This window comes from Rhinolophus hipposideros (genome assembly GCF_964194185.1).
Source record: "Rhinolophus hipposideros genome assembly, chromosome: 11".
NCBI classification, from domain to species: Eukaryota; Metazoa; Chordata; class Mammalia; order Chiroptera; family Rhinolophidae; genus Rhinolophus; species Rhinolophus hipposideros.
In genome coordinates, this window is record NC_138057.1 from 19849065 (window position 1) to 21002497 (window position 1153433).

General features: G+C 38.3%; 8 protein-coding genes and 2 pseudogenes across 18 annotated transcripts; 6 read left to right on the forward strand and 4 right to left on the reverse strand.

Moving 5' to 3' along the window:
* The first annotated feature begins 5399 nt into the window (after positions 1-5399).
* Positions 5400-9772, forward strand: RPS6 (ribosomal protein S6). 2 transcript variants are annotated; one of them, XM_081066060.1, is made up of 6 exons: positions 5400-5489; positions 6041-6172; positions 6661-6871; positions 7060-7206; positions 9254-9411; positions 9513-9649. In XM_081066060.1, exons 1-6 carry the CDS (start codon positions 5484-5486, stop codon positions 9606-9608), a joined length of 750 nt encoding a protein of 249 aa, XP_080922186.1. In that variant the 5' UTR covers positions 5400-5483; the 3' UTR covers positions 9609-9649. The 2 variants fall into 2 exon arrangements, with proteins under 2 accessions (XP_080922186.1, XP_080922187.1); XM_081066061.1 differs by having other exon boundaries at positions 5464-5591; positions 9513-9772.
* Positions 9773-9925: 153 nt separating this feature from the next.
* DENND4C (DENN domain containing 4C) lies at positions 9926-102928 on the reverse strand. Of its 4 annotated transcripts, none has more exons than XM_081066057.1 (33): positions 102778-102928; positions 78576-78897; positions 74133-74385; positions 73174-73243; positions 71310-71479; positions 67676-67914; positions 66044-66110; positions 64923-64981; positions 63911-64055; positions 59280-59455; positions 55291-55391; positions 54744-54962; positions 53740-53885; positions 52545-52580; positions 52327-52457; positions 50101-50233; positions 47546-47752; positions 43823-43951; positions 43515-43659; positions 43098-43244; positions 38621-38743; positions 37616-37762; positions 33817-34973; positions 31618-31795; positions 30230-30333; positions 29762-29937; positions 26536-26718; positions 25173-25368; positions 23067-23312; positions 21876-21993; positions 14714-14864; positions 12987-13051; positions 9926-12767 (listed from the first exon to the last, which is right to left on the reverse strand). In XM_081066057.1, exons 2-33 carry the CDS (start codon positions 78878-78880, stop codon positions 12631-12633), a joined length of 5859 nt encoding a protein of 1952 aa, XP_080922183.1. In that variant the 5' UTR covers positions 78881-78897; positions 102778-102928; the 3' UTR covers positions 9926-12630. The 4 variants fall into 4 exon arrangements, with proteins under 4 accessions (XP_080922183.1, XP_080922184.1, XP_080922182.1 ...); XM_081066058.1 differs by having other exon boundaries at positions 78576-78831; positions 102778-102788; XM_081066056.1 differs by lacking the exon at positions 43098-43244 and having other exon boundaries at positions 102778-102915.
* LOC308504688 (cleavage and polyadenylation specificity factor subunit 5-like) lies at positions 61122-63126 on the forward strand (annotated as a pseudogene). Its single transcript has 2 exons — positions 61122-61177; positions 62485-63126. The product of its transcript is annotated as a cleavage and polyadenylation specificity factor subunit 5-like (transcript).
* A 44146-nt stretch (positions 102929-147074) lies between the features above and the next one.
* PLIN2 (perilipin 2) lies at positions 147075-179582 on the forward strand. 4 transcript variants are annotated; one of them, XM_081067815.1, is made up of 9 exons: positions 147075-147540; positions 163860-163914; positions 163998-164193; positions 166055-166137; positions 166955-167240; positions 167876-168057; positions 168880-169014; positions 169719-170009; positions 179190-179582. In XM_081067815.1, exons 2-9 carry the CDS (start codon positions 163885-163887, stop codon positions 179367-179369), a joined length of 1383 nt encoding a protein of 460 aa, XP_080923941.1. In that variant the 5' UTR covers positions 147075-147540; positions 163860-163884; the 3' UTR covers positions 179370-179582. The 4 variants fall into 4 exon arrangements, 3 of the variants coding, with proteins under 3 accessions (XP_080923941.1, XP_080923939.1, XP_080923940.1); XM_081067813.1 differs by lacking the exon at positions 147075-147540 and adding an exon at positions 162553-162824; XR_013994565.1 differs by lacking the exons at positions 147075-147540; positions 179190-179582 and adding exons at positions 162576-162824; positions 174561-174942 and having other exon boundaries at positions 169719-171861.
* A 3693-nt stretch (positions 179583-183275) lies between these two features.
* Positions 183276-222632, forward strand: HAUS6 (HAUS augmin like complex subunit 6). The gene is made up of 17 exons (XM_081066588.1): positions 183276-183689; positions 186727-186822; positions 188590-188668; positions 189457-189589; positions 193646-193793; positions 195321-195386; positions 195693-195741; positions 198085-198255; positions 200123-200316; positions 200960-201086; positions 201562-201664; positions 209545-209626; positions 213188-213254; positions 213558-213743; positions 215773-215908; positions 217005-218057; positions 219453-222632. Exons 1-17 carry the CDS (start codon positions 183562-183564, stop codon positions 219500-219502), a joined length of 2868 nt encoding a protein of 955 aa, XP_080922714.1. The 5' UTR covers positions 183276-183561; the 3' UTR covers positions 219503-222632.
* Positions 222633-223129: 497 nt separating this feature from the next.
* RRAGA (Ras related GTP binding A) lies at positions 223130-226325 on the reverse strand. Its single transcript, XM_081066589.1, has one exon. The coding sequence runs from the start codon at positions 225908-225910 to the stop codon at positions 224969-224971; it is 942 nt and encodes a 313-aa protein (XP_080922715.1). The 5' UTR covers positions 225911-226325; the 3' UTR covers positions 223130-224968.
* A 15183-nt stretch (positions 226326-241508) lies between these two features.
* On the forward strand, positions 241509-340092 carry SAXO1 (stabilizer of axonemal microtubules 1; the record flags this gene model as incomplete). The annotated part of the gene is made up of 4 exons (XM_081065938.1): positions 241509-241555; positions 320772-320951; positions 329856-330058; positions 339089-340092. 4 exons carry the CDS (start codon positions 241509-241511, stop codon positions 340090-340092), a joined length of 1434 nt encoding a protein of 477 aa, XP_080922064.1.
* Positions 290951-294695, reverse strand: LOC308504689 (vigilin-like; annotated as a pseudogene). Its single transcript has one exon. The product of its transcript is annotated as a vigilin-like (transcript).
* Positions 340093-351317: 11225 nt separating the features above from the next.
* Positions 351318-737025, reverse strand: ADAMTSL1 (ADAMTS like 1). Of its 2 annotated transcripts, XM_081066819.1 has the most exons (29): positions 736891-737025; positions 704417-704544; positions 683316-683361; positions 634840-635076; positions 596746-596872; positions 583156-583230; positions 580196-580353; positions 570170-570281; positions 566246-566384; positions 553617-553667; positions 548936-549140; positions 547502-547649; positions 544390-544474; positions 522512-522801; positions 515047-515176; positions 476637-476847; positions 459845-460024; positions 453723-453876; positions 451732-452857; positions 432915-433042; positions 417721-417849; positions 409719-409898; positions 405764-405898; positions 373500-373712; positions 371720-371900; positions 369290-369497; positions 356794-356903; positions 355493-355713; positions 351318-353936 (listed from the first exon to the last, which is right to left on the reverse strand). In XM_081066819.1, exons 1-29 carry the CDS (start codon positions 736951-736953, stop codon positions 353830-353832), a joined length of 5277 nt encoding a protein of 1758 aa, XP_080922945.1. In that variant the 5' UTR covers positions 736954-737025; the 3' UTR covers positions 351318-353829. The 2 variants fall into 2 exon arrangements, with proteins under 2 accessions (XP_080922945.1, XP_080922946.1); XM_081066820.1 differs by lacking the exon at positions 553617-553667.
* Positions 737026-1072395: 335370 nt separating this feature from the next.
* On the forward strand, positions 1072396-1074294 carry LOC308505008 (polyadenylate-binding protein 1-like; the record flags this gene model as incomplete). Its single annotated transcript, XM_081066679.1, has 1 exon — positions 1072396-1074294. One exon carries the CDS (start codon positions 1072396-1072398, stop codon positions 1074292-1074294), a length of 1899 nt encoding a protein of 632 aa, XP_080922805.1.
* Between the last annotated feature and the right edge of the window lie 79139 nt (positions 1074295-1153433).

Sequence of the window (1153433 nt, forward strand, 5' to 3'; positions counted from 1 at the left end):
GGTATCATAAGAGATCTAGAGATGATTTCAAGAACAGGCAGACCTCAGAGATACTGTGGTTTCAGTTCCACAATCAAGTGAACTTTGTCGTAAAGTGAGTCACAAGGATATTTGGGATTTACCAGTGCACATAAAAGTTATGTTTACACTATACCATAGTCTAATTGAGTGTGCAATAATGTTACATCTAAAAAAAGAATAATAATGTGTGTACCTTAATTTAAAAATATTGCTGAAAAATGCCAACCATCATCTGAGCCTTCAGCGAGTCATAATCTTTTTTGCTGGTGGTGGCTCTTGCCTCAATGTTGGTGGCTGCTGACTGCTCAGGGAGGTGGTTGCAGATGGTTGGGGTGGTTGTGGCAATTTCTTAAAATAAGACAATGAAATTTGCTGCATTGATTGACTCCTCTTTCACCTGTGATTTCTCTGTAGCATGTGATGCTGCTGTTGATAGCATTTTACCCACAGTAGAACTTCCAAAATTGGAGTTGATCCTCTCAAATCCTGCTTCTGCTTTATCAACTAAGTTTATGTAATGTCCTAAATCCTTTGTTGTCAGTTCAGCCTTCTTCACAGCATCTTCACCAGTAGATTCCATCTCAAGAAACCACTTTCTTTCCTCACCTAAAAGAAGCAAGTCCTCATCTTTTAAAATTTTATCATGAGATTGCAGCAGTTCAGCCACATCTTCAGGCCCCACTTCTAATTCTAGTTCTCTTGCTATTTCCACCACATCTGCAGTTACTTCCTCCACTGAAGTCTTGAACCGCTCAAAGTCATCCATGAGGGTTGGAATCAGCTTCTTCTAAACTCTTGTTAATATTGATATTTTGACTTCTTCCCATGGTTCACAAATGTTCTTTTTTTAAAAAAATAAAAAGATTTTATTGGGGAAAAGGAAGAGGACTTTATTGGGGAACAGTGTGTACTTCCAGGACTTTTTTCCAAGTCAAGTTGTTGTCCCTTCAATCTTAGTTGTGGAGGGTGCAGCTCAGCTCCAGGTCCAGTTGCCATTGCTAGTTGCAGGGGGCGGAGCCCACCATCCCTTGTGGGAGTCGAGGAATCGAACTGGCAACCTTGTGGTCGAGAGGATGCGCTCCAACCAACTGAACCATTTGGAAGCTCAATGGCAGCTCAGCTCAGGGTGTCCTGTTCAATCCAAATGTTCTTAATCGCATCTAAAATGGTGAACCCTTTCCAAAAGGTTTTCAATTTACTTGCCCAGATAACATCAGAGGAATCACTATCTATGGCAGCTACATCCTTATGAAATGTATTTATTAAATAATAAGACTTCAATGTTGATATTATTCCTTGATGTATGAGCTGCAGAATGGATGAGTTAGCAGGCATGAAAATGACATTTTTCTCACGATACATCTCCATCGGAGTTCTTGGATGACCAGGTGCATTGTCAATGAGCAGTAATATTTTGAAATGAATCTTTTTTTGAGCAGTAGGTCTCAGCAGTTGGCCTAAAATACTCAGTAAAACATGTTGTACACAGGTGTGCTGTCATTCAGGCTTTATTGTTCCATTTCTAAAATACAGGCAGAGCAGATTAAGCATAATTCTTAAGGGCCCTAGGACTTTTGGAATGGTAAATAAACATTGGCTTCCACTTAAAGTCACCAGCTGCATTAGGCTCTAACAAGACAGTGATCCTGGGGTGGCCAGATGGCTCAGGTGGTTATAGAGTGCTAGCTCTCAACAAGGTTGCTGGTTTGACTCCCACATGGGGTGGTGGGCTGCGCCCCCTGCAACTAAAGATTGAAAACGGCAACTGGACTTGGAGCTGAGCTGCGCCCTCCACAACTAGGTTGAAGGACAACGACTTGACTTGGAGCTGATGGATCCTGGAAAAACACATTGTTCCCCAATATTCTGCAATTAAGAAAAAAAAGATGGCATTAATCAAATGAATGTTAGCATCATTCATTGTATATATATTTAAAAAAAAAAAAAAAGACAGTGATCCTGCCCTGTGAAACCTTCGAAGCAAGGCATTAACTTTTCCTCTCTAGCTATGAGAGGTCTTGATGGCATCTTCTTCCACTATGAGGTTGTTTCATCTACATTGAGAACCTGCTGCTTCGTGTAGCCATCTTCATTAATTATCATAGCTAGCTCTTCTAGAGAACTTGCTGCAGCTTCTCCATCAGCATTTGCTGCTTCACTTTGCACCTTTACGTTATGGGATGGCTTTTTTCCTTAAACCTCATGAATCAACCTCTGCTAACTTCAAACTTTTCTTCTGCAGTTTCCTCCCTTCTCTCAGCCTTCATAGAATTGAGGAGAGTTAGGGCGTTGCTCTGGATTAGGTTTTGGCTTAAGGGAATGTTGTGGCTGGTCTGAAATGTTCATCAACACATGAATGAATAAACAAAATGTGGTATTTAGATACAATGGAATATTATTCAGCCTTAAAAGGGAAGGAAATCCTGTCACATGCTACAACATGGATGAACCTTGACATTATGCTAGTGAAATCAGCCAATCACAAAAAGACCACTACTGTATGATTCCATTTATATGCAGTGTCTAAAGTAGTCAAATTTATAGAAACAGAAAGCAGAATGGTGGTTATCAGGGACCAGGAGAGGGGGGAAAAGGGAGCTGTTTTTAATGGATATAGAGTTCTAGTTTTGCAAGCTGAAAAAGTTCTGGAGATCTGTTTCACAACAATGTGAATATGATTAACACTACTGAATTGTATACTTAAAATTGGTTAAGATGGTAAATGTTATGTGTTTTCACCATAATAAAAAAATGCATTAAATAAAAGGAAGCTAAGCAGTAGTCCTGGACTTTATTCTTTACCTCATGTCAACTCACTACCACTACTTCAATAAAAATAAATAGAGCTAAAAAATAAAAATAAAAAAACAACAACAAAGGCCTAGAATAGACATTTCTCCAAAAAAGATACACAAATGGCCAACAAGCATATAAAAAGATGTTCAACAGACAATAATTTAGTGGTTACCAGAGGGTAAGGGGGTGGGGGGTGGGTGATGAGGGTAAAGGGGATCAAATATATGGTGATGGAAGGAGAACTGACTCTGGGTGGTGAACACACAATGGGATTTATAGACGATGTAATACAGAATTGTACACCTGAAATCTATGTAAATTTACTAACAATTGTCACCCCAATAAAATTAAGTTTTAAAAAAAAAGTGTAAAAAAAAAAAACAAAACAAAAAAGATGTTCAACATCATTAATCATTAGGGAAATGCAAATCAAAAGCACAATGAGGTACTATTTCACACTCACTAGGATGGCTATAATTTAAAAAGAAAAAAATAACAAAATAAGTGTTGGCCAGGATGTAGAGAAATTGGAGTCCTCATACGTTGCTGGTGGGAATGTAATATGGGTCAGCTGCTGTAAAAATAATTTGGCAGTTCCTCCAGGAGTTAAACACATAATTACCATATGACTCAACAATTCCACCCTTAGGTATATACCCCAAAGAACTGAAAACAGTGGTATTCAAACATACCAGCACTATTCACAATAGTCAGAAGTTGGAAACAACCTATAAGTCCATCAGTGGATGAATGGATAAAAACATTCTGGCCTACACATAGTGGAATATTATTCAATCACAAAAAAGAATGAACTGATACAACATGGATGAACTTCAAAAACATTAGAAGCCAGACATAAAGGTCATATATTGAATAATTCCACACACGAAATACATAAAATAAGTAAATCCATAGAGACAGAACACAGATTGTGCTTGCCAATGGCTGATGAATGAAGGGAATAGGGAGCTTAATGGGTACAGGGTTTCCCTTGGGGATGGTGAAAATGTTCTAGAACAACTAGAGGTAGTGATTGCACAATATTGTGAATGTACTAAATACCACTGAATTGTCCACTTTAAATGATTAACTTTGTTATGTCAATTTCACCTCAACAACAAAAAACTATATACACAGGCTTTAAGTGCCTCATGTCACCAACATTCTATATTTTAACATCAGATGATCAAACAGGATTTAGTAGAATCTATCAACTTTGAATGTGAAGCGGGCCTAAACTCAAAAATTTGTGATACTAAAGTGGAAAATGGAGTGTAATGAAGTTAAAATTGTATTTGTTTACTTGAATGCACTTTTTCTCTTGACAAACAACGTGTAGTAGGTAATACATTTTGTTTCCTTCCAAGTACTGATCGAGAGTGTGGGCTTCAGTGTTCCATCACCTGGGTTCTCATTCTTGTTCTTCCAGAAATGTTCTGGAGGACTATCACACGCACTCTTCTCTTTCCCACATTTTTCTGTACTATTAAGAGCTGCATCATTGCTGATTCAAGATTTACTATAATACATAAACTTACTCTCCCTCTGCTGGCTGTTTCCGTACTGCCACACGCTAATAAACTAATACATACCAGAGCTGGGACTATGATCATTTTTAAATATTTACTGAGCACTTACTTATTATGTGCCACGTACTTTGCTGCATCCTGAGGACCATAGTAAAGTTAAAACGTGAGCCCTGGCTTAATTTTTCATCTAGCAGAGGGGACAGACCATGGACAACCCATTTTTGTACCATGGTTACGTACTATAAAAGTGTTATCCTAGAGAATGAGGATACTAGTTGAGGCAGTGTAGTCAGGAAAGGCTTCTCCCTGGAGGGACGTCTAATCTGAAAGACCTTCACGGCATTAACCCATGGCAATAGGTAAATTTGGGACTGTGGAAAACTTGTCAGCCGAGGATAAGGGGTTTGAGAAGTATTTAACTGCAGTGAAAAATAAATGGTGCATTTCCAGCAAGGGAGTGATATAATTTTGTGTTTTAAAAAGATGGCAGGGGCAGGACAGAAAGCAGAGACTATTTCGAAGGCACCGATGGTGGCCTGGACTTGGGGTAATTGTGGTTATAGGCTAGCGTGACAGGGTGGCTAAGGATGTCGTTTTGTGACAGAACGATGACTACAGCGCGGGTGCAGGACAAAGGGACGGGTATTTAATGGAAAAACATTTCAGGTTTTCAGGGTGTCTTGTCGTGAACAGCCGGCACCAGAGCCGGCATAACACGCTCCCGAACTGGAAATCTTCCCATGGAGTCTGAAGTACAGGAGCCCAGGAGAGCTAAACTCCGGGCCCGCCGTCCTTCTTTGGTAGTAACATCAGATAAAGAGTGTCCAGACCGAGTTGAACTAGCCCAGGGAAACGCGGGAAACATCAGGCAAGGGACAGTCTAACCTTCAGAACTAAATCTGGCCGCCACGATAAATCTCCGACACGGGCGCGGCCGTGGCTCGCCTAGTTCCCAGTACACCTCACGACTGCTGCTTAGCCCCACCCCCGGAAGTGCCGCCTGCCCGTGGTCACTTCCGCTATCCCAGTGTGTTTTTTTTTCTATCTCGCGAGAACTGGAAGTGCCTATGTGATCTGGTCTAAGCGGAAGTCGGGCCTCTTTTTCGTGGCGCCTCGGAGGCCGTCGGCTGCTTCAGGATGAAGGTTGGCAGTTGTGGTGGTGGTTGTTCTATGCTTGGGGAATGGGAATCGAGCCCCGGAACACGGTGTTGCCGTAGTCGTAGCTTTCCAAAGCGCTGGCTCTAGGTAGAGAAGGGTCTGAGGTGGGAGAAAGCTCGCCCTTACGGGGCCAGAGCTCCTGGAGAGAGCGGATGTCGAGCGATTGCCGCTAGAGCTGCGCCCGGCGAGAGCGCCATGGTGGCGTCCTCGGGCCCAGCAGGGACGGATACGGCCCCGCGGCCCAGTTGGCCGTCCCTGGGTCGGGTTCCTTGCTCCTGAGTGTGAACGGCTGTGGAGCGCCATTCGCTCCCGCAGTCATTGCACAGGGCTTGAATGAAAAACGTGTCTTATTTTTAGAGCGGTGTTTGTACGTTACTACGCACACGTGCTTTAGTGAATAAAACCGGTATCTCACGTTTTCTGCTGATGGTGTGGGAGTGAAACGAGAGGCTGCTTGCAGTGGAATACCTTGGTGGGTGGTGGTTCTGCAGTTCTCATAAAACTCTTTCCCCCCCCCCCCCCCGTTTAATTCTTAGCTGAACATCTCTTTCCCAGCCACTGGCTGCCAGAAACTCATTGAAGTGGACGATGAACGCAAACTTCGTACGTTTTATGAGAAGCGTATGGCCACAGAAGTTGCTGCTGATGCTCTGGGTGAAGAATGGAAGGTAAAAGTTTATTACCAACCGTATTGCATTGTTGCCGATAGTATTGAAGACAAGGGGTAAACGCTGTTGGTAATCGTATGTATAATGGGTCCCGTACGGCCGGTCTTGGGTGAGCGTCTTCCGAATGACATCAGGGTGTGTAGATCCAATGGGAAAATAAATTGCACGCGGGTGTGCTGCGAGCTGATCTCCAAAGGGTATCTTTAAAAAGGCCCAGAAGGGGTGTTTCTGATTTGTTGCTTGTTGATACGTGGGTTTCTTAACACAGTCTTTCTCCCTCTGGATCTGTTACCTCTGGAAAAACCGGTTGGAAGTATGGCTTGATTGAAAAGAATTTGCTAATTGAACTTGTCAAATATTGGAAACTGAGACACAATTGAGAGACTGGAGAAAAGTTTAAGTTGTTTCATATTGGCCTTAATCTGTTTCCTCACATTGAGGGTGTGTTTCATGGAGGCCGTAATTCCTTATTTTATAATGTCCTGCAGGGTTATGTGGTTCGAATCAGTGGTGGGAACGACAAACAAGGTTTCCCCATGAAGCAGGGTGTCTTGACCCATGGCCGTGTCCGCCTGCTCCTGAGTAAGGGGCATTCCTGTTATAGACCAAGGAGGACTGGAGAAAGAAAGCGCAAGTCGGTTCGGGGTTGCATTGTGGATGCCAATCTGAGTGTTCTCAACTTGGTCATTGTAAAAAAAGGTGAGGCTTGTGTTCGGGACTGCAGTTTTTTTGACATTGATTTAAAGTTGATTGTCCCAAGTGCTTTTTAACTTGCAGTGCCCACAATTTGATCAGTGGAGTTTTTGTTTTAATCAATGTATAAACAGTAACTTAGGGTTCTTTGTTAGGGAATTGAATTAGAATTTCTTTGTTCACTTGTCTTTCAGGGGAGAAAGATATTCCTGGTCTCACTGATACTACTGTGCCTCGTCGCCTGGGGCCCAAGAGAGCTAGCAGAATTCGCAAACTTTTCAATCTCTCTAAAGAGGATGATGTCCGCCAGTATGTTGTGAGAAAGCCCCTAAACAAAGAAGGTAGGAGAAATTATGCAGATTAGGGCAAATTTCAGTAATTTGTCGGCAGTGTTTTGTGTGCATCTTCGCTATTTTCCTGGAGTTTATAGGATATTGGAGAGGGTCAAGATATGCTATTGGTATACATTAAGTTCATTGCTTTTGGATTAAGAGTTGAAAGAATGATAGAAAATTCTATGACTATAATTGAATGTGCTCTCACCCCCACACAAGGGAGCTTTTTTCATATCAGAGGCTCTATTTTTTGTTGTTGTTTACAAAAGAAATTTCATGTGGGATATGGATAGCAAAGTAAGAATTAGAAGAATTAATTGTGAGAATTAGAATATTGAATATTAGAATATTGGGGAACAGGCATTTGGGATTTTGGAGTTTTATATTTTAAAAAAGGCATGTTAATTAAGCAACATAAACCATCACCAGTGAGGTCTGTGGCAGTGCTGCTCTAACAGTATTTCTGTAGTGAAATGAATGAATGTTTTCATTAAATGGAATAAGTGGTCTGCAGTCCAGGTTGGGTTTTCCTGAGAAATCTGGGGGCGGAAATTGGTTGGGTTTTGATTTTCAGGACTGGGGACTTAAACCTATACCTGGCATATACCGTATTTCCTCAAAAATAAGACCTAACCGAAAAACAAGTCCTAGCATGATTTTTCAGGATGACATCCCCCGAACACACGCCCTAATGCGTCTTTTAGAGCAAAAATTAATAAGACCCGGTCTTATTTTCGGGAAAACACGGTAATAGGTGCTCATCGGTTACTCATTTCAAATATTTGGACACCACCTATGTGCCCAGTACTAAAGTGTTGAAGATACAATGCAGACAAATTATAAACTTAAAAACATTTTTAAAAATTATTGGCAGCTATATCGGAGTTTCCCATAGTCATGCTTTTGATAATACCATCAGTGTAGTAAATGTGCTAGTTGTTAGGTGTTTCAAAGATGGTTCTTTTATATTTATGTTTCGGGATCGTTTATCTTACTTGAAACATAAATTGAATAATGAATAGTTAGAATATTTACCTGAGGTATTACTCCCACAAGGTGCCACAAATGATTAAATCTGAAGAGGACTGAAGATCTATAATCCATAGAATATTGAATTATAAATCAGGCTAAATGAAGATATTCTATGAAGAACACGTCACATTTCTAATGTTAATGGTTTAGTTCCCCAGGGCAGGAAAAGAGATTCAAGCTAAATGGGACTTGAAAGCAAGGTGAGATAGTGAAGACAATCTAATAGTACAATCTAATAGTGGAAGGAAAAGCAAAGTGACTAGAAAAATCTTGGGAGTGTGACTTCCTTAAATAACCTAAATTTACGTGATGTTGGCATCCAAAGTATTGGTATGGCTTAACTTAGGAGGATTAAATGTGCTAATTAAGGAAAATACTGACACTTAGTAAAGTTAGCCTGGTTACTTTTTAGAAGGGCTTCTCAGTTTTCCTTTTGTTTTTTTTAATAGTTATTTGTAATTTTTTTTAAATAAACTTTATTGGGGAACTGTATTTCTCCAGGGCCCATCAGTTCCAAGTCGTTGTCCTTCAATCTAGTTGTGGAGAGCGCAGCTCATCTCCACGTCCAGTCACCATTTTCAATCTTTAGTTGCAGGGGGCGCAGCCCACCATCCCATGTGGGGATGGAACCGACAACTTGAGAGCCTGCATTCTAACCACCTGAGCCATCCAGCCACCCTGGAGCTCAGCGGCAACTTGTCTTCAATCTAGTTGTGGAGGGCGCAGCTCACTGGCCATGTGGGAATCGAACCGGCAGCCCTGTTGTTCAGAGCTCACGCTCTAACCAACTGAGCCATCCGGCCACCCCAGTTTTCCTTTTATTCTGACAAAATTTAGCCCATCTTGGATTTTTGTTGACTGGTATTTTAAGTTACAGAATAGTTCAAATTTGATTTAAAAGGCCTCATACAAGTTAAGTTTTTATAGATACTAAGTGAAATTTGCATCTGTTTCTAAAATGTAGCTGTGGGTTCTGATGAACAAGGGTCATGAGAAGTGATTAAGTCATTTAAATTTTTAGGTAAGAAACCTAGAACCAAAGCACCCAAGATTCAGCGTCTTGTTACTCCACGAGTCCTGCAACACAAACGTCGGCGTATTGCTCTGAAGAAACAGCGTACTAAGAAAAATAAGGAAGAGGCTGCAGAATATGCTAAACTTTTGGCCAAGAGAATGAAGGTCAGTCTAAGATGATTGGAGTGGAGGTGGGGAGTCAAACCCAGTTTTCAGTTTGCATTTTTAATGTAGACGGGCTTTGACTGCTATTTTGTTTTGTTTAGGAGGCCAAAGAAAAACGCCAGGAACAGATTGCCAAGAGACGCAGGCTGTCTTCTCTGAGAGCTTCTACCTCTAAGTCTGAGTCCAGTCAAAAATGAGATTTTCTAAAGAGTAACAAATAAACAACATCAGACATCGTATCTCCTTTATTGTGAACTTACTTTCATTGATGATAAAACTTACAAAATGAACAGAAAGAAACAAGTCTCAGGAAAGGGGGGGAGTATTGTGTACAGCAATCTAATGATGGATAAAAGTCTATAAGGAATATTTAGAAGTGATAGTCTCCTCAATTCAGACTGGGACCATCCTATGGCAGTGGAATCTGAAAGAGATGGCCAGGACACGGTTTCTCTTAGAATCTTCAGCAAGGCATGGAACAATTGCAGATAAAAAAATGACTAGGGCTATTATTAATCTTTTGTACACTTTTTATTTTGAGGAATACAGTTTTTATTAAAGATCTATACACAGTACATGAAAAGTGTCCTTATGAAGATGGACATTTGTCATACGTAAAAAAGATAACTTGGTTAAAAGCTGTTAATGGATACCATTTTGAAACAGTTCTCAAAGTTTTAAAAACCAGTGCAAATTTACTGCATTAACCAACAGAAGGCTTTTCAACTCGTGCATTCATTGTTATGCTTTTACTCTATTTCACATTCTGAACAGGACCGGATCTATTTAAGAAACACATCAATGAAGGATACACAAAGAGAAAGTAGTATAATTTTTCTAACATGCCATTTCTAGTTTCTCTGATAACTAGTTAGAACTAACCTTTGTAGCCTTGAACTGTCTTAAAAAGAAGGCACATTAGGCTTTAACAGTGAAGAAAAGAGGCTCCTTATTTGCTCAAATATTTTAACCACAGGTGAGTAAAATCTTCAAATTCTAGCATGTAGAGAGACAAGATGCCATGTAATACCAGGCCCTGGACCATACTGTGAGAACCAAGATTCTTAGTCAACAACACTACGAAGATCCCTATTGCTCTTAATACATGGTTATTAGTTACATAACATGAAGTCTCAATTGGCAATTGACAATGTAGATCAAAGTTGAACTTAAAACGCAAAAAGGGCAAATGAAGCATTTTTAAAGATATCCAAAAAAAAAGGGCTGACATATAGTCATGAGGGATAAATTAAGGCCAAAAGGCAACTAGTGTATATAATACTGCATTTCCCTGAAAATAAGACCTAGCCGGACCATCAGCTCTAAGGCATATTTTGGAGCTAAAGTATAAGACCCAGTCTTATATTCTAATTTTGCTCCAAAAGACGCCTTAGAGCTGATGGTCCAGCTAGGTCTTATTTGGGGGGAAACACAGCCCAGAATTCTGTATTGGCCAATATATGGTTGATTCTAATAGACAAAACAAACTACCCTGCTCTCTGCGTGCAGTCCCTAAAGTGGACGTAAGACTGGACTAGACCATTCTAACTCAAGAATTCTAGCAGATTTAAAGAGAACTTTTTAAAAAGGGATGTTAACGATACAGGATGCTATAAACACAAAATGTGTAAGGAGATAGGTTGGGGGGGTTTTTTTGGTTTTAATGGGACATGCTTTGGTAAGATCACAAAGGTTCGCATTAATTGTGTACATTTCAGGAGCTTTTAAAATGTAACAGGCAAGACAGCAAACTTAAGGATTTTTCTTTTCATTCAATATCAATTTTTTTATATGCATGGATAATTACAAACTGTTGGGAGAATAAGTTATTAATCATTAAAACTAGTACCAAGTCTTATCTTGAAAAAATATATACTCTGAAACAGTGCAAAAGATCTATTTTTAAGGTAATGAGAATTGTACATAATTTCTGACAATTTCTTCTACTAAGCACTTGAATAATAATAAAATGAAACGAGTTCTGCAAAGGTCAAATTAACCCTGAAATGTAGGAAGACTGGTACAGTAACTGTATAAAAGATTACACCAGGTGTGCTGTTACCTGCAAACTTTTTATATGAACTGATTTATTCATGTGTAATTGCTATAAACGCACAATCACTGGCTTTTCAAGCCGTGCAGAGTTAAGGCAATCTTACTGTTCTTAGGGATGTTTTTAACAAAAGGCATGATAAATGTCAGGCATGTGAGGTCATGATTTTCTTAAACCTACTAGCAACAAGCTTTAAAAGTTTTAAGACTTAATTGATTCATCCTAAAAAACAGTATTTACAAATGCACAAATGAGCATATAAATCTATTATACAAGAATAAAACTACAGTGCAAGTTTATCCCACAGGTTTTAAAAGTGACCAATAGCAACCATTTACTACTGTGCCTGAACAATTTCAGGTCCAAAGACAATATATACAAGCATTTTAAGCATGTTCCAATTTTGTGGTGTTTGAAGCTGATTTAAATTTAAACTGTCTGACTGGCTCATTCCAATTTTAAAGCTGTTGCATATTAACATGGTATTGGGAAGATGGAAGGAAGTAACTGGACAGTAAAGATACAATCCATTAAGAAAGATAACACAATTGGAAGGGTGAAGAAATATATTAAAATTAAAGTCAGAAGCAAGGCAGTTGTCATCAGACTTTCAGGTAATTTTGAGATTAATGACTACAGATGAGTTTTAGTAGTAGTCATTTAATAAACCCCTTTCAGAAAATTGCAACACGCAATCTAAAAATTTTAATAAATATATGGCTGTATATATACATGCCTACACAGCCACACATATATACACACATACACAAAGAGTTGCTCTTATAAAATTGAGATATTTCATTTGTTACGGGGTTGGGCAAGTTTACATTAATTTGCCATTCCCCAAACCCTATATCTTCGAATATAAACAAAACGCCAAGAATGAATATGATTTCTCATCAAACTACTACAAATAACAGAAATCCAAACAGTTTCAGCAGAGGCAGATAGTTTCAGAAGTTGTAAATTTTCAACAATAAACCCTGGGGCATTTTAATGTCATTTTTACTTTGTAAGATGATTCAGTATGAATTACATTTCATTATATATTATCCCAAGAGTTACTTCATTTCAGTTTTCATCAAGCCTTGGTATTTGGAACAAACCTTGAATGTTCCCAGACTGAATCTATTCCCCCAGCTTTCGGTCCGAAATCTAGTGAATCTTTAAATGAGAGGTGCTCCAAAACACTTCCTGCACCACTCCACACTCACACTTGGTGGGACATCAATTTTCTGCAATTTTTCAAGGATTTCTGAAGACAGACTATTGTATGCAGCTCCATATTCATTATCAAAAGCCTCTGAAAGACATTTTAAAAAATGCAGTTGGAATTTAAGAAAACAAAAGCAATGTATTTAAAAATGGTAGTCAAGTCATATTTATATACATGTTTAAACTGCATATTCAAAAGTAGAAATCTTTCTAAAGGCAAGTATATTTACCCATACCAGTTACAATTTTCTAAATTACTTCAGAAAATAAAACTAAACCTCTAATAACCCCTAATTAACCAACTTACCAATATCAATATTCTCTCTTCCAAGAGATACTAATGATAAGAAGAGGATTTCTCTGTATAAACTCCTATAAAACAAAACAAACATTTTAAAGTTAATGGGCAAACAGCAAAAAACTACATGAAGTTTTTAAAAATGGGAAAAAAAACAAGATTTTAAGTTCTGTGGTCTAGTTAGCAGTTAATGTACTTCTGTCAAATGTCCTGGTTTTGATACTGTACTACAGTTACATTATGTCTCCTTTGGGGAAAGCTGGGGGAAGGGTAAACTGAACTCTGAATTAGTTTTGCAACTTCTGCGAGTACTTCAAATTAAAAAGTTAATGGGCATAAAGTTTCACAACACCAAAGACAATTTAAAATGGCTTATTTTAACTTTATTAGTTTTTAAAAATTTAACAACTCCTAATTTCTCCTTAAAATTTACAAAAGCAGTCTTCTCTCATCTTTTGCTACTTGACAAAGTAATAGATTAATTTCTAAATTAGGAATTTAAAATCTTGGACATAATGTGAAAGATAGTGTGGTCTGTTTACTATATAATCCAACAGTAAAGGAGAAATTTTATTGGCCTTTATTGTGACATAAAAATGTCACAAATGAAACCTTAAAAATGAGCTTCATGGCTCAGTTGTTGACAATGAGGACAACATAAGAAATGAACTGGATTTTGAGTATTTAACACAGAACAAAAATTAGAGGGGCCGGCCCAGTGGCTCAGGCAGTTGGAGCTCCATGCTCCTAACTCCCAAGGCTGCCGGTTTGATTCCCACATGGGCCAGTGGGCTCCCAACCACAAGGTTGCCAGTTCAATTCCTTGAGTCCCGCAAGGGATGGTGGGCTGCACCTACTGCAACTAACAGTAACTGAACCTGGAGCTGAACGGCACCCTCAACAACTACGACTGAAAGGACAACAATTTGACTTGGAAAAAATCCTGGAAGTACACAATTCCCCAATAAAGTCCTGTTCCCCTTCCCCCCAAAAAAAAAAAAAAAAAATCTTAAAAAAAAAATTAGAGAACAATGCTGATTCTGATCACACTCCATGTACTGTAGCTTTTCTTTAGAAGCTGTAACAGGTCATTTCTAATATCCTTCCCTGCCTTTACACTACAGATCGTTGAAAACTAGCGTCTGTTTAGACTGATGGAGGTCATCTCCATCTCAACTGTTGCAATTTCAAGACAACCCATCCATTTTCATGATCAGTTTTTGCACTAAGCTTTTCTGAAGCTCTCACTGCAAAATTCAATTATGCTGACACTGATGAGTGCTGATGCAAGCATGTTAGCAGACAACAGTAAGAAGATCAGGATCGCTCCATATACTTTCTTTGTTTCCATCACTTTCCTAAATTGGTTTTACTCCTAAACCGATTTTTTTTCACATCCACAAGTAAAGATGTGTGGGTATGACAGCCTGAACAAACAGTACATATGTATAACACCTATGTTAACAAATTCATAGAGGATTTCCAGTGAATAGCAGTAACGTTCCTGAAACATTCAGTACACTTTAGACATAAATGAATTACCTCCTAACATTTAATCTATCATCTCCAGACAGATACTTTGTTAGTGTGCAAGTATGAATGTGTACATTTTGGTAGCACTTTCTACAACAATCAGATGTTCCACAGTATGTGTTTCTTTTACAACTAGAGGTATTTAAAAAGCATTTTTTAAAAAAATACGACATTATTTTGATTGGCAAGTACAGGATTATTACCTTTGTCTTTTCTTGTCTGGCTTCATCTGCTGTAAAAGCAGGTTGATGGGTTTAAGAACATCATTATGTTGAATACTCTGCCTGATGGTTTCTACTAAAGTGCTTGTTGCTTCTTGTTCCTCTGACAGGAGAGACAATTTCTTTTCAGAATCTAATAATAAGAACACAATAAAGAATATGTTTAAGGAAAGTGTTTTTCCAGAGCTGTAGCATTTTCTAGTTTTCTATTCAACACTTGTCTCCCCCTCTCTAGTAAAATTATGTGGCAATGTGACCAGCTAAAAAATATTTTTCCTGCTTTAAGATAGGAGAGAACTGTCTCTTTCCCCTTCCCCTGAACACAGGGCTTCCTACTGGAGGCTGATATGTAATAGCTTGTACTCCAGCAGCCCTCTTGTGACGATGAAGCAACGTTTACTGATGGAAAAGCACACACAACAGAAGGAGCCTAATGACAGAGAAGTTGCCTGGAGTGTCTACTTCATAACTTCGTATATGAGAGAATAATCTTTATGCGTTTACGCTTCTGTTGTTTTCTAGTAAATATAGTAGAGTATAATCCTTGACAAAAACGCTTATTCTAGAATTATTAAGAACATTTATACAGATTTCACAGATTATAAAAGTACTTCAGTGGTATACCAGTATTGAATCATACCAACGTTAAAAATACACAAAATCAACAATGTGGGCTTGGCCCAGAAAAAGGCAAAAGTTTAATGCAGCAGCCATACAATTATGTTTACAACCACATTAGTTGAGATGGATTATGTATCCAATAACCTAGTCAGCCTCCTTCTAATTGCCTCTCATAAAGCAAGCTGCTGTATTTGTCATACAACACAGCCCCTTAATAAAGGCAACTAGTAATACTTCATTTGTGTTCAACTAAAGAAACAGCAAAATTCTCTGTTATAATACAAGAGGAAATACTAGCTACTATAGGTTTTAATCCCTGCTCTTTTACCTTCTAAATGATTACATTGGAATAGATTTGATTTTCATGCTATGTTGCGATTTTAGACCTAACCCAAATATACGACTTCACTGCTTCTCCTTTAATTCAATTTTAAAAAATAACCCCTTTATTGAGATAATTCCCAAACCATTCAATTCACCCATTTAAACTGTACAATTCAGTGGTTTTAGTATATTCTCTGAGTTGAGCAACCATTACCACAATCAACTTTAGAACATTTTTATCACCACCAAAAGAAACCTACTTATTACATTAGCAGTCACTCCTCAATCTTCCCAACCCCTCAGCCCTACAGAACCTCTAATCTACTTTCCGTCTCCATAGATGTGCCTATTCTGGATATTTTGTATAAATAAAATCACATTTTCTGTGCTCTTTTGTGACTGACTTCTTCTATAATGTTTTAAAATTCATACATGTAGCATGTACCAGTATTCATTAATTTTTATTGCCAAATAATATTCCATTGTATAGGTATACCACACTTTATCCATTCATCAGTTGATGGACATTTATGTTGTTTCCATTGTTTGGTTATTAAGAAAAATGCTGCAAAGAACTGTTTTTTTGCTTGGGCATATACCTAAAAAAAGGTATGTTTTTGCTTGGGCATATACCTAAAAGAACAAGTGTTGTGTCATATGGTAATTTTATTTTGAGAAACTGTGAAACCACTTTCCAGAGCAGCTGCACTATTTTTTATTTCAATCAGCAATGTATGAGGGTTCCAATTTCTTTGTAATCTCACCACTTGTTAGTATCTGTCCTTTTGATTACAGCCTATCTAATGAGTGTGAATAGCATCTCTTTGTGGTTTTGATTTGGACGTTCTTGATATCTAGTGATACTGAGCATCTTTTCATTTGCTTTTTTGGCCCCGAGTCCATCTTTGCAGAACTGTCTATTCTGATCCTGCTATGCTCTGAATGTTTGTCTCTCCCCAAAATTCTTATGTTGAAAACCTAATGCCCAATGTATTAGGAGGTGAGGCCTTTGGGAGGTAATAAGGTCAAAAGGGCAGAGTCGTCACGAATGGTTAGTGCCCTTAAAAAAAAAAAAAAAAGGCATCAAAGAGACCCTTTCTGCCATATGAGGATATGAAGAGAAGTCTGCAATCCTGAAGAGGGTCCTCAACTGATCATGCGAGCACCCTCATCTTGGACTTGCAGCTTCCAGAACCGTGAGAAATAGACTTGTTTTTTATGAGCTACCCAGTCTAGTATTTTGTTATTGCAGCCTGAAAAGACTAAGACAGATCCTTTGCCCATTTTTTAAGTGGTTCATCTTTTATTACTGAGTTGAAAGAGTTCTTTATATATTCTCAGTACAAATTCATTTTAAGATCTATTATTTGCAAATGTCTTCCCTATTTTATTCTGTAGGTTGACATTTCACTTTTTTGATGGTTTATATTTTAGCACAGTTTTTTATTTTGATGTCCAATTTATCTATTTTTTTGTTGTTGTTCTTGTGCTTTGGTGGTGGTGTGTCTGAGATCTTGTCCTACACAAGGTCATGAAGATTTACTCCTGTTTTCTTCGAAGAGTGCTACAGTTTTACTTCTTACATTTGGGTCTATGATCCCTTTTGAGTTCGTTTTTATGCCTAATTTGAGAAAGCAATGCCATTTTTTTTCTTTACTTTTCTCGCATGTTGCTCCAGTTGTCCCCAGCACCATTTGTCGAAAAGATTATGGTTTACCCACTGAATGATCTAGGTTTACCCACTGAATGATCTAGGATTGATTATGGTTTACCCGCTGAACAACTATACATATAAGGTATATTTCTGGAAACCCAACTCTATCCTGCTGACCTCTATGTCCATCCCTATGCAGTATCCCACTTTCTTAATTAGTGTAGCTTTGTGCTGAGTTTTCAAATTAAGCAGTATAAGTCCTACAATTTTGTTCTTCTTTTTCAAGATTGTTTTGGCTATTCTGGGACCCTTAATATCCATATGATTTTTAGGAAGGCTTTTCAATTTCTGTTAAAAAAAAAAAAAAAAAGCCAGCTGGAATTTTGATAGGAATTTTGCTGAATCTGTCTATCATTTTGGGAGTATTGCAGTCTTAACAATATTAACTCTTCCAATCCATAAACATGGGGTTTCTTTAGGTCTTGTTTAATTTCTTTCAACAATGATTTTAGTTTTCAGAGTATAAATTTTGTACTTCTTTTATCAAATTGATTTCTATGAATTTTATTCTTTTTAATGCGATTATAAATGGAATTATTTTCCTAATTTCATTTTTGGATTATTTACTTAATGTATACAGAAATACAGTTCATTTCTGCATATTGATCTTATATCCTGCAACTTTACTGAACTTATTAGTTCCATCTTTTGTGTTTGTGGGTATTCCTTAGGATTTTCTATGTTAAGATCACATAACTGTACATAGTTTGACTTCTTCCTTTCCAATTTGGATGCCTTTTATTTTCTTGCCTAATTGCTCTAGCAGGAACTTCCAGTACAATGTAAACAGAAATAATGAAGAGAGATATACTTGTCTTGTTCCTGTACTTGGGGGGGCAAGTATTCAGTCTTTCACCATTAAGTATGATGTCAAATGTGGGTTTTTATAGATATTCAGAATCAAGTTGAGGAAGTTCCTATTTCTAGCTTGAGTGTTTTAACAAAAGGTGATGAAGTTCATCAAATGCTTTAGTCATGCCCATTGAGAAGATCATGTGGATTCTGCCCTTTGTTATATTGATATGGTGTATTACACTAATTGATTTTCAAATGTTAAACCAACATGGCATGCCTGGGATAAGCTGCACTTGGTCATGGTTGCACCTTCCTTTTTCTATATTGTTGGATTTGGTTTGCTACTATTTTGTTAAGGATTTTTATATCCATATTCATAAATGATAAAGATTTTTAGTTTTCTTTTCTTACGCATGTCTTCGGTTTTTGTATTGAGGCCTTCTCACCAAAAGCACCACTGTTTCCAAGAGTGTTCTCAGGCTTAAACTTCTCCACTCTCTGTTCCAAATAAAGTCATTTCCTTCTGAAAGAATTTCAGAGCTCTCGGTTCTTGTGACCTGCCTTTCCTCCTGGGCAAAATCTCCGAGCCACTGCTCTGAAGCTTCCTTGGAGTGACACTCCTGCTTTGTGAACAGGGTGTTGGGTGGGAGCAGCAGCCTGTCTTTACAGCTTGCCTCGCTTGGGACACAGTGAGAACTGGGACCCCCAGCATTCCTAGCTTGCCGAAACTGGGGTAGAATGGCTGCCCAATAAACGGGGACTGGGTGGAGGAAATGAGCCACTGCTACCCTGGAATTCTGCCTCTGTGATAACAGAGCTGAGAGGATGAGAATGGCTGGAAGCCTGTCTTTCCCAGGGAGACACGGAAGCCCTTGACTGGGAGCTGGGGGAGCAGCAAGTTGTAGCTTAAGTGCCACAGAAACTCACTGCTTTTACCGAAATCTAGTATAGTTTCTTGAATAAATGTTTCTTCGTAAGGCTATATAGCCTTAGACTTTTATTTTTTCCCTTCAATAATTTTCACCAATATGGTTGTTTTGCTGGGAAGTGGATTGCGGAGTTCCTCACACTGCCATTCTAGAAGTCATCATTCATTTAATTCTTATAAGTCTTTTAATCTTATTTATATGCCAATTCTTCTTGAGAGCTCTAAAGTTTATCCCAACAAAAATTGTCAACATTTTGAAACACATCTATTTCAAGATGTGTGGACAGAGCTGATTTCATCTGAAAAAGCTGACTCCATTCTAAAACTAATCTGCCGGAACCCCTGTCCCCTATCTTTGTTCCCCCCAGATGGACTCTGCCACGTGTACAGGGGCTTTGGGTTAATCACAAACTATCATTAATCCTTCCTCTACCATTTAGCCCTATTCCGGAGCAAGGCGCCCTCAGCGTTATCTATCTTTTAACTCCCATGGCACCAGAGCCCTGGTATCTGGGCCCTTTGCTCCCTTTGATCACCCTTACCTTCCTTTCAGAGTATATACTGTTGTTTCCCCGAAAATAAGACCTAATCGGAAAACAAATCCTAACATGATTCTTCAGGAGGACAGTCCCTGAACATAAGCCCTAATGCATCTTTTGGAGCAAAAATTAATATAAGACCTGGTCTTATTTTTGGGGAATCACGACAGGTCCATGTCTTAGGAGGATATAAAATTGGTGGTCTGGGGGCGAACAGTGGAGGGATCCCTATTCTGTCCTGCTGCCACCCGGGACTGCTATCTGTAAGCAAATTCCCTATTAAACGAAGAAGCTGGACCTGTCTGCATTGTTTTTTTGTCCTCTCAGCTCCTTCAGCATTTGGGGGCAGCTTTGCATACATGGCCCTTTCATGAAACACAAGAGATGCAGGAAAAGAACTAAAGAAATGGCATCTCTAATTCAATTCTTTTTTAGCATAAATTTCAGTTACTCTGCTCCTGCCTAAAAACCATTCAAATATCAAAAAAACTGGAACAACAACAAAAACACAAGAACAACTTAATATATTTTACCATAATTTTTGTGACTGGCATATTTCAAGGGAAAAGACTGGATTATTTTCTTCCAGTTTTAAGTTGAAAAAAATTGCAAAATAGTGATAGATTGTTGAAAAGTACAAAACAATAAAAAGAATATATAGAGTGAATTTTTCCCTTTCTTTTCTGAATAGCCACAGTTAACAGCTTGGAATATATGGTTTCAGACCTTTTTCTATGTATATGTTAAAAACACATATGTATTTTTGGTTTTGTTTTTCTACTAAAAAGGGGGAAAAGATCATATATTGTTCTGGAACCTGCATTTTTCCACTCAATATAATAATAGGTTGCCAACATTTCAATGTAGATTTATCACAATTCTCCTATTAGCTATTTACTTAAAGTTTTCATCATTATAAACAATCTCTGTACAGCCAGCTTTGTATACTGTATTTCCATAGAAGAGAGTTGTCTTACTGTAATTTCTAAGTTAAAGGGCATCTACAGATTGAATTGGGATGTTTGTTACACTGTTCTCCAGAAGTATATCATTTCACATTTCTAACAGTACATCGAAGTATTCTTTTCCTCCATATCCTCAACAACTGGATATTATTAATCATTAAAATTTTTTGCCATCCTGATGTACCTAAGTTTATATTTTCTTTTAAGTTATATTTTATTAAATAATAATGAGATTGAGCCTTTTTTTCATGTTTGTGTAATGGATTGAATTATGTCCCCCCCCCCAAATTCATATGCTGAAGCTCTAACCCTCAATGTGACTATATTTGGATGGGGTCTGTAGAGAGGTAATTAAGGTTAAATGAAGTCACAGGGTGGGGCCCTAATCCAAGAAGACCGGTATCCTTATAAGAAAAGGACACGGGAGATGCAGGCACACACAGGGGAAAGGCCATCTACAAGCTAAGGAGAGATGCCTCAGGAAAAACCACACCTGCCAATACCTTGATCTTAGACTTCCAGTCTCCAGACTGTGAGAACTAAACTTCTGTTTTTTAAAGCCACACAGTCTGCGGTATTGTTATGCTAGCTCTAGTAACTCATACCGTTTGTGTAAGCCATTCAGTGTTTCCTCCAAGAACTGCCTATTGATATCATTTGCTTAATTATCTACTCAGTTGTTTGTGGTTTCTTATTGACTCAAGGGCTTCTGAACTGGATGATAACCCTTTAAACCCCTTGTAAAAATATTTTCTAAATATAAAAGACAAAAATGAAGCCAGAATCTTTAAGACTAGTATCCATATCATTGAAATTGTGATCCTATACCAACACATCCAAATTATTCTTTCACTGTATAGAATTGACTCTCCAACTACCTAACAAAATTGGTATTTGAAAGAAAAATCACACAAAAAATAGTCTTCAATATTCTTCACTATTATGTCAGGTCTTCACATGGAGACCTGACATAGTTAAATGGGTCAATATAATAGCAAATCAATTTCAACAAAAATGGAAACAAATCTTGAAAAGACACTAAAAATCCATTTAAAAAATTTAAATAATGCGAAAGATTTTGTTTCTCTCTTCTCCTTGATTCTATTCCTCAGCCCCCAGTAGTCCATTCTTCCTTATTGCTAAATAGTATTCTGTATGGACAGCTTGTACCACAATTTGCTTATTCATTTACCTGTGGATAAATATTTGGGTTGTTTTCAGTTTAAGTCTTTTATGTCTTTAATTCTATTTTACTTACTAAAATTCCTCCATGAGACATACAGAGGTTCTCCTGGTTCCTGATGAAAGTTGATATTATCCCATAGCAGCTGAATATACACAAGTTTGCTATCCTGGGACAGAGATGATAGAGGAAGCTAAGAGAGATCAATAAAAAGTATTAGTATCTCAGCAACAATAATTCCCAGCAGACCTAGCAAAGCTTCATTATATAAAACAGATTTTTTTTCAAAACTTTAGACCTAAAATTCTGAGCAAAAATTTGAGTTTTTATTTAGATCTGATGATAAATGTTATTATTTTCTGAAGTGCAGGTTTTTCATTCTAAATTTTAAGAATTGGAATGACAGCTTGGTAACTAGCACAGTGGCTGCATGAAAGATTAACTACCATCAAAACAAATTTTAAGAGAAAGTGAAATAATTTCCACTATCTTGTTGTACTGACTACTACTTAAACAAGTAAAACTAGAGTTTGTAATACTTAAAGATTGTGTTGTATGTTTGGGGTGTGGAGTGTCTCTCAATAATAAATATCATAAAATAAAGGAATTCTAGGAGCTCACCATCTCCAGTGGGATCAGGGGCTCCAATGCAAGCAAAGAAGAACTTTAGCATCAGACACAGCCAGACTGGGATCTTGTCTATCACTTATTAGGTATATGATCTTGCAAAAATTACTTAACTTCTCTAACTTATAACTGTATCATCTGAAAAATATGGATGAGTCCTTTAAAATAAGGTCATTATGAGAATTTCAGCTGGAAATATGACAGCGCAGAATAAAAGCTACCTTTTCGAGCCACTCTTGCAACTACAAATGACAATATAACTAAGTTCTCGCCAAATGGATGCATATGGAAATATTATGTGCAACTATAAACTGTCCATAAATAAAGACATGCTCTTCTCCATCCATTTTTCTCCCTACTGCTAGCTGGAATGTGGATGTGATAAGTTAGAAGCAAGAGTCAGTCATCCTGGACCAAGCACAGAACTTGGAAATGGAGGTCATATACAGCTGAGCTAGCTAAAAGACAGAAGCATCTCAGGTCCCTAACATGACCATCCGTGGACCACCTACCCAAACTTTTAAGTGAGAGAAATAACCTATGTCTTAAGCCACTATTATTGTACTCTTTCTATTATTTGACGTTAAGCCTCACCTTAACAACATCAATGTAATATAAATATAGAAGTGGGTACCCTACCTGTATACCTCCGTTACAATGTTCAGATGTGAGGATAAGTCCTGGCAAATTACTGGGAAGATCCAAACGTCTGAAATACCATACGAGGTTCCAGAAAATGATTGGATGTTGATTGATGAAAGAGGACGTGTGAATCACCTGGTCACCTTCATTTTCTAGCAAAGATTCAAGTTCTTTGCGAAGCACTAGAGGACTCAAATAAGGCACTGAAACAGGCGGAGGATTGGGTCTTTTCCCTAAAGGATCCTTAAAAAAATAATACAAAATGACATGAATATTACATTTAACTCTGTATGTTTAAGAGTACTTCTCAATGATATTATGCTTCTCTAGCTATCCTTTCAAAATCAGTTATTTCAGGGCCATTACTTCATGCATAACACCCTAATGAAAACTCCCAAAAGAAAAATAATACTCAATCATAAATACCCTTAAATTAAATAATTATAAGAGAAAATTAATAATCCATATAACAGACCTATTTTAAACATGACTGAGTTTCTTTATCATGTTGGTAAGAGCAGCGACCTATGTATGATTTATTTTTTCCTTGTCAATTTTTCTAATAAGAAATGTTTACATTTCAGATATTTATCATGATTATACCAAAAAGATATGTGACTTTACTCTCCTCCTACAACTCAAAACAGATGGGGCAATTTTTCGACACCTTTTAAAATTACATCTAACTCATGTTTACATTTGATTGCAACAAAAAAATAAAGAGCAGTTTTCAAACAAAATAATGAAAATTTTAAAAACCCACCTAAGCTTTTTAAGTTGTGCATAATATTATCAGAATAAAATGTTTATGACCAACTCATTAATGAATACCCCTAGTGCCCAGACTTAGGCATCCAAATACCACTTCTCTCTAAAAGGGTTTCTTAGAGAAATGGCTGATCCTAGGTCTGGAGAAGGAAATAATGTAACATGAGCATGAAACATCTTGTCATATAAGAAAGCAAGAAAACTTTTTTAAATTACAAAAAGGCTACAAGAGTTTGTCAAAAAGACTAAGACACCAACTTGTAAAGCGTTCTAGCTGACCAGAGATGGGATAATGGAAGCATCAATAAGGATAACAACAGCAATAGATGTAAACATAAACGTTTACATAAAAATCAACACGTTTATAATGATACCCTATTTCCCCAAATTAATGGATCACCTTGGAGAATGCTAGGAACCCAACTTGTATTTTGAAAATTGGTAAATAAAAGGGAAAGAAATTAAACACTATCTTGCCTTTGCAACATAAATTGCATCTTTGGAAAACCAATAAGACCTGAGGGAAGTTTCTCTTTATATGTATACCACATAATAAAGAAGATAAGAGAATTACACTACCATCACTTTATAAGCTCCAAATGAATAACCTGATCTAGACATCGAAACATTAATAGCTACTAATATCACAGATAGTTCACATCTCCTACTGGAGGAATATACGCCACTGATGAAGTTGTCTTACAAAAATAGACAAATGAACAAAACAAAAAAACCTGAATCTGATCAAGCTTCTAGATATAATTGCCAATATATAGTGTTGTAATCAACAAATTGCAAGGGGAAAAAAGAGAGTCTATACATTAAAAAACACTAAAAAACAGATCAACCAATTGCAATGCATAGACCTCATTTGATCCTGATTCCTCAATCTACAAAATACATACTTGACATTTTTGAGACAATTAGAAATTTGGACAAAGACTAAATAATTGGACATGATTATTTATTTGGTCTGATAATGGCATTGTATTTTTAAAAGAGTCCTTATCTTTTGGAAATGCACACTGAAATATTTACAAATGAAATCTATGAAATTTCCTTCAAAATAATCTGGAAAGAAGTGAGTGAATGAGGGTATACATGAAAAAAGAATGGCCATAAACTGAAAATTACTGAATCTAAATGATGGGTGAAAGGGACTCATTTATGTACTCTTCTGTTTATTCTTTTACGTATTTGAAATTCTAAAAAGTTCTGTTTATGAAAAATTCTTATCACTTTTCATGTCATTGAAATAAATCTACAGAAGAATTATGTGCTGTTCTAATAAATACTTACATGAATATACAATATTATTATAATGTTGTTACATACCACAACTTCCTGCAGACTGTTTGGAAGACTAACTGTTGAAATGCCAGGGCACGGTCGCTGGGAAAAGTCAATATTTTGCAAGGGACCTCCAACACTGTGACTTCGAGTCAAAGATACATTCCGCTTTGCTACACTATTAGGCACAGGTGAGATTTTCATACTTTGGACATCTCCACTGGCTTTCTTTATTTCATCACTTTAAAAAAATAAAGAAGAAATGTTGCGTTTGTTCTATAAAACAATAAATCTGTAAAGCTACTTTCTACAATGAATTTTGAGTCTCTTGACTATATCTGAGAGGAGTCAACACTGCCTTATAAGAATAAAATTTTCTTCATGCAGTGTTGTAAAACTGATCAGAAAAATAGGTTAGAGTGGATGACTCTGAAGGGTGGAAAAGGACATATGGTAGACAACAGGTTTTATTTTTAAAAGATGTATTGTCTTCAGTTGCTTGACTCAAACATTATTTTATCTTTATTAAACAAAATCACCTAAAAGTAACGATACTGCATGTAAACAAATAATGTAGATTCATTTCTACCAGGCCATGATCCACCTAAGGATAAAGACGAAATCATTCTTTTTTATTTTTAGTGTTTAGCATAATGCTGAGTATTCAATAGGCTTTCTTCCCCCCCGCCCCACTCCGGTTGAAGCCGTAGTTTTTCAGTCTAGTTGTGTAGGACACAGCTCCCTGGCCCATGCTGGTGTTATGAGCCTTGCGCTCCCCACTCCCAAGCTGAGGCAGTTGGTCACCACTTGTCGGTAGGCCGCTCACAGCAGCTCACGGCGGCTCTCACCAGCTGCCAGCCACTCAGGCTGGCTACCAGCCACTCGTGGCAGCACATGGTAGCCCGCGCCAGCCCACGCCAACCTCCGGCTGCTCACGGCAGCCCAGCTCCAGGGAGAGCTATTGTTTACAATCTTAGCTGTGGAGGGCGCAGCTCACTGGCCCATGTGGGAATCGAATCAGCGACCTCGGCATTAGGAGCACTGAGCTCCACCAGGTTGGCCCTCAATAGGCTTTCAATAAATGTTTGAGTAAATAAATATTTAAGAGTAAAGAATATACCTCACAGTAAACAGAATATGTCTTTGTAAACTGGCAATGACTACACTAAAGGGGAAAATAGTTTTTACTGGTTGAGAAGTTAATTTTGTAACACACTATAAAACATTAAACATAGTTTCCAAAATAATCATCAGATTTGTTAGGTATTTAAACAATATAGTAAGAAGTTAAGATTAAATTTTTTAAATGCTAGAACTTATGCATACATGAGTCAAGTTACCTTTAAAGATAGAATTTTTTACAAGGATATCCAATTTATTATGAGGAGTTCTCTATACCCTACGATACCTTGATTCAACTGCAGAGCTTGTTTCTTCGTTTATAGTCTGGTTATGTTTGGGGAAATCCATAAAGTTGATCAAGTCAGGTTCTGCTGAACTGGATACAGGTTTGTGCTCCAAAGGTTCATTTGCCAATGGAATGCTGCCACTTTGTAAACTGTCACCAGAGGTAGTTGGTTTCAGGAAAAAGCTAAATATGGAGCAATCCAAAACAAAAATCTTTAAAAATCCTAGAGTCCTCTAAACTTCGTATTTAGAAACACTTTATATTAAATCAGTCATTAATGAATTATTTAATCCATAGAAATACTGCCTATTTCAATCTCTCTCTCTCTCTCTCTCTCACATACACATACACACTCCTGCTTTCATTCTCTCTTTTGCTCTTATCCTAACCTGTTCAAATGAAAAGATCTAAAAGAGGTCATTATAGTTCAATATAAGATCCCTTCAACTTTTGAGAACCATTAAAGAAAGCTATGAAGGATGATGAAAAGCAGAATGTTTCATTAATTTTCTCAGTTAAAAAAGAGCAGCAACAGCAGCATTTTAACATGTGTTAATATCTCTTTTCCTCCCTTATAAAATCTCCATTTTGTCTCTAGTCATTTCCTCTCCCGTCTATTCATTCAAGTACTTTACTTTCATCTTATCTCTCTCCTTCTACTTCTGGATGGGACGGTGTGAGTGTTGGGCCTTGCAAGGGACCTTAAGAAAACTTTCTGAGGTAATAATAATGTTCTATATGTTGATAAGGGTTTGAATTTGCACAAATGTATGCATTCACTCTCAATGGTACATTTGAGATTTGTATATTTTATTGTATACCAACTTTAACCTCAAAAGAAAAACAAGCTAAACAAATACTGAACTCTAATTAATGATATGCATGTTGAAGTCTTTGGGGGAGAAGTATATTAATGTTGACATCTTATTTTAAATGAATAGAAATATTAGATAAATTGGTGGATGGAATGAGGGATAAATAGATAATAAAGCAAGTAGAGTAAAATGTTAATAATAGAATGTAGGATGGATATTTGGGTGTCACTGTAAAAAAGAAACCTTCAAACTTGATTATAAGTTTGAAATTTTCCACAATGACATATTCGGGAGGAAAATCAACAATGCTCTTTTATACCCAATTTAAAAATGTAAAATAAGATACCACAGTAGCTTAAGAAACACAATTAACTCAACAAAAAAGTATAAGACGTATGGAAAATAATTTAAAGGGACATAAAAAAGGTTTTTGTAAAAAACGGAGATATATACCATGCTCACAGGTAAGAGAATAATATTGAAAACGTCCATTTTCCCCAAATCTATAAGTCCAATGCAATCCAATGAAACTTGAGCTGAATTTTCTTTTAGGAACTCAATTTTATAAATTTTATACATTTTAAAATAAGTAACTATTAGCAAAAAAAATTCCATGAGGGGGGAATTTACAGACACAACACAAAGACAGAGTAATAAAAATATGATACTGACATAAAGAATAAGAGAACACAGAGTGAGTGAGGTGTACATGGGAACTTGAGGTGTACATTACAGACCTAAGTTATCAGAAGTAAAATATAAAGACCTAAGTAAAATATAAAGCTAACAAGAATGTTCAGGAGAACATTTTCATGTCCTACAGATGGGAAGCAACTTTTAAAACAAGACTCCCTGGGTGGTGAACACACAATGGGATTTATAGACGATGTAATACAGAATTGTACACCTGAAATCTATGTAAATTTACTAACAATTGTCACCCCAATAAACTTAATTTAAAAAAAAAAAAAAACAAGACTCCAAAAACACAAATCAAGGTTTAAAATTAATGGATGAGGACATCAAAATTAATGATTTCTCTTCAAGGAATTAAAAATATTGAAGGCAGAGATCAACAAGAAAAAGAAAGCTTAATATAAAAATGGAAAAGGGATATAAATAGGCAATTCACAGAAAATGCTGGAATAATTAACAAGTCTATGTATTCAGAGAAATTCAAACAAAAATGAGATACTACTTTATAGTCATTACAATGCAAAAATCAGAAAAGTTGATAATACGAAATGCTGGCAAGGATGTACAGAAATGAGAATTCTTGGACACTACTAGAGGGAATGTAGCTATCTGGGAAGCAATCTCTTAGTGTTTATTGAAATCATGTATGAAAACGATACAGTGGTATCACTCCTAAGACTATTATTCTGAGAAAAACTACTTCCCAAGTCCAGAAAGAGACATATTTTACAGTGTATTATATTCCTGCAGTGATGCTTATAATAACAGAGAACTGGAAGCAACTGAAGTATCCAACACTAGGATAATGGATAAGTAAAATGAGGTATTAACTTCCTGTAGGATAAAAGAAATAACTAGACTTACATGTAGCAACTCAGATAGATTTTAAACTGAGTACTAAAAAACACAGAGAATCCTACAAAACAACATATTTTATAAGAATATATATTGAAGGATATACCACAGACAGCACAATGTCTTTGTTGGATAAAGGAATGAGAGTGGAAATGGGCAGGCAAAGGAATGTAGTAAAGGAGGGCCCTTGCACAAACCTCTGATGACACTATGTCAGGAACTAGAGTATGATTTCACTAGACTCCACATCTGAAGCTAAAAGAAAAACTACAGAGGAAACACCTATACAACGGGATATTTTTTAAAAAGCAGCTAAAGGTAGACAATAATATTTCATAAAACAGAAGGTTAAGTATAATTACCTAGGTTAGCGTACAGTTACCAAACTTGGAATTACTTAATGACTGATTACAGATCAGCTAGTCTCCTTCCCATTACTTAGAATTCAGTCATTTCACTGTACAGAGCACTAGTATAAGGGGGCAACAAGTTAAGAAGAGTTCAAGCCCCACTCTCCTTTTTTTGCTTTTAGAAGACATAATTAAGGTCACTGAGGCAGAAAGTTTAAAACAATGACTAACATTAGAGTTCTGAATTATCTATAAAGCTTAGCCCCAAGCTTTAATCATAATCATATGGGAAATAAAACAGAAAGGTAATCTACTATATATCATATGGGAAATAAAACGGAAAGGTAGTCTCCTACATTACTAGTATTTTCTCCTCAAATACTGGAAGTGAAGGACTGAAAGGAAAAGGGCACCATACTGTGCATACCATGAATATTTCACTTCTTCCCCAGGAGTGATGCCTTTGGCTGGGGGGCACTTACCTCTTAAGGGATCTTTTAAAATACTCACCTTGCAGACCCTCTCAAGTCTTTAAATTCTATATTGAGAAGAGGCAAGAAGTTGCTTTTACAGAATGGACAGGTTGTATTCAAATTTGAATCATCTGCTGTCCATCCAGCCATAATTTCTTCATCATAAACTAAAGCTTCACAAGCTCTGCACTGTGAACAACTTGACATCAAAACCTAAGAGTAGAAAAGTGCAGACACTGAAAACATCCACAGTAACAACCTTAGCAGACCATTCTCTCGAGACAGAGAATTTCATTTTGCTGATCACATTTAGAATTAACAATTCACTTACTTTATAGGAAAAGCTACCAGTTTATTGCCTTGCTTACATAATACATCAAGCAAATTCAACAAAATGACTTATTTTATTATTCTGTGCACCAGGTATCAGGATTCTGTTAAATTTCATTCTAAAATAAAAATGTATTTACAGCCACTTTATCATGGGCAGAAACGGAATTTTTACCTCCATTGCACAATTCTGATAGATGCTAGACATGCTGGTATTTTGAGAAGAACCATGGTCTGATTTTTCAAAGTCCTGCCCTTTTATGCCTCTTGGAAGTTCACCTAGAGAGAAGTAACCATCATAACACATTATATAAGAAAATGTCCTTATTCTTTGGAAATGCATACTACAGTATTTAAGGGGGAATATGAAGTCTGCAATTTATTTTCAAATTGTTCAGTATAAAAAATGTAAACACACACACACACACACACACACACACACAGAGTGCCAAAAAAAATGCATATACATTTTAAGAAAGGAAAAAACTGTATTAAATACTAAAATTGTAGCATTCGATATATACTGATAACAAAAGATAAATACAAGTCACTAATGACTTCTGCAGTTACAAGAGGTGCTCAAATTGGTTACCATCAGCGTCCAGACACTTCTGATTATGGCGAAGTACTGCTTGAGCAATGCTGACCAAAGTGTCCACTTGTATTGTTGTGCATGCCATTTCAATTTCTTCACACAGTACCACGCGTCTCAAATTTATCACAAATGCGTGCAATTGTTAGGCATGTTGGAGGTAGTTGCATACTCACGCCTTCATCGTCGTACTTCCATAACATTCTTGACTTTCAAAAACCACCTCAAAATGGTCTTGCACTCCTCAAATGACAACCATGCTTCCGCCATTTTCTTTGACTGTCCTGCCTGTCGCACGGTGGCGCTAGCATTCATTTGATTAACGCCATCTTTTGAGCGAACATCATACTACCTACCTACACATTGGCTACCGTAATTCAATTCAACTTCAAAAATACATAGATAACATCTCTTAGCATGTGTATAATTTTTTTGGCTGTGCGTGCGTGCGTGCGTGCGTGCGTGTGTGTGTGTGTGTGTACACCCCATTCAACTTCTCAGGACATCTGAAAATTTTCCTAATAGAAATTTGGATAAAATAAATAGAATTATAATTAAAACAAAAAAGCTAAGAAATTTCACTGATGCAGCCCACCGACTCTCAAACTCTGGTATGCATCTGATTCACCCAGAATGCTGGTTAAAAATACACATTTCTAAGGCCTACAGATTCAGTCCCCAAAATTTTAGCCTATGGCTTGGACATTTGAATACATTTTAAAGCAAATTCCCCAGGTGATTCTGATACACACTAAAGCTTCAGAATTAATGATATAACTCACAAATATACGTAACTAAAATTATATCAGTGAGTGACTTCAGTACTTGTAGATCATATGAAAGAATAGTGATAGCGTCGTGTGGTTATATTAAAAAAAGGATCGTCTCAACAAATGAGGCTTACTGTGTGTGAGGTGGGAGGAGGGAAAGGTATAGGCACATGAACTAAAAGGGAGGAGGAAAACCCATACCTGTTGAGTGATGCTGTTTTCCTACATCTCCACTGCTGCTGCTACTGCCAAGGCTTGTGTTGCTCTGAGTAAGTTCACTGGGGACCAGCCCTGAGATGCTTGTGTTAGGTGATGTATTCTCCCCCAAAATGTGGTCTTCGAGGCCAGCTGGGAAGCTGTAATCTCTGTTATTTTCCTCCTTTAATTGAAAAGAATAAAATCACACACATAAATAATACCTTATCCACTGAGAATACATTTACCTCACCCTTTTCAGAAATAAACTCCCCTATAATGCTTAAATAAATGATCATCCCCATATTTTTCAAAACTACAAACTCTTCTATTATTTGGAATTTTTATTCTAAACTTTAAAACATTCAAGCAATGACCTATAATACATAAAGACTGTGTTGTGCCATCGTGTATGTTTGGATATGGGGTGTTTCTCAATATTCAATATCATAAAATGAAGGAACTCTAGGAGCTCACTGTCTCTAGGGGGATCAGGACGGCAGCAGAAGCCGAGAAGGAGCTCTGGCGTCAGAAACAGCCAGACCGTGCATGACCTTGGCTCCCTATCACGTATTAGGTGTGTGACCTTGCAAAAATTACTTTTCTCTAACTTTTAATTATACCATCTGAAAAATATGGACAATATGTGCCCTTTAAAATAAAGTTGTTGTGAGAATTTCAGCTGGCAATTTCAAATATAAAATGGCTCATTCTGGGTTTTTGTTTTGCTTTTTTTAACATAATGCCAGGGTAAGGTACTTTTGAAGCCAGCTTATTTTGTCTTTCCTTAACTGACCTTGTACGCTCTTTAAATACAAATGCAATTTGTCTTATAATACTCAATATTCAACATTGTACTTTTAATTCAATTAAGTTTGCATATAGAATAAGATTTTCTTTCAAATGGTGTACAAGTCTTATTTGTCCAACTTAATTTCCTGTCTCTACTTCCTATTTAGAACTTTAACAATCTGAAATTGATTATATTATCTTGAAAATGCATGGTGTTTTAAAGCCTCCATGCTTTTCCTATTATTCTCTGATATACATTTTGCCACCTTACCACTTTGACTAACCAAAAACTTTAAATGTATCCATCAAAAGCCAACTTAGATATCGCTTACTTTGCTCTTTTTGGATGGTCCCCACAGGAACCTCTTCTACTGTGTTTCCCCGAAAATTAGACCTCGCAGGACAATCAGCTCTAATACGTCTTTTGGAGCAAAAATTAACATAAATTTTACTATAAGAGCGGGTCTTATGTAAATATAATATATAATATATAATACAATACAACACCAGGTCTTATATTAATTTTTGCTCCAAAAAATGCGTTGGAGCTGATTGTCTGGCTAGGTCTTATTTTCAGGGAAACACGGTAAGATATTGCTCCCTTCTTTGCTACTACAGTGGTTAAGAGCATAGACTCCAGGACCAATCTCCTAGACCTCAAATTCTAGTTCTGCCACTCACTGGTTGTGTGAACTGGGGAAGTTAATTAACTTCTCTGAATCTCACAGACCTCATCTATAAAATGGGGATAATAGTAATTCCAACCCATGGAGTTGCTATAAACATTAAATATATGTTACATACCTATATATTCATGTATCAAAATAAATATATAGCTTATGATAGTATCTAAAACAGTGCTATAATAGCAAACATTTATAGATATCTCTTTTCTACTATAGTACTAAAATTCTTTGAACACAATAGTGAAATTTTAATTAAAGTTTTCTATAAAACAAATAAGCAAAATTTCCCCACTTTTAGTTTCATAAGATCTAATGATTATCTTTACAATGATTTTTTAAAGAATTACCAGTTTTTTGTTATACAGTATGAAATCTATGGATTAAGTTGTAGAGTGACTTCCCTTATATAAAGGAGATAACCCAGGTAAAGGTTATTTAAAAACTGCAGAGCTATACAAATATAACATGGCATCATTATTAAATTCAAACATTAATCATTAGGGCAGACTGATCTATGAATTATAAAGTAGTTCTGATTTTTTTCCTTCAATATTCATTTCCTTACATGTGCAACTATGTTCAAGTCATTTCAAGAAAGAAACAGGATATGCATAAAGTTTTAAAATTTAAAAACCAAAGTTACTAGGAATCTCTAAATAATTTGTATATAGAAAAATATTACAAACATTCCCGTACCAGACAGACTCCACACATAAACCATTCTTACCTTATCATCTGAGGAGGTGTAGTTAGATGACGCTACAGCTACCCACATCTTACTGGCTACTGTCGCTGCTTGTTTCATACCAGATTTTAGGACATCTATCTTGGGCCCTGAGAGTATATTATCCAGCTTTAGCCCTGACAAAGAATTTACCACAGAACCCAATGAGCCATGGGGTGAAGAACGCACCAGAGCTGATAAAGAAGTTGAACGGTCTTTATAACTGCGAGAGGGAGTGAAACGTGCAGCAAAAGTTTTAGATCTAGACACTGCAGGGGAACTCTGTTCACTTTCAGGATTTTCCTGCACTGGTGGACCATGATCTAAAGGTAGGCTTGATCTCCTCTCTAAAGGGTGAATAAATGCAGTGGTAGTGCCAGACTCTCTGTTTCCCTCTCCATGCAATTCCATACTAGAAGACTTGCTACCCAGGGGACTCTTTAGGTTCATATAGCTTTCGATTTCATCAGCCAGATTACGTGCAATCACTGGAGAAAACAATTTATCTTCAGAATCAGAAGTTTTTTCTCCTATACATTCAGTGGCTAAAAGAGACAAAGGATCAAGTCCAGTTTCAACATCTTTCCTTTCAACAGCTTTAGCAACACCATATAAACTACTTCTTTTATTTATCAGATCTTTGGGTCCTGCTTTCAAGTCTCTGGGCTGACTACTGTTACTATCATTTTGCAGACCGTCGTGGGTATCCTCTGTCATAGTAGTTTCAGGTACACTGTCATCAGCCACAGGTTCTAGGAGCTCCTGGCTTTCCTCAAGCATCTCTAACACGGAAGATCTGTGCTCAGAATCCCAAGTGCTTTCGGACACACGAGTCCTAGTATCAGCTAAATGACAGCTAATACTCTCAAAGCTGTGGGTTCTTGGAATATGGAGTGGAGAAGTCTTAGGATATGTCAATGCTGCTGTGAGAATCTTGGCATCTGCGCCCATCATGATGGCCACTTCACTTGAATTCAGATCCAAACTGCTCTTCTTAAGCAACATTCCTGCTCGACTTTCAGAACTAAAACTACAGCTCCTCTCCGGAAAATGCTTTTGTCTTTTTTCTCCTCTATCACCATTCTTGAGATTAGTAACTTCGCCAAAGACGGCATCTTCAACTGGATCTGGAGTAGAAAACAGCACATTTGATGTACTACCTAAAAGGGAAAGTACAATATTAAAAATGAATCTCTGTCTTCTGATGTAACTTTTATTAGAAAGTTTATTTTCTGATTTTTTGAAAGTGACAAATACTCAAACATTCAGAAAGTTCAGAAAGTAAAAGGAAGGTACACAGAAAAAAGTACAAAAAAAACCTTCATTCAACCCTGCCTCCCAGCTATAACAGTTTAATGTATAATCTGCCTTTTATCTTCTATGCATATATATATATACACACACTTAAAATAAGATCATGCAATATATGCTATATGTACCTGTACTATTCACATTTATCAATATAGATTGATATCTTACATTTAAAAGTTTTACATTCATTTTAAGAAATCCATTCTGCATTAAATAACATCTAAAAATAAACAACCTCTTCTATCTTAGCTTTCGTATATCTAACTCAACAAATACTTGCCAGGAACCTACTCTGCACAAAACAAATTCATAATCATGGAGGAATTATGTATTTGCTATAGTCTAAGCCTTACTGTTCCAAAGTGAAATATCTGCCCCAAAGGAAAGAATCTAGAATAGAGTGCTTAGAATTGGGAAACTCCAAGAGGGCTGATAAAGTATGAGTAGCTAAAAAATTTTCAGATATATTCCTTCCTTCAAAAAACATCTGAATGCCTACTAGCATCCACTAAGTGAGGCACTAGCCCTGTTTCTCCAAAAATAAGACCTAGCCGGACAATCAGCTCTAATGCGTCGTTTGGAGCAAAAATTAATATAAGACCTGATTATATTATATATTATATTATTTATATTATATATATTATATATTATATTACATTACATTACATTACACTACACCCAGTCTTATAATAAAATAAGACTGGTCTTTTATATTAATTTTTGCTCCAAAAATTAGCATTAGAGATGATTATCCGGCTAGGTCTTATTTTGGGGGAAACACGGTAGGAATACAATCGCAAAGAAAACAGCATGATCCCAGGCCTCACAGGTCAGTCTTGTTTGATCAAGTAGAATAAAATTATGCCAGTGGCTGTATGAACCCCAAAGCCTACCCCCTCTCCACCCTCCAACTTTGGGGCAAGCAAGCAGTCTGTTACTCTTTGCTACCATGCACTTTTCTCACTCCAAAACCAAAGGCTATTTCCTATTGGAATCACTGTCCAAACTTAAGTCTATCCATTTATATCTAAGATTTTCATTTCTTTTTTTTTAAAAGCATAACAACCGGGGGGATTTGGGGGAAGGTCTTTGATAAGGTCTTTTTTTAATCTTCCAAACTGATTTCAAGCTTCTTTTTAATTTTCCAAATTGGTACCAACCAATAATCATAATCATACCAATTAAACAGAACTAATAATAAGCATTTAGAGATGTTTTTAAAGCTTTTAGGGGAATTATATTAGCCTATTTTACAACTCCAAAATTTACACCTGCTTTGAAAACTTTTACCAATATTTTAGAAACAGATCTTTGTAAATTTACTGGTTCTCATAGCATTTCTAGGAATTTAGTGGCAAATTTTGTTCAATTTTAAAATACGTTTGACTACTTGATATATTGGCAAAAGCCCCATTACCACCTCCTTCTGTCTTAATAAAGTCTTCCTAGCTCAAGATGTAATATGGAAATAAAATGAGTCAAAAGAGAAGGAAACACACCAGTCTCCAGACCACGTCCAATTCAATATTCTGAGATGATTCTAAACGTTTGATGAAGAAAACTCTGCCTTCCTTTTTCTTAACCTGCTATCAACAAGTTGGGAAAATGGTATCCAGGATATATCTCAATTATTTTTTTCAAAAACCTTTACCTCCTCCTGAGCACTACCCCTCCAGCACAAAAAATACAGTGGACTTGGTATCACAGTACAATAAAAAAATAAAAATAAAAAAAGACTAGGAATAGGAAGTATTTCTACATTGATTTAAAAAGCTGGGCAAATTCATTTCTATAAAGTCTTATAACAGATACAGACAAGAGAGTCCACTGTAGAGAAGTGAATTGCAGCTACTAAGGGAGGGCGCAGGACACAAGCTAATTCCATTGTCCTTGAAAATCCCACACTTAGATATGCACCTTAAGGGTACTTGGGAGACTACAACATAACTGAGAGTAGTAAACTCAAATTCAAGGCAGTCACACTCACTACAAATACTCAATCACAAATAAGAAGCAACTGGGGTGCTTACTGGGGCAAAATTAAAGAGCCACTGGTATCCTGTATACAGAGTAAGTGACGTCATTCTTCCACTTCCCTTCAATGACAGGAGTTATCCCATCACACATCAGCCCTCTGGAATTTGGTCACATCACTGCTTCTCTGTCCCTGATGAGGACAGGAAGCCCTACACTCATCTCTCATTATCTACCATGAGAAAGTGGGACCCAACTGAGAAAAGGCACTCACGAGAAAAGGTATTCCAAACATCAACTAAACACTCTAAATAGCCTTCCTTTTAAAAACTAAATATCTTTAAATAACAACTATTTTAACTTCTCCTTTAGACCATTTATAGGATTTAAACTTACTTCTGGCTCTTTAGCATGTTCATTACAATTAAGGCAACAATTTAATTTCCTTAAAGACATATGTATGTATATCTGCAGAAGTGTATTTTAAATAATTAATAACCACTACGTAAAGACTCACCAGTGCTGTTTTTCCTGCCGAGGACATCAAATACACCAGATGGAACTTTCACAATACTGCTGCCCCACGCAGGAGGCTCCGTAGGACTCTGTGGCTCTCCACTAGGTTGTGAATGTTTTGCCACAACAGCAGAGACATCATACACCTCTGAGAAAAAAACATTTGGATGTTATCATTCCTACTTTTGCCAATATTGAACAGGAACCATATACTGATTTTAATATATTTTATGTAGCTTTTTCCCCCAAGAGGGCGTGAATATCTGACTACTTTATTCATAAATGTTGCCGGTATTGACTGAAATAAAAGTTTTCTGTTAGCATTCAATAATCCTAACTTGAGCATGCCTGAGGGAATTAAAGCTTTGGCCTTCAGTTATACTCCTCATCACTTGTCAACAGGACAGAGCTTGCTTCTGCGTAACTCCAGGGCACAAAATAAATGATATCATTGAAGAAAGTATACTTTTGTGTAAAAAGATAGGAAGAACATCCTATTACCATAAAGTCAAGATATTCCTCCATATTTCCATAAAATGATTATGACAAATCATTTCTACCTCAGTGAGTCCCACAAAAAAAAACAAAAAACAAAAAAAACAGGAAACCACAAAGACTACGTTTAACTCACCAATGAAAACTATCCAGATATTTGAAGGACATGCAATGAAAGCATTTTAAAATAAAAGGGACACTAGAATACAAATATGATGACTCAAAGTTTAGTCTTGTTCTGTCACAAAGTACTGGTAGCTATATACCTTTGGCAAATGATTACTTTAATGGGTCACAGTTTGCTACAAAGTTGAAAACTGACCTACAGGGTCTCTAAAGGTCTCAAATTTTAAAATTCAGAGACTACCAAAGTCTACTATACATAACAATATATAGTATTTTATAAGCTCAGACCTTACATTTCCAGAAATTATCACCAAAATTATCAAATAACACTTCTAATTAATACAGGTATATTTCTAAGTAAAACTAGAAAACATCAGTACTTAACCTTCTGTCTGCACTTTCGTTTTAGTTATCAGTTCTCTTGCTACTGGTTCTTCAGGCACATGAATTTCTGCATCATCCTTGATAAGTTCATCCTTAGACCCATAGCCTTGGTCAGACTGACCACCTACAAAAAACAATGCAGGCTTACACTGAAATGCTTTCATATACTTATAGTCCAGCTATAAAATGTCAAAAGAAAATTCTACTGATCTACACAATTAAATTTAGAGAAAAGGAAGACAAGAAAGCTTACAAAGCGCACAAAACATTTTAAAACGATAAGCAAAGAAGAGGAGAAACGAACATCAAAGACTGAAAAAAACCATTACACGTTTGAAAGCACTGAACCTTAATTTCTTCATCTGTAACTTAAGATTTCGACAAGATGTCTTGAAAAGTTTCTTTTGGAGTGTGTTTATAGAATGCTACTTTTTGTTTAAGAACAGGAAATAAAACAAACATATTTCCACTTTTGCAAAAAGAAATGTAGGAATAATAAACTAGAAAACAATAAAACTAGTTACCTACAAGATGTGGAGAGAAAATAGGATGGAAAGGATGGAGAGGAAAATCTCTAAATATGGCTTGTTATATTGCTTTTATTTTTGGAAATGTATTAACTTCCACATACCGTGTTTCCCCAAATATAAGACCTAGCAGGACAATCAGCTCTCATGCGTCTTTTGGAGCAAAAATTAACATAAGACCCAGTCTTATTTTACTATAAGACTACTTTACTATAAGACTGGGTCTTTAATATAACATAACATAACATAAAATAATATAATACTGGGTCTTATATTAATTTTTGCTCCAAAAGACGCATTAGAGCTGATTGTCCGGCTAGGTCTTATTTTCGGGGAAACACGGTAATAAAAAAAATTAAATCAATAGAACAGGGGTTTGAGGGAGGGGAATAACTAGAATGCAAATAGAAACAAATGAAACCAACTATATTTCATATGACTAACATAACCATGTTAAGATTGGGAAGGACTACGCCAAGTAACTTTGAAACACATTATTTTGAGTATATACCCTAAGTTGGATGGGGGGTCGGGGGAAAAATATTCAAATCCTAAACTTCTTAGGTTTGTTTCTCACAGGGGAATGAGTGTAGCAATTCTGAAATTATTTTATGTGTACTGGAGGACTGAGCAAATGAGTACATGTAAGGATGTTCTGGGGAGGCAAGACTCTTACTAGAGAAGAGAGATTTTTTAAAAATGGAATGAAGGAAGGCAAAGAAAAACCTGTGGGGTTGATTTGGAATTAGAAGTATTTCTACAATATATATACATATTTTGTAGCTCTGCTGAAAAAATCTAGAAGCAGTAACACCTTGGTAACAGTAAGCACACCTAGAGCCCAGATTTTGGTTTCTAAAAATCTATTGCTCATTAAAAGGAACCTAGAATCCTTAAAGAAATGGTTGATTCCAGAGCTCAGGCAGGGAAGGTATGAGAATAAATCCAGAACATTTTATTGCACAAGAAAAGAAAGGAAGTGCTAAAGAACATGATGAAGGCACGCCTAATGGACATAGAATAGAATCCCATCTTATAATGTGGAGGGAGGATAGACCTGGCAAAACCCCCACTTTACAACCATCATAGTAAAGATTGGGTCAGGCAAGAATCATCAATGGATGCTAAATTTAAAAGCGAAAGTATGATGAGAAAGAGGAGTACTGTATAGTCTCATACTGTCTCTTCAGAGACAGCTCATTATCTGCAAGGGGGAGAATAGTACCTAAGAAAAACCAAACACTGAGACACGTGATCAAAATTAACAGGGCCAATTAGGGGCTGACAGACACTGTGTGCCTCTGCGATGTGATAATCGGAAAGATACAATATGACTTTTGTAGTAGAGTCATGGACGCATAACCTAATCTGATCACATGGAAGACAAGCTCAAACTGAGGAGAATTCCACAGAATAACTGCACTGAGTTCTTCAAGACGGTCAAGGTCATGAAAGACAAAGAAAAAAAAAGGTGAGGAACGGTGCCAGGTTAAAGGAGACTAAAGAGAGGGAGTTCAGGTACCACAAAGGACATTACAATATTTGACAAAATTGGAATGTAGACTACAGTTTATCAATGTTTTCCTGAATTTGGTAACGATACTGTGGTTATCTAAGGGAAAATAGCACTGAAGTATTAAGAGGTAACAGGGCAAGATGTATGCAACCTGCTCTCACACGATTTAGGAAAAGAAAAATAATGTGCATATGTGTATAGAAAGAAAATGATAAAGCCAATGTGGCAAACTAAAAGTGAGTGAATCTAGATAAAAGTTATACAAGAGTTCTCTGTACTATTCTTGCAACAGTTCTATAAATATGAAAGTGTTTCAAAATGAAGTATTTTAAAAGTCTACCTTGGCTTTAAACTATCATTTACTAGAGAATCCTTTTATAAAGGATGTCAATGAAAAACACATATAACAAAAAATATAGTGTCTTATACTTTCTACTACCACTTGTTACACTGCCACTCAAACTTTGGATTTGCCATATAACAAAAGAACTAAACTTCTTTAAATACTGCTATTTAGAATGACTAACTTCAGTCACATTTTTATTGGCCCCCTCAGAAAGACAGGTAAAGCACTGTGGTGCCATGAAAAGGACACTGGACTGGAAACTGAGTAAATTGATTAAACCCAGATATGCTCCCCAACAAGCTAAGTGACTCAGTATCAGGTATCAAGTGGAAAGATTCTACAAGATAGTCCTTAATGAAAAGAGTAACTTAAGCATCTGGGCTGCAAGTCTTCCAAAGTATCAAATGACATCACCAGAGATACATAATCACTGTAAATTCAGTACTGGGGCTTCAGCCATTTGAAATGCAGCTGAAAAGAAATATATAGAAAAGGGATCTGAAGTTTCTTCCCCAACTATTGGAGTCTTTATGCCAATTACTCGGGATTATGAGGAGATCATTTTTTTCTCTTAAAGGAGACAAGTTTTAAAACCTAGAGGGACAAGGAGAGTATTTATCTATTATTATTTTTATTCCTGGTGAAATGGTTGCATACCACAAAATTATTTTCTTGGTTTTTCATATATGAAATCCATTTCTTTTAAAAATATTAGGATAAAATACAGGAGGAAATAAAATAAGGTGGCTTTAAAATGAAAGTTTCATAAAAATTCCTACTTGATAAAAGAAAGTTAATATACAAACAGGACTGTAACTTAGCCTTATGTTGACTTTCAATAATTTAGACATGCTTCTGTAATTATGGGGGTGGTTTTTAGCATAAGAATTCAGTAGACCAGTTTTAGCAAGCATAAACCACCTCAACAGCTAGCACGCTGAAATCTTCAATGCCTATAAAACTATTTGACACAATACTACAAACCAATCTCAAAACAAGAATTATAGCAAATCACACCGTACTTTCAAATAAGATAACAAATACGCTTGCAAATCGATCATCAAATGTTAGTTGGATATTTTTAGTAGTACATAATATATGATAACACTTATTTGAAGGAGACAAAGTGAAGAAAACTAAAATTGTTTTCTGCTGGTAACGATACTTAAAATACAACAAGATGTCTCTCCCCCACCCTTGCACGTCAGCACAATTTAACCTAAGAAATGGGAAATTACCTGAAGCAGTTAACATTCAAAGGTAGAATTAATGCACACGTGTATCCATGGCTTCACGTCACACAAGTCTGTCTGCACCCCCACACCATGACAGCCAAGGACAAATGCAGCACCAAGAAACAGCACAGACCAAAAGCAGAGCAAACAAAGGCAAAGAAAGGAAACTTCAGTCATTGAGACAAGTTCATCAGATGGAGTACAGGAATGAGACTCAGAATTCTTTTTAAAGAAAAGCTTGAGATATTAACAACAACAAAAAAGAAAAAGAACACAAGAAGAAGGATGTGCAACACACATATATCTGCTCAATGTGCTCCTTTAATCACGTTTATTCCTACCTTCAGGGGACAGAGGTTACGCTGATAGTTTGCATATTAAGTAGCTTCAGTAGTTTCTCAGATTTTAAAAAGTGTCATTTAAAGTAATGACTATACAAAAAGAATATTTTTTTCAGTGTGTGGCTTATTTTCCTCCCTCTTCAATAGCCATAATCTCAAATCTTTAATAAATATTTCCCACTTAATGAAAAGATTTGCAAGTTATCACTAATATTCAAGTTCCTCAGCTCACGATTCCTAACAATTACATGATATACTTTCACAAACTAATGATGAACAAATGCAAAGAAGCTCCATGCTAGAGCCTTTTGTACAGCACTCCAAAGGTAATTTATACGACAGGAAATAAAGAGAAGTGAGCCACAACCAGAGGTATACTTTCTTCCCTTATTATATCTAGTTTTTGAAGTACTCATATTGCACAAACTCGAGAAAGGAGGGTAAAAGTGTTTTAAAAAAGGAAAGACTTAACATGAGAGGAAGTGATGGGTCAGTAAAACGCAGACTTAATACCTGTGCTAGAGTGATTATCAATGGAATCGAGCCTGATTAAATCTCTGACGAAGACTGTGTGCTCCCCACTATTAGCATCATTAGAACTATCCACGCTACCGTGGCTCACCGTGTCCCCATCACTTCCACCTGTGGCATTCTGAGGAGCTAAAGACAAGGACACAGCAGGTCAGTAACTCATGCACTGGTAACCTCTGAAACTAAACATGAAGGACCCAAAGTTCATTTAAAATTGCAGAACACTTTCTAAATTAGTGGGGGAAACCATTCTGGGACTAAGGTAACCTCTGTCTTTAGTTGTATATAAAAATATCGACCAGAATTTCATTTAAGTTCTCTACTTCATATAATTAAAATTCATATACCTCTAAAGCTTATGGTTTAGCAAGAAAGTATCTTTCCAATCACATGTATTACCTGATATTGAGGAGACCTGTGACTTTTGCACAGTCTTTCTAAGCGGCTGCCTAAATTGTGCCAAGCCATGTACCACATTCCGTACCTTCGTCCACAAGAAGATACCACTGCGGTTACTGCGAGGCCACGGGCTCTCCAAAACTACCTACAGGTAAAAATCATGATTATTAACAATAGTTGATTTTTAAAAATATACATACATATATAATACATGTATAAAACGTATACCCCAAAACCTCTAAAAGAAAGTATAAAAAATTATCAATCTTAATAAGCGGCATGTATTGCCCAACGTCAATCCTACTTACCTTATTGTAATAACCATAAGTAATAGCATTTGGCTTTATGTTAGCAGTTTTCATTTCAAACAAGACTCTCACTGCTAAAACAGGATGACCCCAAAGTCCACAAAGTTGCATTACTACGCGATAGCACACCTAACAAAAAATAATATCAAAGCATTAGCAGTTAGCATATTAGTCCATCTGTGACTTGTAGAGGTTTTTTAATGACTTTACCCAATTCTTCAAAGTTATTAAGCACTACTTTCTCCTTTGTTCTGGTTTGAGTCTCAGTAAATTATTTTTAAAACCTACTCATTAATGGAAGTACCAGCATTATTAACTATTTCATGTAAGACTTATGTGCATGTGTGCCATTTGTTTCAGTAACTAAGTTTACACAGAGAATGACTATTATTCTCCATAATTTGAGAAGAAATTCATTTTTAAAATCAAGTATGATTAAAAATTGCTTTCCCCCAAATCATTCTTTATATTCTACGTCAAAGGAATTAAAGACAGCATTCTCCAGGATGCCTACATAACAAACAGAATTCTGTAAACCCATGTTAAAATTTTGAGTATGAGAAGAAAGTTAAAAACACTGTAATATAATTAGCAAAGGCTTTTCTGAGGATAGTATTTACCAAGGGGGGCTAGATTTAATCATAAGAGGACAAGTCAATTGGGTACTCCTAAAAGTTAGAATCTCACATATTTAGAAGATGATAGAAGAAACCATGAAAAATAAAATAAGAATCTCAAGGATCCCTGGCAAAGAGGTGAGCCAGTTTATAGAAATAGTGACAGGGCAGCCAGACTTATTTATAATAAACAAATAGCTTAATTTGAGAATAAAGAAATATACATATCGAAGATACTCTTCTTAGGACTTGTAAAATGTGCTGTTTACGACAGAGTTGGTTAACAACTCTGCGTGTCATAAAGCCAAGCTGCTCTTTCTATTGAAGGGAAAATTAGAAAGATGTGAGAAAGGGTATTTTACCCAAGAGAACAAAAGAAATAAAATATAAAAATAAATTTGAAGAGGCAGAGGTTCATAAAGATGAGTACCATGAAGACAGAATGCAGAGAGTAATTTAGGAGCAGAAGGAGGTCAGAAACTGTTAGAAGAACTCCATAAGCGATTAGGTTAAAAATGTTCTACAAAACTACATGAATGAGGAACAACTGAAGGAACCAGGTAAGAAGGGATGAAGAATGTCACAAGAGGGTTCTTCAAATATCTGAAGAGCTGTCACAGAGAGAGGGAGTAAACAGTTTGTACAACTCCAAAAAGCCACAGGGAGGCAGAACTGATCTCTACATAAAACACACACTTTATAACAATTAGAGCCAATTCAAATATAGGCAAGATCCCATGTTACAAACTTCCTACAGAGCATCTCAGCTTTAGGTTGAAGTTGTATTAAAATATCTTAAAGTTCTATTCAACTATAAGGAAATCACTTTCTTTGTCAAATTGGGATTAATCTGATTTTTCTCCAAAATGATTCTCGACAATGAACTTATTCTCAAGTCTGCAAAGTGTTCCCCCAACCTTCCAGGTTTACCTGTCTATGTAAGAACCAGGCACCAAACTAAAGAAATAGTAATCATGCCAGGTATATCATTTTCCAATTGCAGTATTTTGTTGCCTATAACATGGTGTCTTTCGGGCATCTGTGGTAGATAAAAGATGGCCACCAACTCTGTGCTGCCCCTCCCACTAAGAGGCCTATGTCCCTGTCCTCGACTCGAAGGGCAAGGACTTAAGAGACTGCATGATCAACAGAATTCGGCTGGTGACACTGTACCAGTTTCCAGGCTTAGGATTTAAGAAACTGCCAGTTTCCACTTCCTCTCTCTTGAAACAAATGCTCTTGGAACACTAAGCTATCATGGAAAAAGCCCAACCACCACATGGAGAGGTCCTGAAACTAAATGGAGGGAGAGCAGCCCACCTGAGCCTAGCCTTCTGGTCAATTTTGCCAAGGTACCTGGCTGGCATTTGAGTTAAACTAACTGTCTTGGACTCTCCAGACCAGACCAGCTAGCAACTGATTATAACCAAGGGATTTCAGTTAATTCAAGAAGCAGAAAAATTGCCTAGAATCCTTCCCGAATTCTCAACAAATAAAGATTTAATAAAATGGATGTTTTAAGCCGCTAAGTTCTGGGGTGGTTTGTTACTCAACAATATATAACAGTATCTGTTAGACTGAGAGATGTAGGAATAAGCATGACACAAATATTTCATTAAAAATTCAGTGAATAATATTAAAAGCCCAAGTATTAAATGCAAAATGCATTATGCATTTTAATTTTAATTCAACCTAGGTGGCATAACGTTATGTCTGGGCTTTCTAAAAGTTTTATTTTAAAAATCTAGGTTATTACAACTTTTACAAAGTTAAAACACATCTTAAAATATATCTTAGATATTAAAACTAACTCTATCAGAATAATTTTTTAAAACACTAAAATGTATGAGATACAAAACACTGTTTCTGATCGAGTATTTTTAATTTCCAAATAGTTTTATACACATCAGACGAGAGAAAATATAATCAAATATGAGAATGGATATTTTAGTAATTGTTTTATAACTTTATTTTTTTTAATTTAAAAGCTTTTATAACATACAGACAATACCTAGAGAAAAATGAGTTTCAGTGTGCCCACATCATTACCAAATCTTAATACCACAGACGCTGTATTAGTTTCAGATCCTTTCTATTTTAAAGAAAAAAATTATAGCTGTTGCTGAACGCTACAGTGTGCTCTCTTCAATCCCATCCCTCTTCTATCCTTGTGCTTTCTCCCTCCCCCGAGATATCCATTACTCCGAATTTTTATTTCAACTTCATTTTAAATTCTAATCTGGTTCTAAATATCACGTATAATTATTTTAACACCAAAAATAATTTTAAAGGAAAAAATAGCCAAGAGAAAGGCTAAGTAAGTGACTCAGTTTCTTCAACCAATAACTGGACCTACCTCGTAGGATGGGTATACGGTGGCTTAAGAGAGATGATGTATGTAAAACATGCAGCGTCATTCACTGAGTGCTTACTATGAGCGAGGTACTATTTTAGGCACATTATGTGCATCACCTGATTTAATAAACCTCAAATTAACCTTATGAGGAAGGTACTATTATTATCTACATCAGTGGGACACTTTTGTCCTCCAGATGTCACTTGGCAATGTCTGCAGACATTTTTGATTGCCATGGCGGGGGAGGGATGTTACTGGCATATAGTGGGTAGAGGCCAGGAATGCTATTAAACATCCTACAATGCGCAGGACAATAAATAATTACGTGGGCCAAATGTCAATAGTGCCAAGGTTGAGAAACTCGGATCTATATTTCAGATACATAATCTGAAACACAGACTGGTTTTATAACTCACCCTCGGACATAAGTCCTAAGTGGAGAGCCACTTACTAAAAGCCTATTTCCTATTAGCTTCCTAACAAAGCTATATTAAGTCAATATTATTTTCTATTTATCAAGGGTAAACAATCTAGTCTAAGTAAGGAAGTCTCTGCTTCATTCCAAAGCAGTAATTTTAAATAAATATATTTGAAAATAAACGGTAAGTACTCACTCTATGAAAGAGTAAATGTTTTACCGTTGCTACTTAATAAAATTATTTGACACTTTAAAGCAACTGAGATGTAAACTTTCTTAAGAATACAAAAATGAAACTTATCTTAGTAACAATCTCAATTTGTTATACTTGCCTCATCTAGTGGATCCACATCTGTTTTCCTCATCTTAATGAGTACATCATACGCCTGCTGAAGTGCTCTGACTTTAGGATGCGAAACTCTAACATAGGCTGGGAGACAAATAAACCATAAACTGTAACAGTGACTGAAGAGACACCGGGCCCACTGTGGTGGATTTGTGTAACATCTCTTCGCCAGCTTATGAGCTGTTTTTATCTCCTACAAAGAGAATACATAAAACATTATGGTCTTTACTAAAATTCATTAGGATGGGGGCGGGGGGTGAGAAGGAAATAGGAGAAAAGAATTTAACATAAAATTTCATTCTAAAATCAAGCGTTTCATAGTTTTACTTTTGTGAGTGGCTTCCTACTTAGAGCCACAAGGATCCTTCAACATTCAACTATAGAAGCACTTTATACTGTACTGTTACTATTTATTGGCAGGCATGCGTCTCCTAACAGACTAGAAAATCCTTAAAAGCAGAGATCATTCATATTTTAAATATAACAGTTAGTTAATTAGGCACCTTTCACAGAGAAGGCAGTCATATGCTTGATGGATGAAAGGGATTTAACCATTTATAGCCTATGAGTTCCTCAACATCATTCTTGAAAAGTGAGTCTTCTCACTCCTCCCTGCTAAGAAGTTTAAGATGCCCTAGACCATTTCTTGCCAAGATTTATACTTTAGCCTCCCCCTCACCACAGTCCGTGTTAATTCCTTCATTGACCGATTACTTGAAAAGAACTATTCTCCTCAAGGCAACAGTCTTGAGAAAGATCACAGACCTTCCTAGCTAATAGTTTCATAGTCATGTTTTCGACGTCTGATTCTCATTTTGATTTAGGTGGAAAACAGACTAAGTATCAAAATCACCTGCTGAGCTTTATCAAACTATACATACTCCCAGAAACTATAGAACCTTCCAGATATGGCAGACTGTTATTGTACGTATGCCTTGCACTAAAGATCCTTCTGCTAAGACGTGTTCTAAATAAAAATTATCTGGTATATTAATTTTTCTCATGATCTCTATTTCCATGAGACTTGAAGATATATCTGAACACACAGTCACTTGTTTTCTAAGATTTGAAGGTCCTTTCCTTTTCCAGCTAGCCTGGAAAAAAAATTCTGGTGAAAATGAAATTTAAAGACTGGCAAATTTCCATTTTAAAAACTTGCCTTTATTAAGCTGGTATGGGTAAAAAAAATAATTTTCCCTTCAGACAGCACTGAGAGAAATGTGCACTGTACGAAATTAAGAACACTTCAGGTTACCTCAAGGATTTGTATAGGAATTGGTAAAAACTGAGCTAAGGATTTTATTTGTGAAATTTTCCATGTTTTGTAGACCCCCAAAATGTCACTATCTGTATAAAGGACGTTTAATTTTAACTCACATCTAACTATATAGCTGAACTCTACACCAGACTTATGCCTACACCAGATATGGTATTAAAACAAGATGTCTAGGTTGCCCTCAGTTAACTCACTTCAACTCCTTTCAGAATGTAGTCTTTGTTATAAAATACATTTATATTAATCACAAGAAAAATGCAAATCAAAATCACAATGAGATACTACTTCACACCCACTAGGTATAATCAAATAATGACTATAATCAAAAAGATAGATAATAAGAATCGACAAGGATGTGGTGAGACTGGAATGCTCATACACTTAATGCTCATAATCATACATTTAAATGCCAGTGGGAATTTAAAATGGTATAGCCACTTTGGAAAAGCCTGACAATTTCTCAAAAGGTTAAACACAGAGTTACCATATGACTCAGCAATTCTACTTCTAGGCATATATCCAAGAGAAATGAAAACATACATACACACAAACATTTGTACACAAATGTTCATAACAGCACTATGTATAATAGCCAAAATGTAGGAAACACCCCACATGTTCATGAATGGAAAAAAAAAATGTGGTACAGTATATCCACACAATGGACTATTATTCACCAGTAAAAATAAAGTACTGATAATACATGCTGCAACATAGATGAACCTTAAAAACATTATTATAAGTGAAAGAAGCCAGTTACAAAAGGCCACATGTTATACAATTTCATTTAGATGAAATGCCTGGAATAGACAAAACTACAGAGACAGAAAATAGATTAGCGGGTGCCTAAGGCTGTGGGGGATGGAAGAACACGGAGTTGTTAACTCCCTATGGGGTGAGGGCTTTCTTTTTGGGGTGACAAAAATGTTCTATAATTGATTGAGGTGGCAGTTGCACAGCCCTGATAATATACTAAAAGCCACTGAGTATACTTTACATTGGTGAATTGTATGACATGTGAATATCTCAATATTAAGTTGTTACTTAAAAAGTGTATTTGGTTCCCAAGGAATTTCTTAAAGCGTAAACATAAAGCATTCAAAAACTTCAGTAGAGTTTCAAGAAATATAAATTAGTTCATTAACAACCATAGTAGGTCTTCAAATGGTTGCCCTGGGTGATAACTCTAAACTATGAGCTGCATATCACATACACATATTTTATTACATTTTAAATTAACATGTATTAAATAAAGAATATCTGACCTGTTTAGTTCTCTTAGCCATGAGAGCTGGACTGTTTGTAATGCTATTCCCAGTAGGGTGTCTACTAAAACAAAGTTTCAACTCCTGTGGTCTGTCAAAAAGCTTAAGGTCCAGTCTTGGAAAGTATTTGTAACTAAAATAAAAAGCAAAAATAGAACTGCTGATTTACAATACATTAACTCTTTATATTATTCTAAAATTTAGGTGAATATTTCTAAATCTCAAATAGTATCCCATTTTATTCCCCAAAATTCTAATACAGAAAATTTTTTTTTCAAATATAAAATGCAGTTATAAAATACACAGACTATCTAAATAGAAACTTCGGCTCCTCCCACCCTATTTGTTATTTTCAACCAATCTCTGCAAAACACAAAACTTTGATCTGACTTGACACAGGAATTGATAGCCCTTACAACAAAACCCATGTGTTCAATGATAATGTATATTGAAAAATATTTACTACACTTCATAATTTTTTTTTGTTCATAAAAGTATCTTGCACTGGTATCTAAAAAGAAAAAAAATCCATAACATTTTTAGTTTAGGGATATACCATAACTTAACCAATTCTTTACTATTGGACATTTTTAGGTTATTTCTGAATTTTTGCAATTAAATATCTTTGTACATGTATCTTTGTGAATACTTTTGCTTACTTTCTTAGGATATGCCCAATAACAGGGTTTGATATGTTCAATGTTTATCAAGAGAATCAAAATTATTATAATCACTACCAAATTATTTCCAGAAAGGCTATATACTTGCATACACATTAATATATACTCTAACTAGTAGCACAGCCTACCGTCAATATGATAGATTAAAAATGCTTCTAGTCATCATTTTGGTTTGAATTTCTTTGAATACTAGAAAAGCTTAATATATTTTCATATTATTGACAACTGGGATTTCTTCTCGGAAACTGCTTATTTCCTTTGGCCAATTTTATTCTGTGAGATACGACCTTTCCCTATTTGATTTACCTTGTTCAATACCTGGGTTCCAATGTACAGTGAGTAAACCAAAGTAAAAAAGAATTCCATAATTAATATGCAATCAAAATAGTATTTAGTTAAGCCACTCAATCCCTATGGCATATACTTTTTATTCTTATGCAGTCCTTCTGAGATTATATATTAATTCCCTATTTTTGGAAGACAGTTATTTTATACTTCCTTTGCCCCAGATATTCTTTTAGGAACATAGCCGAAGAAAATAACTGTGTATATACACAAAGATACAGATAGCAAAGAACTACAAACAAATCCAAAGGACACTAGTTAAACAAATCACAATAAATGCATGCAATGTGGTCATTCAAAATGATACGGCACAAAAATATTTAATGGCATGGGAAACTGTTCAGACCAGGCAACACAGGTTACAAAGAATATGTACAAGACGAACTCCTATCTGTTTTAAGAATAGTAAATGCAAATTTATGCACAAAAAGACAGGAAAGATATATATACAATTATTAACAGACATTAAGTATTGATGCTAGCTTTTCTTTTGTTTGATTTTCTAAGTTTATTAAACTCTGTAATAAACAGCTTATTAAAAAATTCCGTGACTCATCTAGCTCTATCAACTTGGTATCTTCTGTTGAATCAAAATCAACCTAAATACAATTATTTTCTCCAATTAATTTGTATATAAGACCTACCTCTCAAATTTAAAAACTTAAGTTTAAGAAAAAAACACCTTATGTTTTCCACGCCTCTGTTGTTGTTATAATTATGATATTATAATAAATAATCAAATACAGCTTAATTTCACAAAAGATTCCCATACAAATCCTATTCTTTACATTTGTTTTAATAAAAAATGATTCCTGGCCCTTTACTTTTAAGTTCACTCTGGCATCTTACTAATGAATAAGAATTTCAGTCTTTTGACAACAAAACCCCCAAAGAGAGCAGGAAATTCACAAAAGTACATTTTTTTCTTCTTCAGAAATGAACTTTCTAAAGATTAAAATGTGGTTAAATGTTTAAGTGAATAGTGATCAACATCTGACTTATCTTCAACAAGGCTGTCCAATTCTTACCTTCCATTACCCAGTGACATTTCCATAAAATACTCATCTCCATGAGTTCACTCATTAAGTTTTGAAAATGACCTTCACAAATAATTAATATATGTATCCACTAATAATCACAAAAGATCAAAATAAATTATTCAAGCTGTGCCCAAATAGCTCTTTAAAAAAATTCCTGCTACCTGTACTTTGGTGACAGGTCCTTCCCATCATCAGGAGGTGGCTCTGGTGGCGTTATGAACACAGTGTGCTCACTTTTCTGTGAGTCATCTAGCTCTATCAATTTGGTATCTTCTGTTGAATCAAAATCACCCTGAAAATAATTATTTTCTCTAATTAATTTGTATATAAGCAAGACCTAATTCTGAAATTTAAAAACTTAAGTTTCAGAAAAAAATACCTTATCTGTTTTCTCCGTGCCTTTATCAGGAAACAACTAGAAAGGAAGCATTCATGGTGAAAATGTCTACTGTGAATTTAATACAGATTATCTTAAATTCTTATTTTAAAAACTATTCTTTTAATATTGGGTGGATACAAAACACTTCACAATATATTTTTGGGACCCTGTACTATGTTAGGCTAAAGTATAATATTTCTGTTATAATAATATTTTACTATTAAATAATAACTATTAAAATAGAAAACAATTTATTTTGATTCATTTTTTTTTTTCATAAATCCTTCTTCACAAGCAGAAGATGGCAAATCACTGGGGAATCTGGCTTCTCAAATCAAAAATTTCATTATTATTAAACCCCTGCATTAGTGATTGATATTATCTAAGCATCCTCTGACTGCAATGATATTGGACCATCAATTTTACAAGTAAAAATGTTAAGTAATTGTAATCACATCCCTGAAGTTGTAGATCACACTGACAGAATGGGAGGAAATTAATCAAGTCTTCTAAAGCATATGAATCATTAGGAGCCCGTAAGAACTACAATGCCATAATAGTGTACCTTTTCTGGATATAATCTCAAATTTTGTATAATATATGGTTTGCATTAACAAAGATCCCAAGATCCACTTAGCAAAACTAAGAACTCTAGTAAAACTAAGAAATAACATGTAAGTCATCAATCAACTGTCAAGAATCAACTTAAACTTCCTCAGGATGGGTGAGTAAAGCTTTAAAATTTAACATATTTCCAAATATCCTCCACTAGGACAAAAGTATCTGGAAAGACATTGAAACAAAAGAACATAGGACTCCATTATGCATAAAACAAGTTTTTCAATGAAGTACTAAATCCTATCTTATTCATATAAATAAAAAAAATATAATATTTAGGAGGTTCAATGAAATGTTCTTAGTACTTAGTAGTTAGAAAAACAAAGTGAAGTTCAAAGAGAAAAATTAGTTATGTATGTTAGAAACTAGTTACAAGGAAAATGACTTTTATATTAAGCCCAGAATCAGAGACACAGACACACACACACACACACACACACACACACACACACACACACACACCCATACTGTCTCCCTCAGATCATGGGCTAATAATGATGATTATACAGGTAGTTTGTAAAAAAAAAAAAAACTGTTAAAGTTTTTCCTTAACATTAATATATAGGACAAATTTTACCTTTTCTATGCAGTCATCAAAAAATGCCAATCCAGTATCTTTATCACTTACAAAACTACATTCTTCAATGAAACGAATAAAAATCTGTGTTTTGCATAAAAGGCTGTAGAATTTTGTATAGGCACGATCTCGACTTTTTAAAAATCCTGAAGAAAACAAAATTGCAATTAAATTCAAATTTTAAAGTGGAACTAAATGTTACATTAAATGTTATCTTAAACTTGTACATATCTATATTATATTCTCTTTATACACTCATATATAAATGTTTATAGAAGCATGTAATAACCATAGCTCCTTCTGCCTGATTCAACCATAGAAAAAGATTAATTTATACCATTAACCTTTTCACTGAAATCTGAATCTCCTATAAGAAACCTCTAGCTCTACAGCTCTAAGTAGAAATTTCTAATACTCTGCACCTTCTTAAGTGAGAAGGGTCTATGTTCTTCCTCTGCAATGCCTCCACACAATTACTTCTGTATCATCTCGTAAAAATTTCTGCTCACTGAAGGTTAAAGTATCTGGCTATTCTACCTTTCCCCTACTAACTGTAGTCAGCTACTGACTTCAGGGACACTTCTCCTTCATTCACTGAAGACCAGGCATCTAATTCAAAGTCTTCTCTCCAACTCCTACTTCTCTCCAACTCTTCTCCTGTTGAAGAATGATGATGGTATTCTCATCCAAAAATTATGTAAAACTGAGGAAATACCTAAAAGCAAATCACATTCTACTATAACTGAATATGTAGTATTTTAAATATAAGCAACATCTTTGATTTTTCATAATTAAAGACCTCCAATTTCAGATTTCTCAGGAAAAAAATGGGTTAGAAAAATTAAAAGATTCTATTCATAGAACTAGATTACAAATGCATAGAAGTTCATTATATTTTCAGATAAATTTCTAAGAATTTATATAGTGAATATTTCTTGGTACCAATACCAAATAGAAAATATTTCATTTCTATAAAAAGTAATTATATTTTCAATGCCACTTACCCTGTCGGTCAAATAATGAATCAGCAGCTGTGGCTTTATTTGATGGAGCCTCTGTGATTGGCTTGAGATATGCCCTGTATCCTCTTAAAATAGATGCCATAAAGCGCAAAAATGCCTCTTGAATTTCCATCTCAAGTTGTGTCATCTTTTTTTGCCAGGAGAAATCTGCTTCAATTGGAGTCATCTCAATTGCTGAACCTTCTTGAGTTTTTCGGTGAACTGACAAATGAAACAAGAGAAAATGGAATTAACATATAATATTATGTATATAAAATGATTGAACAATTCAGGAAATTTTCAAAATAAGCTTGTAACTTCCTGAAGTTCCTTTTTCCATGAATGTAAAGGGATCTTTGGCAGGGGCCAGCAGAGATGCTCAAGCAGAAAGGCACAGACAACATGCTCAAAAAACCCTATTAAATTCTTGTTATTGGAATTTTATTTTGTAATGAGACTCCTTTTAAGCAGAGAAAAATTATGTTTAAATTTAAGAAGAATTTTCTCATATGCTTCTTTCATTAAATATATTCCTTTTCCTCACATTTACCTGAAGATAGCTGCGGATACAATTTCTTCAAGGTGCTAAGTAGATTTTTGCACGGCTTTTTGGGAAGCTGCTTCCAGTTCATGTTCTTCTTTTCATCGGATCTATTAAACAAAAACGTAACTAATAAAATCTCTCATAATCTGTTTTTACTTAAACAAAATTCTCATGACAAACTAAAAAAGAAAATGGAAAGGGTATTTTCACTAAAATTACAACAACTGATATAGACAGTCTGAATAAGTGGTTTTTCAAGTTCTCTTTTGATTTCAAGCTGAATAACAAAAATCTTCGTAATTCCCTAAAATAATATATACTGAAAAAATGTGTAGAGTGTTTTCCCCTGGAACAGGCTATATATTTTTAATTTGGTCATCTCACACTAACCCTCCAACAAACATTTTCAATGTTGGAGTTATGAATACAACACTGAAGCCTTGCTTCAAAAGTTATATTTTAGAATTACAGTATTTTAACTGTCAAACTTAATTGACGTGAAACTTCAATCTACCTGTTAGGAGCCAATCTCAACAAATATCGAGTCAGTGACATACAGAGCATGTTCTGACCACAATTCAACTAAGTTAGCATTTATGGGGGAACATAGCCAAAGAGTGAATACAAGAAATTTAAAAAATACACAAGGATTGTACATAATGTGATTGCTTATAGCCAAAAAATTGAAGAGAATCTACAAATTAAAAGAATTCAACTTAACTGCTGGGCAGCAGACCACTACATAAAAATCAGTAACACTACTATACCCCAGCAACTAACAGGCAGAAATTTTAATTTAAAATACCATTTACAATAGTGATAAAAACCCTAAGGTACCCAGGAATAAGCAAATCTAACAAAAGATGTGCATGGGCTTTACAAGAAAACTGCAACATTTATTGAAAATTTTTAAAAAGACCTATGAAGTAAAATACCACATCCACAGATAGGGAAACTTTATGTGAAAAAGATGTCACTTGTCCCCAAATTAATCTATAAATTCAATAGAATTCTAACCAAAATCACAACATAATTTTTTGCAGAACAAGCTAATATAGTAAAATACATATCAAAGGAGCAAAGGACAAAATAAATCAAAACAATTTTAAAAAAAAGGGTTGTAAAGGGACTTGTCATTTCACATCACAACTTTCTTTAACCATGTTATTAAGATATAATTCATGTAGTACACAATTTACCCATCTGACGTGTACAATATGATGAATTTTAGTATATTCAGAGTTGTGTAACCACCACCACCATTTTAGAGTATTTTCATCGCCTCAAAAAGAAACCCTGCCTCCCCTTAGTCATTAACTCCCAATTCCCCCATGCCAACCAACCACTAACCTATTTTCTGTCTACAGATTTGCCTTGGATATTTCAGATAAATTGGATCACATAAAGTTTCTTAGCATATTTTCAAGGTTCATCCATGTTGTAGACAACATAATTTTAGAGTCATTAAGATAGTATTACACTGGCAAGAAGCTCAAACAAAGCAAAGGAACAGAATAATAAGCGCGGATATCCACACAAATACAGAAATTGGTACGTAACGGTGTTGACAATGAAGACCAGTAGGTAAGAAATGAACTGAGTATTCAATAAACAGTGCCGTGACAACTGCTTATCCCTGTGAAAAAAATAAAATGGTATCTCTGTGTCATGTCATATACTAGTATCAAGTTTAGTTGACTTAAAGACCTACATGAGAAAAGCAAAACCTTACAACTTTAAGAATACCCAAGAGTATTTCATGACCTCAAGGAAGAGAATTCCATATACAAGATCCAAAAACAGCAGTCTATACAGAGTAATTGATAAATTTGATCAATTAAAATAAGCTTAAGCTTCTGTTCATCAAAAGACACGATAAATAGAATGAAAAGATAAGTCAGTGTGGGAGAAGCTATTTGTAATTTATATAACAGACCAATAATTGATTGCAGATTACATAGAGAACAGATACAAAGAAAAAGACAAACAACTCAACAGGAAAATTTACCCCCAAAAAAGGGAAAATTCAATTCACAAGAGAAGAAAACTAAAGGGCAAAATGAAGTTAAATGTCCCCCTTGCAACTAATTAGAGAAATGTGAAGTAAAGCCACAGTAAGATCCCATTACCATCAAATCGGCAAAAATTTCTGACTATAACAAGTATTGGCAAAGATATGAAACACAGAGAACTCTCATTTGCTGCTGAAGAGAGGTAAACCTGGAAGAGTAATGTGGCATCAGCGAAGCCTACCGAGAAACACTGGTACTTTAAGGTACCTGCTTCAGAGGAATTCTTGCCCACGTGCTCAAAGAAATATGCACAGTAATGATCACACCAGCCTTGTTCATAATTGCAAAATTCAAGGTACAATCTAAATATCCATCAACACTGATAAACACTGAAACTGAAGTAGAACTACATGTAGCAACACGGAAGAAATCACAAAGAATGCCAAGAAAAAAAGCAAGCCACAGAAAACTACACAAACATACACAAACAAAACTACACAAACTTTTTAAAGTATACAAAGTATCATTTAGAGTAATACATATTTCTAAAAACAACTGGAAATAATAAACACCAAATTCAAGATAGTGGTTAACCAAGAGCAACATATGTTTTAGAAGACTATCCAGAGGTTTCAGATTTATTGATAATATTCTATTTTTTAATCTGGTAGTTATTTACATTATTCTCTATAAGTCTTGGGTATCTACAACACTTCATAATTCTTTAAGTACAAATGAGCAAAGAATTCAGTTATTTTAGAAAACAATATTTTGATCAATAGAAATTTTATAGAAGTCATTTAAAACTGGGCAAAATTAAGAATCTCCATAATATTATTTTATTTACTACTGTAAATAATTTTTATTTATTTTATTTATTATTTACTGTAAATAAATTTTATTTACAGTAGTAAATAAAATAACGCAAACATCTAAGTTACAACTTCTTAAATAATCATTTCCAAAAGCATCACAACGTATACAACCCTGACCTAACAATTTCTCAGGGATAGCAGCTGAAAAACAACAAAATGCGTGCTGTAAGCAATATTTAGTGCATGCCAAGTGGTTCATTATTTACAGGCTGTAAATAAATTTAAATATACACAGTAAAGAGCTACCACAATTATACAGTTTCAAAATACAATGGTAGATCCTTTTCAAAATTATTTTTTAAGTTACAGCAAATATTTTCTTCCTTCCTTAAGTTATTCCTTTGGCTCCCAATCATTTCTATTGCTGTAACCACTGAAGTCTCACCCCAAGTTCTATTCATTTACTGCCAATCACAAATAGTAAAGAATAAAAGTACTCCAGGACCTGGAAGTTGACACAAACACTAGGAAATTTTCAATATGTATTACCTTTTCCCATTTTAGAAGGTGTGGGAAGTGTGGCAGGGTTTGTTCTTAAGCATCCATCAGAAATGCTTCTTTTATTAACACGGTACTCTCTGGACCCTTGGTTACACCCCTGCTGTACACATTTATAACCTCCAGTAAAACAAACTAAGACTAATTTTTAGTATCAATTTCTCAGCAATAAAATAGATCCTTATACAATTCAAATCTTGACAACTAAGGAAATGATGTAATATTACCCTATATTGTGACCAAAATAGGTAAACCCAGTTTTTAAAAGCTTACATATGGATTTTGAATTAAACCTAAAAAGTATATCATCTCTTAAACTCTGAAAGCAGTGTTTAACCTTCTTTTTCAATCCATATTCTTTTATGATAAACATAAATATCCCCTACCTGCCTTTAACGTTAGTATCCAAAGATAAAGTATTATAATGTACATGTTCTTTTTCAAACCACACAGCTTTCCAGAATTCTGAAACTTTGCTCTGGTTGAAATTCACTGATGAAGATATAGTAACAACTTTTAAAAATAGCGTATTTCTAGATGCTTTCAAAGGCCTGTAACTACATATGAGGAAAAATGTAAATGGGAAATGAAACAAAAAGAACCAACTTACACATATAACATGTTTGTGTCCAAGTCAATGCAAACCACATCCTGTGGTGGGTCATGAAGGTCAAAATACCTTGAGTCGACTCCAACTATGAATGGTACAGGTGCACTCAGCACCGCCGCCACTGAGAGAGGACACAGGGGAATATATGGGCACTGCCACTGAAATGGAAAGATCATCTGGGGAAAAAGTTAAAAATTAGCCAAATTTTAAATTTGCAATAAAATTATGTAATTAACTAGTATCACTGAAAGGGAACGTAAGAAGCAGTTAAGTCTACTTTCTTTTACCTTAAACGTCATTCCAAAAACTGAATGACTATAAAACATTACTAAGCAATACTATGAACCAATATAATTAAAATCTTTAAGCATGACAATGATTACAAGCACAGTAAAAAAACGCTAACAGCTCTTTGCATGTCAATTATTCTAATGTCTATACAAAACCCACATTCTGTTTTATGGAAAAAGTCAAAGACAGAGAATGGCCTTAAAAATTATAAAACAAGCTCAACATGTTCTTTAACTTTTATGCATTTCATCCATCTATTAATTCTCAAAATAACCTTTGATTAAAATCCAAGGAATCAAAAAAGCACCAAGGAATCAAAAAAATTTAAAATGCTTCTCTGGGGAATAGTAGTCATCAAATGAAAATTTCAACTGAAAAATTTCCTAACTACTTAAATAAACATAAAATGATCCAACTTCAGTGAAGCTTGGCATCTTAAAAATACTAGTCAAGGGTGTCTGGATGGCTCAGCCGGTTAGAGCGCAAGCGCAGAACAACAGGGTTGCTGGTTCGATTCCCACATGGGCCAGTGAGCTGCGCCCTCCACAACTAGATTGAAGACAATGAGCTGCCACTGAGCTGCCTGAGGGGCGGCAGGATGGCTCAGTTGGTTAGAGTGCGAGCTCTCAACAACAAGGTTGCCGGTTCAATCCCCACATGGGATGGTGGGCTGCACGCCCCCTGCAACTAAGACTGAAAACACCCACTGGACTTGAAGCTGAGCTGCGCCCTCCACAACTGGATTGAATGACAACGACTGATGGGTCCAGGAAAAATACTCTGTTCCCCATATTCCCCAATAAAAATAAATAATTAAAAAATAAAAATAAAACTACTAGTCGATGTAAAACATACCTGAAGAATCTACCAGCTTTCCTTCACAAAGCTCTACCTTAACTGTATCCCATATGCTTTTCTTTTTTAAAAAAAAGAACAAGGTTTGTTAACTAAAAATCCAGATTAAAATTTTAATAAACAGTTAATATTCAAATTTTCATCCCTGATAAATTTTTCCTCTCCTATAAAAAAACCTTTCAAGGTCTAGTTCAATTCTTATCCATCATCACTCACCCCAAAGAAATGCCTATAATATTACTACCACTGTCAGTTATTCCAGAGAGTTATTCAGAACTGGGATTTTATCTTCATTTATTTACTCATCAAATATGTGAACACTTACTAGGTGCCAAGCACTGCTCTAGATGATGGAGCATAACAGTGAATAAAACAAAGATTCCTGCCCTCACAGAGTTTGTAGTCTAGCGTAAGAGTCAGAAAGCTTTTTCTGTAGAAGATAGGAAATGTTGTAGGATTTGTGAGCCATATTGTTTCTTAACTCTGTCTTCATGTGTGAAAGCAGTCACAGGTAATATGTAAATAAATGGCCTATGTTCCAGTAAAACTTTACAAAAACAGGTGGCAGGCCGGATTCAACTTGCAGGCCATAGTTTGACAACACCTGGTCTAGCAGGAAGAGACAGAAAATAAACAGAAAACATAATAAATGAAATATATCATGTCAGAATCTGCTAAGGGCTACAGAAAAATGAAATGTTAAAGCCAGGTAAAGAGGATCGGAGTTCAGAAGAGGAGAAAGGAAAAGCAAGGTTGTATTATTAAACAGGCCAAACAGGGTAGGCCTCATTAAGAGACAACTGAACTAAAACCTGAAGAAAGTGAGGGATTTTGCTAAAGTGGGTATCTAGAAGAGCGCTTCAAAGAGAACAGCTGGAGCAAAGGCCTTCAGACACGGCGGCCTAACGTTTCAGGGGTAGCAAGGAGTCCAGTGTGGCCAGAGCAGAGTAAGGAAGCGGGAGAGTAGCAGAAAATGAGATCAGAGAGGACAGAGCCACTTGCACAGGACCTTGCCAGGACTTCAGATTTCCTTCTGGGAAAACGGATTATCTCCCATTCAATGAAAGGTGTGTTACACCTGCAACTATGTAAGAAATTTTAGAACAAAACTATCTGACGGCAAAATAGGACCCCCTTGTCTTCACATTTGACTTTTGCAGTGCAATCATAAATAGGGTCGTTTTTACAAAAATACTCATTGGTTTCATCAATTTTTGCTACACGGCTCCACTAACTCTGTGATGTTCTTTGATACTCAAATTATTCTCCTTTTAAAGAATTTATCTTGTCACCATTCTTTTCACTTTTCTCTTCCTTAAATTGCCTAACTGCCAAATCCTCATTTATCAGAATTTTGTACGCAATTCAGGCAGCTCTCCAACCTCAGTTACATAAATTCCATGTAATCTTGCATTTTTTATAAAATTTCCAATTTCATGTTGCAACTTTTTCCACGTGTTCTTGCACTATATATTGCTGAAATCAATCAAGAGACTGGGCCACAAAGGTTCTGACAAAGGGGCATGGACAAACACTAATGTTTATAGGAAGGAATATTTGAGTGGGAACTTGCTAAAACTGCTCAGTTCATTAACAAATATTTTCATGTTATAACAACTTATGCTTTCATATGCAACTGTGAAATTAACATATAATGAGGCCTGGGAAATTGATATATAATGAGGTTCTTTGCCTCCCATAAACCATCTCGTATGTTATTGTTTTCAGTCTTAGAAGCATTTTTCTGACCAGATTTAAGATCCTGGAGACATATCCCATTTGTGATTTAACAAATATTTATTCAGTGCTTACTCCATGCTATGTAAACACTTGTACATTATCCTATTTCACAATCACTTAGAATTTTCTATACATTACTGAATCACAATGATTAAAAGTTAAAACTGGACTCTCTCATGTTAGTGGCAGACGGCAGCTGCTGAGTGGGACGCAGATAACCACTGCAAGCACTGGGAAAGTCTCCCTGCCCCCCAGTTTCAGCTCTCGCAGCCAGTATCTGAGCTCTTCAGCACGACCATGGTGCTGCCCAATTGCTTAGACCAGCTGGGGGCGGAAGGGGTGAGGAGGTGGTCAACCAGTATGGCAACAAGTACATCCAGCAGACCAAGCCCCTCAACTTGGAGCGCACAATCAACTTGTACCCTCTTACCAATTGTACATTTTGAACAAAAGAGCCTCTCTCTGAGGACAGCTCTTTTGCAGCCAGATTTCAGTGCATGAAGGAACTTGATAAAACTGGAATGAGGAGGACCGCAGAAGATCTGATTGTACATGGGCACTGGCTACCCCATGTGCTACTATTACAGCTGGGAACAACTTCCTTCAAATTACCTGGTGGTGAACTTAACCCAGGAAAAGAGGAAGTTGAAGAACTAAATCGCTTAATGACAGATACTGGAGTCCTGCAAGACTGGGTCACTGATGACTGCACGGGGAACTGGTGGAGACCAAATTTTCAACCTCAGTAACCTCCTCAGTATCCCTATATTCCTGCACATTTTACAAACCCCAAGGAACATAAGAAGTTGTTTTCGGTCCAACTTCAAGAGAAAGCCTTGTTTGCAGCCCCTAAAAATTACAAGCTTGTAGCTGCACCACTGTTTGCATCATATGATAGATATGAACCATCATTTCTAGTCTCCCTGAGCTTTTGAGCAGGTTCAAATTTATATACAACTGAATTCCTGCCCAGTGGAGAAGTAAAATAAGCCATCTCTGTGAGCAGAGCTCTACAGCGTAGAATAAACATGGTAGGAAAGTTTGGATGCTTTTGTAGTTCGTAAGTGCAAGGATTGGATATGTACCTTCTTGTGTGGAGGAGATGTGCCTCCCACAATCCTTGTTACAACATCAGTACATTACCCGTCTGACGTGGGAAAACAAATAAAGAACAGAAAAGAGAAGTTTTTTTGGTTTTATCTCTTTCCCAGTCCCTAAATTGCTACCTACTTTCTATTGTTTGAACAGTAGTCAATAGGAAGAACTAGATAGTGGTGTAAATACATGTGATAATGTTTAATTTGCTTTTGTTTCGACTCATACACTTTCATACAACATTTAAGTGAACTTCAATTTGGTTTTTTTTTTAATGTCACATTAAACTGGTAAAATTCTAAAAAAAACCAAAAAATTAAAATTGGGAGAAAGTAACTGTGTAATTTATTTCCATTAATTGTAGGGCAGCTGAATTTAGCCAGAACCTCTCATTTAATACAATAAGTTTCATTCACAAGTTTTATTATTCTGTAATCATACAGATTCTCTAAAGACCTCTAAAACATGAAAAACGAAATACTAAAAATTGAAATTTTCTCCCAAGTAGAGCAAGTTTCTCTTTGCCACCCAATTGTTTTTATGTTAAACTTTTACTGATAATTTCAAAGTGGCTTTCGTTGAAGGAAATTTCCCTTTAGAGTAAAAATTCTGTCAGCAATTCTGTACAAAAAGGAAAATTCTATACTTACAGCTACAACAGCTTCAGCTACTCCCGTCAGCACAGCTGGCCTAAGAGAATGCAGCAGAATCTTATTCTCAAGTAAAACAAAGAGCAGCAGTGTTGCACAGTTCTCGGGACCAAGATTCATTAACAAGGTGCTAAAGTTGGCTCCACTAGGGAGAGAGAGAGAAAAGAGATGATTATGGATTATGATTATTTTGCAAAAACATGTTAAGATTTGTGTATTATTTCCTAGATATTAATAGACTGAGAATCCAGTGTTAATTTCAAGTCCTGATTTAATTATCATTGAAAAGCAGCAAATCTAACGAGACAGTCTTAACAGAATGATTTAAACTCATCCTTTGGTAACAAAGGGGTATTCATCAGGAAAGGTTTTCCTGAGATCAATGATATGAGCTGAGCTCAAAAGAACGGAGGTAAGAGTTGGGGGAGAGGGGGGTGGTACAATATATACAAAGGCTTGTCAGGTTCAAGAAATTGAAATAAGCCTGTTATGACTAAAGCATAGTAAGGGAGAAGGTGAAAAAAGTAAGAGACTATGCTGGAAGAGAAATGACACAATTGTATCTGCATTCTTCTGGATTCTCAAAAGGACACACTGGCTGCAGTGTGAATACAGAACTGAAGGCAGACAAAAGCCAAAGAATATCAATTAAGAGGTACGTAAGTAGTCCAGGTGAGAGATCATGCTAGCCTGGACTGGTGATGCAGATAAAAAGAAGCTAATAGATTCATGACATTTTAGGAGGTTAAAATCAGCTCACCTTGAACATTTAATAATGAATTGGTATGGAGAGGGGAAATGAGAGGAAAAGGAAGGTAGGTATTCCCTACAACTCTTAAATATTCCATTTTTTAAATGGCCCCACAATCCAACCCGCTATAAAGTTAGAAATATTAAGGCTATCCTTACATAGTTTGTGAAAATAGCACTTTCTTATCTTAACCCTTAAAATGTTTTAAAGCATTCTGTTCCCAGTAAATAAGTATATCATTTTAGAAAAATAATGATTTACCTTAATGGTAAAGGTGTGGAAACTGGCTGTGATAATATTAACGCATCATGGACTGATAGCTTAAAAAAACAAAAAAAAAGATAAATTAACCAAACCAATTCTAAAACCTAAGTATTTAGATCAAGGGTAAAATGGAAAATACTTTAATGTGCAGACTAACATGACAGTTTTGGAAACATGTACTAAGATATAAAACAACAGCTATATTTACTCGGAGGTACTGTACTCTTTTTAATTAAACTGTTAATTCAACTGAATTTTAATTCAGTTAATTGGTTAAAATACAGTTATTTAAAAATTACGGGATAATTACTTTTTAAAAGCCTCAAATTTATTTACTCTACACACTGGTAAGCACTTGGAAGTTCCTTGATATATGTTAACAGTTGCTGAACAGAAGTACATTCAAGTACATTCAAGATTAACAATATTTGACTTAATGCTACCACATCACATAATATAACGTTGATAACATCTTAGAAAAACATTTCCACCTGCTTGCTTCTCAGTGCTACTCAAAGTGCCAGTCTGCAAACTGTTATTGGTCCAGGAAGAGATAATATATAAATGGAGAGCAAGCCCTTTAGAAACTTTTATGGCAATCTGACACTGTTCGCACATCCAAGTACGCGATCAGTGAACTCTTGGGGTCTACAGATCTCACATGGCAGGGTGTGTACGTCACAGCTGTATACTTATATAGGTCTGCCACTGATTGGAAATAAAAAGAAACTAGTCCTTTAACATAGTCTGAAAAGCACTATTATTATTTCCCTTTCGCCCTCCAACCATAATGCATTTCATATTTAATATTTATTAGTCTCTCCAAAATTAAAAACATGCCCAAACATAATTCTAAGTTTCAAGTTATTAAAATTAGCTACATAAAGGCCATGCATGGACCAATGTTGATAATGTCATGAGCCAGACATTATTCCAATCCTGTACACACCAAATTCAAAAAAACCCAGTACAAAAGGATGTTCAATAAAGATATAAAATGCAAGAAATTCAAGGATTTTATGAATGCGTATTGCTCCACCTCAAACCTAAAAAGCACAGAATCCACTCTATAATAATGAATATATGCAGGGTTCCCCTCAAATACACTTTTTGATTACCTGTACAAGAATTCTTGGTCTTTGTGGTGAAGGAAAAGGGATGTTTTGCATAAAATGGGAAATGTGCCTGGAAAAATTTTGAAATAAAGATTATTACTTTTCTAAAATTCTTCAACAATTTTAACAAATCTAAAATATCATTCCAAATTTGATGAAGCCACTTACCTAAAACTTAAGCTAAATAAATGTACTCAGTGTAAATAAATGTACTCATCCTACCAAACTTCTGAAATGCACAATGTATTTGGCTGATTAAAAGTCCATATTAATATATCCTGTTATCACCAGAAAAATAACAGTAACAAAAATAGGGTTTTCATGAAAGAAGCTAATTTTTATTGCCACAGTTATCAGTACCAATATGGGGACAAACTGTGATATAATAAATTACAACTAATACAGAATTTAAGCCTAATAATTAAAAATTAATCAAATATGAATTTAGTTAATATGATTCTTTTACTGTAACTTAGGGCAAACATTTAGCCTCTTCATTTCTCTACCTATAAATTTCTTAAGTTTATCCAAAGTTTTGACCTCTTAGGAGCCACTAAAATGCAATACTACTTCAACTGAGAAAAACAAATCGATCACATACACTGATTTTATTTTCAGGAACTATTCACAGAAACTTAATTTTTCAAAAAGTTGATAACATGTCACTAACATTAAATTTTACTTCAAACAATTTTAAGTTAGTCCGACAGCTGAAAGTTAAATCTAGAATTATAAACTATTAAGAATAAAACACAAAAGTAGAAACTACATTTCTATACCAAGCTGTGATAAGTTTAAGTTGGTTTTGAATAGCATTATTTTAAAACCTGCAGATAATTACCTCCAACTTATCCACTAAACAAGTATGTTTTGCTGGTACTCTTTCTACTGTAATGTGAGATTTTTCAAATTGTAAGAAAAACCTATGTTTATGCATGCTATAATACATTTCCACAAAACTCTTGACACCTCTTCGTTTTTTAGCAGGGTATATAAATTATCTCTTCTAATAAACAAAAGTCATTGTGCCACTAGAAGCCAGAAAAATGTGGTTTTAAAAAAGACAGAGGTTCCACATATACTTTTCTTGCTCACGATTTCCATGACGAAGGGAATTATAAATCAAAGGAAAAACATGAAGGAAAAAAAAAAACATGCAGAATTCTGTCAATGCTAAAACCAAAACTTCACTTTTAACATCAATTAACTCACCCTTATTAATTTTTAGATCAGTTTAGAGATGTTTTATAGTTAGAACTTGGAATGGACACTTGAATGGGGTGGGTGGGTGGCGGGGTGGGTGTGGGTGTGGGTGTGGGTGGGTGTGGGGGGGGGTGGGTGTCAACACCTATTTTTCTCTTGGTTATTAGAGAATGACCAAAAGAACAAACACAATACAACACATATGTATGAGTTCCTTCCTCAGCTGAATTCTCAAAAGATTATTTGATCGTCCTCACCACCACTCCTCAATTTTAAATTCACAGTCAATTACTCAAATGAAGAAGGGAGAAAGTAAAAACTAGAGTGACTATGACTCTTCTTTTAACTTTTCTGCTTCAAGTCAGGTAAACAATGAAATGTATATATATGCCCAGTTTTTCCACCAGACATCTCTTTACTCATTATACATACTTTTCAATGGGAAGAGGATGTGGTCCAGACACAGAAAGTTTGTAGATAAACATGAGAAATTTTCTAAAAGCTTCAAAAAAAGGCCAGTGTGAGAGTAAACAAATGCATTTGTTTGAATTGATGGATTTGGAGACCATTTTTCTCTCCACAGGTGTCAACAGACCCAGCTGCATAAGCTGTTTCTCTGTTAGAAGTTCCCAAGAATAAGGCTCATAAAACTGGATGGCAGCTCCATATACCTACAGAGCAACAGAATTCCATTATAAGATTTGAGGGTTTTTTAAATTATCTTTTTCTCTTATTTCACAGAAATATTTGCTTACAGTGCATGACAGATAAATAGAAAGTAAAATCTCAACACTGCTCATGGGAATATAAAACGGTGCGGCTGCTGTGGAAAACAGTCAAACAAAATTCACCTCCAAAAATGAACAAAGAATTACCGTATGGTACAGCAATTCCACTCCTAGGTATACAGGTATCCCCCGCTTTCTGAAAGTTCTTATTATGCCACATCGCTTTTACGAAAGACCTACATTAGCACCTGTTTACACTAACAGAAATAAATCCAAAGGGGATTTTCACTTTTATGAAGAAAGGTGAAAAGCGAAAACAGAGCTCAGCATTTGCTTTGCAGCCAGCGTCATAGATGCTGCGGGCACCCAGCAGCCAGAGCAGCACCACCACGCCCCTTCCCCAGCACCTCCACATCAAGGTGCCATACTGTGAAAGTGTCTGTGGGCATCTGTGCTTTATCTGAATTTAGTTTGTGCTTCTATTAGCAAGATGTATCCTAAGGTATCAGAAAAGCCTAACAGAGCTTGTAAGGGTGTTATGCTTAACATAAAACTGGACATAATTAAGCATTTGATTGTGAACTAAATAAAGGCTTCCTAAGTATGAACTTGCCTGGTCCACCATTTGTACTATTTACATGCAGAGAGAAAGAATCTTGAAAGCTGCCCAAGTTACTATTGGTTCTGCTAGTAGTAAAGTGGTCTCCCTTAGTTGGAATGCACAATGGATAAAATGGAAAGTCTATTGCTTGAGTGGATTGATGGGTGTACAAAATGGGGTGTGTATTTAGCATATCACTCCTGCTTTTAGTATATGTTAGTGTTATTTTAGACTTTGTGTGTTATTTGGTATGGTTTGGTAGCTTATTTTGGGGATGTGGGCATGCTAAAAAAAATTTCTACATAAATTCACAATAATTGTTTCTTCGCTTTACACTATTTTGGCTTGCAAAAAAAATCCAGAGGAATGTTCTGTTTTCGGAGAGTGGGAGAAACCTGTATACCCAAAATAATTCAAAACAGCAACTCGAACAGATATTTGTACACCAGTGTTCATAGAGTCATTATTCACAACAGCCAAAGGTGGAAACAACCCAAATGTCCATCAACAGATGACTGTATAAACAAACTGTGGTATACAGTTATATATGTGACAGAATGTTATCCACCCTTAGAAAGGAATGAAATTCTGATAGATACTGCAACATGGATGAACCTTGAAAACATTATGCGAAGTGAAATAAGCCAGACACAAAAGGACAAATATTATATTATTCTACTTACAGGAGCTACGTAGAACAGGCATATTCATAGACAGAAAGCACGACAGAGGTTAGCAGGGACTTGGGGAGGGGTAAGGGAAGCTTCTGTTTAGGGTGATGAAAAAGTTTTCAAAATGGATGGTAATACTTTTATAAATCTTACAACTACTTAGTAATTGTATATAACCCTTGTATTTGTAGCTACAACACTCCCAGATACAATTATTTCAAAGTGATCTCAGAGATTTTTAACCAGCCACATGACAAAAGCATCTCAGTGAGGCTTTATTGTTCTCTACTGGTCAAACTTGATAACTCAAGTGTTTGAAGATCTTAAAATTTTCATTTATACTTATTGCTTTCAATGAGAGAATATATAAATGATTCTATAAAGAATTAGCTTAGTTGTAAGCAATCCAGTTGACATAATTGGACTTCATTCAGTGTGTATTTTACTATGTTCCAGATGCTGTCCTGGATCTTAACCTTTATTATTTTTAACACAATGGTTGTGAACTTGTAGCCTATAGATTGAGGCCACGGATGTATTTTGTTTGATCCCCAAGAGTCGGCTTTAGTTACGATTTTCAGTAAAATTGCCTATTTTATCAAATTACCTCAGAAAATTTTCAATTTTAAATTTCTACTGTATCTATTTACTTTTAAGATACTCAGGTTTTATTTACTTTTTATTTCCTAATATTATTTATTTTAGGTATCTCTTTTATTTTAAATTATCATTCTATGTCATTATTACTGCTGCATATACGTTTTCAATTTTTGGCTATTACAAATAAGGCATATACATGTTTTCAAAGAACATATACTCATATACACTCATATCTCTTGGGATATGCTCAGAAGTATAACTGCTGGGCCACAGGGTTGTTTCTTTTCCTTCCTGATAATGCAGAAGTTCTATATTTATTTTGGATACAAGTCCCATCTTGAATACATATATCACATTATTTTCAATCGGCCTATGGCCTGTTTCTTCACCTTCTTAATGGTATCTTTTGAATGAATATACTCATATGTTCTTAACTACAATAAGGGCACATTATTCATCTTTTTTTTATGGCTAGTGCTTTCTCCATGCTGCTTAAACTACCTTTGCTAACTCCCTCCATTTTAATATATTATTTGACTTCTGACCCTCATTGTTGTTGAGAAATTAGCCAATCAAATAGTTGTTCCTTTGAAAGTAAATGTCTTTTCTTTCTGTTTTTTGTCTTTGGTGTTCCACTGTAAAAGAGGTGGTTCTGTATGTTTATTTTTTTCTGCTGAAGTGTTCAGAGTGTATCTTTAATCTGAAGACTCAATTTTTCATCAATCCTGGAAAACTCAACCAACCTTACCTCTTTAAGCTACCTCTCCCTTTCTAGTCTCTCCTTCTGTAATTCATTAAGTATCTATTGGTCCTTCTGATTCTATCCTGTACGTATTTAAACTCCTTTTATGTTCTATGTTTTTCTGTGCTACATTTGAAATGACCTATCTTCCACTTCATTAATTCTCCCTTCATGTATATCTTATCTGCTGTTTAAATCACTCATTGAATTTTAATTTTAAGGACTATATTTTTAATTTCTAAACATATGATTCTTTTTCCAATCTGTCTCTTCATTTTTCAAAATATCCTGTTCTTTCTTGATGTTTTGATCCCCTCTATTAGGTCTTGAATCATTTCAATTATATATTCAATTTACAATATCCTTCAAATTGTTATTCTTTTATTTCAGTATCTTGAGGGTCTAATCTACTTGGTATTGTGTCTTGTTGATTCTTTCCATGGTAACTTTATCTTCTAACTTTTACTATAATCTCATCTTGAGGCCTGGGTTTTGGGGGTGTCTCTCCAGAAAGACTTTATATTTGTTTCTGTAGAAGCTCCAGGGGTATCAGAATCCTGATACCAATTTTTATGCTGACTTTTCACCTTGGGCATTATAGTACACATTTAAACCAAAATGTATTGTATCCAAATAATCCTAACATTCAAATAGAATTTATATTAATCATTTTATGGGATTAAAACATGGACAAAGTAGGTTAAATAAAAGGGAAAAAATATACCTTTTCAGCAGAAGAACCTGTCAGGACAAAAGTTGAAAAAACTGGAAGTGGGTATTTGGTTTGGGGATCCCAACATTCAATAGTAGCTCCCATAGGAAGGCAGAAGATAGGTACAGATTCTGAGAGTGGAAACGACTCATAGTCATCTTCTGGGTATCTAAAAATTAAACCTTTGGAGAAGACAAAATTTTTAATAGTTACTTTTCCATAAATTATATGTGATACATTATTAGGATATTTTAATAGCAAATTTCATGGAAATATTTATGTGAAATTTCAAAATCGATTTTTCTCTTGCCATATCAGAAATTAAAATAAATTAACAAATTTACTCTAGTTTTTTTACCTATGAACTTTTAGTTCATTGTAACATTAAAATGTATTAAATATACTAGTTAAAACTCTATTCAACAGAATAACCAACTTAATGTATTTACTTCTACATGCTGCCAATATCTTATAGAGAATGGTAAGAAACATACAGGAAAATTTACCAACTATTTCAGTTAGTCTTCTGTAAAAAACTCAGGGAAGGGACAAGTGTTATGAAATAATGCCAAGGAAACAGAAATTATCACAGCCCCCAAAACTCATCTTGAGAGAGAAGCAGTGTAAAAGGCATGCAACATGAAAAGTAAATGAGACAGAAACCCTTTGTGACTGAGTCCAGAGTGTGTGAGACAAAGGAAGTATGAGCAGGAGGCACTCTGAGAAGCATAACAAAGCTACATGGCATTTGTTCATTAGTCTCTGATGGCTCTAATACGCAGACAACACCTAAGATAAACACTTGAAAATCAGTAGATTTTTGAGTCCAAATTCAGTCTCCAAAACTCTGTATTCTAAAATAAGTGTCTTATATCAAGTACCTCATACTTTCACAAAGCTTGTTTCTATAAGGTTTAAGTGACACTTTCCACCAAAAAAAAAATTTAGGAAATAACATATAGTCAACCCATTACAGCAATGTTAACAGTGTCACATTTAAAAATGATAATGAATTTATAATTGTTAGTTGCTACCTTTACTTTTATATTATAATTAAATGGTGTGATTCATTAGAATGTCTTTATAAGGACAATCAAGATTTTTCAGATATAAATTTTCCTAACTTCCCTGAAGTAAAACTTTAGTCAAAAAATTGTGCATGATCAAAAAATATTTGACACTACTTGTTTTCACAAAGAAGTATTCCAGTATTTCTCTTCTATGTACAACTGGAGCATACCTGTATTTTCAGTTTTTATCCCACCATACCAGTGGGATGAAGAGGTCACACTTAAATCTTTACAGCCCTTGACACTTTACTGTGCAGTAAGAATGTGGCGATAGATTTCTCAAACACGTCATGGCAGAAAAGTTTCTCAGGCCCTCCTCTCCTCCATATAGCTGATTCTTTGCAACAAGGGAGAAAGGAAGCAAGTCCACCTTTCATGGCAAGTAACATGTGGTTTCAAATCAGACACACAGAGATAAGAGAAGGAAATATAAGAAGTAAAGATGCAGTTTGACACCTTTCTGATTGCCAAAATATAAAAGGTCAGAGAGTAAGCAGTTTTCCACTGAACTGTTAAATTAGTGTACACTAAAAGCTTGAATGTTTATTCCACAAATGCTTGCTTGGGATGAGAGTTTCTATTTAATTAACACTTTTTGGGGGGAGGGGTAATAGTAATTTATCCTGTAGTATGTAGTGAATTTAAGGAAACTTATGCCTTTACGTGCTAAAATTATAGATAATTCAATTTATGAATAACTCAATTCCACAGACTACAAAAGGGAACATACACTGCCTCTTCTAACCAAATGTTAATGTGCAACAATAACTACAGTAATAGTGACAATTTTCTTTTAATTTACTTACCAGCTTTATATGCTATTGAATTAGAAGCAGGCACAGACTTCTTATAACATAGAAACACACTGGAACCCCACTGTAAAATATAAATTAGGTTTAAAAAAGACAAAAGAGTGAAAAAAAATTCCTTTTGTTGAATGTTTTCTAAAGGTTCTGATTATTCAGGGAAGTCTATTTAAAACATGTTTATCAAACAGACTACATAGTATAAAACAGAGCAAAACATGAAGTTGAGAACACTAAAAGAGTTAAAAAAACATTGCCACAAATATCAAACTGGCATGAAGGCAGTTTCAAAAAGCATAGAATTCTACAATCATCCACGACTGCCTACATTTGAAAAAGACAGCATGACGTGGAATGGACAATGGAGCCCACACTAGGAAAGACTGGGGTCATTGGGGTCCTATAAAGTCGTTCGTTACCTGCAGAGGCAAACTAATAGTCCTGGGAGCATTAAACATGTCTGCCTACACCAATTTAAGCTGATGTAAATATATTTTTGATGTAAACATATTTTTTCAAAATAAATCTGATCCAATAATAAACTTTAGTCTCATAAACTATAAATCAAATGTGTATGTTCAATTTTTGTCTTATTAGAGTCCTTTTAAAAACGTATGTAAAACTACAATATTTAAAATAAATACAAGGGGAGTCTCCACCTGGTCTCCCTGCAATTGTCCTTGTTACACTAAGCTTTTGGGTGACTCTTTGGGTTTCAAAAGCTTAGTGTAACATAAGCAATACTGGCATGTAGAAAAAAATAATTCTCTACTTTTAAGTATTTATTTCCTGGATGAAATTATTCTAAAACATCAGATGGCTAAAGAGTTTTTAAATTATTATAAATCATAAAAGTTAGAAAGCTAAAAATAAAAACAACCATGAAAATATAAACAATAGTAAACAGGAATCCAAAAATTATCCTTTTTATAAATATGAAATGAAAACTTTATTCTTACCATCCCACAATTTAAGTTTTTGTCAACTTTGCAGAAAGTGTGAGGAGGGGTTTCTCCTTTACTGGTTACAATAACACAGATATCAGTTACAGCCAAAGAATTCTGGGGTCGAACTGGAAGAGCCCTTCGATAAGTGATAAAAATTCTTTGTGAAGTAGTTGAACTATTGTTGACATTGGCACAGCGACCATAGGGTGTGGCTTGGATCACTTCACAACCTGGAATAAGCCTTTCTTTCCCTTCATATAAAACTCTGCATGGCAGGGAGAAGATAGAAAAATAAATACATAAACACATTTCAGGTTAATGCTGGTTTTCTTCTTGAAAACAAAAAGAAAACTTTTATAATCTCTACCATGTTGCCTTGAAAATACAACTGGGTCTTATATTAATCTTTGCTCCAAAAGACGCATTAGGGCTTATGTTCAGGGGATGTCATCCTGAAAAGCATGCTAGGGCTTATTTTCCGGTTAGGTCTTATTTTCGAGGAAACATGGTATTTATTGTTTCCCAAATCTTAATTGCAAACCAAAACTAAAATTACTACTTTGGGATTATAAATCTCTTAATTACTATTTTTTAACAGCCAGAAAATTTTAAGAAGTGTAAATAGGATCAAAGAACTTGATTTTTGGTTGCTTATTACAAGAAACATATGAAACAAGCAAAGAGCAACACCACAAACATCCTCAGGTCAATTCCCAGAAGTTTTAACAAGTATTCACACATTTGTACAAAATTTTCCTTCATAATTCCTGTCAAAATTTTACCATTAAAAACCCCTTTTTAAATAAGCTAATAAATAAAAAGACATCTCATGGTCATGGCTAGGCAGACTTTAATATGGTAAGTGTCAATATTCTCCAAACAGATCTACAGAGTCAACAGGATTCCTTTTGAAATCCTAACTGCTTTGTTCTTTTTTCTTTTTTTGGTAGAAATTGGCAACATGTCCTTAAAGTTCATATGGAAATGCAAAGGAACTAGTACAGCCAAAGCAATCTGGAAAAAAGAAAAGAACCAATTTGAAAGACTCACATGCCCCCATTTCAAAACTTATCTTCTATTACCTTTTCTGTATGTTTGAAAAATTTCAAAAACAGAAGTGCTGGAGAAAAAAACTCTCATTTGAAAGTCAATGAATCTGATAAATGGAGGAAGATAAGAACTGTGGATAGTAATAGTCTGTGATTCTTTATCTTAATAAATATATCTGACATATAAGATATTATCTTGTTTAAATTATACTTTATATTATATAGAGTATCCAATATTCTGAGGGAATATCAGATCTTACATATTTAACTTAACACCTTTACCAGGAAAAAAATACTATTATTTGTGTGAATATCTCATCTCAGTTAATAAACCAGTCGAAAAGGTCAAAAGATTAACAATGGCATTTCATATTTAGTGAAAGGAGATGGGCGCCTCTTTACAGCGGCTAATAGATTTTTCCAAACATCACCAGTGTGCTTGAAGGGGTAAAGGTGGGGAGGACAGGTAAAAACATTTAAGTCATCAGATATTAACAATTATTTGATCTGGAGAGAAATATTTACCATCGTGATTAGCTTAAAGACAACCACAGATAAGTAAACTAACAGAAATAAGATGCGTTAGGGAACAGCAAGATGTGTATGAAAGAGCCACTTGCAACTTGAAAGCATCCTAAGTATAATGATCTAAGTCATCATTTTACTTTTAAGTCGTGCCCCAGAATCCCAAGCAACAACAATTATGATTATATATGGTCAGGGGGTTTGGGGAGGGGCTATGAAAAGATGGCCTTCAAAGGACAGCTAAGGGAACACTGAGGACTAGAACGTAAGTCCCTAGCTGGTTTCCCTTCAACTGACATGGATATTATCAAAATTTTATCCTACAGCCAACCTTCTGTGGACATTTCTTCTTAAGAAAACCATAGAGAAAATTAAAAACCTGAGAACAAATCCATTACATGTTATGAATCACTCCACTGCAACCAATAATTTGTGTTCACCTCCTTTCTCCTCAAAGGAAAAGCCCCTCATATTAAAGGCTAATCCAATCACACATTACCCTTTAATCTGTTTCATAATTTTATTGTATCGAATATCTCCTCTTATTCCTATCTCAGCTCTTCCTTCTCCACTGGTTTCTCTCCTTCAATATAAAGATGTTCCAAGTTATTCCCTGGGAGAAAGGTTTAAAAACAGCCCTTCACTCTGCCTCCTCTCTCCCCTCAGGTATCCTAAAAACCATTGCTTCTGGGGAGTTTGTTAAAGTACAGATTCTGATTCAGTAAGTCTAGGGCAGTGCCTGAGATTGTGAACTTCTAACATGCTCCCAGGCCCTATGGACAATATTGGCTCGGTCCATGGACCACACTTTGAATAGCAAGGCCCATAACTTCCTTCTCTTTTCCTTAAAGTCAAGCTTTCAAAAAGAAGCCTCTATTGACTCCAATTGCCAATCATTTCTCAACCCTTTCTAACCTGGCTCCTGTGCCCAATGATCCTATAAAGTTGCACGACCGCCATTCTAACTGCATTGACTTGAAGGAAAATCATAGAGGCCAAACAGGGTGGACGATACTAAAAGACTTAAATGGATGCTACATAAGGGTCCATGGATACTACCTAAAGGTCAACGAAGATAAGGACAAATCATCCTTTGGCTGTGGAAATCTGAACATAATGAGGACCTTGGGACAATTTCACCAAAGCTCTACTGTAACAGTGGAGGTGATGAGCATAACAAGTGGTGCTCGAATGCAGCAGCTCACTACCTTTCATAATGTCTGAACAACTATTAACTGAATAACCAGCAGCTAACTGCTTAAAAAAACAAACAACTTCATGGGTCAATCAGGGAAATGTGGATATATGATGATAGTAAAGAATTAATTATTTCTCAAGCTGTGGTATTATGGTTACATTAAAAGAGATTCAACATAAAAATCAATGAATATAATATAGCACATTAATAGAATGAAGGAAGAAGCCACATGATTATCTCAACAAAAAGGCATTCGACAAATCCAACACATTTTCATGATAAAAATCTCTCATAAAACCAGGAAAAGTAGGAACCTTCCTTAAACATGGCATTTTGAAAAACCCACAGCTAAATCATACTCAATGGTGAAAGACTGAAAGCTTTCCACGTTGAGATCAGGAATAAGACAAGGACACCTGCTTTCATCACTGCTATTCAACATTTACTATAAGTTCCAGTCAGAGCAGTAAGACCGCTGGGGGGGGGGGGTCAGAAGAGGGGTAAATAAAGCAAACTACAAAGAAAGGAGTACAACTATATTTGCATAGGACATGACCCTATATATTTTTTAAATCCCTAAAAATCTACATGAAAACTATCAGAGCTAATAAATTCAGCAAAATTGCAGGATACAAGATTAACACATAAAGTTAAAATTCAGCTGTGTTTCTATACACCAGCAATGAACAATCCAAAAAAAAAAAAATTAAGAAAACAATCCCATTTATAATAGAATCCAAAGCAGTGAAAAACTTAAGAATAATATTAATTAAGGAGGTGAAAGATTTGTACACTAAAAGCCACAAAACATTGCTAAAAGAAATTAAAGAACACCTAAATAAATGGAAAGACATCACATTCTCATAGGTAGGAAAACTTAATATTGTAAAGATGGCAATATTCCCCAAATAGATCTACAGATTAAATGCAATCCCCATGAAAATTCCAACAGCATGTTTTGCATAAAGGAACAAGCTGATCCCAAATACTTCCTAAGATGCTCTCAAGTAGCTATATGGTTTTACTAACTGATGGTAATGGTAATAAACAGAACAGCTTAATATATGATACGTGTATATGGTAAAGTATTACAGATATTCTAAAAGCACATCATCTTCACAGAAGAATCAATGTAGACATTTTGGGAAAAAAGGCTTTTACAAAGAAGAATATTCTTCATTGGCTGTAGTCTAGATACTAAATACCTCATAACAACTACACTCCTTCTAAAGTGTAAATACCTTCCCTCCTGGCACTAAAAACCACACAGCACAACTATTTTTTTTCCAACAGGAATGCTCCTTTGTTAAAATAAATTCAAGGCTTCACAAAAATCTCATCACATAACCCAAGGAGCTCCTTAAAATCTACTGTCTTTTATTGTAGCTTCTTGTTCTTTTATGTTTAATTAATAAGCTTATCTGACAAATACAACAGAAATGGAATCACATTTCAGGCTCTAATGCCTTCATTTCAATATTCTTTTGAAAGGAACTGAGCCAATGATTCAAGTACAATGCAAAGAAATTCAGTAAGGGTAGATAGAGATAGTAGTATCTTCTAATACTTGAATCTGAAGTAACAAATAATAACAGAACTATCAAGGATTTCAAATTTCTATTCCCATGTACCTTAAGTAAGTTTTATTCCCTTCACTATAGCAAAAAAAATAAGTCATCGTACCCAATGTCAGTAAGGGGTGGTTTATCTCTCCCTCTCTTATAACAGAGGAAAAGTTCTGGGCTTTTCAGACTTCCATAGTTCAAGTTTGCTTGGAGAGCTGATGGAGTGGCTTCAACACAGGTGTAACCTTCAGGTACTGTTTCCCCAGCTGATTTGTTAATAACTGCAATGTCTGTAATTGGAGCTTTAGGTCCAGTTGACTTAGTATCTAAACGATTTATTTCTTGATCCAATAGAGTAGATGTATCAGTGAGACCTGCCACGACAAAGTAGTCGGTCACTCTTGGCCCTTTGTCTTCTATCATGGCTGCTGTTATATTTCCTAGAAGAGGAAAAACAAAGAAGACATCACTTAAATAAAATACTTCATCCTGACTCACTAAAGTTAAAATACTCCTGAGTTAACAGTGATCAACTAGCACACTTCCCAGTTGGGTTTATAATCAAATTGTTGTCATTCTGTAGAAGAAGGCTGTTTTAGTATCACCTTGTCGGCATTTACCTCCTACAAAGTACAAATCTGCAGCATCAACTCATTTGTAAGGCAACTATGATCCTTTTGTGTGCCTACGGCTCTATTAAAAATAATCAAACTGTCAGAGGTGGGCTATGGTGCTTTCCTTTGAGAAAAATGTACTTAATGAACAATATGTAGACCATTTAAAAGATCATTCTAAGTTACAGAATTCCTAGTGCTAAGCATCACATTTAAACAAATGAAGTGAGCATACTGTGAATTAGTCAAAGTCTAAAGCAAAAAAATGAAGTAAATAGCAACCAATAAACTCATGAACTCAGTATCTGAAAAAATAAAATAAAGCTTCTGAGGTTTTAAATATTTCCATGGATTTTATGTGCTTTTTAAAAACAACTGTATGAGGTATAATTTACATACACTAAAATACACATTTAAAGTGTACAATTTGGTTAAGTTTTCAAAAATGTACACACCCGTGAAATCATTACCACAACCACAGTGTTGATGGATAGTAAACATATCCATCAACACCCAAGTATTTTCTTGTACCCCTTCATTATCCCTCCTCCCCCACCGCCCCCCAGAGAATGTGTGATCTGCTTTCTGTCACTATAGGTTGGTTTCTAGAATTGATATACATGGAATCATATAGTATGTATTCTTTTTAGTCTGGCTTCTTTCATTCATCATAATTATTTTGAGATTCAGCCAGTTGTTTATATCAATAGTTCATTCCTCTTTATTGCTAAGTAGTAGCAACTCTTAAATATGCCACTATATATATACATATATATATATATATGTATATATATATATATATATTCACTTGTATAATAGACATTTGGGTTATTTCCAGTTTGGGGCTATTAAAGCTGTCATGAACACCCATGTACAAGACTTCTAGGCATATGCTTTCATTTAAGTTTCTAAGATGGAATGGCTGGATCACCTGGTAGGTATTTATGTAGTTCTAAAAGACTGCCAAATAGTTTTACACAGTGAGTGTACCATTTTCCATTCCTACCATCAGTATATGAATTTCAGTTGTTCCACATCTTCTCCGACACTCCAAAAGGCCAGTCTTTCTAATTCAGACATTCTAACATGTCTATAGTGATACTTAACTATAGTTTTAAATTGCGTCTTTCTAACAACTAGAGATGTGAACCATCTTTTCATGTGCTTATTTTCCATCCATATATTTTCTTCAGTGAAGTTTCTGTTCAAACTTTTTGCCCATTTTTTAATTGGGTTGTTTGTTTACTAATTATTCTAGAGATAAGTCATTTATCAGGCATATGCTTTGCAAATATTTTCTCCCAATCTGTGGCTTATCTTTTTCTCTTAATAGTGCCTTTTGAAAAGTTTTATTTTTGATGAGGTCCAATCTGTCAATCTGTTCTTTTATACTGTGTTTCCCTGAAAATAAGACCTAGCCGGACAATCAGCTCTAATGCGTCTTTTGGAGCAAAAATTAATGTAAGACCCGGTCTTATTTTACTGTAAGATTGGATATAATATAATATAATGTAATATAATACGGGGTCTTACTAATTTTTGCTCCAAAAGACGCATTAGAGCTGATTGTCCGGCTAGGTCTTATTTTCGGGGAAAACAGGGTAGATTATGCCTGTGGTATCATATTTAAGAAATCACTGTCTAATCCAAGGTCATAAAGGTTTTCTCCTGAAAGTTTTATAATTTTGAGTTTTAAATTTAGATCTATGATCCATTTTAATTTTTGTAGATGGTGTGAAGTATGACTCGAGTCATTTTTTTACATATAGATATCTAACTTTTCTAGCACCATCTGTTGAAAATACCATTTATTTCTCTACTATATTGCCTTTGTACCTTTGTTCAAAAATTAATTTCCAATATGTGTGTTGTTTACTTCTGGATTCTCTATTCTGTTCCATTGATTTGTCTATGTATCAGTACCATATGGTTTTGATTAACGCAACTTTTCAGTAAATCTTGAAATTAGGTAGTCTTCAACTGTTCTTTTTTCAAAATTGTTTTGAAAATGTCTTTTGCATTTCAATATGCATTTTAGAATTGGCTTGTCAATTTCTACCCCAAAAAAATGCTTAGTGGATTTTGGGATTGTGTTGAATTTAAGGAGGTCAATTTAAGCAGGATTAACAATACTGAGTCTTCTAACCCATGAACAAGGTTTAAGTCTGCCTTTATTCAGATTCTTGAGACTGGGCATCTTTATTTTGTTCCTAATCTTTGGGGAAAGCACTCATTCTTTTACTACAAAATGTGATGTTACTTGTAGGTTTTCCGTACATGCTCTTTTTCAAGTTAAGGAAGTTCCTTTCTATTCCTGAGATTTTTATCAGGAATAAATGTTGGATTTTATCATATACTTTTTCTGTGTGTGTGTGTGGGTGGGGGATATATGTTTGTGTATATTTCCACGACTTTATTGGGGAACAGTGTCTTTTTCCCAGGACCGATCAGCTCTAAGTCAAGTTGTTGTCCTTTCAATATTAGTTGTGGAGGGCGCAGCTCAGCTCCAAGTCCAGTTGCCCTTGGTTCAATCTTTTTTTTTTAATTAAATTTATTGGGGTGACAATTGTTAGTAAATTTACATAGATTTCAGGTGTACAATTCTGTATTACATCATAAATCCCATTCATTGTGTGTTCACCACCCAGAGTCAATTCTCCTTCCATCACCATATATTTGATCCCCTTTACCCTCAATCTTAACTGCAGGGGGCGCAGCCCACCATCCCTTGTGAGCAGGAAACTGACAACCTCGTGGTTGAGGGGACGCACTCCAACCAACTGAGCCATCAGGGAGCTCAGCAGCAGCTCAGCTGCAACTCGTTGTCCTCATTCTAGCTGCGGAGGTCGCAGCTCGCTGGCCCATGTGGGAATTGAACCAGCAGCCCTGTTGCCCAGAGATCACGCTCTAACCAACTGAGCTACCCGTCCTAACCAAATGAGCTACCGTCCGCCCCATCATATACTTTTTCTATATCTACTGAGATCGTATGGTTTTTCTTTATCTACTTTTTTTCCTATCTACTTTTTAATATGGTGAATTACACTGATTAATTATCAAATTATTAACCAACCCTGCACTCCTGAGATAAATCCCACTTGATCATGATATATTATCCTTTTTATATATGCTGTATTCTATTTGCTAAAATTTTGTTTGAAATTGTATATGTTAATGAGAGATATTGGTCTGTGGTTTGCTTTTCTTATCTTTATCTGGTTTGGGTAGCAAGGTAATGCTAGTCTCACACAATAAGTTGGGAAGAATTTCCTCCTCTTCAATTTTCTGGAAGAATCTGTATGGAATTGGTATTATTTCTTCCTTAACTGTTTGATAGAATTTACCTGTGAAATCATCTGGGTTTTGAGGGGTTTTCTTGTGGGTAAGGTTTTTAACCATAAATTCAATTCCTTTAAAACATATAGGACTACTCTAAAATTACTCGATTTCTTCTTGAGTAAATTTTTGTACTTTGCGTCTGTCTCGAGTGCATTCAGACTACTATACCAGAATACCATAAATTGAATGGCTTATAAATAATAGAAACTCATTTCTCACAGTTCTGGACGCTGAGAAGTCCAAGATCAAGGCTCTGGCAGATTCAGTGTATAGTGAGGGCTGGCTTCTTAGTTCACAGAATTCTGTCTTTTTGCTGTAACTTCACATGGCTGTAGAGAGTGAGGGATCTCTCTGGCTCTCTTTTATTATAGAAAGGCACTAATCCCATTCATGAGGATTTCACCCTCATGACCAAAGCACCATCCAAAGTCCCACCTCCAAATACCATCACATGTGGAATTAGGTTTCAAGACAAGAATATGGGGGGGACACACTCAGTCTACAGCAGCGTCTTTCAAAGAATTGGTCCATTTATCATCTAAGTCGTCAAATTTACTGTCATAAAGTTGTTCATAGTATTTCCTTATTATCCTTTTAATATCAGTAGAATATATGATGTCATCCCTCTCGTTCCAGCTATCATTAATTGGTGTCTTCTCTCTCATTTTCATAATCACTAATTGGTGTCTTCTCTCTCATTTTCATATTCAGTCTGGCTAGAAATTTATCAATTTTACTGGTCTTCTCTAAGAACCAGCTTTTGGTTTCACTGATTTTTCTCTATTGCATTTCTATTTTATATTTCATTTATTTCTACTTGATATTTATTATTTCCTTTCCTCTGTTTATGTAAAATTTAATTTGCTCTTCTTTTTCTAGTTTCTTAAGGTAAAAGCTGAGGTCACTGATTTGAGATCTTTCTTCTTTTCTAATGTAGGTAGTTAGTGCTATGAATCCCTTCCCAAACAATGTTTTAGTGACATCTCACAAATTCGGGAATGTAGTGTTTTCTATTTATTCAGTTCAAAATACTTTTGAATTCCCCTTTCTTAAAATATTTTCTTTGAGTCACGGGCTCTTTAAAAGTATGTTTCAGGCTCCAAATTTTGTACTTGGGAATTTTCCAAGAATCTTTGGCTGCTGGCTTCTAACTTAATTACACTGTGATCATAGAATATAATGTATATGACTTGAATTCTTTTACATTTATCAAAGACTAGTTTTACAGCTAAGAATATGGTCTATTTCGATAAATATACTACATGCACTTCAGCAGAATGTGTGTTCTGTTGTTGGAAAGAGGGCTCCACAAACGCTAATCAGGTCAAGTAGGTTAATAGTGTCGGTCAGGTCTACTATATCTTTGCCGATTTTCTGTCCTCTTGTTCTACCAATTATTAAGAGAGTGGTATTGAAATATCTGGCTATAACTGTAGATTTGTCTATTTCTCCCTTCAGTTCTATCAGTTTTTGCTTCATGTGTTTTGACGCTCTGCTATTAAGGGCATAGACATTTAAAATTATTTTGTCTTGGCCGGCCCGGTGGCTCAGGCGGTTAGAGCTCCATGCTCCTAATTCCGAAGACTGCCAGTGCGATTCCCACATGGGCCAGTGGGCTCTCAACCACAAGGCTGTCAGTTCAATTCCTCGAGTCCCACAAGGGATGGTGGGCTCTGCCCCCTGCAACTAAAATTGAACATGGCACCGGCTTCAACTCTTGCAAGGGACGGTGGGCTCCGCCCCCTGTAACTAGAAACGACTAGAAACGGCAACTGGACCTGGAGCTGAGCTGCGCCCTCCACAACTAAGACTGAAAGGACAACAACTTGACTTGGAAAAAAGTCCTGGAAGTACACACTGTTCCTCAATAAAGTCCTGTTCCCCTTCTCCAATTAAATCTTTAAAATAAATAAATAAATAAATAAATAAATAAATAACACAAAACTATTTTGTCCTTTCGATTAACTGCCCCCTTTATCATGAAATGACCTTGTTTATCCCTGGTAAAAATTAGTCTGTATTGACAAGAGCTTTTGAAAAAAATTAAAATATTTGTAAAAGCTTAGTTTCATAACTAATTTTTTCTTTTCAACTATAGCTAATATAATCTTTCAGAATCAACTTCATTTCACTTTACTCTTTAAATGGCTTACATTTAAATGGCTTACTCTTTAAATGGCTTACATTTTAATAAATAAATGTTGGCATCAACAAAATGTTATAAACTTCAACTTACAAGGTTAAATGTAGTTTACACAATTCTTCTCACTATAACAAAAGGACTTTTTTAAATCTTCAAAACTATCTGTGTGTTCCTTGGTGTTCCAACCCATGCAGAATGAATGATGAACTTTGTTTAAATCACAAAGAAAGTACAGTTTTATCAAAATTATTGTTATATTTAAGCAATTTAAAATAGGTCTTTGGTGATTCCATTTAGAAAGCATTATCAACATCAGTTATGCTGGCTAGGTCATGAAAACTACGAAGCTGAAAAAGTAAGTCATTTCAGATAAAATCAGTTCTTTTTTCAGAACACAAAGCAATGTAATTCTCTACTGTTGCACCTGCCACAGAAAGTTTTGTAAAGAAGGAGGGTTATAAAGAAGGGTTGCAAACACAAATGCCTAAAGGGATCAGGCAGGATACAAGAGTCGTGGGAACTAGAGAATGCAGGCACCCACTACTAGTCAGATCTATCCAACTGTTGCCAAAGGACTTATTTAGCAAAACCAGAACTTCCTTTTTGCCTTTTTCAAAGAAACCAGAAATCAGGATTTTACTGTAAATCTCCAAGTTTTAAAATATCAGCAAATAATTCAAAATTCTTAAACACTAGCAAGAGCAAACAAAATACCTAAGCATGGTATATTCACTGTTATATACCATGTTAAAAGTCTAGAAAAGAAAAATTACTAAATTCCATTAAAAAAACACTGACCTGGTTAAATACCTAACTTCACCATTAAAGATATGTGAGCCAATATACCTAACGGTGTATCAAGTTGGTAATATAACTATATATAACAATATAGAAGGAAATGAAAAAAGAACTAATCTAAGTAACTTTTGAACAATTTAACATGAAGAACTGAAAAAGAAATCTTAAGCTTTACATAGAAGGCTTGCATTTTACAGTCGTATGGTTGTAGCAATTCTGAAATTATTCTGTATATTTTACAACTGTGAATGAACAATTGTTGGAAATCAAATTTCTTGCTGTGATAAAACGGAGATATAAATTTGGGATGGGAGAAGGCAAATAAGAATCTATGTATTAGAATGGAGTCAGAGGTATCAATATGAACTCGTAATTTTAAAATACATATATACTAAATGCAATGCACTACCCTGAATTGGATCACAGAACAGAAAAAGCTCATGGTATATTTATCAAAACAGACCATTTATGTGAAATGTCCAAAATAAATGTATAGAAAAAGTAGATTGGTGGTTGCCTAAGGTTAGCAGGTTGGAGGAAGTGGAGTGACTACTAACACAGTGACAAAATGTGCTAAAATTGATCATGGTGATGCTTGAGCAATCTGTGACTACATTAAAAACCAATGAGTTGTATACTTTAAATGAATTAATTGCGTAGTATGTGAATTATATCCCCTTTCTGCTAAAAATAAAATCTAGAAGCAGAGTCACCCCACCAGCAACAAACATAAGCAGCCCCTAAATTTTTGTTTCTTAAAAATATTCCCTACCAAAAGATATGAGAAAACAAACAGCAACAACCAAAACATAAAAAGATACTAGAGCTCTTTGGAGAAATGGCCAATTCCAAGGCTGGGCAAGAAAAGTACAACATACACCTAGAACATCTTAATACAAGGGAGAAAAAAATTTAAAAAGAAAAAACAAAAACAAAAAAACATTGCTCAAAGACTAATGGGGGCCCTATCAAAAAGACGCATGAACTAATTTGAAGAGTTTCCCATTGGCCAAACTGTGAACAACTTCAGCATCAAAATGAATGACAGTAATGGCATATATAACACATTGATTTTTTTTAAGCCTTGAGTCCATACTGAAATTATAAATGAATGAAGGGGAAGGAGGAAAGAAATGCTCTTCACAATACAATCCCAACTAGTAAGCGTAGAAGGAATGATAGAAAACCATTTTACAGTCACACTATTCAGATTCAAGCAAGAATTGATCAATGGTTGCTAAAACCACTCAGTAGAAGGCTGTTGGAAATGGGGTAATTACATAATCTCAGAGCCTTTCCCCAAAGATACTAATAATTACAAAGAAATAAAGAACCACCAGAGAAATCTGATGGCCACCACTTTAACCAAGTAATCAAAGTTGATATCACTAATAATTGGTGAAACTGATACTACGTGCCTTCTGATGTGATTGATACACTAAGAAGGATATACCATATTAGTTATGTAGTATTCCTGACCCCCCCCCAAAAAAAATGCATAGCCTTAATCTAATCACGAGGGATTAGGCAGTCAGGCTGAAACTAAGTACAAAATTCTTTAAAAAAAAAAAAAAAAAAAAGTGAATATGATGAAAGATAAACAAACATCCAAGGTGCTATTATTCCAGATGTAAAGAGACTAAAATCTGAGTATCAAAAAAGGGACAACATGGGGTGGCAGGTTATCTCAGTTGGTTACAGCGCGGTGCTAACATCATCAAGGTTGGCGGTTCATTCCCCACATGGGCCACTGTGAGCTGCGCCCTCCTTAAAAGTGACAGCATAAAGATAACAGACAAATCTCCAAACATTGGAAATTGAATACATGTCTAAATAATGAGTGGTTCAAGAAGTTTAAGGAAATTACGAAGCATTTTAAACTGAACAAAAAGGAAAATACAACATATCAAAATTTGTGGGGCACAGTTAAAGCAGTACTTTCAGGGAAATACATAGTATTAAGCATTTATTAGGGAAAAAAAGCAAGGTCTCAAATTAATAACCTAACCTTCGATCTTAAGCTAAAAAAAGAACAGCAAAATAAACCCAAAGGAAGAAAATAATAAAGATAGAAGAAATAAAGCAAAGAAAGAAAGAAAACTGTCCTTCACAGACATGACTGTCTACATAAAAATTCCAAATGATCTACCAAATAAATGACAACTAATATAATCAGTGATCTTAGAATGGACCAGGGAATAAAACAAAAAACTGCTGTAAGGTATAGCATTTAAAAAATTTTAATATAGACTGACTGTATGTTAGATAAAGCTAATTTTCCTAATGTGATCATCATATTGTATAAGAGAACGTCCTTGTTCTTCAGAAATAACGTGCTGAACCGATTTTCAAACGGTTTAATCAAAAAATAATATGCTTAGACAGAAAGGGAGAGAACTAATGTGTCAAAATGTTCACTGGCAAATCTAAGTGAATGATATAATAGGAGCTCATTACAATATTCTTACAGCTTTTCCGAAAACTTGATTTTTTTCAAAATAAAAAGTTTCTTTAAAAAGAGGTTCCTGTCCTTTGAAATTTCAACAAAAGTATAGGGGGAAATGGAGGATAGTGGGAAAGATAAGAAAATGTAGAGTGGAATAATACTGGTTTCAACTCAAGAAGTAGGCAGGAAAGCATAATTGCTAATCTGAATATTCCCAGTTAGGGTAAAATAACACCTCACGAGTTTCTGAACTCAGCTATCTGGCAACCTCACCAATTCATATACAGCCAAGAACTATCTGTGAAGAGCTGCAACAGGTATCACAATGCTACAGATACATCCATACTTTATGGATTTCAGTCTCTCATAGTTTATTTAGAATTACAAGAAATTCTAGGGGTAGCTGGGTGGCTCAGTTGGTTAGAGCGTGAGCTCTGAACAACAGGGTTGCCGGTTCGATTCCCATATGGCCAGTGAGCTGCGCCCTCCACAACTAGATTGAAGGACATTAACTTGGAGCTGATGGGCGCCCTGGAGAAATACACTGTTCCCCAATATTCTCCAATAAAAAATTAAAATAAAATAAAAAGAAATTCTATTAAGTTTGAGTACAAAACACATAATAGAAGTAGTAATAAATTAAAAGGAAGAGGGGTAAACACAATCAAATAAAAAATTAAGCTGTCTAGGAATGAGGGAAATATTTTATAAAACAGAAGGTGACCTAAGGGCATAGTTAACTAGATGCCTGATTGTAAGAGTAAAGAATACCACGCACCTCAAATATACCTAATGGGTATCACTGCTTTACAAATGCTCTACAAAATGTGATTTATAATAATGTCGATCTACTTTCATATACTAAAAAAAAATCCTACAGAACCCTATAAAATCTAACCTCTATTTTGTTCCATTAGCCAATTTCCAAGCTGGTACCACCCACAGTTAATTATAATAGTTCTCCATGGTTTTTGATCTGGTAGATAAACTCCCTCTTCACCCTTTTTTAAGACTTTCCAAAAAAAAAAAAAGACTTTCCAAGCTTATTCATCCAACCTCATCAAGTATCAGAGGGGGAAAAAAGTTGAGATCTTTGGAACTGCTCTAAAACACAGATTTAAGGAGGATGGGCATCTTTATATTAAGTTCTGCAGTCAGTAGCATGGTATGGCTCTCCATTCTATTCAGAATGGTCTTTAAAGAAAAAAGCCGTTAAGTAAAGTTTCATCGTCATTTCCTTCACCCAAGTCTTGTGCATTGTTTGTCTGTATTATTCATAAGAATTTTACAGTTTTCTGGCTAATGGGAAGGAGCTCTTATGTATGTTAAACAATCACTGCTGGTATATCAATAACATATGACTGTGCCTCATTGTTCTAAATGCTGGAAATTAAAGCAATGAAAACACCAAATGCCCTATCTTTATGGAGCTTATATTATAGTTGGGAAGTAATCAGTAAATAAGTATAGACTTGTAAATAAATATTTCAGAAAGCATATGTGCTATGAAGAAAAATAAATCAATGTTGAGGGAAAGTGATAATAGGCCTTATTTTCATAGTGCAATCAGGGAAGACTGTGTTGAAGAAGGAAGTAAGATCTAAGGAGAGGTCTAAGTGATAAAGGATTAATCATATGGTGATGGAGAACATTCCACGTGGGAAGAAAACACAAAATAAAAGCCATACGGCAAGCAAATAACTTGATCTTTGAGGAACAGCAAGCAGGCCATGTCCCTGGAGCTGAGGGGAGTCTGTATGGGCAGATGAGGTCAGTGAAGGAAGAACTCACACAGACCTTTTAGGCAAAGATAGGGTCTGGGTGTTAGGCTAAGTGTGATAGGAAGCTACTAGGTACTAGTGGTCTCTAGATGAGAGTGATGTGCTGTTATTTATGTCTTTGAAAAAACACACACCAGCTGCTAGACGAGAGGGAGAAAAGAGCAGAAGCAGGGAGGGCAGTGAAAAGGCAATGGCAATAGTCCAGGAAAAGAGATAATAATGGCTTATATTAGGGCAAACGAGTGGAGCAACAAGGAATGGCAAGATTTGGGATGTAGTTTAAAAGCAAAATTGCTGCTGATGGATTGGAGGTATGAGGGGGAAAAGAGAAAGGAAGACTGATGTGCAGGCTGTGGCCTGACCAAGTGTGCTGTCACAGACTGAGGCGGTAAGGTGCGAGGAAAGGGTAGATTTGAGGCAATCAACTAAAACTTCTGTTTGGGGCAAGTTAAGCTTTACATACCTACGGAAACATTCAAGGGGAGCAGTCAGTCCAATTCAATATACTGTGCAGTTTGATAAATATATAAAGACTGAAGTCAACAGCAATCTATTGACACTTGTAACTATGGGATTAGATAAGATACTCTAAAAAGTGACAAATACTATAAAGAAAAGGTGTAAGTTCTAAGCCTAAGGCATTCCAACCTTTAGACGTAAGGGAAGAGAAGCTAGAAAACTGAAAAGTATCTGTCATAAATTAGAAAAAAACTCAGGATCATACAGCATCCTGAAAACCAATGAGGTTTTTCAAAACATAAGGACTGACCAATCAACTGTATCAAATGTTGATGAAAAGTAGAGAGCACTGACAAGCGTGATGTTAGCTGGGTGGGTGGAGAACCACCACCCTAGAGGGAGGTGGAGAGAAAATGCAAAGGAAGAAAGTGAGCACGAGCTACACGGAAAACCGAAGTGTGCTGAATTAGGAGTACTAGGTTACCCATGAAATAGTGTAATACTGTTTAAACGTGTACTGTGATTAGGCGAACATGCATATTATAAATCCTAAAGCAACTACTTACAAAAAAATATGTACAGCTAATAAACCAATATGGAGATAAATGGAATACTAAAATATACTTAATCCAGAAAGGAACGAAGAACAGTTAGGAGATATTAAAAACAAATAGCAAGATAACAGATTCAAACCCAACTATATCATAATTTCACTAAATTTAAGTGGCTTACTATGACAAATGAAAACATTATGTCCATATAAAAACTTATATACAAGTATTTATAGCAGCATCACTCAAAATAGTCAACATGTAGAAAAAAACCCAAATGACCATCAAGTAATAAATCAATAAACAAAATGTGTATTTCCATGCCATGGAAATTACTCGGCCACAAAAAGAAGTATTACCAATACAAGCCATAACATGGATGAACATTATGCTAAGTGGAAGGAACCAGACACAAAGATCACATATTATATGATTCCATTTATAGGAAATATCCAGAATAGGCAAATCCATAGAGAAAGCAAGCAAACTAGTGAGTGGCAGGGGCTGAGAAGGGGACTGGAGAGTGGCTGCTTAAAGGGAAAGGGGTTTCCATCCTTTAGTGGTGATAAAACATTCTGGAACTAGACTGCGGCGACAGGTATATAATATTATCAATGTAGTAAATGCCACTGAATTGTACACTTTTAAGTTGTTAAAATGGTGAATTTCGTTATATAAATTTTGCCACAATATTTTTTAAAAGGAATGAAGTACTAATACATACAACAACCTAAATGAACCTCAAAAAAACTATCCTAAATGTGTTGTAAAGATTTTGCAGTGCATCCGATGGACACGTGTCCCATTTGGGAGACCACCTCAGGGATGATGTAGATGCCTGATCACTGCACTGTACACCTGAAGCTGAAGCTGAACAATAATGAATGTCAGTATTATTCTAAATGAAAGAAGCCAGTCACAAAAGAGTACGTGTTGCATGATTTCATTTATATGAAATGTCCAAAACAGACAAATCTATAGAGACAAAAAACAGAGTAGTCGGTGCCTAGAGCTGGGGTAGGGAGAGGGAGTGGGATAGAGACCACTAATGGACACGAGGTTTCTTTCTTGGGTGATGAAAATGCTCTACATTAGGTTACACTGATGGTTATAAAACTCTGTAAATATACTAAGAACCAAGGACTTACAGCCTTTAAATGGGTGAATTTTATGGTGTACGACTTTTATCTCCGTAAGGCAAGACCAGGAAGCAAGCGTCCACAACTCCCGCACAGCTCCAACACTGGGGGGCAACACTGGAGGGCCCAAAGGCTGTGGGCCCTCATCAGTGCCCATGACCATAAGCCTTTGGAGCTCTTTTAATCACTAACAACTGGAGCTAGCGTTGTGAAATGGACAGTCTTAATGAAGCCCAGAACGTTCTGGGGCGCCAGATAACCCTCCCTTTATACAAAAGATAAAAATTCCTTATATAAAAAAAATAAAAAAATGGGGTGGGAGGTGGGTGATGAGGGTAAGGGGGATCAAATATATGGTGATGGAAGGAGAACTGACTCTGGGTGGTGAACACACAATGGGATTTATAGATGATGTAATACAGAATTGTGCACCTGAAATCTATGTAAATTTACTAACAATTGTCACCCCAATAAATGTAATTTAAAAAAAAAGTAAAAAAATGACTTTTGACAAAAGAGCAAAGGCAGTTCCATGGAGAGAAGGCAGTCTTTCAACAAATAGTAGTGGAAAAATTGGATGCCCATATGCAAAAAAAAGGAAAAAAAAATTGTAGTTTGAGACCTTATACCTTCTATAAAAAGTATTTCAAAATGGAACACAGACCTGTAAATATAAAACACAATACTATAAAACTTCTAGAAGAAAATATAGGAGAAGGGCTTGGCAATGAGTTTTTAGATGCAACACCAAAAGCAAAATCCATAAAAGGAAAAACTGGTAAGGTAGACTTTGTTAAAAACTTCTGTTCTCCAAAAGACGTTAAGACAAGCCACAAAAGACAAGCCACAAAGTTTGAGAGGGTATTTGCAAAACACGTATCTGATAAAGAACTGGTATCCAAAATATACAAAAAACTCTTTTAACTCAATAGTAAAGAAACAACTCAATTAAGAAATTGGCAAAATATCTGAACATATACCTCACCAAAGAAGATATATAAAAATACATATGTGAAAAAATACTCAACACCATTAGTCATGCAAACTGAAATAATGAAATACCAATATTAAAATAGCTAAAAAAATTTTAAAAACTGACAATGAAGAATGCAGAACAGGAGCTTTTCATTGCTAATGGGAATGCAAAAGGGAAGAGCCACTTTGGAAGACAGTTTCTTTCAGGTTTCTTTCAAAGCTAAACATAAGCTTACTATACGACCCAGAAATCAATTTCCTAGGTGTTTACCCAATTGGTTTTAAAACTTAAGTCCATGCAAACCCTGCACACAATGTTTATAGGAGCTTGATTCATAGTCACCAACAATTGGAAGCAACAGGAGAGTGGATAAACAGACAATGGATGAGTCAGTGATAAAAAGAAATGAGCTATCCAGCCACAACAAAATGTGGAGGAACATTAAATGCATATTGCAAAGTGAAAGATGCCAGTCTGAAAAGGCTACATACTGTATGATTCCATTTATAGGACACTCTAGAAAAGGCAAAACTACAGAATCAGTACAAAAGACATCAGTGGTACACTTTGTGCCTCACCACAAAGCCCTGGAATGTGGTGAGGCACAAAAGGATCAGAGTTGAAGTACAGGGGATTTTTTTACAGAGATAAAACTGTAATGGGGGAACATGACATTATGCTTTGTCAAAATTCATAGAACTTTACAGCTTTAGTGCATGCAAAATTTTTTACAAACACGGAGGAGTTCTGGGGATCTCCTGAAGGAATGTGGAGCAGATCAAGAGAACACAACTGTACAACTATTACAATGTATGAAACAACCTCACTGAGGGGGGTAGGAGAGAAAAGATGTTGACCAAAGTAACATTAGAAATGAATGGAATTTGTAAAACTAAAGTCAAAAGGACCTGTACGTAGGCATTCTAGTTGATAAAATTGTTTCCCACAGGGGTATGAGTTAACAATTCTGACACTGCTATACATGTATACTAATATTGAACAATTACAGGGGCAGCCGGTTAGCTTAGTTGGTTAGAGCGTGACGCTCGTAAAACCAGGATTGTCGGTTCGATCCCCACATGGGCCAGTGTGAGTTGCGCCCTCCACAACTAGATTGAAACAACTGCTTGACTTGGAGCTGATGGGTCCTGGAAAAACACACTTAAAGTAAATTAAAAGTTTTTTTAAAAAATTGAACCATTACATAAATGGATGATGGATAGTAGGAACCAGATTTCTCACTGTCAGAGTAGAAGTTTACAGATAAGCAAGGGAGAAGGCTAGGATGATCTATATAGTAATGGATTGAGATTGGACTGAGTGTGAACTCATATTTTAGCTTAATATAAACACAGATGTTACACAGAGAAAAATTTACAGACATATGTACATAACAGGTTAACATACACAAGTATATTTCTTTGTTCAGTCGGCTGAGAAGGCCCAGAGGCAATGACACCATTTCTAATGCCATTCTCTGATAAACGGAACCAAGGCTTCTTGGAGAAATAGGTGAGTATAGGACTGGGCCAGGAAATATACAAAATGAGTGTGGAACACTTTTTGAGAGCCAGAGAGTAAGTGCTCAAAAAATAAGCAAATGCAGGGATGGTCGGGTAGCTCAGTTGGTTAGAGCGTGGTGCTAATAACACCAAGGTTGCCTGTTAGATCCCCACATGGGCCACTGTGAGCTGTGCCCTTCTTAAAAAAAAAAAATTAAAAAAATTAAAATTAAAATTTTAAAAAGCGAACAAACCCACATTAATGGGTGTCTGTCAAAGAAACACAGGACCAACTGAAAGAGCTCCCAATAGCCACGGCTGGAATAATTTGAGTAAATAAAGTAGTACTGTATTATAGCTCAAAGTATGAAATAAACATCCATAAGTCCATACTGATATAAATTAATGATATGAATGAATTAATTAATTAATTAACTAAATGGAAAGAGACAAATCCATGCAAAATAATTCCAAATAACTTAGGTAACTATTCTGCCCTCAAGGAGTCCTCAAAGTCTGACTATAACTCCCTACTCTAAGTGTGGGATGAGCTTAGTGACTTCCTTCCAAAGAGTACAGAAGGAATAGAAAGGAGGCAGGGCGGGGGAGGGGAGAATAACTTTACAGTGGAGAACTATGACAAACACTACCTCAGCTAGGTAATCAAGATCTCGCCAGCAAAGTCATAAATCATGATAGTATGTACATTGGTATGAAGTGATGAAAATGGCACTTTACCTCTGTGATCTTCTTCCCAAAAATCCATAACCTAATCCTAAGAAAAACATCAGAAAAACTCCAACAGAAAAATTCCAACAGAGGGAGAGACATCCTATAAAGTGCCTGATCAGTACTCCTCAAAACTGTCAGTCATCACAAGTAAGGAAAGTCTGAGAAACTGTCACACCCAATTAGTAGCCTAAGGAAACAGGACAACCAAATGTAATACAGTAGCTGGGTGGGATCCTGGAACAGAGGAAAGTTACCGGGTGAAAACCAAGGAAATCTGAATAAACTGTAGACTTTAGTTAATAATAATGTCTCAATATTGTTTCATTAATTACTATGGTAACAAATGTACCATATTAAAGTAAGATGTCAATAGATGTTATTAATAAAGTGGGTCTGGGGTATGGGGAACTCTCTCTAACTCCTCTTATTTTTTCTGTATATCTGAGACTGCTCTAAAACTATAGAGTCTATTTTCAAAAAGGTACAAGGATGGAAAAAGATATAACGTGAATTTTAATCCTAAGAGAGCTGGGCTGGACATATTAATAATAGGCAAAGGAAGACTTCAGAGCAGAGATAGAGAAATGTTTCATAACAACAATAAAAGAGTTATTAATTTACCAAGGCATAACAATCCTAAACATGTATATGTCTAATAAGAAAGCATGAATTTATACGAAGCAAAGCCAGACAACATTAGAAGGGGAAATAAATATGTCACTTACCTAGTCTGTTACTTAAGGCGAATAAATATAAACTGATTAAAAAAGGGGGGGGAATAAACAGATACACAGTTAAAGAGAGTTTAACACTCCTCATTCAATAATTCATAGAACAAGTATACAGAAAATCAGAATACATAAAATTGGAAGAACACTATCAACTAACTTGACATACCAATATTTATAAAACACTTACCCAATAATGGCAAAATAGAAACTCTTTTGAAGTGCACACAGAAAATTCACCAAGACATACCATATGCTGGCCCATAAAACACGCCTGGATACATTTAAAAGGATATAAATCAAACAGAACATGTTCTCTGACCACAAAGGAATTAAATTTGGAATCAGTAATAGAAAGATAGTTTATAAGATTCTCCAAGTATTTAAAAATTAAACAACATTCTTCTAAATAATCCATGGATCAAAGAACAAATCACAAGAGAAATTAGAAAATATTTTAAACACAATGAAAATAACAGAAATCAACTTGTGGGATGCAGCTAAAACAGGGTTTACAAGAAAATGTATAGCTTTAAGTACTTATACCAGAAAAGAGGAAAGTTTTTAATCTACGATCTAAGTGTTCACCTTAAAATGTCAGAAAAAGAAAGCATATCAAACAAACCACAAGTACAGGAAAAAAATAAAAAGAGCAGAAATAAACGAAACTGAAAATGGATAAACAATAGCAATAAAAACCAATACCTCTAAATCAAGAAAAAAGCGTGATAAGAATTACCAATATGAGAAATGAAAGAAGGTATACCACTGCAGATCCTTTAGCCATTAAAAAAATTACAAGGGAATATCAGAAATACTTTCTTGCCAATAAATTCAACAACTCAGATGAAATCTAAGGATTGTCAGCAACCCCCTAAGAACCAAGGAAGGATTCTTTCCTACAGCCTTCAAAGGGAGCATGTCACTGCCGACACCTTGATTTCACACTTCTAGTTTCCAGAACTGTGACAGAAAAAATTTCTGTTGCTTTAAACCACATGGTTTATGGTAATCTGTTACAGCAAGCTTAGGGAAACTACTACAAATTGTGACTAACATTTTGGACATAGTGCAACACAAAAAAAATGTATTAAGTTTAATGTCACTTGCTACTTCTTAGTATGGGGTCACTAAAAATTTTTAAATTATGTATGTGACTCACATTATATTTCTAGCAAATAGCACTAATCTAGTTATTGTGTTTCCCCGAAAATAAGACCTCGCCAGACAATCAGCTCTCATGAGTCTTTTGGTATTATTATATTATATTACATTATATATTATACCCAGCCTTATATTATAATAAAATAAGACTGGGTCTTATATCAATTTTTGCTCCAAAAGACACATTAGAGCTGATTGTCCGGCTAAGTCTTATTTTCAGGGAAACATGGTAGTAGCAATGAGGCAAAAGAAAAGGAAAAGGTACACTGATTTGAAACGCAGAAGCAAAACTGACTTTCTCTGTAGACATTATGATTGTGTATGAAGAAAATCCTAGAGAAATCTACATAAAAGCTAGTCAAAGTAAAAAGTGAATTTATAAGGTAACAGAATACCAAGTCAATATACAAAAGAACCAACTGTATTTTTATATACTATTAACAAACAATTGGAAAAAGAAAATTTATAACATAGTATCGTTGACAAAAGACAGTATCAAAAAACATGAAATACTTAGGGATAAATTAAACAAAATACATACAAGACCTATAAAAACTGCAGAAAAAACTAAAAAGACCCAAATAAATGGAGAGATATGTCATGATAAAGTATCAGAAGACTGAATATTAGTGAGAAGTCAATTCTCCCAATAGGCTTTTTGTAGAAACTGACAAGCTTATTCTACAATTTATATGAAAATGTTACAGATCTAAAATAAGCAAAACAACTTTGAAAAAAATAAAAAACACAATGTTGGAGGACAAACACTTCCTAAATCCAAAATTTGCCATAAAGAAATGTAATAAAGACAAAATAATATTGGTACTGTAAGGATAGACATACAGACTAATGGAACAGAAAAAGAGATCAGAAATAGACCCACATTTAGAAAAAATAAAGAGGAGTCAGGTTGCATGTAACTTCCAAACTAGTAAAGAGGGGGAGAGTGAGGGGGGACAGAGGGAAAGAGGAAGGGAGGAAGTTCTACAGAATAAAATAAAAAGACGCTATGATAGTAATTGATATCCTAACTAGACAGGAAAAGACCTCTCAGAAAAGGTAACATGCAAATGGAATAGTATATGTAGGGCTCTAACAGAAAGAGCCTAAAAGTAGGCTGGTAACAGGTGCACAATGGGCAAGCAGAAGATAAAGCTAGAGACAAAGGCTTTCAAGCCAGAGGAAAATGTTTGTATCAATATTATATATTATAATAGTTCTCAATTCTATCCATTTTTTGCCATCCCTCCTACTGCTGTTCTCAATTCTCACCTAGATGCCTTCAAACTTTTCTAGTTGATGACTCTGCAGGCCCCCTCAAGCTGCTCTCCCAACCCATGCTTCACAGTAAAGCCATAGATATTTAACAGGTTAATGGCATTAAAAGGCTCCCTGTTCCTCACAATGCATGGTATTAATTTCTTATTTGACTCTTCAGACCTTTCACAACATAGCCCCTACTTATTTCTCCAGCTTTCCTCCCCCCTCCCCAACTTCCCTCCAAAACTCCGTGTCCAAACACTAAATTATTTGCGTTTTAATAAAATCCACCACATTCTTTCATCATTTTGTGTCTTTTCACATCGTTCTTTGAGTTTTAAATCAAGTGTCTCCTGTGTAAACCATCTCGAACCACACAAAACAGGTACAGTATTTCCCTCTGCTCTTCTAGCACCATTTGCTCTAGTTTACATTTGTCATGTTGTAGTTATGATGTTTTTTTATAAGACTTTATCCTACTAGACTTTACTATTCAGACAGTTTGTTAGTTATCTTTTTATCCCTAGCTGATAGCATTGCTTACTTAAGAGATGCTTTTTAAAACCATAATTAAAAAGATACTCATGGGCTGGCCCAGTGGCTCAGGCAGTTAGAGCTCCATGCTCCTAACTCTGAAGGCTGCGCGTTCGATTACCACATGGGCCAGTGGGCTCTCAACCACAAGGTTGCCAGTTCAATTCCTCCAGTCCTGCAAGGGATAGTGGGCAGCGACCCCTGCAACTAAGATTGAACATGGCAGCTGGGTACCTTGAGCTGAGCTGCCTCTGAGCTCCGGAATGGCTCAATTGGATAGAGAGCGTCCTCTCAACCACAAGGTTGCCGGTTCGACTCCCGCAAGGGATGGTGGGCTCCGCCCCCTGCAACTAGCAACCTCAACGGGACCTGGAGCTGAGCTGCGCCCTCCACAACTAAGACTGAAAGGACAACAGCTTGACTTGGAAAAGTCCTGGAAGTACAAACTGTTCCCCAATAAAGTCCTGTTCCCCTTCCCCAATAAAATCTTAAAAAAAAAAAGATACTCATTTATGCTTTTAAGTAGTTAAGCATCCTTTAATTAAGCTATAAATGAATTGCACATACACAATAAAAAAAAGCGAGATTCAAAGAATCCTTCAAAATATTTCAGAGTTTTTAAAATCTTATACAATGACTTCTCTGTAGATCAAAAGATTATAAATCTAGATTTGTAAATATAAGGTTTGGCTGAAACAAGGTATGCTTAGAAACACTATGCCCTACAATATTACTATAAGAATTAGAAATTCTTATAAGAATATTACTTTTATATTGTAAAAGTAAAATTAATAAATTGAAACTTGTAGCAATTCAGTAACAGGGAGAACTATGAATTTACGTTTTGATTCCTATTCAATGAATTCAAGTCACATATGCACATCTATAATTTTTCACCTTGTTCTAATTCAGTTCTCAATTAAATACTATATTATAGGAGCCCTCATGATGCATTGCAAAGAAAGGAGTTCAAAGAATGTTTACTTTTTCAAAAATTTAAGAAGTGATTTAATTTGGACTATCATATTAGCAAAGTGATTTCATTATAGCATGACTTTGAGAGTAAGAGTTCAATTACTAACATGTCACCATAGGAAAATGGTTAAATAAACAGCAGCAGTAAAACTTTGAAGTGAAACTACTGCAGTGTTTCCCCAAAAGTAAGACCTAGCCGGACAATCAGCTCTAATGAGTCTTTTGGAGCAAAAATTAATATAAGACCTGGTCTTATATTATAGTAAGATATTATAGTAAAATAAGACTTGGGCTTATATAAGCCCGGGTCTTATATTAATTTTTGCTCCAAAAGATGCATTAGAGTTGATTGTCCGGCTAGGTCTTATTTTCGGGGAAACACGGTACAGAACCGTGAAACAACAGTAACATGCAGCACTAGGGAAAACATGTTATGTTTAAAAAGATAATTATGTGACCTTTAACCACAGAATTATAAACAAGTATAGAAAGGATTCATATTTTATACCAAATATATTATGCAAATTATTAATAGAATTAAAGTACAGAAAAATGTAAATGTGAGAATTGTTTTCCTTTCTCATTTCCTTTAATCATGTTATATTCTTTTCCCGTAAGGTTTCCAAATACCACAATAACTCTATTACACTTAGTTATATTAAGTACAACGGACAGACATTAAGTAGAAAAAAAAATTTAAGTTTATAAAGTACCTAACTTCTTCCCACAAAAATAATTTTAAATTTCAAATAATAATGCCAAAAACCTACTGTTTTACACAATCTGTACTATTTACAACTCTTTCCCCAAGTTTTAACTCTTATAAAGGAATCTCCAATTCCAACGAGGCATCCCACAAGTCTGTCAAACTGACAATCTGAAAGAGGTACAAACTATGGCACCAGCATAGAGAAAATAGAATTTCAATCCATGTATTATGAAAGCTTATTTGCCCTTACTAAGTTTCAATAAGCATATTTATTACACTGGACACTCAAATTAGAACAGAAATTCCATTTTGCTAATGAGAAAGACCAAATGAGACAACCTGCCTCTGACTCAGCAGCTTTCTTTTTTACGTTACATCCTGCACTTAAGTTGCAAGGATAAGACTGAACCCTAGCTTTCAAACTGAGCAGCAGAGCCAATGCAAAATCAGTATTTGTCTTGGCAAGAAACTCCAATGAAAATACAAAATGTTTTGGTCTTCACCGGTAGATCATATAAAGAGCAAAGGTGCCTGGTTGGATTATTATTTATCAGGTCAAATCCCTTGTGTATTGCTACAAATTTGCTTTTATTGCAGATACTTAACATGTTTCTTTACAGAGAGCACCTCGACCAAATAATCTTCCAAGACTGGAACCAAGAATTGTTACAGCCTACACGACACTGCAGGTCCTTGTAATTTAAAACATTTGCATTTTAAGAACAGTCTCCACACCCCGACTCTACTGCCAATTTCTTCAGCTAAAAGCTCAAGTTTATGCTACAAAATATTATAAATATTATTTACCCTCAACAACGGAATGCACTAATTTACAAATTTTTCAATAGTAAAATACTCCAATACACAACTTCAACATTTCTAACATCATAGATTTGCTATTATCCAAATTAACAGGTCCAAACAGTAATACACTGAGGTACTACGTCAAAGTCAAATGAAATATTATCAGTTCACTAAAATCAGTAATAAGAAAGATCGGATCCCGAATCCCAAGCAACTGCTTTGCAAAATGGCCACAGGAGATACCAATGAGGGGAACGTGTGAATTCAGTTTGTGATTACTAGAAAGATGAGTCACGCAAGCCTGTATGAGGCTTCCTGATGAATACAAATTTAAGTTCATCTCTGATTTCCCAGTCTCACACCAACAAGGCAGTTTACCAAGCTTTTAATGTTACTACAAAGAACAGGGCAGAAAATAAAGTATAAATGTTTTTTTCATGGTCATGTTGATCAAGAAAAGGTATCCTTTAATGCTCAGAGATCCTTTTGCAACTAATTTTGACCTTATCACGTGTACACAGAAAATCATACAATACTCTGCATTTCAAATAGCTGCTTAATGAACATGATCACCTCGAATCAAATATTTGAAAACTTAACTCCTTAGCACTAATATTCTCTCCCCTATCTTACTCTACCCTTCACCTTCTAAACAGGGAAAAGGAAAGGGAAGACCTACTCCTACTGTAAATTGGGGACTAGGCAGAACGCCTTAACACGGGTTTGCATACAATTAAACTGGCAATTTCAATTAAGCAGTTAATTTCCGGGACTACAATGCACGACAATCTCTCTGAGGCAAAAACACAGACAGCTGAGGGTTCATCGCTGGACATGACACTTTCATTCACCTTTGCACAAGCAACTGCGGTTAACTGCCCAAAATTTTTCCGTGTGAAACAAATGAGGGAGAGGGGGTTACAATTTGAAAACTGGGTCATTCCTTGTTTGTTATGATGAGGTACGGTCTTCGGGAGGGTAAAGCAGAAAAAGGGAGAAAAAAAAATATGACAGTATTCTCGATGCAGAAAAGTTACAGCTCTTTACAGAAGTCAGCACTAGGGGCTCATTAGTTTTGCGTTTAGTCACTCGGAGTTGAATGGAACTGCCTTCCTAAAAGTTATCCGCAATGACGAAGCCCTGAGGACCGGCCACTGTAGAGCAGAGGAAATTCACCTGCGACACCTGCACGGGTCCCCAGTCCTCCCCCACTCCGTCCCGCGTCCCTTCTGCAGAAGCCCTAGCTCCCGCCAGTCTGGCCCGAGTTCCCCCTCCCCGGGGACTCCCGATCGCCGCCCCCTCTCTACCCTGCCCCCACCCAGGCGGCCGTGGCCCCGGCGGTCCCCACGCGGACTCCTCGCGCTTCCACGCAAGTGGTCCTCGGGAGCACGGGCGGCGGCACCGGGAGGCCCTTTCTGGCGCAGCCTCTCCCCATCACAACCCGCAGGCTCCAGGGACTCCCCGCCCCCGGAAACCGCGGGGAAACTAGGCCGGGAATGCCGGCCCGGCCACTCTCCGCCTCCTCGGCGACCCCCCGCAGGCCGGCCATCCGCACTCCGCACCTTCGATTTGCTACCTGCCTAGCGCCCTCCCCGCCCCGCAGCGCGGGCCCGGCGGCAGCGCGGCGCAGGGTTCCTCCGCGAAAGGCCCTGGGCCGCAGACTCACCTGCCGCCCGCTTCAGCGCCACCCGAACACAGCCCCTTCCCGGGGCATGAAAGCGCCGGCTGCGCGGCCTGGGCGCCCTCCGCAGGGCCGGGCGGGGGACTTGCTCCCGCGGCCGCCGCCGCCGCCGCCGCCACGACCCGATCTGCGCCTGCGCCGCCTCCCGGGCCGGGTCTCGAGGGGCGCCGCGTGCAGCGAGGGGTAACGTCCGCTAGTGCTAATTCGTGCGGGCGCCTCGGCTGACCCTAGGCCGGCCGTGGGGGCAGCGGGGCGCCTAGGAGCTGCCCACCGCACTGCCACCCCGACAGCTGACGGCCATGTTTCTGTTCCCTTTTCTTTTTTTTTTCTCCCCCTCCTTCCGCCCCTTTCCACAGAACAGCACTTTCCTACCCTCCTCCCTCTCCTTTTCCTACTGCGGGGGCGGTGGAACAGGGTGTGGGGGAGGGGTGGGGAAAGGGAGGGCGTGGGGGCGGGGCAGCGCTCGAGCCCCGCCCCCGGGGAGGGTCGAGGCGGCGTGGCCGCTGCTCCCCTCCCCACCCGCCACGACCCGGGCGGCGCGGGGTACCAGCTCAGCCCCCCTGCGAGCCCCTCGCTCCGCGTCTGAGCGGTGGGTCCAGGGCAGAGACAGCTGGGGAGAAAGGGCCCAGGCCGCCGTTCTGCACCCCTTCCTGCGGGGCCCAGACGCACCGGGTGCTGTGGGTTTATTACCTTGGCCTCAGGCAGGTGGCGGCCGCTCCTCGGGTTTTTAAAGTCGGGAAAAGTGAGGCCGAATCGCTCAAAGTCACTGAGCAGAGTGCCGACAGGGATGCACGTCTCTGGACGAGAAGTTTCCTGCGTAGGAGGGGAGCTGGAATTCCCACGCATGACTGTGGGCCTCCGCGGCCTAAGCGAGACCAGCCGACTGGCCCTTGGCGGAGTCCCTTCCCTGCTGCTGCGCTCCATGAGAGTCCTTGGCCGCGCTCGGCGTCTCTACCTCCGCTGAGATTTCGGAACGGGAACTCCGAATGTGGAAACCGCTTGCTTCAATAATCAGTGCTCTCCTGCCTCTTAAGTAAGCGTAGCCTCCTTATCTTCACGGATGCAACCATAGTCGTTTCGCCTTAATGCAAACTGTGCGAGATGTTTTTACAACGGTTTGAAGTTACAGTAAGAGAAAGAATTAACAACTAGTGATTCGGCAAGAAGCAAATGGTTTCAAACAAACTAGGAGAACTTCTATCTCCTGGCAAAAATAAAACTGGCAAGTGACTTCGCAGATTCCATGGCAAGTCAAAATTAGAACTGGTGAGATTTGTGCATTTCTAATGAGTATGCACATATAGAGTGACTATTTTCCTGACAATTATTAGTCTCTCATTCAGTCTGTATTTTTGCCAAAAAGGATGAGATTAGACCTCATTCACGAGGGCCCTGATGCCAGTTTACTTCTGAAGTTTATTGCATATATGGTAATTTGAATTTTGCAGTCAACAACAGAAACTGGTTTCCTAACCACATTAGCAGTCAAAATCGATTCAGTAGAAATGCACAGCAATATAAATAAGGCTTATTTAGTATTACTTTGGAGTCAGTTTGAGCCCATTGGAAACCAATCTGTGCCACTGACAGAAGTTTAATACTAGAAATTAAGGTTCTGGACTTCTTGTCCTTCCCTTCTCAAGGGCAAATTAATTAGTTTAAAAACATTTAATACGGACAATATCTCTTAATGGATACTTTTCATTAACATTCATTGATTGAGTTTTTTCCTCCTTTCCCGTTTTTTTTTTTTTTTGCACCCACAGAAATGAAAATGACATTGACAGATTTTTCTCAATTCAAAATGTAGGATTTAAATTTTTTTTTTAGTTATTTCACTATTTTAATTGTTCTATAGATTTAACATAGATTTCCATTGCCGTTTTCTCCCAAAATTTCATACAATGGACTTGTATGTTTGGGGCCTAATTTTTTATCCAAGACAGCTTAGGTCTGAAAAAGTCAGCAGCCTTTTCAACTCCACTCTTACGTGCCCAGGACTGAAATAAGTTCATTTTAATTTTTAACATATAAATATTTGACTATGTAAAAAGTGGGAGGGGATCTGGAGAGCCCAGTAACAACATAAGTGTCATAATCACTGCTATAGTATCAGTTTTAGTTGAGCCTATATAGATACAAAGATCACTCAGCCCATTGAAGAGGGAGATACAGACATCCAACTGGACGTGGTCACTCTGCAGATTTCTGTGTATCAGCAGTGAAAAAGAGTTGGATGGAAATTTTCTTAAGATGTTTTTGACAGTCATCTTCAGTGCTGCAGCATGCCACATTATTCTCATGTATTCTCTTCAAGAAATTCTAAATTTGGGGGCAACCGGATGTCTCAGTTGGTTAGAGCACAAGCTCTCAACAAGGTTGCCAGTTCAATTCCCACATGGGATGGTGGGCTACACCCCGTGCAACTAAAGATGGAAAACAGCGACTGGACTTGGAGCTGAGCTGCGCCCTCCACAACTAGATTGAAGGACAACGACTTGAAGCTGATGGGCCCTGGAGAAACACACTGTCCCCCTATGTTCCCCAATAAAATTTATTTTTTTAAAAATCTAAATTTTGCTCTTCACAGGAATATTCAAAGATCTTTATACCTCTATCCTGCTTTTTATCTGTTTTATTCAGCTCTGTTTAACAGAAGTATTACAAATATAGCAGTTTAATCCTATTGTAATTTATTATTTTTGTAATTTCTTAATGTCAGAATTCCAAACTAGATTGTAAGCCGTGTGAGAGCAGGGTTCACATATGTCACATACGTGTATTCACATCACATGTCATGTTCTCTTCTGGATCCCCAGTACCTAGCAGAATAACCAATATATAATACGCTCCCCAAAAATACTTGATAAATGATTGAAATAAATCAGCTTGTTTCCTTCACTTTCTTCTACTCTGTCCTTAGTCAAGTTACTTAATTCTCATCTGTAAACCGGGTGGAATGATATTTATAAGAATCAAGATCATTTATTTATAAGTTATAAGTATCAAACAGACTAGTTCAGTAATCAGTACTTAGCACGTGATGGGCAGCCTCTCATTGTAATCTACAATGATCCCTGCCTTCTGGTTTATGCCCTTCCATGGTGTGGGGAGGCCTTATTAACTGGCTTCTAACACACAGAATACATCAGAAGTGATCAGATTTCTCTAACAAGACAAGGTTGTAAAAAAGACTGGCTTCAGTCTTGGATTATCTCTGTTGTCCTCATGGATTGTTCACTCTGGGGGAAACCAGCTACCATGTCATCCAGCAACCATGTGAGTGAGTTCAGAATTGGATGCTAGCCAAGTTTAGCCTTACTATAACTAGCCACAGCCAACACCTCAGTTACAGTCTCCTGACAGACTCTGAGCCAGAATCAACCAGCTAAGTTGCTCCTGGATTCTTTATTCACAGAAACTACCGTTACGAGATGATGTTTCTTGTTGCCAGCTGCAAAATTTGGGAGTCATTTGTTACATGGCAATAGATAAGTAATATAGCACTGTAATGCCAGGAAGATAGCAAGTGCTCATTAATGGAAGCTCTTTCTTGACTGAACGTAAGTGGGTTTAGCATATGATACTTAGCGTCCTGTAATGCTGTGTTTCATGATAGCGTTTACAATTGCAGTGAGAGAAGGTATTCAGGAAAAGCAGAAAGACTGACTTTACCTGATCTATTATTTATAGACTATCTTTGCTCCAAGAGAATTCTTTTTTTTTTTTCTTAAGAAGGGTGACAGCTCACAGTGGCCCATGCGGGGATTGAACCGGCAACCTTGCTGTCATCAGCACCACTCTAACCAGCTGAACTAACCAACCACCACCACCACCCGCCCCAAGAGAATTCTTTAAAATTTATTTCATGTGATATCTAGGAGTTGCTTCAAAATAATGCAGTGGGAATTGAAGGGTGAGTAAGTAAGGGTTTTAGTAAAAGAAAATTGGGCATATGTTGAAGTAGAGTGATTGATTGATACTTGAGGGTTCATTATGTTCACTACTTTTTATGCCTTTCTGAAATTTTCCATAAGTTGTTTTAAGTATTTCATAGAGTCACAAGTTTTGAGCTGAGGGGAATCTTTAGAGATCATCTATTCTAATTATTTTATTTGCTAGATGGGGAATTTAAGGCCCAGTGAATTTTATTGACTCACCTGGAGTCTCCCAGTCTCAGTTTTGATGATTTCATAGTTCAGTATTCAGGAGAAACTACTAAATTCATAGCTGTTTATTTTTCCAAACAGAATAACTTGCTCCAGATTGCCTAGAATAGCTTCCACAGCTTGAAAATCCGATGTACACTATCCAATGTATAATCTGCATGTTGTAGACTCGCAAGTTATTTGGTTCCAGCCCCTCACTCATCAATTTTTGAAAACACAGGATTTGAAGTCCTGGTGCTTCACACATGTGGGTGCTCCTAGTTATTCTTTTAGAAAGAATTTTAAGTAAGAATGACATCAACAAACACTAGATCTGCTTTATTCATGTGATGTCTAAAGAACGTAGAGTGTCCTACTCTCCACAGGGAGCAGTAGCACATTCTTCTCTTTGTGCTCCACTCTGGCTGGGGATTCTGTCTCAGCGTTATCAGAATGGGTTCATCTAGAGTCTTGTGGAGTTACTCAGCACATTCTTGATAACAGCTTTGTTTTCTAAGTCTACAGGCCAAAAATGACTGGACTAGGAATAGAAAGGGCTGACACAAAGCTCTTGATCTTGAGTCAGAAGAGAGCAAGTGATCCTGAGAACAATGTTCTAACAGATCATAAGGAAGAGTAGAGATTAGCAGAAGGAGAAAAACTGAGAAAGAAATAATGAGAGGTTGAAGAGAAAAGAGAGGTTGAACAGAAAGATAGTCTATATGAATATATGATACTCAAGGCTTGCTCTGGCTTTTATGGCTCCCGACAGTATTTTAAGTGGAGGGCATAGTCTTCCACCCTCAGTTTTTCCCCACTATTGGGGATCAGCATCTTTGCTACTAGCTTCAACACCACTTTAGCACCTAACCACTCCAAATGTGGCCATTCTCCATAACTGGCACTTGTTCATATCTGTCCATCTAGACATGGTCCTGGTTTCCCAACTCTCAAAAATGTTGCTATGACTAGAGCTCAACTCTTACCTGCTTCCTCCAAATTCCTTTTTATGGGCCTCAGTTCTGGTATTCCTCACATGATAGGAAATCGTCCTGACCACAGATCAAGAAATACATGCATTCTCTATCCCAAAGATTAATTTTTAAAAACATTATAAAATACAATAAAAACAAGAAAACGTAAACATACACAAAAATAGTAGTATAATGAACTCTTTTGTATCCATCACCCAATTTCAACTCATAGTGTTGTTTCCTATAACCCCATACCCACTCTCCACTTCTCCCCAAGTATTTTGAAGCAAATACTTGACATTTCATTTCCTCTCTAAATATTTCAGCATGTATCTCTCAAAGATAAGGACTTTTTGAAAAAATAACCACTAGGCCATTCTCACCATTTAAAAATTATTTTAATATTTTATTAATTTTTCAAACACAACCTGGAAATCTTGATATTACATCATCTCTCTCCCCTTCCCAGTCCTCAGGTCCAAGGGATCTATTCCCTTGGATACAACTCCTGCCTGGAGGGTTTGAGATTACCATACACCTCTTTGATTGGTGAACTAGACTGTTGCTATCCCAGTGCTAACTTCCTCCATGCTTCAGAGAATATAAGGTATGAATTCTATCTTTTGAAGCTCCCCCCCGCACCCAAAGACGGCTCCATACTCAGGTCAAAGATGCCGTAATACATAAGAATCAGAGACTACCTAAAAATCTCAAAAGTAATATTCAATTTCCAGATTATATTCAATCTGAGTTCAATAGGCTAAGTATTGTTTTACATATCCTGACAAAAACAGAATTGGGATATGATGCTGATACCCCCTTTGAATACTTATTCAAAATTTCCCCTAGTGTTATGGTTCTTTTCACATCGAAAAGGAGAAATGAATGGAAGTGAATACTAGAAAGTGTCTCTAAAAAGAATCAATAAAAAACAAGATTTCAATCCCTTTTTGTTGTTCTAGGTTCAACCTCTTTATCTGTGGTAATGTCATTCATCTCAATAGTGTTAATGCTGTCCATGTGTTGTTCACTCCCAAATTTACCTCTCTAGCCCCAAATTTCCCTGGGCTATAGATTCAACCATCAAATTACCTCCAATGTCTAAATGGCATCTCACACTTTACATGTTCAAAACACAACACTTAATTCCCTATCTGCATTACACCTTCCCCAAAAAACTATTCCTTTTTAAGCGACTTCATTTCATTACATGGTACCACCAGTCTCCTCTCACCAAATGATGTCCTCCCCACCCCCAGATCCACAGGTGCGTCACCTGAACTGGGGCTTAGGGAAGACATCACTTGGCAAGACAGAGGAGAAGTGGAGCAGGGGCAGGATTGGGCGAACTGTCCAGCATGTTCAAGGGCCAGCGCCAGGAACCACATAAGGGCGAATGCCTACAGACAACTGATTACCATTCAGTGGTGCCCAACATGCAGCCATGTGAAGTCAAGTGAAACAGTCCCCTTAGCTGTGTATCTGGTCCTTGAAGGTGTAGTCTTCCTATTGAAAGCAACCTGTACATCGCTGTGGCTCTTGATTAAAAGAATGTAAGCCTGTGTCCTGAGACTTGAACACCTAACCATGTTGTCCACTGCCCCTTTTTAGTTTTCCAGCTTATAGGCCAGGGTGACCTTGACACCCAGAGGGGCAGTGGTGGTTCGGATTAGAAAGCTATAGCCCTATCACGTGGGCAGACTGGGCAGAGGTGAAACAACTGCCTTATGGAGAAAATGTGTGTTAGATAAGCTTGTTCAGGCATGAGTTATACTGCTATTGGCCACATGTTCAATGTTAATGAATCAATGATATATATTAAATAAGGTATCTAAATAGAAACACATAAAACAAGGTAATGTGGGGATTAGTTAACACAGATGTGAACAGAAGCTCTCAGGAAACTAACCATTTATTTCTAGTAGGTGCAATAGTTTAATGTTTGCTAATTCAGTGTTCCCTCTCTACCCTATTTTTAAAAACACTCACATTATATTATCTTGCCCTGTTTTAAATTTTCCCCATACTCTGGTCACTGACATTCATTGTCTATTTATTTGTGTTTACTATCTATGTCCCATACCAGCATGGAAGCTCCATAAGGGCAGAACCTCTACTTTATTCACTACTGTATCTCTGCTACCTAAAATGGTAGGAATACTCTGTAAATATTTATTGGTGAATCAATCAAATAAACCGGCAGCCTTCGGAGTTAGGAGCATAGAGCTCTAACCACCTGCGCCACCCGGCCGGCCCCCTTAAGCAGCACTTTTAAGAGTCTGTTCTTTCCATCAATTTTCAGCTTCCGTGTTTCTGGTCATTGTTCCATCCCTGGAATTATTAAATCCTAGCACTGGTAAACCCCAGCTGGCCCCACCTCTCCAGTTTGAGGATTATCTATTCTGGATTATCTATTCTTTTCTATTAATCTCTGTGTCTGTTTTTATGCCAATACAATACTGTTTTAATTACTATAGCTTTGTAGTGTAGTTTTAAATAAGGGACTGTAAAGGTTTCAGCTTTGTTTTTCTTTCTCAAGATTGCTTTGGATCTTCAGTGTCTTTGTGCTTCCATATAAATTTTAGGATTGTTTGTTCTATTTCTGTGAAGAATGTTATTGGAATATGGGAATATAAATATTAGAATATTTATATTAAGATCAATTTAGAGCACTTTTTAGAGAACATAGCATTACATTGCTTCTACATGAATAAAAATTTAATAAATAATGATAATTATAATAGCTGTCAGTAGGTTTGATAAATGCTTTGTGTATATTTACTCAGTTAAGCCTTATAAGAACTCCATGAGATAGGTACTTTTATTTCCTCTATTTTATAGATAAGAAATCTGGAATTCAGAGAGATTTAAATAACTTGCTCAAGTCGACACAGACCTTGAGCCTAAATTTGATCCCAGGTCTATATAATTCTGGAGCCCTGGTTCATTATCAGTATTGCTGTCCTAAGGAAGAACATTTTCATATGAAGTGGTTAAACACTGGCAGAAGAAGTTGCTAAGAGAGGATTAGGAGAGAAAGCAGAGATTTGTGTGAAAGCAGAGATTTTTGAGCAGATGACTTCCAGTGACCCCAATCTACCCTAAAGTTAGTACACATAGATCTGCCACTCCTTACTTGAATTAAAAATATTATTAGTTGTAATTTATATAACAAATAAATATTCATTAATCCTGACAAGTGTGTTTTTACACGTGAGAAAATTCTCAATATATTCTTCTGATCATAGATCATTTATTATAAACCTATCCAAATAGTACATGCAAACTGCTATCCAAAAAAAAAAAAAAAAACTAAAACTCAATCATGTTGTAACATAGCTTTTTGCCTTTACAGCATTATCCAAGAGTATCATACTTAACGCACCTTAGATAACACTAATTCTAATTTATTTTATTTGGATTTATGTATCTCTCAGTGTTTTGGTGTTTAAAGGTACTTATATTTTTTTTTCTTGTAGGTCATCATTAGATAGCAGTTTGTTAATTCCAGGTTACTTAATACAAATAAAAATTATAACATTTCATGATATATTCTATAATTTAAAATGTTCGTGAAGTTGGTTTCAGTTAGGAAAAAAAGTGTTTTCCCCCATGTAAGTTTCAAGTAATATGATGAATAAATTTCATTTAATAGTAGCTAAAGATTCAAAATTATAATATGTTGGCCAATATTAACTGATGTTCCCTCCACTTGGACCTTTAAGTGAGGATATATTTTTAGACATTGGCACACTATATAAAAGGAAATTGTCAATAAACATATCTGCTTTATTGATGTTGGTAGATCACATTAGTGTAATTCAGCCATAGAAACAACACTGTTATAAAAAATACTATAGTAAAGTAAAGCAGTTCTATCATGAAACTAGGCCGTAATTCTGTCATTTCTATTGACTTCCAATACAGGTAAGTCACAATGAGAGATTTTCTCCACATACAAAAGAATTCTCACTAAAGTACTGCATGAAAGAAGAGCTGTGTCCCAAGTATAAGGGTCCAACATGTGAGTATTCCATAGCAAAGTAACTTGAGACAGGAATTGAAGGACCAGTGCTACAGAAAACCCATCTCTTGCCAGGAAGTAATTCATGCTTAAATCATCATAAAGCATTAACCCTGAACAGTTTTCAGCCCAGGATTGAACAGATTGCCTAAGTTGGCATAATTGAACTACAAGGCCTGGGACAGAAGGTTTGGGAGAAGACATGCCGTAGTGGCTGCTGGAAGCCATCTTATTTTAATGTGGGAAGTCAGTCTCTTAAGACAAAGCCAGCTTACATGGGGGAAGAACAGAGAAAATCACGGGGAAACACAGCCAGTGTGATCAATCTGAACTGAAAGCCCTACCCACCTCTGGACATTCATTTGTGTGAGTCAGTAAAATTCCTTATTTTTCAAACCGTTTGAGATAAGTTTCTGATACTTGCAGCTAAAAGCCTCTTAAACGAATTGTTCACATATTAGGGATCTTTATGACTTTTCCATTACATGCATTGTAAATATTTTCCCTTCAGAGCATAGATTGTCTTTGGTTTACCTATCAGACATTAAAATCTATTTAAAGTTATAAAGCTTAAAACAAGTGTGGTGTCAGTGTTCAACTAGGAAAACAGATCAGTGCAGAGTATTTAACTCAGAGACATATTAAAGACACACACACACACACACACACACACACACACACACACAAAGACAAAGTTAGGGAAAGATGGATTTTATTCCCCCTTCTTCGACCTCCCGTCTCCCACTCCGGTTCAAGCCGTTGTTTCTCAGTCTAGTTGTGTAGGACACAGCACCCTGGCCCATGCTGGTGTTATGAGCCTTGCGCTATCTGAGGCAGTTGGTCACCAGTCGGCCGCCCATGGCAGCTCTCAGTGGTGAGAGCTCACACAGTAGCCCACAGCTGCCTTTGGCAGCCCACGCTGACCTCTGGCTCCTTACTACTGCCCAGTTCCAGGGAGAGTTCACAATCTTAGCTGTAGATGGCACAGCTCACTGGCCCATGTGGGAATCAAACCGGCGAGGTCGCCCGGTACTGCAACCACCTGAGCCACCGGACTGGCCCAGGCCCCGAAAGATGGATTTTGTCAGTGTTGTTTTGGGACTCATACCACAGCAAAATCAACTATAATTGATTAAATGTGTAAATGTCAAAAAGTAAAGCCATAGGGCCGGCCTGGTGGCTCAGGCAGTTGGAGCTCCATGCTCCTAACTCCGAAGGATGCCGGTTGGATTCCCACATGGGCCAGTGGGCTCTCAACCACAAGGTTGCCGGTTCAACTCCCACAAGGGATGGTGGGCTGCACCCCCTGCAACTAGCAATGGCAACTGGACCTGGAGCTGAGCTGCGCCCTCCGCGACTAAGACTGAAAGGACAACTTGACTTGGAAAAAAAGTCCTGGAAGTACACACTGTTCCCCAATAAAATCCTGTTCCCCACCCCAATAAAATCTTAAAAGAAAAAAAAGTAAAGCCATAAAATGCTAAAATTAAAAAAAGAAATTATGTACTGTTGGCACAAGAAAACTCTATGTTTGATGCCAAAGGTAAAAACCATACAGGAAAAGATATGGCTATACAAAAATTAAAATGTGATCCATTTTCCTTAACATTTTTCAATTGTGAAAGCAATACATATTCATTGTGAATTCTTTGTACATTGATGTAAAAACATCAAACAATACAGAGTTATATAAAAAAACAGTGTCCCCTTTTTCCAAATCCTTCACTTCATAGGTAACTACTTTTAATTGTTTGTATTATGTATTTCCAGACCTTTCCAATACATTTATATACATTTAGTGTGTGTACCTAAATATATAACCTTTTCAAAACAAGAATCATTCTAAGTGATATTTTGCACCTAGTCTTTTTCCTCCAACAGTACATCATGAATACTTTTCCTTGTCAGCACATACAGATCTACTTTTACTCTTTCTAACATCAGCCTTGCATTCTATCACATGAATGAATGATACTCGTATGTATTTAATCAATCACTTATAAATGGATATTTTAGATTTTTCCAGTTTGGGAGACTTTCTTACAGAGTAATTTATAATAAGTGTATGAAGGTTTGCTACTATATATATATATATATATATATATATATATATATATAGCCATATATATATATATATATATATTGCCCTTTCAAATCAATAAAAATACAAATACCACATTTACATAAGAAATTACATAAAATATGACATTTACATGGGAAAATGGACAATAACATAAAGGATAATTTAGATGAAACACAAATGGCAAAAAAATATGCAAATATATAGCCAATAAATATTTGCATTTACTAATAATAGAGAAAAAAAACAAAATAATAAGAGACTGACTTTTATCCTGCAGGTCAGCAAAGAGGGAGTAAAAATGAAAAAATAAAGTTTTGGTGTTGAGGAAAAGTCACTTTTATAAACTAAGCTGGGAGTGTTAATTCGTATGTACTTTCAGCAGGGCAGTTTGACAGGTTGATTAAATGCCTTGAAACGATGCATAGCTTTTTATCTAGAAGTTCAGTTGTAGAAATTTTAACTAAAATATAACTAAGGCTATATCTTAGTTAAGTTTTAATTAAGGTCATTATAGGATTGTTTAAATTCTATAGTTTTAAAATAGCAAATATTCAATATCTGAATTGCAGCACATCTATGAGTTCGACTGCTATGTACCATGTTAAGAATAGTGTTGTTGAAAAATATATTTTCTATGGAAAAGTGTCAGCTAAAAAATGATATGCACAAATGATTGTTTTTTAAATTAGTCCACGTATGTATGTGTAAAAAAACACTTTCACTAAGATTGGTGAAGTCATGGAGGATTTATTTTCTTCAGTTTGCTTAGAGTATTTCCTATGAACACATATTACAATTATCTAATAAAACCTTTTATAAAATGTTTAAATGCAGAGTATGCATTAGTATAAGTTAAAAATGAGGCTGTCTATTTAAGTAGAAGTAGACTGTGAAGGAAACAAAAGTAAACGGAACAGTTGGATTGCTGTTGTAAGGGAGGCTTCTCTCTTTTTTAGGAGAATAGCAAATGACTCCCTGTGGATTGGAGTTTTACTCTATAAATATGAGGATGTGTCTTTGTGACTATCACCTCTTTATTCTTAAGCCAAGTGGATGGAGAACAAAGTAGTTAGAAGAAACTGATAAGGACCTTTAACTGATCTGGGGAGCAAAGGGGAACTAAGAAAACTAAACCTCAAATAACTCTTGAAGTAAGTTTTTGTAGCAAGAGCAAAGTCTGGACTTGATGAAGATGGAGAAAAACCTCACTGAGCTCTTGTACCAGGGGAATTTTGAGACTAGGTTGGCCTGAGGTGTGGAGACCATCTTGGCAGTATACCTCTTATAAGACTTACATTCAGGGTCAATTAGAAGACTTCCTACTAAGTCTTGGCATAAAACCAAAATGTGATATACGAGTATTTTGAAATATGGTAAAAGTGTTAAATTTAGCCAATGTGTATGTTTTCAATAAAATCTTGCCTGATAGATTTTGCATTTAAACTTTATTTTTTTGAAGTGTATTTTTCCAGGACCCATCAGCTCCGAGTGAGGTAGTTGTTTCAATCTAGTTGTGGAGGGCATAGCTCACAGTGGCCCATGTGGGGACTGAACCGGCAACCCTGTTATTAAGAGCACCATGCTCTAACCAACTGAGCTATCCAGGAACCCCAATTTTGCATTTAATTTAAATATAGTATTTAGCAATAGCCCTATGTGTGTTCTCATATTAGAGAGCAGAGGAATGTGAAAATGTGTTAATCTACCTCTTGGTTAACCATTCCTTGGACAATTTGATCTTACTCAAGGTAACACCAAACATAATTTACACCTATGAAACCCAAAGGAAAAAACAATGACCAGAATGCTGAATTTGAAACCCAAAGCTATAGTGGGAACATCAAACCCAGCAAAACTATTAAGCATATGGTTAATGGGTAAGTGGCTTTTGCAAGATTGGGCTATTATTTTTAGATTTTTGGCAATAGCTTGTTATAGCATACAAAGGGTTATTCTGATAAATCTGCAAGTGATGACCTCTTTCGAGTGGGTCGCACAGTCTTTCCTACCTACAGACTTCACAACTGAAAATTAATTCTTAGGACCTCTCTCAATATAACAGTTTAAACAAATGTAATGTGTATTTGCTTAGCATTGTTTACTAAATACCTACACTGGCTGATTTAATCCATAACATACGGTACAGTCAGGTATCAAGGTTGGCTGCCAGATATGAACCTTTGGCCTCATGAGGGATGAATTGACTTCATCTCCTTCAAAGCTTTCCAGATCTACTCATGTAGGTGACTGTTTACATTTTTAGCTCTCTTTGGAAAAATATACAGAAGCTTACTATTTGACACCAGTCTTCCTGTACTTTCTTTGTATTCTGAATCTTACTATTGGCCTTTTCTGCCTTGACACTGATTTGTGAACTTAGCTTTGGATTCTGATTTTAGTTTATTTGATTTTTCATATTTTGGATCCTATCTTTGATGTGTTTTTTTAATTTTTTGTTTCATCCTGAGCTTATATCTCGATTCAAATTCCTGAACTTGACAACCCCCCCAAGCTCCACCCACACACCTCTTAAATAGATATTTCCTAAGTCCTGGCAACTAAAACCATGGGGAAAGTATTAGCTCAGCTAGAAAAGCATCTTTCTTAGTCTCTAGATATGATCTCTAGATGTAATCTCTTCTGAGGTAAAGGGTCCTCACATAAAAGCCAAAATGTGTTCATCCAAAAAACATTGTGCAAGAGTTATCTGTTTGTACAGGCTTTTCCCCTAAGAAGACAAGAAGAACCTGCTAGACCAGTTGCCATCGCTCAGTTAGAAAAGACATTCATGTGATAATGCACTTCAAACCTGTCTTTCATTGAATGCTCATCTCCTCATTTACTGCCCAGAGACAGACTCACTTGCCTCAACAGCTTTGTCTGGTTTACGGATAGTTTATTGGGAGGAACTAAGGTTTCCTTGTACCTTAGCTCTGTTCTGGTGTTTCGCTGTTAAAACTCTTCTGATTCTGTCACCACCCATCAGTCATTCAGGTAAATTTATATCTGTGAACATGTGAATGCGTGAGGCATCAGGCATATGCTTACTTAGCATGAATATAGCTGAATACTCTCGTCTTATTGTGGGTGTATGAATTTGATACCAATATGTTTGAATTATAATGTTAGATTATGAACACCCATATCGTGGGCCTAGAGTTGATTGGGTTACTTAATAACATTATAATAGCATCATAATGCTATCTTTTTAGAAATGCAAATGCTTTGCTTTGTACAATGTAAGAGAATCTTAATCCCAAAGAAATTTCTCATCAGCCTTCCATAATGCCTGAAATTCCACTATTAGGTATATTCATGTCTCTGTGTCTTGAAAGGAACCCAAGACACACCTATTCAAATGTATTAGTATGCGAGTGTGAGTGTGTCTGTGTGTGTGTGTGTGTGTCTGTGCACACAAGTGTGCCTGTGTATTTCAAAATGTTAATTATCTGGACATATGTAATGATTATTGCTTATTTTTATTTTCTTCATATGTTTCCCTATTTTCTGAAATTTCTACAATGAATACATATAATTTTATTATCAGAAAAAAATGCTATAAAAATTTTTATATGACCAAGGATGGTAAAAACTAAAACTGTTCTTAGCAGGTATTGAATGGTGTATTTTTCAGACCTTTTACATTAAGGCCAAGTAACTAGAAGACAGAATCCTTCATAAATAGATGTAAGATAAGATCCCAAAAAGAAGTAAATCCTGATATTGATAATGTTCTTCTTTAACAGAACACATATTCTTTTTTTCTTTTCTTTTTTTTTTTTTTGGTTACTTAGAACATTGGCTTCCAATTTAATTTAACTGAAATTTGCTGCTGAGTTTGCATGTTGAGTTTGTCCTTTTTTTTTTTTTTTTGAAACCTTTTATTTTTATTTAAGTGTGTTTGTCCAGGGCCCATTAGCTCCAAATCAAATAGTTGTTTCAGTCTAGTTGTGGAGGGCGCAGCTCACAGTGGTCCAGGCAGGGAATTAAACCAGAAACCTTGTTATTAAGAGCACCACGCTCTAACCGGCCGCCCCAAACACATATTCTTTTGTATGTATTTAATATGACACTAAAATATTTTTAAAGTAAAAAAATAAAATCCTGAAAAGGCCAAAGGTAAACTTCTTATTTTTCCCAATATTGCCCAGGCTTTCCATGGCCTGATTCCTACAGAGGGACTTCTTTATAGACAATACTACTATGTAAGTAGAATTCCTAAAAATATTTCAGAGGCTAGAATGTGTAAGAAGACCCATATCAGGTTAAGATTCACCCCATTTTATGGTATAGTTTAAACCACTGAAATTCAGCTTAAATTAATGAAGTTATGATGGTAAGCATCATATAATAATATCAACTCACTTCAACTTCATGATCCTTTTCAATGTCAGGCAAACTCATCCTTGATTTCATGGGAATCCAGGGATTAAAGGGATAGGTTCCTCCAAAGGTAGCTGATTGTCTATTCCATTTTCAGGTATATTCATGGAGAATTGACTTGTCTTTCTTTCACTTATTCATCCATTCGTTTACTCAAACATTTCATAAGCAGTGTGTTAGGCATGTACTAAATTTGTGTTAGGAATATTGTAGTGAACAAACCAGACATGGGTCCTGCCCTCATGGAGCTTATAGTCTGGTGTGTTCCTGGTGTGAACGAAAAAAGGGGTTCTATGGAAAGTAACCTCACAGGGTGATCTGCTCATAAGTTCCTAACTGAGCAGGTCATGGTGACTAATCATGCCCCAAGTATGTAATTTCTTTAGTAAAAGGCTTATCTTTGCTTTAAGCAAGCCCTGTCCATTGCGTCTAAATTAACCCACCTTTGAAATGCCTCTTTTTAGATCCCTCCTTCTAAAGATCCCCGCCTTGCTTTCTTATACCTTCATGTCATCTTCCTTACGTTCCCTCCTTAATCTCAAATGCATGAAAGAAACTGCAAAACTGTTATTCTCAAGAGCATTTTTTTTCAGTCTCTTGAGACCTTATTTCCAGGCATATCCTTTGTTTGACTCAAATTTTTATAAAAATTCTCTACAGCTTTGGATATTCTTAAATCAACAGGGCCATAACCACCATTACCAACTGTATCTTTTTTTTTTCCCTTAGAGATATAACTCAGATACTATAAAATTTACCCTGCAAAATACCAATTGTATCTTAATTAATTTATTCAACTATTTATTTGTTAACTTAAAAAAAAAAAAGGCCACAAGTGAGAGGCAACAAGCATTTGAGATCCAAAAGAATAACTATTCCGAAGTACTTATTCAGGCAGAAACCCAAATAGGGTTCTAATTAGGAGGTAAAAGCAAGGGGTGTTTATGAGAAAGCCCTCCAGCTCCACACCCTGGCCCCCAGGCCTCTATCTGGACCTCTCAGGCCCACTGATCATAAGCCCCTAGTTGACAAACAAAGTACAAAGCAAAGACAGGATAAGGTGGTTTCTACATTCCAGGCAGCTTCTCCAGGCCTAAGGCAAACATGAGCTGGTAGATACAAGGTACAAAGCAAGACAAGATGGATTTTCAGATGAGAAGTTTCCTTTTTCTGGCCTAAATATGGTCTAACAAAGGTGTACAGCATTATGGTTTGATTTACATATATTGTGAAATGATTACTGCAGTTAGTCAGCATCCATCATGTTATATAGATATAATAAAAAGAGAAAGAAGAAAAGAAAAAAAATGATTTTTTCCCTTGTCAAATGAGAACTCTTAGGATTTATTAATATTGTATAATCTTTACCTATTACATACCAAGATTATTTCAAATTAATCTATGCTTATACTGACTTTTCCCAGGCTTGAAGGATGATTTTAATTATTTTTAACATAAAGTTGTTTTTAACTTCTGGCCTTTTCTTTATTAAGATTGATGGAACTCAGACACAATTGCTTGAGTGCTCAGGAGTTTTCCCTATCACTAGGTATAGCCGGCATAGTTGTTATCTTTGTGAAGCTAGTATTCTAGCTCCATCCCAGTTTTAATGCACAATCACCAAAGAGCTTGTTAAAATGCAGATTGTAATTCAGTAGGTGTGGGTTGGATCTGAGATTCTGCATTTCTAATAAACTCACTGGTGCTGTCCATATAGCTGATCCATGGACCTCACTTTGAGTACCACGCTTCTAAGAGCAGGTTCTGCTCTCTCCCTTAGGTGATTTTTGTGTGAGAGCTGCTACGGCTCCCTATACTGGCAGCACTTTAGCCAACACAATCTCTGCTGCACGTGCCCGCACACGCGCGCGCGCACACACACACACACACACACACACACACACACACACCGCTCTTCAACTGGTTTCTTGTTCTTGGACTTCCAGTGTTAGGACTCACAGTTCTAGAACCCACAGCTGTCTGACCTGTGGCAGTTCCTGGTCTCAGTAGAGACCCTTTGTTCTGTTTCTCTTTGAGGTACTATTATCTGGGAGGGGCCACCTGTACTACCTCCTCTCTCACTTCCTGGGATACCAGATTCTTTGTTTGTATTTATGGCCCATTAACTACCTTTATCTAAGAGATAAGAAAGATCAATAGAAACGGGCTGCCCTTTGCTCAGACTATTTCATTGACTTTGATGTAAGTCTTTCCCCTACTCTATTTTCATCCCAAATTTGCTGTTTATTTTATAGATTTGGGAAGGGTGGTTTTATAGTTGCAGGCTTTTTTTTGATCTCTGTTTGAATTCCTCAAGCTCTGGGGTGAGTGGTAAACATTTCAGAGGCCAATTGCAACTAGGCTTTGTGTTAGCTATTTTAGGGCCACATAATGATAGACTTTGAGAATAAGAAGGGACTTTCAATAGTTTTTAGTTCAACTCCTTCATCTGACAGATACGAAACAAGCCCATGGAGTTTCTGTACTTTGCCAAAGACTGGGACGCTGAGTACCCACACCTTTAAACTGTGTTCCAGGGACCACTAAGGAGCTGCTTAGATCTGGGTGCCCTGTGTTGTTTTTGTTCTGAAGTCGAGGCAAACGCTTCCTTCCCCCATACATCAACCAAAGGAGCTGTGTTTGTAATACTTACGTCTATTTAACATGCTGGACTTCAACTTAGATCTTATTTGAAACATTAGTTTTCTATCTACAAAAAGTTTTGAACCATTTTGTTTCAACATGTTGCTTACAAATTAATCTTAATTTCACACTTGCAGTTTAAGAGAGTCATATTTTTCTATTCTTATTTTATACCAAAAGCAATGTGTGACATAGAGCGTTGTCATGATGGAGGATGATTTATGGCACACTTTAAAACACACCTTCTCTCAACCGTAGCTTACACCCAACTGACTGCACGGAACAAGTTGAAACTTCACACACTGTTACTACGGTTTGACATGCCACTTTCCATATTTCTGGCGTGGCTGGTTAGCTCAGTAGGTTATGTTACGAGAGAGTGGGCCCTTCTCGGCGTGATGTCCGGGTTCTTGGTATCTTGAGCAAAGAATTGAATGAGACACGGAAATAAAGTGGTGGAAGAGTAGTTTATTAGAAGAGATAGTACACTCCAAAGAAATAGGAGCAGGGAGTGGGTTAAGAGAGGGAGGAAAAGAGCAGCCGGATGGCTCAGTTGGTTAGAGCGCGAGTTCTCAACAAAAAGATTGCTGGTTCAATTCCCGCATGGGATGGTGGGCTGCGCCCCCTGCAACTAAAGACTGAAAACAGCAACTGGACTTGCTTGAAGCTGAGCTGCACCGTCTATAACTAGATTGAAGGACAACTACTTGGAGTTGATGGGCCGTGGAGAAACACTCTGTTCCCCAATTTTCACCAATAAAATTTAAAAAAAAGAAATAGGAGCGGACCTGAGCAGTAGAGAATGGCCCAAGGACTCATTATTAAAAGAAAAAGTATACTCCAAAGGGTTTGGAATGGGCCCCTGAGCAAAAGCAAGGCTCAGAAGGCTCAAAGGCCCAAGGGGCTCAAGGTGGCATTATTAGGAGAAAAAGAACACTCCAAAGGGTTTGGAGTGGGCCCCGAGCAAAGGAAGAGGCTCAAAAGGTGCTGACTGGTGAGGACTTGGAGTTTTTATCCCTTTTTTTCTCTAGAATGGGCTGTTTGTTTCTGGGAGTGGGACCACTTGATTGACACCTGTGATTGACAAGGGGCTATTACCTCATCTCTTTAGACTGTGCATGTTTCTTCCCAGAATTCAGTCTGTTATAATGATATTAATGAACTTCTGTGCATATGTATGATATCATAATGATAGTATTAATGAGGCCCAGGTGAAATAAAGGTCGTGGCCTTTACTGCGCAGGTGTGAGTGGCCGCTTTAATCTAGTTGGGTATTTTGTACCCATTTATTTCCTCATAGGGGTAGATAATTATAGAGAAAAGGGGAAGTTTGGGGCGGAGAAGGAAGGTCTTTTGGGCGGTGGCATTCTGTGGACTGTTCATGAATGCAGAGACCCGATGCCTATCTCAAACTGCCTGCCTTGTTTTCCCCTTGAGAGATGTGATCTCTGTAAAATCTCTATGGGAAGTTGAGGGACAGGAGGTCTTTTCTTCTGTATCTGCTTCTTGCTGGGCAGGGGTGTAGAGCTGTCCCTACCTATTGGGGATTCACAGAACTCTTGCCCTATCTGATCTTAGATGAGTGGAAGGGATCTGGAGATCCGCCTGGAAGACCGAGATCTGCTTGAAAGGCCGTGTTGGCTTCTTTGGTTGGAACTGATAATCTCGCTGGGGTATGATCTGTATTCCCAAGGCCCCTAGATGAGGAAACATAGATTTTGGTTAAACAGAGTTCAAAGTGTTGACCCAAGAAACAGGACCCAAAGCCATCAACGCAAGGTGGCTGTGTGATAGAAATTCTGTTTAGCTTCCTGGAGCCTGTGGTCTTTTCCCCTGGTTAATCTGGTCTTTCAGGTAGCGGTGTTCACCCAGGAGCTGGGCCTGGAATGGCCTCGAACAGGAGGCAAGCCACTTCCTATGATTCAGGCTAGGAACAATTTTCTATTTATGATTAAAAAGCTGATTTGAAAGCTGATTAAGATCAGGAACTAGGGAGCTAAGAAACTGGGGGAAAGGAATCTTAAGGAAAGGGAAACTTAAAATCCCTATAGGAAAGAAAAAAGTTTGTCAGTGGGGTGTGCTTCTCACTTGGCCGGTATTAGTTAGAGCATGGTGTTAATAACACCAAGGTTGCCGGTTTGATCTCTGCTATGGCCACTGTGAGCTGCGACCATATTGAAGATTTCTGCCTTTCTGTTGGATGGCAATTGGCAGCAGCATTCACCGTATTTTTTTTTTATCACAGCGGAAATGTTCCGTGTCACCCATTGCTGCTGGTATGGCAGTTTTTGTTAAATAAAAACATTACAGTGTGTCCTCACCTATCTTATTCACCGGATCTGGCATCATGCGACTTCTGACTCTTCCCCAAAGTCTAAATGACCATGAAAGGTAAATGTTTTGAATTGATTCCAGACTTTGAAGCAGCATGAGGGCGCAACTAAAGACACGAAAGAGGACTTCCAGAACTGCTTCAGAAAGTGGCAAGAATGAAGGGATAAGTGTGTTTGAAGCAAGGGAGAGTATTTTGAGGCAGATTAATGGCAATGTGTCTTTTACTGTAATAAATATTTTTTTATTTAAACATTCGCCCTATGTTTTGATCACATCTCCAGCTGGCAAAACATCATTTCTGGGTGTATCTGCGAGGGTGTTTTGGAAGAAATTAGCTTTTGATTTAGTAGACTGAGAAAAGAAGATCCGCCCTCACAAATGTAGGTGGGTATCATCCAATCCGTTGAGGGCTGGAATAGGACATAAGGAGGAGGAAATATTGAATTCCTTTTCTCTTCTTTTTTTTTTTTTAAGATTTTATTGGGGAAGGGGAACAGGAGTTTATTGGGGAACAGTGTGACTATACTTCCGGGACTTTTTCCAAGTCAAGTTTTGTCCTTTCAGTCTTAGTTGTGGAGGGTGCCATTCAGCTTCAAGTTGTTGTCCTTTCCGTCTTAGTTGTGGAGGGCACAGCTCAGCTCCAGGTCCAGTTGCCGTTTTCTAGTTGCAGGGGGCGCAGCCTACCATCCCTTGCGGGACTCGAGGAATTGAACTGGCAGCCTTGTGGTTGAGAGCCCACTGGCCCATGTGGGAATCGAACCAGCAGCCTTCGGAGTTAGGAGCACGGAGCTACAACCGCCTGAGCCACCGGGCCGACCCAGAATTCCTTTTCTCTTGATCTGGGACATCGAGACTAGGAGTTATACTATCAGCCTCCCTGATTCTCAGGTCTTCACACTTGGACTGAATTATACCAGTGGCTTTTCTGGTTCTCTAACTTGCTAGTGGCAGATTGTGGGATTTCTCAGTGTGAGCAAATTCCTATAATAAACTTTTGCTTATGTATATCCAAATATATATCCTATTGCTTCTGTTTCTCTGGAGAATCCTGATTAATATGCCATATAATTTGCCAATATAAAGGATACAATTCACAGTTTTTAATGTATTCACATAGTGATAATCGTACAACAATTGTACAACAATTATCACTATCTAATTCCAGAATATTTTCATCACATCAGAAAGAAACACTGTATCCTTTAGCAGTCACTCCCCATTTCCCTGTCCCCCAACTCCTGGCAACTATTAATCTACTTCCTGGATTGTCTATTACATATGTTTAATATAAAATGAATTTATACAACATATAGCCTTTTGTGTCTGGCTTTTTTCACATAGCATGTTTACAAGCTTCATCCATGATGTAGCACATATCAGTGCTTCATTCCCTTTTATGGTTGAATAACATTCTATTGTGTGGATATGCAACCTTCCATTTATTTCAGTGGATATTTGAGTTGTTTCCACTTTTTGGCTATTGTGAATTATACTGCTATGAAAAATGGCATGCAAGTGTTTGAGTACCAGTTTTCAATTCTTTTGGATATATACCAAAAGGAGTAGAATTGCTAGGTCATATGATAATTCTCTGTTTAACTTTTGAAGGAACCACCAAATTGTTTTCCATAGTGGCTGCACTAATTTACATTCCCAGTAGCAATGTATAAGAGTTCCAATTTTTCCATATTCTTGCCATATATTTAGGATAGATAAAGAATGCCCTTATTAGGTATTTGATTTGCAAATATTTTCTCCCATTCTGTGTTTTGTCTTTTCACTTTCTCTGAAAGCAAAAAAGTTATACATTTTGGTGATGTCCAAAATGTCAATTTCTTCTTTCGTTGCTTGTGCTTTTGATGTCATATCTAAAAAATCATAGTCTAATCCAATGTCCTGAAAATTTACACCTATATTTTCTTCTAAGAGTTTTATAGTTTTAGCTCTTCCATTTAGGTCTATAGTTCATTTTGAGTTAATTATTGTATATAGTGCGAGGCACGGGTCCAACTTTGTTCTTTTGTATGTGGCATCAATTTGTTCCAATTGTTGAACCAATTGTTGAATTGTTGAAAAGCACCAATTGTCGAAAAGACTTCTTTCTCCACTGAATTGTCTGGCATCCTTATTGAAAATCAATTTCCCATAAAGATGAAAGTTTGTTGTTGGACTGTCAGTTTTATTTCATTGATCTATCTTTGTACCCTTATGCTAGTATCACACTGTCTTGATTATGATAGCTTTGTATTAATTTTCACACTCTGGATGTGTGAGTCACCCAACTTTGTTCTTTCTCCAAGTTGTTTTGGCTATTCCATATCCCTCACATTTTCACAGTATTTTTAGGATCAGCCTACTCATTCCTGCGAGGAAGACAGCTGGGATTTTGATAGGGGTTCTGTTGAATGTGTGGATCAGTTTGGGGAGTACTATTATCTTTACAGTATTTCATCTTTCAATCCATAAACATAGGATATCTTCATAAATAGTGTGGTTCTCTGATCCTTTTGATGTGTACCTCTGTTCTCAATACCCATTTTGTTTTGAACACCTGTTTGTCTTCAGAAAGGAGGTGATATGCTGACTCTTGAAGCATTACTGAGCTGCTGGTAAAGCTTCAACCAGTCAGCGAAACTAGAGCCATTGAAGTCATCTTGGAAGGTAGACTCTTTCATGGGCCTGTTTTCTAATTGGTTGCCCAGCCTTGTCCGTCACACTTCAGGAATAGCTCTCCATCTATCTCTCCTGCCTCCTTAGGTAATCATCCTCTTGCACCTGGTCTATAACATTTGCCTGTTTAGTGTCTATCTTTCCTCTGCAGCTATGTATCTCCAAAATTAACTTTATCTAACACATTATATCTTTATTTGAAAAATCTTTAATTGCCCCCTGTGATTACAAGATGAAATCCAAACTCTTGGGTGTAAAGGCCCTTCACTGCCTTACTTAGCATACCTTCCCAGCATCAGCTCCTCTCTCCTGGTACTGCACAGTCTAAATTTGCACTTCTACTGCCTTCTTCCCCTTTCCTTGCACCATAATCTCTGATGTCCTTCAGGATCCAGCTTGGATGTCCTCCTCTATGATATTGTCCCTGATGTTTGTACACTGAATGACTCAATAACTTCTTCCTCTGTAACTACAACAGCACCTGGGAATGTCCAATGTGGTCCCTGATAGATACAGAAAGAAAAAATTAGAAATTTTTATTTTTTTTTCTTGCCCTTTTGAGAGAGAGAGAGAGAGAGAGAGAGAATGTGTGTGTGTGTGTGTGTATGTGTGTGTGTTTAATAAATGGGTAGAAAGAATGAATGGAATAGGGTGACTTTGCCTGGGACCAATTGGATTCCCAGTGAACAGAACTTTCTGTGCTAAACCAAGAAACTCTCAGGCAAACCAGGAGGAGTTGGTTACTTGAGGAGTAAGTAAATGAATGCATTTTCTAAAAGAGACCAAAGTTGAAACATAAGGAGAGGTGAGGTCTCTAGGCCAGCCCACTCAAACTTGGCAAACTCATGACTCATGTTAAAACGTTTTTACACCTTGGAGTTGTTTTTGTTTTTGTTTTTTATTTAAATGAAACCTTACTAGAGCACAGTACATATAAAACAGACAAACTGGACCCTGGTTGATGTGCAGGAGGGGGCTCTTCCAGCTTTTGGCTTTCTCTTCCATTCCCTCTATCCCTTTAGAGGTCCCTAAAGCATCTCTAAAACATCCTAGGGCATTACCTCTCAAAGCCACTGATGTAGTCAGTCATACCCTCAGGGTCCCTTGAAGTCCCTGAAATCTGATCAGTTGGCTCCTCTTTATCTTATACTCTACAGCCTGGAGCCTCTGTCTGGCCTAGGTGGTAGAAACAGGGTAGAGCAGGGAGATGGCTCCAGGGCAACAGAGGGGCAGAGGGGGAGGTTTCTAGCACAAGAAAAGGAGGGGGAGCCAGATGTTACAGGTGACCCTAGACACAGAAATGGGCATTCATGGAAAGGAAGCAGTGTCAGCTCAGGGGCCAGAGGCATGAAACAAAAGGGGCCACTTGTGCTGTCATCTGCAAGTCAGGAATTGATTACTGTAGAAACATCTGATCTTTCCTGACTGTTTTAAGTGAAAAGTCTCTTCTGTATATTAAGATCCTTGTATATGTGAATCTTTGTCACAGTAATTCCTCTTCTAATAATTTCCACTAAGGGCACAATCAGAAATGTGTGCAAAGATATATACAAGAAAGAAAGACACATACACGGCTGTTTATTGCTGTTTTAAAATATTAAACTTTTCCAAAAGGAAGTGATACCTGAGTTGAACCTCCGAGGGTGAATAAGAATCAACCAGGCTTATTGGGTGGGCAATAGAAATAGGAGAATGTGTTCCAGTTGGGGACCAGCATGTACCCAGGTACAGCGATGTGACAGAGTCTGGTAATTTGGGAAATTATAAGAAATTGGGAATAACTGGAGCAAAGGATATACACATACTGTGAGTGGGGGAGGGGATATGGCTGGAAGAGGGGAAAAGGTCAAAGGCAGAACAAAATTTAATTGCTATTTTAAAAAATCACAGTAATTTTATTCTTTGAGTGAAAAACATGTTCTTTAGGCTGGCATGTATACACAGAGAGAAGAGAAATCTATCCCTGTGTGCAGGAAATTCAAACCAAGGGAACTATCCTTGAGTTTAAAATGTTATTTGAAACAATAACATAAGGAAGATTCATGAGTCATGCTACTTTGATGTCAGATGTAATCATCTCTATGTATTATGCATTGGTGAAAGTTCAAGAACTGGTTATCTTTATGAAAATACTGCTCTCTTTGCAAGGTCATCACAACAGTTCCAGAATTATTTGGATAATAAGTTGTGTTTCCCTTACAAAAAGTTATGTTTTTAGCCAAGTTGACTGTAAAACAAAATGTTACATATTGTTAATGGAATATTGGGGAACAATGTGTTTTTCCAGGGCCCATCAGCTCCAAGTCGTTGTCCTTCAATCTAGTTGTGGAAGGCGCAGCTCAGCTCCAAGTCCAGGGGCCATTTTCAATCTTTTTAGTTGAGGGAGAGGGCCCAGCCCACCATCCCATGTGGGAATTGTACCAGCAGCCTTGTTGTTGAGAACTCGCGCTCTAACCAACTGAGGTATCAGGCCTCTCAGCAGCAGCTTGTTGTCTTCACTCTAGTTGATTATAGGATTTTAGAGCTGCACACTAGTGTGCCTTTCAGAAATGATCTTCTCCAACTCCTCACAGATGAAGCAACTGAAGCCTAGAAAGACAACATGGTGACTATGTTACCTTGGGCAATGTACTTCTTTTCTCTTTGCCTTACTTTTCTTATCTATTAAATTAATCTTAGCAGTAGCTATACCTCAGAGGGTTATTGTAAAGACTAAATGAAGGCCGGCCCGGTGGCTCAGTCGGTTGGAGCTCCGGGCTCCTAACTCTGAAGGCTGCCAGTTTGATTCCCACATGGGCCAGTGGGCTGTCAACCACAAAGTTGCCAGTTCAACTCCTCTGACTCCTTTGAGGGATGGTGGGCTCTGCCCCTTGAACTAAGATTACGACACCTTGAGCTGAGCTGCCACTGAGCTCCCAGATGGCTTAGTTGGTTGAAGCGCGTCCTCTCAACCACAAGGTTGCTGGTTCGACTCCCCCAAGGGATGGTGGGCTGCGCCCCCTGCAACTAACAATGTCAACTGGATCTGGAGCTGACTCCACAACTGTGATTGAAAGGACAACAACTTGACTTGGAAAAAATCCTGGAAATACACACTGTTCCCCAATAAAGTCCTGTTCCCATTCCCCCATAAAATCTTAAAAAAAAAAAAAAAGACTAAATGAGATAATGAACTGAAGGATTTAGAGCAGTGCTTAGCCCAAATAGATCATTCAATAAATGTTTGTTGTTATGACTATGGATATAACAATGAATGAGGGATCCTGAATTTGCTATTAATTTGCAAAGAACGCAGAAAGTTCCTCAGTTTTACCAATCTGCGAAATGAGGTTGGACTAAGTGGTTTAAATTATTCTGTGGAACCCTAGGGCTCGCCTGAAGGACTGCAGGAAGGGATAAGAGACCAAAAGGCAGGCATCAAACACCCACCCTCCTTCAAGCAAAGCTGTTTAGCTTTTATTTTACTTCTAATATTTTTGTTTGAATAAAAGAGATCTGCTAAAAAACAAACAAACAAGCAAACAAACAAAAGATGTAAAGAGATAATCTTTAAGGTTCTTTCAGCTCCATATTCGATGGTTTTGCAGTGATCACACTGTGTCCCACTGTTATTCTGGTTTCAAAATAAAGACGGAGGTTTAAAAGTTTTAAGGATAAAATCAACTTATGACTATAGGCACAGAGCCAGGACAGAACCCTAGGTCTCCTGACAATAAGGAAGGCACATGATAATCTCTTGAGGTTAATTGAAAGGAGATCCTCAAATATATAATTAATGCCCACGAATGGTAATGGACGTTCTCCTGTCTTGCTTATGGGGAAACAAATTCTGCATTTTCCCTTCTTAGTTTCATCTTGAATTGTTCAAGGGGTGCATAATTCTATGATTACCGCATGTATTACCCAATCCTTTTCTGGTAACTGAAAATTCAAATTTGCTGAATTATAGTTTATTGAGAAAGAGGACTTTAAAGAGAAATGTCACCAAAACTTCTACCCAGATTTATTTATTTTTAATTTACTGGGGTGACAATTGTTAGTGAAATTACATAGATTTCAGATGTACAATTCTGTATTACATCATCTATAAATCCCACTGTGTGTTCACCACCCAGAGTCAGTTCTCCTTCCATCACCATATATTTGATTCCCCTTACCCTCATCTCCCATCCCCCCCAGATTTATTTTTTTTTAATTTATGGAGTAAGTTATTGCTTACTATTGAAACATCCAGCTGACAATTTGTATACTTCAGATGCAATTCTCTGATGCAGTTCTACTTTTCAGTGAACCTACCCCAATTTCAAAGCTCTAATCAAAAAAAGAGGATGTAGGTATGTCATAATAATAAATGAGTAAAATTTTCGGCACACAACTAGCTTATGGTATATTTTTCTATTGGGTTAAGTTATTACACTAGTATTGTTTCTCCTGTGCTTCAGACTTTCCCAAGATAAAAAATGTTTAGATTTACAAGTACTATATCAGATTCCAGTATATAAATTCCATGCTGTTCTTCTATCTTGCTTTTTCAAGTGCCTCTGAACTAATGTTTCCATTGTATGAAATAGTTTATGAACATTGACTTTCATCAGACAAGAAATGTAACCCTAAAAGGTATGCACCTTTCTACTATGTAATTTTAATTCTCACATAGAACACACCTAGTTCAAACTCTGTTACAAAGCGTTGCACTCAACATAACAGATGTGAATATAAATGAAGTAACATGCTTCTGCATTTTCATGAAGATTTTATTAAAGCCTAAATTTCATACTAATCATTCTTACATATACACTTTTTTTCAATACAGCAGAAAGTATGGTATATACAATGAAAGGAAATCTTTTGCCTACTCTGACCCCTGTCTCTCAGTTCCCCTACCCGGACATGACTACTAATCCCAGTTTCTTATCTATCCTTTCAGAGATATATAATGCATTTTTCTGATATAAGAAAGCAAAACTTAAATGCACATTTTTTTATTTGATCCTCACAAAAGTTCTGTAAGGTAGGCAGAACAGGTTTTCTCCCTGATCACAGAAGCGAAAATGAAGGCTCAGAGACGTGAATTGTCACAACTTTGCTCTACAACTAATAAGTTGTAGTCAATTAGGTCTTCATTAAGCACCTCTTGCATCCAGGCTTTGGACTGAGGCGTAGAGACAGGACTCCAAGTCCAAATGCATTTTACCTTGATTCTATTTCTATTATGTGAAGTGATTCTTGAATGCTTCAGTTTAAACAACTGAACGTTTTCAAATTTGGGGAAGCTTTCTTACCATGTAAATAGGTTTAGTAGAGAAATCTTAGGTCACAGAGAATAATATACCCAACATCATTCCGCAACAACTGAGATCAGTATGAAGAGAAAAGGTCAGCTTTTCTAACTATTGTATTTGCCTGTGTAGGCATCTAGGTTTTTATTTTAAAGATGTCTTAGGAAACCCCAGCTGTTACAAGGAAATGTTACAATGTTTATCCTGCTAGTGCACTCCACCCTTAAATGATCTTAGTGACTAATAGGACTGGCACCAGTTCTCACTTACCAGATGTACAAGGTTGCACTTACCAGTTTATTTTTGTGCTTTCTGCTTACTTGCAGTCATAGACAAAACTAGACTAAAGAACTTCTTAAAACAAATGAGACTAGGCAATGATGGACCTGCTCTTTCATTTTTAAATTGGCCTGGCTCAGGGGCTTCACCTAAAAGTCACACGGTCAGTTGGTCTGTCTTCTGTTCCCTGACAGTTAGAGGCCCTCCCCTGTCACCCACAGGGACACAGAAGGCAGCTGCAGATAACAGGAAGGCCTGAGATTCATGTGACAAGCCATCAGCCTTCAGCAGGACAAACACAGCAGGTATGGGGTGCTTCTCTGCCCCCTACCTGTATGTGGCATTTCAGAGATTTTGTTTTTCCTCCTCACACTGCTCTGAATTTTCTCTTTGACCTAGTTTTATCTGTGGAAAAATGCCGTCCGGAAAAGCCTGCTGAGATTTTGTCTGGGCCTGCCTCACTGAAGAAGGCCAACAGTCTGTTTGCACACCAAGAATAATGAAAAAAGAAAACAACAACAACGTTTCTGTACTTCAAAGATTACTGAATAGACACTTTCCAACATGAATTAATGCCTTCCAGCGGGGATAATGTTCACTAGTTGGGAAAATGAAGCTGTCAATATTCAGTAGCCAATCTCTAGATTTCAAAAGAGACCACACATCCCCAAGGTTTCTTGTAGTTTTTCTGCATCAGGTTTAAGTCTCTGTTTCCCAATGTGTGGCCTGAGGACTACCATGATTAGAATCAAAATTAAGGAATCATTATCTCTAGGGAAGAACTCAGTTTAATCGGTCATTTTCACAAGCACTACAACTCATTTTTATACACAAAATTAACTCAGCTAAATCCCAGTGCACAAGCCTTCACTGGAGACTCGTGAACCAAAGGAGACGTCCTGGAGAAGAGAAGCGTTCAAATTTCCTCTTGTCCTCATTTCTCTTTTTCCCCTTGATCCTCTCCCCCACCAAAAAACAAAAAAAGAAAGAAAAGAAGTCATTTCTGATAACTGTTGTATGGTCACTGTAGAAGGAAATAAAAGACAGAGTAGAAAAAGAGAGAGCAATGTTTTCTCTTGATTGTGCTGGTGTGGGAATGGATCCTTGGCCGGGGCTGGAAAAGTGAGAGGTCAGACTCCCAAGATGGCCGCATGGGAAAAGCAGCAGAAAGACCAGGCAGGTGGCCGATGCAGAATCACTAGTGTTTGGTCAATGTTGTGCCCACTTTGGGCATGAAAAAGCGCTCCTATGCCAATTCTTAAGTTCTTTGTAATCTTGGCTTTCTCTAAAAAAGCCACTTAACCCCGTCAAAAAAAAAATAATAATCACGAACGTCTTAAAAATAGGCATTTCTAAAAGGACCAATTTTTAGAAAACAGTGGATCAGAATGCTTAAAATCATTCACAAAACTTGTTAAAAATGCAAAACTCCACCCCAATTTAGTAGGTATGAGGTGGGGTCTGGGTACCTGAATTTATTAAAATACCTAAAGTGAGTCAATGCAGATTGATCTGGGGGCACATTAGATTATCACCTGTTTAATGTACTAGAGCCTGGAACAAATGGTAAGACTGGAAGAAGATACTTGCATTGTCTACAACTAACAGGAGATTTAATATCTAGAAGAGCAGTTTTCAAAGTGTAGTTTCTGGACTCATTGGGTCTCCAAGAATTTTCAGTAGGGCTGCAAGATCAAAAATATTTTTACAATAATACGAAAATTTTATTTGCCTTTTCCTTGTGTTGACTTTTGCGTTTCTGGGGGCTAAAGAAATAATATTTATCCTCCCGCGTTCTAAGTTCTTTTAGGTAGGCTAATAATCAAATTAACAGACACAGGTTAACAGGAGAAAGTTAAAACTTTTAATACATGCACATGGGGAATTCATATAAGCATGAAAATTCCAAAGACAATGAGGCAACCCTGGGTATATAGGACATTTTGGACGAAGGAGAAAAAGGGTTGGAGGGTGGGATAAGGTAGTATTAGATTTCAGAAATGAGAATGGGCGATTTACAGGTTCCTGAAGAGCTGAACACATCTGGCAGGCAAATTCTTGCTAGGCACCTCAGAAACAATGGGACATGGGGGTATCCAGTTAACAGACTCCTGCCTGAAGCCCTCTTATTTACCACACTTAATTCAAATTAGGTTTAGGCACGATCCTAAGATTGCCTTCCTGGAGCAGGTTTTTCTGTCTGAATCTCTTGGGCAACAAAGAGGGGTGGGTCAAAGTTTCTTTCTAAGTCTTTTGTTTCTTAATAAACAGATTAAAATCAGTATCCCAAAAAGGGAGCTTCAGGGTAGCAAAACTTTGGCTTCTTTCACACTCAATGTCCAAAATCAGTGCTGCGTAAAATTGATGGCCTGGGTAACTTAGGGTTAGGGATTTACTTACTGAAATAGAAAACATAGGAAGAATAGCCTACGGGGAAGAGAAGACTTTGATTTTGGATGTGTTAATTTTGAGGTGTCTAAGGGACACCCAGAGTGAGTTGGTACAGAGGTGTTGATGGATCTGGAGCTCAGCATAGAATTCTGAACTAGACATATATGCAAACGATCTTACCTAGGCAAGATGGGTAGTAATTGTGCTTCTTCCTTACATACGCCCTAATTCTCCTGCCAAGGTTAAATACCCCTGACATTCTCTTTTTGCCCAAGGATACCCTTACCCATCTGTGTAACCTTAGGCAAGTAAAAATAAAAATGTCTTTCTCTTTCTCAATTTTCTCATCTATGAAATAAGGATAAAGGACCTTTATTATAGGATTTCTGTGAAGACAAAAGGACTTAATGTGTATTAAGTGCTAAGAATAGTTCACAGTACAGAGCAAGCACTCGATAAATATTAGCTATGTTTTATACTTATGGCACCTGTACTTTGTAGAGCTTATCACAGTTGTTAGCATGTAATTACCAGGTTATAAGCTCCATGAGAGTTTGGGTCTGGATCCCTGCAGTACTCCCAGCACTAGTACATAGTAGAGGCTCAATAAATACTCAATGAATCAATAAACATATTTCCCAGGCTTGTAGTTGTGCTGTTGTAAATGCCTTTAAGCTGCCCTTGATTTAACTCCGATCGACATGTTGAAGAAGTGAGTTCACTGTGACTTGTTCTTTGCTTTGTACAGTGTTGTGTCCCTCAGAATCAGTCCCTCTGGTGGTGCACATACACGAGGGGTCAATAAGGGCTGAGGGGGTGGTTGACTGGATGATGTAGATTCATTCCCATCTGCTGCCCCAACTTTGCCTGTTGTCAGATACAAGACAAAGTGAAAAATTAGGGAAGCAACTCTTAGGTTACAGAGGTCAAATCTTTCACTTGGATTTTTGGAAATACAGTCTGGTATCCATAGGAGCTTGTCTGTTTTGTCCACTACTGGTCTGAAAAATCAACTACCAAGAGCCTTATGGTCAGTAACCAACTACTTCATTATCTCAGACAGCATTAAGTTCTACACATGCCCCATGTTGTGAATTAATAGGTGTTAGGGTAATCAAGTGTTTGTCTTTTTCATCTTGTGCTTTGCAAACAGATTGGTAAATATTCGCTTTTCTTCTCTTTGTTGTACCAAAATCATAACTATATCAGAGTACAAATGATTCACTTGCTACGTAGCTTTGGGTAAGTCATTTCTCTCTGGAAATAAATTTCCTCATTGATAATATAAATTTCTTCGATTCTGGTCTAAGTTCTCTTGCAATTCTAAAATCTTTTTTCACCCCTGTATCATTCCATGCACGAGACCAAACAAATTAAATTTTGTTCAGTTTTCCCCTCTAGTCATGCGGTGGGGGAAGATTCTGTTTTTTTCATAAATCTGCAGGTAAACATTTTTTATTGTGTTTGGCATTACAAGGGACTTTTCTTTGAAAATAAAATACTGAAAGTGTAGACTTTTTTTCACTTGGCCATTAGATGTCGCTCAACATCCAGAAAGTGTAAGAAACCAGACAAGAGCTCTAAAATTTGTCTTTGATCCTCCAGCGCCCTCCATCTCCACTGTCTGAAGCTGTGGTTTGCTTAGTCATGTATTCGTATTTGTGCGTCATTGTCCTGCCCTCTGGAGTAGTCCCAAATCCCCGCAGCCACCCAGAAAACGAGTTCTCCAAATGTCTTAATTTTGCCATCTTGATCAACATATAGTTGAGCATTGGGCTTAGTACATTTGGCAGGGTCCCCACTCATCCTTTGAGGCTTAGCTCAAATGCCACCTCCTCCTTGGAGCCTTTTCTGACCCTCCTTCCTAACCCAGAGCACTGCAGAAAAATCTTTGTTACAAGAATTTTGTATAGTGTTTATTTACACCAAAGCAGCTGGATATTAATAAAGTTATTGAATTACGTGTTCTTTGTTTAATTTTTCTCCTGATTTATAGTTAATAAATATACAGATTACCAAAAAAATGTATACACATTTTAAGAAAGGAAAAACTGTATTAAAGTTGTAATAATATATACCGATAACAAAAAATGAATACAAGGCATGTGTATACATGTTTTTGGCACCCCTGTTACAGGAGAGTGGGCCCTTGGTGCAATGTCCAGTTTCTTGGTGTCTCAAGCAAAGAATTGAATGACATACCGAGATAAAGTAGTGAAAAAGCAGTTTATTAGAAGAAAAAGTACACTTGAAAGAGGTAAAAGCGGCCCAAGGAGAAGCCAAGTTTTACCACCCTGAAGCTGCCTTTTGGGATATTGATTTTAACATGGTTATTAAGAAACAAAAGACTCAGAAAGAACTTTGAGCCTCTCCCTTCCTGCCTAAGAGATTCAGATGGAAAGGCCTGCTCCAGGAAGGGAATTTGAGGATGTTGCCTTAGCCTAATTTGAATTAAGTATGGTAAATAGGAGGGCTTCAGGCAGGGGCCTGTGAGCTAGATACCCCCTGTCCCACGTTCCTGAGTTGCCCAGCAAGAATTTGCCTGCCAGGTGTGTTCAGCTCTTCTTCAACTACCTGTAAATCTTCCATTCTCACATCTGAAGTCTAATACCCCATCTCACCCCCTTTTCTCCTCTGTCCAAAACGTCATACTCTATATACCCAATTGTTGCCCTGCTGTCTTTGGAATTTTCATGCATATATGAATTTTTCATGTGCATGTATTAAAAGTTTTAACTTTCTCCTGTTAATCTGTCTCTGTCTATTAGCCTAGCTAAAAGAATTTCTAAGATAGGAGAAAAAGCATCAATGATTTCAGCCCCCACACCACCAACAATGTATGAGTTTTTGTGCTTATATCTTCACCATTTAAAAAATGTTAGCAATTCTGGTGGGTGAGAGCAGGTATCTTTTTTGGTTTTAGATTACATTTTTGCCATCACTAATGATATTGAACATCTTTTCCTGTGCTGCTGGCCACTCACTTATCTTCTTTGGTGAAATGTCTATTCGAATCTTTTGCCTATTTTTTTAAAAAATTAGCTGTTTTTCTTTTTATTATTGAGTTGTAGGAATTCCTTACGTATCCTGGATACCATACCTTTGTCTGATATAGGCTTTGTTAATATTTTTTCCCAGTGTCTAGCTTACCTCTTCATTTTCTTAATGTTGACATTTGATGGTCAGAAGTTTTTAATTTTGATGAAGTCTACTTTATTAATTTTTCTTTTGTGGTCTTTACTTTCTGTGTCCTGAGAAACCTTTGCTTAATCCCAAGTCATCCAGATATTCTCATATGTTTTCCTCTAAAAGCTTTATGGTGTTAACGTTTACATTTAGGTTTGTGATCCATCTCAAAATAATTTTTGTGTATGTTGTGAGCTAACGGTTAAGATTCATTTTTTTCCATGTGAATTTAGTTTTTCGGCATAATTTATTGAAATGACTTTTATTTAATCATTGGAATGCTTTGTTGCCCTTTTTGAAAATCAAAAGGCCATATAAGGATGGGTGGTTTGCATTTTTTAATTATCTTTTTGTTATTGATTTTTCATTTTATGTGATCTGAGGATCTGGTTTATAGAATATTGGACTTTTTTATTTTTGGACACTTTCTTTTTGGCTTAGTACATTGTCAGTTTTATTAGATGATCCTCATGTGCATAAAAAATATGTTTTTTTCTCTGTTAGTTGCAGAGCTCTATGTCAATTATTTGAGGAAGTGATTTGTGTTGTACAAATTTCGTACTCTTAAAAACTGTTTTTTGAGTGAGATCTCATTTTTTGAGATATATATTAGAATCTCCTAACTTGGCATGCTTGTGGGATGATGGCATAGAGGCCAGTGTGTGGTTCAAAGGCAGTACAGAGGAGGGGAGTAGGAGTTCACATCAAAGAAGCAGTAGGGCCAGATCATGTCTGAAAGGCTTTGGATTTTACTGTGAGTGATTGAGTCATCTTTGAAAGGTTATGAGCAGAGGATTACACCGATGCTGTGTCAAGAACAAAATAGGTGGGTTAACAGTGGGGGTTCCATAAAAGACTAGTTAAGAGATTATTGTATACATAGAAGTCCAGACAAGAGTAGATGATGTTTGGACCAGGTGGTATAGGAGGAACAAGTGAGAAGGGTCTGGATTCTGGAAATATATTGAAGATATAAGGCAACAGATTTTGTTACTAGTTTAAATGTGAAGTGTGAGAGAAAAGGATTCAAGTATGACTCCAAGATGTTTGGCTTGATCTATTAGAAGAACGGAGTTACTGAGCACGAAGTGGGGGGTGTGTATATGTATCTGTGAGCTCCTCACCGGCCTAGCCAGTGTCGTCTGTTTGTCTCCTCTCCATAGTGCCTTTATGATCAGAATCCCAACAAACGTAATAATGTTACTATCTAATATGTATTTAGTATTTACATGTCAGGCATGGTACAACCAATATAAATGTAAAACTTATTCCTTTAATGTACATTTATAACCATTTAATCCTTCCATAAACCTAAGTGATAGGTTCTGTTGTTATCCCGATTTATACATAAGGACACTGAGCCCCATAGAAGTTAAGTAACTGGTTCAAGTTTGCAGTTAGTAAAAAGGAAAGCTGGGATTCTTTTTATTCTTTTTTTAAGTTTTCTCCAGATGTACCTCCTTAATTTTTCTTTTAAAATGGTTGGTTTAATTTTTGATCAGGTGACAGAATCATGTAGTTTAAAGCTGAAAAAACATGAAGTTTTACTTTCAACCGTTTATTCCTGAATCATCTGTTGACGAAGAAACATCCAGCCTAAGAGAAAGCATATAAGAGTTTATTTGAGCCAAACTGACGACAATTGCCCGGAAGCAAACTCTCAATGGAATGAGAAAATGCTCCGCAAAATGGCGGTTTGCAGCTTGTTTTATACGTAGAATCAAAGGAGGAGGGTTACATGAAATCCATTGATGGTAGATTAAGGGGGTGGGAGAAAGAAAAACAGGGAAATCTCAGAGATTGAATGAAAGTAAATTGGAAAGAGAGGTACTTATTTTACATAGGTGAGTGCAGGATAGTTAATAGTTCACTTTTTACAGCACGTAGAGGTAATCAGAGGACAAGAATAATAATGAGGGATTCTGCAGTTTCCTGCTGTGGTCTGGAGAAAGGGGATACTGACAGTCTAAGGGCATGCTAGCCTAGATGCAAAAAGACAATAGACAGGCTCACCTAAGGTAAAGATTGACCTTTGTCAAAGAAGCTACAGACTAAAGATGTGACTTCCTGCCATGGCCCACCTTAGTTAGGAATTTTTTGTTTACGTCCACCCATGTGGTTATTTTCGGTCTCCTGAGCTTGTCAGGTTTAACCTGTGGTGCGGCCCCTTTTCTGTTCAAACATCAGTCTTAGTTCCCTGAATAGTGTTGCGGATATTTTACTGTCTAAACAAGCAGATATAAAATAGAACATATTTTTCCCTTTTTGATTTTTTCAAAGTCTAACATACTTTATACACTGCCCTGTATTTTGTTTTTTCACTTGGATAACTTTTCCTCATCGTTATGGCATAATTTCTTTAATTAGTTCCCTACTGGTGGACACTTAGTATATTTCCAGTCATTTGTTACCAGCAGTGCTGCGGTGAATTACCCTGTACATATGCTATTTTGCAAAAGCGGAAGTTGGTGTTATAATCAGATCTGTCTGACTTAGCTTCCCGGCCACACTGCCTCCCCATATGTTGTTGATTGACTTTATAGGATGATTCTTCTTAACTCTTCTCAATTGTGAGAATACTTGTGCTTTACCCCCTGCGACGCTCAGCTCCCAGCCCCACCTCACACCTGAGCACCTTAAGACCATAAACACTCAATCTCCCCAGGGGATCCTGTTAAGCCATATTTAGGCCAGGAGCAGAAACCTTATCTTAAAAGCCATCTTGCCTTGATTCTCTTTCTTTGCCTCCTAGGGGCCTGTGATCAGAAGACCTTGGCAGTCCTAACAGTGACCTGGGGCCAGGGTGTGGAGCGGGAGGGCTTGGTCACCCCGGAAACTCTTGGTCAACGAAAACCCCCTGAAGCATTGAAGGGGGAACATCCTCCTTTACCCCCTCCTGTAAAACTCCATATCCCTCTTTGCTCTGGGAGATTGTGGTCTTCTCCCTCTGATCTAGCCTGACCTCCTGCAGCTCAAACATGCCAAATAAATTCTAATAGATCAATTTTGGTCTCCCCACGACTCTTTCCTTTGGCCAGTGCCTAACATCAACTCTGGACTCTCATCCACAGGCACATGACCCTGATGATAGAGTCTAGAAAAGGGGAATAATAAAATCAGAGCACTTGAGAAAGGTTTTCTTTGCTTAGCTGGTTTAAGGCAAATGTAGTTTGGGAAGTAACCCAGAGGGTAAAAGTGTCTAGGGCAAGTGGAAAACCTCTTCTAAAGTGACACGATGATCTGACTCCTGCAAAGACTGAGTGCACCCCGGTATCTTAAGCAATGTATCACGGCATCATCCATGACACTTAACACTCATCAGTTTTATCTTGCACAACTTTTCAAGCTAACTTTGCCCTAGATTTGAGTCATTTCCTGTTAAATTTTACATCCACTTTGTGGTGCTAAAAGGTTTACTGGTCTTATGATAAGATAAATGAGTAACTTCGAAATTCTATCTAGCTCTGAACTTTGGTCTAGTTTGTGTTGAATGACATAGACTCCCTCTGTGAACTTTCACCTGGATTCCCTGAAATTATTAATAGTACTTCAAATGGGTCTAATCCTTTTTAAATGTATTGATATTTGAGATATGTAAATAATATGTAAACATTATTAGCACATTTGATGTTAAAACCAATCTTCCATAAAAAATAGCACTTGCTTGTCTTTTCTATTCTCTGATAATAGTAATAATTAATACTTATCGAACCCCTACTATGAGCCCTTATTGAACCCTTACATTGTTGTAATAGTCACAAGTGGTGAGTTCTATTATTATTATTATTATTATTATTATTATTACTATTATTACCCCATTTTATAAGTGAGGAAACCGAAGCACGGAGAGGTTAAGTAATTTGCCCAAGATAATACTAGATAGCTACTAGGATAGGGAAACTGGGATTTGGATCCCCTGCAGTCTTGTTTTGGAGCCTATACTGTTAACCACTGTGCCAGGAACTTGTTGGCCCTCTATTTTACTACTACTACCATTTCCTACCTGCCCTTCTTGTCTTTTCATCCTACCTATAACAAGCTCTGCCCTCTACTGTCTTAGCCAAACACTGGCAAAGCTGAGTTGGGAAACCAGCTGTCAGAACACAGTAACCCAATTACAGAATGTCATGATTCTCTGACTGGGAAATGTTAATATGAGTATTACCAGTGACTCTGTAACAGTTGAGAATGTGACAATGAGTGCCATAGGCCTTGTGTAGAGGCCAAAATGCTGGTGGGGAAAGTCAATCCACATCCTGGAATAGGTTTGTGATCTAGGGAGGGTACAAGGATCACTCATGATCCTCACTGCGAGGTAGGGGTAGACCACCTTTAGAACATTTGTTTTCCCACTCCTGGCTTCCTTGAGATTTCAGGCTTCTTCAGGGGTTCCATGGGAGCCAGACAAAACTAATCTTTCATCTTTTCAAAATAACTGTCCTTCCTGAGTATTTCTTGAATCCGCCATCTATCTCTCTCTGATCCATCCTCCACACTGCTGCCAGAGACCACATAATCCCAGGGTAAACTCTCCAACATCACTTTCAGAATAAAGTTTAAATCCCTAAATTTATCACGCCCAGCCTTAATGATCTGGTCTCTGCCTCTTTGTCTGCCACTCCCTCATGTATGCCCTTCATTTCACTCCCTTCCACAACTGCAGTGGTTCCCCTTTGTTCTAGCTCAGCCCCATATCATACTTTTCAAGAACACCTCACAGCTACCTTGCTATCACCATCTCCTCCCATCTTTCAATGTACCATACCCTCTGTCCCAGTCTCCCTAGACAAGCTTTCCCCAAGTATATCATGCATTTCGTTGATATGGTTCCCTTGTCTATTCTTTACTTGTTCTTGAAAACCTTGCTCCAAAGCCACCTCCTTTATGAGCGCATCCTTGCAATAGGGTTCTAATTCCCCCCCACATCCATTTGAATGAGCTGCTCCTTCAGCTTTGTCCTCAGGGCATATTCTCTGTTTAGATCATATTGCATCTTCACTATAGCAACTTTAGTTGTTTACAACCTTTTCTCGTTGAGATGGGTGACCCATATTGTATCTACAAGTATGAGTATTTCATTTCTGTATCCCTTTGCAGGTTCTGCTAAAGTACCTGCCACATAGTGTTCACTAAAAATGCCCTGAATAGTGGGGCAGCCAGTTAGCTCAGTTGGTTAGATCATGATGCTTGTAACACCAGGGTTTGCCCGTTCTATACTGAAATGGGCCACTATGAGCTGCATCCCCCACAATTAGATTGAAACAACTACTTGACTTGGAGCTGATGGGTCCTGGAAAAGCACACTTAAAATAAATAAAAGTAAAAAAAAAAAATGCCCCGAATAGTCTACTTTTTACGAATAAAAGAAATGCCACGTAATGTTTGTTAAATAATTTGTTTATAGGGTAAGTCAAAGCAACAGGTGATATAATTCTCTTCATTTTAATAAATGAAGTTACATATTTCAGATATGGCTGAAAGAATCTAGAATAGCACCATCCAATATGGTAACCATAGCTACCTATGGCTATTTAAATTTATATTAATTTTAAAGCTTATTTAAAATTCCATTCCTTAGTCACATTACCCACCTTTCAAGTGCTCTGTACCACATGTGGCTAGGGGCTAGTGGCTAGTGGATGGGTAGCACAGATATAGAACATTTCTATCACTGCAGAAAATTCTATTGGACAGCATTGATCTAGAAAGATTATTGGCACAGATGGTTGAAGTTAAAATAAAGCTTATATTACCATTAAGAAACCATTCTTGTGAGCACATGAGGATAACACTGATAACACTATCATATAGGAGAATATCTGTGAATGCTTTCCATTTGGAATATTCAGCACTTGGTCAGGAACTCAAGCTTACAGTAGTGAAAGAAGGAAAAAAAAGTCATTGCTAAAACATGTTAGAAAATTGCTTTGAGGAAAAGCCCCGCAATCACAATGTTGTATCTTAAAAGTAACTAATGATTGTCCAAAGCATATCTCTATAGGCCTTTTGCAAGACACAGTAAAAATTAGGCATATATAAAGCCTGGGATTGTAAAAAAGTGTTCATTCATTTGTGAGCTTGTATTGTAATTTTCCTGACATATATGTCAACTTAAAAAGTAAGATATGCCTTCGGGGTGGTGGTGGATGGGGGGAGGGGGGTTCACGGTGTGAGGGATGTAAAAATAAAATAAAATAAAACTATAAAATAAAAAAAAGAAAAAAAAAAGTAAGGTATGCCTTTAAATGAGAGAAAGAATTTACCATATGTTTCCAAACATTTGATAAACACATCATTATGCACATTTCTTCTTAGAGTTTACATTTTAAGAATAAATATTAATGGCCTCAAAAACACTGCTTTGAAGAAGGTAAAGAGAAGTGTCTATAAGGACATTATATACAGTGAAAAACAAAAGGATATATATCCTGTATTATTTGTCCTGGATTCCTAAGATGAAAACTTTTCAAGGCATTTGGAGGAGAGAAAACTTTTCAAGGCAAATATTTCGGAATGTTTAGTCAAAAATATTTCAGTCAAAAATGTTCAATCAAAAACAATATTTAATCAATAACGTTTAATCAAAAATCAAAAAAAAAAAACTATAGAAAGTCTTTCAGTGTGTCATCATTTACTGGTACCAGTGAGACTTTTGGTACTTTTCCCAGTGATATCTCCTGACTCTTTCAGCCTACTCTCTAAATCTAGGTATTCCTCATTGTTTTCTCAGATCCTTCTCTCTTTTCTTTTTAAACTATCTCCCTTGAACCCTAGCCATATCACACAACTCCTAACTCCAATTACCCCTCCAAGGTAATGAGTCCCAAATCAACTTTCTCCACCCTGAGCTCCCTGTGTGCACAGGGACGATGTGTATAGGCCAGTACAGCTGGTCCCCCCATGTAAGGGGACCATCTTTGAATAGTCAGCCTCTAGATGAGGGGTTGGCTAACCTTTCTGTAAGGGCAGACAGTAAATATTGTTGATTATGTGGGCCATTCAGTCTTTGTTCCAATTACTCAACTCTGTCATTGTAGCACGAGAGCAGCCACAGATAATACATCATCGGATGGGCATGGCTGTGTTCCAGTAGGATTTTATTTGCAAAAAGAGGTAGCAGGTAGCATTTATAGTTTGCCAATCCCTGTTGGTCACTGATTTTTGAGCCAGAAGCCCCTTCAGAATCCATTTGGAGAGAAAGAAGGGAATGAGAGGAAGGGAAGAACTGAATATTTTCCTTCCACTCTCTCCAATCAGAGCAATTTAACTTTAATCCATATTGTTTACATAGCTGAGTAACATTTCATTTGCACAAATGGCCCAGACATTTGAAAACCTTTCATCTACCTGTTCTCTAGGGTTCATTCTAGGTATGAATCTGTCACCTTCCTCAATCTAGTCACTTTCTGCTTTGATCCATCTTCTCTGCCAAGGTAGTAACGTAATTGTCCACTTCTGACCATGTCACTTCTCAAACGTCAGTGATTCCCACATGCCATTTTCCAATCTACCTCCTTAATCTCCCCCTACTGGCATCTAACATACCTTATGGGTCAGCCACACAGAACTCTATGTATGTATGACAGTCCCCAGAGATGCTTTTACTACTGTCTTTCTTCATGTTCTCCCCTTGCCCAGGATGCCCTCTCCCTCCAACTCCACCCTTCCACTTGGCTATATCTTCAAATGCTACTTGCTCTGTAGAATCAACTATGATTTCAACACCCAAAAGTAGTTTCCTCTCTGTTCCTGTGTATCTTTTTTCCATGGGGCTCTTATGTGTCCGGGTCCCAGCTTACCTGCTGGATTAATGTTCCTTATGGGCAGGAAACACATTTTATAGATCCTTCTACCCAGCTTGGGCATAGCTAAGTACCATATCGATAGTAGCTCTCTGAGCTCTTCATTTGGATGGAAACAGAGCATGCATCCTCATCCTACCTGCCCAAATACATCTTTAACTGCCTGCCATCTTTCCACTTCTTCTCTCACTGTCTGCAGAAGGCCAAAGTTAGAATGCACAGAGGTTCCTCACTGTTCTTAGAAGAGTACCTGGTTGATGCTTAGGAGCTGAGAGAATAAGATCCAGGTAAACAAGCAGTGAAATGGACATGGGAAAGGAATTGAGAGGGAGCGACAAGTCTAGAAGCCTTGGGTGACAGGCAATCAGAAGGCCTCTGGCCCAGGTGGACAAGGTCTAGGCTGGGGCATTTGCCAGGGTTTTGAGAGACAGTGTCATGCAGGTCTTAGAAAAAGACACACCTATGCTTAACATTTATAGTTTTTTGACTTTGGTAGATTTCTAACCCTCTGAACCTCATCTGTACGTTAAGATATATCTTTTGAAATGCTCTGCGGGTTAGAAATGTCGCTGATACAGAGGAGGGGCTCAACAAGTGGTATAATAGGTTGTGAAGATGGGGAGGGAAGAGGCAAAGGAGATCTAAAAACTAAAGAGAGGAAAAGGTAGTCCTTAAGAGAAATGTCATTAATTGCTTTTTTTTTCCACCTGGGATTTATCCAGCAAATCTCATTGGCATCCTTTTTTTTACCATGGCTGAAGTGAGAGTGTAGTGATCTGGCGTGTGCATAGGAGTCACCTGGGGATCTGTCAAAATGCAGATTCTTGTTCAGTGGGTCTGGGTGGACCTGACATTGGACATTTATGACGTCATGCTGCTGGTCTGTGAGGGTCATGCTGATGCTGCTGGTCCATGAATCACGCTGTGAGTTGCAAGGTGGTTGTCCATGTAAGCTACTGAGGTAAAGAAAGATGGATGGGCCTGCTGGGCCGTCTGGTCTGCTTCTCTCACAAGTCTAAAAACACCCGAGCTTTTGAGAAGGATGAGGTCAACTAAGGGAGGTTAAAGTCTGTCGGGGAGAGCAGTAGCACGTGGGGTGTTAGGGCCAAAGGGCAGGGAATTTGCAAGTGAAAAAGAGCACTTGAGTTCTTTGGGCCTTATCTGCAGACCATATTTGGACACAAGAAACTGGATTTAAATTCTTCTCAGGGAACTTTAATCTCTTTGGACCTTGCTTGAAATGCTGCAATAGAAAAAGAGTAATGAAAGGAAGATAGCATGTGAGGCTTTTGCAATAAACCATAAATACTTTTATCCCCTTGCAAAGTAGTGTAATGGGTTGGAAAAAGCACCATCACAGTGTCTGTCAACTGAGTGAATTTCGTTAAAACTACGTAGACCATCTGACACAGTTTCCCCAGTAACAAAATGGGAGGAATCACTAAAGCAAATATAGCAAATTATTAATTGTAGAATTTAAGTGGTGATTGTATGAGTATTCACGGAACAATTCTTTCAACTTTCCTATATGTTTGAAAATCTTCATAATGTTGAAAAATTATGCTTCCTATCGCTCAGGGTTTCCATAAGGTAGAAATGAGAAAAATTAGAACACAGTCGATGTATCTAAATAACATTAGGTTAGTCTGAACAGCAAAGTATAAATACATATAAAATATCTCTGAAAGGATACTTAAGAAAGTAATAACACTGGTTCCCTCCAGGGAGGGGGAACTTTGTGGCTAGAGGACATAAACGGTAGGGAGACTTTCACTGAGTTCCCTCTTGTAAGTTTTGAATATCAGATGAAAAGTATGTAATACCTATTCAAAAATAAATATTAAAAATAAACAAACCAAACATAGAGCTCTCAGAGTCTAACCATCTGCCTCTTTTCCAAGTAGTATGATAAGTGTTAAGTTCCTGAACTGGCTGTGCATGGCCCTGGGTGAGCTGAGTCAATGTCCAGCTTCATGAAGTGGAGTATCGTGGGGCTGGACTGACCTATCAGCAGCCAGCTGGCTCTGTCTCCCTGAGGACGTTTTCAGTATGAGCCAAGGGACTGCATTTTCCATTCCTGCTTTCCAGACAGGGCTGGGCTCAGGAAAGAACTCAGTTGGGAAGCCTAGAAGAATGAGGAATTCAGAGGTAGACTGGAGGTCTGGTCCATGGCTGCAGGCTTGCCTTAAAGGAGGAGGCAGGCAGAGACAGGGAGTGAAGAACTGCGCCTCGTAACTGTGGCATAGTCCTGTGTAAATAATAGTTTACATATACCTTACTTTACAATTTACAAAGTGTTCCTAAACATTGCCTCCTGTGAGCCAAACAACTGCCCTAGGAGGTAAATGGGATTGGGTTTTGTCCTATTTGACTGAAGAGGAAACTAAATGTGATGGGCATGAGATATGCCTTTCAGATGTTTTTCCAAATACACGAAGCAATTGACTGAGGGCCACTGCTGCTTTCTGAAGTCCATCGATATGTTCTAGCTAAGACCATGCTACCCACGGGTTGCTCTCGGCTGGTGGTGGAGTGCAGCCAGGAATATTAAGGTAGGCTAATTCTTTGGAGATGTGGGATGCCTCTGATATCTTGAGTGCTTCCCAACAGCCTTGCTGAACTTGCCTCAGCATATACTGCAGTTGAACATGCTTCCGCCCAGTCTTCCTTCTTTTCTTCTCTTCTTCACGCCCAGTCACATCACGGTCTGATGGCTCTCCCAGCCTCTCCTGGCTCCCTCCGATTTCCTCTTAGAGGCATTTCCTGCAAGTTCAATGCTGTTTTGGCATAAAACATAGGTCTGAGTGATTCCAGGCTGTGCTTCTAATCAATGCACTATGTTGTCTTTCTTTTCATGAACTTCGTTTCAATTTGAGTCACCAGATGGGCACATCCTTTTCCCCATCAGCTTGCTATCATTTTCAGTACTTTATTATTAAAGATATTTATGTGTATGTGATTGTGTCTGGCATTCATAGGCATATAAATGAAAGTTATTTTATCTTGTCAAAAATGTAATTGTGCTTTATTAAATTACATACATTTATAAGATTGAGTTCACAAAGCTCGCCATTTAATTTATACGCAGGCTTTGAGGTTTCTTTTGTTGTTATTGTTCTTTGTTTAATAATTTGTCCTCTACATTCTCCAGCTTTACTTTCCCCATTGTCCTTATTAATGCTCTGGGGTTTATAATTATGCTGGCCAACCTGTTACTGGAGAACGTGTTCTTGGTATCGTCACAGGAAAGAATTCAAGGATGTACTAAGTAAGTCACGCGAACAAAACCAAGCCAGCAGTGGATTTATTAAAGGAAAGGAAAAGAGTACACTCCCAAAATAGCAGGAATGGGCAGGCCAGGAGGAGGGCAACTGCACCGACGAACAAAGAGGCTTAGGATTTTATTAGAATGAGGGCACGAAATGTTTAAGTTTTAGGGGTGGTGTTATAGGCGGTCCCAGGTGGGTCCTTGCTGACCGCTCCTTCCCCTGGGGAAGAGAGATTTTTGTCCTTATTTGGCCCTTGTCAAAACTGTCATGGCTACACAGGGGTGGAGGTTTTTTTGGGCTGCCATGCTAATGATATTATAATTCATCCTAATTAGCTGTAGCTGTACCTTTTAAGAATAATCTCATCTCTTTTCCTTTGTTTCTCGCACTTCCTCCTTCCCTTCCTCCTTCCTGTCTCCCTGCGGCCCTATTCTTTTTGTCTAGGGTAACAAACCTAGAGATTCTAGGAATTTACGTAGGCCAGAAGAACTAACATTTGCAGGTAACCCTTATAGTCTGGCAAATCAAATCTGGCAATATCAAAAACCCACAAATGCTAGTCTAAGGAGGATGCTGTTTAAATCTGTTGAATTAGGAGAATGGGGACATTGTAAGCTGTGGACAAGTTACCATTGAACATAGGGTGGGGAGGAGTCAAAGGGATCAGCAGGCTCTTCTAGGTTCTTCCTGGAATTGTCTTGCAGCAACATGGCTGACTGTTAGCATCAGTTTCCAGGACTCCATCAGGAGTTCATTCTGAATAAACAGAATTATTTTGTCAGAACAATTAAGTATTCATTCCTAAAGTATGCTTGCTTGGCTGGGAAAGAAAGCAGAAACCTCTCAGAGACCAGTATTCTAGGAGTGGTTGACCCTAAAACGATGCACGGAGAAGAGCTACAGAGTGAGAACAGTGAAGAGGGTTTTGAAGCAATTCGAATAAGCTGTGGAAGCAACCCTCATGGGCAGCAGGCTGAATATTATAATGCTTACCTCCTGCTCATCTGTCCCTGTGGAAATAGGAAGTGTGGCTGGACATTGGGAGGAGAGTGTCAAATCCAGAAAGTACAAAGGAAAGTGGACTTGGTGAAGAAATGAAGAAAATCTTTAAGGAACTGTGTATGTAAGCAGACTGGTGATTTGCAGGAATCAGTATCCAAGCATGTTTGAATCAGTATCTAGCATAGACTATCATATCATCTGTGAACATAGACAGTTTTATTCCTTCCTTCCCAATCTGTATGCTTTTTCTTTTCTTGTCTTGTCTTGTCTTATTGCATTAGCTAAAACTTTCAGTACAATGTTGAAAAGGAATGGTGAAAAGGGACATCCTTACCTTACACCTGATCTTAGTGGGAAAGCTTCAAGTTTCCCACATTATGATGCTTTTTGTTTTAAATTTTCTCTGTATGCTTTATGCTTACAGAAATAGAAATACAGGCTCGTTAAATATTTTCAAATGTTTTAAGAAACATATAATATGTCTACCCCAAATCCCCATTGCCAATTATTTGGTATGTCTCTCAAGATGGTATACTTTGTGAGTTTAAAGCAGACTGTGTTTTAACACGCAATATCTCTAACTCCCTAAGAATTGCACCACGAAGAGGTTCCTTGAGTATGTGTACCAAGTTGTGTGTATATTTGTGTATGTGAGAGAGAGAGGCAGATTGAGAGAGAGAGAGAGAAAGAGAGAGAGAGAGAGAGAGAGAGAGAGAGAGAGAGAGAGAGAGAGAGAGAGAGAGAGAATGTGATGTAAATATGATGAAATTGCCCCTAATCCTTTTCTGGGAAATGCTCTTCAGTTTTTGATTCTTATCTTTCATAAGAAATTGTGTTATGAATTAGGTAGTCAGATCATTTCTTTAACATGAATATGTTAAAATTTGGTTGAATCCCAGGATGCCCTAATCAAAATTATCCAAAAAGTAGTAAATAAATAAATAAAAATGAAGAACTGGTTATGAGCCATGAACTACATACTCACTCATCTGTTGGAGAGCTGTTGAGAGAACCTAGTGACCTACGTGTTATTTCTGCCCAAGGATCTCTGAAGTTCTTAGGAACACACGAAGGGAAAGAGGCATGTCTTAGATGGCCAGCAAGGATACCCTGGAATGGTGGCTTGAGAATGCCATTGTGAATGAATGTTTGGGAACCTGTAATTTAAACTTGGACCTCCTCATGGAAGTGAAACTGTGTGCCTTTGGGAATGTACCACCTACCACACAGTTTCCGAGATTGTAGCTGGAGATGTGTGTTGCTCTGAGAAAGCAGGTGCAGTGGCTCAGCAGGTGATTAGGAATGGGTCCTGTGATAGTACAGCCACCTCTGCTCAGTGGTGTTCCCACACCCACGCCCACACCCACACTTTTACAGAACATTTGAGAGATAATGTCTCGGTTCATGAATCAGACTTGCCATTTTGAGATTCCCTAACTGGCCATCTCCAAGCAGCTGTGGGAGGTATTGACTCAGGTACATGTGTAAAAGTGCACAGTTGGATTTTCTAGAACAGGTGAGTTGCACCCATTTACTGGTTGTCTGTAATCAAGCTGCTGGGTAGAAGTTAGTAATCATTGGTGACAACTCTGACTGGTTGTTTAGTTTTTTGAGCATTAAGTATGTATAATCTAATAAAAATCTTCATTAAAAAATCTTTTTATTCTGTCATAAGTAACGTACGTTCATTTTAGAGAACAGAGATAAATAATAAGAAAAATGAGCTGTAATCCTTCTACCAAATGATAGCTAGAATTAACATATTGGTATACTTCCTTTTAAAATCCCTCTACTTTAATAAGCTTTCAATAAATAGATATTTTATAGTTCCACGAGAGTTTTCCTTTTATTTCAACTTAGGGATAGCTGTGGTGTTTGTTTCTTTCTCTCTTTTTTTTTTTCTTTGCAGAAATACTTTTTTACTTGTATTTTTCAAAAACATTTGACCATGAATTATTTTTATTCAATCCTAACTGCAACCTTGGCAGTTTTAGCAATCTAGATCCTTATCTTCTGGATAAAGACACTGAGAACTATAAGATTTCTTTGTGAAAGTATGAAAATGCATTCTATTAACTACAGATTGAGAAGCAGACAAATTAGTTTGCTTTGGTTGTTTAAATATACATTTTGTCAAGTGGCATTCTTTTTTACTTACAGTTTGGGAAGAAGGTTATGTTTAAAAAAGAGCTTTATACTGAGGCACATGGCAAAGTCCGTGGACCTTGATTAGTGCTGCTTTAGTTTGATCCTGTGTCGCATCCAGCGCAACATGGGCAGTGAGGGTGCGAGAAGGGGCGGCTTTGGGTTAAGTTTTTAAGAAAGAAAGAAACAGAGACTTAATGCAGTTAAATCTCAGAAGGCCAAGGGTCTCACAGTTCTGAAAGACTGGAGCCCAGATTTGAGCTGACTGGAGGTTTTTATTGATAAGTATACAAAACAAGGGAGTAGTAGTGTTTTTCTGGCACGGTTTGTGGGACTCGTTTATCACGTTATAAAAAAACCCAAACCAATTATGTTGATCTTCAAACAGCCGAAGCAGAAAGTCCTTGAGGTGAGGTATGCAACTCCTTTAAGGGACATATATTACATGTCGAAATTGTTTCACAGAGCTGAGCAGAGAGCTTAATCTTATCACTCTAAAGACTTTTCTCCCAATTAGGCCAGAGTCAGCAGCGGCTTTTCCCAGGCAGGCGGAAGGGGAGACAAGGCCCTTTCCCAGATCTTTCTAAGGCAGCTCATTGGGGGTCTCCACGGGTTCCGTCTGGCTTGAGTTGTGTCCTCCCCTCCTCCTCCATGGGGAATCTTACTCGTCATTGGCTTCAAACTCTCTTTTAGAGACTAGATAGAGAGACATGAGGTGTAAAACATTGAGATAAGCAAAGTCCTAAAAGGGCACAGTCTCACAGACTTTTCTTTCCTCAAGGAAAGACACGGGGGTGAGGGGGACAGTCTGCTAGGCTGCTGTGTCACAACAATCCTTAAGTGGGCTATAACATTTCTATCCCCTAAATTTCAAACCAAGTTGTTTCTGTATTCCCTCTTTGAGTATTTCTAAGTCTTTCGTCTTCAGAGATATATTCCAATAAAGACTCAGGTTGCTTAGCCTGGAGTCATGTGGGTGACTGGGTAAACAGCCAACCTGGACACATAATTGCAGAATATTTAATGTTCATGATATATTGAGTGAAAAAAGTAAGCTACGGAATAGTATTGATAAAATAAATTCACTTTTATAAAAATGTAAGATTAGATACACTTTCTTAGAAAAAATAAAAAATATGGGAATGCTATAATCCAAAGTACCAACAATATACAGTTTTGGGTGATGATTACCAGTATTATTTCTTTCATGTTTATTTTTTCTTCAATATGCATATGTTACATTTTTCATATATTATTTTTATAATCAAACAAAATGTTATTTTATAGTAAGGTAATAGTCTTTATTGATCAAAAAACAAAATGATACTTCAGTAAAGAAAATCCCATTTATTTCCAACCTCCTCTCCCTTCCAATATCTCTCATTTTCAAAACATTGAGCAAACTAAGTGCTCTATGTGGTTTCCTCTCAACTCTAAGAGGTTGAGAGGTTTGAGAAGCAAAAATAATGTAAGAGGAGTAGAGTGGGAGGAGGAATAAAAAACTAGAATATACTATATGTATGACATTCAGTTTAATGCAGTTCTATATTACGTAGCTACATATGGATTTAGTTATTTGTCTGCATTTCCAACATTATATCTTGTGACCTGTAAGGCCAGCCTGAAGCTCCTTAATGTAAGGTTAAGGGGAGTGTTTTTGAGTAGTATTCCAACACCTTCCTATTAGTAGTATCTAATCAGAATCTAAGTGATCAATGTAAATGGGGGAACAGTAGGTAGCTGATTTGTATTTCAGTTTCAACAAAATGGTCTTTCCTTTCTTCTTCTAGATAGCAGAAGACAAACATGAAAATTCCTGGAGTTTGGAAAGTGATATTGCCACCTTAGATGCCATTCTCACAAGCTTAATTCTGTGTCACATACCTAGTTTTTATTTTTTCATGTCAGTGCCCTAACATTCGAACAACATCAAAGACAGGGTGATTAGTTGTGTTTTTTTTTACACAAATATGTTAAAATGATAACAGGATTACTTAATAGCAGTATGGTCCTCTTAAATTTTAGAACATAAACTCTGAATTCTTGATGAATTTCATAACATTTGTATTAGTGTGGCTCTGAATATCTGCTGAACTTTGGATCATGATATCGCCCTCTGTCTGTACTTAGTGAAGCTTTTTGAATTTTTCTTTAATGAAATATTAAATCAAATGTGGAACTTCTATTAATTGGCTTAGATAAAAGCAATGACTCACAGTGGGAAGAATTGATCCTGACCTTGAGGGTTCTATTGTGCAGCTCAGAGATGGGATAAATCTGGAAATGGCACTGGCTCTGATCGGTAAAGTCATGTTTCCCCAACTTCCACAGTTGCTTGTTGAGTCATTAAAGACTGCTAATATTGCCTTTGTCAGAAGGCAGCCTAAGAAGAGAATCTTTGCCAAATCCAATTCCAGAGCTGGAATGTGGATGTTGACAGTGAATATAGTAATTAATTCACTCCTGAAACATTTGGTTTAGTCATCTTCCTAAAATTAACATACTTAAAAACCAAAACTAAATCACTCCTCTCCCACCCCTACTTCCCACCGTGCTCTTGACTTATAGGAGGACTCAGAGAAAAAGAAGGATTAAGTGTGTTCACAAAATGAAGCCAGGCCAAAAGGACAGCTTCCAAAGGTCGCTGCCCATAGCTCCTGCCTCCAACAAAACTGCTGAAGCAGCCACCTGAGAAGGCACTTGGCTGAGGACCTGGGCCCCTGGACACTTGCATGCACACACGAGCATGTAGTGACCTACGTACTGGATTAAATAATCAGTAGGGTCTCTTTTTGCTCTAAAATTCTAGCGTTCTCATTTGGGCTTTTTGGTGCCCAATTAAAACGACCTGACTAGGATTCTTTTTTTTCTTTCCCTTTCTTTCACCTCCGTCCCCCGCTCTGGTTCAAGCTGTTGTTTCTCGGTCTAGTTAGTTGTGTAGGACACAAGTCCCTGGCCCATGCTGGTATTATGAGCCTTGCGCTCCTACCGGCTGAGGCAGTTGGTTGCCAGTTCTCGGTGGGCTGCTCACAGCAGCTCATGATGGCTGCGGGCCGTTCATTCTGGCCACTAACCACTCATGGCAGCACTGGGTAGCCCACAGCAGTATACAGCAGCTTAGGCCAACGTCCGGCTGCTTATGGCAGCCCAGCTCTAGGGAGAGCTGTTGTTCACAATATTAGCTGTGGAGGGCGCAGCTCACTGGCCCACGTTGGAATCGAACCAGCCACCTCAACCTCGGTGTTAGGAGCATGGCGCTCCAACCACCTGAGCCACCGGGCCAGTCCTAGGATTCTTAATTCTTGAGAAAGAGAGCAGAAAAGAAATAAACATGTTATCCACAGGCCTTTGGGAACTGATCAAGCGTTGGGACTGACACATATGTAGCATATGGAAGACCAGGGGTGTGCATGTTTGTCTGTTTGGGCAGTCTTGTTTAACTTCACGTAGCCTTCTTTTTCATCTACCAAGTACAATCCCTTTCTAGTACCCTAAGGAAATGCCCCTCCCCTTAGTTTTTTTCTATTTCTTTCTTACTGTTTTATTCCCCCTTACCCTTTATTTGAACATTCATTTAACAAACACTTACTGGGGACATTTAGACATTTCTCCCTCAGAGAAAGCATGATACAGCTAAAAGAAATTTGTCTTCAAAGGTTGTATGGAGTGCTGGTGTCTCAGTTGATTAGAGCGCGAGCTCTGAACAACTGGCCTGGTTCAATTCCCACATGGGCCAGTGAGCTGTGCCCTCCACAACTAGATTGAAGACAACAAGCTGCTGCTGAGTTTCCAGAGGGGTGGCCAGGATGGCTGAGTTGGTTAGAGTGTGAGCTCTCAACAATAAGGTTGCCGCAAGGGATGGTGGGCAGCACCCCCTGCAACTAAAGATGGAAAATGGTGGGGCCGGCCCGGTGGCTCAGGTGGTTAGAGCTCTGTGCTCCTAACTCCGAAGGCTGCCAGTTCGATTCCCACATGGGCCAGTGGGCTCTCAACCACAAGGCTGCCAGTTCAATTCCTCGACTCTCGCAAGGGACGGTGGGCTGTGCCCCCTGCAACTAGCAACAGCAACCGGACCTGGAGCTGAGCTGCGCCCTCCACAACTAAGACTGAAAGGACAACAACTTGAAGCTGAACGGCACCCTCCACAACTAAGATTGAAAGGACAACAACTTGATTTGGAAAAAAGTCCTGGAAGTACACATTGTTCCCCAATAAAGTCCTGTTCCCCTTCCCCAATAAAATCTTTAAACAACAACAACAACAACAACAAAGAAAATGGCGACTAGACTTGGAGCTAAGCTGCGCTCTCCACAACTAGATTGAAGTACACTGACTTGGAGCTGATGGGCCTTGGAGAAACACACTGTTCCCCAATATTCCTCAATAAAAATTTATTTAAAAAAACAAGGTTATAGACCCAACTCTATCATTACAAGCTCGGAAGCCTTGGACAAGAGATTTTTGAGTCAGACACAGAATAGGAATTGCATGTCTTTCCTAGTTTGAATATTTGTAAATTGTTTAAAACATTTTTTACATTAACTTCTAAATGTCCCTAGGAGAGGGGATTTAATAAACTAGTCTTTAGCGTGTTGGTTTGAATTCATTTATAAGTCGGGCTTGACTTTTCAGTTGACAGCACATGCTTGTTAGGATTGGAGTATGTTGGGAGGATATTGCAGCAGAGAGACTCAAAGTAGGCAAAGAATATTAATGCACCTAGGGAAAGGAGGGTTCTCTAAGGAGGAGAAAAGGGGCTGAAAGAGTAGGTGAGGGTCCCTCAGGTAGTATTTTTGCGCGCTTTGATTTTCCCATGGTCAGGCCCTGATTGTCAGTGACCTGGACACACAGTGGACTATGGCCTCCAGGCAGAGCTGCTTAGGTTACCCAGGACAAAGGCCATTCATCTTGCAAAACAAACTACCCTGCTCTAGCAACCCCCAAATCTTCTGTTCTTGGGGTTCTTAGGCCTTGAGGTTGGGAATTGGCCAGTAAGCTTGAGTTAGAATGTAAATTAATAAGTATAGGTTATAAAGAGCAATTCTTTAAAAAAAAAAAAAATCTTTTTTTTTTTTTTTTTTTAATTGGGGAACAGTGTTTTTCCAGAGCCCATCAAGTCGTTGTCCTTCAATCTAGTTGTGGAGGGCACAGCTCAGCTCCAAGTCCAGTTGCAGCCACCATCCCATGCGGGAATTGAACCGGCAACCTTGTTAAGAGCTCATGCTCTAACCTATTGAGCCATCTGGCCGCCCCTAAAGAGCAATTCTTTATGAAACCGATTTCTTGTTGAGTTGTATTTTCTTATACACCGTGGATAGGCCATGGAGTCAGACATCTCAGATTCTGGTTTCAGCTCTGCCAGCTGTGGTGCCTTGGGCGAATCACTCAGCCGCTTTTTCCCTCAGAAGAGTCTGGTGAATGCAGTGTTTGTTAAAATGTAGTTCTTGGTTTACCTGCATCAGTATGTCCTCGGCTACTTTTTAAACATTTCTGGACTGTTTCCTAAACCAAGTGAATTAGAATCTCTGGAGATGAGGCCCCAGAATCTGTTTTTAACAAGTGCCCCAGGCCATTGTCACGTACACAGAGACCCACTGGATGGGGCCATCAATAGGATTCCTTCCTGCTCTAAAATTCTATTAACTCTGATGATCTGAATTTAGTTAGCTTTATTTTTCCACAAAAAAAGCAAAATTAAAAGGAGAAAGAGATGACATTTGCTAATCTACTATTTGCATGGTGTTATGTTTGAGGCCTTATATACAATATCTTATTCTTCTGCACAATAATCCTTTGAGGTAGGTATTATCATTATTACCATGGTATGCATAGATTCAAAGTTGGGACTCTGTCCAAACTTCTAGTTATAGGATGAATAAGTTCTGGGGGTGTAATCTAACTATAGTTAACAAGACTATATTTTATATTTGAAAGTTGTTAAAAGAGTAGATTTAAAAAGTTCTCATCACAAATATACACAAAAATTGTAACTATGTAAGGTGATAGATGCCATTAACTAACCTCATTGTGGTAATCCTTTTTCAATATATACATATACTATGTAAAATCACTATGTTGTACACCTTGAACTTACACAATGTTATACAAGTATGTCTATTGTATCTCAATAATGCTGGAAACAAAAAAGCTAGGACTCTGATTTCAAAGTCAATGTTTTTCCCCATAGTATTATATTACAGTAAGAAAGTACAAAATACCTTGTAGTAATTGATAAGCTCTAGTGCAGCATCTTGTCTGTACACATAGATTACTATTTTAGGAACTGTTTCTTCATCCTTGTTGAATGACTGAGTTCCTCCTATTGTGAACATTAATTCCCTGACATGATGATGGCAACATAGAAACAGTAAGCTTCATATTAATTTTTCTTGGACTTCTTTTTCTTATTTAAAATTTATTCTTACTGTATTCTATGAATTTTAAGGCAATGTAAGTCCTTTGTGTGTGGTGGAGAATAAATTAGATATAAATAACTAACAAAAAGTAAGCGATATTATGAATTCATTTAATAATTGCATTCACTTAAAGAGAACGAAAGTACATGAAATCGTGACAGCCCAAGATAATTTCAGTTTATAAAATTTCAAACCTATAACTAGCTCCAAGATGAATGGGAAAACACATTAGATGAGAAATAGATCTGAAATTTTGTGTGATATATCTTTTGATTGCTTCTACTTCAGTTACCTACTTCAGATAGAAGATAGAGAAGGGAAGGGGTGATGGTAGGCTAAAAGATATGAAGTTCAGTTGGACAGAAGAAGGTTGGTCTGCTTGGAAACTGAGTCAAGATGAAGTCCATGTGAAAGAGGAATTGCCTTTTCCTCTCCTAGGTATTTGGAAGGGAATAAAGGAAGAATGGCAGAGGGTCAAATTTGGGGGTGATTTGGAAGGAAGATCAATTGAGTCATCCAAGAGATTCTTCCTGCTGGTGACAAGTTTGCATTGAGTTTGACCTGGTGAAAACAGAAATCATCTGGCCTCATGACTCATTACTTTGTGATCCATTATCTCTGTCTTTGGTTCATGAGAAAGTAGCTTTATCTAATTTCAAGCTCAGGTAAAAAGAAGAAATGAACATAGTAATATTTCCCCTGTGTTTGGACGGGACTGTCTTAAGACCAGGAAGTAGGAAAAGGCACCTGTCTGGTTTGAGATAATGTTTATCGGAAGGGCATTGTAAGCTATAAACAATGTCAAGTATTATTGTTTTTTGGATTAAGATAATACAGCTGGAAGGAACCCTAGATAACATAACTCCTTCATCTTACAGGCTCTAGGCCTACGGAAGTCAAGTGTATTTATTACCTAAGAGCACACGCCAAGTAATGATGTAGGGCACAGACTCTAGAGTCAGACGCGCCTGGTTGGAGGCCCAGTTCTGCCACTTACTGGTTTGTGGCCTTAAGGCTTTGAAAGACCTCATGGAAGTGAAGATTTGAGTCATACAGAGTGTGAGGAAAATTTGCCAGACGGTGGAGGGGTTCAGAACAGGCCTCGCCAAAATGTGTCACTTTGGCATGTGAACTATTTTGAGCAAATGTCATAGACTCACAAGAAACTTTTACCTCTCCCTTAAAGAATTTAAATTAGGGGCCTTGCCCATAAGAAGAATGTCACCAGAAATAACTTTTTATGACCTATTTGTAGGGCAGGCAAACTTCTAATTTCTAAACACCTGCTCTTCTTATCATTCTGCAATGATACTTTGAAGCCCCCGAAGCACCGTACCTCATCCTTATCTCAGAATGCCATGTATACCTCATTTTAACTTTCTGTCCCTGAACCTTTCATGTACGTGTGCTCTCTGACTCGCTCATGTGTGTAGGATTCCCATACATATACATGTAATTAAATGTGGTTATTTTCTCTTGCTAATCTGTCTCATGTCTATTTGATTATTAGACCAACTGAAAGAACCTTGAGGGTAGAGGAAAGTTTCTTCCTTCCCTACAATGGGCATACAGACAGGGAGAATGAAGGTATGTCCAAAGAGTGAGAGAGATGAGGAGAGAGAGCTGTATGAAGTGGATGCGGGTGAATATAGCTGGAGCACACACATAGTGTTTATGGATAAGGGAAGTAAAGATGGGGGTGTGTTGGGGGGAAGGAGGAATTTACTCTGCCTCTGGGAGAGGAAATGTCTGCCAGATTTTTTCTTGCTATTTCACTATTACTTTATATTAATAATATACCCAAAGAAAGTTGAATTGCTACAAATTCTAGGCAATGTGTCTTTATTTATTTTATTAATTATTTATTTGGGGGTCATCGAATAAGCGTTTGTTATCAGAGCACTGGTGGTCTGAGAAGGCAGTGGGTTAACACCTCCAAAAACTGCCTTCCGGAAATGTGTCTTTATCCACAGGGTCTCCCGTACTTGGTAGTTCTGGAAGGAAGACTAGGAAGGGCCTGGGGTATTTCTTGGTCCCTTAGCACCCATTTTACTTCCCCTGTGAGCTGAGCTCTCGTTAGTCCAATGCCCAGCAAGGCTCTCTTGGGCAAAAAGGCTCTGGGTATGTCCAGAAAACAACAATAGCTACTGGTACCATTTCTATGTACCTGGCATTATTCTAACGGTTGAGTGTATTGATTCATTTAATCTTCACAAAAATCTTATGAAGTAAGCACCACGATTTTTTCTTTGCTCAACTTTTCAAAAGCTTTCTTTTATAGAAGTATAGCATACATATAACAAACTATATGTCAGTGTACAGTTTAATGAATTTTCACAAAAAGAGCCACACACGTAAGTAGCACCCAGGGAAAATTACCAGCAAACAAACAGCTGCTTGGGGCCCTATCAAGTCACTCTTCCTCCCCACCCCCCAAAGCAACTACCACTTTTACTTCTGACAGTAGAGTTTAGTTTGTTCTATATAGTATTATTTGTATGCAGCTTCTTTCAGTTACATTACATTGCATATAGTTACTTAAAGGTCTGTTCATTCTTTCTCATTGCTGTATAATATAATATCCTCAACTTTTATTTTGAAATATTTTAAGCCCCCCTCCCCCAAATTGAAGAAGTTTTACAATAAACACCCATATACCCTTTACCTAGAACATGAAGGAATATTATTTCCATTTGATAGATGAGGAAACTAAGGCAGAGAGAAATTAGGTAACTAGCCCAGGTCATGCCCCTGGGATCTAGTCTTGCCTAGCGTGCGGCTTAATCAGTCATAACACTGTGGGGAAATCCCATAATTTCTCTGAGGCTGTTTCTTCATTATTAAAATGGGAGTAACAATCCCCATTCCATTGTTTCCAAGCTTTTGTGAGGTTAAAATCTGAGGAATACGTGAAAGTGCTTTGTGAAGAGTAAAACGTGGCGGTGCTCAAAAAGGGGTATTGTTTAAAATGCAGGTTCCTGGGCCTCACCCTCTGTAGATCCTGATTTATAAAGTCTGGGGGTAGGAAGCAGGATGTTTAACAAGCATGCTGGGTGAATCTGATGCACTAGTTCCCATACCAAACTATGAAAAAACGCTTCTGTAAAACAATGGTTCCCTAGAGACTATCAGAATCACCTGGAGGACTTGGGTATTACTTTTGCCACCAGCTCCACTTTCTCAGACACACCAAGATGAGAAAGAATTGCAAGTGCTGAATTTGGTGCGCTTTATTCTCTGTGAGCTGGGAGAATTCGCCCCCAACATTAGTGCCTAGAGCCCTCTCTTTCAAAGAGGTAAGTAATAGAAAAACAAAAGGAAGCTTGCTCATTCCTAAAAAGGACAAGTGACTCACAGATTTAAAACAAGAAGGGAAAAGATGGGGACATTTGTGAGTGAAAGGGCAAGAGTTTTCTGTTGTAAACTAAGAGGTCAGATTAAAGAGAAGTAAAAAAAAACTACGATCATTACTCAAAATTCCGTACATTCCTGTGTCAGTGATGAATTAAGGAACGACAGGCACACCAAACTTCTCCTTAGAGCACCAACAAAGCCAGAGCACCAAAAAGTAAACAAGAAAGTAATACTTTGATTGCTTAAAGCATTGAATACTGGGGGAGAAAACCAGAACTTTGTATGGACTTCCTAACATTTATTTTATGGTTTAGAATTTTGAGTTACGTGGGGAGCGGGTAGAAATGCCATAATTGTTTTTCCTTACGGAGGGCCGATAGATGTATTCAGTCGTGTATTTGAAACTCATTTTTAACGGGTCAGTTTGGAACTTTAAATATGATAAACAGTACATATGTCCATGCAACATTAGTTAAGTATTTGAGGTGAAGGTTTTTGAGGGCTTTCCACAATTCAAACTCCGTAGCTTGGCAAACAAAGACGGTCTCCCAGCGCCAGCGCCATCTCCCCTAGTTCTGCTTTTTGGAGGCGAAGGAGCTGGCAGCTGCTCCAGGCACTGGTTCCCCTTCCTACCTCCCCAGTGTCCAGTCTAGTTTACCTTCCCGGGAGAGAGAGATCCGGGAGGCCGAGGCGGGTGGCTAAGCCACCTGGAGATTCCCCGCCACTCCCTCGGGGAGAAGTCTACAGAACACCTACCTCGCCCGGGGCGTTTGCACAACATGTTTGCTCAAATAATGAGGTTGAAGTTCCGGAAAATGTTACACAAGAAAAACTGGGACTCAGATGTTGATGATTTAAGTTTATTTTTAAAAATAAAATGCGTAGCCCACAACTTAAAAAAAGAAAAAAGGCCACTTTGCAAAATAAGCATAGGCAGCTGTCAGCCGGGTGTGATTTGGGTTGGTTTTTCGGAGAAAAAAATTAAGGGGACCAACTAAAGGTATTCAAAGCCCTTTCGGTAAATTCTGATTCAACTTTAAATTAGAAATATGTATGAGGCATTGACTTTAAAGTCAAAAGAGCAGTGAAGCAAATCTCTATAGGTCCGTCGGTTAGAATTTTACGAAACTTTAAAAGTTACTTGTTTGCTAAAAATAAATCTGGAATCTGTTTCCATTTTTAAAAACAGTTCTATTTTGAGAACTGATGGTAATCAGGTTAGTGTTAATTGGTCCGCGCCACTCCTCCACTTTTCTTTTGCAAAAGCCCTACAGCTAACCCGGGCGCCAGCCGCACTTTTGCCACGGCCCTTCTAGGACCCCGAAATCAGAGCACCCCCACCCCTTCATCCAGAAAAAGGGCCCCCACTCCTGGGGGCGGGGCCCCGGCGCGGGGGGAGGCGGTGCGCGGGGAGGCGGCGCGGGGAATGGGCCGGGAAGCTGCCGAGCGCGAGACTCGAGCCTGGCCGCTGGGCGTTTCGGGTCCCGAGCTGCCGGTCACATGTTGCGGAGGGGCGGGGGGCGGGGGGCGGAGCAGGGCGGGATATATAGCCGCGGAGTCCGAGTGCCGTACTCTTGAAACGCCCTTGGTGTTGCCGGAGCTGGCCTAGCGCATCTCCCCGGATTCTCGCCTCTTTGGTGCTGTCGGTCGGTGGGTGCGCTCCCCCTCTGTTACCAGCGAGCTGGCCCGGGTATCCCGAGGGGGTCTAGGCTGGAAGGCGGGGGTTTTAGCCCGTGGGGCCTCTCCGCCCCTGGGCCCTGTCTGGGAAGGGGCGGTTCCCTGGGCCTGCGCTTTCGACCCTGGCTTTTGTTCCTTGAGTCTTGAACGCTAGCTGCTCTAGTACCTTTGTAGCTTTTTGGCTTGGTTGCCGGGTAACATTTTCCATTTGTCCCGAAAGGACATTATTTAAAAAGAAATGCGTTAGAACATAGTCTTAAAGCAGAATTTTACGGGGTACGCAGTGACAGTGGGGCAGTCGATGCTGGCGCTTGACTTCCGCCCTCAGTGCGGTTCTTATTTCTTGTAGAATTGGGACCCTTGGTGGCCAGAGGGTGAACTGATTGGGCCGGAGGGAGTGGATAGCGGGATGTGCTGGTTCTTGTATCTTCCCAGCTCTGCTGTTTAGCATTAGGCAGTTTTGCCTGTATGTGGGTCTTTGGAGACACTAAATTTACATTTAAAAATGTTCTGAAATGTTTCTCAATTCCTCGGAACACCTCCTTCCTCCGTGCTTAGTCACCACAAAACTGGTTTCACTCTTGACAAGGAAGGAATCAATTCCCCCTAAAGTACTCCAAGTTGATAGTCCTGACTGTCCAAGATGTCTTCTGCTTGAAATCTCTGTGCAGTTTTAACATGGATTTTAACTTGTTTAGCATTTTTGTGAACAGATATTCCCCTTCAAAAGGCATTCCTAGTTTCCTGGTGGAGAAACAAGACAAATATATCAACAACTTTGCTTTTCCCTACAAAGTCTCTTTTCTATTGGAAATGTACACAGGAGCTCTGAAATCTTGCCTCTGAAGGTGTTTGCTTAGGGGGAGAGTGCTCAGAGCTTGAAGGTGGGAAGCAGTGCAGAAGAAGACTCCTCACCTTGATTTTTTTCTCTAGAAATTTGCTTGGGTTGGGAAATAAATCTGGGGAGCGTCTTATCCCAAAGTCCTGAAATAAATTTCTCTTCCGCAGATTTCTTCTTTCTCCAGGAAGAAAAATGGCACCTGTTGCAGTTGATTCACAACCGGTATGAATTTTAAATTGTGATTTCTTGATTCCTTTCCCTCCCCATGTGTTGAGACATTAACCCTCCCCCTTGCTTGGTTGCAGAGCGTGGTGACTAGGGTGGCCAACTTACCCTTGGTGAGCTCCACATATGATCTGGTCTCTTCGGCTTACTTCAGTACAAAGGACCAGTTTCCCTACTTGAAGTCTGTGTGTGAGATGGCGGAGAAGGGCGTGAAGACCATCACCTCGGTGGCTGTGATGAGCGCTCTGCCCATCATCCAGAAGCTAGAGCCACAAAGTGAGTTCTGATTTCCCCCTTGAGGTTTAGTCCAAGGGACTGGTCAGGAGTGAGCCTGAAGCTGCTTTGAAGATCATGAATGCCAATGGAATGCCCTGAACACACAGCGGCAACTTCAGGGAATCCTTAGCTTTTCCTATGGCACATACTGCCTTTGTCTAGAAACTGCCAGGTGACCTTCATTGTTACAGGAGGTCTGCTTCATAGCAATGGCGGATGTTCATGATACTTTAAAAAAATTCCCCAAAGATGCTTTTATGTTGGCATCTGAGATCACAAGAATAAGACAGTGGGTAAACTGAAATAACTGACTTCCTTGGGCGCAGGCAGTGGACATCAGACTGCTTTTCTTACAAAAAAAAAAAAATTGAGCTATAATTAACACAAAATACAATTCACCCACTTAACATGTACTATTCAGTGGTATTTTAGTGTATTCAGAGAGTCATGCAGGCATCACCAAAAATCAATTTTTAGAACATTTTTATCACCCCAGAACGGAACGTCCTACCAGTTTCTGTTGGGATGATGAAAAAGTTCTGAAAATGATAGTGGTGATAGTCGTACAACATTGTGAATGAACTTAATGTCATTGAATTGTACACTTAAAAATAATAAAAATGGTGACGCTTATGTATATTTCACAATTTTTAAAAAACTAGAAAGAAACCTTATGCCCATTAGTAGTCATTCCCCTTTTCCTTACCCTGTCCCCCCCAACTGCTAATCTACTTCTTGTCTTTATAGGTTTGCCTATCTTAGACATTTAATATAAACTGAATCATAGAATATGTGTTGTGACTAGCTTCTTTAACGTAGCATGTTTTCAAGGTTCAGCCATGTTGTAGCCTCATATCAATACTCTGTTCCTTTTTATTGTGGAATAATACTACATTGTGTGGATAGATCATATTTTATTCATTCATCAGGTGATGGACATTTGGATGCTTTTACTTCCCCTGCCGATATGAATAATGAATGTTACTGTGAATACTTGTGTACAAGTTTTTGTGTGGATATACTCAGTTATTTTGGGTATATAGCTAGGAGTGGAATTGCTGGGTCATGTAATAACTTTTAAGCTTTTAACTGCCAGACTTTTCAAAAGTGGCTTATCATTTTACATTTCCACGAGCAGTATATGACGTTTCTTCACATTATGAACATTTTTGAATAACAAAATCCTCCCAATGGTTAAATCCTCCCAATAATAAGTTTAAATCCTCCCAATGGTTAAATCATGAGCTTTTTGGAGGATAAACCTGTAGAGTTTTCCAGCTCTGCTACTTCCCAAGTGAATTTGGGACTACTGATTGGCTTGATCATCCTTAGGAGGAAGCTTGGACGAAAATGTAGGCCATGTTAGGGAGACCCAGGGTTCTGTTAGCATACTGTTTCCTGGTGATAATGCAAAATAGAGCAGTGAAACAAATCTCTATAGGTCTCTATAGGCAATCTCTATTGCCACTTACTGAATTAAGTGTAGGTAGGGGTTAAACTAGCATGGAAGTGCTAATTTGGAGGTTTTTTCAGATGCCTTATTCCCTGAAGGAGGGTTCAGGTGAAGCTTGGCTTCTCTTGGCATCAACTTTAGGGGCTCGTTGATGAGGAAGAATCTTCCCAGCCAGCTTCCTACCTGGCTTATCTCTTCTTTTGCCTGCTGCTCCCCCCACCTTATTTCCATATCAGTAGAAAAAAGTTGCCTGCATCCTGCCAACCCTCTTCCTGTCTGAGCTAGTGACTAGGCAATACATTCTGAGGATCAACATTCTTGCTGTTTTTTATAACACTAAATGTATCATAATAGGTATTCAATCTATGTCTACACCGTTAACATTTTCCTCATTTGTAATTCTTTTAGTTGCCGTTGCCAATACCTATGCCTGCAAGGGGCTAGACAGGATCGAGGAGAAACTGCCTATTCTGAATCAGCCAACAAACCAGGTGAGCTTGGGACAAGAGTGCTGAGGCTTTCCGTCTCGCATATTTTCTTGTCCTATCTGTTTAGTACAGGTGGTGCATGCCATAAACAGGAAATACTTAATTGTTCCTTCAATCTGGATGTATTTTTGAAAGAGTAATGGCTACTCCTTCTTGAGTTGTTGTCAGGTTATGTCTAAGAGCAGAGATGAGCTACCCACCTTTGGACTAGAGTACTTTTAGTCTGATCTCTGTCCATTTGTGGCTTTGCTTCCGCAGAAGAAATTGCTCTCTCAAATGACTGATTCCCATGTGGTACTGGATAAATGCAGAGGTGGTATATAGAACCTTTGCTCACGTGGTATCTGAGAGCACATCCAGTAGGATGGAGAATAGGCATTTCTGCCTATGTGTTGGCCTTCTGGGGCTATGTTTGGAGCCAGGTGTGTATGGTACCTCTGTTTATGCTCGTAGGCATTCATGAGCTGCTTTCGGTATAAGCATGTCAACATGGAAAATGCCATTCTTCTCTGGAGTACTCCTTGTACCTTTCTATAGGTTCATCTCGTTTTAAAAAAATGAAACCTTGACAAATCCTATATCTGTTTATCTCATCTGCTCCTCCAACAACCCTCGAGTGGTGGCAGGTACAGCAAATATACCTAATAAGGAAATTGAGGCTCAACAACTCTTAGTAACTCTCTCCCAGACCTAAAGTTAGGCAGGGAAAGGGCCCGATTTCTTCTTTAACTCTTCAACTATGCTGTCTTAGTTAAGGCCTTAAGTAGGTATTTGTGCAGGGGTTACTCACCAGACAAGTGATCTGCTTTTCTATTTGTAGGTTGTCGCCAATGCCAGAGGTGCTGTGACTGGGGCGAAGGATGCTGTGACGACGACTGTGACCGGGGCCAAGGATTCTGTGGCCAGCACGATCACGGGGGTGATGGACAAGACCAAAGGAGCGGTGACTGGCAGTGTGGAGAAGACCAGGTCCGTGGTCAATGGTAGCATTAACACAGTTTTGGGGAGTCGGATGGTGCAGCTGATGAGCAATGGAGTAGAAAATGCGCTCACCACATCAGAGCTGCTGGTAGACCAGTATCTCCCTCTCACTGACGAAGAACTGGGTAAGTGGATTTTTATCTTGAAGTAATGTTTTACACCTTAAGGCAATCTTTCAAAACAGCCTCACTGAGAGATATACTTTATGTACCCCAAAACTCACCTTTTTCATCCTAAATGTACAGTTACGCAACCATCACCTCAATCCAGTTTTAGAGCATTACTCACCCCAAAAGATCCTTCATGCCTATATGCCGTCTCCATTATCTCCGAAAGATTAGACAACCACTAGTATTTTGTGTCTATACATTTTCTTTCTTAAAGCAACCTTAAGTTTCACACTGAATTGTACATAGTAAGTTTTGAAATTTTAGGAGAAATTAGCCTGGAGAAATGTTTCCTACAAATGGATTGTCTTTAATGGGCTGCTCTTATAGAATCATTAAATATTTAGTGGCTACTCTATGCGGGGTGCTGTGTTGCCCAAGAAGCTCACTTTAGTGAGAAGAGATGTATAGACAAACATGTCAGATGCAGTGGTATGTGTTGGGTCGTCAAGCTTAGCAGCACACATGAGCTGTCTCGGGAAAGTGACTGTCTAATTACTAGGTTGGTGGGTGGAATTGACAAAATGAAGATCCAGGTTAGATTTCAGGCCTTGTCACTTATATCTGTGATCCCTTACGGTTTTTGTCTTCAGAAAAAGAAGCAAAAAAAGTCGAAGGATTTGATACTGTTCAGAAGCCAAGTTATTATATCAGGCTGGGATCTCTGTCTACCAAGCTCCGCTCACGTGCCTACCAGCAGGCTCTCAGCAGGGTGCAAGAAGCTAAGCAAAAAAGCCAAGAGACCATTTCTCAGCTCCATTCTACTGTTAAACTGGTGAGGAAAAATTCGTTTATCTAGAGGGATAAGAGTAAATGTAATCATGAAATCCAAGAATTTTACCTTAAGAGCAACCCACTAGAAAACTGGGTGAAAGGTATACAGCCAGCTCACAGAGAAGGAAATACCCGAAATATATGAAGTGATGTTAATCTTACTCTGAGGGGTCAAATTACAGATGCCTCTCTTGTCCTGTCACATTGGTGAAGTGTGATGCTCTGGCAATGGTGTAGAGAAAGAGGTTACTTGTGGGCCTCTGGAGGATTCAAGGGATGGTTCTAGGAAAGTTATAAAAACACCTGAGCCTTGAGCAGCTTTACTTTTAGAAATTTATCCTACAGACATATATAGAGTTGCAAAAGACTGTGAACAATGCACGTTAACCTAATAAGGAACTAATTAAATTGGTAACCTCACAAAAAACTATTGTGTAGCCATTAAAGATTGCCAAGATATAGAACAGTATGTATTGTACTGCCATTCAAAGCCAGTTTATTCTGGGAAGGGGAAGTAAGTGGCTGGCAACAGAAAAGAGGAAGTTTGAATTCCTTTCTCTTTTGTAATTTTTTTTCTTTCTATTTGACACGTATACATTAAATTTCAGTTGCCTTAACTGTGCTAAACTGGAGGTAAATTTAGAGCAGTGTTTTAAGAGTTAGCGGCAATGAAGAACTACAACTACTTGATAATAAATAACAATGATAACAGGGATTGCTCTCTTTAAACTCTCAGTTACATGATTTACATCATAGATCTGAAAATAGGCTAACGTGAATGCCTCGCTAACTTATTCGTTTGTTTTACTTCAATGTGTTATAGATTGAATTTGCCAGGGACAATGTGCATAGTGCCAACCAGAAAATTCAGGGTGCTCAGGATAAGCTATACGTCTCCTGGGTGGAGTGGAAGAGAAGTATCGGCTATGACGACACTGATGAATCTCACTGTGCGGAGGTAAGACACCGGGGGCGGAGTCACCCACTACATGTGGGTGAAGAAGTGTCACCAGACTTTGCAGTTTTGCCGTTACTCCTCTTCTCTAGCAAAAGTTTGAATAATACTGTGAACAGAGGTTGCTTCTTATGTGACAGAAAAGCAAAAAACTGCAGTAACTTTATCTCTGGAGCTGCATATTACTGCTAACAGGATACAGCTAAATGAGAAACCTGGGCCTTGCCCTCATAGTGCGTACAGACTAACGGGATATAGGCATTTTTACCGTCAAAGTGTTTTTTGACAGCATAAAAACAGGGGCTCTGACACTATGTAGGGCAGGTACCTAACTTGGTCTGGGAGTGAGGATGGGTGAGTCAGATGACTTCCTAGAAGAGGTGAGTGCTAAGCTGTGACCAAATGGGAGCATAAACTAGGTGAACACACAGTAAGGGGACTGATGTTCCGGACCGAAGAAATAGCATGTTCTAGACATAGAAAGTGGTTCATTGGGTTCCAAAAGCTATTAACAGTATGCATACCTATGAACTGTGAGTAATACTGCTGCACTCAGGGTGGTTATGAAGATTTTTAAAAAGTTGAAGAAACCACATAGGTGATGGACACATAACCCGTGTGCTGTAATTGAACTCCGTGTGCTGTAATTGAACTAATTACTACACAGTATTGTTGGATCCACTGCTAATTTTAAACTTTATTTTTAGCACATCGAGTCACGTACTCTTGCTATTGCCCGCAACCTGACTCAGCAGCTCCAGACCACGTGCTCTACCCTCCTGTCCAATGTTCAAGGGTTACCGCAGAACATCCAAGATCAGGCCAGTCACTTGAGTGTGATGGCTGGAGACATCTATTCAGTGTTCCGCAATGCCTCCTCCTTTAAAGAAGTGTCAGACAGCTTCCTCACTTCCAGCAAGGGTCAGCTGCAGAAAATGAAGGCGTCTTTAGATGATGTGATGGATTATCTTGTTAACAACACACCCCTCAACTGGCTGGTAGGTCCCTTTTATCCTCCGCTGATTGAGCCTCAGAATACTCAGGACCAAGGTGCAGAGAAGGACACTACCAACCAGGAGGCCCCGCAACCTGAGCACAAACGTTAAACCTGTCTCTGTCACCAGTGCATGGTGCAGCCAGCCAGCTAACACCTGTTAATGTTGAAATTAACCTGCTTGACAACTCTGAATTGGAGAAGCAGCTCGCTAGAAAAGATGTCCTTCATTATAGTAATTTCCAACTGGATTAAGAGCTTTAAAGTTTTTGGCATTAGCAGATGAGTGAATTCTGTTGTTTACCTGGCTGGTAAGAAAATGATAGACTGGTCGGAGCCTAGCCAGAATTGAAAAAAGTTCTAGTGCATTTATGGTCTCATTCTCTTGCCTCTGTTGCTGTCTGTCTGTATTGAATAAAAACACCTTCGTGTGAGCTATGTTATGAACTGGTGTCGGCTCCGATTGGGTCTGAGCAGGCATCCTCACAGGTTTGTCTCACAATGCATGCTTGTACAACTTTAGTTTTTTTATTTTTCATAAAGGAATGCTGCCTATGAATTCAATAAAATTCACTTCAGAATAGATCAGTTCTATGCTGTGTGTTCCGTGTGCTTTGTGTGTTGCTTTCATAGAGCTGCTTGGCTTGTATGACGGGTTATTAATACACATTCATGAATTCCAATTGGCCTGTTAAGAAATTTTGCAGGGAAATTTGGAACATTGGAAAATTAAACAAGTTAAAAGTTAATGTGCATATAAGAGTTTTACTGGGTGACAGTTGTTGCCTTCATTTGCCCATTTACCCGACCTGAGAGGGGACCTCCTCATGGTTGAAAACGAATCAAAGCTGAAAGGAAGCAAAAGAGTGACTATTTGCATCAGTCTCAGGTAAAGGCAGTAGGCATTTCTTGCCCATTTAAACTGAACCCTGGAATGAGATTGCTCAGTGTCCGGTCTCAGGTGGACTTAACTTACTGTGTTGTCACTTTGTGAGAAAGTCATTAATACTTTCACCATTCACCACTAATACTTTGGTGAGATATCTTTAGAAGACCGTGTGAGAATAATTAGAAGTAAAAAGACTGGATCCCCTGTAAAAAAGATTCTTCTTACCTCCTGCCTAGGTTGGTCAGATTAATAGTCTCCTCAGTGTTGGTCAGTTACTTAGGAAATATCATGATCTCCTTATAACAAAGCTGCAGGATGTCAAACTTTCAAAAACAAATCTTAGAATTTATGAAGTAGAACTACATGCTTCTGTCTATCCCTACTAAAAGGTTAGCAAGGTTGCCCTTCAGAAACAAAGTCTAAATCTAATTTGTCTCTACACTGGTTCACTTCTTTCCATGAAAACAAGGAAGCAGTACATAACTTTATATGTACCTTTGATATGAATGAGTTTATCAAAACAGTTATAGAACTAAATATTTTCCCCTTGAGGTAACTCCAGGAATCAGTAAACAGGTGAGTTGAATTGGAGGGTAGGGACTCACTGAGATGCTTGAAGTTAAGGAGCTTCTGATTTCTGGGAAGATGGACTGTCACAATTTATAGGCTTCCGGAATGGAGACTTGCCTGCCTGCCCCCACTGACGCATTTTCTAGAGCCACAGCCTTTAAATAATTTTTTTATTTCTCGGTCCAAACTGGACAAGGTCCTGCCCCTCTGCCTCAAAACTCCAAGGCTGGTATTTTGTGGTTTATTCTAATTGATTGAAAAATTCATGTAGTATAGCTGTACACATGCTTTCTTACCCTGAACATAAACTTGCGTTTCCCCTTCATACCGTGTTTCCCCGAAAATAAGACCTAGCTGGATCATCAGTGTTACGTTATATATTATACCCAGTCTTACAGTAAAATAAGACCGGGTCTTATATTAATTTTTGCTCCAAAACATGAATTAGAGCTGATGGTCCGGCTAGGTCTATTTTCACGGAAACATGGTAGGAGTTCCCCTTCATACTGCCAACTGAATTGCTTGTGAAAAGGAGACATGTTTCAAAGCTTTTCTTTATGAGCAAGACAATGTAAAGGAGACCTCTCTCAGCGTCTAGAATACCACCACTACCCCTTGCTTTTTGCCATGAGCTATGCACACTGGTGATGGTTTTGTCTTTGTGTCTCTAGTTTGACTGCCTAAGTGCATTTCGGTCTATTGTCAATATGTCTTAAAATTCATGGTGTTCTTGCATCTTAAATTTTGTGTAAACTGGCTGTTTTAGTTTAACAGACTTTTTCCCACGGAGGACAATTCTTTTGAGGAATAAAAGCTAAGCCTAGAATGGTATCGAACTATGGCAGGCTGTTAAACATTTGGCTGTATGAAGCCTGGCAGGTGTTCCTGAGTGTTCAAGGATGTTTTTTCCTTTGCGTGTAATAAAATGGACTTTCTGGTTCTGAGGGAAAAAAATCAAAGGAACATGGTATACTAGCCATTAATCGCTTAGCCTTAGTTTTCTCATCTGTCACATAAAATTAGTGATGCCTCAACAGATGGATGTGAAATGTCTGAGGATGGGCAATCTTTCTATTTTGCACTCGAAGAATGGGGATACCATCTGTGGGACAGTGATATGTAGTATGTTTAACTTGCCAGTTCAGGTGTGAGTAATACCAAGCCGTGAAAATATATCCACTTTGATAAGACATTATAGGTATTGAAGAACGAATAAAAGGGGACAAAAATGTTTTGCTTGAGATATCTCTTAGAATATCATTTAGCTCATGGAGGTGTCTAATGAGGTAAGGAAGAAAAAGGAGCAGGATAGATATTTGTGCTTATATCTATCAGGTATGAGGAGATGGAAAGGAGGGCCTCTTGCCAGCCTGACCTCCCTGGGCTTATGAACTGGGGACAGGGACAGCTGGGCCTCAGTCCTGATCCAGCTCAAGTAAACCAGCACTGAGGCCTGCATGGGTGATGGTGTTTGTGAGATGTCCTTGCTCTGAAAACGAAAGTATTTATTGCTTATGTCTCAAAGAGCAATACTTTCATGCTATAGATATCGACCTTCCTTCATGCTACAGATATCCTGTAATGGTATCACAGTAACCATTTGGTAAGCAAAAGATAACTGAATAATTCTACTGTTGAGTATCTAAGTTTCCAGTCTAACCTGTAGTGATTTAACTTCATCTTAATGATGAAGTAATAGCATCAACTGGAGAAGCAATAGCATCAAACTGGTCAGAGAGGAGAAGTCTCTTTAAGCTTAAGGTAAGCTTAGGTCAGAGACATGTTTTATTGTGTCTTTCCTATTCCCCTTACTTACCTTTGGAGATTCTGATGCCACTCCCCCATGTTTTAGAAGTTGGATTCCTGGAAGAAATTGTGTCAACTGACCGTCACTGGGATAGGCCCAGGTCATTTTTCTTTCCCCCTTTCTTCCGCCTCCCCACCACCTACTCTCCACTTCAAGCCGTTGTTCCTCAGTCTAGTTGTGCAGGACCCAGCTCCCTGGCCCATGCAGGTATTATGAGTCTTGCGCAGTTGATCCCTAGTTGTTGGTCGGCCGCTCACGGCAGCTCTCGCCAGCTGCCGGCTGCTCACGATGGCTGCCGGCCACTCACTGGCCACCAGCCGCCTGGGACAGCCCGGGGCAGCCTGCCACAGCACTCAGCAGCCCACAGCAGCTCACGCCAACCACCGTCTGCTTATCGCAGCCCAACTCCAGGGAGAGCAGTTGTTCACAATCTTAGCTATAGAGGGCGCAGCTCACTGGCCTATGTGGGAATCTAACCAGTGATCTGGGCATTTGAAGCACTGCGCCCCAACCACCTGAGCCACGGTGGGGGAGGGAGGAGGGCGGGGGCAGGTCATATTTTTAGGGTTGGTGAGGAGTGAAGCCTTCTTGATCACCATCCAGCTGGCGCTGAGCTGGGAGGCAGCGGAGTGGTGAAAGGCAGGCTGCCTTTTGAGTTTGACGGAGATAGCTGATTAATACAATAATCTTTAATTGTTAAGATCGTCAGTAAGATGACTAAGTGAAATGACAGGAAGGCAAATGTTTGGAGGAGGTGGGACAGAGTTGCCTGGGATTCTTCCTCCATGCTTAATTTGCTTAAATGGCCTGCAGATTAGAGAGAAATAGGATATAATGTAATGAGAGGCTTTAAATCTCATAGGAGATCCTTATCTTGATGTAGAATGGATCTTCTTGGTTCTTTAGCTTGGTACTAGTTTTATGAAAGTGCTACTTGAGAGAGCCATGTAAAAGATATTGGAGCCATATCGTAATACATACATTTTGGGATAACTGAAAAAATATAGTTGATTAGAGACAATGTGGATACGTAGGTAGCTACATTATACCGTGTTTCCGGGAAAGTAAGACCTAGACCTAATCAGCTCTAATGCGTCTTTTGGAGCAAAAATCAATATAAGACCCGGTATTTATTATATTATATTATATTATGTTATATTATATTATATTATATTATATTATATTATATTATACTATACTATATTATATTATATTATATTATATTATATTATATTATATTATATTATATTATATTATATTATATTATTATATTATACCCGGTCTTATAGTAAAATAAGACCGGGTCTTATACTGATTTTTGCTCCAAAAGATGGATGAGAGCTGATTTTCTAGCTAGGTCTTATTTTCGGGGAAACACGGTATATGTGTAGCTGCATTAACAATGGTTCAATTCAATATTTGAGTCTCTAATAATATAAGGCATGAACTCAGCCCTTCTCAGAAGGTAAACAGCAGAAACTGTCCTTAAGAGCCTCTTATAGTCTTAGAAGAAGTGTGCTGATGAATATTCAAGTATTGTCCCAGTGGAGGGCCCTATTTGTCCCTCATTTTTAATAACCTCAGGCTGCTCATTTTTTCTTTTTTACTTTTAATATGTGCAGCGTATTGTATACCAGTTATACATCAATATAGTTATAAAAGAATTACCCTAAGAAAAGAAACAAAAATAAAAGGAAAGAAATACCAGTTATAATCAGTAAAGCATTATAGTGCAGTCTTGGGATGATGTCTGTTCATTACAGGCTGCTCATTTTTAAATTTCCTACCTTTATTACAAGATTCACCTGCAAAATATGACATTTCAGCATAAGTAAGGGTAGGAATGGCAGGGCACAATTTGGATTTTAAGTTTTATTGACCAAAGCAAAACTGAATATTTAGATGATAGATATCTCTTGTGAGGGGAAAGAAGGTCTAATGTCTTCTAGAACCTAAGAAAGTAGTAGAGAGTATTATTGACATTTTACAAAAGTAATGAATAGATTAAATGGTGCTTTTGTGTAAATATCAGTGATGAAGAAATGGTTACCATTTAAAATGTTTTCATTTCTCTTGGGCATATACCTAAGAGTGGAATTTGCTAGTGGCTCATAGGTTTACTCTATGTTCAATTGTTTGAGGAACTGCCAGACTGTTTTCTGAAGTGGCTACACCATTTACATTCCCACTAGCAGGGTGTTAGGGTTCTGATTTCTACATTATCTTCCCCTCCCCAACACTTGTTATCTGACTTTTTGATTCTAGCCAACTACTTAAATTGTAAATTAATAAGACTAGATGGTGCATAGTGTAAATCAAGCACTTTTACTTTTTCATTGTTTATTCAGGTTTGAGCAAAGGAAAACTCAGCTAAGGAGGTAGTTAATATATCAGATTGACTCCCTTATATAAAGTGGCCCGAGTGAGCTCTCAGAATGAATAAAACCACATCACCTGTCAGGGAGCCTTCACCTGCCCTCTCTGTCTTTGTTAAGGATTATTAACTGGGGATACTGATAAAATGAAGATTCGTGGGTTCCACCCCCAGAGAATCTGGTTAGTAGGTCTAGAGGTAGTACTAGGCATCTGCACTTTTTAAAAGCACTCTCCCACCCTCCCATCCCTCACCCTTCAAAAGCATTGTCCCTAGTGATTCTACTGCAAGGGATCCACTGACCACAGTTTGAGAAGCAAAGGGAACAGGAATCAAATTTTTTTAACCTGAAACAAAAATAGGTTAGGGTTATCCATAGTCCACTCTCTTCGAACAAGACCCTCGGTGTGAACTCCATAAAATGTCTTATTTTAAGGGGACCTACTCCTGATGTATCTACTGAAATGAATAAAATACACAAAAGTTAGCACTGAGTAGTTGAATGATGTGTGATGGATACCAAGAATCACTTTAATTTTGTTGTGGTCAGTGCTACTCTGCTCCCTAGGTTGCGAGTTCTAAACACTTCCATTGACTTCTTAGCCAAGGACAAAGCATCAGGGTAAAAGAGGGTGTTCCTACTGTGGGGCAGGGGATGTATCCTCCCTCACGCTGTACCAAATTGTTCAGTAAAACGTAGAGAGTACAGCAGAACCAAGTTGCTACTGACCCTCTAACTTTCAAGCACATCGTAAAGCTGCATATGCAACCTATATGGATGGTGAGAGATTTCTGCTAAAATCAAACCCTCAATGGGGTTAATCTTATATATTTGGTCTTAGAGCTACTCATTACCCCTTGCATGATCCTTTTATAGTCAAATATACATTGGAATCCTTTTTATACAAACAAACTAAATTTTTAGTTTTTTTTTTCACTTCATTATTTCTTCAATACTTACTCTCTATTTCAAAACAAATCATTGTGCTGATTCTGTGTCATGTTTATCAGCCCTGCATGCACACTCACCTTTTCTAACAAGTTAAATTCCCACAGATGGTGTTTTTTATTTCTGCCATAGCCTCACCTATTCAGGGCTCCAGGTCACCACTAGCCTACCTTTATGCAAATTAGAAAATGGTACCTTATCCTCAACATGTGTAGTGCCACCTTCTGGAAAGTTGTCATAATAAATATGTGAATTAATGAAGTCTATGATAGGACGGATGCCCCCTGTGGTTGTATGGTGAACAACCTGCAAAAGGTACAGGGAATCTTATTAGGTTGGTGCAAAGGTAATTGCGGTGTTTGCAATTATTTTTAACCTTTTAATCCGCAATTACTTTTGCACCAAACCGATAGCATGGTTGCTTAGTTTTCTTGAAAAGAATGTATTGCTGGTTTCCTGTCCTTTTTAGGGAGGGACTTTGATTATCATTAGTTTCATATTAAGCAACTGATTCTGAGTTTGGCCCTTACTGGTGGGCATTCTCAGCAAGAGATTTCTATATTCCTTCAGTACTTGTTCATGTCAGTGAAAAAGGGATTTATTTTATATATCTGTTAAATAATATCTCTTCTGCCACATTTCTAAAAAAACTCGCGAAGATAGGCACAACGACTACATTTTAAGTTACACTCACCTTGAGAACTTGATAGATTGTGGCTACCTCCTAGCTGCCCCACCCTCCCCTATTTCCTTCACAGCCCCCAAGTAGGCTTTGAATTTAATGGAAATTAGACACTGAATCATTCTGAACATATGGAAGATGAATTATTCATGTGGCTCTCGTAAATAATCTCATGGACTACAGGTGCTGTTTTTGGTGGTGGTGATGGAAACTTTTTTTCTAACACTCTGAGTGTGGGGTCTCCATCGTTTGCAACGAACTCTATTTCAGGCCAATGGTTACCTGGCCTGTAGGTGACTTTGAAGATGTTTGTGTGTGTGTTGTGGTATTTAAGAACTAATGAGAATAAAAGCTACTATTTGAGTACCTTTTCCAAGCTAGGCTTACACAACCTTTATTCTTCACCTGCAACTCAATCAGTTAGGTAATTTGCTTACATGAGAGGTGAGGAAAAAGGATGAAAAGAGATAAGTGGCAGGGCGGGGATTTAATCCAGTGTCTTACTGATGTCAAGGTGTGTGTATTTTTTCTGTTCTAGCATTCTAGGCCTTTGATAGATGGAAACTGTAGCTTGCTTTCTTGTTTTGGGCCCAGGAAATCCCTTCGTTCATATCTTCTTGTTTTAGCTTCCTGTTCTATTTTACATTTATTAAAAATAGTGATATTAGATGTTAAAATATATATTTACTAGAAATAGTTCAGAAGAGAGAGCTAAGCAAGGTGTGCTTTTAACCTAAAAGGGATAAAATTACAATCGTTGGCTTACCTGGCTGATGCTCTGAATCTATTTGTATAAATATTGCTGGCTTTTGTGGCTGTTAGGTCGGATGTCATTTTTGCAAAGTGAACATTCATGAATACTTAGAATGCAGTTTGATCTCCCCAAACTGAAAGCCTTAGGAACAAATGGTGGAAGTTTGCCTCAAACCAAGTTGTCCTCTGAGCACCTGGTTTTTAGGGAAAAGTGCAATAAGGACTACAAACAGCCAGATAAAGGGTCCCGGTGACGAAAGCAAGATTCTCTCTTCTTCTCTATTTTCTTTTTTTCAATATTTAAAAAATTGTGGTGAAATATACATAGCATCAAGTTTACCATTTTAGCCATTCTTAAGTATGCAATTTAGTGGTATTAAGTACATTTGCAGTGTTGTACAGCCATCACCACTATCCATTTCCAGAACTTATCAGTCATCCCAAACAATAAACTCCACACGATATTAAACAATAACTACTCATTGCCCCTCCCCCTCTGTTCCCCGCCCCGCCCTGTTTTTGATGGATTTTTTTAGTTAGTTGTTTTGCCTGTTAAGTAATCAGCTAATTTCCCCCTCTGCTATCAAGACTGCAGCCTTTTGTAATTTATTCTACCCTACTAATTTTCTGCTTCTAATCTGATTTTGGCTAGGAAACATTACTTAGCTTATCAAAATTGTATGTAAAGTAAGAGTTAATTGACATTCTTATCCCTAAAAGCCTTCCCTAGGCTTTTAGAAGAGCTAGGACTTTGTGATGGCTATTTCAACTATTAAAAGACCTTTTGCTTTCTCAGTTCCAGACATTTCCCAGCCTATATTATTGGAAGTCAGTCTTATGGAAAAGTAGAGTATTATTGTTTTTAAGAGAATAATAGATTAATAGAGAGATGAATAACTGGAAATGCTTTGTATCTAGCATTTTATAAAAGCTCGTTTAATAAGTCCACCATTAGTTTCCTTGTAAAGAGAAGCTCTGTTAGTGCTTTTATAATATGAGTGAATTTGGGGAATAAGATTGTTAACACCTTGTCAAAAACCACAACTATGGACAAAGTAAGGTTCGCCGACATGCAGTAATTCATGTTTCCATGAGACCACCTGAACTGACAGCTTACTTTATTATTATTTGTTTTAATATCCAAGATTTTTCTTTTACAGGTATTTGATTTCACTGCCATAGACTTGACATCTGAGACCGATGAAATTCCAGATATTATAGCTTTGGAAGAAGAGTATGGATCAGGTCATTCACATGCTAATAACCCTGAGCCTTCTCAGGGCAAAATGTTGAACAAGAAAATACTCCCTTGGCTGAATACACAATTTGTGCTACAATAAACTTCGTATTTGCTCATGTGTTAATTCCTATGGCTTTCAGGATTAATCTATTGGGGGTTAGTCTATTTTTTGGTTACTCATCTTAATTGAAATGAAATTTTGATCTAAACATTTGTAAGAGGTCATAGTTCTGTGTCAATACATCATTTTATATAATTCTTCAAAGTTTAATCACTGAAATGCCTATAATAAAAGTTGGTCTATATAATCTTGAATGAGTGTGTGTGTGTTTTAATACTGATATATTGAACATTTGTGTGTGTGTGTGTGTGTGTGTGTGTTTGTTTTTTGTGTTTTTTTTTTGTTTGTTTTTGGCCTCTTAGGATTCATTTTTGCTTCTTCTGGTAACAGCACCTTTGTATCTTTGGGGAGGGAGTGGTCTCAGTGGGTCTGTTGGTCAAAGTTTTTTGCTTTCCCCTAGCCTAGGGCTGGGCATATTACTGAAAACAGGTTGATGGGAGGAAGCATATCATGATGGGTAAAGGCTTAGACTCTGGTTTCTAATCTTGGCTCTGCCACCTACTAGCTATTTGACCTTAAACAAATTACTTAATTTCTTTGTCCCTCAATTCACTTATCTGTAAAATGAGGATAATAGTAGGTTTGTCGTGAAGAATCAATTAATTCACATTTGTGAAAAGCTTAGAGCAATGCCGGACACAGAGCAGCATTACTTAAGTATTAGTTTAACCCAGTAGCAATAAGCATCCCTAGTGTCCAGATCGTAGTTTTGAAATACCTTTACCCACTAGAAGAAATCAAGGCTTCTTGAAGAAATGGCTAAGTCCAGGTCTAAGACAGGATATGTAAAATATGAGTCTTAAACTTCTTGTTATTCCAGATAGTAAGGAAACCAATTTGAAAAGGTTCCCATTAACCAAAGACGGGCAATTTCAACTTCAATAAGGATAATAATTTCAATAGATTGAACCCCATCAAATGTAAACCCCATCAATATCCAAATATATCATTACATGTGCAAACAACATAATTGGTCACCTTCAGGGGGTGATAGCAAACCAGTTCATTATCTTGAAAACTGGTAAACAAAGGGAAAGAATCGAGAATTTATTCTTTCTTATATCTTTACCAGTAAACAAACTGTAAATGAAGAAAACTTCTCTCATAAAAGTACTCCCACTAATCAATGAAAATTAAATGATACCTTGGTCAGTTTGAATTTCTATAACAAATTACCTTAGATTGAGTGGTTTAAACCACAAAAATTTATTTCTCACAGCTCTGGAGGCTAGAAATTTGAGATCAGGGTGCCATCATGGTTGGTTTTAGATAAAGTCCCCTTCCAGGTTGCAGAAAGTCAACTTCTCTCTTTGTATCCTCACAAGATGAAAAGAGCAGAGATAAAGTGAGCTCTCTTGTGACTCTTATGGCACTAATCCCATTTATGAGGGTTCCACGCTTATGACCTCATTTAATCCTAATTACCTCCCACAAGTCCCATCTTTTAATACCATCACATTAAAGAGTAGGGTTTTAACATACGAATTTGGGGGATGGGCACAAACAATCAGACCACAAGTGATAAATTACAATTTCAACATTTTGCAATTCCCAGTGAATTAAATGGATCTAGGTATTTAGAATTAATGTCTGTCAATGGCATAAACAGAGATGTTATATTCTGCCTGATGAAGAGCACACACCAACACCAACCATCACAACTGAGTCTGATCAATCCTCTGGATCCAGGTGCCAACTTGAAAAATTTGGAGGACAGACAGTGGAATATGTTGAACTGTACCATGAAGATGCAATCAGTGAAACCCAGACTATGGGAAACTATTCTGGTTATATAGCTCCATTTCTTCAATGGGTAAATTGTAAGGAAAAAAAAAAAGGAGGAGGCATTGAGGAAAACTTGCATAGTAAGTTATATTATTAAAAACAAACAAACAAACAAACAAACACAACCCAGGAAAGACCAAAAAAAATCCAAGACAAATATAAAAAGGGCAAGACTAAATTACAGTGTGCAGGGGAGCACACTTGGGTGGTTAAACTACAAGACAATGTAAGGAAGCAAAATACTATAAAACTGACAATGAGGGTTGCTTTTTGGCAAAGGAGGGATGGCTGGAGTTTTATTTTGTAGACATAAGAAATGTCCAAACCTGTAGAAAATTTTTATGAGTTTATTTGAGCCAAACTGATGACATTGCTTGGAAGCAAGATCTCAAATCCTCGGGAGAATGACAATTTTGCAGTTTCTTTTATACATCTGGAATTTAAGAGAGAATGCAAGGGAGATTATTACATGGAGGTGGGAGAAAACAAGGGACTAAAAATCTCTATAATTGAATTATAGGATAGTTAAGATTATGTGCTCTCATAAGCATGATTATGCTTCAAAGGAGTCTGAAAAAGAGGCACTGCAAGTGTATTAACCTAGATGCACAAAAACAATGGCCAGGGCTTACTTAGGGCAAAAATTTACTTAATGAATTTACTTAATGAAAAATAACCTTTACAAAAATTTACTTAATGAAAGATAACCTTTCATTAGGGAAGTTACAGGCCTGAGGTGTGATCACCCACCATGACCTGCCCAGTTAGGATTTTCTGATCAGATTACCCTGTGAGGTTACTTTCGGTTAGGTTTGTGCCCATGTTCATCCACAATTTCTTGTTCTGGGTGGTAGTTACAAGAGCAATCACCTGTAATAATACAGTAAGCTATTTAAAAGAAGCAATTGTATTGCCTGGGATATAAATCTTGAGTGGAGTGCCACATGGGCCTTATTCTCTGGCCTTTCTATTCTTTATTAATGCTACTCAATATCCATCTAATAAAACTCCTCAGAGTCAGTTTTGCTGCTTGCAACCAAGGAATGTTAATTGATACAAGTGGCCTCGACAAGTTCTGTTAGCAGTGAGGTGGGTATAGATAACTTTTTTTTTTTTGAGAAGTTTTGATGTAATGAGAAATGAAGTGGTAGCTAGAAAGGCATTGGGAATGCCTTCCATCATTAAAAAAAAAAATCAAAAGATTTTTTTTAAATGATGGAAGATATTACATACAGCATGTTTGTATACTCGTACTGATGGGAAGAATTGATGATGTGGGACAAAGTAGATGACAAATGCTGGAGCAAACTCCTTGAATAGGAGAAAAGGAATATTATCCATCGAATAAGTGAAAGGACTGGTCTTATGTAGACACACTTTTATTCACCCAGATTAACAAAAGGGAAGGAAGAATACATGGAAAAAGACATAGGCAGGTTGATAAATTGTTGATGAAAATTATTTTCTGGAAGCACCTATTAACTAAGAATACAGGACGTCATTAAGAGTGAGGAAGGGAAAAGAGGTATTTGAAGTTTAAGGGAGGGAAGAAGATATGTATAATTGTGTGGAGAGTGAGATTTGGAAAGAATAGTAGGAGAAGGTAGGTCTACGAGCCACTTGAGCTATCATGAATTTTGAGGGCTGCAGGGGGAAGCGTAGGTTTAGGGGCAAGCCAGATTTCTTAGAGCAAGGAGATGAAAGGAACATTCAGCATTTGAGGATACAGAAGATTTTAGTAATAACAGACCTGAGACTCAGAAATTAGGTGACCAAATATGGGTCACACAGGTAGTGAGAATAATTTAGGATAGAACCCAGGGCTTTTTCTACTACACTGAACCACAGTCCACCATCTGCGGTTTTTATCGGACGAATAAGTCTATATGCGCAAGAAGAACCGCAAAGACTCGAGATCACAAAAGCGCCAAGCTGGAGGATGCCTTAAAATACCGCTTGTGATTGCACAAGCGTGAGATAGTTCGCTGGTCACGCAGTGCGCTGTGGGTCTTGTAGTTTCCAGGCTTCGGCGTGGCGGGAAGAGACGGAGAGAAGGGCGCATTGCATGGCGGGAGATATAGTCGTCCCTGGAAGTCGCTCCTCCTCCGGAAGCCAGGCGGCGCGCGCAAACCGCTTTGCCGGAAGCGCGGGAGTCTTGGTTTGTCGTGGATTTAGGTAGCTGTCCTGTGTTACCGTTAGAGGCTCCATTTCGCTGAGACTTTTACGGCCATTTGCGGTGAAATGGCTCCGGGCTAGACAGGAGCAGGCAGTGGCCATGCAGGAGCCGCCGCGACCTCTGGTTGCCCCCGGGGAAAGAGCCTGAGGACCCTCTGCATCGTTTGGGCCTGTGCGTTTTGCCTCTGCGGTGACACTGCCTACCGCGAAGATGAGCTTGGCCTGGGTCACGTCTTTCGAGAAGGCGCATCTCTGGATGTATCTGCAGGCGCTGGGCTTCGAGCCAGGCCCGGCGACCATCGCCTGCGGAAAGATTGTGTCGCACACGCACCTCGGCGTGTAAGGAGGCCGGGGCCGGCGGGGCGGGGGAGGCTGAGCCTGGACGCGCCGGGGTGACCCGCCCGTTCGCGGGCCTCGCGGTCACTGCGTGCCAGGCACTGGCTGCAGCGCCTCTGCTCCCCGTGGCTGCCAGCCTGGTGGCACAGACTGTCAAGTATAGAACCGCGCAGGGAGCGTGTGTAGCGGAGTAGAGTCTCGGTGGGGGCAGAACCGAAGGGCCAGCTTAGTCCTGCTTTGGTGGTAAAGCTGCGTGGTCTGTGAAACCGGGGGACGCGTGGCGAATTGGTAGGGGAAGGAGGTGTAAGCAGACGCCTCTAGGGCTCAAGGGAGCCTTTCTGGGTGGTTGCTCTTTAGTTGACATTTTTTACGTTTTGAGTTCGCCGGCTGAGGCGTGCCACAGTTAGCAAACACACACACACAAAAAACAAGAGAAGGGTATTAAGATGAAAAATGAAAGCCGCTTCCCTGCTTTGTCACTAATGACATACGGGTATGCTCATAAATGTAAATATTTTGTGTATATTTCTGTGTCTTAACTTACTAACGTTAGCCAATAGCTAATTTTCCCATTACAGGCCAAGGGAAATATGGGATACATAGGCTATCTCCTATTCTCTATCTTCTTGGGTTAATTGTTCTAGTGGCAATGTTCTTCTATATGTGCTTATGCTTTTATTTCATGATGTGTGAATCGTAAGTGTTTCCGTACTGTGAAATTTCACAATGAAGGTAGCTATTATTTATAAACTAATTAGCTCACCTACACTTCCCTACCCTCCTCTCCCTTGTCCCTCTTGACTTTTTTTTTAACTGTGTGATGACTGTTTTACTGTCAAGGTTTAGAGCTGTAATTAAGTTTTGTTTGGCAACTACTTGTTTAGAAGTTACTACTATTTACATCTAGAAATGCTTTGTCTAGAATTCTAACAATTGACAATCTGTGGATAGCATTTATCAGGCTATGATTATGTATTAATAAATATTCCACTTATCGCGCATGAGGTAATGCCCCATAGCGGTCTCATTTTCTCTGTACTGGCAGAGAAACTTAAAACTGCTTCAGACCTCCACGAACAACGGGTCCCATTACCACTGCATCCTTTTCTACTGTGTTTTAGCAATGGTACCTTGCTCTGGTTCATCCAATTGCAATCTGCTTTCTGCCTTTGGAAATTAGTTAAAATCTGTCAAGTTCTGGTTCAGTAACAGCAGTTGTTTTTTTCCCCCCAACAGTGTCATTGATATTTTTACCCCCTATGGTCTTTAGAATCATAAGTTATTGGGAGGAATCTACCATTTTGAAACAAATGTCTTTAAAATGCTTTAAGCATACATGTGGCATCAAGTTTATTTAAAAAAACATTTTTTATTCATTTATATTCATATATGGTAAAATTCATTCTTTTTGGTATGCAGTTTTATGAGTTTTTCGTTTCTGTGAGCATATAGTTGTGTAACCACTTTTCTTATAAAGTTAAACATACACTTAACATTTGATCCAATTTCATTCCTAGGTATTTGCCCCAAAGATTTGCTTTTTGGAAAAATCATTCTGATTGCCTTACAGAGAATGGATTAGAGGGGGAATCAGGGCTTTGCAGTTACAGTAGACTAAACTAATGTGACAGTGGGAATGGAAAGAAAAAGGTAGTTCATTCAGTTTGCTTATTCAACAAATAATTAGTTGAGTACAGTATTGGAACTGAGTATACAGTGGTGAACAGAATAGACATAAACTTTTACCTTATAGAATTTTAGTCTAGTGGGTGAACAGGTATCTTCAACAAATATCTTACTGAAAATTAAAATAAGTGTCAAAGAGGAGTGAAAAAAATAACAAGTTTGTGAGAGATTAAGGAGGTAAGAGCTAATTTCTGTTTATTGAGGAATAGAAACATTCCAAGAACAAATAGTTGCTTGATAAGCATGGGAACTTTATTTTTTGAAAATATTTTTGTGGGTTTAATAAATTTATTTGTAATTATACTTGACATATAGTATTACATAGTTTCAGGTGTATACTAGTGATTCAAAATTTATATACCTTACAAAGTGATCAACACAATAATTCCAGTACCCGTCTGTCACTATACATAGTTATAGCATGGAACTTGAATGTTAATTTTTTTTTCATCTCAAGATGAAAAAATGTGTTTTTCATCTTGTGTTTTATGTGTTCACAGAAGGAATACTCACATCTACTTGTCATGTATGCCAGTGCCTCACAGCCTCCCCTTTTTTTTTCGAAAGGACAGGGTTTTTTTCTTTTTTTTTTAAAGATTTTATTGGGGAAGGGGAAGAGGACTTTATTGGGGAACAGTGTGTACTTCCATGACTTTTCCAAGTCAAGTTGTTGTCCTTTCAATCTTTGTTGTGGAGGGTGCTGTTCAGCTTCAAGTTGTTGTCCTTTCAGTCTTAGTTGTGGAGGGCGCAGCTCAGCTCCAGGTCCAGTTGTTGTTACTAGTTGCAGGGGGCACAGCCCACCATCCCTTACAGGAGTCGAACCGGTTGTGGTTGAGAGGACGCGCTCCAACCAACTGAGCCATCTGGGAGCTCAGCTCAAGGTGCCATGTTCAATCTTAGTTGCAGGGGGCGGAGCCCACCATCCCTTACGGGACTTGAGGAATTGAACTGGCAACCTTGTGGTTGAGAGACCACTGGCCCATGTGGGAATCAAACCAGCAGCCTTTGGAGTTAGGAGCATGGAGCCTGAGCCACCAAGCTGGCCCCTGGCCATGGTTTTCTCTCTACCTAATTAGCTTTTCCTTTTTGTAGAATATTCTCATTATAATAAAGCAAATTCAACCAGTTTTCTTTTGTTTGGTTTGTATTTTTCAGAATCAGAAAATGAAAGCTTGTGTTTTTCTTAGTTGGTTATAAAAAGGTACATGAATGAGAAAAATTAATTTGCCTTCACCTCTTGAAGAGAATGAAAAATATTGATTTGTCAAATTCTTATACAGCTTTTGATAATACTTACTTTTATTAACCATTTTTCCTTTTATTTTCCTGCTTCTATTTCTGTTTAAACCATTAGGAACATGTTTGACAAGCTGAACCGTGATGCCTTTCACATAGTTTCTTATTTTTTGTTTCAAATGCTGGACCAATCTCTCACCAAAGAAGTTTTCAAGTGAGTAAAAGTTATTTAATTTTCTTTTTGTTAGTAGTTATTCTCAAATTTGAAAACGGACTATGCCTTGATATAAGCCAGAATTTCAACTTTGGCTTTTGAGTATTATTTTGAATGGGTGCCACAAAAATTAGGCTTGAGTCTTATACATTTAGTGCTTAACCTTTATAAATCTGAGTGACCTTTTCTTTGGTACTTATTTTAGAATCACATATCTTAATATCATCGTATGTTTCTTAGGGAAGTTAGAGTTTGTTTTATAAAGTTAGTTCTTAACATTCTTCATAGTCTTAATTATTGGGCAAAACAGTGAGCTGGTACCAATTTATATGTACATTCAATTTTGCCTTACTTTTTTTTTGTTAGTTATACCCTGCCTTACTCCTTTTTTTATAGACAGTATTATTTGTTTTGTCTATTTTTACTTTCTAGGTCTCTGTAAATCCTTATTATTTTTGTTATTGAGATACGTATCTGTATCTATATCTATCTATCTATATATATATAAATATATAATAGTGTCAGGTGCTGTAGGCAAAAATCATTTTTATTAAGTTTGGCTTATTGTTATATACTGTTGAAATTAAATAATTTACGAAGGAGATAAAAATGAATACCCACTAGTCTTTGTTCCAAGTTATATTACATGTGATTTGGGTTTCTTCTGTCAGAAAAAGTGTTCAAATTTGTTTTAATAAATTTGTATTGTGCCATTATCTTCTTAATATAGGAGAGTAACAAGTCCATTGTTTAGGGTATTGTGCTTTTTTTGATAATTTATTCTTAATATTTTGCCTTCAGTTAAAGTTATAGTGACCAGGAGAACAGGTATATTTGAAACATTTATTTTGGAAATCCCTATCATTATGGTATAGGGATTCCTCTGTCCAAATAAAAATAGATTTTCTGTTTTTTCCCCCCTTGGTTATAAACAAAATACAGCTTGTTTTAAACAATTCAGAAAATACAGAAAAATGTAAATCAAGAAGTAGAAATCATTTCTAAACCCACCAACCAGAGAATAACACTGTTGACATTCTATCCTTTTAATCTTTTTTTCTATGTATACTTAGTTTTTCCTATGAACATAGAATTATGTTACGCTGTAAAAATATAAAAAACATGGGACCCTAAACAAATAACTATGCATCAGAATAAAAATGAAGACAAAAATGATTATCAGGGGAAAGCAATAAGTCAATTTTGAAGTCTATTATTTTTAACCAAAGCTGAGGCAAAGCTTTTCTTAGTTTGTTTATCCACAAAACAAAATTTTATAGTTTGTTTATCCACAAAACAATAGCACCCACTGACTATGGTACAGGTCATCTCTAGGAGTCAAAAACTCTCATGCCATTTCTTCTCGTGTGCTCTTCATGTATAACTATTTATGTTTCTCTTTTTTTTCTTCCAGGCTTAACATACTAATTTATTTATACCATCTTTATGTATTAGTCCATTGAATCCATTAAGAGTATTCTCATCTTTAACTGATTTTTAGTAGTTTTAATAGTGATTGATTCCTTCATTTATTATATGTATTCATTGATTATTTGCACTAAACTGGACTCAACCCTATAGATATTTATAAAGAAAAAGACCCAATTTCTCACAGGTTTGTGCCTCCCTTTAGTGGAAATCTACAAATGTTAGCCTTGATTCATTTAGCATTATTGTTTTTAATATAGGAGAGAATTTGATATTTCTAAATTTGTTGAATTTGCTTTTTTTGTTGATAATTCTAATGCTTTTATTTTTGTTTTTAAGACTTTGTTGGCCTCCATTTGACCAAAAAACTGATGCTGAATTCCGGAAACATTGCTGTGAATGGTTAAAAAAGATTTCTGTAAGTATTTTCTTTTTGGAAGATGCAAACTTGAAGAAGTTAAAAATGTGGGCAGCCGGGTGGCTCAGGAGGTTGGAGCACTGTGCTCCCAACACCCAGGTCACCAGTTCGAGTCCCACATAGGCCAGTGAGCTGTGTCCTCCACAACTAGACTGAGAAACAGCGGCCTGACTTGGAGTTGGTGGTGGGGGAAGAAGGAGGGGTTAAGGGGAAAGGGGGTAAAAAATATATATATATATTAAAAAATTAAAAATGACAACTTTTTTCCTGGCTTTATTGAGGTATGAAGTTAATATAAATTAATAGTATAATTTTTAGAGGTGAAATATTTTTAATGCTTTTATGCTAACAGTATAAGCTAGGAAATATTAATTAGCGTAATACTTTTTGATGGTTTTTTTGTTGGGATTCTATATATTTCTAGGAAACCAGCTTTGCTGGATATATACATTGGAAATAAGTTTTTGAGTTCCTTGGAGTTTATATCATAGTTTTTATTTAAAGTAAAATAGATTTATTTAAAATAGATTTATTTAAAGCAAAATAGACCATAGATTATTTTAGTCTGTGTTTCACATAGTATCAATAATTGTGTCTTTATATTGTAATTATTTTTTATAATTGTAATTATTTTGTCCACCAAGAGTTTAGAAAGATTCAAAAATTCAGTTTCTTGTTCAGATGGAATAATTCTGATCAATCCTGTCATACTTCAAAAACAATATGATGTAAATATAAAAGTTATTGTTGATAAGGTCTTCAAATTTTCTTGTTTCCTTTTTCTATAGGCTGAATGTGGAAGTAGCTTTCCTCAGGTTGTTGGTTCACTATTTCTTTCTCCTGGTGGTCCTAAGTTTATTCATCTGATGTATCATTTTGCAAGATTTGTTGCAATAAAATATATAAAAGCTCATTCTAAAGGTAAGTTAAGCTTATAATAGGAATTTTTTTTGTTTGATTCTTAAATTGGTATTATACTTTGCAGTTTATAAATTATCAAGAAATTGTATTAAAGCAATGTAAGATAAAAACATTAATTTACCTCAACAGGCAAATGGTTAATATTCTACTGGAACTGTATTTTGAAATCCTCTCATAATAACCATAAACTATTGAGATTATTTTATTATGTTCTAATATAGGGGTTGGGAAACATTTTCTATATAAGACCAGATAGTAAAAATTTTAAACTTTGTGGACCACACAGGTCTGTCACACATACCTCTGTGTGTGTGTGCGCGTGTGTGTTTAATAAATCCCTTTAAAAATGTAGAAAGCATTCCTAGCTTGCTGACCTCAGAAAATCAGCCAACAGGCCATCTTAGCATGCAGGTTATAGTTTGCCTCTAATACACGTATTAAATGTGTTCAATTTGTTTGAGATTTACTTTGGCTACCAGTAATGTGTGGGAATTTTGTTGTTAAAAGTTGGTATTTTAAAGGGATTTGATATATTTGCTAATTCACAGAAACAAAATACATTTTGGATATTTAAGCTAAGACTTAAAAGAATGCTATTTATAGCATATTAAATATGCTGTTCCATTTAATTGGTTTATGCTCACAACATGGACAGGAAAATACAGAAAAGTTGATGCATAAACCCCACCATCTTCCAATTTCTAGAGACAACCATTGCTGACATTTGGTTTATTTTCTTTCAGTTTTTGTGTGTGTGTGCGGGCGCGCGCGCACACGCGTGCAAATATTGCATCCATACGTTTTAATTATTTTGAATAGGTAATCTTTCTCATGATTCAAAAATCTAAACATGAGAAGTCTATCTTCTACCTCTATTCTCTGACTACTTAGTTTCCCTTAGCAGCAACCAATGTAATTGGTAATACAACCAAGTGCATATATATTCTTTTTTTTAAAAAAAACACTAAATGGTGTTTTTTTAAAAAAATAAACACCATACATCTGGTTTTGAATCTTGTGGTTTTCATGTAACACTATATATTGAAGATCATTGCATATCGATTCTAGAGCTTCTGTATTCTCGTTTTTTCTCTCTTTAGAACTGCAAATTTGAATGGATTTGCTATAATGTATTTAATTAGTTTTTTGCTGCCAAACATTTGGCTTTTTCACTTAATCTTTTGCTATAAAAACAATGCTACATATATCACTTTATGTACGAGGTCTGACAATTAAGTTTGCGAACTCATCCTAGAAAAAGTGCTACATACCTCACTGCTGAATATCACTACAATTACATTCGAAGTCCTCCCCTTGGGAAGCTATGCACGACGCCAGCGCCTAGTCCACCCTTCAAAGCAATTTTGGAACTCTTTCTGGAATGGCCATCAGAGCTGTTGTCATATTACCCTTGATGTCCTGAATATCATCAAAGTGTCTTCCTTTCAATATTTCCTTTATCTTCAGGTAAAAAAAGAAGTCACTGGGGGCCAGATCAGGTGAGTAGGGAGGGTGTTCCAATACAGTTACTTTTTTAGTGGCTAAAAACTCCCTCACAGACAGTGCCGTGTGAGCTGGTGCATTGTTGTGGTGCAAGAGCCATGAATTGCTGGCGAAAAGTTCAGGTCGTCTAACTTTTTCAAGCAGCCTTTTCAGCACCTCCAAATAGTCAACTTGGTTAACTGTTTGTCTAGTTGGTACAAATTCATAATGAATTATCCCTCTGGTATCAAAAAAGATTAACAACATCGTTGCAACAAGTTGGCGAACTTAATTGTCAGACCTCATATGTTTATTTGTGTGTGTGTGTGTATGATTCCTGAAAGATGGTTTCTTGGTCAAAGAAGAGTGCATTTGTAATTTGCTATTATTATCAGATTATTTTCTATAGAGATTGGACAGTTTATACTCCTATCACCAATGTATGAAGAGTGTCTGTTTTCCTAGAGGCTCACCAACATTGTGTGTGATTAGACATTTTTATCTTTTCAGTCTGATAGTTAAAGTGGAATCTCAGGGTAGTTTTAGTTTGTATTTCTCTTATTATGGTATTTAGTTAGATTGAAAATTGTTCATGTATTTCAGAGCAATTTATATTCTTTTTGTTCTCTGTTTATATCCTTTGTCCATTTATTCTCTTAAATTACTGGTATTTTCATTTGTAGGAGCTTTTATTTGATATCCCTTCTTTGTGATCTGACATGTAAACCGTTTTTTCTAGTTTTATCTTCTATGCATGATTTTTAAAAACATACACGTGATCTTGCTATAAGCATTTGCGTATCTTAAAGTAAATCTTACATAAGCATTTTACCAGTTTTTGTATTAATATATGATCTGTTCCGATTACATGTAACCCAAACTGTTTTATATGAAAGCTTTGTGTTTGGATTTAGAGAATTTGTTGTGCATAAGGCTTCAAGTGTGGATTGTCCTTTTTTTAAAGAAATGTTTATTAAATTTATTGAGGTGACTTGTTAATGTGATTAGGTAAGTTTCAAGTGTATAATTCTATCATATATCGCCTGTATATTGTGCTGTGTGCTCACCCCCCAAAGTCAAGTCTCTATCTCCATATATTTGACCCCTTTAACCTCTTTTACCTCCCCTTACCCTATCCCTTCTGGTAATCACTATACTGTTGTCTGTGTTAATGAGTTTTTTTGTTTGTTGCTTTTGTCTTATATCCCACATATGAGTGAAATCACATTGTTCTTGTTTTTTTCCATCTGACTTATTTTGTTTAGCATGATATTCTCAAGATCCATTCATGTTGTCACAAATGGTACTATTTCATCTTTTCTTATGGTTGAGTAATATTCCATTGTGTATATGTACCACATCTTCTTTATCTAATCATCCATCGAATGGGGCTATCCTATTTTGGATTTGAAGCAATTCCAGTGAACATGTTCAGTCTCTAGATGACTTCTACATTCAGTGAACTCATCCATGTTAAATATTTAGAAATGGTGGTGATATCTTTGGAGGTAATGCTAGGACCTGGATTAGTAATGTTAAGTGCAGTGTGGGGACCCTGTTTTCCAGAATGTTCGTCTTTATTGTGCTGAGCCATCTTAAAGTAGGATTTATTATATTTATTATAAGTAAAAACCTGGACTCTGAAATGTTTGGATGGATTGTTCTCAGTAACATAGCATTGAACATTGGTAACGTAGCCAAGAATTGCTTGAGAAATGGAGACTGGTTGTATTTCGTTGTCCTGTCCTGTCCTGCTTTTTTTTTTTTTAAAGTCTTTTATTAAAATATAGCTGACATACAATATTATGTTATTTTCAGGTGTATACCGTAATTCAACATTTATATACCTAAAGAAGGGATCACTGTAAGTTCAGCAACCATCTGACACTATACAATGCTATTAAGTTGGTGCAAAAGTAATTGTGGTTTCTGCAATTTTTAACCTTTTAAACTGCAGTTACTTTTGCACCAACTTAATATCACAATATTACTGACTATATTCCCCATGCTGTGTATTACATCCCCATGATTTACTTGCTTTGTGCCTGGAAATTTGATCCTCTTATTCTGCTTGTCCTGTTCAGTTCTTACTACTGCGAAGAAATGTAAACTGATGGCAGCAATAGAGGGGATGTGATGTCCTCTCATCTCTTTTAATTGCTTTTCTTCCTTTGTTGTTAAAAGATCTTGTTAAGAAGTTGCTAATATATGATAATATATTTGTTTATGGATATATGAAGCTGTGATAAGTATTATTTTGCAGAGATGGACTCTAATAGAAATTTTAATTATGTGAAACAACTTGAGATAGCCTTTTTTAGTTTCCTACTTTAAAAATAGTTCATCCTTGCTTTTGTTGAAATTAGTTGTATCTTTAAAAAAAAAGAAAGAAATTATTAATAGTTGTATCTTTTTGTGTATGTGGCATGCCAGCTTTTAAGGAGTTGTGAGCTGTATGAGGTTGTTAATCTCTTTAAAAATTAATTGTTTATAAATATATAATAAAATCCATTTTTGATATTTATTAGCTCATAAGTCTTAAGTTTTCTATGATCTTATTTGTGTTCCATATAGATTCATCCATACATTTTACAGAGACATTTAATACAAAGCCACAAGATTTGCACAAATGCATTGCCAGATGCCATGTAGCACGTAACAGATTTTTACGTATTTTACAAAGAGAAGATTTTGTCTCCCGAAAATATCAGGAAAATGCACAGTAAGTAATATTTTGATAGTTAGAAAATGAAAATTCCTTTCTTTTTGAAAAATGTCATCAATATGCCTTCAATGGCAATAATTCATGCCTACTTCAAAACTCCTTTGCTGTTATCTTTCCATTTTAAAGCCAGATAACTTCTGAATAAAATATTTTAAACTTTAGGTATATTGTAAATGAAAATTTAGAAAAAAGGAAAAGATCAGTTCAAAAATTTAATTTTTAGGAGTTTTTTCTTTTTATAACATGGAAATATATTTTAAGGTTGTATAGTGTTCATTCTGTTTTGTATCCCTTTTTCCTCATAATATTTCATTCTGTAAATTTTCCATGTTGCCATTGATAGTCTATTGAATATCTATTAAGCAGATATTCCTTGAAGTAGGTAGGTATTCCATAGTTTCTTTAATTGTTTCATACTGTTTAATATTTAGGTTCATCTATTCAGCAATTTTTTTTTTTTTTTTGAGTGACTTCTATGTGCTAGATACTGTTTAGGCACTGGTCCTATGCATTAAACAAGACAGACAAGGTTCTTACTCTCAAGAAATAAATTGTGTATGACTTTTTACAATTACTAACAACTACAGTAAGATAACCCTTAAAGTGCTGTGTTATCTATTACAAAAGCCACAGAATCCTTTGAAATTGCCTTAAAACTGCACTGTTGCTTAACAGTCATAGATAACATTTAAATTTACCCTCTATGCATGTGAGACAAGGATAAGAGAGCTTAGTAGTCTTACTAACCTCCAACATTTTTACTCAATGTCAGAGAGTATATGAGCCAAGAAGTCCTGTCCATCTCGATAGCAGCCTTTGATTGAGATCACTCTCTAACTCCAAAAGGGAGTGCAGAGTCCTTCAGCTGGCTGCTGGCTGTATTTGGAAGAGCAGTCCTCAGAGGCCTTCAGCAAAGATAGGAAAGGGGGAAATATTAAAATGGCTCTACCATTTAATTATAATGGAATTACAGAAGGTCCCTGACTTAACGATGGTTGGTCTTCAGATTTTTCAACTGTATGATTGTGTGAAAGCCATATACGTTCACTAGAATTTGTACTTCAAATTTTGAATTTCGATCGTTTTCTGGGCTAGCAACATGCGCTAAGATACTCTCTCGTGATGCTGGGCAGCGGCAGTGAGCTGCAGCTCCCAGTCAGGCGCACGGTCATGAGGGTAAACAGCCGATAACACTGCAGTGTACTGTGGTGCCAGCATTAGGGATACTGTGTTTGTGCATCCAGCATATTTACAAAATGCCCATCTGTGTCTCCTGCTTTGTTGAGAAGAAGAGGGGAAGACAATGACTTTTAAGATGAAACTCAATTGCCCAAGTTAGGCTAACGTAAGTGTTCTGAGCATGTTTAAGGTGGGCTAGGCTAATCTGTGATGTTTGGTAGGGTAGATGTATTAAATGTATTTTCAACTTACGGTATTTTCAACGTGGAGTAGGTTTATCAGGATGTAACCCCTTGTAAGTCGAGGAGCTTCTGTATAGTTGTCATTTTGTGTATTTTCTTGCAGATTGTCAGTTAAAGAAGTACGAATTTTGAGATCAGAATATATAGGACATCAAAACCAAATAAAAAAGTAAGTAACTTCTAGAGCCGAAGGTTGCCTTACATATTAGTTTAGCTTCTGCATTTTACAGGTAAGGAAACTGAGAGTCCCAGCAACATTATAAATAATATATCAATAGTTAGATGATAAATATAGAATATAATTCTGATTCCTAGTCCAGTTCTTCTAATAAATTATTGCTTTGAGAATTTTATTTTTGTTTTTAATTAGAGTGGTTGTTAGGGGGTGGGTTTGCAGATCAATTAACTCTTTGGATGGTAAATGACCATGTGATTTTAAAAAAATGATTAATGAGATTATTTAATTTTTAACTAGAATGGAACCTTATGATGACCAAAGTAATATACAAGAGAAAATTGAAAAGGTGAGACAACTTTGGAAGGGGGAAATGTCATCTTACTTTTGTAATATGCAATGTTTGCTCTTTGCTTACTTAATTGGACAGTCATTTCTTTTTGTAGCACTTTTTATTTTTTTAAAGATTTTATTGGGGAAAGGGAACAGGACTTTATTGGGGAACAGTGTGTACTTCCAGGACTTTTTCTCTAAGTCAAGTTGTCCTTTCAATCTTATTTGTAGAGGGTGCCATTTAGCTTCAAGTTGTTGTCCTTTCAGTCTTAGTGGTGGAGGGCGCAGCTCAGCTCCAGGTCCCGTTGCCTTTGCTAGTTGAGGGGGCTCAGCCCACCATCCCTTGTGGGAGTCGAACCGGCAACCTTGTGGTTGAGAGGATGCGCTCCAACCAACAGCCATCTGGGAGCTCAGCGGCAGCTCAGCTCAAGGTGCCGTGTTCAATCTTAGTTGCAGGGGGCGCTGCCCACCATCCCTTGCGGGACTCCAGGAATTGAACTGGCAACCTTGTGGTTGAGAGCCCACTGGCCCATGTGGGAATCTTACCGGCAGCCTTCGGAGTTAGGAGCATGGAGCTCTAACCGCCTGAGCCACCGGGCCGGCCCCAGCACTTTTTATTTTTTAACTCATTATAAATGATAAAGGTATCAACAGGGTATCTCTAAAATGTTTGACTATGTTGGAAAAACTAGCTTATAATACGTGAGTAAATATATACAAAAGCAGTTTTAAATATGATTAATTTAAAGTCTTTCATGCCAACAAGAAAAGTTCAGCTTGATTGTAACTTAATAGTATTTATTTATGTAAATAAAATACATTAACTGAAGGGAGATGGTAAGTATGGAAGAAAAATGAGAAGTTACTTGAGGCTAGCTTGGTAGAGAGGAATATGGCTGACATAAATGATCTGAGGCTTTCAGAGGTTGGCTTTCATGTGGGATAGGAGTGTTTTCTTAGGCCTTTGTGTTTAGATGACACCTCAGGCTCCTTGTTCTGATTCTGTGATCACCAAGCTGCTTTGGGTATTAATATGGCTTCCCAGGCACTTTGCCACTGGAAAAGGGGAGTGCTGTCCTCAGGAAATAATTGTTCATTCATTCAGCGAATTTCTTGATCGCCTGCCATGTGCCAGGCATTTGTCTATGTGTTAGAGCCACAGCAATGAAGAAAAATGGCAAAGCCACTTTCTTTTCACAGTTTCCAGATTAGTGAATATGAATATTCCGATTAATGAATGCAGTATCTTTGATTGTAAATTTAATCGGTTGGTATGAAACCTATTAAAGTTTTCACAGCAATCTCTCCTGAGTTTGGTTAATGTTGTTCAGTTTCAACTTTGAGCTATTGCCAAGGTAAAATTTCTAGACTTTAAAATTCTGAGAACGAGATCCTGGATCTTTATAAGTTCACCCAAAAATGCTATCCTGTGAGACCTCTAGACTATCTGCCAATGAATCTTCCTTTGGGGACAACTTTACCTTCCACCATGGGAAGACAGACACCAACGTGGGTATTATCATATTTCCCCACCTCCCTCCCTCTTTTGTAAATTCTGTTGAGGCATAACATTCAAAAAAGCGCAAAAATCATAAGTCTATACTTAGAGACAAAATTTCACAAAGTGACATCCATGTAACCAGCATCCAGTTTAGGGAACAACGTTACTAGCATCTCTGAAGCCTCGATCCCCTTTCATTCACAGCCATTTCCCCCAGATAAACACTGTCCTCACTTACTACACTAAAGATTAGTTTTGCCTGCTCTTGAACTATTTATATAAATTGGAATATCTAGAATATATTCTTTTGTGTTTGACTCCTTTCATGCTGTTTTATCCATGCTATTGTGTTGTATAGTTGTGTGTTCCTTCTCATTGCTGTATGGCGTTCTTTTCTATGAATATAGTACAATATACTTTTTACTCTAGGCAGACCTTTGGGTTAACAGTTTTTGGTGCTTTTAAAAGAAGCATGGTTTTTCACATTTTAACTTTTTAAAACTTGAATGAGTTAAAATTCGTGTGTAGTGTTATTATTTCTCCCTGAAAAATCTTTATTAGATTGCTGGCGTGTCAGAATACCGGAAATACTAATTGCATCTTGCTGTAGTATAAGGTTTCTTAGATTTGTTTCGAAAATCATACTGGGCTAGATTCTCCTGAAAAATTCTTTAGTTACAAAGGCCCCTTAGAAGTACTATCAGTGCTTTTAGACTATTAAAATGCAGTTAGTTAATTTCTCATCAGAAACCAGGAATACTTCATTTATTCTTGGGAGTGAGCATATATTTGTTTTACATTTCTTTATGTACAGATTATGTATAGACTTTAATATTTTGTTTGTCTCTGTTTTTAAAGGTTCGGTCTTTGTGGGCTTCAGTGAATGAAACACTCACGTTTTTGGAAAATGAGAGAGAAGTTGTTAGTTCAGTCCTTAGTCTTGTTAACGAATATACTTTAGATGGAACTAATGTTACTATCAATGTTCCAGGGCTCTTACTCGACAAAATTGAGAAACAAATGTGTCAGGTAAGCATTTGATATTAAGGAAGCTTTTGAGAAAACTCCTTTCACATAATTTTATATAGTTTTTCTTACAATGTTTTTCTACTGTTTCCAGAATTTATTTTTGTGAGTATATCTAGTAAAACTTCCATAAAGAGAGGTACTGTTAAGGGTGTATATATTTATATCCATCAACTTTTATTAATTGTCTGTACCTCATATGGTATTACATACTGTGTTTCCCCGAAAATGAGACCTAACCCAAAAATAAGCCCTAGCATGATTTTTCAGGATGACATCCCCTGAACATAAACCTTAATGCGTCTTTTGGAGCAAATCTTAATATAAGACCCGGTCTTATTTTCGGGGAAACACGGTATATAGTTTAAAGAGTAGGTACTTAGTTCTTTATAAATTCTCAAGTAGAGCAATAATGACCTCCTGATTGCTAAACGTCTTTGTAAAAAGACTATCCTTTCTGGCTTCTCTTTCATCTTGATGCTATTATGTATTTTAAAGTCTTTTCTTCCTTTAGTTTTTGTAACCTCAGTGTGTCTGTCTGCTCTTCTGTGGTTTTTCAGACTGCCGTTGTCAGTTTTTCCACTGGTTCCTTTTTCTTTGTCTGATTTTTAAATGAAAATATTCCCATCTGCCCTTTAATGCTTGCCTTTGCTTTCCCACATTACAAATTCATTTGTATTTTCTTATCCAATTCCATGGCTTCATTAGCCTCCTATATAATAATGTTCTCAAATTGGTGTTTCCGGTCTCTCTTTTTCTACATAAACTATATCAAATTATTTTCATTTGCTTGTGGGACATTTCCATCTGAATAGCCCAGCTTTTTTTTTTCTTAGTAAACTTACCATTTATTAAGCACCTACTATAGTGTTTCCCCGAAAATAAGACCTAGCCGGACAATCATCTCTAATGCATCTTTTGGAGCAAAAGTTAATACAAGACTCGGTCTTATTTTACTGTAAGACTGGGTATAATGTAATATAGTACAATATAATACCGGGTCTTATATAATGTAATATAATATATAATACTGGGTCTTATATAATTAATATAATATAGTAAATATAATACATAATTAATATAATTAGCATAATATAATACCGGGTCTTATATTAATTTTTGCTCCAAAAGACGCATTAGAGCTGATTGTCCGGCTAGGTCTTATTTTTGGGGAAACACGGTAGTGTATGCCAGGTATTGATTATAGTATAGGAGATACAAAGATAAAATATTATGACCCTGAAGAGCTTTCATTTCAATAGGTGATATGACAGGCACTTCAGATTCAGAGTACATAAAAGTTGGGATCTGCAAACTCAGATTCCTGTAGGGACTAGAGAGTAATGTATATAAGTGAAGTGTAATTGTGTGTAACAATAGGGATCAAGTAGAAACTGTTGGGGTCTTTGGAGAAATAGTAATTTTTATGTGAAATTTACGATTGTAAAAATGTTGGCAACTAATTCAAATGATTTTAAAACACTGGAACTGTACAGGCCATATAAACGTGTCTAAGTTTAGATTCAGCCTTTAGGGACAACAATTTGTAATTTTTGTTAAAACGTGAATTCATAATGTTTCTCCAAGCCTGCTCTTTCTCCTCATCTTTATTTTGTTTTCTATTTATTTACATTTTTTTTACTCTAGTTTTCAAGTTTTTGCATACTATAAAAATGTAGCGTGGCATGTTAATTCTTTCACAATAGTTTTCTTTGGACCAAAATTATTTACGTAGTTTTGGGGTAGACATTTGACTTTTTTCACTCTTTAAGGTAACTTTTCAATAATAGTAAAAAAAACAGATATATTTATGCAATAGTTTATTATGTGAAGAACCTATAGTTGACTTTTTTTTTTCCTGAATCCTTAGTTGCACATAGGAAATGTTTATGAGGCTGGAAAATTGAACTTCTTAACAGTTATTCAGTTATTAAATGAAGTCTTGAAAGTAATGAAATATGAATATTGTCAGGCTGACCAAGCAACACTGACAATAGACCTTCGCTTCCTTGAAAAAGAGACCAAATTTCAGAGAGAAAGATTATCGGATCTGAAGCATATGAGGTATCTTAGGAAGATTCTGTTATTTTATTGGGGGAGGAGTTAGGATGGTTTTGATAATTTCTCAACACAATTCTTGTATAGTTAACAACTCTTCAGCTTTGGCAAACAAGTGTGAAAATTTTAATAGTACTCAAAAACCTTATGTCATTAAGTCCTAGAAAGATGCATAAAGTAGAAAGGAAAATTAAGGTAGTTTTCTTTTTGTTTGGAATGTATTATTCGCCCTTAGTGTAATTCTTAATGAAATAACTTTAACTTTTCTGTAGCTTTTGTTTTGTGGGGTATACTACTAAAACTAGAGTCAGAAAAGTTGTTTATTTGAGCAGAATGACGAGGAGGTATGGGTTGCCTTTAGGAATGCACAGCGAGTGGGAGGAGAATTTCTGCTTGAGTTTAAAACCAGGAAAAAAATGTTTAAAAGATAAATGGAATAATAGATGTGTGATTACTTTTTCTGGTCTTAGAAGATAAAAAGGTATTTTAAGTGCTGAATGTTCATTGTGAGAGTTTATTCTATTTATATGTACTGTATTGGTTGAACTTTCAGTTATATTTCTTTTTCTACAAACTATTCTTAAATTGTATTCAATATTTAAAAAATATATTCATGTTTTGAATAATGTTATATTTTATGCTATTATAGGCGTAAATTAAAAGAAGATCTTACAACTATAAGACATTCTATTATTGCAAAACAAGAAGAATGGCATAAAAAGTGGCAAGAATTTCTTGGTCTGTCTCCTTTCAGTCTAATTAAAGATTGGACTCCAGTAAGTCATGTTGACTCGCCTTTCGGAGAGTAGTTTAATGTAGGCGATCTCTTGATTTATCATGTTTCAGATGACCTAGAAATGCTAGGTCATGTGTGTATGTGTTTGTCATCCTTTCATCTGAGCCGAAATTTCAAATGTTTCTTTTCTGTAATTCTTCCATACATATTAGAATATTCATCAAGCTACTGTTGTGACTTGTAGTTATTATTAGATATAGAGAATTGTATTAAAAAGAAAATGAGTTATTCCTCTTGATGTTCAATACTAATTACATTTGAGGCACAGTTGGAGGCCAAAGTAGTTCCCATGTTCCTAATATGGTACTCTGTTTTAAAAATAATTATAGGGTGATTTATATGCATAGTGATTCTTTGTTAGGGGGGAACATTACCCATTCAGAGATTAAGTTAGTATTGTAATTTTGGTAGTGAGTAAAATGTGTATATTTCAAAACTATGAATTCTGTTTTAAGGCTGTGGATCTTTTGCCACCTATGTCTCCCCTTTCATTTGATCCTGCCTCAGAAGAAGCATATGCAAGAAGCATTCTTTTGCAGTACCCTGCTTCACTTCCAGGTTGGTTATGTTTTTCTCTTTTAAACTTCCCTCTCATCAATATTTCTCACTATGATAACTGTTTCTTTATATTCTTTCTTGTTTTTCTTCCCCCAGTTATTTTTTTATTTATTTAATTGTTTTTATTTTATTTTATTTTTTTATACTTCTTTTTTTTATTTTATATATCTGAGCATTTATTTATTTATTTATTTATTTTTTGAGAGCCCACTGGCCCATGTGGGAATCGAACCGGCAGCCTTTGGAGTTAGGAGCACGGAGCTCTAACCGCCTGTGCCACCGGGCCGGCCCTGTTTTTATTTTTTTAAAATTAAAGTTTATTGGGGTAACAATTGTTAGTAAAGTTACATAGATTTCAGGTGTACAATTCTATATTACATCATCCATAAATCCCATTGTGTGTTCACCACCCAGAGTCAGTTCTCCTTCGATCACCATATGTTTGATCCCCTTTACCTTCATCTACCAACCCCCTCCCCCCTTATCCTCTGGTAACCACCAAACTATTGTCTGTGTCTATGAGTTTTTGTTTGGGATTTTTCTTGTTTCTTGAGATAGGCCTGTAATGATATAAATTTCCCTCTTAAAACTGCTTTCGCTGCATCCCCAAAATTTTGGTAGGATTTATTTTCATTGTCATTTGTTTCTATGTATCTTTTGACCTCTCCTCTAATTTCTTCTTTGTCCCAGTCGTTCTTTAGTCTCCATATATTTATGTTTTTTCTAGCTATCTTTTTGCAGTTGATATGCAGTTTCAAAGCCTTGTGATCAGAGAATATGCTTGGTATGATTTCAATCTTCTTAAATTTGCTGAGGCTGATTTTATGTCCCAATTTATGGTCTATCCTTGAGAATGTTCCATGTACACTCGAAAAGAATGTATAGTCTGATGTTTTAAGATGAAGTGCTCTATATATGTCAATTATGTCCATTTCTTCTAATGTGTCATTTAGGGCTGCTATTTCGTTATTTATTTTCTGTTTGGATGATCTATTCATAGTTGTCAATGACGTATTCAAGTCCCCTAGTATAATTGAGTTTTGGTTAATTTCTCCCTTTAGTTCTCTTAGTAGTTGCTTGGTATATTTTGGTGCTCCCTGCTTGGGGGCATAGATATGGATGACTGTTATGTCTTTTTGTTGTATAGTCCCCTTTACCATTATGAAATGTCCATCTTTTTTGTCTCTTGTTATCTTTTTCTTTATCTTTTTCTGAAGTCTGTTTCATCTGATATCATTATGGCTACACCTGATTTTCTCTTGGTACCATTTGCTTGGCATGTCAATTTCTACCCTTTCACTTTGAGTCTATGCTTGTCCTTGTAGCTGAGATGTGTCTCTTGGAGACAGCATATGGTTGGCTTTAGTTTTTTGATCCAATCTGTTACTCTGTGCCTTTTTATTGGTGAGTTCAGTCCATTTACAGTTAGGGTGATTATTGATATGTGAGAATTTCCTGTCATTCTATATTGAGTTTTCTGGTAAGGCTGTGTCTCCATTGTTTCTTTGCCTTTTTGTTGTTGTCTATTATTTCTGGGTGGTGGTGTTCTGTGATGTTTCCCTCTGTTTCTTCTTTTATTACAGTATATATTTCAGTTCTGGATTTTTTTTGAGTGGTTACCCTTAAGTTTATGTAAAAGAAAGTTTGATATTTAGAGTATTCCATTTTCTTCAGCACGCTTACTTTCTCCATTCCCATATTCCGGTTCAAGCCTTTACTCTCCCCCTTTTTATGTTGCCACAAATTGTCCCTGTTGATGGTGGTCGAATAGCCTCCTTTAGTATTTCTTGTAGTGCAGGTCATGTATTAGAAAATTCCCTCAGCTTCTGTATGTCTGGAAAGGTCTTTATTCCTCCTTCATATCTAAAGGATATCTTTGCTGGATATATTATTCTTGGCTCATAATTTCTCTCTTTCAATAGTTTGAATATTTGGTTTCACTCCCTCCTGGCTAGTAGAGTTTCTGCTGAAAAATCTGATGATAATCTAATGGGCTTTCCTTTGTAGGTTACCATCTTCTTTTCCCTGGCTGCTTGGAGGATTCTTTCTTTGTCGTTGATTTTAGACAGCTTCAATACAATGTGCCTTGTAGAAGGCCTGTTGGGATTGAGGTAATTAGGTGTTCTATTTGCTTCTTGGATTCGAGGATCCAGTTCTGTCCACAAGTTGGGGAAGTTCTCATCAACAATTTGAATATATTCTCTGTTCCCCTCTCTCTTTCTTCTCCTTCTGGTATGCCCATTATTCTTACATTACTCTTTCTGATAGAGTCAGAAAGTTCTTGTAGAATTCTTTCATTTCTTTTAAGTGTCAAGTCTCTTTCTTCTTCCATCTGTGTCATTTCCAGGTTTCTATCTTCGATGTCACTGATTCTTTCCTCCATCTGGTCAACTCCACTACCTAAGCTGCTTATTTCATTCTTAATTTCTTCTGTTGAGTTCTTAATCTCCAGAAATTCCATTTGGTTCTTTTTTAAAATTTCAGTCTCTTTCGTGAAATGCTCATGTTGTTCTTTGATTGCGTTCTGAGTTCATTAAATTGCGTTTGTGTGTTTTCTTGCATCTCATTGAGTTTTTTCAGAACTGCAATCTTGCATTCTCTGTCATTTAAGTCACATATTTCCATATCTTTAAGTTCCTTTTCTGGAGACTTTTCACTTTCTTTCTGAGCTGTCTTGTTGCCATGGTTATTCATGGCAATTACTGATTTATTATTTCTCTTCCTAGACATCTACAGGAGTGGCTTCTGCAACAGGTTGATAGGAAGAGGTCTTTCTTTTGTTTTCCAGTACTTGTTGGTAGAATGTTTTATTTTCTGTCCGACTGCAGCCTTTTTTTTCCTCTCTCACACAGTAGTGCTGTGTTTTCTGTGCACTATTCTAGCTTCTCACACAATGGGGGGATTCCCTGGGAGACGGGCCTCTCCTCTGTTAACAGTTCGCCTGGGTCATAGGGCGCCACCTCCCTGTGGGATGCGGAGAGCTTTTGAAGTTCCAAAGCTCTTCCTGCACCAGATTCAGAGCCCATATGTTTCAGCAGTTCTGTTTACTCCTGCAGGGATCCTCACAGATAAGTGAGGCCAGGGGCAGGGTGAGTTGTGAGAGGTGGCCCAGAGCAATGGCGGCGACCACCACCACAGCCGGTCCTGCTTCCACAGCTCCCTCTCCTTCACCGGAACTAGTTGGGCTGTGAATCTGTGTCTGCAGTCCACAGTTCTCAGAGCAGCAAATATTCTGTTCTTTTGATCTGACACTGCTACTTTATCGCTTCTAGCACCGGGCAGGTGGGGGCGGGGCGAGCTCTGGGAGGGTAGGGAGGGGGCGGCTAGTCTCAGTGCCTAAGGCTTCTGTTCTCTGCTCGGCAGTGAGGGCTTAAACCACTGTTTTCAGCCTTCTTCCCTCAGTCTTTGCTCCGAGGTCTCTGCCGTGAGCGTTGGGTTCAGCCGTGCTATATGCTGCCCCCTCAGCCCTGTGCGCCATAAGTGGAGCCCTAGCAGTCTGAGTCCTTCCCTCTCCCGCAGCTGCGGTAGTTCCGGGATGCAGCGAGCTTGGAGCACTGAGCCAGATCCTCATCCTGCGCCTGCGCAGCTCCGTACCCGCACTTCTCCCTTCCCTCCTCCCCCGCTTGCACAATTCGCCCACCTCTAGGTAAATTCAGTAGTGGGCCTGTTCATCTTGCCTGTCTGCTGTGCAGGGAGTTATTTGTGGAGTTATTGTTGTTCGATTAGTTGTAAATTCCAGGGGAGCTTTTCGGAGGCTCACCTCACACCGCCATTTTGATCAAGATACTTCCAGTTATTTTTTTAATGTGGTGAAATGCACATTGTTTCACTCATTGCAAAGTATACAACTCATTGGCATTTAGTAAGTTCATAAAGTTGAGCAACCATCACCACTGTCTAGTTCCAGAGTATTTTCATTACCTCAGAAGGAAACCCTGTACCCATTCCGTACCCGTTAAAAGTCACTCCCCATTTCCACATCCCTCAGTCTATGACAGCCAGTAATGTATCACGTCACTATGGATTTGATTATTCTGGATGTCTCGTGTAAATGGAGTCATATACTATGATGAGGCTTTTTTTGTCTGGCTTCTTTCACATATACAGTTTTTCACTTTTGAATATTTTCAAAGTTCAAGTTGTAACATGTATCAGTACTTCATTACTTTTTATGAATGTGTTCTAGTGTATGGTTAAACCGTATTTTGTTTATGAATTCATCCTTGGATGGTCATTTGGGTTGTTTCCACTATTACGAGTAATAATGCTATAAACATTCGTTTACAAGTTTTTGTGTAGAAGCCCACAATTTTTTTAACATGATAGAAGAGTAGTTTTTACCTGAATACTTACTACCTGTTTCAGCAATTAACACTGCCATATTTCTTTTTATTGTTTATGTTTGTATTTTTTCTAAAACAAGTAAATTCTAGGCATTATAATATTCACTCTAAGTGTTTCAGCATGCATTCCCATAAAAATGACATTTTCCTATATAATTACTATACTATCATACCATAATATCACACCTAAAAAAATGAACAATTCTGTCTTATTAAGTAAGCTTCCTCAACTATCATTCCAGTATCACACCTAAGAATTAATTTCTCTATAATATCTAATATTTCATATTCAGTTTGCCCCATTGCCCCATACTATGTACAAGAAATTGTTACTAGGTTCGGTAAATGTAAGATGTCATGGCAGGACTTAGGAAGAAAAGAGTGAAAACTACCAGGAGAAGTGATCAGTTTGGGAGTCAGATGTATGTGGGAAGCACACTCTTTGGGAAAGACCATAGACCAGAGAGCAAGGCTCAGAATAGGTGCTAGCAGAAGGGTAGAGCATTTTGACTACATGGTTTGATGAAAGAAAAAGACCTTCAGTAGAACATTACTTACTATGTAGAATTACTTTGATAGCTCTTGGCATATATGGTTTTCATTGTGTTTTCACTTCAGTTTGGAAAGGGCCTTTGCACTCTTGTCAGATTTAGTTTAGGCCCTGTGAAACCATGAAATTGTCCTCATGTCCATTCAGAGATCTCTGCCTTGAAGATGGGGCAAATTTGTGTCTGCTTAAGAAGTCCAGTTGGAAGTCTACTTTTTGTAGGTGTTTGATAAGTTCTCTGGAGGTGACCTTTCTTCTGACTGCATAATTTGTACTCTTGGGATTCCTTTCATTTCCCAAGGGTAGAGCCTTGGTCTGAGCTGGGGAGCAGCAACATTATTTTACATTTTTTTGTTGTAAAACAACTTTTTCCCTTCCTACGTCTTACATGTTATGACTTACTTAAAGTAATTTTCTCTTAAATTGTTTTTTTTAAAGTTATATTTCAGAATATGAAAAATACAGGGAATAATATAAATACTTGCTTACTGAACATTTTTTTGACAAATCTTTGCAACATTTGCGTTAGAATTTTTTTTTTTTTAAGTACAGATGTCGTTAACTGTTGGATATCTGCCTTTTCTTGATCCCATTCTTCCTGCATTTGCTGAGGTAACCACTATCCTGATGAATCTTCTGCCTATTCTGATGTGTGTTTATAATAATTTTACTTTATATATATGGATCTAACAATACATAGTATTGTTCTGTTACTCTAAAGTTGATGAATAAAATGTCTTTTATCCCCCAAAATGTCCGTTGTAAATGTTTATTTTTGATTCAGAATCCAAGGAGGGTTCATTCATACCATTGGGTTGTTTTATCCTTTTATTAACTTTTAATCTAGAATAATGCCCCTACCCCCTCTTTTTTAATGACATTGATAGAAATTGTTTTTAACAATCATTGTGTGTTTAGATTTACCAATGCATTTACTGATTTTTTTTTTGGGTCAATATTACTTTTCTTTTTCCTTTTGAGAAGTATGTTTTGAAGTATATCCTTCACTTCTTTTAGTGATGGAGCCTGAAGAGTAGTCTTTAATTTTTTAGGGAAAATGTCTTTATTTTCACTTAATCCTAAGTGGTAATTTGAGTGGATATAGGTTTCTAGATGACACTTATTTTTCCTTAGGACTTTGATATAATCTCATTGCTTTCTACCTTCTATTGTTTCTGAAACATTTACTATTGGTCCATCTAATTGTCATTCATTTGTAGGTATGATTGCTTGCTTTTAAAATGTTTATTTATTTTTGTGTTATGCAGATTCATTGAGGTGTGTCTTAATGTAGATTTGTTTTTATTTAGCCTTTTTGGGATTTGTATGTACTTATTAAATGTGAAGGCTCATATCTTTCTTCGGTTCTGGAAACTTAGTCACTAATATCTCGTTTTTAGGTTGGTGCAAAAGTAATTGCGCTTTTCGCAATTTTTAACCTTTTAAATCGCAATTTCTTTTGCACCAACCTAATAATATTGCCCCTTTCTCATTCTTTTGACCCTTTCATTCTGTAACTCCTATTGGTGGGACTTCTAATTACTTTCTTACATACCAGAACAAATGTGCATCAACTCTGCCTGCCTGCCACCATCAGACAGTGTTTATAGTCGCACATAATCATTTTAGTTTATGGTTGTCTACTAAGTTTGTGGTCTAGTTGTATTTGTGCTCATTTTTGGAACGTTTTATAAATCTCAGTAATTCCATCATAGTAGCTGCAAAAGCACAAGGTATTGAAAATACTTAAAAGGTGCCATATTATTATGATGGTTTGAAAGGAAATCTTTATATATACATTGCTTTATATATACATTGCATTCTTATATAGTAACACTTTGGACACATGTTTAGTCTTTCATAAGCTAAGATGTTGAACGATGAGGAGCCCCTGGTATATCAAATACTCTGTAATCTAGCCATGCTTTCCCTAGATATACCCTCTGCTCCTGCATAGCAAACTTGTACCTCATTTTCTCAGTACTTTCTTTTTTATTTTTTTTTAAAGATAGTCCTTATGTTTTTTAATTTTTTTTTTTATTGAGGAGTATTGAGGAACAGTGTGCTTCTCCAGGGCCCATCAGCTCCAAGTCGTTGTCCTTCAGTCTAGTTGTGGAGGGCGCAGCTCAGTTCCAAGTCCAGTCGCCGTTTTCAATCTTTATTGCAGGGGGTGCAGCCCACCATCCCATGTGGGAATTGAACCAGCAACCTTGTTAAGAGCTCACACTCTGACCAGCTGAGCCATCTGGTCTCCCCTCTGGAAGCTCAGCGGCAGCTTGCTGTCTTCAGTCTAGTTGTGGAGGGCGCAGTTCACTGGACCATGTGCGAATCGAACCAGCAGCCCTCTTGTTCAGATCTCATCTCTAACCAACTGAGCCATCAGGCTGCCCTCTCAGTACTTTCTTGACTCCTTCACGTTTCCTAATCTGGGCCAGATGCCTTTCTGCCTCTTTGCATTCTGTGCATACTTCTATCCTAATACAGTATACATAATTCTCTTCTCATCAGTAGTCTTTTCTACACTAACTCCTTGAAGGCAGGTCTCCATCTTTTTTTTCCTCCCGTTATTGGTACAATAGAGACACAATTCTTCAATATGTTGAAGAATAAGTACATAGGTTGACTAATGTCATAGATGCTGGGCTGAAATATGCTAAGAACTAGAACTTCTTGGCTTTGCTGGTTTATATGGTAAGTTCATGCTCTATATACTTAAACATGAAGCGTGGCTATATGATGTGGAGAAATGTGGGCTGTCCCTTTTGGACACTTAATATGAGCTATCAATCTTTTTAGAAAAGCCTGTTGATATTCTCTATCACTGCCCTGTGTGTCACTTTACACTTGACAATTGAATCATTGTCTTTTCCTATTAGCATTCATATTCTGATTTTTCTGTTCTTTTTAGAAGTTGTAAAATTTGAAGAGTTCCCCAAATATTAGAATGTAAAAACATTATTAAAAAGTAATTAATTTTCCTATTCTTTTAGATACATCTAAGCAAAATAACCAGGAAAACTATTTCAGAGGAGCCAGTGATATACTAGGAACTGCATATGATCCAGCTAACAGGTAAGACAAATTGGATTTTCTTATTGATTTTCCCCCCTATATTACAGTTCTATCTTCAGCCAGTTTCCAAGCTTCTCTACTATGGGATAGTCTATAGTTTTCTTCTTTTAACCAGACAGTATTTTTTCACTGTGACTCTACACTTTCTGGAAAAATACAACATTTCTGATGCATGGGCATATTTTTTTTTCTTTTCTATATCCAAATGATGGGATTCGTAGGGATCATTTCATTTTTGAAGAAGAAAACATACATGGAAATTATCTAATGCAAGTTTGGGAATTTTTGTGCTTTTGTGTTTGTGAACTTTTTTGAAACCACTTAATAGCTAATGACTAAATCCAAGAGATTAGGGACCTTTGAGATCATCTGTTCTGGTAGTCTTCAGTCTATATTCTGTGGCGCCCTCTGGTTCTGTGAATGAAGTGGACTTGTGTATTTTCTCCCCTTATCAGAATTGTTCTTAAAGCATGCTAGTAGGGAATAGTTGGTGCTTCCCAATCGTAATTATGTTTTTGGTCTGTCTTCCCATGAGAGAGCAAAGTAAAGTCTTTCACTGGACTAAAGATTGATGGAGTTAGATTAGTGTGTAAATCAGATTATATTTATGAGCTCCACTGAACGTCAAGATTCTTTCTTAAAGTAGAATTTTGTACTAAGATGTACGCGTTCTATCAGAATTCTACAGGAGCCAGGCACAGCCCCTACGAATTTAATTCAAATGAATTCTCTTACTATGGGAAAAAGAAATTTTATTAAATATATTTTGATTTTCACATTTGTCCTCTTTCAGGCTCCTAGATCTTAAAGTTATCTTTTGACAATTTCCTTTATAGGTTGGGAAAGGCAGGTAGGGGAAAGCTTTTGGTGATGAGGGATAAATGCTTAATGGGATATGAAAGATTATTACTGCTTGATAGCAGAAGACAGGTAAAGAGTTGAGTTATTGGGATATGGAAATAAACTTGGTACTCCGAATTCTTTACTGTCAAAGGTATTTCATAATAAAATATTTCATTAGTAATGTGTAATGTGGGTAAACTATACTTAAAGAAATAATACCCTTTTTTTGCATCTACTTCAGCTATTATACTAAATATTTTATTTGTATTGGCATTCTGTCATTATTCAATGTAGTTAACTGGGAAATTCATATGTGAGTATGAACAATACAACTATTCAATTAAAAAAACATGGAAAGAATGCAGTTTTTAGAGTAAGTGCGTTATTAGCTCTTTCACATTCAATTCTCTTTCACAGGTACTAAATTATAAGTACTCGTCTCCATAAATCTCATGGCTGGTTTTGGTCGAGTGAGCTGTTGGAAGCTTTATCATACTTAAACCAGAATTCAGTGATTGATGATGCCTTTGCTGTATTCTGTGCATATTACCTATTTTGCAATGGTTTCTGGAAAGGAGGGTTCCATGATATTTCTAATGATGGTGATACAGTTCTTTTTAGACTTTTAACCTCTATAGTTTCTCCTTTACTGCATTTCAACGATAGGGCAGTCTGATCTTGCATGCCTGCCAATGAAACATCCTTAGTTTTATAAATTTAATTCCAATATTATATCTTTCTCTTTTTATAATTATGTTTGTTATTTCTGTTATTAGTTTGGTGCAAAAGTAATTGCGGTTTAAAACGTTAAAAATAACTGCAAAAACCGGTTACTTTTGCACCAAACTAATAATTGTAGGTATGTTGTAACAACAGCAGCAAATAAAATGAAAAATTGTTAGCTAAAATTTCTAACAAATCAGTTGTCAGGTTATTTCTTCAAGTTCTTTTTTAGGCATTCTTTACAATCATAAATTTAGTTCTAGTCAAAGCATGGATATAGTCTAGTGTTATAAAATACAAAATTTTCTAAACATTGACGTAGTATAAATGCAGTTTTTTTACTCTGTGTATTTACTTCATATATGACTAATTATCACTTATAATGGCTTTTTAACATTATATTTATTTTTACACTTGGATTTTCCTCAAAGTTTTTACTACTATAAAAAGCATGTCACTTTTCTTAGGATAAATTCCTACAATGGGATCAACATCCTTTCTTTTGATCTGTTGCATTACTGGGGTTTCATGGGCCTCAGTTTTGGCATGGCAAGTAGGTGGAGAGTAAAGACTGAGCCAGGGCTACTTTCAAGTTGTCTTGGATTGAGATGTTAGCAGTGCTAATTGCATGTTGGCAATTCAGCAATGAGAGAGCAGATTGCCATTTTTCTCTATTATGAGGCTCTGCAGGAATGAATCAAATAGAAAAATTTGGTGGAATCTGTAGAACCTCATCCTCAAGTGACATTTAGTCATTGATGATCAAGCTGTCAATCAGTTACAGACACGTATTGCACCACCCAGTACCAGGCACTGTTAGCTCCTCGGAATAGCCTTTAGAAAGGCATGGTCTTTGTCTTCCAGGAGCTCGCCATCTCGTGATGGCAACTTAGTGGCTTTGGTTCATAGATTGCTGGCCCTGCTTTAGAGGCCTTCTGATCCTTTTAATGTTAAGTTTTTGGAAAAATTAAGATAAAATTGCAGTAGGTAATGAATGTTTTCCCTTTGATATCTAGGTTATATCTTGTTGAGGTGAAGCTGCAGCTTGAGCAATTTCAGTGATTTTTGAAATGGTAGGAAGGTAAATGATAATACCAAGACAGGCATAATGATAATACCAAGACAGGCAAGTTTTAAAAAGCATATTTGCTGTTTTATGTAATATCTGCAGGGCTGTTACTTTTGCACTTCTGACTGTGAACAGAAAGCAAAGCACTGACCTGATTGATGGTGAAAATGGTCTTTGGTAATCCTGCCTTTCATGTTACCTAGAATAGGAAAGCTTTTGGCCAGGAGCAGACCCAATCCATGATTGAATTTGAAAGCTCTTTCACGATGAAGATAAATGGTTAAAGTTATCCTTGTTTTGAAGTCTTTAGAAATTTTATAACTTATTTTGTAATTATAATGAAAGGACGCATAAGGTTTTAATGCTTGTTTAAAGGGGCTAGAGAATCTAAGCGATTAAGGAATACTGTGTAGAATGCAGCAAACTGAAATTGAATAACCTTATGACGTTATTGTAAGTGTAATGTATTTGCTATAGAGCAAAATATAGCATAAGAGATACTGATTTTGGACATGAAATATCAAAAGGATCTTAAAAGAAAGTCTTTGCTACAATGAACTGTGATCTGAAGCTTGAGTACATTGTAATAATGTGATTCTAATTAATTGAATTTGTTTTTACCCTGTACTCAAGTTTTAAGTGTTCATTAAGTCATTTAATACCTTGTAAAAAATGCTTTCCACTTAAAGAATATAGCAGGTAAGACAAATACTCATAATTTGGGAGGCTGATACACAAATTGGGCTGAAGTACTGCTCTAATTGTCACCATACCTCCCTAGAATAACCTGCCTTTTGATGACCGGGACGAATTGAGTGAAATCGTAACGGACAGATACGGGGCAGACAATTTCTTCAGAATATTCAGATACATCAAGTGAATGGGGTTCTTTCCTACTCGTAACTTGGGTTCTTTTTTCCTTTTAGCCCTGCTTCTTTCTCATTGCAGCCAGTGTCATCATCAGATGGAGACAGTGTTACACTATTTGAAAAGGTATGTTTTAAAACAATTTTCAATTCTGACGATACTAACTTATGATAAAATATTACTTTTATTGATTTCCGAATTAAATTTCTATTTTCACATTTCCCATATTTGCACATTATGTACCATTTCTAGTTACACATTCCCTATTGCTTCTAAATGGGAATATTGGAATTATTTAATTGTGCTAGTGAATATATAATTTCACAATAATGTTAATAAACTTTTATAGGTTGATGATAACTCAAGAACCTCTCATGAAGATCAAGCATGATTATTAAGATTTTAACATTATATGTCTATCTTTTTCAGGATGCGAAGATAAGAACACCTAGAGAAAAAAATGAAACAATTTCTAAGAAAACATCAGAATTTGAAGTGGAAGACTTTCCATCATTAAATATTGTAAAGAATACAGAGAGTAGTACATTTGCAGCGCCTCTGCCAGTTAAAAAAAGTGATCCATTCCAAAAAGAGCAAGATCACCTGGCAGAAGAGGTTAGGAAAAGACTAACAAGTATACTGAAATACGTATTATTTTCTCTATAGTGTTGTGATTATAAGTGAAGTACAGTTAATTATTGATTTACTGGGGGTAATTTGAGAAAGGAGATCACAGATAATAAAATCATTATTAAAGAAAAATTGGTTCTCTCCAAAAGTAGAAATAGATTTTAAATAAACTTATTTAGTTAATAACAATTATATCAATGGTTTAGAACTCATGTCCCATCCTATAAATATCCATAAATATAAAAATAATACATGTATGATATTTTTGGAATTAACCATTATATCAGTTGTTGGATAAGTACACCCAATGATTATACTCTGTTAAAATACTCCGTGAATGTTGTCTGTTGCTTAGCTGTTTCCTCTTTTTTTTTGAATATTAGAACAAAGACTGCAGTATCATATTATCACTGAGTGAAGGTTTTTGTCCTTCTGCTTTCTAAATATTTCGGAAGTGATTAAGTGCATCGTTGTTCGTGATCTTGGTTTTCCTAACCATCCTTGTTCCTTAATGCTATTTACTTTTTATTGGCAAATGACCACATAATACTGCTCTTGCTTAGTAGTGTTATCAAACTCAGTTTACACAAATTAAATGCTCAAGGCACTCTCTAATGTTATTTTTATTACAGTTTCCCACAACTTCCCTTAGCATTGTTTGAATTTGGATAGGTAGCCAGAGAATAAATCAGCTACTGTATGTTCCTGAGAGACTGAAAGAAAAATTTGGTTTAGTGCATATTGATTCAGGTATTGGAGTTCCCTCCTTTAACTCGATTCTGAACAAGGTGAATGAATATTGTCCAAATAAGAGAGCTGGATATTAGTCATTTTTCTTGTTTGTAACACAAGGAAGTTGGTTCACTTTCGTGGTCTCTAAATATTTTAAAATCTCTAACGTTAATAGAGATTTTAATAATAATAACGTTCTATTCTCTTTATTTCTCTTTATTTACTCTACACCAAAGAAAAAACGGTCAGTCTTTTTTTCTTTCTTGGTATGAAAAGAAAGGAACATTTTCTTGGTTAAAAGAGTTTATAGTAGCAGTGGAATGGAATGGGATCGACAAGGAGAGTCTTAAAATCTCATAAAGCTCTGAAAATAAAGTGAAATTAATCTTCTTTAATCGTGTTATGACCAGGAATATTTAGTGTTTGAATTCTAAGAAGACCTCTGTTTTCATGGGGGAGATTAAGTGAGGGTCAATTTGATTATGGTTGCACGAAGTTATATTTTAGGGATTTCGGGGGGCTAGATTTTAATTTGCATGTTTTTTCTGGTTTTATTCAGTTAATATAGAGTGTTATTTTCATTTTATACACTTTGTTTTCTGTATTTTAGAATGTATCTACACCTGGTTCACTAATTTGTATCTGATAATGAGGTTTTTTCAGGATGTTCGTAATATAAAATAAGCCCTAGTGTGTCTTTTGGAGCAAAAATTAACATAAGACCCAGTCTTATTTTCAGGGAAATACGGTAGGGCTTATTTTATATTACGAGTATCCTGAAAAATCATGCTAGGGCTTATTTTCCGGTTAGGTCTTATTTTTGGGGAAAATAAGGTATATTGTCAGAATTCATCCTATTTATTAATAGGAATGTTACTATGCAAATGGACTATAATTGAGAATGTTTGTTTTAAAACTAGTCGTTTTAGCAAATAGAGAGTTCTGCAGCTCAAAGATGTTGCTGACAGTAGTTTAGGTCACTATGTAGTTAGAACTTCCTCTAAATCTTCCCTAGTATCACGATTCTTACCTTTTCTCTCCTTTATAATGGGGACATCTTTTAAGATAAGGGAGAAACAGTTTTGTGTTTGATTTCACTTTATAGGACGGTACCTAGACGGTCTGTAGGGAATGTCTAGGAGCTGCATTCTTGGGTTTATTTTTGTGCCATCTGTTATGGGAACGGCTGATGACTGTGAAGTGCTTTTTGTTATTGTCAGGGCTTTTGTTGCATTCTACCAATGGGCTTAATTTTTGCTTTACTTTTTCTTTTCTGTTTTAGGTTGCAAGGACAGTTTTATCTGATTCACCACAGCCCTCTGTGGGAGAAGAAGTAAAATTAGAGGAACTAATTGACTCTCTAGTTTCGAATCCATTCTTAACAAGGAGCCAAATTCCCCGAACTCCAGAAAACTTGAGTAAGTTAATAATGCTTTCTATCACTTGTTTCCTTGCTTAGGCATTACTATTAGAACCATGGTCTGACAAAGCTCACTTTAAAACTCTTTTATATCATGAAGTTTAGTGGCAATGGCTCTTTGTTTGTTTGATATAAGGGACTTTTATTAACATATTAAATGCGGGCACTTACTTACATGGAAGTCCTCTTTAGCAGTATTATTTTGCCCTGATACTGTGCACTTTTGTTTCTGTTGTTTTACTAAGCTTTTTCTTGGAAAATTTTTTAGTTGATCACTTTTAAAAAACCCTTTACCTCCACATGTGATCTGTGATCAACATTTATAGAGTATAGAGGCTGTGTTCTCCCAGTATTCTCCTGTATTCTCCCCAGTCAGCAACCAGCAGCAACAGCCCCAAACTGGGCTGAGATCCATTCTGCCTCTCCTAAGCTAGTCAGAATGCCCAGTGCTTTTTCCTTATAACGTATAATTTGTGTAGGCATAGTTCTGATATTGTCCTTATGCCAGCACACCATCCTGGTGTAGTTACTAAATACAATTTCCATTTTGCTGCTAGAAATGACATATTTTCAGTTAGATTGATTCGATTCCCATTGAACTTAGCCACAGCCTGATAGTGGTCAGTAAACTCCAAGCCACCTGGCCTACCCTGTGTGTTTTTATAAATAAAGTTATAATGAACACAGCCTTGCTCATTTGCCAGCATATTTATGGTGGCTTTCATGCTAACAGTGGCAGAGCTGAGTAGTTGCGACAGGCAGGATGAGCTGCAAAGCCTAAAATATTACTATCTGGCCCTTTACAGAAAAAGTAAGCTGAACCCTGGTGTAAAAGTATCTTTTTAAAAATGGAATTTGTATATGCTGTGTGGAAGTATATATACATTTCAAAACAGCTTTTGTTATTTGTGATCAGCTGGAGATAGAGTTCTTTGATGTTGTTGGGCTTTGGTGGGTTGTGGAGCCTTGCCATCCAGCCAGCCTATCTCTGGAACATATAGTCAGTCAGGAGCTTTATCTTGAGCACTAGAAAGGAAATGCTGTCATTGGGAATATTAGTAAATTGTGTTTTCTGTCCCTTTCATTTAATTTAGTAAGTGATATTAGGAGCTCCTGGAGAAAAGCTGTTGAAATAGAAGATAACAGAAGTACAGAAGCAATTCAGATGGATACTGAACATAGAGAAGTGTTGCCAGAATCTTTACCTGCGTTGCATAATCAAAAAGAATTTAGCATGGCCAGTTTTTTCTCAACAACCTCTGAATCTGATTGTAGCCATTCTCATTTGCCTGAAGAGAAAGTTGTTTCAGATTGCCTCAAGTGTGTGCCTCAGAAACATGTGGTGACCAGTCACATAGGTGAATCAACAACACAAAATCGGTTAGATTTGTTAAATAAGAAAATAATCTGCAAGCAAGATTCGGAGTGTACAGCTTTACATAACAAGCTTTTAGAAACTAGCCAAATAGAGACATTCTCCCCTGCTGTAAGCAATAGGAGAGATGTGATAGGTAGCAGTGAAGGTGAAGGTGACTGTATTAAAATACCGGACTACTTGCAAACTTCTTACAAAGAACCTTCCATGCATAAAAGTATGTTATGGAACTCTTTTCATATAGCAAGTGGAATTAATTCCAGCAGTTTTAAGGATATTGATTTTGGCATATTACATGAAACTCTTCCAGAAGAAGTTGGTCACTTAAGTCTTAATAGCTCCAGTAGTACAGAGTCCAATTTTAAACTGGAACCAAATACTCCTATGCACACTGGCATTTTTACAGAAGATGTGGGAGAAAGACAGACTACTCCAAAATCAGACCTCAGGTTACAGGCTATTTGCAGTAGATATGAGGCTCTAAAAAAATCTCTGTCCAAGAAAAGGGAAGAAACTTACCTCTCTAATTCTGAAACACCTGAAGGACACAAACCAGAATTGAGTCCTACTCTACAAAACATGCAAACAGATGACATGTTTAACTTTTTGGACACTCATGATTTGCACGTTGACTGTACAAAACCATCTTTACGCATGTCCCTTGGCGAAAGAAAACGGTCTCTTTCACCACTAATTAAGTTTTCTCCAGTAGAACAAAAATTGAGGACCCCAATACCATGTAGTCTTGGAGAACTTCTACCTAATTTAAAAGGTAAGATTAAATAGGCCTGTGCATGTTGACCTGCTGAAGTTTTCTCTCAACTTCTCGTAAAAATAGTACGCAGTGAATGCTACATGATCTCTATTAATATGACAACATAGGCTACTTGTTTTTTCAACTAGGGTGAGAATAGTGAATCCATCACTTTGACGGGTACTTTTCAGAATCTCTAGTGTGTATGTAGTTTACAGTTGGTATGGGACAGGGTTGGAAAACAAAACCAAAAACTCGAAACCTATTGCTTTTGTAATACAAACTGCTGAAAATTAAATTTTGTCAGATTCTTCTTGGCTAGTGGAATGTGGTTCTAAAAACATTGAGAATCACTATGTTAAATACCATTTTTGTAATAAGGTAATATCTGTGATGTGCTTTGAAAAATTTGGTGGGAGGTGGGGTGACAAGTTAGGTCAGTGTATGTTTCCTAGGGTTGCCATAATAAAGTACCACAAACTGGGTGGCTTAAAACAACAAATTTATTGTCTCTGGAGACAATAAGTTCTGGAGGCTAGAATCCAACATCAGGATTTTGGCAGAACCATATTTTCTCTGACTCCACCAGAGGAAGATCCTTCTTGCCTCTTCTAACTTCTGGTAGCCCCAGGTGTTCTTTGGCTTATGGCAGCATAACTGTTCTGCCTTCGTCTTCACATGGTGTTCTCCCCTTGAGTATCTGTGCACCTTTTTATTTTATATAAGGACCCAGTCTTGTAGATTAAGTGCCCACTGTACTGCAGAATGACCTCACCTTTACTGATTATATCTGCAGTGACCCAATTTCCAGTAAGGCCACATCCTGAGATCCTGGGGTTAAAACTTCAACATGTCTTTTTCTGGGGACACAGTTCAACCCATTAACAGTTAATATTAACTAACTTGAATTATAGACACTAGATGATACATCATTAGGTTAAATGATAATTCTCTTCACTTTTGTATGTTTGAAAATTGTCATTGTAAAGAGTTAAACTGTTCTTAAAGCATGTTAGAACAGATACAGATTTGGTGATATTCATTATATGTCACTGATTTGCCCATGATAATTAAACAGTGGTATATTGAAAAGTATTCAAGGGGGTAGCTGGTTAGCTTAGTTGGTTAGAGCGTGGTGCTGATAACACTAAGGTTGTTGGTTGGATCCCCACATGCGCCATTGTGAGCTGTGTGTCCTCCTTAAAAAAAAAAAAAAGGTATTCTAAGAGGGACGTATTGATATTCTCTGGAGAATACCTCAGTAAGAATAATGGTAATTTTATCACAAGTATTTGTATGTGAACTTTCTACTTAAAGAAGACTGAAGTTTGTATTACTTGGAATCTGTCCTATTTGTTGTTTTTTTGGTAATGTTTGCTTATCCTTTTCTCCTTTTAAAAATCAATTTTGCAGAAGACGAAATCTTGAATAAGAGCCTTGATGCAAAAGAATCTCTGACTTGAAAAGATGGAGCAGTAGCCGAGTTAATTTGACTATGATGCACTTCATTTGAAGCAAGCTGATTTAAACACTGATTTGTAATTTAAATACACATTGGAAGTGTAACTTTTTCAAGGTCTGAAAAGTCTTAAACAATGCCTTTTAGCTTCCTCTAATGTTTTTAGTTACGAGCATGTTTGGATTTTCTGTTTGTATGGATATGGTGTTAAAAAGTGTAGTATTTGGAAAGCAACATGAGTTAATGTGTAGCCGTTTTGATTTCTTGAATAATCTTGTAAGCATTAAAGGGCAAAGTAGTAGTTTAATTTATTATGTTTTAATTTTAGTTAATTAACAAAGGGATGAGTAGTTTTTGATGTACTTTTATGAAGTGGTTAACATAATAGCCATTGAATACACTGATCTTTCATTTTAGGGAAATATACAACTTTTATTGTTTCTTAATGGAACATTCTGGTACTAACCAAAAAAAGTGAGAAAACTAGTGCCTTGAGATGTGTAGTCAAAATGACAAAGTTTGGGAAAGCTCTAAACAGGCTGAATGATTCAAGTAGGTTGCTCCTGAAAAGTGATATTTGATGGAATAAAGTGCATGTGATAGTAAGTGAAGACGGGAAGAAAGGATTTAGGAAAAGGAAAAAAGATGACTAGACACTTTTAAGGAACACTATCGAAGTATAAAATCCATTCAGTGGGTTGTATAGCAGAATTATATTTAGTCTAATTTAGACTTTGAGAACTTAATTTAACCCTAGTTTTATATTTTAACAAAAAATGTAAATTAATAAATTTATGTCTGTGTTTATTGCTGTTTTCTTGGGGGGGACACTGTTTTAGAGGAAAGGAGCTAATTTTGATTATATTACTTTCCTCAGAAACCATCAGCTTCCCACTGCCTATAGAATAGTCTCAAAATAACTTGAGAAAACTGAATTTTGGGTTAAGTGACTTGTTCAGTGTTACACAGCTAAGTCAGTGGTGCAACTAGAGTTTGATCCTATTTTCCTTCCTTAATAAACCACAGGACCCCCTAGAACAGGGGTGTCTAAACTGCGGCCCACGGGCCAACTGTGGCCCGCAATCCATTGTTAATTGGCCTGCAGCAAATTCCAAAAATATATTTAGTTTAAATAAACCAGGTGAGGCAATACTTACTTCACCTCGAGTGAGTGGCCCAGCTGTTTGTGTATTTTACCGCATATGGCCCTTGGTAAAAAAGTTGAAAAAAGTTTGGACACCCCTGCCCTAGAAGTAACTAAAAGGCCAGGACAACAGCTATGGCTGCAGGAGTGGGCCTCCTCTTCATTTTCTAGACGCTGTGGGAGTCAGATGTGAGGCCTCTTGCACAGTATTCTGTCTCACTCAGTCAGGGCCGCTGGCCAAGAAACGGGCTTGTCTCTAGTATCCAAAGGAGTACATGCCATGGCCCTCTGTGAACCAGGAGAAATGAGCCTACACTGGAAGGGCGATAGCACCTACAGTACCCCTCTGTCTAGTCCCAACTCTTAACCATCAAAACCTTGTTCATTTGCCAAGAAACTGGCAAGGAGAAAAGGGGCAAGTTTTGTAAGTGGATAGACTTCATAGTTCATCTTTCTTCATTCATTTTGGGCTGACGTTTTCTTAAGTTGTTTGTTCAGTCCCAGTTTGAAGGCCAGTCTTTTTGTGAGAAAACACATCAGAAAAAACACATACTTACAATAGAAAAGAAAGGGGAAGAGCTTTTCCTAAGGTGCTATATTCCTTTATTAACAAAAAAAGGGACTCTGCAGGTTAACTGGGAAACTATTCTCTAGTCTGCCTTAAGAAAACTCAGTATCTATGAATCCAAAATTAACATTTTTAGGGAGGAAGTAGGGCCATCATTAGCATCTACAAAGTGTCAGGGCCATTCCTAGCCACTTTATATAGTTTCATTTAAGTCTTAAGTGTAAGATAGTGATTATTATACCTATTTAACAGATGATACTGAATGAAGCTGGGAAACCTAAATGACTTGTCTAAGTTGGACTCAAGGAATCATCTGGGATACATCTTAATATAGATGTCATAGGTCTAACATGGGGATTAGGGATCTGCATTTTAAATATGCTTCCCTGGTAATTATGAGACAATAAAGAGCTTAAGAACCACTGCTAGGGGATATTCACATTTAGCCCTAGGTACGGTACCTTAAAGAAGCTGGTACACTAGTGCTGATAAACTATAGAGATCATTATCTGATAAGGAAGCTCAAGTTCACCAATAAGTATGGGAGGCCATTAATTACTGAGAAACCAAATATCAAAATCTCTGGTCACTGGATTTACAAAAAATCACATTCTTCTTAAGTGAGTTACGCTGTGATAGGCTGAAAGTTTTAGGCAGTTTCATGTCCTTGTCCTTTGCTTGCTAGTAGTCTAAACAAAAATATCTCACTTTCTCCTCAACCATTTTATGACCTGTCTTTAGTCTTCCCTATCCAATATTGCCTGCATACCTGCCTTATGGCTTTAAGGGTCTGTCACTTCTTTTAAATATTTTAAAAATTCCATTCCATTGCCAATTCCAGAACAGTTCAAATATAAAGGCATATAAGGCCCCCTACATAGATTTCCTCTATTCCCCCGTCCACGACCATTTCCCATTTTTTATTGAAATGCGTTGGTGAGCATGGTCTTTAGAAACCTTAATTCACAATTTTGAAGCTGGAATACTTTACGTTGGTCTCCCAGCTTATCACAATTATACCTGTCCCTTAAGGCTAAGGCTCAGAACAAATCTCACTTCGACCTTTAAGTCTTAATTTACCCTTTCGATGTCCGTGGGCCTGTCCCTTCTTGGAAATCCATGGTTTATCTTTTATTCAGTTAGTATTTTTCACTTACTGCTTTTATCGTATTCATGGTTGTAAATGCTCTCGTTACACCAGTTACACACATATGTAGATGTGTCGGGTGTGTGTCCGCACATATTCCGCACATAAATATTGAAGTATTGGAATTGTTTTCTTTGCCTCTAATATGATGGAATTAAAGTAATGGTAGAGGCTTACTTTAATACTGTAAATGTACTTTTTCTCATTACATTCATAGATTATACAGAATGTACCTTGTTTTATTCACTATTTGTAAAATAAAGTTGTGTAAACGGCTTCTGTCAATTAGAAACTTCAGATAATGCCAAAATGTCCTAGTTATTTTCAATGTTTAAAGAGGACAAGCATGTAATGTTAACATGAAAAATGTTATCAAGTGGAATAAATAATATTTGAGGTTAACGAAAAACATATGCAGGTAATTTAACTGAAAACAAAAATGCAAGTATATTGAAACCATTCTTTACCATGATCTCCTTAACCATGATCTCTGAAGTCAAACTTTATCTAAAGAAGAAACGAATTTTTGAGACCTTATAAAAGGAAACCCTATTTTTTCTGAGTATACTAAAATTAAAGGAAATATGTTTAAGGACATTTTCTTCAATGTAAGGAAAGTATTTGCTCAAGTAAAATTCTCTTCCCATTAGTTGCAGATACATAGTTGCTCTTTCCCCTCCTGCGCTGTGAATGTCTGGTCTACATCCTCAATTTAAAATACCTGAGTCCTCTGTGGGACTATTTGTAATATGTCCCACCTACTCTAGTCTTGAATAAACATTCAATATACCACCGGCCTCTGGAATTTCCTATATAGCAAAAAGAACCATGTCTTGCAAATCATAAAATGATCACAGAAAGTTATATCAGTAACTTGATCAACAGAAATTTGTGCGCTTCAGTGATTCAGGTGAGTGTTTTGTTACTGCCATTTTAATTACTAGATTCATTAAATTATTTTAAAAAGTACATTGATACTTCAGAGTTTTTTAATCTGGAGTTTTTCTACTAAGTGCCAAAGGCCCTAATTAGACGAGTTTAGTAACTTACATCTGGTTAGCTTGTTCTTCATGGATGTCACCCACAACTGCTATTTTAAAGGGTTTAAAAATATTAACTAGAAAGCCTTGGAAATGCTAAAGTTCTATCATATTTAATGTCTGTTTACAGAGCTGATGTCTCATTTGTAAAAAGAGATAAGAGGAGTTGATCAGGTTACTTGGCTCTAAAACAGATTGCATTTAAAAAAATCTTTTAAGGCAGCTGGAAAGGAACATTTTAGGTCTTTTCTGATTTTACTATACCACTGTTCCAATCCAAATTAGGAATCTTAGAATCCTTCTCCCAAAGTAGGTAGTCCAAGAATCTGGTTCAATATTATCCAATTTCTAGATGAATACAGACAGGAAAGTGACCTTGTGCAAAGTGAGTGAAACACTGAGAGAAGTCATTTAACTTCCTGGGCTTCAGTTTATCTCCATCTGTAATATGGGAATTATATCAAGTAATGTACATCTAAAAAAGCTAGGATTTTATGGTTTTCTGTCAGTGAAGTAGTGGGGTGGGGTGGGGGAGACGACACCTGTAATATTGCCTAGGTTCAGCTGCATGATCTTAATGTGGTCGTACCAGTTTTCTCATCTATTAAAAGTAATTTACCTCATAAATTATGAAGATTAAATAAGAAAACGCACATCAAGTATTTAAGAATACCTGGCATTTAAGAAGGGCTCAAATATTTAGCTAGGCTCCATGTCCAGTAATTTTGGAGTAGGGGGAAACAATGGCTCAACAGGTAGTAGTGATAGCTGATAACACTACTATGTGCCACTTACAAATGTTTCCATGTTTTAATGAAATCCTTTTACTAATCCTATTTTGTAGTGCTATTCTTATCCATGTTTTACAAATGAGTAAACTAAGTACCTTTCCCAGTTCACAGGGCTAGTAAGTGAAGAGACTGGAATACTAACTCAGCTCTGAGCTCAGGTGGTGTAGCTTCAAAACCGATACTCTTAACCACTCTGCCACAGCTGCTATGAAACACTGCTAAGACGTTGGGGCCTAAGATCACAAAATCAAAATTACCAGTTAAGCAATACTTGTGCGCAGTCAGGATCTTTAGATTTACATATTAACCACCTTCAAATTATTTCAAATAAGACCATTATTTTAAATTGCTAACAGTAAATGTTTATTCACGATTGAAGCCAAGAAGACTTTATAAATGCATTTTAATACCTTGCTGATAAAATAGTAACATTCCATCTTTGCAATCTTGTAAGGAATACAGGAAGATATTAAAGGCTTTGATGTGTATATCTATTATAACCAGGTAATCAGAACACACACACACACACCACCTACTTTAGTGTTACACCATACCAACTTTTCAGAAAGGCCATCTTGAAGCTCTACTGGATAGCTGAGTAAATAGCGTCCAAGGTTTAAAGGCTGGGGAATAGGGAAGAAAGAGATGGAAGTAATAAGCAGCACACATTTCAAAGCCCACTTTTAAGCACACGACATTATGTATGAATACTAAAAAAAAAACAAAACAAAAAAACGAAAAAAGGCCAATTCAGCCTTTCCAGAAAGCATTTGGCAATATTCAACGCATAAGGAGGCTGTGCTTGGGACCATCCACTCTCTCCAGCTTCTCAAAGTGTTTCCTGGCATTGCGAATGTTGATCAGAGTAGCTGCAGACGGGATCGACGGATCGGACATTACAACCATCACGTACGTGTTTGACGTGAAGATGTCGATGAAAGCAGCGAAGTTAGAATTCCTAACTTCCATGCTCTGGAAAGAAGCGGCCAATTTACTGCAGCTCAGCTTGAACTGCTTAATGATGTTGCTGATCTTCTCAAATCGGTGGACGTCACGCTGCTCTTTGCACTGGTAATGAGAAATGACCAAGAAGGTAGCTCTCTCGAACAGCAGAACTTCATCAGCCTCAATAATCTGGGCAAAATTCCTTAGGTTCATCTCCAGCTGCTGAACGTTGGGAATCAGCTGATAGACAATACTGGACCAGGCTTTGTAGAGCGTTTCATCCCAGATCGATGTTCGGAAACAAGCGCACTCCAGGGGGCGAGACAGACGCCTCAGATCTTCCTCTCGCTCTTTAAAAATCAGGTCACGCTGATCCTCCTGAACCAGATCCATTTTGTGCACCAGGCAGAAGATTTTGGCATCAGGAGAGTTCTGGAGGATGGCCTCCAGACACGACTGGTAATAATGCATGTCCTTTTCCAGTTCGCGGCTCTCCACGTCAAACACATAAATCAACACCTCCACATTACGGAAGATGTTGTCTCGCTGGCTAGTGAAGTAGTTTTCCATGAAGGTGTCCTGACCGCCACAGTCCCACAGGTTCAGCACCAGGTTGCCCAGAAACCGGACGTGGGAGTGCTCCACATCAATGGTGGCACCCAGGCGCCGAGTGTCACGAGCGATATAATTTGCAAAGATAATCGACCTCATGCTGGTCTTTCCCGACCCGCTCTTCCCCATCAACAGCACCTTTTTCTTCATGGCTGTATTTGGCATCACCCGCCGGAGCCGCTGCGGACTGGGCCTCAGGGCGCGGCCTAACTGCAGCGCGGAGGGAGGGCGGGCCCGGGCGAGGCGGGGGCTCCGCAGGCTGGGCCGCGCAGCTGTGCAGTCTGGGAAGCCGAAAGTGCGAGCTCGGGGCTTGAAGGCCGCGGCTGGGTGACCTCGTCCTCAGAGGGGAGCGCCCCGGGGTAGACGACTGCAACAGCTCCGGAGCACCGTTCGCCTTCCGGAGAACAAGTCGCTGCGCTCTCGCTGCCACCCACTTCCGGCGGCGATCTCGCGAGAACTTCCGCGCTCGGCCGTCGCTGCCTAACGAGCTTTAATAAACAGCTCTCTTAATGAAACTGAGCAGGGGCCTCCCGAACGAGAAAATGGAAGGGGAATCCAGGATTCTGTTGCTCTGTTCTCCTATTTCAACGGGGTTTACAGTTGCAAGGTGTACGAATGTCGTGTGGTCGGTTGGGAGAGTGCTGCCATCTCGCGGCCAACTCCTGCAACACAGCACAACTGGCTTTAAGGGCGGGGAGCGCTTGGGTGGTTTTCGGCCAAGGCAGGAGACAGGTGAAGGGGGGGAAGGCCAACTTCTCAGCGAAATTAGGCCTCACCAGATTCCCTAGTTTACTGAGTATGAGGGCAGAGCAAATGAAAACTGTACAGATGAGGAAAGTGAGATTTTGAGAACTTGAGTGACAGCTCAGTGCTACAGAGCTAGATGGTAAATCCCTACTGGGTGATATATCCTGACCCCCAGTTACTGTTTTTTCCGCTTGGACCCAAGTTCCTTTCTCACACCTGCTTTACCGGTAATCTCAGACATTAGAATTTATAGTCAGCATTCCAAAGCTTGAGGAAACAACATGGAACCCGTGTATTAGCTCAGTCCTCACAATGACCCTATGAATCAATAACGTAACCCGATTTTCAAGTGAATTCATTGAAACTTAGAGGGGTTAAGTAACTTTGCTCCGTTACACATCTCTTAAATGATGAAATGCAATTTTATGTTAAAAATATAAATAGAAAAGGGGATCAAATATATGGTGATGGAAGGAGAACTGATTCTGGGTGGTGAACACACAATGGGATTTATAGATGATGTAATACAGAATTGTACACCTGAAATCTAAGTAATTTTACTAACAAATGTCACCCCGATAAATTTAAAAAATATAATTAGTATATCTTTAAAGTGTATAAAATGATTTGATAATACAGGGTGACATAATTACTATAGTCAAGCTAATTAACATATCTCACACAGTTACCTTTCTGTGTAGTGAGAACACCTGAAATCCACTCTTAGACAATTTCCAGTGTTCAATACAGAATTAATTATAGTCATCATGCTGTAGTTTAGATCTCTAGACGTCTCCATCCAATGTAACTGCAACTTTTACCCTTTGACCAGTATCTCCCCATTTCCCCCACCTCCCTGCTCCTGGTTAACCACCATTCTACTTACTCTCTGCTACTATGTACTCGATGTTTTTAGATTTTATGCATAAGTGAGATCATGCAAGCTTTTTGTCTTCTGTCTGGCTTATTTCACTGAGCCTATTTCACAAATAATATTCCATTTGTATAAAAATCATTTTTAATGTAAAAAATTATGATTTTCTGTTTAAAACTTAACACGCCTTCAGTTTTATAAGCTACCAAGAAGGTTCTCTAACACCATATTCTACAAGTAGATATCGACATACATTTTAGCTAAAATATATCCGTAGCAGAATTTTTGCTGTCCCATAGATAAGCTGAACATTTTTTTATTTTTAGCATTTGATTTATTTAAATTATGATAGTATATATACTTGATTATAGCGATAGCTTTTTTTCAGCTTTATTGAAATATAATTGACATATAACATTGTGTTAATTTTAGGTGTACAATAAAATGATTTGATATATTGCCAAATGATTACCACAATAAGTATGACAACCATCACCTCACGTAGTTACAAATTTTTTCTTATGAGTACTTTTAAGATTTAATCTTAGCAAATTTTAAATATACAATATTGTTAACTATAGTCACCACACTGTATATTACATCCTTAGGATTGATTTATCTTTTAAGTGGAAGTTTGTGCCTTTTGACAATCTTCACCCATTTTGCCCACTCTCCAACCTCTGCCTCTGGTAATCACCAATCTATTTTCTCTACCTATGAGTTTTTTTTCTAGATTCAATACTCATATGTAAGTGAGATCATACAGTATTTGTTTGTCTCTGTTTGACTTATTGCACTTAGCATAATGCCTTTAAGTTTCAACCATATTGTCGCAAATGGTAGGATTTCCTTTTTTATGGCTGAAAAATTATCAAGTTTTCTTTATCGACTCATCCATCGATGGGCACAGGTTGTTACTATGTCTTGGCAATTGTAAATAATCCTGCAGTGAATATGGGTTGCAGATATCTTTTTAAGATAATGATTTCATTTCCTTTGGATATATATCCAGAAGTGGAATTGCTGGGTAATATGGTAATCCTATTTTTAGTTTTTTAAGGAAATGCTATACTGTTTTCCACAGCGGCTGCACCAATTTATACTCCCACGAACAGTGCACAAGGATTGCCTTTTCTCCACATCCTCACCAACACTTGTTATCTCTTACCTTTTTGATGATAAGCATTCCAACAGGTGATATCTCATTGTAGTTTTGATTTGCTTTTCCCTGATAATTAGTGATGAGCATTTTTTCTGCGTACCTGTAGGCCATTTGTATGACTTCAAGGGAAAAACGTCTATTCAGTTTCTTTGACCATTTTCTATTCAGATTTTTTTTCTGTTGAGTTGTATGAGTTTTTAAATAAATTGTGGATTAACCCCCTTATCATATAAATAATTTGTAAATACTTGCTCCCATTCGTAGGTTGCCTTTTCATTTTGGTGATGGTTTACTTTTCTGTGGATGCTTTTTAGGTTAATGTAGTCCCACTTGTTTATTTTTGATTTTGTTGCTTCTACTTTTGGTGTCATAACCAAAAAAAGCATGTCCAAGACCAATGTCAAGGAGCTTTTCCCCAATGCTTTCTTCTAGGAGTTTTATGGTTTTAGGTCTTATGTTCAAGTCTTTAATTTGCTTGAATTGACTTTTTGTATAGTATAATGCAGAGATTCAATTTCATTCTTTTCATGTGGCTGTCCAGTTTTCCTAACATCATTTTTTGAAGAGACTATCCTTTTTCCATTGGGTAATCTTGACCCTTGTAGAAAATTAGTTGATTGTATACACCTGGGTTTATTTATGGACTCTCTGTTCTGTTCCATATGCCAGTACTATACTATAGCTTTGCAATATAATTTGAAATTAGGAAGTGTGATGCCTTCAACTCTGTTCTTAAGATTGCTTTGCCTATTCAGGACCTTCTGTGGTCCCATATGAATTTTAGAGTTATTCTTTCCATTTCTGTGGAAAAACACCATTGGCATTATGATCAGGATTGTATTGAATTGATAGATGGTTTGGGGTAATATAAACATTTAAACAATATTAATTCTTCCAGTTTATGAACACAGGATATAATTTCACTTATTTGTGCTTTCTTCAATTTCTTTCATCATTGATTTATAGCTTTCGGTGTACAGATCTTTCACCTCCTTGTTTAAATTTATTTCTAAGTATTCTTTTTAATGTTATTGTAAGTGGGATTTTCTTGATTTTCTTTTCCTATAGATTGTTATTGGTGTAAAGAAGCACAACTGATTTTTGTATATTGATTTTGAATCCTGAAACATCACTGAATTTGTTTATTCCAACAGTTTTTTTTTGGGGGGGGGTTGGGGTTTTATATGTGTAGGATCATGTAATCTACACATAGTGATAATTTAACTTTTTCCTTTCTAATTTGGATAACTTTTATTATTTTTTCTGATTACTCTTGCTAGTACTTCCAGTACTACTGTATTTCCCTCAAAATAAGACCTGACCAGAAAATAAGCCCTAGCGTGATTTTTCAGGATGCTCGTACTATAAGCCCTACTCTAAAAATAAGCCCCAGTTAAGATTGTCAGCCAGATAAATACATTTAGTATGTCCATTGCAACACATGACGTATTGAATTATAAAATAATATTAATATATAATTAAATATAAATAAACATTATTGACATTAATATTTAAAATAAATGATAATATAAATTACAATTAAGTATTTGTTAAATACCCAAGCGGGCACCTTTGATGAGAGGTAAACGCCTATGTAAACAGATGAACTCGAGACTTATTGCCAAATGACCAATTGGTGTACAGACACAATGCACGAATAATGTGTGTGCACTTGATAACAAACGGACATGGTTGTGTCTAATATGAATCTTCATAATTCAATACGTCATGTGTTATAATGGATGTACTTAATGCACTCATGTGAAATAAAGAAACGTTTTCTGAATTTTGGTACATGAAATTTTTCATCATTCAGGTGGACCATCATTCTTAACTGTCATCATTTTTATTGCCACTCCTGTCTCGTAAGTCTTCAATTAACACTTGATTTAATGGTAGATTTAAAGGGAATAATATTTTGACCCCCAGACAAGATGAGTGCAAAAAGAAAGAGCTATTCTGTCCAATATAAGAAAGGAATCGTGGAGGACTCCCGGGGCAAGAATCTACGTCTTTCTGCAAAGAGAAGAAGTTGAATCTTCAAATGGTCTGAAAATGGCAAGCAGAGTACGATAACCTCAGTCAACAGGTGTAAGAAGCACAAATGTGTTTCAAGTCGGCAACCATTATTTCCTGAGCTGGAAGACATCATCTGTGAATGGATTGCTGACAGGAGAGCAAAGGCTCTGGTTATGTGCAGGGCTGATACTCAAGCATTTGCCCATGCAATGGCACCACAGCTAGAAATAACCCCAGAAGAATTCAAAGCATCACAACACTGGCTGAATGGCTTCCTTCAGTGATATGAACTGTCTCTAAGAAGATCAGCAACACTGTTCAAGCTGGAAGATACTGAAGTTATTAAACGTGCACTTGCATTCAAGTCCTTTGTCTATGGCATCGACTTTTCTAAATACCAACTCTCCAACACGATTGCTATGGATGAAACTGCAGTGTTTATGGGCCAAGGATCTCAACAACAATTGATCAGAGGGGTGCCTTGTCAATCTACATTCCCTCCACTGGTTACGAAAGTGCATGTGTTACCTGTATTTTGGCAATTCATCTGGATGGAAAGAAAGCCCCACCTGTAATCATCACTAAGGGCAAGAAAGATAAGGTTGAACGTGTTTCAGGCATTTATATTCTTGAAACCAAAAAAGCCTGGTGCACTCAAGCAGTTATAAGGAAGGGGGTCGATTTAATGCTGCCATTTGTTTTGTTTTGTTTTGTGGCCAAAGAGGTCTGCAGTCTGGGATTCAGCTAGCACTCACCGTGCTAAAGACATGAAGAACTTCTTTGTAGAGAGAATAGATCAAATAATGATTCCCGCAGGAATGACTGCCTATCTCCAGACTCTTGATATTGCAATAAACAAGCCCTTCAAGGATCATTTGCACATGGAAATCAATGACTACATTGAAAATAGAATGGAGAGAAATCAGCGTGGAAACTTTGTGAAGCCTAGCCTGCAAGAGGTCGTGACTTGGGTGAAGAATTCATGGGATAAAATCACTGACAGCTGTGCTGCCAATGCACTGTGAGCAGGCTACATGGACAAAAAGTACTCATTTAAGGAGAGCTCTGTTGTTGGACATGAGAGATTGGGGACAATGGTTCTACAGGAAATTTGAGCTGGAATTTGGGGTTTGGAGAGTTATGATGATGTTCCAGAAGAAGATGACATGACTGTATTTGAATAAATGTAGATTTTTGTACATGAATAAATGAATAAATGTAGATTGTTGTACATGAAAAAAATAAGAAATCCCATGAAAATAAGCCCTAATGCTTCTTTTGGAGCAAAATTTAATATAAGACCCGGTCTTATTTTCAGGGAAATACGGTATGTTGAATAGAAGTGGCAAGAGTGGGCATCCTTGCCTTCTACTGGAACTTAGAGAAAAAACTTTCAGTTTTTCCCCATGTTAGTTAGCTATGGCTTTTCATAAATGGCCTTTATTGTATTGAGGAAATTTCCTCTTATACGTATTTTAAAAGCTTTATCATGAATGGATGTTGAATTTTGTCAAATGCTTTTTCTGTATCTATTGAGATGATCCTGTAGTTTTTACCTTTCATTCAATTAATGCATATCACATTGATCGATTTGCGTATGTTTAAACAACCTTGCATCCCAGGGATAAATTACAGTTGATCAAGGTGTATAATCCTTTTGATATGTTGTTGAATTTGGTTTACTAGAATTTATTGAGGGCTTTTGCATTTATGTTCATCAGAGATACTGGCCTGTCGTTTTCTTTCTTCTTCTTTCTCCTCCTCCTTCTCTTTCTCTTTCTTCTTTTGTGGTATCTTTATCTGGCTTTATTATCAAGGTGATGCTGGCCTCATAAAATCAGGTTGAAAGTATTATCTTTACTTCTATTTTTTGTGAAGATTTTAAGAAGGATTGGTATTAATTCTTTGAATCTTTGGTTAAATTCAGCTGTGAAACCACGTGGTCCTGGGTTTTCCTTTGTTGGGAGTTTTTTGATTACTACTTCAACCTCCTTGTTAAGTATAGGTCTTTACAGGCTTTCTATTTCTTCTCAATTCAGTCTTGGTAGGTTGTATTTTCCTAGGAGTTTACCCATTTCTTCTAGGTTACCCAATTTATATGTGTATAATTGTTAATAATGGTCCCTTATGATACTTTTTATTTCTGAGACATTCATTTTAATGTTTCCTCTTTCATTTTTGATTTTATTTGTCTTCTCTTTTTTTTTCTTAGTTCAACTAAAGGTTTGTTGATTTTATTTTTTCCAAAAACCAACTCTTAGTTTTGTTGATTTTTTTCTCTCTTCTCTATTTTATTTATTTCTACTGTGATCTTTATTATTTCCTTATTTCTGTTAACTTTGGGTTTAATTTATTGTTTTTTCTATTTCCTTGAGGTGTAAAGTTAGGTTGTTCGAGATCTTTATCACTGAAAACTTCTCTTATTACTGCTTTTGCTGTATCCCATAAGTTTTGGTAAGCTGTGTTTTTGTTTGCCTCAAGGTATTTTTAAATTACATTTTGATTTCCTCTTTGACCTGGTGATGATTCAAGAGTGTGCTATTTGGTTTCCACATACTTGTGAATTTTCATGTTTTCTTGCTGTTATTGATTTCTAGCATCATTCAATTGTAATTGGAAAGATATTTGGTATGCTTTTATCTTCTTAAATTTATTTAGACTTGTTTTGTGGCCTAACATATGATCTCACCTGGAGAATGTTCTGTGTGTATGTGAGAAGAATGTGTATAAATTCTGTTGGGTGATAAATTCTGAACATGTCTTTTGTATGATTGGGAGATAAATTCTGTATATGCTGTTGGGTGATAAATTCTGTATATATCCTTTTGGTCTATAGAGTTGTTCAAGTCCACTGTTTATAGATTTTCTTTTTCACTTTAGAAACTTCCCCTAGTTGTCTAGTGATCGTTGGCTCTCTGCTCCCATTTGAAGTTATTTAAACCCTATGGCTAGCACTGGCAGGCTCTGAAGTTCACTGAAGGGTGATTTGGCTGGATCATTTTTTAAGGAAACTTCTGTTGTCTGCATCTTTAGACTTGTTCTGTTTGGTTGGTTTTATTCTCCTAAGATTCTTCTACTGGGCTGGGCTGAATATAACCCTGATGAACAGCATTCTGTTCATTCTGGGAGAAGAAAGTTAGGGTCCTAATATTCAGTTTATAGGCAGACTTCACTTCATCGTCCTGTTTTCAACATGGTAGCCAGTCCTCAATGTCCTTGGTGTCCCCCAGTTCAGAGATACTCAATTTTACTCTTTCCAGGGAATAAAAACTGCAAGGCAGGTGGGAGCAGAGCCATTGTCTAGTTATATGGAATTGGGGGAGGAGAGTTGTGGGTCTCATTGCTTCTTAAACAGATCTTCAGACAATCCTGTTTTTAGTTCCATCTTTATTCCCACTGATACTGCCAATTCTTGAATATTTTGAAGGTTCTGTGGTAAAAATAATGCTTCTTTCTGGCTTTCCCTACTGCTGGCTAAGAATTCAGCTTTCTTGCATCAACTAAGTCAGTTACCATTCTTCCTTGTGCTTTTGCAAATTTGATGTTATTATAGCATATCCTGTCTTTACCCTTACACTGTCATCCCATTACTCTCAGTTTAGTGGATATTTGGAGAGAGAAAAATAAATCCATGTGTTCAATCTGCTACTTTATTTGGAAATGAGAGGAATCTTGACTTAAATTACTCAAAACTGAATAATATTTTGATAACGATATTGAGAGGGACGTTTTGCTAGGTTATTTCTTCTTAAAAAAAAGGCTTTATTGAGCTATAATTTACATACTATAAAATTCATCCATTGTATATAAATATGCAATTCCGTCACAGCTCAGTTTTAGAATATTTCTGCCACTCCCAAAAGTTCCCTTGCCTTTGTTTGCCATCAGTCTCTGCTCCCACCCTGAGACCCAGGAAGCCACTGTCTGCTTTCTGTCTCTATAGATTTGTCTTTAGAAATTTCATGTAAGTGGAATCATACAAGATATAATTTTTTTTGTATTTTACTTCTTTCTCTTAGCATAAGGTTTTTTGAGGTTCATCCATATTGTAACATGTATTAGTCCTCCATTTATTTTTATTTCCTTGCTGAATAGTGTTCCATTGTATGACTATACACTATTATATTTTGTTTGTTCATTCACCAGTTGATGGAAATTGAGATTGTTTCCACTTTTTATGCTATTATAAATTATGCTACCATGAATGTTCATATTAAAAATTTTTCTGTGGACCTATGTTTTCATATCTCTTGGGTAAATACCTAGGAGTTAAATTATTGGGTCATCCGGTAAGTATATGTTTACATTTTTAAGAAACTGACAAATTGTTTTCTAAAGCAGCTATTCCATTTTACATTCCTACTAGCAATGTATGAGAGTTCCACTTTTTTTCACAACCTTGGCAACAATGTTGGATTATAGCCATTCTAATAGATATGAAGTGGACTCTCATTATGGTTCTAATTTGCATAGCGATTATTGATGTCATGCATTGTGTTGGGGATCCTGAAGAACACACCTATGCGCAATGATTTGTGAGCAGGACTCAGAAGATTCAGCAGGTAGTTATACTCTTGGCTATGATTTATTACTGTGAAAAGACTCAGAGCAAAAGCAGCAAAGGGAAAAGGCAAATGGGGTGAAGTCTGGAGGAAACCAGGCACAGGCTTCCAAAAGTCCTTTCCCAGTGGTGTCACACAGCATGTGCTTCGTTCTTCCAGCAGTAACTTGTGACAACACATGTGAAATGTTGTCTACAAGGAAATCTCATTAGGGATTCATGGCTCAGGGTTTTTTTGGGAGCCGGTCGTATAGGCACCATCTACTTAGCTAACATGTTACCAAAATTCCGCGTTTCCAGAAAGCAAGTAGATGTTCAGTATAAACCACATTGATTCAACAGTTTAGGTACAGTGAACCATTATTATTAGGGAAAGGTGGGAATGCTCCCACAACCCAAGTTCTCAGCCAAGGGCAATCTTTGCAAGCAAGACTTTCCAAGATAGCAGTTTCAGGCTTGTTACATTAACTCCTTTCTGCACAAACGTCTTTTCATGTGCTTACTAGGCATTCGTATATTTTCTTTGGTGAAATCTCTTAACATCTCTTGCTCTTTAATTAGATTGGGTTATGAGTTGTAAGAGTTGTTTATTCTGGATACAAGTTCTTTATCAGATAAATGATTTGCAAGTACTGTGTTTCCCCGAAAATAAAACTTAGCCGGACCATCAGCTCTACTGAGTCTTTGGGAGCAAAACTTATATAAGACCCAGTATTACATTACATTACATTACATTACATTACATTACATTACATTATATTATACTATATTATATTATATGAGACCCGGTCTTATATGATATTAATATAAGACTGGGTCTTATATTAATTTTTGCTCCAAAAGATGTAGTAGAGCTGATGGTCTGGCTAGGTCTTATTTTTGGGGAAACACAGTATTTCTCCCAGTCTGTACTTATCTTTCCATTCTCTTAATAGTGTCTTTTGAATAATAAATTATTAAATTTTATGAAGTCTGATATGTCTTATTTTTACAGATCATGATTTTGGTGTATATCTAAGATATCTGTCTAGCCGATAGTTATTTGCTTTCTTCTATATGTTTTGTAGTTTTAGGTTTTACATTTAACGCTCTGATGCATTTTTGTTAATTTTTGTATGAGGCGACATGAAGGGATAAGTGTTCTTTTTCCCCTGCGTATAGATGTCCAATCATCTCAGCATCATTTGTTGAAAAGACCTTCCTTTCCTTATTGTATTGCCTTGTCACCTTTTTTGGAAATCAATTGACCATAGATGTAAGAGTTTAATTATGGACTCTCCATTCTGTTCCTTGATTTACATGTCTATGCTTAGCCAATATCACACTGTCTTGATAACTTTAGCTATAATTTTGATAAGTTTTGAAATTGGGTGGTTTGAGTTCTCTCTGTTGTTCTTTTTCAGAACTACCTGGTTATTCTAGGTCCTTTGCCTTGAATCCATAAATCAATTTGCGGGAGAATTGCCTTCTTAACAATATTGCATATTTTGATCTATGTACATGATATATATCTGCATTCATTTAGATCTTAATTTCTCTCACCAGTGCTTTGTAGCTTTCACTATAAAAGTCTCTCAGTTACAGGGTTAAATTTATTCCTACATGTTTTATTCATGTTGATGCTGTTGTGAATCAAATTGTTTTATTAACTTTTGGATTGCTTGTTGCTACTATATGGAAATTCAATTGATGTTTTGTAATTGATCTTGTCTCCTGCAGCCTTGCTTCTTTATTATTTCTAGTAGTTTTTTTTTTTTTTTAAATAGAGTTCTTAGGGTCTTCTACATAAAGGATCAAGTCATCTGCAAATACAGTTTTATTTCTTTCCTTTCCAATCTGGATTTTTTTAAAAAAGATTTTATTGGGGAAGGAGAACAGGACTTTATTGGGGAACAGTGTGTACTTCCAGGACTTTTTTCCAAGTCAAGTTGTTGTCCTTTCAATCTTAGTTGTGGAGGGTGCTGTTCAGCTTCAAGTTGTTGTCCTTTCAGTCTTAGTTGTGGAGGGCGCAGCTCAGCTCCAGGTCCAGTTGCGGTAGCTAGTTGCAGGGGGCTCAGCCCACCATCCCTTGCGGGAGTCCAACAGGCAATCTTGTGGTTGAGAGGATGCATTCCAACCAACTGAGCCATCTGGGAGCTCAGTGGCAGCTCAGCTCAAGGTGCCGTGTTCAATCTTAGTTGAAGGAGTCGCTGCCCATCATCCCTTGTGGGACTCGATGAATTGAACTGGCAACCATGGTTGAGAGCCCACTGGCCCATGTGGGAATCGAACCGGCAGGCTTCGGAGTTAGGAGCATGGAGCTCTAACTTCCTGAGCCACCTGGCCGACCCATGGATTTTTTCTTTTTTTTTTTTTTAATTCCACTGGTGATAACCTCCAGTAGGGTGTTGAACAGAAGTGATGGAGTTTGGATATAAGTGTCCAGTTTCTCACATAAAGGGGAAAGGATTCAGTCTTACCACTAAGCATGACATGTAGCTTTTCTGTAAATGCCCTTTATCAGATTGAGAATTCCATTCTTTTCCTGATTTGTTGAGGATTTTTATCAAGAACAAGTACTGGATTTTTGTCAAATGCTTTTTCTGAATCCATTGAGAAGATGAAGTAGTTTTTGTCTTTTATTCTATTGATATGGTGTACTACATTAATTTTCCAATGATAAAACAGCCTTTTATTCCTAGGATAAACTCCTCTTAGTTATGGTATATAATCCTTTTTGTATGTTGCTGGTTTCAGTTAATATTTTTAAAGGATTTTTACATTCATATTTATGAGAGATATTGGTCTGTAGATTTTGTGTAACAGTTTTGTCTGGTTTTGAAATTCATTCTGGGGAGGTGTTCCTTTCTCCTCTATTTTCTAAAAGAGCACGGGTAGGATTCGTATTACTTATTCCTTAAATATTTGATATAATTCACTGTGTCCCCCTATTTTTCCTTCTTGATACTTATAATAGCTTATAGGGATACACTTGGGCAATATTTTAGTCATCTGCTTCTCCCTTTAGATTAAGTTCCATGAGGGCACTGTCCCTTGTCTCCATCATTCAGCAGAATGCCTGACTCATTTTAGGGAACCAGTAGGTGTTTGTGGAAGAAATAAATGGTTGAATGGTACAGGTCCAATTTGTGTGTTATGATGTGCTAGTCTTCTATTGGTACCAGTGAAGTTTAGCAATCTAAATGGTTAAGGATACAGAAAAGACAATGTTTTACTAAAGTGCTTTGTGCTCAGATGAGTAACTATAGATTTTTAATAATGTTCTACAAAGAGTAGATTTTCAGATGGTATATAGCAATGAGTTTGGGATAGGGTGGGTTAGAAGGCCACAGAATAAAAATTGTATAGCTTCACAGAGTGTCAATTTTGTGAAAAGACTTTGGGGAAAATATTAAATAAGGATGGCCATATTGAGAAGTAAATGTAAAAATCGTAAGATAAAATACCATTTGTAGTGGTCTCTAAGATCTCCAGCTTACCCATTTTTTCCTTTTCTTTGTCCTTTTCCTGTGTGGAAAGGTTTGAAAAGAAAGATGTAGGTCAGTCTGAATCCCACTCTAGTATTTATTAACTATGTCATCTTGAGTGAGTTTATCTCCTAGTTTCAGTGTTCTGATTTGTAATATGGATATGTTAGATTTATGTGAGTTTTAAGGGAGAGATGAGAGAGCATATGAGAAAGTACGTGGAAGTTTCTGATGCATAGAAGGTGACAATAAATTCTCCATAAGCAAGGACATTTTGGAACAGGGTTCGAGAGGTATTTATATGATTTAGAGTTGGCTGGAACTAACAAAACATGGGCAGTGAATGTCACAAGGTTGTGTGTGTGGGGGGAGGTTGTTCTGCCTAGCACCAGCTCTACAGAAACACCCGCATTGAGGTAATTTTATCCACACTATCTTCATCTTTCAAGCTCTCCACCCTCTGTTGAAGGCAGGGATGGGAAAAGTTGGGAGTGCCATGGAATGCTGACAAGTCTTGCTATCCACATGTACCAAGGCAGTTTGATTGGGGGTATGTGTGTGGTCCTCATCAAAGCCTGGGGCATGAGTGGGTCATCCTTCTTCTGGAAGATTCCTGGAGAATCTTTAGGCAGCTGATAAGAGAAGGCTGGTGTCCAGCACTATAGTTTCTCTGCAAAGGGCGTGTGATGCTTCCTGTCAACTGCAAGGGATGGCATACAGGCTTTGCCTTGCCTTCCAATAGCTCCCACCTCTCCATCTTATCTGCCTCTCCCCACCCCCCACCAGTTTCTATCCTCCCTTTAGCACCCTGACCTCATACCAGGAAGGCAAGGAGCAGCTTCACCCACCTCCCCACTATTGTTAAGAACAATCATAAGTTTTGCAAGTGACAGTAAATTCTGGAATTAACAGATCCACCTTTTTGACTTTCTAGAGCTGGGCTTGGCAAACTTTCTCTGTAAAAGTCATGTAGTAAATATTTTATTTTTTGTGGGCCAAAAGCAAGATCAGGAATATTTCCACAAATTCTGGACAAAATTCACAACTTTATAAACACCAAAATTTGAATTTTGTATGTTTCATATAATATTCTTTTAATTTTTTTAACCATTAAAAAATGTAAAAAACAGTCTTAGCTTGCTGGCAATACAAAAACAGCTGGCCAGTTGAATTTATCCTGCAGACAATAGTTTGCTGATCTGTTCTGAAGCCTAACGTGGAAGAACTCCCGTTCTCCACCACCCACAAAATAAAAACAACACCCAAAAACAAAAACCAAAAACTCTGCATAGTAAGTTTCTTGCAGTCCAAGAATCCTCTGACTGACTCCGTGGCATGCAGGGTGGGTGTGGGGACAGAGTCTCAGAGAGTAGTTTCCAGGCTCTCGGCCTCACATGGAAAGGTGCTGGCTCAGGTAGTAAATGGCCATCAACTGTGATTGGATGGCTATCAGCTGTGGCTAGTTGGCTGTCAGCTGTAACCAGTGAGCCATTGGCCACTAATATAACTGCCGTGGCCACGCTAGAAGCAAATGGGGGGCTAGCTAGAAGATGGTGGCTGAGCTAGCAAGCGGCGGAGTGTGGATTGCGGATTCTATGGCTCCTGCTTCCTGTATCTCCAACCCAGCTGCCAGCGAGACTATAGTGGTATGACTCCCCTATCTATGGCTCCGTGGGTGTTCCTTTTTGGCCTCACCGTGTCCTACATTCTTACAAAAGACCCTGCCTGACACGATCCGCAGCCTGCCGACCTCTTCTCTGCCAACAAATCCCACTTGCCAACTGCAATCTGCTGCTTGCTAACTCAGCCACGGCAGTTATCAGTGGCTAATGGCTAACCAGTCACAGCTGATGGCCAACTAGTCACAGCTGATGACCATCTACTACCTGAGCCAGCACCTTTCCACGTGAGTCCAAGACAGGAGCCACACTGTCTGTAGTGGTTGTCAGGGTCAGGTAACCTGAAGAAATATTATACTAATGGAAAGCTGGTTGGAGAATACCAAGGAATCTCTAAAGCTGTGCTTCTCAAAGTGTGGTCTCCGGTGCAGCAGCAGCATTTGGGAACTTGTTAGTCCTGCAAATTCTCCACCCACCCCAGGCCTATTGAATCAGAAACTCCGGGAGTGGGGCACCCCTTCTTGTTATTAGTAAGCCGACTGAAATTTAACCAGTGTCCCACAGCATCATGACTAGCACCTGGAGAAGTGATTGAGCACCCACCTGTTCTACACAGTCCATGGGTGGGGCAAAAGGTATCGATTTTCTCAAGAAGGATCTGGAAATGGTATTTAAGGCCAGCTTTCGGAAAGTCAAGGGATGCCTTTCTGTAAGAAGAGTCGCCATGGATCCTAGGGATGGAAAATGCCACTCAATATGGTGACAGTGGAGTTTTCAGCCTTTTTGCACCAGTGATCACGGCATATGCTGACTTGCTCACCCACGAGCTTTCCAAAATCTGCATGTCCTTCACCTTTCTTCAGGTTTCTTCAAGGTTCAGTGGAGAACCTTTGTCCTGGGCCTGCCAGGTGAGGCGCCGGGGGCTTCCTGACCTCACAAGCGGCCCTGTGACATCATTGCCACCTAGAGGCACGCCTCCTGGCCCCAGCGATGTCACAGAGCTCCCGCTGGTCCGCGGGCGGAGCTGCTTCCAGGGCCACAAAAGCTCCTCCAAGTGTGCAGTTGGGCCTGCAGAGGCCGGGGCGCCACGTGCAGCGGGAGGTCACTGGGCTGGCTCGCTGTCCACGCTCCGTGCTGTTCTTCCGCCAGGCCAACTCAAGGAACGGAACAGACGACCGGACTTTGGGAAAGGGCCACTGAAGTTTTCTCTGGAGTAAAGATACAGAACACTTGCTAAGGCCCTTGAGACTTGGTGCTCCCCCAGCGCGGCGGGCGACGGCCGGGAATGCTCCGCGTGGACATCCAGGCCTCCACATGGCCCCAGTGAAGAGCAAGTGCATCTGCGACCTGTGCTCCTGCGGGTAAGGTGGTCACGCCTAGGCGCCTGGATTTTCAGACTTGGGAAAGCTAGGCTGAGACCTAACCCTGTGCTGCTGCTTCAGGCAGCATCACGGTCGATTTGTCCCCTTGTCACCCTGTTTTAGGCTGCAGTGGTGTCAACCAGCATTCAGTGTGCCCCCAGGTTAATCAGTCCCAGTGAAGGTGGTTGTCCCGTTCTTCCTTCAGTTCCTAGTTGCACGGAGGTTGTAAATGGGCCCAGTCCCCTCCCGGCAGCCCAGAAAGGGTCAGGCAAGGATTGAAAATCCCTGGTCAGATTGAGGATGCCTCTTACTGCTTTTGTTGGACTTCTTTTGGAAGAAGATGGTGTCGTGCAGGGAGTCACGCAGGGTCTCTGGTCCTGCTCCCCACATAAGAACGCAGGACATGGTGGGACCAAAAAGGAACACCCATGGAGCCAAAAGGTAGGGGAGTCATCTCACTATAGTCTCTCTGGCCGCTGGGTTGGAGACACAGGAAACAGGAGCTACACTGTCTGCAACCTGCTGTCCACTTCTCTGCAACCTGTAACCCGCATTCCGCCGTGCTAACTGCAATCCGCTCTTGCGAGCTCAGCCACCATCTTCTTGCTGGCCCCCATTTGCTGCTAGCGTAGCCACAGCAGTTATATTAGTGGCCGGTGACTCACTGGTTACAGCTGACGGCCAACTAGCCACAACTGATGGCCATCTAATCACATCTACCTGAGTCAGCACCTTTCTATGTGAGGCCGGGATCCTGGAAACTGCTTTCTGGGGCTCTGTCCCCATACTCCACCCCTACAGGGTCTTGCTTCACAATCTACGTGACAAGCGTCTTCCACGAGGGTCCCTGTGCTAGGAGCCTGGAGGTGAATGCAATATCCAGGACACAGCCAGGCTCTCTGGGCACAGCCAGGGTTTCTCAGGGCACCACCAGTACTTCTGGGCACAGCCAGACTTCCTGGACATAGCCAGGACCTCTCAGGGCACTGCCACTCTCTCTGGGCACAGCCAGACTTCCTGGATTCAACCAGGGCTCTGAGGGCACTGCCACTCTCTCTGGGCACAGCCAGACTTCCTGGACATAGCCAAGACCTCCTAGGGCACTGCCACCCTCTCTGGGCACAGCCAGGCTTCCTGGACATAGCCAGGACCTCTCAGGGCACTGCCACTCTCTCTGGACACAGCCAGACTTCCTGGGCACAGCCAGGGTTTCGCAGGTACCACTAGTCTTTCTGGGCACAGCCAGTCTTTCTCACATATTCTCCACAGTGGCTGGTCAAGACACAAAAGCAAACATCTGCCAGTTCCACTACATGGTGGTACGTTCCCAAGCAAACAGTCAAGCGGTCCATTAAATTAGGGATGGAAGGCAATTCCCCATAGTCCATAGTCATTCGCCAGAGCTGTCCTGGGGGTGAGGAATGACCTTGACCTCATCCTCATCTCCCAAGGAGGACTCAGCAAGCCTTTCCTCCTAGGACTACAAGTCCTGCATCTGGGCTGCCTCAGCAAGTACTTCCCAGCCCACAGGACCCCAATGACCTTCGCTTTCTCTGGCCTCTGCTGGTTGGGGAACCGTCCACGTCTTCCCACCCCTCCATGGGGGTCCAGCTCTCCGGCAGCTGCTCCTCCTGGTCTTCCTCAGACTCACGCACAAACTGCTCCACCGCCCTTCGGAGAGCCTTGGCTGGCACCATACCCTGCTCGCTGTGACACGTGTTGTGCGGGGCAGCCTGCGGGGTCTCAGCTCCCGATCCCCACATAAGAACGCAGGACATGGTGAGGCCAAAAAGGAACACGCACGGAGCCATCGGTAGGGGAGTCATACCACTATATTCTCGCTGGCAGCACTATAGTCTCTCTGGAAGCTGGCTCCACACTGTCCGCAACCCGCCATCCTAACTGCAATCTGCTCTTGCTAGCTCAGCCACCATCTTCTTGCTGGTCCCCATTTTTTCCCGCTAGCATAGCCTCAGCAGTTATATTAGTGGCCAATGGCTCACTGGTTACAGCTGACGGCCAACTAGCCACAGCTGATGGCCATCCAATCACAGTTGATGGCCATCTACTACCTGAGCCAGCACCCCTCCATGTGAGGCCGAGATGCTGGAAACTGCTCTCTGGGGCTCTGTCCCCACACTTACCCTTGCTCCCTTTCTCTAAAATGCCCATGTCCCCTCCTCCTGCTGCATGACCTTTTCAGGTCCTGTTTCAGTAGCAAGTCCCCCATCAACACAGCTCTGTAGTTCCCCATCAGAGGGGCGCCCACTCCCTGTGTTCTTGGATTTATTTATGAGTCTGCATACCTTACCACTCCTATTTGATGTTATACTCCTGGGAAGCAGAGCCTATATTTTCTATTTCAAGTGTGTATGCTGTATAATGCTAACACATTATTCTCCGTATAGCAGTCAAAACATCTTTTTGCATCAATCAGTATTTTTGTTTGTTTGTAAAGGTGATATGCTGGGATTAGAGAGGCAAGATCTATAGCTGTGGTGTCCAGTAGGGTAGCCACTAATCCTAGGTGGCAATTTAATCTAAATTAATTAAAATTACATGAAATTAAAATGCTAATTCCCCGGCCACACTCAAATGCTCAAAGTGTGTAGTGGCCACTCTACCGGACGGTGCAGATAGGGAACATTTCCATCATTGCAGGAAGTCCCATTGGACGACAAGGATTTAGAGTCTCATTATTTGGGACTCTTCCTCCTCCTCACCCCCAGTCAAATCTGCTCAGAGGTGTGTTGGGAGTGAGTGAGAGGAAATTTATTGGTGTTCTCTAAGCTCTAGAAGTCAATGATTTTGGGCTTTTTCCAGCCTGAGGTTATGGGAAAATGATGAGAAATCTGGAGGAAAAGCATGTGTGAAGAAGAACTCTACCTGTCAGAGGAGAGAGCCCTGCATTGGGAAAGAGGGAGATTGGGGTTTCTGAGTGAGTCACGGGATCTTTGGGCTTCAGTTCCTCCAATGGCTTCAATCAGGAAACTGGAAGCTCTTGGGGCTGCCAGGGAGGGAGGGAAGCCCACATCACTCCTTCCTCTCTCCCACTGCATCTTCCTCCTAAGGTTCTCTTTGAGCAAAGAGTTCTTTAATGTCATTTCAACTTTAATTTTGAAGAATTTGCTGCTGTTAGTGGGGAGGCTTGGGATGGATGCACGGAGAGCTGGGTGGGAAGGCTTCCTTCTGTAGGAGCAGCTGTCAGAGGTTCAGGGAATGGGCGGCGCTCTAGGAGCAAGTTTTTACTTTTGGCCACAAGATGGCAGCCTTTCCCAACCAACTCTCTTAAGCCAGTCCCACCTAAAGGGAAAACAAAACCTTGGCGTTCTGGATTTTCCTTTAGTTTAATTTTTTATAGAGTTACCTTATTAAATTTTCTAAAATGAGCAATTAGAGTTTAGGGCCCAGCAGAGCTCAGGAAGTGGTATACCTTGAGGAGATCACAGATTACAAAGTGAAGGTGTTTCAATATCTAAATCTAAAGATTCCAACCACTCATAAAACTTTTTAATGAGCTTTGCTGGTTTTAAAAGCCAGACATATTTTACTGTATCAGGCTCAAGGCTCTCCCTCCACGACACTCCACTTGACAATCAAAATCTGGCAATTGAAATTATTATCATAAAATGCTCTAATATTCTCTTTTTAATACAATCAATGCCAATAAGCAAAAATATGCATGAGTTGTAGAAATACAGTAAAATGAGCAGTTTTTTTTAAAAAATCAAACTACCATTTAATTATCTTGACAGCTACATTGGGAGGGGTTTGAGTGGAGTGACCCTACTTTTGTATATGAGAGCACAGTATTTCCAATCATGTTTGAATATCCCAGCACTTTCTGTTATTGAAAAGTGCCACCTTTCACAATTTTCAGTATTATACCACTTTACATTTCTGTAGTGTCTTGAAAAATTTAAAAGCACGTTCTCATATATTATTATCTTACTGGGGGGTCCCTCAACGTGGGGAAGCATTGCTTAGTTTGGAAATCTGATTCCTTGATCTTAGCTTCCGTTTTGCCCTGGGGATGTTTTCTGTTTACTGAGCTGTTCCTGTACCAAATTACTAAATTTGAAATGGGTAGGGGGGTTGCTAGAGAGTTGCCGATAAAATAAAAATGTTAATCAGCTTTATAAAGCTGAAAGGAATCTGAGTGGTCTTTAGTTCTTTTAATTTTACAGATAAGGAAATTCGAGTATTGAGATTCATTTTAATATACAGGAACACATTATGTTGAGGCACAATTTAGAATAGTCAGATTTTATTCATCTCCTACTGTGTATCTATCAGACACAGATGTTACAATTCATAGTCTGTGGTCTATTTTCAAGTCACGCTGGGCCATTTTAAACTACTGTACAATAGGAACGTTCCTGTCCACTCAATAAATATTATCTCATGTGTAAAGAAATAGGTGTAATTCTAAAAGCCTTTTAGTAAGGTAATATAAATTGCAAATCTCTCTTCTGAGATTAAAATGTAGTTACACTTCTTTTTCTGAAATTCTTGTAAAAAAAATTATAGTTAATCAAAGGATTGATATAGCTTACTTTTATATCTGATTATTTTATGGCTTGCAGTGCACTATTTTAAAGACTGTGCAATCTTGCAGGAAATTCCAGGACTGGGTAATGTATCATGAAATATTTATGTAGCATTGGTAGTATGTGCAGCATTTCATAAAAAAAGGTAGTCCCATAGAGGACTTGCAAATTGCTGAAAAGGATGTGGATTTGGCCCCTTCACAGAGCTTGGGGAGGAAGGTGATCTCAGGGGCAGCCGTGTATCTGCAACTTAAATCAGTTATGTTAACCAGGGAGGAACTTGTTATTTTAATTTTGGAAAATATTTTCTTCACATAGATGGAAATTTCCTTAACCTTAGATTTTATTTTCTTAGAGTCTCTGTTACAAATTAAGAGAAAGGAAAAAAATCGAGGAATTGGTTTGATATTACATGTTTCAAGAAGAATTCTTGTTTTTCATTTAAATAAAATTGACTTCATAAATTCTGATTAAGAAAAAAAAAAACACACCCAAGTTTTAATAGATGCTTGCTGGTGACTTTTTGTCTTTAGCAGACTCCAGATAGAGAAGCCAAGGGAGAGGGAAACCTTTTTCATTTTAAAATTGAATTATATTTATTGTAGAATTTATGCACTTGTCATGTTGTTACATTCTATGTTCTTTAAAAATTATGGCATATTTGTGATGTCAGAATTAATGTTTACTTGTTCATATATACCTTTCATCTTATAAAATGAGAATAAGTCAGTGTGTATAATTAAATTTCAGATATTATGAAATTACAGAGTACAACTTATAGCAGTAGTAATTCAAATTACAGCAGTTAAAATAATCTACTCAATCTTATAGCCTACACATTGATTAGTTTAGAGTACCCCTGCTCTAATTCCATACTGTTGTGGGGAGGTTTAAACATCAGTCCCTCTATTGATATTAAAATATTTTAGACTGACCTTCAAGTGATTTGTAGTTTATTTGGGCAGATGACATATCTCATGGCGGAAAAGTACCTATGCTTCAGATGAATGAGACTGATAAAATAAGTGATGTCGGATTTCAGGTGAGATCACTTTGGCAGGGGGTCGCAGAGAAAGCTATAGAAAGGGGAAATGATGTGCTTGGTTGGGGTGATTTGGAAAGCGAGTGCTAGAGTCAGACTGCCCGCTTTCAAATACTGGCTCTGCCCTTTTTTAACTGTGTGAGTTTGTGAAAATCATTTACTCTTTCTGAGAAATAGAGATAATAACGATACCTTATTGTTAGGATAGGCGTGAGGATTACGTGGGGGAAGAGCACAGACTTGGCTCCTAGAAGTGAGCACTGAAGGGAGAGATTATGTTGGGGGCAGGGTTGTCAATACCAGCTTCAGGGGCCCAGTGGTCTTAGAGACACGGAGACATCACAGCTCGAGTGCTCCAGCGGGAAGAGGGAGATCGGGCCAGAGGCTCCAGGGAGGCAAATTGTACAGGGCTCCTTCAATGCCTCAGAATGTGAACTCTGAATCTGAGCAGGAGAATCACATAGATAAAACAGTCTTCTCCCCCAAAAAACTATATACTCAAAAGAGCAGCATTTCTTTTTCTTTTTTTTTTCTGTTAAAATAAATACACACTATCTGAAGTAGGCCAACTTTAAGTCTGTTATTCAATTAGAACTTCTGTATAGATTTGTAGTTCGCTTCATATTTTCTTAAAGGTCTCGCATTTCCATTCTATTCTTGTCATTTTTCTTGCTTTCTTACTTTAATCAACAAATGATTCATCATGAGAGGCTGCCGAGTATAGGAATCGGCACAGCCAGACCACCTGGGTTCAAATCCCAGCCTTTCCACTCATCATTTGTGATGCTGAACCGCATTATAGCAGAGAACTTCTGTGTGCCTCAGTGTCCTTAACTGTAAAATGGAGATAATAGTACAGCACCTCACAGAGTTGTCGTGAGGATGGAGTCAATAGTAAGTAAGCAAATAGAACAATGGCTGGCATGTATGGTAAGGCATAGATAAATGGTAGGAAGATACCAGTCTGTTCTTGGCAGCGACGTCCTTGGAGGAGTGGACGAGACCTCTGCTTTCAGGCAGAGCTTGCACTCCAGGGAAGTGTTAGTTTATTATAAAGTGTTAGTTTAGTTTATTAACTGGCAGAGAATGAAAATGCTCTCCAGATAATTAAAACAGGGTGATTTGCTTAAGTACTTGGGGGACTTGATTCCATTTGGAGGATAGGAATGGTCTGTAAAGATTTCATCTGCTCTTCACACATCTGGGAGGCCCTCTGCCCTCTCAGAGATGTCTACACTTGAGTCCAGCCATGATTATACCTCCCAAGTTCAGACTGACATTAACAAACATTCCGGCTAAGTTTCTGTTCAGTTTAGAGCTTTCCAAGTCTTAAAAACAATGATTAAAGCATTCCTTATTGCCTAGCATACTCTACCGTTCTGCTTGGTCGTCTTCTTCAGTGGCTCATTCAAAGTAACTCGGAAGCATCCATGATGGTTTCTCCAAAAGGAGAGGACAGTGTTCCTGATGGCTGTCAAATATCTCCATATATTTTGGATATCCACAGCATGCCAAAGCCCCTCATTCTAATGTTAACAAACTGAGTTTGTAATGTAAGGAATACGTTAAATTTCTGCCTGTGCTGGTCAGTTACTTAATTTTAGAAACATTATCCTTTATGTGATGATTATTTTTAAAAGTCAAAACATTTCCCCTGAACTATCCATTTTCTCTTTCAAGTACGATGTATTTCAACTCTGTTCTTCAAATAAAGAAAGTCTGTATGATATCTGTGAACAAGAGCTCAAAATGAAAAGCAAAGAGTTAATTGAATCCGTTGTTCTATCCTGCTTCAAGGGGGAATGTCAGGGAAAAAACATGGGACTGTGAGTTAGGACGTTTGAATTCTAGTTTTGGTTCTGATTAATTATGAAGCTTTGAGAAAACTTGTTCAGGTTCTTTAACATCTCTGAACTTTTTACAAATTAGTAATTGTGACTTGTCTTTTTGATAATTCTGACAGGTGTCATGTGGTATCTCATCGTGGGTTTGAATTGTGTTTTCCTGATGATTAGTGACATTGAACTTTTTTTTTTTTTTTTAAAGATTTTATTAGGGAAGGGGAACAGGACTTAATTGGGGAACAGTGTGTACTTCCAGGCCTTTTTTCCAAGTCAGGTTGTTGTCCTTTCAGTCTTAGTTGTGGAGGGTGCAGCTCAGCTCCAGGTCCAGTTGCCATTTTCTAGTTGCAGGGGGCACAGCCCACCATCCCTTGTGGGAGTCGAACCGGCAACCTTGTAGTTGAGAGGATGCATTCCAACCAACCGAGCTATCTGGGAGCTCAGTGGCAGCTCAGCTCAAGGTGCCCGTGTTCAATCTTAGTTGAAGGGGGTGGAGCCCACCATCCCTTGCGGGACTCGAGGAATTGAACTGGCAACCTTGTGGTTGAGAGCCCACTGGCCCATGTGGAATCAAACCAACAGCCTTCAGAGTTAGGAGTATGGAGCTCTAACCGCCTGAGCCACCACGCCAGCCCGAACGTTTTTTCATATACCTGTGTCTGTTCAAGTCCTTGGACCATTTTTAAATCAGATTATTAATTCTTTTGGCTGTTGAGTTATAGGAGTTCCTTATATATTTTGGAGATAAACACCTTATCAGATATATGGTTTGCAAATATTTTATCACATTCTGTAGGTTGCCTTTATATACTGTTGGTGGGAATGTAAAATGGTACAGTCACTATGGAAAACAGTATGATCGTTTCTCAAAAACTTAAAAATAGAACTGCCTTATGATTGAGAAATTCCACTTCAGTGTATTTATCCAAAAGAATTGATGTCAGAATCGCAAAGCAATATTAGCATTCTCGTATTCATTGCAGCACTATTCACAATAGCCAAGACGGATAAATGGATAAAGAAAATATGGTATATACATATGATGGAATATGTTCAGTTTTAAAAAAGAAGGAAATTCTGCAAAATGCAACATCATGGATGAACCTTAAGGATATTATGCAAAATAAAATAAGCCAGTCACAGAAAGACAAATACTACATGATTCTACTTACCTGAATTATCTAACAGTCAGATTCATAGAATCAACAAATGGAATGGTGGTTGCCGGGGTCTGAGTGGAGGGGGAAATGGGGAATTACTAATCAACAAAGTTTCAGTTGTACAAGATGAATAAGTTCTAGAGATCTGCTGTACAATATTGCACCTATAGTCAACACTATTTTATTGTACACAGAAAATTGTACGAGGGCAGAGCTCATGTTAAGTGTTCTTATAACAATACAATTAAAATAAAGAAATTAATCATCAGACAATGAGGTGGTCCCTGTCCTATATGATGGTGTTTTCCTAGGCCCGGAGAATTTCCATCTTAGGGTTCTGAAGGTGTTTCCAGAGTTGTTCTTGAACCTCTGCTGGTGACTTTAGAGAATTGAGGGAAAAGTGGAGATGTGTCACAGAGCTGAAAATGGATTCATGTTTTTTCTGACTTTTCCACAAATTACTGAAGGCTAGTTAGAATGAATGAATGTCTTTCTCAGGCTTCATGGACTCTTTGGGGTCTGTCTGATTCAGTTTCCTTTCAGCACTCTGACTTCCACTGCACATTGGCCATGTGTGGCTGCCCCAGTGCTAGCTTTACACCACTTCTCATTTCAGGTCACCAAAGAGACTAAGTAGAGTTCAGTGCACTATTTCCAAATTTCCAGGAGAAGAGGGCTGATGGGGCCAGCCTATGACGTAGTTACTCTGGCATCCAGGGTTCTTTCCCAGGGTCCAGTCGCTGAGCTCTGGGGCCGTGGGGTTGCACAATACAAACTGGAAACCTTGAGGAGGGGCCTGTTTTATGTAATAGAGGTATGGGTAAGAAAAAATGATTATAAGAGGAAATGATTGACTTCTTGACTCTTTCAAAATATCCTTGTAGATAAAGTTGGTGAAAGACGGATTGGATGATAGTATAATTAAGTAGGTTCCCAGCTCATCGCACAAGGAGGCCCAGAAAGTGTGTCGATTGATGGCTTTTTGCCTACTTGGAATAATATCACTAGCACATGCTACAGGACTCCATCATTAGCCTTGTCTTGGTCAGCATTTTTATCAAAACTTGGATGAAAACATAGACATCACCCTTATCACATGTACTGAAAACACAAAATGGGAAGAATATAACAAATGTGATAGATGATAGAATCAAGATTCAAAGTTATCTTTGACAGGCTGGAATGTTGGGCCCAAAACCAAGTTGAAACTTAACAAGAGTAGTAAACATGAAGTTCTACATTTGGGATGAAAAATTAATTACATACATTCATAACGGGAGAGGTTTGTCTTGGCCATAGTTTGTGAAAAGTTCTTTGGGTTTTACTTAACCACAGTTTAATATGATCTGATGGTATGATATGGTTCCTAAGAAGCATTAACTTCATTTTAGGCTGAATGGAAGGAGGGTGTCCAGATCAGCAGATATAATTATTTCATTGGATTTGGCTTGGTCAGATGACAACTGAAGAATGTTTTTTCATTTGGACACTTCACTTTGAAAGGATACCAGCAAGTGACCAGGAGAGCCAGGTTATGGGGAACGCATTCTGGAAATGAACAAACTTGAACTTGATAAGATCAGGGATGGATAGATGGTCAACTACTATTGGAAAGGCTATATTCTGCAGTGGACGGCCTGCACTTGTTCTGGGTTATTCACAGGGTAGAACTAAAACCAACGAAGGTCACTTTGTGAAAACTGATTTGGGGTCAAACAATAAAGAAGAATTTGGTAGCAGTTAGAAGCACAGAGGCTTGAAGAAGACTGCCTCTGGTCCTTGAGTGGGGCGTGTACCTGGCAGGATGCTGTGGGAAGGATTCCTGCATTGGACAGGAGGTTTGACAAAATGATCTCAAGGGTCCCTTTCAACACTGAAAATCCAGATTTTTGGAAAGGGAGAAGAGCATTTATTTTAATATGATGATTGAACTTAAAGACTACTACAGAGCAAACAACTATGGGTGCATGTGATAGGAAGAATAAGCTGAGATCCATATGTGCCTGAACAGCCAAGGAAGTTAAAAGTGTTCTTAAGGCATTTATATTTAACATGAAAAGCACATGTGCAGGCTATAGCCTCCTGCCTGTGTCCACCGCTCCTACTGACCTGCTTTTCCGAGAGTCCTTTGATAACCTTCAGGTAGTGTACGAAAAAGCATCTGTTACTTCCAGAACTTTCCCTGATTATGTCTACATGTAGCAGTTCGTAACTGTTTAGCAGGCTTTTGTGAGCTAGCCTGGGACTTTTGCCACCATGTGAAGCAATGCTTTTGTGAGGAATATATTTCACGCTTCCAACAATCCGTGTGTGGACTTTTGAAACCTGTTCCGTTGCAAAGCTGGCATGTTTCTCTCTTTCCTTCTGATGTCCCACTTCACACCATCTCGGAGCCTTTTCTCAACTGGGCTCTGGACTTGGAAGCCCTCCTTGCTCCTTGGGCCAATGAGGATGCCATCCAGGATGGCATTCCTGAAATCCTGATGCGTCCGTGAATCAAGCCTTTTCATTTCTCCCCCCACTGCTCCATCTAGAAGTGGATTTTATTAAGGTGCTTTCTTCCCCAAAAGGATTTTAAAGAATCTTAAATAATTTCACAAAGCACAGCACAATAAGCAAGAAAAACATGGTGAGATAGTTCCGTGTCTTCTATCCCCATAGTGCACTTTGTGTCTGAGCTGAGTTGTCACCGTGTGTGGACTTAGGGTTTCTGTGTGGTCACCCTTAGCTTCTCAAGCTTCTAATTCCTGCATAAGAAGATGTCGGAACTAGGGGTGGAGATATATATCTATACCTATATATAGATACATACAGAGGGTGCCAAAAAATGTATACACATTTTAAGAAAGGAAAAATCCATATTAATAGATACTGACAACAAAAGATGAGCACAGTCACGTTTGACTTCTGCAATGACAAGAGTTGCTCAAAGTGGTTACCATCAGCGTCCAGACACTTCTGATTACGGTGAACTACTGCTTGAGCAACTTGACCAAAGTGTTAACATCTCTTAAAATGTGTATACATTTTTTTGGGCACTTCTGGTAAATGCAGATATATCTATCTATATCTATATCTATATCTATATCTCTAAATATACACGCAAATATAGACCTATATATTTAAATTTTTTTTCAGTCACAGTTGACATTCAATTTTATTTTACATTAGTTTCAGGTGAACAGGACACAGCCCTAACCCTGCCACTGTCCCTGCCTGTGGAATAAATTCTTCACTCTTACACCACTTAAAAATTTTCTTTTTGCATTACTTGTTCTACATTAAAATTTCCAGATGGGAGCTTCTGATTGGCCAGGCCTTGGTCATATGCTGAGGCCTCACTATAGAATTGGGGATTGGGAAGGGAGGGTACTGCCTCTCACAAAATGAATATGGTTGGAAATTACTCAAACAAGAGAAGGGCTTCAGATGTTTGGCAGCTAAAAAAAAAATGCTAAAAATGCATGCTTAGATTTCTATGTTAATTTATGAAAAGTCTGGACTTAGGTTAGAGCAGGGTTTTTCAACTGTGGCACACGCTGTCGTTCTTGTTGTGGGGGCCTATCCTGTGCATGATAGGATGTTTAGCGGCAGTCCTAGCCTCTGACCACTAGATGCTGGTGGTACCCACCCAGGTGTGACAATAAAAAAATGTTTCCAGATACTGCCAACTGTCCCCTGGAGGACAAAATTGCCTCTGGTTGAGAATCACTGGCCTTTCTCAAATCATAGATTATGATCTGATAGCCTTGCAACAATGGCTTTATCACAGGAATGAATCTTACACTATTGTCTTTGGAGAGAAACGAAGCTTTCTGCACAAGGTGCCCTTCCTCTTCCTGGGAGGGTCTGAAATGCCAGTGTTTTCAGACTTAAGTGTACTGACCAATCGGCTGGAGAGCTGTTTGAAATATGCAAATTCCTGGGCTCTTCCTCCGTATAGTGATTCTGTGGGTCTGAGGTCCAGGAATCTGCAAGTTTTAACAATTAACCCTGGTGATTCGATGCAGGTGGGCTATGGACCACACTTGAAGAAACACGTGGCTACTTCGTTGAGTATTGACCTCAAAAACAAAAGGCATACATTTCTTCCAGGAGAAGAGACATGGTTTTAAGGCTTTCAAATGTTTCCAGTTGATTAAAAAGAAGCAAAGATGCGGTCTGTTCTTAGGAGTTTTTTGGCCAGGGTTGTTTGGAACCAGTCTTGACATATGATGCTGGCTCTCATCACCCTCCATCACCATCAGTGAGAAGTGTCTTCTGTTTTGAGCTCTGACTTGCCTCTCAATTCTCCTTGGAAAGGACCTTTCACTGTACCCCTCCCCACCCCCAATATTAGTCAAACCTCGCAGGAAGGTTTTAATGTTTTCCAGGTCTCACTGGTCTGCTTTGTGGTCTTGTTCACTGACTCCATAACCCTGACAGAAGCAGAGAACATCTCTCAATCACTGGCTTTACTTCCCCAGTGGAGCCTCCATGCTGGGAGGTCCCACATTCTAGTCATGCGTGGGGCGGAGGAGACATCTGGCCATACCTGCTACAAAGCTGGGGTACTCCTGAGCCCCCTTCTATGCTCCTCTATCAGAAAGCCTTAAATCTGAGCAAGGAGAGTCCATTCAGTGACAAAGTATCTTGTAGTTTTCTGCCATGTTTGGGGGGGCTTCCTTGAGCTACTTGGTTCTGCTTTTCATCCTGCTCTAGCTGGGACTAGTCACAATGCTCTATCCGACAGCAATTTTTCTAAAGCTCAGATCCTGTGGCTTTGATACAAAGCCTTTGGTAGTAGTCCATTGATCAAAAGACAAATTTCACACTTATTCAAGCCCCCATCTTACCTTTCCAGCTAGCATGCACTCTGTATTCCAGTCTCCCCAAACTATGCCGATACCGTGTATCTAACTATTCTCTGTATGCAAACAATGTTAACACCCCGCATTCCAGGCTCACCAGACTATTCTATAGACTAATATGCAACACCCAGCTTACAATTTGGGTGCCTGCCAAATATTTTTCTGAAAAATGGAATTGGTTGCTCACATTATGCAAAATCTGATTCTAAAAAAGTATGGGCTTCCGGTTTCTTTTGAAAAACCAAACGATATGACAGAACTGTGCCCATTCCCAAATGGTGACTGTCAGTTCTTGCCCTGAGATGCTTCTTCTCTCCGCAGTGTCCCTGGATGAAGATAAGGGGAAATACCATGAATCTTTACCTTTCTATTTCCCACAAGAGGGCATTGTAATCTCTCAGAAAGTAAAAGAGCCTGGAATGGCAAAAGCTCCCAGCTTGATTTTGCTACCGAGGTGCAAACGTTTCTTAGGGCCCACCTGTTTTGCGTGCTGAAGGGTGTGCAGCATGCTGTGTGCTTTTATTATTCACACGTTCACAAACTCCTTTCATTTGGCCTGGTTCCCCTCCAGGATCTTAATTCAATTCATCTGAAAGCCAGTTTGAGAGAAATGCACACAAGCAACAGGGGCCTCTGGAGCCACCTGCAGCCTAGGTGGAGGTTGTGGATCTTTGACAGAGGCCTGATGAGGCAGGGCTGTTTCCAGGGAATTGCCTGAACGGCGGAAACAACCTCACAGCCTAGCATTCTTTGGTGGTGCTTCTTGTTGGCACAGAATCTTGTATTTTGTCAGCACCCTGAGAGCAGAGCAGTCGCCCTTGGCGTGCCTTAACACTATCCAGGCCAGTGGAGATTGCTGTGTTAATCAAAATGCCTGTTTGTTAATTTAGAATGAGAAGTATCTATGGAGGGGACCTAGAAACGTATTTTTTGCTGGCTACAGTGTACTTTCCTAAAGAAAATTAACAGTCGAAACCAAAATATAATCATCAGTTTGCTTGTCTGGGTTCTGAGCAAGGGGAATGCGACGAGTTGCACTTGTGGAGGTGCTGTTGGCATGTTCTGATGCCCACTCTGCAGTAAGGGGCTGGGTGGGTGGAGCACCTCTGCCAGGCCTGGGGGTGGGGCAACAATACTGTGGTGTCTTGCTGTATTTGCCTCTCTCACTGTCTGTGCGCCCCTTCTCCCCATGGTCCATGCCAGATTTACAAGTCAATAGATGATAACACCACAAATCAGGTTACATTCACATGTAGCGTTTTTCTGCTTTAGGTCCTGTTTACATTTTGTCTATTACAGATGATTTAATCCTTTAGGCCTAAGGATTTGGGAGGGTTAGGGGTGAGGTTCCTTAGCACCTCTAAATGAGCCTGAAGAGATCTCAAAGGTCTAAGAAAATAAACTGTCCCGTATCCCTCATATGGTGACTAAGTATAGGTGAGTGAAAATAAAGTTTCCAAATCTTTCTCTATTGGTTTACGTCTCTTTGCTTGCCTTTGGTTAAAACAACGAAGCAACCCATCTTTGCCTCAATTTTTCTCTTTTTCATTTTTAAGAAATCGATCCTTAACATTGGTATGATTTGAAATGGTTTAATAAGAACGTGCAAATGTGGAAAAGGAGAAGAGGAAGAGAACGAGCATAAAAGACATAATTGGGTCTTGGGTTTTTAGAAAACTGGCTTTGGTTGTTAAAAAATCTTGTAAATTATTTTTTTCTGTATCAGTTTGGGTTGAATAACCTATCCATAGTCCATTAGCTAAAGCTAATAATGAATTAAATATCTATACATATAAGCCTGTGAATCCTATTTAAAAATTTTTTCATTTATGTATTTCTTTAAGGGCTCACACTGGCCCATGCGGGCATCGAACTGGCAACCTCGGTGTTATTAGCATCATGCTCTAACCAACTGAGCTAAGCGGCCACCCTGTGTGAATCCTGTTTTTGACTTTAACTTCCACTAATTTGTCTACAGTTAGAGAGGATGTTGACTGAGTCTTGGGTCTTTTAATCTAAGACTTAGCTGTGAGTGCATAAGAAAACATGTGTGCTTTTTAGGGAGAATTTTGGATAATTTTTATTCATGTATTCTGGTTGAGGGGAAATCACCTCGTGCTTCAGGGAGCATCTTCTTTTAGTCATGTTTTACTGTTAAAATCACCCATGGCCCTGGGGTTCCCAATGTGAAGTGAGAAGTGAGATGGGACTGTGTGGTGACACTGCCTATCCCTGCCTCTCCCTTCACAGAGTGGCCATGGGCTCAAAGCCCTCATTGGGTAGTTTTATTGGATTTTGAGAAATAAGATAGTTAAAAAATGAGTTATTTGGTACTGAAGTCCAGTCAGCTTGTATTTGAATGCCTTTTTAATGATCTGAATTTTGCTTATGTTTCATGGTACTATTAGGATAAGTAGAAGATTGAACTCCTACTTTTAAGGAGTTTTAAAAATCTATGCAATGGGTGCGTGTACATAAAACAATTAGTTATCAATACAGAATACCATAGTGTGGTGAATAGGTAGAAGACATTCTGGAGTTAGACCAACCTGCATTTTTTTTTTTAAAAAACCTTTCTGAGCTTTATTTCCTTAATATGTGAAAGGAGGATATTGTAAAGGTTATATTAAATAATGTATGTAATCAGCCTTGAGCCTGGCATGTGGTTAAATAGTCAATATTTGGTACATTATCATAGTAATTGGGTCTGATAAAAGGTTCCCTGTATAGCTTTATTGAGAAAGGAAGGTTCCATGTTTACTGCTCATATAAATCACGTTGAAGGAAAATTTTCTAAAATATTATATACCTTTTTGATTTCTTTAATAAACATTTTTCTGAAAGCAGAAATATGGACCCACTGATCCTGTCTTCTTAAAAGTCAGTGTGTCTGCATGTAATTTTTTTTTTTTTTTGTAGCCCTATTCTTTATGAGCTGCTTCTGTTCCGGAAAGTCAGAGCAGAACAATATATGTAAAGAAATAAAGAGCATGAAGTGTAGGACTAATAAGTAAGGGCTCTGGGAGAACTTCAGCGTTTTGGGTGCTTAGAATCCTTTTGCTCCCACCTTCTTGGACATGTTCTAAAAGACGGAGGTTTCCAGCAGTATGGAACCTGGTTACATGGGGTGTTTAGTAGGACCAGAGGTGTAAAGCCCCTGGATCATCTTTATTTCCCATCAGAAGTGAGCTTGATGGAAAGACTAATTCATAAGCAGATAGGAAATGTGGGTTCCGGCCCTAATAATGAGGCCATGATCATGTGCCAGGGCTGCCTCTCCACAGAACGCGGCCCTTGCTGCCTGAGGAGGTCTTCCGTTACTGAAGCACTTTAGACCCTCCTGGGAAGAGTAAGGTGCAAAATGAGTGAAAATGAACTTACTACGTCTCAACTTCATATACTTTCTTTTTTTAAGTTAAAAATGTTTATTTGTTAAAAAAAAATCTCTAATGGATTTGTGCCTCTTTAGAGAGTGAATATTCTCTTTTGAGGTGATGGAAATTGCATTGAGTATAGGAAAATCTGACTGGCTTTGGTAATGAAAGAGTGTGAGAAAGTCGGGATTTCTCACAGCTGTTTTAGTAGGCAGAGTGCTTCCACTTGGGGAATAACACCACAAGAAATCTCAATTTTCCCTGATGTTTGTTCCATTTCATTCTGTGTATTCCTCTCCTCACAGATTTAAAAACCAAATTACTTCTATTACTTCACAGTTTCCACCTGGGGTCTCAGGAGTTTGCACAGAGCCAAAAAAGCATCTGCAGTCCCTTTCCCCTTTTGTCACATCTTATAACTGGGGGCTTCTTTTTGAGCTGTTTATGTCATCATCACTATATCTCGGGGTATTCCTAGTGGAGTTTTTAGTTTCAACTGAAGTTGTAATCTCAGAAGTGGCGGCACTCCCCATGCTTATAAACCAACATCATCCTGGAGAGTTTTCTGCTGTGACGGTTTGGGGTGACTTAATTTTGAAACTCTCTTTTTACCTTTCTCATTTCTTCTGGGATTTACTTTCTTTATTTTTTTAAATTTGGCAGATTTTTGTTCTTTCACATGTAAAGATTATTATTCCTCCCCCGCCCCGATACAGAAAATAGCTGATCTTGTCAGCATCAGTCTTTTATTCTCTGAAAATGAAGAAGGAAAATTACAGGCAATAAAGAGATTCAATTCTGTCTGCCGATGCTGGATGGACTAATTACAATGCAGTATCATTGTTTATTTGAAGACAAAATACGGATTTTTGTTTGGAAATTACAGTTTGCTGCAATATGAATTCGGCCATTTTGACTAAATTGATCCATCAATTAATTGGATGATGAATTGCTTTCAATTTGGGAATTAATAAATTTTGGGTGCTGTGATCAGCATTTGTCTCGCTGAGTTGCTAAGTTGCATGTATGCTGAAAAATGCTCCCAGAAAACTGGCCTATCCTTGAAAAAAGTTTCTGTAGTGGATAGGGCACCCTTTCTGCTCCCTTCAGATTTTGTCCTGTTTTTTTTTTTTTTTTTTTTTTTAATGGAACTTTTTTTTTTTTTTTTTAATTTATTTTTTGTTTTTTTTGTTGAGAGCCCATTGGCCCATGTGGGAATCGAACCCGCAGCCTTTGGAGTTAGGAGCACGGAGCTCTAACCACCTGCGCCACCGGGCCGGCCCCTGTCCTGTTTTTTATCCTGTGACACTGCAGGCAGGCTGAGTGAGGTTGGAGTGACTACCTTGGCAGGAGGTTAAAGGTCAACTTGGCGGCCTCTGAGAGGTCAATTGTGAGATCCAGGAAAATGTCTCCCAGCTCCTTGTTTTGGTCCTTGCCTCTATTCCACTTCCTGGCTCTCTCCTTTCCCATCTCTCAAGCGTTCAGTGTCCTGTGTCTGGCCAAAGACCCCCATTAAAATCTCAGTTCTGTCTGCTCCTTGTGTCCCAGGCTTCTCAATTACCCTTCTTTCTTGACTTCAAAACTCCCTTACGCTATTTGCAAATTGTATTTTAATTGTTTGATGATGGATTTTGTTGTATTCCCAAATACTAGGACAGTGGCACATAGTAGGCTCTCAATAAACATTTTTTTTCCAAATTGTTTTATGGAATACATTTGATGTGCAATGAATTTGTCATGTCAAGCATTTGGATGCGTAAGTGAACAATTATTTTAGTCTATTGCTGGAAAACAATCTGACTAAATATATTAAAATACAAATGACTTCCTCAAATCTTTCATCAATATTATTTCAAAGTGTTATAGGGAATTTAGGCTTGAATTTGCAGCATTTGTACCACTAATTTATTGTTTATTGCGGCAAGAAATTTTTTTGAAGGTAACAGAAGTTCATGGTTGAAAATTTCAAATAGTCCTCCAGTTCCCTTTACCAAAGACAACTTCTGTTTTGGCTTTCTTATCTATCTTTTCTGAGAGATTCTATAAACAAACAAGAAAGTGTTTATATATTACAGCCCACTTAAATGATATCAGACATAATATGCCCATTTTCTTACCCACTGTTAATGTAAGGTCCTGACCAAATGAACTATCTGTCTCTTCCCCCTCACCTATCCCGAAGTAGGACTTATATTTGTCTTAAAAAAAACCCAAAACTCATTCAGAATTGTGTTTAAGATTATCTTTTATTTCTTTATACCACTGTAGTATTTAGGGTAAGGTTTGACTGCATATATCAGAAAACTTAAAATGACAGTGGCTTACACAAGATAAACGTTTAGTTTTTTCACCTGAGAGAAGTCCCGGGCTGATAGGGCAGCTCCCAGTGTCAGGGACCCAGGCTCTGTCTTGCTGATGTGCCCTTTCTGGTGCTTTGCCTCATGCTCCAAGATGGCAGTTTAACGTCCAGTCATTACATCCGCATTCCAGGCAGCAGGAAGGAGTGGTCTCTCCTATCCCCCACATCATGTACATCCTTTATGGAGACCTCACAGAAATATCTTGTAAGACTTTCTGGCGGGCCCAGCTATAAACTGAGGATTCTATTACCACAGAAGAAGGGAAATATAGATGTTCTATTGGGTTAGGTAGCTAGCATTTTCTCCCATAATTACTCAACTCTTCAAATATGGTAACCTCCTCTCCCCCCCACCATTTGATTTGTTTGAAAGTAAAGGTCAGTTCAATCTGAGAATGGCCATGTTATTGAACAGTTTTAAAAAAATAACTGAATGTAGTATTAGCTCAATGGAAAATCTATTGTGGTTTGACATTGCAGTTTGGCCTTTTCTGAGTTGGTCATTTAGACCAGGGATTGGCAGGGTTTTTCTGTAAAGCACCAAATAGTAAATATTTCAGGCTTTGCAGGCCATGTACTCTGTCTGGTACCTGAGTAGCTCTGCTTTGTAGTGCAAAAGCAGATGCAGACAATATGTAAAAGAATGAACATGGCTGTGTTCCAATAAAACTTTATTATCACACTGAAATTTAAATTACGTATACTTTTCATGTGTCACGAAATATTACTCATCTTAATTTTTTCAACTATTTTAAAATGTAAAAATCATTCTTAGCTTACAAGCTATACAAAAACAGGTGGGAAGGTAAATTTGGATCAAGGGCCATAGTTTGCTGACTCCTAATTTAGATGGTGATTGTAGAAATGATAAGCTCTAAGAAAAGAAAGTAATGTTTTGCTGTTCTATTGAAGTTGGTCAACTAGGGTGAGACTCTGGAAAGGGACAGAGGGAAGGAGAACCTAAAAGTGTTTAGAACTAAGTTTTAAGGACACCTTCTAAAATTCTTAAAAATGTGTTAAGAAAATGTCTAGTTTTTTAAGAGGCATTATTTTTTAATATGATAAAAATATAACATAAAATTGATCATTTTAACCAATTTTTCAGTGTACAGTTCAGTGACATTAAGTGCATTCATGATATGTGCAACCATTACCATTATCCATTTCCAGAACTTATTTATTCATTTATTTTTAAATTAAAGTTTATTGGGGTGACAATTGTTAGTAAAGCTACATAGATTTCAGGTGTACAATTCTGTATTACATCATCTATAAATCCCATTGCGAGTTCACCACCCAGAGTCAGTTCTCCTTCCATCACCATATATTTGATCCCCCTTACCCTCATCTTCTATCCCTCACCCCCCTTACCCTCTGGTAACCACTAAACTATTGTCTGAGTCTATGAGTTTTTGTTCCTTTGTCTTGTTCTTTTGTTGTTTTCAGTTTTATATACCACATATCAATGAAATCATGTGGTTCTCTACTTTTTCTGTCTGACTTATTTCGCTTAGCGTTATAATTCAAGATCCATCCATGTTGTCACAAATGTTCCTATTTCATCTTTTCTTACTGCCGAATAGTATTCCATTGTGTATATATACCACAACTTCTTTACCCATTCATCTATCGAAGGACATTTTGGTTCTTTCCATGTCTTGGCCATTGTAAATAAAGATGCAATGAACATTGGAGCACACATATCTTTATGGATATAAATGTTTTCAGATTTTTTGAGTAGATACCCAGGGGAGGGATTGCTGGGTCATACAGTAATTCTATTCATAATTTTTTGAGAAATCTCCACACTGCCTTCCATAGCGGCTGCACCAGTCTGCATTCCCACCAACAATGTATGAGGGTTCCTTTTTCTCCACAGCCTCTCCAACACTTGTTACTATTTGTCTTGTTGATGATAGCCATTCTAACTTGGGTGAGATGATCTCTCATTGTGGTTTTTATTTGCATTTCTCTGATGATTAGTGATGTTGAGCCCTTTTTCATATGTCTATTTGCCATTTGTATGTCCTCTTTGGAGAAATGTCTCTTCAGGTCCTCTGCCCATTTTTCAATTGGATTGTTTGTTTTTTGGCATTGAGTTGTATGAGTTCCTTGTATATTTTGGATATTAGCCCCTTATCAGAGGCGCTGTTTGCAAAAATCTTCTTTCATTAAGTTGGTTGCCTCTTTATTTTGTCGATGTTTTCTTTTGCTGTGCAGAAGCTTTAAGTTTGATATAGTCCCATTCATTTATTTTTACTTTTACTTCCCTTGCCTTTGGAGTCAAATACATAAAATACTCTTTGAACCCAAGGTCCATAAATTTAGAACCTATGTTTTCTTCTATGCAGTTTATTGTTTCAAGTCTTATGTGTAGGTCTTTGATCCATTTTGAATTACTTTTGATACATGGTGACAGATAGCAGTCCAGTTTCATTCTTTTGCACATGGCTTTCCAATTCTCCCAGCACCATTTACTGAAGAGACTGTCTTTTCTCTATGTTTTTGGGTTCTTTGTCAAAAATTATCTGTCCATATTTATGTGGGTTTATTTCTGGGTTCTCAATTTTATTCCATTGGTGTGTGTGTCTGTTTTTCTGCCAATAGCATGCTGTTTTGGTTATTGTTTCCCTGTAGTACAAGCTAAAGTCAGGGAGTGTGATACCTCCAGTATTGTTCTTTTTTCTTAGGATTGCTTTAGATATTCGGGGTCTTTTGTGGTACTATACAAATCAGATGATTTTTTTGTTCTATTTCTTTAAAAAATGCCATTGGGATTTGCATGGGGATTGCATTAAATCTGTACATTGCTTTGGGTAATATGGCCATTTTAACTATGTTGATTCTTCCAATCCATGAGCACAGAATGTGTTTCCATTTCTTTGCGTCTTCTTCAATTTCTTTAAAAAATGTCTTATATTTTTCAGCATATAGGTCTTTCACATCCTTGGTTAAGTTTGTTTTTTTGAAGTCGTGAAACATGAAGATTCTTAATTATATCAATTAATTTCATTTGCAGATATATGCCAGTTTGACTCAAATTGTGGGGCTTAGAATTCTCAGCAAAACATTATAGACTTTTTTTTGCAAAAACAAACCTTAAAATAGTGGCATTTCCACTTCCCAGATATGTCGCTTTGTTACTGTAATCTAAGATCATATTATGTTTTTTCTGTAGCCACATTCTGTCTTAATTTGTATTGGGTTTGTTATTGTTCTTTTCGACCACTATCGCTTGCAAAGCCCTGTCTCTTTTTGTGCTTGTGTTGTTGGATATGTGAACTCCTTGGTTAAGTTTATTCCGAAGTATTTTATTCTTTTTGTTGCAATTGCAACAGAATTTTTTTGTTTTTAAATTTCTTTTTCTGAGATTTCATTGTTAGTATATAGGAATGCAATGGACTTTTGTACGTTGATTTTGTAGCCATCAAATTTACTGTATTCGTTGATTGTTTCTAATAGCTTTTTGGTGGAGTCTTTAGGGTTTTCTATATATAACATCATGTCATCTGCAAAGAGTAACAATTTAACTTTTTCATTCCTAATTTGGATGCTTTCTATTTCTTTCTTTTGCCTGATTGCTCTGGCGAGGACTTCCAACACTATGTTGAAAAGCAGAGGTGATAGGGGACAGCCTTGTCGTGTTCCTGAACGAAGAGCAAAGGGCTTCAGTTTTTCACCATTAATTATGATAGTAGCTGAGGGTTTGTCCTATATGGCCTGTATTATGTTAAGGTATGTTCCTTCTGTAACTATTTTATTAAGTGTTTTAATGATAAATGGATGTTGTATCTTGTCAAATGCTTTTTCTGCATCAATTGATATAATCACATGATTTTTGTCCTTTATTTTGTTTATGTGATGTATCACATTGATGGATTTGTGGATGTTGAACCATCCTTGTGCCTGGGGATGAACCCCACTTGGTCGTGATGAATAATCTTTTTAATGCATTGTTGTATTCGATTTGCTAGAATTTTGTTTAGGATTTTTGCATCTGTATTCATCAGAGATATTGGTCTGTAGTTTTTTTGTGTTATCCTTACCAGGTTTTGGTATCAGGGTAATGATGGCTTCATTAAATGAGTTAGGGAGTATTGTCTTTTCTTCCATGTTTTGAAGAGTTTGAGCAGGATTGGTATTAGATCCTCTTTGAAGGTTTCGTGGAATTCACTAGTGAAGCCATCTGGTCCCGGACTTTTGCTTTTGGGAAGGTTTTGAATGATTGATTCAATTTCCTTACTGGTGATCAGTCTATTTAGATTTTCCAATTCTTCATGATTCAGCCTAGGAAGGCTATATGTTTCTAAGAACTTGTCCATTTCTTCTAGGTTGTTGAATTTGGTGGCATATAGTCCTTCATAGTGTTCTTGGATGAGCCTTTGTATTTCTGTGGTGTCCGTGATAACTTCACCTCTTTTATTTCTTATTTTGTTTATTAGTGTTTTTTTCTCTTTTTATTTTAGTGAGTCTAGCCAAGGGTTTGTCAATTTTGTTAATCCTTTCAAAGAACCAGCTCTTTGTCACATTAATTTTTTCTATTGTCTTTTTGTTCTCTATTTCATTTAGTTCTGCTCTGATTTTTATTATTTCCTTTCTTTTGCTGACCTTGGGTTTTGCTTGTTCTTCTTTTTCTTGTTCTTTAAGGTGTAACATGAGGTTATTTATTTGGGATTTTTCTTGTTTCTTGAGATAGGTCTGTAACGATATAAATTTCCCTCTTAAAACTGCTTTCACTGCATCCCCAAAATTTGGTAGGATGTATTTTCATTCTCATTTGTTTCTATGTATCTTTTGATCTTTCCTCTTATTTCTTCTTTGACTCGGTTGCTCATTAAAAGTATGTTGTTTAATCTCCATGTGTTAGCGTTTTTTCCTGCTTTGTTTTTGCAGTTGATATCCCATTTCAAAGCCTTGTGATCAGAGAATATGCTTGGTATGATTTCAATCTTCTTAAATTTGCTGAAGCTAGTTTTATGTCCCAATATATGGTCTACCCTGAGAATGTTCCATGTACACTCGAAAAGAATGTATAGTCTGATGTTTTAGGATGAAGTGCTCTATATATGTCAATTATGTCCATTAAATCTAATGTATCATTTAGGGCTGCTGTTTCTTTATTTATTTTCTGTTTGGATGATCTATCCATAACTGTCAGGATGTACTTAGGTCCCCTAGTATAATTGTGTTTTGGTCAATTTCTCCCTTTAGTTCTCTTAGTAGTTGCTTGGTATATTTCGGTGCTCCCTGATTGGGGGCATAAATATTGATGACTGTTATGTCTTCTTGTTGTGTAGTCTCCTTTATCATTGTGAAATGTCCATCTTTGTCTCCTGTTACCTTTTTTTATCCTGAAGTGTGTTTCATCTGATATCAGTATGACTACACCTGATTTTCTCTGGATACCATTTGCTTGGAGTGTCAATTTCCACCCTTTGACTTTGAGTCTATGTTTGTCCTTGTAGCTGAAATGTGTCTCTTGGAGGCAGCATATGGTTGGGTTTAGTTTTTTGATCCAATCTGTTACTCTGTGCCTTTTTATTGGTAAGTTCAATCCATTTACATTTAGGGTGATTATTGATATGTGAGGATTTCCTATCATTCTGTCTTTGGTTTTCTGGTAAGCCTGTGTCTCCATTGTATCTTTGCCGTTTTGTTGTTGTCTATTATTTCTGTGTGGTGATATTCTGTAATTTTTTCCTCTGTTTCTTCTTTTATTATGTTATATATTTCAGTTCTGAATTTTTTTTGAGTGGTTACCATTAAGTTTATGAAAAAGAAAGTTTCATATTGAGAGTATCCCTTTTTCTTCAGCATGGTTACTTTCTCCATTCCCATATTCTGGTTCAGGCCTTTACTCTCCCCCCTTTTATGTTTCGGTTATTACAAATTATCCCTATTTATGCTGGTTGAATAGCCTCCTTCAGTATTTCTTGTAGTGCAGGTCATATGGTAGAAAATTCCCTCAGCTTCTGTAAGTCTGTAAAGGTCTTTATTTCTCCTTCATGTCTAAAGGATATCTTTGCTGGATATATTATTCTTGGCTCATAATTTCTCTCGTTCAATAGTTTGAATATTTGGTTCCATTTCTTCTGGTTTGTAGAGTTTCTGCTGAAAAATCTGATGATAATCTGATGGGCTTTCCTTTGTAGGTTACCGTCTTCTTTTTCCTGGATGCCTTGAGAATTCTTTCTTTGTCATTCATTTTAGACAGCTTCAATACAATGTGCCTTGGAGAAGGCCTGTAGGAATTGAGGTAATTAGGTGTTCTATTTGCTTCTTTGATTGGAGGATCCAGTTCTTTCCACAAGTTTGGGACATTCTCATCAACTATTTGTTTGAATATACTCTTTCTTCTGTTCCCTTCTCTCTTCTCCTTGTGGTATGCCTATTATTCTTATATTGCTCTTTCTGATGGAGTCAGAAACTTCTTGTAGAGTTCTTTCATTTCTTTTAAGTTTCAAGTCTCTTTCTTCTTCCATCTGTGTCATTTCCAGATTTCTATCTTCAAAGTCACTGATTCTTTCCTCCATCTGGTCAACTCTACTACCTAAACTGGCTATTTCATTCTTCATTTCTTTTATTGAATTCTTAATCTCCAGAAATTCTATTTGGTTCTTTTTTAAAATTTCAATATCTTCGGTAAAATGTTCATTTTGTTCTTTGATTGTGTTTCTGAGTTCATTAAACTGCCTGTCTGTGTTTTCATGCATCTCATTGAAATTTTTAAGAACTGCAATCTTGAATTCTCTGTCATTTAAGTCACATGTAGTTTCATATCTTTAAGTTCATTTTCTGGAGACTTTGCATTTTCTTTCTGAGCTGCCTTGCTATCTTGGTTATTCATGGCAGTTAATGATTTATTATTTCTCTTGTTAGACATCTGCAGGAGTCGGTTCTGTAACAGGTTGATAGAAAGAGGTCTTTCTTTTGTTTTCCAGTAGGTGTTGGTAGAATGTATTATTTTCTCTCTGACTGCAGGCTTTTGTTCTCTCTTACACTACAGTGTTATGTTTTCTGTGCACTATTCCAGCTTCTCACACAATGGGGGGATTCCCTGGAAGGCGGACTTCTCCTCTGTGAACAGTTAGCCTGGGTCATAGGGCACTGCCTCTGTGGGGGATTATGGACAGCTTCTGAAGTTCCAAAGCTCTTCCTGCACCAGGTTCAGAGCCCATGTATTTCAGCAGTTCTGTTTACTCCTGCAGGGATTCGCCCAGATAGGTGGGGTCAGGGGTGGAGTGTGTTGTGAGAGGTGGCCCTGAGCAATGGCAGGGACCACCACCACATCCAGTGCTGCTTCCATGGCTCCCTCCCCTGCCAGAACTAGTTGGGCTGCAAGTCCATGTCTGCGGACCACAGTTCTCAGAACTGCAAATATTCTGTTCTTTCAATCTGACCCTTCTGCTGTTCCTCTTCTAGCATTGGGCAGATGGGCGCTGGGCAGATGGGTGTGGGGCAGATGGGCGCAGGATGAGCTCTGGGAGGGTAGGGAGGGGGCGGCTAGTCTCAGTGCCTAAGGCTTCCATTCTCTGCTCAGCAGTGAGGTCTTAAACCACCATTTTCAGCCTTCTTTCCTCAGTCTTTGCTCTGAGATCTCTGCCGTGAACGTTGGGTTCAGCTGTTTTATATGTTGTCCCCTCAGCCCTGTGGGCCATAAGTGGAGCCCTAGCAGTCCGAGTTCTTCCCTCTCCTGCAGCTGTGGTAGCTCCGGGATGCAATGAGCTCGGACCACTGAGCTAGGTCTGCGTCCTGCCTCCTCGTGGCCCCATCTCTGCACTTTTCCCTTTCCTCCTCCCCCTCTGGCGCAATTTGCCCACCTTTAGATGATTTCAGTAGTGCGCCTCTTAGTCTTGCCTGTCTGCTGCACAGGGAGTCCTTTGTGGAGTTATAGTTGTTCAATTTATTGTAAATTCCAGGGGAGTTTTCAAGAGGCTGAACTCACACCACCATTTTTATGATGTCCTCCATTTCTAGAACTTTTTCATCATCCCAAACAGAAACTCTGTAACCATTAAACACTAATTCCCCATTATGCCGTCTCCACCAGCCCCTGGTAACTTCTATTACGTTTTTAATCTCTATGAATTTGCTTATTCTAAGTACTATATAAGTGAAATCATACAATATTTGTCTTTTTTATCTGTGTTATTTCACTTAGCATATCTTCAGGGTTCATCCATGTTGTCACATGCATCAGAATTTCATTCCTTTTTAAAGCTGAATAATACTCTACTGTATGTATAAAACCACATTTTGTTTATCCATTCATCTGTTGATAGACATTGTATTGTTTCTACCTTTGGGCTATAGTGAATAATGCTGCTATGGACATTGGTGTGCAAGTATCTCTTTGAGTCTGTGCTTTCAATTTTTTTGTGAGCATATGATAAGTCTATATTTAACTTTTAAAGGAACATCCGTACTATTTTTCACAGAGGCTGCACTGTTTTATAGTCCCACTAGCAATGCACAAAGATGCCAATTTCTCTATATCCTCACCAGCACTTGTTACTAAAACAATTTTTTTTGTAGTAACCATTCTAATGGTTGTGAAGCGTTCCCTCATTGTGGTTTAGGTTTGCATTTCCCTAATTACAAGTGATGTTGAGCACCTTTTCATGTGCTTATTGGCTGTTTGTATATCTCCTTTGTAGAATATCTATTCGAGTCCTTTGCCCATTTTTAAATTGCAGGGTTTCTGTTGTTTTTAAGTTGTAGGAATTCTTTATACATTTTGAATATTAGTCCCTCTCAGATATTTGATTTGCAAATATTTCCTCCCAGTCTGTGGGTTGTCTCTTCATTCTCTTGATAGTATATATAGTTTGATATACATATACTTTGCACAAGTTTCAATTTTGATGAAGTCTAGTTTATGTAGTTTTCTTTTGTTGCTTGTGTTATTGTAACCAAGAAATCATTGCCAAATCCAGTGTTACAAAGCTTTCCCCCTATGTTTTCTTCTAAGAGTTTTATAATTTTTGTTCTTACATTTAGGTCTTATTTCATTTTTAGTTATTTTTTATGTATGGTATAAGGTAAAGTTCCAACTTCACTCTTTTGAACGTGGATATCCAGTTTTCCAAGCACAATTTGTTGAAAAGACTATGCCAATGGTCTTGATACTCCTTTGAAAATCATTTGACCAGTATGATGGTTTCTTTCTGAGCTTTCTATTCTAGTCCACTGGTCAAATGTGTGTTCTTATGCCAGTACCACACTGCTTTGATTACTGTAGTTTTGTAGTACGTTTTGAATCCAGGAAATGTTTCCAATTTTGTTCTTCTTTTTCAAGATTATTTTGACTAGGGTCCCTTAAGATTCCATATGAATTTCAGGATGGATTTTTCTATTTCTGCAAAAAATACTAAGCATTTTTAATAGGGATTCATTTTGAATCTGCAGATTGCTTTGGCTACTATTGCCATCTTAACAATATTTAGTTTTCCAGCCCATGAACATGAGATGTCTTTCCATTTACTTGTGTCTACTTTAGTTTCTTTCAGAATTTTTATTTAGCTTTTAGTGAACATGAGATGTCTTTCCATTTACTTGTGTCTACTTTAGTTTCTTTCAGAATTTTTTTTTAGCTTTTAGTGTACAAGTCTTTTGCTACCTTTGTTAAATTTATTCCTAAGTATTTTATTCTTTTTGATACTGTTGTAAATGAGATTGTTTTCTTAACTTTCTTTTGGATTATTCATTGTTAGTGTACAGAAATACAACTGATTTTTGTGTGTTGATTTTTGTACCCTGCAACTGTGCTAAGTTTATTAACTCTAACAGTGAAAAAAAATTTTTTTTGGGTTTTCACATATGAGATTGTCATCTGCAAACAGAAATGATTTTACCTCTTCTTTTCCAATTTGGATAACTTTTTTTTTCTTCCTTGACCAATTTCTCTGGCTAGGACTTTCAATACTACATTGAAAAGAAGTGGTGAAAGTAAACATCCTTGTCTTTTCCCTGCTCTTAGGGGGAAAGCTTTCAGTCTTTTATCATTCAGTATGATGTTTACTGTTAGTTTTTCACATATAGCCTTTATCATGTTGTGAAATTTCCTTTTATTCCTAGTTTGAGTGTTTTGTTTTTTTTTAAATCAAGAAAGGATGTTGAATTTTGTCAAATGCTTCTTCTGTAGAGATGCACATTAAAGTATACAAGGGTGATTTCGGAGGTTTACTTTAAAATACTTCAGGAAAGGAAAAAAGATTTGATGAAGCAAGTGTGGCAAAATCTGGATAATTGGAGAATGGATGATGTTTTGGAGATTTATTACACTATAATCTCACTTTTGAGTATGTTTGGAAATTTCCACTATAAACATTTAAAGGAAAAACTTTCATTAAAATACTCCTTATTCAAACATTATTGTTTGAATGCGCTTATTATTAAAATATCTTTCTGATTTTAAAGTCACTTTAAAAAATTTCTTTCACTATTTCCACTCAGTTTTAAGAAATATAGTGATCTTTTGCAACATCTCACTTTTTGCTTTTGCTTTTTCCCAAGATCGAAAAAGAATCTGTTTATGTTCTTTCTGTTTGAGAATCTCATTCTTGCCTAAAGTGCTCTTCTCTCCTCTAGAAGTTGATAGATTTTTGTGAATTCTTGGGTGTTTAGTATGAATGTGCAATCATTTCTAAACCTGACTTACTTGAGGGAGCTTTGAAAACGTGTAGAACTGTAGACAGATTCATCAGGCCAGGGGTAGGAATTGGTTCCCAGAAGTGATTAGGATGAAGCCAGATTTGGGAATCTCTAAATATGCAAAGATTCAGAGAGGGCTCAGCAGTAACATCCCTTTGTGCTCCCTCCTCCCACCTGGAGAACATCTAGCTTTAGCAGAAGAGAGCAGGATTTGGAACCAGAAGTTCCCGTCTGATCCGAAGACCTAGGTGACTTGGTTGAATAGGTAACTTCACCCTCAGAAAACTGGGAGACTGAACTAACTACAAAACTTTGACAATTAAGTTCGCGAACTTGTTGCAATGATGTTGCTAACCTTTTTTCATTTCAGAGGGTTTATTCATTTTGGATTTGTACCAACTGGACAGTTAACCAAGTTGACTATTTGGAAGTGCTGAAAAGACTGCATGAAAAAGTTAGATGACCTGAACTTTTCGTCAACAATTCATGGCTCTTGCATCACATTGATGTACCAGCTCACATGGCACTGTCTGTGAGGGAGTTTTTAGCCAGTAAACAAATAACTGTATTGGAACACCCTCCCTACTCACCTGATCTGGCCCCTAAAGACTTCTTTCTTTACCCGGAGATAAAGGAAATACTGAAAGGAAGACATTTTAATGACATTTAGGACATCAAGGGTAATACGCTGACAGCCCTGATGGCCATTCCAGAAAAAGAGTTCCAAAATTGCTTTGAAGGGTGGACTAGGTGCTGGCATCGTGCATAGTTTCCCAAGGGGAGCTCTTCGAAGGCAACTATAGTGATATTCAGCAATGAGGTATGTAGCACTTTTTCTAGGATGAGCTCGTGAATTCAATGGTCAGACCTTGCATACCACTGGTGAGCTCCCTGAATTAGTCAATCATTACATGATGAGACTTTGGCTGATGCCAGCTTCAACCTGGGAGAGAGATATTGATCACTAAAAGTGAGGGGATTAATGTGGAGTAATCCTGTATACTGAAGGAGAAGGTATTTGTTTATCTGTATTAGTTTGATTAATTTTTTTAGATAACTGCTCAAGGGAAATAACAGTAAATTCCAAAGAATTTTTTTCTTTTTTTTTTTTGGGGGGGGGAGTCAGAGTAGGAGAGAAGCTTGCTTTGTTAGTTTATTTTTATGCTTTTTATTTAAATCAGTGTATGTAGTAGAAACGTGGCAGTCTATAGTTACTTTCTACATTTCAAAAAGGAAAACTCAATCTCTTCTTGGATGGCCTAGTGGAACCACAACCTTGACGTATTTAATAAAATTAAGCATTATACAATGAGCTTTTCTTTTGAGGCCTTTAGGAATGTTCGATATGCCTTGTTAGCTTACTCCAGCCAAATGGGAGGTCAGAAGATGCTGGCAGCCTGTTGGATCCTGAGGCCCCAGGCACTGTGAGATTAGCCCCAGATCATATTCAGGGGTGAGTGTACAACTGCTAGCAGATTCCAGTCTTCTAAAAATCCAGGGGTCTGAGAGACTTCGGTTCAGCCTTTCCTTTTACAAATGACAGAACTGAGGGTCCAAAAGGGATGGCTTAGCCAGAGCCAGAGCCCTCTCATATGTAGCCCAGGCTCTGTTAGGGTGGCAGCACCTTCAAAACAGAACATTCTTCCTTGCCGGAAGCCACATCTTTCAGTGGTGACACCTAAAGGCAGTCCCCGTGGTCTTTTGCTTGTTTTGGAGAGATGCAGCGTGACTGCTTTTGTTGTTACAGCACTGGGTGGTCTGCCAGTGAGCACGTATAAATAACAACTAATAAATAATTTTACAGCAGAAGTCCTAAATCTTTCCAGATAGCTCACTGGTGCGTGGCTGTCAAACACCAGACAGATCCTAAGAAAACAGTAACTTTAACCCATCCGTCTTTTATGTACATGGCACATTGTTGTCATAAAATTTTCCTAAGGTTTTAATGGCTTAAGGGAAAAAATGTGCATGTAAAAAACGCGTACACAAACCCACCCATGTGTGCATAGCTACCCTAGCAAGCCACGTGATCACTTCTATTTTTAGAAATCACCTATTTTATACCTTTCTGACTTTTTCTTCTGCGTTGGCTATTGTCATGCAGGGGACCCTGCTCGCTGCACCATTTGTCATGTGGGGTGTCCGGCAGGGTCTCAGCTCCCGCTCCCCACATAAGAACGCAGGATGTGGCTAGGCCAAAAAGGAACACCCACGGAGCCATAAGTAGGGGAGTCATATCACTATATTCTCACTGGCGGCATGCGCCTCTCTGCAATCTGCTCTTGCTAGCCCCTATGTTCTTTTTTGCTAGCGTAGCCACGGCAGTTATATTAGTGGCCAATGGCTTACAGGTTACAGCAGCCGGCCAACTAGCCACAGCTGATGGCCATCCGATCACAGTTGATGGCCATTTACTACCTGAGCCAGCACCTTTCTATGTGAGGCCGAGAGCCTGGAAACTGCTTTTTGGGGCTCTGTCCCCACAGCTATAGTAAACTCTTTTATTTTCTACTGCAGTGAATTTGAGCAAATTTCATATTTTTGGAATAAAATCCCCTGATTTTGCATGCCCGACTGTCAGAAATGATAAGATGAATCGGTTTTACTCATTTTGTAGTTTTCTACCTCTTAAGGGCCCAAGTCCTGTCCTATCTAAGACCTTTGGGTTTTCAGCTGAGTTGGGGTTAGGATTCTGGCCTTGTCCCTGTCATGCGGGAGTCCCTCCTCGCTGCGCCATTTGTCGTGCAAGGCGGCCTGCGGGTCTCTAGCACCGCTCCCTACATAAGAACGCAGGATATGGTGAGGCCTAAAAGGAACGCCCACGGAGCCACAGATAGGGGAGTCATACCACTATGTTCTCGCTGGAGGCTGGAGCCACACGACCTGCAACCTGTTGTCCGCTTCTCTGCCTGCCAACTGACCCGACTCTCTAACCAGCGCAGCTGCAGAAGTTATATCAGGGGCTAACTGGCTCACTGGTTACAGCTGACGGTCAATTAGCCACAGCTGACGGCCATCTACTACCCGAGCCAGCATCCCTCCACGTGAGGCCGAGAGCCTGGAAACTGCTCTCTGGGACTCTGTCCCCACAGTCCCTTTCCCTGAAATGTCCCAAACTTCAGCTTCTTCACCTGCAAATCGGCCATAATACTGGTTGCACAGGGTTACTGTAAGGATTGAGAGCGGTAGCTTCCATGCGAACCCCCAGCATAGCCCTCAGTAGGTATTGGTTCTTTTTGCCTTTTATCTTTATGTCTTGTTCCCCCTTCTGTTGAAATTGTGTCCATAGCAAAGCCTATTCTCTCCTGAAGCCATCCTGACTTGGAATAAAAGTCACACACTCTATTTTCCTAGTGCACTTACATTGCACCTCTGCCATGCAGTCTTTGATATCAAGTCTTTCATTATGATGATTACAGGGGACCTCTCTGTGCACCCCCTCACGGCCCCCATCCTGGATGAGATACTGCACAGAAGGCTGAGGACAGAGGCCGCAGCTGACTGTGTACTGCGTTTCCTTTGGAACATTCGTGCACGCTGCACACACAGCAGGTGTGATCACAGACAAACCCCAACAGATGTTTGGGGTGGTTTTTACAAGAAATCAGTAGAGTAATACATACTCACGAGGTGGTTGCCGTTTCTCTCATCCTCGCTGCTTCCAGCTGCCCAGCTCTCTCTCCAGGCTCTTTCACTTGGACAGCATCTGCTCTGTCACCTGAGCATCTTGGCCTCCCTGAGGAGGTCAGGTTTATCGAGTACTAGTTAATTGGAGCCAGCCTGACCAAAAAGCTGCGTGTTATGGATGGAATTGTGTCTCCCAAAAGATGCTGAAGCCCTCACTTCCATACTGCAGAATGTGGCCTTATTTGGAAATAGGGTTTTTAAACAGGTAATCATGGTCCCATGAGGTGATTAGGGTGGGCCCTAATACAATGTGACTGTTGTCCTTATTAAAAGAGGCAATTTGGACACAGAGGCAGATACGTACAGAGGGAAGATGATGTGTAGGCCCAGAGAGAACCAAATCTGCAAGCCAAGAGATGCCCAAGGCTGCTAGGCACTAGGACAGAGGCATGGAACAGAGTCTCCCTCAAGCCCTCAGAAGGACCTATTCTGCCAACCCCTTGATTTGGGACTTCTGGCCTCCAGAACTGCGAGACAATACATTTCTGTTGTTTAAGCCACCCAGTTGGTGGTACTATGTTATGGCAGCCCTAGGAAACTAATGCATTGTGTGATGCAGGCAAGTTTAATTACTCTTTTCAGCCTTATTTCCATATCTATAGAATGGGATGATGCTATAAATCGTATCTATTACGTAGGGTTCTTCTGAAGATTAAATAGTGATGACATTTTGGGAAGTTCTTTATTAATAGGGTCTCTTTAACTCTGGGCCTCCCTCAGTCCTGGATCACTTTTATTTTTTATTTATATTTATATATTTTTATTTAAAAATATTTTTTTTATTGTGTAACTGTGTTTTTTCCAGGACCCATCAGCTCCAAGTCAAGTCTTTGTCCTTCAATCTAGTTGTGGAGGGTGTAGCTCAGCTCCAAATCCAGTTGCCATTTTCAATCTAGTTGCAGGGGTGCAGCCCACCATCCCATGTGAGAATCGAACCGGCAACCCTGTTGTTAAGAGCTCCCGCTTTAACCAACTGAGCTAACTGACTGCCCAGCCCTGGATCACTTTCAAACTTAGCAGCCCCTTGGTGCATTTCTCCAGAAGCTGTTCAGCCAGGTTCTAGTAGCCATGAGATCTAGAAGCCTTATTGTAAAAGCAAATCCTATTTTCCCATAGGAATCTAGTTTAACTGAAGTTCTCATTTCCTGACCAGTGCTCAGCAAAACATAATTTGTAAAACCATCCATCCTACCAGGTTAGAATGTGTTCACAGGCTGAGGCCTCCCCCCTCTCAGGTAACCGTTTTAATAGGAACCTTTGTTATATATACCCTTTAAGTACCCATTGATTTCCTTACTTTTAGAAGCTTGCCATCATAGGCGACAGGAAGTTGTAGGGCCTAGTTTATTTGGTAAATGTTAGAAGAAAAATGAAAATCTATGAATGTAAATCCATGCATCTTGCTTGGGTGTAGGAGATCGGTGGCATCTAGAATCAGATTCTGGGCTTCACTTTGAAACTTGTAGTTGTGTGGCCTTGGGCCAGTTACTTAGTCTTTCTGAGCATCTGCTTCCTCCTCTGCAAAACTAAGGTGATGATACCCGCCCAGGTGGCTGTTTTAAGGTTTAAGTAAGATAACTTCGGTGAAGAGACACCTTTTCCGTGTACATACTCAAAAAAATTCCTTTCCTCCCATTGCTTCCATTTCTCAACTGTTACAGTCCATGGCTCAAATGTTGGCCAGTCAAGCATGATGAGGAGGTTCCTTTGGGGTAGGTAAGAGCTTATTGTGCCCTTCAAGTTGTCCTCTGTAGAAAGCTGCCCACCAGCTGCTTGCTGTGAACCTTTGAGTGACATAGTTCAGATTCAAAGCTTCATTTCAGCATGGTCCGAAGTGAATCTGATATTCTACTTGTAGTTCTTTTGGTAATTTTATAACTTCTGAGTTGTTTATTTAAAAAAAGTCTGAAAGTACTAAACAATTGAAGAATGAGATATCATGAGATGGGTGTGTTTGCGTGTGTGTGCACGTGCGCACACATGCATGATGGCTAAAAATGTAAATTTTCCTATAGCTAGTGTTCTTTAATTATGAATTGGTCATCTCTGTAAATTAAATGTATATTTTTGAAGTTCTCTAAGATAAATCTGCATTAATAACTATGGCTATTTGAGCACTTAGGGTTCAGATAACATCAATAACCTAAAAATCTTAAGCTCTTTATAAACATCAATGCAGACTGTGTTAATATCCATATAAAACAGGATTTCAGTTTGAGCTTAATTGAATTAGTCATTTGGTATTGGATGAGGAGTCTGCTCCAGTTTCACTTAAAAAGCATTGGAGAAGGGAAAGAAAGAGGCATAGAATGTGATGTTTTGGCATCATTTTATTTGTTTTATTAACTTTCTAGTCTCAAAGCCGTTCTCAGATGATTCCATTAAAAGGAGGTGGGATATTTGCCATTTTCCATGAAAGTAATGATAGATGATGGGAGAGATTATTCATGCCTTATTATAATCAATATAACTTCATTCTATAACTGCTTTTTGTGTACTTTAAGTCAAACGATCTTATTTCCTTTTAAAAATAAAAAAACTTCTAAGTTCCATAGAGGCAAGTTCAAAACAGAGAAAATTTCCCAAGGTTTTTATATTTTCCCCTGATTAATAATTATTTTCACAAACTAGGTTCAGGTGGGATTCTGGTTTGAGTAGCTATGTGATCTGCAAAGCAGTGTAAAGTGAGTCATCATAAAGTGAACTATATTTCCCTGTAGGAGTCTCGTTTTAATTTTATTCCTGAAAAAGTGCTCAGCAGCATATAAATCATAAATATGCCCATTAATATGTTATGAAAGTAAAGATGCAGCAATATTTATCATGTAATAAATAATAGCATTATACTCCTAGTTACATACAATGGGCATGCATGTAGTCTACACATTGATTATCCAGAGGCCCCAGTGCTTTATAAAATATACATTCAGCACAACAAAATGTACAGCTCTGCCATCATTTAATATATATGAAAGAATTAATAAACGATACAGTGCTAGGCAGATAAAAGCTAACATTTTATTAGTCTTGTTCGTATAGTGTAACATGTATATATGCAATAAAACATTCCTAAATGTCTAGTTAGAAACGTTTTTGCTTGCCTTAGAATTTAGAAGGACATTTGGGCATTTGGGTGACTCATGAGCTCAGATATGTGGAAATGTTTGAATGGATGCATTTTCGGGGGTGAATATTTCTTAATGATTATATGCTTTGTTTCAAAATGTTTTTACTTGCATTTTGGAATGTAATCCTCATAATCACCTTTAAAAGAAGATACTATTATGCCCATTTTGAAGAAGAGAACACTGATGCTCATAGAAGATAAATGGCGCCTTCAAAGTCACTTTGTCACTAGGAAGTTGCAGAACCCTAACTAAAGCCTGTTTTTTTCTGACTCCTCATTCTGTGCTCTTTGAAATGCATCATAAGGACCAGACATTTCCCCCTGTAGTAAGCAGATGCTATCCAAATTATTTCAGAAATCTTAGAGCAGTGTTTCAAGTTGGGTCACTCTCAAAGGGAACCATTACGGTGTCCGACTGAGGCCTCACAGAAAAGTCCAGCTGTGAGGGTTTAAGAGATGAGACTCTTGAGTCCTTGCTCTTTCTTCACTCCTCCCACCCCTTGCTCTTCCTTTCCTCTTCTCACCACCACCAATAGCATTACTGACTACAGGTGGTCAAGGTAGTCTGGGCAAGTGGGCTACCTGAGGAGGACACATGGAAAAGGGGATTTTGCCTTAGTGTATTAGGTAATACTAGTCAGTGTTGCAGTAACAAATAAACCCTCAAGTCTCATTAGTTACAACAAAGATTTATCAATCATACAAAGTCAAAGGCGCTTCTTTGTGCAGTGACCAAGGACAGGACTGCTGCCATCCTGCAACTCCATCATGTTGGAGTACCTGTTTTCCAGGTATGAGCAAGAAGGAGAGAAAACATGTGTCTGCCTCTGTGTTAAGGGGCAATTGAATGTACTGCTGAATCTTTCTGAAATTCCTGTGCTGAGATTATTCACTTCTGCAGCAATAGAATCATAACAGTGTCTTCAGTAACATCCTGGTTAATCACCTTGCCTGACCATCTTTGACAATCATCTTGGTGCCTTTTTGTTTGTTTATTAAACACATATGGAGTGTTTGTGTGCAAGGCATTGGGTTGGAAAGTTGATTCAAAGCAGCATTTATTCCGAAGAATCACTTGAGTTGTGTTTCACCCAGTAGTCATAACTTTTGCATCAGCACCACTTTGCGCACATTTTGAACAGGCAACCCTGCCATGCATTTTACTTCCATCTGTCAGAAAATTGTCATGCTGAATTTATTAGAACAATATCCTTCACTACTGTCTCCTGAAAACATTTCAAAATAAATATACAAATCAGCAATGTCTCTGAAGTAAACAGTGCCCCTTTTAGATGTGTCACCCTTTCTCTCTTGCACAGTACACAGCTTGCTCAACTGTATGTGGCAGCCTTGTTCTCTTTGCTTCCTACTATTGATTCTTTCTGAAATTCTTCAGCTATTCCCAGGTAAAAATCTTTCCAATCCTTATAAACATGGTGGAGTATTCTTTTTTGGAAAAGATGATTTCAGTTCTGTTAAGCCACAGGAAAAAAGTGTCATTTCTTTTCATAGGTCAAATTTCTATCCCATTTCCTGAGGTAGATACCATCCATCTTTGTCTGATTTGTTCTTTTCCCCTTTATTAAAATGCTTTTTATTTTTATTACAATTATTGTGGTGATATTGGTTAGTTAAATTATATAGGTTTCAAGTGTACAATTCTGTAATACATCATCTATATATTGCATTGTGTTCACCACCCAGAGTCAGTTCTTCCTTCACCATATATTTGATCCCCTTTACCTTTTTCTACTACTGCCTCCCCTTACCTTTGGTAACCATTAAAGTGTTATTTGCGCCTGTGAGTTTTTGTTTCTTTGTGGTGTTTGTTGCTTTCAGTTTTATACCCCACATATGAGTGAAGACATATGGTTCTCAACTTTTTCTGTCTGACTTATTTAATCTCAAGATCCATCCATGTTGTTGCAAATGGCAGTATTTCATCCTTTGTTATCGATGAGCAATATTTCATTGTATGTATGTACCACATCTTCTTGATCTAATCATCTATCTAAGGACACTGGTTGTTTCCCTGTCTTTGCCACCATAAATAATGCTGCAATGAACACAGGGGTACATGTATCTTCCTCCCCCTTCTTCTGCCTCCCGCCCCCCCACTCCAGTTTAAGCCATTGTTTCTCAGTCTACTTATGTAGGACACAGCTCCCTGGCCCATGCTGGTATTATGGGCCTTGCGCTCACCCCGCCCTGGCTGAGGCAGTCAGTCGCCAGTTGTCTGTCGGCCGCTCACAGCAGCTCACAGTGGCTCTTGCCAGCTGCCGGCCACTCATGCTGGATGCCGGCCACTCACACTGGCCACCGGCTGCTCATGGCAGCACACGGTAGCCCATGGCAGCACACGGTAGTTCACTGCAGCACACAATAGCCCACGGCAACTCACGGCAGCTTATGCCAACCTCGGGCTGCTCACAGCAGCCAACTCCAGGGAGAGCTGTTGTTCACAATCTTAGTTGTAGAGGGTGCAGCTCACTGGCACATGTGGGAATCGCACCAGCGACCTTGGCGTTAGGAGCAGGGTGCTCCAACCACCTGAGCCACTGGGCTGGCCCCCTTTTTTTTAATTTAAAAAAATTACTGTAATTTATTCTTGAGTTTATTGGGGGGATGGGGGAGTCATTCGCACCTAAAGTGATACTGAGTCTATGAACTTTTAAACAGATAAGTTTTAGAACAGAGATGAGTATTCTACGGAGGTAGTCACCAGAAGTATGGCCAACTTTCTATAAATATGTGAGAGAGATTTGTAAGGTCAAAAGTACAAAAAATGGCAACACTATGGCTCTTATTCTACCTATCTGTGAATTATGTTCTAAGTGGCCTCTTTTTCATTATATACACTTCTCTATTAGCGTGTTTTGTTTCTGTCCACGTGTTTCTTTTCTTATTTTCTGACATTTTCTCAACTCATTCACCTTTCTTTCCTTTAATTTGCCCCTAAGATAAAAATATCCCACATTTTGGACATACAAGTATTCTGGATAAAGAATGCATGGAAAAATGCAAATATTCTGGATAAGGATGAAAATTCTCTCTCTCTAATTAGCCAGTGACACACAGGAAAAAGTTCTCTACTTTTCATCAGGTAATAAAGAACCACTTACAGGACTAGGACGAGTCTGAGAAGAGCCATTTACTGTCCCACTCCTCAGAGACATGCATTACATAGAACACTGTCCCTTACCATAGTCCAGTAGGAGACGGGTTTTGGAGGAACCATGAGGGGCCTTGGTGTCCACTGGCTGGAACTGGTCACTACGTGCTGGTCCAGGAGGTTCCACCTTCCTCTTGAACATTTCTTGTCCATGTCCAGGGACTGGAACCTGGAGCATGGCTTCATGAGTGACACATATCTTTACGGATAAATGTTTTCAGGTTTTTTTTTAGTAGATATCCAGGAGAGGGATTGCTGGGTCATACGGTAATTCTATCCTTAATTTTTTGAGGAAGCTCCATACTATTTTTCATAGTGGCTGTACCAATTTATATTTCCACCAGCAGCGTCTGAGGGTTCCTTTTTCTCCACAGCCTCTCCAACACTTGTTATTACTTGTCTTGTTGATGATAGCCATTCTGACTGGGGTGAGGTGGTAGCTCACTGCAGTTTTGATTGGCATTTTCCTACTAGCTAGTGAAATTGAGCATTTTTCGATATGTCTGTTGGCCATTTGTATGTCTTCTTGGGAGAAGAGTCTGTTCAGACCCTCTGCCCATTTTTTAATTGGATTGTGTTTGAGTTGTACGAGTTATTTCTATATTTTGGATATTAGCCCCTTATCAGAAGTGTTGTTTGCAAATATCTTCCCCCATTCGGTGGGCTGCCTTTTCATTTTGTCGATGGTTTCTTTTGCTGTGCAGAAGCTTTTCAGTTTGATATTGTGTCATTCATTTAGTTTTGTTGTTACTTCCCTGGTCTTTTAGATCACATTCGTAAAATCCTCCCTGAACGCAAGGTCCATAAGTTTAGTACCTATGCTTTCTTTTATGCAATTTATTGTTTCAGGTCTTCTGTTTAGGTCTTTGATCCATTGTGAGTTAATTTTTATATATGGTGACAGATGTCAGTCTAATTTCATTCTTTTGCACATGGCTTCCCAATTTTCCCAGCACCATTTATTGAAGAGGCTTTCCTTTCTCCATTGTATGTTTTTGAATTCTTTGTCAAAAATTATCTGCCCACATATAGGAGGGTTTATTTCTGAGTTCTCAGTTCTATTCCATTGGTCTGTGTCTGCTTTTTCTTTCATTTTTTTCTTTTTTTTTTTTTTTTTTTTTTTTTTTAGTTATAACCAGATCTTAAGTTTCTAGGTGTTTGAAGATCACATTTTTTTAAAAAAATTATTGAGGTGACAATTGTTAGTGAAATTACATAGATTTCAGGTGTACAATTCTGTGATACATCATCTATAAATCCCATTGTGTGTTCACCACCCAGAGTCAGTTCTCCTTCCATCACCATATATTTGATCCCCCTTACCTTCATCTCCCACCCCCACCCCCCCTTACCCTCTGGTAACCATTAAATTATTGTCTGTGTCTATGAGTTTTTGTTTCTCATTTGTTTGTCTTGTTCTTTAGTTGTTTTTGGTTTATATACCACATATCAGTGAAATCATATGGTTCTCTGCTTTTTCTGTCTGACTTATTTCGCTTAGCATTATACTCTCAAGATCCATCCATGTTGTCACAAATGTTTCTATATCATCTTTTCTTATCGCCTGATAGTATTCAATGGTGTATATATACCACAACTTCTTTATCCAGTCATCTATCGAAGGACATTTTGGTTGTTTCTATGTCTTACCACCGTAAACAAAGCTGCAATGAACATTGGAGCACACATGTTTTTATGTATAAATGATTTCAAATTCTTTGGGTAGATACCCAGAAGAAGGATTGCTGGGTCATATGGTAATTCTATTTGTAATTTTTTGAGGAACCTCCACACTGCTTTCCATAGCGGCTGCACCAGTCTGCATTCCTTTTTCTCCACAGCCTCTCCAACACTTGTTGCTAGTTGTCTTGTTGATGATAGCCATTCTGACTGGGGTGAGGTGATATCTCATTGTGGTTTTTATTTGCATTTCTCTGATGATTAGTGATGTTGAGCATTTTTTCATATGTCTATTTGCCATTTGTAAGTCCTCTTTGGAGAAATGTCTCTTCAGGTCCTCTGCCCATTTTTCAATTGGGTTGTTTGTATTTTTGTTGTTGAGTTTCATGAGTTCCTTGTATATTTTGGATATTAGACCCTTATCAGAGGAACTGTTTGCAAAAATCTTCTCCCATTCAGTTGGTTGCGTCTTTATTTTGTCGATGGTTTCTTTTGCTGTGCAGAAGCTTTTAAGTTTCATATAGTCCCATTCATTTATTTTAGCTTTCACATCCATTGTCTTTGAAATCAAATTCATAAAATGCTCTTTGAACCCAAGGCCCATAAGTTTAGTACCTATGTTTCCTTCTATGCTGTTTATTGTGTCAGTTCTTATGCTTAAGTCTTTGATCTATTTTGAATTAATTTTGGTGACAGACAGCAGTCTAGTTTCATTCTTCTGCATGTGGCTATCCAATTCTGCCAGCACCATTTATTGAAGAGGCTGTCGTTCCTCTATTGTATGTTTTTAGCTTGTTTGTCAAAAATTATCTGTCCATATTTATGTGGTTTTATTTCTGGGTTCTCAATTCTATTCCATTGGTCTATGTGTTTTTTTTTCTGCCAATGCCATGCTGTTTTGATTATTGTCGCTTTGTAGTATAAATTGAAGTCAGGGAGTGTGATACTTCCAACTTTGTTCTTTTTTTCTTAAGATTGCTTCGGCTACAGCGTCTTTTGTGATTCCATACAGATTTGATGACATTTTGTTCTATTTCTTTAAAAAATGTCATTGGGATTTTGATGGGTATTACATTAAATCTGTATATTGTTTTGGATAATATGGCCATTTTAACTACATTGATTCTTCTAATCCATGATCATGGAATGTTTTTTCATTTCTTTGTGTCTTCTTCAATTTCTTTTAAAAATGTCTTATAATTTTCAATGCATGGGTCCTTCACATCCTTGGTTAAGTTTATTCCTAGGTATTTTATTTTTTTTTGTTGCACTTGCAAAAGGAATTTTTTTTTCATTTCTTTTTATGAGATTTCATTGTTAGTATATAGGAATGCAATGGATTTTTGTACATTGGTTTTGTACCCTGCAATTTTACTATATTTGTTTATTGTTTCTAATAGTTTTTTTGGTGGAGTCTTCAGAGTTTTCTATATAAAGAATCATGTCATATGCAAAAAGTGACAATTTAACTTTTTCAGTTCCACTTTGGATGCTTTTTATTTTTTTCTCTTGCCTGATTGCTCTGGCTAGACTTCCGATACTATGTTGAATGGCAGTGGTGACAGGGGGCATCACGTATTGTTCCTGATTTTAGAGGAAAAGTTTTCAGTTTTTTTGTCATTAAGTATGCTATTAGTTGAGGGTTTGTCATATATGGCCTTTATTATGTGGAGACGCTTTCCTTCTATACCCATTTTATTAAGTGTTTTAATCATAAATGGATGTTGTATCTTGTTAAATGCTTTTTCTTGTTAAATGCTTTTTCTGCATCTATTGTTATGATCATATGATCATTTGTTTTATTTATGTGGTGTATCACATTGATCAATTTACATTTGTTGAATCATACTTGAGCCCCTGGAATGAACCCCACTTGGTCATGATGAATAATCCTTTTAATGCATTGTTGCATTCAATTTGCTAGTATTTTGTTTAGGATTTTTATATCTGTATTCATCAGAGGTATTGGTCTGTAGTTTTCTATTTTTTGTGTTATTCTTACTAGGTTTTGGTATCATGGTAATGTTGGCCACATAAAATGAGTCAGGAAGTATTGCCTCTTCTTCAATTTTTTTTGGAAGAGTTTGAGGAGGACATGTATTAAATCATTTTTGAATGTTTGGTAGAATTCACTAGTGAAGCCATCTGGTCCTGGACTTTTGCTGTCTAAGGGAGGTTTTGGATGATTGTTTCAATTTCCTTACTGTTGATCATCTATTTAGATTTTCCACTTCTTCGTGGTTCAGTATAGGAAGTTTATATATTTCTAAGAACTTATCCATTTCTTCTATGTAATTGAATTTGGTGGCATGTAGTCCTTCATAGTATTCTTGTATGATCCATTGTATTTCTGTGGTGTCCGTGATAACTTCTCCTCTTTCATTTCTGATTTTGTTTACTTGTGCCTTTTCTTTTTTTTCCTTACTGAGTCTAGCCAGGGGTTTGTCAATTTTATTAATCTTTTCAAAGAAACAGCTCTTTGTTGCATTAATTTTTCCTATTGTCTTTTTGTTTTCTGTTTCATTTAATTCTCTAATTTTTATAATTTCCTTCATTCTGCTGACTTTGGGTTTCATTTGTTCTTTTTCTAGTTCTTTAAGATGTAATGTTAGGTTGATTATTTGGGATTTTTGTAGTTTCTTGAGATAGACCTGTAATGATATAAATTTCCTTCTTAATACTGCTTTGACAGTATCCCAATAATTTTGATATTATGTATTTTCATTCTCACTTGTTTCTATGTATTTTTCAATCTCTCTTTTTATTTCTTCTTTGACCTAGTCATTTGTTTGTAGCACGTTGTTTAATCTCCGTGTATTTGTGGTTTTTCTTGCTTTCTTTTTGCAAATAATCTCCAATTTCAAAGCATTAAGATCAATTTCAAAGCTTGGTGTGACTTCAATTTTCTTAAATTTGCGTGGGCTAGTTTTGTGTTCCAACATATGGTCTGTTCTTGAGATTGTTCCATGTGCACTAGAAAAGACTGTGTAGTCTGGTGTTCTAGGATGAAAGGCCCTGTAAAAGTCAATTATGTCCATTTGGTCTAATGTGTCATTTAAGGCTGATATTTCCTTATTGATTTCCTGTTTGCATGATCTATTCATAGCTGTCAATGGTATATTTAGGTCCCCATTATAATTGTGTTTTTGTTTCTCCCTTTAGTTCTGTTAGTACTTGCTGTATATATTTTGGTCCTCTCTGATTGGGAGCATATATATTGATAAGTGTTATGTTTTCTTGTTGTATTGTGTCCTTTATCATTATGAAATGTCCATCTTTGTATCTTGTTACCTATTTTATCCTGAAGACTGTTTCATCAGATATAAGTATCGCTACACCTGCTTTTCTCTGCATGCCGTTTGCTTGGAGTATCATTTTCCACCCTTTAACTTTGAGTCTGTATTTGTCCTTGCAGCTGAGATATATTTCTTGAAGGCAGCATATAGTTGGGTTTTGATTTTTGCTCTACTCTGCGACTTTTCACCTTTTTATTGGTGAGTTCAGTCCATTTACATTTAGGGTGATTATTGATATATGAGGATTTCCTGTAGCCATTTTATCTTTTGTTTTCTGGTAGCTCAGTGTCTCCATTGTTTCTTTGCCTTTGTGTTTTCTGTTATTTTAGTATGGTGTTATTCTATGATTTTTCCCTTTGTTTCCTCGTTTTTCTTTATGTTATGTATCTCAGTTCTGAGTTTCTTTTTTTTGGGTACTTACCATTAAGTTTTTGTAAAAGAAAATTTCATATATGCAGTAGTATTTTTCTTCACCATGCATCTTATCTCCATTACTCTTTGCAAATTCAGACCTTTACCTCCTCCCATTTTTATGTTTTTGTTGTCACAAATGATCCCTATTTAAGCTGTGAGTTCCTTTCTGAGTTGCAGTAGCAAATTGTCTTCTTCTCTTTTTCTTTTTTTGTTTTTATCTCTTTTACCCTTTATGTTGTGTTTAAGTTTATAGTGCACTATTCTATGTAGGCGTTGTCATTTCCTGCTTCTGTCTGTCTGTTAATAACCTTACTCAGTTTTGTATAATTTTACCTTTTTGTTTCAGGTAGAACAGCCTCCTTCAGTATTTCCTGTAGTGTGGCCTTGTGGTGGAAAATTCCCTCAGCTTCTGTATATTTGGAAAGGTCTTTATTCCTCCTTTATATCTAAAGGATAACTTTGCTGGATATATTATTTTTTGGCTTGTAATTTTTATCTTTCAGTGGTTGAATATTTGATTCCACTCCCTCCTGGCTTGTAGAGTTTCTGCTGAACAGCCTAATGATAATCTATTGGGCTTTCCTTTGTAGATTTCTGCCTTCTTTTCTCTGGCTGCCTTGAGAATTCTTTCTTTGTCATTAATTTTTGACAGTGTCAATATAATGTGCCTTGGAGAAGGCCTGTTAGGATTGACATAATTAGGTGTTCTGTTTGCTTCTTGGATTCGAAGATCCAGTTTTTTTCATAGGTTTGGGAAGTTCTCATTGACTATTTGTTTAAATAGACTCTCTGTGCCTTTCTCCCTCTCTTCTCCTTTTGATATATCCATTATTCTTATATTGCTCTTTCTTATGGAGTCAGATAGTTCTTGTACAGTTCTTTCATTTATGTTAACTCTCATGTTTCTTTTCCAGCTGTGTCATTTCCAGATTTCTATCTTTGACATCACTATGTCTTTCCTCCATTTGGTCAGCTTTATTTCCTAAGTTTGCTATTTCATTCTTTATCTCTTTTATTGAGTTTTTTAGCTCCAGAATTTCTATTTTTTTTTCTAATTTCAATCTCTTTGGTAAAGTATTCATTTTGTTCATTGATTTTATTTCTGAGTTCATTAAACTGCCTATCTGAATTTTCTTGTATCTTGTTTAGTTTTTGCAGAAGTGCAATCTTGAATTCTCTGTCATTTAAGTCACATACTTCCATATATATAAGTTTATTTTCTGGAGATTTTAAATTTTATTTCTGAGCTGTCTTATTACCTTGGTTATTCGTGGTAATTGATGAATTATTTCTCTTCCTTGGCATTTGCCTGAGTGAATTCTGCAGCAGGTTGATATGAAGAGGTCTTTCTTTTGTTTCTCAGTAGGTAGCTCTGGAGTGTTTTATTGTCTCTTGCTCTGTTCTGGCTTCTCCTGGTGGGAGATTTCCTGGGGAGGTGGGCACATCCTTTGTGACCAGATTACCGCGGTCTCAGGGCACCATCCCTGTGGGAGGATGTGGTGTGTTCTGATCCTCTGAAATCTCAGTGCTGCCCCTGCAGCCAGACACAGAGCTGTGCACCTCAGTATTTCTGGGTGCCCCTACTGGGATCATCCACAAAGGTGGGGAGTGGGGTGGGGTGGGCTGCAGGAGGCTGCTGGTGTGTTTGTGTCTTTGATTTCCTCTGAGTAATGGTGACTACCAGACCATAGTTCCCTCGCCCATATATCTCTTCCTGTGTTACTGGAATTAGCCTCAGTATGTGTCTGACATTCAGGAATGGTCTCTCTAGTTCTCAGGGTTGTGGATATTCTGCTCTTTAATCTGACACCACCATAGTTTTTTATGGGACCTGCTGCTAACCCTGGGAGAGTGTAGGGTACATGAACTCTGGGAGGTTGGGGGTAGAGGGCTAGCCTCGATGGCTTTGTTTTCTGCCTGGCAGTGAGGGCTATTAGACCACAGTTATAGCACCTCTGTATTCAGTTCTTTGCCCCGAGGCCTTTGCCCATCGATTTCTTGGTTCAGGCATATTATATGCTGATCACTCAGGCAGGATTACTGGAGCCACAGAGAGTGCACTTGAAGTCTCAGTCCTCTCCTCTTCCCTCTCCTGGGACCACAGTGATCTCTGGGCTGTGTCCAACAGCCCCCTTCTCTGCACTTTTCCCTTCCCTCCTCCCCTGTTTGCCCCAATTCGCCTACCTTCAGAGGGCTTGATTCACAGATCTCTCAGACGTGTTGTGTAGGGAATCCTTTGTTGAATTACAGCTGTTCAACTTGTTGGAACTTCAAGGGGAGGGGTCAAGAAGGACCCCTAATACCACCATGTTTCTGACCTCCTCTAGTCCGATTTGTTTTAAAATTACATCTACCTCCATCCATTGTTGGGGCCTCTGTTCTCTGACCATTTGTTACATTTTGAAAATATGGAGTCACCCCAGTACAATAGTTCCTTTATTCAAAAACTTCTTACTCAAATAGGACCTTAATGGAATATCCTCAGAGTGATAAATTCCTGCCCAGAGGCTAAAAATTATTGCCATTATTAGGAAAATAGATTTTCTGTTTGCCAGCATTTGAAATAGACCAATCCAACAGTCAATGCTATTATTCATTAAATGAACAAATGAATGGACACATTGTGAAGGACAGTTAGTCTTAACTGTAAACCAATTGCTTTCTTTTTTTTAAAAAAAACTGATTTTATGACTGCATGTTATCACAGAAGGACCCAAAGCCCATTACTGTTTCTTTGAGTTAAGGACCCTTGCTAAAAATGAAGGAGCAATCATGTGTGAAGAAACGATAGTATGTTTAAAAAAATTCCAGGACTGGTCTAATTGCACTTTGATTACTCTCTCTAGGGAGTAATTCTTATTCCTTGGTAGGAAACCACGAGCAAGTCTGACCATTTGGTTTTGTGAAAATAAACTTAGTTTAATTTATTGACACGTTATACATACCTGCCAAATATTCTCATGCTTTTTCCCTGACATGTGTCTTGCCTGATGGAGTCACTGTAATACAGCCTATGTGTTTTTAAAGAAATTATGTTTTGCTAAGGAATGTATCAAAATTGTTAAGCCACGTTGCACCTTGTTCTCATTAGTCTTTGGAATGCAGCTGCCGGAACAGAAAGGGCAGGGGAGACAGAGACAGAAAGTGGTGGATACTCTCACCTCTTCTCCTTATAGGAGGCCTCTGGGCCCCATTTTGAGCTGCAGGGTCTCAGTCCTTCAGGCAGCTGTGCCAGGAGGTACAGTCAGGGAGCCTCATAACCCAAGCCCATTGCTGCTCTGTTTAGCTGACAAAATGAATCTCACTTCTCTGTGAAATCCAGCTACAATCGCCCTACTGTATGTAATTAAATTTCCAACATCCGGGTTTCCACTAGAAATGCTAAAGGGAGGCCTGCCTGGGCCCATTAACAGCAGAGAACACCGAAGAGTGTGCAGATGTTCCAAGTTTTGACAATTCTACTTGCTAACATCTCTTGTCAGTCCTTGCTCTCCACTCCTGATACCCATACCTGCTTCAGGATCCCTCATATCTTGCTTACTCTGGTACCATAGCTTCAACAGACCTCTTTGCTGTCTCCAATCCACCCTTCACCTTGAGGCCAGAGCGATCTTTTAAAGATGCTTGGCCTTTTCTTCCCTCCCTTTTGGAATTCATCTGACGTTCTCCATCACCTACAGCATAAAATGACAACTTCTTTGTTGTTGAAAGTCCTACAAGTCCACTTCTCACTTGTCATTTTACATTCTAGGAATATAGGACTATTTGTAATTTCAGAAATATACCTCTGTAACTTTGCTCTCTCTCTTGTTTTTATTTTGGCTTTTATAAAGTTAAGAAATGTCTTTACTGATGTCATGACATAGGAGATCGACACAGCCACAGCTGTGGAGCTCTCAGAGGGGAGGTGGGAGCCTTATTGACATAATTGGGTGGACCAGGAAGCTTATTGTGAAATGTCCAATTACCTCAGTTAGTATTTATAGCAGTGGGGAGCCCTCTCAGAGCAGTGTCAGGTCCTGAGCACGTGCCCAGTTCTGGCCAAGCCTGGGAACTGGCCGCACACAGTGCCGAGCACCCCAACTTCACTGTGATACCTTGTGGAGGGGGGAGCATCAAAAATTTACAGAGGGCCCAGCTGCTGGGTCAGATTGAGAGAAACCATGTGTGGTGGGGTTTAGGTCAGTAGGCTAGAGAGGTTTCTGCTTTTTGATCATCATTTGGGGACCCAACATAGAGTCTTGGGGGGGGGTCCCCTGAGCTTCAAATCTGGGAAATTCCTCAGAGCTGCTCATATCAGGAGCCTTCTTGCTGCTGTTGGCAGCCCAGGAAGCGTACCACACCACAAAGCCCTTGCACGGTGCCTTGGGCTCCTCGTGGGCTGGTGGCTTCATGTACAACTGCCACATGTCACTGTCCACCATGTCGATCAGCTATTCCTCCTTCAGGTTTAGGGTGTGGGTAATGGCTTCTTCCACTTTCTCTGGGAGCCTTGTCAGTGACTCAGTTGGGGTTTAAAGACTTGCTCTGCAGGAAGCAAATGTCTACCTTGAATTCATCCATGATTCTGTGAATGGCTTTGCCACGGGCACCAGTGATGCGGGCGTGAACGTGGCAGTGTAGTGGGACATCCTTAGAAACTAGCTGTTCTAGTTCACCCACAGTTTTCAATGTGGCGTCCTGGGCAGCTTCTGTGTTCTTTTCGTACCCTGGGGCTGGTTCCCATCATCCTCATCAAGAAACTGGATGTTCACGTCATGCTCCAAGAGGATTTGGGTAATCACTGCCCCCTTTCTCCCAATAATTTTGGGATGGTATTTAGGGTCTACAATGATGCTCAGCTTAAAACTCTTTAAAGCCCACCTGCTCCACCTGCAGCTCCCTCACATGTTCCAGCAGTCTGGCCTTGGCCCAGTCCAGATATGTAGTAAGGCCTGTAATGGCGATGATGTTGGACTGCAGCTCAGGGGCCAGGACATGTATGTTCACTTCCAACTTGTCCATTATCCTATGGATCCTGCTCCCATTTGCCTGATGATGTACCATGAAGGTCAAAGGGCACGTCCACCTTAATGGGGACAAGGACAGCACCGCAAGGGCTTCGTTGGCGATCTCACACTTTTCCTTCCTGCCAGAGGTGATGATGATGTCATACCTCCTTGGAGAGCCAGGGTCATCGTCTCTCCCCTCCCTGGCATTATTGCCATTCTCCTGGACGGCTTGCTGTACACTTGGAACTGGTTTCTCCTCATTGTGTGGGAATTTAGTTTGCACATTATAGCCCTGAGTAATCTCATGGATGCTGGAAACTTTGGGGCCCGTGACAGATCGATGGACTTTCTGAGATATGGTCCATATGAGGTTTCCAGGTCCTCGATGATCTCCTGAATAAGCTTCTTGGCCACCTCTACACAGTCCTTGGCACCCTTGAGGGTGATTTTGTCACTCTGTGTGCTGGACCACGGGAAGCTAACCATCACCCCACCATACTCTTTAGCAATCTCCTGTAAGACTTGACCTCTTTGGATAACAAAATGAAGGTTGTGCTTAAGGTCTGCCAGTATGCAGTCTTCAACCACATTATCCAGGTTCTGGATGAGGACCTCCAGCTTGCTCTGGGCCTCCCTGAACAGCCTCCTCTTTCCCTGTGATGGTGATCAGGTCCTGATCTGTATCCTTAGCCATTGGGAATAGGATGCGGACTCCAGTGGTGTCACACACATTGCAGATTTTGCCAGTGGTACTCTGGCAAACTTGTGGTACTCTGGTTTGGTGTGGATGTCAGTGGTGAAACTCTTGGTTTGCTTCTCCTCTGCCAGGTGCAGGAGCTGTTTCTTGGCTTCTCCACATCTGAGGAAGGCCCCTGATGTCAACTGTGTTGCTCCCTGAACCTTCCACAGGGAAGTGACTGTGGACACCACTACAATCCTCCATGATGGGGGATCAGGTGACCTTTTGCGCCAATGAAGGAGTTGTGCAGCTTGGCAGAGATCGAGACCTCCACCTCAGCTATGTTGGCCAGGTATTTCTGGGTAGACAGGATATGACTCTGGGTGGCCTTGCAGTTGGCCCGCTTGCCTGTGATGACAATGGTCTCTGAATTGCTGTTCTCTGCTGGAAGGTCAATCTTGGTGTTGCTTTCTTCACGGATCTTTTACCAATGATGTTCTTGTGAAACTGTTTGAAGATGGGAACAGAGATTGAATAACTATTTTCCACCAAATCTGCCATCATATTTTGCAAGCATTTTGTGCATTTTCCCACCTCATTCTTGGGCTCTCTGAGTTGGACAATATCTTTTTTTGTGTGCTGGGTCTAGGAAGTTGATGATAACTTCTGGGAACTTGTTGCGAATCTCACGAATGTGCTTGCCCTTCTGCCTGATGATTGTGCAGTGGAACCTCTGCTCCACAATGAGGTCCCTGGTGTGCTTGTGTTCCACATGAGAGGAAAGCTCCAGCAGCTCCCCCTTGGCCTGCTGCACACCCTGCATGCCCTCCTCGATGCAGATCAGGTTGCTTTTCTCGCTGTCAGGAGTGATGTGCAGACACCTTGTCTTGGTCTTTGATTCTGTTGATGTTGGCTCCGCTCTTCCCAGTGAGATGCCTGAGGAACTTGTGGTCAGTGTTGACCTCCACGTAGTCCATCCAGTGACTCATCTTTTCACCATGGCTTCGGTCCGTTCCTGGGCCATATTTACGTCCTCTGTGGGGCCTTCCAGGCTGATTTTGTCCTCACCCTCTTTGAACTCGATGTGAACCTTTGGCATCTGCTGAGTGATTTTGGCCAGGTTCTGCCCTTTCTTGCCAACGATGAAATGGTGAAGCCAGGAAGGAGCGGAATCAGAGGAGACTGTGAAGCTGATGGTCTTGGCCTAGACTTCAGTCAGCAACTGCCCTAGCTTTTCAGGCTCACCTTGAAGTATCAATCAGGGAGATGCTGTCTGAGGGTGGGAAATCCACAGAAATACCAGTTCTTTCCAGGATCTCTTCCAAGGAATTGCCCTTGGGTCCGATGACATATTTGTGCTGGGATTTCTTCACCTCCACTGCGATGGTTGTGGTCTTTTTTTTCTTCTTTTCATAAATCTTCTTGACTCGAGTCACGGCCTGCACGAATGGTTCTTTCTCTCCTGTGAAGACGATTTCCCTCCGGTTGATGTTGGGTGGGGGGATGTTGATATGTGTGCCTGTCTCCTGCATGATCTCACTGACCAGTCGATTATAAGGCCCACCAATGAACGGGGGGGAAAGCCTTTTCCACTTCCAGCCTCTCCCCAGCAGTCCTGTGCGGCAAAGATGAACATGACCTCTCTGCACCCTCTCAGGCGCTCGTGATCCTGAGGTGGTTGCTCACGCCATCTGGTCATGGGATCTAGGTTTGGGTTGCAGGTCTTAGCTCCAAGTCTTGCAGTTTCTCTCCATTTGTGCCAATAACAAAGCAATGGTGCTCTTTGGGAATGGCAGCAGTTGCTGAGGCCAGCGTCTATAGTCTAGCAACACCACCATTCTGGACTTTCATGACAGCATTCAGCTTCCCAGAGACCATGAGGGAGAGGCCCTGGTCTATGGCAAGAGACAGCTCCAGGTGAGTGCAGTCCTCTGCATGATCTCCAGGCAGATTGTTACTTGTTTACCTTCTCCAAACTGGTTCCTGTCCTTATATTTTTTCTCCTCCAGGGATACATGGAACACCTGAGTGATGACAGAAGACTTGATGGGTCGGATCTTGTTACTCCAGGCACTGGCATGTTCCTGGGCAATTTCCAAACAAGCTACTTTCTCAGGGAGTTGGGGGGAAAGCATTTCTCAGGGAGCAGGTTGAAGAGTTACTCTCTTCCTCTGAATTTAAAGTGGCAACTTTGATTTGTTGTGGAGCCAGTCCACTTCGGTGTTCAGCAAAGCTCTCTTGGGTCAAAACTGCCAAGGTGCTCATGGTAGATCCAGCATCTACACACAGTCCTGAGTGAGCCACAGCAAAATGGTCAGTAGCCGGAAAGCCCATCCTGAGGCCACCTCTGTCAGCCTACCTGCAGTGGCTTGCCGCCCGCCAGGGGGATAAGCTGGCCTTTCTGAGGTTCCCTGCATTCTGCTCCGATGCACTTGTTTTTCTTTCTTCCCTGGATGTCTTTCCTGCTAATGGTCCATCTATTACTGTAGGCAGAAAGAACAGGGCTGTGGGGCGAGAGCAGGGAAGAAAGGAAGGAGGATGTGAGGGGAGACAAAGGAAAGAGGAGATTAGATCATTCTTAAGAAAAGGTGCAGCTACAGCTAATTGTAATGGATTATAATACTATTAGCATTGCAGGGAAAGATTCTCTCTCCCCACTCCCCCCCCACAACCCGCCAAGGGTCTCCATGACAGTTCCAACAAGGGCCAAGTAAGGACAAGGGAATCCTTCCTCCCATCAGGAAGGAGTGGTCAGCAAGGACCCACCATGGGAACGCCTGTGATGCCTCCCCTAACACTTGAATATTTTGTGCCCTCATTCTAATAAAATCCTGTCTCTTCGTTCTTCAGTGCAGTTGCTTTTCTTCTGGGCCTGCCCATTCTCATGCCATTTTGAGAGTGTACTGTTTCTTTTCCTTTAATAAATACATTGCTTGCTTGGCTTTGTTTGCATGACTTATTCAGTATTTCCTTGAATTTTTTCCTGTGACGATACCAAGAACCCAGTCTCCCATAACACATCTGGCAGCTCTCCTTAGTGTACATGCCACCTCTTCTTTGAAGCCCTCCCTGACTTCCTCTGCTGATTTAGTTGCTCAATGAGTTTCCACTGAGCTTTATGTAAATACAGCCATCAGAGCAGTTACTTAATGGCATTAATACTTGTTGGTCTTGACTGGACTTTGAGCTCTTTGAGGTTGAGGACTATAGCCTTTAATTTGTATCTCCATAAAGTATCACAGACTTGGTATATAGAAGTTCAAGGAATGAATTAAGGAAAGGTTACCAAGGTACTGCTTAGTGAATCTTCAAAAGCCGTTCTTTTCGACATCTCAAAATCCAGCAAGTTCAGGTAGGGGAATGGAATAGCTTTGGTGAAAAAGTTCATCTGTCTCAGTGAAATTCAGCCAAATTGCCTTGCTCACCTTCGTGCGATTGCTTTCTCTCCTGTGTTGATGTTATATGCCCAAAGTCACCTGAAGGACACCTGTGCTCCGGGTCCCGCTCCCGACCCCCACTGCCATGGCGACTCCAAGGAAAGTCAACCAACGCCGAAGGACTGTCGTGTAGGAGCTCTCACCCCAGTGTACTTTGTAGAGGTTTTCCTAGGAGACAGGTTGCCTGCTCTCCTTTATCAGAGCTCCTGCCAGGGCCCCAGATTTGGGGCTTCTTTGCGTGCTCTCTTTGGGGAGGGGCATTTTTATTACTCAGTAAAAATTGCTGTGGAATTCCAAAACATATGACATCTCAGTCCATCAAGCTCAATTTTGTAGTGAGATGTTTCCTTGTTTTGATGTCTCACATTACATGGTTCACATTTTCTCCACATTTAGGGACAACTGTATCTTCGGGGCTTGGGCATCTTCATGCTGTGGCCTGTGGCTCGTCTGGGCTGAGCTGGGTGGAGAGGGCTCTTGTGTCCTTACCCTGCAGGCTATCCTTGTGAGTGATGTTCTTTGGTTCTCAGAATGCAGTGAGGAAACGAGGTGACACATGAGAGGGGGCTGTCATGGGTGCTGGCCTCCCTGGTATGTCCTGAGAGGCCCGTGGGGCAGGGAGTCTGTCCTGTCATGGGGTTTCCTTCTCCCGTGGGGACAATCTCTAGCTCACTCAGCCTTCAGCAGCCGAATGCCTCTGCACATCAAGAGTGTGGCAAAATGTAGAGGAAAAAGGTTTCCGAGTTGGGCAGAGCTGAGTCAGAATCCTCATTTTGGCGTTTACTGTAGGACCTTGGCCAAGTTGCTGAGTCCCTTTTTTTGTTGTTAATAATTATAAAGCAAGTCCCATGCTCCTTGTGGATTACATGTGATAGCATTTTGGTAGAGCTCCTGATACATACGAGGGGCTCATGAGTTAGTACTCCGGTTTGTGAATATCTGACAAAACATTTGAGAAATACATGGACGCACAGAAAGGGAGACCGAATCTTTGTTTTTGCCCGCCAGTCTAGTGAAATGGCTGAAATTACTAGTATCATGCTGACTCAGACAGGGTTCCAGATGGCGTGAGAAGCTGTGGTCTGGCCCCTTCTCCTGCTCAGGGGGCCCTACTGGAAGGGGTGGAGGGGGCAAGAAGCCTGAGTTCCAGTCCTGGCTCTGCCACCAACCACCTGTATGACCTTAGAAGAATCACTTGCCCTCTATTTGCCTCAATTTCCAGACTTGTTTGGAAATTGGTGTGGACCAGCCTTGCTTACTCCAAATAATGTGGATGTGAAAGTGTTGTTATGAAAATACTATGGAGTATTTCATGATTAAGAACAGGAGTGAGTGGAGGTTGTCATTTCCTTTTTTCCCCTCCTTTCCATTAGCAAGCTGTTTAATTAACACCACTGCAAAGAAAAAACCTAGAAGCATAGAAGAGAAGCATTTCTGTTAAAGTGATTTCTTGTAGATGTCATCATATCCATTTCCAGAGGTTCGTAGGAAAGTCTTTGAAGTTGGTTTAACACTTTACACCTGCTCTGCTGTCAGGTGTTGGGCTAGTGGTTGGTCCGATTTGAATTTCACAAGCCCTTAGCTCTTAGATAATGCCCTACAGGATAATCACATTTTAAAGCTTAAAATCTCTTGACTCTGTTAAAAATGCAAATGTTAAAAGACTGGAAAGTAATATACCAAAATGTTAACTGATGGGTACGTAGTAGAGTTCTGAGTGAGTTATTCTTTTTTTCTTTATACCTTTCCGTACTTTCCAACCTTTCAATAGTGGGTTTTGTTTTTGGAATTAAAAAAAAAAATGCAGAGGGTGCCAAAAAATGTATACACATTTTAAGAAAGAAAAAAACTGTATTACAATTATGCTCATGGTAACCACTTTGAGCACCTCTTGTAATTGCAGAAGTCAATTGTGACTTGTATTCATCTTTTGTTATTGGTATATGAGTATAGTGAGTATTACAATTTTAATACAGTTTTTTTCCTTTCTTAAAATGTGTATACTTTTTTTTGGTACCCTCTGTATGTGAACCTTCTCCCACAAATCAAACGTAGTGCTATTATTTAATATTACAAAAAACTATAGATTTTAAAAGTTTGTTACACTAGTCCACCTCAGGTTGCTTGCAAGTATCTGGAAAATTCCCAAAAGGCAAGCTTGGTGCAGCCAGGGTGGGAGACTTTCCTTGAGGCGCTGTACAAGTCACCCTCCTCTCCCTCCCTCAGCTGCTCAGGGGGGGCTGGGGACAAGACTCCCCCTCTGTCAAGGCCTTCCTTACGAGCTTGGTGTTTAGTGAGCTCACATACCAGTTTCGGTGGGTCTGGAGGATTAATGAGCTGCTAAAACTTGACTTCTTCATCTCCTGAAGCTTCCTTTCAAACTATAGATTCCAAATACAACCTACCACAGCCATGTATCCCTTCCCACTATACTTGTGATTTGTGTGCTTTAAACACACACTCCCAAGCAGTACCTTAGTTCCTACTGTGGATTCTGAGAGCTTTAGCCAAAATGTGCCAGAAAACAACTTTATGAATGAGCTTAGCAACCTCGCAGCATAAAAATGACTCTAGCATAACCCAATTTTCAGGCTTCCCAGTAAATGATTAAACTTTGTAATTATTCTAATTTGTTAATCCTAATATGTAAACACGTGAGTTAATCAGGAAGTTCAAAAAACTGAAATCCTGTCTTTTCTCAAGCAAACTGCCAATCTAACCGCCCCATTTTGGGCAGTGTTGGTCTGGTGGGGAATTTCCTTTTTTTCAGTCCTCTGAGTTCTCTATCACTGAATCCCGGTGCAGTGTCTCTTAACTCGTCACGTTCCTTCTTCCACACCCTAGTTTAGGCCTTCATCTCACAACCAGATAACTGTAATTGGTCTCCCTACTTTCAGACTCTTTTCCCTTTAGTCCATACCCTACTGCCAGATTAGTCTTCTGAAAATATTGTGGATCGGGTCACTCTTCCAATCCAGAACCTTAGTTGAACTCTTGCTCATTGTCCTCACAAAAGCAAGCCAATAAGTCAGCTTCCCAGTGCAGTCCCCAGCTTCATGCCTATCCCAGTCCAAGCGATCTAGCCAAAGGAGCTCTAGAACATCCCATCAAGCTCCTGTGCCTTTTCCTCCCTGAGCCTTTGCTCAGATCCTTCACTTCCGGCATGCCCTTTCAGCTTTGTCCACTCATCCCTGACTTGCAAAGCCTGCCCAGTCTCAGCTCTGACGAGATCTCCTCATGAAGCCTGAATTTATCATGTACCTTCCTCTTCTCCCCCTACATGAAAACAAGTGTGTACTATTTCCTTTCTCGAAGGTCCATTAGCCTTCTATGAAATTCTTCCTCTGTTATTTTAGTAGTATACTAAACAATTTGTATATTAATCTGCTCAATTCATTGGAACATCCATTGGGTAGGGGCTAAGACTGTCGTAGTCTTTTGGGGTCTGTCCATGGTCTAGCCGAATGCCTTGATACCCATTATTTGTTGAATATAATTGAATAGTAGGATTCAAAATGACTTTTAATAAAACATCTAGAATAGTTTTAAGACATATAGTAATTTTTTCTTACCTTTATTTGTGAAGAGTGAAAAGCAAAAATTCTATGCTAGCCCATTTTAGTGTAGTGCTATGAAATGATATTATTTTGCAGCTACTTAAGAGGCTAAGGCCTGGAAGTCTTTCCTGTTTTACAACTCAAGGAGACTTTCTTTAAAAAGAGGGTAATTTTGGCTCCATGGAAAAAAGGAAGCAGGGAGAAATGGGGAAGTGTAAGACTTTTGGTGTCACCCCAACATGGGGTCAGAGCTCAGCTTTTGAGCAAATTATTTAACCTCTGTGATAGAATCTCAGGTTCTCCATCCACAAAATGTTGATGGGATTTGTCTAAGCTATTGTGTGGATTGCAGGATGATGGGTGGAAGCAGCTAGAACAGTACCTGGCACACAGTAGGCATGCCCAAAGTGCAATAATGGGTTATTATTTTCATAGCCATTGCAGACGGTTCAATTAGAAAGTGGGGCATCTGCAAGTGCAGCTGCAGACTGAAAACCCACTTCATATGACCCACATATTGCAAAAGCTCACCTTGCACAATGGCTTTTATTAAAATGTGAGATTGTTTATAAAGCAGAGGATTACTTGACAGCTGACCCTGAAAATGGAGCTGGAGCTCAAGCAGGAAGGGCCAGGTGTGCTGGGCATCTCCTCCTCAGCAGGCGAGCTCTTTGGGCCAGAAGAAGCAGATGTTTAGTTTTCTGGGATGATGGGGCAGGGTGGGGTCCCGTTTGCTCTTTCACAGTGTGAGGCTGTGAAGTGCAACAGCGTGAAAGACTGGGCCCTGGAACTGTGCTGATGGAGCTCTCACATGTGTATAGCTTAAAACAGAGCCTTAAAAAAGTCATCACTCTCACGGCATCTCCATGGGCTGAGGGAGGGATGGAATGAGCAAGAAAGAACCAGAGAAGAGAACTGGGTCAATTGGACACTGGTTCAAATACCTGTCACGTATATGCACTGCTTCTGGGTGCGGAGGACAGTGATGGATGTGATAATGCAGAATACAAAGATGATAAGATATGGCCCCACCAGAGTCTGTCTGTGTGTGTTGCTTTTTTTGAGTCCTGGACTCTTCCAAAATATGGTAAAAGTTTTGGACTTTTTCCAAGGAAAATGTGTACATACACACATTATTTTACATACAAGTTCCAGGGCCTCATGGATCTCCTAAAGTTCATTTAAGGATCCTACGTTAAGAACCCTTTATGTAGTAATTACAATCTAGTGGAAAATATTAACACACACGTTGGATTTAGAAACATCTGGTTCAAGTGTGTGTTCCCAGGCCTTACCAGCTATGTACCTCCCTGAATGAATGAATGATCTTGGATAACTTAACCTTTCCAAGCCTCAGATACCTGATGGAGATGAGGATAATAGCAGCAGCACGTCACAGGGTTGTCATGAAGACAAAAGAAGCGAATAAGCAGAAAAGCTATTAGCGCTATGCCTGGCATGTGGTAAATGATCAATAAATGGTAACACATAATTATTATTAGTAAGCCTGCCATGAGGGAGCCATGGAAGTCTAGCAGGAGATTAATTCCTATTAGCATATGGGAAGAAAGTATGAACCACAGTTTTCAGTTGAGGTCTTGTATCTAAAAGAACTGTGAAAAGCAATGTGGTAGGTTTTTCCATTCCTATAGACAACAAATTTATGGTAAGTGTCTCATGCCGGTTTGTAAAAGAAGGCAACCCCAACAGCATTCCATAGGGGGTTTTAGTGGTTATATATTCCAAGAAGATGACCTCATTGGAGGGAATACATTTCTGTCAATGACTAGCAGAGTCATAATTCATCAGCAGTAATGAACAGAAAGGAGGATAAGATAACGGTTATGCGCTATCGAGGGAGTACCACGCGCCAGGCATTGTGCTAAGAGTTTCACATTTCTGTGGGTTTGCCGTGTCCTTTCTGGTGAAGCTTGATGGCTTAGAAGAGCTGAAGTCCAAAAGATAAAGGACCGCCACTGGATGTACTTGGAGGTCGGCAGGCTGTGTGTGTGTGCGCGTGTCCGCACACAGGCTAGCAAAAATAGAGCCTCTTATCAGCTTTCACTCATTTGACTGCTTTCTGAGCCATACATTTTACCATTTTGGAATGTGCCTGTTGAAAAATGAACGTTTATCATGCAGCGTGTCAGGTTACAACCACAAGATTCAGAAAAGGGTTTCTGAGCTTGGGGGGAGAGTTACAATTAACCTCGTAAAGAGCGCAGATGAAAGTCTTTCCCATCGTTACAATCAAAGACACTTTAGGCCACTCTTCCCCCAGAGGAATAGTTGCTTTTTATGGCATGTTTTAAAGTTTTATTTCAAAAACAGTCAGCGTCTTAAAGCGCACTGTTGTATTCTCCCCAGGCTTTCACTTACAATGTGTTTTCAGTTTTCTCAATCGTATTACCACGTTTCTGGATCCGATGTGAGTTGCTGCCCTCACCAGATCTGCACACGGAAGGATGTAGCCTGAATTTCTTGCAGTCATAGCAAGAAGTCTCTCCCAGACCTCTCTGCTATTTTCTTCTGAGAGGAGAGTTCGAAGTCAGCTATGATGTTAAAAGAGATTATCTTTTCAGTCCTCTGACTTTTTTCAGTCAAGGAAACTGAGGCCGAAATGAAATCCAGTTCTCTACAGTACTTTTTCTACTGCACCCAACACTCAACTGCTCCTCAAAATCAAGAAACCAGTTTCTTGCCCCATATTCTGCATTGGAATGCTTCCTAATTGTGTCACGTCTGTGTGTCCACATGGGTGTATCGATGTGTGCGTTTTAACTTATGTACTTAAATATCATATGTCTTTTTCAAGAAACTGTGACTAATTGCCTTTTAATAATATTTCCACCGAGCACCTAAACGTTGGAGGAAATGACTAATAGCCTGATGGTATCTAGGGTGTTACAGTAACTGCTGTGGTCAGTTTGCAACCGTGTTTGCATGGAATTTCGAGGTCAGTGAATGTATTCACGTCTCTCTCTGTCTGCTTGCTTACTCCCACTCCAGTCCTTTCTCCTGGGTCTCACTGTCCCCTGAGCACAACTTTCAGCTTGTCCTGGGCGCTGGATTTTATTGTTTGAAGAGCACTTTAAGTGCTTTCTCCAGCATAATAGGCCTTCTGACAAGGACTGAACCAAAGCTTGAAGTTGCCCCCATTTCTGACTTTGTTTGGATGTGCACCTCTTATTTATACAACAGGACTATTGGCCTTCTTGCTACCGAACTCAAGTGGTTCACCATTTGGGGTGTTCTATTCAAGAACAAGACAACTCGTTAGGCAGTTTCATTTATTTGCAGCAAGTAAAGGAGACAGGATTGGCATTCAAAGCTCTTACTTAGCCATTGCTTATATACACTATATAATGGTTAATTACCTGTTGATTTCTTCTTTGTAGTTGGCTACACTTGCCTGGTTGGATCCCTAGTCCCTCTTCTAGCTCATCCTGTTTACAGCTGCATCTGCGTACTGTGTTACATTTTAATATTTATCAAGAATAGCATTTAGTAAGAACCACCTTGACCTTTGACCTACCTACCATTCTCACTGGTCACTATGTCTGCAGTCTGTTCCTTGACCAGTTCTCACTACTGTCCTGCTTGAGCTTTGTAATGCACGGAGCCAATCTTACCAGTCACCTGTTCAAAACCCTATAAGCCTCCCATCCCCTGGAGCAGGGGCCACAAATGGTTCTATTTCAGGTGCCAATTCCAAGCGCTGGTCATGGCTGTCTGAAGTGTGGGTTGTCTGAAGCGTAATAAGTGCAGTGGTTTTTAATATCTGACATATGTGGGGAGAGGCAGTGGTAGCAGGCGTGCCACGTCATCCCTAGCCAAAAGCACAAGGTGTAAACTAGGCATGGCCCACACGACCTTTCCGGATCTGGTTTCTGCCTACCTGTCCAGAATCAGTTACCACTCCCCAGGCTGCATCCTCCCTCCAAGCACTGCCTCCCTCAGTATCCCCGTTGTCACGTGACTCTGCATCTGCCTAACTTCTGCCTGAAATCCCTTGCCTCTTGTTTCCCATTGCTCCCTCATCCTTCAGCGTGATTCAAGTATCACTGCCTTTGGAAGCTCCTTACCTTTTCCCCCTTAGCCAGACCTCACAAAATCACTTTCTTCTTTCTCTAGTTTTGCATTGCATTCTGTATATACCTAGCATTATTAACATATTATATTATAATCATTTCACCATATGTGTGCTCTCCTACTAGACTACTTGGTCGAAAAGTCAGTATTGATTGATGTCCTTCCACATCCTACACACACTGAGAAGCACTGCCCATCCAGGAAGTAGGTCGAGTGGGCTCAATGAGTAGAAAGAGGGTGGGGTTTTGAAGCTGACTTTGTGCTCGTTTACTAATAGACAGGATATGTCATTTCTCTGAGTCTCAGGCTATTCATATTGTAAATTGGGAATCATAATAGTTATGCCAGGTCATTGGCTGGTTTAGAAATAGTATTTCTAAAATGTTAGCATATACAGTAAGTCTTCAGTAAATGGTTATTATTGGTTATCTAGTTTAGACCAATTCTGTGACGTGCAAGCAGGAATTACTTTTTTTTTAATGCTGCAACTGAGCCTCCAAATATTTTCTTAGGGTCATAGATGAAATAAATTACTGAGTTAGAATTTAAACTCAGGTCTGTGTGTCTTCAGGGTCAGTGTCCTCTTTCTTATACACATTTTCTTTTCTTTTTTCTTTCTAAACAATGGTCTCAAACCTACCAAAAAATTGTAAAAACAGTGCAAAGAATTCTGTGTTCCCTTCACCTCACCCAGATTTCCCAATTGTTAATATTTTACCTCAATTTTTGGTCACCTTTTCTCTCTTTCTATACATGCGCGTGGAAACATACACATCTTTTTCTTACATGATGACTCTGCCCAAAACAAGGATCTCTCCTTCTGCATTATCATTGTACAACCCACCCAATCACAGGAGGTCAGCATGGATACAACAGTACTCACTGTACAATACACCTACCCACTCAGATTTCTCCAAGTGTTCCAACAGTGTCTGTGGTCCAGGATCCTATCTAGGAACCTGTATCGCATTTAGTTACCACATCTCATTCCTATCCTCTAATCTGCAGCCATTCCTCAGTCCTTTCCCCCATGTCTCATGGCCTTGACAAACCTTTCATTATATAGGATGACCTTCCACCTGGGTCTGTCCAGTGTGTCCTTATGATCTGCTCAGGTTATGTGCTGTTGGGAGGGAACCACAGACATGATGCTGAGCTCTTCCTGCTGCATCACATTGAGACGTACGTGATGATGACCCATCGTATCACGGTGATGTGAACCTTGGTCATCTGGTCAAGTTGGAATCTGCCAGGTGTCTCCATTCTAAAGTCAGCATTTTCCTTTATATTTGATTATTGTGGGGAGATATTCTTGTATGATACTAATATCCTGCTCCTCATCAAAACATCACCCATCAGCTGTAGTATCCATGATTGATTCCCACCTTGCATCCACTATCACCACAAGTTGTCAAACAGTGATGATCTATTTCTACCACTTCTTCTACATTTATTACTTGGCTTTCTACTGTAAGAAAGAAAATTCCCTTCTCTCATTTACATATGTATTTATTTTATTTCACTGTGGACTCATGGTTCTATTTTATTCAGTGGTTTTTAACCTGTTACTATCATGTTAATTCTCAAACTCTTCCCAATTTGAACTTCTTCTCTGCCTCTTATGTCCTTTTGGCATATGCCCATCATTTACTAAGCATTTCCTTGTTTTCTGACACAGATGTTCCACGCTCATCTTGTATTGAAACTTCCATGCCTCAACTCTGAAACTTCTTCAAATAGCTCTGGTTTCTTTTAGTGAGGGATGATATTTAGGAACCAAGATCTGCTTGCTCACTGTACTCATTGCTCCTGTATACACACACATGCATATATAGAAATACACATAGATACACGTGCATACACAGAAAGACAGAGAAAATTATTATTTCTATATCTGAATGTATACTGGAAGGCCCTCAGTTCATACCATTGCTCCCAATTCCAATCCAACAACTCCGAGGTCTTTCTAGCCTTCTTTTCATGTTCAGAGATCCCTTCTCAAAGTGAGAAAACTGGCTCCTTTTATTTTCAATGTATTTACTTATTTGTTCGAAAATAAAAGTAACCAATCTTCCTGATGATTTTTGCTGCCTCTTTGGTGTGCCACTTCCATACCTCCCACCCCTTCCTACCTGCTGTCTTGACTGTCACACTGCCACCAATATCCTCAAAAGGCATAAGGGTCTCCTCTGCCTCCCCACATTGTTGAATTCTGAGCCACCATTGTCAAGAAGTGAAGATAGGAAGTAATGGATATGTGCTTTTAGGCAAGACATAGGTGCTTTTTCTTTCTAATCCTAACAGATGACACTGTACATGGCAATAGGAGCTTTGTGAATGCAGTATGAATGAATGAATAAATAGGCAAATGAACGAGTAAACAAACTTGTATTATTATTGTGTATTGTTTAATTTGTTAATGATATGTTGGGATTGTCTGAGGGTGAGAATGGAATAGATATAATCAAAGCACCAGGAAGATTTCTATTTCTTTTCACTGTTGTAAGTAGTAGCTTGAAGGCTACAGAGGAAATGGACCAGTTTGGGAATACCTGCTAAAACAGCCAGTGGAATTGAATGAAACTCTGCTCTGGAGTCAGTTGACAGATGAGGCAGCCTGCTTGTCTTGGTGTCCAGAATAGCACCAGGCACGTTAGGGCCCTTTAATCAGGAGGTGTAAAGATGAGTACAAATACAAGGCACAGTCTGGGTTTCATTTTGTTTGAGGTTCGTGCGTGTGTGCACACACTAATAACATAAGGCAACACTCCAGAATAGTTAGTTCCTGTGTGTTTTCTGAAATTCCATTTGGCTTGAAGAGTTCCATGACATGTTGTCTGACTCTACTGGGATGTGCAACTTTATGGCAACTGTGTTGAATGCTAGTCTAAAGGTGCTACCATGTTTCCCTGAAAATAATACCGGGTCTTATACCATATTTCCCCCAAAATAAGACCAGGTCTTATATTAATTTTTGCTCCAAAAGACGCATTAGAGCATATTTTCAGGGGATGTCTTATTTTTTCATGTACAACAATCTACATTTATTCAAATACAGTCATGTCATCTTCTTCTGGAACATCGTCATAACGTACTAAATGCATCCGTCTGGCTGACGATCTTAACTGGGGCTTATTTTCAGGATAGGTCTTATTTTTGGGGAAACACGGTAGAGCTGTAGAATCAATGATTCCTTTCTATTAGTGTATAGCTGTAAATAAGTATGCAGAATGTTAGTTTTGTGGATTCTTAAAACGCATTACTATCCCATTAGTTTTCACTAACCCTTACCATGGTAACTACCTGTACTACAGTGACAAAACCTTATAAACATGCCTTATTTTGTTAGAATCACTTTGAGAACAGATTCTTTTGGGTGGCCACTCATACTCCTCCCCAAACCTCATCTCTCTTGCCTGTTGCCCACTGTCGTGGCCGAAAAAGCCAGACCCTTGACTTCCTGGCCTCCCTGGCAGCTGGGGGTGGCTTTATGACCTGATTCAAGTCAGTGAGAGGGCTTATGGGAAGTGGTTGTCACTTTTCCTCTGTCCGGGTGCCGACGGTAGGATTCCTAGTGCCTGGGGCTGCTGACACAATGTTCTGTCAGTGAACTTTGCCTCCGTGAGTGTTCTCTGGGTGGGAAATGGTCTTTGCCATAGGTCCTGAAGGACTAGAAGCTTAGTATAGGGCACCAAGAGGAGAAAGAGGTTGGGAAAGAGCAAAAGTGAGAGTATGCGGAAAGAGATGGAATTTGGTAGAAGCTAGGGAGGCTATCCTTGGTACCTCAGGCTTCTCAGAGGTTCAGAGACCGAGACCTCAGGTCCACTCCCTCATGAATGCCCCCTGTGAGTCTTTTGCAGCTGAGCTGGTTCTCTGAGCATCTTTTACAGCACCAGGCTCTCTACTGTCTGACTGAGGACCTTAGCTTGTGAGCCTTTTGTATGCCTTCGGTTATTGTGAAGATTATGGGAGATAAGGCAGATAAAGAGTTAACTCTGCCTGCTATCTAGTCAGTGCTCAATAACTGTTAGCTTTTCAGACTGTTTTCTTGGAGAGTGAACAGATCTATTGGTGTACAACTTTATACCTTTGTGAACAAAAGGCAAAGACCCCACAGAGAACAGTTTTCAGCCAGTCTAATAAAAATGTATGGTATTTGTGTCGTCAGTGGTATGAGAAAGAGAAAGAAGAGGGTAACTTTGTAAAGATTATAGAGAGCCAAGAATTTTATTTTTGTGAATCTCTTTTTTGTAAAGAAGGTTTCTCTTCTACCAGAAATCAAGAATGGAGTTAACACCCATCGTGTGTGTATATCTGCCTGTTCTCTCCTAACACCTCCTCATTCCCTAGAACTTTGCCGGCATCTGGGAGGTCCAGTAAGAAATGCTCTTTAAATCCTCTGCATTCTTCCAGAAGCCCAAGGGGTTTAACAAGTTCTGATTTTAGCTCAAACATATAAACTAAAGAAAAGAAAAGAAAAGAAAAGAAAAGTGCACTTTCTGTAACTTGGTTTTTTTATGCCAGGAATCTTTGTGTGTTTATTAAGAAACAAAACCTTTTGTTATTGGTTATTAGGCAATCAATAAAAATCAGAATATTTGTTTGGTGATAAGAGAATACATTGCCTCTAACATTTCATAATGTCATATTTTATTTAATGAGTGGGTTTCAGACTATCAGTGTGAAGTTACTATTAGTAAACTTTAATTTGTAGGGTTAAGACTATATTGAAAAAGTACAGTTGGGAAGAGGTAACTTAAAAATTTTCCCTTTAAACATATGATGGGAAAAATCATTAGTGAAATCAGATACCACTTTGTTATATTGCATTATGAACACACAGCCCAGTGAAGTAATTTTGTTCTAACTACTTAGTTGTGGTAATAATTAAACTTGAAATTCAGCCTCCTGATTTTTGGGGAAGGGGAGAACAGGGTGTCCCGTCACACTGACATCGGTCCCTAAGAATCAAATGCTTGTTTAAAATATTTATGGCACACGAAGGAATGCATTTAGTGCAATAGGCTGTTTTTCTAAAATCATTCCACTCATTGTTTAAATTGTTTTTCTTTTACTTTAATGACATTATAGGAGGTTTGGCTCAAATTTTGAAGAACTCATTGGAGGCAGAGAAAAAAATGTAGATTAGCACTGGAAAATCTTTTGTGATGGAGGAGGTAGCAGTTGAAGTTCTGAAGGTTTCAAGAACTGAAGCAAGCAGCGAAGGGGGAAGGGGAACAGTACTCAGTTTATGACGGTGAAGTTGGTAGCTTGTGAGCGAGCGCTGGAGACAATTCTCACTGTGTGAATTAGGTACTGATACTAGATTCCAAGCTTTCTGTCTGCACACTTGTGCTGCCACTTGCTGCTATAAGGACAAAAGTGCTCCTTTCTGTGGCCAGTCAAGGGGGGAAACGCTACTGGGTAGGAGGGCTGGGGCACCTCACACTGGAGCAGGGCAGAGCTGATAGGAGCCATCTCTTCTCCATTATGCACAGAATGGAGACAGGTCCGTGGTTAGAGGAGGAAAGACCCCCAGAAATTTTGACAGAAAGAGAACTTAGCATCTTGACATGGAGGCTAAGATACCTCAGCACCAACTTTTGGGGCTCAAGGCAATGGGACGTCTATGTAAACACTGTGAAGTGCCTGGTAATACACCAGACATTTGACAGCTTCCAGGCATTTCAGTAACTCCATATAGGACAGAAGGAGCATACCCCAGAGACACTGGGCCCCGTTTCTGAAGATGCAGCGCAGCTGTACCTGGAGTCCTTTTTGCTCGTTAGACCTTTGGCCCCACGCGAGGTTTCCTCAGTTCACTTGCTGCAACTCAAAGCAGAAATCTAGGGCTGAGGTGATGTACATGTAGGTAGGTGTGCACAGGGAGTACACCTCAGCCGTTGGCCAGTGTTTTATTTATAGAGTCACCCAGAACTTCCAGTTCTTTCCCCACACTTGAAGCGAAGAGAGGAAGAGTCTTTTATGAACTACTGCTTAAGGTAATATGACCTCAGAGATGACAGCTCAGGGTAATCCTAGCCAGTCCCTGATAATTCCCAAGAAAGAGGCTTTGAAAACACAGCCCTTCATTGTTATTTACGCAAAATGAGGAACATGGAGGGAGAAATTATGAAACAAATTAATACATGTTGAGTGGTTGATGTCAGCTGGCTGGTGGAAATTAATGTGGCATATAGCATAATTGCTGTCTTCCTACCTTAATTAATTATCTGAGATATTTAACATGTTGAATCATCAAGCCAGACATCTGGGGTTTTATGGGTTGTGGCATTTATCCACCTGTTTTCTCTCCTTGCTTTCCAAGTAAGGTCCATGCTCATTGGGTCCCATTTACTCTTTTTTTTTCTTTTCTTTTTTTTCCATTTACTCTTAAATGTAGTAAGTCAGAGGCCACACAACCCCAACTCCAAGCTCTGTGATTATGGGAAGAGAAGTGTCTCATATTATGAGTGATCAACTTGAATTTTCCTCTGAAAGGAATTTGATAGGATGATGAAAAGAGCATCTTGAGAAGTCGGCAAATCTGGCCCTCATCCTGGTTTTACCCACTGATGGTTCTGTGGGATTGAGCAAGCCTTGAATCCCCTGGCCTTGCTTCTTCGTCTGGAATATTGGTGGGAGGTTAATAATCTCTGCCCTCGTTAGCTGTTTGGGTTGCAGGAAGAATAAGATGAGACCATATGGGCAAGCTCTGTAAACTGTATGTGTTTTACAAATTGTTCACCTAGCCATCAAAAATATTTTAGTAAGCATGTGGGTGTACCAGGCATTGTGCTTACCTGGTTTTCTAGTAGTGAACAAGATACCCCTCCCACTCCTCCCAAGTAGGGCAACACATAAAAAGGCATTAAAAAAAAAAACATATTGTGGGATGAATGTTGTGATAAGAGTAATCACAGAGTGCTATGCAAGCAGCTCAATCTCGGGTAGGGATGAAGTGGTGGGTCAAAGACAGTTATTATTTGAAGATAAGATAAGAGGCTTTTTGCAATGCTTGGAAGAGAGCCTTGGGATGATTTGTTTAGCACAGCTGTTGGGTTTCATCCGAAATTCACAGGGTACTTACTAGATTTCTTGAGAAGAGAGCGAAACTCCAGTAAAGTATGCGAGCTTGCTGCTTTTTGGCTGGAGGACACTAAAAGGCCATGTGGGAACAAGCCTAGTGCAGATGACACAAATTTCAGTGTGTGAGAAGGGAAGCTTCCTCTGGGGATTGGCTCTGCACTTATCATTAGCTTAAATCAAAATCCTGTTTCATCCCAGGTGGTTGGATTAAAGCCGCATTAGCCCTGAGGGAACTCTTGCTTAAGCAGATACATGGTTGTTTTATGTCGGCCCTACCTCTTAGGGATTTGGTTTAATATTTCTCTAATTAAAAGAATTTAAATCTGCAAAATGAAAATAGAGTGACAGACCCCCATGTATACATCTCCCAGCATCAATAATTATCAAGATTTTGCCACATTTGGTTTCACCCATTAATTCCAGATGTCTTATCATTGTACCCTTACATACTTCATTATGCTTCTCTAACAGTATGGACATTTTCTTACCTAACCACAATGGTATGATCACGTCTTAAAACAGGATTTTTAGATACTTTTTCTTGCTCCTTTTCTCCCTAACATTTTATTATGTAAAATTTCAAGGATACAACAAAGTTGAAAGAATTTTAAAGTGAATGGCCATATATCTACTGCCTAGATCTTATCATTAACCATGACGTATCTCTTCATCTATTCATCCCATTATCCATCCATCCAGAACCTTATTCCTGTCCCATCCTCTGTCACTTCCTTCAAGTTTCAACTAAAAAATCCCTCCTGCCAGGAGGTCTTCCTGTACCCGCAGATAAGGTTATGTTCTCTCTGCTCTCCTCCTCTCCTCCCATTCACACACCACATGCTTGTAGCCCCCTTCACAGTCTGACTTCCTGGAAAGTGGTTCTTGGGTACCATTGCCTCATGCATGTGACATAATGGGTACTCAGTACAGGATTGCTGAAAGCATGCAAGAACAGGGGCAAGAATCACACATGGGTAAGTTTTGTCCATGGTGGCCTGACTCAGCAGCACATTGACAAACTGTTTAAAAAGAAAACCCAGCAGCTAGACTCATATTTGTTTACCCTTGCTGTGTGGTGCTTCCTATGTAAACAAAGCCTCAAAATTGGTTCTAAAAAACAAATCCTTGAATCGAATCTCAAGTCATCCACATACATAATTTGAGCTAGATCGCAAACCTGAATGTGAAAGCTAGAATTATAAAGCTTTTAGAGGAAAACAGGAGAATTATCTTTATAACTCAGGGGAAGGCAAACATGTCTTAGGTCACGGAAATAACCATAAAAGAAAGAACTGGTAAATTAAACATCATCAAAGCCAAAAGCTTTAAGAAAATAAATATACAACCTAAACGTTTGGGAACAATATTGGCAAGGCAGATATCTAGCAAAGGACTGGTATCCAGGATATAGAAAGATCATCTGTAATTCAAAAAGAAAAAGAAAGAAAAAGCAGGCAAAAGATTTGAAGAGACAAATCGCAAAAAGCTATACAAATGGACAATAAGCATATACAAAAGTGCTTAACAAAATGAGTCATCAGGGAAATGCAAGTTTAAACCACAATGAGGCAACACTACACACACACCAGAATAGCTACAAATAAAAAGACTGACAAAACCTAGTGTTGGCAAAATGGAAGGACTGGAATTTCATTCCTTGCTGGTAGGAATGTAAAATGGCCCAAACCAACTTGGCAAAATATATGGCAGTTTCTATACACTGGGCTACCTCCTTGCCCAACAATTCTATTCCTAGGAATTTATCCACAAGAAATAAAAAGCACACATTCACAAAAAAGAGTTGGAAAAGAATATGCATTGAAGCTCATTCATATATCCTAGGCATCCATCAATGGAACAATAGATAAACTGATATATATAATTCAGTGGAATACTACTTGGCAATGAAAAGGGGCTATTTGCAGCCACACATCGGCATGGATGAATCTCAAGAACATTCCGCTGAGAGAAAGAAGAATCAATCAGAAGAGTGCATACTTTATGATTCCATTTATAGGAAATTCTAGAACAGAAGGAACTAATCTTTAGTGTGTGTGTGTCGGGGGAAGATCAGTGGTTACCTCTGGGAGAGAGAGAAGGGGTTGATTGGGAAGGGGTATGTAGGAACTTTCTGGGGTGCTGGTATGGTTCTATATCATGACAGAGACTTAGGTTACATGGGCACATGCATTTGTCAAAACTCAGCAAACATACCTCGAGATTTGTGCATTTCATTGTAAATTTACCTCAAAAGAAGAAAAAGAAACCCAATATTAAACTTGTTAATGATATAAATGCTAAGCTATACAGGAGAGATGTTTACTGATCTCTGTGATTTGCTTTGAAGTACATACAAAAGATGGATTGGTGGATGGATAGACGGATGGATGGATAATGGGATGAATAGAAGGAGAGATGTTTCAGTGTTAATGATAGGATGGGAGTTAGAATAGCCCAGAATGGTATCTGCCTCCCCCCCACAGGATTGGTTCTCTAAAAGTTGGAACATGCCTTTGTGACTAGCATATTTCTTTCTGGGTGTCGCTTCAAGACTCAGTGGGGCCATTGCCAAAATGCCTGCCCTATATCTCCTTGACTAGTTGCAGCTTCTTGAATAAGTTTCTTCAGTTAATCTAAGTATTATTTCACAGAAGAAACTCTTTTGACTACCAAGGAGGAAAGGCCTGGGAGAGTTCATGAGGTGCTCTCTGAAAGCCCTGAACATATTTCTTGCTGTTCTCTTCAGGCCCTCAGTTTCTCTAAGCCCCATTGGTTCTTGCTGACTCCCCTCCTGCCCACTCAGCCTGACAGCTGCCTGTCTCAAGAGAGGTCCTCTCCTTGGTGCCTGCAGGTCTCTCAGTCGCTCATTCTACAGAACCAGAGAATCTTTTCTCAGAGATTCTGTGCATTGCTGGAAAGTTCCGACATTGGAGCAGCTGGGCCTGGTTGGGTCTCTCTCCGCAGCATCATTTCTGCTGGAAGAAAGTCTGCACTGTTATTGCCCCTTCAACACACTCACTAGAGCGCTCTGTGCATACTTTGAACCTCTCTTTCAGCTGCCATTCCCCACACATCTGCTTACTCTTTCTAGATGTCCTTATGCCCTGGGTTGAGGTCATCAGACTGGTGCTGCTCATATTCCCATCTTTCCTCTCCAATTGTCTCTTTAACCCTATCCACTTTCCCTCCTTAATCATATGGCCTTTGTAGTCCAGGCTCTGGCTCCATCAATTATTTTTGCTCATCAGAGAATCCCAATCTATTAATCTGTTCTACAGACAAAAAAGATCTGATTTCACTTCTTTTACCTACAATCCCATGATGATAATCAAAAAGGTAACAATTCTTGTAATTACTTCCTGGGTAATTTCTTGAGTTCCTGTTTGGCTTTTCTTGTTGCTTTTGCCACCAGAGTTTGTTTTATTTATTTATTTATTTATTTATTTATTTATTTATTTATTTATTAGTTTCAGGTGTACAAGACAAGGTAATACTTAGACGTTCATCATTTATATCCCTCACACTGTGAACCCCCCTCCCCCCCATCCACTATCCCTCCGACCTCACACTGAACCATCACATTATATATATAAAATTATAGTTGGCATTCATTAATGTTTAGCTTCTGGTGTACAATGCCATGATCAGGTATCCACAGTATCCCTGAGGTGGTCTCCCAAATAGGACGCATGTCCATCGGATACCCAACAAAATCTTTACAACATTATTGAATACCTTCCCCAAATTAATTTTCAAAAAAACCCTGATTGCCACCAGAGTTTTAAATGTGGTAGTCTCTCTCTCTCTTCCTCCACTTCTTCAGCCACATCTATTTCTTGGTTCCAGCCAGGCCATGACTAATGCTGCTTTCTGGTCACCCAATGAGACATCTTTTTCTCAGCCCTCATGCCTTTTGGTTTTTCTGTGCCATTTGACTATTGAATAATTAAAACGGTTCTCTATTTGACTTTTCTGTCACTGAATTTTCTTCTTTTTGTCAGTTTCCACTACCCCGAACCTTCGTCTTGCTCCCTAATTATGGTGTTCTTCAAGGTTTTCATCTTCTTTTTATTCCTTTCTCTGCTCAGCAACTTCATTCATATTTTTATGTCTCTGTGTTATTCTAGATGTTATCCAAATGTGTGATTCCTACAAGTCACCATTTTCAACAGTCTGTGGACATTTCCACCAGAATTCCCTCCTCCCTTTCCTTCCTTTTGTTGATTAACTCATTCATATATTTATCACTCACGTCCACTTCTCTAACACAGCACCCTTGACAGACATGGTTAATCAATCAAGATGATCTTTTTCAGTAAATTTGCCTGTGACCTATGAATCTTTTCAATGTGCTCACGTGCAGTGATGCTAGCTGGTACATCAGTTTCATCTATTTGTCATATTTTTACCAGATGGTCTTTAAGGTTTCTTTCTCTTCTCACCTATTTAAGCATTTGGCTTTGCTTTCTGTTACCCAGGCTCTGGTCCCTTGAAGGATTAGTTGCCACCAAAGGGTTCTAGTTTATAATTCCTGCACAGTTCCTTAACACCATGGACAGAATATAAGCTGGAGTTACTCAGATTTCTCACACTGTTTTGATTTTTTTTAAAGATCTGTATAGAAGAGATAAGTAGGAGGTATGAGCTGTCATGTCTCAAGATTGGCATGAAATATACCTAAGTATGTTCAAAAAAGTTTTCATGTGGCAGTGCATGAAAGCATTCTCACTTGTTCCTTTGCCTCTGGGTATTTATAAATATGCAAGAACAAATTTTAGTGAATATTTAAAAATGTTATCAGCTACCGCGGGTAGAAACACATGCACTTTGAGAAAAGCACTGGCTGTACCCACACCCAGAGGCTAACTGAATTGGCTTTGTGAGCTGTTCAAGGAGAAGGCCGTTCCAGAGACAAGCGTCGTCACCTGAGTAGACCCTGCCTCTAGGATCTCAGAGTTTTGTTATTCCAGACAGGCTGGAAGCTTTCTAAACTGGCGTGGAATGATGACATTTAATGACTTAAGGTTTGGTGTTGCTTGGCACCTTCCCCTCTCCTAGACCAAGAGTGTGTTTTCTGCTCTAAGTGTTTTCCTTCCTAGCACAGCAGCTGTGACAGGTCACAGGTTCCCCACTACTGGGAAAAGGGAAAAACAGGGTGTAATTTTTTTTGAGTCTGAACTTTGAGTTTTAAACTGGATTGCAAGTGGAAGTGAGCTATGTGGGAGGTGACATGGGACCTGGAGTGAATGCTGCTGCTGACCAGCTGTGTGACCTTGGACAGTAACTCACATCTCTTGGTCTCCGTGTCCACATCTGAATGATGAAGCTGTAGGGCTCTCTGATCTCTGGGGTCCTTCTAGATCCAGCATTCCATTATTCTTTGTTTCCCTAGTTGTTGCTGTTGTTACTTGATCTAATGATATTCTCTTGTTTAGACAGCTCCACCAAGTTCTGTGGAAAGATCAGAGTTGTAAAGAGTATTTGGCATTGTATGTATTTGTTGGTTTGTGTTAGAATAATTTCCGGGTCTGTGGGAGAAGGAAGAGTGTCCTCCTACCTTTGACGACCGAGTGTAGCTAAGGGGACAGGGAAGGGGCAGGTCTGAGAACTGACAATTAATTGAGTGCCCTTAGGTTTATCAGAACAGCCAGGAGCAGAGGGGTACAGTACAGGCTGGTGTCCCCTGTGGCACCCCATTAAGCCACTCAGTATATGACCATGATTAAGAGCACAGTCTTTGGAATCAGGCAGACTTGGAGTTCTAGTCCTGGATTCATCACCCTCTGGCTCTGTGACCTTGAGCCAGATAACCTCTCCTAAGCCTCAGTTTTCGTGTTTGTAAATGGAATAACAATGGTGCTGCCTTCATAGCATTGCTGTGAGGATTAGATTGGGTAATGGATAAAAATCTTAGTCCGTATGGTATATAGTAATTTCTCAATAAACGTAGCCCATTAAGCTACAGAGTGCTTTCTTTGCACTGGGCTAGGCCTTGTACCTCTAGTAGCTGATTTAACCCACGGAAGCATACTAAAGTCGTAGAAGTCGTTACCCACGTATTACAGAGGAGGAAATTGAAGTTCAGAAGAGTTGAGTAACTAATTTTTTCAACATTAGGAAGCCATCAGTGGCAGAGCTCGGATTGGAAATCAAATCTTCTTGCTTCCATAGCTCCTATCTGCCACGCAGTCTGCCTCCTGGAGTGAAGGAGAGCTCTCTTCAGTGTTCCCGTCAGGCTAGGCTCAGGACGGGATTCCTAAGGACCGTGCTAGAGGCAAGACAAGTCATGGATTTCCAAAGATGCTGTTCTCCTTACAAACTTTAAAATTCTATGATTCTACCTCGGAATCAACTTTTGTTTTACTTTTTCTGGATTCCATTGTAAGTTCTTTACTACTTCCTTACCATATATCAGAAAAAGTCAGCATTATTTCCCTTAACTTCTGGCCCTTAAATAAATCCTGGAGTGGAAAGAGAGTTCTGACAGATGAAAGCACCTTCTCCCTCCCCTTTCTCTTCACTGCCCATTGGCCCCACATAGGATTGTTTGGGTGTGCTCTTGATCGAGGTGGCCAAGACACCCCCTAAAATGATACAAGTATCTGAGATCTCGAAGAGGTCTCATTTCTTTGGCTCATGACTCTCAAGACTACTTTTAAATACCCCAAGCATGGGGATTCCATAAACTTTCTTCAGACACGATCTAGATCCATAAAAACTGAGAATCTGTTTTTTCCCTTTTCACTCTAGTAATGTTAGAACAATTCGTTTTCTTTGTAAATATCTTTCTTTCAGTAGCTAATCCTTTTATACACTATCCAACTGACCATCCATCTATTAAACAAGTATACCAGGCACTGGGCTAGCTTCCAGAACACAGAGATGTCAGACTTGGTCTTTATCTTTGAGGAGCTCATGGGTAAAGACCCACAAGGAGAATCTTCGAGATTCTCCATGAGAGGGATATTCAGGGTGTTTGGGTACAGGTAAGGAAATGAGGTTACCGCATGAGCAAACTCAGACAATGAAACATTTACTTTCAAATCAGAACTTTGGTATTTCAGAGTGAGACAGGATTCTAGTTAATTAGCAACAAGTCAAATAAAGAAAACCTGCTCTATAAATATATATTAGATATAAATATATATTAGATATAATAGAACATCAATCTCTGGATACAAGTTTGTTGTATACTAAAATCCCCTTTTATGATACCAATCACAGTGCAGTGCAGTATTTTGCCATTAAATTTGTCTTTTTTTTTTTTTAAATAAGACTTTGTAGTATGTTACAGTTTTAAGAAGGAACAATATGGAAAGGGGGTTAGCTAAAAAGCAAAGTCTTACTGGTTTAAAAAAACAAGGACACTGGAAGAGAGCAAATATTGCTATGTCTGTGGACTCCGTTTTATTGCAAGTGACCGAATCTAAGTTATCCTTGATAAAAATATTTACTTCTCTCTCAAAGAATGTGGGTGAATAAAATATATCTGTGGTATATATTTTTGGTACCAACACTTCTTGGCTTTTGATTTGAGTTTTGTAGGAATACTAAAATAATAGGGTAGTAATTGGCTCAGATTGAAATCTCAGATAATTGGACTGATCATGAGCCCGGAAGTGGTAATAATGGCTAATGTTTTTAAACTGTAGGAGATGGTTATTTTGTTTACCATGTAAAACAACAATTTATCTTGAGTGGACAGAAGATTAAAGCACTCAAGTCATATACCTATGATTGGGACATACTTTATTAAATATATATAAAATATAAACACATATTCATCTTTATATATTAAATGCCAACAACGTGTATTTTGAAAAAGGAAAACTAAACTTTCACTGAGTGTATTTAATACTGTGAAATTCAGATATTCATAGTACAAGGACAGAATATTTGTGGAAGATTTCCTTGTATGTAATTAGGGAAACTTAAAATATTCACCATGAATCAATAGCCCCCCCCTTTTTTGAAAGATTTTACTGGGCAAGGGGAACAGGACTTTATTGGGGAACAGTGTGTACTTTCAGGACTTTTTTCCAAGTCAAGTTGTTGTCCGTTTCAATCTTAGTTGTGGAGGGTGCTGTTCAGCTTCAAGTTGTTGTCCTTTCAGTCTTAGTTGTGGAGGGTGCAGCTCAGTTCCAGGTCCAGCTGCCATTGCTAGTTACAGGGGTCGCAGCCCACCATCCCTTGCTGGACTCGAGGATCGAACTGGCAACCTTGTTGTGGTTGAGAGGATGCGCTCCAACCAACTGAACCATCAGGGAGCTCAGTGGCTGCTCAGCTTAAGGTGCCTTGTTCAATCTTAGTTGCAGGGGGCGCTGCCCACCATCCCTTGCGGGACTCGAGGAATTGAACTGGCAATCTTGTGGTTGAGAGCCCACTGGCCCATGTGGGAATCGAATTGGCAGCATTCGGAGTTAGGAGCACGGAGCTCCAACCGCCTGAGCCACCAGGCCGACCCCCTCAATAGCCCTTTTATAATAACTAAAAGAAAAGTAAATGTGACAAGTTTATATCATCTTGAGACTTTTGCAAGGCACAAATCTACAAACGAGAAAAAAATAAATTGAGGTATCTGGAAAAGTACTTGCTTATATGCAGTTCTATTCATATGAACAATACAGGTGTCGATCATTTCCTCTGGGGGTTGGAGAGTTGAAGAGACTACAGTGATAACAGTGGTTGTAGCAACATTTACGTAGAGAGCTGAATTGATTACGTAGAGAGCTGAATTGATTACGTAGAGAGCTGAATTGATTACGTAGAGAGCTGAATTGAACTTACTAACAGGAGCAACACACTAATTGTTGCCTGGAAAATAGCTTTAGATTAGAGCAGTGATGAGTTCTCTGTATGTCTGTTAATCTCCTTTCTTTCTCTCCTCCCCTATGTGCTGCCCCAGAGTGCTGTGTATTTTAGTTTCTGTAATTCAAATCAGTTCAGCATAAAAAAAAAACTTACAATAATCCTGTGCCATTCCTTGATATAATTAAGTTGTAAATCATTAATGAAGTTTTATCAGTATACTGGTGTCTGATGACTAGAATTGCCTCAACTTGTTTGTGAGGATTTTGTATATGGGCACACAAATAATTGATACACTTCTTAGTTTTGGGAGCTCAAATGGCTGCCCTTTGTCTAGCAGTAGGTAGAATAATAAGGTTCATTTATTACTGTGCATATCAAATGGAAAAACTCACTATAAATTATAACTGCAAATTATTGTTTATCACCTACTGTATAGTGAGGCATAGAGTTTATTTAACCACTCATTTATATGCTCAGTTATTTGTTCAATAAATGTGTACCGAATGCCTACTGTATGCCAGGGAAGATATAAAGTGCTAGGGATATAGCAATGAACAAGATAGAGAAGGTCCTGAGCTTGACAGATGGGACAGGCAATAAACAAACATACAAATTACAGATAACAGTGAGTGATGAGAAAGGCATACATGGTGATGAGAGAACTATGAGAGGGAAGGGGTGATGGGGTGTACTTTAGGTATGAAATGATCAGTGGAAGTCTTTCTAAGGAGGTAACAATTGAGGTAAGACTTGAAAGAATAAAGGAGCCAGACTTTCAATGTGAAAATGGTTTCATGTAGTCAGTGGCATTTAGTATACTCAGAACTGAGGTGGTTCTGCTTTGTGATGCCACTTGTGTGCAAGGATGATATTCTGACCCAGGAGCCAATGAGGGAAGACAGTATCCTGGCCCTAGAGCATGGCCTTGGAACACCCTGTCATGTATTAAGCCCTTATTTTCTGGGTGATTAGGAGGCTTGGGGAGGCCTCAGGGAGAGGGTCTGGGGCAGCTGGGTTGTCACTCAGAGGGCTTGGTGGCCACAACCATTTACCTGTTATGAGGGAAGTATTTCAACAAGCAGCATGGCAAGTGTAACGGCTGAACATCAGCTATGCTTGTGTGTAATTCTATGATCCAAGGGATTTTGGCAATTAACCAATAGCAGTTCTAGCTCATTTATACAATTATGGCCACTTCACATAGTTTGGTAGAGAAAAGAAAGAATAAAATTCCCGTTTTCAATGCCCACAGTCATGATTTTATAGTGTGGGTCACATTTTGAGGAAGTAACCTTATCAAACTGGTTGTCTTCTTCACATGAAGGTAACCAACCCAAGCTCATGTGTTTTTATAGGCGGCATCACTGTCCACATCTTCCTACGAAGATTTATGATAAAACAGAGAAACCATGTCTTCTCTCCGAATACACCGAGAACTACCCTGTCTATCACTCTTACCTGCCCAGAGAGTCCTTCAAGCCCAAGCTGGAGTACCAGAAAGGGTCCATCCCAATGGAAGGCCTGACCACATCAAGGTGAGGACAATAGTATGAATATATGAACGTATAATACTAATGGAATAATGTGCCGTACTAATGTACAATGTTAACCTAATAATGTGCAATATCAACATATGCTATTAATGCCTTAATGTTAATTTGCTATATCTCTGAAAGAAAATCTTGCATTTATCAACCTGTTTGGTTTTTCACAATCTCTTTTCAATGAGAAAGGATTTTTGTGTGGTGGGTGAGGAGTGGGAGAGGGGGGAAGGGCTAAACTGATCTACACAAAAAGAGTTGGCGGTTAAGTAATAAAGGGATGAAAAGAGGGGGCTGCTGTTGAAAAAGGAGTTTGGGCTTTGGCACCTAAACTCCAGATCAGCTGGAGTGGTGGTAGTGATGTTGGCCGTGGTGAAAGAGAACTTGATAATAGAGAAAGAGTTAGTTTTTTTGAAATTATGCTATAGAGTTTGAATTGGGATCTCCTTCAGGAATGGGAACAAAGACTATTTCCTTTTAAATTACTCTTGCCTTATAAACTCTGATTCTTTAGATCCAAATCCGGCTTAGTATATTTGGTTTGCAGAGGTATCTGTATTAAGGGGGTAGGAGGAAATGGTCAATTTTAGGATTGTTCTGTATGTTGCAAGACTCCAACAGAATCTGCCATTGACAGCTCAGTGATCAGCAGGTGGTGGCCTGTGACTGGTGACCCCTTGCAGTAGAAACATCTTTGAGGGCAGTTGGGCAGCGTTTCAGATTATAGAGCTTAGTTCCCAGATGAGACCTGACACATCTTTGCCTCTGACATTCCTCATCCCTACAGGGCAGGATTGCTGTGAGGTGGAGATGAAATTGTTCCAGCACAGTACCTGCACATTACAGGTTCTCAAGACCTGGTCAGTTTTCTTGCTGTTGTTCCCTCTGTGCCTCATAATTTTGTGCTTTTCTAATAATGGTCCCAGGTGACCCAGGCTAAGCAGAACATCTCTAATATTCATTCTGCCCCCAAGTTACCCCCTGATAACCTGGAAATATCCTGTGTTGAGATGGTGGGTCGGAGGCCTGAAGTGTTCCTGTTAAAAGCTGCTATCTCCTAGATCCAATGGAAGAAATCCCTGTCTGGGCTATGGGGCAGAAAAGACACAAGAGGCGAGAAATGAAGTCAAGAGATTCCTGAGCTTGGTGGGAGCCATTGGATGGGGCAACTTGAAAATGGGAGAGAGTCGAGGGCCTTGTCTGATGCTTGACTTGAATCAGGTCACTTTTTTTTTCTAAAGATTTTATTGGGGAAGGGGTATAGGACTTTATTGGGGAACAGTGTGTATTTCCAGGACTTTTTCCAAGTCAAGCTGTTGTCCTTTCAATATTAGTTGTGGAGGGTGCAGCTCAGCTTCTGGCCCAGTTGCCGTTGCTAGTTGCAGGGGGCACACCCACCATCCCTTGTGGGAGTCGAACCGGCAACCTTGTGGTTGAGAGGACGCGCTCCAACCAACTGAGCCATCCGGGAGCTCAGTGACAGCTGAGCTCAAGGTGCCGTGTTCAATCTTAGTTGCTGGGGGCAGAGCCCACCATCCCTTGCGGGACTCGAGGAATTGAACTGGCAACCTTGTGGTTGAGAGCCCAATGGCCCATGTGGGAATTGAACTGGCAGCCTTCGGCATTAGGAGCACGGAGCTGGCCCTCAGGTCACTTTTATGCTAAGCAGTTCTCTTAAATTATTTGGTTTAAGCACAAGCTTTCTGGGTCCTGACTCATGAAAAAATTGTAATTTACGCACTTTTTTCCAACCTATGATTCATTGAATAACATGAACCTTAAAGATTGGGCTTCGTTTTACCAAGAAAAAAACATTCTTAGTTTCTAAGAGACCAAAGAACACAACAAGAGTTGTGGACCCTTCCAGAGCATTGTTTTTCCTTTTAAGAAACCCTGGTCAACACTCATGAAAAGTCCTCAGCCTATGCCTAAGAGACATGTAATTGGTACAGAGGGATAAGAGCTGTGTTGAGAAATGGCTTGCAATATCACATGCAGTCTCTAGATGCTGGTCTTCTCATCTCTTTATACCCAATTTACAGGAAGTGAAGAATGCCTTGTGAATATAAAGTAAGGTACAGTTTCAAATGTTATACTAGGGATCTATTTCCTGTCCTGGAAATATAGAAAAGCGTGTTTGAGGGTTGGGTGTTGGGGAATGCTTTTTGTTTGTTGCTCACATGCTTAGGAGAATGAGGATAAGCCCTATCTCTGGGGCAGAAGCCCTGCTCCATCACCTGGCTCTGAGCCCCCAAGAAGGAGCCCCACATGTGCCCCTCCCCACCTCTGCCTTCCAATGGTGCTTTGCAAATCAAAAACTTCCCCTCTGACCTGTCCTAAATTATTCTTGCCTCATGTCACTTACAATAATAAACATATCATCCAGAAGGTCTCTCTGTCCCTGCCGGAGCCAGAGTAACAGTATCAGTCATGTCAAGATGTGGCCAAAGTGGAGGAATGCAGAAGTGGAAAGAATTTCCAAAACAAGTTGTTAATGACCATAGGGGCTTTAAAAAGAAAAAGTGGTGGGATCAAGGTTACCCATAGGAAGGAAAAAGAGCAGAGATACTTCTCCCCTCTCTTTTATTTCCTTCCCCACAAAGAGAACTAAGGGGGGAAATAATCAGAGATCATCTTTTCTCTCTTCTGCACCTCAGTTTCATCATTTTTCAGCTGTATGACTGCCACGCTGTGCACTAGTGTTTATAGACCAAGGACAACACTGTGTCCCTATCAGGAGGAGGTTTTTTTTTTTTTTCTTTTTTTTTTCCCGGAGTTCCACTGAGCTTTTATTGAAATAAATGAACAGAAGTCAAGATTTTACCAACCATCTTTCCTGAACCTCATAAATTCCACAGAGTCTGGTCCATATATATGTACAAAATTATTACCTATCAGGAAATGTAGAGAAGCTGTCATCTGAGTATGCCAACCAGAGGCTTCTGGGGGAAGAGATGGGTCAGCCCTGTATCTACATACCCTGGTGTCTGCATGGATTGTCACTCCTCTTCCCATAAAACTCTTATTTCCAGAATGTTCCACCCACTTCCCTATCTGAAGGTTGACCTGGCTTGGTTTCTGAGATTGGACGTGGCGCTGCCACCTGCTGCATGATAAAGTCATGTGGCCCAGGGCTTGGCTGCATTTGGTGATTAAGCCCAGACACAAAAAACACCTGGTTTCTGGAAAGGTTATCATCCCAGCACGAGGCATGATTACAGCTGCACACAACTCTTACTGACTGTAAATCTTGGGGATTTACAGCAGGTGCCATGAGGGGAATGCTCGTGATTCCCAGCCCTTCTTAGTATGATGCTGTTTTTTTGCAGCCCTTGGTAATTCTTCTGCATAGGATCTGCCTTTTGTTCAGATAGACCCAAGATGAACTTATGAATAAGAAGTTTGTACTTCAAGCCTCATTTCCCCTTAGGCACATTACCCTGTGAAACTCTTGGGTCCTATTTTGTCACATGATTTCTGTTAGCAAAGCCAGCTGCCAAAAGATGGGCAAAGAGGTGAGTCCAAGACTGTGTAAGACTTATTCTAAATGGAGTGGGACTTGGGGGGAAGATGTCCAGGGGGGAAGATGTCTGGGGGGAAGATGGAATCAGGTTCAGATTTGATGGGTTTGGCTGAAGGGCAGAGGGCATGGAGTTGGCAGCATAGATTGCTTCACTTACTGACAAGATTTTTGGGTAAACTGAGAGTAAGAGAGGGAAGAATTAAAAGAGAAAGAGAGAAAGAGCATTTGGTAGCCTCTCCAAAAGCTAGGAAAGAAGCCAAGGAAGTTGGTAGTAGGCGTGAGGCTTTTCCTATCCATTGAATTGTATACACTTTCTGTTCAAATACATACTTGGCTTCTATACTCAGAGCTATATCCCAGGGGTACACTTACTCCCCTCTGTGTCCTGGGCCTGAGAATTAATGAAGACATGCAGAAATAGGTGTCAGCACTGGACTTGCCTGAGCAATTTCAGAGCCTTTGATGTTATGTGTCTTTGATTAAATTTAAGGCCAATTTGGCTATTATTTCTTCAAGTATTTACTTTTCCTGTCTCCATTCATTTTTCTCCCCTGGTCTTTTTTCTTTCTGTTCTTTGGATTGGATAGTTTCTATTCATCTATCTTCAAGTTTACTGAGTCTTTCCTCCATCTCCATTCTGATATTAAGGCCATCCAGTGAATGTTTTATTTCAGAGACTGTATTTTTCAGTTTTAGAACATATATTGGGTTCTTTTTAATTTAGTTTTTATTTCTCTTCTGTGGTTTTCTTTAAATTCATCATGACCTTATTTTGCTTTTTGTAATTGAGCATAGTTAAAATAGCTGCTTTAATTCTAACATCTGGGTCTACTTGGGATTGGTCTTTATGATTATCCTTTTTTTTGTTTCTTGAATGTGTCACATGTGTCTGTATCCCAAATAATTTTGGATTGATTCTGTACATTGTTAATGTTATATTGTGGAAACTGGATTTTTCTACATTCCTCTGAAGAGTGTTTTTTTTTTTTTTTTTTTTTTTTCCTTTTAAGCAGATAGGAGGTAACTCGTTTGGACTGAAAATGCAAACTCTGTGTCTTGGGTGGCAGCTTAAATCTCAGTTCAGTTCTTTACCTTTAGCATGGTTACCTGATATCCACCTCATGCATGTGACATCAGCCTGAGACTTGGGGCCAGTTGATATATAGAACTTGAGGCTTCCTGTCTCTGGTTCTCTCCTTTTCAGGATTCCTTCTTAACTTTCTGATACCTGTGGTTGCCTCAAAACTTGGTCCTCTGGTTCTTCAGTTAAGAAAGATGCAAGGTGTTCTATTCACATTTTAGCTGCCTTACCTAGCACAGACTGGAACCTGCCTTCAGACTGGAAGCTTTGAAACAAAATGGAGACTTAACAGAAAGCTACGCAGTGCCATTCCCTTCTTCTACCTGTTGGCTCTCATCCAGAATCTGCTTATCTTGGTTGCTCTTTAGTGCTCACAGGTAGTTGTTTTTATATTTTGTCCAGAGTTTATATGAAGTGGTGACAGATGTTAGCCTCAGCTTTAGTGGGGGTTGAGGAGATGAGAGAGTAGAGCAGGAGAGAGGTACTCTGTAACCTGAATCATGGAGGCAGGTTCTTAAAATCCTGTCTGTCACAGTGAAGATGGGGAGGGCTCAATCTGTCCTTATCAGGATCGGGGACATGAATCAAGACTTTTGAATCAGCGTAGGGATCTTTCCCAGTGTGCTGGGATGGGCACCCCAACCTGCCTGCGATAACATAATGGTTTCCTAAGAGGGTGTCCTTTAACCTGGGGAAATTTTTAGAATTATGTGTGGAAGTAATGAAATGAAGTAAATTGACAAAGAGCCAAATTCCATAGAGGAGACTGAGAGAGAGGACAAATCATAAGGAGCATCTCAGAAGTCAAGAGAGAGAGTATTTAAAAAATGAGTGAGAGGATGGATATTATTAAGATGGTACAGACGAAGCAGTGATTGGATTCAGAAAAAAGGTGGTACTTTGCAGGCCTCGGCTGGAGCAAGGATGGAGTAGAATCAGATTTGATGGGTGGAGCATGAGTGAGAGGTGAGGAAGGCAAGTCTGTACCTGTAGACAACCCTTTCTAGAAGAGAGAAGGGGAGGAGAGAGGAATGGAGGGGAGTGGACCCCAGTAAGTGTTGGGTCATACATATTTTTTTCCTTTAAAGTTGTGAAATATTGGAGCAGGTTTAAATACTGACAGAAAGAAGCCAGTAGGAGGAAAAGGTTAAACTACAGACCAGGAGATGGTCCATAGATGAGGTTCTCGAGAAAGAGGGAAGGGATTTAGGGTAGGAGTGAAGAGATAGGTTTTGGGCAACAGGAGGAACTTTTTAAAAAATGTATTCCATTTAATATGATTGATTAATTGGGCACATTAACAAATTCTGAGGTTTTCACAGATAAACATTAATAACAGGTTTTCAAAAAAGGATCTCATGGCCCCTTTATTGCTGTGAAAATCTTCATTTCCTACTTCTAGGCTTCCAAAGCTAGTTCGCTGTTATGTTATTTCTTCTTTCCTTTTGTCAGACTTTTGTCAAACACCTTTCTTTAACTTTGCGTAATGATTGGAAGTCAAGTTGTTACGACTTTCCCAGCAGGGCCACTTTAACCTTTACTTAACTCGGAGTTTAACTCTTGGCCTACCATACTATATAACTTTTATGGCTATGTGCCTAAAAAAAATTTCACATCTTTGACCAATTTTTTTTCTTGGTTCATAGTCACAATGGGCACAGGGACTAGGAAATGTAACACAGGAAGAGAGGGGAGTGTTTTTGAAATAAAAGCTACTAAATTTGAGCAATTTCTGGGAAGGGTAAAATAGCTTTTCTTTTACTTGAACTTAAAGGCCGTAAGATTATGTGAGATTGGGGACATGCAGTTACGTTGTGGTTAATGATAGGTTTCCGTGAATGTTCTCTACATAAAAACATAATGAGAAAACACATAAATTCTGATTAAATTCAACCTTAAGCCACAGTACATATCTTTTTGGGGGGGGGAGGTATACATGAGTTAAATTTCTCTTCAGAAATAGATCATTCCCCCCCACCCCCGATTGTTTTCCTTAGTTATGGCTGATTAGTATATTCAATGACAGATGTACTTTTACAAAGGAACTTCGATTTTTGTACTGGGGAAGGAGATTCGCTTCACAATTTCTTTTCTTAAACATGGTAGGCAAGAATTTTGCTGCATCAGCTTTTGTCTTTGAGTAACCAACTTCGGGATAGTCCATGAACTGGTGAGTTTGGTTGTGGGCATTTGTCTGCTCTTTTCCTGTAGAAACAGCAGTACATGCGGCATTAAGCACACATTAGTTGTCAGAGAGCTTGGCAGCCCTTGAAGGAAGGTTCTCACCGTGTCTCTGAAGGGAAGTTGGTTCCCTCAGTAGGAGAAGAGGACGTTATGGCCTGTGTGCAGGGTCCCAGAGCATGGCAGGCCCATGACTGGAAAGCATTCCTGGCTGCTCTGGGATTGAGAGGGTAGGGTAGGAGGTGGGGGGTGGGCAGCTTGGGCATTCAGCTTTTTTCCTTATCTCTTGCCCTTTTTGGGAGTGATGAGAGCTCATCTTCCCTTGGGAGCACTCCCCTGAGAGCACAAACTTTCCAACAAAAGTTGATCTGTTTCAGACAGGGTTTTCTGGAAATTTGCATTCCTCTCTGTTGCCTAGGTCCTCCATTCCTCATTTCATGTTTCAATTGATTTAGTATTAAGCAGACACTGGCATGCGGTCTGCTAAGAAGGGTGGAAGTGTAGAAGTGACCCTTGGGTTGTTGTTTAGCCCACTTCCATCATAAGCTCCGATTTATACATGGTTGGCTTCCAGAGGCCTCAGGTCACTCAGCTTTCTCTTGCTGTTTGCCAACATGGGACCCTTGGGAAGGCAGTCCAGGCTGAAGACCCTGTAACTGCTGCCGAGATATATTTTTAAAAAAATACCCAGAAGGTGTTCCTGGGAGTTCAACTGAAGCATCTCCTATTTCCTCCTTAGAGCCCTAGAGAGACTAATTCTCCTGCTTCCTAACTCCTTCCTCCCATCCTATCAAGCATTTTCAGGCCCTGGTTTGCGCTTATTGACAACCATGTGTATAATTCATGCAAGACAGGTTACAGTGGAGCGTGTTACCTTTGCTAGTCAAGCATGGCTCAGTAATGCTGCTCCAGATTTCGGCCGGGAAGTAGGTTTTATTGGTGTTTGGGCCTGATGTTTTCCTGTCCGGAAATCTCCCCCTTCCCTTGGCGAGGCTGTTTTGGCAAGCACCATCAGGGAAAAGCTGCCTTCCCCTTGTCCAGTTTAATAAATGGGTTCAAGGCAAAAACAGGCTGTTGTGAAAAGCAGAAGCCCTTGGGGAGAAATGTTTGCTTAAGAGAGTTTGCATTGAGAAATGGTAAGTTGAGACTGCCCTGGTGGGCACTGCAAGCCCTGGTGTGCCAGTGTGGTTCTGGGTGGTGGTGCAGTTAGTTTCTTGGCCTTTCTGTAATTGTTGGATGCTTTGGGAAGAAAGTGGTTCCTGTGCAGTGAAGACCACCATGCTTTTGCTTTTTCTATCCCGTTGTTTTCATATTCCCTGAAATAACGGGGGCACTGATGCTGGATAGCAAAGAAATGAAAGTCTCAGTCTCTATTTATTGCAGTGTTCTGCCCTTCTGGGTTATCCATAAGTAGAGCAAGGAGATAAATATTATCAGGAGACACTATTGGGAGCATATAGAAGAAGGTGGCGGTACCTGAAAAATAGAAGTTAGCTCCACAGTGAATGGGTTGGAGGGAAGGATGGCAGAGAATAGAGACCTTCTCAGCGGTCCACGGTGGTTGGAGTGGAAGGTGGGCCAGGGGGAGAGGTGGTAGAGGTGGTTAGGGAATGAGGCAGGGGCACGTCCAGGAAAACTTATAAACCATGCTAGAAAATTGGGCTTTATCAGGAAGAGTTTTAAGCTGGGGAGTGAAATGATCCATTTTTCAGTTTAGAGGGATTTTTTTCTGGCTATAATAAGGGGATTGAAGTAGAAATGGCAGGAATGAAGCAGGAAGCCCAGGTGGTAAGTTGTCACGTAATCCAAGTGAGACATGGTCAGGGTCTGAACCAAGAGAGAAAGACAGCCTGATGAGGCGCAGGGGATCTCATTTGATGAGGGATTGTCTAGAGCTGAGGGGGTGGATCCAGGATGGCATCAGGCGCCTGGCTTGGGTGCGAAGGGAATGGTGGTATCTTTCTCAAACGCGGGAAACAGAGGAGGAAGAGCAGTTAGGCGGATAGAGTAGAAGATGACTTCATAGCAAACATTTATAGAATTGGGTTGAAAAGAAACCATGGGCCTTATCTGAGCCAAGGGCCCCAATGGGATGTGCTTATTTTCTTTACAGGAGAGATTTTAGGCTTCACAAAGTGTTACCAGTGAAGAGCTACCAACCCAACCAATTCGTCCCAAATGAAGAGAATATGGACCTGCTTACGACGTATAAACAAGATTACAACCCCTATTTTGTCTGTCGAGTGGACCCCATCAAACCACGGGACAGTAAACGTCCATGTGGTGACAAGATGGAGTGTCTGCCTACTTATAAAGGTGGGAGAGTGCTTGAGGGGCAGATCGAGGGAAGGGTAGGCTGAGCCTGTACGTAGGCCAGGAGATGTGTCGTACAATGCACTCTTAGCGCAGGGGTTGGGCAAACTACTTCCCATGAGCCAAATCGGGCCTGCAGCCTTTTTCTGTACACCTGGAGAACTAAAAATGGTTTGTAAATTTTGAATGATTGAAAAAAAAATCAAAAGACTATTTTAGGACATGAGAAAATTATATAAAATTCGAGGTTCACTTTTCATAAGTATGTTTTGTTGGAACAGAGACACACATTGACGCCTTATGTGGCTACTTTTGTAGTACAGTAGCAAAGTTGAGTAGTTGTGACAGAGACGGTATGGCTTGCAAATATCTTAATATCTTCCCTTTTGTAGAATATTTGCCAATGTCTGCCTTAGCTTGCTGTTGAAATCCTACATTAGGGAATCATTCCAATTGAGTGAGTGATTCATTCATCCATTAAAAAAAATTATGGAAACAACATACAGAAAGAAAAATGTTCAGATGATAATTATACAAACCAATGAATTTTGACTAAGCACATGCATGTAAACAACACCCAGATCAAGAAATATACTCCCATCCAGTCACGTTCCCCACCCAGGATAGAAACACTATGCTGACTTAATCCCATCATTTAGTTTTGCTAGTTTTGAACTTTATATAAATGGGAATGATTCATTCTTTATTGAATATTTACTACATCCCAGGCATGGCATTAGGAACTGAAGGAAGTGCAGTGACCTGCTGTGACTTGATAGTCTAGACGGAGAGACAGAACACGGAGTCATATGTGTGGGGCAGGCATGTAGCAGTCACTCTATAGGGCACAGGCCGCACACTGAGACCATGGGAATGGTGGCCAGGTTTATCAGGAACTCTTCTGGGGAGGTTTGGGAGATGTAGGAATCTTTCTGAACACTTCTAGGAGCTCTAAATCTGTCATTCTGGAAGATTCTGCATGTGGCTGAGCTTCTCTGCTTCTAGGGGCTGGGACTCAGGGCCAGACTGACGTGGGCCTCTTCAGCAATGTGGTCTCTGTTCTTTTGCCTTCTTATCATTAGTGTTGTCCTCTTCCACTTCTGTAGTCACCTTCTGCCAAGGTACGCTCTGGACATTGATGCATCCTGAAATGATTTCCCCTTTGTGCGCCCCAGCATCCAGTCCTTCTGCTGGCTTTTTTCTCCATTCCCTGGCTCATTGGGACCTCCAGTCCCCTGATGCCTCACTTTCTCTGTCACCATCGGCCCCTCCCGTGTCTGTCCCCCACGTGGCCTATTATAGGTTATATCATTGCAGCCTGTCTTTTTACTCTCTCTCTCTTCTGTTCTTTTGTTGCTTCTTCCTAGCAAAGCCCTAATCCTGCCTTCTCCATGCCTACACCTGGGCATATACCTGAGCATGTTTCTGGTCTTGTCAGCTCTCATCCATTTTCCACAGAAAGGAACCAGGAGGCCTTTAAAAATGGCAATCTGATTTGACCTCTTCTCTGCTTAGAACTCCTTAAAAATTATTATGGTTCTTAGGATAAAATCCCAAACCTTTACCAACTCCTCTGCTGCCTTGCAGATTCTATTGCCTCCTCCCAGGGCCCCTCTGCTCTTCCACAGGACCTTCTTTCAGTTCCTTTCCTTCATTTCTTTTCTGCCTCTGGGCATGATGTACATGCTATTCCCTCTTTATAGAGTCTTCCTCCCTTGCCCTGTGTAGCACTCGTCCTTCAGCGAGCAGCAGAAATATCACCCCCTTTGAGACCTTTCCCAACCTTCCCCCATGCCTGACTAGACATATCCTGTTATGCTCTGTGAGTGCTTTGTACTCCCATTTTGTAATTCATTGGGTAATTTTCTTTTGTTTTGCTTAACATTTATCTCCTTGGTCAGACTGTAAGCTCCTAGAAGGCAGGGATCTCTCTTTCTCTTTGCCAGATATCCCCAACAAGGCAGGCACTGTAGTAGATGCTTTATAAAGGAGTCAGTACAATCAAGTGGCACTCTTGCTTCCAAAAGGCTCATCTTCTCTTTTCATCCAGTGTTTAGAGGGAGGCAAGAAATGGGACAGCATGGACACTGAGCAGGCAGGAAGCAGGCACAAGCTGGAGTGAGAGCTTCCCTCTGATGGAGGAGGAGGTAGGCACTTCCAGCTACAAACTCTCCTTTCCTCCACACACTCCCTATGGACCTCCTGGATTTATGAATCCTGCCATCGTTAGAGGCTCTTCAAAGCAACTCCATGCTTAGCTCAGTTCCGTTCTCTACCTCACCCTAGGTGCAAGGAGAGGTCTGGGAGTGAGACCTACTCTTTGCTTACCTTAGTGGTTGGCAAGGATGTAGTAGCCCAATGTCATTATTTAAAGAAAAGTCCTCCCTGTTCCTCTCTGCAAAATACTCCTCAAAATAAACACACAGAAAAAACCAATCTAATATTTATGCTTTAGTCTCTCCCACCTCCAGCTCTCCCATAATCCTCCTTTCCTCGAAACAGGTACATCTAAAATTGCCCTCTGTAAACCAGAGAATAATATTCCACTGCTAAAATGGAATCGTGGCTGACTTTTCTCTATTGATAAAGTTAAAATTGAGAAAACCCTATTTTCTTCTGCATTTTTCTTAAAATTCTGGCACTTGTTCACTGCTTACATATTTATTCAGAATTAATGAACAAATACAAGTCAGGTATCAATAGGACTGCTCAGAACCAGGCATGCTTAGATGGAGGGAGGGGGTCTGTTCTGGCTGGCTACATGCGCACTTGGGGTTGATTTCATAGTACTCTGAAATTCAGATTTAAAATCAAACAAATCAGTGTGTAACCAAAGGAAACATATTTGTAGTTAGATTTGACCCTAGGTGCCAGTCTGCAACCTATGTGTTTTAATAGTTTTTTTTTTTGAATAAGGCATACTTACAATATTCTATTAATTTAAATGGTTTATTTGTTCCATTACAAATATATCCCTGTGACATATAATGGCTTCTAAAGCTGGGCCTTGAATGTCCAACACATGCATTCCTAGCATTTCGCACAGGGGATGAAATGACAAAAGTGTGTTTAATGAGGAAATATATAGATGAATGGTTCTGGACCCTTGTTTACAAGGGCTCTAGGTGACACAATTTGGCATTAGATTTACACAAATCCCCTACCCAGCCTATTGTTCTGGGTACTGGCCAAGAGCCAGAGTGAAGCTTGGGGAAGACCCAGGACCTTTATTCTGCCCTTAGGTCAGTCCTGCAGAACCTCGGGCATGGATGAGGGGCCACACCTTTGCCTTATCTCTGGGAGTATCATCTTTCAATCACTTATTTGTTTCTTGTGGAAATTTTTGCTGCTTTAGTAAGTCTTTTCCACAACTACCTTTACGGGTTTTTTGGCCATACGTTGATTTTCTTTCCAAAGGAAAAGAAAAACAACAACAAAGACGAAGCTCATTAAATATGTGTATTTCAAAGGGTGCCATCTATGTTATGTCTACGTGCTATACTTACTATGGTTCTACAGGAAAAATATGCAAACTTTTCTCTTTCTACTCTTATGGCCAGCACCTCTACTAGCGTCCAGGAAACCACCAGTAAAATATGCTCCAGCAGCATTTGGTTGTAATTTTGACATTTTCAAAACACTGTGCAATTGGAAAGATTGAGAGTGTAATTACTTGATGCTCAGCTTTAGGTTTAGCTAAGTTTTTTAAAAAGACATGTTATTGAATGGAATCCCTTTTAAAGAGGTTCTTGCCAATTACCCATATGACACCCTGGCCTTGACGGGCTTTACTGATGGCTTTTCATGCTTACGAATAGTTTGTCATGCGGAATTCTGAGGTTTTCAGGGTCTTGTGGAGGTTTTTTTTGTAATATATTCTGGGTGGAGGAAGTTAGAAGTTTGGATAATAATGTGGTTTCAACTGTATTGTTGGGTATCAGAAATCACATGAGGCAACTTTCAGCTTAGGAACCTGTTTTCATAACACTTCATCCATCACAGAAGAGGGCCAGAAAAGCCCTGTCCTACCCACCCCCACGAACCTTGAGGCAGTGTGTAGGCATCTACAGGTAGATACCCCCATTTCAGTGAGGCCTGCAGTCTGACGGGGAAACATGTGGTTTATATTCAGCAAGATGGTTCCCTCTCAGGCCCCCTAATGCTTTCAAGATGCTGATAGAGCCATTAATGGCTCTTGGAGAAAGATTAGATTTTCAATTAAAATGAAGCCAATTTAAAATAAATAATTGGTAGTATTAACCTAAAATAAACTTGAGTGTGCCTGGGGGTGGGGATGTCAAGACTTCCAGAATGGTGGCGTGAGGAGCTTGGCAAATCCTCTGCCTGAAAAGCAACAATAAAACTGGACAAAACAGTAGAAATCAACCATTTCAGGGCTCAGGAAATGAAAGGCATACAACAAATTGAGAAGCTTTTATTTAAGACAAACTACTAAACCATGGTTATGAATAGTGGGAGTTTGTGGTGTTTTATCCTAGGGTTTCCATCACCCCTCACACCCCCACCCCCAGTTCCATCTGGGCAGGTTAGGTTGTGAAAACCAGCAGCTCTGCTGCCAGAGGGGGCTGAGTTGATTCAGAGTGGAGTGCCTACCTAGGGGGTTCAATAAAACCAACAACAAACTCAATAGTAAACAATTAGGGAAGACAACTTTTGCAGCTAGCATGAGGTTTCAGGACTAGTTGGGGCAAGCAGCAGACCAGTCAGAAATTTAACAAGGAGATCCAGAAAATAAGAAAGACATAGTAGGTCTTGATAACTCATACATATTTCTGGTGGTCTGGAAGTCTGTGGATATGGGCAAAGGCAGTGCACAGGCTGAAGGGAGATCAGAGACAGGGCCTAGTTATCTATTCATCTTCCTTGGCTGAATATCATGCCTAGTGCAGGTACAGAGGAGACATGAGAAAGCCCAGCAGAAAATAAAAGCTGGACAGACTTGTAAAGTGCCCGATCTTTGACTATTACCCAACACACACACACACACACACACACACACACACACACACACACACACACATCCATTAGTAAAGGGTAAAAGCCTTACTGGTTTAAAGTGTCCCCTGATAGGAGCTACAAAGTGATCTGTGGTTTGGCATAACTTCTGATCAATCATTGACTGATTACTAAACTATGCTGATACAGGGTGACTCTTAGGAATCTAGGCTTAATAATAAAAACCATTAAAAAAACAAGCTGACCTGAAATATCAGTGGCCACGCACTGCAGGGGAGATAAGATTCTATAGAATTAGTGCCGGCCTGTCACTAAAAAAACAGCAATAACAGCTCCCTGTGTGTCTCTTTCCTTCATCTCATCTGCTGTTGATTCCCTCTAGTTTATTCTTTATTTCAGTCATTGTATTCTTCATTTTTGTTTCTTTTTTATTGTTTCTATCTCTTTCTTGAATTTCTCACTAAGTTTATTTATTTTTCCCTTAGGTTGATTGAACATCCTTGTAATCAATATGTCAAACTCTGTATCTGCTACTGTGTTTCCCTGAAAATAAGACCTCGCCATATAATCAGCTCTAATGTGTCTTTTGGAGCAAAAATTAATATAAGACCTGGTCTTATTTTACTATAATATAAGACCGGGTATAACATAATATAACATAATATAATATAATACAATATGATATAATATAAAATATAATACTGGGTCTTATATTAATTTTTGCTCTAAAAGATGCATTAGAGTTGGTTGTCCGGCTAGGTCTTATTTTCGGGGAAACATGGTAGATTGCTTGTCTCCATTTCATTTAGTTCTGTTTATGGAGTTTTGTCATGTTCTTTCATTTGGGACATGTTTGTTTCCTCATTTTGGCTGCCTCCCTATGTTTGTTTCTATGTATTAGGTAGGTCTGCTACATCTCTTGGTCTTGGCAGAGTGACCTCATGTAGTAGGTGTCCTGCGAGGCCCAGTGTGCATTCTCCCTATTCACCTGAGCTAGGTGCTCCAGGGGTGTCCCTTGTGTGGGTTGTGTGTGCCCTCCTATTGTATTTGAGCCTTGATTGCTGTTGGCACATCAATGAGTGGGATTGACCCTCAGGCTGACGGGATATGAGGGATGCTTGAGACTACAGTGGACAAGCTGTTGTGCAGGGGCTGATTCCAGGGAGTGGGAGTTGATTTAGTGGGGCTGTGGTACTAGACTAGTCTGTCCTTTGGGTGTGTCATTTGTGGAGCAGGTTGGGTGGTCCTGTGGTGTGGCCTGAAGTCAGCCACTGGGTGTGTTGGTCCTGGAGCCTCTTAAGAGGGGCTCTGGTGCAGGCCAAGTTCAGCTGCCATGTGTGCCTAGCTTGGTGTCCCCTGATAGGAGCTACAAAGTGATCTGTGGTTTGGTGCTTCTCGTGCTGGGCTTGGAGGCTCTTGTGAGAGGTTATGTTGTGAACTGAGGCCAGCTGCCACTAGTGCTGGGCTTGGGACCCTTTGGTGTGCACCACAATGTGAGCTGAGACCAGCTGACACTTGTGCCAGACTTTTGGATGCTTAGTCGAAGTTATGTTCCAAGCCAACACTGGCTGCAGCTTATGCCAGACTTGGGGCTACCTGATGGAAGTTACAATGCAAATCGAGACCGGTTGCCACTTATGCTGGGCTTGGGACTGCTTGGCAAAAGTTACAGGGCACACTGAGGTAATCTGCTTGTTTGGGGTTTGTGGGCCTTTGAGAGATTTTAGAAAAGTGTGAAGCATGAACCAAGGCAGGCCACTTACGTGGAAAGCTTCTGGAAGAAGTTTAGACAGGCACATGAGTGGGGTGGGGTCTTGGAATCGTCGGGGTGGAGTGAACGGTATTAGCTTGGTTGATGGAGAGCTCAGATTTGGCACCATCCTGCCCCTGCTGGCTGGGTGAGATGAGTGCTCAACAAAGGAATAATGGCACCTTCAAGCACTTCTGTCCCTGGAAAGAGCTGTCCTGACCCCTGCCTCCCCAGCTCTTGCCCTGAAGTTAGGCAATTCAGTTCTTCCCCGAAAGTCCCTGGCACTTTTCGTGCTGCTGCCCCTGAGCTGGAGCCAAGAGTGTATAAGTTTGTGATCCAGTGATTCTGTGCTCAGGTCCTTCAACAGGAATACCTGGGACTCCAGCAGCCCTATGTCTCACTCCAATGCAATCACTGCTGCTTTTTCACAGCTGTATGTTATGGGGACTTCTCTCCCTGGCATTGGAGCCTCAGGTTGGGTAGCCTGTGTGGGGTTGGGAGCCCTTTCTCTTAAGGAGGGAGCTTCACAGCAGAGATACAACTCCTGTTTCTTAATCACCACATGTGGGTGTGGGACCAGCCCATTCCGCATCTCCACCCCTCCTACCAGTCTCCTTATGGCTTCTTTATATCCTGAGTTATAGGACTTTTGTTCAGCTAGTCTTCAGGTGGATCTCAATGAAGATTCTATAATTTATTTATAATTTTGATTGGTTGTGGGAGGTGGTGAGCACAGTGTTTACTGCACCATCTTGACCAGAAGTCCCATATTGGCTACTTTAGATCTGGTTATTGATAGGCTCAATGGAGGCAATGTAGGACTTGGATTTGAATCAACTATTATGGAAAGAATGGCAGCAGTGTGGAGGTGTTTGAATGGCATTGGTTTCTGTCCCACTTTTCTCACCTGGATTTCCAGTCTCAAAGCTGCCTTGTGTGTTGAAGTTACGTTAAAAGCCCCTGTAGTGCCGTCTGAGGACAACACTTGCTCCTCAAGATGCATGGGGACCATCTCTAGGGAAGAATTCCTTTGGTGCAGACCTTCTGCTATCTTGGCTATTCCAGTCCCACAGCAGAGGTTCCTCTTAGACATACATCTGCTAGATACAGCTGCCAATCCTTTCATTGTTTAAACATTTTGAAATTCTTCTTCTCTTCCTGAAAATCTTCCCTTCCTGAAAATCTTCCCTGATTATTTGTTAGTAGTTTTTTTCTTTTACTTTAACCTTCACTCTATTTAGAAATACAGTGTTCCTAACAGTGATGCAGACTGTCAGAAGAGCATAGTTTTGGAGTCAACTATGTGGTTTAAATTCCAACTTTTAACTCCCAAGCAATGTGACTTTTGGGCAAGTATGTTAGTCTCTCTGAGTTTTGGATTTGGAAATCTGTAAAATGGAGACAGTCATACCTGTTGCAAAGGGTTATTGTGAAGATGAAACAAAATTAGGTATGGAAAGCCCTGAGCTCAATTGACTAGGACATCGTCAGCATTCCTTAACTGTCAGAACCAGATAGTGGAGTGGGTCACAGCATGGATTCTGGATCTGGATTTGCATCCATGCTTTCTATGTCTAGCCATGTGACCTTGAGCAATTTCCTTAATTTTTCTGTGTCTCTGTTTCTGCATCTGTAAAATGGGCATATCGATGGTACCTACCTCATTAAGGCTGTCTGAAGATTTAAAAGGTTAACATAGAAAGTACTTCCTATCACATAATAACTCTATAAAAGAGGCTGCTGCTATTCTCTCACCAGCCAATACAATGCCCTTATTCCCTTGGAGCAACATATTTGATTTATGTGGATTAGATATATGGGTTTTAGGGACACAGTAGTTACACCATGGACACTAGGGAAGCCTGGTTTATCTGGCTGGCAGTCCACTAGGGATGGGTTGTGAATCCCATCTCACCGCACCACATGCATCTTCCCAGTCACTCGGTATTGATTCAGAGAGGGTTCCTTCCCCGTAGAGGAATGGGACTGTTCTGGATTAGGGCAAGCCAGTGGTTGGAATCGATTTCTTGGATCTTCCATGGCTGCAGATCCTCTAAAATCTCTTTGGGCAGCATTGTAGGGTGTGATGAGACTCCTATAAATTTGTCTCCATCGTAACTTTCAAATACCATAAAGTTGAAATATCAAGCCCTTGGTTGAAGTGGTGGCAGGGGATCCACTCTATTCTTCCTTTGTCTCAGGAACATCTTGCTGGAGATTGGCTTATGGTTTTGAAGGCCGCTTGGAATGCATGCAGTTTGAGTGAATTGATTTATGAGTAATTACCACTTCTGCTTTATTTTCAGCTGATTATTTACCCTGGAACCAACCAAAACGAGAGCTACTTCGTCCGGAACACCACTACCGGCCAGTATCAACCAGGTTTGATAGTAGAACCACACACCAGGATGATTACTCCATAAAGGGCCTAGTGAACACCATGACTTGTAAGCCTCCGGCCCTGCCCAAGCTCTGTAACATCCCCCTGGAGGACCTGACCAACTACAAGCTGAGCTACGTGGCCCACCCTCTGGAGAAGCGCTTTGTGCATAAGATGGAGAAGTTCAGACCCTGTGAAATCCCCTTTGACAGCCTCACCACCCACAAACAGTCCTACCGGGGTCTGATGGGAGAACCAGCCAAGAGCTTGAAACCTCCAGCTAGGCCCCGTGGGCTGGACACGCCTTTCTCTAACACCACTGAGTTTCGAGATAAGTACCAAGCTTGGCCAACACCCCAGATGTTCTCCAAAGCTCCTGTCCCCTATGTCCCTCCTGAAGAAAAGATGGACTTTCTGACAACAGTGCAGGCCGATTACACATACCCTAAGGGTGCCCCAGCTCAGTCCTGCCGACCTGTGCTCTGTGTCAAGAAGGGCGGTCACTTTGAAAGCTCCACCACCACAAAGGAGGACTACAAGCAGTGGGCCAGCATGCGCACTGAGCCAGTCAAGCCCATTCCCCAGCTGAACCTTCCCACCGAGCCCTTGGACTGTCTGACCACTACGCGGGCCCACTATGTGCCCCACCCACCCATCAGTACGAAAAGCTGTAAGCCCCCCTGGTCTGTGCCCCGTGGAAATATCCCGGTGGAGAGCCAGACCACGTATGCTCTCAGCTTTACTCCCAAGGAAATGGCTAAGTGCCTGGCTTCATACCCTGAGCCCCCTGGCTACATCTTTGAAGAAACAGATGCTTCGGGGCACAGACTATATAAGCCCATTTCCCAGACAGACTCTCAGCAAAACAGCCCTCCCTCTGTAGGTGATTCAGAAAACCCCAACCAGCAGCAATTGGCAGTGTCAGCCTAATTAAAAAAAACAAAACAATTATTTAGAAATTGCACATACTTTTAAAAGCAGATGATTGAAAGTTATTCATTGGACAAAAAAGAATTCCCCAAAATGAAAAGAAAAAAAATCTCCATCATTTCCAGGACACTTCAATAAAATGAGAATCACTTGACTCAAGGAAAATGACATTCAGTCACTGGCTAATTACTCCCCTTACCCTCCCTCTGCTGTCTTCCCCTTTTGGGTCCCTTACCCATTGTGCTCATGGAATCAAAACCGGTCTCTATGAGGTTGTCTCTGAAACAGATGCATTTCATTGATTTAATTATTCTCTGAATTGACATTATAATTAGCCCTTGCCTAGTATGAAGGGCCAAAGAATAAACTTTATTTTGGGGGGATTTGAATCTGTAGGTCTGTGTGTTACCCCCACACACTGTCTATGCAGAGAGCAGGCTGTATTTCTAGGGACCTTTGGGGAGACTTCAGATTAAAGCCCCCATTTCTTGTGCCCAATCTTGAGTCTTGTTTTGGGTTCTTTCTGCCTAGGGCAGCCTTATAAGTCATCTCTCTACCTCTTCACATCATGACATACCAGCAAGAACAGTGCTGTCTGTTGGGGCATAGGTCTTTCTAATTACAGGAGATAGCAGTCCCACGGGGGCATGGACCTGCCAGACCTCTCTTACCCCTAAACCACTGCAGGCTGTGATTCCAGAGAGGAGGGGGAAAAAGAGACCCTGGCAACCAGGCATTCAGCAGCTGGCCCCCGGGCTGTGCGTTCTTTTAAATACTCAGTGTCTGGAAAAAATGGCGCCATGCTGGACTGGTTCCTGGGAAGGCTGGACTTCCTTGTCCTAAAATGATAATTGTGACCAGATCTGTGACAAAGAGGGACTTAATGGTGAACTGGACCCTACCCTGGAGAAAGGGCTGGAGATTTCTCTTCTGGGTCTAAGGTTTCACTGAGTTTGATTCTAAGTAAGTTGGAGATTATTGTGAATTGGGAAGAATCAAGGAAGGACTTTGTGTGAGGGAACCCACGCTGGGGTCTGATGGGCTCATGGTCTGGGTGAGCCTCTCACAGAGGGATACAGATGGATACCTGGGGTACCCACCTCGCTTGACCCCACAGAATGTAAAATATACTCCATGATTTCAGAGAACTTGGGAACATGATGGAGGGAAGAGAAAATTTCAGCTCAAGTCTGGAGACTCGGGCTTTGGCTCAATGCCTGGCTCATGGGTGAGAAGCCTGCATCTCTTATCTAGGGCTCAGTCTTTCCACAGTTGTCACCTAGCTGGCCCAGACCGGGTTCCCACCCCTTGTAGCCTCACCATGAGGTTAGTTTGTGTCACTGGGTTGGGATCTATATTATGTTATCCTCTTTTTGGTTATTTGGGGTCTGGATACTTGCCTTTATGGGATAGAGAGGCTCGGAGAGATTATGCACCTTGCTCAAGGCCACAGAACTTGGAGCACCAAGGTCAAGATCGAAACCTAGGTTTCTAATTCAAGATCCAGTGCTCTTCCCACAAACCAGGCACCTCCCGCCTGCTGTGTCTCAGATCCCATGGCTCCATAAGCCAATCAAACCCCATTCTCTTTGAACTCCGTTTTGGAGTTCATTAAGCTGAAGGAGGTCATTTAAGGAGGGTAGCTTTATCATTTTATTTCATCATTTTTTTACAAATCAAAGAAATACTGGCATTTGATTTGAAAAGCCAAATAGTACTAAAATGCTTATAAAAATTCATCCAATCTCTTAAGCCCCAGCCCCATGGCCTCTCTCATTATCACTTCCCCAGAGAACAATGTAAAATTACTTGATCTGTTTCTGCTAATATGTTCCTTCACATTCTGAAATAATGTGCATATACTACTGTCCCTTAACGCACAGATTTTAGACATTGTCCATTTTGGTTAATTAGAAATTTTAGTTCTCTTACACCCCCCTTCCTTTTCCCTTCTTCTCAGAATAGTTAAGCTTGGTTATATCAAGACTAATAAGCTTTTCTAATGTTTCTGATGAGTAGGAAGAGAAGAAGCTGAAGAAAGATGGAGGACCTGCCTGGTTAAGGAGTGCTGAGCTCTCTTGGGGTGAGGAATATCCTCTGAGTCCTTCCTTTGTGACATTTAGGGTCACCTCTATGGTGATCCCAGGCTATATAAGCTACCCAGTGCATCCCTGCCCTGCCTACTTCTGGATTTAACAAGCCAGCTCTCTCTACAATACCTGTTCTTTTTTAGTGTCAAAAAATATTATTCTGAAAGTGGCTAACACAAGGGAAAAAATTAAGAAAACGCAGAAACTATAAAGAAGGATACATGTAGCTATTATGGGGACTAGTGGAACACAGTGGTTAAGGGCATACAAGGAGAGTATCCAGCAGACCTGGGCTTCCATCTTGGCTCTTGCTGCCCAGTAGCAAGGAGACCTTGGTCAAATTCTATGGCAATACTGGCTGCTTGGTTTTGTTGTTTGGATTGAATGGTAGAATATATGTCAATCACTTAGCCCTGGCTCATGGTTAACTCTCATTAAATGTAGGTGAGGAGGATGGTGATGATGGTGATGATGATGAAGATGGTTGCTGAGTTCTGCCTGGTTGAGTCTACTTGTGATTTTATTGGTCAGTATTGACAAGTGTGCAGGTAAGGATGACTGCGCGTGTTTTGTACTTTACAAAGTAAAATATTTACCTTTTTTCATAGACTTAACTTACTTTTTAGTTGTTCTGAGTCGGGGTTGCTAACTGCGCTCCCTGGAATTGTCATTTTAGGAAGCAACATGGGTCATGAGGAGGGAAAGAAAAGCTGAGGTGAGCAGATGGGGCTCTGGTTCCCCTCCCCTGCTCTGTCATAGCAGCAGCTTATTAATCAGTTCTGTGCATTGGGCTTCCATACAGGTGTTTGTTGGGAAACGTTCTAATTTATTAAAACGCAAGCACATGCTGCTCTAACACCTGATAAGATTCTGTTCAACAAACCTTGATGATGGAAGGCTTCAGACACATTGTCTTCTTTTGAAAATAGGCACACATAATTTATATCATGTTTTTCACTTGGAGAACTAAGTGGGAACTTAATCATCTACCACAGTCCAGGGTTCTCAAGGCTTTAGACATGTTATAACAGAAAATTGTTAAGAGACCAAAGATAGAACACAAAAGTTTTATGTCCAAGCAGGGGATGAGGTTCTGGAGAAGAAAACAGGTAAGGCTTTTAAAGCCTGCAAGTGGCAGACTACCCTATCAGAGGAAAGCAGAGTCTCCAAGTGAGGCTGATGGGCCGGAGATGGTGGGTTTAGTTGGTGTGGAACCTTGGGTTGGTTGGACACGTCTGCTGGCTTGGAATATGGTGCCCAGGGGTATCTTTTGAGATGAGGTCCCACTGACAATGATGGTGTCTCCTTGCCTATGCCATTCACAGGGCAGCCGCCGTGTCTGCAGAGTAGATGGCCAGGGCAGGTCTGATCCCCTGGTTCACCTTACAGTGGGACCATTGGCATGGGTGAAGACGCTGGCACATCACTCTCATTTTTTGGTGATCAGGACCTCCTCTCTGTTTTGCCTCCCAATAAATACAGCACCAAGAACAGCCTAAAGGACTCTCCCATCTGCTGTTTGTTGTATTTTCACAAGGTTCACCGTCATTAAGAATGAGCCCCTCTTTATTGTTTTGGCTCCAAGATCTTCTCCCAGGCAATGGCTGGAAGGTGGGAAGGTGAGGCGCACTGTAAGTGATTCTTTTAGCAATCAGCAGTTTTAGCACCATTTGTCACTGCTTTCAATGGTACTTGGCATTTCAAATCCTGAACCCCTGCCGAGTTCTGCCTTGCAGACCTGTTCCCTTTCAGCTCCAGCATTCTTACTGCATTTCTATTCTAGGCTGTGGCTTCCCCTTCTACACTTGTCAGTCATCATTCCACTATCTTCCTCTTGTCTTCAAATTTCTTGAAAACCCTTATCCATGGATAACCTTCATCCTATCTTTTACACCATGGCATTTTATAATTTGGTTAGTGCTTTGTTGTTGCTTAATTGTGTGTGAGGAGGTAGGAAGGAGACAAGCACTAGTAGGCAGCCTGTCACTTGACCTGGAATAGATAGAGCCAGTTGTAGGTGAGGAAGCACTACTGGGATTTCATTAGGGTCTTCTCAATTGGAATGTATACCTGGAGGGTGACTTTTCCCTCTGATTTGAAAGAAAGGCAAACCTGGGCAGTGGAGAATAAGTATAGGCCAACCAGTGTATTCAGGTGAAGGGAGTCCTGGATCTTTGACCATTAATCTCTGAGCCCAGGCCATTCCCCAAGGCTGTGCAGACAGCATCGGACAATGCCCTCCCATCTCCACCCTCAGCCCCACCCATCTGCCTTCCTACCCTTCTCAGACATCACCAGCGATTTCATGGAGGAGGGCCTAGGGGTTCAGAGTCCTCCACTGCGCAGGGTCCACAGCCCAGTTCTGACATCAGAACAGCCATCCTGGCCAGGGCCAGGGCCTGTGCTGGGGGTGGCTGGCTCGCAAGCACTCCCTGCTTGGTCTTATGGTGTTCCTTTCATATGATGCCCTCCAAATACCTTTTCATTGTAGGCTCATTGCTTTAAACATGTTTGCAATAATATACAGAGTTAGAATAACTGTCCTCCCCACCCCACTCTATGCTTCTGCTTCTAAAGCAGGAGTAAGCGAACTGCTCAAGGCAATTGGATTGGGATAACAAAACCTTTCCAAAGTGATGTACTTTTTTGAGATATGGTGCTTTAGGACCTGAAGATGAATTGAGGGAACCATTTCCTCAAAAAGTGCTTTTCAGCTGTTCAGTCATCAAGAGGAAGTAGGCGGGGCAGGAAGGGGGTATGCAGAGGTCCTAATTGCAGATTAAATGGCCCCCTGGCTTCTTGGGCCTGCCCTGCCATCACCCAGGCCCACATCTGGTCAGCAGGCCTCTAAGTGGGAAGACAGAGGCCCTTCTGAGCATAAATACTGGGGGTGGGGAGCAGGCAGGGGTGTTTTCTTTGGCAGGGCATGCTCCGAATTTCCACATGTCTGGTTCAGCAGGTACTTGGCTCCTCCTAACTTTGGGGGTGCAACGGGAATCTGGGAGCCTGTAGACTTTCCAGAACGTAGCTCTAGATTCTGGAAAAGGCATCAGGGCCATGCCAGGATGGGCTCCTCTTTAAGTCATCCTTCTGGGCCACAGGTACCTTGGTCCCTGAGTCTGGGTCTTTGGATGCCAGCGTGAGAAGAAGTCCTGATGGCTTTCCTTGTCAAGCCTTTAAGTGTGGCAACAAATGCAGTTTGATGCTAACCAAAAGGATTCAGGAATGTTTCACTCCTGTGAGTGGATCTATTACTGATTTTCTTGGGCTTTTATTGTCCCCACCAGCCAGCCTTTCAGCCTACCTGTACTCTGCCTACCTACTCAGGGCCAAGGCTGTTCTTTCAATGACAAGGGGGAAGCTTGGTTACTTCCGCATTGTCCCAAATCCCCATTTCATGTCATAGGATCATAAAATAGGGGAGCCTAAAAATACCCTTTAAACAAGCAAGCAGCTACTTGAGAGTTACAGGCAGACAAAATGCCTGAAAAATGACGGCAATTTGACATCCATGCCAGTGAATGACTTACAAACTAAGAAATTGAATCTTTTGGACTTCAAACTCTCCTGGGCTTAACAACAACAACAACAACAACAACAAAAAAACACACACAAAAACTTTTCATTTTAAAGTTTTAAGCAGAGCTCAGTGCTTACTATTAACTTGGAGTGGCTCTTTTCTTGGCTAAGCATTATAAAACCTCCCATATTCGAAGGTCAGTTATTTGGAAACTTCAGCTGTCCAAAACCAAGGCAAGAACCTGGAAGTAAGCAGCCTGTCAGTTGCCAAAATCATTGACATGCATTTCATATATGGAAACCCAGGTACTTGACTCGTTTCACACCCCCTACCCTGGAGCGCGCTCTCAGCGTATTGGCCACTCTGCTCCACCTTTTTTTTTTTTTTAAACACACAGTTCTGATGAATTCTATTATCTGGTTTACTAGCCTACAGAAGAGGAGGAGGGGTTGCTGCTAGAGGCAGACACATTTAGAACAGAAAGGAGTGACAGCTGATAGGTCAGCAGTGGGACTAGAGGCCCCCAAATTAAAAAAAAATGCAGAACTCAAAAGTATGGCAGCTCAGGAATTATGACCCCAGTATAACAATAAAAACGGGAGAATATACACACATGCACACTTGCTTGCTCATGTACACACATACATTTTTTATTAAGACTGGAAAAATATACCATGGTTTGTGATTATGACCTCAATTTCGTAAAAAGCATAACAAATTATACACATACTTTTGAAGTATGGACAAATGCACCCACAGTTTGGGATAAATGAATTCCCACTTGTCTCATGTATCCAGAATAATAAGGGAATGGGAATTTGAAATATTTTAATATGAAGTTAACCTACGGTCATATATATTCACCCTTCCCAAGGTGTTTTCTTGGAATACCAGCCCTGTGATATGGTCTTCAAAAAAGTGAATTGGACACGCAAGTTTGGGGAAAGCTGCAAGTTGTATCCTCCTGTTGGAGATTCATGATGCCTGTTGATATTTTGAAGGCTCTGTGAAACTCTGTGGTGAAGAAAACTTGTTTACCCTCGTGTAATCCAGTATGTGACTCAGCATTCTTATAATTACAATTACTCAGGCAAAACAGGGAATTTGTTGGTGTGGGCAACTGAACAGTCTAGAGGCTTATCTGTGGGCTTTAGGCACAGCTGAATCCAGGGACTGAATGCTGTAATAGGGGCTTGCTCTTCATCTTTATTTGGCTTCATTCTTTTCTGCATTGCTTTCTTAGGCAGGCCCTTTTCGTGTAGTAGTTTCCAGCAATTCTGAGCTCACAACATCCTTTTAGCTAAAAGCCTTTTCCTTTCCAGTGGTTCTAGTAAAAATTCCCTGAACTGAGACTCTTCTGCCTGGCTGGAGTCTCATGCTGATCCCTCTACTGATCCCCATGGCCAGGCAGATAGAAAGTACGCATCGTCCGGGCCGGAATCAGGGTCCACCCCTGGCTCGAGCTGTGTGTATGTGTGGGGTCAATCCCATACGAACTACATGAACTGTGGGAGGGCTGGCGGGTGGGGTGGGTCCCCAAAGGAAAACTGAGGTGTAGTTTCCAGGGAAGGGAGGGATAAATGCTGAGCAGGCAGAAAAAACAGTTTCCAACTCTGACAACAGAGCCCTTTTATTGTGTAAAACCTACTGGAACACACATGAGGAAATACTGCCAAGCAATCATCATACATTTTTTCCCCCAAAATAAGTTTAGAATACAATAAAATACACATGCATGCAAACATGTGGTTGAACCTTGCTTTGATTTAGAAACCTCAATGGATCCTGCAGCGCCTCAGAGTCAACTCTGCTGAAACATCCTGGTCACTGACGGTTGAAATTGGTGGGCCTCTTGGTAAGTGGGGGGTTATGGCACAGCCAGAGCACAAGGCACAGGAGCCTGGGAACGTTCATTGACTGGACAGGGGACACAGGCGTGTATCTCCTATGTAGTGGAGTGTTCTCTCGAGTTCTAACAGCACCAGCACATGCCATCTCACTTAATCTACACACAACCCTCTCCGTTGTTTTATCTTCCAGTCCACGTGGGGAATCGAGGCTCACAGAGGTTAAGCCACTTGGCAAATTCTTTACAGGCTTGATCTCGGGGCGTTGCCTTGAGTATCTTCACTCCAATTGGGAGGGCCTGTGCAGGCGAAGAAATTCAGCTCAGGAGTGAATGATCCATGGACGTGGCACCCACCTGCTCTGTGCCCTGGCACTGTGACATGCTGAGCTCCAGCTATGGGACAGCTACCTAGGTGACTAAACAACTTTATCATCCTTCAATTGACAGAGCTAAGTCATCTCCTGGCCCTTTCAATGTTACTTAAAAACGATGGTGGGGGTTGGGGGAGAAGAAAACTAAGCCCATGATACACTTCATTACCATACTCCTTGCCTTGAGTGTTAAATATTTCCCAGAGTTGCTCACGTGGTAACTAAGCTGTTCACAGCTTGTCTACTATCCTTCATGGGATTTGTAATGAGGTCAACCCCATCACAAAGACTTGGCAGTGGGCTGTTTGTCATCTTGGAGAAAGAGGCAGGTTTCCCAGGCAGGTTTTCTGGTCTAAATGATGACTGTGCAATCTCTCAGGTCCTCCTAAACATTCTTCTTAAACAAACAGTATTTATGTTCGTCAGGAGAACTATTCCCCACTGTCTGCTTTCTCTTCCCTTACCTAAAACTGCACATTGAATTTCTGTTTACACACATATATAAACCATGTATTTAGGAGCAGCCTGGGAAATCCTTGGTTGAAGATGGATTTTGCCTTTGGAAAACACAGAGGTGAGTGACATCTGTATATTGTGTTATCAGAAGCGTGACACGTGGTTGATTCGGACCAGGTGCTTCACAGAATCCATCTGAGTGAAGTTGTAAACCTCTAGTTGACAGGCAAGGTGACAGCCCAGTTCTTGTTAGCAGAGGCTTGATTACCAATGCCTGCCTTCCAGTTTAGCGGAGGCAAAAAACAGTGGAAGACCTTGGGGTGCTATGAATATGAAGCTGAGGTTTGGCCAAAGATAACACTCTCTGATCAACTCATACACATTTGACCGGTGAAAGCAACTCTAAGTGGATGGGATGGGTGGGTGGGGGGCAGACAATCATTTTAGCTTAATCTTAGGGGATTGACAGAATTCACTGGGTATTCAGTTCTTTACTGTTTACTTCAGGGCTGGCATCATTACCGATATTTTCCTAGCTGGCAGTATGTGACATGAGTGATAACCTTCCCTGATTTAACTCACATTCAATGAATTCTGAGTCTGAATGCTGAAGTCTTTAAATCATAGCTGGTTCATTGAACAAAATGAGTGATACAGGGAGACAAAACCAAGGGCATGTGACCATATCTTTTTCCTTAATTTATCCTTCCTTGGGTTAATTCACCAAACAGGTCAGTTTTCATTAGATTATTTCCCAAGAGCTTCATCCTTCTCTGTACCCCACCATTCCCTTAGCCTTTGGGGATAAATTTGCCTATTTTGGGAAGCCCCACTGATTAGAGATCTAACTTGTCTCCTTTTAGCTGAGAATCATTAATAAAGTTGGATTATTTCCTTTGCATTTATTTGCAGGATGAGGTGAAGGGATAATAGTAAGCTGTTAATGAGAAAATCTACCATTTGGTAAGTGAGATATCCTTAATTTTAGCTTTTACTTTTATATTTGCTCACGAATGAGTATTTTTTCCATCTCTCTCTCTCTCTTTTTAGTTTTTTAGTAAATCAAAGGAAATAGCAGCCATGTGTACGTTTAGGTATTTTTGAATTGTGATGAGGCTGTACATTGGGATTATAAAATAACATGTCTTGGGAGGGATTTTTGGAAGTTTGTCAGTATTTTGTTGAGTCTTTGACTGGGCTACATGGACTGACCTGTTTTCTTCCAAGACGCAGAGCTTGGTTTATTACCGCCTCCCTTGCTTACACTATTGTGTAGTATTGAACTTTTAAGGAATGACTGATGTCATCCATCAAAAGTCATTGGGGAGAGTCTTTCAAAGCTGACAATGGGAGGTAATGTGACATTTCTGCCAGCTCTTGCCTTCATCTCCCCATCTCTTCAAGGTAGCTTGGATGATTATAATAGCAATTAACATTCATCGAGTGCTTCAGCAATATGCCAGGCACCCTTATACTTCCTCAGCATGTATTAACCAGTAGTTTTCTCACAACAACTCTATCCTGTGAGGTATCCTCTTTGTAAAGGTGTGAAAGCTGAGGCATAAATGACCTTTGGTGATTGTTGACCATTCTGGTCTCAGTTGACTCCATATTTCTTGGGCTCATCTTGTCAAAGTCCTGGAAACTTCTGAGGCCAATCAGGGGACTCCAGTGGGGGGAGTTACAACCCCAGGACTGGCCTGTGGTTAAGGTTCCCAACTTTCACATTGTGGTTGGTGGCATCTTGGTAGGAATCTCTTTACTCCCTGCTGAGCTCTGTGATTTTGGCTGGACCTATTTTCATACAATTTACTTGAGCCCTTCCCACCATTTAGTCTTTCTGGTTTTTCTTTGGCATCGCTGACTCATTCCCTGTCCACTGGGGTCTCTGTAGGACATTGGTTGCTGATATGTGAGTATTTATAGTTCTAGCATTGGCTTTTTCTTTAAAGCAAAATCTAAAATTCCTAAGAAAATAATTGGAATTACTGGAAAACAGGCTGATGGCTTTCAGGCTGGGGTCCTCTGGAGCGTCGCTCACAAGGGTTCATGTATGGCCATTGTCTGGGCCTGGGGACATGTTGCCCTTTCACCAGAGCCTGGTTATGAAGAACTCTACAGTGTGCTTTCGTTTTTTTGGAACTTCCCATAGTAGCTTTATTTATATTAAAATGCTTTAAAAATAGGGAGCGCTGAGCCCTAGAATGCCATAAGAATTGATTTTAAGAGACGAGAAAATGACAACTCCAGTAAAATACCCCAGTCATTTTCTCCCAACCTCCAAGCAGTAGGGAAGAATGGTGCACACCACCAAGGTGGCCACTCATGGTCAGCTCTCACACAGAGGAGCTGGAGACAGCACAGTGGGTAAGAGCAAGGCTCTGGCCAAAAATCCAGAGTACTCGAGTTTGAATCTATTCCACCAGCTGAATGACCTTGGGCTTCTTTGGGCCTCTGCATACCCATATGTAAATGGAGACAATCATAGGGTTGGTGTGAGGATTAAATGCAGTAGTGATCTATAAATGTTAGTCCCTATTGATAAAAGAGTACATCCAGAACTTCAGCACACAGCTACTTCACACTGTACACTGTGCACGCAGGAAGCCTGCATCTACCCCGAGATGCCCATGCTTGCTTTTCTGCCTGAAGGTACTGTGGCTCCCATCTGCCCACTTCCCAGGGCTGTAAACGAGATGACTGTCAAGGGTAGCATAAAGACTGAATATGTGCACATCTCCAAACGTAGCTCCTCTGGGTCCATTTACAAAGCTGGCCCTTCCAGGCAGGAGCCTCCAGCTCCCCATGCAAAGCTGAAAACTGCAATTGTTCCTCTTGAGCCAAACATACACAAGTGGCTGGGAACCACCCTCACCCTGTGCACAAAACAAGATGGGAGGGCTGAGCTTAAGAGAGACTCAGACAACACGATTTAAATAAATAAGCTGTATTATCTGTACAAAAAATATAAATAGTCTTGTGTTTTAGAGGAGGAAGTGCCTCCTTCCACATTATTCAGCAACCCTGATAATCTTGGGGTGCTGTGGTGTCACAATTCACAGAACAAACAGTAAATGAACATTCATGTCATGCAAGGAGCACACGGCTTCCCACCCCAAACCGAGGTCCTCCAAGCCTGCTGTGAAACCCACTTTTAACAGCTCCAACCTGACACGTGGCAGAGCTGGAGAACACTGCTATGTAGGAAATGTGAATATTGGACACTGGTTTTCAATAGATATTGAACTAGTAATAACCAGCCACATTAGTAGTAGTATGGAATTTGTCTTCTTCATTCCATGCGTAACTATTGTGTCACAAATGAATCACCTCTTATTGCCCCATTACCCCATGTTAACTTTTACAATATATTCTGTACACAGTGAATGGATCCAGAGTTAAACACCAGGTTCTATTAAAAATAGGAACAATACAATAATCACCAATGAGTTTACAGGCACACAACTGCAGGAAGTTACTAAAAAGTCCCCCAAATATTTTGTTTTCTGGATGACAATGTACAATTATTAATATTGCACTTTTTTATACAAGAAATCCTAATAAATATTCACAAAAAGATATACAGACATAGAAAACATTCTATTTTATTTTAAATAAACATTACATTGATTTTAAGTAACATGATTTTTTTAGAGCCCACATTTATGGTGAGGAAGAAAGAGACCCACCTAATTGTCCATAGCTCACCTAGGGAGGACACAGCTTAAAGTTGTCTTCCCCTCAATTTTTACTTCCAGGCTGGCTGGAAAATGCAGCCCTGATGTCAGTGGTGGCCCTGGAGTGAGTGGCACTTCACAAGCATGTATGTGAGGGGGTGGTTTATCTGAGGGGTGAGTGACTCTGGCCACCCTGCCAGGATTATGAAACTGTGGCCACGCGAGGGGAGGTGGCCAAAATCACTTGTCCAAAGCTACTTGATGAATAAGCAATTTGCCAAATAGTCCCAAATTTTCAGTTTTGCCACTTGACTTTGCTGAAGCTGTCTTACTCTAGCTGATGGACATTGCTGGTGCGTGTGTGCTGCTTTACCTGTCGAATTATCCAAAACTGGTATGTGTTGATTTCTAGTAGTTCCCTGTACGTGGGGGATGGGTTGAAAAGCCTTTGAGGACTGTCTTGGGAGCTTTAATTATCCTTTGGCTTTACCACTGTGCCCCACCACGCCCCCCCCCCCAATCTGCTATATAAATAGGAGTGCAACTTTCCCTGTGGTTTCTGGGAGGGGCCCGCACAAGCCCGCTGTCCCACACCATGCCCCAGCCAGCTCTGAAATGAAATGGTTGCTATGACCCAATGGATTCTCTCTGGCAGATTGATGAATGGATTTGTTTTTGACAAATTGACTCTAGTCCCTGTCCCTTAAGTGGGGCAGAAAAGGCTATAGAGGCAGAAAACCCAGCCTATTCACGCTCAAAATGCCCCTGTCCCACATGGGCAGTGAGTTCTAGGCTGGGGGACTCTAGATTTAGATGATGAGATGCCCGGGTGGTTTTGCTACAGGTGTACAGGCAGAAAGTTCACTGAGACCCCGTGAAGGCATGTCTCTTACCAGAGCCCCTGCCCTCTGTGAGGGCAGCAGAGCTCTGAGCGTCCCCTCCCCTGAGCCTAGAGTCCCCACCACAGGCACAGGGTTCAGAGCCCTTCTGTGAGCCTCCTGCCTGCTCATTCCTCCCCTGTCTTCACATCCCCCAAAAAGGAGCACGCACAGGCTCCTTTTTGCTTCTGTTTCCTTCCCTCGCTACGTCGTTTTTCACATCGTATGCTTGAGGCCCTACTTACATTGCCCCTCCTTTACCCTACGTGTCCATGATTTGAGTCTCGTCGCTCTGTGTCTCCCACCAGAAGCACTGAGTGCTAGGCTGCGTTCTGCCTCAGCATGGTGGTCCCCACCCATCCTGCTGGCCCTTTCCGAGGCTCAGGGGCAAAGGAGGAGGCAGGGATAGCACGCTCCTGCGTTAACAGTGTGCTGCCAGGAAAGACAGTCCGTTGTCCAAAGTCTGGACCAATGCTTTACAAACTGTCTGGGAACCTGCCCTCCCGCCTGCTGGGAGCTCTGGCTCCCTGCTGTCCCCAGGGGCTGTGCCTGCCTCTTTCTAGGTCTCCTCGGGACCCAGATTTGTGGGGAGGGGGCTCTGCAAGGGAGCTCCTGCTGTCTGGCCTGGTCTGCTCTGCAACCTCCTTTAGACTTCCGTCCTTGTCCTTGCCCAACATTCTGTCCTGCATCTAACTGAAAGAGAAGACATGCTGAGGTCCTCATGTTTGGGGGGAGTGGAAGGGGGTTGGCTGGAGGGTGTGTGTGTGTGTGTGTGTGTGTGTGGGGTTGGGGTAGGAAGGGGAAATAAATAAACCAAAGAAAGCTTAAGTTCTGTCCAAGGCGGTTGCGTGAGTCCTTTGTGCGGCCAGGGTAGAGTTCTTCCCTGTGCCCTGTCTTCACGCTTTGCCACAAGTTCCACAGCAGCGAGACTTGAACTGGCTGAGTTGGCAGAGTTTCAGCTGTTTCACCTTCTCGCAGTACCTGGTGGTATCTCTGCACTCCACTGGGAAAGGAGGAACAGGGTTGGGGAGGGGGACAGAAAGGAAATGTGAAACACAGGCTAATGGCTGTGGCCTACTGGGTGCTTCCTGGGGTCCGTCTTGGGCACTGGCCTCCTGTGCTGGAGGGGCCACTGCTGTCCACCACCTCTGGGTGGGCCTTGCTCTGGTGGAGCTCAGCTACTTGCCCCCCAGGCTACCAACAGGCTGCAGCTGCGGGCCGAATGCTGGGGCCCAGCCTTGGTCCTGCTCGGCTGCCTTTCTGATAGTGCCTTTCCTTCCTGAGGGTGCTTGTCATCTCTCTCTCCTCAGGACCGTCTCACCTCCTAGCAAGCTTGCCTTTCCCGTGGTATTTTAGTCAGTGACTGTTCCCCTTGACACGGTTCCCCAAAGGACTACATTCTGCTCCACTTCGAGGTAGCATGATGTGAGGCGCTGGTTGATGGCCTCGTCCTCCGGAACATGAACCTTCCTTTCCCTGGGAAGCTTTGTTTCCTTGTATTCCCCACCTAAGCCCCTCTACTCCTTCCCCCTACCAGGCCTTACCAGAGGACCATGGCGTTCTAGTTCAGTGCTCGCTCCAACTACATGCTTCTCCAGTATTGCGGCTGACTTGGGTTGTGGACATCTGTGATTGACAGTGAGTCTGAACTACTTTCACTCAACATTGGTACTGCGTGTGGGGAGCTGCTGCCTCAAAGATGGGTCAGCACCACACAGGAGGACAAAGATCATTCCCCTGCAGGGTTGAGAAAGCAATGGGGGACAATTTGCCTCTAGGGCATCTGCCTCAGTAGTGGGAATCTGACGCTTAGTGAGGCCCTCTCTGTTGGGGAGAACAGCACTGCAACATTTTCAGATTTCCTGTTCTTTGCCTCATGCTTTGTCTTCTTTCCTGTGGGGAAATGCCTCGATTTGTTTTGGGTCCAGAGGAAGGAAAAATAGATTCGCACCCAACTGGGATACAAAAGCTGGTGTTGATCTGAGGGGGCTCAGACCTGAGGGAGGATGGAGAGAACGAATGTAGAGCCCAAGGGCAGGTGCTCCTGCCCAGTCTGGTCGGTGCCTGTGGGGCTGGGGGTGGGGAGGGTGGCAGTCAGCAGGTCCTTTTCTCTGGAAGTAGAGCCATGACGGGTGCAAGGCCAACTGAGTGGATGGCACTCTGTGTGCTGCTTAAGTGTGAGCAGTGTTTTCTTTGCAGTAGCCTGGCCCCCAGGAGCCACTGTTTAGTTGTCCCCTGTGGGCACCAGCCCAATGACTGCAGGTGAGCTGGAGGCTGATTTCATCCAGCACTTGGCCAACAGCACCTGGCTCTCTCAGGGCTAGGATGGAGCCCTGAGGGCACACCCCGCCATCTTTTGTGGCCCAAATATGTATACACACATCCTTGCACACATCTTTGCTGGCCTGCCTGCACCCAGGAGCCCCTCTGAAAATACCTAGCTCCAGCCCCAGCTCACAGTCCTTGGGAAACCTGATCTGATGCCCTGTGCTCTGATGGCCCTCTGCACCCGGTGCCCTGTGGGGAACTTGCAGAAGGCCCTTTGGGGTTGGAACATACTGTTTTCACATGGGGTGATGTTGCAGCGCTGCCAGTTGGCGGGCCGGGGCCCCCAGGAGCACAGGTGCTCAGGCACTGCCTTGCTGGTGCGGGCATGCACGCACTCCACACGCCGGGATTGGAAGCCATAGTTGCCGCAAGTCGCTGTGCACAGGGTCCACAGGCTGACCCTCCAGTGTACGCTGCAGGCTTCTGACCAGCAGTTCTGGGTGCTCACAGGCCTGCAGGAGGAGCGTGGCAGGGTTAGGTGAGCGTCTGCCTTTGTGGGGACCGGATCGGGGGGCTGGTGTGAAAACAATGCTGCAAACCCAAGAATGCTGGGCAACTCAAGAACTTCCAGTGCTACCGGGTTTTCCCGAAAATAAAACCTAGCTGGAGAGTCAGCTCTATGCATCTTTTGGAGCAAAAATTAATATAAGACCCAGTCTTATAGTAAAATAAGACTGGGAATATACTTAATCTAATCTAATCTAATCTAATCTAATCTAATCTAATCTAATCTAATCTATAATATAATATAATAAATATAATATAATATATAATACTGGGTCTTACATTAATTTTTGCTCCAAAAGACGCATTAGAGCTGATTGTTCGGCTAGATCTTATTTTCAGGGAAACAGGGTACCAGACCTGGGTTCTGATCTCTGCTCTGTTACTGAATGACTATAAGATTTCAGAAGGCCACTTCCTCTCCCTGGGCCTCTGTCTACTCATTTTTTCAATGTCTGCATCACTGGGACTGGAGAATAAGCTCTACTTAGGGTGGGGCCGGGCAGAGGCAGAGCCTGGAGCCAGTCTCAGGGGCTGGGGCCTCGGCTGGGTGGTGAGCCCTCACCCAGGGGGACATCTACAAGAAGGTATGGCAGGAAATGGGGGCTGGCTAGGAATGATAGAGACCCAGGATAAGGGCCCTCATCTCAGTATAACTTCTAGAGGGGTGAGGGGCTGGTAGAACCCTTGAGATCTGGTGGCTCTGGTGGCCACTTTGTAGGCCTTACCTCCTGCCTGCCCTTGGGCTAGTCTCTTATGGTATCAGCTTCCCTCAGAGGAACAACACCTTATGTACTCTTCATCTTCAAGACAGGAAAGCCCAGCCTGGCCCATTTGGCAAGCACAAGGCCACCATTGAGCCTTCTACCTCTGAGGAGGCCAGTGGCCTGGGGATAATGGAGGTGAAAGGGTAGGGCATGTGACCCCTGGGACTGTAGGAGATTGGCTGAGAAAGCATTCACTCATTGCCATCTTTCTGTGCTATTGACACAGGAGCTGGTGAAAGGAGGTCCATGGTTTTCTCTTACCTTGGTAGGGCACTGCACTGCTCTGAAGGTAAGGTGATACCATCCCTTGTCTGGCAGAAGACTTGTCTGTGTTGTACAGCTAGGCGAGGCCCAATGCAAGGCCCATTGCACTGGGAAGCAGAGAAAGGTGACACGTGTGAACAAAACTAGACTTAGGTATGTATAGTTAGTCTCTGCTTACATTCTCTTGGTATGTGCTCATAGAGATTGTTAAGCTTTTCCTACAGTTGGCAGAGCCAGACTCTATCACAGTAAATACCCTTGATAACAACAATGTCTGTAACATACAAAGGCAGCAGGCCCTTTGCCGACATCTGCCATTTGGGTAAGAAGACAGATATCCCTAGAAGTCACTTTATAGCCAAAGTCCTTAACTTGGGGGTCTTTTGACTCCCTAGGGGTCCACAGAAAGCCGTTAACCCTTAAAATTATAAGCAGACATCTTATGTTTTTTGACCTATTTCTAGCAAGAGGCTCTAGCTTTTATCAGATGCTCAAAGGATCTCGAAGATTAAGAACCACTGAAAGAGAAGGATTTAATGTAAAAGTAGTCATCCTAGGTCAGGCAAGTATGCCCAACGCCAGTTACTGCTCCTCCTGCTATAGCTGAGTATAACCCAAGTCTTGTCAGTCTCTTCTGTCTGTCTGACCAAGTGATGCTGGAAGGTGTGAACTCAGAAGACAAAGAGATGGGCTCTGAAGGGTCCAGTGTGATACTATTGTTTACAAAGACACGGGAGGGTTAGGGAAAATGTAAAAATGCCCCTTGACACCAACAAGTGGGAGATTTTTTAATGCGATGAAACACACATACATAATTTGTTAAAATTTACCATTTTAACGATTTTTATGTGTATAATTCGGTGGCATTAAATACATTCATATTGTGGTACACCATCACCAATGTTCATTTCTAGAATTTGTCATCATCCCTAATTAATTTCTGTACCCATTACATAATAACTTCCCATTACCCCTTTCTTCCAGTCCCTGGTAACCACTATTTTTTGTTTCTATGACTTTGACTACTTTAGGTACTGTCTTTCCCTGAAAATAAGACCTAGCCAGACAATCAGCTCTAATGTATCTTTTGGAGCAAAAATTAATATAAGACACACTATTATATATGATATGATATGATATTATGTTATACCTGGTCTTACATCATAGTAAAATAAGATCAGGTCTTATATTAATTTTTGCTCCAAAAGATGCTTTAGAGCTGATTGTCTGGCTAAGTACCTTATGTAAAAGGAATCATACAGTATTGTCCTTTGGTGTCTGGCTTCTTTCACTTCAATTTATGTTTTCAAGGTTCATCCATGCTTCAGTATATATAGAATTTCTTCCTTTCTCTCTCTCTCTTTTTTTTAAAGGCTGGATAATACATCATTGTAAGTATATACTACACTTTGTTTATCCATCCACCAATGGACATGTGGGTTGTTTCCATTTTTTGGCTATTGCGAATAATGCCGCCATGAACATTAGTGTACAGATATCTGTTCAAGTTTCTGCTTTCAATTCCTTTGAGTATATACCCAGAAGTGGAATTGCTGGCTCGTAAGGTAATTCTGTGTTTAACTTTTTTGAGGAACCGCCATACTGTTTTCCACAGCAGTTGTACCATTTTATATTCCCACCAAGACTGCAAGGGTTCTAATTTCTCCAAATCTTTGCCAACACTTATTTTCTGTTTTTTGATAATAATCATACTAATGGATAAGTGGTATCTCATTGTGGTTTTGATTTGCATTTCCTTCATTACTAGTGATGTTGAACATCTTTTCATTTGTATATTGGCCATTTGTACATCTTTGGAGAAATGTCTTTTCAAGGCTTTGTGTTTTATTCTTAAGTTGTAGTTCTCCTCTGTGTATTCAGGACATTAATCCTTTATCAGATTCATCATTTACAAATACAGTTGAACCTGGAACAACACAAGTTTGAACTGTGCGGGTCCATTTATACATGGATTTTTTTCAGTATATACCTGTACTGTTTTTGGTCTGTGGTTGAGCGTCTATGGATGTGAAGGGCCACTGTACGCATCATTCTATACCATTTTATACAGGAGACTCGAGCTTCTGTGGATTTTGGTATCTGTAGGGAGTCCTGGAACCAATACCATGTGAATACTGAGGGACAACTTAAGTTTTTGGGAGTCAAAAGTTATACACACATTTTCGACTGCATGGGGGCGGGTGCTCTTAACCCTGGTGTTATTCAAGAGTCAACTGTGTTTTCTCCCATTCTCTATGTTGCCTTTTTTACTCTGTTGATAGAGTCCTTCAATGGAAGGAAACGTAATTTTGATGATGTCCAGTTTATCTATGTTTTCTTTGTTGCCTGTGCTTTTAGTGTCATATCCAAGAATTCATTGCTAAATCCAATATTATGAAGTTTACCCCCTTTGTTTTCTGCTAAGAGTTTTATACTTTTACGTTTCAGTTTTTGATCCATTTTGTGTTAATTTTTATATATGGTATAAGGTAAGGTCCCAACCTCATTCTCTTGCATGTAGATACACAGTTTTCCCAGCACCATTTGTTGAAAAGACTGTCTTTTCCCCATTGAATGATCTTGGCACATTTTATTTGACCATATATGCATGAGTTTATTTCTGGGCTCTCTGTTCTATTCCACTCCATTCCATTGGTCTATATGTATTTCTATATGCCAGCATTATACTGTTTTGATTACTATAGCTTTGTAGTAAGTTTTGAAGTCAGGAAGTATGAGACTAGCAACTTTGTTCTGCTTTTTCAGGATTGTTTTGGCCATTTGGGATTCCTTAAGATTCCATATGAATTATAGGATGGATTTTTCTATTTCTGCAAAAAAGCTGTTGGAATTTTGATAGGAATTGAATCTGTACATCACTTTGAGCAGTACTGACATCTTAACATTGTTTTCCATCCGTGGACATAAGATGTCTTTTTATTTATTTGTGTCTTCTTTAATTTCTTCTATCAGTGTTTTGTAGTTTTCAGTGTACAAGTCTTTTGCCTCCTTGGTTAAATTTATTCCTAAGTATTATTTTTGGTGCTATTATAAATTGAGTTGTTTACATTTTCTTTTCAGATTGTTCACCATTTGTGTACAGACAGAAATGCAATTGATTCTCCCCCCCCTCCCCACACACACACAAGCCAGGCTCTTTAGTAATAGAAATCCTCTATAACTACTTTTTTAAATTACAAAATCAAACACGCTCGTTTTAAACAAATGCAAAACATTACGGAAGCGCATGATTTACGAACTGAGAGGCCGGTAATCCACTCCCAGAGGAGTTGAATTTGGTAATTCTCTGGTGTCTGCTTCCAGATTTCTCTCCATGCCACCAGAGATCCCATCTGGCATGGCAGGCCTTCCCCAAGGGGCCAGGATAGGAACATCAGGCCGGAAGGAACAGGGCTGGGCCCTCCGCAGCACCGCTGTGCCCCACGCTGCCTTCCCGGGGGTGGCCGAGCTGGCTTGCACCAGGCCGGGCTGGGCTGGCTGGGGCCTAGGTAAGCCGCTACAACATGAGACTGATGGAAGGGATCCCGTGCAGGTTTCAGACAGGTTTCCATTACCTAATGCAATTGATTTTTTATGCACTGATTTTATATCCTGTAGTTTTGTTGAATTTATCAGCTCTAAGATTTTTTTTGTTGTTGTTGTTACTAGGATTTTTAGGGCTTTTATATATGAAATCATGTAATCTGTGAACAGAGATAATTTTACTTCTTCCTGTCCAATTTGGTTGGCTTGACTTTTCTTTTTCTTGCTCAACGCTCTTACAATACTATGTTTAATGGAAGGAGTAGTGGACATTGCATCCTTGTCTTGTTCCTCATCTTAGGGGAGAAGTTTTCCGTCTTCACCATTGAATATGTTGTTAGCTGTGGATTTTCATATATGGTCTTTATTATTTTGAGGTGATTTCTTTCTTTTCTTAGTTTGTTGAGTTTTTTTTTTTTTTTAAATCATGGAAGGGTGTTGAATTTTGCCAAATGATATTTCTACATCACTTGAGATGACCATGTACTTATTTCCCCCTTCACTCTGCCAATGTAGTATGTTACAGTGATTGATTTTCATATGTTGAACCATCTGTACATTCCAAGAATAAATCCTACTTGTTTGTGGTGTACAATCCTTTAATATGCTGCTAAATTTGGTTTGCTAGTATTTGTTGAAGATTTCTGCATCAGTGTTTAGAAGGGAATATTAGTCTTTAGTTTTCATTTCTTGTAGTTTCTTTGTCTGGCATTGGTATCAGGGTAATGCTGGCCTCATAGAATGAATGAGCAATTATTAGGGTTCCCTTCCTTTCAATTTTTAGGAAGAGTTAGAGAAGGATTGGCATAAATTCTTCTTTACATGTTGGGTAGAATTAATCAGTGAGGCTATCTGATCTAGGGCTTTTCTTTGAATCAGTAATCAAAGACTGCTTAACAATCTCCTTATTAGTTATAGGTATATTCATATTTTTTAGTATTTCATGATTTGGTCTTGGTGCATTGTGTGATTCTAGGAATTTGTCCATTACATCTAGGTTATCCAATTTGTTGGTATATAATTGTTCATATACTCTCATAATCCTTTTTTTATTTCTGTAAAATCAATAATGTTACTACTTTCATTTTGGATTTTAAAAATTTGAGTCTTTGTTCTCTCTCTCCTCTCTCTCTCTCTCTCTCTCTCTCTCTCTCTCTCTCTCTCTCTCTCTCTCTCTCTGTCAGTGTAGCTAAAGGTTTATTTTAGATCTTTTGGAAGAGCCAATGTTTTGTTTCATTAATTTTTCTCTACTGCTTCTCTTCTTTTTATTTTACTTATCTCCACACTATTTCTTTCTGCTAGCTTTGAGTTTAGTTTGTTCTTTCTTTTTAATTACTTAAGGGATAAAGTTAGGTTGTTGATTTTGATCTTTCTTTTTTTAATGTAGGTGTTTACAACTGTACATTTTCTTCATAGCATGGCTTTCTCTGCATCCCATGTTTTCACTTGCCCTAAGGTATCTTCTAATTTCCCTTTTAATTTTTTGACGACGTTTCATACTGGTTTTCATAGTGGCTGCACCAATTTGCAATCTCACCAACAGTGCACAGGGGTTTCTTTTCCTCCACATCCTTGCCAACACTTGCTGTTTGTTGATTATTGATGATGGCCATTCTGACAGGTATGAGGTGATCACATGGTGATTTTGATTTGCATTTTCCTAATGATTATTGATATTGAGCATTTTTTTTCACATGTCTGTTGGCCATTTGTATATTTCCTTTGGAGAAATGTCTGTTCAGGTCCTCTGCTTATTTTTAAATTGGATTTTTTTTGGTCTGCTGATGGCTTTCAGATAGTGTTTAGTATGGTTCTCTTTTAGTCCCAGATATGTACATCTAACTGCTTACTGAACGTGTCTATTTGGATATTTCACAAACATCTCATACTAAACATGTCCCAAACAATTTTTTGTTATCCCAATTAATCCTCTTTTTTTCTGTATTCCTACATAGTTGTTCAGTCTATGAACCCAAGAACCAGCTTAGCTCCTTCTTTGTTATCCCTGATATTCGAGGGATAACTGAAGCCATGTGAATCACACTTTCATAGTATCTCTTCTCCATTGCCCAGTGCTTTTGTTCTGAGCAGCAAATTTCTCACCTAGATGAGACTTCTTATTCTCCATCTTGTACCTTCTAAATTCAATTACTGTACTGCTGACAGAATAATATTTTAAAGTGTAACTCTGGTTATGATATTCCTGTTTAATATCTTTCTAGGTGCCCCCCTCCCCCATTTTGCCTCCAACGAAATGGCATTCATAATAAAATCCAAACTCCTTGTACAGCATATAAGACTTGTCATGATCTGGCACCTGTTTTACGGCCACATTTCTATTTCTACCTCTCAATGAATTCTCTTGCAAATATTCTGGGGCTGCTTTTGCCTTCATTCCTTCTCCCCACCCAAGACAGGTGCCTCGTAAATGTATGTTAGATTAAAAGAAGGCTGAATTATTATATAAAACCAGGTTGTTAGAGCCGAGAAAGTGGTCTTAGACTAAAATCAGCATGGTTTTCATAGACTTCAAATAGGTAGGCAGATAAAGGAACATACTGTATTTCCCCGAAAATAAGACCGGGTCTTATATTGATTTTTTGCTCCATTAGGGCTTATTTTCTGGGGATGTCTTATTTTTTCATGTACAAAAATCTACATTTATTCACATACAGTCATGTCATCTTCTGGAACATCGTCATAACGTACTAAATGCGTCTGTCTGGCGGACGATCTTAACTGGGGCTTATTTTCAGGGTAGGGCTTATTTTCAGGGAAACACGGTATATTTGTCTGACACTATTCCAAAAGGATTTTCTTGTCAGAAACTATTACCATTTTCATTCCCATAGGAGTGGAAGGTAGAGGATTAGGAGACATATATAGTTTGAAGCACATCCCAATGATACCACCAACAGAAACATATCAACAGGCTTGTGAGATCAAGCAGTTCCCTGTAATGCCTCAAGCCTTGCTACTATTTGAAATATGATCCTTGGACTAGTAGCACTGGCATCACCTGAAAGCGCCTGGAAATTCAGGATGGATGAATGCAACAAAGAGACAGAAAATGTAATAAAGTACCAAAAAGAAGTTACAGGATTGAAGAATACAATAACACAACTGAAAAATACACTAGTTGGGTTCAACAACAGATTAAATGCAGTAGAAGGAAGGATGCAAAAAGTGAAGATAGCTGAAGGAACTCATGAGACAACGTCATGCGGTCCAACAGTTGCATTATAGGAGGTCCCAGAAATAGGAGAGAGAGAAAGGGGCTGAAAACTTTCCTATCCTGGGGAAGGAAATAGACATCTAGGAAGCCCGGGAATTCTAAAGAAGGTGAAATCCAGGAGAACCGTTACCAAGGCACATTTTAATTAAAATGTCAAAAGTTAAAGACATGGAGAGAATCTTAAAAGCAGTAAGAATAAAACAATTTGTTACGTACAAGGCAAACACCATAAAATGATCAGATTTATCAGAAGAAACTTTGCAGGCCAGAAAGGAGGGGTACAATATATTCAAAGTGTTGAAAGGAGAAACTTTTTCTAAGAATGCCCAACAAAGTTATCATTCAAGATTGAAGGAGTTTTTCCACAAGCAAAAGCTGAAAAAGTTCATCACTAAACCAGCCTTACAAGAAATGGTAAAGGGACTTTTTTAAGGTGAAAAGAAAGGGTGCTAATAAGTAATAAATAATATATGAAAGTATAAATCTCAGTGGTAATTGTAAGTATATAGAAAAGGTAGTGGATTAATCAGTCATAAATATAGTATGAAGGTGTAAAAAGACAAAAGTAGTAACTAAAACAACAATTAGTTAAGGGACACATAAGATAAAAAGATGTAAAAAATGTGTGTGTGTGGGAAGAGTAAAAATGTTGATTTCATTCTAAAGCACTAACTTGTTATGTTATATGTCTAAGCCTCATGGTTACCACAAATCAAACACCTATAATAGGTACAAAAATATATATAAAGAGAAAGGGATCTAAATGAAAATACAACATACTAAAACTTATGGGGGGTAGCAAAGGCAGATTTCATAGCAATAATTGCCTACATTAGGAAACAAGAAAAATCTAAAATAAATGAACTAACTTTACAACTCGGTGAACTAGAAAAAAACAAACGAAGCCCCAAATTAGCAGGAAGAAGGAAATAACAAAGATCAGAGCAGAAATATATGAAATGGAGACTAAAAAGGCAATAGGAAAGATCTATAAAACTAAGAGCTGGTTCTTTGAAAAGAAAAACAAAGATGACAAACCTTTAGCTAGACTATGAAGAAAAAAAAGAGTGCTCAAATAAATAAAATCAGAAATGAAAGAGATGTTACAATTGATACCAAAGAAATATAAAGGATCATAAGAGATTACTATGAACAATTATATGCCAACAAATTGGACAACCTAGAAGATACAAATTCCTAGAAACATACAGCCTACCAAGACTGAATTATGAATAGAAAATCTGAAAAGACTGATTACTAGTAAGGAAATTGAATCAATAATTCAAAACTTCTCAACAAACAAAAGTACAGGACCAGATGGCTTCACTGGTGAGTTCTACCAGCTTTTAAAAGAATTAATACCGATCCTTTTCAAACACTTCCAAACTCATTTTATGAGTTCAGCATTACCCTGATAGCAAAACCAGATAAGGACACAGATAAGAGAAAATTATAGGTCAATATCCCTGATGAACATAGATGCAAAACTCCTCAATAAAATATTAGGAAACTAAGTTCAACAATACAGTAAAAGGATCATACATTATAATCAAGTGGGAATTATTCCAGGGATGCAAGGATGGTTTTTAAACATTCACATAACTATCAATGAGATATATAGCACATTAACTAAGTGAAGGATAAAAATCATATAATCATCTCAATTGAAAAAGTGACGAAATTCAACATCCATTCATGATAGAAATTCTCAACAAAGTAGGTGTAGAGGAAACATCATAAAGGCCATAAATGACAAGCCCATAGCTAACATCATACTCAATAGTGAAAAACTGAAAGCTTTTCCTCTTAGACAAGGATGTCCCCTCTCACCACTGTTATTCAACATACAGAGGGTACCCAAAAAATGTATACATTTTAAGTATGTATACATTCTTAAAAAAAACTGTATTAAAATTGTAATACTCAATATATACTGATAACGAAAGATGAATACAAGTCATGTGTATACATGTTTTTGGCACCCTGGTATTATTGGAAGTCCTAGCTATACCAACGAGGCTGGAATGAGAAATAAAAGACATTCAAATTCGAGAGGTAGAAGTAAAACTGTCACTCTTTGTAGATAATTTTATATATAGAGAACCCTAAAGACTCCACCAAAAAACGTTAGAGTAAATGAATTCAGTAAAGTTGCAGGATACAAAATCAATATATAAAAATATGTTGTATTTCTATATACTAATAACAAACTATCAGCAAGAGAAATTGAAATAACCCGAGTTACAACTGCATCAAAAAGAAAAAAAAATACCTGGGAATAAATTTAATGAAGAAAATGAAAGACCTGTACACTGAAATCTGTAAGACATGAATGAAAACACAAATAAATGGAAAGATATTCCACGTTCATAGATTTGAGGAATATATTGTTAAAATAAAATGTCCATACTATACAAAGCAATCTACAGATTCAATGCAAATCCCTATCAAAATTCCAATAGCATTTTTCAAGGAAATAGTACAAACAATCCTAAAATTTGTAAGGAACTTTAAAAGACCCTAAATAGCCAGAGAAAGAACAAAAAAGCTGGAGGTATCACACTCCCTGATTTCAAACTGTATTACAAAGCTACAGTAACCCACACATTATGGTAGTGGCATAAAAACATACACATAGATCAATGGAACAGAAGAGAGAGCCCAGAAATAAACCCATGCATATATGGTTAATTAATTTACAACAGAGAAGCCAAGAACATACAACGGGGAAATGACAGTCTCTTCAATAAATGGTTCTAGGACAACTGGACGGCTACATGCAAAAGAATGGAACTGGCTGGACGACTAACTTAACACCATATGACCAAGCTTAACTCAAAATGGATAAAAATCTTTAATGTAAGACCTGAAACCATAAAACTCCCAGAAGAAAATATAGGCAGTAAGCAACTTAACACTAGTTTTGGAAATGATTTTTTTGATTCTGACACCAAAAGCAAGGGCAACAGAAGCAAAAATAAACAAGTAGGACTATATAAAACTGAAGAACTTCTACATACCACAAGACACCATATAAAAAACTCCCAAAAGGCAACCTATTAAATAGCAGAAAACAATTGCAAATTGTATATCTGATAAGGGATTAATATACAAAAAATATAAAGAACTCATATAACTCAATAGCAAAAACCCAAACAATCCAATTTAAAAAGGGGCAGTTCTGAATAGAAATTTTTCCAAAGAAGTCTTACATGGCCAACAAGTATACATTGCTAGACCTCATCATCACTAATCATCAGGGAAATGCAAATCAAATCCACAAGGAGACATCACCAATACTGTTAGAATGGATATTATCAAAAAGACAAAAGTGTTGGTGAGGATGTGGAGGAAAGAGAACCCTTGTGCACTCTTGTTGGGAATGTAAATTGGTGCAGCCACTATGGAGAACAGTGTGGAGGTTCCTAAAAAACTAGAACTACTTTATGATCCAGCAATTCGACTTCTGGGTATTTATCTGCAAACACTAACTCAAAAAGATCTATGCATCCCCATGTTCGCTGCAGCATTATTCACAATAGCCAAGGTATGTAAACAAGTGAAGTTTCCATCAGTTGATTAATGGATAATGAAAATGGGACACACACATACACACACACACACACACACACACACACACACAGGAATACTACTCAGCCAAAAAGAAGGAATGACATCTTGCCATTTGTGACAACAGGTATGGACCTTCAGGGAATTATGCTAAGTGAAATAAATCAGACAGAGAAGAACAACTATTGCATGATCTCACATGTGGAATCTAAGAAAAAATAAATAAACCCTGAAAAACAAAATAGGTACAGTGTCCAGAATTGGTGGTTGCCAGAGGCAGGGTGATAGGGGGTGGGAAAAGTCAGTGAAGGGGGTCAGAAGCACAAACTTTTAATTATAAAATAAATTAGTCATGGAGATAGATGTACAGCATGGTCAATATAGTTAATAATACTGTATTGAATATTCCAAAGTTGCTAAGAGTAGATCTTAGAAGTTCTCGTTAGAAGAAAAAAAGTTTTTTGTAACTATGGTGACAGATGTTAACTAGAGTTATTATGGTGATCATTTCACAATGTATACAAATATTGAATCATTATGTTGTACACCTGAAACTAATATGTTACATGTCAATTATACCTCAATAAAAAAAAAATCTCAGCATTCAAAGCTCTACTCCAGACCTGCCATATCAGAATTAGCGTTTTTAACAAGATCCACAGGTGATTCACATTAAAGCTTGAGACATACTTGCCTAGAGGGTTTTAAAAGAAATGAGAAGGGGGTGAGAGTGTTTGACAGGAAAGACCTATTTTTCTCTTTAGGTAAAATAATTACTGAGAATGATCAATGTGCACTGTATGTCCCCTTGAGTGACCTCCATGATACAATGCAGAAACATCTCCCATGTGTAGCCAGATCTGTTCCCAATTGTAATTTCACAAATTGCCAATAAGTTGAGGGCCTAAAAGCAGAGCTGCCTTGGGCTGAATGAGAGCTATCAGAAGTGGGTTTTTCCAGGTAAGAGAAAGATGATATCCCCCAGGCGTGGAGGCAAGAGGGAGCTCATACCGCTTTCATTATGAAGCACATACATTAGGTCACTGGAAATAAGTGGGGGTTGGTGGAGGTGCCAAAAAGAAGCCTCCAGCCAAATGTGTTGATTGGCTAATATTGAGTATTATCCCCTAACTCACCTGGGACAGAAATGGCTTATGCGTTACAAGTGAATTCCTCCCCACCTATGTTTATATTTTAAACATAGAAATGTTTATTTTTTAAACATATTTTTTACGTTTATTTTTTAAACATATTATATATATATTTTTTATTTTAAAATAAAAATAAAATATATTTGTATTGTATATTTTTATTTGTTTATTTGTTTTATGTTTATTTTTTAAACATTTTTTAAACATTTCTATGTTTATTTTTTAAATATAGAAAAAATAAACAAAAAATGAAGAGAAAGGGATCCAATCAAAACAAAAGAGATCAAGAGCAGAGGAATAGAGAACAAAAGCAACCAAAAATCAATTTACAAAATGGCGAAAACATATACCTATCAACAATCACTTTAAATATAAATGGACTAAAAACTCCAATCAAAAAACAGAGGATAGCAGAATGGGTTAAAAATATGACATATCTGTATGCTGCCTACAAGAGACTCTCTCTAGATTGAAAGACACAGACTGAAAGTGAAGGGATGGAAAAAGACATTCCATGCAAATAGAAATGAAAGGAAAGCTGGGTAGTAATACTCACATTAGATAAAATACACTTTAAAACAAAGAATATAAAAAGAGACAGAGCCACATTACATAGTTTTAAAGAGGATGTAACAATTACAAATACCTATGCACCCAACATAGGAACACCTAGAATTGTAAAGCAAATATTAATGGGCATAAAGGCAGAAATTAACAGTAATTCAATAATAATTGGTGACTTTAATACTCCACTTACTTCAGTGGACATATCATCCAGACAGAAAATTATGAATATAATGGCCTTAAATGCCACATTATACCAGTTTGACTTAATAGATATTTATAGAGCATTTCATCCAAAAACTGCAGATGACACATTTTCCTCAAGTGCACATGGGACATTTTCCAGGCTAGGTCACATACCAGGCACTTTACTTCCTGTTGTGTCAGGGTCAGCACCTTTAGATTTACCTTTCAAATAAAACCCTCTCACCTGGCCCCAGCTGGAGAAGGCCCACTCCACACAGAGCTGTTGGTTACAAGCCTGGGTGTCCACTGGCCGTTTGGCGAGTTGTGTGCACATGTCATTGGATACAGGAGTGGAGATCCCAGAGGCTTTCAACTTCTGGCAGGTCACCCGGCGGGTCTGGATGCCTCCCCCACAGCTCCGGGTACAGGCGGACCAGGAGGTCACCATCCACCTGTGAAGAGGAAGAGAAGTCAGGGCAGCTGTAAGGGGTCCTAACGGCACCCTAGTAGGTGGCAGAGGGGAGACAACAACCTAGGAAAGTCAGATCCAAGCTTGTGTCACCTCCTGACCCAGGAGGCAATGTGGGTCTCACTTAAGCCAACACTTTGTCTGCTAGCACTCACTGTATTTTCTACCTCACCTTAACTCATGTGTCTTTACATTTTGTTTAATCTCTCAGGAACATGCAAAGTTCCTTCCAGCTTTCTGGAGCAACTTTCCACCTCCATGAGTCACAGTCCATAGGTCTTATACCTCTTAAAGGGTTGAAAGTAGTCATTCTCAGAAGGTTAGGTTCTAACTACAATTCGGATCTTTGGAGGTGAGACTGACCAGTGACCGATGGCTTTTCTCCAAAACCTAAGCTGTCAGCTGGGAAACACTGAAATCGTTGGTCCATAGAAAAACATGTAGGGGTTCTCTCTGGATGTTTGTATCCTGGGATAATTCAAAGAGGAGGGGAAGGAGGGATATTTTGGGGGAAAAACAGTGAGAAAAGACTTAGTGCTTCCCAGCCATTTCACTCAATCTAGAAAAAAAAATTCTTTGGATTTATTGCCTGAGAAAAAATTTATTAACTGAAATGGTCCTATCTGGGTCAAAGCAAGACTTCCCACAGCGATTCAAAAAGACGACCAGGGCGACACTTTTTTTGTGTGTGCAAAGAAGGCTGCTCAAGTGCCCAGGAAGCCTGGTGGGGAAACCTGTGGCTACTTCCTAGTCTGGAGGTGCCACATCTAGCTCTTAGGAGAGGCAAGTTGCAGGGACAGGGAACAAATTCGCCCTGCATCTGAACCTGTGACTTATTTAGTTTGATGGAACTTCCTTGCTCCACTTGCCCTGGAGAGAGAGGACTGTGTGCAGAATTCCAACCCCCAGGAGCAGGGCCACTGAGGTGGCAGGCACGAGGTGTTTCAAAGCTCCTGGGGCACTGAAACCCACGCAGACACAGCCAGTATTGCATTTGCAGAAGGAAATGAGGCTGATTGACTCTGACCATCACCACAGCCAATCAAAAAGTCCTTGGCATGTCCAAGACCTCTTCTTCATTTCACACAGCTTGGTAAGGGCAGTCTTCCAGTCGCTTATATCCCTGGTGAATGTCAGGCCTGCATTTCAATCAACTTTTATTTCCAAATATACATTTCAGCAATTTTTCAGGAGCTGGGGTGGAGCGGTTGAGAGTAGGGAGGTATGGGCTATGTTACAGTTCAGGAAGGGTATAAAAGGACATTAATCATTCCCGTGGAAACCTTCCTGTCAGCAAGTCAAACTGCTGATATTAATGAGTATGTTTCATATTTCATTGAGTCTCTCCTGGTTTCAGCTGCTCCTTATGACTCAGCTGGCAAAACACAAAGCGGTTGCCTAAGTAGTTGTACGAAAGTCCTACAGATAGGTAGTGAAGGGGCATTTCAGGGCCCAGCCAAGTCCCCCACGACTCCGGGCGCCATGCTGGTGCCAAGTCTAAGCCCACCCGTTATCCCCTTAGCCACGGTCTAAAGCCTGCCATGGGCGTGCTCAGTGGGCACAGCTTCTCAAAGCTGGAGGAAGATGCGAGAGGCAGAGACCGTGAGTGTCCTTCTGGGCTCTGTAAGGGACCCAAATGCAGAGAACGTATATCCAACCTGGAGGCAACTCTAAGAAATGGAGACTTATTTCAGCTTTAGCAGGATGCCACCATTTGTGGAAAAGAGAGAAGGCAAGATTTCTTTCAGAAAACTGGAGTACTGACTAGCACAGATTTTTCAAGTTAGGAGAAAGGACAGGGGTTGGGGTAGAGGCCAGTGACGTCCATCCCCTCAAGCGCTTGAAATGCAAACACTTTTCTTTTACAGAGAGCCAGTTTCTTGCTGCAGGATGGGATACTCCTGCTCCCAGAACGGAGCCTTTCAGGTGCATGGATTGCCCAAGCAGCCCTTTGCTCGCTGAGACTTGAGGGAACAGACAGGGATGAGGGAGGAGGCTCACTCAGAGGAATATTTTCTGCACGGCGGGGTGGCGTCACAAGCCTGTGCACACAGGAAAGAACAGCGCCTTGGAGGGCAGGACCCCTCACCTGCCCTTGGCATTGCTTCCTGTGTAGTGCTAGACAAGGGCTGGCTACCGACTTGGCTCCAAGTCAGGGCCCATGCTGGGGGCTGGGAGGCCAGAGCCAGCCTTGGCTACACTCACCGAGAAGGGCAGTCTCTCCGGTTGCAGGCGACAGGCTGCACAGCAGGGCGAACCTTCCCTGCACAGTGAGCGGGGTTGACCTCTGTGCTGTTCAGGAGACACCTCAGGCGCGGCTGCTGAACCCCCCTGTTACCACAGGAGGCCGAGCAGGTTGCCAGTCTGTCCACAGACCACCAGTAATCTGTCGCAGAAGGAGGAGCAGAGGTGAAAAGCACACAGCATGACTTTCTATGCTCTGTCTTCCTTCTGAGCTGGCAGTGGGGGAGGGGGTGTTGTGGATGAGCTCGGCCCCTCAGAGGGCTCTATCCCCAGCCTGTCTGGGCAAGTCATGTGGTCTCCGAGGCCTCAGTTGGCTCACCCATAAAATGAGCACAGTAGCCCTTACTCATCAAGTTACTGGGAGGCTTGGAGATAATGAAGGTAAAGGGCCGAGCCCAGTGCCTGGCACAGAGCACTTCATCAGCGGCTGCAGCACTCAGTATTTAAACATACTTCTTAAAGTGCTCTTTTTTTTTTTTTCCCTACTGGCTCACCAGAAAGTAACTTTCTTTTTCAACAAAGAGATGTAAAAATATCGCAGATACTTAACAATCAGATTTAAAACTGCAGGTTCAAGTGAGACTTTGTAGACGTGACAAAATTACCCCAGCCTATCCAGAGCGTACTCATTTACAGGGGACACTGATGTCAATAAGAAAAGTGATTTCTTTGCATTTTTCAGTTGGCGGTCTGGGACTCACGGGTAGGAAAGCTGTTGAAAATAACTGTGGGTTGGTAAACTGCGAGTGCTTCTTTGCAAAATTGTGTATTACAAATCTTGCATAGGCACTGGCTTCTGGTTTTCAGCAGAGAATGGCTGGCGGGCAAGAAAATGGAACACTTATTCTTTGCCTGGAAAAAGGCAGGGGAGGATGTTTAAGGGAAAAGCCCATGTGCTAGAAAGTCTCCCTTATTATGTGCTATATTGGCCCCAAAGACTGTCCCTTCCCACAGAATCCTCCATTTAGAATCCAAACAGTAGAATTTTGCTTTCTCTAAAAGTGTCACACATAGGCCACAGGTAGACCAGCCTATGGAAAACTCAAAAGCCTCACTTAGTTTCTATACCAAGGCCAGTTTTGGCTCATCACCCACTGTTTTGGGTTTATTCACAACTTACTTGGTGCCTCAAATGCGAGGCCCTTGCCAAGAGCTTTCTGACCTGCTCATGTTCCTGGAATGGAAATGCACCAGCCACATAGGCTCCTCAGCCTGTTCTTTGACAGGGACCACAGGAAAGGTGCATGGAAAGCACTCAGCACGTGACTACAGCTGAAACCTCTTCAGGACAACCAGCAGGTACCAGCACTAGCCCTAACTCTCCAGGGCAGGAAGCAATAACCAAGCAGTTCAGATCAAGAGGTATTTTGGAACCAAACCAACAGAGAAAATGTGCATTTTCTTAATAGACTACTTTACATGTAAGAGAGAGAGATCTTTACTGGTTAACTTAGCATAAAGGAAACACATCTGACGTTGCTATATGGTGATGTTTCCTTAGTCCCTGAGCAGAAGGATCCATTTATGGAAACAGCATTGACTTTTCCAGGTTCTGTGGGGTAGGGCCTGGCGGCTTTTCTGAAGGACCTCATTATATGGAAACATGGTTCAGCTTCAGTTTCCATGCTCTAAGAACCACTGGAGATCAGAAATCACTTTGTCCGCTAGAGAATTAGATTCCCAGGTAGCTTCTCTTGTTTAAGAAATAAGCCCATCATCCAAAGCCCACAGGGTTTCTTACCTTGGATCACAAGAGAGGTCTTCTGCACGAGTGTTCCTGCCTCATTCTGAGCAAGGCAGCTGAATTCCCCTTGAGACTTGTCAGTAAGATTTGCAACCTGGAGAATCTGTCCAGCGGCCAAGATGTGATATGTCAATCCTGTGACACTGGCAACTGACTGACCATCATGGAACCAGGTGATATTGGGGGTAGGGTGACCTTTGATGGGGCAGCCTAAAAGGAGAGGAGAGGAGAGGAGAGGAGAGAAGAGGAGAGGAGGGAAGAGAGGTAAGCCATTAGTATACCAAAAATAACACATTTCTGATGAGTTGTTTTAGGGTCGCCATGACTCTAGAGGCCATATGTACAATATGGCCTTCCCCATGGCATTTTTCTTATATTTGCATTCCGAAGCAAACAGGTGATGTTTTTATTCTCTGGGAATCTGGGAGAGTGACTGTTATTCATCCAATTACCATACTTTGCCATGTATCATGTGCACTTCTTTCACTCAAATTTGTGAGGGAAAAATAAGGATGCGCATTATACATGCATAACACTAATTCTGTATCTATATCAGTGTTTTTAGTTCTTTTAGTTATGAGTTAAAAGTGTAACTCTAGAGGGAGAAGGTGAGGGGATTAGAAAGCACAACTGGTAACAAGAAGATTGCCACGGGGATATGAAAGACAGTTTGGGGAATGTAATCAATAATGTTGTAAGGATTTTGTAGGATATCTGATGGACACTTGTCTCATTAGGGAGACCACCTCAGGGATGATGTAGATGCCTGATCACTGCACTGCACACCTGAAGCTGAAGCTGAATAATAATGAATGTCAACTATAATTTAATACATCTATCTATCTATCTATCTATCTATCTATCTATCTATCTATCTATCTGGTCACAGGAGGTGGAGTATAGCATAAGAAATAGAGTCAGTGGAATTGTAACAGCTATATATGATATCAGAGGGGTAGTACGGGGGGAGGGGGTTATCACTTTGTGAGAGGTATATATAACTATTACATTGTTTTGTACATTTGAAACTAATTTAAAAAAGTATAACTCTAGAAATTAATAACAATATCCTTATGCAAAATAATACCCTGGAATACGATAATCGGTTTTGTTGAACTTACGATGAACTTGCAATGAAAGCAATTTTGGCCAACGATTCAACGAAATGAAATGAAGACTTGAAAACCCAACTTGCTGTGATACCCGGTGGGCTAACCAGCCAATCGCAACCTCTTGAGGTGTCAGTAAACAAGCCCTTTAAGGCCCTAATGAAGAAAGAGTGGACGTTGTGCATGCAGTCAGCTGGTAATGATTTAACACCTACAGAATCTAACACCTATCAGAATCAAGGTGTTCTGTTAGTGTTAACACCTAACAGAATTTAACACCTATCAGAATCAAGAAAGCATCCATCACCCAGGTTTGTGATTGGATCCTAAGATTGTGGTCCAGTGTCAAGAAGGAAGTGGTTGTGAAATCGTTTAAAAATATGAGGCATCAGCAATGCAGTGGATGGAACTGAGGATGATGAAATTTAACAGGATGAGGAAAGTGACTCTGTAGAAGACACCAGTAATGTAGAAATTGAAGAAGACGATACTCCTGATCGTTGACAGTGACCAAGAGTTCTGGGCCTTCTATGATAAATAAATATTGTAAGTTTGTTACCGGTACATAAAATTTCTTGTACCTTTTATCTGTTCTTGTGTTTTGTAATCATTTGTTACATAAAATTTTCTTGTACCATAATGTGTTAAAAAATAAATGTTAAAATTCCTTTATAATACAAAAAACAAGTACCTAAATATAAACAAGTAAACATTTGAATTAAAAAATTAAAATGAAAAGATTTTTCCCCCTGAAAGTTTGGGCCAAAAATGTGGGTGCACATTATACACAGGAGCACATTATACATGGCAAAATACGGTAAGTAAAAATTGTAGGACACAAAGTGCTGATTTTCCCCTATGTCCCTGTACTAACTTAAAAAAAAATGAAGCAATTAATATTCATTCATTAAACATTTTTTTCAAGTTAATTAGTTCCTATACCCATTTTATGTTGAAAGAAATCACTTCTTCAAATGCAATGAGTTGGAAAAAAAATATATACTATATAGTAATAGTTAACAATCAAACTTTAATTGGTAAAGGTCTAATATATGCCTTCATTTTACTCTTTATATGATTTTCATGCCAAAATTTTTCAACAGAGACTAGGAAAACAATTTTAAACACTGATCTCATTTCTCTATAAGTCAAGAACCTTGGCAAGAACCTTCTGACAACTCTCCAAGCTTACATTGGACATGTACAATATTACTTATTTATATGGCCACTGAACATAATTCAATACATTAAAATTCCAAAATATTAAACTGAGGTATCATGTCTACTAAAGGCTTTGTAGCATAGAATTAGTAAAATAAACTGATTGGGAGAGAAAACTCATTTCCAATAAATTCAGAGTACTTGCTGAATTTGCTGTTGTGTCCCCAGCAACTTAGTTTCCACAGAAAATTTATTTAGAAGTTTGAAACACACAATAAATCATTAAACTTTAAATATACTGGAGGCTTTCCCTCAGTTCAGTTAAAAACAATCCATTTGGTGACTACTGTTCTGGGGACAGTTAAGATAATTAAGACTATCTTTCCTCTTGAAAGGAAATCCCAGGTGGTATAGGATAAAAAAAAGAAAGCACACTAATAAAACTATAATGTAAAGCATAAAATGAGGAGAGTTGTGGGACACATAGATGGCCACCTGCATGGATGTAGGTGCCTATGGATGTGTATAGAGAATGGATTTTCCAATGTTGGCTTGTTTTCTGTTCTGGGGCAGCACTGTTAGAATTGGCATAGGATGCAGAGTTAACGCAGGAAAGGCCCTTAGAGATCATCTAGCACACCGTCAAAGGAGGAAACTGAGGCTTGGAGATGTTAAGAGACCTTCCCAAAATTGAGGAGCAGGCCTTCTGATTCCTTGCCTACTGTTCTTACCTCCATACCTACTGCTTGTTCAGCTGGGCACCAGCAGTTTACCTAGGCACCTTGTTACCTACTTCCTTTGTCTGCTCACTTCCTTTTCATTCCCTCCTCTTCCCCCCCCCCATTTTCACTGTATAACTGTGTAGGTGGAAGGGGTTAGAACAGACTACTTTGAAGAAAGTCCCTGGAAAAATAATGCTAAAATTTGCCTAGGAAGCTCAGTGTGGAGTATAGTGTTATAAGATCCAATTCATCACTCTTCTTTGTATTGATTCACTTTGCCACGTAACCCTGCAGTGCCCTCCCATGATGGGTAGGGTATACTGCCCCACCTCCTTCCTGACTTTGGCTTTGGCCATGTGACTACTTTGGCCAATAAAATGAGTCAGATGTTACATTGACAATGAACAATCTGAAAAGGAACTTAAGAAAACAATCCGCTTACAATAACATCAAAAAGAATAAAATACTTAAGATTAAATTTAACTAAGGAGGGAAAGACTTGTATACAGCAAACTACCAAACATTGCTAAAAGAAATAAAAATATGAGTAAATGGGAAGATATCTCATGTTCATGGATTGTTAAGATGTCAATACTCCTCAAGGTAAACTACAGATTCAACGCAATGTCTATTAAAATCCCAAAGACATTCTTTTGCAGAAATAGAAAACCGTCCTTAAAATTCATATGGAATCTTAAGATACCCCCAAATAGCCAAAACAATCTTGAAAAAAAGAACATAGTTGGAGCTCTCATACTTCCTGACTTTAAAACTTATTATAAAGCCACAGTAATTGAAAGAATATGCTACTGGCATAAAGACTGACATATAGACCAATTGTATAGAGACCCCAGAAATAAACTCTTGCATATATGGTCAAATGACTTTCAATAAGGGTGATAAGAGCATTTAATGGGGAAAAGACAGTGTTTTCAACAAACGGTGCTGGGTCAACTGGATATCCACATGTAAAATGAAATATTGGATCCTTACTTTAGACCATATATAAAAAAATAACTTAAAATGGGTCAAAAGCCTAAGTATTAAAAATATAAAAATATTAGAAGAAAACATAGGAAAAAGCTTCACAATATTGGATTTGGCAATGATTTCTTGGATATGATGCTAAAAGCACAGAAAACAAAGGAAAAATTTGATAAACTGGAGATCATCAAAATGGAGCTTTTGTGCAAAGGATACTATCAACAGATTGAAAAGGCAATCCACAGAATCAGAAAAAATATTTGCAAATCCTACATCTTATAAGGGATTAATATCCAGAATACATAAACAACTACAACTCAACAACAATCACAACCAAATTTAAAAATGGGCAAAGACTTGACTAGTCATTTCTCCCAAGATGTACAAATGGCCAAAAAGCACACGAAAAGGTGCTCAGTATCACTAGTTGTTATAGAAATGTAAATTATAACCACAATGAGATATCACTTATCACCCATTAGGATGGTTATTATAAAAACAAAAACAAACAACAGAAAATAAGTGTTGGTAAAGATGTAGAGAAAACAGAATGCTTGTGCACTGTTGCTGGAAATATAAAATGATGCAGTCACCGTGGAAAACAATATGACAGGTCCTCAAAAAGTTAAACATAGCATTACTACTATAAGATCCAGTTCTGGTATATACCCAAAAGAATTGAAAGCAGGGACTTGAACAGGTATTTGGACACCAATGTTCATAGCAGCATTATTCACGATAGCCAAAAGACTGAAAGAACCCAAATGTCCATCAATGGGTGGGTAAACAAAATGTGGTATAAATGTATTATGGAATATTTTTCAGCCTTAAAAAGGAATGAAATACTGATGAGTGTGACAACATGGATGAACCTTGAAAATATTAAATGAAAGGAGCCAGACACAAAAGGACAAATAATATATGATTCCACTTATACGAGGTACCTAATGTAGTCAAATTCATAGACACAGAAAGTAGAATATTTTTTCTGATTCTACCAGGGGCTGGGGAAAGGTAGCAATGGGGAATTATTATTTAATGGGTACAGAGTTTCAATTTGGATGATGAAAATGTTTTGGAAAAGTAGAGCGTGATGGTTACACAACAATTATGAATTAACGGTACGGTTAAAATAGTAAATTTTATGTTACGTGTATTGTATCATAATAAAAGAAATGAAGCAGATGTGCTGGTGGACCAGCCCCCGACGTGGACCTCAGGAGGCCTTGTGAGTTTTTGCTTGTGCTCTCATGCTTTTGCCATCGCCAGCAGCAGAACATGCTTGGACTGGCCTGATGATCCCAAGAGGAGGGTGAGAGAAATGGGGAGAACAGCCAAGTCGCCCCAGCCAAACCCAGCTTAGATCTGCTGAACTAAATAAGATCAGTATGAATAAGTGATTGTTATTTTAGGCCACTGAGTCTCGCACGGATGAAAAAAGGAGTTCTATGGAAAGGAACCTCACAGGGTGATCGGATCATAAATTCCTAACTGGGAAGGTCATGATGGGTAGTCTTTGCCTTAAGCAAGCCCTGTCCATGGTTTCTGTGCATCTGGGTTAACACACCATTGAAATAAGCCATAATCGCCCTCAGGAGAGCACATAATCTTGTTAACTATCCTGTAATCCGATCCCCATCTTGCTTTCTCTTACCTCCATTGTCAGCTTCCTTACTTCTCCTCCTTAATTTGAAATGCATGAAAGAACCTGTAAAATGATTCTCTGGAGCGTTTGAGATCTTGCTTCCTGGCATATGTCATCAGTTTGGTTTAAATAAACTTTTATAAAAATTCTCTATAGGTTTGGAAGTTTCTTATGTCAACACTTGTTTTTCAAATGCATTTTTTTCCCCCAATAGCTAACTGATACATTTAGGGAGAAGGGCCTTCTAGGTCTCCTCTTTGGCCCATGAATCCAAGGCCTGGAGTAGTGCAGAGTTTTCACCTGAGGGCTCACCTAGCTGTCACCTGACCTGTATCTTCCTATTCAGGTATTCAGGAAGAGCAGGCTCCCTTACAGATAAATAGGTATTTATCTATAAGCCATGAGCTCCATTATGGGGTATCACCGCACTTCTGTTACAAAATGGGAGTGGGAATGGCCTTGGGAGAGGTGTATAGAAATCATTCCATTGGGGAGTTCTTGGGATGGGCAGTAGTCACCTGCTGTAGTTCCAAATCAGTCTGGGGTTAGATGCTGGTTTCAGTTTGTAATAAAAGGCAAGAAAATTGTACATATTTAGTCAAATAGCATACTTTAAAAAGTGAAGCTTGAGGGCCGGCCCGGTGGCTCAGGTGGTTGGAGCTCTGTGCTCCTAATTTCGAAGGCTGCTGGTTCGATTCCCACATGGGCCAGTGGGCTCTCAACTACAAGGTTGCCATGTTTGATTCCCAGCAAGGGATGGTAGGCCGCGCCCCCTGCAACTAATGATTGAACACGGCACCTTGAGCTGAGCTGCCCCTGAGCTCCCGGATGGCTCAGTTGGTTGGAGCGTGTCCTCTCAACCACAAGGTTGCCAGTTCGATTTACCGCAAGGGATGGTGGGCTGCGCCCCCTGCAACTAGCAACGGCAACTGGACCTGGAGCTGAGCTGCGCCCTCCACAACTAAGATGGAAAGGACAACAACTTGAAGCTGAACGGCACCCTCCACAACTAAGATTGAAAGGACAACAACTTGGAAAAAATCCTGGAAAAATATACACTGTTCCCCAATAAAGTCCTGTTCCCTTTCCCCAATAAAAAATCTTTAAAAAAAAGTGAAGCTTGAGTCAACTGTAATTGAAAAATAAAAATAAAAAAATTATTTAAAAAACAGTGAAGCTTGAAACAAGAATAGCTTTTCAAACTGACTGAAACAGCAAATGCATGTCTCACAAACACATCTGCTTTGGAAAAAGAAAGGTGCCATATGCTGTTGAAATGCTGGCTCCATGAATCATTCTTTTTGGTCGGTATGTGCAGACCTCTGGTGAGGCTGACTACATCGACTCCGTTGATAAATAAGAACCTTACTATTCCCAAGGAAACAGGAGATATTTGGCCAGGGAGTCTCTTGTCTTTACCCCTAGTCTTTATTTTCCCAAATCTATTAGAATTCATTTATGAGAAAATATTTAGGCAGAGAAAGGAGTGGTAGCAGCCTCAGGCTGTCTTCTGTGGCTGATAAAGTTACTTATCTGGGAGCCAGAAATCTTAGCTAAATAAGAGGTTCATTTGCATAACAATTGCATTCAAAACCCTTTCTCCTTTTTGGAATCAGAGCCCATAGTGAGCAGCCAGGACACCTCACTTGGGCCACCTGGATCTTGGGTGTTGGACCTGTTCCCAGGCCTTCAGCCTAGTGGGGATGAGAATGAGGTAGGGTTCCTTCCAAGCACAGACAGGAGGAGAGATGCCATGCATGTGGAGTTCTTGAAACTCATCTTGAGAAAGCCCCGTGAGGAGCAAGAACAGGTGTCATTGAGAGGCTGCCTTCATAAGATTGCCTCTCACTCTGAAATCTATCAAGGTGAAAATCTGTTTTAAAAAAGTTTTAAAAAGCAATTTAGTTACTTTCACATGCAGCTACACCGATGCATGACTCTCAAAGAGAACTCGAGAGTTTGATACAGTTCTCTAGCTTCAGTTTTCTAATCTATAAATGAGAGCTTTTGACTTAGTCAATGATTTTCGAGTTGATGTTCCCTGAAGTCGTAGGGTTCTGAAGAAATACGTGGGGAGAGGACCATGAGAAGGAATCTGCATAGGTGGGGCCTTGGGATCTCTAGCCACACATTCATCACAGCAGAATTATACAGAGGGTGCCAAAAAAAAATGTATACACATTTTAAGAAAGGAAAAAAAAACTGTATTAAAATTGTAATACTCAATATATACTGATAACAAAAGATGAATACAAATCATGCGTATACATCTTTTTGGCACCCTAAGTATATTGGGCTTCTGCATAAGAAGATTCCACCACTAGTAACCAGTAAATTAGACGATCTTTAAGGTGCTTTTAGATTCCAAGATTTCTCAATATCACTTCAGACTAATCCTCAACTCTCTTCTTCCTTCCCCCCATGTAACCAAGGGCAAAGTAGATCTATTCATTCTGTACCGCTTAGACCAATGTGTAGTGAAATTGAACTATGCTCATGAAAGGCTCATGGAAGAGAAATTACATATGAAGGTTATCTAGGGTTAAGGTAAGCAGAGACCAGGGACACAGAGTAGGGAAAGGAGGGCAGTCTAGAAATAGTGTGAGCAAAGGTGGAAAGATAAGAAAACTGGTGGTGTGGCTGGAAGAAGACTAGTTGGCTGGAACGTGGGGAACAGAGATGAGGCTGGCATGGTGGGTGGGAATTGCAATGGGAAGGGTCTTGAAGGCCAGAATCTGGTCTTTTGGAAGTCCCTGATGAGGGGGAGTGATATTCTAGATTGGCTTTAGATGGATCATTAAAGCGATTGTCTGCAAGATGCACTGACTTGAGAGAAAAGAGAGTCTAGGATTTCAGTTCAAATGTGGCAAGAAATGAGGTAGTTCTGACGAGATGTGACAGTTTGACAGGATGTGAGGTCTCTGGTAGAGGCAAAGAGGAGAAGCTAAAGATACTGGAACAGTAGAGAGACTGTTAATGGAAATAGGTAAGTCAGGAAGAGAAGCTATTCTTTATCTCTACCCTTGAAGATGGATACGTTTAATTTTAAGCATATTGACTTTAAAGGTTGTTATGGAATATCGGGATGGAGAAATCCATCGAGATGATAAAGATAAAAATAGAATTCTGAGATAAGAGCTGAAGACAAATTTTGTGAGCCAGTCTCACGCGTTTGTGTGGAAGAAATCTTCAATGAGGAGCGATCAGGTCTCAGGGCAAAACAATGGGAGAACTCTAGTATTTGGTGATTGAAGAAGGAAGAGGAAGTATTAAAGGAGTCTTGAGAAGAAGTGGCCCAAGAGATGGGAGGAAAATTGAGACTATGTAATATCATGGAAATCCAGAAAGGAAGTCGATTAAGAAACAAGTTGTTAGCAAATAAGTTATTAATAAGAATTTGTGAAATAAATGAGTGGTTTCATTAGTTTATGAAAATAACTGACCAAACAACCCCCACCCCCTCTCAGATAACATAAATGGTAAAATTCATTCTGACTCTTGTTTGAATGATCTGTAATTCCAAGTTAGTAGAATGGAAATGACAGTGTTCTGTATAATAAAAACATCTCCTTCAGTGCTGTGTATATGGAGCTAACCATCCTGGCCTAGGTAGACAACGGGAATACTCCAGGATGTCAGAGCAACAGGAGTTTAAAACATTTTTGCCTGGGTCCCTAGATGGCAGTAGGTTGCCAGACCATACCTGGATCACTTTCCTCTGGATTGCTACATGACTCAGCGATACATTCCGGCCTTGTCGACTGTTATTTTGGGTGTTTATTAGAGGTTGCTAAATGTGTATCTTAACTATGACAATCCTAAATATTCTTTCCTTACTGAGGCAGTGTCTGTCTGCTGAATAGGTCATTGTATTTGCCTTCGTATCTGGACAGTGACCACAGAGAACATACTCCTCGTAAGTGTGACTACTCATCTTGGCTCAAAAACGCTCTAGGAAAGTCTACTTTCAACAGTAAAAGGAAAGACAAGACCACAATAAACTCATTATAATTAAATAAATGAACAAAATTGCCAGTCATCTCCCTTTTCTGTTACTGAGAGGTCTTTCAATGCTTTTAACTGAATACCTAGCTTCTTCTTCTTCTTAAAAACTTACTTTGTACTCAGAATTGGTGCCCTCCTCAGCCTGGAGTGCTGGCCCCTGTGCTTTTGTGTACATGTTTATGTGCACGTCTCGAGGTCTGCCAACAGCAATAGTCAAAAGTAGGAATCTAACACGAATTCCCACTGTGTATGTTCTCAGTGACTAATTATCCACATTTCACTGCTAAATGAAAAAACCTGGCTTGTAACAGGGGTTCCTTTCTTTCATGGACATTTCTCGTTTGTTAAAGTAAAAGAAGTATCAAGCATTTGTCGAAGGTGAGCAATCTCTGTGTGTGCCATGTTCAAGCGCACCAAAAACCGTGAGCTAACGTATTCCATACCCCAAGAGGGGCCAAATAATGAACCATTCCCCTGCTTCCTCGGCTTCACTGAGAAAGTTAACTGAAGTTACGATGTTTCTTGCAGGGGCTCGCATCCCCTTTTCTGTTTCCCTCCCAGCCACACGAATGTTGACCATTTCTATCCTCCCAATGTCACCGTCCACCCCAGGAAACGGTCAATCAATAGGGAATGGCACTGCATTCTCTCTCCTCAGACCTCAGTTACTACAGGTCCTGAGCTGGTTAGGTGGCTGGGGAGCAAGCAGTGCTCGGGAAGGCGGCCTAGTTAACGAGAGTTCTGGCAGCAGAAAGCCTCTCTCTATCAACCCTTCTTAACCAGTGAAAGAAAAATATTGCCTTTAGGCCTCCATTCCGAGGTCCACTGTGGCTCTAAACTGAGCCAAAGCCAGGTGTGATTCACATATGTGTGAGGGTTTTTCTCCTAGTTTCACCTACTTAAAATTTTTTTTTTTTCAAAAACCCACATTAACCGGAGAGTGATAAAAGTTCAGAATGGGGGAGATGTGTACCATAAGAAAAATAAATCATATATGAAACGGTGTCCTCTGGGAATCAGTTTAGCTATAACCTGCCACTAGTTGACACTCCTGATTAAGTCAAATTGACCTCACTGACTTTCTTCACTTTTGTCTCCTATTTCACATTGGTTTCTGTAACTAAAATAGCGTCACTGAGGGAAACAGCCTGAGTTCAACAGGTGAGGGAAATTCGGGGGTTGGAAAGTGAGAGGCCTGGTGCCCCGGCTTCGACTTCTTGCTCCCTCTGAGGAAGAGGCTGCTGGCTCGCCTTAGAAGTGGTGGGAGAGGGCCGCTTTTGAGGCACCTGTCTAGAAAGAAGCTCTGAACTCATCCTGGTCATTACCCAGTGGATGTTTTTGTTCATTTAAGGGGCTGAAAATTAGCAGGCTTTCTGGACTGCTAGGAGACAGGCAAGCAGCTTGATTTGTGGTGGTCGCCTTTGTAGGACAGATGAAGCCAACTCAGGCATTCATTAGTTGCTGGTCACTGGAATGAACCATCCATCCGGAGTTCATTTTCATGAGTTCTTACTCTTAATGAGCAGAAGGCAAGAGTTCAGAGTGCATATTCTCTCTCCTTCCCTGCCTTTCCTTTCCAGCCAAATAGGTCAGAAAAAGGCAGGTGAGCTTGATAAACTGATGGTACAAAGCAAACAGTGTAAATAGACTGAAAGAGGTTCCCAATAAAGGATGGTGTGAAAATGGGGAGAGACACAATCTAAAAGAGAGGGAGAAATAAAGTAGTGCTCTGGGGTTTTTCTCTTGTTTCACTGCTATCTAAAGCTGTGGCAGATTAGGACATGCTGTGTAAAAATATTAAAGACGTGGCATTATTACTTCATGAGCTGGCTCCAGGCCTGTCAGCATTTCCATTATAATTCTGTACTTTTCATGGAGTTAAAACGTACTATAAAAATGATGTGTGCTGGGATGAAACTTGGCACTTGGTATAGTCAGTCTGGGAGTCCTTTCCTTAATTTAATTTTACAAAACTGGAAAACACTCAGCCATTTAAAATTTATGGAGGGATCTCCATTCTGCGCGTGGTATATGGCGCGTATGGGCCTCACGCTAAGACCATGGGGTGACCAGATCAGGGAAAGTGCCTCAGTGCCATCTCTGGCTCCCTCTCCTTTCAGGTTTGTCACCCCCTTGGGTGACAGAGATGGTCTCTGAAGCAGCAATGAGTGAGAACTGGCACCAAGTAGCCGACTGAGATGTGATTAATTCATATCGGAAAAATCTTAGTTCCTTTTCCCCATTTGTCAGCTGGACCCAAGAAGACTGTGGGGAGAAGACAAGCAACTTTAATTTTCACTCCGAGTTCTGGGACCTCCCAATAAGCTGGTCAAATAACCAGGCCAAGACTATTCCCATGTACATATGCCCAAAGAAAACTAACTTTAAAACATTCCTGGAAAAAAGGAACTATAACAAGCCCATTTTCCATTCCCCAAATGTCTTTCTACCCCTAGGGCAAGCTTTGGGTTTCCATTGGCAGGGGGTACGTTAATGTCTCCATGCTCCTGGGCATCTGGTAGAAGAACTTGATATATTTCTCAGCATGAAAAGTAGCTCCACACAGATTTATGACATGATTAAGGCCTTGCCTCCTCCCAAATGAATTGGTTATTGCTCTTATCTATAACCTTAGGACCTGGTTATTCTATTACAGGTAAGATGGTAAGATGCCACTCGTGATGTCCATGCTGTGGCCAAACTTGGCTGTGAAAACATGACTGCACTAAGTTAGAGTTTGGCAATGCTGACCGACATGCTTCTCCAGGCTTGACTGGGCCACCTGGGGTGGTGGGAGAGGGGCTCTAGAAAATTGGTCCAATTTCTGTCAATTCACAGTAGTGTTGATTGGGATGTAAGCTATCTCAAGTGGATAAAACAGAGAGTTCCCATGTGTCCCTCTTTGCCAGCAGGCTCTTGGCATAAAATACACCTTTAAAAACACATCAGCATTTTTTTTAAGTTTCAGATTTCTGGGTTTATAAGTGCCTGGTTGACTCTACCCTCAGGCTGCTGGCAGGTGCTACCTGGCCTGCAGGAGTAAAGACTGGGATGACCCCAGAGGATGCTTGGCTGCTGGCAGCCTGGAGCTGAGGAAGGAGTCTCAATCCACCGATGAGATGGCCTTTTAATGAACCCCAGAATGTGGATCATACTTGGGCCACACCATATTTTTGAGGTCCCAAGTCAGAACTTCGCTCTGTGTGTATGTTTATCCATGACACCCACCGAGTCTAGATTCTGGAAGGAATGAGACTGATGTTTTGCATTTGGTCTGAAGTGGGATATTTTAGGACTTTCAAGGGGTTCTCTGTAATAATCAAGGTGCTACTGCTGTGAGAAGGAAATGACAGTTTTAGAGTAAAAGCTGTGGACTCTATGAATATTCTCTTCCCTTGAGTAATGTAGCCGTTCTCACCCCCTCACTCCAGCCAATGGAGAGGCAAGCTAGAAAATATCCAGATTCGGTTGGAGAAAAAAAACAAAAGCCAGCAGCAGCTCCGAGCCAACATGCCTTCATGAACTCAGTCTAGGTTTGGCTCTGTTGATGGGCCAAAGTCTTTGCAAAAGAAATAAAAACCCCCATAGGAAAAAAAATAAAAAGAAAAAAGAGCCTTTGCTCCCAGCCCCGTACACACCCCACTGCAGTTCTCTTCTGCTGAACTGAAGCCACAGAACAACAGTGGATATGAAGAATGGCTAATATTCATAGCAGGTATCCTGAGGGGCCTCACTGGGGCAACGCCACAGAGTTCAGCGGCAAGTCACAGGAAGGAGCAACTGCTGACGAGGAATTCCAGAGCGAGCGGTCGGGTGGAGCTGGTGGTGGGGGAGCATGAAGACCTTCCCTGAATTTATTACTCCCAGATAAGTCTCCCGGGTCTTGAGGTTCCAGAAACTTCTCAACAAAGTAAAGAAAATAATAAACAATGTGAGTGAAGTGAATAAGAGGGCGGGGTGAGCCGGGCGAGCTGAAGTAGGGAGGGGAGCCTTGTAGAGGGAGAAAGAAGAGAGGAAAGGTGTCGGTGGTGAGTGGTAAGGATGCTGCCGGCTAACGTCTGCTGGGGTCATAATATGTGCTGGCAGGGGATGGTCTGGCCGTTGGCAGCTAAGCCTGAAGAGTGTGACGGGCCCACAAATACAGGTGTTTTATGAAGAGGACGACAGACACCGACAGCCCTGCTGGAAAGGACACTGCCAATGTGACACGTATCTGAAGAAGGAGCATAGTATCCAAGTGCTCGCTCTTTGTCTTGCAACATACATATCTAGTCCTGATTTGTTTGGATCCTAATCCTCTTTGACTTTGGTTCTTAGATCTGCCTTGGTCCTTATATGTTCCAGAGACTTCCTTGGAGCATTTCATGGGCTCCCTGAAGACTTAAGGAAGAGGTAGTAGGTTCAGATCCCTGGGGCCAGTTCTGACCTCTGAAAGAAGTACCTGGACCGAAAGGCCCTAAAACCAACGCTGTCTCCTTAGGAAACCTGGGATTCTGGGCCATCTAGGCCCCAATGAGGCATAGCATGTAGTGGTCTGCTGGGAACAGACAACTTCTTGATCAAATTCATTCATTTTGGGCTTCCCCATTCTCCATAGCACTCACAGTCGGTGAAGGGAGGATGTCTAGAAGGGACAATGCATTTTGAAACGGGTGCTGACCTAATCTCTGACAACTGATGGGAATGAGAATTTATGTTCCCACTAAGCTTCTTAAAAGGCATTCTAAGGGCAGCAGAGATATGAAAGCCTAAAGGTCCCGGCTTGGGCAGAGCAAGGGCACTCAGTATGAGGGAGGGAGCGGTTATGCCAATCTTCAGTAACCTCATCAGGCACCTATACTCCACTTTAAAATGTGCAATTAGAATTCCATAGAGTTTTGCTCCCAGATCGCTAAAGACTAAAGCTGAGAAATCACAGAAAACAGAGAAGGAAGGACAACTGTTTCCTATAGTACTGAGATTTCCGCCCCCTAAAATTCATTTTTGGATTATGATCTGGTGTGGGGGGGGGCATGCTTACAATGAGGTACTCAATGTATTGCTATCTGACTGCTCTGTCAAAATAATTTCCTGAAAACTAAGCGGTAGAAGGATTTTTGTAATTGTTGTCAAGAAAGCTTAAAGCAGGAGTTGGTGAACTTTTTTGTAAAGGGCCACATAGCAAATATTTTAGCCTTTGTAGGTCATATGGTCTCTGTCACAACTCTGCCACTTAAAGTTGAAAGCAGCCACAGACAATACATAAATGAAATGGGTATGGCCAGGCTCAAGTAAAACCTTCTTTGCAAACAGGTGGTTGTCTAGACTGGGCCCACGGGCCAAACTCTGGTCGAGGGTGTGAGATCATTCAAGTTTCTATACACTGAGAACAAACAGTGGAGTAAAACTACAAATGCTTGTGCAAACTTATTTTTACTTTTAAAGACAACTGACATGTTCACGAGAAGAAAAATTTAATATATTCTTTGCTAATAGGCTCACCTTGTTTTAAAAAATACCAATGCATGTTCATTATAGACTAGAAATTCAGAAAAATATAAAAATGAAACAATCCTAACTATTATGAATGTTGTTCCTTTCAGTCACACATATGCACATATATTGTTGAATAGATTGATAAATCTTGGATGTCTCCTCACCAATAAATATAGGTCTACATCATCCTTTATTCTTTTTTCTTTTCTTTTTTTTTAATTTATTGGAGTGACAATTGTTAGTGAAATTACATAGATTTCAGGTGTACAATTCTGTATCACATCATCTATAAATCCCATTGTGTGTTCCCCACCCAGAGTCAGTTCTCCTTCCATCACCATATATCATCCTTTTAAAATGCTGCTTTAGATTTGTATGTGACTGTAACAGAACTTTTGTCAATTCTCTATAGATAATGACACTGTTTCCAATGTTTCACTGATATAAACTATGTAAATGCTTTCTTAGTATATACATCTCTGTATCCAAATATCTCCTTAGGTTATGTCACTGAAGTAGCTTTGCTGGGTCAGTGAGTATCATTTAGAAATATTGGTACACACTGCCAAATTGCCCTTCAGAAATGTTATACTAATGGGGCAATAATGCATGATAGTACGTATTAACCAATCTTTGGATCATGTGGTTGGTAGACAGAATAATGGCCCCCCATGACAATCCCATCCGAATCTCTGAAATCTACAACTATGTTACCTTACAGGGTAAAAGAGACTCTGCAGATGTGATTAAGAAAGGCTGTCTGGATGGTGGATTATCCAGGTAGGACTAATGAAATCACAAAGGTCTTTATAGCAGGGAGGCTAGAGGGTCAAGGTCAGAGTCAGAGAGAGATATGAAGGTGCTAGCTATCAGCCTTGAACATGGAAGAAGGGCCTAATAATCTAGGTGGCTTCTAGATTCTGGAAATGGCAAGGAAATGGGTTTCCCCCTAGAGATTCTAGAAGTTCAGCTGACCTTGACGTTAGTCCATAAAACTCATTTTTGACCTTCACAATTGTAAGAGAATACATTTGCGTTGTTTTAACCCACTACATTTGTGGTATTTTTTTTTATAGTACCAATAGAAAAGTACTACAGATATCATAAATGTCCTTAATCTTTCCTAACTCACATATATCAAATATTATCTCATTTTTATTTGCTTTTCTTTGGTTACTAGTAAGATGAAATCTGGTTTTTAATCTTTGATGTATAGCAAGTAGTTAATGTTGCTGCGTCATGGATCTTTTTGAAGGTTGTGGGTTCTTTCACCAGAGAAAAACCCATTTACACATGTACTAGGGGGCTTATAGAGTCCCCGAAAGCTCATGGACTCCAGGTTAAGAACTCCTGAGTAGAGAACAAGAGCAGAAAAGGTATCAGTGATAGCATTCTCTTATTCCAAGTCAGAAACATAAAACATGATAACGCTCCCTGGCCACCTAAAGTTTGATGTCTTGAACCTGGTCGATAGGGCGGTCATCTGGGGCCTGGCTAGCAGATCCTTCTTCCTGCAAAAGAAGAGTACAAAGGCTGGGCACTGCCCAGTGCCCACTCCTCTTGTTCTCTACTTGTTTTGCCCTCTAGCTTTTAAGTCTGAAAGCAATTTGGTTTCTGTTTAGAAATTCTCACACCACCAATTCTTCTCCTTTCCCCCTTCCTTTCTTAAACAATTTAGTCCAAAAGCCATTAAGTGAGGCTGAAGGAGGCAGTGTTCTTAGGGAGAAGGGGGTGTTGTGGTAAACCAAAGTGGGGCACTGAGCCTGAGCAGGGTGAAGAGGGTATCCACCTGAGGGTCGTGGTGACAGCCTGGCGAGGGTATCAGAACCTGAGTGGGATGAGACCTGCATCCATGAGGCTGGTAGGAGCGGAAGTGATAGAAGGTTGGTTATATGGAGAGGGCTTTATTAACTAGCTAACTAACTAACTAACTAACTATTATATCAAGGATAATGGGAGCCAGAGAATCACAAATATCAAACATATGAAAAATAGAATAAATCCTGTGGTGTTCAATAAGAATTGGAGATACAAGGCAGGACTGATGGGTCACAATATATACATTTAGAAATAGAGCAAGTGTGTTTATATGTTTGTGTATGCACATACCTATACACAGATATTCTCTACTTTCATGCACTGAGAGAGCCTGAGAATAGTGACACTCCAATACCAAGGAACAGACCTGACATTGAGATCTTGGTTTCTAAATACTATTCTCTGAGACTGGAGCAGGGAAAGTTCAAGATGAGCCAGGGATATGTTGTTGTGTCAGAAAATAATGAAATTCTCAAAGAATGATATGGACATGTCGATGGGAACAGGAGTCATTGTAAAGGGGTGCTCACTGGATGAATCTGGGAAATGTTTTTTACATAAAGATAAAAAAGGATAGCAATAGATTGTAGCCCACTGAGTAAGACAGGAATCCATGAGTCCATTAAGATAAAGTAAATAAATGATTTGAAAGTTCAATGAGGAACAAGGTACTTACCATAGTCTCAAAGCACCTCTTTACAAAATACATATCACAAGGAAAAAAGAATATCTTTACGATGGAAAAGCCCGGCATATACTACCGGGATTAACATCAATCATGGCACAATGGAAATCAGGATCGTGTGATTGGGTGCAAAGAGAAGAGACCACGTTACTTGTGTGAAATTTCTGCCAAAGATGCACTAACTTGAATCTAATCATGAGGATATCTGAGACAAATCCAAATGGAGGGACATATTTTAAAATAACAGGCCCATACTCTTTTTTTTTTTTTTTTTTTAGACAAGGTAATACTTAGACGTTCATCATTTATATCCCTCACACTGTGAAGCCCCCTCCCCCCATCCACTATCCCTCCGACCTCACACTGAGCCATCACATTATATATATAAAATTATAGTTGGCATTCATTAATGTTTAGCTTCTGGTGTACAATGCCATGATCCAGGCCCATACTCTTCAAAATTGTTAAGGTCATTCGTGAAAGTCCAGGGAAGCCTGGAGAACCATTCCAGATTGAAGAAGATTTAAGAGACATGACAACTAAATGCAATGTGTGATCTGAGACTGAATTCTTTCCCTACTAAGGACATTGTGGGAATAACTGGCAAAACTTGAAGGAAATCTACATTGGGTGATAGGGTATCATGTTGTCAGTTCGGTCTCAAATGGATCAGGTGGGAAAAGTTCTTTGTATAATACTTACAAATTTTTATAATTATTTCAAAATAAAAGTATGATAAAGAAAAAAGAAATTCTTAAACCAAATCAAGAAAGAAAACAACATGTGAAAGGAGAGCGACAAATCTGCTCTATCTATGAAGACCTCAGGATTTGGAGGATTGGGGAATTGAGAAATATGAGCAACCAAAGCAGCAAAATTGCTGATGGTTCAGAAAATGGGGTTGTTAAACAGAATTTCATTTCACACACATATAATCAGATTTTAAGTAGTTTTAAAGATCTGAGAAGAAATCATCAGCATTCGAATAAAACAAAGCTATGTGACTAAGTTACTAAGTTGTCCTTAGTATTTAATGGCTAGAGAAGACATTTTCAGAGAAGCTGGGTGGAGAAAGGAGGAAAGAACCTTCCCAAGTCATGGAACGGGATGAGTTTTTTGGTTTATATAATATGAAAAGCTTATATGTAAGCTCTGTAGGAATTGTTTAATAAAAGCTTTGTTTGTTTTACTTTATTTTACCTGCAATTTAACTTTTCAAAATATTTTTTCTATCTGCAACTTCCAGCATTTTAGAAAGGATTACAGTGTGCTTTGTAGAAAAATCTTGAGTACAACCTCAAGGCCCTCTCTGTTTCTCATATATGCATTTCTAAACCATGAAGAGTCAGTCTCTGAGCCATGGTTTTGAGTAAGGATCAGAGATGCCGCAAAAGTTCATTAAGGTGAGAACAGTGGGATTACAAGGAGAAGAATTAAGAGGATGTGCAATATTTATTGTGCACATAGGAACACTGGTCAATTTCTTCTGGGTCTAAATTCTTTTTCTGGGCTCGGGAAGCTGGCAGGACAACAGACACACAGGCTTGTGCTGGCTTATCTCTCTTGATACCACTTCAAAGAGTCACACATTAGACACAATGGTCCCTGCTATGTTCCAGAAAGAGCCTTGGATGAATTTTTGGTCTTATCTCCTTGGTAACAAAGGTACAGGGAGCTCATTATTTCTGAGCAGGCAGCCGCCAACAGAGAAATGGAGAATTTCATAATCATAATGGGCTTTCACATTAAAAAAAGAAATTCTTGACAGAATGGTGTTTTTGGAATGAAACTTGTCTTTCTACATACCTTTCAGAGATAAAGTATTAAAGGTGAAGGATAAAAGAGTTTGAACTCAAACAGATACAGACATATTACTAGGTTATATTTCTAGAATAACAGTACAATTGTCATCATCATCTTCACTTTTTTATTTGGTCTAACCTAACTCTAGCCCAATCCACTTTCTAAGATTTTTTTTTGATAGGCTGTAGTGGATAGGGAACAGCAGATGGACAACAAAATCCTTTTTAAGCTGTGTCGGTTTTCAGAGACAGTACAAATCCTTTTCTATTTTCAGCAATGTTACCTGCGATCCTACTAGCATGGGGTGTCCTGGCAAAATGTCTCTCCCAGGATGTTCATAAAAACATTTAAACCAAAGCAAAACCAACTATACCAGTGAGTTGCTTACTGGGATTTTAAGGGGCCTGAAATGTGATTCGGGCGCATTCCCCTGCTCTCCATTCTGCCAGCAAAGGGGAGGTGTTTCCCCGAGCTGTTAGCCTCTCGTTTCCATGGATTGTAAGCTGGGTGATGGTCAAGATATCATGGGGTTCTTGGCACATAGTGGAGGTGCAAGAAATATTTGTGGAATTGAACTCGACTTCCAGTCCAGATTTTATTCATTTATTCTTGCATAGTTAATACATATACTTGACTCAAAATCCAAAGGTAACAAAAGGAATGCTGTGAAATTCTTCTTCATACCCCTTTCCCCCACTACCTGGTTCTCCTCACTGACAACTGGCATTCTCACTTTCTTGTCTATCTGCACGGTACTTTTTTGATATAAAAAAGGAAATTCAAGCGGATGCCCCCCGCCCCAACCATACTTGCCCTTTTTTTTCCCCCTTTCAAGAGCAAAGTACAATTAAATGGTTTGCTTTTCTTTCTTTTAACTCTGGGGGCCTTCAGGTCTAAGGAAGCCCCAAAGTTCTAATGTCAACGCCAATACTCCTGGGGAACAAGGAGAGGAAGTTAAGGTGTGTGTGTGTGTGTGTGTGTGTGTGTGTGTGTGTGTGTATGTGTGTACACACGCGCATGGTGGGAATGACTTAAAAAAAAAAACAAAACTTTTATCTGGAAGACAAAAAGGTATCATAAAGCAGAAGCTGGCTAGTAATTCTCCTGTTTCACAGAGGACAGAAGAAACTGAAGCTAATTATGGTAAGAGGTTAAATAAACTCGATTTTCATTCACCATATCTGCCAAACTCAACTTCTCCAAAACAAAGCAAAGTATGCCACATGAAAAGGTGGAAGATTGCAAACCCCCACAAATGGTCATAGGTAACTGACCGGAGACGAGACTCTGCCTTAGTTTTGACTCCGTTACACTCTTCTGTTTGCACAGAAAACCGAGGCCAGCTATCGAGACTCCATAGGCCAAGTGCTGGATGGAGATTAGGACCTGGTCTCCTGCTTCACATTCCTCCCTGTTTCCCAAGCAGGGGCTTTCTAATTCACACTTGTGTTCCTTTCTTGGCCTGTCTAATCCCATGTATCCTTCTCAGTGCTGCTGTGGTCCCATTTCCCCATGAAGCCTATGCAGATACCCTGAGTTTTCTGCATTTTATGAGCAACACTCTCCAGGACAATCAGCATCCTCCTGCAAGGTTCCTTAAAAAAACAATGCAATTTATATTCCAGTGTGTAGCAAAGAGGAACAAGTAAGAAAACTGCTCTTGGCTAGAAAGGGGGGACTTTACAAGTGGCCCAGAAATTCCCTTGAGACTTTGCCTTCTCCTTGGGGGTCCTAGAAACCCTACTCTTGCTATCATCGTTGCTTCTAACTCCAGGAATATGGCAACAGTTAAGTTCTGTAGAGTGCTTTAGAGTTTTCAAAATATGTTTACATATTTATTCTCATTTAATTCTAAAATCAGTCCTCAGAGACAGGTGAGCAACCCATTTTACTCATGAGAAAAGAAGACTCATAAAGGATATGGGACGTGACCATACTTCAGTTCCTTTCCAAGTTCATGCTTTTTTCATCCTTTCACGTGTAGTTCAAAAGTGGGCAAAAGCCTTTTCCTTTTTATTGCTTAATTTACCTGAGACAGCCTGGAATTGTCAAAGGGAACATGACTAAAAAGCATGTTAAATTAACCAGCAAATACGTAACAGGAATAGAAACAGCCTAAAATTGGTAAATAAATGAAAAAGTAGGTTGAGGGACGTCTCAATCTAGCTTCTTCCCTGCCTCCAGGACCTGGACCCCAAGGACATTCTTTTGTCCTCCAGATTTCCTGAGATATAATCGATATAGAACATTGTATAAGTTTAAGGTGTGCACGTGTGTTGACTTGATACACTTATATATTGCAAAATGATCACCACCTCACATTACCGTTTCTTTTTTGTGGGGAGAACATTTAAGATCTACACACTTAGAAACTTTCAAGTATGTAATACAGCATCCCAAGGGCATTCTTAAGTTTGGCCGCTTTCTCCACTTCAAGATGGGGAGGGCTGGGGCAACGGTACGTACTGTTAAGATGATAACGAGTAGCATTAACTGAGCACTTACTATGTGCCAGGGCACCATGCTAAGCACTTACACATATTACCTCATTTACTCCGTTCACATCCTCTGAAGGTATGTGCAGTTATTACCTCCATTTTACAGTCACAGGCACAGAGAACTTCCAGAACTTGCCCAAGGTCATGCAGCTGTTAGCATAGGGTACAAAGCCAGGCATTCTGGCTCCAGAGCCTACAGTTCCAACCACTGTGCTATGCAAGCTCTAATGTATTCGGGAAGGGCCCTCACAGACAGCATGAAACAGATGGATAGATGGGAATCCAATTTTCAGGAGAGGACTCAAACCCTAGTGTTTTATTATAAATTCACAGAGCAGCCATTCAGTGCTCTCTTTTTATTCTCCCTCCACATCTATTTATACTTCTTTCCCACCATTACTTCTCTGTTGATGTTTTCTCTCTAACTAGATAAGAAGTTCCTTGATGTCAGAGGGCACACCTCTTCTCTGCTCCTACTCAGAACTTGGCCTAGAATGAACCCTTCAATAAGGCACCCATCTCCTGAATGATTTTTCTGTCTGTAATTTACACTCACTCTGGCAACAAGTTCTGATCCTAGACGGCAGGACTTACGGCAGATCAGAGTGAAGAAAAGAATGGATTTCTTGGTTTGTGGATTCAACAGGGAAGTAAGGAATAGATGCAAGATGTTAACACATATCAGCATTCATTTTGTACCAAACACAAAACTGGGCAAGTTGCATATGAGATCTTACTCAACTCTGAGTATAATTAATTCTGTGAGATGAGCATTATTACTATGGTCTGAGTGTTAGTGTCTCCCCCAAATTCATATGTTGAAATCCTGATGCCCGATGTGATGGTATTAGGACATGGGCGTTTGGGAGGTGGTTAGGTCATAAAGGTGGAACCCTCACAAACAGGTCATTGCTCCTATCAAAGAGACCCCACAGAGATCCCTAGCCGTTTCCATCTTGTAAGAAGACAGCAAGAAGGCACTGGCCACTAATGAGTAAGACGGCTTCCACCAGAATGCAGCCCTGCTGGCTCCATGATCCTGCACTTCCACCCTCCGTAACTTTCAGAAGTAAGTTTCTGTTGTTTATAAGCTCCTCTCTCTGGGGCATTTGTTACAGCAGCCTGAAGAGACTGAAACAGTTCTTTTCTAACGAGAAAGCAGATACTGAAGATTTAGATACAGGTCTTCTGACTGAGGTACCCTGGCCCTGTCTACAAGTAAGCAGGGAACTGAGGCAGGAGGCCTGAGGTCATGATCCTGTCTTTCCTTCTCCCACCTGCCTCTGGGCCCTGGGACTGCTGGAAATCTGCCTCTAGCGCCACCCACACACAAGGAAGCGCAGAACCAGACCGGATATTTTCAAGAGCTGGTGCAGAGTTGAGGAAGGATTTATTAGGGAAAGTGTACAGTTCCTCCTTTTCCCACTGATGGACTTTCAATACCTGTCTATTTCAGGGACATCCAACTAATTCACGTCATTCCTGTTAGACATGGTGGGGAGAACAGATGGGCCTGGGAATTGTGTCCTGGTGCCAGGAAAGGGCAGGGACAAGTGTGAGTGAGTTTCTCAAGGTCCCCCTTTCCTATTTAGAGGCTTAAAATAAACCCGTGCCTGGATGCTTGCTGTGGCTTGGAACAGTGGCTAGGCAGGGAGATTTACTGCCTTGCTTTCTGTGTCCAACTATTTCAAGTGTCACTTATGCTCTGGTGTCTTTGTAAATTTATGGATGTTCACTCCAGTCCAAAGAACCACTGTACTCCTTACTGTGGCTTCCTCGTAAATGCCCTCTAAATGCTGACTTAGTTTTACACGACATGTATTATAGAGCTTCCTGCAATCCCTATGGGGTCTCTGTTCTCTACTTTGGATTCTATTTAAAAAAAAAAAAAAGACAAAGGTGCATAAACATGTGCCACAGACAACCACAAAATGCTGACCTCTCTTCTTAAGAGCAAAGCACATTCTCTTTGTGGGCAAAGCTATAGGAAATCAAAAGCATTTTCCTTGTGACATAAAACCTCAGGCATCCAATATAAAGGAGGAAACAGATGTCAACTCATGTCTCTTTATAAAGGGTCAGGATAAAGTCCTCTTCTTTTCCTCTCCTCATTAAGCATGCTACCCTCTCCTACACTATTTTTTTTGCCTTTCCTCTGCATCACTTTCTTTGCCTGCCTGCAGTTTCTGATGGGCTGGGCCCCCATTGTAGATTAATTTCTACCCCACCTTTGACCATTAGAATTTGCTGTTTTAACAGGTATCTTTAGAGAGGAAGTAGTGATGATCTTAGTCTTCCGAACTCTCATATGAAAAGTGGCTTCCCAACAGAGGTGGCCTCGCGTGCTCAGTGACTGTTGCTGTGTGAATTTCCTCACAACTGGGTTCAGGAAGTGTCTAATCCATTCTGCACCAGGAGAGTCCGGAAGTGTACAGGGTGCGGTGAGGGTGGAAGTTTGTGGGACAGATGATAAAGCTACAACTATAATAGAAATAAGAGATGGACATGACTCAAGAAGCCTTTCCAGCCAAGGCCCAACTACCTAGTCCTGTTTTAAATCACCTGAGAATATTTATGCAGCCTCTTTTCCCTCAGGACCTGGAATCTAGCTGGGAGACATGATATATCCCTAATAATACATGGTGTGGTAGGTTAAGTGGTACTTTAGTGGTCTAGAGCGGGGCTTGACAGACCACAGCCAAAGTGTTTCTGTCAATAAAGCTTTTGGACCAGAGCCACGCCTATTTGTTTATTGTCTACGGCCGCTTTACAACTGCAGAGTCGAGTAGTTGCAACAGAAATCTTGCATTCAATGCCTAAAGAATTTCCTACCTGGCCTTTTACAGAAAAAGTGTGCCCCAGCTCTTGTTTAGAGTGTGTGGGTATCTCAGGCGTTCAGCAGGGAGAGATCACTTCAGGCAGGAACACTGCAAGAAGGCTTCATAGAAGGGCTTGAACTATGTCTTGAAGACTTTCAGGGTTTGTTCAGAGAGGATGGGGTGGGAGAGGGTATTCCAGGCAAGGAAGGGTTAAGGCCATGGCAATTACTAGGAGAAAGTTTGACTGGGAGGGAGGGATTATTTGAACAGGAATAGATGGAAGGAAGGAGGTACAGGCTAGGTCTGAATAGCAACGAGCCTTGAATGACAAGCTGAAGTCCTCTAAATGATAAAATGCACCTTTACCCATTATAGCCTCTTCTTGGGTAGTAGGGTATGGAGAGGTGACTTTGAAAATCCATTCAAGCGCTAAGAATCAATTTTTAAAAGCACCGATGCCTAACTCCACCCCCAGGACCTCATTTCTATTGCCCAGTGCCTTCATTCTGGCCAGCAAATTTCTCACCAAGATGAGGCTTCTTCTTCTCCAGTCTTGTATCTTCCAAATTCAATTACTATACTACTGACAGAATAATCTTTTAAACATGTAACTCTGATCATGATAATCCTGTTTAAAAATATTTCTAGGTGCCCCACCCCCTACTTCAAGAGCACCTAATCCTCAACAAAGTGGCATTCATAATAAAATCCAAAAGCCTTGTACAGCATATAAGATTCGTTATGATCTGGTAGCTGTTTTACGAGTACATTTCTACTTTTACCTCTCACCGAATTCTCTTGCAAACATTGTGGGGCTGCTTTGCCTTCATTCTTTTTTCCCACCCAAGACAGGTGCCTCATAAATGTATGTTGGATTGGTCTCAGGTGGAATATTGGGTTCTTTGTTTTGTTTTGGAAAAACCTTCCCAGGTGACTCTATTGTGCAGTTGGGAACCTCTTCCTAGACGAAGGAAATTGCCAGGAACGTGCTTTGCTGAAACCCAGCTCAGGGCCAGGTATCGTGTATCCCCGAAAATAAGACCTAGCTGGACCATAAGCTCTAGTGCGTCTTTTGGAACAAAAATTAATATAAGACCTGCTCTTATATAAGACTGGTATTTAATATATTAGATTGTATTGTATTGTATTATATTATATTAATTACATTATATTATACCTGGTCTTATATTAATTTTTGCTCCAAAAGACGCATTAGAGCTGATGGTCTGGCTAGGTCTTATTTTCAGGGAAACACGGTAGAGGCAGCAGATGCCCAACACACGTGAGGCAAATGAAGTCAGCAATATTGACTTGTCGCAGAGCCAGCCTGATAAGCCTGGTTTACTAGAGTCAGCTACAACACATTCAGTTGGCCACCTGGTTTCCAATAAAAGAAATCACTTCTGCCTGCCCTTACCTAATCCTGGAAAAGGCCATGATGCTCAGTGCAATATTGACTCTGTTTATAAAGTGGGGCATTTATAGATGTCTCTCTGTTACTGTAACACGACCATTTACAAGGCCTGACACAATTTGCCCTCGGCCTTGTTCCCTCTCTGATCTCTCCCACATACAACCCTGATTACTTCTCTCCTGCCACACTCCACTGGCCTCTTTGTTGTTCCCTGAACACACAAGGCATGTCCCTACCTCAAGGACTCCACCCTGGCTCTTCCTCTACCCCAGACATGTGCAAGTCTAAGGAGTTCACATTCAAGTCTTTGCTTAAGTATTACCTTCTCAGTGAGTCCTCTCCTGACCATCTCCGTAATTTAAAACTGCACCCTCTTTCCCATACAGAGACTATCCATCCTCTTATCGTGCTTTATTTTTTCTCCATAGTATGTATCACCTTCTAATATACTATGTCATTTACTTCATTATGCTTGCTTTTCTATTTCTCCTACTACAATGTAAGCTGTGTGAGAGAAGGGATTTTATCTCCTTTGTTCTCTGCTGCATCCCCAGGCCTTCAGTGGTGCCCAGAACGCAGGCCGGACTCCAAAAATATGTGTCTATTGCATCAGTGCTTTTACTCATCCTTCAAGACTGAGCTCGAACAGTTTCTCTGTAAAACCTCCCTGATTTGCCCTTTGACAAAGAAAGGAGTCCTCCCTCCGCTGTTCCCTTTTGCTTCTTCTGCAACTCTTTAGAGCTTTCTCATGCATTACTGATTCTTCTGTCCTTCCTACTACTTCCTACCTCCTCCAAGGCTGGGAGAGGGCACAGGACGTAGCATCTAGTGAAGGCTGAACAGGTGTACATTAAGAAAATGAGCCAGAATTTAGCAACAGAAGCTTTGGACTATTCTCCTTACAAATACACTTTCTAGAGCTGCACACCTAGGGAGGTAGTTCTCCATTTTATTCTAACATCTTGACTTGAGTGGTCTGGAATGGGTCATTATCACATAGGAGGTACACAAGTTTCAATGAGGAGAAACGCCTAAAAAAATCGGATGCTTTTGAGCCCCTATTGGTTGTATGGAGTATCTTTCCCTTTCCAAATTAATTTATTTCCCCAGTCTTTGTCAATGTACTTCCTGCATATCCCCAAAACCATTCACTTCTTTTCATAGCCTCTGGCTTTCTCGTCTAAGCCACAGTTATCTCTTATCTGAAATACTGCAACCACTTCCTAAATGGTATACTCTATCTAGTCTTTTCCCCGAGAATTCATCCTTTACACAGCAGCCACAGCAAGCTTTTAAGAACACAAATTAGATGATGTATATTTCCTGCTTTTAAACCATTCAAAGCCTTTCCACTGCACTTAGCACAAAGTGCAAAAATCTTCCCACGGCTTATCCAGTGCTGGCAGTTGGTTCCCCCTTCCCTTTTCAGCCTCATCTTAGTTATTACTCCCCTTAGTTATTACCCCTGCCTGAAATGCTCTGGAATCCCTCTGCCTGGAATGCCCTCTCTTTATTTGGATAAATTCTACCCACTCTCCCAATATCAGTTCAAATATCCTCTCCTCAGAGAAGTCTTGCCTAAAGTTCAAACTAAGGGTGCTATCCTGTCACTTGACCCCAATGCACCTAGTTCTTCCTCTTTTTATCACTGTCCTCTTATTTGAATTACTATCCCCGCCATACGCAAAGTGCCCCTACTAGAATGCAAACTGTACAAGGGCAGGTACATTAATCTGTTCTGTTCATTACCATATCCTCAGTATTTAGAACAGTGTTTAGTGGCTAGTAAATGCTCAATAATTTTTTTTCTTGAATAAATGAATGAATGAATGAATGAGGGGCTAGATTTATCTATCTTATTTACTTATTTACAGTGCTTGGCACATAACAGGCACTCAACAAATATTTACTGAATGCATAAATTGATCTGTTTTTGATATTGCATCTTAGATCCTTTACCAACGCTTTCAACTTTGAACATTAAAATTTATTCTATTTTCTGACATACCCTCCTAGCTTGAGGGGTTTATCTGTGAACAATGACTGTAAGCTCCACTTGAGATTCCAGACCTGCGTCCTCTGTACTCCAGCTACAGCTCCCTCATTAGCATGGTATGATTTTTAGGAGCAGCTCAGTCACAACTTCAGCATTGGAGAAAAAAAAAAATTTTCACCTTTTAGCATGAGATTGTGGGTCAACAAAAGCATCGTTGCTCTTAGCACAGATATCTAGAAATGCACCTCATGCCAGTCAGGCTCTGTAATTCTCAGCACTTCCAATGAGTGAAGAAAATGTGCAAGTTGCCTGTCTCAGGTGGCCAGAAGGAAAATGCCACCACCAGACTATCCTTACCGCCTGGCTTCTCCAGGGCTGGCAGGGTTCTGAGAAGTGAAGCTGTGATACGTGCAGAGCTCTGGGGAGCATGTTGATGCCACTGAGAGGCTGCTGTGTGTGTTGGCTGTGACCCTTGAGCCCCAGGCTGGGGAGAGAGGCCAGGCATAATGACTTCTTTCATGGAAAATCTTTACTCTGCAAACTCAGGTTTGAAGGCCTAAATCTCTCTCTCCTTTCAGTATATCACAAGACATGAGAAAGTGCTGTGCAGTTTGGCTCTCTGCCCAGCTCTCTATTTGGCTAGTGTGACATGAGTTTCTGGTAGACATGTCATGAAGAGTCCCTCTGACTGGGGACATCAGAGCTTGCTCACTCACAAAGGAGAATTTGTGACTAAACATAGGAGATGCCAAACCTTACTTATATATTCTCCATTCTAACAGGTTCTGGACCTAAATGAGATATGCTGAAAGAAGGTACTGAACTGCTTCTCTTAAGCCACCAAATATAATTACATATTTGGGTACTAGAGGCACCTGAGGTCATCTGATTTTGACAAAAATCCATGGCTTTTATAATACAGATTTTCTCTTTTTCCTAATTTCATGAGGAAGATCTCTACTCCTATAAGTTATATGTGTTTGTTTCTTTCAGGCTCTTTTACTTCATGGAGAATGTCTACCCAATGACAGGATCAAGGACAGAGTGACACAGTGGAAAGAGTGTGGTCCTCCTTGGAAACAGGAGATGTGTGATCACCACTATAGACCTTGGTAGCCTTTCTACATAACGAGATGGACAGATGAGATCAGTGGTCAGCAAACAGTTTCTGTAAAGGGCCAAAACTCCAGAAAAAGAACTAAATGAAATGAAGACGAGCAATCTACCAGACCAAAAATACATACAAGAAATAAAAAGAAATGAATCCCAACACTGTATTACAGAAAGTCATTAACATACAAGAGAAGAGAGCAAAAAAGTAAGAAAGGAATAGAAAAGAACTACACAACACAAAATAATTAATAAAATGGCAACAACAACATACCTTGAATAATTACTTTAAATGTGAATGGACTAAATGCTCCAATTAAAAGACAGAGAGTGGTTGAATGAAAAAACAACAACAACAACAACAACAACAAACTTGTAATATGCCTCCTACAAGAGATACACTTCATATCGAAAGACACATAGACTGAACGTAAAGGGATGGAAAAAGAGATTTCATGCAAATGGAAACAAAAACGAAAATCTAGGGTAGCAATACTTATATCAGACAAAATAGAATTTAAAACAAGTGTAACAAGTGCTAAGTTATGGCATTGCATAATGACAAAGGGATCATTCCAACACGAGGACTTAACTCTTGTAAACATCTATGCACCCAACATATGAGCATCTAAATATATAAAGCAAATATTGATGGACATAAATGGAGAGATCGACAGTTATACAGTTATAGCAGGGGACTTTAATACCCCCATTGACATCAATGGATAGATCTTCCAGAAAGAAAATGCCACATTAGATTACATGGACTTATTGATATTGTTAGGGCATTTTACCCAAAAGCATCACACTATACATTTTCCAGAAGTATGCATAGAACATTTTCCAGGATAGATCACATGTTAGGCCACAAAACAAGTCTCAATAAATTTAAAAAGATTGAAATCATATCAAGTATCTCCTCAGATCACAATGGTATGAAACTAGAACTCAATTACAAGAAAACTGAAAACCATACAAATACATGGAGGCTAAATAATATGCTACCAAACAATGAATGGATTAGAAATGAAATCAAGGAATAAATCACAAGATACCTTGAGACAAATGAAAATGAAAACACAGCCATCCAAATAGTTTGGCTATGGGACACAGCCAAACCAGTTCTAAGAGGGAACTTCATAGCAATAAAGGTCTACCTCTAAAAACAAGAAAAATCTCAGATAAACAATGTAACTTTATACCTAAATGAAGCAGAAACAGAAAAACAATGTCCAAAGTGAATTAAAGAAAGAAAATAATAAGGATCAGGGCAGAAATAAATGAAAGAGAGTCTAAAAACCAAAACCAAACAAAACGAAAACCAAAGAAAAAAAATCAGTGAAACCCAGAACTGGCTTTTTTGAAAGATATTAGGTTGATGCAAAAGTAATTGCAGTTTAAAAGATTAAAAAAAATTGCAAAAACCACAATTACTTTTGCACCAACCTAATAAATGAAATCTATAAACCTTTAGCCAGACTCATCAAGAAAAAAAGAGGGCCCAAAGAAATAAAATCAGAAATGAAAAAGAAGCGACAACCCACACTCCAGAAATACAAAGGATCATAAGAAAATGCTATGAATAATTGTATCCAACAAATTGGAAAACCTGGAAGAAATGGATAAAGTCCTAGAAACATAGAATCTTCTAACACTGACTCAGAAAGGAACAGAGCATCTGAACAGACTGAATAACACTAATGAAATCGTATTAGTAATAAAAACTCCCAAAAACAAAAGTCCTGGACTAGATGGCTTCACAGGTGAATTTTCCAAATATTTAAAGAAGAACTAATACCTATCTTTCTCAAATTATTCCCAAAAACTGAAGTGTCGGGAAGGCACCCAAACTAATTTTACAGGGCCAGCATTACCTTGATACCAAAATCAGACAAAGACACTACAAAAAAAGAAAATTATAGGCCAGGATCCCTGATTAACATACATGCAAAAATCCTCAACAAAATATTAGCAAATTGAATTCAGCAATACATTATAAAATTATACACCATGATCAAGTGGGATTTATTTCTGGGATTCAAGGTTGCTTCAATATTTGCAAATCAATTAACATGATGCAACACATAAAGAAAATGAGGTATTAAAATCACATGATCATATCATTAGATGCAGAAAAAGCCTTTGACAAAATTCAACATCCGTTTATAATAAAAACTCAGCAAAATGGGGACAGATATATCATTACCAATGTTTGGGACCGCAAAGCGTTAGCATGAAGATTTTCCCCATTTTGATTTTTAGGCCTTTAAAGGCATGAGAATTCTTCTCCTTCATCTTGACCATTTCCAGAGGTCACGTTGGGAATGAAGAGGTTCCTCTGGCATCTCCATGATTCTAGTGTGAGGGACCCAAGACTTGGGTGCCCTGGCACAACTCTCTACTACCAGAGGGCACCAGCCATCTGGGCATTAACTTGGTGAAAGTTCTCAATGACAGATGCCAGGGAAGTTTTACCTGTTGAAGTTATTTACACTTTTGCTTTGAAGAGTCTCTCTGGGTTGGGTTGAGGCCCTGTCTACAGAAGGCTGGCTTAAATAAAATTCTCTGGCTTTTGGCGTCTGCTGATAATTCAGCTTTCTCCTTGAACGCTGATTATAGCCCTAGTTGATTTGGAAGGAGGTCATGGGGGAATACTGGGGTATGGTTGGCAAGAAGAGAGGAGACACAGAAGGTGTTCTTTATAGCTCTGTTCTTTATTCATCGTTCAGTGAGCCAGTCTGATTGAGAGGATCAGGACTGTGAATGAGCCGAGGAGGATTCAGGAAGGAGCACCGTTGGAATCTAGACAAGCTAGAGTCCAGACTAAGAATTGCACTCACCTCATATGGAAAGTCAGCCAAGTTTCCACTGGTGAGTCTGGATTCTGTAGGCAATTTAGTGATTTCCTGTTGGCCACCCCCCCACTGCTGCCTCCTTCCCACCTGCAAGCAGTCACCCATCCATAAATCTTGTCCAGCCCTGGATTTATGCCCAATGTTCCAGAGGGTTGGACTCACCAAGGAGAGCGGAATTCCCAGGATCCAAGACCAGCTGTGTTCCCAGGGGAGACGTCAGCACTGAAGGAAAGTTCGGTCCAGTGGCTGAAAGCAAGGCTCTGATGGCTTCCAACTGCGTGGGAACTTGGGGAGGATCTGTGAGAAGGCAGATGGTGAATCAGGCAGGTTAAAGCATAAAGGCTGTATTCAGGGCAGAAGGAGAGGTGAGCATGCATGGAACTGTGTCTGTGTCTAAGGCAGGCATTCCTCTCGCTGCCTTTTTAACATCATTTTTCCTTTAGAGAAGGTGTGCCTATCAAGGTGAGTCTGAATGTCACACTTCACATTTGGCACCTGAAACAGTAAGGTCAGTGATGTGAATCAGGCATGTTGATTTCAGGAGCTCCTTACTAACGGCACTTTATACCACAGTGCCATTGGGCCCCTGTAAATGTGTAGGTAAATTACACCATATTATAAAGACACTTTAAAAAAAAAAAGCCAACACTTCTTCAGCATTTACTAAATGCCAAGTTTTGTGCTAAATAGTTTGCATTTCTCTTTTCATTTATAACATCCTTCAGAGGGAGGCGCTCTGTTAGTTTCCACAGAAGGGGATAGTCCATAGAATTCTTATTCTTATTAAAGGAGCCTGTGAGTGGCTTTTTCTGAGGAAAAAGTTCCATTTATGAAATTGATAAGTTAATTTGCTTTGTGGTCTGAGTTGTTTTATGCCCAATAGGCCATAAATAAGATAAGCAAGACAGGAATGATGTGCTATTTAAAATCTGACAAAGAGTCAGGACTCTTTATCTGGGTCACAGTTACTCAGAGCCAAAGTGACAAAAAATGGGAAATATAGTGGCTTGCTTATTATTTTCACTGGGCAAATAAAGAACAAGCGCCTAGTAAACCGATTGGTGGGATGACCCCAGATTCTCCTGGAAAAGCAGCAGAATCCTGTTCTCCCTCTTCCTTTATCTCCCGATGTACTGTAATTCACATTCCCAAGGCCAACTTCCACACTTTTCTCTATACCAGTCCTTTTTGAAGTGGAAAGAGAAACAGGAATGTTGTTCTTATAATTGATGGTCATTTCAACAATGTTCAGTTAAAGCCTACTATGTGCCTGTTACCTTGTTAGGTACTCGTTAGGTATGGCAAATAAGTCATGGCGATGCCAGTCTATTTCAGAAACATGTCTTTGTCTATTCTGCCTTGGACTGCAAAAGACCATTGTGTACAGACAACAATGATGACCTTGACATTCACATACATATATATATATATATATATATATATATATATATATATATATATATAATAGTTAAAAATTATAAAGGCATTAGATATATTACATATAACATAAGATATTCTTTTTATGGTATAGAGTAAGAACACCATGTTTGGGTTCAGGAACCCTCAGATGGAGCTGTGGCTCTGTCATTCACTACCTTGCGTAAGTCTCTTAATCCCCCTGGGCCTTAATTTCCTCATTTCTAAAATGGAAACTTATCATTTCCAAGATCTCTTTCTACTCTGAAACATCAGTTTTGGGAATTGATGATGGCAGTTTTCCTCAAATCTAGACTCTCTTCCTCCCATCTTTTTAAATATAACCTTAAGAACACTGAAAGTGAATAATGAATATTGAAGGAAATTGAATTCACTCAATATTGCAATTGAATATTCTTTTAAGAATATTAAACCTCAGGAAGCCTTTGCTTATTTATTAAAAGCTAAAAGGGTTACATTATGTTCCATCTCCAAAACCATCAGATCTCCTTGGGCTAAATATTGGCACCTTCTCGTGTCCTCACAGCTTCTACTATATTTTTTTTCTTTTTTGGTGCAAGTCCATTTGATCTTCCTAGAGAAACTGTAAATTCTGCAATATTTATATTTTTATAAATTTAAATATTTATCTTATATTTATCTTAAAGCTTTACATGGAACTTAGAGGCAACACTTAATGAATATTCATCCAGTGGCTATATGAATAATGAATACAAATCTGTCTCATTACACTTCAAGTCTCCATGCTACAAGTTAAGTCACAGAACTTGGCATAAAACCTCAGTTTTATGCATGAAATCCTTGGTTTAAAAATTAAGGCACATTTTTGGCTGATTAAAAAAAGGAGACAATACTTCTGTGTTCATAAATTACCTATAAAACTAACAAACTTTGATTAATAAACCAAGACTTCTGATCAAGAAAAGTCCTAAACTAGAATCTAAACAGTGATTCCCCCGCATCATCAAATTTGATTAAAATGGGAAGATGTTATGCTCTTCAAACCCCATGTTCACAGTCATACCGTATTAGACTTGGAATGCTACAAGAACTGGCTCCCAGAACATACACACTTCATTGGCAAAGCTACAGTAGCAGCTACATATCCTAGGCTTTCATCTCTGTTAGCAGAGGCAACAAGGAAGGGTTATTAGGGAGGAGAAAGCGACAGCAAGCACCATAACTCAGCATGGGGCAACAGTCTCTGGGTCTTGGGCTCCAGACTAGCTTCTCAGCCAGATGAAACCCAACACAAAACAAATGACACCCTTCACTGCACTGATTTTCTGTGACTTCCTAAGATGACTGGAGGTTTATGCAGCCACTGGTGAGATGAAAACCCATCTGCGTCTCTCTGAAAGCTGAGTGGGCAGGGGCTCGAGACCTTATACTTTGATATATCATCAATTTGGGGTGGGAAAATACAAGTACGAAGTTTAATTATTTTTCCCTGAGGAAGTTGATGATGTGTAATTAGACATATTTCTCACATTCTTCCTTTTTTTTAAATCTAAAATGATAGCTTTCTCTTGGTGAGAAAGCTATCATTATGCTCCAATAATTGCTTAAATGCTCCAATAATTGCTTTTTTCTTTTTTAAAGTAAGACAAAAATAGGCCTTCTTACTCCACTCCACCAACTCCTAGACTCTGTGGGGAAGAGAAGCAGAGGGTCCCTTGTTCAGGGGACAAAATAGCTTTTGAAATGGTGGAGTCCAGCACTGGGCAATAGCGAGTGTTGGATGGTGTTTTTAAACACCTATTATTTTTAAACACCTATTTTATTCCAGGAACTGTGTTAGACTCTTCAATCAGGGGTTCTTATGCTTAGGCATGCTAATGTCTGCATGTTTGTGCCCCCCCAAATTCATATGTTGAAATTGTACCATGCTACTCCCCCCTAGAGTAATGATAGTAGAGAGGTGATTAAATCATGAGAGGATAGTGTCCTTATAAAAGAGACCCCATAGATCCAGAGTGCTTGCTTGACCCTTCTGCCACATGAGGACACAGCAAGATGCCAGCAGTCTGCAATCTGGAAGAGGCACCAGAACCCTACCAATGTGGCTCCCTGATCCTGGACTTTCAGCTTCCTGGCACCCTGTGAGCAATGAATTTCTGTTGTTTGTAAGTTACCCAGTTTGTAGTATTTTGTTACAGCAGCTCAAATAGACTAAGACAGTAGGGTACATGTGCAGACTTTATGTGACTCGACTATGAACTTCCTGAAATTATATGAAAAAATTTGTGTGTGTGAAGTTTTCTGGAAGGGGTAATCTACAGTTTTCATTTGATTCTCAAAGAAGTTGTTGACACAAGAGTTAAGAATAACTGTTTTACTTCTGTTACCTCTGTTTGACTCCCTCCCCTTACACCCCTCCACCAATGGGGGCAATTCTTGTTTTGTAGGTCTCTATACAGGGACCAGCATCTAAATGTAGCAAGGTTAAGTACTTTGCCCAAGGTCACACAGTGAGTAAGCCGTAGAGCCAGGGTTCAAACTGATGTCTACCTAGCCTCAAAGTCTGTATTCTCTCTATTGAAAGGCCCTGAGGTGGGGAGATGGGAAGGAATATTGATTTTACTTTTATGTTCTTAATTGGATCAGGGCAAAGAGGAGGTAGGTGCAGGGTGAGTTAGACAGTCACCCCCAATGGGGGTGCCAGCCTCGAGGTGTTTACCTAGGATCTGAAGCTGGGTGTTCTCAGTCAGCTCTCCACGCACATTGGCTGCCCTGCAGGAGTACAGGCCCTGATCAGAGAAGGACACGTTTGTGAGCAGCAAGGAGCCCTCATGCAGATGGTGAGAGGAGCCCAGTTTGCTTTTATTCCTGAACCAAGTGACTTCAGCTTCAGGCACACCTAGGAAGAAAAAAAAGATAAACTCATCAGCCAAACACATTCAGGTGATTCTCAAGGCATTTATAGCCTCTTGGCGAGCTCTCCCAGGGGCTGCTTGGCAGGAAGCATCTGCCTGGGCGTCTTCTACCATCCTTTGGCCAAACTAAATAATACCTCAGACCTCTCAATTGTCTGGAGATCTTTTGCCTTTTCAAACTTACGGTGATGAGGCAGGAAGAGGGAGGCCAGTTGAAAGAAGAGGAAGCCGGCAGCTGGTAATGGGTACTCCCAAGGTGGAAGGTGAGTATGAAGATTCTTTGGAGAAATCATTATAAAAACAGAAAAACCAAATCTATATACATCAGTGAATTTGAGTGACTGACAACTACATGAAACAAACAAAATGCTGAATAAGAAACATCAAACACAGAAGAGTACGTACCGTATGATTTCTGTAATTGAAAAGAAAAACTGGTAACATCAATCTATGCTATTAGTTAGGATGGTGGTTCCTCTGGGGTGGGGGGGGGGACAAACAGGGTGGGCTTGTGACTGAGGGGGGACAAGGAGCTTGGCTGCTGGTGATGCTCTGTTTCTTGACCTGGGGGGGGGGGCTGGTTTGTGGCTAGTTGGCCGTCAGCTGCACCTTTATGATAAATGCACTTTTCTGTATAGGTATTACACTTCAACAAAACGTCAAAAGCCACAAAATGTTAATTTACTCATGAACCAGACAAAGGAAAGCTGCTAGATCCTTACCAAAGTTGACACTGCATGTTGAAAACATGACGGTATTTTTTGAAGTCTGTGTAGTTTTTAGGACAAGAGAAGATGGAATTATGGTATTAGTATCACCACAGAAAAAGAAAGACGAGAAGAAAGTACTCTACTCTCTCCTCAATCCAAGTTTACTCTGTGAGAAACAGCTGGGGAGAATGTGTGCATATGAATTGGGAGGAAGTACCTGATTTTGGAAGTCAAGCTCTATCTTCTAGGGGTATTATAGACTGAATGCTTATGCTCCCACAAATTGATATGTGGAAGCCCACTGTAACGCTATTTGGAGGTGGGGCCTTGGAAGGTATTTTAGGTTTAGATGAGGTCATGATTCGGGGAGAGTGGTCCTCATGATGGGATTAGTGCCCTTATAAGAAGACCAGAGAGCTAGTATTTTCTGCCAGGTGAGGACACAGCAATAAGATAGCTGTCTGCAAGTCAGGAAGAGAGCTTCTCACCAGGAACTGAATGGACCAGCACTTTGATTGTGGAATTCCCAGCCTCTAGAACTGTGAGAAGTAAACTTCTGTTGTTTAAGCCACCTAGGCTATGCTATTTGTAATAGCAGCCCAAATAGACTAAGACAAGGGGACAGCCTTAATTCCTTAGGCAAGTTTCTTTGTGGTTGACATGCTGGTAAGCAGGCCCTAGTTTAGCACAAGCCATCTGAGATGGTCTGCATAGGAGGCTTCCTAGGAGGCTGAGCTCTGACTGAGCTGGGAAAGTCTGTGGCAGTAATTCACAGGTCTTTAGGGAACAGAAAGTACCATCCCTTGCACCACCCAGCCTGCTGACCCAGATCACAGAGTGTATTCATAGAACTCTCAGACATTTATTCAGGACATGTTTAGCATGTCAAATCCTGGTAAAAAGGGCCAAACCAGGAATAGTCAAAGTGCCACAACTTTTTTCCTGTTGTGGGGACAGAACCCCAGAAAGCAGTTTCCAGGCTCTCGGCCTCACATAGAAAGGTGCTGGCTCAGGTAGTAAATGGCCATCAACTGTGATCAGATGGCCATCAGCTGTGGCTAGTTGGCCGTCAGCTGTAACCAGTGAGCCATTGGCCACTAATATAACTGCTGTGGCTATGCTAGCAGAGGAATGGGGGCTAGCAAAAAGATGATGGCTGAGCTAGCAAGAGCGGATTGCAGAGAGGCGGATGCCGCCGGTGAGAATATAGTGATATGACTTCCCTACTTATGGCTCCGTGGGTGTTCCTTTTTGGCCTCACCAGGTCTTGCGTTCTTATGTGGGGAGCGGGAGCAGAGACCCCACAGGAGACCCCGCATGACAAATGGCGCAGTGAGCAGGGTCCCCCGCACTACACTGTGCTTTCCCTGAGTTGGGACTGGATTTTGCCCTAGGGCAAGGGCAGTGTTGTCCGTAATGGTCAGCCTACTGTTTAGGATGCAGACACACCTTCAAGGAGTTACTTGTATACCTGTTACTTGTCCTTGAATCTGATGAACAAAATTTGCCCACAGTCTACTCTATGACACCCAGCTAAACTGCCCTCATTACAGCCCCCGTGAGCTTGCTGTCACCTAGCTCCCAGTGAGAGGAAGTGGGGTGGGGTGGGAAGGTAGTCTCACTCTCCCTCGCTAACAATGAGCTGCCTTATGTGAATTAACTGGTGTCCTGGCTGCTCTGTTGCCTCAAGTGTGGTTTTCCAGGCTTGGAGTGGTGTCCTAAGCTGGATGGCCAAAGTGTTTGGCCCATCTGTAGGCCCTTTCTCCTTCTTATGCGTAACACAGGTGTGATTCTCTGGTCTTTTCTTTCATTCATATTACCCATAATTCAAGGCGACTTACTAGGGACCAAGCTGAAAGGAGTTAGGGCTGTTGAAAGAGGGTGGAAACTTGAATACTGCATCCCTGATACATCTGGGAGAGGCACACATCTTTATATTTGAAGCTCAAGTGCATGGGAGGGGCCGGGCTGGCATTGTCTCTAAATATACCTGGAGAAAAGATGCAGGTGAGAGGCTGAAAAGCTGATTTTTCATTGCAGCACCACTAGGGAGAGCAAGAGTATCATCATGCCCGAACATGCCCATGTGGACTTTGGACCCTGAGTTCAGTTTTTATGTTACAAAAAAAAAAAAAGCACATCATTCACGATATAGCCTCTGAAGAATAAGTTGAAGAAAGTATCCTCAGTCATTTCTCTCCTGAAAGCTCAAGAATGAAATGAAGTTCTACAAACCATTTTCTGTAGGTATTTCCCTTGCAACAAATTGCTCACAGGTAGCCAGCATTTCTGGCACCTTCCTTGGAGGAGGGCTGTGGGCAGCAAGCACACAACCCCTAATAGAAACTAAGGCTGCTCTAGAGCAGGAGGCAGAGAAAGAGAACTGGACTAAATGGGTGATGAAGTAAATGGGGGAGCGAACATTCTCCATGATTGTGCCATCGTGGAGATGGGCTGTGGTGTGTGTTTCCAGAACCAACACTCCTGGGGCTCTGTGTGCAACACATACAGTTCCTGCAGCAAGATGCTTTACTGCTCACCAATGTGACCCTTTCCAGTCAGGACCTGTGCTCCTGAAGGGCTGCCAGAGGCAGAGAGGGGCAGGAAGAGAGAGAAAATGAGAGGGGAGATGATGAGAAAGAGGAGGGAGAGGGAGAGAACCCTAGGATGGAACGAGACCTGGGAGCCATTTCTCACTTGCCCAGGAAATGGTGTAAGCCTCTTTCATTTCCTTCATCACTCTTTGCCTCATGCCCTCATGAAATTCGGTCTGTTTAACAGGACAAGACATGGTGTTTACTGAAAGGTCTGAATTCCTCAGGTAAGGGCAGGGTGTCATGGGAGAAATGGAAATGTTCATGAAAGTAAAGGGTAGAAGGAAGTAACCTTCAGTCTCTGTAAAATGAGAACTATAGAAATGACAGCAGTGACAAGACAAGAGAACTCACGTAGGAATCGTCCTAATATATTTTTTAGCAAACCTCTCTCAGGCTTACTCGAGCATGTACCTGCATCATGATGTTACCAATGGAGGTGTCATGGTTGGTGCCACATTTTGGGGGCTTTTTGCCTGAAACTGCAGGTCTTAGGCAGAGAATGACAACAAAAAGATGCTTTGAAGTGATAGCCAGTCCTTCCGTGACTGGCTCTGACATATTACAAACAATAGTTGGAATAAGGGAAGAGGAAAAATAAATGAGACATTATATAAAGCTCTTTTTTTCTCTTTCTGTCCGGAGGTAACAATGGTGCTTTAGAAAACTCCACCAGCCCTCGCATGTGCCAGAGTCCCTTGAAAAGGTTCCAGACACACATACTTAATACTGACGTTCAGAACACCTAAACATTAAGAGAGCACTGAGGTCAGGAGCTATGCAAAAATGAAATTTCCTGAACACATTAGCGGGAAAGAAAACATTTACTGAACATTTCTTATAAGCCAAATATTTTATAAACATCATCACATTTTTCACAATGCTCCTATGAGCCACTATTATTAATTCCATTTTATAGATGAGCAAAGTGGGACTTAAAGAGATTAAGAAATCCGCCCAAAGTCACATTCATTTGGATCCCTGAGTGATTACATGTCCCCGACTATTTCCCTGTCCCTGACTATTCACCCCACAGCCAATCAGTGACCTACAAATGGCAGGGTGGGCAGCCAAACTCACACATTTGATGCCACAGATCCCCAGCTTAACAGGTATAGTAAGCCCTCACTTAATATTGTCAGTGGGTTCTGTGACTTTAATTGAAGTGAGGTATAACGCAACCAACTTTACCATAGGCTAATTGATATAAACAAGAGTTAAGTTCTTACGACATCAAATCAACGTTATAACAAAATGATGTTGAACAAAACGAAACCATTCCAGGACGTGCTGTCTACAATCCTGCCTGCCATTATACTAGACTGACTCCTTAGAGAAGATCTGAATTGCTGCACTATTATTTCTGGTGTCAAACCCTGAAATACTTTCTACTTTTGGAATGAACCTTTTTGATGTAATTCTAACACCGAAGTCATTGTTAGAATGGGGGGTTCTCAAATCTGTGTGTGCTGGCTTTGTTGAGAAGCTTGGTCAGGTTGTGGGAGATTTTTTTTCCTAGCATGTTGTGATGTGGCAGCACGTTCTACAGAAAGAAATGTATGAAAAATGACAGAAAATACACTCTATCACAGAACAAAGTCCACAGCTATGTTGTTGACAAGTTACTTGGTTAGGCTCTACACTCTGGACTCCCTGGTATGATTTGTGTCTAAAAAAGGGAAGGGAAAGAACCTACCTTTACTTTTCCCCCTTTGTGGTGTATCTTATCAGCAATACAATGCTCTCCTTGTTGCTTGAAAGAATCAATAAAGGAGTCTGGCCAAAATGGGTTGTAACTTGATATGATTATAAGGATTTGTGCCTTTAATCTCCACTGAACTGCTAGGTAGGGTGATGTTATAATATTCTTTTTTTAAACCCAGACAGGATATTCTTGTTAACCAGAATACTTGTTATATTTGGAAGGCTGCTTGTACCGCGGCAGCTTGTCAACATCTCCAGGTGGGGTGTCCACTGAAAGGTGCACCTTGACGTGGTAAGTTTGATGGCTTGGTGCAAGAATATGAAAGGATACAGTAACTTAAATGTCAGCCTTGGCAATTCTTCTCAAGTACAATGAAAGTCTGTAAAGGAGATCTTCAGCCTTCCACATTTCTCCCTGACTGTAGATACTGATAGATGTTCACAGAACCTATTTTCTTCTACCCAGCGAGGCTACCCTGCCCAACATCCCGTGTAGTTGTGAGTTGCCATGTGACTAAGAGGGAATGTGAAAAGTAGTAATAGGTGCTACTTCCAGGTGTGGCTCTTAAAAACCTTCCCAACCATCCTCTACACTTTGTTTCCTTCCTCTCTGCTTGATAAGATAGAGATAACCGCCAGGGAGACCTGGGAAGACATGTGTTCAAGGTAACAGAGGCACCAGCACTCTATGACCATGAATGACTGTGTGGGAAACGTCTTCTCCAGCTGACCAAGAACACTCCTTGGACTTTTAGGTAAGCAATAATACACTTCCATTGTGTTTGACTCATTATACACTTGGAGGTCTGTTTGTTACCAGAGTCTAGCTTACCCTGACCTACTGCCCATCACTGACTCTTTGACTATTTATTTCTGCATCACTAGTCCTGATAATTTTATCTCCTAAGTAAGTCCTTCAAAAGCTTCCCTTGCTCTTTGGATAAAATCTCAAATTGTACCATAATTTTTGAGAGTGTGTAATATTGAGTCCCTGCTTACTCTCCCCTATTCCCCACGTTTCCTTCTCTGCTCTCTCTACTGCAGCCACACCTGCCATATTTCACTCCTTCAGATGCAGCATGCTTTTTCTACCACCTCAGGCCCTTTGCACATCCTATTTCCACTATCTGAAACACTCCCTCCTCCCCCAACCTTTTATCTCCTACTCAGTTTTCTGAACTCTTCTCAAATAGAGAACATGTATGAGGGTGGTACACTGGATTGGATCACTTTTCAATAAGACGCCTCATCATACTCATTGCTTAATGCTTTTTATGCTTAAGGGTGGGGAAGAATTTTTGAGGTTGCATTTTACAAGTTGAAAGCATATGTGTGCAAAAGGTATTTAATGAAAAACTGCTAACAAGTCAAACATATCAGGACGAGTTACTCTATGTAATATTCTTAAAATAGATGATTATATATCCATTAAAATTATGTCATAAGAGAGCTATAAGAGCCACTTGTAGCAGCAAAGTAAAAGTAGTTCCTTCTGCCACTTAGCATTTTAGCTGGCAGGATTTTGACTGGAGACTCAGATCAAGGATGCTTTCTTTGTCCAGTAAATTTACAGACCAACTGTGTATTCAAAACTAGGCTCTTTCCCACCTACTTCGAATACATGCCGTTATTTAAAAAAAGGCATAATGACAGAGACACAACTTTATTTTAGTTAACCATGATTAAAGAAATGGTTCTATGAATAAAAATAAAAACAAGGAATGTCATGTGTAGGGCCAGGCAAAAACTGGACATGACAACCTAGGATCTCACTGTAAGGTTACCAAGAGTCAGTCTGTGGATGAAGTTGGGGAGACAGGGCCCTACAAGGCAAGAAGAGTTGGCCAAAGCTGGTTTTACCAGCTCCCATGGTAAACACTTCCCCACCTGAATTCTGGGTCTCTCAGTCTTCTTCAAGTGCCCAGTTCCTTGTTTTGCTGCCTTTTGCTCCCCATTCTTTTAGTCCTACTGATCCCACCTCTCCAGAGGAGACCCCTTCTCTTCCCTGTGACTTTCTGGTCCCTATAGGTCTCTGAGCTTGCAAGGCCAACCCGAGAGCACTGCCTATGTCACTACTAACAGCACTGCTATTTTCTTTAATGACTCCTACCCTCTTCGGATATGAGTAAGCTCCAGGTTCCTGATGGCCTTACCTCTGCCACTCCTTACCTGTCCATGACCACTGCCCTGCGTTCAGGTCCCCACTATCCCTCCTCTAAATCACTATGATGGCTTCTTAGGTGGCCTCTCTGTTCCAATGTTTCCTTCCTTGAATCCATTTTATGCATGGTGGGCAGTTTTCTCTTCTGCAAGTATGGCTCCTTAATGTCCCTCTCTCTCTGCCTTTGTCTGAACTCCCTGGCCAAACATTCAAGGTCTCTCACGGCACAATTACAACCCACCTTACTAAGTTTTAAGCCCCTCTACGCCATTTCTGCACTCAGCTCCAGCCAGAGACCAAAGCACACACTATTTGTTCCCTCACAATCCTGAGGCTTTCCTACTCCCTTGAATTTTTCTCACATTGTTGTCCACCTGGAACACCCTTTGCTTCCTTCTTTGCACGTTCACATTCTATCAGTCTGCAAGGCTGAGATAAAAACCACCTGGTCTGTCCCAGTCAGAATTAATCTTTCCCTCCTCTAAACTTGTGTAGCACTTTGCACTGTCAGAATGACTGAGGTTCCTCCCTGAATCCCTGAGAGCAGAACTTGTATTATACCTTTGGACATCCCAACCTAGCACAAGGACCCATTGCTATTTGAACAAATGAATTAACACATGAATTACTTTCTCACCTGCAACTTGGCAGTTAATTGTCACATTCACTCCCCGCACTGTCTTGATGGTGCTTCCTACGTCGGCTGTGACTGCAGGCTCCTTGGTGTTGATCACGGTTATTCGTGATGTTTTCACTAATGGCTTTCCTGAAGATGAGAAGAAATGGGAAATTAGACTAGACAGTGGCTCTAGACTTGAAGCATTCCCTTGAAACAAGGATGATGACCAATGAACAACTGTTATACACACGCTTTTTCCACCAATCATGGTTTCCTTAGAGAAAAAATTGTAACTGCACAAGTTCTTCATTACTGCTGGGCAGAGGTGGGACTTCTGGCCACCTACATGGTCTTCATGGACACCACCGTGGGAGGGGCCTTATGATCGCTGGGTGCTGGATGAAAGTCCTGCCTTACCAGGAAGCTTTCTCTATCAACCCCCAGAGGGGTGGGTAAAAGGGGCACTGCAGGGTGAGGGTGAACTCCAAGCTCCCCGTTTGGTCTCCACATCATGCCTAGGTGGGGATGAAATCTGTCTCCTTTGACGTGGCATACATGGTCGCTGTTGGGAACTTTATTTCAGTCTGACAAGGTGAAGTCTAGTCTCACCACTCAGCCTTCGCTGGGGTGGGTGACAGTGAACCACAGTGATTTCTGTGGTGTTTGAAGTAGAGAGGTATTTTCCAAAAGTCTTTTGTCTTGCTAGGCTGCTTCTTTCCTGGTCGTCTGGCTAGAGAAAGCAGACTTCAGGTGAGGCATTTTTTTCCCCCCTGTTCTCACTGCATTTTCTGGTGGCTGCTTTCTTTAGCTCCAAGTTTAGGATTTAGGGGGCCAAAAGAAAACCCAAGGAAATCACAGTTGTGTTGTGCCTCAATTCCTAAGGTCCCTAGCCAGTCCGTTTACTCCTTTCCACTTTTCCGCCCTCTTGTGTTTGTTTTATATATAATGTCCATGTGTTTTAATTGTATTTAGTAGGAGGAATAGGGAAAAGTATATCTATGCCATCTTCCTGGAAGTGGAAATTTTGTGTACATTACATTTTAAAAGGCCTTTATCAGCTGGGGATAAAAATCCAGCACTTTGTGTACCCGACCACAAAATACAATGAAAAATGTGCTCGCTTCGGCAGCACATATACAAAATACAATGAAAAATTCATTTATTGTGTACCTTGGGGAAATAAGGGTTCACATGAAATCATTTTTATATATGTTAAGCTTAATTTTTTGTAAGTCAAATGGATTTAATTTTGTTTCAATCCTTTTATAGGTAGGATATTTTACAATGATATTTATTCGTCCGCGCCTTCATTAGCTGTGAAGAAAACCATACTTCGATACTGTCTTACATCTGCTTTTTCATACTTTTTGTTTTCTCCCTCATCTATGCTTTAGTCCAGCTTGCACTGACACACAGCCTCATATTACAAGCTGTCCCTCTTTCTTCTTCTCTCCACTTTCAATTGCCTCCTAGGCATAGATTATTAAACTCATTAGAGCTATGTTTAAGGGCAGAAATTGAGTAAGGTTTTGAGGCGGTCCCCTTTAATATATGCATAGACTCTCCATATCTATTCTGACTGTCTAGAGTCTTTTTCCTTAGCTCACCTATATTCCGTATACTTGAGATTATATATGACCTTATGTGAAGATGAATGATTTTGTACTATGATGGGTTCTGAGACAACTACAGGGTGATAATAGGAAATGCAGCTGTAATGACATTGAATTAATACCGGCATATTTACCTTACCTCCCTACCCATAAGAGGCTCCCCAGCTCTAACTCCAATCATACCCTAAATTTCACCAGCCTCTCTGCTGCTGCCTCTTCTCTGGCTGGACCACTGCAGAGCCTAACTGGCCTCTTTGCTTCCACTCTTCCTTCACTACAGTCTCTTCTCATGATGGCCAGAGTGATCTTTCTATAACATGAGTCAGATCATATAACTCCTCTGCTTAAATTATCCAGTGCCTTTTCAGTGCAATTAGCACATGATTTCAAGCTCATTTTCAGGACCAACCATTCCTATAGGCTCAGGTCCAGCTGTCTAACTCTCTTACCTCCCTGAGACCACATGCCCATCAGTCACTGTGCTTTCGACACACTGGCCTTCCCTTCCCTCCTCCACAGTATCAGCACGTTTGTCCCAGCTGTTCCTTTCCCTAATATCCTCCCCCTACAGACATCGGCACAGCTATCTTCTTTGGGCCGTTCATGGCTCCATGCAAATATCACCTCCCAGTGGAGCCTTTCCCAACCACCCCATCTAAAACATGCACCCCTTCACTCCCCTGCCAATCATTATGTATCTCATCACCAATTTTATTTTCTTCATAAGCACTGGAACTATCAGAATTTACCTTATTTGTGTTCTCTGCCTCCCGCCCTTCACCATCTTGTTCTCTTCTTTATTCGTACCGCCTCATCCTGGCACATAGTAGGTCCTCAATAAGTATCCACTTAATGAATATATACGAAGGTTGGACAATTAAGTTCACTAACTTTCCACCATGCACTTACACAGTGGAAAGTTCGTGAACTTAATTGTCCGACTTTTGTATGTGCGTATGGTATGCTACGGTGTGCTACGTGCATTATCTGAATTTGTTTTTGTTGTTATAATAACTGAGAGGCAGGTAAAGGACAAGGAACTTTTATACAGACAAGGGACTTAGGCTGAAAGGCCTCATGGTTTGTCCAAGGCCAGAGAGCCAGCAAATAGTAGAGCTGAACTAGACTCCAGAACTTTGACCTAAAGTCCAGTGCTTGTAACTGGGGATCCCAAATCCATGTCTGTGGACTGGCTGCCTCAGAACCCCCAGGGCACTTGTTAAAAACATAATCTGTCCTGTTATAATACAATAGTTGCCTCACTGTGTAATAAAAACAACTGTGCCAATGGGGAAAAGCAGGTTAGGGACCAGAGAGTTTCAGACTCACAATTACCAAGTTATTTTTCCTATAGGAATTTTAATAATAAAGGTGGTTTTTATAGCTGCAAGTGTATAGCTATAAAATTCAAATGTCACTGAATTAAATCCAGCCCTTAATTAATTATATTGAGCTTTTGCTGAAAAGTAATGGCCTTTTGTCCTGTCACTAGAGGTGCTAATGTTAGAACAGGCTATGTATATGTGCTTATTACCTTCGTGATCCATTGTTAAGACAAAGCACCAAGTTATCCAAGTATTTATAATTAATAGAAATTTATAATGAAAACAATGTTTGGTAATCAATTGACTCTCTTACATTTATTAGAAAAAGCTTGTATATATTATTGAGTCCCACTCTAGACCTATTAAACCCGAATCTCAGGTGGTGTGATGGAAGCTGTAATCTCTATTTTTAACAAGTTCCTAGGTGATTCTGATATGCAGCCAGGTTTGATAATCAATGAATTACATTGTTTCAGTTTTTCTTGAAATGGTTTCTCTGATTCTTGTGAGAGCTGAGATTTCCTTTGAGAGACTACTGGTTCTCTATTAGAAAGTTTCAAGGTGGAACAATTATTTCAATGGCCAACTAACAACAACAACAAAACAAGGCCTTTGTCCTGTCCCTACAGATACTAAGGTTAGCACAGGCTACGTATACATTCTTATTACCTTTGTGATCCATTGTTAAGACAAAGCACTTGGCTGATCACCTACTAAGTGAATACTGCTATGTGAAGCCATGCCTATGCTTGTGATCGATTACAATCACATTAACTAGTATTACTTTAATTATGGAAGTTCACTAAGAAGAAAAAAGTAGAGATGCAAGAGGTAGTGAAATGATAAGTTATGCATTTGAGCTAGGAGAATGCTAAAGAAAGGTCATGGCACACCCCACCAAAAAGGCTTTCACAACAGGCAAAACAGAAAAAGTGCCTAGAGTGCGAAGTCACGATCACAGAGCCTCTGTACTGAGTTGTGCCTCAGCCATCAGGACTATAGACATATTGCAAACAGCCATTTCATTGCAGCAAATCAGCCTGTGCCAGCAGATTAATTTAGTGTTAATTTATGGAAATTGACAGGGTTTATATATTACTCTTCTATTTTATCTCTAAATTTGCGTCACAGTTGTATGAGAGCTAGACACAGGAGGAGACTATGCCTAGTTTTACAGCTGCAAAAATTTAACAAAAGCAAGGAAATGGAAACAAAGGCAATCTTTTCAATTTATCAGGCCCAATAGGAGGAATGAAGCCCCACTGAGAGTCAGACAGAAACAGAAACATTGAAAGCATCATTCTTGTTCAGTTCCTTCAGACCTCATTCAACCCTACCCCTTAGCTTTTAGATTATGGTTCCTATTAGAAATAATGGAGCGGGGGAAATAGAGCCTCACAAGTACTGTGTTTCCCCGAAAATAAGACCTCACTGGAAAATAAGCCCTAGCATGATTTTTCAGTATGACGTCCCCTGAACATAAGTCCTCATGTGTCTTTTGGGGCAAAAATTCATATAAGACCCAGGCTTATTTTCAGAGAATCACGGTAAGCAAGGGCAGCCCTTGTACAAAGGGTGAATCTGAGGTGTAGCGTATCCATATCCAATGGTGCCATCTCATGGTGCCTTTAACAGTAGAGGTACTCAGTCAAGCAGGCACGGTCCTGATACTGAAGGATGAAGTCATGGGGAGTCAGGCAGGGACAGATGCAGCCCCAGGAGCAAAGGCTCGGAAATACGTTCCTGTGCACAGTCTGGGCTCTGGCTCACGCCTCTTTCCCTCATGTATGACTCTGGGTAAAACCAAAGCCCAATGGGAAAAAAATCTGAACATATGTGCTTGAAAAATAACTTTGGCCCAGTATAAAGGTAATCGAGAGAGGAGCCAGAGGAGATGGAAGGTTTGTTTTTTCGCGTGCAGCCAAGAACGGAGAGCACTGTAAGCAACTTTTTCTTAGGGCCAAAGTCCAGACCTCTGCTAATAGAAACTTTGTTTTCAACAGCATGATGCCTTCCATTTTAGAAGTCATGGCAGAGACGGACTTGCTGTCAATCCAAGTCTTTTCTTCTTCTTCCTGGGCACCCAGCTAGGTCATTTCCCAGCCCCTTCGCTTAGGTTGTTGGCAAGGTACTGCATTCTAGCAGATGGAATGTGAGCAGAAGTGAAGTGTGACACTTCTTGACCAAAACCACAAAAACTCCGTTGTGCAATAATCTGTTTTAGACTTTATGTGAACAAGACATAATCTATCATGTTTTAGCCATCATCTATTAATGATTTTGTTTGCTATGGTCGTTATCAAAGGCGAATGAATCCAGGTTTAATGAATATTTGTTCACTCACTGAATGAAAGGATCAAATGGGTCTTCTTTCAGTTCTTCTAGGGAGTCACATCATTTGAAAGTGGGTCTTTACTACCTTTAGCCATCAAAAATCAGTGGTACTTCAAAGACTTGAGATTCTCCCCATTCAGCCAGAGACAATCTACGCTAGCAAGTGTGCATGTGTATTCATTCCCCAGGAGAACGAGAAGACCTGTTGGTAATTAGTGGGATACTGGGCAACGACAGAAACAAGGACCGCCGCAAGCAGGTTTGGAGATGACTGAGAGCTCCAGGAAGGATGCATAAATGGCAAATAGGTTTGAGATTGGGACACCTAAACTAGCGACTGGCAGAGTCTTCCTGGAGTACTGCTCTGACACAGAGCCTGGGATACAGCCATGAGGACTGAGCAGCATAGACAGCAGCATAAATGATAAACTAGTGATGCTTGCAGTGGGCATGGGCACTGCAGCCCACATGCCAGGTGCCTGGAGCTCATCACTTAATAGCTGAATGACCTTGGGCAAGTTATCGAATCTCTTTGTGCCTTAGTTTTCTTCTTCTATGGTTGTTGAGAGGAGTAAGTACATTAACGCATGCAAAATTGTTAGAACAGTGCCTTAGCAGAGAGTGAGGTTTGAATAAATGTTGGCTATCAGAATGCTAATATTAGGGAGAGAACATGCAGTAGGAGGAACTAGCAGTATTAGGAAGCTAAGAAAACACACAGAAAAGGAAACTTTAAAGAACGGAAAGAGGAAAGGGAAACAATTTGTTAGTGACAAGGAACTCAACATCTTCTATTCTGAAGAACCATGAGGGTTAGAATAATTTAAACACAAGAGATAATTAGAAGAAATAATTTAAATACAATGGATTCTCCTGAAATTGGAATCAGTCCCTGGTCAGACATAGAGAGCTTCAAAGTCACACTGAGGCTGACAGCATTGGAGACTCTAACAACTATCTACGACCAGAGAAGTTATGAAACAATGTATGCAAGGCGGACCTGCTGGCGACTCCCATGAGACTGTTCAAAAAAAGAGTTGTCTTACCCATGGCAGATCCAAATCTCAATCCAAGACAAAGGTGAACAAAATAGTGATGCTCATTAATTAAAATATTTGAGTATACAGAAATGAGGTGTTAGAAATCTCACATTCTGCAGTATCTAAAACTAAGCAAACTGTATTAACTCAGATTGAATCAATGGATAATGCCCTGTAATCAGTGAGAATATTATCAAAGCAATGCCTTGAGAAACACTAGCCTCTACCTACAACGCAATTAGCCTAGGTCCCTTACAAGGGACCCTCGAGTTACATCTGCAAAAATTCCCTGAAATGAGAATTCCCTGTTGGAAGAATTTAAGACCTTATGAGTTAAGCAAAGTTTAAGGGACCACAATCAGAGTGAACATATGAAACCCTTATAAATAACATCTTATACATCTGAAATCACTAATGATGGATACTGACTATTAATATTCAGTTACCATTTCTTGCTCGCCAGAAACTTTTCAGGATCTGGCTACCTGGCAATTTCAACAAGAGTGGCTTTGTTACAGATAATAGTCATATTAAAATGCATGATTTTTTTTTTTTAGTCTGGTTCTCCTTCCAAATGCCTTTTGCATTTTGTAGCTCAGAAATTTTTAACTCCATCCTGTCCTGCTGTCTCTCTTGCACCTCCTGCTTCCTGAGTCAGCATTTGGTCTTTCAGCCCCCTCTGTTTACTCTGCACTCTTTCTCCCTATCAGTCTTCTGAGAACTTTTTCTCTCATCTGTTATTTTTCCAAGACATCATTGCAAAAGCTGTACTTCTTTGCCACGTAGTCTTCTATTCTCCCAAAGATAAAGGAAGTAAATCTGCAAATGTTAGAGTTTCAGGTAAGGAGAGATTATAGCTGGCAGTGGTGGGTGTGGACTCCACACTGTACTTTTATTTGTGTGTAAGAGATCCGTAGAACTCTTAGGTCTAAAGGAGACCCAAATGTGCCTCTGTTTACATTAAGGACACAGGTTTATACTAGTTCTAAATCTGTTTCTAAATTTTGCAATGAGGCAAACGCTTTCGCTAGAATCTTACTTATTCTATTCTTACAATAAACTTCCTTTTTTAGTCATAGTAAAAACAAATGTTTCTCTCCCATCCAAATCATTACATGGTTTTAGTTAGTGTAATCTAATAAAATAGACTGTTATTACATTTCAGGTAATACTCTGACTATATCTCGGCAATGAGGTATACAATATGAGCTGAGAATATGAACATATAGAATATGGAAGATTTAACCAGAGTACTGGTAGCTTCCAGTTTATGTTCAGAGCACAGACATGTTTAGATTGAAATAGAATTTTTAAAAATTTGAATTAGTTGGGCTCAGTTAAAAAGGGATCGATTAAAAAAAGTGTGAGTGTGTGTGTGTGTTTTGGTTGGGCATACTTGGAAAAACTGGAAGGTCTATTAACACTAGATTTGCATTTGTCTTTGGCAATAGTCAGATGAAAATAAGCTGTCTTTTAGACAGGGTATGGTAGGCAGAATAATGGCCCTCATAAATGTCTGAACCCTAATCCCTGGAGCCCGTGACTATGGTAGATTACATGGCCAAAGGGAACAAATGTTGCACATGAAATTATGTAGCTAATGAGCTGACTTTAAAATAAGGAGATTTCCTAGATTATCTAGGAGGGCCCGGTCTAATCACATAAACTCTTAAAATCAGAAGACAGAGACAGAAGAATTTGTCAGAGAGACAATGTGAGAAGGACTCGACCCACCATTGCTGGCTTTGAAGACGGAGGAAGATGGCTAAGAGCTAAGGAATGCAGCGGCTTCTAGAAGCTGGGAATAATGCTCAGTTTATTGCCAGCAAGAAAACAAGGAACAGGGTCCTGGTCATAAGGAACCAAATTCTGCCAACAACCCAAATGAGCTGGAAAAGCATTCTCTCCTAGAGCTTTCAGAAAGGAATGCAGCTCTTTGATATCTTGATTTTATCCTGGTAAGACTGTGCTGGACTTCTGACCTACAGAAATGTAAGATAATATATTGGTGTGCTGTTAAGACTCTGAAATTTTGGTGATTTGTTATGGCAGCAATAAAAAATGGGTCCACGGCCCTATGCACTGTCTACCTCACCAAAGTTATCACGCCAACAAAGGTGATAGATACACGACTAATAAGTACATGGAAAGACTTCTGACACTATGAGTCATTGGGGAAGCAAATTAAAATCACAGTGAATTATCACTTCACATCCTTGAGAGTGGCCAGAATAAAAGAAAATAGATAAGTGTTGACAACAAATATAGAGAAACTGGAACACTCATACAAGTGCTGGTAGAAACATAAACTTGAGCAGCCACTTTGGAACATAACTGGCAGTTTTTTAAAAAGTTAAACATACCAGTGCCACGTGACTCAGCAATTCTACTTTTAGGTGCATATACCCGAGAGAAATGAAAACATATGTCCACACAAAAACTTGCACATGAATGTCCATTGCAGCATTATTCCTAAGAGCCAACAAAGGGAAACAACCTACATGCCCATCAACTGATGGAGGATAGAATGTGGTATATTCACACAATGGACTATTATTCCACTACAAAAAGGAATGCAGCCTCCATTCTACAACACAGATGAACCTTGAAAACATTACGCTCAGTGAAAGAAATCAGTAACAAAGGACTATGAATTGTATGATGAATAGGCAGATCTACAGAGACATAGTAAATTAGTGGTTGCTGAGGGCTGGAGGAAGTTGGGGGGCTGGGGAGTGATGGTAAAGGGGTGTGCAGTTTATTTCTGGGATAATGAAAATACTCTAAAATTGAATATAGTGATGCATGCATAACTCTGAATGTATGAAAAGCCATTGAATTGTATACTTTTAATGTCTGAATTGTCATAGTACGAGTATGTGAATTATACCTCAATGAAGTTTTTTTGAGGGGCGGCCAGTTAGCTCAGTTGGTTAGAGCACGGTGCTCTTAACAACAAAGTTGCCAGTTCAATCTCCACACAGGCCACTGTGAGCTGCACCCTCCACAACCAAATTGAAACAACTGCTTGAGTTGGAGCTGATGGGTCCTGGAAAACCACACTTAAAGCACACAAAAAAGTTTTATTGAAAAAAATCCCACTGCCTTAGATTGTGTGATAGTTACACGACTTAAAAAATTTGCTTAAAAAAAATCACTGAATGGCACACCTACGAGTGGATTTTATGGTATATAAATGACACCTTGATAAGGCAGAAAAAAATAGTTTTAACCTGATTTAACCTTTTCTTGATGAGTCAGTGTCAACATTGTGATTATTTATCTTGCATAAAAATTGAGAAGCAATTGGAATTTCTTTGCTCTTGTGATTCTGTTAAGTGGGTGTGCCTTCAATATACATATTGCAGTGCACTTAGTACCTAAGGAAGTGGGTAGCCTGCCCTTTCCTGAACGATCCCAGGCCACATGACTGCCCTCTTCTCCACTCATCTTCTAAAGATAATTTTGGCCAATGCCAGTGTGTCAGGTTGCTCAGGTTCTCTTCTAATCATTCAACTGAAGTTGATGATTCCTCAAGAGACTAAGGCAGCAAGTGGGGCTGTCACAACTTCTTCTGTACGTTCCACTGCAGAGTCCTGGACAAGGGACCCCATACCCAGTATGGCTGTGTGACACTTGCAGCCTCTCCTAGAAGCAACCAACCAAGGATACGATGTGCCCCACTACCTGTCTCACCACCCATTCCTTCCTCATTCCATTGGATTGATGTGTGGGAATTGCTTTTTCAGGATTCGAGATGAGCTAGCTTGGACCATTTGTATTTCCTTGTTTGTTTACTCTAGTTTCCTGGGGAGCAGAGTAAATTGGATTCTCCTGCTATAACTTTATCTATTTTATCTAAGTTCTACAAAAGCTAGGGGTCTTCAGTGGGCAAGCTGCACAGGGCACGTATTGAGGAAAAACCTAAGGACCTTGGCAACTCGGTATTCTATCAGACAAGGAAGTCCCCTAATGGCAGCTTGAAGTCCATGGCCATCAATTATCCTGTGGTTAAGCATACCATCAGGAACACAGCCAAACTTGTGTGCCTTTCCGTCTGTCCTAGTGAACCGGAGAAAACCTTTCTCTATCAGTCTCTTCCACTGGTGACAAGGCCCTCTCTGAGTCAAACTCTCTATGAAGAAGTCTTCCTCTGGTTAACAGACTGCTAGATGAAAAATCCAGAAATGCCAATTTGAAATGACTTACATTATGAAAAGTTTACAAAACTGCCTGTCTTTTATTGCAGCTACTAAATCATGATGGGGAAGGGAAAGAAAAAAAAATTTCAAAAGCAACTGCCTTTTATTTTTATTCTCCCAGAGAGGTTTCTGTGATCTCTTTATTAGACACAATATGTGTCAGCTATTCAACTCATAAAAACGCAGAAAAACATGCCAGGGAAGGAGAAATATTTTCTGTTTCTCCTTTGCTGTCGAAACTTTGAATGAGCTCATCTGTGTTCTCTCCTTTCAATGAAAGATCTGCTCATCCCTCATCTTCTTCTCATTTTCCACTGGTGATGTCAGGCAGGCCTTACAGTAACCCTTTTGTGATCTTATAAAGTCAGTGACAACCAAAAACATTTCCCTTCTGGCTATGACCTCATCAGTGGCCCACACCTGGGCAGGCCTCATCTGCATTGGTAAGTATTGCTCAACTCCACGGATCCAGACTGAAGCAATTTATCAGGGAAGTACCGCTTTCCTTCAAAATGCTGCCTACACCATTCCGATTCAGAAGATTTCTGAGCAACCTGGCTGAGTGCTGAATATGACTCGTCAATGGCTCTTCAAGCTTTATGCCTATCTTTGTATACACCTGAAATGCTCCTTTACCTAGCCCTGTTTTTACCTGGACAAAAAGTAATCAGCACTTCCGAATGTTAGGTAGGTGACATTTTGGTGATATTCTTAGAGTCCCCTCCCCCCACTCCTCTACTGTGTGCTACTCTCTGTCTACACTCTCGGCAGCGAAACTGGCGTCCAATTAAGTCAGTTTAGGAAAGGAAGGCATTTTGTGCCACTGGGTCTACATGGCTGTGGGTTTCCTGAGCCAGGGAGGTGGAGAGGGAAACACTGGCTATCTCCATGCTGAGAGACGCTTGCAGATTACTCTCAAATCTCTGAGACTTAGAAAATAAAATCAACACAGAATGGATGAGTTTGGGGAGAAGCAAAAGACACAGAGACAATATTTTACAGGCCCAAAGAGGGCAGAGCAAGGAAGGTTTTTGGCTGTATTGATACGTCTAAAACTAAACAGTGTTTACCTGTTTAAATGCAAATTGGGGAGAATAGTGAGCTTATAATGCACCTGAGAGGCAGAAGAGGCAACTCACTGAATTTAGAGCCCAGGGTGACTCAGCGGGAGAGGTCTAGCTGTGGGTCAGGGAGAGTTCATCAGGCCTCCCTTCCTGAGGCCCATGGGAAATATTCCTTATCACCAGCCACCTCCCTTGCTCTGAATCTGGGCACTCCTTCAGCCTCCCCAGTTGACATTTAGACACAGAGGGTTTGTGAGCATTCTGGGCTCTGAAAAAGAATCTTCCCTACTGTAAAACTAACTTGGCTTTTGTTTTGTGCATTATCCTCACAATAATAATGATAGCTAATAAATATTAAGTGCTTGCTATATGCCAGGCACAATTATAAGCATTTTATTATGAATGCATTTAATCTCCACAAGAACTCTCTGGGTCTAACACTGTTTTAATCACCATTTTACAAATAAAGAAGCTGAGTCAGAGAGTGTAAATAAGTTGCTTAGGGTTAGATAGCTAGGAAATGAGTGACAGAGCCAGGATTCAAATCGAGACCATGAGGCTCCAAAGCCTGCAGGCTTAACTGCCATGCTATACCTGCCTTTGTGTATTATTATGAACAAATTTCCTTGCATCTGGTCAGCTCAGGTGCATTGGCAAGACCAAAGCCCATACACATTCCTTACAAAATCATGGGGATACTTGAGCATTCTGAGCCTCAAATTTTTTCCCCTTTTGGCCTACATTCATACTGAACTGAAGATAAAAATAGAAAACAAACAAACAAACAAAAAAAACAAAACAAAAAAACCAAAAAACCCAAAACTCTGCAGTGTCTTTAAAAGCACAGAAGCACTGAGATTTGCCATGAGGATCTGATTGCAAGTGAGCTGACTCAGCTCTTAAGTCTGTACTTGAAGAATTTCAGTGTGAAGACTTTGAGTGAAAAATACATGGAAGCAAGGTTGGGCTAATGTTTTACACATTTTAGAATTGCTTTCAGGATGTGTTTCATTTTAGAAGAGCTAGAGAAAAAACAGAAAACATTTATTGAGTGTGAACTATGTGCCTGGCATTGGGCTAAGTGATTTTTCACACATGCAAACTTATTTAACCTCACAACAGTCCTGTAAAATATTATTAATTTCATTTTTACGGATGAGAACAAAGACTCAATGAGGTTTTACATTTTGTTCAAGATCACACGGCTAATAAGTAGTATAATTGGTAATCAAACTTAGAAATGCATGATACCCATTTCCCCCCGTATTTAGGTTATATTTAGGTTGTATTTTATACAGAGCTAACAGGACCTTGATGTAGACATCTGAAGGAAACTAACTATCTCTCGATTTCAACTAATCATAGGTACATCTATTGCCTTCACTAGTCTGGAAACATTATGGAGCACAAAACTCAGGTCTTGTTTCTGCTGGATGTCGCCAATATTTGGCAGAGGGTGTGCTTACAACAGTAACTACTGAGCCTTAATTCTGCGAGTGTAGACAATGACACAGGGGTAGGTGACAATCCCAGGTAAAGACACAAATACAATCTTAAGGCAACATGTCCATTTTGGTCCTTAACTTTCAGAGGGATTGTTTGCCAGAATTTCCAGCAGACCGGAAAAAACCCCATCGCTGAAGCACAGGACGCAGCTCCCGGAGCCCTGTGTGGCGTTTGTGATCTACCTACTCAGGCAGCCCCTTTCCTCCCTTCCCCGGTGCCTCTCTGGCTGCTCTCTCTCTCTTCCCTGGCTTTGAACCTTTTGGCAGCTTCCAATAGCTCCTCTTCAAAGAGCCGAAGACAAGTCTGATGTTTCAATTGCCTTGCTTAATTCCACACAGGTTTCCATTAATCATATTAAATTCAGGTGAACAAAGGGTATTTAGTTTGTGACAGAGCTGAAACGTATCTGGATAAATATAAACAAGAGAGTTAATCCTGTAAGAGCCACTATTTGCCCTCAATTGGAAGGATGTCAGCAGTGCCCTTGCTAAAGGAGGTTGGAGGGTGGAAGCAGAAGAGATTTAACAAGACTGGTGCTGAGCATCTGGACTCTGTATTAAAAAAGGGGAATAAAGCTTGTGACTGGAATACATTAGGAGAAAAGCAAATGTTCTATTCACACACACAAAAATAGGCATTAATAATATGTCTTTAATCCACCCCAGGGCTCCTTAACTTGCCTTATTCACTGTTGACTTTCATCTTCTCTGTAAAGCCTCCTGCTAAAGGTCCCTTCTCAGATCAGCTTTAGGTCATGGGGGCAAAAATACTGTTGCTAAACAGATATGCAAGGGAGTAGCATGTGTGACTGGAAAACAATGTGACAACATAATCCCGGCATGGACCGATGAGGTCAGTGTGGGGTGATGTTGGCTTTTCTAGCATCTACTGAATCATCTGATGGGAGCAGCAATTGAAAAGAATAAATACAAACACATGCAACATACCGCCACAAAGACTGCATGGCCCAGATCTGAGAAAAAGGATCCTGTTTTGGTAGAATCAGTGGGGAAGTGGAAGGAACAATGAGCCGGGAGTTAGGAGACCTCAGTTCCCTTCTTCTTCCCACCACTCGCTGAGTGGCTGTGTGACCTCAGGTGGCCTGGCCTCTGAGAAATTGGAGCACTGGTCCAGCTAGTACATATCTAAGGTCTTCTTTAGTTTCAAAGGCAAGGATCTGTCTTATGTAAGAGAGGTTTTATAAAAGTGAACTTCAATTTAATATATATATATAGTCATGGGATATGGAATATAGCAGAGGGAATAGAGTCAATGGAATTGTAATAGATAAATATGATGTCAGAGGGGCAATAGATTGGGGGAAGAGGGTTATCACTTTATGAGGGATGAAATGTCTAACTAGTGCATTGTTTTGTACACCTGCAACTAATTTAAAAAAATTAGGAGAATTCCTGAGAACCTCTAGAATAAAAGAAAAAAGACAAAGTGGGGAAAAAAAAAGAACTTCTACAAGACCACAACCTAGGGGAACACTATAATCCAAATCTCAATTTTCTTAAGGAAACACATTCTACATGTGTAGACACATTCTACATTCTACACATTCTACATGTGTAGAATGTTTTGTCTAAGGTCCATGATGAAGACGATGTATTGTCAGGTGCATTAGAGCAAGAGATTGAAATAAAATGGAATCAGAGAGAAGAACAATTCTGGCTTTCAACCATGACCACAGAATTTCAATTCCCCGTGGGTCTTATACCCTTCTTTGCAATGGGTGTAACAAAGAGCAATGACAGGATCCCAAAAGAACATTCCATAATCCTAGGTCACAATTATGTTTCCCAACATGCCTCTTATTTGTACATATCTCCTTTTCTCATGTTGTGCTTTGTCCAAAATAGTTCCCCCATCTCTGCTTATCAAACTTCTACTCATCCCAACTCTACGACCTCCCAGATGGAATGAAATGCCCTTGCAAACTCTTTGGTTATTTGATTCTACTTCATACTACACGTGATCACCTTCATTTAATTTTGTTTGTAAGCTTCCTGAAGGCAGGGTCCGGATCTCATTTATCTATGTATCCCTGGACCTGCCTGGCACATTGTAGGCACCCACCCAATAATGGTTTCCGAATGGAACTGAACAGGGATTTTCATGTTACCTGCTAATGTGACAGCAATGGAGACAGAGTCATATCCCAAAGCATTTGTGGCATTGCAAGTGTAGAAACCCACATCAGCTTCCACTGGTGCCAGGATCTGTAAGGAATCATCTGGTTGTAGAAGAATCCTGAAACAACAGAAAAGAAATGCAGACCCGGTCAGATCAGTTGAGTCCTTTTTGGTAATCAATATTGGTAAAGCAGGAAGGAATCTAAGAGATATTTAGAATCCTGTTTTAACAACAGGAACAAAGCAGCCATAGTGACACTCAGGAACCCAGGCTCTCTTACATACGGTGATTGGTGTGATTCAGGTAGCAATCCCAACTAAGGAGGTTTTTGACTGTTGATGCTGCTTGTTGATTACTTGATCCAAATGCTACCAGTTGGAGTGGACAGCGTGTGTGCAGTGAACACATATAATACACACAACAGGCGTGAGAGAGGCTAGAATGAATGGTGCCGATCGATCTGGAGGAGACTTGGTAAGGAAAATGCAAAGTTTTAAAGGAGGAATGGGACTTGGTTGGGTGTGGAAAAGCAGGCAGGGCTTCCAGATGTGAAGAAAGGCATCTGTGAAGGCTTAGAAGAGGGAGAGAGGAAGCTAGAAATCAGATATCAGTGAGAGGACCTTGTGTAAATTGGAAGGCAATTGGAGGTGTCCTCACATCTCAATTCCAGGTAGTCATACACACACCCACAGCCTTCATTCATTTGCAAACATTCTCAGGCACAAAACTCAGATCTTATTGTTTTAGTTTCTACAATACTTGGCAGAGGGCCCTCTGTACAGAAGGTGCCCAGTAGAATGAAGGTAAAGGCTGCCTTTCAGTGTCATGGTAGAGACAATTCCAGAATAATCACTATCTAGTTCAGACACTTAGCTTTACTTACTAAGAATGACAAGAATCAAACTGTGAGTGCCTATACTATGAGCTTCAAAACCCACTCCCACCTCAGTCTATTATTTGTTCTTCTCTCGATTTAGGCCATTTCTAAGAACTACCTGCTACGTCATGGCAGTCAGGCAGATTAATGATTAAGGACGACTTGAAGCTGATGTCTTGGTGACTGGGTGAAGGCAATGATAACTGGAATGTGTTTGTGGAGGTAGGAATCCAGAAAAGCAGTGGGAAACTCAGAGGTCCCGTGCCTGGCCCTGGTAGGGCCTTGGGTTGATAAATCATTCAGCAGCACAGAAATGGGTTAGAATTGGGGTTTGGACTCTTAAAGTCAGTCACTTCCATCTTCATGATTATTTCCAACTCCCTAGTTTCAAAAGGCTCAAAGATCTGGTCACCTAATATCGTATTAACATCCATCTGTAGAAGGCAAGCAGGAGCAGGGGTTGTTTTTCAGGAAAGGGGGAAAATATCGTAAAAACGTCAGGAGAACTCATAAGACTTGGTGGTGAAATTAAGACTAGGAGTCAGCTCTCCTGCCCAGCAACACATTCTCCCCACTCTACAATTCTTTTCTTTCTTCACCATTTCTCCCGACTCTATGGTATTTGCAGTTCAGCACCGCCTCTAGTCAGCTCTTAATTATTCTGAGGTGGGTGACCAGTCTGGCAATGAATCAGGTCTCCTCAACGCTGCTTTTGGCCTGGGGCCTATTGCATTGCTTATTCTTACCTCCTGTCAGAGGAAAGGCAGGAAAGAGAAAAAGCAAGGCTTGCATCAATCAATCTTCAATCTACTTACGTATGGGCAGTTGTGGTAAAAATGGGGAGGGAAACAGAAAACCTTAGCTAAAGGGAAGTTTCTGGATGGTTTGTGTTAGATTCAGTGCCATTCCAGACTATCACTGCTATTACTGGGGACAGTTAGCTTTTGTGGCATTGAATTAGAGCTACAACTTTGTGAGGGATGACAGAGTCTGTAGAGATTGTGACAGAAACTCGTGCACTCATTCAGTCACTCGTCCAATAGATAGTAGGTGTTTTTTTCTCAAAGTCAAACAATTACGTTAGTTTGTTAGTTTATTTCAAAGAAGCTAATAAGAGAAAGATGACTACACAATTCACTTATCTTCGGTAAGCTATACAATATTTAAGTAATAATGTAACTGTTTTCTAAAGAAATCTTAACAAAGCATTATTGCTAGATCTCTTTAGGTGTTCAGGCTGTTTCAGATTTTAAAGATTAAAAATTGACTTTATGACTTAAAGCTTTATGATGTCCCAGGAACATCTATGTCTCCATAACAATTTCCAAACAGGAATAAGGGAAGCAGGCTTCATCAAATTTCAACAGAACTGACTATTCAGGATGATTGAACTTAGATCATCACTCACTTTTACCACATTCACAAGGCAGGGATTAAAATTTGCCAAATTCCCAAGTTCATTGAGACAGTTGCTTCCCTAAAACTGGTACTATCTCTGCTATCTCTGTCTTCTCTACAGAGAGGGTTCATGAATTGAACATTCAGAGCAGGAAGCTAGAAGACAGGTCTTCTGAAATTTATTTTGGTCCTGCTATGATTTAAGTAACCACCATTGGCAAATCCCTTTACCTTCCTGCATTTTAGGTTATCTACTTCTAAAACCCAGTTGAAGTATGTTTTCCTACTCAGCAGAGAGAACTGTTGAAATGAGGTTGATAAGTACTTCCAGGCCATCATTTGGTATTTCTGATGACCCTTCCATTGCTAATGTGGGACACTCTGACTGGAGAATTAAATGTGAAGGAGAGGGGATGAGAAGATTGCGAGGAAAGAAGAGGGGTGCATGATATTGGCCAATTTCCCCCCAATTTATTAGATTGCCATATTCAGATCACCCCCCGCCCCCCCCGAACTACTGTATTTGTCTGATTTCACACACAGTAGGTATACCCTGCTCCCGCACTGGGACTGTTTTTTTCAGGTTGGGGGTAGCTTTTGTAGCTACATGAGTTCCTCCAGGCACTGGTGTTAATGACCGAGCCATAACACTCTCTGCTTATCTGAAGCCTGGAAAAGAATTCTCACAGAGTTGGTGAAGATAAGAGAGGAGATCCATCACACCAGGCATGAAGCCATTAGGGTTTGAACTAGGATGGGAATAGTGGAAATGGAAAGGAATCTGGATCTTGAGATTCACGTATTCTTTTATTCACATACTCTTTTATTCCGTAAACTGTCAGTACAAAGATAAAAAAGCTAAAGTATTTGTCTGGATAAAAAAACAGTTTAAAATATTGTTTTAAGAAAAAAAATCTACATGGGGCAAAATCTAAATTTGTCATTTATTGCATACACTTATAAATTATTTATATTCATAAAACTGAACTCGTTGGCTTAAGGGTCCATAGTTATTTGGTGGCAGAGTCAGGATTTGAAATAGGGCTTCTTGGTCTAGCACTTTTACCCCAATCTATCATGTTTTTAACATGCCCATAAAATTGGTAAGATGGGGCTTGGAGGCTGCCACTAGGGGGAGCAATAATTCTGGAGAGGGTTCCCATGCAGGGTTCTCTAGGAAACATGACAAGGCAAAGGGAAGGGCTTGTCGTGGAGACTGAGGTTGGCTTTAGTCTCTCTATTCAGCCTAGCATCTAGAGAGAGAGAGAGTCTTGGGGAAAAAATATTTCCTTTGTATTTCAGGCATCTCCTCTATTAATTTAACTTAATTTGTTAGTAGCTGATTTCTGTCAGCTTGTATTTAGGTTTCGAGTTTGACAGGACTGTTTTAGAATGCACAGGCACAGAAACATAGTGCTGCTTTCCAAGCAAAACCAGAAAGATTTCTCTGGGGTTATTTCGGAATTTAAGGAATCAGAGGATGAGGGGATATGGAATGGGGCATAATTAAAACCTACATAGCAAATGGTACTGTGGTCATATTAAGTGTATTAATACTCGCTGCTTTCTTCCCATACCCATACCGCACTTCCCTTTTGGTTTACTGAGCTAAAACTTAATGCTTTATTTGTTTGGTCATACTTTTAGCCTGAAAATGAAGCAATAGTTTTGCTTTTCTGGTGGCGTTTACTTGTAAGTTTCTAAGCATGTCTTTCCAAGCATTTTACACATTAAGTAAGGAGCAGTTGAGAGTACAGGTAACTGTTTAGTTACATAAGTAAAGCCCTTATGACTCATGTGAGCAGGATATGGAAAAAGTACTTGTGGGCCATTTCTATGAAGTATAAGTGCCATGAGGAGACATCATCTCCTCTGCATCTGCAATGTACAGTGAGAAAATACTCTTATTTGAAAAGAAGGCAGCTCTGGGTGTCTAAAGGAAAGTTTCTAGCAATTCTGCGAGTTGGGCTCAACTGTGAACGCCACTGAATTCTTGGCTCAACTCTGAACACTAACGTCTTGTTCACGCCTACCTCTCAAGACCTCCACGACCAACCATGGTAAGCTGCGGTGCGGGGAAAGCCTTCCCGACTTCATTCAAGAGACATGCAATCGTGTGGTGGTCTTGGGTAAGACTTTCAAGTCTGTGAGCCTCTAAGTCCCTTCTCAAAATTGAGGATAATACTGACCTCAGAGAGTTCTTATGAGGATCAAATAAAGGAATATATAGACCCATTCTTATTGTTTTCTAAATAAATGGGTGTCAGCTTAAACATTGGATGCAACATATACATACACACACACATATATTTTAATGGTACAAGTGGTGGTAACCTATGTTACCATCTTGGAATTCCTCCTTGAAATTTCCAGTTGTCAGAGGAAATTTTTGAGTTCTGTATACAGAAATAACCATCTGCTACGTGGGGCATGATGTTGTACCATCTCAGGCCTCTCACCCTAACAAGTAAGCATTCTTAAACCCATTTTAGGCCTCAACACAGGACTGAAAGCTGGAAATCATAGGTACATCCTTTCTCTTTAGAACAGTATCTTCCTCATCTGTTCAACACAAACCACATCCCAACACAAATTTATCTCTCTACTCAAGATGGCCTCTTTGACTCTCCTTGTCATTAGCCTGGGGCTGAATTCCGGCTTTCTCCTCCTGTTGGTCCTTCCAAATTCTCCCCGTCCCTTAAGAATGAGTTCAAGTTCTACTCCTTTGTTATCACAGTCCACAGAAATCTCTCTTTTCTGATAGCGCAGAGTTGTTCTGAGCTGTACTTACAAAGCCCTTTCCATTCTACAATGTCTCACTTCTTCAGTTAGAGTGTAAAGTAAATACTTCAAGGACTGGAACTCTTACTTTTTTCATAGTTCTGTCTTCAGTATTTAGCAAAATGCTGGCTGGTACGCTGAATAAATACTTAACGAACACTTGTTTAGTTACCTTCAGAGCAATGGAACTAAAAAGAACTATAGTGACAATATAGCACAGACTCCAGAGCCATAGTGACTGGATTCCAGTGCCAGTTGTACACTTCATAGATGTGTAACCGTGGGTAAGTAATTTACGTAAATTCTTAGCGACACAGTTTCCTCATCTACAGAATGCAGAGAATTACAGCATCTACCCAGGGTTGTTGCGAATGTTCTACATGAGTTCAGGTATTTAAAGAACATAGAAAAGTGCCTGACGTGTGGTAAAACATCATGGAAGTGCAGGCTATTATTTTGTTGTTGATGTTACCACCCCCACCGTCACTCACTCTCCATGTCTGAGCCTATGTATTCTGAATGTTGTGAGAAACTGTTTTGACATAGGCAACTAACTGAGAAATGTAGGGGTTTCAAGGAAAAACAGCCTCAATCAGAGCTATGAGGAGGGAGCAAGGGAGCTGTGTGGGAAAGCAGAGAGTGAGCCACGGTGCATTCACCTTGCTGGTAGCACTGGGAATGGAAAAGAGCTGCAGAGGCCGGCATGCTGGGTTGGCAAACGCCTCAATTCTATTCTTAACTCAGGAATCTCTGAAGAAAGACAACTACTTAATTCTATCACTGCTTTAACACTATTAACCAAATACTGAAATCTTAGAACACACACACGCGCGCGCGCGCGCACGCCAAGATCCTGCAATGGCAAAACTATACATAAATAAGAGGGAAAAAAAGGGAGTTGGAAAAAGTGGGCTAACTAAGAGCAAATAAGCAAAGTTAAGGGGGGCTGTGCAAAGAACGTCCGCTCCAAACTCCTAGGAGGAGCTGTTGAGGACTTTTCCTTACCAAGAAATGCAGGTTTTTCTTTTTTTTTCTCCCCCCCCCCCCCCTTTAGGGATTCTTTAGGAGAATCAAATCTACCACAAAGGGAGAATGCAATATTTGTTAGACAAGGGAATGAGCTTTATATAATTTTATTCTTACGATCATGTTACTAGATTGCCATTGTTCTCCCACTTTAGAGAGGAAGCAAAAGCTCAGAGAAGTGACTTGCTCAGCACATGGTGGTATCAGGAATGGGGAATGATCTTTGACTTTTTAAAAACCGACTATATCCAGGTATCCACTGGGGTATAATAGGAAGGCATGTGGTTTGGCTTCATTTTTGGTGGGGGGTAATTTGTGCTAAGGTTTGTAGTTAGGGAAATGGACGGTCACTAACAAGAATATTCTGGATTTTAAATAGCTTGAAGCTGAAAGGAAAAAAAAAAGTGCAGTGAGAAGAACTCTATCAGCAAGAATTTTTACTGAAATCAAAAATTATAATAGCCCAGAGACTTGTAAGGTAGAGTTTTGTTTTGTGCAGATATTTTGGGGAAACAATTTGAGGTTCATGAAGAGTTTCATATCACTATTTGGCCAGGGCAACTTTTTAAATCTTTTGCTGTTTTTAATGTAATTGCCAACTAAAAGTTATTTAATGCCGGAAGCTTCATGATTGCTCCAAGTGGAAGTATAGAAAATATTTTTGGAATGGGAAAGGCCACCTGACCACACATTCTTAACTCTGTCCTAATACTTTTTGCCAAACCCTTCAGCTTTCTTCTCTTCAGAAATTGATGAAGTCTTGAATTTGCTAATATTGGTAGTTTTATCTGCTTATTGGGTAGTTCATTTCCAACGACAAATGTCTGCATAATATGATTCTGATGGGATTTCCTATTTACCCAGAGTGGGGATCATCAAACTCCAGTCACTGTCACCTGTGTTTGTAAATAAAGTTTTATTGGAACACCACCACATCAGTTTCAGTATTTTCTATGCCTGCTTGCATGCTTTAGTGGCAGAACTGAGTGGTTGAGACAGAGACAGGACGGCCTGGAAAGCCTAAAATGCTTCCTTTCTGGCCCTTTACACAAAAAAATTTGCTGATCCTGACCTAGAACATGGAGGAATTTTTACTTTTGGTTTGTTTCTGTGCTTTCTTCATTTATGACAAAAACGTTCATTACTTTTTGAAACTCTGCCATTTGCTAGGACCAGTTTTCTAGGAAGAATAAGTTAACTGCTAGGGGGATCTTTTGAGACCTAGCCTCTCAGAGACTACACTAGTGAGGCCTGACGCTAAGTCGCACCTGTGTGGTCCGATTGTCACTGATTGTCACATGTCCTCTTGTTGCTTGATTAATGCTGCTTATTTCTGTGCCCTTTGCATTTACTATACCCCAATACTTTTTTTTTCTTTTTTGCTGAGGCTTATGTATCTAATGGGATGGTGCCTTTTTTTTCTGACTTGTTACTCTTACACTTTTCAGCTGGGAAAAACATGTGTCATCTCCATTTCCTTTAGTTCTATAAAGGAAACAAGCCACACCAAATTGAAACCGGTTTCTTCTTCCTTCCCTATCTGCCCTGCCTCCAGTATTTACATTATCTGCAAACTTGGAAACTGTATTTCATATGCTTATGACTTTTACATATAGCATTATTCACAGTCGTGGTGCTGAAATTGACCCTGGAGGCATTTCCCATCTGATCATCTCTTCCAGTCTGAGAAGTTTCCATCTGTGGATACTCTGTGTTGCCCAAGTCTTCCAACTCCGTAATTCATCTCCTATTCAACTACTCCGTAATTCATCTCCTATTCAACACCATTTTGGAACATTGTCCAAAGCTTTCTGGAAAGTATAAGCATTTAGAATAGACATATTTCTTTCCTACCAGATCAGAAACAATAGCAAAAAATTGATTATAAGCATCCTCTCCGATTGCCTGAGTTTAGGCTGATAATTCTCCATCACACTGTGTTTTCCTAGATAACTTCAATCTTAACTCTTTGAACAACTGCCGAGGTGTTCCTCAAAATAAGAATAAAGCTCCTTATTTTGTGATGTCCTGGAAGATGGTGTGATGGGCCCTATATCTACATGACAACAAGATAGAATAACAATGAATGTCAACTATAATTTAATATATAGATACATATATATATATAGTCATGAGAAGTGGAGTACGCATAAGGAATAGAGGCAGTGGAAATGTAACAGCTGTATGCTATGTCAAAGGGGTAGTAAATTGGGGCAGGGGGGTTATCATTTTGTGAGGGGTATAAATCATAAACGTCTAACTATTACAGTGTTTTATACCCATGAAACTAATAAAAAAATTTAAAAAAAGATAGATACTGACAAATAAGTACCCATTGTGACCCTGGAATTTTACAGATATTTCTGTTCTTCCAACCCTTGCTCTTCTGCAGGGTGGGTATGATCATTTGAACTGGAATTTGAGCCTACGTTGCTCTGAGTCTAGTCTTACAGTCCTTCCACCATTGTTGGCTGTCCTCTGTGCTAACTGATGCACCATTAGGTGGCTCCTCCTGACCTAATGTTCAGAAATGATCAGCACGAATCAGGCAGACTCAGAATAGAAAGAAAACAGGAACAGGTTCAGGGATCACAAAGCAGAAACTCCTTGGCATTAGCCCTTTCCCTAGGATTCCATGTAGATGGAATATCACCTGTGAGCTGCTTCTCCTCCTCTAAGAAGGAATCAGTGTTTTCTTCAAAGTACCTCGTTGTTATTACCTGAAATGTAATAACAGTCTATTTTATTAGATTACACTAACTAAAACCATGTAATGATTTGGATGGGAGAGAAACATTTGTTTTTACTCTTACTAAAAAAGGAAGTTTATTGTAACAATAGAATAAGTAACGTGATTATTCTTCACGTTCACTGGCATTCATGTTGGAAAAACCCCATAGCCTTTAGGAACGTCCTGTTTAAATGCTGTAAGACCAGCTGAACTATAGGCAGAACGTGACTACGGGTTCATTCTTGGGTCAATAGTGCTGAACAGCAAAGCAGGGACTTCCCTGCCAGTGTGGTCCTATCAGCAGTATTTAGATGTTTTTGGGAGGAAAGGAGCAATCTTCATCCAGCTTTCCTCCCCAACTTGGCAATTCACCTTCCAGTGCCAGTTTTGGGGAATCTGGCTTTTCTTTTCTGTAATGAAGTCCACAGTGTCCTCATAGGTATTGGCTCTGATGTTGGATTCAGCTGTAGGAATACCGAATATGTATTTGCCTGCATTATGTGAGCGTCTTGGTATTAGATGTGGGGACAAATTATTTCCGAGATTCTTTGGCTAGGGTTGCACCCTGTCCAAATGCAAATTGGAGTTAGCTTTTGCCCGAATCTTAACCCAAAATGTAGTGAAGAGTAGGAGAGCCCAGTAAGGGTTCAGAGTTTATACAGCATAACTGAAAAGCAAGGAACAGTTTGTTTCATCTTGCTTGTGGTCTAGGGCTCTAAGCACACACATACACACACACACACAAACAGACCATCCACACTGTAAACATACACAACAAGAGACACAAACACAGATGGAACAATCATAATGTTTACTGAGTGCCTATTATGTGCCTAGCACAGTGCATATTTACAGCTGGGCATGTAAATGCAAAGGTACAACCACCCGTAGAAGAAAAGGCTCTCCCTAAAACAGATGTGCCAAAATAAAAACAAAAGCCTCATAGATTGGAAGCCAGCTGGCCAGAAGGCTGAATGTTAATTTATGCTGGTCTAGCTGACCTCAGTGGCTTCTTTTGAAAACAATGGCAAGTCGATATATTCAATTGAGGTTAAAATCAATGAAAAGAAATAGTCCGTGGGGCCAGACTGCCTTGGGTTCAAGTCCCAGCTCCCCTACCTACTAAGCGTGAACTGTAGAGTCAGTGAATCTAGCATGTCTGTGCTTCAATTTCAACATTTGTAAAGTTGGAATAGCAACCTCAAAGCGTTGTTGTAAAAATAAATGAACACCTGTAAAACACAGAGAATAGTGCCTAGCTCAAAGCAAGTGCTCTTTAAATGTTAGCAATGATTCTGATGAGTTCTCCATTGGCCTGAATGTGATGGGAGATAGAATGCTGTAAGGTATTTACTCTCTGCACTTATTCATTCTAAAGCAGTGCTTTTCAAATTGTACAGTTGTAAACTATAGATTCTTAAACTTCTCGAGCGGAGAACACGTGGGCAAGACAGAAATGTTTAGCTGGGAGTGGGGGCCACTCTGGAATTCTGCCATAATTGCACATTAAATACCAGAAATCCAGATTATGTGAAAGCATGCAAACTACAGTCTTCAGCAATTAGGAAACCTCCCTCCTAATCCATCATTTCTCTATTCATTCATTAATCAGTTTATCATGTGTTGAGTGTCTACTATGTTCTTGGGATTGTGGAAAAAATAAGACATTCTTCAACATCTGCCCTTGCGGAAGGTTAACGGAATCCAGAAGGTAATGTGGAAAAACAACTGGCCATTTTTAACACACAGTGCTAGGGCTGAGATAGAGTATTCTGCATAGGATACTATGTGGGTTGTGGAGGGGCCTTGGCTGGGCGGGTAGACTTCCTGTAAGGAAGGGTAGGTTAGGCAGACAAAGTGGGTCAGAAGGCCCCAGGCAAATTCATAAACAGCAAGTAACTGGGTTCTACTGACCGGCAGAGCTCAGTAGGGTGAGGTAGGGGGTATGGCAAGAGATGAAGTGAGACAGACAGGTAGCTGTCAGATGATAAAAGGTGTTCTATATCATGCCACGGCATTTGGAACGTATCGTCAAGTGATGTCAAGCCATTAAAAGAAGCGTGAGTGCAGTATGGACAGATTTGCTAGAAAGATGCTTTGGCAGTGGCATGTTGAACGATCTAGAGTAGGAGTTAGTAAACTTTTTCTATAATGAGACAGATAGTACTTATTTTAGGCTTTGAGGGCCACCTACCATGGTCTCTGCTGCATCCTATGTTTTGTGTGTTTTAAAAATCCCTCTAAAAATGTAAGAGCCATTCTTTTAATAACCCTTTAAATAACCTGGGTTCACATCCCAGCTCTACCACTTATTAAGTGTGAGACCTTGAACAAGTTAACCTAACAGCTCTGGGCTCAATTTCAATGGCTCTTTTAATGACTCTTTAAAAGTCAATCTTAATAACACTTTAAAAAATGCAAAAGCCACTGACTGTAATTTGCCAACTCCTGGTCTAGAGAAGGCAAACAGAGTTAGGAGGCTGTTGCAATCATCTGGAACTGACAAAGTTAACCCAAAGTAGAGGCAGTAAGAACAGAGAACAGTGGAGGGATCAAAGAGCCACAGAAAAGATAGAAGAGTCGAGCAATGTTTTGGCTCAGAGAGCTGGATGGATGGGGCTTTACTGAGATAGGCACTGAGTTGCCTATTTGATATATATTTAGATCTATTGAATTGACCTATTTGTGGAGCTTCTGGGTTGGTATGTTCAGGATATAGTTGTACATATGAGTCAGAAAAGAGATTTGGTCTGGTGCTTGGTATATGAGAATCACTGACACACAGGGGAACGTTGGGGCTGTAGGAATCATGAGTGTATGTAGAGGGAGACTCCTAAGAAGGGAGTTGGGCAGAGTTGGGCAGGGGAAGAGAAATCCACACAGATGACTGAGAAGAAATAATCAGAGAAGTGGGAAGCAAACTAACTGTGCATACTTTCTAAAGTAGCAATAAATCGTTTTTAGGAAGAAGTGCTTAGCCTGTATAGAATGCTGCTGATAGGCCAGATTCGATAAGGAATATTTTGAGAGACAACTTTCTTTTTTTGAACGAACAAGAGATAATCTTTTGGGAGTGAGGTGCTTCTCCCAAGAGAAATGTATATTACATGTAGCCTTAGAATACAAGGTGGGCAAAGAGATGCCAACTGTATAATAAACTGAATGGAAATATTAAGGACTTAAAAAAATTCATAATTAACAACCTTGGTGGGGGTTACCTAAGATAGCCTTCTACATGTGAAATATTTTCAGGGTATTAGTTGGCTACTTTAGGGCTATAAATGTTTCAAGCCACTCAGGTACAATTAATGCACCGGGCCCAGGAAGTGAGGCTAGAAAACGTCCCTTCTGGTGGACTTTTCAGGGTAGCAATGTGGTAAAACCAGTCAGTTTCAGATCCACGAGAGCTACAAGGGTTCAGCAACGGAAGCAAAGAGAAAAGGAGGCAGTGCTCTCTTCTTTTCTAAATCACAGTTTTCTAAAAGAACTTTCTAACTTACCCCCGCTGGCTGTGCTGGAGTGTCCAGTTCTACTTCTTTGTTCTTAGGTGGAACCAGGTGGCCACACTTAGTTATTTTACCTCTAGCCGGCCCAGAACTTTCCCAGAAAACTGGCAGATTTGGAGTCTGGTAACTTCCACCCTGTCTACTCCCTTCACACACACAGCACTCTTCATTTTCACAATCTGGTCTCTCTCGAATCCAAGGCCCAGTATGAAGTACATCTAACTCATATGTAAGTACCGGGGAGGAGGGAGTCTGGGAGGGAGGCCAGGGGGACAGAGAACACTGTGCTTGGAATTCCTAAGTGTCATTTTAGCTCAAAGGTCTAGCTACTTCCCCCACGACTAAGAGCAAGGGCATAATTCTACTCCGAGGTTGGCCTTCCTTCCTTTTGCTCTCTCAGTGCCTCCGGGAACCTCACAGAATCACCTGTCGAGCTTGCTATAAATGATTTCTAGGATTGGGTAGGACACAGGAGTCAGCATTTCTAACAAGTTCTTGGTAATATGATTCACACTGAATTTGAGAACCCTTCCTCTATCCACTTTTAAAAGTTTAGTTTCGAAGTTCAAAGAGAAGTATTTTGTCCACTGGAGTTTAATACAAACCTGGGGCCTAAGTTATTTTATCCTACACGAGCACTTGAGTGTGTCTTAATTTCTGGAGAGCAGTGATCTTGCTGACATACGGGCTCACTGTCTGGTGCTAATCACTGTATCTGATGCCTAGCAGGTATTGGTGGAGTTGAAGGGATGACTGCAAAGGACCCCTTAGTAGCCTCCCCCACAACCCCAGCTTCCACTCATGCTCCTCTACACTCTTCCCAAAACAGCCAGTGTGAATCTATAAAAACAGCAATGAAATCATTTCACTTTCCTCCCTAATATCTTCCCAAATCTCCCTGCTCGTAGACTAAACCCTAAACTCCTTCTCTTGGTCTCTGGTTACCCGCATGGCCTCAGACCATAACACCTCTACCTTCTGCCTACCACACTTCTGCCAAATGACTTCTCTTGGATTCCTGGAACACACCAAACTCACTTTCACTCTGGGGTTTTGCACTGCTTTCCCCTCGTGGAAGAGTGCTCTTCCTCCTGAAGTCGTGTTGCTGGGCAGTGGACATTGTTCAGATCTTGGCTTGAGGTAGCTCGTCAGGGTACCCGTCTAACGCGGTCACCACATTATTCCCTATCACACCTGTTTTGATTTTCTGTCCAATACTCATCATCTCATATTTTTCTTGCTTACTTTTCCGTGTTTACTGTCTTGATCCACTCATTCATGAACTCATTTACTATTTATTTAGTTCCTGCTTGGTGCCTGGCACTATTTTCTGCACTGGGGATACAGCAATAAAGAAAGTCTTTACCCTTATGGACAGACCATCAACGAATACACATATATCAGATGATGATAAAACTTTGGGAATAAAATAGCAGAGTTAAGGGGATAGAGAGGATGAGGAACGCTCTTTTAGATACAGTGATCAGGGAAGGCCTTTCCAATGTGTGCCATTCGCATAGAAATCTAAATGTACGTAAACTGCAAGAGAACACAGCCTTCTATTTCATTCACCATATCTCCAGGGAGTAGGTGTGTATCTGGCATAGAATAGGTGGATTAATAAATACGTATGGAAGGCATAAATATGCATAGTCCTGTCTTAGCACTTAAACCCTGCATTTACTTCTCTGGCTTCCAAACTAGACTTTTCATTGACAAGGAATGAGTCATTTTCTCTTCCATCCCTAGTATCTAACATAGGGTCTGGCTGAGAGAAAGCATGGGAATGTTTGTGAAATAAAGGAAGAAATAAGGATTACGAGGAACCAGTCTTTCATAATACACTGAGGGACATCCTATAAACCTGCACTGCTTGAGAAGTTCATACGTGCTTTTGAGAATCATGTGAATTCATTTCAACTAATAAATTAGATAGATAACAAGATGTAGTATTAGGTTGGTGCCAAGGTATTTGCGGTTTAAAAGGTTAAAAATAATTGCAAAACTGCAATTACTTTTGCACCAACCTGATAGTAACTAAATTCAGAAAACTAGTTTCTCTCAAATCAAACATTGGCATGTTTAAAAGCCAAAGAAGTAACAGATTTCCTTCAGTCCCTTTCTTGCTACCTTGACCTATCTTGCTGGCTCAGGCTGTTTAAAGTATACTTGAATACACTGTGAAGTACTACAAATCAATAGCCAGCTGAATCTTGCAGGCTTTTTCAGAAAGATAGATTTGGGTACTAAGCAAAAACAGACTAAGTGAACTATAACACTGGGCATTTCAGCACTTCTCTGTTTGAAAATAAATGAGCATTTCTGAACCAGACACAGTAATGATGACAAGCGATGAAACCCAACACAGAAGAGGTCACCGACAGCCCAGAGCCACGCAGTCCCAATGGCAGCTCTGTGCATATATATTCAGTTTCTTTTCTCACAAAATACTTGGAAAACTGTACAGAAACTAAACTCCAGCCACATTTCTTACTGGCCATCTAAGAAAAATGGAAAAATTATGATGTCAAAGATCAGAAGTGGAAATCTCTTCTTTTTCCCTACTGTATCCCATTAACTTGCATTAAAAGGCCCCCTCAAGACTAGATCTAGAAAAAATTTTGACAATGGCAAAAACTGTAAATTTGCCCATGACCCTCATGCACTTTCGCTCTTAATGCTACTCCCCACTCCCACTGCCACCAATGTCCTGGAGACCGAAGACCCAGAATTTGCCCTCTGCTGTCCTAGGCCTAGCACTTTGAGTATCTTTAGCACCTGGATGCCATATGTCTTTTCCCAACAAGATTCTGCTGAAACTTTTGATCTGAAAGCCAGTAGGGTTAGACTCTCAATGCCCATTAAGGTGAAAATTAAAAGGCTAAAGTAGTATTTCTAAGTGGTATTTCAAGAATTATTGGTATCCCTGAGATTACTAGGCCAAAAAATTGTTCATTGATCAAAGAAGTACTTGGACAAAACTGCATACTATATTGTCTACTTAGAAAGTCCCAACACACATTGGAATGCTTAATGGAGTTAAAAAAATGGAAAAATCAAAATAATTTCCAATTGGGGGATAGTTAAATGCATTCAAGAACAGTAATCAGATGTTAAAAAAAGGTGATATAGATTTCTACATACTATTCCAAAATGTCTCCAAGACATGTTGTTGAATAAAAACCAAGTCAAATTTCTCAACATGAGTAATATCCCATTTAAAAAAAAAAAACAAATCTTGTGTGTGTATGTGTGTTTTACATATAATATAATAAAATATATAAAAATTCCAAAAGGATGTATACCAAATTATTAAGAGTGACAGCATGTTGGGAATAGGTTTGGGGGGGCTGAGGGAGACATGCATTTTTACTTTATAGATTTTGGTATTATTTGAATTGTTTTATAGCCTCTTTATTACATTTATAATAAAAAACAAGCACTATATTAAAAATACAGAAGTAAAATCTAACAGTAAATACATCTGTTTAGCTTTAAGAGAGAGCACATCCCAAACTTATATGATCAATGAACCCGTTGTGTGGAACACTCAGAAACAACTTGTGCAACACATTTTGAAGTTACTGCACTCAAGGCTCTCCTCACTCCCTGCCAGCTATGGGTTTTCACCTTCTGTGACCTTCTATAAAAGAATGAAGGAGGTAGAAGGAATCTCAGAGATGACCTGGGACAACCCCATCTCTTTTCAAACAACTAAAGGTCATGAAAAGAGAAGGACAAGATTAGCCTGAAGCCCTCAGTATTCATCTAGCTCCTTATATATCTTTCCTTTTCTGTAGTCACCAGGTACCTAGATGGGCCGTGACCCTTGGATTTCACGAAAAAGTCATTAAATTAAAAAAAAATCATTAACAATATCTCTAGCCCTCAAGACAATTGTCAGGACCTGTGAGTAAGCCCTGGCCTCAATAGTCTCCCTGCAGTTCCATGACCCCCGCCCCCTTCCCAACAGCCTGTCTTGTTCTACAGCTTTTTAGGAGGAAGTTGGTGCTATTCAAATGAAGGGATCCTGGAAAAAGCTGGTAGAAAACAGAGAGTCTTAAGGCAACTTGGGATCCCTTGTGAAGTGTAGATACATAGAAGCATGAACTTATTCATTCTCTGGAACAGCACGACCTTGAGTTGGGCAGAACTGGGTTTGAATCTGCCCTCTTGATTCTGCCCTCTTGAGTCCACCTTTTATTTAGCTATCTAACATTGTCAAGTTCCTTAATTCCTGTGAGCAACGTTTTCTCATTTCTGAAACACGGAGAAGAGTGTATATGTCACACCTGTGGTGGACATTAACAAAGATGATGGCTGTTCAAGTTGCTAGCATGGGGCACAGTGTATGTAGTTAATCAAGAAAGGTGGATTTCCAACTTTTCTCTCACACAGCTAACTGCTTACTTCCTCCAGTCCTAATGGTACCAACCCTGGGCAACAGGCGCAGAGGTTACAAACAAAATGGTACCTATGCTTGAAAAACTGACGGGCTGGTCGAGGAGATGACATGATTTGGGCATGATAGGTGTGCCAGGTGCACTGACAGAGGTGAGTTCCAGGGTACCACTCACCTGAGCATCAGGGCACCACTCTCAATCAGCACCCATCAACTTGGGGGCCTGATACTGGAGCTGCCTCTCAGTGACCCAGTGGCCTCAAAGGGATTTACTGCAACTTGGGCTTGACTCGCAAATTTGTTATAAAGATTTCTGGAAAGAACTGCAGGGATCATAGCAGTTAAGCGGCTCAAAGAAAGGAGCAAACAGGTGGAGAGGTTATGACACAGACTCCCAAGACATGCTGCCTGTGTTCCAACCCTGTCTCCAGTGCTTCAGTGTGGGTCCAACATCTGTGCCTCAGATGTCTTATCAATGATGTGGTAACATGCATGGTACTTACCCATAGGGTTTTATTTTTTTTTCTTGAATATTAAACAAGATAATGCCTTTGAAGCATTGAGCGCAGTGTCAGGTATACAGTAAAAGCACAGGGAAAAATACTTTGCACTATTATTAAAGTTATTTGGTCTGTAAGCCCTAAGGCTGAGAGGCAATACTACTGACAATTCAAAGGCACAAAAGGGGTGTGTGGGATGGACGTCACCTTTGCTCACCAAGTCACAGAAGAGTAAACATAACTGCTCTTTGGGATCATGTGAACTTGATATTGAATCCTTGGTCTGGCTCTTACTAAAGCGATCTTGGGTGAGCTGCTGAACCTTGATTTTCTATGTAAAACTGGAGGACAATGTCAATCTTGTGGATTGATTGTTCGAATCACAAATGCAGTTACATAGAAATAAACCTGGCATACTGCCCGGCACAATAAATCCTGGCTTCTTTCTTTCCTTACCCAAAGCTAGTAAATCAGACAAGAGGATTAGCTAAACAATAGTGTTTAGAAATATATTTAATGAAAAAAGCATTCTACATGGATTCAGAGGTGATAAAAAGTAAAAATGAGGACTCTGGACTGGAGGACCTTAAAGTTGCCTCTCGCGTTCATAGTTTATGATTCTCCAAGTGACTACCTATCTTATTTTTGTCACACATTTTGGCTCTGTCACTTAATAAATATGATCTTTAGGAAGTTACTTGACATTGTTTTCTCTTCCATAAAATGTGGATAAAAATTATACCCACTTCTCAGGGCTATTGTTAAAATTCGGTGAGATAAAGCACATAAAAGGTTTACACTTGCCTGGCAGACAGTTACTACTCAATTAATGCCAGCCACTGCTGTTGTCAGGGACGCTATCAAGATTGAGAGAGACAATGTATGTAGAAAGCATGGCACACGTTTTCAAAAAATAGTTATTATTATTATTTCTACTACCACTACTGACTTTACATTATGAATGGCTATGGCCCAGGGAAACCAGTAAGTAATACACACTGTCATTCCAGTAATTATACATCAAAAGAGAGACCCCAAGAGATATTAGGATAATTAATCACAGGTCCAACCAGGAATAAAAGCTTTCTGGAACAAACAGCCTCGTCCAGCCCAGACAGAGGACCCGCTCACCCATGGGGAGCAGCACATACTGGCTGCACCCTCTCTCTGGCTCTGGAGACCACACACATGGAGATAGTGTCCGGGTATATAATGGTTCATCTCACAAAGCGGTAATGTAATAATGCCTTGGCCTGGAACGATAGCTTTTGGCCAAAAGTTCAAAGCTATCCAGTGAGTGTCTCATTAATCTTTGGGGTCCTGTGGGGATCGAGGTGGGTAGGCATTGTTGCTATTACCTTAAAAAGATGAGAGCATGTAGTTTAGAGAAATGAAATACCTTGTCTTGGCTCCAGCAGTCCATCCGTGCTGACACAGGGCTTGAAAGGCAGAGTGCATCCCCTGAGGCCCAGGGCTCTAAGCCCAGCCCTTGGAAACACTTTGAAGGAAGAGTGAATAGGGTGCTTTCGACAAGGTATGGCCCGTGTCTCCCTCCCTTTCTAGACCATGTAACTGCTAGGCTCACCTGTCACTGAACTGAACCTCTTCTCCGTTCCTGGCCCAGCTGATGGTAGGTCTGGGGTTGCCTACGGCCTCACAGTGCAGAAGCACACTCAGTGTTCCGCTGGCCAGGGCCACAGTCTGCCCGAGGTGGGTGACCACTTCGGAGGCGGAGAGCTGCTGGGCCGCTGAGATCTTCCGCAAGATGGTGGGCTTGCGGTGTGGCCGGCGGGAGCCGCTCGCAGCCTCCCCCGACGGGGACGTCCGCAGCGAGCTGCTGAAGCCAGATACGTGTTTATGAGGCGGGATGGCCACGGGGGGGATCCTCCGCTCAGAGGGCTTGAGGAGCATGTCCTGGTGCTCGAGGTGGCTGCGGAAGATGTCCTGGGCCAGCTGGGCCACCAGGTGCTTGCTGTAGACGTCACGAAGCTCCTCGGGCTGCTGGGAGAGGTTCCGGAGAATGTCGTCCAGCCGCTGCTGCTCGGTCACAATGGTGAAGGGCAGGTGCAGCAGGGCCTGCTCGGCATTCTGCTCCTCCTCTGAGGATGTGTTCCTTTCCGTGGAGTCTTGGACCTCCCACGAGGCCAGGAGCTCTCCGGGCCAGCCCCCCTGCTCCAGCAGCCGAGAGACAAGGTCATCATAACGGCTCCCGGGGTCCGCAACGAGGCCGCGCTTCTCCGCCTCGCTGCCGTTGGAGAAGATGCCGTTCTGGTGTTTGTGGGGCTGCAGGGCCTCCTTGGGGTGGGCCTTCCTCACGGGGAGCGCCTCTTCCTCGCTCCTCAGGCCCAAGGGCCGGGCCACCAGCTTCCGATTGCCTCCGATGAGCTTAATCACAAACTGCTCTCGGGCTGGGCCTGCAGAGCAGGTGTAGATGCCGGCATCAGAGAGCTTCAGCCGGTGGATCTTTAAGTAGCCAAAAGGGGCCACGGTGACGTGAGCGGAGCTGATAAGGTGCTGGCCGTCTTTCTCCCAGGTGATGAGGGGCTTGCGGAAGCGCCGTGTGGGGCATCGCAGCACCACTGCGGTCTTGGGGAGCAGGTAGGCGAACCCCCCTATGACGAAGTGCAGCTTCCTCTGCCTGCGGGTCTGGATGTAGATTTTTCTTGCTGCCGCAATGTGTGGGCTGTGCTTTGTGGACGGCCGTCCCGGCCCTGGAATGAAAGGGAAGGCGGACGAAGACAAAAATAAGAGTGAGCCGCAGTGACAAGAGAGAGGGAAAAAGAGAGGGAGAAGCGAAGAGAAAGAAAGAGAGCCAAAAGAGAGAAGAGGGAAAGAAAGTGCCTCAGGGTTTATTTTGGCTAGGGCCTTTACTGACCTCCTTATGTTTTATTGGAGGAACTGGTTACCAGCTGTGGACCGTCAAGCTGCCACCACAATCGAAAACGAGAGAACTAATCAGGTGCAGAAGGGCAACCTGCTCTCATCCTGCTGGGTCTTTCTGTCCCTAGAAACTGAGATGCAGGGCTCTAGATGGAGGGGGATTCCAGGGGAAAGGCAGTCCCTCTCATCAAAAGGACTTAAAAAAAGAAATTAGCATCATTAAAAGAGGCAGAGGACATAGGGAAGGAGAATGTCTCCCTCTCAATGTTTTTATCCTTTGGGTCCTGCAGAGCATGAGGGCCCTCACGTACGCCGGGGAGGACGTAACCTAGAAGTGTTACAGTTCTAGAGATTAATATTAAAGAGCACAAATCTGTTTAGAGTAGTTTAAAACCCCAGACTGGCTAACGTTAGACTTCATTAGTAATATGCTGCCTCCAGCTTCCAGATCTCTATATGCCAACAAGTGAACTTTGCTCTGCTTCCTGCAAACTGTTTTTCCAGGGGAGAAGAGAATTCCACCTGGCCACATGTAATTAAGGTTCCTTTTCCATCTCCAGCTGAGCTCACCAGCCTGCTGCCCTCCAGGGCCCAATAATCTCTCACTGGTCTGGGTTTAGAGAAGGTTGCCGTGTGGCTGCTTCTGCTTTCATGTGGGGTTCCATCTCCCCATCTCCACAGCTCTGACATACTCACTTGCACAGGTTGCCAGCATACAGGGCCTGATGGATGAAGAGAACGGCAGGGGAGGGCATAAGGAGGAATTGACAATAGCTGAGACCCCGGTTTTCAGCACCTTCCGGCAAATGGCACTTCGAGTCTGGGTGCCCTCCCCACAGCTTGTGGAACACTGGTGGGGAAAGAAAAGCCAAATGCATGTAAACACAGGGAACTATGGGCTAATGGGTTTTTGTATGAATTCTCAACCTCATCACATATGAGAAAAACTGCTTGGAAAAGCAATAGCCACTGAGAGAGAGAGCATATTAATTATGTGACAATGTCATGTCTATATTGTAGCCACATTCTACTCTAAGACTTGCCACTCTAAGGTTTCCTGTAGTCTTTATACTCGTTTTTACTTATATGGCCTGGATTTTAGCGTTACGGAGTTAGAGAGTCCTGTGTTCAAATGCTAGCTCAATATTTCACTACTTGGCAAGTTACCTAAATACTTTGAGGCTGTTTCTACTTATGTTTATTTTGTAAGATCAGGAATTAAATGAGATAATATATTTTAAACGTCACAGACAGAAGTAACACTCAATTAATGTTAATTCCTTTCCCCTTCATTCACAAATAAAATATTTTAATGTCAAGCGTCAGATAATTGTTACATACCTACTTTGTCTGAGGTGGGGTGCTACGTATTAGAAAAAAAAGGATGTACAAGATGGTTCCTAACCTTAAGGAGCTATCATCAAATGAAGGGGAAAAGTCTTAATTCATTATTAAAATGAAATAGTATATTAAGGATATAGAAATCAAAACCACAATGAGATACCTCTTCATTTCCACTAGAATGGCCATAATAAAAAAGACAGACAATAATAAGTGTTGGTGAGGATGTGGAAAACTTGGAACCTCCATACAGTGCTGGTTGGAATGTAAAATAGTACAGCCCTCTTGGAAAACAGTTTATAGTTTCTTAAAACGTTAAATATAAATTTACCATATGACTCAGCAATTTCACTCCTAGGTATTTATCCGAGAGAAATGAAGACATACATCCACACAAAGCCTTGTATGCAAGTGTTCATAGGAGCATTATAATAATAGACAAAAGGGAGAAACAACTTAAATGTCTATCACTGGAAAATGGATAAACAAAATGTGGTGTATCTATACAATGGAATATTATTCTGTCATAAGAAGGAATGTAGTTCTGATATATGCTACAACAAGGATAAACCTTGAAAACTATGCTAAGTTGAATTTTATAGTATTTAAATTATATCTCAATGAAGCTGTTTAAAGAGTTAAATAGTAATAAAATAATTCAGTAAAAATATAAAAGATAAGTGAAGTATTATGAAATTAATGCTAGCAATTGTTGAATACTTATGGTACACTAGGGATTTCCTGACCTAGGTCCTGAAGATGGGTGGAGTCTGGATGGGCATAGAGAACCAGGGATAAACATGGGAAGCAGGAAAATATCCAGAACAAAGGTAGAAAAGTTCAGTGCAGAAGTCCAAGGCAGGCTTGGGGCAGAGCTAAACCTCTTCGACCGAACAGAGGGAACACGTCGAGAGTGTCAGGAGTTCAAGAGGTAGTTTGGGACCAGACTTTTGGAGACTTTTAATTTTTAGACAGGACGTTTGGAATTGGTCCATAAAGCAATGAGGAGCCATTGAAGGGAGGAGTGAAATGATGAAAGAGGTGTTTTGAGAAGGTTAATCTGGCAACAGTGTCCGGGAGGGATGGGAGTGGGAGATGGATGGCAGGCAGGGATATCAGTTAAGGAGGCTGCCACAGTAGTCCAGGCTTGAGATGATAAAACCTGAAATAGGGTCGTGGCAATGTGCCACGTTAACTTGAAATATGACAGTAAAAACCAAAAAATATTATCTTATATTTTCAGATTTTATGTGCTAGCCCACTGAAATAAACTATTCGATACAAAGTTCTATGATATACACCATCCTGAAAGACATTCAAGAGGCAAAAAATGGGAATGAGAGTCAAACCAATGGTTTCGTTCCCTGATCATGGATTCCAGATTCCACTCATCCCTTATTTTATTGTAAATGACGCACCAAATCCAGGGATCAGGTAGAGTAGAGGTGAAGAGCCTGGAAATTTCAAACGAACGGTCATTTTAGTGCTGCCAAGTATAAAAATAGACTGGATGTCAGATCGATTTATGATTTTGGTTAAGTCTCGTTCTTTCTCTAGGCTCAATTTCCACATCTCTAAAATAGGGAAACTAAGCTAGAGCAGAGCTATTTACACTGTGTTCTATAACTATGTTGAGGAAATGATTCAAGGGGTTTCTTGGGTGAACTTGAGATCCAACTATTGGAAATCTGGGACCCCTACCTGCACTTCAACCGAAACAGCTCTAATTTGATGTTTTTTAGCTTTTTGGCTTTATAGTAACCTTTCAATTCAAAAACGGGTTCTGTGGCTTTAATTTTTAAAAGAACAACTGAGCTATAGGATCTTCTAAGTTCCTTGTAGCTGTAAAATTTACTACTCTGATGTTAATTTCTCTTATATATATTTTTTTGGGGGAACAACTTCCCTAAAACTATGATTTAAAAATATTTAACAGCTAACTCTTTCAGGAGATGGAAGCGTTTCTTAAAGAAAAGAGGTAAGGCCTTTTGAGAGGTCTTATTCTCAGAATAGAATTCAAGAGTAATTTTATTTGAAGGGTCTAAAAGTTTGGCTGAATTCTGCCTCTGAGGGATTCTGTGCAGTAACCATAGGAGTGAGCCAGATAGTGGAGGATAAAACACCATAGATCATCCAGGTCTTCTTTTCTCCAAGGGGACTTGTGGGGGGTGTGGAATGCACATCTCATCTTAGGCACAGGGCCAAGGGAAGGGCTGCTGGGATGACAGGGCCAGCTGGAGCCTGTGTGACCACCCCCTGGAGCACGTTAGTATGGCACCATTGTGAGTTTCATCCCAGTGAATTGGTGATTACCTGTCATCATTCCCAGCCCCTCCCCAATGTTTGGACTCTCCATTCATCAACCCAGATAACTCAGAACCTAATAACATTCATTGGATAAAGGCTAATGATTCCTAGTTCCTAAAATGTAACGTTCTCCTCCTAGAAGACTGATAAAGGCTGGGCGGTCAATGTCACGACCCTGGGTCCAGCCAGTCCAAGTCAGTCCTTTTTTTATGTCTTATCTTTCTCCTGACAATGAACAGGGATGGAAGATAATCATAACAATAAATAGGAATAACTTTCACTATGCAGAAAGCACTTTACATGCATCATTTAATTTAAGTCTCCCAATAACCATAAAGGCGGACAGCATGATTATGTCCAATATTCAGATAAGCGTACTGAGGCCAAGAAAGGTTAAATAACTAGCCTAAGATTATTAGAGGCTTCATACATTGCTGGTGGGAACGTAAAATAGTACAACCAGTAAGTGGCAGAGTCAGCATAAGAACCTTAAGTTTGTCTGTCTTTCAGTCGGAACTTTTTTTTTAAAATTAAATTTGATGGGGTGACCATGGTTAGTAAAGTTTCGTAGGTTTCAAGTGTACGATTCTGTAATACATCACCTATATATCACATTGTGTGCTCACCACCCAGAGTCATTTCTCCTTCTATCACCATATAGTTGACCCCCTTTTACTATCTCCCTTCCCCCTTACCCTCTGGTAACCACTAAACTGTTGTCTGTGTCTATGAGTATTTGTTTCTTTATTTGTTTGTCTTGTTCTTTTGTTACTTACAGTTTTATATCCCCTATGAGTGAAGTCATATGGCTCTTGACTTTTTCTGTCTGACTTTTTTTCGCTTAGCATAAAAATCTCAAGATCCATCTGCATCATAAATGGCAGTCTGAACTCTCAACCACACATGACACTGTTCTAAAGATCTGCTTTATTTAATGGGACCCATGAGACCTCAATTTAGCAGTCTCCTTTCCTTCATGCCTAATCTCGAGGGTCCCTCCTTCAAATCTGCAGGCCGAAAAGAACTTTTTCTGAATTCTCTGTGTCCCATATGCTCAGAGACTACAAAGTCCAAGAACATGGGAGTATGATTATAATCATACAATCAGCATCCTCTTCATGGCAGACTATCACCGATGGACTTAGGAGAACAATGCCTTTAACAATATACCCTGGGACAAGGTCTTCATCTAGAGCCACTTACTTGGCAGGTACACCAGTGCTCTCTCCTGCACTGCTATTTTTGTTATGATTTTCCCATAGATAATACCCAAATCAACATTCCATGGAAAAACCGTCATTACCATGTTCATGCATGCACACACATACACACACGCACGCACACACACACAGACACACACACACACTTGAACACACACATGTTCCTTCTATACTTTTATCCTTTATCCTGTGGAAATAAAATTATTTATAAAACATGACATTTTGCTTTCATGAGACATTTGGGGTGAGAGATACCACCAGAAGGCAATTTTACAGACAAATCATAAAACCTATGCTAATGTAGGTTAACTCTCAACTGCAAAGCCCTTTAGCAGGCACCATCTGATGGAACTCTATATGGGCTGATAAAATACGGGGCCAGAATTCTAAGAACCTATGATGATAGAGCTGGCATCTTAATTTTAAGAGGTAGCTTTCCCCTCTGTGGAACCAAGTATCTCTGTGATGTATTTCAACCAGCAGCAGCTCCATCCTGTGAATTGTATATTATATACAAAGAAGGCAAAGGGATCAGCAAAGCCAATTCAAATGATGTTTACATGCAAGAAAGGGGGGGAGACTTGAGTCTGTTTTTACGCTTCACTTCAGGCCTAGTGATTCTGTTTTTGGCTAAATTGGCTTGTGAGGCAATAATATGGGGTGGGGAGGAGCTTCTCTGTGGAAGACACACAGACCTGTTATAGACAAGTCAAAGAAGTGTAGGAGCTGAAAACTAATAAGTTGAAGCTGTGTGTTTCTGAATTAATTTATGCTAGTATTAGCATAGGAATTTCATAGACAAATTGGCTAGCTGGGGGTGTATCACTAACTTCTGAGGTAAGTCAGGAATGGTGCAATCATGCTGATGCAATCATCTCCCTGAATGCAAAGCAACAGGGGAAATCAAGTTCTCTTGCTGGGAAGTTGTTGAAGTTTTGGAGCCAGGGAATTGACAATAAGAGGCAAGATTTCCTTGGCCTTCTTTTCCTAATAAGTCATGTTCCTTATCGTCCGGTAACTTGGAAAAGAAGAACTAGAGAGGTTTGGCCCTTCCTGAATGGAGACTAGAAACATCTGGGAGTAAGAGGTGCAGGCAGGTCAGGAAGGCACGTGTGGAGATAGAGAAGAACCCGGTGTTCTGAAAAGAATCCTGGGCGCAAACAGCACGAGCGAGGCTTGGTTTCATTCCTGTTTAAAATTTCATGCTTCTGACTAATGAGTATGGAAGGGCTGGCTGCCTGGTGTGCGGGGCGGCCTGCAGGGTCTCAGCTCCCACTCCCCACATAAGAACGCAGGACACGGTGAGGCCAAACAGGAACAGCCACGGAGCCATAGATAGGGGAGTCACCACTATATTCTTGCTGGCGGCTGGGTTGGAGACACTGGATGCAGGAGCCACACTGTCCACAACCCGCCATCCTAACTGCAATCCGTGCTTGCCAGCCACCATCTTCTTGCTAGCCCCCATTTTTTGCTACTGTAGCCACAGCCGTTATATTAGTGAGCCACACTGTCCACAACCCGCCATCCTAACTGCAATCCGTGCTTGCCAGCCACCATCTTCTTGCTAGCCCCCATTTTTTGCTACTGTAGCCACAGCCGTTATATTAGTGGCCAATGGCTTACGGGTTACAGCTGACGGCCAACTAGCCACAGCTGATGGCCATCCGATCACAGTTGATGACCATTTACTACCCGAGCCAGCACCTTTCTATGTGAGGCCGAGAGCCTGGAAACTGCTTTTTGGGGCTTTGTCCCCACACTGCCTAACTCACGTCCCTGCACCCTAGTTAAAAGTTAATCACTATGATATAAATGGTGACAAAAATACTGCTCACTAATTTTAGGACTATTTTGTTCTGTTCTCACCTTCTGCATGTATACATTTGGGGTGCTTTCTTTCCTCCTTATTTATAGTTCCTTCATTGTCCTTCAGAGGATCATACGTACCTCTGTCCAGTCAGAGAGAAGCCACTCGCTGGGACAGTCGTCTTTCTTGCAGGGTTGCTGGGAGGCCAGTTTGGAGGCTGAACAGAAGGTCTCAGGAAGCTCCAGAAAGCTGCCATCGGCCATGCGCTGCTTGCAAAGAACTTCACGTTTCTGGACGCCCCCTCCACAAGTCCTGGAACACTGTGGGAGGAAGAGAAAGGCGATCCAACACAAGAAAGGGGTGTATTTGAGTGTCAAATTTTACCATCGCCTTGGCTGAGTAAAAATAGAGTGAAAAAAGAAAAAAAGAAAAAGAAAAAGAAGAAAAACCAGGAACAGCCCAAAGGATTTTGCCTCCTCTCCTTGAAATGAATTTTGGAACAAGATCTACACCCTCTACTCTTAATCTCAAGTACTTAAATAGCGCATCCAGGAATTTCAAGAGCTTTTAAATCTTAGAACGTTGTTTCTCAACTATGATTTGCAGCCACCCAAGACAACCAGTCTAAAAGGTTAGTATAATAGAGTGTTAAACATATTTACGATCCAGTGAAAATAATCTGTGCTGCTTCCTGAATGAACAAGAGAGCTCCTGCCATCAGTGTAAATCTAGAGGAATTAATCCGTAGAGAAGGCAGCCCTTTTTAAGTGTAAACATCCACTCTATTGCTTTGCAGGGGTGGGAGTGGGTGGGGGCTAGGGGAGGTGAGTGTTAAATTTGAGGCCTGGTTTTCTGAATAAATCCCTGGAACACTTTTCTTGTAGGATTTGTGATTTCTTAGGGCAGTGGGAGCAAGAGCCACTGAAATTTGGGATATAAGAAAAATAGCCTTATTTCAGTGGTTTTCAGCAGGATCCCAAACACACTGACTTCATGTAACTTAATAGTTATAGTCCAGCTGCCTGAGGGCGGGAGGCCCCCTGCAGCACAGGGTTGGCTGTTATTCCAAGTATCTGTCCCCTCCCTGGCAATAGCAGAGGCGCCCCTAAGTGTTAGCTGGGCACATGACTTTTCAGCATACAGATGAGATTTATCAGCCTCCCTTGAAGGTAGACACTGCCAGGTAACTAAGGCTGGCTGATGGGATACAAGTGGAAGGGTTGTGTGTAATTTTAGGGAAATGCCCACAGAGAGTGTGACATTTCCCTCTTCCCTTTCTCTTCTTTGCGGGCTGGAATGTGAACATGATGTCTACAATTTAAGCTTCCTTCTTAAACTGTGATAAGCAAAAAGATGGAAGCAACTTGTGTTCCTGATTGTGAAGCCACCATACCAGCCCTGGATGGACTGTGTTTATGTGAGAGATAAATACTTTGCTCTCTTATTTAAGCCTCTGTGACTGGTGTTTTCTGTTATGTTCAGGCAGATCTAACCTTAGCTAATGTATAAATCTAAGACTGTGCTGCAGATACATTTTGTAAAAATGCTAAGGAGCACTCTGCTTTCTTCAAGAATAACCCCCTTTTTTTAACCTGCTGCCCTTGGGCTGTCTGGAAAATTAGGCCTGGGCGTAAAGCCCCAGAGTTTGCGTTGAAGGAGCTGCTCCTGCTGCAGCAGTGGCTTCTTAGAACTCAGTCTGTGCTCAGTGTACTGTAGTCAGAACTGCAAGGAAGATGTGTGCCCACAGCTGAGGATAGGATGGTGATACAATATCCTTGAGCACAGGCAAAATGCTATTATGGAGCAGCTGTCACCCTCTTCCTCAGTGATCCCAAATATGGATGCATTTTTAAATCAGGCTTTTAAAAAAAGTACTGAGTTCTTCAATTTAAGCAGAAGTATAATATTAAATCAGAAACTCTCGGAGATGGGTCCCTGGCATCAGCTTTTTAAATTAAAAAAAAAAATTAATTCTCCCAGGTATTCTGGGAGACTGTGAGACTAGGGCTGAGAACTACCTCTCAAATGAACGCCCCTCTACCATTTCCAATGGGAATAAGATAAACACAGAGAGGACGTCCTGGGACCCAGAGAGGTCTCTGTCAGAACCAGGGGTTGTTTGGACCCCATCTGAGCAAATCTGCCCTTCGTTTGAGTTGTGAATGGCTGGAGGTCACAGAGCTACTTGATTAACAAAGTTAGGAAAGCTATCAACTTAGTTAGGCCTTTGAATCATAGAGCCCTTGAACACACCATCCAAGCCAGTGGTGAACAACCTTCATTTGCATTTTAAATTAAAAAAATTTGAAATGAAAGTAACCTTATTGAGTCCGATAGGAAAAAAAGTATTTTCTTATGGCTGGATTCAACTACCTACTCACGGAATAAAAGAAGGCTAAAGATAAAGGTGACACTACCCTATGAGGTAGTTCTTGTCCCCACTTTACAGATGAAGAAGCTGAGGCTAGAGAGGTGAAGTGACTCAACTAAGGCCACACAGGGGTGAGAATGGGTTTATTTCCATTCTGTGCAATATTCCCTGTGCTCCTACTGAGTATATTTTCTGGGCTGGCGTGGTAGACGCAGCTGGAGAATGAGCCCAAGCTCAGCTTTTCCTTCTTGTGGTTGTAGGAATGGCTCTCCACTTTCGATGGAGGGTACCATGACTGCTGCTTCATGCTGTGGGTCCCAGGCCTTGTAAGCCCCAAGCCTGCTAAGAGCCTGGTCTCCCCACATCCTCACTAGAGAGGCAGTGCTTTGAAATTCATTCATTAGCCTCCACTCTGTGACTCTCTGACCAGCATGAGCCAGCTCATGACCCAGGCTGGGGACCAACATTCTAAAATGGCTCATTTGCACTGTGGAGGTCCTGGAAACGTGTTCTCCCTACACCCTTTGACTTCTGAGCTATAACACTGACATTTGGCATTTGAACATAGCTTCAAGGCTGTGCCACAAGCTGGGTGGGTGGGTGGACTATATTTTGTGCTTGGCAGCCAATTGTTACTCATCACAGATTCAAACAGCTTCTTCCAAGGGTTTGCCTAGCATGCCATTTAGCCTTAAGGAAAAAAAATTATGGCCTCAAAGCTAATGTTTCAAGCTATGTATGGCCCAGGCCTTTGGCTTCTCTGGCTCATTTTCGTGAGATCCTGGCCTTTTGATTTATCAGAGAAGCAAACTTTTATTTTAGTTCTTGTTTAGCAGCAGTTCAATAAACTCTTGAAAGATTTTACTTCTTGAATGCATTCTGTACTCACATTGCATAGCACAGTGCCTTCTGTGAATGTAAATCCTCACTAAATATTTGTGGAATTGAACTGAAGTTGGTGGTTGGGGGAATTTTAAATTAGTGGCTAAGAATTCCATTTATTTAGAATAACCCTTCTTGTTACTAGGAATGACTATGATTTTAAATTTGGTTTTATAGGCTTTTGTATGATTTCTTAGGTTCAGCATTCTCCTATTTCTGTCAAATTCTAACATCAAACCAACCAGTTATTCTATCATCAGGTTTGCTATAACTTTTATTGTCCTTCTTCAGAACTCATTTATAACTAGATGACTAACTGTGTGCATTACTGATTCCAAATGATTTGCCAAACTCAAGGGACTGTATTGTCCACGAGTCTTTCCATTCCACAAATTATTAAAGTTCTTTCATGAATGGAATGTAATTTTGTTCGAATCATAATTGTCAGAAAAAAACAAGTTTATGCCGATAAATCAAAAATATAAATCTTAAGCTCTGACCTCTCCCCTTTCCTTACTCAACATGTCCACTTAAATGCAAACAGGTACCTTGACCTTAGCATCTCTAAAATCGAACTTATGTTTCTGCCCCTGCAATATTACCTCAAATCTAGTCTCTTCTCAATCTTCCTCACTCATTTAATGGTGCCACACCCAAGGCAAAAACTTAGGAAAAGTTCTCGAGTTTTCTTTTTTATTCACATCTCTCCCCTGAGAATCAATGAGCAAGTACTTTCAGTTGTGCCTGTAAAATAAGGAAACTTTACCTTCACAATAAATAATATATTGGGATACCATCAGCTCATGCTTAGACTACTACGAAGTTTCCTAATCAGTCTCTCAGTTTCCAGTTTTCTCCGTTAGTTTCTAGCAGGATATAGAGAGTGCATTCAATTTGAAGAGAGCACCTCTCTCTTTCTGATGGCCTTCAGAAAACTCCATTAGTTGAATACAACTAGAAGCCAGAGGAAAAAGTCTGTCAAGGTCAGCCTCCTGGACACAGGTGGAGAAGGTAGAAAGTAGCTTTAGAGGAGGAATGGAAGATATTCAGCCTACTGTCTTACTAAGAGCGATGTTTTTCAAAGCATAAATCAGATCACATAACTCTCATGCTTAAAACCCTCCAATGGCTTCCCCTTGTGATTAGAATAGAATCCAAACTCCTGTAACCCTGCCCAGCAAGGCCCACTATGTTCTGCTCCCTGGTCTGATGGAACTTCAAGATTGTCTAACTCAAATCCCTTCCAACTTCATTCATTCATTCATTCAACACAAAGTTATTAAATACCATTCATGGACCAAGCATAGTTCTAGGTTCTAGCAATGAAAAAGGAGCTTCACACTCCTCTATAATTTTATCTCATACAACTCTCCCTTTCCCTGTGTAGTCCAGTCACACTGTTTTGCTTTTTTGCTATTGTTGTTCCTCCAATGTCAGCTTGGGTCTCCCACAGGGCATTCACACCTGTTCTCTCTATTTGGACCCTTCTTCTCTTACATCTTCATGTGGCTGAGAATTTCTAATCATTCAGGTTCAATTCCATTCTCACTTGCTTGGAGAGACCATTCCTAACCTCCCAACGAGAATAGCCAAAACAGCCTTTATCCTATTAACTTAATTTTATTTTTAAATAGCTCTTTTAAGTAGCTCTCCTCCCTTTCAGAAATTATCCTCTATTAGCTCTATGAAGGAAGCAATTTTGTTTCTCTTATTGCTCATACTAATGTTTGAGAACTGCATTCAAAACATTTCCCCAGGATGATATCGTTACATCTTTAATAAGAAATCTTGGGATTGGATGATTTCATCTTTAGTTTTTTTTTCCTTCCACATCCTCTCTGATTTATTTTCCCTTTAAAGTTAATGATTTGTTTGTTTCCCAGTAAAGAAGTGGTCAGGATATGAGCTAAACCATAGAATGACATTTTATACCAGCTGCTGGAGGTATGTGATGTTTGGGTATGACCTATAAATATGTACACTGCAGCGAAAATGCAGTGTATTTTTCTATGAGAGAAGTGATGGCTGGTTCATAAAATCATTATCCCCTCAACCTCAAAATGACTTCAGACCACTTTTCTTCTAATCCTTTGATTATGACTCAGTCAAATTCCCCATGGGTCTTATTGAGTTTGTCAAGCGTAAGGAACCTGCTCTTGAAGTTTCTGTTACCTGTGACTGACATGTTAGACACTTCACTAGTGATGTTGGATTTGTAGGAGTACAGATCTCTTCAGGGCTTGATGGCTGAAATTTTATTTTTCTAAATACCTTATGAGGCACATGGGCTTCTATTCGATTTGAATAAATGCTACAAAAATAAACAAGTAGTTGAATAAAAACAGCTCTTAAATTCAAGCTGTCAGTTAGAGCTTCTTAGCAAATATGGCAATAAGGAGAGGTGCAGGTTAATTTACTCTTTCAAATGGAGGAAGTAGATGACGAAAATAATTGGTCTTATTTCAAGGGTAGAGATGTAATAAAACTGTGCTGTAGAGTGTGGCCACTCACTCAAAATAACATAGCTGGGTTATCGAATCGCAGATAGGACCTGATTCAGGGGACAGACCTTCAGATGATAGCCCCCAACACTGTACAGAGTTTGTGACAATATGATGACAACAGAGCTGACAGAAAAGTAAAAAAGAAAACAAACAAAACAACCTCAGCTTATTGTGAAGTTTGATGTACAGTAGTCTCCCTTTTATCCATGGTTTTGCTTTTTGCAGTTTCAGTTACTCATGGTCAACTGTGGTCCAAAAATATGAGATGGAAATTTCCAGAAATAAACAATTCATAAGTTTGAAATTGCACACTGCTCTGAGTAGCATGATGAAATCTCACGCTGTCCCACTCCGGATGTGAATCATCTCTTTGTCCAGTGAAGCCAGGCTGCGTGGAGTCCCTGCCCGTTAGTCATTTAGTAGCCAGCTCAGTTATCAGATTGGCTGTTGTGGCATCACAGTGCTTGTGTTCAAGTCACCCTTATTTTAGTTAGTAATGGTCCCTAAATGCAAGAGTAGTGATGCTGGCAATTTGGAAATGCCAAAGAGAAGCTGTAAAGTGCCTCCTTTAAGTGAAAAGGTGAGTACAGTACAATGAGATATTTTGAGAGAGACTACATTCATATAACTTTTATTACAGTATATTGTTATAACTGTTCTATTTTATTATTAGTTATTGTTGTTACACCCTTACTGTGCCTATTTTATAAATTAGACTTTATCATAGGCATGCATGTATAGGAAAAAACATAGAATATATAGGGTTTCGTACTATCTGTGGTTTCAGGCATTCACTGGGGGATGGGGGTCTTACAATGTATCCCCCTCAGACAAAGGGGGACTACTGTACACATAAAGCTCCTAGGAAATTCTCAATGCCCAGAAGGTGAGGTCCAGACCCCTGAGAACATCCTTCAGGGCCCTCATACTCTAACCTCCATTGAGCTTTGCTCCCATACTCCTTCCCGACATGTCATGGGCCAGTACTTTAGCTACAATGGACAGTTTGCCCATCCTGGGCACACACATGCCTTCTCTGCTCAGACCTTTGATCATGTTTTTCACTCTGTGAGCAATACCCTTTGCCTCCTTGTCCATGGAGAAACTTCCAACACATCCTCAAAGGCTACTCCTTCACTAAAGCCTCCTTGAATGTCTCCACCTCATGGTAAATGCGTCACTTCCCACCCATCTTGACTTGGAAGGGTACTGCATCTCTCCTGTAAGGACTAGTCATTTGTGTCCTGCTATTTCCCTGCACCTCCCTGCATGCACGCAGGATTATGCATCTTTTGAAGAAACGCAATGTAGTCATCTTTCTATTCTCCAGTGCCTTTTGTAGCATCTGCCAAAGAACATGCACTTCATAAAGTTTGCTGAATTGATGATTGGATGAATAAAAGAGCCCCAAATCCAGATGTTCCAAAGATGTAAAACAAACATCCAGCTGATGGGCTGAACATCCACCTTTTATCGGGCTGTTTCATCGTTAGCCAGAAGCTGTTTCTAAGCAAGTCAGCAGTGGGTTTCAGCCAGCGGCAGCCTGTGCTCTGCTGGGAGCCCTGACCCTCCAGGTATAAGAACGACCAGGTAACTGAGTTAATATGGCCAGGGTTTCTTAAGAGCTTGTCTCATCTTTGCTCCAAAAGTTTCCCTGGTGCGTTTACATTGATGAAAAGGTGTTTTTAGATTTTTCTTTTTAATTATACAAGATGAAATTTCAAATTAATAAAGGTTCCAAAGCCTGTGATGACTTTGTGAACATGCTGAGATTGCCTGGTGAAGTTGACATTTGTGAAGTGAGAGAGGTAGACTGCAAAGAAGAAAAAAATTTAAAAGGAGCGGCAAGAGAAATTAAATAAAACTAAACGAAAAATGTTTGCCTTTGTAAACCATTTAAAATAATATTGTGGCATGAAGAGGCAGATCTCTGGTATTATTTTATTTTAAAGTATATGCCATACACAGAATAAATAACAAAAAAACAGTATTTATATTAGTTATCCTAGCTGCCATACATGTTTCGTTATACAAGGTCATGGGTTCATTAGTTTTGTAAGAAAAGTAAAAAATATACAATAAGGGGGACACTTAAAAGTTATGATTCTATACAAAAATACAATGGCTCAAGGGACTTAGATTTTTGAAGATTTTCCCATAATAACCACGTTAAAAATTCTGCCCATATTGACACTTTTGGCTTCATCTTGGTAATTTACTGGGAGCTGAGTTCATTTCCTTGATACCTCAAGTCGTATTATTGGGCCCAACATAAAGTGATGTTCATATTCTATTTCTTTCCAGTTTTTACACAATGTGCTCTGTTTATAGCTTCTAACTCATTCATTTATTCATTCATTCATTCATTCATTCATTCATTCATTCATTCATTCATTCACTAAATACTTATTGGGCACTTGCTGAGTTCCAGGCACTGTATTAAGTGCTGGGGATTTAAGATGATAAGTAAATGGTTACTATGCCTCAGGTATTTGCAGTCCAGTCAGGGAGAAAAAATTACTATAAAATGTGATTAGTTTTACAAAAGAGGCAATACACAAGAAAGCCCAACTAAGTCTTTATGGAAAAGTTGGGGAAGGCTCTATAGAGGAGGTGACATGAGGGGTTGGCCAGGGAGATAAGAGTGCTGGCAGAGTCAAATTTCATGTTCACAGGCCCAGGGTATGAAGGACGTGGCGTGCTTAAATAGCTGAGGAGTCCTGAGAAGGTGAAGCAAGGTTTTGTGGGGAAGGGTAGTTGGGAAATGAGATAGAAAAGTCAGGTAAAGGGCCACCAGTGGAGGGTCGTGGACATAATCTCAAGACCATTGGAGTGTCATTGAAGGTTTTAAAGCGGGGGATAATAGGACCCAATTTGTAGAAAATGACTTAAGCAGGAAGGGCCAATGGGTTCCAAAGATGTCTGCCCCGTGAGATGTTAAGATGTGCCATGGAGAAAAGATTTCCTGGTTAAACAAGTCTAAATGCCACTGTATACATACTTCATACCTATTTGGCAGTTCTCAGCACACATTAATATTTTAAAGGCTCAACAAGGGGCCTGTAGTAAAGAACCACTGTACCAGGTTGGGAAACACTGGATGAGAGTTAAATAAGACAATATAGGGAGACCAAGTAAAAGATTTGGTTAGTTGTGAGGCCTGGAACCAGCACAGTAGGAGAAGGATTAGGAAAGAAGAAAACAGTTGTGTTGGAAAGATACGGAAGGTAGGATCAAGAGGATTTGGGTGTTGACGGAATGTGAAGAACAGACAAGCTAAGATGGTTCTAGTCTCCAGCTACAGACAGGCTAGATTGTGGTGTCACCCAAACCACAAGTTCCACGAAAGAGGACTGGGTCTGCTGGGGAAGGTGGCAGGTAGAAGGTGTTATTGAGCTTGGTGTTAGACCTTTAGAATTTGAGGTAACTGCAATATACAAGATTGAGAAATTCAAAACACAGTTGGAGGCTGTGCTTGGTATATAGCAGAAGTCGAAATTGAGCCAAATTAATTAGGACCCCACACAAAGAAAATGAAGACTGAATCTCACTTACTAAACAAAACCATAAGAAAGAGGACAGAATTTCTAACCCCACCATTTTGTGGATTAGAATTACCTTGTAATATCACCTAAGCTTTTTTAAAACTAAAAGTACGAGGGGTGTACAGTGTATCTTCTGGGTTTAATATTCCTGTTACTAGGTGAAGCATGGGGTTGCACACCCATTAAAATTGAAAGCAATTATCACACAGAGTTGTATGCTAATAAAAACAAAAACACTATACATGTGAAATTTGACTCCTGATCTGTTTTGCTTACATTTGTTGTTGCTTCTAAAGGTAGGATGAGGTGGCCATTTCCTTATGAAATATACTACTGAAAAGGAGATAAACATCCTAATAGATTGTTTCCTCTCCAGATACATTTTAAATAAACATGGTCTCTAACTTACAAGGATTTGTATTTTAGTTACAGTAATATAACAAAACTGATGACAAAATTGACTCTTTCTGCCAGAATTCAGTCCTGTAATACAGACCAAAGTTATTCTTTACTTCTCTGTGTGATTAAATGTAGAAAATAACAAATTTAAGTCTCAAGCATTTAGTTGTCATTAAAATTCCCTCTTTTTAAAATATTATGAGCAGGGACTCTTTTCTCACACACCTTTTTATGCAGCTAAACTATAGGCATTTTGAATTGTAACCCTGATTAAAAAAAGGGAAATGGCCACATAATCACAGTTTTAAGGAAGGGGGAAAAGAGAGGCGATGGGGCATGTTTCAGTCTCTGCACAGATGTTTTCAGTATGTGTGTACATGTTGGGTGGACCCCATCTTGAACATAAGACATATGTAACAAAGAGAAATATAAATTATGCTTCAGAGTGGACTATCTAATTCATTTCAGTTTAACTCTTCTGGCACCTTTCTCTTTTGTTCTCATATCTTATATATATTTTTAAGAATAACAATAAATACAGAAAGAAGATGGATGCATTTAAAGCTCACAGATAATGGTGAGAGAGTGGTAGTAGAAGGCAGATTTTGAATCTCAAGGACCTTGTGCTAGTAGAGAGTAATGCTTAGTCAGCCACAACACAGCAGATTGTAGTAGCTCGAATAGTGACCCCAAAGACATCTCTGTCCTAATCCTTAAAACTTGTGAATATGTTACATGGTGAAAGGGACTTTGCCAATGTGATTAAGTTAAGCATCTTGAGATGGGAGATTACCTAGGTTTCCCAGGTGGGCTTGATGGAGTCACAGTGGTTTTTATAAGAGGGAGGAAAGAAGCTTAGAGTCAGAGAGAGAGGATATACAAAGGGTCGGACAATTAAGTTCACGAACTTTCCACTGTGTAAGCGCATGGTAGGACAGAATCAGAGATTGGATGAAGCACTTTGAAGGAGCCAGGAGCCAAGGAAACAAGCAGTCTCCAGGAGCTGGAAGACGCAAGGCAACAGAGTCTCCCCTAGCATCTCCAGAAGGAATGAATGCAGGCCTACTAACACCATGACGTTAGCCAAGTGAAATGGATTTCAGATTTCTGATCTCCAGAGCTAGAAGATAGTAAATCTGTGTTGTTTAAGCTACTACATGTGTGGTAATTTGTTACAGCAACAATAGGAAACTAATACACAGATTAACTGCCCTGGTTATATAAAAGCAACCAATACTGAGTTTTATGTAAACTGCTGATTTTGGAGGCTGGTATCAGATTTCCTCACAATTTAATGCTTTAAAGCAAATGGTACAGAGATCTTGGGAAAGCTGCACTGCATAATGGAAAAGAGAATGGGTACTGAAGCATACAGGCCTCCCTCCCTCCTGCCCCCTTTTCTTTTATCAGCTTTGTGACCCAGGGCAAGCACAACCTCTCTGTTTCCTCACAGAGCTGCTGTGGGGATTAAAAGAGAAAATGAGTGGTAGAATGAGTTCTAACACATAAAGTTTGAATTCCTGTTAACCTCACAGTGCCTCAGGTTCCTCATGTGTAAAATGGGGATAATAGTAGTATCTATCACACTAAGCACAATGAGAATTAAATGAATCAAATATGTAAAGTGCCTAGAACTGTCGTGACACACAGTAAGTGCTGCTATTATTAAAGAGAAGAAGCTCCTGAAAGGTACCAAGTGCTCCATAAATGAACCGGCGGACTTGTCATGCACCTTTTCAGCACCATCCTCTATGCTTTATACTGGGTGTTATGGGGTCTCATTGAGACTTGGTCTCTGCTGTCACTGATCTGATGGTCTAACTCAGAAGTCTAACATAGCAAAGCACCTGTCCAGCTAAGGTGGTATATGACTGTTAAATGAGCAGCATTGACCATGAACACCAAATGACTTTAGTGTGGGAGGATGGTAGAGGAGTGATGATGGAAGAGGTGGGACTCCTGTTTGACTCTGACAGGTAGAGGGAAGGGGAACTGTGTGTGGGCAGGGAGAAGCATGGGCAGACAGCAGTGTACCAGCAGGGATGGGAGAACCTTGGCTGGAGATGGGCGGGGGCAGATTGCAGGGGGAGGAAGGCCTCAGGAAGCCATAGGGCTTTATTATGACAATGGAGAGTCACTGAAAAGAATCCTAGAAGAATTCTGTCATGATCAAGGTATCTTAGCTGGACTTATGGCATATCTATCAAGTGGTTCTCAATTATGGTGCTGTAACACACCACTGTGATATGGTCCCTTGTGAGGGGTATATAATATGTAATATACAGCCAGAATCCAACTTGTCGATGATGACATGTGTATGTTTAATAAGTTAGAGAAGACTCAGGAGGCTAATGCACTAAATATATAAGTGTTTCAAAAGCCAACTAAACAAAACCCAACAAGATATTAAAGCTAAACTGATAAAGATAAATATTACATGAATCTTTCAACAAGACCGGAGATAAAACCAAGGGACACAGTACTGAGTGAGAGGTAGAACTGAAATAAAAAAAGCCCCCTAAAAACCAAAGCTAGAATTAGATTTCTGCTTCATATCTTTCTAATTGTTTCTAAAATAAAATTTTAACATAAATACTTAGATTCCATGCTAGTCCCCTCCAGACCTGTAGAATGTATAAATATTGGCCGTTTGCCATTTGTCAGGCAAATGCTCTATAAAGGACAAAGAAGGTTGTATTCTTTGTAGGCAAATGATGATTAACCTAAATTAGCCCCCCATCCCCCAAAGGAAAGTATACTGCATGAGGTCAGCGTAGTTCAAACAGCAAGGAGGGAGTTTCTCCCTTCAAATGGGCCAAAGTCTGTGTTCATCCTGTTATCTGTCTTTAAATGAAGCATTTGATCGACAATCTCCTTTTCTTTCATATGCAAAGACTGTAAGCTGGGTGTTGAAGGATTAGAGACCTCAGCCCTATCCTCTGCTAGATCCACGTAGCTAAATGGAAAAGATCCTGTGAGTGCACAGCAACTTTCCTTGTAACAACAGGATTGCCAAGAACCATTGCCAAGACAAATAAATGCTCTATAGCTGGTGTCGTAACTAAGTAGTTCCCTACGACAACAGTCAATTAGCATGCAGACACTTAAGTTACTCTTGGCTTACTCCATATAGCATAAATAATAACTTCTTTTCTTTTAATAGGTGGTCAGTAATAGCTCATTTTGCCCAAACAACCAAGAAGCTAAGATTCTAGGAAATGATGTAAGAAAAATAGTCTATTGTTTCCTCTAGGTTCAGAGAGATTCCTAGAAGTCACCTAGAATTCTTAAAACATACCCTATGCACCAAATGTTCAACAGCGGTTTGTCTTCACTGGTGGCTTTCACTTTCTGTGTTCTTTATTTCTTGTTATGTTTTAATATTTTTCTCAGTTATTATGAATTGAGTATGAAATAGTCAATATATTTTTAAAGGTCCCAGTATAGTCAGTGGCTCATGGGATGAACTTCAAAGAGCTGTTTACTGTTAGTTTCCTGATCTGAAAACTTGGAGATATTGCAGATTCAGTTCCAGACCACCACAACAAATCAAGGTGTAATTTTTTTTTTTTGCTGGTGGAGGGTCTTCACTTTGTAAAAAACACAACATCTATGCAGCACAATAAAACAAGGTATACCTGTATCTAACTTATCCCAAAGGCTTCTCCCTAACGGCAGGAAATAGTAAAAGTTTTCAAAATAAATTCACTTAACAGGCCCAAGGTAGATAGACAATGGAAGAATAATTAACTCTTTGGAAATCCACTGTTTTAAATAGGGAGACTGGGCATGAGGGTGGTAGTGTTGGCATAGACCAAAAAAAAAAAAAATCACGTATATGGATGAGTTCTAAAAATTGAAAAAAACATCATAGGTCACTGCCACTAATCAGCAGCATGTGTGCCTATTGAAAAGAGGCTGGTGTTTCACTTCACAACTAGGTCAACATTATGACCTATAATGCTATACCAAACATATCAATAAGATATAAAGTCAGAATTTCAGGGCTTGTAGGGCAATACTCTTGACCTATTTACTCATTTTGTCATTCAGTTAATGTTCTATCCAGAACTTATTATGTGCTTAATGGTAACACAGCTAATAATATAGGGATGTAATACTTTCCAGTAGAGGTTGATTTGGGCTGAGTCCTGGTCTTGTCTTAGGGTTGGCATGGGATAGTGGTGTAGTTTAAAGTCATGGATTCACTCTAGTTAAAGGTAAAAGTATAAATGCATTAGAAATCAGGAGATCTGGGTTTTGCTCACTCATTACTATTTGGTTCTCTGAGCCCTTTACTAAATCACAGCCCCAAGATGAGCTGGGAGCAGGCAGGGGGTCTGCCAGCTGATTGTGAAAAACCATGAAGGATGTTTGGAAATGGCAGCTTTTTCTCTCAGCACTGAAGTAAGGAAGGGGACGATCATATAATCAATTTATCATTCTAATTGGGAAACTTTTGAGAGTGAAAAACTATATCAGTAAAACTGGGATGTATGTCCCCTTCACCTTTCAGGCTTACTTTCTGTGACTTTTGAGGTCACTTTAAGCTGCATCTTATATCTTAATGGGAAGGAAATTGCAAAATAAGATCCTATTCAAATAATCTAAAATTCTGTGTTAAAAGGCATCCAAAAAGCTTATTTAACTAAAGTATGATAAATATAATTTTAGATAGGATAGTTTGATAAAACAGTTGTTTGTATTATTATAATGTAGGTTTTAGAGTGGGGTCAGCAAAGTTTTCCTGTAAAAGGGCAGAGTAAACATTTTAGGTTTTGTAGGGCATATAATCTCTCACAACCATGTAGTCCTGCCCTTGTAGGGTAAAAGCAGCCATAGATAATATATATAAAAGAATGGGTGTTGCTGTGTTCAATAAAACTTTGTTTACAATAATTGGCTGTGAGCTGGATTTGGCTTTGGGCTGCAGCTGCCAATCCCTGCTTTAAAACAATAGTTTCCAGACCTTTGGAACTCATAGGACCAGATAAATGAAAAAAAAAAAAAGTCTGGAATTGACTTAAGATTTCTAACTATTTTTTTTTTTTGCTAAGTAATTATGTATTTTAAAAAAGAAAGAAAAATGATTTCCTAGTACCTTCATCTCTTAGAATTTTAAGTAGCAAAAAACTAGAAAGGGCATAAATTCAGAACAAATTTAGCTGTATGAAAAAATCCATCATGTTGTCTTTATTTAAAAATTTTTTCTTTAAAAAACCGAGAGTGGTTAGATGGGTGTGTGTGGGGGGGTTGGGGATAAGGGGAAAGGTGAAGGGATTTGGAGGCAGCTGGTGACCACAAGATGGCCTCGGGGTTTTTTTTTTTGTTTGTTTGTTTGTTTTTGTTTTTTTTTTGTTTGTTTGTTTTTGAAAATTAATTTGGGGAAGGTATTCTATAATGTTGTGGAGATTTTGTTGGGTATCCGATGGGCATGCGTCCTGTTTGGGAGACCACCTCAGGGATGCTGTGGATACCTGATCATGGCATTGGACACCAGAGGCTGGACATTAATGAATGCCAACTATAATTATATATATATAATGTGATGGTTCGGTGTGGGGTCGGAGGGATGGTGGATGGGGGGAGGGGGGTTCACAGTGTGAGGGATATGGATGATGAACGTCTAAGTATTACCTTGTTTTGTACACCTGAAACTAATAAATAAATAAATTTATGAAAAAAAAATTTTTTTTTCTTTAGTTTGGTGAAAACTTTGTTGTGAAATATGTTCAGGTTAATCAATAAAACAAAAAGGGATCCTACTGTATGGGAAAAGATATTTGCCAATGATATATCTGATAAGGGATTAATATCACAAATCTATAAAAAACTTACTCAACTCAACTCCAAAAAAACAAACAACCCAATTAAAAAATGGGCAGAGGACTTGGGGAGACATTTCTCTAAAAAGGACATACAGAAGGCAAGAAGACATATGAAGAAATGCTCAACCTCACTAACCATCAGAGAAATGCAAATAAAAACCACAATGAGATACCACCTCACTCCAGTCAAAATGGCTATTATCAATAAATCAACAAACAACAAATGCTGGCGCGGATGTGGAGAAAAGGGAACGCTAGTGCATTGTTGGTGGGACTGCAGATTAGTGCAGCCACTATGGAAAACAGTATGGAGGTATCTCAGGAATCTGAAAATGGAACTACCCTATGATCCAGTAATTCCACTCCTAGGCATCTACCCGGAGAAATCCAAAACTCCAATTCAAAAATCTGTATGCACTCCTATGTTTATTGCAGCACTTTACACAATAGCCAAGATATGGAAACAACCGAAATGCCCATCGGTAGATGACTGGATTAAGAAGCTGTGGTACATTTATACAATGGAGTATTACGCAGCCATAAAGAAGAAAGAAATCTTATCATTTGCAGCAACATGGATGGATCTAGAGAACATTATGTTAAGTGAAATAAGTCAGAAAGAGAAAGACAAGTACCATATGATCTCACTTATATATGGAATCTAAAGAAAAGACTATGCGAATGAACTAATCAGAGACAGTTTTGGGGACGCGGAGAAAAAACCGAGAGTGGTTAGATGGGTGTGTGGGAGGGGGTTGGGGATAAGGGGAAAGGTGAAGGGATTTGGAGGCAGCTGGTGACCACAAGATGGCCTCGGGGGTTTTTTTTTTTTTTTTTTTGAAAATTAATTTGGGGAAGGTATTCTATAATGTTGTGGAGATTTTGTTGGGTATCCGATGGGCATGCGTCCTGTTTGGGAGACCACCTCAGGGATGCTGTGGATACCTGATCATGGCATTGGACACCAGAGGCTGGACATTAATGAATGCCAACTATAATTTTATATATATAATGTGATGGTTCGGTGTGGGGTCGGAGGGATGGTGGATGGGGGGAGGGGGGTTCACAGTGTGAGGGATATGGATGATGAACGTCTAAGTATTACCTTGTTTTGTACACCTGAAACTAATAAATAAATAAATTTATGAAAAAAAAATATGTTCAGGTTACAAGACAGTTCATTTGAGTTGCTTTTGGAGGTTACTCTGTGTGGCACAGCAGAAAGAACACGGCACATAATTAAAAGATCTGGATGTAAATAGGGTGGGGGAGTACTAAGAAAGAAGGGCCGAGTTGACCTTCAACATTCCTTTCGAAGGACAACACTACTCAGAGACAGCATCTCCTGTGTTGAATCATTGATGCGAACACGCACTCCGATATTGAGAAACCCCAGAACTCACCGGCTGCCATTGCGCAGGGTACCAGGCTGGGGGGCAGTTGAAGCGGTTACAAGCTTGCACAGTGCTGGGCTTAGGCTGGCGACACAACTCATCAGCCAGGATTACTGTCTCATTCATCTCTCTGGACAGGAGGTGGGAGCAGAAGACATCTCTGGTTTGCAGGCCAACCCCACAGGTGAGACTGCATGGACTCCACTTGCCAATTTCCCACCTGGGAAGAAATCAGAGAGGAAGAGGACACCCTGAGCACCTGTGTAGAGAACATCTCCCATGATGCCAAGTGTTGCTAATAGAATAAAAATGCCTAACTGGGAATGTGGGAAGTTCTAGTACAAGATCGCTTAGGAATTCTATCCCAAGCCTAGAACCCATCCTTTTCCATACTCTAGAATTCATTTAGAATATAGCAAAGAAGGTAATAAAATGGAACATCTAATTTTGACTCACAAAATCATCAAGAATGGTCACAATCATGTTTATTTTGATGGAACATAAAAACTTCATCAAAATAAGGGGGTATATTAGATAAGACATAGGTTGACTATATAAAGGCTTTGGGCACCATGTAGTGAACAGTGGGTCTAAAAGAAGCCTTTCTGCTAATCTCTGTAGTCCCCATTCTTAGCAAGACTGAACAATTTGTGCTCGTTTTTCTTTGGCTTCAAAATGAAAGGTCGTTGGCTCCAACTTCCTTTAAACTTCCATCATAGTATAGAAACGTCTCTGTCTCATGTATAAATATCATCACTACCTGGGACTGGAGAATGTAACAAAAGTGAAGGTTGCTAACTAGAGCCGTCCTCCTGAGGGGAAATAAGTGGAGAGAACTGCTCGTTATCTGGAAGTGGAAGTCAAATATACACAGATGAGTTGAGTACATAAATTTGCCATTCCAAGTGGCCAAGTCTTGAGAAGTACATTTATAGTGAGCTAAGGGCCTATAAAAACAATCCCACTGCATTTCCCTGTTGATACAGCCTCCAAAGTGGGAATGATAAGGAAAAAGCTCAGTTGCTTGGGCTCTGAGTCAGAAGCATTCTTTAATGATCACTTTTTAGAAAGTTCTGTTTACAATGTGAGGCACAAAGAGTCTCCAAATACGAGTTCGCCAAGAAAAGCATCACAAGTAGGTCTTCGGTAGCTAGCTGCCCCCCACCTTCAAACTTCTATAATCAGTCCTGAAAATTGGTTTGAAATCTTTGGCCTTAGTGTTTTTTTGTCAGACTGTAAAACTGAGTGTATACTTTCAATCTCTTCCTGCTGCTCTGATATGTAACTACCTTCCCACGCCCTATTTCCCCTACCTCCTTTCGTCTACCCTATGCTGAAGCCATATCTATCGTGAACTACTTTGTATTTTTAATTCATCCCGTCCTGCCCCCCACTCCAGTTTTCTAGCTCTGTCTTTACTCGAGCCGTTATTCCTAATCTGGAATACTTTTGTTCCTTTCCTTGCCCTTTAAAATTTATTCCACTTCTATATATCCAAATTTGATCCATATTTAAAGGATTGTATCCATACCTGCTCCAGACACTATCATTTTCTCAATTGTATTATAGTATTGTACCTGTCAAGGCAGAATATACTCCTCTTGAAGGCAAGGTCTGTGTCTGAGTTCATTTTGTGTCTGTCTCAGGGTTCATCATAGCACCTTCTACATAGTTAATGTATATAGTTAATAATTTCCCAATAAATTAGCAAATGGAAGGGGTCTACCATCATAGTGGGCACTTTATACATATCATGTCATTTAATAACCTTCAGAACAGCATGAGATAGGCTCTACTGATATTCTTCACTTTACAGTCGAGGGAATATTAGAATCCAAAGGGCTGACTTGTCCAAATACTCATAATTAATAAGTAGTGAATCCAGGATGCAAATTTGGTGTGTGTGGTTCCAAAGCTTTTGTATTTTCTCTTGTACCACGCTGTCTCCAGGAAATACCTTGAAAATTGTCCTACAAACATTCACAGAATTGTAAATGAATAGAAGAGGAGAGGCTGGGATGAATATATTTCTTTTAGATCCTTGTGTGAATTTCCAAAAACTTATTTTCAATCCCTAGTTCAGGTCAATCCCAAGCTTTAAAATATTGTGGGGTTACTGGTTTTAAAATACATCCACATACTCTTTGCCTTTCCTCTCTTCTAAAGATGGAGTCTTGAGGATGGGCTGAATTTAGTGGCTCCCTTGTAATGAATAGACTGAGGCAGGAGTGATGCTGTGTCATAAAAGGCTAAATCATAACAAAAACTATAGTTTCCACTTGGCTCTTTCTCTTTGACTGCTCACTCTGGGCGAAGCCAGCCATCATGTCATGAGGACACTCAAACAGTCTTAAGGAAAGTCCACTTGCAAAGGAGCTGAGGCAGCTCACCAGCAGTCAGCACAACTTTCCAGTCATGTGACCTTGAAAGCAGATCTACCGGACCTAGTCTGGCCTTCAGGTGACTGCAAGTTCATCAGAGACCTTGATCCAGAACTGCCTTTCCACGTGGCTCCCAAATTCCTCACTCATGAAACCATGAGAGGTACTAAATGTTTATTTTTGTTGTGAGCTACTACGTTTTGAAATTTGGCATGCAACAATAGACAACTAATATAAGCATATACACCCCCCCCCCACCAAATGTGCATAGGTTCATCAAGAGACATATAAAAGAATATTCAAAGCAGCACTATTCAATATAGCTCAGATGGGGAACAACCCAAATGTCCATCAACAGTTGAATGAATAAAAAATTATGATATGTTCATAAAATACTATAAAACAATGAGTAATGTACAACAAGCAACCTGAATGACTCTTACAAACAAAAATTGAGTAGAGAAAGCCATAAATTCAAAAATTCACACTGTGATCAAATTCATATAAAGCTCAAAACCCAAAACTAACCTAGCGTTAGAAGGGCGGCACATCTCCTTGATGGATAAGACCAGAAGAGCAGTACGTGCTGAGGAGCTCCTGGGGTGTTATTTTGATCTGGGTTCTGGATCTACTTTGTGAAAAGTGACCAAGACATAGATGTAGGATTTGTGCACTTTTGTTTACTATGTTTCAAAAAAAAGATTCTTTGCCCTGACTTTTAACTTGAAATAATAAATACTGTGGATGTGAAACCAAATTCGACAACCATACCCAATGCTGATGACTACTCTATATATATCTCCTAAAGAAGCTGCCTACACAGCGAATGCTGTCCCAAGGTTAAAACTCGTGGTAGCAGAGGCTCTACACCTCCACTCCCTCCACCCCTGCCCCCACCTCTGGAAGAAATTCAGTCGCTGGGACCTTGAAGCAGAGGCATTTTGCTGGCCATAACGCCCCTTCAATGCTACTCAGAGAAATTCATAGAACAGACTTTTCTGCCTATCCATGATAAAAGTACATTAGGTTCTCAAGGGAGGAGGTCAGCAGAAGCTATCTGTCCATTAAGCACTTTGCTGATTCTGAGTGGAAAGTATTTGAATTCATTTAGGCAAAAAAAAAAAAAAAAGGAAAGCAAAGATGGTCCCCCTACTTCTCCCCTGCATAGAGGCTGCAATTATGAGCCTCAGGTCTCCTTGCAAACTATACCGTTGGCTCTTTCTGAGGTAGTGATTGCGGGCCAGGGGGAGCCAGCCTGGGTGGGCAAGATTGGCCCTGGCTGGCAGCCTGAGGGACACAGGCCTTCCCTGCGATTCTGGGCCTGGCTTCCACATACGCCCAGTGCTGAGGAGGACAGGCACTCTGGTCTAGGCTGCAGGGTGAGGGCATTAGTGCTTCTTCCCCTACCCTACCTGGCTGACTTTTACTCATCTTCTCATCTTCACTGAAAATATTACTTCCTCAGGGAGGAATCCCTCATGTGGGTAAAATTTTCCTCTACTTTATGGCTCCATTGAATACTTCCCACTTTTGGAAATTCTCAACACACTTGTTTTTGTTTGTTTTGTTTTATTGTAGTAAGAACATTCAACATGAGATCTGCTCTCTTAACAACATTTTAAGTGTGCAATACAGCATTGTTGACTATAAGTACTAATTATGTACAGATCTCTGGAGCTTATGTACCTCTCACGACTGAAACTTTATGCCCTAAAGTTAGTAATTCCCCACTTACCTCTCCCCTGAGCCCCTGGCAACCCTCACTCCATTCTTTGATTCTATGAATTTGACTACTTTAGATACCTCATCTAAGTGGAATCATGCAGTAATGGTTCTTCTGTGTCTGGCTTATTTCACTTAGCTTAATGTCCTTAGGTTTATCTATGTCACACATTGCAGAATTTACTTCTTGTTGAAGGCTGAGTCATATTCCATTGTATGTATTATATATACCACATTTTCTTTATCCATTCTTTTGTCAAGGGGCATTTAGGTTGTTTCCATATCTTGGCTATTGTGAATGCTACAGTGTACATGGGAGTGTTCACATTTCTTCAAGTTCCTGACTTCGGTTTTTTTTGAATAAATAACCCAAAGTGGGATTGCTGGATCTTATGGTAGCTCTATTTTTCATTTTTTTTTTTGAGGAACCACCATATTGTTTTCCATAGTGGCTGCACCATTTTGCATTCCCACCAACAAAGTACAAGTGCTCCAATTTTTCTACATTCTCTCCAATACATGTGGTCTTTTGTTTTTTATTTTTATTTTTATAATAGCCACTTTGACAAGTCCGAAATGATATCTCATTGTGGTTATGATTTGTATTTCCCTGATGATTAATGATGTTATTTTTCATATGCCTGTTGGCCTTTTGTATGTTTTCCTTGAATAAATGTCTATTCAAATGTTTAGCCCATTTAAAAATTTCTTTTTCTAATTAAAGTTTATTGGGGTGACAATGGTTAATAAAGTTACATAGGTTTCAGGTGTACAATTCTATAACACATATTCTATATATTACATTGTGTGTTCATCACCCAGAGTTGTTCTTTTTCCATCACGATATATTTGATCCCTTTTATCCTCATCTCTCACCCCCCTCCCACCTTGCCCTCTGGTAACCACTAAACTAGTGTCTGTGTCTATGAGTTTTTGTTTCTTCATTTGTTTGTCTTGCTCCTTTGTATACCACATATCAGTGATATCATATAGTTCTCGACTTTTTCTGACTTATTTCGTTTAACATAATAATCTCAAGATCCATCCACATTGTTGCAAATTAGCCCATTTTTTTTTAAAGATTTTATTGGGGAAGGGGAACAGGACTTTATTGGGGAACAGTGTGCACTTCCAGGACTTTTTTTTTTCCAAGTCAAGTTGTTGTCCTTTCAATCTTAGTTGTGGAGGGTGCTGTTCAGCTTCAAGTTGTTGTCCTTTCAGTCTTAGTTGTGGAGGGCACAGCTCAGCTCCAGGTCCAGTTGCTGTTGCTAGTTGCAGGGGGCACAGCCCACCATCCCTTGCAAGACTCGAGGAGTTGAACCGGCAACCTTTTGGTTGAGAGGATGCACTCCAACCAACTGAGCCATCCAGGAGGCAGCTCAGCTCAAGGTGCCGTATTCAATCTTAGTTGCAGGGGGCAGAGCCCACCATCCCTTGCGAGACTCTAGGAGTTGAACTGGCAACCTTGTGGTTGAGAGCCCACTGGCCCATGTGGGAATCGAACCGGCAGCCTTCGGAGTTAGGAGCATGGAGCTCTAACTGCCTGAGCCACCAGGCCAGCCCTAGCCCATTTTTAATTGGGTTGGTTGTTAGCTATTTTTTTTGCTATTGAGTTGTAAGAGATCCTTATATATTTTGGAGATTAACTCCTTATCAGATATATGGTTTGCTTTTTCATTCTGTTGATTGTTTCCTTTGCTGTGCTCAACATACTTGTAACCTATTACCTTTATGAGAGCATAAGGCTATGGCCATTTTGGTTGACCAGTTGTTATAGGTTGCTATGTACCCCCCAAAAAGATATGTCAGAGTCCTAATCCCTAGCACTTCAGAATGTGACATTTGGAAGTAGGGTCATTGCAGATGTAATCACTTAAGATTAGGTCATACTAGAGTAGGGTGGATCCTTAATCCAATATGACTGTTGCTGTCATAAAATGGGAGGGACATACCAGAGAGGCGATGCCATGTAATGACAGAGACAGAGACTGCAGTGATGCCTGTATAAGCCAAGAGATGTTAAGAATTGCTAGCGAACACCAGAAGCTGGGAGAGGCAAAGAAGTATTCTCCCTCATAGAGGAAGCATGGCCCTACTGACACTTTGATTTTGAGCTTGATTTTTGCCTCCAGAACAGTGAGGGAATAAACTTCTATGGTTTTAAACCACTCGATTGTGTCACTTTGTTACAGTAGCCCTAGGAAACCAACACACAACTATAATCTCCCTGCTAAGCCTGGTGCCTAGAACACAGCAGATACTCAGTAAGGACGAGGTGACAAACTGAGTGGAACCCCAGTGAACTGTGTGTAAACCTTTGGATTAGTCACTGCTGGTCAACCATCTCAGGTGTGTCCACTAAACAACTGCCACCACAAATTTCCAAGTCCCAAAAGCTCTGAACAGCACAAAGTTTTCTTCAATGTGGTGCAAACTATTTGGTGACAACACTAGACCTGAATTGATATGATGCCTTAATAGGTCAGCCCAATTTCAGTAACCTAATGTAAACATTTACACATTTAACTGTAGCAATATGAGCCTGTTGGATGATGGCATTTCACTTCATAACTTACTAAGGGTGTTATACAATTTATGGCTTGGTAATCCTAACATAGTCCTAAAACATAGAAAAATTCTGAATTCCAAATTACATCTGTTCCAATGGTTTTGGCTAAAAGGTCATGGGTCTTGTATGAGGAGGATGGTAAATGTGATCACTATGGTTTCTTTTGGCTTCTACGCTTCAGGTGTTTAGCTTCATGGTTAGACCCTTGGCCAAAATGTTAGGGAGACTCTGGATCCCTCAGAATTCTCTTTCCATACTGCTTTCTTTCCTTTCAGTCCTCTTCTCCATTCCTGTCCCTTTGTCAAAACCTGCTTGTAGGGAAGGCTTTGTGAACGGAAAGGACAGAGCTGATACCCTGTAGCTTTAGGCCGGACCCTGACGGGGTCCTAAGTGATTGACCCCTGACCACAAGCAGGCAGGAGACAAAGGGTTATCTCCCATCCCCCACGGCTGGAATTAGTCTTCCTGCCCTCTGCCCAGCTTCAGGTATACTTGGGCTGGCTTGTCTTTATAACTGAATTTTAGATTTTAGCCTTAGCTTCCCAGTTCCCTGATGGTGCTGGGGTTCTGTTCAAAGTCTAGGCTGCTGGACTGTGATCCTGTCACTCTGCCTGGGTCTGGCCAGTCCATGACCTTGGGCTGGGCAGAGACCCTTAGCCATGCACCATAAGCCATGATGTAACAGCAATCTAGCTGGCATGACACATTATCTCCAATAACAACGAGACAGGTACTATGCTAGTTGCTTTAAGCCATTGTCTTCTATAATCCTCTCCACAGCCCTGTGACATAGGTATTATTATCATCTGCATTTTAAGAACAGGCAGCTGAGGCCTGGAGCAATTAAATGATTAATTAGTCACGGCCTAGAATGCCTCTTGCCAGGTCTCACACAGAGGTCAGTGACACCTGCATTACTTTCAAGTCTACCAAGACCTGGACACATGGGCCCTGAGAACGGGTTGCTCTCTATCCCTGTGGACTTGTAAGCCGCAGCTCTCCACCATTTCAGCTCCTTTTGCTGAGGTTCCAGCAAAACTCAGGACTAAGCTCACTCAAGATATGGGATATAGAGATTCATCACTCTACAAAGAAGGTGCTGTAAGTTCCCTCATTTTACAGGGTGACATAACCGAGGCTCTGAGAGGTCAAGTAACTTATACAAATCACACAGCTAGGAAAGAAGACAATCAGAATTCAAATTCAGACAGCCTGGCTCCTGCATGCCTAATTATTATATTAATATTATTCTGCTTCTTAGTGTCAGGAATGCAGCCGTACAATGTAGATCTGAGATGGAAATTCTAGGTGCTTATAATTTCAGAAAATGACAAAAGACAAAACGACAGATCTATTCCTGAATAATAAAAACAAACACACTGATGCCACCCAGGGTTACCAATACACTTGGCATTGTTATTTGAAAAACGCAGAAGTGGTGCCTAGCAGCCAAAAGGGCAAAGGCAGAGTGTGGTCCCCCCAAGGACAGGTTTGTTTTTTAATTATTTTTTATTTTTAAAATGCAGTTTATATTCAATATTATTTTATATTACTTTCAGGTGTACAGCATAGTGGTTAGACATTATATAATTTACGAAGTGAAGCCCTGGTAAGTCTGGTACCCACCTGGCACTATACATAGTTATTATAATATTATTGACTATATTCCCTATGCTTTACTTTATATCCTCATGACTATTTTGTAACTACCAATTTTTACTTCTTAATTGCTTCACCTTTTTCACCCTGCTCCCCCCAGCCTCCACCCATCTGGCAACTGTCAGTTTGTTACCTGCATCTATGAGTCTGTTTCTGTTTTCTTTGTTCGTTTATTTTGTTCTTTAGATTCCACATATAAGTGAAATCATAAGGCATCTGTCTTTGACTTATCTCTTTTAGCATGATACACTCTAGGGCCATCCATGTTGTCACAAATGGTAAGATTTCATTCTGTTTTATGACAGTAATATTTCAATATATATGTGTACCACCTCTTTATCCAGGTGTCCATTGATGGGCACTTAGGCTGCTTCCATATCTTGGCTGTTGTAAATAATGCTGCAATGAGCATAGGAGTGCACATATCTTTTCAAATTAGTGTTGTGGATTTCTTCACATAAATATCCAGAGGTGGAATTGCTGGGTCATATGGTATTTCCATTTTTAATGTTTTGGGGACCCTCCATACTGTTTTCTACAGTGTCTGCACCAATTTGCAAATCCACTAACAGGGCACCAGGGTTCCCTTTTCAGCACCTGTTGTTTGTTGATTTATTGATGAAAGCCATTCTGACAGGTGTGAGGTGATATTTCATTGTGGTTTTAATTTGCATTCCTCTGATGATTAGTGATGTGGAGCATCTTTTCGTATGTCTATTGGCCATCTGTATGTCCTTTTTGGAGAAATGTTTATTCAGATCCTCTGCCCATTTTTTAATTGGATTGTTTGTTTTTTTGGTGTTGAGTTTTATGAGTTCTTTATGAATTTGGATATTTACCCCAGGGTGGATGTATCATTGGTGAATATCTTCTCCAAATGAGTAGGTTGTCTTATTGTTTTGTTGACGGTTTCCTTTTTAGTTTGATGTAGTCCCATTTATTTATTTTTTGTTGTTGTTTCCCTTGCCCAAGGAGATAGATCAGAAATAATATTACTAAGAGCAATGTCAGAGAGTTTACTGCCTATGTTTTCTTCTAGAAGTTCTATGGTTTTGGGTTTTAATCCATTTTGTGTTCATTCTTGTACATGGTATAGGAAAGTGGTCTAGTTTCATGTTTATCTGTCCAGTTTCCCCAACACCATTTATTGAATAGACTGTCTGTACCCCACTGTATATTCTTGCCTCCTTTGTCATAGATTAAACGGCCATATAGGCATGAGTTTATTTCTGGGCTTTCTATTCTGTTCCAGTGATCTATGTGTCTGTTTTTATGCCATTAACATGCTGTTTCGATTACAATAGCCCTGTAGCATAGTTTGATACCAGGTAGTGTGATGCCTCAAATTTTGTTCTTCTTTCTCAAGATTGCTGTGGCTATTCAAGGTCTTTTGTGCTGCCATATAAATTTTAGATTTGTTCTCATTCTGTGAAAAATGCCATTGGAATTTTGATAGTGACTGCACTGAATCTATAGATTGCTTTATGTAGTATGGACATTTTAACTATGTTAATTTTTTCTATCTATGAGAATGCTATGTGCTTCCATTTACTTGTATCTTCTTCAATTTCTTTCTTCAATGTCTTATACTTTTCTGAGTATAGGTTTTTTACCTCCTCAGTTACATTTATTCCTAGGTATTTTATTTTATTCCTTTGATGCATTTGTAAATGGGATTGTCTCCTTAGTTTCTCTTTCTGATAGTTAGTTATTAGTTATAAAAATGCTACTAATTTTTGAATATTAATTTTGTATTCTGCTACTTTAATTCATTTATCAGTTCTATAGTCTTGTTTTTGGTGGAATCTTAAGAGTTCTCTATATATAGTACACCTCATCTGCAAATAATGGCAGTTTTACTTCTTCCTTTACAATTTGGATTCCTTTGATTTCTTTTTTCTTTCTTGTCTGATATAAGTATTGTTTTTCCAGCTTTTAAAATTTCAATTTTCATGCAATATCTTTTTCTATCCCTTTACTTTCATTCTATGTGTGTCTTTCGATCTGAAGTGCATCTCTTGTAGACAGCATATGTATGGGTCTCTTTTTTTTTTAAATTTTATTTTTAAATTAAATTTATTGGGGTGACAATAGTTAGTAAAATTATATAGGTTTCAAATGTACAATTCTATAATACATCATCTATATATCACATTGGGTGCACACCACCCAGTCAGTTCTCCTTCTATCACCATATATTTGATCTCATTTACCCTCTTCTACCATCCCCCATTCACCCTTACTCTCTGGGGTCTTGTTTTCTTATGCATTCAGTTACCCAATATCTTTTGATTGGAACACTTAATCCCCTTGCATTTAAAGTGATTATTGATATATATGTAGTTGTCATTTTATTATTCATATTTATATTCTTTTCCCCCCTTCTTCTTAAAAATGTCCCTTTAACATTTCTTGTAATACTGGTTTCACGATGATGAATTCCTTTAGCTTTTTCTTGTCTGGGAAGCTTTTTGTCTGTCCTTCCATTCTAAATGATAGCTTTGCTGGGTAGAGTCATCTTGGTTTTAGGTCCTTGCTTTTCATCACTTTGAATATTTTGTGCCAATCCCTTCTGGCCTGCAAAGTTTCTGTTGAGAAATCAGCTGACAGTCTCACTTGTCAGTAACTAACTGCCTTTCACTTGGGTCATTTAAAATTCTCTCTGTTTTTATCTAACCTGTGGCATTTTAACTATGATGTGTCCTGGTGTGGGACTCTTTGGGTTCATCTTGTTTGGGACTCTCTGTGCTTCCTGGACTTGTATTTCTATTTCTTTCACCAGGTTAGGGACACTTTCAGTCATTATTTCTTCAAATAAGTTCTCAATTCCTCACTCTCTCTCTTCTCCTGATATCCCTGTGATGTGCATGTTGGTATGCTTGATGTTGTCCCAAAGGCTCCTTAAACTACCCTCATTTTATTTTTTTTCTGTTCCGGTTGGGTGTTTTCTGTTACCCTGTCTTCCAAATTGCTGATGCGATCCTCCGCTTCACCTAATCTGCTGTGATTCCCTCTAATGTAGTCTTCATTTCAGTTATTGTAGTCTTCATTTCTGACTGGTTCTTTTTTAAATGGTTTCCACGTCCTTTTTAATGTTTACCACCTCTTTGTTGAAGTTGTCACTGAGTTCCCCTATTCTTCCCCTAAGTTCCTTAGCATCGTTATAACCAGTGTTTTGAACTTTGGAGGAAGTAGATTGTTTGCCTCCATTTTGTTAACTCTTTCTCTGGTTTTCTCCTGTTCTTTCATTTGAGATGCATTTCTTTTTCTAGTCATGTTGGCTGCCTCTCTGTGTTTGCTTCTGTGTACTGGGTAGATCTGATACATCTCTCCGTCCTGGCAGGGTGGCCTTATCTTGTAGGTGACCTATGGGGCCCAGTGGCACAGTCTCCCTGGTCACCTGAGCTGGGTGCTCCAGGTGTGTCCTGTGTGTAGGTTGTATGTGCCCTTCTGTTGTAGTTGAGCCTTGATTGCTGTTGACACCTCAGTGGGTTGGGTTGACCCTGAGGCTGACTGACTGTGGGAGGTTGTCCATGACCACATTGTATAAGCTGCTGTATGGAAGCTGATCCCCTGGAGCAGGATTGGCCCCAGAGGGCTCTTGTGCATGCCAAGACCACACTTGGGTGTGCCACTTGTGGAGCTAACTGGGTGGTACTCTGTTGTGGTCTAAGTCGGCCAATGGGTGTATTGGTTCTGGGGTCTCTTCGGAGGTGCTCCAGTGCAGGCCAAGGTCAGCTGCTGCCTATGACTGCCCTTTGGGCTATCTGGTAGGAGGTACAAAGTGATCTGCAGTTGGTTACTGGCTGTGCTAGGCCTGGAGGCCTTGCGGGAGAGGCCACACTGCAAACTGAGGCCAGTTGCCACCAGTACTGGGCCTGGGGCTGCTGAGCAAATGGCACAGGGCATCCCAAGGCCTGTCACTGCCTGCTGGCTAAGTGTAAACCTAAACTGCTGAAAGAGCATTAAGTAGTGTGCAAGGTAGGTGGGGCCAGGCCTCAGGGAGCTGTTAAGGTGGAGAGAGTGGTGTTCACCAGGCTAATGCAGATTCAGATTTGGCAGTGTTAAGGAAGAGCTCAATATAGTGGCAATGGCGGCTGTGCCTCCAGCTCTTGCCCTGAAGGCACACAACTCAGTTTCTACCTGTATGTCTCTGGCACTCCCCAAGGTGCTGTCCCTCAGCTGGAGACCAGGGTGAGTGCCTGAGAGCCAGTGAGTCTATGCCCAGGCCCCTTAAAAGGATACTTGGGTTTCTAGCAGCCTTTTTTTCCACTCGGATGGAATCCCTGCCGATTTTAACAGCCAGATTTTGTGGGGTCTCCTCTTCCTGGCACTGGTGCTCTGGTCTGGGGAGCCCAGTGTGGGGCTGGGATACCTCACTCCTCAGTGGGGACCTCTGCAGCAGAGATATTTCCCTCAATTCTTAACCATCACACATGGGTTTGGGGCCAGCCTGTTTTGCATCTCTACCCCTCCTACCAGTCTCAGTGTGACTTCTTCTTTATATCCTTAGTTATAGTACTTCAGTTCAGCTAGTCTTCAGATGGTTCTCGGGTTGATTTTTCTATAATTTAGTTACAATTTTGATGTAGTCATGGGAGGAGGTGAACACAGAGTTTACCTATTTTGCCATCTTGACCAGAACTCCTATATTCTTCAATAATACCCAGGATGTGAAAGACAAAAGACTGTCCCAGATTGATGGAGTCTAAAAACAAATGACAACCAAATGCAACACAAACCTGGATTGATTTTGACCTATAAAGGACACTGATGGAACAACTGGCAAAATCTCAATAGTCTGTGGATGAGATGTTGATACTGAATTAATATCATTTCTTGCTTGTGATGGTTATACTGTAGTTATTTACAACAGCATCCTTGTACTTAGGTAACAAACACTGAAGTGTTAAGATGCAATGGGATATCACTTATTCCCAAATGGTCTCAAAATGTTCACAACTATGGAATTGAGGGGACGGAAATAAAGTTCTGTGTACTACTTTTGCAACTTTTTAAAATCTAAAATGATTTCAAAGTAAAGGTTATTAAAAAACATCCATTAGTTCCCGGTTACCCACTAGCCAAGGTTCAAATTCTTGGCTGGCCTATAATTGTGCTTCAACAAAGACATTTGACTGTATCTTTCTGGTTTAATCTCAGGTCACCCCTACACTCAGCTTTGCTGAGTATCTAGCAGAAGAGAACCTGCTTCTCTGGCTGGCAAACTCTCTGCCTCTCGGTTTGGATCCTAAAGATTCCCGTCCTCTCTGAATTTTTTTCTGCGATCCCTACCACTGGGCAAAGCCAGATCTTTCTCCCTGAAGCAGGCAACTCTCTCCTCCTTCCTAATGATATTCTTTACTTCCCTCAAGCTCATGTTCACTGTAGTTATTTGTCTACTTGTCTATCTCTCACACTAGACTCTCTACTCCACAAGACAAGCAATGGCTTGGAACTATTCATCTTCATATCTCCAGCACCTACTCCAGTGCCTGGTACATCACAGATGCTTCTGGTGGCATTGTGACACAATGTGGAAGACCTTGAGCTTTGCAATTGGATTATACATGAATGAACTGTGCCACTTTCCAATTGCATAACCTGGGGCAAGTCACTTAACAATTTATTCACATTTAAAATGGAAATAATAGCAATCCCTACTTCAAAGGACTATTATGAGCTTTAAGTGAGAACATCTAGGTAAAGGGCTTAAGCACCACGCCTGGCACAGATTAAGGGATCTGTAAACATTAGCTAATATGAACTGTAATTACAGGGTGCTCAGTAAATATTTGTTAAATACATAGATGATTACTGTGAGGATAGACATTAAATGAATAGAGTGAAAATTCTTCCTGGACTGAGTCAGACAAAGTAGTCATAGGTTATGGAGATTAGAGGAAAGAACATTTATGACATGCCAACTTATCATTAAAGCATTCATGCCAAGCTGTGTGACAGATACAGAAGAAGTGGGAAACATGCTCACCACATTCAACATGCTTTCAGCAAAGATGGGGAGAACTGACAAACACCCAGGATTCATAGTAAACCATGTCAGGCAGTAGTGATGAGCTAATTGCTAAACGATTTGGCTAACCCACAAGTATTGCAGAATTTCAGAAGATAGGCAGTGTGGTACTCATAACCACTTGCATTTATGTGACGGACTAAAGTTCACGGAGACTCTTCATCTGCGTAATCCTTCTAACTCTGAAGTAAGCAAAGCAGGCATCCGTGGCTCCATTTTATAGATAAACTGAGTCTCAGAGAAACAAGCACTTCCCTAAAGTTGGGATGGGAACTCAGGTTACCTCTTCTATCCTAGTCACTAAGGATAGAGGTATGAATCTGGAAGGGTCACAGAGAAGATAGACAAGACTGGAAAAGCAGTTACACTCAGCCTGAACAGGTGGATTTGCTATCCCTGATAAACAACTTCTTTATTTTAGAAAACTCTTTAGAGGGGCCTAGAAAAAAATTAAAGGAGATGTTAGACAATAGAGAGTAAAAATATGTTTGAAGGCCCCAAATTAATCAAAACCATACATGATAAGTAGCACCATGAAAATCAGGGCTCTCTATAAAAGGGCAGCTTGCTTGGCTCAGGAAACAGGACATAGAGCCGTGCTTATCTTGGAAGTCACCCTGCTTGGCATGAAGTTTTGGTCCCTAAAAATCATCGTAGTCAGGATTACAACACACTTGAGATGGCAAAACACTCATTTCCACTGGAGAAAAATGTGGTCAAAGTAACTATTTCAGTGTGCCTCACCTTCCAAATCATGTCTTTAAAAAAAGAATTGAGGTTGCCAACACTGCAAATGATTCTTGTGAAGTCTTCTTTGCTATTAAAAAAAAAATGAATAGCTTTTGGGGAAGAAATGGATATACATTTACCATCTCATTACAAACATGCCATTTGCTTTAAAAGTACTTCCTTCACAGAGCATGTCAAACAGTAGAATGGCACCGAAATTAGGCTCAGTTGTACAGAATAGCTTCAGCCTTCCCTCCCTTATCCCCCTCCCTAATTCTCTATTGACAGTCCACTGTCATACAGAAATACCCAAGTGCTTGTTTATGTACAGGCAGCTTGATTTACTTAAAACTTCTAAATTCTGGCTCCTATTCTCTGGTCACACCATCAACTAGGTGACATTAAAATGTACATTAAAATGATGCAGAATTCCTGTTGGCTGTTATAATTCAGACATGAGCATCTTGTTAGGGTAGATGATATGCAAAATCACTTTTGCCCTTAGGAGTTTGAGATTTTAGTTGGCTTGCCTAGAATTCTAAGGTGGAAATTCCTCATCAAAAATAGCTGTAGAGTTCTTCTCCTTGAGGTCAAGATCACAGAAGGAATTACTTCAACCATAAACATGTGTCATCTGTTGTTTTTTTTCCCCTCCCTCTCATACCATCTTTCGGCTTTTATTCCAGTGTTTCTCTATTGTATGATAATTGATTAGCATTCTTACACCAAAGGTTTTCCACTAAATGAACTCCTTCCCTTTTCTAGAATTACTTTCCTGAAATAGAGTGAGCTTCTGCCAGGCTCAACCACTTGTTGGCTTCCCAGCACACTATTTCCCTATGAATCTGTTTCCAATTTTTTTCCTTCTTGGAATGCTCTCCACGTTTCTACCTCAGGTCTGATTCAAACCTTTTTTTTTCTGGGAAGTTTCCCTCATATCCCAACCCACATCAACTGTACCCTCTTTGTAATCCTATTGCATTTAGTGTGATTTGGATCTTGTTTCTAGTCTACAACACTGACCACGCAGCTGTTCTAAGCCAAAGTTAGAGAACTTTATTTGACACAATTCTATTTGCTTAAATGTTTTTCTCTAGTTATCCCAAGTATAATACAAAACATCTATTAAATTATGTTATTAAAGTCCCTATCCATTTGCTGATTTGCAGGTGGAATTCCTTACAAAAACCTTGTAAGCCTAAGAATTTCTCCCTGTTATGGCTTGATAATGTCCTCCCCAAAAGATATGTTAGAGCCCTAATTCCCAGTACCTCAGAATGTGACTTTATTCGGAAATAGGGTCTGTATGGAGGTCACCAAGTTAAAATGAGGTCATTAGGGTGGGTCCTAATCCAATATGACTGGCATTCTTATAAAAAGGGGAAATTTGGACACAGACAGGAAAATGACCCCGTGAAGACAGAGGACTGAGAGATGCATCTATGAGCCAGGGAACATCAAAGGTTGCTGACAAACACCCTGAAACAAGGAAGAGGCAAGGAAGGATCCTTCCCTGCCTGTTTCCGAGGCAGCATGGCCCTGCCCACACCCTAATTCCAGACTACCAGCCTCCGTGTCAGGGAGAGAATAAACTTCTGCTGTTCTAAGACACCCAGTTTATGATACTTTGTTATAGTAGCCCTAGCCAACTAATACACTTTCTTGAGTTAGTTCTTTTGAGCAGTTTTTAATCCATTTATTCATGTGTACACAGAAACCTTTCTGGACATTTAGATTCCTGGGTTTTTTCTGCAAGAGAAATGCCTGGGAAGGTCCGTTTTTATGTCAGAATCCACAGATTCTGTTATCTCCTACAAGCCTGTGCCTCCTCTTTCCTTTCATCATCATTGCTTTTGCAGGTCTGTACACTTAATTTTCTCTTTCACCCATGCATTTGGCCCTTCATATGTACATATGTATGTGTGCCTACAGCCATGCATTAATCTGTTGAAAACCTCCTGCCCTGTTTCCCCGAAAATAAGATCTAGGCGGACCATCAGCTCTAATGCGACTTTTGGAGCAAAAATTAATATAAGACCTGGTCTTATTTTACTGTAATATAAGACTGGGCATCCCATCCCATTCCCTCCCATCCCCTCCCACCCCCTCCCACCCCCTCCCATCCCCTCCCATCCCCTCCCACCCCCTCCCACCCCACCCCACCCCACCCCATCCCATCCCATCCCAAATACTGAGTCTTATATCAATTTTTGCTCCAAAAGATGCATTAGAGCTGATTGTCTGGCTAGGTCTTATTTTCGGGGAAACAGGGTATGCACCAAGTATTATGTTGAATGATGGGGACACAGAGATTTAAAAAAATAATTTTGATCTGAAGGATTTTCTGAGATAACTACACTGACACTGTTATAAGTGCCATTCATTCATTCATTCATTCATTCATTCATTCATTCATTCATTCATCTAGTGTTTATTGAGCACATTTTGTGGCCAGGCTCTACATGAACAGAGTAGTAAATGGGACAGACATAGACCATATCCCCATGGGGCTCACAGTTTAGTCTATAGATAAGTATGAGGTGTTAGGGAAGCATAAAAGCATACATTGGGAGTAAAGAGGGAAGGGCTAGACGCATGGGAAGGCTTCCTGGAATTGGTGATGTCAGGATGAGTCTTGAAGGGTGGCCAGCCAAAGCAAGACAGGAAGGTATTTCAGGCAGAATGAGGTGTAAGAAAGCATGAGACATTTGGGAACTCTAATTTATCTATTTCCATGCTTGAGCCTGGAAAGACTAAGTAGAAAGCCTAGTAAGTCCTTGGAAAATTCTGGTTCTCACTCCTCTCTGTCTTCTTTTTATTAAAGTTATGGGGGTGACATTGGTTAATAAAATTATATATGTTTCTAGTGTACAATTCCACAATACATTATCTGTACATTGCATTGTGTGCTCACCACTCAAAGTCAAGTCTCCTTCCATCACCACATATTTGACCCCGTTACCTTTTTCTACCTCCCCTCATCCACCTTTACCTCTGGTGACTACCAAACTGTTATCTGTGTCTATGAGTTTTTATTTGTCTTGTTTGTTCATTTGTTGCTTTTAGTTTTATATCCCACGTGAGTGAAATTGTATGGTTCTCAACTTTTTCTGTCTGATTATTTCACTTAGCGTGATAGTCTCAAGAAATGTTGTTGCAAATGGCAGTATTTCACCTTTTCTGATGGCAGAATAGTATTCCATTGTGTATATATACCACATCTTGATCCAATCATCTCTTGAAAGACACTTCGGTTGTCTCCATGTCTTGGCCGCTGTGGCTAATGCTGTAATAAACATAGAGGCACATATATCTTTACAGATAAATGTTTTCAAGTTTTTGGGATAGACATCCACAAAAGAGATTGCTAGGTTATATGGTAACTCTATTTTTAATTTATTTGAGGAAATTCTATACTGTTTTTCATAGTGGCTCCACCAGTTTACATTCCCACCAGCAGGGTGTGAGGGTTCCTTCTTCTCCACGGTCTCTCCAACACTTGTTATTACTTGTCTTGTTGATAATAGCCATTCTAACAGGTGTCAGATGGTATCTCATTCTGGTTTTGATTTGCATTTCCCTAAGCTAGTGATGTTTAGCATCTTTTCATATATCTGTTGGTCATTTGCATGTTTTCTTGGGAGAAGTGTCTGTTCAGGACCTCTGTCCGTTTTCTTAGTTGGAGTGTTTGTTCTGTTGTTGAGTTGTATGAGTTCTCTATGTATTTTTGATATTAATTCCTTATTGGGAGTGTTGTTTGCAAATATCTTTTCCCATTTGGTTGGTTGCCTTTTTTGCTTTGTTGATGGTTTCCTTTGCTGTATAGAAGCTTTTTAGTTTGATATAGTCTTATTCTTTTATTTTTGCTTTTACTGCCCTTGCCTTTGACTCAAAAGGGATCAAAGATCTAACTAAATATAAGACCAGTAACAATAAAATACATAGAAGAAAATATAGGTACCAAACTTATGGACTTAGAGAGGATTTTATGAGTATGACCTCTCTATTTCCTTTAATGTAATTGTGGGTAGGTAAGGGATCCTGGGAAACAGAGACACTGTGGGCAGCCAAAGCCCTAATGATAAAGGTGGACTTAAGCTCACTGCAGTTCAAACTCTTAGTCCCCAGGACACAGTTGGATGGCACACCTCGCATCAGTTCAGCATGTTCCCATCCTGTCCATCCCTTTGTATGTCAGGCTTTGGTGAGCATTCCAATAAGCCCATGGCAAAGGGTGATGCATGGCTTCACACAGGTCCTCCACCATGTTTAATCGGACCCCAAATTCAATTCAAACCTGGGTTGGCTGAGGAAAGCAAAAGATAGAGCTGTTTCTCCTGGAGAGATCGCCCTGTTTCAGTCTCCAGAGTTTGATATGTAGAGTCAGGAGAGGAAGCAGCTAGCTATTGATGCAGGGTGTGATTAATTCCATCAGTGCCAGGACGGACACACATATGGACATGGACACACACACACACAGCTGCAGGCAGTGCCTGCTCTTCATAGATCAGGAATGTTTCTATTCACACAGATGTTCCATCGCCAGGATGTGGAGAGCTGCAGCCCATGCCTCTCTAGTCCCGAACAGTGTTTACTTGAGGAGCAAGAGTGAGGCCCTCCATTAATGTTCTCACATTTGACCCCAGAAAAATGACCTAAAATTATTTTTCAAGTTAGGTTCAAAGATCTTTTCATGTAGATGTATGTTTTACTCTTTGATGTTTTGTTATCTCAGGATGAGTTAAGGGATTATTACCAGGCTAAAGTCTGAATAAATTTAAACCTTCATATTAGCATTTATATTGGCTTACTAAATCTCTCATTTGTTTTTGATTATCCATGATGCTCATTTATTGTGAGCACTTTTAACCCTGGAACACTATTTTTAAACACACTTGGATCTGAATCTCACTGATGAATTGCCCTAAATCCTTGAGTTATGTTCAGCAAGGAGGACACACGAGCATGACATCAAAGAATCAGACTGACCCAGAACTTCGGATTCCAACAGACCAGGATTGGGAACTACTTCCACCTGTGTTTTAACCTTGCGAAAGTTACCCACTTTGAATGTCAACATCTTTATCTGTAAAATGGGACAATAACTATAATAGCTTTTAATAGTTGTTGGATGCTTGTTATGTACTAGGTACTGTTGTGAACTTCACATGTACTGACTCATTTAATCCTCATGGCAATCTAAGATAGAGTTACTATTATTCTGCCATTTTACATATGGGTTAATGGGAATAACGTGCCCAAGGTCACACAGTGAGCCAGTAAGAGATCCAGGATTTAATCCTAAGTGGTTTGCTTCCAGAGTTCTTAATTGTGTTCTTACCTGCCAGCCTCTCACTTGCACAGGTGCTGGGAGCAAAATACCACATGGTAACTGACATCATTGTTACTGTTGTTATTATTGTTACCATATGATTTCTCATACGCAATAGAGGCCAATAGAAAGAATGGGTCTTTGGGGTTCCTTTTGTTTTGTCCTATTTGTGGTTTCCTGGAATTACTGCTATTTATTATACCCAAATTAGAGGAACTATTTTGCTGTTCAATTTTACTTGCTTTATCTCACACTTACGATGATAAGCAGTTTAGCTTCATTCAGCTCAACATTTCCCAGGCCACAGAGAACTTTCTAGCTGCTCTATCATCCTCAGAGCATATTATCCATTTTTCCAGTTAGGAAAATAGAAACAGTGGGACTACCTAGTAAATGAATTCTGAATAAGAACATTGGAATCCATGTGACTTCCAGAAAACTGCGGAGAAGGTTTCTACCCCATGCTACATAGAGGTCAGCTGGATTCCTAATTCTTGACTATCATTCATTCACAATAAATTATTAGAAAAATTCTCATGCTCTATGAATGCAGCTATTTTTTTTTCTTTCCCTTTCACGTCCCACTTGACTTCTTCTTATCCTCCACTCACAAAGAGTAAGGAATGCTTTTCTGACTGATATGCACAGCTTTGGAAAGGGTAAAATATTTCTACCTGAGGTAACTTGTATCTTTCTAGTTGTACATAAAATACTGAACTCATTTCTACATTGTTAATGAGATGTATAGGAAGAATAAAAACTTCTTTCAGCAGTTTGGTAAGAAAATTCTTTCTTATCCTAGCTAAAAGTATATTAAGTCCACTTTTGACCATCTACGCCCCCATTCTGTCACCTGATTCCAGCTCTTAGTGCATCTTTTGCACTAGAAAACTCTTATACAGAGCCTATTCTTCAATAACCAGGCACTTATGAAAGTGCCTGACATATACTACCTCATTAATCTTCACAGAGTCCACATGAGGTAGGTATTATTTCATCCTTATCTCACAGATAAGGAACTAAAGACAAAGAGGAGTTAAGTAATTTGCTCAAGGACATACAGTCCATAAGTGGAAGAGCCAGGATTAGAATTTAGGAAGTCTGGCTCTAGAGCCTACATTTTGATTCACTACACAAGTTTCTGGAGCTCACCTGTTTATGAGAAACACTGAACTCAAAGTTGGGAAACTACTTTTTATTTTTTTTAATTAAATTTATTGGGGTGACAATTGTTAGTAAATTTACATAGATTTCAGGTGTACAATTCTGTATTACATTGTCTATAAATCCCATTGTGTGTTCACCACCCAGAGTCAGTTCTCCTTCCATCACCATATATTTGATCCCCTTTACCCTCATCACCCACCTCCCACCCCCTTACCCTCTGGTAACCACTACATTATTGTCTGTGTCTATGAGTTGGGAAACTACTTTTTAGGCATTTAGTTTGAGCTCTACGAGCCATGGCTACTTGGGCAAGTCACTCAATACTTTTGGCCTCTTTCATCACAGAGAAAATGAGGGACTTAGACAAAATTACATCCTGGGATTCTACAACCCCTGTCACTGAGGGAGACTCATATGTCAAATTTTTAGATTCTAGACAAGTCTGTCAGCCAAACTCCTTACCACTCTCGGCCTTTTTAGAATATAAAGAATGAAGCCCTATAGTCTGTTGCTGATATAACTAATAGTGCTGACAGAGCTGATGGGGAAGTGATGAGGATTCAATGTCCAGGTTCTTCATGTGACTATGATCCCTCAATCACCAGAAGTAAAAGAATCTAGCTTCCAGTAACTGGTTGGCAAAATTGTTGCCCACAGCAAACATGGATTTCCAAGGCTACTTGAGGACTGTGGACTCATGGTGAAATCTCTTGATCCATCAGCATTATCTGCAAATGGGCACAGGCACGGGGATTTGGAGTGAAAACCCACCCTATGCTTCAAATACTTTATTTTATTATTTTAATTTTTCAGTTATAGTTGACATACAATATTATATTAGCTTCAGGTGTATAATATAGTGATTAGACATTTATATAACTTATGAAGTGATCACCCTGATAAATCTAGTACTAATCTGACACTATACATAGTTATTACAGTATTGTTGACTATGTTCCTTATGCTATATTTTACATCCCCATGACTATTTTGGAACTACCAATTTGTACTTCTTAATCTCTTCTACCTTTTTCACCCACCCCTTAACCCCCCTTCCACCTGGAAACCATCAAAATGTTCTCTGTATCTATGAATTTGTTTCCATTTTGTTTGTTCATTTATTTTGTTCTTTAGATTCAACATATAAGTGAAGTCACATGACATTTGTCTTTCTCTGTCTGACTTACTCCACCTGGCACAATGTTTTGCAGATGTCAAGATATCAATCTTTTTTATGTCTGAGTAATGTTCCATTGTATATATGTACCACCTCTTTATGCATTCATCCATCGATGGATACCATGTTTTCTCCACATCTTGGCTATTGTAAATAATGCTGCAATGAACATATAGATGCACATCTGCCTTCAAGGTGGTATTTTGGGTTCCCACAGATAAATACCCAGAAGTGGGATTATTGGGTTCTTCTTTGTCTATTGTTATAGCCTTTGTTTTAAAGTCTCTTTTGTCTGGAATAAGTATTGCTATCCCAGCTTTTAAATTTTCATTTGCATTTTCATGAAATACCTTTTTCTATCTCTTTACTTTCAGTCTGTGTGTGTCTTTCTTTCTGAAGTGAGTCTCTTGTAGGCAGCATATGTAAGGGTCTTGTTTTCATATCCGTTCAGCAACTCTATCTTTTGACTGGAACATTTAATTACATTTAAAGTAATTGTTGATATGTAGTTATTGCCATTTTATTATTCATATTTTTGATCTTCTTCTTCTCCTTCACCTTCTCCTTCTTCAAGAACTCCCTCCAACATTTCTTGCAATACTGGATTCGTGGTGATGAACTCCTTTAGCCTTTTCTTGTCTGAGAAGCTCTTTATCTGTCCTTCAATTCTAAATGATAGCTTTGCTGGGTAGAGTAATCTTAGTTTTAGGTCTTTGCTTTTCATCACTTTGAATATTTTGTGCCAATCCCTTCTGGCCTGCAAAGGTTCTGTTGAGGGATCAGCTGACAGTCTTATGGGAGCTCCCTTGTAGGTAACTAACTGCCTTTTTCTTGCAGCATTTAAAATTCTCTCTGTTTTTATTTAACTGGTGGCATTTTAACTATGATGTGTCTTGGTATGGGCCTCTTTGGGTTCAGCTTGTTTAGGACTCTCTGTACTTCCTGGACTTGTATCTATTTCTTTCACCAGGTTAGGGAAGTTTTTGGTCGTTATTTCTTCAAATAGGTTTTCAATTAATTGCTTTCTCTTTTCTCTTTCTGGGATCCCAAAAGATGTGAATGTTGGTATGCTTGATGTTGTCTCAGAGGCCCCTTCAACTATCCTCATTGTCTTTTTTCTTTTGTTCGATTCCTTTGTTTTTGTGCTGTTCTGTTTTTTTTTCTGCTACCTTATCTTCTAAATTGCTGATTCAATCCTCCACTTCATCTAATCTCCTGTTGATTTTATTTAATGTATTCTTTATTTAGGTATTGTAGTCTTCATTTCTGACTGGTTCTTTTTTATGTTTTCTATCTCCATTTTTATGTTTACCATCTCTTTGTTGTAGTTCTCACTGAGATCACTGAGCATCCTTATAGGTAGTGTTTTGAACTCTGTGTCTGGTAGATTGCTTATCTCCATTTTGTTTAGTTCTTTTTCTGGAGCTTTGTTGTGTTCTTTCATTTGGAACATGTTTGTTTGTCTCCCCATTTTGGCTGCTTCCTTATGTTTTTTTCTATGTATTAGGTAGGGCTGGTATATCTTCCAGTCTTCATAGTAGGTGTCCTGTGGGGTCCAGTAGAACATCTCCATGGTCACCTGAGCTGGGTGTTCCAGGTCTGTCCCTCATGTAGGTTGTGTGTGCCCTCCCACTGTAGTTGAGACTTGCACATCAGTGAGAGGCACTGACCTTAGGGCTAATTGGGCTGGCCAGTGACTACAGTGGAAGAGCTGTTGTGCAGAGGCTGACCTTATGGAGCAGGATTCACTTTAGCAGGGCTCTGGTGCCTGCCCAGTCTTCCCTTGGGAGACTTGTCCGTGGAGGCAGCTAGGTAGTGCTGTGGCTTGATCTGAAGCTGGCCACTGGGTGTGCTGGCTCTGGGGCCTCCTAGGAGGGTCCCTGTCACGGGGAAGTTCAGCCACAGACTGTGCCCTGCCCAGGGCAACATGTCATGAGCCACAACACAATCTGCAGGTGGCAGTCACCTGTGCTGGGCTTGGAGGTGACTCGAGAGGCCAAGCTGTGAACTGAGGCCAGCTGCCACTAGTGCTGGGCTTAGGGCTATTCATCAAGAGGTATGGGACATGCAGAAGCCAGATGCTGCTTATTTGGGGTATATGAACCTTTGACAGATTTTAGGGAAGTTCACAACATGTGCCAATACGGCTGTTTGTATGGAAAAGCCACTGGAAGAGGCTTGGGTGGATCTACAAGTTTGAGGGGGTGAGGTTTCAAGGAATACCAGGACTGGGTGAATGGTGTTAGCAAGGGTGATAAAGACTCAGATTTGGTGGCTGCCTGTGTCTGCCTGACAGGAGGGGAGAGCATTCAACAAAGAAATAATGGATTTGGCCTTCCTTCTTTCTGGGAGAAAGCTGCCCCTCCAGTACTTGCTCTGAAGTCAAGACAACTCAGTTCTTCCCTGTATGTCCCTGGTGCCTTTGGAACTACTGTCCCAGTGCTGGAGCTCAGAGCAAATGAGTCTGTCAGCAAGTAAATCTGTGCATAGACCCTTTAAGTGGAGCACCTGGGACCCCAGCTGGTTTTCACGGCCAGAAGTTGTGGGGACTTCTCTTCCCAGCACTGGAACCCCTGGGCTGGGGAGCCTGGTGTGGGTCTGGGACCCCTTGCTCCTCCGGAGTACCTCCACAGCCAAGATATCCCCCCAATTTTTAAGCCCCACATGTGGGTGTGGGATCAGCCTATTCTGTGTCTCTGCCCTTCCTACCAGTCTCTATGTGGCTTCTTCTGTATGTCTTTAGTTGTAGGACTTCGGTTCAGCTAGACTTCCGGTAATTCTCAATGATGGTTGTTCTGTAGTTTAGTTGTAATTTTGATATGGTCATGAGAGGAGGCAAGCACAGCACTTACCAATTCTGCCATCTTAACCAGAAATTTGTGTGCCTATTTTAAAATAGATATCTTGAAATCTGTAGGCAGCTGCGCCTCCTCTTCCCCACGTGGTGCAGGGCTCACTGGACAAATCCAGAGACAGTCCAGAAAGTTTGTGCCCCAGTCCTGAACATGCAGATCTTGAGCTGCCACCTGTGCTGTTCTACTCAAGAAGGGGAGCTGGCTCTTCTCTCAAGACATCACAGATCTTGGCCTGGGTTCAACTCAATAGCAGGGCCGGAGAACAAAGTAGGAGGCTGAAGAAGGTCTGAGACCAACTTTTTTTTTTTTTTTTTTTTTTTTTTTATTGGGGAATATTGGGGAATAGTGTGTTTTTCCAGGACCCAACAGCTCCAGGCCAAGTCATTGTTTTTAATCTAGTTATGGAGGGCGCAGCTCATCGGCCCATGTGAGAACTGAACTGGCAACCCTGTTATTCAGGGCTCACACTTTAACCAACTGAGTCAACCGGCTGCCCCAGAGAGCAAGTTTTTGATGGATCATCAGCGGGTGGCTCATGAGCGTGGGTCACAGGCTCACCCTCATTCTTTACTACCCCCCACATCCTTGGGGAGTGCTGGGCTGAGCTACGGTGTAAAAAGCTTTTAATTGGATTTTCAGGTAGAGAGAGTTCTTTGTGAACAAATGGGTATATCTGATGTTTTGGAAACCCATCTGTTTCAGACAATAATCTGTCCATGGAGGAGGGCTTGTGTGTCCTAAATCTGATAAGTAAACACAATTAAATTATGGAACTAGCATCAGTGTTGGGGTAGGCTTACCTTTAGAGTTTACCTATGTTCAGAGAGACAATGGAAAGGGAATTTACACATTTGAGGATGAAAAGATGCAGCAAGATATCATAACCAAGTATCTAAGATTTTAACACACTACCATTCTATGTGTCAAGAGAAAGGAATGCAATTGATGGGACCACTTTCTAGACACAGATAGAGACACAGCTGTAGCAAGACCATGTGTGATGAAAAGTAGTCTACTTCTTGCCAACTTTGTTCTGCAGAACTACCCTCCTGTAGGATTTAGGTATGCAAGGGTGAGCTGGAAAACAGCATTTTTCTTTTCTAGATCAAGGGAGGGTCAATCCAGCTCACATGTGGTTTCACTTCATTCCACCATGGGTCAGTTATATCGTCAACCTCCATTAAATGAAAGATAAAGTGCATGACAGTACCCATTTTCACAGAAGGTGTTTCTAGGTGTGCCTGGAATGTGCCTTCAGAAAGCCTGTGGAAATGCCTAGCAGGTAACATAGAATAAAGAGGAGAGAAATGGAAGCTTTCCTGGTCCCCAAACTGTCATCTTCTCCCCACCCAGTTGCAAACAAACAGCCTACCATTAGTGCCAAAAAAAAAAAAAGTCACAAAATCAAGCTTGACAGTGGGGTGCACCTTGTGAGGAAGATCTGGCTCCACTATCAGCCTCTCCCACATCATAATTCTGGCACCATTTTCCTCACAAAAAAGAGCATTGATAAATGGTATCTGTCTAGTCATGGTGGATTTTACATCAATAAATACCTTGCTTATAACAGCTTCCTTCTGTGTTTTTCCATAGCTTGATGAAGCTTAAAATTGTACACGCTCTGGGTGCTGCAATCTTTGCTTTTGTTGGCTTTCTAGTAGGGGGAAGGAGCTGAGGTAGACAAAAGTATGGTAGATAGGTGGGGGTGGGATGGGCTGTAGACTATACACACACACACACACACACACACACACACACACATATGTATGTATAATTATATTATAGCATAAATATATGTGAATTCAAGGAAATTTCTCCAGTAAATGCATCAGTGAAGCATAGGCTTCATTTTCTATCATTAATAACTTTAATTCAATTTCTCAAAGACCATCCTGGACATAGTCAGCAATGATCTACAGAGTCCTCCCACATACACTTTGACTCTAAGAAAAGAGAAACCCAGGTTTGGCATGTGGGGTTTTACCAAAGGCCAGAGTATAAATTTTCTTTTCGTTTACTCCTTAAACTTCAAAAAACTTGAGTGTCAGCTCCCAAGCTGAGATTTCTCTGTAATGTTGCTGTCTCTGTGTGTGAAGCAAATCTTCCAATGACATCTGCACAAAAAGCAAGTAGTTGGAAGACTGATTAGATAGCGGGATCCTGAAAACTAACCCTCTGAAATATCTCATGTGGCAAGAGATGAAGCAGTGCCTTAAAAGAAGAAATGAAGAAAGAGTAATAATTCAATATCTTGTTTTTACAAAACACCAAGTTTCACAGAACTCAGAAAACTTTATAAAACTGTCTGATCCAAGAACTCTTGACCCTGAGTTTACAGCTGAGGGCAATGGCAGGATATTGGGAATGTATGAGCCACATGGCCCTTGTTTTCCGTAGTTCTCCACCATTGCCTGAAGATGCAACACAAACACACTGTGTTATATTCTTGGTCCCTTTCTTGAGCCATCAGAACTGTCTGAGGGCAGCATGGTACCCTGGAGAGGACATAGAAGTTACAGAGAAATGATCAGACTTCAAGTTCCAGTGTTACCCATAGGGATGGAGATTGACTACAGCTGACAGTAAATTAAGCTGACCCATTTTAAATAGTTGGCATGATTGGTATGCATTACATGGTTGTGGGATGTAAATATGTTAGCTCCCTGGTAATTAATGGAGAGCAACCAAACATACTCTTGTAACACAGGGAAATAAAGCATTTTCAGGCTCATCTGGAAGTCTGAAAGGGGATAAAAGGTAGGACACAAAGCTGCCCCACGGGCCTTTGAAAAATCTGGATTGGGACGTTGGGGGGGATATCTAAATCGTGTATCAATAACATGTTTGATTAGAATTTTAGGAAAAAATGCTTTGACATCTATAAGAATAAGAGACTCAGCTCAGTGGTCACCTTTTCTGGGTTACCTTCCCTCATCTGGATTAGGTGACTCATCTTAATGTTCCCAGAAGACAGTCATTCATGTCTCTACTATGGCCATTTGAATTTGCATTGTGATAATCTGTGTACAGACTTGTTTGTTTCTTCAGAGCCTACAACACAGCAATAATTTAATAAATGTTTGCTGAACTGAGCTGGGTTTTCCATTAACCAGTAGAATTCCTCCCTCCCCCTGCCCCGCCAGAGGCTAGAGCTTATAGAAGGAGGTAATCAGGGGCCAGATATTCTTGGTTTAGAATGGGCAGCCCCTTTCCTTTGTAAAAGAGCTTGTCTCTCCTTCCTTCAGGAAAACAAAAGGTGAGAGCCCCAGTTCCCTTAGTGTACACATATCAACCACAACTTCTTACAGAACAGAACACACACAAAAAACCCACAGTTAATACCTGTTACTATTTACTGTGTGCTTAATCTGTACTAGGTACTACACTAAGCACTTAACATACATATCCTCACAACAATTATATAAGAGTTAAAGATGAAGAAATTAAAGCTCTGAAAAGTCAAACCATCTGCCCAAGGCCAATGAGCAAGTAAGTTGTATGAAGTGGATTTTATTCCAGGTTTGTATGACTTCCAAGCCCACGCTTTTAAGGCTGGAATGAAGGACTGGGGATCAGTTACTTATACCTTAGTGTGAATCAGCTTGGGTAGTTTTATTTTCCTAATTCTTAGTTGAGTTGAATTGAATGAATGGGGGTGGGTGGAAGAAACAGGGTTGAAAGAGTGTGGTTCTTCACAACTGGTACAGAAGGGTCATCTGTGAATTTGGGTAGTAGGAGGGCAAGGTGATTAGGATTAAATCTCTGGGGGAGAGAGGAAAGAGGTACTGGAAACGAGTTAGAGAAAAGAGTGGCTCAGTAAAAGAGTTAGGGATCCAGGGTTGCACTGGGGAAACTGGGGAAAGGAATATATATATATATATACTTTATATATATATATATACACACACACACACACATATATATACATATATAAAACATATGTATATGTATTTATATATAAAAAACTTATATGTATATATATAAATATATGTATATATACATATATAAATATATATGAAAAATAGTGTTGTTAATTTATAACATGAACAGGCCATAGGCTAAGCATAAACTGAGCCAGTTTATGCAAAGACACAAAGCTCCAAGACAGCCACCAATGTCTTTCTGATTCATAAGCCCAGGCTGCATTTTTTGGGTGACTCAGTATTTCTGTATAAAAATGTTTTCTTAGGAAATAAGTGCTTTGCCCAATGACTCAGTACTGGGTTTTCAGACATTCAGTTTGGCTCTTGTCCCGAAGTCGCCCCATTCCCATGTGTTGCCAAGATCTGTACTAGGAACAATATGGTGTCTGATTAAAAAAAACTCACAGTAAGATGATAATAAGCTGCCTTTCCCAGAGGCATGCACCCATGAAAGCAGACCATGGCTTCACTATTCAACACCACTGCTAATATTGGAATAAGTGTCAAGTTCCACGCACCTTGGGTAGAGAGTCCTGCTTGGCTGTTTGAATCACATGAACAGCTACCTCTGGCCAATCAGAGCCAGGAAACAGCAGGAAGGCACAGAGAATGCAACATGTACAGCTGTTCTAGCACACAGCCTGTGTACCTGTGTCTGTCTAGGCCTTAAGGATAGTCATTCCACAAGTGGAATTAGAAGCCCCATGATAAAGTAATGAGCATCTGGCGGGTTTGGGAGATGTGTTAATCCAATGACAATCATTCTAGGCTTTATTGTGCCACTAACACAAATACCAAAATTCCTTGCAGCCTTGGTAAAGATAATTAGACAAAATGATAAAGGAAAAAAAAAGGAAGGGTAAAGGAATTCACCCTAGGTAAGGCAGTAATTGGCTGGGTTCTGTTTAGTAACAAATCTTTCCGTCACTGAGTCAGATAACCTAAGAACTGCCTGACCGTGACGGGCTGGCGCCATGATAGGGATAATATTTTCAGAAGGATGAACTGTTTCTGAACTGTATCTCCTAGGCTAGTGGGCACAAATTAGAACATTTCCTTTTTCATTCCCCCATTTTTATGTTGCTTTAACATCTTTTTTTCTCGATCTCTTTCTCAAGTATTTTCCTACTTCTTTGTTTTCCAAGGAACATAGTAACAGCAGATTTCTAAACTAAAGGCACAGAAAAGCTCTTCATCTCAAATTGCTCACGAGGCCTTTTTTTTCTCTCAAAATTTCCAAAGAAGTCATTGGGTACACTTAGGCAGCAATACTTTTCATTTCAAAGCTTTGGTCAAATTATTGCTTGCCCTTAGCTCGAAACACTGAATTATAGGGAAAGGCAAAAAAAAAAAAAAAAAAAGTGGAAAAGATTTACTTTGGGAGTCTCCACTCCAGTTCTGTTGATTGATTTGTAAGTTGGAAGATTTCTGAACTGCAAAACTCCAATGTTTCCTCACCATGTCCACAGCAGAAAGCTATCTGGTGGTGATATTTCCATCCCCATGGTGGTTATGAGCAATGGCATTGATGACTGGTACAAGTATGTCAGCTCTCGGAGCAGTGAAGAATGCAGGAGGTTGTTTAGTTTAATAACTATCTTTAGAAGGGCAGCACTTAAAGTATCCAAGATAAAAACAACAAAAAATAATGTAATGGCTTCTCCAGGACCATTCCCAAAACCCTGCTCCAGGAAACAAAGTAGGTTTGTTCATTACCGAATCCCCAGCACAGTGACCAGTACGAAGTAGGCATTCAATAAGTATTTGTTCAATGGAGGTTGAACAAACAAAAAATTCTAGTTTTCTTAAAGGGCAATATAAAATTCTAAAACGAGAGATGCACACTATTTTGTACCTTTTTACACATGGACAAATGCCATTATAAAGATATTACAAATGCGTTCATCATTTCAGTGTTTCACCATCCCTGTTGCCTGAATGCTCTTGCCTAATTTTTTCTTATGAAAATGTAAGTCTTGTTCCCTGTAGACTTCTCATGGCTCCTTAATTTATAGTTAAAGCCAGTTCCTGTTTTGTGACTAATAGAGGTGCTTTGTCTTCAGGACTTAAATTTGACTCAGGGTATTTTTCTAATAGAATTCACCTTTTCTTTCTTTCTTATAAAGCTTCAACTCTGTGGATAATTATCATTCCCTTCAAAGAATCACAGAATATTAGAGCTGAAAAGGCCTCAGGGATCATCCAGCTGCACCTCTCATTACTTATTTTACGATATCCTACTTGGGGCTCTATCCTCCTTCCAGGTGGACAGGGTGAGTCCACGTCATACTGGGTTGATTGTGGAAGCTTATAAAATGCTAACATACCTAGGACAACAGGTCATTAATAATTCCAATGAAAGTATAATGGCACACATCACACAGAGTATACTATTTGGGACTCTATGTGAGAAAAAAGTGTGGATGCCTATAAGTTAGCCACCATTCCCAATTTAGGTCTGTTGGATGAGCAGGCAGAGGCATTATTCTCCAAGCAAATCTGACATTTCCATTCCACTGCTTAACTCCCTTCAATGGCTCTCCATTAACTAAAGGATATAAAGTCCCCAAAACTTAACTTATTAGCACATTGGACTATCCTGGACCTGTCCCCTGCCCACCCTCTAATACTAGCTTCCATTTCTTGTCCTTTCCTTTGTGTTCATGCTTTTCCTTTTGCCTGCAACATCTCTCTTCTTTACCTGGGAACTCCTACTTATGCCTACTTAACTCCTACTTCATTCAGTACAGGCATTGCCTTCTCCAGGAAGCATTCCCTCAGCCTCACACTCCCACAGAGCCCAGTGCTTGCTCATTCACAGAAGTTACTGTTTTGAAACCTTCCTCCATTAACTGATAACTCCTTTAGATCAGCGTTTTGTCTCCTAGTCATCTCTGAGGACCAAATACAAGCAGACTGTGTACATGAAGATGCCCAGTGCATCTTTATTTTTTACTGAATTGAGATGTAAAACACTTTCTTCCATAGTTTTTGTGTGTATAAGGTTAACTTTAGTCAATGGTCCATATGAGGACTTCCCCAGAGTCCAGGCAGGATTACGTGGTCTAAAGGGCTGTCCAATTACATAGATGTCAAAAAACCAGGAAAGCTTCCCTCTCAGGACTTAATTGAATGGATTTTCCTGAAGCTGATATTTCTATCTTTTTAGAACAAGTCATTTGTGCTTTCAGGTGACATAATGGGAAAGTAAATCCAGTCCTTTGATTTTTCACCCTAGATTCATGCAACAACTAAATATATGCATGAAAAGCGATTTCTAATACCATCAAAGCACATTTCACAGAGTTTTGAGGTTGATATAACAGGTGGTGTGTAACCAGGGAAAGGGCTCTTTTTAGAAGAAACAAAGATTTAAGCCCTGAGGCAAGCATACACGTGACTCTTACCCTTGTTTATGTCAAAATGCTGCTGGGGACATTTGTGATCACTGGGCCAATACATTCCTGGATAGAGAAATAACAGAGGCTGCCACTGGGCCAAATAGGTCCAATAGTTACAAAACAGGTCTTGCTAGGTTCCTCTGTTGTAACTTGTCCATCAGTGGAAAGACAGAGGCAGTATCAAGGAGAATTACAATAGTAATAGCATTAGTTCTCCAAAGGCACCTGAGTATGGCCTCCAAGTCTGGACTCAATTTCTGTGGACGCCAGTAAGCTTTGGTGTGCTTTTGCTTTAAGCACTTAAAAGTTAGTATGGGCAGAGCCAAAAGGCAGCATATGGAAACTTTGTGAACACAGCAGAAGATAAACCAATATTTAGAGAGCTCGTTCAAACAGTAACCCTTAAAATAAGTTATCAAAGGGGAAGATGCCTGCAAAGCTTTGAAAACCCCAACAAATAAATTAAAACATGCTTGTGTAAAAAGGCAACACCTTTGCTCTAGCCATTTTAGGCTAATATAAAAGAAAATTAGAAATTGGAAGTCATTTGCTTCTAGTAGGCATGGGTTTTGTTAGTGTACAATAAAATTGGCATTCTGAAGTTTGTTTTTAAAGAGGAGACCTTCTGACATTTAAGACGGTTTTCTTAACTCTCTCATCTCAAATAGGGATTCTCAACCTTCTTTTACAGTTCTTGCTGGTTCTAGGAACCACCCTAGGTCTGAGAAAAGAGATTGGGGTTGGGGTGGGGGGCAGAAACCAAGTACTGTTCCTGGAATTATGGGCTTTTCCCCCCTTCACTGTTTATCTATTCTGCACCACTCAGCTGTTCTCTCTTGCACAGAAATAAAAGTTTAGTTTAAAAAGTATGTTAGAACAAAGCTGCAGAAATTGCCTGGAATTTCCTTCATTTTCAGCCATCTGGCTTTCATTGCTGACTTCTTTCCCTTCCTCCACGTACGTTTACCAAATCTTTTCAACACACACTGGCCAAGCTATCAAATGTTTATAATTAATAACAGTCATACTCCTTTTTTTTTTCTTTTAAGGTAGTGCTTTCTGGCTTTCTTTGGGCTACTCATGTCATTGTATAAACCAGGGAGAGATAGTTGGTAAAGCTTAATTATCAAGACTTAGTTGACTAAGCGAGAAAATCTAATTGAATTTTAATTAAGTCCTGAATACAAAAATTATGTACAAAATAAAGTATTTCTCACTAAGAAATGAAATGGAAGGGGAAGAAAATGAACTTTTCTGAGGGTCTATTATGATCCTATTTTAGAGATGAAGAATCTGATTATCCAAAAAGGTGTATGACCTCTTGAAAGGCAGACATAGCCAAACATGACAGAGCAGACTTTGGACATAGGTGTAAACCTATCTACTGGGTTTTATTTTGGTGGCCTCAGGGATGGGAAAGATCGTTAGTGCACACAATTAAGTGGAAAATTAAGTTGCAGAACAGTATGTAAATATGATTCCATTTACAAGGGGAAGAAAACGTACATATTTGTATATGTTCATATATTTATATAAATTCATAGAAAAAGGTCTGGAAAGGTACGTACCAAGTTAATGGTGGTTACCATTAATGGAGGTTATCTTTGGGGAGAAGAAGGGAGTGAAGCTGTAGAGCCTGGTGGTGAAAGGGGAGCATATGCCTTTCTCTTGATTACTTCTGCTATGTGTGACTTTTAAAGAATGTATTCATGTATTACTTGTATAATTACTATAATGCTCAGAAAGCTGACCTCTTTACTCATGACTGATCTTAGCTCCTTCTTGGAGCTATTTCTTCCATAAGCTGGTCTAACCCACCAGTGAAGGTGAGCAGGGTGGTGACACTTCCAGATACAAATTACTTAGATGGTGGTAAAAGTGCCTACAATGATTTTTCTTCCTTGTAATATTAACTTCTTCGCTATCAACTATGATGCAAAATTCTGTCAGCTCACAAGCAAAAATAACCCTAATTTCTTCTGGCCAATTTTAGGCAAGGTTGTTAAGGGATTAACAACTGTCCTCGATATTACTACCTTCCACATCTTGCGACAAGCAAACTTCTTCCTGGATAATGCTAACACTTCATTCAACAATTCTGTCCACTCTCCCCTCTATGAAAGCTTGCCCTCCTATTCGTATTTTGAGAATCCTTTGCCATATGTGGCTGCTAACATAAAGGGTTACTTATCCTAGGGCTATTTATATTTTAAATTGGTATGTAAAGCCTTAAATTTAAGGAAGGGATTCTAATAACAGTATTTTCAGCACCATCTGGCAGATGGGGCAGAAGGGATAAGGGATAAGAGCAGAGACAGCACTGGGCTCTTCCCAGCTATCATTAACAATAGGGTCTAAATATTACGACTTACAAATTTGGCCGTAGTCCTTTATACTCATTCAATACACACTTAATAAGTCCTTGTTATGTGTCAGACGTTATGCTAGGCATTCACTGCATAGAGAGGAGGACTAAGTCATAAAGCTGAGAGCAAGGACTTTAAAATAGAGTTCTCTTGAACTAACTACCATTTTTTAAAGCGCCCTAAAAAAATGCAGGCAGTTTGTGCTCATGCACATACACACACAAATTGGAATAATCAGAGAATACCTCTAGCTTGTGAACACTCTCTTGCTGCTGTGAACAGGTAGGTGTGAGAATGTATCTGTCTAGACCCGATGAAAGTTGGACATGTGCTTCTGATACCAGCTCTGCCATCCACACAGAGGAAGTCAGAAGAAGCATAATCCTAGAAGTATAATCCTAGAAAGACCTCCCAGACAGGACATGCCCTCTAGGGCCTCTGGTATACTTCACGTGTTCTGACAACTGACCACACACAAGCAGAAAAGTGGCTTCTCACTGTTATTCAGTAGGACTACGGCCATCTGCTTGGGAATGCTACTGAACCAATGGCCTCCTTTCCAACCCAGAGCCCAGTGACCAAGACTTGAAACAGCACTTCTGTATTTCCCACAGAAAATGTTATGGTTTGTTTGAACACATGGACATCGGCACAGATCGAGAACCCAAAAGAAAGTGTATGGCAACTTGCAGCCCAGCAGAGGACACTCTAAAATGTGCAGGGAACACTGACCCAGGCACAGGAAGAATTTCTGTGAATTGAAGATTTAAATTACTCCCAAGTGAACAGGTGGTGCTTAGGAAAATAACACCACACTGTGATTTCCCTACCAAACGCATTTTCTCTTCTATACACATTGTACACCAACTTTTCCAGAGAGAGATGATTTTTCCCCCTTTGATGTCATAGTGAAATATGCCACAGGAGTACACCTCCATACATTTCTCACTTTTAAGATGAAAATTTGCTTTGGCTCTTTGACGAGATGAAGAGAGCAAGTCATATCAGGCCAGTGCACTTGGGCCCCATTTGTTGTATTCATTAGCATCAATCTATAGATACTCGACTATGCATGACTGGATTAAGACATCCCTGGCTCGGCCCAGTAACTGAGGCCTTACCTGCCAGTCTGACAATTGTCTGGTGGAAAATCAAAGCACTGAGGTTTTTATGGAGCAAATGCAATAAAGTTAAGTGTAATCAGAGTCCTTGTCCGGGAGTCAATAAAAAACGTTGCAGAGTAAAGGAAGCTCATCTAATTTAACCACAATCAGTACATTGAGGATGGGAAAGAACACTTTGTGTCCCATTCCCTCTGCTGCCCCAGGGAGGGATAGGTTTAGAGGCCGCGAGTTGCAGAAAATTTTCTACTAGTCCTGGGTACTGACTCCTCAGCATTGCCTCCGTTTGTCATAGCATTTGGATGTCATTAGAACACTGGAATATGGTTACAGAGACACTTATGCTTGTTTTTAAAGTGGTGGTAAATAACCAGACAGAAATGACATCAATTATCAACACAAAGCAGCAGCAGTAGCAGTCTAATGCTTCTACCTACAGACTAATGAAGAGTCAGGGGTATTTGAGCAGGATGTGGTGACCTCAGATCATCTCATACAGTCAGTTCATTTTGCAGATACAGAAACAGAAAGACGCCTTGCCCGATGCCACACAGCTAGTAGGTGACAGAGCTAGGATGGGAAGTGAGGCCTCAGGACCTCTTAGTCAAAACCTTTGTAGACTGCCTATGCCAAAACCACTCTGCTTCTTCCTACATGGGAACAACACAGTCAAACAGAGGGGTTTGGACCCCTTGCCCATGCAGGTAGGTCTTAGGTTCACCCAACTGGAGAACAGTGAGGTTAGGTGTGGGATTGGGTCAGACAGAAACAGAAAAGAGGTTTCTCAGGATACCATGCACTGGATCTAGCTTCTCTGGGTCCAGCCCTTAACTCTGTTTTACTGGCTGCTGTTCTCATGGGTGGGGTGCTGCTCCAAGAAGTAGCTGACTGGTTTTCTAGTTCCTTTGGAGAAGATGGCACTAGTGCCCTCCTCACTTCTGCATTTGAGAGGGGAAGCCAGGCCCATCATTCAGATCAATATATGGCACAACTCCGGTGACCAGCACAAGTGTCACTTGTGCCCTGATCTGATCTGAGGAGGCCACGTCATCTGTACCCTCTAAGTCTCAAAGAAACACATCTAGTTGGCTGAGAAATAAGACAAGCACTATCAGCTTGACCAGCAAATTATTGCTAATTCCTGACAGCAACACATTGCTTCTTACAGGATACTTTGCAGAAACAGAAGCAATATCATTCAGAAACAGCACTCCCCTTCACATCTAGGATATGACCTTATCTGGTAACATTCTTCATTCCGTCAACAGACTTGACAGTCTGACTTTGGTTCTTTAAACTTCTCCCTTTGAAACCAGAATCATAGATGGGATGGTTTAGCTTCTACAGAGATTTGCTCCAAAGAAGTATCAGAAGGCAAGTCTCTCAAGACACCATAAAATTATGTGGACTGAAGCAGTGATTGGATTGATTAAGACTCAAGGTTGGGTAATAATGAGACCCAGGCAGGGCTAGACAATAAAATGCTCTAATTGATTTTATGCATATGTAATGACACACATACACCCCAGAGCGTGCTTATAATGACTGTGCAGGCTGTGTGCATACAGATTTCACAGTGGAACAGTTATACCACCCAGGTGCTCCAAGAGCCAATCCATTGCTAGAGCGTGGGGGCTTGGGACACAGTCTAAAAGGTAGCAGTGACCACGAAGTCTGTGGTCAGTTCATCTTCCCTCCAGGAGAAAGCAGCAGTGTGGCCCGTGCACATACCGGCCATACCATGGGACTCGCTTCAGTGCACGGAGCCTTCTGGACCCTGAGCATGACCATTGGGCTGGAATTCCAAAGCCCTGGTTTCAATTAAATTTAAGTGGCTTTGACTCAAAGTTTGAAGTGATGCTAATTGGTTTTCAAAACACTGGGTAACAATAAGCGTTCTGGTCCTGCCCACGGACATACGCGCCCAGCTCTGAGCACGCTCCTGGGTAGCAGGGCGGGCAACACGCCCCTGATGCCCTTTACCTTGCTGGGCACAGATCCAAACTGCAGGCTTTCAGGAGCTTTGGGGGCCGGCGGCTGGTCACGCACAGGTTCTCGTCAGCAGGCTCCCGCGTCTGTTTGTTCAGGCAGCTCACCACAGCCTCCTGGACACCTGTGTACAAATCACACTGTCAGGCCAGAGTGGGCGTGTGTGGGGTGATGAAGTGTAGACAACACAGCCAGTGGGAGGCCTCTGTGATTGGTAGGACTCGTGCTGCAGGTCAGAGACAGCAGTTTCAAGCCCAGGACTGCCCATCTTGTCAAGCGTCGCTCAACCTGGGAGAAAGCACACAGGAGCTTGTGCCTCTGTAAGCACGCCCCTTGAAGAGCCCAATTCCCTTGAGAGGAAAGGCTGCTACCAGTACTGTTGAAATGCTTTAAAAAATGCCACCAAGCTATATAAGTGCCAATGCTGAAACGTGAGAATTTAATGCAAATTTAATGCAGAAGGAAAGCAGAGTGACTAAAAAAAAAAAAAAAAAATAGCCCCAAGACCTTCGCATGTTACATTTTAATCAAAAGGAGACTGTTGTATTTGGAAGGGAGGGCAAGAGCCATGTTTTAATATCCAACAGTCTGTAATCTGCTGTTCTTCTGAGGCCTTGCCTCCAGCACTCCAGTTTTGTTGGTTTCCTTTTGATTCTGGTTCATTGTTTTAGTGACCTAGGGCAGCTTTGGAAGTTGGAACAAAGAAAGAGAACAAGACGCATAATGACAACTTCCATGGAAGACAGTCTTCTTACATCCCTGGAAAACAATGTTCCCGCTGACACCTGCATACCCCTGACTCAGCGCTAGTAAAATAGGAGTTTGAGCAATGACAGACCCAAGGTTACTTGTCGGGTCTTCCAAGGTGGTAGGTGGGACTCCTCATGGAGACTTTTATGGAGCATGGAAACATTTAACTGGGTAAGGTAATGGCGAGACTTTTCATTCTGGTGTTCACAGTGATACTAATAGTCAAAATCCATAGGTTGCACATTATTATCTAGGTATCAAGGCTAAGGGCTTGATATGTTTTCATCGAACCCTCTCAACAATTCCATGAGGTAAGCACTATTTTTATCCCCAATTTACAGATAAGGAAACTGAGGCTTAGAAGAGTGAAAAGACTTGCTGAGGTCATAGAGTTGATAAATGGTGAAGCTGTGCCTTAACACTGGAGCTTTAAAGACTGAAAGCATTAACATTTAAAAATACTGAGGCTGGAGATCTTCAGGAATAACCTAGACATTTGTCTGGAATAATTTCAGCAGGTGAGGCAGGCCATTCTTGATAACATGCTTTCAGTCATCCATAGCTATGCAAATGAAGATCCATACCTCTAAAGATATCTATCTGTAGTTCAGTATTTGTATGTACTTACAGCAGAGAATGTGACAATACATACAATTAGTTTTATATATAAATACACATACATTTTGCTTTTGTTTTCTGCATTGCTTTGTTAATGAGTACCTAACATAGTACAGCTGACCCACCAATTATTAGCCTCACTGCTTCCCTCCTCCTATCTACCCTATGTTTCTCTAAGAAGTTATCACCCCAATCAAGAGGGTAATGCTTCCTAAAGTGATGTTACACTGGCTAAAGTGAGATCCATCACTCAGCAAGACCATCATTTAAAAAGTGACATTTTAAAGCCAGAATCTGAATCACCATTCTTTCTTCCTTGGAAGTTTGATAAATCAAACATAAAAAAAAAATCAAAAAAAAATCAGTCACAGTATTTACCCTGTGGCCATGAATATAGTTTTCTGTTTTTCTAAGTTTTTTTATGAGCCTCAAAATTTAATTTAAATATATCATGGCCAGTTCAGAATGGAGCATTTGAGATTTATATGAGACATTCAAGCTACTCTCTCATGTTCTGTAATGCTGACTACAGGATGTTTCTGTTGGTTGCAGCTGGGATGAGCCATTTGAAATTCATGGTATGATGATATGGCAAAAGATTTCACAAGAAATAGTTGACATCATCACTGATTTTTCCCACTGGAACAGTCTGGCATTGTTAAGGTAATGACAAGGTTCTAACTATTCCATACGGAATGTAGAGCTGTGGTTATATTAAGAAATTAGGTTTTCAATTCATTTTCCTCCCTGGTGATAGTCAGGAAATGCTAAATGTTTCTCTGAAATAAAATATATTTTGGCTTTGTTCATCCATAAATACCTTATCACTTGCCTTACGTGGAAGTGCTTCAGGTGAGTGAGGGGGGTGTATGACTGATGTGACCTATTTCCACTCTGTGAACTTCTTGTTGACAGATCTTAGGTCCTTCTAAGATGGCAAATTATGGGTGTAACGAGGGCTAAGTTTTCTAAAAGGACATCAGTCATCTCCTCTTTTGGATATGTGGAACACAAATTTAAATTAAACCAATAATCATAGCTCAAGATAAAAATCACCTTGGGGTGGTTAAGTGCTGAGATTAAGTAGCATTCTAGAGTTATTAAATTCTAATCTAGAGTATTATAAAACAAAGTACTAGGCTGACTGCAACACTATGTTAAATGTCTATTGCCATAGGGGTCGGTTGCCTCAGCATTCTTAGGTGGGACCTGGGACTGTGGGGAAAACAAAGGATAGAGAGAGCTCTGTCATAATTAAGGAGTATCTGGGACCAGCCCTGTGGTCAACATACAATAAATTTTTGTGACCTGATGAATGAAATGCCTAAAGGGCAGGGCATTCTAAGCAAAGTGTGCAGTTTAGGCTAAGGGGAGGTAGGAATGGAATGTCTGCAGGAAGGAACATGGAGTGAGGGAGCCGCCCTGCAATGGGGAGTGTGGGATGGTGGAGGAGGGGGGAAATATAAGGACTTTACCTACAAGCTCACAGTATACTGGGCCCAGGGGAGTCAGTCCAGGATGTGAGAAGTTAGCTCATCCAATTTGTGCTCTTTCCAAACAGGCTAATATATGCACTTTGAAGGACATTTTAAATCAACACAGAACATATGTTTAAGTACAGTGCTTTATGATTTTGAGTTTTTTTTTTCCTAACAGAAGCTAAAGGGGAGAAAAATAAGGAAAAGGGAGCAACAGGCACAACACTTCACCTTCCATTCTTACTGAAGTAAATTTCAAGTTTTCCCTCAGCTAGAGTTTAATGCTGATTTTCACCGTCTAGCAGTTCAACATAATAAAGCTGTTCAGGTTCAAATCTGCTCTCCTTGACCACACCTATTAGGGCACATATGGGAAATTAAAATATTTTAACAAAGAGATGATAATGGGACACAGGACACAGATACGAAAAGGTTAGGTTCACTTTTAATCTTCTAGAATATGGAATTTTCATTGTTTCTATCTCCCAGAATAGCATAATTGTTACATTATATTGATGACAGCTTGGGAAAACGAGCCACCAACTACAGCCTAAATTACTAACTAGTTCCTTCTGGTTGCTACCTCTGCTAAGTGAAAGGTTACTTTTGTGTCTATCCAATTTCATCTCTTGAGATTGCAAAAACAAAATTAGCCAACTGGCCTTACAATCAAAAATTGATTTATAAAATCTATCTGTTAATCTTGCATGTTTTTGGTTAGCTTCAGCAAAAATGATTAGCTATATATATATATAGCCTTGTGGGTTATATTTTGGTGAAAGATCAAAGTTAATAATACAATAAAATGTTACTGCCAAACACTGACTTCAAAATATACATGTCCCAAATAACAAAATAATTTTTTTAGTGCATATGGGCATCATATGGACCATATAACCCAAACATATTTTCACCACTTTGGAATTTTCAGCTCTAACATTTTAGGTGTAAACATATTACCTTGGAACAGGGACATAGGTAAGTATGCACAGTTGTTAACAGTTAAGACCTAAGACATCTCAGTGACTTTACCCTGTCTTGGATATACAATTTATGTTACATAAAGATGCTCAGTTCCTGGAGGCAGAAATCAATTGTATATCAAATATCCAAATCTTATTTCCAAATCAGTGTCTTCTGAAAACATTTTAAATTAAAAACATTCCATCTACTCTCTACACTTTGAGTTTTATGCCCCTGGTATATCAGCAGAATGGTTAGAATCTTAAAGATAAAGGTATCTGCTTACTTATATATTCCATTACTGTATCTATTTTTCCCCGTCTGTTCATAAAGTTCCAGGCTTGACTTGTAACTGAGAACCATAACTGAGAGACCATCAATATTTTTTTTTCAAAGCATATTCATTTTAGACTAGAGGTAATGATCATTCAATTCAGGTGATCACAGAAATTGGGGGCAAACCCACATCATCTGAACTTTTGAGTCATTCATTATATTGGAAAGAAGCAACTGTAGCCACCAGCTGTGTCCTTTCCACCTGACCTCACACCTCCAGCCTGGGCTCAGAGATCAGCAAAGTTTTTATTTATTTATTTATTTATTTATTATTTTTTTAACACTTCTCCCTTGTTAAGCATGGAAGAAAAGATGTCCTCAGTGTGAGTGAGGACACCATAAGAACGCAGATTAGCTGGGTTCCAGGAAACGCTTCCAGAATCAGATGGAAAAATTTAGGTTTTAGAATAACAGGGCTCTACATTAAAACACTTAAGAATTCCATGGTTTGAAACTGGAAGACTTAGAAACAAACAAGAACTTCAAGGTCAAAACTATTAAACACTTACTAAAAGACCTGATGGAGAAAATTTATTCTTTGCTAGTACATGTTCCACGATTCATTCCTTTTCAACTCCATGGGAACAATTTGGGTACATTTACTTTTACATTCTCAATAATAACAAAAGATACCTTTTAAAAAGAGTTTCCAAAATGTCATGGTTTAGAAAACAGTTTTGAGAAATTATTTATACACACACACACACACACACACACACACACACACACACATACACATACACGGTACCAAAAACAAAAAGTATATATATTTTAAGAAAGGAAAAAACTACTAAAATTGTAATACTCAAAATATACCGATAACAAAAGGTGAATACAAGTCACATTTGACTTCTGCAATTACAAGAGGTGCTCAAAGTGGTTACCATCAGCGTCCAGACACTTCTGATTACGGCAAACTGCTGCTTGAACAACGTTGACCAGTGTCCACTTGTATACATTTTTTTGGTACCCTCGTGTGTGTGTGTGTGTGTGTGTGTGTGTGTGTATGTGTGTGTGTGTGTGTGTATGTATATTTATACAAGTAAGAAACTTTGCTGGGAAATCAGCCAGTGTTTCCTCACCTACCAACATTTCTCTTGGTAAATCATCAACAAAATAAAAAGACGTCCTAGAAGATATTTGCCAATGATACATCTGATAAGGGGTTAATATCCAAAATTTATTTAAAAACTCATATAACTCAACACTAAAATTAAAAAACCCAAACAATTCAAGTAAAAAATGGGCAGAGGACCTGAATAGATATTTCTCCAAAGAGGACATACAGATGGAAAATGGACTTAGGAAAAGAACTCAACATCACTAATCATCAGAAAAATTCAAATAAAAACCACAATGAGATATCACCGCACACCTGTCAGAATGGCTATTGTCAATAAATCAACAAACAACAAGTGCTGGTGAGGATGTGGAGAAAAGGGATCCTTAGTGCACTGTTGGTGGGGTTGCAGATTGGTGCAGCCACTATGGAAAACAGTATGGAGGGTCCTCACAAAATTAAAAATAGAACTGCCTTATGACCCAGCAATTCCACTCATAGGTATTTATTCAAAGACATCCAAAACACTAATTTGAAAAAAAGCATATGCACCTCTATGTTTACTGCAGTGCTATTCACAGTGGCCAAGACATGGAAACAACTGATATGCCTACCAATAGATGATTAGATAAAGAAGCTGTGATACCTTTCTACAATGGAATATTACTCTGCCATGAAAAAGTTTTTACCATTTGCAACATGGATGGACCTAGAGAATGTTATGCTAAGTGAAAAGTCAGACTGAGAAAGACAAATACCATGTGATCTCACTTATATATGGAATCTAAAGAACAGAAGAAATGAACAAAGAAAACAGAAACAAACTCATAGATACAGAGAACAAACTGATGGTTGCTAGATGGGAGGGAGTTCAAGGTATGGGTGGGAAAGGTGAAGGGATTAGGAAGTACAAATTGGTAGTTACAAAACAGTCAGGTGGATGTGAAATACAGTATGGGGAATATAGTCAATAATGTAAAAACTATATATGGTGTCAGATGGGTACTAGACTTATTGGGGGGATCACTTCATAAATTAAATAAATGCCTAACCACTGTGCTGTATATGTGAAACTAATATACAATAATATTGAATGTCAACTATAATTTATATATATAGTCATGGGATGTAAAGCACAGCATAGGGAATATAGTCAATGGTATTGTAATAGGTATGTATGATGTCAGAGGGGTAGGAGACTTGTCTGGGTTATCACCTTGTGAGGTGTATAAATGTCTAATCATTATGTTGTTTTGTACACCTGAAACTAATACAAAATCTCTCTTGGGAGCAGACATGGGAGACAGTGGCAAAACAAATCCAATATAGTTCCTATAGTTGTAAGAAAGATTGTAATCTTGAAGAATTAATTCTTGATTTAAATGCTTTCCTCTCCCACTATAATCCCATTCATATTTCACCTGAAATAAAGAATCACTAAATCTGTTGTGATCACCATAAAATATACCTAAGAGACCCAGGTCAATATTCATGGAAACATTTAACATTAGTTAGTAAAATTCACAATGAGAAAGCTTCAGAAATTCTCTAAGTGCTTCAAGAAGTGTGGTATGATGGAAAGACTCTAGACAGAGAAATAAATAAATGGCAGGCTTAGTCCCAGCCGTCGCTTACTAGCTGTGTGATCCCGAACAAGTCTCTCAGCTTCTTTGCATCTTAGTTTCTTCATCTACAAAATGGCAGTGGGGTAAGACTTTAATCTTTAAACTCCTTTCCAGTTCCAGGTAACCATAGTGTCAATTGCCCTTTACACACCCTTTCCCTTTGTAAACAGATATTATTTTGGGAAATCAGCTGAGTAAATCAAAGGGACTATAAACTATTCCTGGGAACAGCTGAATATTTTGTTCTTTGGGTTTTGGTCCATGCCACATGCACTAAGGCAAGGGCATAGTAAATGAAACTGAAAGCTGAGAGTATTGCCAGGTCAGTGTCAACTGTGTTTCTCAGTTAGATATACTAGGATATATTGCAAAACATCAGAATGACAACAGAAAGTAAAAGCATTAGTTGTGTTTGGCCACTCACAGCCTGAGAGCCACTCAAGCCCAAAGAGAAACACATCTGTGTTTCACTTGTATGCTTTACATTTAGAAAGGCTTCCTCCCCTCCTCCCTCTACTTATCATTCTTGGAATAGAGGCAGTCACGTGACACAGTTGCATGCAGGGAGAGAGGACACAGAAAAAGGAGAGAAAGATGGCGGGGATCTGAGCCAGAACCCCCCTTCTTACCTCCTCCACATGACTCTGAGCATTTGGTGAAGCCCTCATACTCCCAGTCATACAGCTCGTCAAAATCCTGCAGGCCATCTGTTTCTTCTGGGTTAAACTCAGGAACTTCCCCATTGCATGGTCCCGCGTAACAGGCACGTTGGGATGCTGGCTTGGGCCCTTCACATTCGTCAACAGGCAGGTCAGCCACGGACTGAGAGAAAGACAGGAGCACCTGGCACTTGACTCTTCTCACCTGGGTTCCCACACCACAGGTAACCGTGCAGGCCGACCAGGCCTCTGGGATGAACCTGCAGTCAGCAAGCAAACAAGAGGACAGAATGAGAAGCCCCAGGCAGGAGACCCTGGGCACCATAAGGGACCGCATCCCATCTGCCAACAAGGCCCAGTGCCGTCCCAGGATATGCTCAGGGCTCCTCCACCCTGTCCTGTGACGGGTGCTTCAGTGTAGTTCATGAGCTCATTTGCCACTGTTTCCGGATTGGTTTTTTGAGAGTGTCATCTGAACTCCCAGCTGTAAGACATTCCAGCCACAGACCACCTGCTTTCTCACTGCCTTATACCCACAGTGGCAGCTCTTCAGAGCAGGGAATTCGTGGTTTCTTCTCTCTCTCTCTAAATACCAGCACTTGTGCCTGCTGCAAGATGCTGGCTATTCTTATAGCAGACTAATACTGATACTAAAAACTATAACAAAATAAGCCCTTGGAGATATTTAAGGAAGTATTTTTCTTAGTTTGGATCAGATTCCGTAACTTTCTTTGCTTTTCTGCACAATGTGCTTCCCAAGATTTATTTATATGTAGAGCTTTTTTTCTTTTTTCTTTTTTGTAAGTTTCCAAGAATGGAGCAAAGTCTTGTTCCTCACACATTCTTTGAATTAGTCTGGACTACACTTCTTTTTATATCATAGAGAAAAGCGGCGCTACAAATTTAAGTCCACAGGCATGTCACAGTAAAGAAGAGGTTATGCATTCATACAAGTTTGCTCAACAGCCTCCACCCCGCCTCCCCACCGGAGAAGAGACTCTACTGAGAACTTGGTTTTTCCTCTGAGTTTCTCTAGAATGTAGGACAATATCCAAATTCCAAAAAAAAAAAAGGCTTTTTTCCTCCCACTAATCAACAATGGCCACAACTACAATGACCTTGAGAGGGGCCTAAGGGAAAAGCCCAGAGGGAACCATTAACATTTTCAAAAAGTTAGTATAATAATCTGGAGAAAGAACTTTGGAATACAATTTTTTTATTTTTCCATGATCCTATGGCTTTCTCACAGAGAGTTGTGCTGAGGAGGCATGCAAACCTGGCTCCTTAACCTTGACTTTGGCAGAAAAGGAAAGAACTGATAAGAAGATTATAGCGTTAAATCCTAGCAAGTGCAAATGGTTCATATCTAGTTTAGGGAAGCTGAAATTCTAACAGGAAACCAATCCAAGGTTTCAAACTGGAAGGAACACACAAAGATGTTTCCTGGTTCTGAACCTGAATCTGCGTGTGGAACAGGGGGGATCTGGCGCCCCCTCAGACGATGTCTGAGGCATGGTGGCAGTCCCTTTAAGAAGGGTCTGACATTTGTTACCTCTGAAGAACCATCCCCTAGGAAAGAATGGACATCACATATAACCTTGTCAGGAAGATGGATGACGGGGAAGGGCCACCCAGAACTACTCCCAAGAAATTCTCATCACAATGTTACCTCCCTCTGTTGTTTTTCAATTCTTGACTTCATCTTCTGGCACCTAAAGCACCTGGGGGAAAACTGTATCTTGAAAGATTAAAAAGTCTCTTTTTCTTCAAATAATGCTACCTGCAAGGACTTTTTAGAAATATGAAACCAAAATCTGCAATCAAAATAATCTTAACCCTCTTCTTACATATTCATATATATATCTGCCTAGCTCCTGGAACAAGAATCATGACAAATACACAAGTACTGAATTTTACAACCCAGGTGTAGACATAAAGGAAAATACATACTAAACTATTTTGTACAAAAAAAAAAAAAAAAAACACACACACAAAGAAAACCAAAGCAAATAAGTCTGCCAACTTTGACCATAATGTGATGAATAATGCTTCCTGAATAATGTGGTGCTGAATTTTGTTTTCAAATACAAAAGATGACAAGATCTCAGAAAAGAACTGTGCCTTATTAGCTTTCCTTTTGCAGTAAGGATTATTGTTCGGTCACCTACCATAGCCCTCTTTAGTGACCATTGCAAGAGAAAGGATCAGCTATCTTTTTCTGTTAAGAGCTAATAGAAAGTATTTTAGATTTTGTGGGCCAAGATTGTGGGTCTTTGTTGTTCCAACTACTGAGTTCTGCTGATGTAGTGTGAAAGCAACCATAGACAATATGTAAATAGATGGTTTGGCTGTGTTCCAATAAAACTTTATTTATAAAAACTGGAGGGAGGGATGGGAAGGGTGCCTGTGGGCTGTATGTTGTTTACCAATTCCAGCTATAGAATGTTTAGTGGAGAGGCTAAACACACTAAGGTTTATAAATAAACCGCAAACTTATTTTAGGTCTTAATTTCCACCTTTTCCCACATATATAAGCTGATAAGAACGACAAGTAGCTAAACTGATTTATCTTCCACAGTGAGTCCCAGATGAAATCTAGAATATGAACAATGCACAAACGAAACAGTCAGCTCTCATTGCCTGTAATGTGAATCACTTTGCATTTGGTTTCTTTCCATTACCAAGAACATACACCAAAAGCCCACAAAATAGATAGGGTATGCTCTTGAAGCCCCACTCAGTGCAATGGTGAAAGGTGTTTATTTTAAAGTAGCATCTAAATGAAAAAAAAAAAAGAAGTATGTATATACATTTGTGTGTCTGTTTGACTTTCTGAATATTTAGGATTAATAGCAAAAACAATAACCATCTACTGTATGTCTCCCAAGTGATAGTCTTATCAAATATCAAATAGTCTTACTGGTTTATCTCTCAACTGGCTATCCTTAGGTCTTCACTAAGTTCACACCGATGAAAAACAATTTAGCTTTTTAAATGGTGCTGTCTTTTACCAGTCATCTTAATTTCTCCAGTGCATATGTTTTATGATATGATATATTCTCTTTCATCGAAGGCAGGAGATTACATTTCAAGAGAAATATAATAGTGCAAATGGACAAATGAATAATAACTTTTTCATATGAAACGTCTCCGCACATCCTTAGATCTCCCAACTCTGTATTTACTATCTTGAGCTATCTGGCCGCAAGTGGGAGGAAACAAGGTCAGTGAGAGGGCAAGTGAGCTAGGAGGTTTAAATGTAATGTTTAGATGACTCAATTTGAACAGCACTTGCTAAGTTAGAATCTTTAGAATGGAGTCAATAGGTATTTTAAAAAATCATTTTAATGTAGAAATGTACAAGGAAAAAGATCTTACTGAGGTTTAATTTGGGTAATTAAAAATTTTTTTTTGTTAGCCAAACAATTATGGTATGAATGAAAAATGGCTGGACTACTGAGTTCTTAAGATAGGCTTAAACTTTATAAAGAGCTGATTTAGTTTCTGCATTTAGTCTTCCCATCCCCAGGAAATTAAAAAAACAACCTAGCAAAAAAAATGATTTATGCTTCTGTCTATTTTTTGATTTGCAGCTTAATTGTTCATTTTATTAACAAAAGTTTATCCTCTAATTAGTTATTACCATAGTCCCTTTTATGAAATAGAAAACAGTGATAATCAAATTTAGTTGTAAAATCCCAAAGTAGTTTAGTTTATTAATGGCTGTCATGGAAAAAGAAGGATGGACTGAAATAATAAAAACAATCACTTTATTAATATAATGCCAAATAGAAACAATTCTTTCTTGGTTAATTAGTCTCATGTCACTACAAATCTTACCTAGAGTTAGGCTCTGATTTTATGCACATATGATCTTTAAGATATTTAACTTTTGCCTTTCTCTTCTTACTTTCCTTTCTCCTCCTTTCTCACATACATATTTGTTTAAGAAAATCACTGGGAACATTCAAAATAAGAGTAGTTTTATAGGTGTGTTTTTTTTGATGCTGTTATTAGCCTTGCCTCATTTGCTAGTTTCAAAATGCAAATCAAAACCTGCAGGAAATCACATTAGAAATATTAAATTTTGGGTTAATTTTCAATCTTATTACACTTGAGTTATAAGTTGATAAGAGTTGTGGATTTCTTTTCCCTCTTTCTTTTGGTGTATGCTTGTGTATGAGAGTAGTGGCATGATTATTAGGGTGAGGAGAGAGGATGGAATAAACTGAATAGTGTAGGAAAAATATAAAAGACTACTATTAGAAACAATAAACAAATACAGTAAAGTTGCAGGATACAAAATCAATATACAAAAATCCATTGGCTTCCTCAATACTAACAATGAAATATCAGAAAGTAAAATAAAAAAAAACCCCATTTACAATTGCCACAAAAAGGGTTAAATATCTAGGACTAAACTTAACAAATAAAATAAAGGGCCAATGCTCTGAAAACTACAAGATACTGTTATAAGAAATTGAAGAAAACCCAAAGACATACTGTGTTTATGGAATGGAAGAATTAATTTGGAAGAATGGAAGAATTATGGAATGGAAGAATTAATTTGTCAAAATGTGCATATCATCTAATGCAATCTACAGATTTAATGCAATCCCTATCAAAATCCCAATGGCGTTTTTCATAGAAATAGGACAGAAACTCCTCAATTTGTATAGAGCAACAAAAGACTCTGAACAGCCAAAACCATCCTGAGAAAAGAACAAAGATGGAGTTATAACACTGCCTGACTTCAAACTATACTACAAAGCCACAAAAATCAAAACAGTATGGTATTGCAGAAAAAATAGACACATGGGCCAATGGAGCAGAATTGAGAGCCCAGAACTAAATCCACACATATATGAGCAACTAATTTTTGACAAAGGATCCTAAAACATACAATGGATAAAGTGTCTTTAATAAAAGGTGTTGAGAAAAATGGAAAGACACGTGAAAAAGACTAAGACTAAACTGCTATTTGACACCATACACAAAAAACAACTCAAAATGGATTAAAGACTTGAATATAAAACCTAAAACAATAAAATACATAGAAGAAAACATAGGCACTAAACTTATGGACCTTAACCTCAAAGGAGTTTTTGTGAACTCAACAGCAAAGGCAAAAAAATTAAAGAAAACAAAATGAATGGGACTACATCAAACTAAAAAGCTTCTGCACAGCAAAAGAAACCATCAATAAAACAAAACGGCAACCAACCAAATGGGAGACGGTATTTGCAAACTATACCTCTGTTAAGGGGCTAATACCCAAAATATACTATAAAGAACTCATACAACTCAACAATAAAAATCCAAACAATTTAATTAAGAAATGGGCAAAGGACCTGAATAGACACTCTTCCAAGGAAGACCTATAGGTGGCCAACAGACATAGATGTTCAACATCACCAGTTATAAGGGAAATGCAAATCAAAACCACAATGAGATATTACATCACACCTGTTAGAATGGCTATTATCAATAAGACAAGCAATAACAAATGTTGGAGAGGCTGTGGAGAAAAAGGAACCCTCATACCCTCATATACTGCTGGTAGGAATGTAAATTGGTGGAGCCACTATGGAAAACAGTATGGAGGTTCTTTAAAAAATTGAGAATAGAGCAACCATATGATCCAGCAATCCCTCTTCTGGGTATCTACGGGAAAAATTTGAAAATACTTACATGTAAATATGAATATTTGTTCTTTGAAAGGAGTAAACACTAATTTAATGTGATCTATTTATGAAAATTTATACAGTGCTTTTTATGTGCCAGGTGCTATTTTAAGTGCTTTATAAATAAAAGTTGTTAAATCCTAACAACCTGATAAGAACTAGTATTATCTCCATTTACTACACAGATGAGGAAAGTGAAGTATAAGTCAGTCACACAGCTAGTAAGGTTTCATGCTCTTACCCACTACACATTGCTCCCTCTCCTGCTTGACTTTTTTACCTTGATATTTCAAAGGTACCTCCAACTTAAAATGTCCAAAATTGAACTCCTGATTTCCCTCCTCAGTATCCTACTCCACCACAGCACATGATTCTGCTGGTCACCCAATTGCTCAGGTAAAACAATTAGGAGTTATTCTTGACCCTTCATTTTCCCTGACTGCTCACTTCCGAATGATTACCAAATTCTCTCAATTCTCCCTTAAAAATATATCTGAAATTCATTTACTTCTCTCCAACTCCACTACCACCACATTGATATAACAACAACAGCTACTGTTTAGTGATGTGTTTTAAGCACTTTCTATATTTTAATTAACTCATTATAACACTGTTAGGAGATGGGTACTGTCAAAAACATTGTGAAATGTGCAAGAGATTATTGATTGTCCTTTACAATGGAAAGCTGGCATTGCTTAGCAAGCTTTCAGGCATTGTCTAATTCTACAGAAGTGAGTCTTTGTCTTGGGCTAGTCTATTTTGCAACTACATAGAGATAGAAGTTTCCTTATAAAGGGCTGGTAATGATACAAATGTTTTCTGTCAAGAGTGATGGGCTCTTTTTCTGTTCATTGTGAATGCAAATTATTTTGTCTGGTACAAAATATGAAACTTCTCTAAATCCAATTCTCCTCTGAACAAGTTTTTAACATCTTACTGGTTCCCTCAATAATTTAAGAGTTAAATAAAATGTTTGACATGCGCTCATTTCATATTTATATGAGTCATGATTTTGGTTTTCGAAAATTATATTGTAACAGTGCTATTTTCATCCCAATTTCTAGATAAAATTGAGACACAGAGATTTCCAAGGTCATACTGCTAAATAAATGGAAGAGTCAAGATTTAAACTGTGATGACTCCAGAATCCACTCTCTACCCCACCTCACCACCCTGGCTCTCAGACTGCCGTGTACATCACAGTCTCCTGAAATACCACAACAGCCACTGGTCTGTTTTCTTTCTCTGTTAGCCCTTGCCAATCCGTTCTTCATGCTGCAGTCAGAGGATCTTAGAATGTAAAACTTTTCATTATTTCCACTATACCCAGAAAAAGAGCCAAACTCCTTACCAAGCTTACATTATGCTATTTTCCATCGCCATCTTCCAATATTCTCCCCGCCAGTCACTAGCCTTCACCCACTGTAGTTTTCCTTCATTTCTTTAAATGTGTGTCATTCTTTCTTGACTCAAGATTTTGGCATGTGTGGGTCACTCTGTTCCCTTCTCTCAGCTTGGAATAACTCTCACTCATCCTTTAGGTCTCAGCTGACATATCTCTTCTCAAAGAAGAATTCCCTGACCCCAAGACCTATGGGGCTACTCTTAGACTCTCTTGGAGTACCTCTTCATTTTCTCATAACTGTTGTCAGTGTTTGAGAATCAAGTGTGACTCTTTATGTAATAACTGTCTTCCTCACTAGACAAAACATCTATGAAAGCAGAACTTCACATAATAGATGCTTTTCCCCAAATGGATGAATTTAAGCGTAAGAGTTTTGAGTGACTTGGTATTGGGCTTCTTCTTGGGCTCAAAGATTGAAAGCAAGTTAGATAAAGAGGGAATAGCTTTGAAACTCAAAGAAATTAAACCATGCTTCTCAGTTCCAGACATTGGCATGAGGAAACAAAAACTTGTTCCTGTTGTAGGAATTTCTTTTGGTCTTTTAAAAAGTTATTGTGCTCAAATTTAGTAGTTGTAGTGAGTGGTTTCATTCATTTTATACTGCTGATAGTTGTACTCAGTCAGGATGTGCTGGCCACATTTCATCTTGATGGGGTGTTGGGTTACCACATAGCTTGAGGCAAGTTTAAATTCTGCGTCTATCACACTTCAATTTAATATTAATAAAAATGATATTTTACAGAAGTAAAGGATTTTTGAACAATTTTGAGCCAGAGGCTGCCTTCAGTAATTTATACATAACTCTGGTCTAACATTGCTTTATCACTCCAGCTACTCAACAGTGAAGGCTCTGGGGCATTTGGAATTGTTTCTAGGTTAGAGAAACCCAAGGAGAGCTCCTATTTTCCTATTTACTCTTTAAAACTCAGTGTGCACAGAGTATTGGGAAAAAGAGAAGACAGATCATTAACAGCATGCATTAGATACAAATGGTGCCAAATTAGTCTCTTTACAAATGAAAAATGAGAATATGACACTTGTTTCAGACTGTCTTTCTCTCCCATTGCTTTTCTGACCTATGTGAACAAAACATGATTTAAAAGTTTGGTTTTCCTTGAGGATAGTCTAATTATTTAAAAAGCCATGTCCCAGGGACAAAAATGCCAGTATATCTTACAATACTATTAGTGCATTTGTAGTTTTCAGCTTAATACTAGAATGTAGTTTCTAACACTTCTACTTTGATAAAAATCTAAAAATTGTAAACTCAGAACACTTTTCATGAACCACTTCTTCACAGGGGCTGAAATTAGTTTATCTTGCAATTTTATAAAGGTTTCTTTCCTTTAATTCAATGAGTTTGGCAAAGCTTTCCAATGAAAAGTTCAGTTCATTAAAAATGACCTTAATGGACGTAACATATATTGGTGGTGACAGGGTCCATACTTTATTTTGGCACACTAAGATCCCATTAATTTGTCTTTGTCACTCTCTAGGGCTCAGCTCAGCAATAGTTCAGATTTAGTTTTCTGAAAGTAGCTACAGAATGAGCAATAAATGGAGACAGTAGGAGGGGCTGACAAATTTAGAACTTCTTGGTTTGCATTAAAGGCTTTTCTAATCACTACATAAAAATAGCTCTGTCTGCTCTCTTGAATGTGTGATTGATTTTTCTGTCTCAGTACATGCTGGGAGCAATCTGTGGGGATCAACTGCATTTAACTTAGAGTTGAGAGGATGCTTTTCCACGCAAGAATTTTCTAAACTTTCCTTATTAATGTTTGCAGTTCACTATCGATCCCTTTTTATTCAAATAAAGGCAACTAACCTTTGTCCCTTACAATAAACTATGGGCTAAATTCAAAGTGTGATGCTTAAAAATGAGTCTTCAAAGAGCCTCAGAAGTACACAAGAGAGGCAGGGAGGTGGTGTTCCCTGGGGAACCACTAGCTAAATTTTGGGTTGAACTGCACTTCTCTTTCACATTCCATTAGATACAACATGTATGAGGCAGATGGAACATCTGCTTCAATTTTGCCATTTATAAATGGTGATTATTAGACATTTTTACTCCTTTAAAGATTCTCTAAAAAGCCGAATGATGCTGAAAAGGGCTCCATCATAACCAAGGTTAATACACATACAGAGAGCGTCCTACATATCGGATACTTTACATACAGAGGGTGCCAAAAATGTATACACGTTTTAAGAAAGAAAAACTGTATTAAAATTGTAATACTCAATATATACCGATAGCAAAAGACGAATACAAGTCATGTTTGACTTCTGCAATTCCAAGAGGTGCTCAGAGTGGTTCCCATCAGCGTCCAGACACTTCTAATTATGGTGAACTATTGCTTGAGCAAAGCTGACCACAGTGTCCATGTATATATATTTTTTGGCACCCGTGGTGTATTAACTTAATTCTCACAATAACCCTATCATGTAGGTACTATTATTATGATCATTTCACAAATGAGGAAATTGCAGCAGCCGATAGGGTTAAGGACGTGGCCAGGGTCCCCTGTTGTTAGTGGGGGGGATCCAAAATTAACTAACACCCAGGCAGGCTGTCACTAGAGCCCACACTTTTCAACACTGGGCTCACTGCTGCTCTTCATGGAAGTAGGATCGATAATTAAAGTGCTTTTCACTTTGATTGCAGGAGGGCTGTATCCTTTGTATCCTGTATACTGTGTATCCTGTATACACAGACTCACTCCTCATCAATTTACATAGTTGGCAGGATGATAACTCTGAAAAAGTAGTACAGATTTTAGAAAGTTATCTGTGATCAACATAGAGATAGGAATCACTGAGGTACTGACACAAAATATCTGATCATTTGCTATGTAAACAAAGATCCAATAATCTTTCCTGAAGTGCTAGTTTTGGAGTCAAAGTCAGATTCAAATGAATTCTATCATAATCTGCTGAACATCAATTCACATCAACACCTCCCCCAACCCTGTCCGTGTATGTTGCATTCTTCTCTCATTTGTTTCTCATATTTGTAAATTACCATGTTCTAGCTTAACTATTGTGATATTTTCGCTCAGAGGGATATGTGGTAATGAAGCGAATCTGGGAATTCAATAAATAATTCTCCTACATTCCTTTTTAAATTAATAACACTATCACTCTAGGTATACCCAAACATGAAATGTCATTTCTTAAAAACCACTAACTCACTGTTCAACCTGTGGATAATTGGCCAATACTCAGCACTTTAATCACAATCCTATCATCCTTTGATAAGAATGCTTTCAAGGTTTCTTGAGGGCAAAGCTTATTGGGTTGATTTGTTTACAGTATCTGCACCTGGAAGAGAACATGGCACAGAGCAAGTGACTTATGAGCAGATTAGCTTCTTACATTCGGAGGTGGGAACAATTAGCAGGTCCAGTGACTCTTTAGGGTCATCTAAAATACATAATCAGCCAGAATACTTCTAGGAAGTGTTCTCCTGTTGCAGAGGGTATACTGGATGAGAATGATTTGGATGGAAAGGGAGGAGGGCCTGGAAGGAAGGAACTGGAAGTGAGACAGGTCCTGACTGTTGGGGGATAAAAGCTGATTCCGTCCAGCCAGTGTGAGGCTTTAGCTCTGTCACGTGCCAGTTTTCAAGATTAAATGCTTTTGTATCCTGTAATTCTAATGCTCAGCCCTGTTCTGTGAACATCTTTTATGTTGCTTTAATGATCTGCAAAAAGTATATAAATGTCTCGGTTTTAGGTGAGCTCTTGATTCTTAAGAAATACATACCACACACACACACACACACACACACACACACACACACACTTCCTTTTATTTTCTGTGGCCTAAGATGCACAAAGAATATAATCCAGGCACCTTGTACTGACGATATAAACAGCAACACTATCTAGATCCATTTACTGATGTTGGATTCCCTAAATATTCTTCGGGGGAAAATATAAAAACACATGTCACATAATTAACATTTCTAGCCATTTAAAACAAATATGTGAATTCACATTCTTAACCACTGAGTTCATCCATCCACATTCTCAGACAACTTACTGGATATAAATATGGGCTAATGTAAACATACGCTTAAACATTATATATCTATATACTATTTTCAACGAGGTAAACAAGGCACTTAATGACCGTAGGATCACCATGGTGAGTCTTACTGGCTTTTCTTGCTGTACCTAATTCCTTGAGAGTTCTGTTCACACAGATACATGACAGGAATTTCCCTTCGCTTCTTATTGAATCAGCCCCATCCCTAAGCTGATGCCATCTGGTATCCAGATATGACTGCTGCCTTCTGCCTGCTTGCTTTCCTTCTTCTTTTTAAATGACTCACAACAAGGTTATTTATGGCAATATGCTTAAGGTCTGAATATTGTGTTGAAGCACAAAAATGTTTTCCTAACCCTGTAGTAATGCTGTTAACTAAAAATTGAATAAGAGAACTCAAGATTTCCTAAGTGTAAGATCAAGGCCCAGAGGACCATCCAATCCTACCTTTGAGAGGATCTCCACCTGGTGTGTGCCAGGTTTGATGGAGGGATGGCTAATTCAAATGGATGTGTTGGTCATGCAGTGCCCAAAGGAATCTCCTATTGCTTGTTCTGAGCCATCCAAGCAGAACTCCTGGCAACTAAAATAAATATGGGAGGAACCTCGCTACCCCAGGTGCCCAATTAGTCCTCCCTTCCTCTCCGTGGAATGACTTCATCTGAGCAGAAAGTCTAGAAAGAAGAAGTCAGGGCATCTGAAGCATCCATACCAAAGCTTTTCCTTACTCCTGCCTCCCTTAACAGGTGACATCTTCTATCTAGGGCATTGGATGACCTGAAGGAGTTAAGGAAATGAACAATTTCCTTCCCATTCCAAGCTAGACCAGGCTTTTTAAGAAGGTAAGTTTATTAACTTCCTGTACAGCAATAGCAGATGAGCTGTCTTTACATGTCGTAGAAGCCACCATAATATCACTTCTGCTCAAGAAATTAAGCTGTCAAAGTGGTCATAATGTGTACTCGGCTTGAGGTGGTCGTGATGTTTAAGCTCACTTCTCAACAAAGACTAAAAGTAAGATATAAAAGTAGGAGATGGGAAATCAAATTAGTAATTTCTTTAGCTTCTATCTGATTAATGAATATAATTTTTCTACCACATTGTAGTTCGGATCTCTCACCCATAAAAGTAAAATCTTGAGGGTTTACGAAAATACCTAGAAAGTGACTCCTGTGTATTTGTCAGTGGAAGCAATGAGCTGGCCTCAATCTAGAATTTAGATTCATCAGCTGGAGGCAAATTAAAAAAGATATAGTTCGAGTAACAGCAAAAAAACCTTCCATCAGTCTTTTTCCCATCTGCTGAGGATAAAAACCAACCAATTTCTAAAAATTTTTTTGAATGAAGCTACAGCTTTATAAGATGAATCTCAACATACTAAGAACATTACCATAATGTGACCCCATCTCAATACTTATTTCAGCTCTTTTATGAGACTGGTATCTGTATTTGTATCTCCTGTATGGCATTTAGTTCAGTGAAACAACACCAGTACATGCTTCTGTCCTATGAAGTTTTAGTTATTTATTGGCCGTTCAGTTTTTAGTTTTTAATCATATTTTTCTTCTAAACATATCTTACTGTGGTTGCTTTCCATATTTTTGGCCAGAGTGTTAACCAATTATTGTTTTTTTCTTTTGGAGGTTATCAAAAACATCTAATATTCCATAAAAGTCTCTCCAGATGATAAAGACTTTAAGCTACTGATTTTCTTATATTATTTAATGAGACAGGCTGGTGATAATATTTTCATTTCACATAAGGGGAAATAAATGATATTTGCTGTTTTACTATAGAACTCTCCATGTTAGATGGAGCCAAAGAGAGAGATAATAGTTCTGGGCCACTGTTCCTGCTTCTCTGTAGTTCAGAAGTGACAGCCACAGCTTCTAAACATTACCATTTAATTTAAGCAATGTGAGTTTCATTGGTAGGGGGAAGGAAAGACTTGCTGACAGTATATCATTTTTTCATTATACTATGGAGAGTAATTATAGGTTGCTACATACATTTAGAAACCAGTCTATGTGGTTTGTTTAAAAAAAGAAAGAATTAAGACCATGTAAAACTATGATTTTTAAATTCAAAATCAATAAAAAAAAATAATGTGACATGTAGGACCTTTCCCAGGGTTCAGTGCACTAAACATGTAAAGGGTATTACAATGTGGAAACCATATACCTTTCATTACATTATTCTACAGCTGTCATTTATTTCATTTTGGTATAAAAGTAATTGTTCTGAGCATAATAGTATACATTTCCTTTACCCGGCACCAGCACTCCAATTACAATCTACTTCAGATTAATCATGCCAAGATGGCACTTCCATTACACCAAGAGTAAAATTTAATAATCTAATATATGGCTGTAGTTTCAGTGGCTAAAACTATGTGTTTAACTACGTTAGGAATTTTATTGTGGTGAAAGTTAAAACATAATGCACCTTAATCAGACCTTTAGTGGAAAACCTCCATTACGAAATATGGTTGACCATGTTCTATGAATGCTTCTGCAGAGGCATTAAACTCCACTTACAGCTTTCATTTGGGAGGTATCTAATAATGAGAAAGATGTTTAATTATTGATGTAAGATGTTTTGATTTAATATCAACTTTGTAATACTATTTAACCTCGGTCATAACGCAATAGTACTTACAAGGTTATGCTTTAGACCAAATGACAAAATAGTGTACAGCAGAGCAGTGTTTATTTAGGTAAAATAACACATATCTGGATTTAAACCTATTGAACCTAAGAATATATATAAAGTAACTAGTTCCAATTACATGGCATCTTTCTGTGCCTTAAATAGGACCTTAGTGGATTAAAGAATTAATACCCCTCTAAAATGATCTGCTTACTCCCTCTTCAGCAGTGAGAAGGTCTATCAAATCAGGTACTGGCAGGAGAGAAACAAAAAGTTTTAAGCCTTCACATATTCACATAAACATTGCACTGTACTTTTTAACTACTACTTTCCTTCAAAGCTGTGAAATGGTTAGTTGTTTTTATCTTAAAGGCTTTTCTCGTGTTAAGTAGAAAAAAGTGCTGTCTTAAATTTGTAGGACAGAAATAATTTGTGTTTTGCTTATTGTCCTTTGAAGTAAGAAATGTGTTACCTAATGTATGAACCGTTTTTCTGTGATGCCAAGTGACTGAACACCATTTCTTTACAAATGAGTTTTGGTAATTATACCAATCTGTATTTTGGATTTCTTTTTCCATCTCTTGCTGGTTAGGGTGTGATTCAGGAACACGATTTGTGTTCTGGCCAACAGATTTAGATTCAAACAGGATATATCTGAGAAAATTCTAAATTGCTTTTGAATATATAGATTACAATGTTAGTTTATATCTGTAGTAAAATTTAAAGTCTGGGTTGAATTTGGAAACCATTGCATATTCTACATGCTACACTGTGAGCTCCTGGAAGAGGGGTAACATATCTTATACACCGATGTGTAGCACAGAGCCTAGTACTTAAATAAATTAGAAAATCATCAAGCTGAGGAATTGTTTAGGTCATAAGTGAAATTCATCAATAAAATGCTAACCCCTTATTTTAAAAATGTGATGCAGCCCAGATGGCTATGAGTGGTTTCTAGTAGAATCAATATACAGTTATTGACCCATCAGTCAATTAATCTATATTTGTCTGTCCCCGATTTCTTCCTCTTATGAAGCATCTGAAAAGTCTATGCCTAGTAGTCTTACACAATTCATGGTCTTGATAAAACTGAGCAGGTATGGGACCATGATCAAGTGAAGGAAAGACTTGGCATTTATCCGATACCAATCCCAGCAGGACAGGGAAAAAAAAAGCTAATAAACTTTAGCCTTAGGTACATTTTATTAACCCTTTAATTTTTTTTTAGTTAATTTGTTTATTTTTTATTAGTTTCAGGTGCACAAGACAAAGTAATACTTAGACGTTTATCATTTATATCCCTCACACTGTGTGAACCCCTCTCCCCCATCCACTATCCCTCTGACATCGCACACAGCCATTACATTTCCACTGTCTCTATTCCTAATGCTGGACTCCGCTTCTTGTAAGTATATGCATACATATATATACATATATACGTACATATATATATATATATATATATATATATATATATAATTATAGTTGGCATTCATTATTGTTCAGCTTTAGCTTCAGGTGTACAGTGCAGTGATCAGGCATCTACATCATCCTGAGGTGGTCTCCCAAATGGGACAAGTGTCTATCAGATACCCTACAAAATCTTTATAACATTATTGATTACATTCCCCAAATTAATTTTCAAAACCCTGAGGCCAACTTGTGATTACTGACTGTTTTCTAATCCCCTCACCTTCCCTCTTATCCCCACCTCCCCCTCCCATCTAGCAACCCTCAGTTTTTCCTCTATGTCTCCAAAACTGTTTCTGATTAGTTCATTCACTGATTCTTTTCTTTAGGTTCAACATATAAGTCTGATATATGGTATTTGTCTTTCTCTGTCTGACTTATTTCACTTAACATAATGTTCTCTAGGTCCATCCATGTTGTTGCAAATGGTAAGATTTCTTTCTTCTTTATGGCTGTGTAATACTCCATTGTATAAATGTACCACAGTTTCTTAATCCAGTCACCTACCGATGGGCATTTCAGTTGTTTCCAGGTCTTGGCTATTGTGTATAGTGCTGCAATAAACATAGGATTGCATAAAGGTTTTTGAATTAGAGTTTTGGAAATCTCCGGATAGATACCTAGGAGTGGAATTGCTGGATGATGAGGTAGTTCCGTTTTCAGATTTTTGAGATACCTCCATACTGTTTTCCATAGTGGCTGCACCAATCTGCAATCCCACCAACAGTGCATAAGCGTCCCCTTTTCTCCACATCCGCGCCAGCACTTGTTGTTTGTTGATTTATTGATGATAGCCATTTTGACTGGGGTGAGGTGGTATCTCATTGTGGTTTTTATTTGCATTTCTCTGATGGTTAGTGAGGTTGAGCATTTCTTCACATGTCTGTTTGCCACCTGTATGTCCTTTTTAGAAAAGTGTCTCTTCATGTCCTCTGCCCATTTTTTAATTGGGTTGTTTGTTTTTTTGGAGTTGAGGAGTTGAGTGAGTTTTTTATAAATTTGTGATATTAACCCCTTATCAGATATATCATTGGCAAATACCTTTTCCCATTCAGTAGGATTCCTTTTTGTTTTATTGATGGTTTCCTTTGCCGTGAAAAAGCTTTTTAGTTTGATGTAATCCCACGTGTTTATTTTTTCTCTTACTTCCCTCGCTTGAGGGGATATATCAGTAAAATCTTGCTCCGGGTAATGTCTGTGAAGTTTCTTTCTATATTTTCTTCTAGGAATTTTATGGTCTCAGGTCTTACATTTAAGTCTTTAAGCCATTTTGAATTTATTTTTGTATATGGTGTAAGGAGGTCGTCCAGCTTCATTGTTTTGCATGTGTCTGTCCAGGTTTCCCAGCACCATTTATTGAATAGACTGTCTTTACCCCATTGTACATTCTTGCTTCCATTGTCGTAGATTAAATGGCCATATAGGCATGGATTTATTTCTGGACTCTGTATTCTGTTCTATTGATCTATGTGTCTGTTTTTATGCCAGTACCATGCTGTTTTGATTACTGTAGCCTTGTAGTATAATTTGATGTCAGTTATTGTTATACCTCCCACTTTGTTCTTATTTCTCAAGATTGCTGAGGCTATCCGGGATCTTTTATGTCCCATATAAATTTTAGGATTATATGTTCTATTTCTGTAAAAAACGTTGTTGATAGTTTGATAGGAATTGCATTGAATATGTATATTGCCTTAGGCAGTATGGACATTTTAATTATATTAATTCTTCCTATCCATGAACATGGTATGTGTTTCCCTCTATTTGTATCTTCTTTCATTTCTTTCTTCAGTGTCTTATAATTTTCTGAGTACAGATCTTTTACTTCTTTGGTTAAATTTATTCCCAGGTATTTTATAGTCTTTGGAGCAATTGTAAATGGGATTGTTTTTTTAAATTTCTCCTTCTGATGTTTTATTATTGCTATATACAAATGCAACTGATTTCTGAATATTAATTTTGTATCCTGCTACTTTACTAAATTCAACTATCAGCTCTAATAGTTTCTTGGTGGAGTCTTTAGGGTTCTCTCTATATAGTATCATATCATCTGAATATAATGACAATTTTACTTTCTCCTTACTGATTTGGATGCCTTTTATTTCTTTTTCTTGTCTGATTGCTGTGGCTAGAACTTCCAGCACTATATTGAATAGAAGTGGAGAAAGAGGGCAACCTTGCCTTGTTCCTGATCTTAAGGGGAATGGTCTTAGCTTTTCCCCATTGAGTATGATGTTAGTTGTGGGTTTATCATATATGGCCTTTATTATGTTGAGACATGATCCCTCTATTCCCACTTTCTTAAGGGTTTTTATCATAAATGGCTGCTGGATTTTATCAAATGCTTTTTCTGCATCTATTGATATGATCATGTGATTTTTACTTTTCATTTTGTTAATGTGGTGTATCGCATTAATTGATTTGTGGATGTTGAACCACCCTTGCATACCAGGGATGAATCCCAATTGATCATGGTGTATGATGTTTTTAATGTAGTGCTGAATTCTGTTTGCTAATATTTTATTGAGGATTTTTGCGTCTATGTTCATTAGAGATATTGGCCTGTAGTTTTCTTTTTTTGTGGTGTCTTTGTCTGATTTTGGGATCAGGGTGATAGTGGCTTCGTAAAAAGTGTTTGGGAGTCTTCCCTCCTTCTGGATTTTTTGGAAGAGCTTGAGGAGAATAGGTGATAATTCTTTTTTGAACGTTTTGTAAAACTCACCTGTAAAGCCATCTAGTCCATGGCTTTTGTTTGTTGGGAGATTGTTGATTACTGATTCAATTTCCCTGATGGTAATCAGTCTATTCAGGTTTTCTGTTTCTTCTTGAGTTAGCCTTGGAAGGCTGTACACCTTTAGAAAATTGTCCATTTCTTCCAGATTGTCAAATTTGTTGGCGTATATATTCTTCATAGTAATTTCTTAATTTTTTTTTGTATTTCTGCAGTGTCTGTTGTCACTCCTCCTCTTTCATTTCTGATTTTATTAATTTGGGTCCTCTCTCTTTTTTTTAAATGAGTCTGGCTAAAGGTTTGTCAATTTCGCTTATCTTTTCTAAGAACCGTCTCTTGGATTCATTGATCTTTTGTATTGTTTTTCTGGTTTCTATTTCATTTATTTCCACTTTGATCTTTATTATCTCCTTCCTTGTGCTCTCTTTGGGCTTATTTTGCCGTTCTTTTTCCAGGTCCCTTAAGTGTGAAGATAAACTGTTGATTAATGATGTTTCTTGTTTCTTTAGGTAGGCCTGCAATGCCTACGTCCCTCTTAGGACTGCTTTTGCGGCATCCCATAGATTTTGGGTCATCGTTTTCATTTTCGTTTGTCTCGAAATATCTTTTGATTTCTTCCTTGATCTCCTGGTTGACCCATTCATTATTTAGTAACATGCTATTGTTACTAAATAATGAACATTTATGAATTAGTGTGTCTTCCAGTTATTTTCCTGTAGTTCATTTCTAATTTCATAGCACTGTGGTCAGAGAAGACAATTGGTTGATTACAATTTTCTTAAATTTATCAAGACTTGTTTTGTGGCCTAACGTATGGTCTATCTTGGAAAATGTTCCATGTGCGCTTGAGAAGAATGTGTATTCTGCAGCTTTGGGGTGAAATGCTCTGAAAATATAGATTAAATCCAAGTGGTCCAATGTGTCATTTAAGGCTGTTGTTTCCATATTGATTTTCTGTCTGGAAGACCTGTCCCTTGTTGTCAGAGGTGTGTTGAAGTCTCTACTATGATAGTGTTACTGTTGATCTCTGTTGTTATGTCAGTCAATATTTGTTTTATATATTTAGGTGCTCCTATGTTGGGTGTATAGATGTTTACTAGGGTTATGTCCTCTTGTTGGATCGATCTCTTTATTATATAGTGCCCATCTTTGTCTTTTAATATCTTCTTCATTTTAAAGTCTATTTTGTCAGATATAAGTATTGCAACTCCAGCTTTTTTCTCATTTCCATTTGCATGAAATATCTTACTCCAACCCTTCACTTTCAGCCTGTGTGTGTCTTTTGATCTGAGGTGTGTCTCTTGTATACAGCATATACTTGCTTTCTTATCCACTCACCCACCCTATGTCTCTTGATTGGAGCATTTAATCCATTTACATTTAAAGTGATTATTGATAGGTACATAGTTATTGCCATTTTTAAATTTGTAGTTAGATTGTTTTTATCTTCTATTTACAGAAGTCCTTTTAGTATTTCTTGCAATGCTGGCTTGGTGGTAATAAATTCCTTTAGCTTATTCTTTTCTGGGAAGCTCTTTATCTCTCCGTCAACTTTAAATGATAGCCTTGCTGGATAAAGCAATCTAGGTTGTAGGCCTTTGTTTTCCATCACTTTGAGTATCTCCTGCCACTCCCTCCTGGCCTTCAATGTTTCTGTAGAAAAGTCATTTGATAGTCTTATGGGAGTTTCCTTGTATGTAACCCTCTGTCTTTCTCTTACTGCTTTTAGGATTCTCTCTTTATCTTTAACCTTTGTCATTTTAACTATAATGTGTCTTGGTGTAGACCTGTTTGGGTTTATCCTGGTTGGAACTCTCTGCCCTTCTTGGACTTGTATGTTGGTTTCCTTCATCAGGTTAGGGAAGTTTTCAGACATTATTACTTCAAATATGTTCTTAATCCCTTGCTTCCTCTCTTCACCTTCTGGTATTCCTATGTTGTGCATGTTGTGCTTGATGTTATCCCAGAGGTCTCTTAAACCATCTTCATTGGTTTTTATTCTTTTTTCTTTCTGTTGTTCTGTTTGGGTGATCTCTGCTAACTTGTCTTCTAAGTTGCTGATTCGATTCTCTGCTTCATCTAACCTACTGGTAATTCCTTCAAGTGAGTTCTTTATTTCGGTAATTGTGTTCTTTAGTTCTAACTGGTTGTTCGTTATGATTCTACATCCTTCTTTATGTCTTCTCTAAGCTCCTTAAACATTCTTATCATCAGTGTTCTGAACTCTGTCTCTGATAGGTTGGTTACCTCTGTTTCATTTGGTTCCATTTCTGGAGGTTGCTTCTGTTCTTTTATTTGGGACATGTTTCTTTGTTTCCCCATTCTGGCTGACTCGCTGTGTTTGCTTCGATGTATTAGGTAGATCCCCTAGAGTTCTTAGTTCTAGCTGGGTTATCTTATGTAGCATGTGTTCTTTATATTTGACTTGCACTACTTCCTTCTTCTCCTTTGCGTGTGCTCCAAAGGTGACTCTTGTGTTGTGTATATTGTCCTTCTAGTACCGTATTTGCCGGCGTATAAGACGATTTTTTGGCTCCGAAAAATATGCCTCCAAGTGGGGGGGTCGTCTTATACGCCAGGTACACTTCAGATAGACTGCCCATAGTGCTTGCCCCGTGCCATAGTGGCCTCCCGATGCCCGCCCACTTCATTCCACATACCGTTCAGGCATCAGCAGCGCTGCTGGGTGTATGCTCGGCTGTTATGCGATTTTGCTGTTATGCGATTTTACCACACTCGCAAAATCGCACACAGCCGAGCATACACCCAGTATGATAGCGCAAAATCGTGAATCGCGATACCATACTGGGTGTATGGTCGGCTGTGTGCGATTTTGCGAGTGTGGTAAATTCGGATTACCGTATATTTCTTTACATATGCATTGAAGATTCGCGATTTTGCGCTATCATGGTGCCTGGTAGAATGTTGAAGAGCTCGCACTTGCGCACTAGTGAGGTCCCAGGGAGATGCTGATGCAAGGGTGGACCAGACTGCTATAGTGACAGGGCGGGCAAACAGGGAGCAGGGACCAATCAAATCAGGCTTTGTATACAGCCAACAGCCAACCACAATACTGCACCATTGTACAGTACAGCATAGAAAATGTCCACCAGTCAAACCCCTATCATCCCTATCATGGCACCAGCCAAAAGAAAGAAGTATGATGCAAATTTTAAACTGAAAGTTATTTGGTGTGTGGAAGGTGTGCGGAAGAGGGGGTAGTCTTATACGGCGAGTATATAACAAACTCAGTATTTTGAGTGGAAATGTTAGGGGGTCGTCTTATACGCCCAGTCGTCTTATACGCCGGCAAATACGGTAATCCTTGCACGAGTCTCTTAGCTGTTCTGCATGATGAGCAGAGAGTCCTTTGATGGGATCAGAGAGTCCTGATCCGTTTGTGATAAGATCCGGAGGAGAACTCAAAAAGTACGCCCAATTCCTATGACATCAGTCCTAACCCTTTAATTTTTGATGAGTAGCTACATTACAAAGCTGGGAGATAAAGAGTTTGAAAAGCTGCCCAGATATCCACATCAAATCTATGTTACATCATTGGATGCAGCTTGGGCCTTCTCCCCTTTGACCTCTTGGAAAAGAGGAGGTCAGATTTTGGAGAAAAGAGTAGGCACTACACCTTCATTTTCTTATTTCAAAATTGAAAAGTATTTACAGAGCAATCATGTTTGGAGAAGCACTTTGAAACAGATAAACCTCCAATTTGACAGCTCCAAATCCTCATTTCACCCTTTGTAAAAGGATTACCCTTAGTTCAGAGGAGAGCCACAACCAGTGGGACACTGCTTTCTTTAAACCAATCAGCCTCAAAAGCAAAACAACTTGTGCTTTCAAAACTTACGAAGGCTCTTCAGACACAGCAGCTCCTTCTTCTAGTTCTTGAGCTTGTTTATGCCATGGCAGCTTGGCCTCTACTGGAAGTTTCTCTGAGAATTAAAAGAGAAGAGGTTAGAACCAATTTGGGATTTCAAGGAAATTCCTCTTTTCCTCCTTACCAGTTCTTGATTTTGTACTACCTACTAACTAGGTTAATAACTGCAAATGATATGTTTTTAGGTAAATTTCTGCCTCTGATAATAGTTACCAAGTATGATAAAAAAAATTATGGTGAACATTTAAATAAAAAAAATTTATTACAGGTAAAGACACATTGCCATTAATCCCCCTCAAAATAATCCCGTTTGCTTGGATCACACTTATCCCATCATTCTTGCCACTTTCTGAAGCAGTGCTGGAAGTCCTCTTTCGTGAGTGTCTTTACTTTATCCTCCATTGTGACAATGTTCCATGTCACACATCGCTTCTCGTATGGCAATTCCTTCAAATAAAAACCTTACGGTGTGTCCTCACCACCTTATTCACCAGATTTGGCATTTTGTGACTTCTGGCTCTTCCCCCAAATCAAAATGATCATGAAAGGTAATCGTTTTGAATCGATTCAGGACATGGAGCCAGCCACAACAGTGCAACTAAAGACACTCATGAAATAGGACTTCCAGAACTGCTTCAGAAAGTGGCAAGAACAACGGGATAAGTGTGTTCAAAGCAAGGGGGAGTATTTTGAGGCAGATTAATGGCAATGTGTCTTTTACTATAATAATTTTTAAAATTTAAACATTCACTGTATTTTTTTATCACACCTCACATATCAAGGAAAAAAGATCAGATTTTAAAATGTTTAGTAATACTGGTCTCTGTGTATACTCTTCCCCTTTATTATGTTGAAGAGCAAAGAAAAGTCTTTTTATTTTGAAAGTTGTGACTCTAGGAGTGCTAGCTCAATATGTATATAAAGAGTCATCAAAGTATCTTTTCACTATTACCTGTTGAAAAGATAGAGCAATATTTACCTCTAAAAATAACCACAAAGTACAACAAATCATATTGTGATACTTCCATAAATTCTAACTTGTTTTTCTTTTGCCTTTTGGCTAAGTGTGATCTATACCATATTGTCAAAAACAAACAAAACTGCTGATATTTTTTATATTCACAAAGCACTGCTTTAGATATCTGATTCATTGAATATCACCCCCAAGGCTCACTGACAATTAGAATACCAGCAACTTAAGTCCACAACCCTTAATTTGGCTTGTTTCACCTATTTATATAGCTTTAGCCAAACAATTCAGATCAAACTTCCTAACTACTTCCTGGAAAACAAAATGTGGAGGAGAAAAAAAAGAGGAACGTTATAACTGCTCCTACAGAAGTAACTGCCAAGATTCCCATTCTGACATATTTTATTAATATCATTTATAGGCATACTTGCTTTATAGTATAAGCCAGTGAAGCTCTATCACCATTTTATAACATATAATTGCAAAGATGAAAGAAATATGTCTATATATGCATACACCATAGAATTATATGGCATTTTAATGATGTTTAAGTAGAGCCAGACTCACTACTTAGTTGTGAAAATCTAGGTTTTATTTTTAGTTAACCACAAACTGCTTTTCTTTTTCTGAAGTGGCCTGGTAAAGAGAGAGTTAATGAATAATTGACTATTTTAAGATAGCGGTCTTGTCCTCTAGATGCAACAATTATTTGTAGTCAGAAAAGAAAGTGAGTGAGAGATATAACACTACCAAAGCCAAAAGGATTTGCTAACATTTTAGACACAGCGGTACGGTACCTACTGAGGCATCATTTCACAGCTAAAACTTCTCCCAACTAAATGACTCAGTCAGTGATGCCACATCTGACAGCGTGAGCTATCTCTGACTTTCAATAATGAAGGATTCAGCTTGGCTCTACTAGTAGGCTTGTAATACTTCATTGTCTATTTGAAATGAGTCCTGTCATATGCACCAGTGACCACTTCCTCCCAAATTTGAGGATGGTAATGGTAGTCAAGAGTTGAAGATAACATTTGTGGAAAACTTACTCTATGCCTGGCAGTGGGTTTATCATCCTAGTAGCATTATGTCTCATTTAATCTTTGCATGATCTCTGAGGTAGTCACTATTATTATTCCAATTTTACAAATGAGAAGACTGTAGCTTAGAGAGAGAGGTGTACTGATTAAAATTAATCAGCATTTCTGGTATGTTTTTGTTTTGTTGTTTCCTTTTACATCAGTAATTTAGATTTCACATGCCATTCACTCCCACCAAGGGAAAACTATAGTATAATAAAGTGTTACATTGTGGCTGATTTTCAGAGAAATGTAATGGTTTAAAGAAATAAATTAAGAAACAAATGAGAATCATATTTAATATTAAAAATAGGAGGAAGCTTGTAATAAGAAGTTCTTTACTTCTGAATGGTTTGTGACTGGCTATTTCACTGACATAGATTATAACAATATTAGCAGGGTAGTCAGATTAGTATTCATACTAATCTGAGACACAGTGTAATTAAAATAAATCTTCCTCACTAAGTAGAACTTTTCTAAAGCTTACTTTTAATAAATTATTTGCAATATTTATTAAATTTTGATATATTCCAATTTTTCATTTTGTATTATGCTTCGGGAATCCGGTCTCATAATACTGTTTCAATTTTCGATGCAAAAAGCAACAGCTTTCTGTTTCATCAATTTGAAGTATGAGGCTTCCCAAAGTATTTCAGGCTTAGCAATATAGACACTCTTAGATTCACTGCATTGTGTTTTAGCAGAAAGAAGTGTAGCTAGTAAGTCACACGTATATTTCTACAATATGTCTATAATCTCCTTAAGCAGATATTTTTCAGCAGCAGTCTTCAAATAACTTTATGACCCAGGAGATCACTGTATAAATATGCAGTGCTTAATAACAATTTGCAAGCAAAACTATCTGAAAGATTAACAAAAAAAAGAGGTAAGTCCACTTAAGAGAGTCTAAGTCACCAAGAACAGTTACTAACAACACTTGGGATACTTAAAAACATTCTAAGGAATTTAAAGAGCACCCGAGTACACGTAACAATGAAAAGACTGATAACGCAGCACCTGCCATGTTCGTTACCTTTGGGCTTATAGCAGGGGGTGGGTATGACGCATTCCTCTTTGACGTGGGGCTTGGTTTTGGGGCTACAGCCTCCTGTGTGCATCCCGCGATGGTCGATGCAGAGAACCACACGATACCGGAGGCCCTGGCCACATGTCACCGTGCACTAGAAGGAGAAGGCAAGAGAGAGAAGACTCACAGGCAAAGCCTCGTTTACTCGTCTGCATTTCCCACCTGAGGCTTTTTAAAGGGCTGCTTTTTACATAAGGACTCCTGGTGGATTTATACCACTTCTTACCCATCCTGGGGTCTTTGTTCTGTTTCGCTACATAGGGTGCAGCTGGCTGAAAGTTAAATCATTTTCAATTTCTTAGTTTTGGATTAGTCAGTCAGCATTCCTTAAGCACCCACTGTGTGCAAAGTTCCAAACCAAGCAGTTGAAAAGGAGCAAAGGAACTGCAGAGCGTGCCCAGTTTTGATTACCAACACTGCATTTTAATTTTATGTAGTCACTTTGCTACTGATTGTTAGGTCCAACATATGGGAAATGCTAGCTCCCACATGGATGTGAAAAATTTTTCTAATGGTCATCATAGCTAATTTATATTGCAGCATGGCTGATCCAATTGATTACACTGACATGCAAAGAAGTGTTTAAAGGACTGATTCAATGGCCAGATGTAGACAGCACCTCAGTGGTTCTATATGCCCAGGGTCAAGTCTAGAAAAAGAGAAACGTCCCAGCGCTGATCTGCTGCCACAAAGCCACACAGCTGAAATGAAAAGTCTGCTGCCATCTCTGTGGCTGAGGGCACAGTCGTTTACCTCCTTGTCTTTCCATCTCCTTTGCCATTTCAAATCTTTTTGCATTAGCAGACAGGAAACTGCAAATCAAAATCTTTTTATGTGTAAGCTGCTGCAGCAGCTTTCCTAACATCCAGAATGTATTAGTTTTAGTTATTCTATTTCATCCCCATCTGATTATTTTGTGATTTTCATTTCATCTTTTCTCCAATAATAAACATAGCTTTAATTTTAATCCACTCAGACCCTTTTTGGATAGAGACAAAGGATAAGGAAAAAAAAAAAAAGAAACCAAACTTTTGTTCTACTGAGCTCTATCGCCAGAGCAGCTTTCACAGATTAGGTATCAGTCATTCGGCCTCAATGACTCTTGATAGACATGTGCTTCCCCGTGCCCTTGAGGGAACAACGTGGGGAACGAGAGAGACTTCCTGAAATAACTTGAAGAAAGATTATGTATCTATATTTACTCATTTACATTTGGCTTTGCTGGAATCGGGGCATGCCTACTCCAGGACCTAAACTGGTAGGCTTCTAGACGCCTCAAGAGGAAAAGTGGGGAGCTGCGTCGGGGAGCCGGGGGTCATGATGATGAGAGGGAAGAGTGGACTTATTCTCCTAACGAACAAAGAAAGAAGGCACAGTTACCGGAGACCACTCCTGTGCCAGCCATTTAGGGCAGTCAAAAATGTTGCAGGGCTGCACGATGGGCATCTTAGGGGTGTACATGCATTTCCACTCTTCCACTGAGGTGACATGCCCCTGGATGTCCTCCTCCACACAGGAAACTGCCCGGCTCTGGAGGCCCCCCCCACACGAGGAGGAGCACGCTGTCCACGGGGTGGCCTCCCACCTACAGAAGCAAGGGGAGTCATCAGGGCGGACATGCACATTGCCAAACCTCCTTAGTGACCTCTGTGACAAACCCATTCCCAGTGCCTATTGGGGCCATCCGGTTCTGACAGGCTATGGTCCAGAGAACCCAAAGGCATCTACTGCCTGAAATCTGACGAGTAAGAGAGGAGTTGATGTTGGCAAAAGTGCTCTGTAAACCTTGAAGCTCTACGCAAATGTTAAGAAATTACTGTTTTGAGAGTTGTTCAAAAGGATATCTGTGCTGTCTGTAACGTACTCAAAGGAGGGCTGTTCAGTCCGTCTTCCTATAGTTTTAATATATATTCTTTGTGTGTGTGTGTGTGTGTGTGTGTGTGTATTATTTTATGTTTTATAAATGTATACTGTGCATATATATTATGTACTTTTTTATTAAACCATTAAATATTTATGTCAAGACTGAAATTGGTTAATGAGTTAACACTAATAGTTAGCACCTGGGCTGGTCCTTTTTATTTCCAATGCAATGCTTTATTACTTAGCTCCTGAATACTTTTACATGAGAAGCTCATGAAAGATCAAGGTAAACCAAACACTCTTTCTCCCCTTACTTTCACAGTCATCAGTTTTGACTACATGGAATCAGCACAATTCTGATGTTCAAACCATGCCATCATTAAACTAAGGAGGACACGTGTTAATATAGGCATTGCCTACTTGCTCGCTAATTGTTGAGGGACACTGTCAGTTAGTGTTCCCCTAATAAGAAATGCCTGGAATTGTGAAGAAATTTGGTTTTGGTTGGAGAGCTAATGGCACTGGAATTTAGAAATACAGTTAAGTAAGGGGAAAATAACAATATTATCAATAATATTTAAGAAAATTCCATTGATTTTTCATATCTCTACACAGCTCTGAAGCATTTGGGACCAGATGCAGAGAGGTAGCTATGTCTGATTCTTTTCTCTCCTCCTGTATATTCAGCGAATGTTGAAGTTTTAAAAATAGAAGCATTGGGACTGAGCTGGTCTTTCTTGCATGCATTCTACTTGTTGATGAGGATTGCTAAGAAACTTTAAAATTTCTCTTAGAATTATGAGAGATAACATTTTCATGAGAGAAACACAATGTGTCACCACGTTGATCCACTCGAATAGTTACATTTAAAAATATTGCACAGGCCTACAGTGGAGACATTAATTATCCTATAAGTAGGATTTCATGTACATTGTGATCTGACTTCTCTTGTGCATGAGACTAGATAACGTGTGTTTCGCAGTTACAGAGAATTTTCTTCCACATTTTCTTTGACTGCTCAAGTCTAGGCAACAACTGTCATCTCCACTGCCAACAGCCTAAAGTTGTTGCCAAATACAATATTTTCCTATGCATATTTCCCCAGGAGACACATAAGAAAATGTTATTATGGGGAAACTGAGGTTCTCTGTTTAGCCCTTAGGAAACTTTCTGGTCCCTTTCAAGAGAACGAAGCAGCTCTATAGAGAGAGTTTCTCATCCAGAAAGGTAAGACCAATTCTCATTTGTCTCCACATAAATCTCTGGAGAGTTTCCCTCTGGCGGTGGAAAACAGGTCTAATTCAGACTGCAACTGGGCTGAACGTGTAAGTGCATACTCACCTTTGGATGTGATCTGAGAGTACAATGGCAATATGTTTTTGAATGTACATTTAATCTCTTAGAACATTAAAATGCCATAAAAAGAGCACGTTTTCTAATTGGTACTCCAACATCTCTAAACTTGACACTTCGTAAGACAGTGTGATTAATTTCTGTCACCTCAACACTTGGCCCTGACCTATAGTGTAATTTCATAAACAGTAATAAGTATCCTTTTCAATGTCAGTGATCACAGAAGAACAAATAATGCTAGTATTATTTAAGAATTTATAGTATGGTTATTGCATGCAACTATAGTTCTATATGTGAAAAATTATTATGTGAATTCTTACATAATAATAGGGTTATGAGGAATTTCAAAGCAAAACATGTCTGGTGCTTTAAAAAAAGTATAACAAAAAGTGAGAGAGGATATCAGTTAGGATATCTTAAAACAGGGACCAGGTAAGTGCTGAGAAAAAAAACATATCCAAGAATCTTGCCCTGAAAGAATAAGAAATGCGTTCACATATCATATATTTTAACTCCTTTGGCTTTTAATTTTTTTAAACACGTAGTGTGTTAAGTTTAAGAAATTCTCAAAATTAAGAATGATGTGAAAAAGTTGCATGTGTTAATTATGAATTGAAGATAATTCCTCAGACTGCATTCTTATGTTAAGTGTTATAGTCAAAACTGAAAGCAAGAAAGAACAATCTAAAAATTCATTAATTGTGTTTTGTATCTACACTGTGGTCTTAGGCTCATTTAAATAATTTCAGTAAGTAAGGCCTTCTACTTTGATCAGCAAGAAGCTGCCATGTGAGAATGATTTTTCAGCCTCAAATCTTCTTATGGAATGAAAACGTATTTGTAGAAATAGCTTCCATTTACAAAGATTTTATTAATAAAACATAATATTTAACTTTAGAATTAGTTCGGAAACAGAAGTGCATGGGGTAAGAAATATAGTCTATTTGCTGATTGTCCTTTCCCCTTGTGATGCCTGGACAGGCCCATGGGTACACAGGACAGGTGCAAACAAACACCAAGGAGGCTCATTTCAATCTATTATTGAGAATACTGGCTTCAGGCATTTGGGGGAAATCCGAATACAGAAGAAATCAAGTTTAACCTAAGACAGGCATTAATCATACCAGAGAAATATAAACAAGAGAGATCATAGATATGCAAGAAATTTAGGAGTGCCATTACAGGAAAAACATAAACGATGTTTCTCACCCTGACATTCAATTTTGCCTTTATCTTGAAATACACGGCCTTCACACAAAGAGACACATGTGTCTTACGGATACTTATTTTATGGGTACAGAAATTGAAATCAAATGAAGTCTTGGTTCAGTTAATCTTTTCACATTTTCATTCCATTATTTTTTCAAGAAGAAGAGTGTATAAGTTTGGATCTGGATCAAACCAGCCAAACGAGACATGAGAAGCATTCTAAAGTTATTTATCATCTTTATCAATATAGTCATAGGAAAGTGGGAGAGAGCTGACTACTGAGGTAACCCCTCAGTGGAAGAGCTTAAAAAAACCCCAAACAACGATATCTAGTATAAAATGAAGGCTCTTCTGTACGTGCTACCATTAGAATGGAGAAAAGTGAGTTTGCTGCCTGTCATGGGAATTGTTTAAGTAGAGGCTGGATGACAAGTTGCACTGGTGTATATGTATTATGTAAATATCTAAGTATGTGTATGTATGCGTGAGAATACATATGCATTAAATACACATATATGCATATTTGTGTCAATACGTGTCTATAGATGTGTGGTGCATGGGTGTGATTTTGGGGAAGGAACAGGAAAATGAAGCATTGTTGGGGAGCTAGGCTAGATGACCTCAAAAGCCTCTATTTGGATTCAATTCATCAACAATTTTGGAGATTTTCAATCAAACTTTGCTTTATTTTACAGTTCAGAATAAAATTATTTCTGGGCTTGTTTAGTTTGAGATTGAGAAAACTACTGTGGATTATTTGCAATTACTGTGTTTGCGATCTGATTTAAACCCTGGATTCTAAATAGCAGCTGACTCCCTGAAGTCCAAATAAGCCAAGAGAATAGAGCAAAGGTCTCTCTTGGCACAGTGGTTATTTCAAATCCAGTTCTAATTTCTGCTACCTGGGGAGTTGTTTCCAAAGTGGCTGACAATACACTCAGTAGCTGGCATACTTTTCAGCTTCTCCAGTTTTCTTATAAATATATTAATAAAGACAACAAGTTCTTTTAAAAGTTTCTTGATTACTTCTATTATTTTTTCCAGTTTTTAAAAAATACTATATTATAAACAGCACCACAGTGCATGGAATTTAAAATGTTTTTTTGGGGAAAAAAAGTCCCCACAAATGTTCTGAACAATAAGGCTATAAAAAAACTGCCTTTTTGTACTTATAATTTCTTTGGAACAAAAGAGGAGAATATTTAAAGCCCCTGTTCAGAGTAATACCACATCTGGAATTCCACATTTGTGGTATTGCGATAATACTTCAGGCAGTGTTTGTTTAACAGTTAGCAACAGTGCTTTAATGACTAGGGTCCAATTGCAGAGGAAACATAGAAAGGACAAAGGGAGTGAAAGAAAGACATAACATAAACCCATACACTGTAGCTAATCAGAGTGAATTACTGTGTCCACTGCAGTGGAACATGATCCTATCTTAAAATGGTTTTTGAATGACAAGCTTCCAGTCTGAGCAGGCCAGGATTATTCCAAAGCAGAGCTCAGGACAGATGGCAAAATACGCTATCTACCATCTTATTTTTGCAGAAAAAACACAAAATCTCTATACACATATGAGAGAAGCAGAAGACTGATTGACTAATTCTAGCATCATCAGGATGATTGATTTACGTACCGAGGAAGGGGATGGTAGAGGTCATAAGGCATGATCTGCTTGTATCCGTCACTGTTAGGAACAATAATGCCAACCCTCTGAGTAGAAGGTACACACAATAAAATAAACACTAAATGATTACATTATACACATTTTTTTTAGACAAATGCAAAACAACATTCATAAATTGTCTCTGAAAAACAACACGAAAACAGTTCAATATCTTTATGGTAGCATATGCTCTAAGATGGGGCAAGTTCTTTGAAAGGGCACCGTTTACTGTAATGAGTTCTCTGATCCAAGCAGGAAATACCATTGGAAAGGGTGGTGGCACGAAAACTTGGCACCTCATTCTTAACTATGACACAATAAGCTTGTAAATGTTCTTTAATCTCCCAAATTATACAACCTATGAGGCCATTATTATCATCATTATTAATGTGATTTCCAGATGCTCACTAAGCCATTATATTTACTGTCTCACTTCTGATGAAAGAGAGAGCTATATATAAGGGTACGTACCTGGGAACTGACAATACTATATAATGTGATATATAACTTAGCAAATAGGTTTCTTCTCTTGGCAGATCTAAGGATGTTAGTAATATCTGGAAAGCAGCCACTTGGTTACTTTATAAAGGGAAGGGGAACTAGTGAATATAACAGGCAACTATCAACAAAAGCAAGATCCCTACCAAAATAAGGGTGGGGAAGTTAAAATGAGATAATAAATATGAAAGATCTTTTCTGTGGTCTATAGAACGTGATATAATGTTAACTGCTGTTATGGTGGTAGTTGTGATTGTCACGACTGTTGTTGGTGTATCTAGTGCCCTGGGAAACCTGTGAGATTTAGAGATAGTGAGTAAAGAAGACATAAGAAATGACATGATAGGCTGTATAGCTAATAGGTTCACAAGAAATGATCTTATAGGCTGTGTGGAAGACCCCAGAAGCCTTTAGGACTCCAATAACTTACACTAATCTACCTCACTTATTTCAGCTAAAGCCTCCAATTGGCAAGACTTTCTTATTCCTGAGTCCCCTGACTTGTGGAAGATTCTGACTCATGCGTCTTAGATGGAAACAGAGACTCCATCAAGACTGGGAGACAGAGCTCAATACCCAGACATCAGCCTGGGGCAGGGCATTGCAGGGCATGGGAAGAAGGCACTTATTTTGCAAATGACAAATGACAATAAGTGCCTCTTTTGAACCCTGAAAGAACTCATGTATTTTACATGTATCCCAGGATGGTTGGCTATATATTTATATACACATATTTATTATAAATGTTTATATTTATATTAAATAAATTAAGACTTTCATTTTGATCCCATCTTCTGATATAGGATAATGTAATATATGTGTGTGTGTGTGTGTGTGTGTATGTATACATATATATATATATATATATATATATATATATATATATATATATTTTTTTTTTTTTTTAATGGCTTACAAACCTAAGCTTTTGGGTAGAAATAGGGTGAATTGGTCATACTATGGATCACAAAGATAAAAAATAGCAGTAAATGGAGGTCATGGGGAAATGGAGATCGTAAGGAGGAAACAGGGAGTAATAAAGAGTGTAGTTCCTAAAGAAATTACTGAAAGGGAAGGGGATACATAACAGAATTAAATTTGAAAGAAAATGGGAGACAAAGCTATGAAGATAAATTTCTATTTCCAAGAGAGACAACCCTTGGAGTACTAATTTACTTATTTATTTTACATGACCAAATTTTCTGTTTATTTGTATGACTAAAGTTTTTGTACTCAGTTGTATGACAAAACTTTTATGATGTATGTATATGTGTTACCCTTGAGTAAAAATGTTCATGAAACTGAATGCTGTCTTTTGAGAAAGCTCAAAATTTCACGGCTCTAACACACACAAGAATGGAATGAATATTAACATTAAACTTTTCTCCCCAGTTTTCCAAGTTATAGAAACTGCCTATTGTTTTCTGTCCTCTTTTGGCAGACAAAACATCAGATGGGAAAGGCTATTTCTGTCCTCTGTTAGAAGCATGTGAACTCTTCCTAATAATTCTTATATCCAGCAATTAAGGGAATTTTCTTTCTAAGAGAACTATATTTTAATGAATTCCAACCTTCCAAAGTTATTCTAATAACTCGGGACATAATCTAATAGTAGTTAATTAAGGAATAAGTCAAAATGACTCTGCAGTTATATTTTAGTTATACCTGCCTCAATTTCTAAATGCAGAAATGCATGTCATTACCTTCTTTCCAGAAAAAATTTATGGCTGTAATTTGTCAGCCTCAATATTAGAATCAACCGTTACAGATCTTTGCCAACTGATTTATCAGCTGATGATATTTAAAATGGAGGCAGTAATATTGAAGGAGACAGACTAGAAAAGAAAAAAAGGAGTAAAAGGGGGACGTGTGGAACTCAAGATGTTGGGCTTTGCTTTCAACTGATTTAGAAATTACGTTTTTGTTTGCACAAGGAGCTTTAAACTTCGATTCAGCAAAACTATAGCTATATTTGTCTTTCTATGGCATGGGTCATAGTGAAGACTCATAAAATGACTCTATGGCACCTGTGAAAACAGAAAGATATCAAAACAATGGTGCTCTGTCCAGTCCTGTTCATGCATATTCGTGTGCTGGCTCTGCTCTCTCTTGGGGTTCATGCCATGGCCCCGCCTTTCACCACGCTGTCACCGAGGGCCAGGCAATGTGGCCGAAACTAAACTTTCTATTGCTCGCCTTTAGGACACTGGTCTTTTATCTTAGGCAAAGTGTACGTATTGAAGAATCAAGAAAAAGGATGTCATTTTGGGACTTGAAAAAGTTCTTCCCATGTTACGTCTTGATTTGTATGTGTATGCGTGTGTGCGCATGTATTCTTACATGCATTTATATGTGTGCAGAGTGGTGAAGGAGGTGAAAATGATTTAAAAAAAATAACCACAAAGAGAAGACATTAAGAAACAGTTGTTTGGGGATAAAACTGCTCATTCTTTATTGTCTTAACTATTCTGACCCCTCATGTACTTGTTACATTGGGGAGTGAACTGATTCCCTCTTAAATGCCCAACATCAGGCCTCGTGGTGGGAAGCAGAGAAGATGAGAATGAGGAAACGGTCATTCTGGACTCATGTGGTGTAAGTGGAAGAAAGATATTGCACCTGATCCTCTCAAAGCTTACACCTGGCTGAACTATCCACTGTGTTCTGATGGGCTCATGTAATGAAATACTATGCAGTATATAAACATGAAGCCTTTGAACCATTTTTAATGACATGGACAATGTTTAAATGTAATGTCAACTGAAAACAATTCAATATAAGATAGAATGTACCATGTGATCCATGATACTGAGAAAATTCATGTATCATGTCATCTATACAACCATTTTCATAAAGCCTATACATACGTGTATGTATGAGTATATACACATATGTACACACAAATATATTAGAAAAACAAAATAGTTGTTTGTGCCTGGTGTTTGAATTATGGGTGTTTTTGCTTTCTATTTGTTTGTTTGTTTGTTTGTTTGTTTCTGTTTTCCAAGTGTTCTATAATGAACAGTCACAGGAACTAGAACATCCGAGTAAAACAAAATTCATGTCTGAGAAAGTATAAGACAGAAACATTTGGAAATATAAAGTATAAATGAGGCATTGCCTCAAATTCCATGTGTTGTTTAAGGATTATTGAGTCTTTGTCCTGAAATCATCTCAGAACTTACTTTAGAACAATATTCCCGACTTTAAAAATCAAGCCATATTCAGGCTCACAGTTGTAGAATTCAGTTGTAGAATTTATACATTGTGATAAATCTCTCTCTCTGAGAAAAATCCAAATATAACGAACTCTGTGGGCACCTAACTTGTGGGGTTCTGGGTTCTTTGTATAATGGAAATGAACCATAAATTGTCCCTTTCAGGGTTTTAACTGTTCTTTCCAGTGAATCTCTCAGGACCTCTTGCCTCTTCTCCTGGGCTGCAGAGCCTCATTTCTGACTTGCTGACAGTTGGATGTGCTCTAAGGTTTTCAAGTTCAGAGCGCCCAGAAGATTCATTATCTTCCCCTGTAAAGTGCTTCTTCTCTCCGACATAAGTTTGGGCCCTTCTGCAGCAGTCTGCTGATGACTCTCTGCCTGCAGGCATTGCCTCCTCTAGTCCAGCCTGCTCACTGCTGTCATAGCAACCAATATCTTACTTCCAAACTCAAAAGTCTTAAGTGGCTCCACAAAGCCAATAAAATTTCTTTCTTTTTTTAAAAATTAAATTTATTGGGGTGACAATGGTTAGTAAGCTTACATAGGTTTCAAGTGTACAATTCTATAATATATCATCTATATATCATATTGTGCGCTCACCACCAGAGTCTGTTCTCCTTCCATCATCATATATTTGACCCCCTTTGAGGGGGGATGGTAGAAGAGGGCCAATGAAATTTCTTAGTCAAGTGCTACCTATTCTAAAGCCTGTCCTTATTTTCCTTTTCAACATCCAGCCACACATTCTCTCTTTCTCTTCCAAACACCCATAGCACTAACTCCTGTCATCACTTTTAACTATGTACTAACTTCTAACTATGTATGAGTTTTCTTTAAGCACCATGGAACCGAATCTATATTAGTTCTTTACTGTATCTCCTAACAATCTCTGCACAGAGGCAATTAGGAAGCACTCATGCAATAAAATCATGCCACTGATTTGCAGACACAAAAGCAAACAGTACCACTATGTTCCAGAATTAAAGCAAACAAACAAACACAAGGTTGAAGCAACTCCCAAATTGCCACTCACTGCGCACATTTTTAGTCCCACTCCTTGCTTTCTGCTAGCTCTGCCTTCTGTGTGAGGGAGGGTAGTTTGGCAGTTTAGGAAGCCTGCTATGGGAGGCAGAGAAGACTGGGGGATCTGAGGCAGACGAAGGCCAGCTTAATGGCGACTGTGCTTCTAGCTTGTTTGGCTTACTCTGTATCTCCTCTATTGGATATCTCCCAGAAATAGCCACGACAGCTTTTTAAAATTGTCTCTTCCCTTTCTGTCTCATGTGTCTTTTACATACCAGGCTGTTTGTAATTGTACAACGCCACTCCCCCAGGGAAGTCTTGGGGCCCTGACTCTAGGTGATTCTTTGCCTTCGCCAAGGTACCAAGCACAGAACTTGGCATAGGATAGGTACTCAATAAAGAAATGGAATGGAATCGTGGGTGGTGGAAGGAGTTCTGGCACAAAAGAGAGTAATTCATCTCCTTGAGACAACACCAGGGTGATGAAACCAATCTCTTTTTAAGGAACAGTATAGAATGGGGCAGGAGAGAAGTCATAAAAAGTGGGAAGAGACACAAGTATTTGTTTTTCCATGAGTGACAGAGCACAAAGGATCATGGCATGACAAGGAAAAGGACCCCTCAAGGAGTTGGTATATGGAAGGTCAGTTCTTTTTGCAAGAGCTATGTGACCCTGAGTGAATCACTTCTGGACTTCTGATTTGGTCATCAGAGAAATCCAAGTATTGGATGACATCAGGAGTTTTAATGTGAAGTAAGAATGGGTGCCTGGAAACCCATCTCATGGGACTCTGTCTTAACCTGTACCCTTCCTAGTGGCTGTTGAAAACAGAACTTGGAGCTTTGTGGACTACAAACTGAAAACCATTGAAGTAGATGATCATCTAAAAAAAAGAAAATCTCTCCTACTCTAACATTTGGTGACATGAAACAGTACGTTTTCCTGTTATTCAAAGAGCCAAGTTGGGTTTCAGCAAATGAGAACATATTTTGTAAATAAGTCACAATTTTTCAAAACCACCGTATCTACTAGGCAACATTCATTTATTTATCTTTTAGAACCAGACCAAAAGAACCCTGCTTCCTTGTCTAGGATTTGAAAACATTTTTAAGGCATATATTCATGTTCCGTTATAAAACTAGAGAGTTTTTGACCCAAACTTTAAAATTTCCTCATATCTATATTTCTGTGGTTAAACATTGTTGATATTAATGAATGCCATTTCTGAACTGCTTTTAAATAAGTGGGACTAATGCTTCCTTGGGCTTTGTTTATCTCTTCCTGTACTATCCCAAGTGATATGGTCATTGTTTGGTTTGAGTAAACACCAGTATTTTCATGTATACAAAAGGGGTTTGCTTAACCTGGGTGTGAGGTACATTCAAAGACTCAGAGAACCAACTTGGCATTGATACGGTTGGCAGTTCTGTGGTGGTCATGGGGGTCTATGTTGGGTTTAAGCCAGATCTCAGAGGCTGCTGAAGGCATCGTGAAAACAGGGTGCCTGTGGAATATGATGGCACAAATGCTACACCAGAGATCAGGTTACCTGAGTTCACGTAGCATAGGAAATACTCTGGAAATGGAAGCACTGAGATCCATGACCCAGCTTTGCCTTGCTCACCTTAACTTGGGGCAGGTCACTTACCCTCTTTGGGATTTAGATTTTTTTTATCCATAAATACAGATGATAATCTTTGTCCTGCTAACCTCCTAGGGATTATAAAACTGAACTGAGATAATGGATGTGAAACTGCTGTATCGGCTTCAAATGGAAGTAACACTGGGCAAGCCATTTTACAGGTTTGGTACTAATTTAAGAATAACAGCTGACTTTCGTTAATTGCTTGGCACCTTGCTAAAACTTTACAGGCCTTATCACATTTATTCCTCACAGCTACTCTTTGACTCATTCTACAGATGGCAAAAATCAGGCCTAGAGAAGTAAAAAGGCTACTTAACTAGTAACGTCAAACTGATAGATTGGGGTTAAAAATGAGGATGATGATAATACCTGTTCTATTAACTGACAAGTTCATTAAAGAATTGCATAAATAATTATATTTAATTCTTTTAAATGTAATATAACAAGTGATCATTATTTTTAGTGATAAGCTGGCTTGGCGGAAGAACTGAATTGCTCCGATAACTGAGTTACAGCTGATTGTCTGGTGACGTGTGGTATATCTACAGACTTGGGAAGGGACCCCTCAAGGTGATTTTAGGGTGATTTTTATGCACCCTAAAAATCACCAGAACTCTGTGGGAACCTCAGTACATGCACAGTCTCTCTCTCTCATGTACTCGTATGTGCAGTTCCCACACATATGCATGTATGTGTGGATTACATTTGATTATTTTCTCTAAATATTATTTTCTCTAAAAATGGAAGCACCAGAACTCTGCTTTATTTATCCCATTATCAATAATGCACAAACATGAGATTTTTATGGTGGTCTTTCTTATTGCTTACTCATTAGCTGTTCCAAGCAGCATATTTAAATGAGGTTGATCAAAAGGAAGGACATTGTTACTTTTCTAAATTACTTACCTATTGTAATAAAACAAAAAGACCTCCGTGATTAGGAAAACAGTGTATTATACTTTAATTGAAAACCATTTTTTAGTTCTTACACTGAGTTCTCTTTCTTTGGAGATGAACATGGCATAAATCCCACGTGAATTAATGGTAATGTCGCACAGCTGGTTCAGTGGGGATTATTAGACAACTGCACCCTGGGATTTCAGGAGATGCTAACTATATTAATTTCTTATGGTCATCCTATTTTTAAAAATCTGATAAATGTGACTTACGTTATGAAGATATTCCCTAGGAGTTTGTGTCTCTTGTTGTAAACAAGGAATAGAGAACTACCTTTTTAGACCTGTATAGATAATTCTAGAGTTTTTTCTTTTCCCTTCCTGGAGAAGGAAGCTGATTTCTAGAGTTTAGGAGTTTCTCTGAGGTAACATTCACATTATCGTAACCATGATCTTAGTCATAATAGCTGCAGCAACTAACATTTATTGAGTGCTTGTCATGTGTCAGGCACCCTGCTAAGTTCTTTGAATGTATTACGCCATTTATTCCTCATGACAACTCTGAGATAAGTACTGTTATTATCCTCGCCTCACAGGATGAAAAACACGGAGGCTTCCTATGAAGAAGTCATTTTCCAAAGGCTACTCAACTAGTGAGTGGCAGAGCCAGGATCCCAGGCCACGCTGCTTTCCTCCAAAACTCCCTTCCTAACTACCAGGCTGTGTGTCCATTAGACTAGCGGGTCACCAAGTTAACGTGACCAGGTTTTTACATGCCCACTACACATCCTGCCTCTCACAATGCAGATTATTTCTTTAAAGTTGCCTTAGAATTCACTTCTGAGATTTTGTTCCCAATGTCATGCACGGTCAGGATGACCTATGCAACTTGCTGTCAAGTTAAAAGGAGCTAGACAATAAACGTCCACTAGAACTGCCCCAAGCACTGCTGCTTGGGGCATACAGGTTTGGGCATTTGCTTAGGACTGCTGCTCCGAATCCCTCCAGTGCAGGGGCAATCTGGATGTGGGCTCAGCTAGAAACAGATCTGTTTGCTAATGATTGTGACTGTGATAGTGTGATGAGTGAGAGCTTTAGTCACTTGTCCAACTCTTGCCAATTTAAGCCCCGTTCAGTACTGCCTTGGAGGGAAAACTAGAGGCCTGTGCCAAAAATATCTGAAAAGGTGGTTCTCTGATCTTCTCACGATGTCTTCCACAATTACCCCCAGACAGCCTTAACAGTCTTACCAGTCTTATAGGCTGAGATATGTAAGGCCAAATGTGGCCTATTTTACAGCCACTCTGAAAATATAACATGTTTATTAGCTGAACTAAAACTATGCCTTTTTAGTTGTTGATGAACCATAGGCCTAATTTTGTGCCTTGCTGGCCACATGATGGCCTTTAGCCTTCACCCAAAAGGCAAAGATGACATAAAACATTGCACAAATTGGCATGCACTGCATTAAAAAAAAAATTCCCCTGGTATAAGACAGATCTATGACTGTAGCATGGCAAGCACATTACATTTGATTAGATTCTAAATGTCTTAGCTACATGGGAAAGTATTAAATTAATACTTTATTAATATTAAAGTATTAAATTAAATTATAGTATTAAATTAATGAAGCAGAAAACAAGTCAAACATGTAGGAGGGGCATGGCTCTGGATTTCTGGTCGTGCCCAAGCTGGGATTACCACCAGAATATAAAATATACTGTGTATAGAGCACATGACGGTATTTGTGATGTCATCGTTCCAAGTCACCAGTGAGAAACATTCCTAATTTTAGCTAAAAGCCAATAAATTTTTATCTCCCCTTTCTCTGACCTCTCATTATAGGCATTAAGTTTTGGCTTCCTTTTTGAGACCACTTTTGGATAGGAAACAAAAAGCATTTTATCACTTCATAAAAATGACTGCATAAATGACACCAGAAGAGAGTAACAAAGCTCTCCTGGGATGGAACTTCTGGCCGCCAGGTAGGGTCAATTGTTTGTCTTATAGTGTAAGGGCCTCAAATTCCTGTCTCAGCTAAATGTGAAGATACTACATGTCATGGACATTCCAGCTCGCTTTCGAATAGTAGAAACCAAGAACGCTAAGCCCCTGAATTCCACGTGTCTATTATATACAGCATGATTTCATCTGTGTTACGAGGTATAGACAAAATGAAAGAAAAAAAGCACAAAAATTAACAGTAATCTTTGGGCACTGGAAATTAAGTGATGTTGTTCATTAGTTCAACTATGTAACATTTACTTATCTTAAGGCTAATTAATGAGGTTATTTTGGCAAATAGAAAAATCGGATATGAAGGATTGTGGCTAATGGCTGTCACATCCAGTTTGTTTTTGTTTGAGCTGTGTAGTAATGAAAAATTCTCATTACCATAGAGAAGTCATTGCTAATGGTAACAGTTCTGACAGCTCACCTGGCAATCTTAGGATACTTATTTTATCCTTTAAACTGACATAATCGAAGAACAGCACGATGAAGGCAAGACGTATTTACTTTGGTAGTATAACGTTTTTACAAGTAGGACAATAATTTTATAGCTCAGCTTAGCTCAAATAAATTCCAATTAGTTTAACATGTTTGAATATACTTTTTGTGAGTTATTGTTTAAAGACTCTTCAAAATATACGAAATGAAATTGAATGAAGCAACTCTGTGGGTCAAGAGGTTCTAGGCACAGTTTGAAAACCACTCATTAAATGCAACACATACGCATCTCACCCCCATTTCACAGGTGAGAAAACTGAGGCCCAAAAGGGTAAAATATAATAATAAATCTAGGATTATAGACTTAATTATTTGCTGCTCTTTTTGCTGTCCATGACCTTTCAGTCTTGATAGGGAATAAACTGAGCTATTTGAATGGGATTTTGCTTTCAACTAATATACAATAGGCCATAAATGCTAGTCTAAGACACATAAAGTAAATAAATATCTCATTGGCTACATCAAATGAGTTTCTCTTGAAATTCAAAAATATGTTACTTTGTACTCAGAATGTCTGTGTTTTCCCTTTTGGGGATTTCTAATTTTGGATACAAAGGCATTAGTTTGGTATCACTGTGTCACTCTCGATGTTACTACTACACAGTTAAATCTGTAGTTAGAAAACAGTTCCTCGAGGGTTTGATCCTGCTATGTCTGATGAGAGGGCAGACCTGTTTTATACAGTCTATCTCCTTTTCTCAGATCATCACTTCTGATTCTCTCCTGGAATTCAGAAAGGTTGCTTTGATCCCAGGTATGCAAATGAGTTCAATGACTTTCACAGCAATCCGGAAATATCTTAACCTTAGAGTAGCATATCTGTATTTCCTAAAGCAGATTCCTCTTAAACCTTTCTTAGTGCTAAATCTTAATTTTTACAGCTTTGTTTAATTCTCTGCAATAAAAAAGCAGCTTCCTGACATCTGCCTCTTATTTTTTCTTTCTCCTTTTCTTTCTTTTTTAAAATAGCCACCTGTCCCAACATTTATACATGTGCTATATTAGATGTTTAAAAAAAAATAGGATGCAGGAAAAGCATAAATTTCACAGACAAATTTCTTTCTATGTAGAATGGCCTTTTGCTTTTTGATAATAAGAAATAGACTACAAATATTATTCCAACAGAGAATATAGGCAAAAATCAGAAAAAAAAAAATCAAAAAATCAAAAAAGCCAGAAAAAAAACTGAGTAATGTTTTTCTGATTATAAACCTTTCTTAAGATGGTTAATGTAATGCTTTTATTTCACAACTTTTTTCCATGGCCATCTCGGAAGTGTGTGCAACGTTTTCAAAGTCTCTCTATGGCTGACCTGTCTGAATTGGGATAACTATCCTTTTCATAACTTATCATTTTCATGTCTTTCTGGTATAGATATGGATAAAGATGTATAATAAGTAGGATAATTTAAAAATAGGGTTGAATTACATTAGTCATAATTATCTTGGCCAGAAATACTTCATACCCTTAATATTTCCAAAATAAAGACATCCAAGCAAAATTCTGCAACTCATTCAGTTTTTTTTTTTTTTACCATATCCAATTTTTAATACATAATTTGCTGGTGTAATATGAAGCTAAATTAAACTTCGTCTAAATTACATAATTGTAAAATATCTATTCTTTCTGTTTCTTGCATAAAAACCTGTCATTCTGAGTTCACTTTTATGAGCTAGGTATATGAAATAGGCCATGTCACATCACATGTAGAATTTAGAATTCATGAATATGAGGCAAAAAGAGTATGAGTAAACTTTAAAAAGTTAACAGCAGAAAGCAAAAACTAAAATTGCATTGCTTACAATTCAAAGACAGAATGATTTTCATCTACATTGCTCACGTAGCATTTTAACTATCCAAAGTTTTATCATATGTATTTAGTAAACTATACTTTTAAAAAATAACATTGAGGTATTTCTCAGAAATTGAAGGACTTTGGGAAAGAATTCTTTGTCTTTTGGTCTTTGTGATTAGTTTTGTAGGAGAAAAGGTTTCTTATAATCTCCCTCATATGTTGGGGATGAGTAAGCTGAGGCAATAAAGAGATTCAACAGGAAGTGTTGTATCTACAAAGGCAAATGTTATACCCATGAAAAGGTTCTTGACCTGCACTTCTCTGACTACTCCTCATCTGAGAAATTTCCTTTGCTAGTCTGATTCTTGACCCTGCAAATAATTGAGGGCCAATATGGCTTCCAAAAAGCAAACAGTGGTATATGAAAGTGTCAAGTATCTCTTTAAAGCTCCTAATAAAAAAGACCTTTAAAATATCTGACTATTGGAAATAAGTCTTGCTTTCTCTTTAACAAGGGCTGAGTTTGTTCACATGTAGTGTTGCTCTAAGGCTGCTTGTGATTCTAGTTAATCAGTGTGAACCACCACAAGCCAAAATGGGCCAGCTGTGACCCTCAAATATGGTGTGTGGTGATCATATCACCGATCAGGTAACAGAGTTACAACGGAGAGAATCCGGAGAACATTGTACCGTCACATTTGTTCAGGTCCATTGGTCTGGACCTTGTTAAGGAGAGAAACAAGTAACCACAATGAAAAAAAAAAAAACTATCAGACTGAGAAAATGACTGAGAGTACTTCACCTGTAGCTTTACAAATGGAAAATCTATTGACCGTGGGATGGCATCATACAGTAGCAAGAACAAGGGGCATGGGTACTAACAACACATGATTAGGAATGGACACTGGACAGCAACATTTATTTTTTTATTTTTAATGTAAAGCATTTTCATTTAAGAGGCTTATTTGGAACTTGAGTTATATTTATAATAAATGAACGAGTAAATTTGACTGACCTGGCTGGACATGGATCCAAGTTGCACTCCTGAAGTTTGGGCTTGGGTTTGATGTTCTCGGGGTAGTAGTGGCAGTACTGATCAGCAACCACACGATTGCTCCTCAGATCGTAACACTCGGCAGATGTCAGCTGGTAACCTGCAGTAGCAAACCAGACAGGCGAGTTGAACCACACATATCAAGGTAACACGTTTCTTTCTGCTTTTTGGCCATCTCACATTAAGGACATTCTTCCCCAATGCACCAGTCATTTCCAGGACAAAAGACAGATACACGGAAGGCTCATTAATTTTTGCCTGCCTCAAATACTGCGTTTTCCCACTCAAATTGTAATAATTACATCCTACCATAGGGCTTGAACTACATAAGGGCATAGCTAGATTATAAGACTCTGTTGCAAGAACTATTCTTATTAATTTGTTCTGTATAATCTAGAAGCCTAACACAGATTCTGTATCCAAAAGAGATCACTGGTTTTTATTTACCAGCTATCTCATATAAGGATTCAAAATTGGCTCCCGTATACCTGGGGCACTAGGGAGGAAAAACTCCCAAACAAATAAACCCCAACACTGCTCCTCTTGGTCAATGGGTGGACAATGGAATATAGCACAGAATCAGGTTCTGCCAGCTCCCTGACACTGTTTTTCCCTAAATACAATCTGAATGGGTTAAACTGAGTAAATGGATGATTAAGACCCTAACAGTAGCCCACATGAATCCCAAGTTTTCCCAAAGAACTAAAACAATACTTCCTACTGTGTAATTTTTGCTTTACCCCAAATCCTCTGTCATTTCTCTTTAAGTTTCTAGGCAATATTTTTTAGTTTCCATGCACAAATTTCCACTCTTTAGAGGATCCTCTTAAAAAAAAATAGTGTTGCTGAGTAATACTTAGTTCTATTTACAATGTGTTTTACCTTGTTTTTACCTGCCTTTTTATTGTCCTGTGGATTTCTGGTGGGATGCTGATGAGGACTTAGATTCTTGGGGTGGAAAATAAATGTACATAGATTATTTTTTAAAAATTAAGGTTTTTGTATCATTCTAACCTAACTAACTCCAAAATATATTCCCTTTGGCAGGTGGTTGAATTCTGTTTTTGCTAAATACCTGCTAGAAAGTCAGATTTAGAGTGCTTAAGAGTCTTGCAAAAGATTTTAGGAAATCAGACAGAGGTTTATAAACCAGATTCTCGGCTTGAGGCTGTTTTCTCAGACCACCCACAAAAATTAATTGTTCATTAAAGACCTAAGAAAAGAACTTTTTAAACAGTTTTACTGTAAAGATGAAAAGCGTGAAAAGTTATAGGTAAGAACACATGTTCCATTTAACTTTTTGTCTTATAAGAAAATAGAAAAGCAAAATGATATTTTATGCAAGTAAATATATCTTTATTTTTCAATTACATTATACTCAAAAGCCAACAAGTTTATGACAAACTAATCATTTCATAATTTTCCATAAACAATTTCTACTGAAGGAATTTATCATGTAGTAAAATATGGGCACAAGCACTAAGTAAATTATAAATCTGAGATTATTATTTTTAAAAATCATAATTTGTCAGCTTGAAGTGTTGCTTTGAATCTATTCTAGGGTATGAGAAATGAAAGTTTAGAACAAAAATTAAGTAAATGACCAAAATGGTCAGATAATCGTGTTTTCAGATAAAGTTTCACAACAAATTTGGAGTAGCAATTCTTCACACTTAGCAAAATGGCCAAACAGTTGAATCTAGAACCAGAAACATAAAAGGGAATTTGGAAATCATTTTTTAAGTAATTTTTAAACTATGGTCCATGAAATAGGAGGGAGGCTGGTTTCTATATCTCTCACTTCTGAGCAGTACTTCACTCTGAGCAGTACATATTCCTTTTATCTGGGCTTCCAAGAAAGATTTCCTTTGAAGAAGGCATTTGATAGCTCCAAACATTTGAAAACCACTGATAGTTTTACTTCTTTACTTAGATGTGAAGAAAATATGTCCAAAGGGGAGGGATATATATGAATCTAACATTAATTGTCTTATATAGGAAGCCATCGTCAAGGTTACAGAAATTATACTCTGTTGCAGCTCAATGTGAAACTGGCATATTGGGCATGTTATTGAATTGTTACTTCTCACAAAACCTGGTGTTCATCTAAAAAGCAAAGAAGAAAAAATTATTTCCTCTGATTTCTTTCTTTGAAACCATTTCCTGGGCTAGTCGTTAATATGTGAATCAAAAAAACATATTCCCATGAAACACCAACAGAATTGGCAGTTTATTTTTAAACAAAGTGATTTTCTATTCAGCACAGATAGAGCGACTGGAAACACTGTTTTATTGAAATTCTTAAAATGTTGAGTTAATAGTTATTTAATAATTAAGTAAAAGCACTTGATGTAGTTTTGACTAGCTGCTTTTAAGCTAAAATCTAGTATTGCTCCACAGAATCTCATTTTAAGTGGTTTGTTTACATTATGTAGACACAGATGACACAGCTGAAGACGAATTATATCATATGTTCTTAACTGTTTTACAAAAATTAATGGATAATCATTTTTCTTCATTTTGAGGTAACATCCTTCTTTTCTCTTGTCAAAATAATCTAGTGCAGGGGTGTCCAAACTTTTTTCAACATTTTTCACCAAGGGCCATATGCGGTAAAATATACAAACAGCTTGGCCACTCACTCGAGGTGAAGTACGTATTGCCTCACCTGGTTTATTTAAGTAAACTAAATATATTTTTGGAATTTGCTGCGGGCCAATTAAAAATAGATTGCGGGCCGCAGTTGTCCTGTGGGCCGCAGTTTGGACACCCCTGGTCTAGTGATACCTGTGTGGACGAGGTTCTTAAAGCCAGCTAATGAACAGACTTCCAGGAAGCTGGAGTACAATTTGCTTGATGTGCTCATTTAAAAACGAACATACAGACAACTTTATATCCATTAAATTACCAAAACTTAAAAAAAAGAGATAATCCACAAATACTGGCTCAGTTGGAAATGAAATTGAAATATTCCTAGACTGCTTATTAGCCTCTGGAAAGAATTTTGGTAATATATGCCAATAGCCACAAAAATTCTGAAACACTCTTGAGAAATTATTTCAAGGAAATAATTTCAAAGGAAAAAAAATACTTAGGTATGAAGTTATTCATTACATTATCATAGAGTTTAAACGAAGTAAATGATCTATAAGACTATGGCTAAATAAACTATGAAGTAATTCGAAGGAATGACTATGCAACCTTTAAGATTATGAAGAGCGGAAAATGTGGGGGAAACCTTTTCCAGTAACACAAAATGCTGTCCATGTTACAGAGGTGATGGAGTAGAAATAGAAATTCATTTGGTGACTTTTCAAGAGAGATGGGTTTTAATGAATAAATCAAGTAAGTGGTATTCCTTTTACTGCACGGATGGTGGGGTAGAACTGAAAAATAACTGAGTCCAAGTTTTGTGTGCAGTGATATCTTTTTCCTGGTAAGACACTTCCTTTAATCAAATTAATCTCTCATTCTTTTTGGACACATCTTGCTAGGTAGTAGGCCTCACAAATACTCTTCACTTGATTCCTGAATAAATAAGTTCACTTCAACCAGATGGGTGGTTTATGTTCAAACGAACAGAATCGCCTCAAGACCAAGCTGTTGCCAAGCTATGATATTTCTTGTCCTGGCCTTCCATGGAATGAAGAAAAGGAGTCAAGACTGCTTCCTCTAGTGGGACTCTACAGACAGAAATGTTTATGAAGCATCTAGACTGAGTTATACGCCTTACAAGAGGGCTTCAGGATTTGGCCCCAGTCAGAAGAAAGGATCTGATCCATGACAGAACTCAATTTCTTCCATGCTGAAGTGACTCTACTCTTAGAATAGCCACGTCTTCCCTCATAAAAGACAACAGTTCCTAGGCTAAATGAACACCGTTACCTCCTCCACAGGTTGCTGAGCAAGGAAAGAAATCCGTCTCCCTCCATCGGTGGATGATAGGCTGATAGAAGATGAACTGGACTGTACTGTTAGCGGGCCCCAAGTTGCGGATCTGCGGGAGACAACAGCAAAGTAGAGGAACTAGTGTGACAGGGAGGGGCTTTCTGTGTCCCTTGCAACTTTGGACAAGGATGTGTGATTGTACTGACGGTCTTAGGTTGTGTGAAGGACTACTTTGGGAGAGAAGTGGCAATAGCCCTATCACCCATCTTACCATTTAACCAGCGAATGGTTCTTGTGTATTCCATCACTATCATCATCCCCTTCCCAGTTCTGTTGCCTGAGAACAAGGGAGAGCGATGCCTCAACCCGTGATTCCAGTTGGATCTTATCCCAAGCCACTTAGTCCCTTACCTTCTTTTATTTCCAACCTCTCATAATTTTCCAGGTAAAATTATATAGATTTTTAAATGTAGGGTCAGAAATGGAGAACTTCTTTTAAGAAAATTATAAATGCCGTATGCTGCAAAAAAATGAAAGATACTGTCTTTGGTTAAGAAAAATAAAAGAGTTAAAGAATTAAGTAGCTCTTCCCACTCAGAGACATATATGGAGTTTCCTGACAACTTGGTGATTTATATATATTAATGTGCAAAGTTACCAATTGGAAGCTTGTGAAAATGCAAATTCCTGGGCTCAAGCCCAGAGATCCAGGCAATTCAAATGTAGATATCCAAAAACAAAATTTTGAAAAACACCAACTTACAATATGAAAGCAAATACTTCAACTAAAAAATGTGTTTATGGAAATTACAACTCCTTTGTTTTTTTTTTTTAAAGAGGGAATGTGAGACAGTAATTTTTTAAATTGTTCTTAAAAGCACCAGTTTGAGAATACATACTCAAACTGAAAGAGAAGGAAAAAGTGCCCACCGGGAACAATGTCTTGATTTCATGAAGACAGAATGACATGCGATACAACATTTAGACAGTTGGGCAAGGCCAAAGCTTGGACAATTTATTATACTAAAGGAAGTTCCATGGACATCTGAGAGAACCACCTTTTACTCCAACTCCATTACACGAAGGAGAGAAGTGTCAATCAGCTGAATCACGTGGCTGAAGTCTTTGTTAATGTTTTCAAGCCTTGTCACCATCCCCACTGCCCTTTTTCCAGGATAAATTGATAAATTTGGCCTTCAGATTTTTAAAAAGATAGCCTTATTTTTCTGTTACTGAATTTGACAACTGGATTAAACACCTAAGATGCAGAGGATAACACTGAAGAAACAGGGAATAGGTCCTAACTCCTAGATTAATGTTTGGAGTTTGGATGAGAATATGGGACTCCTCCTCAGAAAATCTGGAAGAGCTGGAAAGGAGAAAGAAGGAAGAAAAGCTACAGAATGTCTCATATTATGCTGGAATTCTGACCCAGAGTGCATCCAGGTCTTTTCTAACTAGAATAAACAGTGATACAATTCCCTACTTTAAAGCAAAAAACAGCTGAAGCAATACAGTGTCTTTCACAAAAGGGGTATGGCCTACAGATTAATATTTTTCAGTCCTATGTGTCAGATACGGGATATCTAATTGCTTGCTTAGGGATGTAGTATTAATCACATTCTTTGGAAAGTTTTTCTTTTTTTTTTTTTAAATTTTAGCTCACAAAAGCTTATGGCTCTCTTGGGATGTGTAGTTAACATGCTGGAAAGCTATTAGAAGAAGGCTCTCATTTGAACACAAGCTCTATGAAAAAAAAAAAAAAAACGCCAGAAACTTTGTTTAGATCCAGAAAGATAAATTGTTTTGTGGGGGTTACTTTTGGGATGTAGACATTAAACTAAGTCCTAGGAAAATGGAAGGGGTTAAATAAAAATGAGGAGCTATAACATCAAAATACCTGGACAAGACTTGTTCTAGAATAATGTGCAGTATCTGGGCTTATCTTTTGGTCTGGTTAAAGAGGCAAAAGATGGAGCAAGTCCTGTTTTCAGCTACCTGGACGTTACCAATAAAAGCACCTCATGCCCGAAGAGGGAGGAATGAAGGACAAGGAGATTTGGTGTGAAGAGGGAGGGTTAGTAAATCCCATGTTGGAGGAAAGAAAACAAGCAGAAAGAATATTGTTCTTAATGAGTTCAATGGAAATGATGTAGAATGATCATAAATGCTGAGACTGTATATCTAGATTTGAAAGGAGGTTGGAAATGAACTGGGACATAGTTATTTCCAATAGATAAAACCAATGGTGATGCACAAATCTCTGACCACATCATCTTGTCTGGTTCCTTCTCACTGATAGCATTCCTGCTTCTCCCTTCTCTATTGTCACCTTCTTCCTTGCATAACAACAGAATCAACTATCACAGCCATCTGCACTTATTACATTCCTACTTTGTCCAGGGTGCATTTTATTTATATAAAATCTAATCCTAAATCTACTCTGTATCATCTTCCACATTTGCAGTACGAGAGAAATGAGCTTCAGAGAGGTTGAGTGCCTTACAAGGCCACACAGATGTAAGAGTTGGGATTTGAATATAGGTGTGCCTGGCTCTAAAGCCGCCATTATTTTCATGGTACCAAGAAATCTTGGTTAATTTGTGAAGATACAGTCATTTATCTTTAATGATATCCTTTACCTCGCTCTCAGCATCTTCGTAACTTTTCGTTTTGAGATAGAAAAAAAGCTTAAAATGAAAAAAAAAAAAAGGCTAACCTGATGTCTAACTTTGATGGCCTAATTGTTGTTTATACAGATGAGCCACTGTGTTCCTTTCCTCTGGTTTTATTAATTCTGCGCTGCTGGGACCACTCTTACCATTAGCTCTGGAACTTCACAAACCCTAAATCCTTACACATCAAGTCCCATTTCTCAAGAGTATGTTGAAAGCTTTAGTTTGACGCATTAGAATTTTGTTTTAGGGAGCTAAATACATCTGGAATATGTAATTTTGACCTTAAGTTGATAAGGAAAAAGAATGCTCTGAACCCAGCTTGTCTTCCTATAATTACAATGGTTCAGTGTTTCTAAGTCAATATAATAACTCTCACTGGTCACCTTCCACAGCCACTGATCACACTGTCATAAGAGAGCTGCAGGGCAGTATAAATGTGTCTGTGTGCAATGGTTGAGCTTTAAGTCCCCGTAAAATCAAAGGAGTCCAGGGGAATGTTTAAACACATGAAGGACATCAGGTACACAAAGTGTCTTCCAGATGAAGCACTATGCTTCTGCATTGGGTAAAGGTAATTTGTGAGCCTTGGGGTGTGCCCCAACTAAGTTCCTTTCTCTCCCTGATGATATAGAAAAACTCCCCCTTCCCCAGAGAGGCCAGCAGGGGGGCTGGCAATCAGGGGTCCCCCCACCCACCTTGGTTGCAGATGAGTCACTGTACTGACCTGAGGAGAGGACAACAAAAGGGAGCTGTGGGGTGCCCCGCTCCTGTGAGCCTCTAAGCTGGACCCACAATGGCTATGGAAAGGCAGCCAGGGATGCCACGACTTGGGAGTGCTTGAAAATAGTAGAAATAAGTCAATATGCCTGCTATGGAGGGGATAAAATAGAAAACAGGTGGGTCTATTCACTAAATGTCTCTATAGTGATTCAATGTCTACTATATTCAATTTGGGGCTGTTCTGGTGGTTGATGGTGACAGCGAATACTCAAGAAACTGTGAAAAAACCCCTTTAAAATGCTCTTTTGGGGCTTTCAAAATGCGCAACAAGAATAAGATCTCTTTTCTAGCACTTAAGTGTTCACAAATACTTAATAGTGATATAATTGTTATGTTACTGCCTTTAGTCTCCATATTCTATAAACTCCATGAAGGCAGGTACCATTTATCTTGCTCACCACTCTTTCTTCAGAGTCATCTATAACGTTTAGCACATGTAGGTGTCCAAACAATTGCTGGATAAATGAATGTATGAATGAACAAACAAATGAGTTATATAATGATCATGGCCCTTTCAAGTATTTTGGAATCACAAACTATTATTTGTGACAAATTCTTAGAATAATGATCCTCTTTTTATATATGTATCTGCCAGTTTTATTGAAGATGGATCACTTCTTATTGATAAAATTGATAATGTTGATGAAATGTTGCTAAAATTCATGAAAAGAAGCAGACTGTTACAACACAACCCTTGTCCAACAGTACTTCCCATCCTCCTTTGATAGTATATTGGTATAGTAGAGTGGAAAGGGCTTGTAAAAATGATCGTTACTATTGGAATGAACCATAAATTCAATCATTCCATGGTTTGCAATACCTGACAATTTTAACAGTGGGCAATGCTAAGATTAGGGATTATTCAGTAAAAATAATGATAAAAAATTGTTAGCACCCAGCTTTACTTTTACACTTCTTATAGAATTTTCTAGTCCTCCAAGAATTCCAGACCTCAATCTTGAGAGATACAGCAGTTCAGCCCATAGGCCCCTGACTCAGTGTTTCATAAGAGATGTTGGTTATGGATATACTGCCCATAGCCCTTGAGTAGGACAGGAGATTACAGATGCCTCTTGGGAAACAATGGGTATAAGGTTGGCCAAGGAACAAAGAGGTGGAAGAGATGTGTCAGGAAGCAAATGCTGAGAGGCTGAGCAGACCTGAACCTACTGGAAGGACGATCTCAGTGTCAGATGGAGAAGGAGGGCAGAAAACAAATGACCAGAGTAGAACCAGAAGGGCTAGAATTGGAAAAGGGCCTGCCACTCTCACAGTTGGTTCTCTGATTCTGAATCTTAAACCTAGCTGTGCAATTGGTAAAACTATGTGGGGATAGGGGTGCAGAAGGAGTCACCTCAAGATGTTCCTTTGTGGTATGCGGATTATTCTGAGCTAACAGCAACTGTGAGAGACACTGCAGCCTCAAGGGAAACTCCTGTGCAGTTCCCACAACTACCTAAAAACATTTAAATTAGGGGTCATGTCCATAATAAGAGATTATCAGGGATAACTTTTTTGACCTATCTATATGGCAGGGCAAACTACTAGTTATTGAACATCTGTTTTTCCTATCACCCTGCAGTGACCCTCCTCCCCTCTGAAGACCCAGGGCACGTTATCTCATCTGTAGCCTAGATTGCCATGTATACTTCATTTTCACTTCCTGTCTCTGAACCTGTCATGTATGTGGGGTTCCCATATGTATGTATATAATTAAGTCTGGTTATTTTGTCTTGTTAATCTAATCTGTCTCATGTAGATTTAATTATTAGACAAGTCCAAAGAACCTAGGATGGTAGAGGAAAGTTTCTTCCACCCCTACATGGGAAACGCAACAGGAAATTCAGTATATTGTAATGAGCTCAGTTTTAAACTCTTGGAATCTATCAGCATAAAGGAGTACGTTTGCTGGGGAATCACTACCTGTGAAAGTTAGCTAGGAAAAATAATCACTATTCATCACATGCTTCTTTTATTTCCTAGAGCTTATTTAAACTTTTCTTCTCAAGAATGTTTGACTTCCAACAATGATTTTCCCTTTGTATGAGCACAGTCTGATTGGTATAGAGTGACCATCTAGAAATAGGCTGGGTGGCAGGCAGAACTAACCTGGGCTTAAATATTTGCCACAGCTCAGCCTTCAGTGGAGAAAAGAATTGATTATTTCAATACTACCCAAGTCTCACAAAGGCTTTCTTAATCACATTAGCCTGTAGCAAGTATCTATAGCTTTTACTATCTGTCTATTTTACTTTAGTATGTAATTATATGCATCACTATTTCAAAATTTCCTATCCAGTGTTTTATCTCTCCAAAGGCCTTAAAAGCTAAGAGAGGGCAGATACCATATTTATATGAATTATGTACAGGGTTATGCTCAAGGCTGTCCAGAAAGAAATATGAAGGCATCATCACTGCCCAATACACAAGTGGAAACCACTGCATTTCTATTCCCTAGAGTACTTAAATGAGATACTTAGGCATCAATTGGAATGATGCCAATCTTCCAACTATAAAAATGTAATGCATTTGGTAAATTATCCTCTGTAGGAAATAACTGATCTTTAGTTATCAGTGCATGAATTCAGAGACAGTGTTCTTAGCTCTAAGTATGCTTTTTGTTTACTATTCTCCTGGGTGTTTCTGCTCTTTTGGTGGTTTGGGTACTCGTCAGTGACTTTTCTATCTAATATGGCTTCTTAAAATTTAAAAACAGGCACAAACTGAACATGTATCAATATACCTGCGTTACCTCCCAAGTAGAGCTAAGTTGGAAGTTCTAATAAGGAATGGACTATGGCTGAGAAAGACCCTCTTCTATCTGGGAAAGTCATTATCTTTCATCAGGTCTGCAGCTTCCGAAAAGATACACATGGCATGGTAGGATGAAGCCAGCTAGTGATTCAGCCAACTGCCAACTGTCCCTAACAGCGTGATGACAGATGTCATAGTCGGTCTGTTCTCACATCCATTTAATATCTACACCTGCCAAATTGTTCCTTGGTATACCACTTGAAAATTGACAGGCCTCGGACCATCTTCATAGAAGCAACTTCTGCCATTGTGTAGAAGAGCACTGGGATAAGTTGGACCAGAGTGAAAGCATTTCAAAGAGATGGAAAAGAAGTAATTTGGTCCTATCACTTTTATATATACTATTTCATTCAATTCCTCACAAAGTGTCTATAGGGGGGTATTTTATTACTATTTTTTCAAAGGAGTAAACAAGCTCAAAGAGGTGGAACAACGTACTGAGGTTCACACACCTAGTACGTAGGAGAAAATACCAAACTCTAGAGAACTTATCCTTTCTACCACTCTCCACTAGTATTGCCAAAAATGTTTGCACAGCCAATGCAGGAAGTTTAAGTTTTTGGAAGACATGCTCCTCTAGGAAGTAAGATAAAAATTTAGTCTGGTTTTAATCTTTAAAGGAAATTCCAAAACATAATTTTGGAACCAATGGCAATATATAACAATTTTCTCACTGCAAAAAAAAATTTCCTTTCATGCAAAAAAAAGACTTTTTCTTTTAAATAAACAAAAAAATATTTTGACAGTAAAATGCCATGAAGATGTTGACAAATAACCATTTCCATTTAAATCCTGTGTATCTCATTCAAATAGGAAGTCATTGCTTGAATTAATATATGACGCCAAAGAGACTACACTTTGAACACTAAAAACTGAATTACAAACTATGTGTATAATTTCTAAGCTCCTAAATCATGAAAGATGATAAAAAAAAAATCAAATGGTAATCTTTCATTTTCAGTTATTTCCTGGGGAAAACAGGGGAAAAAATGTTACTTCATTATGAATCAAAAAGGTAATTTTCTTCTTTTTTTTCTGTATCTTCTTAAATTATCTGACTCATTTTGAAGTTTGAATAAACTGATTTTTAAAATTCTATAATCTATTTTAGAATAACTTCACACTATTTCAGTCCTGATATTTTCTAGTGAAACCTTAATTTCCTCTCATTTGCAACCTGAAACTAAGTCACCAAATAGGATATGTGAGTATAATGCAAAACTCACTAAAATGATAGTAGCTTAGTTTCTTCAGAATGAAAATATTTACAGATGGTAGACTCCTAGGAAAGTATCAAAAACTTCTTTAAAGTCCATTTTTTCTTAAATATATGTACTTAACATGTAGAAGAAAAAAATACTCTTAGAAACAACACAGAATACTGAAAAGAGTTCTGAGCCAGAATTAAAGAGATGTGATTTTTGGTCCTGATTTGTCATCAGGGTGAGCTTGGGCACATTATTCAACTTCCCTAAGGCTGTTTCCTTGCAGGTGAAATGAAGATGTCTGCATCTGTGCCACTTCAGCAATTGCCATGTGGCTAAAGTCCTTTATTCACCCAGCACTTGCTAGGGTTCATTGGGTTTTCTTATGGAGATAGAAGACAAGTAGGATTCTGTCCTTGCCCCAAGGAACATACAGTAGGAAGATGTAATGTAAATAGGAATTTTGGGTTATTTGAGAAAATCCTGAATGCTTCCGGAAAGAGAAAATCCTGAAGAACGATAAGTTAGTGAAGTGAATGGAAGAAGAAAAGATAAGAGCATTGCAGATAGAGGGCACGGCATTATGCAAAGGTAATCATTTATGAGAGTACAAGATGTTGGGGGACCTGTGAGCCATTCAATTGGTTGAAATGGGAGGAGAAAAGTCAATGGTGAGGTGGGAAGGGTAGAGGGAATCCAGATTATTGAGAGTAATACATGCTGTGCTATGGATTTGCATTCTCATACCAAAGCAATGAGTGGAGGTGAGAGACAATGCAGGATTCTGAAGACAGGAGTTAGGGTTCTAGAAAACTCACTCTGACGGCAACATGGGCAATAGAAACTAGTTCAGAGTCTATGATATTAGTTCAGGTGAGAAATACAAAGGTCTAAAACTATGATAGTGGCAGAAAAGATGGAAAAGAAAGAATAGTCCTGAAAGATGATACAGAGGTAGAACTGACAAAGTTTAATGTCTAACTACGGGAATATAGCAGAAGAGGAAATTGGTGTGAATCAGTTTTTCTGATTCGTTTGGGTAAACAGTGTGTTATTCTACAAGATAAGAAAGAAGATAAAGTAGGTGTCTGGGGATAGAGAAGCCCAGTTTTGGACATGTTGAGCTCATTGTGTCTGTGGGACATCCAAGTAGTAATGTGTAGAAAGGAGCTGGATATATGAAATGTATTCAACGATGTCGTGAAGTATTTAAACGTGAATAATATTACTTGAATCCAATTCTATATTTTCAGTATCTGTATTAATGCTTGCAAAGCCATTAGGGAAATTAGCATAAATGGTTTATTCAACAGTACAAAAAGGGCTTCAAAATATAAAGATCTCTCAATTTTTTACTATACAGGCATACCTCGTTTTATTGCGCTCCACTTTATGATACTTCACTGATATTGTGTTTTTTACAAATTGAAGGCAATACCCTCTACTAGCAAAAGGATTATGACTTGCTTCATTGTCAAACTAATTTTATTGCGGTGGTCCAGAATTGACATTGCAATATCTCTGAGGTATGCCTGTATTTGATTGTTTGACTGAAATTACTTAACTACCTTCAGCATCATTCTATTGAGAGCTCTCTCTGATGGTTTATAGCTTCTTGCTCATGTTCATGTGGCTGGCAGGTGGACTGGATTAAAAAGAGCTACCATGTAGATGGAGACAAAGAACAGTACCCTGGAACCCTTCTTCCATCCAACCTCACTGCCTATCACATTTTCCTATATGCATTCTTACTTCCAGCTGCCATGGGGTCATCAAACCTTAGCTTAAATCAAATGTCCTCTGGCTCCAGGTCCCATGATGAAAAATTTATGGAGTCCTGGACACATTACAAGTTTTACAGCTTTACAGCTGAAATCCTTCAGGTCCTTCTGACCTACTGAAGGAAAAAAATATGTTTTATTTTATTGTGATTCCCAAATGCTCTTCTAGTGTGTACATTTTTCCTACAGAATGTGTATGCTGCGTCCAGCAATGTGTTTTATATTACCTTGAAGAGTAGGGAAGCTCTGATAGAAGGAAACAACTTAGTCTTGTTGCCAGTACAAGAGAAAACAGAACTTGCAATTGGAAGGAAGCATGACCAAGTCTATGGATCATTAGTTTGTCTTTCTCTCTGACTGAGGACACCTTATACGAGTCAATGACTGCATCCTAACCTGTTTTAAAAACAGTTTCTAGCCCCACTAATGATATATTGGCTTTGTGAGTGGAATCTTTTTATTAAATTACACACACACACACACACACACACACACACACACACAAACACATACACTCAGGATTTTCCTAGACCTCAAAAATATCATATTCTTGTAAAGTCCAGGACATAGTTCAACATCCTTGAATTAAACATCTCCTGGATCATAGGCTTTCCAAATCTATGTTAAAACCTAAAGCCTCTCTCTCTCTCTCTCTCTCTCTCTCTCTCTCTCTCTCTCTCTCACTCTCTCTCTTTCTCTCTCCAAGAGATTATAAATACCATCAATTGGAGGTGGCTTGAAAACAAGGTACCAAAATGGGCTTACCTTGACAATGAAATCTGCTGTGAGTGGTCCAGTCATTCTCAGTATCTCTTTGTCTGGAAATTTCTGGAAGTTCACACTAGAATTGTCCACAAGAAAGGTGCCTGTAGAGTTGAGGCTGTTTTCACCTTTAGCTCCCTGGAGGGTTTTGCTTTCCAAATCTACATAATCAAACACAGGAAGAGGAAAGAAAGACATTCCCAGGGTTACAGCAGACCACCTGCAAGTACATTCCATGGAACAGAGTCTAGAACTATGTAAGGGTTAAGTATCATTCTTTATAGAGCTGACACAATTAAAATTATGATATACACAAAATATATAGGGACTTTGGATCACATAACAATTTATGCTGCAAATGAAATTATTTTAAAACCCATTATCCAAACATTCAAGACGCCCAGTCAAAAAATCTTTGGCTTCCTGGATCACCTTATTTGGGCATTCCACTTTACCATAATCCCATACCTTTGACTAAACCATCTTCCATACATATCTTATGGATTTCAGCCTTTCTGGCTCTCAGTCTAGACTACCCCACACTTTTCTTTTTGCCGTATGAGATCCAGGGTGCCTCTCTGCATTCCCTCAGTATCTGTGTCACTTGATTTATACTTTCTGGTTACTTACCATGTGTGCACTATTGCTTAAAACAAAGTATCATGACTGAAGGACAGGGAACTAACTGCCCTTTTTAGTTTTCTTTCTTTTAAAAATTCCTTTTGGGACGTCATTCAGTATTGTATACCTAAATGATGTTTCATAAGAGCTTCAGACAGAAAGAAGAACATCTTGATGCCTGGAATATTTGACCAATGACAAAGCCTACAAAGCATCTTTTGTCGTAGGAAATCAGAGCATGCTGGGGACAATGGGAATTATGATACATATTTCAGAGCACGTTGAATTCTCAATGACTGCCCGCTGCATGAAGGAAGGTAGATAGGCGAAATCTAATACTGGTTTCCAAAACTTGCACAAGAACCCTTGATTTTGGCAAGAGTTTTTTAGAAGAAAGATGTGGTGGCTAGGTGAAGCTCTGGGTCACCTACCCTACATTCAATCAGAATGATTGCCCTCTTACGTGTTTTACAGATTGAGGTCCTGGGGTTAAGAAGAATTTTAAGGTCTCTGGTGGTACTAAAGTGCCTAAAGTATTTGTACTAAATTATTCTAGACGTTGTCTAACACGTTCTCTACTACAAGGAATGCCAGCAGGTGGGGAATGTTAGTGTCCAATTAAATGCCCGTGACCCTCAGATAAAGCTCGCGTAGCCTTTCTTTGGGAGTAACTCAGGCTTCCCTCCCCCGCCCTGGAGTGGCATCGTTTATTCACACATTCAATTTGAATTATATTCCAAATACAAAAAACAAAACAAAAACTTCCTTAGTTATGCATATGTTATCAGCAGTATGTCTGTTAGGAGCAAAAAAGCAGATTCCAGTTTGCTTTTCATCATCTGTGAATATCATTTGCAGCTTTACCTATCAAATCTGGGAGGATAATACATTTATAAAAATGAATTTTCCTCTTCTAGATATTCTTATATCTACAGTCCTTTGGTTTTTTTCTTCTGCAGTGAGGAGTCAGTCCCCAACTTGGTGATGGTCTTGGTCTGGATGTTTCATTTTAGGGTGTCACTGCTCAGAAAAATACTGTTTTTGAGTGGGGTTGTTACACCAGCAGTTACCCTGTCCATTTCTCAAGGGGAAAAACAAATCATTTGAATGGTAATAGTATACACACATATTTCATTCTTTGACATGTGAACACTATAGTTTTGGGGGTGGTTCAGGGCTGGAAAAGAACTTGGATCACATAAGGTGTCTTATCATCATCTCTTGGCTTTGCCTGAACTGTACCTTATTTATTCTTTTAGTGAATGTATTTACTGAAATGTATTGATTTTTAAGAAAGATTACAGTAGGCTATCTGAACTTTCACAGGCTCCAATTTGTCTTCCTCTTGTTTGTTTTTCTGGTATGATTTCAGTCACAATCCAATTGCCAAACGATAGTGCTTGCTACCTAAATGGGTTTCTTAGGCCTGTGTGCAGGAGGGGAGAAAGAGCAGAAGATGATAGATGGCTTTGTAGGAACCCAGGAACAATTACAGTGGAGGAGATCAGAAATGCAAGGGATCAACTGGAGTGAAATCTTTCAGGGAAATTGAATTTTGCAGAAAATACTAGCATATCTTCTCCTACACCCTCCCTGGTTCATAGCCCATAATTTCCTGCTTGTAATTTACAGGTCTACATATAAGCAGTACTAAATGGTATTTAAAAAACAGATATGGATGTGTGCTGCTGGCTTGTCATGACTGAAGATCATTCTTGTACACACTGTGGTGGGATGTGCTATCATTGTCTTTGTGTTCCGATCACCCTTTAGTAATCCTGAATTTCAATAGCTATCTTGAAGATACTCAGACCTTATATTGTCTCTAATACATGAAATGCTTAATCATACCACAATGGTTTTACTTAAATAGCACAAGGTTAATTAACATTGTTTGGTGTTTCTATGTTCCTCTTGATGAAGTAATGAAACATGAGTAGGACGAATAAAAGAAAGAAGAAAGAAAAGGAAGGGAATGGTGGAAGGAAGAAGAAAAAAAGAAGAGGCGAGGCAGGAAAATGACGGAGATTAATTGGAAAGGAAAAACAGAAAGAATGGGAAATAATGTGTACAAAAGGATAAAACATGTGCTTAACTCATGACCAACCTATGGAGAGCATCTATTTTGTATTTTCCAAGAAGACTGTGGTTAGAGATAATTACCACAGAGGTTTTTGCTATCTCATCAAGCAACCGAAAGATAAACAGAAGCACTCAAAATATCGTATTATTATAGAGTGGAAGGATTTGTACTTCTGCATTTTAATCTCTTCTGGGAACAAAAAATAATAATAATGACTAAAATTCCCAATACCCAAAGGAAAACAACTAAGTTTACTTACACAAGTGATCAGGCCCTTTTAAGACAAGGCGAATATGTCTGCTTCCATAGGGAATAGCAACCACAGTGTCATCCACTAGAGAGAAACAAAGCAAAGTCTTAAAAAGCACATAATTTGATACAAAATTATTGATTGTCTCCTATAAAGACACTGACTTACATACCCCCGACCCCAAATGACAACCCTTTTTTAAATATTTGATGTGAACACCAATATTTGGGAATCGAAATTTCTACTTTCCTCAAAATAAAATATGCGAAAAAAGCTGATGACTAGCTAACTCTTAAGGGATCTGGCCTTTTAAAAAAATATATGAATTTTGATATAAGGAAAAGTAGATTTGCAAGTTCTCATTTCTGATTTTAAATCCTGGTCTTATATTGCCAAACATCTCTAGATTAGAGCAATTGTGTTAAATTACAAAAAGAAAATAAATTCTAAGGTTCAAAGGATCACTTTATTATATCAAAATCTGGATTTTTCTCTAGCAAACTACCTTGGATAAGCAGGACAGATAAGAATAAGGGAAATGTATATTTGTTTAAGTTCTTTAAGTCCCGTTAGGGCATAAATCATGGCTTCCAGTTAGTTCTTCACTATCCTTTACACTATCTGCATCTCATACTACATATATTGGGAGTTCCATAAGTGGTTATTCACATTTGCCCCACACATCCTCTCTGTTTTGGAAAAAAAAAAATTGGCTGAATCACAGATCATTAAACAATGGATTACTTTTTATTATACTTGAAAATTGAGCCTAAACTCATTGGACGCAATCCCAAAACCTACATTGAAAAAAAAAAAATGAAGGTCTGTTACATGCACCCCAAAGACATCATAGGCATTCTTACTAGGAACTCCATTTGTGACAATACCTTATATTTATATGGCATTGAAGAGTTTCACTTTCATTTAAATTATACTATTTATTCCTTCACCCAAAACATGTAAAAGGGCAAGGAGGAGGCCACCCCCCGCCCCCACACTTTATGAAAAGAAACGAAGCCTCTGAGAAGTATAAGGAGTAGCCCCAGGTTAAAGAACAGGAGGGCCTTCCAGAAGACAAGGAAAAGCAGGTATTTTAAACTCATCAGCATATTCTGAAGCTCTGTGGGGTTCTGTTTCACATATTATACATTATCATCCTATCACGGGGAGAATTTAGTTTAAATAAAAGAATCTCGAAAGGTAGCCAATTTCTCTGAATTTCAACATTATATCATCTTGCCTTGGGGAGAATTTAATTTCAATAAACGAATCTCAGAAGTTTCTTAACTTCTCTGATCCTTAGCTTCTCTGTAAAACAGAGGAAACAACACTTACCTCATAACATGGTTGTGAAGAGATATAGGTGTGGAAAGAGATATAGATATATATAGAGATATATAGTCTGGAACACAGTATTTTGTAATGTTATCCCCTCTGCCCCCCGCCCATTTCAAATTTCCTTGAAAACAGGAACTAAAAGACATTACTTTTATGATGTTTTTTAACGCCTCAGGGCCCCTAGCACATAGCCAGCTGAATGAGAAAGAAGAATCATATGCTCTCAATTTCTTCCCTAAAGAGGTTACATTTATTAACTTCTCTGCAATATTGAATATTCTACTCACACTACAACCTTCTAGTTGCTTTCAATGTCCTACATTGTTAAAGAAAGGCTGCATTTCAGATAGCTAAGAGTTTGTGGCATCTAAGAACAAAACATGTAAAAGGAATACAGAAAAGGAACAAAGAATGCTCAGACTGGGCCCACAGAGCTTGAAACGCCTTGCATAAAGACATGGATGTTTAAGTTTACAAAAGAAACTCAAAGCAGTTAAAACAATGGGATTTCTAGAAATAGAAAGTCTTTGTTTATCCACAGGTCAAGTAAAGTGCAAGTAAAAGGGAAGCTTTCTGTTTGGCCCTGCAATGCTCAGCGGCGGTCTTCTGACCCACACACTGCTCAGGCAGACTCCCTCTTGTTCTGCTGAGAAGTGACTCACATTCCACTTGCTGGGGCATCAACCTAGCTTTTGGCTGACGCAGTAACCTTTGTGTGCTCCCTGAGGAAGATGGGGAGGAACCTCCGAGTTGTTGGGGGAAAAGGGCAGGATGGAGAGGGTAGACCAGGCAATGCCTCCTGATGCCCCTGTACACTTGCCTAGTTAAAAAGAAATATGGAGCCATTCGGGCTGGTGCAAACTTGCACCATCAGCAGCACACAGCACCCGACGTAGGAGAGTCATGGCCTATTCTTCTGTGGTTCCGTAAAGGGCTAACAGACAACTGGCAGATCATCAGGCAACCAGCAAATTCATTACTTTATTCCACAAATAGTTTTGAGTGTCTCCTAGCGTCAGGTTCCATACTAGGCACCAGAGATCCAGTAAACACACAAGACAAACAAAGCACCAGCCCCACAAGATGGTCCCTGAAAAAGGGACCTAAGGTAAAATGTGTGGGGAAATACCATATATTGTACTCTGTTCATGGAAATTACAAAAGCACATTAATTAGATTCTTAAGGAGCCCCGAACCAAAGAAATCCAGTTCACTCTATTTGTGTCTCCAATGTGTTTACTTAGGGAAACTTTTTCATAAGTATCATCCGTTAACACCCCTTGATAAATCTCAGACTATACTTTAATATATGGTGCTTTTAATTTGAAAAACAAAAAAAAAAAAAGAAAAACATTAATTTCATTTTCTCATGTTGATAAAAAAACAGTCATTGAGATATACATGTATTAATGATTGTTTCATTTGACGATAAATTCTCAATGATTAGGGATGGGTTGGGGGATTCTTCTATTTGGCATCTACTATAGTATTATGCACAGAGAGATGTTAAAAACATCTGAGAATGTGTGAACAGTCTGGTTTCATCAACTGCCCTTCAGTGATTAATTCAATTGGGATAGCTAGAGAAGTGAGTGTCTATATCCTCTCTCAGGGTTCTGCAATTCCTCCAGGTGCCCTTTCCCAAGAAGGCACAGTACTGTATGATCAAGTGCATTGGCCCTGATCTATTCTGGTTTTGTTGACAGAACCATGATGCCAATCTTCAAGACATATTTCCAGGTTATTAGTCAACAATTCTGAAAGTCCTGCTTCAGAGATCAGGTAATCTCTTTCTTCACTAAATGGACAAAGTTTCCATGGGAATCATAAATTCTGCCATTTCACATATATGGGTTGCAAATCCCCCTTTTCAAGAAAATTGTTCTCAAGGGTTATACCTAAAAGATTTTCTCAAAAAAAATATCAATCTACATACACGCGCGCGCGCCTGCACACTCACACACACACACACACACACACACACACACACACCAGGATGCCAGAAAAATGTATACAAGTGGATACTTTGGTCAACGTTGCGCAAGCAGTAGTTTGCCGTTATCAGAAGTGTCTGGATGATGATGGTAACCACTTTGAGCACCTCTTGTAATTGCAGAAGTCAAATGTGACTTGTATTCATTTTGTTATCGGTATATATTGAGTATTAAAGTTTTAATAGTTTTTTCCTTTCTTAAAATGTGTATACATTTTCATTGGCAACGTGTGTGTGTGTATTCCACATCTTCCTGTAGAACATTTTAGATTCATTTTTAATCTTAACAAGATTTTTCTGTGTGATTCATTGCTGTATCAGAGAAAGGTGATAAGTTTTTAAAACACAGGATTTCCTATTCTGATATCTGAGTTTATCTTATTTTTAGACCTGTTAATAAGTTCATATTTTTAAAGACTCTTTGCTGTAAGCGTTTGAGGCTGATACTTTATCTTATCATTATTATTTTTTTAATGAAAGAGCCGTTGCTAACACACATGGCTATATATAAAAATAGTCTGCCAATGTTGAGGAGCTTTGATAGTATATTTGTAATCTTCATGACTACTTTATCACTTTCAAAGTACATTCAATAAAATAAAGTGAAACTCAGCATTTGAGGCCTTCCACAACTCCCTTCACCTCCCCCCAACCCACCCCGCCACACACACCTACCAGTTTATTAGTAATTGCACCATGGAGGACATACACTAGACAGGCCAAACAAGATGCTTCCCACCTCACCCCAGTTAGGGAATTTCATCTATGCAGTTGCTTAGAACAAAAACTTTGGAGCCATCCTTGACTTCATCCTTAAGTCAAATCAGTTAGGAAGTCCTATTGTCATGAGAGTCAAAAAGCCATCCTTATTGAGATTACCATATTTCACATTTTAACCTATATGAAATCAGAATGCATCTCACAATCACTGTGTCTTATGTTTTCTCTCACCGAGGCAGTAATCTTGCCATAGTTATCTTTGCCCGTACAGGTGCTAACATCCAAAGAACCAGTATCAAACTTGCAAAATGGGTGTCAGCAGCTTGGAAGAAAATTCCAAGATAATAGTGGAATGCACTCATTTAACCTCTGGGAATCAAATGGTTATGAGGGCTGTAGGGAGATGAAGAATCAGAAGTGCTAAAGAACATCCTCAAAATAGGAGTCAAAAGCTGACTAGTACTACGTAATTGCAAACCTGAATTAAGAGCCCAGCATCAAGACTTCTGCTTTCTGCCAAGATGGAGTAATAGGGTCTGGGCTTAATCTCCTGTTTGAAACAACCAAAGGTCAGAAAAAAATATACGAAACCATGACTTTCAAAACACAGTATACCAGGCAAAGAAAGGCAGCAATCCTTGAGAGTCAGAAAAAAAGTAGGTAAGCTTTATCATCGCCTCAGCTCACTGCCTTGCAAGACTTTCCAGGCCGTGGCTCAGGAAGTGGGAACTCAGAGGCCCCTGGATTCCCTGAGTTGAGAAGACAAAGCTAAGAACCCAAGAAGATCAAGGTGGCTAGAGTTTGAAGGACAAATTATCAGAGTAATTTACACAGAGAGATAACTCTGGAGATTTAAAAGTGTTCTCTTTAGATATCCAGTAGCATATTCATGCTAATCAATCAGCACATGCATGTGAAGCAACTACTGGAGCCCAGGAAAAGAACTACATAAAAGAATGATATGAACAGGTATCTGACACACATAAAAGGCTGGAATAGTATCTTATCCTATCAGCCTTGCTGGAAAACTTCATATATTGGGATACTGACCATTCAGAAGAGTCTTGCCTCAGTGCAGGGCACAATTAGCACTAGCCCAAACATGGCTTTGGTCCCGGCTAACAAATTTTAAGACCCAGAAAAATCAAACTGATTTTAAGTAACTTAACTGCTTCCAGAACAAAACTCAAGAACATTTATAGGAATACAAAAATATCTAGTATCCAGCAAGATAAAATTTTCAATGTCTGGAGTAAGGTCAAAAATTATCAGGTATGCAAATAAAAAAGAAACAAACAAAATACAACCCATATTGAAGAGAAAAATAAAAACACAGATGAAACATTAAAATAGTAACTATAACTGTATTACATACATTAAATTTTTAAGTACAAAATAAAAAATCTCCATGCCCAGAGAATTTCACTGTTGAGTGCTAACAAGGGTTTAAAGAAGAAGTAACATCAAATCTCTTCCAATAAACAGAAATAACATCAAATCTATATGATCTCTTCCAATAAACAGAAGGGGAGGACTCACTTCCCAACTCATTATATGTGGCTAATATTACACTGATTTCAAAACCAAAGACAGAATAAAAAAAAGGACCCTACAGACAACTGTCTCACATGAACGTATATGTAAAAATACCTCAAACATAAAATGCAAATCAAGTTCAGTAATCTATAGAAAGCATAACACACCATGACCAAGTGGAGTTTACTCCAGGAATGTAAGGCTGGTTCTTTATTTGAAAATCAATTAACGTTATCCATCACAAAAGTCTAAGAAAGACCACAAGATCATCTCAATTGAGGCAGAAGAAGCATCTGGCAAAATCAACATCCATTTATGATAATAACTCTCAGCATATTAAAAACAGATGAGAACTTCTTCAAGGTAATAAAGAGCATCTCCAAAAACCCTACAGCTAACATCATACTCTATCATGAGAAACTGAATGCTTTACCCCTTAAGAATGGGAATAATGTAAGGGTATCCATTTTTACCACTTCTGTTCAACATCGTATTGACATCCTTGCCAGTGTAGTAACACCATGAAAATAATAAGTGGTTTATAAATTGAAAAGGAAGAAGTAATACCATCCTGATTTATAAGCAACATGATCATTTGTGTAGAAAATTTTAAAACTCACAGAACTAATAAGTGAGTTTGGCAAGTTTGCAAACTATGTGGCCAAGAATAAACCAGCAATACACAAAAACTGAAATTAAAAATAGAATGCCATTTGAAAGAGGTATAAATCTAACTAAATCATACAGGGCATGTGTGCTTAAAACTAATAAAGACTAATGAAAGAAATCAAAGAAGACCTAAATAAATTGAGAGACATGAAGTATTCATAGGTTGAATAATATATTAAAGATATCAATTCCCTCCAAATCATCTGTAGAATTAACGTAATTTTAATAAAAAATTCCAGCAAGATTTTTTTTTGTATATATGGAAAAGCAGACTGTAAAATTTATGTGGAAAGGCAAAGGAATTAGAATATCCCAAATACATTTGAAAAGAAGGATAAAGTTGAAGGAATCAGACTACCTGGTTTTAAGACTTACTTTAAATCCGTAACAACCAAGACAATGTGCTATGATGAAGGGATCAGAATAGAGTCTAGCAATAGATCCACACACAACTGGCCAATGAATTTCTGACATTTTTAAAGCTACTCAAGGAAGGAAAGGTTATCTTTTCAACAAATGGGGCTAGAAAAATTGGACATCCTTATAAAAATTCAACCTAGACATAAACCTTATATCTTATACAAAAATTAACCAAAAATAGGTCATAGATCTAAAGGTGAAATGTAAAACTATAAGAGTTTTAGAAGAAAACATAGAAGAAAAATTTGTGACCTGAGTTCTTAGACATGACATTAAATGCATAATCCATGAAAGCAAAAAAGGATAAACTATTCTTCATCAAAATTAAAAGCTCTGTGAAAGATAACATTAAGGAATTTTGAAAAAACAATTTTAAAAGCTACCTACTGAGAGAAAATATTTTCAAATCACATATCTGACAAAGGACTTGTACCCAGAATATATAAAGAACTCTCAAAACTCAACAGCAGGAAACCAAACAACCTATTTTAAAAATGGACAAAAGACTTGAACGAACGCTATACTAAAGAGGAACTAAGCACATGTGTAATGGGCAGAATAATTCCCACCCCTTCCTCTTGCCAAAGATGTTCCCTGAACCTACCAATATGTTATAGGAAAGGGGGAATTAAGGTTGCTGATGAAATTAAGATTGATAAATAGCTGATCTTAAAATAAAGATGTTATCCTAGATTATCTGGGCAGACCCAATATAATCACAAGCATTTGTTATATTGGAAGAGGGAGACAGAAGAGTCATAGAGAGACCTGAAGATGCTATGCTGCTTGGCTTTGAAATTGCCAAGGAAAGAAGATAGCCTCCAGAAGCTGGGAAATCAAAGTAAAAGAAAATAGATTCTCCTTTAGAGCTTCCAGAAAGCACACAGCCTGCTAACACCTTGATTTTAGCCCAGCAAGACCCATTTTAGACATCTGATCCCCCAGAACTATAAGTGTGTTGCTTTAAGCCACTAAGTTTGTGGTAATTTGTTACAGCAGCAATTGGAAAGGAATACAACATGAAAAGATGTTCAACATCATTAGCCATTAGAAAAAATGCAAATTAAAGCATGATGAGACACTATTACACACCAATTAGAATGGCTAAACTAAAAAAATACTGACAATATCAAGCTATGGCAAGAGTGCCGAGCAAGTGAAACTCTCCTACATTACTGGTGGAAATGTAAAATGTGAAATAGTAACACTCAAAAAAATAGTCTGGTAGTTACCTAAATGTCAAACATACACCTACCCTATGATCCAGCCCTTCTAATCCCAGGAATTTACTCAAGAGAAATGCAAACATCTAAGAGAAATGTCCATCTAAGCCAAGGACATGAATGTTCATAGCAGCTTTATTTGCAAGAGCCTCTAAGTGGAAACAACTCAAACATTCATCAACAGGTGAATAAACAAACTGTGGTATGTCCATACAATGGAATCATTACACAGCGATAAAATAATATGAACCACTGATACATGCTACAACATTAATGAATCTCAAAAAATTATGTTGAGTGAAAAAAGCCAGACGGAAAGGACTATACACTATATATTTCTATTTACATGAAATTCTAGAAACCGCAAACTAATCTATAGTGACAGAAATAAGATCATTGTTTGCCAGAAGACAGGGGCATCAGGGAGCAGAAGGAAAAGATTACAAGGGGCACAAGAAAATTTTTCAGATGATGGATATGTTTATGATCTTGATCATGGTGATTGTTTCACAGGTGTGTGTATATGAGAAAACTCAGTAAACTGTACATTTTAAATATCCAGTTTACTGTATATCATTTATACCTCAATAAAACTATTAAAAAAGAGCCCAATACCAGTGGATTTTATTTGTTTTGTGAATTCTTTTTAAAATGCTGTAACACCAGTACCCTGCTTATGTGTGGCAATTGACTGAGTTCAAAATGATTTAAAAGAATTGAAGTTTGAGAAAAAGTTTAATTTTATTTATCAAAGTATTAATTTATTTCAGTTTTATTTTCCTTTTCTGGATGCATAAGAGTGATATAATATAAAAATATATCGAAGTCTAACATAGATCTTTTAATAACTATCAAATAAAAGCCCTAAGTGCCAGAAGGCATTGTGTTACTGTTTCTTCATTTCAATGGTATCTTTTTTTCTCTCTCTTAGTGGCACATAAAATAATGATACCTCTTTCAAACAATGATTTCTTAGATTCAAAGAAATGCATTATATCCAGAATTGGATCACTTCTCATCCCCTACACTACTACCATGGTCAAAACCACGATCACCCCTGGCCTGGCTTACTGTAATAGCCTCCTGACTGCTTTTCCTACTCTTACAGTTGGACCCCTTATAATCAATCTATTCTCAGCATTGTAGACAGAATGATCCTTTAAAAAAGTAAATCTCATCAAGTCATCCCCCTGCTCAAAATCCTCCTGTGACTTATCATCTCATTGAAGTCAAAGGCCAAGCTCTTGTGAAATCCTGCAACATTCGTGCTATTCTTCACCTCACACCAGCTTCTTTGCTCTTCAAGAAATATGTTAAGAATGAACCTCAGGGCCTTTGCACTCGCTGTTCTCTTTGTCTGGATTTCTCTTCCCCCTGACTTTTTCATGGTGCTCTACCTGCCCCTCCCTCAGATCTTTGCTCAAACACCATATCAGTGAATCCTTCCTTAGTACCCTACTTAACATTGCAAATCACCTCCAGCACCCTTGGCTAGCAGCCCATCTTCTATCTCCAATTTTCCTTCTCTGCCTTACTATCTATCCCATGACTTCTATCACCATATGACATATATACATTTTTAGTTACTTGTTTTGTCCCTTTATCCCTCTACCTTTCACATTAGTGTGTAAGCCCCATGAGAAAAATGGATTTGTGTCTGTTTTGCTGTTTCCTGTGTTTCTAGCACCTAAAACAATTGCTCAGCACATAGCAAATACCCAAGAAATAGTTGTTGTTGAATGAATGAGTGAATTGCTGCTGAATGAATGAATGAATGAGTAGCTTGTGAATATAACCTGAAATCAGGGACAAGGTAGAAATTTCTTTAAAGTTCTGTGCTTTCTTTATATATTATTCACTTTATAATATCTAGACATGTGTTTTATGATAAACATCTTTTACCTCAAAATCTTTGAGCCAGAATGATAGTCCAGGAATATGTTTACCCAATAGTTATTATAAATCAGCATAAGCCATAGTCTGAGAAGCAAAGCCAGGCATTAGGAACTTCATTTTATCTTGATATAAATTAGTTTTTCAAGCTCTTGTCACTCAAGACAGGTAGAGAGAGATCTTTAGGATACCCAGGTGACTTCAAAACATGCAGATACATACAAGAGATCTGCAAAGCTGGAAACATCAAACTGATAGCAAATAAGTTCTCTTCAGGTCTAAGCATATTCTGAGTATAATTGGAAAATACCTAATATGGTACAAAGCAATCAATTTTGGGGGAAAATGAGTCTTTCCTTCCAAGAATCAAAAGTAAGTGAGTGTTCACTACATTTGATTTTTTTTTTATTGGTCTGAGGATGTAGAAACAAAGCGACCAGGAAAAATATGGAAACACTGAATGCTACCAGCAGACAATTTTTTCTTTTAGAAAGAGGAAAGAGTGCCTTGATCTAGTTCTTTTTCTGTTGTCTATATTTGTAGGAGGCAAAAACAATGTCTTTTAATACAAAGAGGGTTTCTTTATGTGCCAGCAAATAGCAGCCATTTGATCAGTTCCTCCTACTTCTCCTTTTCCTTCTGGCACTTTCTGCCATGGTCTTTCTCCACTCTCCTGTTTTTTCTTTTGTTCCCCCAAGGCTTGATAACATAAGGAAAAAAAACACACACACACAAAACTTGGATATAAGTTCAGAAGAAAATGAGTTCAATGTGGGGAATCCGAGTGCTAGGAGTTCAGAAGAGCATGTGGCTGGCTTACAGTCCTTTTGGCAGAGCACGGGGAGAGACCTGGCAGAGCTGCTCCAGGCCTTCACGGGTGGAGAGCGACTCACCTGGACAGTACGCTGGGCCCCACAGAGTAGCCGAATCTTCCCTGCCTGTGGGACACCCCACAGCCTGTAAATTTGGGTGGAAGGTTTTTCGGGGGTAGAGAAAACATAAAGGAGGTAGTTTGCTCAGCATCGGCTATAGATTGTGGTGAGGTACGTGCATATGCTGGGCTTTATTTATATAAATCATTTTGTCATGAAGCATCATCAGCACTAAGGTAAACGAATCAATTGTATTGTGTTATTATGGAAAAGCATTAGGCTGTGTGTTATATAATTTACCCACTGTAGGTCTTGAGCACTGAGGTATCTATTCGCAGACCTGGAGATGACTAATGGCTCGCGATGTGCTTCAGTTTGTTCCTTCAGAGCTTTCCACCTTTGCTCCAATGATTCAGGCCCAAAGGTCTCTGATCACCCCCACACAGGAGAGTAAGAGGAATACCTATCATAGCAGTATGTTCAGGCTCCTCTGTGAAGAGGGGAAGGTGGGGGACATGAGCGGGAATAAAGGAAGGATTCCCGCCATGAAAAGCATGCACTCAGAAGGTGCTATACAGCAGGTACAGCACACATGCCTGCCATCTCTTTTTTTGGTGCCTAACAGAAATTTCTAGATTCTTAGATAAATGAGCAGTAAATCAGCTTTTTGACACCAATAAGTAAAAAGATCTTAACTCTCCTACCGTGGTATTCCTTAAAGAGTTCTATAAAAATAACTTTTAAAAGGTAACTTTTTCCCAAATATCTCACTATGATTTCAGAAATTTACAAAAGAATTACCATATTTTGCGTGTATAATGCACACGTTTTTGCCCAAATTTGTGAGGGAAAAATAAGGCTGAGCATTATACATGGGTAGGACTAATTCCGTATCTATATCAATATTTTTAATTCTCTTATTTATGCTTATGAGTTAAAAGTGTAACTCTAGAAATCAATAATGATATCTGTATGCAAAATAATACCCTGGAATATGATAATCGGTTTTGTTGAACTTACAATGAACTTGCAACAACGAAGAGTTCTTGGCCTTCTATGATGCGTAAATGTGGTAAACGTGTTACCCGTACATAAAATTTCTTGTACCTTGTGTCTGTTCTTGTGTTTTTAAATTATTTGTTACATAAAATTACTTGTATCATAATATGTTAAAAAATAAATGCTAAAATTCCTTTATAATGCAGAAAACAAGTGACTAAATGTAAACAAACAAAAACTTGAATTAAAAAATCAAAAGGAAGAGTTTTTCCCCCTGGCAGTTTGGGCTAAAAATGTGGGTGCGCATTATACACAGAAGCGCATTATACACAGCAAAATATGGTGTGCTCTATCCTTCGATCCTTCTCCGGTTTCCATCCTCGAAATTCTTTAACTTTCATCTTACAGAAAATCCTACCAACACATGACCAAAGAAAAAAACATCTTCCCTGAATGTACTGTATCAATGTCTAACTCACTTCATTATTCATTCTCTCTGCTGGAGGTTTTGTTTTTGTTTTTGCTTTTCTTGTTGTTTTGTTTTTTCACTGCCTGCAGGGGTGTTAGAATGTGGAGGGTTCCTAAGCTGGCACCTCCAGTGTTTCATGTGTTTCAAAGTCCCTAGCCTTTTTTCCTGCCATTTCTTCTTCCCCAGAGCCTAGTCCTTTGGGCAAGCTGCCTTCCCCTGACCCCTTGGAATAGTTCTCCAGTGCATGCTGCCTTTCTTCTTGATCTACACAGCCATTTAAAGCCACAAACCCCTCATATGTCAATTGTTTTCCTCCATCTAGTCAACAAGAAAAGAGAACAAAACCACATTCAGTAAAAATATTCATTCTTATTTCCCAAGGGGAGACATGTACAAAGAGATACTCAATCAAAAATCTACTGAAGGATTCTGGATAGTGGCAAAGTGGAAACAATGTGCCAAGCAAGGTCAAATTATTCTAAAAATGCATGTCCTTGAGTACAAGAGCTGTCTGATTTCTGTATCTACTGCAGCACCTAAAACCGGGATTGTCACAGAGGACAGTGTATTGTAAAATGAACGAGATTGGTGTGTGACTCCATTGTTGGGTTAGGCACTATGAAACCATATACCATCACCCAAGCAGGACCCGGCTGGGCAGGTATCTGAGGTGCATTGCCTTGAGCCATCTGACTGCTTTACAAATGTCCCACCATGGAACAGAACAGCCTGGTGAGACAGTCCAGGGGAACGAGTAAGTGCTTAGGCTCTGGAATCAGACTCTGGGCTTAAATCTTGGCTCTGCTACTTTAATAGTTGTGTGACTCCGTGCAAATCACATAACCTGTCTGAGCCTCAGTTATCTTATTCATAACATGGAGATAAATAGTACCTTGCTATGAGGTTGTTACAATGACTAAATGAGATGATCAGGTAAAGTCTCCAGCACACACATGTACAGTAAGCATACACTTATTGTGTTGGCATAGAGAGATTAGCACACAAAAGTCAATAATCACTGCCAATGTTATTCTGAAAAAATCCTGTGATTAGCAGTGATCAAAGGTCATTTTGTAAATGAAGGTCATGTGATTTCACTGTGGGAATGAATTTGTCCTGATCCACCCACTCTCCCTGTTGCATTCCACCAAGTATATCTGACTGTGTATCAAGTAGGGGCTGGAATACAGTCCGTCCTCATGCTGGGAAACAAGCTCATGCTTGCACACAGAGTATATCTAGATGAATGTCTAGCTTACTCCTAATGTGTCTCAAAAGGAAAAGTTTCCTCCTTGGGGTTGTAGTGGGTGATCTGATTTGCCCCACCTACACCAATCCACAGTGCAGAGACTTGAATCTTTCCACAGTTTTTTCTGATTTGTCTTCATGTTGGTGGAGGTGTTATTCCCTAGTTGCTAATAACAAGCCCAAAGGCCCAACAATTGCCCCCTCTCTGTAGTGTCTTACGTTTGGTTGCAGAGAGCTGGGATTTATACTGCCCTCGGACCAGCCGGCAGGTAGACCCATCTCCATTGCAAACTCCACAGTTGTCTTCCTTGACGGTGCTTCCCAGCTGGTGATCACAGCCAACAATCTAACAAGAAAGAGAGATGTGTAATTCAACCAGGTGCCCCCTGAAGGACAGACGAGTTGTGAGGCCCATCACCACCAAATGACCCTCCCATTGTCCTTAAGGAGGGGCAAAACAGGCTTCCCATGAAGTGGACAGAATTCAGCTGGAATTGGAATCAGACTAAGGAAAAAAAACACAACACGGGTAAGGATCTTTTCATAGTTCAAATATACAAACAGAAAGAAATGTGGGGGTGGGGGAGAAGAGAAAAGAGAGGAGGGAGGAGAGAGAGAAAGAGAAGGAGGAGGAGGGAGTTAGCCAGGGTGAGAAGGTGAGGGAGAGAGGAAAATCTTGCACTATTGATGTTATACAACGTTAATTCAAAAATAATTCCCACTGTCAATAATTATGATTCACCAAAATCACACACACACAAACGCAAACATGAAGTAACAGGAACAAGTTTAAGACTAATCTCCATGTTCCGGGTGCTCCTCAGCATGTGGTAGGAGTTTTGTATCTTGGGTTCATTGCTGTAGTCCAAACCACTAGCACAGTGCTTGGCAAATTGTGGGATTTCCATAAATACTTGCTGAATGATAATGAGAATACTTCTTTTCCTAGCTAGCACTTCGACTAAAAGAACAGAAACAGAATCACAAAGTCAGCCAACTGAAACAAAGTTAGCGCATGTGCGTGTGGTGGAACAGAAGGGTTGACACGGCGGGCAGCAGTGGCCCTGTCCTGTACCAGGCACAATACACATGTCTCATTCACTCTCACAATAATCATGGAAGATAGCCTCGTTTTATAGGTGAGGTCATGAATCTCGCCAAGGTCACTTAGTTCACAATTAGCCAAGTTTTAAAATCAACAAAATATTTATGCTCAGTCCTAGTCAGGCTTAACAAAATCACACACATTTATCAAGTATATGGGCAAACTCATTTGTAGTTTCACTCTTTCCTGTTCAATGTTCAAGCTAAAAAAGATTCAATCCAAACCATACTCTTGTACCTCTATAGTTCTCGTTAGATCTAATATCAAAAGACATTTCACTCCCAAACTATTTCAACTACTGTCTTGGACAAAATAAAAAGAGAACTGTAGTGACATTTCAAGAGTCTTATCTCCACAAAGTTTCCATAATTCGTCCTGTGTTTCAAAAATCTGGTGGTTAGGGTGACCTTTCTTTGAGGTTCGATTTTCCTTTCAGTACCTTTATTGAATAATTGCAAACACCTGTTTAGGCAAAGGTTGAAAAAATATAATTATTTAGTATTGTGTTTTTAAATATAATATATTTTTAAATGTGTTAATATGTATCTTTTTCAAGAAAAGCATACAGAAAATAGATAGCAAAGCACCAACTTCTTCAAAAGTTACTCAGTTTTTGAACTATAAAGATGTCAAGAAAACCTAGTGCCCGGCTCTTAAGTGGGGAGCAAAGGTGGGCTGGCTTCACCCCCAGGAGTTTACTGGGGTCTTCACCATTGCTTCACAGCAATAGCGATGCCCCTCAGTATGTTCAGAGGCTGCAGTGAGGCCACGTCAGAATTCACCCGACCTTCGTCCCTGCAGAACCAAGCACAGGCTGGCTTCAGACTTCTTCGATGTCTATGACTGCAGTAAAATTGTTTTCAACATGGACCCATACACGAGCTGAGCAATTCTTTGTTCACTCTTATATTCTGAGCACAGTGTGAAATGGGAGTACACAAATAATTTGTTTACAGAAAAATCATTTAATCATTCAGCCAACAGTGATCAATCATCTGCGGTAAGTCAGGCACTGTGTGAGGAGCAAAATTCAGTGGTGAGTTTAAGCACAGAGGGGCCCACCCTCATGGGACAGGGTGTCGTGGTGAAGGCACATATGACTCAAATCCTCACACACAATAAATGCAGAATGCTAGTCATGATACAAGATATAAAACATAGATACATGGTATTCTGAGAGCATAAAATATGGAGAAGCTGACCTGGTTAGAAAGGCCAGAGAAGATGTCCCTAAGGAAAAATAAGGAGTCGGAGGTCTCTAGACACAAGGGAGGTGTCACTGTGAGGTTTACTATGTTATCATGCCTAGATACTGGCTTTTTTTTTAAATTAAAGTTTATTGGGGTGACAGTGGTTAGTAAAGTTACAGAGGTTTCAAATGCACAATTCTGCAACACACCACCTACATACCACACCGTTCTCCTTCCATCACCATATATTTGATCCTGTTTATCCTCATCTACTGCCCCCCTCCCCTCTTATCCTCTGGTAACCACTAAATAATTGTCTGTGTCTATGAGTTTTTGTTTCTTCATCTGTCTTGTTCCTTTGTTGTTTTCAGTTTTATATCCCACAAACGAGTGAAGTCATATGGTTCTCAACTTTTTCTGTCTGACTTATTTCACTTAGCATAATAATCTCAAGATCCATCCATGTTGTCACAAATGGCACTATTTCATTTTTTCTTACGGTAGAATAGTATTCCGTTAGGTATATATACCACATCTTCTTTATCCAATCATCTATTGAAGGACACAGGTTGTTTCCATGTCTTGGCCACCGCAAATAAAGCTGCAATGAACCTTGAAGCACATATATCTTTACAGATAAATATTTTCTTTTTTTTTTTGTGCTCCAGTGTTCAAAATCTGAAAAAATATCTCCCAGATACTAGCTTATTAGAAAGTAAGCAAAAATCAACGTGGCAACCCACACCCAAACCAAAATCAGTAGATTAAATTACCTGATTGCTTTTGTAGAGCTGAATCCTTTGAACAAACATGGCAATCTTAATTTAGACAGTGTTCAAAGAATCACTGACTCTACTGTTGTTTGGGTTTGGAAAGAGATGACCTTTATTTTATAAGACACTCAGCTCTGTGGAAGGGCGAGATGGGCAGTGGGCATGGGAATTTACACTCTCAGGTGTCTCAAAGCTAACTAGGTATATTTCTGAAAGAAATTTCAGGTTTCTCAAAAGATTTAAGTTTCTCTGGAAAAATTTTAATGCGCCATGATGTCTCTAAAGGAGCCAAAAAGAAGATAATCATGAAAATCTCTTTAATCCTAAAAATTTCTTATGGTTCTAAAGCCATTTTAAAAAAAGAACACTCCAGCTTCACAGATCCAAAGTAACAGTCATGTTAGGAATAGCTAAATGGAAGGTGACATACTTTAAGACTAACTTGGCCAGACCACTGAGAGCTCTCAGTGTAGGTTTATGGACCCCAGGATATGAACCAAGTCAATTCTAACTTGGCTTTGTTTAATTTCAGAATTGAAAAGACAAACATCGCCCTGACACAATTGCTTTCCCCCCTACTCTGTATCAATTCCTTTTTAAGATGCCAAAATATTCTAACTCAATTATTTTTAAAATGTGGAATACTTCATCATCAGATAAAATGTTCTTATTTTGGTCCAAGTAGAAAATTATTTGCAGTTACATCAGGAAAATCATTGTTGACATATCTCAATCTGTTGATTTTTAAATAACTGTTAGGTTAATTAAAAATTAGTTAAACTATTACTTTAAGGGCAATCATTAATAACAGAGGAAAAAAGAGGAATACAGAAATGGGCTTACTTGGGAGATATAATGTCAGACCCCTCTGTGTCTTTGCACGTGCTATTATTTCTGCCTAAAACTTTCTTTCCCAAGTCTTTATTTGGCAAACTCCTATTCATCCTTCAAATCCCAATTGTCTCCTCCTCAAAAAGTCTTTTCCACATTCCAGAGTTAACTTATTTGTTGCTTCATGTTTCCTCAGCCTTTTGTTCATAATTACATGTGGCAGAGATTACCAGTTGTCACGCGATATCCATCTTCCCTATTTTTCTCAGTAACAGAGCATCAATTTTATTTCGGGTGGCGATACAGCCAGATAAAAGAATAGATTCTCATTGGCTATGTGACGACGTTGTAATTACTGAAATAAAAGTAGAAGTGTATGGGACTCCTGGGAAGGCTACTTAAGCAATCTCACTTAGTTGAGGAAGTCCCCTTCTGCTTTCTGCCTTTACCCCTTCCTGTTGGCTCCAGTTGCTATCTTGAAGAATCAGACAATCCTGAGACTGGAAACCTTGCAATAAAGATGGCAGAGCAGAAAGAGAAAAAGCCTGGAACCCTCCTTGAACTGATTACATCTTGACTTCTTTTTCATGAGAGAGTAAATCCTTTATGTACTTAAGCTTCTATTATTTGGGGGTTTCTTTTATATATACTCAATTAAAATAGTTTTACAATTTATATTGAGTTTAATCTATTAACACGTCTGTCTCCATACCTGATCATGCACTGAGACCCCATTTATTAATCTTCGTAATTCTGCTCGGTAGCACAGTGTCTGACATCTGAGATATACAATGGATGTTGGTGGATTAGTGAAACACATAACACCAAACATAATGATTTGCTAATAATTTCAATGTAGGTTACATATAGGCAACCTTAGACTGCCAACATTGACGATGTCTACAAAAATGTGCATATGTGTGTATGTTTATATGTGTGTGTGTGTTTGTATCTGTGTAAACAGAGAAATAGACATACCATGAATGACAACTAGAGGCCAAACCTAAACCTCTGACCTGATGCGTGAACAGAATTACTGTAAAAGGCCGTACTTTTTAAGAGACTATTTCCTAAGTGCATCTATGCTCATTATTAGCGAAATGTCAAGGACGGCAGCGCTCAGGTCACTGAGTTCCCAGACCCACCCATTCTGGACAAAACATTAAAGTGAGGTAATGACCACTCATAACTTTGGCAACTGCATGAAATTTTTCATAAGGGATAAAAAATTAACTGATATTTTGCCCTAATGGAGCTTATTAGTATTCTGCTACTAGGTGTCAGCTTGGCTACACCTCTCTCCCCACCCCATCCAAAATGACTGTACAGTATTGAATTTTCTTTTTTTACAAAAATTTTGTCTCAGGTGACATAAAAACTGAGATGCTCTAAAATGTTTTAGGTGTTTAAACACCACTAGTGGGTTATCAACTTTTGCTTGTCTACCTTACATGATTGCTTTTTGCCTACATAGATATACATACACATGCATACAGACCAGCAGTCCTGCGTCTTTTGAGTAGAACACACACACGGAAAACCGATGATTTTCCTTCATTCTCCTTAAGGATTTACTAAATGTAGGGGAAAAAACACTCGCTAAACGAAAAAGGAGAACTGTAACATCCAATCCAAGTTGGCTCATGGGCTTTTAGCATGTCGTGCAGATTTTAGGCATCAGGCCTACAGTATGTGCTGATAGGGGTTTCTTCCTTTACAGAGCTGATAGCAAGTGAACAGGCAGAACACAAGACTGAAACTCTCTAGACACTGAAATATGTATAATAAAATGTCTTCACTAGGAGCCACAGGAGAAAGATCACCACGTGGATAATGTGGAGAATGTAAATAAACACAACCCATAAGCAGATACCATGCTCCAGACTGACATGCTTAGATGGGCTCACACTGGCCACATTTCAAATGGTTTCCCATAAGAACCTCAATTTCTAGCATTAAATACTGAGCCAGTGATGTCAAGCTTTTCTTGGTCCAACACCATGAGGTAAGAAACTTTTAAATCCCTTTATTTTCAGCACTGGGAAAGACAAATATGGAAAACTAAACTCTGCAAATCTGATTGCAGCTGCTTTTATTTACAATTATTTAATTCAGATAGAACTTTATGGGGAAGAGTGTGTTTTTACATACATTATAAATCATTTGCTATTTACGCTAATAGGGAAGATAGTATATTTCCAACCTTATCTTCAAAAGTTTAGATATTGATTTGTTTATGCTTTACCTTATTAAAAAAAGATGTATAGCTTATAGATATGACACAACATAATAAAATCTTGAAAAAAAAAACTGGGACAAAGAGAAAAATGACGGTAAGAAAGATAAGGCCAGAAATGAGAGAACTATACAGAATGCACACTGTGAAGTCCTATACATTTGCTGAGTGGCGGTCACCTAGATGTGAGCTTCCTAGAAAATAGGAAAACACGAGGCGTTACAAGGGTCACGGCCCAACTGGATCTTTTAGAAAATGTATAGGGTAGTTCATTCCTTGTAGTAGATACTCAATAAATATTTACATAACGAATGAATGACAAACTGGCTCAGGAGAACCATAATTACTCAAAGTACTGAAATCCTAGACATAGTTCTGCTATGAGTTTTCTGAAAGACAATGCCATGTAACAATGTGCCAATAACATCTCAGCAAATAAACACAAGGAGTTTCAAAGAATTGGTTCTTCAACAACCTTTGATGAACTCTAATAGTTAGGGAACATACGACAAAAGCAAATTTAGGAAGTCAAAACTAATCATCCAGGCACAGAATATTGTGATGGTCTGAGTTAAGCTAAGCATAGACTTTACAGCACTTAGAGCTGGGCTGGCAAAAACATGGCACATGTGCAGCTGTTTTCCAGGCTGGGATCCACAGCAGACATTGCTAATCAAGTGCAGCACTCTTTGCCACTGCAACTTTATGGTGCAGAGGATCTGGTACCAGATCCTCTATGACACTGTGCTCTAGAAGTCAAATTCAATGGAGTATGGCCGTCATGTGAGGAGACTGAACCAATTTACCATTCCAGAGACAGAGAAGCAAATTGGCTATTTTTCAGGCAATTCTCCACAAATACTTCTCTTAAGATTACCACACTCTTATGATTTCAATAATTTCAAGTACAGCTTATAAAACTGAGGTTTAGAGAAGATGAAGAACTTGTGCAAGGTCACATAGCTGGTAAATAACAAAGCCCAATTCCAACTTGAGATTCCTGACTAAGTTATAGTTGGATGCCTATAAACCATGAACACATACGCTACACAGCATTTATTATGACAGTGGTGAACAGTGATAACAAGGTTGAATATTTGTATTAAGATTACCCCCCTTAGAGACAGACCTATGCACAAGGATGAACAGATGGTTTCATCTGTATATGTGACTTGGAAGCACATAAAGGAAGTAATAGGGAAGGTACCACTCCCCAGCTAAACCTTTGCTCTGCATCTCCTTGACTACCCCCCTGCCCCGCCCTCACATACATATGCATATACATACCTCACACTTCTCATGGTTTGCTATGGGGGCCCCAATTTCCTCCTTTACACACTTGTTTCTTTTCAATTATGGTTTTCAATATGAGAAAATAGAATCCCTGGTCTTTCACAAAGGTGCTAATAGTGGTCCATGAGCTATGTTTAGTATTTCTAAAAGCCTAATGGAAATATATTTAACTGCAATAAAACCACATAAAGTTACCAAAACACCAACCATCTCATTATACAAGTAAGCTGAATCCTGATCTTTATTGCATTTATTCTTAATTGTACTCAGGTCTTTAAGTCATAAAATGGGAAACAAATTATTACTTAATACAGTCAATGTTTTGAGTAAATGGAAACTTCCAATACACAAGGCCCGTAGGAAAAACATAATAAAGGACCCCTTTGTGTTAAAAAGTTGGGAACCACTGGTGTAGTCCTTTGTTTGTTGTTCCAATACCTTTGGGAGGACTAACATATGAAGTTGTTGATTATACTTAAATTAAACCAAATCAACTGAGCATGAGGCATTGTGCTGGCTATTACAGTGCTGCAGGGAATACATATAAGTAGTAGGCATGGTCCCAATCGAGGGTGAATGGGTTTAATCAGATAATTTCCTCAAAATAGGTGAGAACAGAAAAGGAGTAAAATCATTAAGACTAAAGGTCAAAGGGGCATGGAGGAGGGGAAAGCCATCTGGAGAAGGGAAAGTATAATATGTGTGTTTTCCAAACACTTGCTGAATTTAGGTACAATATGTATCTTCTCAGTTAATTCTTATAATATCCCTGAAAATTAGCTAAAATTATGTCTATTTTACAAAAATAAAACCGAGACTCAGAAAGGTTCAATGACTTGTCCAAGATCACAATACTAGGAATTCGTGTTGATGGATTTGGAATCCAGCCTATGTCATAGATGAGTGATCCCTCAGTTCTATGGTATATTATGTTCCTCTTGGGGGATAAAGGTCAGTAAAGAGACAAGGAAAAGGAGGATGAACATGCTTCTGTCAGCCACACCTTGTTGCCAAAAGCAAAACCAGCTTTAAGTACTAAGACTGAGCATCAGGAAAAGAGTGGGATCTTCAAAGACCTAAACATAAGACCTGAAACAGTAAATTGCATAGAAGAAAGCACAGGTACTGAACTTGTGGATTTTGGGTTCAGAGAGAATTTTGTGAATGTGACTTCAAAGGCAAGGGAAGTAAAAGCTGAAATAAAAGAATGGGACTATATCAAACTAAAAAGCATCTGCACAGCAAAAGAAACCATCCACAAAACAAAGAGGCAACCAATTGAATGGGAGAAGATTTTTGCAAATACTATCTCCGACAAAGAGCTAATATACAAAAAATATAAAGAACCTGTACAACTCAACAACAACAACAAAAACAATCTAAACAACAACAAAAACAATCTAATTAAAAAGTGGGCCGAGGACCTGAACAGACACTTCTCCCAAGAAAACATACAAACGGCCAACAGATATATGAAAAAATGCTCAACTTCACAAGCTGTTAGGGAAATCAAAACCACAGTGAGATATCACCTCACCCCAGTCAGAATGGCTTTCATCAACAACACAAATAATAACAAGTGTTGGAGAGGCTGTGAAGAAAAAGGAACCCTCATACACTGCTGGTGGGGATGTAAATTGAAACAACCGCTACGGAAAACAGTATGAAGATTCTTCAAAAAATTAAGAATAGAATTACTATGTAACCCAGGAATCCCTCTCCTGGGTATCTACCACCAAAATCTGAAAACATTTATCCGTAAAGATATATGTACCCCTATGCTCATTGCGGCATTATTCACAGTGGCCAAGACATGGAAACAACCAAAATGCCCTTTGATATTAATAGACAATTGGACGTTCATCATTTATGAACGTCTAAGTATTACCTTGTTTTGTACACCTGAAACTAATAAATAAATGAATTAAAAAAAAAAAAAAAGAAAAAAAAAATAGACAATTGGATAAAGATGTGGTGTATATATACAATGGAATATTACTAGCCATAAGAAAAAATGAAACGCTGCCATTTGCAACAACATGGATGGATCTTGATTATCATGCTGAGCGAAATAAGTCAGACAGAAAAAGTCGAGAACTACATGACTTCACTCAAATGAAGTATATAAAACTGAAAGCAACAAATGAACAAGACAAACAAACAAAACCTCATAGATACAGACAACAGTTTAATGGTTACCAGAGGATAAGGGGGTAGGGTGGTAGAAGAAGGAAAACTGGTTCACATATATGGTGATGGAAGGAGAACTGGCTCTGGGTGGTGAACAGACAGTGTAATATATAGATGATGCATCATAGAAATGAACACTTGAAACCTGTATAATTTTACTAACCAATGTCACTCCAATAAATTTAATAAAAATGAAAAAAAAACCATAAAAAGTGGGATCTTTGCAAGTATAGCAAGTATATCCTCACGGGTAGGCTTTTTTTTTTTTTTTTTTTTTTTTTTTTAAGCAAGCAAATACATTAAACAAAATTAGTTACTTTTGTTCATTAGCTACAGAAACATGTCATGGAAATGCTGGTAAATACCCACAGGTTATTAGGCTAAGTGATGAGGTGTAGCTCACTTACACTCTCGTACCCACCTATGTGGAAAAACAAATTATGTGAAAGTATTACCTCTTTTTCCTCCAGGCAAAGATTTTCCAAAGGGACCCTCCCTATATATGGCATTTCTCTCCTCTGGGTCTACCCATCACTGGTAGGACTGCTTAGTTTTCTCCTGGATTCACCAGAGTCCTTATAATGGCCCACAAGTTCCTATATCATCTAACTGAATTACCTCTCCATCCGAACTCATCTCCCTCTGGTTCACTCTCCTTGTTGTCTTCAAACACACTAAGCCCTTTCTCATCTTAGAACAGCACATTTGTTACCTCTGACTGGAGCATTCTTCCCTGGACACCTCTATATCAGCTGTTTCCTTTAAATCTTCTGGAAACTTTCACCTCTTCAATAAGGCCTTCTTTGACCAGACTATTTAAAGCTGATTTCCTCCCTAGACCCAAGTTCTCTTAACCTGACCTATATTTTCCTTTTATTCTATGGCCCTTATTTTGTAATACAACGTAATTTGCTAGTTTATTAAGTTTATTGTTCTTGTTTTTAATCTCCCACTAGACCATGACACCACAAGGTATCTAATAATATAACAATTAATAAAAGAATGAATGAAATAAACATTGTAGATCCCATTGATCCACAATTTCACTTGCCAGCAGTTGACTACGGTCCGAAAATACTAAACGGAAAATTCCAGAAATGAACAATTCTGAAGTTTTAAATTGCTCACGCTTCTGAGTAGCGTGATGAAATTTCCTGCCATCCCTGGTGAGAGGTGAATCATCCCTTTGTCCAGCGTCTCCATGTTACAAGATGCTTCCTGCCCATTAGTCACTGAGGAGCCATCTCAGTTATCAGCTCAACTGCCATGGTATCACAATGCTTGTGTTCAGGTAACCCTTGTTTTATTTAATGGCTGCAGAGCGTCATGCTGGCAATTTCAATGTGCCAAAGAGAAGCCATGAAGTGCTTCCTTTAACCGGAAAGGTGAAAGTTCTGAATTTAATAATAAGAATGAAAAATCGTATGCTATGGTTGCTAAGCTCTACAGTAAGAATACACCTTTTAATCATGAAATTGTGAAGGCAAAAGAAATTTGTGCTGGTTTTGGTGTTGCACCTCAAACTGCAAAAGCTGTGGCCATAGTGCATAATAAGTGCCCAGTGAAGGTGGAAAAAAAGGCGTTACATGTGTGGGTGGAAGACACGAACAGAAAACGTGTGGCGACTGACAGCAGTGTACTTGTGCCAGCAAGCACTGAGCCTATCTGAAGACTTCAGCAAGGGACCCCCTGAAATGAGTGACCACATTCACATATTTCTTCTTACACTGTATTGTTATAATTGTTCTATTTTATTACTAGTTATTGTTGTTAATATCTTATGGTGCCTAATTTATAAATGAAACTTTATCATAGGTATGTATGTCTGTATAGGAAAAAATATAGTATATACAGGGTTCGGTCCTATCTGAGGTTTCAGGCATCCAATGGGGATCTTAGATTGTATGCCTTGTGGACAAGGGGGCTACTGTATATGCAAGGCTTCAAGGGACAGCGATATATTATGGTTTCAAAGAACTTTCCTCCTTGTCTCCGCCTAGAACATAACAGCTTATATCACTAAAATCCCTGCCACTAGTTCCAAAGACCAAAAAAGAGCTCTCTGTCAAAAAGATCTCTGTGGATACATCAGTTTTTAGTACTGTAATCTGAGAGTTTAATTTCTGCTTGTCACTTTGCCTGCTATGTTTCTAGTCCTTCATCGGTTACTCCAGAATTGCCTTGGGGTATAAATGCTTATTATTTCCAAGTGAGTCTCTCTCTGACCTCTTTTCCACTAGGCACAGTGCTTTGGGCATCACATGGTAGCTCTGACACCAACTCTGGACCTGGAAACTCATTTTGGACTTGATCTCCTTAGCGCCTGATTCTTGGCTCTTCCAAAGGGACTGTAGCTTGGACAGCCCCCTGGCCTGACTCTTCCTATTACTCTATGTGAACTCTAGCCCTTTGGCTGGTCTCTGGCTGGACCAGAGCCGCAGTCCTTCTCTATCTTCAGCCTGCCTACTCCCACCCCCATCAAAGTGTAGGAACTTCATCGACCTCTGTGGTTAGTCTAAAGGAGGACCTGGTTTCATAGGAATTAAATTTGGCCAGTTGCTTTTTATAAGGGTCACATTTTATCTTCTTTGTTGTTTGAGCTAGAGATATTTTCCGAGGCTCTTCATTAGCTTGCTTACCCTGCAGTTCTAGAGATACTGGGGGATTGTCACTGGTTCTACGGTGTTTATATTTTAAAGTAAATGGAAGACAAGGAAGATGGCAGTGTTAGGGGTATAAGAGGGCGGATAGAAACAGCGGTGAATTTATTCAGTTGTAAACCTTTTAAAGAGTTTTTCCTGTGCTGCCTTTCTTAAGATCAAGAACCTGATTTATCTAATGGCTGGATAAACATCATGAAAGGCAAAAAGGGAATGGCTAAGTCTCATTTCCAACATTTACTAGATTTCTCAGGTACTACCAGTCTGATTTATTGTGCTCCTTTCTTATTTATTTTAGGGTCTGTTTTTAGTTAAATGAGTTTGTCTGGTAGTCTTCAGCAGAAATTCTAAGAATTAACCTGGTATAGACATGTGCACACACAGACACCCAAATCCATTCTCGGCACATGGGTCAGAGGACTTTTCTTTAACAAGCTGCCTTCTCCCTCCTCTGCTTCCAAAATTGGGGTGTCTGGAGAATGTGAAACAAAATTATACAAAGGCCTGACCTCTGGCCTTGCTTCTGTCTCTCAGACCCAAGAGGGAAAGTGTTGAATTTGGCCTCACTTCACATGGCATTAACTGTAATTCTTTGTGAATTGTGGTGACATCATGGTATACTTTGACATCACTGCTCAGACTCCCTTCTGCTGCTGGGCATACAGTACATCATTTTTGTTCAAATACAACAGTCCTTTGTTGAGAAGAAAGGATAGCAGCTGGTCTTCTGCCCTGGTACAAATGTGGATCGTACTGGAATGTGTCTGTTCAGTAAGTCACCACAAAGTAGGCATTCTGCTATGATGGCCAGAACTCGTGCACACAGCTCTGGAAAATTTTTGTGAAAATTTATATCTAAGGAGTTCAAAATCCAGATATGGGCCACAAGTCAGCAAATTCCTGCATACCATAAAGCTCTCATTTACATGTCTGAATATGTTATCTGAAGTTAATATTCAAAAGCAGTAGTATGCTGGCTGCATGTGGGTGTCAAAGTTAGAGGTAAAGAAAAAGGAAAGGTAAAGAGGGACGTATCTGTCTCTCAAAACAGTTTTCCTCCCATTATAATTGTTCAAGCATCTCAAATCCCCAAGACAGGAGGGCTTCTGCCATTCCTTGGCTCTCAAGTCAATTCCTGGGTACTTCTCAAAACGTATTGCTTTATACTAATGAAGCTTTTGAATGGTGCCATTAGTATTCTGGTTCAAAGTCAGTCAAAGACGTCTTCAGTTGATGCATTTCTTTTCTTTTCTTTCCTTTGGTTCTCTACTGCCATTTCTGTCTCAGAGTAAAGCCTGAGAAAATTGATCAAAGCAGAGTTTATGCAAAAATATCATCTGTAAAATAACTCCAAACTTCTGTTCCATCTGGCTGTAATGCCTGCACAAGGCAGAAAATTTTCAGATCAGCTTGAGAAACTGAAGGTTTAGTTTAAGAATAATCTAAGATTATTCCCAGAGGAGTAAGTCATATCATATAATATTTGAGACAGTAAGCTTCTTTTATTGAAAAAACACTTTTTTTTTTTTTTTTTACTTTGTCACAGAACAAATGGAGACACGATATGATTCTGGGTTGTACCATGAGCCTTATAATTGTTAAAAGTATTTTTTCTCTCTCTGGACATATTCCACTTAGACCAACCAGACCATAGTGTCCCATCTCAGCCTTTAACCACACATTCACTTCCCGGGCCACTGCTTAACCTGGAACATTATTACTTACACCCGGAATCCACCTGTTGTACAGCCCGAGGCCATGAAAGAGGCAGCATGACATCGTGGGCGGGACAAACGACTCAACCCGGATGTAATGATTTATCTGATCACTTGTGTGAATACATCACACACCCTCAGTCTGAGATTCAGTTCTCCCATGAGTTTTAAGAGGCTAATCAGATCTACTTTATGTACTTGTTGAAAGGATTTGATGTGATAGCTTATATAAAAAGATCTAGAATAGGGCCTAGCACATAACAACTTGGATCATATATCCAGAAATTTCTGGGACAATTCTATTTGCAAACCTTCTACTTCATAGTCCCCATAATTGTCGGACCACAGGTGCTGGTTACTTTGGGGGATACGTGGTCATTGCATAAATAGGAGGTATTTGCTCCCCTACGTGAAAATGAATCTGAGGCTGTAAAGGAGTACTTAGTGATCTGAGCACCTGCAGACTTACTGTCTCACAATCCTGGGTACAGGGTCAAGTTTGCAAAGGCTCAGATCTACTGCAGCTCCTCTGGATTTGACAACAGCAAATATGAAGTAAGATCCCAACCTCAGTCCTGTAGAAGAAACAGGCTCTCCTTTGGAGGGCAGGGCGGATGGAGCTTCATTGGAGATCTGTTTTTAACTTCCCTCTACCCTGACAGAGTAGCCAATGAAACAGAAGCAGCCCGGTTCACTCTGGGAAAAGACAGCTGGGAGTTTTTAAGGATTCTGTTAGAAATGAAAAAAACGTCTCTGAAATGGCTGGGGAGCAGCGAATCATCTCCTCTGCAGCCAATTTAAATGAGAGAAGAATGCTTAGGATTCTTAAAATATCCTTCCTTAACTCTCCATCTCTAGACCACTAATCCGGAGTTAATTCAGGGCCATTTTCAAATATGTATAATGAGTAACAATCACTACATGTATTTGTTTACATGAAGTAAAGATTTCTCAAAGTCACTCTTTTCACACCTGAAGTCTGAGGAAAGATACGTTTTCAGGGGGCTGGAGCAAGAGCTTGGGGTCCTGTTTTCTCCATGGGAGCCTTCACTCATAGGGCTGTGTTGATATAACAGCTGAATTTAATGAAAGAAAGGGAGTAATCAAATCCATCTTGGTTAGAAGGAATATTCAAAATCTATTTCTCTTAATGGGGGAAGAAACCTTGGATCTGAACGTGCAAGCCAAAAACAATTCAGTTTTTCTTCCTTTTTTTTTTTTTTTTTTAAGTAGGAAAAGTAGCCTTCCTGAATCTGGCAATTTGAATTGCTGATTCATCAGAATTAGCAATAAACCAATCAAACAGCAGTCACAAAGTCCTAAGAGAAAAGTGGACTGGATAATTTTTAGTGGGCCAAAAATTCCCTAAGCCAGATGAAAGGTTAGCTGCTGGATGTGATTGCATTGGGCTAGAAGAAGGCTGATGGTGATCAATTTGGCCACCCTTTCAGTCTCTAGGCTTGGATAGGACAATCAGTTGCATTTTGCTGAGTCACTGCGATATTGACAGTGGCAAAATGAACTGCTGCTTCTTTTATTTTAGACAACAACAAATTCACTCAAAGGCCCTGAGACAAAAATAAATAACTGCATACATTTTTCTCATTCAGAAAGATTAAGAAAATTCCATTAGCCACCCACTTACATATATAAAAATGAATCCTTATTCTTTTCTATTGTATTCCTAGTTTAAAACCAGCTGAAACTACAAATTTCAAATTTGACAGAATTCAACAGTCAGCATATGTCTAATTTGAGAATAAAAATAAACATTTAAATTTAGAACTATTTTAAAATTCGTTTTTATAATAGTTATAATTGTTTTTTAGTCAGTTTTCTCTAACTACCTAAAAAAAGTTAACACAAAAGCTTATATGTGTGTTATCTTCTAACCTTTCTAAAGTTTCCCCAGATTACCTGCTTTAGCACCCTTAACTTAATGCTTCCTGGTAGACCACAGGCAAAGACAAGAAGAAATTTCTATGATTCATGCAACAATCCTAATTTGGCCATATTAAACCAAGTAACATTTCTTCCACATATATTATATATAAGACATGTAATTTGAGATAACAGGTTTATGTTTTTAAAATAATGTGTTCTTATCAATACAGATTTAGAATCTACAAGAAATCTAAACAAAAAAGTTGCAAAATTCGGCAAGACTGAGTCTATCAAACACCACATTTGCTAGCAAAACAGGATTTAACCATTTATTTTAAGGTTTTTAAATGTTGTCATTTCAAATGGATTCTTCATATGGTTTTGACCTAGTCTTCATGCCACATTAAAATTCTACTATTTAAAGTTGAACTATTTCCTGTAGGTGCAGCTGTGTTACAAGGAATAATTTAGTAGGACACATATCAAAGAGAAGATGAAAACATTTGTTATTATCAACATGAGAATTTCTATGAACATGGTGGGTGCTCCCAGAACACCTAGGCATTCATGAGTTCTCAAATGTTTTCCAACCACAATTTTTAAATTCTTTGTAATAAATGTGTCAAGAACAAGGACACAGATTTCCCTACAAGTGGTTGCTTGTCTCAGAGAGGTAGCTTGTCTTCCCAACTGAGGTCCATGAAGCCTCCTGCCCTGTGGCTAGTGAATGGCAGTTGTAACTGAGTTGGCAGGAGGTTGAAAATAAATACTGTCAGCCACAATTCTTCTGAAGGGTGGGAAATTATAGAGGAAACTACAGACTGTGACAACGGACAATTCTCACTTATCAAATCTGATGTCAAGAAGAGGAAACAAGAAACAGTGAAGAAGAAAAGCATTGCGATTCTTATGAGGCAGCTACTTTGGGCCAGGTGTTTTGCAGAGTTCATGAAGCCTGTATACAAACTCTGGGACAGCCCACATGACAAAACCAAAGCAACTTCCCATGTCACCTACCTAGAAACGCAGAATTGAACTTGTAACCTCTTTCTGATAAATCACTCCTATTACACTGGGTTGCCTAATGTACCCGAGAACGTTTACATGAACAGTGTCAGTGTCTGAAAGAGTAGAAGCACCACATCCACGCAGCAGCCACTCACATGAGAGCACACTGTGTTAAGAAATCGTTTTTGCGGGAATGTTTGCCATCTGCTTCCAAACCAAGTCCAACACGCGTCACTAGTGTTCACTAAGCGTGCTTTTTAGTACCCAACTAAGAGCACTCTGGAAAGGAAGATGCTTGCAAAGGGCAGCTCCTTGGGAGACAAGAACTTTCAGAAAAGATTCCGAGGCTTTTTCCAATAGTAAGACAATAAGTCCCTGGAAATTTATCTTCAATGCTTGCCTGTAGCTTGGCTTCAGCCCTAAGTCAGTTATTACCTTAAGCGGAGGGGAAAACATCTCCAGTAGCAGTTGGCAATACTAAGGAGAAGGGAGGAGTGCAGAGCGAGAGAATGGAAACAAACTGAACTCAGCCCAAGCACTGCTCACATCTGGGCAGCCTAACCCCGCAGAGACCTTACAAAACCTGCCAAGGGCCAGTGATCGTGACCTCCTTGTGAACTTTTGATTCGTACCATGCAGTGTCAGAAAGGAGAAGAAAACCCAGAATGACACATTGTCAATTCCACAGCACGCTAACTGGAACACACGGTTCTCACAAACAGTATCTGCCTCTGCGCCCCCTCCCAGCCTGGGTCGAGGGCCAGGATGTGTGACAAGAAGAGTTTGGTCAAATATGAAAGCACCTTTGCACTCAGCTCTGACCCTCTCTGTCAAAAACAAAATAAAAACATTTGGAAAGCATGTGAAAAGTGTATTTTCATGTTAGCTTTTATTTGGGAACCTCACATAATTCGTCAAAGCAGGAAACTGTCAGCTTTAGCTCCGAAAATGTTCAAGAGGACAGTAGCAGGGGTGACGCAAATACAACATGAGGACCCTAGGCAGAGCTATGTGAAACTTGCATTCCGTATATCCCGGGGGTGCCAAAAAAATGTATGCAAGTGGACACTTTGGTCAGTGTTGCTCAAGCAGTAAGTAGTTCGTCATAATCAGAAGTGTCTGGATGCTGATGGTAACCACTTTGAGCACCTCTTGTAATTGCAGAAGTCAAATGTGACTTGCATTCATCTTTTGTTATTGGTATATATTGAGTATTACAATTTTAATAGTTTTCCTTTCTTTAAATGTGTATACATTTTTTGGCACCCTCTGTATACTCCTGAAAGTACAATTCTGTCTCCAGCCTGAACCAAAAGCTGTCCACCCCATTCCTGCTCAAATTTCCTAAAGTGAGGGCAGAAGCCACTGCTGAGTACAATCAGGCATTGCTTTGTAGTGTGCATACTGTGAAGCTTACCTTCCTGGACCAAGTGCTTATCTGACATTTGCACAAGTGATAACTTCTTTTGTAACGGGATTAGAACTTTGTTTAAGACATAACTGCCTTCTCAACTACGTGGTTAGCCCTTGGTTCTAAGCAGACATGAAGGAAAAAAGGCTCTATTTTGTAAGTAGTCATTTAAATTGCAGATGTGCATTCAGCCTGCTAAACGTGTACTTGCCATCCATAAATCAACACCCGAATACATAGCAGGCTTTCACTCTCAGAAACATCTCGTTGGTATGCAAAGCAACGCAGCTATACATTTATTTCTTTTCTGTAGACAGCATCTCACTATTTTCATGGTTATTCTCTGAGCTTGGGAGCAGCAGAGGGAGACAAGGTAGGGAAGAATACAGACTAGAGGAATTCAAGCACAAATGTTTGTAAACTGCCTAGAGAGGCTGGAGATGGTTCAGCATCATGATCTCCATCGCAATGAGCAAGTCCTTTACTTAGCACCCTTTATATGAATGGTATTGTACTAGCTGTTAAAGAGCAAAAGACTGAACAAGGCACAGCTGTGCTTTAGAGGGCTTTATAACCTAGAAGTATGGGCGTAAGAGTAGGAAGCAGCGCTGGGGGGAACAAAAACGGGTGCAGCTTCTGTGGAAAGCTGTGTGGAGATGCCTCATAAAATTAAACAAAGAATTACCATATGATCCCATAATTCCAGTTCTGGGTATATACCTAAAAAAATTGAATGCAAGAACTTGAACAGATATCTGTAGGCCCATGTTCATAGCAGCAGTATTCACAGTAGGCAACCCAAGTGTCCATCAGCAGATGAATGGATACACAAAATGTGGTACTTGTTGTTAAATTAAACAAGGATATCATTAGACTGCTGTGGCTCTAATGCCATAGCCTCCTATCTAAGTAAGCCAAAATATGAGCCTGTAAATGCCTCAACGTTACAAAATAAAAAATACCAAGGGCAGCCAACTAGGCTTTAAGCTATTGCCAATCACATAATTTCCTTTCTTCACTTCTCTACTTTCTCTAAATAAGTCTTTCCCCTGGTTTCTGTCGGTAGAGTCCTCCTAACTTCTGCCGCGATGCTGCTTGATTCTAAACTCTTAAAATTTATAAAATGGCACACTTTATCTTTTAGCAGTTCATACAATGGGTATTATTCAAACTATAAAAAGAAAAGAAATGCTGACACATGATACAACAGGCTCAAACCTTAAAGATATTATGCTAAGTGAAATAAATGAGCCACAAAAGGACAACTATTGCATGATTCCAATTTTGTAAGGTACTTAGAATAGTCAAGTTCATAGAGACAGAAAGCAGAAAGACAGTTACCGGGGGCTGAGAGAAGGGGAGAATGGGGAGCTATGGTTTAATGGGTATGGAGCTTCCATTTGGGAAGATGAAAAAGTTCTAGACGTGTATAGATGATGGTGATGCTTACACATCAATGTGTATGTACTTAATGCCCGTGACCTGTGTCCCTAAAAGTGATTAACATGCTAAACTCTATGTTATGCATGGTTTACCACAATTAAAAAAAAAGGAGGTAGAAAAGCAACAGTCACAAAAATTAACACATAAATGGAACTGAGTCAAGAAATGCTCAGCAAACATAAGCTCTGATGTTTGTTGTTATGGAGGAGCTTTGTAGTGACACCATTACTCTAACATCAGCTAGTCCTATGGCCACCTTCTATTGGACAAGGACAAAGTCCCCTGTGTTTGTACTTCCTGTCCTTCCATTGAGCAAGCATTCCCTGGATCCAACCATACTCCACTGTGCAGTGCAGTGCAGTGCAGTGCAGTGCAGTATGAAATAGTATAACAGTTGTGGAACCAGATAGGTCTGAATTTGAATGCAGGCTCTGTTGCTTATTAGCGACATAACCTTGTTCATGCTATCACATCTCTGGATGCCGTGGTTTCTTCTTCTGTAAAACAGTATGAATCATACCTCCAAAAGTGGTTGTGAGAATTCACTGTGAGAATGTAAAGTTCTTAGAGTTTACTAATGGGACCCGCTACTACTCCTACTACTATTACATAATTATAACAACAGGGACAGCTGTGGAAGTTGCAGAAATGAAAAAGAAAGTGGATGCCGATGTACTGTGTTTCCCCAAAAATAAGACCTAGCCGGACCATCAGCTCGAATGTGTCTTTTGGAGCAAAAATTAATATAAGACTGGGTATAATATAAGACCGGATCTTATATTAATTTTTGCTCCAAAAGACACATTAGAGCTCATTGTCCGGCTAGGTCTTATTTTCGGGGAAGCATGGTATTATATGTTTTTACAAATTGTTCTCTGCTGTTGTTTGAAACTCAAAAATGGAACTCTTATTTTACATAAAAAATTATTTTCATTCTTCAAATAACTCCACTGCCCTCTGAGAAGTTGCCCATTGATCTAAGATAAGGGAGAACACTGGGATTATTCAGAGAGAAGGTGTCAGAATTCAGAGAATTCAGCATCACAAACACAGTGGTTGTGCCCTTAGTTGACCTTCTAGTCCTGCCACTTCTCAATGTCTGAACTACTGGGGGTGCAAAAAAATGTATACAAGATGACACTTTGGTCAGTGTTGCTCAATCAGTAATTCGCCATAATCAGGTGTCTGAACACTGATCGTAACCAATTTGAGAACCTCTTGTAATTGCAGAAGTCAAATATGACTTGTATTCATCTTTTGTTATTGGCGTATATTGAGTATTACAATTTTAATAGTTTTCCTTTCTTAAAATGGCACCCTCTGTATTTATCTCCATGTGCCATACACCCCTCTACGAGGAAGAAAAGTCTTGACAAATGAGACATGATAACAGATTATCTAGAGGAACATACTCCTTGATCAATATGGACAACTGAGAATTACCTGTCTCTATTTACTTGGATGGGAGAATAAAAGGGTCTTATATACTAGATTTGGGGTACAGATGGGGCTGGTTTTTCATCAGCGTAGGGAGGGTTGATGGAAGAGGTGAGATGTGAGCTGTGAATTAAAGAATGGCAGCAGTACTTTGGAACAATAAAGGCAGGTTGCCAAGCCCCCCCCCCCCTTCAAATCGGAAGCAGACCAGAAGGCTGGCTTGGGGCTTGAATCCAGGTGGGTCCAGATTTCAGTGCTGGTACTGTGCTAGACACATTCCTCCAGCCTGCAAACCAGAAACTTCTTTCTTACAGCTCCACAAAAATTTTGCTGCAATCCATTAAGACACTGTTTGAACCCCAGTGAACTTTTGGCTGAAGAAGAGAGGAGGCTCATGTTTGCAGCAGAAGGTTCATCTTGTCCTAGTACAAAAAGACTTTAGTATGAACCAAGACTGAGGTTTTTCATGGCTAGTCTATCAGTATTAACTTCTGAGTATATCCAGGCCATCAGATTCACCCACCAAAGGATGAAAGATACAACTCACACTGTCCAGGGAACAGAAGAAGGACTCAAGATGGAACTATTCTCTCATAGGCAGTAGGAAGTAACGAAATCCTATCCAACTTAAGTTGAATGAGTACATTCTACTTGTAATCAGAAGATTCTTAGCATAGAGCACATGCATTTTGCCAGGAGGAGCATTTATTTTCCTACCCCAAAACTAAACGCACAGAAAGAAATTTTGTTAAGATGTCCTCCTAGCATTTTAAAAAGGAGATGGCAAAAACCAAAGAAGTTAGTTTAAGGTTTTAAGAAATCTGAAAGAAAAGAAACAGAAGTGAAGGAGATAATGCCAAAGTAAATCTACAATATTCTGGATTTAAAGAGCAGTAGGCTTTATTGATAGTACAAGGTTGGAGTCAAGGGAAACAAAGATAACATAAATAAGATATGTAATTTCAAGTATAAGAAATTTTATTTTTTTCCTTTGTAAATAACCATCTGCACAGATTAAGATTTTATATTTTCATATCTTAAGATTTTTTAAAAAATGTGAGTAGTTATTCTTTACCTGATATTCACCCAAATGTTCTTTGAGAAGAGTTTAATGTGGCTTCCAATTGACTTAGAAAAAAATTTTCACAAGAGTTCCTTTTACCCAGAAAAATAGTTATATGTACCAGTACCTAGAGCCGGTTCTTAGCAGATCAGAGTCTAGGAAGCCCCACCAATGATACCAAGTTTCTCCTTTCTCTTCTTCCTGATAGAAGCTGGAAAACCAGCAGGCAACAGGGCCCCCAATCCTTGGCATCCAGTTGCAGATTTTTATAGGCCCAAAATTCTGGGAGGGTTTTTTAGGAGGGAGGTATGATTCTGAGAGGCAGTATGATAAAATGAAAATAGAGTCAGACAAGTCTGAGTTCAATTCCTAACTCAGCCACTCACAAGCTATACAAACTTGGGCAAGCAAAGTCACTTTTTGGGTTGTCATTGGGGTTCCTGTGAGGTTTAAAAGGTACTATGCCATGCTTGGCACAATGTCTGGCACGGTTAGCGCTCAATATACGAGGTGAATATTTTATTCTTTTTATCATTCTCATGAGGATACCTTGAACTCTTTCTCCTTCCCCAGAGAAATACCTAGCCATTGGAGAAGGGTCAGAAATGCAAATAGCTACAGAGACCAGGCTGTGTAGGAAGGATGCTGGCTTGAAAGTATTCACACCATCTTAAGGCTACAGCAACTGTTCACCTCTATTAAATGGTGGCTGTACTGGAGTGCAGAACAAACGTTGCACATCTGATTTTTTTAAAGAATATGTTGTAAATCTGAATTTTTGCTGAAAATTTTATTTTTAAGTACCGGCAACTCATTCAAATTTTTCAAAACCACACTATGTGTACTGAACAAAAATTGTCAGTGGGATGCTATTGGGCGGGCGGATTGCTAGTTTGCAACCTCTGCTTTAGAGCCATGAAAATCATCTGGACAGACACCTAAAAAAACCCCAAAATCTATACTCTGAATTATAGAAACTTGGAGACTACTTGGGAAAATAGGAGGCTAGACCTACGTAGCCTTGATGAAACTATTCTACAAACAGATTGCCAAAGAGAGCATGTTTTGAATGAGCATAAAAAATATTTCTCTGGATTAAAAAAAAAAAAAAAAAAGCCCATGCATGAAGAGACTCACTGCTCCTCTGACCTAGCCCTTCTAAGGGCTCACCCCTTCAGCATGCACCACATATGCCTGACCTAGGACACACCTGGGGAAGAAAAAGACAGGTGCCAGAAGAGCTGTGCCTGCATCACCACTGAGTGGGTCTTTGCCTTAATTAGTCAAATTATATCCTCTATACAAGCAAAGTAAATCCTGACTAGGGCTACCCCTAGTCAAGAAAAACCAAGAAACTTTCATCACTAGCTAGATCACATAAAACCCAAGAGTGGGAATAGCTGCACAGATATCATACCATGTTGTTTGATAAAAGACTGTTGTGTGGATGGATGAATCAGAAATTAACATATCTTTCTGCCAACCAAGCAAGACTAAGGTTTCTGTCTGTGGAGCTGAGACTCACCCAATGGGAAGAATTCCTCCCCCACCAGGAGAAAGAAGCAGACAGAGAACAGGGCAGTAGTCAAGCAGAGTTGAGAATTTGAAAAAATAAAACACTGGCTATGTTCTTTTATTTTAATGTGACTTTGGTCACTTTTTCCCAAGCGTCCCTAGGGCCCTCCCCCTTTCCCTGAAATAGCTGTTGTTTCTTTAAATCACCTGCCTCTACTGGCAAAGAAACTAAACTGGTACCCAGGTGCAATCATAAACCTAGGTACACATGGGACTAGCCAGCCACCAGCTCTTGGCCACTGTGTGATCGCTACAGCTTGCAGGTGCAGTAGGATTGCTCTTGGCATTTCTGCAGGTATGAAAGTGGTACACATTCAGTTTTTTAGAATGTTTATTATTGGCAAGGTTTTCTGCTTGTATTTTCTTTTATAGTACAACTGTTTTTAAGTGAATGGAATGTCCTGTGATAACTTAGCCTCAAGGGAGTGAAATTTAGCTCAGGGATTGAAATGCACTTAGTAATGGTGAAAGAGACTAACAAAATGAATATGTAATCCAAATCAAAAGAAACCACTTTAAACTCTTCTTAAAGGTTCTTAAAAACATACCTACAAAAAGCATTTGCATTGAATAAGATTAAAGAGCACTGGACTGGGCTTTGAAGAACTGGGCTTGAGTCTTCCTGGCTCTGCTTCTTGCTAATGAGAGACTTTGGGTACCTGCTCCAATGCTCAGTGTCTTCAGAAATAGAATGAGGAGAGGAGACTCAGCTGGTGATCCCCCAGGTCCCTTTCAGAGCCATTATTTTGTGATTAGCTTTGAAAAGAGGTTCAAAATATCTCCTGAGGCCTCTGAATTTGTCTGGGCCTCCCTGTTCTTTTCTTGTCTTTCTCTCTAGATTTCTCAGATTCTGAAGTGTCCTTTTGGATCCCAAGGAGTCAGCCCGCACCTAAAACACCTTGTTCCTTCTTGATTTGAGCTCCTCCAGGCAGTCTAACCAAAAGGCAATAGAAAGGAAGGTCGGGTTTATTATACGAATTTTAGGTGGTTGGGTAGATTTTTCTGATGCTGGCAAGCTGCCCTTCCTAGGATTGTTCCAGGAGAGTCACTGGCCACCAAGAGTGTGCTAAAACTTGGGTAAAATTATGTGCATGGCTCAAAATCTGGAAAGTACTTGATGCTTTGAATTGTTTTTATTTTGTTTTTATTAGGGATTTTGACAATTAAAGTAGCTATAACACTTAAAAGAAATTATCCCTTTACCTAACTTGACATTTTCTTGGAAATACGCCAATGGGCCAATGTATAATTACCGACCAATTACTTTTCATATTTTGACTTGATTATTAACATTTTAAAACAATTACAGGAAGTGTCTTAAGACACTTAATATCAAAAAGGCTTCCTCAATTCTACTTTGCTATTTTAATTTGACAACTTTAAAAAAAAAATCTAAGGCAAAGTTTCAAGTCTTTTAAATTTCTGATACATATAAACCTTGCATTTCAAGTGTTTAGGAAGATTAAGATTTTATGGCCCCAAACTTGATAACCACATTTATTATGGAGCAAGTTGAACTAATTAAAAATGTGTCTGAAGATCATCTAGTTTAATCATGGAATAACCTGTAGGAACAAACCATCTCCAGATCCACTTTCTAATATACAGTTTGGAAAGAAACGACATCATGCTGGAATCCTGATTAAAATTTATAGCCTTTGGAAACCTTGCATTTTGTGAGTTTAATCCCAGGAAGGATCTAATGCCTTCAGCAGTGAGAGTTCATCCAGAGAATCTGGTTGATATACTGAGCAAACCAACAGTTATCTTGATAGAAAGTTCTGGGTAGATCTGGGCCATCTCCTAAGCCATGCATGATAAATAACGAGTGGATGGCAAGAGATCCCAACTTATAAATTATTTCTAGCCTCGTATCACAAAACAACAACAACAACAAATTAAACTAATATAAATGGACTTTGTTTCACAGTTTGAAGCAAATGAGAACAAGGTCCCAATAAGTTAAAAGATAACAAAGACATTTAGGACGAGTAATTTATCTGATTTAGAGAAAGCTTGATCATTAAGAGACAAAAATCGTCAACAGAGATTTATTGATTCGTTGATCCATCCATTCAACAGTCTTATATACAACTCAATGTAAAGAAACTAAAGATGAGTAAGATATGGTCTCTGCCAGTAAGGAGGTCTCAATCTAATGGGCTAGATGGTCATGAAATTAATATAAGACAAAGGAAACAGAGAAAAACAGATGCAAGAGATGGGAATGGATATCAGTTCCCCTGGGAGTTTTCATGGAAGGACTGTCAGTTCTGGGGAAGGGAATGACCTGAGAACTAGCTAGTAAAGCCTTCCAACCTCCCAGAACCGAAACACAGTGCATCTCCTATATGCTCCCACACCGTCCTGTACTTAGAGTTGCATTCCCAGTATTTAGCATAATACCTAGCATTAGTAGATGCTCAATAAGTATTTGTTGGATGAATGAATCTACCGTACTTAATTTCGCTAAACTTCATTGTCCACTTCTATGAAAGTGGTAACAGTATAACCTCACATGGATTCCTGTGAGGATTAAAGGACGTAACACATGCAAAATGCTTACATAGCACAGTGCCTGATACATAAGCGCTCCATAAAGAGCAGCTATTATCAGCAAAAGTAATTTCGATTTTTGCAATTATTTTTAACCTTCTAAACCTCAATTACTTTTGCACCAACTTAGTATTAATATTAGGCATTGTTACCTCTTTCTTTACAGATGAGAAAAATGAGGGCCTAAAAATCTAATAAGTTAGTCCATGATCACACAGATAATAAGCTTAGAAGTCAGACTTCAAACCTGTCTCGACTTGAGTCCAAAACTCAAGCTCTTCCTCCATCTCATGCGGCTGTTGATTATGGGTATTCCTGTTTGACCCTCATTGCCCTAAAACTGTAAACATCTTGAAGACAGGGATCATACTATTTCCTTCTTTATCCCCATAAAGACTAGTAGGACCACATGGCAGCCCTGTTTTAAAAACCGATTGAACTTATCTGGGCCTCACATATCTCAAATGTAAAATGGAAAGATTCAACTGCACAATTTCAAATTCCCTTCTCAGTTTCAAAACTGTCTTCTGTGAAATCACTCAATGAATGAAGGGAAGAGTTAATACATCATGTAGCTAAATGAATAATAGTGCTTTGTGGAGAATCCACTATACTAGGGAAAAGACCTCTCAAATCCAAATGCATTTCCCTTAAAAAAAAAAAAAAGGAGAGGTGTTCAACTTCAAGTCTGAATGGATACCACTATCCACTCAGTACATATTCATCAAAGATCTGTTACGTGCTAGTTTCTAAATCAATTTCAATACATACAAATACTTAGGGTCAGAAATAACTTCTTGGAATAATAATGAAAGGGACACTCACCTCAATTAATGGGAAAGTCATATAAATTCTGTCAGAGAGTGAGGTCAGCTCACTCTCAGAGCTCACAGTCTTTAGGTTTAGTCCACAGATTTTGTACTTCATTTTAAAATCATCTTTCTTGAGATAGAACTCGTATACTATAAAATTTACCCATTTAAAATATACAATTCAATGGCTTTAGTATGTTTATAGAATTGTCCACCCATCACCAAAATCTGTTCAGAATATTTTCATCACCTCCAAAAGAAACTTCATACTCAATTAGCAGTGACTCCCTGATTCCACGCCAATCCTCAGCCCTAAGCTACCACTAATTTACTTTTTGTCTTTGTAGAACTGCCTATTCTGGACATTTTATATAAACGACATAATAGAACACGTGGCCTTCTGTGACGAGCTTCTCTCCCTTAGCATATCATTTTGAAGGTTCATTCATGTTATAGCATGTATCAGTACTTCATCCCTGTTCAATGTGGAATAATATTTCATGGTATGGATAGACCACATTTCACTTATCCATTCCTCAGTTGATGGACATTTGGGTTGTTTCTTTTTTTTTTTGCTATTATGAATACTGCTGCTATAAACATCTGAATACAAGTGTTTTGTTTGTTTGTTTTTGTGGACATATGCTCTCATTTCTCTTGGTTATACACCTAGGAGTGGAATTTCTGGTTCATATGGTGATTCTATGTTTAACATTTTGAGAAACTGCCATGCTGTTTTCCAAAGTAGCTGCATCATTTTGTACACTTCAAGAGAAGACACACACACACACATACAAAATGGCTATTTGGTGAGAATATTGCTGCAATTCTCATGGAATCCTCTCATAGGTAACAAGTTGATTCTCCAAAGATAGAAAGAGTAAATGAGGGAAAAACAGGGCATATTTTTTCTTTAGTGATGATTGCTACAGAAAACTGAAGGTATGGGCTCCTGGTGGGGAGAGCTTAAGTCCTGTTCACTGCCATGTACCCCAGGGGATAGCTTAGTGACCCATAATAAGCATTCAGTATTTGTTGAGTGAATGAAGAGCTCCTAAAGTCACTTGCAGTAAAGGATAAACTTTGCCCAAAGAGAGGTCTGGCCTTTGCTCTTGGTTCCTGGGAAGTAATCTCTAAGCTCTTGTGTCTTTGTCTGGGGACCTTGGGCCATGCCAGATAGTCTACTAACAGTATGATTTATGGTGTGGGCTTTGAAGCACATGATAGCAATTCAATCTCTGGAGGGGATGGAGATTAGGTCAGCCATGCAGGTGGTGAACCACGTCTATGTGACCAGGCATCAATAAAAACTCTAGATTCCAAGATGTAGTGAGTTTCCCTGCTTGGCAATACTCTATGAATACAGTCACACACTGTTGCTGGGTGAAGTAAGTGCAGTCCACACCACTCTACTGCGAGAGGACAACGGGAAGATCTGCACTTGCACTCTCCTGGAGCCCACTCTATGCACCTGCTTTTGTTCTTTTGCTGTAATAAACTGTAACTGTGAGTATAATAATGACTTCTGTGAGTCCTTCTAGGGAATTATCAAACCTGAGGGTAATCTTGGAGATCCTGAACGTGAAGTTGGTATCAGAAGTGAGGGTGGTTTTGGGGAATCTCAAACTAGTCTTAAAGGTGGTTAGGTAAAATTTAGCACAGTCAGTATTTCTACAAACAAATGGCTGAAAGAATCATTTCTTACACAAAGCATTATAGGGTAAATCAAAAACTTGTCTGATCTTGGTAGAACTTTCATTTACTAAAACACAGAATTCCTAAGCGATAGAGTTTCCTTTCTGAGCTATGCATAGTCATACTTCTATTAACAAAGAGGCGTGCTTACTGATATTCTTCTTCATTATTAATGTATCTTTGCCAGAGGAAAGCGTGACATATAATAGAAATAATAGGATTTGAATTGTAGTTGTGCCGTTTTCTAGGTGTAGGACCTTCTATGAGCCTCTATCTCTTCATTTATAAAGTGGATAATAAAGTTATCCCAAAGAATTGACACAAGAAGCCAATTGGCACATGGTGATATGCATAATGTACTCTACAAACTATACAGCATTAAAAATGATAAAATTTGAAAAACTTTCTAAATTAGATCCACTCTACTTTACTGAGCCTCTTTGGGAAAATAAAATCAATGATTTTCTCTTTCCCAGCCCATGCTTAATTTCAAAGAAAAAAATTAAAAGGATATACCTTTCAAATAAGTTTTTCTATAAAGGTTATAGAAAGAAAGGTCTCCCATCTCACAAACTGAATTATCAAGATGAAAAAATAATTCCAATACAGCAGAGAAACCCTTTCCATGAGTAGAGATGATACATGAATAAAAAAAGGACCTGACTAGGGTGGCAAGAAAGAAATATTATGTGATGAATAAATCCCTATGGAATGTCACTTTGTAGGTCTCTTAGCTATTCAGAGAGGATCCCTGAAGGAAGTTCAAAATACTATACACTAATTTGACTAAAACATTTAAGCTAATTTGTTATGTAACTGGTACATGGTCATAGAAAAGGTTAACCTGACAAATTTGAATCATATATAAATAGGCCTGTGACTATGCAAACTTAATGAAAACATACCGTTCAATTAAGAAGACAGAGTTAAGAGGCAGGAAGAAGGATACAAATTCACTGAGTGAATATGGTAGGTAGTGTACTGTATATACAAGTACATTATCTTCTCATCCCTTACCACTGCCCCAAATCAATGCCTGACCCTTTTCCTGTTTCTATATCCCAATGCATGGCAACATCATACTTTGCTTAAACTAGAAACTGGGACATCATCTGCAACTCTCAATTTTTCTCTCCTATGACATTTAATCAATCACTAAGTCCATGGATATTATCTCCTGATTTATTTTCCAATCTCTCCTTTTCATCCCACTATCAATTTTTGCCCCTTTCCAATCCATTGCCACTCACTGAAGATGGAGTACTCTTTCTAAAATATGTATCTTACCTTATCTTTCTTCTGCTTGAATTATTTCAATAATTTCAAAATGCGTACACATTTAAAGAAAGGAAAACTGTATTAAAATTGTAATACTCAATATATACCGATAATAAACAATGAATACAAGTCACATTTGACTTCAGCAATTACAAAGGTGCTCAAAGTGGTTACCATCAGCATCCAGACACTTCTGATTATGGCGAACTACTGTTTGAGCAACGTTGACCAAAGTGTCCACATGTATACATTTTTTTTTGGCACCCCTGGTGTATATATATAATATATACAGAGGGTGCCAAAAAATGCATACACATTTTAAGAAAGGAAAAAACTGTATTAAAATTGTAAAACTCAATATATACTGATAGCAAAAGATGTAAACAAGTCTTGTGTATACATTTTTGTACACACACACACACACACACACATATCAATTAAACAAGAACATATGCTATTGTGGGCTGAATTGTGTCCCTCAAAATGATGTTGAAGTTCTAACCCACAACACCCATGAATGTGATCTTACTTGGAAATACAGATATTTGCAGATTTAAATAAGTTTAGATGAGGTCATACTCAATTAGAATGGGTTCTAATCCAATATCACTAGTGTTCTTATAAGAAGAGACACTGGGAAGAAAATATGTGAAGATGGAGGAAGAGATTGATGGCCACTAACTAGCGGCAAAGAGAGATTCTACACAGAATCTCAGAGGAAGTATGGCTCTGATGACACATTGATTTTGGGCATCTAGTCTAGAACTGTGAGAGAATAAATTTCTGTTGTTTTAAGCCATTCAGTAAAGAAACCCACCACGTAAAGTAATTTGGGATTTCTTTACCCTGAAGCAAAAGAGTGCAATTGAAATGATTCAACCAGTTAAGAAATGAAGTCAAATCTGTAGTTTAGAAAGAGCATCCTGTTGATGGTGAGGAGAATATAGTATAGTGACTAGATTATACTTTCTTGTATAGGGTGAGGAAATGTAGTGTAGTGAAGACAGTATGCTTTCCTAGATATTGTCATATCTCCCCCCAGAATGTAAGTTTTGGGAGGGCAGGGACTGTGTTGTATTTTTTATGTCCATGCATATATTTCCAGTATCTAGTACACTGTGAATTCCTAAATAAATATTTTTTAAATGAATGAGTAAATGAATGAATGAAGGAACTATTTTTAACAATAACCCCAACAAAAGTATAATTCCTGAGGGAAGAGATCTTACTCAACTTTGTATCCTCAGTACCCAACATAGAGCAGGTTAAGAGAACAAATAAACAATGTTCAGAAACAAATTAGTTTGTCAAAATTCAACTGTGAAGTAGCTCATTGCATCTCTATTGTATCATTCAAAGGGGAGAAAAAGAAAGACTGTGCGTTAAATCTTTTAAGCAATGCCATGCTTCCATGTGGAATTAGATTACAAAACACAGAAGGAAAAACGGCCAACTCCTGGTTTCTGACATCACCACCTTTAGAATAACTGGTAGACATTTGATACTAGTGACTTAGGTCACAGACAGAGATGGAGAAATAATCATTCCATTCAATTCATTTCAAACTACTCACCACAGGAATTATTAAAAATGGAAAGACCGTCTTTGTTAGAAGTGTGTTTCATTTTAATGTTGCCACAGTATCGACATCAAAACTCCATGATCCAATTTATTGCTTATTTCTTTATTGTATTATTCATTTAAAAACAATATTATATAAGACATTACTTGAAAGGAATTCTTGTTTTTTTCTTTTTGGAATACCTTATTTTCTGAAATAGCAATAAGCAATATTATAAATATGTAGATTTATTGTAAAAGAGCTGGTTTATACTTGCACTTGGTCTTTTTCATCAACATACATTAGGTATCAACTGGTGAATTTCATTAATTATAAAAATAAAACACACTTTTCTGTATTTGACTTCAAAGTAACCTCAAAATTACTTTTAACAGCAGTACATGGTTTACCTGTAAATTTATGCTTTTCTCTCTCTCTCTTTATATATATATAACAGAAACCAGCTTTGTGCTTTACAACAAATATAAATGGGGTAATTTGGATAATGAAAATAAATGAATAACAGCAGTACTAATAGAGCTGATCCTATTTGTGATGGCTCATTAACTCTGTACAGGATGCAGTTCACTACCCCAGATCAGAGGTTGATAATGATACAATGCGGAGTTATTAGCATAGGAAGGTTGCAATAGGAAATTAACAGAAGGTCTGTTCATTCATTGGGAAGTCATTATCCCCTTTTATATGTATAACCACATTAGAACATGCACTCAAAAGAGCCATAAAAATGAAAAGTCAAAGACAAGAAGTAATTTGGGTGTTACTAACAGCATTACCACAAGTTTGTATTTGTCAAGGTCATAGCAAGCACTTCGATGCATTTGATTGCTTAATCCTTACAGCAAACCTATCAGGTAGTTACAAATACTAACCTCATTTGGGACGGAAGAAACGGAGTCTAAGGAACTTGCTCAAAGTCACACACCAATAAGTGGTGGAGCTTAGATTCCAACTAGGTAGGATGACTCCAGAGCCTTTGTTCCTAACTATTCTTAACTATGACAAATTGCCTCCGTAGTCCTGTCTTATCTCCAAGCTCAACTAGTCTAGAATAATAATGAGCAAATAAAAATCCCAGTGTTTTAGTCTGAGATGCAAGGTGGGGAGCGATACCAACAAAATGACTCACTGGGGGCTATAGGAGGGAGGAAAAGGAGAGAGTGTGGTTTGGAAAGATATATTAAGTAAACCTATTGCTGTCCTATATAAATGATAGACTTAAAGTTGGACAAAATTTGGGTCCATGGGAGATGCTGAAGAAATAACATAGGGGCAATTAGGTAAGAAAAAGAAAGAAAAGGTATCCAGGTTGAAAAAGAAGTAAAACTGTCACTATTTGTAGATGATATGTTTTAAACAGAAAACTCTAAAGACTCCACCAAAAAACTGTTAGAACTAATAAATGAATTCAGTAAAGTTGCAGAGCACAAAATCAATATAGAAAAATCTGTTACATTTCCATACGCTAATAAACTGTCAGAAAGAGAAATTAAGAAAACAATTCCATTATAATTGCATCAAAAGAAAATACCCAGAAATAAATTTATCCAAGGAGGTTAAAGACCTGTACACTGAAAATTATAAGACCTGGATGAAAGTATTTGAAGACACAAATAAATGGAAAGATATTCTGAGCTCATGGATTGGAAGACTTAATATTGTTAAAATGTCCATACTTTTAACAATATCAACGTGATATATAGATGATGTATTACAGAATTGTACTCCTGAAACCTATGTAACTTTACTAACAACTGTCACCCCAATAAACTTTAATTAAAAGAAAGAATGTTTATACTACCCAAAGTGATCTACAGATTCAACGCAATCCCTATAAAAATGGCATATTTCGCAGAAATAGAAGAATCAATCCTAAAATTTGTATGGAACCAAAAAGGAACCTAAATAGCCAAAGCCATCTTGAAAAACAACAAAGCTGGAGGCACTATACTCCGATTTCAAACTATATTACAAAGGTATAGTAATCAACAAAGTATGGTACTGGCATAAAAAGACAGACACAGTGGAACAGGATAAATAACCCAGAAATAAATCCATGCAAATATAGTCAATTAATTTACAACAAAGGAGATAAGAATATACAATGAGGAGAGAATAGTCTCTTCAATAAATGAGTTAGGTAAAATTGGACAGCCACATGCAAGAGAATGAAGCTGGACCTATACCTGACACCATACACTAAAATCAACTCAAAATGGATTAAACAGTTGAATGTAAAACCGGAAACCATAAAACTCCTAGAAGAAAACACAGGGAAAAACTCCTTGACATTGGTCAATACCAATGACCAATTTGACACCAAAAGCAAAGGCAACAAAAGCAAAAATAAACAAGAAGTCTACATCAAACTATAATAAAACTCTAGGCAACCTACAGAAGTGGAGAAAATATTTGCACATCATATCAACCCGATAAAGGGTTAATATCCAAAAATATATCAAAAACTCATATCACTCAATATCAAAAAACCACAAATAATCTAATTAAAAATGGGCAGAACATCTGCATAGACATTTTCTCAAAGAAGACATACAGATGTTCAACATGCACATGAAAAGTTGTTCAACATCACTAATCATCAGGGAAATGCAAATCAAAAACTTCAGTGAGATATCATCTTATACTGTTAGAAGGGCTATCATCAAAAAGACAAGAAATAAAAAGTGTTGAAAGGATGTGGAGAAAAGGGAACAATTGTATACTGTGTAGAATGTAAATTGGTGCAGCCACTATGGAAAACAGTATGAAGTTTCCTCAAAAAAATTTTTTTTATAATACTATCATACGATCCAGCAATCCTAATTCTGGGTATTTATCCAAAGGAAACAAAAACATTAACTCAAATGGTATATGTACCCCCATGTTCATTGCAGCATTATTTACAACAGCCAAGACATGTAAACAACATAAGAGCCTATGAATAAATGAATGGATTTAATAAATGTGACACACACACACACACACACACACACACATACACACACAAACACACAATGGAATATTATTCAGCCAAAAGAAGAGAAGGAAATCTGCCATTTGCAACAACATGGGTGGTCCTCGAGGGCATTATCCTAAGTGAAATAAGTCAGACAGACAGAACAATAGGGTTGATCTCACATGTGGAAAAAAAAAAAGGCAAACAAACAAAAAAGACAAACTCGTAGGTACAGAGAACAGATTGGTGGTTGCCAGAGGTGGAGGGGGGTGGGCAAAATGGGTGAAGGTGGTCAAAAGGTACAAACGTCCAGTTATAAAATTAAAAAGTGCTGGGGATGTAATGTACAGCATGGACTATAGTTAACGATACAGTATCGTGTATTTAAAAGTTGCTAAGAGAGCAGATCGTAAAAGTTCTCATCACAAGAAAAAAATTTTTGTAACTATGTGTGGTGATGAATGCTAACTAGATTTATTGTGGTGACTATTTCACGATATATACATATATCAAATCATCATGTTGTACATCTGAAAATAATATAACGTTATATGTCAATTATATCTCAATAAAAATAAAACAAAATGGAAGTTATTTTACTGTCTCGTATGATTCTCTAATATTACTGAATAAGGATAAGATATCTATTATAAATAGCAGTGATTCTAGAATATTCCTGAAACACATTCACAACAAATACAGATTAACACATTCATGATCTTGGGATAGTCCTCAGGTTTCAATTTCTTCCTTTGTGAAATTGCAGTATCTGTTAATTGCTAAAGTAGCTCCTGGCTCTAAAAGTCTAAGATTCCATAGTTTGGGTTAAGAGTTAAAGGTCCAATTTTGAGAAAATGATTCTTAGTAGCATATTAAAGAGTTATTATTAAAATAATCGGGTGCATATAAATGACAAATCTCTATAGTTCTGCTGTCATTTTCTATCAAGGTCAGATGACATCCAAAGCTAAATATTTTCTTCTTTACAGTTTATCATTTCACTCTGCCCTTCTGAAAATGTATGTACTGCATTTATAGTCCATCTTTATTCTACTATCTTCATGCTATTTTTCGTTCCTTCCATCATTTTATAAAATTCAAGTAGTTTTGGGAGCAAGGATTAAAAATTATATCCATTACAAATTCATATTACGTTGTAGTTCTCAATCCCCTGAGCATGATTAATTTTATTTATTGCTTTCTACCCTCTGCCCTAGTTATAATCAAAATGAAAACTCCTTCCTGGTTTTAGATTTAGTTTCCTTTCTGTTTCTGCTGTCACTGCCCTGGCCCAGGCTCATGCTTGGCTTCACCTTGGCAGCTCTGAGCGCCTCCTTTTCAGCTGGTCTGATTAGCTCCAGGGCCTTCCACTTCAAGCATCCTGTACATGCAGCTATATTAATTTTTCTACAGCAGAGCTATGATTATGTCTTTTCTCTACTAAAGCTCTTTCTGGGTCACTCACTGTTTACCTCAGTTGTGTCTGCCATTCAAGCATCTATGATTTTCTCCTGAACTACTTCTCTCTCTTCTTACTGTATACTTGGGGGTGGGGGGTGGGAGAGGGTACCCTGCTCTCCAGCCAAATTACCTCTTAATGTCTAAATGCAATCTGAGTTTTTCCATCTCCTTTACCTTGCTATTGCCTCTAACAAGACAAATAAATGAAGAAAATAATACCAATTATAATTCCTATGTATAAATCACAATTCTTTTCATATACTCTATAGTGTACATTTGGCACTAAAATTAACAAGTCATGTTCATAAGAACGTTAGGGTCACTTAAGGAGGCATACTTCTACTTGTAACCGAAAGCCCAGCATTATTATTTCATATTTACTATACATAAAATTTATTCTTTCTCTGCTGAGATAGGATTCCCTTTCAATTGCCAAGGTACATGAGGCCAACTGGCAGGATTAGTCTAGGAAAAAAACACACCATGTTGAACTCCCAAGCAACAGAAACAAATGAAACCTAATTTGCTGATCTGTCTTGTTTATTTTGGTTCATTCATCAGTGTAATACAGTAAAAACAACTTTAAAGTAGATTATCAAGAGACCTGAAATGCAGTCCCATTTCTGCCATGACCAGAAATATAACTTTCAGGAAATCACACAACTTTTCTGGTCTTCATTGTTTTTGGCTTTTTTTTTTTTTTCATTTACAAAATAGAAATCTGTCATGCTTTACTCAAACAGTATACATACATAAGGAATTATTATATTATTTGCCATTCCCTACAACACAACCTCTTTTCTATATCTATTTGCTTTTCAATTCTCTATTCCCCCCAAATTTTATAGACTCCATAATTCCATTTCAATGCTACTGAGAGTCCTAGAGAAGAAAGCAAACATCATATATCACAAACAATGTTCAAATACTTGTATATTGCTTTTTATGATATTGATTAGATCATCTCTTAGGCCTTACCTTTAAAATAGTAAGATTCTCTATTCAAATTTCTATCTGAAATTCACATATCTCTTGTACATAAAGAAAACTTCAGGTATATAAATATTCTCTCCATCCTCCTATCTGAGAAGTGTTTGGACAGGCCAAAATTGCCCTGTCTCCCGATTCTAGACCTCATGATGGTTTAGCATTTCTCTCTCCCTCTCCTGGAAATAAAACTTTGCAGGACATCGCACATCTCTTGTAGTAATTCTCACTACAGTTATTCCTTTTATGCCGAAATGTAGATTTAGATTTTAAATAAACATGTGAATTAGAAACAACAAATTACTGAAGCATATTTTATGTTAATTTTTATACTGCCAGTTATGATATTAGAGATTCTGAAGAGAGAAAAATTCCCACCATTGTCTTCTTGGGAGGGAGAGGCAAAGATTCTCAAAATGTCCACTTCGTGAAATATAAATGTACACGGTCACGTATAGCACTTAGGAAAATATAGCAACTGCTTGCTTCCAAACTAGGCTGGTCATCCTAATCTGAAGACTGGAATTCAAAATCAAGATGGCAAACATACTAACTCCCTTCATCTTACTAACGCCCTCCACAAAGCAGACATTGATACATTGATACCAGACATCAAACCTGTTTGCTATCCCTGCTTCAAAGATTTACCTGCCTGAAATCCGACCTAGTGGACACTGCCATCCGTTTCTCTACAGTTTGTCTGAATTTTTAACAAAATTACAGTTACCATAAAGAAACAAGTTCTCCTACAGTTTACGTGGAGATTGTAGAGCCAACCTCACCTGAGTGATTCTGAAGCTCTAAGCAAATGAAAAGTGACGCCTCCAAATGCAAACACACACACACACACAAATGCATTTCAGGGAGAACCAAGACAGAGGCAATTTCAGAGTCTAGTCCAAAGGTGATATCCACTTTTCAAGAATTTTTATTCTTCCACCGTCAAGTGAGAGTCAAGGAAAGACATAAAAATTCCAGCCTACTTTCCCTTAATACAAAATACAACGCTTGTAGTTTTCACTGAAATGAAACCTCCATTTTCAAATGTATCATTATAAACTCTAGAAAAAGTGACCCCGAAGGATTCAGACAGCAGGACTGTATTAAAACTACTTACACAAAGACACTAAAAGCTTGTGGCAAAACAAAAATGACAAGAAGCCAGCACTTACTTGGCATAAACCACTGATGCACATATCCAAAGATTCAGTGTAGCAACGAGTCCCATCTAAGACCTTGGGGGATAGTTCAACAACCAGGGCTGTTCCTTTGGCCTGGCACTTGAGCGAACATGGGTTGTCGGGGTCATTCGACACGGGAAGCCATTCATAGAACTGGCCGTGGTACTTGACATCATTATGGGCGGAGCATTGCTGAGCTCGGAAATCACCTACTTCTGGTGGGCAGTCCTGGAGGAGACAGGGGGGAGAGACACACACAGGTTAAGAGGGCAGCCCCAAGCAGTCAACAGGAACAGGTTTGTGGTCTGTCAGATCTTTGAAAACAAAGCAGACATTCGGGTCATTTCAGATGGATTCCCCCCCCTATCGTCTGGGAGGTCATATGCTTGTTTGATTCTGAAAATGTAGAGATTTCAGAAAGTAATCACTGTGAAATATATTTTCTGACAGAAGTTAAATGGGAAAGAAGCCAACATGAAATAGATCTGATTAATATTAGCTGAGAAAGTAGCTGCTTTGAAATAAATTTTCTGAAAGATGTTGATTGGATGGTCCATGGATTCCACATTGTAACATTATTTTGATTTCCTAATAATTTAAGTAGAAGTTACTAAAGTCAGAGGGCTAGCTGAAAGCATCTCTTTCTGTTGGTATCAAGAGCTATGACAATATTTTAGCACACAGCAGCAAAGTTATGGTAATTTCATTCAAAATTTTTTGTGGGGTTGTTTGTGATTTTTTTTTTTTTCTGAAACTCAGGCTGCCCAGTATCTAGAATTAAACATGGGAAATACAAATGAGAAAACATTATTTAGACATGAAATTCTTTAGCTTAAGGCAGCACGGCAGAGTGGAAAGGTTTGAACTTTCTCCTCAGATGGGAGTGTGGCTGCGCAATGGTGGGTCTCTCTCTCAGCCAAGGTTTCTTTATGGTTAGAACAGAGACAAGAATAACACTCAGCTCTCAAGGTCGTTCACTGTGAGAAGTTCAAGAGTGTACGCTGTCCAAATCCAGGCACGAGGGAGACAGTACATAGGAGCAAACAGAGTGATTATCTAATGAAGCCACCGAAGAGAAAGAGTTGGAGAAAGGAGAGTCTCTGAATTTGAATTTTAAATAATATTGGCAGAGACCAGTGGAAAACAAGAATGTTTGAAATGTATATTTGATAAAGGGCATTTTAAAATGTAAAACTGTAACTAACAATGGCTATTATCTAATGAACGATAAACCAGTGAAATCACGTAAGATTTAACTTTAAAAAGGTAAATATCACCTATTCCTCGTACAGGATTTTTGATAGGTCTAGTCTGTGCTACATGTGTTCAGATTAGGATATACTGTACAGACTACCCATCCGTGGAAAGGCTTTTATTATAATTTTCACCTCAAATAAGGAATTGCCATGTGGTCTTTAGCAGTTCCTGGTTACTACATTATCATATTTTTAAAGTTCTCTTATATGAGTCTTCACTCTCTGAAAACCTCTTTATATCTAAATAAGCATTCCGAGAATAGCATTGCTCTATTTATGAAATGGAATTCCTGACTCTTTTCTCAAATTCTAGTGGCACTATGAAGAAGCACCGAAGGCTCTAATATTTGGGGAAGCATATATTTTCTTGGCGAGATGGGGTACAAAAATTAAATACTTAAGACAAACAGAAATAGCTCAAAATATAAACTCTCAAGGAATTTTATTGTTAGTATTCCATATGTTCTCAGAGTTAATAAAACAGTACTGAAGGAGAAGAATTAATTTATTTCACACAGGTATACGTACAGGTACCCAATAAGACTTAAGTGATTTTGAATATTGTCTGAGGAAAGTAAATTAAAATTCATTACTTATTAATTTCTTTAATGATAGACTACAGTTTAAAACTTTTAAGAAAGATAAATAAATGTGCGTTTTACTTTGTTTGTTGATATTGACTTGTTTGTTGTGAGAAATAAAACAAAACCACAACCTGCAGAACGATGCTATGAATCACAAAACAGGTAAATTACATGATAGTCAACACAAACTATCTAAACTTAGATGTTTGATACCAGCTCTTTTCAGAACATGTGTTCCAAGGTAAGAGTACAAGCTGATTTAATATTAACTCTTCATGGACGTATGTTCCAAAGACAAGACTGCTAATTTACTAGATAACAAATCCTACCAGTCTCTGCCTAGTCCTCACTTACTAGGTTCTGTCCTAAAATAACCCTCTGATTTACCACAGCCCCCAAACTCTACCCATCCTTTCCAGAAATTCCTCCACCTGAGACACTACAGAGACTGTCAAGGTGCTGCTTCCCCTTGTTTACCAAGTTTAACAAAACCAGTTTATACAATCAACAAGTTTCCTTGGTGGCCATTGCATGGGAGTGCCCACTGTTGAACTGAGAGTTTAATCAATAATGTTTAAATAAAGTGTTTTCAGTTGCATATTACCTGTCATCCCAAGAGCCATTTGATTAGTCAATAGTACAGAAGAAATATTGAAGTAGATTCAGTAAAGCAGAACATCGAGGAAATTGTTTAGAATGGTTTCAACTTCCTTTCAAAATTACCTTTACCTTCTTTATCTATATATAAAAACGAACCAGCGACAGGGAATTTCAGAATCAGGCTGAATCACCTCTGTATTAAAGTAAGAAGGGTAATGTGTAATTAAGAGACCTCTTAGGAAGAACCAGAGATAATTTTCCACATTTATCCAATTCCAAGAGAGTGTCAATTAGATTTTTAACTTGATGTCACAGCGTCCTCGTGCTGACATAAAACTCCTACTGTCTCTTAGGAGTCCCTTCTGTTCAACAAAATGTGTTGAATCTTCCCATCTTTACTAAGATAAATAAGGCGCAAAGGTAAAATTAGTAAAAAGTGACGTTAAAATATTAGGACTTATGGGTTTTCCTTGCTGTGACAAAAGCAGTAAACTTATTTAGATACTTCATAGAGAATCAACAAGCAGGCAGGCGTTCCTGTTCAAAATTCACCTGTATATAATGGCTGCAAGAACACCTGTTACAGGTTTGCTGAACTTTCACAACTGGAGAAATATCTCTGAAAATAATAATTTTTGTGAATACCTTCACTCACTTTTGTCACTGCTGTCTTTCCTTCTACCCGTGTTATTGTAGGGGTGGGAAACTATATTTTGCTAAATTGAGAATGAGCTTAAAACCTGGAGTTCAGAGTTGGAAACTGAACTTGAATCTTTTTAATGTTTGAGTTTATTTGTACTTGGCAAAATGCAACTTCCTGCTTTAAGAAAAAGGACTTAAGACAACTTATAAAACAGGTTCAGAAAGCTTCTTGGACATCAAATAGCTCTTACAAAATAACATTTTGATGATTTAAGTGTAAATGAATTAGAAACATATGAATCAAATTTCCCTTGAAATACACATGTTTAAAAATGAAGGAAGGAGGGATTTGGCAAAAGTTTCTTTTGTTGAACCCAAAACATCTCAAGCATAGGTCAAGACACTCAATGAACTCCTGGTGCATCTGGGATCACCCAGCTGCAGGAGTGAAAACTCAAGCAAAGTCATCATAGACTCTTGTTCCACACGTATCATCATAACTATGACAGAATAACCCTTATTTGTACAGAGATTTATCACGTACAAAGTTTTTAATTATAATTTGGTCCACGAAATCATTATACTTCCTGATCTTCCTAAGAGTCAGATTTAGAAACTGATGTCCTCACTGCTTTGAAAAATATTTAACATCTTCTCCTGGGCATCATCTTTGAAATATCAGCTTCTGAAGAGATGCTTTTTGATACTATGTCATCAATTCTGACTATGAGAGTGGTTTTCCTCAGGATATATGCTGAATGTAGAGTGTACTAAATACATGCAATGTGAGATTTCTACTCTCATAAAACCTTAGTGGTAGGACTCCTGAGTTTTCAATTGGGATATTTAAAACAAAGAAGAAAACAAATTATTATTTATATACTTATGCACTGAAGTTGGCTCATAGGTGGTAATGAAGAAGACAAAAATCACAGAAAAATCTAGTGGCATTTGAACCAAGAACCTGGCAAAAAACATGATATGGGAAGAATGCACTGGACTAATGAACCCTAACTTCCAGCCTCTCAGATATCTGCAGGAACACCATCCAACAGGAGTAAAGCAAAAGAGAGCAAAATAATGTATTTCTTGGTGTTCTTTTTCCAACTAACTCTAATACGTCTGTGGATTGACAATTCTGTGTCAGACTACTGAGCTAGGACTGTCTCACTCTGAAAAGACGTATTTTATTTAAAATAGTCAGATGGGCCTATGAATTACTGTAGTTAGCCATTTAACATAATGTGATTTTTCTCTCCAATTTTTAAGCACTCAATCTTAACCGTGTCAGTTTTCTTTTTTAAAAACACAAAAACTAAAATCTGACCTTTTATATTCTCCCATTATAATTCATAAAGTCCGTGGAGTCCTGCCATATATGAATCCAATTCAAAACATTTTCTGGTTAATCAACTAGCCAGTGGGAAAGATAAGATGGATCCCAGATGTCCCCCGATGATGATAGGTGGATCAGATTACATTTTGGGACAAAAGAGGGTCAGGCTTCCCAGAGTTTACTCGCTGGGTGAATTGTCAAAGATTGTATCTCAGCAGTAAGGTGGCAGCATCTGAAAGGCCTTTAAAATGGTCTTGAAAAAATATACAGAATATAAATTCAGGGTCAGGAGAAACATTACTTTTTCTTTATTATTTCTCTTTCTAAAGAAGACATTCCCCTTCCTAAGGGACATCCCTCTGCTTTACCTTTATCCTTAAATATTCAGTGGTTGTCTTTTTCTGCTAATTTTGCTGTTTTACTAAAAGTTTTATGAGTGCCTTGATATAAATGCCTTATTCTGATTCTATGGCTTTATTTAAAGAGTCACTATTAGTATCTGATAGTATCAAGAAAACACTAGGAATGATAGGTGACCACACATACTCTAGTAACTGAAGAGCTATCCTTCTCACGGCATTTCCCTGTCTTGGACTGTTCTTCTAAATTCTGTTCCTCCCCTCTATCCACCCTAACCACTCACCTTCCATAAAAGCGACTGTGCAAGAACACAAAATTAGAATTGTTTGGTAAAGCATCTATTCTATCCTCCAGCAAGTTTGGATTGCTATTTTAGGATGTAAACATATATAGAAATGTATAAGCTACTTGGTCACCTTAGAAAATCTTATTAGTTTTAAGTATTACCCTCAAAATATTAGGAACCTTCAATGTACTGGTGGTAAAGCAGGAAAAATTACCATAAAAGTTCCTCTACAATAAATAGATGGAGGCTCTGGAAAATATACCCCCTAACGCTCTCAAATCACTTAGCACGTTTAAATAGATGGTGGGCTGCCTCTTTTATATATTTTGGTATTTATTACTTGGGTTTCTGCTTCTTTTATTCAAAGTTAAAATGAAACCACTAAACAATAAATATTCACTGGTGTAATCCAATCTAATACTATATTTTGTTCTCAGAAAAATAATCAATGTTTCAGTTTCCATTTCCAACTCAGACCCTCTCTCCTGAAGTCGACTCAGACTATACACAACTGTTTCTTCACCATCCAATTGTCTAAGACGTCACACACTCATCATGTCGAAACCTGAACCCCTGACCTTCCCGCCTCAATCTGTTTCCTCTGCAGCCTCTACCATCCCAGTCAATGCCAACTCCACCCATTTCAGGCCCCAGATCTTAAAGCAATGGTCCTCACACTTAAGTGTGCATCAGAATCACCTGGAGTGCTTGTTACAAAACACAAGGTTGCTGGGGCCCCACCCTCTAGAGTTTTTGATTCAGTAAATCTAGGGTGAGGTCCAAGAATTTGCCTTTTTTAACAAGTTCCCCGATGATGCTGATATTGCTGGTTTGGTGACCACTCTGGGAGCCACTGCCTTAGAAAATGATGCTTGCCTCTCACATCCAATCCATCAGGAAAGGTTGACTCTGCATACAGAAGTATGCAGAATCTGACCATAGTCCAGTCACGTCCTGCCTGCATTATTACAGTAGCTTCCTCAATGACCTTCCTTCTCCCATCCTCGCGCTCCTAGAGACTTCTGTCAACAAAGCAGCCAGCACGATCTTACTAGAGCATAAAGCAGATCATGCCACCTCTCTGTCACAACTCTGCAATGGCTCCCCACTTCACTCAGATTAAAAGTCCAAATCCTCATCTCAGATAGAAGTAAAGATCTGGCCCCGCCCCCTCCTGTTGTCTTCCTTACTCGCTTGGCTTCTGCCACACTGGATTCCAGGCTACCTCTTGAACACTCCAGGAGCACACTTATCTGAGGACACATGCACCATCTCTCCCTTCTGCTGGGAATTTTCTTTGCCCAGATTCCAGGTGGCTAATTACTTCACCTCCATCAAGTCTTTGCTCAAATATCACCTTTTACGAGACCTACCTTGACTTCTCTATGTAAATCTGCAACACCCGTTCCCACTACTGATTCTTTCTTATCCTGTCCATTTTTCTTGTTTTTACCACATTTAATCATCTTCAAGTACATCATAAAATTTGCTTGTTATGCTTATTTTTTATTGTCTATCTCTTTCCACTAATGCATAAGCTCCACGAGGACAGGGATCATTGACTCCTTGGCTTTTGATTATATACAAGTACTCAAATGTTTGTTTTTTAAAAATGAGTGATGAACACAGTGAATAAATGACATAGAAGTCATGGTTTTCACTGTAGAAACCCCAATCCTGTTTTCTAGAATCTTGCAGAAATCTAAATCTTGACGGCTTTCCAATCGAGAAATCTTAGAAAATCTTGAAATAGCCATTTTTTTCCTTTTAAAATATATAGATTTACAAAAATACTTTGCATTTCAGACATTAGGAAAATTGAGTGGGAATTCTTGCCCATTTTCTGAATAGGCAGATTGATATTTCCTCCTCCATGTAAACATATTTAATAGGGTAATATTAAGAAACATAAAATGTGCTGAAATAATTTATTATTCAATAAATAGCTAGACTTATGTAACTTTTATATAATACTCAGTGCATGCATGCACTATAAAGCACTCATGTTAAGGTATCAAGCTTTATCCCCCAAATTTTGGCCACCTTCTTATACTAACATCAACATTATCATTGAAAGCATTTATTTGTGCAAGACTGCTAGCTGCTATGTCAAATGAAATTAAACAGAGATAGTCCCTGCCCTGTCTAGACAGTCTGGATGTAGACAATTCTATTATATTTCAAGAACATAATATTTAAATCTCTAACACATCACTGTGAGTGCAAAGAACAGAAAATGGGGTTGATTTTGGAGGGCGGAAGGTAAGGCATTCTTGGCTCATTCATCCTCCTTTTTGAAAATGCCAACAGACTTCCTTGGAACACTACAGTTTCATGTATACATACAAGATATATTCAAGAGTCCTTGTTTTTGTTTTCTTTTCCCTGGTATAAAAGATTTATGGATTTTCTTTATTTTCCTTTTGAACTGTCAATACTTTGGGAAAATAACTTATTTAAGGGAAATAAATAAGTGCCCATGAAAACAAATCATTAACCATTTTAACACCTTACCATGGATCTGGTTCCTGCTCAACCAAATAACATCTTTACGGATTGATCCTGTGAAATAACATGGAATTCTGCAGTTTATTCAAGCACTGGGTGCACCTTGCTCTCTGTACCTAAGTGAGCACTGCTTACAGGGATGTTAAACAGCTCTAAACCAGTCCATGTGCTTATTCAGGTCCAGATATAAGAGATTCAAAATGTATGATAAATCATTAACCTCACCCTCTTAACTCGATAAGCTCGTTATCTGAAAACAAATGCTTTGCCGGGCTAATTTTTAATGTCTCCAGGCATCTGAGAGCTGATCTAAGTAAAAACACTTAATTTTAAAAGTTGATTTTTTTTTTTTTCCTATGGGTAGCTTTTATTTCAGTGCTTTTAGTTTTTCTCTTTTGAACAGCGCAGACTTTTGGAATCCAATTCCCCAGAGGTATTTGCAGGACTGGTTGTAGTTTGTCATGTTAGACTCTTAAATTCTCTCAATTTTGAAGATATTCATTCTTTGAGGTCTTTTATTATTTTTAGTCTGATTCTTTGAATTAGTTCCAGTTTAGCAATATCTTTTCTTAAATCAGCATTTCTGACTTTTCACTGTTTTTTAATTCTACTCTAAAATAAATATTCTTTCCTCACCCCGAAATTAGCATATTTGAAGCAGTAATCTGTAGTCCTTTTTGGAGCACAGCGTACAATTTCATTTTACAAGCACACAATTATACAGTTCTTTGTTTTCATACTGCATTTACCAAAATATTTGTGGTGGAGAATCAGGTTAGAGGAAGACTGGTATAAGGGAAACATTTTAGCATGTAAATACTTACACTGTTACTACTTCTTAGGTCTGTTGCATAACAAGTTCATTATGTTTCTATTTATAAGTGGGAAAGGGTAATGAAGCTTGCTATATTACAAAAGAGAAAATTTGGAGACTGAAGTTGTCTCCTGGAACATGTGGTCCTTATGCCAATCAACAAAAAGAAAAACACCAAAAACCGGAAAAAGACACTGTCGAGAGCAATTCAAAGATAAATATCATGTCACGTAATTCAGAGAAGACCCCAGCATTCTCTCTTCACTTTCTCTCCCTGCCAGTCTATAAACAACTACCTAATATCGTCTGCAGGCTTCACTTCTTTCTGGCTATCCCTCAATCCTGACAGCTGCCTGTGATCCTGGCACTGTATCTAATTAATGCTCCTTTTTGGAGGCATATAACACAGTCCCATGAATGAATTGAAATGCATCTCGGTACTCTTTTGGTCAGATCTTTGTAGCACACAATTTAAGATTCACTTGAGTCAGGTCCTACAAGACAGAGTCAGGCTTCTATTTGAATTATTATCCAGACAGTTCACTGTAGAATGAAACTAGGACTGAAGGTACTCTCTCCTGGGAGAGGGACCCAGGTCTGTGAATAAAGGAGAAAAACATGTATCTATTCTCCAGTCAATGGAATGGAATAGTCTCCTCTCAGCCAGATTCCTTTCTGGATGGGAGACTGTAATCCTGACCACTAACGCAAGTCATCCTGGCAAGAGACATGATGCTCTTTTGGGCCACATTTTCCAAAGAGAGAAAACAAGAAACAAGATGTTCCCAGACTGTCCATGGTACCAGTGAAGATTAGCTGGGTCTTTCCTTATAAACTTGGAATGAGGGGAAAGAGGTAGGGTTACTGTAGATAAAATGATTGAGAGATTAATGACCCTCTCTCTTCCCTGCCTAGTCTCTTTCCAACTTCTGGAGCAGAATTCCTATTCTGACACCCAGGTTCTTGGTGAATGCTACATAAACTGATCCTGTAAAAGAAGTATCCTCTGAAACCTTCATCATGGGAATGGTGCCACACCAAACATTAGAACTCATGCTCAATAAATTAGAGGATACTTATGGTAACACCAGGAGAACAGTTGAAAGCCAGATTATTTTAGAAAAATCTGATAGCCATGGAAGCAGAACAAAGCAGCAAGGAAAACAGAGAAGCAGTGAAGGGAGTTTCTTCTCTAGTGGGGTCAGGCAGTAGACCTGGATGGAAGGGAAACCTGTTACAGGCATGTTGCAGGGAAGAGTAAGAGACTCCCTTCCACAACCAGTATCCTTTCACTCGGGACACTCCGGTAGAGCAGGACCTCAAAATTATTTGCTCTTTTCCCAATTCCCTTTCTAAATTTCCCTGTTTCCCCTTTCTCCCTTCCTAGGGGCCTGGAACCTACATGATGTCCCTAGTCATACCTCTGCTTTCTCTTCCCATATTCTTAACCTCCTCTTTCCCCTGCGTAAGACTACAAATCCATCACTGTTCTTTTAATGCTTCTCTTACCAACTTTCAATTTACAGCCATAAATTGGACTGCTGGGTACTACTTTCCAAATACAGTGAAAGGAGCCAACTCCTAAAAATCAAACAAAAGAATTCTCTAGGGCCTCAATATTCATCCTGACCTAAAGGTGGCTGGCATTGTCATGTGATGGCTCTGTGGACTAATGGGATATGAGTTAATATAAGTATAATGTTCAGATCAGTACTGGCACATAGTAAACACTCAATAAATGTAAGGTATTACTATTATTACAAATACTACAGAGGGGTTAGTTGTTACATGAGTTACACAGCTCTTGGGGGGCTTCAGAGGAACCTGAGACTGTACTTTTTTCATCTAGTTTTGTCTCCCCCATGGCCTTGCTGCCTTTAGAACTACGTTAGTTAGTTGTTTGAACATAATTTTAATTAAAGTGACTTATATGAATGTCTTAACATATGAGTTTAATCAAACAGTATCATGCGCCAAATTTACTGGGTTATAAGTTCAATGGATGACAACACTCAACTTTGTTCATATGTGCTCATACTTCTTAGTTTGTTGATCTTGGACCATGGGCATGTTTTAAGAAACCAAAAGAGAATTAGAGAAATATATTTTTCTGACCCTAAAACCCAGTGTTTCCAGGTCATCCTTTGAAACTTAAAGCATGGCCTCTGAGCACTAGCTTCACCCTGAAGAGAACTTTGCTCCAAAGTTGATTTTCCTTTCTGCTTCCTATAAAACTTCCATTTCCTCCAGTGGGCTGCACTAGGTAAGAGGAAAGAGGAAAGCAAATGGATCCAACTTATCTAGAACAAGATCTGAATGACTAACAATGCTTTCTATCTAATCACTCCCAACAGCTGTTAATTCCATGTGTTCAAAACATGGAGACACTTGCCAAACACTAGGCTACAGTGAAAAGACAGATACACTCCCTGCCTTCATGATGCTTACGAGTTAAAGGAGGGAGATAGGTGGTGAGGCCATAAATCAAGTTTTTATTTTACACGGATTACAAGAAGAGAGGCAAACAATTCAAAATTGGAGGATAATTTTGGGACAGAGGCGACCTCCCTTGTATTTTGCCTCCTTTTAAGGCTGAATCTGGACAAAGAGGTGTAGGAAAGCGGCTGCCAAAATCTTTTCTCCCCCTCAGTGTCATCAGCGTCACTTAGAACCATCTAAGACTGTTTTCTCTGTTCTCTATAGTGTAGCCATGCAACAAATATCTCAGCAGTTTTCTACAGGGAGCTGACCTAGCTTTGTCTATTCTATAGGCTCAGTTCTCCCTACTTCTCCCAACACACCACATTTTACATCAGAATATTTTCCATTTCCTTAATGCTTTGCTCCTCTGCTATCACTTCCTGGTCTCATTCTCAGACAACGCCCTATCCGCAGCCGATGGAGGCAGCTTTCTCCAAGATGCTGTCGTGCCCTGTACGTACCTTCATCTTTGGACTCACCATGCTGTATTGTATTGTTGGTTTTTCTGTTTCCTCAAAAATATGGAAAACATGAAAGACTGTGTCATTTAAGGGCCTGGTACGAGCCTGGCACAAAATCGATGCTAAAAAAATATCTGTCCAGGATTAAATTAAGGGACTCCCATATGCAAGAATATGTAGGACTGGATACTTTGAAAAAGCTTCCCACTACAGAATACCTAAAAATACTACATTGAAGTAAAAATAAAATTAAAAAAAAAACTAAAAAACTGTTACATGTACAGCTGAGCTGGCAAGAAAGTTTCTTCACAGACAAAAACAATGAGAAAGCATGAATCCAGAAAGGAAATTGATGGATATTGTAAGGGGATCTGCTGGTTTCTCGTGGTGTAGAGCTTTCCATTTTAACAGCTTATAAGACCGGGGAACAAGGGATAAAGTCTACGAAACGCAAGTTGTGGAAGAGGATTAAGCTGCCCTCAAAATGCTTAGACTCTACGGCAAAACCCTCAGAGAAAAAGGAAATCAGGAAGATGAAAAAACAAACAAAAAAACCCACTTAACTCCTAGAAAAGGCCAACAAATGAAGGCAGTAAAATGAGCGGTGGTTTCTGGGTATGGAGAAGGGTGGGATGACTAGGTGGAGCACAGAGGGTTTTTAGAGCAGTGGAACTATCATATTCTGGATGATACCATGATGATGGATACATGTCATTATACATTTGTTCAAATCCCCAAAATAGACAACACCAACAGTGAAGCCTAATGTAAACTTTAGGCGATAATGATGTGTCGATGTAGGCTCACTGATTATAATAAATGTCCCACTCTAGTGGGGGATGTCAGGTGGAGGGGAGCCTGGGCATCTGGGCACAAGGGTATATGAGAGTCTCTACTTTCTACTTAATTTTGCTGTGAGTCTAAAGCTGCTATAAAAAATAAATTTAATTTAAAAAATGAAATGGGATGATATCAACAAAATAAAACATACTCTGCTTCTTAGAGAGAAACACTACGGGATGAACCTGTTTCCCATTGGCTCTGGGTAAAGGATGGGAACAGATATTTCCTTCAGAATTCTTAACAGAGCTCATGAAAGTTTGGGACAATTCACACAATGTGGACAGTGGAAAATCTCATTTAAAATGGTCGTGATTAGGACTGATCACCACCCCGTCCCAACATCATCCCCCTCAAAAACAAATGTAAATTCTCCCAGAAAGTACATATATTAACCCAGGCTACAGTGAACTCTTTCTTAAATGCCAACAACCATAAAAGTACATAGAAATATCACAAAGGATATGAAGACATAAGATAGCATAAAAAAAGAGACATCAGAAACAAGAAAATCAGACCTACATAAAATTCATATAGTGAAATTATCAGACACAAAATACAAACTGAGAAAATTAATATGTTTAAGGAAATTTTTCAAAAGAATGTTGGAAGTGTAATAAAAGAACAAAGATAACCAGGTGTATTTTAAAAAGAACTAAACAGAACTGAGGTAAATGAAAAATATAAACATCTTTAGAAACTCAGGAGGTGAAAAAGAAAGAGTATTAGAAATAGTGGAGAGACAACTTATTAAATGGGAGGAGTTCAAGAAATTATATAAAACATAGCACAGAGAGAGAAAGATATAGAAAATACAAACGACAGAATAAGAAATATGAATTATAGAGTACAATAAATTTCCAAAAATAATTAAAAACACAAAAACCCAGAGTTAGAAAATCAAATAAAAATCAAACACGATAAATAAATGATCTGTTCCTACAGAGATCATAACTAATTACAGAACGCCAATGATAAAGAGAAAATCATAAAGAGAAAGACAAAGAACAATTAGAATGGCTGCTGACTTCTCAAAAGCAACAATAGAAATTAAAAGTCAGTGGACAATTATCTCCAAAGTGTTGAGAGAAGGTAAATGTCTCCCTAAAAGTTAGCTTTTTCACAGTAAAACTAAGTTTTAAGAGAACTACATACAAATATTTTATAAAAGAAAATAAACAACTTAGAGTACTTATTTCCATTGAATCATCACTGAAAGAACTTTTAAAAGATATTCCAGACAGAGGACCAAACAAACAAACAAACAAACAAGTACCTTGAAGATCTATGATTTAAGAAAGAATATGGATCAAAGAAAATGGAATATTTTCAGGTATATCTAAATAAAAAATGATGATATAGAGTATCTAATCTGCAGGATTAATAAATATGAGCTGACCATATAAAGCACTGACTATATAAAATATCTAATTTGTGGGTTTAATAAAAATTGAGGTAAAACACTTGACAACAAAAGCATATGTCTGAAGGAGGGTAATCAGAATTAAAATGTTCTAAGAGGCTTGAATTGTTTGATAGGCAAGGATAGATACCACTTTAACTTTAGTTTTTAACTATACGTATTAAAATTGAAAGTAATCACTAAAATAATAGAAGTAGATGTATAACTTAAAAACCAGTAGAGGGAAAAGTGAAATAAGAAAAAAAGAGTCTCCATATTTCAAAGAAAGGAAGAAAGACCAAAAAAAAAAAAAAAAAAAAACACTGGGACAGCAGGACGAATAGAGATTACAAAATAAGATGTTAGAAATAAATCTAGTTTATCATTAATCACAGTGAATGCAAACAGGTTGAAGAAAGCAGATTATCAGACTGTAATTACAAAACATATTTGTATTAGGTACTCATATACTTAAAGATAGAAAAAGGTGAAAACAAAAGAACAGAAAAAGATATATGAGAAAAATGTAACCAAATGAAGGTGGATTTGCTAAATTAATAGCAGAGAAAACAGATTTTAAAACAAAAGCTACTGATAAAGATGGTCACTATATTATGAAAAAGGTTAAATTCTTCAGGAAGGCAAAACTATTTTAAAATGCATGGCTATCCAATAAGACAGGTTCAAATAGTTCAAACAAACCATAGGTAATACTGGCAAATTAACCAATAAAGTATGATATTTTTCAATCCTTTTCTCAAACAGGTTAAAAAAATCATTGAAGAAGTAGGAGATTTGAAAAACACATTTTAAATGCGTGATACACTTGTCGGGCTCTCTTGAAGAACATATTAGGATATTAGGTGTAAGTAAGTGTAAGGATATTAGGTGTAAGATACTAGGTGTAAGCAAGTGTAAACAAACTTCAAAGAAACAGAATAAAAAGATCATTTTTAAGAAATCACTATGCAATTGTTAGAGATTAATAAAGATCATTTAAAAACTGTCATATATATCAATGTTAATAAACAGATGTAAATAATTTATGACTTGAAGAAATCATAATGGGAATTTTAGAATACCTAGAAATGATGATAACAAAAATCTCTTTATTACACTGTGGGAGGCAAACAAAGCTGTACTTTGTTGAACATTTACATGTGTAAACACAAATGGCTGCAACTTACTGCGCTAAGAATCAAATTTGAAGGATTAGAAAAATAATACAATAAAATCCAAAGAAAGTAGATGAAAGAAAATAATACAAAGATCAATGAAACAGAAAATACAGAAAACAGACTCGACAAACTAAAAGGTTGGTTATTTGAAAATAAACTGCCTACAAACTTTACTGAATGATAATATTAAGAAAAAAAAAATCCCAAATAAACACTATTGGTAATGCAAAAGGAGAGACAACTGAAGATTATAGCCAGAGTTGAAAAGATAGTAACAGAAAAGTATGACCAGCTTTAAGCTAATAAAGTTGAAAACAGTCTTAGAAAAAGAAAAAAAAAATTAGTCAAGAGAAGATAAAAAATTATTCAAGAAACATAAGTAACAACAATTAAATATTGAATTTACTATGTACCAGGCACTGTACTACATAGTTTACATATATCAACTAATTTAATCCCCACAAAAATCCTATGTTGTTCCATTTTACAGATGAAAAAACTGAGGCACAGTGAGGTTAAATGATTTTCACACACCTAGTAAGTCAAAGTTGAGGTTGAACTTAGATAGTTTGGACAAGATTCTCTTGTCCAGTATTTTATAAGTTGTATATATAGCCCTTAAAGAAATCCAATCAGCAATTAAAAAATCTATCCATGAGACATCATCAAAATGGCGGCGTGAGGTGAGCCTCTGTAAATCTCCCCTGGAATTTACAACTAATCGGACAACAATAACCACAAAGGACTCCCTGCACAGCAGACAGGCAAGACGAAGAGGCCCACTACTGAATTCACCTCCAGGTGGGAGAATCACACGAGCGGGGGAGGAGGGAAGGGAGAAGTGCGGAGACTTAGCCACGCAGGCGCAGGACGCAGACCTAGCTCAGTGCTCCGAGCTCACTGCATCCCGGAACTACCACAGCTGCGGGAGAGGGAAGGACTCGGACTGCTAGGGCTCCGCTTATGGCCCACGGGGCTGAGGGGGCAGCATACAAAACGGCTGAACCCAACGCTAACGGCAGAGACCTCGGAGCAAAGACTGAGGGACGGACGAAGGATGAAAACAGTGGTTTAAGCCCTCATTGCCGAGCAGAGAACAGAAGTCTTAGGCACTGAGACTAGCCACCCCCTCCCTACCCTCCCAGAGCTCGCCCCACCCCCAACTGCCCGGTGCTAGAAGCGATAAAGTATCAGTATCAGATCAAAAGAACAGAATATTTGCTGTTCCGAGAACTGTGGACAGCAGACACAGATTCGCAGCCCAACTAGTTCCGGCAAAGGGGAGGGAGCTGTGGAAGCGGGACCTGCTGTGGTGGTGGTCGCCGCCATTGCTCTGGGCGACCTCTCACAACTCAACCCGCCCCTGGCCCCACCTATCTGGGCGGATCCCTGCAGGAGTAAATAGAACTGCTGAAACATATAGGCTCTGAATCGGATGCAGAAAGAGCTTTGGAACTTCAAAAGCTCTCCGCACCCCCACAGGGACGTGGCACCCTATGACCCAGGTGAACTATTAACAGAGGAGAAGCCCATCTCCCAGGGAATCCCCCCATTGTGTGAGAGGCTGGAATAGTGCAGAGAAAACATAGCACTGCCGTGTGAGAGAGAAAAAAAAGGCTGCAGTCGGAGAGAAAAATAAAACATTCTACCAACAAGTATTGGAAAACAAAAGAAAGACCTCTTCCTATCAACCTGTTGCAGAAGCCACTCCTGTAGATGTCTAGGAAGATAAATAATATATCAGTAATTGCCATGAATAACCAAGGCAACAAGACAGCTCAGAAAGAAAGTGAAAAGTCTCCAGAAAAGGAACTTAAAGATATGGAAACATGTGACATAAATGACAGAGAATTCAAGATTGCAGTTCTGATAAAACTGAACGAGATGCAAGAAAACACAGAAAGGCAATTTAAGGAACTCAGAAACACAATCAAAGAACAACATGAGCATTTTACGAAAGAGATTGAAATTTTAAAAAAGAACCAAATGGAATTTCTGGAGATTAAGAACTCAATAGAAGAAATTAAGAATGAAATAACCAGCTTAGGTAGTGGAGTTGACCAGATGGAGGAAAGAATCAGTGACATCGAAGATAGAAACCTGGAAATTACAGAGATGGAAGAAGAAAGAGACTTGAGACTTAAAGGAAATGAAAGAACTCTACAAGAACTTTCTGACTCCGTCAGAAAGAGCTATATAAGAATAGTGGGCATACCAGAAGTAGAAGAAAGAGAGAAGGGAACAGAGGATGTATTCAAACAAATTGTTAATGAGAACTTCCCAAATTTGTGGACAGAACTGGATCCTCGAATCCAAGAAGCAAATAGACCACCTAATTACCTCAATCCCAACAGGCCTTCTCCAAGGCACATTGTATTGAAGCTGTCTAAAATTAACACCAAAGAAAGAATCCTCAAGGCAGCCAGGGAAAAGAAGACGGTAACCTACAAAAGAGAGCCCATTAGATTATCATCAGAGTTTTCAGCAGAAACTCTACAAGCCACGAGGAAGTGGAACCAAATATTCAAACTATTGAAAGAGAGAAATTATGAGCCAAGAATAATATATCCAGCAAAGATATCCTTTAGATATGAAGGAGGAATAAAGACCTTTCCAGACGTACAGAAACTGAGGGAATTTTCTAATACACGACCTGCACTACAAGAAACACTAAAGGAGGCTATTAGACTACCATCAACAGGGACAATTTGTGGCAACTGAAACATAAAAACGGGGAGAGTAAAGGCCTGAACCGGAATATGGGAATGGAGAAAGTAAGAGTGCTGAAGAAAATGGAATGCTCTAAATATCAAACTTTCTTTTACATAATCTTAAGGGTAACCACTTAAAAAAAAATCCAGAACTGAAATATATACTGTAATAAAAGAAGAAACAGAAGGAAACATCATAGAATACCACCACACAGAAATAATAAACAACAAAAAGGCAAAGAAACAATGGAGACACAGTCTTACCACAAAACCAAAGACAGAATGATAGGAAATCCTCACATATCAATAATCACCCTAAATGTAAATGGACTGAACTCACCAATAAAAAGTCACAGAGTAGCAGATTGGATCAAAAAACTAAACCCAACCATGTGCTGTCTCCAAGAGACACATCTCAGCTACAAGGACAAGCATAGACTCAAAGTGAAAGGGTGGAAATTGACACTCCAAGCAAATGGTACCAAGAGAAAATCAGGTGTAGCCATAATGATATCAGATGAAACGGACTTCAGGGTGAAAACGATAACAAGAGACAAAGATGGACATTTCATAATGGTAAAGGGGACTATACAACAAGAAGACATAACAGTCATCAATATTTATGCCCCCAATCAGCGAGCACCAAAATATACCAAGCAACTACTAACAGAACTAAAGGGAGAAATTGACCAAAACACAATTATACTAGGGGATCTAGATACATCATTGACAGCTATGGATGATCATCCAAACAGAAAATAAATAATGAAATAGCAGCCCTAAATGACACATTAGATAAAATGAACATCATTGACATATATAGAGCACTTCATCCTAAAACATCTGACTATATATTCTTTTTGAGTGTACATGGAACATTCTCAAGGATAGACCATATCTTGGGACATAAAAGCAGCCTCAGCAAATTTAAGAAGATTGAAATCATACCAAGCATATTCTCTGATCACAAGGCTTTGAAATTGGATATCAACTGCGAAAAGAAAGCAGGAAAAAACACAAATACATGGAGATTAAACAACATACTTTTAAAGAATGACTGGGTCAAAGAAGAAATTAGAGGAGAGATCAAAAGATACATAGAAACAAATAACAATGAAAATACATCCTACCAAAATTTTTGGGATGCAGCAAAAGCAGTTTTAAGAGGGAAATTTATATTATTACAGGCCTATCTCAAGAAACAAGAAAAATCCCAAATAAATAACCTCATGTTACACCTTAAAGAACTAGAAAAAGAAGAACAAGTGAAACCCAAAGTCAGCAGAAGAAAATCAGAGCAGAGCTCAATGAAATAGAGAACAAAAAGACAACAGAAAAAATTAATGTGACAAAGAGCTGGTTCTTTGAAAAAATTAATAAAATCGACAAACCCTTGGCTAGACTCACTAAGATAAAAAGAGAGAAGACACTAATTAACAAAATCAGAAATGAAAAAGGGGAAGTTATCACGGACACCACAGAAATACAAAGGATTATCCAAAAATACTATGAAGGACTATATGCCACCAAATTCAATAACCTAGAAGAAATGGACAAGTTTTTAGAAACATATAGCCTTCCAAGGCTGAACCATGAAGAAATGGAAAATTTAAACAGACCGATCACTAGTAAAGAAATTGAATCAGTCATCCAAAACCTTCCCAAAAGCAAAAGTCCGCGACCAGATGGCTTCACTAGTGAATTCTACCAAACCTTCAAACAGGATTTAATAGCAATCCTGCTCAAACTCTTCCAAAAAATTGAAGAAGTGTCAGTACTCCCTAACTCATTTTATGAGGCCAACATTACCCTGATACCAAAACCTGGTAAGGACAACACAAAAAAAGAATACTACAGACCTATATCTCTGATGAATACTGATGCAAAAATCCTAAACAAAATTTTAGCAAATCGAATACAACAATGCATTAAAAAGATTATTCATCATGACCAAGTGGGGTTCATCCCCGGGGCACAAGGATGGTTCAACAGCCGCAAATCCATCAATGTAATACATCACATAAACAAAATAAAGGACAAAAATCATATAATTATATCAATTGATGCAGAAAAAGCATTTGATAGATACAACATCCATTTATGATTACAACACTTACTAAAATAGGTAGAGAAGGAAAATACCTTAACATAATAAAGGCCATCTATGACAAGCCCTCAGCTAATCTCATAATTAATGGTGAAAAACTGAAGCCCTTTGCTCTACGTTCAGGAACACGACAGGGCTGTCCCCTATCACTTCTGCTTTTCCACATAGTGTTGGAAGTCCTTGCCAGAGCCATCAGGCAAGAGAAAGAAATAAAAGGCATCCAAATTGGGAATGAAGAAGTTAAAATATCACTCTTTGCAGATGACATGATGCTATATATAGAAAACCCTAAAGACTCCACCAAAGAGCTGTTAGAAACAATCAACGAATACAGTAAAGTTGCTGGCTACAAAATCAATGTACAAAATTCCATTGCATTCCTATATACCAACAATGAAATCTCAGAAAAAGAAATACAAAAAACAATTCCCTTTGCAATTGCAGCAAAAGGAATAAAATACCTAGGAATAAACTTAACCAAGGATGTGAAGGATTTATATGCTGAAAACTATAAGACATTTTTGAAAGAAATTGAAGAAGACACAAAGAAATGGAAAGACATTCCGTGCTCATGGATTGAAAGAATCAACATAGTTAAAATGGCCATATTACCCAAAGCAATATACAGATTTAATGCAATCCCCATCAAAATCCCAATGGCATTTTTTAAGGAAATAGAACAAAAAATCATCAGATTTGTTTGGAACCACAAAAGACCCCGAATAGCCAAAGCAATCTTAACAAAAAAGAACAATGCTGGAGTTATCACACTGCCTGACTTTAGCTTGTACTACAGGGCTACAATAATCAAAACAGCATGGTACTGGCAGAAAAATAGACACATAGACCAAAGGAATAGAATTGAGAACCCAGAAATAAAACCACATAAATACGGACAATTTTTGACAAAGAAGCTAAAAACATACAATGGAGGAAAGACAGCCTCTTCAATAAATGGTGCTGGGAGAATTGGATAGCCACGTGCTAAAGAATGAAACTGGACTGTTATCTGTCACCATGTACCAAAATTAATTCAAAATGGATCAAAGACTTAAGCATAAGACCTGACACAATAAACTGCATAGAATAAAACATAGGTACTAAACTTATGGACCTTGGGATCAAAGAGTATTTAATGAATTTTACTCCAAAGGCAATGGAAGTAAAAGCTAAAATAAACAAATGGGACTATATGAAACGTAAAAGTTTCTGCACAGCAAAAGAAACCATCGACAAAATAAAGAGGCAACCGACTGAATGGGTGATTTTTGCAAACAGTGCCTCCAATAAGGGTCTAATATCCAAAATATACAAGGAACTCATGAAACTCAACAACAGAAAAACAAACAACCCAAATGAAAAATGGGCAGAGGACCTGAAGAGACATTTCTCCAAAAAGTACTTACAAATGGCAAATAGACATATGAAAAAATGCTCAACATCGCTAATCATCAGAGAAATGCAAATAAAAACCACAATGAGATACCACCTCACCCCAGTCAGAATGGCTATCATCAACAAGACAAATAGTAACAAGTGTTGGAGAGGCTGTGGAGAAAAAGGAACCCTCGTACACTGTTGGTGGGAATGCAGACTGGTGCAGCCGCTATGGAAGGCAGTGTGGAGGTTCCTCAAAAAATTACAAATAGAATTACCATATGACCCAGCAATCCCTCTCCTGGGTATCTACCCAAAGAATTTGAAATCATTTATGCATAAAGACACGTGCGCTCCAATGTTCATTGCAGCTTTGTTTACGGTGGCCAAGACATGGAAACAACCAAAATGTCCTTCGATAGATGAATGGATAAAGAAGTTGTGGTATATATACACAATGGAATACTATTCGGCGTTAAGGAAAGATGATATAGGAACGTTTGTGACAACATGGATGGATCTTGAGAGTATAATGCTAAGCGAAATAAGTCAGACAGAAAAAGCAGAAAACCCTATGATTTCACTGATATGTGGTATATAAACCAAAAACAACAAAAGAACAAGACAAACAAATGAGAAACAAAAACTCATAGACACAGACAATAGTTTAGTGGTTACCAGAGGGTAAGGGGGGTGGGGGGTAGGAGATGAGGGTAAGGGGGATCAAATATATGGTGATGGAAGGAGAACTGACTCTGGGTGGTGAACACACAATGGGATTTATAGATGATGTAATACAGAATTGTACACCTGAAATTATGTAATTTCATTAACAATTGTCACCCCAATAAATTTAAAAAAAATCTATCCATAAAGAAAAAAAACACCTTTCTCATGATTTTACAAGCAAAGTCCACTAAACAACCCCAGTCTAAAATAAACTCTTCCAAATACTAGAAAAAGAGAAAACACTTTCCAATTTCTTCTATCAAAACCAGATAAGCTATGCATGATGTCAGAGGGGTAGTAGATTGGGGGAGGGGATGGTTATCACTTTGTGAGGGGTGTAAATGTCTAACCATTACGTTGCTTTGTACACCTGAAACTAATAAAGAAAAAAAAACAGATAAGGATTGGATAAGAAAGGAAATTACTCATCAATATAGATGCAAAAGTTCTAAACAAAATATTAGCAAACCAAAACCAGATGTATGCAAAAAATATAATATGCATGATCAAACTGGGTATATTCTAGGAGTGCACCTACAAGATTAGACAAAAATTAAAAAGTCATGTAAGATCAAGGACTGGGAAGGATATGGAACAAAGAGAACAGGTATAATTCTGGTGGAAATGTGAATCAAAACAATCACTGTAGAAAACTTTGGCATTATCTTGTAAAGTCTAAATATACACCACCTTGTTTTGTATTTTCTGTTTGCCATCCTATTTCTTTGATCCTTTTTTCTCTAACGTAATAAATCGATAAGATTCTCTTTACTTTCCAGTATTTTTGATGCTAGTTTGAAAACGATAGATTGTATTCTTATTCTTTTAATGGATACTTAAAATTATTTTTAATACATCTCAATTTCAAGTTTCTAAAAATCTATATTTATTGTGTGTTGCTATCCTCTTCCCAGCTATAACAAGGGTCTTAATACATACAAAACACTGAAATGCTGTTAATACACATACATTAAATACAAACAAAGTTAATGGTCAACCGTTGGTTTACTGACTCTATTGGTTTTCTATAGCTGCCTTAACAAATTACCATAAACTTGGGTGCTTAAAACACAAACTGATTATCTCACAATTCTGATTATCGCAGGTACAATGTGGTTACAGTAGGTCCTTTGCTTCATTTCTTTCAGAAGGCCAAAATCACGGAGTTGGAAGGCCTAGGTTTCTTTCTGGTGTTGGGAGATGAACCTACTTCCAAGTTCATTTGGGTGGTTGGTCAAATTCAGTTCTTTGGGGTTTTAGGACAGGTGTCCCTCTTTCCTCTCTGGCTGTCACCTGTAGGCCACCATGCTCCTAGAGGCCCCTCTGGTCCTCACCCCTGGCCCCTTCCATTTCAAAGCCAGGTACAGTGTGTGAAAGTCTTCCTGTGCTCAGTAATAGTGCGTGAAAGTCTTCCTGTGTTCAGAGTCTAACTTCATGTGCGACATCTTTTCGGCCTCCAGCTGCAGAAAGTTCTCTGCTTTTAAGGCATTAATAGATTAGGTTAGACCCACCTCCGTAACCAAGGCTATTCTTTCTGTCTTAAGGTCTATAACCTAATAGTTTTGTGATTATCTCCACCTGGCTCGCACAGCTCCCAGTTCAGAATTACATTACTATACTGGAATTTGGGATTTTAACTGCAAGTATTGCAGAGCTGAAGTGTAGTTTGGTGGTTTCAGTTCATAATGCACTATCTATGTCCACCAGCCTCTCTAGACTCACTGTTTCACATGACGTTCTTATCCCAGGCAAAGGTCATCATTAGAACAACAACAACAACAACAAAACTTCAACTTCTCTCCTCAGAGACAGCCCTACCCAAGCTCCTGACATGGAGTTCTCTACCTGGCTTAGCTGTCCCTTCTCCTATAAAAATAAGTTCAGCCCTGATTACCCTACAGGAGTTGAGCTGCTGCTAATCTTTGCTTATTTCCAGTCATGGAGCCCAAAAGCCTGCGCTATCAGCATTGCTCACCATCGTACATTTATGCTCCATTTTATTGTTCATGGGCAATTTAATTTCACTTTTGAACTTGGCTATGGTATTGGTTTTTATCATTTCATATTTTATCTCATGTTGCTGACTGTTTGGAAACAGAGGGAATCACAGACTGATTAGAAGTCGTCTTACCTCTTTGTTATACTTTTCTTTCCAACTTATCTTACTCTACATTGGATTAGAAATATCTGTATTTTTTTTTCTTTCTTGTCTTCCTGCCTCCAATTTCAAAACATTTGAGAGTAGAAACTGTCTTATACAAATCTTCTCATTTTCATTTGCCCTGAGCACAATGCCTTGCACATGGTCAATAACTATCTGTTGAATTAAATTAAACAGTAAGAGGGAAGCACGTGTCAGCTATTATAAGAAACAACCTCCTGGCAATCAGCATTGGACAAAAAATAATCTTCCCTAGAAATAATAATCAGACAGCAACTAGAAGCTCTCTTAGGAGGGCTAAGACAAAAGCAAGGGTCTTCAAACTCTTTTTTTGTTGTTGCAGAAGTGTTTTCCTTCCAAATTTCATCCACTCTTATGTGGATGTTAAGCAATAAAGCAGGTAAAAAGCAGAGCTATTCTGGATGAAATAGGGTTGGTGTGCTAGAAACCTGGCTGCTTAGCCTTCATCACCCAGCAGCAACGTCAAGGTTATTACACAGAAAGTTGCTGGAAAACTGTCCCTCAAATGATAGTCCTACAAGGATTGAGGGGCCTAAATTACTTTTAATATCTATAACAATTTTTAAAAGTTTTTTTATTAGTTTTAGGTGTACAAAACAACATAATGATTAGATATTTATAACCCTTCCCCAATCTACTACCCCTCTGGTATATAGCTGTTACTATACCATTGACTATATTTCCTATGCTATCCTTTACATCCCATGACCATACATACAGGGGGTGCTAAAAAAATGTATACAAGTGGACATTTTGGTCAAAGTTGCTCAAGCAGTAGTTCGCCGTAATCAGAAGGTCTGGATGCTAATGGTAACCACTTTGAGCACCTCTTGTAATTGCAGAAGTCAAATGTGACTTGTATTCATCTTTTGTTATCAGTATATATTGAGTACTAGAATTTTAATACAGGTTTCCTTTCTTAAAATGTGTATACTTTTTTTGGCACCATATATTATTACTATTATTATTATATATAATGTATACTATATATAATATATATATAATAAATACAAAAGGCCGGACAATTAAGTTCGTGAACTTTCCATTGTGTAAATGCATGATGACAAGTTCATGAACTTAATTGTCCTACCCTTGTGTGTATGTGTGTGTGTGCATAAAATTATAGTTGGCAATTCAAAGTAAATAATTACCAATAGCATTTTAAAGGAAGAAAAAGAATTTTAAAAGTTATAAATTATACTTTATGAAATGTAGTGATATATCTTTAAAAAACTGCTGTTCAGCAAAGGAAGGAGTTTTGTAATGGATATATTGCTTGGGAAAAGTATGATAGTACATTATGTAATACTGGCGTTGAATGAGTTTTGAAGCGTATTTGCTCAATCAAGATTCAAAGAAAAAGAAGCCTAAATAATGCCTCTACCCTTCTTTTTTGTGATGACCACATTTCACTCAAAATTCTACACTGAATTTGAAACTCATTAAACTAAATGTACTCTAAGAGACATGAACAGCATCTTCTGCTCATGGTAAAATTATAAAGAAAAATATAGCCAAACCTCAAAGATAACCTCTTTAAATTATACAATTTCCTCTTAAAAGGAAGAGAATGCTTAAAATGCAAAGGAAAACACATAAAGGACAAGATTCCTAGAAGTACAATATAGTACAGAAGTGAGTTAACTAATTAAATAATGGCCAGAGCTCACAGGAAGCAGTGCAAAGGTCTGGGAGTGTCCGCTCTTAGGAGGAAACATAAGAATTTATGTGGCTTGATTGAGTTTCACACATCTTGGAGTTCATTGGAAGATTTGATGTTGCGTATCATTTCTAGTCTCATGGAAATGAGGCTGAGCATGGACAAATATTTGCACGTTAACAATCTAGGAATGGTAGCTTGTTTGGTTTTCATTCTAAGAGGCACCCTGCCAAGGGAAGAAGAACTGCAGTAGTAATGTTTTTCGAAGTCACTGTCAGATCCCTGTTTCAAGCTTCTATCTGGGTCAACAGGGTCCTGCATACATCTTATGCATTTCAGACATAGGACTTGGGAAAGTAGCTTTTGAGAATGATTGACTCCATAAATTTATATCCTGGTAATAGGTGGAGAAGCTCAAAGGGGAGGGAATTTGGGATGTTTTCAGCAAGGATTCTTGGATTTGCCTTTCCTGCAGCATTTAATTAGCACAATTAAAATTCTTAGCAGTTCATGCACTTTTAGCCTTGAAGAATTATAATTGCTACAGTAAACTTATTTGAATATCTGTCTTCTTTAAAAACAAGCATATGTTGTAAATATGCTTGAGCCTTAAACTTCTTATATCTCAGTTTTGTTATTTGTTAAATGAGTTAGTTTAAATCATCTATAAATCCTATTGCATTATGGAGAAATGAGTATGGTATTACATAAGCCTAGAAGCTCCACTCCTTAGCTCTGCAATCTAGATAAAGTATTTCATCTCTTTAAGTGTAGAAATTTCTTATCTGTAAAATCAGGGTAATACTCAATTTTGAAAGTGATTGTAAGAATGAATTAGGGGCTGAAAAGTCAAAAGCCTGGCACATGGTAGATACCCAAAATATACAAGTTCGTTTCTAATTCTAATATTCTATAAGTCTATGACTGTCCCAGGATTCCTTTGAAGTGTATGATCAGTGTTCTGGTCATTTTCACTAAGGAGGAGTGTGGTACATATATGAGGTCTGACAATTAAGTTCGTGAACTTGTTTTCAACTGTGTTGCTAACCTTTTTGGATATCAGAGGGGATTATTCATTATGAATTTGTACCAACCAGACAAACAATTAACCAAGTTTACTTTTTCGAATGGCTGAAAAGACTGCATGAAAAAGTTAGACAACCTGAACTTTTCGCCAACAATTCATGGCTCTTGCATCACGACAATGCACCAGCTCACACGGCACTGTCTGTGAGGGAGTTTTTAGCCAGTAAACTCATAACTGTATTGGAACACCCTCCCTACTCACCTGATCTGGCCCCCAATGACTTCTTTCTTCACCCGTAGATAAAGGAAATATTGAAAGGAAGACATTTTGATGACATTCAGGACATCAAGGGTAACACGACAACAGCTCTGATGGCCATTCCAGAAAACGAGTTCAAAAATTGTTTTTCAGGGTGGACTAGGCTCTGGCATCGGTGCATAGCTTCCCAAGGGGAGTACTTCGAAGGTGACCATAGTGATATTCAGCAATGAGGTAGGTAGCACATTTTCTAGGATGAGTTCACGAACTTAATTGTCTGACCTCATAGGTCAAAGCTGTTTGCCAGGTCATGGAGTTAGCTGGGAGATGGAGCATATCTCAGCTTTTCTCAATCTGATAAGTTCCAAACACTCTAGAAAACAATAGACTCATCCTTAATCCTTTCATCTGTTGAACTGATGAAGGATTTTTTTCCTTTAAAAATCTATCAAGCCAGTACTGTGTTATTAATAACAAGACACACACCTGCTAAAGGTCTTGCTGGACGTTTTCTTAAAAGCTTCAATATAGCAATTATCATGACAATATTGAAGGAAACAAATTCTGGTTTGACCAAATAAGCGTTTCTGTTCATACTCACAGTCTTAGGAAAGCAGTTGTGTTACATTAACTATCAGCCCACAAGAAAAGAACATAGCGGTTATGTGACACAATGTGATTTCTTATCAGGCAGCATCACATGTGTGAAATAGAACATGATTCTTCAGTTCTGGAAGGCCAGCTCAAAGGCCATTTACAAGTATTGCCAACATTCTCTTTGTCTCCATAGGATGATGCTAGCTTAGAAAAAACGATGATCAACTTAAGGGGAAAAACTCCCTTATGGCCTTTTAAATATACCAGAAGGATGCCAATGAGCAGAAATCAGTCATATCGACTTCTTTTCTTTTATATCTTCCCCAACAATTTGGAGTTCTTAATATTACCTTGTGTTACACATAAGGGTGAAATGTCCTCAGCTGGGGAATTTAGCTCTTCTGGAAGACTATCACTTTGCCAAAGTAAGGTGGAAGAAAGAACTAAAATGTATTAAATGTTTCCCTTGTGTTTCCATTATGGCACTGATTCTTGTTAAGGAATACTGTCAAGTGAGTGTTATTCTTTTTTTTTTCCTCCCCATTCTTCGGCCTCCCCCATTCCCCACTCCGGTTCAAGCGGTTGTTTCTCAGTCTAGTTGTGTAGGACAGAGCTCCCTGGCCCATGCTGGTATGATGAGACTTGCGCTCCCCCTGGCTGAGGCAGTAGGTCGCCACTTGTCGGTAGGCCGCTGACAACAGCTCACGGCAGTTCTTGCCGGCCGGCTGGTGGCTGCTCACGATGGCTGCAGGCCCCTTGCATTGGCCACCAGCTGCAAGTGGCAGCACTCGGGCAGCTTATGCCAACCTCCGGCTGCTCACAGCCACCCAGCTCCAGGGAGAGCTGTTGTTCACAATCTTAGCTGTAGAGGGCCCAGCTCACTGGCTCATGTGGGAATCGAACTGGTAACCTCAGCGTTAGGGGCATTGCGTTCCAACCACCTGAGCCACTGGAACGGCTATTATGCTTAATTCCTCTTCGTGATTGAGAAACTGAGCCTATGAGAAGTGAGAGAGCTTGCCCAACCACAACGTGACTAAGAAGCAGAACTCCCAAGCCTGTGTTCTCTCCACGGAGTCATGTTCATATCATACCACTCCCAGAGAGAAAAGTTGAGGCAGAGGGTAAGAAATTGAGAACACATTAAGGAGAAAGGAAAAGTAGAAAGACTTAGGAGGGGTCCAATAAAGACATGTCAGAAAAAGCATTAAAACAGAAAAGAAATGTGTGCAACAGTCTGAAGAAGGCCTAGGGGAGAAAAAAAGCAGAAGGGCCCAAACCACTGGGGAGAAAAACCCCCCAAAACTTGGCTAGCTGCCTGGCAGCAAGCACTGCACAGAGGTCTATATTCACCAGATCCAGCGAGTGAAGGAATCTGTGAATCATTAAAAAAATGTTTATTTCTTTATGCCACAAATGATAAAACAGTTAGTCATAAAATATGAGGGTTTTTTTCCCAGAGTAATTGCTGCAAATATTTTCAACTATTATTCTGCATACTCAGTGTTTAACTGTTGAAAGAGAAATAGTGTATTTCGAACCAAAATTAACCTCCAGTGAGCCACGTGGTATGCTGTGTACTTGCATTTAGAGATTAATTCATTTGCAAGCCAAAGTTTAGTTAGCTTAGTGCTCTCATAGGTGGCGAGAAACTCTGTCCTCAGAGAAACAAAAGTTATTGATCATTTCTTCCTAAAAATTATGTCCCTTTGTTATATAATTTCAGCACAGATAGAACTGTGGCCCACGTCAAGGAAATTGGGATGTTTTTGAAAAGCTGTTCTGTAAAGAACATCCTTTTGTTTCAGCAACAGCAATTCTCAAAACTGAAAGGGAAAAACACACTCATACAAACCACAAAGCCCTATAAGTAGTTAAGTCGCCGTTCTACATTTGTTCTAGCTTTGTGGTAAGTTAGACTCATTATGGGGGATATTGATTGGTCCCCTGGGATGTATTTCTGAGAATATACAGCAGTTCTGACCAAGTATTTGTCTGGCCAAAGTACAGTCAAGCTTTATAGCTTCCAGAGACCTAACTGTTTAGCCTAAGGACTGGGCATTGTATAGAAAGTCGGCTTTTCTATAGTTCATCCAAAGGAAGGGGCATTATAAGCCTGCAGTTGTACCAGAAAAGAGATCTAATGTTCTTTTCCCAGAATACCTATACCCTGTTATTTGGCAAAATAATCAGAAGTTCCCCAAGATGCCACCCATTAAGGCTGACCTTCAAATATTTAAAGTGATCTCATTTTCACTTTTTAAAAATAGTGTATTCTCCTGGGAAGAGTACTTTGCCACAGAAAGGGGAAAGGTGAAAGGGGATGAGGGAGGGTACAACCGGCATTACTGAGTCAGGCACCAGACTGAGCACTTTTTATATATTTTTTCAGGCAAACCTCAGAATAAAACCTAAGAGGTGGTATTTTTTTTCAATTTAAAAAATAAACATTATTCAATGACTTTTGAAATATTTTATCCCAACCTCATTTTTGGGGGGTAATTTTTTATGTATAACAGTAACAGAATACATGTTCACTGCAAAAAATCTAAAACATTACAAAAGTATAGATATAGAAAAAGAAAATCCCTCTTAAATTACTCAAAATCTCTCTCTCTGCATAGTATACATATATAATCACTGTGACCAGTTTGATGAGGGTCCTTCAAGATTTGATATGCCACCCAGCCAGTCATACTTCAGTGTGGGGATTTTTTAAAAACTAAGGTCATATTAAATATATTACTCCACAACCTGTTTTCTTTTTCACACTTAATACGTCTTGGAAGAACTTTACAGGTTAGACCTATAGATCTCCCTTATTCTTTATAAAATTTTCAATTATTTTTATTTTTTTATTAGTTTTAGGTGTATAAAACAACAGTGAGTAGACATTTACACACCACACAAAGCAACAACCCCTCAAGTCTACTACCCATCTGACACTGTATATAACTATTACAATACCACTGACCATATTCCCTATGTTGTACTTTACATCTCATGACTATATATTTTTAAAAAATATAGTTAACATTCAATATTATTTTATATTAGTTTCAGGTATACAGCACAGTGGTTAGGCATTTATATAATTTATGAAGTGACCCACCCGATAGGTCTAGTACCCATCTGACACTATACATAGTTTTTACAATATAATTGACTGTAGTCCCCATACTATATTTCAGATTCCTGTGACTATTTGGTGACTACCAATCTGTACTTTTTAATCCCTTCATCTTTCTCTCCCATCCCCCAACCGCCCTCCCATCTAGCAACCATGAGATTCTTCTCTGTATCTATGAGTCTTTTTCTGTTTTGTTTACTCATTTATTCCATTCTTCAGATTCTCCACATGAGTGAGATATATGGTATTTCTCTTTCTCTGTCTGACTTATTTCACTTAGCGTAATATCCTCTAGGTCTATCCATGTTGTTGCAAATGGAAAGATTTCATTCTTTTTTTATGGCCAAGTAATACTCCATTGTATAAATATACCACAATTTCTTTATCCAGTTGTCTAGTGATGGGCATTTTAGTTGTTCATATATATTCATTTATATATATATATTTTAGGGTGGGCAGAGCCAGCTGAGATTTTATTTTGGAGAAAACACTTGACTTGGCTTTTAGTTGGGGGCATGGGTAAGAGGTGGTCCCCAGGCAGTAGACTCCTCCCCCAAGGGTGGACTGAGGAATGGGGCATCTCCTGTGCCCAATGCTCCCTTGCTCAGCTCCTTTCCCACAGGGTCAGAGGCCAGAAGGGACCCCGGTAGCCTAACTTTTTACTTGGGCAGGACATCAGATGATTCAAACACCAGCTTGCCATCTCAATTGTCAATCTTCTTTACAACCATGGTCTTGGAGAGCTGGTGCTGATGTGGTTGAAGGAGCCAGAGCCCCCGCCAGAGCTAAAGCTGGACTGGAAGTTTAGGCCATAGCTGAAGCCAGGGCTTGCGACGTTCCCATAGGCCAGGCTCACCCACCTGAGTAGCTGCTGGTGGTCTTGGTACAGATACTCATGTTTTGCATTCCAGACTCCAGCCAGCTCTCCTTGCCCTCCAGCAGCTTCCTGTAGGTAGCAATCTCCACATAGAGGGCGAGCTTGATGGTCATGAGCTCCTGGTACTCGTGCTGCTGACGGGCCCCATCCTGCTTGGCAGTTCTCAGAGCAACCTCCAACTCAGCAACCTTGGCCTGCGCATCCTTGAGGGCCAGCTCCCCACGCTGCTCAGCATCAGTGATGGCGGCCTCCAAGGAAGCCCTCTGGCTGTTGAGAGCCTGGACATCAGCCTGGAGTCGGCTGTTCTGGTTCATCTCAGAAATCTCCGTCTTCATCCAATGCAGGGCATTCCCATGCTTCCCAGTCAATATCTGCAGCTCTTCGTACTTGATCTGGCACATGGTCAGAGAAGATTCTTGATATGATATCCATTTTCTTAAGTTTATTGAGACTTGTCTTGTGGCCTAACATGGGGTTTATCTTGGAAAATGTGCCATGTGCACTTGAAAAGAATGTATATTCTGCTGCTTTGGGGTGAAATGCTCTAAAAATATCAATTAAATCTATCTGTTCCAGTGTGTCCTTTAAGGCTGCTGTTTCCTTGTTGATTTTCTGTCTGGAAGACGTGTCCATTGGTGTCAGTGGGGTGTTAAAGTCCCCTACTATGATTGTGTTACTGTTGATCTCTGCCTGTATTTTGGTCAATATTTATTTTATATATTTAGGTGCTCCTAGTGGGGTCTATTGATGTTTACTAGGGTTATGTCCTCTTGTTAGATTGATCCATTTACCGTTATATAATATCCTTCTTTGTCTCTCAGTCTTCGTTTTAAAATCTATTTTGTCCAAAATAAGTATTGCTACCCCAGTTTTGTTCTTGTTCCCATTTGCATGAAATATCTTTTTCCACACCTTTACTTTCAGTCTACGTGCCTGTCTCCATCTGAGGTGGGTCTCTTGTAGATAGCATATGCATGGGTCTTGTTTTCTTATCCATTCATCTACCCTATGTCTTTTGATGGGAGCATTTAATCCATTTATATTTAAAGTGATTATTGATAGGTACATAGTTATTACAATTTTATTATTTGTATTTTGATATTTTGGTGTGTGTTTGTTTTCCCCTGTCTTTTTCTTTAGAAAGTTCTCTTAACATTTATTATAATAATGGTTTGGTTGTAATGAGTTTTAGCTTTTTCTTGTCTATGAAGCTCTTTATCGCTCCTTCAATTTTAATTGATAGCCTTGTTGGATATAGTAGTCTTGGTTATATGTCCTTGCTTTCCATTACTTTGAATATTGCCTGCTACTCTCTTCTGGGCTAAAAAACCTCTATTGAGAAGTAGTCTTATAGGAGCTCCCTTGTAAGTAGTTAGTTGACTTTCTTTTGCTACTTGTATGATTCTCTTTGTCTTTAATTTTTGCCACTTTAATTTTAATGTGTCTTGGTGTGGGTCTGTTTAGGTTCATTTTTGGGGGGACTCTGTGTACTTCCTGAGTCTATTAGTCTACTTCCTTTGTCAGGTTAGGGAAGTTTTCAGTCATTATTTCTTCAAATAGGTTCAAGTCTTTGCTCTCTCTCTTCTCCTGTTTGTACTCTTATGATGCAAATGTTGTTATGCTTGATGTTATCCCAAAGGTCCCTTAAACTATCTTTGTTTTATTTAAGTTTTTTTTCTTGGTGTTCTGATCATGTGTTTTCTGCTACCGTGTCTTCTAAATTGCTGATTCTATCCTCTGCTCCATCTAATCTGCTGTTGATTCCTTCTAGTATATTCTTCATTTCAGTTATTGTATTCATTATTATTTATGACTGGTTCTTCTTTATGGTTTCTAAGTCCTTCTTTATGCTTACTACCTCTTTGTGGAAGTTCTCACTAAGTTCCTTAAGCATTCTTATAACCAGTGTTTTAAATTCTATCTGGTTGCCTCTATTTAGTTAGTTCTTTATCTGGAGGTTTCTCCTGTTCTTTTATTTGGGACATGTTTCTTTGTTTCTTCATTCTGAATTGGCTTTCATGTATTAGGTAGATCGCCTATGTCTGTTAGTCTTTGCCAGGTGGCTTTAAGTAGGATGTGTCTTGTATGGGTCAGTGGTGCAGTCTCCCTGATCACCTGTTTTCAGGAGTGTCCCGTGTATGTGTTGTGCTTATTCTCCTGTTGTAGTTGAACCTTGATTGTTTTTGGCATGTCAGTATGTGGGACTGACTCCCAGGCTGTGAGAACTGGCTATGCCCACAGTGTATGAGCTGTTGTGTGGGGGCTGACATCTCAGAGAGGGATTCACCACAGTGGGCTCTAGTGCCTGTTGAGACTACCCTTTGACTATGCTGCTTGTGCAGCTAACCGGATAGTGCTCTAGTATGCTATGAAGCCAGCCTCTGGTTGTGTTGTTTCTGGTATCACGTGGGAGGGGCTTTAATGCAGGCCAATTTCAGCCTTTCCTATGGCCAGACTGGGACTACTTGATAGGATCTACAAAGCTATATGTGATTGGCTGCTGCCTGTGCTGGACCTAGAGGCATGTGTGAGTGGCCTTGCTGTGAACTGAGTCCCACTGCCATAAATATTGGGCCTGGGGCAGTTTTGCAAAAAAAGGCCTAGGGCCCCCATAGGCCTGTTGCCACCTGCCGTCTGCCCATAATACTCAGCTGTTGAAAGAGCCTCCTTAGATGTGTGGGCCTAGCTGGTTAACCTGGTGTTAAGAGTATCCCCAGCAATACACTAGGCATGACTGGTAGTTTATACAAAGTTAATGCAGATTCAGTTCTTGTGCCAGTGCCGGGCATATGACCACTTTGCAAAACGCCCTGAGAACACCACAGCCAGCTACCACTCACCTCAGGCCTGCATATCCCTGAGAGGTGCCCAGGAAAGGCTGCAGCACAAATTGTGAAAAACTGTTTACCACCGAATGTTCCTCAGGCTGCTGCAGGCTATCCACTGCTGTAAAAGACTTCCACAGCTTGTGGGGTGGGGCTGGCCACCCAGGAGCCAAGACTGACCCCGGCTATGCAGCACTAGATGGATGGGGCAGGGATCCAGGGCATCACCACGGTGGTACACATGTGTGGATTTTACCAGACCAATGCAGACTCAGATTTGGCCCTTTGGGGAAGGGTTCAACATAGAAAACATGGCACCCATCTGTAGGCTACATCTGAGGTAGGCTCCACCCAGGGACCATGGAAGCTGTCTCTTCAGCCCTTGTCCCGAAGGCACACAGCTGCGTCTTTCCCTGTATGTGTCTGGCATCTCTCAAGTTGCTGCCCTTCCACTGGAGCCCAGGAGAGTGCAATCGAATGAGCCTCTGTGTGGGCACTTTAAGAGGATGTTGGGATTTCCAGCTGCCTTCCATCTCACCCCGATGAGCAGACAGAGTCCTCACTGATTTTCACTGCCAGATATTGTGAGGACTTCTCAGAACAGGATCCCCGGGCCTGCGAACTGATGTGGGGCTGGGATCCCTCTGTTTCCAGGGGGATGCTTTACACTGAGGTGTCCCTCTAAGTTTTCAACCACTACCTATGGGTTTGGGGTCAGCCCATTTTGAGTGTCAGCCCCTTCTACCAGTCTCTACTTGGTCTCTTCTTTATATCCTTAGTTATAGCCATTCGGTTCAGCTAGTGTTCAGATGATTCTTGAGGTTGACTATTCTATGATTTAGTTGTAATTCTGATGTGATACTGGGAGGCAGCAGGCATAACATTTACCTACACCTGGACCTTGTCTCCCTTATTCTTTTTTAATGATTGCATAATGTTCCACAGTATGGACATACCTTGATTTATTTAACCAGCCCCCCTCCATTTGTTTTCAAATTTTAAATTATGATAAACATTGAATTAACAAACATTCCTTGTACATGTATAAGATGGATATTTTTATAGGTAAGAAAGCTGAGATTGGAAGAGGCTAATGAATTGTGTTTAAAAGCACTTATTTACTAAGTAGCAGCCCAGGACACAGACTAGCCTATGTTCTTTCTGCTATACAATGTTGCTTTTAGTCTTCAGTGTCCAGAATTGAAAATGAAGAGAGTGTCCTTTAAATCACCCTTCACACATGCTAACTGGACTTCTCACACATACGTTTTGATGACCTCTCCGAGGCTGCCAACATGAAAATGCATGTGGAAACTAAAGGATAGGAGAGCCTGGGCCCAATTTTGTTACATGAACAAATATATATCAATATGCAAATGAAATCCTAGTGAAGTTACTTGGAATAGACACGTCCTACCAGACTTTAAAATGAGAGCACTCTCTTTTTCAGTGAAAATTAAGGTATAAGGAAAATTCATGTTTTTTTTTTCAGCTAGATGGGTAAATAGGAGGGAAGCATGGATGGATCTGGCAGGAAGCATATTTCTTTGGTCCACTGATGGAGAGCTGAGACAGCCTTGGGGAGAACCACCCAGAATGCCCAGGTTGCCCTCAGAAAATTCCCTGTAGTAGATGGAGGTTTCTGAACAATTGTTAAGAAGAAACCAACATCTTTCCCTCAGGATTTCTTTCCCACTCAAGAGACTTCGTACTTGAAGCTAAGTAATCCCTCTACTGCCATTTATACATTCAGTCTGAGATTGACTAGCTGTGAGTCTGGGAGAAGAGAAATACACAGAAGGGGGTGGTTAGAGCTGCCCCGCTTTCTGTCAGCCTTCTGTTCTTCTAAATAATGCGCATCACCCTTTGTGAGAAGCTAAGAATTCCCCTTACAAAATAACATTTGGGGTTAAATACACACTCGTCAACACAAATAAATACCTCTTTTCCCATGATGTGCCGTATACCATACTTCATAAAGTGACCCATTAGGGCCCCAAATAGCCATGCTACTTCTTGCCTCACCCTTCACACATGCTAATTGGACCCAACATCACAGGGAATTTCCTGACTACTCCATACAGAGCAGTCTCATCCATGTCACCCTCTATCTTATTACCCTACTTTATTTCTTTCATAATCTTTCACTACCTGAAATTGTCATACTTTTCTTTATTTGCTTTCTACCACTAGAATATAAGCTTTATGAGAACAGTGCCTTCTCTTTTTTTGTCACAATTTTACCCCAGTGCTTAGAAAAAGTGCCTGGTACATACCCTGTTTCCCCGAAAATGAGACCTAGCTGGACCATCAACTCTAATGTGTCTTTTGGAACAAAAACTAATATAAGACCTGGTATTATATTATATTATTATTATTATTATTATTATTATTATTATTATGAAGACCCGGTTTTATATTATAGTAAGATAAGATCAGGTCTCATATTATTATGTGCTCCAAAAGACACATTAGAGCTGATGGTTCGGAAAGGTCTTATTTTGGAGGAAACACGGTAGAAGGTCACAGTAGAAATTATTGAATGAATTCCATTTTTTTCATAACACTCTCTCTCATTGTAGCCTAGAAAAAAATTCCATCATCTTGAAAGGCTTAGATCAAGTATTACCTTATTTAGGATGTCACTCATTCATTCATCATATGTGTTGAATGTTTACCATGTGATAGAGGTTACCAAACTTTATCTGTTCACAACCCCTTTAATGTCCTGGCAATTTTTCTTATGGCACCTCCAGGTCTAACAGTTCCATCTATCACATAGTTAGGTCCAAATAACATAATAGGTATTTGTTCTCTAACAACTTAGCAGCAATTTGAAAAAAAAACAAAAAAAACACCAACAAACTGTGTGTGTGTATACATATATAACTTGAAAAAAAAATAACATTTTTATAAAGAATTCATAAATAGCATTTACTTACTAATAGTATGTGTGAACCTGTTGGGCACTGCACAACTTCTTAAAGTCTGAAATCAGATTGGACAATGCCACCCTCACTTGCTGTCTTATATTCTCACAACGTTTGCTTTTTATCGAAGTAAACCCAACTTTATAAAGATATCATGGAAAGAAATACAGCATGATCTAGGAGTTTGCAAAGTGTCCAATAGATGCAAGTATTTTTATGTTTCCCATGAATATTTAAAATATCCCGCAGAAGCCCTGTGAGTTTGCTGTGTTTCTTGGTACACAGTTTTAGAAGCACAGTATTAGAAACTTCGTGTTAGGCACCGGGTGTACAGTGGTGAGAAAAATCAGACATGGTCCATCTGTGACCTCTTAGTACTTTGTGCTTACCTTCATACTGGTAGTGTTTTACAACTTTTTAATTAATTATGTGTTGTGTATCTGTATTTTATACTACACTTTGATTTCCCTGAGGATGAGTACCCTCTCTTTTCATTCATAGCAGAAGCTCCTAACATCCCTAAAGTGGAGCAAGAATGGAATGCTCAATAAACTTTGGTTAAATACTGAAAGATTAAATGAGAGGATGAGTAAGTGAACAAATGAATGGCTCTGACAAGTAGCACAATGTCTTATTTTCAGCTACCAGAATAAAGACTTGATTATATGAAAGTTCACCTCCTTCCTATCTTAGATGTACCTGTTGGCTGGAAAAATGGCCCCCCATGTTGGCCCACTGACTGCCTCCTGCAGTTGCTATTATTTACTACAGCATCTGTCTAGACTCCAAGGGTATTTTACTGGCCAGAATGTTGTTCCAGTAGTTTGTGTGTTTTTTCCAAATTTTGACCAAGGAAGGTCTGTAATAGAATGTTCATTCACTCCATGTGCTACTCTTTGACTTTTGACATAAAGCATAAATGTGCTCTGATTTTATGCTGTACAAAGGTCCTAAAAGAAAAATGGATAAATGGATCAAATGGGAATTTACCTTGTATCAACCATTAACGACCATGTGAAAGACTCTAGGAATGCCATGCACCTTTACAACCTCAATGACGAGAATTACTGGTTAAGATGGATGGTCGAGGTCTGTAGCAAGGACAGGAACTTTGCTTCTACTGTCCACATTGGCTCCCTCACTCTGACTCTATAGCTGGTTGTAAATCTTTTCACTAAGTATTACCAGTCACTAAACTATCATAGATATTTTCATTGGTCTGCATTCAGATCCAAATCCAGGACAGCCTAGACGTAATACTTTTGAAGAATTAAAGAATTTTTGAGCTGGAAGGGACCTTTGAGATCATTCAGTTCAACACTGTCATTGTTTGGGTGCAGAAACTGAGGTCCTCAAAATTATGAACTTGCCCTGGATCATTCTGTTCTCTCTGGCCATATAGCTGCTGCATTTGTCTCTTGTTGGAATGCTGCACATAAGACATTCCATAGTAATAATGCTGGAAACCATAAAAGTAGATTGTATCAAATTGAGAATGAAGCAAGGTGGTTTAAAAAAAGATATTCTACTTCTAAAACATACCTCAAATTTTCCTATCAGTGCCACTCTAATCCAAGAAACCATTAGTGCTCACCTGAACTACTGCAATAGCTTCCAAACTATCATTCCTGCTTCCACTCCCTTCTTTGCCATCTATCCCCAGAGTGACCTTGCAATCAAACCTATCTTTTGTAATAAGTCTAACACTCTTCTCCTCTCCTTAAAGTTCTCCAGTAGTTTTCTTTTATACTTAAAATGTAACACTCTATAATGTCCTGCGTGATCTAACTCCTGTCTACATTAAGGTACTTTTTTTCTTATCTTCCAATACTCTTCCCTTGTAACTATCCTCAAGATGTACTGGACTTCATTTTTCTTTGAATACACCAAATTCCTTCACAGTTCAGAGCCTTTGCACTAGCTGTTCCTTCTATCTGGATTCTCTGCCTCTGATATTTACAGAGCTAGTTCCTTCCAGTCATTCAAATATCATTCTGCAAGTGGACTTCCCTGACCATTCAATCTTTGAAGTGGCCACCAATCACATAACTCTCTGCAGAGCACTGATCATTACCTGATATTTTTTTTCTTTTAAATAATTTGTTTACATGATTTTGTAATCTGGTTTCCTCCATTAGAATGAAAGCTTCAGGAGAACTGGGCCTTAGTCTTCTTCACTGATGTTCCCCAGAACCAAGAACAAGTCAGGTGCTTACTTTTTTTGGAGTTAATGGGTGATATTTTGTTTTAATGCGCTAAAAACATTTTTAGTTGTATCAACCATGCCTGAGAAGACAGAAATCCCTTGTTCACTCACCTCCCTAGGAGTTCTAGAAGAGATATGAAAATGTGGCTTCCCAACTGTAATCTTATGTTTTTGTTTTTGTTTTTTTTTAAGATTTGCAGTGGCGCAATAAAATCTTAATAAAGAATTGGACAGCACCATCCACTCTCACAAGCACCTTAGCTTATTATGTTGCCAATTGTGGTCACTGTCTCATAAATCTCAAATCTTATGAAGATTAAGGATAGTGACAAAAAAAAAACACACAAAAAAACCAATTTATGAGTAACAGCAATAGTCTAAATACTTTGGAAGTCAATTGAAAATGCCTACTTAAAATCAAGGGGTTCATATTTCTGGTCAAGATGGCAAAGCAGGTAAGTGCTATGCTTGCCTCCACTCAGGACCACATCAAATTTACAAATAAACTAAACAACAACCATCATTGAGTATCCCTTGAAGTCTAGCTGAACAGAAGTCCTACAACTAAGGATATACAGAAGAAGCCACCCCGAGATTGGTAAAAGGGCCAGAAATATAGAATGGACTGGTCCCACACCTCATGTGGTGGTTAAAAATTGGCAAGGATATCTCAATAGCAGAGGTCCCCGTAGGAGTAAAGAGTCCCAGCCCCATGCTGGGCTCCCCAACCCAGGATTCCAGTGCTGGGAAGAGAAGTCCCCATAACTCCTGGCTGTGAAAACCAGTGGAGAGTGTGGCTGAGTGAGAAGAGGGCAGCCGGAGTTCCAGGCATTACTCTTAAAGGACCTGTTCACAGAATTCCTCCCTTATGGAGCTCCAGAACTGAGGCAGCAGCTCATAAGTTGTCAGGGACATAACAGGAAGAACTGAATTGTCTGGCTGTAGGGCAAAGGCTGGAAGGGCAGCTTTCTTCCAGAGAGAATTGCTGGAAGAATCCATTATTTCTTTGTTGAGCTTTCAACCCTCCCCACACGCAGATGCAGTCGGTGACCATATCTGAGTCTCCATCTGCATGGCGAACACTGTTCACCCCACCCTGGTGATTCCTTGAAACCTGCCCCATCAAACTTGTGGACCCATTCAAGCCACTTCTAGTGGCTTTTCCATACAAACAGCCCATCTTGGCTCATGATGCAGACTTTCCTAAAATCTCTTAAAGGTTCACAAAACCCAAACAGGAAGCATCTGGCCTCGATGTGCCCTGTACCACTTGCTAAGCAGCCCTGAGCTCAGCCCTAGTGTCAGCCAGCCTCTGTTTGCAGCTTGGCCTCTCAAGGCATCTCCAAGCCTAGTGTTGGATGGCTGCCATCTGAGAATTGCTCATGCTAAGTGACCCCAGGCAAAGCACAATCTGAAGCTGAACTTGGCCTATGGTGGGTCCCCTCTCAGGAGGCCCTGGGCCAGCACAACAGATGGAAAGTTTCAGACTGAGCCAGAACACCATTCAGGATGAAATACCGAGGATGAAACACCCAAAGGGCAGACTAGGTAGGCACCAGAACCTGCTAAAGAGAATACTGCTCCATAGGGTCAGCCCCTACACAATAGCTCCTCCACTGTACTTACTGCCAGTTCTCACAACTAACTGAGGGTCAATCCGTCCCATTGACATGAAAACAGCAACTAAGACTCTACTATCACAGGCCGCACACACAACACACAGAAGAAAAATACATGGAGCAGCCAGCTCAGGTGACCATGGAGAATGAACCAATGGGCCCCACAGGACACCTACTACATATGGCCACTATAGCAAAACCAGGAGACCTAGCAGCCCTACCTGACACATAGAAACAAACACAAGAAGGCAGCCAAAATGGGGAGACAAAGCAACATGTCCCAAATAAATGAACAGAACAAAGGTCCAGAAAAAGAATTAAACAAAATGGAGACAAGCAATCTACGAGACAGAAAGTTCCAAACCTTCTACTAAGGATGCTCAATGATCTCAGGGAGAACTTTGATAAAGAGATAGGAAGCATGAATATGGAGATGGAAACCATAAAAAATAACCAGTCAGAAATGAAAAATACAACTGAAATAAAAAATACATTGGTCAAAAACCAACAGCAGATTGGACAAAGCAGAGGATCAAATCAGTGATTCAGAAGACAAGGTAGCACAAAACACCCAATCAGAATAGTGCAAAGAAAAAAGAATCCAAAAAACTGAGGATAATTTAAGGGGCCTCTGGGACAACATCAAGCATACCAACATTCGCATCATTGGTGTACTAGAAGGAGAAGAGAGAGAGCAAGGAATTGAAAACCTACTTGAAGAAATAATAACTGAAAACTTCCCTAACCTGGCCAAGGAAATACACATACAAGTCTCAGAAGCACAGAGAGTTGAACCCAAAGAGGCCCACACCAAGACACATCATAATTAAAATGCCAAAGATTAAAGATAAAGAGAGAAACTTGAAAGCAGATAAAGAAAAGCAGTTCGTTTCCTACAAGGGAGCTCCCATATGACTGCCAGCTAATTTCTCAACAGAAACTTTGCAGGCCATAGACAACAGTTTAGTGGTTACCAGAGGGTAAGGGGTGGGGGGTGGCAGATGAGGGTAAATGGCATCAAATATATGGTGATGGAAGGAGAACTGACTCTGGGTGGTGAACACACAATGTGATATATAGATGATGTATTACAGAATTGTACACCTGAAATGTACGTAACTTTACTAACCATTGTCACCCCAATACACTTTAATTAAAAAAACAAAAACAAAAACAAAAATACAACTTTTCAGGCCAGAAGGGATTGGCATGAAATATTCAAAGTAATGGAAAAAAGGACCTACAACCAAGATTACTCTACCCAGCAAAGCTTTCATTTAGAATTGAAGGACAGATAAAGAGCTTCCCAATACCAAACCAGTATTACAAGAAATGTTAGAGTGACTTCTTAAAGGAGTAGAAGAAAAGATATCAAACACATGAATAATAAAATGGCAGTAACTACATATCTATCAACAATTACTTTAAATGTAAATGGAGTAAATGCTCCAATCAAAAAACATAGGGTAGCTGAATGTATAAGAAAACAAAGCCCTTATATACGCTGCTAACAAGAGGCTTGTCCCCACTATGCTTTCTCACACTGGTTGCCCATAGGTTGGCTCATTTTATGTAGTCCTTTTGAGTTGTTCTTATTCATTGGAGTCAGGCTGCCATTGGCTCTTTATTTCTTGGTTCTGGGGCTGTTTTCTCCATGTGCATTACTTGTTCATTCAAAGTGAAGGTATTATTAGGAAGATATGATTTTTCAGGTAGTAGAGTAGCTAAGGTTAAAAATAAAGCCAGAAATAGGAGATCTGATTTTAATTTGAGTGAAAACAAAGTTTGGAAGAAAATATTTAGAATACTAATTTCATTGATTATCTACTTGAGGATTTCTGATGTTCTTTAAAATCTGTTTTTACATGGAATAGGGCAGGGCAGTCGCTTCTTTATTGCAGTAGAGGGCAATGGGGCTTTTTTATTTCAAGTCTTTTACTTTTGAGTTTTAAAAGTAGTTTTAATTAACAAAGTAACAAGAATTTTAAAAATTGAAATGAAAAATTTATGATGAAAAATAGCAATCCGTGCCTCCTCCTTCCCCAATCCTGTCTCATTTCCCAGAGGTAAGGTTCAAGTCTTCTAGCTGTTTTTCATATTTATCTCCATATTTCTAAAATAACATCCTTATACTGCTATTTTTTATTTTTCATTTTAGATTTTGTCTATTCCTACTATAAACTATTATATATCTCCTTTTATATCTCTCTATATCTTTCCAACACAGTTATGTGACAAAATTTAATTAAATCAAATTGTAGTGTTTGTGTTAGTGTATGGCTGCGTACATGTTGTTCATAGCCATGGCACAAATTATGCTATAATTAAATTTCAGGTTGAAAGAAACACAGACTAAAAGTAAAGGGATAGGAAAAGATATTTCATGAAAATAGAAATTAAAAAAAAAAAAAGGCTGGGGTAGCAATACTTATTCTGGACAAAATAGACTTTAAAACATAGGCTATGACAAGAGATAAAGAAGGACCCAGTAATCCCCCTTCTGGGTATTTATCTGAAGAATCCTCAAACATTACTTGAAGGGATATGTGCTTCCATATGTTCATTGAAGCATTTGTTTACAATAGCCAAGATACAGAGGCAACTTGGGTGTCCAACAATGGATGAATGGATAAAGAAAAGGTGATATATATACATATATATATATATATATATATATATATATATATATATGTATATATATATGTATATATATCTGTGTGTATATATATATACACACACACACACATATATATATATATGTATACACACACACACACACACACACACACACACAATGGCATATTATTTAGCCATAAAAAGGAATGGAATCTTGTCATCTGCAACAACATGGATTGACCTAGAGGGTACTACGTTGAGTGGAGTAACTCAACCAAAAAAAGACAAATGCCATATGATTTCACTTACATGTGGAATCTAAAGACAAAATAAACAAAGAAACAAAACAGAAACATACTCATATATACAGAGAATATTTTGATGGTTGCCAGATCGGAGGGGGGTTAGGGGGTGGGTGAAAAAGGGGAAGGGATTAAGAAGTACAAATTAGTAGTTACAAAATAGTCATGGGATATAAAGTATTGCATAGGGAATATAGTCCATATTACTGTAATAACTATGTATTGTGTCACATGGGTACTGGATTTATTGGGGTGATCACTTCATAAGTTATATAAATGTCTAATCACTCTGTGTACCTTTGAAACTAATATAATATTGTACATCAACTGTAATTGAATAAAAAAATGAAATAAATCAAGGGGTACAGATTAGAGATTCAATTTGAATATACATGAAGGTGTAACCTAAGGAGAACTTTTTGATGGGCCCCAGGGAAGATCTCTGAGACCTAAATGACTCACTTAATTGGTTTGCTAGTTCACACCTACTGTTTCTCCCCAAAGTATCCTTAGTCTTTCCTTCCCGAAAGAGAGCGAGCCTTGCAATTTTCCTAGGAAAAAAGCAGGGACTGTGAAATGGGAAAAGTTGGATGAACTATGTCCTTAAGATTATAAACAGTTTACTTGGACCACATAGAAACAGTATAAGAAGGTATCCTGCCATAAGAACTATGCAAACATTGTGGGAACGTTAACTTTCTCATATTAATATACTGTCTGTAGAGTAATTAACAATAAAACTTGAAAAGTACATGAACTAATTTCAGGGGAAGCCAGAAAATTTGGGAAACTGAGGAGACATATTCTCCTTGGCCTTGGGGAACAAGAACCCAAAGAAATATTGCAACAATGTAGTAGCTCTATGAAGAATAAAACAAGTGAGAATCTCTGTAACAGAAGCGGTTCAGAAGAGCCCTAGGAAGCTGTCCAGGGATTAAGGAGTGACCCCTGAAATTTAGCTAACAAGAAACCCTCCAATTATTCCGAAAGAAGTATCTAAAAAGAGAATATTTAACTGAACTTCTTAGTTTGAAAAAGTGGAATGTGATTATAAAAAGATCCTTTCTTACAAGATTTTTAATTTGTTTTTTTGGCAAGGTTGCTTCTGTCATGGCCAAAAGCCATAAAGAAGAAAAAAAAAGCTTCAAATTATTTGAAGACTCTTGGTTCTCATAAAATAGTCAGTGTCAGTTTGATTCTAGAAGCTATAAAGAGTTGGCTCAAGTAATGCTACAGGTTTTAAGTCACATTAGGTCAGAGTCATAGTCTGCATATATCCATGGAAATACTTATAATGATAGCAAGGAAATTGTGGGCTGTTTCTGAAGGGCTTTAAGGAAAGTGTAGGTAAACATCTGCTCAAGATGCTTTAGGCATTCATCTACTTAGATGAGTTTGGACCCTTTCCACTATTCTAAAAGGGAAAGAAAAGGAGTAGAAGGTAAGGAGATTCTTTAATAACATTATGGTGTTTCTTTTTTTAAACTGATGTATGAGATATCACTACAATAAAAGGGATAATAAAGAAAATCAATGAGCTAACGTACAATTCCATGAAAATTTTTTTCATAACATTTCTAAAACACATTAAGTCAATACCATTTAAAAAACAAAACAAAACAAAACAAGAACTTTATAGCTCTTTGATTCTTTTAATCAGTCCATAGTTCAGTGAGGATGTGTGTGTGTGTGTGTGTGTGTGTGTGTGTGTGGTGGACAGGCAATGATACCGTGTTACCTGGCACCTACTGTCCTAAATGGAAAGAGAGAAATGAACTAGGCAAAATTTTCTATTGAAAAATTACTATTATTCCCAATAATCATGAATTCTAGCTCTTTATACTCTCCCTGGTCAGGCATTTAAAAATATACACTTTTCATTCATGTTAGTCTCTCATCTCATCTGTATTCTGATCGTGGGTCACTTCCAGTATCCATTTTCACATCCTATGTCCGTATTCTTTATTACTGCTTCAGTGCAGGACAGAGTCCTAACACCCTGTTGACCATGCTCTCTGTCAGATCAGGCTTTAACCTCGCTGAGCTCTCTTTACTGCCCAACGATTCTTCTATTTTGCTTTGCTGGCTTCCACTCAATTTCCTCAGTGGCTATTCTAGGCCTTATGCTCACTTTCCCAAGGCTGAATCACCTCCATCACTTTCAGCAGAAGACTTTGAAACCTCTGCAGAGAAGCTTGAGACAGTTCTTCATAAGCAGTCTTCACTTTTCTCTTGTTTAGAAATCTTTCTATACCCTCATCTTTTGTTTCTTAATTTGTATCTGTTTTCTAAGAATGAAGTACATGTCCTTCTTCTTTTTCAAGATTCCTGTTCTTATTGTTACCTACTATCTCCTTTGGGACTTGTGGCATCAAGTATATCTACTCTCACCTCCACATATGGTCACTCTGTAGATTAACTCATCTCTCAACTGTCTCTCATTGTAAACAAAGAACCCACCCACCCTTCCATGACTCCACAAATAATAAGATATCTCATTTCTGTTAACACCTTATAGAAATAGCTTATCCCCATCGACTCCATTTCCTCATGAATATATTTCTTTCCTCCCTGTGATCTTAATTTCATTCCTAATGCACTATAGAAACTATTCCCCCATTGGCCTTTTTTCATACTTTAACCTCTTGGCAACATTTATCCTACTGAATGTCTTCAGGAATTCTCTTTTATTTCTCCTTCTACTTGTCTCATGGTGTCTCGGAGGGCTTATCCGGCACTATGTTCTCTTTTTCTCTGAAAATAGATATTCACCAAAGTTCTGAGGATCCCTTCTCTCATCATGTTATACAATCTACTGAACAAACTGCTACAAGATTTGAACAAGTCTTCAAATTCTATATTGCTTACTTTGTGTTTCTAGGGCTTGAGCTCCGATCTCTTTCCTTAGATCAAACCCTCATTGCCTAGTTGAATATACCACCTACAAGATCAGCCTGCATGTCCAACTCAGTGGTGTCCCTAAATCAAATTTATTATTTTCTTCTCCCAAACCTCCTCCCAACTTTCTTATTTTTGATAACGACACTTGCCATTCTTCCAAGCAGCCTGGGTACTCATTTAGCATTTGGCAAATATCCACTATACGTTAACTTACTATATGTAAGTCAAGTGCTTAGCCTTGGGGATACAGGAGTGGACAAGCTGTATGAGGCACCTCTCTTCATGGAATTTACATTCTAGAGTGGTGGGAAAACAGGAAACAAACAAGTAATTAAATAAGATAAATTTGGGTTGAGGTAAGTGCTATAAGAAAAGTTACATGTGATTGATAGACTATTTGTGAGGGATGGGTTTAGGCAGTGGGACAATTAAGTTAGATAAAATGGTCAAGGAATCCTTCCTGAGGAGGTGGCATTTGAGCTGAGACTGGAATAAGGAAAATGCCCATCACGCATTATACTGAAGAAAGAGCTTCTCTAACAGAAGAATCAGCAAGGGCATGAGCTCTAAATATGCACACACCTGTTTTCTTTATTCTCAGTTCAACTCATCACTCGGATTTTAATTGCTTTAGTCTTGCTTAGTGACCTTTTCATCTCTCTTTTATCTAGTTCCTCCTGGTTAAACAAACTCCTATTACTGCTTGCTCCCCATTTATTTCCTGTTCCAGTGCATCCCTCATATCACGACTGAAGTGAAACTATAATGTCATACTCTCACTCAAAAACCTCTAGTGACCCCTCATCATGCACTGAACAAATATAAATTTGGAAGCGTAACATTCAAATCTGCTCATGGTGTAACCTCAAAATATTTTTCAATTCTTCTATTCCATATTGATAAGCACAATCCTACCAAAATTAGTGATCCGAACACACCTTACACGTTTCTGCCTCCAAAGTTGCCCATTATGTCTCCTCCACTTGGAATGGCTGTCACCCCCTCCCCCCCAGTTTGGGCCACTCACAGCCCTCCCAACCCTCTGAGCCCGACCTCAAATCACCTTTTCCTTGAAGACCCTTCAGATTTCTCCGTGTTTAATCCACAAAGAACTCCCTCCTTTTCTTACAGCATTTGCCATATTTTGACCGAGAATGTGACTATATGCACATCTGTCTTTTCTCTTTACATTTCTTACTATATCACAGATGTCTTACGACAGTGACCACATGTTGTTTATCCTTGTACTACTGTAGTGCCTCACACATAGTTGGCAATGAATCATATATGTCGAATGCAGGAATGAATCTGAGTTTGATTAACTAACACTTATTTCCTAATACCCCAAGTGATTTCCCTTTTGTCATTTCTTTTACTGGTTCTTAAGAGACTTAAATATAAAAAGTCAGAAAGTAGAGAGGAAATACACACAGTTCTTGTTTTGAAATAGTCAAGTGAGTTTCAATCTGGCCAAATTTGTATAAGTTTATATTGAAGAATATTAAAAATGCTTATTTTTCAAAGCTGTCTAATCTGTATAGTGAGTCAAATCACTCTTAGTGAAATGAGAATTGATTGATTTCTGCTCAGGATACACAAAACTGCTTAGCATTATTCATTGCTTTAAAAAATACATAATCACAATCGCAGAACCTCAGTACTTACCACATTACTGCATGTTCTGTATCGAATATTTCTTCCCTCACAGCTCCTAGATGACAAAAAGAAAAAACAAAACAAAACACACCTCATTATTACCTACGTTAGCTCAATATTTGAACTATTTTCTTAGAAAAAGAATTCTCTCTTAATACTCATATAAGAGTCTTTCTTTTCTTCTGTGTATGTTCTTTAGAGGAGTTACTATCAAATACTAAATTGTGCAGATCTGAAGAAGTTGTACATGTAAACTGATTTCTCCATGAGGGTTGAAACTTTTTGCTTCAAAAGTTGTCAAAATAAGTACTTGCAGTTAGTTCTTATTTAATCAAATAAATATTAATGCCACATTTTCTGAAAAATATTAATATTAAATAAATTCTGTCTTCTTACTTATTTCTGGTATAAAACTGAAGAGATATTTCACTGAAAAAACTTAAAGCTTGACTATGAGAAAAACTGGACTTAATATTCAACATGTCTTATAAAATTGCACATCTAAGGATATAAAAAATAATCATTCTTAAAGAATTATTTTTATTTTTAAAATACATGCCCATTGTAGAGGCTTTACGAAAGGTTACCTGAAAGAAAAAAAATATCCCTCTTAGTTTCCTCACCTAAGATAATCACTGTTATTTTGATTTATTGATTTCTTTCTAGTGTGGAGGAAATCAAATCACTTATACAATTTTGTGGCTTATTTTTTTCCACTTATTTTTTTGGAGTTATTTTCCCACACTATTAAAAAACTTTAAAGACATCATTTTGAGAGCTACATAATAGTCCATCAAATGATATGATCATTCTTCCATTTGTACAATCATTCTTCCATTACTTATCATTTAAATAATCTCCAATTTCAGGTTTGATAGAGTGCAATGAATAATATCTGTGCATGTGCTTCATCCAAATTTCTGACTATGTCTTCAGGACAGATAAATTTCTAGAGAGAGAATTACTGGACTAAAGGGAATGGACTTTTATAAGCTCTTGATAAAATTCCCAAATTGCATTCATTCCATAAAGGTTGTACCATTACATACTCCCACCAGCAATACATGGGAGTTTCCATTTTACTAAACTCTTGTGAAAAAAACAATCAATTTTTGATTAAACATTCAGTGATGATACTTAAAATAAGAACAGCAGTACTATGCTCTTTCAAAATAAGTCACACTGTTTTATAAAGTAAAAATACAAGAAATCCTGAGAGAATGATTATACTAATAATGAATAGTTATGGAATTCCAGGTACATTTCTAAGTTTATTATATGCATTTATTTATCTTCTCAAGAACCCTGGGACACAGGGTACTATCATTATATCCATTTTACAAATGAGAAAAATGAAGCTTAGGTAAGTTAAGAAACTTCCCCACATCACACAACTATTAAGTAATGGAGCTGAGATTTGAAACCAGGCCATCTGGCTTTGGAGCTCTCACTCATAACCAGGATGCTTTACTGCCTCCCAATTCACTTGTTTGTTCCACTAACATCCACTGAGCTCCTATTATGTCCTGGGTAATGCATTTCCTTCTGGGAATACAAAGAAGAATGAATATGACATGGTTTTCACTAGTAAGAAAATCACTCATACAATCATAATTCAGAATAAGAAATGCTAGATAGCATTTCTGTAAGGTATTGAGAATGTTATCAAAAAGAATATGCATTAACAATAAAATGTAGCAAAGGGAAGAAAGGACTAGTCAGGCATTAGATTCATAGAAAAGAGGAGAATGATAGATACATGGCTGCCATTGCCCAGCCCAGCAATGTCCCAGGCCAACAAACTTCAAGTCCTCCAGGTTCCATGGGCAAGACTGTTGCTGTCACGAGGCAGATGCCTCATGATGACCTGACTGATGCCAGTGAATATTCTACCCATCCCAGCAATACCTGTTGTTACGATGCCATGTTGACCAGACAACTTGCCAAGACTGATCTGTTTTTTTTTTTTTATGACTGCTAAGAGACAGAATGTGCTGGTCAGGCTGACATGGGTATTCTGGTCCATGTGACAGACAGTCTATTTTTAGTTGTGAGTTAATAAACTGGCATTCTTGTTTGAAAACGTTAATCTCATGGGCCAAGTCATTGTGAGTCTACCTCCAAGACAAAGATCTGTTTCTGGTGTGATTGCTGAAAAATATCAGGTTTCTGAGTCTAGAAAGATGAGAGCTAAGGCTCCAGTAGATGGCACATTTACAAGGTAATAAATTATACAACCCAGAGGTCTTTGGTAGCATGCCATTTAGACATCAGTGTTGGCAGAATGTGGTATGTTTTTTGATTTTGAAATTCCAAGTGCATGTGTGACATAGTGTAATGGTTAAGAGCACCCACTTTGAAACCAGAATCCTCTTTCTGGAATCCTGTCTTTATTCCTCAGTTTTTATATGTCAGTTTTTTTATCTGTAAAATGGGCTACTATTACTTATCTTCTGGGATTATGATGGGGATTAACTGAGTTAATATTTATGAAGCATGTCCAACAGTGCCTAAAACATAGCATTGTATAGACCTTTGATAAATTAAGTGCATAATAGGTGCAAAAATATAATAGATATTGAACGGGGGTTCAGAATATGACGAGAAGAAACTGTAGGCAGAGACACAGAGGTACAAAAAATATGGTACATGTGCAAATGTTCAATCAGTTTTGTGTTGGTTGGAATTTTGAGTTTACGTGGGAAATTGCAGGAGATGAGATAAATAAATACCCTCTAAATTTGAACTTGGGGCAATAGCCAAAGGGAACCCCAATGAAGGTTTTAAAACAAGAATACAATGATGACTTCTTGCTTTTAAAAAAGTGAACTACGGTGTAAATCATTAAGATCTGAAACACCTGTTTTTCATCTCCTTTACTTTTCCTAACCATATCTCCCTGAAACGAATAATGAAAACAAATACGAATTAGGAGTTTGAAGTTCTGGGTCATAGACTTTGCTCTTCTCCTTGCATATGCCTGTTGTCCTCTCAGGGTTTTAGCTTTTTCATCTGTCTGGTACATATTGGAATGGCAGTGCATAAAATTATGATCAACTGAGGTAATTTACAAAAGCTCTGTCCACGTGCCAAGGGATTATTACAGAGATATTGTTTACTAAAAATAAATAAAAGCCCCAAAACCAAAAAGGCAGAAAAATACCTGCATTAATAATTTAAAGGAGCCTTTCCCCAGATATTTTAAATTATAAATACCTACACATGTCTTAAAAGCATCTTCGATAATAGGAGATATAAGCATATAATGTAAAAGATTGATTTAAATGCTTCTTATTAAGCAAAAATGAAACAAAACCAAAAAAAAAAAGAAATGAGGAAAGAGAAACACTGCAGTTTCCAAAGAATATCCTATAATAGTCTGATATAAAAATAAAAATATATTCCAAATTAAATTTATACAGAAAGTTCTTTATTTCAGAATTTTAATATTAATTTGCAAATACCTTAATTCTGCCCCTGAATTATTTGCTATATTGTATTACTTACTTAGTGAGAACTTAATTTAGTTTAATTGACTGAAATACGGTATGCTTGAATTTGGAAAGATTCTCATTATTGAAAGACATCAAATTGTGGAGAAAAATAGTAATACTAGCCTCTCCTCTGTATTGTGTATCCGCTGTAGGTATCGGGCCCAGTGTTAGGTATTTGTGTACATCACTGCTAATCTTCCAGCAACTCTGGAAAGTTCTTATTCCCACTTAACACACGAGAAAACAGGCTGAGAAAGATTAGGAGGCTTAATGCCATATACACAGAAAAGGGAGAACTAGGGATTGCAACACAGGTTTGTCTAACTCCAAAGCATATAAAACAATAATAAAAACAAGGGAACAAGAGATGCCTAAAATGTGTAAAATACTAACACTAGATTAAATCTGGGAAGCTGAGCAGGGAGTCGGCCTGGGGGTTAACTATGCTGTATTAGTACTACATCAATGTATCAGCTGCTTCTCAATACCGGTAAATCCACTTCTAGTAAGTGAAGGATACCTAGACACACTGTACATTTGGAACACCTCCAAGGGAACCAGGCTCGTCAGTCAAACATAATGTGAAAGAAAGAACTTCAGGGCAGAGAAGCTTGTATTTTTTAAAAGTTCAAATTGATTAAACCTGAATATAAATTTTAGTTAAGTAATGGGGAGACTCTTTTACCGCAAGAATTTTAATTCTTGCCAAGTGTGAATTTCTTCATCCAAGGTATTTATTTGGGTACAAAAGTGTCATTGGAGAATTAAGCACTAAAATGTATTTTCTTTTTCTTCATTTTTAGAAAAATAGTTCATTAATATAAAACAGCTGAATGGTTTCCTTCACATTTAAACAAAATAAAAATTGCCTCTGGGAATGGGAAAAAACATTAGAAATTTCAGTCCTAAATGGTTTCTGAGGAAAGTTCTAGACCAGCGATAACAGAGTTTAAGCGAATGGATCCTCTCAATGCAAATTCTAAAATAAAATTATAGGACTGTGTCTAGAGAGTTAAGTACTGTACCAATTAAAGACACAGAAACTGGTTCATGAATGAAGGAATAAAATATAAATAAAAATGTATTCCAGATTAAATTTGCACAGAAAGTTCTTTATTTATTTCAGAACTTTACTCCTAGCCAGTTACTTATTAATTTTGACTAATTTCTTCTCTCAAAAACGGAAATCACCTCCATTATAAGTTATTATTTGAATTATTCAGACTTTAATTCACCTATAATGAGATTAGTATAGGCTTGAGGCATTTTTTGCTGGTCTCTCATTAACACATATGTGTAATAAGCCATCCAAACTCTTGCAATACTTAAAATCCTGATGTTACCTTAGTTTCAATTATCATAATTTAACAACCTGAGAAAAGTGAACTTCCCTGGAAAATTAAAAGCTTTCTTTTCAGGCTTCAGCAATTTCTTGGCTTTGCCCTTCTCTGCTTATACAAGTTAACTCCTTAAAAGAGGAAAACATATTTGATTTATCTTTCATCAGGAATAAAAAAAGTCTGGTAAACTACATCAATTTTTTACCTTAAAATTCTTCTCATCTCCTGTCTAAGCAAACATCCTTTTGGTAACATAACTAGACACATCTTTGGTGTCAGTGAACAGTTTCAAGAAAATCTCATTAATGTATATTTAAACTCTAGAGGTCTTAAGGAAAACTGCTCTAGTATTAGGCTCATGAAGATTTGCCTTTGATTTCCAAGAGGTAAAGAGTGTAGCTAAGTAAGCACAGGTTTCTGTATTTTTCTGAATACCTCCCACCTTTCAAATATGGACTCATGGGCAAATAATTTTAAAATAGGACAGTCTATCTGCTTATATAGCTCTCTTTTGTCAGTCATCCAAAATGAAACTATGAACTCTTTATAAGAGAACAGACATAAAGCCATGTCAGCAATTTAAGCCCGAAAGACTGTGAGTCCTTTAGAATGCGGGTCCAAATGGCCATGGATAAGAAAGACAAGTACAGCCATAGCCAGAATTTCATGTAGTGTTGAAGCACTCTTTTCCTCCCTCACTTCAAGTAAGCAATTCAATACTCACTGGAGCTATCTAGCAGGAGGATGTAAAAACTCTTCTATATTTCTGGAGCTTTTCACAAAGACCTCAAGAGGAATAACAAATTCTGAGAACACCTGAGAGAACCAAGTGCAAATGCATTGTTGGGCTGCTTTTCATTTTCCACAGACTCATTATTGTGAGGGGTTCTTTCAGGAAACAACACTTGATACCAATCAACTTTGCCATCAAAAAGGAAGTTATATGAACCTCCGGACCTTGTGTGTAAAGCTATCCTCAGATGCTCACTGTCCTCGTCCATGGGTCAAACTGGATGCTGAAAACCTAGGGGCGAGAATTGGAGTCCATGCATAACAGATGGTTAGTGGTGGTCTTGCCTTGCATATGGGGGAGAAAGAAGAGTTAGATGACATGACACCCCTGTGGGTTTTATAAGTCCCACATTCTCATCTTTCCCTTAGCTATCTCTGTTTTACTCTTGTGCTTAAAAAAGTCATTCTTTAATTCTCTACATTCTATTCTATGTTTAAAATAGCTACTGTCTAATTCTAATTTAGCACGTCTTTCACAAGAATCAAACGATCCTTGTTCATGTGGAAACTTTACTGGTGTGGTGCTTGATCCCAATAAGAGGAGTCAATTCAGCACCGTTCCTTCTTCAAAAAGTATCCACATAAAGAGTAGAAAGGTGGTTACTAGGGGCTAGGAAGGGGGGGGATTGGGGAGATGTTGTTTAAGGGTACACACTTGCAACAAGTAGATAAATAAGTCCTAGAGAGCTAATGAACTGCATAGTGATTACAGACAATGCTACTGTATCATAAACTTCAAAGTTGCTAAAAGACTCGATCTTAATTGTTCCCACCACAAAAAAAAGAAATGATAATTTTGTGTGTGATAGAGGCACTAGCTAACACGGAAGTAGTAATCAGATTGCAATGTAGAAATGTGTAGTGCCAGGTGGGCACTAAACTAATTGGGAGGATCATTTCAAGAATTATATAAATGTCTAACCATAAACTGCACACCTGAAACTAATATAAAATATTGAATGTCAACTGTAACTGAAAAAATAAATATATCAAATCAACACATTGTACACCGTAAACTCACACAATGTTATATGTTAATCAGATCTCAATAAAGAAGTATATCCACAGCTAACCATGCTTATTTTGTATTTTCATTATATATGAAACCTCTACATAATTGGAGATGTTTTAGTATGCACCCCTAGTAAGTACTTTATTAAGATTAATAGATTTGAAGTATTTTTAACAGACATTTAATAAGTATATATTTATTCTGGACAATGATTTTGAATCCTTTTTTACCCTCCTTAGCACAGCCATGTGCTCCCAGACAGCCACCTATCTCAAATAATAATAACAATAATAATAATAATAATAATAATAATAATAAAATTGCTTCCAAGATTCTCTATAACAAGTAATGTTTAATCTGATAACACTTGCCTATGGAAAACTGATCTTGAACATTAAAGGTCTTTTGATCTTCTTCCTGGCAACTTCGCAGTTTTTCCCCATTTGAGGTTAAATCTCCTTCATTACACAAAGCCACCAAAATTCTAGGACTAATGCATGCCCAACACACACAACCACCGCTGGAAAAGCACCTTTGAAACAAGGAGGAGACAGAGGTCATGATGCTATGGGATTTTCAAATGCCTACATAAAAAAAAACATCTCTCCCCTGAAGCATTCAGTTGAAAGGTCCCTGAATCCCAAGCAGGACGCGCATTCATTTTTCACGGACTCTTTTGCGTGTGATGCAGCACGTGGTTCAAACAGATTAGTGCTAAGGGAGAGATTTATTTTTTTTCTGGGTAGATAGATATACAAGCCAAACTATTATGACAATTTGATAAATGTAGCTTTTGAAAATGCTTTCTGTCGTAATAATACAACAAACAACAAGGAGGCACGCTGCCAGGCATCATCCATCAGTAGGTGAGCTGCCTGGGAACAGACACAGCCCTGGTGTCACACTAGCTCTTCTCAGTCAGCCAGAGGCTCTAAAGTGGCCTCAGGAGCCAAAAAAAAAAAAAAAAAAAGAAGAAGAAAAAAGAAAAAAAAAAAAGAAAGCCTTAAAGCTGCATTTTCAAAGCAATTGTAAACAGAATAGGAGGTAGCGTAGGCCCCACCCTGAAAAACAGTGTCATAAGTTGAGGTCTTGACTTAAGTGTTTTTGGCACAGGTAACATATTTTTGTAACCTTAGTTTTATAATTCAACACCTCTGCTCTATACTAATCTCTCATTATAAAAACATTCTGAATGCTATACCAGCTTGGGGACCCTGATTTATGTATACAGAGTTACTAAAACTTAATGTGGAGACCAAATTCAATATACATGGAAATGATGTAGGTTTAGGAATAACATTCTAAGATGACATCCCCTCTGGTTGTTTGATCTTCTTTTAATCATAGGTAACTAAGAAGGCTTCTCTGTACTTTTACAGATTCTTTAGCATCAGCTAAGAGACTGCATAGCTGTTAAATTAAAATTTACACTTGTGAAGATATTATAGATTGAGTTTTGGAGTTTGTCCTGGGGGTTTCAAATTGGTTTACTTGCTATTATGAGTGTTTGGTATGTTCTAAATTGCAACGAGAAAACTCACTGCCAAGTTTTTTTCCAAACAAGTATGATTTTACATATCTCTGCCTGTTCTTCAAAGACAGACATGCTACAACAAAGCATCAAGTTCTCAAAAATATGGGCTAGGGTTATGAAAATTAGGAGTATACTCATGGAATCAGAAAACAAAAAAGCAAGAAGAATGACACTGTAAACCATCACGATCATGCCTGCCTTCTAATGAAGGCAGAGTCTGTTCCAAGAAGACCGCGGAGACCATCCAAAGAGACAATGTCCAACACACAGTCTGAAAGTGAAAATGAGCCCTTGTGCAGGGCTTTTTGGTAAATAAGTTTTTGTACACAGCCTTTTTATTGACAGTCACTTATCTCACATCTGAACCGGTACTAAGCAAGGCATGGTGAAAGATACAAAAAAGATGACTTCCCTCACATTTATCACGATTAAAACTGAATTTTTAAAAAGTCCATGTTGAGTCCAAAAAGAACACACAACAGTATAACTCATAGTCAACAACTAATGGGCACGGTCTGGATACTAAATGTGGAAGGAATTGGAGAAAGGGACACTTTATGAGAGGTGAGGTCAATATGATATCTTAGGTGGGGTGTCCTACACCCCACCATATAGGTCCCAAGAGTGTGACACAAGGAAGGCAAATTATAGAAACAGCCTTCTCTCCCTACTCCTGCTTTCCAACGTACTATAGTAAGTTCTTGGCCTTAACACTCACCTCAATTAATTCGCCCAACTTTGACTGGGTACCTACTACATGCAAGGCAGGAAGACATAAAGAAAAGCAAGATAAAACCTGAGCCCATAGTGCTGATAGTCTAATGGAGGACAATGTCACAAAAATAACTCTAACATAAGCTAGACTATGTGAAAGTGATTAAAAGTGGTATGAACAAATGACATATAAATATAGCAAAGTGAGACTAAGGGCCATGACTGGAAGTAGCTTTAAATCACATTTAGGATTTTGATAGGTGGACACGAGCAGCGAGACACATTGTAGGTAGAGGTCTCATCAGGAGAAGAGGCACAGAGCCAGTAGAGGCCAGCATTTTGGCAGATTAAAGCACAGTCCTCTAACTATCCTGGACTCTTCACTTTTAGAAAACATTTTTTTTTCCTTTTGTGTAAGGTTTATTTCACTCAGCATTATGCATATGAATACAAAAAGATGAGTTTTAAAATTCAGTTTGGGCCAAAATGTATAGATGTGTCTTCATCACCCTTCTCATGCCATCTGATATAGACAGCTATAGTTTTGTATTTTTTTTAAGTTCTTTTATTTCACAATTGCAGAGCACCACCTGATGAGCTCCATAAGTGGCACACCCAAAAGGTGGTCTTGGCGGGCACCAGAGTCTGCTGGGGCAAATTCCACTCTGTGGGGTCAGCCCCCACCCCTCCAGATGACGCAACAATTCATCCCCTGTGGTCATGGCCATTCTTCACAATCAGTCGCCCGGCCAGGGGGTCAACCCCACCTGCGGATGTGCCAGGAGCAATCAAGGCTCAACTGCAATAAAAGGGCACACACAACCCACACAAGGGACACTTCTGGAGCACCTGGCTAAGGTGACCAGGGAGACTGTACCACTAGGCCCCACAGGATACCTACTACTTGAGGCCACCCTGCTAAGACAGGGTGGGTACTAGAAAACATGTTTTTGTTCCTTTGTTTGCTTTTCTCTCCTATAGTCTATGTGTTTGATCCCTGAGACCCAGTGCCTAGCAAAGGGCCTGATGTACTATTAGCACGTCATAAGCATTTACTGAGGAAAGAAGAGAAGGAAGGAAGGAAGGAAAGAAGGGAGGGAGGGAGGGAGGAAGAGAGAGAGCCAGGGAAAGAAGAAAGGGTCAAAGGAAGAGGGGAGGAGTAGAACAGACAGAAATGCTATAAGGATAATTTCAGGCCACAAAGAATTGTTGGCTTCATATTTGCCCTAATTTTTAAACCCTGAAACTGGACTAAAATCTTTCTATAATAAACTGAAGATGAAAAGTTTAAAATGAAACTAAATAGCTACCAAAGGAAAGAAACTTTGGCTCTTTTCTGTGAACATGTTTATTTTAACATATTTACTCAAAATTGTATTTGTCACTGCAATGCATTTGGTTTCTCTGAAGGATGGTGTGGGGTGGGGGCTGGGGGGATTGCTGCCTTTGGCTGAAGACCCACTAGCAGGAAGGACATGCACTTTATAATACATACACACATGCCATAGGTTTGCAAATGATCTTACATTTGCTCAGTAGCCAAAAGACGCAAAGAATGAGAATAAAAACAAATGTGTTTTAGCAACATCAAGTCCAACTTTTCCATCTTCCCCTTGAGGAAAATGTATATTATGAAACTCTAGGACTCTCACAACCTCACCCCACACAACCCTGGAGCTGGGGATTTATGAATTATTCTGGCTAGAGACAAAAGTTCTTCAATCTGCCCATATCATCCAGATGTCCACTGCAAAATGGGAGCCTGGAGAATCTCATTTTTCTTTAAAACCATTCACATTAAGAGCAACTTTTGCTCCTTTCCCTATTTAGCAGCAGAATGGCTTTGACTGCACATGTGGAGGAGAAAGGCTCTCTCTCTCTCAGGGTCACACATTCAATTCAGAGTTTAAGGGCACCTTAGGCATTTGTTCAATATAAACATTTACTGATCACCTAGTTTATTCCAGGCACTGCCCATTTAACGTCACAGATGAGCAAACTAAATCCTGAGAAACTACAACCCAGTCCAATGTCACACAGCTAGCAAATAGGGAGGCCAAGATTGAAAATTAATACTTTGATAAAAAAATAAAGGAGTTAATCCACAAAATAGGATAAAAGTTCTCTCAGAGGCAATGAGACACAGTTGTGAAAGCCGGGTTCCTAACCATGTGAATCTCTCTGTCTAGGAAAGGATCTCTGTCATGACCAGTGAGTCCCATCCCAAAGTCCAGAGGCAGGGATTGGCTCTGTAGCTATTTGAGGTTGGCACAGGAACTTACGGGCTTTGGCTGATACTCACACATAAATATGATGTTACTTAGCATTCTATACTTACTCTTTCTGCCTCCAGGTAAAAAAGCATCCATCCCCTAATGTATGCAATTCTGGTATCCCTCTTTTCTTGCTCTGAATATCTGATGTGTCCCTTTAATTTCAATCTCTCTCTCTTTCTCTCTCTCTCTCTCTCTCTCTTTCTCCCTTCTTCCCTCCCTCTTTCTCTCCCTCCCCCCTGCCTCCCCCTTCTCTGCCATGCACCACAACCTGCTTCAGTGGTTGAAATCAAGCAACACAGTTAGGGTTAGATAGACTCCCATCTTCTATTGTACAAATTGGGCCCAAACAGAAACAATAATAGAATTCAAGTACTATTAGGAAGCCATTTGCTTTTATGCCAAGAGCGGGTAATGAGAGATGCTGAATCAAAGGTGGGAAGTTAAACTTCACTCTATGGACAGGAAATTTAATGAATTTGAGGGGAGGTGGATAAGAGAATTTGCATAAACCACTCCTGTCACTGGGCAATAAGTTCACTAACAACCTGGAGACTTAAAGGGTCTTATTTTTAGGCTTTATAGTGGAATGAAAGAAAATTTCAGCAATCATTTAGTCTATTTAGCACTTTGGGCAAGGCTGATCTTTACTGATACTAGACGATAGGATAACCACACAGAAAAGTTATTGCCTTGGCTCACAGGAGTGCAGGGGCAATTACCACTTTTATGTCCTGACATGCTGATGTCCTTTGCTTTTCTTCCAAATTGCAGACTGGATCACTTCATACAAATGTGAGCGAGAAATTTAAGCACAAATGCATTTTTTTAAATCAGAATATTCCTTCTTTTCTTCATTATTCCAACCTCTATATTCCCAGACAACTGGAGACAAACCTCATCATTTCACTGTGAATCACTCCAATAGAGCAGCAGTTCTACTGTTAGATATGTCTAAAATCGTTTGGAGAGTTTTTAAAAAATTATTGACATCAAGCTTCCACCCTCAGAGATTCTAATTTAACTGCGTTTCAGTGGGAGCCAAGTATTTGCGTTGTTTATTTTTTAAAGCTCTCCAGGTGATTCTAAGGTACAGCTAGGGTTAAGAACCACTGCTACAGATGTCTTATCTATTTACACAACTGGGGGAAATTATCTGAGTTCTAAAATATCTTGCAACTATAATCAGTAGAAACAGTACAGAAACGTAATAAACTGGCGAATTCCCAAAAGCAGAAGCTTCCCCCCCTTGGGGTTTTATCCTTAGTTATACCCAGCAACTTGCCTAATAAGACGTTCAATAAATACTTATTAAATGAATAAAAATTGAGGTTCGTCAGTCTTGGAAGTTCATAGGTTTCTAAGAATTGACCCTTTTTCTCTAGGTTATCCAATTTGTTGGCATATAATTGTTATAATATGTCATTTATGATCCTTCCAATTTCTGAGGTCTCCATTATAATGTCTCCTCTTATATTTCTGATTTTATTTATTGGCATCTTTTATCGTTTTTTCTTAGTTTAGCCAAGGGTCTATTCATTTGTCTTTTTAAAAAACCCAACTGTTAGTTTAGTCAATTTAAAAAACTGTTCTAACCTCTATTTGATTTATTTATGCTCTAATCTTTATTATTTCCTTCCTTCTGCAATCTGTGGGCTTAGTTTGTTCTTCCTTTTCTAGTTCAGACCAGTAACAAATAAGAAGATTGAAGCAATAATCAAAAAACTACCAACAAAGAAAAGCCAGGACCTAATGGCTTCACTGATGAAGTCTACTAAACATTCAAAAAAACAATACAAATTCTTCTTAAATATTTTCACAAAATAAAAGAAGAGGATGCACTTCCAAACTAATTTTATGATGCCAGTACCACTCTGATACCAAAATTAGACAAAGATACCACAAGAAAACTATAGACCAATATCCCTAATGAATATAGATGCAAAAATATTCAATAAAATCCTAGCAAACTGAATTCAATAGCACATTGAAAAGATTATATACCATGATCAAGTAGGGTTTATCCCTGGGAGGCAAGGATGACACAACATATGTAAATCAGTCAATATGATACACATTAACAGAATGAAAGATAAAAAAAATACATGACCATCTCAGAAAAAGCATTTGAAAAAATTTAACAACCATTTATGATTAAAAAAAAACCAAACCTCTGAACAAAATAGGTATAAAATAAACTTATCACAACATATTAAAGCCAGATATGAAAAGCCCACAGCAAACCTCAAAATCAATGGGAATATTCCATTGTATATACGTCCCACAATTACTCAGCCATGACAAAAGATGAAATACTGTCATTTGCAACAACATGAATGGATCTTGAGATTATCGTGCTCAGCAAAATAAGTCAGACAGAAAAAGTTGAGAACCATATGAAGTGGGATGCAAAACTGAAAGCAACAAATGAAAAACACAAACAAACAAAAATTCATAGACATAGACAATGGTATGGCTGTAACCAGAGGGAAAGGGGGGAGGGAAGATGGTAAAGGGGGTCAAATACATGGCGATGGAAGGAGAACTGATTCTGGGTCATGACTCACAATACAATATATAGATGATGTATTATAGAATTGTACATTTGAAACTTATATAATTTTACTAACCAACGTCACCCCAATAAATTTAATAAAAATTTTTAAAAAATCAACTGGAAAAAGTGGAAGGTTTTCCTCTAAGATCCCACAGAAGCAAGGAAGCCCGCTCTCACCTCTTCAATATAACGTAGTACTAAGAGTCTGAGTTAGAGCAATCAGACAAGAAAAAGAATTAAAAGGCACCCAAATTGAAAAGAAAGAAATAAAATGCTCTCTGCAGATGACATGATCATATGTGTAGAAACTATAAAGACTCAACAAAAAGACTGTTAGAACTAACAAACAAATTCAATAAAGTTGCAGAATATAAAATTAACATACAAAAATTGATGCCATTTCTATATAATAACAACAAACTACCAGAAAAAGAAATTAAGAAAGCATTCCCACTTACAATTGCATAAAAAGGAATAAAATATCCAGGAATAAACTTGACCAGTGAGGTGAAAGACTTATACCCTAAAAACTATAAAACACTGATGACTAAAACTAAAGAAGACACAGATAAATGAAAATATGTTCCTGGTTTGGAAGAATTAATATTGTTAAAAGTTCATACTCCTAAAGAGATCTACAGATTCATATAGAACCCCAAAAGATCCCAAATAGCCAAACCAATCCTGAGAAAGAAGAATAAGGCTGGAGGCATCACACTTCCTGATTCCAAATTAAGTTACAAAGTTATAATATCAAACAGTACGGTATTACATAAAAAACACACATATAGACCAAAGGAGCAGAATAGAGAGTACAGAAATATGCCTACACATGTAACGGTCAACTAATCTTTGACAAGGGTGCCAAGAACTCAGAGTTGGCTAAGGATAGTCTCTTTAATAAACGATGTCAGGAAAACTAGATATCCACATGCAGAAGAATGAAATTGGACCCTTATCACTCACCAAATACAAAAAAATTAACTCGAAATGGAGGAAAGATTAAACGTAAGACCTCCAACTATAAAACTACTAGAGGAAAACAGGAGGAAAAAAGCTTCTTGACATTGGTCTTGGCAACGATTTTTGGTCAAGAAGATACTGAGAGCACAGGCAGCCACCAAAGCAAAAATAGACAAATGGGACTAGAAAAAATGAAAAAACTCCTGTGCAGCAAACATTCACCAGAGAGAAAAGGCAACCTATGTAACGGGAGACAGTATTTACAAAAAAACCCACATTTTATCTATCTATCTATCTATCTATCTATCTATCTATCTATCTGTCTATCTATCTATCTATCTATCTATCTGATAAGGGTTTAATATCCAAAATATATATAACTCCTACAACCCAATAGTTAAAAAAACAAATAACCCAATTTAAAAATAGGATAAGGTCCTGAACAGATAGATGTTTTCAAAAAGACGCCATATAAACCGAAACAGTCATATGAAAAGGTGCTTAACAGAGAAATGCAAATCAAAACCACAATGAGATATCAGCTCATTCCTGTTAGAATGGTTATTATCAAAAATACAAAAGATAATGGGTTGGTGAGGATGTAGAGGAAAGGGAACGCTTGTAAACTGTTGGTGAAAACATAAATTGGTAAAGCCATTATAGAAAACAGTATAGAGGTGTTCCCTCCAAATTAAAAACGTAACTACTATATGATTCACCAACCTCACTTTGGGGTATGTATATCCAAAGGAAATGAAATTTGGATCTCGACGACGTATTTGCACCCATGTGCTCTGCAGCAATATTCATAATAATCAAGACATTGAAAAAACCTAAATGTCCCTTGACAGATCAATGAATAAAGAGAATGGATTATTTAGTCTTAACAAATAAGGAAATCCTGCCATTTGTGACAACATGGAGGAACCTGGAGGATATTATGCTAAATGAAGTAAGCCAGACACAAAAAGACAGATACTGCACGATCTCACTTATATGTAGAATCTAAAATAGCCAAACTCATAGAAGCAGAGAGTAGAATGGTGGTTTGCCAGGGGCAGAGGAGAGGGGGGATTAAAAAGTCAAAGGATACAAAATTTCAGTTATGCAAGACGAATGAGTTCTGGAGAGCCAATACACAGCATGGTGACAATAGTTAACAATACGCTATTGTATACTTGAAATTTGCTAATAGGACAGACTTTAAATCTTCTACACACACACACACACACACACACACACACACACACAAACACACACACACACAGACACACACACACAGTAACTATGGAAAGGTGACAGATAATTTATTTAGCTTGATTGTGGTGATTTTTTTCACAACATACATATAATTATACCATCAAGTTGTATACCTTAAATATATATAATTTTTACATGTCAAACACATCTCAATAAATTTAAACAAAAAAAAGTCCAGAAATAAAAACTTTAGAAAAGCTATTGAACTAATCAAATTAGGAATTTTTAAATAAACAGAAATAGACAGCCAAGAATTACAGATTTCCACTATGGCTAGTAAAGGTTATGGACACCAAACACATTCCCAGCTATCTTTTATTCCAACAAACAGGTTTATGAAATAAACCAGGCCATAAATTGGTCCCAAACATCCAGTCATTGGCCTTAGTGGATTCTCCTCCATGAGAGGAGATCAGATCTTGGAACAAAACATTGCTCTAAGATATATGACCTGGAATATTAGAAGTCCTGGTAATACATTTAGAGTAGGCTTTGACCCAAAAAGTAAAAGGAAGGCAACCGCAAACTCTCAAACATAAATCCCAAAATGTGAACTCTCCTTTAACACAATGAAAAGACCACCTCATATAAATGACATGAGTAGTTAGACCCACTCCGAACTTGTATATCTTTCTTTTAAACAAAAACTCAAACATTTCCAAGGAAAACAAGGTTGATAACATGCAATACTAGATGAAGAAAAACAGATAAATCTTGCTTTGGGGCTCACTTGAACTGAAAGTTCTAAAACCTCTTAAAACAAGTCCTGTGAGCCTTAATTGGATGTTATGATAGAGATGAGATGACTTTAAAAGAAAAACATATTTGTTTAAGAAGCCAAATATTAATGTTAAAATTTTTCTTTTGGTATTTATTATTATATGGTATAGAAATTAATTGCTAACTAAAGTTTATATTAGTGTAAGTATCAATATTTTTATGGGAGAAAAATTGTGTTTGCAATTAAAAAAATCAGAGATGTTAGCTTACTTTCCCTTAGCTCAATTATTATGAAATGAGACTGTTAGAACGATTTTCCTAATTCCTGTGAGATAAGACTCTTTGGCGTTATTTATTTTAATTTTTCTGTGTTTAAACTGACACCAATCTGGCAGCCATATCCCTTCAGAATAATACTATAACCTTACCTTTTTTAAGGCACCTTCATAATAAGATAATTTTTGTCTCTTGTTTATCTAATAATTTTATTCAACATTTTTATTCAATTTAAAATTTACTAACTTCTTTTAAAATTAAAGTTTATTGGATTGACTTTTAAAGAGTGCTTTTATCTTTTACAGGGAGGCTGTTTTTGCTCTTTGGATATATATAAAGTTGATAACGCCTTCATTTAATCCATTGGGATTTAACAAAATATTTATACTCTTTATGTATTAATGCATCTATAATATTATTCTAGTAATCCATACTATTAACTAGTCTGCAGATTAATTTGGCATTTCAGAAAGTAAGAAAGGTCATAAAAGACCTTTACATATTCTTCAGCTCCCCATGCAAAGATTGGCATCACAATTAAGATCATTTAGCTATCTGACTCGTTGCCATCTCAGATAAGCAGCAGTTTTCCCACTTTGACCTAGGACTTGGCAAAGACCTACTAACAGTGGTACATGTGGCGTTAAAACACAGTATTCTGAAGTGCCTTATGCACCTGGATCTCCTTACGGAGCTCATTTAACTGGCTGAAGTCAAATCTAGAGCTCTTAGAGACAGATCTATAGTAGTATTAAATATATATATATATATATATATACACACACACACACACACACATACACACATATTTATATAAGAGGATTTATGTAAGAGGATTGTTTTCACTAAACAACACACAATACAGGTCAACCTGACAAATGTATTTGCTAAAACTATTATTTCAGCGTATTTAGTAGGAAAGGTGAAGAACAGGAAAGAGAAGAAGCAGCTTCTCAAAGTAGTTGTTACAATTGTTTAAATTCACTTGACATAAAATAAAGGCCCATCATAAAGTACAAGTAGTCCATTTTCTAATTTAAAAATCAATAAATGAAAGCAGACATTACCTACCACTTTGATACAAGCTTGGCAACAGTTGCATTATCAGAGTTACTCAATGAAACCCAATATAATCATACAGAAATTAGTAAATGTTGTAGAAAAAAAGTTTATCAAGCGCCTTCCTTTGTTGCTCCAACTAGGATTGCAGGTAAAGGCAATTAGCAATGCTCCAATATCAGAAACTGGGAAAATCGAGCATCATTTACTTTCTGTGAACCTCAGAAAAAGGACGGGGGAGAAGCCAAGGAAAGAAATCTGCTCACTATTTCCCTGGGCCAGTGCTTTTATCCCCAGCATCAAGCACTGCCAGTGGAGAGTGAAGGATTTAATATTTAATGCTCATCTATATTTTCACTTTGCTTTGCTTGCACTGATTTTTTTTAAAAAATCCCTGTAACCCTCAAATGGTCACTCTGAGAAGATGCTCTCTACTTAGAAGGTTAACCAAGCCTCCTTACAAGCTCCCAATCCATCAGCAAACATAATTAACACCAGAAGTTGAATAGTTACCATCTATTTCATAAAATCTGGGTATTTTAGCTCTCTTTACAGTTTTATCATGTTGGGAATAGAATAATTATTAGCTGGTAGACTTTAGAATATCATATCTATAATCTGAGAGAGCATATGACCCGGGCTGAAAAACTGGCCTGGCAGGTTAATTCAGCAGGTAGAGGAGTTTTATTGGGGCTGAATTTGAATTCTTACCATTAGACTACGACACACATTCCAGTCACCTGTTGGGTCTCTAAGACACATACATTCATAACCTCTGATTTTCCCAGGAGTATAAGGTCACTAAATTGAATTCAGATGTATAAATCTAGAGTGTAGAGATAAGAGAAAACCTATTAAGCTCATTAGCCATTAAAAATAAATAAGAAAGCCATAGAAGACAATCCATGGTAGATTTCAAAAATGGTCCCATTTCTTCAGCCTCCCTACATCACATGCCTTTCCACATAACATTTTCATGCACCCACTTTGACTCTGACTCTGAGCTTGGTCAAGTGACTCTGGCCAATGTGCATTTACAAAAATCATTACAGGATTGTTTATCTATGCCCCAGCACGTATTTTGACACCATTCTTCCATAGGGCTTATATTGTAAAGCCAGTTTATGCTCAGCTGTACTCATTCTCATTCTCTTGAGACAAACGACTCATAGGTCAATTCAGCCATTCAGTCTGTTCTTTTAATATTTCTTTATGTTCTTACTGGATTTGAAAATGTAATCGGTTTGGAGGCTTTTTTCCCTTCTTCAAGTCCCTAAAGAATGGGTGGTCCACCCCTCTCACCATTTTGTAGCTTCCTTTCCAGCTCAGTATGTGTAACCTGAATGTATTTTTTCAATATTTGAAAGTCAAATAGGACATGTATTCTATACATTTATCATTTTAGAATTTACATTCTAAGGTTGCAATCCATTATCAGTACATGACAACTGATATCTTCTATAGTATCATAATAAAATCTTAACAACTGGAGTCTTAATTTACCACATGACAAAAATAGTATTTTTGAATTTCACATAACATCAATATTTGGTAAAATGCTGAATGCCATAATTTTACTTGATATTAATTTATCCCTTAAGTTGCTTCTCAGTCTCTTACTCAATAAAAGATTCTCACAATGTGACATTCACATCACTGAGTCAATATGAAAGTTCCCATGCATTTCTTACTAGCTTTGTGAGACATATGTTTTGGCTCATCTCTAAAGAACATGCAAGCATGCTAATTTGAGAAAACTACATAATAGGAACATTCCAAATGTGTGCGTTTTGGCTTTACTGATGCATGTTTATTATCAGTTAGGCCTCACAGTGTTATAACCATGAAGAGTCATGTAGTGCAGATTGAGGAAGTTTTTGACGTTCAAGATTACGAGAACAGGTGAGTCATAAGGATGAAAGGTCTATTCTTTCTTATCAGCTCAGGGATCTTCTTTGATATGAAGTTGACCTCCAAGGAGACAGACAATCCAACAGACCCACCTTCAGTGCAGAACCAAACATCAGAATAGCTAAATACCAGAAATGATCTGGTTTCTTGCAAGATATGCCCTTTGACCTTTTTTCCCCAGGGTATGTCATTCCCAGTGGGACCTGTCTGGAACCGAAATGGACTGTAGTTATCAATGGATTCAGTGAAGAAACAGCTATTGAGCTCCTATCTGTCAGACCCTGTGCAGGCCTGGGGGATATGGAAAGGAATAAGACTCAGACCCTGATTTCAAGAAATTCACACTCTTAATACAATAAGTTGACATTTTCCTGAACTGACATCTCACCACTTTTCTGCTGTTTGGTTATGAAAAGTCTAGAAGAATCAGCAGATGTATACTTTTTCCTTCCTCTGTTTTATTTTTCATAATATATGGTAACTTGAATCGAACCTCTTACTTGCCACATATAACACTTTTCACTGTCAAATAAAATACTACCATTTACACTTTATGTTTTACAGTTTGGAGAAAAACCTAGTCATGGACCACACAGTTCAAGAAGCAGTTATAAGCTATTATTATTCTATGTGAAGACTTTCGATTCTAACACCTCAGGCTTTTTCCTATCAGCTTGGAAACCATTCATTTCTCTCATTTCCACCTTCATCATGGCTCCCACTATTCATGCCCAATTCCCACTGCATTTCTACTCTCCCAAGTCTTCTTATAGTCAAAACTTCTTATAGTCAAAACTCATCCTTTATTGAACTGAACAACCTTAGGGAACTCCTGGCCACTGCAACATATAAAACAACTAAACCAAAGTACCATGTATTTGTTAAAGGACTTGGAAACACTGGCATCCAACAAAAGCTCAATATGCTGTTAATGTTAATATTGTTGTTATTATGGTCACCATAAATAAGGTGGTGCAAAAAGTATACGTTGTGGAATCAAAGGTACTAGATCCACTTCTATCAGTACATTCTTCTAGTTCTACACATAAAATTTGCTTAGTAAATGAGATAAAGTCTATATTGCTTCCCATAGGAGTACATAAACACCTGGAGAGGCACATATTTAATTCTTTGTACCTTCCTTTTACGCCTTGAACCTGCTACCTCTGCGCCTTACAAAAGCCCCCTTGGGGTACAGGACTTACTTGCTGCTGAGACAGCGTCTTAGTGAGTAGGAGGCCCCTCCGCCGCAGGTGCGTGAACACTCGCTCCACGGGCCCCAGGCATCCCACAGACTGTCCCTGTCCTCCTCGGAGCGTGTTGTCCTGGAGCTCTGTGACAAACGAGAGGATGGTCAGTATCGTATCCCCAGCACACTCTGAAACATATGTCCTAAAAGGTGGGTGGCCTGTATATCTGTCCATGGTGGCCTTTCTGGGGATGAAATCGTGCATCCGATTCTTTCTAATTTAATAATGTATATATGTTTGGGGAGAGTGATATTTGACTTTAAGGACCCTGGGCCACGAATGAGGGGGGCAAGGGATTGTACTAATAGAGCAAATGGAAAAGGGGGACAAAAAGTAGGAATCTGGGTTAGTGGAAGATAAATTGGAAGAGAGTCACAATTTTGCGCGGAGTTCATGGGTCTACTTTTTGTCTCTTTGTGAAGAGAGAAGCTTGACATGTGCATACCAGCAGTACTCTCCAGGAAAACATTTTATGCAATTGACAGCTCTTTTTAATGAAGCAATGCCATTCTCCGTTTTCAGATTTATGCATTAGAATAACTGCATGAACTAACTTGCATAGAGATTGACTTTAAACAGATAGACATGCATGTTATTAACAGGCCTCCTAGTGAAATCTGCATCTACTGTAGGCAAAGCCATTATGGACAGGCCTCCGTGTGGTGCTCATTTCTGATAAAGAAGAGTCAAAGATCCAATGTGTGCCATAGTTAATAGAACAGGCTCTGGATTTAGAAAGCATCTTGTTTGGATATGGATTCTGTTTTTCATTATGTGTCCATCAGGAATTAACTTACTACCTCCTTATACTGCAAAATCTCTCTCTATAAAATGGAGATACTATAACTATGTTACTATACACACACACATACGCCACATAGGATTAGCTCAATGAATTTAGGACTAGTTCCAGAGTAAAGCACTACTAAATATTGCCTATAATTACTATGTTATTATAAACTGAGAATATGTCATATATGTATACACGGTTATGTTATTCTGCTCGGCTGCAATAAGAAAATACCAGGTTGGGTGGCTTAAACAATAGCACTTAATTTTCTTATGGTTCTGGGGGCTCAAATCCAAGATCAGGGTGTCAGCACAGTCAGATTCTGGTGAGTGCTCTCCCCTCAAGTTGGAGATGACTCCTTCTCACGGTTTGCTCACATGACCTCCACTTCGTGTTGCCATGGAGAGTGAGCAAGCTCACTGCTGTCTCTTCTGATAAAGGCACTAATCCCAGCTTGAGGGTGCTACCCTCAGGACCTCATCTGAGCCTAATTAACCTCCCAAAGGCCCCACCTCCAAATACCATATTGGGGGTTAGGGCTTCAATATATGACTGGGTGGAGGGTGAATTCAGTCTACAGTAACAGTTCTATAAATAGCTAATGTAAATTGTGGCCAAATTACTTTACTGAATAAACCAAATGTGATATCCAAACATTAAAGTTTTCTTCTAGTGTCAAAGACATACTCGCACATATGACAACTATTAAAATTCCAAAACTGTTTAGAATGTGCATGTTAGCCAATAGGCCAATTTCATCTTCAATTTTTGCTCTGAAAAGAGCGTAGGCTGTGTGGGATACTGGGAGAGCATGGGACAGGTAGTGAAAAGAGGGTAACCCCTCACAAAGCATTGTGACAACTTGAGATGATGTAGTAAGTAAAGTAACCAGGACATTGTAGGCTCAGAAATAGCTATTATGATCATTTTAAAATTAATTTCTCATGCCCTAGTTATACTCAGGGTTGTAGCATTCAAGCAGGAAGGGCCCCTGAAAAAGAAAAGAACATGTACTAGCCCCCAGAAAACTCTTATTTTGCAGTAATAGGATTCTTGATAAATCAGTTGCTGTAGGGCTCAGTTGCCAAATTGATGACTTCTTGGAAGTGTTAAAACTGGTATAAATTAAGTTAGAAACCTAGTCTTAGAGTGCTATACCATGGATTGGCTAACTGGTAGATGTTTTATTTAGATTCTTAAATTATTTGAAAGGCAATGGGATGGTCAGTTGTTAAGAGCAGGGAGTATGGAACTATTTAGCCTGAAGTGGAATACTGGCTGCAGAGCACACTAGCTGAGATCTATTTATGCTTTGGTTTTCTTATCATAAAATAGGGATAACAAAAATACATCACTGAGACATTATGAGGATTAAAATTGTTAATACATAAAAAAAACTGAAGACAAAAAAAGAACAAGACAAATAAAGAAACAAAAACTCATGGACACAGACAACAGTTTAGTTGTTACCAGAGCGTAAAGGTGGATGGGGGAGGTAGAAGAAGGTAAAGGGGATCACCAATATATGGTGATGAAAGGAGAACTGACTCTGGGCGATGAATACATAATGCAATATATAGGTGATGTGTTATAGAATTGTACACTTGAAACCTATGTAGTTTTGTTGACCATTGTCACCCAATAAACTTTAATAAGAATGAAAAAAATCACACATAAGCTGGGAACAACCCAAATGTCCATTGGTGGTTGAAGGGGAGAGCTCTGACACATACTACAACATGGATACACTTTGAGGACATTATGCAAAATGAAATAAGCCAGACGCAAAAGGACAAATATTGTATAAGTCCACTTATATGGGGTACCTAGAGTACTCAAATTCATAGAGACAGAGCATAGAATGGAAGTTGCCAGCAGGGGAAAGGAAACAGAGAAGATGAAAATAATTCTGGAGATGGTCTTGATGGTTGCTGAAAGTACTTAATGCCACTGACCTGTACACTTAAAAACATTAAAATTTTGCTGTATGTGTTATACTGCAACAAAAATACATATATACATTTTTAAAGGTTTTAGGGACTACGTAATAAATAAGCATTTGTTGCCATTATTATAATATTAACATTCTTAATGTTATATATTATCAAGTCATTTATAAACACATATGGGCTCTGAAAGGTTCCAGGAGGTACACTGGGAAGGTACAAGTGTTTTTTCTGCTGAACTCAGTTGAGGCACTATGCTCGTAAGGTGTCATCTCCCTGAAAACCCTGACTTTCCCACAGCAGAATCTCTCAGCCACTTGTCACATTGCTTGGCCTGGTGATGTGATCTGCCAGTAGTTTGAGGTTCCTCTAAAATGTAGCATAGGATGGGTAACAGAAACACATTGGTTCTTGCAAAGCCTCCTTTCTAAAGGAAGTATTTATTGAACTCCAAAGCCTGGTTTTCAGGATTACTAAAAACAATCTCTAACCATTGCAAAGTGAGCTACTGTTTCCAGAGCTTAATTAAATAGTGAGACAGAAAAAACCTCTTTGTCGCTGAAGTATACGTACTAGTCTCTTTGCCATACACCCATTAAATTCATTCCTCATATTTTTAAAAAAATTATGGTGCATCTCTTGACTCCCCTTGTGTTTGCTCTGTGTGATTGGAAGATGGTTCTCTTGAGAGTACTTGCCTGATGTAGTAACTATTTGTGTGACAAACATACACAGTACAGTGCAATTTCCCTCATTTTATTAAAATTAAATGTGACCGAATGAAAACCAATATCACAAATGCTAGGATTCAGGAAGTAATTAAAATGAACAAGATGAGTGATACTATCCAATTACTACAACTGCAAAAAAGAAAAAAGAATAAGTCCACATGTGGCATTCACATGTGAACTCTATTTCCATGTGAGATAAGAACACCAGAATGCCAAATCCTTGGGAGGTTTCTCTCTGGCTGGTCTTTGGATAAGATATTTAGGAAGCAACGTCTAACTGAGATTTTGTTTTTCTAGAGAAGCAAATGGTTTCAAACTTTGTGCTAAAGTTGCTTGATATTTTTCATGTGCCTTGTCTAAAGAGACACTAAAATGGCTCTAAGGTGAGCTTTCATTGACTAAACATCTTACCTCATCATAAGTTACAAGTTTCAGCACAACTGGGCATATCGAGTGAGTACCCGCATTTCTCTGAAGGCGCTCACGTGCTAACCCAGAAGCGAGTCATGGACCTATTCCTCAAACTGGAACAAACAATTCATTCCGACTGAATCCATCTTTAAGGTTAAACTAAGTAGAGTGATTTTTCCTCATTTTTAACTGGATCAGATTTTTACCTCTATAACCAAAATGGACATTTCAGCAATGTCTGTCAGGTCATTTAAGACCTAGAAGTATTTGCTTACTATCGTTTTTTTAGGAGGGCTTCAACATAAATAACTTTTGTGCTTGGTCCAGGTTGGACTCATGTTTATTTGTCTCTTACTTTTGAATGTGCAGCCCACTTCCCTCCACAGTGGCATGGTTTAAACAAGTGTACACTTGGAATTGCATCTAGCAAAAGAAATTGAGGCAGAAGAAAATAGGAATAGATAATGAGTGTGTAAAAGCAATGATGGTTGCTTCTGAAATTGGGATTTTAAGCTTTTCTAATATATCCCAGCCAATGTTTCTCATTTAATTTCAATCACATAAAAGTAATATTTTAATCTCAATATCTCCGAAACAAAGTCATGAATGCTATAAAAACACAGTGATCAAGAGATTATCTCTGACACCATTGCTGGAAATTTCAGGAATGGTATCAGGTGAAACGATGGTCTTCGGCTACCAATTGACCAAGAACTAAAAGCAATTATGGAATTCTGTATGTAAGCCAATGTTTTACCAGTAGGAGATGTATCAGAAAAGTCAAAACTGCATCTTCTATGGAACTGGAGGGAAAAGTCCATTATAAGTCCCATTCTTATTGCAGCACTCATTTTACTTCATCGTTGTTGGATGGGTTAGAATGGACAATTGGCTCTTCTTTTGAGCCAGCATTTCAGAAACCCAGTAAACACTGCAAGAAGAAGCCCTGAGTCTTGGTTCTATAATCCTATGAAACTTAAATTGAATGTGTCCCTTGAGTTATTCACTTCAGAGAAAGTCTAGCTATTGCTAGATCTTTGATGCCACATGATGATCTTTGCATGTAGCACTGATGATGACTCCTAAGACAAATACTTTCTTGTTAGAAACTCATCCACCAACGCCCCAGTTACCTCCATCCATTGCTCCTGGTCAGTTACGTGGCCCTACGCCTCAGCCAGGGCCAACTGCATGGAACATACAGGCATGCCTCATTTTATTGTGCTTTTTACTGCATTTCACAGATGTGTTTTTTGCAAACTGAAGGCAAGACCCTCCACCAGCAAAAAGATTATGACTCACTTTATTGCAAGACCCGCTTTATTATGGTGGTCTGGAACCAAACCTACGATATATCCAGGGTATGCCTTTCGATGGTGGCCATAGGGCATTAAATACCTCCTACGAGTATTAGAAGCAGGTGAGAAGAAAGTCTCTGAATCCATCAACCTCAGAATAGTATCATTTTCTCACCATTGTTGGCTTTTGTTGGCTTATCTAAATGTGGTTTTCATCTGATAGTTTTGCAGTTGATCTCAGAGTCAAAGGCAGCAATCAAGTATCAGGTGATCAGGTCTTTTTTTTTTTGTTTGTTTAAATTGGGAACAGTGTGTTTTTCCAGAACCTATCAGCTCCAAGTCAAGTCATTGTTTTCAATCTAGTTGTGGAGGGCACAGCTCACTGGCCCAGGTAGACATCAAAGCAGCGACCTTGGTGCTACTAGCTCTGTGCTCTAGCCAACTGGCTGCCCTGACTGGTGATCAGCTTTTAAGCCTGACAGCTACAAGTAGTGAGACACCTTGAGGAAACACATGAAGCAATAGTTTCCTGCCTCTTACTACCCAGTGGACATTTAACCTTAGAATGACCTCCTAGGTACCACTTTATCCAGGAACCCCTTTTACTAGAAACCGGACAGGTTATAAAGAACCTATGAAAGATGTTGTAGGACGAAGCATAAATTAGCAATAAAAAGACTCTAGTGTTATATTTTCTCTCTCTCACACACACACACATATACAGATACTTGGAAAATATTTTTTCCAAATGTTGTAAGAAGAGGTCAAGCTATATGAAAACAAAAGTAGGTGCTGAGGAAATGGATGATAGGTTTTTGTAAAATTGAAGTCATACAACAGATGAAGTTATATTATAAGCAAAGTGTTTTTCAAACATCAACAGATACTCGAAAGTAGCAAAATGGGTTATGGGACAAGTCAAAGAACGGTTCTTCCTGTTTCAAGATCAGCAAGAAGGCACCTGAGTCTCTGGTTTTCCTCTCCTTCCGGACAGACATCATTTAGCTTAAACCATCTGGAGCTGTGTATGTGACTGTACAAAATGGATGTCACACACCTCTAAATGAAAAAGAAGAGCAAACCCTCCAGTGATGAGAGAGCCGTTTTTCCTGTGGTGTGTCCATGCAAAGTGGAGAAACCTATACACAGAAACATCCCATCCATGGACCAACCTTTGGAAATGAATCTGCAGATTCCATTTTTAGCTCCCCTACACACATCAGGTCTCTATAAATCTTATCTAATCCTTGGCTTCTTTAACAACTTGGAATACTGGTTCTGCCGCCAACTGTACGTGGTAGGGGTTGTGATTCCCTGCTCCTGAGAGCTTACAGACATTAAGCAGTAACTGGGCTCTTGTAAAAGTCCATTAGCTTTTTGATGTACTTTCTTAAAGAGCAGTATGTGGAGACTGAGGCATGCGCCTTCCCAGATATTTGCCGCTAGCTTTGCTGAGGAAATTCGGATCATCTGGTTCTTATCACAGCTGCTCTGCTGGGGGATATGATGAACTGCCAGTGACACAGTGCACGGTCTTTCAGAGGCCACTGCAAGAAGCCTGTCCCTTGCTACTGAGGAGAAAAGTCAATTCTGTAACAGGGTGAAAAGCTTGATGGGCACAGAAGGACTTCTGGGTACATATCTCCCTTTTCCTTTCATTGCCCGAACGTGCGCATACCCCGTTCATATTCCTGTTAGAGCATCTGATTGCACCTAAGCCTGGAGCATTGGTGGTGAGGGAAAATGCTGGGATTTAGTAAGTAACTATGTGCCAGGAAGCATGCCAGAATTTGCACAAATTATGATATTTATTACCCACAATAAGCCATGTCAAGTTAGGCAATTCTTTTCCTGTTTTACAAATAAGAGAATTGAGGAGCAGAGAGGCTAAACAACCTGCACCATGGTGCAGGAGAAAGAGCACGACTTTGGAGTCGATCAGACTACCAGTCATATACTAGTACACTTGACTTAGGCACATTGTCAGATCTCTGAGCCAGAGTTTCTTCATCTGTAAAATGGGGACACTGATACTTCTCTTACTAGCGTGATTATGAGGATTAATCAAGAGAATATATGTTAAGTATCTGGTGTAGTTTCTGGCACATGAGTGTTAATTATTTTCTCTCTCTACTCATCACACACACACACACACACACACACACACACACACACACACACACACACACACCATCCACCACACATCTTGTGGGGCCAGGTTTTATAACCATATCTGCTAATCTTTTGCCTACTTTCACATTTTGACCTTCTTTTGCATTTTAAAAAGCATTTATCAGTACATGATTTTTTTTTACAGAAAAACGAGAACTAATGTTGTTACTTTTCTTTAAAAAAAATTATTTTATCCTCAGAATTCTTTCCCAATCTGGGAATAACAACTTGGAGATGGAATTAAGACAGCTTTATAACTTTTGAGGAAACAAAACCCTGACTCTGCTCATTGTCAAATGCTTCAGTCAGTTTTTCATTTCAGAACTATGATAATTTCATTTTTTTGTATTCCATCCAAGGACAAGGGAACTGCTGAGAAACCTCTGGGCATTCTGGAGAGTTACACCAGAACATAATTTCACAGCCAGTTGAATTAAAATCAGTAATTGCTAATATGAGCAAAGGTTTGTATCCAGGAAATTTGCGACTGGTCAGACTATTCTGAGTCAGCTTATCTCAAGGAAGGCCAAAGTAAAATATTCTGTCACTGTCAGGTTCTATTACTTTAAAAGCATAAACTAAGCAAAACACCCTGTTTTGTTGTAATACTAATATTAATATAAATATCGTTATGCATTTTTTTCTGATAGATTTCAAACTAAGTTTAGATGAAAACATATATATATACACACACATACATATACATATGTATATACATTTGTGTGTATATACATATGCATATGTGTGAGGGGTATATCTTACAGGCCATATATATATATATATATATATATATATATATATATATATATAATGTATAGTCTGGAAGATTCAGAAATTTTATACTAGAAATAGGCTGTCAGTCTGGTTTTCCTTCTCCACTATAATAATTTGCTTTATAATAACGATAACAGCTGAACTCCTGAACCTAGGGGCTGCTCAGTAGAAGGCTGAAACCAGTAATTCCATTTCTTTCACAAAGGAAGATTGGACAATAGAAGAACTGTATCGTGTAGAAACTGCAGTAATTAAAAAAAAATCATTTATTCCCATGTTTGTGCTGACAGTCATCACCTTACAAGCCGTGTACCGTAGGGATATTTCCAAGCCTTCATACTATTTCACCTCAAGTATGAAACTTAAGCCATTGTACCTGGAGTTCCAAAAATGAAGCTGTTCTCCCTGGTCGCTGTTTTTTTCTATATGTAGAAAGAAAAAATCTCCAGTGGAAAATAATACGTAGGCCAAGCACCAAGGAAAACAGTGAAGAATCACCTCCAGGGGGTTCCACACCCCTCCACTCCCCATACTGGCACGTCTGCAACACCCCCTCAAATGAAATTCCTTCTCTGCTCTTTTTGTGAATTCCTGACTTCCTGGTGAGCCAGTCAGAAGTGTCAGTTTCCGTTTCCATCTAATCTAACTGGAGCTCTCTCCAAACTGCAACCCCAATCACCCATAGATCGTTTCTGCAGCACTGGCAAATTTTGACAAAATGCATTTACACAACATCTGTAGAACTAACGAAACATCTGAGGCTCTGGACAGCACATGTCAGGGTTTGGGATCATGGAGCAAGAATTCCTGACAGGGAAAACCTCATTCTGTGACTCACTGTGGAAACTGGAAGATTAGTAAATTAATATGGCTTAGAGTTTGATGAGCACAAACCCAAATTATAATTGATAATAGAGAAGTTGGAGGAAGTGACTCGTTAACTTTCTGCAACTATTAAGTCTTTGGTTTTAGCAGAACTTTTCCTAACCCTTCTTTGGTTGACCATGATGCCATCTGAGCCAAGAAGAAGAAAAAAAAAGCTGAAATGGTTGTGAATGAAGCTCCGTAGGACTCCAGGTGTCATTTAGGTTCTAATCCTATGCTCGTGCCCAGGCTCGCATGCTCTCTCTCTCTCTTAAGTGCCATTCATGGATTGTAGGATGAGTGTTTGGATTTATAAATTAAATCTTCTCCCTGACTCAACATTATGTTTTCTTTTCTGTATTCTTGTTCCTACTTTTGCTCACATTAAATCCTTTTACCCAGAAAAAGTAGGATAAGCCCCTACTATCTCCGTATTCTGCTTAATCTGTAATTATTTGATATCACACCCATGCATTATCAGTTTTCAAGATTTAGTACAGGAAGAACAATACAATTCAAAACAATATCCTGCTTTGCTGTAATACGAATAGAATGTTAATACAAATATCACTGTGTAGTTCCTCAGCATTATTTTACGTAGCAATTATCTTCCCAATTAGATTATAAACTCTGAGGGCAGGAATGATGCTCTCTATTTGCGAGCTTCCTGCAGTAATCATTGCAATAATTGCTATGCATGTCATTTAGAAGAAAATGAAGAGATTTGGACAAATACCGGGGGTGCCAAAAAAATGCATACAAGTAGACACTTTGGTCAACGTTGCTCAAGCAGTAGTTTGCCGTAATCAGAAGTATTTGGACGCTGATGGTAACCATTTTGAGCAGCTCCTGTAATTGCAGAAGTCAAACGTGACTTGTATTCATCTTTTGTTATGGGAGTATATTGAGTATTACCATTTTAATAGTTTTTTTCCTTTCTTAAAATGTGTATACATTTTTTGGCACCCTCAGTATTTAATACTAGATGGTGAAATGCTTTGGAAGTATGTTTCGTTTAAAATCCTAGATTATTTGTTTACTTTTCATTTCTCAAAAACATACACAGGGCATGAAATAAGCATGTGGGTATGGTGGGGTGGGGGGAGATGAAGAGAAGCAGAGAGGATGGAGGGAGAGAGAGAGAGAGAAATCTAGTTACTTAAATTTTCCAAACTGTTTCAAGTTCTGGGACTTTTTTCTTTGTTCCAGTTTTAATATGTATCACCAGCCCCTCTTCCATATTAAGAGGTGAATTTTGTCAAAAACACTGCCCCTGTAACTTGGATGCACATTTTAAAAAGCAATAGCTGTTTCAATTACCATATCCCTGTATCTTCAACAGATAACATTTCCCTCTAGTTTCCACCTGCAGCTGTAGCTGTAGGCAGATGCTGGAGCAACTGGAACCATTTTACAGGTTTTGCAGTTTTGCAGTAAATCATTTTGAGAGTCTACTTATGGTCCTAATACTTTTCCATCATCAATGTAAAGCAAACCAACCAAGAGTCCCATCAACCTAGAAGCACCATAATTGCCTGCCGATAATCAACAGATTTCTTTAGCATTTATACCCCGCTCGAGTCTCTGGAGCCAGGAAGGCAAGATGTTGACTTGCTGTTTTGAAATGATTGTCTCCCATCCAGGTTCACCATTTTCAACAGTTTCTATTTGATTCTCAGCGTCTACTAATAACTGTCTACCAGTCCCAGAGCTCACTGTTGCATAGCACTTTCCCTCTTGGCTTATGGAGGGACCTGTTGCTTTCTCATGGATGTGAAGTCTGAATCCTACGACAGTGCTTGTGTTTCTATTTCTGCTCACTCCCCTGAGTCCAGCCTGGTGCACTAACATTTTTTAGAGGATTTGTAATTTAATGGGGGAAGATAAAGAAAAAAATTTTGACTGTTCAACATCTACATTTAATCAGACAGCAAGTCTTATTAATTCCATTTCGGAAATGCTTCTCTCTTCCATTTATACCCTTTCCATCCGTACATTCATTGACTTTATTCTGATTCTAGCATTTTATGCCTGGTATTTTGCAGTAGGCTGCCCATCTGAGTTTTTGACCTCCAGCCTCTCCTCCCACCAGTCTGTCCTCCACACTGCTGCCAGTTATCTTTTTAGAATACAAAGCTAAACTGTTCATTCCCTAAGAGACTCTCTATGGTTCCACTCCCTATAGCTGGTAGCATCTAGTAATGGATTCCAGATGGGCTACGAGGACTCAAACTGTATGCAACATTTTGGGCATATGTGTATTATTATCATATTTCTGGAAACAGGATTCATAGCTTTTGTCAGATTCTCAAAAAAAAAAAAAAGTTTAAGAAGCCTTGGGATAGGATGAAGTCCAAATTACTCTTGTGGCATAAAACACCCATCCTAACCTGAGCCGAAGTCAACGTTCTAGACTCATTTCTGCTGCTCCTGATCACTCTCCCTCCAGAGATCCCTCCTGATCACTGTCTGTACCCTCCAGTGACTGAGCATTGCTTCTCAGTCAGACAGCTGCATGGGGACCTCTGATACTTGTTTATGATCCTGCTATTGTCTAGATTTCCTTCCTCTCCATCTCACCTCTTTTTACTGTCTTCAACTTGTGTATTCCTGCTCCTGCTTTAAGATGAACCCCCAGTGTCATCTAGTGAAGTGTTCTCTAATCTCTAAGTAAAGATCTCTGCCTTTCTTGTGTATTTTGAGCGTATTGCTAGGACTTTATATACGTGGCTGTGTCAGCATTTGTCAGCCACTGCACTGTAGTTACGTGTTTACACATCTATCCCCAGGAATGGGCTGTGTGTTTCTTAATGCCACGACAAAGATGTACCCAGTGCCTTATAGAACACCAGGTATGTGACTGGTCTCAATGCATATTCATTGAATGAATAATTAACATAAGGCAGCCTAGGGCAAATTGTAGTTGAGTGTCTAATTCATAATGGCTGTCAGCTTTCACTCTGGTTCATACATTCAGACTCTCTAAAGACAGAGAGGGGGAATACATATACAGAAGCTGCAGACAAGCAAGGGAATGAAAGAAAAAAATTAATTGGACCCATGGAATAAAAAGATTTCTGCTTATTCACATGTCTTTTTATTCCAACTTTAAATATGTCCAAAAGGTTTAAGGCTAAAAGGCAATTAACCTGTCATATCGTGCCTTAATCTAGCCTAACCCAAGTCCTGGATATTTACTTGCCAAACAGCCTTCATCGCTGAGTAAACAATAGTTAGTTCTTCTGCAGTAGTTTGTGGAGATGAGTGTGCTACAATTAGGAGGGAATGAAGATAGGATGAAGATAGGTAGGTGAGGGAGTTCTGACTTAAAAGCACAGGCTTCTACCAATTAAAAAAAAAGAATATTTATTAAACCATATTTTCATAAATGTAAAAATGAGTACAGCGCAGATAACCGTAGGTCACAGAAAAATTTAATGTTGAGCAGAATTAATCAGGAAAAACATGACTTGATAGAAGCTAGTTTTGATAAAAGTTTTAAAGTAAGGGTTCTGAACAGGAAAGAATAGATTTCCATTAGAGTTGTAAAAATTATCTAGCTTTTCGGCCGGGACTGCCATCTTCCAGTAATTCACCAAAATGACCAACACAAAGAGAAAAAGGGGAGGCCGTGTTATATGTTCTCTAGGCCTTTTAGAAAACATGGAGTTGTTCCTTTGGCCTCATACATGTGGATCTACAAGAAAGGCGACATCGTAGACATCAAGGGGATGGGCACTGTTCAAAAAGGAAAGCCCCACAAATGTCACCATGGCAAACACGGAAGGGTCTACAATGTTACCCAGCGTGGGGTGGCATTGTTGTAAACACACAAGTTAAGGGCAACATTCTTGCAGAGAGAATTAATGTACGTACTGAACATACTAAAGAGTCGAAGAGCTGAGATAGCTTCCTGAAACGTGTGAAGGAAATGATCAGGAAAAGAAGGAAGCCAACGAGAAAGGTACCTGGGTTCAACTGAAGCACCAGCCTGTCCCACCCAGAGAGCCACACTTTGTGAGAACCAACAGAAAGGAGCCTGAGCTGCTGGAACCCATTGCCTGTGAATTCACGGCACATGTGTAAAAAAATAAAAGACCTCTGCACTGTTAAAATCATCATTATCATCATCCAAATTAAAATCATAGAGGTCTGATGTTAACAGGAAATGAATAGAGGAAAATACTGATACGAGCCCTTGAAGACTAGACTAGATGATACAGCTTTATGCTCCTAATGTCTAACATAGGGCTTGATACGGAGATCATTGTTCAGTGGACGATGAGTGTTTGACTTGTTTTTGTGTGAGCACTTTTAATTTTAAAATGTTTCGGAGAATGGACATAGATAGCAAAAACTTTCTAAACAGGGACACAGGCTGGGATCAGGACTGGGCGCCATTGTGGTATTTTAGGCCACTTAGTTCTCTTGTCTCAGTTCAATCACTTCCTCACAAAGGAATTTTGGCCAGATCGTTTCTAAGATTCCTAGCTATAAAAATGTCTACAATTCTAAAATAGCCAATCCCATTAAAGCATATTTACAAATCAATTTCTAACCTGTAAAATGAGACAGGAACATTTGCTTGATTTAACTCATGGGTTTGGTGTAAAGATTACTTAAAAAATAAAAGTGCCAAAATACGAAAGGATTGAACCAGTACAATTACTAAACGAAATTCAAGTAGAGATGATCCTATTGCTTCAGCTCTAAGAATCGTTTAATTAAAAAGTAATTCTTGAAACAAAGAAGCTCTATTGGGACTGATTTTCTTTATTAAGACACTTAACAGCATCCAGAAAGAACCACTGTCAAATCCTAGTGACTTCTGAATAAAAGAAATGATGAATTTTACTCTGTACATTTTATCGATAAATGTGTACTATTTAAATCTTTGAAAATCAGTAAATACTTACAAAAGTTTACAAATGTTGAGATAAAAGTCAGGTTTATATGATGTTTTTCAGTTTTTGCATTGGCTTATTTCCTATTCAAGTGTTGAGAAAGAATGGTTTTGTCTTCTAATGACGTTTCTATGGATAGCTGTATCAATAATTTTCATGACATAATTTGTTTTGTATCAAAACAGAAACTCTTTTACTGTGGTTCTATTGGTAAAAATTACAGTGGTTACTTTTTTAAATATTCAGATTTCCAGATATATTTTCAACACCTTAAGTCCTTTATCAGTAACAACTGAGGGTCAGTTGCCTTGGTAGTATAGCTTTTGTTGTAACTACAGCAATCTGAGTAAGCATTCGCTAGTTAAATTATTATTTATTTCACAAACATAATAGCTTATGATTTTTTCTTTAATATTGTGCAGCATAGATTGTTGTATAAGTTCCTTATTTTAAAACACTGTAAGAAAGACTCTGGGTTTCTAAACACGACTTGTTTTCCTCAGTCAATTATAATTCGTCATCATTATCTGTAAACAGTACAGATCTACTTATATTGAGATAGAAAACAATATTGGTGATTAGAGATATATACACCAGTCGTCTCTTCCTAATATCTTCCCTTCAAGTTCATGAAAAACATTTATATTTTTGAACTGACTAAATGTCCTGTACTGTTAGCATTTTAAAATTATACTTCAAAATCATTTAGTATTGTACATATGGGAAGTAATATAATCTTCCATTCATTTGTAAATTAAATGAATATCAAGGAGCCATTAGCGAAACCACTTATTAAATGTTTATTAGCATGTGAAATATAATACTTTTTTTTGTAATACTTTTTTTTCCTGTAAGCCCTTCTCTACTCTCAATGCTTGGTAAAGTAGAAGCAAATATTGTTTCTCTCAGAATTTATAAAACTGAATTTTTGCTTTCGACGTGCAAGCATTTTGTGTCTGTGACCTTTCTGTTTTTAGCAAAAAGCAAACAAACACAACTCCTTCAGAATCATACAATATTATTTAAGAGTAGGAGTAATATTTATATGCATTGCATTAACCGCGTTTAACAATGAGAAAAGTAAACAGACTGCTGTCTAATGTTATAATCACTGGAATGCCTCGGGAATATAGTAAAATGGATCTTGGCCACTGACAATATCAAGATTGCTGATTGCACCCCAGGCTTCTTTTTTAAAGCCTGGTTTGTAATAAGCAGAGAAAGTGAAGGTGCTAAATCATGATTTACTACCCCATTGGCCTCACAGCCTCTCTGTCTCTAGTGAGCGGCCTCAGAAATCCATTTCACACACAGCTGCTATCAGCATCCTTGGAGCTCCTAAGACAAAAGCACTTTCTCCTCTTTTTATTAAAACCAAGCTGACTTTTATCTCCTAGCTCCTGCTTTGGGCTCTGCCTTTTCTTGCCACTTTGTCAATGGTGAGAGGTAATATGTCTGCTACCTCCTTCCCTTTCACTTCTAAATTACTTGAAAGGCTGAGCCACATCCACTGCACCCGCTTCCATAATTCCCTCAAATTCCTCAACGCTTTGCAATCTGGCTTCTGCCCTACCACTTGAGTGACATGGCTCCTCTGAAATTCATCAGAATCCTATAATTCACCACATCCTATGACCCTCCCTCAGACCTTGCTGTGGGATATGCCCCCCTGGTTTCTCTGTCAGTGACTACTGGCCTGTCCCTCCCTCCTTTTCTTACTCACTCTGACTAGTAAATGCTGGAATCCTCAGACTTCTGCCCTTGAACCGTTGCTCTTCTTCCTGCGCTCCTGTTGAGCTTACCCACTTTTCCCTCCTTGAACTCTTCCTTTTGTAGATGATATACAAAAACATCTCTACCCCAATCTCCAGGCTTTTATTTCCACTCACCTGCATACCGTGTTAGTACGTTTAACTCAACATGTCCCAAACCAAGCTTAATATTTGGGTCCTCATCCTGTATCAGTCTTTCCTTTAACACAGTTATAAATATATAATCATTTCTAGAAAACATTTCCCCTGCCTCCGACCTCTCACCCCACCCCATCTATCCAGACATACATACCCTATATCCTGTACTATATACTGTTTTTTACTTCTGCAACATATCTCCTTTCTGTTCCCTCTTTTCTATTCCATCCAATGTCCTAAATCGGCCTCTCCTTACTGTCAGCTACATGACACACAACTCGTATCCGCTCGGTTTCCAGTTCTGGCCGGGTCAGTACCTCTGCAGCACAGTTCTGTGTCAAAGTAGCCATGGATAAGGTTGGAAAGGTGGTCTGGGATACGGCCTTGAGTTCCAGCTTCAGGGATTGGTCCTTGAGGAGACTGACAGCTGAAGCCAACGAAGGCTTTGGAGCAGGGCATGATATGATCGGAATTTTACAGTTTTCAAAGTACTTACATAGTCATTTGCTCCTCATAATATCCTTATGAGGCACAGCAGGTTTATGGGCATTTTAGAAAAAAGGGACTTCTAAGGTTGGGAGCTGGAGTGTTGTTGTAAAAAGGATAAGAGTGAAATCCACCTTACGACTACTTCCCCAACATATAAGAAGGATTTAGAATCTTATGTCCAATTAAGTAAGTGGGATAAGGATGAATAAGAGTAAGTCAGCTGGACAGGAATTAAACTGGCTATCGGAGGAAAATAGGGGGAAATAAGAACAAATATTTAATGTGACACAACGGCCACCCAGAAAAAGGAAAAGAACAAAAATGAAAGATTAGATGACTAGTATATGCAGAAGACTGGATACGCTCAGAGTATCTGTTTTGTTTTATTTTGTTTCTTCAAACCAGGCTCAGAAAGGTTCTAATTTCTATCTTGTATAAAATGTGCATGGTTTCTGTTTTCGAATAAAAAGTTTATGCATTTAAATGGCTGGTAGATTATAGCTCAGATTACATTATATCCTATTAACTGGAAGAGCGCCGGGTCTCTTTGTGAATGCTACTTAACAAATAGGATAATCTTTTTCACTTCGTGCATCATAATCCTCTCTCTCTCTCTCTCTCTCTCTCTCTCTCTCTCTCTCTCTCTCTCTCTCTCACACACACACACACACACACACACACTCTTACAATTTACAAAATGCATTGACATCCACCATATGAGTTGTTGGAACCCGTATAGTAGTATCCCTATTTTAAGGAAAAAGGGCTCCTGGCTTTTTGTTTTGTTTTGCTTTGTTTTTGATGTGGGTGGGTTCTATAAATCATCTTCAAAGCTAAGAGCCAAAGCCCCAACAGGTGAGAGCTGTTTAGACTCTTTTAAATATTCAATTAGGTCAGCGGTTATCAACTGTGGTTCCAAGTTCAAATTACCTAGGAACTCAAGGAACATTGCCAATGCCCGGGCCCCTCCCCCAACCGCCTGAATCTGACTCTTACGGGAGGGAGGTCGGTGGCTGCCCATTTTTAGTTCTTAGTTCTCAAGGTGATTTTGATGCAGAGGACAGTGAGAACCCTGAATTAGACAATGTTTATGAGTGAATTCACAGGATGACTTTTTTGAACCAGCCGTTATCTTTATTCTGTTTCAGATTCCCTGACTTCAACAGGCTCCAGACACCCCCAAAATTTAAAAATAAAAAAAAAGAATCCCAGTTTTTCTTCCCAGCCCCTTTGAGATTGCATGGGAGACTTCAGTTTGCAGGCAAAGCCATCAGCTGCCTTGAATTGGGGAGAAGATAAGAGATTGGTTTCTGGGAATGAGTTAGAGGAATTTCAGCCTGTAGGAGGGGAATAATAATAAATGCTGATGTTTACTGGGCACTGGCTATGTGTGTGAGCTATTGTACTAAGTATGTTGCATGACTAGTTTTATTAAATTTCACAATATCCTTTGAGGTAGACGCTATTGTTGGTCCCTGTTTTGCAGACAAGGAAACTGAGACACAGAGAATAACAGGAAGGTTACACTGGGGGAGCCAGGATTTGAGTCCAGGCAGCCTGGCTCAAGAGATCTGCTCTTAACAACCAAACACACCAGTAAGGTGCTCAACCTGGTGTATATCAGAATCACCTGGAGAGCTAAGACAGTATCCAGGGGTCCAGGCTCATTGAGTAGGAGGATCCTGAGCCTTGATAATTTTAACAAGTGCTCACCTGATTCTGAGACTGGCTCCAAATTAGGAACTACTGCATTACCCTCTATTGCTTACAGAGAAGAAAGTATATATATTTCTATGCATATATATACAACAAAAGAGGTCCTAGGTAAGGGACTTTGCCCTTGGTATGGCACAGACCAGAAGTAAAGTAAGTTCAATGGTTCAATGTACAAACTCGCAGTGTCATAGATTGGCAAGGAAAGGCAGAAACCATCTGCATCAGAGGAAGGTGAACGGGCAGAAGGAAGGAAGAGAGGAGTCCGTAAATCATGTTTTTGCATCTGACTCTCAAGCCTAGCTTTGCTCCCATTGGTTAGATATGGGAAAGACCCTGACACAGTATTTCATAGAATTCAAGATGCCACAGAATGAAGTCACATTATTTGATGTACCAAGAAGAACAAAAAAAGAAGCCACCCATTAAACTGTGCCCTGCTATCAACGACAAGATGCATCCACGTTTCTAAAATCTGAGAAAATAAATGTGTATCTCAGGATCGATGAAATACGGTACGAGCAGTGAACTCTAATGAACTTGGTTCTGAAACTGAGGAAATCACTCAGCACGTTGGGGAGGCTCCTGCTGACAGAGTCCAAATAACATAGTTCCAACAACATGGAAAATAGTCTGTACTGCATATTTTAATATGATTTGTTTGCAGAAAAAATTGAATACACGTACACTAAAAGTAGAGGAATTCACACCACCCTTTATGTCCTAGTACTCGGATTTCTTATCTGTGAAATGGGTTGTGGTTAAGGCTTATCTGAGGTAACATCTATACACAAATAGCTCAGTGCTTGGCCCATAGGAGGACACTGGAAAAATCAAAATTTTTCCCCCTTGCTAAGTCTGAAGAGATTTTTATGTTGTTTGCAGTCAGTTTGGGGGAAGGAGGGAGGAAAGTTAAAGTGGTAGGTATCCAAAATTAGAATGAAAGTCAGAAGGACCACATGATTTAAAACATACATACCTTTTTGATGCTGTTCCAAAGCAAATCTACTTTATGAGGTGAGGCCAAGCCATAATCCATTTTGTATTAATGCTGAGTGAAGAGCTACATGCACATTGAAGACGATTCATAATTAGATAGATAAAGAAATTATATATCCACAAGATTCCAATGCCTGATTACAAGTCTGATGCCTTATGAATTGGATTTATAAAGAAAATATATGAAAAATATATGTGACATTTAACTCTCACTTTCTTTAAAAAAGAACTTGTGGGTTATTTTTTGGGGTCACATTATATGTTTAATATGAAATGATAAATTGATGAATTTTAGATATGGCTTATTTTCTGAAGACCACAATTAATATTTAATCAGGGAATATAAATTTAGACCCTTTATGCTGTGTATTTTGCTAGAGTTTCAGCTGCTTTCAAAGGGAACTTTGCATGTACAGCCTATATTGGACAATGTGGAGCACTGCAAGAATTAGGGCAAAGATATTTGCTGGCTTCTCAAGGAAAGATTCATAACTGTGACATGAATCTGAAGAGCTGAATAGGGTACTGTTTGGTGAGAAAACAGATAAATAACCATACATGGGAAAATACTGCAGTCTGATTACAGAACAAAAAAGACTCCATTTTATGGACTTTGTGTTACAGGAGGGTGGTAAAGCTTTCAAAAAGCACAAGGGTACTTATTTGAAATAGGCATTATTTATTTTGAAAGATTCACTGAGAGTGAATATAGGGTTAAGTCACACGAGTGTGGCAATATCTTCAGTAAGGTTGGGCCTGAATTCACTCATTCCTGAGAGGGCGACATAAAATTCTTAATTTTTTAGGATACTGATATATTTGTTGTTCCAGAAGGCCTGACATCATTTGGGGGGCAGGGTAGAATTCTGACTGCAGGTCACATTTTTGAACAGGGAGCCCTTGACTAAAAGTATCCACTCTTTCACGTGTTCATTCAGCAAACATCTGAGCACCTATTCAGTGCCAGGCTAAAGGCTGTATGCTAAGCAGTGGGACTTAAAGAGCCCAGGACACAGCTGGTGCTTTAAGAGTCTCCGAGGCCACCAGATGTAATGGGAAGGAATTCTTCCTGCAAAGAACTTTGTAGCTATATTCATGGATGCTTTTCTCTCCTTTCCACTGCTGCTGCTGCCTTCATGGCTTCTCACCAGGAGAGGAGCAATAATGTTCTAGTTCTAACTGGCCTTTTGGTCTTGGGGGAGGGGGGCTCTCCACTCTGTGGAGCCACTACAGCTCTTTCTGTAACACAAACTAGCGTCAAAGCTCCTGGGCATGGCATGCAAGGCCCTGCATGAGCTGGCTGTGCTCCAGCCACTGGGATTTACTCACTGATCCTTGAAGTCACCTTCCTTTTCCTTCCTCTGTGCCTTTGCTCCTGCAGGTGCCTCTGCCTGGAAGGCCCCCTTTCCCTGTTTTGTCTGCCTAATGAACCTCCATTGATTCTCTGAGACTCACTTTAAATGTCCCTTCTTTCATGTCACCTTTAGTGACCCATCTCAAAGTCAAGTTATTCTGTGCCTAGTAGCACAGAGCCTGGGACACTGCAGACAATAAATGCCAGTTTCTTTCCCTTGTTTCCTTCCTTGTGCTACTACTGAACTTTATTTCCTCTATTTAGCCTCTGTCTGTGTTATCTTTTTAAATCTTAGTTTAGAATCTGTGTCTTTCCTGGGGTGTGTGATTGTGCCTTGTTTACCTTTGTGTCCCAAGGAAAGTGTTTGGCACAGAGCATGCCAGTCCATGACAAAGTTTTTATCGATACAAAGAAGAAATAAAAAGAAAAAGAAGAACATTGCTTAGTTTTCCATAAAGCTAGATGTGGTAAGTTAGATTTTTTTCTGTATATTTGGAAATTTGGGCTTATTCAAATAACCTTTAGTTTGCAGCAGTGAAAAAAAAAAAAAGATAAAACTGGGACAAGAATGAACTCTGCCTGGGTTCAAACGTGCACTCTGCCACTAACTAGCTGACTGACCTGAAACATGTTTCTTCATTTGTACCATGAGAAAAATAATTGTAACTATTCCATAGCGTTGTTATGAGAATCAGATAATTTAATATATGTAAAATGCATCTCATATTGCAGCATGAACTATTATTTCATTTGTGCAACTATGGTGATAGAAGTTTATTTTATTAACGTCTTCACAAAATAAAGGAATTAAAAACTTTGTATCTGTTTTCCATACTTCCTACCTACTTATAAACACATTGTTATTTACTTTTGAAATTTTAATGGCCTATGAAATCCAAAGGGCTGGGAATCACCACTTTCAATTATCTAGAACTCTAAAGTTGATATAAACCACTGAATGGGTTTCGCAAAATCAAGATCCTGGAGTCAATAGCCAAAACAGGTCCATTGATATGAGTCCCAGCACCGCTGAACTCCAGTCAGCCAAGTGGAACAACCGGAGTAAGAATGCCTGTCTAGGATTAAGGCGGGTTGGGACTGATAAAAGGGACATGGCAGAAGTGCTGGAAAATCAGAGCCCTTTCTTGCAGAGAGCTGAGAACATGCTGATTGGTCACCAGGATGATGCTCAAAGATTTGTAAAGGTCCCACATGCTAATGGTTTCCACAGAGCAAGCTAAACCTTTTGAGGAAAACCCTACTTTCGTTAGCGTTCTATATGCCACTGAGGCCTTTTATTCTCTTGAATGAGGGACTGGTTTAAAGCTTTCACTATTTAAGCATAGTCCTAAAATTGAAAAGACAGGTGTTTATGTATCAAATAAACACTGAGACAAAGTAATACACTCATTAAGCTTAGGTTTCAGTATTACTAAAAAAGAGGATTCCAAGGGAAAAAAGGCATAACTTAAAGAAGTGACCTTAAATATAAATCTTTAGCGTTTTAGAGTTTTTCTAACACATTCTTTCTTGAATCACTATAAATAATGAATTAATGTGTCTATTTCTTTAGGCAGAGACCCCCTTACATCAGCAATAGTTAAATATACAATTTAAAGAAAATATCATGACAGCAACATAAAACCAATGGAAAGTACTGGCCAATTAATTCCTGCTCTCCTTCTTTCCTCCCTGTCCCAAATCCTTTCTATTATATGTAGAAAGATCCATCTTTAGAATCATGTCTATTTTATTCAACACAGTACACCCAGTAACTAGTATGGTACCTCATATATAGCAGATTCTCAACGAATATGCTATTTTGTACAGAGGGAAGGAAGCTAATATTACTTGGAGACCTATATGTGCAAGGTCCTGCATGAAGTGACTGTCACATATACATCACCGAAATTTTCACATTTTTTCATTCAGCTCGTAAGCAAGAGAAATGAAGTTTATTGATATGACACAGGTCTAGGGCTAGAGACAAGCTTTACAAACTTCAGTCCCCTTTTTGCCCCATCACTCTAATGTTTATGAACCAACAATAATCCTTGAGTTTTTACTCAAGATGATTTTTCATCAGCTTCATAGGTTCTTTGGCTTCTTCTGCATGCGACAATTTCAATATTTTGACCTTTCTCTACCAAGGCTGGCTCATCTGGCTCTTACGAGTATGTGAAGGGCCTTAGAGGTCACACAGGATAAGAGAAAAAGAATGAACTCTTTCTCAAAGGAGTATGGACTCAAAGGAAAGAGATCCAACTTCCAGGCGTTGGGTCCTACCTACTGGGTGTTCCTGGCTAATATACCTCAAATCTCTTTGCACACATTTACATTTTAAATTCAATTACCTACAAAATGAAAGGACTGGGATAGGCAATTAACTCATTTATTCAAATAACAAACTTAAACTGAACGCTTTGCATTTATGAGGTCTGACAATTAAGTTCGCCAACTTGTTGCGTTGATGTTGCTAACCTTTTTTTGCTATCAGAGAGATTATTCATTATGAATTTGTACCACTGGACAAACAGTTAACCAAGTTTACTATTTGCAAGTGCTTAAAAGGCTGCATGAAAAAGTTAGATAAAAACAACCTGAAATTTTTGCCAACAATTCATGGCTCTTGCATCACAACAATGCACCAGTTCACACGGCATTGTATGTGAAGGAATTTTTAGCCAGTAAACAAATAACTGTATTGGAACACCCTCCCTACTCACCTGATCTGGCCCCCAATGACTTTTTTCTTTATCCAAAGATAAAGGAAATATTGAAAGGAAGACATTTTGATGACATTCAGGACATCAAGGGTCATACGACGACAGCTCTGATGGCCATTCCAGAAATAGAGTTTCAAAATTCTTTGAAGGGTGGACTAGGCGCTGGCTTCGGTGCATAGCTTCCCAAGGGGGATACTTCGAAGGTGACCGTAGTGATATTCAGCAATGAGGTATGTAGCACTTTTTCTAGGATGAGTTCACGAACTTAATTGCCCGACCACGTTTTAAACTCTGCCTGGTGCTAGAGATGAAAAGATATCCAAGACAAAATAAAACCAAACTCCTGCCTTCAAAGAGATCAGTCAGTTGAGGTCACATTTTATGCTACCTTGAAGACTCCTTTTAATTCTACACCACTATGACTCTATGTTCCGGTATTCCAAATGTCAATTAAACTCACTCTGTAAAAGTACTTTCAAGGCATGTTTGTTAACTCAGACTAGCTACAAGCCACAAAGTAAAAGTGTGTGGCATATGAGAAAAATTATATTTGGTCTCAATGACCAATGGTTATAACAACTGTAATGAAAACGCAGACATTTCTAAAAAACTTTCTTCTAAATCTCACTTCAGCACCTGAACAGTAGGAGTTCTTATTGTTTCCATGACCTTTTTTCGTTTCTGGTTCTTCTGATGAAGTACAATATTTGAACAATACTCTGGCAGATTTCAAATGGTTACTGAGATTACAGGCGGCAAAGTAGGTTGAGAAATCGGACACCCTACTGTAGCTTACAATGAGAATAAAGTAAGGTATATTTATTTTATTGGACAGTTTGAATTTATTATAGGTTGCTCATAATTTCCTGTCTCATTTCTTTAGGGCTCTTGGAATTTATGTCAGGATGTCTTAGGTTATCACACTCCTTCCCTCCTTTGTCCCAACATTTATGCCAATAGACTGAATTGACTTAGAGAAAATCCCTGGACAAAAATTGAAGGGGAAAATACCCAAAGCTTTAGTTGAAGAATGGCATAAGCTTTGGAAAAAAATCTGAAAAAGCAATGAAGATGAAAATGGAAACTCTGTGAAAATTAATGTAGTGTAGAATTGGCGAACATACCACTTATTTCTTTAAACAAATAGAAGAAAGAACCCGCTTATGAGGTGCACCCAAATAATTCACAGGTGGTGAAACTATTAGAGTCCTGCAATTTCTTGCCTCAGAAGTGGAATAAATCTCCTCTATTATAAATGGCATATGCTCAGACAGTGATTTTTCTGCTTTTTCCTTTCTTTCAACTGTCCCCCTTTCCATGCACAAGGCCTTTTTAGATTTACCATAATTAACTTATTTTTAATAAGAACTTTAGAGAAAAATCTAATGAGGAAGGGAGATGAATGCTACTATAGTAATTGCACTTACAGAAATTCCAAGTGCAATGTGCTTGTTTTTTGTTTTATTTTTTTTGCATGGATTTTCGTTATTACAACGTAAGCACAATGTAGTAGAAACTATATAAGCCTGAAGTCTGTCAGCATGATGCCCCAATGATAATGGGGCAGATGAAACTCCCTAGATATTATTGGTCACACATAATTAGTGGTAATTCTCACAATGATAAGAATTCGCTCTGAGAAAAATTCTTTTCCTAAAGAGTTTATGTTAACCAAGACACTGTTCTAATGTGTTCTGCTGAACAAATTGATATTCTGAACTATGGAAATTAGGGAAAAAATAATGTTTGAAGTCAAATACTGACTGATACTATCTATGAAAATAATAGATTAATAATCTGTGGGAAGCCATAATTTACATTTACACATGAATAAGAATATTAAACAGAGTCTATGCAGGTGCAGAAGAGTTATTTACAAGACGAACCGTCTTGTGCGGCAATTGAAAATAATATCTATTCCCTGCAGAAGAGGTTTTTGAAACACTTAAAAAATACTGTAACAACAAAATGTCCAGCACACTACAAAACTCCTCATTGCCAGGATTGTGTCTTAATCTGTCTTCCATGGAGCCTAGCTCTGTGTTGAGTACACAGTTGGTGATAGATTAATGATTTTAACATGAATTAAAGTAATCACTTGAGTTTTATAGTACTTTGGAGTTTACAAAACACTTAATGCTGCATTTGCCTCTCCCAGCATCCTAGAGAGTTAGGTGGAATGGGCAATAGTGCATGGAAGAGGAGACAAAAGTTGGAGTGAGTTATGTGACTAGCCCATAATCATAGAGCTAGAATCAATGCTACAGCCCAGATGTTACACCCTAAAACCACTGCTCTTTCATGACACTTCCATGATCTCCTAGAAAATGGATTGAGACTAGGTATATTCAAGAAGTGCATTTTACTTTATATGCTGCTGTGTGAAACATTTGTTTTCTTTGGCTGTGTGAGTCTGTGCCCCTCTCTGTCAGTTGTCCACTTCTTTATTTTCTGACATTTGTCTCTGGTGTGGCATCAGTGTTGGGCCTTGGTTTCTGCTTCTCGGTATCTTTTACTGTTTTCTTTGCCTTCCCCTTAGATCTGTGTAATTCTGAGTCCTTGAATAGGTTGGTCAGTTCTGCTTTGCTTCAAGAGATTAGACTTCAACTGTTTACCACAGCCCTGACTCTCTTGGTTCTTTTTCTCATTTCTTACTACTTCACTCACTGTTGTATTCTATGTTTGAAAAATGGACGTGAACCCATTTTCATATTTTTCCTACAGTACTGGCACATACCCCCAAGTACTTAGCACAGTCTAAGTTGTAAACCGCCATTAGGATGACATGACATCTTCTTATTTCAATTTTCCCATATAACAAATGGAATGTCATATTAGTACTTATTAGTGTTAGTATCAGTGAGTACTAGATACATGTCATTTAAATTTGAAGCATATGTTATTTTGAAAGATTTTCAGTATACAAGTAACATCTTCCCACAAGTCTCAGTGTTTTAACAATTTAAACAATAAATGTTTATTTCTTGCTCATGGTTAAATGAATGTTCACAAATGTAACTCTATGAGAGTGGCGATGTGGGGCTCTGCTCCATGTAGTCATTCAGGGACCGATGCCTTCCATTTGGTGGCTTTGCCATTCTCTAGAGTCTTAAAGTTCTTTAATGATCTGCATCCAACAGGCATGTAAAGAAAGAGTGCTTGTTGCTTAGAGGATTATATTGGAGATGTCAGGCTTAGAACTGCCATTCTTCTAACTACCGGGGGCGCCAAAAAAAGTATACAATGGACACTTTGGTCAACATTGCACAAGTAGTAGTTCGCTGTAATCAGAAGTGTCTAGAGGCTGATGGTAACCACCTTGAGCACCTCTTGTAATTGCAGAAGTCAAACATGACTTATATTCATCTTTTGTTATCAGTATACGAGTACATTGAGTATTACAATTTTGATAGCTTTTTTTTCTCTTAAAATGTGTATACATTTTTTTGGCACCCTCTGTATAATCTATGGACTAGAACTCAATGATATCGCACCATCCAATCACAGAGAAGGCTGGGAAATATAATTTATCTTTGTGCCCAGTGGTAAAAACAAATGAGTTTTCTTCCTGAGGATCAATTTTATAAAAGGAAAAATAGTTGAGAACTAAATAGATTTAAAAAGACATGAAATGTGTACAATTCATCCTAATTAACAACAGCAAAAGGGAATATTAATTATAGTTCATTGTGTAGATGTGTATGTTTAAGAGAGAGAGAGAGAAACAAAGTATATGAGTATGTCTTCTTTTTGGAAGTTATTAGAGTTGTTGACTTGGTCTTACCAACGCCAGAATCAGCAAAATGCTTCCATGTGAAATGGATGTTTACATTTCCCCTGGCTACTTGTAATTTGCCTTCTTCTCGCCTTTTCTTGCCAAGTCATTCTTATTAATATGTATCCATTTATTCATTCATCCAAAAACATTTACTGAGATCTAATTACCAGACATTCTGATAGAGGAAGAACAAGCCACTCCTGTTGTCACCCACACTTTTGTGAAGTAGACAGAAATGTAAGTACCATATGAGATGTACCATGGCAGAGATAAATGAAAGGAAGCACAAGAAGTAGACGAAGTTACATCTAAAACGTTGTAAAGAATATAATTAATTATTTATGCCTCTGAAAAATAATCACTAAACACTGCCTGTATGTGCAGCTATACACTGGTGGGATTTGGTGTGAGGGTAGTCAAACACAGAAATAACAGTATTTCTTCAAATGAAGGTTACAATAGTTAATGAGATAAGATATGTTTATATAACTGAAATAAACACCATTAACAAATGCCGAAAAACATTCAAATGGATTTATAAATACTGAGCTTCTGAAAATACAACAAATAAAAAGCCAGAGGTCACTGCTGGCTGCAGGCTACTACCACCGGCTCCTCGTTGTGACATGGCCAGAAAACTTCTAACTGTCCTACAAGCAGGGTGATCCAGTTAGCAAAGTCCCAAGGAGGGGAAACCAGAACAGTTAAGCTTTATTCAATGTAGGTCTTAATCTTGAAATTCAGGAATTGGGGAGATTTAGTCATTTATTTTTGAGCTCATGGAAAGAAGAGGTTGATAGCAACAGCTTACCCCAGTGAGCAGGCAGTCTCCCCACACAGCTGTGCTGGCCTATTTCAATTAGGATCCTTTAGGACTGACATCACCCCTGGTATGCCAGTGCTAAGCCACTCATGAGCCAGTACTGCCAATCAAGCCAAAATTCAACCACATGGTATAGTTGTTATGATGCAGACAGAAAAATGACATGAATTTGTCTCATTCTGGAGAAAACACCAAGTTCGAAGCCAGTTCTTAAGAAGAAGAAAATTAGTAAAAATGGCAAGACTGTAAAACTTGATTTAGACACATTTTCCTATGATTATCTCAACACACTTAACCAGTGGGTTATTCTGATGAGGCAAGGAATGCTCTCACTCCAGAAAAGACTACAGTTTTCATGCTATGAAGAGGTCACTTCTGGGTCACTCTACTCCTGAGACTACAAGAACAGTAGAATATGCACAACAAGAGAAGTGAAGAATGCAACTTAGTTAGACGTGAGAAACTTAAATAATTATACTTGAAGCCTGAAATAGACAAACTCAAAGCAGAGCTGTCACTTGACCAAAGAAACTAGACTCTGTATGAAGTCAGGAAACAGGCAGTATATGGAGGATTAGAGAACTGTGTAATAGTCTCTATAAGTCCTTTCTTCTCTTAATTTAGTTCACAAATAGTTTTGATGTATATATACACAAAACACTCTACTTGGTGCTGTAGGAAATGCTGAAATTCACAGGACACTATCTTTTTCCTGAAAGAGTTTAAAAGTATATTTTGATTAAGCCATAATAAAGGGGAGAAGCAAAACATCAGACCACTTCTGATCCAACCACAAATTCTGTGCAAAATGCATCAACATAAACTGGGTTAAAAAAAGCAACTCAAGGTATTAACTATACTTTACTGATTAAAATTACACAAACCCTGACTTTAACTCTGTTGTAAGCATATAAGAATGAATTTGTGCAGTTCCTAAGTCTGAGTAACAGCCTACCACATGGTGTGCTAGAGAATTCCTTTTCAGCATATTCACACATATTGGTAAAGGGGAATCAACATGTATCGATACTTGTAGAAATGCACAAATGCATTCATTTATTCATTCTCTCTCTTTCTCTCCAAAGTCTTCAATATCCATGTAGTCTTTCAAGGAAAGATTTTCCTGGTGTAACAGGATTCTTTTGTAGTTCACTAGTGACCACTATTGGACATACTTTCCTCAACTTATATGAAGCGACAGAACTGGTTCATGTGAAAATAATGACGGAGGCCAGAAAGTGGTCCTCAACAGACTGAAACACTAAAAACAGCAGCCTGAGAAAATAAAAATGCTGCTGACCATGTCTAGACAAGAAAGTTCACAAAAACATGAAGAAAATAATTTTTTAAAAAATTGTTTTGCAAATTTATGTAAAAAATCCTTAAGCTTGATTTAAAGACAGTCTAGGCATGAGAAATAGATGTAGAGTGAACAGGTAGAGAAAGATGCTTGTTCATGCACATAGACACATAGACACACACACACACACACACACACACACAGACTCCCTCACTCTTATTGGAGTAGGCCACAATCTGCTGTAAATAAGGGATTTAACATTCATTCCACAAGCTAATGGTGCTTCTCGCCATCCAAGATAGATCCACTTAGATAATAGTGGAGGAGAGTGCCAGAGTGACTGAAAGGAATGGGCTATTGTGTTTGACTAGTTTCCATGTATAAATTAGTGCGGAGAAGAAAAAGAAATTCAACTGAAAAACACATGTACTTTATTATAATTCCAAGTGTTACTCTTGCAACTTCCACAATAGCAGGCTAAAGAGCTTAAAACCACTTAAAAGAAACAAAAAGCAAATGCAAATTTCATTAAATGCCTTTCTGACAAGAAGTGATTTGACTTTAAGTTTGGATGGACACATATGTCAATGGCTGGTCATGGTTTCTGCCACATTCTTTTAAATCTAAACAATTGGGACAAAAGAGGAAGAATGAAAAAGGGAAGCAGGGTGGGAAGATGGGTAAAGTTCAGTGTGGCTTCATTTGACCTGAAAATCTTTTGATTAGTACTATTGTCCTATTGCGTCCAGAATAAAAAATAAATCTATGATGTGTGAGCTTTGCATGAAAATATGGGTGGTAACCTAAAATAGATACAAAAGACACAAGGACCTCATTTTCTCAGGAATAATGCCTCAAGGGGAAAGGGCTTTGACAAAACCGAGGATGAACATTTGATATTTGTACACATTCAAGAACCAGGTCATGATACAGACGATTCAGCTGTCAGTGATATGAAGGCTGTTTTGAAGTAGAAAGTGGCTTACCACTGAACAAACAGAATGTTTTCCAATGAAGTTCAAGGGATCTTTAAAATTGCTTAACTCTTAAAGTAGATAGACTCTTGTAATGTATAAAACAATTACAGAAGAAAACAAGCCAACTAGTTCAATTTCTCTATCTAGATTGAAGGTTGAGTTGACAACATCACACTTCCAGTTCTAAGTCAACTACTGATCAGGCTAAAGGTCACTTTCTCTTAGGCCAATAATTGAATTTGGGCTGCAAAGCTAAAGGGGGCAGTTAATGAGAAAGTATAGCAAGTGCTTATGTTATTGTACATAGCTTTAATGGCCAATATGGTGCAAAAAGCCTAAATATCACAAAGATAAAAGACCAACCTACATAAGTGCTTCAATCATTGCTAAACATTTTATAACCATAGTACAAAGCAATCAGGTTATTTTTTTTCTCCATTACATGTCTGATTTGGGGGCTCAAATATAAGCTTATTTCCTTAGCTGTAAAATGGACTTTAAAATGTCTTATTTACAAGGTTATTGTGATGATGCCTTGTAATGGTTTTCAAACAACTGGTCTAGCATTTGGCACTTTTAGACACACAATACATGGCAGGTATTACTAATGCTGTTATCACTCTGCAGAGGGATGTATCTTGGCACTCACCAGTCAGTTCTCTTTCTTTTCTAGCATAACTCTCAGAATCCCAGTTCATTTAAATACAGGCATAAAACAAACCCAGGTTTGATTACCTTTTAGCCTCACAAAACAATTCTTGTAATTAAAAAGAAAACATGTTTTATGTTTTAACTGAAATAAGCAGACTCCTTTTTTTCCACGTAAGTCTCATTATATGCTCAAATACATACATGAACACTCAAGATTTCAAAGAGGAATATAATGCACTTACCAAATGAGTAGCAAAACAATCTATTCCTAAACGGAAAAGTTTTTCCAAAGTATAATGAGATCATACTTCATATGGAAGATACCAAAAAGTAATGTGTGCTGGTAATTTGTTTTATGATACAATTCAACGGGAAAATACACGTTTAAAAAAAAAATCACAAAGAAGGAAAGAGGAGGCAAACTAACGGTGTGTATATAAGTAACATGTCCCATATGGAAAAAATGAGACACCTTTCATAAATTGCTGGGTTCACTAGTCATAAAGTACACCTAAACATTCTGCTTTTTTATATTACTCAGAGCGACTAAAGCTTACAGTCCATTCATGCCTAAAATTCAGCTCGCCTTTAAATTTCCATAAAAACTTAAAAATACATTTCTACATTTATAGCATTTGCAATGTAGCATTATGGTTTCTTGGCTACAATGATGCAAATAAGTGGGAATGTATAAAATAGTTAATCACTGTCTGATTACTCGCTGATGAATCTTCCTGGAGTTTTTCAATTTGTACCAAATGGCTTACTTCCTTTCTTCGTAATTATAGTGCAGATCAAATTTGTCAGAGCCTAATCAGAACAAAACATTCCTTCACCATCCATGAATCAATGCAACCTATATATTTGTTGCATTTTTACCTTGTTCTCTTCCTGCCTTGTTACCTTCTGAGGAAGTGAGTGCTGGCATGCCATAAATGTGACAGGGAGAGCTACAATCACGTTTGTTTGGAATCAGTGTGTGCAAATTTTGGAATCAACCCTTCAGATGAGGTTTACTAAGCAGCCTGCCCAGAACACTCTGGTTTAAAAAATGTGCATTGCTATTAATATTTTGAGTGTAGATTTTTTTTGGACAGTAAATGTTCATTTTCTGCCCATAAAACCAAGTATGAGTCACAATGGAACATTTACTTTGAGTCAAAAATGCAGTGTGTGCTGATGTTCAAAAGCAGAGCATCTTATCACTGTGACTGTGGAAAGGAGCCGTACAGAAAGTCAGCATTTTATTCTTCAAAAGCAGATCCGAGATCAAAGACCATAATCCTCAATTCATAAATACTAGCATTAACTTGTATCCATAGATGACTTGCAGTAATTATGAGCTATAATCTGGGTTGGCTGCAAAGAGGCTCTCATTCCCTCTTCTACCTGGTCTGTAGCACATGTTCACAGAGGGAGAAGAATTCCTATGTGGCAGTGGGGGAGAGCCCCTCAGAGCCCATCCTTCAAAAGAATTCCAGGACCACCACAGTGAGTGAGTTTGATTTTAGGACTCCTGTCACCCAAATTCCAAGCATACACACCACCATTTAGACAGTCCCCGCTCACCAAGTCTATGCAATCTATCCCGAAGTTCATGTCTCGAGAAGATTAGATACCTCTAATCCCACCAAGTCTTGCAGACTTTATTTTGCTTGGGAAGTGGGGGTTCACGTTCTAAAATAAGTTTTTTTGTTTTAATCATATAAATTAGTTTACCTGCTGTTTGAAGATAAAGACACACACACACACACACACCACCCCAACAGCACCCAGACTAAATGGCAGTAGCAACATATAGAAAGGAAAAGGCATTTACCAGGAGCAGGAAAGCCAGAAAGAGGAGCGGTGTGCCAGGAGTTGCCCGACGGCAGCATTCCATGTTGGATCCTTGCCGGAATCCGAATCGGACACTGAATAAGCTGCTAAGTGCTCTTCTGCCTGCTGTCACATCCAGTACTGGTGCTAACACTCCAGCCCTGCCTATCAGCTTCCATCAGCCCCGCTCACATTTCCTGACTACGGGTGGGTGGGTGGGTGGATGGGTGGGGGGTAAGCTGAATGGAATCTCTCTCGGAGCAGGCAGCCAGCCAATCAGGCTCCTGCTAATCAGACATGCTGAATAACAAAGCCAGGGGGACAGAGAAAGTGTAACAGTGCGAGCAAAAAACTGGGGGAAAAGGACGAAAAAGAAAGGAGAGCAGAGCGCGCAGCAGAGCGAGAAGAGAAATGCACGAGATGCAGAATTGCAAGAGATGAAGCAAAGCCCTGTGCTGTTAACTAACCTGGTTAGTTCTGCGTGAGATACATTTCTCTTTGCCATTTGCTTGTCCCTGTTGCTTTGTAAAGTACAGTAGCTCCCTGTGACTCCGTATTGTTCCATTCAGGAGAGAAACCTAATCCCTGTCAATATATAACATATGCCATAAAGGGAAAGAATCGTAGACAAAAACTGACTTAATGTGCCCTTTCAACGTGTTCTGTACAAAGGCTTTATTCGTCGTCCATAAAATTCCTCTTTATTTTCCCCCTGACTTGGAAAAGGGAGACTATTAGTTTTTGCAAGTTCCTCGCTAAACCTAGAGTGGTGTAAGTGACTGTGTGTAGTCATTAACTTGATCTGAAAAAGAGGAAGTTGCTTCTTTGTAAAGTGACAATTTAAAACATCCAAGGTTTACTAACACTAAGGCACAATTAGAAATTTAGATCCACCAGTTTAAAAAGAAGCCCTTAACAAAGACTCAGGGATGAGTGGAGCAGAAATTTGGGGTTGAGGAACAGCCTGGTTTTGACACACTGCCAACTCTCAACTATTTGATTTAGTAGGGGGGAGGGACAGAAAGGATGAATTAAATCCTCAGTTAATCCCCAAACCTTTTAACTGACAGTTGCAGCCTCCTCCTCCATCACGTGCTTTATGGGAGCTGTTATAATACAGCGGGAAAAGGCTGAAGTGAGTTTTACCTCTTTTTCCCTTCCACTGTTGCAAGAGCGTTAGATGAGGAGGTGACCTGTGAGGTCCAGTTTAGCCCTGGAGGAAGTGATAATGAACACTAACACGATGACAAAGCCAAGAGAAGGTCGGGAAGCTGCTGAGTCTGGTTAATCCACCAGCAAGCAAGATTTGACTCTACCAGAGGAGGATTTTATTACAGTTTTAGAAAAGTGTCAAGTGTCAAACAAGGACATCTTTCTCCTTATCTGCTAAGGAAATCTCTGAGTTTTTAAGAGAATGAAATGGCAAACTTGGCCTTACATTTCCATAGGTGTGTCTCCAGGAAGTTTTTCCTTTGTGGATCTCCCGATAGCCGAGAAATACATATGGTGAAGGTAAAAGACATTTAGAATCACTGTTCTTTTCTTTCATTAATGAAAAAAATACCGACAAGAGGCATGAAACACACGAATATGGAAAACCTCATGAAGCCATAATAGGCATGTGAATACAGGCAAGACAGAAGAGCTTTAAAATTCCCATTTTTAACCTGTTAGGAAAGTCAAGAGCATACAAAGATCCACCTTTTTCCTCACCTAGGAAAATGGATAGCACAAATCCATAACAAAGAGGCCCTATTCTTGGGTATGCTTTTCTATTTCAGAAAGATTTGTTTTACAAATCTCTCCCAAACTAGCAAACGCTTATAAGCTAAAGAGCATTCATGAGTTACTGTAAAAATGCTTGACTGGTGTTATCCGAAATCTTCATCAGATTAAAAAAATGGATTGACTGAAATAAACTCTCATTTATGAAGTTATGTCACATGTCTCCCTTTTACACATTGGGGCTTTCTGCTATGGAGTTTTGTCTTCTTTCAGAGTCATTAGCTAAAGAGTTCCAACTAGTTCTATAAAATGGAATATTTTTATCTAGCAGCACTTCCTCCCTCTTCACACATAAACATCACTCATTAGGCAGACCAAAAGGGGAGAACAGATGGTGGGAGAAGGAATAACAACAACAAAGGTCATGGTACAATACCATTTGCAGAAGAATAGAAAACAATTGGTGTGGTCAGAGAATAACGGGTAGCCACTTGTATGCTAGTATAGATTCCTTCCTGCTTTGGAAATAAATACTGTCTCAATATTTTGAGTCAGAGATTTCTGCTTTGGAATTTTGATGGTCATGTCAAGTATAACAAGATGGTCATCTCAGGAAAGTCAACGAAAAGTACGATATTTTACTCAGTAAAGTACGATATTTTAAAATCAAGCTCTGAATCATTTATTGAATGCCTGAAGGATGCCCACCATGAAGTCTCAGCGTCTGGTCCCTAAGCTCCTAAGCTCAGAGCATTTCCTTTCCTGTCGGAGATGCCCAGAGAAACAAGGAAATGTAGTTGCACAGTCGAGCATTATATAACACAGGGCAAACTCAAAGCTTACTGTAAGTTCAGAAAAAGGAGAACAAAATTGAGTTGGGTGATTGAGGTCAATTTTTAGGATGAGCTAATTTTGATTATTACCAAAGTTTATGTGAGATCTTTTGAGGTCGTGAAATGATTTTACACTGACAATCTCACTGGACCTTTATGACTATTCTGTGAAGTTGGTTAAGTACTCAGCCCATTTTATGTATGTAGAAACTGAGGCTCAGAGAAGTGAAGTGACGTGCCTCAGGCCCCACTGGCAAGAACTGGCCTTTGGATGGGGTCTTGGGATTTTGAATCACACTCATCTCATACACCTACACCTACACCTACAACTACACCTACACATACACATACACACATAATACTTATATGTATGTATGTGTGTATACACACACACATATTTTCAGATGTTGGCAATGGTATCATTCTGTTTGGAGGAGGACATTTGTAGTGAAGACAACGGAGCAGAAGGCAGTCTACCCAGGTTTTACTAAGGATATATGTTACCTGACAATGGGAAGTATCTTATTTTAGTCTACAGCTTCTCTGTCTCCCATCTTCATCATTTCTACTAAAATCCTTTTCAGTGCCCAGGAAAAATAACATAAAACCCTAGGTAATCTAGGTCCATACTAACGGCAACCTGGGAAAGGCCTCTTATGGCATCTGCGCGGGGCGTTGGCCGAGTTCCTTTTTTCCTCTTCAGGTATCCAAATTAAAGCCGTCTGCCAGTGTCTGAGCAGCAGGAGCAGCAGCAGCAGCAGCAGCCCCGGCTGCTATAATACTGTTTACCGGCTCCCTGCACAATATATTAGGTGAAATGAAAGCAGAAGCAAGAGTGTCAGAGCTGTCTGAAGCATCATTCCAAATGGTATGGATTTAACAATACTTAATTTAAAAAACACCAGCTTGGACAGGAGCAAGCTGTTAACATTCAGTGTGCTTTATGGCAGGAAAGAGTGAGCTAAACTCTCGGAATTTCTCTCCCTGGGGAGAGTACATTACAGTGTTCACGCTGGAGCCACCTGTCTCTTCCTGAGGTTTGGGCCTCCTTGCTTGGCCCTCCAGTTGCAGTAACTGGGGTCAAGAGGACAGAGGGTCTTCTGGAAAGAACTCAGGGGTGGGGAAAGTTGACAAGCTGGGTAGGACCCTATCTCCTCTCTTGAAGGAGGTGGCTGTGGCAGTGCCTGAGCCTTACTAACCTCATGGGCATGTGTGGACATTGTTTGATTTCCCTGGTTAATTTTGAAAATTAAAGGGAGGGCAAAATGGTGTGAGAATGGATAAGAGAAAACTACAGGAAGGTGACTGCTAGTCTCAGGGACAGAGCTACAATTTGAGCAGTAGCCTGTAGTTCTCCAATTTACTTGATATCCATTTAACGCCCAAGCAATTGGAGTGTCTGCTACAATTTTCAAATCATCTTTCACACATGACCTAATACGATACAAGCAGAAACTCTATAAGGCAGAGAGCAATTATTATCCTCAGTTACAGATGAGAAAACTGGGGCTCCTAAGTGGGTTCATCAAAGTTACTTATTAGCATGTAAAAAATTGGAGTGATGTCTAATGTGGTTTGACTTTCCCCTGGAAGACTCTCTGAGAAGTTGATGAAAATAGCTACATTTATGGAGTCTCTCATGTGCCAGGCATTGTTCTAAACATATTTATTATTTCATTTGATTCTCATAACTACTCTACAGAGTAGGTACACTTACTAATCTCATATGGATGTTATTTGTGGTGGATAAAACATCAATATTCATCCCAACCAGTGCCTTCCTGAAACACAGACGCCAGAAACCTAGAAACTACATTTCCCAGACTCCCTTGCAATTAGGGAGCTGGATATAATTTAGATTTGACCACTAGAAACACTTCTATATAATTTGGAAGGCGGAAGTGAGGCAGAGACCATACTTTGCTTCCTGGGCTTGTAAACATGGCTACAGAGCAATGTGGTTTGTCTGCAGCCTTGTTAGCCAGTCACTGTCTCTGTGTCCAGAGGCAGGCTTGGGGCATGCAGCTGACTAGCTGGATCAGGGAAGGTGGACATGGTTCTTGCATTCCTTACATTTCTATTCAGCAGGTGACTTCCTGGTTATGAAAGAGGCAGCAGCTCCTGTGGTTATCTGTTGCTGCAGAGTAGCATGGAGTCTTCAGAAAGCTCACATTAGAATCTTTTTTCATTGGTGATGCCAATGTTCTGTGAGTTAATTGATACCCTATAATATAATACTTTCTGCTTATGTTAGCGAGGGTAAATTCTGTTCTCTATGACAGAATCCTTGACAGATATATCCCCTTTAACTGAGGAGAAAACTGAGAATTAAATAACTTGCCCAAGATCACATACCACCAGAGAGGGGAAGGGTCAAGATCTCAACTCCAGCCGTCTGTGTTTCTAAGCATTAAACAACACTGCCTCTTTGCAGAGCAAAGGGCCACAGGAGTTTAGAGAAGGGAGGTCACTGCCAGTTTGAGGGCTCAGTGAGGAGTACCCGAATGGAAGAAATAGAAATTGAAAAAGACCTAAGACCTTGAGATATAGAAACATTTATGAGATGAAAAGAAAAGGGGAAAGGCTTTGCAGGTGAGGAGAACAGAGTAAGCAGAGAAAGCAGGAACATGTGAGACCCAGGCTTTTACTCACCCTGACCCACTATTCTAGACTGTTTAATGGGGGGAAAAATCATGTTTTTAAATTATTTGTCCCAGAGTCTCCTTTTCCCTACAAAGTGTTTAGTACTGCATGTTCCATACGGAAGGAACACAACAAATTTTAAAATTCAAGTTGATTCATTTCTAGCTGCCTGAAGCACTAAGAGCCTTAGTTCCCATTTCTTCCTATTGCCTGCAATTCTTAATTCAGGGCTTCTCACTTTGTAGGTACTTGGTTAGAATATGTGACCCTAGCCAGAAGCAGAAAGGAATTCTGTAGACTGCTTGGTGGAAGGCAAAAAACCCAGATTTGGAGCCAGTCAGTTCAAATTCTAGCTGTTCCACAGATTACCAGGAAGACTTTAAGGAAATAAATTGCTGAAAGTCTTTGAGCCCAGTTTGTTTGCTTGTTTTGTTTTACCCTGTTAAATAATGAGAGTAACACTCTGCACCACAGAATTGTTGAGGGATGTGGAGTGAGGGGTTTGCAGTCTAGCTCAGAGCCTGATACAAAGTAAGTACTCAGTAAATCACTTCCGTGCTAGGTGAGGGGGTGTATGAGTGTCCATTGTACTTGTCCTTCAACTTCTCTGTGTGCTTGAAAATCCTAATAAAATACTGGAAAAAATCGTTATCATAATTTAGATTCTAATTTTAAGACTTCCTCTCCCCCTGAAAAAACAAACAAACAAACAAACAAAAACAAACTCATAACAGAACACTGAACTGCATTGGGAGGATAGAATTGATCACCCCCCCAAACCGGCCGTCCTGCTTCTCCCTTTATCTACATTGTTGGGGTTATGTCACAAATATCAGAAGTTTGTTATTGAATTACATTCAACAAACTTATAGAGCACCTACTGTGTGAAAGGCATGAAAATAGAAAATTCTGGCAACAGATAAACTGCCTTTGTAGCCTTTTTGACCTACAGAGACACCAAACTAATTGCTGAGGTTTGAATTATAGTTGTAATATTCATCTATTAAACCCAAATGTAATATATAAATCCAAGGCCCTTGGTTCTTAGTTCAGTACTATTTCCATGACATCATCCTCCACAGATAAAATAATTATACCAGAGCCAGACAATAAGGTGAAGGGGTGTTAACAGATTTATAGACAACACAGAGAGAGCGGGATTAAAATGGAAAAGCCAAATTCCTCAGCTTGGCATTCAAGGACTCCCTGATCTGCTTCCAGTCCCAGGATAATAGAAAATCATGCTCTAGCCCAATTGAAATACCTGATACTACCCCAGTACTCCAAGTCCTTCCGCTTCCATATATTTGTTCATCTTGTCCCTTCTGGCTGGAAGGCCCTCTCTCCCATTTCTGCCTTACTAAAATCCATTTTAACCTTTAAAGCATAGCCCAATGTCAGCTCCTTCAAAAACCTTGAACATAATTGACATTAGAAATATTCTTGTTAAATTAACATATCAATTAATGAACATATGCTATGTCTACAGATATGGTAGCAGAAAAAAAGAAAAGCAAGATAAAAAAAAGCAAACAGGAGGATTATGAAAAAAGATGGCCTCTGAAAACTAAGCAAAAATGCAAATTAAAATTGAAATACAATTTAAATTTCAGAATATCAACTAAACCATGGAAAATCAGAATATTCTTCCTCTAAAATAAAATAGATCACTGTGAGCCCAATTTTATTCCTGTTACGTGTTGGTTATATTTGCGAATAACAACTATTGGTTTCCCTGTTAAGCTGGAAAGATTATGTCATATCACAATTATAAATGTTGTCAACAAATTTTTAAAAACCTGTCAAATAATGAAATACTGAAAAAGAACTTACAACTAAAAATAATTTATAGTATAGTTTTTCTTGTTGTTTAGGTTTCAGAAAAGGACATGGAGTTTGTGGGGAAAACTGGATATCTTTTTCTTTCCTACTTGAAAATGCAACAGGCTTTTCTCTTGAAAATACTTTTATGAAGGAATTTAGAAATTGGTAAGCATGGCAAAAAGGGAGAAAAATTATATAGGGTAACAAAATAGAGAATTAAATACAAGCCAACAACAACAAAAATATCATCAATATGTAGGTGTCCTGAGGGGCAAATATGGCGTGCAATTGGGAGAAATAGGTAAAAGAATCCAGATTTAGTTGTTTTACATGTGCATTTCCTAGAAGATAAAATCTAAAATTGGTTTCACAGCACAGAAACTAGTAGTTATAGAAAGTATAGGGTTCCAAGGATAAAGGAGAGAATCCCTTCTTGTTAGATGTGATTACAGGGTTGGAGCCAATCACAAAAGCCTTTGGGAACAGCTGGGAGGGACTCGAGTCATAGCCTTAAGGTTTCTTGCATTGAAGGCCAGCAGACTAAGTCTGTTGTGTGTCACCTGAGCATACTTCTAGGAGGAATACCAGTGGAGGCATGTCTGGTGTGTGCAAAATAATGAGGGAGCAAAGTCCAAAGCATGTAAGTGTGATGGTTTTGTCATGGTATGCTTTGGAGAGGTACAGCTTGTTCAAATGGCCACACAGGCTTAGTTTTTGGTTTTGGTATTTGGGTACATGTTTTCCCTTTGCTCCTCCCACCTCTTCCTCTGTGTTCCCCTCACTTTTCTATAATTTAGACTAAGATAGAAATGCCCTTGTCAGCCTCAAAATTGCCTTGTGAGTAGAATGGTTACTACAATCATATGCATTTACTTTTGCTCTCAACAGCTTGGTTTTTAAACACTGGCGTTTTAAGGGAAAAAATTAAATAACGTACCTGTGGCAGAAATATTAGCTGTCTCCCAATATCTATCATTTTTCCCTCTGTTTTGTTAACAAACATACATGGCTACCCAGAAGAGAAGCATTTACTAGCCTCTCTTGCAGCTATGTGTGGTGACCATGTGACAAAGCTTTTCTTAAGAAGATGTAAGTAGAAGTAGTGGGTGCAATTCCAAGTAATGTCCTTAAAGAAAAGGGCATATGCTGTTTCACTCTTTCCTGTTTTTGTGTCTAGAATGATAATGCAGAGGCTGGAACAGACAACTTTGACCATGAAATAAATCTGAGGTAGATAGTACACACTAGAAAAAGGGCCCTAGCTTCCTGACACTTTGGAATGTCTCAATACTCTTAGACTTCCTACCTCCAGACTTTTATGAGAGAAAAGTGTTTAATACAATAAATATTTTTTGACATAATATATAGGTGGCAGGACTATGAAAAACTATTAAATAAATAGGAAAGTTATATGTTCCTCTATCAGTTTAGACCATCAGATAGATATAAATAAGCCTGGCCCATGTCATGCTGGCCTCTTGCGGAATTGCCTTAGCAGATCTATGAACAAGCTTTATGCCTTTGGCTTTAATTAATGATCAGTATAGAAATATGTATGTGTGAAATATTGTATTTTTCTGTGTATAATTCACACCCATGTTTTTAGCCCAAATTTTCAGGGAAAAAATCTTTCATTTTAATTTTTGAATTTAAATTTTTATTTGTTTACATTTAGGTATTTGTTTTTTGTATTCTAAAGGAATTTTAGCATTTATTTTTTTAACATTTTATGGTACAAGAAATTTTATGTACTGGTAACAAATGTGTGATATTTATGCATCATAGATTGCCAAGAACTCTTCATCATTGAAAGTTCATCATTCAGTTCACCGAAACCAATTATCGTATTCCAGGGTATTATTTTGCATATGGATATTTTTATTGATTTTTAGAGTTACACTTTTAACTCATAAGAATAAATTAAAGAATTAAAAACATTTATACAGATATGGAAATAGTACCCATGTATAATGTGCATCCTTAATTTTCTCTCACAAATTTGGGCAAAAAAGTGTGCATTATACATGGCAAAACCTGGTACTTTTGACATCTTGTAAAATTGTCTAGGACAATTTTCCTTATGTAGTTCAATTATGTAAGAATCCCTATGGTAAATTCTCAAAACATAATGGTCAAATACAGAAAGCGTTTGAATGCTGGTATGTTTTATTTTTTAGATAATAAGAGCTATATGATTCTACTGGTTTCCATCTTTGCACTGGCTACTAAGAAGCTCAGAACAAAAATCTGTGCTCAGTGGCTAAATCTTTCCTCAGCCTATGGTTTTTAAAAATCCCCTCACTCTTTCTTTCTTGGTTTTCACTTTTTTTTTTATTCCATGTAAGTGGTTCAGTATTATTATTATTATTATTATTATTTGCTTTGTAATTTTACTCTAGATGTTCTTCCAATGTGTTTGGAAGAAGGTATAATATAAAATACCATAATTGTGAAAAGGGAGGGCTGAATAAGTTGATGAAATAAGAGAGTGATTTCATGCTGATGAAAACAGTTTTTCTTTATTCTTATGGTGCCTAAACTCATTTTTGTTGCCATCACGATTTATAACACTTTCAAGCCTATATCACCTTTGCTAATGTTCACATTTTGTTATCTTTAGTTATTTAGAGAAACTTTAAAGTTATTTAAGAAAACTTGTTCAAACTGGATCATTCTTTCTTATATGTTATTAGGTTGGTGCAAAAGTAATTGTGGTTTAAAAGGCTAAAAGTAATTGCAAAAACCTCAATTACTTTTGCACCAACCTAATACTTCCATTGATATAACGCCATTCAAATGGAAAAATCAGTTCTTCTATAATCAAATTTAATACCTTAGTAGAATTCATATAACAATACTAAAATTTCATTCGTACAGATTCCATTGATCAAATTTCTGATTAGGCTGAAATGATTTTCTCTTCAAGTTACTCTTACAGATGAAATATGAGGGGGAGGGGTTGGCAATGTCCTGAGTCACTTGATTTATAGGACTATGTACTGTTTCCATTTGATTGTAGTTGGTTCAGTTACTCAGAGCCTCGAGTTGGTCAATCTTGGGGTCATGAAGGCACTCTTGCCATACACTGTACAAATATATTACTGATCTCCAGAAGATTAGGAAGGAGAGTTAATCACCTGTAAGTCATTACTACCATCAAAAGAAAAACAACAATAAACCACTCAAACATTAGACTGGAAACCTTCATGGCAGTGTCTGAGTGTTGTCTGATCATTCCCAACCTTAGGCATAGCTACCTGGCACAGAATAGTAGTCTAATGAATATTCGCTGAATGAATGAATTTAAAAAAGCACAAGCTTGATTCCTCAAAAAATTAAACCAATAGGGGGATCAAATATATGGTGATGGAAGGAGAACTGACTCTGGGTGGTGAACACACAATGGGATTTATAGATGATGTAATACAGAATTGTACAGTTGAAATTATGTAATTTCATTAACAATTGTCACCCCAATAAATAAATTTAAAAAAAAATTAAACCAAGAATGACCATATGATCCAGCAATTCCACTTCTGGATATACACCCCAAAGAAATGAAAACAGAGTCAAACAGATATTTGCATACCCATGTTCACAGCAGTGTTATTCAACAACTAAAAGGTAGAAGCAACCCAAGTATCTATTGATGGAAGACTGTATAAATAAAATGTGGTATTTATGTACAATGGAATCTTAGTCAGCCTTAAGAAGGAAGGAAATTCTGACATGTGGTACAACATGGATGAACCTTGAAGATATATATGAATCCATTTATATGAGATACCTGGTATATTCAGATTCATAGAAGCAAAGTAGAATGGTGGTTGCCAGGAGCTGGGAGAGAGTAGAAATGGGAAATTAATGTTTAATGGTATAGAGTTTCAGTTGGCAAATTTAAAAAATTCTAGATGTGGATGGGAGTGATGGTTTCATAATGACTTGAATGTACCAAATGCCACAGAACTGCACACTTAAAATGGTCAATTTTATGTGCTGTAGATTTACTATATACTACAACACAAAATTTTAAAGAAGAGAAAAAAGAATACAAAGTAAGAAATAATTTATCTATGTAAAAGCAATCCCACTGAAATCGCCTGATGTGAGCTACTAATCCTTGTGCCAAATAACTGTGGAACTCAGTATGACATGTTGAACTATATCTGATTACTAAATTTCTTACAAGTTAAAAATAAATGAAGCAAGCACAACTTTGCTTCAAAATGCCAGCCTCACTCAAAAGGAAAGCAAATATTAGAGCAGTATTTCTCTGGACTAAGTTTTCACATATGTAGATTGGATATGGGTCTTTCGACTTCAATGTAAATGGAGCTGAGATCCCAGGGCCTTTGCACTCACTCTTCCTGCTGCCTGGAATGATCGTCCTCTCGTGCTGCTACTGATTACGCTCTAACAGTTACTCATGTCTCATCTTAGACGTTCCTCAGAGAGGCCTTCTAGATCTGTCAATATGAATAGGCCTTTCCTGTTTGTTTTCAACACCTTCTTGCACAGGACCTTTCGTAGTTGATAGTTATAATTCATTTATATTTGTATTTATATTAATTTATGTGATTATATATTTAATGACTCCCTCATTACATTATGAGTTCCATAAGGGTAGGAACTGTTCCAATTTTGTTAACCACGGTATCCAATATCTAGCACAGGATCTGGCACATAGTAAATTCTCAATAAATATTTGTTGAATGAATAAGTATTTGTTGAGTGAGTAAATTCATTTCTAAACAGAAGTCTTCAAAGACATCGGTAACAGTCAATTTCTTAAGCTGGGTAATGGACCATGAGCATTTCATTATTTTAAAAAATACTTTGCACACATACACATATATAATTTATATTATGTGTACCTTAAACATATACACACAGACTTTATATATATAATATTTATATATACTTCCTGTTAACCAACGGACCAGGGGGATCAAATGTTATTTCCTCAGCTCTAACCCTTTCCTGTCTGCTTCCTCAAAGACCATTATTGGTTCAGCATCTTATTATATTTCTCCCTCCTCTCACTCCTAAGGTCTGTGTTAGACAGGTAAAGGCAACTAGTTTATTGTTTTGCCAGTAAAATTTTAAAGTTTATTGTTTTGCAATTTCTTTTATTCTTTAAATTTTATTTTGAGATACCCATTTACTAATGAAAGAGGTTGGGTAGAGTAAATAAAAATGCAAGGGAAATTCATCCTCATCTACTTTACTATGAACAAAAGTGATGTACTTAACATGTCTGTTTGTAATGATAAGAACCATAATGATATAATTTGCTCACCAAATTAAAGAGAAAAAGATTATGCACATGAGATATTCTTATCAACAATATTTTCTGATATATGTTAAAATCTGAAATATAAAATTTGATACTGATATTTCCTTGTCTGTACATTCATGTATTCTGTTTCTTAAACAAGATTTATATTGCTTATGCTTTAATTACGCAACGTTCTGAGATTCACAACATTCTCTTGAAGATGAGGTGTGGAAAAATAATCAAGACTTGCTTTAAAAGTTCCACTTATTAAAAATTAGATTGGACACATAGATTTCATTTTCCTTGCAAAATGACAGGCCACTATAATGTTTTTACGAACAGTTAGCAAAAGTAATCTGTGGTGCCATTTGCTTAAGGATTCCATAATTATTTTTAGTCTATAATTATTCCCGTTCTTTTGGAGGGGAGATTTCCTCTGAAACGTGGGTTTGCTCATCACAGACAGGGAAGTCACACGCTGTGTGCTACAGCAGAATAGGTCCACTGTGCAGACTTCAGAAGTGTTAACCTGGAGACTTACTGTGGATGACCCAATGTTGAATTTTCATGGGTCTGCTCAAGGAAGAACTCACTTTCTCAAAGAATGAAAGCCATGAAAAGAAACTGGGGGTAGCGATAGTACCCCTGTGTAAAACCTGCATGTACACCTAGTAAAATTTGGAAATTGAATTCACTCTGCTTCAGATTTCACTTTTCCCCTATTAAATCAGAGTACGACACAGGCATCACAAAACCTGCCATAAATAATTCTTCACAACCGTCTGCTTCACTTTGAATGCCCTGGATTCTGTCCAGCCATAAAACCTGGATCTACTTTTACCACTAAAGAGGATAGTCCCCCCTCGGTTAGGGCTCAAGAAGCTGAAATTGAAAAAGAGATTGCTGTTCAAGCAGTTACTCTGCGTGCTGCATCCTATACAGCAAACAAACAGGGTTTTGCTGTGGAGCTAGGCAAGGCCTTGACAAGATTTATAAATAAGATACGGTGTTTATTTATTATTTTAGAAACTTTCCATTGTGCTCTCCTTGGTAATGTAATATGATATATACTTTTGCCAAGAATAGGGTGTGGTTGCTCCAAGGCTTAGCCCATCATGAAATGTCATGCTTAAGTCTTGAGTCAGAACACTAAAACAATGCAATTCTGGAAGGAGAGTGCCAACAGTTTTCCCAGTTCTGCTAGATTCAACTCTATTTGAGTTGGGAGCACTAGTAGGTTTTCTTGTTACTATGTCTAGTCATGACTCTGAAAATATGATCAGTATACTTTGAATTTTATACTTGCTTCTTTATTCTGAGGATATCTTCCTCCCCTGCAGCCTGCCTTCCTTCCACATTCCTTCTATCCCTCTCTTCCCTCCCCATGTCTTTGTCAATTATGGTTCATCAATAATATTATTCTTGCAGGGGTTAAAATGAAATGGAAAGAATCATACTTAGGCATTGCTCTTGAAAACACCCAGCAACGTGGGCTAATGAGCTCGCTTTTTAAATAACCTAATGAATCTGACTTCTTAAGCACCCATCTACCTAGTGCTGTTGGAAATTTGGGCATCAATATTTGCAAACTTGACATAGTTTAATACTTTTTCCAAAGGGTCTGATTAACTAAGAGCGGGGGTGGGGAGAGGGGGCTGGTTTCTCTACTCACGATGGGTCAGTCCCTTTGGTGTGTAAGTTCCCTAAGTGTAGAGACTTGGTCTTTCCCACTTACTTCTGTAACTCCAGTATCTAGGACAGTGATTAATAGACCTCAGGTATTCAAAAAATATTCGTGCTTGATAGATCTAAGGTATTCAAAAATATTTATTGAATTAATGAATAAAATAACTAGTGAGATAGCTTGCTGAGTACAACAGAAGACTTGAAATCAAAAGGTCTAGGTCCCTGCCAAGAAACTAGGATCCAGAATAGTAGATCAAATATGTCTAACAAAACACTAATAAAGCCTGACCATGAAATACACATTGTTTATGATGTATTATTTCCTGGATAACATAATTTGTGATACAAAAACAAGCATTTGATATTTCACTATAATGTAACTGCTTGAGAGCAGATACTAGGTTCTCAAATTATATTTGTTGAATGTCTAAATAATGGAATATCCATGCCCATAGAAGTGTTTTCTCAAGCAGATATGTGGGTCATAGTATCAGGCTTCTACAATTCAGTTATTAAGGCAACTTCTGAAAAACAGAGCTAAGATACCAACATTCTCCCCTTTAAAATCCTAGAAATAATGTTTCTAGTATTTTCCATACTAATAAAAACATTTAGTCCTCTGTTATTTCTTAAGAAAAGAAAGTTCTGTTTGTTTAGAATATATCTGCTCAGGGCAGCAAATACTGCTTTTAAAAATATTGTTGATAAGGGAACAAGACTCATGCCCTGAACTCCTCAGAATGTACATGGGGATATTTTTGTCATCAAATCAAAGGGCTGACCTAGGTTTGCTAAAGTCTCTTCTGGCTCTAAAATTTTATGACTCTGGCTTTAAACAAAACAAAACAAAACAAAACTATCCATGGGGAGTAGTGTCTTTGTAACTCACTCAGAAATTTCATCGTCATTGGATGGAAAGCCTGCACTGATTCAGCATATTCTGGCTGAAGTGTATTAAGCCTCAATAAAGTCTTTTTCTTTTAAGGATGCTCTGGAAATCTTGTGAAATAAGCCAGTGAACCATAACTGAATTTGGAGGATGGTGCCCCAATGAGAAAAAACCAGTAAATGGCCATGAAAGGTTAGGGCAAAACGAGGTAAAGTGCTCAGATCTCACATTCACCATTTTGTGAAATGGTTAAAGCATTACTTTGAGACTGTGAGTAGTCATTTGCTAGCAGGTCATGAAATCAATTTAGTGTGTAACAACCAAGAGTAAAAACACAAGGGAAAAAAAAAGAAACAGTTCACAGTAGAATAGAAAATATCCAGCGTATCTCATATAGTAAGGGTAAACATTGTTTGACAGAAGTTTTATTTCAGATGTGTCTGTGTGTGTGTGTGTGTGTGTGTGTGTGTGTGTGTGTTTCAGTGTAGGTGTATGCATATTAGGTCACCATGTATAATGTATATCTTCTTGAGGGATACATTCAAAAAAGTTTGAAAACTATTGGGTTAAATGAATGAAAACAGGCTTTCAAAAGCTCTTCAAATTCTATAATTATTTCTATGAAATCCTGAAGATCTCATTTACAACTAGAGAAAAGAGGTAAGGTGTGAATGGAAAGGTTTCTTTCATGAAAGGAAAGCAGAATCAACTCACCCACTGATTTTGATCATCCGAAGCCAAGTACACTGAGCCCAACCTCTTTCATCTAATGGATTCGACTGGAGATGTAGGTAAATCCCCTTTTCTGTCCCTGGTGGAGAGTAGATGTCAACTACATCTAAGTGTGCTTGTGCCTGAGCTAAGACAGAATATAGGCTAGCCAAGGGATTAAAAAATATATATATATATACATATGTATTTGCACACAGTATAATATGCACACAGAAATGTACAACTAGGAATTCTTTTTCTGTCATGAGGGGAAAAGAAAAGCACTGTAGCCTTCTCCCATTCCCTTTTCTTCTTTGGCATCCTGTCTAAAAGGACTTTGGTCTTAATCCTGTCTTAATTTATAAGGGCTTTTTCAGGACGCATAGGGATATTCTAGAAGTGGAAACACCTTATCTAAAAATTCTTCTCGTCTTCTTGCTGTATGTCTGTAAAAATTTTTTTTCTGTAATTTGATTTTACTTTAACTGATGACTCAGTATTTCCATCTCCTTTTATTCATCAAAACATTTTTTGGTGCTTTTTAAATTCAATCTTAAAGTTAGTACAATAACTGGACAGTCCATAGCACTGTAAAATAATAATTATGTACATAAAATGCTTAGACAGAAGTTTTTCCTTAGGACATGGGGTTTCAAGATTCTGAAGTATGATAAGTGGGGGTGGGGTGAGACAAGTTATTTTAAAACACACACACACACACACACGCACACACACACACACACACACACATATTTACCAAGGGGTTGGCAATCTGTCAGGAACTGTTCTAGATGCTACAGAAATGAATGAGATGACCAGATAAGAGCCTTGATTTTTGTGGTGCTTACTATAGTCAAGGGGATAGGTATGAAGAAAAATTAAACAGATAAATGAACAGGGTAATTGTAGATAGTAGTAAGTGCTATAACAAAAAACAGGAGTGACCTCATAGGGAGGTTGGGGTGCAAACTAAAATCAGGATGATCCCTGAGGGTGACCTTTGAACCAATCTCTTAATAAACAAGAAGAAAGTAACCAGCGTTTCCATGGAGATTAAATCAAGTAGGTGTGAGCATTGGTATTTACTTAGCCATTATTTAAAAATCTCCTAACTTCAAAAGATAATGAAATAGAGATGTGTTAACCGAAGAAGAGAAATCCAGGTAGTCAATGTTTGTTTTAAAAGAATCCATTAGGTACTAAGGAAATGGCCTCCACTAACTGTAGTGTGGGCTGTAAACAATGACCTTCGAATTCTGGAAATGACAGGACTGAAAAGTGCAGCTGGCAAACTTGAGATACCTTGTATCACAAAAGGAAAATCTAGAAGAACAAGCAATCAAGAGGAGAAGTGATAAAATTTGCAGCAGCTTCTTAGCTCAGGATTTCTAATATGGCAGGGAAAGGGTGCAACTACTACACTCAGGATGGTGGGTTACATAAGGCTAGTTCAGCAGTAAGGCCATCAGGTGGACCTTTGCTACAGTCTGAGGAATAATTATAGGCTCAATAATCTCAGAGGACTATGGAAAACTTGAAGACTGTTCAGAGGCAGTCAACAAAGATGATTAAGAATTAAATAATGGGGCCTCTGAGAAAAGGTATAGCCAAACTGGAATTACTTAGCCGGGATTATTTATCTTGCTGAAGACACATCCAAGGTGTGGCTTAATATGGGCTTCGAGAATCTGAATATGAAAGGTAATAGTGACTAACTGTTCTTTATGACCTCCATGAAGAGAGTCAGTTGAAATGAGAGGGCTATTTTAGAGATAAGAACTTTTGGATTAGAAAGTATTCAAAGCACAGTGAGTTACGTAGCACGCATTTTGGGTCTCCTTCTTTAAAATTTAAAACAGGGGCTATTAACTTAGGATCTTTGAATCCCTTCCACAAGGATGGGTATGGTGATCCTTGCCAAGTTCAATGTAAAATTTTGTGGGTGTATGTATATACATGTGATTTCTTTTTTTCTGGGAAGAGGATTGGCAACTTTTATTAGATTGGGTCCATGCCTAAAAATGTTTAAAAATCACTGCTTTTAAGAAACCAATTGTATTCTCATCTGTTTGGATCAGTTGACGTACACTTTGGTCTGAAGAAGGAGAGTGGACTAGATGCCCTTTGAAGTTTGCCTAACATCTTCTACACTACTTAGGAGACTTTTAGAACTGCGTACATGACTGCTCTAAAGATGAAAAAATATACATTAGGAGTTTAATGCTAGGTTATTTTAAAAAATTGCCTTTAAGTGAAAAATACATACATATATATATATATATATATATATATATATATATATATATATATGTATGGATTCTTGTCATAAAACTGGAGGATAAGTGATACTCCTTGGGAATAGTACCAGCTTAAAAAATGTTTGCAACATATGAGCAAAATGGGATAAAGGTATTCTGTGGATATTTAAAACATATGGTTTTTGTTTGTATTTCTTCCAAATGTTTGAGAAAAGTGAACAACTTGTACCTGTATACAATCGTGACTATGAATGCACTATTCTTTTTTAACAAAAAATGTATTTATAAGCAAGCAGTAAAACACTGAAAGAAATCATAATGTTAATAAGTAGGAGGCTATCAGGTTCCATATTAAATTTCTCATACTCAAAGCTTACTTTGCAAAGAACAGTAATTTTAACTTGATGGATTAAACAGTTTTCAATAGCATATACATTTCAGAGATCCACAGGAAGTGATGTAATAAAAATCCTAATCAATCGGGCATATAGATAATATCCACGCACATCCATCTCCTATGAATTGTGCAAACAGGAAAAATTGTAGCAGTACTGAAACAGGTGAAACACAAAATGCTATTTTGTTCTTGTCTCCATGTTTAAAAGTAGTAATAGAAAGTAGAAAGTTTATGAGGCCTAAAGAAGTCATGTGTATCTTCGAAGTAAATGTGGTTGGTTTTGTATAAGTTTGCAGTTATTTTCCTTATTTGTTCATCAGTAAACACTTCGCTTTTTTATACAATAATTTTTATATAAAACACAATGAAATCTTAAATTCTCATTAGTTCTGGTTCTGTTATTATAAAGGAAGGGGAATAGTACAATCTAGTAGCAACACTGAAAACCAGAAATACTGAGAGAGAAAGTGGGACAGAGCTGTGTTCTCTGGATTCTTGGTCTGTAGCACAAAATGCAAGGCTGAGTTGACAGACTAACAACTGTGAGTGATAAGTGCATACTCCTGTGGCGTATTTGAGACATTAGCATCAAATCATTGGTCTCCAACCTTTTCAGATTTGAAGAATTGCATGCAACGAAACAAGTTCAGATACAGTAAATTAATAACACATGGAGCTGAAAATTTCAAGGTTTCATTTCTGGGGTAGCCAGATAAACAAATATATTTACACAAGAGCTGTTTGAATCGTACAAATTTTAAGCTAGTACTTATCTAAGTAGCAAGAATTTTTCTGAAAGTTGCTCAAATAATGGTTTCAGTAAGGTAATTTCTCTTTTCTACCTGTTCATATCACCATAACATAGGTAACACAAGCTCATTTGGATAGGTAAAGCTGTACTTCCTTTTATTTTACAGGAATAAAATCAAATAGAAATTATAGATTTAAATTGTCTCTGAACTGACAATGAACTAGGTTTATATATGTTCCATATATATTCACACACATGCTATCACACTACATATATGTGTGTATACGTATAGACAGAGGGTTATCATATGTGGTTCTTTTACCATAACAATCAATGCACAGTGTGATCTTATGCATGGTATGCATGAGGGTACACGAAGCCTTTCCAAAGAATATGCAAACAAAATTGTTTTAAGGGGGAGAATTTCCATATTCTCAACTTCTGCATATACTTTTTCCTAAAACTGAACTCTGGAAAATGTACATGCAGTTGTGGTGTTCTGATGGGTTTCTTATCCCAGTTCCCCTTTCTAAAGCATATTTCGTTAACTTTTCAAAAGTACATGAAACTTGCACTGGTGTATGATCTCAGGACATAAAACTAGAAACACCAAACAAAATAGTGATTCAAAATATTGGTTTCAATGAAGCTTCCTTTAATCAAGCACCATAAGACCTACAATAGAATTACTGTCTTTCTCTGTTTTACGCAATTTTCTGTAAAGACCAAGTGTGGCTTCAGAAACAGAATATTTTTGTCCATGTAAAGTTATTCTGAATCTACATGTACTGCAGAGTGGGCAATGGGAATGACAATAATTATAATTTAACCATTATTGCCTCTTCCATTATCCAACTATTGTCAAAGAATGAATTACTTCAGAGGGCATCTGATGAGAACAAAACAAAGAAAGTTTGGTAAGGAATGTTAAAGGGACATTAACTTATTTTATCCAGAAAATAGTAAGTTCTTTTTGGTATGTGTATATATGAATATATAAATGAATAAATGTATTAATCTGTCTTCTTAGAATTAAAAAGTGATATAATTTTCATGTAACTGAACACACAACATTTCCATTAAAAAATGAAGCCAGACTTTTCTGACTTCTTTCCCTGATTAAATTATCCAGCAAATATTTTTCCATCGACAGCAAATACTTTTTCGTTAATTGAGTGAGTTAAATATGCAGCTACAAAATGTCTTGTTTGTGTGTCTGTTCTTTTTTAACTATCAGATTTATTGAGGTATAATTTGTATATAGTAAAATCCATTCATTTTAGGTATACAATTCTATGAGTTTTGACAAATGTATACCGTTGTGTAACCGCCACGACAATCATGATATAGAATTATTTCCCTCAACCCATGACGTTCTCCTGTGTCCCTTTGTAGTTAATCCTCTTCCCACTTTTTAACACTGATTATACATCCATTATATAGATGTACCATAATTTGTTGATCAATTCACTCGCTGATGTATATTTGTATTGTTTCCGGTTTGGGGTGATTACAAACATTCCTGTACATATAATTACCTGGATAAATATGTTCATTTCTTTAATAAGTACCTAGAAATAGGATTACTGGGCTTTATGGGAAGCATATATTTAACTTAATATAAGCAACTGCCAAACTCTTTTCCAAAGTGGCTGTCCCATTTTGCACTCCCACAACAATGAAAAAGTTTCAGTTTGTCTGCATCCTTGACAGCACTTGGTATTGTCAGTTTTTTAATTGTTAGCCATAGTGCTGGATACGCAGTAATACACCATTATGATTTTAATATGTTTTTCCCTAATGACTGATCAGGTCGAACAGCTTTTCTTTCTTTTTTTTTCCAATTAAAGTTTATTGGGGTGACAATTGTTAGCAAAGTTACAGATTTCAGGTGTACAGTTCTGTAATACATTATCTATATCTCACATTGTGTGTTCACCACCCAGAGTCAGTTCTCTTTTCATGTGCCAGTTTGTCACCTGTATCTATTCTCTGGTAAAGTATCAGTTTAGATCTTTTGTCCAATTTTTATTGGGTTATTTTTTTCTTATTACTGAGTTGTGAGAGTCCTTATGTATTTTGGACACCAGTCCTTTGTCAGATATGTATTTTGCAATTATAAGGTTTTGACGGAAGTATATTTAAAACATGGGATGATAACATCATTTTATCAAATATATTTTAGTGGCAAAGGTATATTAAATTAACTATATTCCAATTTTCCTAATTCTTCCTGAACATATTAACTTGAATGAGGAGCCACTAAGAGAAAGAGCAACAGGTACAATTAATAAGTTGTAGTAAAGCAGAAACTGAAAAGATAAATGGCTTGAACGATTGTGTTACAAATCATTTTGTTGGCTAAGCCATTTATAATTCTTTGCTTTTCAGTGATATAATTGAGCTGTTAGCTGACAAACTGTTAAATATAATTTTTGATGGTTAATCACTAAGTGATTTTTGGCATATAATTCAGAAGGAGTTCAAAGAATTGAGTTACATTATTTTAAAACTTCTTTTAACCCGTAAATTCATTTCTTTTATGTAATCAATGTTCTTTAGCACTTACGTGAATAAATGTGAACATTAGAAATAGGTTTCATAAGTAACCCTGTCTCATTCTGGCAATAAATAACATTTATCCATGATAAATGGACTACTTGGGAAAACAAAAGTCCTCTATATTTTATTTAGACTAATAATTTCAATAAAGCATATTATTTGTCAAAATTTGCATTATTTTTGTTATTGTTAAAGTACTGGTAGTAACTGAAATAATATCACCACCCAGTAAAATTTTTTCAAAACTGAGACTTGTGAACATAAAAAAGTTGACAAAATCTAAATTTCATTTTATAAATATATTTCTTTCTTTTTTTTCCAGAAAATAAGATTATTAGTGATCATTCCTTTGGTTCTTTTTTATTTTGTAGAAAAGGGAAAACTTTCCATCATAAAACATATTACATTAGGATAATATGAGTTCAAAGAGAAAAGAGAATGAGATAAATGTCCAGCATATGTTTTTAATGGATGTTTATGAGTGTTTAGTTGGTATAGTATTAAGATACCAGTAGAACCATCTAGAATTGTGAATATCTATAATTCTCCAAATATTACATTCTTTGAAGTCATTTTAATTTATGACAAATTTTAAATATCTAATAAAATGTGCCCATAGTAGATGATTTTTATAAATTGTTTTAGGGACTTTAAAAGTGAAAATTTTGAAAGATAGGTCATGACCTTTATAATTTTTTCTCTTTTCTTCCTGGCAGTTGTGACATATGGCTCTGATCTAATTGTTCTGGTTTTCAAGCTTCTCAGTTTGCAATTACAATAGCAATAATTTTCCCTGGACACTGAGTGGATGACTAGCTCATCCAGTGCCCTGTGTCCTTCTCACATTGGCTGGCAGCAGACCCTTAGCTGTCCATGCCAAACTTCTTCATGGCTCAGTCTTGACATTCTTCCTGAGCAGCTCAACCAAAGCATTATAATGGAACAAAACACCCAGAGTGATTCTTAACTAGGTGTTCAGAAATTTATAAAAGGATTTATTATTGAGAGTGGGGTTTTGTTTATTAGTTGATTTTTATTCTCTCTTGTTTTCTGGTGTAACAAATTCTGTGTGTGTGTGTGTGTGTGTGTGTGTGTGTGTGTATGTGAATAAGAGAGAGAGAGAGAGAGAGAGAGAGAGAGAGAGAGAGAGAGAGAGAGAGAGAAAGAGAGAGAGAGAGAGAGAGAAAGAGAGAGAGAGAGACAGAAACCTCTTGTTTTGTTGGAATCCTGAAAAGTGTTTTCCAAAGTTTTCAAATCTTTGGAATAAAACCTATAAACCAAATTGCATTGCTCACATCCTACAAATGCACAACAGTGTGTACTCGACACCTGCAATTTTTTATACATCAAAAGTTTGGGCTCTTCTACATTCAAAGCGCCTCCTGCCATCAGGCCCTCAGGGGCATGCAGGTAGAGAAAAGAAGCAAACTCATTTGGCAGAGAGGTGTGTCAGACTCTTAGGAGGAAGGTGCTCAATTTCAAGAAAGAATGAACAGAAGGACATTCAGACAGGGTCTAGCGAAGTGCTCCATGAGGGCAAATCCACCCCATCACCTGCGAAGGTCCCAAACATACACTTAAAATTGTAGGACATTTTGTTGTGCATCAGGTGAAACTAACAGCCTGAATCCCCTAGTAAAGATCCTCAGGACAATACCATTGCTTTTCTTTCTTTCATTCCTTCTAAGCTTCCCCCTTTCTTTTAAATTCTGAGCTGAGGTCTGTGTGGTGTCTCCCTCCTCCCCTACTCCCCATAGGTTTGGCACTCATTTTCCCCATTATTTCAATGAGTAATGACACCAAGGGCACGAAGCCAATTCTACCGGCGCTTTACACTTTCCCCTTTCTACAAAATAAAAAAGAACCAAACCAAACACGCTGCAACATTCAGCTTCAGGGATTGTGACTAATTTCTAAGCTCTCTGTGCTCTGTAGTAGAATTCTGGCTGTCATTAGACATTTGGCTTTTTTTCACAAAGCCCTAGAGCAAACTTTATTTACAGTGCACACTGACTTTTATTACTACATAATACAGAAAATATTTGCTTCATTATGAAGCCAACTGGATATTTATTTTGATTTTTGTTACTTGTGGTAAACAGAGTTCAAAACACTCTCTACTACCATTGTTCCAAACTAGTCAAAAACTATGTAAACAATCAGCATAGTGATTGTGTAGCCCAGATCTTGTGATTGCCTCACCTCCTTTTCCAGCGAGAGGCAATTTTTTATTTTTTTATTTTTTTAAAGTTCATGTCGATTTTAAATTTTAAAGAAACGTTTGCGCCTCAGGACTGTCTTTAGTCCATTCTGGTGATTGCCTTTTATGGGAAGTCACCTCATAATGAAGTCTTTTCAAGGTATTTTTGGAACTAAACCTTCTCTTTGGACAAGGTCCAAGGTAGGCCTAATTCTGCTCTAAGGCAAACAGTATGCCTAAACATCAAGAGTACTATTTTTTTTTTAGATGACATAGGTAAGAACATGTGTTGTTGGAAATATATGTGTGCACCCAGATGCATTTTATCTATATCTAGATATATGATACTGGCTTTGCCGATTCCATTTAGTTCCAGAACCAACGTGCATTGTGTATCTCAGTGGGCTTTCAAAGATTGTCCAGACTTGAAATGCATCTGTTTGGCCTTCTGTATGGTCCAGTTTCTGCATATTCACACTATGATAAACATGTCAGTCCATACTGTCTGTATCTGTATCCTTGCTCATTAGCATTTTGTGATTGGTACTTTTTGTTATCTGGTAGACTTTTGACTGATTTTTAATCCCACCTATAAACCCCATAGAGTTCATTTTTGAAAAACGAAAAATAAATCCATAGCAGCAGAACATTTTCAATTCACATCTTTAGATGCTGAGAAAATCATGTACGCCAGCACAAATCCAGACTAATATTTATGTCAACATACCCACCCACCCCCCCCTTAACCCCAGGACATACTCTCCCACTGAGAATTTGAGAGTGAGATTTAGTTTCTGTCTTAGACTTAAGCCCACATCTAGAGTTTCTGGAACTTCAATCCTAACAGATCACTTTGGAGTTGCTTTTTCCTTTCTCTACTTTATAGGACATTTATAAAACGTCTGCCTTCCTGCTAGAGGTATTCACACAATTGGGCTAATGTGAGTATTGTACAATAGGAGAAACAAATGTTGGACTCTGAGATCAGATCTGGAATCAAACCCTGGCTCTATCATTTCCTGCTTGTATGATCTTGAGCAAGTTACTAATCTTCCCAAACCACAGTTTCTTCTATAAAATAAGGAAAATAATACCTATATCACAAGATGACTATAAAGATTAGACGTAGTAATGTCTAAAAAGCACTTGACACAATATTGGGTGTATGGTAAGCATTGGTTCATTATTATTTTTACTTAGTACATTGTTCTGATTATCTTGATAAAAGTAATTTTTTTAAACGTAGGTTTTAAAAATACTGGACTTTCTCCATAAATACAAATAACGGTCAATCAAATACATTTTATTAAAATTCAACTGAAGCAAAAATTTTTCAAAATGTCTCCAATCAAACAGGGCATCAAATACTTTTGGAATTTTGTGTATGATCTGGGTTAGTATTTTCTTCTTTGGTCCAATCATTGGATAAACTCTTTGTTTATACGAAAACTCTCAAATCTTCAGTTTCCCCATCAATAAAATGGAATGGCAAAAATCTTTGAAACCTTGCAATAAAGCAAATACCAAAGATTACTATTAACTGCTCATTTTGTAAATAATAGAGTGGTGAAGAACTATTTTAGATATACTGTGATTAAAAGATGCACTGCGAGGGCATCTTTTTTTTATATTTAGGAATGTAGATGAGCAATAAAGATTTCATCTTACTGAGTCCAACATTCAACTTGTTTCTGCATATTAGAGAAGCATGGTCAAAGCTTTCATTATTAATGATCTGAATTGTTTTTCCTGAGGATAAAACATATATGCTTCATGGGAGTGACAGGTTGGTGAGCTTTGGAGTCAGTTTGTACTTTTAGGGACCATCAAACTGAACCAGTGAAGAAAGTATCTGATTAGCACTATCAGAAAAATCCGAAGATAATTTCACTCTTGTGAAGAAACCATCCTCACCAAGGAAAATGAGTACATACATTTATTTGATTGATGAATACCACAATGTTTAAGAACTTGAACTTTGGAATCCAACTGACGGGGATTGAATCCTAAATCCAGAATATTCTATCTGATCTTAGGCAAGTTACCTAAACTCTCTGAATCAGTTTCCTCATCTGTAAAATGAGGCTAACCACATGTTACCTACCCTACTGGATTATTGTGAGAAAATTAAATCAGACATGTAAAGGATGTAGAGAAGTACCTGGCACAAAGAAATTGCTCAATAATATTAGCAGTTGCTAAATACATATCCAATACTTGTGAATTACATACAATGATATTAGCAGTTAACATCATTAGTCCCTTGGTAAAATTCACAGACTTTTTTTTTTTTTGGTAGGAGGAAAGACATTCAATATGGCACTTTTGCATTTGGGTGAAAATTGTAAGGATGTTTGTCTGCCCTCACACCTGTGTACATGATTTAGCCCTTACATTGTTCTTTTACCAAATATTTAAGGTAAAACAAACGACATAAGTCATTTGGGGACTTACGGGGAGTGAATATTCTTACCACAGAGAAAAGGCATGCACAGGTGAAATACTGGGACTCTGCTTGAAGGCTAATCCTCAAAGCTTGCTTTTTAAAAAAATCCTTTGAGGCTAAAATTCAAAATAATGAAGACTGGCAGAATTTTACATACACATAATATATATATTTTTGTTTCTATTTTGTCATTATTTTTTTCCCTTTTGTGTCAACGCTGGAGAAGCATGGATTTTGGAATCAGGAAGACCTGAGTTCAAATCCTATCTCCACAATTTAATAGTTGCATGAACTTGAGCAAGTTCATTTGTCTCTCTGAGCTCTAATTACCTCACCTGTAAAAAGGAAATATTATCTGTTAGCTCAAAAAAAAAAAAATAAAAGCAATGCGAGGGTTGAATGCAATGGCATCAGCAAAACACTTAGCACAGTACTTGACCCTTAGTAGATACTCAATAAATTTCCTTTCTCCATTAATGGCATAACTAAAAAAATGAAGATTCTAAAAATTCTCTAAAACAAGGAAACCATTCTCAAGTATTCTTGATGCCATAGTAAACCCTTGCAAGCTTGCTTTAGTCCATTTTATGCTTTAAATTAAATTACTCCTAGATACAGCCGCACAATAATGACATCATTTCTATAGTAGAGGCCACAAGTATACAGAAGATCTCTCCATACCTTATCAAGAAACTCAAAATCAGTATACACGCAGGTTGAGAAAAAACTTCAAATTAATCAGACCTTTGATTCACCCCAAACTGATTGATAAAGTCATATTCTGTCCTATAATGTCCAGTCTTCATCTGCTTACTAACATTCCCTTCAGTCCACCTTCCAACTTTGAATGAATTCTATACCTATAATTTCATGGCTGATTACAGAGCAAAATAGAAAACTCTGGAAGAGAAAAACTGGCTTTGCCTTCAATCTACTTCTAAGAAGGTTTAGTTTTCGTTTGCAGATAATTCTTTAACATTTATACAGGCACTGGTATTCATTATGAAGGAGAAAGACAAAAGTCATGTATCCTCAGCTAGATCATAAAAGGTTGTCAGCTCATCACTGACTTCCTATGAGGTCATCAGCATTAGGAAAGCTAGAACAGTTAAGCTCTACAGAAACTGAAGATGAAATTACACGTTTAGTATTGACTCAGTTATGTGGCCTAGTGTGTAGAGCAGAGCTGACTTTAATATATGTTTCCTTATTCCTATTAAATACATCAAAGGCCAGAGTTTCAAAGCCCTGCATGGCTGGACATTTGGAAAGAGGTATATCCAGGCCCCCAAAGCCTTCATTTTAAGCAGATGGCAGTGTCAACTGCAAGGTTAGAAATTGCAAGCATAGGCTTGTAAAGACACTGTTTAACACCAGCCTGACTAGGGAGGGGCTGGCAGGAGGGGGCCGGAAGCCCCATTCAGTTCTATAAAATCAGGTACTCTGCTAACTTGTGGCAGGGTAGAAGGCTTCATAGAAACTCAGTCCCTACTTGCTTTGCCCTGGTTGGGCTGTCTCCTGGAAAATGGCACCAATCAAATGACTGGCATGCAGCAGGTGGCACTCTCTTTAACTACCAAGTTTATAGTGATGGCAAAGCCACCTGTCAGGAGCTCCATATTATTAAAAAGTTTAAAGGGAAAAGAGTAAAGTGTCAGGTTCTCCTCCTTATCACAGCAGCTGGAGGTAAATTATTAAACCCGTTTTGGAATTCTGTAGTTAAGCTCCGCCTCTGAGACTGTGAAAACAAATATCTAGCACATTTGAATGATTTAATATATATTAAAGGAAAAGATAACTGAACTGAGGTTTTTGTTTTTGTTTTTTCTCCTTTTGGGGAGAACACAAAACGTACATTCAACTGAGCTCTTAATGTCTGGTATCATTTGAAAAGACACCATCTCCCAACTTTGAACTTTAATAATTCCCTTTGAAAATCTCCATAGAAGATGGGACTTAAACCTTTAATAAACACTTGTCAAAATTTCAGAGACTGGCAAATCATATTTGTTCTTTCCCTCTGACATTTTCCTTAAACTTTTGGAAATTTTACTACAGGAAGATTGAAACTTGGAGTCTGCTATGTAGATAACAATACATGTTTATTACACAACCCTAAAAGAGATAACATTCCCTACAAAACTTAACTAAACTCTTGGATACAATACTTCTTTTAGAATAGAGCTCTAGCTTTTATTTTCAGAAGATGTTTTGAGTCTTATGTATGAAGAGTATTAAAGAAGGGGACACTTTTAATCCCCAAGGCCATAACAAAAAGCTAGTAGCTCTTTTTCTATAGTGAAAACTTTATTCACAATTGGTGCATATATTAGCATAATGTCCATTATTGTCCAGCCATTCCAAAGTAGTCATTTAATGGATTAAGATTTTTTATTTGGTATCAAAATTTTTCATTATATCTTTTGCCTATTAAATTTTTGTATATAGTGCAGCACCAAAAACTTAGTTGAAAATTGAACTGAGGACCTTTTGTTCCAGGTAACATAGCTCAAAACTTTATATTCAACTATTTGGAGAAACTGTATTTCAAATGTCCCTCCCAGGCTGAGATCATTACATTCTAAGCCTCACGGGACACACATATCTAAAGATTTTTTTTTTTTGTCTTAACATCTCCTATTATAGAAAAAAATAGATTTCTTTTACAAACTAAGCAGGTATTTGAAGAGGCATCATGCCATTCTTCATCTTCTGACATTACACATGAGGCTTCAGATTTGTTTGTATTTTCTGTAGTGAATTCTTTTCCAGTTCACGGTGAAATTCCCAGACCTTCCTTTCTAGCCCCAACAGAAGGAAAACACTGGATTTGAAATCCTGTCTTATTTTAAAACTGATTAGAAGCAAGGCATGTATAGCAGCCTGTGACTAAGGACTAATATTTGCCAGCCCACATGAATCTCTTACTAGTCTGAATTGCCCCACAGAATAGTTTAACTATTAGAAGAATGAATGGAGTGGGCATTTTCTTTCCTTTTTAAAAATTGAGACATAATTCACATGCCAAAAAATTCACTTTTAAAGTATATAATTCAGTAATTTTGACTATGTTCATAAAGTTGTGCAAACATCACTGCCATCTAATTCCAGAACATTTGCATTACTCCAAAAAGAAACACTACATACATGAAGAGTCACTCCCCAGTCCTCCCTGCCCCCCATCCCGGACACCCATTAATCTATTTTTTGTCTCTGTTCTGGACATTAAACATAAATAAACATTAAATATAGATATAATTTGTTGCCTTTTTACATCTGGCTTCTTTCACTTAGCATGGTGTTTTAAGGGTTCATTCATACTGTAGCATAATTAGTACCTCATCCTTTTATATGGCTGAATAATATTCCAACATTTTCTTTTCTAATTGCCCATGATAAATTATTGCTAATCTTGGGTGAGTGGCTAATGTGGGTCTTTGAACAGTCTCACAGAGAACATAAAGCTACATGCTAAAATATTAATAGTTCAACCAAATTAATTTTAAAGTAAGACATTCCTGGTATTCTGTTAAATCAAAAAACAAAATTTCTTTTGATTTTCCCCTCTTCTACTTTAACTTCTCCATAATGATTAGAAAAATATTTTTTCACCAGAAAAAAGTCCAAAATATGATAATCTCTTCATGGTGGAATGCATAATATTAATTTTGGGCAATTTTTAGGAAAGTCTAATTATAAAATAAGAAACATTTGACTTTGAATTAAAGAGATGTACATTTGAAACAGTCTATTGTTTACTATCAGAAAGTGTTTTGATTTATCCAAAAATTTAACCTAAGATATCTTTCATGAAGTAATTCTGTTAGACTGATCACTGTATTCTAAATCTTAGTGCGGTGTCTGGTCCACAGTAGGTGTTTGTTGAATGAATGGATGGGTATATGGATACATGGATGGATAATGATTCAAAAATCAAACTATATCCTTTTTTTTCCCCACTTAGTGAATCTTTTTATATCCTTTTCTAAAACTAAGTAATCTTTAGGGTGGATATCGATTCTGTCACGGTTTGAAACATTTATTTTAAGCAATGCTATACACAAAATATGAAGTTAAAGGGTATAGGGAAAATATAGTACTGCTAACTCTTGTATGTTGTCTGAAGCAAGTACCCAAATATTTATCAGAGACAATTATTATACATAACTTATATATGATAAAACATGTATTTGCAGTTTTATAATAATGTAAGTAAGAGTAACATGTACATGTACATATACCTGTGTGTGTTCTTTGATGAGAGAGGGAAATGCAAACTAACATGTTTTGAAAAGGTAGTAAGTGCCAGGTGCTGGGAATATGGAAAGGGTTGAGCATTGCAGATCCAAAAAGTATAATATAGGTTCTTTGCCCCTCTAATAGTGCAGCCTGTTTGGGGCAGGGAGTCCTGCTGTGAGGCATGTTCCTCTGCATATGTGATTGGTAGAGGAATGATGGCAGATTCATAAGAAGCTCCCTTGGTGGATACCTGATTTCCCCAAGTCTTGCTGTACACAAGGTGTGCTAAAACACCTGCAGTTGGCCAGCTGTGGAGGACTGCAGGCGTGTGCCCCACACCGTTCACCCATCTTCTTCCTCTCAGCTCTTAGGCCACATGCTCTGCTAGGAAGTGATTGTTACTGGTCTCCCATCTTGGTGCATTTTGCCTTTTTCTCCATTGCTCAGCAGCCTTTACCTTACCCTTCCTTACCTCCCCATCTATTAAGCTACTTTTACTTTTTGTTTTAAAGGTAAAATCGTATATTTATAGTGTATTTCTTAAAAATCTAACACACCTTTGAAATGGTGCTAGTGTTTTTACAGGTTTGTTATTGCTTTTGTGGGTGTCCTGCTCACAAAGTTCCTTGGGTGTTGAGTGGCCCGCTCTAATTTTCATGTAAATCCTGTTAGTTTTAGCACATGGTTCACAGGATGCAAGGTTTTGCAGAAATACCTGTAGTAGAACTACCTGCAAATGTCAAAGCATATTAACAAGTATAATGGGTGGAAGCCTACTTGAGAATATTATAAACAAGAGAATTCTAAGCATGATCTGCAGTGTTTAGCTAGCAAATGCAATAGTAACGATAACTCAGCATTTGGGGGAAGATTTAAAATTGAATACAAATAGCAAGTTACTGGATGGTACGAAGCAATGTTCTGTAATGATTATAAGCCTAGGCTCAAACCACACTGGGGGCAGAGGGGCGAAGGGTCAACCACTTCCTTATTATACAACCTTGGGCAGTGTCTCCTCTCTACATGTCCATTTCATTATCTATCAAATTATAGGACTGCATGAAGATAAAGTGGATAATAATGTGAAGACCCTCACACCTTGCCTGGCCTTCGTTCTGTGAGTACTGATTAAGTGTCTGGGAGCCAGACACTGCTTGAGAATCTGAGAAAACACGGCTTCAAACAAAGTACAATGCAAGCATTCAATTTTCTAAAAAGTTAGCTATTTTGATGGCATTTCTCATTTATGTATATCTGCCATATATTTCTAACAACTGAATGTCTTCAGTAAGGAATAACAATGAGTAACTTCAGTCATTAAGAAGTTTTATTTTTTACTGCTTTGCTGGAATATATCTTTAAAGGAAAATGAAGATGAGGAGTGACCATGTTGCCCCAGGGACATGGGATTTGCCAATGCTGGACATGTAAGTTCCTGGCAGGGTGGTTGGTCAACACCTAGTGAGGAAGACACTGTGTTCCTTAAGATGCTTTCGGAACGCAATGCCCAGGGAGCTTCCAAAAGGAACTTTGCAGCAAACCAGTATGGGTCCATTTAAGAAGAAAAAAACAAAAAGACCTGTCAATCCCTCATCACGTGCAGCAAGGGAGTGGGGATGGGATGGGAGGGATGGGAGAAGGCACAAGGGTTCCTGAAGGGAGCTAGGGTGGCCTGGATTCCCTGAGCGCCACGGACCAGCACACTTGGTGAAACGCCGTGGGTGAAATGCACATGTCTGATTCCGAATGAAGAAGCGGGGGTGCGGTTGGGAGAGAGGCGGCTGGCCGTGTACAGACTCTCCCTGAGCCGGCTTGTCTGTTTGGGTTAGCCGAGCGCAGGGTCCGCGGGCTGCCTAGAGGCTCCGGACTTGCAGCCAACAACAGCAAATGGTGGCGGCGAGGCGGAAGCCTGCGGTGCTGCAGCCCCCTCTAGGGTAACATTCAGGAGCTCAAGAAGAAAGTGAATGCAAGAGGGCAGCTCGGGAGGGACAGGATTGAAACCCTAGCGAAGGCGTGGGGCTTAGGGACAGGAGGAGGAAGCCAGCCGTGGTTCCAAAACACTGCCCTCAGGTCCTGCTGACACCAAAGCAACAATGTCCCTCACCACCTGAGGGGCTGGGAGGCTGAGTTCAGCTGTCCGTGGGGGTGGCGGTGTTGGGTTCCTCGCAAAAGATCAAAAGGGGAGCTTGCTCCTCTTAAAGCAAAACTTGGCCCTGCACTTTTCAGAGAGGGGCTCTGTTTCACCAGAAGTTATTTTTCAAGAATAACAAGCTTGGGGTGATAGTGTCTCTTTCCCTCTACTTCTGCTATCATTCCTATTCTAATTTCATTCCTCTCCCCTCCCCACCCCTCCCCTCCCCTCCTCTCCCCTCCCCTCCCTTCTCGTCTCTTCCCTTCCCCCCTTCACCTCCCCTCTCTCCTTTCCTCTCTTCTTTCCTCGCCTCCTCTCTCCCTCCCTCCCTCCCTCTCCTCGCCCTGTCTCTGCCCGTGATTAAGACCAGAAATGTGCAATGAATGCTTTCCTGTCACATAAGGCTAATGAAGAGAATTTATATTCTGCTTAATGTTATCTGGCATGTGGAGAATAAACAAGACAGCATTCCACCATCAGGCACACGGTGGCAAGAGTGCCCACTGCCCCTTACTTGGGGGTGACCTTGCTCCTCTCCTTCCCATCCCAGCGTGAGGCTGGATTAGCATGCAGGGATGTGTAAGTGCCCGGGAATGGCGCCTGGTCTTGGCACTGAGCGTGTATCAGTGTTAACAGCTGGGTGCATAAATCATGCTCAATAAGGATTTAGTGGCAACATTCAGTCTCAGATTAGCCCAGCTATGTAGCAGGCGGGTGCTGTCTTCTTGCCAAAGCTGGGCAGCTCAAAAGGTCACATGACCCCCTGAGATTAATACTGGTATTTAATGAAATGCCTTGCTTATCACTGTTCTGGGCCAAAGGTTTTTTGGTTTTTTTTTTTTCTGACTGAGAAGAAATCCCCTCCAAATATAATGCGATCTAGTGTTGTGGGTTGCTTTCCTAAACTCTCAAGAATTATCTCGGTAAATCAGACACTGGAGAGCCAATTAGCTACAAACAGTATTCAAGGAGAATTCAGAAAGGGAGGGATAGGATAGGGAGGGCAGATCAGGAAAGGACTTTTGCGACATCCTAAGGAGTTCAGACCTGACCTGGTAGCAGAGAGAAGGCAGATAAAGGATTTTAAGCTTGTACAAAACAGAGTAATAGACTGCAGGCTGTCACGACTGTAAAAAGAGGTCCCATTGGGAGAAATAGGAAGGAGAAATGAAGGTCTGAATTGCAGGAGCACCTGTAGAAATGAAATGAAAGGGTTGGATACAAGAGATATTAATGAGGTGAAATTCACAGGACATGGAAATTGTTTGGAATTGGGATAGGAGGAGAAGGAAAAGAACATCTCTGGTTCTAAAAATCCAGTTGTCTGGATGCTGCTGCCATTAAAACAGATGAAGAATTAAGTAGTACATTTGCAAGAGGGTAGCAGTGGAGGTGGTGAGTTCAGTTTTGATGTACAGAGTGTGAGGTCCCCATAACAGCCAATGTCCCTCAATAGAAATCTCTCAGCCACAGGGAACTGCCATGCCCAAGATTACAACCCTCCCAGATGGTGGCCCACAGCCAATGACTGGCTGAGGCCCAGATACAAAGGCCCAGCCCCCTGGTTTCAATTTGGGACAACTCTGAAGGGTTATTCCAGCTCTAGAGCCCCCTTAGGCTCAGCTATGTCTCATTGTGGGTCAGCTTTTCCCTCTGCCCACTCTTGCCTTTCTCTCTTCCTTCCCGTATTATCTCCCAAGGGCACTCCCAAGAACTCTCTCCCCCACAGTCTGTTTCCAGAGAACACTGTATAAGAAGGTATGGTTAGAGGAAAAGGAGTCCATGTGGATGGCTAAGAAAATAGAACAGATGTGATTCTGAAAACTAATGGAAAAGGATGTTTCTGGGAGCAGGCAGGAGTCAACAGTATCGAACACCACAGAGACGTATGTAGTAAAATAAGGGCTAAAAAGTGCGTGCCGAACAACCAAAAGGCAGGCCGTCATAATGTTGACAAGAGCAGTTAGTGTAGGAGACAGCAGTGGGTTGAAGCCTTAATGAGCAACATGGGAAAGTAGAAAGAATCAGTGTAGACTATTGTTTGAAGAAGCTTGTCTGTGGAGATAAAGACAGAGACAAGGTGGTGGAAATTAAAGAAGGATACAGGATCAATGTCCCCCTGAAGAGAAAAGAACTGAGCTGAGGAAAAATAGCCAGTGGAAAGAAAGAGGATGATGATACCTGAGAAAGAGCAGACCCTTAAAGGAGTTATGTACTTGAGGAAGTGGGTAGGTTGCAATCCATGGTCACGTCTTCTCTGACGCTGACTGCAGGGTGGTATGGGGGGAATGAAGGGTGAGTGTGGCTCTATACCATGTCTTACACCATCAATCTCCCAATCCCTCCCTTAGTGCTTAGGGTCCTATACAATCTTCTTCAACCTCTTTTTCATTTCCCACTAATCTCCTTCAGATGTGCAATCCTCAAAGCAGTCCAGATCACTACAAACCCTCCAAGGTTCCCCAAATTCTATTATCGCTGGACCTTGTTCTTGTCATTTCCTTAGCCTGCCCTTCTGGATTTACCCAGGGTTATCTGTTTTTAAATTTCTAGCTAGTCATTAAAGGAGAAGGAAAAATATTATTTAACACATTCTTCTTTTCTCTCTGTCCTGGCCTCATAGACCTTTTTTCTTTCTTTCCTTCTCTTTCCTTCCTCTCTCTCTCTCTCTCTCTCTCTCTCTCTCTCTCTCTCTCTCTCTCTCTCTCTCTCTCTCTCTCCCTCTCCTTCCTTCCCTCTCTTTCCTTCCTTCCTTCCTTCTCTTTGTCCCCCCTCTCTCTGCCCCCTTCTCCATCCCTCCCTCCCTTCCTTCCTTCTTCACTTTTATTGTAGGTTTAGAAAATAAAGTTCGTTGGCATCTTGAACGTTCTGGATAAAACTAACAAAAATGTGAACACACATTCATGTTGTGTTGATGTGAGGAGTAACATCATCTTATTTAGTTCCTGTGACATACACACAGGACACAGCTGCTCAATTACTGGTGCTGCCCTGGGAAAGGTTTGTTGGGAGGTCATAGGGGTCTCCAGGAGGGAACAGGGGCTACTCTGCACAGGCTGCCCTGGAAACCGGAGGGCTATGGTCAAGGTGGGTATGTGTGGAGTCATGGACTCTGACTGTATAATTAGGCGTGTGACTATCTGCTTGCATTAAGACTGAGTAGTAGTGCAGCCTGTGATCTGTACTCTGTCCATGAACACGCTGAGATACACGGCATGGGATGAGAAGCAAGCCATTCGGTGCACCGGTGTTTGGCCGCGTGGTTCCTAATTACATATTCTCCAACACGCCCATATTTTGGTGTCAGTAAGAGAGCAAGTGGAGCAAAGTTCACTGTCACTTCTGCCTAGCATGCTCCCCCTCAGAACCCTTCCCTGGACTTCAGTTGTCCTAGCTAATGAAATAGATCAGACCCCCACTCCCAAGTCCTATGATAAGTCCTCGTACAGTGCTTTCCTTCCTAAGACACACCATGGTGGCACTTATGCACTCGTGAATATTTGACTAAGTGTTGTTTCCACATTGGACCATAACTTTGCAGTCAGGGACTCACCATGGAATAGTACCTGATATACTTTTTCAGTTGGATAAATACTAGGTTGGTGCAAAAGTAATTGTAGTTTTTGCAATTATTAATTTTTTAAACCTCAATTACTTTGGCACCAACTTAATGCGTGAATACTTACTACAGTCTATCTAAAGGTTATCTTACTTGTGAAAAGATGAAATGGGATATAAATTCTATAAGGATAGACGCCTTGCATTTTCATCGTTTTATTCCCTAACTATCTAGTACATAATAGGTACTTAATATACCTCAGCTGAGTGAGCAATCAACAATATTTTAAATATATCTGAAAAGAATCTCTAGACTGTGTGCTCGTGGAACTGACTGGTATTGGGAACAGTTGTGCCATGATATCTGAGATCTCTGCATGATCTTTCATGCATTCATACATTCCAAAACATGTATTTAGCATCTGTCACGTACCAGAGGTAGTGCCAGGTGCTAGGGATACAGTGATAAGCAAAACCAGGTGTGGTCCCTGTCTTCATGGGGTTTCCAGTCTAGTAGTGGACTCTGATACCAATCAAAGAATCATGCAGACAGATGAAAAACTCCGACTGTGATAATGATTATGAAGACACATAGAGCTGAATGCTGAATGGAGCAATGACAGCACACTGAGGCAGGGGGCAAGATGAAATGGGAAACTCAGGTAGAACCAGACCTTGCAGGGCCAGCGGGTCATGTTAAGAATATAACGATACCTGACATCAAATTATACTACAACGCTACAGTAATCAAAACAGCATGGTACTGGCATAAAAACAGACACATAGATCAATGGAACAGAATAGAGAGCCCAGAAATAAATCCATGCCTATGTGGCCATTTAATCTATGACAATGGAAGCAAAAATGTATGGTGGGGTAAAGACAGTCTATTCAATAAATGGTGCTGGGAAACCTGGACAGACACATGTAAAAAAATGAAGCTGGACCACATTCTTACACCATATACAAGAATAAATTCAAAATGGCTTAAAGACTTAAATGTAAGATCTGAAACCATAAAATTCCTAGAAGAAAATATAGGAAAAAACTTTACAGACATTAACTGGAGTAAGATTTTTACTGATATATCCCCTCGCGCAAGGGAAGTAAGAGAAAAAATAAACATGTGGGATTACATCAAAGTTTTTTCATAGCAAAGGAAACCATCAATAAAACAAAAAGGGATCCACTGAATGGGAAAAGACATTTGCCAATGACATATCTGATAAGGGGTTACTATCACAAATTTATAAAAAACTCACTCAACTCAACCCCCAAAAAACAAACAACCCAATTAAAAAACGGGCAAAGGATATGAAGAGACATTTTTCTACAAAGGACATACAGATGGCAAACAGACATATGAAAAAATGCTCAACCTCACTAACCATCAGAGAAATCAAATAAAAACCACAATGAGATACCTCCTCACCCCAGTCAAAATGGCTAACATCAATCATTCAACAAACAACAAGCACTGGCGAGGATGTGGAGAAAAGGGAACCCTTGTGCACTGTTGGTGGGATTGCAGATTGGTGCAGCCACTATGGAAAACAGTATGGAGGTATCTCAAAAATCTGAAAATGGAACTACCTTACGATCCAGCAATTCCACTCCTAGGTATCTATCTGGAGAAATCCAAAACTCTAATTCAAAAAAATGTATGCACTGCTCTGTTTATTGCAGCACTATACACAATAGCCAAGACATGGAAACAACCGAAATGCCCTTTGGTAGACATCTTTTAAGAAACTGTGGTTCATTTATACAATGGAGTATTACGCAGCCATAAAGAAGAAAGAAATCTTACCATTTGCAACAACATGGATGGACCTAGAGAACATTATGTTAAGTGAAATAAGTCAGACAGAGAAAGACAAATACCATACGATCTCACTTATATGTGGAATCTAAAGAAGAGAATAAGTGAATGAACTAATCAGAAACAGTTTTGGAGACATAGAGGAAAAACTGAGGGTTGCTAGATGGGGGGGTGGGGATAGGGGAGAAGGTGAGGGGATTAGAAAGCACAGTCAGTAACCACAAGATTGCCACAGGGTTACGAAAGTTAATTTGGGGAATGTAATCAATAATGTTGTAAAGATTTTGTAGGGTATCCGATGGACACTTGTCTCATTAGGGAGACCATCTCGGGGATGATGTAGATGCCTGATCACTGCATTGTACACCTGAAGCTGAAGCTGAACAATAATGAATGTCAACTACAAGTTTATATATATATGTGTGTGTGTGTGTGTGTGTGTGTGTGTGTGTGTGTGTGTGTGTATGTATATCCATATATACATATATGAGTATATATATGTATACACTTACAATAAGTGGAGTACAGTATTAGGAATAAAGACAGTGGAAATGTAATGGCTCTGTGCAATGTCAGAGGGATAGTGGGCAGGGGAGGGGAGTCGACACAATGTGAAGGATATAAATGATAAATGTCTAAGTATTACTTTGTTTTGTGCACATGAAACTAATAATAAAAAGAATATGTATGTGGTCCTATGAGTAAAGGGGAAGCCATCTGAGTCAGGTTTGGGGGTGACATTCACCAGATACATTTCTAATATATCACTTTGACTTCAGGGAGGACAATGGATTGGATATGAGGCACCCCTCAGAACATTATGTTAAGTGAAATAAGTCAGAATTTTGTGACCACTTCCTCAAACTACAGGAACTGCCGAGCCATCTCCATCATACCCAAATCCTTGTCACTAATGAATATTTTATATGCGTCAAAACCTTTGTCACTAGTTGTTTTTCTAGTTTTATATTCTCGTATGTCCCACCTTCCTCCTCCAGTAGAATGCAGGCTCCATGAAGGCCAGGAATTTCGTTTATCTTGTTCTTTACTATAGAATGTATAGAATAGCTCCTGGCACATAATAGGTATCCATAAAAATTTGCCAACATTGACTTTTAATTTCTATTGTTGGGAGGTGGGACAGAAAGGATATGTGCTCAGGCTTCTGGGAATAATATCATTTCTTCTGTATCAATTTAGCATAGTCTCCTGATTTTTCCATGAAAATGGGCTTATACGACCTTGCCCAAAGCTCTTATGACACTGAACTCTTTTAAACAAAGAGATTTGGAAAACCTCTTAATAGCTCTGTCTTTATGGAACTAAGAGTGGGACTAAATATATGTGTACTCTCAGTATGATGGCTATTTTCTAAGCTACTGAAGTTATGGTCTACCAACTACCTTTCCTGAGTTGGAAAAGCTACATAAAGTTTCAGTGTTTCCTTGCCAGACAACTTGTTATCATAATGAACCTGTGTGAAACACTAAAATTTATAGTTTCTAACAGTTCTTTGCGTGGTGAAAAGATATGAGAATTGCAATTAACATTACCCTAAACAGCAAGGCATTATGTGGACACATTGTGTGTTGAATCCAGTGGAAATTCCATCTTCTATATGTGAGGACATATACAAATTATGGACCAGGTCTATTAAGAGTTTTATGAGCTAGTCTGTTGAAACTTGTGGAACTATTTCTCCTAGTCTATGTTAAGTGTGTAGTTAGATTCTAGCCAGTATTCAGGCTTAGTGAGCTTTGTATGAATAAAGTGAATTTTCTACTCAGATCTCTGGGATTTAATATAAAACTGGTTATAAAATCATGGCTTCCTTTTCAAATTGTGCCTATAACTTGACCTACATGAGTGCTTGCCCAATTTTTATATGAGGTGTATCACCTTCTTTACAAATCCAGATCAGATCTACTAAAAGTGTTTTGGCTTCTCCAATTTCAGCACCATAAGGGAAGTTCCAAATGTTTTTTAGAAACAGCAGTATTAATGAAGTCAATTCATTGCTCTTCTTGACAAATTCTACTAATCTACATTATAATCCATGGGTAAAATTGTCCAGTTTAGGCCAGAGGAAATAAGGAATGGTTCTCTTATGTTTCCCTTCATGAAGGAATTGATTCTTTTAGGGGCAATAAATACAAACTGATACAATTTTGATTAGCATGAGCCTTCAACTGAATCTATATTAAGAACCAGTTTATGGTCATTAAAATTATTCACAACCATTAAGTGATGAAGTCATACAAATGAGGTGTTTTTGTTTTTGTTTTTCTAGTAGGAGACAGCAAGGTAAGGGTCTGTTAGGACCTACTCATTTTGCATGATTTGTGCTTTCCTCTCCCTTAAAACAAAACAAAACAAAACAGGTTTATTGTTTTTAAAAAATCTAGCCAAAATTATTTTTAAAGATTTAAACTAGCATATGTGTCCACAGTAAATTAGAAAGACGAAAATGTGTCTATTCTAATCCTGCTGATCACTAAACAGTGTTGCCTATTTTGAGTAAACGCAAGTGAAAACTGAATTTTCCAGTAGAGTTAAGGTTTCAAAAGCTAAGTCAAAATTGAAAACAAAGAAGGTAGGGACATCTGCTGGTATCTGAAGATACCAAAACCTACAACTGAAGGTACTGACATTAGTGTTGATTCACAGAAGGACCGTGACCCTGAAAATAGCGCAAATAATGAGCATTATCGGAGAAGTGAAATAAGGTGCTCTTTCTCGTATTGCTTCAGCAATTTCATACACAGCTTAACTGTCAGCCTCACCACCTGTTATAGAAAAGGAATGAAATCAGTGGAGGGACTCGAGAAGAAAGCTTTAGAATTAGAATTAGACTTGAGGACAAAATAACAGCTGGCTTCAGATACAGAATTATTATATCTGAGGGTCCTTTGTGAGCATATAGAAAACTAAAGTAATGATCATTAGCATACAGCATGACTTCATCAAGGACAAGTGATACTAAACAAACCTTATTTCCCTTACCTAAGCAATACTAGGCTGACCAGTAGATCAGAGGAATGATGTAACATAGTCATGAACTCTAATGTTTGTGTAGTTAGGGCATACTCATTTATAGACTATCTTCATGTGTATTACTACATTTGCTCCTTACAATAATTGCATGGGCATCAAGGCAGATAATAATAATTGCCATTTAAAAATAAAGTGGAAACAAAGACTAAAAAAGATTATCTGAGGCCCATAGCAAGCAAGCATTAGAATCAGGGTCTACTTACTCAATCCAGTGCCCATGGCTACTATATGACTATGCTTGATTTTAGCAAAGCATTTGATTTTAGCAAAGCATTTTAGCAAAGCATCTTTGGTGATGTTCAATGGGCAAGACAGAACAATGTGAGCCGCAGGAGAGTCTAGTTGAATCATACATGGATGGTTTAAAACCTGTACATTAAATTAAACAAACATTCACTGAGCAATTACTATGTACTGGGATTGCTGCTTGGTCTAGTGAAACTAACAAATCAATGCCAGTATAAAGAGACATGTGAAAGACGTGGTCATCTTGGCATATTCATCAATGCTCTGATGGAAGATATTTATGTAATCTGTGGTTAGCACTCAGATGTGATGTGTAGCTAAAAAAAAAAATCTTGATCAACTAGAACAATAGACCAAAGTTAATGAGCTGGCCTCCTCAAAGGGATGTATGTTAGATTCTGAATTTAGATTAAAAAGAAAAATGTATCATCCAATAGGAAATGGGAAAGAGACCAGTGTTTTACCATTCACTGTTCATGTGGAAGTTCTGTGGATTGTTAGTTTTTTTTATAAACTCAGTATAAGTCAGCAGGGTCACAGGCCTGGTAGAAAAAGTTTGCAATTGTATGCCACATGAATAAATAAAACTCCAGCTTATAAGGACATTAGTTCTGCTGTATCTGCATTGATTTGATCACTTCCTAGGACTGCGTATGATGCTAGGGATCGTATTTTCAGGGTGTTGATAACCTGCTCATTTGGGTAGGTAAGGGTTGGTCATGGGGACAAAAGATAGAGGAATTAGGGCTGTTAATATGAAGCAGAGAAGACTTTTGGACAGCTGAGGGCTTTCCTTCATTAAGGTGGAAGAAGCCGAAGCTTTATCCTTTATGGTTCCACGTAGCAGAAATAGGATCAATGGGTGGAAATTTAAGAAAAGCACATTTGAGCTGTATATTAGGGAGAATATTTCAACATTTGAAGCTGTCATTAGGGGATGGGTTTTCTCGAAAAGTGGTATGTTTCCCATCCCTGAAAATGTTCAGGCAGAGGCTGGATGACCATCTGCCAAGGAATGCGGCTGAGAGGATTCCAGCTTTGAGAGGAGTTTGGACTAATGACCTCTCACGTTGCTTCCAACTCTAAGATTTGAAATTTCTAGTATAGTGTCCTATACACAAATTCTTATAGCCAGTGAAATTTGTTCCAAATTTCAGGAATCTGGGTCTTTAAATATCTCAGAGGATGTTCATAATTGTCTCTGTATAAACATGTACAAGCTTAGTCCAAAAGAGACTTGTGAATAATGAGCCGCATCGATACACTGTTGGCTTCTTCCACAAATGGGATGTTTTACGGGCTTTGCCTGTGACCGTGCCAGACTCTTGAAAGTCATCTATGCAGCACTCCTTTGCGCTTGTATTCCGGACTTATAAATTCAACATTTCAACAAATAAAAACACCTCTGGGACGTTTCTGAACCTGAGCTGATCCCCGCAGTCTGTCTTGATTGAAATCTACTTCTTTGATATTGTCCAGTAGGGGACAAGGGGCTGGCGGCACAGGTGTGGCATGTGTGTGCACCGATTAATGTACATGTTATAAATGTTCCACATTTCTGGTCCACACAGGAGCAGAAATGGTGGGGACCTAAAATATGCAAATACCACAGGACCCATTCCGCCTGCAGTTTTATGTCTGTAGAGATAATTTACAGCTAAATTGCTATAGGGTTAACTATTTTAACCCACCTCCTGCCCCAACTCAAAGTACTTATAAGTATTGTTTAGCAGTACAAAATCATGCACTTCTTGCTCCTCTTATTCAAGTTTACTCAACAAACATTTACTTCCCCCTTGGTTATGTACAATTTTCATTTTAGCCAGAGGGGTGTGCAGGGGGTGGCAGGGATTTTCTGAGAACTAGGACAGCTGAAAGAGGATGGATTGGCCTTGTCTCAGTATTCCTGGTAGAGTGGAGTTCACAGAGCTGCTTTTAGTTCTGTGATGCTTGGGGATCAGGAAAACAGTAGAGGTCAGATTGGGATGAGACTGCAGGCATCACATGAAATTCATTTAAATGTCGATATCGAAAGCATGTTTTAGTTTTCTACACACAGCTAGAACATTTTCAAAGTCTGTATAAACACATGCCTGGAGAAAGGTTAGAACCAGATTAGTTCCAAATCCCTAAGAAGGTTTATTGGGACATTCTTCTGGATTGGCAACCTCTAATATAAGCAATGCAAAGAGTGAGAAATGCTGAACTTGGCATCAGAAGGAGAACTCAGGCAAATATACCCTTGGAAGCCATTGTGGTTCACAGAAAAATAATGCTATTGCTGAAGACTTGCAATAATACATACTTATCATACTTTAAAATCTTGCTGTTTAGAGCGTTGTCAACAGACAAGCGGCAGTGACATTACCTTGTGACTGTGAAAAATGCAGAATCTCAGGCCCCACTCCAGACCTTCTGAATTAGTATGCACATTTCCACAAGATTCCCCAGATCATTCCTATGTATATAAAACTTTAAGAAGTCTTGTTTTAAAACTTACTACCATCAAATCAATAGAGTTTTAAAATGAAATGAAATTTCATTTAATAAAAAAAGCCTTGTGCTTAAAAAAAAACACACAAAGCTTTTAGAACCTCCCTTCCCCCTAAAGAAGAATGATGAATTAGTAAGAGAATTACTTATGCCTAATGAATAAAATTAATGATGTTCTGCATTTTAAATTAATGTTAATCTTTTTTCCAGAATGGGGAGAACCCTGAAAGCACTATTCTGGGTGATTCAACTTCAATTTAATTAGTGACTGAAGAAGCAATAGAGTAAAAATTTCAGTTTAACTTTAAAAAACAAAACTATTTTATTTAACCTCTTAGATTTTCTGCTCATACACTAGCACACAAACACATCAGTCACATTAGGGTCCCAACACCAAACAGAAACCCGGAGCATTTTTAGGGTATGTCGTGAGAAGTCCCCCCCTTTTTCTTCTAACCACACAGAACTCTTTTGCAATTACAATTATGTTTTGCAAAAGCATGGAGTGAAAGCTATAAAAGTTATGAAGTCATATTTAGATTGACTAAGAGGTTCTGATTTCCAAGTAAAAAGAGTAATGTTTCCAAAAATAGTGCAGCTGATCCTAGTGGCAAAGAATATGCCATTATGAAATGCAAAATTTATAGATGCAAATACACATATGTGTGTATGTATATTTATGTACATACGTAAACTCTAAAAATATTATGAACTAATGAAAATAGCAACTGGAGGTGGCATTATAGCAAAAATGCTATAATTCAGACACACACCATTAAAAAACTCATTGATAAATCATTGGAACTTATAGCTGACTCTTGATTTATTTTTATGCCAATTGTAGTTGTGACTCCAGGGAGATGTTTATACACCGACGATTTCAGTGAGGAACAGCAATGGCTAATCTGCTCATTTTTTGAACTCTGAGAGTTATGCTTTGAATTAAAGAAGATTTATGGAGGGAGCAATGGTCTTTTATGGATTACACGCTAAAAGATCAGAATGAGTAAGAAAGAAAGCATTCAAAAGAACTGAGGCTTTTTATTTATGCACATTAAAGAAAAATACAGTGGAAATGGTCAAAAATCATGTATATTGCCTCCTTTTTATACATAGCATAAGTTACCTTCTTCTGTTTACATGCTACTGTTGGATTGTGCTCTGACTTGTCTTGCAATCGTTGTATTTGTATGACTTTTTATTTTTCATTTTTCCTGCAAGAGAGATCCCTGCAATCTTTGGGGACCATGTCACATACTTTCATGTATTTTCGTTAGTGCCAAGTACAATGCCAGGTACCTAACAGATTTTATAAAAGCCTGTTGAATTTTGTGGAAAAATTATATAATGATCTAAAATTGCTTTACCATGCTTGGATGACTGTAAGATGCTGAAAACAAAAGGTAACTCTCAAAAAATAATGTAGTTTGGTGGGGGACCAGAGAGGTGGAGAAGGGTGGCAAAGTGCCTGACAGCTCCAGCATTGTAGAACTTTGCAACATCAGACATCAAAGAGCTGGACAAGGCACAGAAGAAGGATGAGGGACTCCGCTCTCTGCCGTGTACTAAGTGCAAACCACATCCACTTGAACAGTCATGGGAAATGAGTGGGGATTGAGAGGATTTCATCATCTCTGAATTCATTTGGAATGGCATAGCAGGCCCCACCCCCTGCTTCAGCATGGAGAGCCAACACTTAGCCACAGGCCTAAGCAAAACGTTTCAGTTAATGGAAAGGTTTCAGAAAACATAACCTGGAGGGCTTTATGCTTACCTCTTGAAGCTTCAAGCCTCCAGGCAGGTCCTGGGCTCCTGCCTGAGCTTGAACAGCTCTTGAGATTGTAAGAGAACAAGAGAAGAATGTGGACAAAGCCAGTTAAGTAGCTTAAGTAAAACTGCACTCAAAGAAGCAGGCTTGTAAGACAACAAGCACAAAACAGGGGAGATTTTTAAAAAATCATATATCTCTTTATGTCTTATTTATCTGCTACAATTTAATATTTGTTTATGGTGACTTTTATTATTTGCTTTGACATAAAAGTCACCTCCCTAATATTTTAGCAATATACATTTATGAAACATCTGGATTACCTGTTTTTGCTACCTATCAAATTGCTTTCATCCCAAAATATAGGAATTATTCTTAGAATAATCCATCGAAAGCGTATATAACCGAAGAGATCCCTATTCAGCAATTCAAGTAATACAAATCTAAACTGAAATCATCCTAACCAAAGCTGATGACTACTAAATCCATTCTTAAATAATTAAGAATTGTGTGCATTGGGGTTTAGTTGGATTTATTTAATTCCCAGTTTTTCCAACTTGCTTCAACGTATATCTTAGATGACTAGACTACCAGGTTGAAGACAGCCATTTGGGAACAATAATCATGGAAACATCAATACAGCCATTCTGCTTCAAGTCTTTCAAGAGAACTGTAATATCAGAGCTAGGCCTTATATGAGATATATACATTAAGTGATTAAAATGTTTCCAAGTCACCGCAGTTCTCCAAGCCTAGTCATAAAAGCTTTTATCAAGTTGACGTGATTCATTAAGGAGTAGCCTCCTTGAAAAAATAAACAGATAAACTGTGCCCTATTCTTCATTTGGTTAAGCTCTGGGGCTGCCCATTTCAGACTAACAGCACAGAAATGAAGAACGTGTGCAGGCTCTCCATTTGGGCTTGAGTATGAATCCAGCTAGCCAAGTCACCTTGGGCCTCAGTTTCCACCCAGGAGACAGTGGGTGGAATGAGTGGGGGACCTCCTGGCTTCAGAGTTATGTACCTGCACTAACTCTGTGACCCTTCACCGTTTACCTAAGCGCTCATCATCGGTGATGTTATTACCTCAGAAGCACAAAGTGTATTTACAATGCTGAGAAAAACTTCTTACCACTGTAAGCAATCAAGAAATAGCAGCTATTATTAGTAGAGCATTTTACAATTTTGGTTGCCACCAGCAAGTCAAGAAGCTGAGTCCCAAAATGCAGAAGAAATATTGAGCACCTTACATCCCTTGGCCCATAGTCTTTTCTTATACTTAGGGAATTATTTGCCAAACTAACTTAAGGGAAGCTGAAACTGCAGGTATTCCTTTAGGGAGGGAAAATAACTTTCATGCAGAATGAAAAGTTTCTATCTAACACGTTTTCTTCTATGCCAGCCAGCTCTCCACTGTCGTGGGCATTGGAAGTTCTCTCAGGCATTGGAAGTTCTCTTAGAAATTTTGGCAATGTTTGGGTATTAAACTTCTGGAGCTTGGGTAAGGGTATACTTTTGGGAGGAGTATTGGCAAAGGAGAACTCTTAGAGTAGGAAATTCGGTCAAGGGATGGCAGTGATAAGATCGAATGTGTACATTTTCTACACATCTTGCCCAGGGAGTTAGACTCTAACATGGGAACTCCCATCACTCTAATCATTTCACAATTCCTTTCTTAGGTAAGACAGAGTGCAAGAGAGAGAACGCAAATATGTAAGTGAACCCCTAAAGAAAAATGTAAAGCAGATATTATCGGTTCCCAGTTTCAGCCCCTGTCCCTTCTCTTAGCATTTTCAGTAGTGTTTTTAGTTTTATTTATTTTTTAAATTTTTGTATTTTATGTGTTTTTTTAACTTTTTTTTTTTTTAACTTATGTATAGTTGGTATACAGTATTATATTAACTAGTTTCAGGTGTGCAATACAGTGATTTTTAAAGGTTACAATTCTTCCTCTAGTATTTCAGCCATGTTTTCCGGCACTTGCCAACTAATATCCAAACCATAGGTGGTGAATCAAACCCTTTCTGAGTGGCTATTTGGATAAGAGGTCATTTGAAGACCAAGGCATAATCGTTGAATGATGGAGAATGATGGAGTTTGAAATACCATGATAGTATGAAAGAGTATGGTAGTTCAGAAAGGGACGGCTCCAGGAGGCCTCCCATAAACCTCCAGATTCTGCTTGAAAAGAAGGCCCACCCCGGTTGTACCATAAGATGGGTTAGGTTCGTCTGAATGGCTCAAGGAAAACTACCACCAGAAAGACAATCTGAAATACCTCGTTCAAGTCCATAAGTGAGTGAATCAGCTTATCTTTGTAATAAACAGGACAATGTGGGTAGGGATTTCTTCCCCTCATATAGGATCGGTGTTTTGATTCTTCCATTTTTCTGACTTGAAGGTTCATTATTTAATATTATCAAATGGCATCAATTCTGTGCAAGCTTTCCCAAAGAATTACCTACCTACAGTAATTGTTCCACTTTTCTTGAGAGCTTATTATTTCTCAATTATGGTAATACATGCTCCTTGTTGCCCCACAAGGCTGTGGGTGCTCTCATGGAGTCTGTACAAGATTCATCTCTCCAGTCCCTCAGCCCAGCCCAGCACATAGCCCCAAGTACTCACAAATGTGTCGCTGGGTGGTGCAGCATTTTCTCATAGCTGCAGTTCAACAGGGCAACTGTTTTCACCCTCATTGGCTTGTGCTTGGATCGGCTAAAAGTGTTTTGGAAATGGAAGGCCATTAATAACTCAGCTTCTTGTTCACTCCCTCATCATTAAGCGAGGCCATATGTAACCATCCCAGACCAAGGGAAACTAATCTTGTTTTAGAAGACATTCAGAGATACCAATGAAGTCACAATTTCTCTGAGGTTACATTTAGCATATCTTTAAATAAGGATATGCTAATATTCTCATGTTGAGCTACATATTTGCCCTTTACTCAGAAGCATTATCCAACATACCCAAACTGTACCCATTAGCCTGTGAGAGAAAGACTTGAAGGATACATGCTATTAAAGGATATGTTTCCTAATCTTGTACTGGGGGAATGAAGACATGAAATTTAGGACTGAAGATATGTATACGTTTTAAATATCCACATTCATTTAAAAGGCCATGGAAACCATCCTATTTTGCCCTTATATTGCACATAAGACACAGATTTCTTACTCATTTTGCAAGATTTGGTTTCAACAGCTAATCTTCAATAACGCAGCTCACACATTGTGCCTTCCCCTTTCCCAGACCTCCAAAAGCCCTCCCTGCACCTCTTATAAGGCATACTACCATTTCCCCTTGTTTTTAAATGTTTCTTCTCTTCCAGTCCCTCAGCCTAGCACAGAACTTAGCAACTATATTATCCCCAGGAAACTGCATCTCTCTAAGTGCCTAGTATAGGACCTCCCCTCTAACAAGTTCTCCGTTTAGATTTTTTAAAGGAAAAAATAACGCGTTCATGTAAACTCCTTCTCTCTCTCAAGAAATGTCAAAGAAAGAGGGAGATTGAGTGCACGAGTTTGCATGCTTAATTATCAATGGGGATGGGAGTAAGGATCTAAGGGGGTGTCAGTCAGACCAGCGACTACATACTGGGCAATCAATTCTTTGTTGACATCTCTTAAAATGCAAATTTCTTACACAGGTGGCCTATGCTACACAACAAGTTTAAAGTCCTCTTTCTAGGTTTTGGTTAATTTATGATTTTTCCCCCATTATTACCTAAAACATATACAGAAAGAAAATCCAGTTCAAATTGTCCAAAAAGTAATTTCTCTCCCTGAAGCAAAAACCATTTTTACGCTCAAAGCTAGGTAAGTTCCTATGCATGTAATTCTTTGGGGTCTGCAGGTCACTAGCAAAAGGACTTGGAACATTTAGTTAAAGAGATTTCCAGGAAGAGGAAAGAAATAAAAGAAATTGGCCACTACAATGAGGGAATTTTTATATTGTATACAAAGGTTTTTCACATAAGACAGACACACTGAAGTGAGATCTTCCACAAGATTCTACAATTAGCACTATTTAATAACTCAGTGCTCTTGTCAACCTTAAGAAAGAACTATTAGGGTGCAAGGTATTCCATTTGGTCACTCAATAGCACTTAAATATTATCTGTTCTGTGCAATACACTGACATAGGTGTTAGGAAAAAAAGATAAAGTCTTTATCCACAAGGAGGTTATCTTTAGGGAAAGGAAGATGGACAAGAAAGCAACAAGTTATTGACCAATATGATAAGTGCTGAGAGGGGTGCTGTACCAGACACTATAGGAACAGAGAGGAGGAAAGATACACATCTGTTAATGGACACCTAGGAAGGCTTCCTGGTGGAGGCCTCAGTGGTGTCTTTCACAAAGACCAGACAGGAAAGATATTTTTGTAGTAGGGCAAGATGGAAAATGTCACCACTGAACCAGGGGGCACTCTGCATGCAAGTAACTTGAATAGCTGGAGAAGAGTATATATGTTGATGAGAAACGAGGTTCAGGAAAGCAGGGGCAAAATCATGGCTTATCATATTAAAAAGAAGATGATAAAGAAACCACATAAATACCACAAAGAGGATATGTCTGAATACCATAGAAATGTGTCTTAACATTATTCACAAAGAAGTCAGTGTGCATTTCCTGACTTAGAAGAAGGGATTCATTGCTGAGTGTGAAAATCTCATAGGAGATTCTAGATAATTAGATGAGAGAGAGAGAGAGAGAGAGAGAGAGAGAGAGAGAGAGAGAGAGAGAGAGAGAGAGAGAACTGTTTTGATATGACCGAAAATTTTAGGGACCTCACCAAAACGCAGAAAATGGCAAATATCCTAAATACACTTTTCAGTGCTTAAGGTTGCTTTTGTGCGTATAAGATTTCATTCAATAGCCAGAATATACTGCACTTTCAACTAAAAAAATTCACCAGGGAGAGTTTATAGGAGACCAGAGAGAAATGAAATGGAGATGAGCCAGAGGCAGTTACAAGTTGTCAATTTTATGATACTTTAACATATATATATATATATATATATATATATATATATATATATATATATACATATATGTAGTATAACATTTAAGTGGTTACCATTAATATGCTTAATTCTATATCAAAAAGCTATCACCAGTTCCAGCATTCGGCTAATTAATACTAAAATTACTTGCTAGTATTATGTAGTAAATTCTAATGACAGGAACATCTTGTATAAAATATATTGCATTCTTAAATCCTTGACCATTTATAACAGTCTATTTCGATAATAAAGTAACATCTCATTGGTAAATAGAGTACTGCCTTCCAGTGTGCAATACTTGTAACAACTACCATTTATTGGTCATCCTATAATTGTCATAAGTTAGATACTCAACATTTATTAAATGAATGAACGCATGGATATACAGGCAGATGATGAGTGTTGAAATAGCACTTCCGTCATGTCATTTACTTGCCCCCAAACTAATGATTTTCTAGCAAGGATTCAAATTTTATCACTTGGAATTTAAGTCTCAAAACTTTTGTTCCAAATTACTCATAATGTCCCCACCTTTTGTTCCTCCTCAGTTCTCAGTTCCAATAAGAACAGTTTCTTTACTATCTTCTCTACCTCCTCTTCCTATTCTCTACATTTGCACCGACATAGGTGATCAGGCACACACACCATAACGATACCTGCCATCTTGTCTCGAATTATAAAGACTACCACCCCCCCACCCCCATACACACATCCTGGGTGGTTCTATGGAACCTACGTCTGATCTATTCATGCTACATATGATCTCTTCATTTGGGGAGGAAAATGAACATGTTATTGCATCATTCTTTGAATCACACATCTATCTTATAGCAAGCACAACTGTGGTATTAGTCATTTATTTTTCTGTAACAGCTGTATTGAGGGATATTGACATATATTTTTAAAGTGTACAATCTAATAAATTGTTTTGCTATTGTTGTATGTATAAGCAAAGGTGTTTGCCACATATTGTTGCATTATTAGATTATAAAATAACCTATACTTAAAAATCCCATTTATTTTGTAAAAAAGGTACATATCATACATAGGGGAAATCAATTAATAGAATCTGTTTCACAGCTAACTGATGATCTATCCTTTAAATTTTGTGTCTCTCTGTATTTCATTTTGGATCTTCCTATTAGTAAATCTTTAAGTTGACAAATCTTTTACTGTGCAATATATAACCTGTTACCAATCCTACCTGGTGATCTTATATTTTAGGCATTATAGTTTTTATCTTTAGAAATTTGACTTGGTTCTTTTTTTCATATCTCCTATGTCTCACTTTACTTTTTGAATACACGAAATACAATGATAATAACTCTCTTAATGTGTTTTGTTTGCTAATTCTAACATTTGTGTCAATTCTGGGTTGGTTTTGATTAACTGATTTTGCTCCTTTTTTATGGGTTGTATTTTCTTCCTTTTTTCCACACCTGCTAATATTTGACTGGCTACCTACCAGACATTGTGAATTTTACCTTGTTGGGTACTGAAAATATTTGTATTTACAGAAATATTCTTAAGCTTTGTTCTGGGTTTCAGTTAAGTTAATTGGAAATAGTTTGGTCCTTCTGGGTCTTGCTTTTACAATTTGCTGGTCAGAACCAGAGCTGTTCTTAGATTAGGGCATAACTATTCTCCATTACTGAGGCAAGATTTTTCTAGCACTCTATCCAAAGCCCTGCAAATTGTGAGGTTTTCCAGGTTGGCTTTTGGAACTGACCATTCTCTGTGAGTGCGAGGTATTTTCTCTAATCCTTTCAGGGAGTTCTTTCCTGGCAGTGAGTAGTTTTCTTACTTGCATTGCATTGACCATTCCTCAGCTGGATACCGAATGGGACCTTCTGCAGATCTCTGGAGATCTTTCTCTGTGTAGTTTTCTCCTCGTTGGTCCTCTGCCTTGTGAACTCAGTCTTGGTATTCCCAATTCAAAGATCATATTGTCAACTCAGGGAACTTGCCAGGTTTTGCCCAGCTTCCTCCTCCCCGTACCACAGCCTGGAAACACTCAAGGAGGTGAGCTGGAACAATCTCAGGTAAACCTAATTTGTTTACCATCTTTGAGAGTTCACTGCCATTCATTATCTGATATTCACTCTTGAGAATAGTTGCTTGATGTATTTTGTCTGTTTTGGGGTTGTTTCAGGCATGAGGGTAAATCAGCCTCTGTTACTTCATCTTGGCCAGAAGTAAAAGTCCTTATTTCTTTTTAAAAATGCTTTTAAAAAGCTGGTTATGTTAAAACAAATACATCAAAAATTAATCTACCAATATAATGAAAAAATTGCCCATTTTATTGAAAAATTATGTTTTGATTACAGCTAACTCTTTACAAATAATCAATAGGGAGAACATTCTATATATTCCTTATGTCAATAATTGCCTTAATCAGTATATTTTATGTGACATCTCAGATTTGGTTTCTTTGAAGTATAGACCTGTTTGAAATAAATAGAATTTGAAATTGATAAAACGACAGAATTTTATGATACAAGTTTTAGAGGCTTTATTGTACTCATACTTGGATAGTCAACTGCAGAGAAAATAAGTTTTGTAAAACCAATTAAAAGTACCAAATGTACCCAACATCTAACTACCATTGATAAACTGGCAATTCCTTTTGACTTTTTGTTACTCACTGTAATTGTCCAACAATTCAGATTTGGTAATATTACAAAAGATTTAATAAATTAGACAGAATTCTGCCTTTTTTTTTTTGTAACCAGTATCTGAGAAACAGAAAATTGAGCCAGGATATCACACTGTGGCCAATCTTCTATTTTAAAGCTCTGTTGGAAATCCCGTAAACATGTCTTGACTAATTTTGCCTTGATGGAAAGCCAGAAAAATGGGACGGGAAGTTGTGTGAGGAAAGAGACTTTACAACCAATACTTTGAAGCCACAACAGTTCAACAATAAAAGGGAATGAAGAGTTAGACTCTGGGGTAATTGAAGCTTTTTGTTCCATATTTTCCTCACTTTAAAAAAATCATGAGTCAATATATTGTACCAGATGTGCTGAGATAACTCTCTCCATAGAAAACATCTACAAATGCTATGGAAAATATGAAAACTTATATTTTTTTCTTTAAATCATTGTGCTGGTGGTAAACTAATTATTAAAGAAATAGAATGAGTAGAGAAACATATTTTCACAAAGAAACCACCATCCTGAGAAGGTAAATACACAAAATACTTAAGGAGCAAATAATTTCACTCACAAATTCTTTCAGAATACAGAAAAAGAGAAATAACTCCTTGAATTTTCTGTGAGGCTACTAAAATTATAGTAAAACAAGAGAAGGCAGTGTGTGTGTGTGTGTGTGTGTGTGTGTACGCGCGTGCGTGCACGCGTGCGCGTAAAAGACTAATTTCACTGTTGAACATACATGCAAAAATAAACTCAAAATATTAACAAATCTTACCCAATAAAAGGAACCAGAGCTTCTTAGAGAAATGGCTAATTTCATGTTTGGTAAAAGAAATAAGTAAGCTTAGCTTGGGAAATCTTGTGTCAGAAAGCAAAGAGGCTTTTAAGGATGAATGGACTCATGTCAGAAGAGGCAAAGGGTAAAATGTGAAGGGGTACCTTCTGGCTTGACATGAGACAATTTGAGAATAAAAACAATATTTGACTACTGAAACACTTCAAAAATATAACGCCCAGAAGTCCATAATGACACTGAAAATACCAAAAAATAACACAAAAAAAACAAAAACAAAATCATCTCATTGGTCACCACTGGTGGTTGCTAAGACCCAAAGTCACAGTCTGAAAGTTGATAAAGAAAGGTAAAAACATCCTCACTTTCCTGTAGGATCTCTATTTCATTGTACCTAAAAGGTTGGTCAGGGCAAGTTCTATGAAAAACAATTTAGTTAACATATGCAAAATTAATGATAGAAATAGATCATTATTTTACGACCCCTAATGAAATAATACATGTGGACAATAACCATTAGGTAAAGGATGATGGGAAAATTTACAATGCAGGAATTTGGCTGATTCCACCTGAGTCCACTGATCAATCTTAACACAACTAAGTGTGGGACAATCCAATATTTTGTACCTCAAAAAAACTGTGATGAAATTGGAAGGACTTAAGAAGTATTCTTGACTAAAATTGACCCTAATTTCAATAATGCTTCGAGATCTGAACTTTTTTTAACAGGATAAGTGGGGCTAGAAAAATAAGTGCAACAACATCATAAAGAAGCAATCAATCAAATTGAGAATGTTGAACATTCTGGGACAAATAACACAGTTTCCCCAACAATTTAATGTCATGAAGAAAAGGGAATGTGTGTGTGTGTGTGGGGGGGAACTGTTATAGAATAAAGAAGACTTTAGAGACACAATCATAATTTGGCAATTGGCAATTATGGATCCTGTTTAGATAATGATTTGGAGGGGAACAAAATAATGTAAAAAGATACCTTTGGGACTTTCCTGACAATACAAATATAAAATAGGTATTAGATTATATTGAGGAATTCCATTAATTCTGCTAGATGCAATAATGGCATAGTTGATATATATTTTAACACCTCATCAGCAAATGCTGCATATTGAAATATTTATGGGTGATATCTGATGTTTGCTTTTAAGTAATCCCCTCTAAAAAACAAACAGGTTGAGAAAGCAACAGGTAAAGCAAGCATAGCAAAACACTGACAAATTTTGAAGTTAGGCGATAACATTAGGATGTATTTTACTATTCTCTCTCTTTTAGTGTATATTTGACAAATCAGATAATAAATCCAATAATTATAAAAACAATGTAATCAAATTGAATTGATTAAATATACCAACGTAACTAACTACATGAATAGATGAAAAGATTCAGGTACTTCATTAGATCCAGGACTTATCATTTAGTAAATTCAATAGCCACTCTATTTTTTTATAGATCCAGAACATTTATTCTTCCAAAATTAGCAAAAATGACAGAATGATGTTTCTTTCCTGATGGTTATTGAAACTATCAATATAGGCATCCTTTCTAGAAGTGACTGCTCAGTAGGTTGTTTTTATTGTTGTTTCTCAAAAGAAAATATTCAAGCAAAGTACTCAATAGCCATTCATAATAAAATACTTCAACGAGGAATAGGAGGAAAATTGTTTAATATACTAAAGCGCCCCTCCAAAAATATACATTAACCATCAAAATCATTACTAAAATGTTAAAAGTTTGCATTTAAACTCAGGAAGAAGACAGGATACCTGTCATCAGCACTTTGTTATAATGTATGTCCTAGCCAGTACAATTTGAAAAGAGCAAAAGGCGTAAGATATAGGAATTGAAAAGAAAGAAACAAATTCTCATTATTTATATGTTTATATTATCACTGTCTATTTAGAAAACCCCATTGGCTACTATAGATACTGGGAGTACGGGAAAAAAAAAAAACACATTTGGAACAGGGATATCGCAGAGAACTGGTAATAAAAAAAATTTAACCCTGTATATAAGCATCTTTCTATTTTATTAAACATTAATCTGATTAATTTTTAATAACTGAGTAACATGCAAGTGGAAGTATTTGATTAGACCTGGAATTTTTAAATTAGGCTAGTGGGATCTTAGGCAAATCCCTCATTTCTCAGGCTTACTTTTCTCATTTGTAAAATAAAATTATGGATTACCTCATCATTAGGATTCCTTACAATTCTAACTTCATATGACTTCAATTAATTAAAATCGCAATTAAAATGTATGCTTTATGTATATCACAGCAAACCTATAGAACTCCTATAAAAAGTGTTTTATCCCTTATTTGAATTTATTATACGTGGTGTTTTATTACATTTTACTCTTGAAAGGTTTAGGTCCAATTTGCACAATTAGTTATAAGTTCATCATGGCAGAAGGTATGTCTTGTTTCCGCTTATGCCTAGCTAATTGCCTGATAACATTCTAACGCCCAACAAATGCCAGTTGAAATAAAATGAGAAAGCTCTGTTAGATGGTAACGGTATTAGAAAGTTGAAAGGTTGAAACATGAGGTTGCCTGCCTACCTAGGAAATAATCGAACATAATTGTGTTTTAAAAAGTGATTTTTATAATTTTTTTTCTTTGGTGTCCACCTCCTCCATTAGACCGTAAATTCTAGCATGGCAGGGACCAAACTTGCCTTCCCACATTGTATCACCAGGGCTTCGTGCAGCACCTGCCACATAGTAGATGCTCAATCTCCTTCTTAAATGAAGGGATGTATAGCTATTTGTCCCAGCTTTGAGAAAATTACCCATGTTTCTAGAATTTACTTTTCAGCCCTAATCTGTGAGAAGCATGCTCACATTTTAATTGATAAAATGATCAAGATGTACTCTGTAAGAACTCAATAAAATTTCTAAATTATGTAGAATTATGTGCTATACATATGTAAAACATAAAAACATGTTCCAGTTTTTTCTTTCTGAACTGAAATGTCTTCCCTAGTTATAACCCAACAGTTTCCTCTTTTCATAGCCTAGCTGCTGAAAATAAAAATCAACATTCCCTATTACCCTTGTCCCTTTCCTTCTCTGACAATGACTCCACCCTTCTCTTCATCCTCTTCTCAGCCAAAGGGGAGTAAATGATTACTATTTTCACATTCAGACCTCCTATTTACACCCAAAAACACTACAGTAATGCTTGCACATCTATCTGCTCACCGATCTTCACTAAAGTTACTAAGGATCTCTGCATTTTTTAATTCAGTGGCTACTTTTCAGTCCTTTTTTTTTTTTGGGTCATCTCTCAGTTGTATATGACACTGTTACCACTCCCTTCTTAAAATGATCTTCTCCATTAATTCCAAAACTATTACTTCCCTCTCGTTTGCTACCTACTTCTCTGGCTGCTACTTCTCATTCTCTTTCACGGATTTCTCATCTTTTATCCATCTGAAACCAGTCTTAGCTCTCATCATCTCTCATTCAATCTTAAATTCAATTGCTTCCTATATGATGAAAACTCCTAAATCTATCTTTCCAGCTCAGCTCTTTCCTCTCAGCTGCAGATGTGCCATGTTCCCTCACACCTATTTCTGTACAAATTCTTTCTTCTTCCTGAACCGATTCCCACTGTATGCTCATTTGGCTAATCTTACTCATTCTTCAAGTTAGCCCAATGCTCATCTCCTCTGTGAAGCTCTTCTCCACACACCCCCCCACCCCCAGCAGGTTTGAGATTTTCCTCTGCTTTTCCAGTACTTTGTATACACTTTAATTCAATCTATTATCTCCTTGCTTAGATATTTGAATATGGCCTTTACTAGATGGCTAAGTGACATAGAGATGGGTTTCAATTTCCATTTTTATAGTCCCAGCATTAGAAACAAAGCCTGACACTTAGTAGGAACTCAATAATTATGCTTGTTGGGTGAATAAAGACATCTTTTGCTGTTATTTTGAACCTGCTTTTCACATTCATTCTCAAACACAATCCTCACAGCCTCCTTGAAAAGTAGCTACTATTACTATGACCCCTGTTTTACAAATAAGGAAACACAACACTTTCCAATGACTACACATTTATTAAACAGCAGACTAAGGACATGAATCAAATTTCACTCTGTATCTCAAGGGTTCTAGTCATTGTATTGGGGCAAAATGCAATTGAGCAGCTTGAGCAGAATACAACAGATACTAATGTTAAAAACTTGATTTCTTTTGGATCAGTTAAAGGCTGTTACTTCATAGAAACAGATGAGTAGTTTTTCAGTAAAGAAGGAAAAGTTCCTTATAACGATGAGCCATGCCATTTTACTTTTACTTTCATGAGCAAGTTCTTTGAACAGGGTATTCTTCACCAAAGACTGCATGATTTCTCTCCCCAATCATGCTTTCCATTCAGAAATGGAAAAAAGGGATTGCTCTTTAGGCCTGAAGCATCATGAGTTGGCGAAGAAAAGATGTGTTTGGGGAGAATATCTAAAACATGACTGGATTGTTTTCAATCTGTATGTCTTGCCAATTTGATAATGGATATATAATTTTTTCAAGACTTAACATTCCCAACAAGAGCTAAACAACCAGGTTTAAAGACATTTATGATAAATTAGTTGGGTAACTTCTCTGTAACTTTTTCTGCTTATAATCCTTTAGAGAAAGCAGAAACATTTTCCAAAAGTAGTTCTTTTTCAAAAAGAAGTAAAGCCAAACCAAGCTATTCAGGGCCATGAAATTGTCAAGCAAGGAGGAATACCCACAAGATTGAATTAATTGACATAAGCCTTATTTTCCCTCTTTTCTTTCTAAGTCTCCTTTATCTAAACATAATACACTGTTTTGAAAAATTTCAGTCATTGCTAGAAATGATCTTCAAAGTTACTGGTACAATTATACTAGTTTTAAATAAAATTGAGCCATATGTAACTCTTTGTCCCATCCTTCTATTTTTTCCAAGTTTTCCCTCTCTTCTCTCTCAAGTGAACACTTGCAGGAATACGACTGTGGCATGATCTTTGCCACTTATCTGAGAAGGATCCTGCCCTCTCACCTCACCTTTTGCTTGGCCTGAATGGCATTTGCAATCCCAGCACACAGGGTGGTCCAAGACCAAATCTTTAAAGTTAATTTTGTAATTTAAACTGTAGATATTCATAGAGGTTCAGAAAAGTGCCCCTGCCATCTCCTGCCTGATTATCTTGTGTCATCTTTATTATCTTCCATTTTCATTCTCTCCTGAACTGCAGAGTTGAGAAAACTGAGTTGTTGCCTATCTAAGCTAGTGGAAAAAAGACACAGAAGTGAGGAGGGACAGTGAATAAAAGTTATTTGCTGTAGCAGATGTGATTGGAAAGTCAAGTAATTTTTTTTTTTTGCCCTTAGGGGAAAAAATAATTCTGTCACTATTTGAATATAATTGGAAGTGTATAGTACCGTAGGAAAAAGATGCAACTGTGCAAGTTAAGTCTTAAATCTTACGTCATGAGGCTGGAGGGAGGCAAACATGAGAGGTACTTAAGGGCTGGGGGGAAGGGAGAATCCAGGAAAGTCTAATCCAGAAAGTGGCTGACCAGACTTCATGGCAGACTAAACCCAGGGACCAAAGGAAAGAGAGAGAGAAAGATACATCAAAGAAGACGGGAGTGGGATATGTGGAGCAATGGGACACAATCTGGAAAAGGGGAAAATGGAATAAAAAGGTGAGTAATAGTTTTCCATTCCAGGGAGTCAGGAATGCTGAAAACACCTAGTTTGTTCAGCTTCTGTAATGGGAGACTTTGCAACTCTCAGTGGTGGCGCCTAGAAATCTAATGGAAATCCCGCTGATGAGCTTAAATGGGATTTCACTGTTTTTTTCCTTCACTAGGCATAATTCCAGGATCCTGACAGGAGGTGTGATGAGAGAGAAGAAAAACTGATTAAGATACTCAGTCTATTTGTTGAAAGACGCTTAGGTGGGTTGAGGGAAATGTAGCCGAAAAGGAAAACCTGGGTGAATTCATCATCTGGCCATTCTGAAAGAGATCAAGATTAACAGGGCACCTCCTCAGAGGCCGACATGAGCCTGGTGAACAAAAACCCTGATATGAATTAGACGTGCATTCAAAGCAGCCAGAAACACATGAAATCTACATTCTCTGAGCTATGGGAGAATGAGGCTTTGTAGATTCAAATATTCATAAAATTCTTCACAACTGTTAACTGCCATGGTTAAAATTATTGTTTGGTAGTACAAGAGGAAAAAGGCTTTGAATTATTCATGAGTTAATCATACCCAGGAAAAAAGGAAGGATGAGGCAAAAAGATAAAAGGTTTCTATAAAATGATAACAACTTTAAAAAAAGCATAGACTCCTCTCAGATACTCGAAATAAAAGTTAGTTGATTTAGATTTCAAGAAACTAGACTGTGGTGGGGTAGAATAGTAATTTTGAAAGAAGTTCCTACTATGAGAAAAGAGAATAAAATAACCTTACCCTTATGAACATTACCTAGCATTATTTTATCATAACCCATAAAATGATGGAACAGAAGGCCATAACTTCATCATTATTTCTTTCTATTCATCTTTTCATGGGGAGTTAATATTTGAGAAATTTCTTGGAAGTTTATTTTTACATGAATGTCTCACATATTACAACTATCCTTACACCTCCCCCACCAAAAACAAAACAAAACCCATTCAAAGTTGACACATGTATACAAGTAAAATAAAAGTATTAATTAAAATCTTTTTTAATTTTACATAATAAATTTTTTTTAAAATTTCAGATAAAGAAAGTAAACTGTTAAAAGCAACTTAAGGGCAAGATTTTACCAACGGATGTAGGAAACAGAAATCTGAGGTGGAGGAAACGTTTCCCACTAAATCAATGTCATTAGAGTGCTAAAGTCATTAATTCATTAATTTATCACTCACCAGTTAGGCATTAAACACATTTTAGTGATAGCTCTCTATGGGTGAGGCTCTGTGTTAGGTGCCAGTGAGATAAACAGAAATCAGGCGAGCTCTCTCTTCCTTTGAAGAGCCAGCTCAAAGTAAGCAATTTGGAAGTTGCGATTCCATCCTAACAAGCAAGAAACTGAACTGAAAAATCAACAACATTTCTTAGATCTGTAAGAGAAGTGCAGTCACAAGGAGCTCAGAGAATATGAGGCAGGATACATGTAAACAAACAAACAAAAACTACAACTAGGCATACTATATATACATGGCAGAAAATCAAAGATAAAGGAAAAATCTTGAAAGAAGCCAGTGGGGGAAAATATCTTACCCATAAAAGAGCAGATAAGAATTATATCAGACTTCTCTTCAGACCACATAAGGAATAAGAGAGTGGAATAAAATATTTATAGTGTTGAGAGAAAAAGGCACTAACGAAAATACTGTACCCTGCAAAATATCCTTTGAAAGTGAAGAAAAAGAAGGAAAAAAGACTTCTTCAGACAAAAATTGATGGACTTTGTAAAGAAGTTCTTTTAAAAAGGGAAAATGACACATGGCAGTGTGGTATCGGTAAAAGAGTAAGCAAATTGTTCAATGGAACAAAATAGAGAGCTCAGAAATAAATCCACATAAATACAGTCAACTGACCTTTCACAAAGGAGCAGAGGAAATGCAATGAAGCAAAGATAGTTTCTTCAACAAATGGTGCTGGGACAACTGGACATCCACGTGCAAAAAAATAATTCTAGACACAGACCTTTTACCCTTCATAAAAATTAACTCAAAATGAATCGCAGACCTGAATAGGTTGGTACAAAATTAATTTCATTTTTTTTGAAATTATTTTTAACCTTTTAAACAGCAATTATTTTTGCACCAACCTAATATTATACTCCTTGAGAATAACATAGGAGAAAACTAGATGACCTTGGGTTTAGAGATGACTTTTTAGATACAGCACCAAAGGCGAGATACATGAAAGGAAGAATTGATAAGCTGGACTTCATTAAAATGAAAACTTCTGCTCTGTGAAAGATACTGTCAAGATAATGAAAACACAAGCTGTGGAATGGGAGAAAAATATTTGCAAAAGACATATCTGATAAAGGAACATTCTCCAAAACATATAAAGAACTCTTAAAATTCAACAATAAGAAAATGAACAACCAGACTGTGGGATTTGGGTAATAATGATTTGTCAATGTAGGTTCATCAACTGTAACAAATGTATCCTCTGGTGAGAAATGGTGACAGTGGGGGTGGCTATGCCTGTGTAGGGGCAGGGAGTATATGGGGAATCTCTATACCTTCCCCTCAGTTTTGCTATGCACATAAAACTAAAAAATAATCCATTACAAATAAATGTGTGTAAATACTATTACAAGAAACTGTGATGAATGAGCAGCAGAAAGGCTGAACTTAACAGTATTAGCTTTGGATAGTTTGATGGAAGTTTGGTGGTGGAAGATCTGGGTGGAGGCAAAGATTTGGGAGATGATCAACAGGAAGGAGAAAAAGAAGAAGAAAATGATCTTCCATATATCACCAGATAGCTCACAATATTACTACTTTGATTTAGATGTAACCAACTTTGCAAAATGAGAAAGCCTACATTATATAAGCACATTCAATATTTAAATATTTACTTGTACCTGAAATGCCAGTCATGGATCCTGCTTGTCCCCAAATCCCTCTATATGGGAATGATATTCCCATACCTTTCATCAAAGGGAAGTCCCCCAGAAGCACAGCTGAGGTCAGGGGAGCAGTTTCCTCTCCCTGAACACATGCTCCCAAAGTGGTGCATTTATAAGCATTTTAAAGGTAATGTGTCAATAATCTGATGAAAATAATGCATTGTGATGGGAAGACTGTGAGAAACACAGTAACCGAGAGGTAGTATTCCTTTGAATGTGCTCACTGCACCATTAACCAAGAGCAGAGCATCTCATCACCCAGCTGGCTCACTTCCTTGACTCACTTTGCTACTTCCCTGATATGAGAACCTGGTGACGCCTCAGGGCAGTCCCATTCAGAGCATGCAGCATGTCCCCCACTCTTCCCTACCCTGTCACAGGTAACTGTTCTAGGCATTGGTACTTAGGCCAAAGCAACCACTTCTGGACAGAAAAGAAGTAAGCAGTGAAAGATTAAGCTAAAAGGCTGCAGTAAACAAAGCTAGAAATTAGTACTGGGTTCCACAAGATTTCACAGAAACTGTAAGAGGAAGGCATGCAATAGAAAAAGGTATAGTGTAGACAGAAAAAGTCTGTCGTTTGGAAACATGACAAAACTAAGAGGTGGAAAGCTAAAGAAATCTAAGCTTGAGACTCCTCAACACTGTGAGCCCCTTCCCAGACCCTGGGAGGGGCCCAACCAATGTGTTCATGTGAGCATAAGTTTTACTAAAAATGACCGAAATAATATAAACTACAGTAGGTTAAGCCTACTGTCTCTCTCCACTGGAATACCCTTCATTATACTTTCTCTCTGGTCAAGTTTCACAGGAGGGATCAAGAGCATTTTTGAGATCCAGCTAAGAGGAAGTTGAAATTGGGGTAGATTTAGTTCGTACTTAGTGAGGTGTATTTATGTTGTTTATAGTTTGCTTATTGCTTGTTGTCCTGATACATATGAATGGCTTCCAGGAATTTGTCTACTCTGACTACCCACGGTATTGACTTAGCCAGTCTTACGACACAAAAGTGCAAGACCAAAGGTCCGACTGGGATTTACCTTGATGTAAGGGGCACTTAACACCAGAAGTATGTGGGTAATGAGTAGAAACAAGGTTTGGAATGTGTGCAACCAGAAGCTCGTCTGTGGAAAATTCTTCCATTCATTAGACATATAAAAATTTTAAGCTAAGAATTTGGTTTTCATTGACACCAAGTCAAAATGGAAATTCAGTCCAGTTAGAAATATATTGTATATACAATTATAAATACATCATACATTTTTATGGGAAGAACAAAAGAGACTTTATTTGAATTCCTGTGCCTAGAGGGCACAAATCCATAGCCGTACTACAAATAGTGAGCATTCTTTAGGAGCATAATATGAAAGAAATTTGATAAAGATTTTTCAAATTTGACAACAATCCTAAAAGCTTACATGGCATTACCAATACTAGCAATTGAAGTTAAAAGAAGTTTTTAAAAAATATATCAATTAAAATTATTCTGATAAACCATATTGGGGAAAAGACTAAACTATGTTGCTACGCTTGCTATAAAAAAATGATATTCCCCACTTGTTGAAATACAATAGGGTGATCAAAGAATATATAGCCCACACATTTAGGAAAAATATTTTATAGATGTATGTCAATAAATAATAAAAATGTTATTTCTTTGTCATAAAAAATGTCGTAACTTAAAGGCTTTGATGAAGATTTTGCTGGGGTTAGATGTAAGTAAAAGAACATAATAGAAAACCATTTTGAACACCAATAGCTAAAAAACACATTCCCAAGTAATTGTTATTGATCACCCCTAATTTATAGTGCTACAGTGCATCTAATCAGGATTTTTGGTTGTTGGTATTGTGGTTTTTATTGCATGAACAGAGATCCTTCTCCAGGTTACCTTCTACAACAAGGGACTTTATTTTAAGAACCTACATGGGCTGAAACCCAAAGTAGGAATCTGTCAGGAACAGATTCCTAGAAATCAACTCTAGAAATTCCTAGAAAGACAACTCTAGAAATCCTTGCTTGGTCTCTAGGTCATAGAGCAAGCCAACTCCTTGACCATGACTTACTTTGATTTTCTTTTTTATGTTTGTCTATAGTCTTTGATAATAAATTGCAGTATTTTTGAAAGTTATGGCATAGCATACTCTAAAATGGGAACTAAAAAACATAAGATCAATTGTTGTAAGTGAATAGTGGAAGTGGAGTCTCCTTCAATATTTGAGTTTATGAATTGTCTCAGGGCAAAGAAAAGACTGTTCTGCTTTCTTCAGCTCTTACTCTATAAATGTTTCTCACACATTGCACTAAAAAGACGCAGCTCCACCCAGAAGCTTGTAAGCTCTCCAGCAACCTGGAATGTACTAGTTTCAACCCCTAAATCTGAAAGGAAACAGCTATCTAGCACATAAATGGTACTAAAGTGACTGTGTATTAAATTGAATTTCTCTATCATGACACTTCTCCAACATGTTATCTTAAGATTCCAACCCTGGGGATGACCATCATTTTATCATCTTATAATTTACCATTTACTCAATCACTGGAGTCTTCCTCTTTAGCACCTAACACAATGCCTGGCATATAACAGACACTCATTAAACATTTGTTGAATGAATGAAAAAATTAAGGAATGAACTCTTTATTAATAAAGAGGATTTGACTTCCTTAGTCCTATAGCACATCCGATTAGATCGCTCTCTTACCTAAAACCCTTCAGTGGTTTCCCATTAAAATAGCCCATAAGGTCCCACCCACGCTGACTCCTGCCTGCCTCTCCAGTCATTGTTAACAGAGTCAAAATGAATCATTGGGCTCTACCATTTTAAATGACGTGTAATGCAAAGGAAAATAAGTTTCATATGAAAGACAGTTTCATGATAAAATGGCTGTGAAAAGTTAAGTAGGTTTCCCTACTATCAGGCTTCTCAGAGCATTTAATTTTCAAATGTGTATTGTGACTTTTTAAGAGGGGAACAGAACGTGTAACGTTTTCCAAATGTAATTAATATTAATCACTGGACTAATGTTCCAGAGTAGAAAACACTGATCAAAATCGAATTAGAGAAAAATTTGCATATAGCTAGTTTCCAGGTCATTTTTAATGTAAAGAGGATCATTTTAAATTATTTTAACTCAATATGATCTCATACTTCTACTTTATCATAATGACAATATTATTTTTTTGCTGACACCTTGGGAGGATATACGGGTCAGGAGGAAAGTAATTCAACTGCACATATGTCATAGGAAGCATCAGGGTATTTCTTAAGAGTCAACCATTCAATGTGAATGAGAATTTTGATACCACTTAATTTGCAAAATTTAGTAAGATGATAGTCTACTGTGTATCTGATGGAAAAAGAGTGTTGAAAACCAATACCATAAAGCCAGCTGTTAGACCGAATATGTTTTCAGTGTCATTTTACATCTGACAATTGCATTTTGATGTATACTGCCCTGAGCAAGACAATACTGAATTGCTCTGGGGGTCTTTAAAATGTGCACATCTCATTATGAACATTAGCCTCTAAAATGTTCCATCTTATGGAGGATAGAAGAAAACATCAAGTTGAACCCAGAGAGGTTTATCCAGTAATAAATGACATTAAGACATCTGGAAATCCAGTTTGAAGCAGGACAATAAAGTATAGATATAGATGTTTATTCAAATCTTTTGAAAGTTAAGAAAATATAGACAAACCTATAAACAACACCACAAAGTCTAAACAATTTAAATTAATTCCTTTCATTGATTCTAAAACAATCTTTAAAAAGTAATATTTCAACATCTCTGAAATTGAAGTATGTTTTATCCAACACCATTTTACAATCATTTCTGTGAATTCAGATTGCAAATCTGTGTTTGCACTGGGTTTTTGTTCAAATAATCAGGGGAAAACATTTTTTCTTCCTCCACTCAGTGCTAATACTGACAAATGCAAACTTTTTGTCTGTCCTATCTTACATGGTGGTTTTGCTTGTTTGTCTTTTCCTTTACTTATACAATAAGCATGTAGCAATCATGTGCAATAAGCTCTTTTATATTATTATATTCCCTTAGATTATTATATTATTGGTAGATTACTCGTCTTGAGCTTTTTTCTTTTGGGGGGGTGCACATAAAATAATGGTGCATCTTTCATCAAGGCATCATGGATTCAACAAATACAATAATTATAAAGCTCAGCGAATTTTCCCCTTTCTCCTCCTGGAAAGAGTAATACCAAAAAGCAGGATTTTTCATGTGTGATAATAATATCATATTGGAAAGGTAGCAAGGCACTCTCAATTTAGGCTAAGTTCATAATTAAACTTCATAGACCACAGAACTCATTCAAGGACAACACATGTGGATAAAAGAGTGGTGCGAGAGGGGAAATAAATATTGGATAAGAAATCTAAACAAACCTGAAACCACTGATAATGTCTAATTTATGCATATTTGTTGAAAATAGATCCCAGGATCACAGTAAATGTTATGTGATGGAAAATAAAAGTTATCATCAGGGATTCTGATAGAATATACTAGAGCTAGATCAACATTAAGATACAAATAGAACCAATACATGCATTTCTTAGGACCCCTCTTTAGGAATGTGCGAAGTTCTGATGCTTATAGTTTGCCTCTTTAGGAATGTGCGGAGTTCTGATGCTTATAGTTTGAATGACAAAGTGAACTAAAAGAAAGTTTGAAAAAAGTCTCAGAGACATAGAGGAAAAACTGAGGGTTGCTAGATGGGAGGGGGGCTGGGGATAAGGGGGGAAGGTGAGGGGATTAGAAAGCACAGTTGAAAACCACAAGATTGTTATGGGGATATGAAAGACAATTTGGGGAATGTAATCAATGATGTTGTAAAGATTTTGTAGGGTATCCGATGGACACTTGTCCCATTATGGAGACCACCTCAGGGATGATGTAGATGCCTGATCACTACATTGTACACCTGAAGCTGAAGCTGAACAATAATGAATGTCAACTACAAGTTTATTTATATATATACATATATATATATATATACATACATACATACATATATATATATATATATATATATATATATATATATATATATACACATATATTTAGAAGAAGTAGAGTACAGCATTAGGAATAGAGACAGTGGAAATGTAATGGCTGTGTGCGATGTCAGAGGGGTAGTGGATGGGGGAGGGGGATTGTTACTGTGTGAGGGATATAAATGATAAATGTCTAACTATTACATTGTTTTGTGCACCTGAAACTAATTAAAAAAATGTTTTAAAAAATGTGAGTGACCAAACTCTGCCAATTAAGATCATGGCAGGAGGGAGGGTTCAAGATGGCAGAGTAGGAAGATCCTGAGATCACCTTCTTCCACGGACACATCTAAGCTCAAACTAAATATAGAGCAACCATTGCTGAAAATGATCTGAAGACCAGCTGAACAGATTTTCTACAACTAAGGATATAAAGAAAAAGCCACACTGAGATGGGGAGTAGGGATAAGACATGGTCTCGCCAGGGCCCATACCCCTGGTGTGATGATCCACTGCAGGAGTGTTATGAAAACCCTGGTGTTAATCCCTGAGGAGTTAGAGGTCCAAGCCCCATGCCAGATTCCCCAGCCCAGGAGACCTGCAACAGAAAGAGGAGCCCCCATAATATCTGGCTTTGAAAACCAGTGGGGCTTATGTCTCTTATGAGAGAGCAGAAGGGCTGTAGAAAACTGAGACTATGTTCTTAAAGGACTCATGTACAAACACACTGGCTCTTTGCTCCAGAGCAGAGGCAGCAGTTTGAAAAGCACCTGGATCATATATGAAGGAATTACATCGACTAACTTTAGGGTGAGTGCTGGAAGGGCAGGAATCAATGAGAACTTTTTTGGGGGTGAAAACACTGGTGGATGCCATTATTTATTTCTTTCTTTTACTTTACTCTGCTTCCATTTATCTGGCCCATCATAGCTGATACCAATTCTGACACTCTCCATTAACCTGGCTAATGCCATTTGTCTTGCCCTGCCATACCCCTCAGGTCCCATCCCATCCAATCTCTTCACCTGGGCTGGAGCCCCTCCAAAGTGGCTCCAGACCTGGCACATATGGTGGCTGCCCCCAGCCCACACTGGAGTCCTTCCTAAGCAGTGATACACCCAGCAGGCAGTTTGGCCACTATTGGAACCCTTCTAGAGTTGTTAACACTTTGGGGGGCCTGGCTCCAAAAACCAGATTTTCCACCAAAGTTGTGGGAAGACATTGCAGCCAGTCAGTCTGAGGAGGCGTCAACTCTGCTCACTGGTGTGGCTGCAGCAACTGTGACTCAACGACAATAGCAAGATGCAGGCAACCCACACAGGGAACACCCTTGGAGCATCTGGCTCTGTTGACCAGGGAGAATTGCACCACTGGGTCCCACAGGACACATTCTAATAAAGCCATTCTTTCAAGACTGAGAGACATAGCTGATGTATTTGACACATAGAAACAAACAGAGATAAGCGAAAGGAGGAATATGTTCCAAATGAAGTAACAGAACAAACTGCCCCTCCTCCCAAAAAACCAAACAAATCATGAAATGGAGATAATCAATCTTCATATCTTCAGTTAAAAGTTCAAGGTAATGATAATATAGGTGCTCAACAAACTAGGCATAAGAATGGATGAACTCAGTAAGAACTTCAACAGACACACACACACACATTTATTGTATTTATTTATTTATTTATTTATTTATTTATTTATTTATTTACTTTTTAATGAGGATAGTGTAAAGGACCCATGCGAGAACATCAAGCATACTAATATTTGCATCAAACAGACCCTAGAAGGAAAAGAGTGAAAGGGACAGAGAATGGAATGTATTTGAAAAAATAATATCTGAAATCTTCCCTAACCTGGAAAAGTAAACAGACATTGAAGTCCAGGAAGCAAAGAGAATCCTAAACAAGATGAACCCAAAGAAACCCATGACAAGACACATCATAATTAAAATATTAAAAGGAAAGATAAAGTGAATTTTAAAAAGCAGCAAGAAAGTTAAAAGTCAGGGTAGTGAACACACAATGGGATTTATAGATGATGTAATACAGAATTGTACACCTGAAGTCTATGTAATTTTACTAACAATTGTCACCCCAATAAATCAAAAAAAAATTCAGAATTGTAGGAGAGGTTATGAGTTTCAAGACAAGCAAAAGCTAAAGGAGTTCATCACCAATAAACCAGCACTACAAGAAATACCAAAAGGACATCTTTAACTGGAAAAGAAAGGCCAAAAATAAAAATAAGAAAATATAAAAGAGAAAAAATTATCTCACTGGTAAAGGCAAACATTTGATAAAAGTAGTGGATCAACCACTTATAGAACTAACATGAAGGCTAAAAGACAAAAGTAGTAAAATAATTTACATATACAAAAATTAAGCGATATACACGTATGTACTCACAATGTAAAATATAACATTAAAAATGTAATGTGTGTAGGAGCATAAACATTGTGCTTTTAGAATATGTTAAAATTTGAGCAACCATCAACTTACAAGAGAGTGTTATAAATACAGGTTGTTATATATTAATCTTATGCTAACCATAATCCAAAAGAACATATATTAGATACAACAAAAATAAAGAGAATGAAATCCAAACATAACACTATAGAAAGTCATCAATGCACAAGACATGAGAGCAAGAGAAGGAAGAAACAGAGTAGAACTACAAAAACAACCAGAAAACAATTAGTAAAATGCCAATAAATATTGTACATGACTATCAATAATTACTTCAAATGTAAATGGATTAAAAGCTCCAATTAAAGGACATAGAATGGTGGAGTGGATTTTTTAAAAAACACGAAGAACAAGACCCATACATACGCTGCATACAAGAGACTCACTTCAGATCTAAAGACACATACAGACTGAAAGTGGAGGGATGAAAAAAAAATATTTCATGCAAATAAAAAAAAAACAAAAAATCTGGGGTAGCAATATTATATCAAACAAAATAGACTTTAAAAACAAAGACTGTAACCAAAGACAAAGAAGGGCATTACATAATGATGAAGGAATCAACACAATAATAGGATACAACACTTGAAAACATCTATCCATCCAATATAGGAACACCTAAACACATAAAGAAAACATTAACAGATATAAAAGGAGAAATTGACAGTGTACAATAATAGTAGGGGACTTTAACACCTCATTAACATCAATGGATAGATTATCCAGACAGAAAATCAACAAAAATATTGGCCTTAAATGAAACATTATAGCAGATGGATTTAATAGATATTAAAATAAACAAACAAACAAAAAAACCCCATTCAATACAAGAACAGTAGAACACAAAATCTTTTCAAGCACACATCAACATTCTCCAGGATTGATCATATGTTAGGCCACAAAATAAGTCTCAATATATTTAAGAAGACTGAAATCATATCAAGCATCTTCTCCAACCACAACAGTATCAAATTAGAAATTAACTTCAAGAAGAAAATTGAAAAAAAAATACAAACACATGGAGGCTAAACAACATGCTACTAAAAAACAACCAGTGGGTTAACAAAGATATAAAAGAGAAAATTTAAAAAAAGAGAGACACAAACAAAAATGGAAACACAATGGTCCAAAATCTATGGCCCATGGAAAAAGCATTTTCAACAGAGAAATTTGTAGCTATACAAGCATACCTCAAGAAACAAGTAAAATCTTAAATAAACAATCTAATTTTGCACCTAAAGGAACTAGAAAAAGAAGAACAAATAAAGCCCAAAGTTAGAGGAAATAGTAAAGACAAAAGCCAAAATAAATAAAATAGACAAATAAAAAAAGAAAAGATAAATGAAACTAAGAGCTGATTCTTGAAAAGATAAACCACATTGATAAACCTTTAGCCAGACTCATCAAGAAAAAAAACAAAAGAGGGCCCAACTAAATAAAATCAGAAATCAAAGAGAAGTTATAACCAACAGCACAGAAATGCAAAAAACCGTAAGAGAGAACTATGAACAATTACATGCTAACAGATTGGATAATTTAGAAGAAATGGGTAAATTCCTAGGAACATACAATCTTCTGAGACTGATTCAGGAAGAAACAGAAAATATGAATAGATTGATTACTAATAACAAAATTGAATCAGTAATCAAAAACTACCAAAAAACAAAAGCCCAGGACCAGATGAATTCACAGGTGAATTCTACCAAACGTTTAGAGAACACATATTCTTCTCAAACTATTCCAAAAAAACCAAAGAGGAAGGAATATTTCTGAACTCATTCTATGAGGCCAGATTTACCTTGATACCAAATGAGACAAAGACACAACAAATAAAGAAAATTACGGACTAATATTCCTGATGAATATATACAAAAAATATCCACAAAATATCAGCAAACAAAATTCAACAGTATATTAAAAGAATCATACACCATGATCAAGTGGGATTTATTCCAGGGATGCAAGGATGGTTCAATATCCATAAATAAATTGTAATTCACTACATTAACAAAACAAAGAATAAAAATCATACAATAGATGGAGAAAAAGCATTTGGCAAAATTTAACATCTGTTTATGATAAACCCTCTCAACAAAGTAGGTACAGAGGGCATATACCTCAACATAATAAAGTATGTATGTGATAAAGCCACAGCTAACATCATACTCAACGGTGGAAAACTGAAAGCTTTTGTCCTAATATCAGGAATAAGACAAGGATGCCCATTTTCACTTTTATTCAACACAATATTGGAATCCTAGTCATCATGATTAGACAAGAAATAGAAATAAAAGACATAATAATTGGAAAAGAAGAAGTGAAACTGTCACTAATTGGCAGATGACAAGATACAATGTATAGAAAATCCTAAAGACTTCCCCCAAATTAAAAGTAATAAATTAATTCAGTAAAGTTGCAGGATAAAAAAACCAATATACAGATTTCAGAGTATTTCTATACACTAACAATGAACTATCAGAAAGAAAAATTTTTTAAATGATCCCATTTACAATTGTATCAAAAAGCATTAAACACCTAGGACTAAATTTAATCTAAGAGGTGAAAGACCTATACTCTGAAAACTATAAGAAATTGATGAAAAAAACATAAATGGAAGGATATACTTTGTTCATGGTTTGGGAGAATTAATATTGTTAAAATGTCCACATTACCCAAAACAATCTATTATACAATCTCAAACAATATGCAGTCCTTATCTATATACCAATGGCATTTTGCATAGAACAAGAACAAATAATGCTAAATTTATATGTAACCACAAAAAAACCCAAACAGCCAAAGCAATATTGAGAAAGAACAAAATTGGAGGCAACATGCTCCCTGAATTCAAACCATACTACAAAGCTATAGTAATCAAAGCCGTATGGTATTGTCATAAAACAAAAAAATGACATACAGATCAAAAGTAACAGGATAGAAAGCACAGAAATTAACCCATGTTTACGGGGTCTGACAATTAAGTTCACGAACTCGTTGCAACAATGTTGCAAACATTTTTTTATCTCAGAGGGATTATTCATTATGAATTTGTATCAATTGGACAAACAGTTAACCAAGTTTAGTATTTGGAAGTGCTAGAAAGTCTGCCTGAAAAAGTTAGACGTCCTGAACTTTTCACCAATTCATGGGTCTTGCATCACAACAACACACCGACTCACACGGCACTCTCTGTGAGATGCATTGCTCTTGGTTAATGGTGATTCCAAGTACAGAATGGGTTGCAGCCATCTGTGGATTTCTTTCTGGCTCCTGCTGGGTGGCCCTGGGTGGGGCATGGCTGTGGCTGAACTTGACCTACAGGGAATCCCCTCCAAGGTGGTCCTGGGGCTGGTATCCCCAGTGGGCAGCTTCAAAATGAGCTGGAGCATCATCCAGCCACCTCCAAGCATGACACTCCCAAGGGGAAGATTGGGTAGGCATCAGAGTCCTGCTCCATAGGATCGGCCCCAGCACAATAATTCTTCCATTGTAGTCAAGGCCAGTCCTCACAACCAGTGAGCCCAAGGGTCAGTCCCTCACACTGATGTGCAATTATCAACAAAGGCTCAACTACAAGAGGAGGGCACACACAACACACACAAGGAACACACCTGGAGCAGAATGCTCAGGTGACCAGAAAGAGTGCGCCATTGAACCTCACAGCACACCTACTACATAGGGCATAACTGCTCTACCTAACAGATAGAAACAAACACAGGGAGGCTGCCAAAGTAGGGAGACAAAGAAACTTGTCCCAAATAAAAGACCAGAACAAAGCTTCAGAAAAAGAACTGAGTGAAACAGAGATAAGCAACCTATCAGAAGCAGAGTTCCAAACACTGGTTATAAGAATGCTCAATGATCTCAGATAGAACTTCAACAGAAAGATAAGAAGCATAAAAAATGGAGATGAAAACCATAAAAAAGAATGAGTCAGAAATAAAGTGTACAATAACAGAAATGAAGAATATATTACAGGGAATTGACAGTAGATTAGATGAAGCAGAGGATCCAACCAGTGATGTAGAAGATAAAGTAGTAGAAAACACCCAACCAGAGCAGCAGAAAGGAAAAAGAATCCAAAAAATTGAGGAGAGCTTAAGGGGTCTCCGGGACAATATCAACTGTACCAATATTTGCATTATAGGGGTACCAGAAGGAGAAGAGAGAAAGGAAGGAATTGAAAACCGATTTGAAGAAATAATGTCTGAAAACCTTCCTAGGCTGGTGAAGGAAATAAGCATTCAAGCTCAGGGAGCACATAGTCCCAAACAAGATGAATCCAAAGAGGCCGTCACTAACACACATCATAATTAAAATGCCAAAGGTTAAATACAAAGAGAGAATCTTGAAAGAAGCAAGAGAAAAGCAGTTAGTTACCTACAAGGGAGACCCCATACAACTGTCAGCTGATTTCTTAATAGAATGGCAGGAAATATTCCAAGTGATGAAAAGCAACGACATACAGCCAAAATTGCTCTACCCAGGAAGTCTGTTATTTACAATTGAAGGACAGATAAGGAGCTTCCCAGACAAGAAAAAGTTGGAGTTCATCACCAGCAAACCAGTATTACAAGGAATCTTAGAGAGACATCTTTAAGATGGGAGGGGGTTAAGGATGGGTGAAAGGGGAAGGGATAAAGAAGTACAAATTGGTTGTTATACCATAGTCATGGGGATGGAGGGTATAGCATAAGGAATATAGTCAATAATATTGTAATAACTAGGTATCATGCCAGATAGGTACTAGATCTATTAGGGTGACAGATGGGAATGGGGTAGGGGGCAGGGTGAAAAAGGTGAAGGCATTAAGAAATACAAATTGGTAGTTGATAAGGTATGGGGAATATAATCAACGATGTTGTAAAGATCATGTAAGGTGCCAGATGGGCAAGGGACTTACCAGGGGGATTCAAGTCACAGACTGTGTAGATGCCTGACCAATGTGCTATACACCTGAAGCTGAAGTAGAATAATACTGAATGTCAACTATAACTAAATATATAGGTATGTATACTCACGGGATGTGGAGTACAACATAGGGAGGATAGTCGATGGTATTGTAATGGCTATATAAGATGTCAGAGGGGTAGTGGCTTGAGGGAACGTGGAGAGAAAAAAGTAAATGATTAACTTTAAAAAATAATAAAAAAATAAAAGATGGGCAGAGGACCTGAATAGACATTTCTCTAAAAAAGACATATGGTTGCCCAACAGACACATGAAAAGATGCTGAACTTCACTATCATCAGAAAAATGCAAATAATATATCTCCTCACAACTGACTGAATGGCTAGTATCAAAAAGACAAAAAGTAACAAATATTGGTGAGGATTTTGTGGAAAGGGAAATTTTGTGCACTGTTGGTGGGATTGCAAATTGGTGCAGCCCCTATGGGAAATAGTATGGAGGTTTCTCAAAAAAATTAAAAATACCGTGTTTCCCCAAGAATAAGACCGGATCATCAGTTCAATGTGCTTTTTGGAGCAAAAATTAATATAAGACCAGGTCTTATTTTACTATAATATAAGACCAGGTCTTATCTACCATAATATAATATAATATCAGGTCTTATATTAATTTTTGCTCTAAAAGATGCATTAGAGCTGATGGTCTGGTTAGGTTTTATTTTCGGGGAAACACGGTAGAACTACCTTATGACCCAGCAATTCTACTTCTCAGTATTTATCTGAAGAAATGAAAAATGCTAATTCACAATGATATATGTAACCCTATGTTCATTGCTACATTATTTACAATATCAAGATATGGGAGCAGCCTAGGTGTCTATTGATAGATGACTAGACAAAGAAGATGTGATAAGTTGTTATTCGGCTATTAAAAGAAAAATAAAATCTTGCCATTTGTGGCAACATGGATGGGCCTACAGGGTATTATACTAAGTAAAATAAGTCAGAGAAAGAGAAATACTGTGTGGTTTCACTTATATGTGTAAACCAAAAAACAAAACAAATGAACAACAACAAAAAAGAAACAGATTCATAGCTACAGAAGAACAAACTGATGATTGCCAGAGAGGAGCATGATTGGGGGAAGGATGAAAAAGGTGAAGGAGACTGAGATGCCCAATATTCTAGTTATAAAATAAGTCACAGGGATATAATGTATAGTATAGGGAATACAGTCAATAATACCATCATAACTTTGTATGGTGACAGATAGTTACTTAGACTTATGGTGGTGATCACCTGTTTCCCCGAAAATAAGACCTAGCCGGACAAGCAGCTCTAATGTGTCTTTTGGAGGAAAAATCCATATAAGACACAGTAGGTGTTCAGTGATTGTGTTATACACCTGAACCTGATATTATGTTGTATATCAATAATACTTTAATAAAAATTATCATGGCAAATGAAAGGTATGCTTTGTATAAGGAGCATAATTTTTTAGTAGATAAAGGCTTGTATTTTACAGTCATGTGTTGCTGTACCATGGGGATATGTTCTGAGAAATGCATCATTAGGCAATTTCATTGTTGTGAAAATATCACAGAGTTCATTTACACAAACTTAGATGGTACAGCCTACTACACACCTATGCTATATGGTAGAGTCTATTGTTCCTAGGCTACAAGCCTGTACAGCATGTTACTGTATAGAATACTGTAGACAACTATAACACAGTGTATTTATGTATCTAAACATAGACAAGTCAAATTACAGTATAAAAGACAAAAAAAATGGTACACCTATACAGGGCACTTTTCATGAATGGAGCTTGCAGGATGTGACATTGCTCGGGGTGTCAGTGAGTGAGCGGTGAGAGAATGTGAAGGCCTAGGACATTACTACACTCTTCGGCTGCACCAAATTTATAAAAAGGTATTCTTCTTTTTTCAATAAGACATTAACCTTGGCTTACTATACCTTTTTTGCTTTATAAACTTTTTAATTTTTGACTTTTTGACTCTGGTAATAACATAGCTTAAAACACAAACATTCTATAGCTGTACAAAAATATTCTTTATATCCTTACCTATAATCTTTTTGTCTATTTTTAATTTTTAAAGTTTTTTCTAAAATTTAAAGTTCAGTAAGTAAATTTAAAGTTTTAAATTTAAAATTCAAAATTCTAAAGTTCACTTTCTAAACTTTTTTGTTAAAAACTAAGACACAAGCATACACATTAGCCTAGGCCCTACCTAGGTCAGGGTCATCATCACCATCTTCCGCCTCCATGTCTTGTCTCACTGGAAGGTTTTCAGGGGCAATAACATGCATGGAGCTATCATCTCCTATGATAACGAGGCCTTTTTTTTTTTTTTTTTTTTTTTGAATCTCTCCTGAAGGACCTGTCTGAGGCTCTTCTTGAGGAGATGTAACTCTTTTCAGAAATAGGTCCATGGTGGTTTGCTTGGTTTCTTTCATAGGTTAGCTTGTAAGCAGATGATGCACCATGAACATTCCTCTCTATTAATGAAAACCTTTTGGTGTTGGGATCCATGTTTTCAAACTTTTTAAGGGGCTTGCAGAGCTCTGCAAAAGCTTCTGCTAAGCCCTTCATTGTGAATTTTCCTCGAGGTTCTTCCTCCTTTTCTTCTCCTGCAGTTGACTTTTCTCTTGCCTCTTCTTTAGCTATGTGTTCCTGTTCTACTCCTCATTAGTCAAGTCCTATGGACCATCTCTAGGAGCTTCTCAATGTCATCCTCATCCTTACGCAGGTCAAAGCTGTTTGCAATCTCGACCACAGCCTTGATGATTTTTGCAACCCCTTCATCCTTCACAAGTCCTTTGAAGTCATGGACGAACCTCTTGAGTGTCTTTTTCCAGATGCCATTCATGTATTCCTTGGTGACATCACCTTTCGCCCAAGTAATATTCTTGATGCAGTCGTAGAGATTGTAATTCTTCCAGAATTGCATCAGTGTCTTCTCAGTGTCTTCCTCAGTTGCAGTAATAGTTTGGGCAAAGGTCCTCCTTAGGTAATAGGCTTTAAAAGCTGCTAGACCTACTTCTCATCCAGTGGTTGGATCCAAGAGGTGATATTTAGAGGGAGAAACACCACTTTGATATTGGGATAAAGGTCACCAATAAAAGGAGGCTGTCTGGGAGCATTATCAACCATAAGCAAAATCTTGAAAAGTATGTTATTCTCCAAAAAGCACTTACTTCTCCATTTCGCTGGCACAGAAATTCATGAAGGAGTGTCAGAAGAGGAGCTGAGTTATACATGACTTCTTACTGGTCCTGCAGTACACTGGGAGTGTGTGTTTGAAGTCCATGGGATTTTTACCATGCCAGATCACAAAGGGTTTCAATTTGTAGCCTGCAATATTGTCCCCCCAAGCAAGACTGTTATCCTGTCCTTAAAAGCCTTGAAACCTGTCATGGATGAAAGTCCTTTCAGGCATCGTTTCCAGAAGACGGAGGTTTCATCCATATGGAATATTTGCTCTGGCAAGTAACTTTCCTCCACAATCGGCCTATCTATAGTTTCCAAAAATTCTTTAGCTGCCTTCACATCAGCACTCACAGATTCACCACTCACTTTCACATTAGGTAATGAAAAATGATTCTTAAATCATTTATACCATGCAGAGCTAGCAGTAAATTCAACATTGAAGTCAGGTCCAGTCTTTTCTTTCAACATTACAAAAAAACCCCAAACTTTTTGCTTTGGCCGCGATCATGATGGTGCTGAGAAGGATATGCTTCTGGTCTTCAATTCATGTCATTAGAAGTTTCTCCTTATCTGATATAGGCCTTTCTCAAATTTTTGTTAGACTCATTACCTTTACTGAAGCACACCTTTTAACAACTTCTGTCACTTTGTTCCTGTTCTTCAAGATTTTACTCTGGTGGAATAGGACCTGCCTGACAGGCGAGCAAAAACTATCACTGATTTTCTACCTTCGTACTCCTTAATCACATTTAATTTTGTTTCCAGGTCCATGACTTGATGTGGCTTCTTACTGGCAACATTAGCAATGGATTTTGTATGCTTAAGGGCCGTGATGAAAAAAACAACATGAGATTAAATCGAGGCACTAGAGAAAATCATGCAATCAAGGGACGTGTAAACCTGTGATTGCATGAGTCTGCTGCTGACATAAGACAGCATACTGTTTTACAGCAAACTTTTTTATAAGTGGAAAAAGCGCACTCTAAAATTACACTAAAAAGTATAGTATAGCACATACATAAACCAGTAAGATAGTCATTTATTATCATTATCAAGTATTATGTACTGTACATAATCGCATGTGCTACACTTTTATATGACTAGAAATATAGTAGGTTTGTTTACACCAGCATCTCCACAAACACATGAGGACTGCATTGTGCAATGACGTTATGATGGCTCCAATATCATTAGGCACTAGGAAATTTTCAGCTCCATTATAATCTTAGGGGACCACCATCATACATTTGGTCTGCTGTTGACCAAAATGTCCTTATGCATTACATATGTGCACTGAACAATGTTACTATAAAACCGAAAACTGCAGCATTAGAGACTTAGGTTTCAAGGAGTAACATCAAACTTCTTCTATCTAAGCCAGAATCTAATTTTGTGTTGGGTTAGTCCAGGGACTAACCTGACATTCTAGGATTTGGTCAACTTCCTGGCTGCTTCCATATTGAGCTAAGTTCTGTCAGCCATGGGAACCAACTGTCTTAGCATCACCTGGGACTGTGCAAGGGCAGAAACACCCGAGACGCAGGGCAACAGCTTACTAAAAAGGACAGTAGTGTTTTCAGCACTGGACAAAGTACAATCGTGCCTGCCTCATGGATTACAGTGTTACAGGAGGTGACCTATGAATGACCTCCTCAGAGGCAAGATCCAGCTTGAGGAATTCTGGGCCTCAATGGTCTAATTGAAATGCTGATTAGCATCAAAGGTTTCCTTCTAGAGAAAGGCCACTATGAAAGGGAGCCACTTCAGGAACATCTGGAGAGCAGAAGACAGCATATTGGGGTCTTGCATTTCCTCTTTGATGTACACATCACCTCCACAGAGAAATGGCACATTTGTAAATTTTAGTGAAGCTTCTAGCATACTCTGCATCCAACAAGGCATCTGTGTCACAGACCCTAGGAACTAAAATGTGTTCCACTTAAACTAGGCTGAAGCAAGACAAGCTAAACTACTTTTTCCATCATTGTTCAGTTCCTGATACACAGGCTCAGAGCTCTTTGCTCACAGTTTCTCTATTGCTGGTGAGAAATACAGGTCTGGATGAATCCAACTCAGGATGTGATTTGCTCTATGGCTACTCCAGAAGCTCCAGGATCGATTCTGCATCGACTATCAAACTATCCATTTATTTAATTTTGTCAAATTAATGTCCTGTCAAAAATGGGTCAGTTTCCATTATGTCACTTCAAGTGCAAATGCCAAAACCTTCCTTTGGAGAGGAATAGGTATAATCCACGAGAATTTTTACTAAATGATCTCATTCCTCAATGGATAAGATTTCTGAATAAAGCATGGGAATTGAATTCTACCCTGAATGCTACACACATCAGGTCAAGATCTGGCCTAGCAACAACCAATACTCACATTTTTCTTTCTTTCTTTCTTTCTTTTTAACCTCTAGTGGAAAAAGTAGGATTTAAAGGCACCGCTGGTTGAACATATCCTTTATTTTGTTAAACCTAAGTAAATTCAGCCTGGCTTCCTGTGAGTACTATTTTGAACTTTATTTTACAAATCTTACTGTTGTGTTTCCATGACTTGATATATGAAAGCTGAAATAATTCTCTGGAAATGGCTTGAGGATAAAGCAGGAGTGCAGTGGGGGCAAGAGGAAAGTGTCTGAGAAACCTGCCCTGAAAAATGCACTATTTACCAAGTCAGTACATCAAACCTTAGACCAAGTGATAAAAAGAATGACTTAAAACCAAGGTTTCCAAAAGTTTTTGTGAGTTACTCTTTCTGACAAATGCTGACTCTGTAACACCTTATGAAACAACCAATGTCCATAGACACAGGCCCACATCCTTTTAGTGTGTAGATATTTTCCCACACCCCTATTTATAACTTAACGTAATGGGAAGTTCTCTCTTGGCAAAAAAGCTGATTAAGTGTTCCATTTAACAGTGTAATGCAAAGAATTCTTTCTTTTGCTTCAGACCTGCTGTTCTCATATTGTCTCATGCTGTCTAAAAAGAAATATTTTATGGGTTGATGTGTCTTTGCGATAAATGTAATCTGGAGATATAGAATAAACAATTAAATTCATGTTAAATTTCTAACCAACTTCCTTTTACCAAGGCCATTATTTTAGGCTGTTGGCTTTGTAGTTGGACAATATAAAATAGACTTTTTGTGATAAATTTAAAGAATAGTTTACAATCTCTCTCTCTCTCTCTCTCTCTCTCTCTCTCTCTCTCTCTCTCTCTCTCTCTCTCTCTGTCTCTCTCACACACACATGCACACACACACACAGAATGAGCACCTTCATTTATATTTCTATCCTTTTTGATCTAGTCTTAGATTTCTAAAATCAGAAATATTATTATATTCATTCAACAAATAACATCTGAAAAGCAAAAAGGAACTTTCTGAGGTATGCAACTGAAAAGAATGCTGTGGATAGATTCTGCTGTTGGAGTCAGGGATCTTAGCTCCAAGTAAACAAACCTTAAAAGCTTTTTACTCTTATTAGCAATTAACTTGAGGATTTAAAATAAGGCAACACCATCTGATTTTTATTGTTCAATGGTCCATCAATTGTTTCACGTTCCTCTTTTTTCTTTTTTCTTTTATTTCTTCATCTTGGTGGCACTTTGAAAACTGAAGAAATCACCTCTATATGTCTACTCTGTTTCCCCTCCTTAATCATCTCCTTACAATGGGCTAAATTTTTCACCTATTCAAACAGGACAGCCACTAATTAAAGGCTTCATTACTTCCCTTGAGCATTATCTGCAATTCCTTTAGCTGGGAAAATAAAACAGACACATGATTCAAGCTGGCTTATATATGTACCGTGTTTCCCCGAAAATAAGACCTATCCAGACCATCAGCTCTAATGAGTCTTTTTGAGCAAAAATTAATATAAGACTGGGTCTTACATTATATTATATTATATAAAACCTGGTCTTATAGTAAAATAAGACCGTGTCTTGCATTATATTATATAAAACCTGGTCTTATATTATAGCAAAATAAGACAGGATCTTAATTTTTGCTCCAAAAGATGCATTAGAACGAGCTAGGTCTTATTTTCAGGGAAACACGATAGAATATTTATTTGTTTACATGTAGACAGTTGCAGGGTGGGCTGAGGAGTTGGTTTACCTGACAGCTTAGCAATATCATTAAGAACCCCAGTTTCTTTTTTATCTGTCTGTACTGTTGGCTTGATTTCAAGCCTCATTCCTTTCAGAGTTGTAAGATGGCTGCCAGGAACACTGGGGCATTTAACAGGAGAGAGAGGCTACCTTTCTTTGCCTCTCTCTTAGAAGAAATTGCCATTTCTATAAGCCCCTGGCAAACTTTTCTTAACATCTCTTTGACCCAAACTGGCTTAGACATTCCCACTTCTAACCAAACACTGGCAAAGGGGTGAGAAAGTACTGGAGTGAAATGGATGTTGGGAGTCAACCCAACCACAGTGTCTTCTCTAATATCTTTACTAAGTTTGTGATACAAGATGCAAGGAGAAATTGGACCCAGACGATTACCTACAGGGATCAACCATCCCACTTTGCCCAAAACCGAGGGGTCTCCTAAGACATAGGACTTTTAGAGACATAACTGGGTGACTCCTGGGGAAACCATAATGATTGGCCACCCTATTACTACTTGGCATGCCCTTTAATCACTACCAAGTGAGAACTAGCATGACCTCTCCTGAACAAATAGAGGAAATTATATATTCATAGGAAATTAAGTGGAGTACAAAAGCAACAGCACTTTTTAATGTCCAGACTATAATTCTAGTAAAAAAATTAAAAAAGTATACCATATGTGTATATAATCTGTAATAATAGTTATATTATGTATGTATACAAGTATCAGACTCATAGACTTGGTGACTGGAAGTGAACTTTAGAGACTCTTTGCTTAATTTTCCACTCATTCATTCTTTCATTCAACAAACTTAGTGAAATAGTCCAAGTAGAAACCCCTTTCTACAAGTAGGATATAAGTTCTCTAAGTGTCCCTTGTATATAGCATTATGCCTAGAATGAGACAAGTGCTCAGTAAATATTGTAATAAATTAAGTAATCTAATGCAGGTAAATGTAAATGAGTGATCTATTTGCCTTGAATAACATGTGAACCAGCTCAGGTATATCCTAACATTGGCAGGAAAGATTTTTTTTCTTCTTCTTCTATTGGATAAAATATTGGAAGTGTTTTTTATTGGAAAAAGAAAAGAGTTAGGCACTAAGGTGCAGATAGGTGAAAAAAGGAAAGAAAGCTGATGTTTAAACAATGAAAATGAATTGGTTTGCATTATTTTACAAATGACATGACTGCTTGATTCAATTAGCCTCCTATTTTTTTGAGGTTATCTTGTAACTTTGTTTTAACATGTAAACACAAATAGTCTGGAGTAGAAGCTCAGAATGCAGGGGTCAATGAGAGAAGTTTCAAAACTTTGTGAACAGCAGAGATAAACATAAAGGCTATAAGCATGGAACGACTGTCAGCGTGCCACGGAACATCAAGGAAAACGAAATGAGCAGCACTCTCACAGGGCATGCCAGGCCAAGTAGAGGTGTATGGTTAAGCGAAATGATGCTTGTTTTGAGAGCATGCACTAACATGCCATCGTCTGCATGCTACATTTGGAACCACAGAAGGCTTTGCAACAACTGACTACACTCTTCTTTATTCCAGTACCACAAAGCAGGGCCAGTGAGTGAGACCTGATGAACTGCATGTTACTGTTAGCGACACGTTGACAGCATCGACTCGATTAAATGGTTTCATGCACATTACATCATTGTGGTCCTCACAACGACACTGCAAAGTAGTGGGACCAGGATTACTAATTATATTTTTATCATAGAAACAAATTGAGACTCAGATAGTGTCGGTGACTAGTCCGTGGCAAAATACAAAGTAGCTGATTCTGAACTTGAACCCAAATCAGTCTTTAGTCACTGTCTTTTCTGCTAAACAAAACTCCTTGTAATTCAGTGTTCTTTTTAGCAACTAAAGAAAACTGGTTTTTCAGATAGAAATGTGTTTTCAAACACTGATTTTGGAAGAGGTACAAGGTATTAAACATGCAGAGAATTCCTATGCCAATGAATATGATGGTCAGAGAAGTCCATGTTTCAATTATTTATATCTGACTTTTTAATATGGTTGTGTTGCAGGAAATTTCCAAACATTTTCATTCAGGCCATCCCAGGATGCCTTTTTTTTCTGGAAATTCGAGTAAAATCCTGCTAGTGTTTAAGTTTGGGTAGGAATTAAAATATTTCTGAGAAAAGATTTCTACTTTTGCTCCAGAAAAATAGAACTGGAGTTTAAATTTCTTTTTTGAAGACATTCTGGACTTCTCTGAAAAAAGGCCATCAAGTCACAGTTTCAAGTAAAACTGGTGTGATGACTAGTAGTTCCAGCACGCACAGAATGAAGTGCTTTGTATTTGTCTTGTGGGGGTACCTCCATTCAGGTTTCATTAATCATAACAGTGATATATGGAAAAATGTCTTGTTAGAGGTGCCCCAATAAATAAGTTTGTTCATCCAAGTGTAAATGAAATGTTAACACTGAATCAAACAAAAATAATAAGAACAATTTCTCGTAAGGAAGTAAAAACACCACATTCAGGATCTCTGTTGAAAAAAAAGGACCAACTATGCTCTGTAACATCTTGCTTAGTACTAATGATTTCAGATAATTTAAAAAATAGAATTATAGAGTAAATAAATACAATGGCATTCAAATTTAGCAAACTATGGTAACAAAGATGTCATTTGCAATAAAAATATATCCTCTGGTATTTTGATAAGCATTATATTGAAAAGGCTTTTAAGCTCTGATTGGGCAAAGGCAGTAGATTTTTAAATATCAGAGCTTTGACAGGGAAAAGGTATAAGAAAATGAGTCTACATATCAAAAGTGCATATGATGTTTCAGATCCAACAAAACAAATGAGATCCTCATCTAGGCATGGGGCATGGTGTGGTTTGCTGGTATTAATTAGCACTGATGTGGATCCATGAAAAAGACCCAACTCTTTCATGACTGCCAGGAAGAAGGGCTCATGTAGATCACTCATTTTATAGGCAAAGCAATCGTTTTCACTAGATGACCCCAACATGGAGCCTATAGTTAACACCCATAAACAAATTAACACCTCCAGTTATCTCAGCTTACATTATGCAGCTCTGTTTATCTTGGAGCGCTCCCTTGGACAGGCTTATTCACATTAGCAAAGGTTAATGTTCTGTGGGTGCTTCCACTGTGAAGTTTTTCTATATTTATCTGTGTACGAAAGTGATCCCCAAGTTGCTTCCTGAGAAAATGTTGGACCTGAATTCAGGTATCTTGGTTTCCTTCATGGGGAAGTGAGGAATACTTTTTAGGCATTCTCATTGGGGGTTTGTTAACACTCCTACGAGGATATAGGCCAGACCCAGTGTGGCTGATTGTTACAGCGTGTGGTTCTGTACTGTCACTTAGGGAGGACTAGCTGTACTCCAGATGCTTACCATGGGGTAAAGAATCTCATGCTTCCTGCCATACAGTATGTACGGAAAGGCTGAGCGAGAGGAATGAAGTTTAGGTTGCATGAAGGATAGTTCAAAAAATTCAGATGACTTTGGAACTCAGTACCATGGACTGTCTTGTTGATTTATGATGATACTTGTCTGAAAATGCCTGTGCATCTCATCGCAGAATTTACTGTGCTAGTTGTCGAGATTATTGTGGCCTACATTTCAGTGCTTCATGATTACCCAGGGGAAAGATTACTTTCTGGTCTCTGTGCCAGAAATGATATGCTTCCCCTGAGCACTTTCTTTCTTAAATCTCATGGACATTATGAATCATATAACAATCACCCCTCCCCACCTTGCATTAGCTGGTAGGAAGCAGAGAGCTACTAATAAATATACACGAGCTATTGGCAGAAATTTTGCTAAATTCTGGTTTAAATGAAATAGTCATATGTAAATTTTTAACTTACTCAAACTTCATTATTTACTTATTTATAATTTATCTCACGGCACATATTCTTTTGTATTCTGTTTTTAAAACCCTTTCTGGAACAATGAAAGCTATGCATAAACTTGAAAGATCAGAGCTATTGCTATGAGGAAGCAATTTGTGTGTCTCAGTGGGAGTCTTCAGCGGTATCTGTCTCTAAATATGTGATCTTAAAAACCACTTCATATAAGATTACAATTTCAATTATTTTTCTTTTTATAGCGTCTTCTTTTTATTCTCACAATAATAAGGTGCTCATCTGTACCTATAGGTACAAAATACTCCTTAACAATTAACTCCTGTGTTCAGAAATTAATATACTGATGAAGAAAATGTATAACTTGAAATCTCATTTCTGTGAGTGGCTACTCAAAGTTTTATCACTACATGTAAAATATGATACTCCCAAACTTAGGGTGTAAGGCACAGGATATAGCCATAAAAATTGTGGAGCTCAAGATTCCTAGCAAGAACTACAGTACAAATTAGCTGATCTAAGTCTAAGTAAAATTATTTTAATAATTACAATGTAGGATAGCTACTTCAATAGGATAGAAAACTGGGCAGTGTCCTTTCTTACCTCAGCATACTGTCTCAATTCTGGAAATGTACTTGATGCTCAATGCAAATTTTTAATTTAGTGACTGGATTGAAATTGGGTTATGTAAATGAACCAGTTTATATCTTCTAGAAGATACACAGAAAGTAATTCTTGGAATAACTTATTGACATGGCCAATATATAGCCCTGAAGAGGTCTTTATATTCAGTAACTAAACAAAGAATTTGAAACTCTTCAATTTCTTAAAAAGAAGAAAGGGGAGAAGCCAAAGAGGAAGAATAGTAGTAGTAGCTGTAGTTTAGGATAAAAACCCCCCGAAGGCCTTTGTCTTTGTATTGCATGGGAAAAATGTAGAAATCTTGATTTCTACATTTCTATATTTTTTAAAAATCTATATTTTACTGAAATAAAATATAGGTGTTAAAATTTAATGTTACTCAACAAAAAATTGAAATAGAAAATTTAACTTCCAAATCAATAGGGGTGGGAGGAAGAATAGTGAAAATACGAAGAAGGAAAAGGCTCAAAGTTCAGGAGGCAAGGAAAAAAACAGCAAAGAAAAAAGTCAATTAAAGATAAAGCACAAATAAAGAATGCACAAATAGATACAAATAAGTCATTAATAAAAGTAAATGCAAACAGACTAAACTTATTTATGAAATAGATTATCAAATTAGATAAAAATAACAAAATTCCAATATCTGTTTATAAGAAATATATATAAAACTCAAGGACATAGAAAGGATGAAAGCAGAGAGAAGAAAAACTAGTGGACAAATATTATCTAAAATAAGACAAGCCTAGTTACGCTAAATATTAGACGGAATAAAGCAAAAAGCCTTAAAAAGCATAAAGAGGATATTACATATGAAAAAAAGCACAAGTTCTTCAGCAGAAAGATACAGCAATTCTGAATGTTTATGTACTTAAAAATAGAGCCTTAAAATACATAAAGTAAACATTTCCAGAATTATAAGAAGAAATTGAGAATTTTAGGGGATAATTAAAAAATATGTCATTAATTGATAGATCAAACTGAAAATTAGAAGATTGAACATATGCACAACCAATATACACCCCTGCACCCAACCTCTAGACTGTGACTAGATTCTTTTCAAGCCTACATTGAACAGTAATAACCATGAGATAAAAAAACCAGGAGATAAGGCTCAAAGAAAATCTAAAGAATTATTCTCATACAGATAATGTTCTCTGGCGATAATTAAACCCAAAAATCAACAATAAAAAGATAATAAAAAACACATATGGAAATTTAAAAACTTCATTTGCAATGTTTACAGCCAACACAAAACTGAAAACAACCCAAAGGTTTACCAATTATCAATAGGAGAACTAATAAATCATGAATATATAGTCATCCATTAGAATATTATACTGCAATGAACATAAATGGGCTAGAACTATATGTGTCAGCATGGATAAATCTCAAACATATAATTTTAAGAGAAAAAAGCAAAAAGCACTGCTACATACCTTTTAAAATATATCTCCAACAAATATGGCAAAATATTAAGTTTTCATGAGTTTATTAAGACTGAATAAGCTTGGCAGTGGGCACACAGGTATGTGGCCATTATATTATTTATTTGTATTTTTTCTGTACATTTTATATGTTTAAAGTGTTTCAGCAGTCAATTATTTTTTGTGTTGGTGTCAATCCTTAGAGGGTTTTATTTCTACACATTACATTAACAATATAAAATATTTAATAGGTTCTATGTAAATTAATAAAAAAATGGGATCCTATTGTATATGCTGATTTTAGAAAATTGTTTCTTCATCGAACAATCTTTCATGAGCATCCTTTCTACATCAATAAATATGCATCTCCCACATCACTTGTAAACCTTCGATGTGTACTGACATGTTCTTTTGGACATCTTAATATTTGTCCATAGAAGTATCAAAACTTTGGGTAACTATGCAATAAAATGGATTTGAGGCTTATAAGAAAGGAAGATGAGTACTAGAGAACATCGTTTTAAAGCAATTTGGCTCATCATACACAAGAATAAGTGAGAAAGATTTCTGAGAAGAAATGTGAAATAGCAAAGAACTCCTGTGAAGTCAGTTTGAAGGGTCTTAACATGATGAAAAGGGAAGTACAAAAGGAGATACAATGAAGGCAGAGTCCACTATAATTCAATGAAAAATGCCACAAAGGGAAGAAGAAATGTTGAACCAGATCGGATTATGAGCTAGGCATATAAGAAATAAAAGCAATTTCAGATAAAAAGTTAGGCAAAATTGCTGAAAGAGCTCAGGCAAACATGTATCCTGCATAAAAACTAAAAGGGAAAAGAGAAGCCCTTTATTAAATAAAGGAAATCTAAATATTCTCTGAAAGGAGAGAAATCTTTTCAATTTTTGCATGAGGAATTCTGATAGCAAATTTCAACCTTGGAAGAGAGAAATAATTCTGAACCCGGAGGATCCCGGAGTCTCTAACGTCATACTGGCCCGAATTATGCCTGGCTCCAGTAATTACCTCACCACTAACCATCATAGTTGAGAAATCACGAAGGGCTAAAAAGCTGAACCATATCAAATCAAAGATTCAACACTCAGCAATGTGTCATTTTGTTGCTGTTATTTTGAAACGGTAGAACTAGTCATCATTTTCCATGAACCAACAGTGTCATTTTCAACTTTGTTTAACATAATATTTTTCAGCCCTCTTTATCAAACAACTCTTTTAGACAGTGAATCCTAAAAGAAGACTAATCCTACAACAAAGAGAAAAGCAGTTAGAGCTAAAATAATATCCTACTGATTAAAAAAAATTGTTAAGCACATATATTATGAATTAATGGTTTTCAGACACTTGTTTTACTATACATCTTTGACCTCACTGGCATTTATGTGCTGCCATCAAAGTATTATTATCATTTTAGCTGGAATACAGAGGATGTAGGTGGTGGGGGAGCTACTTGTGAAACAAGAATCAGTAATCGACATTCTCATATAATTTAAAACAAATTCTGCCGCCAGTTGCCTGTAACTCCCTTCCTGTATCATGTGTTGTTAGTTTGGGACTATAAATGTGACAAGTGTAAAGTGAAATGTCAGTCAAATACTACTGGAGTAGGAACAACCACAATTCATCATATATCAAGGATTTAAAATTTAATTTTTTACTTTTTAAAAAGAGGGCTGAAATTGTAAAGGTGGATAATTATTCTTTTCATACTTGAAGTTAAAACTTTTATGCATTTTACATCTAACATTACTAAAAGCTTTTGGAACTCTTGCATGGAAAAGGTATCGTAAAAAGAAGGGCTAGAAAGAAGATTCATTCTTTATTACATATTAGTCAAATGAAACATTTGAACATCAAAAAAATTCATTATAACTCATGTATTATTCGAAGTAAACTCAAGGAGTAACATAAAAGTAAAGCAAAATCTTTTAAATCCATAGAAAAGAAAATTCCTCCTTACATACACAGGAGACACTTGATTCATTTCACCACAGAATGAGTCATACCATCGCTGCCCTCAACTGATGTCTGGCAACACTACATCTTGGAGGCGAATGTGGGAATCTGGATAGATGATAAAGCCAGAGGCCCAGAGAATGGTCCAAGAAATGCAGGCAAGAGGTCAATTCTAAGGAAGGATTTAGGTGGAAGAGTTGTTGGATCATATTTTCTCTGGTGGGTAAAGAGGAAAATATCCCAGATCTCTGTCACAGAATCATTTAAATGACCCGACGCTGCAAACTTTACCTGCAGCCTGTTCCCATTTGACTGTGTGCTCATAGAGGGCAGGATTTGTGTCTATACTCCTAGGGAGCCTGGCATAATAGGAGGGGTTCGATGAATGTTTGTTACTGTGTAGAAAAAAAAATTGGGAGATAAAGGCCCAAAGCATAGATTTAAAAGATGTACATACAAGTGGTTCTCTGCAAGGTGTTTACAAAAAGTGTAGGGAGAGAATGGGAGACAGCAAAGAAGAAGAGGGGAGGGTAATTGTGATCCAGGAGACGTGTAAGCAAAATCAGGAGATCTCAGTAAGCAGAACAACAGAGAAGAACAATTCAAGGGTACGTAAATGGCCAATAGTGACAAATGAAGCAAAAATGTGAAGAGGAAAAACTAGAAAAACTAATCCATTGCATTTGACTAGAAGGACATCAGATCCAAGCAGTTCAGTGGATGGCAAGTGTTCTCATGAGATTACAGGGGCTGAAGGATGGAAACATGACAGTGGTGGAGGAAACTTATTCCTGATGGACATGAGGAAGTTTGGGGGGAGAGGGGCCAAATCTCTTCACCTAAGACTTCCTGGGGAGCTGTGACAGAAGGAGCACTGAAGGAGGAAGGAGTGAATGTTTGTCGAGTACTGTTTACCATGACCAGGCCCCAAGCATTTCGTAATGTAAAGGCTCATTACATAAAGTGTGGCTCACAGAACAGCGGCATCCACAGTACCTGGCAACCTGTCAGGCGTGCGGAATCTGGAGAGTGATCTAGAGATCTCGACCTACTTAATCAGAACTGCACTTAACCAGAACCCAGGTGGCTGACGTGCATAGTAAAGTTTGCAGAGCGTGGGGATGTCATTTCTTTACTCTTCCAGACCTGAACTCAGCCACATCACAGACGCTCATGTCCCCTTTGGTGGAAACAATGACTGCTTTCCATGTGTCATTTTCAGTTGGGGCAATGTTTCTCAGTTTCAAATGGTCTTTCTGGGGCAAATACTGGGGGTGCCAGAAAAAGGTATACACATGACTTACATTCACCTTTTCTCATTGGTATATATTGAGCATTACAATTTTAATACAGTTTTTTCCTTTCTTAAAATGTATATACACTTTTTTGGCACCCTCCGCAGTTAGTCATTACAAGATTCCACCTTAGTCAAATGGGATAGTCAATCAAGGTTGTTCTTTCATCTCAGAAGGCTCACATCTATTATGTATTGCTCAGTGACAAACAACCCTGAAACTCTGTGGCTTAGAGTAACACTTTTTAATAATTTCTGGTGATTCCCTGGGTCAGCTGGACAGTTCTGGTATAGACTGACTTGACTGATCACTGTGGGCAGCTGATGACTGTATGGTCCCAGAGCAGTGCCTATAGAAAACTGCCTGACAAGTGAGGGAAAGGCAATGGATATAAAAAAGTATGGAAAAACAGCAACATTTTTCATATTTAACAATTTAATATTTAATACTCACACACTCACGAAAAAACTCCACAACCCTGTAACATAGGCATTAACAAATGAAGAAGGTTTATCTCAGTATAGTTAAGTAACTTCCCACAGGGAACCATTAGTACATGGGGGGGACCAGAAATGGAACCTAGTCCGACTGTCCCTTTCTACCACATTTAAGAAAATGTCTAAGGATATTATTCCATATTCTCCCTCAGCTATGTTCTGTTGCTTGATATTCTATTTCAAGTGTATGTCTACTCAAGTTGCACATGCTCCCTCCCTGTATTTGCCATTCTTCTATTTGGCATCTGACCACCCTTTGGAAATCTACCTCATAAAGAGGGCCAGCCTACCAGAGTTGTGGTATAATGGGTACTGTTCATCATAATTTAGAACTTTATTAGTGGGTATCTCTTCCCGCTAGGTGTTCGGCACGACTGAGAAGTAATTTCATGGAAACCACGAGAAGTAAACTGTGACGTTCATAATCCAGTCTCACACATATTCAGGATATTTCCTGAAGCACTGGTCTCCTTCCTGCCATTAACATATCCCTAAACAGGCTCTGGGTTTTATGGCTCCTATGTGTTTTTGGAGATGCTGATATTTCTTTCCTTTCTCTACTGTAAGATTCCATGCGCCTGTAGAGGTTCTCCAAAACAAACATTCCTCCCAGTCTTCCCAATCTAAAGCAGTTTTGCTATTAAAAAAAAGAAAGAGTCATCTTACCACAGTTGAGAGGGAAAGTGGCTAAATTTAGACATGAGTTTTGGAGCCGTCTCACTTGCCAGAGTTCTGGCAAAATGAAAATTTCCAAACAATTCTGAATTACAGTCACATGTGGTAAGGCTGAGATACGTGGCAGAATGCTTGGCAACTGCTGATATGAGCATCCCTGGAGTTCAAAGCAGGGAGATAATCTTTGCTAGCTTCTTAAAGACTTAATCGATTCCGGAATTGGAGCTACTCTTTTATATGTGCCAGCCTAGAAGACACACAATCATGGAAAGGTCTTAGTTTTAAAAGCCAGTCCTTTTCTAAGCCACTTTGTAAGGAGGAGCAAACTACCTGCCACCTGTCAAATTTCTCTAGCGGCAGGTTGAAAATCTACACAATCATTGCATGAATCTGGTTTATTGCCTTTGTATGCCAGCGGTCATTGGAAAAGCAGAAGCCCTCAGGAAAGAGCCAAGATATAGTACAGGAAAAATATTTCATTGAGCTGTCTAGAAATAGTATTTTACAGGCTATGGAAGGGAAAGAGGAAACATCTAAAACCACTACACTCTAAATAAAAGGCGCAAACATTGTTTTTTTTTAAATGTTTTTTTTTTTTATCGTTTGGCTGTCTTTAAAATGATCCTCACTGATTATGGAGAAATACTTCACCAGAAGAATGGGAAGAGAGTCAAAGCTCAATTCTCTCCTCCCCTGTTCTCAATAAGCTCTCAGTGATAGAAATGGGCTCCATTTTCCTTCCCTTGTTTACAGAGACAGTGATACCATGGCTCTTCGTCAAGTGTAAGCTCCAGATTTCTGCACATATTTCATTAAGGAAATTTCTCCTTCTCTGTGAAAGAGAACATTCTGTCTTCTCCAGGTGAAGCCTTCTGCCCCATCCTCCTGCAGTCACCCAGCAATGGGAGATTATACCACCTGCACAGATGGTATGGGGTAAGGGAGTCAGAAAGTCCTGGATTCACATATGGCTCTCCTCCAAGTAGCCATGTGAACCCTGGGTAAGAAACTTAACTTTTCCAAGCCTCAGCTTCATCATTTATAAAATAGGACTAATAGTCCTATTAGTGCCTTAAATAGTTGCTTTAAAAAACTAAACATAAAATACCCCAAACGATACCTGGCATAAAGTAGGCACTTGATAATTGGTAGCTATTATGGAATACCACTACCATACCTTTAAAACCCCAGATACAAAGAGCAATTAATTTTTCACAGCAGGAACAAAATAAATCTTTAAACTTGAGCGAAAAGATAAATGGACAAACACAACATTATCTATTGATTAGCCTAAACACCTTATCTAACCTTTGCACATATGAAAGCCAATTATATGAAGGAGGTCTCATTTGATTTCGGTCAGCGGGTCCTGAAGGCCATACTGTAGAAAATGCTTAACCACTTTAAGCTCAGTGTAAGCTTTTTTTATTTAGGTCAAACATATGAACATTATCATTTCCCTCAAATTATTTCCACCCATTCAAATACATTCCACTTGCATGATTTCAGCCAGGAGGAGACCTCAACGGGTCTAGAAACAACAAGAGAAAACGAAATAAATACTCAAATATGCCAGCACACCTTGTGAGACAAAGGAATTGGACTAGCAGGAACCACATGCTATCCACATGGGTTTTCTCTCAACTGCGACCGGAATGACTAGAGCTATTTCAGGATAAAGCCTTCTTCTTGGTAGAAATGATCAACTCCTCTCCATTTTGTAGCAGCTCATGTTGCATTTGTTTGTGGTATGCGATCACCTGAAACCCCATAATAAGTAAGGAAAATGGGATGGATAGAAATGGAGGTGAATTTAGCCTTAATGAGAAAAACATGAGAATTCATTAAAAAAAAAAAATGAAGCGCTAATATATAAAATGTGAACTCTCCAGACTGGCCGAGTCATTTAGAAGTTTATTCATGAAAATGTACACTTCTTCTTGCCCAAATTTTTCATTAAACTGCTCTTTGCCTAATGTAAAAAGAAGCAACATTTTATGTTCTGTTCCTAGAAGGGACAACCAGGGTAAAATGAACAATTAAAACATTATTTATAACTCAAAAATAACTTTTAGGATTATTGGTAGGGGGTGGAGGGAAAGAATATTAAACCAAATTTGCTTTATAGTATCCAGTTAAAGCATATACATTTCTTAATTTTCTCATTCTCTTATTTTCCTAATTTTTAAATTTCTTCCTATATTTCATATCTTCTACTCATTTTGATTCTACCCCAATTTATTATACATGCTCTTTCTGTCTTATAAATTGTGTATTCATTCTAAAACTTCTGATTTCTCATTTCGTCAATCACTTGTAACTTTCTGTCTTTGCAATCCTTTCCCCATTCTCTTTCTGAATTCTTACATATACTAACAAATTCAACTAAACAGAGAAGCTTAGGGAATAAATGGAAGAAAGCCTGTTAGAATAATAGTGAGAAATTTTAAAATAGATACAATGAATGAAGAAATAAGAACATAAAGGGAAAGGAGACCGCAAGGATAAAGAAAGAATGAGAAAAATGAGAAAGTTGGAAAATAGTCAACATGTCTTATTTTAACAGCTCCTGGGTACTCCCCAAATTTAGCTATCCCATTCAGTATGTACTTTATTTCTTTATGGCCATGGAATGGGAAAACAGGAAGGGGAATTTTAAGGAAAGCACTTAATTCCCTATGGGATGATGGCGTAAAAGAAATGGCCCTAGAATGCAAATATGGGAAATGCTGCCCATTTCCTAATTTCCTCATTCACATTTACACCTCCTTGTGGTAATTGCGCCATTTCATTTTTGTTCCATGACATACTTTATGTCTTTTCTTGCTTATATCCTATATTCACCATTTTCTATGTTCTTATCCTCTCATCCATTACAAAATCAAGGTTTCCCTTTTCTTATTCCTAATTTTCAAGGCAGCCTGCAGATTCTTGGGCAGCTCCATCTGCTTCCTCTTCCATGCTATCCATCGTTGTCCTGTTACTGCATCTCTGTGGCATCAAGGTCCTCACCTCAGTGATTGCCATCCTTCTTTTCAGAAGCTGACCCTGAGTCTATCTTAACAGAGAAAAACTAGAGACATTGGTCAGGAGTTCCCTCAAGTTCCCAAACTCTCCAGAGTGGCTGCCACCCCACCTGCTTCTCCTTGCTTCGTCTCAGAGGATCAAGTGTCCTGCAGTCCAAAGCTAATTCCTTCACCTGGACTCGGAGTCCAATCCTTTCAAAAGACCATGCTCTGTCAGTTATCTTCAACCCACCCCTGTTTTGATCCCCTTGGTGATGGACAAAAAAATTATTAATAGGGGACTGGTCAGAGGATGACCGGACCAGAGAGGAAGAGGAAGGAAAGGACTTCATGACCAAGAGGTGAAGGTAATGGACATAGGAAAGAAGTAGGGTGGAGTAGAGGGGAGAAGGAAGAGGTAGGAGAAGTTTTAAGGGAGAAGGCAAAGGGGGAGTCTGTTCTGAAGAGGATGGGGAGTGAGAAATGAGACATTGCCAGGGGATTGATTTGGATGGGCTTTAGCATCATGGAAAAGATGTCAGTAAAGATACATTTTTTTTTTCCTGTTTGGATGTGCTACTTTTACTGTGACATAAAACAAACAACTTTTTAGGTGTATGAGTTGTGGCTTCAGTAAAGTTATACTTATGTCAACCCATCTTTAAAATAAAAGCAAAAACAAACACAAAATTTAAAAAAGTCCCCTCCGTTCTACTTCCCTCTCTGGCTATATTGCCAAGATGCTTGAAAGATTTCTTTATTCAAAGGTCTTTACATGCTCACTCTCATTATAGTTTGAAAAAATAGCTCAAAATAGTTACTATTTATTGAGTGTTTACTACAAGCCTGACACCTGAACTTCATAAACATTATTTCCTTTAGTCCCCAAATAACCATCCTTGAATTTTTATTTGGTTAAAGAATAATTTCTTAGGCCAAAGGCAGAACTAAAAGCAGGTCCCTTCTCCTTTAATTTAGTGGCCTTACACAGACATAGCAGAGTCAGCAGATATGAGTAAACAAAAAACAATTTTTATTGCCTCCCCCAACCTTCCTATTCAGAAGGGAAAGAAAGGGAAGAAAGAAGGTCTTTTCTCCCAGGAAAGATTCATGCTCTCCCCACTTAGGGGACTCACTCACTGCAGACTGAGTGCCATGATGCTGGTGGGGGTACCCACAGCAGCCTTCGGGGTACTAAGAAATAACTTGTCCACCGTATCGTGTGAGCACAATGATAGAATTCATGGCGAGGGTATCCATGGAATGGAGTTGGGAGGAGTGCTGTGTTTAGCTCTCCAAATTCTCCCTTGATTCTAGAAGATTACCTTTGGCAGTTATCATGTGGCCAATAAAAGATTATCACAGAGAACAATGGGAGCCTGAGAATCAGCTGGCAGGATTTCTGACACCTCTGCTGACCTCATAAAAACAGAGCTAAACCAGTTTGCACTTAGATACTATTTTGGGAAAAAAAGGAGAGAATAGATGAAAGGACCGTTGTAAACTGAAAGGATATGACAAGAACACCAAAAGGTGAGTATAAGTTCCCCCACTATTGTCCAGCAGAGTGAGGGACCTATTATCAAGATTAAATAATTCATAAAACGATACTACGTTTTCTTTGCATGTATATGCTAGATTAAAATCCAGACCCTACAGAAAAAGGGAAAGCTCTTCAGCCAGTGCGTCGTCTAGAGTGAATTTTCAATAAATGTCAGTTGAGACAACTAATTCAGAAGTCATTGTGTGATAACATGATTAATAATCAACGTTTTTGGGAATGGGAGGCTCAACTGAAGGTAACTGAATTCTAGAGTTGGAGGGGAAGGGATTCTAGAAATAATCCAACTTAATCCTATAATTTTAGAAATCACAGCAGCAAGTTCAGAAGACAGAAGATTCCACGAGGATCATCCAGATAGCTTTCCTAAGGCTTTTCCTGACTGTCAGGTCCTCTCCCATTCCTGGAGCCACAACATGTCCGGGCAGGATCTTTATGGTGTGCCCCAGACCAAGCATTATGAATAAGTGAATGAGATGGTTCCATAGTTTCCTGCTTTGTCCCATTTTGTTATTTCTTCTATGGTTATGGTTTTATTGTGATTTGTCCCATATTTCAATCTGGAATCAGGAAGTGGTTGTGTGTACAGAAAGCATATATTTTAGAGAGCCCCACATGTAACCAAACCCTTCAATACTATATTATCTCTATAATAGATGGGAGCAAGCCTTCAATTGAGAGCCAAACCAAAATACCTTGATAATAGAGCTTAGTGACTATGGGTTTTTATAGTGTTGGTGAACATACATAAAATATAGGAAAATGAGACTTGTGAAATTGGGAATTTGGATATGCGGTGACAGAAAGGTCTCTGGACTAGGGGTCTGAATACTGAAGTTCAAGTTCACTACTAAGACCTTGGGCTAGCCTATATACCTTCTTTCTCCCTCATTTTTTTCCTCAGATATAAAATGTAGATGATTCCTACTCTATTTCTTATGAGGTGATCATGGTAATCAAATGAGACACTTGAATGGGCTTTGTAAACAGTGAAGAGCTATTCACACATACAATGTTATTAATCCAACAATCTAAGCCTGCTATTCATCCTTCTAATTATCCATTAGTATCCTTCCCCATGACTCTTCTCTCTTGTTTAAGCCCCAGTGATGACATTTAGCGCTTTTCTTGATGGAACTACTTAGTCCGGAGAGCTGCTATTTCTAAGTTAATTTCCAGGTTATTTTATCATGCATTCCTTCTTGTTTGAAATGCTGTATGGCAGACAAATCTTATTTTGATACTTCTAAATTTCCAACTTTCATTCTCTAAATCAACCACTGTGGAAATGCAGTTAAAGGATTTGTTATTGAATTTTATGTTGCTTTGTTGTCCAGGCCTGTTCTTTTTTCTTTTTTTTTTAAAGATGAACTCTTTTTTAAAAAAAATTTTTATTGGAGAACATTGGGGAACAGTGTGTTTCTCCAAGGCCCATCAACACCAAGTTATTGTCCTTCAATCTAGTTGTGGAGGGCACAGCTCAGCTCTGAGTCCAGTCACCAATTTCAATCTTTAGTTGCAGAAGAAACAGCCCACCATCCCATGTAGGAGTGGAACCAGCAACCTTGTTGTTGAGAGCTCGTACTCTAACAAACTGTGCCATCTGGCCACCCCTGTCCATGCCTGTTCTTGCATTAATTAAAAATTCCTATTGTTAGTAATGTATAGATAATTTTACATGTCTTAGAATTACCTGGAAATTCATTCCCTATGTGGTACCTCATGGTAAGAATAGGTCATGCATGTCCACAGATCTAATATTATAGCTGAGTCCAGAGCCTTTGTGGGGAAGGAACTTAGCTTTATTTGTATAACATATCAACCCTTCAAGCTCTGAGTTTCATCAAAACTGAATCTGGCTTCAGAGAGAGATCCTAAACTAGAATATGATTTGCCTCCTCACATCCTAATGCCCATATGTACTTGTGATTCTGAAATACATTTTCCAGAATTCAGAACATACAAAAAAAGTTGATAAATTTTATATGTATTTCATGATTCTAAAACGCTGTTTAATATAACTTTACTATCCTTTTGTGTTTAACAATGTATGTTCAAAGAACTACATGAACTTATTATAATAATAAAACTATTATGCTTTAGCAAACATATATTTATAAAGCAAATAAAAATACCCAGTAAACCTAAGAGTAACAACTCAGATAATATCAGATTCCACTAAAAAGAAAAACCTCCCTCTTGTGCCTAGTGTGTTTTTAAGGTTTGGCAATATATGCAGTTTGTAACGTGATATAAGTTTCAGATGCACTCCACCCTTATTAAAATATCAACTTCAGGAGAAAGACATTTGTTGTATAATCATAAAGTATTATTCTAATGATGGAATGCATGATAGCTATGCTGAGTTTTATATCAAAAAACAAACCTAAATCGAGATCTTTGACCAAGGTCAAAGTGGAAAATGCATATACACATATATGGCTCAAAATACAAAGCATCAGAATTTGAATAAAAATTCTCTGAGCACTTCAGAGCCAGGGGCCTTATTCTATCTGAGACACGTATTGCATAAAGCAAGAAATTATTTTACAAATTTAGATATGTTGTTACCCAAGTATAACAAATATAAAAAGAATCAGACATGAAGGTCAACCAAGAACTCCTATAAAGAGCTCTGCTCTCGTAAGCAATGAATTTCATTGTGGCATCTGTACCAACCAGAGCATGTACCAATGTCTATTAAAAATGGCTCTTTCTAGAATATTTCCATTTAAGTATTTCCCTCAACTCATATACTAATTTTATGACTCGGCATAATCAGTTAGGATCACTGTACCTCTATTTCTCCATCTGAAAAAACAAAACAAAACAAAAAAAACAAGAGCGATATTCTTGTCTCCATCTATATCTAATTAGTTGGAAAACTATGGCTGGCTCACACTGGCATTACTGAGTTCAATGTGAAAGTGCTGCACTCTCTTTGAAACAAATATCCTCTATAAACACAACTTATTAATGCATGAAACACACATACACACCCCAAAAGAGGAAGTATTGCTTAGATATTATGATAAATAAAGTGAAGGATATCACATGTCTGTTACTCATCTTATCAATATGAATATGAGCTGCTATCATTTATTGAGCCCTTAGCATGGAAGAGGTGTTGTATTAAGTGCTTTACGTGGGTTATGTCATTTCATACAACAACCCTATGATGTAGACACAATTATTACATGCATTTTACAGATAAGAAAACTAAAGTCGAGTGAAGCTAATTACTTTGCTCAAGATCTCATGAATAATAAGTGATAGAGTTGAGAGTTCAACCATGGCATCTGATTCAAAAGCCCCCGCTACTAGAGTATGACCTTTTCCTGAAATATGAACTCTCCTTTAAAAAATACTAAATGTCGCAAATCCCTTTTCTATATAAACTACAGTTAATAGATCAGCTTCTAAGTTACCCTAAAATATTACAGTTTCAGTTCTTCTCGTAATCATATTTAAACATGTTTTTTTTCCCAACTGAAGAACAGGAACTCTAAGATGAAATCCTTGTTTAGAGTATAAGCAAAGTTAGGCGAGAGGCAAAGTACAAGAAACACATATCAGTTTGAGCCGTTAATGAAATATTGCTTTGTATTTTCCCTACCAAATCTTGGATGAAACAGTAGTATCCTACGGTCTGAGTAATAATTATTTTTTCATCCTACTTGATATCTATCATTTTATTATATATGTACTAAACTAATGTTACTGAAATATCATATAGCATAAGCATATACACTGATCCTTAGTAGAATCAAATGCATTCATCATTCAGAATTTCTCTTTCCATCCACAGTCCTAGCCTCACCCCAGAAGGCAGCATGCGTGCATAAAGGGGGGGAGACAAACTTTGGTGGCAGCTGATTCTGCATTCCAGTCTTGTCTCCACCACATAAAAGTAGTGAGACACTGGTTAAATCCCTTTGCATCTTTGAGTCTCAATTTCCTTATATCACATGGTGATAATAAAATCTGCCTTAATAAAATATGGAGAAAAATGGTCACACTGCTAGATATGTTGTGTGTGTGCAACAAATATGACTTCCATTGCCCTTTCCCCAAGTCATCGTGTGCAGGTGTCTCTACAAGGACACACTCCAGTACCTCAGCAGACAGTATGGGAGCAGGACTCCCTTCCCATTTTGCAACCCCTGAGAGAATGGCTATGGTACAGCAGTGTGTAGTAAATGCACTCATGGTAACAGTCCTGGGTGTCAATAAAAGATTAACTGATGTTTCATATCTCTGAGGCAGGAATGCATGAGATACACTTTAGAAAGACTGCTTCATCGTCTTTTCTAGTCCCACTTGCCTGCCCATTCATCCATCTGTCCGGCTGTCTATTCGTCCATCCATCCATCCATCCTTTTATCAATCCATCGCCTAGATTCTGGCTCTGAGATTAAATGTATAAATTCATTTCTATGAAAGTTATTTTTTCTCTTTGTGCCTCAGTTTCTGCATCCGTTAAAAATGGGGGTAATAATAGTGCCTAATTTATAGGGTTATTTTGAGAATTAAGAGTTAATATATGGCACTGGGACAACAAACAGAGTGCAAACCTAGGCCAGTTTGCCCCCCTCATCATCAATTTTCTTTTTGGATAATTAATATTTAATCATTCTTTAAGTGAATCCTACCATTTGGAGATTTTATATATATATATATATATATATATATATATATATATATATATATATACACACACATATATACATATATATATATATATTTCCTAAGTTAACATTTTTACATATATTTGCATCACATCTCATTTCATACAGGACTCAAGGCAACTTATAAGAGGACTGAAAATTACGTAAAAATTTGAAAAAAATTCCAGGATTATAAAGGTTACAAGATGTTGGCAAATACAGGGATCGAGGTTCTAGCATCAGTTGAGGGAGGGAAAATACCAGGCAAGACAGCTTTTGACAATTTGGTATTAGAGTGTATCTTGGATCTTATAAAATAAATAAAATGTATGCCATATTGTTTTATAAAATATTAAGAAGCAAGAAGTTGCATGACTGTTTCTGTATTTTATTGACTTGTGTATTAAAAATGTAAACAAGGAAAAAAAAGTTAATATATGTAAAGTTGTTTAGAACAATAGTGGCTAGTACCTCATAACTATTCATTAAATTATTGTTGGAAAGTATTATTATTAGAGATTAAGAAACAGACTCAGATACTATGATTTTCTTAGAGTTTCATAGCTAATAAATGGGAACTCTAGGGCTTGGACCTAGAAGGTTTTTATCATGCCAACTTCTATCTCTTTCAATTATTTAATGCCATCTCTTTGGGAAACACACACACACACACACACACACACACACAACCTCATCTTGTATTATCTGTAAGATCCAGTTATCCAAAATACTTTAATTCCAATAACTAAAGCATTATGGTTCATTATGAATGGATAAGCATGAGTTCCATGTACTCTTGGGGATTATATATTAGATCTGTCTCTTTTAAGCCAAACCTTACATTTGTATGTTATCACTCGTTTGTTACATCCCAATTTTTTGGCTGTTACCTTTGTCAGTTTAGACATTGGTAGAAAACTTTAAAGGAGCAGATTACATTGGTAAGTAAAGAGATACAGATTTTCTAAGTAAGGTAGAATAAAAGAGGAGAATGTCAGAAAGCAAGGGCTACTTACATGAGGAAATGTTACCATTTTAATACTCACCAAATCCAGGAATGGGGAAATACATGTGTGTACACTTGAATCAAACAAAGGAATAAGAGTTAATTATTGATTTTCTTACGTTTTCTATCGTGAATGGTTGCTGATTTAAGAGACACTAGCCATTGATTTAAGAAAAATTTAAATAGCTTTATTAAACTATAGCTAACATTCAATATTATATTAGTTTCAAGTGTACACCATAGTTATTCAACATTTATATACCTAAAGAAGTGATCTCCATGATAAATCCAGCAACCATCTGACACTGTACCATGCTATCACAATATTACTGACTATATTCCCTATGCTGTACATTACATACCCATGACTGATTTGTTTTATACCTGGAAATTTGAACTTCTTATGTCCCTTCATCTTTCCCACCCCTTTTTAAATTTTTTAATTACAGATGACATTCAATATCATTTTGTATTAATTTCAGGTGTACAACATAGTGGTTAGACATTTATATACTTTGAGAAGTGATCCCCCTGGCTAGTCTAGTACTCACCTGGCACTATACATACTTATTACCATATTATTGACTATATCCCCTATGTAGTACTTTATATCCCTGTGACTATTTTGTAACTACCAATTTATTCTTATTAATCTCTTCACTTTTATCACCCTGCCTCCCAACCTTCTGCCCATATCAAAGCAGAGAGTTATTCATTTTTTTTTGTTTTTTTTTGAGGAAAAGTAGTATATCCAATTAAAGTGCATGCTAATTATGCACTGCCACCAACTTTTTGAAGAGTTATATGATAAACTGTCTCAGATATGAAGAAATAGTGCATGACGATACTCAAAATATATATATTATGGGATTATAGTACATGGAACTAATGAGGGGAGAGAACAGAAATGAGGTTAAAAAAAGAAACATGATAAAATGGGAGAATGTGGCATTGACTTCTGTCATGTATGTAGAAGTAGCGGAACGTGGTTCACTTTTTTCCCATCATGAAAAACTTATGCAAACAAACAAATACAGAAAAGAAAGGTTGTAATCCATATAAATTTAAACTGCCTTGTTTCTTGTTTGGTTGCATTCAAAGAAATTTCACGCTGGCATCCAAAAATAAATAAAAAGTGGTACATCATTATTACTCTCTCTCAAGAAAATGCCAAAGGGAAATTACATTCAAAATATGCAGCAATACTCTAAATCAAACTCTATTTTCTTTGTCTCTCAAACTGTTTCCTTTTTCACTTTAAGACTCTCAAATTCTTCCTCAAACTCAGCTTAAATCTTGATTTTATCGGCTTTTTCTTTTAATTGCTATTTGCCTTTGCTTATTATTGGAAAATTACCACACATCCAAAGAAAATACAATATGCATATATGATTTGAGTAGTTTAAAAATGAACACCTCTGTCCTTTCACTCAGATTTACAGTCTTCTCCAAGACTTTCTTCCATTGTAGTGAATTTTATCTCAATCAATCCTTTGCTTTTTTTTATATACATATGACTACATTCCTAAATAATGTGCTGCTTTTGTTTTCTATGACTTGCCTTCTTTCCTCAATGCTTTTGATATATAACCATGTTGATAAGCATAACTATAATTTATTACTTTTTAAGGGCTCAGACGGTACACATCCCACTGAATAAATATACCACACTTTACTTATCTATCGTAGTTTACTGCTGATGGAAAATTTAGGCTGATTACAGTTAAAGCTATTAAAGAAATTGATGCTATTAATATTCTTTTACGTCCATCCTGGGGGTATATGCCAGTGCCTACCTAGAGTACATCTTTTAATTCTAGCTCAGATATGCTTTAAAAATGTAATTTTAATATTTTAGCATCATCAGACGTTCTGTATCTAGGCTGTCTAGACCACTGTGTTGCTAGAAACTATGGTTCTTTTTCTATTTTTGGTGGTTTTAATTCTGCTTTTCCTCTATCTGTAGTTTCCAGAAGATGCTTCTGCACTCTCTTTGTCTTGCTTTTTACATTTCTTTACTTCTTCCTTCTTTAATTTTCCTTTCTCATTTGCTTTTGAGCCAAAACAGCTAGGTATTGCTTTGGGGTGTAACATGTGACAAAGGAGTTATCAGCTCTGATTTTCTCCTTCCTCAAGCATTAATCAGAAGGACTTCCTTACTTATTACCTTACCTATAAAGCAGATTCACTACAAGTACTGCAGTAATATTTTAAAGATACTCTGCAGTAACTGCAGCCATGTACCAAGTTCTATGTTACGTGGTATACAAATATTCCTTATGCAAAACACGAGGTATTGTCTGTTCCCATTTTACGAATGAATAAACCAAACCACAAAAACTTAAGCAATTTAATTTGAAATCACAAAGCTTGGAAGGGGCAAAGCAAAACTGAATGTTAATTCGATTTCTAAGCTGAGGTTCTTTCTTTTGCCTCCCAAAGAATTAATTAATCTCTTTATATGTTTGTCGGCTTCTAACAGGCAAATAAGAAATTCGATTGCCTACAGAACTGAGTTTATGATCATTTACTTAGGAGAGACCTCAGAAGAATCACAGTAGCTAAGGCCAACAATTTGTGGCAGGATGCCTGACAAGTGAGTGTGTGGGAGTGGTGTGAGTCACTCTGTCAACACCTCATCTAGACAGGAAGGGTGCTGACTTTTCAGGGGAAGATGGCTGGAGCTCCCATTCAACCAACTGTCTTGGGATATTCTTGATGGGATAGTCCCATCAATAGTTGCTTTGTCTCCAATATCACTTTCAGGTATGAGGCTGAAGGCAGGAAGTTCTGTTATTGACCTATGCACCCCTGGCTAGCTTGAGTCCTTTGTTCCTAATTAGAAAGACAATCTGTTTAATATCCATGCCAGAGTTTCTTGGAATGAGAGTTGAAATGTCAACATCATGCTTATTTGGGTTATTTTCCTTTGGCTGCTACTTGGTTGAATTTCTTTGCTCAGATTAATCAACATTTGGTTAGTTTTGTGTTATTTAAATTTTAATTAGTGATAGTGCAATAACCAGGGCCTATTTTAGGTTATGTCCAACTACCGACAAGCTCTTGTCCTAGCATTTGGGTTAGGTTAGCCCCTACGTAGGACTCATTTAGAGAAGGAACTATCAATTTATCAATAGCACAACTCCCCAGCTGGATTACCTTGCTGCACAGACCTAACTAATGAATGACATTGGATGGACTCTCACAGTCCAATCTCTGATTATGGATAATGATTTATCCATATCTAACCCATTAGGTATCCATATCCATTAGTTTATCCAAATCTAATTATTTAGTCTTATACATAGTGAGCTTGCCAGTAAATGCCAGCTCCTTAAGAACTAGAACACAAAGCAAGAAACACTTTGCTGTTCAGCACACTTCTCTCCAAATAATTAAAACAAATCCAAGTTGAATATATGGAATGTAAAAGGAGTGGACCATGGAAAGAAAAAGTTAATTACTAGAATTTTCATTTCCTGAGTTGGCCTATGTTCAATCAAACAATTATTGTGCATTACTGCAATACTAGAAATATTTGAGATTTCTAGAGATTCATAATGTATTTGTTCCAACTTATTAGGCACCTCATCAAGTCTGTGAATTTTTTTCCCCCAACTACCTTCTAAACTGATTTTCATCCTTCCCTATGTTCCAGTGTTAAGTAAATGAATAGAAAACTTTACTGGATCTTAACTCACCTATGCCAATTATTGGTAGGAGAGAATCTAGGTTGGAATTATCACTGTTCGAGTTACTGAACTCTTTTATTTGAATGAAGACTCTTACAGTGAGGAATTTCAAACTGTCACTCCATCCAGTACCCACTTATCCCTAGATTCTTTGTGTTTGGCAAAACTTCTACCCAATTCCTTACCATATGTAACACAACCTTGACCTAAGAGAACTGCTCCCTTTAGGCACAAGAAGTATTTTATCCTCCCCTTCAGCCCCAAACAGAGGGCCTCTACTAAGCAGGGATTGGAAATTGTGCCAAATTGCACATAATTGTGCATGATGAATTTGTAATGCAGGCTAAAACTTGATGGAAACTCAGCTGAGACCACCAAAATCATTTAGTTGGGTTTGGTTGGAGGCCAATCCTTTATTCGCTAAGCTACAAAGTCTCTGGAGCTTTTATTTGCTCACAAAAATATCTGAATCCAGCCCTAGAATCTTTCTCCGCACGAAAACTAAATCAGTTTGATGTTGCTTTTTTAGAGTTATGCTCCTTGAAGTCCTCTAGGGATTTAAAAGTTGGAAAAAAGAAGTGGCTTTGGAGTCTAAAACAAACAACTCTAGATGCTGAAAAATTAAATTTCCCTTATTATTTGCTTCAAGGACCAACACATCATTAAGTTCAAAGTCATTTAAATGGAAGAACCTACAATATTCCCCCGTAAAGCTTGCAACCACAAAAACATTTATCAAAATATAACTTCAAATTTAAAAGTAATTATGTAAATATTAGATGTAATGTTCAGTGAAAAACACTGTTTGTGAAAAATTGAGACTATATCAAGTAAAGAAAAAAAAAAAACATTAAAAGGAAATACACCAGCCTCTTAATAGTGGTTATTTTGGAATGATTATAGATGATTTCTCTGTTCTTTTCTCTATTTTCCAAATTTTGTATAATGTGACTTTAATATTCTTTATAATAGAAAAATACATTTATTGGAAAAGAACCCTAGATACTTTGCAGATGGTTTCGTTTCTTCTCATGCCATTCACATACTGCTGTAAAATGTAAACCTGTCGACAGTATGAGTTGTGGAGGCACCTAAATTCAGGGGAAAAACAATACCATCTTGTATTTTATGAAACTCTTTCATTTCAAAGAGCTCAAAACACATTTAAGAAGTTTCATTTCATGATTCCAATCAGCGTTTTTCCGAGATACATTTCTTACCAATTAACTGCTGAGATTTACTCAGATTAAGATTTATGCATTTGGTGGGACAGAAAACAGAATATTTCTTGTCTATTTTTTTAAGGGCAAATGAAAAGTTTAGGATTATGCCCAAGATTTACTAGTCATAGAACACAGGAAGGGAAACCCATGTCCTGCCACTCAAATCCATGTAGCAATCAGGGGGCATGAGTGTGATTTTTTTCGTGTTAGATTTCTTTTCAAAAACCTATTCAGAAGGGGCAGTGTTTCTCAGTAGCAGTGCTATCAGCATCTGGATAGGACAGTTCTTTGTTGCAGAGGACTGTCCCACATTGCAGTGTTAAGTGTTCCTGTTTCTACTCCCTAAATTAGCCAAGTAATGCTCTCCCCCAGTCACTGGGATAATCAAAATCTTTCCAATAATTTTAAAGTTACCTTCCTTTGACCGTTATTAATATACGGCACGTCACTTACCCCAAAACACAAAATAGTTAGTGCCAACACCATTAGTTCCAACTTACAGAAGAGGGAACTGAACATCAGTGAAATAAAAATCTTGCTCGGAATCTTATATCTAGGGAATGGTAGAACCAGATGGGAACTCAGGTTTCCGACTTCCTACAACCCAGTACATAGAAACTACGACAGAAAATCTTAAAATTGGCTTCTTATTTCTTCAACATGTTTTTGTGTATCTCCTGACTCATACATCTTCAAGTTACTATTATTTCAACTTTGCTTTAAATTCAACTCAATTCAGTCTGGAGTTAAAGCCACAGATGAGATAAGCAGAGGCTGCTGCTTAGGGGTTGGGAGGGCAGAGTGTATCCTAGGGGATATACCCCAGACCCATGAGCCATCCATGGATGAGTAGCACCTTGGAAACCACATTCTGGCTTCCCCTCATGAGGAATAATAAAAGTTACTATTTATTGAGCACTAGTCAAATGCTAGATACTTTCCTACATGCTTTAATCTCCAACCCTCACAATAATTCTAGAGGACTGATTTTATGATGACCGCTTTAGAATTGAGGAAACTGAGGCTCAGAGAGATTAAGTAATGTTTTCAAGGTTACATAAAAAGACTTGAGCCCAGGTACACCCAATGTCAAAGCAGTGGAGTGTGTGTGTGTGTGTTTCTGTGTGTGTGTGTGTGTGTGTCTGTGTGTGTGTGTGTGGTGATGGTGGGAGGATACATTAACCCTGCTGGCTGGGGACCTTTGGTTTAAAGCCAACACTTAAATGAGGAACACTCTTTAAAAGGTTATAAACAGTATAAACTAAGCTTAATCCTTGTCATACATAATCACAATGGCTAAAAACACGAAAAATATGAAAAAAAGACCTGAAAACACTATTTGGGTGCTGAAGAAAGCAAAGTGTGCTGTCACTTCCCTGATGAAAAGCTGTGAACACTGGTAAGGACCATGACTCAAATATCTCTTTAGTGAGTAAAATATCATCATTAGTAACCATCTTTTGTATTAAACATTGTCCTTACTCTTTATTTTCCTCCAACGTAGAACTATCTCTGGGGGAAAAAAAGCCCATTGTTAAGCCATAAATCACCAGTGAATGATTTAATCATGCAATGATTTCATGTTTTTCATCAAAGATTATGGGAGACCCAACATTCTTAGGACAGCATTGGATTCTAAGTGCAAAGAAATGGAAGAGCAGGGGGATGAAAGAATCAAAAAGGGCCCTGATGGAGGGAAGGGGATATCTTCACATACAAAACCTGTTAACAACTCAGCCCAAGCCCAGTTAGAAAAGTCACTACAGTTCAATGTGTGCATGTATGTGTTTGTATGTATAATTGTACAGAATTATTTTAGAAATAAAATAGTGATTGAGTTAAACTTTACCAAAGTGTATTTATGACAGCACATGTTGCAGTATGTACTCTAAAAGGAGGGGAGGGGACCAAATTTTTTGAGGTCACAGGAATTTAATACACTTACCCCCATGTCTTTGAGTGTTTGCTTTAGACAACTACAATAATCTATACTATCCAACATGTGCCACGGGGAAACAAATTCTTAATGATCCTGATTGAAACAATGTCCACACAGAAACTTGTACACGAATGGTCATTGCAGCATTATTCACAATGGTCAAGACACGGATACAACCCAAATGTCCATCAAATGATGAACAGAAAAACAAATGTAGTGTGTGCATACAATGGACTATTATTCAGGCATAAAAAGGACTGAAGTACTGACACATGCCATAACATCGATGAACCTTGAAATTATTATGCTAAGTGAAAGAAGCCAGACACTAAAGGCCACATATTGTATGATTCCATCATATAAAATGTCCAGAATAAGCAAACCCACAGAGACAGGCTATTACAGCAGATTAATAGTTGCCAGGAGATAGGGGGAGGGGATGATTTGAGAGTGACTGCTTAAGGCTATGAGGTTTCTTTTTGGGGTGATAATAAATGTCCTGCAATTAGTTAGTGGTGATAGTTACACAACATTGTGAATATATTAAAAACCACCAAATTTTAAACCTTAAAATGGTGAGGTTTTGTGAATTTTATCTGTATAAAAAATTACAAAACACATTCTTAATGGTCTTAATTTTCCCACAGAGGGAACAAAGAACAGAAAAGCCATTGAAGACTACTATTAGTTCCTCCATACTCTATTCTTCAATATGTGGGAAATGTAGTTCTGAGGTTGACTAGCATTCATTAAGCTCTTTCTTATGCCAGGCACTGAAATGTACCTACCGTGTTTCCCCGAAAATAAGACCTAGCTGGACAATCAGCTCTAATGCGTATTTTGGAGCAAAAATTAATATAAGACCTGGTCTTATTTTACTATAATATAAGAAGGGGTCTCATATAATGTAATATAAGACCAGGCCTTATATTAATTTTTGCTCCAAAAGACACATTAGAGCTGATGGTCTGCCTAGGTCTTATTTTCGGGAAACACGGTAATACATTTCTCATTTAATTCTTACAACCACTCTAAATGTACTTTTGGTACTATTGGTAACCTTACTGTACAGATGAAAAAGCTTGAACTGACTGACCAAAGTTATATGTCTAGCCAATGAAAAAGACAAGATTCAAACTATTTAGGTCTACGGGCAACCTACGTATAACACGGCAGGTCTATAACACGGTTTGAGAATTGCGGAAAACCCTCGTACAACACAGGCCTCCTAGAACACGGTTTCACTCTAACACAGTTTGAGAATTAGAGAAGTCCCTGAACAACACAGAGTGTAGTAAGTGCTTTTAAGAGCAAAAGATATCTCATTCTAAATTAGGGAAATCCCCGAATAACATGGAATGCAATAAAAGCTTTTAGGAGCAAAAGATATCTCATTTGAAATTTTTTCATTCAAGCATGGATGTCGTATCAGATTTGACTGCAGAATTTTAAAACGTATTAGAATTTTAAATCCACTTTGTTCGTGGAGTATTAAGTTCAGAGGATGAAGATATGTTGTCAAAAAGAAAATGCCCTTGGTTAATGGTGCTTAGTAGTGATGATGAAGAAAAAATTTTTCAATACACATTAATATGTTATAATTTTGGTGAAAATTGCTTTAATAAAAATATTTCTCTTAATTAAAAAAATATAACAGTATGTTCTTTTTTAATTTTTGGAACCTAACGCTGTTTTTTGTACTAGTTCTTTGTTTTGTATAACATGGATTCGCACAACATGGCATTTTGTATGAACCTAACAACCGTCTTATACGGGGGTTACCTATATGTGTTCCTAAACCTAATGCTCTCATTCACTGTTCAATATGGCTTCCTTGGAAAACCGAGCGAGAGGGAGCTTCAGACTGAGCAACAATGAAGTAAAATATATTTTTCTTTGCAATCTAATCAGTTGAGGTTGGAGAGTGAGGAGGGTTTAGGGTCTGAATGATAGCATTATCATTCTACTAGAACAATCAACTTAGAGATAAAGGTTCCAAGACTGTAATGACAACTTTTCTTCATTTTCATGTTTTCCTATTCTAGATTATGAAAAAATAAATGAAATATATATTCTACCTTGTGGTTGGCAATACTTACACTTTGAGCTTTCAGCATTATATTCGAGCAACTTACGAACAAATACATAACTAAAGGAAAAAATTCCAATAAAGAATTAGATTCAGATTCCTTATGGAAACTTGAAAGCGTGAGAAAATCCAGCAACGTCACAGTATCACTAAAAGCTAATCTCTGGTTACAAAATACCCCAAAGAACTCTAGGAAGCCTTTGAGGTATTCTGTGGTTAGAAAGACCTTAATCTAGAACTCTTTCCCTCTGGGAATCAGTGGGGCACAGGAACTCAGTCCTTATTCTTTTTCAATTTTCTGCTAAAATAAAATGGAATATGTTAATAATGCTTCTACCAAAGGGGTTAGTTAGCAATTGTTGGGCCTCATATTTTTAATTAGTTCTTCATCTAAACTTTCAGTTTTCTCAACAGGATTCTTCTAAATTAATTGGAAAAAAAAAAAAAAAGCTCTATGTGGCTCTACTGTATTTTAAATCAAAAGCCTCCAAAGGTGAGGTTTCTCATTGGGGCATATACTATATGGTCTCTTCTATTAAAAAGCATCCCCTTACACATTTCTGACACCTAATAACTTTTTGTAAATTGGGGGAGAAAATTCCCTTTATGGCTGACATGTATGTAGGCTTGGAAGATGGGATAATGACAAATTTAAGGTCTCTCAGCTTTGGTAATAGTGTTTTTAATATGTATTCAAAGAGCTCCAGGTAAACATTATTAAGAAATTGTTACATTAATCACCAGGAAAAGTTGTGCTGGAAGTAATAGATGTTTAAAGCCAGAGTACATCACAGCACAGATGTCTGCAATGTGTGCAGTATGTGAAAACTTGTATGTTTTTTGGAACGTGAATTGATGGGCCACAGGTCTTTCTTTTTCTGTTAGGACAATTAGTAGTTTGTACTAAATTCTTTTCCATCCCCTAAGATCCATTTGTGCTGCTTTATCTCTGACGGTGGAGCTTATTCCTTACCTCCTCGCCCTGATATGTGTCAACTTTATCAATTCATTTTAACACTTTCTGGAAAGTACAAAATGAATACAGAATATTTTTTAATGGGAAATATGCATTGATTAGATGCTTGAAAATTTTCAGGTAGAGAAAATAGATATTTTTTTTAGTAGGAATCATTACTTAGTACAGTTATGGAAAGTAAAAGAAATCAAGCTTGATCCAAACAACACTTTTAAAGGCTAGTGCTATAAGGTGAGCTGACAGTAGAAATTCTAACATTTATTGAATAAGCTCCAAAAGTGTCCCCTTTGTGGGAATATTTGTTGATTTATCTGAAATAAAATGGAGTTTTAGAAACTGTACAAATTCTTTATCAGTGTCTTTTCCTAATTATAAAATGTATCAAACACTCATTTATATTTGAAAGGGGTTTTATAATTTAAGAAATCTTTCTTGCTATGGAATAACAATTGAAATAGATAAAAACATCACCTTCAATCACTAATCATCAGAGAAATGCAAATAAAAACCATAATGAGTATCAGCTGGTTAGAATGGTTATCATCAATGAGACAAATAATAACAAGTGTTGGAGAGGCTGTGGAGAAAAAGGAACCCTTATACACTGTTGGTGGGAATGCAGATGAGTACAGCCACTATGGAAGGCAGTGTGGAGGTCCCTCAAAAAATTAAGAGTAGAATTTACCACATGACCCAGCAATCCTTCTCCTGGGTATCTACCCAAAAAATCTGAAAACATTTATCTGTAGAGATATATGTACTCCCATGTTCACTGCAGCTTTATTTATGGTGGCCAAGACATGGAAACAAGTAAGGTGTCCTGCAGTGGATGATGGGATAAAGAAGATGTGGTATATATACACAATGGAATATTATTCTGCCATAAGAAAAGATGAAATAGTGCCATTTGTGACAACATGGATGGATCTTGAGATTATTATGCTAAGTGAAATAAATCAGACAGAAAAAGTTGAGAACCATATTACTTCACTGATATGTGGGACATAAAACTGAAAGCAACAAAGGAATAAGACAAACAAATAAAGAAACAAAATTACTCATAGACACAGACAATAGTTGAGTGGTTACCAGAGGGTAAGGGGGGAGGTGGTAGAAGAGGGTAATTGGGATCAAATATATGGTGATGGAAGGAGAACTGACTCTGGGTAGTGAATACATATGTGATATATAGATGATGTATTACATTGAAACCTACGTAATTTTACTAACCATTGTCACCCCAATAAATTTTAATTAAAAACTAAACAATATTTTTAAAAATTTTCTGACAATAAAAAAAATTATAAGCCAGTTTCAGTTCTACTGGTACTCCTAAAATATACATATTGAGATTTAGTAAGTCATTTGATTAACCTATTTTAGACTTTATATATATATTTCATATTACCCTCTTCTACTACTTAAAAACATGCTTCAGGAAGTTTAAGGATTTTCAAATAACTGGATTTGGGTTCATATAATAAGGCTCTTCTTAAAAGGAGATTGAATTTTACACACACGCACACAAAGATGGTAACCACTGGTTTATGCCTTATAACCTGTGAAAATAGAAGCCACGACTGTGACTTTCCATTGCCCCCTGGTGGATCAATTTAAGAATTTTATGGGCATCCTTACTAGCTAAATCTAATCCATAAAACGTTTAATCCAAACTCAGATAAGTGATAGTTTTATGACCAAGGGCAGGCTTGCCCATTTTCACCCTAACCTAATTTTGTGGATTAAGCTAAGAAACATCCCTTTACCCTTAAAAAACAATTATAGATGTCCATGAATTTACCTAAAACAGGTAAAGCTATCAATCCTGTTCACTTGAAGGTAAATTCCTCATAGCAAGCTACGGTAGGCTGTCAGGTTGACTGCAGATTTGGTCACTGAAGAGAAAAAAACACTTGAGTCCACGTTTAATTTAACGTTGATTTTACGTTAATTTAAATGAGTTAAGAAGAAGTAAATGCTCGGAACCATGTTTGGTGCATTGCAAAGTGCTATGTAAGTATTACCACGACGACTACTACTACTATTTTTACCTCTGTGAGGAAGAAGGACTGCAAAGGCTGCTATCCATGAGGAAAGAATATAAATGAGCTGAGTTCCTTGGTGTGTCTGTTCTCTTACATAGGCATGTCTGATATTGTGTGGTCAAGGATGGCCACGTGGACTGACATATCACTACTTCAGAGGAACCCAGATGCTTCCTTACTTTTCTGGGAGTGCCCGGTGGACACATCAGGCTACTACTCAAGGCTCAATACCACTACTACATGAGAAGTATTTAGCTTGTCCTACTTCATTTCTCACTGCATTAAGGGCTTATTGTGGGCTTGGTCATAGCCTTAAAATATATGTATTTGCTAATATATACATAAAATATCTCTTGGAGATATTCATAAAAAATAAGATATCTAACAGAGGTTGTATCCTGCTAGGGACGCTTGGTGACTGAGGGATAGGAGTGAAAGCTGACTTGTTTTTTCCTGTATACCCTTGTGGAACTTTTATGTTTTTCACCCTATATATTACTAACCAAAAAATAATTAAAAACTTTTCATGGTTTGCTATGGGAATAAACAGAAACTGCTTAATATGGAATACATTTTTAGAAAGGATCGGAGACTAGAACAATACATTCCTAAGGGACAGAGGGAAAGGGACTTGAACACTAGCACATACAATTATCCCAAGTCCTGGGACATAGAGAAAATTTAAACACAATCCCTATTTTGTGACTACCAATTTGTACAAAATAGTCATGGGGAGGTGAAAAACTGTATGGGGAATATAATCAATAATGTTGTATACATTATGTAGGGTGCCAGATGGGCACTGGATTTATCAGGGGATCTACCTAGACTGTGTAGATGCCTGACCACTGGGCTGTACACCTGATGCTGAAGTAGAATAATACTGAGTGTCAAGTATAATTAAATATATATGTGGTCAAGGGATGTAAAGTATAGGGAATATAGTCCGTGGTACTGTAATAGCTATATACGGTGTCAGATGGGTAGTAGACTTGGTGGGGGGCTATCACTTTGTGATGGGTGTAAATGTGTAATCCTTATGTTGTTTTGTACACCTGAAACTAATATAATAAAACAATCAAAAGAATACACAATCCTTGACCTGAAGAAATTGGCAGTCCAGCAAGAAACAGACACTGTACCAGTTACATATCATGTGAAAAGGCCTATAATAGAATGGTAGGGTGGTACAGATAAGGAATCACCTGACTTGGCACCGGGATGTTATTCTCTGCATAGTGATCTGTGAAATGGGTAGAAGGAAGAAATAGAACAATATCTTTATAAATATTTATAAATGGTTTCTAAATCTTACTGTATTTACCTTTTGAGTCATTACTCCCACCTAGTGAAATCTATAATCTCATAAAGTTCACTGTGATTTCCTCTTCCAAACACTTCTTACAATATTAAAAGAGAATGCTGTTAGCATCAATCTCTATAGTAAGCTATTTGTTTTTTCTAAAGATGCACTAAAGATTACAGTATAGAAGTTACAACTGAATTTTAAAATAAGAATAAAGAGAGAATAAATTAATTTAATATATTTTGAGTTGGAGATTTAAAAAATGTTTGCTCGGTCTTGTTTCATTTTATTTTTTAATCCACTCAGCTATTCTACATCTTTTGATTGGGGAGTTGGGAGTTTAATCCATTTACATTTGAAGTAACAAGTTATACATTTAGTTTCTTCAACAAATGGTTCTCAGAAAACTGGATATCCACATACAAAAGAATGAAATTGTACACTTTTCTTAAACCATACACAAAAATTAACTCAAAAATGGATTAAAAACTTAAATGTAAGACCTGAAACTGTAAAACTCTTTAGAAAAAAATATAGAGGGGAAAGCTTCATGATATAGATATTGACAATGATTTCATGGATAAGACACTTAAAGCACAAGCAATGAAACGAAACCTAAATAAGTGGAAACACATCAAACTAAAATTCTGCACAGCATCAAACAATCAACAGAGTGTAAGGTCAACCTATGGAATGTGTGAAAATATTTGCAAACATGTATCTGATAAGGGGTTTTATCTCCAAAATATATAAGTAATCCCTACAGCTCAATAGCAAAAACTAATAAACTGGTTTAAACATGAGTTGAGGTCTTGAATAGACGTTTCTTAAAGAAGACATGGGCAACAGGTGTATGAAAAGATGCTACACATCACTAATCATCAGAAATGTAAATCAAAACTATAATGAGATATCACCTCACACATGTCATGATGGCTATTAACAAAGAAAAAAAAGACAAGTGCTGGCAAGGATGTGGAGAAATTGGAACCCTTACACACTGTTGGTAGGAATGCAAAATAGTGCAGCATCTATGGAAAACAGTACAGAGGCCTTCAAAAAGTTTAAAATAAACTGCCATGTGATTCACCAATCCCATTTCTGGGTATTTATCCAAAAGAATTGAAATCAAGGTCTTGAAGAGATATTACCATTCTGTTGTTCATTGCAGCACTATTTTAAAAAGCAAGATGTGGAAAAAACCCTAAATAGTCATCCATGGATAAGTGAATAAAGAAAATGTTATATACATACAATAGATTATTTACTTCTCAGCTTTAAAAAGAAAGAAAATCTACAATATGCAAGAACACGGATGAAACTTGGAGACATAATGCCAAGTGAAACAAGCTAGTCACAGAAAGACAAGAACTGCATGATTCAACTTACATGAGGTACCTAAAATAACCAAATTCGTGGAATCAAAGAGTGGAATGGTAGTTGCCAGGTCCTGGGACAGGGTCTGGGGAGTGAGGAAATGAGGAGTTACTACTCAATCAACATAAAGTTTCAGGTATGTAAGATGAATAAGCTCCAGAGATCTGCTGTAAAATACTGTACCTGTAGACAGCAATAACGTATTATACACTTAATTTAAGAGGGTAGATCTCATGTTAAGTTTTTCTTACCATAATAGCAAATACAAACACAGTTAAACCCTACATAGATGCTAGGACAAGAATTCCGTCCATTATTTTTCACAGCTCTCAAAGACAAATACAGAATGATCACATCATTCTGTACAAATATAGAATGATTATAACTGAATAAATAAGTAATCCTTGATATTTGAAACCATAGTCTATGACCATTAACTACCAAGTAAGATAAAAAAAAAAGATTATTTAGATAAATTTCTTTCTTTTAAAAAAAAATCTCTAATTTTCTTGTGACAAAGTTACCCTATACCACCTTGGTTTCTTCAAAGAATGTATCAGGAAGATTAGCACACATCAGCAACAGGTTACGTAAGTCCTGTCCAGCTCACCAATTGCAAGGCTAGAACTAGAAAGAGTAGACAAGGAAGAAGGTCAATTGTAAGCTCTCTTGGAGGTCTGACCTCTGTTTCAACCAGACTTCTTTTGCCTTTTGGTCGAACCTTACTAAGTGTTTATAATTATGTTTTTAAAAGTATATGCTATGCCATGCAACACCCTCTTACCTCTGTTTGGGGAATAGGCATTACTAACTGTACCTTCTCTCATCACATTTACCAATGCTCTTAAACCCAAATACTAATGATAAAAACAGAGTTCTTATTTATGTGTTTCTCATCTGGTCAAAGATATGGCTAATCATACCTTAAAAGTGAATCATTAAAATTTTAAGAAAACTATCACCATGCAGCTTAAACACTTTTGGCAAATTGAGAAATAAATAAATAAATAAATAAACAAACAAATAAATAAATAAATACGGTTTGGACCCCACACAGATTTTTTTTTTTTTTTGTATCTTTCATCTTGGAAGTTATTTTTCTCTTTTCCCAAGGAACCTGACCTGCTTTAAATCTTCTGCCTATGATGTAGTGTCTTGCGTCACCTTATTAATCTAGATTGGGAAAGGCATTTGTTTCAAACCAGAAAATCTATGTTTATACAGGCTGCTTATTATTTAATGTCTTTTGACAATTTTGGTTATTTCATGGCAATGAGGTTACAAATAGATTAATAAGTCTTACATCATGGATGTGAGGTACAACTTTTTTCTCCATTGCTAAAAGCCACACGTAATTTAATTTCATATATGTACACATACACATGTATGTGAGAGTTTGTGTGTGTGTGTAAGTGATATGATACTTTGCTAATTCTTCTCAGACAAAATTCTATGAAGTTCTCACCATCTTTTTTCCTTATAGAAAAATTTGAGAATATCATAGACTGCATTTTGCCTTGAGACTAGTAAAGTTTTCCTGCCAATTCCATAAAAGAGTGAGGTGGAAAACTGTTCTTTCCAATTCACTTGTGTCTCTAATAATGTGAGGTCTCTGTCTGGCCAAAGTAAAAATGTATACCCTCTTCAGGTGAAGGAAAAGTAGAAATTCCAGAATTTACCAGTTTGTTATGATGGCTTCCAGTGTGAGATAATTAACGCCAAAACAAACTCTCCAGAGTTTTCTTTATTCCTACAAATCCATATGTGAAATCAAGAACACTCCCAACTTTCCATTCTGGCAAATGTCTTGTATTTCTAGACTTAAACTCTTGGGTTTTCGAAGAAAAAAGTTTTCTCCCAGCTCCTCTCTTTTCTCAATATGCGGCCAATTTACCTTGACATTTATTTCAGGCCTGGGGTGCAGGTTGGAGGGACAAAAGGTAAAGAGTAGATTCACATAAACCCAGTGGGATCTCATTCTACTTTCCCATACTTCTCATTGAGAACACTCCCTCAAAATACATATTTTTTTCTTTCCTTTCTTTTTCCCCTTTCCCTTCACAGTAACAGTAACCTCTACACTCAGACCTCTCTTCAGGCACCTGAAAGAATAAAGCCATTGTTCCAAGGTGCACAGCCCAGCTTCCACGGCAGAAGTGTGATCCACAGCAGCAGCATAAGCAGAGCTGTGTGGTTCTTACACACCTGGGGACCAGGTGTGGATGTATCAAAATAAACTAAGAGAGGAGAGCGTGTGATGGACCATTTGCCACACTAGTTTAAAACTCGTTTCAAATCTGCTTCCCCTCTTCCAACTCTTTGGGGGTATTTTTCCATTTCTGGTTGTGCCAGAGCCCAGGTTACTGCAGGTTAACACCCACATTGTGCTTTTTTGTCTTCAGAATTCTAGACTCAAAGAAAGTTTGGAAGCTTCTCTTGGGAGAAATTTGGGCCTAGTGTCCTCCTGAAAGCTCAATGCACGAAGGAGGTTGTGGACAAAAATTTTCCCCATTAGGTCAACCCAGTGAGCGCTCATGGTCTGCAATAGTGTGTATGGCCAGCTGACCCAAGAGCAACTGAATTTTACCATGAATGTATTTCAACCAGAATCAAATGTGTAAATGTATTGCTAAGTTTAGTTTTCTAAAGCTACGTTTCCCTGAAAATAAGACCTTGCTGGACAATCAGCTCTAATGTGTCTTTTGGAGCAAAAATTAATATAAGACCCGGTGTTATGTTATGTTATGTTATGTTATGTTATGTTATGTTATGTTATGTTATGTTATGTTATGATATAAAGACCCAGTCTTATATTATAGTAAAATAAGACCGGGTCTTGCATTAATTTTTGCTCCAAAAGACACATTAGAGCTGACAGTACGGCTAGGTCTTATTTTCCAGGAAACACGGTAGTAGAGGAGACTAGAAAAGTGTACCAGATAGTCACTATTCACACTTTCCACTAAGGGAGACGCCTCCTTTGAGGACCTCTTATACACCATGCAATTGCATTTATACCTTATTACATCCATGCAATAATTCCTTGAGGGTTGAGGGTCATCCTTCTCATTTAACAAAATAAGTAACCAAGGGTCAGCAAGGGTAAGGACGCAAGTTCAGCCTTCTAGAAACACACAGATATGGAATTTGAATGCAGAGCTTCCAATACATAACCTGATGATTTTTCTTATGAGCTATAGCTACCCAGATATCCTAGACAGTCATTTGAATGAATCCATAAAGTTGAGATGAACAAGATGTGGCTGTCCATGGTCACTGTCCTTTGAGACGTGGTCTCATCATTTTTCAAGTTGCTTATGGAGACAAGTGTCGCGTCCTGGGAGATGAGGGTTGTGGGGAGCAAGGAGGGCGGCACAGGGATAAGAAAGACAGTAGCCAAGAATAGAGTGCAAGCGGGGCTAAGGGACCCCAGCCTTAAGGACTGAGCCCTGAATCAGACCTACTTACCCATAGCTTTTGTTAATTAGGTGGGGAAGTAAAGGAGATAAAGCTTGTCAATCTCAAGATCTGTGAATCCTATACATTATAATAGGAAACTGATTCAAGCCAATCACCCTTGCCTGTAGGCAGCAGAACCATAAGTCTCAGGATGTATGTACTTCCTCAAGGGACAAAACCTTTATGCATATGAATAGATGGAGACCACATCATTGAGTCACTTCCCCTGCAGGTTGTGGGAAGGAATGCAGCCACTGAGGCAGAGGCTCTCCTTAGCCAGGGGATGGTGGGGGGCTGTGCCCACCTCTGTGAACCCCGTGGATTCTCCTGTTGGTCCCCAGGCAGCTTCCCCTGGCTTACGTTGCCCCCTGTGGGGAGTCGTATCCGTCATTGTCTGACCAGCCACCTTTCTGGGGCCAAACAGGGAGACATAAGGTGCAAGCACAAAGGTGAAGCAAAGTCCCTGAAAGGACCCGTCTCACTCTCCTTTCTTTAGGGGCAGGTACGAGGAGACAGACGGGTAGGCTGCTGTGTGGCAACAGAGAAGAGTGATAACTATTCATGTGTGTCTCATTTACTTAGGACAATTATCTAAGAGCAGTCACTAGTGGTTGAGAAGACTGACTCCAAAGACAGACTTTTTGCATTCAAACCCTGCCTCTGCCACTGGTAAATGTAGGATTTTGACCAAAATAGGTGCAATTGCACCTATTTTCTGTTGAGGAAACTAAGCACAGAAAGTTTGAATAATTGGTATTGCACCTATTACCTCATAAGGTCATTATGCGGATCAAATGGAATAATACATGTAAAGATTTAATAGAATGACTGGCAAACAATACATGCTTACTAAGATGGCTATTATTTTATAGAGCTCTTATAGTATATATAGCTATACTGCTGTATATTTTATATGGCCATAAAATAATTATTTTATAGTAATTAAGAATAGCCGATAGCTATAAAACAATTATTTTATGGTAATTAAATTTAAAATAGCCTTATATTTATAGAAAGCAGCTTCAATGGAGAGAAGACAGACCTGAGTTCTCACCTTGGCTCTGGAATTTATGGGCCACACGATACCAATGACACAGCCTAGTCTATCTCAGCTTTTTCATGGGTAAAGTAAGCAGTGGAACTTGATACTACTTCCAAATCTTTCTAAAGATATGCAATTTAATGTGTCCATGAACTATAGAATTTATTTACTATGTAGCAAGCATTATACTCTACATTCATTTGCTCATTTACATGTCACAAAATATTCCCATTTTATAGATGATGATGATGAGGTTTAGAGATATGAAGCAACTTGCCCGGGATCCTAAGTTCCCAAATGGCAGTACTGGAAGCTGTGTTCAGGCCTCACTGACTCTGTGGGCTGGCTCTGATCACGGTGCCCCACTCCCAGTCTGTTTGGCTAGGGACCCATTAATAAAATAATTACAGAGGCCTCTGTTTTAACCATCCAAGTAAGTAAAAGCCCATTATAAACAGAAAATACTAAATCAGTTCTCTATTAGCAACAATGTCCATTTTCACCCCTAAAAAGATTAATAAGTGTGAGAAGCTCAATTTAAATCTACAATTGGCCAGAGATTAAACTAACACAGGTCTGTTTTGGAAGGAAGCTTTTAAAAGACCAGAACTCAACTTTTCAAGTTAACGGGATTCAAGCTTTCAATGCTTTCCTTTCTCCTTCCCTTTAACTAAATTCAACTTTGTATTTTTCATCTTGTTGTTGGAGTCTTTCCAGGTCACCTCTGTTAAGAAACACAAGGCCCTTGGCACTGAACTTTTGGGAATGTGCCCACATCTGCCTCTGAATGTCTGCTTGCCTACCTTTGATGCTGTGTTCAACACCTAACTTAAAACAAAGCAGGACTTGAAACAAAAAGCTACTCAGAGTACGATGGGTCCAGCTCACCAATCAGTGGCCCCAGTGATAAATATCATGAACAAAAAGACCCGAAACCCCCAAAATAGTTCAATATTTCAAGGAAGGGCCAACAGATTTTCATTTAGGGAAGGAAAACGAGCAGTGTTACATTATGGAGGAAGAAAAGAATAAATGCTGGTGACAGCTATGCTGATTCATTGTTTTTTAAAATAATTCTGAAACATTCTAACTGTGTCAGTGTCATGCAGATCCTTCCCAGAGCTAAAGACGTTTTGTTCCTGTGCATATATGGACTTCTATTTATAATAAGGTTTTCATTTTGACATGATACTCCAATTTAAAATGTGAAATTCTTCTTCGCTTTAGTTCCTTGGAATCAAATATGTCATTCATCATCTTGGTGGTCCCAGTAAAATGCCCTGGAATTCTCATCCCAGTTTTCAATAGTTACGCTCCCATCCATATGGTAACAATATTACTGTGACCAAATTCCTGCTACCAGAGACATCAAATAGTTCAACTTCAGCCCCACACCCAGGATATTTTCTTATTGCTAAGGAGTAAATTTCAATCTCTACATAAATGTCATCTAAGTGAATGGAATATGTTCTAGTGAATGTACCCTCTTGCCCTAGAAGAGAGGTTGGAGCGGAAAGACAGAAGAGACTGTGTCATGTTTCGGTTTCAAACAAAATGACCCTGTACATAGCTTGGTAGAACTGAGTAAAAAAAAGAACACCAAAAAAAAAAAAAAAGAAAAAAAAAGAAAACCCCCAAAAAACCCCACTGCTGAAAAGCAGGCTGCTGCAGCAGGGGCTCTGAACAATAGCTTTCTTATTCTAGAAACATGAAGGGAGAGGTCTGAGGGGAAAAGTTGCTTCTAGGGGGAAAAGAATGGGAGTAGAAGAACATGCGGGGGCCCTCCATGTTCTTACAGATCATATCTAATGTAGGGCTCTGTCGGCATTAGGTTGAGCCCCTTAAGTACCTTCTGCAGTAAGCAGGGTGTGGCGGTAGTTTAAGACTCAGGTAGGAATTGAGTGGCTTCAGTTCTTTTCCTGCTCTCTAATTAGCTTGATGACTTGAAAATCTAAAGCTTTCTGGACTTCAGTTTCCTCATGAAAAGTACAGCATCATACACTGTTGGTGGGAATGCAGATTGGTGCAGCTTCTATGGAAGGCAGTGTGGAGGTTCCTCAAAAAAATGAGAATAAAATTACCATATGACCCAGCAATCGCTCTCCTGCGTATATACCTTAAAAATATGAAAACATTTATCTGTAAAGATATATGTGCTCCGATGTTCATTGCAGCTTTATTTACCGTGGCCAAGACATGGAAACAACCAAAGTGTCCTTCAATTAGATGATTGGATAAAGAAGATGTGATATATATATATACATACATATATATATATATATATATATATATATATATGTATGTATATATATATATACACAATGGAACACTATAAGAACAGATTAAATAGTGACATTTGCGACAACATGGATGAATCTTGAGATTATTATGCTAAGTGAAGTAAGTCCTACAGAAAAAATCGAGAACCATATGATTTCACTGATATGTGGGATATAAAACTGAAAGCAACAAAGGAACAAGACAGACAAATACAGAAACAAAAATTTGTAGACAACAGTTTAGTGATTGCCAGAGTAAAGGGGGAAGGAGTGGTACATGAGAGTAAAAGGGATCAAATATATAGTGATAGAAGGAGAACTGACTCTGGGTGGTGAACACACAATGTGATATGTAGATGATGTATTATAGAATTGTACACCTGTAACCTGTGAACTTAACTAACCATTGTCACCCCAACAAACTTTAATAATAAAAAAAAGAGTACAGAATCCGCGGGCTAAAATCTAAGGGAATTTTCACTTATAAAGTTTCTTCTGGGTGCAATTTAATCAAGCAGGACTTTCTCTACACTCTTATGGGAATCAGAGGGAAGGACAGTAGCTAATACTTCCTAAATTGTATCTGTTCCAGGCACTCTGTTCGAGTTTCCCTATGTGACCTCTAACCATCCCCCTCCCATCTCAGTAATCCTCCGACATAGATATGGTTCCCATTGTACAGATGAGAAAATTCTAACTTGCCAAGAGTCACTAGGCTAGGAAGTGGAAGAACTGGATTGCAAACCCAAACTACCCAGCTCCAAAAGCTCAAGCTCTTTTGCTGCCAGACAACAGTCATTGACCAACCCTGCCCTAAGAGAGGCATTCATAAGGTACTGACAATGCTGACACTGGGTCCCCAATGGGCTGGCCACATGCCATGTCCAGGAATGTGAAAAACCACAAGTGAGGACAAACTCGTCCATAAAGTGGCGTAATGATGGGATGACCTTATGACATGTAGCAGTTCATATTCATAAAGTGCTTAGACTGATATACGACACGTATTAACAACTACAGACGTGTTGGTTAAGTTAGATCAAATAAATAGGCAGCAGAAGGCTAGCAGATGTGTAGTCTTAAAGAATCAAAGGGGAGATGTACACTGGAGGGGATTGGAAGCTGGGTGGATGCAGGAATGTGACAGGACAAGACAGCTACAAAAGGAGCAGAGTAAGCCCAGCCCAACTGCCCAAGCGGTCTGAGATTCCTGACTTACTAGTTGTTGCTGGACATGTAGGACTTGGGTGGGTCTCCTTGCTTTTTTCCTCCTCACTGATTTGAGGTCTCATTTGCCAGGTAGGGTTAGATAGTAAGGGGCCAATTCTGCACACATCCAGTACGGAAGGCGCTTCTCTCAACTATGAGATGCATGTTCATTAATTTGTGTGTCCTCCTTATTTAAACAGTGTCCAATATGTCATCCGATCTGTGAATATTCTTGACAAGGATGGGGATCCACATAGGGAACTAGGTCAGTTGAAATTGTACGAGAGGAAAGTACAGCACTGCCTTTCAGTGATCAGACTAAACCTCGGGACTAAACTTCGGGAGAAGAAGGTGTGAGTCACCTGGCCTCTCTCATCACGTCTGTTAGAAGCCAGGACCATGCCGTTGAGCTTAGTGGAGGCATGTTCACCAGGCCTTCAAAACAGGTCTTCCAGAGGACAGCTCAGCCTAAACAGCTCCATCAGGATGACTAGAGAGCTTCCAAACTCCCCTGCTGAGCTTCCTCCTGAATCCCCTGGGTTCTGAACTCGGATCAAGTCTTGGACGTTAGTTTTCAAGTACGTGGTGTCCTCAGACTTGGCCCCTGCTGCTATTGGTGTAGTTCCCACCCCTACCTCACTGTTGCTCATTTACTCAGCCTTGTGGATCCACTTATATCTTCCTTAGGTTTTACCTTGCTACTCCTGTATCAGTGTTAATGGCCAAAGGGAATACTTGGGTTCAGCAATTCGCCATTCTTTGTCATCATAAGTTTTCAGTGTTGTACCCCTCCATGTCAAATGTCGAAGTTTATTCTATCATTATCATCAGGAAAATCTATTTGTGAATCTCACGTGCACATCATGCAATGAAAAGGTTCCAAATTTAAAAGGAATATACGGGCATGGTCTAGAAGATGTCAACAGAAATAACTAAAATGCTATAAAACAGTAAAAGTTAGGAAAAGTTAGATTTCTCCTTTGAGGATCTAAAGAGTTTTTATGAGAAGGGTGCAGGGAAAAATGAAAAATAAATCATTATAACCTAAGGTATTTTAGTTGAACAAAAGAACTTCAGTATTTTGAGGAAAAATCCTGAATTTTAGTAATTAAAACATTTTCCGTTCTCATGACAAAGAGAGTGCGTTCTAGATTGCACAGATGCTCTTTAAGAGTGTTATTCAATGTTTCCTTGAAACAGATGAAATAATCCTAGAGAAAAATTGATGATTTGGTACTCTGTAGTAAAGACGAAGAAATAAAGTTGCATTCCAGCAAGAGACACTCTGTTGAACCTCAGTAGAAACTTCCATTCTAGGGATTACCAACTCTGTTGCCCCCAAGAGCATCCATGCTTATCATATTCTTCAGACGTAAAGCTGCTTCAATAATATATGGAGTGAAATGATGGCAATCATCTTTCGGGACTGACCAGAAATGGAGAGAATACTCATTGCTGATCACTTGATTAAAAATAATAGTAATAATAAAAAATAATATATGGAGCTTGGAGTACAAAAATAATATATGGAGCCTGCATGAGAGTCAAGGACTCAATAAATGGAATTTTTTCTAGCATAAATGCACAGGGCCAGATCAAATGCATTACAGTTTATTACATCGTCCAAGACAAATTCTAAGAAGCTTAAGGATCTCAGATGGTGTTACCTATTCACTACTGTACACAGCTTTGAAATAACCTTTCATCTCCTCATTCTTTACGCAAACTGTTTACCTGTGGCATAGACATGTGAGAAGGTAAAAATCCAAGGGAGGATTTAGAATTAAGAATAATTTTAGGTCAATTGCACTGACTGTCAGTGACATAAATATATTCTCTGGGAGTAATCAATCAGGATTATATATTCTCTTGGTTTACCAAGGGAGGTTGATTTTAAGTCAAACTGGCTCCTGCTGGATGAGTGCTTGTAATTGATACTCACTTCATTGATCACTGCTGGGGTTCAGATCGAGGAACAGGAGACCTCATTTTTAGATATTAACATGCAAAGGGGACAGGAAGGAAAAGGAAGAAGGTGGGCAAAGGAATAAAGCTTAGAATCAAGTTTGAAAAATGAAACGGGGAGAAACATTCTTTAAAAATTTTTATGGGGGAAGCTTTCTCAAAAGTGTACTAAAATCCACAGACCTACAAATCCATCCACGCAGATGATGTGCATATTAAAGAAGAAACATTTTTTTTTTGAGAAAGAATGAAAAATGTTCATTCTACTGAGAATTATGCTTACTTTCATTAAACTGAAAGTGTAGCTTATTATCTGTGCTCCAGTGGCCACGTTATAGAAAATATTGATATGTTAGGACTTGTTGGTAGGGAGAAGTTGAGAGATCAGAAGTGTGAGATGGACCCTTCCTTGAGTCTAGTTCCTTTTAAACTCAGGATAGTGAGTGATGTTGATCCTCAGTTGATATTGGATGCAGTATTGGGGACAGAAAATCCCCAAACACAGTGGCTCCTTCTCTCAAGCTCAGTCTTTCTTAGTCCTAGACTTTCAGTATTTCAAAGCTTGAGAATATTTTAAGTATTTTAACTTACAGCAAATGAAGGCTCAAAAAACAACAACAATCAGTACACACTTTCTCCAAACATGCACCACCACTTGGGCAATAGAACGGTTGGGCAGGACTGGCCACGTTTGCCACCTCCTCACTCCACAGAATATCTTACTAAACCACAATCAGGTTTTTGTTTTTTTAAAGTTAAAAGGTAAAGGCTAAAATCTTGAAGTATAAAAAAATAATTTAGTAAGTAAAAAGTGATGGTATTTGCTAATGTAAATATCCAAGATAAAGAGATGTAGTTAAAATGAGGTAAGCTACAAAAACGAACGACCCTTCCTTGGGGCCCCTCCCCTCCTGTTACCATATTACTCTGATTCTTCTTTGCCATTTCTATAGCCCTAATGGTTACTACCATTTGAGGTAACATTTGTGAGTAGTGTCTGAAACTCACTAAATCAACATGAAAAGTCAAAAGGATTAAAGGTAGTTATTCGCTGCCTACACAGTTATAAAAATTATTCAAATAAAATAAAAAACATCCTAATTGTTTTCCAAATTGTAATTAGCTTGTAATTTCCTTGGGCCTGTGGCTTCATTTCCTTTGCTCTTCTTTGAATTGGGCACTAGCCGTATGTATGGATATAAAGTAAAAAGATTTTCATAGGATTGTAGGGAATGGGAGTAAGATTGGGCTTGGGCAGCAAGGAAGTAAGTATGGCAGTATGGCATTTTACCTAATTTGTTATTCTGTCACACAATATGTCTTTCACACTAAAGAGTTCAGTTTAGAAATAACACAGAGTCATATGGTCTTATGCTCCACAAATTGAACCAAAATGGACATCAACCAAGTGCATAATTTGCCTAAATAATTCCTTAGTACATAATAGACATTTTTTCATTCAACATAATACGTTGCTTTCATGAATACTTAGTTCAGCTCTTTCTCCCTCTCTGTATTTAGTATATCTTTGTTTTTTAATTTTTATTAAATTTACCGGGGTGACATTTGTTAGTAAAATTGTATAGGTTTCAAGTGTACAATTCTACAGTACATCACCTATATATTGCATTGTGTGTTGACCACCCTTGTTCTATATCTATTTAAGCAGTGGGGAAACATTTATTCATTAAGGGCTGTTGAAGTACAGAATGAAATTTTGCAAAATTATAATAGATTTAGGGCTAGTTTGTGAAGTGATGGGTGAAAGGTTTAACTGACTTGATTTCTAAAATAATGAAAGTATAAAATGTTATTCAGTTTACGTTATTCAACTAAATACTAATTAAATACGAATCATTTATTCAATGCATGATGCCAGCAGTTGCAATACAGTATATGTGCTATCATACAAGAAGTCAAAAGGGTTATGGAAAGACATTTATTCTGGATGTGGAAGGCCAAAAAATGCTCTCCAAAGAAAATCATTTGGAGTCTGGAAACTGAAGGACCAATGAGAGTTTGGAAGACAAAAAGTATGGAGAAGATTGTCGTAGAGGCAAAGGGAACAGCATAAACAAAAGTCTAGGTAAACAAACAAACAAACAAAAAAAAACAACAAAAAACCCAGAATTTTACTTTCAAGGATGGAAAGTTTGTCAGTAGGACTGGACCATAGAACCTGACAGAACAGTACTGAGAATGAAAGTGGGGAGACGGGCAGGGTCCAGCGCATGAGGAGTCTTGCTAATCATGTAAGGAATCAGGGTTTAATCCGGAGGACAATTTGGAGCTGTTAAAATGTTTAAAATAGGGACTTGAATGTTAAATTTTGTATTTCAGACAGATTATCCTGAGTGCAGTGTTGGAATGGACCGAAGCACACTGGTTAGGAGACTGGCGTAGTCAGCCATTTGAGAGATGGTGGGAGTCTGGTCTGGTGTAATGGCAGCAGTGTATATGGAGAAAAAGTGAACAGATTAGAGAGATAGGTAAGCATACTTGATAGCAATTGATGAATAGTTGGGATACGTATGATAAACACAGGAAGAGGAAGAAGGTTTGAAAAGGTAAGAGAGGATTATCAGCTGAGCTTGGAATGTGTGAGTGTGGAGAGTATACCTAGAACTATGAGACAGTTGGGCATCATAGGTTCAGATTTATAATTCAGGATCAATATCTGGGTTAAAGATATAGATTCAAGAATAATAAGCACATAGATAATAATTAAAGCTTCAGTAAAATTGACCCAAGGAAAGTGTGCACAGTATGAAGAGAAGGCAATCTAGGGTAGAATCTAAGAAATTTTTCCAGAAATGAGCAAAGAAAAAGTTCTCAATAAGGTGAGAAAAAAGCAAACAGATAGCCAGAATAAAATGAAGAAATCAGTGATGTTGGGGAAGCCTAAAGGTCCTCCGTTTCCTTGTCTGTCTCCCAAGGTCAGTGATATATTTCAGGTAGGTGAGGACGATTCTCTGGAGATGTCTGATTGTGGAGGGCAGACTTTGGGGCATAAGATGGAGGATGTGGGGTAAAAGGAGGGATGGCTTTTCAGACAATGAGAGACTCTTGAACATCTTTACATGCTGGTGGGAAGGAGCCAGCAGAGAGTAGAAATTGAAAACAGAAGAAAAAGGGGATAATCAGTTACATGAGGCCTCAGAGGAGGCAGGAAAGCGTAGGATCTTGAGTGGAAGTAGAAAGCCAGTTGCTGACAGGAGGGAGGACAGTGAGACAGGAGAGGAGCCAAAGGAAGCTCACGCAGGAAATCTGTGGGTTGGAGGCGAGAGCCCACGGGAATTTCAAGCTGATGGTGATTTTATCTGTGCTGAGAGTGAGGTGGACGAGTTGGGGGTCAGTGGTTTGAAAAGATCAGAAAAAGAACAACATATTCACTGTGGAACGCCAAGTAGAGAACGTTAACTATGGAAAATGGAAGAGTCACTAGGTAGCATTAAGGTACCAGATGAGATAGTCGACCATGCATTTATAGTGAAAATAATGACATAGTTGTATACTAGTTATCGCCGTTGGGACTCAGTATCCTGAAGAATCTTTATTCTTGTGCCTGCTCACCTTTGCCCTACTCCAGAAACCACATCAGGCTTGCTCACCTCCACACCTATCAGAGATTCTACAACCCAGCCCAGGTGGAGTCCACCTTCCTGTTTGGTTGGCCACTTGCCAAGGTTCAGTAATATACTCAGTATTTCTACCACCCTTCATGATTATGTCTTCAGATGCCTCTTTAAGATACTATAGTGACAGCAGATCACCCAGAGGGAAGTTATTGTATGAACTGCAGGACCAATGATTAGCACCATACTAAGATCTATTTGTGAGATGCACTCATCCTACAAAGCAAAGAGTCTAAACTTTGGCTCCTAGTATGGTAGTTAAGCATGCTACAGACTCTAGAATTTGCCTGACTGGGTCTAAATTCTGATTTTGCTACTTTCTAGCAGTGTGACCTTAGGTTAACTACACAATTTCACTATGTCTCAATTTCCTCATCTGTCAAATGAGGACACAAATTAATATGGGAGAAATAATGGGGGTAATCTCTGCATTAACTCATAAGACAAGTTCATAAAAACAAAGGACTTGAAATAGTACCTGGCACACAGTGAGGTTTATGTAAGTAGTGGTGTTATCTTAACCTTATTGGAGCTTCTTCAGCTCCTACACTTTCCTGATGAGATGCACATCTCTGTAAAGACAATCTTAACCTTATTTATGAATAGACAAAGATAGTAATCTAAAAACCAGTCCAACATTTGCATTAACTTTCAAGTCTGGTCAAATCACTGCATCTATCTATAAAAATAGATTAAAAATTAAAAATTCTATGATGTAAAAGATGCTATCATGTGTTGGATTTTATATAAACCACATAGTTCTGCTTTTAAATGGTTAGCCCTGCAGATCATTTCTGGAATATTGTACTGTTTTTCTGATAATTCTAGAGCCACTTTATTATACTTTTCTTTAAAAAAATTAGAATATCTAAGTATTTTTCTTGAGCAACTTCAATTATCCAGACCATTTCTTTTTTTCCATTTCAGCTTAGGTCTATTCATGTGCACAAGGCTAATAGTTCTTTGGGCAGAAAAATCGGTGCCTGTGGTAAAAATTGTGAAATTATGACTTCCTCCTAAAAGCAAAATGTTTAAAGATCACGATTAATCCTTAAAAGCTGCTTAAAATTTCCCATACCCTCTTTTACAAGACAAAACAATATCTCTCTAAAGTCAACACTAAGTCAACTTTCCCAGGTCCAAATACCTGGAACAGATATTTAGGCATCTCACCAGAATTTATTTAAACTCTATAGTGTACATTTGGGTATAAGGTTTAGGTAAATTGTTAAATTCCAGTTAATTATGATATGCACGATGTAATAAAACATGAACTGTCTACTCACATGAGACTGTGCCTTAGAGCCTGACTTTGGAGCTCCCCCCATTAACGCTAGGTTGATTAGTTTCCCTCATCAACTACACATCAATTCAGTCGTTCTTAAAGTTGCTAAAATCAGGAGACTAGAATTTTCTTTTCTCTTTGTGGAAAATTTTCCGTAACTTCTCAAATTTAATTAGGCAAACCTTTCAATCAACTATCCTGTGACTCTATGAAAGTCTGAAGGTACTAGAAAAAAAATCCCTTTAAAATATGACAGTACCTCCAAATACTTGGAAAGTCTAACAACTTTAAAACATTTTTAATCCCATTTCATAGTGGCATAAACCCCTTGGAATAAATAGATTTTCATTATTGATTTTCATTATTGAAGGTTTTTGTTTTTGGGATACCTGGCTCTAAAATGGAAAAGCTATGAGGTTATTTAATGGTAATAGCAAATAGCAAGATTATCTTGAATTGGGCCTTACAATGTATAGAATGTTTTCTTTATCATAGGGTCATCTATCCTCAGAAAATTTGGATACATTCACCAAACCTACACAACACTTTAATACAGATTACAATATGTGGCAACTTCATTGTGAAGATTGGAACATATTATTAATACTTTCCCAGTTTGGAAATACTCAATGGCCCGTAGGCGGTTAGCAGATATAGAACCAGGTCAAAATGAGTCAAATGTTTGCTTAGAATATTTTCACTGTGCTGCAGTAGCCTGTCGTAACCCAACAACTTTAGGGATATATGCAATACAAAAAAAACCCCAGATGTGTAAATATGTGCCCCCTTTACTATCGGAACTGAAGAATCTTTTTTTCCCCACAGGTCTGTTATGGCAATCACCCCTTTGACTGTCATTACACTGGGACGCTACAATACATCATACAGCTTCAGATCATTAAGGGAGTTATCAAGAGCTTTTATTATATATAAATGATGCTTTAAGAAGGAACTACAGATGGTTACATTCATGAGGATTTGTCTTAGCTAATGGAACGATGGAAAATATTCTAAATAAAGAATTAGTGAAGACAACACTCAGCGGTAGTAGTTTTAAATAAAAAATAATCAAAACTAAAATAATAAATAAAAGTAAATAAAAGAGCAAAGCCTATAATTCTATTGAATTTCTGCTTTTTTCCAAGCCTCAGCCTTGTGACCTAAATTGATACCAGACTCTTATTTGTTAAAGCAAATTCTGTCTGCCATGTAAATTTGGAAGAAATGCAGAAATTAGGTAGATGAATTGGTTTATTTAGCAAATGATCTGTAAGTATGTTAAATGTTGAAAAAGTAAACAAAATACTGACTGGATAATAGGACTAATAGTACTAAGAACTTCAAATTTACAAACTAACCAACGATATGGGATACAATTTCAGAATTAAAATAGAAACAGCAGCACTTTAAGCAGGGAAGAGAGAAGTAATTTTTCTCATGACTCACGAAGTAATATACAAGGACTAATCCTGTGTATGTGCATGTGTGTGTGTGTGTGTGTGTGTGTGCCCGTGTTGAAGAGGCGACAGCTCACAAGCACTTCTCTCAAGGGATCTCCAACAGAAGAATGCATGGAGTGTAAGCCAGGTGTTTACAACACAAATTTGTATTGTACTCAGACAATGAACGCCATGGCACTTCTGGGACCAGACGCAAGCCAGTTAGGCACATTCCTCTCCCTTTCCATATATTTCATTTCATTAAATGTTCACTAATATTCTAAGAATGTGTATCATTATCTCCCTTTCACAATATTTTGAGAGTTTAAGCAAACTTGCCCAAGTTTTCAGGGTATAGTCCATTGCAGAGCTGGGTGTGAACCTAGATTGGTTTCACGTCAAAGCTTAGGAAATCTGCACTCCACCATAGTGTCTTCCCTGGGTTGGTTATGAAGCTAGTTGATTCTTAGAGTTAAAGCCTCCAAACTAGGATTTGCGCAAACCGTATGTATCCAGAGGCTTGGTCAGTCCTAACTGCCCTAGTTGGAGTCTTAAGACTATTATCTATCGTATTAAAATCAATAGTGCCTCCAAATAGTCACAACAAAATTACCCAAATAAGAACTTTTTTGAATATCAGGCAAAACTTTGTCTCCTCTGATAAATGTCTTCTTTGCTTTTTTCTTATAATGTAAGTTACATATAATGGAAATTCCCGAGGAATTTCTCCGGCCAAATATTGTACTCAGTTATAGCAACTGGCTTAGAATATTTGGTCCTTGTTTCCTTATCTTTTATCTCTACTATCATTTTATTAAGTGTACTGCATTTGTCTTATATGGAAAGCAGTCTCAAATCATCTTTGCAAAAATGGCATGGCATAAACAGATGGCAACATTAAAAAAAAAAAGTCACACCTGAAGCTATTTAAAACCTTAGTAACCAGATCCCTTACTTGCTAAATAATTTGTGACACAAATTTCTTGGCATTCTGTCCCCTCATGCACAGGTAATTACATTCTGATGGAGAAAAGAGATAGAAAGATAGGAGAAAAGAATGCAATGTTGTATGTATTTAATATTGTAATATTGAATGTATATAATCTCACTTTATTCCTCACAGATGGTGAAAGAGACTCAGATATTCACTTAAGCTCATGCAGCTCAGACGTGCCAGAGTTGGGATTTTAAATTCGGGTCTATCTGGTTCCTAAGCTTATGCTCTTTTCACTCTGTCAGTAGCCTCCTGACAGGCAAACTGCGCTCAGGTATTCCAATGGGCCATATGATGTCATAAGCATATAATGTCTTTTAGCTTTGCCTATGAAAATAATTGTAGAGGCTCTAATTTAAAATAACTTGACTTACAAATGTGTAGGCCTCAGCAAACTCTGCTCATGCTGTATGTCCATATTGCAGCAAATGTTTTTTTTTTTTTTGAAAAAGGAAAAATGGACTGGCACTTAAAAAAAGAGAGCAAGAAAGAGCAAAACATAAAATCTGTCACAGCATGGGGCACACAGATTTTATTGCCATTTGTTTTTGGAGGACTTCACAATCAGTATGTCCATTTGTAAGGGCCACATTCATTCTGAAATATAGAACTGTGAAGATTTTATAGGGCTCCCAACCTTCTTCCCAAATTTTTGTGTAAAGTGGATGTTTACACCTATTTGGGATACATGGATTGGACAAGATCCAATCAAGAGTACAGAAGTACAGTGAGGAGTGTGCCTTTTGTAGTTATATAATATATTGACTTTGGGCTTGTACTAGAGGAATTGTTCCTTGCCTCCAGCTCCTGAATTTACTACAGCTGCCAAACACTTCCAAAACCTCTCAGTCTCAACCCCAGGCCTGGAGAAATTCCACAGCACTAGGAGATCAAGTTTCGCATCAATATTTTGGTGGGCTCCTTGCCAAACCCTTATCAAGGAAAAATATAATTATAGGCGCGACTGCAGCAAGCTGATTCTATAATATTCTCCCCTCCTGTCTCAGCTGCTAAAATATAATGTAATAAAAGTGATATAAGATACTGCATCTGCCCTTTCCATAATTCTATTTTCATTTTCATTCCACTGCTAGATTGAGGAAGATTCCAAGCCATGCCAGAGCTACTGATGCTCAGCTCCTAAAACTCCAGCATCTGATCTAGGAAAGTTATAGCCTAAAATGGAATTCATGATAGAAAGAAGAGATGACATTGGGGAAGGAAATTTGGGTTCTTGTAGCAAATGGGGCTTTCTTGGTTTTCCTAGGACTGCTTTAATGGACAGATAAAATTAGCGTACGGGCCTTAATAACTCATTCATATTGTTTATAGGTCCCTGGGGACATATTCTTTATCACCACATGTACTGCATTATAGTACCAAGCTATGGTTCAGGATTAAGCGCTATTGTTCATTCAGATTGGGTTATACCAAGCTTTCACCTTGGGCAGATGCAGAGGGAGGCACAATTTGATCTGTGGTATCTTAGAAACCGACACAACGGGCTTAAATGGTACTTAAGGAGTCATTATTTTATTTTTATTGCTTCCAGCCTTATTGAGATATAATTGCCATGTAACATTTTGTAAGTTTAAGGAGTACAATGTGATGATTTAATACACAGATATACTGTAAAGTGATTAGTACAGTAAGGTTAGTTAACATATCCGTCTCCAGAATCGTTCTTTGAAAACACAGACTTTTTATGGCTGCTCATTGGTCATAGGCCCAAATCCAAATGCTTTCGTATAGCATCAAAGACATTTCTACCATCTTGTCTCACTCCAACATACTTCCTTAACCTCATCCCTCATTCCTCTCCATGAATATTTTGTCCTATCTAGCCACACTCCTTCTTGCAGTCCCTTCAAATAACACCTGTATCCTCAGACATTTGTCACCGTTTCATACTGTTTACTTTATAGTTGATGCACTCCTCCTCCTTTTTCTTCCTGTGAGCATGCTCCACCAAAATCTGCATGCAAGATAAACCCTGATTATATCGTGCCCTATCCAGGCTGAACTAATTATGGCTGACTCTTGAACAACGCTAATTCCCAACTGCAGATCAAAAATACAGTATTTTTAACTCCTGTTCATTATCACCTGCCTATTCCCCCAACTTTCTCTTTCTCATTTATAGGAGTGCCTTTAGACAAGATTGTGCTTCTCCATCTCCATATGCTAAATATCTAGAGTAGTCATTGGCATGCCGTTAGTGCTCAGTAAGTGTTGGTTAATTGGCAGTTTTATGAATTAACTTCCAGCAAGGCCATGACTTTCATAAAATACAGTCCCTAATAATGTGCTTGCTAGTGCTACAACGAAGTGCTGTATTTTTTTACAACTGGAATTCGCCTTGTCTGTAGGGAGTAACTAGATGTTGGATTCAGCAGAAAGAGTTCAGATCCCAGTTTCACCACTTTCTACTGTGTGTATTTAGAATAACATCACACCTGTCTGTAAAATGGAAATAATATTTGCCTTGTAGGAATATCATGGGGATAAAATACCCGGCATGCACTTGATGCTCAACAAATGAACCAATAGAATTTCTTCCTGGGGTAACAGTATCAGGCTTCCACACCCACCCAGAAAAGAGGCCCCCACGAGGATGGGATGAGATACTGGTTTTCATTGGGAAAACTAAGAAGGCTATACCAGTGGAGTGTGGAATACAAACTGGGAAGGCACATGTCACTCTGGAGCAGTAGGGGGTGACTGCAAGGCTATAGGATGGCTAAGTAGATGCAGGAGAGGAAAGGAAGGAAGGAAGACACCTAGGAAAGCTAAGATCCTAATGCCTGACTCCTGAACAGCTCATGATTCTAAAAATAGCAGCCATCATTTACTGAATATTAAAATGTGTCACGTGGTTTACAGACTCTCACCGGTCCTCAAAAATACCCTGCAAAGCAGGTATGATTTGTCTCTTCTTAGAGATGAGGAAATTGAAGCTCAAGGAGGTTATGTAAGTTGCCCAAGAAGACATGTCTAGTATGTGGTGATGTTTGAATTCAAACTCAGATGTCAGTCTCTGAAAAACCGTGCTCCTTGCACCGTACCACACGGCCTCCTAAACCTGTGAAAGAGCCAGTCACTCCGGGTGCCATCATGACCGACTTCTGTTAACTGACCAAGTAACAGTATTCTATTTCTCAGTTAAGTCTTTACACTTAAAAAAGAGATTTCATGTACAGTAAGTCTGATTTCATCATGTGAGAAAGACCAGGACAGTTTTTAACCCTATTATACAGATGAGGAAGCAGGGCTCAGTAATGAAGAGCCTAAGAATTACATGTGACACACACACACACACACACATTCACTAAGACGCATTTTTATATATTGACACCACTAAACTCTATATTCCAAGAGGGCATGGCCTGAGACTGTCTGCTCACCACTGGTTACCCCCTGCTCAGTGCCAGTCATGGCGAATGGGAAGCAAAGATCAGTAAGGTCTCTAAATGAATGGATGAATGTATATATATATAAACAAGGGGAGGAATAAATGAATGCATGATTAACATATTCAAGGGAAAAGCACAAAGCTTTGGTTTGGGCCACAGCCCTTGGGATTATAACTAGATGAGTGTTAATGATACAGATAGGTCACTACCCATTTGAATGAGGGGTTTTAAGCACTGTTTTCATTTTGAGTACTGTTTAGCTTCATGTGATAAAAAATAAAAATAAATACTTGAATGACGGTTACTTTACACCATTTAAAAGTATAAGTTCAAAGTACTTGTAGCAGACACATTTTAGCAGGCTGCTTGGGATACACACCATTCTCTGAGAACTGGTCTCTCCCCCACTCCCAGTAAATTTTCTTCCCTTTGTTCCCACGAGATTTCTCTCACTAAAGTCAATACTTGCACAAGTTTGAGGAGTTTCTATTTCTTGCAAAGAGTTTTGGCTAAACAATCACCCATCCAAAAATGTAGGCTGTAGCTAGAGGAGGGAACAGAGGAGGGACAGAAAGTCTAAGGGTATCGATGGATTGGGGACACGCTGTAATTTCTGGGGGCATCTTTGTTCTGTATCCTTCAGCGTTGAGACTCTTTCTGGAGTTGCTCCATTAATGCTTGCATTAATCCTGACATAACTTTCCAGAAAAGTTACAGTTATAAAAATTATTCATCATGCATGTATTCATCCAGCCAATGATACTATGTCAACCATTATTTTAGGCATAAGTGATACTAAAATAAGATGTGATACAGTGCAGGGATTAACATGTGAGCTTTAGAACCAGACTGCCTGTTTTAGTATCTCAGGTCTGCCAATATACCTTCTGGGTATGTTTCTCGTGCCTCAGTTTGCTCATCTGTAAACATGGGGATAATCCTTATCAGGTTATGAGGTTATTAGGAGGATTAATGAGTTAATGTATGGGAAGCACTTGAAATTTAAAACAATACTTAGTTTAGAGTAAGAGCTTAATGAATGTTGGTTATTAAGTCACAATTCATGTCTTCAGGGTCACAGAGTAGAGAAAGAGAGACAAAATAGGAAAATGATTACAATGCATTGTGATCACAGATATAATAGTTAGCTTTGGTGGTAAAACATATACATTCACAAAAGAATTGTAGCTCATTAAAGACTGCTGAAAGCACACATGTGCTCTCCACAGGGGAGAAAACTAACACACTGGTTAACTGGCTAAACTGACACCCAAGCATGCACTTTTTAAAAACAAGATTCAATTCTTCCTAGATATTCGGTTTCCTTCTCAAATTTTGCGAGATCATCTTAATCATTGATGATCTTTTGTGCATTTATTGATTTATAGCATCTCTCTTGCAGATGTATTCTGTTATTTGAATCTTATACTGCTACTGAATTCAAGTTTTCCAGTGTGTACATTTTGTTCTTGCAACTATAATAGATTCTAAGTTACTTTCAAACAGAAAAATCATCTTAAAAATCTTGGCACTCACACTATCTAAAGCCATGTGAAAAATACTTGAATGAATGCCTCAGAAGCCAACTTGGTTAGATTGGTAAGAAAGTTATATTTCTTCCTGTCATGTATTTTTCTAATTGCATTGCTTTGGATTTATTTGAACGAGAAATTTGCCTTTTTCCGTTATATTTTAATCTCAAGGTCAGAACATTTTATAATGATTTTATTACCCCAACAGCATTCATGTCAATGGACTATATATAATATATTTGCCTAACAAAATGAACATTAAAATATTAAGCAAGAACCAGGAAGCTGAAGTGTAATTGGTACCTATCTCTGCCTCATTCTGTGGCTTTGGAAACCTCGTTGCCAGTCGACTCCTTAGTATGAGCATCTATAAAATAGGAAGCAAACTTCTTACATAGTGTTACCTTCCATAGATAAGAGGGAAACATGCTTACATAGGCTGGTTGACTTTCAGTTCTGATGAGAAAAGAGCCCAAACTCCCTGCTTCAAGTTGGAGGGTCAGTTTCTAAATCCCCAAAATAAAAAGAGAAAGCATGCCCACAGGGTCTGACTCTCCATGGGGTCATTAACGGGTCTCTTCAGTTCATTCTTTGGAACAGGTCATTTAAGTCAAGAATAACACAACTACACTGTGACATCACGTTAAGTCCCCGTAAGTCTAATTCTGTTTATGTTTCAATTGATTTTGTAAAATGCAATACCAGAAGAGCAGAGGTTTTTGCCCAGTCAGTTATTACAGAAACAGGAGTGTCACTGTTGTTTAGAAAGAAGTTACATGTAATTAAAAACGACCTACTGTGAAACTCAATAAAAGTGGAGGATCAGTAATTTGAAGTTTTTATCAGCTTGTATTAAATTTTCTCTCCACTCCAACCCAAATAAAGATTCCTTCCTTACTAAACAGATCTTAAATACATCATTTTGTTGGCTCATTTTTTTCTCCTTTGTTTTGGCAAATATAGGGCTTTTGAAAAAAATTTAACTGGTGTTAATTTTTTGTTCAAGTTGACTTTGCATTTAAATCCAACTGCAAGCAACAAGTCATATTTCACTTAAATAATGACAGGTAGCCCTATATTAGAGTCATTGTTACATAAACATTCCACATTAGGAAAAATGCATTCTGGGAAACAACCACCATAAAGAAGTCAGATATATGGAAAGTGGAGCTCTCATCTGCAAAATAGCCTCAGTGACCTTCACTTATTAACTACCACCATGGCAGGGATGAGTGGAACCATGTAGGCTAATGTGTGAAAATTCATTACACAGGAGGAATGTGCTAACACTGTAATGTTTCTAAATCAATTTTTGATTAATGTATAAGATGCTTGACTTATATTAAATATCCAATATATAATAAAATGCATTTTATTAGAGTCTGTAAAATAGAAAGCACACTATGACATTTTTCCTTAATTATCTAGCTACCAGTCTTAAATTGTTGCCTCCCTTTTCTTTCTCTTTTCTTTCTTTTTTCTTTTCTTTTCTTTTTTCTCTTCTCTTCTCTTCTCTTTTCCTTTTCCTTTTCCTTGCCCCCCTCTTCCTTTCTTTTCTTTCCTTCCATTCCTTCCTTCCTTCCTTTTCTTCCTTCCTTCCTTTCCTTTTTCCCTTCCTTCTTCCTTTCCTTCCTTTCTTCCTCCCCGAGGTAGAGAATTACATATAGGAAAAATGCACATGTCTTTAGTGTATAATTTGATGAGTTTTGATAAAAGAATACACCCATATAAACATCACCACAATTGATACAGACATTTGCATCACCTCAGAAAAGCCCCCCATGCCTCCTTCTAGTAATAGTTAAGACCTCCCCTTCCCTCAGAGGTAACACTGTTCTGATTTTATTACTATAGATAAGATTTGCCTATTCTTATACATCATGGTACATACTATTTTGTGTCTGACTTCTTTCCCTCAACATAATGTTGAGATTCATCCATAGTATTGTACGCAGTATGAGTTATTTTTAAAATCGTTAGGTAGCATTGCATAGCATGACTACGTCACCATTTGGTTATCCTTTCCATTGTTGATGAACATTTGGGAGGATTCTATTAGGTCAACTTGGATAAAGCTGGTAGGAACATTCTTGTGCATGTCTTTTTGTGAATAGTATGTTATCATTTCTCTTGGGTAAATACACAGAAGTGGCACCACTGGGTCATAGGGTAGGTGTGTGTGTGATTTTATAAAAAACTGCCAAACCTTTTCCAAAGTGGTTGTGCTCATTCACAGTCATCATCAAAAGATGATAATTCTGGTTTCTCCACATTCGTGTCAACTCTGGGTGTTGTCTAAGTCTTTAATTTTATCCACTTAACTAAGTGTGTAGTATATTTTATTATGGTTGTAATTTGCATTTGCCTCAAGAATAATAGTATTGAGAACTGTGTATTTATTGGCCATTCGCGTATCTACCACCCTGAAGTGCCTGTTCAAGTATTTTTGCCCACTTAAAAAATGGAGTTACCTCTTTTGTATTGAGTTGTGGAGTTTCTCTATATATTCTGGATATGAGGCTTTTTTCAGATATGTATTGCAAATATTTTTTCCTAGTATGTGGCATATTTTACATTTTCTTAATGGGGTCTTTTAATGAGGGTGAATTCTAAATTTTGATGTAGTGTATTTCTTTTTTACATTGAATACTGTTTGTGTCCCCTCTAAGAAAACTTTCCCTACTCTAGGCAATAAAGACATTCAAGATTTTCTCCAATGTTGTTAATAGAAGATTTATATTTTTAGCTTTTAAGGTTGTTTATTATCCATTTTGAATTAAGTTTTGTGTGTTTTGTGAGGTAGTGATCAAGGTTAATTTTTTTCCATATATTTATTCAGGTGCTCCAGCATACTTATTAAAAAGATATCCATTTCATTGCCTTAGTAATTTTGTCAAAGTCAAAATATGTGTGGGTCTGTTGATGGTTGCAGTTTTTGTCTCATTCATCTATTTGGGTATCTTTATACCAACACTACACTGTCATCATCACTATGGCCTACTGCAAGTCTTGAAATCATCTAGTATACGTTCTATTTAATCTTGTTCTTCTTTTTCAAAATTCTTTTGCCTCTTATAGGCTCTTTGCATATTTGCAAAAAATTCAGTATCAGCTCGTCAGTATCTACTAAGAAGCCTCCTGCAATTTTAAGTGGGATTGCATTAGATCTATAAATTAATTTGGGTAGAGTTTGTATCTTCAACAATATTGAATCTTCCACTCCATGTACATGGCATATCTTTTCATTTATTTAGGACTTTTTTGATTTCTCTGAATAGTACATGTGGTTGTAAGCATACAGGTTTTGCACATATTTTCTTAAATGTATCCCTTATATACATCATGTTTAATTCTATTATAAAAATCATTTTTTAATTTCAACTTCCAATTTTTTTGTTACTGGTATATAGAAATGATGCTAATTTTACATTTCTTATAGATGCTCTTTATCAGATTAGGGAAGTTCCCTTCTCTTTCTAATTTGCTGAAAGTTTTTTATTATGAGTGGATGCTGTATTCTATCAAATATTTTTTATGAAATCTACTGAACTGATTATATAATCTTTCTTTATTCTGTTATTTGGGTGAATAACATTGACTGACTTTAAATATTTAACCAACCTTGCATTCCTTGGATAAATTTACCAGCTAATTTTGCATTATTATTTTATGTGTGTGTGTATTACTGATTTGATATGGTAATACATTGTTAGAGAATTTCACATCAATGTTTATGATCTATTTATCTGTAATTTTCTTTTTCTTCAGGTTTTAGTATCAAGACAATGCTTTTCTCCAAACAAGTTGCAATGTATTCTCACATCTATTTTCTGAAGGATTTTATGTAAGATTGATATTTTTTCCTTAAATGCGTGGTTGGTAGTGTTGATAAAATCTTGTATATCTGTGCTAATTTTTTTGTCTATTTATTTTATGAAATACTAAGAGAAAGTTTTTAAAATCTTCAGTCATATTTATAGGTTTATATATTGCTTCCTTTGGTATGTCAGTTTTTGTTTTGTCTATTGTTCAGCTTTATTATTAGATTCATTTACATTTATGTTCTTTTATCTTACTAATTTTTTTATCATTTTGTAGTATCTTTATCTCTGGTAAGACTTTTTGTTTTGAAGTCTACCTTGTATGACATCTCATGCTTACTGTTTGCCTGGTATATCTTCTTTTATCCTTTTACTTAAAACTCATCTGTGGCTTTACATTTAAAGTGCATCTCTTGTAGACAGCATAAAATTTAGTGTTACTTTATTTTTCCTCTCCTACTCCTTCTCCTCTCTCTTCCTCTTCCTCTTCCTTTTCCTCTCCTTCTCTTTCCCCTTCTCCTTCTCCCTCTTCTTCTTTTTGCAGTTTTAGCTTCACAGCAAAGTTGAGCTGGAGGTATGGAGATATCCCATACACACCTTCCCCGACACATACATATCCTCTTCCTTTAGCAACATCCCCCACCAGAGTGTTACAGTTGTTACAATTCATGAACCTATATTAGTGTTACTTTTTAATTCATTCTGTCAATATGGATTTAATTAACATTTAATGTAATTATTGATACAGCTTATTTATGCCCAATATTTTGCTATTTGTTTTCTATCTGCCTCATCTCATTTTTATATTCCAGTCCCATCTTCTTGTTTTCTTTTGGATACAAGAATTTAGTATTCCATTTCAATTTCTCTAAAGGCTTTCTAGCTCTATCTCTTTATATAGTTTTAGAGATTACTTTACACACTCTTAATTTATGTAGTGTATTTAGAATTAATATTGTACTACTTTACATAAAATGTAAGTATTTTGCAACTATATAATAACATTAACCTCTCCCATTCTTCTGTAATAATGTTTTTATATATATTTTTTTATGCAGGGTGGCATGTGGGGTCTCAACTCCCACTCCCCGCACAAGAACACAGGACATGGTGAGGCCAAAAAGGAAAAACAATGGAGCCATAGATAGGGGAGCCATACCACTATATTCTCCCTGGCGACTGGGTTAGAGACACAGGAAGCAGGAGCCACACGACCCGCAGCCTGCCGTCCACTTCTCTGCCAAACAACCTCACTTGCTAACTGCAATCCACCTCTCTGCAATCCATAATCCACAATCTGCTCTTGCTAGCTCAGCCACCATCTTCTTGCTAGCCCCCATTTCCTGCTAGCATAGCCACAGCAGTTATATTAGTGGCCAATGGCTCACTGGTTACAGCTGACGGCCAACTAGCCACAGCTGATGGCCATCCAATCACAGTTGATGCCCATTTCCTACCCGAGTGAGCCCCTTTCCATGTGAGGCCAAGAGCCTGGAAACTGCACTCCTGGCTCTGTCCCCACATTTTCTGTCGATATATCAAAAGCCCCACAATGCAATGTTGGAATTGTGCATTAAAATCAGTTGTCTTATTAAAAAACTTAAGAAAATATTCTTTTGTGTTTATCCACTTATTTACCATTTCTGTTGTTTTTCATTTCTTCCTCTAGATCTGGAATTCTATCTGGTGTCATGTTCTTTCATCATAAAGAACTTCTTTTAGCATTTCTTACCATGTCATTCTGCTGATAATCAAATTCTCTCAGCTTTCATTTATCTGGAAATATGGTTATTTCCCTTTCCTTTATGAAATATATTTTTGTTACATATAGAACTACACATGGACTTATTTTTCTTTCAGAACTTTGAAGATATTTACATACTTTCTTCAGTGTTAGTTTTCTTAGACTGCCATAAAAACTACTACAAACAATGGCTTCAAACAAAACAAATTTATTATCTCACAGTTCTATAGGTCAGAAGTCCGGGTACAGTTTGGCTGAGGTGTTCTTCTGCTTAGCAACTCACAAAACTGAAAGCAAGACAATGACATGGCTTCACTCCTGCAGGCTTTACAGGAGAACGTCTCCTTGTTCATTCAGGTCCTTGACACAAGTCTGTTCCTTGAAGTTGTAGGACTGAGATTCCTTTTCTCTTGCTCATTGTCAATTGAGGGCTGTTTTCAGCTCCTAGAAGCCACTACATTCTGTGGTTTGTGGCCCTCTTTATCCACATTCAAAGCCAGCAAGAGTGATTGTCACGCGGGGTGTTGGCGGGGTCCTATCTGGGGTCTCTAGTCCAAGTTCTTGCATAAGAACACAGGATATGGCAAGGCCCAAAAGTCATACCACCATAGTCTCACCGGCAGCTGGGTTGGACACACAGGAAGCAGGAGCCACATGATCCGCCACCTGCCACCCACGTGTCACCCCCAAACAACCTCACTTGCTAATTGCGATCCGCCTGTCTGCAGTCCACAATCCACACTCCGCCACACCATGTCACTACACCACACCATGCCACGCCATGCCACACTTTGCTAGCTTAGCCACGGCAGTTATATCAGTGGCTAACGGATAACTGGTAATAGCTGATGGCCAACTAGTCACAGTTGATGACCATCTACTATCTGAGCCAACACCTTTCTATGTGAGGACGAGAGCCTGGAAACTGCTCTCTGGGGCTCTGTCCCCACAGCGGTTCCAGTCCTCCCACACCTCAAATCTTTCCTGCCTCTTCTGCATTTCTTGGACTGCAGCTGGAACAGCTTCTCTGCTTCTTAGGGCTCATGTGATTAGATTGAGAATTATTGATTCTGCAGATGCGATGCACCTTGCCAAGGGGTGGAGGTGTAAGGGAGAGTTTCCCTTACACCTGTAAGGAGAGGATCATGCTGGGTGCTCTAGTAATTAGTCTGGTAAAGCGGGGCGGGGGGCCTAACGGATATTCTGATCTGCTTTCAGCCAAACCCTGGCTACACATGAGAAATACCTGGGGGGCTTTAAAAAATACAGATATCTGTGTTTTCCTTGACCAGCTGAATCAGAATCTCTGGGACTATGACCCAGTAATTATTATTTTTGAAAACCTCCCCACATGATCCTAACATACATCCAAAGTTGAGAACCACTGCTTTAAATAATTACTTAAAATAAATTGTTATGTAATGAACCTGGGGTGAGTTTATATTATTTCCTCAATTTCCCTGATGGCTGGAATCACCTCACTTTAGAGGAAAAAAAAAAATCAACCTCTGAGGGTCCCTCCCCTGAGGGTTCTGCTTCCATGTGTCAGGTAAATTTGGGATACGAGGTAAGTGATTCTCAAAGTGTTGCCCAGAGATGCATCAGCGTTGCCTGATAAATTATTAAAAATGCAAATTCTTGGGCCCCACTGAATGAGAAGTTGTGGGAGTATAGCCCAGCAACCTGTGTTTTAAAAAGTCCCGCGTGATTCTGATACACACCAACAATTTGAGAACCACTGGTTAGAAAGCTGTGTCAGGTCAAAGTCATGGTGTCAATTAGCACAAAACAAGATCTTTTACTATGTCTGCTGCTCAAATTATGCTGTTAATCCAGGTTTTGGTCAAAGGCAGCGTGAATGAATCAGTGCCCTTTTTAGTACTCTAAAGAACAGAAGAGCTTGCTTTGGTGAGTGATGGCCAGAAGCAGCACGTCACTCACACAAATATCATTAAAAACACTCTTCCGCTAGAGGCTAAGCTATTAGAATGACTGCCATTAAAAGAAAAAAATCAATCATCCCTGCAGAAAGTTGTATGTGGGGTATTTTCAGGGAACTTGAAGACAGTGAGAGAGGCTGAAGTGTGGTAGACAAGAGTCAATAGATTTGAATCCTGTTTTCAAGCTGAAGGTGAAAAATGGGTTCCCAGATTACACATTTTCAAGCTTTGCACAGAAGCCTTGTGTTACTCCAGAAAGGTTTAAAGTACCCAGAGGGAACATCTTGGCACAGCATTTGCTGTTATTCATTTGGCTACCTCAGGTGAAACCCTGTGCACCTTCCAAGTCACTGGCAGTCAGCAGGAATTCAGGTTCAAGTTCATGGCCGGTGCACCAGGCCACCACTTTGCAGCCATTTCCTGTGACTCTTGCTCTCACTTTAATTTTTCTCCTCTTTAAATTCTCTTACACGCAATGGTGTGGCATTTTAATACCCACCCAACGGAGGATATGAAATCAGCTCATGGGCTTTTGCTCAAGCAAATGCCAGGTTGAACACTGTTGTGCTTTCAGACGGACCATGTGGTTTTCATTTCATCCGCAGAAAGTCATCATCAATCCTGTCCTCCAGAGGCTAAACTGGTCAACACCTCCTGGAGCCACCTACAAGTTAAAGTTCATCCTAAGTTTGTCCTTCAAGACCCTTCAGATGGAAGCTAACCTGTATCACCAGCCTCATCTTCACCATTCCCCTCATTTATACTAAACTGCCATGACCTTACCACTGCGCATTCTCTCTTTCTACTACAGTATGAGCTTTACGGGAGCTGGGACTAGTTTTAATTGCTGTTTTGTTTTAGTGCATTCAATAAATATGTAGCTCTCTGTGCCTTTCCACATTCTATTCTGACCCTGGAATGTGCTCTGCTCACTCGCCCACTTGGCAAATGCCTTCTTAGCCATTAGGTCCTATTTCTAGCCAGCTCTTGGCAGAGGGAGTTCTTTATTGCAGCTGTATCATAAGTGTTCGCATTTTAACCTCCCCTACTGGATTGCGAGGGTGTGAAAGTAGGAACCAACTCTGTTAATATGGTACTTTCAGTGAAGGGATCTCACTAGGATCCTATGGTCTGTGGTCTTCCTGAGACTTGAGGAAAATTCTTAACTGGCTATGGTGTTTAGCAACTCAGAGCTGGGGAACACTGAAGGTACAGATCAACTCCGAATACATAGTGGGGAGCTGGGCTAGGTGTGAACTGAGGGAAAAGCCAGGAGCTACCATACTTGTTACCTCATGAAATTTGATACTCTGGATCGGTAAATACACTGACACACTAGTTGATTCCACTAGCTCCAGAAGAAGAGAATAATAAAACCATACCATTCTGGAGGATTATACTTTTTAAGTATATACTTTATTACGTATAAAAGGGAATCATTTTCCTGAATCTTTCTTATAAAGCAATTTACAGTAAAACTTCACTAATTTAGACTCATGAGAAAGTAATTTTGAATTAATGCAACTATGAATTACAGAATATTCCTAAAATCCATACAGGTAATAGAGATAAAACTTTCTTGGATTATACTATTCATTAGAAAACAAAAAGATTTATACTTAGCATACTAAAGAATCCTCAAAAACAACAGTTAGACTCTTGTGTTACCAACTTTGTCTACTTTAACATCACCGAATGTGTTTAATGGTAGTTTATTTTCTCACTGTGGGTAAACAAGCTGCGTGTATTTTTTTAAATTGTGGGCATTTTTGACAAAAATCCTTTGATTCACTGACAGTAAAAGAAATTCAATCTTATGTCCTTTGGGAAGGATTATCGATTCCAAATTTCAATTGAGGTTTCACTATTTTGGTCTCACATGACAAACAACCCTGGGCACAGTACAGAGGAAATAAGACATTTCCAATATACAGAGCTCACAAGGTTTTCCTTTTTTAAAAGAGGTACTTTTACAAAACTCTGCTCCTTGAGGCCCCTCAGGGCCTGCTGAGGTGGGGGTGAGAGTGGGAGAAGTAGGCCAACACCCAGACTCCCTTCTTCCCACCATCACTTCAAAGACTCTACCTTCACGTTGCTTTACAAACAATTTGGGTTCCATGTGAGAACCAGTTTGAACAAACTGTTCTATAATAGGCAAAAAAGTTTGGAAAGCCACTGTTTTATAGCAGTGACAGATACATAGTGGTCATCTAGACAGGAAAATAAAAATATTAAACTGATACATAAATAGACCCTGAAAGATTTACATCCCCCACAGGCCAAGGTTAAATGCATTTTATTGGTGTGGAGCAATGTAACTGTCTAAACGGGTAGTGAGCTGTGGGAAGTGAGCTGTCACTTCCCCACGGATCTCCCTGAGAAAGCCTGTGCAGGAAGGAAGAACTGAAAGGCTGTAGGATGAAAGGAAGGCAGCTTAGCAGGGTGCAGGAGAGGGAAGCCGGATATTCCAAACCCAGGTCAAAATTGCAAATGGACTCCATGATTATTAAAAAGTAAAATCTTGCTGCTAAATCCATTAATGGCCATAAAAACATCACCATTCTCCTCATTAGACAGGACTGTACTTTATTCTCTTTGGTTTCAGCAATGTCAGCTATTTCACACCTTTATTACTGCCTCTCTTGAGCTCTCTTCCTCTCCTGCCATTCCCTCTCCTTGACATTCCCCAATTTCCCGTAGGGCTCTCTTGCGCCCTCAGCTGGACATTGCAGCAAGTACAGAAGGCGCTTAAATGGGAAACCTATTCCTGGTGACTCTGCTGACCTTGATAGCTGAAGAAGCTGGCCACGGGCCTGGGGGCTGAGCTGAGCAGAACGAACCACTGCTGCTTATGCTGCAAAGAAGAACAGCCAATGCTTGCAGCTCACTGTGGATCATCCCAGACAGAGGAATCTCTGAGGGCGGGGAGGGGGACTTGTTAGGGAAAGAAGGCCTCTATCATTCCCTGGTGGAGGCTGCCAGGCCAGAGAAGCTCTGCCTCCTGGGAGGAGTGAACATTGGGAGAAAGGTCTCTAATCAACCTGAGGTGGGCAACACTCTCAAAAGAAGAAATTAGCATATTTCTTATCTTTACTCTTTTTTACCTTTTACGTGAACATTCTTTGATCGTTTCTAGATTCCTTTAAATGTTAAACCCGATATTCAGCATCTATCTCATTTTCATTACTTTCTTTAAATAAGTGCTTACTGACTATCCAGAGCTAGACACTCTATCTTTTTTAATTGTTTGAGGATATTTGATGAATGGAAAAGACAAACGCCTGAGTTTCTATGTATCTTTCCTTATGCATTAAATCTCCCTTACTAATTGAACTTTCTATCATGGGAATGGTTTTCAGATACCTTCATGACCAAGACATCTCATTAACTTGGACCTACCTACTCAATATACACAACACACACTCAATTACAAAAGTGAGAAACAAAATACAAAAATCTTTGGTATGCTTTTAAATTAAAAATTAAATTACCTTATTTCAAAGAGCATTTTCTCATTATAAACCTTTCAAGTATGTGATTTAAAATATGCCTAAAAATCTAAGCCATCATTAGTAAGAAACTTGATACACAGGCATTAAAAGACAATATGAGTAAACAGTTTATTAGACTATCATATATACAGTTAACTCCTATAAGCCTCAAATAAGGAAAAGGGTTTAAGTCATATTAAAACCAACCAGTAAATATTTATCGTGTACCTGCTATATATCTAGCAGTCTGTTTAGCACCAGAGAATTAAGGAGTCTGGGCCCTCAAATGCTTTACTGTTTTGTTGCAGAGGCGAGACCTAAACACATGGGAAAAGGAGAAATAGTTCCCTATTCATATATCTACAGAAGGAAACCCAGATAATGAAGGGCTAAGTGATATGGCTTTTAACTCTTTTCTACCCCAACATACTCAGGAATATGAAATATTTTTATCAAGAGCCGTGACAAGGCCTCAAGATGGCAGGGCCTTGATGATGGGGTGGGGTGGACAGTGTCCTCTTGGAAAAGCATCAATAGCTCATTTGGGTGTGTTACAATTTGAAAAGGCTCCACAAGAGACCTGAGAGCCCCCACCAGCAGGATGAGCTCCCTCTGCCTTTGCCCAAATTCTACCCTCCCCACTGACACACAGAATAGCTAGAATAGCTGAGGTACAACAGGAACTCACAAAAGGTAGGAATCACCTAATATCCAACTTTTGACAAGTTTTATTGAAGTGGAACTTCCATTGAAGCTTTAAAGATGGCACAGCCTTAACTTTTTGGAAATGAATACAATCTTTCATACTTTTCGTTTGGAATATAATCTGAGGCCTCAGAGATCACGTGTGTAAAGTTTAGGGGACCTGCCAATAGCACAGAACAAGAAGCTTTTTTCAGATATATGGAACATGGAGCAGTTCATATTTAAATAATATTTATCAGAATAATGTACGCACACCAATTAAAGACAAAAAGTAAGCGAAGATAACCCAAAACAGCAGACTCTAGCATATAGTCTCCCTTCGTCCTCCACTCTCCCCAAAAAGGCAACTACTTTTTTTTTTAGTAATTTCATCTGATATTTGCTCTATCTAAATGGTATGTGTGTTGTACAATCTCCTCATTCATCACATAAAATAATATATATTGGCTCCTGATCAAGTTAGATGAGAAGTTGATACTTTCTTCCCCTTATTATTCTAATAAACTATATATGTCATCAATTCTAAGATGCACAGTTTTAATATCTCTGAAATTGATATGCACTTTCTATTGAATGTGTCATTTTTCATACATAAAATATGCACATAAAATAATAGTGCATTTTACAATTAAAGTTGTCTTGGATTGGTGAAACAATTTTTGGTTAAATCCATATTCAGTACTTGTTTATTGTCACTACAAAAATAGTATTTGCTCTGGAGTCAAGTAGTGACCTGATAACATTTTTCTTCCATAACTTTTCCCCTCCACTGAAATAATTGTCCAATTTTTTTGTTTGCTTAATTTTTTTTAACTGACAAGTAATTCATCCTACATGTGTGTATTATGACTCTCAATATAATTTCCTACATGGCTCCAAATTATCAGGTAATCTTTAAGCTTCCCTCTGGAACCGTGCACACTTCGGCTCCAACTGGGGCTGGGCGCTCTAGGCTCGCTTGCTATTCCGCTCTCATCCTGAGACTTCTTCTCTTAAAAATTTCCTTTGCCTTTCTCCTGTTTTTGGTCATCTGCTTACTGAATCTCACGTCTTGTTTTTGTGGCGCCTATCCACTAATAGCTTCCTTAGAAATCATTTTCATTTAGAATTTCGAAAGCACTGTCCCACTGTCTTCTAGTTTCTAATGTTGCTGTTGAGAAGACTGATGCAATTCTGACTCCCAGTTTTCTGGAATTCTTTAGGATTGCTCCAAAGTCCCTGATATTTTGAAATGTCAGCAGAGAGTGTGCTTTGGTGTGGATCTCTTTGCTGTCTCATGGCTTCCAGGTTTCTGTTATTCTCAGACTCTCGTTGGCCTGGCTCTGGGCCTGTAGTCCTGTTTTTGAAGCTTCAGATCATCTGCGATCCTTGGAGATGACCATACCCACGCTCTGCTCCATCACCCAGACTTGACAGCTTCAGTTTCAGCCAATTTTGATGCAAGTGGAGAATTCCAGATTTGAAAATAATGAGTGTGTACCTGGTCCCATGATTTGTCATTCCCAAAGAGAATAATGCAGGAGTAGGAATTAAGCCCGTGTTCAGTTCCTGAAATGCCTCTTCTCATCTATGGAGTTCAGAACATCCGGAGTTCTGTTCTGAGCATTAATAAAGACTATTAATATCTTTATCTACTCAGCAACATTAATCGCCACTCCAAATGATGATAGTTATTTTATAGTATTCCCTTAAAACCTAACTCATTTTAGACATAAAATACCAAACACTTTTCTTCTTTTCAAAAGTCTTTTTCTCTACCAATGGAGAAGATATACATATTGTTGGGAGGAAAAGCCCAAATTTATACAGTTAAAAACTACCTAGAGGCAGAATAGTGTGGCGGACTCCAGTCAGATTCCCTGGCTTTGAGTTCTGGCTGTCACACTTAGGAGCTGCAGGATTTCATAACACTTACCTGTAAGCCTCAGTTTCCTCAAATGATGATAACACCAGTATTTATATCATGCAGTTATTGTCAGGACTAAATGAGGTAAGTATACACATTGCTTAGCAGAAATGGCAGTTATTATTATTGTCCTTAGCTTACACTTACTGATTATATGACTGAGCAAATTGCTTATCTCTAGTCTCGTTTTGTTCATTTGGAAAATGAGAATAATTAGAGTGCTTGCTTCATAGAGGCATTTTGAAAAAAAAAAAATGTTTAAAGCATCATCAAGCACTTGCTCAGTGCCTGTACTTTTAGTAAGCACTTCACAAAGTTAGACACACACGCATTACTCTAGTCTTATACTTTGAGCCGACCTACCCAGGCTCGAGATTGCACTTTTGAGTCAAAATCCAGTGCCATGTGCCCTATGGTTACTGCTACTTGCTTCAAAACATATCCAGTCTCCTTTTCTTTTGGATAAGACCCTTTTCTGTCATCCAATTTTTCTTCTGGTGTCCCCTTTAATTAAAAAAAAAGAAGCATCTGTTTCTCTCGATGACTCATGGACCATATTTCTTTATTTTTACACTGCACCAGTTTTTGGCACTTTTGGTATTTGGTCTGTACTTTTCTGCATAAGTAACGGTTGTTCTCCATGCCCTTATTTTAATTGTAGCTTTTCTGGAGTTTACTTTGTATTCTAATTGTCACTCTCCTCCTGCTTGTTAAATCCTCTCTCTTCACTCCTCTGGGAATATATCCTAGCACAGAGAACCCGTCCCTGGTTGTAGCAGGCTCCAACTGAGAAACAATGGGTGAGCTGAATGGAGACTAATTCAAACCTGCAGGTCTGTTTTTATGGTGCTCCTTTATCATCCCATGTTACAGAGCAAGGTAAAATAGTAAGTGGGACTGATGATAAATGCTGCCAATAAAACAACAGCATCAAGTCCCCTGTTCCAAAAGGATACCAAATGACCCCCAAAAGACTTTTGCTGAGGTTCAAAGAGTTCCCATTTCTGAAATACTAGGTATAATATTTTTTAACAGAGTAAATAGAGCCCAAGAGATAGTAAGTCATTTAAACACTTCTCTCCCTTCCCCTTCAGTTAAGAGGAGCCAACTTAATATATTTTTCTTCCAATTGAGCCCAGGGGACCCTTTTCCCTACTGGGGGGCTATAAAGGGTATTTGGAAGTCTAACCAACAGCAAAAGACAGATGGCAGGTTCCATGGCAATCACAGGTTCATCTCAGGGATGCTTATTAAGCTCATGCCCTTTTTCCAGAGCCTTTTGACTCACACCCCTTTTGAATTTGACCCCTTTAATTTTCATGTGGCAACTTGCAGCTCATGATGCCTTGGGGCTAGTTATAATAAGTTCATGTCTGAGATTACACATCTGATATTTATAAAAACACAAATGCTCCAGAACTTTCTCCAGGCAGGAAATGACAAATCTTTGGTAAGTTATTTTCAGGACTTAAAAAAAAGAAGAAAGAAAAAAGCTGGTGATGAACTAACCATTGAGAGTACAATGATGTTGCCTTACTGTATATTGAAACCAGTCCCTTCTAACAAAAATGCCAAAAGCCATTATCTATACAATTTAATACTGTGCAGTAAGTTCTTGGCAATCCCCAGTAATCTGTAGCATTACATACTACTACACCAGACGGGACAGGAGATAATATGGACTGACTTAATTAGACTTGGTGATGCCGGCAAATCGTGGCTCTGTAAGTCCAACTTCCTTATTTCTCAATGAATTCCAGTTGGAAAATACGATCTCAGGTGATAACATTTCCTTAACTTTTATGTATACCATATCTCCTTTTATTACATCAGAGGAGACTGGTGGTGGTGGTGGAGGTGGTGGGTAGTAGCAATTCTGGTGTGTTTTGTTTTAAAAAGTACTCAACTTGAGCGTTTGCCAGAAAGCATTATTTAAGCCTCTGAGATATAAAGTCACCCAAAGCAATGCTGCATTTTAGTGTTAAAATTAAAGATTCTTATCACATTTACCACTAGTAAAAGTGGGAGAAACAAAGAGAGAGCTTCACTGTGATATCTTGCTTGGATGACCTATTATAAAATGCTTAGTCGTGGCTTAGTGAAGCCAAGCTATTCAGAACCAGCTATTGCAGCAAGAGATTTTAAGTTGATAAAGCACATGACTAAGAACTATAATTCCTTTTGCTATTACTTTTTTAAAAAGTTTACATTTAATTCATTTATATATATGACACATTAAATATATAAGATATATTAAATACCATATATAAGATATATTAAATACCACATATATGATATATTAAATACCATTATCACACCTAAGGAAAATAACAATTTCCAAATATCACCTAATATCTAGCCATATTAAAATTTTCATAATTTTTATCCAAATATTTGTTTGTTCATTTTTTATAGCTTATTTATTTGAATAAGTATCCAACCAACGTCCGCATTTTGTTTTGGGTTGTTGCATTCCTATAGTTTCTTTTAATTTAGAAAAGTCATCACAGATATTTTGTGTATTTGTTTGGTTTTTAAAGATCTTGACTTTTTTAAGAGGCCAAACTAGATGTCTTTTAGAATGCTTCACATTTTAAATTTGTCTTCTTATTTCCTTGAAATAAATATTCTTTAATTTTTTATTTCCTGCATTATCTGTCAACTAGACATTAGGTCTAAAGGCTTATTTATTTAGATATAAGGTAAACATTTTTTGGCCAGGATACTTCACCAATTATGCATTACACTTTATATTGCATCATCTTCAGGGGACACATAATGCCAGGTTGGCTCACTGAATTTAATCATTTAACTAAGGTGATAAGTGACGGATCTCTCCATAATAAGTATATTTTCTCCTTTTTGTTATTACATTTAAAAAATGTGTACCCATTTTGGTATTACTCAATATATTATATGGAAGTCATTACAGATTCATCTTGCTAAAAAAATTTTAACCTGAGAGCCAGAGATGCTCTTTATAATTGCTTGCAAAATGTTGTGTGTATGCTTATGCCTAGGAAAGACAAAATTCATTCAGTTTGAAAAGGGGTTGAAGACACAAAAGTGACTAAGAACGACTAAGTTAAAGTCTTCATTCTTGAATTATATTTTTATGCCATTTATTATGCCCTCTCCTTACTCTGGCAACTTGATGCTCCCTACACTGGGACCTTTTAATAAAGCTAATGATTCACTCATGTAGACTTATGGCCAAAATTCATTAACTCCACTTTTGGACTATAAAGCTATGTGACCGTTCTTATTGTGACCATGATGTATAGTACAGCGTATAGGTTGACATTTTATAAAAACATTTAAAAAGCTTTATCGAAACAAGAATACGACATGCCCATGTAGCAAGGGGAAACAGGGAGAGTGAGTGCATGCGAGGAAGGGAGTGGGTAGAGGGAGTGTCAGCCAAATATTGTGCTCTAAGCTGATCTTGGTACTGATCAGGGGAAGGGAGAAACAGAGAGGGCAGAAGAAGGGGGAAATGGGAGAAAAGAAGAAAAAAGAAGGAAAGAGAAGGGCATAGAAATCTGTCAAACACAGGCAAACAAGAAGCATGGCAGGCCTTCCTCCTCCTCTGACAACCCATGGAGATTCCCATGAAACACGTGCTTAGCCTTCTCCTGTCATTAGTCTTCCATTGGATTTTATTTATCCTGTTACTTCATTCTGTAAAGTTCTGCTCTTGGAATGTGGGAGAAGGGAGTTCACAACCCTCTCTGAATTTCGCTGACTCTTCCTGGGAGCTTTCACTTAGAAAGCCCTCAAAAATTCCCAGTCTTCTCCCTTCCAAACAAGTCCAAGATGGGTCAAGCCTTCCAATACTCACCACCAGTCAGAGCCACGAGGAGACTATGAGACGCCTTTGTGCAAATGTAGAGGAAGGCAATCCATCTGGCAGGTGAACTGGACAAAGGTACCACCCTGGGGAGACACTCCCACTGGCTCCCGCCTTGGCCACCAGAGCCTGGCAGAATCTCGGCTCTCCTCACCCTGGCAGCTGGACACCACTACTGGTATTTTTAGCATACCAAACAAAAGACCACAATAAGTAGATTCAGGGAAAACAATTCAAGGAAGAAGTTCCCTTCCCTTCTGTTTCCAATATTAGAGGAAACCTGAAGAATCCAAATTTATAAACATACTCCTGCTAAGTGTCCCACTCCACTAATAAAGTTGATCCTTTTTGAACTTTTAAGAAAACAAACAAGCAAACAAACAAACAAAAACACTTTACATCAACCCGGGAATCAGACGATTTTTGGCGTGAAATTTTAGGTTGGCAATTATAGGTATTTCATTCATATTGGTTCATTTATTCCCAATAATGCCTCTGTGTTTTATAACGAAAACCTCAGCACAGGAACTCTTTTCCTAAGCCCATGCAGCTGGATGACAACTTAGATTCATTGTTCTGAGTCTTGCAACTGATTTTTCCTATTAGCTTTAAGGAAATATTTTCACCCTTATTTCAAGTTTAGTACAGTTTAATATGGCTATTACAATATATCACCTCCTCCTCCACTCCACCCCCACCCCATTTTTGGCCGATTAGAACACCGTATTCCTTATTTAGTACTTGCAAATCCTTCAGTTATATAGTCTATATAAGTAACTCATGAAGTGTCTAGAACTAAGACCCATTCTCTGGGCAGAAGGTAATGCATCCTGACAATAACTAGTTAAGCAGAAGTTTATTTCTCTTCTTATATGGACAAGAATGCATATTATAATCCTGCAGAGGGGAAGAAAGACCAAATACCATATGAGGTTCTCAGTATCTGATTTTCCCCATGATTCTTCATTTGCTCACTCTGGCACCACCTGAGGAAAACCGTAAGGTCAGCAGAGTTCATCTTCTTAGTCACAGAACCCTTTATGTGTGTCTTTCAGTGTTTCCCTCTGAGCCAGGCACCTGGGGCCCCCTCGTTACCAGGAGACCCACTGCACTGGCTTGACCCAGGCAACCTTTTTAAGATGATGGCTGCTTTTCTAGTAAACTAACGTTATTTTACAAGTTAACTAGTCACTAATTATTAAATATACCTGCCTCCAAGGTGGCAGACACTATAGGTTTTCTAAATTAGAAAACTGTAAACTATGATCTGTGGACCAAATCCAGTTCATAGCTTTTTTTTTTTATATATAAATAAAGTTTTGTTGGGACACTCATTTGTTTACAAACTGTCTGTGGCTGCTTTCATACTTCAATAGCAGGGATGAGTAGTTGTGTCAGAGATCATATGACATGGCCTATAAAGCCTAAAATATCTGCTCTCCGGCCCTTTACAGAAAAACAAACAAAAACACAACAAACAAACAAAACAAAAACTGCCAACTGTGTTTCAAACAACAGCTATTCCCTTCTTCCCTTTTGGTGTACCCTAGCCCTCTCGCATTTTGTTACGTATCTCTGATTTCATCCTCACTCATACATCCTCCCTAGTAACACATCTGTGTACCACCTGCCATATCACAACTCAAAGTGATAGAAACTGTGGACATCCTTGAAGGGTGGTGTGATAACATGACTATAATAACTTGCCTGACTCCTGACTATCTAGTGCTGTGATCCTAGCACTGCGAGTGTGATCTGGTCCCAGTTTCTGGATTCCATTTGTATCCACAAAGAATAAGAATCCCTGGGATAGTTATTTCCTGTTTTCAGCTTTTTGAGAATAAAGTGGGGAAATTGACTCTGGGGTTATAAAGATCTGAATTCTATTCCAGGCTCTATAATGTTCTGACTGTGTGACCTCTGGTTGGTTATTAACATCTCTGGTTCTCATTTTGCTCATCCCCAAAGAAAGTTCTTGGTACATAGTTGTGCCATGTTGAGGAAGGATGTAAGAAAAGAAGATAGCATTTTCTTTACAGAGTTGCTGAGACAAAAAAAAAAAAAAAAAAAAAAAGGAAATAAGTTCGGAGGGAATATCTCGCACTTAGTGTTCCCGCAGTATGTACACATTCTCTTCTTTCCCAGCTGGTTCTGTTCTAATCCTGACACTTCTAATTCCTCAACAACTATGATTGACCTTGAATCCCTAAGACTAAGAACTTGCCTGCTTCCCTAGTTTTCTATTAACTACTTTGCTTACCATTTGATTATACTGCTATGTACCCTACTTTTTAAAGGGAACTGTAGCCCCCAAGATGACAAGCTGGGCTAGACCTCTGCTGATTACCTACTATTCATCTGCTCCAGCCATGCCCAGAATCTGAACTTGGTTTGAACTTTTTAATTAATGGTTCCTGGGGAGTTACCTGAAGTTTCCTTTAGAGACTGATCATCTAAATCCTGATCTTTCCTTGTGTTAATATCCCATTTATCAAATGACGAGTTCCTGCTTTGGCTGCTATTCCAGTGCCTGACAGCAGCCTAGCCCAGGCTGTCCACCTCTGCAGACTAAGCCCTGCTTCTGAGTGTCAGCCCTGCTGTTCTCTTCTATTTGTTCTAGTCCCCCAGGGGCCAACAACCTACCTCACACAGTTCTTATCACTACTTTATGTATGTGATTCTTGAAATATGGATGTGAGATTTTGTATGATCAATAATGTTTAGCTATAAAGAATAAAGGCACATCCTTGTGTGAAGGCAGAGTCTCACCTGAAAAGTAAAGTCCTTCTTCGTATCTAGAGGTATGTGTTTTGGGCTATGAAACAGAATTTAAAGGGGTTCTCTTAGAGATGGAAGTGTCTGTGTGTCAGAGGATTTGGGAGGTTGTCTCTTGGACTTGATCACAACAACAGCAGAATCCCGCAGATATTCAGTTGTGAGTATAAAGACAGGAAACAGGGAGCTGCTTGTGAAATGGTTCAAGCTCTTTAGGGCTAGAGTAGATATTTCAAGATAGCAAGTTGATAATGACAGTCCCTAGGAGCCGTATTCACCGTGGCATCTTCACCTAAAACAGTACCTGGCATATCATAGGTGCTTAGTAAACATTAGCTGAGCAAATACATAAATGATATCACAAGAGCCTCTAGTTTGTAAACTGGATTCTGTTGTCTGAAAAATCACTTGATATTGAAGGGTCTAGACTTGTTCAGGTATAAATGAAATCAGTTTTAATTTTCCACTATTATGAATAGGTATAGTGCTTTATTCTGGTTCTTAGAATTCAGTTTCATTCATTTTAGAACTTGAGACTCCCATTTAATCCTAAGCTCTGTCCTTCTCCTTCTCACTTCCCCAGCAGCCCCAGCTCGATGACTTGCAGTAAATTTGATCTCTCACCCAAATCACAAATCAACTTTCAACCGTCGGCCGTTACCACTGTAGGATGGAGTAGAATGAAGGGGAAATACTGCCTGTGGTGACTTGGTTGTTGTCACTTCTCAGTCTAACGCTGAGGGACACAGGTTCTAGCTATGGGATTGGCTTCTCCATCCCAACTCTTCCATTGTGTTTGTTTGGGGGAAGAGCATACCGAGGCCTTGTGCTCCACAGCCCCTGTATGAGGGATCCTTGTTGGGCTTCACCTCTTCCTTATCATATACCAAGTTTCCACCAAAGTAGGGGAATTCTTGCAAGATGGTTCAACCCCAGCTAACTTCTTTTGTGTGTTCATATGATCTGTGGTGAAGTTACACAGTCTCCTTTTGGTTGTGGGAATACAGGCCTCCTCTTGGCTGTTGCTTATTACAACTTGGCCATCTTGCTTTTGCCATTTTCTCCACTCCCCTATAGCACCAGGCAAAGCCAGTCCTCTGGCAGAGCAACTTTCAAGGAAGAAATCAACACTAGTCCCTAACACAATAGACAAACCAAGCAGATATTCTATTTAAATATTTAATAAAATTTAATAACCATAGGACTCATCATGGAACTAGTGATGTCACCATTTTTTGTTATACAATAAATCATGTTCATTGCAGGAAATGCATATAAAGTACAGATAAAATACAACAGCAACATAGCAACAGGTGATTACTCATATGCTCAGCATCTAGAATAACCTTTGATATGCATGCTTCCAGATTTTTTACAATGTACTACATGAACTTTAAAAAGTGAGAGAGTGGTGGAACTATGTTGTTATATTTCTTTATGCCCTGCTTCGCTCATACGGTAATAAACATGTATCTACTACTCAATACCATTACTTATACTGGCAGCATGGTGTTTTATTACATAGATACTATACTGAAAACTTAACTGTTGGACTTTGAGGTCCTTCCAATTTTCCACTGTTATAAATACTCCTTCAGTGAATATATCTATACTTGGAATTTTGGGCACACTATTATTCTTTAGGGTAACTCCTGGAAGTAGAGTAGCTAGATTAAATGGTACTTGCAACTTAACAGTTGGATCAAAGGGTATATATTTTTTTAAGGCTATAGTCAAAATACCCTGCTGAAAGTTTGTCAAAGTCACGTATGGTAGAGCCATATAGCAGTAGGCACGCATTTGTTTCCCTAATAATTATCTGATGATATCAAGGGAAGGATACACTTACTTAATTTTACTTCACATTATTATTCCAGTCTCTGGGAATAGGCTGTGCAAATAAGCTGGGCAATTTCTCAGTGGAAAACAAGTCTACACTGATGAAATTATTCACAACAGCCATTTTAGGGACTGGAAATGGCAAAAAGCTGGCAACAGTTCGGTAAGTGTTTATTCATGGAAAACTGCTACTGTGTTTGATTAAGAACTGTGAATTTATAGTCTTCTTAATTGAGAGTACTCTTATGCTCTTCAAGTAAAGCCGTGGTAAAAAATCCACAGCTTTACTAGTTGAAGATGATGGACTTGAGTTCGGGAAGATGACAGAGCAGCTAGAAACTTAAGAAAAAGGGGATTTTGCAAGTGAGAGAGCTGTTGAAGTCCTGTGATAATACATTCTTCATATATATCTGGCTGGCTGTTACACTATACATGCCGGGCAAAAATACAAAAATTGAAAGCCTGGAGACACATAAGGATATACTGTGACATTGAATGTGTCCTCAATCCACACACAGCTGAGTAACAAGAATGGAAACTTTACTACTTTACCGGCTTTACTGAATGAGCATAATCTACCCCAGTTATTGGTTGGTTGGCCACTAACTTACACAGGTGCAAAGGAAATGCTTAGGAAGTTACGCTGTTAGGTTGGTGCAAAAGTAATTGCGGTTTTTGCAATTTTTTTTTTTTTTTGCCTTTTAAACTGCAATACTTTTGCACCAACCTAATTTTTTAAAAAAGTAGGAAAAAAAGAAAGTGTGCAGAGATATTAGAAACTGTATACCATGTGGGAGACAGATTTCATTTCAGACATATTTCAGTGCAGGAAATGTAATTACCTACAAAGAAAGCAAAACCACCTACCACCTCCACACACCTAATAGAAGATAGAATTCAGAATTGCTATAGCATATTATACACAATGTCCACATTCCAACCAAAAATTACTAGGTGTTCTAAGAAAGCATAAAGAATGATTCATAGTCATTAAAATAAATAAATAAATAAATAAATAAATAAATAAATAAATAAATACTCAATAGAAACTGACTCCAAACTGGCCCATATTTGGATTTAGCTAAAAATTTAAAGAAGCTATTATAAATATATTCAAACACTTAAAGAAAAATATGCTCAAAGAATTAAAGAAAAAATATACTATTACTAAGCAAACACAGAGAATGTGAATAAAGAAACAGAAATTATAATAGAAACCTTAATTCTGAAGCTAAATGAACTGAACAACAGATTTGAGAATAAGAATCAGTAAATTTGAAGATACAGCAATAGAAAGTATTTAACTTGAAGAACACAGAGACAATATATTAATGAAAATGACCACAGACCTGAAGTATTCCAATATGCATGTCATCGGAATCTCAAAAGAAAAGATATAAAAAGTAGAGATAAAAAGGGGCAGAAAAATATTTGAAGAAATGTCTAAAACTTACCAAATTTGTTATAACATATTAACTAAGATTAACTAAGTTAAAATAACTAATTAAATCAACTAATGTCAATTAACTAATTAGACAATAGCAGTTAATTGGTTAAATTAATTAATATTTACTAAGATGCTCAAAGTAGGACAGTCCCAAAGTAGGACAAATCAAAGAGAAACACACTTAGTTTGACATTCAGTTAAAATGCTGAAAGTAAAAATGACACAATAGTTCTAAAAAGCTTGGGAAGAACAATATATCACATAAAAAGAACAATGATGTAACTGAAGTTCACTCTTCCCCAGACATAACAGAAGACAGAAGACATTAGTATTACATATTCAAAGTGTTTAAGAATAAAATAAACATTAGCCAGGGATTCTATATCCATTGATTCTATCTTAGAAAGAGGAAGGTGACATATAGACATTTTGAGATAAGATAATTTGTTACTAGCAGACCTATGCTATGTGAAATGTTGAAGAAATATTCAAAATAGAAGGAAATGTCAACAGATTATAACAGATTCAAAGGTAAGAAAGAAGAGCAACAGAAATGGTGCGTGTGTGTACATATGTATATGTGTTTGCATACACATATGAATTTTGCTTATTTTAATTACTTTAAAATATATTACTGTTTAATAATTGTAGCAGTGTACTGTTGGATTTATTTCTTATATATATGTAATAAAATAACAAAAATAGTACAAAGTGAGGGAAATAACTATATTGATACACAGTTACTATATTTTAACAGAAGTCTATTAACTTCAAATAGATTATAAGTGAAGGATATAAATTATAATCTCTAGAGCAACTATAAAAACTCAGAAAAATAGTTAAAATGGCATACTAAAAATATTTGTTTAATACAAAACAATTATTTAAAATATTTGTTTAATGCAAAACATTGATATTATATAAAGGAGGGACAATAAAAGAGAGTCCCAAAATGTCAAACTTAACTAATCATACCAATAATAACATTAAAATGTGAATTAACTTAATAGACCAACCAAAAAGTAGAGATTGTCATACTGAATTTTTCAAAAGCTGATCCAAGCATATATATTGTCTAAAAGAGATATACTTTAAATTTATAAAGAGATAGGTTTTAAGTAAAATGATGGGGAAATATACCATGTAAAGGATAAGCACAAGATACCTAGAGAGGCTATATTAATACTAGACAAAATAAACTTCAGAACAAAAAATATTGCTAGAGAAAAAAATATTTTATAATGATAAAAGTGTCAACCAAAAATACACCAATTATAAATGTATATGTATCTATGTCCCTAACAGTAGTATCTATGTCCCCAAAACAAATGAAGCAAAAACCAAATTGAAAATGAAAATAAATAAGTCAACAACTGCAGTTGAAGATTTCAATTCTCTATAAGCAATTGTTAGAACAAGGAGACAGAAAGTCAGTAAACTACAGAAGACTTTAAAACCCTAGAAACCACCTGATCTAATTGACATCTATAGAAAACTTGAGGTAACAGCAAATAGATAATCTTTTGAAGTACACATGGAAGGTTCACCAGCACAGACCATACGTTAGGTCATAAAACAAACCTGAATATATTTAAAAGAGCTGAAATTATGTTCTGCACCCACAAAAGAATTTAACTAGAAATCAATGAGAGAAATAAATCTGGGAAATTTCCATATTCAAACTAATCAATGGGGCAAAGAAGAAATAAGAAAAAAAATACTAAATTGACAGAATATAAAATATCAAATCAAATTTGTGTGATTCAGCAAAATCAGTGCCTATGGGAAAATCTATTGCTTAAATGCTTACATTAAAATTTTTTTTAAGGTGTCCAACAAAATCTTACCAGAATTCTGAAGTGAATTTAGCAAGGTCGTGGGATACAAGGTTGATACACAAGTGAATTATATTTCTACTCAGTAGCAAAGATCAATTTGATAACAAAATTTTAAAATCCATTCATAACAGCATTAGACAAAGAACTTAGGAACAAATTTAACAAATGATGTATGAAACCTGAACACTGAAATCTACTAATCATTGATGAGATAAATTAAAGAAGACCTAAATAAATAGAAAAATATCCCAAATATGTTCATGGATTGGTAGGTGGTTTTTTTTTTTTTTTTTTTTAGAAATGGAGAAATTGATTCTAAAATTTATAAAGAAATTCAGGAGACTAGAAGAGCCAAAATAATATTTACAAAGAACAGAGTCAGGGGACTTGCATTATTTGATTTAAAGACTTACTATAAAACTACTGTAATCAAGTCTGTAGGTCAGAATAAAGACATACATATAGATCAATGAACCAGAAATTAAGGTCAAGAAATAGACTTATGAAATGTTTATTGAGAAAGATGCCACGGTATTTTAATGCTGATAGGAAAGTCTTTCTAATTAATGCTGCTGAAATAACTATACATTCATATGGGGAAAAATTATACTTCAATCCTTCCTCACACCATAAACATTAACTTGAAATGCAGCACAGGCCCAAACCTAACAATTAAAACCATAAAAATTCTAAAGAAAGCACAGGAAAAATCTTAGAGACCTTGAGTTAGGAAAAGATTTCTTAGGATACACAAATAAATGAAACATGACAGAAAAAAATGTTTATATATTTGACTTCAAATTTAGAAAATTTTTCTCATCAAAAAACACTATTAATAAATGAAAAGGCAAACCACATTTTGGGAGAAAACATTAGCTAAATATATATCTGACAAAGAACTGTTTTTCCAAAATACATAAAGATATTTTACAACTCAATAATAAAAACACAAATACCCAATACAAAAGGGAGGGAATAGATTTGAAAAAAACACATCACTAAAGAAAATATACAAATGTCAAACAAGCGCAGTGACTTATCAGTACATACTTACTAGAACAAATCAAAGAAAACACTGTTGGTCAGCATCTGGAGAAGTTAGAACACTCATACATTGTTGATGAAAATGAAAAATGGCACACCCACCTTGGAAAACAGTTAGCAGTTTCATATAAAGTTAAACATAAACTTATGTATCTAGGAATAGGATTTCTGGGTCTAAACATAACCATTTATGTTTAGACCCAGAAATCCTATTCCTAGATACTTATCCAAGAGAAATGAAAACATATCTACATAAAGACCTATACACAAATATGTGCAACAGTTTTATTAAAAGTCCCAAACTGGAAATAGCTTCAAGTATCCATGACTCATTAATGGATTGACAAATACTGGTACATCCATACAATGGAATACTACTCAGCAATAAAAAATAAAATAAAAAAGTACTACTGATATGTGCAAGAACATGGGCGGCCCTCAAAAATATCAGGCTACGTGAAGGCAGTCAGACATAAAAACAAGAAATTTCGGATCATTGGATTACATTTATTTAAAATTCTGTAAAATAGCATCTATAGTGAAGAAAGGAAAAAGATGATCAGTAGCTACCTAGGGTTGGGGGTGGGAAACTGTCAAGTGGAAGAAGAAACCTTTTTATGGTGATGAAATTTTTCTGAAACTTGATTGTGGTTGGGGTTAGTTGAATGACTACATACATTTACACACATTCATAGAACTGTATATTTTAAAAGGGTTAATTTTATTGTATGCAAATTATACATCAATAAAACTGCAAAATAAATGGGTATGCAGGGGTGCTGTGAAGAATATAGTTTTTATAATTAGCTGTCAAGTAATGTATACAATAATGGGAATAAATGAATTAACTCTCACCCTCATTTCCTCTATTTTAACCTACATTATTAGAAGCAATGACTAAGACATCTTCTGAAATTCGTTTTTACTCCTTCTGTAAATACTCCCAACTGAGTAGTATTGGTTCCTTCATTTAAAATACCAAATACAAATTCTGCCCTGATGGACAAAAGATGTATTGTCTCCAAACCACTGGGTTGGCTGTTCTTCAGATATCCATGTTTAAAAGCAACCAGATGAAGTTTTATGAAATTTTGAAAAGAGGGCAAAAAGAAGACAACAATGAAGAAATAATGAAAACAACTTTTGCTCACGGGAGGAAATTTTCTGTGCCAACTTTTAGTTCAGAATGATTTCTCATTGGTCAGGTTCCAAATTCCTTAAAGTATAGCTTATAATGGAAGTGCTGACACAATCTCAAATGTAGTACTACAAACAGGATAATATAATAAATGGTGAGGAAATATACCTACTATCTCTAATGATAGTCTCTTTCTTTTGCAACAATTCAACTCATTTTAGTTTTTGTTGTTATTGCAGAATTATACTAGAAAAGTGGCTGAAAATCACATCTTTTCCAAACTCTGGTTTTATGCACTCATTATGTAATAAAAATTAACCGAAGGTCTGGCATTTTTTCAGGTTTTTTTCTCTCTACATTGCAATAAAATCTTTTTCTTTTACATCAAGTATAATCTTTCTTTTCATTTTGACCTATTTCTGTTGTCTTATTAAATAACTCAAACATTGCAGAATTCTTTTTAAACTACTTGTTCCTTTCATGAAGATATCATTAATTTCTGTAACTGAAAAGAATCTAGATGGATAACTTACTTATTTGGGGGAAAGAAATATTAGCTCAGTTCGTATATGTATGCTTTTGTACATTATATTTCATGCTATATGAAGAATTGGACAACTAAACAATACTGCATTATGACTATATTTAACCTGAAGTTTAATGTGTGAGAAGAAAGAACAGTAGATATCACGTACATTTTAAAAAATGCTTCCAATAAACCACATCTGGAGATAGGATTAATGATTCAAGCTTTTCTATAACTACTCGAAATAATATGACTAACATGCATGGAAGAGAATTCATAGTTCTTACTTTTGCAATACAAGTGTGAGATACATAAAACCCTTTATTCAAAGTTTCTCTTCCCTGGCTTCATCTTGGACTCACCTTCCAAATTATTTAAGCCTACATGCTAAATATGTATTTCAAATTATGACTTGTATGTGCATATACAAGGGGTATGGCTTACATTGTTGGGAGAAGCGTACTTGAGAATTTCCTGAATTTAGTGCATGTGAAAATATCTGAGCGTCTTTCTGCACAGTTGACAATGATTAAGATCTGGTAAGATACATGTAGACATTTGATATTCAACTGTACAGGACTGATCAGAACTGGGTAACGGGATGTGGAGCCTTCACATTACATTTTGTCCATTAAAATCTAGTTCCCATCTCAGGAACTAATGGGGTTTACCACATGGCTGGCTCTGAGGGAGGAATGAATCTGGTTTCAACTTTCAGATAGGATCAACACATAAAACTTGCCATCCTAATAGTACTGCAATTGACAGTCTCACTGTAGAATAAGAATGATGCCAAGAACTAAATTATCTAAAAATATGCTCTCGAATTTGTAAGATGACTGTAACCAGGGGGCCTACATAGCCAAAATTACTAAAGATGCTTGCACTACTCCTGACCAATTTTCTACTTCTCTGCTTATAAATAAATGTCTTAATTTTTGTGGGAAAGTAAAAGGCTCAGTAACTGCTATATCCCTTCTTGGACATAAGACAAAAAAGTGTTCTGCAATGGAGGTCAATATTACAGTGAGATGGGTGTCCCTGAATCTTTTTTTTCACCCCTGTAATCATCTTGCTATAGACAAAATGAGAAGCGTATCTATTTCCAGTATCCTAATTCCATTTTTTCAAAATTATTTATCTCTCCCTCCATTAACTTACAATTTAGACATATCACGCCTTTAAGTAATTAAAAATTATGAAGTAAGTGCTTTTACTAGGCAGCATATGAGGCAGAACAAAGATTTGTATAGATTTTAATTGCTATGAACTCAAAGAAAGGAATGATCCCTTCAGTGGTAAATGAGAATTGGGTGGAAATATGAGTAGGAGAGTGACAGGTAGATTAAAGCATCTAGGATGGCCTTAATGATTTCTAGAAAAACCATTTTCTGGGACAGGAGAGAGAGGAATAGTTTACCATTCATGAAATGTGTGTGCCTTCTCCGTTGATAAGTCCTGCAGTTTTGACACGATTCTCAAAAGATGCCTTCACTTTAAAAATCCTAAACTTTTAGCATAAACAGAGAATAGGAAGAAATCTGCCATTTTACAATGACCACTTTGGGGAGGCATTTTTATTTATCTCCTGTATTTGTTAAAGTGATGCTGGAACAGACACACCCCCCAAAAGAATTTTTTTTTCCATTGACACAATACACATTTATGTCTTGTGTATGATATAAACTAATGTAGATGCTTCCAGGTGGGGGGTGGCCTTCTCCCCACCAACCACGTGGTCATTTTGAAACTTGTGCTTTATCCGTCTGGTGGTCCCACCCTGCCTAGGGTCTTGGAGTCCTCCTCATACAGAACAGGGAAAGAGACCATGGGAAAGATATAGCTGACTCTTCAGCACTTCCCAGAATGACATGTATCACTTCTACTCATATTTCCTTTCAGTAGAACCAGGAAAATGGAAAATGTGGCCCCTGGCTGGACAGTTACTTCCCTATGACAACGCAACATTGTGCAAGGAGAATACTAAACTCTGATGGTCAGCTACTTGTCCCTGTTGTATGTACCTGTAAATGTTTTAGGTCATCATAATAATGACCTTGCATTTTTGGATAAAAGCCCCCATAGGGCAAGAGGTCAACTGGAATATAACAAAAATATAAGTAAGGCTTACCTAAGAGTTAATCATTCTTAGATTAATTCTCATATTTCTCAGCTAGCATTCATTTCATTCAATTATCACCCTGTGAATGAAGCAAAGATTCAGCTCCCCCACAAAGGCTTTCTGGCTGTAGGGAAGAATAAGAAGATAATTCTATCTTTTGTGGATTTTAGTATTTTAGCTGAATTTTCCCATTGGAAGTCCCTCTGGCTTCTTATGGGAAGGAGTCTTGAACAGACATCACCACAGAATACAAATCTCCCAAAAGTGGCTGTTCCAAAATCCTGGTCCCTCAGATTCCACTGTCCAGAGCTAGTAGCACAGCCATGAGCAAGCAGAATACATCTAAACAAGCAGTTATGATACACAAATAATAAAAAAAATAAAGTGGAAATCTCTGCTCAAATGTTCTCACTTCGGTTTGTGGTAGCACATACATTTATTTCAAGTTCTGGGAAAGGATTAGGGTTTGGCTTTGACCAACACCCAAACAAAACTGCAAGGGCTGGTCCCTCCCCTTTTCCAAGGAAATGGCCTTTTGGTTCACTATGTCTTCAACTGATGAGTTACAAAATGAAAAGAGACATTTTTCAAGACCAAGGTGATTGTGTGCTAATTGTTTCTGTGTTTTAAAGGAAAACTATTGCCAAGTTTATCAATAAAGAGATCACATTTATCTTTTCTTAGAACATCATTATATATACACCCTTTGGTGGCTTTCACTGGTATTTAATTGTCAGGTATTTTTATTTCATTCTTTATGTACTTTCATGGAACTCCAAGTTTCAAGTTTATTTGAAAGACCTATAGAGAGGTTCTCAAGAAATTCACACAGAGGGATCCTACAGTTTTATTCCTTCATTTGGCACATGTTTATTGAGCATTTATGACATAGAGACCCTATGCTAAGGTCTTCACAGGATACAAAACTGAATTGACCCCTTCTCTTAAGAAACTTACAATATAGCTGGAGAGAAATGATATTTATTGGAATTACTATAAAGCAGAGTCTACAAATTTTACTTGGAGTGATATCCTGTCACATTACCTCATTCTATAGAATATTTCCCACAGCACAAGGATTATTCATCATTGTTATATAAATGTTGATCTAGAACATTTTAATACATATCCTGTTTTCTTCCTCTCCTATACCTATGTGATAATATAGAAAGCCTACGACTTATACTGGAGTGCCAAAAAAATGTATACATATGACTTGTATTCATCTTTTGTTATCGGCATATATTGAGTATTACAATTTTAATACAGTTTTTTCCTTTCTTAAAATGTGCATACATGTTTTTGGCACCCGCTGTATAATGCTTTACATAGAATCTCAGAATTATAAAAATACCATTTTGTTGGTGGAAAATCATCTTGCAATGCAGTCCTTTGAAATTCTAAATGGTACTGCAAGTTTTGCTAACCAAGGGATAGATGTTCATTTTGAAGTAGTTTGATTTTCAATTTCATATGCCACAGGAGAAAAAGAACATAAGATAATATTCAGTGAACTATCACCCAATTGCTTTGTTTCCAATGGCAAGAACAGACAAAAGGTCTAACCAGCAGAGGCTTCACCATGCACTGTTTATAAAGAACCTAGTTCAGCTTTGCTTCTTTTGAAGTATACACTGACAATGAGCTGGTCTGTCAGCTGAAAAGGTATTTGGTGATTTAGAGAGGACTCAACTACCGTTCTCTCTTCCTCTTTCTCTCTGGCCAACCCACACTCCTAGAAGAAAGGAAGAACATATTCCCCAAGGCCTAGGGAAATGAATGGAGGCATTGTTAGCCCAGAGAGGAGAGGAATGCTTTGCACATGTATCATAGCCTCTTTGTCGTCAATGTCCCCTCTTCCTTCATCCCTTAAATATTTTTAAATGACTAATATCTTACCAAATCACATAAAAGAGCAATTCTGAAATCTCATCATGTGTATTTTTGTGGAGCTGCTGTAATTTTGTCATTTAAAACTTATTAAATCAGAGTAGAAAGAAACAAGCAAGAGGAGGAAAAAGGCACTAATCTTAGGACTAATACACACGGAAAAAGGTTATTTGTTCATGCAGTATGCTGTTATAATCAATAGAGGTACCAGTGAATTTAACCCCAAACTCTTGAATACAGATGACAGGAAATAAGAGATATCGAAATAAACACCATGACCAAATGCATCTAGTAAACTGCGTTACAAATGTTCAGCAGACTTATTCAGCTTCCAAAGCTTATGCTCAGAGACACAAGTTAAAGTGGCACGTTATGCCAACAGAAGTTTCACATCTTTTTGGCTTTTAAAAAATTTAATAAAAATATATCTTTCCTATTTAAATGAATTTAAGTTCTCTGCACAATACCTAAATGTTAAAAATCTGCACATTTGTTTTGTAAATTACAATTTAGACATTGCTAGATCTGAATGTTTAAAAAATAAAATTAACTCCAGAGTTTACTTAGAGAAAGGTGAGTGAGATTATGGGAAACCAGAACTCGGGGTCAGAAGATTTTTAAGCAATCTTTTATTCAAAGAGGAACGCATGTACCAAAGACACCACAAGAAAATATCTTGGCTTCTGGACTCAGGGTCCTACTTTAAGATTTTTTTTTTTTTAATAGCTACATGGATAGCCTTTGAGTAATCTGAAAAAGGCAAAAGTACTTAACAATTTGTAACATAATTTCCTACTATTTTTCTAACTTAAAAAAATTACTTACAAAGATAGTTTAGGAATTGAAATTTTTACATCTAGAACATTTTTGGATGAATTTTGTCTATCCACTCTTTAGTTTTCATAGAATGCTAGCTCTTTACCTATGAACTTCTTTGAACTTAAATACAGTGACAGATTCATTTCTGTAAACCATGCACTGAAGCATGGTAATGCACAGATTTTACATTTCCTGCCATTTGTCCTCCCCTCTGGTGGCAAGAAAAACATGTTTCTGGTAAATTTCTGAGCATCAACTAATCTGAATTCAATTTGGCCGCTCGTAAGACTCAGGTCTTCTGTTTACCAGCACTCTCACCTGTAAGTACTATAAAAGATAAAAGCTTGAAATGTTACCTTTCAAATACCATCTGGAACTGAGCTTGGCTGATACCCATATGATGAAGTAAGACATCACTGCCTGACTGACTATAATGCCTGTGAAAATAGTCCCCAAATAATACTGCACCTAACTTGGCCTGGGAGCCCAGAAATGATTCAAAATAGCTTCAATGCACTCGGGAGAAGAGTATTACAAAGCGATGTTGCAAGGTCCTGCATCATAGGTCGGCTAGATGCCATTGCAATTCTTAAGGCAAAGCACATAGAAGTCAGATCAAATGAAGTAGTGGGAAGATACAATGTACTGCAATCCATCCTATGCCTGAGCGAGCTCATCCCTGTTGGGCACAGGGTCTGCAGGTGAGAAACAGAACCCCATTCTGATGGTGAGGTCCCAGGATTAGTCATCTTAAGGAGCCTGCTGGAATGTGATTGCAACTTAGCAAGCTCAAGCCTAATCAACTGTATCTCTCTCATCAAGAGAATTTAATTAAAAAAAGCAAAGCAAAGCAAAGCAAAGCAAAGCAAGAAAGAAAGAAAGAAAGAAAGAAAGAAAGAAAGAAAGAAAGAAAGAAAGAAAGAAAGAAAGAAAGAAAGAAAGAAAGAAAGAAAGAAAGAAATGAATCAGTGATGTGAAGCATAGAAATGGAAAACTTCCACAGAGCCAGAGGTTAGTCATGTTTACTCAAACATGGCAAATAGGGTTAATTATGAAGGAGCTGTTGAAAGCTACTGTTTCTTAGTAGAGCCCTCCTTCCTTCCCAGCTTGCAGATGAGGCACCTGCCATATCTGAGTCTCCATCAAGCTGGCTAAGCCATTTGTTCACCCTGCCCTGGTGATTCTGAGACCCTGGCACACCCAACTTTTGGGTATACTTTTCCACACAAACTGCCTGCCCTGGCTCATGCTGCAGACTTGCCTAAAGTCTCTCAAAGGTTCACAAAAGCCAACCAAGCAGCATTGGGCTTTGGCATGTCCCGTACCTCTGGCTGAGCAGCCATAAGCCTGCCACTAGTGAGAGCTGGCCTTGATTTGCAGCTTGGCCCCTCAAGGCACCTCCAAGCCCAGCTCAGGCAGTGACCATCTGTGGATTGCTTTATGTCTCATGCTACATGGCCCTGAGCAAGGCACAGGCTGTGACTGAACTTGGCCTGCAGTGGATACCCTCCCAGGAGGTTCTGGGGCTGGCACACTCAGTGGCCATCTTTGGATCAAGTCAGAGCATCACCCAGCCACCCCGAAGGATGACACACCCAAAGGGCAGACTGGGCAGGTACCAGAGCCCTGCTAAAGCAAATCCTGCTCTGTAGAGTCAGCCCTTGCACAACGGCTCCTCCGCTGTAATCATGACCAGTGCTCATAACCAATGAGCCCAAAGGTAAATCCCTCCCATTGATGCATTGATGTGTAAACAGAAACTAAGGCTCAACTACAACAGGAGGGCACATGACCCCAAAAATGGACACATCTGGAGCACCCAGCTTGGTGACCAGGGAGACTGTGCCACTGGGCCCCATAGGACACCTACTACGTAAGGACACTCTACTAAGAATGGGAGACATAGCAGCCCTACTTAATATATAGAAACACAGGGAGCCTGTTAAAATGAGGAGACAAAGAAACATGTCCCCATGAAAGAACAGAACAAAGCTCCAGAAAAAGAACTAAACAAAATGAACACAAGCAATCTACCTAACGCAGAATTTAAAACACTGGTTATAAAGATGCTCAATGATCTCAGTGAGAACTTCAAAAAAGATATAGGAAACATACAAATGGAGATAGAAAAAATAAAAAAGAACCTGTCAGAAATAAAGAATGTAATAACCAAAATGAAAAATACATTAGAGGCAATCCACAGTAGATTAGATGAAGCAGAGGATTGATTTGGAAGACAAGGTAGCAGAAAACATCCAATCAGAACAGCAAAAAGAAAAAAAAATCCAAAAAAATAAAATGAGGATAGTTTAAGAAGCCTCTGGGACAACATCAAGCATACCAACATTTACATCATATGGGTAACCAGAAGGAAAAGAGAGCAAAGAATTGAAAACCTTTTTGAAGAAATGATGACATATAATTTCCCTAACCCGTCAAAGGAAATGGATATTCAAGCCCAAGGGAGCTCAGAGAGTCCCAAACAAGATGAATCCAAAGAGACACACACCAAGACACATTGTAATTAAAATGACAAAGGTTAAAGACAAAGAGAGAATCTTAAAAGCAGTAAGAGAAAAGCAGTTAGTTACCTACAAGGGAGCTCCCCCCTAAGACTGTCAGATGATTTCTCAACAGAAACTTTGCAGGCAAGAAGGGATTGGCATGGAATATTCAAAGTGATGAGAAGCAATGACATACAACCAAGATTATGCTAACAAGCAAAGCTATCATTTAGAATCGAAGGACAAAGAGCTTCCCAGACAAGCAAAAGGTAAAGGAGTTCATCACCACTAAACCGGTATTAGTAGGCATCATAAAGGGACTATTCAAGATGAAAAAAAAAAAAGATAAAAAATATGAATAATAAAGTGACAATAACTACATATCTAACAACAATTACTTTAAATGTAAATGGATTAAATGTTCCAATCAAAAGACATAGTGTGGCTGAATGGATAAGAAAGCAAGACCCTTACATATGCTGCCCACAGGGACTCATTTCAGATTGAAAGACACACACAGACTGAAAGTAAAGGATGGGAATAAGATATTTCATGAAGATGGAAACAACAAAAAAAGCTGAGGTAGCAATACTGATACCATTCAAAATAGACTTTAAAACAAAGGCTATAACAAGAGATGAAGAAGGACCTAGTAATCCCACCTCTGGATATTTATCCGAAGAAACCCCAAACACTACCTTGAGAGGACGTGTGCATCTCCGTTCATTGTAGCATTATTTACAGAAGCCAACATATGAAGGCAACCTGGATGTCCCTGAATGGATGGATGAAGAGGAGGTGGTACATGTATACAATGGAATATCACTCAGCCATAAAAAAGAATTAAATCTTGCCATCTGCAACAACATGGATGGACACAGAGGGTATTGTGCTGAGTGGAGTAAATCAGACAGACAAAGATAAATGTCATGTGATTTCACTTTTATGTGCAATCTAAAGGACAAAATAAATATGCAAACAAAACAGAAAGAAATTCACAGATACAGAGAAAATTTTGTTGGTTTCCTGAACGGAGGGGTTTTGGTGGTGGGTAAAAAAAGGGGAAGGAATTAAGAAGTACAAATTGGTTATTACACAGTAGTCATGGGGGTGTAGGGTATAACATAAGGAATATAGCCAATAATATAATAATTATGTATGGTGTCAGATGGGTATCAGATTTATTAGGGTGATAGATGGCAGGGGGGTTGAGAGAGAGGGAGAAAAAGTTAAGGGATTAAGAAATACAAATTGGTAGTTACAAAAAAGTCATGGGGATGTAAAGAATAGAGAGTATAATCAATAATATGCTAGTAACTATGTACTCGTATAGTGTAAGGTGGGTACTAGATTAGTCAGGGGGATCATTTCTTAAATTATACAAATGTCTAACCACTATGCTGCACACCTGAAATTAATGTAAAATGATACTGAATGTCAAAAAATAATAAAAATAAAAATAATGAAGCTGTGAGTAAAAGAAAAAAATAGCCTATACTTAAATACTTAAGTGTGTGTGTGTGTGTGTGTGTGTGTGTGTGTGTGTGTGTGAGAGAGAGAGAGAGAGAGAGAGAGAGAGATTTCAAAATTTGCCTACTTCCACCATTTGTACGCCAAGGCCAATTTTGGTATGCATGTTTGCTAAGCATCATGCAATTAGCTGTGATAAACATTAAGTCAATTGTTCATCAGCAGATAAATGGATAAAGAAAATGTGGTATACATATGGGTACATATAATTGAATACTATTCAGCCTTTAAGAAGAAGAGAATTCTGCAATATTCAACAATATGAATGAACTTTGAGGACATTATGCTAACTGAAATAAGTTACAGAAGGACAAATGCTGTATGATTCCACTTACATATCTAAAATAGTCAAATTCATAGAGTTGAAGAGTAGAATGGTGTTTGCCAGAGGCTGGGGTGTGGGGAAAGGAATGAGGCGGTACTAATCAATGGGCATAACTTTTCAGCTACGCAATATAAATAAGCTCTAGAGATCTGTACGACGTTGGACCTATGGTCAACAAAGCTGTAGTGTACACTTAAATATTCGTCAAGAGGGTAGATCTCATATTAGGTGTTCTTACCCCAGCAAAATACATTTAAAACGAAGTTAGTAAAGAATTTTACTTATTTAAAATAAAAAAAAATACTGAAAGAAATTCAAAAACGTTCTCATTAAAGTAGAAGTGGAAATTCCCCAGGCCACTCAAGTGCCATACTTTCCAATGTTCGTCACCTCATTGCTATTGGCTAAGAAATAGGGAATGTTCAGCTTCCTCAGGGTCCTTGGCAAGGGGACTTCTTAGGCAGTGCTTTTGGGTTTTGATTTCCTCTATATCCCACGTGTGGACATCACTTCCCACCTCTAGTTTCTTTTTCTGGATGACACACCTCTTTAGCTGAAGGCTATACTGCACCAAGAAATTCAGACTTATTAGAAATGAAAGTGTTTTAACGAGGACTGGCATAAGATAGGATGTTTTAGAATAATTCTAGAAGAAAGGGGGTAGATGAACTCGAGTCTAGAGAGAATGGAGCTTAGTGAACAATTTAGAGAAATCTCAGGCAAGCAGTGGTGAGATCCTAGATGGGGCCACCTCAGCCTGCAATAACAAAATACCAGCCTGGGTGGATTAAACAGCAGATATTTATTTCCTCACAGCTCTGGAGGCTAGAAGTCCGTGATCAAGGTGTCAGCAAACTTGGTTTTTGGTGAGAGCTCTCTCCCTGGCTTATAGGTGGCTACCATCTGACTGTGTGCTCACATAGCTGAGAGAGAGAGAGAGGGAGAGGGAGAGGGAGAGGGAGAGGGAGAGGGAGAGGGAGAGGGAGAGGGAGAGGGAGAGGGAGAGGGAGAGGGAGAGGGAGAAGGAGAGGGAGAGGGAGGGAGAGCGAGAGGGAGGGAGAGGGAGGGAGAGGGAGTGTCTCTTCCTATAAGGATACGGATCCTATTGGATCAGGGGCTCACCCTTATGACCTCATTTAATCTTAATTACTTCCTTAGTGTCCCCATCTCCAAAAACAGTTACAATGGGGTGAGGACTTCAACATATGAAGTGGGGTAGGGGGTGGGGGGATGGCACAACCATTCAGTTCATAATAGTAACTGAAAGCTTGGTTTTGGAATTTGAGTTCATGCTGGAATATGGGGATGTCAACCTGTAAATGGGAGCTGAACCAGTAAGTGTCGATGGGATTACTGAAAAACATTGTAGAAAGAGTAGGGTTGATAAATTCTACAACCCCAGGTGACCCATCATTGAAAGACAAGGACAAAGCAGCAGAGACCAGTAAATTAGATTAAGGAAAACAAATTTAAAGACCCAGAAAGGGGAAGGTAAGTTCAGGAAAGAGGGATACTAAGGTATTCGAGAAGAGGAGGACTGGAGCTAGAATGATGTTGAAAGTGCTCCTCTGAGTAGGATGTGCCCTGAGAAGTAGCCATTAAATCTGGTTCCAAGTGGGTCATTAGTAGCTTTTGTGTGTCCCCTTCAGCACAACATGTGCTATCATGTGGTTATGGTTTCTTTACTGAGCAAGCATTTGCTGAACTACTTCTGTCCCAACCACTGCGCTGGCAGCAGTGCTGAAAAAGGTAAATAGCACCTGCCTTGCAAAACCTTAATACCAAAACACTTACTTTACTGATGTCAGCAAGCCCTGTGCTCCGTGTCCTGTGTGTGCTGGTGCAGTTCTTGTACCCAGTCTCTTTGGTTTAATTAGCCTGGCACAGCCTCACGCATTAATGAGAGGTGTAACAGGCTGTTACTTATATTTCCCTTCCTACTTCCGAGTTTTGCTCTTACTCTGATCTAATAAAATATTCTTTCAGTATGGAACCCGGGTATACCCAGGTGGCAAACATTCTCCTTAGAGTCACCTGAATATTCCATGTGGTTAGTCTCTCATTCTCCTACCTGTAGAACTTGACCAGAAGTAGTTTATCTTTTGAGCCCACATAAGTTTGCCTGGGTTTCCTTTCTTCTATTTGAAATACTTTTTGGTAGGCTTATTTGTGCGTCAATGTACTGCTCCTATAGGTGTCATATGGGAATCTCTGGCTTGTACCAAATCATTCCATTTCTCCCCTGGTTCTCAGCTTCTTTACTAACCTCCCCCAAAACTCCCATATTTCATCACAGAAATCGTCACCTTCAAGAGGAAAAAGAAATTCACTGGCGGCCTACCCACTGAATGTGTTTTGTAGAATATGCTTTTTTGGGTCAACACCGTATTGTAAATTTTTCAAAAAAATTAGTTTCTAACATTTACAAGTTAGGATATTTTTACATAAAAAATCTGGATTTCCATGTTCTTTGGAAAAATCAGACAATCAGACCACACTGTATCTGCAATCGTGATGGACAAGCTATGGGTGCTGCACCCTTTCCAAGGATCCTAGGGTCTTGTTTGCCAGTCTCTACCACTCCCTAACATCAGGATCATGGCGCCTTTATACTCCACCAGTCACTACTCCCATTCATTTTCTTATTGGGCTCTGAACATATTTGGATTTGTGACCCTCATTCTGGAAAGACCCATCCAAAATGACATTAATAGGGTTTACTAGACTATATCTATCATGCAACACATAGTCAAATTCTCACTTTTTACAAATTTTGGCAAGTCTAAAACTACCCTATATGTCGTAATTGCATCTTTCAAACCAGATGGGAAATTCACATAGTTTTCTGAGGGTGAATTTCATAGGTTTTATGTTAGAGACCCATTCATCCATTTTTCTTTCCTGGAGCATTCACCTTTACCCATCATTGGCAAGCTGTTTTTCAGCCCTTTGAAGGGTAGTTTTTTCATGCTCTTAGTTCCATTCTTGATTGAGGGCGCTTCCAGAAAACACATTTTGCTTTTGGTAAATACGTGTTCTGTGAGGAGTACAATGTAGGCCCCTGGAGAGCTAGGACAGCTGCTAGTCAAACTGTAACTCCATACTGATAAACGGCAGAGTCTAGTCTACAGCACTGTGAATCCAGCACCTTTCAATGACAAAGGTTAGAAGATTGTTCCTCCCTAAATCTCCCCAGAACCAAATATTTACTTGAAAAACATATGTGCAGATTTCTAGAGTAAACAGAGACAGGGAAATGTGGCCATGGCTGAAAGGTCTGAGACTTAGAATCCACATATTGTGTTCCTAGATGAGTCTCCAGCTTCCTCAGGGATGTCAGGAAAATCACTTAACTTCCCTGAGTCAGCTGTAGAATGGAAATGCTATCATTTATCAGCCTTTATTGCACAATCATGCTTGGTCTTTGCAAAGCCTTAGATGTGGAATGATGCAAAGGGAATCCCGTGACATTCTAAGGATCTTAAAATATGCCAAGCAAAATGAAGCACAAAAGGCTTCTCTCAAGTAACCAAAGGCCTGTTTTCCTGAAGAAATTCAAGATCAGGGATGACTCTGTTCTGTGGCCATACAAGTGGGCTTCTCCCTACTGTGTTACTGTTGTCTCACTTTCTATTCTAGTCAAACATTGGTCTCTCTATCTTCTCGCCATCCCCCTAACCCCCACTTCCCCCATTTAATAAGAAACACATTCTCTTTCCCTAGGACATACATACAAAAAAAAAAAAAAGGAAAGAAAAGGAAAGAAAAAATAATAAAGAGATTTAAGTAGAACAGCAGAATCTCTACCTACATACAACTTGCTAAATATATAGAGCTGAAAATAGCCAGAGCTGAGAGAAAGGAAAAAAAAAGAAGAGTGTTTTAACAGTAAAGTAAAACCACAACTAATGACTTCAGGAGACAGGAGCTAGGTGGACAAGCAAAGCATTACAGTTTTAAATATATGGGGTTTGGCTTCACCTCCCCAGTAAGTGGCCTGGCACCAATTCAAATAGGCTGGTCTGGCACGTTAGTGCCTCTGAGAGGGACCACACTGGCGGATGGAAACGACCACAAAAGCCACAGAGAAAGTGCAGGCTTCCAAAGGCAACAAGGAAGCAACCAGACTGGCAGTAAAAGCAATGCCAAGGCCCCGACATCAGCAGGGAGGGGCCAGCCTTGCCAAGTTGGATTTTCTCTCTCCTTACGCTGGGATGGTCAACCGTCAGCCCGACTGGTGGGAGAATGAGCTGTGAGAGATTAAGCAGCATGGAGGTTCCTGAACCCAGGTAGCCTACAAGCTGAGAACAAAGTAGAGAACCCCACAAAGGAGGCAGAGAGGGACTTCTCCCTTCTGGGTGCCATATTGCAAAAATCTGACAGCGTCATGTTTGTGGAATATTTCTGTGTACTAAAAAGAAGGCAATAATCTTTATGGGCTTCTAGCTCTGGAAAATATTTTGCTATACAAACAGTTGTTTTTCATGCCATTGAAGACTGCCAAATGATTTGATACTTGAAACATTCTTGCTTTGTGCTGCATGAAAGAGTAAAGAATCTAGTTCAGTGGGTGGAAGACTCAGCAGGGGGCTTTAATTGGCCAGTCACCATTTTTAGCATCTGTAGTGGTGTCTACACAATGCCAGCATTGCTAGCTGGAAAGCTGAAATGGAATTAAAGCTTTTCCCAAGGCTAAACAATTCATAATAGCATGTCTATTTGCCCTGAATTGGCTGATTCCTTTGATAGCCTAATTACTAGCCTCAATTTTCTCAATTTTAAAATATGGATAAAAACTAATTTCCAAGATTTCCAGAGGGGGTACTATCAATGAATTATTTTCAACTCCTTGAATGAGTTAAAAATGCCATACAGTTATCAAGGATATCTACTCCCTCACCGACTAGAAAACAACCCGAAGTCATGAATTTGATATGTTAATTGTTCTGTTTTCCCTTTTTTTTAGACCAGAGTAGACCAGCATGAATAATGTAATGATCACATCATTTCCCACTATGCTAAGCACCTCACATATTATGTTATTTCATGTTACAAAACCATACAGGTTAAGTGTGATTAGAAACCATTAATAGAGAAAACTAGAGCTTGGCACGTTTGGGAATGAGAAAGCACATGGCAGCAGAAACCCAGTGCATGGAAGATGGTGTGATAGCGAAGGAGCTGGGCAGAAAGGGTATGGCTGGTGCTCACTCAGAGCCTGTGTGTCACAGAAGCACATTAGTTTGTGGTATTAGCTGAGGAATTTAAATAGAGTTGGGTAGTAGGCAATTGGCCATTGAGCCTCATATTCTAGCAAGGTTTGGGCCAGACTATGACTTTGGTAGGCATAAAGATGGTATTCTCAGCCATGGGACGGGATGAAATTGCCTCTGAAGTGAATGGAGAGAAACGAGGACATAATATTGAGCCAGGAGAAAATGGGCAGAAATAGAAGCCAGCAATGAAGACAGAGTGAAAGACAGGGCGTTTTACAGGAAGGTCAAAGATAGGGAATATTTCAAAAAGGGGGTTATCTGCTGTGTTAACTGTTCTTGGCAGTTCTGATAAGATAAGGACTGAAGAGTCTTCATCAGACTGGCTGAGATGAAGCTTGTTGCTGACTTGGGCAACAGTAATTCCACTGGAAGATTAGCGGAGAACCCAGATTAGAACAGGTAAGGGGTTTCACCAAAATTTAGGAAGCACAGACGGCAAGTGAAAATGCCTGGTTATGAAGGGGAGAAGGAAGGTGAGAGAACCAGGTGGGTAGGGGACCAGGAGAGATCTGTAGGCTTTGCTGGTCTGGTTGAGAGAACGATCTGAACATACTGTTGGGAGAATCCAAGAGCCAGGGATAGATGGATGATGTGGGAGAGAATCACGGGGGAGTCCAAGGTCCTAAGGAAGATATATGGAGATCCAGGTCACACACGAACATTTTCGTGTTTGCCAGGTGGGACCTCTGCTCTGGATGGCAACAGGTAAGGATGGGTAGATTAGGGGAAGAACGGAGGACATTGGGAGAGCTGCAGATGAAATGCTGATTTGGCAAGTCTCTCCCTGCATTTCCCAACCCTGTTCTTTTGCTTAGGTATCTGACATGGGACCCACTTCCTCCTCAGTGTTCTTTTGTTATCTCCAGCTTATTTTCTTCCTCTTCTTTCACATAATTACTCCTTTTGCATAATAGCATACTGCCTTGCCTTTTTATTTAATTTTTTCTTAGGTATCCATTATTTTGGGAAAGGAAACTCCTTGCTTTAAAAAAAATTAGTAAAATATATATAAAATTTGCAATTTTAATCATTTTTAAGTATACAATTCAGTGACATTAAGTACATTCATTCACAATGTTGTACAACCATCACCATATTTCCAGAAATTTTCATCATCTCAGAAAGAAACTCTATACCCATTAAACAATAATTCCTCCTTCCTCCCTCCCCCAGCCCTAGTAATCTTCATTTTAGTTTCTGTCTCTCTGAGTTTGGCTAATCTAGATACCTCATATAAGTGGAAGCATAAAACATTTGTCCTTTCATATTTTACTTAGCATAATGTTTTCAAATTTTATCCATGTTTTATAATGTACCAGAATTTCATTTCTTTTTAGGGTCAAATACTATTTCATTGTATGTATATACCAGTTTTTGTTCATTCATCTGTTGATGTTTCCATCTTTCAGCTACTGTGCTCTATGAATATGAATGTACAAGTGTGTGTTTGAAACCCTGCTTTCAGTTCTTTTGGGGATATACTTAGGAGGGGAACAGCTGGATCCTATGGTAATTCTATGTTTAACTTTTTGAGAAACAGCTAAACTACTCTCCATAGTATCTGTACCACTCACAGTCCCACCAGCAATAAGGGTTCCAATTTCTGCACATATTCACCAAAACTTATTTTCTGTTATTATTGTTATTATTATATATTATTTTGGATAATAGCCGTAGCAATGAGTGTGAGGTTGTATTTCATTGTGGTTTTCATTTGCATTTTTCTAATGACTAATGATGAGCATCCCTTCACATGCTCATTGGCCATTTGCGTCTTTCTTTGGAGAAATATCTATTCATGTCTAAGGCCCATTTTTGAATTTTTTTTTTTTTTGTGTGTGTGGAACCCTTTGCCTTTGGACCCCTTTCAGTCCATAGCAAGGTGCTCTTGATAAATGAAAGCACTAAGAAATGATTTTTTTCCAAGATGTTATAAAGTCAACTATTCAGAAAAATTGGAAAAATTACATTGTGAACATCGCTTATACTGAACACCCAGCTTATATACTGAATATTTTATTATATTTGACTTATCTCATGCCTATCCATAATTTATCCAATCTTCTATCAATCAAGCTTATCTTGTGGGTACACTTCAAAATAAGTTGCAGATATCAAGAAATAATGTTTTAATGAATACAAAATTCTGTCTCATAAATGTAGAAGTAAGGCTGAGGCAGGGGTACAGCTGTCTCTGGGACTTCTCTGGCAGATATAGTAGAAGAGCAGAAGAGGGTTAAAAGTCAGTGGGAGGTGAGCTCCTTCACTTTGAACATGACTTAATGAAATTTCTTGGGAAAATGAATCAAAGAAGATACTCTCAGGGAACAGGCAGTGCTGACAGGGGGATGTCACCATCACAGCCCCCAGGCTGTATATTACTGTGGTTGCTGGGCAACGCCCTGGCTCCTGTGGTGCACATGGAAGCAATGAATCCTGGGGCTAGATGTAAACTGCCTGAGGCTAGTAGCTTCCAGAATTAGATCTAAGCCTCCCTGTCCCTCCTCTCCCACTGCATTGACTCTCTGCTCTTCCTCACTGGGTTGTTAACTCCTTGGAAGGCAGGGACCGTGTTCTCTTCATTGCTCTATCCAACTCATTTTCATCACATAATCCACCATATAGAATAGTGTTTGAGACAGAGAGGATCCCCTACAAAATTTTGGGAGCCTCTTCAAACACCTGTATATGCCAAACCATTTGACCTTGCACTTGGCTTACTTTCCTGTATTTACCTCCTATCACTGAGGAACTACTAGAAAGCCTGTCAAGGTCTCAAGTTGTTCCCTCTTATTACAACGAATCTGTTGCCTATCTAGCATCTTCTATCTTTATCGAACTCCTCATATTCAGCTAAACTTCCAAGCTTACACGATGCATTCTGACCATTTCCTAATTCAACGAAAATCATCCTCGAGGCCATTTATGAGGTGTTATGGAAACTGGGAAAGGCTGGAAGGGGACAGGCCCTTACATACAAAAGTGCAGAATGTACACTGCTCAGAGAAGTATAGTGTCACCAGGGAACTTTTAAGAAGTGGAATCTCATGATAAGAGCAAGAGAAATCATACTTTTTGGTTGGAGAAACATTTACTTTAGTACAGGGAAAAAGGAAGACTGCCAAAGAGAACGTTACATTCATCCAGACGTGAAAAATAAAAAACAGGGTCCTTTGATGAAGCAAAAGTCAGTGGTACCTGAGAAAGAAGTCCACAAGTGGATTTAGAAATATATTATAATCTCTCTTTCTCAGTTTTGTTGTCAGAAAGACTCCACGGGTCTTTTGACAAATATGGTAGATGGTCAGGCTTACAAATGGCCTGCTAGAAATCAGGAAAGAGTCAGGGAGTGGGCAAGGAGACTGTGGGATTTTGACAAAACAATGAATTGCATCCAAACAGATAAAATTTAATAACAGAGTATGAAAAGACAAAGTCCTCATTTTCACCTGTCTCTGGATTTGCAAACATAGATTATTTTCTTTAGTGAGGAAACGATGGTATTTATGATTAGTTCATACTTCACACCTTTATTCATACATATCCTGTAATGTAAAAGACCTATTTCTTATTACATAGGAAATGCTGCATGCACTGGGGATTCACAGAAAAGCTCAAAGCTTTCTAGAAGTTAGCGTAAGTAGTTGGTCACAGGAGTACAGTCTAAAAAACAAAGCCTTCTTTCTGACTCTGCAAAAATTAAGTACTGACATGTGAAACCTGCTGAGAGTTTCATCTGTTTTTACTCTGAAAGCCTCATTCTTTTTGTCTAAGTATGTGCATACACACATCATGCTTTAAAGATGCTAGCTAACTCCGACATACTTGCCAGAGGGTAAAGAATGTAGCAGCGCCCCCTAGTGTTCACCGAATCCACTTACAGTCCACAAATATGCAACTAGATGGGCCCCTTCAGTTTTCATCGCCAGATGGCCAGAACAAAACATCAAAAGCTTGGCTTTGTTACTATTATAATTCCAAACCAAACATCACACAATATTAAATATTATTCAAAGAAAAAAATGAATGCAAGTCAGAAATATGAACTTTCAATCAACACTTTAATAATGCTTTTTACTACTTTTTACTATTGCAATGAAGATCAATGCAATGTCACTTGCAAATACAATAAGGTTACACTTGGAATACAGGCACAATATATACCTATATATACCTGTCAGGTAAAGGTGAATTAGCTTTCGAAAACTGGATTGCTGGTGCCAGAATATGGCGAGCTAATTTAATTTTTGCTCTCGATAATGTGATAAATTTAGCTTTTTTGTATTGGATTTAAATTTGTGAAGAGTAAATCAGTAAAGCAGATCAAGCTGATCTGTCACATAACTGCTGACATTATATCTTACAAGTGCTTTGTTTTTATTTTTAAATGAGGCATGCTGACAGATTAGAAAATGCTGCGCTCACATTTCCCTTCTTCCCATACTTCCTCGTTATTGCAAGTCCATTAATCAGAGTGTCCACTGTCGGTCCACAGATATGGCTGCTTAAGACACTAGTAAAAGAAAAGCAGACTACATCTCAAAGAATGATAATAATCATGATGACTAACACGTTATCTATCAAGAGTTTTTACAGGGGAGGAAATTGAGTCTAAGGCCATAGAGTTCAAGGCGGTGGCTGAGGTAAGATTCAAACCCAGGGAATCGGACGCCAGAGCTGGATCACTCTGGGATATGCTGCCTCCCAAATGCAACGATGCTACACAGATGCGACAGAGAATCTCCATGGAAAGGCTACACAGATAAATCAGCACATGAATTGGCATCTAACTGTTGCCACGGACCCACGATGTTTGAAAAGTTGTATCTGAATATCAGCCTGGAAAAAGAGGTGTCACTATGCAGACTGGTGATTGCCTCATGCAACCACCTCTGAACTACAGCTGTGATACTTCCCGTAACACTGCCCAAGGTGTGGTTACATAAGGGGTGATCTCTGTGGAAATTTGAGCGCTGCTCCTGCCAAGTAGCATTTTTTGTTTTCCAGCATTAAAATCAGGTTTAAAATGAAAATCATGAACAGTAGTTTTGGCTAGAAACAAGGGGCTCACTGGATCGATGTTGAGAAGACTGGAACCCTAACGACAGCCTGTGGAAAGAGGCATGTTGTCTGGATTTACCACAGAATAACTAGAGATAACGGCCCAGATCATTGAGGAAACTCTTGATTTTCCTTTGTAAGCCATTTGTGTTCTTGAGTTTTAGAGAGAAATCAGTGACAGTTCCTGTAGTCACGGAGAAAGTGAGAGTTTTAGCTCTGATTTCAGAAAAAAAATACAGGCCTACCTTTTTAAAAAAATTATCTTTGATAAAATTGGATACTTAGTTTTATTTTTTAATTTCTTAATTTTACTACTAGACGAATGCATAATCACTGTTACCAGTAACATCATCAAAAGATGTTTAAAGGAAAAGGGAGTCATCTCCCTTCACCCGGTCTGCTTTATTCCCTGAGGTAACCAGTGTTAACATCGGATGTCCATCCTTCCACTGTGTCTCAATACCCGTGCAGCCATACATACTCATACACATACGTATGTAAGATAAGCTTTTTTTGAAAGTGAAATGTACGATATGTGCTGTTTTCAACTTAGTCTTCTCACTCATCACTACATCGTGGACACCTCTCCAAGTTGAGAGATATTAATAAAAGATTCTTTTTAGATAGAGCACAATATTCCATAGTATGGATATGCCATAACTAATTCTAATATTTCTCTGTTGGTTAAGATTGATTTTGTTTCCAGTTTATAGCACTGGAAGACACTGAGGCAACTGACCTATAACATACATCTTTACCTTCTCGTGCCTGCTTTCCAGAGATTCTCCAAAGTTGGATGGCTTAGTCAAAACATGTGATATTTTAAATTTTATTTGATATTGCATGATAATTTGCAAAAATGGTGATAACTGAATTTTCAACCAGAATTGTGTAATACTGACCATTCCCTAATATTCTTGCCATTCATGGATACTTTTACACTTTAAGTTTTGACAATGCGATGGACTTTAAAATATCTCATTTTGCATTAAATATGCATTTCTTCACCAAGGTTGGACATGTTCATGTTTATAGGCTATTTGGATTCCACATCCATCTACTTTGCCCATTTTCATATTGGGTTATACGTTTTTTCTTTTAAATCTAGAAATTCTTTTAATGTTCGAGATATTAGCCCTTCGTCTTTCCTATACCAGCGGTGCCAAAAAAAAATGTATACAAGTGGACACTTTGGTCAACGTTTTTCAAGCAATAGTTCGCCATAATCTGAAGTGTCTGGATGCTGATGGTAACCACTTTGAGCACCTCTTGTAATTGCAGAAGTCAAACGTGACTTGTATTCATCTTTTGTTATCAGTATATATTGACTATCGCAATTTTAATGCAGTTTTCCTTTCTTAAAAATGTGTATACATTTTTGGCACCCCCCCATACACTGAAACTTTCTCCCATCTCTCATTTTTCATTTTTCTTCTTATAATATTTTTACCATTCAACATAAAAGTCACACCATTTAATATGCATTTTTTTGTTTTTGGCTTCTTGGTTTCCTGTCTCGGTAGGAAATTTTTCCTAATATTTTATTATTTCATATTTTATATTTATACCTTTAATTGATCTGGAATTCATTTTGTAAAATGGATTGGCATTTAGCTTTTGTTTTCTCCTGTGTTGGATAGCCAATTATGTCAGCAATGCTATTCAATTGTCTAACTGAACCAAACTTTTCTCATTGAATTGAAATGCCATCTCTGTCAAATGTAATTTCTCACACATGTTTACATCCATTTCTGGACATTTGCTATATTGCACTAACATCTCTGTCTATGCCTGCACCAATTCTATTTGATTTTTGTGGGCTTTAAAAAATACTTTTTAAATTATTTATTTTTTTCAGTTAAAGTTGACATTCAATATTATTTTATATTAGTTTCAGGTGTACACGTCTAGCAAGACAAGTTTCCTTACACTATTCTTCTCCCATCATTTTCTTGGCTCTTCACAAACTTTTTTTCTTTTATGTGAGCCTTGAAATCATTTTACCCAGTCCCTTCCTACAAACAAACAAAACCAAAAACCAATTGATATTCTACTAGAAAATGAATTCGATTTAAACAATAATTTTAAAAGGATAACCACTTATACAAATCTTCTGCCATAGAGAAGCATGCACATTGTCAGTAACCTATGATTTCTGTCTGGAAAACTGAGGTTTTGTGTTGTGTGTGTGTTGTGTGTGTGTGTGTGTGTGTGTGTGTGTGTGTGTTTTCCATGATCCTTGGAATTTAGAAAAGTTACTAGGAAATATTGAAACACATATCTTCCTTCAGGACTCAGAAAACCTCTTTAGTCTAGAAGTTCAAAATATTCTTCAGCTCAGGAAAACTTTTCTTTTTCTATTATTAATTATTTCTCCTCCTGCGATGCCCCCTTTCTTATCCCAGAACTTCTATCATTGCATGTTATGTCTCTTAGATACATTCTCCAAGTCTCCTACCTGTTTTCTCATGACTTTAATTTTTTTAGGCTTTCACTCCATATTAGGTATTTCTGTCTCTTGATCTTCTAAAGCACAAGCTCAGATTTCTGCATGAGTCAATCTTCTACTAGGTTATTAATTATTATTATTATTACATTACCATTATTTTAGTTTTAGAATTTAATTTTGGTGCCTTAATTACATCTTCCTGACAGTTTTCTGCCATTTTTTTTGTTAAGGTTCTCTCCTATTTCCCCCATAAGTTCTACTTCATTGAGACTTGCTGTTCTAAGATGGTCGCATGCTCTCAAGGTTACGCTTCTCTTTAGTGAGTTGTCATTTTTTTCTCCTGATCATGTTTTGTGCTCCTTCAGCACTCCGAGTGGCTCAGGTCTTAAGCAGTGGAAAACCAGCCAGCGTTGGAAGACAAGTAACTTCCTCCCCTACTAACTGCCCGTGAATCAGTTGGTAAACCGTTTCCCTTCTGAGGGGTGAGGAAAACTGGCACTGTAGGCAGGCAGCCCCCTTTTTCCAGTAGCAAGGCCTGGGAACACATCTGCCTTCCAGTGGAAGTCATCTCTGGTATTGACAGCATGGAATGTGTCTTCCCAGGTCACGTGGGGCAACTGAGTAAAAGAGGATCTTTCTTGAACGGAGGGGATCTCCAGGCTTCCTCGGGCTCAGAAGGCAGTTTCTAAGGCTGGTATTTGCTCTGTCTTGGGAGAGGACAAACTTTTCTTCTGCATCAGGTTTTTAAGCTCTCACTAGGCACCAGGAACAACCACGAACCCACCTGCTTTGTCTCTGCAGATCCTAAGAAAACCACTTGCTCATAGGTACCCTCCAGCCCCTCATGAAGAAGGAGGCATTCAATTGTTTCCTTACATGTCCCATTATTAGATTTGAACAGAGCAAATAGTGAACACTTGTGCCGCTTGTCAGACAGTCACCTTGCAGATATAGAGAGTCTGAATGACAATTTATATAGGCTCAGCTGGTAATATTTTTCTACTTCATGACTATTTCACACTTCAATACAAAGGGGCAGGAGATTGGATGGTAAGTATTTCATGTAGATAAATCTAGGTATGTTGATTTATTTGTAATTATATATATTGTGATATATGTATATGTGTATACATATATCACAATATATGATTCCATCAGGGAATATAATATACCAGGGATTCCAAAAAGCTCACCAACCACCCCTGAGAGAATCCCATCCGTGACCATCAATTACATCTTTGCTAGTCACTGAGTTCAGGCCAACCTCTGTGCCTGAACTATTCCTTACAAAGGGTATTTCAGTCTAATCATTTCTGAGGCGTTCATTTGGTTTTGGCTTTTGGGTAAGGGAACATGAGGAGCCTTGAGACCTATGTATCCTTAGGGTTTTCAAGAAATATCATGTTTAATTACTCTTGATTCACAGTACCTTGGCAGTACCACAGAAGAATTTCCAGTAAATATAAAATCTTCTAACTAGGCATGAAACATTAGCATTATGCCAAACTGCCTAATTTCTTTTTCCGGAAAACTTGACCTATTAAAAGAGAACCTAAAGTAACTGTGGCAAAACTGTGGCTAAGATTTGTTAAATTTAGGGGATGGTCACATTGGTGTTTGTCACGTCCCTCTCTATATTATTCTGTAGGTTGAAAGTATTTTGTATTAAATTTAAAAGGTTGTTATCAACAGAAATGACATCTTTATGTAGGCTCAAGTAATAAGTTGAGGATTAGTTTAAAAATGCTGTTAGTTTCTACTCAGCAAGTTTGGAATGTGCATTTGTGACCTGAGCAAATAGGCATATATCACAGTATCCTACCGATACTCTGCCATTTCTATTTTTTGCTTATGATAGCTCTTCTTACCTCAGGATTAATGAAACAACCACGTATTTGGCTTCCTTGTTCTGGGTCTGAAGGTGAAGTGAGTAAAGTAAGCTCTCCACCACAATTAATAGACCTCTCCAAGGCATCCAGCGCTCTGCTCCTTACGATAGTCAAGGTTCCTTGGGACAGTCCATTATCTCTCAATCCATATTGAACCTTTGCCAACACTGAGGATATAAATGTTCAGACTGTGTACATAAATGTGACACATTCATGATTTTTCCTTGCTGTGTCACATAGCACGTTATTTTCTTTGTTCAAATGTAGAGAATTATACAACCATGTAGGAAAAAAATACATTCGCGTAACACATTCTTTACTTACTTATTTTTCAATGCAAAAGAGGGAGATACTGTAAGAGAGAGACGGAGAAGAGGGAGGAAGGAAGGAATGGGGGAGAGAGAAACGGATGGAGGTCAGGAGGGAGGAAAAGAGAGAAGGAAGGAAGGAAGGAAGGAAGGAAGGAAGGAAGGAAGGAAGGAAGGAAGGAAGGAAGGAAGGAAGGAAGGAATATGAATCTTTGTGGTGACAAGGCACACACACCAAAGCAGGGTTATGAGACCCCCTAATGGAGGATATGTTTGCTGCTGTTCAGGAACCTAACAGACGTTTGAAAGAAGCCCTGAGTAGCTCTGAAATCTTCTGACTGATATTTACATACTACTGCTTCACTGTTATTCCTTTTCTTTGATTAAAGATCTTAATTGTCACGAGTTCATTTTTTATACTAAAGGTCACCACTGTCAGATACTCAGCCCATTCCTTAATGTTCAGACAGCATTTCTGAATATAAGACAGAACAGTGTATTGGAAACTGCCCCCAATGCTCCTGGACTGGTTGAATATACATTGGCTTACTGATCCCAGTGTAGTTGCCTGGAATGACCAATGTGGGAAGCTGAGTTTTTATATGAGGTCGGACAATTACATTCACAAACTTGTTGCAATGATGTTGCTAACCTTTTTTTAATATCAGAGGGATGATTCATTATGAATTTGTACCAACTGGACAAACAGTTAACCAAGTTTACTATTTGGAAGTGCTGAAAAGGCTGCATGAAAAAGTTAGATGATGTGAACTTTTCGCCAACAATCCATGGCTCTTGCATCACGACAATGCACCAGCTCACACGGCACCGTCTGTGAGGGAGTTTTTAGCCAGTAAACAGATAACTGTATTGGAACATCCTCCCTACTCACCTGATCTGGCCCCCAGTGACTTCTTTCTTTACCTGAAGATAAAGGAAATATTGAAAGGGGGACATTTGGATGACAGGACACCAAGGGTAATACGATGACAGCTCTGATGGCTATTCTAAAAAAAGAGTTCCAAAATTTCTTTGAAGGGTGGACTAGGTGCTGGCATCGGTGCATAGCTTCCCAAGGGGAGGACTTCGAAGGTGATCCTAGTGATACTCAGCAATGAGGTAACTAGCATATTTTCTAGGATGAATTCACTAACTTAATTGTTGGACCTTGTATACGACAATCCACAGTCCTGTTTCTCTGACTGCCTGAAGCTGCTTTCAGAAAGAAGGGATGGGTACATGCTAGTCTCTGCCCTCCTGGCTGATATAAGGAGAGCTTGTGTGTTGCACTGCCATCCATAGTGAACAGTGTGACTGCTCAGTTTGCTACTTTTGAAAGTATTGAAATTAGAGCATCTAGTGATTTTCTAAGTTACATCCCTCAAATCTTATATTCAATTAAACTGAGGCTTAAATAGAGTTTTTCACTTATAGCCAGGATATAAATGAGAAAACTTTGAAATGATCCACCTATAAGAAAATCAGCTTTGGAATATCTTCCCCACTCCATGGAAAAGAAAAATAAAGTTACTACCTAGTCTAACAGGTAGTCACCCTTCTGCACAAAGCTTTCCATCATCTTCCTTTTTCAGTATAAAATCCAAATTTCTTACCAAACCTGCAAGATCTTACACCATGTTTTATCCATCAATTGTCATCACACTCTGAACCTTACTTGTTTGGGTTTTCATTTTAGCACTTCCCACCTAATGAGTATTATGTGTGTATTACTTTTACCTGTCTGTTCTCTCAGGGTAAACTCCACAAGAGAGAGACCTCTGAGAGTACTAGACATTAGCACTCAATATATGTGTATAATCGTTGAACAAATGAATGAAAGATTGGTGGAAAAATGGATGGATAAATAACATTTTCTTCCTGTTTCTTCAAAACTTAAGTAAATAAGATACTTATGACATCCTGTGTCTAATTAGAACACCCTAATGCATTTTATTAATGTTATAGGTAGATAACTATATTAGCTATGGATGCTTTGGTTGCTGTTACTATTAATATCGCAACATGTAATGATTGGTATTACACTGCATTACTTGTGAAGAAAATGCTATCCAATGCATCTCATGCTCCCAATACTCTCCATTCTTTACATTTGTTAACAGGGCTGTCTTTAACCTTTTTGTTGTCATGTATCTTTTTGAGAATCTGATTAAATCGATAGGATCCTATACGTAGAAAAATACAAACACACCTAATTCTCTAGAAAATGGGTTCATGAACTCCCCTAAAACTAACCAAAGCCTAGGTAAGAAGTTTCTGTTATTGAGCTTTAGAGAGAGCTATGTACATATTGTCTTGCAGAGTTATCAGTTAGAAAGTCTTCTGTCCACAACCATATATTAGTTGCATTGGACCTACCGAATTACTCATTCCTTTTCTGGAGGTATTATTTTAATTTTGATGTGGGTTGATGGTTGTGGCAGTGGTGTTGATGGTGCTATGTATGTGTGAGTTCCCACTAGGATTCACATTCTAAAACGTATGGAAAAGTAATGGGGAGGCTTTAGTTTTCATGTTGCTATGTCACTTTGGAGCTGTCAAAGTACATGCAAATAACTCAATTTCTCTCTGATTAATTTTTCTTGTCTTTAAAAAGAGGAAAATAGCATATACCTTAGAACACTGTTACAAAAAAATAAGAAGACATAGGTAAAGAAAGTCTCTTTGGTACTACGTACCTGACATAGGTAAACACACAACAAATAACTATTACCTTACTATCCTTGCTGTTACCATTTTTCTTTGGTCCGATGTTCTCATCTCCCTTCTTTTTTGGGTATCCTTAGACCAATCTACTAGATGAAAATATTTTCAAAATCATTTTGTGTTTCTATATAGTAATATATACAGTGTTACCATTTTCTCTATGACTTTTCTATAAATGGCACTAATTCAGAATTGTTTCAGTTCACAAGAATGAAAGATTAAATCACTGTCGGATTACATGCAGAAATTAACCCAATTATTCTTCAAGATGGCAATATATTTGCTGCATAATATCAGTATCATCAAACAAGAGTAGAAATTACATTACTCTAAATATACACCAGATGGCTCTTGGGTGACATGGTTATTTAAAAAAATAATAAAAGTCCTGATTGTTTATAGTTCCCCCAAGGGCAAAATCTGTGTCTAATCTGTGCCTATAATTTACCCACAGCAACCAACTGGAGGGTGCAGCAGTGAAACATAGTTTAATTCATGGTAACAGCAATAATTTGCCATTCTTTTCAGAACAAAAGTCTCTGCTAATTAGTCTAAAAAGATTTGAAGATTTCAATGAAGACAAAAAAAAAAAGAAAAGTAATATTCAGGTTTCTAAGGTGTGTGCTAACTGATGTCAAAGAATAAGAAAGAAATAAAATTTTGCTTGCAGATGCTCAATTCAAAGTTTAAAAACTCAGCATGGTAAATTGTGCAACTACTCAGAATGGGGTCTGAGAAGGAATTTTAGACCAGAATTTTTGCTTTATTTTGTTATTTGTTCACTGAAAGTAAGTAAACAAGATTTTAAAAGAGAATGTGCTCTTACTTGTGCCAGACACTGTACTAGGTCCTGGGGACTCAGTGAAAAACAGAACAGACGTTGGTCATTTGCCTGCACAGGAGGAGTAAGGGGTAAGGAAGGTATGTTAGCAAAAATGAAGGTGTTGTTTTTCATTTCCCTTAATGAGATTTCTCTTAATCTGACTTATAATCACATATAAATGTATGTCTGTAACAAAATAAGTAACTTAATCAAGAAGCTAAATCCCTCTTTTGAAATTCAACAAACCAACCCAACATTTGGCCAACTTCCCTTGTAAACATTCTTTGTTCTCAGTTCCCTGAAGCCCTTAAAAATGACCACTAACTGAATTTTTTTTCCCCTTCCAGCAAAAGGTAGGCACTACAGCACTCCTGAGCCAGAGACTTTGGAATCAGTGCTTGGGATCAATTTTGTTTCTTGACTCTCGGAAGTTGAAGGAGCTGCTTATGCGATCACCATACCAACTCTGGAACAAACTGCTACACAAATACTCAGGCACTCCTCACATCTCTCATCCTGACTTCCCAGCGCGGACACCAGTTATATCCTGACCTATTTGTTTTTATCCCCATAATTCCTAGATTCCTAGTAGTTGGCCCACACCTGATTGGCCCAATAAGGTCGCCATGAGCCACATATGGCTACAGAGCACTTGAAATTGTGACTAGCCCAAATGGAGATGTGCTGTAAGTATACAATACACATTGGATTTCTGAGACTTACTATGACAAAAAAGAATATGAAATACCTCATTAATATTTTTTATATTGCTTAAAAGCCAAAATAATATTTTTCAAAAGTAGGATAAATAAAATCTACTATTAAAATTCATTTCACCTGTTTCTTTTTACTTTTTATAAACATATCAACTAGAAAATTTTGAATTACATATGTGGTTTGCGTTATATTTCTGTTGGACAGTAAGGCACTGGACTCCCTTAACGGTATTTTAGATTTCAGTTTTCCATATGGTTTAAGGCTATTTGCTTCCCTGGTAGGAACTCCCTGGTCCAACCCTTGCCATGCGGGAATTCACCCAATGTCAACTTTTCACCCCCCACATTGATGGTCAGGCTTTTTGCCAGATACAAGCTGTTTCAGAACTCCGAAATGTAATGCAAATAAAACATCATATATAACATTACTTTATAATAGTTGTTGGTGACAGTTCAATCCAATGCCATCATGCAATAAACCCTGCAAGATACTGCAGAGACTAGAAGGAAGCAGGGCAGGGTACAGGTACAGCTCCTGCCTGCACTGAGCTTCCAGTCGAGGAAAAGGGGAAAGAAAGTGACCTAAGCTGAGAGACAGAAGAGAAGGCATTCTCAATAGGAGAAAGCTGGTGACCTTGTGCTTAGACAGCACCCCATCATCACCGCTGCTGGTTTGTATCAGCAAGTTATAATGCACCACAGGGATGTAGAAGTGGGAGAAAACCCAGATAAGTGGGGAAATCAGGAAAAGTCTCAAGAAAGAAATGATGAATGAGTTCATGCTTGAAGGCTTAGGCAGAAGAGTGAAGGATCGTATGTTCTGCGTAAAGAGGAGGAGACAGGGAATGTTTGGGGATGAATGAGTAATTGAGTCTGGCTGCAGCAGAGGGGCCAAAGGACTGAAGAGCTGGATAGAGGATGGGACATAAGAATATGAGAACACAGATCCCGGCCTGGGAGGTTTCACTTAATGTGCTAGACAATGGCAAGCCATCAGATCTGTGCTTAGGGAGAATAATCAATAATGCTGTAGAGTTGAAGGGAAATGAGGGAGAAACCAGAACTGAGGAGACCAATAATTCTTGGAAGAGTTTATGCCACAGAGGCTGTCATTCTTGTTTCTGTACTCCTGGTAAATATTGCCAGCTGGACATGGCGCGCTTTATCAAAGGCAACCTCTGAATTCTTCTCAACACAGTATTGCAGGAAGCTATAAACTGGTACATGGAAGAAAATTGATTTTCTATCATTCAGTTATCAAAAGTGTTAGGACCCTTAACTAGGGTGGTATCAACATTGGCAGAGGAGGAAAAACAAACTCATGTCAGAGGTTGAATGTAATCATCTGGCATCTCATTGGAGAGAGGGAATGCGATTGCACGAAGCATTCACACCTATTTAACTCAGATAATAATGGTGCCACCAACAGAAAAGAAAAGCTCAGGAAGACTGTGGTCTTCCCTTAGAAGATGAAGCTTTTGATTTTAGGCATGTTGCATATGCAGCAGTGGTGGAAAATTTAGGAAGAAAATCTCAGGGAAGCCTTGGGAGGCAAAACTGGAGCTGTGGACGGAGAATGGGTCAGAAGGTTATGATTGGGAAGTCTTCTATACAGAAGTCACAGCTGAAGACATGGACTGACAATTAGAGGAAGATAGGAAAAGGTCTGAGGAGAGAATTTAGAGCATGCCTTCATTTGTGCTGCACGATGAAGGAGTGCGTGTATTTATGCATGATCACAGAGACCCAGAGAGAACAAAGCTAATGGGGTGCCCAAGAGATTCAGAGGAGAGAATTTTAAGAAGGAAGGTCTTTGTTTCAAAGGTCCGGGTGTCTAGAGGTGATAAAAAAAGACAATCAAATTTGTTCATTGGGAGATCACTGGTAATCTTTGAGAGAGTCCTCAGAATTAGAGATGGTGGGGATGAAAGGAAGACTACAATGGAGTGAGCTAATTATTAAGGGCATAAAAGTATTGAGCATAGGAAAGAATAGAAGAAGAAGGAATACTATTTTGAATTGTTACGAGAGGGAATGCATTTTGACTATTTTTAGGCTACAGAGGACTGAAATGGATATATTTATAGGCTGAAAGAAATGATTTACTGCAAAGGGCAAGATTAATGATAAGCTGGAAAAGGTATCATTGATGGAACAAAACTCAGGAAGCTCAAGAAAATGTGATCAAGGGCACCAGTGGGGTGAAATTAGGAGCTTCCAGAGATTGAAGCTTCTGAGCCAGTAGTGAAGAAAGAGAAGGAGAATAAGGACATAAGAATATTTAGCAACTCTGGCAAGGTAAATAATTTATCACTAATCTCTACATAAATTTGGGAGCCAAGATTCTAGTTTAGGCTCGCCTGGCTCCAAAGCTCAGACTCACAGCCATTCCTCTAAGTCGTTAGGGGTTTGAACTACATCCTCCATCACAGGGCCTGGCAGACAGAGATGAATGTTTTCTGAATTTATGAATTGATGATTTCACTGTGAATTCAAATCACTGTAAATATTAATCATTGTGAATATCAATTATTACCATATAATGCTTTTGATGTAGAAGCTACACAAAATGGGCCACATGTTTGCTAATCACTGGAAATATGCTCTAATGGTTTCTCATTCTGGCAACACAAAATGCTGACCATTCACTCTGGCTCAAGGGCCTTGACCTATTTAGGCTATCTAACAGGTGGAAAGGCCTGACTGGACACGTCCACTGATCAACCAGCACACTGAAAAAAGCTGAGTCAAGAGACTGTCTGGCGATTGAAAAATCAAAATGGCGGCGTGAGGTGAGCCTCTGTAACGCTCTCCTGGAATTTACAACTAATCGGACAACAATAACTCCACAAAGGACTCCCTGCACAGCAGACAGGCAAGACGAAGAGGTCCACTACTGAATTCACCTCCAGGTGGGTGAATCGCGCGAGCAGGGGAGGAGGGAAGGGAGAAGTGCAGGACGGAGCCCCGCGGGCGCAGGACAAAGACCTAGCTCAGTGCTCCGAGCTCGCTGCATCCCGGAACTACCGCAGCTGCGGGAGAGGGAAGGACTCGGACTGCTAGGGCTCCACTTACGGCCCACAGGGCTGAGGGGGCAGCATATAGCACAGCTGAACCCAACGTTCACGGCAGACCTCGGAGAAAAGACTGAGGGAAGAGGGCTGAAAACTGTGGTTAAGCCCTCACTGCCGAGCGGAGAACGGAAGCCTTAGGCACTGAGACTAGCCGCCCCCTCTCTACCCTCCCAGAGCTCGCCCCACCCCCACCTGCCCGGTGCTAGAAGCGATAAACTAGCAGTGTCAGATCACAAGGACAGGACCTTTGCTGTTCTGAGAACTGTGGACCGCAGAAACAGATTCGCAGCCCAACTAGTTACGGCAAAGGGGAGGGAGCTGTGGAAGCAGGACCGGCTGTGGTGGTGGTCGCCGCCATTGCTCTGGGCCACCTCTCACAACTCACCCCGCCCCTGGCCCCACCTATCTGGGAGGATCCCTGCAGGAGTAAACAGAACTGCTGAAACATACGGGCTCTGAATCTGGTGCAGAAAGAGCTTTGGAACTTCAAAAGCTCTCCGCACCCCCACAGGGACGTGACGCCCTATGACCCAGGTGAACTGTTAACAGAGGAGAGGCCCGTCTCCCAGGGAATCCCCCCATTGTGTGAGAAGCTGGAAAAGTGCAGAGAAAGTATAGCACTACTGTGTCAGAGAGACCTCTTCCTATCAACCTGTTGAAGAAGCCACTCCTGTAGATGTCTAGGAAGAGAAATAATAAATCAGTAATTGCCATGAATAACCAAAGTAACAACAGCTCAAAAAGAAAGTGAAAAGTCCCCAGAAAAGAAACTTAGAGATATAGAAATATGTGACTTAAATGACAGAGAATTCAAGATTGCAGTTCTGAAAAACCTCAAAGAGATGCAAGAAAACACAGAAAGGCAATTTAATGAACTCAGAAACGCAATCAAAGAACAACATGAGCATTTTACGAAAGAGATTGAAATTTTAAAAAAGAACCAAATGGAATTTCTGGAGATTAAGAACTCAATAGAAGAAATTAAGAATGAAATAACCAGTTTAGGTAGTAGAGTTGACCAGATGGAAGAAAGAATCAGTGACATCGAAGATAGAAACCTGGAAATTACACAGATGGAAGAAGAAAGAGACTTGAGACTTAAAAGAAACGAAAGAACTCTCCAAGAACTTTCTGACTCCATCAGAAAGAGCAATATAAGAATAATGGGCATACCAGAAGGAGAAGAAAGAGAGAAGGGAACAGAGAATATACTCAAAGAAATTGTCAATGAGAACTTCCCAAATTTGTGGACAGAACTGGATCCTCGAATCCAAGAAGCAAATAGAACACCTAATTACCTCAATCCCAATAGGCCTTCTCCAAGACACATTGTATTCAAGCTGTCTAAAATTAACTCCAAAGAAAGAATCCTTAAGGCAGCCAGGGAAAAGAAGACGGTAACCTACAAAGGAAAGCCCATTAGATTATCATCCGATTTTTCAGCAGAAACTCTACAAGCCAGGAGGGAGTGGAACCAAATATTCAAACTATTGAAAGAGAGAAATCACGAGCCAAGAATAATATATCCAGCAAAGATATCCTTTAGATATGAAGGAGGAATAAAGACCTTTCCAGACATACAGAAGCTGAGGGAATTTTCTAATACAAGACCTGCACTACAAGAAATACTAAAGGAGGCTATTAGACCACCATCAACAGGGACAATTTGTGGCAACCGAAACATAAAAAGGGGGAGCGTAAAGGCCTGAACCGGAATATGGGAATGGAGAAAGTAAGCGTGCTGAAGAAAATGGAATACTCTAAATATCAAACTTTCTTTTACATAATCTTAAGGGTAACCACTCAAAAAAAAATCCCGAACTAAAATATATACTCTAATAAAAGAAGAAACACAGGGAAACATCATAGAATACCACCACACAGAAATAATAGACAACAGCAAAAAGGCAAAGAAACAATGGAGACACAGCCTTACCAGAAAACTAAAGATAGAATGACAGGAAATCCTCACGTATCAATAATCACCCTAAATGTAAATGGACTGAACTCACCAATAAAAAGGCACAGAGTAGCAGATTGGATCAAAAAACTAAACCCAACCATATGCTGTCTCCAAGAGACACATCTCAGCTACAAGGACAAGCATAGACTCAAAGTGAAAGGGTGGAAATTGGCACTCCAAGCAAATGGTACCCAGAGAAAATCAGGTGTAGCCATAATGATATCAGATGAAACAGACTTCAAGGTGAAAAAGATAACAAGAGACAAAGATGGACATTTCATAATGGTAAAGGGGACTATACAACAAGAAGACATAACAGTCATCAATATTTATGCCCCCAATCAGGGAGCACCAAAATACACCAAGCAACTACTAACAGAACTAAAGGGAGAAATTGATCAAAACACAATTATACTAGGGGACTTAAATACATCATTGACAGCTATGGATAGATCATCCAAACAGAAAATAAATAACGAAATTGCAGCCCTAAATGACACATTAAATGAAATGGACATCATTGACATATATAGAGCACTTCATCCTAAAACATCAGACTATACATTCTTTTCTAGTGTACATGGAACATTCTCAAGGATAGACCATATATTGGGACATAAAAGCAGCCTCAGCAAATTTAAGAAGATTGAAATCATACCAAGCATATTCTCTGATCACAAGGCTTTGAAATTGGATAGCAACTGCGAAAAGAAAGCAAAAAGAAACACAAATACATGGAGATTAAACAACATACTTTTAAAGAACGACTGGGTCAAAGAAGAAATTAGAGGAGAGATCAAAAGATATATAGAAACAAATGACAATGAAAATACATCCTACCAAAATTTTTGGGATGCGGCGAAAGCAGTTATAAGAGGGAAATTTATATCATTACAGGCCTATCTCAAGAAACAAGAAAAATCCCAAATAAACAACCTCATGTTACACCTCAAAGAACTAGAAAAAGAAGAACAAGTGAAACCCAAAGTCAGCAGAAGAAAGGAAATAACAAAAATCAGAGCAGAGCTAAATGAAATAGAGAACAAAAAGACAATAGAAAAAATTAATGTGACAAAGAGCTGGTTCTTTGAAAAAATTAATAAAATCGACAAACCCTTGGCTAGACTCACTAAGATAAAAAGAGAGAAGACACTAATTAACAAAATCAGAAATGAGAAAGGGGAAGTTATCACGGACACCACAGAAATACAAAGGATCATCCAAGAATACTATGAAGGACTATATGCCACCAAATTTAATAACCTAGAAGAAATGGACAAGTTCTTAGAAACATATAGCCTTCCAAGGCTGAACCATGAAGAACTGGAAAACCTAAACAGACCAATCACCAGTAAAGACATTGAATCAGTCATCCAAAACCTTCCCAAAAGCAAAAGTCCGGGACCAGATGGCTTCACTAGTGAATTCTACCAAACCTTCAAACAGGATCTAATACCAATCCTGCTCAAACTCTTCCAAAAAATTGAAGAAGAGTCAGTACTCCCTAACTCATTTTATGAGGCCAACATTACCCTGATACCAAAACCTGGTAAGGACAACACAAAAAAAGAAAACTACAGACCTATATCTCTGATGAATACTGATGCAAAAATCCTAAACAAAATTTTAGCAAATCGAATACAACAATGCATTAAAAAGATCATTCATCATGACCAAGTGGGGTTCATCCCCGGGGCACAAGGATGGTTCAACATCCGCAAATCCATCAATGTGATACATCACATAAACAAAATAAAAGACAAAAATCATATGATTATATCAATTGATGCAGAAAAAGCATTTGACAAGATACAACATCCATTTATGATTAAAACACTTAATAAAATAGGTATAGAAGGAAAATACCTCAACATAATAAAGGCCATCTATGACAAGCCCTCAGCTAATCTCATAATTAATGGTGAAAAACTGAAGCCCTTTGCTCTACGTTCAGGAACACGACAGGGCTGTCCCCTATCACCTCTGCTTTTCAACATAGTGTTGGAAGTCCTTGCCAGAGCCATCAGGCAAGAGAAAGAAATAAAAGGCATCCAAATTGGGAATGAAGAAGTTAAAATATCACTCTTTGCAGACGATATGATGCTATATATAGAAAACCCTAAAGACTCCACCAAAAAGCTGTTAGAAACAATTAATGAATACAGTAAAGTTGCTTGCTACAAAATCAACGTACAAAAGTCCATTGCATTCCTATATACTAACAATGAAATCTCAGAAAAAGAAATACAAAAAACAATTCCCTTTGCAATTGCAGCAAAAAGAATAAAATACCTAGGAATAAATTTAACCAAGGATGTGAAGGATTTATATGCTGAAAACTATAAGACATTTTTGAAAGAAATTGAAGATGACACAAAGAAATGGAAGGACATTCCGTGCTCATGGCTTGGAAGAATCAACATAGTTAAAATGGCCATATTACCCAAAGCAATATACAGATTTAATGCAATCCCCATTAAAATCCCAACGGCATTTTTTAAAGAAATAGAACAAAAAATCATCAGATTTGTTTGGAACCACAAAAGACCCCGAATAGCCAAAGCAATCTTAAGAAAAAAGAACAGTGCTGGAGGTATCACACTGCCTGACTTTAGCTTGTACTACAGGGCTACAATAATCAAAACAGCATGGTATTGGCGGAAAAACAGACACATAGACCAATGGAATAGAATTGAGAACCCAGAAATAAAACCACATAAATATGGACAGATAATTTTTGACAAAGAAGCTAAAAACATACAATGGAGAAAAGACAGCCTCTTCAATAAATGGTGCTGGGAGAATTGGATAGCCACGTGCAAAAAAATGAAACTGGACTGTTATCTGTCACCATGTACCAGAATTAATTCAAAATGGATCAAAGACTTAAGCATAAGACCTGACACAATAAGCTGCATAGAAGAAAACATAGGTACTAAACTTATGGACCTTGGGTTCAAAGAGCATTTTATGAATTTGACTCCAAAGGCAATGGAAGTAAAAGATAAAATAAACAAATGGGACTATATGAAACTTAAAAGTTTCTGCACAGCAAAAGAAACCATCGACAAAATAAAGAGGCTACCGACTGAATGGGAGAAGATTTTTGCAAATAGTTCCTCCGATAAGGGTCTAATATCCAAAATATACAAGGAACTCATGAAACTCAACAACAAAAAAACGAACAACCCAATTGAAAAATGGGCAGAGGACCTAAAGAGGCATTTCTCTAAAGAGGACTTACAAATGGCAAATAGACATATGAAAAAATGCTCAACATCACTAATCATCAGAGAAATGCAAATAAAAACCACAATGAGATATCACCTCACCCCAGTCAGAATGGCTATCATCAACAAGACAAATAGCAACAAGTGTTGGAGAGGCTGTGGAGAAAAAGGAACCCTCATCCACTGTTGGTGGGAATGCAGACTGGTGCAGCCACTATGGAAGGCAGTGTGGAGGTTCCTCAAGAAATTACGAATAGAATTACCATATGACCCAGCAATCGCTCTCCTGGGTATCTACCCCAAAAATATAAAAGCATTTCTCTATAGAGACACGTGTACTCCAATGTTCATTGCAGCTTTGTTTACGGTGGCCAAGACATGGAAACAACCAAAATGTCCTTCAATAGATGAATGGATAAAGAAGTTGTGGTATATATACACAATGGAATACTATTCAGCGTTAAGGAAAGATGATATAGGAACATTTCTGACAACATGGATGGATCTTGAGAATATAATGCTAAGCGAAATAAGTCAGACAGAAAAAGCAGAGAACCCTATGATTTCACTGATATGTGGTATATAAACCAAAAACAAGACAAACAAATGAGAAACAAGAACTCATAGACACAGACATATTTTAGTGGTTACCAGAGGGTAAGGGGGGTGGGGGGAGGGAGATGAGGGTAAGGGGGATCAAATATATGGTGATGGAAGGAGAACTGACTCTGGGTGGTGAACACACAATGGGATTTATTGATGATGTAATACGGAATTGTACACCTGAAATTATGTAATTTCATTAACAATTGTCACCCCAATAAATAAATTAAAAAAAAATAAAATAAAATAAAATAAAATAAAAAAAAAAAAAAAAAAAGAGACTGTCTGGCAAGCACAAGCACGTACGGGCTCTGACAATTAAGTCACGAACCCATCATAGTAAAAGTGCTGCATACGTCATTGCTGAATATCACTATGGTCACCTTCGAAGTACTCCACTTGGGAAGCTATGCACTGATGACAGGACTTAGTCCATCCTTCAAAGCAATTTTGGAACTCTTTTCTAGAATGGCCATCAGAGCTGTCGTCATATTACCCTTGATGTCCTGAATGTCACCAAAATGTCTTCCTTTCAATATTTTCTTTATCTTTGGGTAAAGAAAGAAGTCAGTGGGGGCCAGATCAGATGAGTAGGGAGGGTGTTCCAATACAGTTATGTGTTTACTGGCTAAAAACTCCCTCACAGACGGTGCCGTGTGAGCTGGTGCATTGTCGTGATGCAAGAGCCGTGAATTATTGGTGAAAAGTTCAGGTCATCTACCTTTTTCACGCAGCCTTTTCAGCACTTCCAAATAGTAAGCTTGGTTAACTGTTTGTTCAGTTGGTACAAATTCATAATGAATAATCTCTCTGATATCAAAAAAGGTTAGCAGCATCCTTGCAACAAGTTCGCAAATTTAATTGTCAGACCTCCTATGACACAGGCTTTGAAGTAGGGCAAAAAGGCAGACTAGTTAACTGAACTTTTTTAGAATGCACATGATATTGAAGTATTGTCTACGATATTAAAAAACTTAGACTGGAAAAGGCTCAATGCTCATTCAACAAGTCTCTGGTCTACCCTTCACCACTGTATTTACTTTTCCAGCTTATTTCAATATCAGTAACTAGCCCCATTTTCATGCCAACAAAACTGTTATATATCTCTCAGAGGGAGATGTGGTGAAAATTAACATTTACAACTTAATAAGTGTTTCAAATACTGCTTAATTAAAACACTATAGAATAAAGGCTTCTCTTTAATTCTCCCAAACACTTTCTATTTACAAACACCAATGGAACAAAACATTCTTTATTCACATTAAAAAAAGAACAAAAGTCACTGGTAGTAAAAACATTACTTAGTAGCAACCTCATTAAGCACAATAAGCAAGAAAAAATATTTGCAATATTTGTACAGGTTAAAACAGACAAGTTTACATGAAGCCCATTCTGTTGCTCCAGAAATCCACAAGATATCAACTGAATTTCATATCTTGATGTCTTTATGTCTTTTGATCTGTTTCTCTTCTGCACCACTCCCAATCCCTATCTCACTTAGTACAAGAAAAATACTTACCAGTGCTGACACTTTACTGTAAATTAGCTTAACAATGCCCACTAGAATTGTTGCATTTTTAATGTAGGCTAAAAGGAGACAGATTCTGGGAATGACTCTCTAATGAAAATCATTCTTATACGTAAGTTAGGAAAAATAACAGAAAAAGGAGGCTATAGTTGGTTCTCATAAAATCCTACTGTTGGGATCACCACTTGCTGTATTAATGGTTTAAGGCAGCCTTAACCAACGTAATTGCGTGGCTCCTCAGGAGGACATATTGTCTATTAAAAACATTAACATCATTACAATTTATGTTCTAAATGTTCCCCCAAATTCAGTCATAGTATTCCTCTATCTCTCTTTCATCTTAGAATATTAAGGTTCATTCCTATCTAAAGTTATAGAGAATTAAAAAGTCAATTGTGGGGGGAGGGGAGTGAAACGGGTAAAGGGTGTCAAATATGTGGTGATGGATGGAAAGGAGACTTTTTGTGGTGAGCACATTACAGTGTATACAGATATCAAATTATAACGTTGTACAACTGAAACTTATATAATTTTATAAACCAATGTTACCTCAATTTTTAAAAAGTCAATTGTGTTAAAGTTTCTATGAGTTAAAAAAACAAACTCCCCAAAAGTGTTCCTTCATTATCTCATACTAGTTGACCAGTTCTGAAACATAAACCAGTTATCAGGAAACAACACTGATAAACCAAGTTTATTCTGGAACAAATATTTTCCACTTGAGGGAATCACAACTTCTCTCCAAATACTTGCTTCTCACTAGAAACCTCTAGTCTCACTAATCTCAAGACCACCATGGGGCTTTTTGCCCCTCTTTTCCTTTTCCCTTCACTAGAAAGTTGTATCATTGATTTTCTTTTACTCCTCCCCTCTTTCTATCCTATTAGAGAAGGGATGGGAAATAAAATTATCAATTTTTTGGTACCTTTTACAAGCTAAGCATTGTGCTGACTAATCTTATCTAACATACCTAATTATCCTATCCTCTCCCCATTTTACAGATGAAGAAACACAGTCAGAGAGATTGAATAATAGCTAGAGTGCAGAGGCAAGATTTGTACCCTGGTAAGGCCCCAAGGACCAGCTCCTTCTACTGTACTTGGCTGCCTGCAGTGAAGTGTGTGGTTCAAAAAGCACATCTCCTCCTCTCAAAGATGCTGTGTTATACATGAGTCACTTACTAACTCAAAACAGTAGAAGATGGAATCACTGCAAGTGATTGACATGATCTTAATTGTTTTTCTTCCCACTATTGCAATTACCCCATTTCAAAATTACATGTGAGAATCTTGACTATCTCAGAGAGTTTCCACACAATCCTAATATTTACAATCTCTTAAAGAAAACAGTGTGACATTTATTTTCCATGAAGGATTATAGTCACCATCTCCTAGGCCTCTGAATCTAAATCAGAATTGTAGATGAAAGCAGCTTTTAGAGAAATAAATATTCAGAACCCAGATGAAACAGTACTTCTTCCGGTGATTAAAACTCCTTCTTCTGGCCTCTAGAGGGCGGTACAGTGCGAGCAATGGCCCAATTCAGAATTCTCACCACTTCTGACACATGCTCTATCTAGTGTGCATGGCTCACTGCCTAGTGCATGAAATGTTCAAAAAATGAATGGGGAAAAATCATGACTGTAGCAGAACAATTACATTTAATTTTGTTTTATCTTACTCAAAAGATGCATCAAATACAAAATAAAAAATTAACAAAGGAAGAATGTGGTATACCATTAACTATCAATGCTCTATATAAAACGGAATAGAACAGTTTATTGGGATTACAGAATCTTTTCAAATGCAGCAGGTTGCAACCAAAAAGATTCAGTTGATTGCTTAAGTTTTTCTAAATACTCACATTTCATTTATATGGCATAGAAGAAGTAAATCAAATATATGTATCTCAGAGGTGGTCTGTATTAGGTTTCTGTACAAGAGGATATTTTAGATTTATTAGATTTATGTAGTGATTTTCTTCAGAAGAGTTCAAAGCACTTTCTTTATCCATAACATTTATATAAAGAATACCAAACATTTCCCAAAATGCCAAAAGAGACCCAGGTAAACAGCAGAGCCCGGAATACGAGAACAGTGAGAAAATAGCAGAAATGTAGATGCAAATAAATGTAAAAGTGCCAGTGTGGAGTGAATCAGCCCTTTCTGCACACAATGCCCCACATGTCTGTGAACACCACCGTCATGTTGTCACTCCTGAACTAGTAAACAGACACGCCAAGCCAGCTGACTCTGCTTGGATACGTGGTGATACAAGACAAATGGTGCAATTCCAGGGACGTAAACGGCCAGTGGCTCATTTCCTAGATTGGACAGCTGTCTGCCATGTGGGATACATACACCTTTTGACATGGAACATCTTTTTGGAAATCTGAGGGGTATAAAGTTAAACATGAACATAAAGTGATGTTTCTCTGCTATATGGACCTGCTTTGACTTAGAGATACCAAAATGTTACCAAATATTTATTAGGCAATTAAAAAAGTATAGGGCAAGAGTCATCCTCTGGAAGAAGGTTTAAACTGTATGAAGATTCTGCCCCTCACATGGGAATAAAACATGAAAATTTAAAACATAATTACTTCTGTAACTGTAGATGCACATAAATCTGGAAGTTTTCTGAACCATATCTTTTATGACTATTTAAGAGATTTATTATATTATGGGAAACTGTATAGCAGTGGAATGTCAAGAATATTGACTATTTGCATTGCATTTTCCAAAAGAATATATGTGAATGAGATGTATATTTTTCTCCATAGTCTCCTGAAAAATATATCAAAAACTTTAATTTAATTCCTGTGCTGCTGAGATAAATTAATAGATACAATCTGGGCTGCATGAATAGGTATTGAATTTAGTAGATAGACTTGTAGTTTCTTATCTCTTTTAGTCACCTAAAAATAACAACTGGATGGAATTTGTTCCCAAGTCTGATGAAAAGTGTAAACACATTTTCCATCGTTATCACAGGAAAGTGAAGCAGGTGCATGCTGCTAAAGATGAAATAGCATTTGATGTGAATCTTCTGAGACTTTTAATTCAGAGATATTCAGCTGAGTCCTGGAATCTGACATTTATGAGGTGTGATCGAAAAGTACAGTGAATGTTTAAAATAAAAAAGAAAATTACAGTAAAAGACATATTGCCATTAATCCCCCTCCGAATATCCCCCCTCACTTTGAACACACTTATCCAATCGTTCTTGCCACTTTCTGAAGCAGTTCTGGATGTCCTTTTTCATGAGTGTCTTTAGTTGTGCTGTTGTGGCTGCCTCGATGTCTTGACTCAATTCAAAAAGTTTACCTTTCATGGTCATTTTGACTTTGGGGAAGAGCCAGAAGTCATACGGTACCAGATCCGGTGAATAAGGTAGATGAGGACACACTGTAATGTGTTTATTTGACAGAAATTGCCATACCAGAAGTGATGGGTGACACGGAGCCTTTCTGTTGTGATCACAAAATATGGTGAATGCTGCTGCCGAGTGCCATCCAATATAAGGTAAGGATCTTCAATATGGGAAGTGGTGTGTTGAACCTTAGTAATAGTGTGTGACAAGTTTCAACTTGTTCGGTGCAGGCAGTTGGCTATGAGCTACGGTTGAGAGTAGATGTGTTTTAAAGTATGCACAAACCATTGTCCATATGCTCCATGTCACACATGGCTTCTGGTATACGGCAATTTCTTTCAAATAAAAACCTTATAGTATGTCCTCATCCATCTTATTCATGAGATGTGGCACCATCCCACTTCTGGCTCTTCCCCCAAATCAAAATGACCATGAAAGGTAAACTTTTTGAATCGATTCAGGACATCGACAGCCACGACAGCGCAACTACAGACACTCACAAAAGAGGACTTCCAGAACTGCTTCAGAAAGTGGCAAGAATGATGGGATAAGTGTGTTTGAAGTGAGGGGGAGTATTTTGAGGAGGATTAATGGCAATATGTTTTTTACTATAACTTTTTTATTTAAACATTCACCGTATTGTTTGATCACGCCTCATATAGATGTCGCTAGATACAAGACTGTCAGTGGCACGCTCAAAACACTACTGATTAATTTAGGGTGAGGGAACTGGTTATTTGGAATTTAAATACAAAGGCAACAATAACTATGGGGACTTCAAAAGATCATTTCTATTGGAATCTGAAGAGATGGAAGTGAAAGACTCTAGACTTCCAAAGGTAGAAACCTGGCAAAAGTACCATCTCCCCCATGAACGTACTTTTTTCTTAGTTTCTAGCAATGTGGTCATTAACAAAAAATGTTAAAAGGAAAGAAACAGAAAACGAAAGGTTAAGAACTCCCCAACAATAGGGAGAAATTGTCAACAGAGGAATGGTAAAGTCTTATGGACTTTCAGCTTGGCCTCTCTCCTCTGTTCTGGGCTCTGCTGAGACCAATGGAGGAGGCAGAGGGAGGGGCCAGCCCCACCCCTGGAAGAAGGGCTACAGTCACACTACAGGCGTTGACAGCAGTGCAACAGTGGGCAAGTGATATACCTTCTCTCAGCCCAATGCCTGGTACTATGCAAGTACTCAATATTTTGTTAATGATTAGAGCTAATACCTGTGTAGATACAATATGTCAGCTCCAAAAGGAAATTCAAGATGATGAAAATATATCATATGAGGGGGGTACAGTAACTTTACAGTGGAGAAACCTGGCAAAGTGGTCAAGGTTAACATCAGCAGTGATACATCTTATTGATAGCAGGACCCCTTGATGTGATGTGATGAAGAGGTCCTTCTCTCTGTGATCTTCTCCCAAGAACCCTAACACCAGTCTCATTATAATAAAAACACCCAAACTGCAGAAATTCTACAATATACCAGACTCGTACTCCTCAAAACTATTAAGGTTAAAAACAAGGAAAGTCTGAGAATCTGTCTCAGTCAAGAGGAGCGTAAGGAGGCACGATGATTGAAAATGTGGTATCCTGACTGGGATTCTGAACCAGGGGGAGGGAAATACATATATTTTTTTTTAGGGGCAAACTAGTGGAATCTGAATAATGCTTAGAATTTAATCAATGATAAGAATGGACCAATGCTAGTTCCTTGTTTGTGACAAATGTACAACAGTAATATAAAATGTTAACCATAGAGGAATCTGGGTTGTGAGGGACACAGAAACTCTGTATTAACTTGAAAACGTTTTCATAAATGTAAAATTATTCTGAAATGAAAGATTTTAAAATAGTCTCTATGGAAAATCTGGTACTCAACCTACTGTGGCAACGTCTTTGACACCTTTAATAGAAGAACTTGAAGTGCAATGGTGAGACTGTCTGAGGGCAAACCTATTTATAAATCACCCCCAGGCAGGCATATTATAAGCTGCTGATTAAATTAATAAATATACTGTTATATTCTTAAATACTCCTAAAACATGATTAGTCAAATGCCCATCTAGCCAATTCTAGCACAATTAAAGGTTAATTAAATTCAAACAGTTGTCAGTCTTGGTGGGGTGGAAACAGAGTGGCTTTTGGAGCCAAGCAAACCGGGATTTAAGTCTTGACCCTGGCACTTACCACTATTACCATTTAGGACAAGTTAAGTCAAGCACTCTGATTTTCAGTTTCCCTGTCTACTAAACAGGTTTACTTATTTCTCAAGGTTCTGAGGAGTATAAAAGAGCTCAGATGCAGTATGCCGCTGCTCAAGAAATGTCAGTTTCCTCCCTTTCTACTTCTATTTCCATCTGCTACCATCCGACTGCTTCTTGGACATCTCTGCCTGAATGTCTCCCAAATATCTCAAAGTGGAAAAGTTTCAAACTAAATGCCTAATTCACCTCACAGCCGTTCACAAACTCCTCCTGCCGACATGCTTTTCTCCTAGACTTCTCCAGTTCAATAAATGGCACCACCCACACAACAGACACTCAAACGCTCATGCCAGCAATGTAGGAGTCACCCTCGACTCCTTCTTTTTCCTCACTTGCACCCTCTGCATGCAATCCTTCAGCAAGTCTTACCCTTTTAGTCTGGGATATATTTCTCAGATCTGTCCACTTCTTTCCATTTCTCTTGACATCAACCTAATCCAAGTAATTCGTGCCTACACAAGTCTTCCCACTTACCCTTCCGCCCCTCACAATCAACCTTCCAGATATTGATGAGTACAGCTTTAAAAACATTCATCAGGGCATATCATTCCCATTCTTAACAGATTTCAAGGACGTCTCATTATTTTTGGAATAAAGTCAAACCCCTTCCCCCTGCACACCATCCTTCCTCTCACTAGCCACCCAGTGCCACACGTACCTTTCTCAATCACAAGTGCCCTTCCCTCTGTTGGGAATGCGACTCGCCTCGCATTTTCCACAACTGATGACTTCTCAGCCTTTCAGGATTGGTGGTTTCTCTCATCATCCCTTCTAATAAGATTTTCAAGACCTGTTATTCCTCTTTCATTGCTCCATGTTTATTTTCCTCGTAGCAGTTTACACATTTTATAATGCTTTCTTTCTTTGTTGGCTGCATATATCACTTTAACATTTTGTAGAGGGAAGAAAATGAGTCTTTTTTATGCACGGATCCAAGCCCAGTGCCTAGAAAACTGCCTGGAATACAGCAGGTTCCCAATTTATTGAATGAATAAATGAATGAATAAATGAATTAGTTTAAGGTGCTCTCTGGGTAATTAAACCTTTTCTTGTGTTGCAATCTAACGAGGTTCTTGTTATTTTATGCGCAAAAGTACATGATTTCTGCAGTCTACAGTTATTCTTTTAATTTTAGCACTGACCAACTCTGTGTCTGACACACAGAAACCCCATAGAGTTTCCTTGGATGAGAAATAGAGAAAATGATAATAATGCTTGACTTACCTTTGGTGAACTATAAAATACCATAAAATTTAGTTGTTCTAATCCTCCTCTAGTCTGGTCTGTATGCTGCCAAAACCTTCCAGTAGAGATGAAAATACTGTTTATAAAATATATTAATATACTGCAATACAAAAGCAGCTTTTGTCTGTAACCAGAGTGGCTTTGCTATCAATTACTACTCTACATTTGAGCAATATGCCATTTCTCTAAATAAAAATGCCAAAAAACTGTTACGATAATAATGACACTTGCTGTCATGTAAACTCAGAAGGAAAGAGGTTTGGTGACCCAAATACTCTGTAAGGCAGGATGATTCAGAACGGAAATAGAAGGAATGTGAATTAGTCAAACCCTAGATGTCTGACTACACATATCTATTCCATCGAATGCATTCATTCATTCAATCAACGAATATTTAGGAAGTTTCAACTATTCATTAGGCATTTTTCTTGGCCCTAGTTACATAGTAGTGGAAAAAAATTGACAAACATAACACCTCCTGGAATAAACAAGATAACTGAGTCAATTACATAGAAGTGATAAATGGAGAAATATAAAACAAGGAGATGGAGAGTTGCAGCCGAGGATAGGAAGTTAGAATTTAAATACAGTGGTCACAGAGGGCCTTCCCCAAAAGGTGACTCAGCAAACAAGGTTAGAATTGGTCAAGGGGCAAACTATGTGACTATCTGGGGAAGGGTAGTCCAAGGAGGGGGCATAGCAAGTATAAAGAACCATGCTGGTATATTCAGGGACTATCAGAAACCAGTGTGGCTAGAGCAGAGTGAGCTGGGGAAGAACGGGAGGGGAAAAAGCCCGGGAGGAAATAGGAGACTGGTCCCTATAAGGCCTTATCACCACTGTTCCAAATTTGGCTTTTACTTTGAGTGAAATCAAGAGCTGCAGGGTGATGTGAGCTGACTTGTGTTTTGACAACATTCCTTTGTTACATGCTGGTTCTGTGCTAAGAACAAGCTTTAGGGGCAAAGGTGAAGGTGGAAGCATGGAAACCAGTTAGGAGGCTATTGCCACCTGGCAGAGGGGTTGCTGGCTTCGATGAGAACAGCAGTGGTGTGAGTAAAGGTGGAAAGACTTAAGTTATATTTTGAAGGTAGAACCAATAGGATGTGTTGTAGGCCTGGCTAAGAAGAGTCAAAGATAAAAAGGAAAAAACTGAGAGTTGTTAGATGGGGGGGCGGGGGATAAGGGAAAAGATGAAGGGATTAGGAAACAGTCGGTAACCACAAATGGCCTCAGGGTTTTTGAAAATTAATTTGGGGAACGTAATCATTAATGTTGTAAAGATTTTGTTGGGTATCTGATGGACATGTGTCCTATTTGGGAGACCACCTCAGGGATACTGTGGATGCCTGATCATGGCATTGAACACCAGAAGCTAAACAATAATGAATGCCAACTATAATTTTATATATATAATGTGATGGTTCAGTGTGAGGTCGGAGGGATAGTGGATGGGGGGAGGGGGGTTCACAGTGTGAGGGATATAAATGATGAACGTCTAAGTATTACCTTGTCTTGTACACCTTTAACTAATAAATTATTTAAAAAAAAGAAAAGAAGAGTCAAAGATGAATAGGTAACTGGATGAAGTAGCCACAAGCTGCCATGGAGAGAAGTTCAGGAGTTCCGTTTGGTTAGCAATCCCTTGGTGATAGAAAGGCAGGTAGGCAGTGGATATACTAGTCTGGAGTTCAGGGAAGAGGTCCAGAACAGAGTGACATTTTAGGAGTCTCAGAGTCTTGATCGTATTTAGAGCCATGAGAGTATCTGAGATCTCAAAGGCATGAATGTAGATCAGGAAACAATCCAAGTTCTGAGCTCTGGGTATGAGAAGGAAAAAGCAAAAGAAACTTGGAAGGAACAGCCAAAAGTAGGAGAAACACCATGAGAATGTGTTTTCCTGCAAGACAAGTGCAAAAGGATTCCAAGGAGGAAGGATCATTGGGCAACTGGTCAAATGCTACTGCCAGGTCATAGAATATGCAGACCTAAAACTTGCCATCAGGTTTAACAAGGTGGAGACCATTGGTGACTTTGACAAGGATAGTTTGGGTGGAATAGTGAGGGTGAAGGCATGACTAAAATGAGATTAAGAGAGTAAGGGAGGAGTAGAAATGGAAATGACGAGTATAGAACATGTGTGGAAGGTTTGGTAACAAAGGGTACAGAGAAGTGGATAGTAGGTGGAGTGGCCAATGGTAGTTTCCAAGAAATTCCCCTGAAAGCAAAGCAACAAAATTGACTTGGGGTTACAGAAAAGACTTCAAGGAAGGTAGAGGTGGTGATGGGAAGTCTGGTGTGAGATAGCTCTGCCCAGTTTGATGAGGAAGTACAAGAAAGGAAGTGGTACATTAAGCAGAGAGCTACTTAAACAAAATTGATAAATGGTGTTTGGTTGAAGAACAGGAAAATGCCCCAAAGGGGGAGAGTATTAGACACAAATGTGTATTCCAGATGAATGAATTTCATCAACATACAAAAATCAGTTGATGTGATATACCACAGTAACAGAATGAAAAATGAAAACCACATGATCGTCTCAATAGATGCAGAGAAAGCACTTGACAAAATTCAACACCCTTTCATCATAAAAACTCTCAACAAATTAAGATTTGAAGGAAATTACCTCAACTGATTAGTAAATTTCAGCCTTTCAACTCTCATTTAATACAAAATACATTCCCAGTCACATGAGGGTAAATAGATGTAATTTTAACATCTATTGCTTAAAAATGTATGATAAAAATCGATCATGAGTTCACTAATCCTTTTATTTGAATTATGTTTTATTAATCATTATACTGTTTGGAAAAAAAAGTCATGCGTATATATTTGAGACATTCTGTATTATCTTTTCATTCTACAGATAACATTTGGTATGCAGATGGCTCTAAGGATCCCTCTTGCAATAACTCCTCCCTGGATTTTAGGAAGGTGGGTTTCATGCTATATCATCTCTCTTAATTCTCATTCATATGTTCATATATTTATGCCCATATATTAATATTCACTGAGCACCCATTATGTTCCAGAACTCTATCCATCTCCGTTTTCTCTCCTTGGATTCTACATTCAGCCATGAGAGGGCAGTTCTCTAAGTACAATGTTATCTCTTTGGCTTCTAGAGCTTTACTCACATTGTTCCTCAGCCCAGGGGGCACTTTCTCCACCCTTCTCCTAGTTAGCTTCCAAGGGTCACTCTGGACTCTATCAAGACATCATCAGATCTGGAAAGTTTCATTTAGGATGACAGAACTTGTGCTTAGTGTGGAGAAGAGGAATGAAGGTATAAGCTAACAAGAGGCACTAGGTCTCTATCATTTCCTCCTTCTCAGGCCTTGGAATCAGTTCTGGTCCTTTTGCTCTTATATGCCCATGACTAACCTTTCTAGAGTTTGATATCCAGACCCCATTAAGTCTTAAGATCTATAAGACTTTCTAAAGACAGATGACAATGCAGAATACTGTAAATGCTTTAGGATGAACATAAAGCAGATGAGGAGATTAAAAGGTACAAACTCCCTGTTATGAAATAAATATGTCCTAAGGATAGAGTGCACAACATAATGACTCAAGTTAATAATGCTGTATTATATATTTGAAAGTTGCTAAGAGAGTAAATCTTAAAAGTTGTCACAAGAAAAATAAATTTGTAACTATGTGCAGTGAAGGACGTGAACTAGATTTACTATGGTAATCAAGATATACAAATAATAAATCATTATGTTGTATACCTGAAACTAATATAATGTTATATGTTAACTGTATCTTAATAACACATAAATATGTAAAGCAGATGAGGGATTATGGAAGGTTTTGGGGGAAACTGATGTTTGGAAAATTGACAATTGTGCTTTGAAGTTAGGATTAAATGAAATGATATACTTGGAATACCTAGCTAAGCACTGGTATCTAATAGGTTTGTCATACATGATAGCTGTAATGATGATAACAGTGACGACAACCACTACATACTGGCATGGGAGGCAGTGGTGAATTTAAATACAAAAAGGCACATTACAAAGATTTAAGGAAGAATGCGTAGTCAAGGAAGAATATAAAAAGCAGACATGGTCTTATAGGTACACAAGGGTCATGAAGATTTGTAACAATGTGCTAAACACACCCCAAATTTTTAATTTTTATGTTGACATCAAGGCAGTAATTCAGTGGAGGAGGCAAATGCTTGCTGTTTGAAGCAGATGGTTTAACCTTAAGGGAAGTAGAGGGGAAAAAAAGGAACTATCCAATTGTAATTCGGCATCTCTTTCCTGAGAGATATAAGAATGGAAGGAGTAGTGTTTACCTTTATACAAGAGCAGATTCGAGCACGATAAGAGGACTTGGCCTTTGCTTTGGTAGGGGGTGGTAGTGGGGGGATGGGATATTTTGAAAATAACAGGTGTCTCTGGTCCCACCATTTCTTCCTTCTCAAGGCTCTAGAGTTCTGGTCTTCCTATGCCCATGTGCCCACAGCCAATTTTTCTAGAATTTGGGATCCAGGCCATATGGGAACTATCATCAAACTTTAAGATCTGGAAGACTTTCCTCTTATTTCCATCAGTCAGCAAGTGCTGAAGCCAATACCCTCTCTCTAAGGAAGAAGGATTTTTTTGTATCCTTCACTGACATTTTGAGTAACTTACACACTCCATGGTATGTAGGTGGAATATGACTATTGGATGTATATTTCAGTTGCGTTATGGGTTAGCCACTTGTAAACTGAACTGGAAGAGCTAACTCCTTGCATAATATATGTCTATGGTAAAATGGAAAAATACATTCTGAGTTCCAAACAACTTATTATTTATTTGGCAACTTACTTAATAAATAGGTCTTGAGCACCTTCTATATGTCAGGCTCTGGGATTCAAAAATGAAGGAAGACACAGTATTCTCAAGGAGCTACTAACCATACTTTTTCCTTCTTCATTCTGAAACAATTATGATATTTTGTGTTATAACACATGCCATGTGCCATAGTATGGGAATCACGGAGATGGACTGATCAATGTTTCCTGGGCTGTTAGGGAAGGTTTCAAAGAGACTTTCAGGCTAAGTATTTAATAGGCAGCAAAGGACCTAAAGAGTATTTTAGGCATAAATTCCTCCAAGAAAAAGACAAGAAGGTTGGAATGTACAGGCATATTTCCTGCTTATTCAGGGGATAGATGGCTACCTTGAGTAGAGTCAGGCCTAGTACTATGTGTATGAGGTATAGGCTTAAAAATAACTTGGAACACAATTTGTGTCTAGGGTAAGGACCATCTCCACACACATGAATATAATGGGCTCACCTCCAGTGCGTTTACAATCTACAGACAGTGTGAGAGGCACACCTGAACCTGCCTCTACTATAATTATCACATGGTCACCTAATAATTATCTGCTTTTGTAGTCACACAGCAACCTAGCAGTCTGTCCCCTCCAATCTTTCCTTAGGGAAAGGTGACCCTGTGGGATTGTCCCTCATTGGGGTTGAGTTTATGCTACTCTAAGTCTCCATGTTTGGTCCTTGTAAGCAGGGTCTGCAGTCAAAGACGGGTAAGTTTTCTCACGGGAGAAACAACCTAAGCCAGACGGGACCCCCCTAGGACCCCCATGAGCTAATGTAAAGTTAGGAGGTAGCTGTGCCTCTCCTTCTGAGAAGCTGCTGAGGCATGCCTCAACTGTTGTCCTTTACCCTCAGGTGTAATGGACCCATTAGAACAATAGCATCTCGCCCCTCCTGTTTGGCTCATGGAATAATCTTACCTTGTGAGACTTGTTCCCCCAGGGATTGTATACACCACACCTTGGTCATTTGGGGGATGGTATGCATCGGTTGCTTTGGGACAATTATGGGATTTGGAATGAATGATTATTGTATGGTGTAAGAGTTTCACAGACCCTGCCCTTAATCATGTGATTTCTATTGTGAAAAATCAATAAATACCCACGGTGACCCGATTCGGGGCTCCAGTCCCTTGAGGCTGTGAGTCCCTTGGTCCTCTGTGGTTTAACTATATTTGAGTCTCTGTCTCTTTATGATAGTTTAACCCTCGCCACCTCCCTCGCCTTCCCACGGCTTGTGTTGTGCAGGACGCAACATGCTTTCTTGTCTTTCTGCTCTATTAGGATGAGATTCCATTGAAAGCTACCTGTCTGATTACTCTTGGACTCCAGAGTCTTGCATAGAGCCTGACACATAGTAGGTGTTTAATACATAATTTCTGAGTTAAAAAGTGGATGACAATACAAAACATGTGGGATTTAGGATTGATATAAAACAGATGAGAGATTAGGGAAGATGAAGGAAAGATAACCATTTGTGCTTGAAAGTACAGTACTATTTTGTTAGGAAAAAACTGAATGGGTTAAGACTTCCAGGTAAAGAGAATAGTGATGAAAACAAGGAAGCAGGGAAAGTGTGTAAGGAACAGTGAGAAATCTAATTAGGCTCAAATTTAATATACGTGAGCAGAGCTGCCTTATAACTTTCTAGGGCGCTAGGCACTTTTGTATTTGTGGACCCCTTCTGCTACTAGAACATATTAAAAATTATATTTTACAACTGTGTTTGTATAAAGCTAAATATATTCAGACTAGATCCATAATTATTCATTATTACAATTACATATAATTTTTCTTCTGATTTTAAAATAAATTAAAATTAAAATATTTTCATGAACCCTTAAAAAAGATCTTGGGCCCTTGGCACTATGTTATCATACCTGGTAGGTAAGATGGCCCAATAGGTAAATAAAGCAAGAGAAGATAAATCTAGAAAGACAAGTTAAGGCTAAATGAGGAGTGCCTCCAATGCTATGCTAAGGGGAAAAAAAAAAGGCAGGTAAAGAATTGTAAGAGGGGAGTGACATGATTGGAGCCAAGAAAGGATGGAGATGAAAATATCTAGGAAGAGGTGGAAGTTTCTGGAAAACAAAAAGATTAACTAGGATAGAGTTGCTACTTTCCAGGAAAACTATAAGACCCTTCACTGGCAGATAGTATGAAGAGGATGAACAGAAGAGTTATGAAGGAAACAAAATTTAAGAGAACTGAAGCCAGACTGGGGAGTGTTAGAGTAGAAGGTCAGAAAATAATTGTCATTTAAAACCTCACAAAACAAAACAAAAAACAAAAACAAAAACAAAAAACACACACAAAAAAAATAAATAAATGCCTAGTGCCCCCCACCCCCCAAAAATAAAATAAAATAAATGCCTAGTGCCCCCCCCCCAAATAAATAAATAAAATCTCAGTGACCAGAAGAATGGTAAGGCTAGGAGAGAAAAGATGAGAGGATGAGTGGATTTAATAGATCTGCTAGGATAAAGCATATAAATAGATTTCCCAAATCAGAAACACTATTAATGAATGTGTTGCCTCAAAAATGACACTCTCCTTAGCTCTCTGCTGCCACTCTGACTTCTCTACCACTCTCTTTATAAAAGGCAGGTGCAACTAAAAAAAAAAAACTAGCTATGTGCCAAACATACATCAACCTGTAATCGCAAAACATAAATTTTATTATGAAATCAGCACCCAACTATCTGGAATAGTATATACAGAGGATGCCAAAAAAATGTATACACATTTTAAGAAAGGAAAAACGATTAAAGTTTTAATACTTAATATATACTGATAACAAAAGATGAATACAAGTCACATTTGACTTCTGCAATTACAAGAGGTGCTCAAAGTGGTTACCATCGGTGTCCAGACACTTCTGATTACGGTAAAGTACTGCTTGAGCAACACTGACCAAAGTGTCCACTTGAATCACTGCACATGTCATTTCAATTTCTTCCTGAAGTACCGCCAGTGGAGCCAGTTTTCTATGGTATACCACATCCTTTAAGGTCCCCCCTAGGTAGAAGTCAAGGGGTGTTTAGTCAGGAGAACGTTCTTGAATTTCAAATACCACTTCAAAATGGTCCTGTGTTCCTCAAACAATAACCATGCTTCCGCCATTTTCTTTGATCTGTCCTGCCTGTCTCATGGTGACGCGAGCCTTCATTTGATTAACGCCATCTTTTGAGAGAACATCATACTACACATTGCTACCGTAATTCAATTGAACTTCAAAAAATAATATAAAGATAACATCTCTTAAAATGTGTATACATATTTTTGCACCCCCGTAGTTACAGAGAGAAAAAGAGAGAAGATGAATCAGACATAAACACATGTGGGGGCAGAGTCCCATAGAGCAGTTTCCAGGCTCTTGGCCTCGACTGGGGAGGTGCTGGCTCGGGTAGAATGACCATCAACTGTGATTGGTTGGCCATCAGCTGTAACTGGTTAGCGAATTGGCTACTGATGTAACTAACTGTGGGGCTGCGTTGATTGTTGGTTGGTTGGCAGGCAGAGAAGTGAATGGTGGACTGCAGATCATGTGGCTACCACTGTGTGTGTCTCGACTGGCTGCCAGAGAGACTATAGTGGTATGACTCCCCTACCTGTGGCTCCATGGGTGTTCCTTTTTGGCCTAGCCACATCCTGTGCTCTTATGTGGGGAGTGGGACCAGAGGCCCCGCAGGCTGACCCGCACGACAACACAACTGAAATATATGCCTTAAATTTACAAATACATATTTTAATATATACATCAGGCAAGAATAATGCGAGATAAGTATCTAGAGATTTTCATGTAAACTATACAAAATAATAATTATTCCATAAATAATCATATTTCACTTTAACTACCCAGGAGCCAGTCTGTTTTTTTCTTTTCTGAATTAAAAGTGTTTCTGACTGAAGTAATATTTCTACTGAGCTAATATTATAGAAACTCAGTAATTAGAATAATTGAGGATTATCTGAATGGGTCATAGTTCAGCAATTTTTAATATTTTAGGAAAATGTTATTTTCAAATAAAAAGAATAATTTAAACTCTGCTAACAAGTAATTGCCCAGTAGAAGGTTTTAAACCAAGATATATCTAAAGAATAAATATGTACCTTTTACAAACACCAAGTTTTAAAAATACTTACTTAGAATATTTATTTCTATTATGAAGATATTTGTTAGGACAAGATAAACTTTTGCTTAGCATAACGATATATAAATAATGACCTAATAGGATCTCCACAAAAGAGGGTTTTACTTTATGCCTCTGATTCTGCTAAACTACATTAACAATCTGAGCTACAAAATATCCTTTGCTTTTCAACCAGGTCTACAGAAATTTAGTGACTCATTTTCTGGGAAGGTATATGGACCAGCCTGAAAGCTGGAAGGAAAACAACAACAACAAAAAACCCAGAAGGCTTTTGTGATATCAATATGTCACAGAGTCCATGGATATAATCTTCCCAGAAAGCCTATTAATTTTTACCTTAGGTTTACTTCTAACAAGCTCACTTATCAGGTTTCCTATCCCAGGGCAGGTTAGAAGCAGCAAATGAGTAGTTTACAGAAATGGTTTTATGTACTTTAAAAAAATAAAAAAAATTGAAAAAGCTTTGTGCATGAAGATGTTCAAAATGAGGTTTTTACAAAAATAAAAAAATTGGCAAAAAAATTCAACAAGAAAATGGAAAATATATGACGGAATGCCAATACAACAGAATGCTGTACATTTGTTAAAATAATCATGTGGTAATAGTCTTATGTCATATATTGTTAAATGAAAAAAAAGTAGGTTAAAAGGTTATCAGTATGTAAAATCTCAACTATGTACAGTGTCCAATTGTAGAAATGCGACCATACATGCACTCTACTCCCACCTATGGTAATAGTATTATAATGAAAAAAAATATTCAAATGAGGATATAATTGGAGGAATGGCCACTTGTGTCCTAGGTAGCCTAGGGCTACTCTAGAGGAAGATCTGCGAAGTTTATGTACACTACAAACAATGCTGTAAGGAAGATGGAGAATTTGAATTAAATATAAAAATTACTTTTGAGTCTGCCAACATAAGATTCTACTACTGATTTAAAAATCTTTCTCCACTGATTGATAATTTTTACAATGATAATAAATAATGCAGTTGATTAATCAGCATTACTTTCTGGAAAGAATTGTCTTCAAAAAGGACAGAAGGTCCATCTTTAGGCGCCCTTTGTTAGTTGATAGGAGGTCTAAGTAATCTTTTTAGACTGTTGGGTGAAGTGTGCTCCATTCCCTTCTGCTCACCCAAAAGGCCAATCATACATAGGTGGGGCACACGCAGACAAACAGGCTGGGGGATATCATCAGTGTATAGATGGTATTATTTCTAGGAGATGGGATTTCAAGTACAATCTATTTTCTTTTTCTTCAAAACAACCCAATATGCAAAGTCATTATAGAAAAAATTAAGAAATGTAATAAAATATATAAAATTATTTCAATTAACTGAATATATACATATATTACACACACATACTAGGTTAATAGATGAGAGGATAAAATAGCATTAAGATTCAATTATCTATATATTAATGTACAGAGCACAAAATATTACTAATTCCAACAGGGTTTTTATGGAACTTGAAAAGCCAAATTTAATCCATATTTAACAGTAAAGAGATGAAACCAGTTTGAATAGAAAAACATAGCAGCATTTAATAAACCTATGGTAATTAAGACAATGTAATACTAGCACAAATATAAAGTAATAGAGTGATGGAACCAAATAGAGAAAAAATTATATATATATATATATATATATATATATATATATATATATACACACATATATATATACAAATTCTCCATATATATATAATTCAAATATATATATATATTTAATTCAAATTCTCCATATATATATATATATACATATATATATATATATATATATATATATATATATATATAAAACTGATTTTTCAGATGTAGAATTACATATCAACATGGACAAAAAGATGGGAAAATTGGTAATCCATATTGGAAAAGATAAAATTGGATCTTTATATCAAATTATTCATTAAGTAGACTCTAGATTAAAAACCAAAATGTAAAAATCACTACTTTAAAGTTTTGGAAGAAAGTAAAAGAAAATATCTTCATGAACCAAAATAGAGAAGAGTTTTCAAACAAGGCATTAAAGCACAAATCATAACAGAAAAGACTGACAAATTGAATCGATTAAAATTAAAAACATTTGTACAACCAAATGCTACAAAGACAAAAAAATAAGTCACAGCCTAAAAGAAGCTATCTTCATATACAGATAAATGATTAGTGTTCAAAATATATAAAGAATGGATGCAAATTAATAAGATAAAGACAATCAGCCTAACAGAAAAACAGGCAAAAGATTCAAACAACAAAAAAGGAAACGGAAGTGATCGGTAAACATATACAAAGATTTTCAACATCAGTTATAATCAAAGAAAGTCTTTACAGCTGCACTTTTTATTTCATGTCATTCTATAACATTTGAACCTTTTTAAAAAACTGCACGAACAATTAATTTCATCATAAAACTTTAACAAGTACTCAATATATTTTGACAGAAAAAATTCTTACTATTTAAATAATCTTGGTCAGCAAAGACCTGCGTTGGGAACACCTAGAGTGCCACACTTAAAACTTGAATTTTTCATGTCCTCATTATAATAAAATCCTAAGCTTCTTTGTTCTTTGGTGCAGTTGCCCTCCTCCTGGCCTGCCCACCCTCACAATTTTGGGAGTATATTCATTTTTTTCCCTTTAATAAATCCAATGCTTATAAAAGTAAGTAAGTAAGTAAGTAAGTCAGTAAGTAGATAGATAGATAGATAGATAGATAGATAGATAGATAGATAGATAGATGATAGATAAAATAATCTGCTAAACAGTATGGACTTTATATCTAAAATTAAATGAAATGCCTCCTTCAATGGTGATGTCAGATAAATTGTGTATAAGAAAGGTACTGATATTTGAGAGGACTTGAATTTTCTGTAGTGGTGGGTATGTCAGAAAAAAATGAGAGTAAATATCTTTTATAATATTTGAATCTTCAGGCTATGATTTAGCTTATGAACATGACTAATTGTAAGACAGCTGGAGAGATTAAAGAAAAAATATATTTATTTTCCCCTTACACTAAGAAAGCATTTTTAAAAATGCCAGGAAAGAGTAAAGATCAAACCTTCTTATATTTTATATTACTCTTTGAAATATATTCCTTCTCCCACTTCAAAAATAACAATTGATTATGATTTAACTTGTTGGTTGCTCAAAAGAACTTCAAATTGTAGGCATTAGCAATTATGACCCCCTGAATTTGAGGGTCTCCACATGCTTCTCAGCAGTGCATGCCCTTAAGGTACAGAAAACTTTCCTGTGCCTACATCAAAGGGAAGCCTTTTCTGTGGTGAAGAATTTAGCCATTGGCCACATTTTCTGGAAACCACAGCATCCATCCTGGCTAAGATCATGAGGCACCATGCCAAAGAGTCATGTGTTAATGGCCCTTGGAATTAACAGGAGAGCTGATTAGACAAACGAGCAAGAGTTGAATGCATATGAACCAAAACTACATTTTAAATATCACCCGTCATCGTCCGTACATCTCTTCAGAGATATCTGATGGTAAGAACTAGGAAGATGGAGATCAACTAAGTATTTTGAAAGATGAAAGCTATAGGATCCTTTACTGGTTCCTCCAAACAAAAAGAAAAATATAAGAGCCCAAGATTTTTAAAGTGAGAGACCATAGGAGGGGGACGGGGAGAATGAGAGTGGTGCTACTTCCTTAGAACTTCAAGAAGCATTTGCATGAGAGCATGCACACAGGGATCCATGGTGATGTCATAGAAACAACACAGGAGCAAAACAATGAACTTCTCTGAGCTTCAGTTTCCTCATCTCAACATCACAGGATTGTTATGAAGAACAAATGGAATACAAAATATGTGAAAGCACCTTAATAGCTATCATTATTGTGGAGCTCAAAGATGAACTTTCTAATGAAAAAAAAAAAAACACCGAAAAACCCAGCAACGTGACACGAATGCCTCCCAGGACAAATATAGTGACAGGTGCTTTCCCTCTTCCATTAGGGCCTATATTAAATGTCATTTCCCTAGAGAATCTTTCCTGATGACCTACCTAGAGTTTAAGTGTCTGCTATTCGCTACCTGGCCTTTTGTTTTCCTCATAGTCCTATCTCAACTCTCAAGAATCTAATCAGGTGATAATAATATTACTCCCATTTTACAGGTGAGAAAACTGAGTCCAAGAAAAGTTTAGGCCACACAGCTAGTAAGGGATAAAGCCAGGACTTGAACCCAGCCAGTGTGGCACTAGCATCCTTGCTCTTAACTCCCATGCTATACTACATGATCTAGAATTTGAATGAAAAATTTAAATTTACAAAAACAAAAATTTTAATGTATGGATTCAGAATTCACCAACAGGGCGGGTAGCAGCAAATGGAACAAGACTAAAGGAAAAGGAAGGAGAATTATGAAATGTTTGTCTTCTTGAAAGAAAACAATTTTTTAAAAAAAGGAGGGCACGCAGGCTTTAGCACCTGAAGGCATAAGTAGTGTGTTGCTGTTGCGAGCTCAAATCAGTCCGGGAAAGTGCAGGCTTGTCCTGGTTTCACTGTCTTGGCTTTAGGGGTTTAAATGTCATAGTGAACTTGATGTTGCCGCCAACCTTCTAATTGGTGTGATGTTACTCCCTGCATGCCTATGCTAATTTCTTCTCCTGTTAATACTCTTATATGTGTTTCTTTTGGAGGGTACTAAGCAAGTGTGAAAAAATTAGTCATGATGAAAGCGAATGCCCCATCAAGAGCTATAACCTGGCAGAGTTCCTACTTCCAACCCTACCTGCAAATTACTTAAAATGAAATACTATACGACTACACCTAATGCCATGTTCCAATCTCAGATGAAAATCAACCTTTTTCTCCAAAACAGGACACACCTGAGGGTTTGTAAGGAGTCCTGAAAAACAACAAAGTTGGATCTCAGTTTTTCACTTAGCACAAGTCTAGTGTGTGTATATATATATATATACACACACACACATATACATATATATGTATATGGTTGCATTGAAGATCCTTTTATTAAAGAAAAGACATACAAAAAATTCGGATGTTTAACAAAGAGTAGTGGTGTTATAAGAGGAGCTACTACAGAACTTTGTCACAGAAATTTTCTTAGTTTATATGAAGGTTTGAGGTCCTCACTCTCTCTCATTCAGGAAGAGGATTCACAACACTGGACATAATTGACCGGAGGGGGTCTCGCTCTCTCTCTGTCTGTCTGTCTCTCATTTTGGCAGCAGCTCTCTAATGTGGACAATGGTTAATCAGAATTTCCTGTGGGGACAGAAGGTGGAGGTTCGACTCCCTTGGGGTAAGGCCCAGAACCTCCCTCTGCAGGTCAGCTCTAGAATTTTCAAGAGCAGAAACAAGGGAACCAATGGGGTCTCATACCAGCAATCATAGTAGTTCAAAGAATATAAGTCAAGCTAACACAGTTAAATAAAGTATTCTACCCTCCCACCATGATAAATAAACCTCCATGACAACAAAATTGAAAAAGGTGGAAAGCAATGATTTTTTATGATTGATAGTGAGACATCAAATATGATTAATAATTATTATTGTGTATGTGTCAGGGTTCTGCTGATAGGACAGAAATGTTCAGATGAGCCATAAAGTAAACACATAATAATTTATAGCTATTATATGTTTACTCCATAAAATTTAATTTTCCTTGCTTTCATTTTTGTAAAATAATTATGTTATTATAGTTAAGATTTTCACATAGATTTTCTGATATTGACAGTAATATTAAATTAGATAATCTGTCTTGACGTCATAGTTTTTACATTTTTTTCATTACTTTCAATGTAAACATTTTAACTGAGGCAATAACTATTGGAATTGTCAATCAAGTTCTTAAACTAAAATAAATTTTAAATGATCCATTAGTTTTATATATCACTTGAATGTTCAAACAATGTTATTGAACCACATAGAATAATTTTTTATTTTTGTACAAAAAAAACAGTATTTTAATTTTATCATTCAATCCACCATCTCATACTCACTTTCCACTATCTCAAAGCAATAGCTCGATCTGTAAAGCATTTAGATTTTCTTTGAAATTTTTCAATAAGTTATTATAAAGAAAACCAAAAATTGTAGTGTGCTGCTCAACTTGTTAAAATCTCCTTTCACTCAAGGCTTTCCTTTGATCCATAGTAGCCAGAAAATAATGTCTATAGAAATTAGTTTCAGGGTGACATATACATAAAATCTCTACCTTTACAGTGCTCATGACATTTACTGAAATGCCACTTTTGTTGCATTGCTTCCCAGTTTCTTTTTATTTAGTAAAACCATTTTGTCTAAAATGTTTTAAAATATTTTTAAGTCCTTTAGCAAATGAAGTAACCAAACTTTGACATTAATGGGTCTTATAGAATAAAACTTTCTGCAAACATTATTAATAGCAAGCAACAATTCACACCAAATGGCCATAGATAGCACAAATTCAAAATTAGTGTCTGCAAAAGACCATGATTCACTCTTCATGGATGGATTTTTGTGATATCATATAACCATTCTAATGTATCTTTTCTAAATTTAATCTAAATATTTTAATAACGTTGAGTTAGCATTGCTAGACATCAGGTGTCCAAAAGTGGCCATAAGGTCAATTTGGATATGTATTTCAAAATATTCTATATTTGGGAAGATCCAAAAAATATGGTACATAATCTCTAAATTGTCCCCAAAAGTGTCAGCACTATGAGCACATTAGAAGCTACACCTTCTAATAACAAATACCCTAAGTAATTTCAAGTAAGCTACTTGAAAATAAATTGCATTTGACATTGGAATATATTTAATGATAACATGTAATATAACTATGCTTATTATTATTTTTCATTTAAAAATGAAAATTTTAACACTTCTTTGTAAATATAATTCTGAGTTGATTAATGAACATAGTAGAAGAATATGGTTGTTAGAAAGAGAAGAGGGAAATAATGGGGTGATAATTTGATCATTAAAAATTAGCCTGTAGACAACTAAGAGCTAACTATGTATCTCATAACATTATCTAAACATATTAAATACATTAAATTTTTACAATTACCAGTAGATTTCTTTGGACTCAAATTCTTTTAGGCCTCTCAGGAACAACTTTGTTACCTTGATGATCCCACACGTGTTTTCTTTTAAACCTCTAAGTTCCCTCGGAGATATAATGAAGACTGTTTTACTCATTAAAATTAAAATAAAAAGTGGACAGAGAATACCCTCACTTTCTTGATACATACATACGGAATAGCAGAAAAGTAGAAGACACCTTTATGCTTTATGGTCCTCTGGATCCAAGAATCTGAGCCTCAATCTCCGTGTTACAACATCTTATCAGAGCCAAAGCTTCAGCTCTTGCAGAGTTCTGAGGGAAAGGAACACTAGAGGGCGCTGACAGTTTGCAACTTAAAGGTTCTCAGCCAGCAACACTCCGCATTTAATCTGACAGACATCAACTCTAATTCAGTCCCTGAAAATATCCCTTACCATCACAGCTCCAATGAAACAAGATCATGAATCTATAAATGTGTTTTGCTTGATCCCAAAAGGCGAGAGAACAAGAATTTTTCTGGCTCCAGCAGTCTATCATCCAACCAGGTGAAAAAGATATTAAATAGATTCCAACGAGAGCAAAGGGGCAAGAACAGAGCTTGTAGTTTACAGTTTCTTTCATTCAAGTCATGGAGATTAGTCCATTTTTGGTGTGGTGAGTATGTGTGAGAATTTCTGTCAAAATATCAAGCACTCATTTACCTTTAAAAACATTTGCAAATGGTCAAGTATTGCATTATTTTAAAGTCAAGCTGAGTTTACAGTTCAAATTCTGTTAGCAGAAGTATAGAAAATTCCATAATAACATTTCTAAGGCCAGGTAATTTGCATTTAGGACCATGAGCTAAAAATTCTATTAAAAAAGCAAAATTGAAAGATGACTTTCAGATGTCATTCTGTCCCAAATCTTTCTAGTGTTATAATTGATGTGAAAACTTTTTTTTCTTTTTTTGATGTTGAAGTATGTCTCTGTTGGTTTGAGCATTCATTGCCTGACTGAAGGGCATCATTCCCACTACAAAGGTGAAACCTGCTCTAGAGCCAGAAGTTGTCTTGCCTTTGGATGGAAGACAACTCGATTAACTAACCACATATTATAGGAAATGTATAATTTAGCACCTCTGGTGTTTTTGATATGTACAGATTTTTTTTTTCAAGGATGAACATCAATTTGCATATGTATTTGCAATTGCATGTAAAATTACAAAGAGATGATACTAGGTGATTGCAATAACAACTTTTTAAATTACACTTCAGCCTGATCAATCTAGTCTTCTTCAAGACCTGCAGGATGAACCTGCTATTTGGCAAAACTGAGAGGTAAAATATTACTTCCATAAAGATTTTATTTTTTGGGGGGAGGGGGTGTTGGTCAACATGATATAGTCATATATATATTTGCCATATATGACCTATATACTAAGTTTAAAATCTTGGGCACACTTAGAAGTTAGTCACCTCACACAAGAAATATAGGTCCAGGTAGTCAAATCATACGCTCAACACAGGGATATGTTGTCATAAATGTAAAAGGTGAAAATTAACAATAATGTTTATTTTTCCTTGCCCCAATCCTTACTTCCTTCTGGACATCACACTGGTGTGGTCTATGTATCATTTGTTCATTCACTCAACAGTATCTGCGGTTGCCCGGTTAGAAGGTGAACAGTGGCTCAGGCCACTTCTATTTTTTTAAGCTCCCATATCTCTTTTCAAAAATAAAGAAATGAGAAAAAATAATACCACAATTGTGGTACATTTTAAGTCTTTACATTTCATAAATTAAAAAGGTACATTGCAACACAATATGACTGAGCTATTTGTAGGATAATTACAGAATGCAAGAAACAATAATTTATATCACCATAAAGGCCATGTAATCTAGTAAGAGGACAGAGATCTACAGTTATATAATTAATACCTTTCAGTTCTCTTAGTGTATCTCTGAGGCTGTGTATAAAACATAAAACTTCATAGTTGATTATGATATCATTTGAAGCCCTGTGAGCACATAAGGGCTGGACCAAGAGGCCTTCATCCCACTCTACTCTCCCATGATAGTGGGAGGCAGAATTGATTCTAGCCCTCACAAATGTTGAATTCTTAGCAGGGAGGCAACTTTCCCACAGACATTTAGGGTACAAGATTAAGGTGCACTGAGGGCCACAGTTATTACAATAGGGCAGAACAAGCATCTGAGAGGGAGACCTAAGTCTTGCTGGGAGAGTTACCTTAGCTGGAACTTGAAGGATGGAGCAGAATCTAGAAGTTGTCCAGTGGTAGAGAGGTAGAGAGGGTTCAGGAGACCCAGTGGGCTTGTCCAAATGCATAGGCGTTTGAATATACATGGGATACTTAGGAACTAAAGTTAAAGTTAAAAGAGGGTCTTTTAAACATCAAGGTTAGATTTTTAGTCTTAGGGTACAGAATTGTGATGTGTACCTGAATGTCTGGAAATCCAGGCTGGGCATTCACAAAAGATCAGGAGATTCTCAAACCTTGAATAAGAGGACAGTTTAGAATAGGATCCTAGAGGGAGGTTTTTGTTTTGATTGCTGCTTTTTAATAAGACACTCTATGACAGAGATACAGAAGGTAAGTAAATAAAACTTTTGTTTTATAACAGTGGTTTTCAAATTTTAAGTGTCTGCCCATTTGGCTTATGAAATCAATTTAGTGGTTCTTGAGATTGGCATCTTTAGAATGAAATAGGAAAAACAAAATGGAAGGAAAATATCTGAGACTACACATACTAAGGGCGTTATTTTGTGAAATATGTATTTCAGTTTATATTAGGTTGGTACAAAAGCAACTGTAGTTTAAAAAGTTAAAAAAAATGCAAAAACCGCAATTACTTTTGCACCAACCTAATATATGTGGGAGGCAGGGGAAGCAATGAATGTACTTCTTCCTGTTTGGGTGGTCATGGTCATAAAATTTTCAAAAAAAAAATATGCTGACCTAGATGTTAATAAAAAAAAGGAAAAAAAAAACATGTTACAGAATTAGAATGTTAGAGACCTTTTAAGATGAAAGAGATAGATACTGGTAACATCAGCATTTTACTGCATTGGAGAAAAGGAGATAGAAGATGAACTGAAGAGGATTTAAAGATTTGGAGCCATCAAATAGTATTCCAGGGTTTAAACGTGTAGTGTAGGGATTGATTCATTAGTTTGGTCTGTGAAGCTGCGCTGCCTTCATCTGTTCCTGCCCAGCCAGCTCCAGCTCATCCTAAAGATGGCTGAAATACTGATTCCTCAGAGCCTCCTTGCTGCTCCTCTTGTTATAATCTCTCCTTCTGCCTTTCACTTTTCTTGATAGCACTTACCACACTGTGTCATTATGTATTTGTGTTTCTCTAGTGTCCTCTCTTTGTTTCTGAACGGGCTTTAAATTCTGTAGTGGCAGGTTTTATTTGTCTTTAATTTCTCCGTAATGCCTACCCAGGCACTCAATTACTATTTAAGGAACAGAGTCAGGAGAAGTTGTGAAAGACTTTAAGATTAGCAAAAGGCTACTGGGTGTTCTGTATAGTGCACCATTCTGGGTTATCTGAGCAGTTCACCGTCTGAGCTATTTTGAACTCTATAAGTTATAGAAAACCGATATACTATAAATTGTCCTTATCCATAAAATGCAAATAGCTTGGGTGAATATGCAATTATTACCCGATGGATACTGACTAGCTTTACACCTATTACCAAATTCATCTCAGTATTCTTGATGGCATTTTTAAATTCTCTTTTAAACCAGTTGTAACGTTTTACAGATTACTTTCACTAACGAGTTATATGAAAACTTTGACATGTGTTCATTTTATATTGTATGAGTCATGATTTTATCTTCAAAAAGATTACATCCTAAAAGGAGGGAAAGAAGGAGGAAAGAAAGAAAATAGGTATTTGGCTAGCTGGAAAGAACATGTGCCCTTTCTAGACGAGTGGTGTGGCCCGGTTTTGGTTGTGTTAAGAGAAAGAGGCTGGTGAAGGGAAGAGAGGAAAGAAGGCCCATTTTATAACCTTAACATGAACTAGCAATGTAGCACTCTTATAACAAAGTTTGTTTTCAACGGAGACATAAATATAACGTGTGGAAACTAATACATGTTCTTTCCATGTATTCTGTGCTGGAAAGGCATTTCATTTTCAGGATCCATAGCCTAGAGGACCTGACACGGGTTTAGAGAGCTGATTCAGAGGAGAGTTACATTTTTTTCCTACATGCAAACTGGCATATATCCTATGTGACACCCATCAAAGTCACCAACTAACAAAATGAACTAATTATCCATTATATGCCATACAAATAGAGCAAAGAGAAAGTAACTGAGAGAAAAGTCAGTATTATCCAGCCAAGAAAAAAAAGGAAAAAGAAAAAGAAAGTGGAAGTGTGTTTAAATGAACAAGGATATCTTTCAATAAGAAAAATTACATCCACAAAGCTAAAACTTTCATTTCTTAAAGATCACCAACCTATTAATTAGCATGGCTAAGATAATTAAATTGAATTCAGTTGGTTTATTTAGTCAATAATTAAGTTAATCAGAGCTTCCCTACAGCTTTATAAAATTAAGTTTCATTTATTAAATCTGGACACAGAGTCTGAGCCGAGTTTAGTTTTGGTTCCATGGTCTAAAAATTTACAATAGGTCTCAAATAAGTGCACACATACCTTTGAGTAATAGGTACTGATTTTATAACAAAAGGCATTATTATACTACACATTCCAGCAGTAACATAAAATGCATACATGTGCCATATATAATAGAACAATAGTACAGGTTCTAATGATGATATAAAGCATACTAATAAACCCAAGTGGTTTCTTTCAGTCATCACAATCAAGTCTATCTGGCATGAACTGTATATGCATTTTTATCTCAATGATTTTTTTTCAACTGTAAGCAAACATAACATTTCAAAAAGGCAAAAAGCAAACAAACAAAAAGATCAAAAAATAACAACAAAACAACTTGGACCACGTTCCTACAAGTTTTAACAATGCAGATTTGAATTTGCAACATACACAGGCACATGTATCTTGGCATAATATAAATCTAAATTATAAGCAGTAATGCTTTCCTTTACACAGCATGTCACAATTCATAAAGCATCTTTGAGTGCATTCTCTTCCTAACACCCTTGTAAGGTCATTCATTGTTATCCCCATTTTAAAGATGATGAAATCAAAGTTAGAAGTCTAGTTTGTGTCCACAGAACTGAAAGGAGGCAAAGTTAAACACCAATCAAGGTTTTCCCTTTCCAATTTTCATGTTTTGTCCTCTAAACATAACTGACCCAGGTAAAACCCAAATTATTATGATATGTTATTCATTACTACAATGAAAACAATTCATATTGCCTGGATTAAAGTCTCAGCTCCGCCACTTACTGGCTATGTGATCTTAGTTTCCTCACTTAATAACCTGTCTGTGCCTGTTTCACCAGCTATAAATCAGGAATATTAATATCACTTATCTCATATTATTGTCATCAGGATTAAAATATTTCTGAAGCACTTAAAACAGTGTCACATAGAAAATAAAATAAAATTCTTCAAATTTTAGCTTAGCAAAGTACGTAACACATTGACCGTAAGGGCATGGTTGAGGGCCTAGACACTCGCTGACTGCCAGTCAGCTGATGACTCATGGGCTGCAGGTACAACCCCACATTTCAGTAGGATAGAGCTTCTAGTAGCCACACTCTCCTCAGGAATCCTGCCACCAGGGGTCCGGGAGCTCCCTTCTCTACATTTCACTGAGCAATTTCATAGAATCCTACCCCAAGGCACAGAAGAACTCTGCCTCTTGGGATTCTTGGCCTCTTTCTAACCTGGGGTAAAAATTATATATTAGATTCCAAGAAGCTACGTTCTTTTATATTTCAATTTGTTGCAAATAACAGCAGCTGCCACTTATTGAGCACCTACTATGTGCCAAACACAGTGCTAAGTGTTTTCAGGAATTTTTGTACTCCTTGCAAAGTACATCATTATCTCCATTTGCATCATTATCTCCATTTAGTAACTGAGCCTCTGAGGAGTTTGTTTATCCAAAGACACACAGAAAGTTGTGAGAAAAAATTCAAATGGTTTACAGGAGCTGTCTGATTCGAAAACCGATGTCTATGACATCACACAGTGCTTCCTTCTAGGACCAAATCGTGCAATATTTATTTATCCTATCTTGTTTTATCCTAAAACAAAACCAAATTTATCTTATTTTGTTTAACTCTATATTATTTCAAAAAAGCCTAAGACCTCTTAAACAAATATATAAACTAAATAAAATTTTTCGAAGAGGATGAAAAACAGAAAAGAGAAAACAGAATTTTGGCCAGATAAAACGTTAAGTTAACCTAAGAAACACATGCTATAAGGGATGTAAAATGACTAGTATCGGACCATGGATTCAACTTCTCATCAGCATTAAACTGTTTAACTTCTTATCCTCTACTGGAGGAGAATCACAAAATATTGAGATTACGCAAAGTCCCTGTGTGATGCATATTTAGGCACATTTTAGTTGAATAAAGTGGTACTGAACTATTAGAAAACTACTGTTAATTTGCCAAACAGACCTGAGTTCTAATCTCAATTTGGCCAGTAACTAGCTGTGTGATTTCAGGCAAGTTACTGAACTTAAGGCTTAGTTTATTTACCTGTAAAATAGTACTTATACAACATGGTCATAAAGAACATTAATGAGATACCATATTGTAAAATACATTGTCTGACAAATAACATAACAAAAACAATAACTGACAGTTATTATAATATTCTTGCATTCTCTTATTTCTTCTCTCCTCTCTTCCTTCTTCCTCTCTTCCCTCTCCCACCTTCTTCTTTCCTTTTACATTCTTTCCCTTCCTGGCTGGTCACTTACCAACATTAATTTCAATTCTGTACAGGTCAAGAAATTTCTAGATACTTTAGGGGCCAAGTTTTAAGTACCATGTAAGATAGCCAAGACTATCTAAGGAAAAGTTGGGATACAAAATAAGTAAATATAGCTTCCTTTTTTAAGAAATTCATATTCTTAATAAAGAATGGACAAATACATTTTTAATGCCTAAAATATGAGAATATGAGAATGGATAAAGGAGCATAAGGAGAGGCACTGGTAAACAGATCATTCTGACACGATATGGTGATCTCAGGGCTAGAGTCTGCACAGAGTGTTTCCGGAGCATGGAGATGAGAGGGACAATATATAGTCCTTAGAAAATATAATAATGAACTCAATGAAGTCAAAAGAGAACAAAGAAAAAGGGTTTTACTGAGAGCTTCATTAAAGAGAAGCAGATTGAGAAAAGAAGGAAGGAAACTTAGAGGGGAGGAAAGAGAGCAATACAAAATCCACGGCCAGCAAACACAAGCCAGGCCCCCCAGCTCCCTGGCTGCATGTCAACCACCTACACAGCTCTGAGAAAGTAAACTGAATAGGGTACATGGCAAATGCCTCAAATCAAAAAAGCAGAGGTCAAGGACAAAAAGTATGTCAGCTTCTTACACACACCTTCCTGGGCAGAGGTTTCAACTTTTGGCTTCTGCACTTAAAAAGGGGATCATTAGCGGACACTAAGATATTACAAAACTAATGTTGGGACCGTGTACAGATTTGAGAGCTTGGCTTTTGAGAATAAGCCTCTTGATTCCAAGTCTCCTGAGACTATGATTTCAGAAGAGAATGGGAGTGTTTACTTGCTCCATAAAATGTGAATGAATTCACAGGACAGAAGATCATGGAGTAGTATGAGGAGAGAACAGGCTTTGGAACCAGAGACACATGGATTTGTTTGTTCCCTGTGGCACCTTGACCATGTTTGCTGACCCCTCTGTGCCTCAGATTTCTCAAGGTTGACATAAGAATTAAGCCCAGTAATGGTAAATCATCTAACAGAAATGAAAGAGACATTAAAACAGGTTTTTGAGGCTTACTCAAAACAGAAAAGGAAGACATAAATCCATTATTGCAGTTATTTTAAAATAACAATAAAAGTTTGTTTTGGTAATACAAATTCTGCAAACTGTAAAGTCATATCCTAACAAGTTACTGTGTATTTTCATTTTCACCTTTTTTCAGTTTTGAGATTAAACTGGTAAATCATATTTCTAAAAACATCATAGCATATATAATTGTAACTGATGTTTACAGTCTTTTGATGGCTTTTTAATTGTTTTAAAGGAATAAAATCAGTGTTCATATACCACCCGAGGCAATAATTCTGTCAGATCTCATTAACAAAATAGAGCGGAGATTGATCACTCCTTGGAAGAGAGCCTTGTGATGAGACACAAGGCGGGTCTACAATTCATGTCAGGGCTCCACTGTGGATTCGGTTCCACTCTCCTTAGCCTGTGGGAACCTTACAAAAGATGATTTTGGTATGACTTCCTTTTTTAAGGAATTCATATTCTTGCTTGTGCTTGTGGCCATTTTGACTGTTATAATGCCCAATTCTAATATCAACACAATGACACTCATTACTCCTCACCGGGGCCACAATATACAGTGGATAAAAATGAACAGAGATGTTCTTGCCAGCTTATTCTAGAACAAACAAGTCTGAACAGATGGTGCTTCTCAAGTCTTGTGTCAGTGTTATCATCCAGGGTAATCAGATGCCTGGCTTTGGACACCGTTTGTTTTACAATAGCCAATAGATGGATTCTCCTCCGTGGTGCAGTTCTGGGTGAACCCAAATATATCATGCTGAGAAATATAAGGCTTCTGGAAAATCAATCTTTAGATATTCAGATGGGTTTGTCTGGAACCGGTATGGTATGATGGTGAACAGGAAGGCTTAGTTGTCTAACAGACCTCTGTACCTACATTTGCTACACATGGAAGTCACTGGACTTCTCAATTTTTCTCAAGTGCATATCGTATCTATCACATAAGGCTGTTTCAGAAATGCATGATTAAATTCCAAAGAGCAGTTAGCCCACAGTAGACACTAAATAGTACTACTATTATTGTTACATGTTCTTATTAAAATAACCAGAGATGATACTTAGTGCCTAGCTCAAGATGACAGGATTTCAGATTCTGTCTACATCTATGGAATAGTTCAGTACGTTACACTGCTTCTTCCAGTTTCCTGCCAAAATCAATTCTTAGTGTTTCTTTTGCTAATTTGGCAACTGTGGATGACCCAGAGGTCTTCTCTCCTCTCAAGTGTATTTCTAACATCTAAATGTAGGTCAATGTCTCCTTTGAGATCAGATTCTTTCACTGACAATGTTTGTCTGTGACGGTTGGGCCGAACCCGAGTCACACTTGTATTAACCACTTCAGATCCTGTGGCCTACATAACTGCATTCTCATTTCCTTTAGACTTATCTTTCAGAAAAGTCTGTATTTTTCCTGTTCTTGATTTTCCATTATTTCTTGATTATTCTATTATTTCATAGTTTTCTATCTTATTATCTGTGAACTTGTGAGTGGCCTCAAATCCTTTGTGAATACATATGTATGTGCATAAGTATACAATTTAATGTTTGGTTTTCTTGAGGGCTCAGCTCTTGGACCGTTTGTTTTAGGAATCCCAGTGCTCAAATTTCTGTTCCAAACCAATATCTATGCTGAGCCCAGGCTTTTTCATACAATTATCTGCCTGCCTTTTTATATCACCCCAACTCTTCCAGGACTTACTCTTTAATTATCATGTAATAGACGTAATATGTATGCCTCTGTCAACCCAACCTATCCATCTTTAAAGAGACATCGAGAGAGCACCAACAGCATGAACTGGTGCAGCTTGGAACTCCTGTCTGGCAAGAAGCATTGGCAGGTGAAGGCAGTGTCTCCCCTACTCTCCCGGCATCCCATTAGAGGCAGCCTAAGGCTGAGGTACAGCTGGACGCACTGTGGTGCTAGATTTCAGCAGGGGACGGCCAGCTGAGTTCACTGTCCTCGTTTTATAGAGCAAGGATTGCTATGGTCTTATGAAATTCAGGGACTGCTTTGGAACCAAAGTTTGAGCTTAGCTGTAACCTGGTCAGGGAAGAACTAACAGCTGGAGACCTTGGCAGTCCCAGTACTGTGTTTGTGTAAAACCACTTCTCTTGGGAGGCAACATCGTTGGTTACATTCAGCTAATTTCTAGGCACTCTAGAAAGAGCTCTCGGTAATTTATCTGACAATCTACTTACGTCTCTTATCTATCCATCCATACATCCATTCTCAACCCACTCAATAGAGGATTAAATGTCTACTCTGTGCCAAGCACTGGAGCCAAAACCAGACAAGACGTGATCCTGGCCTCCAAGGAGTGCTTTTGGCCTGGGATAAGGAAGCATATATGCAAATGAATAAGGGAACAAAAGTTTACAAATGCGAGGATAAGGGTAGATTCAGGGGGCAATAAAGGCATGGAGGAGGAGTCATCCATTCCAGTGGGAGTCACACAGCCTTCATCTGGCTCTTGACAAAGGAGTTAGTATCTGCAGGTTGGGCATGAAGACAGGTTTGGGAGACAGAACAATATTCCAGTGGGTAGATGTGCCTAAAGTGATACATAAAGGCCAACAATGTGACCAACTTCAAAGATAATTAAAATATTTCTGGATCACCATTTATAGGGCTGTATACTAGCTCCCTTGAAGACCGAGTGCACGTGTTGAAAAATATTAGTATTAACTAAGTTCTATAGGAAGTCTCACACATTACCCAAACATTGGTATTTAACATATATCATCTTCAAAACAATTCTTTGAGTTTTATATAGCTTTATCTTTTTTTTTTTTGTTCTTTCAAATTGAAGAGACCAAGGAACCTATTTAAATTTCTCTTGGTCATACAGCTTTAATGTGTTTGAAGCAGAATCTTAATCTAGTTGTATCTGAATCCTCTTTCATGTTTTTCCTCTAGAACATAACATTTGTCTGGGAAACACATGAATTTTATCCATTTCTTTAAAACCACTTTATTTCATCTATCATAACAATCACTGCAAATTACTCAACAATCACAATCATAGTCCTGAGTAATATGATAACAGCAAATCACATTGAATGATTTTCTTATAAAATATTCTGTTTAAAAAGCATATTGACTTAATGTATGCAATTTTAAAAGACAAATCTGCTTTTGCTATTAGCAAAATTAACACACGTCAGATATTCCTAGGTGCTTCATCTATATTTTCCACAATGAATTCTCAAAGCAAAACAATGATATGGATATTATTATTCCTATTTCACAGATGGGAAAACTAAGTAGGTTTGATAACATATCCCAAGGCATACAAGCAATAACTTGCAAAGCCAGGATTCAAATTGTAGTCTTCAAGATTCCAAACCCCATGTCCTTACATATTACATGATAAGAACAAGATTGGCCAGAGTAAAATGGTCTTCCTTCTATTAAGTTAGTTTTATATATACAGAGCCCTAGACTATTACCTTAAATTCCTGCTCTTATCTCAAAAAAACAAGATGAAAAGTTTTTGAGTCCGTTGCTCCTTCGAAGGACATAACATTGTATATTCTGTAGTAGAGAAGATTGGGCAGAGAAAAAGTGAAGGAGAAATGTTTTTAAAAACCTTCCAAAAATGTTTGGCAAAATCCAAGTTGACCCTTATTACTGAGAGAATATCAGGAGAATACATGAAAGCAGCTGAAAAATGAATGATGATGAAAGCAACTTAGCATAACGAAGCATGTTCCCCTTAATCAGAGATAACTCAATATCGTCCAGCACAGTAGACATACTGGAAGGTACATGGCTAAATCATCAAATTTATCGCTCAAGGAAATTCCCCAAGGGATACAGCCAAGCATTTCCTTAACAAAGCCAATGTGCTGAATTCATTTCTGGACCAACTTTTACTCTCTGTGGGAAATCAATTTCTTTCCTCAAATTCCAAAACACTGTTTGATAAACTAGCTATGCTTTCAGAAAAAAAAAAAAAAAAAAGAACAAGAAAACCCCCCGACAACTTAAGTTATAGTACACCAAGCAACACAGATGAAATTTCAGAGGGACACAATCAGGAATTTTTCCAGATTGAATATTTCATAGCATGATAAAGTTTCTTAGTGTTGAAAAGGACCAGCAGAGGTGGAGACGAGAACTCTAGCATCAGAGATAGCAAAGCTTTGCTTCTAATTCATGCCAATTACATGGTTCTAAGGGCCACCATGTTTTTTTCTGGAGAATAAGCAAAATATATTGAAAGAAGACATCATGACTGATCCTCCTTAATTAGCTCTTCTTTTTCATTTACTTTCTTACTATATTGCTAGGATCACATGAAGAGGAGGAAAAAAGAGATATGTAAATATTTTTATATACATTAAACCTATTCGTTTTCAACTTAAACATAACTCATTTGGAAACTGTGCCCTGAAGCAGTACTATATTAATTTACATTTATTTATATGTTGCAATATTTCCCTGAAGAGCAAATGCATGAGAGGTAGACCATATTACCAGAGTGAACAATTACTATAGTATATCATGAAAACGCAAATGATAAGTAGAATAACCCATGTGCGTTATCTCTAAGTTAAATAGTAATACAGACCAAAAAAGGCATATGGGCTCGTTTTCCTTGGTATAACTTTTAGGGGTTTTTGATTATCATTTCTCAGGATAGATACCTTCTCAACATAAAAATAACATTTATTATAATATATAAACACCAACCAATATTTCAATGACATCTGTAAACTTTTTAAGTGAGTAATTAAGGAGATTTTTACCTTTGAAGAAATTGAGACTAAAAATACACTAATGTTTTGTAATAAGATTTAGCAAAGCATTTCTTAATCACTCATGCAGATATTTTCCATAATCTCATATTTCTACATCCCTGTCCCATCAGGCTGCTTTTCCTAAAATTTTATCAAGGAATCCCCAAGGAGGCCTATCTACTCAGTTTGGTTGGCTTACTAGCCAGGTTTTTACAATTGACCTTAAATACAGCTATTCCATTAATATCTCTGAGCTTAGTTTCCCAGAACTCTAACTTCAGGAACTCTTCTTTAATGATGGCATGAAGAATCAAACATGAAGAATCACACATGCACACACACACACCTGAAAATGCAAATAAACTCGTGCTATTTCTTAAGTTATTCACATTCATAGTTCATCTATTGACCAAGCTGCCTGGATTTATCTGAGAGCAGTTGGCTTGGGGTTGGGGGGGGGGGCGGTGTGTAGAAGGAGGAACGAAAATCTGGAGAGCTCTTTGATTCCATATAAGATGGAACTGAACTAAAACTCTGCATGGTAAATGAATGGCAGAGTCCCTGAGACTTGAATTTTGTTATAAAACTTCCACCCGGGGCATGTTACATTCAATGTCCTAAAATACACAAACTGGTCCTACATAGAAAATGGAAAGCTATATTAATTATTTTTTTTCTCCTAAGGTTCAAAATGTGGTTTTAAATTTTCATGGGAGCATGTGAATCAGTTAAAATAGTTTCCAAGAATAAAGACAGAAATGTACGGGGAAAATCACCCTATATAGGCATCAAATTAAAAATCTGTTAAACATCCTAACAAATGGACATACGACTTCTATTTTTGCAAAGAAAATAGAAATCACTTAAAAGAGTATTGAGATAAACAAGTTTTCAAGTGTGAAGCTAATGACTTATGCCTATTACAAATAAGGCTTGTGGCTCATGGCATTTGCTTGTACATAAATTGTCTTACAGTGATGGATTTAACTATCAAACAAAGATCAACAAGTACCCGCTCTTTTGAGATTATAAGGCCAAAGAAAACACCACTAAGAGAAATGTCTCCATGAGAATGCATCATTACTTCTTCAGAACCATTTTTAAACTTTCAACCATGTGCTTAGAAATAGCATGGGACTTGGAGTCAGAAAACTTGTGTTTGTTCCCAGTCCTGCCACTTACTAGCATGTCACTTAGCCCTTTGACCCTACTTCCTCATCCCTAAAATGAGGCCCTGACGACCTGCTGTTTAGGTTGTCAGGACAATGAAATGAAATCATGAGAGTGAAACTGCCTGGCACACAGCCTGGCCCATGGAAAGCTTTCCCAGAGGCAGTGTTGATCCTGACCACCGGAGACGAGGCTATCCATGGGAAGCCGCACTGGAGACCTTACCACTCAGATGCTTCAATGCTGTCTGTTCCGACTGCAGAAAGGACTAGACACAGGTTACCGGAGGGGAGAACCACTTCAATGGTGAAGAATTGGTGAACTCAAGTACGCTGACTATGGCTTTTACTCCTTGAGGGACATTGGTGGCTAAAGCCCTCCTCTTTCCAAAAATGAATATAAAATAATACAAAGAATCACAACTAACTTTCACTGAGTGCTTTATTACGCACCAGGTACCATATTAAGTGTTGTTCTGTGTTACTTAATTTAATCCTCACAATTTATAGGTACTACTGTTAACCAAGGACCAACTGGTTTCTTGTCTTTCATGCATTCTTAAGTTGGAAATTGTGACGAGACAGCAAGGTCATTTTTTGGTGAAGCCAAACACTCCTGAGAGGATTAAACTCATGTGTCACCTACTCCTTAGTGTGAAATACTTTAATCAGATGATTCCCCCACTATGGGAACCATAGCAAACTTGGACATGGCTGGGAGTAAACAGAGTATAGCTTGGAGAACTGGGATATATGGAAGTCTCAGTGGGCGATGTGGAGGAGGAAAGCAGGATGAAGGCGGACAAGGGAAGCACTGTTTTTCCTTTGCCATTTTGGCTCAGGAGCTGGGGTTCTATCAACATCATTTCTGGTGGAAGAAAAAAAAGAGATATTTTTTTCTTCCCACACACCTCTTAGCACCTCTTTTTTTCCAATTACAATTTCACTCCAACTATTCTCTTTACTAGATTTATTAATCACATTTTTCCTGCCCAAGTCCAATAGTTCTCCTCTGCTATAATTATGGCTGCTATTATGATCCATAGCAATAAGTAACCATTGAATACTATGAATAACAGTGCATTGAGTAAAGGGGACATGGTAAGGAATTGTCAGGCATATTCCCCATTTTCACATTAAATGAGTGCAAACAATTTTAATAAAAGGACAGAAACAGTAGCGACTGGTAAGAAAAGGTGAGGGGTATTTAGTTCTCCCCCCAAAACTGCTAGAGTTATGGCCCACAGAGAAGTGCTTTCCTAACCCATTCTGGTGGGAGAGGTGGGGGGTGGGGTCTAGTCAGTGGTAGGAAAATTGTGAAAGTTGCTGTGAAAGAGGGCTGTCCAAATATGCAGACCTCTTCCTTCTCCTTTGAAGTGTGTGGCAAACTGCGATTGTTCTTCTTCCATTTCTCCATTAACTCTTCAATTTTGTTGTCCCCGCTCTCTTTTAGTGTTTCACATCTACATTTGGACATTATAGCAATATCTTAAATCCAGTAGGTAAAGAAAGAACAGGAGTTGAGTGTAGGAGAGGGGGAAGGGGCTCCATTCTAGGCAAGGAAGGTTTTCCCAGCAGCTCCACTACCGGCAAAGGCACCCCCGCCCTCCAGTGCCTCAGCAAACGGATCCGTTCCTACCTGCTCCTTTCATCCTGCACATTCGGCATCACCAGCTCCCTTTGCTTGGCCTGACATACCATTGTTTCTATATAATTCTTCCCCACTATCCTAACTCAGTCGAGATTAGGTCACTATCAAATCCTAGTCATCTCACAGTCTATCTTAATCTCGCAGCTGGCAGGATCACCTTTTGAAAACCATTTTAAACCTTTTAAAACCATTACCACTTTATAGTGACTTGACAAATCTACAGTGACTCATGAGGTTTGAATACAATCTTGCAAGTTGTTTGAATCTTACGGGGATGTGTTTTGAGGGGAACAGAAAATCTGAACAGTAGCTTTACTTATTTTGCCCAACAAAAATACCTTGAAAAAGGCAATCCAGATCGTGTACAATGACTCAATGGCCTCTGATCCCACGCTTACTTTAATTTTTTTCAGCACTTTTGCCTAACTATTCTTTATATCCTTTATTTATCTCTGTTAGATAACTCCCATGCATGGCAAAATAGGAATTATAGAAATCAGGACTAATCTACTTTTAAAGTTTGTACTTAGTACAGTGAGGTAAAAGCTGCTTAATAAATCCATGTTAAATAAATAATACTCTTAGAAATAGTCATATAAGTGTACTAAGTTGGTCAAGCTTTTATTCTTTTCTTTAAAACCCTACAATGAGTATTTTAATTCTTTTTCATATTTTCTTATCAATTCTTCAAAACAGTACACTAAATGTTTCCTTAGTCTAGTAAAGATGTAGTTTTGAACATGTGGGAAGTAATTGACAAATTATAAAAAAAGTGAAAGGAATTTAGAAATGTCTTCTTTAAGAACCACAGGTCACTCTCATTTACCATGGAAGAACATTAGAAAATATTATAGCTTCCAAAATCTTATTAGTTTTCCCCCCAAATAGGGAAATTTATCATAAAAGGGTTCAGCAAGCTTAATACTCTACTCAACATTAGACACATATGGCAGGATAAATTTCCAGGCAACTCCTCCCCCCAGTCCAATATGTTCAAATTGTATTACATTTGACCTGTTAATAGTAATAATTCAGACAGTCAACTTGATATTATTTCTTTAGTGTATCTGAAGAAAGTGAAATAGTCACAGTTCTTGCCCCGATCCTAAATTGAGCAACTCAATTTAGTATTTAGTCTCCTTGATATGCTCCAAGTGGTGGCATCAAACAAGTAAAGTCTGAGGAAACAAGTCTCATAGGACCACCATTATTGATTTAGTAAAATACAGAAGAATGAAATATAATAAGATAAGTCATAGTAAGAACACAAAGGGCAGCAACGAAGAATCCAGGTATTCTTAATAGAAAAGTTAAACAGACTTAATTAATTTTAAGCATGAGAACAACAAGAAAATAAAGACCATTAAAAATACACTACTTTCAGGAAAGCCACCAATATCAAACATCATGACTCTAATACGCAATTTACTTTCATCACAAGTAGATTTTAATTGCATTTATCATGGGGCCTATTACACAATTATGAATAAAATAACAATAAAGTTTCCATTCCAAGACCCTAAGAATCCCTTCTATTACTCTCTTCTTTCAAAGCCTCTCTTCAAGTGGTATATTATAACCTCAAGAAATGCAAAGAGAATATGGGCATAATAAAATATTTCAAGAAATAGAGTAAGACAGTCTCTGGAATAATAATCTTCACAAAGCCCTCTAAAAATTGATGCCAGTTACCATAATTATCTGCAGTCTTAAGTGACATCTTAATAAGCAGGCCTGGAAATTCATGGAAGCTGGATCTCTAGGCGGGCAACTGCATTGACAGCTGGTAATTAGATTCAGCACAGAAGCCTTTCTGCCAATGTTAGAGCTCGTGTTTTGAGCTCAGGGTTCTAATGCTCAGCTAAGAGCCCCTGTCCTGTCCCAGGTAACAGCCCACTTTGTCCAGGCTGTGGGCTGAACCCGCCAGGCCCCTTCATGAGGTTTGTGTCTCTGGGAATTAAGGAAAATAGTGGCCTTGGACGGATGCACTCTGTTGCCAAAGAAGCCACCCTTCTCCCAGCCATGTTGTCTGGGGCTCTTAGTCAAAGCAGAGACTGTGTCCCTAAGTGTCGGGGGCTGGGAAGGGAGGGCCTGATAAGAGCAAGGACTCTGGAGCTCTGAGGTATGTCAGCAGAAGTTCCTACTAGCAATTTTCGGAGGGTGTGTGGGAGGAAGGGACAAGCACACAAGCTAATTTCTTTTTCCTTTTGCCCTCATCTGTCAGGCCAGATGACTGACTGCCTGGCAGGCAGCCACCCAGGCAAACTATCAAGGCCTGTTCATAAGCATTCCTCACTGAACCCAGTCCCCAACTGGCACCTTCCAGCAGAAATATATGACCTAAATATTTCTTTTGGAGTCCTCTTCTGTTCTCTTTACCACTGTAAAAACGATTATAAGAGGATCATTTTCATCTGCTTATTTGTAACATCATCCCAGATTTCATATGGAAATTTGAATTATTTTGACACCTGCAGGCAGGTTAACAAGAAATGGGTAGGCTTATTTGCCCTACGGGTGTGTTAGAGAAAAACCCACTATTCTGGAATAGCAAAGACATCATGCCATCTCGTGGTAGGTGGTCAGAACTGTTCTTTTCAGTCTTGCAATGGAATTTATGACACTGGTAAGAACCAGCAGTTTGTTAAACTAAAGAGATGGGTTGAGGAAAAACAAATAAAGTAAACTTATTTAAAAACTTAACACGCAACCAAATTTCCTTTGGCCAAATTTCAAATAACAATTGTAATTCTTCAGCAGGACCCCCATGATTTATTTAATGAGGTCAAATCTAGAGAAAGCTGTCGCTAGACTCAGGGCCAGAAATTAATTCTTAGCTTGTAAATAGCTGAATTCTCTCCCTGTTTGGGAACAATCAATAAAAGCCTGGCTTGAAATCTGTTTGAAATAGCCACTCTAACAAAATAAAGGATAAAATTCAGACAAGCATACTAACAGCTCTCTGTTTAAAGTGCAAGAGTTTGCTGGTCACAATGACAGTTCCTAATCTTCCCCACTGAAAAGTCACTTCCAGGGAATCAAGTCAGCTTAGATGGATTTTCCATTTAAATGGTCAAGGATTAAAAGGAGTTGGTTGGACAAGCGTAACTCATTCATATAACATTCCACTTAAACTACCCATACACATCATGATATCCTTATGAAAATAAGCTGTCTTCTTAGTCACTGGAATTTGAAAGCAAAAGCTGACACTAAGCCATTGTGAATAATATATGACATAGTTGGAAGACGAGGCTGCACTTCATTTCCCTGAATTTTAGAGCTTCTGCGACTATTGTACCACATCATGCAATTTACAGTGCTGGAGCCCCTCCGAGGTGACTTACACAAATAATACATTTCATTTGAAACCTGATCAGGCTCATTCCTGTTCTAGATAGATTCATTATGACAACCTTTAATTGGGCAAACTGCCAAAATGCAGCCAGTTTAACAGGCCCATTTAAATGTGACACATAGACTAATATGCTTATTTGACTTACTTGTTGAGAATGATTTATTGAATAATACTTGATTGAGAGAGAGTAAAAAACCTTTCAAAGGGCAGTTCTCAGAGAGTTTAAAAGTCCACAAAACTGGCCTGCATAAAAAAAGAAACCTGAGAAGTTTTAAAAAAAATCCTTACCTTGCTAAACAGTTCTGTCATAGAGTAGAAGCCACGGATACTTCTGTGAGCAGAAAGAGTTAATACCTAACAAAAATTGATTTATATCAGGCTTTTACTCTGTACAGTTGCAGGGACCTGAATGCACAAGAAATGAGAAGGGCATATATTTTTTGAATTATGTCATATGAATAACTTTTTTGTTTTATTGATTTATAAAATAAAATTGGGGGAAAACAGGCATTCAATACTGCCCTCTGGAGTAGTATAAAAAAGACTTCTTAGTTTGCAGGACTATAAAGACTGGTATTGGGTTGGCAGTTATCTTGAGAAAACTCTTATATAGACATCATCTGGCCTGCTATACACCAAGCTTAGATCAGCGGGGTAGTTTGCTGCTTTGTGAATTACAATGGCAAAATTTACCTAATAATTAAGCTTGGAAATTAAAAAAATTAGGAAGAAGCTACATCGAGACTGGTAGGAGGAGCTAAGATGGGGAATGGGCTGGGTCTGCACTCATATATGGCAGTTAAAAATCAGGAGAGATATCTCGGCTGTGGAGATCCCCCCTGAGAAGCGAGGAGTCCCAGCCCCACACCAAGCTGCCCAGCCCAGGGTTCCAGTGCCAGGAAGAGAAGTCCCCACACTTCTGGGTGTGAAGACCAGGGGAGATTGTGGTTGAGTGAGAGGAGGGCTGCTGGAGTCCCAGGCAGTCCTCTTAAAGGGCCTATAAATGAACTTGCTTGACTGACTGACTCACTCGGACCTCCAGCGCTGGGGCAGCAGCTCAAAAGGCACCAAGAGCATATAGGGAGGAACTGAATTGTCTGGCGTTAGGGTGAAGGCTAGAGGGAGAGCTTTTTCCCCAGACAGAAGTGCTGGCAGAAGCTACTGTTCCTTTGTTGAGCCCTCTCCCTTCCCAGCTTGCAGACCTTGGCAGGCATCATATCTGAGTCTCCAACAACCTGGCTAACACTGTTTGTCCTGCTCTGGTGATTCCGAGACTCTGCCCCACCCAACTTTTGGGCCTACCCAAGCTGCTTCCAGTGGCTTTGCCATAGAAATAGCCTGTCTTGGCTCATGCTCCAAAAGTCTCCCAAGATTCATAAACCCCAAACAAGCAGCATCTGGCCTCGGCATGTCCTGCGCCTCTTGCTGAGCCGCTCCACACCCAGCACTAGCAGTAGCTAGCCTTAGTTCACAGTTTAGCTTTTCCCAGGTACCTCCAAACCCAGTACAAGTGGCAACTATTATATTTTCAGATCACTTTGTAGCTCATACAAGTGGCCCCAGGCAGTGGCTGAGCTTGGTTTGCAATAGAGCCCCTTCCAAATGGCCCCAGAACTACCAAACTTGGTGGCCAGCTTAAGACACAGAAGAGCACCCCACCACCTCCACAAAGAGACACACCCAAAGGGCAGACTGGGCAGGCACCAGAGCCCTGCTAAAGTGAATCCTGCTCTGGAGGGTCAGCCCCTGCACCACAGCTCTTCCATAGAGATAGCCAGTCCTCATAACCAATCAGCCCAAGGATCACTCCCTCCCACTGATGTGAAAATAGCAACCAAGGCTCAACTATAACAGGAGGGCACACACAACACACACAAGGGACACACCTGGAACATCCAACTCAGATGATAAGGGAGATGGTACCACTGGGCCTCACAGGACACCTACTACATAAGGCAACTCTACCAAGACTGGCAGATATAGCAGCACTACCTAATACCTAGAAAGAAACGGGGAGGCAGCCTAACTGGGGAGACAAAGAAACATGTCCCAAATGAAAGATAGGACAAAGCTCCAAAAAAAGAGAACTAAACAAAACAGAGACAAATAATCTGCCAGAGGCAATGTTCAAAACATTTGTTGCTCAACAATCTCAGGGAGAACTTCAATAAGGAGATAGGAAACATTGCAATGGAGACAGAAAACATAAAAAAGAACCAGTCAGAAATGAAGAATACAGTAACTGAAATAAAGAGTATATTAGAGGGAATCATCAGATTAGATAAAAAAGATCAATTCAGTGATTTGAAAGATAAGGTAGCAGAAAACACCCAATCAGAATAGCAAAAACAATTCCCACCCCCCAAAAAAAATTGAGGATAGTTTAAGGGGCCTCTGAGACAACAATATTCACATTAGACAGGTACCAGAAGGAGAAGAGAGAAGGAAAGGGATTGAAAATCTATTCGAAGAAATAATGACAAAAAAGTTCCCTAACCTGGTGAAATAGACATGCAAGCCCAGAAAGTACAGAGTCCCAAACAAGATGAGTTCAAAGAGGTCCACACAAACACACATCATAATTAAAATGCCACAGATAAAAACAAAGAGGGAATATTAAAAAAAGTTACCTATAAGGGAGCTCCCATAAGACTATCAGTTGATTTATCAACAGAAACTTTGCAGGGCAGAAGGGACTGGTATCAAATATTCAAAGAGATGAAAAGCCAAAGATGGATAACCACGATTACTCTACCCAGCAAGGCTATCATTTAGAGTAGAAAGACACGTAAAAAACTTCCCAGAGAAGAAAAAGCTAAAGGAGTTCATCACCACCAAACCAGTGTTATGAGAAATGTTAAGGGACTTTAAGCAGAAAAAGGATTTAAAAACTATGAATAATAAAATGGCAATAACTACATATCTATCAACAATTACTTTAAATGCAAATGAATTAAATGCTCCATTCAAAAAACAGAGCGTGGCTGAATGAATAAGAAAACAAAAGCCTTACATAAGCTGCCGACAAGAGACTCATTTAAGATTGAAAGAAACACACAGACTGAAAATAAAGGGATGGAAAAAGATACTTCATGAAAATGAAAATTAAAACAAAAAGCTGGGGTAGCAATACGTATACAAGACAAAATTGACTTTGAAACAAAGGCTATACGAAGAGACAAAAAGGTAATCCCAGTAATCCCACTTATAGGTATTTATCTTAAATAACCCAAAACATGACTTCGAAGGGACAGTACATTCATATGTTCATTGCAGCATTATTTACAACAGCCAAAATATGGAGGCAACCTGGGTGTCCATCAATGAAGGAATGGATAAAGAAGAAGAGGTACATATATAGAATGTAATATTACTCAGCTATAAAAAGAATGAAATCTTGCAATCTGCAACAACGTGGATATTGTACTGAATGGAGTAAGTCAGACAGAGAAAGACACATGTCATATGATTTCACTTATATATGGAATCTAGAGAATAGTATGAAAGGACAATCAAAACAAAAACAAGATCATAGATACAGAGAGCATTTTGATGGTTGCTGGATGGAGGTGTTAGGGGAAGGAGATTAAGAGGTACAAATTGGTAGTTACAAAATAGATATAGGGATAGCATGGAGAATATAGTCAGTGATGTTGTAATAATTATGTATGGTGTCAGATGGGTACTGATTTATCAAGATGATCATTTCATAAGTTATATAAATATCTAATCACTATGTTGTACATCTGAAACTAATATAATATTATATGTCAACTATAAATTAAAAATAAAACAAATATTTTTTAAAAGTTTGCATGTTGACAGATGATTACTAGAATTAGTGGGATGATCATATTGTAACATACAAAAATGTCAAATTGTTATATTGTACACCTGAAATTAATATAACCAATATAATATTGTACAACAACTATAGTTCAATAAAAATTAAAATTAAAAAAATAGAGTAGGTAGGGATTTCATTCTAGTTTCTAATTATGTCAACGTAATACATTTATCTGGTATTCAATAGTTTACACAGGCAGTACAATTGTTACTCGTGCTTTATTTAATCCACAAGCAATATAAATTTGTATTATCATGAATATTAATTTTTCTAGTACTAATAGTACTTAGTACTGCCTACATTGAGATTGGAGGAGACAAAGTATGATAATACCATTTTGCTTGTGACTACTATGTAGGGGTATTTTGTTTTACAATTCAAGTCCCGGGCTATTTTACTAGAACACAGTGTTCCTTCTTCATAAACCATCAGAAGTATTATTGCTGTCAGTAATATTTGTTCCATATAATTATTACACAAATATAAATTACTATTTGAGTGAACATTTTATTAAGGAATACATTTTTAATGGCACATAGGAATACAAAATGAGATTACTTACAAAACTTGGTTCATGATGCATTGTAAAGATTGATATAAATCTGCTTCTTTATTCTATTTATTTCTTCATGTCTTTATGTATTTTTAAGAATCTAATGGCCATTTTAACTATGTTGATTCTTCCAATCCATGAGCACGGAATGTCTTTCCATTTCTTTGTGTCTTCTTCAATTTCTTTCAAAAATGTCTTATAGTTTTCAGCATATAGGTCCTTCACATCCTTGGTTAAGTTTATTCCTAGGTATTTTATTCTTTTCGCTGAAATTGCAAAAGGAATTGTTTTTTGTATTTCTTTTTCTGAGATTTCATTGTTAGTATATAGGAATGCAATGGACTTTTGTACGTTGATTTTAGTAGCCAGCAACTTTACTGTATTCATTGATTGTTTCTAATAGCTTTTTGGTGGAGTCCTTAGGGTTTTCTATATATAGCATCATGTCATTTGCAAAGAGTGATATTTTAACTCCTTCATTCCCAATTTGGATGCCTTTTATTTCTTTCTCTTGCCTGATGGCTCTGGCAAGGACTTCCAACACTATGGTGAAAAGCAGAGGTGATAGGGGACAGCCCTGTCGTGTTCCTGAACGTAGAGCAAAGGGCTTCAGTTTTTCACCATTAATTATGAGATTAGCTAAGGGCTTGTCATATATGGCCTTTATTATGTTAAGGTATTTTCCTTCTCTACCTATTTTAGTAAGTGTTGTAATCATAAATAGATGTTGTATCTTGTCAAATGCTTTTTCTGCATCGATTGATATAATCATACGATTTTTGTCCTTTATTTTATTTACGTGATGTATCACATTGATGGATTTGCGGATGTTGAACCATTCTTGTGCCCTGGGAATGAACCCCACTTGGTCGCGATGAATAATGGCCGCATTACGCAAAGCAATATACAGATTTAATGCAATCCCCATCAAAATCCCAATGGCATTTTTTAAAGAAATAGAACAAAAAATCATCAGATTTGTTTGGAACCACAAAAGACCCCGAATAGCCAAAACAATCTGAAGAAAAAAGAACAATGCTGTAGGTATCACAATCCCTGACTTTGGCTTGTACTACAAGGCAACAATAATCAAAACAGCATGGTATTGGCAGAAAAACAGACACATAGACCAATGCAACAGAATTGAGAATGCAGAAATAAAACCACATAAATATGGACAGGTAATTTTTGACAAGAAGCTAAAAACATACAATGAAGGAAAGACAGCCTCTTCAGTAAATGGTGCTAGGAGAATTGGATAGCCATGTGCAAAAGAATGAAACTGGACTGCTATTTGTCACCACGTACCAAAAATTAATTCAAAATGGATCAAAGACTTAAGCATAAGACCTGACACAATAAACTGCATAGAAGAAAACACAGGTACTAAACTTATGGACCTTAGGTTCAAAGAGCATTTTATGAATTTGACTCTAAAGGCAATGGAAGTAAAAGCTAAAATAAACGAATGGGACTATATGAAACTTAAAAGCTTCTGCACAGCAAAAGAAACCATATGATTTCACTGATATGTGGTATATAAACCGAAAAGAACAAGACAAACAAATGAGAAACAAAAACTCATAGACACAGACAATAATTTAGTGGTTACCAGAGGGTAAGGGGGTGGGGGGTGGGTGATGAGGGTAAAGGGGATCAAATATATGGTGATGGAAGGAGAACTGACTCTGGGTGGTGAACACGCAATGGGATTTATAGACGATGTAATACAGAATTGTACACCTGAAATCTATGTAAATTTACTAACAATTGTCACCCCAATAAAATTAATTAAAAAAAAAAAAAAAAGAAACCATCGACAAAATAAAGAGGCAACCAACTGAATGGGAGAAGATTTTTGCAAACAGTGCCTCCGATAAGGGACTAATATCCAAAATATACAAGGAACTCATGCAACTCAACAACAAAAAAACAAACAACCCAAATGAAAAATGGGCAGAGGACCTGAAGTAACATTTCTCCAAAGAGGACATACAAATGGCAAATAGACATATGAAAAAATGCTCAACATCACTAATCATCAGGAAAACGCAAATAAAAACCACAATGAGATATCACCTCACCCCAGTCAGAATGGCTATCATCAACAAGACAAATAGTAACAAATGTTGGCGAGGTTGTGGAGAAAAAGGAACCCTCATCCACTGTTGGTGGGAATGCAGACTGGTGCAGCCATTATGGAAGGCAGTGTGGAGGTTCCTCAAAAAATTACAAATAGAATTACCATATGACCCAGCAATCCCTCTCCTGGGTATCTACCCAAAAAAGCTGAAAACATTTATCCATAAAGACACGTGTGCTCCAATGTTCATTGCAGCTTTGTTTACCGTGGCCAAGACATGGAAACAACCAAAATGTCCTTCGATAGATGAATGGATAAAGAAGTTGTGGTACATATACACAATGGAATACTATTCGGCGATAAGAAAAGATGATATAAGAACATTTGTGACAACATGGATGGATCTTGAGAGTATAATGCTAAGTGAAATAAGTCAGACAGAAAAAGCAGAGAACCATATGATTTCACTGATATGTGGTATATAAGCCAAAAACAACAAAAGAACAAGACAAACAAATGAGAAACAAAAACTTATAGACACAAACAATAGTTTAGTGGTTAACACAGGGTTAGGGGTGTGGGGGTGGGAGATGAGGGTAAGGGGGATCAAATATATGGTGATGGAACACACCATGGTTGTGTGAACACACAATGGGATTTATAGATGATGTAATACAGAATTGTACACCTGAAATCTATGTAATTTCACTAACAATTGTCACCCCAATAAATTAAAAAAAAAGAATCTAATGAATACTTGTCAATTTAGTACCATATCCCATAACTATATCTGTAGAAGTGATTTCCATGTACCTATATGTCTCATGTGCTTTTCCCTCTTCAGTCTACAACCAGAAGTAATTGCCATTCTGTGTTTAACATAATTAATTAACATAATTATATCAAATGAAATTTCAACATAGCTATTCACAGCCATTTCAAGAGCAATTCCTCTAGGATCTCAATTAGAACAATGTTCTCATGCCCCCACCCCCACCTCTGTTGGGGGCAATACAGGGCTCAGCCTGGAATTGTGGAGTGGAACTAATTCCTTCCTCTTAACGCCTGTCTCCAATTAGCTGGTGGGAAATAGAAATGATTTACTTAAGAGACAGCTTTTCCCACTTATTCAAGCCTATTACCATTCTCATCCAAGCTTCACTCAGCCACTAATTGTCCTGGGAAGCTGTACTATGCAGTGGTGAAGAGCAGAGTTGCTAACATCATGACCTAAGCAAGTTACTTAACCTTTTTACGCCTCAGTTTCCTCACTTGTCAAATAGGGATCATTTCTGTTTCATACTCTTACTACGAATATTAAATGAAAAATAATATGCCAACAGCACTTACACCTGCCTGTTCAGTGAATTATTATTATGTAATAGGCGATTAAACAGATAACCAAGTAATTACAAAACAATGAAATAAAAAGACTATAAGCCTATGTGCAAGATACAGTGAAAGCACCAAGGAAGGTTAACCCATGAATCTCCTCTACAACACCCCTGGCAGTTCGTCACCAGAATCCACTAGAATAGCTTCAGCAAAAAAGAACTCACTACCTCATGGTACAGCTCTAATCATTGCATTATTTTCCCTTAACAATAAGTCTTGAACTTCTCTAAAAGTGGTCTTGCATGGATTTTTACCCATTCGTTACCTTGTTCATCCAGTAAAAGTCAACTTCATCTACAATATAGCTGTTTGGTAGACAGCTATCATGTCCCCAGATACCTTCTTATGGAAAGTCACGGGTATAGTTCACGTTTCCAGGTACCAGCGAGAAAACACAAGTAAGAAGCCAAACAGAAAGACTGTAGACTTCGAATTCCTAAGAACTTTTAAATTCTACTACAGACAACGCTGCTCCTGCGAGGGTGGAGAAGGAACCAGAAAGATGCTCTGGCTCAGTAGCAAAGAGCAATTAGGGATTTTAACATGAGAGGTGAGATGCGGAAGTGGTAGGAGTGCCAACTAATTATCACCCCTATTAAGCAGATCTCTTAGGTCTTTCTTTTCCCAAGGCTGGGATCTTTCTTTTCCCAAGGCTGGGATCACCTGGTGTTCATCCTGTGTTCCCTGTATCTTGCTGAAGAATCACTGAATGCATAGCTCTATCATACATTTTACACACTCTAGTGTCCACCAAAACCTCATGTTCTGAAATTTCAGTAACATAAGCAATAGATATCATAGAAAATAGACAAATGCCATTTAAACACATTTATTGATGTATAGGATAAAGACACTGCCTAATGATACAAAATATATTCTTATGTCTTTCATAACGACAAACAAAATAAATGACATCAATGGGTTAGTGACTGAGGTCCACACCAGCTGTGAAGATGATGGTTCATTTTCCTTCCTTTCTTTCCTTCATTCTTTCCTCCCATCTTTTTTTCTTATTGTTATTTAAACCCTTTCAAGCTTTAAATAAATAAGTTAAAGAATGAATAGTCTCCGTTCTGAATGTATAGACGCGTCACGTTTAAACTTTTGTTCTTTGTTTAAAATCTAAAGAAGTTTTTCAGAGTAACAATACTTTAAATGGGAGTTATCATCAAGGCTCCAGGGACAAGGATAAAAACCTTATTTTTACCATCTTCTCTGAAGAACAGACTCCACTAAAAGGAGTTACCAGAAAGAGAATGAAGACAAGGCCTTCCTTACTTACCCAGAACTCAGCATCGCCAAAGAGAAGTTATTTACACCTGCAACTGAGCTGCTATATCACTCCAAATTCGAGTCAGTAACTGGGAACATAAATTAATAGTTGTTGATGAAAAGGCAGCACAGTGACTCAGAAATACCTTTGTTCTCATGAGATGTCTAAGGTAAGTGATATCTGTCCATCAAAATATTCCAGAGTTAGATACGGGATTTAGAGTCAAAAGTCTGATCTCGGTCCTGATTCAACCATTCACCAGCTATGGGACACTCGGCAACTGTATCCATCACTAATCAATAATGTGTGTGTCGGGGGGATTGTATAACAATAAGCAGGTACTGCTAACAGGACATGATCATAATATCTATCTCCTGGGATGACCAGGAAAACCAAATGATTGGATGCAGGAAAAAGTGACTTATAAACTATGAAATGCAAACCAAATTCCAAATTCCATAGAGATTCTTCTCAAAACTCCTTATCTATGGACTCATAAATGTGTGACACAGTTTTTTTGTTTGTTTGTTTGGTTGGGTGTTTTTTTTTTCAGCATCAGTCACAAAAATGATTGCAACAAACTTTTCCTACAAACAGGTCTGTCGAAGGGGTTGATGGTGCATAGTGTACTTTTACGATAGGGAATATTATTCTCATTTTACAATTTGTAAAATGAAGTCTCAGGAAGGTGAAATAACTATTATGTGCTTGAACTGGAACTAGATAACAGCTTCAAATTTCTGCAGCATCCGGAGCATTTCTAATATTTACTCACGTGACCTCTTCCTACTCTAAACCTCACGAGATAAAGAGAAGACCATGAAACATAAACCGCAAGCGTATTTATGGAAGAGTTATTAGCTATTCTTTATTTCCAATTCCAAGTGCCTTTCCTACTGGGAAACAGAGCTGTCCACAAGCTGCACAGAAGTCACTGTGCTTGAGTTTTCAGCGCAAGTATTTACAACTCATAATTCTCACTTCAGTTTCTGTGAGCATTCTGACATAGCACATTGTGAGACAGGTAGGTGTAAGCTCTTGTCATAAATACTGAGTTATTTTATGATCCCGTTGAACTAATTATAGGATAAATATCAAATTCTCAAACAATTCCAAGATTCATGGTCAAAAACGTCTCATGCTAATTCAATAACTATGAATTTTTTCAGTTGTATTACACAGATCTTTATCTTCTTCCACGTAATGTATTTTGCCTGATGTACCCACTGCTTGTAGAGTCAGATTCAAAATTATGAGCACCATTTATTGTTCAACTATGCTTTCAGAGATTATACTGGTGTATGAGGCTACTAGTTTCTATGCTGAATTGGTTCAGACATCTACGTGTTTGTTTTTTAGCTCACATCTTTTGTTTTCACACAGCTACCTCCTGGTCAGTGTTAATCTTCTCTTGTTGCCATCAATACTTGATTCAGGTAGCAATAGTTCTCTTTTTTCATTTAAGAAACCAGTTGTGTTAGTTTCCTATGCTGCATAATAAACTACCACAATCTCAAAGGCTAAAATAACACATATTACCTCAGAGTTTCTATGGGTTAGGGGTCTGGGCACGACCTCGCTGGGTCCTCTGTAAGGCTGCAAAGGACCACCCGGTGGATCATTTGCGGAAGGATCCTCCTCTGAGCTTACAAGTTGTTAGCAGAATTCATTTCCTATGTCTGCAGGACTCACAGTAGCTTGTCTCTTCAAAGCCAGCAGGAAGGAGAGCAAGACTCTCATCTAAGTTTTCTATAAGATGGGATCTTACATAATGTAATTACAGGAAGGACATCCTATCACTTTCTTCATACTCTGTTAGTTAGAAGCAAGTCACAGATTCTGCCCAAACTTAAGGCTATACACATCAGGAGGTGGGGATTGCGGGGGCTACCTTGAAGTCTGACAGCTAGATCAACTACTCCACTTAGAATCGAATGAAGGTTCGAATATTAAACCCCAAACCAAGGGACCTTTGTGAGTCAACTATAACTATTTTTACAACTTCCATTTTCATTACTTTCTGAACCTTGATCATATTCTGAATAGTCCAGGCTATTTAATGTGTAAGTTTCAGACACATGGATGAGTTCTTAAGCCAGAGTCCTCAACTGCCAAGGAATAACGATGCTTCTCCTTCTTTTCACTTTTCTCTAGATGGGTTATGAAATGCCAGTCAATTTGCTGTTGTTCCCACATTAAAACAGTTTGTTATTAAATAGGTTGAGCCTGTCTTTGGTTACTGCTCGATGACTAAGGCCTGCCTAACCCCTGCCACAGGCCAGGACTAGGTATTTTCTATGGTGAAATTCATGATGGTCAGCAATGTGAAAGTGGAAGTCTTCCTTCTTCTCTGACTCCTGGAAAATAGGAACTGTGCTGTTTGACTGCCTATCGAATATTTTTATATTGATAATTTTTTAAAAAGTCTTGTAAAAGTTCTTTGTAGGAAACACTAATACTTCAACAACCTCAGATAAACTTGAACAAAATTGATCTCCTGCAGTATACCCACCAAACTGGAACTTGTTTAGTTTCTTCTTGCCGGCATTAAAAGGTCAGCTCCCTATGCCTTCTTTGGTAGCATGAGGTAGAGGTCATAGGCATGATATTTGGAATGCTTAACTACTTTAAACCAAAGTTGCTATCAGAATTTAAATTCTGCGAGCAGTTATTTGGAGAACGAGAAACGTATGTAGCAAGTGGAATGAACTTTGGAATTCATTCAAAGAAAATCAAATGCTTGTCACTTCTGTCAGCATTTGTTACATTTAGGAATTGTTTTTTTGGACGATGCAATAATCTCTCCCTCTTTTAGACAGCACTGAGAAATAAGGTAACAGGGCGAATTTATTCTGTGGCCAAATCTTACCTGAAAAACAATAGCTCTTATTTTAAATCACAATTAAAACTTTTTTTGCCCTAGTCATGGTATTTAATTAACTTGTGCTTGTTAGAAGTATGTCAAATTTAATTCTTATGTGCCAATTCAAAATAATAGAAAATTTAGCAGTAATCTTCAAAACTGCAATTGGAACAATGAAAATTATGCCGTGTCACCCAATCTGTAGATAAAGGCTGGATTATTTATTTTTATATAATTTACTGACTGTTGCACATAAGTTAGTGTGGTAATTATTTGAGATACTAATTTTTTTTCTCATTTACTTCATAAGATACAGGGGTCACTGAAGCGAGAGATTATCAGACTAAGTCAGAGAACAAGGATATTGAATTATTGAGTTCTAATGTCAAATGCTAAGGTTCAGGTAAAACACCAATTAATTGACAGCAGATGGGATATGTCATACCATTTTTCCCCATGCACCCTTCTCCCAACTACCTGCACATTATAAGAATCTACAGAAGATGAGGAGGTAGAGTATGGAGAGAATTCAAAATAGTTAGACATATTTGGAAACTGTATGGCCTCCTTGCCCACAAAAGAATCTTCCTTGAGGAAAAATGGCAGCATGTACCCCTACTTTAAGTTTTATGTTTGGGGATCTTAGAGAAGAAAAGACCTTGCCCAATTTGTCTTACTGGAAGGGGAAATCAAACTTCAGAAATAAGTCCTTTATGCTACCCTGGTGGCATGACATATGGACCTAGGCATGACAGAGACTCCACACTAACACATCCACACCCTCAACTCTGGTTTCCCTTGGCTTGAGAGTGGCAACTAAAATAGTCTATAGATTCCAGAGGGACTCAGAAATTGTCAAAGAAAAACCGATGCCGCGTCTGCCAGAATGTGCACTGTTGATAATGCTTGGTCAGATGGACAAGGCCTGGACAACTCCCACCAGAAATCGGATGGATGAGCTGCTCCTTAGTAGGAACAAGGATCCAGAGCCCTGTTAGCTCCAGCAGGAGGTCCAAGCTGTCTTTCCCTTCACCCCAAGTTTCCTTTTGAGTGACCATGAACATCATCTATGCCAGTGGGATCAGTAACACCTTGAGTGAGAGGCCAGATTAGAACCACACACCTTTCCCCTTTTCTTTGCAGTGGCATTTACATACACTTCTCAGAGAATGGGGGTGGGGTGAGGATATGACGCATAGAACAGGAAAACAATTCTATATCCAAATTCTAATGGATTAATGTACCTGGAAGGAACTCAAGTAACTTCCTGCGTCAGGACAAATGGGACAGGAGGTGGTGCAAAACAGAAATTGAATTGGATTACAAAAAGGAACCAAAGTCACTCTGCATGTGTGAGTGTGTGACTGGCATTTACACACAACATCTGTATTTAAGTAAGCAAAACTGTAAATTCTGAAGTACAAATTTTTAGAAATACTTTTTAAAGTGTACAGTAGCAATTCTATTTCTTTGGAGATAATGGATATTCATTAAACTTTAAGAAGCCAGGTAGATTCTTATGCCTTCCCATTAACACCATCCTTTTATTATATTTTGAGATCACATGTCCCTTTGTGTGTGATTTTTGGCTTTGCAATTAAGAGATTTGGACAATGTTTGCCCCAATATTTGGCCTAACATGGTCACAGAGTAAGTAACATTACGGTGCATAATCAGATATGCCATACCTACATATCATCATCCTACTTGCAGAGCTATAAGGCAGTACTTGTCTAAAGAGGAAACTTCAGCAAATTCTATGAATGAGTAAATTTCTCCAAGTTTTAATGTGTGTTGCAGGTATCGTGTACACTGATCACATACAAAAGAGTTCCATGTACACACATTTTGAAAGAAAATATTTCTGTTCCAAGGTAGGACTGCCCAAGCTTTGAATTGCCTTGAAAAGTAAATTCTTCAGATTCACATGTATTGCTTAATTATAGCAATAAGAGTGTAATAAACATCTATACCCCAAATGGTCAAAACACTGCAAACAACTTCAATCCAATTGGAAAAAAAAAAAAAGACACTATGCCTGTCAAAAGCAAGCCACACACTTACCAGGACCATATGGATCATCTTGGGGGACAAAATGAAAAAAAATTTTGGTTTATTGTATCACATTAAGTTTGACAAAGGAAATATGTGCTTTAAATATCTAATTAAAAACAAGCTTGGTAAAAGCAGATCACCTTCTTCAAGTGTGTGTGTGTGTGTGTGTGTGTTTGGCTTGATAATGGACATCGTGTTCCTAATTAGTCCAGGAGAGTATTTTAGTATGGAAATGAATGAAGCAATTCTGGGACAGACGATGTCTAGTCCTACTTCTTAAAATCACTCGAATAACTAATATCAAATTAAATTTATATATATATATTTATATAAACATACATAAATATGTATATATTTACAAAATCCACAAAAGCAGATGACTTTTTCTTCCAAATCAGAGAGATCACTTTTGATAGCAAGAGAAAGCCTGGAAGTATAGTGTAGCACGGACTGTGGAGCCAGACTGTTGGACTCAAAACCAGGCTCCACTATTTACAAAGGGTGTGACCTCGACAAGTTATTAACCAATCTGTGCCTCAGTTTTCTCATAAGAGTATTTTGATATTCTCTAAAGTGTTTGCAATTCTGATTATCATCTATGTAACAAATTTAGCCAGTGTCTGGTAGATGATAAATGTTTGCTGCTACTCTACTCATGCCATCACCATCACCCCCAAAAAAGCTCCACAGTTCAACTGGTTATCGTGCATTTCCCTTATACTCCATCATGAGGCAGAGGGTACTGGAGTGGCGGCAGTTCTCTATATAAAAGTGAAACACTGAGATCTTGTGATAACCTTTACTCTCTCTTTTTAGCTACCCTCCTTATATTCATGGGAAAAGTAAAAAATTTGCATCTTTGTCTTCTCTTCTTAGATTGAAACTTTAGAGTCCACAGAGTTGTTTTTTCTTTTGTTTTATTAAATGTATTTGGGTGACATTGATGAATAAAATTACATAGGTTTCAAGTATATAATTCTATAATCCATCATCTATATATCACATTGTATGCTCACCACCCAGAGTCAGTCAGTTCTTCTTCCATCACCATATATTTGACCCCCTTTACCCTCATCTATCACCCTCCTCCCCCCTTACCCTCTGGTAACCACTAAACTATTGTCTGTGTTTATGAGTGTTTGTTTATTTGTTTGTCTTGTTCATTTGTTGCTTTCAGTTTTATATACCACATATGAGTGAAATCATGTGGTTCTCGACTTTTTCTGTCTGACTTATTTAGCTTAGCATAAGCAGAGTTGTTTTGTTAATGGAAATAGAATTCATAAACCATGTATAGTATACACTTCAGTGATTCAAAGTATATCATGCAACCATCACCACTACCTAATTCTAGAACATTTTCATCACACCCTCCCCCTCCAAAATTTTGAAGCTACTGGAAAATGAATTGGGTATTTAGCATACAACTTTGGAGATTAAGTTCAATTATTGTTATGATAGTGGGAGAGACTCACTCCAAAATTTATTCTCCTTTCTCCTTTAAACTAGGTATGCAGCTGCCCAGGATAAAAACCACATGGCCCAGATACCCCTAAACTTAGGCATGGCTATGTAACTAAGGTCTTGCCAATGAACTACTGAAACAAATATTGAGTGGCAGCTTCTGGGAAAGTCCTTATGGGCAGTTAATAATGCCTTTTTCTCCATTACCACCTTATTATTTGTCCCTTCCTCCACTGCCTAGAATATGGGTTATAGTGGCTGGAGTTCTGGTACCCATTTTGGATCACAAGATGTCCTTGTGATGGGAGTCAGAAGCTAGAATGATTTAAGAAAAAATTAGAATGAGCCTGGGTCCCTGGCACCTTGGATCATACTGGCCCTGGTATTTCTATCTCTGGTAAACACCTTTTACATAAGAAACAATGGTCTATGTTTATGTCATTACTTGGGGTGGTTTAAATTACATACAGTGGACTTAATATTAAATGAGAAAACGTTTTAGCCATATTCCCATCAGTGTCATACATTTAAAGTTGTCAACAAGGTAGGGTACTGGAAAAGCTAAGACCAATTCCTTCTGTTCTTCCTGAGAATTATACCAAATTGGAGTTCATCACAGAATACCACAGTTTTCAGCAACTTATTTAACTTGTCTTCTTACATATATTTTCCACATATTTACTCATTCATACTTTGGGGCATATATAATATATAAAGATCAACAGAAACTTGGGACACTAACCAGCATGGGTAACTGATCATACTTTCAAACCAATCTACTAAATTGTACTTTCAAACTGAAGACAAGCAGCCATGAAAACATACATATTACCACAGTCAAATCCATTAAAGGTCAATGAAGTGTGCAAAGCAATAACTCATGTGGGAATCTAATTGCAAACTAAAATAAGGTCCCCCTGAAATGTGTTCAGCAGTTCCTTTGAACCTGCTTCATATATAATCAAGTTCAACCCTCTAAAAAAATAAATAAAATAAATCAAGTGCTATTTTTAAGACTTTCCTATGAAAAGAATGAGGTATCCTAAAATGATAATTGTAATCTAAATACTCTGTCATTACCCCAGTGAGCTCACCTAACAATAAAAACATTTTAACAGTGAGAATTGAAATGTTGATATTCTAAAGAGCAAGGGTTGTTTAACTCATCTTTATATCCTCAGGTACTACCTAGATTAGTGTGTTGAATATAGTAGGTGCTCAGTAAATGATTGCTAAGATGAATCAGTATTCTTTAAATGTGTATCATTCTAATCATTTAAGTAAAAGATCAGTTTTGTGACCCTAGGAAAGTTACTGTTTTTATTTATTCATTTTTAGAAGCGGATATCACCCTCTTAGGATTAATGAGATATGTATGTAAAGTACCTTAGCTGCAGCTAGTACAGAAGAGGTAGACAATAAATGATGGTTGCTATTCTTGTTACTGTTGTTATTTTTATTGTTGTTATTATTATTACTCTGCTTAAGAGTCTGCTCTGTGTGCTGGAAAACAAAGTATCATAAAACATAGTCCTTGCATAAAAATTGCCAGGGCAGATGGTGTATATAGATAAAAAGATAAATAAAGATGCAAAGTAGGAGGGATACTATAACAAATGGACAACATTCTTGGAGGAGGATCCCAGAATTAATTCCTAGTCCAAATTTTTTGACTGCCTTAGACCCCACTGAACCTCTATCTAAACGCTTACTTGCCTTTTCCCCTCCTTTCTTGGTTCCTCCACCATATCCCACCCTCCAAGATCTCATGATTTCCTACTTTTCCCAGACTTGTTCTAGTAATATTCTGCTCTTGGCAGATCATCCGTGCAGATTAAGAGCCTAATAATGCGTTATCCACATCTGTACAGAGGGTCCTCTGTAGGAAGCATGAGAAGACAGGGCATTGGCTGGTTCCATGAGCAAAGACTGTGACTGTTATAGGAGTTCAGAGAAACAAGCCCACCCTGAGTACCAGCCTGAGGGCCAGCAAGAGGGCAGCTTCCTGGAGCAGATGAGAGCTGGGTTAACAATGGGAGGTCTAGAGAAGAGAAAAGGAAAACATGCCAGGCAAAAGAGAGCCTGTGAGCAAAGCACTGAGCTAATAACTTCATATGGGAACAAAGTGTGGTCTCAGCAAGCTGGAGCAAAGAATGTCTAAATGGATGTCAGAAACAAGGTTAGTGTTAAGTAGGGGCCAGACTAAGGGGTTTTGACATTAAACTGTGTTTGAAGAATGTGACTATCCAGAAACACGTAACTGGCTTTGACATATAAATAGTCATTGGGTGAAGGGCAAAGTGGGGCTTTAGGAATATTATGTCAGTACATGTACTTGTAGAATGGATGGGCAGCCACGGTGTTTTTCAGAGAATCAGGAAGGAAAGCGAGTCTACTAGAGGTAGGAAGACCTGACTGCAGAAATACATAATTGGTTTTAACAAAATAATATGAGTAGAAATTTTTTTTAAAAATCATCAAATAGCAACTGTAAGAAATTTGGTTTCCATTAAAAATCTAATTTGAAACAATATTCTAGGGTTATTAGGTCACCCAGAAAAGGTTTATTTTAAAGATCAGGAAGACAAGGTTCAGAAAGTTGTATGACTTGCCTGAAGTCTCACAGCCAGTTAGAGATAAAGCCTCAGCCTGATAACACAACCCCTCCTCAGGTTTCAGGCTCTACAAATGAGACTTTTCATCAAATCCCACACTTCCAGTTTTGGTAAAACAATTTAATGGTAGATAAAGATTTTTTCTCTTAGCAAAAGTTACATATGCATATTTAAGTAATCCAGATATTTGTCCTTTATTTTCGTATTCATTTTCCTCTTTGTCAACATCAAGTTGAAATTAAACTTAATAAAATAACACAAAGGAAAACTAAAATGTGCTCCTTTTCAAAACTTTCTATTGGTGGTAATGCTATTAGTTTTTTAAATTGAACAAAAATATGACTTTCTTCTTCTTACATAAAAGATACCATTAACAAAGATTAACATGGTACACAGAATTTTATAATCACATTTAGCGATCATATCTATTCTATAATGTTATGCTAGTAAATAATGTCCTTTTAATGTTTTGTTTCAATTAGCCAATCTCAGTTTAAATGTCTAAATTTCTACCTACTCTAGAAAAAAAACAATTCATGTCTATCCATATAAGAAGATTAAAAAAAGATAAACCAACAATTGTCACCCCAATAAACTTTAATTTAAAAAAAATAAACTCTAAAGGGATGTGATGCCTCAAAGGGACATTCTGCCCATGCCTACAACTCGCAGTATCCTCTTATATTTTCTTAAATCCAGGTGACAGAATTTGGATTCTTGGTCACATCATTTCATTAGGCTGCCCTCTGACCTCTCAGATTCTACTCAGCACCTCTCTGCAGACATTTGGTGTCAAATGACCTAGTCCAGCTGCTAGAGTGGTTGGCACCATTTCCCTCTAGCTGTTTTCAACTACTGATGGACAGCCCTCCATGCACAACTAAGCCATAAATGACCTATTACACATAGGCATTTAAACTCATCACAGAGGCTAATAGTTTCAGCTCTGCCTTAGGAACTCCTTTGAAAGTTATTGGTCTTTCCATGAAATGAATTAATGCTTTATATTAAGGACACTTAGTACAAGGAAGCAACAAGTTGTTCTTTGGTGCCTCAAGTGAATTTCTGTGGTGTTATTTTTTTTTTTGTTTGTTTGTTTTTACTTTTTGGACTTTTTATTGAACATGGTTAGAAAAAATTGCATGAATCTTAAATCACCGTCTGTAAAGTTTATGCTTATTAAGAAAGTTCAAAGTAGCAAATAGTCATCTCTGCACATTTATAACTTTATTAAAGATATTTAACATTCATTTCGAAGTATGTTTGTTTACTTTAGGATAATTATAAGTGGAGACTATCTCAGGAATTTAAATGCCAACTTAAAGGAACAAAGTTGGTGTTCATGCCTAGGAAGAATTTCTTTAGCATTGAAATTTCACCATTACTGAAATTTACTGACAAAGTTCTCTTTGGGAAAGACCTCACAATGTGAAACCTAAAAATGTGATCAAAAGGAGTCCTAAAATTCACATATGTTATTTATATATTTCTAACTAATGTTAAATTTTTTTTAACAGAATTATATTTTTTGAGATGTGGTTTGATTTTAAAAATCTGCTTGCATAAGTGCTGGGATTTTTAATGGTCTACATTTTACTACTTCCCGTGTCTTTTAGATAATTCATCTTGATATCTATCTGTTGCTTGCAGTCAATGACAAAACCCTAGCAAATGGTGGCCATCTCAAAAATGACAGAGGGGAACTGCATAAACTGTAAGGAAATTAAAACTTGATAATTTTTTTTTCTCTTAAAGGATAATGTTTTTTTCAGTTAATTCCAAAGGTCAAGTGTAAAAAAGTAGTCCCTCTCCTTAAACACTGAGATTCATCATCCTGACATTATTTACTAGAGTCGCAGTTCATGAACTGATAGGAGGCCCTATGATCATATGTTCTGTGGTCATACATTTGACGACTCCTTAATTATACTGTGAGGCAAAAATGTGAATAGTGTATATATTAAATCTTAGGCATTGAGCTTTATCACTTTTGTTTCAATGATTTGCAATTCAACCACTGCTAATAAAAAACAGCATTCATTTTGTGCTGATTATTTGTCAGCCATTATCCTGAAATTTTTATTACACGCGTATTTAAAAATATTTCAATCATAAAAAATTCAGTAAATAATAAACTTTTCTGTAACCACAAACTGTTTAAACACATAATTAACATTTAATTATATACTTTTTTAATAAAATAGTATCAATATGGTTCAAGTGTACTATACGCATTTGCTCAATCCAATTCCTTCTTCTCTCCCTGCCCAGAGGGTAACCAACAATACAAAGTTGGAGTATATTTTTCCCATCCATTTTTATACATAATCATTTTCTCTAAACAATATCTATAAACATTTCTGTGATAGTGAAACTGACACAAAGGGCATCATATTAAAAAGGATATCCTTTTTCCTTCAATATTATATTTTTGAGATTTATCTATACAAATGCATGTAGATCTAGTTACTTGCTTTAATTGCTTCTATAAGTTTTTATTATATGAATAAATCAGAAGTTTACCTTCTGATGGATATTTCATCCATTTACCTTCTGATGGATATTTAAGATTTTCTTTCGAGGCTGTAACATTCAATATTTCATTGAACATATGTGTAAGTGTTTCTCTAGGTTAGATTCCTAAAGTGAAATTGGTGGAACATGCATATACACATCCAGCTTTATAGACATTTTCAAATTCTATAAAATGGTCATACCATTTTATACTCAACAGCAACACAGGAGTGTCCTCATTACGTTTCTTTCTCACTGACACTTGCCTCTCTTAATCCCTTTAATTATTATGCCAATTGAATGGGCATCAAATATCATATCCTTATTCTTTTAATTTGTAAATCCGTGATGACTAGTAAGGTTAAACATCTTTAATGCGTATTAGCCATCCATGTCTGATGACCCATTTTTTTCCCCACAGGGATGTTTGTCTTTTTAAACAAAATGTCTAGGAGCTCTTTAAATAGTGTAGATATTTTTTTTGCCAGTTATATGTATTGCAAATAATGTTTCCCAGCTGTGTCTTTTCTTTTTACTTTTTCCATGGAATTTTTAGACATTAAATGTTTAATGACATATTAAAATTTTGATATAATTTAAAGCATCAATATTTTCTTTTACCAGTTGGACACTTTATGCCTTAAGAAAACCTTCCCAACTCAGAAGTCTTTCTTCCACATTTTCATCTGTAAGTTTTTCTTTTTTATTGAGGAATATTGGTGAACAATGTGTTTTTCCAGGACCCATCGGCTCCAAGTCATTTTCCTTCAACCTAGTTGTGGAGGGCACAGCTCAGCTCCAAGTCCAGTTGCCGGTTTCAATCTTAGTTGCAGGGGGCGCAGCCCACCATCCCATGCGGGAATTGAACCGGCAACCTTGTTGTTAAGAACTCACACTCTAACCAACTGAGCCATTCGGCCTCCTTCCCTCTGGCAGCTCAGCGGCAGCTTGTTGTCTTCAATCTAGTTGTGAAGGGTGCAGTTCACTTGCCCATGTGGGAATTGAACTGGCAACCCTGTTGTTAAGAGCTTGCACTCTAACCAACTGAGCCATCTGGCCGCCCCATTTATCTGTAAGTTTTAAATCATGCTTTTCACACAAAGGCTTTCAATCTATTTAGAATTTATTTTCATGTATAGTGAGCATTTATTAATACATCATTTCCCAATTATTTGTAACACTACCCTTGTCATAGATCAAGTTCTTTATAGGTTCTTCACTCATTTGTATTGGTGCATTTGTCTATATTCTAAAATCACACTATGCAATTCTTAAAGCTTCATAGTATACCTTTACTGGTAGAGCAAAGCTGCATCTCTTTTCTTTTTAAAAATTATTCTGCTTATACTGGATATGTGGATTAATTTGTGGAGAGATTGGTATCATTATGATATTATGAATTACCATTCATAAACATTGGTCTGTCTCTTAAGTCTTTTTAAATCCGTCAATCAAGATTTATAATTTCCCCCTGAGATATTTTGATAAGGGCTGTGAAGTTGTCCTGGCATAATGAAATGGAGGCACTAAAATAGAAAACTGACTGACCATAGAATAGAGAAAGCCTGTCCTGTATACACCCAGCTAAACACCCAAGTTTTCTTAAAGAATCCACAGACAACTGACATTGTTTATTCTGATGACCCAGGTATAGTCATTCAAGGAACAAGACTGACTTTGTAGCTACCAGCTAATCAGCAATTTACTATTTCAAACAACAAGAAATGGAAAGCACAATGTGCTATTGGAAACAATCTGTAGTTTTCCTGTCTTCCCCTCTTTTTTTTCTCTTATTTAAACCCTGTTTTGCCTTTCTTAGACACAATCAATTATTGGTTCCATTGGCTTCTTTTGTATACAAATAAATAATATGTTATTAATAGACTGTTTATTTTTGAATTATTCACTGATACTCCATTCAGGTTTTGTACCTCTTTCAGAGCTATCTTTTTATAGTTTTGTAACAATTGTGAGTGGTAGCTTTCAAAAATTACATTTTCAATGGATTATTAGCATGGCAAAATGGAGCTATCATTGTCTACTTCAGGTTGTTCTGAGGAATCTGTATAAATCCCTAGTAAGTGCTTGGTGCATATTGGACCTTCTCCTAGCTCCTTTGTCCTTTCCACAGAAATGTAGAAATGATGTAGAGTATTAGTGTAGAATACCAAAATATAATCAGAAAATGTGAGGTTATATAACATATTTATATGCAAAACAAAGTCTTTTTTAAAACAGTCATGACTGGTAGAGTTATAATGTATTTGGTAAGTCTTATAAACACAGACAAATAAAAACATTTAAAACTCTTGAAGGATAACATATTATATATACTTTGCAGTGTCTTCTGATTTTTTATTTGTGATATCATATAATTCAAAGTAGCAAATGTACTAGAAGTCAAATCTAGTCTTCTTGTCTCAGCGTTTATTTTCCCAAGGAAGAGTTTTGGTAGCCAATTCAAGTTATACTGTAAACGAGGCACTGAAATCAAAGACTGAAATGGAATAATATACTTCCACTTTTAAAATATCTGGCTCCTTCAATATCACTGCACAATTTTCTTTGCTTAAAATCAGTTAATAAAAAATATGGTGGTCTCTAATCAATAAGGCTTTATGGAGCCATAAGCAGCTTTGAGCATGTGCGCATTTGCAATTAAATGTTAGTTTCTTCTTCTCTTTATTCCTCAAACACTTATGAGGAACAAGTAGAAAGGTAATTCTGTCAAGAGTGTGCAAAATGAATTCAGGTGTGAAGATGCTAATGACAGAGGAACAAGTTGAGTCATTTTTCAGTAACATAAAAGTTCTGGACACATTGCTACTTCCTTGTATTTATGTCCACTAAATACTCCAAAATAGTAGCCAACTTAGAACTATAATTAAGCAAATTAAGTTATTATCTTCAGATGTTACCAGTTAAATTCCGTTTCCTTTCTCTTGGCAGGGTTTGGGAGGAGGTTAGTGAACACCTTGGGAACATATGGAAATAGTTATAGTCCATTTTACATTAGTGTATGTGTATTGGTTGAACTATTTTTTCAGTACAGAGAAATAATACTCGTCCCCACCAACCCCCCCCGCCCAACAAACCAAGGGAGGAAAAAAATTGAATGTAGAACCATTCTTAATAAATTGCAATTTTTGTTTTAGTTGAACTTCAGAGAATTACTGAATTGACCTAGAAAACAAACTATCTTCTCACACATAGTCATTAAAGACAAGCATTTCTGAGGATCCCTGTCTGAAAGCTAACCTTTATTCCACAAAGGAATACTTTACCAGTCATTAAAAGGACCACTCTACCCTCAGTTGGAATAAATATTTAAATAACTTTTCTTTTCTACCAAGATACAATAGTGGCTTCAATAACGGCTTTGTGAACTATAAAGCTACTGGCAAATGAGGTTTGCACTAATTACATACTGAAGAAAATCCCAGTCTGTAATGAATTTCATGTTAATTATTATCCTGATTTTTGTATCCAGCTGACAGCCAAAAACAATGTGATCTGTTTCTCCACTATTCCATGAATGAATAACAGCCTTTAACAAACATCCTATTTCTGCAAACAACGCAAATCATACACATGCAGAGTTTCAGGCAATAATTAGAAGTTTGGTTGCCTACTGTGGGTTCTAGACAAACGGTTCACTTAGATTGCTTTTCACAGTGTGGTGAATGGAATTAGCCCTCTGAGAGGAAGCTAACTAGAAAGTTTTTCTAATGCAATGTAAAAGTTAAATCATGCCAAAAGACCCTCGTGGAGAAGGAGTTGAAGTGTCACTTAAAAGTCAAATACGACCCCCCAAAATTAAGCTTTGAGGTAAAAGATTTTCACAAATAAGCTGTTTCGGTTTTCAAATGTCTATCAAAGAATAAAGAAAGGGTATGAAGAAGCAAAATTAAAGACCTAAAAAGAGGATAGCAATAATTTTACCCAGAAGTCTGACAAGATGTTTCCTACAGTTAATACTTCCTTGTCCGAAATGTTACACATACCAGGGATAAATTTGTTACTTCCATAACTATAAATTTCCAGTGGCCAAACATCCCTGAATTCACATTCTTTATTACAAACCTAAATACTGGCTTGAAAGGACATCATGGAGATAATCCCAAATATTCTTTCATCACCTCATTAAAAAAAAACACACTGTAGTCATTCATACCATTTTACTTTGCATTTAGATGGATTTCCACATTTTGTTCACAGTCTGTGATGGAATTCTCACAGTGTTTTCAATGTAAAATGTTAACAACAGAGTAATAGAGAATAGTCATGATGGGTTTCCTTTATCAACAAACACTTAACACAACAGAGCATGTACCATATTCAAGGGCGGGATTAGATGCTAGGAAGGTGAGAATCAACATGGACGCCCACCTCAAGCAGCAGAGCTACTAGTCCAGTAGGGAAGTTGGAACAGTTTATACATGCTTGGGATAATAGGGACACTTACTCGAAAGCCCATAGAGTTGTACAAATCAGATTATGTTGCTCGACTATTTTTCCTCTCTCACTCACCAGCGTTTGGCAAGTGGTTTTTGTGACCTATACCAGGAAGGTTATGTTCTTGATGATTCTCCCATTCTGCTGAAGAACCTCCTTCCAACAGAGCAGAAACTCATAAATAAGGGGCACAAAAGGAATTTACACTTTTCTGGCTATTAATACAAGTAGTTACTCATGTTTAAACTCTTCCTCCTACACAAATACAGAGATGATAGTGATTCATTTTGTAATGTCTTTTTAGAAAATAAAGTTACACTTTAAATATATCCAGTGGGCTAAATGAAGTGCTGAGAGACACAGTTTCCACAGAAATTGTTAGAATTGCACAAACTTACTAGGAGGCTGAATTAGCTTCTGGTATTTAGGAAGCTTGGATCTTTTCTTTTCCCTCATATTGTCTTGTATAACCCCAGTTCTGACTGTGTTGGTCGGTAATTCTTTTTTCACATTAAATGCATCCACCCACTCAATTACTTGTGACCTCAGTAGGATTTATGAAATTCGGCAGCATACACAATTCTTATTATGACGTAAATCAATGTAAGATCATGTAATAATGTTCATGACACACTTCAATGCTTGCCAAGTGACAAAAATTGTTTTTAGTGGCACCACTATAACAATTCCATTATGTTCATCATTAGTTCATATTATTCAATTTCCTTTATGGCATAAATTATGTAATAATTAGTCTTGCTTATGAAGTTTGCATGAAGTATCCATATAACAGCACTTTCCGGACTTTGAATAAACCATACCTAAAATGTGCTAATATATTTCAGGTTTGCATGACATCAAATGGGATAAAATTAAAATACAACTACAAGATAGTGTTCACAGGAAGAAGAAATAAAACCTAAGTGGCAGCATGTGTGCCATAGGTCACACATACACAAAAGGCTTGAGCAAACACAAAGTTGAAAAGGCAGGCAGGCCCTGCATATTCAGAGTTTATTGAGAAAAAATATACAGAAGGTGCCAAAAAAATGTTTATGCATTTTAAGAAAGGAAAACACAATTAAAATTGTAATACTCAATATATACTGATAACAAAAGACAGATACAAGTCACGTTTGACTTCTGCAATTCCAAGAGGTGCTCAAAGTGGTTACCATCAGTGTCCAGACACTGCTGATTATGGCGAACTGTGCTTGAGCAATGTTGACCAAAGTGTCCACTTGTATACATTTTTTTGGCATCCCCGATATATATGAACCAAATGAAAACTAATTATAGTACCGTTGGGAAACTTCACCACTGTTCCTGCCCTTACTGGGGCGCAAGATCTGAGAAGCATGTGACTGTCTGTCGTAGAGAAGATGGAAATAACAAAAACAGTAAGAGGTGGTCTGTGAGAAGCTACTGAGAAAGCTAATTTACTGTCTGGAAGAGAAGTTGATGAGACAAATATGCAAAAAGAACTCTCTTGAGAGAGAGCTATAAGGAGGCAGGGTAGAGGAGACAGAAATTAAGCCACTTATGTATTTGCTTTGAAGGCATTCTAAGGTATTCTTTTCTGTGATCTTAACATTTTATGATTGGACAAGAAATCCACTATCTTGAGCATACAGCATCCTCTAATTCCAAAGCCAGTACTTCTGAGCACAAGGTCGTCATCATCATGAAGATCCACATTTAGAACTTTCACAAGTTACCCATCCAATTCTCACAATAAAGTGCAAACTACAAACCACAGTTTGATTGTCAAAGAGAGAGGGACCTGCATCTTGACCTCCTCAGTCAACGATACTATTTGTTTTAATTTGAAAGCTCATTTTCTAGACTCCCCCCCCAAAAAAAAAATCACCACCAGAGAAACAAACTTTCATCAAACAAACATGATTAACACTTTGAAGTACAAATATCCACAAAGAAGCTAAGATTGGAAGATGGTCGAATTTCCATTGACCCATAATACAATTTGGGCTTTATATATAAATCTCCTTTTTTCTTCACTTATTTAAATTATTACCATTTGATGTTCAGACTAGCTGGCAAAACATCAGTTATTTTAATGTGAATCCTCCACATGCTACCCCAAACACACTTTAATGCTTGAGTGAAAATTTGAAGCTTGCCAGACACAGGAAAATCAGGAAGTTGCCCCACAGGCTGCCCACTACCCCGCCACTTTGCTTCCCTTTCCTTCTCATGGGTAGGAGAAAATGCCATACCAACCTCTTCAGATTTGCTAAAACCAACCACCACCACAAGCCAGAATTAGCCATTGAACTTCTGTGTTTCTAAGAATAATTAGAAGAGACACTGTACCGGGTCTTCAGTTTTGTGACTGTTCAAGAGGTCAGACAGGAAATCTTCATAAATGCTCTCTCTTCGAACCAGTGGAAATTCCCGCAGGAAAACGGCCCCTTGGTTTTCGTCTCCACATACCTAGAGAGATAAGATAGCTGAATTAAGCCTTCAGACAGAGCCTGGAGGGAGGGGGCGCTAGGAATTAATGTTTCAGAGTTGTAGAAATCTCTTGGATTCAGTTCAAGTCTGATTAGAGCAATCAAAAACAATGCACATAAATACATATTAATGTGAGAGCTACTAGAACATTCTGGCATGTGGTTCCTTGGATGAATGCCAGGAAAGTCCCTGCTAAGTTGGTGCCTCTTAATTGATGGGTGTACATGTCAAAATTCAGTGATTATAAATTATCTTTGTGGCCAGGTCCAGTGTGATCAGGCTCCTAGGCTAGCATTCCCCTGAGCTATCCATATGTATGTGTCACATAAGGGTCTTGGGCCCTCCAGAGATCTACCCCTAGTCCCATGGATCTGAGCATCAGATGGATCTTGATACCCTGTTCAATATCTAGGATAGGATATCTAGGACAGGAGGTACTGGCCTAAGCCCAGAACTGACTTCCTGAGTTATTCAAATGCTTTAGAACCAGATGTACTTCAGCTACTCTGGAGGGAGGTATTGGAGAACTTTTATCCAGAGCTTATCACATACCAGGTTCTTTACACATGTTATCTTGCACCAGCCCCAGGAGGTGTCTGTTATTAGCCACACTTTACAAATTAGGAACCGGAGGCACAAAGAGCTTCAGGAATGTGCCAAGTTAGTAAGTGTTGAAATCAGCACTCAAACACAGATCTGACTCTAAAACCCTTTTCTTTTCATTATATAATTTTGCTACTGAGCTACTCAAACGTCTGGTGAAGGACAAACTCTTAAATGACTCCTATAAATTCAAGGAATAATCAATTCACCGAGGCCTCCTACTACGTCTCTGAGCCTCAGTTTACTCATCATAAAATAGAAATGATATCAGCCTTACTACATTGCTGAGAAAATGGGAGATAATATATGTAAAGCCCGGAGTGCAGTGATTTGCATATAGTAAGCATTCAATAAATAATAGCTATTATTAGCAACAAAAGCACATTCTGTCCAAGGAACAAGTAAAAAATCTAAGCTTTTAACATACATGGAGTTCTTTGATCATATTTATATTTGCAATGGACATTACAAATGGGTATTATATTACCTTCACATTGTCTTCATATTGTTTTAACTTTTCAACTTTTGTACATTTTGAATTTTATAGTTTTTATGGTATTGGTAATATCAATAATGACTATGTGGGTGTTCATATTAATTTATATTGTCTTGAAAGTCTGCAATAATTCATAATAAATCAAAATCATTTTAAACACTAAGTCTTTGGGAAAGGAGTATAATTTTCTATAACTTATATGTAAATGGCCTCTGTTGATATACAGTGTAGTTAATATCACTGTGGTAGACAGAACCTTGGGCCCTTTTACTTCCTTCCTTCGGGTCATATTGGTGAATACATTGCTTAATGTGGCAATAAGGACTTTGCAGATGTAATTAAGTTTACTTAATTGGTGACTATAAGATAGGGTTAGTATCCTGGGTTATCCAGGTAGGCCCAATGTAATCACACATGGTCTTAAAAAGCAGAGATTTCAATGGGGTGAGGGCAGAAGAGGAATTCAGAGAAATTCGAAAAATGACAATGACCTGACTTGCTATTGCTGACTTGAAGATGGAGGAGGGCACGTGAGAAGCATGAGAACGAAATAAGTTCTGCCAACGAGTGAGCTTGGAAGAGGACCTGAGCCCTAGATAAGAACTACGTCTTAGGCCAATACCTTGATTTTAGCCTAATAATACTCTGAGCAGAGAATCTAGCCATGCCTTGCTAGACTTCTAACCTATAAAAACTGTGAGATAGTACTTTTGTATTGTTTTGAGACATTTTCTGTGGTAATTATGGCAGTAATAGAAAACTGATACTCTCATCAAGGGTGCAATGACAGGTTATCTTATTTCTTCTTCTACATTAAGTTTCTTAAGAATTAAACAGCACTAAACAAGCAGAGGTAGAATTTGCAAGAACTAATTCTTGGAAATGCATCCTTCTAACTAATCTAACTTATTCTTATTACATTTAAAATTTTCTCTTAGTTCTTTCTCATCAAGGTCAATCATTCTTTGAGTCTACAGTTAAATACACCTCAAAACCTGCCTTGACCATGTTACTTCTCAGCTCAGAAACTTTCAGGGATTCCCTACTTCCTGCTGCATACATTACACACTCATGGATTTGGTATTCAGAATCACTCACAGCTCTTCAAGTTCTAGATAAGGAATTGCTGCGCTCGTGCAGCTTTTTGAAAAAGATCAAGAACTGAGTCTAAAGTGACCTAGAATGAACAAACTCATGGTTGCTAGGTGGGAGGGGGGTTTGGGGGGCTGGGTGAAAAAGGTGAAGGGATTAAGAAGTACAAATTGGCAGTTACAAAACAGTCAGGGGGATGTAAAGTACAGCATAGGGAATATAGTCAATAATATTGTGATGACTACATATGGTGTCAGGTGAGTGCTAGACTTACCAGGGGGATCACTTCATAAGTTATATAAATGTCTAACCATTATGCTGTACACCTGAAACTAATATACTATTGAATGTCAACTATAACTGAAAAATTAAAAAAATAAAGTGACTTAGTATTGATGTTTTAACTTTGTTTTCAAGAGGACTAATGTATGCTGATCACTACTAAATCTCACCTTTTATTAATCATTTCTCTAAAAATCCTATGCTATTTTGAATTCTAACTCTATTATTCAAAATGGTGGCCACCTTTAGTCATTCAATGCCAGAGTTATTAAAACTAAAGTCTGAAGAGTAGACTAATAAATTTAGTGTATTTGCTTTGTGAAAACTTTTTTATGCCTGTGGGAAACTTCTTTTGTTAAACTGGTTAAAGAAATAGACAAAAATAATGACTCAAATATCCTCCAGAAGAGAAAGTGAGATGTCAAATATGAGGACTAAATGCCTCAACAATGAAGGATAATCAGCAAACACTTTGTCCATTTGGTTTACACCTTAATTCTCAATCACAACTGTGTATTTGTTTAAAAACGAGTTTCTGCCTATTTGTGTATCCCAAGAAAGATGACATTTTATAAGTCCTACAATTCTCACTAAAATGCTCAACTTATCAAATACTTTTATGTGATATCAAGGCAGAAGGTCTTAATTAAACTAAAATTCAATTTAATCCTGAGAACAGATAAGAATATGAAAGTTAAATGAATGTAATTATAACCATTTTGCCCCTATATATATCTTATGCATGTCTGTTTCTAATTTAACTTCACCATGAACAGTATTACTAATTGGGCAATTTAAAATACCAAAATTACTTTGGTCAATATTAAGTTAGTTTTGAATATCTGTATCTATCAGTCATGGATAATAATATTTTGTGTGTTTTAGAAACACAGTTACAATGAGTGAGATATCAAGATACATACATATATATATATATATATATATATATATATATATATATCTTATACTTCTATTTCAAGCTGTTTTTAAAAATTATTTAAATCCAAAGTAGTACTTTCACTCATCCATTCTTTTATTCACTCCTATGTACACACATTTACTTAATTTCTATAAATTGCCAGGAACTTCACTATAGGAGATATTCTAGATGCTTACAAAAGCGACCATCTTCTCATCATTTTGGTACACAACTAGAATATACTTCCAAGCTCCTTTTCAGTTAAGATGTTCAAGACTGAGTATTAGCTGGTGGAAGTAATGGGTGCTACTACCAGGCTTAGTCCATACAAATCTCCCACATCCCCTCCCCCACGTTCTTTTGCCCCCAGGTTTGTCTGGAACAGAGGCAAGTTAAAGGTGGCAGAGGCTCCATTAGCAGGGCTCCCTGAATGACTGCATACAGGAAGGCCACCCTATGACCTATTCACTTACCTAATACTGTTAAGTGATCAAGAAGTAATAGTCCACTGTGTTTGAATCATTATCCATTTTAGAGACTATTTGTAACTGTTGTTAAAGTATCTTAATTAAAACAATGAAATAATCAAGGTGAGCACAGAATGCTACAGGAATACACGGCAAGGGTCACTATCTCTCCCAGGAAGGATTACGGAAGCTTTAAAATGGGGTTAAAGAAAGAGTGGGCTTTACCCACTGGAAAAGGAAAATAGGAGTGAGGAAGGGAAGATTCTTGTTCCAGGAGGAGGGAACAGCCTGGGCAAAGGCATGGGGGTTTAAGACATCTTGTTTTGTTTGGTGACTCTTAAGTAGTCTAAAATGGCAAGAGAGTGGAGTACGTGAGAACAAGTGATGGGAACTGTATATGTATAGTGGGCAGGGGACAGATTATGAATCATGGTCACTGAAAGACTAAGCCAGAGTTTTTCTTGGACTTGGAAGTTTGGAAGAGTATTCTGGTGGTAAACCTGGACATGAGGTGATCAGTTTCAGACCATTTCATTTATTCAGATGAGAACTTTTGAAGACCCTAAGGGTTGACTGGGAAAGAAAGGATCATAGGAGTTGGTGGCCATGTTAATGCAGAGTATAATTCTCAGGTTATGTTTCTATTTTCTGCTTGGATTTAAGTAAAGAGTAGAGTAGATAGTGGTACATTCAACAAAATAGGAAATATCGGAGGAGGAACAAATGTATGGGTTAGATGAGGAGTTTGGTTCCAGCAAAGTGGAGTCTCAGGTGTCTTGAGAAGAAAAAGGGGAGTTTCATGCACAGGAAAGAGGCTGGTATGAAGATAATAGTAAGTGCTGACATCATATGGGAAGTGGATGATACTTACCATACCATGTTTCCCCAAAAGTAAGACCTAACCAGACAATCAGCCCTAATATGTCTTTTGGAGCAAAAATCAATATAAGACCTGGTATTGTAATGTATTGTATTATATATTATATTATATTATATTATATTATATTACATTACTTTATATTATATTATGTTATATAAGACCTGGTCTTATATTATAGTAAAATAAAACCGGGTCTTATATTAATTTTTTTTCCAAAAGACGCATTCGAGCTGATTGTCCAGCTAGGTCTTATTTTTGGGGAAACACAGTAGAATGAATAAATTTGCTGAGGAAAAGAAAGAAGAATGAGAAGATATGAGAGCTGAGGTAAGAACCGTGGGGGGCACTAATATTTAACATGTATGTGGGGACAGAGTCCCAGAGAACAGTTTCTAGGCTCTCAACCTCTCCTGGGGAAGTGCTGGCTTGGGTGGTGAATGGCCGTCAGCTGTGATTGGTTGGCCGTCAGCTGTGATCGGTTAGCCAATTGGCTACTGATGTAACTGTGGGGGCTGTGTTGATTGGTTGGTTGGTTGGCAGGCGGAGAAATGAATGGCGGACTGCGGATTGTGTGGCTACTACTGCATGTGTCTCCCCCAGCTGCCAGAGAGAATATAGTGGTATGACTCCCCTATCTATGGCTCCATGGGTGTTCCCTTTTGGCCTCACCATATCCTCGTTCTTATGTGGGGAGCGGGACCAGAGGCCCCGCAGGCCACCTCACACGACAAATGGTGCAGCGAGCAGGGTCTCCCGTACGACAATGTAACATGGATCCATGTCTAATGGCCGATTTATGCTGACAGAAAATATTAACAAGGAAAACCCAGACTTATACTGGTTTTTACCATTCTTAGTCTTCCTTTCATTGGTTTTTTATGAAAATACATTTATGCATATATTTAATAATGATTGGTTCTTATTTCTTTTTTTTTAAATTAAAGTTTATTGGGGTGACAATTGTTAGCCAAATTACATAGGTTTCAGGTGTACAATTCCGCAATAAACCATCTATACATAAAAAAATACATTTAAGACTGTATTACATCAAATTATTACAGACAATTAATTCCTTGAGGACATAGATCATGGCTCATCAGGATATCAACCTCCAGACTCTGAATTCAATTAAACTTTGACTAAAACTTGAAAATTTCCAGGATTTAAAAAATTCTATTTTCCATAGTCAGGTTTCCTAAGTTTTGGTTTGAAAAACTTTATATTTTATGTCAAAACTCCCCTGGCAGATATGTGGTAGTTAGTATATCATAAAAATGCATCGAAAATGGCATCGCGTTGCATTTTATGGTTCGGAGGCGTTAGCTATGCAGACGCGAAAACAGAAATGTGATAAGTGAGAAACTTCGCACAGGGCCAGCGGCTACATTAGGTACCAGAGACAGTGTCTCTTAAAGACTCAAGTCTCCCTGGATTCAGGTGTGGTCATTCACTCACAGCAATAGGGCAAGAAACAAGTAATCATTACTGAGACACGTAATGTTCCTACAGGATTTCTAGACTCCAAAGGACTGCTCCCCAGGAATCACAGACTGTCACGTGCTAGAATTTGTACCCTGTGATGAAGATCGCTTCTCCAATTACAGTCTGATTTCCTGCTTCAACCGGTGACTCCTCTTTCCGATCACACTGGCACACCAAAGAACTCCTTAGAGAACCCAGGAATGTAGAAATACCGGCTCTCAGAATAGAATCTCATTAGCTCCAGGAAGGCATGGAAGCAATTTATTGTTGTGGTATATGGTCTCACTAATGGGGCTGAGCAATCAGCCACATAGAGACGGAGGTAGGTAAATACAGGAAACAGGAATCTTTCAAATAACTCCATTCTCTTCCCCATTAGCAGGAAAAGGTGCTTTAAAACTAAAACAAAACAGGAGCCACTGAATAATAAGAAAAGCTTTTGCATTTGGCTTTGGGTGTCAGAAACTCAAACGGTGTCCACAGTACACTTTGGTCTTCTACTTCACTCTCCTCTCATCATGACTTGGCACCAACTGGTCCCTCATTGATCTCTCAGTGGCTCCAGAGAATACTGGTTAGGATTCTGATTCATCTGCTTACAATGAACTTGTCTGGACAAAGAAAAGGTAACCACCCCCCATACCCTTGAAATTTCCTACTTCTTACAAGTTTGCTCTATGAGTTGTGACTACCATTTGTAAAGTTAACATACAGAGCAACTGGTTCACATTTTTGAATCTCTACCGTCCTTAAGGAAAAGTCATAATTTCCAGAGAAACTATAATGTTGATGGTGGGAGTGGATTATGGCTGGGGCTTTCAAGTAGTTATAATGTTCTTATAACTCTGGGAGAGGTGGCCATTTACTTTCAGGCTGGGAGAAAGGACTGTAGAAATAGTAGAAGCTTAAACATACTAACATGCACTCAAATTATCAGTTCATTGTTCTTAAGTCTTCATTTAGTTTTTTTTGTGAATACTGAAATGTAGCCAAGCTTATATCCCCTGGGTAGGATTTAGGTTTCAATATTACTTACAAAGTGCAGTGCTGAAAGCCACATTTTTAACTTTTTTCCTACCAAGGATTTTGAAAAGTGTATTTAGGCCCATATTTTGCTTCATCGTTTACTAAGAATTAAGACAGTTAAGCTATAAATTCTCATATTAGCAAAATAATTTAAATAACTGGCCACTGTGTTATCTGAATATATACCTATATTTAAATACCAGTGAATAGTGAAATGATTGATGTCGAGGTTATGAGTTCAAGGGGACACTCAAATATTTATTGAATAACTGAACAGTTTTCTTGGAGCCAAAAAAAAAATTTTTTTTAAAAATCTCTAGCTCCAGTTCTGAGAACCACTGCTAAGTAATAAGAGGAAATGATGAGAACTTACACAGATTCAAAAAGCACAAACATAGCCCTGCCATCCAATATCATTACCTTCTGATTCTAAAAAATCAAAGTGACCTAGAAACCCAGGGAAAGGAGAGAAAATCTGTTCCCATTGTGAAATTATAAGTGACTTCTGGTTTGAAGGAAATCGAGCCAAAGGATGAATATGCTTACTTGCCCTTAATATATTGATATATTAAGCCAAGAATGAGAATAGTCCCAATGAAATAAATTAAAAAGAAATCCAAAATTTTTAAAAAGCAGATTCTAAATAAAAATATAGATATTTTTAACTTTATTAAAGGTCCTGACATTTGGTACCAACAGTTGATTTTGCCTGATATTAGAAAATTCTACTTGTTGATAAACAAGGGTCTCTGATTTTTGGAAGAGAATTAATAATTTGAAGGCTTTTTCCCGGTAAGACGTTTAATGAACCCAAATACTATGAAATAGCAAAAATAGAAACCCAGTCTACTCTCAGTGGCCTTCTTTCTATTAATCCCAATAACCTTATTCCTGGTTGGAATATTCTAATGTAGTGAGATGGGAAGAAAAGTGAATAGTAATTCAATAGTAAAGAACAGGAAAAACTTATGAGCACATAATCTTAATAAATTTCGTCATTATAATGCTGAAGAAGTATTTCAGAGTGTTATGAGAATAGGTACCAAAATAATATTTACAAATGTCTCCAAACTCACAGTCACCAATGAGAAGGGGCTCAATCAGCTTATCATGCATGAGACTCAGCAAATCTGTCTGTACACATTGACAAATTTATAGAGAGCTGGCGGGCAGATTCACTGAATAAATTGCTTTCAATGTTGAAAGGGTCCACTTAGAAGACCATGTGTTTATCTTTGAAAGTATTGTTTGGTTATTGTATTGGTAGGTGACTAAATCATTTTAGATAGAGACCTTGCAATGTCAATATACCTATTCATAGCTAGTGCTTCAGCAGGCTTATCTGGGGAAATAAAAATATTTTTGAAGTAGCTTCAGGTGTCCCCAACTAATGGCTGCCAACTACACAAGCTTGATTAGCAGGTTATACCCCCTGAAGGAAAGCCTAAATATGATCCCCAAGAACATCGGTGGGGGTTGTTAATAAAAACATTCTTATAACCATATTTAAGCCACTGACATTTATATACCTGGTGTTTGGAACTTGAAAACATTTCAGTATTCTGTTTGTTCTTCCACCAACTTTAATTACCATTTCTAAGGATTGTAAAGATAATTGCTAAAAGGTTAAAGCAGAAAGAAGTGAGATGGAACATGCTGGTCCAACATGTTCAGCTGGGCCTCATAATTCTCGGTACAGATGTTCCTGCTTAGTTCAGGTCTGATTTAGAGAAACAGCTATAATATAGTTTGAGGCAAGGTGACCAGATGTAGCTGAATTTAAAGATCTGTCCCAGAATGTCAATGAAAAGAAACTCCATTACCCTAGCAAAATAACCTTTTTGGGCTGGAGAGGGAGTTATGCTTAAAAAAATATCTACTTTATCTTTAAGGTAGGTAGATATCTTCCTTGACAAGACAAAGACTCTTTAAAAAATTAAATAAATAAAAATAAAATAAAAAACAAATAGAAACATGTAGAGAAGTTTACTCTCGCAGAACAATGTCTAAAGAAAAAGTAGCAAAAAGAATTCCATCTAGGATATGCATTGTGTGTAACATGGGCTTGATCTGTAGATAAGCTGTGGCATTTCCATCACTTGTTACAAACACAGGCATTGAAAGTGCTAGGAGGAACTTTAGAGACCATCTTCAACAAGCTCTTATCTTCTCAGATGAGGAAGAACGTAAATCACCTTCCTAGGTATAGGGTAGAGATAACATGTGCATTTTGAGACATCTCCCTTCACATATATTAGATGACAAAACAGCCACATAACTCAAGGAAGGCAACAAGATTACCAAAACATAGAACTAATTCTCTTCTTTCTCCTCCTCAAATACCTTACGGCGCGTTTTACACTGCTCCTCTCAAGAGGGAAACAGTACAATTCCAAAGTTCTAAAGACACTGGGCTTCAAAAAGCTGATAACAGTTATGATTCAGATCTACACTTAGACAAAGAAAGAACATGTCAAACACAAAAGGTGGACTTCTCTGAGAAACAGAAATGGTCTTCAAATTGCTCACGTGCGCGCGTGTGTGTGAGTACACTCTTTAAATGTTACATGTAAAATAAAACATTCAATAATGTCAATAATTAAGGGAGAAGGTTGAGCAGTTAGAGAATTTTAAAATGAAGAAAAATGGAGGGAGAACATAAAGACATCTAGGTACACATGCAGTGGTACAAATCAACTTTTTTGATTGTATACCTGGCAAGTGTTTAGGTAGACCCGTATTATTATCTAGGCTTTTCTAAAGTGAGTTACTTAGCTAAGAGAGTTGGAAGACAGGATACTACTCACATTCTGAATTAAAATGAAAATTAATTAGGGCAGGAGCTTCTTTTTTCACCCTTGCTTAGTTTACTTTGGCTCCTTTGGGGCCATAAGGATGAGCCATTCAGATCTCATGCTGTAGAGAACTTAACTGACAGTGCCATACAGTCTCCATGATGCCAAAGACATTACTTCTCTACATTATTGGGAAACAATAATCAGAATTGGTGGATGACAGACAGCTCTAATTCTGCCCCCATGATCCTCACCAAGACTGCCTATACCTGGCTCCAAGTTCAACTCTGTTCTAGATTGTTCTAGATTCAACTCTGTTCATTCTACCACTGAAATGCAGACGTACATCAGATACTCCCTCTATTCCGTTGACTCAATGGATTTGATCACATACAAAGGAGTCAGATAATAAATTATATCATTCTGTGGGCAAGTCACCAAGTTAACTTTTATTGTTTCACAAACGCTAGAATTTTTCTCATCCCTGACAGATCTTACCAACATGTACCAGTATTTCAGAGAAAAAGAAAAAAAAAAGGATAGTTTAGACCCATGCAAACTTATTCCCCCTTTAAAAAATAGTCAAAGCACAATTCTATGGATAGCGATTTAATAGTATCAGCAGTGTAACTCAGATGTACATGAACTCACCATGCCTCCCTCCACCACACATACCTCATGGCCCAGGCTCTGAAAAAATGTAAATATAAAAACTTGGGAGAAATGTATTTAAATATCAGTATTTAAATTTTATATGTAACTTAAAGAATTTCAAATATTTACTCAGTATCTCAAGAAAATGCCCAAGAAGTGGGGAGGTTTATACTTAATGCATAGCAAGCATTCTTAAATGTCCACTTTCCTCCTCACCCATTTCTGTCATTCTCAGTGTACTTCACACAGATGGCAGCTGGTTCTTCAAAACTTTTTTGTTTTTCAACTCCCAAGTTATTTGTGAAATTCAGTCCATGTATTTCTTGGGGAAGGAGAAGTGGAATGCTGACTATACTTGTGTATTTTTACTTTGTCATTCTTTTATATTAATAATATTTTGTTCTTATTAAAGAAACACGATCTTTGTATGGAAATAAAAACACTTTATAAGCACATATGTGTGTGTGCATGCTGATGTATTAAATTATATCTGTGCGTGTTTGTGTGAGTAGTAGAAATTCCAACGTGACCCTAAACTGTGAGACCTAGGCACGTCTAATAGATGATGGGTCTATTTGCATAAGAGGCACAGGACCTTCTTGGGAAAGAATTCATCCCAGCTTGGTCTAGCCTCAAAACCTTAGATATCAAACAAAAAAAGAGATCAATTCTATTTCAGCATAGTGATTATTATTCATATTTCGCCCAGTGGAGGAATTAAGTAAAAATTAAAACAGTTTTGTGCTAAAAACCCCTCTAACAAAGCAGGTAATCCTGCTTTCTCATTTCACCAGGTAGAAGCTCTGGCCCCTCAGGTCTTGAGCATCAGTGACATAGACCAGCAAACGTACCCAGAACTCAGCTAAAGAGGCTGCATGAAGCAACCAAGTAGAGTCCACATGGAATGAGAAAAGTCCTAAGACTATACGTAGAGAGTCTCAGGTATTCCAGTGTCTCAACTGAACTCAGCCTTGTAGCTATCCTTGCTAAACTACCAGATGTGTGACTAAATCGTCTTGGACACTGGTGCAATTAAGCTCCCAGACAAGTCAACCTAAGCTGATGTCACTGGGGTAGAATAGTTATCCAGTTGAACCCAGTCAACCCACAAAATTACGAGAAGTAGTAACAACATAATTGCTGTTTGATACCATTAAGTTTTAGGTTAGCTTATTACAATAGCAATAGATAACCGAAATACCATAGTAGCACAGGTTGAAGGGGGAAGGGAGAAATTCATCTTCATAGCCCATATTAGCTTTCAGAAGCACACAGAGGGGGGTGGTTTTCCTTCTAGTTTGCCCATATCTGTTGAAAAATGGCATTTTAAGATCATCATAGGTATTAATCTCCAGTTGACACTCTCTGGGAAAAACAACGATCTTTGAGTAAGCCCCTATGATCTTCCCCAGTATACATGACTGTGGTTCCTGTAAATACTAGATCCCTGGGAAAAGTTTTAGGGCCGTACTCTTCTGTTCTTTTGTTCACTGTGTTAATCCACATACGATTCAATCTGCTAAGAAATGATAAAGCGATTACTTCTTGGTATAATTACCAATGTAGAGACTGCATTTTTCATCCACATTTTGAAAGTCCTCCAAGCCACTGCCCTGCCACACACCTTTTGGCAGGTTAACATTTGATAGCCCTCTCTGGGTCTTTGTTCTCCACTCATTCGTCCCCGCAGTTAACCGAGCACTTTTCAGCCTGAAAATGTCACCGTGAGACTTGAAGCCCCATGGCTCAGGACCATCTCTGTCTTACTCACCACAATATCGTGAATTCCTAGCCATGCCTGGCACAGGACTGAGTTCTATAAATATCTGAGTAGTACATAAATGAAGGCTTTTCTTGTAGTTATTAATTTCAGAATTTTAGAGCTAGAAAGAGGCTTAGATATGATCCAATCTCGCTCCCTCTGGATGGAGCCCAGAGAGAAGTAGACTGACTTTCCCAAGAGCATATATTTAATAAGTGTCAAAGCCCAGACTAAAATGTAGATTTCTGGATGCCAGTCCCGCGCCCTCTCCACCCCATGGCTCCATGATCCCTCTCCCCTGTTTGGGTTGTCTCCCTAAATAGTTGGCAAGTACAGGATGTGGATGATGCGGAGTCGTAACTGCAAGCCCAAGGAACCAGCAGTGAAATGGGGCTCATTTAAATCTAGCCTGCTATTAAAAATACAGTGTAGGAAACAAAACGTATGGCAGTGTTCTCCGTGCTCCAGACTACAAACATGGGGTACAGAATTAATTTCTAGATGCCAAACTTTAAGAGGACAACTGACAAACCAACAATTCCTAAAGAAAGAAAATATGACTGTGACTATCTTTAAGAGCATTTTGCCTGACAAAGAGGAGATTTTGCCTGACAAAGAAGAGATTTGAGAGCTGTCTTCAAGTACTTGAGGGGCAGCTTCTAAGAGAGAAGAAAATTTACCTGCCTGGGTCCTCCTCACCCCTGATCTTCATTTCCTTCCCACTCTCTTGTTTCTTACCTACTGACTTCTGTTGTCAATGTTCTGCTCCAAGTTCACCAAGATTGAGCTCTCCTCACCCACTTGTCCTTAGTCATTTTCCCTAATGACCACATGCTCTCTCTGAAAGTTTCTTTCTTTGGTTTCTATAATTGGGAACGATCCTAACCCCCTTGCAATACCTTTGGTTTCTCATTGGTGGCTCCCTCAGTGCGTCCCACCCGATAACCCTAGCTGATTCCAGGGCTCTGACCACGGGATCCTTTCTTCTCTCTTTCGTGTCTTGCCATGGAATTCTGGTTAGCTCTCCGAGAGTCAGCCATCTCTTCTGGACGGATGATTCCCAAACGCATATGCAGAACCATGACTCTTATTGTACAGAAGCACGTCCTGCACTTCCTGCTTCTGTACTTTGAACTTTGCCCTGCCCTCTGCTTGGAACGCCCTTCTTCCATCTCCTCGTCCTGAAATTACATCGATCCTTAAAGGCTGCTTCTTTTACGTGTCCTCCCCATCCCGTCTAAGCACCTAAAATCCCACTGAATTCACAGAGATATGGAGTCATGGGACCCGTATGCCTTAGCTCATCACTTCCCTGCTGTGTAAGAGTTGGGTAAATTACTTAAACTGAGACTTCGGTCCTTCCAGTGTAAATGGGGGAGAACATTACTACTTACCTTACAGAGATGCTGTGATGATTACATGCACTAACATGAAAAGTGATTTGTAAACCATTAAGCGCTATACAAAGTTTGGTAGTGTCGTTACTACAAGGGAGTTTTCTTGACAGTATGAGCTAGCAGAGTATGTCCAGTCAAATAAATTAATATTTACATCTTGACTGACTCACTTGGCTGGAAAAACATGTGGACATTCCAACATAAACAACATTGGGGAGGGGGTGTGGGAGACACATGTCATAATTTATTGAGATATGAGCACTGGCACCTAATTTTTAAACAAAAATGGCAATATTATTACTTCTGTAACGGCATGCATTTTCATCTCTCTTTTGGTCATTTGGGAACTTGTCTTACCTCCTGTAGTAGGCTGTAAAGATATCAAGGTCAGGGACCCCGACCTGTTGATCATTCTGCAAGTCCAAAAATAATACTTTAAACGTAGTATGTGCACAATATTTGTTGAATTGAATGAAAATTAATTTGGCACATTTATTTTCAGGGAAGTGGAATTCAGCCATAATTTATCTTAATAAAATATATTTTTCAAACAATTAAATCCTGTCTTTGCGCATGGAGTTGACCACGTGGTAGGTTACAAAGACCTGCACTGTAAGCATTCGCATAGAAGCTGAAGAAAGCATGTACATGAATTCTAAGAGTCTAAATCTGCGAATCTGGCTTAATTAGCTAAAAAACGATTGCTATTATTTCTGCTGTCATTACCCGCCTCCTCTATAATAGTAGACATAGATGTTCAGCAATGGGTGGCAGCATTTACTTCCTCTGCACCAGTCATGCAAAGGTCTTTTTGTTTGTTTGTTTTGGGCATCTCTGGAGCACTTTTTAGTTCTTAGCCCTCTGAATAACGGCCTCTTTGATCATTCATTAGCATCACAGATGATGGATAACTCACCCACATTTGAATCTGTTTATTCATTAAATAGACAAACTAGATGATGCAGACACTTCCATGATACATTGTCTAGACTCAAAGAATCTGAGTTGAGTGAGTTTAAATGCTGACTCCTCATCCCCACCGCCATTGCATTTCCAGTCAGCTTTTTCTCTCATTCTGCTCTGAGGCTCTCATTTACTAGTCACTTTTCCTTCTATGTGAATGTCACTGTCTCTTATTATTTCACAGAAAAAAGAAAATGAAGCCCCTTAGATGTGAATATTCTAAAATGACTGTCTTCCCAAAATGACGTGCCCTTGTCCCCATGCTTCCCTTGGTCTCACACATGAACATGTCTTTCCTCCTGGCTAAGGGGAATTTCCCTTATGTGGACTCAGAATTCCACCCACTGATGTCCCTGTAGGGATCTTGTTCCATTAGTCATTACTCTCTCCTCTCCCCTATGCCCCACATGTGGTGCCGTTATAGCCAGAGTCTACGCTGACTCTTTCCTCTCTGTGTTCATCTTTTCCTATTTAAGACAGAGGGAGGGAGAGAGGGAAGAGTGGAGAGAGGAATAAACATGTCTTTTCTTGATTCTGTGCTCTTGTATCTAGTATCCAACCTTTTTCCTTCCTCTCACAACCACTTTTCTAGAAATAAGTCTTCACTAAACTTAATGGCTACATAGCTTGACAAGTAGCAACCTAGAATTTTGATGTCATCATCCAAGGGAAATTTTTCAGGCTAAGGTTGACAATGACTTTTTAGGTACCCAAATATCATACGCATTTTCCTGTCTTCATTGTACATCCATGAATCATGACCTGTTTAGCCATTACCTTTTGCTTGAAACTCCTTCTGCCTTACTTTCCATGATATCACACCCTTCAAGTCCTTCTCAATCTCCATGTTTTGATATTTATCTGCCCATCTCTAAAATGCTAGTGTTCTCTGGTACTCCATGGTTATACCATTTGTGTCTTATTCTACAAGTTTTTTTCTTGGAAATCTTTTCCATGACCGTGAATTTAGATAGCACTGATGAGGTGACCACTTTTAAATACGTTTATCACTAGCCCCAACTCCAGACACATGCACCTAGTTACCTATGAAGCATCTCCAAATGTCCCACAGATAACTCCAATTGAGTATTTCAAAGACAATTCATCACTGTGTCCACCCCTTCCAAATATGCTCCTCCTCTTGCAGACTCTGTCTGTACTGGCACCACATTCTCCCATGTGTCCCTAGTCAGAAACCTTTTAGTCTGCCTAGAATCTGTCTTGTTTTCTCCCCACTACATTACACTGATTGCCAAATTCTGACATTGCTCTCTTCTGAATGACTTTTCTACTTGATCTCTCCATCTCCAGGTTTGGTCAGCTGTCTCCTAGATTCCCACAGCCCTCTTCTTAGAAACAGTGTCTCTGTTTCTAATTTTATCCTCTCTTCAGTCCAACACCTGCATTGCTGCTGGAGTGAGCTTTTTCCAAAAAAACAATTCTGCTCATCTCTCTCTCTGACACGACGTGCTTCAACAATTCTTTACCTTCTCCATGCAGTTCCTCAAATTTGAATGTACATATAAGTTGATCTGGGGTCTCATTATAACCAAAGAGGCTTAGGAGGTCTGTTTGGGGCCTGAGATTCTGAATTTCTTACACACCCCTAATGATGTCGATGCTGTGATTCAGCTACATGTTCAGTAGCAAGGTTCTACAGTTTGTAACCCGACCTCCTTTTAAAATCTCCCAAAGCCTTTTTATTGGTCCTCTAATTACCAGTGCAGCCTCTTCTCCAACCTTTTTCTTCTTTGCTTTTAATGCTCCACCAACACTGAATGGCTTGTGGCTGTCCAAACACACCATGGATATCTGCTCCTACATGCCTCTACACTTTCAGTTCCATCTGCTTTGCATGCCCATTTACAGAAGAAGTCTATTGGTTAACTCCTGCTCAGCTCAACTCTGCCTTGGCAAGTCTGTTTCCCCACCAGACCATGAGATCCTCAGGAGAGGAGTCTGGTTCCTATCTGCAGTGCTAACCTAGGAGAGTAACTGGTCCAGAGGCGCTCCATAGTTTGGTGAATTGGTACTCAATCTATTTGTCTACAGCAGAAGCCTCTTAAAATTCCCATTGCTCCTTAAACACTTCTTAGTGGAGAACATGTTGGCTAATAATCATAAAACAAAAGGCCCAATGAGATAAGTACAGAATTTTTGTTTTTTCTCTTAGAAGTTAAAACAAATACTACAGTGGGGGTAGGTGAGGTAAAGCTGTATAATGTAAACACATACTGCACATACAGTTAGATCCTATCATATTTAATCAACTGGAATTTAGACATTTATCACTAATAAAAATATTGTCATGTTTTTCAAATTGCTTCACCCAACTCTTTCATTTAAACGTGTCCCCTGAGTGTATTACTAAATGTGTTAAATGTGTCACCCATTACAAAATGGATAATAATGAAAGATTAGCTAATGAGTCATTTGAAGGTTCTGCTTATGCATTTTTACAGCCTCATCGCCTAGAATGTAATCATCAACTGTTATTGATACCTTGGAAGAAGTGGAAAAAAACAATTCATTTACTTATTAAAGGTAAGATTGCTTAGAGCTTTATGATTTGCCCTTCTTGTCTTTCCTAGACAGAACTCATGGGTACTTCCAACATTTTGCTCACTCTTCATAAATGTTGCATATTTTAATTATATTTTTGCACATTCCCATTTGACTCAAGTTTACCATCTGATCTTGACTTTAAAAGACATTTTGTTTTATAACTACCAAATAAATGCGTCTACTCTGTTAATCATTTTTTTTTTCTGTCAGTGAAGTGTGGGTGACTGAATGTTAAATAAACATTCTTTTTCAAACTCAAACTGAAAATAGGATGTTTCATTTGTTTATACTATGTAAACATGAAAAAATGTGAGCTTTTTTTCCTTTTAGTTTCAAAAGCCCACTCCCTTCACTCCCAAACTCTGTTTTTTAATTCTAAAAGGTTGTCAGGTTTTCTGCTGTGAAATCATCACTATGTTTTGAAGGTTTTTAAGCCTTCTTTACTCTGATAAGGCAGGTTTTGGTTCCTTAATACCTTATTTTATTTCAATAAATATTTATTTAGCCGTTACTATGTTGTGAGAGCTATGCCAGGTGCTGGAAGGGGTGAACACAAAAATAAATATGGCTCTATGGCCTTCACAATGTTGCAGCCTAGTAGGAGAAAGAGAATGGTAAGTGACAATGGTAAGTAGGTATTAAGTAGAAATTCATTGGTTTTATTTACATTTCCTTAAGGTGTAGTAGTGACAAAATGCCAAAAAGAAGGTAATTTCTGCTATACGGAAATACAAGCTCCATGCCTCGGCTCTATAGAAAAGAGTGAAATAGAGCGCTTAGACATATGCTCTAAGAACTGGCAACCACTCATATTCATTTTTTGGCCTGCTATTTAGTATGCCTGAAGTCCAACTGATGAATGGAACAAACTCTCGATAACAATTTCTTTGGTTACATTGGTCTTTTGGAACAATCTCGGATCAATCAACACATAGTAACTGGGCCTCCACTCTGTGGACAAGGCTCTAGGGAAAGTCCTATTCTGTTTGCTGAGTGGCTGTGAAAATGAGACTTATAAAGGGTCAAACACATCTGCTTCTCGGGTACCCTCACCAGTGTCAAGAAGAGCACGGAAAAGGGGATTCCCGACAATTATGCCCATTCTACAATAATGCAGATAGACTGGCTGCAACTTGATTGGAAGCAATATGTGGGCTGATGGAAACTAACACTGTGCCCAATAGGTGCTCAGTGCTGAGCCATCCCACCTCCTCATATTGACACCTCCCATCTTTCTTATTCTAGTTACTAAACCACTTTTTGCTGATTAATTGAAATACGTTGCTAACTTTTTCGATCAATCTGTAGCCATTACTTTCTCCAAGATTATTTATCGGATTCCTAACTTTTATCAAAAATTGGTCTAAGCATTCTGCAATTAGAATCTTTACAAATCCTCACAAATTAGCAAGACAATTTCAGTATTATTATTTTTGTTTTATAGTTGATGAAACTAAGTTTCAGAGGGGTTATATACCTTGTCCAATAGTAGAGCTATAATTTGAATCTAGGGTTGTGTTTTCTTAGAAATTAAGGCATAATATTCACTTAAATAAATATTCCTGAGCACCTAAGTACTTGAAAACACTGTGCTGGAAGCTGTAAACAATTCAAAGGTAAGATCTCTGCCCTCAAAGAGTTGGAATCTAAAGGGAGAGAGGGGGGAACGAGGAGGTGTTAACCACTTAGAAATGTGGGACAGAATGAATTTGTATTTGTACTAAATCACCATAAAAAGCTACACAAATTTTGTTTTAACATACATACTATATGAATGCGTTCTTATAAATTGTTTTCAATAATATAGAAGCACAGAGAGAGTATAAAATGTAAGTTTCCTAAGTCCCTGAATCCTATTATTTTCTTTATAAGAGCACACTGCCATACCCACTGAAAAGCAAGACGCTCAACAAATATTCTCGAGCACATGCTTTGCAGTTAGCAGGTGATCAAAAACATTTGTTCTCATGGTAATGTATCTAACATTATAGTGTCATATAGAATACACTACCCTAACATACCCCCTGTGCTTCACCTATTCACTCTTCCCCCTTCTCCTAAACCTCTGGTAACCACTGATCTGTCCACCAGTTTTTATAGTTTTGCCTTTGGAGAATGGCATAAAATTGGAATCATACAATTATTCAGCCTTTTCAGATTGGCTTCTTTAACTTACAATATGCATGGAAGAGTCATCAATGTTTTTGCATGGCTTGAAAGCTCTTATCTTTTTATTGCTGAATCGTTTTCCAATCACCTATTGAAGGACTTACAGTGTTTCCCTGAAAATAAGACCTAGTCAGGCAATCAGCTCTAATGTGTCTTTTGGAGCAAAAATTAATATAAGACCTGGTATTATATTATATTATTATATTATACTATATTATATTTTTATTATATTATATTATACCCGGTCTTATAGTAAAATAAAATTGGGTCTTATGCTAATTTTTGCTCCAAAAGATGCATTAGTGCCGACTGTCTGGCTAGGTCTTATATTTGGGGAAACATGGTATTAGTTGCTTCCAGTTTTGAATGATTATAAGAGAAGCTGCTATAAACATTCACCTGCAGGTATCTGTTGGGGCATAAATTTTCAAATTGGTTGGATAAACACCAAGGGGCAAGATTACTAGATCATACACTAAAACTCTGTAAAGCTTCATAAGAAACTTCTAGTATTTTAAAGTTGCTGTAATAGTTTACATTCCTACTAAAAATGAATGAGATTTCCTGTTATTTTGCATCCTCCTCAGCAATTGATACTGTCAGGTGTTTGGATTTCAGTCATTCTCATAGGTGTGTAGTGGCAACTCATTGGTGTTAATTTGCATTTCCCCAATGACAAATAATGTTGAATATCTTTTCATATGCGTATTTGCCATTTGTACCTTTTCCTTGGTAATGTGTCTATTCAGAGCTTTTGCTCCTTTGTTTTCTTTGTGTTGAGTTTCAAGTGCTCTTTGCATATTTTAGATATTAATGCTTTATCAGATATGTGTTTTGCAAATATTTTCTCATAGTCTGTGGCTTGTTTTTAGATTCTCTTAGTAGTATAATTTGCAGAGCAGAAGCTTTTAATTTTAATAAAGTCTAGCTTATTTTTTGCTTTCAGGGATCATGTTTTTTGTGTTATATCTAAAAACTCATCACTAAATACAAGATCATATAGATTTTCTTGGAAGTTTTAGTCTGGAGGTTTTGTAGTTTTGCATTTTACGTTTAGGTCTAGGATCCCTTTTAGAGCTAATATTTGCGAAAGATACAAGGTCTGTGTCTGGGTTCATTTTGCTGCATATGATCCTACAATTGTTCCAGCTCCATAATCATGCAATTTCAATATCAGTAGAATAAATGGATCATTGTATGTTACACATGGTTATTAATGGATTAACAAAACTAACATGATGACTAAAATGCCACTGAGTTTGTAAAGCACTAGGAGGCATCAACATGAGCCATTTACAAAGAAACTGAGGCTCAGTAAATTAGTAATTTAGTAGTCAGCCACTACATGGCTCTCCACAAATTAAAGTAATGGTGGTGATGAGTATCTGCACGACAATTAGCTCCTACTGCTATTCAAGGACGCACAGCGCTTTTATCACTACTACACTTTATGGCTTCTTTTGGCTTTGGAGTCTTTTCTGTCTCCAACAGTCTGCTTTTAAAATATGCACATCACTGAGAGCTGTTTAACCTCTTTGGTTGTTAGAATTATCAGGGTATACCTAAATAACTTAGCACTGTAGACCCTTAGTTGGACTGAGGCCCTTCTCCTCCCTAACCTGAAGAGCAGCTGTCTGTTGGGACACCCCTATTAGCTATGGATTTGCTTCTTCATGAGGCAGCCTGCTGACCTCCCAATCGCTCCAACCATTAGGAGGAAATAGCTTCATTAGCATACTGAATCAGAGTTTGTTTCCTGGTAATACCACCAAAATCCCATAGCTTTTAAACACAGAAAACATCCTCGGAATGGAATCCCGGAAGGAGCACTGACAAAATGAAAGATATTGAGGAATACTTTGAGCTGGGTAATTCTGTGCCAGGCATTTCATTCCCATAAGTCTTAATTTGTTCATATAAGACAAAGTTTTCAAATTCTCTGCTTCTAACAAAGCTAATAAATTTGTAAGAATTCGTTTCAAATCAACTGAAAATAGAAGTAAATGTGAAAGCACGTGGTGGCTTTCCTAAGAGAAAGAGGAGAAAGAGGGTTTAAAATTTGCCTAAGTTCAGTCATAAAGAGATATCCAATATTAGGACACGTTAAGTAGGTTCCATAACCTTTACAGAAATGCCGTTTTCAAAATTTGTCTTTATAGTAAGTTTTAAGTCTCAAAAGCAGGAGGAATTCTGTTCCTTGTCTGCTCACAAGAGAATAAGAAACTGCCACAAAACACATCCAAATAGCACTGTCTTTCCCCAAGGAATGCTTTACTTAGTTGTTAAATGTTCCCATCAGGAATCTTTTCGAAACATATTTCATCTATACTCTCCCCATTTTTCTACAGAAACAAAATTAATTGTTCCCTCAATGGCAGTTCCCTCGCTTCTTTTAAAACTCTGTGAAGGAAATGTGGCTTTGTGCAGATTATTTTCATTCCTCTACCATCTATAATGAAAGAGTCTGTTTAATGTATTCATTGAAAGGATTATTTAAGCTCCAGTTCAGCCCTTCATTATTGCCGGGATAAAAGAAACAAAAGGTGATTTGCACTTGAGAATTTGCAGCATGAAGTGTCTGTTAAACAAAACCAGCAGCAACCATCCTCTTGAGCAGGAATCAGGCAGGAACAGGGGCCCTTCTATGAGGCATGCACACGTCTACACTTGACCCACGGGGAGAACGCCAATATGATTCCATTGGCTGAAGTGACAAAACCCTGGCTTGGAAAAACACAAAAGCACACGGCAGCTTTAAGATTCGCTGCTAAGCAACACTGTCCTGTGTCCCCAACCCCTACCCTCCAGCACCATAAAAACTAAAGTGAACTGGAAGTTACTGACTGTGGGAAAAGAAGATATACTCAGGATGGAGAGATGTGGCAAACCTGCTCTTTAAAATAGTTTAGTAGTTGCCAGAGGGTAAGGGGAGTGGGGGGAGGGAGATGAGGGTAAGGGGGGTCAAATATATGGTGATAGAAGGAGAACTGACTCTGGGTGGTGAACACACAATGGGATTTACAGATGATGTAATACAGAATTGTACACCTGAAATCTATGTAATTTCACTAACAATTGTCACCCCAATAAATTAAAAAAAAAAAAAGAAGAAAAAAACAATCATTACCTCTTTAGAAGTTTATCAATAAAAACTACACGTTGGCTTGATTCGGGATTCAGTCCATTGAGACTGTTCCCCTTGGCCTGTGCTTATACTCAAAAAAACAAAAAAATATACTTCCCTTTGAGCCCGTTGACCCAAGGTCATAAGTAGTGGCTAAATGAAAGAGAAGGGAACTTGCTCCAGAGGCCCCACAAGGTTGCCGTGAGCTCACCCCTCAGGTGAAACACGCCAGTCTTGAGCATTAAAATGGGTGTGTCCTTGGAGCTCTGGCTCCATTCTCCTAGGTGGCACCAGAGAGCGCATGATGGTTAAACCCTCTGAAAGCTTCATCAACCGCCATCAGTTCTACTTTATCCAGTCTCAGTATTGCCCTGAAACTGCCACCTCCAGACGTTCATCATCCTCATCCCAGATGGTATTTACTGAGCCCCTACTGGATTCCGGAACCCACGCTAGTGCTTCATGTATCTTGACAAATTTCTTTGTCAAAATTGTACCAGAAGCAAGCATTACTCACCCAACTTTATAGACTAGAAAACTGATGCTGAGAAAAATTCAGGTAAGATCTGCCAGGGGCAGGATTTGAACTCTCACATAACTCATTTCAAAGTTTCGAGTGTTTTACACTCTTATACACTATAGCATAAACACATGCCCTTGGTCACTCGTTAGGAAGGTGACAGTACCGTGACTTTCTTGTGGTTTCCTGCAAAGGCTATGTGGCTTCTTTTTTAGAGATACAGTGCAGTGTTGTATAGATGTTCAGGTACCAGACTTCCTTGTTTCAAACCCTAGCTCAGCCTCTTGCTAGCTGAGGAACTTTGGTAGTTAACTTCTTTGTGCCTCAGTTTCCTCAGCTGCACCTACTTCATAAGCTGTACATGAGGCTGGAATGGATTGCTAAATGTGAAGCTGTTAGAGGGGCACTTCACATGTAGAAGGCACTCATGAAGTGTTTATTCTTATTGTTTGCCTTATATGAGTTTGATGAAGAAGGGACATGTCATAGCAAAGCAGAGAAAATCACTCCTGACGCTCATGGTTTTTTGAGAGAGAAGCATAATGTATTACAACTAAGCACAGCTTTTCTAGAGAAAGTTGGAAGATACCAGCATCAGCTCTTAGTCCTGTCAGATAATTGCTTTTAAGGTCTGAAGGTCCTGAGCCCTGCTTGTGGACAGAGCCAATCAATTTGGAGTCAGTTAATTGACTTGCCATTTTATTTTATGTTGTTGTTAAAACATCTGCTAGTCAAGCATTATTATACAAGAGGTAGGGAAGAGTTCCTGAGAACAAGAGGTTAAGTAACTTGCTCAGAGGTTAAATCAATAGTTAGACTAAACACAACCCATAATTCCCAATGCGCAATCGCTCCTCTTCCCCTTGAGTCATGCTTTTCTTTTGACTACATTTCCAGCTATGTTTGAAAATAGTCACACTTCACATCCTGGGGGTGGAAAACAAAACAAAACTAAAATAACCTTTCCCATAAAAATATACCTGTTGAGTCAGGATAAACCAAAAGCCATCCATGTCAGTTTGCTGTTTAATGTTTCTATCGTAACCAAGATGAATACGCATGTAGCCTCACAGATATTGTCAATTTGGCTTTAACTTAGTGCTTGCTCTTCCCATCACCTCCACCACCCTATCTCCCCACCAAACAACTGTGATTAAGAATGTTTACATGGAACCATTCTTGAGGATCCAACCTGCTTCTCGAGGTTATAGAGAGAATCATTGCAAGGGAAATGAACTAGGATTGCATCATTTGTTAACAATCATGGTTGTGATCATGTGCTGGTTGTGTTGGTAGCAAGGAGGACAAAAAATAACTCTAGCTGTCTGTGGGGATGAGGGCTGGACTGTGTCATAAGAGAACACCACAATCCTAGCTTCAGGATAGAAGAGGGAGAAGAGTCACACCTGCAGTGCAGCCATCCCAAGATTTCACTATGGGTTTGCTAGACCTCGCCATGATAAAACGTGGTTCACTGTGCCTCAGTTGATTGTACAAAGTGATTTATGCTGCATACCTGCTTTCCCTCTGGGAATCTGGAATTCTGGTATGTGCTAGGCAGAGGGTGCCTATGTGACCAGCTCTCAATAAAAATCGTTTGGTGCTAAGTATCTGTGGGGCTTCCCTGGCAGACAACATTCCACATATTTGCACAACTTGGTGCTGGAGGAATTTGGCTCATCCTGGGTAACTCCATTGAGAGAGGACTCTTGGTAGCTTGCTCCTGGCTTTCTCCGGACCCTGCCACATACACTTCTCCTTTTTGTTAATGTTATGTTGTAGTGGGGCTATGAATATGACCAGATGCTGAGTTCTGTGAGTTCTACCAAGTCACCAAATCTGAGCATGGTCTTGAGAACACTCAACATATGGGGTGAAGGAAAAACAAACAAACAAACAAACAAACAAACAAACAAAAACTTCTAAAATTTTAGAAACTTTTCCTACTTCAATTGTATTCTTCCTATAGCCTCAACACTTTTACTTTGTATTTTGGTCATTTTTGTCCAAGCCTGACTCCCCTATAAGACTGTTAGTTCGTTAAGAGTAGGCTAGACCTTGATTCAGCTATGCATCACCTACTTCAGTGCCTTCTACAAAGAATATACCTATTAAAAGTTGGTACATAAATAAATGAGTGCCACTCAGATACTTCTCTCCATTACAATGCCTGGTTCAAAATACTGCATACTTTTCTTTGATCTGTCTGAATGTCACATCATTAGCATCCTCTAAACTTCCAGAACCTAAAAACTTCATGAGTTTCTAGAGATAGAGTAAGATACAATCTTTTGTGATTGGCTGAAGAACATAAAAAACAATTAAGAAGGAATTACATTTCAGTTTGGAGAAAGGAAAGTGGTATATACATATATATATATGTGTATATATATATATGTGTATATACACACATATATATGTGTGTGTGTGTGTATATATATATATATATATGTATATTTTTTTTAATTTTCTATTGTAGAATTCAAATTTTAAACTTCAGTAGCCCAATCTCAGTGGGGAAAAAATTGTGATTTCATGTACAGCTTTGTCTTGAGCTATGAAATTTATACGATTAAAGTATTACCCACGCAGCAATCACACAGGATGACTATATTTACCATTTTGTGCAAGGGTTATGTAACATGGCATATGTTCAGTACCTATGGATTCATGATGTCTGGGTCACATAAAAGTTGAATACAATTTGTTTCCTTGGGAGGATTCTCATCTAGAGGGTTTGAAAACTTTTCTGTGGATTTTCAAGGGGTTCATCAGAATAGGGAGATTAGAAGAAGGCAGAAGGCAACAGAAGAAAGTTACTTTCCCATTTCTTTGACTCTGTTCTCTATAGTCAACTTGGGAACCTTTTTTCCATCATGATGAAAGCATTGCTTATGTGTTCACATCTGAAAATCTTTGAAAAATCAGTTCTGCTTTAAGGTGGGGGAGGTGGGCCTGTAGCAACAGGTGTATATGGTCCAGTGTACCCTCTACCGCCTTGGGAGGGGAAGGAAAGACTCTAACACCGACTTAGGAAACAGTCCGTGGCTCCTAAACACAGCACAGAAAGCAGGTTGAGAAAAGCTTGCCCTTTCAACACTGCAGTTAGAATGAAAATACCGTATGGTCCAAGGTTTCCTGAAGCAAACAGAAGTTAGTCGGTTATAAGACTACAATGTTAGAGCATCTTATCCTGCCCTTTATCTTCCAGGTGAGAGGCATGAAATTCAGACAGGTGAGATGATTTCCCCCGAGGTTCCATAGTTCCTCAGTGACAGATAGCAGAGTAGGATCTATGTCTCCAGATTCTCAGTCTTCCTAGTACATGCATATAAAGACACACACACACACACACACACACACACACTACACACACACTACACACACACCATACTCATGGGGACACAAGAGACTCATGGCTATGGTACAATCCATTTGAGGAAGAGTGTCAGAAATAGGTCATAGCAATTTGACCACCCAAGACAAGGTCCACTTTAAATTAAATAATTTCATTGGAATGCTGGCACTCCAACAGGAGTTAATGAGGAGGCTGCAAAAAGCACCCCTCCACCCTCCTTTTCGTGCTGGGACTCCTAACTGGTTTGCTGTGTCTCTCCAATGCTTCTTTTTTCATCCAGGTATATTGAAAACACCCATAACACAAGAACAGTTTTCAGTGTCAGTTTTCCATAAGTGGGACATCACGGCACAAGTTATGGGTCACATTAGTAGCCAGACCCCATGGTAGTGTACCAGCTCTTTGTACTGTAGTTCTGGAGATTGCTAGTTGTATTAAAAACTGCAAATAACTTCTTTGCAAATGCAATTAACAGAAACCTAGAGCCTCCTTACCTCACATTTATTATCCCCTAAGTTGACCATCACCTGCCTTGAAAATGTTAGCAGCTGGCTACATGGGTGAAGATGAAATAATCATGGAGATAGCTATCTAGAGGAACACTTGTGAATTTTAAAAAATAAACACAATTTGGTTTTATGTTAAAAAGCTCTAAAATCTATAACAATTACAATCACAAAAGCCTCTCCAATTTACCAAGCAATATGAACACATATTACCACATTTCATTTAATAGTTTTGACAATATTTCCATTAGGTAAGTTTTATCACCCTTGTCTTACAGAGGAGAAAGATGAGGTTCAGAAAATTTAAGCTGGTTGCCTAAGAATGTGCAGCCAGCAAGTGGCCCAACTCTATAGCATTTCAAAACACAGAGCCATAGATTTTACATGTCAGGATTTCTTGATTTGGGGTCCAGTTGTCCACTAGGTAATCCTACCTTCAGAAATTCTCCATCCAAGAAGAAAAATCCTCCCTGTCTGTCTTCACTGAGTGGGTCTTAGACCAAGGACGGCCCTCTTTTGCATGTTTCTCTCCCTATCTTTGGAAAATGTTAATGCTCTCCACCAGTGGAACTCTTAGAACCCTGGAAAAAAGTGCTTTAAAATGAGACTTCTGGTTACTAAAAGGGCCCTTTCGTTATTAAATAGATAGTGAAACAAAATACAGAATTCTACAACTATAGGCATTCCATCATTTCAGGTGGGAATTCTTTATAATTATTTTTTCTTCCACAGGGTTTTATTTTATACATTGTTTTAGCTTTCTCCAAAGTCATTATATAAACCCCAGTGGAAAAATTCATCTAATGCAGAGCCATAAAGTGTTTTCTTAAAAATTCCATCACCCACTTTATTACTGGAAAGCAACTACAGAAAGACTTGCACGGTAAGAGATTTAAGTTTGACCACTGGGACTAATGGAGCCTGGGTTTTCAATATTAATCTATCAGAAAATATGTTTTAAAAATTAAAGATCTCCATGTGTTTTCCAAAGATGAATATTGAAGGCCCAAGGCTCTGACAGTCCCAATTCAGCATGAATAAAATTATAAAGAATCATACTTCTCTTTCTATAATTACTTCTATAATAAAATTACTTCTTCACTTGTCTTCAAACTTACATGAATTCATTTTCTATTTAAAATAGCCTCTACCAATAAAAAGGAAAAAAGAAAAAAACAAAACCAAGAAACCTAGGATTAGACTGAGTATCTCCAACAACAACAGATATTCCTTCCAGAAACCTGGGCTACGATCATCGCACCGATCTAGAAATCCCAGTTTCATCCCTTGACACCTCCTATTTTTTCCACTTCCTACTCCATTCAATTTGTTTCAATTATCTGCATAGGTTCCCTCAGGTGTGTTGCTTTAACCCCTTCCTTTCTCTCCACACTCATTCACCCTGCCTGAGTCGGAGCTCTGGCCTATGTTACCTTAATGACTGCTTTGCCTCTCTTCCAACCTCACCTCCTTTCAGCCATCCACAGATTCAGCCCCAGTGATCTTTTTTCAAATGCAGCCCTTATCCTGCACAGCCTATTTAAATATGCCAATGGTTTCTAGTACGGCAAGTTCTCACTTCCTGCCACAAGGCACAAGGCCGACCACCTCCAAGTTGCTGCTCAAATATCTACTCTGACCTCATAGCCTTCTGCTTGGAAGGCATCCGTTCTCTTTCTTTCCTCTAGACAGATAATGCAAGTTCCATTGAAATGTTATCCCCTCTGCAAAGCCTTTGCTGACTTTCACACAGAGGCCATCCTTCTCTCTCCTGTGCCATATTGGCATGATTCTCTCACCTATCTCTATTAAAGCACTTAACCTGTACACTCTGGCTACCTGTTCACCAACCTGTCTCTCCTAATACACTATCATGTCAGAGGCTGTTTTCGGCGTTCACTTAATGTCTCCATACCTGCATACCTTTTGAATACAGTATTAGTAGAGAATGCAACCTCCTCCTGCTACGTGCGCTTGCGTCGTGTACGATTGAATCCAGTGGTTCCTGAAGGCTGTGTTGTCAGCCTACGTGGGAATCGCCCAGGAGCAATTCTGCAAATGGTTCCCAGGGCATAGCTCTGACCTCCTTAATCAGACTTTCTAAGTGTATTCCTTGGACATCTTTATTTTTAATAAACGTCCCCAGTGATTCTGATGTACAGCCAGGTTTGTGAGCCACTGTGCCACTTACTTGATTTGTGGTGTCCTGGAAATGCTCTTACTACTTTCTCCCACATCAGTATTATATGACTGAGAGAGATGGAGTGTAGGGCATGGGTCATGGAGTTAGACAGTTTGAATTGTGACTCTGTAAATCCTAGCTACGTGATGCTGGGCAAATAAATGAACTAATCTGTGCCTGTGCTTCCTTGTTTTAAAGGAGTGAAATGCTGTGTCTCTCAAGGGACTCTTGGTGAGGTGGACTCTGTAAAATGACCTTAGCATCGCATCCACAGAGGGCACTGCTTACACAGGAGCTGTGAGGCCGACATTGGCTCCTCCTTAGGAAGACAGCACTACAGGGTCACAGTTAGAGAAAAAGAGTGGAAGTTGTAACAGAACGGTTTATCCTCTGCATTTCAATAGACAGCTATAACAACCCTTTTCAAACATATTGTTTCATCACACTTTGCAAACAACCTTTTAAAAATGTGCTAATTTAGCACCAGGTACACCCACCCTCCCTCTCTTGCTGAGTGTCTCCAGGTCTCTTTTTCCTAAGTACCCGAGGCTGCTCCTTTCCTGGTGTGTGTGTGTGTATGAAAATTCTCTCTCCATAAAAGAAAGCCCTACATCCTCGATGTGTAACTGATGTGGTAACTGCATCTTCTGGCACCGCCCTCCTTCCTTCAAGCAATGCAGTTCTTAGTAAATACATTTTTTTCAAAAGTATTTCATATTTTGAGTCACTGGTTTTCTATTCCACAATAGTTACTTACCTCACAGGCTCATTTTGTAAAATCTAACAAAGTTCTACACAATATAAGAGCTGACAGGGACAGACAGTGATGAGAGTGGCGGGAGAGGAGGACACCGAAGGGGAAGAGGCAGAGAAGAGGCACCAAGGAGGGAAAGGAAGACCGTGCTACCATCTCCCAGCTGCAACTGGCCCGATTGTGAACAAACATCTCTGCATCGTGTACTGTTTGATGGCAGAAAAACTAAGGCTCAAGTAAACACACTTTAATAACCTGCAGAGGGTCCACATGACAAGTTGAAACTTAACAGCCTGGATAAAACTGAAATACATCTTACATTTTTATAACAGATGATTACATGCTTTTCCCCTCAATGGAAAAAAACGTCAGTCAAGTAAGATGTTGTTAATAAGCAATGCATTCTTTAAACTATAGTCCATTTTTTAAATAGTCACTACTTTTTTTTTACATTATGTTTGTTTTTAACCATCTCACTGAGAGTGGATTTCAAATATTTGCTTGTTCTTATTGTTATAAGAGTCTCACTAGTGAGCACAGTCCTTCTTCATTTTCTGCCATACAGTTCCTCAGCAAATGCATTTTTTTTCAAAGGCATTTTTACATTTTGAGTCTCTGGTCTTATATTCTACAATACTTGCTTTCCTGATGGTCTCATTAATCTTATTAAACACTGTATTTCTGTTGAAGCTTATCCTAGAAAACTTGATCTGAATGTGTATGTATGGAGAGCTCCGTTCTAACAATTCAATTGTGATCTATTTCGCTACTGTACGTTTTTATTTTCATCACTGAACAAGGACAGATTCCACATATGGAGTTACACATGCAGGCCAGCTTTAAGTCTGACATTTATAATCAGCAATATTAAAATATCTCATTTAATCAGACAATACACAGAGACAGAATGCACCCCAAGTGAAAACCAGGTGCTCCCAACGATGGCCAAAGGAAAGGCAAGAACAGCATTGCTTCTCGTCGTGACTTTTCTCTACGTGAAGAGAGCAGTGTAATTAACTAAGTGAAAAATCGGTGTGACTTTGTATGGACACTGCCTTCCCTATAGTTTCTGATGGTGTGGCTGTGGTATGTTTGTTTAGTCATTCAGCTTGTCCTCAATAAGTCTCCCTATGTTGGCGGATGCCCTTGCTGTCACTGCTGAAAGAGGCATCTGTCTCCACAACAAACCCTGTCATTCTGCTTCTCATTTTGAAGACTGAAGTACCATTTCTAATGCTTGTGCTTCATTTCTCTAGTGAATTCGTTTCCCTGTATTCTATAATGACTTTTGTAAATCTCAGGCTATTTGTTTACTGTAAGGAAAAACCCACCACACCCACTGGCAAGTTTTGAGTACATTACATAGAACAGCACTTCTGCAGTGTCGTATGTGTGCTTAAGTTGAACGTCTAGGACTATGGGAAGAATCTGTAAATGTCAAGCATTAGGATGACTACCACTTAACTCATCTCAACAAATTATATAACTGCAGTTTTTACAGGGTCCCTTAGAGACGTCATACTGTACGGCCTCTTTCTTACAGCAAAGTCCATCTATGCTCCCATCCCACCATTCCTCAAAAACTAAAATTGAATCTGAAGCCAAAATAGGATAATGTCTGTACTCCAAGACATCGGCTTAATGATATTAATGACCAAGTGGTACCCATGACATGCAGCAACAACACACTTGCCTCTGTACGAGTTCAAATAAGTAGCTGCACACTGGACGTCCCTGTCAGTTCTTGCCTTCAGAGCACTCATACATCTTTACACTAAAACCTTTTAGGTCATAGGCTTATTTCCTTTCACTGCAGATACTTACTTCCATATGTGGAGTTCCTATTAAATGATCAGAATTGCATTTTGCCAAAATAGGCTTCCAGAGATATGGTTTAAATAATGGCTTGCAAATGTAAGTTACTTAAAAAATTACATGTCCCATTTTCGTTCCTTAATATTCAACAATACAATACTGCTACTGTTATTCCATCTTTTCCCAACATTTTCCAACGCGCCATCCGGCCCACAAATGCCTTTTTCCTAATGGATGAGGAAGTCAATGATTTGTTGCATCAGATCCAAAGAGATGTAATACTGCGTTATGGCAAAGGCCAAGTTCTCAATTCTAGCTGACTAGTAGAGTCATCTAAGGAGTTAGTTTTGTTAATTTGCTTGTTTCCTTAATATTATAGGGATCTCGTACCCCATCCTGGTCGCAACCTCCCCATATACGCAATATTTACAGATTCACAGGTGACACTGGTCCACAACTAGGACTGAGACCCCTGGATTAAGAGCTTACACAGTGATCTGGGTTTGAATGCAGGTTCCACCATTTACTGGCTGTGTGACCTTGAACAAGTTATACTTCTTCCCCGTCTCAACCCAGACCAATGGAATCAAAAGCTCAAGGGGTGAAGCCTGAACATCCGTCATTTTTAAGAGCACCCCAGATGATTTTAATGCATAGCCGAGACTGAAAATCACTAGTCTAATACTTAGTTGTTAGATTTGTAAAATAGAGATAAACATGGGAATTCAATGAAGTATTTTATGAAAAGGGTTAACCCAGACCCAGGCCCACGTGTCAATAATGCTGGCAGTTATTGTTACTAAGGCAGCAGATAGAGAAGGGGCAGTGACCAGAGCAGGACTGGCCATCTGGAGCTAGAGCAAGGCTGGCCAAGGTGGCCCTGTACTGCTGATGTTAGTCACAACCTCATGGCATCAGATGAGGTACCAGCCTAACTGGGGCCCTTTGGGACAGCCTCTGAATCCTAGCTCTGTAATCCCAAGCAAGTTTCTGAACTTATCTAAGTCTTAGAAGTACAGAAAATAAACATGTTATAACCACCAAAAAAAAGTGAACGTGTTTGTGCATGTGTGTGGGAGGAAGGGCAGAAGGACCACTAGCCTGGCATAGGAGAGCATATGCGACAAAACCTATATGAAATCAGATGAGGTGTATGAGTGAGATGTGACTATGAAGTTTCTAGTTTGGGAGCAGGGCATGAAGGGAAAAAGAGTATGTAATAAGTAGGCTCAGTTTGATGCAATATATGTGATGGGAAGTTGGAGTGGCCAGACACAAAGAAACCAGTTAGGAGAGAAGTACTGCAATCCACGGGTAGTAGAATGAAGGTCTGGTGTGTACATGGTTTAAGCCATCTGGTCTGTGGTTGCCTTGTGTCACCTGCTAAATAAAGGGTTGTGGTAGATGACTTTGAAGAATCTGTTTAACTCTGACATTCTAAGATGCTCTAACATGCCATGTAAAGGTATACATAAAGATACTGTTTAATGAATACAGAGTTTCAGTTTGGGATGATGGAAAAGTTCTGGAGACGGATGGCACTGAGGGTTGTACACAGTGTGAATGTACTGAATGCCAGTGAATTGTACCTTAAATAAGGGTTAAAATGGCAATTTTGTGTTGCATATATTTTTATACACACATACACACAGAGAGTAGACAGGAAGAAATAAACACAAACACATGACATATTTTAAAAGAAAAACATGGCAGACCAGGTAACTGATAGGATGTAGGTGATAAAGGAAAAAGATGGGTCAAAAAAACCGTAAGGATTTATGCCGGGTACCTGGGGATACCAGTTTTGGAAAACACAGAGTGAAGTAAAGAGATCTTGTTTGGCAGGAAAGATAATAATTTCAATGGTGGACATTTTGCACTTTAGAGCTGGGTGACACGTAAGAGAAAATGCCTGTTCCTTAGTCGACAGAAATGTCGACCACAGCTTGGGTGACAGTCAGAAGTGAGTCTATAAATTCAGAAATTATCACTGAAGTTACAAAATGGAAGTTGAGGTGCTTCGCTTTCCTTCCGAAGAACTCACTAGGACCATCGGATCTCAGCTTGTCTGTTTACAGATGACGAAAGCAAGCCTTAGCGAAGTGAGGTGGCTCATACATGGTTACCCAGAGAATGGGCTAGGTTTTCTGAAGCCCAATGCAGTGGTATTTTTACTTCATTTATCCAGGAGTGATCATCCTAGATATGGTAAGAACATACATTCCTTGGGAAAGATGATAGAGATAAAGCATGGGTGAGGTAAGGATTACTCTATAGAATGGCCACAGTTAACAGGGTTGAGTGAAGGGCAAGAAGAAAGGAGAGGTCCTAGAGCATTTTTGGGAGACTAGCAGAGAACTTCAAGAAGATAGTGATCTCCGAAGCTCAAAGGGAAAGCTTGGAAAAGAACCTCCTGCCTCATTTCAACTGACCCTGGGATCATTTCATGCCCACATCGCATGAGACTGACCTTTTCCGAGAGGCCTTCCAAATGACCTCTGCTTGGGACTTCCAAATGACCTCAGCACTCATACAGTCTTTACTTCAGTAATGCCGTCATCACATTCTTGGAGATGTCACCCTTATTTAAGACACTATTTTTCGAAGACACATTTCCCATAGCCATAGCGGTATAATTTGGGGTTTTGTTCCCAGAGAATCCCCAGTGCCCTCTACACCATCAAACGTGGGGAGAAAAGTTAAAATGAGTTATCAAAACTTTCTTAAATAACCTAGTCAAAACAAAAAGGACCCCAAAATAGCCGGTGACACCAAGACTTATGCCTTAGGCAGAGTGGTGTCGTGAACAGAACACAGGATATGGAGCCAAATGAGCCAGACTCCCTTTCTAAGGCATTTTCTAGTTCTGTGATTGACTACACCTTGAAGACACTGCTTTCTCTGGTTTCTTAACATGCTCTTGAGGCTTCCAGGCCTCTCAGGGTTGAGTTTCTGATGGAACTGAGTAAAATCATGAGCCAGAAATGGCAAGTGCTTTTCAAGAAAGTCCAGACAAGTTGATGCTGGATACATCTGCTGCCAAACCAAAGTGGGCCTGCTCTTACCTGTGCTGTCGCTGCTCGTGTTCTACGGTTGTGGTAGAGAAACTGATTGTTCACTGTACATAGGGAGTTGGAAGAGACCACTGTCTGTTGGAAGAAACATGTTCCTTATGTGTCTGGTGGCAATGCTGGCTATTATATCTTATGTAGTAGTTTGTTCTAAATATTTTAGTTAATGTATTTTCCTGGCCACCTCTAAATATTTTAATCATGTATTTTCCTGGCCACCTCAAATACTTAATCCGTATCTTTTAAAAACTTGCTAGTTTCTGTCTATACACATACACTGTGAAATAGAGGAAATCATGCAATTAGGCCTGTTAAAGGCTGGACCCTCATTGGACAACAGAACGCTCTCTTCTAGCCCATGCCAGCCTAATCCCAGCCAGTGGGACATGGCAAATGTGTTTATGTATGCACCTGGTCAGGCTTTCCTAAGAAAGGTCTGCGTGACAACTAGTTAAAAGGATCAAGGAAATGAAAGCAGAAGATTAAGAGGATGCAATAGCAACACTTGCGAAATATTATTTTGTTTGTTCTCTGTGAAAAATGTCCTTTCTCCCTTTCAAACAGAGGGCCAGAAAGCAGAAGCTGCATGACGGCCTTGGTGCTTCCTGCTCTCCCAAGACAGGTGGTAGGAGGTAAAGATACCTGCAAGGAGGCAGAGGGAGGCCTGTGGAACAAGGAGAGAGAAGCTGCAGAGGCAACTGCCTTGTAAGAAGTTAGCAGGAAGCTGGAAGCTCCCCGGGAGGTGGGACCCCATCGTCCTCTCTCTGAGCCAGTGCCCTGTGGTGGCATGAGGTGCCTGCACCTGAAGTTCAGGGACACCCTGCCTTGTGAAAGACCTCCAGTGTGGGGGGCCTAAGGAAGCCAATGTGGACCCTCGATGCAGTAACTCAGACTAACGAGTGTAGGCAAGAAACAGTTCCTGGAAGTATCTCCTTAGATAAACATTCCCTTCCTCTCCATTTCCTGGAGGAACAGAAAGGATTTCTCGACCACAAACTACTTCCCGGTGGCTATGAACCAATTATACACCCGATAACATCCCTACTCTAGCCATTTTATAGTTCTGACTCAGAATTACAGAATCTCAGGGTTGAAAAGGAACTCTCTTGTAAAAAGCTGGTGTTATCTTCAGGAGAGATGCTTTTCTATTTATGACGTGCTTAATATTTTGTTATTTTACTATAACTATGACTAAGTTAATATAAATATAAAAGTTTAAAAAACTTATCCATCCTTATGTCTGATTGCTTACGGGGCTCAGATCTCATCTATGAATTGAGACAAATGCAAGATATACACCTGCAGAAAAGGGATGAGATTGAAAAGATAATTAGGAAAGAAGCGAGGCAAAGAGAGAAGGTCTCTGTGGGTGTTTTGTGTTCTGTCGGGAAACTTGTGTCCAGTCCCAGCTCTGCCCCAGAAAACCATTTGGCCAAGGATGAGTCCTTGTTCTCTGGACTGCAACGTACTCATGTGTAAAAGGGCTGTGGTGCAAAAAGTTGTACAAATTCTCCTCCAGCTCTATCAGTCCACATTCTGAACCTCACTCCTGGAATAATATAAACTTCCAGGAAGCACATTTGCTGTCAAAAGGCCTTTAAGATTTCACAGTTTAACCCAAGCAAGAATTGCGTTCAGAGGGAAAGATATATGTAACAGGTGAGTCTTATGTCTCCTTTCATCATAATATTATGTTAGGCTGACCAGAGTTTATTCTTTCCTGGATATAGATATAAAGCAGGTTATACTACTAGTATATATATATATATATAAATATATACACATTATATATATAAATATAAATATATACACATTTGTATATATACAAATATATAAATACATATACAAAAAATAACACATTATTAAAATGAGAAATTTCTGCACATTCTTTGGGGGATAACAATAGGGAGATGTACTTATATAATCTTAATGTATTCATGATCTGTTTTATAAACACTTTCAGATGATCTCTATGATTTTATTGTAATACATGCAAAATATAGCTTTCTCCTTTTTAAAAGGAAATAATTTTGTACCTTGGTATTCTTTTAATAAGATCCACAAACACCTTCTAGGGTTACCTTCCCTCTGCTGTTGTTTGTTAGGCTTATCTGCAAGGATTATCCTACAGCTTAAAAATCTACCTTCTTAGCTATTTGCTGGGGCAATATAGGAAAGGGAGAATAGGATGGAGGGAGGAGGAAAGAGGGACAGAAAGAGAGAGAGATAAATATTGAGATACTTAATTTATGTTCATAGTTGAATTGCTGAATTTATGGAATCTTAGTGGTTCCCTATTTCATTAGAGATGATTCATGTGTCATGTTCAATATTTCAGTTCAAATTCTACAACATGAGGGTGTTTCTACCAGCACAGAAGACATCCAGAAATACTATCACTGGTGCAGTGTTTATAAATGCAAATCTCACTACCCTTGGGGGCCCTTGAATAGCTTAAGAGAAAATAGAAAGTAACTTTTTGATTTTTCCATGATCATACCACACTAAAATCAGTCTAATAGAACTCTCCCAAAATTTAAACTGTATTTGAGACTTTGCGTACTTCTATGTCTTTCTTCCTAACTAAACCTCTCCCATGACAAAAACCACTTAAAAACTTTATGTGTCTAGTCATCTGATTGACCACAAAGTTACATAAAACTCAGTGACCATCAAACAACTTGTCACCTCTTAATGAAAACATCTCAAATCTATCATCTTCGTAAGCCCTAATCTATTTGCAGATGCCTCTTCTAAACAAAGGTAATGGTCCACTCCTAATATACGGATTGCTACACTACTGCCATAGAAACATGAGAGAAATGTTGAATAAGACTCCTGCCACATGGGGAGAAAAAAGAAAGTGAAATCTTGTCTTTGCTTTAAACTGCCCTTCTGCAACTGTGCAGAGTTTCCTGGTGACCATTTCGTGCTCTCTGTATACAGCCACACTGACATGTACCTCTCCCTTCTCCCCACCCAGGCCCAAGGTCACTAACCTTTTCAGCACTGGCAATGAAGACTCCTTAAAACAAGGATGACAAAATGTGAAAACTTTCCACATGCAGCATGCCAAATATACTTTTCAAACTCACCCAACTAGAGGAACATTTTGGCTCTGGTGGAAATGTTCGTACTCTTCTATTAAAGTTAAGTGTGTATGTGTGCCTTTGCACACACTCCATTTGTTAAAAATTCTCTTTAATGTTTTTCCCCAATCCACTCCCACTCCGCGCACATACACCCACACCCGTTTTACATTGCTATAACATCAGAAAATGCTGTCTCCGAGAAGTACAGGGCAATCCAGGTGATTGCACACAGCGCATCACAAAATGATTTCTCTATGATATGAAGGACCAGGACTTTATCAAACTGTTTTCCTCATGCTAGCAGCACAGGCTTCTCTTCAGGTCTGAATGGACTGGTTGCCTCCACACACTTTCTCACTAGCTCACGCTGCCTGGCACAAAACCCTCATAGCGTGTCATGTGTCACACATTAACAATGATGGTCACACACTGACATGCTGTCTTTGCAACTCATAGATGCCTCCCTGCTGGCTGCACTGCATTTTGGTGGACACACGGTTAGACGAGTCCCTTGTCACTTCTTCTTCTCCACCCAGGTTGGCAAAAGTCACAGTGGTTGCGATCATGCATGCTGCTGATGATAAACTGAAATTTCTTGAGTAGGCAATTCCCTCTGTCTTCTCACACTGCACCTACGTGTGGCAGCATTCTGTTTCTGCATCCAGAGTCAGCACCATAGACACATTTCTCAAAGATTCAGATTTCAACTAATTAAAAGCCATGTAGAATTATGTGCATAACTACTTCATATTAGACTTACCCAAATCATGAGTACACTCAGTCTTCTTTTATTTCTATGTTATTCTGTCAAACTGCAGGTGCTTTGTTTTCTAAAACATTACAACAATAGCTTCAAATTAAATAGTTTTTCCCTCCACAGGTTCAAAAGGATTTCAGTTGATATCACTCCCTAAGTGTATATAGAATGGTTACAGTCTATAGACCCAAGTCTATATGGAATGGGTATCCCAGGGTGATGGCTAGCTCAGTTGGTTAGAGCGCAAGCTCTGGGCAACGGGGTTACCAGTTGGATTCCCACATGGGCCAAGGAGCTGCACCCTCAAGAACTAGAATGAAGTCAATGAGCTGCTGCTGAGCTCCTGGGTGGCCAAATGGTTCAGTTGGCTGGAGCATCCGCTCTCAACCACCAGGTTGCCAGTTGGACCTCGGCTCACGCAAGGGATCGTAGGCTGCACCCCCTGCAACTAAGATTGAACGAGGCACCTTGAGTGAGCTGCAGCTGAGCTCCCGGATGTCTCAGTTGGTTGGAGCGCGTCCTCTCAACCACAAGGTTGCCGGTTAGCCTCCTGCAAGGGATGGTGGGCTGCGCTCCCTGCAGCTAGCACCGGCAACTGGACCTGGAGCTGAGCTGCGCCCTCCACAACAAAGACTGAAAGGACAACAACTTGACTTGGAAAAAAAAGTCCTGGAAATATACACTGTTCCCCAATAAAGTCCTGTTCCCCTTCCTCAATAAAATCTCAAAAAAAGGAATGGGTACGCCTATCTACAAGGGGTACGCACTCTGCTATGTGTGGTGAATGCAACAATAAGTTGGGGAGACAGAAAAATAAAGAGATGGCTACAACACACAAAGGAGCTTTGGAAGCATATAGAAAGGTATTGTGCTCCAAATGGAAAGTTCCAGAGAAACTTCTAGGTGGAAGGTCATGATGGAACTAAATCTTAAAAGGATCTGGCATGTACAGAGAAGAATGACAGGAGCAGCATTAAGAAGGGATTCATGGAAAGATTCTGGGGTGCTTGATGTGGGTGGTGGTTACAGGAGTGTGTTTACTTTGCTTTAATTCATCACACTTAGTTAGGATTTATGCACTTTTCTGAAAGTATTTTATATTTAAAAAAAACATTTAAAAAAAATCACTAGGGTGTCTGATGTCATTTGACATTGATCAGAACCTTATGATATAGTTATTTTGTAGGTGAGGAAACTGAGATTCATTCACCACTCAACAAATATTTTCTGAACGTGGGCGATGCTTTGGGCTCTGTGACGATGCTAGACTGCTGGGGGCAAGTGAGTCAGGCAATTTCCCTGCCAGTGTGAGGCTCACACTCTCACTGTGGTGGAGTAATTTGTCCCACTTTTAATAAAAGGCCGAGCCAGATGCAAAACCAACTATGCCTACCGCACATCCCCTGCTCTTCCAAGCACACTGCACACAGCTAGGTTTAGTCTTTTTCTTGTAAGCCATTGAATATATTTCCAGAGCAGAAAAACTAGATCAAATCTATAGTTTAGAATAACCACTGGCAACAGTGTGGAGAAAAGATTCAATAGAGAAAAGCTTTTACCTTCATGGACAATTGATTTTCCACAATGGTGCTAAGACAATTAAATGAGGTAAGAACAGTCTTTTCAACAAATCATATCGGGGCAACTGAATATCCATATGCAAAAGAATGAGCTTGGACCCTTACCCTATCATATATAAAGTTTAACTCAAATGGATCAAAGAACTAAACTATAAAACACTTAGAGGAAAACATAAGTATAAATCTCCACGGCCTTGGATTAGGAAACAGTTTATTAGATATGACACCAAAAGCACAAACAATCAAAGAATAATAAATAAATTACACTTCCATTAATTTTTATAACAAGAGATGGAACCTGCTCTAAAAATGAGAAACATTTTCCTCTCCAAGTAATACCAAACTGGGTGAATGAGTACCCCCAACAAATTCATAAGAAAGACAAAAGTTCTGTTTCTTATCTTGAGTTCAACAATGTTTCTGGCATTGGACAATAAGTATTTCTTTTGGTATATTCAAAGGAGAGAATATTTAGAGAGAGAATTTAGGACCAGAAAACTGTATTTTGAAAGCATTAACAAATATTTGAAATTACTAAATTGCCTTTTCTTTGCAAAGTCTTCAAGTACGCCTTGCCTTAAAATGGTTTTCCATTTTTTCTCTCTGAAACAAGTTTTTAGCACTCAGAAATTCAATTAAAATAATTACCCCTTTTAAAGGCCTTAATTTTAAGTATGTGTGTATGTGTATGTATGTCATCCATGTGCTATAACATATATATCAGGCATATTCAATTGGACTTCAAAATTAAAAATGTGCAAAGGACATTATCAACAAAGTAAAAAGACAACCCATAGAACAGAAGAAAATATTTGCAATTAATTTATCTGATAAGTGTCTAGTATCAGAATACATAAAGAACTGTAACAAGCCAATAATAAAAGACAAATAAAATTCGGCACTGATATGTGGTATATAAACCAAAAACAACAAAAGAACAAGACAAGCAAATGAGAAACAAAAACTCATAGACACAGACAATAGTTTAGTGGTTACCAGAGGTTAAGGGGGGAGGGGGGTGGTAGATGAGGGTAAAGGAGATCAAATATGTTGTGATGGAAGAACTGACTCTGGGTGGTGAACACACAATTTGATTTATAGATGATGTAATACAGAATTGTATACACGAAATTTATGTAACTTTACTAACAATTGTCACCCCAATAAACTTTAATTAAAAAAAATTCGGCAAAAGATTTGAATCAACATTTTCCCAAAGAAAATGTACTAATGGCCAATAAGCACATGAAAAGATGCTCAACATCATTAGTCATTAGGAAAATGCAAACCCAAACCACAATGAGATCCCACTTCATACCCAGCAGAATGGCTAAAATCAAAGACAGACAATAAGAAATCTTGGCAAGAATGCAGAGAAATAGGAACCTGTATACACTGCTGGTGGATATGTCTAATTGTGCAATCACTTTGGAAAAGAATTTGACAGTTTCTTAAAAAGTTAGACATTCTAAGTTTAACATGGAGTCCATTTAAAGATGGAGTTTAATACAACACAGTAATTATACTTGCAGGCATATACACCAAAGAATTAAAAGTCTACATCTGTACCAAAACTTGTCAATGAACCTTCATAGCATTATTATTTATATAGCCAAAAAGTAGAAAAAACCCATATGTCCACAAATTCATGAATGGATATACAAATTGTGGTATAGTCATACAATGGTATAGTATTCTTGTATAAAAAGGCATGAAGTATCGATTCATGGTACAACATGGATGAATCTTGAAAACCTTATGCTAAGTGAAAGAAACCTGACACAAAAGACCACACACATATCATACGTTTCTATAATATGAAATATCCACAATAGGCAAATCCATAGTGATAGAAAGTAGGTTACTGGAATGGGGAATGACTATTAATTGGTAGAGGGTTTTTTTGTTGTGTTTTGTTTTTTGATGTGATGAAAACATCCTGAAGAGTTCTAAGATTGGTGGTGGCTGCAAACGTTTTGTGTGCAAAGGCAGTTTGGCTGGGTACAGATAGCAAGAAATGGTCACCCATAAACTCACCACAGCTTTAGAAGTTCTGCTTCCATGGTAAAAATATACTACCATTTTAATTTTTTTCGCTCATAGTAGGATTCTTATGTTTCCCTCTTGTATGGTATGTGCCATATGCCGTACATACATATGAGACATACCATAGAAAAAGACTGTAGGGAATAAAGAGAGAGGTTCGTTCCCCCCCACCTCTCTGTCTCTCTGTCTCTCTGTCTCTCTGTCTCTCTCTCTCTCTCTCTCTCTCTCTCTCTCTCTCTCTCTCTCTCTCTCTTTAGTAGTTCTCTTTTGGTTGATTTCAAATAACTTATTTTCCTTTTAGTTTTTCTTGGTATTTCTCAAATATTCTACAATGAATTTGTATTACTTTTGTAGTCAGAGAAAAATACATCTTAATGGTTTGTTTAACAAGATGCAGACTACATAATTGTTTTAACTTCTAGATTTCCCCTTCTAGGGACTGACTCTGGTTAAATAGTGGGTGGGTAGTAACGCCAATGGCAACGAAACCAATACAAATTCATTAATACCACAAAAACAAATTCGTTTGAGTTTTTTGTCTGCACAACTGCCATTGTACTTCAAACTGTCTTATAAAAATGGAATCACTTCAAACACATGGCTGAATTTTATACACAGGCTTGCTCTTTATGTAGAATTGTCTGTATTTGTTTTAGGCGAGGGGAAAGGAAAGTCTCTGATGACATTTTGCAAATACCAGTTGATGATTTTCAAAACTATTTCTTTTTCCTAGAGCCAACTGTATCCTTTGGAAGTCTATTCCCATCTGCCATCAATAAAAACAAACCTTATCTCAAAACATGAGATTTTTTGAAATCTCCACCTATTTTCTTGTGAGGGGAAAAAAAAAATAAAATAAAAGCTTTGGTTGACTTTCAGATTCTGGAGGGCCAGACTGTATTTGTGTAGAGTGTATATAGGAAACGAATTGAGGTTAGGGGGAGGGTAGAGAGAATAGAACGCTTTAGTATTAAACAATAACAGATAATTTTGTTAGCTCATTATTAATTTTCAGGATATGGTAGGTTTTATAATTAAAAAAGTTTAAAATATACCTTATACTAGTGTTTCTCAAACTTAATGTGCATATGAATTATCTGGGGCTTTGGTTAAAAATGTAGATTCTGACTCAGTAATTCTGGGCAGGGCTAATAGTCTGCATTTCTAATACGTGTGACTGTGTGTGTGCATACATACAGGAATATTATGCATACAGAGACAAAATTATAATGTTCAGTGAAGAATACAAAGATTAGATATACTTTTGTTATTTTATTTTTAATGCAGACTATCTATGGCTATAGCCTCATTCATAAGAAGGAGATATAAATTCCTTTTTAATAGTTAAATATAGCTGTGGCAGCCTATCTCCAAGATGGTCCCCCAAAGGTACCCTGCCTCTGGTACCCTCCTATAGTCCCCTCCGGTACTGTACCAGTGTTGGTATGTGATCACTGGGATTGAGAAAAACTGATGCTAAGTTATTTCTCAGATTAGGTTATAAAAGGTACTGCAGCTTCCATCTTGGGCTCTCTTGAATGCTCTCTGGCTCTCCCACTCTTGAGGTGAACCCAGCTTCCATGGTGTGAGCAGTCCTAGGGAGAGGCCCACATGGTGAGGAACTGAGATCTCCTGTCAACAGCCATGTGAGTAAGCTTGAAAGGGGATCTTTCAGCCAACCACATTTTCAGATGACTGTAGCCCCAGCCTACATCTTGGCTTCCTACACTTTAGAGACAACCTGATCCAGAATCCCCCAGCTAAGCTACTGCTGGGATTCTTGACCCTTAGAAACTGTAACTTCATGAAAATATGTTGTCTTCTTTGACCCCCCATGCTTAACAAAACACACCGTATAATGGTTTCGGATGTCTTATCAATCTCTTCCTGTCTCTGTCTCCGTCACTCATAGAGCAGTGTGCGAAGAAGGTGAGGTTGAAGCCAGCCCCTCCTCACACACACATATGCCCTGAGCTCCACACCTGGCAACGTCATCACTGCACATCTTCCCAAATCAGCAGCCTGGCCTGATTCCTAGAGAAACTGAACAGTGATTTAAAGTAGTAGGAAGCAGCATTCCACCTTACCTGTAACATATCATACCAAGGAAGGAAAACCATCTTATGTTAAAGTTACCTAAAAGCTCAGAACTAATTCTTAGATAAAAATAATAATGGCTAGCTTGTACCAATACTAAGACCATCATGGTGACAATAACTGTTCATTAGAATAATAAAATTGCATATATAAGATTTCCTAGTACTGTGCTGGCCCCTTTTTTATATATTAACTCCTGTCATTCTCACAAATTCAGGAAGTAGGTGCACTAAAGATTTCCATTTTACAGATGGAGAAATTGTAGGTTAAGTAACTTACTCAAAGTCACACAACCAGTTAGGTGATAGGGCTAGTTTGGATCCAGAGTCCATTCTCTCAACCCCTCTATACTGGCTGTCATAAACCACAAATAGACTTACTACATTAAAAGCTATCAAGTCGAAGATCGAGGTAAAGTGAAAGTGACATACTTTGCACTATTTATTCACTCAATTAAGAAATACAGGAAAAAAAAGAAATACAGGAATTCTAGACATCTCGGGAATAGCGGTGCTTTCACATCAACTTCAATTTGAATAAAGGCATATGAGTTTAGAGGGGATTACCAGCAATTGCTATCACTCTGTGTCAAACTGACAGTGCAGATGACATTGCATCTTTTTTAAGTCCCATCTACCTAATCCTAACTGCTGAGCATAGAAAGATAAAACTGTCCCATCTGCATTTGGTGACTTTAACACTGGGCCATGCTGTTTCTATGTTTATCTTTGTTTCCTGCCTCTCAGTTCCAAAGCTTTCTCCCTCTCCCCCATTAAAGGTGATCTCAGACTGAAAGCTGGCTGGCCCACTTCTCTAAGCATACCAGTCAGATCATGAATAATAGCTGGGCACTCTCGTGTAGGGATGTCCCTAACAACAGAATTCAGTCCAGCTGCCATGTGTTGCCTAAACTGAACATTCAAACAAGGTGGAAAACACTAGATCTGTGTCCTTGGATACTGGTAGCTTCAAGGACTGTTTACTACTCAGCATCTTAAATCAAAATAGAAGACTTTACACTGGGTCCTCAGTTTCTAGTGCACATTTCCTTTTGCAGCAAATTTGTTGTCTAATAAGAATCATTGATTGAACCAGAATTGTTGTGCACCTTCTCCATTTCTGAATAGCAGCAAGAGCACTTCTTTTATTTTAATCAAGAGGCAAGTGATCTCTTTTGACTCTCAGAATAGAAAGACAATTTAGGAAACCCATGATGTGATAGCAAATCCAGCCCTACCTGCCAGATGTGTCTTTAGGAGTTTATTTTTGTTTTAGATAATGATTCATTCATGATGGATTTAATAAAATGCTGGATGCTACTTTAGGACTGGATTGTAAAAAGGTATATTAAATGGAAGTTTAAAGAGTGTAAAGTTTTAAATAGTCAAGTGCTAAAGCAACTAGTACGTTTTTGTAACACTCACGTGGCTAAGCATGGGGGAATGGAAAAGCAGGGTAGCAAATGATGGTTTCATTACAGAGGTCCAATGTAACACACATTTGAAAATTCATCCTTTTATTGATTTACCCAGCAAATATTTATTTAGCATCTACTATGTGTCAGCTGCTATTCTAGACACTTAACGATGTTTCAGTGAATAAATCAGGTGAAGATCCCTGAGGAATATTTCTAGTCGGAGGAGACAGACATCAAATGATAAATATAATAGGTAAACTGTACTGTTAGGTGACATGTGCCATAGGGACAAAAGGGGAGGTGCAGCCCTATTGTAAATAAGATGGCCAAGGTGAGCCTCATTAAGAAAGTGACATTTCAGACAAAAGAGGCTGAAGGAATTTGTCAGAGGGATTTCTGGGAGAAGAACCTTCTAGTCAGTGAAATAGCCAATGCAAGGCTCCAAGGTAGGAGTGTGCCTGGTGTGTAATAACCAGCAACGACCCGGTCTGGTTGGAAAAGAGAAGCAGGGGTGAAAGATGTCAGAGAGGGGCTAACAGAGGCTATTCAGAGGACCTCGACCTTCACTCTGAAGGGGGACTTACTACAAGGTTTTCAGAAAAGTAGTAACATTTGTCACCTTATTTATTACTGGATTGCTTTGGCTGCTGTAGAGGGAAAAGAGGAGAAGCACAGAGAAAATCAGCAGACTACTGCAGCAATTCTAGGAGGAGAGGACAGTGGATCCAAACAGGTAGAATGAGGACTGAGGCCATATTCTGAATGTAGAACCAGGATTTGTTGCTGGATTGGTTGAGGGGTGTGAAAAAAAGAGAGAAGCCAAGATGCCTCTGAGGTGTTAGGCTTCAGCAATTTCAAGAATGGAGTTCCCTTCAATTAAGATGGGGAAGGCTACAAGTAAGAGGATGGTCATTTTAGATATTTTAAATTTGAGTTATCAATTAGAGAAGTCTAAGTGGGAAGAGCAAATAGGCCGTTGGATACCAGAGTCTGGGGAAAGAAATCTGGACTGGAGCTAGGATATTTGAATAAAAATAGCCTTTCTTTTGACCAGTAGATAAGACATCTACTACTATGTTTCCCCCAAAATAAGACCTAGCCAGACCATCAGCTCTAATACATCTTTTGGAGCAAAAATTAATATAAGAATCGGTATTATATTATATCATATCATATTATATTACATTATACCCAGTATTATATATTATATTATATTATATTATATTATATTATATTATATTATATTATATTATATTATTATATTATATTATGTTATGTTATACCTGGTCTTATTTTAATATAATATATTATATTAAAATAAGACCGGTCTTATATTAATTTTTGTTCCAAAAGAAAATCAGCATTAGAGCTGATTTTCCAGCTAGGTCTTATTTTCAGGGAAACAAGGTATGAAAAGTATAAGTTTCCTCCATACAAGCCATATGACTCCTAGGAGAACTACTGTTGGCTGAAAAGAATTGATCTAGAGACTTTCTAACAAGTGAAGAACCTCACTTCCAAGCCATGTGTCAATCAGATGGACAGATATTTGTGCAAAACAAAAACCCAGTCACCAAGAGTTTTTATGTCAGAAACACAAATCTTGTTCAAAATAATAACTATCATTAATGCAAAGTGATTTTGCTCTTTAAAAATGTATGTGTCAAGAGAAAAATGATGTGTAGAAGCAATTTACATTTTGTCCTACTTTTCACCATTTTCCAAAGCTACTGATTCTCTGAAGGCAAACCGGTAGAACTCTATATCCGTAAATTGTGCATACATGTCTGTGTTCACAACTCATGTCAGGGGAGTTATTCCTCTGTATAATCTTTCAACACGTAGAAGAGTCAAGAGCTCAACTGACCACCCCCCGCCACCACCACTACGTAAGATTACCAACGTCGTGTCTCTGCTTCCTCTAACAGTGCTGCTATGACGTGATAGATGGCTAGCTCCCCAGTACCAAAGAGCAGTTTTATAAGGCACAACATAGTAAAACTAGAACCAAGGAGAAGCTACTTTGTGGGAAAGTCATTCTAAGCATTACTAGAGAAAATAGGATCCGATTCTTGAAAGGGAAAAAAAGATTTCCTTTGCTTTCCTGTATAAGAGAGAGCATGCCCAGTAGCTAAATGCATGGACTCTGGAGGCAGAGTCTCTAAGTTTAAATCCCAGCTGAGTAACCAGCTGTGTGACCATGAGCCAATTACCTAGTCTTTCTGTGCCACACCACCACTGTCTGTAAAATGAGCATAATCACAATACCCACCTCATAAATGTTGTCAACAATATTAAATTAATATTGAGAGTCATTAAAAGGTGCCTGGAACATCACACACCCTATAGAAGTTTCTGGTAAACAATTAAAACACTGATTTTTCTGTTTTACAGTGTACCTCCTTCTTTTTACTTCTGCCATTGGTGCATGTTTTTCATAGTTTCATAACTTTTCAGAAACTGCCGGCAGCAGTTACATACTTTGGAGTTTTATTCCCATAATTGTAGACTCATTCTTCTCCACGACTCATCTCTGAGGTAGTTTCTGAGGCATGCTGGTCCCGCTGCCTGCCTTCCAGAAATTGCCTGCAGCATGCCTGGTGGAGTTCCAAGTTCTCCACAGTCAGCCAAGTAAGGTTTAGTGTTATTTTTCATCACCTTGACGTCAGTGAGAAATATCACTAAATTAATGCAAAAAAGATGTTCAATAGGATTTCATGAATAACTCAAAGCCCACTGCAAATACAGGATTGTCTGTGATGTTTTGAATTGATGGAAATATGTCCAGGGATTTCCAACAATTCATAAACCAATTTCAGTTGACCGATTTAAAGCTTAGTTTTTTAAAACCTGGCAGGTCAGAAGGAAAGTAGAGTCTCTTCCAGGCAAACACCTCGAATTGATTCAATTATCATTGACAACTAATGAATTCGCTGTAGGTATCAGCAAATGTCTCTTATGGAGACAATTGACCACAGCTTATGTCCAAACATTTTTGACTCACCTTAAAACATAACCGAGGAAAGAATTGTCTCCACCTCATTAGGCCTGCCTACACCGATTTCTGACTCCCACAGTCCCTTCAGCCTTCACCACTGTCTTTGGACATGCTTGACAAATGACATGTGCAAAAGTCATTCCACTTGTACTCTAAGCTTGAGAACTTTCTCCCACATGTTTTTCGTAGGCTGCCAATATCCATCAGCAAGGGATTTAACATGAATCTTCTTTGGATTCTTGGTATTTTGAGCTCCAGAGCCTGATGTAACACTTTTATTTCTTCATATATGAGCAAATCAAATACAAAAAAAAAAAGAAAACAACCAACCAAATAAACAAAAAACAACAACAACAAAAAAAACAAAAACAAAAACAAAAAAACCCTGGGTCTCCAAAATAATGATTTCAAGAATATTCTTTAAGGGGGAATCTTCTTCAATTTTCATATTTTACTATGTTTTTCACTCACATTTTTCCTTCCTCCCTGCTTCCTTTCTTCTTAGTATTATTGATTAAGACTCTCCAATTCTGGTATCAGGGAGGTAGCTCCAAGCTCCAGGAAGTATGACTCCTTTTAAATTTCCAAATCCAATATCTACAGTACAAACTTGTCAGGTCAAACTCATTCTATAGAATCAATTCCTCTAGTTTGGTCAAGCTGGTTTTTATAGCTTTGCCCTTAGCTGTTTCTCTTGATCATGAGAGAGTATTTGAGTTGAAAGGACAACCTGCATCTTTTCATTAAAACTGCTGTCACCAGAGACTGTTTTCAATGTGAAATCCAGTTAATATCTTTCAGTCTTCTCGTTCCTTGATCTCTCAGTGGTATGTGACCCAAGTAAAGCATTCTCCTTTTTGATCTCCTAACATTCCACCTTTTTCCTGATGTTGCTCTTACCTTTCTTGTTGTTCCTTATTGGTCTTAATTGATCTCAAGCTCCTATTTCATTTCCTGGAATTATGATATCTGTCTTTTCTTTCTCTGTTCACTCAACTGAGTGAGCCCACTTCCATCAGTCACTAGCTGTATGACTCTGGGAAACTTATTTAGCTTCTCTGTGCCTGTTTCCTCATCAACACAGTAGAATAACAGTATCTACCTCCTAAGGTTGTTGAGTTAGTATTTTAGTTAACTGAGTTAATATTTTAGTATTGTAACATGTAAGTATAGTTATTAATAGTAGTATTACTTAATACTTAATATTAATGTCTTTCATATTACCTATACTTAATAGACAGAGTTAAAATTTATATAAGCACTCGGATCAGTGATTGGCATAGTAAGTACTGTTTAAAAGTTTCTTTATTTTTTCATTAACTCCCATGGCTTCAAATTACCACTCATGTGCTAATGACAGACGTATGTTTTCAACCAAGATCTTTCTCTCTAGAACCCAGATATCCTCACCTGGAGGCTCCATGTAAACCTTGAGATCTATCAGCTCTCATAATACTATCTTCTTTCCTGTTCTGTCTCAAGAATTGGCACCACCCGGCTGTCCTTGCTTCTATTTTCTGCCTCAACCCACACATCTCACCACCAATGCTGTTAATTCACTTTCCTAGACATACTTGGAATCCATCCTGGTACCTCCGACCTTGCCCGATTTTTTCTAGCCTCCTCACTGCAGAGGAGAAAAGTTAGAGATTTCTCTCTAAGATATAATCAGATATTGCCCCAGTGTAAATCCTTCCGTGCCCTACCACCACCACCACCATTAATCAGCTAGAGCCCAGGTGCCTTAGTACAGCATACCATGTCTTTCTCCTTGACCTATTTATTGCCCTTCATCTCTTTTTCCAGCCAATGTTCACTTCTACAATCCAATCCTATCTAAATGACTTTTATTTTCCCAAGTACACCATAACTGCTCAGAATTCAGCCTTGTACATAGTACCCCACTTCCTAACCCCCATAACCTTCAGGCTAACTCTTGATGCTTTTAGGGTTAGTTGGGGGAAAGGCCCTGAACTGGACATTAGAACTAGTGTGTTTCAGAATCATTACTGATCTACTTTATAAGTGACTGTTTCCTTCTAAACCTCAGTTTTTCCTCCGTCAATGAAGGATCATCCATTCAACAAACATGTGTTAAGCTCTTACTCTTATATGTCAGGCTTGTGCTAGGCTCCAGCCATACAGAACTGAATAGATAGCACTTCTGCCTTCATGAGGTTTATACTGTACGGGTGGGGGATACGGATGTTGACCCTGAGCTAGTAAATTCCCCACAAATCTCTACCAGAAGGAATAACTGTTCTTTTTTCTGCGACTGCCTTCTCCTCCTGTGCATACTTTTGTTACAACTCTTATCACTATACTGCAACTCTTGGTCTTCTGTGTGCTTTAGCTTATAGATTTCTCCCCAAAATAAATGATGAAAGAACTTGGGCGTAGGCAGTTTATTTAGGGGATGATCTCAGGAAGCACAGATGAAAAAGTGAGACAAGGAAGGGTGTGTGAATGAGTAGATGCCTTTTATGGGAAACTGGGTCTCAATCCTCCTGAAATCTCTCTGAGAAACTGTGTAGAATGTACTTCAGAATTGTCACACCAGATGGTGTCGGAACTAAAGCATCCTATCCCTATTAATAGAGTGTGGCCGCTTGGGGACATTAACTCCACTGCATTTCCAGGTTGAACTTGCTTGTGGGTCAATTCAGGTGGGCGAAGGCCAGAACAGGAAGGCGTCAAAAACATCTACTGCACTGTCCAGTTTCCCGAACAGCATGAGCATTACAGGAAGTACACATTATCCATCTTCCTATTCAGAGGACTTCCCAGAGCGCCTGGGGCAGGGTGCGCATGCAGTAATAAATGCACAAACCGCCACTACATCGAGATGATAAATAAATACTTTGAACAGGTTCCTGTTGCTCTGTAACACTGAAGGCTAAGAGGATACAGGTCAGGACGCACCGACAGGGGAAATAGTTCTCCTGGTAAAATGTCAGCTATGAAACTCTCTTATTATATGCCTAAAAAGATTTCTTTCTTTCTAACAATTGAGCACTGTTATGAGTTGAGTATGTGTACAACTCCCCTCACCCCCATTAATGTTAAAGCCCCAATCCCCATTGTGACTGTATTTGGAGACAGCACCTTCAGGAGGTAATTAAGGTTAAATGAGGTCACAAAGCTGGGGAGCTCTGATGCAGTAGGATAAGGTCCTTATAAGAAGTGACACCAGAAAGCTTGCACTCTCTCTCTCTCTCTCTCTCTCTACTATGTGAGGACCCAGTGAGAAGGCAGCTATCTGTAAGCCAGGAAAGGTCCTCATCAGAAACCAACCTTCCCCTACCTTGACCTTGCATGTTGTTTAAGTCTATGGTATGTTGGTATGGCAGCTCAAGCAAACTAAGACAAGCACATTTGAAAAGATACATGCTGCTGGTGAAGTGGGCTCACAAATGATATCAGAAAAGAGGTGCATAGAAATAGCCAATGTTTGACTTTCCTTGGGCTCAACCCTTGACATATAGCCTTATGAAAACCCTAACTCGAAATTATTTCTTTTGACAAGGTTGCACTTAATTATAAAAGTTCCTGAATACACAAGGCTGTCTGTAAGGCATAGATGAAATTTCTACTTCAGATTTTTATATCAATCTTGAAATGTTAGGGATAAATATTTGTTGACAATGATGGTGATAGGCTTTGCACAGTTTGCTTTTTTGGCATAAATAACTTCCCATTTCATAGGCATATAAAATAAGCACATAAAGTAGTTAAAAAGGCTTCTTGGACATCAAATAACTATACTAAACATACTGATGAGTTAAGTGTAAATAAATGAAAAACACATGGATAACATTTTCCTTAAATACATAAAGCTTCAGACATTGAGTGAAAAAGAGGCTGACAAAACACATCTGGGGTTTTGCCCACTGAAAAAATTATTTTTAGTTTTGGATAGTAAAACAAATTACAATTCAATGTGTCTAGCTTGAGTAGAAGCTCTTGGTTTATAAAATAATGCTTGTCATGTAATGATTGGGAAGATACCATCAATAGACAGTTATGAGAATTCAGCCCTGACCTAGGATGGAGAAATTCTTCCGTCTCATTTAAAAGCAAAAAGATCAATTTTCTTGCTGGTATTTTTAGCAAGGAATGCTTACAGGAACATATTTCTGTACTTCATTCTGAGGAATAAATACATGGAAAGGCATCATTTTAGAGAATGAAATTGTTGAGATGGGAGGGGTATTTGCTTCACTTAAGTTGGATAAACAAAGTTGATCAAAAACTAAGTTTTAATTTCCCCCCAAGTCAAATGATACATATTATGGGAGCAATGGGTTGGGTTAATTTATTATACTGCTCACGTGTGGCCAGACTCAGTTGGCTCCTTAACTATCATCTACAAGTGGACAAAGTAAGATCAAAAGGGAAACAAGGCTCTGGGGCCTAGCTAAGTAGCTTTTGAGTAAAGTGGTAGCTTTTCCGTAGGCATAAAGAGCCTATTTCCATTTACCACAGAGAATCCTTGTGTCTGAACTAAAACTCTGTAGTCACCACGAAAAGTATGGCCACCGCCACGATTCCATCCCACCAGTATTTCTCCTGCAAAAGAGATACAATGAATGACTGGCTCAAATTTGGACCCCTGAGAGCTTCTGGCTTTGGATGTCCCAGCTGGGAGTTGTGACTGTTTCAAAAAACAGTGCAAAGAAGGAGATTCCAGGAAATCATCTATCTCTAAGCTTCATCCTAAGAGATGAACTACACTGAGGATCTCGATTTTGTTGTAGACCCTAGTGACCTGAATTCTCAGAGACTCTCTAAGTCTCCCTAATCCTGTATCTCTCCTACCCTCATCCTTCTCTGGGCCACAGTTCTCAGAAACAAATCCTTCTTGAGGACCGCCTGGCAGACCTATAATCAATGCGAGCTGAGGAAGACTGACTAATCATGGATAAGCCTTCATCAGCCATGAGATGCCTGAGAGCTGAGAACTAGATGCTCTATCGCCAACTGTCCTCAGATCCAGGTCAAAAACAAACAACAGATGCCTGTGGAAAAACATTCAGAGAAATGGAGCCCTCAGGCACTAATGGGGAGAATGCAATTCAAGGAAAACTGAGTAACTGAAAGTAGTCTTTAGGGAAAGAGGAAAGTAAAACATTAATGAATAAAGAAAAGGCATCTGGAAGCCAGGGCTCATTGTCTGCCTTGAGTGGCTGGGCGTGGGGAGCCCCTTAACCTCCTCCCTTGTTCCTACGTCTCTCTTCTAGACGACTCGACTCCCTTCACAAAACACATTCATTTGCACAGAGCAGTGAAAGGTGATACCCCTAATGAAAGAGAATACGGTATCAGTCTGTCATTCTCTCTGCTGTATGAGTTTATGGGCGGGGGCAAGTGGCAGCAGGAGTGGAACTATAAATCACTCCCAGGTAGAAGTCAGAGGGCTGTGGGCACTATACGATTGCAAGTGGTACCACACTGCCAACAGCTAAGAATTCGGAGGGACCTGGGCTTCTCAGTGCCTAAGACTTGGCTATGTTTTTAGTAAAGGGGGGACAAAGAGATTGTCCAGGATAGACTACAGATGTGTGTTTTATTGTTATTATCATAGATGTTTGTCCCACGGACCCCAAATTCTGAGAAAAGGATATCCTTTTATTCATATCCTTTGCATTTTAAAGATATGGTCAAGGGACTACCTGGCTATGCCTTCAGTTTACTCTCAGGAAACAGGAAACACAGGAATCCTAAGATGAACTTAGATGAGAGAAGGCAGAAGGATGATTCATTGCCTGGGGCACCCACGTTCTTCAGAATGTCCCCAAACTGGCCAACCATGTGATCCAAGGAAGCACTGCTCTCACATATGCCTCCCTCCCCCCTCACCCACCCCCAGGCTAATGTGCCCAGGGTCCAAACTCTTCCTGGATGACCTACTGTGTAGGAGGAAACAACGGAAGGTTTCCAAGTGATTCCTAGCAGTGCCTTATTGAGCACCAGAGAAATCTACACAATTAATCACTGAAAACTCCCTGAAAATATACAGAATTCCAGAACTCTTACAATTAGAAAGGGAAAGAAAAAAACACAAATGAAGGTAAAAGACATAGGAGTAAACAGCTAAGAATGAAAGGAAAGAAAGATTATAAAGAGAACTTATTTCTTCCAACAAATGGCAAATTAAGAGAGGGGTAGCAATTTGCCCCTAAAATTTGTGTATTCCACAAGTCCTAAACTTCTAGTATCTACATATGCAGTTGACAAGGGCTTTTATGATACTTCTCTTAAGTCATTTTATGAAATGGATGGTGGATTATGAAAAGACTACAGGGATGAGCGATGTCTATCAATTATTGCCTCAAACTACGAATCATTCTATACCACTGTCAGGGAAAACAATAAAATGTATCTCCTTACCCCCTTGCACACACTAATGCTTTCATGGGTATCCACTGGTGAATTTAAACTGCAAAAGCATTCTTGTAATGTTTATTTTAATGCTAAAAAGAGTTTCACTTCAAAAGATAAATAATGATACAATAAAAAAGAACACAAATTTAGATAACCCTCTCATGCGAAGTCCGTGACAGGGGATATTAAACAGTTCATCCCAGTGACTGAGTTTTACCTTTCAATGTTCAAGTAGATTTTTAAGGGCAAAATTAAAAATAGCTTTAAATATCTTTGCCATTGAGGATTCTGTGTTTTTTGTTTGTTTGTTAGTTTTAATAAATGCAAGAAGCTATAATACAACTCCAGAAGCTCTGCAGCGTCTTATTTGTTAAACACAAAACAATATATTTTTTATTTTAATGTATTCCATGATTCTAGCCTCCAAAAATCTGTAAGATCACCATTCTCAAATCTCTTGCCTTTAAGAGAGAACATGAATACTTTTTGCCCACTTCTCTCAAATTTAAGAATTTTGGGCCTTGGAGGAATGTAAACACTCCAAATTCTTTCTTCAAAAGAGGCTTTAACTCTGGAAATCCCTTGCTCTAGTTTAATAAAGACCTGCTTTCTAAAACCACTCGGTTAAAGCCACTCCCTATATGTTTTAGAGACAGGGTTCCTTCAGGCATCATTTTATGCTATTGCCCACCAGAAATCAGCAGTGGTTTGGTAGCAGGAAACTGCACTAGAGGCTTGGTGTTGTGGGCACAAAAAGTTGGGCTAATCCAGATTCACTCTTGGTCAGCAGTTAACACCTGGTGGCATAACTTTCTAATTTGTACCAGGTCAGATTCTTGCCTTCCAGTTAATGTTGTAAGGCATGCAGTTGACATCCTATCTATGCACAATGACTTAATGTTTGGGGGAAAAACCAGCACATGAAATACAGTCTGGACCTCATGAATCTTTCTGGTCTGAAGTTCAAGGAAATAGTTTTTGTTGTTGTTATTGCTCTTTTTTCCCCCCTAAGTTAAATTATTTTCAGGTCTCCAAAGTGTTCTTTCTTTTCCTTCCTTCCTTCCTTCCTTCCTTCCTTCCTTCCTTCCTTCCTTCCTCCCTCCCTCCCTCCCTCCCTCCCTCCCTTCCTTCCATTTTACTTTTTTGACTCTATATTCTTCTCTTCTCAAGTTCCAGGATTCAGCTATAAAAATCATTGCCTCCAAGTTTGGCTATAAAAATCATTTTATTTCTATATTCATCTAGAATTTCACTGTCTTTTTGCCCAAAGTGCTGCCATGTTCAGTGCCACAACAAAATACTATTTTTATTTAATGGTGTCTCTCACGGTGGATTTCTACCCAGGAAGTTTTCAGTTTCATGCATGTAAGGAAACGCTTCTACCGAAAGAGTTAGAGGTAAATTGCAGCACTAATATAATTTAAATCTGCATCAAGATCCTAGAAATTTGAAAATTTATATACATGCTGATCAATGTAAAACTGCTGGATGTGCTGGACTGGGAACCCTCGAGCTCATAGGTCGTGAAGGGAGATGAAGACATATCGTAGCCTTATACGTGGATCAATTCTACCTCCAAATCACAAGAGTAACTTCCAAATATCAAATTCCTTAAAATGGATGTGGTGCTGCAGGTATATAAGAAAGAGTAGATGTGAGGTTAATAAAAGACAGAAAACCAGGAGACTAGAAGAAATGTGGAAGAATCGTGAACAAAAAATAAAGTCTATTCCCAAATGGTTGGAAGACGTTGCATTAAAAAAAAATGAAATCTCCAATCTATGCAGTCTACAACTTATCTTGTTAGTCAATCAAGAACATTTTAATGTGGGTATTACCAGATCTTTGGGAAATTTCCTTTTCAAAAACGGCCCTGGCAACATACAGTCTATTCGATTACATTTGGATTGGACATACAGGCCCATTCTTACTATCTAAACTTAAACGATTTTTCCTGTTGGCTAGAACCTTATCCAAAAACTCCAAAGTACAATTGTTGCTACTTGCAAGCTGCTTTGTTACAAATAATTAAACAAGTTAAGGTGAGGGTGGCATTTTCAAAGTCAAGAAGAGATTATGTGGATTCCATTTTAATTTGTCTACACTCTTTTTGATCACAGGTAATTGTGAATTGGCTCTAGTTCAAAGACAGACAGACAGAGATCTTAAACTCATGCAGCCTTTACAAGGTTCACAATAGGAGCCCTGCTTCTTTGCTCCTTTTCTCCATAGCACAATGAATGTGCACTAAGCAGAGTTGAAACTTGTCCTGAAAAACTCATGGCCTCAGGGTTTCCATTGAGAAATGCTGTGTGGGCAAACAAAGCTCTCTCTTTGCAGCTTTACAAATGATAGGTTTTCACTTTATAAGATGTTTTCACTGCATTCTTAAAGCATCCGCTGATGCAAAACAGTGTGGACCAGCAATTCCAGTTTTCCATTCTCTGTGGAAACAAATGCCTATTCATGTGAGACTCACTCTCTCTCCTAGTTAGCTGCTTTCAGCGAGAAGCTGGGAGAACTAGATAAGGAGTAAGGGGGCCTTAAGCAGTGCGTGTGATTCCACTTCCCTTCGAGCACACCCCTCTCGTTACCGGCCCCCCTAGTGGTACACTGGATAGCTTAGAACACACACTGCAGGAAGCTCCCAGCGAAAAAAAAAGGTGATGAGACTCACCCTACGAGGTCAAAGACAAGAAATATCTGGATCTTGAGATGATCATGCTAAGCGAAGTAAGTCAGACAGAAAAAGTCGAGAACCATATGACTTCACTCATATGGGGCATATAAAACTAAAAGCAACAAATGAACAAGGTAAACAAGCAAAAATTCATAGACACAGAGAATAGTTTAGTGGTTACCAGTGGGTAAAGGGGGAGGTGGGATGTAAAAGAAGATAAAAGCGGGTCAAATACATGGTGATGGAAGGAGAACTGACTCCGGTGGTAAGCACACAATGCAATATACAGATGATGTATTATAGAATTGTACACTTGAAACCTATGTAATTTTATTAACCAATGGCACCCCAATACATTTAATAAAACAAGGAGAGGCACAAACAAATAAAGAACGTCCTGGTTGATGCTACAGAATTGAGCATCAGTTCGGTTACAGAGTTGGATATCCAGCTGCCATAACTGAACCTGTCCCACAGCCAGCTGGTTTGAGGAGCTTCCCTAGTTTTTAGAACCCTGACACAGTCCAGAGGGCCTGTGTTTTTGTTCTACTCTCCAGGGAAGATTACTTGACTAATTTGTCAGTATGGTTTTCCCAAAGAGAAAAATGGCTATGCAGTATAAGATGTCACTAACTTAAATAGAATGATGTCTATGTATACATTCTAATAGGGTTGTGTCTTTCTAAAACATCTTCCCCATGGAAACAGCCCATGTCTTTTATTGCATTTGGCATTACGCGTGAGGTCCTCAAAGAACTCTCTGGGAGGCCAGTTTACTTTCTTCTTTCTTGTTGCTATGTGATTTCTCCAGTACAGTAATAGTCTTTCAAGTACCATATTTGTCTCTGTAGGCCAGAACAGTACAAAAATTAAGAAGATGAAGTCTTAGAAAATAAAGGGCTTAAAATAGTTTGTGATTGCCCCTTCTCCCCGGCGGTTAGTGCTGAGTGAGAGTGCGGAGTGTGTGCTCCGAGCTTGGAACACACATTTATTATTAAAAAAAAAACAAAACCAAAATCTAAAAAAAATCTTTTTAAAAACCCTTAAAAAATTACAAAAAATCCGCATCTCTCCGCCGGAGACTTTTATTAATTTTTTTTCTTCCTCTTTTATAAAATAACCCGGTGAAGCAGCCGAGACCGACCTGCCCGCCCGCGGCCCCGCAGCAGCTCCAAGAAGCAACCAAGAGACCGAGGCCTTCCGGCTGCCCGGACCGACATCGTCACCCTCGCTCCCCAGCCAGCAGCCGGCAGTCAGCGGCAGCGGATCGACTCCGTTCTGCGGCCGTTGAGTAGTTTTCGATTCCGGTTGATTTCTGCCCCCTGTGCCTGCCCCGCGCCCCTCCCCCCGGCGCCGCCCCGCCCCTGCGCTAGCCCTCCGCTCCGAAAGGTCGCGCCTGTGGCTCTGCGGGCAGCCGTGCCGAGATGAACCCCAGCGCCCCCAGCTCCCCCATGGCCTCGCTCTACGTGGGGGATCTACACCCCGACGTGACCGAGGCGATGCTCTATGAGAAGTTCAGCCCGGCCGGGCCCATCCTGTCTATCAGGGTCTGCAGGGACATGCTCACCCGCCGCTCCTTGGGCTACGCGTATGTGAACTTCCAGCAGCCGGCGGACGCGGAGCGCGCTTTGGACACCATGAATTTTGATGTTATAAAGGGCAAGCCAGTGCGCATCATGTGGTCTCAGCGTGATCCATCGCTGCGCAGAAGTGGAGTGGGCAACATATTCATTAAAAATTTGGACAAATCCATTGACAATAAAGCACTGTACGATACGTTTTCTGCTTTTCGCAACATCCTTTCCTGTAAGGTGGTTTGTGATAAAAATGGTTCCAAGGGTTATGGATTTGTACATTTTGAGACACAGGAAGCAGCTGAAACAGCTATTGAAAAAATGAATGGGATGCTTCTAAACGGTCGCAAAGTATTTGTTGGACGATTTAAGTCTCGTAAAGAACAAGAAGCAGAACTCGGAGCTAGGGCCAAAGAATTCACCAACGTTTACATCAAGAATTTTGGAGAAGACATGGATGGGGAGCGCCTTAAGGATCTCTTTGGCAAGTTTGGACCTGCCTTCAGTGTGAAAGTAATGACTGAGGAAAGTGGAAAATCCAAAGGGTTTGGGTTTGTAAGCTTCGAAAGGCATGAAGATGCGCAGAGAGCTGTGGATGAGATGAATGGAAAGGAGCTCAATGGAAAACAAATTTACGTCGGTCGAGCTCAGAAAAAAGTGGAACGGCAGACGGAACTTAAGCGCAAATTTGAACAGATGAAGCAAGATAGGATCACCAGATACCAGGGTGTTAACCTTTATGTGAAAAATCTTGATGATGATATTGATGATGAACGTCTCCGGAAAGAGTTTTCTCCATTTGGTACCATCACTAGTGCAAAGGTTATGATGGAGGGGGGTCGCAGCAAAGGGTTTGGTTTTGTATGTTTCTCCTCCCCAAAAGAAGCCACTAAAGCAGTTACAGAAATGAATGGTAGAATCGTGGCCACCAAGCCATTGTATGTAGCTTTAGCTCAGCGCAAAGAAGAGCGCCAGGCTCACCTCACTAACCAGTATATGCAGAGAATGGCGAGTGTCGGAGCTGTGCCCAACCCTGTAATCAACCCCTACCAGCCAGCGCCTCCTTCAGGTTATTTCATGGCAGCTATTCCACAGACCCAGAAGCGTGCTGCATACTATCCTCCTAGCCAAATTGCTCAACTAAGACCAAGTCCTCGCTGGACTGCTCAGGGTGCCAGACCTCATCCATTCCAAAATATGCCCGGTGCTACCTGCCCCGCCGCTCCTACACCACCATTTAGTACTATGAGACCAGCTTCTTCACAGGTTCCACGAGTCATGTCAACACAGCGTGTTGCTAACACATCAACACAGATAATGGGTCCACGTCCTGCAGCTGCTGCCGCTGTCCGCACCGTTCCACAGTATAAATACGCTGCGGGAGTTCGCAATCCTCAGCAATATCTTAATGCACAGCCAGAAGTTACCATGCAGCAGCCTGCTGTTCATGTACAAGGTCAGAAGCCTTTGTCGGCTTCCATGCTGGCATCTGCACCTCCTCAAGAGCAAAAGCAAATGTTGGGTGAACGGCTGTTTTCTCTCATTCAAGCCATGCACCCTAATCTTGCTGGTAAAATCACTGGCATGTTGTTGGAGATCGATAATTCAGAACTTCTTCATATGCTTGAGTCTCCGGAGCCTCTCCGTTCTAAGGTTGACGAAGCTGTAGCTGTGCTACAAGCCCACCAAGCTAAAGAGGCTCAGAAAGCAGTTAACAGTGCCACTGGCGTTCCAACTGTTTACAATTGATCAGGGACCACGAAAAGAAACTCGTGCTTCACCGAAGAAAAATATCTAAACATCGAAAAACTTAAATACTATGGGAAAAAAAACATTGCAAAATACAAAATAAATAAAAAAAGGAAAGGAAACGTTTCGTTGAAGCTTATGTACTGAGCAAATGCCAGTTCTAGCAAACATAATGCTAGTCCTACATTACTTATTGATTTAAAAACAACAAAAAAAACACAAAAAAATAGTAAAATATAAAAACAAACTGATATTTTATAGACCATGAGAAAAAATTTTCATGTACAAAAATTTAAAGCATTCCTTTCTTTAATTTTGTAATTCTTTACCGTGGAATAGCTCAGAATGTCACTTCTGTTTCAAATAACAGAACTGATAACTGAGCAAGGAAACGTAATTTGGATTCTTGCTTTAAAATTCTTGCTTTAATAAAAATTAAACAGTGAAAAAAATAGTTTGTGATTAAACAATAGTTTAAGTTTACAGATTTTAATAGATTTTAATTTTACAAATTAAATATCAAAATGTGTAGCTTGGAAGGCTAAGAAATCATAAACAGAAATTCTACTTTTCCTTATTTTTCCAGACATTCCTTCAAGATGCTTTCACTTTGAAAAAGGGCAGCCAAATCTCAATTGTCCATGGCAATCAGGTTATGGCTAATGAACATTCACTTAAAGACGGAGCTAGACAGAAAATCGGGGGACATTTAGTCCAATTTATTCATTTTACAAGTGGTATAACCAAAGTCAGAGAGGTTAAGTGTCTTGAAAAAATTTACATACTTAACAAAGGGTATAGCCTAGAATAAAACAGAGCTTCTGACTCACAGTTTTTATCTTTTCACTCTCCTCTGTGAATTATATTTACAGGTTTTATTTTTATTTATTTAGTTACCTTAATATACAACCTTGACCTTTTCCGCAAAACAAAAGTTCTTAGGGGCATGGTTGCTGAGTATACCCTAACTCACCCTTTCAGATCTAACTTGCCTTAATCTTGCTCCAGCTCACCCTTAGTTTGAAGTACCATGTAAGGGAAAAAATGACAAACAAGCACAGGAAGATAAAAAAGTATAGGGTACTGGTGATTCACAAATGAGATATGCAAGGTATGAATCATTAACTTCAGCAATTAAAGAGGTAGTCCAATACCATGACCGTGGTCTCATGCAGGGTGCAGGTGGTAGGTGGAAGAAGGCCGATCGGGGAAAGAACCAAAATGGAGATAATGGTGATTCCAGTCTCTTTAGCACTAAGCACTGTGGAATCAAATCAAAGGCTTTGCAATTATGATGGAATTTCTCATCCCTGATTTCATCCTTCTGTTGGAGTGAAAAGTTTATCAGTGAAGGGACATTACATGAACTAGGCAAAAAGGAAAAGGATAATTACAACAGTGCTAATGGTGTATCCTCTATGGATCAATGAGATCACTGAAAAGAGAAGAGGCAATATGGGAACTGGGAAATATGGTCCACAGCTCTGACGAGAGCGGTGTGACCAGCAGAGAGTGAATAAATCTTCCTAGGTCTCAGTTGTCCACAGAATGAAGAGACTGAACAATTAGCTTCCAAAAGCATATTCTAAACATGAGTTTCACAGGATATTAATATTTATTGAGTGCATACACACATATATACATTCACACAGACATTCACACACATGATCAAGTAAGTTTGAGAAAGCTTGGGTTGTAAAAATCAAACTGGCTTCATCACTAGGAAAATCCCAGAGCCTTCAATATGCTAATAAGCATATGCATCTCTAAGATGAGGGGAGTAGTTGGAACTAATTCCCTCCAAAATTCTTATTTACAGACCATCTATGGGACATTGACCTAGAAGATATCTCATGCCCCTTCGAGCTCTTGTACATGATTCTATGGAATGTAGGTTGAGGATCTAAATTGCATTTCAAAAAAAAACAAAATGCACACATCACATTGATCTTTTTATAGCAGGTACTCAAATGCTCTTATAAAGCTACAATGACAGATACTTCATAGCTGATAAGCCTAAAATATGTAATTCTCCCACTTCAAAACTGCTGATCAAGCAGAGAATATATTCCTGTAATGCCTACTTTGCATGGGACTCTGAGATGGTCCTATAGCTATTTTTCAGAGATGAGTAATGATAACCTGAGGGGAAAGAGAAAAAAAATTGAGCTCTATTCTTTCTCTGAGATTCTTTCCTAAAAATACACTCATGTTCTTAACATCATAAAAATCCTTAGAAAAGATCTTCCCTTGAGAGAATATAGTTATAGGTATGCAATTCTGATTTTTAAAATATATGCAGCATATCATGCGTTTAAAAAGTCGTATGTGTTAGTGCAAATTGTCCTTAAAATCGTCAGTCTAGTCCGAAGCATGTAAAATATTTACAATGAAAAGCCCAGATGTCTTTAATTTTCAATGAAAAAAAAAGTGTTTTCCTGACCTTTCACAATCTAATTTGTTATATATCATCAAAGATCTCTTCATCCTTGAGATTTTTGGCATCTCTGCTTATTATGAAATGGCCTAGGAATATAGAGAAACCATTTCTCACTAAACAGTCTACTTTTCATACAACAAACATAAAAGAGACATGTGTACATATGCACAGGGAGAAAATAAACAAGAGTCAAGGGCATCAGTTCAAGTTTCAACAAAAACAACGAGCTCTGTCATACTCAAGTCCAATGGTGTCTTAACTGTGGGCTCCTCAGTTCTATAGTCTCTCTTCTGTGGCCCACCTTCCTCACAGAGTTATTTTCTAGCTCTGATCACATAAATCTATTATTTGAAAACTTCTGAAGGATTTTTTTATTTACAAAATTAAGTGCACATTCCTCTACCTGCCATTCATTCCTTGGTAACACATATAAGCTTTCTAGGCTAATTCTCACAACTTCTTTATACATGCAATGTATTCTAGCCCAACCAATCTATTTGGTATTGCCCGAGCATGCCCTATATTTTCCTCCTAGGTACATTTGGTCAAGCCAGCCCCTCCTGCTGGATGGTCTGCTTGATTCTTTCTTCATTCCCTACATCCATATCCTGCTGGTCAAAATCTTATTCATCATCTAAAACATTTCTCACTTTTAACTCTATCATTAACTCATGTTTCCTTCATGTAGATGTGGCCACTAACAAACTGAACCAAAACTCCTTTCCCACGTTGACAAATTTTTTAAAGAATTCATGATCTGCCATTTTCGTATAAGACCATGATGTACCATGTCTTTATCTCCGGTGCTTGGTAAACAGTATTTTCAGAAATAAATGAATTTCAAGACTTCTGTACCACATCAAGTACATATACAAGAACCTCATCAAAATGGAGGCATGAGGTAAGCCTCTGTAAATCTCCCCTGGAATTTACAACTAATCGAACAACTATAACTCCACAAAGGCCTCCCTGCACAGCAGACAGGCAAGACGAACAGGCCCACTACTGACTTCACATAAAGGTGAGCGAATCGCGTGAATGGGGGGGGGGGGGGTGGAGGGAAGGGAGAAGTGCGGGGTCGGAGCCGTGTGGGCGCAGGACACAGACCTAGCTCAGTGCTCGGAGCTCGCTGCATCCCAGAACTACCACAGCTGCGGGAGAGAGAAGAACTCAGACTGCTAGAGCTCCGCTTATGGCCCACAGGGCTGAGGGGGCAGCATATAACAAGGCTGAACCCAACGCTCACGGCAGAGACCTCGGAGCAAAGACTGAGGGAAGAAGGCTGAAAATGGTGGTTTAAGCGCTCACTGCCGAGCGGAGAACAGAAGCCTTAGGCACTGAGACTAGCCGCCCTCTCCCTACCCTCCCAGAACTCACCTGCCGCCACCTGCACTATGCTAAAAGCGGAACAGTAGCAGTGTCAGATCAAAAGAACAAAATATTTGCTGTTCTGAGAACTGTGGAACACAGACACAGATTTGCAGCCCAACTAGTTCCGGCAAAGGGGAGGGAGCAGTGGAAGCAGGGCTGGCTGAGGTGGTGGTCGCCACCATTGCTGTGGGCCACCTCTCACAACTCACGCCAACCCTGGCCCCACCTATCTGGGCAGATCCCTGTAGGAGTAAACAGAACTGCTGAAACATACCGGCTCTGAATCTGGTGCAGGAAGAGCTTTGGAACTTCAAAAGCTCTCCGCATACCCACACGGAAACTGCACCCTGTGACCCAGGTGAACTATTAACAGAGCACAAGCCTGGCCCGGGAATCCCCCCATAGTGTGAGAAGCTGGATTAGTGCAGAGAAAACATAGCACTACTAGGTGAGAGAGAAAAAAAGGCTGCAGTTGGAGAGAAAATAAAACATTCTACCAACAAGTACTGGAAAACAAAAGAAAGACCTCTTACTATCAACCTGTTGCAGAAGCCACTAGTGTAGATGTCTAAGTAGAGAAATAACAAATCAGTAATTGCCATGAATAACCAAGGCAACAAGACAGCTCAGAAAGAAAATGAAAAGTCTCCAGAAAAGAAACTTAAAGATATGGAAATATGTGACTTAAACGACAGAGAATTCAAGATTGCAGTTCTGAAAAAAACTCAACAATATGCAAGAAAACACAGAAAAGCAGTTTAATGAACTCAGAAACACAGTCAAAGAACAACATGAGCATTTTATGAAAGAGATTTAAAATAGAACCAAATAGAATTTCTGGAGATTAAGAACTCAATAGAAGAAATTAAGAATAAAATAACCAGCTTAGGTAGTAGAGTTGACCAGATGGAGGAAAGAATCAGTGACATCGAAGATAGAAACCTGGAAATGACACGGATGGAAGAAGAAAGAGACTTGAGACTTAAAAGAAATGAAAGAACTCTACAAGAACTTTCTGACTCCATCAGAAAGAGCAATATAAGAATAATGGCCATACTAGAAAAAGAAGAAAGAGAGAAGGGAACAGAGAATATATTCAAACAAACTGTCGATCAGAACTTCCCAAATTTGTGGACAGAACTGGATCCTCGAATCCAAGAAGCAAATAGAACACCTAACTACCTCAATTCCAACAAGCATTCTCCAAGGCACATTGTATTGAAGCTGTCTAAAATCAATGACAAAGAAAGAATCCTCAAGGCAGCCAGGGAAAAGAAGACGGTAACCTACAAAGGAAAGCCCATCAGATTATCATCAGATTTCTCAGCAGACACTCTACAAGCCAGGAGGGAGTGGAACCAAATATTCAAACCATTGAAAGAGAGAAATTATGAGCCAAGAATAATATATCCAGCAAAGATATCCTTTAGATGTGAAGGAGGAATAAAGACCTTTCCAGACATACAGAAGCTGAGGGAATTTTCTAATACACGACCTGCACTACAAGAAATACTAAAGGAGGCTATTCGACCACCATCAACAGGGACAATTTGTGGCAACCAAACATAAAAAGGAAGGGAGTAAAGGCCTGAACCGGAATATGGGAATGGAGAAAGTAAGCGTGCTGAAGAAAATGGAATACTCTAAATATCAAACTTTCTTTTACATAAACTTAAGGGTAACCACTCAAAAAAAAAAATCCAGAACTGAAATATACACTGTAATAAAAGAAGAACAGAGGGAAGCATCATAGCATACCACCATACGGAAATAACAGACAACAACAAAAAGGCAAAGAAACAATGGAGACACAGCCTTACCAGAAAACTAAAGATATAATGACAGGAAATCCTCACATATTAGTAATCACCCTAAATGTAAATGGACTGACTCACCAATAAAAAGACATAGAGAAGCAAATTGGATAAAAAAGCTAAACCCAACCATATGCTGCCTACAAGAGACACATCTCAGCTACAAGGACAAGCATAGACTCAAAGTGAAAGGGTGGAAATTGACACTCCAAGAAAATGGTATCCAGAGAAAATCAGGTGTAGCCATAATGATATCAGATGAAACAGACTTCAGGGTGAAAAAGGTAACAAGAGACAAAGATGGACATTTCATAAAAGTAAAGGGGACTATACAACAAGAAGACATAACAGTCATCAATATTTATGCCCCCAATCAGGGAGCACTGAAATATATCAAGCAACTACTAACAGAACTAAAGGGAGAAATTGACCAAAACAAAATTATACTAGGGGACTTAAATACATCATTGACAGCTATGGATAGATCATCCAAACAGAAGATAAATAACGAAATAGCATCCCTAAATGACACATTAGATGAAATGGACATAATTGACATATATAGAGCACTTCATCCTAAAACATCAGACTATACATTTTTTTTTCTAGTGTACATGGAACATTCTCAAGGATAGACCATAATTTGGGACATAAAATCAGCCTCAGCAAATTTAAGAAGATTGAAATCATACCAAGCATATTCTCTGATTACAAGGCTTTGAAATTGGATATCAACTGCAAAAAGAAAGCAGGAAAAAACACAAATACATGGAGATTAAACAACATACTTTTAAAGAATGACTGGGTCAAAGAAGAAATTAGAGGAGAGATCAAAAGATACATAGAAAAAAATGACAATGAAAATATATCCTACCAAAATTTTTGGGATGTAGCAAAAGCAGTTTTAAGACGGAAATTTATATCATTACAGGTCTATCGCAAGAAACAAGAAAATAAATAAATCACCTCGTGTTACACCTTAAAGAACTAGAAAAAAGAAGAACAAGTGAAACCCAAGGTCAGCAGAAGAAAGGAAATAACAAAAATCAGAGCAGAACTAACTGAAATAGAGAACATAAAGACAGTAGAAAAAAATAATGTGACAAAGAGCTGGTTCTTTGAAAAGATTAACAACAAAATTGACAAACCCTTGGCTAGACTCACTAAGATAAAAAGAGAGAAGACACTAATTTACAAAACCAGAAATGAAAAAGGGGAAGTTATCCCAGACACCACAGAAATACAAAGGCCCATCCAAGAATACTATGAAGGACTATACGCCACCAAACTCAATAACCTAGAAGAAATGGAGAAGTTCTTAGAAACATATAGCCTTCAAAGGCTGAACCATGAAGAACTGGAAAATCTAAACAGACCGATCACCGGTAACAAAATTGAATCAGTCATCCAAAACCTTCCCAAAAGCAAAAGTCCTGGACCAGATGGCTTCACTAGTGAATTCTACCAAGCCTTCAAAGAGGATCTAATACCAATCCTGCTCAAACTCTTCCAAAAAATTGAAGAAGAGACAGTATTCTCTAACTCATTTTATGAGGCCAACATTAATTACCCTGATACCAAAACCTGGTAAGGACAACACAAAAAAAGAAAACTACAGACCAATATCTCTGATGAATACAGATGCAAAAATCCTAAACAAAATTATAGCAAATCAAATACAACAATGCATTAAAAAGATTATTCATCACGAACAAGTGAGGTTCATCCTCGGGGCACAAGGATGGTTCAATATCTGCAAATCCATCAATGTGATACATCACATAAACAAAATAAAGAACAAAAATCATATGATTATATCAATTGATGCAGAAAAAGCATTTGACAAGATACAACATCCATTTATGATTAAAACACTTAATAAAATAGGTATAGAAGGAAAATACCTTAACATAATAAAGGCCATATATGACAAGCCCTCAGCTAAACTCATAATTAATGGTGAAAAATTGAAGCCCTTTGCTTTACGTTCAGGAACACAACAGGGCTGTCCCCTATCACCTCTGCTTTTCAACATAGTATTGGAAGACCTTGCCAGAGCAATCAGGCAAAAGAAAGAAATAAAAGGCATCCAAATTGGAAATGAAGAAGTTAAATTGTCACTCTTTGCAGATGACATGATGTTATATACAGAAAACCCTAAAGACTCCACCAAAAATCTGTTAGAAACAATCAACAAATACAGTAAAGTTGCCGGCTACAAAATCAACGTACAAAAGTCCATTGCATTCCCATATACTAACAATGAAATCTCAGAAAAAGAAATGCAAAAAACAATTCCTTTTGCAATTTCAGCAAAAAGAATAAAATACCTAGGAATAAACTTAACCAAGGATGTGAAAGACGTATATGCTGAAAACTATAAGACATTTTTAAAAGAAATTGAAGAAGACACAAAGAAATGGAAAGATATTCCATGCTTATGGATTGGAAGGATCAACATAGTTAAAATGGCCGTATTACCCAAAGTAATATACAGATTTAATGCAATCCCCACCAAAATCCCAATGGCATTTTTTAAAGAAATAGAACAAAAAATCATCAGATTTGTTTGGAACCACAGAAGACCCCAAATAGCCAAAGCAATCTGAAGAAAAAAGAACAATACTGGAGGTATCACACTCCCTGACTTTAGCTTATACTACAGGGACAAAATAACCAAAACAGTATGGCAGAAAAACACACCCATAGACCAATGGAATAGAACTGAGAACCCAGCAATAAAACTGCATAAATATGGACAGACAATTTTTGACAAAGAAGCAAAAAACATACAATGGAGAAAAGACAGCCTCTTCAATAAATGGTGCTGGGAGAATTGGATAGCCACATGCAAAAGAATAAAACTGGACTGCTGTCACCATGTACCAAAATTAATTCAAAATAGATCAAAGACGTAAGCATAAGACCTGACACAATAAACTGCATAGAAGAAAACATAGGTACTAAGCTTATGGACCTTGGTTTCAAAGAGCATTTTACGAATTTGACTCCAAAGGCAAGCAAAGTAAAAGCTGAAATAAACGAATGGGACTATATGAAACTTAAAAGCTTCTGCACAGCAAAAGAAACCATCGACAAAATAGTCAACCAACTGAATGGGAGAAGATTTTTGCAAACAGTGCCTCCGATAAGGGGCCAATATCCAAAATATACAAGGAACTCAAACAACTCAACAACAAGAAAAACAAACAACCCAATTGAAAAATGGGCAGAGGACCTGAAGAAACATTTCTCCAAAGAGGACATACAAATGGCAAATAGACATATGAAAAAATGCTCAACATCACTAATCATCAGAGAAATGCAAATAAAAACCACATGAGATATCACCTCACCCCAGTCAGAATGGCTATCATCAACAAGACAAATAGTAACAAGTGTTGGAGAGGCTGTGGAGAAAAAGGAACCCTCATCCACTGTTGGTGGGAATGCAGACTGGTGCAGCCGTTATGGAAGGCAGTATGGAGGTTCCTCAAAAAATTACGAATAGAATTACCATATGTCTCAGCAATCCCTCTCCTGGGTATCTACCCAAAAAATCTGAAAACATTTATCCATAAAGACAAGTGTGCTCCAATGTTCATTGCAGCTTTGTTTACGGTGGCCAAGACATAGAAACACCCAAAATGTCCTTCGATAGATGAATGGATAAAGAAGTTGTGGTATATATACACAATGGAATACTATCCGGCGGTAAGAAAAGATGATATACGAACATTTGTGACAACATGGATGGATCTTGAGAGTATAATGCTAAGTGAAATAAGTCAGACAGAAAAAGCAGAGAACCCTATGATTTCACTGATATGTGGTATATGAACCAAAAACAACAAAAAGTACATACACAAACACTAAGAAATTTGAATGTGTGAAACAATCAACTTAAGTTAGAAGTAGCAAATTACATTCATGAAGATTTAGAATGACATTGTTTTAAGGAGTTTTTCTATTATATTCAAAAACGGTGTTTTTCAAAAAATATATTATTAAATAATACCTTTCCCCAAAAAACACTCAATGAACAACGAAAGGGAAACATAAAACTACACTACCACATAGTTGCGGTTAAATAAAGTTTCTGTCCTTGCCCCAAATACAGTAAGTTGTCTTGCTTGCATGCCAGTGAACTCTATTGACACTATCTAACCTATACATAAAACCAACCTCCTTACCAGGAAAACACACCAATGTGAGATAAGGAACCCCATCCTCTGATCTAGAGTCAGGGTGTACAGCCCTCCATATCAGCACAAGAACTAACGGCCAGCTAGTTCTTTCTTCTTCTGATCAGGAAGATTTTCAACTATGCCTTCTTACTTGAACATGGTGCTTTAATTCCCTCCTATGTACAGTAACTGTCTATCTTGCCTCATCTCTGACATGTCTTAGACCTCCATCCTCTGCGCATACATCCAATTTCAGAGATTCTCCTTCCTAGAATGTATGTAGGACGAGAATAGGAGTCCTAAGAAGGTACTCAACGAGCAGATGTTTTAATGGAATTATGCTACTACAGCAAGTGGTTTTCAGTCTTTTCAAGAAACATAGCCCACATTTAATGCATTTCTTTGTATTTGATTTCAGTTAGAATCCATGTTTAAATCAAAGTACTATAAAGGAATTCTAGAAGATGGTGAAAACCACAGTGGTCTTAAAAAAGACAATGCACCTAGATGGAAAAAAAAGAAAAGGAGGGAGGGAGGGAGGAAGAAATCACATTGACAAAATATACAACAAATGTAGGTGACAAGGTATCCACATGAGTACCCAACTACAAGCAGATGACAAGCCACCAATAGTAAATCTGTCATGTTATCTGTGTTTGTATGGAAATAGCAAAGAGAAAAAAATGAGGTATTTGAATGCAAGAGAAGAGAAAAATGCCAAAATATCCAACAGGTATTTACCATGAAAAATTGCAGGTCAATTTCAGAACAGCAGTTGAAACAGAGAAGGGTTTGGCCAGTCCAGTAAGTAAAGGGGCCCATGGTAATGTCTTAAGGGGGTACGGCAGGATGGCCTCTGTTAACATTCAAAACGAATAGCCAGGACTCCCTTCCAGGACAGGGGCCCATACTGAAAAGAAATACTGGTAGTGGAATCAAAATTGATTAGGAAAAGGGAAACAAAAATAAAGAAAAACAAAGGTACAGAAAAAAGTGGAGGAGGGGAACAGAGTCAGGAAATTTCAGAAATCAAGTTTCCATCTTTTTTTTTTTTTTTTTTTTTTTTTAGATTAAGCATCTTTCAATATGTTTATTGGCATTTTTAATTGCAAGTCTATCTTTTACGTATATTTTTTCTTTTCTTCCTTTTTCAGAGGAAAAAAAAATCCCCTTTAATTCCTTATGCTTCCTCTGTTTCTCGTTTATCGTCTTTCTTTAGCATCTTCAATTTTTCAGTCTTCACAAATTTTTTCCTCATGGCTTTCAAACATAATCAGATTTCAATTACCTTGGAATAAAAGACTTAATTCAACTCTACCAATCACATTAACTCCTCCCTTGTTCTCTCCACCCCTAAGCTTGTCATATCAGTATTTCACATCTGCTACTCTCACCTTCACTAATCAACAATGTCAGTGATTTTACTCATCCCTAATTTTATTAACCTGTTTCCTGTCTTTTAAAATCCTGTTGCCATCTCTTTTTAGTCAAAACTTCTCTTAACTTCCAAGGCACCATTCCATTTCTCTTCTTAACTGTAAGACTACCTTCTTTTTATAAGATTTGTATTCTTATTTTACCAAAAAGTGTGGATTTTAAGCAATTCCTATTTCTGGACCTTTATTCTTTTTCTTCATTTGTTTCTTGGAGATCTCATCCGTCCTAAGCATTTCAGCCAATGCAGCCAATACCTCTATATAAATGACTCCAAAATCAGCTTTCCTAGTCCTGTGCTTCACTTACATTTTTGCTATATTTTTAATAGCTCCTTAAAAAAAAAAATAAATAAAAATATGGAGCTCTAGTTAGGAAAACTACACTGCTGCTCTTTTTAAAAATTCAGGGAAACAAATTTCACGTAACGTAAAAATATTAAGGTCGACTCCCATGCAGTTATTGAAAATAAAAATAATGACAAAGGCACTGAATGACGTGCTACAGAGAAAGAAAATATGCCTAAAAGACATATCCATACTATGGTTCAAAATTGTAACATACTATTTAACTAAACAGGCTATCTATTTAAGTAGGCTAAAGCATATCAAGAAAATGATAAAATACACAAAGGTTAACATAAAGCAGAATTAGAAAACTCAGATGAAATTGCATCAGAAGACAATTAGAAATATAAGAAAAATTATATAAGAAATAAAACTAAATTGAAAGGAACACAAACATGGTCACAAGAGAGAGAAGCCTTAATATAAATGGAAGGTGAAAAGGAGGAAACTTTAAAATTGAACAAGGAAGGAAGAAAGAAGTATAAAGGATTTGAGAGAAAGTGACAAATATTGATAGGCAAAGAAAATCCAAAATGCAGATGAGTTTCTGAAGAAAACCACAAGAGTACAGAAAAAATACTAAACCTATACTTTAAAAAAGTTCCTGAAATTAAGGGAAAATATGGAAGCTTCTTATTAAAAGAACATACTCCGTATTGGAGAATATTAAACTCCATAACCAAGATATACACTTGTAAAATTACTGGACTTTTGAAGCAAAAACAGCCAGTGACATATATGGGAAAGAGAATTATATTATCATGAGACTTTTTTCAAGAGAAATGCAACATGCCAGAAGAAAATGGAGTAACATATTTAAATACTCAAGGACAGAAAATATGAGCCAAGGATTTCATGTCCAGCAAAACTGACCTCCAAATATAAAGGCTGTGTGTGCAACACACACACACTCCTGTTGTCAACATGCAAGAACTCATGGTATGGACTTCTACTTTCAGGTATGATGGAATAAATGAACTAGTCCTCCCACCATAAATGATAAAACAGAAAAAATATATAAGGCAACTATTTTCAGACATTAATCAACGGACAGCATAAAACTATGATCCCTGAGAGAAGGGAAGCTCATAAAGTGAACCCCAGAAGTGATCTGACTCTTTGTTTTGCTAATTTCTCAATTCCCTATTAAAGTTCAGTGAGCTGGAGTCCCAGCTGAGTACTGTGGTCCTGCAGACATTAGAAGGCATGGTTCAGAGATTGAAGTAGGTAAACAGGCTGGAGTTTGCAGGACTGAACACCAGAGAAAAGAGAGGCACAAAGAAGGGCCCAGAATTTGGTAAATGTGTGTGGTGGTGGTGGTGGTGGTGGTGGTGATGGGGGTACCGCCAGAGTTCTTGGCTAGGTGTTAGACTGTTCACGTGCAGAGAGATACTGTATGAGGTTTGCCCCTGAAAGTCCATCAGAACAGATCACATGCTGAGTCCTAAAATCAGTCTTAATACATTCTCTGATCATAGAATTAAATTAGAAGTCGATAAAAATAGTATCTAGAAAATGTCCAAATGTCTGGAAATTAAGTAACATACTTCTACCATGGGTTAAAGAAGAATTCACAAGGGACATTTGAAAACTTAATGAAAATGGAAAATGTCAAGACTTATGAGACACATCTGAAACCACATGCTGAAAAAGTACTGTTTTAAATACTTATAGTAGAAAAGAAAGTTTAAAATCGAGGATCTCCATGTTCATTCTTAAAATGTTACCTTAAAAAGCTATAAAGTAAATTTAAAGAGCAAATTATGACCAAAATATGAAGAAAAGAAATAATAAAGATGAGAGCAGAACTCAATAAAATTGAAAACAATGGGGAAATTTAACAAAAGTTATTATTTTAAGAAACTAATGAAATTAATAAACTCTAGCAAGATTAATCAAGAAAGAAACAAAGAAAGCAAAAAATACTTAGACTATCTCAAGAACCCTTTAATAGTAAAGAAAACTGAATTCATAATCAAAGACCTTCCCAAAAAAGTCCACTTTCAGATTATATCTCTGGTGAAATATTTAAGTTTTATTAAACTCTTCCAGAAAACAGAGTAGGAAGGGATGCATCACAGCTCCTTTTATGAGGGTAGACTGGGTAGACCCCCATACCAAAATCTAAAAAGGATATTACAAAAAAATTAAATTTATAGACCAACCTCTCTCATGAATATTAATACAAAGTCTCCAAAAAATTATCAAATAGAATTTAGCTATGTGACCATATAAAAAGCATAATGCATCATGAGCAAATGAGGTTTGTCTCAGGAATGCAGAAATTCAATTAAAGTAATTAAAAATTAATTAAGATTATTCACCATATATGAGAATACAAAAGAATACCCTTAACAGTTGCAGTGGAAAAGAATGTAACAAAATTCAATGTCTATTTATGAAAAACATCTTAGCAAACCTGAAATATGTGAAAACTTCCTCTAGCCTGATAAATCTACAAAGAAACCAACAACTAATGTCATATTTGATGACATACTGCTTTCCCCTAAGATAAAGAACAAAGCAAGAACTATCTATTCTCCCCACTAATCTTCAACATTGTACTCTGGAGGTTCTAACCAATGCAATAGGGCAAGATACAAAAATAAAAGGCTCATATACAGAAAAAGAAGTTTTTCGGTATACAGAAAAAGAACTTGTTAAACTGTCATTGTTTGCAGATAACATCACTGTCTATATAAATAATACTAAGGAATTTATAAAAATAAACTATTAGATTTCATAAGCTAATTGAGCAAAGTTGTATCATACAAGGTCAATATACATAAATCAGTTGCTTGTTGCTAGACTAGCAACAACATCTGGAAAATTCAATACCACTTACAATAGCATCAAAGAAGATAAATAATCAGGAGTACATATATCAAAAAGATATGCAAGTTCCCAGCCTGCTTTGCTTTACCGAATGAATGAAACTGATGGTTCAATGAACAGTTCTGTGGTCACATGAGGTGCATACAGATAGCTATAGTGTAACAAGTTACACTCTTTTGTGCTCAAAACAACAAAAAAAGTCTGTGTTAACTGTAAAACATTGAATGAAACTATTTTACCTGAACTAGATTTTATCTGAAAGTGGGTAGAATATTTGCTATGCTGTAACTTGTATATTCTGGTATTTGAGGTGAGATGGCTGCTCTTTTATTAATAAGACAAGAATTGTGTCTCAACAGAAACTAAATGAGTATCATTGTATATAAACTGTGACTAAAATTGGTATTTGTTTGACAGGTCTTATTTCACATTTGTATTAATAATTGTCAAAAGGTACTTTTTTAAAAGCTTATGTAAATTTTTTTTAACTTCTATGCAGTAAGAATAAAATTTCTCCTAATTAAAAAAAAATAATTGAAGATGAGAAAAAAAATATCCAAGTTTCTACACTGACAACTACAATATAAGGCCACAAGAAATTAAAGAAGGTCTAAATTAAAGTACAGACATATCATGTTCATGAATTGGAAGACCCAAAAGTGTTAGGATTTCCTTTCCTTCTAAATTTATCAGTAGATTCAACACAATCCCAATTATACTATTAGAAGGACTTTTGCATAAATTGACAAGTTGATTCTAAACTTCATATGAAAATGCAAAGGACTTAGAGTAGTCAAAATAATCTTGAAAAGAGAAGAACAAAGTTGGAGAAGTTACATACTTGGTTTCAAGACTTACTCTAAAGTAATATTAACCAAGTCAATTTGATATTAGAATGAAGATACAGATAAATAGAACAGATTTCAGAAATGATCCACACAGTGATTGACCAAGGAACTAATGTAATACAATAAGACTAGATCATCTTTTCAATAAATCCAGTAAAAACTGGATATCAATCTGGAAAAAAAATTCTTGACCTTTACATTATATACAAGAATTAATTCACAATGGATCAAAGACCTAAATCTGAAAGTTAATACTATAAAATTCTGGAAAAAGTATAAGAGAAATTCTTCACCACTTTGAAAGTATGCAGAGATTTCTCAGTACACAAAAAAAGTACTAACCATAAAAGAACAAAAAAGATCAATTATAAAAATATATTTGAGGAAGGACCTGTATCCCAGGATATGTAATGACCTCTTGCAATTTAGTAACAGAAAAAAACAACTAGATTTTAAAATTCTGTAAAAGACTCACAAGGGAAGATATATGAATGGGAAATACTCATGTGAAAAGATGTTCAACATCATTAATCAGGAAAATGCCAACTAAAACTACAATGAGACACCAGAACACACTCCATCGAGTGACTAAAATTGGAGACTGATCATATGAGGTGTTACCAAGAATGTGGAGCAATCACACTTTTATACATTTCTGGTGGGAGTCTAAAATGGTGCAATCACTTTGAAAAGTAGTCTAGAAGTCTCTTATAAAGCTAAATACACAGTTATCATATGTCCCAACAATTTTATACCTCAGTATTTACGCAAGAGAAATGAAAATACATGATTACCAAAGTATTGAAAAGTTCATAGCAGGTTTACTCATAATAGCCAAACACTAGGAAAAAAACTACAAATATCTATCAACAGGTGAAGGGATCAACTAACTGTGACATATGCCTACAATGTATTAGTAATACTGACACACATAATGTTCAAAAACGTTATGCTGTGCCAAAGAAGCCAGACCCAAGAGTACATCGCATGACTCCATTCATATGAAACTTGAGAAAAGGAAATCTAATCCAGAGTGGCACAACCTAACAGTGCTTGCTTTGACTAGAGATAGTAACTGACTAGGAAGGTGGAGAAGGGAGTATTTTTTGATGATGAAAATGCTGCATATCTTGATAAGTGTATCTATACAGAGGTGGATACATTTGTCAAAACTTATCACAATGTACACTGAAAATGGATGGCTTTTATTATATATACATTATACCTCAACAAAGTTGATCTGTAAACATGCTGAGTAAAAGAAGCTGACACAACGTTAAGTACATACCACATTATTCCATTTATAAAAAGTTCTAGAACTGATAAAACTAATCTAAAGTGCTAGAAATCCAATCAGTGGTATCTGGTGTAGGGGTAAGGAGAAATTAATTGGAAAGGGGCATTTGGGAAGGTTCTGGAGTGACAAAATGTTCTAACCTTGACTTGGTGACAATCATACAATATATACATTTGCCAAAATCCATTAAATGAACCCTTAATGTGGCATTTCATATAGATTATACTTGAGAGAAAGATGATTTTTAAAAAACCCTTAGGAACTACTGTTCCCATGCACAAAAAAGAAAAAAGAAAAAAAAGATTCAAATAAAGAATAACAGAAATGAAAGAAGAGATATGACAACTGATACCACAGAAATACCAAGAATCACAAGAGGCTACTATGAACAATTCAACTCCAAAAAGTTGGATAATCTAAAGAAATGAATAAATTCCTAGAAACATACAATTTAACAAGACTAAATTATGAAGAAATAGAAAATCTGAACAGACCAAATAATGAATAAAGAGATTGAATCAGTAATTAAAACCTCTCAAGAAAGAAAATCCCTAGACCAGATGGTTTCACCGGTTAGTTCTACCAAACATTTAAAGAAGAATTAATGGCAATCCTTCTCAAACTTTTCCCCAAAATTGAAGAAGACAGAACACTCTTAAAATCATTTTACACAGCCAACATTACCATGATACCAGAGCTACATAAAGACACTACAAAAATAAACTATAAGCCAATATTCTTGATGAATATAGATGCAAAAATTCTGGATAAAATGCTAGTAAACCCAATTTACCAGAACATTAAGAGGATCACGCAGTATGATCAAGTGGAATCTATCCTTGGGAATGCAGTGATAATTCAATATATACTAATCAATAAATGTGATATACCACATTAATGGAACAAAATATACAAATCACATGATCATCTCAATAGATGAAAAGCATTTGACAAATTCACCATCCTTTCATGATTAAAGACTCAACAAATTGAGTATACAAGGAATGTACCTCAACATAATAGAGGCCATATATGACAAACACAAAACTAACATCATACTCAATTGTAAAATTGAACGTTTTTCCTCTAAGATAAGGAACAAGACAAGTATGGTAACTCTTGCTATTTGTATTCAACATAATACTGGACGGTCTAGAGAAATTAGGCAAGAAAAAGAATTGAAAGATACCCAAATCAGAAAGGAAGAAATGAAACTGTCACTATTTTCAGAGAGCATGATATTGTATAGAGAAAACTCTAAAGACTCAACCAAAAACTGTTAGAACTAATTAACAAATTCAGTAAAGTTGCAGGAGAAAAAATCAATATACAAAAATCAGTTGTGTTTATATGCATTAACAATGAACTATCTGAAGAAGAAATTAACAAAACAATCCCATAGCACCCAAGAGAATAAAATACCTAGGAATAAATTCAACCAAGGAGGTGTAAGCCCTATATGCTGAAAACTATGACACTGATGAAAGAAATTGAAGACATAAACAAATGGAAAGATACTCTGTACTCATACTTTGAAGAGTTAATATTTTAAAAATGTCCATATTACCCAAACTCATCTATAGATTCAATGTAATCTCTATCAAAATTCCAATTGCATTTTTAAAGAAACAGACAAATAATCCTAAAATTCATATGTAACCTCAAAAGATCCTAAATAGCTAAAGCAATCCTGAGAAAGAAGAATGAAGCTGGGGCCATTACATTTCCTGATTTCAAAATACAAGGTTATAATAATCAAAACAATATGCCACAGGCATAAAAAATAGACACATAGACCAATGGAACAGAATTGAGAGCCCAGAAATAAACCTCCACATATACTTAGTCAACTGATATTTGATAAGGTAGCCAAGAATACTCAATGGGAAAACTGTATATTCACATTTAAAAGGATGAAATTTGACCTCTAACTTACACCACTCACAAAAATTAACTCTAAATGGATTAAAGATTTAAATGTAATACATAAAACCATAAAACTGCTAAAGAAAACAGGGGAAAAGCTCCCTGACATTGGCCTTCACATACTTTCTTAGACATGACATTAAAATAACAGTCAACACAAACAAAAATAAAAACTTTCTGCATATCAAAAGAACCAACAAAATAAAAGGGCAACCTATATAATGGGAGAAAAACACCTGCAAACAACATAGACAATAAGGCGTTAACCCCAAAATATACAAGGAAGTTGTACAATTCAATAGCAAAACAGAACAAATAACCCAACTGCAAAATGGACAAACAAACTGAATAGACATTTTGCAAAGAAGACATACAAATGGCCAACAGGTGCATAGAAAGGTACTCAACTAATTATCAGGGAAATGCAAACCAAAATGATAATGATATGTTACCTCATACCCATTAGAATGACTATTATCAAGAAGTGAACAGATAAACGATAACAAGGCTGTGGAGAAAAGGGAACCCTTATGTATTGTTGGTGGGAATGTAAAGTGGTGCAGCCACAGTGGAAAACAATATGGAAGTCCCTCAAGAAATTAAAAATATAACTACCAAATGATCCAGCAATCCTACTTCTGGGTATATAATTGAAGGAGATTAATTCACTATCATGAAAAGATATCTGCACCCCCTTGTTCACTGCAGCATTTTTTATAATAGCTAAGACATGAAACAACCTAAGTATCCATCAATAATGAATGGCTAAAGGATATATATATATATATACACACACACACATACATATATCGTGTTTCTCCGAAAATAAGACCTAGCCAGACCATCAGCTCTAATGCGTCTTTTGGAGCAAAATTTAATATGACCCGATATTATAAGACCAGATCTTATATTAATTTTTGCTCCAAAAGACGCATTAGAGCTAATGGTCCGGCTAGGTCTTATTTTCGGGGAAACATGGTATATATACGTGTATATATATATATGTATGTATATATATATATGTGTGTATATATATATATATATATATATATTCATCCATAAAAAGAAGGAAATCCTGCCATATGACAGAACATGAATGGACCTTGAGGTCATCATGCTGAGTGATATATACAAAGACAACTACTGTATGGTCTTAATTATACTGTAAGATCTCACTTATATGTGGCATCTTTAAACAAATTCATAGAAACAGAGAGTAAAATCCTGCTTTCCAGGGTCTGGGGAGTCCACGAAATGGGAAGATATTGGTAAAATTCTATAAACTTCCAGTTATAAGATGAATAAGTTCTGGGGATATAACGCACAGCAGAGTGACCAGAGTTAACAATACCGTACCACACACTTGAAATTGAAGACACTACTGTCTTAAATGTTCTCAACACACACGCACACAAAAGATAATTACATGAGGTGACGGAGATATTAACTAACCTTATTGTGGTAATGATTTCACAATCTATACATGTATCTTAGACACTGTTATGTGTTTATTGTATCTCAGTAAAGCCGGAAAAAATCAGATGGACAAAAATGAAATAAAATACATAGGGAAAAAGTGTATAGGGGAAGAAGGAAAGAAGTCGGCAGAGAACTATAATATCAAGCTATAACTAAGCAGCTCTCACAGTGGCAGTATATTTGGGAGTCAGGGGCATGGTGATTGAGTCAGAGAAAGCTGTCTTGTCTCAGCCTGTCACCTACTGACTGAGTGTCTACAGTATTCTCTCTAAGCCTTAATTTCTTCATCTATGAAATCTAAATAAATTCTTTAAAGATTTTTAAAAAATGCACCCCAATTCTGTATCACAGCAAGTGGTATCTAATAGCCAATCAAAAATAATAGCTATTGCTCATAGGTTTCTTGGCCTCCGGGTTTCTAACTTTTGAAATTTACTATGGGTGCATTATCCAAATGAAAACTACACTTTCACAGAAAATACCATATCAACTTCCAAACCTGAAATCCCACCAGGACCTTCTTATATTTCCAACTACCCTGCAGGTCTTCTAACGACCTACCTCATTCTCTTCCTCTTGGAGTTGTCACACTGCACAATGACCCCATATTTTTCTCCCGAGTGGAATGCCATCACCACCTAGCCCCACCCTCCCTATTTCAAATCTGATTCAAATATTACCTTCTCTAAGAAGCCCTCTGTGATCTCTTCCTCACTGAAAAGTGATTTCTTTCTCTTCCAAAGCCAGAGCTCAAATATCACATTCTTTGCAAAGTCTTATGATACCACTTCCAGGGATGGCTAAACACTTTAGACACACCTGTTTCTCAGTTCGTAAAAAATTTTAGATTTTTTAGTGGAAAACAGTATAGAGGTTCCTCAAACAGTTTATTAGATTTTTATAAGCATATTTATCACTAGGTAACTCTAAATAACAACGCATCTTTCTTATATCTTCTTAGTCTACTGACATGGGGAGCAAAAACTTAGAAAAATTAGAATAGACCTAATATAAATTTCCAAAACGTAAAGGAATACTTGAAACTGATTAATTTTTACAACTATTAATCACTTCTTGGCCTTTCAGCTAAGATCAAGAGCAGTAATTTTTACAACTATTTACAATGCTGTCTTGTGTCACCTGATTTTGAAAATCCCTTGTTAATTTTCAACTACTGGAGGGAACATAGAACATATTCTATTGAAAATTTCATTGCAACTATGAATTTACAATAGATGTGTCAGTCAATTTGTTCAACCAGTGAAAGAGGTAACAATGCGATAACGCAAGATAAAAAAAATATATAGACCAAAGAATACAAAGAAAATTTTCTGAATTTTTTATCTTATCCTATGAAAAATACTACAGAATTTCTTCTTTACTATCTTTCTTCTAAATGGCATAATTTCTCCTTTGACATTTATCAAGAAAAATCAGTAACAAGAACTCATTTTTCTGTACTTGTCAGCTACTACCTATGCAGTTCCATTAGGAATGGTCATTAGCTGCCAATCTCGGCATTATTACCACAAGGACTCTATAAACCCTGTCTCATTGGTCAGTCTTAAAAAATGGCACAGCTGCAAAACAATGTCAGTTATGATTCAGCCCTAATTTTCCCTGTCAACAGCCTCGTTCAACTTCCCAGATATTCCTACTTGTTGCCAAGTCCATTTTGTAAACTAAATCTGCCTTTTGAAAATCACCATATGAATATGTCAACAGGTCATGAAATATTTTCATTACAAATCTTAAAGAAAAATTTAGCTCTAAAGGAACCATTTGGAAAACGTCTATTTCATTAAGTGCAAGTGTGAAATCTTGATGGAAAACATTTATTTTGGCAACTTGCTCTTCTGTTGGTGGCCCCAAAGTATCCTGACCAGACTATCTTTGTGGGAGGTGAAACTGGGTGATTCTAGAGCAAATGAAAAATTCCTTACTAGGAGTTCCTTGGACCATGAGTGTTGGGGAAAGACTGGGAAAATCCAAAGTGCAAATGCCAGGCATAAAAACTTGCTCTAAAATCTCCTATATCATTAGGATCATTTCTCAATTATCCATATTAAGAAAAAAGTAGTTGTATGGACCAAATACAGTAGATAATCCCCAAGTTATGCATGTTTGACTTTGGTACAAATGTACACGTGTATAAACACACACACACACACACACACACACTTCCCTTACTCATTTTCTGTGCCTGGGAAGACTTGCCACTGCCATGTGCCTGACAAGAACCATTCATCCTGTATGACCAGATACAAATATCACTTCCTCTCTGAAGCCTTCCCCAGGGAGATAATCTCTCTCTCTCTCTCTCTCTCTCTCTCTCTCTCTCTCTCTCTCTCTCTCTCTCTCTCTCTCATTTTCCCTCTCTCCCTTTCTTCCTTTCCTCTTCATTTCTCTCTCTCCTATGCTTTCACAGCCTTGGGTGCCTGCATATATTATTGCATGTGGTATGTTTACCTATGATTGTCTCTTTATGCATTGGTCTGCCTCAACTGTCCTGGGAGATCCATGGGGTAGAAGCCAGTGTCCTACTCATGTCACATTTCCTAAAGCCAAGTCTCAAGCATAGACAATGCCCAATAAACATTTTGAATGATTATTTTCCTAAGTAATCCCAACCTGATTCGGGAACAGGTATCCCAGAAATATACATAGATGAACAAAATATCACGTGAAATATCAAATTGGGATTAGAAACTGACATAGACCATTCGCAAAGAACCCCATCAGGAAAGGACTTCCTGAGATTCCTTAAAATAAAAAGCTTTTCCTGAACTTTTAGGATTTTCTTTTGACCTCTCCCACTCTCACTATTCACACAACTCACAGTACTTTGTAAGCTCGGTCTTATCATTTATCATTTTAGGCACAAGTACTGTCTCTGTACTAGATGGATGGGGCCACGTCTTAATAATTATAATGCTTCTTTACTTCTTTATAGCACATTGTGTGTACAAATTACTGTTAGCCACATTATTCCATAAGGTTCTTGCAGCAGCTATTCTCATTTGCAAATGAGAAAACTGAGAATCAAGAAAATTGACTTTGGCAAAATTATACAGCTAATAATTGACAAGATGGGATCAGAAACAAAATATCTTTGACACTCTAATGTCTTAAATAGTGCCCTAAACACTGTCTGATGATGCTATAGTTTATTCTCATAGTATAAAGGAAGATTCTGATGTCACAGAGAACAAAGCTCCAATGAGGCAAGTTAAATGAGATAAGTTAAATGAGATAAGTCAAAGATCTTAGAGAGGCACAACCAGAGTCAGGGGTAGAATTCAAGGCAGTATCTAGGTTTATTAATTCAAAGACTTACACCCTTGATGTTTCTTGGGTTTTTTTTAGAAAAATATAAATGATAATTTACTATTATAACACTTCAGTAGGACCTTCTGCAAACACAGATAACAATAACAACAATAAGATAGGTAAGACACCATTTAAATGTTATAGAAGCTATCATTTTTTAAATAAAAAATCAAAACAGTACAGTGGGAAGAATGATTGACAATCACATTCAGCAACTGACCAGCTCTTTCGAAGGTAGGTAGACACATGGAGAGTGCTACCTACTTAACAAGAGATTCTCTCCAGTCTGAGAAAAGAGCTAAATGGAAAAGGTGGCATTGAGCAAATCCCGGAAGGGTAGATAAAAGGGGCAAGTCACACAAAGGGCATTCCAGCATGGAAGGAGAAGAGTGGGATAGTTATGAGGAACAGCAGGAAAAACATTTTCACACACCAGCAGCATAAAGAAAGTAGATATAAAGTTGGAAAGGGTTTTAAACTGCAGTAGAGTAGAGTAGGCTTTATTTTACAACTGTGTTTATTTTATCATGGTTAATAATATCCATAACCAAAAATTTACCATTTTAACCATTTTGAAGTGTACATTTCTGTGGCATTAAGTACACTCACATTGCTGCACAATCATCACCACCATCCATCTGCAGAACTCTTTTCATCTTCCCCAACTGAAACTCTATACCCATTCAATACCAACTCCAAATTCCCCCTCCCCCAGCCCAGGGCAACCACCATCCTACTTTCTGTCTCAATGAATCTGACTACTCTAGGTATCTCATATAAGTGAAATCATACATTATTTGTTCTTTTGTGACTGGTTTATTTCACACAGCACAATGTTTTCAAGTTCCAGCCATGTTGTAGCCTAAGCCAGAATTTCCTTCCTTTTTAAGGCTAAATAATGTGTGTGTGTGTGTGTGTGTGTGTGTGTGTGTGTGTGTGTGTGTAAACACCGTCATTTGTTTATCCACTAACCTACTGATGGGCACTGAGTTTGATTGTACCTTTTGGTTATTGTGTATAATGCTGCCATGAACATGGGCATACAGATATTTATTTGAATCCTAACTTTCAATTCTTTTGGGTATCTACCCAGAAGTAGATTGCTAGATCAAAACTGCCATACCATTTTCCAAAGCAGCTGGACTGTTACCTTAAATTTTCTATCATAAAATGTAAGTCTAAAACTACATAGCAATCTAGTTCTAGATCTATTAATAAGAAAGTATGTTTATATATATATATATATATATATATATATATATATATATATATATATATATACATACATACATATATATACTCTTTTTGTTTAATTTATGTGACTTCAGGCTGATTTGTGGAACTCATCACTTAAACATTATTCTACTTTAAAGGACCCAGAATTTCTCATTAGAAACTAGTTAAACACATGGATATTTCCAATCTATAGTTCATCAATTCAAGAATTATCTATGCACAAACTTAATTGCTTTACAGAAATTTTAAGTTTATGAAAGTTTATTTTCATGTATAAAATATACCCATTGCTAAACATAGTTTGCTAAAACTTTCCAGAAGATAGTGCCTTGCGATGCAATTAAGCATGAAAAACTTCTTGCTGAAACCTTTTATTTTTTAAAAAAAGTATTCAGGAAGGGAGTAAAAAAGGGTAATGACTGAAATTATACTGTGTGATAAATGAGAAAAAACAAAAGAAAAAAATAAAGTTTATACAACAAAGTAACTAACCCAAGTCAAGCAAAGCAAAAATGAAATATTTAATGACAAAATTAACTCAACCCCATCAGAATTTTGATTGGGAGATGATTTTACCAATAAAAGAGTTGGTTATGGAGTTACACGCACATAATAGACGAGTGTTTGAGTTTTCTTAAAATTACAAGCAATCAGCAATTGTAAGTCATCAAAGTCTTAAGTCTTGAATATGAAAAACATAAATACTGTTTAAAAAGTGCTTGAAATCAAATAAAATAGATAAAGCTAACACATGAAAAACTAAAGCAATTTAGTCATCCATAATCGAGGGCCAAGGCCCAACTTTTTACAGAAAGTGTCATAAGCAGCATTTTAATCAACTATAGCTATCCTTATCATGTAAATTCATTTAAAAGCTTTCTAAAATAAACAAAAGCCAATTAACCAAAGCAACATGGTTATCAATCACTTCAGAATGTATTTAATATGTTGTGTATCAGAGTGTACAGTACAAGGCCTTATCTTACTGCTTAATAATATCTGTTTTATTTTTAAGCAATAAATCAGAAGGTAGAAGAATGCAGTTATCAGTCATGGAATTCAGAGAGGCAGCTTTAGGGAGATTCTGATCTAACTTTTAAGGAGATTTAGGATTATGTGATGGCTCTTAAAGAAATGGATTTTGGCTGTTTATTTTGCTTTTTTATTCATTATAAATTCCTTTGTACCGAGAACAAGCAATAGAATTCAAGTCATCGGTCATTCAGTTTTATTTAAGGTTAGGCTCTGTTCCTCCGAACTGTCATTGTGACTGACTCCCAAATGCTTGAAGGCTTCCCTCCTCTATTGGGTGGTCCCTCTCCCTGGGGAGATCCACTTCCCTCAGTCTGGACTCCATCGGATTCCTGCTCTGCTCTGGAACAAAGGCAGCCTCTGCCCAGTTAACTACACTTAGATGACCAATATGCACATCCAACTTGCACATGCCTGTTTTTTTTCCAAAAAAATGGCTTCTACGTATTCTTCCTTCCTTTTGGTAAATGACAATTTGTTGAGGGCAAAAGACTGGAGCCTTCCTTCACTGTCCTCTTCCTCACACGTCACATCCCATCTCACAGCTGATCTCGTTGATTCCATTTTCAAAATGCATCTATAATCTGACCATTTCTTACCACCTCCCCTGCTGCTGCTCTGGTCTGAGACACTGCTGTCTCCTGCCTGTATTACGCAGTCCCCTAAGGGCTGTCCCTTCTCCTGTCCTTCTTTCACTATAGTCACTTCTTCAAACAGCAGCCAGAGTGAGCCCTTCAAAGGCCAACTAACCAGTCAACACATATAATCCTTATTATGCATCAGGCACTGTACAAAGTGCTTTATTTGTATTAAGTAATTTCATCATCACGATTCTATCAAGAAGGAACTATTATCATCCCTTTTTGCAGAAGAGGCAACTGAGGTCCGGAAAGGTTAAGTATTGTGCCAAAGGTCACACAGCTGGTAAGTGGCAAAGCCTGGATTCAAATCCAGGCAGACTGGGCATTAATTCCTCTATTGTTTCCAGAGGGCTCTCATCTTATTGAGATTAAAAACAAAGTCTACAAGGTCCTAATATAATCTGTCACTCTCTCAATATGCCTCCTGTTAATTTTCTCTCTCATTACACACCAGTGTCACCACTTCCTTGCACTTTCTCAAACACACCAGCAGTGCTGCCGGCTCAGCATATGGGTGCTGTTTCCCCAGTTTTGAATACTCTTCCTCTAGAAACATGATTTCCTCAAATGTCAGGTTATCAGAGAGTCTTACCGAATGACCCAATTTAAAACTCTAGTCCTCTTCTCCCTTCACTCCCTACCCTCCTCGCCTGCTGTATTTTTCTCCATAACACTTAGCATCCCCGACAAGGTATGCATTTTACTTGTGTATATTTCTGCCTCACCCCACCAGAATGTAAGTTATATGATGGCAAGGATTTTTGTCTATTTTGTTCACTCCTGTGTCTCCAATACCTAGAATAGCGTTTGGTACTTGGAAAGAAGAAAGGAAGACAGGAGGAGAGAGAGAAGGAGGGAGGGAGAAGTGAGAGAGGTTGAGCTGTGAGTTGTAACCGATCACTGTTCTTCACAGCTATGATGTGTCTATGAATTGAACACTAATGCAAAGCTAGGTGAAGCCCATCACTGTCTCCTGATCGACCATACTCACCTAACTTGCATGGGGAGCACAGCTCCAAAATGTGTCTTGGGGTTAGCAATGGCAAGGAATTGGGGCTTGCTCAGCAAAGTGGTTAGGGAAGCTGGGGAGCTTGTTCACAGAAGGAGATGAAGGAGAGGAGGAGTCTTTTTAGTAATCAGAAGCAGGTATTTTTCCATGGTGAATCTTTTAATCGGCGTCCTTTAATTTTCAGAATTCCTTACTCCATCTTTACTGACTCCCATCCAGAATTCTGAGTACAGAGAATGCAGGACTACTGTCTAAGGTAGCGAATCCTCCAAAAGAAGGATAAATAACCCAAGTTTTAGGCCTACAGCAAGAATGTTGTGTTGGGAGTGGGAGGAGAAGGTAACCTTAGTGTCAGGAGTAACATTTACAAGTTATGCTGAATATCCAGAAACATGGTTTAAAATGAATGTCTTATGGACAAGGTTATTCACACAATTCTAAACAGCAGGGACAAAACAGCAAATTGATTCTCATAAAGAGCCCTGGTTGCACCAGGCTTAGAATGAGAATTCCAGATGACTGTAGGTCTGTCTTTCATATAACTCCTAAGTGCTCTGAGATTTTCGGAGCTTTACACAAGCAAAGGTTTAAGCCTAAAATTACCTACAGCATTTGAACCAAGCCAAAGGCTAAACATCAACATTAAAACCAGACACAGATTTTTCTTGGGTGATGTATGCCGTAGCCAAACTTACTGGCATTTTTATCCAGAAAAGCCTAGTCTCACTGGCATTGAAAGATTTCCTAGCACAGTAACTTTCTTCTTCAATGAGTTTAAAGAATTTCAGATAGTATCTTTCTAATTTTTTTTTTTTAATTAAAGCTTATTGGGGTGACAATGGTTAGTAAAGTTACATGGGTTTCAGGTGTACAATTCTGTGATACATCATCTATATATCATATTCACATATATCATATTCATCACCCAGAGTCAGTTCTCCTTTTATCACCATATATTTGATCCCATTTACCCTCATCTACAGATAGTGTCTTGAGATATCATATCAATGTTACAGATTTCTTACCTTGAGACTTGAAGATATACCAGAAAAATCTGCTTTCAAAGCATCTGAACCTATACTTACCACTGTCTTTCCAATTTTCACAGGCACCTTAGACTTTCACTCTTTCAGTGGTTCTAATGACCTCACATATTGATTTCTACAGTAGCCCAACTTCAAGATAAAAATTTCCCGTTTAGCCCCAAATCCTCAAAAGAAAAAAAAAAAGCCTTTTTATTAGTTTCAAGTCTTGTGTTCTATATGCCATATGAGACTATAATGCAACTGCAGTAAAGACATGCTTTTTATTTCTCCATTTATCCAACTCTTACTGATAATATTATACTTTGCTTAGTAATTGATTGTATCAGAGTCCAAGTTCCTGGCAATATAAGTTGTGACATATCATTTGCATTAACAGCTGATCACACTAGTTTTCACTTCTAATTATGGGCTTTTCTACCCTCCTTATCACAATTTTCTCTTGTGTTTAATCATTTAAGGATATTTAGATAATGGAGGCCAGACACTCTTCCTTGTCCCCTTAACTGCTTCTATTTCTTCCTTCTCTATCTCTTCCCTTTCTCCACTTGTCCTTCAGCCACCTCCTTCGCATCAGCTAATAGAGGAACATTAGAAGAACAAGCCCAACATCTGTTTGAACCTACAGCAGGAGAGATAGGACAGAGGTGCAGAGTTCTGTGGACAGCTTTGAGGGTCATCTGCTTTGAGGAGGCTTCAAAAGAGGGTAGATGAAGGACAGCATGTGTCTTAGGTATGCTGAAAAACCTAAAAATGAATAGAATTAAAATGCAAATCTCCACCTTAGTTTACATTTTCTATTCCTTCAAAACTTAACATAGGCACATATTCAGATTCACCCTCTTTATGTCCTGTATGTTATTTGACAAAATCAAGTTATTTCTATGCCCTTATATAAATAAGCCTTCTGTCCTAAAAAAAAAATGTAAATTCAACTTCAACATTAAAAATAACTACAATTGAAAATGTGCTTACTCATGCTTCTTTTTTGTTAAAAAAATTCTCCAACAGACATATTCCAAAAGAGTGATTCATGTCATAAGAAAGGAAAAGTAGTTTAATACATATTAAGCTATTCGTTTATAACCTTTATCATATAATAAAGACTCTTCAATAGTCTTAACTTTGTACTTATGCAGTAAGTGCATCCAGAGTTTATCCAGAACAAGTATACTCTTGTATTTTCACAGATGTATAGCTTTTCTTCACTGATTTAAAACAGCTGGTTAAAATAATGCAGCTGCCACTTTCATAATCTTGTATCATAATCTTTAAGATCTAAATAAGTAAAATTACATAAAAATGCAAATAAATGCTCAGGGATTGTCTTTTTGTTCTTCAGTTAGGGACAAAATGAGAAAGTCATTTTCTCATTTTAAAAATTCTATTCCTGATTTTAGTTTCTTCAAGAAGATGAGTTTGACCAAATGACAAATTCACCGTATCTAAGAAAATATGTAAAAATGTGTCATCCAGATACACTGATTTTAAAGAGTTTTGCTCAGATCCACCTGCATACAATTTTCATGGAGTCTTGTTAAATGTTTAATAGGACTACTGAGTACTCTTGTGTGCAAGGTCGGTGGTGGGATGGTTAACTTTTCTAAAAGACTGGGAATGTTTTATAAAGTGAGAGTAATAGAAGGCAGAAAAAACAATGGAAAATAATCATTTGTATTACAAGGTTAAAAAAGATACTCTTTCACAATAAAGCCTGACTAAATGTGGAAAAAAAAACAGTAACAAATATATTTTGGGATATGTAGCTGTAAGCAGTAGATTGGCTAACATGTCAGTAGTTTTCAGAATTAAAAGAGCGGTTTTCCACTGTGGGACCACATTAATTCTCTGCCTACTAATTCTGATAGACTAGACTTCTGAAAGTCCTCCACATGCAAATTTGCAAGCTGAAGAAATATTAAAATTGTACAATGTTCTTTTTTTTTCAAGAGAGTGATCAGTTCAAGATATCAAGGAATCTATATGAGTAAGACAAAACTGGATTTTGTTGTTGTTTAAAATGTAGGTATTATATCACTAAATGAATCATTAATCCAAAAAGACTGACTCACAAATACATAAAATATTAATGAATATTTTAAAATTCCAGTTAAAAATATTTTAGGGCTGACAAAAGGATAAAAGAGAACTGCTTTTTTTTTTTTTTTTTTAACTCAAAATACCAGTTTTACTAGTCTAGATGGGCACTGCTGGGTCTAGCGAGTGGAAGATGACAGGATGGCTATTGAGTGGAAATGGAAGGCACATAGTTAGAATTGATGGATCCACATTCAAGTCCAATCCTACTATTTGGGAAAATAACTTAATGTTTCTGTGCCTTCATCTGTGAAAATGAGAAAATAAAGACTAACACATAGGGTAGTTATTCTTACAAAATAATAACTCGAATTGATTATGAAAGTGCTCTGTAAACTGCTCTTTCAATGTAGGTTTTGGCAGTCAGGGTTGAATGACTTGTCCCAGAAGACATAGCCAGTTATTTGTAGAAACAGCTTAATTTGCAGTAATCTGGACTCCTAGATGTTGTCTATGACCATGCTACTACAGGGTACTCTTGTATTGTACATCCACTTTACAGTCCGTAATGCATTTAACGGCATCTTAAAATTTTGTTTCAGAGGCATTTGTTGGTGTCTCCCTAGCTCATCCTTTTCACTTCTTCCCTTTCTCCCTTTCAGTCTTACAAGGCTGCTCTTTTAAGCCTCACACCATACAAACAGTTTATCCTCCACCCTGTAGCTTTGGTGTTTGGACCAACTCTGTGGTCACTACCCCTTGTTGACTCAGGATGCCTCCTTCTGGTTCAGGCTTCCCATCTATTGCCAACACAGTCAGCAATCACAGAATGCAGCATCCTGAAGATGAGCCATCTGTCATTCTGCTTATGACTTGACCACCATTTACCTTTTTCTCCATTCTATCTATGCCATGCTTCCTATGGTCATCCTTTGACCCATGCCATCATCAGTAAACAATCCACTCTAGCCACCATTTCCACTGTCCAGCTCATCTGGTCAAGTATTTCCACTACAACATTCTTCAACTTCACTGTGACCCTGAATTCATCCACTTCTTCACTATCCATCAATCCTCTCCTGTCATCAGTCATTCTTATTGTACACCTGGGATTCCAATATCCTTCAATAAAGTCATCCCTTTGAGAACACTGCCAACTCTTATGAAGCTACACTCTCGCCTGAAAAAAAACTAAATCTGGATGCTGTCCACCATGGTGCCTGTGAGTTATGTACCAAGTTTCCCTTATAATATTAGACAAACAGGTTAAAATGATATGAAACTGGAACTTTGACTTGAGATACCAAGAAATGATAGAACTGAGAATTCCAATGTGAAGTGTTAACCAGAATGCAAATTTTCAAAGAAAAGAGGGAAAGTGATTTTATCACATTTAAATGACCCTCACCTCTTAGGATGGTAGTAAAAGACTGAGAATGCATTTTAAGAAGAGGCAGATTTCTTTGGTGGGAACTGCTGGAATGCTCAGCCTCGTACCTATCACCAAAGGAAGGGGTTCTAAGGATCCTCACCCCCTCAAGTCAACACTAGGGAGAGCTGCTGCTGTAGGACAACTCAGATCTCAATACACCACACCTGGGGGTGGGGGCTCAAGGGACAAAGGTTCTGACCATGCCCTGGAAATCTTGAGGACAAGAAAGATGAGGTGATAAACTACTTTGACATGGAAGCCAAGGAGAGGTAGATGAATAGAATCCACCATAGGCAATCCGTCAAAGTAAAGGAAGCATTATTGTTTCCTGAAACTAGAGATAAGCCAGCCATGAAGGAGTGCCAGGCTGAAGCCTTGTTGGCTTGTAGGTATGAGGACCAACTGCGAGAATAGTGGGATTCCCACTGGGGGACTGGACTTCTGGAAAACTGGGAGCTGACAGGCGAGAGATAGCCAGAGTAGAATATGCCAACATTACAGGGGTTGCAATTGGAAGGGCTGAGAAGGGGAGTCTAGGAAAATCCAGAGAAGTACTCAAGAGAAAATGATACAGTTTTAACTATATTCCACAGCCCCCCCGTAATATCTACCCATCCTACAGGGGCACGTGTCAAACAGAACAGAAAGCCTCTGTCCCTCTTCTCCTCTCCTTTGTCTCTGAGCACCAACTCTAGATGGACCCGTGTTGTCACACAGTAGCCTAAATGCCTGTCCCCTCATGCCTATCCCTAAAGAAAGAAGAGTCTGTGAGACTTTGCTTCACCTTCGCGCATACATCTTATGTCTCCCTGTTTGGCCCCCAAAGATGGCTGGATAGTCAATGACGGGTAAGATTACCCACAAGGGGAATGGCCTACGCCTGGCACAGTCACGTAGGGACCACCTGGAGAACTCACGGGGTCAATAGAGGTGGGCATAGCCCCCGACTGTCCCGTCTGAGGAGAGCTTCTGCCTATGTGGCTATATTCCTTCCCACAACCTGCTTGGGAAGTGATTCAATGATGTGATAATATCAGTTCTCCTTCTATTCTTATCAGTAAGTTTCAGCATAAAGGTTTTGTCCCTGGGGAGGCACATACCACAATTATTAAGACATCACGGGACTTTCCATTCCAGCAGCTTGCAAGCAAGGGTGATTGGTTTGAATCAGTTTTTTTTGTTTGATGTATGAGACTCCGACTATGGAGAAAACAATGCTACTTCCTTGTGTGTACCTCAATAAAAGCCACAGGGTGGCCTGGTTCGGGGCTCTCAGTCCTTTGAGGCTGGGAGAGCTTTGGCCCCTATTGCACACATTTCTGCTTCTTTCTTAACCCTTCGCCATCCCTTCTTGTTCACTCACTGCTCGTGTTGCTCTGGACGCGACAGACCCGAAAGTCAGAGTCAAGGCCCTGGCTAGGAGTGGGAACAAAGGAGGAGCAAGGAGAACAGAAGTCTTTCCTTTGGATAAAGATTGAAGATTGAAATACTGATGAATATGTAGAACTAAACATTGTAATTTCGGAATCTAGTGTTTTTCAACTTACTATAACCTTTTATTCCCTAAAAGGCATAAAAGTAGTCCCAACTTTTCTATATGCCTCAGAAAGAAAACTTTCTCCACTACAAAACTCTGAAAGCGACAATTGGAGAGAAAAATTATATATATATATAATTTTTTTAAATTATTCTTGTTATATATTATGAGTCATGCTTGTGAATGTATTGATTATACTGGTTTCACTTTAACTCCTATTCACAAGCCCTGAATGAGCTCTCAGCACAACCCACAGAATGCCATTACTTTTAGTTCTCTAGTGGGCTTCTTTTGCCACCATTCTCCTATATGACTGCTTCATACCATCTCTCTCAGTTCAAATTTCCCACCTCTACCCCTTCCCACCACCTCACTGTTAGATGATGAGTATATCCCATACGTCATTGAGACCCCAGAAACATCGAGGTAGTGATCCCCAAACTTCTCACCCATGAAACCACCAAATCAGCCTCATCTTCTGCTACATCCCAAGGAGACTCTTTTGTGAAACGCCAATTCCTCTCCATCCCCCTCAGCTCCTGGGATTATCCTCTACACCATGCCTCAGCAGCCTCTCCCTCCTACTCACTTGATCAGCCCACACACATTTTTTAAGGCTTTTTTAAAGAGTGGTTTTAGGTTTACAATAAAATTGAGAAGTACACATCTCCCATATTCCCCACACATACACATGCACAGCCTCCCCCATTATGTACATCACTCACCAGATGGTACATTTGTTACCAAGGATGAACCTACGTTGACCCATTATAATCACTCAACATCCATAGTTTACATTAGGGTTCACTCTTGGTGTTGTACATTTTATGTACATATATATGTCTATATAAATGACATGTAACCATCATTATAGTATCATATAGTATCATAGGGAACATTTTCATTGCCCTAAAAATGTTCTGTGCTCTGCCTATTCCTCTCTCCCTTCCCACACCCTGAAACCGCCGATGTTTTTATTGTCTCCATAGTGTTGCCTTTTCCAGACTATTATATGATTGGAATCATACAGTGTGCAGCCTTTTCAGATTGGCTTCTTTCACTTAGTAAGTAATATGCCTTTAAGGTTGCTCCACGTCTTTTCATGGCTTGATAGCTTGGTTCTTTTTAGTGCTGAATAATACTGCATTGTCTGGATGTACCACAGTTCATTTATCCTTTTATTTACTGAAGGCAAACACACATTTAAAAAAATCCTCCCTGGGCCCCTTATTACTTCTCAGCTACTTTTTCATTTCTTGGCTTTTCTTTACAATTCATCTTCTCCCAAAGTAGTTTTTACTTGATGTCTTCACTTCTCCACCCCCATTTACTCCTCAGTCTCTCCACGGTGGCTTCTGACCACCATTCCTCGCTTTGAAATCACTCAAAATGGTCACTGATGACTTCATAATGTCAAATCCAAGTGACACTTTTTTTGCTCATAGGATTCATTATCTCAATATCACCATTCCCTCTCTAATCTCAAATCACCTTCTACTCTCTACATGCATGATATCACTGTCTTCTAGTTTTCCTCACTCTCTGGCTGTTGCTTCTCAGTCTCCTTTGCAACCTTCTCCTCGTCTATTTGATCCCTTAATGTGGGAGAGTCCAGGGCTTGCCTCTGGGCCTTTGTATCTTTGTTCTTTGCTCTCTCTTTCTCTCCATGGCTTTTTTTTAATTTCTTTTTTTAAATTTATTGGGGTGACAATTGTTAATGAAATTACATAATTTCAGGTGTACAATTCTGTATTACATCATCTATAAATCCTACTGTGTGTTCACCACCCAGAGTCAGTTCTCCTTCCATCATCATATATTTGATCCCCCTTACCCTCATCCCCCTCCCCCCACCCCCCTTGGCTTTAAATGCCATCTGCATATTGATAAGCCCAAATTTCTCCTGGGAAGTTCAGACTTCTATATCCAACCACTCATTTGAATATTTCACAGACATGTGAATTTCCACTTGTTCAAAACAGACCACTAATTCGCCACCCTTCTCCTCCTCCCAGACTGTTTCCCTTCCATACTTTTCCATCCCACTTAATTTCACCACCATGGAAATAAACCAGGAACCCGGGAGTCATTCTGTATCTCTCCCTTTTTCTCATCTCCCTTAACCAATTTAGCAAATGGTAATTCCAAGTATGCCTTGAACCATTCATCTCCATTGTCACTGAAATCTAATGGCTGGCTCACCTGGACTAGTGTAAAAGCCTCCTACCTACCTTCCTATCTTCCTCCAATTCTCTGCCAACCCACACTCCACACATTATCAAAAGTGATATTCAACAATGTACATACCATCCCCAATTCCTCTCCACACACATAAAGAAAGGTTCTCAAGTCACTCAACAAAACTCTGACCCCCAGCCATTAACTCCAGGTTCTTGGTCACATAACGCAGGCACACTGGCAAACGTTAGCTGTCTGTCCACATGTTTGAAAGGCCTTGAAATTTTCTGTTCACTGAAACATACCTCAAAACCAGTTCTCCGAAACATACTTCATATCCAAACACAGGCTGCTTCCAATTCTCTGTCTAGATCGCTTGAGGTTCAGCTCAGAGAGGACTTTCCTGAGCACCCCACTGAGGCCCTATTTTTTATTACTATATCCTCATCATGTCTACTGTAGCACTTACAACCACTTGTAACCACGCATGTGTGTTTACTTATCTTTTTCTACAAGCTTTAAGCTCCTTAAAGATATGAACTATGTCAATGTTCTTTACCTGTATCCACTCAACGAGGAGGACAATACCAGCCTAAGAAGCATCTCAGTAACATGTGCAGAATAATGTTTTCACCTGGTAACATATCAACATGGCCTCCATTCTATAAATGCTCCAGGTATTTCCCACCTTAAGCAATGATGTCAGCAGAGCTCAGCCATCCACACAAAGAACAGAAAAAAAATAATAAATAAAAGGCCAAACCACAGGAACAGACCTTTGTTTTAAAGTATTTGAGGAAGTTACAATCATTAAATGTCACATTGTTCAGGGAAACCAAATAGAAACCTAATAAAAAAGAAAAGCCAATATCCTCATTCTTGAATTGGGAATTCATCTTGAGGTGATGTTTACATTGGGCAACATTTTTATGTGCTAATTACTTAGGTCAGTTTATTTGTGTAAACATTATACTACTTCCCTTGGAATTCAGATGGACTGAATGCCAATTTGGGTCTCTTAGGATTTAATTAATAGCTTGATCAATAAATATTCCATCAGCACCTTTTATTATGCACAGGATGCCCTCAGCAAGACCTTCCCATATTAGCTCAGCCCTCAGCCGGAAATGTCCCAAAGGCTGGGTCAGGGGGCTCCATGAAGCTGTGGCATACTGCTGAGGTGACACAACCCTCCCAAGGTGGGCTTCGGGCTGAGGATGTTATTCTCTTTCCCTAATCCATTTTCTGATATTGGCAATGATTTTGCCTTTTCTTCCTCTAGAAATGAAACTGTTTTCCTTCTTAATCAATACAGTACGTCAGGATATATGCCCAAACAAAATGATTTGGGTATGCTATAAAGTAATACAGTAGGTGACTTTTATAAAACCTTTATACTGAAATGGACTTGTTCAAACTACATACATTAAAACAGTTTTAATACACAGAAATCAAACTAGATTAGGATAGGGTGGGGTGGAATGAGTCCCGAATCCTTAGTGGCTTTTTGCATCAGACAAAACTTTTGGACACTGATGTCAGATTTTGAGGGTAAAAGGAATCAAATATATGGTGATGGAAGGAGAACTGACTCTAGGTGGTGAACACACATAGATGATTTATTACAGAATTGTACACCTGAAACCTATGTAACTTTACTAACCATTGTCAGCCCAATAAACTTTAATTAAAAAAATAAAAAATAAAAATGCATACAAGTGCACCATATGTACTTCTTCATGCTACAAACTTATTTCATAAGTTTAATAATAGCTATTGCAATATTTTCATTAGAATAAATAAGAAGTGATACAAATGTCAATTACTATTATAGTAAACACGTTTGTGTCAGAGTTCAGAGGAAAGTATATAAGCTTTCTCAGAACTTTCATAAAGGAAGGAAGTCAGGGAAGGAGGAGTTGGGGGATGGGGAACAGAGAACAGGAAGGGAAGGAGAGAGGGAAGGAGGGACAAAAGGAAGGAGGGAGGGAGAGAAGAAGGAATGTACACTCATTTAAATAAATTTGTTCTGCCAGCTAAATAGCATCCCTCTCTGAAGATGGAGAACACAAAATGGTGAAAATAAAATGGAGAAATGAATACATTTGCCTTAGAAAAAAATGGCCAAAGGGAGAGTCAAAAGAAGGCTTACAGAGGAAGGAAGCTAATTGCCACACTTGAATCTTTCCTGTGAAAACACAGCAGACCGATGGAAAGAGAACCTGAGGGATTTCTGAGCTTTATGCAATACAAGCGGTAGAGCAGAAAACTTCAGAGGTCAGGGTTAAACTCCAGAGCATGCAAGATGAAGGGCAGTGCATGAGACATGGCCTCCAAAAAGACATCAACCTCTTCACCTCAATCCTACTGGTGGGTACTCTCCTCTGTGGCCAGCTGAGTACAGACAACGCCCTCTGTCTCTCTGCTCACCTCACATCTATTTGCAAGCATCTCCATCCTAAGCACCACATTCTTTGGCAGCATATGGACATTCTGGGCAGTGCTTCCTGCACTGTTCACAGTTTTATAAAAGGAAATGATCCTAGAAGGTCCAAAACATGTTTATTAAACCAAAGGGAATCCTGGGTTGCCTGTCCTTAGAGCAGATGTGGGATGGGTCAGCAAGTGGGCACCTTGGACCTGCCCCAGAGCAGGTGGACTTGATTTTTCATCTTTCGTCCCTAGTGCTCAAAGTTTAGGGGATTCTGAGATGCTCCAGGGAATGAGAAAGGAACCTACAACTTACACTATCCACTGAAAGGTCTGCTTCCCCTTATATCGTCACCCTTTTTAAAGCAAGAAATTCAGTTTTATAAGCATAAAACAGGTTGAGGATCTTTCCTGTGCAAAACCATCTCTTAGAGCATTAACCTAAAATAGGGCCTGAGGATGTAGAATTCCTAGTCCCCACGTATTCTGAAGTTATAACTAAGACTACCTGATTCAGCAAATGATGACACCCAGGCCCCAGAAGCTAGAAGACTTCCTGAAGGTCACTCACTCAGTGGGAATAAGAAACCATGATTTGTAATTCCTTGCCAGGGCTTCTTCAAGCATACCACGTTGTCTCTCATCTCAGTACAGTTCCACATGGATTGAAAATGCATGCGTGTTTTTAAATGTAACGGCATGATTTAGTTATGGGTGAAGTATTCCTACTTTCATTCAGGAAAGAGCGTTTGGATTCGTCAGGACCGTGCAGCTTCTGGACATGCACAATGGCCCAATTGACAATGCCATTCAGGCATGTAATTTCCTTTGCAAACGTGTCAAATACAAACGAAAAGCACACGTGACCCCTTTAGATCCTAACGTTTCTATCAATATCACCGAGATTGATTTATAGAGCAGCTCGTCACAAGACTTCATGTGACCATGTAGAAGGCAGCAAAACCAGGTGAGAAGCAGATGGTCAGCAGGCTGGGAGCCCACCTGGACTCAATTGCCTTTCTCCACACAGCCTTCTCCTCACAGTGCACACAATTCAAGTTATGAAATGCTGTATGGCATGGACTTTGGGGATCACTTTAAAGATGTTGACAGTGGATATACTGAATCCATGAATTCCAAGGAATCCTAAAATTGACAAGGAAAACGTGGTGACAGGCATGGCTTGCCTGTTCTGGGCCTCTCATAATGTCATGAACTTAAGTCATTGATGAAGATAAAAATGGCAGTGATGAGAACTCTATTAGTCTGCCCAAAGGGAAATGATCGACATGTCACCCTCAATATCTCACTTCCTAAACAGGGAAAAAACACTGAAGAAAATAGCACACAAAATATCCTTAATGTTGCCCCAAAGCTGCAAATGAATAACATGCAATTTTGTACTAGAAAGGAAAAATGTCCTTTTGTTTTTGGAAAAGAGAAAGGATATTGTCCAAGCCAGAGGGTGGCTTTACGTGTCAATTCCTGGTAGAGTGAACTAGGGGATTACTCTATTCATTACCCTTCTCAGCTCTCAGTAAGCACTGAAAATCGTCAGTGTAATAGCTAACAACCTTAAAAAAGAAAAAAAAAAGTGGACCTTACACAAATGTCTGGATAAAAATACAGATGGTTTAAGATTTTCTTTTTTTTCCTGTCTGGGCAATATTGACTCTGAGAGATCCGCTGATGACCAATCTTTGGCAACATGAAGGCACATTATTTGTAAAGTAGAAAATAACATTCCCTACTGTAAAGACAAAACAAAACCCACTACAGCTGAGTTCTTGTACACAGCGCACATAGTGTACTACTAGCAAACTGTGTTAGCTTTGAAGAATGGGTCAAGATCTGCAGGGCTTAGACCATTCTTCCAATAGAAATCCACAAACATTTATAAGATGTGAGCAAACGATCTAACATGGCAATACTCCAGGCTTGGTTTGCTCCATTGGCCTCACATTTAAGGGTCACATGTATTTTATTCCTGTTGTTGCACATCCAGCAATGCAACGATCACATGAAACCATGTTTTGCATAATGGTATGAAGACATATAAAAAAAAAAAAAACACACCCGTTGCCCCTGAAAGTAATGAAAAGTACTCAGAGAAGCCTTCCATAGTCCATTTTTTATTTGCTTTTCCAACTATCATTTCCCTGCAAAGCAAAAAATAAAAATAAAATAATAATAATAATAGTAAAGGACAAAAACAGTCCAAAAGTGGGATCCCCAAAGCCCATGGCTTTGGACCACCCAGAAAACACAAGCTTGGCCATACAAAGGGCAATGTTCTTTCTCCTAACAGTTGGCAGAATAGCTAAGAGGCTTAGGAAGTTTCTGGCACTGTCAAGGGCCTGGAACTGTTAAGCTTGTTCTATATTAAAGCAGAACTCAGAGTCCTTTTTCTCAAATGGAGATGAAATTGAGGATCATTTGTAGCAAGGAGCATACAGGAAATGAGGCTGATGAATCTCATTCTTTAGCGCCCTCCCCAGCTCTTTCCGGCACTGACATCCAGGCTCCCAAATTGAGTCATCCTGGAACACATAGTATATCAACTAATTCACTGGCTGTGCTCTGAGGTATGGACACACGCTCATGACAGTTATCTACTTTTTTTGAGGAAACACTCTGATATAGAAAAACTTCTTGACAGGACCTACTTCCTTCATGTATTTACCTGTCCTCTGCTAGGTGTATGGATGAAATCAGAAAGCAATTGACAAATGTCACTTCACTTGTACCTGCCATGAGTTTTGTCATTACTGCCTTCTGAGTATGTTAACATTCCTTTTATTTTTATCATATTTTGGTAATTTAGAGTCTTTGTCATGATTAAAAATTCATAAAAACAACATAACCACTTATCTTTAAACTGAATCCTGAGCTATAGTTCACTTAACTATGTCTTCACCATGGAGATCCTTTTGAGTAAGGCAGGAATTTCTGTCATTCCAAGTATCTGGACAGAGTGAGAAGCAGAAGGCAGACACACACACACACACACACACACACACGCACACGCACACATTTCTCCTGTTATCCAAATAAATCCTTAAGTGCTCATATGGATATTCTCTGGAGTGTCCAAAGCTTTAAATACTTTAGACCTGAAACTATCCAACAAACAAAAATTATAGTTCTGCATCCTGCTCACTTGTTTTCATGGGATTACCATCAACTTGAGTACATGCCGTTCCCCACAAAGCCTGTATCTCAGAAAACTGATCTTAAAATCTTAAACACTGACTATAATCTCCTGTCCATTCTGTTCTCTTCCTCTTTCATTCAAAATACACTTGATGTTTGATCTCGTACAGGTCCTGAGTCCCTTGACCCCTCACTTCTCTTCTTGCTTTGCTTTCCTTCTTGCCCTATCTAGCTCAGGTTCTACAGCTGACATGGATCTCATTCTGAATCAACCCATCATCTTTCTTCTTTGCCCCTGAATCGAGGCTGAGTTTTGGAAAAAGGCACATCCGTGTATCTGATGGCACCAGCTGTCCAGAGCATCTGATCCCCAGGGTGGAGGTGCAGGTGGGGTCCTTCTATTCTGCTCAGCAACCCATCACACAGCCCCACAACCACCCCATTCTCCTCATTTTTTGCTATCTAGTCCTGCTTCTTCCCTCTTCATTTAGCCACAGTGTGTCCCATTGCTCCTAGTTTAACTATAAGATCCCTCTGTCTCCAGAGGGGCTTTGCCTCTTTATCCTCTCCCATGACTGCATTAGATTAGTGCAAAAGCAACTGAAGCTTTCACAGTTATTTTTAACCTTTTAAACCTCAATTACTTTTGCACCAACCTAATATTTCAAATTATCCTTTACTGGCTCATTTAGCTCAGCTTATAAAGATACTCAAATTTTCCCTTCCTAAAATCAAAATAAATAAATAAATAAATAAATAAATAAATAAATAAATAAATAAATAAAAGAATGGCCAAAACACTTGTTCAAACTTGTATCTTCCACTTTTGCCCATTCATTCATGTGTTCCTTTCTCTTTTCTTTAACCCCCACATTCCCTCTCGAGCCAACATTCTTTAAAAACTGTGTAAGAGTCTATCATCTCTCTTCTCCTTCTTTTAATTTTTCAACCAACTGCAGTGATTTGCAGTGCCTCTATGGAAGTATCTTTTCTGAAGAGCTTCCTAAACCAAGCCAGACCAGCCTTTCCCAAGATGGCCTCCCTGTGTAATGACTAGCTGTCCACTCATTGATACTCTGTTCCCTGGGCTTTGCTAGAGCATGTTCTCCTATCCTGCCCTTTTTACAGCTCTTTTGGCTTTCTACATGTTCATATTTTTTTCATAATTTAGTCTTCCTAGTCTCCTTTTACTCCACACACTGTCCTTGGCTTATCCCATGTATACCGCAGTCTCATATCTAAGCTAAACGTGATGACTACTCAATGGTTTACTCTAAGCATCAAGCAGACATTTCCGATCAATATGTCAACCTGAACGCTTTACCTTCTCCAAAGTGGCTCTGTCTACATCCCCTGTCAATGCAAATGGCGCCATCTACATCTCATCACTCAAAACCAGAAACCAAAGACTCAACTGTAGACTCCTATGCTCTCTTCTCCCACACCCACTCACTCACCAAATCCCCTTAATATACCTTCTACATGGCTTTCCCCCTTCTCTTCACTACCTTTTGATTGATTCTCTTCTCTTCACCACCAGTGTCATGGCTGCAGTTTAGATGCCTGACCTTTCTCATGGACCACTATAATGGTGTCAATCCATGTCTGCATTCTGGTCATTTCCTCACTTCTACCCAATCCACCCTACACACATGAACAAATTCTAAAGATACGTCCAGTAAGATCACGATAGTGATAAAAAAATAGTTTAGCCACTAACAGAGAAAGCACAGATTAGGGAATATTGCTTTCCAGTGTTTTTAAAACTGTAAATTATGACCAATTAATGGATTTTTAAAATCAGTTTAATGGATTTCAATGGGCATTAAAAGAATTTGAAACAGAATAGGATAATATCAGAGTACATTGCTGAGGAAAAGGGTAAACTTGTCAACTTTTTCTTTCAGTTTCTGCATGTTTCTATGTATGCATGCATATGTACATATGTATATATTAGTTTGCAGTGTACTATGTACTTTATCTGTAGGATACCCTAAAACATTTCTAAGTCTACTGGTCAACAGTAATCTGATTCATGACTACTTCTCCAGCTTCGTCTCCCACCACTTTCCTCACTTCTTCCAAAACCTTATATTCTAGACCAGGGCATTCCAACAGAAATAGAATGCAAACCGCCAATGTGAGCCACATGTGTAATTTAAATTTTTCTAGTAACCACATTAAAAAAAAAAGTAAGACAAACTAGGTGAAATGAGTTTTAACGACACTTTAACTCAATATATCTAAAATGTTATTTCAACGTGCAATAAATAAAACAATTAGGGAACTATATCCTTTTTTTGCACTAAGTCTTTGAAATCTGTGTGCATGTCACCCGTAAAGCACATCTTAAGTCAGACACCACATTTCAAGTGCTCACAGCCACATGTGTTCAGTGGGTCACAGATTAATAGAGCAGTTCTAGACATGCAGTTCACTACTTCAACAGTTCATTCTTCCTACTACCTTTCTGTCTGCACACACGCTGCTCCTTGGGCCTAGAATCTCCCCTTCCATGTTGTTCTTTTGTTTTGGAATCCATCTGGTAGAACCTAGTCATCTTTTTAGATTTCCCGTAAGGACCTCCTCTCCTGGAAACTTCCCTGACCCAACAAGGACAAGTTAGGCCATCTCCTCTAGCCTCACAGAGCAAATTGCTCCTTAGGCAATACTAGAGTGCATTGTAATTGTTCTGTTGTGTTGCCTGGCCTAGTTAGAGGGTGAGCTTCTTGAAGACAGAGAGTGCATCTTACTTGTTTTTATATCCTTAGAACTTGGCAAAGTTCCTGCCACATACCGTGTTTCCCCCCAAAATAAGACCTAGCTGAACCATCTTTTGGAGCAAAAATTAATATAAGGTCCGGTCTTATTGGCCCTTATATTTTTTCTCCAAAAGACGCACTTGAGCTGATGGTCCAGCTAGGTCTTATTTTGGGGGGAAATACGGTAGAGAGTGGTCAGTGAAAACTTGTTAAGTATATTAAAATTTCTTGATTCACAGTGCAGAAGACTTATAGAAAGATCCAGGGGGACATGGTACGTCATGGCTCAAATTGCAAACCTTGATCCCCAGAACTGATATGCTTGTGAATCTACTTAATAAATCTGGGTCGCAGACCTTCTTTGTGGGTTTTACTAGTTGAGACTCCTTACATTGTTACTTATGGAAAGAACTGTTATTTTAATAAAATAGCTATTTCTGAGAGTCAGTTGGGCCAAGCCATTTGCAGATTTGCAGGAGGTACCTTCTCGGGCAACATACCCCAGTCACTATGCCTCAGGCAGGACCAGACCAAATCATTTCAGATGATGATTATTAAAAACTCTATAGATAAAAAATTCATAGTCTCCCTTTCAAATTATTTAAAAAATAATAATAATAGAAATAACCCCCACCTCCCATCGAAAAGCTTTCCTCACCTCCCCTAAATCGTTTGTGCTGTACTGTCAGCCCACCTCCTCCTGTGTGGATCTCAGGAGAGGCTACAGAAGAGCTTACCATGAGACTCTAAAATAGAACCCTCTTATGCTTCAGTAACAGCATTAAATCACCCTTAAGTCTTCTCTTCTCCAGGGTAAACAATCCAAATTTCTTTAGCCTTCCTCCATAGATCTTATTTTACAAGCTTTTAATCACCACAGTGGCATGCCTCCAGACTGGACTCTCCAAGTTCTTCTGTCCTACTGCTGTTGTAAAGCTTAGTGCTGCCGACAGCTCTGTGGGCCGAGCGTTAACTATGAATAATACCCCCTTCGTATTAGGTAATGCCCTGAAGAAAACTTGAATTAGCATGATGGTAATTCTCAAACTCAGGAATTTTTTTTTTTTTGGTTTAACCTACATCACCCACTGCTTAGGCTCACTAAAATGTGACAACAAGGGATGGCAATGATTATGGTTTCATTGCAGTTGTGTGGCATTTTATGCTGTCATATTTCTCATCTAATATTATGGCCAAGGCTACAGCTGCAGTAATATTAGCTAATGTTTTTGAATTGTTCCATGTATTATATGTATTAACTCTTTGAGCAAAACAAATGAGGTAGACATGATTATTATTGTCACCTTACCGATGAGAAAATAGGCACAAAAAGATTAACTTGACCAAAGTTACATAGCAAATGGTAGAACTGGTGTTGGAATCCAAAGAGTTTGCTTTACTCTTAATCACTCTGGTTTCTAATCTAACAGCTCATTGACTGAACCCACTGCCTTATACTTATTAGGATCTCACAGCTATACATATATTTTTTTTCTTTTTTTTTAATCTCCCCAGAAATTGCTGTGGAAATTAAAGGAATAAACACCAACAAAATGTTTCAACAAAACACCTACTGAGAATAGCAGTCATTAATTACCTAAAAATACAGAAACTGTATCTCAGTAAAAAGCTTCTATGAATCATATGCATTCTGTACATGTAAGTACAGAGTATTAAAAGTCATCACATATTTATTTTCAAAAAGGTTGTAGTATAGATATATAAAATAATAAAGACAAAATCATTATTTTAGATATTTTAAAGCCACCTTAAACTCAACCAGATTTAAATAATCCTACCTTCTGAATCTTAAGTTTATGAACATTTGTAACTATCTTTCCCAATGTGACTCAAAACCATTACCTGATGACAGTAGCCTAGCATTGTAGAAATATGAGAAATATACACTCAGTAACTTTATTATCGCTGCTTCAATTTCTGTGCTGAAATCCTAACTGTATTATAGAACAGTGTTTCCCAAGACTTGGGAACCCTTGTCCCTGCTGGTACCCAGGATTTCAGGAACACTCAAATTATTTTATGGAGTATGCAAGATGATTTGAAAGAACATAGTGAGATTGTACTAAATAACATCACATAGTCATCAGCTCATTTCTATTCTCATCTCTTTGAATCATTCTGATTAACCAACAGTGAATGGGTCATTATGCTGGTCCTACTCTTCAATTTCTCAAACACTGATAATCTTCCATTTAATAAAGAGTAAACAAGACTCCAGCACAGAGACATGGACAGACACCACTACACAGTAGGATGTAATGGTATTGTTTTGTTTTCTTTGTGTACATTTTTACAGTTACCTTTGATCTATGGTCTGTGGCACTGACTTTGCATTTATGGTAGTGATATAAAATTTACTGTCAACTGATTTACCAAGTGGGCTGATTTAATGAAATATATCAAAATTACAATGGTACATGAAAATAGCAATAATTATAAAGCAGGCATGCAAATGACTGAATTTGGAGAAGGGAATGATGAAGTAGCATCGGTTCATCCACTGTAATTAAAGATGAAAACCTCAATCTTTAAGGATGTGCAGTCTCCTTACTCTGTGATTAGAAATTGTCAGCAAAGACAATAGTTATTCCATCTCTGTGAACAGGAAATCTTTGCAGGCACATCTCAACAGAGATGGAAATGTGTCCCTCTGGCAACATGAGTCAGTGCAATGTATGAAGCCAACCTTCATGTTTCACAGTTAACTGTGAAAAGGGGTTTATAGGAATTCACCTTCCCAGCTGCAGAGAAGCCCTTGGAAGTTTAAAATTGTTTTTCCCCAAGGTACTGAATTGCTTAAAACATATTTACTAAAAATCTATACCATCATCAACCCTCTCCTTGTTCCCTGATTTATTCTCAAACCCACCAAAGAAAACCTTTAGCAAAGAGTCTTTTACAAAGCAACCTTTGAATACCAGTGTGATTCTGTTGGGCATGAGCAATAATTCTATTTGGTATTTTGTTCTAACTTCACGACTTAAAAGGTATCTCCAGAAAATCTTAGCTTACTTAATATCCACAAAGTTTTCAACATATATAATTTAAAACTAAGCATTTACAAACCTCAGAAAAGGGTATGAATCTATAAATTAAAAGAAGCAAAGGAGCCAATGAGACTTCACAGAAATCTTGTCATTGATCATTAATTGTATGCAATGTATAGTATAATGATTCTTTCACTGACCCATCTATTCATTCGTGAATGTTCATATTATTATGTATAGGGCATAAAAAGGGAAGAGAGCTTCTGCTCTCAAAGACCTTATATCTGTATCAATATATTGGATTCTTAAACATGAATAGAGAAATTATGGCTCAGAACTTTCACTTTATGTTCCTATAGATACGCGTAGCCTTTTGGAATTAATTCTGATAAAATGGGACTCCTAAATTGTGAACTATAAAAGAAAGAGCCAGAAAGTTCATTGAAACCCCACTTCTCAAATTCCAAGTGTCTCTAGAATGCTACTGTAAACTTACAGCTGGATAGACTGAAAATCACTTGGGATGGAGGAGATTAACATTTTGCAGATTTCTCCGGCGTGTCCCTCCAGACTACATTGATCATTCTATTGCAACACACACACCCTCTCCTTTGCTCCTTTGAATTAAGAATCCCATCCAGCTGCACATTCCCAGGGGAAAAGCTCGAGACAGCTCAGTGCACTTCCGAGATCTACAACTTACTTGCTCGTTCAGAAAGTGGGTTTCCATATGGAGTTACAGCACGAGCGTCCATGCTTACCTAGCTCCTTTTTTTTCTTATAACTTTGAAAAGGGAAGAGGATTCATAAAAATATACATGATGCTGTAAATGAAAGGACAGAAGGAAGGCAATGGAGGAATAAAATGAGAGTCCTACAGTTGCTGATTCTGAACAGGGATGGAAATGGAAGGCTTGGCTCTCGTTGAGAACACCCGCTCAATGAAGCCAAACGTCTCTGCAACAGCAAGAGGCAGTAGCTGCAGGAAAACAGGGTGGTTTGTGACAGCCAAACCATCAGCCCAAAGATGGTATGCGTGGGCAAATACTCAAAAGATGATTCTAGCTTACTTTTTCCAATGATTTTATCTAAATGAACAAAATCAGAACATGTCATCTGTGTGCACCATCCACAGGCTCTTCTTGTGGGACAATGATTGGGGATTACTGTCCTGGCCTGGGTGATGTCCCCACCATTCTGATATGTCTCACTCAAGTGGGCCCTTCCTCTGCACCGGCTTCACCAACAGAAAAGAGGAATGAATCAGCCCTGCTGTGAACCTTTAGTGTCCCTGTGTATCTTCCGGAATTGAAAATGAATAGCTCACAAGCACATTTAGATAAAAAATAGATTTAACTTATTCCTTTTAGGATATAATATTTTCCTCTTGGTTGCTAAAAACTGCCCTTAGTTAACTATTCCAAAATAAAAGGGTGGACACATCAACTGATTTGTTAAAAATATGAAATCTTACGTAATAGGGATACAGTATGTTATTTGACTTTATCTAATACAGTGAATTTTTCTTGGCATGATGTGCCATGAAAAATAGTTTCTTGTCAACAACCTAAGGCACAAAATTATATTAAATTTAATAAAATTAGCAATGCTAAGGAGGAAGTAATGTTAGCAAGTATCTGTTGATGGATGGTTTCATCAAAGTATCTGGCCATAAACCACAAAAAAAAACTTGAAAAATGTATTTTTTTTAAAGTTAAATTTTTAGAGGCATAAGAATTGTGTTTAAGTGCCATCCCTACCCTCTGCAGATTGAATGGATAAAATATAATTATTCTATTAGACACTATAAAGTTTTAGAATCTTGTATGATTCTTCAATTCCGAATATTTATGTTGTGGCTATTCTTTCAGATAGTTCAAAATTGTCTCTTGTTGAACTTACAAAATTCTGATTTTCTTTCTTAACTCATTTACAATTAAGGGTAGATGGCTTAAGATACATTAGTATCTTATGCATGGCAAATGAGTAGTTGCTGAATAAAAGGACAATTGATAATTGTACAACTTCCCTCATACTTTAATTTTTACTCTATTATACGTATGATATATATTTACTATATTATGTATTTATTCAATCACACTAACAGAACCCATTACATACTATGCTATTCTGCAAGCTATTTTAATGTTCAGTAATTCAGTAATTTTAATTCAGTGTTAAATTCTGATTTGCTTTTATGTGAAAAGACTTGCGTAAAATGAACATATTCTTTAACATTCATACTCAGTCAGCCATGACATTTTGCATTCAGAAGGAAATGCTGTAAACCTGAAATGTTCCCAAAAAGGAGTCATTAGGTTGACCTATTCAGAAAATAGAGATGAAATATTTTATGTTGTCCTAAATTACCAGCTTGTCTCTAGGCCTATCTTAGCTGTATCTCTTTAGGGAGCCTGCATGGTTCACAAAATGCCCATTCTTCCTGTTTTATAAATCCACCACTGAGCATGGAGGGGCCCCAAAAGCAATGAATCTAATTGTTCTGTGTAGCTTGTAGCTGGCCTTGACTCACAAGATCTATAACTTGTACTTCTCAATTCTGTCTCCTGGTAAACGACAAAGCAAATATGCAGCCTTTTACTGGTCCTCAAATTTTATGCACAAATGATCATTTTTTTTTATTGAAATACTGAAGATGACAGTAATTCAAAGTGTTTCTCTTATCAGAGACACTGAAAGTGTTAATGCCTTTTTATCTATTACATGGACTCGACTAGACTGACCACAGACTGATCTCTTTGAAATGCAGACAACAACAAAAAAGAATGATTTAAGAGGCTGGGAACTGGAGCTTGTTTTCAAAGATATGACACCAACTTCAGACAAATCCATTTCAAAGAGTATTGAATGCATTGAGTACAGTGCACACAGCACAATTCCAGCCTCTCTGGGGGCACCTAATGTCATGATCCTTGTTGAGGAAACAAGATTGGTTCATGTGAAGCAGTGATAGCCCAGTTCCAGTCCACTTGTAAGGAAACAGCATCCTAATATTTTATGTCTGCAGAGCACTTTGTAGTTTACGGGGCAATGTCACACATATTCCTTGTTTGAGCCCCACAGCAATTCTGTGATATAGGGAAAGGGCCAGCAGTACCACTTTACATGGGAGTAAAAACTGAGGCCACTGTGATTTCTGGTGCCTGCAAATAAATACTACAAAAGATCAGAAAAAAATCAGAAATGGATGGGAAACATATGAAGGCTACATCAAAGAAAACCTCATCAATCTTACCCACCAAAGCACTTCATAAACAGTAATATCCCCTCTTCGCTTAGAGTAGATGACAATGCTGCCATCAGAGATGCAAAGTGACTAGTCTAATGTCACACAACTAATTAAGTGCAACTATTTAGATTTGATCAACACTTTCTGATAATAAATCATGGTTCTATTATTCCCACTCCCTACCTTGGGAGAGACAGAATTTGGATTTTGCGAACAACAACAACAACAAAATAAAAAACGGAAAGAAAAACTACTCCTAGGATTCCTGACACTACCACTCTCATTGCAAAAGAGTTTTCTCTATTACTATGGTAGAATTATTATTATGTTAGTTATTATTTAACAGGCAGAATTCTGCTCTAATTTGGTTTGCATCACTATCTTTGCTGACACAGCACCATTTATCATCTGTGGTAAAAACATTAAAGGAGAAAAACAAAGCATGTCTTTCCATCACTGATATTTTCTAGTCCAGCAAGGACAAGCCAGAAACGTAATAAATAAAGTAATGTGCACGTATACTACCTGTGTGAAAAGGCTAACAATGGGATTCTAAACACATAAAGAGAGGACGCTGGGGTAGTGGTGGTGAGAAGAATTAGTGAGTTAACCTGACTAAAATCAGGGTAGACGCATCAGAGCAAAAATAAAAGGATATATTTCTAAAGAGGTAGGATATAATAAGAAATAAAATGATAGGCATTTCTTGTTTCTTTGCCAAATTTCTATAGGCAGCTTAGTAAAGTAGTTTTTTGTTTAGTCTTGCCCAACATGTCAGAAGCTGAAGCTGGTAATAAGGATAATCATAGAGACTGTGACCTTCAATGGACAGAAGCCAGGTTCTTATCCATTTGTGAAGTGAAGAAAAATATTGCAGGTGGCTTAGCCCATGGGGTCATTTTACAGGTTATCTGAATTACATACAATAGTAACTGAACAGACTTGCAACAGACATTCATAGAAACCCACAAATGGAAAGTCATTTTAATAACAAATACTTGACCCCGGTTAAAGAAACGATTAAACATATACTCTAAAGCAAAAGCAAATGCAAAATAGGGTATATGATATACTACACACATTCATGCACACACATTCATATATATGGAATGTGTGTATGTGTGTAAGCACGTGTAAGCATAAACCAACTCTGGAAAGATACATAAGTCATAAGTCATAGCTAATAGTGGTTAATTCCCAAAAACTAAACAGCTAAACTAGGTGTCTAGGAGTCAACAAAGAAACATAAACTATTTGGTGCTCTTAAATTTTGGGCTTTGTGATTGTATTAACTATTCAATAAATAAAATTTAAGCTTTCTTTTTTTTTTAAGGAAAGGTTTGTTAAGGACTTTGAGCTAGGAGGAAAAAATGCACATAAAAAGAACTTAAAATGGTATCAAAGTAAGATTTATAATACAAGTTGAAAAATCAAGCCAAATTCTGTATTTTTATTTAATTCCAAACTGTAATGTTTCAAAATTTAATGAGGTGAGGTAGAAATCCACTTTTATAGCTTAGAAAGTATAAAAACATGGGACACAAACTTTCCCGGGTAAGATTTTACAATAGCAATCATTCAAGACTAGACCTTGTATTTACTATTATACATAGTCCTTGAACTTAATGTCGTTTGTGTGTGTGTTTGTGTGTGTGTGTGTGTGTATGTGTGACAATATCTATGTCTTTATTAGTGCCCATGAAAAAACAATTCCGTGTCCCGCTAAAGCCTATCAACATTGTATCATAAATTGTAATATATGCCATATATATCACAATGTTCCGAGGCTTGAAAAAGCTTGCTTCCATATCACCAATATGCCCCACTCTGTTAGGATGTAACAATTTTCTACACATTTCAAAAATTTACAAAATACATGACACAAAGTTAATATCACAAATGACTCAGTGAAAGAATAGAAACTCAATTTAGCTTTATTCTACAAATGTTTACTGAGCATCCTTCAAACACCAGCCACTGCCCCAGCACTGAGAGTTGCAAAGGCGATGTTGATCTTGTCTTTGCAAGGAGCTAACAGTCCAGTAGGAAAATTAGCTTCGTCACGGGCGGCTGTATGATGAGTTACCTTTAATTCCAGGGTTTGTGTTTGTGATACCCTCCAAGCGAATGAAGCAGAGAACTTAACAGAGAACTGGGGATGTTTGAGAAGGATGGAAGCAAAAGAAGGCCAAAGCAGCAGTGGTTAATCCCAAGTAAACATTAAACAGTGTCATTCCTTGGGCTTAAATGAGAACATGATTTCATCACTGGTAAAGTTCATCCCAAAGCTAAAGCGTAGGAATCTCTGTGAGATTTCCAAGCTTTCAAACTTGGAAGCTCATGTAAGGATGGTAGAGTAATTGGTTTAAAATTTAAAACTGGAAGTTACATCTGCAGTTTCTTTTGCTGGAGTTGTTTTTGTAAATGAGTTATGAGACCAAACACCCCCTCCATGACTTATTCATAAAATAAAATGGTGTACAAATACAATAGATGTACAGACAAAAATGTTTTAATATAGTCTGTCTGTGTGTTCACAAGATAAGCACAATGCATAAGTGAGACCCATTTCATGAATCAGAGCTGAGGGTTTTACATAGTTTGCCTCATGTGAGCAGTATCAGTATTTATATTCTATTAGAGAAAATCCATTCATCCCCAAATTCTCATTCCATTCATTGAAAAAAAAGAATGTGTGCACACTATTCACAACGTTGAAACCTTATATTCTGAAATATAATAAATGGCATGATACCAGTGAGCCACAGTATTCTCCCTTCAATAGTTAATCTTATGATTGGACAGTGACTAAAGTAAATATGGCCATCACATATTAAACAAAGATTCCCAGGAAGGCAGTGTGCCCATTTGGTCTCTTCTCTTTGTAGGAATGTTATTTCCAGGCACCCGTAAGATAGATTCACATGGCATCTAAGAATGGGAAGGTCTATCTCCTGATCTATAATTAAGGTGACTGTACACAGACTATTAATTGGGTAGAAACAAAAAGATTATTCTACATTACTCTTCTAAACATTCTTGCATTCTTTCATCCATTCTTCCATTTATCTCCTCTTCCAGCCATTCATTCTTCCAGCTATCTATTCTTCTACCCATTCACGCAGCAAATGTTTATTTAGATACTTTTACGTACTATACTCTGTATTGTGTGCTAAAGATACAATGTTGAACAAGGAAGCAGATTCCTAGCAAGGGAAACAATGAAAAACAACCATCCAGATAGCCACGCATTCACAACTGCGATAAATGCTCTAAGGAAGAAATACTGTAGGCAATGATGACAGATCATGTGAGGATCTAAACAAGACTAGGGGTTCCAAGAAGATGGCCTGCTTGAAACTGATAAGTGAATCCTCAAGAGTGAGGAAGAATTCGTTAGATGAAGAGTGGCTGGAAAGACCATCAAGGACAGAAGGAACAGTATGCGAGAAGAATCTGAGGTAAAGAGGAACTTGGTGGGTTCAGCAGGTAGGGCTGGAGCCCAGAGAACATGGGTGGTGGTAATGAGATGTGATTTTGGACCAGGACTAGAGCACATAGGATCTGTCAGGCCACAGTCAGATTCTCATATTAAAAAGATCACTGTGACGGCTCTGTCAGGTAATTAGATACTGCATTTGCTTATATGATTTCTCCCTTGTTTCTCCCTTGACTCACAAATACCCTTTAGTTGGGGTAAGAAAATTTGCAGGTCTACCCAAAGCCAACTTTCCCTGGGTTTTCACAGGCATTTAAGAAATATGATTCTTACCATCATGTTGGGAGAACAGAATGACCTTTGAACTTAAAAAAAGTGCTTCTTACTTCATGAATGATGTTTATACAACTATTACTTAGACTAACACCACAGTCTAACCAATTTCTAAATAATGACTTAGATAAGGAAATAGTTGAGTCTCCATTATGGTATTTCTAGATTTCCCATTATGGAGGGAAAAAGCATGTGATCCAATACTGTACATCAGTTCCATACACAGAAAAACTAAGGGCAGAGTAACTCTCTATGTAGAGAAATGAAGCTCTCCAAAGAGAGCTTCCAAAGCACTGCATTCTAGAGAAGCCACTATTGGCCTACCGGGGGGTAGGGGTGTCTCAGTTTTAATGCTTGTAGAAGTTCTCCTGCCCAAGGACAATATGAAGCCTAGCTGGAGGTTTCCAGAGGTCCCTGAAAGCTGTTTCATTGTGAGATATTTCTGGTTGATAAAAGGGAGAATCAGACACATCACAAAGTAAAGGTATGTCTAGGTTAGGCTTCAGCCTTCAAAGAAGCGTATGTAGGGAGATGGATGAAAAGTAGAGAAGAGGAACTGGAGAAAGGGCCAAGAAGAAATGAAGGCAGAAATACTGTCCAGAAACCCAGAGGTGGTTCCTCTGTGGAGTCTAGAGAACGTGCTAGGTGAAATGAATGCAGCAGGACCTTTCCCTGCTGTAAATCTGTCTACCTGGAGGGTCTGAGATTAAACGTGTGTTTGTGCACTTCGGATTTCTCCTCTTGGCCAGCTACCATGCTCTGAACTGCTTACCATGTTGAGATTTGTAGTTTTGAACTGTCTACGTCTCTTTTTATTGCCTCTTCTTTCGTGCCCTACCTCCCACAGGAATATACCTTGCCAACAAATACCCTGCTCCCTGGGCGTTGTTTATACTGAGAATGTGTGAGGAAGTGCCAACAGGTCACCCTCCTAAGGTGGAATCACTCATCTGCTTTCCACAGCAGAGCTGTGGGGAAGATTAACCTCTAAGCTCCTGTAGGCTGCCCTGATGGAACCAACTCTGAAGAGGAAAGGATTTCAAACAAGCTCGTCCTGGCCATTTCACACTCGATGAATCCTCCAGATCATAACAGAAGACATTCAGGTTTCCTCACTAAAAATTCCACCGCCATATCAACATTCCATAACGTTGGGGGAAAAAAATGTTTCTTTTTCTTTTTCTCTTTTTTCTTTTTTTTTTAAGTGTAAGAGACTGCTTTATGATATTGATATTTTAGGAGAAGAGCAAAGGAAGAGAAAATATTTTTTCTTTAACTGAGAGGGAAAAATGTCGCCCCTCTTAAATATTCAACAGTTCTTATAAGGCTCCTTTCCCCTTACAGAGTGAAATATACAGCTAATTCTGGGGAAGTACTTTTGCGAGGATTATCTGGTCAATAGCTCAGGCAGTTAAAATTCTCAAAAAATGTATGTTGCTATAGTAGCAATTCAAATTACTGAGTGTATGTTTAAACTTTAAAAACATGGGGGGAAAAGACTATTAAAAAAAAAGAACTAAAGATGAATGCATACGTATAATATCTGATTACCCTCACAAGGGCTTCAAACTGATATCTTGAACAATAAACCTTGTCAGGATGGCAAAAGAATAATCTGGACTTGTAAAATCAAGGAAATTTAAAACCAAAGCCAGATCTCCAGCCTAATTTGCCTCTTTATTCTTCTCTATCGTAAATATTCTAAACTGCCAGAGGCATGTGTGGGTCCACTGACTTTATGCACGGCACGCTCTAAGACACAACACCCCAACAATTAGGTGATATCCAGATGAAGCAGGCATCTAGGATTCCTTTGGTTGTAACTTTGAAAGGCTGTGGAATTTTAGAAGGGAACAGTAGAAAAGCAAAAATCACTTCAGTCTTTATTCGTACATTAAGCATTTAATGTATAGACATTCAAGTAGGTCTTAGGGGCTTATTTATAGTTCATAGAAGGGTTTTTAGGTGAGCCTTGATAGTTTCCATTGGAAACATTAATCCACAAAAGTACAACGAGATTGCCCCTACTTTTACACACTACCTTTGACTGGGGTGTGGCAGCACTTAGCACATGGAGAAAAGGTAATACAAGTACAAGGATTATACACAAATGCTTTGAAAACAGAACCAAAAAAAAAAAACTGCCTGCGATTGAGAGGCCGGAAGTCTGATGTTTTACAACTCAGTTTGTAAGAATAGCTGCTTTTACTACACTGACTAGGAATAGGTGCTAAAAAGAACATAGTTTCTCCTTTAGCATTTTGGTTGAGATACCAAAAGTCCTGTCATTTTACCCTGCCTTTTAGCAAAACTGCTCAGTAGAGACTGCACATGCCAGAATCCATCCAGAGGATGCAGAGTATGGCATCTGCGCCCTCCAGCAGGGAGGAGAGGAGGCCCCACCTGACTCCATTACCCTGGGTGCAGCGCCTCATGTGCCAGAAACCCACTCCCTTCTTTCCAGTAGTGTCGGGGGAGCCGGCTCATGCCGTAATGTCAAAATACATGTCCTTCAGAACTTTGTAAGAAGTTCTAAGTCACATTTGGACTAGTTCAGTTACTTTTTCTATCAAAGGACTTGGTTTAAAAAAATAATTAAAAAAAAATGCTTCCTTGAGTAAAAGGAAGCAAAGAAAAAAAATTTTACATTACACAGCAGTCCACTCACAGGACCACCAGGACAATGTCAAATTTCTGATTTTGTCCTCATACTGTCAAGTATCTGGATATATACGGAACTATCTAGATAACAAAAAGATAGCCCTGATGGAAAACAGTTTTTAAAATGATTATCTATTTGCATGCAACCCCAAGTCTTTTACATAATAGCAGAAAGACCGTGGGTAAGTCAAAGTCCCCTTATCTGTAAACTGGATATAACACTGTTCCCTGACTCCCAAGGGTGGTTGGGAAAATTCAATGAGAAAACATGTACACCTAGCATTATGGTCCCCAGAATATAAGAAACACTCAATAAATATTAGTTCCACTCCCTAACAAACATACACCATATATATATATATGTATATATATATATATATACACACACACACATATATACATATATATACAATAATTGTATAAATATATATATAATTGTGTAATATACACACACAATAAAACATGGGAGACTATAATCCAAAACATTAAAAGAGGTTATCTCTTGGAGGATGGATTGCATGTATTTTTATTCCTTGGGTCTTTCAATAGTTTATCAATTATCTACAAAATGTGTGTGTGTGTGTGTGTGTGTGTGTGTACAAGTATATACAAGGTATATATCTTAGGTAATCAGAAAAACATGCTACATAAAAGAGATGGACATACAGTCAATAATATTTTAATAATTATGAATGGTGTCAGGTGGGTACTAGACTTAACGGGGTGATCGCTTCATAAGGTCGATCAATGTCTAATCACTATGTTGTACACCTAAAACTAATACAATATTGCATGTCAACTGCAATTGAACAATACATTTTAAAATATGTGGAAACAGTTTCTATCACAAGTAAATAGGTACCTGTGCCCCTTTATATCTGGAGCTGTACGTGCTACTGAAACACTGTGAGAAAAGAAAAGGAACACGCCGTAGTTCCATGCTTTTAACACCATCAGAACATTGGCCAAAACCCCATCAATAGTGAAGGCTACACACCAGCAGTTCAAGAAAAAAACAAAAAGACAACTTCACTTCAAAACACATTGTCTAATAACTGTTAGGGCTTGGAAGATACAGACCAGAGGAATCAGAGTCTTGCCCATGTTTCATCCTGGAAACCTGCTCAGAGCCTGGTACATTGTAAGTGCTCAGTAAATATTTGTTCAAAGAACTGATAAATGAACATAGCATGGGAGTGATGGATAATCGTAATGGCTTTCATGGTTTCTGTTTTGTTTTCTCTTGTTAAGAAAAAGACTTGGACAAGCAACGTTCAAATAAATATATTCAGAATGCGATGAGAATGATGCACAATTAACAAGGTGGGGTACGTTACTGATTATTGCAACATACAACTTTGCGTGAAATCAGAAAATATCCCATGTTTTTAAAAATTAAGGCAGTGTCACATATGAAACATGCTGAACCCATATCCCTACAATTTCTGGGAACAAATTTATCTCTTTACTGTGAAGGAGCATGAAAGATTTTCACTCCCAAGAGGCCTTTTCTTGAGAAAACAGAAGTGTACCCTAAGGAGCAATGTAGTACATGGCTCCTCTCTCCCCTGCCCTCTTCATCTCATTATAAGATCAGGACAAAACCCAGCGCGAGGATTGTACTCATCAGAGCAGTGCTTACCCCAGGTGCACTTCCCCGTCTGAAGACCCTTCTCAATGAAGGTGAGTCCGTACACTCAGACAATGGATCCAATAGGTCTAAGATCCCATTTCCACACAGAAGCGCAAAATCAGAATTGCACATGTGCTGTTTCCTTAGCTTTATAGGTTTCGATTTTGACCAATTATTATCAAGGCAAAAATCAAAGCGATAATAAGTTTTATTAATGTTTACTTGAAAAACTGAGGACACAGAAGGGATAAAACATGAAGAAAAAGAATTCCTTTCTCAGTTAGATGCCCATGTTCAAACCTATTAGCTCTTGAAAAGACGGTAGCCATGACAGAGCTGTAAAGACTTTACTTTGATTTGTGCTAATTCTAATCGTTTTCAAACTATACAAAGGGTTTCCTGCCGACTTCCAAAAATATGACACACACACACTCACTCACCTCAGTACAAAACTTGACTGGGTTACTATGAAACAACATCCAAAAGACTCCTCGAAAGGTAAACTACTATGAATAACAACATGGTGATACTAATCCAGTTTTTACTAGGAAAACTGCTTTATGTAATCCTCTTTTATGTTCAGGACAACACTTACACAGGTAATACTATGTTTAAGCTGAAGCAACTGAGGCACAGAGAAGGCATGCAGCCTCACTGAAGTTGCAGAGCTGTGAGAGCAGAACCAGAGCCAGAAGTCTAAGCCAGGCCTCTTTAATCCCAAATCTCTTAATACCAGCAAATCCATCTGCACTCCGGGGCTTTGCACATATTGGATCCTCTGTACGAACATTCTCCCCCCATCTCTCCACTCGGCCAACTCTTACTCATCCTTTAAAGTTCAGCTTAAATGCCACGGCCTCAGAAAAGCCTTACCTGTCCACTCCACCTAAAGCAAGTACCACACTATTCCCTTGCTTAGCATCCTATCCTTTCCTTCAGGACACTTACCTCCGTGTGAAGTATGCATTCATTCATGTGCTTATGTAGGTAGTGCCTGCTTTCTGATCAAGACTCCAGACAGGCAAGGGCCATGGCTACAAATGTACTTGCTAAATAAATGTTTGTTGACTGACCACAACAAATAAGCATAACAATGATTTTCAAAAGATGGGGGTGAAGAGGGCACTGGTACTCTCCCTGTTCTAAAATCAGGAGCTCTATGTTCATCTGTGTTTTGAACTACCTAGTACAATGTTCAAACAAAGGGCTGTTAAGAGAAAATTTTGGAAATGACTGTACCATTGTTTTCCTAGATCAACAGAGACAGACAACTAACGAGGTATGAGAGAAATCTGCTTAGGTGTACCCAGCATCTGTTTAAGCAGACAAGGTATAATAAACAAACCAACAAGGAGAGAAGTAGACTGGCTGTCTTAGAATATAGACATGAATCAAAATTCTAAGAAAGTCATTCTTCTTTCAAAAAGCTTCAAAATAAGAACCTCTTCTCAACTCTTTAATATATGCCATTTATGAGGTCTGACATTTAAGTTCATGAACTCATCCTAGGAAAAGTGCTACATACCTCATTGCTGAATATCACTATGGTCACCTTCGAAGTCCTCCCCTTGGGAAGCTATGCACTGATGAAAGGGCCTAGTTTACCCTTCAAAGCAATTTTGGAACTCTTTTTCTGAAATGGCCATCAGAGATGTCATCCTATGACCCTTGGATTCCTGAATGTCATAAAAATGTCTTCCTTTCAATATTTCCTTTATCTTTGGGTAAAGAAATAAGTCATTGGGGGCCAGATCAGGTGAGTAGGGAGGGTGTTCCAATACAGTTATTTGTTTACTGGCTAAAAACTCCCTCACAGACAGTGCTGTGTGAGCTGGTGCATTGTCGTGATGCAAGAGCCATGAATTGTTGGTGAAAAGTTCAGGTCATTTTCATCTAACATTTTCATGCAGCCTTTTCAGGACTTCCAAATAGCAAATTTGGTTAACTATTTGTTCAGTTGGTACAAATTCATAATGAATAATCCTTTTGATATCAAAAAAAAAAGGTTAGCAACATTGTTGCAACAAGTTCACGAACTTAATTGTCTAACCTCGTATGTCATGTTATCATAAGGATAGGCACATGCCATTTAAATAGGAAATGAAAAATGAATAGCCTAATTGCATTGGGAGAATGCCCACTTAATTCAGGAGTTCCGTGTGTGTGTGTGTGTGTGTGTGTGTGTGTGTGTGTGTGTGTGTGTGTCTGTGTATAAAATTCTAAAATGTTGCTTTTATCCTTCCATCTTTCACTCTCCAGGGAAAACCCAAATCTGGAGCTTAAGCCTCATAGCCCAAGAGGACACAGGCCACTGAAATGGCCCTTTGGAATCTACCCCGGTCAGATGGTCAAAGCATTCCTGTTTCCCTTCGTTGATGAGTCCCTCCACGTGGGCCATCAGCTTCCAGCCTAAAGTAACACAGTAAATGACGACCAGTCTTTACAGTCTGGTTATTTTATAGATTAAGTAAAGTGATTTCACTGATTAGAATGAACTCTAAAAGCACTAAAGTTGCAGTGCTGAAAGGAATGTCACATCACACTTGATGTGCAGTGGTCATATTACCAACACCAGGATTACAAAAGATTTCTTTGGTTTACTAAAACAAGTTTTTTTACATGGAAACATGGCACCTCAATTATTTTGTCATGGTGATACAGCCTTCACCTCTCACTTCCCCTTTATACTGAGGTGTGTCAGGCTCCCAACCTGTGCCACCTGTAGTAATGTCCCTTTAGATGTTCTTTTGGGAATAGATGAGTCACATGTCACAAAATGTTCACACCAATAAAATCAGTAACAAAATAAAATCAGTAAATAATAACGTCAATAAAATCAGTAATAAAAAACAATCAGCCTGAAACTAAAATAAAGAATAAATGAGTAAAATTAGTCTGAAAATCAGCACTGACACAGATTTACAAAAGTCTAGACTTCCCACACCACTTTTTGGCAACAATCTGAGTTAGGGAAAACATATTTCAAGCTCTAATATTATTTCACAGAGGGCTTATTTTGATGAAAAATGGAGATTCTTCCAATGGAAGCCGCTGTACCAATTTAGAGATTTGTCATCTGAATTGATGCTAGAATATTTAGATAATAATGAAATTATTTTTTATTCTTCATGTATGTGAATTCTAATTACAAAGTTACTTTTCAAAGGCAGCAGATTAATGATTCCCAACCCAAGTATTTCATAATTTGATACAGACATATGAAAACTCAAGCAAAGTGGTTTACGGGTCTCTACCATTGCTTTTAGAAAGGATTACCCACTTATCAGAAAATTGAAAAGTAAACTAAGGAAAGCATTTGCTATATCAAAATCTACTAGTTAATGCTTAAGAGATCATACTTTTAATTTTAATAATTTAAGCAGGATATTTTATGACCTCTATGAGATTTTAACTCCATACAATTTAATTTTTACTCAATGTCAAACTAGGTTGTGAGAAAACTCACTGTCTAAACTTTTCCACTACATGACTGAAACCATTACATTTTCTTTTGAAAAAAAATATGTAAGTATAGATAATGTATCTGTTGTACTTCCTTTGGCTGAAAGTGATGGAAGCTCCCAAATGAAATGCCTTATGAAAGAAAGACATATTTTCCTAGAGAATAAGAAGTCTGAAAATAGGATGCTTCAAGTATAGTTCCATCCAGGCTCTAACTCTGTTTCCTGACCCTTGGTTCTGTCCTTCTCCTATACTGTCTTTATCATCCCCACATGATCGTAAAATAGTTGTGTAATGCTGGTCCTTATAGCTAGAAATACCAATGTTCAAAGAAAGAGGAAGGGTTGTCTTTATCCTCTGCTACTGTTTTAAAGAGCAATGAAATCTTTTCTAGAAAACTCCAATCAAACTTTTCACTTCATTGGCCAGAATTATGACAAATTCCCATAATGAAAATGAGCACTGGTAGAGGCTGAAACTGATCACTGATCACTACTATTAATTTTAACCATCTGGGATACAGTGGGTTGTGTCCCCCTCAAAAAAAAAAATGTATGTCCCAAGGACTAACCCCTGGTAACTGTGAATCTGACCTTATTTGAAAATAGGGTCTTACACACGTAATTAAATTAAGTGCCTTGAGAGTAGATCATCCTGGATTTAGGGTGGGCCTTAAATAAAATTATTAGGGTCCTTAAAAGAGAAACAAGAGGGACAGAGAGAAACAGAGAAGAAGGTGAGTGAAGCTGGAAGCAGACATGGGAGTGACACAACTACAAGCTAAGTAACACCAAAGATTGCCCGCAGATGCTAAGAAAGGGACATGGAACAGATTCTTAAGAAGGAACCTGTCCTACTGCACTTTGATGTTGGACATCTGGCTTCCTGAACTGCCAGAGAATACATTTCTGTTATTTTAAGCCGCCCACTGTATAGTACTTTGTTACAACAGCCCTAGAAACCAATACACAAGATTGACCCTCTGGGGCTGGTCTGGAACATGACAACATGGAAGAGAGTAGATGTATGACCCAAGCTGGCAAGGAAGGAGGCAGGCAACTAAGGGTGCATGCTATAGACACCTTCCTGTTTTTCAGACCTCAACCACTCATAAAATCTCCTTTTTAAGGTAAATGTTTTATTTTAGAATAGTTTTAGATTTACAAAAAAAAAATGGTGAATATAGTTCAAAAAGTTCCCACATACTCGATGCTGATTTTTTCCTATTAGTAACATCTTACATTAGTAGGAATGTTAAAATGAATGAACCGCTATCCATGCATTATTATTAGCTGATGTCCATACTTTAGTCAGAGATTCTTAGTTTTTATTTAATGTCATTTTTTTCTGTTCCAGTATACAATAGTTATAACGTGCATAAAACCAATTGGAAATATAACTATGTTTTCAATCTCTATAAAATGAAGAAATATGGTTATAAAAGTCATCATGGAATTTGTGTATTCACACATTTCATATAAAGAAAAACAGGCAGAATGAGGTCACAAAACGACAACAAACTACAAATAAACAAAATGTGGGTGGATGAAAAACTTTTGTTGGAGAGAAACCCAAAGATAAGGGCCCTGATGACCTGGTAAATACTATGATACAATAGAATAATCATTCAGAACTGCAACATTTCTAAATAAAAATCTAACAACTCTTCCAAGATAATGATGCTAGGAGCATGACATGTTTACTCCCTGTTCCTAAATGGAGCAAAGCTGACAATTATGTGTTCAACACCCTGTTCCTCTCACCACAGTTTCTCCCTTGCTGATCTCATCTCCTCTTGGGGCTTCAAGTTTGACCTCTGGTGCAGGACTCATATCTTTATCTTCATTCCCCGTCCTCCACGGTCCTCCTACTGCCTGCTGGATGATTCTCCTTGGAGGTCAACAATCTAAAAACTGAACTAATCCTTTTCCCCAAATCAAGTAGTTAGGGAACTACTTCTCTCAGTACTAGCAAGACGGAGCATTAGACCTCAAAGTCATTTTTCATTCCTCTTTGCCTGTACCCCACATCTGATTGTATACTGGTATGCCCATTTTAAGACTTGGTTCCCTTGGATCCAGTTTGCAGCTTCTCAAACACTTAGGAAACTACCTCGTGGTCCCACCTGCATCTTCAAATCCTGAGCCCCAGCTGACCAGTGCCCCTCCTCAGAGTTCCAAGTTTCGGCACTACAAGTCCCGGTCCCTAATTTCCTAATAACTCCAATCTCTTCCCTTTGTTTCTGCAGACCTAGGGGTGGTAGCTGCATCTTGCTGTCACTACCTCTTGATACCTTAAAGCAGGGTTTCTCAGTCTCAGCACTGCTGACATTTCGGGCTGGATATTTCTTTGATATTGAAGCTTGTTCTGTGTATTTTAAGGTGTGTAGCAGATCCCTGTGCCTTCTAGATACCAATAACTCCTCTCCACAAATTCCCCACAGCCCAGAGACGTGTTTTGAAGGAGGGCGGGAGGCAAAAATCACCCTGGGTCGAGGACCACCATCTTAGATTTCACTTGTTACCCTTTTCCTTGCCTTATTAATGACTTTATACCTAGTTAACACTTGTTTATGTGAAATTCTCTCAAGTAACTGGTATAGTTTCAGTCTTCTGGCTGGACCCCTCCAGTGTTCTATAATAATATCTCCTGCATTTGTCCCTGTATTTTTATTTTCACCATTTCCAGTTGGAACTAATGGTAATGATCCCATGCAGTCAATGTCTCAGCCATTTTTCTGCCTTCCATTTCTCCACATGGCAACCCATCTTGATACCAAAATACAGTCCTCATCCAATTTGCATCAAGTTTTCTTCAATTGCTGACATCCTGCAGCAATTGAAGTTCGGAAAATCCAACCTCTTCATAATGGACCTTCAGAGACCTTCAGGAATCAGGGAATTTACCTGCAGTTCCAAAGATACCATTCTAGCTTTGTATTCTTGGGGAAGTTCATTATCTTCTGAGAGCCTGTTTTCTTCTCTGTAAGATAACTGCTTAACTTGTAGGACTGTTGTAAGATTAGATATAATGTAAGTAATGAAGCAGGTATAGTTCATAAATGATAGATTCTTTGCTATTATTGTAGTTTTCATCGTTTTTATTTATGTAAATAACTAAGTGCACACAATAAGGGTTCAATAAATTGTATTTCTTGTGGCAGAGATTGCAGTTCTTCTTTGCTAACACTGACAATTTCTAGCTGTGCACATGGTCACCAAGCTAAAAACTACATATCTTAGCATCCCTTGCAGGGAGATATGAGCATGTCACTACGTTTTAGCCAACTAGGTGACAATAGAAGAGATAGTGCCACTTTTGGGTCATGTCCTTAACAGGTAAGAGCTTGCCTGCCTCCTTTTCTTCTCCTTGCTGACTGAAGTGTGTATGTGATGGCCAGAGTGGGAAAGGATGTCTTGAATGAGTAGATGGAAGTCATTCCTGGAGGATCCTAGATCAACAAGATAGAAAAGACTGTGGGGCCACCACAGAAGTCTGAAGCCATCTGTATAGTCAACTGTTATGGAAGACAAATAAATTGTTCTCTTATTTAAACCACTATAGTTTGAGTCTCTTTATTATGGCAGCCAAACATTTATCTTAATTAGTGTATTTCCTTTATGATACGCATCTCCTATAATTTAGTCTCAACTTCTCATTTCATTAAAAAATCACTATGGTCTTGTTTTGATGGATTTCAACATAAAGAAAGAATTATCCAGGAATCATCATCCAGAAAAAAAAATGATTCGCTCCACAATGGCTATTAACAGATTACTTCCCCCCTTAGATATTAGTACTCTGCATTTCAATTAGACATGACTTCACCAACATCTCTATTTCCCTTTTTTCTTTGTCTGTTCTCTTTAGAACAGGGAATTTTTTTGGCTCCAAATTTCTTGATTGAGATGGAAATGTTAACATATTTGAACTTACCTATGTCAATATCACACAGAAAATAAAGGTGCCAGCCAAGTTCAGGACCTAGAGTGGGAAAGGGCCATGCAACGTAAAGAAAATAATCCAAGGTTTTAGAAAAAGCCAGATAATCTAATCCATAGAAAATGATGACTACAATGTAATGAGGGTAAAATAGAGTTAAATTCACAGCAAAAAGCTACAACCTATCACTACACGTGAGAATTTCTATGGAAGGGCAGTGCTTTTGTATTTGGGCAATGAAATTCTCTCTGGAACTGCCCATTCATCTAATTTATTAAGCATTCATTGATCATGAATGGGTATCTTTGTGGACTAACTTCAAGCAAAATGCCAAGTTTTAGTCAAAACCATCTCTGCAGATTTTTCCTTTCTTGCTGAATTTGCCTCGAGTCAGCAAAAGAAAGCAAAATCACTTTCTTTGTGCTAAGGCTTCAGAGCCACGCTCATTGGTGCCCCATTCATTTATGCTAATTCCAATTGCTGATTTAAGAAATGCTTGACAAGGAGTAGAAAAACCTACCACATCAGAATATATTCGGCAAGAGAATAAATCTTGCAATTCTCAAACTATGTATACTCTGTTGTGACACAGCCCAGCTTTCTAGCAAATGACACTTCCAACATGAAAAAATATTAAATTAAGAGCAAACAAATACAGTACTTTAGCACCCTTACTACTAAATACAATCTCTTTTCTTTGCTGACGAGGCCTAGGGAGCCTCTGTGGCTCTTAGAACTGACCTAAGACATTGGAAGCTGGTAGAAGGCAGAGCCTGTAGTGGAACCCAGGATCCCACGTCACAAGACAGCCCTTCCCTCCACCCTCCACTGCATTATGTTCAAGATCAAGGACTAAATCCAATGAGAAAAGATGAGTTGGAACCTTTCAAATGGGTCACAGATTGGCAATTGAAAAAAGAATAAAACTTTCTAATATTGCATAGCTGAAAAAAGCCACACTTTACAGAGGAAAAAGCTTCAAAACAGGGGCCAGGAGATCTCTATTCCAGACATGACTCCACTAATAACTTTCTTGTTGACTTGGATAAATTAAGAGAATGTAAAATGAAGGGATTGAAAAATATTCTTAAAAGCCCTTTACATGCTCTGGTTCTATGATTCTAGAATTAGGAGAAAGATCGGTGAACCTCTTGACCGGGCTTGGCAGTTTGAACTCAAATTTATCCATCTTACCTGTCTTCTAATCTTTTTGCTACTTGGTAATAAGATGCTAAAGGAAGTGGTGGAGAAATAAAAAGCTAATCCAATCCGCTGGATAAGTTATTAATATCGCCCTCTGCCTTAAAGTCCCTGCACCAAAACACAGGTCAAAAGCTATAAAGCGTACTCCTAACTCCCTTTTGCAGACCCTGCCCAAGAAAACAACCAAATCATCCCAACACATGGTCTATTCCTTGTTTCACAGGGAACCATGCCTCTGTGTCTTTACTGAATACCCTCTTCATTTCTATCAACTTATGTACTAATATTTCTTTCAAGACTCACCCTGAGCCCCAGCTTCCCCACATAGCACCAGCCTAGTCATTTGCAAACTCTTTTTTTCTGACCATCTGTTTGGTCCCGAGCCACTTGGCACCTGATCTTGGTGAATGCCCTCTGTCCCAAACTAGATCAAAGTCCACTCTCTCCAGGAAATGACTCAGACCTATTTTTATACCTCGTGCAATAGCCTACACATAGCAGGTGCCTTACAAATATTTGTTGGTGGTCATGATGATAACAATGGTTCCCAAGGGTGACAAAATGAGGAAATGATAGGAAGTAAGTTACTAGGTGGGAGGGGGCACATATATGAAGACAGGCATCATAGAGATGTCAAAATTCACTAGAAACTGGACGAAGGGGGATGAACGAAGAGGGTGACCATCAGGTTACTTAGTAAAGTTGTTTACCACTGCTCAATTATATTCCTCTCTTAGCTATCGTCCTCATGTATAATTTAGGAGAATTCACTAAAACCTGGAGTTATTCTTATACTTCCAAATTATCTTTCACTTGCTCTGGTATTAGGTTGGTGCAAAAGTGATTGCTGTTTTTGCAGTTATTTTTAACCTTTTAAACCTCAATTACTTTTGCACCAACCTAATACAAGAGGTGAAATAACTTAAATGGTCTAATTAGTCTAATTAGTCTCTCTCTGGTTCTAAAGATCCCAAATACATACATATATATATATATATATATATATATATATATATATATATATATATTTTTTTTTTTTTTTTTTTTTTTTAAGAAGGAACACTACTGCTTTCCCAGGGCATTTTTTCCCCTGTGTAAATGCAGCAGCTTTCTATTGCTTCTATTGCTTGAGAGTATCCTGGCCTAATAGCTCCTAATCCTGGTAGATAAAAGAATCACCTTAGAAGCACTTAAAAACATCCATAGACCCCACTGACAGAAATTAAGCCAGTCTTCGTTATGGGGACATCTGGACATATACTATTTTAAGTGTCCTGGGTAATTTTGATATGTGGGATATTTGAAAAAGATGTTTGGCCAATATCACACAGTTTCAGCCTCTCAGTTTTTCTAGACCATATGAATTTTTGTTTGGGAGCTTTCTTTCCCCCTAATTTTTGTTACGTGGAAGGAATTCCCATTACCCAGCTATGAATGTTGCCTTCAATCATTCCTTACCACAAAACATTTACGCAGTTTCCCTGTGAGGTGTTTTTTTTTTTTTCTTTTTCTTCTCCCTGGTTGACCTAGTTCTAGGGTTAAGGAGATCTTTACCATCACAAACTTGGAAAGATGTTACCTCACAATCTCATCCTTTTGTATTACATATTAGTCACAACATAAACTTAGCTACAAAACTTTTAAAGATATCTTATTGAGCATTCACTTTGACAACTAAGTAGAAGCTACAACTCCAGGCTCTCATGAGTATAATCTCCCCAAAATATAACTCCATTTCAGCGGGCTTCCAGGAGAAAAACACAAACTTAAATAAGAGCAATTCACTAAAAGCTTTAAAGGTTAAAAAAAAAAAAAAGTCAGTGTCATGTCAGGTATTGAATAATTGGATCAAAGACTTCACTCAACTGATTTTGAACAAAATATAACCAAAGTTTAGAGTCTCCATTACAGAAAATTCCAATGTGATTATGGACACTAAAGTTGCTATGCAAAGAAGTTCTTCAAAGCTTCAAACATTCCTAAAATCTGATTTGTGGACAGCAAAGAGAGAAAGCATGTACTACTGCATTGAAATGTTTTGTTCTATTTTTATATTCAACGTTAGTTGACTTTGTACATCAGTTATTCTAACTCTATATGTATAAAATATTTATAAATTTTGAAAGTTACAATTTCCATATCAATTGGCAGAATATCACAACTGGTAGAATATAAGCTTACTTTGACATCATTACAAATTATTTGCACACCTACCCAATTCCAAGTAATTTTTGCTCCATAGGCTTCTGATTTTGAAAAGGCTATTTTGAGGATGATTCAGACCTCCACCAATATGTGTAATTGTATTATTATGGCAAAAAAAATAAATAATTTCATCATTATGTTTATGTTTTTAACCGAATCTAGAACATCATTTACAATAGTGTCAAGTGTTTCATCTTCAACAGAATTAACTTCCAAATATTTACCTCTATTACATAACTTGAAAGAAAATAATCAAACCATTACTGGAATTAGCTTAATTGAATTTTCTATTTGAAGCAGCTAATAACATTGATATCAAATTTGTACCAATTTAATATTTGCAAAACTCTTCTCCTGCTGATGGAATTAACACATTAACAACTCTTTTTGCTTCACTTTTTACACAAGAAAATGTGAAATAAAGGAGCTAAATTAATTCAGGAAAACAGCCATTTATTCTAAATGAAAATGCAGCCTTCACAGACTGATGATAAAAGCACTTTCTGCAGCTGTATGTGCTAAATCTTCATGTATACAGTCTTCTGGATTTAACTAACAATTTCCGAAATAGCTTCTGAAGCTCCTTCAGCAAATTTGTGTCTTTGGTTTTCATGTGGTTATGATATCAATCACTGATAGCCCCCCTAGTGGAGAGTAAATATCAATAGGCATTTTCTAAGTGTTTCCCATTCATTATCAATCACTTGAGAAATGGATACTTTTACCACACTACACTTAAAACTCATTGGGGCAAATGGGTTTATTGAAATATTTTTAATCAAAGTGATGTAAAACAATAGCACAAATGATAATTTGAACTGAACCTCAGGCTTTTGGGATATCTTATCCACACTCCTTTTACATCCAATTATGTAGAAATTACATCTTTAGACTTTAATGAATCTAATCTCCCCAAAATTATTTTTCCATTTTTCCTGGTTTTCAGAGAAACATAAACCAAATAAGAGTTGAAATAAGGAACTATTCAGGTTGTACAAACTTTCTCTGCTAACTCTGACGTAATTCTGATTACTTGGATAAAACAAATAGATTTGTACCATACAGTAAATGACAGAATCATTATAACATTCAGATTTCTTTCTATATGTACCATGATAAGACTGCTCAACCTCTATTTCCCACACATATTTCATGTAGTCCTAATGCCTAATCACTCTGTTTCCCACTGGCCCGGCATACCAGGGGCCTGAAAGATTTGTGCATTTTCATGCCCAGGCCTCAACCTAACTAGCTGGAAAATCAAACCGCCAGCAGGGAGAGTAGCACCAAGAACTTCTTCCACCATAACTTTAGACCAGAAGCAGTTAGCACTCCCTATCTGCTCCTGTCCATACGGGCTTGTTTTCTTTTATCAGGGAGCATGCTGTCATTGAAAGAGACATTTGACTTACCATGCTTCTGAAAAGGCTGGGGGAAATAAGCCGGTCAGCATCACTACCGTGTTTCCCCCGAAAATAAGACCTAGCCAGACCATCAGCTGCAATGCCTTTTTTGGAGAAAAAATTAGTATAAGACCCAGTCTTATTTTACTATAAGACCTGCTCTTATGTAATATAACACAAGAGCAGGTCGTATATTAAATTTTGCTCCAAAAGACGCATGAGAGCAGATTGTCTGGCTAGGTCTTATTTTCGGGGAAACACGGTAGCTGTCTCTCAGAGTTAATCACAATTGAAAGAGAGACCTTCATTTCCTGCAAATGCATCTCATTCACTACTGAATGAGACTGTGATAGAACCCCACCTGGTTTATGTTTAATATAATATTAATACCTCTTAGTTAACAAATCAAATGAAAACTGGATAAATGCTAAACCAGACAAAATGATAAGGCAGAAGGCATAAATCAGGACTTCCCTGGGGAAACAGGGATAATATGTATTTTATCATAGAGATATGCAGCAGCATATGCCTAGAAAGGAAAATGGCTCATTTTCACATGTCAAGAAGAGGGAAAAGTCAGATTCAAATATCTGATTAGCTGGTGAGATACACAAACCAACCTTTAGAACCAATCTTCCTTCCTTCCCTAATCTTTATCCTGCCTCAGGAATAAAGCAAATTTTTAAAAAATAAATGGGCATCCTAAAATCTTAATTTTAACAAAACCGTTTGACCTATGGTTGGCATTAAGAGAAATGGGATGAAATAATCAAGATTATTTTCTAGGTTTTTATGAGTGCGTGTTTCCCTCCATAGGGTTAACTTGTCAGTTTTCCCAGTATAAATTTTTTTAAATTCCCACCAGTAACAGCCTTGGAAACTGAGTTAGCTCACTCACTGTACACTGTAAGAAGAAAAGCCCTTGTGAGAAATGCTTGGTCTACAGAAAGAAACTCCATCTCATAACAAGGAAATTTCATAAAATAATAACACACGGTAATTCTTGAGCCCAGAAAAATTACTGGTAGACTCTCCTGACACTATAATTCTTTGAGGGAGGAATTCTGTTTTTTTAATAATCTATAGGAAAACATTATTTGTCATTAAGAGAAAATAAAATATAGTAAAATCTCATTAGTCTACTGTCAATGTGATATTCCATATAATGACATTTTCCAGAAAAATAAATGTAACTATTTATGTGTCCAAGTCTTAATGGTATTACATTATAAACTAAATATACCAAACACAATTCAGTCTTCTCTTAGTGGTGCAAGATAACCATTCTGTTGGGTCTAGCAAAACACTTATACTAAAATGATGACCCAGACAATTTAGTGTCACATTTTTTTTCTGTGTAGTTCTTTCTCAGCTGGTGTTAGCTTTTCCTTGTTGCTGTTCTCCCTGAGGACCTAGGATTCGATTTTATTTTCACAAGTATCTGGCTAGGCTCTAGGGTTAGTGCTTTGTGATTCCTATGAAGAGAAGGTCATGAGTTTTATAGCAGGTGGTCCATCCACTCTTTAACTTTCTTATGTGTTCATAGTATTGTCCTTGGTAACTGCCGTCAGAAATCTGACCTTCAGCTAGCTCTGAGTGAAGTTCTGGTATCAGTAAATTTTAGACAATGGTCTCGCTATAACATCTTTATTCCCAGGGAGAAATGGAACTAACATGGATTCTGCACCTTATTGTTGGGTCCTTTATGTTCCTTATTTAATCAGTCCTCTCCAAAACTTCATGTGCAAAATTAGGAGTAACTTTTAAAGTCAGACAGCCAGGAATTAGCAGAGCTCGGATTCAAACCCAGGTCAGGCAGACTCCAAGCCAGTTCTTCTTCCCCCAGGGCATGCTACTTCATTCAGCTGGCTTCTCTATTCTGTCAATCCTCTATTCCCCTTTGAAATCCCATAGGCAAGATATCAAATATAAAAGTAACACGTTAAGATAAAATATTAAATTGCCATCAGGTTGAAAGCTATTATGATTACCAATGTGTTTAATACTTTTGAAATCAGACTTATTTAAAAAAACCAAAACTCCAAGTTGATCTTTCAGGGAGATTAGGGCCTTCTTGATTTCCTAATTAATTGAAATGCTGGCAGGAATAGTTTGGGTTTTGATTTTGGTTTTGGCTTTAGATTATATGGAGAATGGACTATTCTAAGATCCCCAGAGGCCCAGAGAAGGGCAATAGCCAAAAATGCCACTTTGAAATGTCCCCAAGCTGCTGTCCCATTAATAGCCACCCTGGAATGAACAACTAAAGCTCACATGGGCCAGTAGCATGGTCAGATGGTCTACCTGATGACAGAGGTGAGGCTGACACATCCAGTGATGGACAGGCATAGTGAAAAGCATGAGGGTGGCAACCCAGGAGTTGGGCCAGGCCAGCTCACTAACACTCACGGATCTACCTCTTGTTGGGTCAGGGTTTGAATCACACTCTCCTGAATGCCCTTTTATTTCACATATCATGATCACCAAAATAAAAGACTGCATCACCCTAAAGTATTTTAGATTCTTGGTATATATGCCAGACTGGACAAATCCCAAAGTAGAGTCAGGGTTTTGAGGCCTGCTAGGGACATTTTTTTTTCTGGAGAGCATGCCTATTTTAATTGTCCAGCATTTGTTTTGTTTCTGTAATAAATCTTCAGATGCTATATCGGCGCATTCTATTTGGAGAGGACATATTTCTCTTATATGAAACAATTTTCCGTGAGTCAAGTAAGAAGTTCTAACTATGAGTTCCAGTTGAATAAATCAAAACGTAAGCCTGTAACATTTTATTATATACATATCAGTATTTGAGTTGCACTAGGCTAGAATTCTTCATTTGCGCAGCCACCCTAAATCTTATAAAAAACAAAATCTTTGGAACTCTAAAAGAAAGCATTTACTCATAGATACCTCCTCTTATTTGCATATACTTCATAGCTTTGAAACACTTTAATAATCATTTAATACTCTGTAGAAAGAATTCCATTTTATAAAAGGAGGAAAAATCAAGAAGCCTCCAAGAAGTTAGGCAACATATTAATTTCTGCAACTATCAGGAACCAGAGCTGCTCCACTTTTAACACATATGTTTTTGCTCTACACAACTGGGCAGTTCCACCCTGAAAAGGGCAGTCTGCCACAGACACTCAGGAGAAAGTAAAGCTCTTGTGACAGTTTGTAGTCTAGATAGAGTCCGTGGAAACTGACAAGCCTCAGAGATAGACCAAGTATCAGACATGCGAGGATCAAATTAAAGGGGGTAAAACTCACACTTCGTTTTCTTATTTTTCCCTTAGAAACAAGATTTACTCAACTCAGCCACACTGAAGCTTGAAATTTCATGGTACAAATCGATTTAATGCATCTTCCATGATTTACAATGCAATTACTTCCAAAGGTGTAGTAGTCAAAAAAGCATTAGAATGAATGAATGAATGAACAATTATTAGAGATTAGAGTTGACCCTTGAACAACAGGGGTTTGAACTTTGAAGGACTACTTATATACAGATTTCTTTTTTTTTTTTCTCTGTTGACCCTCTCAGTTTAATTGCCGAGTTCAAACTGGTTGTTCAAGGGTCATCTGGTGTTTGGGAATCTACATATGTGGAGGGCTGACTTAAGTTCTACGTGGATTTTCAATTGTGAGGGCAGTTGGCCCCTCTAATCCCCCAAGTTCTGCAAGGGTCAACTGTAGTTAAATCACTTAGGAAGAACCCCAGGGGATAGGGCAGAGGAGGGGTAAGTGGTGAGGTTATCAATGGTAGAGAGCACAGAGTGGTCAGGTGAGCACCCAGCAACGCCATGTAGTAATGGGGGTTGAGTGTCCCTCTAGGAAACCAGAAAGTCATAGAAGAACACTAATGTGTCCATAAGGGAATACTAAAAGAAGAGAGGGGTGTCTAAAGGAAAGTAATAAGAGAAAGCCAACCTCTACCCATGCTAATAACATGGTCTGGGCTTTGGCCTATAGACTGAATGTAGCATTTTAACATAACTAATTAGATGAGACCTATATCACAGTAAATCTTTACCAAGAAAGATATTTGATACCTCCTAAAACTATTTTCTTTGCTTTCCCAATATGTGTCACTGATCTGATTACTCTTGAGAATTACATGAAATTGTGCTGTGCTGTTTTACGCAAGATGTGAATATTATTTAAACAAGCTGTCAGCTAATGCCAAACCAAACATACCATGGTCAGAACTGTGACTGCTCTACAGCCATGAATGCTAAAAATAAAAGTGTGATATTATACCCAGAATTACTTTGACCAAGTGCATGGTTCTTTACAAAGTATTTTTCCAATCCGCTGATGAGGAATGTCAACTGGAAGATGTTCATACTCTGAAATGCATCTATTATGTGGGGGGTAATGGAGTGTGGACTGAGAGCCCACTGACCTTTGGGGAAAGTGAAAACTCCTTAGAAGGATTAAAAAGACTTCTCTAACCATTTGCTTGCTTCTCTTCCTAGCACCAGCCTTCCTCCCACTTTCCACAGTCCAGCTATTTGCTCCTTGCCATTCCCTGAACTACTGATGTTTTAAATGATGCCTGAAATAGGTCTCTTCCTTCTATCATTCTTTACTTGGTTAACAACTAATCATCCTTAGGTCACAGCTTAGTCAGCATGTGTTCAGGAAAGCCTTCACTACCTCCTATATAAGGCCCCTTGTGTAGCTCAGTGTTCTCAGAGCAAAGCACTCATCTCATTGTAATGTTGGTATAGGTTTCCTGACTAGATTATAAGCTAGGCAAAGGCAAGCACCAAGTCTGTTTCGCTTTCTACATCCCCATAATTAGCTTAGTTCTTAGCATGTATTTGGTATGTACTTGTTGAGTAAGTTAATTTCCTCCTTAATTAAACATTTATTTACTGAATACCTGCTGGATGTCAGATATCATTCTAGATGCATCATAATAATAAAACAGTTAATGACACTCATCCTCATAGAGCTGAAGCATTAGTGCAGATAGCAGACACAAAGCATAATAAACAAGTAAACTATAAGGAATGTTAGAAGGTGGGAAGTATGGGAGGGAAAATCGAACAAGGTGAAGGATACTAAGAATGCCCAAGGAAAAGAAATTGTGATTTTTAAATACAATGACCAAGGCAAGCATCACTGAGAAGGTGGCCATTTGGACAAAGGTCTTTAGATACTAATGTTTTCAGAGTAGCAAAGAACATAAAACTTTTGTGTTATTTTATTAGGTTGATGCAAAAGTAATTGCGGTTTTTGCAATTACTTTTAACCTTTTAAACTGCAATTACTTTTGCACCCACCTAATATAAGACTAACAGAAATCTTTAAAATGACTCAAATAAATATAGAAAAAAATAGAAACAAAACCACATATGTAATCTTGGTAGCAATAATTCAAGTATGAATTAAGGAGGGACTAAGCCAGGGCAAAGAGAGTAGGAGTGAAAATGAAGGCGTGAGTGACAGAGGAAGAATTACTGGGACTTGACAATTTGGATGAAGTACAGGAAATTGTCAAAAAATGGTACTAAAGTTCTGAGCTGAGGTTACTCAAAGAATGATGATTTTATTCATAGATGTACAGAAGCAGAAATGAAGAGGAAAAACTTGGTTTAAGGGAAGGAAAAGAAAATGATGAGTTTACGTTTATATATGCTCAAATGAAAATCCCACTGACGACCCCAAATGGACATTTCAACAAGCCAGATAGAAATATGGAACAGGAGCTTGATAGAAAATCGTGGGACTGAGATAAAGATGTAGGAGTCATTGGTATAAAAATGAAAGTTGAATCATGGGACAGAACAGTAATGTACAGAAGAAAGAGAGCAGAAAGAAAATAGCAGAAACATATGGGAGGCAAAACCTTGAACCATATCCAAATTTAAATAACAAAAAAGGAGGTGATAATGAAATCAGACACTGAAAGGTCAATAGAGATAGGAGTAGAATCAAGATGTGGTGCTAGGCCGAATAGCCAAGACAGAGGAGTTTGAAGAAAGACAAAAGGTGGCTTAAGAGAGTCCAGTTGGGAATGAGCAAGTCAAGAATCAGGTGTAAAAAGAGTAGTCATGTGCTGATGCAAGGTGCAAGGGGTCAGGAAGAAAATGAAGCCTGTTTTCTGCAGAAGGTTGGTAGTAAAATAAAAGGGGTGAGAAATAAGAGCGTTACCTGAAAGGGTCAGGGATTCAAAGAAAAGTTTCTGTCCTTGTGTCAAGGAGGGAAAGAGAAAAAAACGTTTACGAGAAAAAATGAGAGAAATAATAGAACCTGATTCTGTGAGAAAGAGCTGTTATTAGCTTTGCTTTCTATCCTCTTACTCTGAGAGAGGAAAGGCAAGGAGAACATAGATGAAACATGAGTTGGACAGGAGGACTTGATAATGCGTGTTAAAGTGAAAAGAATAAAACAACCAATAAAAACGCACTGAACACCTCCTGTGCTGTGTTACATAGGGGATATAAACATATGTAAAATAGTCTCTCCCCTCAAAAAAACTAGGCTAATGGGTATGCTCAAAGGGGTGGGTGGGCAGGGGGCAAATGGTAGATGCTTATTACAGCACAAAGATGGAAATTAAGGTTGTCTCAAAGTTCAAACCTGGGACACCATGTTGAAAGGTTGTTTCTATTTCTTTTTCAGTAGGTGTTTACCATTAGAGTCATAATTTTAGTCTTGTGTCCAGGAAATAGGCAGGATAGAGAGGTCTTCCTTAAAACCTTGCCCTCTCTTCCCCCAACCGTTCCGATATATGAAGCAGACTTTACATAACTAAAGGAGCTTTGGAAAGAAGTGGAAACTATATGCCCAAATTACATTTAGAGCACTTGGTAAACTTCAATAAGTGATTTTTTTATCATTAAAGTGGTACCATAAGAATGACTCTATCTTGCTACCAAACCATGTCCTACATAGCTCATGAGAAGAGGATAGCTAACTCAATCTGAAGGAATATTAGTCACTGATTTTCAAAAGTAATTAATGATTGCCCTTTATGAAGAGGTCAAATAGGGACCTTAATACAGGCTACTAGGATCAGGAGTAAGGAAAGAATAATATTGGTACAATTTTAAAGTATTGTTTTTCTTTTGTTTTAAATTTAGCAAAATTACTATATTTTAATGATCATAGAAATTATAAAACATTTACAGTTATCAAGACAAAGAACACTATCACTCCATTTTTACCAATAAAAAAATTAAACAGTAAAACTATATTAAACTATTTGATCAATTTAAGGTCCAAACCAGACACAAAATGATAATTTAAAACAGACAGGAAAGGCAGAGAGGGAAGACCTTCAAATAAAGACTTACAAAGGAAAAAGTATTTTAATTTAATATCTCAGTATTTTTTAAAGTAAAGATCTTCATTTTTATATTTGAACATGACAGTTTGATAACTTCCGATTCTTATAAATTAAATTTTACCAAACTATGTTCTCCTGAAGTCTCAATGTTACTACACATTTGAATATCCAGATTGCTTAGAAAATTTCAGGTTTGTTTTCATTGCAAATGATTAAAATAGTCTTTGAAGAACAGTTATCTGGAATTTTTACACACAAAAAATAAATAAAAATAAAACACACACATACCCAAGAAAGGGTATCCGAGTGTCCTAAACTGGAATACTGTGCACAGATGGCCATGATCCACCCAGCGGAAGAAATCTGAGAAGATGATCTATGCCATAAAATCCCAAAGCCAACCACCATCCTGGCTCCTTAACAGGAATGTAAATTTCAGTGTTAATGAGCCTGATACAGTGCATTTCCTGGGGATTAAGGGAAGTCTGGAGAAAGTGGACAATCCTGGGGTTCTTCACCCCATCTGCTCATTTATCCCCCAAAAAATACCTACCACAAATTTTTCTTTTTAAATTATTCCACAAAGAAAGAGACATTAACAAACTGCCCGTAAAACAATGTCCTAAGTCAGTGGTTCACAAAAGTGTGGTTCCAGGACCATCAGCATGGGATGGAAACTTATTAGAAATTCAAATTCTTGAGCCCCTCCCCACACCTACTGACTGTGGCATTCTGGGAGTGGGACTCAGAAGTATGTTTGACAAGCCCTCCACGTGATTCTAATGCATCCTGCAATTTGGGATTGCACTGTCCTAGGCAAATTGCTAACTTGAATACATAATAAATTATCCTGACATAGAGATCTAGAAATTCAGAAATATAAGAAGTACTTTTCATAGGCAGCTACTTTAGAAAGACTTCAAAACATGTCATACTACTGACTGACTGAGTCACAGGAAAAAAATGTTATGGACACAGGGATAGGGAGACAGAGGGAAGGAGAACAAGAGGAGGGGAACAGAAGGAGCAAGAGGAGTCTGGGAAGGAAGAATGTGAGCTGGTGACTTTGATCTACTTTTACCTACCCAAGAGGGCAGGGATCAAATCATGCATGGTAGTCCTAGAACCCAAATGTTCACATAATAGGTACTCAGTAAATATTCTCAGAGTAAATATTAATAGAGGAGATGATTCTGGCTCATGTTCACAGTGGGAAATATTTTATCATGTATATAAATCATGCTTTTGTGCATGTTTTGGTTATAAAGTTAGCTTTTTAGAAATTGCTTTTCCATTATGGTGTCTCTTAGGAAATGAGTGTTTGTTTCCACGTAATATACTTGAAATTCACAAGCCTTGTATGACGTACATGAAAATCAGAGTCAGCACATATGAGACTTAATCACTTATATTTCAACTAAAAAGTAACACGAAGTTTTATTTATGCTACATTCTGGAGGATGTAGAGAAGGGCAGGAATCACTGAAGGGTTTAAGACT

What these genes read in the sequence shown, in the direction of transcription:
- RPS6 (XM_081066060.1), top strand. An exon ending in CTCTGGGTGAAGAATGGAAG is followed by an intron (nt 6,173 to 6,660) that starts GTAAAAGTTTAT and finishes AATGTCCTGCAG; the next exon opens with GGTTATGTGGTTCGAATCAG. An exon ending in TTTTGGCCAAGAGAATGAAG is followed by an intron (nt 9,412 to 9,512) that starts GTCAGTCTAAGA and finishes TGTTTTGTTTAG; the next exon opens with GAGGCCAAAGAAAAACGCCA.
- DENND4C (XM_081066057.1), bottom strand. Translation starts at nt 78,880, where the DNA reads ATGATAGAAGACAAAGGGCCAAGAGTGACCGACTACTTTGTCGTGGCA. An exon ending in CTTATGGTTATTACAATAAG is followed by an intron (nt 43,660 to 43,822) that starts GTAAGTAGGATT and finishes TTTTACCTGTAG; the next exon opens with GTAGTTTTGGAGAGCCCGTG. An exon ending in TGATAATCACTCTAGCACAG is followed by an intron (nt 38,744 to 43,097) that starts GTATTAAGTCTG and finishes TGTTTTTTGTAG; the next exon opens with GTGGTCAGTCTGACCAAGGC.
- PLIN2 (XM_081067815.1), top strand. Translation starts at nt 163,885, where the DNA reads ATGGCACCTGTTGCAGTTGATTCACAACCG. An exon ending in CCAGAAGCTAGAGCCACAAA is followed by an intron (nt 164,194 to 166,054) that starts GTGAGTTCTGAT and finishes TAATTCTTTTAG; the next exon opens with TTGCCGTTGCCAATACCTAT. An exon ending in TCCATTCTACTGTTAAACTG is followed by an intron (nt 168,058 to 168,879) that starts GTGAGGAAAAAT and finishes AATGTGTTATAG; the next exon opens with ATTGAATTTGCCAGGGACAA.
- HAUS6 (XM_081066588.1), top strand. Translation starts at nt 183,562, where the DNA reads ATGAGCTTGGCCTGGGTCACGTCTTTCGAGAAGGCGCATCTCTGGATG. An exon ending in AAATATCAGGAAAATGCACA is followed by an intron (nt 193,794 to 195,320) that starts GTAAGTAATATT and finishes ATTTTCTTGCAG; the next exon opens with ATTGTCAGTTAAAGAAGTAC. An exon ending in TTGAGAAACAAATGTGTCAG is followed by an intron (nt 198,256 to 200,122) that starts GTAAGCATTTGA and finishes CTGAATCCTTAG; the next exon opens with TTGCACATAGGAAATGTTTA.
- RRAGA (XM_081066589.1), bottom strand. Translation starts at nt 225,910, where the DNA reads ATGCCAAATACAGCCATGAAGAAAAAGGTGCTGTTGATGGGGAAGAGC.
- ADAMTSL1 (XM_081066819.1), bottom strand. Translation starts at nt 736,953, where the DNA reads ATGGAATGCTGCCGTCGGGCAACTCCTGGCACACCGCTCCTCTTTCTG. An exon ending in TGGCACAGGAGTGGTCTCCG is followed by an intron (nt 547,650 to 548,935) that starts GTAACTGTGCCT and finishes TTCTCCTTCTAG; the next exon opens with TGCACGGTGACATGTGGCCA. An exon ending in CCTTCTCCAGCTGGGGCCAG is followed by an intron (nt 356,904 to 369,289) that starts GTGAGAGGGTTT and finishes TCTGCTTCCCAG; the next exon opens with TGCAATGGGCCTTGCATTGG.